The following is an 843,233-nucleotide window of genomic DNA, read 5'->3' as shown; positions in this document are numbered from 1 at the left end:
TCCCATAAATTCCTTCTCTGTATCTCATGACTAGTGTCCCTCAGATCGCGGTGTTACAATCCTGGAGTTAGCTTAATTGCAACAAAGAAAGTTCCAGACTGTTTGAAAATGCAGTAACATTGTATTAAATGGAACACAGAAGGACTGCTGTGAGCCTGGAGCCCCCATGCAATCTGTCTTCTTTGTGAGATTGCTTATTTCTACCGCATTTGAAAATGGGAGGTAAGATCAAAGACCCACTCCTGAGCTAACAGTCACTCTTGATGATGTTAAAAGGGAGCCATGCATCAGCGAGAGCCCTGCTGCTTTTATCTCATTTAAGTACGTAGTCAGAAAGCACTACTTAATTTTGAGAGCAGTCTTGCTTTTGGGGTCGCAGATGAGGTTTTTAATGATTCATGGTATCAGCAGAGATGTTTGAATTGATTACAGGCACTAACTTGCTCCGGGGCATGCTAAAAGCAGAACAGCTCGGTGGCAGTGCTGTGTAGCACCTATCGCACTCAGAACACACCTGATTTTTGCTCAGCAAACAGAACCCATCCTGTTCTGATTGCGTAGCACCTGTGTGCTCCCCCTGTGCACTGCATGTGCCAGAACCCCGGCCCCGCTGTCCCAGAAGGATGAATCTGGGTTGTATTTTCAGAGAAAGTCCTATATGTCCGTCGCTGCAGATGTTATTCTGTGCTGATAGCTGTGAAGCGCTGTTACCAGACTCATTTAGAAGTGAAACTTTATTAAAGAAGTGAAATATTAGGTGGGTATTCATGGAGCTTACTTTGTTGTTTGTTACCTGTGGTGTAAACTATGAAGTCACAAGGTGGAAGCTCTTCTCACTGCCATAGTTTTCCTGGATGCTTTGGTCTGTACTGGGGAGCTTTTTAGGTCCTTTTTAAAACAGAAGCTTTCTCGCAGCTGAGAGGCTGAAAGTGAGAGCGTGCTGCACAGCCTTGCATTTTCTTTGTTCTGTTACCAATGTCCTAAAGCTGAAACTGTCCAGACTTAATTTTGCTACTCCTCTTTATCCTCTGCAGAGGGAAAGGAAAATGAAGCACCACTTCTAATATTACTTCCCATGCGACAGATTTGCAGAGGAAGCACTCAGAAAGGCAAGGCTCGCGACCCAGCTCCTCTGCAAGTAACACGTGCATTATCAGGGCACTCTTAAACCACTTTTGTCACGTACTTAATACCACAGACCATTGATCCTGATCTGTGTATGGTTTCCAAAGCAGGTCCCCAGCAGCACATTGGAGCTCCTAGATCCACACAACTTCTGCTGGACACAGCTGAGAGCATTCCCCAACCTCCACCTCCCCCACCCCCGAGTCCTGTGTGCAGCTCAGCACCTGCAGGGAGTTCCCAAAGCACAGACCGCCTGCAGCTGCAGCAGGAGAGCTGTGTGAGCAGGGAATGCAGAGGCCACGAGCTGCCTACAGCTCTGTTTTCGTGGATTCTCTTCCCAGAAGTTCTGCCGTTGTTCAAAATCCACATCAAATGTAATAAATCAGGCTCTCCTGACCACTGCTGAGAACTTAGTTGTTCTGGGGCTGAAGTCAGGCTTCTGCTGCAGAGCTTGAGCTGAGAACTAAAAAAGCAAGTACTGAAGAGGTAAAAACACCACGGGAGAGAGCCGTGTGCCAGCTTTTGGAGAGAGGCAAGCGAAGGCAGCCTATTTATGCACCCAACAAATAGGATTTACAATGGAAGTGGCAGCTAACCATCACGAGTACAGAAGGTGACAGAGAGAGCACCATAATGCTGTCTGTGCTGCAACTGCTCTTGGAGGAGCTATATTTACAGAAGTTTTACACCCTCAGACGACAGCCCCTAGCAGGTTCTAGCCTAATTTTGTTATTGAGTACAAAAATGTGCTAAAATTGTGCTGGCTGCAGCCCAGGTCTCTTTGCTGATGCAAATATGCACAGACGCTGTGCTTCGTTAAGGGAAGGAATCATATAAATGAAAATAAAACATCAAGAAACATCACCTAATGCTATAAATCAGCACTATCGGATAAATCGAGCCTTTCCATCAGTCAAAAGCTCACGTTAGAAAGGAGATACCTGCTCACCCCTGTGGGTTAGCTACGACCCTCCCGATGCCACCCCACCTCAACACGCGGTCTGTGCCCAGGTGGGGAGGGCAGAACGTTACACCGTTAACTCCCCCGGGACGAGATCCGCCCCAGCAGCCGTTCCCGCAGCTCAGTGGGGGCCGTGCGATCTCCGGGTGTCCGCTCCTGTGCGGTGCGTCCGTGCGGCGGAGCACGGCGATACCGCTGTGTGACACACAGGTGTTCCACAGCACCTGGGCACACGAGCACGCGCAGCCAGGCAGCCCCGGCCCCCACGTGCACCCCCGGCTTTCCCTCCGGCCTGGCTCCAGCGCGCTTCCCCTGCCTCGCGTGTCCAACTCCATCCCACCAGCTTTAGAAGTAAGTCAGTGGTTTCGCCCGGAGGACTCTGCCCCTTTTTCCCCGCGCCCAGGGCAGCGCCAAGAAGCGCGTTACGTTTACTAACGCCGCGGGAAAGGCAGCTCGAAACCGAACATCAGAACCACGGCCAGAATCGCCCGCCCGGGGCTCTGATGGGCCAGAAAGCTCCGCTGCCTCTGAGTGCCGCCATTCCCCGGCATCTACTCGGCACCGCTCCCAGCCCCTCCCCCGCCGGTTCCCTGCCGCCCAGGTCCCCCCCGCACAGCGTACCCAGCGAGTCAACCCCGGCCCGTACTCGTGCGTTCGGGGCCACGTTGGGTGGGATCCCCGGGCGCGCGTGGGGTGCGGCTGCGAGGTCCGAGCCAAGCCATGACTGCGCGCTGCCCGGGGCGCTCCGTCGTTCTGCAGCTCTGCCGCAGCGGATAGAGCGAAACGCGCTCCCTGGGGTCAGCCGCCGCCGCCGCCCGCATGCGTGTCCGTGGGGAGGCACGGGCCGGAAGATGGCCGGCTGCCGGGCACGAGCACGCGGTGCGCGGACCGCCCCTCCCGCCCCGGGGCCACGCCCCCGCTCCGGCTCCGCCGCCGCTTCCGCCCCTCCGCCAGGGGGCGCTGCCCAACCCGCCGGCGCCGCGCGCGGAGGGGCGGGGCCGCGGGGGCGCCGGGTCCGGCCCGGGCGGCGGCGCGAGATCGGGGACGGGAGGGGCCGTGTTCCGCCGCCGCGCGTTCCGCGGGCTCGCCCGCGCGGCCCCGCCCAGCCCCGCCCCCCTCCCGGCCCCGCCCCCCCCCCCCTCTCCCCCGCCGCCGGGCCGGCGTGCGAGGAGCTGCCGCCGCCCGGGGCGCTTCTGCGTGCGGCCCCGCTCCGCACTGCTCCTCGGCGCCCGCCCGGTCCGGCCCTGCCCCGGGGCCGGGCGCTGCATGGGGCGGCGCTGGGGACGATGCCGCGGAAGGAGCTGCCGCTGCCCGCGGGCTGGGAGGAGGCGCGGGACTACGACGGGAAGGTGTACTACATCGACCACGGCAGCCGCACCACCAGCTGGATCGACCCCCGCGACAGGTGAGGGGCGCGGGGAAGCGGCCGCGCCGCGGAGCTCGACGCCCTGCCCCGACCTCCTCTGCGGGCCGGGCCCGCCCTCACCTGCGGCGCCGTTCCGCGGGCGGTGCCCCCACCGCCGCTCTCCTTCGGCCCCGGAGCAGCCGTACCTGCGCCTCGTCCCGCCTCGGTGCGCGGCCCCGGTGGGACGCGGGGATCGGTGCTTCCCGGGGCGCTCCGTTCGGCCGCCGCGTTCCCGAGGGGTCTTTTCCCGGCTGTAAAGAGCGAAGGAAGCGAGGCCCCGCGCTCGGGCTGCTTCCCGGCTGCTCTTTGTCCCGTGCTGCGGGAGCCCCGAGCCTTAGGGCGCTGCGGGAATCGCCGCGCGTCCCCACGTGCTGCGCTGCGCGGTCCCGTGTGGGGATCCCAGGCTGCCGTGTCGATGAGCTGGAAATCCCGTCCTCTGTGTGCACCGAACGGTTGCCGTGGGCACGCGTTCCCGACTTCCCCCCCGCGGAGTTAAGTATTCCCCGCGTCCCTTTGGTTTCCCTCCCCCCACCCGCTCTCTCAGCACCCGGCTCTTTGAGGGGCTCCCGCTGGGATGCCACCGCTGTGCCTTATCCCCAGCCCTACGGAGCTTCGGTTTGGTTGAAAGGAGGTGAGTCGTGCGGTTTTACGGGATTCTAAGGGGTGTTCTGCATTCCAGGAATAGTCCTTGTGTATCCCGGTGACACACGTGTAACCTGTTGGACTGCTGGAGATCTGGAACGCGCTTTAAACCGATGCTTCGCTGAAGTGATTAAAGGGCTGAGAGCACGTTTGTGCCGCAGTGTGGCTTTTAACCTTGATAAAAGTCGATGTGAGCGTAAATTGAGGGTGCTTTCTTAGCATCTTCACCAAAATAAAGTGAGAAATCTGTTAGGACTGACGGCAGCTTATTGCAGTCTGTGGTTGTGAGTCAGACAGAAGCAGCTGAAGGCTGCCTTATCCACCAGGACCGACTGCTCACTGCTGTTAAAGGAGAGCATTCAGCACCAATAGGCCCTATCACATGACGTGTTTGTTGTGCACATAGTAATGCACCTGAATACACATGGCCCTGACGAGCTTTTCTTCTGAGTCATCTTCCAGCAGTGCACTGGGAACACGAGGCTGTTAGGCACTCCTCCTGCCTCGGGACACCTGCAAGGTTGGAAGAGCTCCTTGGTCCACCTCTGAACAGCTTCACTGTAAAAACATTCATCCATCACCTGGGGGACCATGAGTTTGGGACATGTTCTGCTGTACTTGCAAGAAAAGGGTTCTCTTTCAGCTGGTTGCAGCTGTCTGTGAGCACCAGGTGGTGGGAGTTTCTGAGCAGCAGAGACATAACTGCCCCTGTGCTAGTGAGGTTGGGTTTAGTACTGCATACCTGATGTTGTATGTTCAGCTTCAGTATTTCTCTGCCCGGGAGTTGTCTGCAGCTGAGTGGTGGTTGTGCGTGTTTGCTGCAGAGCTCTGTGTTGTGCTTACATATGCTGTCTTTGAGCCAAGAAAAAGCAATAGTTGCTGGGATGCATGATTGTAAAACTACAGGCTTAAGGGACATGGAGCAAGGTTTATGTTAGAAGACTCCTTCTGAACCCAGTTGCCTCTCAGTGGTGCGGTCTCAGTGTGACTGTACCTTTATGATACCTGGTCGGTTTATTCATTGAGCAAGAACTGGTGGCTGAAGAAAGGGCACGCAAGTTTTAAACCTTCCCTAAGTCTTTCATTTCAGCTTAATTTAGTGGAAAAAGCCATGAGCAGGGATACCATCTAGCTTCAGGGCATTGGCTTGCCCATTGTTTTTGCAATAGCTGCTGGAGTCAGGTTTGCTCTTGGATTGGCACTGTGATCACTGAGCTTTGCTCCTCAGCTTTGCCTGCTCTCCTGTAGCTCGCTGCACCAGTTCTTCAGATGTGCTGTTGCTAAGAGGTGTCATTGCACTCCAGGTTGTTCAAAGTCACTGTGACCTGGAGCAAGTCCCCATCCTGCGGTGCTGAGCTGAGTGATGCTCTGACAGCTTGGCTGGGGCTGCTGCGTGCTGGAGTTTCCTCCTGCCATGTAGGGGTGTTCCAGGCACAGAGTCCTGTAACGTGGCCAGATGGAAAAAAGATCTTTTTTTTTCCTTTATAAAACAGGGTGCAGAAATAGCTGACTTCTTGTTGTAAGTTTGTCCTGTCTTAGGTAATTAAGGACTTGGATGCAGTGTGACCCAGGTGAATAGGTGACCCAGCCTTACTGAGCTGGGAGAAAAATCGCTTTGCTGTTTCTGATGATCTTCCAGGCATCCACCAGCACATGCTGGGTAAAGCATTCTGGAGTGCTGGTCAGCGAATGAGAGGTAAGAGTGTGTCTTGGAAACATCAGCCCCAGCACAGTGTGTCAAATGAGGCTTTCTGTCTCATCAGACACCTGGGTTAGAGGTAGGTGTTTGGATACCGGTGCGTCTGCTGTCCTCAGGTTCCCTACAGTGTGTAGGGGAACCTCTGATTTACCCCCAGACTGTCTTGGAAGAGGATTTCCCACCCTGAAGCTTCCTGGTAAACATGTCCCATTCTCTCTAGCTCTTGTATTCTCATGTGCCTGGTGTGTTGGTGTATGTGGGTTGTTCTGGCTGCTGTAGATGGAGCTGGCTGGCACACGGTCACAGTCACTGGGCTCCTGCTGAGGGTGGAAGATGTCAAAGCAGGAGCACTACTCAGGTCAGTGTGGGGAAACTACTGAACCACAGAGGGTGTTTGCATTCTTGGTGGGCAGTGGTGCCTCAGTTGGTGCCTTCATTTTTTGAAGGCTCTTGGTGATGTATAGGTTGGAGATACTAAAATAAAGCTCAGGTTCTGCAGCTGTTCCCTGAGACACCTTCCTGTTCCATACAGAGACTTCTTCCACTCTGAGCCTACAAAGCAGAGCTCTTGTAAAGGCAAGTAGGGGAGAGATTTGCCAGGTTTTGGGGACAGCCTATGTCAGTGGATGTGTTATTACATGGTGCATACTTTTTGCTCTTAAAGCTAGGGCCACCTGTTCAATTGTAAATAATGCTGGGATTTATTGAGCCCAAGGATCTTGATGAAGATGCTCTGACATGTTATGTATAGAGCATAATCATCTCACTGTGCCCCCCTCAAGCCTTCCTTCCAGGCTCTGTGAGGTGCTGCAGTGTGCTGTTATTCTTCTGTTGATGCTTCTCTTGCCCATCTGCTCTGCACACTTGGTCTCCAACCTTGCTGTATTAAAGAATCAAGTGTGAGCATCTTGCTAAAATGTCATGTGTAAGCATCCGCTACTTTGATTATTTGCCTTTACATTACATTCCCCAAAATAGCTGGTTCTTTTTTTATGAAGAACAGGCAGTTCATGTGTGACTGTTAAAGCCATTTTTGGTGAGCACACAACCAAGTGACAGAAGTGCAGTCTTTGTAGTTGCTTCAGATGCCGTCTTTGGGAGCAGGTGTGTTGATGTGTAGGATTTGTTCTGGCCTTAGGATTCTTTTTTCCACCACAGTAAGTGGAAGTTAATAAAGTGCTAATACATATGTTGCTCTAAAAGTGATGCCTTCTGTTTATTTCCATGGAAACTACCGAAGTTGCAAAGAGCAGAAGAACACTGTTTGATAGAGCAGGTTCTCAGCTTACAAACTGCTGTTCTGTCACACAGTCACCGCCGGTAGCTGTGCATTTTCAACAGCAACCAACAAGAGCCTGCATGCTGTGCTTGTAAATGTCTGCACCAGTGGAGGTGACCCGCAGTCAGCACAGCAGAAATGCAGCACCCACCCCTCACTGTGTTCATGTCCTCTGCTGGGTCTCCGTTGTTTAGGTCGAGCTTGATCTTCTGCTCTGCAAGGTCGCCTTGCTCGCAGGGAAGCCTTTAATTGCACATGAGCTTGTGAAGTCATGAAGCTGCCTCTGACTGGAGCTCACTTGACAAGGGGATCAGCAGCTTCCCCCCATGTAGATCATCTGGTTTCATAGTAAAGTAGTTGTACTGAGAAGCAGCTCATAAATCCTGAAGACATGTGGGTGGTTGTCCCCGTGCTGTTGGGCCGGGGCTCGGTGGCCCTGCTGATCAGGACAGCTGGAGCTGGAATTCTGTATCTGTGTGGAGAGCCTGATCCAGAAAGCACTGTGGCTGGTAAATGTCTCATTGTCTGGATTTGTTGAACAGAAACAGCTGATCCAGGTCCTGCAGTGCAGGAGCTGTGCTGGCACAGGTGGGCTGGGCAGGAGGTTGTGGTGGCTGTGGTCAGCTTGGGAGCGCTGCAAGGACGTGTTGGCAGCTGTGCTCTGGGTGGGCTGTGCCCAGAGCTGGGGGTGCCAGCTCTGCCCAGAGCTTCTGACTGTGTTCTCCGGGTAGTGCATGTTCCATAGCAGAGCGGGGGAGAACCACACAGTGTCCTGAAGCTGTCACCATCGCTTCCTTCACAGTGCATCTGTGGAAAGATGAGCTGGTGACAAGCTTAATGGTGTCTGAATCCGATTTGAATTCTTCTCGGTTGTGCAAGGAAATACACTGAAAGACCTGGGAAGATTGGTCCAAAGAATAACTGTTAATGGAACATCCTGAAGATGAACTGTTCTGGGAGCAGTGGGGGCTGGTCGTGTGGCTGACCTGCTGCCAGGCTCTCACCGCAGTGACTGAGGAGTCTGTTGGTAAATGATTGATTTGTGTCCCCTGTTTCAGCAGGTGATGGTGAGGTGCTGAGGCACTGCGCTCTTGTGGTGCTGCCCGTGGTACGGAGGTGCAGCTGGTGGTGCTCAGTGCCAGGGCTGGGGTGTCCTAGGCTTGGCATGGCACTCGGCTGTGCCAAGTTTGGGAGAATTTCACACCTTTGCCTTGGAAGGGGAGAGATGTGTGCGTCTGGGGACGGTCCTGCTCACGTTCCTCAGTGCTGTGGCTAGCTGCCTCAGCCTGGGTGCCCTGCTGGTGCCCCTGACAGGGCACGTGGTAGCTGAACAAGTGACCAAGGGCTGGTGGGTTGCCGGGGCTGGGGTGTGCAGGCTGCTGCTGCCACGTGTGTGTGTCTGGGAGCTGTGTAAATCAGCCACTTCCTCAGAGAGAAATACCTTCCCTACTGGCTGCTTGCCATTCATGATACCTGTTCAGTAAGGTTGTGTGCTTTGCTTGTGGTAATGAAAACTCAGCTGTAACTGCTCCAATAAAACCCAGAGTTCTCATTCACAGAGCCTGAGGTTACTGCTTCCCCCCCACTTTCAAGCTGCGTGCATAGATAATTGGCTGAGCAAACAACAGACAAAACTGTTCCCAGTAGAATAATAACCATTTTTCACTGCCACTCGTCTAGTCAAGTGACATCTGGAAGACTCTCCGGGTATTCACAGGAGGTTTGGTCTGCAGTGGGAAGATGCAGAGAAGCCAAGTCTTACAGCTGTCAGCGTTCTCCAGCTTTCTCGTGCTCTTGGATGTGTTCTGCTGGTTTGGTTTGCTCTGTTTGTCCTGGTACTTGCAGCTTTCACCCCACCTCTGTGTTTACCGACTGAAATGCCCTGCACATCTGAAAAACAGATGAATGATGTTCTCAATCTCATGGAAGTGCTGTGGGGATTAATTAGTTCTGATGAAGTGCTTTCTGGCTGAGATGTCAAGCTGATGTTTCAGGACTAATGGTATTGTTTAATGAATCTACTTAGTTCTCCTCAAATGTCTAATCACCGTTTTAGGAGAATTTACTCTGTGGAGGGAAGCTTTATTGATTTTAAAGTACCCAATAAACAGTATTGATTTGCAGGAGGCAGTCATTCATATCTGTTCCATGTATGGGAAAATTTCAGTGCCCTAAAGCTGAAACTGCTGCCTGCCTCACTGCTGCTCAGTGCAGGGGAAAGTCTTCAGCCAATTTTGCTTCTATAGTTCTAAAGATACATTTTGAACCTATTAGGATTTCTAAAGGCACGTGCATGTGTTGTGCTTCTTCATCTTATGTCACTGATCTGGAAGAACATCTTGAGAGTGCTGCTTCAGCAGCGTACGAAGGATAAGGTCTGTGCTTCAGCAGCGATGCTGCTCTCAGCAGCTGCTGGGGGGCTGCTGTTCAGGCAGGCTCTGGCTGCCCAGGTCCAGCCTTTGCTCACAGTGGTGCTGCTTTGGTTCCTTTAAATCTGTTAACACGGCTTTCTGGTGGCTATGTAGGACTTCAGCTGTTTTGTTGGGAAGACAAAGGCTATCCAGAGACTCTCCTTTGAAGATCGATTCAGGTTTCTTCTGAAATTCCTCAAAGTTCTCCACATCCAGCTGCCCCAAATAGCTTCTCAGTCAGCAGGGCAGTGAGCCAGGCTTGATGTTTGTCTTTTTTTATGTCAGCCCTATTTTGCACAATAGAAGATCTAAGCAGCAAAGGTAAAGCAATCTGTTGCCTTGAAAGGATGCTGACTTTGTAGTGGAAGCATAGGCAGAGCACTTTGGGCTGCCTAACCTCTCTGGAAGGAGGTTTTCCAGTATGATACAAGTAGGCAGATTTGTCTTCTTCTTTATTTTTACTGCTTTTTAAACTTTGAATATGTGAGCTTCAGGATTTGTCTTGAATCTGCCCTGTAAAATCTTCATGATGCCTTTCCAGATATTAATGGTTGTCATTCCTCTATTTTAGTTTGGACCTGACCCATTGCTGCCGCTGTGGTACTGTGTGATATGTGATCTGTCTGTTCTCAACTTGTGTTGGCTTTCCTCTAACCCACTGCTTTAAGTGTTTCAGCACCACTCCTTTCATGCTGTTTGCCTATCCCTCTGCTTTCTGCTCTTTCTCTGAAGTCGCTTGTAATGCCTAATAAACTGCAATTCCTTCAATCTGTGAAGCTGGGCCAGGAATGTGATACTGGGGCGATGTGAGCAATAACAAAACAAGCTGCCATTAGGGCTATAAGCCTCCTTGACCTTCTGGTAAGCAACTTTCAGGCTCCGAGCTCTCCTGTATCTTTGTCCTTGCTTCTCCTCCACTGCTTTGTGCTTTCTTTGTCTGCTGCTCCCCTCCTTTGTCCCAGTCTTTGGTTGCTGATAGGCTCTGATAGCAGGGTGTAGAGAGCAAAACTGAGACAGCATCAGATCGGAGAAGGTGTCCAAGGAGTGTGTGTTAATGGTGAAGCGCTTCTGACTAAAGGATGAGAAGTCAGTTTTGGGGTTTAATACTTAACAGCTCTTCCCAGTGCTCTTTTAAAGAACCTTCTGCAATCTTCCACCTTAACATTTTGTATTTGGTGTGTACTTCTGCTGAAGAGCAGCTGCACCTGGTGTGCTCTGCAGCACACTGCAGCTCTCGGCTTGGTTTGCATGATGATGGTTTGCTGTGTGGGCAGCTGAAACAGTCTGTAATTCTGAATAAAGGTAAATGTGTTGTCATAGGCCATCTGCTAATTCTTCAGAGAAGATCTGGTAGCTCTGCTAAATGGTTCTGCTACTTCATGCAACTGACACTCTAACAATTACATGTAGAAGGTATCTGCTGCTGTGGTCTGTCACTGCTTGATGCTAAGAGTGGCATGTTCTGAGCCAAAATACTTAAAGGCATGTAAGATCAGGCAAACAAACATAGTTGGGCATTACTTTCCACTTCCTCTCTAAGCTTCCCTTCACTTTTAGCGGAAGAATGAGTGGGGTGGTAGAGAGGGATAGCTTAGGATCCTGCCTTTATCATTCGCAGGAGTTGCATATGTGAAATCTATTTGCCAAGATCGATCTGCAGCTGAGCAGCTCACACATAGTGATATCTTCCATTCCAGCCAATGTTCTTTGTTGAATTTTCTCATATTTACTCTCTATTCCAGTAGGCTGTAGCTAATACCCTGACTGCATCCTGGTATATTTTCTGTCTGCTTCCCTGAGGCAGGATCCTGCAGCTTTGGATAGTGCTTCTCCTGTAGTTCTGATAGTTTTGTTGCCTGCCTCTTCAGTGACTTAGGTGGGCTGGCAGTCCTTGTTCCAGGTATGGTTACTATGGTTTTGGATTCAGGATGCTCTTTATGGTTCTTCCTGAGGATCTTTTCCTCTGTTCTTACTACCAGAGGAAGGCATGACTTCAGCTGAGCATGTTACATTTGGCAGTCTGGTTTATATGTGTGAACAGGCAGTGGTTATTTGGGGGCAGAAGGAACTTGTCATCTGTTGATCATGTTCTGCTGAGCTCCTATGGCTGCAGCATCAGCCCTTCTGCTCCTCGCAGTGTGGCTTTCCTTTGCAGAAGGGTGCTGTGACATGGGGGCTGCTCCTGCTTCCCAGGCAGAGACAAGTGATACCTAATCCTTGAAGGAGAAAGGGCAGCTCAGGTAGTTAACTTCTCAACTCTTAAGAGTTTTGCTGTGTAGTAACAGGAATAGAAACACTGCAAGTGCTGGTAATTCACACCCGTAATCATTCTGCTTGGAAGTCTGCTTGTGACGCTCAGTTCTGATGGAGTGTTGTATGTTGGCAAGTGCTTCTTTGCCAGCAGGTTTATTACTGAATGGATTTGCAATGAAATAAACTCAATTAAATCATTCCAACAAAGATCTTTGCTGAAATTACTTCACTGAAGAAGTTAGGCAGGTGTGTGGCAATGCCCTTCTGAAGGGTGATGCTGTTGAAGGCAGGCTGAAATGCTGCTTCGATCCTTCTGCTGTGTGAGTAGCCCAGGTGCCTGATGAAAAGTACAGGAGCAACGGAGTTACATCAGCAGCACAAGGGTTTTGAAGTAAGAGGTTCAGTATTTATGTTGCTTCCTAGATGCCCATGGAGGATTTACTTCCCTTTAGCTAGTATTTTTGCAGTCAAAAGCAAGCTATTGACCTGTCACTTCACACCTTTATTCCCTACTCAGATGGTCAGAATACTTCCTCCCCTCCCTCTGTCTGTTGTCATTCCTGTATTCTCTCACAAGTTGTGTACCACCTTTGCTTAGCTCTCTTAGGGCTGTGGTTAAAGGCTGTTTAAAGTCTTTCATACAGTATGCATTTTGCCTTATGGGTGGAGGAGATTTACAGAGTTGAAGAAGTAGGGGGAGAAATGCATTGTAGGCAATGGATGTCAAAAAATGCAAATTTGTTCAAGCACCTCCTTAAAAAGAAGGGAGGGTGGAATTGAAGAGTAAAACCTGTGTTTATATACATGTAGATGCTAGAGGCAAAGCAATCCATTCATAAATATACAATAGGATTTATATCATGGTGAGAAGTGCTGCATGCATATTCATGTGTCATTTGCAAATCCTTTAGTGATTAAATACTTTACTGCAAACTCTCTAGAACTAAATAACCTTCTCATTGAAATGAGATGTCCAAAAGCTCTAATGCTCCTCCAGCTGAGGTGAAAGGCTGAGTGGTGTAATAGATCTGATGCTCTAATTTTCACTCTATTAAGAGGGGTTTTTTGGTGTGCTTTTGTGTTATTTTATTGGGATAATCGTTAAGCCTTGAACAAAACATGCAAAGCAGAGAACTGCAAGAAGCATTATGAACCTTAACGTGCTAAGAAAGGCATGGAGACTTGTTAAGATGTTCTTCTCAACCGATTTTAATGACAAATATAATTATCTAAACTTTCATATCTAGTGTATAAAGATGGAGGCAGATGAGTGGTGTAGTTTGAGGAGTGCTGATGCTGGATAGATGTAGCCTTTGTACAAGTGGACTGCCTTTAAGGGATGTACCTTGCATATTCATGTAAGATATACACAAAATAAATGCTTTCTGTTGCTGATGCTTTTGGTTTTTCAGACCCCCAAAGCATTGCAGACTAAGCATTCAACTTCTGAAATGAGTGGGAGGAAGATACTGCTGTAGAGAAGCTGATGCCTATGGTTTGGTTGCTACAAGCAAGGAGCACCATGTGGCAACGTAGAACTGCTGGGTAAGGGAGTGATGTGGCAGGCTTACCCTGCCCTTCTAGCTTCCCACTGAGTGGTACCATGCAAGTAGAAGAGCAACAGATAGAAAGACTTCATGCTGAAAAACTGGAGATCAGCGTCTGCTTCTAGTGCTTGCACTGACAGGAGGAAGCTGAGGGCCTGTTGTGATTTGGGTGCATGCTGTGTGCCTGCTTTCCCCTTGCCCAGAGTCCTGCCACCACTGGAAGGGTGGCCTGTGAGGGCACAGCTTGGCTGTGCAGCAGGATTGTGATGTGAATGTGTTGGATTGCTGGGGCAGAACATGTTCCTGGCCTGCTGTGGTCAGCTCCCCAGGCTCCATGTTTACTTCTTGTGTGTTGCTCACTGCACCCTTTCCTGGAGCTCCTGATGGCTCATCTTGGAACTTTGTCTCCTTATCAGTGTTTCAGCCCTTTCTCCTTTGCTCTTTAGTTCTGCATTAGGGAGTACATGCAGTGCATCCATGCTGGATGGGAAAAGCCAGCAGAGTTCCTGTGTTCTTCCCTTCCCACTGACAGTAGTTCTTTCTTGAAAGCTGTGTTGTCTAATTTAACTTTCCTGCTCCTGTTCTATTACAGCCTGCTTTTGGGATGCCTTGACTCTGCTGAACAAGAAAACAGGGCAATGCACTCAACTCACTGAGGACCATGTATTCATTTTTCTGTCTTGTACAGCTGTAGCAAATTGCCCTTTTAGTCCTGTTTGCTTGTTTTCTTAGCCAGTCACAGGTAGGTTCTCTTGCTCGGTGCTCAGAGAAGTTCCCCTTGCTGTCTTGTGCTGTGAGTAAGGAGGCAGACAGCAGAGGTGATGTCCCTTTTGTGTCTGGAGGCCCTGCTGTACAAAGCTGTACTCAGTTTGAAATAAGGTTTCTAGGTAACTGAAAAGTTGTTGCATTTACAATGAGCGCTGAGAATTCGTTACCGTCTGCCATGTCAGAGCATCACTGCATCCGAGCTGGTGACTGGACACGCAGGGGACCAAGATACAACAGTCTGTACTTGAAGAGCATGAAGTCCTTTGTTTAGCATCATAGAAAGGACAAAACTGGGGTAAACAAATCTGGTCTTCCTGAGACTGAATCCTAAGGGGTGACTTGTTGACTTTACAAGGTGGGCACTTAGTCCATCAAGCAGTTTGGGTACAGGTAGGAGAATGGCTGATGTGTGAAGAAATGCAGCACTTCTTGTTGCTGTGAGGCTCTAGGTGATGTTTTTCTGAGAATATTTTTATTGTATGTTAGCGTGGAAGAGTGGAGAGGATTCATTTATTAACAAATCTCACTTTTTCCTTTAGTGACCACTGCTCCTTGCTTTACTCCTGACATCTTTGTGTTAGGCTCTAATCTCACTTGCTGTCTGCATCATTCTATTGAGTAGATATGGGATGGGATGTGAGTTAGATTGTTTTCCTTCTATCTTGACAGCAGTGCTTGCCTCTGGATTCATCTCAAGAGTGCAGCAGACCATAGCTTTCACTGTGCTGGCCACTTGTGCACCTGCTTGTGGAAAGGCTGAACATCTTTTCTCCAGAGCCTGTCATGTCTGTGGGGCATCATGGCCTCCTGCCCCTCTACTGCTGGGGCCTGGGAGGTGCGAGTCTGTCACCCTGCTGTGCTCTGTGCTTTCAGGGCTCCATTTCTGCTGCTGCAGTAACTGGGGTGGCACAGGGCTGGGCTCTGCAGCAGCAACCTGCTGGGTGGCAGCAGCCTTCCTGCACAGCATGCTTCCTTGGGAAGCCGCGGCACCACGGGCAGCAGTGTCGCTTCTGGTTTGCCTTTCAGAGCAGACAGCTTAAATATCTGAGATGGCTGCTTTCTTAGTGCTGTGCTGTGGGCTGTAATTCCATCTGCTCTGACACTGTGAAGGTGACACCTGACGGGATGCTGGCTTCTTTCTGGACGTCCTTCCTGGATCTGCTGCGTGCAGATCTGGAGGGCACCGGTTCTGCGTGTTGGCTGGACTCAGTGCTGCTGCTTGGGAACTCAGCAAACCAGTTCAGAGGAAAAAAGTTGTTAGGATTTCAGAGTGACTTCATTCATCCTGGGCACTGCAGTCTCTGCAATATCACTGTCCTTTGTCTTCTCGGGTGTGGAACAGCAGAAGCATGCGTTTCTGCCATTGATTTAGCAATTATTAAAAGGACATTGAATAAAGGACACGATTAATGGAAGAAAAGAGGAGTGCCCAAAGACCTCTGCCGGTAAGGTCTGTGTTTTTGCATTCATCACTGATTTTTGGTTCTCTCAATCAGTTTGTAGGTTTGCTTAGAGATGGTAGGCAAGGTTAGCGGGAGCATTTGATTTGCTGGAGAATTTCAGCTTGCTCTTCGTAGACTAGCTGGACTAAGAATGATAATTCTTTTAGCTTAATTGATTGAAGTAAATTAATGATACATATAGATAAGTGTGTGTTGATGGTGTAGGTGTTTGGGTGATGCATTAGAACTAAATGCTGAAAAAATAACTGGCATGGGAGTCGTGGCTTGCTCTGATGCTGAAGGACTGGGCTGAGCTGTGTGCTTACCACACCAGGAGCCCTGCAACCACCGTGTGGGCTGCTCTTGGTGACCCAGGGAGAAGTCTTGTGCATGAGTATAACATAAGGTGTAGGGATATGAAGGAAAGGAGCGTCCGTAGGATGGAGCTGCGCTGTGGGGGTGAGGCAAACTGGCTGGGGGGATAGAGCTCACTTAGAGGTATATGTCAGGTGCTTGAAGATCTGAGAAGGTGAGGTGAGATCCCTTTGCAAAAGTTCCTTTACAGATTAGAAATGCTAGAAACAACATCTAATCCACAGAAAACATAGCTGTTGCTATTTGGTTTTGCATGGACTACACTCTGATGCTTTGCTAATGAGCAAAGGAGTGAAATGAGAATCAAACCGAAGCGCTGAATAATGCACACAGACATGCTCTATGCCACTTCCCATTGACTGTGACAATTAGCTGGAAGTGGGAGTGGGCATCTGCCCCGCAGATCCAGCACTGTGCTGTGGGATGTACGGCTGCAGGCCCCTGTCCTGGGCTCGCTGGGGACCCAGTCAGGCTCCTGTAAATGAAAGCCAAGTAACTGAAGGGCAGAAACGTGCCCACTGAGACTGGCATACTCTGCTGTTAGGCATCTGGTGCCTATGAATGGGGGGGATTGCTGTCAGCTGAGGAGTGGCTGCTGCCATAGGAACGGGTCTGTAAGCCCACGGGGGGAGGGGCTTCAGTGTTCATCTCTGGGATCACCCACACTACACCACCTGGCTTTTCCCAACTCTCCAGCACTTCTATAGCACAAGAAAAGAACATGGCTTAAACATTGTGCTGCATTCTGTTCTCGAATGGGGCGGGTGGGGGGGAGGGGAAGGGAGTAGGGGTTCCCAGCATTGGGAAAGCTAGATGTGCAGCTGGGTCACATGCAACCAGTCAGGCTCTGGGGCAGCCCAGCTTTGCATTCAGATAGGCTGGCCAGCGAGCTGCAGACATTCCAGATAGTTGTGTTCGTTCTGCCTGTATCTAGGCACATGGTCACAAAGAGCAAGATGCGTGCAGTGAAGTATAAATCCCGTGCTCTAATGACTCAGAGCACTGTGGTGCATGCATACATGCCTAACAGCTTGTATAATTAGCTTGCCCTGTGAGTGGGCAGCACTTACGGGTTTGGTTTTTTTAGGAGTTACCTAGGCATCCTGCCTGGCACAAGGAGGGCTTGCGGTCCTGCTGTGTGTGCAGGGATGAGTGCTGGGCAGAGGGGTTTGCCCTGTAGCAGGGTGCTGCAGCCATTCGCTCTCAGGAGAAAGGGCTATGGTTAGAAAGGTGTTTCTGAGGAAAGGGAGCCAGCTGACAAGGCAGGGTGTGCTGGTGTGGAGGAATGTGACAGGTTGTGCTGGTACCCAGGAGACATGCGGGGTGGGAACGTGCTGTGGCTGTGGGCTGCATGCCTGGGATTTCATCGGAGCTGGGAGGGAAGCAAACATGACCTTGAAAATCCTTATCGAGATGAAAAGGTGCAGCCAACGAGCGCATTCTTTGCCGGCCATGTGTACTGAGCTGCTTGGCTGCACAGGGCTGCAACAAAACGGCTCCTTGTGTCCTGCAGCACATCACTGCTGGGAGCACAGCTGTCCCTGCAGCTCAGCTGGCTCCTGCTGGTGTGCAGAGGTCTGGGGGACCTGCTGCTAAAGCTGACAACTTCTGTGCTCTTTGCTTATAAGTAATAATGAGTACAGAGGCATTAGCAAGGCTGGGTCTGGCAGCTGGAGTAGGTAGGTCACTTGGGAGGACCAACTTTAATTACAACGCTGTGGCAGATGAAGTGCATGCAAGAGCTGTGTTCCCAGCATCCTGGTGAGCAGCCAGACAGCTTCTCACAAGCAGCAAGGGCTGCACTTTCCTCCGTAGGGCCTTTGCTGTTCCTGGTGTGTAGCTGACTGCTGAGAGTCCCTGTAACTTGGCAGTGAATTGGCTCTCATTAAAATCCAGATACTCTTCTGTGTTACTTACTGACTGGGAGCAACTTACAGGAGGGTATGACAAGGGAGCTGCAGGAAGGAGCCAGAGCCAAGGGCTGAGCATGTGGGTTGGAAGGTGGGAGAACTGCTTTTCATGGCAGCAGCTATTTGCCTGGCTCAGTTGCCAATATATTTGTGCTGTAGATTCTCCCTCCTTCCCCTCTACCAGCATGTGTTCTTGTACAGTCATAATGGGGTGCTTGGTTAAAGAAATGGCGTTGCCTGAGAAAAAACAGATTCTTTTCTGAAATGCTTTTTTGTTGAATTTAATCCTGAAGCACATCTCAGAAAAGTACATAGCTTCACAGTACAGTAAAGCAAGTCTTGTAGTACAAAAAAGAAATTGACACTTCTTACTATGAGTACATGCTAGGTAATGACAAATGCTCCATGTCTGTGACTTTGGCTTTTCCAGAGCTGAGGCTGCTGCAACTTTGGGAGCAGGTACTTAGACTCAATTTGTTTCCTCTACGGGGATGGAGTAGTAACATCTTTCTTCAGTCTATGTGAACTTCTGTGCTGCTTATCTTCCATTAAAGGAATTGAGGTGTTTGCTATTGTCTTAGATAACTTGTTTACAAATGCTTCTCTTACTATGTTTGTTCAGAAATCTTTTCTCACTTTCCATTTTAAAGACTTGATGTGTGCTAATGATCTTAAGAAGTCTATTTTCAGCTGGTACTGAGAAGTGTGGCCTCTGCTCAGGCCACTGGAGATAGACTTGCTCCAGCTGGTTAACCACCAGTTAGCAGACAGGATCTTGGTAATGAGAGTAGGAAGCTAACACTTGGTAGAAGTGTTCTGTTTAAAAAGAAAATATTAATGTGGGAAATAAATGTCAGTGCTGTTGAGTGGTGGGGGCACTGCCTTCCCTTCAGGAGGTCAGATGCAGCAGATTAAAAGAAATGAAAATAATACCAGGTTGCACGGTCTCACAAATATCTGCAGTACTGCAGGGCAGCCAGATGGCATGGGAAAATTAACTCTGGATAGATGCTACCTATGTTTTGGGTGCAGATACATTGTACCTTCTCTCCAGTGTATATCTCAGTTTCTACTTCCCCTTCTGAGCAGCTTGTAGTTACACACAGGGCACTAGCACTGCTTTTTATCGTGGTGTATGAGCAGTGATGTGCTTACGTGGTAGCATGGGTGTGCTCCGTGCACAGCCACGGGATGGAGTGTGAGCAGCTGTGATGAAGCATCTGTGCTGTCTTCACTTGCTGATAAGAAAAGCAGTGGATTTCTGAGGAATAGATAAAAAAAAAAAGTTTTGATTGTTGATAGCTTTGTGGAGTCCAGTTGGAGACTAGGCACTTAAAAATTAATAAACTTGAATCCATTTCATTAGGCTTAAACTTCATTAATTGCTGTAGGCCAAAGCATGCAGCATTCTCATTTCTGCAGCAAAATAACTGTGTCAGTTTCCAATAGCAAACAGATGACAATTTAACACCCACGTGTGCACACGCATACACACTTTAAAGATACCACCTTGCATTTTTGGCACCCGTTTGCACTTTGTCATGATCTAGTTTATTGCTTGCACTCAACTGCTGAGCCTTTCTATTCCCATCCTCTTTGAACAAATGATACAGATTATGAGCACAACTCTATGGATTTAAAGAGCCTCAGATAATGCTCCCTGCAACAACATTTGAGTTGGAAATGGTTTGGGGAAATGTAATTTTCATAAGAAGATTTTCCTTGAATTCTGAAGAAATGACATATGTTGCTTCTGTGATCCGTCTTAAAATACTCCAAATGTTGAATGAGAATAGACTGCTTATCCTAGTCAGGAGACAAGGTGCAATTCAAAACATAGTGAAATTTGTACTGAATTCAGGAATATTGTCTCCTTTCTCAGTCTCGACACCAATCCAGAAAACTGTGGTTCTTTTGACAAGTCTCAAACATATGCAGTGCCCTTGGCCACTGTCCTGCTCCTGTTTGTCTGAGCTATGGTTTCCAGGTCTCAGGCCTGTGCACCAGGACTTGATTTTTCCTTCTTGTGCCATGTGGAATGTGGGGCAGAAGGATGGTGGGAGGCTTTCAAGGTGTGTGAGAGGTGGGGAGGGTGAATGCAAGGAGCATTCTAGTTTCTGTCTTAACACAGTCCTAATCTGTTGACAAAATTGATAGTGGGTCATTCAGAATTAATGATAAGAGTAAGTCAATTCAACTCACTTGGTAACGCAAACCTCACTTTGGCTGTCGTCAGATGAGCAGGTGAGCTTCAGTAGCTGTTAATTTGTATTGAGTTAACTGCAGCAGATGTAGAGCTGTGTTTTAGGCTTTGTTCTATTCAGGCTGTAAATGCAGCTTGGAGTTGTTTCTTTCTGCTTCTTAGTGGGCGTTACTACTTGGTAGATGTTTCTGTGTTCCCTAGGATAAAAAGGGTGATAAATCTGATCTTACCCTGATGCTTTTTATCTTAGGCTTCTTATTCATCCCCTGAAGCATTACTCTCCCACGTTAGTGTCAGACATCCCCTCTTCTTTGACATTTCTGCTTATTACTTAAAAACAGTATGACTTTACAGGAGTCAAGAAGGAATTGCATCAGCACCAGTAGCAGCAGTAGTAGATAGGAAAGCGGATACTGTGAATTCCAGTCGCTTACATGCCTTAGCAGTTGCACGCTAGGGCCAAAAGCTCCGTAACTAGGTTTTCTATGGCACAAAATAGAGTTGCCCTGTGGTGTTCTTGTCCAAGGGCTGTCCTCAGCTTGGACCTGCAGAGGGCTGGGAGAGGACTTCAGGCTCCTGCCAGTGCCTCTTTTTTTTTCCTGATCTTGGGATCACAGAAGGTGGGGGTGTAGGCACATCTGGATTTAAACAAACTAAGCTGTTCCTTTGTGAAAGCAGCTGAACCAGTGCTGCACTGATGTTTTCAGGGCCGTACTGTCTGAGGCTGCGCTGGGGCCTGAAGCTCGTGGGCTGGGGCAGTTGTGAGAATGGCTACTTGGGTGAGAAATTTTGGGAACTGAGAGTGCTTGAGTGCTCCATGTGTAATATGGTAGGCAATATTCCATTTGATCTTAGTATGGCTGAAACATTCTGTTTTTCCTTGAAGCTTCTGCCAGTTCAAATCTAGCTGCATCAGTGCTTTTCCTTTTTTGACATGATAAGAAAGTTACCAGTAACACAACTTAACTTAAAAAGTAACTTCTTGAAGAAATATTCCAGGAAGCTCTACAGTAATGCTCTTAGCATTTTTTTATGTGGACCTGTTGAAGTAGTTTTGGCTTGTCCCCCCTTGAGCAGCATGGCATGTTATTGCAGTTTGCAAGGCAATGTTTATGCTTAACTACTGATGCCTTTCCAATCACAATATTCTTGTTCTTAAGTGTTTTCCACTGCTCAAAGACCATCCTGACCAAACCTCTGATTCTTAGAGGCAAACAGAAATAGGGAGGCTCCCATCTGGCACTGCTGAGGTCATGGAGATGTTAAAGGAGCCCCTAGGTCTTTGGGGTTGATAGGATCCTTGAAGAGTTCAGGTTTTGAATTGCCACATAGATGCTGCCTGAAGTGAGAATTCAGAGTGTCTTCCACAGTCATACTGCAGGGTGAAATGCAAACCACTTCCAAATGGGCAGCCTGTGCCTACCCTGCTGCTGCTTACTGAGTTCTGAGTGCTTACTGCCATCTCTGGCATAATAACTTCCTGAATGCTGGGCTGAAGGAATTGTTCAGTGTTTTCCACATTGCCAAAGTCTTAAATATTATCTTTTTTTTTTTTCTGACAGTAGCTATTGGTTCCCTGCTTTAAGAGCTTGGGGAGGAAGGGTGTCCTATACTCCTCTTTATCTTTTAGGCATCTTGCCCATGTAAACTGTTGCTGCCCACGCTCTGTAGGCAGCCTTTCAAAGGAGTGCAAGGCTGCAAGAACCGAGACAAACCTTCCAGTTCCTAATCTCCAAAATATGTCAAGGAACTAGTCTAACTACTTACTCTGGATACTTAGTAGACAATTTACCCCTTGCTGTGAAGAGAAGAGTCCGTTTCCTCCAGGGCAGTCAAAATTCTGAGTGAAAGGGAGACCTGGCTTGATTTTAATTAATCTATTCAGGCTTTGCAGGAGGCAGGGCTGCTTCTGATCTTGGAAGAACTGAAGTCGAACTCCTTTTGGGGGAAAAAACTTACAAGAAAAACCAAAGATGCTTGAACGACTCACACGGTTAGATTCAAACTCTTGCATGCTTTCTGTCTGGTAGTGCTGCACTGCTCTCAGAGTTGTACCTTACTCTTTTATATCTTTTCTGCTTAATCAGTTCTGGAAAGCATGCAGGATATAGAGGCTGGCAGGCAAGTTAATGTTGTGAGAAGCCCTAACTCCTATTTCCTGACTTTTAACCTTGAACTATCTCAGGAATTTTGCATTTGAGTGATTAAGAGTGTATGACTGACCTCCTGCCTTTCTCCTGCTAGCAGAGCCAGTTCGTTAATCTCTAGGAATGATCTAAGACCTGTAAGTGGTTTTTGATAGTCTTTTCCACACAAATACCTTAGTAGTTTTCTGTTTCCAAAGGTGAATAATCTGTGTGGAGAAGAAATGCATGGGCAAGTACTGTCACTGCGCAAAAGCAGGACTTGCATGGCTTTTTCAGAAATGGGTGGAATGAGCAAGCAACTTTGAAGCAGTAGACTGATACATACTAGGATGCTTGTTGAGACTGGAGGGGTGTTAAATTGTGCAACGTATAGCTCTATGCTTCCATTAATCTGTTTGAGTAATGTAAATCTAATATTACTACTGAATGTATAAATGTATTTCATGGATAGAATGGCTTGGGTTGGAAAGGACCTCAAAGACTGCGTTGCTTCAGCCCTCATTTATTTGGAATGCTTTAAATACTGGGTGTAGCCTGATTCCTGGAGTCCTTGCAAGTCCTTGGTGCTTTGTATGCTGCCCAGCTAGATGCTAACACAGCTGATTTGAATTTGAAAGCTAGCAATTTAGATACAACTCAAGTTCACCTTAATGAGATATTTTGGGGTATTCTCCGGTCTTGTTCTAAGAGTAGGAGAGACCATAGCTGAATTCTGGGCTGTCAGTGAAACTGTTTAAAATGGAGATACTTTGGGAAATAAGCTGCTTCCAGAGGTGACCCAGTGCATGGAGGTCAGGAAGAGACAGGCTGAAATAAGTCCTTGGGAGGCTGTGAAGATGCTTGAATAACCATGATAACAGAGGAAATCCTTCTGAAAAGGACTCAGCCTTCAGTCTGTTGTTTGTTGCCACTGAAATGACATCTCTTCTGGGTAGTCAGTCAGCTGGGGGGACTAAGCCTTTGTGTTAATCTTGTAATAACATCAGGCATCTAAGATTGGGTAGAACTAATAATGTCTTAAAATTAGTGGTTGCTTCTTCAAGGTAGCTCACTGTTCCCTGGGAAGCACTTCGTTGTTTGCAATTCTTAATATTTTTTGGTGGCTCTCAGTGTCTTCTTTCTGCTCCCTGGGTTAGGGAAGCTTCCCATGCTAAAAATGTCAGTGCTGGAAGCTGAGGGTTGCAGCAGCCCAGGGCTGCCTGTTGTCACATCTCGTGGGCTGGCTGTCAGGGGTGAGCTGTTCACAACACGCTTCCCTGCATTGCAGCTGGAGCAAAGTGCAAGGGAGTGTTTCACAGTACTTGGGGTGGCAGGTGAGGAAAGCTTTCCCAGCAAGATCCCAAAACAGCCTCCCAGCACCACACCTTTGGCCTCCAAAGGTAATCTTCTCTGCAGCTAGAGGAGATGCTCCAAGGGAAAACTGAGTTACTATAGAGATGAATAACCCAGTGTGTTTGAGGGCTGGATTGCAGATTTGAGTAATAAATGTGTGGGAGTATATTTTTAAAAGCTCTTGTAAGGAGTAGATTGCTCCAGTCCTAGAAAACTTGTCAGAAATGTGACAGATTTTATTTTTAATTCTGGAGTTTAAAAATAATCATCGTCTGTCTTGAGAACAGGATGACCTCATTAAAAACAAAGACGCCTGTATCCGGCATGGTGAGGCTCCTGGCAGCAGAGCAGCCTGCTGAGTGGCAGCAGCCTTTGCTGTCGAGCAGTACCTTACCTCCACACTGCCTGCAGGGACATGTGCTGCCCGGGGCTGCTGCTGGGCTCTTGGACTGCTCTGGTCTGATCTGCATTGCGTTGGCTGCCGTGCTGCCAGCAGGAGATGTTGGGCAGATGGGACACAGAGGAATGCTGAGTGAAGGGTTTATTCAAGTAAAACTGTTGAAAATGATTTAAGAGTAGCCCTGTGAAGGACCTAGGGGTCCTAGTAGATGAAAAATGTAATGTGGACCAGCAGTGTGGGCTTGCCACCCGAAAGGCCAACAGTATCCTGGGCATCAAAAAAGGGTGGCCAGCAGGGAGTGGGAAGGGTTTGTCCCCCTCTTCTCTGCCCTGGTGAGGCTCCATCTGGCATCAGGCCTGGGGCCCCTGCCACAAGAAAGATGTGAAACATTTGGAAAAGGTCTACAAGAGGACTCCGGGGATGATCAGAGGGCTGGAGCACCTCTCCTTCAAGGACAGACCGAGAGAGCCGAGCTCATTCAACCTGGAGATGAGAAGGCTCCAGTATTTAAAGGGAAGCGTATAAACAGGAGAGAAATCAATGTTTTACACAATAGGTGGTGATAGGACTGGGGAATATGGTTTTAAACTAAAGGAGGGGAGATTTAATTGGATGTCAGGGGAAGTTTTTCACTGAGAATGTGGCAAGTTGCTGGCACAGAGTGGTCATGGAGATGCACTGGCCCTGGAGATGTTCAAGGCCTGACTGGATGGGACCCTGAGCAGCTTGACCTCTAGTGCTTGAACTAACAGTTGGCAACCCTGCCCATGGCACAGGAGTTGCAACTAGATGATTTCTGGGGTCCCTTTCAACCCAAGCCATTCTGTCACTATAAAAATAAAACCCGATTTCAAGCTTTTCCCATAATATTATGGGAAAAAACAGCATATGCTGGGTTCAGAAACTGACACAGTAAAATAAATGTTATGAATTGAAATATTTGCCTGAACTGGTGATTTCTTAGCTTATTTCATAGAGTCGCCAAGGTTGGAAAAGACCTCTAACTGTCCAGATACCACCAGTATTTCCCCACTAAACCATGTCCCTTAGTACAACATCTAAATGTTTCTTGAACAGCTCCAGGGACAACAACCTCCCTGGGCAGCCCATTCCAGCACCTGACCACTGTTGGGGAAGAAATTTTTTCCTGCTGTCCATTCTGAAGTATTTCCTGCCCATGAAGCTGTGTGCTTGCAGGAGGAAAAGAAAACGGGAGCCAGCTGCTGCAGCTGCCAGTCTGTGGTGGGCAGTGTGGTGGCTGCAGAGATCTGCTGCCATCAGGGGTTGCCTCGCCTTGTTGTGCAGTGAGCTCTGCCATCAGTGTGGTGCTGTTGGAAATCCCTGAGTCTGATGTTTCACCCATGGAGAGTCATGAAGGATTTCTGTGTAAGACCATCTGATGTGTACAGAACAGATTAAAATACAGCTTTCCTGTTGCAATGCCTTTACTTTGCTCTGGTGGTTTGAGGAACCCTGCAAATATAGGGATTAAGTGGGTTTAAGTACCGCACTGAAATTTGACAGTCCCTTGTTGGTTGATAAACTCTGTGACCTAAGCACAGCTTCCTGTGTGTGTGTGCACATAAATACATCTGTCCACACAGCCTGGCTGAAAGGCAGCATGGTTCTGTCAGATTGCTGGAGGCCACTAGTTGGCCCTGAAGTCTAGTAACTGAAGCTAACACGTGAAGTTATTTTTGCAAGAATTGGTTTCTGATACCGTTGCAGTATTAATTTCAGATTTGTAGATGGCACAGTTCACCTGTTTGCTACTTCACTAAGAAACCTTTGTGATGTTACAGCTGTGTTTAACAAGCCTACTGTCAATTGGAAACTTGTTATGCAAGACTTATTTGCTTTCAGTTTCCTGTGTAATGAGACTTTTGGTTGACAACAGCAGAGTTGGAGTTGGTACAAAGGCTTGCCAAATCTGAGATGAGCAAGATTCCATGTAAGAGTTTGTGCATGGTAATGCTGGCTTCCAGTTTTGTCTGTACTAGAAGCTGTAGGTAATACATAAAAAGTCATGAGAAATAGAGAAACTCCTCATTAAAAATGGCATGACTTCCTAAGTCAGAGCTAGGAATCTGTTTCCTGCTGTGGAAGAGGAATTTAAAAATCATTTGATGTCTGAATATTGGAGTTATTATGGCAGACGTCTCACAGAGGTGAAAGTGTCTCCATGTGTTAATGGGTTGATGGATGGGGGCTTGGGTATGGTTTCCCCCCCTCCTGTCTCTGCCTCAAGACTGAATGATACTCCTCAGGTTAGTACGTCATGTGGGGCTGTTATCTTTTACCTCTGTTATCAGAATTGGTTTCTGAAGCAGTACCCAGGCTTGCTGCTGGGTGTTGGTTGCTAAGGGTGCCTGGTTTCCAGGTACCTTAATGATTCATTACACTTGTTGGAAGTAAAACTGAATTCCCTGTGTAAAATCAAATGAAAAAGTAACACACTGAAAACGTATGTGTTGTGAATTAATAAAACTAAGTTGATACACTGTATTTCTAAATTTTCCTACTAAAAAAAAAATACCCTGATTGAGGCTTGCTGAATGAATGCTTAGTACCCTGAGAAGGGTAAGAGGCAGCCACAGGCAAGGTGTTAGGGCAAACCTAGTATCACTGGAAGATGTGCCTGAAAGAGTGTCACTTCTAACAAGGCTAGCTTGGGTTTAATAGAAGTTGTTATATGTGTGAACAACCCCACACACATTCAGTTTCCTCTTTGGAGACCACAGGTCATGCATGGTCAGGATCTTCTGAACATGTTCTGCTTTCCCTGGAACATTTGGATGAATATATCTGAGGTTCTCTATCCAGGGACAGGGAGGAATGCATAAATCACTCTGTAGGTTCCTTTCCTTCTAGTGCATGCACAGTGGGTAAACGGAGTTGATTCTTATAGACAGTTGAGTCTAGCTACAGTGAGGGCCAATTATATGATAATATATTTGACTGAGTTGATGAGACTTTTCCAAGGCTGCAAGGAAGCTCTGTGAATTGCAAATGAGATGTTTCAAAAGAAGTAGTTCTGCAGATGTGTCCTGGCTTTAATTTCCAGTATGCTGAAACTTTGCTATTTTAGCAGAAATTATACACTAACTGGATTGTGATTTGCTGTGTGAGAGAAGATTTACCTTTTACTCCCTTAATACATTGAGCTACATTGTGAGTGTGCTTAGGGAGACACTTGATTTTTTGGGGCTCCTGTTGCAAGTTGAAATTCTAGTGTGATTTGTGCATTTGTCTTGACAGTCTTAAAGTATTATCTCCCTTTCCTTGTTATGGTTTATTCATTAATCTGGCTGTGTACTATATTGCATGCCTTTCATCTGTCATTGTACCATTGTTCTTTTGATGTGTGCCAGTTGTTTTTTGCAGCCGCAGAGGAACGAGTTTAGAAGATTGATTTGGTTCTAAAGCTCCAACTCTTTGGGGTAATAGCTATATGACTTATGTTGTCTGTAATAAATGGAATTACGTTGTTAATTCTGAGACTAATTACTTCTTTGTTTACTAGTTGAAAGCTTCCCCTTTAATGAATACTTCCTCAACTGCATAAATGGGATAGCTAGAAGTTTGCTATCAACCGTGGCAGCCAGCCATTTGGTGGTGGGTGCTTTCTGGGAGATGTTCTGAGCTTTAACAGTGACTGTATGCTTCCGAGCCCCAGTACTTGCTGGCTTCTGTTCTTCCTAGAGCAGAGTGATCTCACCTTTCTGCCTTGTCCAAAACTCCAGCTGGAAGAACTGAGTGGATGAAGTACATGCTCGGCATATGGGAAGAAGGCATCCTGAAGATGCAGATGTAGCTGTCAGCAATACTGAGGCTGTTTAGAGTAATCCATTTTCTGTCTGGATGTTCTATGATATTGATAACAGTCTAGATTAAGAAAAGTAAAAACAACAAACTGATAACATTCAGCAGTTCTGTTTTGGGAGGTTCTGATTTTTTTCTTTTTGTGCTGCAGATGTTCACATTTTCCATTTGAGAGACTAGTGATTCACGCACTGCTTCAGATGGCAAAGGCAGTGTGTTCAAAGTGTGAAGGCAGGTAACTGTAGAGAGGTTACTGGCTTATGGAGCTTTACTTGACATGTTCCTACCTTGGTCTTGCCATGTACCAGATTTCCAGGTCATGTTTTGGGGATGGCCATTAGCCATCTTAAATGTTAACTTTATGTTAAATCTCTAATGTCTGGAAGCTTATTCCTAGAATTCCCTCTTATGCTGATGCATGGCTCTCAGATGTTAATGTAGGTCCCTGTTTCGTAGTGCAGTGCCTCCAAATAAGCTGTGTTCAAGTGTGCTCAGAGCTCTGTACAACTTATAGAGCTCTCAGCCGTGCTGAATTGTCTTTGGATCTGAAGGACTCCCCCCAGACCTGCTCAGTCGTTCTGGCTGCGCTGCTCATAGTGTGTGCAGCATAACAGCTGGAGAGGTGCTTGGTGCTTTGCTTTGTGTCCTGTGCCTGCTGCCCCAAGGCCCTGCTGCTGAGCTTGCCTCCTTGGTGTGGGCTGAATCTCTTGAGCTCAGAGTCAAAGGGAAAGTAGGAGTGCAGCTTCAGTAACTGCAGTCTGTGGACTGAGCTCAGGAAGTGAGCTGTGCTTTAACTGTGCAAACCTTCGGAGAGCTGCTGCGTATGCAGAAACTCAACAGACTGATTCTGTGGAAATGTTTCTTACTTGGACTGAGTGGATTATTTATTTTTATGGTGCAAAGAAACTATTCTAGTTTGTCATTATTGAAACAGAGCATATTGCGATGCAAACGACCGGAGTGGTCCCGCAGTCCTCAGTACTATTGATTGTGTAGTCTTAATTATTCATGATATGCAAATTATATTTCTCATCTTGCTGCTTCTCTTCTTGTCTACATATTTGGATACAGGACTTGCCTGTGAACAGTCTTGCTCTTTCAGTGCAGAGACTGGGATTGTTTCTGTCAGAGTTCTTCATATTCCTTTGAATAGTACTGCCTGAGCCAGGCGAGGCTTGAGACTTCTGTCACGGTGAATTCATTTTGCTGTAACTTCAGATGAAGAAAGGGAAGATTTTGGGGAATATTATTAAGTAAGAGCAGAAGCTTTAAAATAGTTTTCAACTTCTTCAGTGTTTTATACCAAAAAGGAACTTGTTTTCTTCTCTGTTATTTGGAAATGACATGTGGGAGTGTTCTTTTTTTTAATCCTAAATATTTTGCATTTCAGGTATACAAAACCACTAACGTTTGCAGACTGCATTAGCGATGAATTGCCATTAGGATGGGAAGAAGCATACGACCCTCAGGTTGGAGTTTATTACATAGACCACAACACCAGTAAGTGACATGTTACTGTACTTTGGAGAGTCATAATTTTGTACTTTTGAAATGCACTGAATGCAAAACCACAAAATTGCCTGCCCTTCTGCATCACGGAAGCTACTTCCCCCTCTGGAACAAGGGATTTGAGACCTTTTTGTTTATAGCCATTCAGATCAACAGTCGTGTTTGAGTTGATAGTGCAGGCACACCTCTCTAGTATTTGGCTGTACTAGAGAGTCCATCTAGGCAGCAGTGATCTGGAGTTTGTTCTTACCTTGGAATTTGTCTTTGTGGCAAGACCATCAGAAGCAGTGCAAAGGTCCTGCGTTGATTTCCCTGGCAGGGATAAACTGAATGACTGCTGGCACGGCTACTGAGATTTATTCATTCATTTGAGTTGACTTCAATGTGAATACTTAGAGATTTGTCTGCAGGTTTGAGTTCCGCGTGGTCATCCAGGACAGTTGTCCCTAATCCATGCCACTCAAAACCGTAAGCTTCAAGGGTGTGCTTTTACAGCTCCAAATGATGCAGACACCCACTTATCAGCAGTTGGCCTTAAAGTTCTGCTTCTCTAAGATGCTGGAGGCTGCAGTACTTGAACTAGAACTTAATATAAAAGGTTAAGAAGAGAAACAAAATCATGACTCTATTTCTTAAACCAGTTTTAATCCAAATCACGATGAAGCAAACCATATTCTCTTCCCTTCAGCTGATCAAGAGGCTCACCTTTGTGGTTTGTGTGAAATATTCTTTGGAGCGTGTACAAAACCTTATTCCTTCCTAAGGCTTTCCCTGTGCAGGAAGGAGCTGCAGGGGTTGGAGGAACATTGATTCTTGCTGCAGACTTAATGTATTTGAGCCTAATTAGCAGAAACAAGCCCAAGGACAGACCTAAGTTTAAATCAAAAGTTAAGAACCATTTAAAGTGAAATGGAGAAGACTCCTAACCTCCCCTCAAAGGAAAAATAAATATCATTAAATTGAGTCCTCTGAATATTTCTAAGACAGTTTTGGTGCATAGCCTTGGGTATCTCAGATCCTGGTGGAACAACTTTGGAATTTGATTTATCCAAAGAAAAGATTGTTTCTAGTTGCAGGTACAAGCATAGTAAGGTTACATTCTTCAAATGTGAAGACTTATTTATGACAAGGTCAACACTAAATTAAAAATTTACAAAATATGCAGTGATATAAGAACCTGTACTTCTGTAGCTCTTGAATCTGACTTATGACTGTGTTTTGCGTTTCTTGGTAGCTGAGTGCAAGTTGGGGAGCTCTTGGCCAGTGTGCTTAAAGATGGCTTTTCAAACATGGAATCACAGAACTTGATGGAGGGATCGTTGAGGGACGCAGGTAGTGATTATTAGGAAGGAAGAGGTGAATATTTGGGAAAGTGGGAATAAAGCCATTTCAGGATGTAAAGATGCTTCCATCCAGTCTGAGCTAGCTGCCCAGCGTTTGCGCTGTCAGATGGCACGTGCCTTTGGGCAGTGCTTTCACTTGGATGGCTCATCGTAGAGTTGCATGGACATCACTGTGTGTGAGCAGGGAGCTGTGGCAGTATCAGCTTAGAGGTAAGGCAGAGAAAAACCACACACAGTCGTGTAGCACACAGCTTCAGACAAGCTAGGATGTACTTCTCTGCTCCTTTGCCTTGTTCCCTGCCCTTCCTACAGACAACTGTACAGAGGTTTTCTGATCCCTCCCTTCATTGCCTGCATGAGCATGGCAGTAGGAGAGGTGGACTGCCAGCATTGCTTCTCAGAGGGGTGTGGTGGATCTGCATGTGGAACGGGACAGGAGATGCGTAAAACCCCTTTCTGTCCCTAATTACTGTCTCTGTTGCCAAGAGTGAGGCAGCCCTATGAAAAATATGTTCCCTAATTCCTATTAAGGGAAAAAAATTACTTTTAACAGTCTGTGGAAGTACTCAAATCTCTCTAGTGTTGACTTTCCTTATCAGAGAAGCTGATGACTTAGTCCTTCTAACACCTGTAGTGCCATATCCTCAGACAGAAAATTGTAACTCGTGTTCTTTGGGTTAAGTATGAATGTGGATTATGAATGGTGCATTTATTTAAGGATGGGCAACTTTGTCAGCCTTTGATTTTGTAGTGATGGTATGAAGAGCTGTGATGATGAACAGTACTGTGTTTATTTTTGTGAGCATGCTGTTGTTGTATCAGATGGGCTGCACCATGCACTGCACAATTAAGCTGCTGGCTTTCTGAGAGGTGCGGGATCCCACTTCTCCCAGGAGAACGGAGGTAAGGGGGTTTTAGTTGCAGCAGGTCTTTGAGAGCGAACTTGTCGTTGGCATCTCTGTCAAAGTACAGGACACAGACTTGTTAGGCATTTTCACACTCAAGTTTCAGTATTTTTAAAATGTAGCAGCTATACCGGCTTCCAAAATTTCACTCAGTTGTTCTGAGCATGTTCGTGTTTGTGATAGATTGTTTCTATTGAAAAGCTTGCTGGGGTTTTCTCTTGGGTTGGATTGTATCTCAGCTCCTGTTGTGGAAGAGTTCAGGATGAGGCAGCAAACCTGCAGTCTTCATCCTGGTGGCTTATGAAAGAGGGATTTCCCTGCAGCAACTTCTGCTGCCCTTCTTGTAATTATAGGAAGAACAGGCTGTTGGTTGAAGGGAAAAACTGGAAATTATCAAGCGTGAATAAGTCACGGATGCAGGCAGACTCATGATTGTGCATCCTGATTTAGGTTTCAAGACTCATGGGTACTTTGCCAACGTATTCGCTAAGCTTGAAATTAAGAGTCCTGTATTGTGGTTCCTGATGATGGTTGATGCAGTCTGGTCAGGGGAAGCTGCCTATCAGGGTCTGAGGTATCCAGGCATCTCTGGGTAATTTGCAGCAGGCTTCCCCTTCTGCTTAACTATGGGCAAAAGGGAGCTGGTCATTACATATATCTAGAAATGCAGAACCTGGAAAACCTGGTTTTTGTGGGCTAGAACAGAGACAGGAGTGTGGGATTTTGAGACTCCTACCGTTGATAGGTTGCTGTGTCTCCCTGACTTCTCCTTTGCTTCCTTGGAGCAAGGCCACAGCTTACCTCTTGGGAGGATACCAACACATTCAGCTGATAAAAGCAGCTGCTTTTTTCCTCAAGTTATTTTGGAGTTTTTTTTTTCAGGTTTTCTTTAGTTTTTGCAATGGGTGAAATCGTGCAGGATCTGTACCATTTTACTGAAACAGTTCTATGAGCTATACTGTTTCTTGGAAGTTGTTTTTCTTCCTCTAACCCCATTTTGTAGCTTTTGTTGAGATTGTGCTACGTAACTTGAAGTGCCTTGTTGTTGAAATGTCCAGTTAATTTTTCCCCTCCATGGACAAGCTTGCAATAATGTGGTTGAGTGTCCATCCCTTCAGTAGAGTTCTTTGTTTTGATTTCTGTTTCTAGAGTCATTGTCAAAACGTTGTCTTGCCTCAAACCTGCAAATTGCAGTGTTATTCTTATGTCTGACTCACCGAAGAGTTGCTCCTACCTTCCACCACCGCTGCTCTTACTTCGTATTTAAAGAGGCTCTTAAGATATGCTGATTAGATTCCCACTGATAGTTTCAAGCCGCTATTTATTCATTATTCACGATGTGGTGGCTAGGTATGCTTATTCATGCACTGTAGCTCAGACAGCTTATAGCACTTAGTCACATGAATATTGGAGCCTGTTCCAAGCAAGAACACGTGATAACCTTGAAAGAAATGAAAAATATTCGAGGCACTTCTTCACAATAGAAGCAAATACAAATTTGCTATATTGGTATTAGGGTTAAGCTTCATTTTTGTGCCCTTATACTTCTTTGTTGATTAGAAATCTTAAAAATAGTGTGTGGGTTGTTTTGGAGTAACGGAGATGAAGGTGATGCAGCTGTTTGACTGCACTGCTCGTGTTACCGAAAAAGAATGTCTTAAACTACCTCATATTCTGCAATGCTTTACGGCTGTGCTTTCCTTCACTGAGGAAAATGTTTACTGTCATCCTGTGATGTTGTTTATATGATGCAGTATGAGACACTTTCACACGTGTTGTGTGACTTAGGAATTCTTTGTTTGTACTTACCTGTGGAACGAGCGTGAAGGTTTGCAGCCAAACAAGGCAGGTAGAGTTGTATTTGACAATAGGAAAGCAATTACAGTCATGTGGCAGTGAAGTTTTTTGAAAGACTTTTCTATCAGTGAAAAAGCAGAGCTGTTTAATTACAAGCGTTATAAACCAGGTACAATAAAGATAAGCCTTGCACTCAGCGTCAGTGTTCGGGCATTTGTGTGGGCATATGCTTGCCTGGACCTTTCAAGAGGCTGAAACATGTGGGCATCAACTGCAGAGGTGTCATAGGGTTGTATGTTGATTTCAGCATGTATTATTCTCTACAAGTCACAATAGCAGAGCTCATCACAGTTCGCTGAGGATCAGCAATCACTTCCTAAGGGGACAAAAAAAAATGTAAATTTCCTTATATGTCCTTATTCCACTTTTTGGGCTGGGAGAAGGGGCGCAAGCATTTTTAAAATACTGCCATAGGTGGTGGAGCTTGTCCAAGCAGCAATACAAGCCTGCTTTTTATTAATCTTGCCACCTCCTGTTTTCTCTTTAAGAAACCACACAGATAGAAGATCCTCGTGTGCAATGGCGGCGGGAGCAGGAGCATATGCTGAAGGACTATCTTGTCCTGGCCCAAGAGGCAATTACTGCACAGAAGGAGATCTATCAAGTGAAACAGCAGAGACTTGAATTGGCCCAGCAAGAATACCGGCAGCTGCATGATGTTTGGGAGCACAAACTGGGCTCTCAGACCAGCTGTGAGTATTATCAAGTGATTTTTCTCAATCAGATCCCAGAAGGAGAGTAAAATGCTTGAAGTTCCCTAATAAAGCTTTTTGTTATGTTATGCTGTGTCAAGTTACTCATGTGTTTGCTTTTGAGACAAACTGAGCAATACTTGCTTAACATCTGTTTGCTAAAGGATAGTATTATGAACATTGCTACTGTGGTTTTCCTGGTGACTGGATGTGGTGTACAGATTTTAAGCATGGACTTAAACAACAAATGCTGGGGGAGGATAAAATGAGATTCCGTGATGTGTTCCTTGATTCACCTGTCCAAAGTACAGAAACAAGGCCAGAAGGCTACTCTTGAGTAGTGCTGTTTGGAGTTAAAGATCCTGAGTAGTTTAGTGACCATCGGAAAGAGTTCCGGAGTGTGTGTAATATGTGAAGTGAAAGGAAGCACAGGTGGAGTATCTGTGTATGAAGAACATTGCTTTCTGCTCCATATTCTCTGTCACAGCAGGAAATGTCAATGCCTATTGCTTCAAAAAAGGGTGCCTAGAATTTTGTAGAAGGCCAAGATCCTGCTTACTGTTACTGGTTAGGAACTGGAAAATGTCCGTAAGAGAATGTATTTCCTGCAAGGGATGTTTCTTCATAATCCTTACTATTGTAAACTTTGGTCTTGGCAGCCACATCAAAGAACCAACCCCTTATCCTGCCCTACTCTCTTTTCTTTCTCACTGGGTTATATATTAAAGATGGTGAATCCTGTGCCTGAAGTCAAAAAGTATTGAAGTAGCCATGTCATTGAAGGGTTCTTAACATTTGAATAGGGTCTTGTCATTTTTGAAGTAAAGTTTTTGGTTTCTTTGGTTTGTTTTTTTTGTTCTCCACCTAAGTACTGGTATATTAAATCAATAAGTTTTGAGATTGAATTGCATTGATGTGGTACCAATTGTAAAAATACAACCAAAGAGCTAGGAATGTTTTCCTGTGTTTTGTATGGAATGAACTGATGACTGCAAGGATCAAAGTAATTCCCTTGCCTATAGCTACTCCTAACAACATTGCACGTTGGGGAGCTTCTGTACTTTCTGAAGCATAAAGGTTTTAACCACTGCTGAGAAGAGAGTTCTGCTCTTAATGGAGCACTGATTTAATCCAATGTGACACATTGGGTGATTGGTTATGTCCTCAAGCCTGCATGAAGGCTGTCATCACCCTTTTCAGTTTCTTGTTCTTAGCTTTCCTTTGTTTCTGAATATTCAGGGATTGTTTGCACAACAAGAAGGTGTAAAAAATAAATCCTTAGGCACTGTTTCCCTTCAGTTATGCTAAATGCTTTTGGAAATGTGAGAGGTGAGAAGAGAGATTCTAGTAAACTTGAGTGATGGGGCTGATAGAAGAGTAGGGGAGGATGGTAAAGCTGCTGAATTTAGTGTTTGTTTTGCTCTAGTGCTGTCTGGCTCATCATCGAGTTCCAAGTATGACCCAGAGATCCTCAAAGCAGAGATTGCTACTACAAAATCCAGGGTAAGAAGTGCAAGTGGGCTTTCACTTGTCACAAGTAAACTTCATGTATTTCCAAACCTCATGAAAAAGGCAATGCAAAAGCAGTTGAAAGAGCTACTTTGCCATCAGTTATCTAGGAGATAAAATATGAATTCTCAAATGTTACTGGCTTAGATTGAAACAACTGTTTTCCTAACATACTTTAGACTTCCTTGTATGCTGATAGTACATTTTGCTCCATTTAACTGCGTGCTCTCTCTTCAGTGTGCTGCAGCAGCAGAGAGCTGCAGGCTCTCCCCAGAGAATGGCAGCTGTTTTGTCGAGAGCTCAGTGCAGATTGTTAGCAGTGGCAGTGTGCTCTCTCATGCAGAGCTCAGTTTGGGAAGAAGAAAGGACTGAAGCAAAGTAGGTCAGTCTGGCCTCTGTGGAGGAATATAAAACAAGCTGTAGGGTCAGTAGAATTACAGTATGTTATCAGCCTGCTGTGTTACTCGTGCAGGGAGGCCTTTTAATTTGATATCTTGGAGGATGGTTTGTTGCTGTGTAACTCTGGTCCTGATACTCAATGCTTTTTAATGACTGGAAAGATTTTAAACATCAGTGAGTAGAATCAATGTCTGTTTAATTCCTGGCTTTTCAATTTTTCTCACCTTTTCTGCTTATGAGTTTGGAGCTTCTCTTGAGTGCCTGATTAAGTGATGTGGCATCTGGGCGTTGGATAAATCCCTAGACACTGATCATGTCCTGAAGAAGATGTGGTCAGCTGTTAGTTGCTGATGGGAGGGATTATTTGGAAAATTTGTCTAGATAATACTGTCTGCACTAAAAACAACTCTGTATTGAATGGAGAGTTCTGTGCCTAAATACTCATGTGATGTGTCAGTCTAAATATGTAACAACTTCCTACAGGTCAATAAACTAAAGAGAGAGGTAGCTCACATGAAGCAAGAACTCCAGTACAAAGAGCATGGATTTCAAACGCTGAAGAAGTAAGTTGGATATGAAAGTCTTACTTTTGGTAATGCTTCCAGCTTGTAGTACCTCCCCTTCTACATTTACAAATAGCTGCCTAAAGAACATTAGCTGAAATATATTGCTGCTGGGATCTTTAGGCACATGCAACTCAAAGCTGTGGGGTTAGTTCCTCATATTCTATGCCTGTATGCCATTAGCTACGTCAGAACTGACTTCATGGCAATAAGACTTTCACACTTGATAGTATCTTAGTTCATTCTGTTTTACTCGGTGTTTCCCAATATGCATACAGTACAGCCTATTGTCTTAATTCAGAAGGAAAAAGCAGAGTTGGGGATAAGCTTCAGGTGCTTATCTCTATATGAATACATAGATGGCATTTTTTAAGTAACCCACTTAGTATCCTATCCGTTTTTTTTCTTGACTTTTTACTGAAGTTGGCATTTCTTTCAGAAGAGGGAAGTATATAGTGGCTTGTGATTAGCTTGTTCCTTTAAATGTATCAGTGTGTGAGGTCTGTGCCTTAAAATAATATAGTTAGCATACAGTTAAAAGTTCTGGTTTAGAAACAGAGTAATTAACAGCAATCTGTCTAAACAGTGGGGTGTGTGTGTATTTGTTTTTCTTGTCTTTGTCCTCCCTAAAGAGTCAAAGCAATTGTGTGGCTAAAGTCAGAGTTTCTATGTTTAATGTACTTCTGAGTGAAGTAGCTCAAAAGAAAGAAAGAACTCCAGTCATCACTGCTTGGTTTTGTGATACTTAACGTGTTTTCTTAAAAATGAGTATCAAGATGTATGCGTCCAGGGTGTTTTTATATAAAAAAATTAATTTTAAATGTTAGCTTACTGTGTGTTTTCTCAAATTTCCATGCAGTATTGACATGAAAATGTCTGATACTCAAGGTGGCTACAAACTTGATGAAGCACAAGCCATTTTAAGTGAAATGAGAGCTCTCAAGAAGGCCATCACGTCAGGGGAGAAGGAAAAGCAAGACCTTATTCAGGTACTGAAACAGCTTGACTTCGTATCATTTTATCTCTATTAAATTATTTAAATTTAACTTTGTATTAAGTATTTCAGTTTTCAGATGTCATTTAGTTTTTATTAATCCAAAGTAGTTCTGTATTTTGGTTGGACTGTAACCTTAATCTTCAGATTTTGGAAATAAGAAGTACAAAATAACATAAACGACAGTTGTGAGCACTTGGTTAGAGATGGGCTGTTGTCTCAAGGTTTCTTGGTCAAGAACAAACCAATGTACCTGTCTGTATTGCTGTCAAAGAGCAGATATACAGAAGCCTTGAAAAAACTGTGGCCAATTTGGTCTGCTTCCTCTAGTAGGTTCCCAGCAGAGAAGTTGTCTTTGTGTGGGCATGAGAGTGTGCTAGTGCTCTCAGCACTCAGAGGCACAATGTCTTCACGCTGTGGAAGCTGCAGTCCAGCCATGCCTGGCCTCGTGTTTGCAGGGTCTGACTGTATGCACTGAACAGTCAGGTCTTAATCACATAGTTTCAGCCTAAACTGTATAGCTGCTAAGGTATTTTGAGTAAAAGTTAGTTCATGTGATAAATTTTTATGTTTTCAGAGTTTAGCCAGGTTAAAAGACAGCTTCGTGAATGACAGAGGATCACAGTCAGACCTGTGGGCCAGCAGTGTGTCCTTAGAAAGCTCAAGCCCTTCATTACCCAGGCAGTACCTGGATGTCAGCTCCCAAACGGATGTTTCAGGAAATGTAAGTAACAAGTGAGAAACCAATTGCTTGTGGAAGCATTCCTCTGAACTAGAATAGTACTGCTGTATGTAATACAAGGTGTCAAGTATGGGCAAGTAACTATGAAATAATGATCTTCTGGTTTAAACTTCCATGTGACCTTCGTTTCCACATGCAGTGTAAATGCGTGTCTAAAGGCAGCCTGCTGTTTCCCAGTGCTCTGTGTCTATTAGAACAACCTAGATGGGAATAAAAGGAAATAAAGTTTTACTTTTTAGGTGTAGCTTCATGAAACATGAATATTCCCAAAGCTCTTCCTCAGTGACATGCTACTAGACAAAAAACATTCAGTAGCTATGTGTGGGCTAAACTCTTGAGAATTCTTCCCTTAAGAGAGTGCATTTTGCTTTCAGCTTGTGAATGAATGTTAATGAGTAAGAATGATAACATACGTGCTGATATTTTGATGCCATTAAACATGTGTAGCGAGTGCTGTGTAAGCTTTCAGTCCCCCTTGTGCAACAAGATCATAATTGTGACAGCCTCAGCAAGGGTTTGAGCAGTGCTGTGGTTGCACTGTGTTACACCAGAGCCTCTCTTGTGAGCCATTGCTTACAGATTTGTGGCCGTTTTCAGTCAGGGCCTCGCGTATGATTGAAGGTCTTCAGATCTGGCCATGGTAAGGCATCACTCATTTCCAAGACTTTTCTTGAAGTAAGACTTCATCCAAAACAAAATGTGGCACAGCCCTTTAAGATTTCAAAACTACTTGTGTGTGCATGAAAATAGAAGCCTGAGGTGGATGCAGTAGGAGCTCCACTGTAGTGAGTGAAGCGAAAGAGCTTCTGAATCTTGTGGAAAATATTTTCCCATTCTGTGGTTGGTACACCTAGGTAAATTAGTTTGATAAGAAAGCATAACTTGTAGCATCATCAATTTTCATATTTTCTAATGAAATAAGAGTAGTTACTGTGTTACTGATTTTGTTTTGTCTTAGTTTATCACCAGCAACAATAATCAGTTGGCTGAGAAAGTAAGATTGCGCCTTCGATATGAAGAAGCAAAGAGAAGGTAATTCTGTGGTCTGTTTTACCTTTGAATGTCACACAGCTTATTTTGAAGTTGTTTTACACTAGAAAATATGCCACTTAGCATTAGCTCTTGGTTTCAATCTAAATAAAATAGGCTGATCTTTGAGCTAGGGAGGCAACAAGTTTTCTGGGCGAACATTATCATTTAAGAAATAAATATCCATCCTAGAAATTACTAAGGAGTGACTAATACGTCAGGAACTCAGACCAGCCACACCTGTGGGGACATAAGTGGTTTTGCTGGCCATTACCAGTGCTTCCCCATTCCAAGTAAGGAGGCTGTACTGAAAGGCATCTCCTTGCCTTATTCAAAACATAATGAATGTTTGCAAGGCTTCAGGTCAGATAAGAAGAAATGAATATTGCATTCACACCTTGCATACCAAGGCATGGTTGAATAACTACAATTTGAGTGCTTATCTGCTTATCTGTAGAAGTGTAAGCTTTTACTGTTGTTCTCTGATCTAAAATGAATAAATAGACTTTTCTAAGTAGATACAATTTTAAAAACTTCGGTCCAAATTAGACTGTATCTTATTTTAGTACGGGATAAGAGCTAATTCAGCTTTTTAGGAGGTCCCTGTACTTTTATGGATCGATACCACAGATAAATGAAAAAACTTGAAGCAGTATTACTTCTGTGGACTTTGGCTGGGCTAGTCCTTGTCGAGAGGTGTAGCCATCAGCAGTAGTGTTTTCAATTTTAACTACTCTGAAGGGACTTGCCTGTTCCAGAATAGCAAACTTGAGATGTGCAGTACAATTTGTACTTGAGATATTTGCAAGGAGAAGAATTTTTCTCAAGTTTCTGTTCAGATAGAAGGCTGAGGATATTCATAGTATTATCAGTGTACTGGCATGTGTGTTTCTTAGCAGCATAAATTTTGATCTATATCTGCGGTAGTTGTCAAACAGTGTGTGTGCCTGCCCACTTTTGATCGGAGCTGGAACTTTTATTTTCTTTTTTAGGTAGGGAAAGTTTGTCAGAACTGTTTTGCCAAAACAAGATAAACGCCTTCCATAAGATTAAATTCCTTCTGTGGTTTAAAACAACAATGATAAAATTATTAGTCCTCCGGATGTAATAGGGAATGCTTCATTGTTAAAAATTGTTCTTTACTTTTAAGCTCTTCTCAGGGCTGCAGTTTAATTTACAGTCTTTACATCTTCAGATTGAGATGGAGCACGTTTAGCTTAGCCTGTATCTTTTCCAGGGGGCAAGTAAATAAAAGTGAACATGAGGAGAAAATTAATATGTTCTTTACAAGGAGAACATTCTGAAGGCAAGCAAATGCTTCATTTGAAGTAAAAAAGAAGAACGTACAACATCACATTTAAAGGTTTAAAACCTCATGTCTCTCTTAGATAATTTCTGGATTTTTTTCATAGTTTAAAAAAGCACTGAGGAAAGATTGATCTGTAAGAGAATGAATAATTAATGCTAAAATGAAAAGATCTCCATCTGTCAGAGCAGTGTGGTTTCGGCAAAGTCTTCATTAGGAGCTGTGGAAAGAAATACACCATAGCTTTAAGTTTTAAGATGAAACAATACTATGGATATAGTGACTAATAAGGAATCTTCTGCTGCTGTGAAAATTCTTCTTTATGGTATGTTAGCATCTCCTGTCTCCAAAATGGAATAATAAAGTGTTTCAAGGACTAAAGGAGAGAGTAGTTTGCTCATACAGGTTTTATGAAGGGAGACCAAATGGTAGGAACACCTGTCCTATTAGCTTTGCTTTGTCTAGGAAGACAATAGTTAAGCCTTTCAGATCATGGTGATGCTGTAGTAGCTAGATTTTACAGGGTCCCAATGATTTTGAAAATAGACAGCAGCACACTCCTTTTACACTACTGTGGACCAGACTAGTGCCTCAAGATTTAAGGTAGTATCCTGAACTTCTCCAGGCAGATCAATTAGAGTGCAATTGTATGTTCCCTCATCTACCACGAAGTTCTTTTCTTTCGTGGCTTAGTGAAACATTGAGAGCCTTAAAGTAGATCATGTCAAACACGCACAAAAGGAGCAAGGGATGACTGCAGTGACAAACTTCTAGGCTAATTGGTTTGGAAACTAATAATAGACATGTCAAATTATATGTTAGTGCTGCATCTCCACAAGGAGATAGTACTGCAGCAGTGCTGGAAGGATAGATGTCATCAGATTCTGTACAGTTTCAGACATAATATGTTAACTCAGTTGTGTATCAGTTGCTCTCCATGCACTGCTTTAATTCCTTGAGCAGCTAAAATTTCAGTTTGGGTGCTGTGTGATTGTTGATAACTCTGGACTTTTAAAAGTACGTTCTGTGCTCTCCTAAATTGGAGTATTGTGAAGTCATGTAGAAGCATTGGAACAATGGTGTGGATATTTCACTAATCAGTTTTTCAAGTATTGAATTTTTCTGAAGAACTGATCTGGTAGAATTACCCTCTAATTTCTGTTAGGGGATGCATGTATTAATATACACATCTCTGGAGATGCATGTGCATCATGTGGTCTCCAAAAAGACTAAAAATGTTGTGTCATACCTATATCACGTAAAAACACCAGCTTTCCTATATGAAAGAATGAAAAGGACTTTATGACAATGAATAAATAAATCATTTAATAACTGAAGTTTTATTCTTGTTTATTCTTGTCTTTTACACTAGTAGCCACAAAGAAAAATTCTGTAGTGACTTGAGCCCTGTACTGCTTCCCTTGCAATGCAAAGCTAGCATGGCACATCAGTTATGTAGTCTGTACTCGGTCAGGGGATGCTCAAGGGCTGGAGTTTTCAGTCAAATGTCAGTCTGCAAAGCATTTCTTTTGCAATGATATTGTCTTATTGGACTACAAAAACTGACAAGGAAGGGAAGTGACCGTGTACAGAGTAGGGTGAAAGCTGGGGTTAGTTTAACAGAACTGCTAGACATGGAAGTGCATAGAGAACAAATTCCAGTGGAAAGGCTGAATCCGTGCAAATGTATGCCAGAAGTGATCAGATTAATGCCAACCAATCCTCTTAAACTCATATCCCTTCAAAATGCACAGAGGAATTCTTGGATTAAGAATTAATGCTATTGTTAATTCTTCATTGGAGCACAGTATTACACTTAATCAGGCACTCGAAAATAGAATAGCTCCTACAAAAGCCCAAAAGTAGTTGAGTTGAATATCTAACAATGATGGACCTTTAATTAGAATAAGCAACCTGCTGAAGGAAGTGGGTTGACAGAAAAAACAAATGAGGTTTCTTTTCAGAAAGGTAATCTCTAGCTCATCTTCTGTAATGGACGGGGCAGATCCGTCTGGGTGAGCCCAATTTTTGTGCCTTGATTTCAAAGGCTGCCCTGGGGCTTAAGTTCCTCTTGGCATGTGGAGCTTTGGATACAAAGCTTTATTCTTCAGGGTCTTCATTCAGCAGTTGTGTAGCTGCTGCTGCTCAGATTTGCTTTTTGTTACTCAAATCACTTCACAGTGAGTTTGTTAGGTAGTAGGAACCACCCTGTGCACTTCTATGGCATAAAGTGGGTTCTAGAATGAATCATCCAGATTAGTAACCACAACTATTTGTTGTGCCCAGTTTATGTTCAGTAACTCTGTCAGATCCCAGACTCACACATGTCTTTTTGGCTTGCCTCAGTATGTTGCATTGCAAAGCAGATCATTTTTAGAGCAACTAAGATACTTGGGAAGTAGGCAAGGTGCAGATAGTTGTGGTGAGCTGCTGCCTCAGCCACTGTGAGCTCTTATGCCAAGAGGTCATTGGATGAAGTTTAGTTCTGCTATCCTCTTCTGGAACTTAACAGTACCTTTGACAGAGAGATCTGTGTCGCAGTTGCCTTCTCAGCAGTCATGTTCCTGAAATCTGGAACAATACCTTAAATCAGAATGCACTTCAGTGTTCATGCAAATAGGTGGTTCTGGATTTAGGTAGGATTGCAGCACCTCTGACTTCTCACATCCTGTTGTGCCGGAAGTAGCCTAGCTTTTAAAATATTTCCATCAAGTTTAGCACTGAGTCATTGGTTGGATTCTTCTAGTAGTAAATGCACATGATTAACTTTGAATTCTCTTCAATAAAAACCAAGTAAAGATCAGATACTTCCTGTACGATGCTCTCCACACTAAGAACTGCAAGGGCATGAATGCATGTGAAACACCTCTGGAGTGTATCTGATAGCTTTTTGTTTTAGATCTGGAATTTTTAATGCTGTTCCCTGACCAGTGGAAACCACTAGTCAGCTTAGGGCCTTGGCTTACCATCAGATGTAAACACGAGTTAAAATCCTGTTCTGCCCATCAGCTCCCTGGTGGTGCCACACTTAGCAACACTCTCTTAAGGAGGGCACAAAGGTGAGATCAGGTGTCCGTGAGCTCAGGTTTTCATCAGCATTATGGAAGATGTGGTTGGTCATGGTACATCTTTGTGAATCCACGGAGCAGTAGTCCAGACACTCCTCATGGACTAAATGCTTGATTCTTTTTTTTATTTTTTTTCCCTACAGAATAGGAAACCTGAAAATACAACTGGCAAAGCTTGACAGTGAGGCCTGGCCTGGTGTGCTGGATTCGGAGCGGGATCGGCTAATATTAATTAATGAGAAGGAAGAGCTCTTAAAAGAAATGCGATTTATTAGCCCCAGAAAATGGACTCGAGGAGAAGTAGAGAGACTGGAGATGGAGAGAAAGCGCTTAGAGGAAGATCTTCAGGCTGCTAGAGACACTCAAAGCAAAGCTCTAACTGAGAGGTAGGTTGCTGGGTGTAGGACAGAGCATGTAGTGTTGGATAGGCGTTGTAGGAAACAAGCAGCAATACCTCCTGGCTGGCTGCTAATAGCACTGTGCTCTCAGAATTGGATAAGGCCATTTCTGAAATCATCTCTCTAAAGAAACTGACTGCAGTTGTTAGTCCCTCAACGGGGAGGATATGTTTGGACACCTTACTCCAAACTGATCCTACATGAAAAAGAAATTCTTAAAATAGCTTTGAATAATGATAATTTACTATGCTGTCCTGTATGCAGCCAGCTCCTCACAGCAGCTGCTACAGTTGCTCTGTGCTCTGGAGCTTTCTAAACATCAACAGATAAAGTTTTAAATTTTAAAAAAGTACAGTTTGTTCTGAGCACCCTTGTATGGGATTTCTCTAGGAACTGGTACTTGACAGAGCAGTTTTATGGACCATCCTGTGAATCTGAACTAGCTGGAAGAAATAAGAGCTATCTTCCCTGATTTAGTTTGTGTTGTAGTAGGAGATCTTCCAGGAACGTACACTGAGGATGAATACTGCACTAGGTGCTGCCTACAGCTGCTTTACAGCCTGCATGTATTAATGTGGATGCCCATGGCAATGCTGTTTTTCGTTGCAGTCTCTTCAGTTTATGTGGAATAAGTGTATTGCATTCATTTGTCTGTCTCTATTTTCATTTCCTCTACGTGCTCCTTATCTAGATGACACAAATTTTCTATGTAGGTGGTTTTACCGTACTGGAAAAATTCTGTGAGCCTCAGCTATGTGATTTCTACCTGCCTGAAAAATCTGTGGTTGACCAAATGTTTTTCTGCATTGCTGTAAGATAAGCACTTTCATTTGTGACTTTTAGGACCACAGTTCTGTTCGTGTGTGCTGAAGAAATAAGTTGTTTTGGGGGAAGGATTTCGTGCCTGAAGGCCTGTTAGATTAAAGAACAAACATATAACTGCATGTTGTGCCTCAAACCAGTCCAGGTGTGAAATAAAACTGAGATGTTGTTAAAGTCCCTTAATTCATGTAAAGTCATAATGAGATGGTTAATAAGCCTTACTGAAAGCCAGTGAAAGCACATCTGTGTTAGCACAGTAACTATAAGAACACAGTATCATATGGCAAGCAAAATCTGTTAGACTTCTTGTGAGGCCTGATCCTAAGAGACATTAACTTTCATATTACGATGTAATTTTCTGTTGTGAATGTTTTCAGGTCTGAGTTCTTTGCCTTAAGAGTTTGGAAGCTGGTAAGCACCTGCACATCTTGCCTCAATTCTGTCCTACTTTATACTGTACACTGTTATTAACTTTAGTAGGATTTCACTGAAGGAACAGAATTTCCCTTTACTCTTCATTTTAAATTGTAAATGCTGCTTTAGATCATCTTTTTTCTTTCCTCTTAGACTGAAGTTGAATAGCAAAAGAAATCAGCTAGTCCGAGAACTGGAAGAAACAACACGATTGGTTGCAATGTTGCACACCCAGCTGAAAAGGTATGTAGCCTTTTACAGAAGTTGTAGGTTCTTTAACTGCACGTGGTATAACTACCCTTTCTCTGATAACAATTTCATCTCCCAGCTGAGTGATCTGAAAGGGCATTTCATTTAGTTGTGTAAGACATCTAGGATCCCCATGTAGTCAGTGGAAAGAGGAACCTATGTGTCCCACAGACACTTTAGATAGGTGAGTGGAACGCATTCAGTGCTTTTGTGGTGGTGCTTCTGACTACAAAGTGTGTTCCAACAACACCTTTGATTTCTGACATGGGACACTTAGGTGGCCATGGCTAGAAGACATTATTTTGGCAAATGTTTGGAGCTGTTTTATTTGTATGTGTGTTAAAGACAGCTTAATATTCATGCAGCAAGTGAAATGTATCTTAAAGTGTAAATACATGTTACTATGCTATGATTCCAAGTTTACTGTTGCTTGCTATGTAGGCAGCATATTGTGTTACCCCCAGATCTGCTGTGGTTAATGTGGTATGCAGAAATATTTATGCAATCTTAATGTAGCCTGCTTACTCAGGTTGTAGTTTTTGGAAGAGACAAGTTTTTTCCTGTAATCAGTAAAGTAAAATCTTCATAAGTGGTAACTATGTCATTAGCCTTTTGATTTGAAAGAGAGTTTGGTGGGTTTTTTCTTTGGTTGAGGTTTTTCCTATTTGTACTGAATTTATTCTGTTTGTAGCTTCTGTTCCACTTGGATTCTGTTTCATGTTATGAAGATGATACCGAAAAGACTGGAAAAAAAAAATCATAGTGCAAGACTGACTTGTAAATAAGCCACCATGGAGAATAGCTATCTGTGATGTTCTTGTGCAGTGGAGCTGCATCATTTTGGTTTCTTCTAGCTGATCAGGGATCTTTTGAGGTGACCGAGAAGCATGTGAAACTAATTTTTTCCTAACTATGTGCCCAGTGTTCTTGGCATGCTCCTTCACAAAAATAAGCCTTTGCTATTAACCCCATAATACAAAATGTCTGCCATTCAAAGGTATGCACAAAGTGAAACTGAGCCCAGTTTGTTGGTGAGGACAAGGGTAATTTAGAACAAACAAAAAACCCACTCCATTTCCATAGTGAAGTACAGTAGTGAGCTCTAGATTCAGTAGCCCTTAACAGATTTATGTATACTGCTAAAATGCAGAAATGTATTTTGCATCTCAGTTGTTGTTTCACCCAAAGGTTTTTTGAACAAACATGATGCAGTGCACATATGTCATACAAAGGAAGACATTCTGTGCCAGAATTTTACTGCATTCTTTTTCTTGTAAGGTCATAGGCATAACATTATGATAAAGCTTCTGGCTTGTTCCCATAAATAATGGATTATTAGGCTCATTAACATCCTCACTCTTTTTTCCATGAGACAACTTAAGCCTAAGCTACTTGTACGTATACAGAAAGTTTTTTTAATAGCTAATCCATATCTAAAGCAACAAGAGGTCCTTGAACAGTTAGTGGTAAGCAAGGTATTTAGTATCTCAAGCAGCAGAATTGATTGAAATGGAATTTCTAAGGATGGTATACATAGTCAGTACTAGGAGTCTAACTGCTTGCTTGAAACTAATTTTACTGTTAGTTATACTTTGAAACTAGATCTTTAGGGAAAAATAGTTACAGAGGACTGATTTCATAGTCCAGCCCCAGCTCTTACCTTTGTTCTTATGGCCCTGGAATCCACATAGCAGCCTTTCACATATGTGAATCCTTCCAGTGTCTGGAAACTGCTGCATGTTGTGTGGACCACCTGAGGACAAGTTCCAGGCAGCTGGTATTGTCCTTTTGAGCTGAGTTTCAGGACTGGGGTGAATGGGAATTTTCTTCTGTGTGGACAGACGGTTGCAATAACTTGATCTGCTTGCATGACCTTGTTGTTTTTTTTTGTTTCTTTTTGTGGTGCTCTTTGGAGATTAATAGCAACCACAGATTTTTCCAAACAGAAGTGGGAGGAGAATGTTGTCACTAATTTCTGATTGCTTTGAAACTGTTTTAGTATTGCTTTGGCTGAATAAGAGTCCTTAGGAGAATGATAATGGTGAGTTCAGAAATGTGGATGAACTCTGTTTTTATTGAAAAATGGCCCAACTTTTCCACTGTGTAAACTGTGGTTCTAGACTTGTGCTAGTGGGGGCTAATGCATATGGCCTGAGCTGACAAAGCAAAACGCACTGTCTGCGCTTGGAGACTTGATGATATTTTAGTGTCTGTTTCAGAAATTAGGAGATACAGTGTGTAACTTTTTTCTAACTTGTCTCCTTCAGTCTCTCCGCCAGCATGCTTTCCCTCTCCTCAAGTAGCAGCCCTGGCTCTCTTGCATCCAGCAGAGGATCTCTTGCCACCTCCAGCCAGGATTCATCCACCTCTGCCAGCTTCACTGACCTCTACTGTGAGCACATGGAGCAGTTGGAGCAGCTGGACTCAGACTACCAAAACAAGATTGACTTGCTCTTGGAAGGAGCCACTGGATTTAGGCCATCAGGCTGTATCACCACTATTCATGAAAATGAAGTAGCAAAAACTCACAAAGCAGATGCCACCAGTCGCATACAGGCTTTGAGATCACTGTCTGGTACTCCAAAATCCATGACATCGCTATCGCCAAGGTCATCTCTCTCTTCTCCATCCCCACCTTGCTCTCCACTGGTGATAGACCCACTCCTTACCGGTGATGCCTTTTCAAGCCATATGGATTTTGATGATACAGAGATAAGTACAAATCTCTCAGAACTCACCCTAAACATCGGGAACGGCAACTGTAGACTGGAAGAGCCTAGAGCAGGAGATAAGCATCTAGGTCAAGGTATGGTACACCAATTATTTGTGTGCACATATATGGATTTGTTTCAGTGTAGTTCATAAGGCATTAAGAAGCAAGTATTGCTAAAAGTGTCCCTTGTTTTCATATCTCTGTTGGAAAGTATGTTCCTTTGTACATCCTGCTTGGGAGAAAGGCTTGGTGTTTGTGGATAAAATCATCAGTGATCTGATGACTCATCCGGAAGACTGTTTTTAGTAACTTGTACATATTGACAAATATAAATTACAGTAATGGGATGTTTGGATTAATTAGGCACTTAACTATTTGGAGCGTGGTTTAGTGTGTTAGGTCTGACGTTAGGAGGCATGTAATGCCATATTGATGAAAACGTTTTGAGTGAGGTCTGAGGATGACTCAAAAAGTCATTCAGCTTAACAGTAGACATTTGATGATCAAAAACCTTCCCTGCCACTTCAGCATACATGACAGCTCGCACTGGTTCCCAGTAAATCAGTGGCAGTGAATTCATGAATGTTAGCCGAGCAGACATGTCAAGGCTGTCCTCAAGTTTCTGCTGTTTTGAGGGGGTGGTCTCTTAGCAACAAAAACGTGTTTAGGTTGCAAGCATGATAAAATAAGACATTTGAAGAGTGTGAATGTTCCGATGCATGCATATGGCTCGTGTGTGGGTGGGAAATATTCATCTGTTTTCAGAGCGATGGCCGTGCTGCGGTGGAGGGGAAGTGGGAAGAAGCAGTTAACACCATGAGCCAGGGTCGGTTTGAAGCTGGTGTTTTGGCAGTTAGGTTAAACCCAATGGAAACAACTCCAAAAGCTTGAGTTGTAACCATAGCAGAAAGGAGCTTTAAGGCAGTATCAGCTCCTTGGCTATGGATATATGAAAGGGCAGTTCAGTTTTGTCAGTTTTGCACAGGATTATTGAGAAAGCCTACACGAATAAAGGGACCTAGCACCATGTTATCACTTCCTTCTGTCGTGGTTGCCATCAGAAAAGCTGGTGCCATTCAAAATACAGTAGAAGACATGAGTGCAGAGCTTCCCCTTGAAGTTACTGTTTTCCTACAAGCAAGAGATATTATGGGTTTGAGTAGGAAACAGTAATTATTCCTATTGGAACTGGACGCTGATTAGTTCTAACCTTTTTAGCTCTTCAAGATTTGTCAAGGCTGTTAAAGTGAAAGCTAAGGTGTTAAGCAGATTAAGTGATTATTGCTGTTACCCAGTCAGCAGACAAAGTAATCACCCTAAGTAGTTTATTTCAGGGCAGTAATGAGACGAAATTTTTACTCCTCAGGCATTTTGTGCACAGTTCAGTGTAATACCCGGAATGAGGTGGCTGCAGCTGGTGTGGTTAGTCCTTGGCCTCATGGCAAAAACATGCTCACATGCTCTTGTTAAGAAGAACTGAATAGTGTAGATCTGAAAGATTTGCTTTTCCTTCCTCTTAAAAGGGAAGGAAAAAAAATAAAATCTTTGGTGCTTCTGAGGCTGAAATAATGTTTCTTCTATTACCTAGGTTCATAGGTTCATTAGGTTGGAAAGGACCTACAAGATCATCTAGTCCAACCATCCTCCTATCACTATCCCTACCCACTGAACTACTAAACCAAATCCCTTAGCACCTCATCTAAACGCTTCTTGAACAGCGCTAGGGATGGTGCCTCAACCACCTCCCTAGGCAGGCCATCCCAGTGCCTGACCACTCTTTCAGAGAAAAAATGTTTCCTCAGGTCTAATCTAAATCTTCCCCAGCGCAACTTGTGGCCATTCCCTCTCGTCCTGTCATTATTTATCAGGGAGAAGAGGCCCACCCCCTCCTCACCACAACCCCCCTTCAGGAAGTGGTAGAGTGCAATAAGGTCTCCTCTGAGCCTCCACTTCTCCAGACTAAACAATCCCAGCTCCCTCAGCCGCTCCTCATAAGACTTGTGCTCCAGACCCCTCACCTGAATGATGCTGAGTGATACCTGAGTGATAGCTGAATGGATTTGGTGAAACTAATAGGAAAACTTGGAATTTGGTGTTATCTGTAGCTCTTTGAGGAAATGGTGTAGATGTGAGGTCAGTCCACGGCATGTATTTTCAAGTCCTTATTATGGTGTGTGTTAGTGAGAGCCCATGAAAGTGGAGATGGCAGGAAATGAATACTTAGAATTATTTGTATGAATGAAATAAAAAAATAAAGCAGAGGAAAGACATAGCAAGTGTTACCAGCCACCTTGGGAATACAGAAGGGAGTAGAATCAGCTGTGAACTCTTCCATAAATTTGCTTTTCTGAGTAATATCTCTTCAGAGACATACGGCTTAAAATAAGAAACCTAAACATTGCATTAATTAGTGACATGAAAAAGTACCAGGTCTAGTGTGCATGTGTAAGACTTCAAGTGCTCAGCATCCAAGTGGCTCACAGGAAATGTGATGGGGGAGAAGGATGGATGTGTGTTGTCATTTTCAAGAGACCTCTTCATCTTCATTCAGGTTTACACTTCAGCATTCTGATGTCTATATACCCACTGTATTTTTGGTGTTTGTGTATCCTCTGTATTCATGTTTTTTTGTGTCTGTTTTTTTTTTTTTTACTGGGGTAAGGATGAGTCAGAATTCTGCCAGCTGCTTTCATTTTAGATGTAGCTTCACCAAACAGGACACAGCAGGTTGCAGTTGTCACAAGTTCCTGTTTCTTCTGAGGCCTTTTCTGATGGCATTTCATGTATCTTGGAGCTGAGGGATGGAACTGCAGCATTGCAGTGAAGCTTTCTGCTTCTGAGATGCCCCAGCTGACATCTCTGTACTGATAAGCTTTCTGCACAGGTTAAGGCTCCTGCCCTGGGTGAAGGTGTCCCAAAAGGACACCAGAAAACAGCAAAAACGAAATAGAGGCCTCATATAGAGGCAGGCTTAAGCTTCCTTAATGGGAAAGCTAGCAAGCGAAAAGAAGGGGGCTGGAAAAGAAGTGATTGAAGACTTACGGATCTGAAATGTATCCAAGGATCAGTAGTATGCACTTGGGGGACTGAGAGGATCCGTTCACGCCCCTTGAACAAGATATTCAGGTGGAAGTATCAAAAGCAAAGGCTTTCTGGGTTGAAGTGATTAAATGGCATTGGTAATCAAAGGAGAAAAAGAGCTCAAGTACGTGAAGACCGATTTGCAGCGTTCTTAATGAAGTAACTTAATATGAAGAGATTCCTGGACTGGCATTTCAGGGAGCAGTCCATGAACCTCCAACAACTAGAAAGCAGGGGAGGAACCAGGGAAGAAAGGGCACAGAGCAGTGCTGAAGGAAGAAGAAATATTCCTGGCATGCTTACATACCTGGGCCCAGTGTGTGGGGAATGCAAGGGGCTGAGCCCTCCCACATGGTGTGAGAGGGAACAGGTTGAATTGAGTGCCAGTATGAAAGATCTCAACTATTTTCTGTTAATGATTGATCTGTTGTGCTATGGATACCAAAGTTTATTCACATGGTTTGACCTCTGGGGAAAAGATCTGGATATTTATTTCTATCCGGTAGTTCCATGGGCATTCTCAGGGGAAAAAAAATAAAAAAAAAAGTCCTTTGGTACTGTCAACAGAAATGGTTGAGTTGGCCCAAACTACTTGCACGTGTGAGCAACATGTTAGTGCTACCTGTAGCACCCTCTACTGATAATTGTGGAACAAATCTTTTTATCATTCTACAATCCTGTGTTGAGTTTGCATGCTTCTTGCACCAGTGTTTTTCAAATATCTTTTTAATTATGGGGCTTTATGTAACTCTGCAAAACAAAAAAATCTGCATACCTTCCTAAGGCAATAGGAAAAAGTGATCTCTTTGGAAAGACAGAAATCCCATAGGAGGAGTGCATCTCCCCACACCTCTGCTGTGGGCTTTGTTGCTCTCAGTGTGACAACACAGTGCATCCTCACCTGCAGAGCAGATGTTCCAGGGCCCTGCCAGTGTTGGAGGGGGATGAGCTGGTTGTGTCTTGGTGTCTGTTAGTTGCTCTGGCACACCCAGTTCTCAGGCCTATGGCTGAAGATTTTGTCTGCAAAATTTGCCAAAATTCTGAGTGCGCATCATTCCCTGTTTTGTAGCACAAGAAGTGGAATAGTTGTTAGAAGGAACCTACCAAAGATCATTGAGTCCAACTGCATGACTTCTTCAGAACTAACCAAATGGTAAAGGATATTAATGAGGACATTGTCCAAACGCTTCTTGAACACTGATGGTGTGAGACATCAGCCTCTGCTCCACGAAGCCTGTTGTAGTGCTTGACCACTATGTAGAAATTTTTCCTCATGCCCAGTCTGGCCCTCCCCTGGCACAGCTCTGTGCCATTTCTGTACACCCCGTCCCTGGTTTCCATACAGCAGAGACCAGCACCTCCTTCTCAACATCCCTGTGTAAAACTTTTTGCTTCACCTCTCTCCATTTCTCTTCCATCTTCCAGGTGTTTCTGTGTGGCTGCTGCCTTGAGTCCTGTAACCTTTCTTCCCATGTTTATCTAATTAATGTGATCTTTCCAAACCTACAGTCTGTCTTTTGTATGCTAACCTATTTGGTCTAGGGGTATGGGAGTGAATTCTCTTGCTTTTCCCTCTTCTTGAAGCTAAACATGGTGTAAGCTTTCCAGGTGGGATATACCCCTCAAGTAATCCCTTCCTGGCCAGAGCTCAGTTACCAGTGTTTGCCATCCTTTCTTTTGTCTGTGATTGTAGGACAGAAGAGCTAGTACCTGCTCAAGGCTCACTTTCAGGAGAAGCTGTTTAAATGGTTATTAATGTACAACTTTTTTTGGAGTTTAGAAGCTCTGTATCTTCTACATCTTGTCCTGCGTACCTTCTTGCCCTTCAAATACTTTAAAGTTCCTCATGTGAGGACCTGTATCCCCAGAAGTACATGGGGCAGCTGTGGCACTGCAGCCAGCACAGTGTAGCATCCATATGTAGGCACTCTGCTGCAGGACTCAGGTTTTAAATGGGCATTGACTGTGCAACTCCTGCTCTCCTCTCTGCAGCATGCTGTTCCTCTGGTTGTCTCAAAGCTGTGTGCTCTCCAGGTCAGTCTGGCACTCTCCTTAAGTACTAACTCTGCTCTGGCTGATGAGCACAGGTCACCCTGCCTTTGTGCTGCCTGTGTTCAGAAATGTGCTGTTGTTTACCAGAAGAGGGGTGGGGTGTGGAAAAAAATGTGATTCAAGGGGAGAATGAGGAAAAAGCTGCCTCTGATCCAGACAGTTCAATTTCATTAACACTTTGCTTTTGGTTTTCCTCTGTGCTTTTCTGATAGGTGTAAATACAGCCGGAGAGATGGCACTGAAGGTGGCGGGCGTGTCAGCTGCAGTGTCTGATGAATCTGTTGCTGGAGATAGCGGGGTATATGAAGCATCTGTGCAAAGGTAGACATCAGATCTTTCTCTAGGAAGAAGCTAATGATTCAGCATTACACACAGGAGTCACTTGGGATAATGCTGCTTGGATGGCTGGGTTGGTTGTTTTTTTTTTGTGATTAGGTGACTAAGATTCTCAACTTCAGACTGTTTAATATTGCTGGGGAAAAATCAAAACTCTAAGCAGGTTGAATTGGATTATAAACATGACTTATGTATCCCACTGTAAAAGTAGCTGGAAACAGGGTTGTCACTTCTGTCTTCACGGAGAACTCCTTGAACAGCTCATCTGTTTCTGAGGGCACTGGTGAGCTGTGACTGTTAGCAGAGAGCCATCTGGCAGGTGTAATGCTCCCTCTTGCCAGCCAGTCCTGCTAGTGGCAGTGCCAGCACTCAAAACGAAAGGCCTTTGGCGTACTACGGCGGAGCACAATCACTGTGAACCACCTTATAGCTATCTGCACTGTAATGCAGTTTCTGAGTGCTTGGATTCAGTATGTGATTTGCACAGATTTTTATTTCTTAGTACCTAGCTTAAGAATAATAAGTGCACTGCTGCTCCTGGGATTCTGGACGCAGCATTTGCTAAAACTGTCTAGAGTGGTTTCACAAAAAGTACACTGAAAGTTAATGTTCTTATTGATACCTGTTTTGATTCTACCTACAATAGGTTTTCCTACTGTTTTTATTGACAAATTTATATATTATGGGGCTTTTTTCCTGTACGTAACTGCAGAGATGAAAAATAGCTGATCTCTACCCTCATCTATTTCACTAATGAATTCTCCAGAGAGATGAGTAATCTGTGTTTACAAGTCTATTCCCTTGTTGAACGCTTTGTAAATTAGACCTTGTAGTTTCAAGTCAAGCAATCACACAGTGAGGTATCTTAGGGCCCTTGTGTCCCCTCAGTGGGGCAGAGAGCACTGTGATGGGGGGAGGGGAAGGAGGGGGGAGGGTGGGAAGGAGAGAGAATGTGGGGGAAGCAGGGAATGCATCCCATGCGTATTCATATCTTACATGACTTCATGTTTGGTTTGTTGACTTGACAGCCTTTAAAATGGCTGCAGTATTGTTTCAGTGCCTATAAGAAATAGTGAGGGTAGGATGAGCATTTGTCCTCTCTAAATGAGATGCAGAAGATTGCCAAGTAATATGGGAGACACTAAGATGCTAATCCCATTTTAACATGGTTGTCTCTGAGCCAGTTAGATGGTGAATGTACTTGTTGGGACTTAGAGCGCATAAAAGTTTGGAGGAGGAACTGGGAGGAAAAACTACACAGGTGGCTACTTTAAAGAAAACCAATCAATGTACTCTGTTACTCTTAATGTTCTCAGAGGAGTTTGATTTGTTAAAGAAGCAAAGGAATGACTTAAATCTAATCAAACTTGGGAATTTTTGCTGTCATGGTGCAGGACAGGATTTTAACTGTTAAGTCTTATTTTTGTTGTTGGGCAGTCAGCTGTCTTTAATAAAATCCTGTGAAGGGAGCCCTTAATAGCCTCCCTGCCTTCTCTTTGCACAACTTGTCATGTGGCTTTCTTGGCAGTGAAAGGGGAAAGCATATGACTTTCTGCTGATAAGGACTGCAGTACCTAATACATACCTCTAAGGGCAACTGAACTTTAATTGGGCTTTCTTCTAGTTCCTAATTTTACAAAATCTATGTGCTCAATTCCTGAATGGAAGGGAAAAGATTTTCTATTGCTTACATGGTAGCATCCTCAATAAGAGGAAAATCAAGTCTTTAATTGTCTTTGATTTCTCTTAGACCGTGTGTGTCAGAAGTGATGGTTTTTGATAGTGATGATACGGAAGCAGTTGGGACAGCTAAAGTGCAAATTGCCATGAGGTAAGCACTACGTATTTTTATTTGATTTTCCTTCCTATAGGAAGAATATTCAAGTTTGTGCTTTGTTCTGTTTACTTACCATATTCACCCTATCCCACTGGTATTAATAACACCCTCTTTATATTGTAATTGACCATTACACTCATCTCTGTGAGATTGTTGGCCCAGTTATCTTTTCACATCAGTAGAAATCAATTGGTGATAGTGGTATGGTGTAGTACAAAGCAGCAGTTGGAGTACTGACATTGCTTGGCTGGAGGAAGCATTGTGTTCCCTCCATCTCCTTCAGTGTGCAGTGTGTGGAGGGAAAAGCTGATGAGGTTAAGTGGTAATCACTGGCCACACCTGAATCCCACAAGCAAGCAGGTAAGGCATAGGAGGGTAGACACAGAGGTCTTGTCCTTAAATGATTCAGTAGATGATGATGTACTATTAGAAAAAAATAAGTAGCATAAAATTATCTTGTCATGGCCATCAACAGTGAAACAGTGGTGACCTGTAATGTCTTTGCTGTACTTGCATCAAGTATTTCTACCTGCAACTTTTTTATTATTATTATTAGCTTGATCATATGAGGCCTTTTGAAAGATTTACTTCAGTACAGCAATTAACTAGGCAGAAAATTAGAAATGCTAAAGCCCAGCTTGAAATTAGGCTGGCTACTGCTGTAAAGGAGAACAGGAAACCCTTTTACAAATATATTAACAGCAGGAGAAAAACTAAGGAAAATTTCCCTCCTTTACTCAACGAGGCAGGCAATATAACCACAGATGATAAGGAAAAGGCTGAGGTTCTCAATGCCTTCTTCACATCTGTCTTTAATAAACAGGACAGTTATCCAAATGGTACTTGCCCTGACCTGGAAGTCTGGGACGGGGTGCATAATGCACCCCCTGTGATTCAAGCAGAGATGGTCAGAGATCTTCTCCTCCATCTGAACTCCCACAAGTCCATGGGGCCAGATGGGATCCACCCAAGGGTGCTGAGGGAGCTAGCAGAGGTGATTGCCGAGCCACTTTCTGCCATCTATCAGCATTCCTGGTTATCTGGAGAGGTCCCACAAGATTGGAGGCTTGCCGATGTGACTCCCATCTTCAAGAAAGGCCGTAAGGAAGACCCGGGGAACTACAGGCCTGTCAGCCTGACCTCGGTATCAGGGAAAGTTATGGAACAGATGTTATTGAGGGAGATCACACGACACGTGCATGGCAATAAAGGGATCAGACCCAGCCAGCACGGGTTCACCAGGGGCAGGTCGTGCTTGTCCAACCTCATCTCCTTCTATGACTGGGTGACCAGACAGGTAGATGAGGGAAAGGCTGTTGATGTAGTCTACCTGGACTTCAGCAAGGCCTTTGACACGGTCTCCCACAGTATTCTCCTAAGGAAACTGGCAGCCCGTGGTGTGGACAGGTTCACTCTTCTCTGGGTGGAGAACTGGCTGGAGGGCCGTGCCCAGAGGGTAGTGGTTAATGGAGTTAAGTCCAGCTGGCGTCCTGTTACGAGTGGTGTCCCCCAAGGGTCAGTTTTGGGGCCCATCTTGTTTAATATCTTTATTGATGACCTAGACAAGGGAATTGAGTGTACCCTCAGTAAGTTTGCAGATGACACAAAGCTGGGAGGATGTGTCAAACTGCCTGAGGGTAGGGAGGCCCTTCAGAGGGATTTGGATAGGCTGAACAGCTGGGCTGAGCAAAATGGGATGAGGTTCAATAAGACCAAGTGCCGGGTCCTGCACTTTGGCCACAATAACCCCATGCAATGCTATAGGCTTGGGGCAGAATGGCTTGAAGAATGTAGAGAGGAAAAGGACCTGGGGGTGTTGGTTGATGCTCGGCTCAACATGAGCCGGCAGTGTGCCCAGGTGGCTAAGAAGGCCAACAGCATCCTGGCCTGTATTAGAAATAGTGTAGCCAGCAGGAGCAGGGAGGTGATCATCCCCCTGTACTCAGCTCTGGTACGGCCGCACCTCGAGTACTGTGTTCAGTTTTGGGCCCCTCACTACAAGAAGGACATTGAGGCCCTGGAGCGTGTTCAGAGAAGGGCAACAAAACTGGTGAGGGGCCTGGAGCACAAGTCTTATGAGGAGCGGCTGAGGGAGCTGGGATTGTTTAGTCTGGAGAAGAGGAGGCTCAGAGGAGGCCTTATTGCACTCTACCACTTCCTGAAGGGGGGTTGTGGTGAGGAGGGGGTAGGCCTCTTCTCCCTGATAAGTAATGACAGGACGAGAGGGAATGGCCACAAGTTGCGCCAGGGAAGATTTAGATTAGACCTGAGGAAGCATTTCTTTTCTGAAAGAGTGGTCAGGCACTGGAATGGCCTGCCTAGGGAGGTGGTTGAGGCACCATCCCTAGCGCTGTTCAAGAAGCGTTTAGATGAGGTGCTAAAGGACTTAATTTAGTAGTTGGGTAGAGATAGTGATAGGAGGATGGTTGGACTAGATGATCTTATAGGTCCTTTCCAACCTTATGAACTTATGAACTTATGAACTTATGAACTAGATCCCCAGAAAATCAGTGTGGTAACACAGATGTGTAGTCCATTGTATCTGTGAATTCTGAAGTTATTCTGCATGTTCTGGTAGCAAATTTTCATGCAATGGGAAACTGATTTTGTTATAAACTGTAAGCAGGCCATGCTCCTGTTATAGTTTTGTCTTGTTTTTGTATAATGCTGTTTAGCTGGACTACTGAAACAAGTGGAATGCTCATTTGTGGCATCTCTGGCAGACTTTTCTCTAATGGGTGTCTTTTCCATTCAGATATGATGAAAAAAATAAGCAGTTTGCAATACTGGTCATCCAGCTGAGTAATGTTCAAGCACTGCTGTTACAACAGGACCAAAAAGTGTAAGTGCATAAAATAAGCACACTTGATGTATTTGTATTAGACTCCAGTAGGAGCTAAACAGATGTTGGTTTGTTTTTCACACTTAGATATTATTTAAAAAAATGTAGCTCTTTTGAAATGCCTCTAAATTTTGTCACGTCACATCGTCTGAGGCCTGTGCTCAAACTGGAATAAGATGCAACTTTTTCCTCAAAGGTCTGTATCATCTAGGACTAACTCAGCTGGAATTAACACCAGCCAGCAAGATGAGCTCCAGCAGCACCGGGAGCAACTGAGTCACGTGGAGAGGGGGCTCTCACTGTACTGCAGAACTCATTTTGGAAATGCACACAGATGCACCCACGTGTAGAGAAATGCACAGTTTCTACTAGACTCCTTTGAGGCATAACTTTTAAGTTCAGCTGTATAATGAGTCAGCTGACTACACTTGATTGCTTTTTGCATCGCTGTTTCCGCGGAAGGGTAGCGTTAGCATATAGGTTTCTGTTTAGTGACAAACTGTGTAGATGTGAGCCATTATGTAAAACAATCCCACGATCTTCTGTCGCAAGATTCAGAGAGATGGAACCTACAATAACTCACACCACCTTGTCTGCCATTCTGTGATGAGATGTTCCTTTTATGTCAGTTTACTAACGTTCCAGAGTGCAGGATAGCACAGTCATGTTCACTGTTCTTAGGAAGAGTTTTGCTTTTGCAGACCTATGCAGCTCTTGCCGTGGAGGTGACCACAAACTTGTATGATAGCACTGACTGTGGCATGTGTTTTGCAATAGGAACATTCGCGTGGCAGTCCTGCCCTGTTTGGAAAGCACAAGCTGCTTGTTTCGCACAAGGCCAGTGGAAGTTTCAGACAATCTCATGTACAATGAAGTATTTTGGGTTTCTATCTCTTACCCAGCCTTACGCCAGAAGACTTTAAGAGTTGATGTTTGCACTGTAGACAATTCTCGCCTTGAAGAATGTTTGGTTAGTATTTTTCAGTACGCTTTCTGTGTTTATTTTCCGTTTCAAATTGAACAGAATTTTGAGCTTTGAATTGTGGCCACTTCTCAGAGTCTTCTTCCTGATAATCCTTAGCTGTATGACGTGTCCTAGACAAGGCTTTTTCTCCTGAAATTGTTATTGCAAGGAACATTAGTTACATAAATGTTTTATAACAGAACCACTGGTAACTGTCAGAGACTGCAAGATTTCCCTTAAGGTGAAACCCTTGCTTATTTTTTTCTCCCTTTTGGAAGCTTTTGTTGTAATGTAATTGAGAATTGACTACTTAGAAAAATTTTGAAGCCACTTTAGAATATTAAAAGTAATAATAATGATTTTTGTTTTTAAACAGCTGCTCTTAAGCTTCACTATTGCAAATCACATAACTATTGTTTTGAGTGTTGGTATTTCCCTGTACATTTATCCCCTTCTCAGTACTAACTGGATAACTTGATTTAAATGCCACTCTTTCTGGAGTAATGTACTCTAGAACACAAGTAGAGCTTGTTGAACTGGGATATAACCAACAGTAAAGCTACAGAACTTTGTATTATTTTCTCCTGCAAGTGTTTTGTAGCATCTCCTTTGGCTGGAGGAGGTTTTATGGTGTTTCTGCATTTCTTGCTTCACTTGCTTTGCAAAGCATATCTGGGTTCAAGAAAACACGTTTTCCAAATTGAGGTTTCCTGTCTGGCAGCATGTTACGTCCTACTGTACCTGAGCTCCTGATGGGACCACGTTAACTCACATGACGTGTGGGATCAGCATGCAGCCTGTGGTGCATGCTGGTGAAATGGAGTCCACTCAGGCACAGATTAAACAAATTGCAGAACAGCTTTATTTCTGTTGAGAATACGTATTAAATACGAGGTGGGAAAAAAGGAAGGAGGAAGAACAAGAAGAATGAAATATACAGAGCTAAAACATGACAGTCTGAAAGAGTGATGTTGTTGTTTTTGTCAGCCTTGCAGGTCTTCTTCTGTTCCTTTTTATTTTGAAGCTGTGGCTGTATCTTATCCCTGCTGCAGCAAGTCTGTTACTGCTTCTTAATACTTGTACACAGGACCTGTAGTAAGGCACCTGATATTTGGCTTAGAAGTCTTAACCAATGTTAAATTAGTTAAGCATAAAGCATTACTAGTGCAATTTCTCACATGCTGTTGAAATGGAAATAAGCAGGGCAAGTTTTCTCTCTGGTGAATTTGCCGAACTCAGATAGCCCTGACTGTTTATTTTCTTCTTACTGTTATACTACAAGTTCATTTCAGTACTGTACTAAAATTATTTTTCCCTCTCAATAGGGTGGAGCACAAATTAGCCTTGCTGAAATATGTAGATCTGGGGAGAAATCAACCCGTTGGTATAACCTCCTTAGTTCTAAGTATCTGCAGAAGCAAAACAGGAAAAGTAAACAAGGAAACATTCATTCTGAAATACCCTGCACTGATAAAACAGTAAGAACTCCTTAAATTAAAGAAATCTCTAAAAACCTTCTCATCAGTACTGTTGGGGTGGCTGAAGGACTTTTACAGTAGACAAGAAGTAAAGTCTGGCACGTCTGTGTTTAGAACAGAGAGTGTGACTAAATGCAGCAAAACAGGAGGGTGATTTCAGATATGCCTTTGTCCCAGGCTTTCTGCTTACTGAAATCTACACCTTGTGGACCATGAAGACTACGATATGGGGTCTGGTGTAAGCAGTGTGTCAACTTTTGCTTTTCTTCTCATTAGACAGTTTACCTTCCTGCAATATATTGCAGTGTATATATAATGAGTCAAAATACAGGCACACTTAACCTTTCTACATGTGTGGCATGCAATATGAATGTAATATGCTCAGTCTGGTAGTTACACACATGCTGGATAGCAAAAGTGGGAAAAGCTGGACCAGATATACACACATGGTCTTGGCTGTATGCTGTACATGTAATGAGCTGCTTGAGCAATGTGGATGTTGAGGTTACAACTTTCTCTTGCTACCAGAAGAAAGCTGGTGGAGCTGTTCTGACCAAAAGGTTGGGCATGTTTGCAGTGTGAATAGTATCTTTAAAAGAAGCTTCTTGCTCTCCTCAGGACTCCGTATCAGCACTCCTAGAGCAGACAGCTGTTGAACTGGAAGCTGTGGAGAAGAAACTGGAGGAAAGCAGAACCACTTTAACTAGTGGAGAGAGCTGGTAGGTAGCAGTGCTCCACTGTCATGTTATCATGGGATTATCAGAGCATTTAGGGATTCAAGATTGAAAACTGATGTACAGAGAAAAACGTAAGTGATACAAAGCTGTGGAAAGCTGCTTCCATCTTTGTTTCAGTGAAATTTTTATTTCTTCTGTTACGGAGGTTGTGCTTGGGAAATGAGAGCAAAACTCATAAAGCTTAAAAATAGATACGATAGCACTGTGTTCATTCTCGGGTAGAATGTGCTGTGAACCTCTGAAAGCTCCACTGCATGGTGGATGGTTTTGCTTCAGTATTAGTTTTGGTGGTTGTTTACCTTTTTCAGCTTCAAATTTTATTAATTGGAGCCTTACATTTGAAATAAAAATGCAAGCCAGACTAATGAACTTGACTGAGAAGCCAGCAGAGAGTTCAAGGGAGCTGCAAAGGATGTTTAAAGAAGTGTTTCCATTTTCTCCAGCATCACTTTTAAACTGATTAGTTGCATTCTGAAAAATGTACTCATCTTAAGCTCAGAGCACATGGGTGAACCCTGAGCTTTCTCCATTTGAAGCAGGATCAGTATGAAGGGAAGGTTCTCGCTGCAGTGGTCATCTTCTAGTGCAGCTTCACTATAGTTTTCCTTATTACACATGAAACTTCGTGTGTGTAATCTCAGTCACTACAGAACCACTACAGCTACAGGTGCAACTGGCTGCCTTAGGGATGTATTTCTGTTCAGCAGCTTACAGGAAGTAACCCCCTTCTGGATACTGTACAAAACGGGCCAGTTCAGTAACAGAAGCTGTTCTTAACAGGCAAGATGAAGAGGTTGCTGAGCAGGAGGAACTGGATGAGATCAGTGAAAATGAAGCAGAAGAGGAGGAAGAATTCTGTGCTGGAAAATTGCTGTGGGAAACAGAAGAAAGTCTGAATTCCCATCCTCACGTGGAAATGGCGGTAAAGGTAAAGCTTTAGTTCAACTTCCTGTTGTTTAAGCAGCCTCCGTTTAATTGCACCATCCAAGAATTTGAGGATGAAATCTTCCCTTGCCTTTCTCTTAAGCTCTTACATGTTTAATGTTTACACTTCACCCTTGTTTTAAAATTTCAAAAGTAGTAAACCCTCAGGAGAAAAAAAAGCCTTTGTGAGGCAATAATTGAGAACTGATTACGAACACTGAAGACACAGACCACTGCAGTAAGGAAGTACCTGTACCTACTTGATTTTTATTCTGCTTATGGCCAAATCTCAAATTATATTGGGAAACTGTCTCTTTCAGCAGGTATGAGTTTGTGTGGCTAGCTTGACTGTGCAGACTTCCTCTTGCCAAAAACTCTCTTGGATTGGTATTAAAAATAATCATTCTCGTGTTTCTCTGGGCAGCGAACTGGTTTGCTTAGGCAACCACAAGGCATTGCTAGTGTGAATGTTCTGTGCCTGCTCCAGACACTTCTGTTGAAGAGGAAAGTGAAATTCTACCTCCAAGTCCTTTATTCTGAACCAGTATTGTCTAGTCCTGTGGTACTGTACATCAGACTGTGTATTCAGTTGGCTTTTTTCTTCCTTCTAACAAAAGATTTTCTGACTTGTACAAAGTCATTTTTTTTTTAATTCTTATTAGAATATTTTCTGTTATCTGATATCAACATTTTCCTCCTTTCAGTTCATCTCCTGCTAAGGGAGCTCTTGTTTTATTTAAGGTTTCAGTTTAAAGGGAGAAATTGCTGCTGGTTAGTTGACTGGGTTGCTGTTGAGCTGAGCAGAGCTGCAGCTGTTTTTTGAAAGCTCATAATTGATTTTTTAAATGCTTACCTACATGAAATATTAAGTAATTGCATGACCACTTTTTCCCATGGTTAATAAGCATTTTCACGCCCTCTTTTGTTACTCATGGAAATGGTTTTCATTAAAATGGAGCTGTGGCTTTGACCTTGTATAATTCTGAGTGTTGCTACATCCTCAAGCACAATTAACATGCTGTAGATCTGCTCTCTGTTCATGTACGTACAACTATTTATATCTTTATTTGCCATAGATGCACAAAAGGTAGGGGAGTGTTCTTCAAAATGATAACTCATTTTCTGTATGTGAAATTGCTAGTTCACACTGATGTACTGGATCCAGCAGGCAGAGCTCGTTGGACTCGATTGTGTTGCACAGCAGTCAATGGACGTGGGGCCCTTAGGGAGCAATACAGTTAATGTAGCAGCTGCTGAGTTCAGAGTGAAGTGTCAGAACACCCTGTATGAAAAGGGCTAAAGAGTGTCTGGTTTTAAATGTGATGCTTCTGGGTTGAAAGCAGAGATCTATCACAGGTGGCTGCCAGGCAGCCCTGGATGTGTCACTGGTAAGATGGCAAGCTGGCACTTTACACCGTGGTATCTGTCTTTCAGGTGGATAAAGAGACAAACACAGAGAGCCTTGCACAATCTTCTGCTGTGGTTCGTCCAAAAGACAAAAGAACAGCAAATCCACCACAAACTCAGTTTGTCAGGGGTAGCACTATCATCCGCTCCAAAACGTTTTCACCAGGGCCACAAAGTCAGTACGTGTGTCGGGTAAGGAAGATGCAATCCTGAATCTATAGAATACTGCTTTTCATTAATAGAGAATGGTAGCAGTGTTTGCTTAGTCCCATATATATATATATATATATATATATATATATATATATATTTGTGTTTTTTTTTTTAACTGAGTCCTCACACTGCTTTCTTCTCTTCCCCTTTGACTTCAGAAGTTTCAGCCTTTTGGGGAGGGGGAGGGCAGCGCCTACTGCAGTCTTTACAAAACCTGAAAGTTCTGCTTACGTCACAGCTTACACAACCCTGTGATGCTGCTGCTGATGTAAGCATGTACTTGTATGTTTGATGGCAGATGTTTTTTCACTTCCATTTTCAGCTGAATCGCAGTGATAGTGACAGTTCAACGCTCTCCAAAAAAACCCCCTTTGTTCGAAATGCAATGGAGAGACGAAGCGTCAGAGTGAAACGGGTAAAGCATCACTGCTTGCTTTCTGTCTGGTACAGACGTTTACAGAAAAGAAGTGGAAACTGTTTAAAAGAAAGTATTTTTTGAAACAAAAATCAGTTACCAAATGCTTTCTTTCAGAAGCTTTTCTTTGCATGCGAGATACTTCTCTTAAGGCTACTTTCAAATGACAGAATATGACAAGGATGTAGAGAAATCATTTTAGGAAGATTGTTTCAGATATCTTCCTTCTATTAGAGTAGGAGTAGCAAAAATGTTTATGCTTATTGTTATGAGAGTGTTAGTGCTTGTGCTGTAATGAGTTGGAGAAGAAGGTGAAGAAAATGCAGCTTCAGATGCTCAGAGCAGAATTTTTTTTTTTTGCATTAAGAAGTGTTTTAAGAACAAGAAAAGGTCACATAAAATTGTTGGGTCTTTCATGAGGGGGAGTGGTGTGGGCAGTTCTTACTGTTGTCCACAATTGTTTTTTCAGCCTCCTATTAAGTGTGTTGGTACAGAGCGCCTAATTCGCACTTCACTGGACCTGGAACTGGACCTGCAGGCTTCAAAAACCTGGCACGATCGGCTGGTCCAGGAGATCTCTGTGCTGAGAGAACTGAAGGAGCAGTTAGAACAAGCTCAAAGTCAGGGTGAGAAAGAGTTACCACAGTGGGTGAAAGATGATGAGAGATTTCGACTGCTGCTGAGGCTAGTGGAAAAACGAGTGAGTAATACCTGCCTTTGGATTTTATTTCACATTTGAGAAGTGTGATTTGAGAAACAGGACTTTGGACAACCTGGAAATTAAACCTTAGCACTACAGTCACTCGTGTCTTGTTCTTATGATTCCATCAAGCAAGCTATTGAAGATGGAGGTAGCTGTTCTCAGGTGTTCTATTTACAGACTGCAGACTGTGCCAGCCTTCCTGCAGATACAAAGGTTAGGAAGGTAGCATCTAAATCTGCTCTGGCTCAGTGAAACTTGGGCATGGTGATCCCAAGCTTTAGAAAATGATCGTTTCTAGTTAGTGTATGTCTGGTGTGGATGTCTGGTCTCCCCTGAGCTGTGTCCTCTCCTAACCTTGCTGGAGTTTGTCTTGTCTCCTTAGCTTCCTGTGGCATGCTGTTACTCCTGAACATGTGTAGCACAAGAATTTCCTGTCATAGTTCGTGTGCAAGTATGGAAAGTCACAAATGCCATCTGTTCTGTAAAGTTCAGTCTCCCAAGTCACAGTAGGTGCAGCGTGCAATGGTTAGCACTAAACCTTTCTCTGTCTACAAGTTACTTTCCCTATGCATAGGGCTGCTTCTAAGCTTCCCTGATTTATCACAAGCACCTCTGGCATAAGATAGAAACGTTTTTTCTTAAGTTCTGATGGCACAGGATGTAGTTGGTTTAAAAATAATTTAAAAGAGCCCGCTGGGATAGAGCTTGGAAAATGGATTACTGTGTTCTTGCATGAGCTGATATGTTGGCTGAAAAATCATGGTATAAAGAAGGCATAGGTAACAGCCACAATTCTTAGCAAGGGGCTTGAAGTAGACCTTACAAAAAGCTCTCCTGGTTACAGTGGTTGACAACCCTTCAATTTACCTTCTGTGGCTTCTGGTTCCAGAAGTTTGCAGTTTTCAAACCCTTCAAACCTGCAGGTAAAACACTGCCGTATTTACAGATGTATTCAGATGGAGTGATTCCTCCTGGAAACACAAACAGCTTGCTTCTGCTTTTTAGGTGGAAAAAACAGAACACAAGTGTGAGCTCAAAGCTGATAAAATGATGAGAGCTGCTGCCAAGGACGTACACCGGCTCCGAGGGCAGAGTCGGAAGGAGCCTTTGGAAGTACAGTCATTCAGGTAATTATGGATCATTTGCTGAAGGGAATGAAAACTGACTACCTTGACTTCTTTGTGGATGATTAAGGTACTGATAAATCTATTTTTTGTACAAGTAGTTAACTGTTCTGCTAAAACTAAATCCCTATTTTCAAATCCAGTCTGAAAGTCAGAAATAAACAGCAGCACTGCAAGTGATTTCAAAGCAGCCAGTAGTAGTCCAGGTCGTTCCCCACCTGGCACACAACATGTAAATTGTTATTTTAATCCAGGAGCCATCCTTTGCCTCCTTAAGTCTAACGTGGGATTGTTTTTGGCATGAAGAGCATTCTGAAATGGCTTTTTTCATTCGATCAGTTTAACTGCAAGGATCTCTGTTGTGTGCATAAAAGGTGTGGCTCGAGAGAGGGTGTGCTGCTGTTCCTGGAGGTGACAGATGGTGGGATACACGTTAATGCAGATGATGCACATTTCTGGCAGCACCAGAATTGCACTAACAGCTGATCATCTTCTTCTAGAGAGAAAATGGCATTTTTCACACGGCCCAGGATAAACATACCAACGCTCTCTGCGGATGACGTGTGATCACCAGGAAGTATTTGCTTTCGGGACGCTTCTACAACTGCAGTTTGGTTTTGTTTTTTTGAAGTTATTTATGTGGTATACGAAGGCACCGAGGCCTTTTTACGTTAGAGCTTCTGTCAGTGCGTGGATGTTTTAAGGACGCCAGGTCGACGTCATATCATCACAGAAAACCAGCATTAAAGTGACAAGATTGTATAGTTTGTATATTTAGGAATGTATTTTTGGGAAATAGAATTTTAAATCAGAACAAAAGCAGCATCTGGTGCTGTTATTCTTAAGTAACGCTGTTTAGACCTTTTGTACAGCTCAGCCTTTTAGCGGCGCGACGGCAATAAGCGGCGGCGGAGCTCCGTGCAGCTGCCGGTGCGCGGGGCCCCCACGGCCGTGCGAGCCCGCGGGCCGCACTGTTACTGCAGCACCCGTTGAAGCCGCGGGCGGAGGGTGGCGGCCCCTCAGTCCGTGCGGGGATATTCCCAATAAAGCAACCGTTCCGCACCACGCGCGTCCTCGCCTGCTCTGTCCGCCGCGTCCCGTGCTGCGTGACGTCACCCCCTGCCCCCCCCGGGGTCCTCCCCACCGCCCGGGGGCGCTGTTCCTCGCCTCCGCGTTTCCACTTCCGCTCTCGCCCTTCCGTTTCCGCCCGCCCCTGCACCGGGAGGATGGAGGCGCGCGTGGCGGAGGCGGCGGCCCGGCTGGCGCGGCAGGTGGGGGCGGGGAGGGGGAGCGGAGCGCGGCCCGGCCCGGCAGCTCCTCGCGGTGGAGGCTCGCAGAGGGACTGGGGCGAGACGGGGGGGCCGCGGCGTGTGGTCCGGGCGGGGAGGGCGGGCTTCGTACTCGAGGGAAGAAAGCGACCGGAGAGGTAGGCTCGCTCCCGCGGCCGTGTTCTTTCTGGACGTGGCGGGGCCGCGCCCGGAGAGCGGGGGGGGGGTCTCGGTTGGCCCGGGCGGGGCGAGGCTGCGGCCTAGGGCGCTGCGGTGGGGAAGGAGGATGGAGGCGGCTGTTCCCAGTGATTGTGTAAAAATGAAAGGCCGTCCGGTCGGCGTTAGCCGCTCCTGGTGTTGAGTGGTGTGCACGGGAAGCTTTAGGAAAGCGTTGCATCCCTGTGCCGGGTGCGCTGCTCGCGCAGTGCCCCGGGACGCGCCTGGGCACGAGGGGCTGCTGCACGGCTGGGCTGTGAGTAAGGCCTGCCAGGCACGTGTGCGCAGCCAAGCTTCGCTATGCCCTCAGTTCACAACTTAAACACAAGAGAAGCACTGCTGTATGACACCGAGATAATAAATCTGGTTGCTGAACGCGAGCAGCTCCTTATTGTTCTTCCCTCTGTAGCTGCTGAGAGAGGAAAGGTGCCTCGGGGTCGAGCCCTTGTCCCAGCTCAGGAGAGCGGGTCCAAAAAGGAAGCAGTGTGCTCAGCTGCTGTGCTGAGCCAGCTCAGAAATGGGGCAGGAAGGCAGCAGGAGCGATTAAACCACAAGGGGGGCAAGGAGGGAAAGGGAGAGAGGTGCTCCAAACGCTGCTGCGCTTTGTCAGTCATTTGCTTTCTCATTATTTTTAATGCAGTGGAGTAAAACTGTCTACTCAGACTGAAGCGTGTCCAAGTTTAGTGATAATTTAGTGGAGCCTGGAGTATGTGCTCACAGAAAATACAAGGATCATTTTGGTTTCTTGAAAAAGCTATAGTTTTTTTGTATTCACAGGTGAGGGGAAGATTGCTAGTACTCAGCTGACCAAAGAGCCCTTGGAGATGTCAGCATGGCTTCATGCACTTCCCGCAGCTTCTTGTGAGGTGGTCATCAGGTATGACCCTTTACTGACAAGTTGTGATGCATCCAGGGCTGTGCAAGCAGAGTAGGGGTTGGAGTTTTATTCCTGGAACAGCAGTTTTTCCCTTCCTTTCCTCAGTTAGGTGTTTTGCAGCTCAGAGGTGCCTGTTGTGCTCTCTCCCTCCCTCCCTCAGAACATACTGTGAGAAAGGAGCTTTGAGGGGTATCTGTGGTTTAAAGTATTAACTTATTTTTTAGAAAGGTTACAGAGTTTGTATCCCTTTAACGATATCCAGCACTCACAGGTGATTTGCTAGACGAGCAGGCTTATTGCAGGTTGTTGTGATTAAGAGTATTTGTAACATGTGTGCAGACTTTCTCAGGTGGGCTCAGTGATGGGTGTGGGGCTGCTCTGCTGGCCCAGCCCCTCTTATCCCAACCACCACTGTTCCGGAACGTGGTGTAGTGCCTGCTGATTTTCAGGCTTTTCTGCTCAGTGGTTTTGAATGAGATCAGTTTGCATTAGCTGTTGAAGAGCAAAAATGTGGAAACTTGTATGGCAGCAGCAATGCTTGGGTAGGCAGCCAGAGAGCAGGTAAATGTGGGAATTAGCAGATAGTGTGACCTTGAGAACAGAACATAACCCTTGGTTTTTCTTAAATGATGTTCCAGGTTGAGTGTAGGTGAGTTTAAACAGTGGTTATTTATGTCTTTGCTCCAGCATTGCTCTGACTCAGTTGTTGCCATAGTGCTTAAATTTATAGCAAAACAGCACGTGAAATAATCAGATGAAATCTCTCAAGCTATCTTTAATGTGGAGTTCAGCCTGGAAATTTGTTGAGCAGATCTGTAAGTCATACGGAATGCTACCAAACCAGGCCAGTAAGAAAAGTTTGAAATAAGGAAAGCATGCTTTCTGTGTTGGATAAGCAGGTGAAAGCAAAAGAATCTGCCCCGGGTTTCAAAAGAGAAGTAATAGGATACAAAAGACCAGCTGGGATGGGCTGTTTGAAGCAGTTCTTCTTGAGCTATAGCTTTGGTTTTGGATGATCTAACACTGCAGGACACAGTGTGTTCTCCCCTGCCAGAGGACACCGTAGGGCTGGAAGCGTTGAAGCTGAAGCACAAATGAAGAATGACCTCAAAAGTTTCTAAAGCTTTCCAGCTTGCTCTGCAGATAGAGCAGCCTTAAGATCACTTTGGCTGCGTTTAAAAGTTTTGAGCATCTGCAGTTACACTGGCACCTGTGGGAGCTGCTGGTCAGGTGGAAATACTGGGCCAGAAGATTGGATGACCCAGATTTTTTTTCCTTAATTAAAAAATGTGATTGTTTCAAGAGCAAAAAGTGATTGAGCCCTTTTTATAAGGTTTGGCAGCGTATTTGTCTGTGATAATAACCCGAGCTGCTTCCTGCTGTGACAGTGTTGGTAGCAGAGTGCCTGCCTGGGTCAGACAAGGGGTCGGGGCAGGGAGCACTGCCTCCTGGAGCTGCTGTGTACGTTTCCAGCAGTGCCCTGACTTTGTGGAACAGGTTACAGGGGAAGTGGACAGCAGAGATGAAGCTTATGAGAGCTGGGTTCCTTGGGGCTGGGCAGGGGAAGTTGCTGCACCCTGCAGCAGCAGCAGGCTGCTGGGCTGTGTGCCTGTGCCTGGGCTGTGAGGTCAGGAGGGGCGAGGGGAGCAGCGGGTGCTGCCACTGCTGTTCTTTGGCCGTGGAAAGCACAAACCTGAAGGGCAGCTGAAAGCTGGAGCTCATTTGTGTGGAGTGTACAAGTCCACCTGAAATTCCCAGTTTCTCCCAAGCACCTTAGGGCAGTTTTAAGGGAGAAGGCACTGCAGCAGTGCGGGAGGAAGTGTGCACTGAGCTGGGATGAGCTCACACTGCAAGCCGGCATCACACCGCCCTGAGCTCGCTGGGGTTGCATCAGTGCTTGTGGCTTCATCCTCTGGGACAGGACGTGTGGGACTGGCTGAGGGCTGAAGGAGGCTTTGGGGAATTTGGAATCAAAACATCGTGCATCTTTATAGATAAAAAAAAGAAAAAGTTGGAGGAACTGCTTTTTTTAAGAATGTATTTTCTTAGCCCGACCTTTGTCTGTCTTCCTTGAGCTCTGTTTTGAGATTAGTAAGATGATTATTCCCTTACTGACTTCGTTAAGAGTATGTCAGAACCCATGCTTTTGGCACAGATAGAAACCACCTTTAAACAATAACGGTTCGGAATCGCTCGCTTGTTGTTGTTACCTTTACAAGGCAAGGCTGTACCTGAGGTCCTGCACTCCCCACCTGCTGTTCCCCTTCTCCAAGACCCACTGCATGTCCATCTCATTTGCTTTTCAGGAAAACGAGATAAAGTCACTAACTGCAGAAATTGAACATCTGAAGAACTTCGGGTGCTTGGGAATCTCCCCAAGTTTGGAAGGGTTGCGAGACGAAAACGCAAAGCTTAAATATCGGTTGAATTTTCTTCAGAAGGTAAGGGAATGGAGAATGAATGGTGCATGACATGGTTTTGTTCTCATTAAGAGGAAGTACACAAACGGTGTGGGTTCATTAGACTAGTGACATGTGGCTCTCTGCATTCTAATGTCTTAATTGTTGACTGTGCTTCAGATATTCAGATGTTTCTTGGTTCCTTAAACAAAACATGACTATGAAGGATGGCAGTAGGTTAATAAACCCACACTGTCCTGTCTTGAATGGTCATGTAGCCTGCAGCCCAGCTGAGGGCTTTACCAGGGTCACTGACAGACGTTGGAGGAATAAAACACAGTGCTGCGTTCAGGGGAAGTGTCTGGGCTGTGAGGTTCAAAGGGAGAAGCATCTCTTGATAGTCATGATGTCTGTGGTGTATACGATGCTCTTGTACCTAGAGGTGTCAGCCACATCTGTCAGTCATGCTTTGCCAGGCAGCCATGGAGAAAAGCAGGATGTGACGTGTACGTGAGTGTACACGTGCTGTGAATTGAGCTTTCTGTATTTTGTTTTTCCAGAGCCTTCAAGAGGAAAGAAGTAAAACAATGAAAAGCATGATTAATGTCAATAGCCGTCTTCAGGAGATCTTTGGAGCTGCCATTCGGGCTGCCTACCCAGAGTTGGAAAACCCTCCACTGGTGGTGACACCGAGCCAGCAGCCCAAGTTTGGGGATTATCAGTGCAACAGTGCCATGGGCATAACACAGGTAAATCTGAGAGATCGTCCAGAGAGGAGAAAAAGTGGGACTGTTGCCTGCTAGCAGCAAAGTGGTAGACAGCATGGGGAGAGTAACAGGTTGCGATTAAGGCTTGTTGCAGCCCTCTGTGGTGAGAATTCACTCAATATCTGATGACATTTTGGAAAGTATTGGCTTTTACAGAGCAGAACTTTACATCTCTTTTTAGATGACTAATGAGTTAGGAGAATGTCTGAGTTACACATTGCTGCAGAAGGACTGCCCAGTTTGTGGGATTTATGTCCTTGTATTCCTATATATATGATTGAGTAATTCTTAATTACTTCAGTATTTCTGTTAAAATCTGGAACAGAAGTCAGGAATCGTGTTTGTTTTGTTATGAATTCTGATCTTGGAGGTTTTGGGGTGGTTGTGGCAAAGGCTTCACTTTACAGAATGCCTGTGATGTGTGTATCAAGGAAGGAGTGGGGTTTTTAATCCTGGCACGTACCAACAGTGTTGCTTTGAAAATTATGGCACTGCTTTGTAGAAGGTATTGGCCAAAGAAGACCAGACAGAGTAAGAGACACTTCAGGCATTGCTCAGTGGGATGAGGCCGTAGTGAAGCAAAATGAGGAGGTCAGGGAGAAAGAAGACATCCTTGCTTAGATGAAGGAAGTGGCCCCACTTCCAATGCATTGCTACCTTTGAGGGAATAGGTTCTTCATAACTGGACGTCTTTGGTTTTGCAGTGTGTAGTCTCAACAGAAGCAGCTTTTATTCTTAAGATAAATACATGTGAAGTTCTGCAGTCCCAGGCTGCCCTCTGCAGTGCCAGTGCCTGTGTCCTGGGCAGCAGCAGTACGTGCCAGGCAGCAGGCTCTGGGGCTGCAGTGCCAGGGCAGAAACAGCCCACCCGAATACATGTCTGCCCTGGGTCTTGTTAGCACACTGCTAGCATACTGTGCCTGGGCTCCAGCCAGAGGGCTGCGCTGGGTGACTGCACCAACACAGACTTTCAGAGCTCGGCCACTTTTCTGACCGCTGCTTTACCCCAATTAAGTTGCTGTTAGAATTCTCGAGCCGTCCTGGCTTCTCAGTGTCAGCATTGTTCACATAACTCAGTGTCCGGTCGGTCTCCTTCAAGCCAGTGCTTCAAGATCCTGATTGTCAGCAGTACTGGTGAGTAAACGTTCCTTGTGCTGGGCTTGGCTGTAGGGTTTGTTCCTTGGAAGGCATGCCAGCGTGCTGGGCTTGTGAGTGCTGGCACACAAGGCATAATCACTGCAGTGGATGCAGTGCCATTATTTCTCTGAGCAGTGAGTTATGTTGGGTATGCAGGTACACCACAGAGTCTCACTCCCCTTTAAAGCTGAACATTGCTCACCCCAAGAGGAGGAGGAAGCATCTGACTGAGGGCAGCCACTACGTGCCAGGCAGCAGCCTCTCCCTTCCAGGCGCTGATGTGGAAACAGCCCTCACAAATGTGTATTGTGTTCCTTTGAGCTTGTTTGCATAGTAATGCCAGGGGCTCCAGCAAGGAGCTCTGCCTGTTCCTTAGAGAAATAGGAGTGCTGTGACTGTTTCTGGAGTGATTCAGAGGGCATGCCTGTCATCTGCTGGAACGTGCTTAGCATCTGGTTTTGCATTTATTCTTCCTGTAGTTTGTGCTCTGGGCAGCACATTTTGATCCCTGCAGAAGTTTGCTTTCCTTGCCCATTCTAAGCCATAACCATCTTGCAAAGATCCTATAATGATGAACAGCATGGCAGATCTGAACTGCAGCCTGAAGCCTAAGCAGAAGTGACGTTTTGCAGCAGAATGCAAGTTAGCATATTACAGCAGTAGTGGGCTTAGTCTAAAGTGACCAAGAGCTGTGTGTTCTTCTTGGCCTTGGTAGGAGTGGGGTGATAGAATGTTTTCAGACATTGCACATTAAGAATGAAAAACTACACATCAGAAACAAACGGTTGCAGTAATATTTATGTAGTATGAATGTAGTGTTTTGTGAGGGGTGAGCTCTCAGCATCTTCTCAGTATTTCTTGTAGGCACAACTTAAATTCTTGAGATGCAAGGCCTGGCACAGCTGAGGATAGCTGTGAAATGGACTGACAGGGTTTTGTAGCAGTGAGCTGGCTATTTTGATTTTTGAAGAGTTAAGTCAATTCAAAGAAAGCAGAATTTGCCAAAGCAAATCTTTCAGCCTGAAAGATTTTCTTGTGACGTGCAGCCTTTGGGTGTGCTGAACGTGCTGGGTGTAATGAGCCTTCTGTTGTGTGAGAAGAGCTGATCTAATATTTAAAAGTTGCTGGAAATGTTTTTGTTGGTGTGTTTGTGCCTGCATTGTGAAGGTAAAGGGCTCTTCTGACACAGCAGTATCTACATTTTCTGTTTCACTCTGTGGTATGTTCTGCAGGATTGAATTCTACTGGCTCTTGTGTTTCAGATACTGCTGAAAACCAAGGAACAGAAGGTTAGTCCAAGAGAGATCGCTGAGAAAATAACAAAACATATTCCTGCCAACGAATGCATTGAGAAGGTTGAAATTGCTGGTCCTGGTATGATACTTACTGTTACACCCCTTTTATGTTAGAAAGCTGAAAGGGTGATTTTGTACTGGATGGAACTGAGCTGAGTTTGACTCTCTTGTCAATGTCTTCCGATATTATGAAATAAATAAGCTTCTGATTGGTGAGCTTCATAGCCCCTAGATTTCTGCAGAAGCAGCAGATCAACCTCGGTCTTAAACTGGCCCGTGCAGTCCTAACCACTCTGGAAATTTTTCCTCTTAAGGGATCAGTTTTGCTTCTTGAGTATCAGTGACAGGTATGGGGTCACGATCATGTGAAGTTACTGCAAAAATTGATAACCTTCTCATCAAAGACATGACATGTCTGCTGTTGCTTGAGGGCTGAGGAGGAGGCCTTGCCCTTTTGGCACTGAGGTGCTGCAGGAGTGTGGAAGTTATTAACTGCTGCATCTGTGCTGTCCCTGTGACCTAGGAAGAAAAATGTGAGGGCTCGTGTTCCTTAGGGTAGCAATGTAAAGACAAAGATAATGTGGCACAGGCCTGCAGGGGGCTCAGGCAATTCCTTCCTTAACTCTTGGAAGGAAAACGCTTGTTCCACAAGCATGAATTATGGCAAATGTAACTACGTTTTAGGACATTAAATAAATAAATAAATAACAGGACTTGTATTTGCACTCTGCAAACCATTAAAAGATTATTTATTTATTTCCTAATAAGGAAAGCTTTTATAACTTCAGCTAAAAGGAGTTGCTGGTGGTCTAGCAGATTCTGACTGCTGCAGTTAAGGGCATCATTTGAAACAGGAACTGTCTTCTTGTGACAGCTTTGTTGTACCATTGCTGAAGTAAATTCTTGTTTAGTGAAGACAAGCTCTTGTCCTCAATGTGAGGAAAGTGAAATCCAAGGGGGAAAAAAAAAGGAAGTGTTTTAAGGTACTTAAGAAGCTACAACACTTGTTCATTGCTGGTTTTCTCCTCTAAAGGTTTTATCAATGTCCACCTGCGAAAGGATTTTGTATCAAAGCAGCTGAGCAGTTTACTCATTAATGGAGTTCAACCACCAGCTATTGGCAAAAGGAAAAAGGTATGGATGGCAGTAAGCAGATTCGTGTCTTGTGCCCATGTAGATAAAGCTACCTGCAGTGTAGTACGTGCTTTCAAGTCCTATCCTTCCTGAAGTGATCTGTTGGGTGGGTGGCCATGTCAGCTGTCGTTACAATGGCATTTCTGTGACTTCAGGACAGGGGGGCCATGGGTAGCCCACGTGTTCCAGCTGTGGTCTCTGGGGTGCTGGTGGTTGAGGGGAAAGGGGTATTCCAGGGTCCCTGGTGACAGCACGTTGTGCCCAGATTGGTCTGGAATTGATCCCTGACCCTCAAGGAGAGATGGACTACTCTGCCACCTTGTGCTGACAGCAGCATGGGCGTGCCTCCCCCCTCCCACCCAATAAAATCCACATGAAACACGTGGGATGTGGTAATGGCTGTCGCCTTTATTCGTTTTTTCCTTTTGTCCCATGTCTAAGGTGATACTGGATTTCTCCTCCCCTAACATTGCAAAGGAGATGCATGTGGGTCACCTGCGGTCCACCATCATCGGAGAAAGTATGTGCCGCCTCTTCGAGTTTGCAGGTTATGATGTGTTGAGGTGAGAGCTGCTTTTTGGGTGGGATAGGCTTCTTTGGCTGCATCTCGGCAGTAACTATGCTTTGGCGTAACAAATGGTCCTTGATGTGTAGTAAGGCAGGAAACTGATCAAGTGTAGTGAGGTTAGGAGTCGAGATGGGGCAGCTGCTTCGTTTCCCTGATGCAGGGACAGAGCTTGCCTGGTTTTTTGTATTATGTGTTTCTTCCTTTTGAATAGATGTATTTAAAATGTTCGTGTTTTAAAACATGTTTGAGATGTTGAAAAAAATGTTTGAGAAATCATTATTGCTGTGCTCTTTAATTGTTTCAAGGTTAAATCACTTAGGAGATTGGGGCACCCAGTTCGGAATGCTCATTGCTCACCTCCAAGACAAATTTCCAGATTACTTAACTGTTTCTCCTCCCATTGGGGACCTCCAAGCTTTCTACAAGGTATTTATTGCAAATGATTGTGATATTTATGTCAACAGCTGAGAAGGTTCAGCTAATACATTATTGCAGTTACCTACCAGTGGGTAAAGAGTGCATTATAGAATCTGGTCTTGAGTTGTCCACATGGGGAATGATTAAAGGACTTGCCTTTCGAGACAAGCACGCTTTGGGAGCACGCTGTGAATGTTCTCCTGTTGTTTCAAGGGAAAAACCAGGTGCTTCTTTCATGCAGTATATTTTACCATAGGAATCCAAGAGGAGATTTGACACGGAGGAGGAATTTAAGAAGCGAGCCTACCAATGTGTGGTGCTGCTGCAGAGCAAAGACCCTGACTTCATTAAAGCGTGGGAGCTCATCTGCGACGTGTCGCGGAAAGGTGACGCTCACAAACATGGCTCAGCAGTTGGGTGCTGTGGTTATTCTCACCAGCCTCTAGTTTTCTTAAAGAAGTCAGTGCCACCTTGATATAAGAAGTTTAAAGAGAAAGAACAATGGCCTCTGTATGCAGGAGTTCAGCTAAAGCCTTTGTCTCCTTGGTCTAATCTGAGTCCTTCCCTGATAGCTTGACCAAGAGGTAGAAAACATTTTTAGGGACTTGCTGTGCTTCTTAGTAAATGTATTCCACTAAAATCCCCACTGTATGCATTTAATGAAAGTATCTTCAACTGTCTTCTTCCTCAAGAGTTCCAGAAAATCTACAACTGCCTGGACATCACACTCACAGAGAGAGGGGAGTCGTTCTACCATGATATGATGAAAGACATCGTGAAAGAATTTGAAGATAAAGGTGAGGCTTTTTGTCTTGGACTCAGAAGTCCTGCAGGTCAGCACAAGAGCTAACTGCACTCCTAGTCACTGAGGCTCGGGGCTGATGGTCACAGGTTCACGTGCCCTGCTCTTTTTCTCAGCAGCGATTTCTGAGTGGGTGTTTTGTGGAACCTCCTCCCCAGGCATGAGCAGAACTGCTTCTTAGATACATTGCTTCAGAAAGGTTGAATCTTTCCTGCTGATAGCAGAAGTAGTTTGTGGGGGATATTTATCAGGAGTGGCATAACATAATACTGGAGTTTATTTTTTCTTTACCAGCATATCTTTCTTAGTGTTGTGGCTATAGGAGAACTTGCATTGTAGAAATTTTCTTGTGAAGGCAGTAGCATTTTTGGTTCCTGTTGACTCTGAGACACCGGAAGCAAAGTGGACCGTAATGATTTATAACTTCGTGTTTATGTTTAGCTTTTGCACTTCTGGAGTCTCACCATCTGCAGTGTTATCTCTTAAATATATTCTACCTCTCTGTAGAGCTTCCATAGCCTTTAGTGCCTTCCTCTCTAATGCTGTTTTTTCTAAAATCCAAAAAGTCTCTTTTGGAAAGGCCAGAGTGGTATAGATCTGCTTTCTTGTGCACAGTCCTGAGTTCTGGAAGCACAACACAAAATCTGACTTGACTGTGGTGAGGGAGTTCTCATTTAGGCTTGGTGGGTTTTTTTTCATACTTTGAGACATTAATGTGTGTGCATGGACTTTCCTTCCTGATGGCATCAGATCAGGATCTGTTTCTGCCTCTCGTGTCCCACAGCCTCCCCATGCAGTCTGACTCAGTGACTGACACTCATTGCTTGTCTAGGCTTTGTCCAGGTGGACGATGGCCGGAAGGTCGTCTTTGTCCCAGGTTTCTCTGTCCCGCTGACGATCATGAAGTCAGATGGAGGTTACACATACGACACGTCTGACCTGGCTGCTCTCAGACACAGGCTGCTTGAAGAGAAGGGTGATATCCTTATCTATGTTGTGGACAGTGGCCAGGTGAGTATGTCAGGCCCTTCTGTCACTGCTGATAGAGATCATCAGAAATCATCTACATAATAAGGACAGCAGTAAGGTAGATGGAACTCTGTAGGGTTCTCCATGCGCTGTGTTGGCTTCTGACCTTAGTGGTATAATGGTGAAACAAATGTGGTGACTGTGGCCTCCATGAAGAGCACTGGAACCCGACGATGAGAGAAGCACAGTCACCACTGGAGGTACGTGAGCCTAAATGTCATAGTCTGAAATGAGAGATGTACTGTGTGTACCTAGATCTCTTCTTACCTAATGAAATGCAAGGTTGTCAGTGCCACATGTGAGTGGGGATGTAAACAGGCTGGCTGTGGCTTCTGTGAGCCCAGCAAGTACTTAGAAAGGGTAAATGCTTCCATGGAGCTAAGAACATGTAAAAGGTCTCATTGTCAAAGCAGCGTTGTGAAGGTGATGAAATTGGCAAGAAAGCCATACCTAGAAGAGTGGGTTGAGAACTGGTTGTTGGTATTTCTTCCTTGCAGTCGGTGCATCTGCAGACAGTGTTTGCAGCTGGACAGATGGTCGGCTGGTATGACCCCAAAGTCACCAGAATCACCCATGCTGCATTTGGAGTGGTGCTGGGAGAAGACAAGTATGTCACTGGATATAGTATTTTTCCCTCTGAATGTGCTCTGAAGAGTGTTTGATTGAGTGCAGAAGACTTATTTGTTGACAAGTATGTATGAGGCATGCCAAAGAAAGACACCACATCCTTCACTGTTACTTGTAATGGTGTCACTGTATGGCACATCAGGGCACTCTAATGCACAGAGACACGTGCTGAAGTCAGGCCTGGCATTTGGGGAGAGAACTGTGTATTGGCACAGGGACTGGCTGGTGGAAGTGCAGAGGAAGGTGATGCAGATACTGGAGGTAGCAGTGGCAGAGGCCATGATGTCCTTATTTTCTGCCTGCCCTGCAGGAGGTGGAATGGAAGTTGGGAAAGAATGTGTGTGTCCTGGTGTGCAATGTGTGTGTCCTGGTGTGCAGGCCACGGTGCTCCAGAGTTGATCTTGTGTCTCAGTTACGCTGCAGTTGAACCTGTGTGTACTGCAGTCCTGCGATGTTGCAGAACAAGCTGGTTTGCTCTGGGCTTGCTTCTTACAAAAGTAAAGATGCCTTTCTAGATTCAAGTCTTGCACTGGTATTGTGTCCTGACTGAGGTCTGGGACAGTTCCCTGTCGCCCCCACTCACAGCTACCCCATAGAAGTTGTCAGAGTCCTTTTGCTAGGTACAGCTGGCTGGTGTCCAGTGCTTCAGTACAAAGGAAGGGGTGGGTATGTGCTTTTTTAATCAGCCAGAGGTGTTAGCAGTGGGAATTCCTGGGAGTGTTTTGCCTCATGTGTAGGTGGTCATTTCAGCTGTCTGTTTTCAGGAAGAAGTTCAAAACTCGCTCAGGGGACACAGTGCGTCTGATGGATCTCCTGGAGGAAGGGCTGAAACGAGCCATGGACAAGCTGAAAGACAAGGAACGGGACAAGGTAGCTCATCTTCCCACAGAACTTCCCACTTTTGTTCACAGATGTAAAATTTCTACAGTTTGGATTTAAGCTGAGACTGTGGATGCAGCCAGGTGCCCAGGTGGTGCTGTGAGTTTTGTACATAATCAGTACTGTTACTTTGAGCAGCTGGGGCAGGGTGCTGTCCTGGGGAAAGGAGAGTGCCCTGTGGTACACAGCAGGGAGGTGTGACCTGCAGGCAACATGCTGGTGCCTGCTGAGCACTACAGAGCTTTTAGTGGAGGTGGCAGGGAGCTGGGCCTGGCATGGGAGCTGGCCCTGCAGCTACCAGTGAGGCTGCAAGGATGGCACCAGTGACTCCTGGGGTGCTTGGCAGTTTCAGCAATGCCTGCTGGAAGCTTTTGTTTAAAAGGATTTCATCTGTTCTGGTTTGGGATGGCCTAAAAAGGTGGGTTACAGAACGGAACAGAGGACCAAACTGTCTGAGCACCGTGTGAGGCAATGGAATGGGGAAGCATGGCTCCTTTGTCCTGTGCATGAAGCTGAAAGCTCCCTTTTAAATGGAAAAAAGCACCATGATGTTCTCTCAAGAGCTCGTGCAAACCATGCTGACAGCTTGCTGTTGCACCAAAGTGGTATTCTTTTAGTGCTCAGCTGATCCCAGTTGCTCTGTTGGGGCATTCAGAGCTTACTGTGTGCTGTGTGTACGCCAGGGTTGTGAGGAGGCAGATGTGCACTTGTGTGGTGGTGGATGATATGAGGGGGGCAGGCCTGCAGCAGCAGAGGGTACATCATCTGCACACAGAGCTGGTGCCATGGAGGGGATGGTGCCCCCCAGGCAGAAAGGAGCTGGGAGCATGCTGCCATGAGGGGTAAAACCCCCTCACCCAAGCCAGGTTGTGATGGCAACACGGCTTTCCTCTTCTTGATCATTACCTGTTTTGAAATCACAACAGGTCCTCACAGCAGAAGAGCTGAAAGCTGCCCAGATGTCAGTCGCTTTTGGATGTATTAAATACGCAGATCTCTCCCACAACAGACTCAACGACTACGTGTTCTCCTTCGACAAGATGCTGGATGACCGAGGAAATACAGCTGCTTATTTGCTGTATGCCTTCACACGGATCAGGTGAGCTGAGGGTGGGGGCAGGCATCTTGAAGCTTGTCGAATGATTTCTGACTCTTTAGTGCAAAGGGGGGGGGGGTGGAGGAGGAGACAAGCCAGCTCCAGTCCTCTTTGTCATTGAGCTCATAGGTTCATAGGTTTATAAGGTTGGAAAGGACCTACAAGATCATCTAGTCCAACCATCCTCCTATTACTATCCCTACCCAACAACTACTAAATCAAATCCCTAAATGGTGTCATGCAATGGTGTCCTGTGGTACCTGAAGCAGCGCACTGCTTTCCAGTGGTGGAAGTTAATTGTTGGTAAAACCCTTGGAGGATTTAGGTTTTTGGAGAGGTGTGTGCTAAGCCAGAGGCAGCAGGACCACCTTCTGGATCTTTTCAGGGCTATAGCTCGCCTGGCCAGTATTGATGAGGACATGCTGCAGAAGGCAGCAAGGGAGGAGGTGCTCATCCTTGACCATGAGAAGGAGTGGAAACTGGGCAAGTGCATCCTGAGGTTCCCTGAGATCCTGCAGAAGATCCTGGATGATCTGTTATTGCACACACTCTGTGACTACCTTTATGAGCTGGCCACCACCTTCACTGAGTTCTATGACAACTGCTACTGCGTGGAGAAGGACAGGCAGAGTGGTGAGTGCTGGGCTGGGGGTGCTGCACGTGTCATTCCCCTGCACTGGGAAGACTGGTAGTGCCATACTGGCAGCTGCAGAGCAAGTGCTGTTCATGTGGGAGAGCTGGCACAGCTGGAAGGTTAGGCAGGGACCAGCCACCTGAACTGGGATGGGCAGCCTGCCTGGCTCACTGTACCCAGCCCCAGGAGGGGTTGATCTGAGCAGTTACTCCAGCTCCTACAGTGGTCTTTCTTTTGCTGTTTTGCAGGTCAGATTGTGAAGGTGAACATGTGGAGGCTGCTGTTGTGCGAGGCCACTGCCATGATCATGGCCAAGGGTTTTGACATCTTGGGAATTAAGCCTGTGCAGAGAATGTAACTGTTCCCTGAGGGGTGACAATAAAGGGACTGACTCAATGTGTCCATGTCTGAGAGGATGGGGTTCTGGCAGGGGAAGGTGCTCTAGGGGAGAGCAGCACCAAAGTGGGAAAGGGAAAAGAACTGAAGTATGAGTGCAGAAACCACAGGTACAGAGGCAGACAACTGGTTCTGTTAGCACAGCTCACAGCATTTGTGGTCACAGGAAGTGAACTCCTACAGGCCCATCCTCAGGGCTGTACTCTTTTATCCCTCTGTATGTGAGAAGATCAAGAAGTCTTCTGCAACTCCTTCCCTTCCTTAGCCCCCAGTACAGTCACCCACATTCCCACAGTCAAAATATGACTCTGCTGAGGCCCAGCCCCCTCCTTACCTTATTGAGCAGCTCCATCTGGGAACAGGACCCCTGACTGGTGCTGGGATCAGTGTCAGCCCTGAACCCGCATTGCTTGTTGCTTGGAAGGTGTTGGTGAATAGACAGAGCAGCAAATGGTGGCTGCAAAAGAGGTCAAACGTAGCACTCTCTGAGAAAGCTTTAAGCAGCAGGGGGCTGTGAATCAACACATACCAGGACAACACAGTATGCTGAGGCATAGCACCTGCAGGAACACCTCCGTGCTCCATTGCTGTTCCTTGCAAGGGCCCTGTACCAGTACACAGCCAAGCAGTGGCTTTCTGCTGTCAGAGCCCAGCTGCTAATTTGCTTACATGCAGCTGCACTGTACTGCTGAGTGCACAGCACAAGCCACCCACACACAGCTATACCATCAGGATGCAGAGATGCAAACAAGACACAGGTATCAACCCCTGTATGTGACAGATGGCCCAGGTTCTCTCCCCCAGACTGAGCTGTGGAAGGCAAACCCTGTCTGATACGATAGGTGACTGAGCACCAGTTCTGTCGGCAGACCCAGGGTTGTCCTGTGCCTGCCCTCACCTATGGCTGTCCTGGTCCCACCCCGAAGAGCTGAGCACGTACCTCAGCAGTGCTCGGCAGCTGAGCACAAGTTCCAGGCGCAGTGTTGGTTGGTGACGAGGCCAGCATTCTGTGCAGAGCCAGCAGGCAGGGGCACGCGTGGTCCAGCAATGAAGGTGTGAGTCTGGATGAGTGGGTCCTTGTCCACATAGAGCTTGATGGTGGGGGGGGGGGGGGTGCCTCTCCTCCTCTCCTCATGGTCACCATCAGGAAGCAGGACAGCCATGGCTCTGCTGTCCCCAGGTCCCAGCACCAGGCCCCTCCCCAGAACAGCAGAAGATATGGTCACAGCCTTCACAGTGCACCACGCTTAGCAGGAAGGGGCAGGCAGCAGTGCTGGGGCTGACAGCCAGGGGCTGCCCTGAACATCTCCAAGGCAATGAAGAGCTGAGCTGGAGCAGGGGGCACTGGGTGGGGACAGAGTATGGAGGGTGGGGTGTCACTGAGGAGCACAGGGCTGGTGTTGGGCTGTAGGGCTCACTTCGGGGAAGAATCAGGAAGGCCACAGGACAAAGCCACCCCATCCCACAGTACCTGAGAATGTGGCAGACAGGGTCAGCCCCAGTACAGAGTATCAACCACAACCATGGCAAGGAGCACTGGGTGAGCCAGGGAGGTGGGGCAGCAGCAAGCAGGGCTGGCTCAGGCTGTGACAGCAGCCAGTGTGAGCCACAGTCCAGTGATCACCAGTAGAGTCCATAGTAATGAGTATGGATGGAGGTCAAGCTGGGAATTCAGTCTGTGGGTTAAGATCAAAATGCACATCATTAATGGGGAAGGGTGGGTGTCTGTGGCCAGACACAGCCATGGCTGTCACTCAGGCAGGTTCTAGAAGAAAGCCTCAGGTCTTGCCTGTGCCCACAGGGTGGGAGGGTCAGCCCTGGTTGGGGGGCCTCCCCACTGAGCATTATAGGCAGCCTCTGCTCCACAGGCAGCAGAAGGAAGGGAGCAGCCCTCATCTCCACACACACACACACACACACACCAAGCCAACCCCAAGCCCAGAGCTGCAAACCCCTGCCCCTACTGTGCTGTGTGAGAGCAAGCACCGTACCTGGAAGAGCCTGCTGCACTCTGTTATCATGTGGGCCAAGCCCTGTGTGGCTGCCAGGTTCTCACTCAGCTCCCTCTGGTCCGGCTTCCCCAGGCTGCACTTCCTCTGGCTCGACCTGTGGATGGGGAAGGAAAAGGCAGTTAACCAGGGGCTGTGTGAGACAGGCAGCACTGCAGGACTCAGAGGTGCCGTGCAAAGCTCACGTGGTACCACTGCCATATGGTGCATCACCCCAAAATGCAACCAGGGCAGGGCCAGCACAGAACCCCTCTGCTCAACAAGGCACAGCCCTTTGATCCCAAAGCACATCACACATGGCCACAGGCAGCTGTTACCCAATGGCTCTGCATGGAGCCTGCAGCTGCTGGGCTCTGAGACCCTGCTACGTCCACGATGAGGACCATGCTGCACACACTTCCAAAACAGTCCCCTCATTATTTCTTAATTACTATATGACAAAATTAATTCTGAGTTCTGCCACTTTTATCTATGTGCATTCCTGCCAAATGGCCCCCAACTCCACTGGGAGATGAAGTCCTCAGCCATGCTCTCAAAGGGAGCCCAGCCCGCCCCGCACTTTGAAGTCTGAACCCTGCTCTGCAGCATTCATGCCTGGATACAGCAACACTGAGGCTTCAAAGGAACTCTCTCTGCACAGTGACAGCAAAGGGAAAACTCAACCTCTCCTTCTGATCCTGATATTTCAGAGGAATGTTGTAGTGAAGCCAGGAGGTGCTCACAGGCACCTGCAGCTGGGAGGAGCAGCTGCCCTGTGCAGGATCTGGTGGTGCTTTGATGAAGGGCTGGGTGATGTTCTGCAGCACTCTGAAAACAGCTCCAGTCTTTAAGGCACCTGTCAGGCAACAAGTGGCTGCCCTCAAAGCCCCCGTGCCCTGAGGCACATCTATCTGTCCATAGACAAGGGCACAAAGCAGAGCAAACTGCTCTGCCCTAGGAGCGCAGATAAGGCTGAAAGCTCTCAGAGATTCCAGTTAGCTGCTTTGGCCCAAGGGCACTTCCCTCTCCCCACATAGGAGCAGAAGATGTTATGCCACCCAGACAGCATAACTTCTACTTAAGGAGATAAACATGCAGGATCCCTGTGGCTCTGTTTGGCAAGAAACATCCCTTATCACCCAGAGGAATGAGTGAGTGCCAGCAGCTGCTGCAGGCTGACAAGGGTCCACAGGCCCCACACACCCCACAACAAGTAACACAGGCAGTGGGCACAGCGTGGCAGCAGAACAGGGGGCACCCCATAGCACCGGGCATGTAACAGCTTGTAACACACACCAGCAGCAGGACAGGAGGGGCACACAGCCTGAGCTCAGCCTGCACTGCGGGCAGCTCCCGCTCGGCCTCAGCATCCACGTTTGAGACAAACACTACCTGCCCCCCTTAGAAGCTACACAAAGCATTGGTCTAGCCAAGCAAAACGCTACTGCAAGCAGCAATGCTCAGTAGGATGAGGAACCGAGAGGAGGAGGAACTGTCGTCCCGTCTGAGGGTGTTGAGGTGGAACAGCGACGGCGCGAGACAGACTGCGATGTTGGTTGGGGTCATTTGGTTTTCCTCAGCACACGCGACCACATCTCGTAGGAAGAGCAGGAGAGTTTTCAAAGCTTCTCGGTTTTCCTTAGGCAGAAGGAGAATGGCAGCCTGGACAGCCTGCAGCTGCTGGTCCTTTGGCACGTCTGGGAACAGAACAAAAACAGAACTGGGAACAGAACAAACCCTACATGCAGGGCACTGAAAACATAGGTCTGTGCATCTCCCTGTCACTCCAGCTCACAACATAAAGTCCACCATCACATCACACGTACAGTTTTCAGCCACCACCTGTCAGTGCACACATTCCCCGATGCTGGTGCTTGACTTGTGGATTCTCTTGAACGTCACATCAGTGGACTTACTTGAACTGGGTCTGGATGAAGCCTGAATAAGGGCTTATATCCCCAGTAAATGGACTCCCCACACTGAAGTCATGGTTTCAGTCAGGTCCTGCCTCATCTGTCTCAGAAAGGAGGCATTGTAGCACCAGTCCATCTGTCAACACTTCTTACAGCCTAGCTCTTACACTAAGGGAGCATACAATACTCAAGGAACTGCAACACCACAGCTTTTGTTACTTACATTGGTAGATGTGGAGGAAGGATTCACAGAGCCTGCTGGTAAATATAGGCTCAGGAAGGTCTCGGAAATACTGCTTCACCATATCTGCCACATCAAACGCTGACTGCCCTTCATAGCACACATTGTTGGGGCTGCTTTCATTCATTTCTCTTAAAGACAGAATCCTGGATCTAACACCAGATTTTCGGAACAGGCCAACCTACAAGTGAAACAGAAAATGTTAAAGACATCAGGACTCAAAGCTCAACCAATAATCCATCGCTCCTTTCCTTTCGATAGCTCAGACCCTATGGTAGCAGGACTTAATAAACACCAACGGGTTCTGGTACCAACAGAAGCAGCATGGCTACTCCCCCCCAGGCAAACTGTGATGCTGTATCTCTACTTAGTGACACATTTCAGCTGAATGATAATGATCATCACGCTGACCCAGGCACCACCAGCAATCACAGAAAAGAGGGAACAACGACATGGCGTGAGCTCCTCAGGGTGCAGAGGCCAGAACTACCGGCAGGTGATTTCAGCAAGGCGAGGCAGAAGGAATAATAGAAAACTAAAAGGTATTCCCAGAAGGAAACAGCACCGCTCTTCCCTCACGTGCTGCCTGCTCAGACCTGCTGCCCCTTCGTGCCCAGTGGTGAGGATGTCCCTCACAAAAGCCTAAAGCAGAGTGCCCTCAGGAGCAGATCCCTCCTTGAACAGAGCTGCTCTGGGCTGCCCTCAGTTCATACCTGGTCAAGAAAGTGGCTTCTTAAATAGTCCAGTGCCTGCAGGATGCCGTTAGGCAGCGGGTGGCTTGTTCGCTGAACGTTCAGCAGCAAGGGGACCCCAAAGACATTTTTGTCCTTGTAGTCAGAGGCTTTTATTTTTTTAAACTTTGGTATAGTCCTGAAAACAAAAACCAGCACATCTAACTTAACAGCTCTTCAGCACAGCTCTGCTCAGCACTGCAGCCTCTGTGAAGCACCTCTGGTAGAGCCCCAAACTTTGGGGCACTGAGAGAGCAACCACACAGTGCTCTGAAACCAGTGACACCGTGACCACCAGCAGCACTGACTGAGCAGGATGGGATCCCTCACTGCAGACAAGGTAACCTTGGCAGACAAGGAAATCCACCTGCTTGCATCAGATCCTCTCCTTCCAACACCGTCTGCTTTAACAACAGATGACTTACCAGTTCCAGCCATGCTTACTGGAAGGGGAATATCTGTCCATGATAGCAGTGAGTCTCAGCAAGGCTAGCTTTTGTGCCCGGCTGTCCACCTGCACAGGGAAGCCCTCCACAGACCCGTGCTGCCTCCTGTGCCTGCAGGATAAATGTTGGTCACACCAAAGGACTATTGCCATTGTCCCTCTTAGTTTTCTGCTTGCTTCTGTGAAACCCTTAAGACTCTACACAGCCCATGGTTCCCCAACAGCTTGTGGTTACTTGCTTTCAAACACAGTGCTAAAGGTTTCAGTAAGAAGCACAGCAAGCCGGTCATCAGTCTGACTCCATTTATCTAAGTACTGATACAGGAAGAGTTGAGAATAACTTTCTCCTACTATCCAACCCAAGGTCACGAGAGACCTGCTTTCAATACGATCAAAGCAGATGTGTGTGGACCTCGCACTGCCACATCCCAGAAGTATCTGGCACCACCATTGCAGACTTCAATTCCCAGAACAGACTCACTTAAGAATATTTTGTTCTGGAATAGCAGTAACATTTTCAGTGGAGAAAATCAATAAGGAAAGCTTCCAGAAGGGCAGTCTGATAGGGAAACCCGAGGATGACTGACCTGTTGGTCTTTGTAGGGTCTGTTATGAACGCCAGCTCTGTAGAACTGAGCTCATTGCCCAGATCACAGCTGTCCTCTCCCTCAGTGGACAGCACAGCTGCTCTCTTAGCTTCCAAGTGCCCCGTGTCAAGACAGATTTCTTTAGGCAAGGATGGATACAGAGCTGTCAAGTCACTGGCAAAGTCCAAATCCCCATCATCTGAGAATGTCTCTGTCCACTGATCAACCAACTTCCTGAGACCCTTGACATCTTCTATAACATTGTTCAGTTCTGTAAAAACATCATCATCACCAACTTCTGCCAACTCTAGCTTATCAAGTTCAACATTAGGCATGTTGTCATACACACTCAGCCTGTTATCAGTGCGTGAGAGGGGGCTGCTGGGGTCCTTGGAGCTGCTCCTGCTCTGCCTCCTTGTGCTGCCAGTTCTCCAGCTGACAGGAGACTCACCTACTGGAGACACAGGACTGTTTATAAGGGCTTTGGGGAAAGTGCCAGGTTTGTGGCCGTGTGGTACTTGAAACATCTGGTCCGTTTGTAACTTGACTTCATTGTTTAGGTTTCCCTGAGATACACTGCTCCACAGCAAGAGCTTGCTAGACTCCACGTCCTCTGCACACCTCCCCTTCCTTTCACAGCAGCTTTCTGGTTTTTTAAGAGGACGTGCAGTGCTCACTGTTCTGCTGCTTTCAAACTTGTTGCTGCCATTGCAGCTATGAGGAGAAGAATTGCTCTTCGTTTGGATGCCAGGGAGGTCAGCAATATTTACACAGTTGAGCATCTTCATCTTCTCCTCAGTAAGTCCTTCCAGAAGGAAAGGTTCACTTATGATGGGTCTGGCCTTTGACTGACCACTCCTTAAGTTGCAGCTCCTCAAGTGCAACTTCTCCATTTTCTTTAGAAGGTTCTTCTTCTTTTTGCGTGGTGACTTATCCCAAAGCTTCTTCTCACCTGAGGTATTTAAACATGCACTGCGTGGAGGAGAACAACTAAAGGCAGATTCCAGTGAAGCAACTCTACTGGAAGAACTTGGGCTGGTTTCTGCGTCTTCAGAAGATTTTGGGAAGTTAACATCACTGTCACCGCTGCTGGTGCTGTGAACTGAGGACACATCATGTTTGTCATCACAACCTGGAAGGACTCTGTCTCCATTGCCAGTGCCCTTCAGCACTGGGCTGCCTGGGAGGGACGCACCAGCGCCTTCTGCAGAACCTTCTAGGCTCTCAAGACGAAACCACTTCTGGCTGCACCATTCATACGCCCATTTGTTACTGATTGCACAAGGTTCATCATCAGAGTCATCACTCTTGGAAGGAAAAAAAGTACACTTCAAGGGTATCGGTTTGAAAACAATACATCAACAAAAAACATTACCAAAATGAGACAACCTACCTCCAAGACCTACATAAACATAAGCAGTTACCAAAGGTCTACCCTGAGCTCTGTTCTTTTAGTTGAAAAACGAAGTGACAACTTACACCCCAGATGCTGACAAGCCTGCTAAATACCATTGGAAAAGGTGGCAGATTTGATCTCAGGATGAAAAACTCATTTGCAGCAAATCCAGGGGTTCCAAATGATATTTTTACCTAAAGACAAATAAATCAAACACTTCTTCATGCTTCAGTGACTAGACCTTTCAGGTGGAGATGCACTTGGCTGTGGAAGTGTGGCACACTCTCGAGACTAGCCACACCAACTGTGTTTGCTGTGTTGTCCACACACCAACTGAGTGCCGGGTGACAAGCAACCCTCGATACCTTTGAAGAAGTATTTTAATATAACATTTAATCATTTTTAATGAGAAAATTCATTTCACAAACATACCTGTTTCCCCTGACGATTTATTTCCACTTCCATCAGTGCACACTTATTCAATGTGTTCAGTCGTCTGGGGTAAAAGAAAAAGAGTGGAAGTTTTGAATTTATTTAATCTGTTCTTGAAAACAAACATGCTCCAAACTAGTGGTAAACTTCTAATCTGAGTGTTACTGGTTCCCAAGACTGGCACACAGCTAGAATTGCTCTGTTCATTTTGGCCCAACCAGTGCCACTAACAGCCCTGTGATGCTCACAGGTCCAGTTCAGCCATCTCAAAACTAAAGAGGACTGTACTTCATCAGCTGCACTCATATTAAAAAACATCTTATAATGAGCTTTAAGGATTGAATGTGAAAAACTGACCTGAGATTTTGAAAATGAAAGAACACTGAGATGACTTCTTAAAAGAATATTAAAAAAATGAAGGTGTGAAGCTAAATCCTTGAAAGGAATTATTATCCATCCTTTTAATTAAAGCCTGTAGAGTCAGTTGTGTCCCAATACAGCCACAGCACCGGTGACTTTGTCACACTCTGACGCAAACCAAGCTAAGAACAGCTGAGTGACAAACACCTTGAAGAACTGATCCACAAGTAACATTTACCTGAGCAGTGATTCAATTGCATCTCCATCTAAAAATTCATGATCCTTCCTCACAGTCCTTATGTCAATAGGAAACTGCATATCTGCAAACAAAACAAAAAGATGAACCTGAAACCTGAATTACAATGGCAAAGACAGAATTTTGACACAGGTTTAGCATAGGCTAAATACATCAAAATCTATTTTGGCAACTTTTCCAGCATCCTTCTTCAAAAACGCCAGTAAAATAATCTTGCTCAAGACCACAGGCTGCAGAGATTTCAATGGGCATTGGCTGCAGTCTGCATGCCAGACAAGAAATAATGCTCTGAGAAAGAGGAGAAAATTATAAGCAACTGAACATCACAGAAGCAGAAATTTGACTGAGTCAACCTAACCACAACCAGAAAAGTTCTGGTCCTTTGCAGAATCCTCCTGAGGCCACGACAGCCTCATTAAGGTGTTACTCCTGCAAGAACACATGCCAGGCTGCATACTTTCTATGGGTTTGCATGAAGATATTGCAGAATTTGGAAGTGCTCCTGTCAAAAGCACCAGGTTCTGAAAGATTATTTGTATCAGCAGTTCTACTTGAACTGAGTATCAGCTGCTCTTTGGGATCATACCTTCAAACAGCTGGACATACTGGGGAAAGCCAGCGGCCCGCAGCCAGGCACAGGCTTCTCTGGCTTCAAGATCTGCAAGGAGAACATAACATCGTTCACTTACAGGGCTCACGAGCAGTGCTTTTACATAATACACAAGCTAGTTTCATCCAGAGGATTCCCAAATAGTTGTATATATGAATATATTGTCACTATACCACTAAAAGAAAAAACTTACTGTATCCAATGTGTTTACATGCACATACCTCTGTAGCAGCGGCTCTGACATGGGACAGACACCAAACATGAGAGCTCAGTTGTAAGCATGTACTTGAGATAGTCATACAATAGTGCCCTCAAACAGCAAAAACAGTTTTTGCACTCTGAGCTGATAAGACATAGACAAACCCTATAAATAGGCCTTAAATCCTACCACAACATTAATAACGTGGACATTTGCTAAGCCTTCCCAGAACAAGGGTTCTCAGGAGTACCTGTTGCTAGGGCCCATCAATATTTATTTCCTTGCCAACTACTCACTCGACTTGGCAGCCACTTCAGCACAGCAGATGTCAAGAATTAACTGCTCACTTTCTGACAACTCATAGAACCCAACGGCCAATGCTGTACTATTCCCACAGGAGCAGAAGCAGAATATAACTTCACAGTACACTCAACAGATGCCTCAAAAACAAACATGTTTACACGAGTGCATGCCAGAAGGCTCTAACTTGGCAAAGACTGACAGCTTCTGGGTCTGCTGAAGGAGAGGAATGCCATGCTGTGCGCTTTTCATGTCCGCGTGTACTACAATGCTTGTTACAAGAGACATGGACCAAAAGGCAAAGACTCCTTTCAAAGGAATGTTATAAAAGCACCTTTAAAATCCAGATCAGAACCTGATTTATTCCTCAGTAGCCTATATACACTATACTTACATTTCTAATTATACCCAACACTGTAATTTATCACAGTCTATCAATACACAGCACTTGCTCAATACCAAGGCAGGGGACCCACAAAACTCAAGCATTATACTTACAGATAAAACCAAAACAGAGGGTAAACCTGCAGACAGGAGCCAGGAGGAGGACCAGTGTAACAGCATGGCAATCCAAAGTTTGCACCTGGGTCAGCCCGTGGAAGTAAAGCCCAGCAGCCTCACGCTCAGCTCTGCTTCCTCCTCCCCGGCACTCTAGATGTACGATGCTATTTTTAGGGCAAACCAAAATCCAATGAGAACAAGGAGAGGCTAACAAATATTTTGTGGCTAGCAGTGACACCAGCTACGCATAGGACAGAAAACACAATATGTTCACACCAGGAGGTGGTCTATTCCACAGGAGGAAGGGGCAGTGGTGGGCACACGTGGGGCAAGGCATGGGGCCAGGCAGCTGCCCAACCCTGTAGGAATCCTTGCCATGAACGTGCTGCTTTTCACACATGGGTCCAACTGTTGCTTTCTTATCTTTGAATTAACTTTTCAGGGTACTGATAAAGGTTGTGGTAGATGTACTATTGCCACCTTCAGACAATCACAGAACTCTTAGAGCTGGAAGTAATCTTTACAGGTCACCTAGTCCAGCTCCCTGCAACCAACAGGGACACCTACACCGAGTCAGGCTGCTTAGAAGCCCATCCAGCCTGACCCTGGACAGCTCTGGGGACAAGGCACCTTGTCTCACAGCTTATCTCTGGGCAACCTGTGCCAATGCCTCAGCACCCTTACTGTAAAAAACTTCCATGCACCCAATTTAAATCTCCCTTTTTCAGTTTGAAATCATTTCCCCTTGCCCCATCACAATACAGTCTTCCATTTCTGACTGGTGGTCAGGTCTTAATTCATCAGTGGGATTTCAATCTCTCCCAAAGCCATGCCAGGAGAGGCTTCTTGCTGGGGTAACTGATGGCAAGGTGCTGCCAACAGCATCCTACTTCCCAATTTTTTTTTGTTTTTTGCAAGATCCAGGCTCTGTGCTTGTAAAAAGGAACAGACTTGTTCAACAAAGCAAGTTCATGTGGCACTTCTGCTCCTCCCTGTGCCACACAGGTACAGACAGGAACACAGGCAAGAAGACTGATTCTGCTTCTTTTTACTTTTGTTACATGAATCTAAAAAGCAACTGTAAAAAAATCCAAAGAATCTTGCTCTTTCCCCATCACTCTGATTGCACAGGAAGATGTTTTCCACACGGTGCTAACCCTGCTGCAGGAGGAACAGACGAGCAGAGGCCCAGGCACCCCACCTTGAAACCTCCTTTATTGCAAAGGCAAAGCTGACTGCTCCAGCCCAGCCTGGTGCCACTGCTGCTCTCCCCCAGCAGTCCCCAGCGATTGCCCTCCTCAGCCTCCTCCTGACCAAGAGCCAGCAGTCCCCCGTACAGTGTAACACAGCAAAGACTAATTGTATTTTATTAACCCACCAGAGAAGAAGTGAAAGCATCCTTGCTTGGAATTTTGCCAGGGTAATTTAGGCTCCATACAGATAATAAATATGAGCATCTGGAAAATGAAAACACTGAGGTATCTGGCCTTTGTTTCCTATTTTACTGTCATGCTGTTGTTTTGGAATCACAGCCAACTTCTCAGTTATCGCAGCTGAGAAGTGCAATCTACCCCTGGACTTCACAGCAAGCTTAATTGCATCTTCATCCAGCTCCTTGGCATTAGCTTCCCAAGCTGATTACTGGGACTCCTGAGCCACCATTAAGATCTTTACTCAGATCCTTGTCAATAGCCTCCCTTGTCAGTCTCTGTCATCCAGAAAAGTCTAAAGGCATTTTCTCTGCAGATCACATTAACGAGCTTGTCAGTGTTTGCAGATCTTTTAATTGCTTCTACATAAGTTAGAGGAAGTACTGAATTCCAAAGGACTCAAAGGAATAAAGCGTCCAACTCCCATCAACATTAGGAGAGTATAACTCTAATTTCTAAAACCACATTTGAGCACTCTTCTCTGAGTGGACTGGAGATACAGCTGCCTGCAATCCCAAACTCAGTGCTTCTCCATGCTCTGTTCCTGCAGGCCGACCAAAGCAGCAGCCACAGCATTCTGTAAAGCATCAGCCATACAGGGACTGAGACACACTCCATGTACAATACTGAGGAGGAGCTGCAGGTAACCGCATGGGTAATTGCTGGTTTCCAGTGGAGCCAACATCAATAAATCTCTATTATAAAAGTAAATAGTGTGAAACAAGCATCTTGCCTGTGCCACGTATGGCACTGCTATCTGAATTGCTGGTTAACATTTTGCCAAACTAGCTACTGCCCCACATTCTGTCACCCAGGCAAGTAATAAGGATGGCTCTGCCTCTACCACGCACACAAAAAAGAATTAAGGTTCTGATGTGACACAACAGAGATACCATACCTTGCAAATAGATTTCTATTTGTCTTCAGATGGAACAGGATTTGGGGTCCATGATTGAAACCAACACCTGATTGCAGCCGCAGAGCACGAGCCTTCCACACAACATTCCTGTCTTGTACTTCAGTCCCTTGCCAAAACCATTTTCACTGAACAGAAAGAGCCTTCACTTTTAGTTTGCCTACACAGACTTACTCTAGACAAAATATAGTTTGTGGTCTGAAAAAAATTACACGTAGCTGAGCAACAAATCTGTGTACCATAATATTGCAGTACCTTGGGACTTTCCTGACTACTCAGATTTGTTGCAGTGTATTGTTACTGTGATGTTAGTTTCTCCTTTATATGACAGGCTTACTAGCCTAACACAGGGGGCAAATAAAAATTACCCAAGTCACCACTCTGCACAAAGATGTTCTATTTTATCACATTAAGATAAATAAAAATATTAGGACTGATTTTTAAGCTACGAGACATACAAAATGATTAGTTTCTAACAGTAAAGGACTATCAGCCTTTCCAACTTGAACAACAACCTTTGTGCAAGGATAACGATCATATGTAGAGGTGCTCATGGAAATGGGAACATATTTTGAAATGCCCTAAAGTGGGCTGAGAAATCTGAAGCTGGACGAGAAATCTTGCGTTATGTTTCCAAGCTGCTGAAACAAAACAATTTCCATCTATTTTCTTTCCATGTCAGCAAAATAAACAGCTGTGCATGGGCAAAATATCTTGGAGACATTCAGGCCTCCAAGGTTCTCTCGACTATTTCACTGGCAAGGAGACGTGCTTGTGGGGAAAGAAAACGAAAGCCATTTTGTGAAGTTAGCATCTTCCACTGCCAAGGAGATGAGAGCATAAAACCCAGAGGAGGTCCCAACATATGTGCAAAGTAACAGTAACACACAACAGCAGATGCATGAGGATTTGGAGCCTGGTGCCACATCTTCAGGAAAGCACAACCAGTAAATAAGTTATGTTTTCCTATGCGGAGCATACACACAAAAGCATACATTTAAAGGAATAATCTTGTTTCAACAAAGACCAACCTTGGCAAATTAAACCATGCTATTTGAAGACTTCTTTAACACAAGGAATGAGTTAAATTCGTCTTTGCAGCTCAAAGATCTCTTGCTTCCCAGAGGGAAGGATATTTGCACACCTCAGCAACAGGAGCCGTAAGGAACCCGACACAAGGGTATAGAACTGCCTTAATACTGCAGTTTTTGGCATGAAATCTGCTGTCTCCAGATGCTCTCACACAGTCGGCTTTGACTCAAGCCAACATGTGGAACACCACAATTGAGAGTGTGAAAAAAAAAATAGCTATGCAAGAAGTGATAGACTCCAACTTGGCTGTAGATCCCACCTCAACACCAGCATTAGGAAAGAGAAAAAGCAGCAAGAGGGTTGGAAAATGGCACACACCCTAAAGTCTGTTTTCCAAGAAAAGGAGTGGGTAAAATCAATCAGTATACCTAAAAGTTGCAAAATCCTTTCTTCCACTGAGCAGTACTCAGCTGCACAGAACACCGCAGTGAAGATGAAAATGCACTGACATTACTGCAGTTACATCCTGAGTTTGAGAAGGTGTGTACAATCCAATTGAAGGTTTCAGTCATCTTTTCCTCTGAGATGAACTTTCACCTCAAAACTGACTGTTTTGGGAGTTTAAATAGAGACGGTTTTGCTTTTGTTTTCCTAATAAAAAGAGCTCATAATTTGATGGTGGGAGAAAAGCTGCATGACTCAGGTTACACCGATAAGGAAGAAATACAACAATACCATGCACAAAACACAGGTCATACATTTAGACAACAGTTAAAAGAGGTAGAGGGATATTCCAGGGGGTGAGGAAGAACTGTCAATTCCACAGAAAAAAATTAACAAACATAATGATCTAATGTAGGAAGTAATCAGGTAAAGTTAAGAAGTCTAACAAAACAAATCTTCCAAACAAAGAAAAGCCATTGATTGAGAAGTATTTTCCCAAGGACGGAGGCTAAAACATCAGTCTGTGACACCACATGGTTTCCTTGAAGAACTTCCTTTTTCCATCTAAGTAAATATCAGAGTTAACACAACACCTGAATATCAGTGATTTGGAATTGGTGGTGCAGCGTTACTACCGCTAGTGTGGTTTTGCCATCAGAGGAGGCAACGTGGTGCAAAGGAGCATGTAATCCTGTTACAGGAGAACTATGCACAGTGGTTCTCATGAATAGGAAGTACGGGAGGAGAGGAACTTTGGTTGTAAGTAATTGACAAAGTTGCTTATTAAACTAGTAAAACCTGAATGAAGTCCTGATAGAACGCAGACCAAAGAGGTTTAGCAAACACTTGCCTGCATTCCCTACAGTAGTCCAGTTTGCCCACATTCACATCCTTACTTTGTTACTTGCAAGCATTTGCGAGCCTATATTTTTGCTCAGATTAATAACTTGGGGCCAGTAGCTCTTCCTTACTAGGAAATCCACTGTTCTCTACGAACAGACAATATTTGTTCATCAGTGACTGGCCAGCTTGCATTTTCCCCATAGGCTGAATCTGTTTCCAATGGTATCTGATGTTTGTTTGCCAATCTATTCCAGGAATATGTCAACAAGAAGGAAAAAAGTGTACTGGTTAATTCCAGCCAAATCTGTCATTGTAGACCAGGAACTGATTTTGTGATATAATTCATGTCATTTGCTATTTTCCTGGATCAAGTTTATCATCAGCAGATACATATTTGAAATCTTTGAGACCTTTCTAGAAAACAGCATTCTTTTCTGATATATACGTATTTTTTCCTCTAGGTGTCAGAAAAGCGGAGACACATTTTGGCTTTCCAGTTTGGAAACTGGAATGTGAAGAGGGCATTTAAGAGAACACAAATAAAGCCACACAAAAAATAAAAAAAAAGAAAAAGGGGGAAAAAAAAAGCTGCAATCGGAACCTGAAAAGCAAGCTGTAAAATTGCAGTAACAACTTGAAAATCCATTTTGCAAATACACAAAACATGCCATCTAGACAGACAGTCTCCAGTTGCAGTCACTGCACAGACTGAGACAAGAGTCAAGAAATTGGTCAATATTCTGATTGCTTTAAAATAATTTTCTTGGGAGCAATTCCATAGAAGTGGAAAAACATTGCTGCAATAACACTGGTGCCATAACCACACACCTGGCTCCTACAATAGGTCTGATGGTGCCTTCAATTCAAAGTGAAGGCGACATAAAGCTAGATTCAAACGTGATGGTAGGCTCTGTAACACACTCATTTATCTCAGCACTGCCTTGTAGCCAGTTTTAATCTCCTCATGCTAAGCACTTATCAAATAAGAGCACAGAGACTACAGCATCTTTTAAACATCCTAAACATTTAACATTTTAGCACCACACTCACAGCACAGGCTTTCTTGTCAGAGTTTAAGCCCTGTGAATAACTCGTGCTGACCTCTTCCTTCTCCAGAGCCTCACCCAGCTGTCGAGCATCACAAGGCTGCTTATCTGATGCTCTGTTTTTAAACAACTCACACATTTTTAAACAACATTTCTGTCAGCATTAGATGGTTAGAAGACATCCAGAAATGTCAAGACTGCCCGAGCTGGGTTGGCCCGAAGCAGGTACAGCACTGAAGCAGCTGCAACTCACATCAGCTTATGTAAAGCCTTGGAAGCATCTTAGAGGTTCTTAGCATTCCAAGCAGCAAATCGCACATGAGACAAGCTAAATGCTACAGAGCAACAGTCTGAGACATCAAACTTTTGCCACAATCTTTATTTTAGGAGATAGCAAAGAACCTGAAGCCAGTACTGAAGCCACCACCAGTCAGTTTTGGTTCTGAGATGGCTAGCAAGGTCCTTCAGTCTTTCCCAGCTCCTCTACTGGCTCATAAAGCATTGCCAGATCCAGGCACAGGTCTAGCGACCACCTGAGGTTTGTTGCTGTCTCACACAGCATCATGGAGACAAGACAAAAGCCCTAGTGGATTTTAAACCTTATTTAATGTACATTAAAGATATGTGGCTGCATCTTCCATAACATTTGCAGTTGATCACAAGGTGCACACTACCAACTGACAGGTTGGAAGTACACCCACCATCCAGATACTACAAAAAATAAAAAAAAATATCAACCTGAGCCTGTAAGGCTTGAAGACTTTGAAGTTATTAAACTATTTCATCTTTACAGACATTCCAAACTCAAAAGAACATTATTTTATGTTCTGGATTGGAGGATGTTGCTCAGAGAAGAAATACTGAGACCAAAACTAAAAAAAAAAAAGGTAGATTTAGACTAGATATTAGAAAGAAATTCCTTACTTTCAGGGTGGTGAGACACTGGAACAGGTTACCTGGTGAGGTTGTGGATGTCCCCTCCCTGGAAGCAGGGTCCAGGTCCAGGCCAGGCTGGATGGGGCTGTGAGCAACCTGGTCTAGAGGAAAGTGTCCCCACCTATAGCAGGGGGTTGGAACTAGGTGATCTTAAAGGTCCCTTCCAACCCAAACAGTTCTATGATTCTATTCTACGAAGGTCTTTTGACTTTTGGTACTAGGTGCAAACAAATAAAACACTTCCAAACCACTAAAACCCATTAACAAAAGCTTTTCAGACCAAAAGATCACGTTTTGCCTTAACTGCCTTCAAATACTTCATGTACTACTCAGTCATTCCTTAAGACTAAAGCTTGGTGGACAGGAGGTTACGGTTTTATTTGTGTCCAGGCACAACACAGTCCTTGAGCCAAACATTTTCCCTTAGATGGGTTGGCTGTGTAGGCTGTTTTGAGACGTGGAGTTGGCAGGTTACAACAGTATGTGTTGTCCTGGGAGACTGCTGACAAAAAGTAAGAAGTGGGATTCAATTCTTCAGTTTATTTTTAAGTATCAAGACAGATAAAGCTAGCTAAGTTAGAATAGTGAAAAATATATACGTCACTTGTGACACTACAAATGTCACAGGCTGGTAAGAAGGAATCTCATCTACCTAGTCAAGGTAGCAAGTTTACATCCCATATGTAAAAGTCTTTAGAAAGACCAAGAAAAACATACATTATCCTGCCAATACTAGGATACTAGCACGTGCAGTCACCCTGCAAGGTGTGCCCTGCAGAAGAGTTTCCCTTTGTGCAAAACACACTAAGTTAATACTTAAGAAAGTAAATACTTTCCTTGTTCTGCAAAGAAGGCACCATCTCTATGGTGGTGAGATCACACAATGCAACTTGTGGCAGTGAAGTGAAAGGAGTCAGACCTTCTGATTCCAGACAGTTCTCTACCCAATACATACAAAGGAAACAGGCAAAGTAGGAACCTGGTTTTCAGCCAAAGGCACTTCTCAGATGTCTCATTCTCCATAGGTGAGAACCTACAAAGAACGGGTGGGCAAGTGTGTGCTGCAGTTCACACATTGCCAGAAGTTTACTGTCATTTACCTTTGTCCAGAAAATGCTGTGACATAGTTCAGTGGCAGAAGGATTTATCATGTTTTCCCACGTTTAGGAATGGCTACTGCTGTTGGGTTCCAGCTGGCCCCAGGACACACTGTACAACTCCTCACTGTGACACTCAGTCCTTAACTCCAGTAACAGGACCAGGGAGCGTCCAAAGTGGTAGGAGGAGGTGGGTTGGTTTGCATCAATATCGTTTACTCAGCAAGACTTCATAGAGAAGCTGATAAAGGAGACTGTATGGAAATACAAGTATTTCTACACTCCTTTCCTCCTCCCCAGAAATACCCCACTTCATCTTCAAGAAGTAAGAACAGTAAAAGAAAAAAAAAAGAGGGGGGGGGGGGGGGGGGCGGGGGGCACTGCTCCCATGCATAAAGCCAAGGGACAGCACCACATTAAGTATTTTACCATTAATGGCTCCAATATAAAGCTTTCTGGGTGGTCAATGGAAGTCATACAAGCTTTGCTCAGCCTCATTTCCAATTGATGGTTTTCTGATGGGAGGAGAGTTGCCCTCACTTGCATCATCGTATTTAGAAATCCATTTATGTCCCTTTTGAAATTATTTGAATGATCACCTTGGAAAGGTTACAAAAAATGCAGCTAAGCCATATTTGTTATTTCTGTTCAGTCTGGAAAGTGTAAATGCTTAAATCATCGACCGAGCACATAGCATTCATATTCACCATACTTTTTAAAAGTATACTTAGCATACTGCTGAGAAAGATTACTCTGCTGATGGAAGTGAAGTGCTTGGATTAATTTAAAGGAGTACATTTCACAATGCATCATTCCAGAACAGGAGAACAAGGAACTGCTCAGTTAAATTAAATGGCGAGTTACTCAGGAACATATCAAAGGAAATTCATCTCTGTGCTGTGTCTACTTCAGACGTGAAATTCAGGGCTGACATGACTGAAAGCCAAGCAGCCTAGCTGGATTTAACAGAAGACTGATATTTATTTACTTGCACTGTCTCACAACATGCAAAGTGACAAGTTATCTGGATTGTGACGCAAGCGAGCAGTTTCAGGCCAGCACCCTTTGAGGACTCTGAATGACAACAAGCACAGAGAAGACAGCCTGGGAATGGCAGGCCAAAAGCAAAACCAGCTTCACAGATACTACCCAAAGCTTCAGATTCTCACAGAGTATTTTTAACTTTTTTTTTTTTGTATCTTTAAATAACCATTGCATTTTTCCGACAGCTCTTCTCCTTAATTTTCCCTTTACATTTTGAACTTTTTACCCCTGGACTCATACAGATTTATTTAACCCACTCTTCTCATTACAGGAGAAACAGCGTTTGAAACAGGATGCCCCAGAGGAATGCAAGTTCCTTTAAAACCATTCACTCTTTAAAAGTAAATTGTGATATTACTCTCGTAATGCAATAACTGACAACATTCCAGGGAAAAAAAAGGCATATTTCACCATGGAAATGTATACCTACAGGCCAGTGCTTTTGTGAGGGTGTACCTCTAAGCTGAGTCAGTCATCCTACAACCTTGTAAACATAGACAGCCACCAGCGGAGACCTGAAGCTCATCTCTGCACAGCTGTTAGCAAACATTCCAAGCTAATGCCATCTTCAATAGCAATAGCTTATTCCTCCTGATCCAGGTTGATGGATTTGGGCATATCTCATAAGCCTCACACAAAAACCAGCACACCGTGAAAAGCAGTGAAGTACTGGAGAAGGCACTGATCTGGAGAGCCACGCCAACTGAGAGGGCAAAGTGAGAGAGCAGAGGATGCTGCTGGCCAAGGTCGCACAGCTGAGCACAAAACCTCCTTGCACAACTCGCCCTGTAGGGGCAACCTGCTGCAGTACATCATCTTGATGCAAAATCAGCACGGGGTATCATCCCCATCATCTCAGCATGATTAATCTCTCTATTGCAAACGGTACCTTCTGGCAAAATATCAACCATTTGTTCGTATATGTTTGGCAAAACACCTTTTCCTTTTACGGCCTTGGCCTAAGTCAGCCCAATTTTTCAGGCTGATTGAGCAACTGGCAGTAATGCACCTAAATGGCTTTCTAGTGTTATATGATAACCGAGCGCTGCCACAAGATTTATGGCACTGAGCTCCAGGTAAGGATGGTCCATTTTCCTGCAGACTGATTAGCACTGTCTGTTTCAGTGATTTAAGTGTTTTCTCAAAGAAGGCATTCCAGGAGCTGAAATGGATACGTATTGTCAGCTTCTGGCAGTTTAAGTGCAAACAGCTGCCCCGAAAGCTCTGTTCCCTACCACAAAGAGATGAGCCTCCATGAAAGCAAATCAATCAAAGGAGATAAATCTTTGTGTCAGCCCCAATTATTGAGATACTGCAGTTAACTCAGGGAATCGCAGACATTAGACTGGCTTTAAATGCCCACGTGGTTGGGACTATCCCATTGCTCCTGGGTGGCAATTTTACTGTTTGACAGATCAAGAGGCTTTTCTCAGCTAGTTAATTCCAATTAGGTTTTTCCTCTCAATTTCATCCCACTATCCATTATCCTCAGTCAGCTACCCTTAGCAATTCCTCCTCTGCCATGCTGCTTGTGTTAAGAGTCCTGGAAATAGTGGCATTATTACAAGTAGCTGATGATGAGACCCATGAGACCTCCTAGCACTACAGCCTCAGAGCAAAGACAGCTAAGGCCATTTAATCAAGCCATACACTTTAATGTAGGCATACAGCTAACCTCCTCTTCGTTATTCCTTATGTGCTGTCTTTTTTCCTTCTGATAAGCTTTGTTTCTTCTGACTATCCTAACTGCAGACAGATACCCAAGTGTGAGGTGTGACGGTGCACCCTCAGAAAACAGCTGCTGCAGAATCAGCTCCTGCTATCCATCTAGAATTTAAAAGCACCAACATCCTGGAACACTGAAAGCAGAAGTAATGTTTTACAAAAGATGAGTTTTTTTCTGCCATACTACCATGTCAGGAACTTCATATAAAACACATTGCATCAAATAATTCCTTACCTCGTCAGTAATTAGATGGAATAGATGGACTATGTGGCACATTCTAAGGTCAGCACCACTAGATCATCTCAAAGAAAAAAGAACAGTTTTGACAGCCAGTAGAATCAGCTATATATTTTCAGTAACTAATGCTTTGAAAACGAAATTAAAAACAAAGCTTTTTTTTTGTGAAGTTCCATTTTCCCCTTGGATTTGTTTTCTAATGATAAAATTATACCCACTGAAGCTGAATCGCACTCCTGAAGCCACTTACAACTCAGCTGCACACTGAAACATGTCTTATGTTCTTGAGATGGGATGGTCACAGCACTTCCCAGCTCCCATCTGCTGTACCCAACTGCCACCTTTCTCACACTGTCAGGAAAATAAACATTATGAAAATAGCATGTAAACATACTCCTCCAGTACAGGAAGTTCAGAGGTTTTTCCAAGTTTATTTCGAGAACCAGGAGGAATTCAGCTATTTTTTTCTTTTCTCTCCTCAACACAGCAGTGAGCATCACAGGGCTGCATGCTCCTTGGAGGAAACAAAACCCCACTCCAAGGAGCAGCAGGATGAAGCACAGACACACTGGCCGCAAGGAGCTGTCCTTATCCATGGGCCCTTAAAACAGTGTCTCATTCCTGCCACCATCTCCTGAACCAGCTAATCCACTTTGAATTGCATTTCATCACCTTCCTGTAATCATCAATACCATTTCTAACTGGCTGCTCTATGATAATACACCATCTCTAGCACGCTCATAGCACACCGTAATTATTCACTGCTCCTGCTTTCAATCATGAGGGTACAGCCTTGGATAAAGGAAATAACATACGCTAAAGATACCTGGAAAAAAAAAAACACCAACTCCTTCAGCCCTTCTAACTTCATGAGCAGCAGAATAAACCGAATGCAGAACCTGCAGACATGTTCTCTGTCAGGACAGAAAAACATACTGTGAGGAAAAAGAGAACTGGAAGAATTTCAAAATGACCTGTTTGTAACCAAATAGGTGCTCTCGGCCTGGATCGTGGGTACAGCAGAAAGCACCAAGCCAAAATCTGCCTGTGTTGCACAAGCTGAATTCCAGAGGCACCACTCTGAGGTCACCTGAAGTCAAATTCACAGAACTGGGAAGAAGTCCTGCATAGATTTATACCTGTGATTAATTTTAAACCACATGCCGCCCCACTGAGATCCCAGGGATAAAACGTGTGTATGTTCAAGTCAAGGTTTAAGCTCTGACCTAGATTTACACCAGCATAAGGAACAGCACTACTCAGCCCTGTATTTATGTTATTCAGGCCAAAGGAAAAAAGAAGTACTGGCAGCTGTGAACAGTCTGAAAATCAAAATCCTGATGGGAAGACCTTCCTGCAGAGGCTTGGCTTGTTATTGCAGCTGACTCTCTGCGTATCCTTTATCTTCCACTTCTTTTCCCCCCCTCTCAGAGATAGTTGACCTTAAATGCAAAGAGATAACTTAGGTCAGGAGGAGCATTTATTATGGATGAGCTATTTTTCTTTCATGTTTGCAAAAACTGGCAGGAGTTCTTGTTTCAGCTAGATTTCAGACCCATGGGTGATCTGGAATTTAACATTATTTATGTCTCTGTATATTAAAAAAAAAAGGCAACGAAAAGGAAGCAAATTAAAAGAAAATAATCAGAACACAGCTGAGGTCTGATAGCTTTTCTCTTTAGAACCATTCTGTTCCATCTCCACCCTCATCTTCACTGAAGTCAGATGACTTCCAGCAGACCGGGGGCATGCTGTACAGAAGTTGGGATATTCACTGAAATTGGACAACTGTTTCACAAGCAAGGAGCACAAAACACTTTACAGATTCCAGGAACTAACTTGCATGGCAGTGGTCCTGCTGCAGGCCGTCAGGCTATCCATCTGCTCACAGCTCTGCTGTGCTAGTTGTTGTACAGAAATGCTGCAGTTAAATCCTTTGCAATACAGAGACAGGTACTCTGTATGCTGTACACGCACAGAGAGGATCCCCGGGCAGGGGTGAAGCGCTGCTGCTGCTGCCACTAAAGCCATGCTCCAGCCTCTCAACCCATACCTGCTGCTTTTCAGTGGGTCACAAGGACAAGCAGGCAGATGCTGCTTCCCTGCCTGCCCGTGCAGTATGTGGTTTCACAACAGCCCCCCGGTTCCACGGGGTTCTCAGTACCATAAAAGTCACTGCTGAGTGCAGAGGAGAGCTAGAGTTCAGCTCTCAACTGCCAGCGTTGTCCAGATTTGCATTGTTTCAAAGGAGACCACTCCTCAAGGGTGGGGTTGCAAAGAACGTTTTTAGGAAAGGTTTATTTCCATTTACATGCTCCCAAAATGGTCCTAGGGTCAAACCCATCCTGGCTGCTTTTCTCAGCTGTGTTTGCTACCAAATAACACACAAAGCTAAGCAGCAAGTTCTAAAAATATTCAGAAAACAGACTTTTTGCATGGGTTATTTTACGTAAATCTCCCAACGAAGTTAAGGAAAAACAGTTCATTATACAAGCACGTTGTTCATTATACAAGCACACACAAGAAGAAACACTTTATCAAAACCAGGGGCCAGCCCTAGCAAGGTAACAGGCTCTACCCACACCTCTTCTCTGGCCGCCCATCCTTCAGAAGACTTTTCTTCAAGTGAATACCACTCCTTGACTGAATTCCCCATCTTTCCCATGCACTGCACATGAAAGGGACTGCAAGAAAGCAGCATGGCACAGCCCTCCAAAGCAGCTCCCCAGCAGCTCAGAGGAAGCTGTCTTTAAGTTCAGGGTAGAGATAAAACAGCTAAGTCTTGAAGGACACATTTCAATGCACAGTAGTTTTCACTTCCAGGCATTCTCTCCTTCTAGCATTAGCATTCATTAAATTTGTGCATACTTAATGTGTAGCAGCAGTTGGTTTGGAGCAGCATGGGGCACTTGGCTAGAAATTTGGGCATCCATGCAATGTCAGGCCTTGGAAGTGAAGCTAAGGCAACATTTTCAGAAGTATGTACATTTGCTTCACTCTCTAAGTTCCACTGAAACTTGCTTGAGGTGAATTTAATGGCACTGAGGCTCCCAAATCTCCTTCATGATAGACTGTCTTCAAACTTCACAATAAATAGCAAGCAGACTGCTTGGAAAGTCTGCCCTGTTGAGTATAAAGCAAAGTCTGAATAGCACGAACAAGAACATAACTGAGCACAACTCCTTTGAACAGGAAAGGTTTATTTTATGTGGCACTCACGGTCACATGGCAAGTCAATGGGCAAACCCAAACCACAGCCCTCAGGGCACATTACATGCAACCAGATGCAGGAATAGCTGAGTAATTGAAGAAGCTTAAAAGTAGCATTACATCAACTTAACTTATTGCTAGAAAAGGGCATAAGGAGACTCAGTGATTTGCTGGAAGGGAAAAAGAGTCCAGAGCAGAGCTGACATTTGGCCTCAACAGCTCATTTCGTCACACTGCTAACTTGGCACTGCTACCAACTTATATTCTGTAAAACTTCTGGTTCTAGTGTCATTGATTTCACTGTCCACTAGTGGAAATACTGAAGGTCTGAACTGGAAGAACACCTCTCACCAAATATCACCGCTTTGATACAAGACACCTGGGGCATTGGGCCTGGACCTTGCACCCAGCACGGGGCTGACAGCAGCTGCTAGGCAAGCTGTCCCTGCAGCACTGAGAGGCCTCGAGCTGCCCAGCAGCGCGCTCACCAGCCCTACCTGACATCTCGCTTCCCATTTCAGCTGCCAAAACTCTATCTACGGTTTTGAAGTATTTCCTGTTTCCTAATTTGAATGCTTCTCTCAGTCATTTTTCCACTCAGATGCTCAAGCATTTTTGGAAAAACATCTAAACAGGAAGAGAGCTGACCTCTTCTCCCTGAACATCGTGTGCTCATTTCTCCTGGCACCAGAACGTCACTCAAGTGCCAACTTCCACAGTGACTCCAGGACACACTGAGGGGTGGGTCCCTCACCTTGCGATTGCCCCTGGGCACCGCTTGTGTGTGTGGGAGGGTGACATTATCCAGCAGCTCTGCTTCTCTGGGATGGTGCTGGTCACGTCACCAGGTCAGGGAGGAACCACCCCACAGCCACTGTGATCTACATAAGAATGCCCATGGACTCACATGCTCTGACAGTGGGCCAAATACTTAGTTCTGGTAGATATTAGGCAGCTCCTCTCCCATGCATTTCTACATGGCAAAAATGCTTTTGGGGTTTCAGCCAGCCAGAGGGGGAGCTGTGGGAGCAGGTGAGGTGCCTGCCAGGAGGGATCTGCTTGGTACATTCTGCTTGCTAGGCTCTGGATTCAGCTCCTCTGCTGGTATAAATCAAATGCTGACAGAACGCAAGAGTGAAAAGTACACAAGCAAAAGGAAAGGCAGGGACCTACAAGTTTCTGTGCTCACACATTTTCCCTGCAGAGCATCAGGCTTGCTATCTGCACTTTCCTTAAGAAGACCTAACATGCCTAAAAACTTACATTTCATATATACGCTACACACACACATATATATGCATAATGCACTAGTGTGAGGGCCTTGCAGCAGTTTAGTCACACTGCAGAATTTAAGATCAGTGATAACTGCAGAAAATTACATTCATATTAATTGTGTGATCTTGTTTTCCCCCAGAAACTTCTCCTTCCAAGACCCAGAACCACCCCAAATAAGCAAATCTACGGAAAATACTACCACGTCACTTCAGCCTCCATGGAGGAGTCCTCCCAGCCACAGCCATCACCTGGAGCTCACAGCGCCCTGCAGGCCCCAGCCACCAGCTCTGGACAGGGTAGTTGGCAGCAGGCTGCTCCATACTGCCCTGAACAATTTGAGGCATTCCTCCCAGGGAAGGAGCACATGGCACAGGGACCATCAGACTGATCACTTCTCTGCTAGGATCTTGCTAACACTTAGCAAACTTGGGTGGGACAGCCCAGGGAAGATTTGGCTGTTTTCCTTGGCGTTCACATGCAGCTCACTTTGCCACCTGAAACCATGCTTCTCCAAGACCCAAACAGGCCACACCATTTCCCAGAGCTGAAACCACGCAATCCCAGACAACGAAAATGATAACGTGTTATTGCTCAGAAAGACACAGGGCATAAAATTTAACAGAAGTGAGTGCTTTGCAGCTGCCCCCATCCGCCAGACTGCTCCAGGGGAGCGATGCCCTCCGTGCACTGCAGCCCCACGCCGCGTGTCCCCGCCGGGCGGGCGGCTGCTGCCCCCCAGAGGCGACGCTGCCCAGCACGGCCCCACCAGCCGCCCGCTGCCTCTCGGATGCTCGGCTCCTTGTTTCTAACAACACTTTTGTTTGTTTGTTCATGTTTTGTTTGTTTGTTTTCCTACATGCCTAGCACCAGAAAGTTGTCCGTTTTCTATCTAAACCGAGAGACGGCAGCTGCCTTCCTCCCCCCAAATAAAAGAGTAAAGCCTCCTCTTTACCTGCCATGGAAGGAACGGAGCGAGCCGCGTCACGCCACGTCCCGCACAGCGCTGCTCCACTGTCCCTATACCCGAGCCAACTCCGCGTGGGGCAGCCGTGCCGTGCCGTGCCGTGCCGCCCACTGCGCTTTAAGGGGAGCGGGGAGATCCCACCCAGCGCGGGGTGGAGAATCCCGGCCGTGTCACGGCCCCGCCAGCTGCTTGCATCTCGCAGCCTTGCCTGCACGGCTCCTTCCCTTCTTCTTCCTCCTTCCCTGCGGGGATGGAGGGGGCAGTGCCAAACGCGAGGGTCCTGTGGCTGAAATAGTGAGAAATCCCCTCTGAACTGCAGAGCCGCCCAGCTGAACGGGATCAGCTCGCAGCGCTGCCCTGAGTGCGGCCCCGACTCTCAGATGTGTCCTTACCGGAGGCAGCAGGGAAAAGTAAGCTAAACGTAATGCTTCTACACTGCTTCACACTGTAAGGATTACTTCTCTATCAAAAAGCCTCTATTAAATTTGTTCTGGATGACGGCTTGAGTTTGTTTCCCAATAAAAAACAAACCAAGTGATCAGGTGCACCCGAGTGGGTGCTCCCGCACCGGGCCCAGGGGCAGTGGGAGGCTGTGCCGGGGAGCAGTTCAGCCATGCACAGTGCTCCTTGGGCTCTCAGCTGGGACATCAAACCACAGCCAGCTGCCCTGCGTCAGCCCTTATCAGGGTACACCTGCAGGACCTCGTTAGCATTGATTTTGGCTCCTAACACTAACACTGAGCAGCTGTAGCAACATTACCTTTTTAAAAAGCAGTAGAAACAAGCTTCGGTCAGCTGCTGCTTAGGAGATCGGGAACCTGGGTCCCTGTCTCCTCCAGCAAGCCCCATTCGCACCCCTTCCTCCCTTACTCCAACTTGCTGCTCCAGGACAGTCAGCTAATTGGCAGCCTGCAAGAGACAGAAACCCTGGGTCCTTGTCCAGGTCTGGAGTTGTGATATTGGTCGCACACTATGCCTTAATTCACTCCTGTTTTTCCTCCCACTAATGGGTCCTGCTAGCTGTCCCCCAAAGCACTACTGATGTATATGATGTGGGGCTTTGGTGTTGCTGGGGGTTGTGCTGGAGCAACTACTGGGGCTCTGCCTCAGAGCTTGGAGAGGGTTGGGAAAATATTTCCCAGAGGCACTTCCCCCTTCTTCTTGCTTAAAAGTAATCCTTTAATTCCTTTTCTTTTTTCTTTTTTTTTTGAAACCTTCAGAGGAGGCCCCATCTGATGGGGCAGTGGCACCTCCTGGAGTGTTATGGGATGCTAGCCCACAGCCCTGTGACACAGATGTGGTCCCTGGACCTTCCCAGCCATGCCAACTAGAGCATAGCTGGTTAAGATGCTCTTTGCTGATTGTTTTCTACGATGTTAAGAGATGACCCTTTCTTTCCTGTCGTCTTGTAGGGCTGAATAACTTCAGCAGTGCCTGAGCAGAGCAATGGTGCAGCCCAGAAATCAGCACAGCAATCAGGAACTGCTATAACTGCCTGTGGTAACCTCTGCTGAGCCTTTCTTTAAATCACAATGCACTGCAGGGAGGTGGAAAAACGTTTGTCTTCATAATTGCCTTCCACTAGTCTGTCCAGCAGCACAAACAGAAGAGCAGGAGGACTGAATTATTGCCTTCAGATGAGAAACGCAGCTCGAGAAATCTCTCGCCTGATCTGCTTGGTCTGAACAGGGCTGTGCCCCAGGCTCCAAGGGACACCAGGCTGTCCTCCACTCATCAGCTCCTGGTTCTCAGTGTGCAGGAGGAGCAGTGCCTTCCCACCAGCTGATGCAGCCCTCCTGCGACAACCCCCGTGTTCCTCACATAGCACCCAGCTGTGTCTGGGATGCTTCCCATCCCTCAGAGCCTGCAGAGAGCTGACCCCGGGCTCCTTCCCGGCCTGCAGACCCTCACAGGAACAGCACGAGGATATTTTTAGCCTATTTACAGAGAGCAGTAGATTTGGGTGCAGCTCACAGCCAGCTGCGAAGGGGCTGCAGCCATCCAGGCAGCGACATGGCGGCAGTGTGCACAGCTGCTGGGGAAAGACAGTGAGTCAGAAAGCAGCAGAGCTGAGAGATGCCATCAGCTGGGTGCCTCCCAGTCCGGATTGCTGTGAACAGTTGATGCTGGAACACCAGTGAATGCCATTTGCTGTTCCCTCAACTCTGAGATTTCCTGTTCCAGTCAGGAGGTTCTGGTGTGGACAGTGCCGGAGCTCCAAATACCCTGCAGGCAAATGCACCACGCCAGCACGACTCACAAAGCAGCTGCAGTCACGAGGAGCGTGCCTCCAAAAAGTAGGCCTGAGTTCATTCCTTAGTGGAAATCACAGCCCAGGTGCTTCATTCCTCCCAGCACAGGATCGCAACCCCTCAGACCAACCCCAAAGCACCTTTCCCTCACACTCCTCCAGCAGACCTCCCTCACACTGCTGCATGAGGGCTCACCACCCTCGCTGCTGTACTTGCTGCCCCTTTATAGAGGCTGAGGCCTTGCAGACCCACTTAATGTACAGAAATACAGGCTGGATCTGAAGCAGGAAGATGTGAAGGTCTTCTAGAAAGTGCAACTCTATGCTAACTGCCCCTGCTCCCTATGGACAAACTCCTGAACCATGGCTGGCACTGCCAGGCACCAGTACAGGGCTGGGAAGCCTCTATCACATCTGGTACCTTACAGGAATAAATGGTGGTGGTATTGGCTGGAGGGAGCTCAGCACAGCAGCACGCCCCGTGTTCCTCCAGCACAAAGCACCAAGCCTGTGTGGGAGCAGGGAAGGGATCTCCAAACCTGTTCCCGATGCTGTGGCTGGATGCTGCAAGCCTGCACCCTGATTAAGATGACTTCATTAGTTCCTCTCAGCAGATGGGAACCTGAGGGCTGCAGCATGGCAGCTGGCAGGGATGGCAGTCACACAGAAGCTGTGAGCTGGAGCATTTCTCATCCTATCCTCGGCCGCCTGAGAAATGCAGAGAGCAGTAGTTGTCAGCCAGGTGTAGCAGTGTGCCTACTACAAAGCTACACGCACCAATGGTTTTTTGGAATATTAGATATTCAGAGTCAGCATCACGAATCAACAGAAAGCTCAAAGCACGTGCTTCATTTCAAAGACATCACATATAATGAGAACTAATTGTTCCTTGCCATCATGCTCCAGGAACAGCCCAGCAGTAGGAACCGCCAAACCAGCAGTTCTGTATCCCATCAGGAACTACAGTGGGCCCATTGGGAATGATGCTGCACATTTCTCCTTCTGAAGACAATTTGGATGTGGTTCAGGGAGTGGGAAGTCACAGAGACTGAGGGAGACCAAGTCTGGGGATGGGCAGAGAAATGTGGAAGATAAAACACAGGTGGAGGTCACCTACAGAAAGCAGCTCCACTAAAAACATGGTTGGTTGCTGTGGGTGGGAGTCTGGGGCACTCGCCTGCAATTTCATGAGGTTATCACAGCTGTAAAAAAAAGAAAATCTGTCTAATAAAGCATAATAATGATAATAATAATAATAATAATAAAAAAGAATGAAGAGTGAGGCTGTGCACAAATTGGAACTGAAGTTCTTCCTGCTATCTCACTGACATGACCTAGGCTAAAACAGGATACAAGCTAAAAATAAAGCTACAGCTAGGGAAAAGCAGCAGAGCTGCTCCACTTTCCTAGGAGCTTCTCACATTCACATCTCTGTCCTGGGACTGCTGCAAGGGCTGAAATGCTTCCAGCAGCAGAAGGCAATCCTGGGATGGAGCAAACATCCTTTGTCAGCAGATGCATTTAGGAAACTTTGGCCTTCTTAAATTTTCCAGAATGTGACAGTATCAGATCTGAACAACAACAAAGAAGCCAACAGCTACTTACTGCAGTCCCTGCAAAAGCAATCTGACTGCATCCATGGAATTTAAGGCCCTGTTCTCACGTAGCATTTAACATTTCCCTTGCAGAGAACTTGGGCGTTTGCACATCTGGATTTCATCTGCATCCAAGTGAGCTGTGGGTGGGTGAGTCTTCAGTTTGGGCTGGCTGCAGCTGCTAACGAGGTATTTTGATACTGCTGCTTTGCATTATCTCCAAGAAATATTTTAAGGGTGTGTGAGCATATGCACTTTATTAAAATTAAAAAAAAAAAGAGAGAGAGAAAAGAGGAGGAAGTGACAGACAGGGCACTGTTTCTTCTCAGGACTTGCCAAAAGGAACAGGCTATTCACCTCTGTTGCTGTTTCACTGCTTTCACCCATGAATAACTGAAGATTAAATACTTTACCTGGGAGGAAGAGTCACAGATTTTTACAACGCCTGATTGTTCTTTCAGCCTGTTGGAAACAGGTTGTCAGGTTTAACTGGAGCACGCTATAAATTATCTTCAGCAAACAGTGCGTTGTGAAAGGCAGCAGCTTATCTGTCAGCGTATGCCATATGGCGCAGAAGTGGCTGTGCCTCTGTTGGGACATATGCACTGAGACGAAACCTCAGGAGTTTTGCTGCACCTGTAACTCCAGATTAAAAATAAAAGAGATATCAGAGTAGTGCCTTCAAATTAGCAGTCATTGATTTGTCTCCACATCCACGTTACTCTCAGTTTAGCTTTAGTTAACCACCTGTCTAGTTGCGCTCATAGCACTGAAAGATGGAAAGCCAAAGGCAGCAAAGGGGCTGGGATCGATCCTTCGGCTCTCAGGGACAAAGGAGGGCTGCTGGATGCCTTGCAGTGCCCACCTTGACACCTCGGGGACTTTGTGGGTTGGAGACGCTTCAAATGTTCACCTCAAAGCAAGGCTGAGGCATCTGCAGAATGCTTTCACACTCTGTACATACAGGAGCACGCTCCACATTTTCAGACTGCTCCTTCAACCATGAAGCAACAGGTGCTTCTACACAGCATCAGCATTTAGAACCGCACAAAGATGTGCCCAAAGCACAGCTCAGTGAGAAATTAGGATTCATGTAGGGTTGCTATCTTGTAACTTAAAGACTTTGTAGCATTACAATAGCTATTAGCATGAGAAAGAAATACAGTCCTCTCACGGGTGAGCCTCCAGGCAGTCAGCCTGGAAGCAAAAAGAGCTCAGGGGTTTCTGAATGCCACAGGACATGGAGCATCTCCTGCTCAGATACCAGCCTGCTGAGGTCTCTACCATGCACAGACTGCAGAGTATGTGGTGTCAGAGTGTCCATTGGGAGGGATGGAGAGAGAGGTAAGATCTTACCAGAGTATGTGAGAGTGGTGACAACCACATTTTGCAGCTCTCACTAAGACACAAGCTGAACCTGGCTCCTGCTGGAAACATTAACCCAGGTATCGCATCCAAACAAGATGTGTTTCTCCCTCTCCGGCAGCTGGAGCAGGAGAGCAAGGAAGCAAGCATGTGGCACACTGAAAGAAACGTTTATTAATTAACAGATCATCGGATTAGTATGAGGTAGAAGTCTCTCAGCAGTGGCTGTACTCACAGCACTGAGGGATGTGCACCCATGTGTGTCCCCATGCTGCTGGCTGTGCTGCATCTCCTGTTTCAGATCCCTTGTTTCCAAAACCATCAGGGGAATGCACACTGCCTGCTGCCTGCAGACCAGGGGGACAGCAGCAGAGAGCTGCAAGGCCCCGTGTTGTAGTCACAAAAAGGGCAGGGACAGGTTAAGTGCTACCTGCAGGCTACAGCTACCACTGCTTTCCCCAGGAACACTTGTGTTTGTGTCAGCAAAGGTGATAGAGCCTCAGGAGCAACACAGGAGGACCAAGCTGTTGTCATGGCAGTCCAAACCCATCTGGTTCTGTTTCTGTCCGTGGATGTTACACATCAGGGCTGACCAGCATCAGCCCAGTTCTCAGCCCCAGGCAGTAGCTCAGCTGTTGGTTGGTCATGCACACAAAGCTTCCGTGTTGGTTATCAACGGAATTAGAGTAGTTCAGTGAAGCCTCACCTGCTGGACACCAGATTAATTACTTTTTAAGCAACTTGTCATTTTGGCTTTATTTTTACGTGGTAACTGCCATGTGGGGTGGTTATCTGAAATGTTACTTTGCCATATTCACTCTGTGGAATGTATAAGGCCCTCACATAAGGAGAGGAGCAGAGGCCATCCAGCAGCACGGGAGCTGTGCCAGCACAGGGATTTTCATGCTATTTTAAGCATTTACAAGTCGTCTCAAGCTTTAAATGATAAAAACATCGAGTAATGAGAGTGCACTGAACTCACTATTTGGCTGTGCAGCCAACCTGGTGGAAACGTGACAGGACAAATATTTACCTCCAAGCACCAGCTGGCAGCATTCCCAGCGCCCAGAGCTGCCAGCTTCGCACCGCAGGACCTGCCCAGCAGCAGGGCTGAACCGAGAGGGATTTCCAGTGCCTGGAGCAGTGCTGCAGCTGTGGCAGGGCTGGGGGCTGCACGCTGCCACCAGCACCCAGCACCCAGCACGGCTCTGCTGAGCAGCGCTGCGCACGCGGGGCTCCCACGCCCTGGGATTCCTTCAGCCAGGAGAGGTATTTGAAAGAAATCAAGCACGACGCTATAAAAATAGATTCAAACTACATTTCTAGTTTAAGCGATGTGATTTCAGCAAGCATTCGGATCTGATGAATCGTTAGTCCAGCACCGCAGGTTTGTTCGTGCGGATCCTTCCCACACCCGCAGCAAAACACCAGTCTCTCCCCGTCGGGGAATCGAACCCCGGTCTCCCGCGTGACAGGCGGGGATACTCACCACTATACTAACGAGGAGTGAGTGCATGCCTTGCACTGCCGCTCTTTGGCTGCACCCGTGACCTGCCCACCCTGAGCACGTGACCACACTGCTACTGCTGCTGCTGCTGCAGCCGGAACGACCCGCTAACCCCAATGAGAAACTGCCACCAGTAGGGAAGCACGACCCCAGGCAGGGCCTTGCTGGGAAATCCACGTGAAATGCTAGGCTGCAATTGACAGACTGTAATGGCATGCTGATAACAGGTCATAAACTGAAAGCAAAGTCAAATACTATACATAGCATCAGTTCTACCATTACCAGCCAGCACTGGGTCCAGGTCAATAACACACACGTTTTCTTCCAAACAGCAATTAAGCTCGTTGCAACCAGATTCTCAGATTACCCCTCTGTGTTTAATGCCACTGAGTTCAGCATGAGGTGCTCACACTGCACAGCTCCTCCCCTCCCCTCCCCTCCCCTCCCCTCCCCTCCCCTCCCCTCCCCTCCCCTCCCCTCCCCTCCCCTCCCCTCCCCTCCCCTCCCCTCCCCTCCCCTCCCCTCCCCTCCCCTCCCCTCCCCTCCCCTCCCCTCCCCTCCCCTTCCCTTCCCTTCCCTTCCCTTCCCTTCCCTTCCCTTCCCTTCCCTTCCCTTCCCTTCCCTTCCCAGCAATGCCTGCTCCCCTGCTGCCTCCAGCCTTGTACTCCTCTGCTGTCACCAGTTGCTGATAGCTGCTCTCTGGCCAAAGCTCAGGGCCGTTCATTCACCCTGACAACACCCACCCCAATACACCACTCTCCTTAAAACGGGGCAGGTTCTGTTGAACTGTGATCCCTAGTCACAAAAATCACAGGAAAGTTGGAAGTACTCATTACTTCTCTGCCTTCACTTAGGAACGGCCTTTGACATAATTTCTCAGTCTGTAAAATATGGAAGGCAGAACATTTGCAGACTGACCACTAGCAGCCATGCTTAACAGCACAGAAAACACTCGAAATTTAATTTGCAAGTGTGAAGCTTAAGTGTTTGCTCTGCCTCAGTGTCACATGGATCGTAGGCCATTTACCTGACAGGTTTTACGGAGTCTCAGGGTCGGTGATGAATGTTTGATCTGACCTGGTGTTTCTTCCCTGACAGCTGATGGAATTTATTTCATCATCTGCTTGAAATACACAGTCTGTCATTCTCATTTTCTTTGAGTCTGTTCATGCAAAAATTGGCTGCAACCCTTCCTCTAGGCAGTGCTCGTTGCATAAGCTGTATCAGGGCAGAGAAGCAGTATGTAAAGAGACCTTTAGAACTACGTAAAGGAAAACAATGAAGAATGCTGCAATATACCACAGCCAAAAGTTTCTCCCAGTCACCACTGCTCCAGCCAGAACCTAAAGGGTAGAGAGTGTGAAGCACGTGGCCCACAGAGGTATCTGCCCCACACTGAAACTTCACTGAGCTGCTCATCAACTCAAACATGTTTCAGAGAATACTCTCAGCACTGCCTTCCTGCAAGGCATAGTTTTATAACCTTAGCAGGAAAGGCACCTTCAGGAATTGCAGAGCTTTACTGTGTCCTCCAAAAGAGGGATTTTTACCTACACGAAGTTCATGTTGTTTCTTCCACAGCAGCTCATGACTTCACTGCAGCAGATGCTCCCACCAGTTCACTTGCTGCCCAGCTGCTGGCGCCCACCTCACAACCCAGAGGCACTGCAGCTTCCTGAAAGCAATTGCTCCCAAGACCCTGTAATGCTAAAACAGAGCCATCACTGCCAGATGAACTCACCCAACCACACGCTCTGAAGCTGCATAACGCAGCTGTGCCTGCAGAAACAGTGCAACAGTGGCTGCAGCCCTGCAGCTGTACCTGCCTGAGCAGCACTGCAGGCCGCACACTGCCCGCTCCCTCTGCTGGATCCTGGCTGTGAGATGGGGACATCCCCCACTGCTATGCACCAGGCAACTGGTGCCAGATGCTTCGTGCTGGAGCCTGGAGTACTTGACAAAGACCTGTAGACAGATGGAAACACCTTTAGAGTGAGGGACTTTCGCTCCAAGACCAAGCTGAACTTCATATTTAATCTACGCTTCTAAAAAGATAAACACTGAAAAGGTTTTTACTTAAGAGGTTGGTATTTCCAAGTCCAAGAAAAAGTCTCATACAGCTGGCTGAATGAGGAAGTCACTTCTTCCACAGAAACTAATTACTTATCTTACGGGTAGATAAGATGGAAATAATGCAGCTGACACAGCTTACCTGGAAGCCTGGCCTGAGCTCATAATGGGCTGCACCAGGATGCAGAATGGCTTCTACAAAAACCTAGGATTCCACTTTAGAAGTATTGTCACATTTCTGCATTAAAAACAACACACTCCAGGCTAATCAGCACGACAAAGACTTGTAGAACCCCCACTTCTAACAAGCTTCTGTCTGCACTGCTTTGGTGCTGAGCCGGGGTCTGACTCCATAGAGATACGATGCGGAGTGGCACTCTCAGTGTTTCATATTTGGCAACTTATAACTAAGACTTGTAACTTGCAGAGCTAACAGCTTTGAAAAATGAACCCTGAAAGACAGTCACTGACCCAGCAAGACCATCACAACATGAATTAACGTGGCACAAACTTCTACCCTGAAAACTTCTTGCCCATTCAAGACAATTTGGCTTTATTAAAACATAAGCAAAGGAAAATTTCAAGAGGATAAATTACAGTTTATATATACAGTGTTTTTTATTCAACAGGAAAATATAATTGAGTCATTTGAGTGCATGTATGTATGGGTTCCCAATTACATTTGGAAGGAAAGCCTAAGACTATTTAGGGCATTACCTGAAATTAATAAAAGCATTTACGTTGTACTTCTTAAGGGAGAGGAAGTAAAGTGCACAGAAACCATGCCAGTCACGTTCTCCTGATGCAAAACATTATGCAATAACCTCGGTATCAATCATCTTAGCAACTCCAGGCACTGAAGAAGGAAAAAACCCACTCAGAAACCCCACAGAATCAGACAAACAATGAACAATTTCAAGTTATTTATTAGGAAAAGACAAAGTACTGTTTCAACATTCGTACAGAATGAATGCTAATAAAACCAGGAAAATGAACTGTAAAAAGTAGGCCCATCACAGAGGAGTTGGCTGATGGCAAAGTAAATGAAATGCAAACTTCATTCATGCAAACAAGCAGTAAAGAGTTATTTACAGTTCTGATGGGATGGTTTTCAGCCTTGGCCACGTTTTGGGCTCAATGAAATTATTCAGTGACATAATAAAGGGTCTAATCTGTACATTCAGTAATGAGAATCTATAAAAAGAAATAATTTAAACCATTTACAAGAGCTGCGTTACAGATGGCATAAAGGTATCATTTACAAGAGCTGTATTAACAGGTGACACAAAGATATTAATCAGTAATTTATGAATAAAAATTTGTAGCGCATTTTTCTATCACATCTTCAGTGTCAGAACAGTAAACAAGGAAGTGGAGACATAACATGAGTGCAATGTCATAGAATAAGGCAACTTAACCAAATGGCTCTGAGGAGAACTTCCATCCTACAAAGGGCTGGCATTTTACAGATCTGCCTGTTCACTTTGCTAAGCATCTAAAACAAACACCTGAAGACAGCAATTGGTCATTAGCAGGCCTGTGCTTGACAGGACAGTCAATGGGAAGGTGAAATGCTCAAGTGTCAGAATGCCAAAACTCATTAAGAAATGTAAAAAGCAGAGATTATCAAAAGCCCTCTATGTCCTATAACATCCAAACACTAATTTCCATGTTCTAGATGCTGTTAATTTATTCTTTCTCAAAATACTAGTTCCCTAGACTTATATTTTGTAATGCACAGTCTGGAACTAACACACCTCCTCCAAAGTCTGTATTTACAACGCTCTCAAACTGGCCCTAGAGGAATTGTGAAATGCTAGTCATGGGTTAGCAATTGATACACCATATTCCAGTTTATTTTACAGATGAGACTAATTAACACATTTCATTTTAAATGGTATTTCTGCATTTCTTCAAAAACTTCCCCAAATGCCAAAAGGAATGTCTGATTTTGATGTTTTAGCAGGAAACAAAAGCTCATCTTATCCTAGTTGGTGCTATCTGCTTCAAACAGGTACAATGAATGACAAATCAAGCCTGAAGGTAACACTGAAATCCTGCAATGCAAACGATCCGTACAACTGGAATGTCAGGAGCCTTACAGAAAGCAGCACGGGAAGCTAAATCCTGTCAGTTTTAAGTCTCTCAGAAGGACCAGGCTGTACAGATTTTATTTACAATTTCTGCTCAAAATTTTTGTTTTTAGCAAATGCTGTAGCACCTGCAGGAATATGCAAAGTAGCACGACCGTGCTCCCCGGGCAGGAGGCCTCGAGGCCAAACCCTGCTCACTCATTTACAACAGTCCCACTGAAGTAATTTATCTATTTCAGTAAGTGAAGAGAGCAGGACTTGGCACTCAATTCTGCAGACTTAGACTGCTACAACATATTCCAATAGCACACGAATAATTACAATTATATTACAGCACCTTTTGAGATGCTTTCATAAAGTGTGAAATGTGTTTTTACAAATGTTTAATATATTTTGTATGCTTGATGTAAGCAAAAGTAACTAAACAGGCTTTTCTACAGACTTTAACACAATGAATTAATAAATATTCAGCTGACAGAATACTGGCAATGTACTTTGGAACATATTAATAAAACTCAGAGAATGCAAGTGGACAAATCTCTGTGCTGTGCAATGAGGTTTTTTTGTTTTTTCTTTTTTGTCTCCCATGGTCACATCTGAGGACTTAAAATAATTTGTCCTTCTTTATCTACAATGATCTGAACCATTCTCCCTCTCACTGTGTTAAGTGTTAAATACTAAAACCAAAACAGTAACTGGATGTGTCAAGTGTCTTCCTAGCTCTGCATCAACAGGTCTTGGTCAAACACTTTCAGGCTGACCCACAGTATTTTTAATTATTTTTTAACCTAAGAACAGCTCTGTTACATGCTCAGTGTCTTTTAAGCCTATATAATAACAATAATAATAATTAAAAAAAGGATGTAGAAGTCCCTGGCAGTAGGAAAACACGACAAAGGAAAGAACTATCCTCAGGATATGTGCAAATGGACTTGGGAGAAAAAGCTGACCACAAGCAGCTAAATAGAACTACACTGATCCTGATCTCTGAACTCAAGTAAACTGTTGCTTCAGAATTACAGCCAACCAGTTTTCAGATTGTGAATAGTGAAAGTGATGTTTAAAACGTGGTCTGAATAAACACAGGCATTAGTCTAAGTTACAGACAGAATGCGTAAGATGCCATCTAGTCTTTAAAAAGCAGAGATGAACTCCAGAAAAAAAGATACTAATTAGTTTCAGATGCTAGAACTTCAGTGTATTCTGAAACATTAGAGAATGAGAAGCTATTGTGACTTACTTGAAAGTAGAAATTTCCTGAAGACCTACACTGGATAGAGACAAAGTGTTAATTAATCCCTAAAGGCAATATAATCACCTTGCAAATATATCAAATGCAAGCAGACATCTCACAGTACCACTGAAGGGACATTTATTCCATTATGAGAAGCCAGGACTTAACTTTTATTCTTAATGTGCAGGCTGAGTGTAAGTGTGGCACAGAAGGAATGAGATCGTGCTGTCCCAACCCTGAAATAGAAAAGCTAGCAGCACTCTATGATGTGTTGGTATAACCACACGGGTGCTTGCTCCCCCCTAGTGAAAAACAGGCCAAGATCTTCAGAAGGTACAGCAGACATACAAAAACCCTTTAAAATCAAACTAAAACTATACCAATGTTGCTTCTCTCTGAACTGTTAACTTTCAGTTTTTATTAAAAAAAAACACCAAAAAAACCAATTGAAATAGTATTTATACTTAAACTTCTGCTAAGATATGCTCACTCAAGTTTACGAAATATTCAAAGTGGATTGCAGAAAAAGTTCTCTTTTTATTCACACTACAGTTACCCTCTGCAGAACTGGAATGGTGGAGGAGGTTCAGCCAGACCAACTTGGGATAGTTTCGTATAAAAATCTTCTTTGGCCAGAAGAAAAGTATCACTAATATCTTTTCTTATATGGATAAAAATCAGTACAATTTTTAGGGAGATACAGATAGAATAAAACTGTGCGTTTAACGGTTAAAAAGGACTAGAGAGAGACACAAGTGCAAAGGCACTACCCCAAGGTAAAGGCTACAGAGATGGGCAGCCCAAAAGCTGACACAGTTTTCCTGGCATCTCTAGCTACACTGGATTGAAGGGATCATCTCCATGGCAGATAAAATTATCTGATAAGCAACACTGGTCAAGAAATCCCATGGATTAAGTAGTACCATCAAAATTGGCATTATATGAACAACTTAAAAGGCACTTGCATGGCTGATTGAGTTGAAAGCAATTACACATTCAGAATGACTTTTATGTTTTACTTCAGAGGTATCAGACAGTCTTCCTTTAAAGCAGCTCTCCTTGAGAAAAGGAGCCCTGAGAAAACCCCAGATGTCCTCTACTGTTGTACACTGAATCAATTTCTCTAAAGCAGCTTGAACCTGTTAGCTTTGAGGAAGAGAAATAGCAAGCATGAAAATAACAACAAAGCTTGGGGAAAAGCAAGTTACTTCAGTTATCTGCATAAAAGATACAATCCTTTTCAGCCAATTCAGAAGAGAATTTAGTTAAGAAGACTGTAAGGCTTATCTCGTTACTATTTGTGAAGCCTAGCATTAGTGGTGGAGCCAACCTCTGGAGACTCCACAAACAAGTTCTAAGTGAAGTGAAAACGAGACTCAAATATGTGGTTTAAATACTGCACCCCTGGCTCTGACAGCCAGGTTTGAAAATTTGAAGAAATGAAGAAACAATTGTGCTGATAAAAGAAGCAAAAGGAAGCATCTGCTTTTTTGCAAGCTCAGAGAAGACAGAGATAGGGCATACCTTTCCATTCTCACAGCAGTTTCTAAGCAGTACTGTTATTCAATAATTACACCATTAATTTATTCCGTAATTGCCCAATTAACCTTAAAAATGTATTTTAGGTCATACCGGTTTCAAATGGTTTAAATTAACCACAGTCATGGTCATTAAGTAACCATCTCCTTCCTACACATGCTTCTTGTTAAACATAATAGATACCTCCAATTACTGCTTCAGTAACAGAATGAGAAATGAAGCAGCAATAAATAAGTCTGCAGGAACTGTTTTTAATCAAGCTGTAGTGTGCCTTTAAACACTTCACTTTGCAAGGAAAATAAATTTTCAGGAAGCTGTCAAAACATTCAGAAAGTTAGTTTTGCAGCCATATCAAGCTCACTTTCTGTAGTAAATAAGAACTTAAAAGTAATGGTGTACAGTATTTAAGACACTACAAAAGCCATATTTACCCATTTGCTGAAGTGCTCTAAGCACACTAGATTGGTTGAACTCTCAATTTACATATATTTTTTAAGCATCTGGCTTGAAATATGGCAGCAAGAACAATGGAAACATGACATGAGCACTAGGAAAAGCAGCAGCAGACAAACTATCTGAGATTGGCATTGGGCTTGAAGTGGACACTCTAAGTTACTGCACTCTTAAAGGAAAACAGTTTGTTCCCTTTTTAAAAGCAACATAAGAACAACAAAACCCCATGCCATGTTATTATGGGGCTCTGAAATTAAATGAAGGACAACTGAAAATCGCACATGGAGCTGTCAAACATGCCAGGTGGATGTGCCTGTGAGCACAGTGCAGCCGTGCTGTGGAATCCGTGAGCAATCATCAGTTTTAAAAACACATTAAAACCTGGCACAAATGTGTTCTACTTCGGTTGCTCCTCATGCACTTATAGGAAATAACATTAAAATCATATCATAAATTTGACCTTTTTTGTAGTCCACAAAGATTCAAATAGCTCATGACTGTATAATCTCCTTTCAAGTTTAAAATCTCACGCCCTGCTTCAGGACTACACTTATTACAATAACTGTAAATTTTAAAAGCATACAGGAAAAATATTGAAAGATCAGTTCCAGAGTATGGAATTTATCCCAAGGCCACAGTTTGATGAATGGTTCCATATTGCAAGTGCACTACATATTGTACTTCTAGTACTGCAATACAACCTCTGATGCCATCCTCAACTTTCTGAATTCTCAAATCCAAAAGCAGCCAAGCAATTTTTCCTGTTGAACATCAAATTAAAGTCTGATTAACTCACAAAATTACAGAAAAAAAAATAAATCAGATTTTCAATACAGTAGGATGGCAGAGAAAATTTCCAGATCTCCATATAGATGAGGCAAAACATCAGAACTGTAATGTTCCATTTTCAGCCCACTTGATGAGCACTCAACTCGCAGGCTTTGTGGTGCCTGTACCATCGCAGGTATGGTGGCATTAATTCTCAGTCACATCCTGCAGGGGAAATAAAATAACTCAGGCAAACCTTCCAATAAGCAAAGAGGGCAGGTACATGTATACAAAAAACCTTTAATATTCTGCTGCTTTGGCTGATTTTCTGTGTTTTTATTTTTCCCACTGAAAATCAGAGTATTATTAATACTTCCATTACACATAAAAACAGCTTAATTACTATTGTCACTGTGGGAAACAATTGCCTACAGTCTCCTCATTTTGTTGAGACCACCATACTGTTTTTAAGGTTGTGTACACAAGGGAAATTGTGCTCATGCTGTATAACCAATAAACATCATTTTTTCATTCAGTGATATGCAAAACAAACAGGCTTAAAGCCTCAGGAGGAAACTGGCAATATTTTAGTACAGAGCACTTGAAGGGTTGGCATTCCTTCTTCCAGAAGCTTGTTCTCCAAGGATGTATTGCATACTGAAAGTTCAATATTGGCTATGTGAATTAATGAAGACAAATGATATCCCCAAATATTTCACTTTTGAATGCCCAATGGAGTAAAAAACTGCTTCCTTATAATGGCAATATTCAGTAGCTCATCACTTTTTCAATTTAAAAAGTTACAGAAAAGCTGTTATTTCCTTTTCCCCTCCCCAGATTTAGTTCCCATTGCCAAAAACGAGTGTCATCCAGGTGGAAAATAGTTCAGTGTAGTGACCTCTTGTATCTCAACTGAAATTAGGCAGCCCAAGAAGAGCACCAACAGCTCCAAAGTAGCCCTGTTCAAAACAAACACAAATTTCAGGGTCAATCATGACATTATCTTCTGTCAACCACATGATTCAATGACAGCCAAAGCACCTGGTGGGCCAATGCTACAGAAAGAAAAACATCCACTTAGTATAGTATGTATCACATTTCTTTTTAGAACATTATGAAACAAATATTTTATCTTTATTACTGAGCTATTACTGCAGACACTGGCACGAAGCCTGACCATCATCAGTCTTACAATAAGCTATAAATGAAAGCGTTTTGAGAACTGACCAAAGAAGTAGAAATCTAATTGTGGCGTATTTACAGCCCAGGAAATGGAGGACAAAGATTGCCACCCCTTGCCAAGAAGCTGCATGTCCAGCTGTTGGACCTAACACCAACTGCCTGTATTTTAACCTGATCATTCAGCATTACATACCGATCTAACTGCAGAAGACACTGCAAAGCAGATGAGTCACAGAGAGCAGAATCACTAGGAGAAAAGTGTAACTAGTATCTGTGATTGCATGAAAGCAGTCCTCATTGAAAATCAGGGCTTTAAGGATTGCTCAAGTTTAATTGAGAACAAACTAACTATTAAAAAACTCAAACAAACAAAAAAAAGGAATCTGTAGCATGAACAAAAGTGGCCCACACAGAGTTAAGTACTTCCTTCCCCAGCAGAAACAACCATTCCCTTAACAATGCAGGCTGAGAAAGCCTGTCTGATTTCCAACATTTACTCAAGTGTCTCAGGATATCACACTTATAGCAGATGCTCAACACATGCACTTTCGATTCGTGGAAAAATGATATATCACATCAGAGTATTACAGCATACCTCATGTTCTAGGAACAAGGCCTTCAGCTGGCCCTTGGACCAGTAATCCAGTGCATACGCGAGAAGCTTCATTGACAAAGTATTCACACGTAAAAAATTGCCAACAAATACAACTCTATTTATTTTCTAAAAAGAACAGAGAAACAGCAAAGATTAAGTCTTTCCACTGCTCAACACAGCAGCTATGAAGCAACGCTCTCTTAAGCAAGAAACATGCTCCACAATTAAAACACCTGTGGAGGAAGAACAGTCCAACATTCAAGAATTAAAGCTCTGGAATTTACAGAGTAGGATCTGTGTTTCAGATTATGTGAGCAATTGCTGTAACTAAGCCAAAGAACCAACCAGACCAGAAGTGAAATGAAAAAAGTACTTGGATTTGGTAGAGAAGACTCAGTGCCTTCATAGCCCTGTACAATGCTGCTTGATCCATATGCAACAAGGCAGCACTGTAAAGAAGCCGAAGACAGTAAGACAGATGTTCTTTTCATCTTCGGACCTCAATATACATCAGTGTAAGATGAGGCTAAGACTTAAATACATACTGCAAATGAGCTGTGAATTTTAATCAAATTAAATGTAAGGACGTAAAAAAAAACACCAAACACGTAGTTTTCCCCATTCACTGAAATACATCTGACATTCAGTGGCAGCAACATTAAACACTGATTTAATGACATGAGAGTGAGAACCAAAGAAAACTTAATTGTGTTAAGGGTGTTAGATGAACACTCGTATCCAGGCTGTGACAAAAACCAGTATAACTCAACGTACAGCCAGAAGACTAACATGCTAATGTTTTTTTGCTATCTTGATTAGTTCACAGTGAAGAGAAAAACATGCTATCAAGGTAAATTAATCAGACATAATTCTGCTTATGGCTGAAATACAAAACAATTAAATCTATATTCATCTTTATATATAATCAGCTCAAGATATTAGTTTGTTGATCTCTATCAACAAAATCTCCTATGTAAAATGATTACAGCAGCTAAGAAGGTTGTTGAGATTTCTAAGACCATCACCCCACAGATTTTAAGCAGAACTTTAAATACAATTGCTCTTAGACTTACCTAAGACAGCTGTTACTAAACCTCCCTTCCTTTAAGATTTGTTGGTAACTAGTGAGGAAATCTCTGGTGTTTAGACACTCTCAATATTTTTCACATTTAAATTCAGTACTTTTTCATAGGTCTGTGCTAGCTGTATTTACACTGAGCTTTGAAACACTGAAGATGGCAAGAAATCACCTCAATACCAAGCACTAAGACAGGTGTTGAAATAATTCAAAGTCTCAAGTTAGTAAAAATTAAAAACAATGTTTAACAAAAAGGAAGGCATCTCATGAGCTTTAATCAGAGAATAATTTCAGCTTGAAGGAACTGCTGGAAGTCAGCAGCTACTATCTACCACTCAAAGCAGGCCTAACTTAGAGTTGCTCAAGGCACTGTCTCCAAGTCCACTGACTCAGTGCCAAACCATTCTCACTGAGAGGGTCTGTTTTCCTAACACCAATCAGATTCCCCTATGCTGCAAACAGTGGCCACTTCTTTCCATCCTCCTGCTGTGCACGGCTACAATTTAACTCTTTCCTGCAACCCTCTCTAGACACTGAGGGACACCACAGCCCCTTCTTCACGCTTGCTCCAGACTCCTCAGTGTTTGCTCCTGGGTTTAAAGACCTTCTACGGAGACTGTCAAAATATTATGAACAAATTCTTGGTTCTTTACTACACAAACATCTCTGTTTCATTTGAGTATGTCTGTAAAGGTTTGGAACGATGCATCATTTTGGCCATCATTTAATCTGAAACGAAATGATAGAACCAGAGCAAAAGAATTCTTCATTGGAAGTTTACCTCATTTACTGCACACATTCGGGCAATGGACCCAATGTTATTGGTGATGGTGACCAATATGGCTCTGGCAAGATCTTCTTTACTAACTGTCTCTCTCTTCTCTTTGTAGATCATATTCCCAAAACTAGAACAAGAAAAACTCCAGTAAATAGAAAGTGATCTATGTCCATTTGAAATGTCAGAACACGATTTCTACAATACAGTGGAACTTAGGTCTTGTGCTAGTTCATAAGGAGCTGTCCTCTCAAGTCCCTGTTACATACAGTAATATGTAACACTGCAGTTGACACTACAGCACCTGTATTTATTCCTGTACACTAAAAGGCTGTTACAGTAACAACTCCCAGCAAAAATTAGAGTATACTGTTGCCTTTCCCAAAGAAACACACGCAGCAAGAAGTAATCTTATCCTTCTGCAAGACTACTCTGCACACCTGGCACTGTAAAGGAAGTCACTGCCTAAGCCTGACTGATGAATACTCCAACTTATCAAGGTTGCTTCCTCATTCACAGTGTCTATCCAATCCCCTCTTCTAAAAGCAGAATGAAAGCAGAGCTGAGCTTATTTTATGAATCCTCTGGAACCAAGCAGCTGACAGAAGGATATTTAAGTTGTGTAAATGCAGAGTTCTAAATCAGAAGAACACACTCATTACTATGAACAATAGATCATTTCTCATGAATTAAAAAAAAAAAAAGGAAAAAAAGACTCCATAGCTACACATGATATTTTACAACTGCGTATCAGGTCTAAGACAGATCAGAGTCAGAATTGTTTTTATTGTGATTCTCCTCCAGTCACAGCAAAAATGCAACTTGATTACAATAAAGCTTTCAAAAAGAAGTTTTCTTTATATTATCAGTTTAAGATTTGTGTTTGAAACCATGTCACTTCTGTCTTACAAGCAAGGAGGGAAGAATTAAAACCCAAAAACACAACAATCAAGAAACTGTTGCTTACCTGGATGCTACAGCCCATCCTGGCAAACCGAATCTTTCATAGTCTCCCCCATAAATATCTCGAACCAGCTTGTCAGCATGCGTGCTGTCTCCTTTGGATGCCATTTCCAAAGCTTCTTCAAAACTTTCACAGCCTGTCAACAAACTGCACAACCCAAGAAAGGTTCCTCCACCTAGACTAATAAAGAAAAACACTTCGTTCAAATACTATTTTATCATCAGAGACTGTCCAACAAAACAAAGCCCTTAAAGCAAGGTATCAAGCAGCCTCCCTTTCTGTTCAAGGTTCGCTACTTTTACAGTTATTACTCAATAATTATCTAAGAAATTTATATGAAGCTAATTGTACAGTAAGAGCTAACAAATAGGCATAAACTATCAAAATGTCAGCTGGACGATCCAATCAGAGAAGGAAATATCCTGAAAAGCCATCAGGCCACAGACTGATCCTTGACTGTACTGTTTTTTCAGTAGAACAGGCTATTTTTCAGTAAAAAATGGAGCAAGAGAAGCAGATTCAAAACTTACAACAAAAATCTATAAACTTACCATGGAGCAGTCCTACCAACTACCAACAAATCACACACGGGCTACATCTCCTCAATAATAGAAATATGGATAAGAGCTGCAATGGATGCAGCTGTAAATTCAAGGCATACATTTTCCATACTGCAGAGAGAAAGGACAGAGCCAGGGAGAGAAGAAAAACTCTGACAACAGAAGGTTCACTGTTCCATAGGGTATTCACCCCAACTTGGGTATTTAAGTTACCTCGTTCCAGTTACTCTCTTATAGTTGTCTTTGGAATGGACTGATAAAATACTGACTCCCGAACCAATGTTAACAACCAGCAACGGATACGGGTCATCCAGGTTAAAAGGCATCTTCTGGCATCGCTCAGGTTCTGAGGCATTTTCAAAGTAATAGCACTCTGCCTGGCCGTTGAAGCTGACAGAGTCTATGTACAACAAGCCTTTGACAAGGCAGTCAAGCTCATCCAGTTTGTGCAGCTGGAGGTTTCCAATCTATGTTTAAAAAAACAAAACAAAACAGCGTCAACGTGTTCAAACAATACTCAAATATGCTACAATTCATTAATATATTTGGACTGCCTAACTTCAAGGAGCTGTCTCAGATGGCTAATTCAGAAACTTCCAGCCCACCTCAATGCCAATAAAGAATTCAAAAGGTAAACTCCGAACATCTCAGCGAACAAATTAAATACCTATAAATGTAGGTCTCAGAATCATATTAAAGACAGACAATATAAATACCTGCTTTAGTAAGAACTACTAACTTGTGAGATATTCAGACATTCATCCACTGAGAAAATCATAGCATTTTTCATCATCTCCTCAACCCTTGTGGGCTCACTCTCATCTCAGAAGGGAAAGAGTTATTCTAAAATACCAGCAGATAAAAGCTTAAGATAAAAACCTAAACTGCATCCTACCATTACTGCATCTTTGTTAGCGCTCCAAGGATTATTAATAAAGAAAACCCAAGAGAGGTCTGAAATTCTGTAGGGTATCAGGGTGCATCCCTGAATTGCACGAGCTCACTTACAGATAGCAGCCTGGGTGCAGATCATGAAGCTGCACAACCATCTGGGTCACATGCCACTGACCAATACCAGTTCCAGATGATAACACTGTCAGCCCTGTTCTCTTCCCAAAGCTCAATTCAGCTTTTCTTGTCCTAGCACAGCTGCTTGTGAAGCTTCACTCTTGAGCAGACCAGGGAGCTGCTCCAACAGAATACTTCTGTGGGGTTTTAGATAATGAAGTAGGTTTGCTTTACTACAAGAGATCTGCAGCCACTCTGAAATCAGAGCATATATTGGATACCATGAGGAGACTCTCAGCTATTAACAACCACCTTCAGGCAGAAACTGCATCTAAACAAATAATTTATTTTGATTGTTGAGGGAAGAGCCAAAACATGTCAAGAAAACCCCAGATCCCTCTGCTGCTGAAAAAGATTGCCTTAGAGGTAATTTGTCACAGACCTGTAAAAAAATATAATGGACTAAAGTCATCAAAACACACCCATAAACAACAAATGCCTATCATCAAAGAAGTGCATGAGAAAGAAAATCCAAACCTCAGTGGTTTAAGCAGTGTCCCGTCAGAAAAAACACACAAACACAGATTAGAAAAAAGCTATTCTCCAAAAAGACACCTGCACCTTTATGTCACAGAGTGTATTTCTAAAGGACCACACTAACAGCTGAAAACATGAATGAATAGTTAAGAATCTCCAAACACTCCTCAGATCTTTCAAAGCCCTGCTTGTTTCAATCCACCCCCAGCAACACCTCCTGCAGCAGTGAGGGGCAGGCAGGACACGTACTGTGCGAAAGTCTTCCTCGAACTTATATGCGCCGCCTCCCGTGGCGCAGAGCACCGTATGCAGCGTCGAAAAGTTTTTATCTCTTCCCATCTGGATAAAAGTAGGCAAATCATGAGTTGGAAATCGAATAAAGTGCAGGTTTCCTCTCCGGCTGAAAATGGTTAAGTCCTTCAGCTCCAGGTGGACATCTCGAATGCCGGTGGATCCGTAGGCTACGTTGGAAGTCAGATACTTGCGGATGCTCTTCAAGCTTTCAACTTCCTCCTGCTCCTCCTCTGCAGTGATATCGATGGGTTCGAAATAGGCAAGTTTCACCAAAGTTCCCCCAATGTCCATGCCAAACCACGGGAATGCTGCAGAGACAACAGACGGGTCAGCTTTGTGAGAGCGACAGCAATAAACCAGCACTATACAGCAAGGAGGACACGAACAAGAAGTCCTACAGGAATGGAGAACTAGCACTTCTCTGACCAAAGGCACAACAGAACAGAGCAACGCTATTTACATTCAAATGCTGCCACATGCTCAGTAAATACTCCCCCAAGTACTGTATATTCTGTGCTCATCCATGTAAAAAATTAAACTAGTTTATTACTTTTTTGATAACAAAGGATTAACGGAATCTTCACTCCCAAAGTTACCACTATGACACACTTTAGCATAAAAACTGCAATGCACACTTATGAGAAAACCAGGTTACATATTTCAGCTGACAGCAGTGGCAGAACAGTCTTCCTCCAAGTTACTTTCTCTTGCTCACACAGCACCTCCAGTTGATAGGAAAGCATTAAGTGGCAGATAACTTAAAAAATGACACAGTGAAGATGCTCAATTTCTGAAGAGCTGTGCAGAGATCCCACTGAAGTTACAAAAGGCAAGTTACAAATATAAATGTAGAAACCTTGTTCTGTATTATATAAATGACACAAAAAGCTTTATTAAGAATTACAAGCAAGATATCTAGGTTCCATTCCCTCTTCTGTACCAGGTAGGAAGGGAGAACTTCAGTAATAGGATAATGCCTGGGCCGTTCCTGTGGGATGTTTTCTCTCTGGACAGATCTCAAGCAACGGTAGTTCTGCAGGATGCTTTGCTATTGTATTTATCACCTGCACCCCAAGTAACCTTTGGAAGTTCCTCTTATGAGAGTCAGTCATCTTTCCTCATATGGACTTCTTTGGAAGAGCTATCATGAAAGTGCTTGTTGGAAAGGACCTTGGAGGTCACCTTGACCAGCCTAATTCATGCTAACAGGAACACTGCCTGGGCAACATTAACTGAAGGCTTAACTATGGTTTTCTCTAGCCAACACTTAAAAACCTCTTAAGTTTTTCAAGAACACTCCAACAATGAGTTGTTAATGAGAGTTCATAACCTCCTCTTCTCTCACTGTTGACTCAACTACTCAGAAGTTCTTCTCGATTTGAACTTCTGCTGTCCTCCTTCAACACGCCTCTATCACTTCCCATCACCTTCAAAGGAAATTAAAGTGGCCCTTCACCATCACTTTCCAGACAGCCCATCTCAGAAGACTACTTCCACTAACTCAGCCGCATTTCTGACAAGCTGCTTTCAGAACCACCCGGCAGCACCAGCATTAACTAGGCTAAGATTTTTAAGGGAGGACCACAGCAAGGAGCCCAGGCACCAGATTGACATCAGAAACGGATATGCAATGGGTGCCTCCAACCTCCCCACCCCTACCCTAGGACAACCCAGCTCTGAGTCACTCGGGTTATGCCCGTTTTCCCCGCACAAGTGGAAGCAGAGATAGGCTGAGGCAATCTTCTCAGCTCTGCTTCGTAGGCTCTTATCAACAGGCCAGCGACCTCCTGCTCAGCAATGGCTAGCCGCTTTGCCCCTCATCAGATTTAGCGCTGATCACTTCCTCGAAGAGGAAAATACCGACTGAAAAATTCAATTGCGAAGCGCCTCCAGCTCTCGCAGAGCATCCGGTTACAGATTATTTGTCTAACAGGGCATTCATCACGAGCACAGCTCAGCTTCCAGGCTCATTTGAGCCCACACGTTCACAGCAGCCCCACGCAGTGCCGGGGCTCCCATCGCAGCCGGCTCCGCTTCAGGCAGTGCGGGGATCCGCGCCGTGAGCCTCAAGGGCACCGCCGAAGAAACCCAACCGCGGTGAGCTCCCGGCAGCCCCGCAAGATGAAACAGCGCAGCCCCAGCTACCCCTGCGGCCACGGCTGCACGGAAACAAAACCACACGGCCGCCAAAGGCCGCGTCCCCGCGGATCGCAGCCCGGCCCCGCAGCCCCCGGCTGCCCGCTGTCCTTACACGGCTTCTTGGCATCCTTGATCTTCATGGCGCGGCGTGGCGGCTCCGCGGGGCGGTGCGGCTCTGCCCCTCTCCTGATGGGGCGGAGGCGGCGGGGCCGGGCCTCGCTCTCTCGACGTGGGCTCACGAGCGGCGGCGGCCGAGCCGGGCCCCGCGCAGCGCCTCGCCCCGCATCGGCTTCCGGGCGGCGGGCCCGGCCCCCGAGGAGGCCGCGGCGGCGGCGGCGGCGGCGGCGGCGGCGGCGGCGCGGAGCCCTCCGGCACAAGATGGCGGCCGGGCCCGGGCAGCCGCCGCCGCGCCACACAATGGGGCCAAGCGGCGCCGCGCCTCCCGCCCCGCGCTGCCGCAGCGCTCAGCCCGCCCCGCCCCGCGCTGCGCCCGGAGCCGCGGCCCCGCCCACAGCGCCGTCACCCCACGGCCCCGCAGCCAATCGCGGGGCGCCGCCGGGACGGGCAGCGCCGCGCCGGATGGAGCCGCCCTGCGCCGCTCTGACGCCTGCACGGCGCGGGGCTGTCCCGGGCAGCGCGCCGCTGGTTCTGAGGAGGGGGAATGGCGGAGTGGTTTTCTGCTGCGGTGTAACTTGCTGTCGAAACTTCGCGCGCGGGCATTCTCACGCGTGGCTGTTAACTGTTACGTTAAAACACTGCAGTGTCTAAACCGCCTGCGAGGCCTTGATAGGAAAGAGGCACCTGAAGGCGAGGACTGGACTGTATTGAGACGAGCGTTACTCATGTGCGTGTTTTAGGACTGCACAAACGCTGTTATTGGCGCCTGAAACCATATTTTGGCTTTTACCTCAGCACACTGCACACATCAATTAAAAAAAAAGTTAAATAATGAAATTTCCATGAGAAATATGCTCAGGTGTAATTAAGAAAGCTCAAAGTCATTTGTAGTTCCTGCATGCTCTTATCACTCGGGAAGTGATAGCACGGTACTATCTCGAATGCTTCAGAGTCCCAGCGTGAATTACCGTGTGGTATTTGGTTCCTGTAGGCAGGCTCTGCATGCGGTGTTTGAGCAGGGCTATGCCTGTCGTTAATGGTCCTTCCCAGTGGCAGGCCGTGGTTTCAATCACTTGTCACTCCACAAGATTTCAGCTTTCCTGAGAGCAGATTTCGTGCGTTATCTGTCTTGTGGCATTTCTTTCGTATTTTCATGTTTCAGACCAGCTTCCAGCGATGAGGCTAGGGAAAAAGAGCTGTGCTCTGCTCTAGCACCTTCTGACATGAAGCATGTACCTAAATTCAGCCTTTTTCTGCCTTTGTATAGATTCCTGTGCTGAGCTGGGCCAGGACCGATGGGCTGCAGGTCTTAGTGCTGGAGACCAGGTGGTGATGGGGGCTGAAGGTGCCAGGTGGAGGAGCAGGGATGGGATCCCAGCAGCCTGGAGCAGTCAGAGGCAGTAGGAGGAGGCAGCATCATCCACAGACTGCCTTGAAGATCACTTTACTCTGAAAGCAGAAAAGCCCAGAGAAGGGAAAAGGTCAAGAGCTCATGTAGGAACAAGATGTAAAGCTATGCAAACCTTACAGTAACTTATGTTCCTTCTGCCTGTGAAATTATGGGAAACCCCTATGTGTAATGGTATAAATTCAAACTTCCACATACTATTACGTACCGCTTTTACAGCTTAGCTGCCTGCCTGCCTGCCTGCCTGAGGAGTGTGTTGCTGCCTGTAGGACTCTGAGGGCTGAAGTTGGGTTTTCATTTACAGACAACAGGTGGCACGTGTGCTCCTGCTGACTGGGAGCACAGCACTGCTGGGTAATAAACTCCACAGCCTCCTGCCATAGTGACCTGAAGACGTGGTGTAGTTATTGGGAGCTGCAGCTGCTTCTTTCCTTGCAAACATGATGTGGGCAACAGCAGCAAGATCATGGCACAGGATCAAAAGCACCTGAGAAGATATTGTTTAAAACACTCCAGAAAATCTGCGTGTTGTGTATAAAAGTATTAAAAAGTGTAATGAAAGAGAGGAACCTTTTTTTTTTTTCCCAGAGGAAACAGCATTCACAAAAGAGAACTCTGTTCTATGCTGTCAGCACTTTTTTAAATTAACAACAACCAAAAAAAAACCAAACAAAAAACCATACCCCCAAGCCAAAGAACCAATCAGCAAAAAAACAAAAACCAAAAACCCAACAAAAAACAAACAAACAAACAAACAAAACAACCAAAAAAGTGACCAAGGCAATCTTTCTGTAAGACCTTTTGCAAATGTAGCACTTCCTAAAGTTTGCACCTCTAAGACTTTCCTAAATTGTTATTGTATTCAGGACAACTCTGGTATGGGGGTGACTGCGAGATGGCTCACGCTGCCTTGCATTGGGCACTCTTCCTGCTTCAGTGGTGGGTCCCAAGCACTCCTATGGGACACCTTGTTTGAAGTTTGTGTTGTACTCAAAAGCTGCAAGGCACGTCCTGGAAAAGCATTCTGGCTTGGATTGGACTTGGAAGTCAGTGATGCAATCTGACATCTAATCAGCCTTTAGACAAAGAGATTACACAAAAACACCCCAGGCTTACCAAGACCAAGCCAGGTCCAGATGTCTAGCCCACTAAATACTAAGCTCACTTTGTAGAAGCCTCAGAGGAGAGAACAAACAGTAGTGCAAGCAGAAACATAAACAAAGTGCTTTAGGCAACAGTTGAGTGAATGCTTGGCAAAAAACCTGTGCACCACAAAGCCACGAGTCATCTCAAGTAACTGCTGTACAAACCTGGGCACTTCTGAATAGTGCCTGCTGCCTTTCTCTGGTAGGCTTGGGTAGATTTTTGTAGGTGAAGATACTGCGATCTGCTACAATTATATAACGATCTGTTGTGGTTTTGGACTAAGGGTCTTCATGTACCTTAGAACATGTTGGCATCTTTTTAAGTTCCTCATGTTCAGTACTGGAGTCATATCTGCGTACAACTGCTTCTGTGCACTGATGGGGTTACCTGCCTTGTGCCTAAACACCCTGGCTAATGTAACAGATGGTACGGCATTTGGACTGGTTTCCAGGTTCTCTTTTCAGTCCTTACCTATATTCAGGATGCCAGCCTAGCAACTGTGTTATCCGTTTTCCTGCATTAGTGCTTTCTGCAATAGTAATTTACATCATGTGGAGGAAGCTTTCCTCAAAATCAGAGAGTGCTGAATGGCAGGGAAGGTGGGAAGAATTAGGAAAGAGATTAGAAGTGTGGGGACCCCTGGTGTCATGGGAGTTTACTCTTGAACACCTGGGGATCCTGAGAAACTCAGTGAGTATTTAGGTAAGGGATCATGTGGCTCAGGAAGATCTGAGGAGGAACGAGTAATGTGGGGCTTGGCTTGTGCTTATCGAGCTATATTTAATATTCTGGAGAGAAATGGTTTCCAAACTGAGGTCCAAAGCAAAAATGGAAACCTTGAAGTTAGCAAACATGGGAAGCACGAGCATCAGTATCGGTTGCCCCTGGGGAAGGCCAGAAATGGAAATGGGTGTCCTTGCGCCTAGAACGGAAGGAAGAAGAAGCAGAGAAAGAAGAGGAAGATCCAGGCGAGGGGCCCTCCTCAAACCCACCACTGCCTAAAAAGGCCACTAAGAAAAGTGAGACATGGAGAGGACAGTGATGATGAAGAAATCACTGTTACCACTATCCGTCAGCCCCTGAAGATGACTGAAATCCAAGGTTTGAGAAAGGAGTTTGTACAGCACTCGGATGAACCTGTTGTCACCTGGTTGCTGCGGTGTTGGGACGTGCTCCACAATTAAACAAGCCAAGAGGATGAAACCTCTTTGGGAGGAAGGGCGATGGCAAAAGTACAAATATGGGGAGGCGTGGCAGGTTGGTTATATCACCTTGCCACGATCTCGCGATGGTAAGCGTTATGTGCTCACCATGGTGGAAGCAACCACTGGGTGGCTTGAGACATATGCAGTACCCCATGCTACCGCCCGGAACACCATCTTAGGCTTAGAGAAGCAAATCCTGTGGTGACATGGAACCCCAGAGAGAACTGAGTTCGATAATGGGACTCATTTCAGAAATTCACTTGTGGATATTTGGGCCAAAGATCACGCAGTTTTATTTTTCTCTCTCACTCCCTTCTTTGTTTCCCTTGTGTCCCTGTCATGGATAACACTGTGACATGAACTTTCACAGTTCAGCCTTAATGATGCTCATTAGTTCGGTGTGTTTTTATTGGCTGAATACTTTCGCCATTTTTATTTTTTTTATGAATTGGCAAAGGCAGCCCTAAGTGGTGTGGTATGGAGAATAATTAGCAATATGTAAGTGTTAAGTGGGGTTCAGGCAAATGAGGGCTGAGGACTGGGTGGGAGATTGGTTTTATTTTATACTGAGGTTGGAATGTAATGAACGGAAGTGTTCTGTTATATCTGGGTCACTACTGGTATCAGCTACGGAGATATAGCAGCAAATTAAAACATCACAATCACAAAGTATCACAAGATCTTGTCATCCACTGCTGGCTGAGTGGTTTCTGTTTCTTTAGTCAGACCTTCTTTGATCCTTGGCTCCCCATGTTTCTTCATTTATTCTATCCTTAGTTAACCAGTGTGCCTTTACTGCAGGCCTTTTAAAAATGGTATAAAACACACATTTAATTGAAGAAAATGCCTAGGCTCAAGAACTACGTAGCTTAAATTCATCTGTGCATGTTAGACTTCTAAAAGCACCCAAGGAGGTAACAGTGTTTGAGCTCTCTGCAGCCACATCCAGACTGCAGCTCCCCAGAGGAAGTTGCCATCTGCTGTCCCTTTCTCTGAGCTGCCTCACTGCTGCTCAACTCCCGACTGCAAATGGTCCCTCAGCACCTCGAGTGTGGAGAAATAATCTGCATCACAACATGAGGTATGTTACAATCTTCCATAACCCAACAATTTATTTAAACTTACATCACAACGAGAATCTATTAATAAAATACATCAGTTCACACCAGTCTGCATTGCCAGTTTTTAAGGGTTAGCATCTTTCTTTATATTAAAACTTTATAGAGGTAAAAACTACTGCAGTGTGCCCGCAGTAGTTGAAATCTATTGTAACGTTAGGCAGGTTACAGAGGAGCTTTCAGAGCTAATTACACTTCAGTTAACCTCACGTTTTTGGCACATCTGAATGCTTTTTATTTTCTTAAGATAAAAGAATTCTGTAGCAAGTCATAGAATCGTAGACATAAAGCATCACTGTCCAATGGCAAGTGCTGCCTAAAAGCGTACAAAAATTGCATCATTTGGTTACAAAATAGGTATTTCTTTACCCAACACTTAGCATTGAAATGCCATGATAGGAAAGGGCGAGGACCAGGGCCAGCTGAGCTGTTGCTGGTCCCTTTGCTGCAAAGCCTCAGATAAACAAATCCCAGAGTGATCTGAAACAAGGTATTGATGGCTTTTGCTTTGCCAGTCAAGGCCAATCCTTTACAGCTCCCTCAGGCAGGTGTGGCCCACAAGAGCACGTTACCTTCTGTCCCATATGCATTGCTGCTCAAGGGTTAGTGTTCAAGAGGGGCAGCGTTTCTGTGGCCTTGGCTGCCTAATGGCTGCAGGTGGTGCAGTGTGGCACACGGCAGCCTTGAAACCCACTGCCCAGCTGTGTGCTTGTGTGCATGACAGCAACTGTGCTTCACACGTCCATGGGCGTTAAGCAGGAACGGAATCTCAATGGCAGTGGTGTGCAGGCACACCTTCGTGCGACCACCTGCGGTTATCTGCGTGAAGTTTTAACTGCAGATTGTAGGTCCGGCCGATTTGTGTTGCACACCATGAACTCCAGCTGCTCTCAGATTCTGACACAATGCCCAGGGAGGAATCCAGGGTATTTGCAAGCAGGGTTAGGTTTTCCATGGCTCTTGAACTGTTCTGTTTTAATCAGATTCTGGCACATTAACCAGAGATTGTTTTATACTTCAGTGATAGAAGGCCCCTCATACTGATACTTATTTTGAGAGAATGCTATTTAATTGATTATATCCCTTCTACTTGAGCTGCTCTGGTGCTAATAGAGAAATTGAAATGAACTGCTGCAGTTAAGGGAAGATTTAAGTAGCAGAAGAGCACCAAGCATGCTGGAGCTTTTTGTTTGGGTGATGGCTACAGGATCACTTCTCTTTAGCAAGAAATAAACATCTGCACTTTTTGTGGCGGGACTCCATTCTGTGGATCTTTTCAAAGACTCATTCAAACAAAAGCCCCATTTGCTTCCTTCTGCTTTCCTACTGATCAGTTGCTGAAGCCCATGAGCTGAAATCTCTGCGGTGAGACCACTGCACATTCCCAAAAGGGGCTTTGGACTGCTAGAACTCAGCTCTGACTTCACCTCTCTTAGAGAAATTGAAGGAAGCACTGTAATGCCATGTTGTTACACCAGGGAAAGGAAGAGATTACACCAATAATGGAACAGTTACAGATGTTGGAAATTGCTAGTAAGAGAAACTTCAAGGTGTTTGTGGTGCTCTTTCCATGTACTTACTGACCCGGAAAGGTAGCCCTGCCAAAAACCCTCCAAAAGTCAAACTTCCTCCCAAAGAGTCCATTTTTGTTCTACATTCACACTGAGAATTTATCCCTGCATTGACTTTGCTTCCTATTCAGCATTTGCTCTGAACACAGCTAAAGTCAATGGGAGCCCTTTGGGAGAAACAAGTGCAGGATATATAAAATAGTGCAGATGGCAAAGCTTTGGCTGGATTGGTCAGTCTGCACCAAAAGTGAGAATGGAATGTGACGTAGCTATAAATGTCTCTCCCAGTGCTAAGATCAACAAATATTGGCTGAATACCTTCACAGAGATATAGTGCAACTTGTGCTCATGCAGAAAGCTGTGGAAAGGCAGCCAGCTGCTGAGTGCTGGTGCTGGTGGGCAGGCAGCAAGACCAGCTTACATCCATGGCTGAAGTGACAGTGAGAGTCAAAGCCATTACGCTGCAGGTACATTCTGGCACCTGCACTATTTTCATACTCTTTATGACCTTTGCAAGTTACAGTGTCAAGGCATGACAAATTTAGTAGCAGTGCATTCCTTATATTTCATATACAGAAAAAGGGCTTGAGGCTGGGAGCAAGAAGGCACAAACCTGGGAAATAACATAGCTGAGGAACTAACACAAAACTATTATTCATTTATTAGGCATTACTTAGCACTTATTTCACGTTTTGCCCCCAAATTTCCCAAAGCGACACATATTTCCCCACTTTCTTTCCCTTTGTCCCCTTTTGGATAAAGCTGCCTGTGCTCTACAGATACAGTTGCTGAAGAATATATTGTGAACACAGATAAATACAACATACACAGCAAAAATGTCTTATAGTATTACAATAGTCAGATAACGTAGTTAGCCTTAAGCTACGGCAGTGCCCACGTGCTAGAGGGAACCGGTTCAGGAATACCAAGCGGAGCCACTGTACGGGACCAAAGCAGCATCGGCAGTGTCAGGCAGAGCAGGGGACCGAGGGGGGGCTGCTCGGGGTGCCTGGGCAGGCAGGTGGATGTCAGCACGGGGATCTGCTAGCAGCCCCAGCCCACAGCCTCGGAGATTTCTTCAGCCCGTATCAATTCCGCGGCAGGTCCTTGGAACGCCTTTACATCTGTCTGTTGTGCATACATATAAACCCCTCCCCCCCCCACGGTTCTCCTGTTAGGCTATGTTTTTCTTTATATAATTTTTTTAAATTTTAACTTTTTAATTTTTTTTTTTTCTTACAACTGTTAAAAAAGTTTCATGGTAAAAATAACTCACTATATGATACATATACCCAAAGTGGTGCGATACTTTTTATATAATAAAAGATGAAAATAGTCACTTTCCATAATAAAAATAAGTTCTATTTTTTGTTTATTTTACAATATACTTAATAATTCTTTTCTTCTTCACTCTGAAAGTAAATAGGTCCCATTTGGATAGCACTTCTGAGTCGATTAAAGTGGTGAGAGACCGGAGAAGGCCTTATAAGCATTTCGAGCAGCCGCACTCCACGTGTCTCTCCAGTTCCTCTGTGAAGGTGGATCCGTCCACGCACTGGAAGAAGTATTTCCTCCTTTTGCTTCGCAGCGGCACGCAGCACTGCCCGCTGCCACAGCTGCCACGGCACTCCATGCGGGGCACTTTGGAGGCAGTGACGCACGTCGTGTAGCCCTGCTGCTTACGGACCACTTCTCGAATGATGTCCCCTTGGCAGAGATTCTCTGGTGAGACAACAGAGTCGGCAAGGAAACAATGTGGTAACCATTTTGCTAGATACTCCCCACACACCAGCAGCCAGCCCTGTGCGTGTAACCGTACTCAGGGCAAACTGTAATCTTTTACTGCTTCGTACCTGCCACCGAAACAGAGCTCGTGTTACACAAACGTGCCATGCCCGGCACAAGGCAGAGGCCGTGCAGGCCTGATGGCTTTGGTCTGCAGTTCTGGAAGTGCTTTAATGAATGCTGAGGGTTCAATCCCGCAACACTCCTGAAAAGTGTGGATTAGTTTTACTGTGTCTGCTTCACGGGGTCAGAGGTCAGCCTGCTCAGCCAGGGTACCTCAACAATGTCTCCTTTAAACATCCTTCCAGAATCTTGGGAGCAGCAAACCTTGAGGATTCAGGAGACAGAATAAAACCCTTCACTACAGATGTCCCCTGTCCGTATTTAGATAGTAGCTAGCTGGCTGCGAAGTAGCTCATTTCTCCTCCCTATCGTGCTCTGTAGAGGCTGACTTTATCTTTCTCATTATTTGCCATTTTACTCCCAAATACGAGCTACACAGCAGAGAGGTGAAAAGAAAGATGTAACACAGAAGCACAGCAGACCAACATCCTGGTCCTAGTGGCACAGCGTACCTCTGTCGCAGTGGTCTCCGCTGTAGTTGGGATCGCAGTCACAGTAGGGTTCCCCATGCTCGGAAATCTTACACTGCCCATGGTCACATTTCAAAATCCTGCAGGGGTTTGAGGAATTGTTCTTCTTGTCACAGTACATGCCTGTGTAGCCTTCCATGCACTTACAGGTGTAAGCGACGTTGGCCACCACGCATTTACCATGCAGACACCTGGAGAAAGAGATGTATTTAGATGTGAAAGCTCCTCTTCCAGGGATATTTACGTTTGGATTTTGCTGTCTCTGCCTGTTCAAAGCCAGGACAGTAATCCAAGAAAGAGCAGACCAGTGTCAAACACACTGAAGAAACTGAGTTTTCAGCAAAGAGTGGATAATGTGCAGAGAATACATTCAGAATTTGTGATCCAAAGTGAACTCTTGGAAAAACAACAGGGTCTTCTGTGAAGTGGGCCAATACTTGGCATCCATACAAGACAGCACCACCAAGTGGAACAAAGTGCCAACAATCAATGCCCAGGCTTCCTTAGCAGAATTACTCCACAAGTAGTATCAGGTGATAAAAAACATTGAGAGAAATACAGATTTCTGTGGAAAAGCTAAGCACGGACTTGATCAGGCAGTTCTAGCTGGCTCATGCGACTTGCCGTGAGCTTTGGCAGATCTGAGGAATAGCACAGGGAAGGGTGCTGATCCTTAGCAAGCTCTCTGACACCGTGCCTGCTTCTGGGAGGACAGATCTGGAATGGGCACATCCAGCTCAGGGCTCACAGCCTTTGCTCTGTCAGCTCTTACTAACTTAAATCAATGCCCTTCTTCTCTTTACTTCTTGGTCCTGCATATGTTGAACCCTTACCACATTTTATTTTTCATCTATGCAACTAGAAAGCACAAAAAATAAAGAAATACCAGTCAAGTCAAACATGCAAAAAGTTGTAATGAGGGGGGCCACAGTCTGTGAAGCAGTATTTTCTGCCCCACTAACCAAAGGTTTGCTTGGTATCAACTGTTATCAACTACCTGTTCTTTATGGTTGCATTTCCTCACTGAGGTAAATCTGTGAGTGTCGGAGCAGACATGTGTCAGCAGGTCCTGTGCTGGCCTGGACACAAAGGACTTGTCTTTAAGGAGACAACTCCGAAAGTGACTTAATGAAAAGTGGGACAGTAAGCAAGGGCTGCATTCACTATTGTGTAACTCTGTGGATCATGTGAGAATTTCTCACATGTAAGTATCTGGAACCCCCTCATTTTTCTCTGTCCAATCACAGCAGCCTCACTTGGGTCTCTGGGAGGTTCTTTACTTTGGTCTTCCACCTTCAGTCTGTAATCTGCTAGATCCTTCTCAACACCTTCCAGGGTTCAGTAGTTTGCAGAATTAGATCCAAAAACAAGTTTAGAACAGTTCCTCTTCAAGTTAGATTTGTGCCGTTTTGATTATTTACTGTGATTATTTACTGTGTCAATTTACCTGCCAAAAGCACGTGCTTCTAAAAAGCCCCTTCCAAAGACAGAGCAACCAAAGTAGCTTCTAAAACCAGAGTACTTCCATCTGCTTATGAAATGGCACCGGACCACGCAGACTGCTGGTCTGCCTTGGGCTGCTTCCTTGTGTGCTTGCCATAAGTGAGCTATTCATCTGGTGTTTCTGATGGAGATGTGGTTATTATTGAGCCTTTGATCTGTCAGTGCTTTACAGTCATTCTGCCTTTGCATGCAACGCCATGCTACTCTTTAAACTTGCACTTTAAAGGGGCGTTTCTGAACGTAGTATTTCATTCAGCTATTTAGGAAATTCAAAACTGCTCACAATAGACTGCGTAATGGTCTTCAGGGAGTTAACTCAAATACCCTGTCCAGAGCTGCTGTGAGCATATTGCTATGATGTGAACCTCTCTCTTGTGGCTGACTCTGCTCTGGGTACATGTGTGCACTCACTGCCTCAGGTAATGCACAGCCATTAACAGAAGTTTTCATTCTTCAATGTGTAAAGTTACAGCTGAAAGTAAAGCCTGCAGTATTCAGGACTTAGCTCCTCTAGGAGAACGAGGTCATTTGGAGAGTGACCAGCATCAAAACAAGACATGAAAATTGAACGCTGCTGTGAACGACTATCAATAATTTCTGTGGGAACCCAGCACCTCCAAAAACGGTCACACATGTTTTTACAAGATGAAATGAGAATATGCAATAGCTGTAAAGCTTCTGCCCTCCCATCAGCATTCATTCAATCTTACTTGTGGTTAAGACATGGGTCTCCAAGTTCCTGGTCACACAGGGGGCCTGTCCAGCCTGGGTGACATTCACAAACCACACTTGTTTTTTCCAGGGATCGGCAAATGCCGTGCTTGCAGATGTTGCAGGATTTGCAGCCAGGAAGGACTCCTATGGATTGCTGTGGTAAATCCTTGAAATCCTGTAGCTCGTTATTGATGCGGACATCGTGAATACATCCATGAAAGCCATTCGGTGTCTTATCTGCACCCTGGCGCAGTGAAGATAATCCAGTAGAGGTCGGGATCCCTTCAGATAAAAAAAGAGAAAGGGAAAAGCTTGCTCACAGTCACAGCTCACAGTCACAATGATAGTATATAATTTATAATAGCTAACATTTCTTTTGCCACAGCACCTTGTAACCTTTAAAGAAGTGATGTGCATGGCAGCTTTGAAAGGCAGCACAACTGCATTGTCCTCATTCTGGAAATGCAAAGGAACAAAATCACTTGCCTAGCTTACGTGGGAAGTATATTATAAAAAAAAAGGAGGGCGGAAAGCTCAGATCTTTGCCTGATGGTCGTGTATTCTTCTCCTTAGATAATGCTCCTCTGCCTATAGTTCAGTAGCTTAGTTCAGTGCCCTTCTGAAAGGTGTGAGAATGGTTTTACTTGCCAGAGAGTAGCTACCACAGCAACAGTTACCATTACTCAGCCATCAAGTTAAGGAGTGCATCCCATTGAAACTAGCTCAGGAGAAATCCAGAGATGGAGAACAGCACATCAGGAGCCAGGCCAAGCCATTGGCATGAGTGTCCTTCATCTTGTTGAAGCTCTTGGAAGAGCTCCCAAGTTCAGACAGACAATAGTTTGTTTTGGACACTGCGTTTTGCCCTCCTCACTGTCATCTGCTTGAGCTATATATGTAACACACAGGCAAGTGCTTCCATTTTCAACTGCACGAGGTCTTGGATTTTGCTGTTGGTAACTTCAAACCAGAAACCAGAGCAGCATCTTCGTTTAATCCCATGTTAGGAGGAAGGCTGTTAGACCAAGTGGAGAGATGGGCAAGATTCTGGGTACGTGAAGCCTCAGGTCTGTCCTGAAGGTCACTGTAACAATTGCTCTGGAGTTAATTGACTTCAGTTAAAGAGCCTGAAGTGGAAGGGCAGCTGCCATTCATGGCAATGCCAGATGGAGGCACATGCAGGAGGTTGAGGGTTTAGAAAGACTCAGGAAGAAATGTACTGGGCAATACAAGGCTCTCGAAGCTCCATGCATTCTGGTATCCAACAGAGTCCTCCATTTCAAGTCTCAGATTTGTCCTCTGTAGGTACCTCCGGAGAAGTAGTAGTGATTTACAATGCTCATCCATTAATAAAACTTTTCCCACTAGGGAAATTTCCTAGGTTCCCTGTGTATAACTTGCAACAAGGTGGGAATCTTTCTAGCTGAATTAGAGGGAGAAATTATGATGGCCTCAACAGGAGATCATCTTTGATGCATGCTGGTCTTTAATAGCCTGTGACATTCTTAACAAAAGCCAATTATAGAAGTTGAGCTCTGTAAAAAGCAGGATCAGCCAGCTTTCTGATTTACAAGGGCAATATTCAGGGTTCTTTTAGAAAAGGGTTATTAAAAGGAATTGTTTATAAAAGGCTTAACCAGCACCAAATGGTCAAGTGGTTTCTACTACTGACTTACATGATCTGCTCAGAAAAAGCTTACAGAATAGATTTTTTAGTCTGTTTTTATTCTGATGAGTTTTGTATTTAGAATAGGCTGTCTAGAAAAAAAAAAAACCTCAACAACCCTATGTCACAGAAAGTGAGAGATTTCAACACTCATTCCAGAATGGAATTGGTGGGGGTCTGGCACGAACAAATCCGTCAGGCACAGCACAGGCTTCATGGTCTCTAACACCCAGACACCTCATCAGTGGGATACTCTGATTCTGAGCATCTGCTCTCCATGCTACGTGGCCCCAGAAATTACATCCTGAACGTGAAAAAATCCTTAACAGAAGTTTGGTCCATTCTAAAATCTTTCAATGTTTGAATGTTCTCCAATGAGAAAACTGTTAGCCAAGAAGTTTTTTAGTCAGTGTGTTAATACTGTTTGGAGAATGTAATCTTTTCTTCCCCCCCAACTTTTAAACCTCTATAAGATTTACAGCAGAAATGCAGTATGTATAAATCTACTGACATTTGATTTGCTTTTCTGCAGTGACTCTGCAGTGCTTCAGTCATATTCAGCACGAGATCCTCCTGCCAGCAGGTTCTGACAGCTTTAGAAATGACCAGCTGATCGCTGTGGTCATGGCCACTGACTCGAGGCTGCCCGCGTGCTGCTTAGATTAACTTCCATGGTGTGGCATGTGGGTTCGTGCTGCCCATCAGTGGGATGCTAATGAAACATGAAGCATGAAACGGAGAAGCAACCTCTGACGAAGGAGAAGGATAAAACCTTGTTTCCCCCAGCCCAGCAGTCCTTTCCATGGGATGGAAGATGATTTGCTTCTGAGAAGGCTCAGGATGTCTTCTGAGAATTGTTTTTTTTTTTTTTTTTTTTTTAGCAAGCCTCTGTACTGTTCTGCTTTAACAAAAATACTTCTAACATGTCAGACTCCAGGGCAACTCACTGTACCTCCAATGTAGAGGGGTGTGTTGAGGCTGGCAGAAGACTGCTTCTGGAGTTTTCCAAGACTCTTGGGAGTGCCCTTGTCCACCACGAGGTTCAGAGTTTGATTCAGCATCACGAGTTCCACACTGTGAAACTGCCCATCATTTACCGTTTCCACACTGAAAATAAAGGAGAGAGTTAGATGGTGTTAACAGTGATCTGCCTGAGCTTCTGTCACACCTTGCAAAGCACAGCCCCTGCTCCGTGCACCTTTACTGCCACTGTGTCCTCGACATTTCTTCCAGCACAAGCCTCCGAGGTGCAAGTTCTGAACATTGCTGATGTATGATTTGAGAAGGCAGAGTATCTATACCTGTGTATCACTGGTGAGGAATGCTTCTTGCTGCACCTGAGGGTTATGTCCACCCATAAAATTGATTAAAAACGTGTGCTTACACATGTTCCACTTGTAGTGTACCCATTAGCCCTCTCTACTGTCCCACAGAGCCAGGACAGTAACTGCTGCAGCTGTGTTTCCCAGGGAGTAAGAGCAGAAGCATAGCCCCATGGCTTTGGTGGCAAAGCTTGAAAAGTTCCCATTTTCTAGTCATAGCTTGCTGCCCCTCTGTCACACTGAAAGCCCAATTATTTTTCTATGGTTAGTTTAAACTCCAGTTACCTCACAGAGGTAGCAAGGGTCTGCAGTTTGGGGCAAGAGACAACAGAGGCTTCAGAAAACATGATTTTCTTACACAGCCAAAGTATCCTTTAGTTAAGATCTGAATGCAAGGAAAACTGACCAACTGCTATTGTTCTTTCAGGAATATTTTGGTGTAGGTTGATACGTGAGAATAAGCAGGAATCTGGGGGCAGGGGAAGAAGGAGGGAGACTCCAGCACCTCTCTGTGCAGCCTGTGCCACTGCTTCGTCACTGCACTGTGAAGTTCCTACAAACATTTGTGCAGAACTTCCTATGCTCCAGTTTGTGGCCATTTCCCCTCGTCCTGTCACCACACACTGCTGAGAAGAATCTGGCCTCATCCCTTTGCCTCCCGCTCCTTAGATATTTATAGACCCTCCTAGAAGCAGGGTGAGATGGGAAAGAAGGGCAAAGTGGGGCTGCCTGCTCCTGAGTAAAGAGGGTTTCAAATGAAGCTGGTAGTTACAGAAATATGTGAATTTTCCACTGCTGTAAATTAAATGGTACAGCCTCTGCTCCTCTCACATGTAAACTCTAGTGTATGAGACTGGACTAGCAGTAGGGGTTACAGCAGGAACTGAACTGCAAGCGATGGGAACTGCTCACACACACCGTGGTGCCAGCCATCCCCAAGCCTGGCCTGTGAGCCCCTTGCCCAGAGGCCTCCCAGGTGGGACACAGACATCTGACACTGCTTTGCTGACAATCTGTATTTGACATTGCCCCATACGTGGTACGTACCACATTGAATTAAAATCAGTATGTTTAAAGATTGGATTTTGCTCATTCCAATGGCCCATGTGCTCAGCATCCTCCCTGTGTTACAGGTTCACAGGTCAGATTCCTTTCAGGTACTCTGCAAACCTGCAGTGCAGATGTGCAGATCTCACAGCTCCTTTGCCAGATTTTCTTTACCATCAGTGAAGAGGAACAGGAATGCTTAGGAGTGACCCATCTCTAAACAGGAATCACCTTGTACCTTTATCCACCTCCCAGCCTATGTGACATGCTGCTGTCCACCTCTAGGGTCGCATCCTGCAAAGCTGTATGTAAGGGAGTGATGGCATGGGTAGAGGCAAGAGCCAAGGAGTGACATGGGATGCACTGCCACAGGCTGCTGCATACCCTGCAGAGCGTGCCTGGGTGTGCTGTGCTGGGGCCCACCCCTCCAGCCCTGCTCTGTGGAATGACAGCTCCAGTAAGTGTGAAACCAGCTGGTCTGAGCTTGCTGTTCAGGTACTCCTGAATTCTGCTATGAACGCAGCAAATATCTGCCGTGTTACACGGAACAGCTGTGCAGCAGCAGCGCTGACTGCATGATCCCTGCACGTCTCACCGCTGTCTCAACACGAGCTCGTTTTCCGCAGGCCCCTGCCCGGCCCTTAAAGCCGGATTCCTATCCTAAATTCCTAATCCTGAATTCCGGATTCCTGCGCGTGACGGAGCCACGAGGGGGCGCCGCAGCCCCACGGAACGCGCCCGCACACGGCGCGTCTACAGCCGAGCCCCTGCCAACAGCGCAGCGACCACAAATGGGTTAAGGCGTCCAACTTGGGAAGTTGGGGCTTAGTTTGTTCTCTGACGCGTGCCGTACCTTTAGCGTAGGCAGCAGAAGCAGCAGGGCAGAGGAGTCAAAACAAAAATAGCTCTAAGTATCACAGCAAACCGTGTCACCAAGGAAATGTGTAACCATTAATTATGTAAATGAGAAAATCAATTCATTAGCTACAGTCTCCAGATTTTCCTGACTTCAGTCTTAACGGGGACACGCCTCACTGGGAGCACAGAACAGTTAAGTGACTGGGGAGTGGAGGCCACGGGGAACACTGAGCGTGGGCAGTCTTGAAAACATCCGAAGTAGAAGGGAATAACCAGAAAGACCTGTCCAAAAGAGCTCAACGAGCATACAACATGTGGGAAGAGCAGGCACTAAAATCAAGAAACAGCTGGTACCACCACAGGGAAATACATCCAGAACTAACAGCTCGGGAGCTACAAAACTCCTGTGCTGGGATGACCTCATGTGCTGGTGGTGATAGGCTTTCACCCTTCCAAGCTACTGCTGTCTCCTGCCCTTGGTTCCTGTTACAATCAGTTCCCAGCTTAGAATAGAGTTAAACTCCATGGCAACAATGGCAAAACCATAATTGAGCAGTGCTTGTGCTACTTTTACAACAACACATCCCTTCAAGCACTATCATCTCCAGAAGCCAAATAAAAACCACATGTAGAGAAGAAAGCACAGAAAATGCTAATGAAACACAAGACCGGGGAAATGAGAGGTGAAAAATATGTATTAAAGCACTCAAGTTCACTTCCAGCTTAATATACACTCCCTTTTGTTATGTTCAACCTACACGACTCGGGTGTTAGGTCTCCTACACTGAGAGCACTCAATGGTTAAGATTTTTCCTTGCTGCCTCCATGCTCATGTGCTTGGCTTTGTACCTTTTCTCTTACTTATAACTCTGCAGACCACCCAAATAAGCCATCTTTCTCCTCTTGGTGTTTACAGCCCTTAAACACTGGCAGCTGATTACCATATCTCCCTTAATGATCATTTGGCCAGGCTATACATATCTAATTTCCAGTCATAATTCCACTCCTGCAGCACCCCTGCCAGCAGTGAAAGTTACTGTATTACAGACCTTCTAAGGGAAAGGCAAGGACCTTTCTTATACTCGTGCAATGAGCAATTAACACAACCCCGACCCCTTTCTGTAGATTATCCATAAAAGGGGGCAGATTGATGGCCAGAGTAAGCACTCCCTGTTAGCAGTAAATTCTCACCGTGCCCCTGACATGGGCAGAGGAGCTGACACATCCCTGCAACCCTTCTGTGCATCACAGCACAGAGTGCAGTGCAGTGCAATGAGCTGCTGCTTCCTGGTATCTGTTCTGTAACGTGCTTCATGTAAAATAACAAGCCCAGTAAGCACAGGGAGTAAAAACGATCGCATATAGATTCTGCGATTCAATTGGGACTCATTAAATCATTCACCCTCAAGAAGGAGCAGCAGGGCCGGTCCCAGCACCACCTCCCTTGGCAAGAGGCATCCCACACGTGGCTGTGGCAGCCCTGCCTGCTGCCAGGACCTGGGAGCAAACAGGAGCTGGGGCTTCTCCAGGGCGCCAGGGCCACGTGCTACTGACAGCACCTCTGACATTCTGCGGGTTATCACGTGCCTGTTTCCAATGAGGAAACCCATCAAGCATCTTCACAAAGTCATTCTGTCTGACAGGACACTTTACACCATCTATCCTCTTTTCAGCTCTGGAAAATATCAAAGCATCTGCCATTTAGCATCAAGGTCCAGGGCCACTACAGAATACAAGTAAAAGCCTTTCCAATTTGAATGACTGAGAATCAGCTTTTTAATCTAAAACCCAAGGCTAAGCCCTAAGAAAAAAACTGTCAGTTCAGAAACCTGACAACAGTCAGGAAATGAAATTGTTTCCATCCCTTCTATGGCATCATACCCACAGCTGTATACATCTCCTTCCACTACAGTAAACAAAATCCATCGCTGTCTGACAACTAGAATGGCAGCTGCCTTGCCTTCCTTTGCTAGCAGCACTGGGACATGCTGGCAAAGCTGGGGGACACATTTCTACACTGGGAAGAAGCACTGAATTAATTGTGCACAGCACTGTGGTCAGCTCAGTGCCAGTTCTGCATGCACGTCTTCCAGCAGAGACTGTTTTTGAATCCAGAGCCTGGTGCTTGGTATAAGCAGCACACACAGCTATCACACATGGCGTACACATATACTTCGTGTTACTCGTTGTGTTTACAAGGAATTTATAGGCAGAACAAAATAAACTTGTTATATTAGCTTGCTAGATTTTCGTTGCAAGGCAAAACCCTCACAATTCAAGACAGGAGGCAGCCACTATTGGATAGCAAGTTTCTGAAGTTACGAGCACCATCACTGGCTTACAGGAGCTCAGGAGCTGCCAAGAGTGCTGTTGAGGTTGCACTGATGCTCTCTCTAGAAGAAACGCATCACAGACAGACCACTGACTGCAGCAGGTCATCGCCGAGGGGGAAGAAACAGCTGCCATTTCACAATTACTGTTAGTTTGGCTGGGTAGTTTTAAGCCTTGAACTGATCTGACTGAAGTCAGCCTGCCTATTTACTTTAAGAACTGAGGAAGAACTTCATTTATAATGTGGGTTTCCACATTCTCAGCAGCAATTTTCTTTTGGTGATAAACTACTATTGATTTTAGTCGTAGTCATGTCACTTTAGAAAACAGTTTTGGGCATCACCATTCATGTTCACGGAAAGCCAGGACTCCTCCAGTATGACAACTAACACGTACTGCCAAGGTGCTGAGCTCCTCCTACAGCTTCCAGAAGCAAACTCCTCCCTCCATGATGCTCTTGAAAATACTTAGGAATGACCAGTATTCTTGTCCACTGAGAGAGAAGTCAGAACTGTGAGGGATTTGCCTTTGGGCTTGATCCTCTGAAGTGCCCATGACAGCGAGGAGCGAGAGGAGCTGCACGAGGGGAGTGCTCTGCAGAGTTAACTCTAACAAGAGGCTGTTCTAACATGTTGATTCCTTTCAGATTTTCCATGCTTTTTCAGTTGTGAACTACCCTTACCCTGTCACCTCTCATCTCTTCTTGAGATTCATGCCGGCATCTTGCTGACTTCATTACATTTTTATTATTATATGCTGAAAGAAACCAGCCTTGTATTTCACGTATCCATGTGTGTGCTGCAGTCCTGTTTGGCACAGCCCACACTAAAAGGCCACTGATGAAAAAGCTACAAAGAACATCTCTGCTTTGACTTCCAGTGGTTGCAGTACGAGTTAATACAAATAATTACTTCAAATGGCATGAAACCCTCAGTGGCAGAGGAGCACCTACTGTGCTTCTTGCCTTCACAAACTGTGGCTTAGCTTCATCAAAATTCAGCAGGGAGTGCTGAGGGGAAGACACAGCCAAGCACTCTGCCTCAGCCATGGCTCCAGCATGCAGCAGCACCAGTGCTGACAAAACATCCCACACCAAACACGCCATATGTGGCTTAAAAATAAAACTGTGGGTCCACAGCGCAGTGTTCCTGGGTACTACAGTGCTATTACAGTGAAGAGGAGGGAGACAGGAGGAGAAAGAGAAGAGAAATCCTGTAATTCTTGCAAAAGATATGGTTGAGATTTTAGAAAGAAAAAAATTAATTCAGCTTAATAAGATTTGCCTGCTAAGCCACCAGGCGGCCTGGAGGAGAAAACTTTACTCTTTTTAAGCTTCAGCTCAGCAGAAGAAAGTTTCTGACTTTCATGAAAGCAAATATTTGACTCTGAGCTGAATGATAAAAGTTGGATGATATTTAAAGGTCTTGGCCTTACATTTTCCTTGTCCTACTACACAAAAATACATGGAAAAGTATAGAAATCCACTAAGAAATACACTTGTCCTTTTTGTCCTATTCAGATACACCAGAGTCCTTTATAAAGGCAAAAAAGAATTCGTCTGTCCTCCGCCTCAGCTCATGCAAAATGTATGTTACATTCAAATTTTACAACATTTGCTGTGCAGGTCCGAGGTTAATGCTGGTCTCGTTCATTATATTTGATGAAAAATCCCTAAGGAGCACATGAGAAAAATAAGGTATGTGATAGCAAGAATAAAATGAATTGCAAATATCCGTAATTATTAAGAGCTCAGTGATGCCTCATAGAGATCTCTGAAAAACAGACTATTTAGAGACCATCCAGAAATACCAAAAAGGAATCCCACGAGGGACAGGCTGCAGATTTTGAAAGTATCAGGAAGAAAAGGACCATCATGCAGTGAGCTCCGCAGAGGCTTCTGGTAAAAAACAAAAAAAAAAGGGTTTGACAAGCTCTAATAATGATCCAAAGAAGAATTAATGCTTCCATTCCTCCAGCACATTCTTCCCCAAAAGGCAGTGTATTAATGGTGAAGCCTCCAAGGCTTCTTTGCAGATAAGTGACTGCAGCTAAGGAGAAGTGATTACAGAAAAATCCCACCTCCCCTTTCCTTGGTTGATGTGGAAGCTCTTCCATCACTGAGGTAACTGTTCAACCCAAGCACCAGCAGAGTGGAGGAGAAACCGAGGAAATCTGAATTCAGGGTCAAAATCTCATTTCAGTTCTTTGGGGTGGCACGGCCAGGGACCTGCCCCAGGGCAGCGAGTGCTGCCTGCACAGGCCAGCTAATGTGGGAAAGTGTAGGCAGGTGGCAGACACTGGACAAGGAAAGCTCAGCCACAACCTGGTGGGAGACAGAACCTCGGAGACCCACAGCACGTCTCTGAAACGCTTCCTTTCTTCTCCCCATTTCTGTACTTTCTGTGCACCAAGAAACAGATCCAATTTGTCATCCCACAGTCATCATGCATGAGGCAGATACAGTAAACGCCCCTGACTTCAGGCTTTGTGCTCTAACCACAAGGACATCCATCTATGCTATGTAAGAATTAGCCAGACCATGAGAACAGCATGATACAATCTGTAAGAAATATTTCTAATGATATAGCATTTTTGAAAACAGACTACTCAAGGATGCTTTTATTGAGGACTGTAATGTGATTTGGGCGTAGCCTCTGCAGAAAGACAAACACAATTAATTCTGGTGTTTTCCCAATTGCCTCCTTTTTCACTGCTGTCAGGAAGCCTGCATGAAAACATGATTTTACACCAAAGATATCTGCATCTCTCCCTTCAGCAGTTATGACAGTCTGTGCACAGACATCCAGGAACTCCGGGTGGATTCAATAGGTTCTGTCAAATTTCTATTTCCCATTTCTATTAGAAAGGATTAATTTAGCATTCAAATCAATGTGATAGTGTGGCAGCATAAAACCTGTCGTGGAAAAAAAACCAAACATTGCAGAAAGGTTTTACTTTTGGTTCAAGGAGCAGTTGTAGCAAAAGAGACTGAAAACAGGAAGCTAACAGAAGATACAAAGACACTGACTGCAATGACTGAAAGCCAGAAGTACAAAATTGCATGGTTTTTGTTAATTCATATATATGGAGGGATTGAATAGAATAAAAGAAACAACAAGTAGAAGTCCTGCTTTAAAAATGGGTCTTCTATGATGTGTCTGCTATCAGCTTTAGGAAGCCTTTATGACACAGCTTACAAACAAGGATTTCCTGTCACAAAGCAGTCAGGTTTCCTTTTAAAAGGGCACTTTCAATCACTGCATAGTCATGCATGAACTTGTATTTCTTTCTGACTTGATAAATGAGAATGTATTTTAGGTAAACCTTCCCATTGGACATTTGCTGACCTTTATTCTGACTAGAATGAAAGAGTGACTGCTGCTGATAGGATGCACAGGGATGGCACAAAGCTGTGCCAGGGGACTTTCAGACTAGACAGAATGAATTTCTTTAACGTGAGAGTGGTCAAACACTGGAGCAGGCTTCCTCACGAGGTGGCTGATGCCCAACACCTGTCATCAGTACTCAAGAAGTCTTGGACAGCTCTCAGTAATGTGCTTGAACATTTGGTTAGCCCTCAAGAGGTCAGGCTTTTGGAGTAGAGGATCTTTGAAGGTCCCCTCCAATTCTGTGCTATCCCACTATGCTAAAAGTCCAATGTCAGCTGCAACCTTTCCATTCAAGCATAACATGAATAATATTAGTAAAGTAAATCTCAACATACAGCAGATTAACCTTGGGCTTTTCCAGACTAACTTTGTCCTACTTTAGTTCTACTTAAATCTGCTCAAAAGAGCATCTGAGACACAGGAACAGGTCTGCTCCAAACGCCCTCACAAGGCAGGTAATGCCAACCACTTCTGGGCACACCAGCAGTATATGCCATTAAACCACATCCCTGTTCTCAAACATTTTCTTAGGATGATTTGGAAAGGGAGGCTATGTGCAGAATGTACTAGGGCAGGTTAAGTTCAGAGCACCTGGTGCTGAACTTCACCATGGCTATGTCCTATTGTGTACATCATCCTTCCAGCACACCCCACTGAATCCTACTGAAAGCTGCCACCACACATGCCATACTTGCTGCTAGCTTCCAAATCCACCTGGTAACAGGTTTTATCTGATCCCTATTTGATATTATAGGAATTAGACAAGTACTTTGCTAATTTTACGGTTCTTAAGTACAATTAATAAACCTCATAGTGGAGACCCTGATGTAGAATTACAGGTAATGTGGCTTGCCAGTGACTTCCCACATCCCATCACAAGCATACCTGAACTAGCCAGTAAAACAGCTCAGTTACAACACTGGACCAGGTCAGTCAGAGATTTCCTGCAGCTGTTCACTAGCACAGTTCCCACCAGGCGGTATTTTAACTCTTCTGGCACACCTTTCTGAGGCAAGCAACAACCAAAGCTCTGCTCATCTCTTCTGATGAGTGGACCCCTTTGGAGGACAGCAGCTCCTGACACTGCCTGAGAAATTGAATCTGATTGTCTTTCAGCAGACCTCAAAGACAATCAATCCACTTTTGCTGAGGATGAGCTTTAGATATGGCATCTAAACAAGAGTGCAAGGTTCAGGTAATAGAGAAGGCAAACAGTTTTACCAGTGGTGAGACTAAGATTTAAAAGTTTCTGATTCTCCCAGTAACCTTATTTCTAATGAAAAAGAAAAAAAATAAAAAGTAGATGTAAATGCTGCAGAGAAGAGATGCCTGGTTCCAAAGGTTTAGATAAACTACACCACACAGAATCATATATTCATTTCAGTTCAGTGCAATTAAAAGTACAGATGAACTCGTGCAAGCCAGTACCAGATATTTTAGCCTCTAAACATCTAGAAGGAATTAGTGAAACTCACCTCAGAAATGATGGCTAATGCCTGAATAATGCAAGTGAGTGCCCATTGTGCAAGCTGCTAAAAGAAATACGGGATTTACCTTTTTTTATGTGTGTGTTTTCCTGTGAAAACCCAAGGCTAAGCTGGAAATTATACTTAGTCAAACACAGCTTATGACCTTTGCTAAAAGTCAAACAGGATATACAGGAAGGTCAAACCAGATCCATTCACACCTTCTACCCTGAAATCCCAAGGGGAGAAGCAGGTTTCCTCGTGCTTCCTCAGTCCTTAAGGAAAACAAGTCTCTTAATCTATTTAGAGGCCCTTTTTGACATTCTTTGGCTGTAGTTTTTCTCAATCGACCTAATCTTTTCCCATCAAGCTCCATGCTAATCCCATTTTGCTCTACTCCTTCAACTAATAAAAGATTAGAGTGACATTTCAGAAAGGGCATCGTATTAAGCAGCTACTTTCCCATCTCAACAGATCACACAGTACAAAATGCAGTGAACAGGCCATTAATCTTATGTTAATGAGGTGTCAGTCTGAATGGAGACCTCCTCCTTGATCAATATGAAGGGCACAGCAATAATGAGGACACTGCCACTTGCCATCTCTGGCAGCTTTGCCAGAAGGCAGCAGATCTGTAAGGCGTCGTCGATGGTGGCAGCAGCTCTTGTCACCACACCACTCTGCCTGTGACAACAGAGAGCAAGCATCCACGCTGCTCTGTCACCTCATGTGCTGTCCACACATAATAGGCTTTTCTATGTTCTAATTAGTGGTGTAAAACTGTTTAACAACTTTGGCTTTGCTCTAACATGAAATCAATTAGGATTAGCAGCCACACATAGGGAAATTTTTCACACCTGTCCAACCAGTCAGTGCCACTAAGAAACCACCTTCTTCATTCCTACAGTGGTCTAACCATTGTTCTTTCTGATGAAATTCTCGCACTGAGATTATTCAACTTGTTATTATAAGGAATTGTCTTATTTTCTTAAATATATCACTGTACTCCTTAAAGAAAATTCTGCTCAGCTATCACGTTCTGGAAGACTGAAGCTTTACCAAAAAAACCTTTCAGCAGAAGCACAGGGCAGGCCATGGTCAGTCTCAGTGCCATCCATGTGCTTGCACTAATAGAATGCTCTTCCCTAGAGCATGAGGCAGACTAAGAAATCCACCTCTTCTGCATGCACACTGCAAAGGAACTGCAATGAACCTAAAAGGGCTCTGTGCGGAAGACGGTTTTTAACCATGCAGCCTCCAGCTAAGGCTTTATTCTGATTTTCTTACCTAATTGCATACATAAAAGAGATAGTGATGTAAAATAAAGAATTTTTCTTTCAAGCTTATTTCATAGAAAAATTCTGACTTCCCATCTTTTTTTTGGGGGGGAAATAAACCGTCTTAGTAAAGCTTAGTGTAAGGTAAATAACTCCCAATGATGGTACTCCACAAGGGGATAGTATAGAGGATGGTATATTTTAAGTAGTTCTATATAAACAGTATACAGATAATACAAAAGAGAAGATGGCTCACCTTTATGATGACAAGGCTCGCAGAGGACTCCATGTGGGAGGGATCTCCAAGAAGAGATCCTTCCCTGGTGGTGGTCAGCCCTTAAATGGGGTTTGGGAGAGGTGGAACCAGGCTCCACCCCTTCCACTCACACAGGTATATCACCTTCACCTGTGCCCCCATGGCTGACTCGGTACTCACCTCAGGTGGCCAATCAGTGGTTCAGGCCGTGATTCAGCAGTTCCCATACAGCTTAGATACTTACCTGTATACTGTGGTAGGTGGAGAATTCAGTGTGTCATAGATGAGTCTCACATGTCCTTGGTACAACTCCAGAGCCAAAGGATCATTGTCTCCTTTGTATAACAAGATGCCATTGTCCTTGTCTGTTGCTACCTGTGAAACATTAACAACCATGCAAGGTTTCTTGAGAACGATTAAAATGGAAACAATAAACCTATATTAAAAATCATAAATATTTTCAATTCAAATTGATATAGTGAATCATATATATGAGCAACAATGAAACCATGAAACACAGAAAGGTCTCGGTGACAGTGAGTGGGTTCATACTCAAACATGTTGGCCAGCTGCCTTGTCTCAAATGAGCAGGACTTCTCAGGTGAAAACTGCAATATATTTGAACCCTGCCGATGACTGTAGCTGTATTTCTGGTGATACATGAACAAAAGTATTTCTCAATGAACCGGCCTTTTAGAAAATCAATTTCAATTGCAATGAATTTCAGCAAGTGCTCATCTGATCACAGACTTTCTATGAATTTGAAGAAGGAAAGAAAGACCTGTCCCCACACTAGTTGAGTTATCCACTCAACTCAAGTTATTAGCAAGTCCTGCTGCATTCAAATGGGATATTTCAAGGGTCAGGAGAAAACAGAGCAGCCCTCATCTGTCTGGCTTTGTGGATGCAGATAGGTTATTTCTCAGAAAAGCACTGGTAACAGATATTCTGCATGACGTACCTGGAGGGAAATGTTTGCCTGAGGGCGAATTTTGGCTGATGGCAACTCCACATAGGAATCCTTCCCAACAAAGTTCACTGTGATGAGCTTCTCACACTTCTGCCCAGCGAAGCCAGCAAGACAGCGGCACACGGGCTCCTGGTGTGCGACAATGCACTGGGCCCCATTCTGGCACTCATAGTTATCACATGGGCTCGTCTGAAGCAGAACCATCGGTGGAGGAGTTTCGCAGAACAGCCCACTGTAGAACGTAAAGAGAAAGCAGCCTCATTTATCCCACCTTTTTCTATGGAAGAAAACATTTTCAGATGCTGACACTGCAATATTACTGTGGTATAATGGCTCCAAGATTCAGCTACCATGTGCCAGCTTTACCGTGTGAGAGCTGTACAGCATGGTGCTGTACAGAAATCCCCATGCTGGGTTTGTATGAGCCAATTCAAATACTGAAAACAATTCGTTCTGCACTTTGCACTGGTTATCTAGCTCTGCATGGTACAGCAGTCTGTCTCAAATAGCTTCCATACCACACTGTGCTGTGCAGATGTTCCCACAAAAACAGAGCTATTTAAACCCAAACCTAAGCTCAGCCCACCTGTTCTCCCTGCTATCCAAAACGTGCAGCACTCCTCTGCCAAAAATCCCTGTCCTGGGCTGTGTGACTTGAGTCTATCACTGGTGTGTAAGTGGCACACAAAGGGAAATCCTCTATTTTTAGTGTTTCCTGCAGTCTCCTCACTTGCTTTACTGTCTGTCAGAGAGCATATAACCGACAGATGGGCAATGGCTAATAGTTCTTGGAGGCACCAGTACTGTGCTGCTCTCTGGGCAGTTTCCCCACATTGGCTGTTTCTGACAGCAGCGGGATTATTAACTTTATTTTAGCTGAGTTTGTGGTTGGCTACGTCGCAGACCAGAAAAATGAAAAGGAAAGGACCTCCCAGAGTCGGAGGTAGGAAAGCCAAGTGCCCAGTCTGAGCTCCTGTGAACATAAGAGGAATTCAGACCTGGAGGAAAGTGCTATGGTTTGGTCTTAATGATACAAGAGGCTGTATCATTACGATACAAGCCAAACCCACATATAGTAGCTTCTGAGCTGCGAGACTCCCAGGAGCAGCACTGGCTCAGTCCCCAGGCTGCACACTTCACAGGTTATTTGCTTTCTACAATAGACTGGAATGACTCAACTGCAGTTAAATATTGACATCAGCAGGAGCAGGGAAAAGGGAAAAAATGTAAAAAGCTGCAGTCATCTTTCACAGTGATATCATGCATCAGACTGAACTGCAAAAAGTAAATGGGGAACCTCTGCCTAGTACAGCCACTGGGCTGGCAGCACGCAGCACGCCCTGGGCTCGTGGGGCAGCCTGACTTTTCTCCTTACAAGGCACCTTCCAAAGCCAACAAATTCAATTTGTATTGTTGAGAGAACATAAAATCTTCGCATTGAGTTCTGTGACTGCTTGAAAACGTGCAGACAACAAGACGATGAAAAATCGCTGCCTGGGGAGCAGGGAGAGCGCGTCGGGCGGTGCTGGGGGGCGGTGCGGGGCGGCTGCGGGCTCAGCTCTGCGCTCCGCAGCACTGGGACCGGCTGCTTTCCAGGGGAGGATTGTGGCAGACACATTCCTGCAGTGAATAACCCCTCAGCTCAGTCTTGGAGCACTGAAATCCCACTTGTCCCACTAGGAATTTCCTGCCGTTCAAGGGAGCACTTTGTGGAATAATAGCGCTCTTAGAAAAACAAAGCAAAAGGTGCCAAAAACCTCACTGCTCTCCAGTAAAGCAGGTGAGGTGTGGAGGCTCTGTGAATTTCTAGGCAACCTTCCTAGATACTATTAGAACAGACACCTAAGCCATAATCCCGCAGTACATAGTACCAATACTCTGTGCAAGAATAGCAAACGGAGCAGCTATCTTGCACAGCCATAGGACCTGCTGCTTCTGAAACACAAGGAACTGGAGATGGCTGCTTTCCTTTTTATATTTTCTGATGTAAGTTTTGCAGAGTACCATGGCCCTATCCGAACAATTTGTTGGCGTGGCATACATGCCCAACCCTTTCCCTGCCCCTGTTCTCACAGCCCGTGCTGCCCTCTGGTCTGCCTCTAGGGAACTCTCTTTGTATCATACATAAGAAAGAGAGAGAAGTGCACAATGAAATACAGATGGGATAAATTCTGAACTGCACCAAATCCAGTGCACTTACTCTGCCTACCCCCTGCCTGGGTGATGCTTGGAGCTGTGAGTGGGCTCAGTCACAAATTGCCAATGCTTTCAGCAAAGAAATGGGAAAAAAAAACCAAACAAAATACCAAACCACAGTCAGCAGTAAATATCCGCTATCAGAAAAGCATATTCCTGCATAGAGAAAAGCCAATCTATTAATCTAGACAAACGTATCTCAGAAGGGTAGTCTGGCAGGCAAGACAGTTGGCAATCAATAAACCCCATTCACTTTGCTCCAAGGAGTATTTGGAGAGGTAGAGGGGTCAGTACAGAGTTCAGCCTGCTGTAGGCAGCAAAGGAAATGGGAACAGGAAAGGCAGAATGGCTTGGGAGAATAACTGCATGTGAGAAATGGTTCTCTTTGCTCTGTCTGACACAGTTCTCAAAGCAAATCTGTTCTTGTGAACATTTCTTTCTGAACACACCTGAACTACAAACTAGCTACAGACTAAGAGACTTTCCCTTCCCGATGGTGTGCTGCAGCTGCTTGGCAGAACCCCACAGGTCCCTGCTCCTGGAGGCAGTGCTGTGCCATGGGGCATGGCACACCTCACCAAGACGTGGCTTGGATCCCCCTGTCCAAGAAAATGAGGGAACACGAGAAAATAGCAACAACCTCAGGGGAAGACAGATAGGGAGAAAGCAAATCCTGCCAATTTAAGCTATTTACAGCAGTGGTTGCCTACCAGCCTGGCAACCAGACCCAGACAGAGCTGATGAGCACAGTGCTCAGAGCATCCGTGCTGCATCCGCATTGCCAGTCAAGCACTGACGTGGGCTGAGTGGAGCACTTCCCTGTCCGAAGCCTGGTTTCATTAAGTGTGTGATCTCTCTTCCTAGCACAGAGCTTAGCATCTAGATGGCAAACATGTCAGAGGTCCGACAATGGGAACAAACAAGGGCTGACCCCACAATGACTGCCACGGCTGACCTGATGTCAAGTGCAATTTGTTCTACGGACAACTAGCAGGAAGGAGCCCTGCTAAGCCAGCCCATTAGGTTTGCTCTGCCTAATGCCAATTGCTTTGTTTTGTCTGTGAGAGACAACTGGAAAGCAGAAGGAAAGACAGTGTTTATAACTCTGATTTCATGGAAGTTAAAAATAATAATAATGAAAAATACATGCAGCCCGCAACAGCCCCCGCTAACAGAAAGCAAATGTTGCAAGAAGCCAGCGTGTCTGTGCTTGGTGCTGCTCTGAAAGATTTCCCAGACTCCCCATACAGCTCTTCTGCAGCCCTTCCTTGCCCTGAAACCCTTTCAGTGGGTGGCTCCACAAGTGTGGCTGGTCCTGCTGCTGGGATCCAGACATTACATTGGTAACAAGTGAACAAGTGTCTGTCAAGGCCTTTTCTATTTTAAATATTAAAAATAGTTTTATAAATCATTAATACAACTTATTTCTGTAGCAGAGGAATGTGGAGCACAGCTTAGCTGGCATAGCTTGGCCTGCTCCCCCCTGCCTGGTACCATCTCTTTTATTTAAATAATCACAGTCGAGTTTCTTGCAGCAAACTGTCCCAGTGGGGAGCTCAGGAGCATTTACACAATGGAGGAACAGTGCTTTACATCAAGCTCAGCAGCATTAACATGTGATTCCCTACCACTGCAACATCTATCGGGACAGCAGCACTGTGAGGCTGATTGCTAGAGGGAAGCTTGGGTAAGTCAGCTTCTATCCAATGGGGTCACAAATTCTTGAACACGTTTTCATCTATGGGAGGTAAGCAAACTGTACAGGAAACAGAAAACTTTGCAGGAAGAAAATGCATTATGTGATTGCAAATGGTCACTGAGTGATAAAATATGGAGCACAGCTGCAAATGAACAGTGAATAGCAAATGCCAAAATGGAAAAGCAAGTGTGTCCATGATGGTGCTCCTCCTTTTTGGGGCTGTATTTGGAGGTGTGTAACTGTGCATATGAGGCGCTCCACTGCTAAGAATTACCGGAGTGCCATTTGTTCAGCTGTACGAGGATGTTAAGTTTCAACAACCTTATTACTGGGTGACTGCAAGTGGCTTTGATGTACAGCATAGCAACAACCATAAAATTGCTAGAGGTCTATGCATTTATGACTACAGCATAGGCTCCAGAAAACTGGGAGGAGGTCACTGTGTAAACTCACTGCTGGGAAATGACTCTTGAAATTTAGCCACCCAACTCTATTAATCATAACCATAGGTCTCCTAGCTCCTTTCTACAGACCATCCCCTTGTATTCTCTCCTCACCAACACTGGTGGTATTGCAATGTTATCTCCTTGCAGCACAGCACAGCACCTGAGGCACACTGTGAGCAGCCGAGTCTGTAACCCTGAGCCATCAGAAGTCTGAACTCTGTCAATCACCATCTTTGCAATTGCAATCTTGAAAGGAAAAAAAAAAAAACACATCAGAAACCCTTTCAGAGCAGCAGGCCTTCAAAGCACAAAAGGCCAGAGTCATGGGAAGAATAATGAGCAGATCATATTTTGCTAGCAGAATTTTAAACATGAAATCAAACGAGCAGGAACTGTTCTGCATGGGAACTTTAGGGGCCCCAGATCGCTCTCTGCCTTGACAGACGGATGCTGTTACTGCCCACTGTGATGCTTTCTTCCTGAAATACCCTCACTCCCCTGCATCTTGCACAGGAAATGTAGAGAGATGCCATGGAGGGGTGTCACAAAAGGAAAGCAAACATGATACCTCAAGTCATTCCTGGCTCTGCAGTTGTAAGGCAGTGGGGTTACCTTTCTCACACAAGTCTACCCTGGGCTATGAAGTGCTGTCTAAGCTAGTAGAAGAGTTTGGGAGCTTTGTGGAGAAAGATGTTGCTGCTTCTTGGAGTACTTTAGTGGAATGAAAACTCCTCATTTGAGAGAGTTGTGTTGCTCCAGATCCTGCTCCTGAAGTCCCTGCTCTGAGAACAGCCAACCCAAGCTGCCAGAAGAGCCACGTGGGATGCACGAAGGGACCTAGACCAGACTACCACCTATCCCTCAGCTGTGTCCTGACTTAACACACCTCTACCAAGCACTGTGGTACTGTCTTGCCCAAATACCTCCTTTTCATCACTGCCTAGAACTGACATGACCTGCAGCACACGTCTCCCAGACAGTGCTATCTGATGACAGGATTGAGCTACCCTTGACTCCTGATATGGCTTAGCAATCACATTTCTCAGCTCTCTTAACAATTAGATAACACTGAACATTTACAATTCCACTGTGGGATATGCTCTTGTTATCCTCACCAGTTACCAACTTGCAAGATCCCTAAGGCCATCAAAGCAGATGAAACATACTGAAAAAGATAGGAACTTGAAATTCAAAGGATTTCTGGTATCCTACAAATAATAAGCCTGATTCTATGTATCCATGGGTTGACAGCATGTTATGTATCAGTACCTATTCAGAAAAGTCTGTCTACTTTGCAATAAAAATGTTTGCTGATAAGGGAAAAAACACCCAGAGAGGATGAAAGCAAGAAGAATGAGGACAGTTGCAGATACAAGGCAGAATAAAGGAGTTATAAGTGTTCACGTAATTTCTGCTTTGTCAAGACTGATCTTTTCAGGTATTCCTCTTTGTCTTGTGTGTGTATTTCAAACACAGGAAAAGTTTAGCTGGAAGGAAATCAGTATCCAGCCTCAGGCAATGATCAGTGAATCCATTTGGAGCAGCACACTTATCTGTGACAGCCAGTGAGATTTCCAGGAGTCAGATTTATTGGCAGCTGTCAGAGTCAGAGACTGGAAATTCACAGCCTAAATTGTACTGAGCCTGTCCCCCAGCAGGCACAGAGATACTGCCACAACATCTTCAGAATCTTATTTTCTCGCAGCCAGGTTTGAGGGTTCATATATATAATTTTATTACCCTTTGCTCTCTCTCACATGTGCAAAACTTATCTCCATATCCTTTATGTGATTGCATTACTTACTGCTTTACCAGGAAAGGCTGGGGCAGTCAGGCAGGCAAACTGACACAGCACTGCACAAAAGGCAAACTGCTGTTTGCAAAGCAAATGCTGTCTATTCGGTTAACTCCTTAAGATCTATTTCAGCTACAGGACAGGAAGCATCAGGCTGGCTATTCACACAGGAATGACACATCAGTACCAAGTGTAGAGGCTGATCAGCTCTGAGGATGAATGCAATTAAGGGTAGCACCTCAATATCATGTACAGAAGAGGCAGTGTGGAGGAGGAGGTGCCTCTCACGTACCTGAAGCCCTGAGGACAGACGCAGGTGTAGCCATTGACTGCATCTACGCAGACAGCTCCATGGCGACACTTATGGCCCACACAGTCATCGTCATCTATTTCACAGTGTTTGCCACTGTAACCAGGCAAGCACTCACATCTGCAATACAAGAAGATTGCTGTTAATAGCTTGTTTCAACATTACAACAGCAGCACACTCAGGCAACAGAGCACCAATCTGATTTGAGATAGAAAGGTGTTAGCTATTATTCCTGGAAGCATCAAGCACAATTCCTGCCATCAGAAACGCTCAGGTGCTTCCCATCTGTCTGCATTTGAGGTTCTGCAATCTGCTTATATTCCAACCAAGCAAAGCAATACCATACTACAGCTTTTTCTCAGCAAAGTCTGTGGAGAAGGGTGATGGAACAGTGTTCTCCCTATGGTGTTAAAGATGACAATGTCTCCCCTAACCTTACAGACTCTATGTTCAAGGGCACTTGCTGAGATATCTCTGATGCCATGACAGTGCAGAACCGTTCTGCCTGTCTCTGCACTGCTGTTTGAGGTTGGCTCTGTGCAACTACACAGAGTACAGTGAGCTTCCACCTCCCTAATGGAAGCAGTCTGCAAGCAAACCATGCAACTGAGCAAATGGAGAAGACCATCCGTTGTGAGCTCCCCACCTGTCCACCATCCGTTTGCATGGCACAGTAAATGTTGCTTCAGCTGCTATCTTTAAAGCATGCTCTTTACAATGGGGACACTCAGGCAAGGCACATACCTGCCACTTATGGGGCAATGCCATTCTCAGGAGCATTTCTTTTAAGATCAGGTTTGTTACATGAAGGTCATGTCACTATTTCTGTTATAAGCCTTGCAGATATTTATAACCTGACAGTATTAAATGCATCCCAAAGTCTCTGAGTTGGAACAGACTTTTTGGGATGGCTGAACAGCCTATTCTTGAGTCTACGGTGAAGACAGTATTTAGTCATGAACGTATTTTTGTTCACAAAGCACATTTCACTCCTCTCAGCTGGATTTTACTGCACATCTGGAAAACAAAAGGCATATCACTTAAACCAAAACATGGGAAGAGCTGGATTTCACCAATAAAAAAGAGGTCTGTGCTCTTGCCAGAGCCCCATGTTTAGATCTGTGTGCTTGTGACTGTGAGCTGGAATCACAGAATCAAGGGAGGTGGCACCAGTAGATAAACCACTGTGCCACTGATCTATTCTGCTGCCCTTCTGCTCTTCCTTCCTGCTGGCAGCCTGGCAGAGTTGAAGCTCCTCATGGAAAACCTCTTCAGAGGAGCTGGACATGTGGGAGCTGCCAAGGAAAAAGATGCTTCCACTTTCCAGGCAGCAGTCATTGTGCGGAAGTTGGTTCCGAGTGGCGTGTTCTGGCTGCAGCCACTCCCTCTGCGTGGGGCAATGACTGATGAATGGCTGCCACAGCTCCAGCACTGAGAAGAATGTGACCCCCAGACTCCATGTTGCCCATAATGATGCTAAAAAATGACGAAAGAAGGCAGAGCCTATTAACACACAGGCTACAGAAGGATAACGCTGTGTAGATGCACAGGCTTTCCTTTTCCACCCTTCCTCTGGGGGAGGCCCCCACCACAACCCTCTGCAGACACAGGATGGTTGATGTTCCAGCTCTGCTCGTCTGAATCGCCTTGTTGCACCCCAGTGGCTCAGGGAATGCTATGATTAACATAACAGAGATGACAGTACAGAGGAAAAAGTAAAAAGTGTTCCTTCACCAAACTATAAGAAGTGCGCAGCCCTTTTTGGCAACGTTTCAGTCACACCTGCAAGCAAACAATGTCAGTCAAAAGACTTTGGGTGGAAGGGGGTGAACTGGCAGCATTTAATCCTGTTGCTTTTTATTGATCCCCGCAGTCCTAATATAAAGTGATGCAATAATGAACGATGTGCAGTGCCTTATTCGGGGCTGCCATGCATCAATTTTATGATGTGTATTGGCTATCTCAGTAATGACAGAACCACCACTTTTCTCTGCAGGGCTGCATTAAATCAGCATTTTAAGCTGTCAGGTAATAATTCCAAGCTTTAGAAAAATAAAGTATATTTATACCGTGCTCCGACATCACTATAGTGAATGGAAAAACATGCTCCTTTCTTGAAGTTATTTCTTCAGAAGTCTTTTCATTGTGTTAAATATTTTGTTATTTATTTATTTATTTATTTTTCATTTGGCATACAGAAAGCACCTCTGCTAACAGCACAGTAAATACACGAAGGCTGAAGTGAGGAAAGCCACCTGCAACATTAGCTTAAAAAGCAAAGAGCTTTGTGCAGCTGAACACACACTGGAATAGTCCAGTTTGCTTCCAAGCTTGGCTTTCCCTTTAGAAACATGAAATCTCTTTTTGATCCATCATCTCTGAGCTCTGAGGGTGCTACTTCTGGGCTGAAGCTACCAAAAAATGTGTGCCTGGCACATGGAACTGAGAAGCAGTCATGGAGCACCTCACCCAGCATCCTTCTAGAAACTCAAGGTCTTGTCCTCAGGGAATAATGGCAACTTGGCTCCTTCCCTCTCCCATGCAGCACAGCCAAGTGATTGTGTATCACAAAAAGTAGGATGCAGTAAAGATGAAGGCAAAGAAATGTTCATACTAAAGTCCTGCTAAGAGGGCAATCTATGTGATTAGACCATTTATCTCATTTCCCAGTGACCATCTGACACCAGAACAACTGAAATCCTGTTTTCTGCTACAGCCTTGTAGTGATGGCAACATTCCCAGTGTCTGAGAGCCTAAAAACATGTCTCATGGTGTTCAAAATGTTGGCCTATCCCGAGGGGTTTGCATCTGCATGCACTCAATGTCTATTGTATTAAAGTGGTGATTCATAGCTTCTATTGCAAGGCCACAATGGAATTTTCCTCCCCATATGAATATATAACTTGGCTTCCTATTTTTTCTCACTTTATCATCTTTTCCTTCCTCTGCAGATTTGCAGGCTGACTAGAGCTGAAGGGAGGACAGACAGACAGCCTGGAGTCTCTGCTGCAGTGACATCCTTCACTGCTGTGTGCCACAGCATGCCCAGGACTCAGAGGGCCCAGTGGATGCTCAGGGACAAGCTGAACCTGCTCTGAAAGCAAAGCAGAGGACTGACGCATGAGCCTGAGTCATTCTGCATGCAGCTTCACACTGCCCCATTACACACTAAATCTATGGCACATCATGGGTCAGAGGATCAAACTGCTCAAGGGATTGGTGACAGCACAGGACCAGAGCTTGTTGTTTTGAATGACACTCAGCAGCAACCACATGTTGCTGCAACAGCTGCTGAGTGCTCTCAGCTGTTTCTGAATGGTTTGGTGCAACTAAGGCATGCAAAAAATAAAGCAGCACTGGGATAAGTCTACTTGCAAGGCTGGAAAGGCTCCCTCTCCTTTCAAATCTGGCTTGTGAAAAAGCAAAATGGGATAGAACAAGGAAAGAAATTTTGTTTAGCATTCCCTGAACAGTAGGAAGAATAACTCAACAATAGTGGGAAGAAAAACACAACAAACAGTAGTAGACGATACTTATGAGTATGATTATTTAGGCTCCTCCCAAGCCTTAAGGGCCCTGCTGTGAAGGATACTTCTTTAGCAAACAAGCAAAACTATCTTATTTACTAAAAGCATTTGGGTGGCAAGTAAAAAAATGCTTCCAGAAAGGGTAAACCATTAAGGACCACAATTGTTTCCATCCTTACATATATCCATTGATATGAGAAAATCTGAGTTACAAGCCTTTGCCCTTAATATGATCTAGCTACTGTGTTAACTATGTATGGAAGCTATAAAAAATTCTATGGACTATCTGTGTATCAGCACACACCAATTCTTCCAGTTCCTGTGTATCATCCTAATCATTCCTTGAGAGTTGGAACCATTTCTATCTGGATACTTTTAATCTGAAAGCAGGGCTTGAGCTGTACTGACTGACTGTCTAGCACAGATTCAGCTGCCCTTCAGATAGCCTGAACCACTACATTTTTTTTTCACTTCCTTTTACCTATTCTGAAATGCTCTGTGTCTGTCTTAGTGCCCATTATTCTGACATGCTTCACAGGACTTAATCTGACCAAAGCTGTGGTTACCAGGAACCCCAAAGAGTGCTACTGCCTCCACCCAAATGTACTGGGTGCGTTAGGTGAAGGTGTCCCCTGCTAAAACCCCAGCCTTCCCCCCCAGAGAGAAACAGAGAGTATCTGGGAGAGCACTGTGGCTGTGAAAACAGCCTTAGTGGAAAGTGCAGAACACAGCTCACAGCTGCACTAAGACCTCTTGAATTTGTTCTCCTTTCTTACTATTTTGATTCAAAGATCTTTCCTCTACAAGCTTTCTGTGCAGACAGTCAACTGAGAAGTCTAGCTATTTGCTAAATTGTTCTGAAATTCCTTCTTCAGAAGCAATGAATGCTGCTACCATGTACCTCTTGAAACAGCCCAAACTGCAAATCGCCAGGTGATAGGCTGGCATTTAAAACAGCGAAGCAGGCAGTGTCATTCCCAGTACTCAAAGCCAACAGATCTACCCAGTGTGTGAAGACCAATATTACACATGCTCACCTGGATCCTTTATCAAGTGGAACACATTTGGACTCATGTTGGCATGGATTTAGCTCAGGAATGCAGTGGTTAATCACCTCATCACACAGCTCACCTACAGCAAAAGAAAAGCAATAAAGCTGTAACACAATTTGAAGAATCCCGAAGAGCTTCGACCATGATGTTCAGCGATGGCAAATCTCCCTAAATGGAGGCAGCTCAGCAGTTCAGCAGGGAGTGACAATACTACTTGTGAGGTCCTAAGAGACTTCATTAAATTGGGTTCCTCTGACCTATAATGACTGTACTGCTTATATCATTCAAATCTGAAAGATTGCTATAAAAAGCATTGACATAAAAGCCCCGCTTGGAGACAGGCTAATGATTGAATGGTCAGTTCTTGACCTCTTACATCAAAGGAAGAAAGTGACACAAAAATGAAGTTACTCATTAGACTGTGACATTTTCACACCAAAGCATATTAGCCACAGTCACAACTCTGGCAAAGAGGCTGATTAGACATCATTCTGGAAAAGAATGACAACTCACAAACCCTCCCCCAAACCTATGTGACTCAATAATAGGAACCAGGTTTATGACTGCATATAATTATAAAACGTTCACTATTTATAAGAAAAGCACTAGCTCTATTGTGCTCACAGGAGATGATGTCTTTTTAGAGAAAAAAACCACATGTAAGCTCAGCTCAGCTGTTTCTAGGTACTGTGTGTTGCATGCCAGGCACCTCCCTGGGTTTGTTTAAATTTTAATTATTAATAGAATGTTCAAAAACAGATAGTTTATTTAAACACCCCCTTCTCTGAGTCCTAAATTATTAGGTCACACTCCAGTACCCCAGGATTTGAGATCCAGCCAAAGACTACAGAAATGTTTGGCTTCCCAAGAAACCAACAGAAACATACCCCTCATCTCCCAAAGCCTTTCAGAAGAAGCAAAGGTCAGGTACTTTCAACACAGAAACCCTTAAAACTATAGTCCCAAAATCCCCCATGCAGCTCTATCAGAAGACCACATCTGCAGGGTTTCAAGGTTAAGCATATTTTGCGTGCCTGTACATGATACATGTCATTGTATGAACAACAGGTCATGTGGATAGTGTGGGAGAAAAGATAGCATGTGTGGCACCGGTGAGCTGGCAATGTTTCAGCAGTACTGTCATGAAGCTGCAGCTCTATCTGCCTTAGAATAATGTCCATTATCAACAGTAACTGCATGTCTAAATGTAGTGGCTACAGAGAAATACATGACAATACAACCCAAGAGAACCACCTAGATCAAAATTCAGATGGAAAATGTGAATCAGAACCACCTTTATCCATCTTGTGATCTGGCAGGGATTTCTGGGAGCACAATTTTGAAAAGGACTCTGGTAGTTACAGGTACAGGTTAAGCTGCTAACATCTTCAGCTCCCCTGTTCAGGTCATTTCTCCCACATATCCAGCCTCCATACACTATAATACTACAACGTTGGTACACAAGATTTCATTTGGCTTTTCATATGAGAATAGAAGAACAATGAAATTTGCAAAATGACTCAAAAACCTTAATTTCAAACAGGAACATACATCTGCTTTTGGGAGTTGTCAAGCAAAAACGAACGAGAGGAGCAGGAATGCAAGCCCTGAAGGCAGAAGAGGTGATTACCAGTGTAACCACTGCGTTCATGTGCCATATGAACCCTCATGACTTTTAGTGGGTTGGGGTGGGCAACACAAGAAGAAGTCTCACGTGGCAATCCTCAACAGGCAGAGTTTGTTGTTTGTAAAAACAGTTGTAAGACAATCCATTTGGAGCCAGGGAATCCCAGTCTTTTAACAGTCCTGGACCAAACGTGAGCAAATGTCATCGAGAAAGGGGACATGCCAATAAAATTGAATACTGCAAGTCCATGAGAACCAGGGAAACAGTTCATTCCCTGAACTTGAGGTTTGCCACTGTACTTTGTTACTCCTCAAAAGCAACTAGGGATGTTCAGTTCTTACCAGTATGAACATTGCCTCCATTGAGGAGGGTCATTAACACATTTTTGAGGCAGAAGGACTGGAGGTAGGTCTGTTTACTTAGCAATCCCAAAACTCACAGCCCACAAACCCTCCCAGATACCAAGAGCCAAAGTGACTGCCTTGGCCTTTGAGGAGACACGAACATGAGCTGGTCAGAACTTGCGGCAATGTCTGGACAATTGCCAGTTTGTCTTCTTGGTATATCTCATGTCCCTTAGCAGTGCACTACAAATCTTAAGCGAAAATAAACACGAACAAAGTGCAACTGGCTGGTGACATTAAAAGCATGCAATGATCTAAAGCTGCAAATATTTTCGGAAGACCATTTATTAAGCGAACACAGTGTGGAGAGATTCCTTCAACCATCCTTTCACTGAAAGTCTTCAGTACAGACTTTTCACATTTCTATTTCTCTTTTTGCTTTGAAGAAGAGGAAATGGGCTTTTAAAAAAATATGAACAGTTTCATAAACTCTCAAAGGAAATAATAACTCTTCTTAAAGTATTCTTCTCAACAGCCTTGACAAGTGCTTAGAGATCCAGTAAAAATCTCCCCAAATGTCAAATATTATGACTCACCGTGTCATTCTGAAGGCTACACTATCACAATTTAGGAGAATTCCAGGCTTGGTACCAAACACTGCATCCAAAAAATTTATCATTGTTCACGCAAAACTTGGAAAGTTTAAGGACTCTTCCTGTTATTTTTCCCATCTATCACTCATTAAAGAGCTCATTTGGGAATGCCTTGCAACTAGAGCAGCATCAACTCAGGAAGAAAATTCTAGATACATTATTTCAGACTCCAACAAAGTTCACTAGACGTTGCAGAAAACACGCCAAGAAAATAAAGCATTTTCTGAAATCAAAATCCAAGGCACCAGCTACAAAAAACTTCCTCCTATTTCACTTGCTCAGAAAATAACTGGGCCAAAAAATTTGCCATCAGACCTGAGAGTGCACTATTCATTGGCCACTTCAGTGCCAGCATCAGAGGAAAGATTGGATGATCTCCTTTTGCTGGAGTGACACAGGACTGCTTCTCTGTGCAGAAATTAAAGGTCTTGTTCAAGTTTCTCACTGGATAGCCATGTGAATCTGAAAATTAACTGGACAATAATCATAGGCAAAATTCTAGCAGCATTAATTCAATTTGTGGAAGGTATTTGACAATGCTAAAACAAAAGAAATTTCAGTATAACGCTTTCCTAAATGTGGTAAATCTTCCCATCTTCCTCTTTTCTCTGTATTCTCAAATCAGAGCTCTGATCTGGATACACAAGCATTTCTAAAGTGCTTATATAAAAGACAGGAAAACAAAAAACACGTTTCTCTTCTAATCAGTTAAGTGAATTTTTTTACCCCTGGAGAAGCTTTTTGTTTCATCAAGGCACTCTCACACCCTTCCTCAAAGCCTAAGTGTTTGGCACTCTAACAGTGCACCCCAGAGAAGGGCAGGTTAAGAATATGGCACTTTTGCCATCAGGTTTTACTTTTCCTAGAAGCTGGAGGTGGGAGCTCAGTAATGTTCCGTGGTCTGTAGGTAATGAAGCATGGTAATGAAGAGAGTATCTTTATAAAGACAGGCACAGCATCAGCTGTGTGAACACTTCAAACTTCTTAAGTCCAGTGGTGATGTGCTGGTAATTAGGGCTTGTTTTGAACAATCAAGCATTAGACAGATGAAGTAGTGTGATCTGCCACAAACATGCAGCTTTCAGATCACAACCAAATAGTACTGACAGGAGGAGCACTGACAGGTGGCTCTCCCATTGCTGCTGTTCCAGACCCCCTCATATAATAGAAAAGGTATTTTGCCCCTTTGAAACTAATTCCCATGTATCCTTCACCAGCACTGATCACTGCTTTCTTAAAAAGCCACAACAAAACGTTTATTAACTCACACAACATTTCCCTGTTCTTATTTTTTCAGTGAAATCCTGAATTTCATGGGGCTTTCCATATTCACTTTTCACAGGGCTTACTGCTTATGAAGAGCTGCCAAGAAACATGCTTAGGCTTTTCTGCAGCCTTCCACATGTCTCAGAACGAAGCCAAGGCAACAATAGAGCAATAAAGAAGACTTTAACACAAAGTTTAATAATCATCTTTTTTTTCCCCTTTTTTTCCATTCTGAGATGTCAAGAGAACTATTCATTTCATGCCACATTAGACTTTTAAAACTAGGATCCAAGTTACACTATTCTCCTTAATGACTAAAAGAGATTTGGATGGTCATAGTATTTTACTTCTTTAAGTAAAACTACAGTTCTCACAAGAGTATCTAATCCACCAATTTGCAACTGATGAGTTCTATGATTTCCTTTTGTTTTCCAGTCAATTGGATCAGCCTTTGTTCTGTCATTCTTGATATTCAAGAAATAATTGATAAAGCAATATAGCAAATATTCTTACTGTCATGTGAGAGAAGCTTATGCAGGGCCTAGAGGACTAAAAGCAAAAATACTGTTGAGAATTTCACAATGTTACTCAAGAGATGGAAAGAACTTGCTGCAAAGGAATGATGGAGAAAACCTGGCCCTTACCCACAAAGCAAACTTTTCCAGCTTGCACAGGAAGACGATCTGTATTTGAGTGGTTAAATAGTATGTTGCAATTCTCTGAACTTTGCCAGGTGAATTGAAATAGAACTCTTCCCTTTACTGGTAATAAAAAACACTGAACTGTTATTCTCATAAGAGATTACTCATTTGATATCTAATAACTTATATCGGAAGAAATGTTTTTTTGCATTTTTCTATTCCCCTTCTCTCTTTTTAGTTATTAAAAAGAAGTCAGTGCCAACTGGAAACTTCAGGAGAACACAGAATCTAGAAATGGTTGGGTGGACCAGACACAGGATGTCCCTCCAATAAACTAGTAGTGATGTTGCCAAGAAAATAACTAAGTCAGGAATGTTGTTGATATTTGATGAAAAAGATTTGAAGCTCATCTTAGAAAATAAAAATCAGATTTTTTACTTCCAAACTGTTTAAACTTGCAATGAGGAAAAGAGAAATGCTGTCAAAATCCAGCAAATGCACTCAGCTGCCATGTTAGACACCAATAGCATGTTAAACATGAAAGAAATTCCGTGCAATCCATTGTAACACAGTTTTCTGTATGGATTATTAACAATGGAGTTTGCTCTGGCTTGATGAACACTGCCCAACAGTACTTACGTGGCAAAAAAGTAACACTGAGTTTATGCTTTTAACTCAGTGCTAATGCGTTAAAAACTCATTTCTGAGTTTTCACATACAAAGTTTTGGCCTATTAAATGATAGCTACAAGTTAGACTCAACATTCAGACTCCCAAGAAAATGGCTTGGTTCAGAATGGAGAAGCAACTGCCTCTAATCTTCAGATTAAACAAAAGGATAACTGATTAAATAGCAAGGTCTGGCTAGAGAACTAACAATACTTTCTCCAGTTAATCAAGTCCTGCTCTAACTAATCAGCGTTAAGATACAGAGATGCTGAAGTCACACTTTTTTTTCTGTGGGTTTCTAATCTGAACTCTAAGAGGCTCACCAAACAGACATCTAACTGCAGGTGATCCTTCAGAAGAGATTTTTGAACACGGAGATCTTTGAAAAATACTTTACGTGCAGAAAGATTTCCTAATTTTCTACTGGCAATGCTAACATGGCCACCTTCACAGCACCAGAGTGCTGAATACCCCAACTACCTGCCAGCTGCATTAACTGCACAGCATGCACCACCTTCAGGGAAGCAGGTAAGTCGTGGGCTCATGGTTAACTTCTAATCCTCTTATGTGTTTCTTCACAAATTGGATTTCATGAATCATGACTCCCATTTGAGAGTGATCACAGCATCAATCCTTTACGACAGCAGTAGCTAAGTATATGGATAACTGAATATATGGGAAGCTGAAATTACATTTTCTTAAGAGATATACCAAGGTCCTGGTGAACAAAGAAATTCTACAGTACATCTACATCCTAAAACATGAACTACTACATTTTACAAAAGGGAATCTGGCCAGTAGAAATCTTGGAGTTGAGAGCTCCAGTGTGACAAGAGAGCAACTGCAAAAGCTGCAGCACTGCTGTGTACTCTTCAGTCACAATACAGGGGGGTTCAGCCTGACAGCAGTGACAAGGTTCTCGTTTAATAAGGCAACACTGGAGGTAGGTGTATGCTTTTGAACAAAGCTATGAAACACAGAGTAGCCGAGGCTGAAAGGCATCTCTAGGTTCATCTGGTCCAACTCCTTGCTCACACAGGGCCACCTACTCAGGACCAGGTCGAGATGGCTTTTTAATATCTCCAAGGAGGGAGAACATCCAGATCTTCCAGGTCTTCTCTTTTATGGTTATACATGCGGGAAATGTAGGCGCTATTTCATTTTTTGCATAGTAAGCAAACACACTTTACAGCTGCCAAGTAACTACAGCTGAGAAACTTCCATGTAAGGCAGAATTCCTTCAAGTCAGAAAAAAAATGCGCCAAGCTTTGACCATAATTTTCTGTTTGTCTCAAGGAAATATGGCTAAAGGTCCAAAATTTTAAAAGAGACCAATTGTTAGATGCTTGTTCAAGGCTTTCAGTATTTATCAGGCAGTCTCGGTCCCTGCAGAACCACAGGGCTGAACCATGCTATCTAAACACTTCCTGCTCTTATGTCCAACACGTACTTAAAAACATGCAAGGGGCAAAACCAACCTACAGTACAAGGTTTCACTTCGGCACAATTCGGCTGCCATCAGTGCCTGTCTCAGGGATTGTTTCCAACCAGCCTCACAGTGCTAAGCTAAGGGGAACAAGCTGGAGAGCTCCAGCAACGAGTGTCAGCCGCAAGTCACCCACAAAACTTCTTTCTTCCAGAGTCATTTGGCTTGACTAAGTGCTTGGCTTTGGCTGTGCAACATGACCACAATCAGATATGCCAGAAAAAGAGACCATAATCACTAACAGCAAATAGTGTTCTGTCTAAAAGTAGCATAGCTGCAAAAATCTCAGATACCATCTACCACAGCACACCGCAAGGTCCCCTAAGGTAAAATACATCTTAGTCTTGTCTTCCAAACACATAAATCCAGAAATAGTTTCTAGCTTTGTTTTTGAGATTTTTTTTTCCCTGTGATACAAACTACTTGCATTTTTTCCCAGGGAAAGAAACTATTTTAAAACATGCTTTTTTCGTCCCCTCCATGGGATGCTGTAGATTTCAGAAAAAAAACAACTCTATTCTCTGTATTAGAAGACAGTGATTTTTTTTTATTTTTTGTTAGGTTTTAGAACAAAGAGGTGAGGCTTTTTAGGATTCTTAGCAAAAAATGGATCTATTTACTGTTTTATTTATTGTGTGAGACCTACATATTTCTGCATCTGGCAGACAGGAGGAAGCAGAAGCCACAGCAATCACAAATAAGACTAAGTGAAGTACCAAGTAAAACATAAACGAACTCAAAGGATGCAGCATATGTTTGGCATAGAAAGTCCTTCACGTAGGTTTGAATACTTCTTCAAGTGAGAGCACAGACAATAATGAGAGTGAAGAAAGGACCTCTTTTTGGAGGTATAAAATTATATATTTGGGTCTATAGATACAAACAAATCAGTGAAGTTCCTTGAGATTGTCTGTGACAAAAAGAAAAAGAAAAGGGAATGGAAAGGAAAAATGGTATCAATTTTGTCTGCATTGCTAAACAAAAAGCAAGGGAGATGGTGCTTATAGTCGTTGGAGACAGGTAATATTAAAGCTGCAGATTCAGAAAGATAAGGTAAGTTAAGAAATCTGGATAATGAATAACATTAAAGAGAATGGCACGATGATGGAAATATGGACAAATACTAGAACCCCACCCCCCACCCCCTCCCCCCCCAAAAAAAAAAAGATCAGGGTTTCTAATTCATAGCTTCCTCTTCTAATGCTCCTGTACATTTTCATTTTTGGAGAGGAAAGACTACAAAGCTGTAAGTCCATCAAGTGGTCAGACCAGGTTGTAAAAATGCTGATGAAGTGCTCAAGCTCTAGAGCTGGCTAGACTTGGGCTGTGATTATCCTGGAGGAAGTACATGTTTTTAATTTAGCTTCAGAAATAAAATAAGAAGTTGAAAAAACATGCTACAAAATGGCAGGCAAAGGCCGTCAGTACTCTGCTACACAGCATGAGTGTTGTTTCAGCCATGTAAATGCACACAACATGGAAAATGTGGAAGAACAGTAAGGAAAAGTACTTCAAGCAAAGGTTTGATTAAGGAGAATCAAGTCTCCTTTTCTGCCAGAGAATCTTTCTTAGAATGGCAATCAGCTATCTGCCTACTTTCCCCTCTTTATTTTGTTCTCTTTAATTTACATTTTCCTATTTCATACAATCTGTTTGTATTTGCACATTGTATTAGTTATTAGATGGAAAGGAACTAGGAAAAAGGTTACTCATAAATATATATATGTCATTATTAAATGAAAGTGAAATGGAGCTGGAGTGTGGGAAATTCCTTCCTTCAGCAGTCACTTACCAAATTGGTCATTTTTCATCTACAACCTATTTTGTGTGGGGAAAAAATTGACAAAGAATTTTAAAGGAAAACATTGCAAAAAGCTATTAATTGAAGAAAGATTTCTGGCCTTCATTATTAAAACCAATGAAGGAAAAATATATGCATCAATATTTGGGATATTCTTTCCTAAAAAGGCTACAAAAAGTCAAAATTGAAAGACAGAAGATAAAGCAGAAAAATACTAAGGTATGGAAAAAAACAAACCACAGATACTGTCCATCTGTCAATAGCTAACATCTCCAACACATGCGTTTTTAATTTGTTTTTCACTTAGGAACATAAGATTTACTATTATCATTTATCCATTAATCAAATGAGTCAGGGGAGATCACAAGTAATTCTTAGAGAATAACACAAGAACTCTTGGATCTTCTTCCTCCAGGTATCCACACCATTCTTTATATTACAAAGTGCATTTATTTCATTCTTGCAGAATTCTGTAGTACGGTTACAGTCTTAGAAGTATTACAGCAGCCAAGACATAAGAGTGATGAGGGATTCAGATTACCTATTATGCAATGCTAATGGACACTGCCTCTCTGTACAGCCAAGAAAAGAAGAATCTGAAATAGCCGAGGATCCACAGCAAACAGACTGAAGGCTACTTGAAAACATCACAGATTATCACAATAGAAACATCTAGTTTGAACTTCAGTGTCATTTAGACCATTCTTAATTTAATTTGTAATAAACTATTGCATCTGGTGAGGAATCCACGTTGTACTTAGAATTCACATCTTTTGGATAAAATTGTATGGTCTGGATTTGTTCAGCCACAAAACCCAGCCATGCACTCTTTCAGAGAAATTTCTGTTTTCAACATAGGCATTTGTAAAGTACACAAAATCTTGCTCTGAGTACTCTCTTAAGCCAAATAAGACTTTTCTTGAGATATTCAAGACCAATTCTCAACCTCCCAATGGTTTTTATGCATCATTTCTAATCCTCTTTCTCATCTCCCAGCTTGCTCCTAGTGAATAGTTGGTCTCAACAAAAAAAGAGATATTCCTGCACTTTCCTGTCTTACTGGATTCACCTTACCTATGGGTGCCACTGTCCCTGTTGGCATAGCATGGCACTGCGAGTTCACTGCACCCCAGACTACTTCACACAAAAGCTACTTTTGCCTTTGAAAGTATCCTCCATTTTTCTTTCTTTGTACATCTAAATACAGATAAAATCCATGCACTTGGCAGCTCTGAAGCACACAGTCTGCTAACTGACTGGTTAGCAGAGTCAGCACCCGAGAGGAAGGCAGAGAGCTGAATGCAGTTATGAGCACAGCAATAAGTATCCCTGACTCCCCCAGTGATCCATGTTCTACCTGAAATGTTAGCATTCACCATTCTTAGTATATTCAAACACAACATTACAGATGTCAGCACCTGCTTTTGTTTTGTTTTGTTTTGTTTTCCACTTTAAAGATACTGCCTTACTGTCTTCAGATATTGTTTCATTACATCACGGTTTATTTGTAAAGAATATTCACAGAGATGTCCCCGATGTAACAGGAAGCTCCAGTCAAACCCTATGCTTATAGATCCTTCTCTTTGCAGGTCACACACACAAGCCCTTTAAAAGTGCATCTTCACAATTTGCCTGTTTGCTCCCATGAAGTTTCTTTAGCTGCTGTTCATTCAATTAAGCAACTTCAGAGGATGTTCAATTTCTTGTGTCTGGACTCAACTCTTAAAGAACCCTCAAAATCGTGGCTCAGATTCACTTGGCTTGTATGTAACGTTTGTTTGGCTGATGCTTTCAGTTCTTGCAGCTACTTTATGCTGTTCCCTGCCTTTCTGCTCAGTGAGGCCCAAGTGTATCTCTAAGGGATATTTCAGCCCAGCCAGCTGCACTACAGCGAGTCCTTCCAATTGGCTGGTCAGGTTCAATGGAATATCCATCTCCAAAAAGGAGGTGAAGCAGGTTAAGGTAATTCTTTTATCACAGTTCACTAAACTCTTCCTATTTTTAACAAACATGAACTATTGTAAACTCTTCAGATTTCTAACTTAAGCAGCCCTCCCATTTTTGCAGCCGTTCTTCACTTTGCTATCTAGGTGACATTATTCCAGAATTATTGCCTGCTCTTCTTCACTGAATCTGTTTCAACTGCAGCCAAAGCTATTGCCTGTATTCCGACAGCAAATCATTACTGCGTGGTAGATACAATTGTGTGTACACTACATGCAAGACTGGGAGCTAGTGTGCAGTGTTACAACACACATGTATTCAACAAACTCCCCCAAAGAAGCATAGACAATATGCAGGTAAAAAAATAAGCTGGAAGTTGACTCAAAATATTTCAAAACAGATTCTTAAGTATCATGTGAGTTCTCTGGCCTGCAGCCAGATTGCTATTCGAGAAGAAATCCCAATCTAGTTCTTTCCTGCTTTTCTTCTCTGCAATAACCAAAATAATCTGCAATAAGCCTGTGAAAAGGAAATAGCATTTGCATATATAGTGGATTTAGTTCCTTACTAGATATATCTTTTCTTGGCTTGGCAAATATATTTCCTCTTGTAAATGTAAAGGCTCTGCCTCCTTGTATAGAATTTTGTTTGAAACCACCCAAGAATAGCTCACATAAATAGTGCACAAGCAAGCACAATTGGCTCAACATGCTTATAGGCAAAACTCTTTACTCTGCTAAGCTGAAGTTTTCCATTTTTTGGCAGAAAAATCATTTTCGAACTCCAATAAATGTACATGCAAGTCATAAGGCTTTTCTCAGCTAAAGATTTACATGGGTCTCCTTTGTATCAGCCACAAAAGTATTTTAAGTTTGGAAATTCTAGAAGCTTTCCCCTACCCCACCTCATTCAGACACTCAAGCTTGATCCTCATTAAATCCCTTGACATGCAATATATTCCAGTGTACACAAAGTCCTTCATTACTTCTCCATGCTTAGAAGGTAATAAACCCATTTCAAAGGATGGAATTAGGAACCACTGCAGGTGTTTCCTTACCACTCCACGCTGAGCCAGGAAGGTCGTGCTAACAGTTTGAATGAGTCAGTGGTATACTCCAGTAATGATTTGAGAAAAAGCATTTTTAGATTGCAGTTAGGAAGGTTTCTGCCCTCGCAGACGTTTTAGGAAGGAACTTCTCTGAAATGCAACATGGGCAATGGAAATAGTCATTCCATTTCTAACTTACCAACTTCTGTCACCATGAGCTTAGCGAGTGACTGCACATCTGCTGAGCTGGGCTGACTGCCACAGGCGTGCTCTTAAAAATATAAGTGAACCTGTGGTTTCTTCGTCTTTGCCTCTTTGCTTGTGAAATGGAGATAATAAAATTAAATAGCAAATTATCAGGCTTAACTTATTTAATATGTGCCTTTGAGCTCTCAGGTGAAAGCTATGCCCAAAAAATGACTATAATTTAAACTGGAGCCATTTTAATTTTTCAAGATTTATTTCAGATGTGTATCAGTCTCAGTTCAGTACTGGGAATAATTTTGAAATACATGTACTGAATGTGTGTGTGAAGAAGTAAACCTTTCACCGACACTTAAAAGTTCAGTGTTTTTAAGTGTATTTTACAATGAAGAATCAATAATTTGGCTGTGTGTGTGAGCACAAGTGTTGCAATACTGGTAGAACTGACAACTTTTCAGTCATTCATCAATAAGATATACAAGGAGCTTTGAAATGGGACTAAATTTTTGTTGTTAATTATGCATTTGTGACAAAGTAAACGTGCAGCAAGACCCTCCTCCTTCAGCACTGCAGACTCCTCGTGGATTCTCATTCTTTAATTGTGGATCTTTCTTACCTGTGTAATTAGGAGGACAGAGACAGACGTAGTTGTTGATCCCATCCACACATGTAGAGTTATTCTCACAGTCATTATCTTCGCAGTCATCTGGGTTTATTTCACACCTCTCCCCCTCATAGCCAAGGAGGCAAGAACAGCTTGGGAGAAAGACAAAAATTAATAAAAGTCAGCATGGATCTGAAGGGGCAGGAGGTTATGGGAATGAAAATGAAATTAAAATACATACAAGAGAGCTACTGGACCCAAATTCACTTCTGCTGTGAAGCACATAACACTTTAACCCTATGTGTCTGGGGAAGGATGAAATCTCATGGTTCATGGGGTCATGTAATTATTTACATGAGACATAAAAGCATCAGCAGTATATGGCCTTTGTTGTGTTTCCCATTGCTTTCTTTGTTGATAACCCTAGAACTGAAGGAAGCGGCTCCAAGGCAGAAGAGTGAACACTCATCACAGTATTCCATTCCTTGGCTTCTCTGCTAATGATTTTGTGAGTATGTGGATATTTACTTATTGAGGACTGCATAATCAAAGGGCAACTTGACAGCTTTTAGATGGTTTTCCTTCTTTAAAGGAGAACATCTTGAACTGAATTTACAGACATGAACATTTTCTTCTCATTACCATTTTGTCACTTATCCAAACAAGAAATGTTTGGGAATGGTTGTTTTTATGAGTGCAATAAGGTTTCAGTACTTGCACAGCTCCTCCAACATCTATTTGTAGAAGAACTGATGATGTCTAGATGATTTAACTAAAGCTAAACACAAACAATGGCACAGCTAGTAGTGGTTCTGTGAGTATGTGGACACTGTTGAGGAATAATTGTACTGGATATTTTATCTCACCAAACTGTGACGTATGGTCCCTGGAGTAGTGTAAGAAACTAAGTGATTGAAGAATTATTTTTATTTCAATCTCAGTTTCCTTTCCAGTCCTAAAAGTTATGGTTGCTAAGAGAACCTTTGTATTTTAAACTGTAAGTGAGGAAGAGATGGTGGCCACAGTTTCCTAAAAGGGGGTCTAAAAACATATGTTAAGTGTTCCAGCCATTTCAGTAGCTTCTAGGAAGCCAGGAATGATATTTGAAGTGTCAGTATTGCAGTTCTCTAGTCACAGAAAGCATGTATGCAGAACGGAAGGGCTGCTTCGAGTCCCAGTCCAAACTATACATCCACTCGGCCGTTCGTTTCCTCTCCCATGTGAGTTCTGGTGGCAGAAAAGGAGCTGAACAAATGTAAAACACTGCTGATTGATGAGGATGAAAAACAGAAAGCATCAGAGCAGCCACACTAATTGCCAGCCACTGCTTCCTGAAACCAGGAGAGTTTCTAGGGCAGAGTCAACTTCAGGGTACTTTTTCAGCTCGGATGGATACAGCAGACGTGGGGCAGTTATCCTGCTGTAGTGAGTTTCAGTAGAGTAGAGCTGGGGAGTGCCTAGGACAGACAGGAGGCCCTTACAATCTGTGAAGGGAACCTGCAGCACTATTGGGCTGGTTGTTCTCAGCATTTTATTTGCTTCTCTTCCTCCTGCATACCATGAACTCCTGGGAAGGGATGGTACAAAGTGCTGCACTTCTCATTTGGGAGATGACAGGTTGGACCCTGAGGATGGGGCTAGATTCTGGGCAACCTCAGAAACTAAGGGATTAACAAAGAGGAAGTAAAGAGGGAAGAGAATGTGCCTTGAGCAACGACCAACAACAACAGTTAAGACTTCTTAGAGGGGTAGAGGACAGGCAAATAGGTCACATGCCAGCAGTTACCCTCCTTCAGATCTGTGGTGACCATTCGCAGGTCATGAGAGTTTGAAAGTCCTTACCATGAATAACCAAATCCAAACTGCTCAAATCAATCCAACTCAGGACACAAAAACCCAAGAAATATTTTCTTTTCTCATCTCTACCTCACTATTGCTAAGAAAATATCTCCTTGATGACCCTGCAATGATGCTGAGGATCACAGGAGGCAGATAAGAAGGAAAAGCTGGCACAGCATCTTTTGTGGCAGCATGAGTGTAGGGGAAGGGGTAAAGACATCTAATTAAATACAGTAGCACATTCACCGTGTCACCCTTTTTGATTACAGTGCCCCATGTTCAGGGGCCTATAACTCAGCCATAAAAATATGCTCCAGGGTGCAACTTGGCATCCGAGGTCTTGGTTTCGGAGCACAAATTTCTCTCCCCATTTAAAGGAAAGCAACAAAAGTGGCTTTGTGCTGGCTATTTTTATGTGAATATAACACCATTTTCTTTCCACAAAAGGACTGGGATAGCTTGCATGTATGCAATTAAAAATGACATTATTAAATACTATCACAGGAATGATTCAACTCAATAGCTACCATGAGTAATAATGCATATGGAACCATTAACATACAATTGCTTAGTATTAGGTCACATTCCATACTGAAGGAGATGTCAGCATAATTGATGACATTTGGCTACTGGTCCCAATGTAGTATAGAGAGTCCTTACATTATTGCTTACGTATGATTCTTTATTTTGATTTGCATTTAAATGTGCCAAATATGAGGACTTAAATTAAATGATAAAACACACAGTTTGGGACCTGGATTGAACCATATGTTGAAAGAGTTGCAGTTTGGGACTGTTTGTGTGTATTTTCCCAGAAAAAGCTTAGAAGAAAAATGAAGTTTGCAGAGTGACTGGGAGGTCATCAAACTCGAGTTCCAGCTGACCAAGAGAGAAAATTAATTCCAGAGACAATGATGAAAACTGTGTACTGACTAAATAGTGAGGCACTGAGAGACAGCTTTTCATTTGGACCTCGGAAACAATGGAGCCATGGAAGAAAGAACCATTTCCTAAGACACTGTGATCTAACCTCATAAAGATTCAATTCTCTTTTCTTCTGTTTTAGTGTTGTGCTCTCCTAAAAATGAATAAATAAATAAAATCCCACACTGTTATTATTCTCATGAAGGTGGAATGTAACACACCAATTAATGACAGCATTTTGGGAGTAAACTTTTGGTGCTGCAGATTGCTGGCAATTTTGTAAGTTCGCTATATTCATTTTTTTTCCAAACTGTCATGAATCTGTTTACTAAAAGAGGCATACATACAGTGTAATAATGCAAAACTAACTTTTAAATACTGATGGTAAATTCTTTCAAGAATATTACAGTTTCTTGCTAAAGGAGCTGCCAACAGAGTAGCCTGGAAGCACAACACTTCTCCTTGACTTAGACAGAATTAATACTAGGCAGTTCATCTGTTCCAGGGTTTTATGTTTATGAAGGAACTGAAAGTTTGGGGAAAATGCTCTGGACAATGGAGATCTTTATACATGGAGAAAAGTTAAAATAGTGCAGAGACTGTTTCCCAACACTGTAGGCTAGCGAAGATAAGCAGGCTGCCTGCAGTTACCTCTGAAGCAGAGCTGACAGCTCTGCCTCCTACATCAAAGTCTCAGTTTCAGGCATGCTAAATGAGCACGACATGTCTGATTGACCATCTTGTTTTATCAGTCTCAAATAAGCAACTTTTCTAGCAACCTTTTGTCACAGCAGACACAGATTAGATTAGAATGAGCAATGTAAAGAGAGGAAGAACTTCATGTCTCTAATCCCCTGAGCCACACAGTGCCGCTTAATTAATCTGTAATGCAGAAAAAGACCCTATCTTAAAAGAAAAGTATTAAAAAATAAATAACAGAGAAAATGAAAATATTTCAGATTTTAGAAAGTGCAAGAGTAAAAAGGGCCAAGAAAGACCGAAGAACTCCAGTTGAACCTGTGCCCTTCAGTTGCCCCAGCAAGACCCAGTCCTGCAGCAGCTCAGTCCCCTGCTGCTGGAACCTCACAGGTACTGGACACAGCGGGCGAGTCGGGCTGGAAGGTCAGAACTCTGAATTTCCTGTCTTTGCCTGGTGAACATCACCACCTTTGCATTATTTAAAAAGTAATTTTCTTGTCTAAAGCTACAGAAACTTGAGAGTTAAACTGCTTGGCATTTCATAGGCAGGGAGTTTTGGCTTAAGTTTCCTTTTTAAAAGAGTAAAGATTTGACAAGTTTGGCAGCAGAGCTTGTGTATGAATATATTTCCCTAGGGAGGAGAATATACAGAATATATAATTTCTTTTACAGGCCACACAACAAAAAAAATCCAAGGAGGCCTCTCATGAAAATGTTTTTGACATCCACTTCCTCACAGCCTATAATCTAAGGCAACATTTTCCCATCTTGATGAACACAGTTTATATGCATGTAACTCCAACTGCTGCCATCCACTGGAGAAGAGATTTCCCCCCCACCGCCCCCCCCCCAAAAAAAAAGAAAAAAAGAAAACAATCTCAAATTCTTTTTTTTTTCCCTTCACTGAATGCTCCATCCCCACTTCACACTCTCTCTAAGACATGCCCAAGCCCCACACTCTGCTCTTCAGAGAAGCAGGAGGCCAAGGATGCCTTAGTGGGCTGACTGCATTACAAACATGGTGAGAAACTGCAGCACTGCATAAGCTGAATATTCAATTTTATGAAGCAAGATTTCAACAAGATATGGTTTTATGGGTCTTTTATTAGACCAACTGAAACTGTATAAATAACTATAAAAGCAGAAATCTTCCCTACAAAGCCCCAAATGTCAAGCAACACAACCACTCCTGCTGTTTTCTGAGGACCTTGAAAACTACATCTTTCTGGAACAGAAGCAAAGACCCTGATAATGGAAACTTCATGAGAAAAAAAACAGAAGCAGCTTTCATTTTGGGTCAATCAAAGCATTCCTCTTACTTTCTGCCATTGCACAAAACAAAAAGCTAGACAAAAATCTGAACTATCAAATGCTTTACTGGCACCTTTTTAGTATCAGATAGGTTTTGCAAAAGGAGTACTGAGTGACAGATAATATACAATTTTGCAGTAGCACAATCTGCTGAAAATTGTCTAACCAGTATTACAGGAGGATGACCAAAAAGGAATCTGAACTAAAGACCAACAGACCATTATTCCTCAGAAAAGAAACTGAAGCTGAAGCTTTACTCCAAATCCTGCTGGGGCTGCTAATATCTGAATAAAAGGGGCTGCTGGGGCTGCTAATATCTGAATCAAAAAGAAGAATATTAGATTACCAGAGTAGAACAGTGTTTTTCCCAAAATCTAGAGGTGACCATTTCCATTGCTATGCAGAATTTCCTTGTCCCACCATCACGCACCCATGGGATGTGCTGCTCTGCTCAGAGTCTTGTTGCAGCTGCTCAAAGAGCTCTGGGTTGCCTTGATCCCACCTACAGGGGACGATGGGATCTCTTCTGTGCCTCATTCTCATCCAAGGGATTTAGGGAAACCAAAAGAAGCCACAGAGCTTCACTGGAAATATAAGATGTGTTGAGCTTTGGCAGGAGAGCCAGATGGTGCTATTAATTTCCAGCTGCCCCTAAGTCCTTTCGGTCACTCAGTCTTTTACCTGGCTCTGTCTGTTTTCTGTGACAAGAGGATATGGGTTTGCTGACTTAGTTAACAAACAGTTAACCTCAGCTGGAACAGTCATAATTACAGCTGAAAGAAAACGGGAACTGAACCGAAAAAAATTCACTGCTGTGACTCCTCCTTACCCCATTTATAAACCTTGTATTACTGTCTCCCTCCAGCTGTCACTGAGAGGAAGCAGTGTATAGAAGACACAGCAGCAGCACGAGTAATGCATACATGCTTTTAGAAATGAGACTTTCATATATTCTATTGAAACAACATCATGGGGTAATTTTGCACATATTTTGAGCAAGAAATAGTAAAAATACTCAGGAGGAAATCTATGAAGATTTGAGAAATGGTTTTCTGTAAGACTATTTCTAACAACTTCCATGACAACTGGTGGCCAAAACCTAAAATGTGTATTTTCGTAGCTGTAAAACAGGACTTGAGGGTGCACAAATTTCTCATTTACTGCATGAAGAAATTTCAGGATTTCATTGGAGTCTCCCAATCTAAGCTACATTGTTTTTATAAGGAAAAACTGAAATCCATGATGTCCAGCTGTAAAGGCTATTGTCTTGCAGGCATTATGCCCAGCAAGATGTGGCAATCTCTCCACGCTCTTAATTGTTACTTTAAAGCCTGTTTGTCTACAAGATGCAGTATGAAAACATTTTGCATCTGGTTGTCAAGCAACAGATGCCTATTTTACAAATAGAAAAAAGGATATGCATGAGTTTGATATGCCCTGAGGAAAATTAGCATACAGATAACACAATACAGATCAGGCAGACTGCTCAAAATAGCTCTTAGAGTATAACCCATTATGAGAAAATAAGGAGATCTGTTACAGAGGAAACAATATGTCACCAGTGAAACCAGATTAAAATTTTGGTCTGGCAGATAGAATTGTCACATATAGCAGCTTTCACAAAGTACTCATTATACTTCATTAATGTAGAGTAGAAACACAACTATTTTACCATTTTGTTTTAAATGAACTTTGGGTTACTACCTGAATCCATCTTTATTTGCCTCGGTGAGGTGGCAGGTCCCTCCATTCTGACATGGATTTTGAATGCAAGAATTAATGGGCACACTGCAGTCCCGCCCCTATTTGAGAAAAATTAAAGGAAAGAAGGTTAGTAAAATGCATGCCATCTGAATCACAGACTTTTGCTCCCTTACCCCATCTATTTGTGGCACCAGTTACCGGAGGACTGTGGTCTTCGGATACGTTCTTTACTGATGGGCATACATTTATCACTCAAATGAGAATTTGAGCAGAGCATCTTCTAACCAATGAGACTGGTGGGTATCTTGGTGTCATTTAAGTTTGAAGGCATTGGTTAACTCTTTCATTTTATTATTTTAAGGAAACAGCTGGTTTTATCATTGCCCCAACCCACTTTAATCCCCAGAGTTAGTTACAATGAAAGGAATGAATCATGGCCAAAGGTAAGCAGAAGGCCACACACAGCACAAGACCACAGAGTCAACCCTCATTTACCAAGTGCTCAGTTAAAAACTGTAACAGTACACCATACTCATTACTACACATGGTCAAAACTAAAAGGGGGAAATCCATTTTTATCCTGGGAGCTGAGTTTATCTACAGAACACACTGAATCCTGTTTGAGATATTAGCATTGAATCAGTTTCTTGTTAAAAGTTGCCCTAGAATATCCATTATTTCCAACTGAACTTCACCATCTTGGACAATCTCCGCTGCTGCCAACTGACTTTTTATTTGTCTCTTCACAGCCTAATCGTATTTATCCAATCGTTATATTCCACTGATTAGAAAAAGCTACTTGTAAAATTGGCAAGTACTTCAAAGAGGTTGTTCTTTCCTTTCATTTACTGTCACAGCAGGGTGGAATAGAGACACCTGAAAGTCTGACAGCACTCAAGGGATCTGTGCAATCACAAGGAGTTCAAGAGATCTCTGCTTATTCTATCAGAGATCCCTTCAGCAGTTGCCCTCTGCCAGCTCATCTACTGGAAAGCTGAAAAATGATTGCAATCAAGATGAGAAAAATATCAAAGGAGACACATTCATTGTCAGGTTTGCTAGGATTTTTGGCCTTTTGTTTAGGAATTACTATATGTAGTGTACTTTAGAAGAATTACAATGGCATATCTATCTGGAAGTCTAAACAGAGGGCAGATGTCAGCCCAGGTCACCAATTCTCGACAGCTGTAACCTTCATGTATCAGTAGCAAACACCACACTACCACTGCAACCATCCTTCTCCACTGTCTTTGCAACAGCTTCCAACACTTCTCAGACTTTGGCTACCTGCTGTGATGTACTGCAGCAGGGAGCACTAAAACAAGTACTTCTGTAGTCTCCATTTTTTAAGATTGCTGTGTGGTGGAAATGGAACATCTTGATGCTTCAGCCGTACTTGGCAGATACCTGACCAAGTGATTAGCTTGCCTCAGGATGGATACTGTAGGGTAGGCACAGAAATGGCATACCAAAATGTTTAAGAAGATAGATATTAAGAAGAATATATTACAAAGAACAGGACTTAGTCTGGAGAAAAGAAAGCTGATGAGAATGATATGACTGAGGTTTACAAAATCATGGAGCTGGTAAATGCAGAATCTGTTACTCACTAGTTCCCTTAGCAGAAGAGGAACAATTACTGATATTAGAAGATGAGCTTAATACGGATTAAAAGATATATGTTTGCCAAAGTATGAGCTTCTGGGAGATTTTTAATACAAGATTGTAAAGTGAGATAATATAAAAGCCATTAGACAAGTCCACGGAGAACAGATCCAAAATGGATTTGAAAGGCAGTAAGCAGACATAAGCATCCCTAGCTGGATGATGGTGGGTAGTGGGGGAACTGGAGAGAGGTGCTGACCAGGATTGCATCCTCTCCATAGAAGTAAAGACATGCTGCTGCCTGCATTACAGAGAGAGTGCTGTGGTAAACACATCTCAGTCCAGTTTGGCATTTCTAATGTTCTCACGCCAAAGCTACTTGAAAGACCTTCTTGGTTCTCAACAAGGAAAAAGTTCCTTAGTTTTGTTTCAAAAAATAGAGTGAAGACTGCTTGACTTAACGTATTTTAAATGAACATCCCTTTTGTGAAAACCACACTAGGAAAAACTTGATAGTTTGCGCATCCCTTCAGGCCAAGGCCAAACATGTTGGTCAAATTGTACTAACAGGTCATCATTGGCAAATTCTCTCTTAAATTCCACAGAGACCAGAAGGAATTAATGCTCAGCTCTTAACAGGTGCCCCTGTTTCCAGTAATGTGTCCAATCTGGAGGTGGCAAACTGATGGGACAGGGGCTGTGCTGGTTCTGTGACAGCTCAAGCTCCGTGCACGCTTTCTGTGCTGTACTTAGTAGCCATCCTGTCTATGGAGCACTCATTTTGAAATTGGTACAGCCTCATTAAGCCCCATAAAAACAACTACAAAACCACAACAGCTTCTAAGTGTAAAGCATGAATCACTCTAGAGAGTTCATTTGGTGAGGTCTGTCCATACGAGGTGCCAGGCTTCCCATATTGCATCATACAGTTCAGTTCCACAAATACAACTGAAACTTTTAGCACTCTGTTGGGCAGGACATCCTGCCACTTTCTGTGAAAAAAATGCAACACACAGTAATTATACCTTTGTCCAACAGCACAGAGGGGCTTTGTTACAGAAATGGGAGAAGAAACTATATTTTCTGCGTCAACCACCACTTCCTCCCAGCACTCCCCAGAGAGACAAGCTTTGCATGTTAAAATTTGTGTAAATACAAAGAAAGGGGGACATCCTTTGGCCAGGTCAAATCAGAAGAGAAAGACTTCTGAACAACAACAGAAGTACCTGCCTCACTGCAAGCTCATTCTCCAACCGCAGCCCATGCAGGCTGCACGCAAAGACCTGGCAGAGAGGTTCTGCTTCATTTGAACTGCATTTGCCAAGCAGCCGGCGCTTCTCCATTTGAAATCCTGAGCCCCCAAATGTCTCAGGGAAGATTTGGGAAGCGCCGAGGGAAGCTCACGCAGGTTTTATTTTGGCACCATGCTGCCCACAGCACTTGGCAGCCGTGAGCCACGCAGCATTAGCCCTGATCTGCTGCCACCCCGCTGCACCAGCGCGTGTCCATCCATCTGTGTGTGCTCACTTTCCTGTGTCATCCTCACAGAGCTGGAAGATGCCACCTTTTGCATTTCTCAGATTGTATTCCTGAAGAACCAACCATTTTACAATACATCATTAACATCAGCCACTTCTGCTTCATATGAACTCTATTATTAACATATCAAATCCTTTGCAGCTAAGCAAAGCAAGAGGTAAAGCAGGAATCACAGCATCAATTTTTTTTCTGAATGTTTTTAACACAGTTGAACACTGTATAAAACAGTCCCATCAATTAATTGTGGTAATTTTTCAGATTATTCTGAATGTTCTTGTAAAAATGTAATAAAGATAAACGTTAAAGTGAGAGCAAGACAATTTCAGTCTCTTGCTGACACATGAAATTTGTGATGACTTAGACATGGCTTTCATTTCTTTGCTGAACTTGGCTGAATTATTGGCTTCTTGTGCCTTGAGCCCCACAGAAACCAAACAGAATGCGTTGCTGAATCAGACTTAATTACAACACTAATAGGAAAATTAAGAGTCTCTCTGACTCAGTTTACTCACATTAATAAATGAGCAAACTCCACCTAACCCTTCTCTGAGGATTTTCTTCCCTCAGTTGACTGTATTAGTAGCACCTTGAGATCCCACAAAACAATTGCAATTTCTCTAACATAAGAAAACATGATAACCAAAGAATTCCAAAGCAGAGAAGCTGCAGAAAATATTGTTACTAATAAATCTGCAGCAAAGTGAGGCCATTTTGTTCCTGTATGAGACTGTCACCACCCAGAAGATCTCAAAGACATTTTAGAAACATCTTGCAAAGGAATAAAGCAGTTCCCTAGTCTCAATTTACACAAAGGCCATTCTTACTGGAAAAGTGCAATCACTGTCAAACCACTAAAATTAATTTATCTCTGCACTGGGAAAAACTCTTTGAAATACATTCCCTGGAAATAAGTGCTCTTACAAAGGAGAATATTGTATGTTTGCTTCAAGCCTGAAGAGCCTCTTAATAAAACCTGAACTAGGGGTATAGGCACAGACTCTGTTTCAAGGACAGGGAAGAAAACACAACTGCCTCAGCAATTCACAGGAAGAGGATGAAGGTCCCTCTGGGTGCCGTATTTTATTTCTAGAGGCTTCTTAAGCTGTGATAAATTTTTATCTAGTCTGATAGGAAAGCATCGGATCCAAAACACTTAATAGAATTTCTTTCATTTTCCATAGCAAAGGAAAGCATTAGGCAGTGGAACATGGGACTTCTGCCACCGAACAGAGACATAGGAGTTCCGATTCCAGCTGACTCCTACAATCTGAAGTACCTCAGCTGGTTCAGGTTGTCGCTGAGCTCCTCCAGCTCTGCACTTCAGTGAATGAGAACAGACTATTCACCACGCTTGAAAAGTACCAGTTCTTTCATACTCAGCAGCAATTAGCCATACTGGGCAGTAGTGCATGTACAAGCTGTTGCTTGCTGCTGCTCTGCCAAATTCTGGCCTTCACAAGTGCCCAGTACTAGAAAACATTACTTCATGATTAGCAAAACACCCAAGAAGAAGTAGCAAAAGCTAACTGGGACCTCTGCAGAAAGAACAAAGGATAACACGACTAAAAAGCACTCTGATACTATTTCAATCAGGCACAATGACTTCTTTAAAATTAATTGGCACAGCTGACAGCTTTGCCTGTGCAGGATGAAATCTTCATTCGCAGTCATGTGGCAGAGCCCTGAGCTGTGCCCATTTCAGTGTGATCCTTCAGGCCTTCTATTGGCAGCAGGCGCAGAGCAGAGGCAGCAGCATGGCGAGCCACAGGTGTGGGGCAGCAGCCCCCCAAAACAGAAGGCTCTTGCTCCTGACTGTGCTACAAACATGATGCAACCCAGGGTGGACACACTTGTGCAGGCGGGCACTAGTCTATCTGATTGGAGCCACCTGTGAACAGGGGCATCTCTTTCCAGCTAATTGCAGCCTTGTTCAATGACTTTGGGCTTTTAAAGCATGCCAGAAAAAGAACCGTAGAACAAAAATACTGGGATTTATTTAAGTTGTTAACAGTACACTGTGTGTTCTTTACATGGTACATGCAGAGAACGGGTGGTAGCATTCATGTGTTTAGTGAAAATACTAGAGTAAGCCTAAGTAGTTAATAGAGACTACAATGGAAAAAGCAGAATGTTTTCATAAACAACTTAAGTACCATGTTTTAGATACTGCTAAAAGTTTTAGGGAAACAAATCATAATAAAAAAAAGGCCATCTACAAACACACCGTACTGCAAATCTTATCCCTTACATTCCTACCCAACTCTCCGTCTTGCAAACATTAATATGCTTGTCTGATCAGTGTCCTGGATTAAAGCTAATAAGCACTCATTAATTGAAGGGAAGAGACAACAAATGTGCTTCATAAGGGGCTTGAAGGAAAAGATAAACTGAGATATATGGTGTGCATTCTATATGCATGATTCAGAGTACGTGTGTGCACTCAGGAATGCTATTCAAACTTACAGGATCTGCTAGCTTTAAAATGTTAACCTCTTAGTTTTGTGAAGGTAAGAAAAAAAAAAGGACACTTATAGCCACGTACACAGCTTTGTTCTGCTATAACAGAGCTTGAAAAATGTTTTTTAAACTTTACTTACATTGATTGTTTGAATGTTAAAACCTCATCAGCACATGTCAATGGGACTTGGTCATCTATTCAGACCTACGAAGGTCTAATAGCAGAATGAGGGGCTAACAGTGGTATGTAAGCAATGCATGATTCCTGGTGCTTTGTATAAAAGAATGAGGTGAAATGGGATGAGAGGAGATGAGAGAAGAACACCCAGAAATGAAGACAGACAGAAAATTCATTTTAAGAACTAGAATAACTTTCTGATTTGAATCTTGCTTAAAAAAGTGAGAACTGGCGTAAAAGGCTTTCCTGAAGTTATGACATTCAGCTCTATAATAAGGTATAAGCTCATGCTACAGTTTCACCTAGGCATCTTAAACTGCATCTTAGAAGGACTAAGGAACATAGCACTGGGATTCACCCTACTGCCATTTTTAGAAATGCAACCCTTTGATTCCTAATTGATTTATCTAAAATGTAGATATACGTAGACATTACACTGTGATAATCTGCACACAATAGTCTGAAGCTCTTCAGCTGATCCAGGTGGTACAGTTTCCTTATTTATGCTCTTTCTGGCTGTGAATGTAAGAGCTAAGCCTCAATCTGGAAAAGATGCAGATGACGCTCATTGGCAAGGTCAAACAACTACAAGAGCTGGCAGGGTGTACGTTAGATCCATCTGCTTAGGCACATATACAAATTATTTGGCAAAACATGGATAATATCACAGTAATTTTGGATCAGGCTGCTTTTAGATTGCCAGGTGGAAGTAGAAAGATTTTTGATCATCTGTTGTTTGCAGAGAGGTTATGACTCTCCTCTCTGAATGCAGACCTTGCTGCAGATTTCTACCCGTGGATGCCTCTAGCTTAGCATATGCACAGTGGTTATGAATTCACTATTTTTCTTCAGTCTTCTGTCACAATAGGGTAATAAAAATGCCACTTCTTGCACTTGCTGTTTACAAGTCAATTAATTTAATTTGAAAAATTAAAACGTTTTACTCATTTCTGATTTTGAAAAAAAATAATTATGCGGTTCAGTTTTCTTTTTTAAATTCGTTATTGCTTTTATACAGCTGAACTCAAGATACTGTGTAACGTGACAAAAAACCTCCAAACACTGTCACCAAGCAGTGTGAAAAACAGTATTTGGTAAATGACACTGAAGCTAGATTATAGAAGAAGATATACTGATATTGCTTTTGTTGCTGCACCTCTCCCCCCTCCCATGTGGCTGATTTCACTGCCTCTGAAAACTTTCCCATCATTAGTACCTGAAATAAATATACAGATAATAGTTAGTTATGCCTCATCATCTTCAGCACTGTATCACTACCACCTATGCCAGTCTAGCTTCATCTGGCACCTGATTAAACAACAACAGGGCATGGCAGCAGCACTTCTTAGTGACTTCCTTGTCCTTGTTAATAAATCACAATTGTCAATTTATAGCAAATTAGGCGAACTCTGCTCTCTTAAGCCTCATTTTATCTAAATCAGTAAGATTTATGATCCTCTGGAGTATAATACACCTTCCATTACCTCAGTAGCTAGTAATTGAGAATATGCCTGTCAAAGTCAAAGTGCAAGGATTCATCATATTATTTTTTAAAAGCTCTGGCTCTTCTCCGAAAACTACAAATGTTAATTCACAGTGGACATCTGAGGTTTATTTTGCAAATTTTGATGTAAATTCTGATTGTCCTTCTAAACCTTGCCTAACACTGAAATTTGGGTTTTCAATCAATGACAAAATATGTGTCATTAATCTATCACAGAGTCAATTCACATAGCACATATCTGAACTTAGTCCAGAGGTGCAAATCTGGTTGGGGCAGGTGCTCCAGAGCTTCCACGGTTGCTAGATCAGCTCTGTCTGATGCAGATCGCTGTGTGAATGAGCTGGGAGATAAAGAGAATTATTAGCACTGAAAATCTGTGCATGTGCATGAAAGAGAACAATGTTTTCAGTACCCTTAGAACACCAGAAGACTGATTTCAAACACATTACAGTGACAACAAAATCCTTCTCAGGCTACCAAAAGCCAGAGAACGTGAACACTGAGTTACAAAAACCAAGCATTTGAACTGAAAACACAGTCCATATTAATAAGAAATAGGTAATTAAAGAAAATGTAGTAATTATATTTTAACCTTATTACTTAAGGCAACGGACCTATGCTTAACTCTTGAGGAACTGAACCCAGAACTTGCATGAGAGATGAGGGCCCCATCATAAGCAGAAACTCAAGGAAAGCTACGTGATTAGAAAATGTCTCCAAACCACGCAGCAGATTCCTGAAATAAATAAAGATGCTGGAAGAGCCATAGTCCTTTAAAAGATATCTGTGCTGGTGTTTCACTGTCTTCACTGTCAGGATGCAGCAGTTTGGCGTGGGACAATTCTGTGGTAGTATTTCAGTGTGAGACCTTTTAGTACTGTAATCCATTTTGCTTGTGAAAGCTGTGTAAAGCTTCCCCTGCAAGGACTGCCCACTCACCAGCAACCCCAACTGGCATACAACAAGACTAATTTGACAGTGGACTGAGCTGACTGCTAACAGAGAGAAGAGAATGATGTTTTCTACTGCAAAAAAACATGCAAACAAATTTTTTAGATTACTGAAGAAATCAAACATACCCACCATGATAACGAGTGTTAACATGTATTAGCATATATTGCAGAGACTCTCAGAAGCTCAGGGAAGGGACACCCAGGCTGTGGGGGACAGTTGCTGCCCTGCACCAGCTGGAAGGAGCCAAGCACAGACAGCTCTGGGACAATTTTAGCATCAGTGCACTTACCCCTATACAGAAATCATACTCTAGCTAGTCTGGTATTTATATGTAACTTTCATTAAAAGGAGAGAGTTTACTCTTGCATTACAAACAAAGTTTTCTTTTCATCTTAGCCTGTTTACAGGAATGTCACCAATTCCATCTTCCCCAAAGGGCAGTCAACCTCTCAGGGCAACCTCCGTTCATGTTCTCTGAAAACAGAAGAAACCCAAAGGCTGTATCCTTAGTAGAGCCAATCTCAAGGAAGCCTCAAGGATGACAGGTGGCAGACAATCACGGGGAAATCTAACAATAAGGATTTTCGTCTGTGACCAGCTGCTTCAGCTGATTCAGTTACGTGGAAAAAATTGTGGGATGCTGAAGATTTAGAGCTGGTTAAAGAGAGCTTGACTGAGCAGAGTTATAGCAACCAGTAATCACCTGAAGACAGGCAAACTTCAGAGGAAGAAAAATTGATATTTAGTGTAATAGTACCAGGCAAACATAAGAAGAGCCTAAAATCTAGCCTAAAAGCCAATAATAAGTTCTCCTGTATCATGAGAAAAGATGAACTGAAAGCCTAGTCTCTTGTGATATTCTGTACTAGATCAGAAAAACCGTGGTAAAAACAAAGTGGGAGGAATAATCCTCACTGCCAAGAGAATGAAGATGATGGTGCCCACTGGTGGGTATGGCTAACAATTCAGCTTAACTTCACTGCTTGGCTCCTTCTCCTGAACAGGCATAACAAATGCCTGAAGCTGCTCAACATCTGCTTTCTTGCTGCCCTAACACAAATGGAAATACTTCTTTAGAGTTGGCTTTATTATTAAGAGCCCTCATTAGGGCATGCCAGAATACATTACTACATTTTTACAGGGTTTGCGGTGGGTGTAAGCATTCCTCACTGCCTTCAGCCAGCACTGTGGCAGTAATCCCTCCTTAAGCCTTTCATTTTTATGCTCTTATGGACATATATCTGCATATCTCTGTTCTCTTTAAACCTACTAAAATAGAATGGACAAATAGAAAGAAACACAAGTCTGATGCACAGTAAGTTTTAAGGAATAAGTATGCAGGAAAATACTGTGATTTCTGCTTGTTTCACCCTCCCAAGGAACATTAGATGAGATTATAACCACCCAGTGCTGACACTGGTCCTTGCCCTAAAAATGCATACATAAATACAGGTCTACTCATTTTACGTGGCCACCCATTGCCTCACATCCCCAAGGGCTTCCTGCATTATTTTGCTAAGAGTGAAAAACGCTTCTTCAACACTCATTAGTAAGTATTTTAAATAAGGTTAGAACAAACAAATAAAAAGTAGAACACTTCAGATCATATAAACACAAGCTTCAGGAGAAATTATCACAATGAGAGTTCAAGGCAGAATCAACTCACACAAACAGTATTTTGCCACGTTGATTTCTTCATATGAAAACTTGGCACTGAGTTTACATTCCTATGTCTGTCCTCCCAGCCCTGACACTGGGAAAGAAAAGAGTCAGGACTGAGCAATATGTGAAGGCAAAGATGCTTGCTCTCCCATCCCACATGGATGAAGGCAGGCTGGCTTATGAGTTCCTCCCAGTTTTCCCTCTGCAATTGCAACTCATGGTTTTGATCAGCGCAATGAATGATGTATATGGGGACTTATATGCATATGTTAATAGCTCCAGAGAAACAAAAGCATGGAGTTACATTTCCAACCAGTATTAGCCCAACAAACCAGGGCTGACATGGACTTTCACAGCTGGCATGCATCAGCAAACAAACCCTCCACTCGGTTACTTTCATAGAATCCCAACTGAGAAACTGGACCATTGGAAAAAACTTGCACTGCCTCAGCCTTGTGGTGTAAGAGCAGTTCAGAATAGCTGGACATGAAATAACACTATGATATCTACACTTTAAAGCCTGTTCTGCATTAAAATTGCTAAAGCAATCATTATCCTTGGGATCCAAGAGATTATTCACGTAACATCAACAGAGTAAAATGCAAATACAGCAAACTTTGCTTGCCCATGCTCCAAGCAAATGCAGGGCCATGTGCACCCCCATGAGAGAACGACACGGTCAGCACAGTGCTGAGTCCATGCTAACAGTACGAGAGGTTTGTACTGACATTATCTGCCTATCAGCCCTGTACTGAGCAGTCACAGCTTCTGCCTGGCTACATCTGTCTGCTAGCACCTCAGTTGTATCTGTGTACAACATGTGACAGACACAAATCTCGCATATCCCACACTCTTCTGCTCTGAGATTCTCAATTTCTAACCCTGTTTTCAGGGACAAAATGCTGGCGCAGAAGGCTGGGGGGAAGAAGAGCCAAATTCTTAGCAGAAGTTTGGAGCCAGCTTCCTCACTATCATTTTGGCTTTGCTGTAATGCCTCCCACCACAAGAGTCTGGCTGCAAAGCATACAGTCTTTCCAAAGCCCAAGAGCTTTACCCAGAATTTTTCCAATTGTATCTGTCATTCTGGATGACTGGAGGAATTGGTTGAACCCTCAGGATACTGCAGTGCTGCTTAGAGAAGCGAGGACACTGGCTGAACTCACCAGGGAAGTGAACAGAGCTGAGTGAAATTTACAGAGCAGCTCTACCACAGGCACATTAGCATCTGTTGCCCAAAGCATGGACCATGTGCAATACTGATTTTACTTCTCTTCACTTTCCATTTCGTACAGCTGTCAGCAGTACCAGAATCCAGAGATGACAAAAATCTCTGCATCCCAGCAGCTCAGGCTCCCACTTATCAGAGCTACCAAAGAGGCTGTGGCAATGCCTGGGCAAGCAATTTGTGCCATGTTCCACACTGACTTTGTTCTTTCATTTCAGATAAAACACAGATGTATTTTTAATCCTCATTCCCCATTTCTACAAATAATTCTATCTTGAGGAATGAAAATATTTCTCCTTCATTTGTTACAAAAGCTTTAAGAAAAAAAAAATAGTGAAAAGCATAAAAGCCAGCCCTTCTACCAAAATAATAGTCAAAAAAAAAAAAAACCCAAAAAACCACAAACAAACCCAAAGGGCTTTTTCTGAGTACAGTGACAAAATACAGCATTTGTTTTGCTCACCTTAGATTTTACTATAGCTATTCAAATAAATCCTTTCTCAATGGCTTATTGATTACAAGTTTGATTACTCTGTTGAATTCTGATGCATACAGAATTGACAATATCAGGGGAGTTAAAACTACATGTTGTAAGGTAAGCATCACAGCACTGCTGGCTATTCACCAGCCACTAGCTGCAGGCATATACACTCATGGTGCAGGTGGCCAGCAGCACTCAAAGCAACAAGTAAGCCTTGCTTCCCCACTTGTAATCATACTACACAATCTAAACCCCAAATGTTATTTAAATAATCATTCAAATAATGCTATGGAGAAAAAAAAATATAAAAAAATCACTGGATAATTATACATGCACCTGTGTTTAATCCAAAAACATGGGTTTGGTAGCAACGACAGACGTTCCCTGCCACAGCACCCTGGGGCTCTGGGTGGCACGGCCCACACTCACCTCAGGTGGCACACTCCCACTGGCTTTGGGGTTTTGTCCCCAAAGGAGAACCACAGAAACACTGTTTTGACCATGGCTTATCTACAGCTGTCAGCAGCAACCAGACTTATTCCTCAGGGAGCAAACGATTCCTTCTGTCCCCATCAGACACAACCACCTGGCCATTGGGCTCTCAGCTCAGGTGATCCAGCAGTTACCTCATTTTGACCTTTACTCAAACCCATCACAGGTGGCTGTACACAGTGCTAACAGGCCCCATAAAGTAAGGATTCAATAGGAAAAACATTTCTGTGATCATGAAAAGTATGAGATTGGGCCATCTTCAGTGTAATAGTGACAAAACAGCACTATCCACTTTTGCTCTCCCAGTAACAGGTAGAAGTTCCTGATCCCATCAAACACTTGTTTGGCATCTGGTTGCTCAAGCAGCTTTCTGGCTAGCTGGCCAACTGCTTTTATTCTGAAGGCTTGCACAAGGATAGAAACCCCAGAGAACATCTCCTACCCAGAGAGCATTACAAAGCCTTTATCTTATTTGAATGAACTTACATTTGGAAAAAAAAAAAAAAAAAAGTGGGTTTTTCACATTATTGATATAAGCTCCTCCACACAGGATTTTTTAAAAATCTACATCAAACAAGGAAAAACAAATGCTGAGAGGGCAGATTTAGGGCAATTTATCAAGGTCTGGGAAATGGCTTCCAGATGGAGAGAGTTGTTTGCTGCTGGCTGGTGAGAAGGAAGCAAGGTATTGTTATTGAATTAGCATGAATCTCTGGTGGAGAACTGTGTGGTAGATAGAGTGCTCCTTTCATATGGTTTGCATTTGGACTTGTCAAATTTCATTTTTACTCAAAAACCTGTGGTAAAGACAAAGAGTTCATTTCTGCTTATTAAATTTCCCTCGATTCCCCTCTGCTGTTATCCAGGCTCTATTTTTAAACTCTGTGCTAAGTGCCATGCCTGGGTCTGTTTGCTCCGTGCCATGCTTGGATGACAGCCTGGTGCTTACGAACGCACAAGTGGTTTTGGGTTTTGCACTCACACACTGAATGTCACCCAATAAAGTGTGTGAGAGAGGAGAAAAGTCGGATGCGCTATGAGATATTTAAACCAAGTTCAAGAGTTTATCAAAACCTTTCTAAGAAAAATGATGTACTGAGGTCTAATGTACATTAGAAAACTACTACTAATAAAACTAGAGGACTATTCTTGATTATTCTTTGCTAATAAATCCTTCCTTTAAAAACATGTTTCTAATAATATAAATGCATGTATACTAGTGAATTGCTAATACAGGAACATATAAAAAAGATAAAATAAGGGCAAAGGAAAGATATTCTCATGACTAACACAATTATAGTCTGAATAATTTGAGTATCTCTTCCAGCATGTGTGCATCATGGAGTAAGAGAGATACAACAATTTATGTATTTTCCCACTAGTTTAGAAAACTTACTTTTAAAGTTATCCTAACAGTTGCCTAGCCCCATATGAAGAATTTAACCTAGTTTATGTTAAACATCAAACTAAAACCACCATTAGTCTACTAACCTTGGGAGATAAAACAGACACAGCTTCCCCAACAGAAAGACAAATCAACTGTTACTGACTAGTTAGTTTTAGATGAATGAATTTTTGACAACGTTGTCTTTTAATGACCTGGAAAAACTGCAGGTTGATATGCCAATAGGTAGAAGGATTTTTAAAGAGGAAAGTATCAGTGGGTTTTTCAGTTCAAGAGAATTTATTGTTTCTTGAGTACTGGACACAGGGGCATTAGAATGAGCTTTGCGTCTTCCCTCTTCAACGTTCCAGGGATCCACCACAATTACTCTACCACCAGCAATGTAGCCTAAGTAGATACAGAAGGGAAATGGTGATGTCATCAGCTCCAACTAATTCCTAAATGCTACTTGGAAGGTATGCCATGGTATTTGTGCTTACTTCCCACATTTATATTTGCTTATGACTTTTTTTTTTCTATAGTTTTCATTACTCTGTTTTATGAACACCTGCTTTAACTGAGCAAGCCTGTGTAAGAAATATCCAGCAGGGTAAATAAAATCACAGTTTACAGGATGCAATCTACTTCTCTGTCTGTAACATCCTATCCTGAGCCTGTGAACAGACCGTATGCCTCATTTACTACTTGTATTTAATCCCTCAGCTACTTAGTACTGAGCCAGGTTTCCAGAGTTACCAACTCTGAAAAAAAGTTTTGGCAGTCTTAAAGCTCTCATGGTGCAGTGTTAACAAAGGGATTTATACATCACTACTGAAGAAATTACATTGCTCAATGGCATAGCTTTCCAGTTTTCATATTTGTTATCTAGAAACTGACACTGCACACTCACAACACGTAGCATCTACAGAATTCCACATTTTCAAATCTACAGACAATACTCAGAAGTCAGAGACAGCTGAGCCTTCACTTTTCTGCTAATCCGTTGTTGTGAGATGGATGCAAGCTAGCAAGTAGCCCCCATTGTCACCGTGGATGAAACTGGTCCTTAGTTCTCATCTGAACTGCATTCCCTTAAGCATGGTAGCTTATGAAGCAGCTGCTGTGGTGTTTGCAAATTAAGAAAAGGAAGATAAAATCAACTGACCATTTCACATGGATGTCTACATCACAGAACCAGAGAATGCTCAAGGTTGGAAAGAACCTCTGGAGATCATCTAGTCACGCTCAAAGCAAGGTAAGCTAGAGCATATCGTTTAGGGTACATCTGTAGGGTCATGGCACAAGCAGAAAGAAATGCCTTTCCTATTACACAGGATAAAAATGTGGAGAACGGCTGAAAGGTCACACACAGTCTGTTTGAGTTAGGCATCTGCTGAACTCAGTTGCCTGTAAAATTAACTTCCCATGGTCAACAATTAGAAAGCAGAAGGGACAAAGAATACTTTATTGCTTTTCATGTAGTACATTCGTAGTCATACCTTGAAGCCAAAAGGGCAGGTGCACTGATAAAACTCCACTGGATCATTGCTGCACGTCCCATTGTTCTTACATGGATTGGAGAGGCAGGGGTTACACTTGGACACAACACCAATATCTATCAGTTCTGAAAGGGCAAAACACAGTGTGTTAATAGAGAACTGGTTTACAGAATTAATACTTCCCATACTCACATTTTCCCCTAATGTAGTATTCATGCTGTGTTGCTACACATGCACATGCTGTGTGTGCAACGTTAAACAACAGCATGAGGGATTCTCAGGGATTATGAAGATTTTAAGTACTTAAATCAAGAGTTGTGCAAAAATCTAAATATTGCTTATATTCAATTCTGTGATTCTGTGATTCTCCTGCACATGGAAGCATCAGCTCTGAAAAGACACACAGGGAATCTCCAGAGAATGGGCTTATATATATATGGCTTTCAGCAAATTTTCCTTTTCTTAGTGCTGAAAATTCTGCAACAACAACCCCTAGGGAACTATAACATGACATTTCTGTGGCTGGTAACAAGAATGAAAGAGCAGATGCAACAGTAGAAATGAAAAACATGCATAAGAAAGATTCAGTTAGAGGCTTATGGGACTGTTTAGGTGCAAAGTGTTCTACCATCCTTAGTTTTAATGGAGTTTAAAACTTATTTTCCTCCTGTTCCACCCAGAAGAAAGATGGCCAACATTCAGACACCTTGGCAAAATGCAACAGGGTTAAACACACAAATATGTAAATGCATGCAGGTAAATATTCATGTCCATATTTAAAACTTTTAATAAACCATACTTTTTAAGAGATTAGTGATACTCGTGGACAAGCTGGAAGCTGAACATAGACCAGAACAATATCAAGTGATCTGGGGTTATGAATCAACAAATATTTTATTGTTGAGATGTTACAGAAAGTTAGTTCAGACTGCTATATTTATTGTTAAGAAAAAGGTGACTTTGAAGTGGCTAAATTTCAAATAGTAAGAAGTTAACAGCTTTTACACATAAAAAATATAATCGAGCCCTTTAAAGGGGCTCAATTATAACAGACAGTAAAGAACCTAAATAACTTCATCTCGTTTTTAAGGTAATAAATACATTTTAAAATATTTTAAAATTGGCACAGTGTGATCAGGAGCAGGCACAGGTTTTCTGTTACTGAATGGTAAGTGATAAGCAGGAGTAAGTTGTGATACATCCTCAAAGTGGAGAATATGAGCTTACATCTGACGTTAAAGAGCAGGTAGAGCTGTAGAGGGTTACAAAAATCAAAGATGAAAAGATCTCCCTTTCAGTCAGGAATTCGCTTTGAGCCGTCCTCTGTGAGATACAAATCCTCATTATTCACTTTGAGTACTAGCATGGCACCAACACAGGTTAAGAACATTGGAGAAATCAGTGCCAAGGGGTCTAAGTTGAAAAGTGCCTGCTGCATAAAGGCTATATCCTGGTGTCATACTGATGGAGGGGTCAACATGGCTAATAAAAGCAGCACAGCAGCACACATATGTAAAAAGCAGCACAGCAGCACACATATGTAACATAACATAGACAAGAAGTAACAAACCCCAAAAATGAAATAAAAGTCTGTTGTTTTCCTCTTCTACCACTGGGTTTTCTGCCTAACTATATGTCATACATTTTAAGCTTGGAGTTAGAAAAGGAAGAGGAAATAGCATTTGAATTTCTGGCAGCGCTGGCGGTGAAGTGCAACAAGTGAGAGCTGCTTCCCTTTGCTCCTCCCAGAACACACGAATGTCACTGCATGCAGTGCTCAGGAGAGACAGCAGCATTGCTCTTCTATTTGATTTGGAGGTTACTGAGCTGGAATTAATTATTTATTTATTTTATAACACACACACATACATTTTTCCAATTATTCCTAAGGCACAGATCAAAGCTAATCAATGTAGGAGCTAATACGAACACTGTTAGTTCCTAGCACTTAAGTAGTTCATTAGTTTGTCCCTGGGGATTTGGTTTATAAATTCATACAGCAAAATGCCCTCAGCCTAGCACATTCCTTTCCTCTACTGCATCACTGAGAGGGCAATTTAATAAAAAGCAGAGATGTGTTTGCATGACATCCACATTACATGCTTATATTTTCTTGGCTCTGCTGAGATGTAACCTTCTGCTCAGTCACACACTAAAAACGTGATTTCAACAAGAGTTTGTTAAACTACTTATAGATATATATATATATTTTAAATAAAAAATTACTGTAGGCCACAGAGGATATCTGTGCACAACATTTATACAAGCATCTTGAGGTCCTGAGCTCAGTGTGGGGTGACACCTACAGCAATGACCCAAGTGTTTTTGAGGTGAGTGACACTTCAGCCCCCAGCTGAGTCCCATGTGAGCGATGCTGGGGAAAGGACTGAATCTACACAGGCAGAAGTATGTATATACCTTTGGACAATCTGTGTTATCCCACAAATAGTGTCGCTCTGCTGCCATAGGGTTATGCCACAGCTACAGCTCAGCATTTGCAGCTGAGAGAGCCATGCAGCTGCAGTATGAACTGAGGCAGCTCCATCCCTGTCACAGGGCACAGGGTAAATGTCTCCAGGCCAAGGGTAAATGTGTGCTTCACACTATAATAATTTATGCCACTTTACCACTAAAAAACATCACTCATGTCCAGATGGAACGGCATAAAGAGTACAGCCTCAAAAGTGGACATGGGAAATAGGTCCAGTTGCTGTCAGATTACAAAGTCCTGCATTGCTTTTCAAGATATATACATTGTGTTAGAGACAAGGTGAATTTTACTAGGATGTGGAGCTTCTTGGAGTATACTGAAACTCATTCAGACCATCAACAACATCTGCCTATCCAAAGAACACCTCTGAAATGCCACTGTTTTTCTCCTTTTCTGTTCAGATAAAGCCAGCAATGGAGATGGCTAAGCCTGTAGAAAGCCCACCAGCTTTCTGGTGAAATAGAGCTGTTCTAACAATCAGAATAATGGATTCACTTATCTCTTGCATGTTTAGTTTAGAGAGGAAGTGAATCCAATTGCTGATACATGACAGTTTCAAAATGAAGAACTGATCGGCATCCTCCTGTTGGATTAAACTTCAGACTGTTTCACACAATTATTTTCTTTGTTCCACTTAGTGTGAACAAGTACATCATTTGGTATTTTTAATAATTGCACTTCACTTTTTAGGGACCACTATAAAGTCTGTAGTTCCAATAATTGTAATCAGTTCTGACAGTTCCAAGACTGACACTTCAAAGTAATTAAGTTTACAGTTATTAAAAATACATCTAAAAGGCCATAAAACTGACCTCAGGCTTGGGAACCTGTGGTCCAAACCCATTAGCAGATAGCAAGTTTGGGTGGTCCTGTGTGGGGGCAGAGCCATATTCTGTGATTCTGATATCCTGATATACTTGGTGGCAACCTGTACAAAGCTCAAAGCTCCCTTTAAAATAAGAATATATGAGTCTTACCTACCCCACATTCAACAATATACTTTCTTCACTAGAAAACGTACTCCTTATCTCTTACTGACTGCTCTCTAATGCACAGTAATCCTGTCCATGACTACACCTAATTGCTAACAGCTGAACCTCAGCCCTCTCCTGAACGTACACTAACTTCAGGCATTAAGGATTTTCTATATTATACAGTTTCTGATACAGAGCTGGTGAGGACATAAAGTTGTCTGTGTATCTTCAAATAAAAATGTAATTGTGGTAAATATTTGCTTTCCACATGAATTGTGTTTTCAAATGTATGTACACAAAAACTAGAGAGGTCTCTATTCTAAAATGACCCTTCTTTTACCACAGTTGTCTGGGGTAGGTAGAAGGCCTGTAACAAATTATTTGTTCTACTAAGTCACTATATCCTCTATGCTAATTTGCTCCTACATAATCTGGTGCTAACAACAGCAATACTAACTCTTCAGATGTTTGCTGTTTTTCCTTCCAGTGGTGCAGTTAACTGAACTCTGTGGAAGAGCACTTCAAAACGCAACTTGAACTACAATCTGATGGTCCAGTAAATGAAAGCCATGAAACTCCCAAACCCACTTTACTGCCAAGCAGCTTGCAAGAGTATAAAAATAAGGAGCTGTATACAAGGAAACTCAATAGGAAGCAACACTCTGAGCTTGTGCCTACCTTTGCACTGGAAGTGGTGAGTTGGTGTTGTGAGTAGCAGCCGGTCCACCATGGCTTCTGGCCCACTGCAGCGGGCTATTCCTGGCTCTTTGTACCCTGCCTTCACCCACTCGGAAAGCCAGCGGAGGTTGCAGTCGCAGTGTAAAGGGTTGGTACCTAGAGCCCTAGTTGTAAAAAAAGACAAACAACAAACAGCAGTTATTTTGGTTTGCAAGAAAAGATAACATCCCTTATCTCAATGAGGTACATTTTACTGTTGTACTAGAATGCTTTATTTCAAAATGTGTGAAATAAATCTTATAAATATTCAGAAAGTTTAGAAATATTTTCCCTGGTATTCCTTCCCCTTTTCTTCCTTTCCATCATTAGTTACAGAGGTTGTATAAATACTTAACAACAAATCACATTTTCAAACAATAAATCACTTTTTCACAAACTTGTTCTTGAGAAATGTTGAGAGACATATATTGCTTTCATAGAATTTTCCAGGTTGGTTTCTTTTATTGAACTCTTTGGCCTTCATGAGCCAGTGAACTGCGTTGCTTAGTTTGGACCTGATGACTCAGTGGATGAGTCATGCATACAGAGGATACCCCTATTTTCAAAGCTGCAACTTGGTGCCTATAAGCTTGTTTACAGCTTTGAAAACACATCTGCAGGTTAACTCATCTCTTGAGTGACGTCACAAGGTTGAAGTAGATGAATTATGAATGGAGATCTATCCAAAAGAAAAAAAAAAACACCAACACAAAATCCTTTTTTCTTAATTTAGGCGCTGCCTTGACTAATTTAGACTATTTCATTCTCAAGAGTCATTTTAAGCAATGAATCAATGATAAACAAAGGTGAGACTTGAAAGAAATCAGTCTAGAAACTATTAATTTCTGAATGTGTGAAGAAATGTATGCTGGAAGACTGCATTTGTTTTGCTGAAAGGCTTTAGCTGTGCGACACCTGAACTGCAATGGGAAAATAATTAGCTAAATAGTTACAGATCAGCATGTGGAAAGAGATACTTAAGAAACCAATAATTCAAATTGTGTTTTAGACTTTACATATGTTAAAAACAATCCTTAAGATGGTGTTTTAAACATAATCTTCTTTCAAATAAAAATATCAGACAGGATATTACGATAAAAACCTCAGTAAATTTGTTGATACATTTCTATCGGAGTGACTAATGAACCCACTGTGCCCTAGACAGATTCATAATGAAGGTTCATAGGTTCAAACTCTGTCTAGGGCTCATTCATCAAAATTAAATGTGTACTAAAGAACAGTATTAAAAAATATCTATCCATTCCTTCTGTGATTCTACTGCTTACAACGGGAAAAAAACTGCTCAGTTGACTTTTTGACCCTGTAACTGTGATCAACCAGCTCACTTGTCCAAGGTCAAATAAAATACAGCAGTGAAATCTGGACCTAGAAATTAACTTCAGCACTGAGCGACTGCAATATATAAAACAGCAGTGGGAGGATAATTGAAGCCCAGTTACTCATGTTAATTAATCTTCATAAAGTACACTGGAAATAAAGTTGCCCCATAGTCACTAGAACCGATTACCAATAACATTATTGCACAACTACAGAAATTATTGCACGCATCTTTCTGTTCACTCTTCTTTTGTTTTTGTTTTTCCACTTCTCAGTTCTACTGTTTTTTACAGAATTACTGTATTTTCATTCATGTGCTCTGAAACACACACTCTATTTCTTTGCCCACTATACCACACTATTTGAAGAAGGTAAAAATATATCATGCTGTAATAAAATGTCTCCAGCAGCATTTTCAAAACATGGTGCAAATGTTTCTCAGCCAACTTTTTTTTTGGATACAACTTAGAATAAGTTCAATTAAAATCTGTGGGATGGAGAGCCTGTCTTACAAAGAAAGGTGGTTTAATAGACAATTATGTCATTCAAGTAAATTAAGTTGTAAATTCAAACAGAACAATGTATGTAATATCACACAAACTTTTCTGTCATTAGTGAGGTTTATCTGTTACAGTTTGTCATAACAGTTAATTCAGATAACATATTTACAAAGTAAAGGAAGTGCAGTGGTTACTTTTGACTAAGCTTTAAACAACACTGGAAAAAGTGATTAAAGTATCTAGATGTTAGTTTTCTCCTTCCAATTGCAATCCATTTTAAATCTGCTACTAAAGACTGACTAAAACAAATACTTCTGTCTCTGCTAGAAAAATATCCAGCTCAGTATCCTGGTAGTCAGCTTCCTTCAGCCCTAATACCTGTCCTACCCACAGCCATACAGCTTGTACATTTAATGTCAAGTTCTGTTCTCCTTGAGTACAAGTTCAATGAGTAGCAGCTTCTCATACCATTCAGAAAGCATTCCAAGCATATGCTTTCTACTCAAAGATCTAGGTACCAGGAGAACTCAAAAAGAATATTTGCAAAACTATATGACTTTGTCTGAATAAGCACAACTTCTTCTGGCTTGGGAAAAGCCTAACATCTAGCAAGATCATTGTGGTTGATGGAAGGTTCAGATGATCACATTGCATCCTCTTTAAGAAACTGGAGAGCACAATTGTACTGTAGAATTAAATTGTTCAGCTGTGCAAATTACACCCCAGACAGGTCTTATTTATTTTATGGATCCTATTTATTACTGTTCATTTGTGTTTTGTGTGTTTTACATTTCTGGCAGCACATACATCTAAACAGACAGACTGCAGTGATTGTATTGGACCAAAGAGGTTTTTATCGCTCCCCAAGGTGAATGGTTTACCCAGGAAAATTGTGTCTGCACTTCATTTAAAGTGAACCCTGAGGAAAGTCCAAACAAATGGGGCACGATGTGTTTATCTCATGCATTCTAAAAATACCCTCAGAAGCCAGACTGCCCGTATGGAAGGTGTCACTGCACTCCAAAAGGTGATTCGGGGCTTCTGCTCCATCAGACTTTCACTCCAAAACAACACAGAAAATGACTTTACCATGCTGGGAACTTGACGATGAAATACATTTTGTGCAGGATGAGTATTTTCTTTGACTATGATGCCAAGGTGTAAGTTTGAAACTGAGAGGTTATTTCTCAGTTGTAGCTGAAATTCCCTAAGTTGCTCGTATATTATTTCTGTCTGTACCAATTTGAGGTATGTTTATTCTTCTTTGTCTACAAAAAGACTGAGATAGAAAGCTCTGCATGGAAATCACAGCCCAAGGACATACTTGCTATTCAGTAAATATTTGCATTTTGCACATTTTCTGGATAACAGTCCTGTTGTGCTCGCTGTTTTCTGGAGGGAATGTTTAAAGTCTAAGAAACAAATAAAAAGTTCTGTTAAATGTACACATGCACGTGCATCGTGTGCAACATCTCACATTATCTCAGCAAACATTTTCTGTTCACTATTTTGGCACTGACCTTTAAACTCCAGGTTTGTTTCATAACTATTACAGATGTTTGTCTTTTACAGTTCTTTTATCAATTGAGTTGTGTTTAAAAAGATCCTGGGCCTCCACTAATCCAAATCATCTCTTGAAATACGTGAAACTTCTAGTAACTTTTCATTATTTTGTACAAATGATGAGCATTAATACTGTGATTTGACCCATTTCCCTATGATTAAATAGATATTGTCTGAAGTAGCAATTCATCAAATCCATACACTGACAACATTTCAGTATGCAAAACATATGACACTTACTAAGCACTGTATTCACATTTGCTTAATATTTGCTCTTTGTGGGAGGTTTCCTGTCTCTGTCTCAGACCATAACACACTCTGCATTTCACATAGACAATGATGAAAGAAAACCTTAAACACAAAGTCCACAGAAGAGGAAATTGTCACATTTGCTCATTTGCTTTTCCTTAAGAAAATATTTTGGTAACTAATAACAATAGGTTCTAATATTTATTTTATTTCCTTTGAACATATGCTCTGTGAATATCCAGAGCAGAATATGGAAAGTATGCAGGAAGATCAGAATAGCTATATGATCTTAAATTTTTAGTAATCTGTAGTCTTTTATAGGTACGAAACTGAAGAACACAGAAGTACTTACAGATGGGACAGGGACACCAGGTCATTGAATGAACCTTCGGGAACACTGGAAATATCATTCCCATGGAGTGTCCTAGAAGAGTGGAGAAGGAGGAAGGTATCAATCCACAGCATGGTCTGCTCCTCAGAAGTGAGGGAACTGGTACTTAAGAATGAACTTAATTTTCCTTCCTTGTGAGTTTCTACAAGCTTCACAACTCACAAGCTTCCATGCTGCTTCTAGATGTTGACATTTAAAACAATGGTACAACCAGAACTGTTGGTGACTAATGTTTTAAATTAAAAAGGTGATAGACTATTTATGCTATTAAAAGTGTATTGATGACAAGCAGACCCTCACATACAGACCTGTAATTCTTTTAAAGAATCCCATTAGCTGGAAATACAAAGAAAACAGAAGAGGGAAAATAAGAAATGCAAGAGTTAAATTAAATATTGACTTCAGAGAAACCCTAGGAGAGAGCAAGGGTCCATGAGGGCAAATAAATCTGCTCTTTCACATTCTTGTTTTCCATTCTTACACTTGGAAATACCTTTTTTGAGTGGTATTTTAGAAATCTGTTTGACAAATATACTTAGGATACCAGTGAAAATACTTGAAATTAGTTGTTTTAGGGGACCATTAGTCTTGAATAAAGAAACAAATATTTTTCTATCAAGGTTTTCAGGATCTTTGTGAAAATGTTCTCCACTGGTTCCAGGACAAATTCAGTAGACACTTTCTCTCTTCTCTAAGAAATACATATATGCATATGTTACACAGACAAGCACAAATGGAAAGGTTTTTCTTGCAGCTATACTTGTATTCAAAGTGGCAGACCCAAGAGTACAAACCATTAGTTGTGATTATTTGTGGTTTTCACTGCAATTGCTAGTGAGGTCCCTGCTACAGAAATGGACACTACCATGGGCAGCTGTGGCAGACAAATAGAGAGGAAGAGCGCTTGCAGCATCTAGCACTTGCAGCTATGTTTAGATGGGAAAACAGGCAGCAGCATACAATTTTGATAGGTTGCAGGAAGGGAACAGATGCTGGAGGTGACAGGTAAAAACACTCTAGAAAATGCACCAGGGAAGATACACAATCATGTAAAATTTTGTTTTTTACATAAATAACAACTGTTCAACTGCTCATCCCCTGCCTTACTAGATAATACAGCACAGAGAAACATGTATGTAACTTCTCTACTTCTTATGTCACTGCCTGGAAGCTTAATACTTCACACAGTAACAAACAGAAATGGAGTTAGTGTCACTGGATCTCAATAGCCTTTTCTCAAACAAAACTTGTCAGAAAAGCTGCAAAGGAAAATTGCATCAATATTTTAAAATGACTTTTTTTGTTAAAAACAATTCTGATCTGCATCACTGACAGCAAACTGCTGTATGCTTTCCATTCTCTTTTTCAGCACCAACCAGTACCATATATGCTCTAGAAGTGGCAGAAGAGGGTGGAACACAGAAACCTGCTGTGTGTCAGGTCTGTAGCAGCGATTTCCCTTGAGTCATTTGTTTTCTAGTCTGCCTGGTGATTTAAGGAACACAGCAGTCTCATCCTTTTCAATTTTTTGCCAGTATAGATGCTTGAAATGGTGAGGAGGCCAAATATCTGGGCCCATGGAAATACATAGCATTTCCAAATGAAAATAAAAGAATCTCTTTTCGCATCCTTTTTTCCTTTCTCCACCCCAACACCACTACGGACCTCACCAGGAGCTATGTGATGCCTTGGAACTCTCACCAATTGAACCTTTCCATGCTGCCTTTCACCAACACACACACAGCAAGGAAAGCCATGCTCCCCAGAGGAAGATGCCCCTTGTCCTGTGCTCTGGAAGCCTGGGCCCTGCGTGGGGGCTGTGAGCTATGCGACCATAAGCACCGTTACCACAATCATGTTTCCCAGCAGCTCACTGCAGCTGCAGTTTCTGCTCTTATTCTAATGCAAAATTTTTCTACATGGCATGAAACCACAAAAACTACAACAGAGTTGTCCTGCTGGGATTTTTCTTAAGGTTCTTGACATGAGAATACCAAAAGCTTCCCTTTCGACCATCCGGAATTTCTTGTAAGCAGATCTAGACTGGCTATTATTAGTAATGCTTGGCATGAATATGTAAGGATGGATCTCCAAATAATTCATCTGAACAGTAACGGGAGGGATGTTAAGTCCCACACAGGAACTCCAGATAAAGCAATTCTGTACAGAATGACCAATGGCAAAGCCATACCCAAACTGTTCTGATATACTCATGTTGGTATGAGGATGCGAGATCAGGCCTGGTCAAGAAATTATCAGAGAAATGCACCCTTTATTTAAATAAGAAGAATGTAATAATGAACTTATGTTCCGATATTTTAAACTACTTAAAGATGTGCCCTCTGGACATAGAGCAGAACTTCACATCGTATCAGTTGCCTTTATTCTGTGAATGTGTGTATTTGCCTTCCTAAACAATATGTCTTGGAATCCTTTTCTAAGAGAAGTTGAAGAATGACCAAGTCATGTACCTATAAGAAGGTAAAAAACAAAAAGAAAATAAAACCATGTTTAATGAAGGGCTTTACTAAATAGCTCAAATACTGAGGTATGTTCCATAGATGCCAGTAACTGCATTTTAATGAAAAAAGGATTTGAGCAATACCTCCACCCATACAGCTAAAACGAAATGATGAATGCTAAAAGCTCTAAGAACCTCAGTATAAAACAGTGGCAGGAGAATTCTGCAGAACAATGATTTTTTTTCCTGTTGAATCCATGATACAAACGTATTTTTATACCAAAATTCTTTCTGAGCAAGAGCTCAATTAAAATTTGGAACATTTGAAAAGTTAAAGCACATGCATGCATGTTTTTTTTCCCCCAAAAGCACAACTTCCAGGTATCTCCTTGTGTAAATATCAGTAGATTGTAAGAGTGTGAGTTTAAGGTGATGAAGTTATCCTCTCAGAACCTAGTAACAGAACACCTGAATTCTTCAAACAAAAAATTTCTTCCTCATGTAATCTAATTTCTGTGTCTGAGATAAAGGAATCAACTAAGCATATCCTTATGGGTTTCTGCTTTGGTTTGTTTTTTTGACTGTTCTTTAAAAAAACAAAACAGCACAACAGAAACAACAAACCCCCCGAGCTTTCCCCAGTCCTCCTTCCCAACCTGTTGTCTCGTGACACTAGGTAACTGTAAGCACAGTTTTTAAGTAGAGAACAGTCTGCTCTGTAAAGACAGTAATTTGGCTAAAAGCTTGGCTGAACTTGCAGAAGAGCTACAAATAGTCATTCTGTGATGTAAAAAAATCCAAACAACAACAAAAGCAATTAATATTTCTCTTAGGTCAACTGAGTGCAACATCCAACAAGGAAGTATACTGCAAAAATTGGTTCCAAAAGGTTTTGTCTGAAGAGTATGTGCAGCAGCTTTCTCATCACATACATTACTATGTGTGAGCTCTGAACTGCAGCACTTCTCTAAATAAATGTGAGCTCTTGAACTTTAGTAAACAATCCATCGTTTTTCAGTAAAACTGGAACATCTCATTTTAGTAGAATATTCCGTAGCTCATTTAGAATTTTTTTCCATGAATATTACATGGAAAACTTTTTAGTGATTCTGGACTTTCCTAACTAATGGCGGACAAAGTGTTGTAAATTATGACATTGTCAAACAATAAAAATAATCAGTTCAGGACAGACAGTCCTAACATTCATCATTCCTTCATTTCAATCTCTCAGCTTTTAAAACTTGTTAATATTAAGCTTAAGAAAATCACAAATTTTCATTCACCATAACAGACTTGGTGGAATAACATACTGATAGAAACTTCTCCTGTAAAAAAAAAAAATTCATAAAAATTAAAGATGTTGCAATTGTTCCTCAGCACACTCTGGCTGCCATTATGGATCAGCCAGGCAAAGATTAAAGACCTGATTATATAAACAGTGAGATATATTCAGGCTTAAATACAAACATTTTGACTCTGCCCTTCTCTCAACTGTGCTTGTGCTGAAATGTGTAAGAGACAGAGGACAGAACCTGATATCTGTCAGAGATCAGTTTCATCATACCTCTATGATTAGTCTGATTTTCAAATACGTATTTACTTTACTTACTATAGAGAGTCAAAAAGTAAAGAAAACATAAGGAATTTGGAAGACACTGCAGTCTGTATGAGAAGGTCATGTTAACTTTCAAAGGCAAGCACTGTCAAAGGTAATGAGATATCTATATTCTTTTTATTAAAAAAAAAATTAAAATGTGAAAATTGTATTGCTGATGTTTTCTCTTCTACATTCTTCTGAGAATATGGATAATAAATAACTGACAGTAACAGATTGCACACTATCACTCGGAAGCCCATTTTCCCCCAGGAGAATAGATTTTTAATAACAACGTAGATGACATGTGGCAAAAGTTGTAGCTGATACCAGAATTTTGTGGGCCATAATAAATCAAATCAATCTGGAGGCTTCCAAAAGCAATGAGCATTCAGAGATTCCCATTCAGGCTTCATTTCACTCACACTGCTCTACTCAAGACAAGGAGGGCTTCTCCCTTGGAGAAGGAAGATGTTTTGCAATTTGATTAGCTGATCACTTAAGAAAGCCAAAAGATTACAGCTGATACTCAAAATAATGCCCTTTGTTTCTGTCCACATGTGGTCTGCAGGAGTAGAAGTGAAAAGACAAAATGTAGCTATTGGAAAGAGTGAGACAGGGTATATCTACACTCCAATTTGTTGTAGAGAATCCCAAACTAGCTTCAATCAAGCTAGCTTGCATATCAGAAGCAGGCCAGAAGACAGCTCCATATGGAATAATTTATTTGGCCATGAAACTGAATATATTCATATGTGGCTGAATTTCAGGACTCGTGTAACAGCTCAAATGTGACCATCCTAGTGCAGTAGAAATCAGAGTCCCAAGCCAAATTAAAATAACAAATCCAAATCACGTATCTATCTTGTTTTTAACAATGAATGCTACTAATCTAAATCTGTCTCATAAGTTTGGAAGCTGAAACCTAGATATCTATTTTACCACTCATACCACAGTATAAGAGCTCTGCTGATAGCACTGCCCTATATCTTCCACGGGTGTGGTATCTCCCATGTTGACGGCTTGATTCCACACTTTGGGATGCAATGCACGGCAACCATTGCTCTTTAAATTCACAGAAGCTTCTGTACGTACATAAAACATGACTTAAAACAAAAGGAAACGTGAATATGAAATTTGAAAGCACTTGGGACAAACTATCCAACTCCTCTGTCCTGGCCATGTAGTGTTTGAAGCTTTCTCCTTCGGCATGCCAAATAATCTCATCACAGATGAGCTATTTAATTTTTTTGCTTCCTGGTTACCATACAAGTAATGAGAAGCCACTTATTTTGCTGGGCAGTGGGGAGGATGGTGGCTTCTCCACCTTGTCCTGATAATTATGCATGGCATCACACATCCACACAAAGAACCAAGCAAAGTGAACTTGGGCAAGCTTTTGATGAGGAAATGGAGACTTAAGCAAAAAGAAGTCAGAAGCAGGAGATGTTCTAGCAGATGCCTAAGAGAAGCTGTGGAGGGCTGCTTTCTGTAAGGAACAGGCCCACAGCTGACACTCAGACCATGGAAAGAAGATAACCTTCAGAGGAGACTGTAAGCAGATTGCTCAATCCACAAAAAGCTGCTGAAAGCAGCTACGCTAGAAAAGAAGAGAGGAGAAAAAGATCTCCAAAGAAAGAAACCACGTGGGGACATTGTGGAATGTGCCCACACTCTTGTTACCACGAAGTGAAATTTCCTCCACTTGCATTTGTTGATGCATCCAGTGTAAACTTACACTCAAAACATAATTGGTTCTCCCAGGCAAAGAGAAAAGTCCTTTCTTTTGAGATAGCAGGAGAGACAGACTGTCTATGCAGACTCTTGCTGCCCTGCTTTCATGGTAGTTCTTGTCCCTGACCTATCAGAGAAAAGTCGTTCATCCTGCAAAAATGTACCTGCTTCTTTTCAAGGTTTAGTGTTCACCTGCTCCAGTCATTACTGGACATATTGCACCTAAGTACAAGTACACTGAAGCTAATTGCATGAAAATATTTATGACTACTCAATCAAGTGAAAGCCATCTGCTCCTTAAAAACCTTCCTGCCATCAACTGCATCCTAATAAGCTGCAACTCATCTGCACTGAAAAAATGGTACTTACAGCACTCTGAGGGACCTGAGCCCATTGAATGCGTGGACTGGAATGCACCGAAGTCTATTGTAGCTCAGGATGCTGTGAGAATGAGACAACACAGTTACAACACTTTATTTTCTTTGATTATTCCACTGTTACTTCAACAGTGAAGAAGCATGCAAAGCCACATGCTTGAGTCACAAGGCATATGCTAACACGTTTAAGATGGTGTCTGAAAAGCAATTCAAATTTCAAAAACTTTGGGCTACTTACAGTGTTGATAACTGGGTCATGTTGCTGAAGGTATAATTGGCCAACATGCTTATGCTGTTGTTGCTCAAATCACTGAAGGAATACACAAAGAAAATATCACTTGTATGTATGGCTTTAGAAATAAGTCTTTTTTAGAGGTTACTAACGTGCACAGCAAAATGTCTGCGTTAATTGAGAAGTCAAATGTTAGCAAATGATATAATATTTTCTAATCAACTTTGACTATGCTCTAATAGCAAATCACATTAGAATGTTTTCTCAGTAAAAGCCTTAGACTTTTCAGCAAGGCACATTCCTAACACACATTTCACACAAAACAAAACAAAATAAAACAAAACCAAACAAACACCAGTAAAAGATAAATTTTCAGAGGAGAAGACTAAATTAATAGATGATACAAACAAGGGTGAATATTTGCTGTACCAGTTTGCTTTTCAATTTATTAGAGGCATACCATTTCCATATGCCCTTAACATTGACAGCTACTAGAACAACTGAGTAAAAAGAATGGTCACTGTGAATAAATTGACTAAATAAAAGATGGGAAAGGAATCTGCTTTGCTTCAGCTGGAAACAAAAGGTATTTCATTCTTCATTTCAAAATGGTCTTCTGGCTCAAATAGAACATTTTATTTTGTTGTTGCTCTAGCTTGAAAAATAGAATTAGAGATGTTTCCAAATAAAATATTATTTTAAAACAGATAATTCCAGTTTTCCACTGCATATATATGTTGAGGAATATATATATATATAATATATTGCTCTGCCCATTTGGCTCGAGTATCTACAGTTGATTAAAAAATATATTCTGATAAATAAAGAAATTCTGCTTCAGTGTATTTCAGGGAACAATTTACTCAATGAACTATACCTGTGTCTCTATCTGTATGACTGCTCATAGCAAAACAGCTATGTAAATTTTCATTAACTTAGCATTATAAATACTGCCTCAACTAGAACAAATGAATGCTGTCTCCTCTGTTAATGACCTTTACAGCTTTGTAAACCTGCCAAGTGGTACAGCAGTAGCCTTTGCAAGAGTTTTGTCCTGCTGCAGATGCTGAAAGCTCCTGCAGGGGAAAGGTCCAGGGTGCCCTTAGTCACCTCACTTCACTCTTTCTCCACTCTTCATGAACATTCACTGGTGCAGCTGCTGCGGCAAAATTCCTTTCCAATTAAAATTACATCAGGTTTTTGTTTTGTTTTTCCCCCCAAACACTAATTTCTCATGTTCCATCCACAACACAGTGCAGAAAAAGTCATCTGTGCTTCTTGACTTTGAAACCACGTATCTTACATCAGTGTCAGGTGCCTGAAGGCAGACAGCCCCTTTGGCACAGCAGTCAGGTGGTTTCCTTCCAGGTATCTGGAAAAAAAAGGCACATTTGACAGTTACATAAACAAGTTAACAAGAACTCCTGTCACCAAAATCCATTGTGAATGAAGAAAATACAAATTAAAGTCAGTTGCTAAGGAGATTGTCTTTGATTCATTGCTTTGAAACCGTAAGAACTTCTCCTTCCTAAGCGAATTATCCTATATGCAAAACATGACAGTAGCTTACTGATGGTTTCATTCAAAACTTGGAAGCAACTGAAACATGCGTCCCACAGCACAAGGAAACGCACTTGGTCCTTCTAAGATGGCAAACGGAGAAGTAAGGGGAGGAGCGGCCTCCTCAGAAAGCAGTGTGCGAGGGACACGCTTCCCTCCCCACAGGTGGGGATTAAAAATGGAACGCTGCTTCCCCTCAGAACACGTCAGGGCCTTCTTCCTGAGGGGGGCAGACCGCTGCTATTGATGCGGTACATTCTGAAATGTGATCATCGGTGGTCAGGAAATGGAGCCCACAGACACCAGAACACTCCGTGCTGCCTCTGCTGCTCAGAGTGCAAGCCAACACCCACGGCAAGAACTTGCATCCCACACGCACAATTTTCTGCCTTTGGCAGCAGACCTCCTTATTCTGCATTTACTAGAGTAAACAACAATAATAACAGATTATTACTGTGCTGCATGCTCCCTCTCTACACCGACTGTAACAACACAGAGATATTTATGTAAACCAAATCCACGAAATGTTTCCCACAAGTTTTATTTTTATTTTACATCACTTTAAATAAAAACTGTAAACACTAACAGAATTTTTTACATTACACACTTTGCAATTGTCACGTTTTGTTTTATTTTCCCCTTTCATTTCATATAATGGCCTCTCATCATTCCTGCTGCCTGAGCTCTCTTTTCAACCGAGCCACTGCAGGCAGAATTTCTCCCAAGTTGTTGGATACTGCAGCCTGCTAGTGATAAAAGGGAAAATCCTCACTCTGAAATAAGTAAAGACGAAAGCTCGCTTTTCTCCCATCCCCAGCCTTGTGGTTTTCTGTTTTGCCTATGCTCAAAGTCCTGTAAAGGCAGAGTTACCTCAGAACATGTGGTGGAGCTGACCCAGATCCCGTTAGGATTAAGTTGGACAAGCTGGACTATGGGCTTTTGAATTTTTAACCAAAAGCAAAATCCTTCATAATAAAAACCTGTTGAGCATTCACAAAGACCACAAGCATTGAGTATTATTGCTAATATACAGCAAACAGTTCACACTTGCAAAGGAGTGAGAGCTATTCTGCTGCTGCAGGGTACCCCAAAACACGATGTGCATTAGTTATGCTACATTCACACCTTCCGGGGCTATTCATAATCAGCAGGTGTAAAGTCACATGCTAATTTTGTCTGAATTTGATAAAAAATATTTTGAAAATGAAGTGGCTTGGTGTAAATTCACACCATAAATTGTTATGTAGAAGATCCTCAGAGCTTAACCACATATGTTACTGTTTAACAGGGCAAATGGTGTCTCATTTCCCCAGTTGTGGTCTGCTATAGATGCATGGGGCTGCTGAGAGCCTGTGCCTTCCCGTTTATCCTACAACGTCTGTAAATCCTATAGTCATGTACAAGGGTAGGTTAAGTCTCCAGTGTTTATTCCACACATTCAATTCAAAGGATTTCCAAAGGAAATCAAAAGCAGGTCATGCATTATACATTTGGAAGCAATATACGATTTTCATTTAGGGAAGGAGACTCAACTCTTGCAATGCATTGAAATCTTCAGAGATAGATTTTCAGGATATTCTATTGTTGATCCCAATACAAAATGGTCTGCAATTTGAACAAATTAATGATGGCTAGACAAGGTGGTTTTTTTTTGCCTGTTTTGCTTTTTGGTGGAATCAAAACTTGATGGTGTTCATTTTAATCCAGTGCTTCACTCCTTCAACTAACACAGACAGGCTGGCTCCTACAGTTAAACTCCTACAGAAGATCTGCTTTGAATAGCACTGGATTTGTACTGCAAACAATTTGATGGTTACATAAATGTGCTTGCAAACAGCTGCAATACTTACACTAGTGGTATAATTTCTGAACACAATTTTATACTGAAAATTACTGATCATACACTTCTCATGCACGCCAAAGATCAATTCCCTGCTATTAAACCTTTCACTACATTATACAAAGAAGGGCATTATTTTCTCAGCAATGAGCATACATTTTGAAACTGTTTAAGTGCAATGGATTTGAAATAACTAGAGCCAGGGACAAAAGAACATGCCAAGAACCAGGAGGGTCTGAGCCACAGCATTTGAAGAGCACAATGGCTGTAGGTGAACAGTCACCCACAAGCAAGGCCTCTGTCAGAACAAGGAGCAGGTATAGGAGCAGCAGCTCTATTAAGCTCCCAGCTGGGCTGAAAGTGGTCTATAGGGACTGCAAGAGGGCTGGAACCAGATCTAGTGAATAACAGAATTATTCCTGAGAGCGTAGGGGCAGAGCCCAGTCACAAAATTCTGTGGGTACTTCTAACCATGGAGGAAGTTACAAAACAAAACAATAGAATAATGTAAAGACTGTATTTTTTAAGTCTTTCTGATGCCTGGCCAAAGTAAGATAATGTACATGGCATCTGGTGTGCAAAGAAATTCTGGCATGAATGAAAAAAATGTTCTAATTTTAATGCTCAGAGTCAAGTTATTAATACACAGAGAGACAAAGTCAAGAGTGGGTGTCAGTGCCTTAAAACAGACATGCTGACTTGTATTCAGAACAACCTCCTTTTCTTCCTAAAGTCTCTCGACTCTGCAGTTTAATATATCAGATTGGAAATTGCTTTTTATCCCATGAACGCTGCTCAGAATCCTGCAGTCTGAATAATCACTTGTAGCCAACAAGTAACTACCAGAATCAAAACAGGAAAAAAATCATAAAACATGCTCATGTTTTTACAGAATGACACCAACCACGTGTCAGAAAACATTCCTAAAACTCTCAGGAGCACTAAAAGCAGAACCTGCCTGGCCAGGAGGCTGGTGCTGTGGGCATGGCCAAGCCTTGTTCATCCCTGCCCCACCTACACCAGCTCCTGAAGGCCAGTGCCCACAGCCCACAGGGGTCACCCAGCACCTTCCACAAGCACCAGCTTCATGTATTAAGAATTTAGAGCAATCCATCAAAGATGACAAAAAAAAAAAAAAAAGACAATAAAAGCATCATGTCACCATCTGAATTACTTGGACAAGTAATTGCAAGTTTTATTTCCTGAAAAAGGTGTCCTCAAAGGGAACTGGTGTGAAAGACGAAATATGTGCAGGTACCGCACATCCGCAAAACACGAATTTTGAGGGATCAGTGACAGTTTCCTGAGAAGACACACAATTCAAGCAGTGATCCAGGTACAGGGCTGGATCTTGAATTCAAGAAAGATTTGGAAAATTGGACTTTGGATTTTGCTGCACTCATATGTCAGACCACAGCCCACACAGCTGACACACAGAAACGTGACTGTGCTTGTGCAAAAAGTGAAGGCCCTGAAGTTCCACTCAACTTTATTCTCTTAATGCTAAAATCACCTTTCTGACATGCACTCCAACTTCCTCACTCACACAAATATCATTTGAGACTACTCATCTATTTAACTTTTCTAAACAGATGGCTGCAGATTTCAGTCCTAGATTTGAACTGCAGCTAGAAATAGTCTTCTGTAGACCTATCCATGCTCTCAAGTGGGAGAGCTTTGCTTTGCTGGAACAGGCAGCAGCCCAGAGGTGGGCAATGAACAGCTGAAAGGCAGTTGGACAGATTCCCCACCAGTCAGCCTCTGGTGAAAAGTGCAGTGCAAAAAGGGACTGACCAGGCTTGCAGGCATAGGAACAAAGCACTTGGAGGAAAAAACACAAGCAGGAGAGAGGTTTGTAAGGAGAGAAATATCTAAAGTAAGTGCAAAGGTTAGTAATCATAAGCAGTGATGTTGGTGTCTAAGAACCCCATCACTGCTCTGTATGAGAGCAGTGCCATGACAACAGTAGGTGACACTGCCCACATGACTGCCTTCAGCTTTTTCCCTCAGTGCAAATTGGTATGTGTTTTAAGTCTGTAAAAGGAATGGGATTTTGTCAGATAAGACTGTATCAGAAATAGAATATGCATTTGTGAGAAAAAAAAGACAAGCACTCACACACTGAAATAATATATGGAAGGAAAAAGAGCATGGGAAACTTAGTTCAAACAGACTTAAAAAAAAAAAAAAAAAATGAAGACGAAAAGGAAGCCTAAAACACAAAGCAGGAGTGAGGTTAAGTTCCAATCCAGCTCACTGCATAAACATGCGTTGAATTTCTGGACCAGAAAAGTGCCTGTGTTCAAAGAATGATGGCTTCTCTTCAGAGCAAGTAAACAGTAGGAAAAAACTGCAGGCAGTATGTGTATATATATTCACGAAAGGAATTTGGAAGAAACAGTGTGGTATTTCCCTATTCCTAGGAAGCTGAAAACCCCATGATGATGGGTTCTGTGAAAGAAGCTCCGGGAAATACAGATTTATTGTATTATCATCCATTTAAAAGGCAGGAGACTCTGTGGTCTCTCCAGCCAAATTCCATGTGGAAGCAGTCCCTGCCAAAGGCATCCCTCCTCCCAAGGGAATGTAAACCAAAACCAGGTACCTCTCCTGCCACTCCTGGCTTTAAACAGAAGGGAGACAATGCATTTCCCATCTGCTGTTGATGCCCACATTCAGAACAGAGAATCAGGATGAAGCTGGAGGGGGTGAGCCCATGTCTCCAGTACACCATATAACAAATAATGCTGGTGCTTTCAGCTGAGCTATGGTACAGTGAAACACAACCCAGCAAAGGTTAACTAACGTTTTCCCTACTTGGCTATATGAGAGCTACGTACATCTTTTCACATTGGTGTTTTATGCCTGTTACAGTGAAAGAATTCCTGTTTCAAGGTTATTTTAAGATTTCTAAAAGAATTTAAAAGAATTCAGGAGAAAGTTGTATTCACCCTCAACAGACTGGTTTATCCAGATGCATGGCAGTGTTTTCTTTTTTTAATCACATTGTATAAAAACATACCTAAGTTTAATAAAAAGCACTGTAGCTAATGTGCCTTGTAAATGAATGAAGTTTATAAATTCCAGACTGGCACATTCATGAAAGTCCCACTGAAATGCTCCCCTGTATCCTATTGCCTTTCAGGTTTCCAACATGGCTAGCTGCAGGCTTTGAGGACAGGAGGCTCTTCGTGCTGTGTCCCTTCCATGGCACAACCCCTGTCCTTGGTGGCTTTTGCTATGGGGGAGGCATGGGAACCCCCCACACTGCCTGCAGGTTGCTAACCTGACAGTGCAGAAGGGGAGAAAGACAGAAGGGGAGAAAGGCAGCATGAGCTGAGGTAACATGGAGGAAGGTTTTATTCTCTCCCAAAGCAGCTCTGACTGCTGTACAGGTAGGAAAGGAGAACTCGACACCCCTGCCCTGGAGACTGTGATGGTGCTCCCAGCCATGTGAAAGAGGCAGTGTCTGATGCAATAGGTAACTTGTGTGCTGTCCATTTCCCAGTGCTAACAGATACACTCCGCCAAGATTGTCTCTGCAGTCTTTGATAATGTACTCCAGCCTTAAGACTCAGCTTGCTGTGGGAAGGAGGGCGTTCTGGTGCGGAGTGTACACAGACTGAACAAAATTAACCACTTTTACCCTGAGTCCAGACAGTTGCTGGGTTCTGTCTGCCAAACATCTGTGGTCCTCAAAGGGAGGCAGGAGGTGGGGTCCTGCAGGAGATGTTCATTGCCACAGCAATTATGACTATTCTCAAATACAGAAGAGGAAAAACTACACAGTAGGAACTTGATACATTGTCTTTTAGATTATGGGTGCCATGTTTATCTCAATCTGGAAGCAGAAGAAAGGCAAGTAAAACTGATTTTATAAAAAAAAACTGTAAAATTTTGTTCTTTTCACTGTCCTGGCAAATTTTTTTTTTTTTTTGCTTCGGTACCTGCAGCTCATTTTTTTGGCATAGATACATATAAGGAGCTCAGTTTGTGTTGGTTAAGAGGAAAGTGATCAGGATTGAATTTGGAGGCAGCTGGGACAGATTCAAGGTTATATTTGCAGAACATGAACAATTCAGAGCCAGTCTGTCCATGGTTGACTCTGTTCCCCTGACACATTTCTGGATCGAAGGCAGAAAGCAGAACTAGAAGCTTGTACAGCCATGAGGCTCCTGTTGAAGAAGACAGTCATGTAAGCCCCTATGAACTCAAACTGCTCAGTTCCAGGCTACTGCCTCAATTGCCAAAGAAACTGCTTAAGAAATGTAGCAGTTTTCAAAAATGTGAGATTAACTTCGCTCTTTTTGTGAAAGTTATGTTGTCAGTGTATCGGATAGTATCAGTAAAACCCAATATGCAAAATTTAAGATAAAAATTCCTCAGTGTGGCAGCGGAAATCAAAGCAAAATCTGTGCTATCTTATTCTTGGCAAGTCGTGTTTGAACAAGAACAAGACTTGAAAAAGAACAGAGTAGAAAGTCTTAAGGATTCTTTATAATTGATGGCAATATATAAGGTAATACACAGGCCTGGACTTGGCTTTGGATTCAAACCACATGACCGGTGCCCCTGTGGATGTATTAATTAGTGCAAAATATCCATGTTAATTTGTGTTCCCACATATAGTCTCAGTCTATGTATTTGACTAAAACATGGCTAAAAGCAGCACAAATCCCCTTCCATTGCAAAGGGAGTAAAAGGATGTGTATTTCATTCATCAGGTGCCACATTACTAAGCAGGGTAAAGCAGAAGTGGATTTTCATCCATCTACAAAATTCAATGAACACACCAACTAACTCAACCAACTACATTCATACAGAAATATTGATGAGCTTGTAACAAGCTTCAGAAACAATTCACCTGGGATAGATTTGAATAAGGATCTACAGGAGAAAAGCTCTGCATTTCTACTGCCAACTGTTTAAGCCAAGCAGTTTTCTTTCTCTGGGTATTTTCTTTCTTTGAAAAGAACCAAAACCCAGTATAAATTCATAGTAAGGAGTAGTTGAAAAGAAGCCCAGAAAGATGACTCTCAACTAGGATGAATTTACTTTACAATTTAATCTAATTATCTGTTATTTTAGACATTTCATGATGCTTGGAAAAAATTCATTGTTTGTTTCCACCACTGGCAGTTTTTTTTTCTTCCTCCTCTCTGACTCCTCAGAGGATAATTAGCTCACAGCTGCATAAGTCAGGAATATATTTTCATTGTCCTTTCAAAATGCCTATCGTGAGCTCAGGCAGCTCAGAAGCACTATGGAATCACTTGATACTAATATATGCATTTGTTCTCAACAAAGAACTAATGAGTGCAAGGATAGATAAACTCTGTTCCTGTTGTATAGCAATGTAGTCAGTCAAGGGACAAGTAAACATAAAAATAACAACAGTTGAAATGTACAGAAAGCACCACAACACAAAATACCAGCCACTCAGCCACTGAAGTCAAAGGTAAAAGCCCCAGAGGACTCACAAAGCTTCCCCACAATGTAATGTCATGACCTTCTCATGAAAGGAGCTATGTAAAATGTAACTTACAGCTCAGTCACATCCTTGGGAATTCCTTTGGGCATTACTCGCAGCCCTTTGTTGCTGCAACGTACCACTGAATCCACACAGGTACACTGGGAAGGACAAGGAGGAGAAAGCAAGCAGCTGCTTTCATCATTACCTGCAGAGGAGAAATAGGATGTTCAAAAGGGAAATCAGCTTCCAGCACACCCTGGTGCACTTTGACAGCAGCTTCTTAGAAGGGCCAGGGAGGGACATGCCTGAATCCAGGCTAACCATTCACAGTGTTTTAGAGTTGCTCTTTGGATCAACGTACAATTTCTTCAGGCAACAAGACCAACAGTTGAAAAATTGAATGGCTGTATTTTTAAATAAATATTTTTTGTCCCCCAAGCAGTTATCTACTTCACCATAATCTTGCAAATTACTGCAAAATCAGTTATGTGAATCCTAAATCCATCTCTTTCCCCCAGGGCACTAGGTGAAATGGATAACTTGACAAGAACGTTATTCTCAAACTCATCTAGACAGATGACATTCACAATCTACTCTGTTCTAGGAAGACTTTTCTTTAAATTCAATTTTTAGACGTTATTTTTTTATTTTCTAACATCAGCCTGGCACTTCATTTATCATTTAAATTGAAATTCTCATTGCTTTTGACAGGAATAACCAGGCAAACAACAAACTGAGCAGCATACTTCCAACTGCTGGCAACCCATCTGTGCACACATAAAAATATCTACTTTTTCCAAAAATGGATTCTAAGTTCCATAAACAGCAGATTAAATCCCTTAATGGAAGAACAATAGAGGTTCTGCAGAACAAACCAGCTCTTTGAGGTTAAGAACATTAGGGCATGGATTTTCCCTAGAAACAACAGGCACTGCAAAACATAAAGCAAAGGCACAATACAGTATCACGATGTATATGAAAAGAAACAGTGGCATATTCTGTAGATGACAGTGAGGGAACCACACAACTGTTTGTGAGTGCAGGCAGCCTGAGCAGACCAGCGCCGAGACACAGGGCTGCAATCCAGGATCACACAGCCAGCCATCATTATGTGCCTTCAGTTTTTAAAAACTGATGCGAGGACTAATTGAGACTGATTTGCTTCTTCCTCTTCTCTGCTGGATGTACCCATGAGCATTGAGATTAAAGAATAAGACTGGAGCTCCTGCTACAAGATAACAAAATTACCCATAAATGTATGGGCAGGGAGTCATTTGTATTCAGCAGGCTGGAGAAGCATGACTAGCCTACAAAAGAACAGGGATTATTTTTTCTTCTTCCTCTCCAACTGAGCTTTACGGATGGAAACAAAATTCAAAGCCTTTTGCAAATCTGCAGAAAATGTATTTTTTTTGTATTTGCAGAAAATGTATTTTCTGCTTATTCAGCATACTCAATTTTCCCCTCTGTTCTGTTTTTCACATCCTGCCACTGTGTACCTTTCACTCACCATGGCTGTTTCACTGCCTGTGCAAGGGAGAAAGCTCTGAAGTGTGGAATGTCATTTCATTGACCATGATTTTAACTTTCCGAACTAAAAGCCAATTATTCTTTAAAGACTTAACTTGGTTCCCTTGAGCTCTGAGTCCAAAACATTTGGGCCTGCTGCCAGATTGCTTGACTAGGGCAGAAGTTCATTTCTGCTCCGTGTAGGAAACTCATGTTACTCTCATGGTCTCTTTAGAGGTACGAATACCTGCAGCTCCAGCACATCTGGCTTAAAGGCGACCACAGCCTGCAAGTTAAGGTAGCAGCACATTCATCTCTTAACTTTTTTCTCATTTTCCTTAAATTCTGCTTGATCATGAAACAAAGATGAGAACTACCTGAAGAATAATGAAATTTTAGGAATTTCTTTTGTATTAGTAACCTACATCGACATAGCAAAGCACTATGCATCACTGAGTCTTTCAAGTACTATCTACATTTTTTTATTATTCCCCTGCATTCATCTGCTGATGGTAAAACCAAGCAGTTCTCCAAATACAAAATAACTTCCAATCAAAGATCACTCCCACAGGCTTCGAAGAGTTTTAACTACGTGCACGAGCAAGGAAATTGAGGAAGAGCTAGGGTTATACTGGGATTATACAGAGCAGAGCATTTGTCTTTCATGAATTTGTTCTTTAGGTGAAGACAGTAGAAACACAGAATGTGGACAACAAGAGTGAGAATTAACTGATAGGGTACAATGATCTTTAGCTGTAGATGGCTTTCTTCATCATTGCTAAACTGAAATATTCACCATGGATTAGGGTCTGATAGGCTGGGAGGCCCTGACACGAAGTCAGCATTACCATAAACACCAAATGGAACTGGATTTTCTTACCCTCACAGGTGAAATCCTGGGCATCTACATCTTGGATTGGAATATCCTTCAAGAAAAAGGGTTTCAAGCAGCGTGGATTCCCACTGACAATTCTCTTCTTCCTCAACCACTTTCCCAGCCAGGCCAAATGACAGTTACAATTAAAGGAGTTAGCCAGCAAATTGCTGAAATGGAACAAGACATAATTGCATCAAAAAGGGAACATACCAAAATACTTAAATAACTAGTGAAAAAAGACAGGTTCCATGTCCAAGCTCTTTCCTGCCATCTGTTTCTATGAGATTCTGTTCTGTTCTGCAGATAGGCCACATTCTATGTAGGTTTTATAGGAACTAGGGTTGTAACAATATATATGCATATAAATATATGTTTATAAACCAAAGTAATTCCTGCTATATCTGTTATTTAGACACGCATCAGCAACAGAATTTTACTCATAAGTGCATTTAAGCTCAAGCTATAGCTCACACTCAAGTTTAGACTCACTTCACATAGTGGCACACATATGTACAATCTTCAGAGTGATGACTCCAGGTGATACCACAGAAAAGCTCAGCACAGACCTACACTACTGCTTTATATTCATAGTGGGAGCTTCTGGCAACCTGATTTTGGGATGCTCACAGAAACAGATGTGTACAGATTGTCTGCATGCATGTACATATATACACATACACGCATATTAAGCAGCACTGTCAGCTTGAGCCACTCTTTATACAGTTTCCTTTCTAAGGTCAGTATTATCTATAGTGAAAAATATATGATTTACTGCTTTGTGGACTTTATGAGGTCTGCATCAAATCTTGCTACAGCTCCAGAATATCTTTCCAAAGCAGCTGCAGCTTTGCTGCAGCACTGTGGTGTGCAGTACCCAAAGCAAGCCATCGACAGCCTCCCTAATAGGGAGAGATCTATAGTGTAGCTTGTTTTAGCAGTGTTTTAAAAGAGAAAGCTCTATCCATTCCCTTATCAGGCCACAAAAGCACAGATGTCACAGTAATTTCTCAGTGGGACATCTGTAACACAGATACAGCAAAGCAATTATTCACATGTATTTCTTAATAGCTTGCTTGTTTTTCTTAAAAGGAATGTGAGGTGACATTTATTTTAAACAAGGATCTTTCTAAGATAGAATTAGAGTTGAGAATCCTGGAAAAAATGCTTTTGTATGTGTTTGTTTATACAATATATTTGTGTGTGTTTCAGAATTAAATTTAAAATGAAGGCAAGAGGCCGATATTCCTGGTAAAAGAGAAGGCTGACTCTTTTTTTGTACAATTACAGAGAGAATCAATAACCTGAGTTTAGGGCTGCATACTGAAGAAAACGAACTGTCAGAGCATCGTGTATGGAAAATGCAGGGATCAAACTAACACTGATGGAATTCTCACATCATATAAGAAGTCCAAGGCTTCTTATTTGGATAGCACAGAAAAAGGAAGCGATGATGAAATTCCTCTATAGCACACCATATCTTGAAATGAAATAAGTTTCCTAAAGAAATGCATACTTCAATACAGGTGCAGTAGCTGAAGACCTTGGAAATCTTCACTTGCAACATGCTTTGAGAAACCTAAACTTGTAGCCAAGGTCACATTAGGTTTTCAGCCAAGCAAATCCTTTGGAACACAATAGTGCTGAAGGTGAAAACATCTGGCACAGTTAAGGTGCAGCAGCAAGAAAAATAATCCAAACAAATTCCTAAATGATATAGGTCCTAGGTCAACATGACAAGCAAAATGTGATTTACAGCTGCTCTCCATGTAAAAAAATGCACACTGCAGTCGCTGCACACTGCAGTCACTGCAGCAGCCAGGAGCTCTGCGTGTGTAATTACATGGGGATCCAGCAGAGCCTGTTGTACGTGTTGTAGAAGGAGAAATGGGGAGTATGGTACTCAGCTGAATGCTCAATAACAAAAATACTCAACCTACTACATACTGACTAGGATTTGGTGGCAAGGTAATTTGCTGTAAAGGTGAAAAAATAAACAGGTTATGAAGAAGCTTTCAGTCAGAACATGCAGAAAGGTACTGAAAGCATCAATCTAATTTTGATTACTTTCTGAATTGTTCTCCCAGTTTCTTTAATCCATAATGGGACCACATGCTGGGTGCCTCGTGTATTTTCCATACAGACACACTTTGGCATGAACAGCGTGTTTAAACCAAGGGTTTTGATCTCCAAAGCTAAATGAACCATTGCTTCAAATGTCATTTGTTCCACTGATGGAAGCAAGTGAGATCATATTTGCAGAACAACTTCCATGACACAAATCCTTACAATGAAGTCACCCACAATTGGAAACAAGCAGCAGGTGCACATAATCCAGTTGCTGGAAAACAGGCAGCTCAGAATGTAAGGAAAAACCTTCAGAAACTTTCATATGGTCAGTCTGCAGACTGGTCCCACCAGAGAAATAATTGTGCCCATTTTACAGAGGGTTCTTTAACTTGGTACGTTACTGCCCATTAGCTGAGCAGCAGCAACTACCCACAAACCCTCTTTTCTTGGCAAACACAGGTTAACATATCACTAAAAATATTGAATCCTTGGCTTACATTTGGATTATACTTTTCCTAGCAACTAAGCAAAATATAAAATGAGCAGAGAAATAAATCTGTTGTTCTGGAACTTAAACAAATACAGGGAAAAATGTTAAAAATGCATCTTGTCAGAATTACACGTCCTACTGCCACTTCAGTGATACCTGAATTTCTTTCTTTGTCCAACGGAAGAGCAGCCTCTTTCTGCTTTATTTTATTATAAAGGTCACTTGCCCACATATATAGTATTTCCAAGGCAAAACTGTGATGCAGCCTCTGGAAAAATGGTAAGATTGCAGATCTCTGAAGTGTCATGTTGGACAAGAGATCCCTACTTGACTTGAAAAGCAGTTGAAAGTCTAGGACAGCCAATTATTTTCACAATTTTATCTTGGAATCTGGCTGTTCAAGTGGACTTATCACAAACAGAAACGTTGGGAAAATTGTTCCGAAAATTCATAATTAATAATCAGAATTCCCACATGCAAGATTTAACCACTGTAACAGAAACAAAGCAATCATGCTATTAGCAAAGATGTCTTACTGACATTAAATTCATAAATGCTTCCTCAAGGACACAGACATGTTTTCAAAATCAAGGGTGAATAGAAGTCTTGAGGAATGAAATATTCATATCCTTCTACAAGTGTCTCTGTTAAAAATTGCAAAGAAGCCATAGAATATTAACCCTTTAAATGAATTCTGGTGACCTGTTAGAATAACATGCTGAAACACATCTGGATATTGTTGAAATTCAGCTGAATATATCCTGGGATTCAAGTTAAGTTTATGAGAGAATAGCTGCATGCTTAAGTCATGAAAAAGCAGATCTGCTGACAAACATGCCCAATTGACACTGTAAGGACTAAAAGACATGACTGAATACCATGTATACAAAAGTGCAAGTACACTTCAAATCAGGACGCTAAATACATATTTTGAAAAGTAGCAAATAATAAAAACTGCTATTTTTTTCCTCAATAACTTACAAAATTGATCTTCCTCCACTGAAAACCACTAGCACATTACTTTCAGAGTGGTCCATGCTTTGATAGTATCAGTGAGGCTGATACACTAAGCAATAACAAAAGCAGCAATATTTTTTCAAGAGCTATAAAAACTCCAAGATAAAAATGGAAAGAAATGTTCAGTTTTGTAATAAGTTCTAGCTCTCATTGACAGATACAGAGTTGAGTCATTGCAAATCCTAATTAACTCACAAGTGTGGGCTGAACGGGAAAAGCAGTCATAGTATACATCTCCAGCAATGTTGTCATCTCACAGAACTACCTACAATAGAGTGCTTCTAGGAAATGAACACATTCTGCATTTATTTGTCAAATATCACTATGGCCTGTCTAAGTCCCAGTGTCACAAGAAGTCAAAAGCAAACGTCCTCCTGCCTTTACTGTCTGTGGGTCAAACTAAAATGTATCAAAGAACAAAATTTTTCTTCAAGACACATGTAGGAACCCACCATGACCAACATGACAGTAAGGAAGGGCCAAAGCAATGCAGTCTAATTAGGAACAGCTTTAGCTACTCCTGCTATAAATTCTATGTTCATCTTCTGCAGCTGAAAAAAAGAAAACTGGGCATCTTCTAACAAAATATAACAAAGATACATCCATGCAAACAAGGCAAGGACTTTATAGGCAGATTCAGAGTTACAGCTATGAAGGGAATACAGAAGTAACTGTACAAGAAGCAGGTAGGCACTGCTTGCAGCACTGAGAGAGCAAGCTTTCAGTGACTACCACTAGATTTGACCCATGACTTGAAAACAGTCAATAAAAATGATCTTGTCTTTATTTCTTTGTCCACCAGCTTCAAGGGGGCTTTTGGAGCTACAGAAAATAAATGAAAACAAAATCTAGGTTCAAAACCTGAAATGCAATAGCTCCAATTGTTTTTGTTGGACAATTAGGGTCTATTTTCAGGGCAGTGTGAAAGGAATTAATCAGAGGTCTTCCACTAACAGCAACATCAGGGTCCACATTCACAGCTGGAAACAAAGAACAGACTTTCTCTCCATATTTATCAGTCTGTACTTTAGTAAAATGGACACATTATAAGAAGTACATAAGAATAATTGAACAGCAATGGAACTGCTTCAAAGTACTTAGAAATTTAAGACAATTATCAGAAAGCTTAGATTAGAATTTTCAAATTCAGGTTCTGTAGTACTGGAGTATTTGGTCTTAGGTTATTCTGAAAATCTAAGCATTAGCTACTGTTTTCTTCTGATATTTAACTTATTCAACTGAAATCCAAGAAGGCTGTTGCAAAATTAGACTCTACTGAAACTAATGGGGCTTTGGGCAGCTCAAGTGTAAGATAAACCATGCAGCTCTGAATCTGAAGAAGCTGTTTTACATGCACTCCTCCTGTGCACTGCACTAACAAGGTAAAACATGCAGTCAATCTGCCTGAAATTGGCAACGTAAAAGCTTTTTTAGCTACTCCAGCTGAAGCAGTTCTAATATTTTTATGAATCATACTCTGACGCTTTCTAATCTGTGATTTCAGTAAGGTAGGGTTTTCTTTCTTTAAATGAGATTTTCCAAATATGAATAAGATTTTCAATTTTGAAATTTAAATTCTGACTTCTTGTAAAGAAAGTATGGAACGAAAGCACCATGGCATGTTCACATTTTAAGATAACTTACATTGTAGACAAAGAGACTAACGTGCTGAAGGCTCCAGGTGTGATGGTGCTGATGTGATTGTCATACAGAGAAAGTAGCCTCACTGAGCTCAGTCCAGCAAAGGTGTCGTTGTTTATGCAGCTGATAGAGTTGCTCCTCAGCATTCTGAAAAGATTAAAGAAAGAAATCAGAAAATATTGGGAGTACAACTTCAGGTTAGGAGGTTCTGTTTCTATGGCATCAACACTAGGCTCCATTTTTACTGATTGCTGTAGTACCAAACAGCTAGTACCAAATAGCTAAACTCACGTAAACACTGTCCCCTGAATTTAAAATGCATTTTTTCTACAGAACATTTGAGACTTATGGGAACTTGGCATCTTAAATTAGTTTGAAATCAGAATTATTACTAGTGGTAAACTTGAATTAAACACTCTCTTGATTTAGTAAGTGTCTGAGAGCAAGAGGTATTTCAGAAATGTACAGAAAGACTGTCATTAAGATGTGACAACACTAACTGCACTGTTTCTATCATGGATGTAATCCACAATGCAAAAGCATGGAAGGAAACAGAGTCCTTAGCAGAAATCAAGGAATAGCTTAGGAAAGATTTCCAGACCTAAAGCAAGCTCTGAAATCTCATTAGTATCATTAATTGGCAGGACAGAAAGCAGTAACCATTCTATAATTTTTTTTTGCTCTGTGTTTGTACCAGATGAATCAACACTGTGTTTTGGAAGATATATCTCTCTGAGTTGTTATGGTAACAATGAACTCCATGATAATTTCTAATTAATCTGAAAGACTGTAGTGTCTTCTTTCTCTCTGCAGCAAAAAAAGGCTGATGAGTATTTGTTACAATTCATGCCAGTCAACAGCTGGATCTGTAAACATCACTGTTGTAATATTTATACTTAGGTGAAAAATTATTCAGTAATTAAAGCACACTACCAGAAATCCACAGAATACATGCAGCTCATGCTGCTCTTCCAGTGGATTGATCCTCTAAACTAAGGACAATTTGTTCTACAGTATCAGGTTCATGCAGTGAACAATGAATATTCAGACTCCCTTTTAAGTCTGGACTGCAACCTCCTGCAAATTGGGCATTTAGGTATTACACCAGTAGACTTTTCAGAAACACCAGAGTGAGATTAAATATAGTGGAGAAGAAATCACAGTGTAATCACAAACACTCGGTCTATAAGACCTGAATACTGCACTGCTTTAGTGTTACTGCTCTCTACATATAGTTACCATCACAGACACCACAGTCTCAGTAGTTTTTGAGTTGCAACTGGAGTGAAGCCTTCAGACAGAGACTCACACCTTGCACATGGAGTACTAAGCTGCTTGAAAGCCAGGTCAAGGCCACAGGCTCCAAGAGTTGAGTGTAAATACAAAAAATAAGGCCTTCAGGAGCTTTGGTCACTTCAGGAAATTCTTATATTGAAGCAGTAGGAAACATTTTCTCAGTTCTGTATGTTAACTATCAGACAATAGTTCTGAAAGGTGGTTGGATTATGAAATATATTTCATGGTGATCTATTACATTTTAGGAAAAAGTCTTTTAAAAACTGGACTACAACTCTGTCCAGTGTGGCCTTTTCATAAAACGCCTTTAGTGTTCAAAGCAAGTTAATGAATGGATAGACACAAACGTCCCTCAAGCTTAAACCTTTGCTTTCATACCACTGTACACCATGCACTTTGTGCCCTTCCTGAAGGAAAATTTATACTTTACAGATCCTCATTTCATGCTGTGTGTATTTAGACTGCTTTATCAGCTAGGGAAAAATGTAGGTCAGGTCAGCAGGATAGCTTGAATATTAAGTATCTTTTTATTAAAAAAATGCCAAATACTCTTTAGGAGCATGGCTACAGGCTGCTTTACATTAAGAAAATTAATTTAGTATCTATGGACAATATTTTAAATTCCCTTAGTAGAATGCATACATTAAAGAACAGATGGCTGTAACCAAAGGAAAATAATGTTAAAGAATAACAAAAGAAAAAAATCTGTATTTGTCATTACAGGCCAAAGTCCTCCAAGCAAAGCCTGGATATTTTTTTTTATACTCAGACTGCAGGAATCGTGCCATGGCATTGTGCAACATAAGATGCATTTGCTGCTAATGAATACACTGCAGATTTCAAAATTTCATTTTGATTCCTAGAGTCTACTTACTGACAGCAGCCACCTCGTCAAGTGTTTGGTTTTTTTTTTCCACAGCAGGGAGACTGTGCAAAAGTGGGTATTTTTCATATACAGATCATACTCATCATCTGGCATGAATCTTTGTGGTCACCAGAGGCCTGACTGCTTCTCCAGGTGGGGAAAAGAAGTTGCCTGGATGCCATCTTGAAATCCTGTCTTTGAATGTTCATTCAATATATTTTTTAATGTAAAGGTAAATGAATGCTACTCACTGTGTTTATGTATAAGCAATAGTTATAAGTAAATTGCGAAGTTGTTCTGAGAGCAAAAGCAGCACCAAAGTGATTTCTTATGCATTTATGCTCTGTGTCTCATATGTAGTGTCACCAGTCACAGCTACTCCAGCTGCAGGTGTGTTTTACAGCACTTGGTGCTGTGGAAAGCCCAGAGCCATGCATGTGCACATGGACAGCTGCTCCTGGTGCAAAGTGAGTGGGGCAGCTACCTTCTGCCAGCAGAACCTGCAGTAATTTGGTTAGGCCTGACTTAAATTGCTTAGGTGGTGGCAATAACTCAAGCCTTTCTTCTTTTGTTTCCTGGTGATTTCACATAGTCTGTAGGATATTAAAAGTCCCTTAGCTTCCTGCTCTCCTCTGAGGCTTGGTTTAAACAGACCAACAATTCCAGTTTGGGTGGAGGGGAATGTGGGTGGGCAATCTAATTGCTAACAAATACATTCCCACATGCCTTGTTTCTATAGGAAGTAGTATCAGTATTAAATGATTAAAAGTGCCCGGATTGGGCCCATGGTTCACCATCAAGTTACTCCTGAAACTTTTGAAAATCTGTTTTCTTCTACAGAAAGCACATTAATCTCACACCTACCCAGGCCTAGCAATTTACCGCAGTAAAAAGTTACTTCATCACAGTGAAACAAGACACTGCATTTGAGCTTGTTGTCTAGTAACAGAGAGCAAGCACTGCTCAACTTGAGTGCTCCCACTCAAGATACAGTAGAAAAGAGAAAGGCAGGCCTTTGCACTCACAATGTCTTCAGCCCTGTGAGGCCTCTAAACATTCGTCCATGCACAGATTCCAGTTGATTCTCTGTCAGAATCAGCTCCTGCACTCCTGAAGCTCCATCAAACGTGCCTTCTCGAATCTCCTTGATCTTATTATTGCTCAGATTTCTGGAAAGAGAAAACCAGCCACAATAAGAAAAGGATTAGTGTTTTATTCAAAACATATATCATCACACTGGAAGGGAGAAGGATTGTTATATGACTTCCAGGGGTTATCTAGTAAAGCACGCAGTCAGCAAGGAGAGGATACAGCAGCTCAGAAGTGTATTTAAGGTACTTGGAAATAGTTCTCTTCACTCCACTCAGAGAAAATATAGATCAGACTCATCAAGAGTATTTAAATCCATGGAATTACCAGCTCCTAAATGTCATCTCATTGATGATAAGTGTATCAGACCTGCTATGAACAGGGTTTTCTAACACCAAGTAATGTCCTTGAATTTATGGATTCTGCTTGGGACTGGGTGCTCAGCAAAAACAATATTGTTACCACTGAAATAGCAATCACCTTTTGAAATATGAAACACATTTATTTAGTGATCTTTATTTTATACTAACCAATGGGATAAACGTAAAAAACTGCATGACTGAATGCATCTGATACAAATTTTAATACGTGCACTCATGAACTCTTAGGCATTTAAGTTTAATACCATCTTTTAGAATGAAATGAGTATCATTTAATTCTCAGTTCACACCTACTGCAGTATACAACATTATCTTCTAAATATTTACTCTGCCTATGCAGTCTGAAGATGTTTGTTATAGATCAACACCAGAGAACTTCAGTCTAGAAAGTCAAATGAAGTTTTGATGAAATGAGAAGTGAATCTTCTGAATATTTCATATTTGTGAAAAACCCAGTGAATAGAGAACTTCTGAATGCCCTTAGAGATGCATAAAAATAAATGGCTTTTAATTATTTAAAACACTTATGTAAAAGGCCATAAGGACATTCAGACCTTGGGCCTCAGCTCTTCAAGCACAGCCTTTTGAAGTCCTGTACAGGTTGCAGTGAGTAATCCTACTTGTTTAGGCTTTTGACAGGCAACACTATTTTTGTTTTACTGTCTACAATAAAAAAGAGAAAGTAAAACATACACTCCTGTTCCCAAGAAGATGCCAAATTCCAACACTATGGCTAATATTGAACGATATCTTATTCCAGAAATGATCCCACTACATGCAGCATGAGTAATAGTTTCAAAATCCAATTCCAAGTGATATAAAACAAATGACAGAGCATCAGATTAGCACCTGGGCTACAATGCTTAGAAGAACAGGCAATCTAGTTGGGATAGAAGTTGACAGAAGACATGGCAACAGGACAGCCTGGCCTCAGACACGAATAATGCAGGTCTTGCTCTTTGCAGAAGTCATCACTTAATAAAAAAAATGCTGGGTCTTGGAGATATGTTTCATGTGGGAAACTTGAGTACACTGGTTTTTGTCTGCTGAACAACTGACAGACACTGGGCCCAGCATGTGGTCCATCACCTCGTGTGAATTCTGTGACCAGAAAGGAGCATGCCAGCAATCAGCCAAAAATGATACAGAAGAATATAGAAAACTTAAATGCAGGTTTTGCTTTCTAGGGATTTTGTACTTTGTGCTAACACTCACACGAAGACTTAATGTGAGTTAAAAAAAAAAAGTCAGGGACGGATATTCTGACATATGCATTTAATTTGGGAGCTCAGCTATTTCTGTAATGCAAATGTTTATTGCTCAGCATCTCTTTTGAATGCTGGCATAAATAATTTCTCCCAATAATCTCGATCATAGTTAAGATCACACCATGATGCTCATTTGTACAAAAATAAATGAATAACTAAGTAAATGTTTGTCATGGAAGGGAGCATGAGTTATTAAAAGACTTTTGACTTTCAACTCATAGATTGCAAACTGACCTATATTCGTAGTTAAACATTTTACTAGTTATTTTTTTACCATCTAAATGATATTTAGCCACTTTTCCTAAAAATGGGTGCAATTTTAATGGATGATCAGATACCCAAGGCCAAAAATGCAAATACTGGAGAGGAAGTCTGGCCGTAATTTACCAAGGAAGTGGCACCTTTACACCACCTAAACCATCTCCATTTTCTTTCCCACCAGAGGATTGTTGTAGAGAGGCAACTTAATTCACTTGAGTTAATAAAGCCCCATCTTTTCAAAAATATAGAATTATCCAAAGATAAGCTAGCAGTTGCAAAAAAACCCACACAATTATATGTACCCTTCCCACACAAGAGATTTGAAAATTCAACATTAAATGCTATATCAAAATTGCAAGGCAGAAAAAAGACAAGATTTATAATAATAGGTAAAGAAGAAAATACCCTATAATACCACTTGAAGTACTGTCAATTACAGATTTCCTTATTTGTTTTCCTGAATTAAAGTTTCACTTATCAGAATGCAACAAAATTTGGTAGATGACAGCACTTATTCACTCAGAAAACATGCAGTTCCTAAGGCCTGACCCACTAGCATAACAGACATGAGAAATTACATACTTTTCAGTCTAGAATTACCAGAAAAATAATCAACTGCTGATTCAAATCTTGAAAAATAAAAGCAGTGAAACTTTTGCCTGTTCTGCAACTCATGAGAGCTTTAGTTTGTCCTTCCCAGCACTAAAATAATCTTTCCTATACGATGACTGTAGCACTTGACAAGGAACTCTCTTTTTTTCTGACAGGTTTTACAGCAAACCCCCATTACATAAAAAACCCATCCTCTGATATTGCTGAGCTTCTCTAAGGAATTGTTCTTGAGATACTGAAAGACAGTGAAAAAGAAAATGAGTCTTGAATATTTCTCAAGGTAGTTATGGCCTCTGGCAGGATCCAAAGGAGAACACTGTCTGATAGTGATAGGACAAGGGGGAATGTCTTCAGAGGAAAATAGGGGAGATTTAGATTAGATGTTAAGAGGAAATTCTTTACTCAGAGGCCCTGGAACATTCTGTCCAGAGGAGCTGTGGATGCCCCACCCCTGGAGGTGCTCAAGACCAGGTTGGATCTGGGCTGGGTTTGATGTGATCGGGTGGGAGATGTCTGTGCCCATGGGATGGGGTTGGAACTGGATGGGCTTTAAGGTCTCTTCCAATCCCAGCCAATCTATGGTCTACGCTTCTGTAGTCAACCTGGTCACTCTAGAGCGATATTGTTTCCTTAGGGACTCCCTGATTTAGCAGTGATAAATTTTAATCCTATTTCCAGATATTTATTTTAGGGAAGGGGTCAAAAGAAAGTTTCAGAAAGCCTAGGTTTACTTTATGTGTTGGTATGAATAGGAAATGAACAGATTTAGGAAGCTCTCAAGGTGAGGCTGTTCACACAGTTCACTTTTCAGTCAGATTTTGCTTAGCGTATGGCTAAAGTTTATAATAATATTATTTCTGTTGATCTTCTTACTTCAACACAGAACAAGCTGGGTGCTATTCAGACTTAACAGAACCAGTCATCCTGCTATACCTTCTGGGTCAATTTTAACATTTCATCGTGTTCATGGCTGAATTACCACAAACACGACCACCAGAGTGCACCCCAACTGCAAAAGCTCTGCTTGGTCTTTTATTTTTCTGTTGTAACATACTAACAGTTTGTTCTGAGCAGAGTTTCCTTAGAATATTATGGGCTGTTGGTGGTGTGTATAGAGTTTTAAAATATAGTTTAGGAGGAGAACCCCACAGCTATTGCATTCTTGAGGAGGAATGAAGCTTGCAGAGAACGTTTTACAGCTCGTAACAACAGTCTGGCTGGCTTTTACAAAGCAAGCTCTTCTCAGGAACAGGATGGCACTGGAAGACTTAAATACAACAGACAGACACAGAAATGTACTCAGTGACATTCATATTTTCATGCAGCAGAGCAGATTGATGGTATCATTGAAAAAATAGGAGGCACGTGTTAAGCCCACACGCCACACATCACAGCATTCTACAAATTCATTTCCACAAAAGAAAGTCTATTTCTGTATAATAAGTGACAGGTGACTGCAACCTTGATTGCCATGGCAAAATTTATGCTTAGGAAAAAACAGCAGGTAACAGCTGATTCTGACTTTCACTTCCTCAAGAAACTTCAGGTTCTCCTTATTAAACTGACTCCTAGTCCAAAAACTTCATCACAATTAAATTTTATTTTCCAATGTGTTAAATTCTAGGCTTACTCATCATAGGATAAAATTCTATGTAAGAGAAATATTTCCAGCCAAATTAAGCCCGTGGTGGTAATTTTATAATAAAGGTGGGAATTGCCGAGACAGTCTGACACTTCCCAATGTAAGACTATTTTTTATTTGCTTTGTAACTTTAGTAAATTACACCAGATCAAGATTTCAGATGTCCCTTTCAGGTTTTGAGGCAAACAGTTTTTATTGTTCTTGTTCAACAGAAGAGGAAACGTCAATGCCCTCTGTCCCAGTGAACTATTTTTTGAGCGAGAGCTCATTGCCAGTTTTCTCTGCGGAAACAGATTATGGGACCTCAGCTGGGACAGCTGGTCCCACTGATTTCCAGGAAGAGGCTCTGGAAATGACACCAAGGGGTCTTCATCTGTCACTGTAGATTAACTGGGCCTGTCCATGTAACACATAACAAACTCTGTTTCCTTAAATTTACATTAAAAATAGTGAATTCTGCTACTGCAGTACTAAACTATGAAACTTCACTTCTTCCCCCTTCCGTGCAGCCAAAGACAACATGTATTCTAACAGGCAAATAACTTAAACTTACATTTTTCTGAGGTTGGGCAATTTCTTGAAGAGTCCAATAGCTTCCAAAACAGAAATATCATTGTCATTCAAACGCCTGATGGAGAAAAAAACAACAAAACAAAAAGACATTTAATGCTTCATACATCTCTTTAGATATATCTCTGTGACATACAGGACTGTCACACAGAGAGAATTATAACCTCTGCAAACAAGATACTATCTGCCATGTGTTTCAGACTCACAGAGTGTAAAAAGATATAAAAGCTTAAGACACCTTTAAGAGTGTGATGCCAAAGGACAGTGTCAGAATGTGTTCATTCAGTGCAAGCAATAAGACATCATTAACCTTAACCAACACAAGGCTCTGTTTGCATGACTAAACCTCCCTCACGCATCCTTTAAAGGGGACATGCAGCTGGAGATCTGGTCCACATAAATGGAAGCAATTTGATACCTAGTTCTTTCCCATAAAATTCTACTGATCTTCAAAAGTAATGCAGAAGCTGCCATCCTGGAAAGCTTGGGATGAAAATTCTTCCTCTGATGTAGTTCAGTTTTTCTACACAGAGACATTTCCGTGCCTCTGGATGTCACTCTCTTACATTCTTCTATCTTGTCTTCAGAACAACAGCTAGTGGGAGTTCACATATCATGTCTTAAGTACATAAAAAGACAATTATGTTTGAAGCAAAGATGTCGAGGTCAAAGGAAGAGGAACCAAAAAAATAGTTCGTGTGAGCCATGTGACAAAGCAGTATGTCAAGAACACACGGAGAGGCAGCTGATGCACAGGGCCATGGTTCCTTTCTCGTGTCTACACAAAGTGTGAGAGTTAAACAAACCTACCCTGTTTTACATGGGGATCAAGGCAGAAGGTGCCTTGGTTTGCTGAGCCCCTTTATACAGCCTTCAAAATCTAGGAAAGCCATCATGCCCAACTGAGCACATCTTGGAGAGGCAGCACTTACAGATCAGTGGTATACTCAGGAAGGTGGCTGGGTAACCGGGTGAGTTTTTGGTTGGAGCAGTCCACAACTGTTCCCTCACAGCGACACTTCTCGGGACAGACAAGATCCATGAAACACTTCCCAGTGAATTTACTCCTGTAATCCTCTGACCCTGCAATAAAAGGAAAATATATTCCAGCAAACAGCTCCTGATAACTGCAGCAAACAGAGACTTTATGGAACCGGTTTTCAACACCGCCTCCTGTCAGCTACAAGCTCCTGCACTCAATTTTAATACTTGCAGAAAGTTTTTTTTCAACAATTTTTCACATGACTCTCACAGAATAGTATTTTTTTTTAATTCTTCCTGTGACAAATTAGTTTCTTATCTAACTAACCAGCATACCTGTTAAGGCATCTTTTTTTAAATGTCTAACTAACTGCTGAGGTCTCCTGCAAGGAAGTTCCAGCAAAGTTACTTTTTCAGACTTTGCACTCATTTCAGCATGTAGGAAGGAGAATTTCATGAAGGTATGAGTTATTTTGATGTGTTCAAATGACAAAAATTTTCTAATGAAGTCATTAAAAAAACCCCAAATTTTCAAACCTTAGCTCCTAGAGCTATCTTAGAGAGCAACCTTGTATAAGAGTACCTTGTCAATTTTCCAACAATTAGATACTTTTATTAACTACATTAAACAAGCAGCAGAAGAAAGTAATAGCACTTTAAATCATTTTCATTTTAATTAAGAAACAGGTAGACCATACTTAGTGAGAAGCACTCCCTCATGTGCCATTATACCATGATTGCCAGATCTCTTTGACTAGGTTTTTTGACCCATTGTAATGAAATGCTTTTCCAATTAGGCTCAGTGAACTAATCTGTCCTTTTCTGGGTTGGTTTTTTCTCTTTTAATAACAGCGGGTTTGAAACTTGATCTCTGTGTTTCAAGGAACCAGCAGCATTAATAAATGTGTATGCAATCACAGCGTTGGCAAGACAGACCCCGCCATGCAATACCTGCCCACTCACTTCATATTTTGCAACGGAAACTCCAGAATTGTCTCAGGAATTCTGTGTAATGTCTGGTGATCATAACTACCAAGAAGTAGTTTTACCTTTTCCAGAGTCCCAAAAGCCATTTTCAAGGCTTTCTCAGTAGTTATTTGTGCAAGTTCAGATTTTGTAAGGAGACATAAAGTTATCAGTAGAAACCTGAGCTGAAATTTTGTTTTAGAGACTCGACATTCTTTACCTGCTTCCCTCTTTCAATACACCAGTGCTCATTCTATCACCATAAACTATTTTTTTTCTCAGAAGAAAAAAGGAATCACCTAAAATTCCTATTACTTTAACGTCCATTACACATTACCTGCAAGGGTGATGCACTGAAAGCCAGCCACTCTGCTGGCAATCTAAAATTTGATTCCACCGACACACTTGGGTTTGGTTCTCATTCCAAGACAAACATTACATGCAGCTTTGCACACTGCCACTTCTGTGGTAATAAACACCTGAAGGTTATCATGGTTCTTGTAGATTATACATCTATAGTGAGATTTGACTACTGTTCTATGGCCTGATGGCACAGCACTTAAAATACGTATTTGCTTAGGTTCATAAAGCAGTAGCTTTGGCTGCTTATGAGTCCTCAAAACAATGCCAACAATGAACAGTGACAAGGATCAGAGTTTATTAAAACTGCAACAATTATAGTACATACTGAAAAAAAAAACAGCTAAATTTTTCAGTGATAGAAAACTGTCTTGGAAGTCCTCAAATTAACTCTTGAAGAAGCAATTCCAACTTTCATCGTAAAAGCATTCTTTGAATGAGTAATCACAACCATCATGAAGTTATACAGGGTAAGATTTTATTAGGTATGCATTTTTGTCAACTTACAGATACAGGATTAATATTCCTAAGGAAAATAAAGAAGGATGAGAAAGCAAGTGGGATGTTTTGCGAAGGAAAGAAGAGTGTATATAACATCAGAGAGTGACAGCTGATTTTTGTTGTGCATGTTTTTATTTTCCTGAAGCTTTTTGGCAGACAAAATAAAGAATATTTACCACATTTTGACTTAGCAAACTCACACTCCTGATGATGTGTAGCTTTCCAGCCTGCATCAACCATGAGAATCTGTTGTCATGTGGCTATTAGTTCACTACTTCCACCCTTGCAGCAGGGGAAAGCCCTCTCAATTCAGCAGAAGAAGTGACTTTCATACTTTCCCTTCCTTCCTTATTGCATTTTATTTTATTTAACTTCATCAAATTATTTTATACATATAAGTTCCAATAAGAGTTACCCAGGTAGGCACAGTCAGTAGTAATCAACAGCACATATATGCTCAGTAGGTACTTAGTCACTCATTAGGCCGTGAGAAAGCAGGAATCACCTGCCAACAAATAAATAAAATTTACTGTTTGACCTGAGCCTTGAGGTCACTTTGACAGGTGGCTGCTCTATTAAGATATTCCCATCTGGGATACTAATGTAAAACTGAGCCATCTGCTTGCAGAACTACTTAGGTACGTACACCCATTCCTATCTTTATCACTGTAGTACTACAGGGCTCTGAGTGGACGTGACAGGATTCAGGAAGCACAATCAAACAGCACATGCATGTAGTACTTCTTGCATTTCCTAAATCACCTGTGTAAAGCCATGGAAAAGAGATGCAGGATGTGTGCAGAGCACACACTTGACTTTATTTTACTATTCCAGATCAGCCATTTGGTCATTTCATTACATTTGAGAGCACACGTGCAGTGTAGATGAGAACTCTGCAAAGCCTGGAAGAATGTAAAATGTGGTCAGGAATTTTCAGTAATTTCCAAAATGAAAAAAGTATTTTAATACGAGTACTATGAGGAGCCAAGGCAAGGGCAAGGCACGTATTTTATTGAGGGTGATGGTGTTTATCTGAATTGCTAGTTACACTGGTAACATTTTGATTTCACAATCTATGTGAAACCACTACTAGGTATAAGTGCATTATAATTCACATAGTCTCACTGAGCAAAACCAAATGCCATTTTACAGGACAGCAGTACTGTGATAAAGAAACAGTACATTTCCAAGCACTCAGATATTTCACATATGATCTCCAGAGGTCCCTTCCAACCCCTACAATTCTGTGATATTTCAGGTGCCTTGCCAGTACTCACACAGAGAAATTAAGCAGCACAGGCAAAGAGCTTTTTGTCCTATTGTAAGCAATTGCTTAGCAAACCTGATTTCATTTTTTTAAAATGAGCAATTCCAAAAGGACTTAAAAGGAGTGCTGGATGATCTGCTCTGGAAAAAATTCAAGTCATTTTTTTTTTTTTTTCAGAGGCATGATGACTGACCTGATATTTTCCTTCTATAAAACATGGATTCAACTGTCTGAAATTTGGCAAAAATAAGATCACGGACATCACGGGTCTAATGCTTGGCCAAAACCCCAGGAATCCTGACTCTTGCTTCTTTACTTAACCACTTGATCACAATTCTCATACATTTTCAGGATAAAAACAGGATGTACATTGTTTTACATCATTTCCTATCCACAGCATTAATTCTTATCTGTAATTACAGAGAATCTAAGAATCACACATGTCCTCCTTCTGATGGCTCCACAACAGATATGCAGCAGCACTGTGAGATGAAGCAGCATTTCCATACAAGAAAACTACTGCACGAGGCCCTCAAAGTACTTTATGAAACAGGTGCAATAATCTCCGGGAGGAAAGTTAGGAAGAAGTACATTAAGGGTCTTACCAATGCTGGCTGATCCAAAAAGGCTCATTAGAGTATGTTGACTCAGCTTTGTGCTGTGTGACTATTGGATAACTGCTTTCATACAGGTTACATTACTTGTGTCATTTCATGATAAAAGACAATGCTTTGTAGAGTCTTCTAAGGTTCTTTCACAGCATACTTCTTCATAATGAAATGCTAGCACGTTAAGATCGCTTAAATGAGGTCCAAGGTTATGTTAAGCATCAGACATCTCATTACACGACATGGCATCCAATAGGTCCCTCAAGCAGAAGGACTCACAGGACAGCTCAGATAGAGAGATGCAGTTTACATGATATGTAAGGTAAGTAGACAAAATCTCTGTAGGTCCGACTGGAGCCACCCTTGAATCGCATCCAACATGATGCCTAACTTTTTCCTTCTAAGAGCAGCGAAACAGATTAATTATTTGGAAACGGTTATTCTGCATGCAAGCCCTTTGGAAAGTCCAACCCAACTGTCACAAAGGGTCCCCCCAGCAGTCCCACAGGGGCCTGGAGTCCGGTTAAGTAACACACATCACCTTTATCACTTTTCCTGTGAGATAAGGGGAATCTCTCACCTTTTGATGCTTCTGAAAACAGCAGAAGTATCCCAGCATGCCATGCGGCAGGGAGTATGCAGCCTTCCATGGTGCTTGACAGAACCATGTTCCATTTGTATTGTTCTACCACATGGTTAGATCAAGCACAAAGGAAAACCCCATGGACAGCCAGAGTCAGAGTTAGGCAGCGCCAAAGAGAGAAGAGCGTTGAGAGGAAGCAGCATGGAGAAGCACAAGCTGAAGGTTCACTGAGAGCTGCTCTCCACTTCACCCATGCAAAAAGGTGCTGGATACAAGAGGTCATCCTTTATGCTACAACTGCAGAACACCCTGGAGCATAATTGGGGTTAGTGTACAAGAACAGAGCCTGGGCAAATTCAGAGACAGAACTAGTACGACAGAAACTACGACCAAAGCACTGCAAGTAGCCCTCTCCAGGAACAATTTATAACTTCTACCACATAAGAAGGTCTGACCATGCTGCTCCTTATTGGCTACTTACACGTTCACGGTGCCTTCTCCCAGTGCAAATTCCATTTTAGTTTTCCCCATTTCTTTATATCCAACCTTAGAAATACCACAGCTTGTATCAGTAACAATAGATTCTGAGCTGATGGTGAACCTCTGGCAGCAAACCCCTCCTGGGCTCCCTGTGAGCCACACTCAGCTCCCATAGCCTCTCATGCTGGTGGCACTTACACTGACAATCTGTAATCACCACGGCTTAGCCTTGCTTTTTTTTGGGGGGGCTGTATTTTGTAAGATGGCAGACAAGGTAGCACACATATGCCACTAAAAGACATAATAAGGCAAACAGGAGTATTTTTTAATTCTATTTCTTGAAATAAAATTTGTGTTTTCTTTTCTTTATCCTTGATTATTTCAACAGCTTTGTTACAACTCATCCCTGCAGCTTTGACACATTAAGTAAGTCATTCCATTTTGGCTTAACTGCTCCCTTTGAAATAAAACTTCCATTGACTTTAATGTCTGCAGAGCTACGCCAGTGAAGAGTGCTTTTTGAAAGTCACATCTCAAATGTTCTTGCAGGCTTCATGAACAAGAGGAAAGGTCTGTCCTTTGCAAATGCTCAGAGCACTTTGCTGGACTTCATTGAAGGTCAATGCTCGCGCCTTAAAAACATAAGAGACCACTTTCCTTAGTAAGGGGTTTGTGTTGCCCAAAGCACAAAGTCAGCATCAAGCAGATTATTCATTGCCTACAGAGAGAACAGTGTGAGTGCTTGGGCAGAGATGACAGATAATAGAGCAAGGGGCTCTGCTTCATTTTGTACATTTTGCTGTGAACCAGCATTACTGTGGAGAACAACAACACACAATTACTTGTGAACTCCAGAAACTAAGAACAGTGTTAACTTAGCCATCCTATATGTGGGTGTGCTTCCTTAATGGTGCTGAAAGTTGTACTAGCAGCTTTTGGGGGGAATCTAAAGATAAATCTTAACTCCCCACAAGCTGCCAAAGTAGACACAGCCCTAAATGACACAACAGTTGGATTATTAATTTTCTTTTGTACCCATGCAGATTGGCACAACAGACATTATTATTAACTTGCTTCTATTATTTGTGTAAAGTATCCATAAACTTGAAAGCCATACCCCAGTTATTTAGAAATTATCGTATGATGGCGTTTCTGCTAGACATTTTGTATGTCTCTAGCCAAGGAGGGCTCAGAGTTTCATATCCTTATTCCTATACCTGTTTAATAATGCAGCAATTCTGTCATTCTTCAAGTAAATTCATCCACTGTATTGCGTTAAGCAGTGCGAAGTAATAGTCTGCACTTTCCATACACTTGTATATTACACACAGATCTTCAACATTAAGTAGGATATCTGTAATGAAATCAGTAACTTCAGTGTCAATGAACCCACTCAGTCCTACTGGAAACAAATGTGGTCAGAACCCAGCAAACACCTCCCTGAGAAATCCCTAGAGGATATTTAGAAAAAGTCTTTATTCTGCTGCAGCACTAATTGTACACTGCACACTATTTTGTGTTGGGCACAGTAAATAATAGTTCAAAAAGAAATTCCCTATTTATAAATGCCCCATCACATTATAATATTTGAGGACACAGCTGTACTCTCCAAACAGTCAGAGGAAAATTTATTGTCCATTTGGAAGCTCAAACATTCTTGCAGGGGTTGTAGCAGACCGGCTCTCTTCATGCCAATGTCTCCCTGTTTTCTTTACTGTATTCAAGTGACCATTACATGCACAAAAAAGTGCTAAATTTGCATCTCTGATGAGTGTCATTCAACTTAATCTCAACAAGTGCAATGACAATGTGTTTTCAGCCCCACCTGCTGCTAACCAAACCCACCAGAAGGGATCACTTGTAGAAGGAGAAGAGCACAGGCTGTGCCACACTTTTGGCCTGAGGTGCCTGAGCTACAGAAGTAACTGCTCAGCTTCTGTCACAGCTAGGGAAGGCACCAGCAGAAAACAATTCAGATCTCAAGTGCAGAATCTGTATTGCTTCGTATTCCACACATGGGGAACTTAGAACAGCTGTATTACAGCATGCCCAAGTGACGTGGATGAATCTGTGACGTGCCATTCCTTCTCCTAGCTCCATACAACTGGTCACAGCAGTCATGTTGGGCTCCTAATGACTTTAGCTTCATAAAAATTTCATGCAAAACAAAGCTCAAATACACTCAGGTACAGTGAACAGCGAAGATTTCATGTTCATAATTATGAATTAAATAGAAGATTCAATCTGCAGGTGATTTGTTGCTGTTAAACAGCATTCCACTTAGACAATTATCCTTATGTGCAGCATATCCTCAGTTTTGCCACATCTGTGCTCTGAAGATGATTCTGCAGGGCCTTTGTGCCTTTTTAGAAAACAAACTAACAACAGCAAGACCCTCTTCCCCCCCCCCAAAAAAAAAATCAGCCAGAAAACCAAATCATGCACCATATTTTAAGAGAATTAAATACATATATATATATATACAGAAAAGTAAAATATGAGTGCTGTTAATTTTCCAATTGTCCAGATCAGAAGTGATTCAAATTCTTCCCACTCATGCTCAAGCCAAAGCCCTAGTGCCACAGCTTGGCCTCAGTTTTCCTGTGCATCCTGTGCAGGACTGCCAGTGCCAACCACTGTCAGCTCCAGCACGGACAAACCAACAAGCCACCGGGGTTTGGTGCCTGCTGAGGCAGGAGCTACTGGACAGCAGCATGCTGGGGGCAGGTCGCACTGTGATTCCCTGAGCATGTGTCACTGCAGCACTGCAGCAAAGCAGATGAGCAGGTGCCTATCAGTGCTTTTCATCAAGCAGAAAATGCTAAGGACAGCAATATGCCTACACAGTCAGTAAACGACTATTTGCTTACTAAAAACAGAATGAATTTTGCAAAACTGTCACTGGAATGATTTGCAAATTATGGGAACAATTGAGTGTTTCAATCAGATATATTACTTTTGTGAGAGCTGGATGAAATTCATATGCCTTTCTTGACTTCTTAACACTGGTTGAGGAGTAACAATACACTGCACCTTTCATTCTGAGAGCTCCAAGAGCTTAACTGTTCACATATCATAACAGCAGAGAATTGGAGAACCTAATGGGAACAAGGGGCAGGAAACATGTCCCTGGGCAAAAAGCCCTGATATGCAGAACTGCTTTCTCCTGGCTGGGAAAACACTGTCCATTGCAGTTCTACACCTCAAAGGTTGAAAATGTAGGAAAAAAAAAGAGAATAAGATTTCAGGTGATCACAAGTACAGGAATTCTGTTCCAGTGTAGACAGGTAAAACAGGAGGTATCAATATATATGAACACAGAGCCTGGAAAAGACACATAAGGAACCAGGAGGAAAGCTGCAGTTCCTAGCAAGAAGGTTCATCAAATAACTTTGAAAAAAAAAATGAGTGAACAAACAGCAATATGTATTCTGCTGCACTGCTATCTAGTAACAGCAGATACCACATGAGATATGATACTAGCACTAAACATGAAAGCTCTACATTTCTATGGACAGCACAGCCTGACTTTGATTTGAGTTGTGTTAAAAAGAGGCAGCATCCAAAAAGGGGAGAACTGTGCTGGAAGACCCTTCACAGGCCTCTTCCTATTACTCCAGGTGCTTCTGACTTGTACAGCACTATCTGGAGCTGAAGCAATTCAAGTCAGATAAATATGATATATGCCTCAGTGCAAGAGAGAGCAAGAAGACAGGTTTAATTCTTAGAACTTCTAATAGGAATCTTATTTCTAAGATTTTTATTGTTATGAATTTGAAGACAAAAAGCTTTGGTGATGTGATGCTCATAGGCATGTGTATGCTTTGATCCTTATCAGCAGTGGTCTATGTTTGTACAGCAGGTAGAACTTTCATCACTTTTTAAATACACAATACACTGAAAAATACAAATATGTTGCAGGGAAAAAAAAATACAACTGAATACTTGAGCAGCCCTCTGCGAAATCTGTTTCATACAGTGTCACGCAGCAATCAAAAATCCTGCCAGCTCTTGAAGTGACAATAAGCTACCACAGAGACAACACAATCTGCTCATAGATTTATTTCCCTTCCACCTAAAGCCCAGTGCTGCTTTAGAAAACAAAACTGCTGTGCAGTGAACTTAGTCAAATTCTACTGGTCAGAAGGTTTTGTTGATGTTTTCTCCTGTTCTTACTAAAAATGGGAACCTTTGGTGACCCAAGGCAAGTAAGTCCTGTTGGATCCTTAAGTCACAGTGGGCAGATACAAACAAAACAAAAATGATCATAGGAATGTTATTGCTGCCATTGAAAAATGACAGTATCTCCATTTTCAGAACAGAAGAAAGGATTTATCAGCATTCATTTCTCCAGCTCCTCTTGCAAAAAAAAAAAAAAAAACAACAAAACAACAACTAACTCCATCTTTCAGTCTCAAATACCATAACTGTGGGGAGACAGTTAAAGCAAGGGGGAATTCTATTATTATTTTGGTGCATCACATTCAATTGAAGGCAGAAAAACACAAGAAATAATATCTGCTGCAATTTGAAGCTTAAACATTTTAGATAGTATATCCAACAGCTTTGCCAGTCTCACAGCCCTGGGCAAAAACATGTCCCTTTTCCTGCTGTTCCTTCATTTCATGCTATAATGCTTCCAATTCTCATTTGAAATGGAATTATGTACATTACCTACCTGTTGCACAGAATCTACTTCCTATGGCTACTCATAACCTTTGCAGATGTTGCTTCATCATTATCAGTAAAAGCTTGAGTCATGTTGCTCAGAAAGGAAACAGCATCTGGGAAAACTGTTTTAGTGACAAATTAAAGAAGAAGCCATGTTCTTCTTGCTAAAGACTATCTAAAGGATGGTGGGAAGTTGGAATGAAACATGAAAGAACCAATATGCAGAACCAAGTTTGCTAGATTTTTCTTTCTTAAAAAACAAACAAACCAACTGTGCTGTGCTGCATAGTTTTGTCCTTGCAATTACAGGTCAAATCAAATATAGTTCTATTTAGCCCATCCACACGAATGTGTGCTCCTGACCTTATATCCTTGGTATGTCTTTACCTTTTCAAACTGATGTAACTCAAGATTGTGATAGTGACATCGGCAGATTATCTCAACTCTCATGGAATTTCTTGCATCCTCATCACTTCCCCTAGGCCAAAGACTAGTTCAGGATAACACCCCCCACACTCCTTCCTTAACCAGCTCCCATATTCACTGGGTTTTTCCCCGCAAGACCAACGTCTGGCTATTAACATTAATTAAGCATATTAAACTGCATGAAAATATCACAACCCTGAAATGAGCAAAGAAATGAACATTTACAGAATGATTTAAAATGAAAACTCTTTTCTAACCCTAAACACTGAGCAAAAGATGTAAAACCGACAGGGCATCCCACAGCCATCAGGGTCACTGACAAGTTACTAAGCATTGCCATCTCAGAGGGATCGTGGGGGGATCATTCTGGGGAACAGAAAGCACTGCTCAACAGCCTGTCTGTGAATGATGAAGATTCATACCTCGTGGACTTTTCTGCACAGAGACGTGCTGTATTAACTCCTGGGTCAAACGTATTCCTCAAAATGAAAACATGGAAAATTCCTGCTATATGCAAAATCTGAAACAGCCGTGATTCAAAGGGACAACATGAGCAGAAGAGGTGCCAAGGATGTCTGTACTCTGGATTGATTTACAAACTAAGATTCTTCTGAACCATGAGACGTTCCCCCCACCCCATGTGAGCAGACAGTGAGTCAGGTTCAGTGTATCTCAATGCCATCTGGAAACTCTACAGGCAAGAACAGCTCCTCTATTGAGCTTTTCAATAGAATTAGCTTTCATCCAGTTGAAATCTTTGTTCTGAAGCTGTTCAATCCCTACCCTCCTCCTTCATAAGTCAGGTTTATGCCTCTTCCATGTGGTTTTGATATACTCATAGAACTGGAGAGCAAGGAAAAAAACAGTCTAATGCCTTAAGGAAAGGACTCCCAAGATAAGAACTCTCACAAAATATTATTCTCAACATCACCAGGTATAGAGTTCTGCACTGTTGCTCTTCTTAGCTATGACCTTTCATAAGTGATATCAGATGGTGTTTGCCTTATCCAATAGACCGCACCACTGTCAGAGGCATGCATGCACACACATAACATAAATTTCTCTATTAATAAAGGCAGAAGAAGGTAACCATGGCAAATTAACTACAGATTTATACCGATCTGTTTCTGCAGACTATTTTCTTGTCTAAATTGTATTTATGCATTTTCATTTCAAGTTTCTTTAACGATAAATATTACTGACTAATTAACTTGCTACTACGATAGACACAACTCAAAAACCTCAAACTAAGTACGTCATATTTTCAATTCTAGTTATAAATTTCGTGGCTTGAGTCACAAATGATTGAAGACTTTAACAAGCATCCCCAAGACAACTTGACTGCAAATGAAGTTATCTTTATTTTATTTTCCCCGTAAAAAGAAGGTTTAGCTCAGCATATTGCTTGCAGAGACACCCAAAGCACAATAGCTTGTTTTGGGCTGCTGCCATTTGGTTTCATGCTGCATCCCCATCTAGAGTCATCAATCTTTTACCACCAGAAGCATAATTAATCATGGTTGTTGGTTGCTTTTTCTTTTCTTTTTTTTTTTTTCATAGAGAAAAGACAAAAATCATAGTAATTATTTTAGAAAACACCACAAGTTACTCCATCAATAACAGTCATTTTTCTTCTGAGTACACACTAATAGGTTCCCTCACTGAAACCTGCTTGCCTTTACAGTACACAAGAAATGCAATAAGATAAAAAATATAGAAACCAACCAGAAGAAAAAAAAACACATGAAAAAGCCGTCTGCTCATTTGTGCTGTGTAAGGCAATAAATGCCCTTTAACTGATAGCTGGACCATAAATAATCAACAAACAGGGTTGAGTAAAAGGCGTTTATGTTACTTTGGAGGTTATTTTCAAGTGGAAACAATTTTTCACCTAGCTCACAACAACAACAACAAAATCTTTGCACAAACTGATAAAAGCTGCGATATAAAACTTAATATATTAAGACAAAGATCTTACCAACTTTGATGAGCTTTACTGGAATTAATGCAAGACACTTGCGGATATCGAAAATTTATGACAACTTACAAATTAGCACCATCCCCTCAACTCCAGCCTCACCCACATCCCAGGCCACAAGAGCCCACTGCCAGCTGTATATAAACCTCACACATGCTGTTGTCTGCCTTTCAGATCTGAGAACTCAAGCTCAGCTGTGATTAGGGTCATGAAGAGTTCTACCTGAATACAAAATGAAAATCTACACAGGTTCTACCCCTTTAAAATATGACATTTGCCACAAATTTACATAAGACTTGTTTTTCCTCAGACATGTTATAACTTAGTAAGTCTTTAAAAGTTAAATAAATGTCACAAGCTTTTCTCTTTTTTTCTTTTGTTTTAAGGCAGCTATAGAATACCTATTTTTTTTTCCCTCTTATAAATCCACAAGGTAATTGGCTTTCTGAAGAACTAACTGAATTTTCCAAATTTAATTTTAAAAGATGCTCCATAATATCCATTATAGCAAACGCTGTCCTGCAGATTCGATTAGTGGGCTCTCTGGACCTGCTTATTTCTGAATTGAAAGTGCAGTACAGCCTGGATAAATGAATTACCTGAGCAGCGGAACTTCTTGCTCTTGATCTGGCTGATTCGTTTGTTGGCAAGGCGACGCGGATTGCTGCATCGAGCGCCGCTGGTTTCTATCGGATTATCCTGCAGGTAATCAGCCAGCCACTTCAAATGGCAGTCGCACACAAATGGATTCTGAGCTAAATGTCTGAGAGAAGGATGGGATGTTTAATCAGAAGTGACCTGTGACACTGTACTCCATCACTGTTTTTCGCAAATGCAAACCTGAAGAGTAATTGAATAAGCTCCCAAAAACCTGGGCCTGGAGGAAACCGCAGAGCTTCACGTGAATGGGAGAACTCTGTGAGATATCACATTTTGTAGCTTATTAAGTCTGTTGTAAGTTTGTTCATGGAGGAAACAAAAAATAATCTAGCAGAGTCTGCTTTAAAGGACACAGACCTGCTGTCTACAACGTCCAGTGTTTTTACCTGAAAGCTTGGTATGATGAACTGTGAGAGAAACACCCTTTTAGATGCACTCGAGCTGAGAGATCATTCTGTACTCAGCTTTAAAATAAATTTCATTGGCAAGCTCAGTTTTCTAAGGATCAAAAAGTGAGTAAATAAGTGCCCTGGACCACTGGACAGTGCCAGATGTGATCCAGAGGGCTTTTCTCAAGAGTGAAACTGAGACTCGCATATAATCACTGTGCCTAATAGTATTCCCCTTCCATGTACTTCTGCCTGGTTTTGAGAATGGACTGTTTAGAAGTAACACTTGGCTCTATCCTTCACCAAAATCTGCACGTTTCCCACAAGAATATGCAGCATTACACACTGTTTAACTGGACACTTATACTTCATTAATAGCAGTGCTCTGAATCTTCTTGGAGAGAAGAGCATTTCTCTGCTGTTGTTATGTCCCTTTTTGCTTAAGAAAGTTGAACAGTACATTGGGAATCTATCAGGTTTTACATAGAGCTTGATTTTGATGTCAGTTAAATGAACTTGCACACATCCCTCTAATTTCTAGGGAGCAGGACAAGGCTTTCTGATAACTGCAAAAACTGTAAAAGAGAAATGTATAAATAGGGGTTTGGACAGAGGGATTACATTATATTCTCACAAGAACTCTGCTCTGTTATTGTTGTGTATTTTTGTCACCTGTAGAAACACGTAGGTGACTTCAAAAGTAATGCCTCCTATGTATTTCCATGGAAACTACAACAGCTATAAAGAGCACAATAACACTACTTGACACAGCAAATTCTTAGTTACAAAGCAGTATTTTTCAACACCGTCACCACCAGTAGCTGTGTATTTTCCCCATGATGAACAATTGCCTGCATGCTGCACTTGACAAAATCTGCTTCAGTGGAGGTGACCCACTGTTGCTGTCACTACTATTGAAACACAGCACTCACATCCTAAATCCAATGTTTGGTTTCCATAAACATGCAGCAAGAATCAATGAATATCAATGGATGCCATTTTTTTCCACATGATGTAATTCAATTCCACACCTTTACCTTATACAGACTTCCATGTCAGACACCGTTTTGTCTGACATCTGTCACATGGAAATAAAATGTAATGTATATTGGCAGGAAGGTTCAGCCTCTACCATCTGATGCCAACATCCACCTCTGATGTTGTTGGCCAATGTAATAAAATAGAAGGCATTACTTTCGGAGCATTCATCCCACTTTTCTGTTTGGCATTATAATTATGAACCGCCACTTAACAGAATAAGTACACAACAGAACAGGGCTGTGCAGGAGTGAGAAGTGAAAGCATACATGGCAGAAGGTGCCTCAAGAAACTGTAGAGTTTATGCCAATCCAATCTGTGTGAAAGGTACAGAGAGCAAATACATAAGTATATGACCCAGGACACAGACCTGTTCCTCTACAGAGAAAGCAGAAAATGGCAATCCCTTGCAGTAATACAAACGGGACAATGAATCAAAAGATTTCTTGGAAGAACATCTCTGTGTAAAGCAGCAATGCCAATAAAAACCCATGGAAACCAAGGAGGAAGTTTCACACCTTAGAGAATGTTACTTGAACCTGTAATTGAGTCTCCTCTGTCATGCCTGTACCTATGCACATGCAGGCTGACGACTGCTGCTGCAGCCAGTGGTGCTTGTGCACACGGCTGAGTTGGGATGGGGTTTGTACCTGATTACTCTAATGTTTTAGTGGTTCACAGCAATACATGCTGGCCAGATACCTGTTGGAAATGATGGTTGTGATTATGGCTTCCCGAGGAGGTAGCAGGCACCCTGCTGCCAGGAATCATCCATATTTGTTCATTTATATCTGAATTAAAGTAATTATAAAACTAATTTGGGCAATACATTTTCACTATATATACATATAGAAAATGTTTAATGGATTTTCTTAATGGATTAAATAGTACAATGCATTATTTCCTTTGAAGTGAGATGTCAGCTGAAATATGGTTTTAGAATTCATGAACAGGACAGTAGGACTCAGCCCCAGTGAGGAGACACACCAACTCAGTAGCTCACTAGTGCTAAAAGGTTTTTAATGGGATCTGCTGTTCATATATTGTGCAGGGTCAAAATTGTGTATTGTCTTCCAAGAAACAGAATGAATGAATGAATTTAGTATCTTTACACACTTATGACATTTAGATTACTAAGGGCAGGCTGTATTCATAGGTATCTGCGTTGAATTCATGCAACAGTTCTCTTCTGTTTACTCATTTTGTTTCTGCCAGAAAAGGAGGGGCTACTACCTTGGTGTCTCTTCCAAACTGGCTTAAGTGTCAGATGCAGAGCCTTTGCAAAGACAGGTGACATCTTTGGGGAAAGAGGGAGAGCTGTCATTTCCAATATGCTTGCATACTCACAGAGTCTGGATCGATCGGAGAGGGGCAAAGAGCCCCTTGCTGATGGTCTGCAATTTGTTGTCATAAAGAGATAGCAGTTTGAGATTATGCAGACCTTGGAACGTGTTTACCCTCAGGCAGTTGATCTTATTGGCATTGAGAAGCCTGAAAAGAGAGGAAAGATTTATAATTCATTAATCTTAGAATAATAAAATAAAAATAGACTGAACTTTGGGGTTAAACCTAAAGAATATTAACACGGTCACCAAAACCACCTGACATTTAAATGTCTTCATTTGCCTGTTACATTACAAAGGTGAAAAACACACTGGCAACATTAGTACTCAAAATACCAAACAAATATTTAGAGAAGTCGTTGGCTTAATATGCATAGAAATGGCAAACACTTCCCCCCTTACTACTCCATGCACACACACAAAGTCCTCATTGAGAAGAACCTTTTTTTCAATTTTCTATTGCTGGCAGCTGTCTTAAGTCTGACAGAAATTTCTGAGGGTTGACATCTTGTGATAAGCAGTGCAGGGTTAATTTGATCGTGAAAGAACAGAAAATGTGATTCTTCTCAGACACAAAAGGACAGAAATCTAGACTAAAACTTACAGAAAGGCAACTCATTTAATGCACAGGGCCAGTCAAGAAATGGGACAGGTTAACCAGAGAGGTTGTGCAGCCTCTGTCAGTGGAGTTTTTCAGTATTAGACCTGGTAAAGCCATGGTCAACCCGCTCTGACCTAGTGAGCTGACATGGCTTTGAGCAAAGGTTCCTAAGTTTGATAGGCTGACGACCACCTGAGGTTCCTTCATATTCCACTGTCCCACCATTCTCTGAAAACAGTTAATTCTAGTCAAGTCAGATTTCTGTGTGGTTTTGCAAAAGCAGCACAAAGATGTTTTGAGATCCTTTTATTTTTTCATTAGATTGCACATTTACACAGCAACCAGTTTGTAGAATTAATCAGCTCATCCAGAAAATCTTGGACAATGCTTGTACAAGTTCTCTTATGTTATCCAGCCAGAGTCCTGGCAACCATACAGTATATACAACCTCAGCAACAAGCTGGATCCTTTTCTGAGCCAATTACCACTGTCATCTACGTATGTGATACTTCACACTTAGATGGAAAGCAGACATGAAAGGACCTGTTTGTACAGAAGCCCAAATCCACGTATTTCAACTACTGTCAGCCTGAGAAAAATGGTACACTGCAAACTGTATATAGTATGAATCCACTTGTCTTCATCACAGAGTTCTTGCTACTTTGTTGATGAGTTTGAAGGGCTTAATATTGTGACAGTAATACCAAATCAGCAGAGATGTCTATTCATAGGTAGAAAGGAAAAGATGTCCTCCATCCCTCAGCAAGCAAATATGATGTCTTTAACACACCTCTAAGCACAAGGAGCTTCAGTTTTCAAGAAACAGAGTATAGAGCACTGTACTCAACAGGGCAACGCAATGGGCAAGTAATGTATGCTTTCCTTTGCTGCGAAGTATAACTCTAGAAAGTGTCTCCTCTGCACAGCACCATACCTTTCCATTGCTGAAACTTTTGAAACACTCATTACAGCTTGATGCTTCCATTGTCATTTTGGCAGAGCCATATTACTGTACTAACAGTCCACAGTAATTGCAAGATGCAGAAGATGGACACAATGAGTAGACTCCATTTCTCAAGGAGAACACCAGTGTAGTGCTTTGGAATGAGAAGATGTCAGAGCAGAACTCAATTCCAGCCAACAATTAAGTCAATAATAATTCACCTGAATTTTCTTCTCAATAAATCTTGGAGAAATTTTGATGTAAGATAAGGAAAGGTTCCAAAGAAAGCAACAACAGACAAGTGATGTTGTATTTTTTCATTAACTAATAGCTAAATTCATTTTATGTCTTTATAAGCAGCATTAGTACGACCCCTCTACTGCCTGTACTTCTGACTGTTAATTATCTGACACCTAATCAGAAATAACAGTGCAATTTCCACATTAAGGCCAAAGGTACAGTTCCAGCAATGTGTTAGATTTCTGAGGTTTTACTCGGACAGTAAACATCAGTGTCACCCCTTACTACTTCTTATAGCCATTCACATGTTTAAACCAAAGCAATCTTCATTCCATCTCAGTTCTCATGCATTATGCATTTCTCTTTTATGCCTGAACATTATCTATTATATAAAGAACATGTTAATGAGTCATTACAAGGCAGAACCAGCTACTGAGTTTTGAACAACAGCCCCAGACAAACATTTAATGCTGCAAATCCTCCAATATCTACTCCCTGTCTTTGGGTACTGGTCCCACAGTTGTTTTTAGGTAACGCACATTAACTTAGATTGGCTTCTCCACAACAGGAATGGCATCTAATTGTACAAGAAGAAAACTGGAAGCAATGATGTACTTTGTCTTATTTTACAATATGCTATTTTCTTCTATCATTATAGTAATAGCTTGCATTGCAAGCGGTACTTTTAACAAGGCATAAAGCAAAAATAACAATAATCTCAGTAATAAGAGAATTTAAAACTGAACTAATGTTGTATTTATATATGTGGACAACCAACATGGCTGTTTTTTGATGCTTAAGAAGTGCACACATAGCAGCATTATGCTATGCTGGTGCTGTTCACCTTTGTGCAAAGCGAGCTTGATCATCACTGATCCCACTTACTAACCCCTCAGAGCAAAGCTGAACTGCAACTGCAGTCCAACCCAGGATTCAAATTCATTCTGTCTTTCAACAAAACATGAATAAACCCAACGCTGGGAATTGGAATTTACAGTGTGACAAGTTTTCCTTGCATAAATTTTCAATGACGAGATTCATGGTGATATAATCAGTGACATTCCTGTATAAGCCAAATACCAAAAATGAGCGAAACCGATCCTATGGATAGTCACATACAGAGGCACACTCTCTGCTTTAAGCATCAGAAAAAGTAATTTGTAGCAGGAAAGTGCTTCTGCAGACTGTTTAGAAGTGGGATTTCAGGCACTACAAAGCTTTTCCAAGGTGACAACACCTATTCCATCTCTCAACTACGCAATATATGTGCAGTATCTAAGACTAAAGAGGCAGATGGTGTGCTTAATAGTAATCCAGATGTGGCCACACTGGGTGGATCATAACACAGATTAATGTCCAATTTCTGACCAGAATCAGGGAAAAAGGGAAACAAAAGTGAAAAACTATGAGAAAGCACAATAAATCACTCCTATTTTTTTTTCCCTCCTACTTACTGTGAGTTAAGAAGATGTCTTTTGGTCATAAGCATTAAGGTTTATATCTTCCTCCAAAACACTCAATTATTTTAAAATATCCTCTATGGGCATCATTCTAACTTCTTGTTGATTCCTTCTTAAATGTCACAGCCCCTCAGTGGCATCTAATTATTAATGAGATATAGGAGGTTGATCCCATGGTTAAAATGATAAGATTAAAAAAAAACCCACAAAGGTGAATGAGAAAAACATATCTTGCAGCAAGGAGGAATGCTGACCTGCCTAAACACTGAACTACATTGTAAAACGAACTATGGGTTAGTTTTCATTGGACTTTCACCAAAATAAGAGGAAATATTAAATGCTGAGTCGTATTTTTTGCACAAATTGCATGGTATTTGTTTTTCACCAATTTACTGTGAAAGTAAATGTCACTAATTTTCCTGGCTTTTTTTTGTTTGTTTGTTTGTTTTTTATCAACTTGATCAGATGAGATTTATGCACAACTTCCAGATGTGGTGCACGATTAAAAAAAATTAATAAGAAAAAAAGAAAAGCAGAAAAAAATGAAAAAGGTTAAAAAGTCAAGTAGAAATAAAACTGCCTGCTACCCGGAGGAATGTAAGTTTATTAACTCTCAATTTTCATCCCTCTAGATGTTTAATAAACATAAAGAAACCTTCTTGCAAGTCCAGGACCACCACAGAATACAGGAGGAAGGCAAAAGACATTGTGCTTACACACCATTGAAGGCAGTGAGTGGAGCAGTGCAGTATCACAATTCTGTGACCCCATTTCCTGAAAGAGGGAATTTGTCCACACGCTACAATAATAACATGTTTCAGCTAAGCTTTCTGAATGAACACGTATTGAACTGGCACAGTAATTGTATCAGATGCTCATAAGCACCATCTGCATAATTAAGATGGTCCCATAATTGAATTATATGCCCAAGCACAGTTTCAAGTGATTAACATTTAAATAACATTTTGAACTCCAAAACCAAAATGATCTAAGAAATTGTTTTCTAAGTGCAAATGGGGATGTTGATTTGGCTTTTACCCTCAACAACGTTTATATTTTCAGCTCAGTGAAGTCAAGTATAATCAAACTATCAACAAATAACTACGTAACTCAGAAACTGAAACAGCAGCCTAGCAACGTTAACACACTGGGAACTGCAAGTTGGTTTCTACTGCTGTACAATGGACCAGAAATCATCCTAGGTGCAGAAACCAACCCACAGGAAAATGTGGGACAAGAGCAGCATCGAATTGCTAGAAAACTTGTCTTTCCTTACCACCAGCTTTGTGTTTTAGCAATGATGACAACATGATGAAAATAAATCCCATGAACTGTCTGGCACATCCCACAGGCCAGACTCCACTGGGGAAAGGAGAACTCACCAGAAAAAGACAAATTTAAAATGCACAGAAGAGAGCTGAAGTTATTTGCACTAGTAAGAGCAGAATACAAATTGAATACATGTGCCTTTTATAGAATATCAATAGTCAAAAGCCTCACCTACACTATATGGTAGCAAAGATAGGGCTCTTGACAGAAAGCATTCCTTAGACCCATTAGAACATTCTGTTACAATACAATAAACCCATCGAAGTACTTTTCCAGCATGATTTTTTTGTGTGTTTTGTCTTACAATCTGTAGGGAATGGAAACTCATCCATTACATGACAACAGAAGAAGTGCCAATACATAATCGGGGGCTTAAGAGTTGGAATGAGATAATCCTTAAGGTCTCCCCCCACCCCAAGCTATTCTACAGTCCTAAATGTGGAGGCTTATAAAGGGCCACACAACCAACCCAGCAGTCACTGACAAGCTGTGCTTAATGACAGAGCTGTGTGTCCCTGCTTAGTTATTGGCAAAATAATCCTATTAGGTTCCAGGAGTGTTTCTCAATGGCCTGGAGTGTAGAAAAGAAATCTGAATGCCTCTCTGCATAATGATATTTTGACATTACTAAAATTTACATTTTCTAATGTGATGACTGACCACTGAAGAGTCTGTCAGCACTTCAATTGATAATACCCAGTGTGAACTCATCATCATGCTTGCTTGAACCAGCTTCAAGTGTTTCTTCATGTTCAGGAAACTGAATGATGGCGATGACAAATTTATTCAAAGTAAATTAAAATGGAAAAGTCACAAGCTGATAATGAGTCAAAAAGGAAGTCTGACAGTCCCACTTTGGAGAGATTTTAAAGACTTCATTTCATTCCTTATCCAAAAGACTGCAACTCCAGTTGAACAACATCCATAAAACAATCCTGTGCTACTTGTGTTACTACCTGGAGAATTACAAGCACGCAGTATCCACATGATAATTCGGATGCACAGGGGAATAAACACATTTTCTCAGCTTCCTGCACTGCCAGGGAGTTAGTTTCTTGTGTAATAATAACTAAGAGAGCTTCTGTCAGGTGAAGCCAGCTTGGAGCACTGGCGTCAGAAGAGCTAATAAATTACACACTGACGTACAAACTGGCGGTTGTTTTGGGAAGCTGCGTGCAGACAGATTACAGAAGTGACACAGGAAAGGCAGATGCTACTACAGTCTTTCATTAGTGCTTGACTGTAATTGTATTTCTGTGTCTAGCAGATGCTCCTCCCTCACTTTAACAGCAGTTATTGAGTTTAGTAATACTATCACAACGGCAGCCTAAATGCAGAAATCTAAAGAAAAAAAAGCTTGAGGCAAAAGGCTTCAGAACAATTCTAAAGCCATTAAACAGGTCTGTGCAGAGCCTATTCTCTCCTGGAGTAAAATGATGTATAGTAGAGCATAATACCTCTGATGTTAGCTAATGATATTCTAAGTAATCAAGGAAAAGTCCCTATGTCATTTTTCAAAGAATTTAGAATCAAAAAAATCCAGAAATGACATAGGTAGCAAAGGACCCCAGGAGTTCATCTGGTCAGAACCTCACTGAAAGCAGGGTCAGTGTCTTCAAGTGCCTTCAACAGATACCCGCTTTATTTGAAACAATTCTTGTCTTGGCTCACAGGATAATTCACCGTGGCAGGGAGCTCAAGAGATTTCCTGTCCTGTTAAGACTGCCCAAAGCAGGGTGAGCTGTGAGGTCGGGCCTGTTTGCTCATAGTTCTATCCAGCATAGTCTTTAAAACCTTCAGGGACAGAGGCTGCACAACATCTCTGGGCAGACTTCTTCATTGCTTGGCTTGCCACTGTGAAAATGTTTCCCCCTACCTCTACCAAGTCAGTAGTTGACTCCTATTTCCATTCCTGTTCTTTCTTCTTCATGAGAAAAATGAAGAGCTCCTCATAATACAAAGATTTTAAACATCCCTTGTTAAACAACACAGAAGATTGCTATGAGGAGATGGAAATGGAAAACTGTCAAATCTGTATTCTGGCATTCATGCGGTGTTTGCATCACTGTTTAATGATACTTATGTATACATCAGTGTAATGTACACAATACAAAATATTGGAATTGATTTACATTCTTCATAGTACTTTTTTTTTTTTTTTTTTATTCTTTGTATGGGTTTGTACTTAACTGGATTTTCTTTGAGCTTTTAACAAGCTCCAAAAGTGTGCAATAAATATTTGGTAGACCGTAGATCCTATTTTAAGCTCCTAAGTACTGGGATACACTTTACAATTACACTTCAATACAAGTACTTCAAACTTGGCAAATTTACCAAGGAGCTAATTTCCAAGCAACTTCACTGGAAAAAGTAAGACAGTACCAAATATTGCATTACTTATCCAAGGAGAAACAGCATACATTAAGTACATTAACAGTACATTAAGAAGGAGAAGAACTCAAAGAAAATCTGACTGGTTGAGTTTTGGGAACACTGATAGTGGCAGATTCTAACGGCACTCACACAACTTCCCACTTCATACAAAACTATTTTAAGTTAAGGTCAGACAAAGTTGTCAAGATGAGATCTAGTCCCAGTTTTAATCCAGACGAGATGACTGGATCTGGAAGTCTAATTTTTTATCACTTTTGAGGTTATTGTATGAGTTAACACCTCGAACTCTAGGCATCACCACAAACCTCTGCTTTCAATGTGTATATACACCAGGCGTACATCTACTTGAAGCAACATCAGAACAAAATCAATGAGAGGGATTCCCTCTTGCATGCAAAGCTCATCCAGCGACCCATGGGGATCTCAACCATGAGATGCACGATCAAAACACCTGAGCACTTGTATGACTACTGACAATGCAAATTAAATTTCCTCGAGAAAAAAGGATTTACTGAAAACTGATATGGGCCAGACATTTGAAAAATGAGATTTCAAGCTCTTATTTTATTTTGCTATATAATCTCTTTAAACAGGAGAGATTTTATAACTTTGGGTTCCAGGAAGCGGAGCACTCTGTAGCATAAAATGTATAACTAATAAAAAGACCTCCAGAATGTTTGTTTTAATATGGTTGCAGAGAGGAAAGCGTATTACTTAGGCATGAAAAGTAGTTGTTAATAAACTTGGTGCCCATTATGCACAGCTCACTGCCTTGAGCCACTTGACTCTGCTTCGCTGCAGTCTGGCTCTGCACGTTCACTCGTTTGGGAGCAAGCAGAGCAACTGTCAGGTTTATCTGTCACAGGGCTGCTGAAAAAGAAAGAGCTGCACAGCGTTTTGTTGTGCCCCCTGTGCAGTGACTGGCAGACAGCTTGGCAAGCACAAGGGCTCATGAAAGTGCCTGTCCACATTCCAGGAAAACTGAAAGACAGGTGAGAAGGACATTCAAATGTATTCCAGTTTCTAGACAGACTAAGATTAGTTTAAGGCTTCCTGGACAGGCATTCAAATTGCCAACAGCTAGCAGTTACTTGAAAACTTCCACCTTAAGCTGAAATCCTTTCCACCTTTCTGGCATCCAAGTGCCAGTTACACAAACAAGGATAACTAAGCATGTGCTGTTCCACAGCTTGGACTGATTATTACCTCAATGAAATGAAAGTTGCAGTTTACTACTAAAAAAAACCCAACCAAACAAAAACAGATCACAGCTGTCCCCACTTCTGTAAAAAAAGTATGGGTCTCTCAAATCCAAATTGACCTAAAATTCTCAGAAGGCACTCGATCCAGACTGCTGAAAAGAAGAACGTATGAGGGTCAGGCTGCAGTAGCTTTCTAGAATCCTCCCTCCTGGAAACTTCAAACAGGATAAGGGAAATGACACGGTCCAAAAAAAGCTTCTGTTCCACAATACAGAGGTATAGTTGGACTTGTACAATAACCTTTGCTGCTACGTTGGTTAAAGTTGCATATTTAGGAAAATATAAGATTTGTGAAATCAGGAATTCAACAAATCCAATTGTGATCATTTATGAGAGAATGCTAACTATTGAAGTAAGACAGCTAGTGATGAATACTTGAGAAACAGCATTTAAATTAACCCAATAGGAGTAAAATAAAAAAAAAAAAAGAACTAAAAAACCATCTTGCTGTGCCTGGTTACTTTCCTGCTAAATATATTATTGACTTACACTGTTCTGTGTGACAGGAATACAGAATTCTAATGCTGTCTGGGTCATCTAGAGCTTATTCCAAATACCTCACTTTCCAGACACCAAAGACAAATGGGACAGTTTAAGATGCTGTCATGTTGAGCTGAGTGTTACTTTACCCAGCTGTAATGCTCCTGAAATCAGTGGCATTGCCTGAAGATGTAGGGTACTCAACTAAGGTGGAACAATTTGGGCCTATAGAGTGACAGTATACTTAAACAAAAGGACAGCAACATTTCTGAGAAACCCTGAGTCTTATCCAAAGCAGCAAATAACAATACGATCTGCTCTGCAATTCCATGTCATGCTTCCTTCTGAATAAAATCTCAACAGTTTTGCACAGGACCTACCACAACTTCTCATTTACTGAACGTGTACTTCCTTACCTTAAGATCAGTATATTTTCAAAAACGTTCCAGCTTATGCTGAGGAAATTACACTGGCTACCAGCATACTTTAATCAGAGCCTTCTTATCAGTATGTCCTCAGATAATAGGAAGAAATCCAATCTAGAGACCACTGAACACTAAATTAGATCTAACTGTGGAGCACTTTTCCAACTGTTCAACCACAAGTCAAAAACCAGCAAATGCTGTTTAAGTGCCCATTAAAATACTACAAGCAGTACCATAATAGTTGCTTCAAGGTCATGATCAGAAGAGTGTGCATGAACACTTGATGTTCTCCTTGCCAACTGGTCCTTTGCATACAAATACTTACTGAAGTCCCCTAGAGCCTCAAGAGCCACAGTACTCTGAGAATCCCATTAAGAGAGCAACTTCTCAAGGCTTGCCTACTGACATTTAAATCATGAAAGCATTGTTTCCTGTTGTCTGGCAGTAGGCTTTGCCCCTCTAACAGAAAGGCATAACCTCTGTTAATGTACACAGGAAAATTACTGCATCTGGGCTTAGATATGCAACTCCTTCATGCACACAATGACTGTAGTATAAAGCAGCTGAAAGGTGTTCAGTGCTTTCTTCAAAAGCTGAAGATCCACATCTTTCAGGCCAAAATGTGACCTGTGAGTTGGGTGATCTTTCTACTGCAAAAACCTTTATCTATACAGTGTCCTGGGTTAGAAAGAACAACTGTGTATCACTTCAAACTTGTAAAGATAACATACATTTGGATGGGGGGAAATGAGTTTTATCAAGCTTAGATTATTTTAATAGTTTCTTTCACAGAGCTCAAACCAGTGAATGAACTGTTAGCTTTTCTTTTACTCACAGCATCTCCATTGTACCAAACACAATGCAAATTTAACAGCAACAAACGTGCCAGACACACCAAGTACCAATTCACCTCTTCCAAACACTTTCACGCTTAATGTGCTCATGCTGTTAAACTATCTCCCTCCCAGATACACAGTCTTCCTTCTAGAGCAGAGGCAGATCATGGAGGCACTGCAGTACCATCAGACTTGTGAGATACGGGTCAGGGAAGAAGAAAAGAGTGGCCAGAAAAAGGATTAGCAAAAGGCTGAAAGAGAATAATTGGCTGTCTGCAGGAGAAGATGAAACGCTAGCCACCACTGCAGCTCAAGGGTTTGTCACAACCAAACCACATGTGCTCTTGCTTGTCTTTCTCCAGAATGAAGCAGCCCACGTCTGCAAATAAAATCTTATGGCTAAATGACATATCAGAATAGTCCTCTGCTTAACAAATAACACAATCTAAAGAATTTTACATTTTAGCTCTTTGGCTTTGCCCATGGATTTATAAACTAAATCTATGTTCATTTTTATACAGCATATAGCAGTGCCAAAGACCACAGTCAGAATGGCACATGTTAAAGAGTAATCATGAAAATTTAGATTCTCATTTCAGGTTATGTTAAGTCAGAAAGATTTAACATATATAAATGCCATGGTTTTTATTTTACATTTTATGTCATTTAATATTCGAGGGTGGTGTGGGGATGTAATGTAAACCAGAATCACTTAGTTTTCTATATCATCTTTTCTGAGTGCATCATCCATGATGATACTCAGAATGTTGGGAAGTTAAACTCACTTCACTTCTGCTCCCTCTGCTGACTGGCTGCAATAGTAGCTGACTTCACTCTGAAAGAGTTACGGACTCCAGTGTGATTATGGAGACCAGTGCGTGCAATTCGAAATTTCACATTTGGCTTATGAAATTCTTTATGCCACATTAATAAATACTGATGAGTACATGTTATATCCCCGATTATGACAATGTATTAAATCACACATGGCATAAAATACTTGAATATACAATTGAGTCTGAAATGATTTCTCTTACAACTAAGCCACACTTGGCATAATAAGAATAAAATACTGAGCATGGCTGGCAACAATAAGGTCTTTGATATGCAGTCTTGCTTGCACGTGCAGGTACTGGCAACACAGTAGCTCTGAAAGATCTAGACATTCAACCACAAACACTAAAAGCATAGAAACAATCAGATGGCACCTCCGCCCTCACATCAGCCACTGACCAAATTTCCTTTCTTGGACTTTGCCGAGTCTCTCATTTCCTCCCCACATTTAAATCTTTTGTGTCTATTATAATCTGTTACTTGCGCTGTGCTATAAACTGTTGGCATCTTACCTTTCCTTTTTCAATCATTGCCTCCCTTTTGCCTGACACAGAAAGAACAGACTAGCACGCCCCAGTGAGTTTTCAGTGGAAAAGGTGATTATATTAATGTCAGAAGCTGAAAAATCAGTAAATCTAGTTAGTCTGTAAAACAAAGAAGAGGAAGAGATCATACTTACAGCAGCTGCAGAGACACAAGATCATCAAAAAGGCCCTGGGGAATCTCTGTGATCTTGTTTCCATAGAGCACTCTGAAAGATACGGGAAGGCAAAATAAATCTTAAATAACAGACCAGTTTAGTGTCCTCCCACATCTCTGCATTATCATCTTTATTGATCCTGTGTACCCTGCCCAGGATCTGTGAGCACTTCATTTAACTACTGATCTCATTTTCTTTTCAGAGAGCACATGGCATCAAATGAGTCGTTATGATTCAGGCTTCGTCTGGTGTTGGAAAGCATTTCTAATGTAGAAACTGGACATTATCCAAAAATTGTATCTAAAATATTTTTCATTCTGTCAAGGTTTCTTTTCACTCTTTTCAGAAGTATTTTAATCACTGAAAAGCACGTTGCAGGAATCAAAAACCTAGAATTCTGCTCAGTGATGGTAAATTTAAAAGCCAAGAAGCTGAAGCTAGTTGCAGATAAAATTTCACATAACTGACTCTCTTCAGATATAATAATTGGCCAGATATATGACACAGGCATCACTGGATAAAATGTTATGGCTTCACCAGCTGCTATTACAGTTTCAACTAGCTAATTTATACAAAAATAATAAATAAAGGAAAAGCATGAACTGGGAATAGTCATATATTTTGGAAACTCAAAAGCAATTTAGGTATAGTTTAGGTATTAAAAAAAACAACAATGAAGATTAAATAACACGAGTAAAAGGAACTGTATAAGCTTTCATTTCTTCAACCGTAAATATATGCTGTCTTATATTTATGATTCATTTCAGTATTCATAATATTTTCTTTTTTTATTGAAAAACTGAAGACATATTATCAGCAGAAATTGAACTAAAAGAGAAACAGACAAAACCACCATTACAATAACATGTGCTACACAGGGATCAGAACAAAATCACAAAAAAAGGACTTCAAATTTCTTTAAAGCACTTTCTCAAGAAATTTCTGTAAGTCGATAAAATTTGCCCAAACCAGAACACGAGTTACGAGTTCATATGAGCCATGGGAAGAGGTGCAGTCTCCCCCTGAAAATTCTACTCATTAACCATTTTAGTTTGGGAATACAAGAAACTCAGAGCAGAAGCTGTGGAGCAAGAAAAACTGCATTTTAGTAGACATCAAATTGGGGAAAAAAAGATTTATGATATTTGTGGGCTCTCCATTGGACACAGTAAATGGTTATAAACCGGTTCATCGTGCCAAAGCTGTGCTGCTCGTGTCACTGGAGTGGTTCATTCCCAAACTTTTTAATGTGCAACAACACGCAAGCAATGAATCAAACAGCCATGTGAGGCCTGGATGCTGGCTCAAATCCTGGATTACCTTGTCTTTCAGCATTTAAAATATTATGATGTGTTGAATACACTGAAAAACAAACACTTAGCACAACAGGCCATTTACAATACTCTCTGGCCCTCCCAGAGTATGGCCACATCAATTTACTCATCATCAGTCACTGGAAGCTTATCAACTCTGTGGGAGAGTTCCTAGATCAGCTCATTTCGGAGCCTAAATAAAATGAGTATAAATAAAAGAATACCACTTGGATATGAAATTCTGAACTTGAAACTTCATTTTTCATGACTTCTGTAGTTCAGAAGGAACTGAACTTCCACTCAAGAAATTAATGATCATAGCATTGTATTTTCTCTAAACGAATCACAGAATCATTAAGGTTGGAAAAAACCTCTACGATCATCTGGTCCAATAACTTTTATTTTCCTACTGTAGAATCAAGAAACTGGCTTTTAATGTGCTGTCACAGTAATTTTTTTTTTTTTGTGAATAACGAATGCCCACTATTTTTTTCCCTAATCGCATTTGCAAATAATATCTTTAAAGTCAAAATATGAAGTCAATGTCTACAGACTCTAGTGAACAGTATTTTTTTAGCAAGTGCATCATCTATATATAGAGTTTAGATGATAAGCTTTGTGAGGTGAGAATACCATCTTATCATTGTGAAGCAGGAGGATAATCAATGCTGATCAGCAATGAATTGTACTACAGAATGTAAGAAAGAGTTCAGAAGCCAAGCTTTACAAATGCCTGCCGGCAAAAGGAAAAAAAAATCCATTCCAAATTAAGGGTTATTTTGGCTGCAGAAGCAGTAAAAACTCATGTCAAATAAAGCCCTAGAGTATTTACAGCTAGTATAGTTGTTAGCTGTGGCACTACTAAATACAAATACCAAACGATGACTCTAGTAAGAGTAATTTTTCATTAACTTGGGTGGTCATAATGCTGTGTTCCAGTGAATTTGAAATCTTGCATGTGTTTATACAGCTTCTTTATTATATTTTGAACCAAATAAAACACATTAAAATCATCTATAAAACAAAACAAAGCTTCAATTTTAGAAGCCACGAAAGGAAAATCAGTATTTTCAATCCTAATTGGGCTTACGTGCTTGTGGCAGATTAGCATTCGAACAAATTAACAGCTAAACAAAAGTCAGTATGATAGCTCAGGCACTTGTCTTGAATTCATATTCATGTTCAGCAATACACAGAGCCAAATTAGCTAATGCCATTGTCTGCCTGCCATGCCAGAGCTGAAGTCAAACAGTGCTACAGAAAGAAGCGAAGCAGAGGGGAGCAGAGATACACAATCAGACCTTGCAATTCAGTTCTGGAGTTATTCATTGCCATTTACTCTAATAGCACAGAAACATTCACTCTCCACAGAGCCCTCATTATTTCTATGACAGGAAAACATACCCACAAATATGAATAACTGTCTGGTTCTTGATTCAAGATGCTTTTGTTCTGGATGTATCAACTGCAGTAGTCTGAATAGCACAGCCTACCAAAAAGAATGGCCAGCCTCTGGAAATACCATTAACACCTCCACTTCCTCTGCCCTGATATCTGCTCAACTCACAGGAAAGCTCTGTGATGTTTTTGAACAGCAGCTTTGGGAAGGGTGGAGGTAAAAGGGGAGAGCAAAAAAAACAAAAACAAAACACCAAAGAAAACAATTAGGGAAATAAGGAAAAGGGCATATAGTAGGAAACTCAGCCAGCCACTGAACTTCTTTAACATCTTCAATGCTTTTACTAAATTTTAGTAGAAAACAAATTCCAGACCTTTGTCTATGTTATTATGAGTTCTGAAAATGCATTTTCACTTGCATCCCTCTTCTATTTTGGTTATATTTTGCAGGCACAAGGGTTTAGCAGCTATTGTGCAAACCTGACATAGAAACATAACTTTCCTTCTATTCCCTAGCATCTGAAATTTAGACCTAATATATGCTTTATTAAATAATAAAGTTAATACATACCAGAAAACAGCTCAGTAACTGCTGCCAGCAGACAATTCAATGAATCAAAATGAAATTTATTAGAATGTTTAAATAATTGCTAAAATGTTTGTTCTGTGCTCCTCAACTTCGGTGGGAAACCAAATTAGCCATAGGTCTGACGAATGTCAGGTAGAGAAGATAATTCCCTAAACATGATGTATGCTTTGGGACAAAAAGCCTGCTATACTCTGATTCTCTATTCACAATGCTAATTATGAGAGTATTAAAAAGAGACTGTGCCAAAATAAATTGAGAGACCAGTAGATCTCCTCTTTCTCATGGTTCCCTTCCTCCTTTTCTCACTACACATGAGAGTCTCCATTACAATGATGGAAACCAGTCACAAAGACGTGTCAACACCAGAGCATAAAGGTTATTCTTGTGTATTCCACACACAGTTACAGCTCATCCCAGAATGCCTAGAGTTAGAGTTTTTTACAGTTTTTTGCACATGGCTTCTGTTTTTTACAGTTTTTTGCACATGGCTTCTCTACCATCAGCAAGTTCCTGCTATGGCATAGGTGCAGCTGAGCCAGGAAGGGCTGGATTCTCAGCAGCATGAAGAGCCATCAGCGTGCCAGTTCACAGCTAAATGCTTCCAGAATGGCCATGAACAACAAGCTGCTATTCTTCAAAACACCAGGAGGATTGGCTCACAACCTCTAACAGTTTTGAGGCTGCCATCAACCTTCCTAACAACGGCAAAGGACACGGCATGTAAAGCACAGTCCCTGGCTGCACTGCAGGCATTGGGGCAGGTATAGTCAGCTTTTCACAAAAAGCGCTCTAAAAACAGGACAGGTTTTTTTCCGGATCAACTAGCTGCTTTCAATTAATAGAACTGGAAAAAGGAATAACTTGGAAACCTTTATTTTACCCCTCATTAAATGAAAATGTGCAGTTCTTTGCCTAACGTTAGTTATGATGCTTGAGTTCCTATGTAGAATCCGTACTGCCCAAACATGCCCAGCTTTCATCTAGCAGTACACTAATACTTTTCCTCCCTCAGCTGCCTAGTTGTATAGAGTTTGTGGGAGTTCACCATCTATGAGAGCTCCTCCATAACAGTTTCAGCTGCAGTTGGACAACGAGTTCATGTTTTACACCAGAGAAGAAGAAAGGCGATTAAGATCTGGTAGGAAATTGTGATGGCAGATGCATATTTCCTCAGAAACCAAGTACAACATCTACTGTATTTTATAAAACCTCACCCATTCACCTTTACACGATTATTACAAATCTACAGTAGGAAATGTCATAAACATATACAGTCATAAAAAGCCATTATAATTATTCAGCCTGATTCTGGTATTGCACTTTTATTAGCCAACATAAAGTGCATCTATTCCAAGATACTATTAATTTTCAAATAAACAATTACTGGTTAAAATTAAAGTTCAAATTTTGCAGATTAATCCAACTCATGCTCTAAGTAGTTAAACAGTCACTGCATAGCTTCATCTGAAAGTCTGGGAAGCATCAGACAAAGGACGATGCACTGGGAGCAGTCTCATGCCTAGCAACAAGCATGTCATCTTAGAGAGAAAGTATCTGGGCATGGAAGAGCTCTTCAGACGCATGGTCTTGAAATGAGAAAGCCTCAGTGATCGTTCACAGTCTCGAGACATTCTGACCTCCCGAGCAATTTTAAAATTAAGGAATTTGCAGACTCTACAAACACGTTGCCTTTCACATGCACTGAAGTTTACCATACCTTCTTTAAGTGTCTGAAAGAGAAATTACTGGGCTGTCCTTATTTTACAGTTCTTCAGCATTTCTTACTTGCAAGTGCAGTTGCAACATAGCTACTTGGTAAGTCAGACCCAGAAATCCAGAAATTTTTCCCTGGGATTTGACTTGGAGCTGTTCTGGGGGTATGAAAGCCTAAGACAGAATCCCTCGTTCAAGGCCATCTGGTTTCCAGCTAACTGTTCCTTTATTTTGGCTTGGCTCAGACATTCATCCTGAAGTGTCAGATTTTCACTTCACGCAATGTCTTTTTCAGTCCTCAAAATGCTTTTAACTTTCCTTCAGACTGTGAAAACAATTCTTGCTAGGAAGAATTATATTTCCCAAGCTGCATACAATGGCACAGGCTCAATAAGAATTCAAGTTATCACAAGAGAAGGAATTGATAGAGGTAAAACCAGCAATAAATTTCTAATATCTGATAGAAACTTAGACGTGATCTTTTTTCTCCCTACTATTTCATATTTCTTCATAACAAGTTAGGCTAAATAAATCACAGTAAAGCTATCCAAAGCAATTTGTTACTTTAAAGTAAGTTTGGCAGTTATTGCAATAGACAGTGCTTTATTGCAGATTTCAAATCACTGGAATGACATGGCATACATCAGCCAGGAGGTGATGGTCAGAACGGGGCTGCCGTGTCGCAGTCGAAGCGGTCGATCATCTTTGTGTACTGGCTGGTCTAAGCTTTTCAATTGTTCACAGGCTTAGTTCAGTTCATGAACAAAAGCAAAGGAACTCACTCCGCAGTAATCTCAAAGGTATCCTCTCACAGCTTAAAAAACTGTCCCCAGATAGTTTGGATATGGCCTTCCAAATGTACTCTTGTGGGAAGTTCACCGACCCTGAGAATAACATTTAACTGTGATGCTATTAACAATAAACAAATGCTGAAACAATCCTCTTGCCAATATTACAAACTGATTTTGAGTTGATTTAATGAAAAATTAATTTACTTCAGAACGTACACTCAGCAATCTTGAAACATGAAACTATTCCTAACTCAGCCCCATGTTCTGCACCGAGTTATTAACTACTTCAACTCCAACAAAACGGAATTCAACCCATGTAACTTGTACGTACAAGATGATGCAAACTGCACTTCTCAAAACTTCTGCCGTGCTTCTCAGTGCAAGTGTACTTTTTGTTCCCATTTGTCAATGGAAAGGAGTATTAGATATCAAGACTCTATGTCCCAGAGCAAAAAAGCTCTGGCTACATTGCCATGGCTCACTCACATCTGTGCTGTGTACTGTTTTCAACTACTTATTTGTTTCTCATCTTGGATATTTCACATGGTCCCAAATGCCACAGTATTGCTACAGCTCACAGCCTTCAATGCATCCTTCTATCTTTGAGATACTTTGGGACACTAAAACTGTTTCAGTTTTTCAGGAGCGGACACTTTGGTACTGACAAACTATAATAGCTACCACAGAAGTCACTTACCATATTTTTTTCTTTCCAAATCCCACAGTAACATCTTTAAAGACACTTTTTCCACATCTTGATCTGTAACACCCTCCATGCTCAACAACAGCCACTACAGTCAGCACTCTGCAGGCCTGTTCATTCAAGACTAGACTTCATTGGAGTTTTGACCTTCTTCTGTTTTTGGTTTTGTCCAAGAAGAGGATTGCAGATTAGTCCCTACCGAAAATATACAGTGCCGAAATACTGAAAGAGAACTTCAGACACTGTAATACAATTAAATCTGCGGAATGAACTCCCAGGTAACCAGTTACTCACAGAGCCCAGCCTGCATGAGACACAACAGGAAGAACCATGGAAAGAACTGAAAATGCTCTTAGAGAAGAAATTAAAAAAAAATCGACATCCCCAAATGTTTCTGAGAAGAAAAATGGAACAGAAAATTTTTATACCACAGAGCTGTTGCATATATAAGGGAAAAAAATCCTACTGAACAATGGACATGGAGAAAATTTTTTGTCCCCTGTGCGTGGAATAGAGAGGTCCTGAATCCTTATGAGATCCAAGTCTGCCTTTCTTTAGCTAAGAGCAGAGAAAATCCAGGGTAGAAATGGCTTCTTTGGAATGTTAACATTTTGTGACCTGTTTGGCTCCCATTGATGGATTTCCTGATAGAGAAAATACATGGATTTGAAAGAAAAACTTATGATCTGCTAGAATGTGGGTCACTAAGCACTTTTAAAAGATTTAAGTTACAAGTATTTTTAAAGGAAATCACTTCTAATAATGTAAGAAACATTCCTGTGTTTTAAAACTATAATGCACATTTTTATTTCCATCTTTATCTAGGTAGGCAGAGTACTGTTAGAAACAATTCTGCCCAGAAAAACTAACCTAAGTTAGCTTCAGAAGAAAGTAGTGCAGCAGCTCACTATACACAGGCCTCCACTAGCCAGCTAGCCTAACAATGTTGGCAATCTTCCAGATAAGCACTTTCACTCACTTGGACCCATAGGGAGCACTGCAATTGCATGCAATCCAGAGTAAGGGGAGGAGCTAAAAATGGGAATAAGGCAGAGAGAAAAAAAGCACGGATTTTAGGAAGTACAGCACTATTCCATTTTTAATGGAAACAAAGTTGGGTACTTTCATTCTTGCATTAATACTTCACCCTCCTTTACTACAGCTTTAACTCAGCAAGCTGAAAAATCCAGCTGCTTTGTGCATGGATTAAACCTCAATGGTGTCTCATTAAAATGTATGCCACCAATCACAGCTGGCTTACATATGCAAAAAATAGAATGGTTTCTCTCAGCTGAGAGGAAGCATTGTATGCAGAGCAGTGTTCCTTTAGGGCATGCAGCTGACTAAGGTCACAGGGGCCTCAGCACAAAACCAGGCGCTTAAAAGAGAAAACTTTGCTTAGCAAATTGTCTTACTTCATTTCTACATCCCTGTTCTTTCCCCTTTGGCATTTTCATTGGGAGGGCTGGCACTTCAAAGGAGTCACTTACTCTTGCACTTGTCTTCTTCTGGTTGACAGAACTGAACTGGTGGCTGTAGCAGAGATCAGATGAAAATGAAACTACATCCTCTAGTTCTGAGAAGGCTAAGACAAAGAAGCCCAGATTCTGCACATCAGCAGAGCAGCACATAACTTGGCTCCAGAAAGATACCTACAGTTCAGAAAACAACAAGAGGGAGTGCCCAGAAGAAAAGAATCTGCCAGAGGTCTGAGTGAAAGAGAAGGGAACTAAACTACCTCTTGCCTGTTGGCCACAGGGAAAACATCTGTAAGACCTGTCTGCAATGAACAGCAAGAGAAAAGCCTTGGAAAAGAAAGCAAAACCAGAAGTACGCAGGAAGTCAGCATGTAACCTCCTAGCATTACCTTCAACAGTTCTATCTGCTTGGATATAAACACACTTAAGCAAGTTTGCCCTAATTTACTGAAAACACAGTTTTGGGTGACTGGACTGAGAACACAGAGCCATTGCACTTGCTGCTGGAAGTTGTACCACTAGAACTTCCTGCCGTGTTCATATTCTCATTTTGTCTCTCTCCAATCCAATGTGTTCTGTCCCACTCCTCCCGCTCCTGGGGGTATCTCAATTGTTAGTAGCTAAATCTGAAACATTTCTGGGTTGGGAAGTCAGCCCCACAGAAGTGTCTTGCCTGCCCAGTTCACTCCAAGCCAGCTTTGCCGAGACCAGAAAGCTGTTGCATTGCAGCATCAGCAATACCACGTGATGCCAAAACTGTAGTGTTCAGTAAATATCATTCTCTTAGTGAATCATTTCCAGACAGCACTGAGGGATTTGGCCATTTCCACAGTAGGTTGAATAACAGTGCTCTAACTATTCAACAAAAGCTAGCAACACTTAATATATATTTCTGGCATTTTCCCAGCTGGATTCAGGGCACAATGAAACACCCATCCTTCTGCATTCTGCCTCAAAGTTTCCTTGCAACACAAATTTAGTACTGAATCGTCTTCTAATATTAGATCTAGAGAGCGAGTTTTATAGGTTGTTAGAATTACCCAGCATTCAGAGAATACAACTATGGCAGCTTTTTGGAATAAACTATAGCCTTAAAAATCAAGCTATATGACATGAATATTAATGGGTTAATTGCTTCAAAACTGTCTTTAGTGCAAGTAAATATTGGCACAGTTGAGCTTATTCTTGTCCCAAATCAGATCTCTTTCCAACACTCTGTTCTAGTTCATTCTCCATGTGCAGCTTCTGAACTTGTATTACTTTCTTTTACCAAGGAAAAGTTTCATTGTTTTAACAGCTAAGAAATGTGAAATTTTTGTTAAGAGCTCAGGTTCTTCCATAGCCAGTTTGAAAAAGCTACAACAAAAATAAAACACTTAAAAATACCCAAACCAAACCAAAACAAACAACAACAACAACAACAAAAAACAAAACCAAAACAAAACAACCACAAAAGAGCAGATCTCTGTTTTGTACAGCACAGAACTTCAGTATGGAAGTATTGGCCCCTGACTGATACCATCAAAAGCATGTAAGCTGTGACAGCTTTTGTGTGCCACGAGGAATTGAGGGTGTGGATTAGCCTGCAGGAATACATGTGCAGTAGAGGGACTGATGCACAGGCTTTGAAGAAGTGAACAAGTATCCAACTTTGGAGGTGTCCAACTATAATAAGTGAATAAATACATTTCTGTAGAGATGTGTAAATGGTTCCTTCTTCTAGCCTTCGTGACCTTCTAGCCTTCAAGATCAATTTCTCATTTACAAAACATTAGATGCTTCATGCAAGCTGGCACTTGCACTCAGAAACACAAGTTTTCCCAGGCAGCACATTATCATTTATCTTATATATCTACTCCCCCCAAATACTCATTCAATTCTATTTTCTACTTACAATGAAATGAGAGATTTCAAGCCTTTGAATGCATCAGGTGCAATGTCAGATATTTGATTCTTGCTGATGTCTCTGTAAAAAGAAGGGAGGATTAAAAGAATATTAGTAAAATTGATTTGGATGAGAATATTTTAGCTTGAATATTTACAAAACCGTAGTGTTTAGGAAGAAGATACTTGATACAAAAATGCAATTAAAACATGATACTACCTCAGAGAAATTACATACTATGCAAGGATACAGACAGGCAAATTCCAGCAATAATCAAAAAACATCAGTTGTATGACAGGCTGAAACTCCAGCATGCTGCAGCTCTCCTGTAGGCAAGGCCTATCATATTATGGACATTAGAAGAGTTTTATGAAAAGCTTTCAGCAGTAACAACAGCAAAGTGGCCCACTGAATAAAAACTGGTGATAAAACATCATAAGAACATTTAATAGAAGAGGTGGCATTGTGACTCTGCATGGACACATGTTAATGAAGATGGTGGGATTAATGGTGCCTGCATGGTGTAGGCACTGGGGGATGGCTTCTGAAGTAGTAAGACAGTGTTTGGCTGCAAAAAGAAATGTTGCAGTAACTGGGGTGTAAAGATGAGCATACTCATAAGTATCAGAAACATGCAGTATTGTTAAAATAAATTCCCATCTGAAGCCTAGGAAATTACATTAAGGGTTAGTGTCAACCTACCCCTAATAATATTGGTAATTTTTAGGGTGACAAAATTCATATTATGTAGGACTTTTCCTGCACCAAACTCAGTTTCCTACCTATGGGAGAAGGGATGGGAAACAGACCCAACCTCCTGATCCCAAAGCAGGTGATAGTGTCACAGAGTTTGGCTCTGTACCAGTGATGCTTGTTTCCTGGTGACCTGGAGAAAACAAGCAGTGCAAAATTCTACCAGGAATTTCATCTGGAGCAGAAGGTGAGAAGAGGATTGCTACAGCAATGGCAGTTCTTCACAGTTTTCAGATGGAAGGGCAAAGATTGGAGGATTTGAATGGAAACCACAGACCTCTGAAGCCTTGCACCCCCATGCTGCAGACTCCACTGCACTCCAGGGCAGACAGTGGGAACCCCAGTGAGATTTCTCTAATACTTTTAGCTACGATGTGTGTGGAATTCAGCTCTACAATGCTGCCATTTGCTAGGGAAAGTGTGCTCCTTCAATTTTAATCATAACCAACCATAAATATGGAAATTATAGGCTGCACTGCCATTTCTTCATATGTGGTGCCAAATTTACAGATGCTCGGAACTGGGCACCTTACCACGGCTGTGACTGCAAACCAAGCACTGTCAATCAGCTCAACCAGGTGCTTAGCTGAGGGCATTACTTTTAGGCACTTCATTGCCTTCACTGATAGTTCATACCTGCTTTTATCAGTAGTATCAAATCTTTTAACTGATGTCTGAAGCTGGAGTAATGCAGCCTTTCAGCCTATACATTTCCACTCTTACTTCTGCCAGGGCAGATGCTAACGATCCCAGATATACCCTAAATAAACACTAGTTGAATAAAAAGTTCAACAATCAGAAAATAAGTATGCTTTCCATTCTGTACATGTCATGAGGTATAAATTCTGTTGGATACAATTTTAATGTACTGTTTTCAAGTCTAGCTACATAAAGCAGGATTTTCTTTAGTTCTTTGGTTCAAGGAATAACTGTTATACAACCTACTAATGTTTTCTGTTACAGCATCCTGCCTGCAAAGGCAGCAATCAGTGAAGTTTACTTCTTGTTTGGATCCACTCACAGCAGCCAGGTTTGTGACAGTGAAAAGAGGTATATTTACTTTTACATCTTTTTTGAAATCTTTAGCACTTGCTGCTTTTTGTCTCATAATTCCCAAGCACAAGTCTGGTTTAAATTTGTGCTATCTATTGGGGGATCACAGTAGGATCTGCTACAATGAAATGCAGTTATCAGTTTGCGGAACAAAGATTCTGAAAAGGGGCATCAAGTATTGGAAACAAGTATTTCAGCACAGTTTTATTGCATTGCTACATTTCAACATTTCTATCCTTTCTCTCTCCCTATGCCCAGATGCTAATGATTATGTAATGAATGGTGCCTGAACGTGCATAAATGCCATGCTCAGTGATGAAACTTACCACTTCATGCAGACACACTACAATCAGCATTAGAAGATAATTAGACACACTATTTCCTTTCCATTACAGCCCAAGATCTACTGCTGTTGGAAAAGGAGGCTCCATCTCCTTCTGATTTGACTGAGACAAAGGGATTCAATTATGTCATTGTACTTTTGCTCTCCTCCTTTGGCCTGCTGCTGTCTGATAAGATCATCTTATTTTGTGCTTGATTTACATCAAGACAAAGAGCTAAGGGTTTCTCTAACCTGTTAAGTCAATTTAGGTTTCATAGGATTCATTTCCATAGTTTAGGGTATTGCTGAATCACTCAGTGGAACTATGGCTCTATGGCTGGAAATATAATAAACTTATCAGGTTTCCACCCAGGCAGGGAATACATTAGTCACCACACACGCACTTCCCCGCAGCTCTGACAGCACAGTAGTGACTGTCTTCTTTCAAAGGGTTGCTTAACACACCTTGGAGGGTGGCAGTGCCCAGTTACCAGTTGGATACATAAACTGCTGGTGATTGCAGTAGGGAATAAAGGGTACCTGTGAATCACAGTCTATATAATGTATGACTGCAGGGCAAAGCCACTGGTTTAAATGTCTTTACTGTAAAAGGTTTAGAAACAAAATATTTATGTGGCCAAATGCAAAATTATTACTGAATGAACATTCTCTTTGTTGACTAGCATTATTAGAGATTACCTGAAAGTCTCTAACATTTGAAATGGACTATTCTCATTTGACAAGGGTACTCAGTAGAAGTCCAAGTCATGTGTGGTTTAGTTTTTAAAAGCTGCTTTACAAAAGTATCAGCATCACAGAGCTACTGAGAAGAATGTGACATCTCAAAGCGTTTTCTGATAAATAAATTTGAAATGTGAGATGCCCTTACTAGCATGAGAGCTAAAGAGGTACATCCACATCTTTCACAGTGCTTCTATGTACTTGACTCAGCCTTATGCTACAAAATTGTCTATTAAAAGCCTCAGAGAAGCAAAGACAAAATGCAAGGAAGTGATTAAAGAATGATAACAGCACAACTGTTGATACATAAATATATTCAAAAAGGCATGTATGGGTGAAGTTATCACCGCATGCAGAGGTAAGTTCTACTTCTTTCCTTGAAACAAATGAGATGTACATCATTCAACCCCCACATATTCTTCTAGAGCTCCTGAATGATTGAGCAGAGAGCAATGAGTTGTACCATTATCCCCAAAATTAGGGGAACCATAATTCTGGATTATATCAATCAATATTTGAATCCTACAAGTGTCAAACCTGCCTTCTGAAGCAGATACATTTAGCTTAACTGTCATGGTTTTATGATATATAATTTATTCTCTGATAAAATGTTGGTAATTATGAGAATTCCAGGTCACACAAAGCACTTCAAGCTCCTTTGCCAAATACCAAACATTCTGCCATACTGGAAACTCTTGAAGAGATATTCTAAATATCTAAATTAAGCTAGAATCAAATATAAAGTTGAAGTAATCTACATACATATTCTTGTATCATCTCAACCTACTGATATTAAGTCATTTAATGATTAAGGTGGTTCCTACCTAAAAAAAAACAGTGCTAGTCATCTAATTATTTAAGAAAAGGAAATAACATAATCTTGCAGGAAATAGTAAACAATCAAAATATTGAGAGCGCTGCGAAAGAGCAGTCCATATCCTTAGCATTCTACCATATGTACCCACCAGGAGTATAACAAAATAATATGATTCATGATATTGTGCTAATATTATCCCTTGACTTCTATCAAAATATTATTTGTAATATCTGTAATAAGAACAATAATAAAGTTCTGCATTTGTACCCAGAGTAGGGCATCAATTAATAAAATCAATAATCTTCATGCCATTACACCACACACTGAAATGACGGTGTAATTAAGAAAGGATGGAGACTTCAGTGTTACCAGGAATATATTACCTTAATGGAAATAATTCTTGCCTTTAAGAGATAATTCCTTGACCAAGACATATTTTTGTGTTAATAAGGATGGGATTCTTGCACACAGAAAACATAACGTCAATTACCTCTTCAAATCACTGGACAAATTTCTTTAAACTTCATGTAACAATAATAATTCCTGGCCTAAAGCCTTGCTGTCCAGTAGCAAAAAAACCTCGATAAGGAGGCATGTTGGTAACCAAGTTTCAAATCATCATGTTCATGATGGGACATTCTGCAGCCTAACTATCCCAAGGTCTTCCACAAAACACTGACATGTTAACTGAGCTTTGGTACAGATCATTTGGAAGGATATTATATGAGTTCAGATCTCAATGATGATGCCAGTAATATTCAAGCAAGCTGTTAACACAACTTGCTAATGGAATTCTGCTCTGAAACTCTAATATTAATCATTTCACATAATAACTGCCACCTTGGGTTGGAGCAGTTAGTCAAGTTGAAGAACTTTTTTTGTAAAGTCTCATATTACTTCTCAGTCACAAAAAATGAGAGGATAGTAAAACACTGCCAAAATCTAAAATTAGTTATACCTCGGAAAGAACTCAACCAGTGACTTTAATAATGAAAAAGTTACAAGTTAGGTCACTGAAAACGGATCTGTCATTTTTCAGTGAAATTACTATCTCTCTAATACAGTACTTCTTTAAAAATACATACGGCTATATTGAAAGTGAGACAGAAGAATAGAGACTCTGTAAGATTGATGATTTGACCAGTTAAATATTAAGATCCATATTTACAGCTCTTCACCTTTAGGAACTTGATAACTCTGGACTGGCAAACAGTAATTTCACTCTCAAATCCAATGGTACAGCACATTTCAGTTTCCAAAAGCATTAGCATTCTGATGATTCAGTAGCATTTTGTCAAGTGAGCTGACAGCTTCTAAATTCCTGAAAGTATTGTACACACTGGAAAACAATAAACGTAACAGGTACCATTTTAAAGCAGTCTTAGCACTGAATACAAAGTCTGGACAACTTCTGGTCCAGTGGTACCCATCAACATCTTGATAGGATGGCAAAGCAGGAGTAACATGTTTTACCATTGTCTGAATTGCACTTCTGCTGTCACAGTGTCTCCCATATATCACTTAAAAACAAAAATCAAGACAGAACAGTGGACTATCCAGCTTATCTGCATTACTGCTGCAAATAAAACATTTTAAAGTTTATTTTTAAATCCACAGAGACAATAGAAGAGCTAATCAGGAAGGAATTGTCTGCATATCTACCAGTGATTGAGAAACTGAGAAAGTGAGCTCCACTAGGCTTGTTTTCCTGTAAACAATCAAGCAATTGAATGCAATATAAATATTGCTAACTACTCTGCAAGAACATGTACTCCTGCTGTAACAGGGGTCAACACAATGGAGTGTTAGGAACAGAAAAACAGAATGAGTAAGAGAAAAACATAGAATTTAAAATCTTTTCTGAGTAAGCAGATTTGTTTGAACAGTCTAAATAATTAGCTCACATCCTTTGAAAGTGAATTTAAGCATTATAAAGGATTTCATGCACTGACAGTCATACTAAATCTAATTCTGTTGTTGCTCACACTATGAAGAGATGATTTGTGTAATCCCCAGTGATTTCAACATAGAAATTGCCAATATGTTTCTAAAGTAAAGCTGCAGAACTTGAAGCTAGAAGATTCAAGGTTGCTCTTGCACATTGGACTTAATAATAAGACTTACATTCTCTTAAGTTTCTTGTACTGGGTAAAAGCTCCAGGGGGAATGATTTTGATGAGGTTTTGTTCCAAACGGCTGAAAACAAACAAAGTAATATACATATTATATATACAATTGCAGGACAGGAATAACATGAAACATTAAAACTGTTTTTTTTCTTTTTTGTATAACTACACAACTATTTTGTAGAGGTTTGTACATGAAATAGATCTTCTTTTGAAAGCACCAAGTGGAAAAAAACCACCGAGGAAACAACATTTCTTAGAAAATAAATTCATCTGATTGGTTATGTTAAGTCTGTATAAAAAAAATGAGAAGCTGTAGAAATTGCATCTTTAAAGAATACGGAATTACTTAAAAAAAATCTTAGGTATATTGTATCACTACTTAGTCACATTTATGGTAGAAAATACAGATGCTTTCCCTCACTGCAAATAGCAGGTAACCAAACTGAAAGTGATGCTACTTTGTGACACCTTAATGAGCAGATTAATAATACCAGCAGAGTGACTCAGGAGCAACAATCCGTGGGAACATGCCAAAGTTCCGCCCCATATCCCCCACTTGCATTAATAATACCACTGCAGAACAATGTGGAAACCACTGCAATGTAAATTCTGATTTTTAACTTTTTTCTTTTTTCTTGGGGGGGGAATCTATTTTAAAAGGAGGAAAAAGGACTATATGTTCCAGTTTTCACTAACAAATATTGAAATCCTATTAAAATACGGAGCAGACTAAGTGAAAATGCTGCTGTGTTCATTTCTGAGATCTCTTTTGAAAGAATCATTCTTTATAAAGTATGCTTGTACCAGTAACAAAAAGTGAGCAGCTTTACAGTATTGCATGCAGTAACCATTAAGGTGATTCACTTCTGTGCCTTCACAGAAGCATTTTCAGAAGCAAGATTCCCAAATACCTGCAAGAAGGACTGTCTTCTCCTCACATTAACCCTAAGTATGCATCTTGATTATAAATGTAAAACAAGACTCAACATACAGCAAATTCAAATGCCTGTGGCAGGTAAAATCATGCAATTATGGCAGGAATAGAAAGCAAAATCTGATTTTACCTAGCTCTTATTATTAAAAAATTATGTAGTTTTTTTCAAAAATGTGATGAAAAAAATGGTTTTAATAGCAGAAATCTGCAGTTGGAAGTGGTTTAGAACTGAAATATGAAAACAGCAGAGTGAAGGAATGACCAATAAAGTCATTTAAGGATGCTGCAGCAGTGCAGATGGGAGGACAACATTAAAAAGCATGAACAGAGGTAAAGTGAGATACAGGGAGAAGTAAACGAGGGTTTTTAACGACTATGGAAGGGTACAGAGAAACTGAGTACAGCTCATCAGCCCTCTACCACACAGCATAGCCTTCTGTTGATCTGTGCTTTCAACAGGCAAAAAACCAATTCCCTCAAATACACAGTATTTCGCCAGCTCGGTTACACTTTCAGAAGCTATTCAAGTCATGAACATTGCGATATTTGCACAGACCTTTTTATTTCTGTAGAAGTCTATTTTAAAGGCTGTGATCAGAGTTAATCCTCTTCCTTGTTTTGTGATTTGAATTAGCAGCTGAGATTCCCCTTCCAGTTGCTCTAAATATAATGGGTGTCGTTCCTGGCAAGCCCACATTGCTGTACGCTCAGCACACTGCTATTGTTGGGTGCTTGTCACCAGAATTAGCGGTACGCTCTTCCCATAAAGGCCTTCTGTCAGCTTGCCAGTTCGGTAACTCCGCCCAAGTGTTTCTAAGCAGACACATCTAGGAGCAGCTCCCTGCCCTATGGGTGGGAATGGGCTGCGCACACTGCACACAGGCACAGAGCTCTATTATGGCACAGCCCAGCACGCGGCCGGGATGGAAATATGGCCCCGTTTTGTAACTGCTTAAAATTCCAAGGAAATTTCAGTCACTCAGAAGTGTAAATCCACACAAGATAACCCATCAAAGGGCAAAAAAAGCGCCAAATCAGTCTTTGAGTGATATAACCGATTTCTAGAGAAGGCAGAGAGGAATACAGAAGGGCTGTTCCATAGCTCCACAATTCCCCCTTTCCTAGAACGTTTGTGCAGGTAACATGGCTGCTGTCACCTGCTGCTACATTGCCACCTTATCACCTCACGTTTTCCTACTGCAGGAAGCCCTTTGTCAAAGAAGGACTGAAGACTGCACGTGGCACTTCTGCTTGGTGCACTGTGACTGCAGCTTGCAGATGCTTGTGGTACCACAACAGCAACAAGTGGTACCACAGGCTGAGCCTCGCTCACCAGCCCTGCTCTCAGGTGGGTTCCAACTTGGGAACAAACTGCAGTGCAGCTGAACTTGAAGCATACAGTGAAGTATTAAACCGATGGGTATTTCAGAAGGATGAAATACTAGCCTGACTTCTGTTTGATTTTTTTTTGTGAATGCACATGATAGACTGAAATGCATACGCTGAAAAAGACAGTGCAGTTATACAATTAAAACAGTAAAAAAGTTTCTTTATACATTATTACTTTGAGCTGTCTGAGCTCATAAATGACACATGAAGGCCAGTGTGGGATTAACAACCTCTAGGAAACAGAAGGTTTGCCTGAAGGGCTGTTGGCAATTTCAAGGTGATGAAGGCTTAATTATAAACCAACATTAACCATGCGATAACAAGAAACTTTGCTGCTAGAGGACCCATCTTTCAAGTGAAGTAAAACCATACTTCTTATTTCTCTTGTATTCTTTTTCTATAAAAAGTGAGAGGTGATCCTACATTTCACTGCCCACTCTATTTCAGAGAGAACTAGCTGCTATACCCAAACATGGCTTCGGAAAACTGCTTTTTTCGTGGTCTGTCCCTGCATCCCATGAAGCGCAGTCACACACTATAAAGCCACCTGCACCAGCGCAAAGGAACGAGATGATTTATTTTGTGCATCACTGGAATACACTATAAATTACTTTTACAATACATTTGAGATCTCTGTACATAAGATGAAGTCCTAAAAGAGTAAACTTTGATCATTTGAACTATTGTCTGCCACATTAAAGATTTCTTACAACTCAATAAAATTTTACTCGATTTTCCTCTGGTATTTCATAATAAGATCTATTTAAAAGGCTACACAAGTCGAATTCACAAGGCTGATAAAATAAATTGGCCATGTTCAAACCTCTCAGGGGCTTTTGTTCCTTCTTTCAGTTACCCATTTCACTGTGCCTGTCGCCTGCTGCCAGCTGTATCGTTTGGATGAATTGAAGCATATCTCCCCCCTCCTGACATGCAGCAATGCTGTCTGCATCTTGAAGCTTTATTTTATTGCCTTCGACAACAACATTAAAGGACAAGAACAATTTCCTTTCCCCTCTCAAATATATTATCAGAGATTGGAGAATATGAGGATCGAATGGATTCAGATGCATTTTTCTTGTAATAACATGATTCTAGACAGGATAAAGTCTTCCTGCTTCTCACTCTTTCTGCATAACTTTGCAGCAATGAGGGCAAAAAGTAAACATATCAGAGAAAAAAGAAAACAACTGGTAACTATGCAGTTAGATATGACAAATGATCCCAGAGCAAAGAATAAGCACTTAAATTCCCATACTAATCCATCTCAGAGTTCACTGAGGTGCAAATCTTTTCATCACCTCCTCAGCTGGCGCCTGTACTGCTCACACCCAGGATGGCAAAACACAAAGGTTAAAAACCCTCCCTAAGGCAGCCTTGTAGAGCCAGCTCAGCTCCCAGGGGTGACGAAGCCATTTGTCTTGAAGAGTGATTTCCCCTGCAGAGTGGGGGAGACAGTCGTATTAATTTGGGCCTTAACTATCTCTCTTTCAATGAAGGAAAGAAAGAATTTGTTACTTGGTCTCTAATGGAGCAGTTTGCTAGCAATTTTCCCATTTCAAACATCGTCTCAGCTGCTAATGTGTAATGTTTTGTCAAGCTTGCCTACCCATAACATAGACAAATCACTAGCTTGGAGAAAAAGAGAGAGGGAGTGAAGCATCAGTACCGATAATTCTCAGCTGTCAGATGAATAGAGCCTACAAATGAGACAGCCATGCTCTATTAACAGTGCCATCGAGCTCTTGCCTGAGATGTGTCAGAAACATCCCTCTGCATCCGGCAGCCATAAGCTCCCCACTGGGAGACAGCACACGAGCGGATGAGCAGGGCTGCTCCCTGCATCACGGCGCAAGCCGAGCTGTGGGGCTCACCGGGGCTCACATCACCCAGGCAGCTGAGAACTAAAAGCAGTCTCCAGGAGAGAGAGAGCATGAGATTGGATTAACGTGCAGCAGTGACCGTTAGCACTCGTCTCTGGTGGGATGCACACAGCCTCTGTGAAGGCTCTTGGGAAGGGCAAAATGTTTTCTTACCTCCTGCCCTGTAAGCAGGGATTTTCAGGAGCCAGTCAAGGGCTGTCTGGGGGAAATAACTCATATGTTCACCCAGCACTTTGTATTAGGGTGGATGAAACTTCCTAAGAAACAGAGAGCATGCTTGCTCTTGCCAAGGGGAAAGAACAACTGGATCATAAAAGCTGCTTGGACTATTATTTGACATTTATCTCACATTTTGGACTAGCATATCTTATCCTACATTTTAGACTTCAGTGAGAAGGAGTTCACAAATTTATTTTCAGTATTTAAGAGGAATAGATCACACTTAAAATCTGGTCGTCTTACTGCAACTATCAAATTTATTTTCAGTATTTAAGAGGAATAGATCACACTTAAAATCTGGTCGTCTTACTGCAACTATGGGCTGGAGCAGAACGTCATCCTGACCCCTTCTCTGACTCCATGCACAACAGGCTCAGGCAGCTGCACTGAAGGATTCACCTAAAGACAGCACTGCATAGGGGACACCTTCATGGGATAGGAAGGAGACCTGTCCTACAGTCACACTGTCAGCACTTGCAGCTTACAAGCAGTCATCACAGTCCCTCCTCTTTACACCGCAGCACTGCACAGGGCACTTCTCTGCAAAGCATGATTCAAAAACCCTGCAGTTCTGTTGCTTTGCAAAGTGTATATAGACCTACACGAACAAGAAAAAAAAAATCTCAGTGCACGCTTCTTGTTTTAACTAACAGACAGCTAAGGCCTTTAGTCTCTACCTTAGCCAAAGATTGCCACTATAAACATAAGCGGTTCTCCAAGATTTATAATTCTACCTTTCATCACAGTGTCTGAATGACTTCCAAATAAAATTAATATCTATTATGAAACGCTCTCATTAAGTCTGCCCCTCTGCGTTAGGAACCAGACAAGTGAGAGCCAGTGAAATGTCCACCTATATTAATACAGGGTGACAAGTAGGGTTTCCCTTCTTACTCTGATGTTTGGTGTTGATTTTCAAGATCCAGCAGTCAAGCTCCTCATGCCTCTGAGACATCCAACTAAGGGCAAATTCTCAGTGGACAAAATCTCACCAAGAATGAAGTGAGTTTTCAAACTACATATACCTAGGAAGTTTCATAGTTAACTCCACTAACCAAAAGGCATCATTCAGAATGAAACCACATCTTTTGATGTGTTCCTCCATACCATGCTGCTCATCTAAAATTAATGCTAGTGATATTGGATTTTCTGACACACTACACTTAATTTCATTTAAATTCACCCAGGACCCAAGTTAAGCATTGAATTTATAGTGGCAGTCACACTGGGAATCCACTGGCTCTGCTGTAGTATGTTAATTTTGTGCCAGGCAGTGTACAGACAGACAGGAAGACATCGGATAAATCTGTAGTGTGTTATTTTCCAAAACAGTTTTTGACACAATACCAATGTTTCAATCTGTACAAATAGAGTATGCCCCTGCAATACACCATGTTCCTGGGCGGTATTTTTGGCTCTTCCTATATACTGCAACATTACTTTCCCTTGCCAGTCCCACTGATTGATTTTCCCTGCTCCATCCTTGGAGGGAGGGTGCAGCACCCACTGAGCTTGCTGCCAGCACCTCAGCTGGCTCTCCCTGCACTCCATGTCTGTGACACCTCTTTGCAGGCTGCACCCAGATGTCAAAGCAGTGATTTTAAGTGTTCGTTCCTTGCCTGCAAGCTATCAGCAGTGGATATAATGAGTGAAGGTGCTAAAGTCTAAATGCAAGTTGTTTTGGGGATAAAATACAAAACATCCTCTTGCTCTTCTTTAACTACTTCCCGTCAGATGATATTTAGGATCACCACTGTACATTAGGAAGACCTGGGCTAGGATTAGATGGAGGTAATTTCCCTTCTCAGCAGACTTCAGTGGCTCCCACAGACTTGGGATCTGTTTTTGTAGGAACATCCTCTCTGGGATCTGCCTACAGACAGGTGACTGTGAGGAGAAACCTGGGCTAGAAGGAGTCCCTAGGCTGCTGAAAAACGGTCACCTCCAGCTCCCTGCTACAGAAACACAGCCAAGCTGTGTGCTTCATTCAACCAGCAGGCATGTATTGCTACAGGTTTGGGCTTCCAAGATGCTTTGGTGTGGTAACAGCAGCAGAGGCTCAGATCTCTCCTGAGCATGTTTTGTTGTGGCTGTTTATTGTTGTTATTGTTGTTGTTGCTTTGGTTTTGTTTTGTTCTTTTGCTTTGTATTTTTAATTTTTAAATCTGAAGCTTCAAGTCTATACTTGGGCAATGCACAGTCTCTGCAGTGCATACTAGCAATCAATACTTGGCCTACAGTTACATTTCACAAACGTAAACAAGAAGTAGTGGTTTTGAACAAACCAGCTTGGCAAAAGGTTTGGAAAGACATTTCTATTAGGGCATTTTGCCGATCTGAATCTCCTACTCTTTGCTGAGTGATATTCAGTTAACAAATCTGATTACTTGGTACTACTACTTATTGCCCTTTCTGGCCTTACCATTCATTTCTTATTAACAAGGCTAAATACATGTTCGTGCTGAAGTGATGTCTCTGGAGGAAAGAGTGACCAACAACAACAAAAAAACAACAGATCAGAAACTATGGCCTTGTAGGAGCAGTAACTCCTGCAGAGCTTGCCAAAGCAAATTTCACCTGCACATAACTTTTTAATTAATTTTTTTTTGAAGTGTAAATTTCACAATTTTAAAGAGAGAAAACAGTAAAAAAAATCACGTGGACAAAAGAATGAACATTATTATCATGGTATGAAGTCTAGATTCATCAAAACAACACCTTATAACACTTAGAGATGACATTAGTTGTTTACACAGATAAATATGTAGGAAATAAATCCTGCCCTGGTCTTACAGCAGAAATTCCCTGCAGTTACTGCTTGTATTATTATCTCTGATTCCTGTTTCTCTTCAACTATCTAAGCAAACAAAGCGCCTTCTTGACATTTCCCATAAAGTTGTATTTTTTCCACTGACTCTCAGTCTAAAATATTTTCTTTATTATTTCATCCTCCTTTTTGGCTCTTGCTATCACTCAGTAGAAGGTCATCTACCTATTTCTGGCCTGATAACAGAAATCTCATTTTGATATTGAGTGTAAGGAGCCAGTAACACAGTTTGCCTTGTGAAACCCAGAAAGCAGTAGTCAAATTTGACATGTGAAACTGTCCAGAGCCAATTTACAGCAGTGAATGAAAATCATATTATATGATTCAACTATAGGAGCCAACCTGATTCCCTACCCAGAGAATTTGCCACCAGAGGCTATTATGGAACATTTATTACTGTGTTCAGAAATACTGTGCTGGCTTCAGCTACAGTATTTACTGGAAGCCTGGGAAAATTAATATAACTTTCTTTTAGGAGGGAGAAGAATAACGTTGAATTCATAACTGTCTTCCCTCTACCCTCAAATTTGTAGTGTCCACACACCTACATTCTTCAGAAATGCAAAAAGCTTTTGTCTTCGCAAAGCTGAGGCAGTATTTCCATCCATCAGGACTTCCCATCACAGTGTTACTTCCATAGCAGCAATTCTCTGAATATTAAATTTGTCAGAAATGCACTAATTAAAGATGAGAAAAATGCTACATTTCATTTCAAAATGATTTTCTTGAAGAAATGTAGGTTTGTTTTCATTTTGACAGTCATGTAAAATATAACAGCCAAGTGCATTAGATCTTTCCTTAATGATAAAATTTAAGCATGTTTCCTAAGTGTATAAACTGTGTACCAAAATCAAGCACTATTCATACCTAGAAGCTCTTAGTCATCAATTCAGCTATCAACAGTGAGAATGATAAATGAAACCAGTAAAGAGAAGTGACTCAAAACTGACCTTAAGCCTTAGCTAGCTGCTGGTAGCAGGACTGCCAGCCTACTTTACTCTCATACTCTCTGCTCAGAAGGCAGACTAGAAGCTGTGGTTACCATCTCACCACATATGTCAAGATATGTATTTAGATTCATGTGTTTGTAGACTCCAGTCTGCAGATGATGGGGACTTGGCTTTACAGAGTAATTAGCGTAGTGCAACACGGGCTGCTCAAAACAGTTCCTATTGACTTTTACTGCAGCTGGGAGTCCTCAAGTGCTTCTAAATATCTAAGTTGAGTCAGCCAGAAAAGGAGGATTACATCATTAGTGACCACCCGTGGAAGTCTGTGCAAGTCACTTGCTTGGAATCAACTGATAAACCCACTGGCAAAAAGAGGCACAACCCAATTCTCTGAACAGCACTCATCAGATGATCTTCTTGAATGCCCTCATTTTAGAATTTTCCTGTTTCTGCACCAAACACATTCCATACATATATATATGTTATTTTCTATACTGCTTCAGCCTAAATTCTTAAGTATCTTAATGTCTTTATATAGTGAACTCAAAACCAAAAGATGCCATAACCAATGAAACTCATGTGTGACAGAAGTACAGAATCAACACCTCTGAATAAATGTTTAACTGGAAGAAAAAGTAACAGTTAAAATAGTTAATGCCTGTGTTGTTTAACTGTTGTTGGGTTTTAAATGCTCATGGTGACACATCAGGAAGGCTCTGAGGTTATGCTTCCTGCTCTGCTGAGCTGCACTGGCTCCAGTTTCACCCATGCTGCTCTGTCCTGGTGTGGAGGACTGGCCATGTCTGTCACCCTGGCATCCCAGCCTTGCTGCTGCATCCCCAAAGCCCGCTCTTCAAATTGTGTCCTAGGCTCGCAACTAACAATTTCAGTCTTTCTCCCCAAATATTCCTCTCTTTCTCAGACTCTTAACACTTCTATTGGTCTGTCACAGTTCACTTAGTTCCCAGACTTCCCCATCATCACATGATTTGCTGTTTCTTGTTCAGCTTTCTTTACCCCAACAATTTCCAAACGGAGCAGAGCCAGTCTTTATTCTCTTAAGCGTCTGTCCCAACCCACACTGCAGTCCTTGGCACTAGTGATTAATCATATCCTCCTCTTACACCCTCAGAAGGTCCTTCAGAGCAGCACTGCCAGATAAGATCAAGTCTGATCAGAAAATGGATTGTTTGGAGACTTTGTCTCCTCCCCGGTTCCTAGCTCAGCCCTCCTCTCCAATGTTGAGTCCATTCTGCACGTTCCCTACACATCATGCTGTCTCTCTGTTTCTTACAAGCATTTTATCTTACCCTTCCTAGATACCTTTAAACTTCTCCTTTTACTGAATATACTGTGCTAACGTTGTGATGTGATCACATCACTCATTTACCAGCAAACCATGAAGGCATATTTGTTTTGGTATTTCTCTTTAAGTAAATCTATAGGTGCTTAATGATTTCTGCTTTCATCAGAGCATTCATGTAAAACTTTTCCATGGCTATTCTCCTGTTTCTCTATCCTTTATTTTCTAATGAACATAACTTGCAACGAGGGCCTTCAGAATAATGCACCTAAGGGAAAAGTATAATAGGGTAGCACAACAAACTTCCATGTCTCATGTGGCAGAGGTCAGCAGCAAGGGAAAATTAGTATTATATGATGTCTGGTTTATGTCCTGTGACAAGGGAAGTGCCTGTTTTGCAATATTTTTTTTTATCAACAAAAACAAATTTAGGAATTCTTGGAAGCTTTGCTTGAAAGTTTCTGCCTATCCATATTAATGAAAAAAGAAAGGAGGAAGAAAGCAGAGTAAAAGATCTTTAATTAATGATGAAACATAGAGTAAAAGGTACTTCATCTTTAATGATCATGTTACAGTAACAGCTGTGTGTTTCAATTTTTCGGGACAGTTTGTTAGTCAAGGGCTCTTATCTGGCACAGTTTGGCTTATGAAGAAAGACTGAGTTGAGAGGAAATACAAGTAGAAAGCTGTAACTGAATGTAACTAATAAGCAAAGGAACTTGGAAATGCCCCAGGTGGTGGAGTAAGCACAGCATTTTAATACTAGCATATAAATATTCTGTATGGACTACAGTCTACAGAGGAAATGTCTTTTACGTGGAATGTGTACTTACAATGCTGGGTAGAAACAGATAAATTAAAAATACACCACCTCAAGTAATATCCCATAGGAATTTTGAAATGTGGTGTATGCAACAGTAACCCAGCAAAATAGTTAGTCCATACCATGTATTCCAAAAGCAGAATTTCACCTCTAGTACGAGACAGTTCTCTAAGTATTGTGTCCCGTTCTAGGCTCCCCGGTACAAAAAAGACTGGATGTCCTTGGAAGAGTCCAGCAGAGGGCCACAAAGATGATAAAGGGTGTGGAACACCTCACTTATGAGGAGAGGTTGAGAGACCTGGGTCTGTTCAGCCTTGAGAACAGAAGACCCAGAGGGGATCTCACCCATGTCTATAAATATTTAAGGAGTGGTTGGCCAAGGGACGAGGCTGGACTCTTCTCTGCAGCGTGTGGTGACAGGAAGAGGGGAAATGGCCACGAAGTGAAGCATAGGAAGTTCTGCACAAATGTGTGTGGTAACTTCTTCACAGTGCAATGACAATGCACTGGCACAGCTGCACAGAGAGGTGGTGGAGTCTCCTTCTCTGGAGATGTTTAAGACCACCTGGACGCCTACCTGTGCAACCTGGGCTGGGAGCTGCTTTGGCAGGGGGTTGGACTCAACGATCTCTGGAGGTCCCTTCCAATCCCTACAATTCTGCGATTCTGTGATTCTAAAAGACGATCAGAATCAGATCATAGGATAACAGGGTACAGAAATAAATGTTCAGGCAGCACCACTACACAGCTGCCTTTTAGGCAAAGGGTGTGACTTATCACCAACAAGAGGGAACAATCCTAAAGGGAAAAAAAAATATCAACCAATGCACAACCTCACAACTCTCTGCGTTGAGAGATGTGGGCTGCTGCACATAGGGAGAATTTGCTATGTTCAATAGCTACACTACAGCAAGAATACATTATTCTGCCTATTGTATCAAATCAAAAGACAGTCATTATTCCATATGTAGCTGGAATCTGACCTTTGGATGGATTTTTTATTGAATAAGTGCAGAGTAGACTCAGTCAAACTGAATTTCTGAGCAGTGTGATCAACTTCTAATAACACAGAATGGCTTTCTTGGTCAAAGGAATTTACGCCAGGATTTTTTTGAGAAAACACTGTGGCAGTAATTCTCCATCCTTCTAGAAACATTTCATTCTGAGTGGGTACCCTTTACTCAACTAGATGTGAGAATGTATAATACTTTGCCCTTGGATTTTAGGTTAATTGGTTGTTCTTTCTTTCCAGTACTTTCACAAAACAAATAAAAACTGCTTTACCAGAAGAAAAAGAAGTGTATGTGGCAATGTCATTGATGTCACTTGTTCTGATAGATCTACTTGAATTTCTTAAGATATATTTCATAAAGAAAGCAAACTTCACAGCGTTGACTCCATTATAAAGTCAGCAATAAAGTTTACGTGAGGGTTAGCTCACGTTACACTTTGAACATACTAGTCATCGAAATTTCTTCTTCAGAACTACTCTCACCAGAAATGACAATGAATTTGTAAAGGATATATGCAGGATTAGCACGATATAAAAAGATTATCTGTAGGCAAAGACTCAAACAAGCACTGCCTAAACTGCAAGAAGTCTGTCATCTAAATCATTAACGAGCTTCATGCAGCATTCTATGGAGCAAGAAGTTTTATAACCTGCAGGTTATGAAAGTTTCTCAAAATGCTACCTACATCTTGGCTCGCTATCCCATCATCTTACTTTAAGGCTCTCCAAGTTTTCCTCCACTTCCTGCTCTCCTGAATTGCTTTCATGAGTCACTGGGGCTAGAGATACTAGAAAGGAGACAGGATGTGAATATTCAGTGCTACTGTAACCACACTAAAGATCAACGTTTTCACTTTCTGACACTGAAATACACTGCTGCAGGAAAGTGCCACTTTCTCTTTCTGCAGCTACTGCTCTCCATGAGACTTTGGCACAGAGCCACAAAGACGATCTGATTTGTGCTAGCATTGTTCACATTACCAAGTTCTCCAAACCCAACACTAATCTGGGAGCAAGTCTGAAACCAGTCTCTTTTCTGCCTCTTTAAGAACCATTCAGCCACTCCTGCAAAATTGCTTGCCCTGCATCTGACAGAATTGAAAGAAGATTAATACTGACTTTTCTTAGCACATGAAACACAACTTATACATTCAGGATATTTTTAAGCTAACTTCCATAGATAGATAGAAAATTAAGTATTACATGTACATTTTATACGTGACAATCTAAGTGGACACCAACACCATCGATACGTTCTGAACTGTCAGGAGGCAAGTAAATAGGTGTTCAGAACAGCTTGTGTATGGGTTTATGCTTCCTGAAAATGTTTTAAAGGCTCTTGATATAAGCTCAACAATGGTAATTTTAAGATGTTGTTTATTTTCTGCATTCACTGTGCTAATATTTATTCCCTATTGAGGTATAAATCAAGCATAATTAGCTACTTCTAATTGTTACGCTGAGATAATAATCCAAACAATGTTGAGGAGAAACTTAAAATTACAAAAGCAGCTAATGAAGTCAGAGGAACAGTAGTGTAGTGTAGAACACTAGCAAGCTATACAGCACACAGTCTTCGCTGGCCATAACCCTTATATTCCTGGCAGACATAACATAGTGGAAATGCTTATGTGCAGCCCCACCAATTTACCTTTTATTCCACTGAATTTTGCAATGTAGCAGTATTTCTATAGCAATTAAAAGCTGCCAACAGACTGCAAAAATACCTGGATCCATACAAATTTTAGTATTTTACACAGTCTGTAAAAGCTGGTTGGATATTGGTAACCACTGCACTACAAGCTCCTAACAGGGAAAGAGCTGATCTGTGTCCCTTACAGGCTAACCAAAAGCAATTTAGTTTCATCTAATAGTACTTCAAGATCATGGCACAAGCTATAGACATAAAAACAAATGATTACAAATCTTGAAGGTAGTAAAAAGAAACAAGTCTGTATTTGATCCTTCAACACAAAATTTAAAAAAGATAAAGAATTGGGAGTAATGAAATGTGGCATACAAGAAATGGAAGGTAAAATCAGCAAGGACAATCTGTTCAGATGTCATACCTCACTTCATTACAAATGCAACCTGTCAACTTAGCATGAAATCCCTCCACCTCTTGGGGAATCCACAACAAAAGATAAAACAATCTGATTCGACAAAAACAAAAAGGGACTGTGCTTTTCTTGAGTATACAACTGCAACCCCGGACTGCACATAATGAGACAAGAACTTCACCTTATTTTGAGATAGGGAAACTTCAAACAGAATCTTAATCTATATCAAAGAACACTTTGAGCCCTTAAATCAAAAGAACACAGGCAAAGACTACAATAATCTGGTAATTACTCAGAACACAGTCTTCAAAACACGTGACTTTCTTTCACATAACAAGGATTAAAAATGGAGAGAAATGACAGTGAATAGCACACTATATTGGCACTTACATTTCCCAAATGTCCTCCGGTAGGTTAGCTGGAATTTCTGTTAAGCCCTTTCCTCGACAATCCACTACATTGTTGCTGCAGGTGCAGGCAGATGGGCAAGTGATGGAACTGGCACTGCATGATGGTGGCTCAGATTGGGAACCTGAGACAAAATGAAATCACTCAATGCAAGTTTTGAAAAACGACTGCCTGATATTTGTCAATAAAGTACATCAGCCTCCATATCCTTCTACTATGTTAAGTAATAATTTATTTGGATTCAGTGAATGTAATGTGCTATAAATTAACTGTGGAAAAAACATTTAAAAGGTTACTGTGTGCTCATCCTTCCTCAGTCCCCATTCAATCAATTTTAATTCGTAGACACTTCTACGGTCTCCTCTACAATCAACAAAATTAATTTATTCAAAGATTTAGAAAACAAGCCTAAAGATTGAGGATATCTCCAAAAGGTGTCTCTGCCTAGAAGTTTCCATTGCACAAACTTTTACATACTGAGAGAAGACTGTCACCAACAATTACTTATATTTTTGAAATGCTGTAAGCTGTTACGGTATGAATACAGGAAATAGAAAGCTCATTTTTTCAAGATTAGACAAAGCACTTAATGGAAATACACACAGAGAATTATAAAATGTAAGTTCAAAACATCATATGCTTGGTCAATCTAATAATTTCAAAGAAAACCAAGAAACTGGAAGGCAAATATTTAGCATGAGGATACTGCTCTATATGCATTCTGATCAGTACATCAGACTCAATTTTAACTGCCAATAACTTTTTCAAATCTGTACCAATAATACCATTTTTTCTTAAATGTTAATGATTCATATGTCTAAATATATCTTATTAATTTTGATATATACACACACACAAAGAAAAAGGTCTTGCCACACTAATTAATTTTATTAAAATGAAGCAGTTATTGATGTATTTATGGTAAGTCAGACTTCCAAACTACATATAACAAAAGAAAACTCAAGAATCTTTATGAGCTATGACCAGACACAGAGGACTGAATTTGAATGCTTCTGGTGGTAAGAAGTGACAAAACCCTAACAGAAATAAGAAAAAAAAATGGTACTTTTCTAGATTATGTAGATTATACTCACCAAATATACTGAGAACTAGAAGAACTAAAAGATCTTAACTGTGGTACCACAAATAATTTGAAAACATGGCAAGCTGCATACAGTGCCTGGGGTTTCTTTTGGAAAAGGCATATGATGGGCACTTTCACAAATTGTAACTGCAGGATATATTATTATGTCAATTAAAATATTTTATGTACGTATAAACACTGCAACATTCTTATAAACTCTTTCTGTTGATTTATGCCTAAATACCCTCTGGTTTACCCCTTAATTGTGCAAAGCAAAGTCAACTCACTCATAGTAAAGCAAATGTACATATGCATATATTTATAAAGATCTGAATATGACATAAACATCTGATATGTGACCAAGATATTTAGGAAGCAGAATTATGTAAGAACTGCTTTTGAAGACTAGCAGCTAGAAGGCTTTTTGCATCTGAGGAAGAATAAGATCTTAACATTGCTGGGTCAGATGTTGCTGGTGGACTGTCTTAATTTTCTGAAATGTTGCTCATGAAAACACCAGAAGCCCAGCAAAGCTAGTTCCAGTGTGTGTTGCTGGAAGTGCAAGCAGCTCCAGGCAGCCTGATCTAGGGGGTGGCAACCCCGCCCGATGCCAGGGGTTGGAACTAGATGAGCTTAAAGGTCCCTTCCAGCCAAGCTATTCTGTGATTTCAATTCTGTATGAAATGTTGCCAAGGTAGTATTGTGTTTGAAATTTCTTTTTACTGAGTCATGAGTAGACTTTAAGTCAGGACAGCAAAAGAAAAAATTAAATTTCAAAGCACTGTAAATTTTAAATACAGCCTTTTTTAATGCTAATCAGAGCTGTGAGCGACTCTGCTTTGGCAGTCCAGCCCTCAAAACTCCAGTTCATGAGTCTAAAAATTGGATTTTCAAAGGTAATGATCATCTTAAAAAATAAATAAATAATAAAGTTAGAGAACATTTGTGGTATGGGTAGGAGTCACATTCATCCTCCATGAGAGTCTGGAGCTTTCATCATGAGATGATCCTTTTCCTTTCCTGAAATATCCTGTTGCACTCACAATCCACTTTCCAACTTTCCTGACAGCTACAGATAAGCAGTTTACAAGCAACAGTCTTTATCTCAACACACAGATGGTTTGAATCCTAGAACAGCTTCACCCTGCAGAATCAGTTGGGCAGACAGTGTATAAAAATAATTCAATAGTGTAATTAAAATCGAGATTCTAGTGCATATGCTCAAGGAATCAACTTCATATTTTTTATCAGGCAACCTGAACTTTGACAAGTTCCAGAATCTTACTAGACATTGTCTTAACATAGTCCAAATATGTGAGCATGTGTGTATTACAGTGCTTAAGTTCTAGCTACCTGAATAAAAAAATATCCCTAAGCTCCACTAGTTAAAAACGTACGTGTACAGCAGACAAGACAAGCAGCTCTCCTGGGCCTGTCTTCTGGCCATAAAAATGCAGGGCAGACATATCATCGTTATGAATTAATAGAATTCCTTCAAAAATGAGTGGAGCTCTGCTGCGTATCACCAGAAGCACTGCCAGCTCTGCCTTTCACCATGTCCAAGATTTCTGTAGGATTTTAACCATGAATGCTTCCAAGCAGTAGATTAGTGTTTCAGAATGCACAGGAGCCTCTGCTATCTCCACATAGAACAAAAGATTTTTTTTTTTACAACCTGTCCACACAATTTTTACTTGTTTTCCTTGTCTGTCTACATTGTGGTGTGATGCCCAAAACAGAAGGAACAATGAGAAGTACATGCCAACCATGTCAAGCCTTTCCAGACTGGGAGAAATCCTCCAAGTGGGAAGACACTTCAGAACAACTCTTGCTCTCCAAGAGGCAAAAGGAAAATTGGCACCAATGTCAAGTTTTCTACACAACTTCTATCACATGCAATAGCTATGCTTGCTGAAGATGTTTGTAATGAGGGGAAAAGGCATTCTGCAGTTATACCACTACAACCCAAAGATGTGTTGTGGATGCCCCATCCTTGGATGCATTTAAGGCAAAGCTGGATGTGGTTCTGGGCAGCCTGCTCCAGTGGTTGGTGACTCTGCCCATGGCACGGGGGTTGAAACTAGATGAGCTCTGAGGTCCTTTTCAACCCAGGCCTTTCTATGATTCTAGGAATGTACTGCTGTGGGTCAGAGAATCTTTAATGAACTAAGGGCACAATGTCAAATACAAACAAACCCTGAAGTACTGCCAGTTGGCATTATCCTCTCCAAAGAAGGATCTGATACATCTGACTCAAGCCATTGAGAGTCCTTCAATTTCCCCAGTACTTGGAGCTAAGACCATTTACTTCTGCTTTTCTGCTAGGAAAGATGAACTGCAATGTAAATAAGATTCTGATTTAGGACTAGTGTGTTCAAACAAAAAAACAAAACAAAACAAAAGCAAAGTCACCAATTAGTTAACCACAGAGGTACACTGAGCCAAAAGAAAGAGAGAAAGCTAAATGGTCGTGCACATGAAACTGAAATTGGATGATAACACTGAAGATGTGTAACATTACAGGATCTAACCTTCTGCTGAAGAAAGTAAAACAAAAGTAAAGAAAGAGGCTGTATTTATGTGTCTGTGTTTTCCACATGTAATGACTGATTGTTCCTTTTTTTAAAATTATTTTTTAATTTAACATAAAATAGCATGGAAAAATGACTACTGTTATAAACTTAATTTCTTACTATAAACCTGAATTCCTGGAGTGCCCCAAAATATCCAGTATTTCTTTTACTGCTGACTGACATTTTATGTGTGAAAATACTTTAACCCACAGTAAATACAACCCTGTAGAGTTGGTAAAATTCCTCCTTTACAAGCAAAAATAGATCTAGATCGTAGACTTCTGAAAATTTAAATAAAAAGAATAGAATTAAATTAGAATAAAAAGACTTTGTGAACAAACTGTCAATCAGTACCTCAAATGGTTTTACTAATGTTTTTCTTTTGCAAAGGACAAAATATGTATTTAGATGAACAGCAAGCACACATCTAGCCCCTGCTCCATCACATTTTACAAAAAACATTACACTGATAATGTAAAGGTCTCCTGAATAATGCTGTAAACAGTATTCAATTAGGATCTTGGCTTAGCTACACAATAGGTCTATAGAATCAAAGCACCAAAAAAATCCAAGAGAGTTTAATTAGTTTAATGTTTGCATGCATGTGAAGAGATGGTAAAAAGCAATTCCATGCAGACTATGGAGATTGAAGTTCAGAAAATTAAAATTTGGATATGATTTCTATAGGTATTCAAGGATGAGAATAATAACATAATGAGGGCCCTGACACAATACAGTTTCCAAAAGAGAATATTTGAAATCTAAAAAGGCATTTTCCTTTTGCTGCCAATATTTCCTCTAAAGAAAAGATCTGGGAAAAGCAGAAGTATTTCAGGATTCCTGTCTGTGTTCTTCAAAACTGTAGTAAACTCCCCACTATGTGGAAACAGCAACACACAAGTCAGTTGATCTTATGCCATCTCCTTTCTGAAGTTCTTGCTACCTGCCATCATTTCAGATTTTGTCTCTGTTTCTTAAGAGCAATAATTCACCATGTTAGCTATATTCTTTCTCTAATTCTTAAGAATCCTCAACATAATTATACATGTTGTTATATAAAAATCACACTAATGGAATGTGGAAGCTGGAATTTGGAACCCTATCGACAAAAATTACTGTGCTTTTTGTGCTTGATATAATGGACTGGCAGCCTCCATGACTGGGGTAGCTGACACCTGGCATTTCATCAGCCCGCACCGCTTTACATTGCAGTTTCAAACTTCAGGTTAGAGAGAGAGAGAAGCGATGGGGAGAGGATCAGAACCCAGCAGTTTACAGAGGAATTAAGTGCTCTTTTCAAATAAGTGTCTCAGTGGCCTCTAGCCTTTTAAAAGCAGCAAATAGACTGATATTACAATTAGCACAGAATGGTTATGGAGTAGAAATGAGGAGTTTAAATGTCACAAGCATTTTAAATAAATTTTGCAATGACTAAATAAACTAAATCTCATTTGCACTGACACCCATTTATGGCATGCTAAGTAGCATGCTTTATTACCTCCTCACCTATCCAACTGCCCTTGCAGCCGATCTCTTCTATCAGAAAAATTCTAGTTATTGGAAAAAAGTTCTGATGGATTTCAGGAAAATCTGACAGGATTTACTGGTTAGAAGTCTGTGGTGACTTTAAATCCTTTTAAGTATGGCAGACATGAAACTATTGATCAATAAACAAAACAGTACAAGTATTGCAGATCTGTGGGTATGTTATGACCTTTTGTGGTGTAATTAAATAACCTACTGGAACTTCTTAATACTGGAACATCTGAAATCAATTATACTACATGAGTTTTTACTGGGCTCCACTAAGAAAACCTCAAAAAGAGACCTAAAACAGATGTATTGCTCTGAATAGTGCTTCCAAGCCAGCATTCAAATAAAATGAACATGCATAGCCCTGCAGGGAGATATGAACAAGACAATCAGAGCTATCTTCAATTTTATCCTTCCTTAATGATGGCAAATACCCCCACTAATGGAGAATAAAATTGTATAAATATGTTTATTCTATAGGAATGTGAAGTAAATGGTTTATGTGATTATTTTCATCCTTGGTTGTTCAACAGATTTTCACTGAGCTCAGCATTAAGAATTTATGATTAGTGACTTAGGCCTCAACTGACGATGTTAATACCATCAACTTCGGTATATGCAAAAATTGGCTTGTTATGAATATTCATTATTTGATTCAAGTTCACTGTTTTGTTGAACATTCCCAAACAGTGGGTTTATCTGTTAAAAATTCATGGTAAGTGAATGCAATTCTTCTGTAGGCACACTCAGTACTAATTGGTTTACAAATATTGAAGAAAGAAAATATCCAAATGAAGTGAAAGGAAGGCTCAGCGTAATAAACACAGCCTATTTGATTCCACACAAGTCCTATTTTGGATGTTTCAGGATGCACTGGTAAAGTGAGACCACTGAAAATCAGACCTCACATCACAGTGTTTTACCCTTAAAAACACTAATTGCAATTATTTCATTCATGATGATAACCCCCAAATTGCATGAAGTATTTCTAAATGGAATGGAATAAAGGAGAACAAAGAAGCAAGTTCACCTGTAACAACTGAGGTCTAATGGGTAGGTTTGTTCTTCTGAAGGATTAATAAAACTGCAACAGAATCTGTGAGACAACTTAAGTCATTAAAAAACTGTGACAAAGCTGCTCTTTGAATATCTGTCTCCAGCCTGGCAACACAGGTCTGTTTTCCTAACAGCAGCCAGAACTTAACCTTTCTGACTAGGGTGTCCTGAGGAAACCTGCTAGCATGTATTTGTCTCTCTGGGTTTATATACGTTCTATTTGCTTTTCCAAAACAGACTGAAGAAATACTGGTACTAGAAGGTTTTAAAAGATGTAGTCCTTCCTGCAGTCCAATTGGCATCTCCACAATCTGTATAAGCCAACTCCACAATCTGTATCAGCAGTCTGGAAAGTGCGAATGAAGTGACACTTACAAAAGAGGCCCAGAAATGATACAGTGACCTTATAAAGGGCTCCGCTGCCCTCAGTGGTTCTGGGGCTCCAGAACATTCCCGAGGGTTCTGGAGGGATCCCCAGTGCCCTTCTGCTGCTGTGACCTGTGCCACAGCTCATGGTACCCACCCAAGTCAGCACTGAGCACCACGGCGCATCCCCGCTGAATACCAAAATAGTGTTACTGCGCTAGTAATAAAACAAGCCACTGTTCTTGGACATAAACATGAAACCAAATCACATTATTATTCTTAGAGCAACAGTTCAAAATCCAAATGGGTGAATAATGATACCTGAATCTGCCATTTTAAACAAGCATTTAAGAACTGCACATACTGCTTTGGGGAAAGAGAATTCCAGAACAAAGGTAATCATACTGAAAAGGTACAAACATAATTGTGTGACTGTAAAACTAAATTTACTGTAATTTAAAGCTGATTTTAAGCTTTGGTCTTCAAAGATACATTAAGTGCCTGAATAAACATCAATTTTACCCTCAGATTTGCATAAATAACACCATATGTGGTATCTTGCAATGCAAGAAGTAGATTTTTAGAGTATAAATGTAACCATGTAACTGCTAACACTACAGTAAATGTAAATTGGTAATGAGAAACACAGTGGAATCAGGCAACAAACTCAGGTAAATAGCGATGAGTATCTCTACAAACCTGCAGGATTTCCCTTCTCGAGCAGCTAATGAAGCATGGTACTGAAATGTTTCTTTATACTACACCTCAACATCAGTTTGTGCTACAGGAGATAAAAACTCTACCAGAATTCCACAAAAAATTTCTAAGAATATTCAAAGCATGTTTGTTTTTTTTTAAGGGCTTTAGAAGTCATACAGTACTGAAAGTTCTGCAGAGACCCCACTGTGAGAGCACTTACTGAATCTATGTTTGTCATAAAACAACAGTGAGGAAAAAATATGATATTTGTCTAATACACCTCACGGGTCACTCTTTGGGAAAGAGGTCAAATCCAGACAAAACGCTTCAGCTCACTTTGAAAATCAGTAAGATAGCTGTACAACAAGGATGTCAGCAAGGCAAAAGGTGAGAATTCACAAACACACACAGAAAAGGCCTCCTCTTCCTACCTTGTTTCTGCAGCTTCCTGTGACCACTAAGCCTAAGGGCCATTAGCAGCCCTTCTCTGCAAGAGCTGGGGTATGCTGCATGGAGAGAAATCACCCTGCTCCCTCAGGAGCAATCACTGCTGCCCTGCACTGGCAAAGTTTGCATCATTAGGAAATATTCCTCCCTGCTTTTTAGTTTCCAGGGAGCACCAAAATTCCACGCTGGCAGTACCTCTACATCCCATGCTGAAAGAAGCAGACCCACTGCTAATTATGCAGATATACCATTGTGCAGCTTTTTAAATAGGAACAGATGGGGAGGAGTTCCCCTCTCCACACACATTTCCTTCTGAATGTTCTCATTAAGATACTAAGCTTAAGGAGTGATATTTTATTAGTTACTCATTGTTGGTTTTCTCCTAAACAATATACTATGAAGTTATTAAGAGTGAAACAGAGAAAGACAATCTACTGAGTTCTGTGGTCCTACCCAGAGAGTAACAGCTATATTTTAAGACCATTTGACCTCACTTAAACAAATAAATCTGCTTCCTCCTTACAGCTTCCTGTCTGCATTAAGCAGCAGGAAGCTAACATATTTTCATTATTTTGTATCTCAGCTGCAGTTTCAGAGTATAATTCAGAAACTAGATCTTCAACAAAGATTTGGATCTATCCAGAATTTTCTTAAATTCAGTTTCAGTTTATTTAGCCAGAAATTACTCTCTTGCCTCAGCTTCAGATTGATACAACTCTTAGTGGACTTTAACTGATTTAATGCAGAATTAAAAAATAAGGTGCTACTGAAGGCATGAACTCATGAACCCTCTACTTCAGTTTGCAAAGCTTTACAGATGTGCTAATGCAAGTGAGAAAACACTCCGTGGCTTGACATAACTGATCAAGATGTAGATTAATTTCAACGTCAAGAAGTAAAGAGCAGATAGAAGAAAAATCAAGGAGCGATGATTCAACTCACGAAAGAGAAAAATGAAATTAAAACATTATCCTAAGGGAGCTTAGGAGAGAGGGAGCAGAGAAGTTCAAATAGAGAAAGAGGCCAAAAAGAGGCCATGAAACATCTGAGCAGGGCAAAGAAGCATCATTTGATCCAAGCAAGGTCTGGAAGGCTCTGAGGTTTACTGAGGATATGACAGCACACACACAAACAGATGCTTCTCTGCTAGTTAAGGGAATATAAACAGTTCCCAGGCATCAAAGTGCAAGTAGTATTTCATCTTTCATCAAATCTTTGCTCCCCTCTCTCCTGTCATAGCAATGTGGCAGCAAATTGCAAGGTTATAGAGGAGAGAGAGAGGGGAGATACACGTTTTCCTATTTGCAGCTCATCAGCTGAGGCACTCACGTTCTGGTGCCAGGCTAGCCCATTCCACAACATATTGGCTTTTTTAGGAGCCTGCAGTACCATGTACTTCCAAGAGTTCTTTGAAACAAAGCAGCTGCACGGGGGGAAGTGCATTCTTGTAGATTTCTTTGGGAACAGATAGCTTTAAGGCCCAGATCCAGGCAGGCTGCACCATCAAGGGTGCCTCTGGAGGAGAGATTCCTGTACAAGGAGACAGCTTGCTGAAGAGCCAGCCAGAAGGCTCCGGTGTGCAACAGGACTGCCAGGAGTACGCAGTGCTCTCCCCAGTGCTGAGGGGCCAGCCAGTCCCAACTGTGCTTGGTCCTGCTAATGACCCTTCCCCTGCTTCCTCAGAAACACAAATCCAATTAGACATATTTGCAAACCTTTCTTCAGGCAACTACACATTATTTAATCCTACACATTAACCTACAGTTCTCAGTCAAATGCTCATGGGCATGAACAAGTGAGATCTGGAATAGCTTTTCTACTACACCCCATTTGCCTGCAAGTGCCATTTGAATTAATATTTTTATAATTTACATGCTCAAGCTGAACAGTATTTTTTGAAAAAATTTCTCTTCAGTTTACACAGGTACATTGGCACGTATCTCTGATTGCAGCAGTGCTACATTGAGAGACCTTGTACATAGTGCTAATAAACCTGACTGTACAGGACGGACAGCACTGTATCCAGAAGGAAACAAGAAACCTGGGTTCCTGCTGTAGCACATCTCTGTCACTGTTCTGCTTCTTCTTTTCCAGCTTACATTATTCCTTGCTCTGTAGCATTCAAAATTCATTTCAGAAGCAATGTTTGTCATAAAAGGATAAAAAACTTAAAAAATGTGTTCTAGCATAGGATCCAAAGAACAACCAGAAGTTGTTGAACAGGGTTATTTTTCTACTCTCCCTACATTATTTCATTCTCCTCTTTCTGCTCTGAAATACGCAGCAGTACAAGTTTTGAACCGGAATACTCTGATAAAGCCCATTTTATAGTGGAAGAAAAGTTGAGATTTCTCTTCTTCCGTAATGTATTCCCACTGGCATAAAAATACAAGTACTTGAAATGCTGAGCATGTATTAAAACAAAGTAGTTCAGTACACTGTACTTCAGCACTTCCCAAGTATGATGCAAAGAAGCTTTCACTGCCAGCTAGAGGGTAGTTACAGTGATTCATATAATCTTAAACTGTATAAAATTCTTTTGCAGCAGGACAAGTTCAGTCCACCATTCACCTTCTGTCCTAGTGTGACTTCATAGTCAAACAGGAACAAATTAAGCTGTAAAAATCGGGAATAAGACCTGCAATAAGGAGCGGAGAAGATTTACACTCTCTTTAAACTGACTATCCATGTAGGTTTTTTGTGGAAGCAGTAGATACGAAGCTGAGTTCTCTGCTAAATCCTCCACTAAAACGAGCTCTTCCAATGTACTGCTTTTTCAGTATGTGTGATTTCCCAGATGATGGCTAAGGGATAGAGTTTATGAACTGTCTCACTGGAAGCTTCTTTCCTTTAATTTTCATTACTATATGCTTTAATAAAAAGCAGGCCAATTTTGAGAGTTCTCTTTTACAGTCTTGGTCCAACATGCAGCTGTTAAATAACCTTTTCTCTTTCAGAAGCCACAGGCTGCACAGAAAACTCCATTTTGATGGGTTCTGTCCAGATTAGATTCATGTTCAGCAATTATTATCTCCTCTCCTGATTTAAACCATTTTTTTTCTTTCAGATCACTAAATCATAAATCTAAATAACTGAACTCATGCCCCATCTGAAACTTCATTTTGTAAGACGGACATGCTCTAGTTACATCTTTGGTAAAATGAGTTTCTGCTAATAGCTCTATCAATTATTCCCTTATTTTTAACCTTCCCCTGCCAAGATTGTTAGATTTCTAAATTATTCTTTTAGCTGAGCCTTTTATGTTTTTTGTTTGTTTGTTTGTTTGTTTTCTCCAAAACTGCACAGAAGATGCTCAGCCCTCCTAAAAATCATGCCACAAAAATCACTGGTGCACAACTTCATTTTCCGTGTGCCCATAACACTTCCTGCAACCTCCAGGGCTGGACATGAATTTACCAGCTATGATACACTGAAGCTTGGGATCAAACATTTCTTCTCAAAGTAGAGCCAGTTCTCTCTTTGTTACATGTATATGAACTTACACACAAAAGAGTCAACCCATGCATCAAGAGGAAACTACTTTAGGGAGTGGACACATAGATGGCAACAGTCAAATAAGCAAAAACAAGTTCACAACAGCAGAACAAATCCTTGAGACATCTGTTATGCAATTCTTATATTTACTCTCCTTTGAAAGACTTTTGTGTTTACAAACATACCTAACAATTAGTCAAATCAGCTACCAAAATATATGGGTAGGTGTTTTACTGTAGTATCAGATATGGTACATTTAAGTACAGTGCAACTTCCCTACCAACAAAATTCTGTCTTCATGTCTGAGTTCAGGGCCTTTGGGGCTTTCTATGCTAAAGCTTAGTATATGCTATGCTGCTTTTATTTATTTTGTTTGGCTAATGTACAGGCCTTTAATTTAAAACACGCATTAGGAGGGATCCCCTTCAGACACTTACATAGGCTTGGCAATAATACAGCTGCTGAGTGCTGACCTGCTACACACTCCGTGCTTGCTTCCTGTCTGATTCAGGTCAGTGTTCCCAACTGTAATTTTTAGTGAAAGAAGTGACCATAACTGTACCTCTTCCTTTCCTATTTCACACTGCTTTCATCCATTTGGCTTATTTCTTAAGCCCACAGTATGTTAGGGTAGCCTGACTGCTGTCACCACCAGTAGGTCTGGATAACATACCAGTGGTGTGTACTTCAGTGCATCTTGTAGCACACAAAGTAGCACACAGGCTTTAGGTCTGCAAATTTTACCATTTTGTCTGCCAAACTATCTCCAAACTTATGACTGATATCTTCCGTTCTTTTGCACAGCATACATACTTTTATGTCTTTCCTCTGCCAGATCTTTTCAGTAAAATTTAGAGATTTCTTTTTCCAACTTTTCTAATTTTTTTTTTCCAGTTTTCTATCACAAAAGCCAAGTGCAGATCTGGAGACTTGACGAATAGGCCTAATATATAGACACATGGTTTGCGAGTCGGCCATCGGCTTCATTTATATACAAGGAAACTTCTAGACAGTGAAATGCTTTGGTTCCTGAAGAATCCTCCTTCAGTCCCTGGGATCAAATCTGCCCCTGCCATTCCTTAATCTAATCATTTATGATCTGACTCAGATTAGCATTTTCTATTTCCTTCCCTTTATATTCCAGTCAGCTGTACAGCTCTTCCCCTGAGAAACACCAAATTATCTCCACTTAGCTGATTTCATTGTTGATATCATTGCCAATACTGAAGGAAAAGAATAATAATTTGAGAACTGAATTATGAACTGGAATCCAATAATTCACATAAAGCCGAGAAAAACAACAACTTGATCTATTATTACACAGTTTAGCTACGTTAAAAATAAAACAGCATTGCTACGGAGTGGCACTCAAATACAACACAGTCATTTTCCGTTCCCTGTTTTTATGTTAGCATCAATACAAAGTCAGCAGCTGATAGAGAAACTAATTGGTATCATTACCAGAGCAGACAAAGTCCTTTTTCTGCACCTCCGCCACAAGGAAGCCCCGCAGGCTGACGGGCGCCAGGCAGAAGGTGAACTGCCCGATGGTGCGTCGCTGCCGCAGCCAGTCGGACAGCCAGGCCAGGTGGCAGTCGCAGTGCAGGAAGTTGGAGTGCAGCCGCCTACAACACAGGGAAGCGCCCCAACGTTACCAGCGGGGTTTGAACAGAAGACACAACACACAGCAAACAATGACAAGGCTGCCTGCCTCTTCGCCGCAGTGGAGCAAGGAGCAGTGAAGGTCATTGGCTCCTCCAGCTCAGTCAGGTCTGGACTGCCTACTTTGCCGTAGTGTACACAGAAACATCTGCATAAAAATTTGAACTGTTTCTCATAATTGTGTAAGCATGACCGTTCTGGAGAAAAGAAGATACTGAATTTAAGAGGCCTCCAAGCAATCATTTTGCCCGTGACTTCATTTCAGAAATAACTGCATGAGTGAGATAGATTTGAGCGAATTTAAGGGATGCCTTCTACAAACAAGAGGATCAGGTTGAAAAAACAGATGACAGGGAATTCACTCCTCCTCTCTCTCTTTTAAATGAACAAGAAATAGTGATTAAACAAGAACAAATCAAAGATCTGCAGGGGCTATTGATACCCCACGTGTTCCCCTGCTGCCTGTACAATTCACCAATTTACTGCGGCAATTTAACACAAGTATTCAGAATCCAGACAGGGCTCGTGGTGAATGAAGGCCCAGGGCAGTGCAGCCCCACAGCTCCCTCCAGCCCACCTCATGCCTGGCACTGCAGACTTCCAGAAGCACAATCACACTGGGAGAAAATAAGTCTGCAACATCATGATGCATTCAGAGTGAATTTGGTATTTTTAATAGCTACCAAATTTCAGGTCAAAACAAAGGTTCAAGGTGTTAATTATTTCATTCTTCATAATGAGTCATATATTTGCAGTGTTATAGCAGTGCTGAAATGATAAAAAAGATTGAAAATGCTGTCACAAATGGTTAGACAAAGCATTATTCACTAATATTGCAGGCATTACACACGAAAAAGACAACCAGTAGAGAAGGTGGCTATCAGTCTGTGAACCCCTCCTGCTGCCCAGCCCCAGTGTGGGTTGGCCAAGAGGCCCCAGTCTGCCAGGGTGGGCAGCCACAGCTCTGGTGCAGACCTGGGACTGAGTTTGCTCTGTGGAGATGGAAAGCATGAGACTCCTGGGAGCCCTGTGAAGTGTAATTTTTTAGAAGGTTGGCTACAAGACGGGTTGTTTTTTTTTTTTTTTAGAGATCATAAAGTTATTTAATCAGCACTGTACTAAGTTAGATTTCTATTAAAATGTATTTCTATTAATCTGTCTGGAACACTTTGTGTCGAGTGAAGCAAATAAATACATTTACAATGAAAGGAAAACAATGTCTAATCAGAAATTATCCTAGGTACAGCGATGCTGCTCTAACCACTAGAGCAAGCATTTCATTTGCATGTTCAGAGTGTTATCCCTTCCCACCATGGCAGTCACCAGTGATGGTGTGAGCCACCTTCCTTCAGCAGCTGGAATGTGGCCCACCCCATGCCACTCCCAGCATCCCGGGTATGGTAGGCAGGAGAGAGTACCACATTTGCTTTTCACAAAAGGGGCAACTTCCCAGTTCAGTGAGTTGTTGAGGTTTGTTTTGTTTTTCCTCTCATTAAATGTGTATAATTAGTTTTTGGGTTCTCCAGTCTTAGCAGTGTGAACTGCCACCCTCTCACCAGTTCCTCTGGTGGGAGCCATAGCAGAGCTCCACCTTTCTGCTCAACATTTCTACAGTCTGCTTTTGAGGGGAGCTCAGCCTGTCAGGCTTACAGGGCAGCCTACCAGAATATATTTGCTAATAATTATATTAATGAGTATACCCACAACTAGTATGGTATGCCAAACGTGAATATGAAAAGCACTGAAGTGATTCAGGACATTTTCAGTTTACCATTTAATAAAAAAATAAATGAATTTACACAGTTCCCTATCTCAGCAGTCACTCAAAGTGCAGAGATGATGGGATGCTTATCATTAAGCAAATAAGTACGAGGGACATGCTTTAATACAAATAAAGCTGTTTCAAGCAAAGGAAAGCAGATCAATAAAAACTAATTCCTGTCACTTCCAATCAAGGTTAAAACATCAATGAAACTTAGCACAAGAAAAGACAAGACAGTTAAATATAAAATGTTGGCACAGGAGAGTTGATTGTCTTAAAGAATGCTTCATGTGCTTCAAATCTGACTGGCTTTTTTTTTTTTTTCCTGTTCCTGTTTTCACGTTCAAGTTGAATATGCTCTTTATTTTTCCTGCTCTGTTCTTAAACGAGCAGATTGTTTTGAGAGCCATGAGAAAAAAGGTATTTATCCCCAAAAGCACCACAGCAAAGGCAGCTGTGGCACAGGCAGCCCCAAATGTCCTGCTAATGGATCTCAATGGAGTGTAAAATAGATATATAGGGAAAACACTATCTGCACTGCGCCGAGCTTTAGCTAGAGAAGAAGAAGGGCTTGTCCCTGCTTGAGTTAACATCCAGACTAGGGATTCTCAACAAGATCTTCTAAAAGTATGCCTAAATGTGAAGCTTTCTGAGAAGGCAGGAAGGCGGCTGATCATTTAAGCAAAGCGTGGAGCTGTAAATGACCCATCTGACCTGAATTTGCATCCACAGCAAAGAGATTAAACAGTGGATGTTATTCAGCCATTGTGCCTCAGATAGGTATTTCATTTCATAAAAACTGCTCCTTGAGGCTTTGTATTAATGTGGGAGAAACATATTACTAAGTGAAATAAAGCCCAGGAAACTAGAAAAATACTACAATTTCCCTCCCTCCAGATATCTTCATAGAAATACTTCTTATAGGTGAATAAAAGCTGATGCATTTTATGCCTGCTAAGATCCACATTAACTCTCTGTTACTCTCCATTTCAACACAACTTGGTTAAACCTAAACAGCACTGACCTAAAATTTAAAAAGAAGATATTCAGAAAATATTATAAAGCTTAGCAAACTTGCTTTACCAGTAATTATAATTAATGAAGTATTATTTGTGAGATGTTATGACTCAGAGACATAAAAAGATTTTAAATAGGAAGAAGCAGAAGAAATTAGGAAATACTACTTGACTCCTTTTCTTCTATATATACTAATTGCTATTTTGATGACTTTTCTTTGACTCTGTTCTAACAGATGGAGTGAAACACAGAAAATTAAAACATTTTATTGAATTTCCACCTGCCCATGCAGGTTTTGTAATCTCAACACTGTACTCCTGGAAAGGATACTGCATGTTATTTGGTAGTCTTTGGAGACTAAAACATGCCACTTGATATTGATGAAACTACCTTCACAGAACATAAGGTGAATGAATACAAATGCAAGTTTGTAAAGGTGCCCTTTTAGCCACAGACCCTAAATTAAATTTCCAGCAAATCCTTTTAGAGTGGGTCAGCATTCATGTTCTATAAAATGTGGCTCTCAGAATTCAATATAAAAGCTTCCCTTTATAAATCCTATTTATGACTTCCTTCCTTTTTTTTTCTCTTTTTTTTTTTTCTTCTTCCCTTAATTACAGCAGAGAAGGATTAGTCAGCGTAAGCCTCCAGGGAGCAATATACAAAGCCATCTCCGAAATTAAACTAAAAGGAAAATGGCAGAACACATTGAGCTCTGGTAACAGACAAGACTGATTGATCTGCAGAAGCCAAGCAAATTTTCTGGACCACTGTAGTTGAAGGAGAAAAGACAAAACCCCAGGAACCTTAACCCTACCTTTATCTGCTTTATCCATTCACTTCTAAAAAAAAAAATCTAGTTCTCATTTAATTACTTACATTAATGTCCATGGATGTCACCATGTAACAAAATAAATGTAAATGAGAGGTTATCCTTCGCAGTATGACATGAGTAATGCATCTCCTTCCATTCAGCTAATTTGCCTCACGTGATTTTACATACACATGTGGTATCCTTGCCTCATTTTATTTTTCAGCTGCAGGAAAGAATGCAGGCTGTTTATTATTGGCTTTTCTTTACTTTTAAGAGTAAATGCATCTTGTTTGGTTCCAGATTTAGGAGGTCCAAAACAAAGTGACTTTCCTTAAATATGATTTATCCTGAAGCTGTGTATTTCCTAAAGGAATAATTTATTTAAAGAAAATGCTATCTCTATGGCTAAATTCCAGAGATACACAGAGTCTTATTTTACAGACTTTTTATTTTCTTCCAGTTAATCCAATCAAGGCTTTTCCAATGGAATGATGATCGGCTGTAGAAAAATTGATTTTCTGATCCCTGCCCTCCTGGCTGAGCATGGCCGTGCTGCAGGTTGAGGCCTGGCCCTCAGACAGACACATGATGACAAATATTCCAAGTGCTGGCTTACCCCATTATTATTATATTCAAAGATATTACTCACAGAGTCCTGATCTTTGGCATGTGATTGAAGCTGGTAACAGGAATGCGGGTGATGTTGTTATTGTTGAGAGTACTGTTGGGAAAAAAAATAAAAATAAGATTGAATAACAGAATGATCAATTATTTACATCTCTGCGCTAACAACACTATTCACAGAAACAAGCTGCTTCAATTCATACAATAAATCTGCTTGGCACCAGCAGTAAGCCGTGCTGACCAGTACCTCAGACGATTTGTGACATGTCAGGAAAGATATTTTTAGTGCAAATAACAAATAACTGTATAAAAATGGATGAGGGTTACTATGTGCCACATCCAAGCACTAGGGAGTACAGGAAATGAGTTTCTACCTATTATGAAAACAGACCCAGACACCTTAAGCTGCTACCATGCTGGAAAATCTGGGACTAGTTGACCGGAGATGCATCAAACTTGTGTGCCACAAGATGAAAGCTTTGGACTTGAAGTGCTCTTACTCAAAATGAGAGCTGCTGCCTTGCACAGCTTAACGCAGCCAGCTCACCCAGCCAGACAGCTCAAATGGACTTTCCAAAAGCACACGGGCGGATGGGTACCATCTCTTTGGTTTCCTTATGAAAAAAATATGTGGGAAGCAGGAGGGACTATAATAAAGCATGGCATGACCCAGGCGTGTAAGGATTCTGCTCCTTTATCAAAGCAGAGCTTAAAGAGAAAGAGCTTGAAGAGCAAATGATCTCGAGCTGCTGGTAGGGACCCCCTTAATGCTTCTTATGAAAAATGAACTGACTACATTATCGTCAGCTGTGTGTGCTGCTCCCATTTACGTAGCTCCTAATTACATCAATGACTCTCTAGCAAATTAGAAGCTATAAAGTTGATCAAGATGGCACAGGAAATGGAAAGCACTCCAACAAGGCATAATTGCCATGCTCAGGGCTTCAAATCTGCAAACACAGAGCCCATTTGCCATGAGAGCTGTGGGCAGGTCCCATCCCCTGGTGCTGCTGCAGCTGCCCAGATGAGCGTGTGTCCCCACAGTACCGCGGCACACAGCAGGTGCTGCGTTCCAGGAAGGGCCCAGAGCTCTGCAGCACTGCTGGGGTTGGAGGCAGTGCTTCTGTGTGTGCCTGTGCGTGAGGTGAAGGGAGTATCTGCTGAAGCGCCGTATTACCCACCCTTCCCTGAACTGTTTTGTTGTTCTGACAATATGCATTTACATAGGACATTTAATCAAAAGCTCTTGAAAAGGTTTTCAGAACTCAGCTAGCCTTCTTGGTCATCTGCCAAGCTAAAAACATTTTACAGTTCTGCCCAGAAATCCCTTGGCAAAACCATCATCTACAACATTAGCAGATTAAAGTTAAATTAGATTATATCACACCACCTTTGCTATTACTTGATTACTTTGTTTGGCTAATGATGTGAGATGAAAGCCTTTTGTGGACCGTCAGCCAAAACAAGCACGTACAACAGAACTTTGCAAGTGAACAAGGGTACGTTCATGTATACTTCCACACACCCAACCCTCAATATATTTATTTGCTATTTGTATCACAACCATGTTTGAAAGTTCAAGTGGGACTCGCAAATTGAATTTCTAATTGAACCAGTATTTTCTTCTGCTAACATAAAAATGTAATTCAACCCCTGCCTCAGTTGCCTGGTACATAAAAAGGAGTGATGCACTTGGTCAGAAGGCATGCACCGATAAACTACAGCTGTGCGCAAAGTCAGCTTACAAAAATTAAGTCACAGAGACATAGCTGATGTCTCAATAGGTCACACAAGGCTCTACAGGAGTTGGTGGAAGCTAGAAGAATTCAAAGGGTTTCCAGTGATTTCAGGATGCAGGCTGGATTCAGGCAGAACAGGATGTGGCAGGGATCTCCCCTCTGCCAAGGGCACAGAACACATCCCTGTCTCCCAGCACAATTCTTCATGTGTGTGTGGAAAGGTCAGTGCTTTTACTATGGTTTGATAATTCAAAAATATCGTTGAATTTCGCAAAATATTTCTGTTTAACAGACAAAGCATTATTCTAATCATATACAGCATTGCTGCTCACAAAGTATTACATGAAGGAAGCGTAGTCTTTGCCCCCAGCAAGCAAAGGGCTCCCATAATTCATCACCAAATACATAACCCTCCTTCTAAGAATCCTATGTCCGTGCTGAATTTATATACTGAATTTATATACCTTAAACAAAAGTTTCAGAGATAAATCTAACAGATAACTATTGCGCAGATGACTTCTTAATATATTATTTCCTTGATATTTAAATGTTAAATATAATGAAGGCAATAAAGCGCCTATGATAACACCAATTATTTCAGGACAAAAAGGCCAAATGCTGCAAAGGGCACTAATTGACAGTGAACTGCCAGCACTGCAGCCAAGCTGCAGCTGAAGGAATGTAACCTGCTGCTGGTTGCACAGCAGGCACTGCCCCAGCATGGAGAGAACTCTCTGGCTTCTGAACAGGGACACATCAGGGAGAGGAATGCTCCAGAGGCATTTTGCAAAGCTTTCTGTCATACACATGAAGTCTTCCTAGTAATGATTTTAATGGCACGAGTCCTGATGGGAAAGCACGCACTAGAGCAGCATCTTTAACATGAAAGGAAACATAAAGTCCGCTCCATTCATTTGCTAGCAGCTTCAAAGCCCCACTCTCATTTCTATCCCACTATGATGCAATTGTGTCAGAAAAGATGCACAAACATCAGGAAGCTCTGATAAACAGAAAACTTTCAGAATCTCCTGAGTCCTCCAGTGTTGTTTCGGGAAGCTTGTATGCTGCTGGCTTATCTCCAGCCTTGTGCCTTCCTCCTCTTCAACAGCCCAAATATTCTTGCCCCTTGCACTGTCCTGCTATTTAGAAGTCCTCTCCCTGTAATCTATTTGCATCCAAAATGCTGAATCAGGAAACTGAGGTTACATAAAATATTATTTATGCCAGCAAACTTCCCACCTTGAGCCGTGATCCTTGTCAGATCGTGCCAGCTAAGCAGAAGCAGCCTGCAGCAGTCCTAAGGGTCCTCCAAGGACTACTTGGAAGACGCATAACGTGGGATCAGCAGCCTTCGAGGTGGTACTTCGTCCACCAATACGTGCTGTCACAGTCCCACTGATTTCAATTTACAACCCCGAAGGAAGTCCTCCCCTAACTCACTTCTCTGCCAGTAGCCCAAACTGGATAGAAGCACGCATGGTGCTGCATTCTTCTGTCTGAAGAATAAAGCTGATTTATAGTCCTGACTAATCTGGCTTTTGTAAAGGAAAGAATGTTCAGTCTGTAATCCCGCCATGACTTGATAACCTGACTCCTTCCACAAGCTTCTGGTGCAAATTTAATTGCATGCAGCTGCAATTCTGTTGTCTTCTGCCTTGCTCCAAATTCACAAACACCACTTTCATTCAGTAACAGAGTCATTATCTCTACACTAAGTGTAATGAAATCAAAATCATCAGCCCACAGAAATGACTCTCACGTGTGGTTTGCTGCTTCTGTTTGTTTTTAAATAATATTGATATACTGTCCCTGTTCATTACGGGGAGCTGGACTAGATGACCTTTAAAAGTCCCTTCCAACTCTAAGGATTCTGAGATTTTATGATTAGTTTTCACTCCTTTCTCCACACTCTTGAATAGGAATACAGGTGTACAGGTCTAATTGAGAGAAAAAAAAACCTGTACTACTAATGCTAGAAAAAATTGCACAACTTTTAGAGAAGACTGCTTGGGAAAGAAAAAAGGAAAAAGAAAAGAAAAAGAAAGGATTTTCGTTTTGAATCCTACTATTTATACAAAGACCTTATTTAAAAACCTCAGGAACTGAAAGCATCCCTCTGTGTTCCTTGGAGTAATTCAGAGAGAAATCCCAGGCTGTCAGACCAACAGTTACATATGCTCAGTTCTTTAAATTACAGAGTACACAGAGATTTTGTTTCTCTTACTTGAAATTAAATTAGTGTTATAATTAAGAGCATATAATGAATATCAGAATGACTGCTGACTTATTCATCTGGAATAATAATACTTTCATTACAGTACATCGCCCGCTCTGTTCCAGTTAAGTACTAGAGAAGCATCTTCTGGCAATGATGTCAGAAAAATGTTAAATAACATAACAGAATTATCTGAAATGTTAACTATTTCATTTCTTCAATTACTACTTCAATACGTAGGATGCACATTAACATTCTCCAGTCACATTTCGAGTGGAAAATGTGTAGAAGGGTTGGTTTCTTTTCTTAAGCACATAACACTAATGACAGTAACAATACCTGACACATCCCATCCAAAAAAGTTATGTCATCCTATTTTGTCATTGGCAAAAGGTAAACATTGTTATACAAACATCAATTTCCCTAAGTACAAAATGTATCTGTAATGAGTATCAGTACAACACCTATAGTTATGATTTCTGTTTTCAGTCTGAACTGAATTCAAATTAAAGGGATGGGGAAAACCTGTCATATTAGGGCAGAACTGAAGACATCCTGTGGTTTTTGACTGCAGCAGAGACTGATCTGCTCTCACATTCTATTTCTGCAGTTGATTAGCACAAACAGCTAATCAAGTTGAAAAATTATATGCTAGATTAAATTTCTGATTAACACTTTTGTCCAAGCCTTACCAAGCATCTCCCACAGTTACCAGAGGTGTGCTGTGCTGGCACTCAGGTTTGTGAAACACACCAGGATTCTGTCAGGTCACAGTTTGCAGCATTTGCAAAATTCTCAGTCAGAAAGAAATAATCAGGCCTACAGACATTCATACCCAGCAGAGAAAGAAAATCTGAACTTATCAAACCAATATGCATGCAATCAAATCCAGTGCTGTACTACACACTGTCAAGTACTGGTAGGTAAAAGGAAAAAGATCTGAAAAGGAGCCAGATTGTTTACTGTGTTTTTGTTTTCCAACTTCTGCCCTTAGGAGACAGATATTCTTTACAGGTTTCTAAAGCACATCATTTGATAGCAGGAATCCTGCAAACAACAATCCTCATTTGGCAGCACACACTTCAGCATATCTATGGGCTTTGTGCTAAGTGAACAACAATGCGCTGCAGAAAGAATAAGGTGCTGAGCTACCTCACTGTGAGATAAACCCATATTTTGAAAGTGAGCCTGTGAGATGTGGGCTGTGAGCCTGGAGCAGACAATCAAGGCAGGCAGGCCGGGTGGGAGCAGCCGCGCCAGGCAGTGCAGCACTGGTAGCTAACAAGTCTAATGTTTCCTTCTGTCTCCTTCAATTACACCACGGCTTTATCACAGTGTGCTCGTTGGCTGTGTATGTAATCCGTGTGTTGTGTGTCCATAACACCATGTAATTGGGCCTAATGTAAGATTATTATCTATGTGCATGCAACGGATAGCTACAAATGGTGTATCTGCAGGCTTGTAACATTCCCAAGAGTGAATTACTGTCATACTCCCCCATTACTACTTCCCTCACAACTGCCATGGTTTACAGGCTTCCTATCCCCAGTGCAACTATACAACCAGTAAATGAGACTGGAAAATTTATTAAGATTTAACCAAGGCAGCTCCAGACATAATTAAGCCTCTCATGTAAATAGTTTTCATGATAATGTCATTTCTGTTCAGAAGTGGGTGAACTGACGCAAAAATGAAAGACTGAACAGCTCACCGCAGATCGCCAGTGGAGATGGGAACACAGCAGTGCTGTGACAGGTTGTGAAAGGAGGACACCCTCAGCAGTTTGCAGATGACACCAAGCTGTGTGGTGCGGCTGTCACAGCCGGGGGACACGATGCCATCCAGAGAGACCCAGCCAGGCTGAGCAGTGGGCCCAGGGGAACCTCATGCGGTTCAACAAAACTGAGTGCAAGGTCTGGGTCAAGGCAACCCCTGCTGCCAGTACAGGCAGGGAGGTGTAAAGATAGAGCACAGTCCTGCCGAAAAGGACTTGGGGGTACAGGTGGATGGTAGGCTGGACATGAGCCAGCAATGTGCTCTCACAGCCCAGAATGTGGCTGTGCAACATGGAGAAGAAAAGGCTCTGGAGAGAGCTGAGAGTGCCCTGTGAGTGTCTAAAGGGGCTGTAAGAAGGAAGGGGACGGACTTTTCAGTGAGGTCTCCTGTGGTAGGACGAGGGAAAATGGTTTCAGACTAATGGAGGGGAGATTTAGATTGGATATAAGGAAGAAGGTTTTACAATAAGGGTGGTGAGGCACTGGCACAGGTTGCCCAGAGAGGTGGTGGATGCCCCACACCTGAACACATCCCAGGTCAGGCTGGATGGGGCTCTGAGAACCTGACCTAATGTTAAGTGTCACTGACCACTGCAGGGATTTGAACTGGATGACTCCAAAGGTCCCTTCCAACTCAAACGGTTCTATGATTCTATGACAATTTCTGAGTCCAGAGCTTTTTGTGGCAGCAGAGCAAACATAAAGGAACCGGATGCCCCTGCTTCAGGGTGGGACATGACAGCTTCAGAGCCCTGACAGCCTTGAAACACCACTCAGTAGAACTAACAGCGTGGGCAGCTTACGAATTCCAAAAAGTGAATTGCTATTTTTAGCAACAAAACTAAGACTTGATTAATGTTTGTAATTAACTCAGAGACTGTACAGAGTAAGGAGCTACATTTTCAAAAGTTGTAAAGAGTTACTTTTCAGATCAGGAGGAATTTGCATTGAATTAAATATTTACTACTTCTCATGGCCTCTGATGAAAAAACAAAATGGCTTTGGCATTCGATCCCTCAGCACTGAGCACACACTTTCAAAGCATCCAGGATTTGCTCTTGCTAGGCACGAGGCAAAGCTCTGCTGGATCCATCAGAGTTTGGTGAGTCCTGGGCCCCTCTTTGACTCAGTCCTCTCATCTCCCCACAGTCTGTTTAAATTAAAGCCCACAACTATTGTGTGAGCATATAATGAAAGCAACTGATGCTTCACTGATTAATCCATTACTCTGAACTGTTAGAAAACATAATGATCTCACAAGGGGCCTTATTCACTGACATACAGCAGTAGAGCTCTGATCTGACACCTCAAATTAGCAGCAAAAGCAGTAACAGCTGGGATTTTGTCTCAATATTTGTACCCAACTCTAAAATGAGTTGGCACTATAGAAGTGCTATTTTTAAACACAGTGTTAGCCCAGGAAAATAATCTTCTAAATAGTCTCCAGGTGACAAGCAAGATCCACAGAAATAAATAAAAGTAACTGGTTGCCAATTTGTGGTTTCTGTTCTAGTATTAATTCTTTGCCGATGTGCTCACAAATGTTCTCATCACAGCAACATGAGAGGCTCTAGCGTCATTGACTCGGGAAGCTGACATCAGAAACATGACCAGTTTGAGGATACAGAGAAAAGAAAACGTTCTTTTTGGAAATGTATGACAGAAATAAAATAAACAAGCTTTGCAAGAAATTATAGACAAAACTGCCTGCAATGCTTATTGCTGCAATTCTGTGACTCTACCCATGCTATGGCTGATTTTCATTGTGCATATAACTTTCAGATTTTAGCTATTCAAGCTTATTAGAAAGGCCAGATGTTCATGGCACACTGATTTTCATTTTTTCCCCTTGAAGGAGTGAGATTACTTTTAAAAACATCATGCTTTCAGGAAAATGAGTTTTAGAAATAAACTCTTTTTAAAAAATGCTCTGTTATATCCCCAAGCACTGAACTTCCATCTGTCCCGCAATGGCTTAGCATTTAGTCACCCTGCAAGAAACCAACCGTGTTTGTCTACAGCAATAGCATTAGGCCACATTAACTGAAGTGTACTGTAAGTGTGCTAGCCCTCCCTGGAGACTTGGCCATGCCCTGGCTGGAGCCTCTGGGGCTGGCAATGCCAGGAGCCAGGGTTGAAAGCAGAGAAGGATAAGGGCTGCAGCTGAACAAGTGGTTGGGCAAACAGCCTGTGTAAGGAGGCTGGGACAGGGAGACAGTGTAAATGCATAAAACAGGAAAGAAGCAAATCATATGTGTCTGTACAACCAAAGCTTGCACTGTCACACATACACAAGTGGGAGCAAACTGAAGATTCCTGTGACTGATGTCTGATGACTGATGCTGAAACCTTTCTTCTATCTTAAATCCTGCATTTTTGTTTTATGCGCACACACGTATCATTAAGACTTGAATTTACTTACTTATACCAACATGCAAATAAATAAAGTATGCTAAAACAAGATAAAGCAGACCACAGAATAATAGAATAAAGTAAAATACGCTGAGATAAATCAAGATAAGCTATATTAAGATATAAAAAAGGTTATAGACAGAATGAGGGTAGACAGTTCATTTGGATGTGGACTTGGCTAGATGTCAAGACAAGAACTGTCACTCACACGAGACATCTTTTCACTTCCCTTTATGAGGTTTCTGTTTCTATGAAGAGAAGGACATATCCATTTTTCCACATAATTCAATCACCTCTATTAGCTGTACAAAATGCAGGTACCAGTTGCATCCCCTGATTCCTTCCAATTCCCGTTCTCAGTGAGGGTTGAAAAAGCTTTTCACAGTAATTTTCAATTTTTTACAACACCTTCTAATCCTATGCTGGAAATACAGATTCAATACATCCTAAATAGATTTTTTTTGTTGTAAAACTATCAAAACAAGCAAAGACAGAAGAACACAGCCTGAAACTACTCAGCCATTATTTTATTCTAAACTGAGCACTCTCCAGTGGGCTATTTTTCAAGAGTAAAAAAATGACACAAGAAATACTGCCTTTACTTATTTTTGAACCAGAAAATTTTCTCAAGCGTTTCCCCAAAGCCTACACATTTTTCAATGCTTTGTATTGGGAATGACGGCAGTGGCTCTAAGCCACAGCTACCTCTACAATTTTCTGCAAACACTGAATAAAAGTTCTACGACTTCAGAGCGGTTTTGATTTACATGACTGACACATGGGAAACAAGTCCGACTATCACAGTGTCCACAGTGAGCTACAGGGATCAAAAAATATAACTGTATTCAATATCAAATCAATGTTAGCATCTAGAATTTGGAGACTGATTTGAAAATCCATTGTTTGACAAAACAGTATAATTAAAGTAATAATAGAAACATATATCTGAAATAGATATTAGTGTTTAAAAAGATATGCTCTTTTAGGTTATATAGAGACCCCTTATTAAATATGGATCTTAGTGTTACACAACAGCATGCTTGTCAGGTACTGTATCTTACAGATTCTGTGTCAAAGTCAATGGAAACTGGATTGGTTCTCCATGCATACAGAGGCTTAAAAGTCTACTAGAGTGTGTTTATGGAAATGATGAAAAAGAATCAAGACAGAGTTTGATGTATCTGCCCTTTGGCAAAATAAAATGAATTTTTAGCTTCCTCCTGGAACAGTTGGTTCTGGTTAGTCCTTTCTGATGCTAGAGCAGCTTTATACACATTGTCTAATTCAAACTAATGCTATCCAACTCTACAGCGTGAAAGAAGCAAGTAACTTTTGCCATTTGTTCAGGCTGAAGGCACTGATAATGGAGATTGCTATCAGCAAGGAAGGTTTCAGCACTGTGTCGGCTGAGTGATGTGGTTTTCTTACAGGACTTCCATCAGAAGAAATTGTAAAGAATCAAATTTGGGCCAGAAAAAAATGGTATCATTCTTGTCTTTTAACCGAAGAGGATAGGGTTCACTATTGTAGCAAACACATCTTTTTTACATTCCTCAGCGTAACATACCCAGAAACAGAAAAGACTGTTCAAGCAATGGACCTACAGCGGTTGTCTGCTCATATGCAGAGAAACTGACAAGAAAAGATGACTTGTGAACCCACTGAAAGGGGCCCCATCACAACATCCTACCTGCGGGACTCCCACTAAGCCAGCCTGCTGCCACTTGGTCAACTGCCGCAATGCGGCACTGCGGCTCCCTGCAAGTCCCACGCCGGCCACTAGGACTGAGGGAGGGACCCTCAGTGCACCGCATGGCAGCTGCTCAGGAGGTACAGGTATTGCAGTGAGTAGAAACGGCACTGGCAGCAGTTTGGTGTCAGTACAAAAGACCTTACAAAAGCCTCTTTTTTTTCATGGGACATGAGCTGCCAGTACCCTGCGTTTCTGAGGCCCAGTAGTGGCAGACCTGCAGGTCCTGCCACCCCTTGCCAGAGCCGCCCCTGGTTTCTGTACCCACCATCTCTGCCCCAGGGCCAGTGGTATTCCCACTTTGAGGCAAGCAGGAGAAGGGCTGCAAGGGGCTGCACAGCCCATCTCCACCTCTGGAGGAAGGAAAAGAAGCTAATATTTCAAAGAAGGAACTTAATCTCTACTACCAGGATCACCGCCCCAAAATGGGAGAGAGGCAGATACACATTAGCAGAATAGTTTTGGATGCTAACTACGCAATGCCCCTATCTGCAGCTCATACATGCTGAAAGTTAGGATTAATATATAGTCTAATATAAATCCTGGAGAATAAAATAGAGGATGTGTGATATACACATTCTGTGAACTCGGACCAGCATGCATGAACGACTGTTCACAAAAAAATTACCTTTTATAGAGAAAAGAAAGGTTTTGAAAGAACAAAGCCAACACGTAGTTCCTGGACAAGTGCAATTACACAGCTCTTGCTGAAGCTGGAAATGGATCTGCTTTCCATCAGGAATTAAAGATCAAGTTTTTCTTTTAAAAAAACATTAGACAGCATTTCTGTGGGTTGCACAAGAAAATGTCAATATGTTTAAAAACATTTATCTTTCAAAGTTTTAAATTTCTCCCAACCACCACCTGCCCACAAGGAGCAACAATACCTGCTTATATTCATGCACGCGTATGCAATCAAGGTAAGAGACCATAACAATCTGAATATCAAATACTCACAGTGTTACATTGGCGTTCAGTCCATAGGGTGAAAAAGTGCAAAATAAAATAGACACGGAAAAAATTCGAAGTGCTCATGATCGGTTCAGGAACATGCTACAAGCGCATTCTACAGCAGCTAAATAAAAGAAGTCAACTGTTCCCCATATACGAGCGTTTCCCTGGAATATCTGTACCCATACCAAATAGAAGACCATTGCGGATGGTCTGCCCTAACTATTTCAGCCTAAGTATCAGCTGAGGCTCCTCGCCGGGTTTCTGACGCCCTAGCCGCGGACGGGGAGACCCAAGCCTTTTAAGACATGGCTGGAATTGCCCAAGGAGCCAGTCAGCAGCCGGGGGGTGCTCATGGGCCCCCCCTCCCAGAGCCCGCCCAGCCGCAGCCCCTCACAGCAGCAGGCTGCGGGCGGCCTTCAGGCGCGGGGCTGCTGCAATGCGGCAGTTCTGCCATCGCGGGAGAAAGTCCAAGGCTGGAAGCCACGAGCTGCCTCCCCACCCTCCTTTCTCCCTGCACCACCAACACAGCATTCTGGTGACACGCACTATCTAGGATTGTGGTGATGAAAGATGTAAAAACAAACCGGAATGACCAATTCGATGATCAAAGACCTTGTTTGGTGTATGCTCCTTGTGGCCACCAACCTGTCCTCCACAGTCAGCCACTGCCTGCCATTCAAACCACTGATGCCCCGCACTGACCACCACCGTGAAGGGATGTGTGCCATTTTTAAAAGGTACTGGCACTAGTATTCATTATTTCCCTCTGTGCCTTTTTGTGGCCACCTCACTTGATGCTTTCAAATGATCAAGCTCATTTCTGAGGTATCCCCGAGCTACTCAAGAACAGTATGCTATGCTACAACAAAAGGTTCCTGGGGACCCTTAGAGTGTTCAAAAACATCTTGCTGCTAAGGGTCTGCAGATGGCCTCAGCGTGGCCAGCATCACGCCTGTGTACCAAAGCATTCCCAGATCGCCCACCCCAAAACAGAAACTCAACAAATGCAATGCAGCTTCAAAAGCATCAGATCACTTAGCATAAAACTGCTTCATTTATGATAACACAAATAACACAGAAATTGTGATTATTTGACTCCAAATTATGTAAAAAACATTTCACACTTCTGTTCCTAATGCAGCTCTTAAATTTTGTTTGTTAAGCAGAACTGAATATCGTACATAAAAAAGTCTAAATTACAGACAAAAAGCTTTCAAGTTTTGAAAATTAATTTCCATGTATTTAACTACAATAATCAAGTCTAATTAAAACATATATGTTCTTTTCAACCTGTGCGTGTTGCTCATTTGCATTATATGCTTGTGTTTTATGCATAACCTTATGAATAGCGAGGAAAAAAGGCACTATTTGGTTTTAGGTCAGAAGTTTCTATGTATGTACTTTTTTTGATGCTAACATTATTATCTACTTAATTTCCAAGCCAAACACCTACATACTGCTGTTCTGAATTCCGGTTTACTATAGATACAATATTATTGTACAAGCTAAAAATGTTGGAAAATGCTAATAATAAGTAAAGCATACTACTTCAGTCCCAGCAACTGCAGTTCAAGGTTACACATCAGACAACATGACATACTAACAGTTCGGCACACAAAGCTCTCAGCACAACTGTGCTCTCCATTTCCAGAGAAACCGGATTTTTGAGCTCTCTCCTGTACGAACACTGATAGAGCTCAGAGCCTCTCTTTGTTCTACCAGCACAAGAGGCTAATGCAGCCTCTGAAACAAGCAAACCATCCATTCCCCTACAGATCGTAACCACACCTTTAGCTGAAACAGAACAAAAGAAGACCACCTTTGTATGTTTTGAATTTTTTTGAAATTGTCACTGTGTTGACTGATCCCAGATCAGCAGCAGTTCCCACATTCACCACCAGCATTGGACTCAGTGTCTCAGAAGGTCTGGGGCCACCCTGGTACCATTGGTGTTGGTGTGCCAAAGGCTGTGCCACACGGGCATGCAGTTTCCTCTCCCCACCAAAATGCCTTATTAATGCCAGCAGGACCCAGCTACCATCGTTCGGTCATTCACCTTCTTCAGGGAGTCATACAAATAAGGAATTGCAAGTTATGGCATAAAGTGCCCAGTCATCTCCCTGGAACTTGTTACTTCCCTTCAGAACTCCATTATCAGCTCAATTTTATCTGCAAGGAGCTTTGTTCCCATCACAGTCTTCTGCTCAGCTTTCGGATAAGGTGCTCAGCTGCATATCTGCATTAAATACACAGTTGAGTGTCTTCGGGATTAAGTCGTTCACATTCATTTGACTTTCAGCAGTCAAAATGCTTGTTCTACATCTTTTATATTACTGACAAAGGAACTGTATTAGTCAAAGGGGAGGCAGGGCAGGTCACAAAATGAGCAGAGCATGCAAATGAATCAATTAATACCATGGAGGGAAGGTTTGCCAGAAATCCCTGTGTCTCCTGGAGTTTTGACTTTGGCATCTCTCAGAGCAGTGACCGCAGCACCAATAAAGGACTTACACAAGGCAAGCTGTAAACCTGGGCTTTCTCAAAAAACATATTGGTCAGTGATTCATGAATCTAATAATTCTAACCTGGCACTGCTCTTATCTTGATAAGTTCTGCAGCCTGCAGGGCTCCAGGCTATTCTCAAAAGAAAAAAAAAAAAAAAACTCCGACCTAATGGGAGAAGGAAGGGAGAATGAGCACAGCATTCAAATACTACATGTGCTCCAGGAGGGAAACATCACTTTTCTAAATATGCAATATAGTATAGCATCCACACTGAGGTCTGATAGAAATGTTCATCAATTTGCTGGGGCATGCCCAGCACATACTGCAGGATTAGCAAAATCATTGATCAATGAATTTATGCAAATATATTCCCCCCATAAAGAGAGAGTTACATTACATCTGTAACAGGCATCAGTGATTTTCAGAGGCCCTTGATTGCCCGCTCTTATTTTATCTCAGCTGGTCTTTGATATAAAGCCTGTCACCATGGTGCCATCTGGATAATGTTCCGTTCACTATGCTGTACTTCCAACCTCACATTTTGTAATATGCAGTAGAACAGAGGTTATCTCAGATTTCATTTCCATATCTTGAGCAATGATGCCAGATCTCCCACTGAAATATATCAGCAAATAAAAACATTTCTTACCCAGAAACTGTGTAAGCACCCCATCTTTCCTCATCTATCCATGCTAACTGCATATCTCATTTCTTCAGGGTCCGCTGGGTGCACTACTTCCTAAAAGTTCTCCAGAAAAAGGCCTTTCTGCAGTTAATCTTATCTCCAATTTATTTTTGTAACAGAAAACTGAAATAACAGCTATATAATAATAATATAATATAATAACCTTGTTCATTCCTCTAAAGATCTACAGCAACACAGGATCCAGGAAGAATGAGAAGGGAATAGAACAGTGGACAGTTGAATGAGGAATGAAGAGAATTGGAAATTATCCTCTGTGCACTGATAACTCTGTACTCTGGATGAACCCTTTCTCAACTGCCAAACCAACTTTTATTCTTCCTCTGACACACTGTGACCTCCTGTGATATAACCTGCACACTGAAAACTGAGGATACTCGTAGAAAACCCAAGAAAATGCAAACTCCATTCTGCATTTTGGGGAGTTCAACTACTGGGTACACAATTCAATTACTCACATGTAGCCAATAGTTATTTCAGTTGGGTTTTTATCACACACATGCTGACTGATGAAATAAGTAAAGATTTTTTATTTGTTTTATTAATTTATATACGTTTAAGCTAACATACATCCTTAGGCTAAAAAAAAAAAAAAAAGACCATTCTAATTTTACTCTACTCAAGTACGAATGCATAAAACAGCTATGCACAACATTCTATTTAAAATCTCATTTTCATTATTGTATTTAGGTATTTCAGTATCAGCTATAGGAACACAATTTACAGAGTTCAGACTTGATCCTGATTGCCTCAACAAATCATAATTTCCAGCAAAATAGAAGGAAATCTCATTTGTGTGGCATTTTCAGGCTTTCATTAAGCAATGACATCTCATACATTTAGAATTATGTTATGACTTTAGCTCCCTGACTTTCCAGGTTGGGGAAGCAAATAAAGATCTTCTACCTAGTTAAGACGTGCCCAGAAAAGTATTTTGAGAGTAAGTGTAACTGATCATATAACTGAGAGCTTTGCACACAGAAGACAAATGTAGGAAACAATTAAATCCTGTCTGTAACACAAAATAATGATTCATTTACATAAAAGTTCTTCAAAGTTTGCTAGGATAAAAAGCAGTGTGTATTATAAGCATACACATCTATGGCAATTTTATCTGCAATTTCAATGATTACTACAGTTTTTATGAACCACAATCCTTTATAATGGATTGCGTGGGAGAGAAAAGCATGACCAACCACTGTAAGATAACTTGCTAGGAATGGAAGTTTAACATGATGGAAGAACTGAGGGAAGCAGACTGCCACCAGCCTGGAGGATCACAGACGTCCCACGCGACACGACTTGGGAGGAAAGGATATACTCAAGCGCTCAGACAGCAATTGTAATTTCTAGGACTCTGATTATCTTCATTTTAAAACCTCAGAGAATCGAAGGTGAGGTGTTTTCATTTGTGCTAACACTGTACAATCTTAACAACCATTTATTTATTTAAGATCAAATATTTAGGGCTCATTTGGAATTTAAGGCATGGTTTCAAACTGTTGCTGATACTTGGATGACTACACCTCAACTTCTTCAGTAATACTTTATTATCAAGATTTCTCTCACTAAAGTGCCCGGAGTTGACTAGTGGATTCCTTCGAGCGTAGTTTGTTGCTATGGACTCTTAAATAAGACTGAGTCAGTGCTTGTTCACTTCAAAATGCAAGTGAAATTCTGGGAAGGGGATTTTTCAGGCTATGGAATATATAAAAGACCCAGAACAATTAATGTGACTGACAACAAGCAAAACTCCAAGTTCTCCAGTGCTAGTTCTTTCTGGCAAGAATTTATTTGTCTTCTTTAATAAAACTGTGTCAAACCTCTTCAGATTACCTCTTGCTCTGGTAATATTTTTTGTTTTGAGATTTTTTTTTTTTTTGCTGAAGAACTGCAAAGAACAAAACATGTTCAAACTCAAGTCCCTGTTAGCAATCGTCATAAGGCAGGAAAAAAAGACAACAGCTTTTGCAGTACAAAACCAGGAAAACACTCCAGGTAAATTGTCAGCAATGACTCATAATTCTTTCTGTCCTGTTCACGTAACACTACTACTATGTCACCACACTGTTTTCAAGCCATTTCAATGAGAACAAACAATAAGAAATAAATTAAAAGTGGTTGGTTTTTTTTGTTGTTTGTTTGTTTTTTTGCTAAATTGAGCTCTGTATCTTACTGAGAAATGGACCCTAATAACCACCTATTGCTCAGCACCTCTAGTCTAATGACAACGGCACGGCCATTTGCTCGATCTTAATGGCTTATCCAGCTTGACTGGGCTTTCTGAACCACCTTGAAATTATTTCCTTTTATCCACTTATCCAGTAGGACTGCAGGGGAAGTTCTGAGCTCTGGGAGAGTTTTATTTCTTACGCACTATAATGTTGAATATTTGGTAAGATGCTATGGAGTAACAGATTTCTAATTTTCAAAGGATATATCTGACTGCCACGTTCCATAAGGAATACTGGGCAGTTATTCTGAATATTTAAAAAAAATAATTAACTTGTTCGCAGCTACACTAATTAACATTTCTCAACAATGCTGTTAGTGCACACACTGCCATGTGACACAACTAAAAATTGAACAGAGCAGAAAGTCTTCTACTAAAACCAACACTTCAGTTAGTGAAAGTTTCACGCCATTTTTCTTCCATTTTCTGCATACTGCTATTCCAGCAGGTTCTTTCATTAGTTAATAACGCGTGTCCCTTCTTCTACTTGTTGCTTCTCTTCTCTTCTGTGCCTTGGAATGCGAGAACAAATCCCGTGCTTTTTAAACAGTTTTTTAATCCCAGTAACAAATACCAATAACACTTAGTATCTGCATTATAGGCTACATAGGTCAGACACCAGGATCAGAACCACCTTTCAGGACCTCTGAAACACTGAAGCTCACAGAGATGTGATCAGAAGAGTGCATGGGGTGCCAGGCAGTACCTGGCCCTGACCAGGATCCAGGTGAAGTCAGCAGCTCAGTGCTCTGTTTAAAGTACTGAAATTAGTCATGAATTTCTGAATCTCTGCCTCAGCACTACTTGTTGGTATAGGAACTTAGAACACGGGAAAAATAAAATAAAAGCTGTAAGTGAAGAATGCTTGCTTGAGAAGTGGAAATAAACAACATGTACCACAAAGTGCTCTCTGTTTTAAAGGATAAATGCAATTTCCTTCTGTTCCTACATTTACCAAATCACCAAGATCATTACACTCGTGTTTTCTGAGGAATTCAAGCTGCATGAGAAGTTTAATCTTCTGCTCCGGAAACTGAAGTGCTTCTAAGGGAGGCGTTAATTTATTTTCTGGGTAACACCAAGCATTTTAGCTCTTCCCCAAGTAATCTACGGAACTGAAGAATTCTGCAGACTGGCAGGAATGCAGAGAAAAGATGCAGAAATGTGTTTGATATCAAAAAGGTCAAATGATTTCAGGAAGATAAAGAAGTAAATAATTGTGTGCCCTTGCAAACTGCTCAAACACATACCTTTTCTTTCTTTTTGGCCAGAATGCTTAAATATTTTCTACATATTGCATTATGAGTTAAAATATTTCTCCATAAAATACAGTGGAAAGCTCTTCTCTGAAATGTTATCTTGATGTCTTTTGGTTTCGCTTGATGATATTCTTTGATGGCTCAAATTGCTCTAATTTTTTAGCATTTATGTCTGTTTTACAACTGAAGATGTGATATCCTCTAGTGCATTAGGCAAATGTCTTTTGCTAGACATTTAAATGCCTTGGGAAAAAAACAAGAACACTTCAAATTAAGTTTGAAGTATTCTACTCATATTTTGTGACTGAGAAAAATAACTAGATACTATCAATCTGTTTTCTCATCTTATTTAGAATGAGATTGATTTTTCCTGTAGCAGTATGTGCGTGCTGAAAATTAAAAATGCATTCAAGAACTGATGATGATGTATTTTATACAGTAGAAAAAATCCTCTTCTTCTCCCACCCACAAATATATGGTATAGAAGTAACCAATTGCAAACAGAGGGATAAATAAACTAACTTGACATCCCAGGGAGAAAGAATGCAGTCCCAGCAACTATTTCAGAACTTGGTATAGCACAAATACAGGTTCAAAGTACTGCTCAGCCTGTTGTAGTAGAGTTATAGCACAGGTTGGTGTCAGTGGAGGACTGATTCACCCTTTGTGGATAGGGAAAAGCAGTCCATCAAAGCAAACGAACAAACAAATAAATGAACTGTTCTTTTTTCTTCTTTCCATTCTACGATGTTGGCAAGTAAAACTTTTTTCCCTGCTTTTAACTCAGTGCTTTTCCATACTAAGGGCTGTTAATAAATAATTTGAGCAATACTTAATAATGTGAGTTTGCAGATGAGGAACTCCTCAGGTCCTCTGGTTAGCTTGGTATGAGCAGCACACAGTCTTTGATCAATATCCATGCCCCAGACTGTAAGAACGGGACCAGTGGTACTGAGGTTATTATGGCAGACCGGCATGGACACGGCTCCCCATTACGACAGCTACTGAACACAATTCTGCTGGCACTGGCAGCAGAAACCATCCTTTGAGCCGCTGTCCATGGTGGCCCATGGCACTGAATTCCCCTTATTATCACTCATGCATTCAGAAGACCTTTGGTGCATTGCACAGTGCCGGTACAGAACAGACACAGGCACTGTGCCGGCCCTAGTGCCTGTAGGTGCCCGGTCTGTGAGAGGCACACACCTTCACCCCCCACTGCTGTCTCGTACCACGTAAGGGTAATGCTGGCAGCAGCCTGAGCTGCCTTCCCCACAACATTTAGCACAGGGCATTGGGCTCTGGAGCAGCACCACACCACTCTGATGGAAGGGTCTGACCTGAGGAGTGCTCCCATCCCCCTGCCCCAGCTCCCATCCCTTCTGGATCAGGACTGGGCGCTCTCTGGCATTAACACTTTCAGCTTTGCAGCATTAACTTTCAGAAAAGCCTTGTATCCGTTCCTCTGGTCAAATTGTATTGCAGAACAGGTCTCTATGTGAACAAGTACCTGTTAGCAACAAGCAAGTTACCTCCTCGATACCGAGCTCTGGTAACGCTGGGTTTCACATGACAACCGCGCTATAAATCTCATGCTTTTTCTCTGACAGAGGTGGATTTCACTGTCAAACCATGTTGTTTGTTTTTTTTTTTTCCTTTTCTGTTTGCAGCTTCAGCAGTCAACATGTAAAGTTTGCGGCAGCCAGGAGCCCAACGTGCCGGTATTTCAGCCCTCGGAGCACGGTCCTCCTCAGAAGCCAACGCCAGCACCGAGCCGCCCAGCCAAACCCCCCGCTCTCCTCCCCGCCGCACACCGACCCCTTCCAGCAGCTTTTGGTCCGGGTCCGCCGTCAGACGCCGCTCCCCGCGAACCCGTCCCCGTCCCCGCGTCCCCCGGGGCGGCTGCGGAGCGCTCCGTGCACCCGTTGCGGCGCCGCCCGATGCGGTGCTCCCGGCGGTAGCGCTCCCTGCGCCGCGGCCCCCCCGGCCCGCTCCCCCAGCACTGCAGCACCGAGGGCCCCCCCCGGCACCCCGCACAGCCCCGACTCACAGGATCTCCAGGTCGCGCAGGGCGCGGAAAGCTCCATCCTCGATGCAGCTGATCTGGTTGTTGTCCAGCTGCCTGCGGAGAGGAAGGGAGAGGGTGAGGGAGGGCAGAACCGCCCGGAGCGGGGCCGGGTGTCCCCGAGGCGGTGCGGGGCTCTGTGGCTGTGCCAGCGCCGCACGCTGCGCCGGAGCCTGGCAGGTCTCAGTAAATATTAATTGCGCCTTTTTTTTTTTTTAAGGCAGAAGGGAGTAATTTCATTACATTAGGGCATCCAATCCATTATGAGCTTTTACCGTCATGTCAGTGAAACAATTTCATTAAGCTAAAGGCCTGTAAATCATTGGAGGTCACCGGGCTGCCCTCCGTGACCTCCCACAATGCCTTTTCTTCTTTTACTGGAAGTTGGAGTCCTCTGTCCTGACAGTACTAAATCTCCCGGCTTTATCTGCCCGAGAGCTGTGAGAGCGAACAGGGAATACACCAGTTCCAAATTAGACTCAACTAATCTAATTTTATAGTCTTTTTATTATTCTAAGCACCAAATGTCTGTGGTGGTTCGATGCCTCTGCGCATTGTTACTGGTCCCATCTGGTAGCCCATTCTATTGAAAGATCTCTGAGCGGATGCAAAGCCTGCCTAACTGCATCAGGGAGCGCGGCCGCGACACGGAGCACCCGCACACGGACACTCACGGCACCGCGCTGCTGCCAAATGTGTCACTTAATATCTGGGGTGTAGGGCTCTCCCATTTGTTTGCCTGCCTTGCATATGCATTACAATATATGTGGACGCAGCGGAACAGGTATATCTGCCTCTCATGTTGGAAAATTACAATTGCAAGTGGTAATTTAAAATTTAGCAGTTACATTTTCAGACATCTGATCTCTTGACTGTTACACCTAAATAAATACACCTAAAGAAGTACAGTGCCCACACCTCAGATAAAAACTAGAGCAAGCTCCCAGCTCTGTACCATACAGCAGTGCTAGGAGGAGTAGGGACCACTTGTCCCAATGTGTGTCAAGTGTTGAGTTACTGTTAGAAAATAATACACAAATCCACGCAGGTAGCAAGTACATTACGCCTGTGTGCGATATATCTGTGAGGCTTTGCTAGCTTCCTCTAACTGTTTGCTGCACCTTTGGATTAAATAAGTGGTTGTCACAACGTTCTCTTTACACGCCAGGAAAACAGACAGAGCATGATACTGTAACTACAAAACAAAAACCAAACCAGTATCTTGTATCAAACAAGCACAGGGCAAACCAAGTTCAGAATTAGCAACGGTAAATACAGTGGCAGTGGTAAATACAGTGGTTATGTGCCTTCGTACAGACTCAGTTGCTCCACTAACCCTGACTGTCCCTGCTGTGTGTGTCTGGAGACATAGGCAAGCTGCCCTTGGTCTGGTCTCAGTGAACATCAGGATTTGTATGATTTAAGTGAATGAAGTATCACACAGACTACGTCTACTGAAAAGCAAGCATAAAGGCAGCTAAGGCTTCTCATTGCTCTCGTAACTTTGGAGAACTCGCTGAATTTGGCCAAACTTCCAGCAGTATCTCCTATACCAACATAGACTGGGATGTAAAATCATCCAGAAGGGATTCTGTACCATGACAGCTCATGCATATTTTAAATGCATGTTTATGCAACTATATACATAGTTATTTATTTATGTTCTCTCTGCCTCTCCCACCACCCTGCAAAGATGCCAATAGCTATGTACATCCGACTGCTGAGACGACGAAGTGGCTGCCGAGTGGCTTCTCATGAGATTGCTCTTTAATTGAGTGGGTCGTTAGTATTCTTTTGCTCAGATGGAAAGAATGGTGGATTTCAGAAGGAATAAACTTAGGATGAGTTAAATATAACTGCAGTTGCATGACTAAGTACTTTACACTTCAGTTGGCTTTATTAAGCATACTTTATTAAGCATAAAGCTGACACATCCTAGCAAGATAAAGAGAAAGCAGGAGCAATCTGAGAACCACCTCTCTCTTTCCTTCTCCAAGAAGTATTATATATTGCCTATTTTTATTTGAGTTACACTACAATATTGATTTTTCTGCCAGATACACTAAAACAAGCAAATAAACCCAGCATGCCGCTCACAAGACCTTCTAAAAAGCTTCATATGCAGTGCATTGCTTTCCTAAAAACAGGCTCCTCTCATTGACTGATTTTGGTTGAAAAAGCACAATGACAACCTTAATCATATTTCTATAGGCCCAGCTATTGCTAACAATGAAGCTCAGCCTATGTAAATAATCCACAGGACCACTGTAAGGGAAACCTCTAGACACAGCAGAAGACATGAACTTAGCAAGATGCTCAGTAAATTGGGAAAATTGTCATTATAGATGTCACTTGACACCCAATACAGCTTGCTTCTTTGTGCTCCATAAACTAAATCCGCATCTGGGTGGCACCCACATGTGTAATGCGCCCTGAGAACTGCAGGGCTCCTGACTCCTGATACACACGACAACCAAACACTGCAGTTCTGTGCTTAATTCTGAGCATGACAATTTCTTCCCAGAAGTAATGGAGCTATTAGTTATCTTGAAATTAAGCATGACTGTGTTTAAGACCCGTTACCTCCTAATTTATTTCTCTGTGTGTAGAAGTGGAAGTTCAGTTTCTTTGCATGTATGTAGCAGCCCTATGAGCGGTTGAACAGAGATCTGAGAGTTGAGAGTCTGAACAATGACTTCCAACCAAGACAACATGTTAGTTCAGAGTTTGGGAAAAACCTCACCTACAGCCCTACAGAAAGCCAAAGATGTGTGTTCAGTGTATCCATATATATTTGTGAAGGCAAAATAAAATGCACATAACATGGGCCAGCAGCCAGACCGCACAATCAAGGTGTGTTGGCTGTGCTCTTCAATGTCCAGAGCAGAGTGCTCAACATCCATTGAGAAGAACTAATCATATGCACAGAATGTAGAAACTCAACTTCAGAAAAACATAAAATTCAGCATTCAAGAGCAGCTGGACATGCATTTCCTTGAGGAACATGAACACCACTCCGTTTCCTCGTCACTGCCCTCTCCATGGGCACTCACCCCTCCCAAGCACCATATTACACAGACTGCGTCAGCTGCTCTGGTCTCAAAGACATTTAAAAAATGGCCTCAGCCAGCAGAAACATTTATTCAGATTTAAACATTACTTCCATTTGTCAGAGCCTTTACTCTTTCTAGAATAATTTTCTCTTGGTATTTGTCATGTATGCAATGGTGTAATGCAATGGCCACAAAGAGAAGTCAGATGAAACTAGAACAGATTTTAGTCACTGTTTTTCACTGGACAAGGTTAAGTTTTCTATCTCTGCTCCCTCCTGCCTTTTGCAGGAACCCAGCACTCATCTCTGGCTTATCTATATCTGCCAAGTCATTCAACTGCCTCTATAGGAAACACATGTTCTCATGACTAAAAGGTGTTAAAAGCATGTGCGCAATGAAGGAAGACACAAAGGCGGAGCTGTGTGAGACAGCCAGACAGCGTGGCTGGCACACTGTTAGAGTTACAAGGCAGGGGATGAACAAGAAAGCATGGCCAAACTTCACACTTCCAAGTTCTTGCTGAGTTAGATGGATCTCTAACATTTCTTCAGGTGAAAGCATGTGTTTGGGTGCCAGTGCTGAACCCCTCACAAATGAGGCACAAAGCCGTGCTGGGCTCCTGGCAGGCCAGCACACACACCCAGCTTGGATCTCCAGCCCAGCCCAACAGGGCTGCGGGGACATGAGATCTCCATGGCGGGCAAGTGGCCAGCAGCCAATGCAACAGCTACAGAGAGCAACCCTGGAAACCCGGAGAGCAGAGCACCTGCAGGAGGAAGGAAAATATTGAGAGGGCATGTGGGGTTCACATGACCTGTAACACAAATGCTTGCAAATAATGCTAGAATGTGTAAGATGGTCTAAAGAAAAAAGGCTCCTTTCATCTGGTAGAGATACAATGATAATGTGTATGTATCCAGCACCATGACTCCAAAGCTTATCTCTGGTTCTGTTAAAAATTGTGATAACGACATGACCAAAGTACATGCCATAAATCATTATCTAGCCTTAAAATTTATATTTTTAAAACACACAAAAAAAGAAGTTTTAAAGCTGGAAAATGAGACATCACCTCTCCATGAAATGAAAAGTAACACTGCATCCCAAAAGATTTCCTTCACAAGATGGTTTAGGCAAAACACTGCTCGAACTGTTAAAATGCAGTTTCCCTGTGTAACACTCTGGCTTAGCCGGTTAGATTTGAATGTTATCTGTCATCCTGAAGAGTTACATTTCAAATAACATTTGGGAGGAATAGGATTTTACAATGCTGATACTTTTGCCAATTGAAACGATCCTTTAAATAGGAAGATTTAGAATTTTTGCTCCAATGGAGCCACAGTTCAGACATTTCCTCCCAATTTTTTCCATTTCTTTTCTAATAAGAACTGCTCTGTGCAATCACTGTAAAAGTTGTGCCCCAGCACTGATAGCATTCAATAAACAGTAAGAATTAGAAGGGTGCTCTGCAACACTTACTGCCTGGTCTCCAAAGCACCCCTCACATGAATACCTGAGAATGCCAAGAATTGAAACAAGTGGCCTGATACACTGGAACGTTAAACTTCTCACACACCGAACTAAAGGGCTCATCCTTCAGCTGATAATGAAGCACTACAAATGGTACCAGATGCTACTCTGAGCTAATACTGAATTTGAATTAAATTGGCATAAAGTTTTTTTAAAGCCACTTTTAGTGCATTTTTCATATATAATTTGTAGTCTTTATTGAAGCATTACTAGAATTATTTTATAAAGCTTACTCGTTAGAAAATTAACAGAATTGCAACATTAAATTCAACGTTAAAGCAATTCTCAAGTGGAGTAAATTGGTGGCACAGGACTCAGCGGATGGAACTGCAGTGCTGTGGTTGTGTCAACAGAAGCACTGCACAGAAACCCATCTGCATGGCACGGCCGGGCACAGGCACGGCTCCGGGCACCAGCCCTCCCACACCTCTGTTGTGGGGCTGCTCGAGGAGGGAGGAATGGCTGATGGAGGTAAGAAATGCTTGTAAATATTTACTCTGCAGGCTGTGCAAAAGTACAAGTAAGAGCACTTTTATTATATCAACTCACAGTTCAAAATGTTGCTGCCAAAAAACGGACATCATAATAGCTTAATGCAAACCAAGGTGACAAACAGGTAGCGTCCTGCCTCTTCCCACCAGGATAAGTGCACACAAACCAAGGCTTCCTTTCAGTATCGGGGGCCTTACAACATTTTTTTTAATGTAGAACAGCCCTCCCTCAGGTTGCTGAAGTAACAAATGGTGCATACCCAGCGCACAAATGGCTGTCTCCATAGCAATTGGGGCAGGTTCTGTGTTTCCCTAGTTACTCCTGACTGATAACCATCTGTTGTTCTGCTCTGCCACAGCCCCAAAGGGGAGAAGGGGAAGAAACGAGGAAGATAAAATGGGTGTTAGAGAATATAAAAGTTATTTACTACAGTAGGCTTTACATTGTCAGAAGGTCTGCAGTTACTTACATCTTTTTTTATTCTTGCTTTCAGTTGACAAGTATGGAGTACCGCACACAAAGAAAAGCTGTAACTCCAGAATGTTACCAACCATTCACCTTACTAATAGCAAACTGTACAGGGAATCGCATTAGGAATATTAAAAGGAAATCACATCATTTGAATGCTATTATGAAACTGTGGAAAATCTGGAATTAAAGCACTTAATGGAGAAAAAAACCCTAGAGAAATTTCATTTCAATAATTAGTAGAAATTAGTAATGCAAGAGTCTGGGGCAGAGGAGGTGAGGAGGTCAGCACCCCCTGACTGCCACGGCCAGAGCAGGGTCCCTGGCTAGCCCACAGGATGGCCAGGAGTCCCCTCAGCTGCCCTGGGGCTGCCACTGGCACAGAACCATGGGCCCCTCCTCCATCCGTGTGCCCAGGGAAGATGCAGGCCACCCACATCCTCCTGGAAGGGGGCAACACGCTGACGGCCCTGCTGAGACAGGGATTACACATGGGAACAGGCCCATGTGTGTCTACATGTTTACATGGAGCTAGTTGTGCGTAAGTCTGCTTGTTTTGCAGGAGCACAAACAAGCCTCCACAGGCTGCCATTACAGCACATTGATACCGCAGCACGCATCTTGAATTGCCTTTGATTTTCTTTGTGAGACTCTACACATGTTCCATACAGCAATAAAACAAAAACTTTTGAAAATGGGATGCTTCAACCCTTAATGTTCTATCGTCTGTCAGACACACAAAGTTCTCTGGGGCTATTTCTCCAGCAGGCCATGGACTGCAGTACTTCTGGAGAGCAGAGCAGCAAGGAAGGCTCCAGCCCCACAGGCACAGGGATGTGCTGGACACAGGGATGCAGTGAGGGCTCCCAGCTGCATGCCTGGCTCCGTCCCACCAGGGCGCAGGAAAAGGTGCCCACATAAGCAGGATGCAGCAAAGCAAGGTGTTATAACAAGGTGCTTTGTGGAAACCATGTCGAATCTGCTGTCTGCTTGTTTATACATCCTTGTTATTAATAATTTACTAAATGCAGTTTTGAGAGGAAAACTAGGGCTCTCGTGCCTTTAAGAGGCTTAGACGTTTTTAGCAAACATGAAAATTACATGATGAGATAGCAGCTATGGCAGAGAGCAAATGCAATAGACCTTAGCAATTAGAAGAAGGTAAACTCACTCAAGACCCAGACACTGAAGCACCTATTATACGCAGTTAGGAAAATGACAGAGCAAAAAGGAATCTTGACATTTGATCTCCAGATATCTGTCCCCTTTAATATCACATATTACATTAGATTAATTCTATCACCTGCAGTCACACAATAACTTGAGATATCTTCCAGATATTCAGAAAAAAATCAGGAATAAATAATGTCAAAACAGTAAAATGTGAGTAAAGACACAACGGTGTCGATCTTGTTCCATAGCTGGAAAATTCAAGCAAAGAGGGAGAGATTCTTGTGATTTGACAGCTTACTATTAAACAGGAAATGAATAGAAAGACCTAGTGGATGAATATCCAAACCAGGAGCACCTCACATTTATGAACTGTACAATCTCAGTGTAACACGCTGACCAACTGTAAGTTGTTATATAATGTTTTGGTAAGAGATGCTGGTTGATCACAACGCCTTCAAAGACAAAAAATAGCCAGCTGATGCTAGAGAGGGGAGAACAAATGTGAGCATCTTGGTGCCCCATCTTGAGTTTTGAGTGTTTTGTTATTTATGGATTTATTTTGTCACGATTGCACTCAGTTTTCCAACATGAAAGTAGTGGCAGAATAACAACTAACCCCACAGACACTTGATCACATTTTATGAACACCATATTTCAAGAAGCTGCATCGGTTTTAAATCACTCAGGTGGGGACTTCCAGTCCTGATCCTGCACAACACAGGCTCCCAAGCTTCCTATGGGGCTACAAAAGGCAGGACATTTCATCTTCATGTGGGCTTTGATTCTGGGATGTGGCACTTCAGATGAGAAGGGATGGGGACACTCTGCTTCCATGCTTTTTGTTTGTTTTTACCCTTTTTATAGTTCCATCACACAGTATTCCCTCACACTAATCAGGCAACAGCAACTCTATTTGAGGCATGAGAATTATTCTAGCAAATTCTGTTGTAGGATACTAAAAATAACCAATGAAAAGTAAGAGATTTTGAATACATTGAGACATAGAGCCACTTGGCTTAGCTGCAGCTTTCTTTTGTTCGCTGCCTGCCTGTCTGGGAATTAGCAAAGTCAGAGATTTGGGTTTTTACTTGCAAGTGCTCCTAAATGGCTGAGGTCCAGAGGGAGCTCCACATTCTGACTCCTCACTTTAATTACACCCTACTCTGTGATTCCTAGGCCTGCTGGAAAAGAGGAGGAAGACCCATGTACATATGCAACTCTGCTCTTAGGTCTGTTGCTTTCTTACTGGTATAAAACAATGAGTACCAGCAATGAGTACTATAAAAACATTTGAGATTTGTTTTCTAGCTGTTGCTTCACTGCACACAACTTCCTGATCCTCTGGCTTTAATTGTATTCCTTCCTAATTGTCAGTTCTTAGTGCTGTTCTTTACAAGTCAGACCTGTGGTTGACTTGTAATCAATACCAAATAAGCATATGGGCAAGTTTAGATGAGATGGCAGAAAGGGTAGGAAACACATTCGAATTTATCCTGAAGCTTCTGAGCTTTTAAGGCATTTACATCAACTTCATTCTCACTACTCAAGGCAATGAATGCTCAGTGAAATTCACTGAAATTCATATGGTTACAGGCCTGTTACCCTGGGAATGCTGATAAAGGTGCAAGCAAGCACTAAACTTGCTTCTTTGCTGTTGTTAGAAAGTGAGTATTGTCTGCAAACACAACAACACAAAGAAGTTAGCACTCCTGAGCCAGAGATGTTCCATCTCCAGAAAGCAGTGACTGTGGGAGAGGCTCCAGGACATGGAGGGGCTGTGTTCCTCCTTACCCATGAGCTAGCAGAGGAGTGCAGGAAACTCTTTCATCACACAGACATCAAAACATTAAGAAACTGTTTCTGTGGAGAAGGGGGTAAGCTATGAGCAACAACAGGATGGAGAGCATTTGACTGGAGGCTGCTCTGGACTGTAACACTGTTCATACTCAGCTGTAACTGCTGGACTCTGTGCTCCAAACTCAGCAGCTCTTGTTTCAGATATGCATATTGCCTTGTCCTATTTGCTTCATGCCGAGGTCCACAGGGGAGAAAACCTAGTTTCTGTCTGCATTCAGAGCCTGACCAGTCCCACCTGGCTCATTATCAGCAGTACACTCACAAAATGAAACGTTCATTGGGCAATGACATAGCAATCTATCCCCCTTTTTCCAGCACTGATTCAGGCTGTTTTAACCATCTCACAACACATGTAAAGAAAGTGTCAAACTCTGCCTTGGTGAGTTGTGTCCTCCTCTGCTACCCAGCACTCTGCCTGAAACCACCACATCTGGAACACTGGTGAAACGCTTTCCTACCAGCACAGCAAACAAAAGCTCAAAATGGTTAATAAATATACAGAACAATAGAAGTTAAGAAAAGCGACCGGTTTCTAGACAGAAAGAAAGAATTTTAAAGCAAAGTCAATCAAAAGGAAACCCAGAAAAGACATTAAGAAAGGAAAGCAAATAAATGACCTGATATATTAAATGGGACCCAAAAATAATGTCGCTTTTACTCATCTTGGGACCTAGTAATACATCAATTTTGAAATACTCAGAAAAGTGCTATGGCAATGCACAGCAAACAGTATCACAGTTGACACAAAAAACCATTTTGTTTTATTGTTTCCAAGCCAGCCAAATTTATGTCATCTGAGAAATGTGTATCACCCAGGGTAAGGACAGCAATCCATCCTGCAGATTTATGTTTACCAGTGTTTTGGAATAAATGTTCCCGTTTGAACATCCATACAAACCATAAGCATCCAATATGTTTGGAGCACTACGTTCAGTTTTCGTTAGCATATCTTTAACTTTCTGAACAATGCTTTACCAAAGCAGTGTGGCACTCTATACATCCTGCAGGAGCAGAGCACAGAGCATATGTGACAAGTCTTCCACATATTCACCAGGGAGGGTTTCTTTCCTCCTACATGAAACCATAGGACTATTTATTTAATTCACTAAAGCAAATGGTATTCATCTATTTTTGGCACTTATGTGATCGCTGTAGTATTGGAGTGCCTGATTCTTTAATACATTTATTCATTCTCCCTGCAGACGCACAGCTGTCAGCGGCACAATGAGGTTTTATAACATTTCAGGAACTGAGTGCACCGCTTCCATTTCCACTTACCTACATCATTTCTAAATTAAAATATGCTTCCCCAGCCTCAGGTCATGTAAAACACAATCCCCAAGGAGAGAACAGGGTGAGTTTGTGTCAGAAACGCTGAATGTCACTTATTGCAGTGGATAATTACTGATGGTGTTACCATTGTTGCATACCAAACTGATAAATATATAGGTAAAACATGTCTAACAGCATCACCATTTTACTCATGTGCAGTGCGTGAAAGTAAAAGCATCCTCAAAAACCCTTCTGGTACCTGATATCATAATGCAAACTCAGAACATAAATGTAGGCAGGTAACAAAGCCTTGCTTCTAGCTTTCCCTCTGGATCACCGTTAGCTAGGAGGAATGAACTGCTGGACAAGGAATAGCTTAACCCTGGGTATGTAACTTCACAGCTAGAAATCCTGTACAAAGGGACACTAAGAGTCTGCAAGACAACACTGCCAAAACAGGATGATAGATCTCCTCCAGAGGGCTTCATTCCATCTTGCAGAGGGTTCTGGTAAGGTAACTTTAAAGTCAGCAGTTGACTATGAAAGCAGCAGAAACGAGAAAGAATTATTCCAATCAAAACTGGTAAAATCAGCAACATGAAATGGCCACTCCTCATTCAAATTTTAAAAGGCAATGGCATATTATTAGAAATATAGTCAGCATCTCAAACTCATTTTTACAGCTTACGTATAAATTTCCCTAGAAGTTAAAGACTTCAGCATTTTTGTCTGAACAATCTTAGTGGTGTGCTGCTTTTAAAGAAAAATATTTCATTTTAAAAAGTAACCCCATCAACCTCCAGGTCATGTTAGACATTGTGATTTCTTAAAAATAAATGGCTGCATGTCTAAGCTGTTCGTTCGCATTTTCTTGGTAGCTTCTGAATAATGATTCTACAAAGCCAACAAAACTGAAGCCATTAGCAGAGACCTAAAAGTAAACTTAATCCGTTCAAACTTTGAAACTTTTGTGCTGAGTGGCATGGTTTGTTGGATTTTTTTGTTCCTTTTTAATTTTTTTCTTCTGATAGTAATCCATAAATCTGTTCACAGCAGACAGCTCCTTCCCCTGCCAGGACTGCAGCAACAAGAAGGAAGTATTGTGCAAGACAGCTTTCACTCTTAAGATCAGGCAGCAGTTTGGGATGAAACAAGCATACTCATTGCCTTAACTGACCCCTTAAACAAATCTCGAACATCTAGTTCACTTTGAAATGTGAAAGCACTTAAATAAAACAGGCAGAGAAGCCCAAGCTTTCTCCCTTGCAATCAAAACAACACATCTATAAGTAGGTAAAGAGGGTACCTGCACAACTCTGGCTCCAGTGCACCTCTCCCATCCTTCTCAGTCACTCTTGAGTGCTGCGCACCCACTTGCGACAGCCAGCTGCATGCCCCTACATTAACCCCTAGTGACACCCAGCAGCTGCTGCACAAGTAGTGGGAAGTCACAGCTCCCAGCAGTGCAATGCTGAGAGCTAAAGGCGAGAAGCACCCCCACCCCACACATAGCCCACCACCAAAACCCCAGTGAAACTGCTCAGCCAACTGCAAGCCCTGGGTTTCAGGGAACCAACAGAGGCAATCCGTGTAGCCTCTTTGCAGCAGTCACCGTCCAGTCAAGCCTGGCTTTAAAGGCAGGATGGAACACAGATGATGCTGCACAGGAGCTGAGCTGAAATATATAAGCAAAAGGCAAAGGAAAACAGGTGCAAGGGTAAGACTTGTGCATGGGGCTGCCGAAGAATTCAATTTCTTTCTAATACTGCTGCTCACAGCTGAAGGATCCTTTTCCCACTGCACATCACAAGAAACTGTTTTAAATGTGCACAGAAAATGGCAAGGTTAGCTGCCCTGAGAAGCAGTCTGGGTTTGGGAACACTGCAGCAATGCTCGAGGGACTGAGTGTGAACCCTTTCTGTGCACAGCCCTCGTGCACCACGTCACAGCTCTGTGGGAGCACGTTAAGTTATCTGCTTAAATGGGACTTAATTTATGACTTCTTTTCACTGGGAAAAGAATCATTTTATATTCTCGTATAACTGCATTGTGGCTGCCTCATAAGCAACTTTTGACTGACAGGATATTGAGATGGAATTATACAGTGGAATAATCCTGATCATTGCTGAGCGTCTCATGTTCCTTCCAAAGGAGGATTAAGAAATCCTCACTTCCTCTGGTAAAACAAAAGAAAGGAAGGAGAACTCTAGGTGTGAAACCAACGAACAAGCAGTACGTGTTCATTACCACAGAGTTACTGTTCCACTGCTGGAAACGAGTTGGAAAAATAACTCCAAACAATACAAAGAACTGGAGTGGAGTTTACTTCCACATGAAGATAGAATTCTCTCATTTGTTCCTTTGACATTTATGGAACTAGCAAAGGGTAAGCAAAAGCAAAATTAGATCCCACAGGCTTTGTTAGGAAAAAATAGTAGAGGAAAATGATATTCTGTAGCAAAAATCAGCTGTGCAAATGGGACCATCATCTCAGGGCCCTTTCCAGTACTGCTAGCCTACTTTCTTCCATCTGATCTTAAACAGAATAATTTTTATTGTTACCTACCTCAGAGGAATTTCATTAAGGCTAATATCAGACTTAAACCTAGACAATCAACATCACATTACTCCTGTTAACCTCCAAACAAGTATTTGAGTGTCTGAGGATTCCTTCTATGCTTCATTCAGAGCTAGATCCTTATTTTACATTGGCCATGTTGAAAACACTGCAAATCCCAAGCACAAAATTTTTTTAATTAAATAAAAGAAGAATCCTCCAGTGGATCTCCATAATATGCGTGTGAGTAACCTGATCCAGTGTAATCATCCCTGTCCATTGCAGGGAGTTGGACTAGATGACCTTTAAAGGTCTCTTGGAGCTCAAATGATTCTATGATTCAATGTGATTTACACAATCTCAGCTGCATACAACTGCATAACATCACTTATTGTATGAACATGGCAAACATATGTTCATTCAGGAAAAAAAAAAAAAGTCTGTAAAATGAAATTATGCCAATACAGTTGAAGTTTTGTTTTCCTCCAAAAACGTTTTCCTTTCAAGGCACAACAGTCTCAGACTGGAGTGAATTGCAGATGGCTTTGTTTTCCTAAGGCCCCTTTATCTCATGGATCCACCCAAGTGCACCACGGTGAATGGTGAAGCCGCGTACCAGACTAAACAAGAAGCATAAGCATTCCCTTCTGTGCTTTCCATGTGGCAAGAAATTGCACAGGCACTGCTGTTGTTTGCAGCCAGCCTGCATGCACAGAGGGGTACAGCAGGGGAAGCTGTGACAGCAGCCAGGCAGCGGCCATGCTAGTGCAGAAGGAGCATCCATCTCATTCTGTGGTCAAGGAGAAACAGGGCAAGACATCTAGTTCCCTGATCAATCACTGGAATTAATTTCTGAACTGAAGTCATCACCTCCTGCGGAAAACAAGCATTCATCGACTGGTTTGCACAAGGTTTTCAACACTTTTTTTAAATTATTATTTTTTAATTTGAAAAAATGAATTTAAAATAACGTTTGCATTATCCAGAAAAGTGATGCAGGAGTTTTAAGAATTAAGGGAGTTTTATTCATCCTGAAAGGCACAATAAATCTGTGAGTACTTCTGCCTATTTACAAGATGAAAAGTCAAAACTTAATCCTGATGAAATGGTACAACAGCTTTAGAGTGGGGGCACCTGCAGCATTTCTGTCTGAAAACCAAAGCACTGCCACTCCCAGCCTGACTGCAAGCAGCAGCCTGGCACTCCATGTCCTGCACAGGAGGGCTCCCGCAGCAGCAGCCCTGCCCTCTCTGCACCAAAACTCAGGCTGGGTGAAGACTCAACTGTTGGCTTCACCTTCATCTGACTGGAAGGGTCAAAAGGAGAATGCAAACTTTATTCTGGTGGTGGATGGTATTTAGAGCCCCCAGTTATTCATGGGTGCTGCCCTGCAGTGCTGCTGCTGTGCTGCTTCGGCTTAGAGACGACACGCGCCGACCCCGGTGCCCAGCGCTGCACCAGAATAATTCAACACAAAAGGTTTGCATTAAATGTAATGAAGCAGATGACAAAATCAATAAACCTGGAGTGGTGTGGCTATCATAAAAATGATGTAAATTCAGAGTTCACAGTGGTTATGAAGCTATTTAGGATTATAATTAAAACCAGTGCTTTATTTCTTTTTTCAGAATAAAAGCTCCTTTGACAATCATCGATGAACGCTACAGGAAATTTTCAACAAATGTATTCAGAATTAAGGAATGGCACAAAGACAGCATAAATTACCCAAAGATAAACTGTAGGCATAGGTTAGCCTAAAAAAGTACAAAATAAAGAAAATTTGATTTTCATCCTTTTTCAATTGATGTCACATCCCATTTTAATCAAGTTTTATATCAAAAGGACGGTAAAAATACCACATAGCCCGCTTTTAAATCGTGGCATTTTCTGGAGTTGATTTCTGTCAAAGAGACTTCTGTAAGAGTACTAAAACAAAAAGGGGCCAAGTCTGCTACCCATTACTCTCCATCAGAAAGCAGTGCTGCAGAATGGGTGCTGTGTCAAAAATTCATCTACGCTTTATTAGGAGAAAGAACAACAAGCCCTGAAAGCAGCACGCGGAGCTCAGCGAAGTGTGCAAGTAATCCCTGGGAGCACCCACAGCCACAGTGGCTTTTAGTGGCTGCCCCCAGCCCCTGATCACAGACCTCACCCCAACTCAGGGCTGAGCCCGAGCTCCTCACCCACACCCTCCCTCACATGGAGCCCTGCTGCTGCTGAGCCACACGCAGCACTGTGAGACCAACAGCTGCAGGACAAGGCAGAGCAGTGCGTGAAATACAGACCATCACAATGGTCAGAACAGAATCTGAAGTGGATCCTGCGCCTCTTAGCTCTGTGTGGTACATGTATCTGTCTTGTCAGCAGCATTAGGATTTTACCATATGAACAAGGAAAGGCACAGCCTTCAGATTTTGTTTAAAATAATGTTTCCCAAAAATAAAAATGAAATGGTTATTTATGCTTGCCTTAAGCTGATAAAGAACATTTAACAATCTACGGTTTGCCTAAAATCAATGCCTGTTACAGTGAACGCACTGCACACAAAAGTTGAGTGAATCAAAATGACATACAGCCTTATTGGAGGTGCTCAGCTCTGAGTGCCATCAAAATATTCATGTTTTGACAAATATTAAATATCATCATGTTAAATGCCATCAATTAAATGCCATTTCCTACGCTATTATGTACCGTTAGCTTACGTACTTCTATTTTATCGGTAGAGCACACTTAGTAGGTATTTCAGCTTTTATTTATCTGGCATTTCACTAAAGGGAAAGCAACCTTTAGAGTGAGGAAATCTGTTTCTTGGGAGCGATGCTTTGGCTTTCAGGAGTTGTTGCTGACAGATCCCTCGGGGCTGCTCGAGCCCACAGCTATGGGCATCCTCAGAACAAAGACACCTGAAATGCAATTGCAGCACAGAGCCGACAGCCACCCCATTTAATGCAGGTGTTTTCATTTAAAAAACATCACTGGTGCGTTTTCAGATCTGTGAAATCAATCTCAAGTGAGGTACAAATGGTAGTTTAGTGCATTCAACAGATTTCAGATCATTCTGTGCTGGCGCGTCCACCTGGTGTTTTATTTATTAGCTAGAGACATGGGAAAGGGGATTACATAAACCAAAATGTGTTTTAAAAAATGCAAGCTTGGTGTAATCACACTACCAAATGCAACATACGTTTAAATACTTCATGAAATGGTTCTGGAGTTTTCCAGTGTTGATCAGGCGTGTTGCAGTTTGCAGCTTATTGCTCTGCAGACATTTCTGCTCTTGCACCTTTGTGCACTTGGGACCATCTCAAATTGCATCCGTCCGGGCAGCCCTGCCCACAGGAGTGTCCTGCAGCTCAACATGCGGAGAGCTGACCAAACAGTGCTGCAGAGCCTTCACAGAAATGGTCTACCACAAGTGAAATAACTCACTAGGTACAATACTGCTGCTGAACCAGCACCTCTTCATACCAGCGGACAGTGCAAAAATCCCACTAAACTTCTCCCCAGGAAGTAATTCTGAAGAATGATGACTCTTTACGATGTGAAAAGAGAGGCAAGCAAATGCACCAAGGTTGTAACGACACTTGGAAAAAATAATACTGCTTGGCCATCACAATAATCTGTTAGAGAGCACAGCTATTCAGAAGGTACTCTTCAGAAGCAGCTTTGATGCTGCTGATGTAAATGGGACAGGGCAGGCAGCACAGCAGCTTCTTCTGGGGACTGACACAGCAATGTAATTCTTCCCTCCATCTCCTGCCTGCCAGGCCACACAGCATTCAGATTTTCTTGATTTTTTTTTTTTTTTGGTCTCCAAATTTAACATAATGTAGGACAAGAAAAGTTATTTAGAAAGATCAGGGTAGGTAGATTCAGGTTAGTGATTCAGAACAGAATAAACTGGAAGGGAGGAAAGCCCTACGTGCCAAGCTGCCCTTGGGCAGTACCAGCAAGCAGTGGTTCCCCAAGCAAAAGTGCACTAGCAGCCAGGGTCAGACCCTGAACAGGCAGGTACAGCTCTCAGGACACGAGGGAGGCAGCCTGGCCTGTGCACAGGACCAAGCAGAGATGTGCAGAGACAAACATCCCAACTCAGAGTCTCTGCTGGGTTGGCTTTGCATATCTCACCTTAAGTGCAGTCTGCGTTGTGGAGGAAACATGCATGTGCATTTCAATCAATCATATCTTTTAAACGAGGTAATTGTGAAATATATGCATTTTGCATTCATTATAAGGGGTAGAACAGATGGCAAAAGCTCAAACCAATCTATTCATAAAATTAACTTACGCTGTTGGTGATGTTTCTCCATAGAAAGTGGGAAGTTGGTAACATGTTATTTTAATGTTATAATAATATTGCATCACAATGGAACTTCTAGGAAAGCGAAGGCGATGGCCACAGCGATACCACCTGAATTCATTACAGTCACTATCACAATGAATACCAATTAGAGGAGATAGAGAGGAAGACATTGTTGGAATACATTGAGCACAGTGTGAATTTACAAACAAGGAGGAGGAAAATAGTTTACGAATTATTATGGTTGAGGCAATATGATCTTTTCACCCTCTACAGAGGGCAAGGGGTCTGTCTCTGACAAGTACTGCTGAGGGTGTTTCAATACCTCTGAACTGTTTCGCCAGCTCTGAAAGTGCTTAAAAATACCCACTGAGATCAAAGCAATCTGAAATTTGTTACAAAAGACAATTCTATATCTTGTTTAAATTTTTTTATCTATTGATTTTAAAAAATATACTGTGCCCCCTTTCAGGCACATCATCAGGTAACAGATGCCTACTGCTCAGCCAGTCAGTGATACATAAGCAACCCAACATCAACAGTGGGTTCTCCGGCTGCCATTCGCTGCTTTGACTTGAGGTTAAGCCCAGACTTCAGCAGACTTTACGCCAAATAAGCAGGAAATCTTACCAACTTTTTTCTCCCTCCTTTAATTTTGCATTACTGCGAACAGCAACAGTAAAACACAAACTGTGCACAAAGGTCTTGAAAGCAGAGCCAGGAATTTAGGATGGCTCAGGACAACGGCTTCCTCTGGGAGCCTGGTCTACAGCAGGTTGAGCTTCTAGCATAACATTTCAATGAGATATACTCTGTATTTACATACAGCAAATAATTCACCATCAATTTCTTTCTGCTAGGGAAATGGCTACACACATCAATCATCATATCCTTGGGCTTATTCATTATTTTAATGAATTTGACAGATATATTTAATTATTTCTCTTCTATAACTGACTAGTGAATATGAGAAATATGTTCTTCAGTGCTGGGCTGCAGTGAAACATCTTTGGTTTGTGCAGGTGAATGCAAAATGCCTCTCAAAGTAAAGAGCAAATTCAGCTTTTTCCAAAACCTGAATGTGCAATGTAGATGTTTAATTTCTGGAAAAGTCACAAGGATCAATGGTAATAGCAGGTGTATGCAGAAAAAGTGAGAGCATCTTCCAAGAAAAGCCATTCAGCAATAGTCACAGAAGTATTTTACAGTACTTACACGGCTCTAATATTTATGTTGCACAAGTAGTGTAAGAATTTGGAAAACCAATGGTCTTACAAAGATGGTCAATGCTGCATGTGCTGACATACACCTGCATATTTAAAAATGCTAAATGCTGAATTTTGTCCTCAAATGGAACCTTTAGGGCTACAAAGCAGATCACACACAATTTCTCAAGTGACCCCAGGGTAGAAGGAAAGCAGCACTGAAACAGGAACTATTATCCAATGCGCAGCTGTGAAATACGTAGACACATGCAATGAGCCCATATTAACACGATAGATAAACCTGTCAGCTTATGGTTTTCTGCATCCTACTGCTACAAAATTCTGTCTTCTAGTAAAAGCCTGTAAGAGGAAAAAGACAGAAGCTGGGTATGCACAGCCTCAGTTTCTATTGAATCAAGAACAAGAAATGACAGCAGCTCTTACTCAAATAAGTGCATAATCCAGTCTGGGTGAGGGCAGTCCCAGCTCCCCCTGCACTCTGCTGCAGGCATCCTTCCTAACAATGTACATGGGCTTTCCTTTCAGCAATGTAGAGGGGCTTGCTTGCAGAAGGACATCTTGCACAGCAGTTTGAGCCCTGCACCTTGTACAGACACAGGCCAGTTCCTACCCTGCCCTGCAGCAGCTCCCTGATGTGGAGAATAGGGGCTGCAAAGACACAGCCACTGACTGCAAGTAAGTGCACTCTATCTGTCCAGGATGCCCCACTGCACTCTGTTTACAGAAGCAGCTTTGACTTCAGCCTGGAAAATGCAGGATTGGAAATGGTAGCACAGGAGCAAAGGCTCAGGGAAACACGCAGTTGGTCTGCTGCTGTTTCAGACTCAGACAGTTATCTATTGATTTTCCCTACTGCAATGCTGCAAACAGAGGAACAAACCTCCACCAGAAGATAGCAAAAGGGCAGTGACTTGCTAGGATCTCCTGAATCTGCCCCCCACACTTCTAATTGGGCAGTACCAAGCCCCAGTGTCATCCAAGAACCACAATCCTACAGTGCTTTGCTCCACATAGCTCGTAGCCCAACAAGAGCACAGAGCTGGGAGAAGTGTGAGCACACCATCCTGCAGGTACAGGCAACACCTGGCAGAGAGGGCACTGCTGCTGGGGACCTCTGTCTGAGCCTCCTCCACACATTTCTATTCTGGGAATGCCTCACAGAGGAGCGTCCATCTGGATGCCAAGGTATGACACAAGCAGAAACCCAGGCTGCGGCTTAGTACATTTCTGTGAAGGAAGGCTGCAGCTGACAGTGCTGCATTAGCCCAAAGCTCAACAAGACCCAGACCCACATGCTTTAATTCTAGAAATAAGTGTGCTTACTCAGGGCTAGGTTCCTGCGAGAAACATTTCCTGCTCTCAGGTAATAGCTAACAGAAATTGAACACAGACGTGCTCTGCACCCTGGCCCTCTCCTGCCCTCACTCCTTCAGCCCTTTATCGGAGCAGAGAGTACAATTTATGCATCTATTCTACAATACTTTCCAAGTGTCACTTTTCTCCAAATTCTCATATAAATGCACTGCTTGTAATGGACATGGTGTGTTCCTGAGACTTGCTAAAAGCCACATGATCACTTCTGTATTTTAATAAGAAAAAGACTTGCAAACTTATTTTTGCTGTGTGCAGATTCCTCCTCAGCATTTCACAGTCAAACAGCAGAAAACATTTCACATGCAAATAATTCACACAACTTAACGCGCCCCTTTTGGGAGTTTTGAAACATCACCAGGTGCTGCTTTGCCTCATGTAAAACATTGTCCTCTGTGACATGAAAAACCACAGATCTTAGTAAGACCATTTTCCTGAGCTCTCTGCTGTGCTAAGAGAATGAGATGAAGAGCTTTTACCATTTAAAATGAAATGCATGGTGAAAAATACCCTGAAACACTGCTTTCTCCAACATTTATTTTTTTATTTCCTATCATCTTAGATTTTATTTTATTTTTTATGGCCAAACCATATTGTACCAAGCCAGTCCTGCTGCTAGAGGGCCATCTCCATCTCACTTCCATTCTCCAGCACATGCAGGAGCATTTAGTTGGCATTTGTTTAGTCAGTTACGTTACACCAGTATGCTCCAGGTGGAAACACCTACCATTAGTGCTGCCTGTCACAATGGCCATGCTGATACAGGGCAGCTCTCACTGGGCTTGCAAACAGCACTCACCCTAATTCACAGCAAGCCTCCCTCACTATGTACTTCAGAGCCTATATCTATTCATGCCCTGCCTGCCTCAGCCTCCTGTGACAACTTTTGTACAACTGGCTGCAAATGGAATCTTTCCAAACTGCTGTAAAAAAGTTTTAATTGGGATTGCATTCCTATCATGGTATCTACAGAGGCATTGTTTCTCTGTAATGTTGGCACTTTATTTGTAAAGGAACTAGAAGAACTTGAGTTCACATTAAACGTAAAGCCATAAAAACAGAGAATCCAGAGTCAATCTTTTCCTACATGAGTTTTAAAGATTGACTGGGCAGTGTGGAAGACATAGGAAGCAGAGTCACGTGTTCTAAGATCCCTCAAAAATGTGCTTCAAAGGCTGAATGAGCTCTGAGATGGAGCAATAAATCCAAAAAGCGATAACCATAGAAACAGCCAAGCCTGCTGCTATCACATCAGAGCACCTGTGTCAGAGAGGTTCCTGGAGGCTCCTGGTGCAGGTGCTGGAGCAGCAGAGTGGCAAAAGCCTGCTCACTCCCACCAGGTGCTCAAGTAGTCATGCTCATGGGTACGGTCATTTCAGCAGCTCCAAACAGAGCATTTCAGTAGCCAGAGGGAGAACAGGAACAGTCATGTTGAACCTTTCTGCTTGCAGCTTTAAATACTAACTTGGTTCAGCTTGCATCACAGTCACCACTGCAGAAATGTTAATGTGTTTCAGGAGTGAGGTGTCCCAAGACTTTGTCATGCTTTCCTCAGCTACTCATAGGCCACTGGCATACAGCAGGAAGCTGCAATCATCTAGTGAACCATCCCTGGCATAGAATTAATACATTAATTGACAAGAAAAAGTGAGTGTAAATCTTAGTGAAGCTATGGAGAAGTCTGCTTCTCCTGCTGTGTATTGAAACAAAAGGGACTGGGGCTCACATGAGTAGATCCATTCATTAGAGCACTGGGCTCTGCTGAACTGGCGGTTGAACAAGATGACTGCCAGAGGCAGCTCCCAACCATGATAACGTCTGTATTCCTGAAAGATGCAAAGTTGACTACAAGAAAACAAGTCTGACTGCGTGTCTTGTACAGTAAAATAACAGACACTGCCTAACTCGACAATCACAGTTTTTATTGAAGCTTTAGATCCTGACATTTATGGAGTGCCTCTAAGTACTGCAGCCAGCCATCCCTTGATATCAGCTCACGGAAGGGTGAGACCCTGATTCCCTCTGTGCTGAGGTTGGGTACATAAATCAAAGAACACCTGTGATTTTTCTGACATCTCACCAGAGAGAAGTAAATCAACTCTGAATGTGAACTTTGCTATTTTAAATGAAGTTAGAGAACTAACAGTGAGTTATGGCTGGGAAAGCTAGATTTTCTGAAACAAAACACTATCTATTCTTCATCTAGATTACACAGAGTAAGTAAAGTTCATGCTAATGTGACAGAAGTGCCAAGCTTCAAATCTAAAATCCATGTACTTCTTCCCCTCATTGACTATGTAATAGCAAAGGGACCAGAGCAACCAAGGAGATGCTACAAAAAGAAGGAAAGGAATGCTCACCCATCTCTGAGGACCCAGGTTTGCAAAAAAAGTAACTTCTAAAAGAGAGATCTCCAACAACAGATCCTTCCTGAGAGGCAGTCAGCCCTTAAATAAGGTCTAAGAGGGGTGCAGCCTGGCTCCAGCCCTTCTGGTCCCACCAGTGAATTGCCTTCAGCTGTGCTCCCAGGGCTGCCCGGGGCTTTTCCCCAGGTGCTCAGTCAGCGGTCCAGGCCGTGACTCAGCACTTCTAGTACAGACTATATTCTCCAGCGTTTTATTTCCTCTTTTTTCTGTGCCTTAAAAACCAGATCCATTCACGTAGGTCCTCTGATGCTCACCCATTGAAGTGGAATGCTAAAGCCCAGGCTTAGATGAATTTAGTGTACTAGTTATAATATGATTTTTCTTCATGAAGTTCAGGAAAAAAAGCCACAGTGCTTGGATAGCTAAACTCCCTGCTGAACAGACAAGCAACAAACACTGAACAATCACAAGCCTGGCACGCCAAACGCCTGCAGAAACAACTGCGTGTTAGTTACATGACATGTAGAAATCCTCACACTCTCCTTATCCCAGCATATCTATAGGAACTTTGGACAAAGCTTAGAGAGCAGGAATGTCCCACAGCATCGCTCCCGTGCCTATCCTGTGCACTATCCCCATGATGCAATAACAGTTATTTCCAGACTAAGTGCCAGAGCTGCACTTTGCCCTCGGATGCAGATGTGATGCTCTGATTCACACCCGATGCCCTCAATGGTTTCTGCGCTGCCTACAGAAAAAAAATTCACGTGGGCATTTAAGAGGTTAATTGGGCAAACAAATGAAGAGAAAGCACAAGTGTCTTGCAAGACTGTTCACAGAAGTGTTTCCTTTTACATCTCCAGCAGGTTTTTATACTTTGTTAATGAAAAAAAAAACCCTCACACTATTTACCCTGTGCTTACTGTATTTAATGTGGTGGGGGCTCAGACTTCAGCTGGGCTGTGAGTGAGGTAACACCGGTAATACTGATGGCTCTGAAATGGCTCAGGAAATCCTGGTTTTCTGCCAACATGTTACCTGTTATTTCCTTTTTCATCTTGCGTTGACTCTAATGATGTGTTTGTGTGTGTGTGCAGGTGTGCACACAAATGCATTTCCGGTACGTAACGCATAAGTAACCTGGAGACATACAACTGAAGGTCTTTGTCTGTACATTTATAAAACTACGCTTTAGAAAATGACAAATGCCAAGCTAAGACAGACAAGATTCGTTAGCACCAACAGTAAAGTTCATCCTTTAACTGCTTTTAAAAATTCTTTTCATTTTCAACACTGACTGTCACAGGATGAACAGCTAACTTCTCATATGCCTTTTCATCTCTGGAAATTTGTGCTCAGCTCCTGTGTCTGTGTGCCACATGTTCCATATTTGCTTCCTAACAGAGTGGTGGTACAGAAATTATCAGCTAAGAAATAATTCAATGTCACCCCCAAATTCTGTCATCTTTTCCTATCTTCTTCAAGGTTTGAAGAAGATTCAAGGTTTGAAGAAGATTTTTCTTCACGATTTCACCAGGTTTTGCAGCAGAACGCTGCAGGGAGAAGGAAACGTTTTAACTATACTTTTTTCTTTACTCAGAACTTCCCCAGGTGTTTTGTACACTAAGTGTGGGGCAAAGCAGTGTGCAGGAGCACAGGAGGGCTCTCTGTGCAGCACAGGGCTGACCACGGTGTGCTCAAACAAACAGCAACAGCTGGAGGTAACAGGGAAAACATTCTGCACCACAAATAGTAATGAAGTTGTTACTTACAAGTTCTTCACATCAATGATTCCTCGAAAGGCCTTTCTAGGGATTCCTTTTATCTGGTTTTCACTGAGGTCCCTGAATAAAGGAAAAAAAAAAGGACATTTTGTTAACAAAGGGAATGTATTTCTCAAATCTACATGACATGAGGGAACAAAGCATGCTTGGAAAAGGAGACTTTTCTGGGTCTGTGACACCACACCACTTCCCTTTGTCTTCTTAGAGGTCTGTGGCATGAGCTGAAATGACTCTCCAACCAGAATTACCAGAGTTTGAGATAAACTGAGCGGATGTTCAGAAAGCACTCGGATGTGCATGATATGCACAACCCTGTGATTCAGTCGCAGAGTTTCTAAGGCTGAATGTCATACCTCAAAACTGCAGCCTTGTAGCCTAAATAGAACACTGGCTCAACTGTGCTCAGATTGTAGCCTCTGATTTTAAATTAATATTCATGAAAAATGAGACAACCATTACCTTCAATTGTTTTGTAAGTTTATGGCAAGAAAAACGTTGATACAACACAATAATAAAAAAAACAACACCAACAAAACACACTGCACTGTGTGTCAGTGGGAATAACAGAATTTTTGAGCTTGTTTTAAAAAACAGCAATTCCAAATGATGTCGTAGTACTTCAAATGCTACGAAATCCTCCAGTTTAAATCATTACAATTTAAATCATTACAGTTTAAATCATTACATCCGCATTGTGAGGACAGGTGGAGTGAGGAGCGCTGCAGTTCCAGTGCTGTTACATAAGCTGCATGCAGTTGCTTTTCCCTTTGACACACTGTTAATATTTCAACCACAGTTTTCCAACTGTGCAAACCTCTATCAGCCACAATGGAGGAAGGAGAGCTGGCACTGGGAATGGGTAGGAAAGAGACATGAAATCAGGAAGTTGGGATGCTGTCATCCTAAGGATAAGGAGCACTCAGTGTTTGCTGGTGCACCATCAGCCTGGGGTAGGAGAGAAGAATTGCTTCAGTTCAGGGGAAGAAGTGAGGGGAAGCATTAGGTGTAGGGAGGCAAAAGGAAGGCAGGAGAGGAGGAGAGAAAAATGGAATTTTAAGCCAAGGCAGAAATGGAGGGCCAAAGGATGGCTGGAGGAAAGGACAAAGAACAGTGATACCACAGGACAGCATGTTACAGGATCTGTCATTTGGTGTGATTGTGTCACTTTGTTATCCAAATCCAAGGCTCTACCCTATTTTTGGAAAGAAAGTCTGGCTTTCTGGTGGCTGTTAGGACAGAATGGCAGTCACCCATACTGTCCACCAGATACTTGTCTGTAAGCACGTCTTGTGCTGCAGCGAGCCTCCTTTCCAGGCTCCACCAAATTGCATTTATCAAATGAAAGGCCAGAAATCACTGCCTGTCACAAAAGCCCACACTGACACTGCAGGTCAAGACGTGTCATGCAGGGCTTTCTTCTGTTTTCCGTCAGGCAGAGAGAGAAAAAGGGGACTATGTCCTTGTCATGAGACTAATTCAATTTATACCAGTCATGCAGTCTACACCAAATTCTCAAAGTAGCCACAATTGTTCATTCAGACTATCACAAACAAAAAGGTGCTGCTGGATACAAGTCTGTTTTTCAAACCAGATTAAAATTCTTTGTGACCTTCACAATTTGTTTAACACTGATCCACACCATGACCCTTCCTTCACCTCTCCTTTCTTTTGCCAGCAACAAAATATTAGTTCTTTAAAGACAGATCTTCTACCCAGACAAACGATCAGGCAACCTGCAAGCAGAGGAGTGGGGAGCAAAGTGCATTTCAGACCTGTAGGAAGGCAGTCCTATGCTAAAGATGAATTTGAGGGCAGGGAATCACTTTGGCAGAGCTTGAGCCAATGGTAAATGTGAGACAGAATTGCCCGGGGGGGGGGGGGGGGGGGGGCAAAAATAGCAAGATCAGGGGGCAAACAAAGCATACTAAATGCAGCAGAAAAGGCTTGAAAAAGTATAATTGCAAGTTAAAATGAAATATGCATCAAACCCAGCAACACCTCAAATTAGACTTGCCCAGAAATTTACTGTGCATTACTTCAAACCAGGTTCAAAAAGAAATATAAAAAATAAAGTTTTTTTTTTTTCTTCCTAATATTATCATGGTCTGAAAGAGTTAATTTATATTCTTTCTTTCTCTTTCTCTTTATGCTTGGATCTCCCCTGCAGTAAAGCAAAAAGAGGAGACTGGAGGAAATTTGTCCATTTTCTATGACAATCTTCTCATAAATTATATTTATTTTATTTCCCGTTTAGGCACTCTCTGGCTGACAACACTGCCTCTCTAAATCTCCAGATCCGTGCACTGATTTCACAAATACCCGTAGCAGTCTGGAGCAGGGACAGCCTGCACGGTGCTGGTGATGCAGCATGGATGAAATTCACAACTGCGTGCTTCAGTTTCCATAGCTGCCCTCTCACATGTATGACTGTGACTTTTTGAGACGGGCAGGAGAAGAATTCACCTCTTCCTAACAACATGTGAATCTTTTGTGAAGTATCCTCCAAAGGCAAGCAAACCCCGGGCAGACCCAGCCCATGCCCTTCCCAAAGCGTGCTGGGAGCCAGCAGCAGCAACCAAGTGCTTGTCCTCTGAGCTTATTTTAGAGCTCCAGCTCTGCAGTCCCTGCTCCCCCTAACAGACATCAACGGGAAGCTGTCCCTGATGGTATGGAAAATAAATATTAGTTATTAATAGTAACTGCAGAAAACCAGATAAACTTGTGTGAGGCCAAAAACATCAAATCAAAACAAAACTCTAAACAAACAGACAGAAAAGAACTGTGATATACAAGAAAACACAGTGAATCTAAAGAAAAATAAACAATGATTACTAATTTCCTATTAGGCAAAGGTTTTAAGCCATGTATATCCATAACAGAAGACAAGTTCAATGCCCCGTTATATAATGAATGGAGCCTTGAGGAGGAAATGAGTGAGACAAATCCAGCTTTAGAGAAATGCACAATTCCAAAAATCCTTGGCTTAGTAGGGAAGGTTAGTGAGCACTGAAGGGAAGCGCATGATGTAAGGGCAAACCAAAAGGTGCCACATGCCAGCAGCACCTCCTGCTCACTGAGATTCCTCTCATACAGACCCCAGCAAGCCCAGCACCTTGTGGTGCACACACAGGCAGTCAACGAGAGAAAATGAAAAGCCGTTTAGTGAAGTCACTGTCCTCAGCTAAAGGCTTGTCTGAGTGTGCACAGCCCTCAGAAAGAAGGATGCTGGGAAAGAAAACTTGTCCTTGAAGTTCATTACCATCTCTCCTTGGGCACTGGTACTACAACAGAGACACCTGAAGCAGGTTCTGGATCCAGCCAGCAGCTGCGGTGTTGCAGTCTCATCCCAGTCACTGGTGGCACATCCCAGTCCCTGGTGCAGGACTCCTGCCTGCTGGGCATCAGCTAGCGGGGGGATGCTGGGGGAACACTGCAGCTGGGGAGGATGCTGGACCTGCAGTCAGCAGCTCCCAGAGCCAGCAGCGTGTGGGGGTGGACGCAGACTCGCATTTCAGAGGTGGGAAAACACAGCCAGGGACATTAGGGGTCCTGGGATTCAAGTTTACATGAATGAGAGACAAGGGAGCCAGCAAAATGTTGCAGCAGCTGCTGACATGCTCACACCGTACAGATCTCAAGTCAATAGATATTGTAGTTTCTACTTTGACTAAAATGCTTTGGACATAGATTAACTCCCTCTACACGTATAATGTTGTTTTGCTGATCTTCAAATGAAAATTGCAAGAGCCTTGCTGATAGAAGGGTTGGGAAGGAAAAAACCAAAACCACTGACATTTTCTAAGTGCCTCTGTAGCCCACTACAATGCTGGGTTTTAGCTTCCTGCTTTAACGCTGGCTGCTGCATCCAAAGTGAAATATCAGCTGTCTAATACAGCAATAAAATGCATATTTTTTTAATTTGCCAGTGACAGAACATAAACAACTTAGTTGGAACACAGAGTCTTCACTTGAACTACCCATCTAAAACACGAAGCTACGTTAGCACAGCCTGCAAAGTTACAATGGTACCAGCAATTAAGTGTAGTCTATGAACATACACACTGATAGCACTATGCTTAGGTTGTCCCCTTTTTCAAGAAGGGAATGAAAGAAAAACTTAAAAGATCTTTTGCATATTTTCTAGTTATTTTCCAGATTATTTTTTGGTGTACAGATTCTAAAGTTCAAAACAATTATTTTTAAATGAAGTACTGCCTGAAAAGCAGCTTGTCTAAGAGATATTTACTGGGCTTGGCCACCGTTTTCTTATATCTCCTGCTCAATCAGGCTAAAGGACAAATCATCATTTGGCGTTACCCAATAATGACCCATTGCAGACTTGCCTGGAATGGCTGAGGAGCTGAATGAGGACATGTAAAACACGGTTATCAAAGGATAATGTCTCACAGCCACAGCCCAGCGTGCACTGCTCCCAGCACATTATTGTCTGTTGATCCCAGAATGAAGCAGAAACCTCACAGAGTGAGCACATGGAACCAACACTCGGCTAACAAATAAAGGAGAAGCTGGTCTAACTACTGGGGTTTCTCTAGGTGCTTTTCAGGCTATCCACAGTTCAGCAGTGTCTTAGGAATACGCAAGGGAGCTCACACAAAGCACACACAGCCACACGACAATGCTGATTGATTCTGCTGCATACCGCCTGAGACCGCACAGTAACCAAGTGCTTCCCGCAACCTCTGCCTCACACAACAGGACAGGAGAGTCTGCATTAGCTTTATTTCGTATAGCAAACACTGGAAAGGTATGAGTGCTCATCTTAAGGGCCAGCTGCTGCCAGCGCCACAGACCCGAGGCTGACTCCAGTTACAACAAGCACAGCTGAGAAAAATTGGAATTACTTAAGCCATGCTTGCAGTCTTCTAGCAAACAGGATTTCTGAGTTAAAAGCATTTCAGCCTCATGCATTTATCCAAATAAAATTAAGTAGGTGTTTCTGAAACTTTGTGCACTACTAAAGGTTAGTAACTATTTTTCAACCCAAAGACAGAGCTGCTCTGCAGAAGGACGTGCTCTAACAGAAACTGGTCACTGCAATTTGTCTCTTGGAAGTAGTTGTAATTTGAACAGTATGTTAAACACAAACTCCACCCTATAGTGTTTAACCAAATTAAACCATTCCGAAGTGGGGAGTAATAGAATAATCTAGAGAGAAGAGATCTCGTCAAGTATCACCTAATAAAAGATAGCAAGTCAGCATTTCCACGCAGCAAAAACTGGAGGGAAGATAACTTCCAGAGGGTAAAAAGGGAAACTAAAGGGACCAGTGCTTACTAAGGGACAGAATGGGACAACACGTGAAGAGGAAACCCAGAGGGGGGAAAAAAAAGTTAACTGAATTATAACAAAGCCAGCACAAAATATTAATATAGGCCGACATTTTTGTTTTGCTATTTCCAAGGGAGTTCTGTTGTCTCCCAAAATTTCTATTACGACCTACAGCAACTGGCAACGCCTCAAGCCCTGCTCAGCCTCAAGCACAGCACAGCCAGGATCAGAAAGGCTGTAGCACGGATTCTCTTCTAATTGCTACAGATTCTTCTTGCCCGTTAATAAAATGTCCCTTCAAAGATGTGAGCAATGCTGCAGCTCATCTGGTCACAGCCTCCCATACACCTCCAGCTACTTACTGGCAGGAAGCAGTGGAAATGCATGTAGATCTTTCTTCTTTGTAATACGTATGCCCTTGTAAAGGCTGCTGTTTAAGAAGATGCAGTCAGGAGAGTGACTCCCATGCTCGAGGTATGCAAGAAATGGGGATGCATTCCCAGTGGGGCAAATGTATCTGGAGGTGTAAGAACCTGTACATACAAGCTCAAGGTTGCAGACAGTGCAATCAGATCAAAACAGTCTCAAATCTGTTCAAAGACAATTTTTAAAATGCCTTTGAAACATGTTAAACTGTTGTTTCATTTACAGTAAAGAGTAGAAGTTTTTTTCCCTACTCTGCCAAAATTGTGCCTGTTTCTTAATGGTTAAGATACTGTCTGATACTTCCAACAGGTAAACACTATTCATATCTAGGAGCTATTGCCCTTCAATTTGCAAAGCTGTTCAATATTAGTGTCTTTCCTATCCTGTAGCTGAATTAACAAATAACTGAGTCCATTGCTGAGGACAATTCAATATCTTTGAGCCTTGTAAATACGCATGACATATTTAAGATATTTATCGTCTTCCAGGTGGGAAAAGCATTGACCAAATCACCCCAAGTAACAAGAACAAGCTGTGGCAAGCTCAGGACTCCCATCAGTGCCTCTGTTCGGGAGGGGCCCTATGCACTCTGTGAGGCAAGGATTTCTCTCCTGTGTTCAGTGTAAAAGATGGCATTTCCCTATCATAAAGCAGCAGTTATCGCTTTCTGTCCAAAAGGCAAAATTTACATGCACTGCTTCCGATGGGCTACAAGGGCAGAGCTTAAGAGTAACAGCACTGCACAGCATTACTCAAGTTGAAACTTGACATTGCCGCTTGTTTTCTGAAGGGAAAAAATATCTTGTTGCTACTACTGCAATAGAAGTGTGGATGTTGACAACATCCAAGTTCTGCAAAATGAGAGCAGGTCATACAGATGTTTTGTGCCCTGAGCAATTCCAGGTGATTGTGTTTTCACTGAACAGTACAGCTGAATAGCACTTCATAAGCTGTGCAGCTGTTGAGAAGATTTTTCTGGTTTGGTTTGGTTTAAAGGGAGGGAATTTAGCTGCAAAATTCCAACCAAACCAGTCCTAAGTGCTTTCACACAGCCACACACTGCCACAAGCTGCCAGAAGACAGGCACTGTAATTTCTTTGCTGGCGGGGTTGTACTGCAAGGAGACAGAAGGCAGCTCTACACCTCCATACATCACTGGGCATCCAAAGCCTCCTGGAGCCCAACTACACATGGCAGAAACAGACACAGAGAGCATGAACACAAGGACATGGGTACAGGCTGACCTAATGCTGTAGAAGGGAAAGCAATTGAGGAAGGAAAAGACCTCAACAGGAGATAAGCATTTTAGCATCATCTTCCTCCTTCTCCAAGACCAAATTCAAAACCATCTGTTAATAAAACTCTTCCAATAGCTCCAACCTGTGTGGACTTTGATAGGTTCATGACTTCTGTCCTGCTGCAACAAGAGTTGCTCAGTACACTGTGAAACTGTTCTGCATGCTTAAGGACAGAGAACGCACGTTTGTGTACTCTTTGAGAGATTAAAAAACATTTAGTCACTTCAACCAAACAAAAGCCCTTAGATTCTCTAAATCAGATGCAGTATTACATTCAGCTGCACCCAAAACAAAACCAGAAAATTATATCCACCAGAATCCCCCTTAGCAAATGTTTTTATAGAATTCTAAATGAACAATAATCTGCGTGTCAGTGCTCGTTTAGGGACAAATCTTTCCTCCCTCCTGCCATTTCCAAAATACTGACCAAATGCTGAGCAGACAGTATACTGGAGACTCCTCTGTTAAAACCAATCACCTTGAGACAGATCAGATTTTTCCTTTTAGAAACTGACACCTGTTGTGTCTTTCAGAATATATGCACAAAAATCAAACTGTCCCTCAATGGGTATGCCCAGGAGTGGGGATTCACAAGTAAAAAATTGGACTCAGAGGAAGTATATGAAGAAGAGAAGCGCTCCTCAAGAAACAAGCAGAGCTTCTAATAAATGACAGTAAGACTTCTTTATTAGCAGTATTTAATGTAGGTCTTCAGCGCTTTACCAAGCAGTATCAAGAAAATTAATCCTTCCTTTATACAGATGGGCCAAGAGACCTGGAGACAGTATGTGACTAGAGCAAGGTGTTCTAGCAGCGGATGGGAAGAGGCAGGAAAATACTTGAAAGTCACATACAACCAGTAATTCGTTTTATTTATACCCTAACACTTCACACATGCAGTAAGACTGGCCTGTCAGCAGAGAAACAGCACACATGGTTTAACAATGTGCTAAAGAGGGATTAATTTTGATAGATAAACCCTTTTAAGTGTGCCTTTATCCAGAACCACATTTACTCTACCAAGGGATTCCTGTTTCACTGTGCTCCACCCAAGTGAGATTCCAGCACCAAATTGATCTCATAGGAACAGAGTACACCTTCAGTAGTTGGGAGCAAAGCCCTGACATCGGTGGCAGGAAAGAAACCCTTTGCATTTGCAAATATAAAACAAAAATCAGAAGGCAGCATGAGCCTCTTCTACACAGCCCAGATCCTTAGCCTTGTTTAAGCACAGTACAATTGCTTAGCAAAAAGTTATTTGCAGTTTACTGGTAATGTGTTTTTGCTATGTAAAAAAATGGTGTGCCTTTAATTTCAGGAGATGAATATATGCATTCATAGAGAATAAAACAGGAGCTAATAAACTGTGCCGTCACTGAATAAGCGATCAGCATCTGGAGGAAGGTTCACTCTCAAATGATCTCTTCTGATCTAATTCCACCTTTGTTAATGATAAGTATTTTTATAAGCAAGTAATTTTTTACTCTTGTTGATATCCTCAGAAAAATACCTCCCTGACCAGTTACGTTCTGGTGCACCTGAACATCATACAGCAGAATTAAAATCACAGGAGTAATAGTATTTGTTTAATCCAGGCTGAGATCCTGTACCTCAGCTATGAAAACAGATTATTGGCATAGGAGCAGGCAGCAATTGCAGGTGTAAAGGTGTAGGCTTTATTTGTTATGAACTTCTCAAGAAAGAGGCCAACTATTTAATCTGTTTGTATAATCACCAATAGCATTTCTGTGTCTAGAAAAGTAATAAAGAATCCATAGACAGTAAAAACAACTACAGTGATATTTCATTCATTCTGGTGAGGTAGAAATGAACTGCAAATTATTTGAATGCACTGCTGTAAGAAAAAAGCATCATTCTGGTATAGCTAAGCCCTGATTAGTATGACATTTTAATTCTGGTGAAAAGTATACCCATGTAAGAGGGGTACACTTTTGTTCTAGCTGTAGTAGTTTTTAGAATTAAATTATAATACCGGGCCAGTAATATTTACTGCAGAGTTTTCAGCAGCCTGTACTCCATTAGCAGCTACAGAAGCCATAAACAATGGAGAAAACAGTTTTACACATCTTGTCCTTTCCTTCATAATATTTTAGCTTCTATTGTGACTCCATGACTCTACATTTATATATCTTTCCTTCTACGAGCAGTTTAATCCCTGAAAGCCACCGTGAAACACTGCAGATGTAAGAAGATATGCTTCAGACTGATTTGTATCCTTAATTCATTTTCCTATGTGGATCTGATATTTAGATTTATTAGACCAAGATGTAATACCATAAAGTGGTTAACTCTACTGGGGATATTCATGTAAGACACACCTGTTTAAGCAATTCCTGCATCTCCCTGTTACGGCAGGCTCCACGTACCCACAAGCTATTCAATTATTTCAGAGCAGATCTGCCCTGACCATCACAGCTGCATGATACCTCCAAACCTCATTCTGCTACTTTATACATACATAAAATAAATGATTCACTGAAGCATAACCAAATCATTTCTTTGTTGAAAGGGTGAAGAGAGAAAGCAGTGACTTCAAGAACTCCTTGTCATGAACAGAAATTTCATCATTCAATACTGCCAGGTTTTAAAAAGGAATATAAACAGAAGATGGGCTTTGTATGTACAGAAGATAAAATCACAGTTTACTAGTAGAATGAGCATGCTAGTTAACATAACATAGAACTAAGCCCAATTAACTTTTCAGCTAACAGGCATGATTAACAGAATAAATTCCTCTAAAAGAAGCTGAACTTGTAATCGTGTCACTTTTCTTACAGAGTGCTTTGTTACTTCAGTGTTTTGGTAGACCACCTACCATGGATCTGAAGTGTTACTGAAGATGAAGTTAAAACCAGAAGAATTCACAAGATGTAACAGTTTCCCCAGCACTTCACTGACACTTACAAGCAAGTCTGAATAAGTTAAGTGAGTTCTGCAAGTCCAACTGAACTCTGTACTCTGAAATCCTAGAATGACTTGGATTGGAAGGGACCCCAAAGATCAACAAGTTCCAACCCCCTGCCACAGGCAGTGCCACCAACTTCCAGATCTGGTACTAGACCAGGTTGCCCAAGGCTCTATCCAACCTGGTCTTGAACACCTCCAGGGATGGAGCATCCACAGCCTCTCAGGGCAGCCTGTTCCAGCTCCTCACAACTCTCTCTGTAAATAACTTCCCTTGGGCATCCAACCTAAGCCTACCCTCCCTCATCTCAAATGCATTCCCCCTTGTCCTATCACCATCTACCCAAATAAAAAGTCTCAGATCTTCCTTTGAAAACCAACTCATCTCATGACCCCAAAACACAGAAAATACTCAGAGGGAGATGTGGGTGTTTCCCTATGTTTAAATTAACAAATAAAGTTTCTTGTGGTACACTGGGAGCTTTATCCCTGAAGAAGACAAGGAACAAGGGCACTATACTCTGATTCATCAGCAAATGCCTCACTTCACTGATCTGCAAGAGGGTTGATTTGCATAAAGCCACTTCCAAAAATGAACTCGGCTTTCCTCTGAGTCACTGCCAAGCATGTTACTGGATTTCAGATCAACAATGTCAGCTCAGAAAATTAAATTAAATTTAAGAAAAGCTGATAGCAGGCTGGAAAAAGAGGGAGGAGGGCTCCTTGTACAACAGACTCCAAAGGGAAGCAAAAAATGTCTGCACATGGCTCGTTTACCTCTGAAGCACTCTCAAATCAAAGGATATAAAATTCCAGAATGATTTGACTTCATCACTGTTGGTAAAGATGACAACTTCCTCTGAAGTCCCCTGCAGCTGTTTCAGTCTTTGGAAGAATCTATGTCTGGCAATGTGTCTTGTAATCATCCTAAAGTTTCTTCAATTTATGACACAGCTGTTCAACTACTTCAACAAGCTTTTAAAACACAAGTAGCCCTCAGGTGTCATGCATACATAAACACCAAGAACAGTGATTGGCAGAAGCACTTTTGATGGTAAAGATGCTTTGCTTTACCTTCAAGATACAGTGCCGCGTTTGGAATAAATCACTTACAAATGAACATATAAAGAACTTGTATTGCCTAGACAGTGGAAGTCTCTATTTGCAGCTTCAGATGGTCTACTACATTTAAATTGTTGCTCTAAGATGAACAATGCACACAATAATGATAGTTCACAGCGTTTAAAGATTATTCCTATTTTTACTTTTATTTTGCATTACTTCTTTCAGGGAGACCAACCTTGTGGGCAAGAAGTGGGCATCTACAATTATTATTTTGAATAAGATCAATGCAGTTTACCAAAGTGGAAAAAAAATCAACAACTCAGAAGGGAACTGACTGCCCAAGAAACACTGAATTAAACAGCACAGCCATTTTTTTATGCTGAACCAGGACAGAGGCTATCTTGAAAAATGGTTGTTCTACACTGCACCTTCATGCACATTTTAAATAATTTATCATTTCTCCTCAAATCTTGTATTTGATACTGTAAAACTGTAATGTCTTTCATATGATGCAAACAGTTCTATCTTATCAAAAAACGAGTTTAACCCAATTTTACAGCTTGGAAAGCTTACATTCTAGTACCATTTCCTCACATCATTACTTCCAGATGCATGGATGTAAGAACAACAACCAAGAGGCAGAATCTAAAAGTCAGTCAAGACACGCATCAATTTCTGCTCTGTAGTTCCAAAGACACAGGTTGGGTTTGCTTTGTGGTGGAGCCTGGTTTTATCCCACCTCAGATGCAATCATCTTTTCCTTAAAGAGTTGATTTCTGGGAAGAAAACGCTAAAAACTGAGGAATTATGTCCAATCCAGAAAGTAGATTTCTAGCTGAACCTATCCCACCCTGTGAAACTTATATGATTATGATATGGATTATGTACAACTGTAGTACATACACATGGTTTCAATACTGTTTCTAGCTTGCACTCTTTATTCAGTCTTTGTAAATCATATATCAAAAGAACAGTATGAAAGAAGAAAGACAAAACAGCATTAAATGGGAGGAATGTATTACTAGTACTTTACCAAAAGCAGTAATACAGCAGAAACATAGTTTTATATCCAATTAAATAATTAGAATTTGCATCTGTAACATGCGTAGCGGAACGCAAAATTCATTAAAATAGAGAAGAGACCATTCCTTCAGCTTTTCCACTGTGTCTGGCAATTAGAAATATTTTAACCAAGTGAAAAATCATCACAGGAAAACTCCAGTGCCCCACTGTACTCTACCAGAGCTACTCTTAGAGGTTGCTGCAGTACCTTCTACATTTTAATACGCATGTTACCTCCCTCTGGGTCTGCATTAGGATTTTGTTCAGTTCATAGAATAGATAGCATCTCTCACAGAACGGACACAGAACGGACACAGACTGGTCTCCCTGTGACATCCCCCATTCAGATGCTGAGCCTGGGTTATGGTCACGAGGCATTCAGAAACCATGGCCTGCTCAGCAGCAACTGCCTGTCAGTTTGGCTCAGCTAGGTTTGCAAGGATGAGAACGAAGGCTCAAAAAGACACGTAGGGTATATAGTCTAATTCCCTCACATTTAACTCATTACCTTCAAACTGAACCTGAGAAGCACAAGGAAGGTGCCCAGAGCTGGCAAGCACAGTGCAAGGGAAGGAGCACAGGCAGCTGCCCACCTCTGCAGGGCTGCCTTGGTGCTCCTGCTAAATCTGTTCAAAAGCAGTAAGAAAAAAAAGAAAAGAAAACACCTGTATAAGCAGTTTCATAGCGTCATGGAATGGCTTGGGATGGAAGGAACCCTAAGGATCTCCCAGGTTCCACCCCCCTGCCATGGACTGGTTGCCATCCACTGGCTGCCCAAGGCCCCATCCTCGTGAACACCTCCAGGGATGAGGCAGTTTAACTCAGAACAACTTCCAAGCTAATTGAATAATCTATTAATAGTGAATTAACTTTTTTTTTTCTCTCCTTTTGTTACTGACACGACACACAAATCCTGCAGAAGATGCTTAGGAGCTGTCTGCATTGGGATTTTCTGTATATCTGAGTCTTCCACACTGCAATCATCTTTGGTGAGATAACATAAAATTTCAGAGCACATAGTTAATGTTCAAATGGCAGAATATATTGATTCTCTGCCCATCCCCTAGTATCTTAAGTTTACCCAGAAGACTATTTTATTTAATTAACTTGGTGCTTTATTAATATAAATATTCCACTATTGATCATAAGAGAAGCTGACGCATGTTTGAGTCAGGCATACATCAGATCCATTTAATGGAGCTCCACTTAGAAGAGTAGTTGGCTCTAAATCAAGGTAAATGGTAGCAAGTGCTCCTTTGGGATGACAGGGCTTAGCTGAATCTATAACATTTTTACAGAGCTAGTTTTTTTAAAAGCAGAAAGCGTATGGAAATTAGATATGAAAATGGTCTCTCCTTGCACGTATCAATTAAGCATGTCAATACCTTAATTAAATTGCTCAACTTAATGAGATTTATACCAATGAATACGTTTTATAGTTATAATAGCTTTTTTGGCTACTGTTCAAGATGTCAAATAAATTGTGAAAAGAGGATTAAAAAAGTAGTAATTGACATTCTGAACTGAAGCCAGTATTTTTTTCTCTCATTTTTTTCCTTCATTCATGTGATTTTGGAGAACATATAAATAAAGTAATGAACCCTGTAATAGCTTTGCTTTTAAAAATGTCTTCCTTTTCCAGTTCTAATCCTTCTTATCAAATTCTCTAAGTAGCACAGCACTTGAATTAAGAAGCACTTCAACCTAAATGATTGTACATCTTTTTCCGCTTTGAGGCTCACTATTATTCTCATCCTCTGAGTTTGAAAGAAGTAAAACATTTCTACCCAGACACATAGTTACTGTAAGGTTGTCTTTATCGGACTATGGCAGCAGAATGCCTGGCAATGCATGGATCCTGCTCTGCAAATATCAGTGACTTCTGCCCTTATCCTGGACTTGCTTTCATTTTGCATGAAACATCTCTGAGCAAACGTATCTTTCTAAAATCTAGATCATACCTGAAGAAGTGGTGCTGAAGTGTCAGCAAATTTATTTTGGAGAAGAATCTATTCCAGTCCTTCAACACTTCACTTGCCCTAACTTGCAATAGGAAGTATCAATAAAATATATATTAAACATTTTAAATAAAATTCTAACCCACTGCTTTTAAAACATATCTCCAGAAAGAAAATTATATTCAATGTGGAAGCTGCTTTCTCTGATCTCACTGGCCTCACTGGTCACACTTAAAGGGAGATGTAAGTAATGTTGAATCAGAAATACCTGCTGTATTGCAAACCCTAGAACAGTGAGCTCCAGTTTGCAGGTTGCCAGCTCAGAAATACAAAAAAATACAACACGACTTTAGAAAAAGACATAACCAAAGCTGTCTTCTGCAGTTAGAAAGATGGACAACTCTTATCTAGGGAATAAAGAAAAGTATGGGATGCTGCAATTTCCTGGCGTAATTATTGGCTCTGTCCTAAATGCACTTTTGCAACCTTGGCAAAGTCATCACAAGCCTCAGTGATTCAGTTCTCTGGTACATGGCAAGGGGCACATACCTTTACTGTGAGGTGTACCCAGCTCACATGTAAAAGTGTATGTGTATATTCCAGTGAAAAGTGCTACAAAAATGCCTGTAATTGCTAGCAGACTGCTCCAGCAGGGCTGTGAGTGACCACACAACACAAAATGCCACTTCTTTTGCTGAGAGCAGACTAATGAGAAAGTTCTGTTGGTGTGTGTTCCTATCATTGCCTGGTAACAGATACAGAAATAGTGAAGATAACAAAAATCATCTGGGGAGGCATACAAAAATCTAAATAAAGTAACAGCATTTATTGCTCTTTTTTTTTTTCTAAGAAAAATGATGACTATCTCAAGCCTTTGAAAAGTTCCAGTTTCAGGTTTCTATATGTTACACTCCTATTGGCAGATTTTGCCTATGCTGGGTTTTGCAAAAGTCCTCACTGAATTACAATTAAAAATCAAGTATGATTTGAGAGTGTTCATTCAGAACTAAGAAATACAGCAGCCCCTTTTTCTGCTAATCACTGTTCTCCTTATAGCCAGCTTCCCCAGCCTTCCCTCACTCCCAAGTTACCAATAGTATTTTAAATGATACACTTGAACAACAGTAAGAGACATGCATTACAAGTGCTTTGACTTTATTTCTTACCCTTATTAAATATCTCTCTGTAATGTCAATCTAATTTTTCTCCTTTGTCAAACCATTAAATCAATTTCTTTAGCTGAATTCCACGGCACTATCTCCTGTGACAGTGAAGGATAAACTCCTTGATATAAATCAATATTATAGGTAAAAAAAAAAAAAAGAAGAAGAATGATGGCTAAAATGTCAAGAAAGAAGAGGACTAATCTGTACAAACCTTATCCTGCCTCTCTCCAGTATTCTTACAAATATTTACAGGTTGCTCTGCAATTGCCTCCTATTCATTTCCATGGGAACTACAATAAATACAAAGAGCACAATAACACTATTTGATAGAGAAAATTCTCTGCTACAAAACATCATTTTTTCAACAAGCACCATCATTAGCTCTGCATTTTCACCAGCGATGAACAAGAACCCACATGCTGTGCTTGTAAACATCTCAACCAGCAAAGTTGACCACTGCTGCTGTTGCCACTGCTGGAATGCACTCTTCAGCCCTCACTGCGCTCACATCCACTGTCTGGTCTCCACAGATGTTCAGTAAGCACTGGTGAATGTCCATGGGCACCACTTTTTCTGTAGGGAGGAATTCAATTCCACCCCTTGCTTCATATGCCCTTCCATGTCAGACACCATTGTGTCAGACTGCCCTTCTGCTGCCATCTGTCACATGGCAACACAGGGTAATGGAATATTGGCAGGAAGGTTCAGCCTCTGCTGCCATCCCACCAACATCCACCACTGCTGTCATGGGCCACCAGGATAAAATAGGAGGTATTACTTTCAGAGCAGTTGTAAACTGATTTTCAGTTGGTTACACGAGCAGAATTTTGTACTTACAGAAATGTTTCTGACATATCACAGTACCACTCGTTATGTAATGTCTTATTTCATTTCTTATTTAATTAGGGTACCCACTGTTTTCTACCCAAATGCAGTTGAACAACAACCATTTGTTCATTGTTTTTTTCATCTGCACTGATTCCACAGTCTGTTCACGAAACATCTCTCCTTCATTCATGCTTCCATTTTATTCTCATTTCATTCTTGAGAAACTGCATCTCTTGTAAGGATGGCTGATAGACATGACATCCCAATATATGTCTATCAGGGAACAACAGAACCTATATGGTTGCCAAAACCTGCCAAATCTATATGATCACCAGACCTTCCTTTCTTGCTTTAGCTTTTAGCTTTCCTAGAGAAAGCCTAAACTGAGGAAACTGAAACAGAATATAAAAAATCAATAGATTTCATGTAACTCTTAAGCAGGTATTCATTTTCCATGTTTTCTTTCACTAAGACCGAAAATCAGCACTGGTTTCAAGTTAGGAAGTACTACTAAGAAAAGTTGAAATAATAATAAATAATTAATAAAGTGATAATTAATAAAGTGTTCCACATGTACATAATAATGGATGGGATTTGATTAGTTATGCAAGAGTAACGCTCATTTCACTCCACAGTATTTGGGCTAAGCCAGCTATCCCATTACTTATCAGATACGCTGTGTTCTTCTTGGAAAAGGATGCATAAAGAGGTACATGCTTTCAAAACAAAGCAAACCATCTAATCAGAAGACCTTATGCAGAACCAAACCGTCAGCCATCAGTCATCTCTAATAAGAAAGTCACATTAGAGCACTTCAGTGTTTGACTGATTCATGCAATCATTTGAGAGTGGGTTTGCTCATTGTTTTGTTGTTGTTTGTTGATTTTTTTTTAACCTCAGTGCTAATGAGACCCAAGATTTGGGTAACTGACTCCAACTCACAGAGACTACAGAATCAAAGCTGGAATGCCCTAATGAGCACATTTTCCCAATAATAAAGAAGTTGCTCTGGATTTTTTTTTCTCTCTCTCTTTTTTTTTTTTTTTTATTAAAGTCATAGTTTTTATGGGCAATTTAAATGGTGGACACGACCTCACTGTGAAACTCAATTACTTAGATTTCACAATACTTGCTGCCAGTATCACAAAGGAAATGTTGCCCACAAATGACAAGTTGCAGGAAACAGTTTTGCCATAACACTGAAATCCACTATTGTCACTTGTTGGAGAAGTGTCCGAAAGTCTTCTTTGGATAAGAATCTGTTCCAGTCTGTCTGACATTTATTTCACAATGACCTAACTTGTAATTACAAGCATCAGCAATAGGTTAAAAAATACTGATCTGTTGCTATTAAAGCACATCTTGAAAAAGAAAATGATACTCAGTTTGCAAGCTGCCTCCCTGGGTCTCACTGGCTTCCCAGTACACCAGTACTCATGTCTCTCAGCAACTCTGCTGCAGTAAACTCTAAATGAAAACCTCAAAAAGGAACATTTTAATTTTATATCTGAAAGGCAAAGTAAGTTTACTTTAAAACCAGGCTAACCACGCACTTCAAAAATAATAACTGTTCTTCAAATTGAACAGAATTCACGGCTTTAATTATTACTTTCAGTTTTACAAGATGAAGATGTATATCCTAGTTAAATGACAAATTATTAATAAAAATGTACGTAGCAAGGGAAAACAGAGAATATGTATCTTGTGAATGTATTTACATTTAAAATAAGGATGTTTCTTCAAAGCTAAGTGTGTTACTATACAGAAGACAAAGCCTCTAATATATGGGATGTTGGCATGTAACAGTCTATTGTTGTTTCATTTTAACTATGGCTCTTTAGGATGAAAGAAAACATTACAAATATTGCCTAAAACTAAGAAAATGTACTTAATGCATAACAACAATACTAAAGATTTTCTTTTTAATCAAATCAGATAATACTAAATGAGCCAAGGATGCCTACAGTCAATGTGTATTGGATAAGGGGATGGCTTAATTCTTACAAATGTAAGACAGAAGAGGACGATTGCACGCTCCACTTCCCCAGTAGGTCTGCTCACAGCATGTGCCAGAGATTTTCTCCATGTACGACAAGGGTTAAAGCCCTTTCCACCTATGTCAGAAAGAATAGCGATGTTTGAAGGGAGCCTGTTCTGTCAAACCTGCATGGCATATCTAAAACATGGACGGCGCTTTTTATTTATTACTTACAAAGGGAACTTTCAGCATTTCAAATGGAGGCAGTAGTTCACACACAGTCTTGGTCAATATGCAGTAACTTTCAAGGCAACTTAAAATTCAGCTTGTTGTTTCTTTTGAGAGAATTAATAAAATAAATTGCAAAATACTAGACAGACACATCTATTACCAAAGTCCTTCCTTCAACAACTCTTAGGAATAAGCAGAAATTCCCCTCCACGGGTTGGGCTCCTTCCATGGCAGAAGGCCGAGGCACACAGCCCCCCAGGAGCCTCCTTACAGCCAGCCCACCCCATCCCACGTCCATGGGGACGATGTGGGCAATGCTGGCACTGCTATGTCTCCTTGCTCTTCCCTTCACAGGGCTCCCTGGTGGACCAACACTTCCAAAGCAACCTGAACATTCGCAATAGGCAAGGGATGGCTCCCACTATGGCTATGGTCGTAACAATAGAAATCTCCATGTACTCCAGGCCTAGCTTAAAGATGATATTCTTTAAAGTCACATGCAGGCAGCTCAGGCTTAACAACTTCAGGAGCTACTTTTCCACTCTTCTGCATGTAAGCAAAAAGCCAGATCACAGTGTGCTGGAAATACCATAGGAGCCTTTAAAAGAAAGCAGGAGTGTCCCCATGTCTCAGGAAAAGACCCTGGCAGAGGTGGCTGCAGGGGAATAGAAAGGGAGGAGTTTGTTGCCAGGATGATGGCAGCTCCTTTTTTCTCTCTCCTTTTTGTTATGAAAGAAAATTATGAGTGGGTAAGGGTTTCAGAGTGTCTTTTTCAGCATAGTTTAATGGCAAAGGATGTTGAGCCTCATTTCCAAAATCATATGTGCATTTTTCACCCAAATAATTGTTTTTCAGGTGCATTTACGTGAAAAAAAAAATAACATTTATCCGAAATAATCTTTACAACCTCCATCCAAGGCTCAATGAAATCTCAGTGTTGAGGATATTTTTACTTATATTTTCACTGCCCATTCAGTATGTGTGCATTTTCCCCTTTATACTTTTTGCAGCTGCTGAACCAGTAAAAGTCCTTCTCCTTGTCCTTACTCCAGTGTAGGCTCCAGTTCTCCTAATCCCATCTCTGCACACTCAGTCAGTATCTCTATGTTCCTCTCTGGTTGCCTTTCGCTGCCTCCACGTCTTTGATGGTTCTTTTTCACATATGAGTTTTGTCACGAACTCCTTATTCTCACCCACTGCCCTTGCATGAATTACAGCTCTCTGGGACAACAACTTGAGTTTGGAGGAGATGAATCAACACACTTCTAGCTACACTAAATGTCACCTGGATCCAGTCTGAAATCTATCAATTAACTGGTGTTGAAGTGTTTTATTGTATTTTATTTCTTGATAATGTCTCCTTATGACAACAGTCAACTAAATTCCTTTTGTGAATAAGCAAACAGGTTTTGTCCTCTTCTCTATGAAAAATTATATTTTGGCTTGCATTGTACCAATGAACAGTGACAAGGCGAGAGGAAGGAAGAAGGGAAGTGGAAATCCAACACCTGTAAACTAAAAATATTCCCACTGCTGATAGTGTCACTCTTTCCTTTTATCTTACTGGGACTACAAAGTGGTGACAGTGCCATGGCAGATCCCAGCACAGCATGGAGCAGTGGGTCTGCACTCATCTGTGTATATGCATCATTTACTGTACTCCATGAAAACATTACTGACTGCCCTTCATTACTGCTAATGGCATCTCAAGGTCAATGACCAGTCGTAAACATCCATTCTAAATAAAATGTATCGAAGATATCCTGTCCAATGTCTTTCATGTTTGTTTCTTGTGAAACTAGGAGTGTCCAAACCAGTTAACTTTTTGAGATAAAGACATTATCAGCTCTGTGGATTTAGATTTTAATCTGCTTCAATTAAGTGCACCCACTATTATTATAAATTTCCTGTGTGCTACTCATAGTCTGTGCCATGTTTTATCAGCATTTATTTTCTCTCCCCTATGGTTATGGCACTCTCACGTGCTGATCTCCTGTCATGCATATGCATGAAAACTCTGGCGGGAGCGCTGGCATTATAACAGTGCTGTAACACTCTCTGGCATTTTGATATTAATAAATATATACTTTGTATGTTTAGTTTGTATGTCTCTCCCTCCTGACACAGAACAGCTGTAAGTCATTAAGAATAACCCCACAGTTCTCCTCAAACAGAATAAATAACATCTGAATTCAGAGAGATAGAAGGAAGACATAAGGACAGAGAAAGTAAAAGGAAACAAAGCAACAGCAAAAATTTCCCTAACGTTTCTGCTCAGCTGTGGCACTGGACAGACTTGGGGCATCAGCAGTGAGCAGTGCACCCTCTGCTCCAGCACGGGAACTCAACTCAGATTCCTTGCAAGCACTGGTTTTGATGACATATGAAATGAACTGTTGTCTTAAATATTTCATGACTTCCTATTATTGTAGAGAGGAACTGATTTTCTGGAAGACAGAGAAGGAGGAAGAACTGAACAAGGGTACAGGCTAGGAGGACAGAACTGTGTTGACTTTTGGCCCTGGAAAAAATAATACAAAAAGCAACTTTTGTGACAAACAGAAACTATATAATATTGAGTACCTATCAGAATTAACCAGGGTGATCTTCTTCCCTTCAAAAGGACATACTTATTATTAAAAAGCTCTCTTTCAGCTCTGAAGAAAAAGCATAGGAGTGGGAAAGCTCTGAATGGATCCTCTGACTAAGCACTTGACCACTATAACTAATACTACCAGCTCAAGAACAAATAAGGAAGAGAAATCCTACCAGTGCCAGAAGACTACATGAGGAAAAAGGCTGGATTACACAAATTAAAAAAGAAAAAAAATATATAATCTTACAAAAGAGAAAAAGGCAAGCCCTAGAATTAGATGGAGAAAAAAAAATCTGATCATCACTTAAGGCATTCCTAGAGAGGGCATCAGGTAACACATGCAGTACTTGCTGTGCTACAACCATAGAATACTACTGCCATAGTTCTTTTTGCCCATTTGAAAGCCAAATAGCAATCTGCAAGCAGAGACCACAACACAGGGTGTGACAATTCAGTGGACATACATAACCTAGAGTTATTCCTGTCCAATTATAGCTCTTCTGGTGGAAGCTACAACCAAGCCAAATAGCCTTTTTGTAGTCATTATCTTTACTCCTTATACTTGTTTAACCCAAGGTCTGTTAACATTTGTGCTCCCGGCCTTTGATCATTGCAATAAACAATTCTGTATGATGCATTTCTGCATGATCATATTATTTTCCTCTACATTATATTCAGAAGTCTGACCTGTTTGGGTTACACTTAAGAGTATCAGCTATTGCATCAGGATTTATCACTTCCCCTAGAACTGAAAGTTATAGTAGAGGGATTTACAGCTTCCCCATAGAGAATACTAAAACGGCTTTATTCATATTGCAGATCTGCAAAGTTCTCTTCAGTGTTTGCTTTTTTTTCTTTCCTTCAGTGTAAGAGAAACATCTTCAGGAGCAGAATGTAAAAATACTGCTTTTAAAACTGTGTTATTTCACCCATTGGATGGGAAAAGATTTAAAAAATAAGATCAGATAAAAGTATGTTCTCAGTTGGCTAAATAATTTGTGCAGAGCCAGAACCACAGTCATACTGTACAGATAGAAGTTTGTTTAGAAGACAAGGGTTAATTTTCTAGGGGTTTGCACAAGCATATTGTTTTCTTCAAACAAGCTGCATTAGCCAGATGTGAAGCTGATACAATGAACAGCCATGCCAAATCTAATGAATTAAGAGAAAGACCACCACATGAAGAAATTTTCACATGAAATCAGGTAATGACAGGAAAGAAAAAATATGTTACAACGCATAAAATAGTTTGATAGTCGGGTCACAGAGATTCCAAACATGAGAACTGATATGCTGCTGTCTTTATCATATCTATGCATTTTAGCCCAGTAAGTCAAAAACACTTTACTTTCTCATGGAAGCAGTGTCTTTAAATAAATCCACAGAGTAGTAAGCATTCCAACACAAGGGATTAAAGGGATTCTATTTCTGCTGAATGATCCCAATGAATGACACGACTAATAAAAATTTTATCGTACCATTTCTTAGAACAAAATTTTGCATTTAACTGCACTGCTGTGTGCTTAATGCCCATATCCAACTGGCCTACAGAGGCTTCTTGATTACAGGCAAAAGAAGAGCAGAAAAGGCATGCCTGTGCACATTACAGATGCTAATGCAGTTTAATGAACTATTTATTTATTTATTTGTAACAAGCCAAAAGTGATGTAGGATCCAACCGTGCTGCTAACAGAAGCTAAATCAACTGCAAAATGATAGAAGTACTGTGATGTGCACTATTAACCCCACGCAAGATAAGCCTGCATCAAGAAAAGTACTAATAGTTCAGGAGAACTCACTACTTTTCAGTTTGTGCTATTGGAAATGCTTTGTATTTTCAATCCCCTTTCATACGGATTGTATGAAGTGTCCATGTACCTGTAGGAAAATAGAAGAGTGAACTGGAGAAACTGTATATAGTGCCCAGGGCAGTATAAACTAACTGGAACACTGACACACAGCTGTGCCTTGTTTTTCATACACAGAAGTGCCTCTGCTGAAAGTTACACTGATGCTATGAGCATGGGTTGATCCAGTATGGGTTTTATTGAGTCAACAGCCCCCCTGCTGGGGTTGCAAAACAAAACAGGGCCATTATTACCATCACACAAAACAATGCTTAGAATGAAATGCTCAGCAGGATATATCACACTGCTAACATGTAACTTCTTCCTATGCTGCATTTTTCTTTGATTTTATAATACTAAACTGCTAAAATAATATGGGTTGGAAAGATATCTGCAGTTGTAGTGGGACAAAACACATATCAGTTAGGCTTATATATTGTACACTACAACCAAAACCCAAAAAAGCTTTTAAAATGCATATGTTTTGTAATTTGCAAACTTAGAAATCAGCTAAAACATGTCAGATTGAGGTTTCTGTTCCAGCAAGCAGCTGATCTCACAGTCTTAGGACCATGAAACCCAAATGAAGTCAAACTGAGGCAGTGCTGTGCAACAGTCCGAAGAAAACTTCCCTCGCCTGTGTTTATGTGAACCTAGAAGAAACTCAGGGCCAACTCACAGCTCACACCTCAGCAAAACCATTTGGTATCTTTTGCAAGAATTGTTTGAAAAGCTAATGTAAGGTCTGTATGAAGTTTCTCTACTAAAGATTACATAACTACATCCTACATAAAAGAACAGTATAGATAATTTAGAAGATTCATTTGAAAATTCCAGTGGGCAACTCTTTTTAGCTCTATTAAATCCAAATCACAAATGTCAACCAACAGCCTTACCATGAAACATCATTCAGTTTTCTCCAATGGAGGCAGCCAGGTTACTGATACACAATTCAGAAGTCACTGCACTGCAATACCTTCTTCATCTGCAGTACCACTACACTGATAATGAGTTATTTCATTTTGGGTTTTGATGTTAGATGGAAGATAATAAAAAGTAAATTGCAGCACACAAAAGGAAGAAATATCTTCCCCAGGAGTCGATGTTATTTAAATTCAATACAGTAATACAAAGTGCTTATGTAGCAAGCAGACAAATCCCCAGTAAATATAACAAATGAATCCTGACACAAGTCCATTTAATATACTTTCTCACATATCTCCTTGTGTATGCTCCTTCCACTAAAAAACCATTATGCCAATCTACTTCGATATTACCCTGCGCTGAAACTACTCTGTCCCGAGCTCTGCCTGCAAGGTACCTTAGGAACTGGGCCCTTCACTCATCTCTTCATTACTAAAGGACAGAATAGAAAACATGTTTAAAAGGTAATTCAAGAACTACTGAGGCTTGAACTTAAGCAGAACTGTACCCTTTGGTGTCTGAGAACACTGTGGAATTCCCATGAAAGAAAGGAAGGATGCATCCTTTAGCCCAAAGATGTGTGGGAGACTACATGAATCTGTTTCAGAAAGCAAATGGGCAAAGTTCCTAAAATAAATTGCCACTCTTACTCTGTAAAAGATTACACAATATTATATAGAAGCCATTACAAAAGATTATACAATATTATATAGAAGCCATTACAACCACGTTACAAAGAAATCTGCTGAAATAGAAACTGCTGCGTTGCAAAAATCCCGATCTTTACGCACGCCAGCACCCTTTGCCCTGGTACCCTTTGCTCACAGGGAACGCAAAGAAGCTACTGAGTGCAGAATAGATGGATAGAACAAAATGACCCCAAGTTCAAGCCCTATAAAAATACCTCTAGCTACATTTTTACAATCTCTTCTTAGAGATGTGTTTAATTAAATAAAAGGGTGATATATGCCACTGTACAAAGCTCTTCTGACAACCACGCTAGCTAAGAAATAAGGACATAAAAGTTCCCCTTACGAGCTATTTTAGAAAGGCACACAGATTACTGCATCTGTGGCTTGTGGCCGATTTATCACATGCCTACTAATATCTCCAGTGCTTCAAGCACGTTTCAGGAAGAATTTATGGAAAAAGAAAATGTTTTCTTTTTTTTTTTCCTAATCTCTGCTTCACTGAGGGGAAAAAAAAGTTCTATTGATATGCTCTTGTTCTAAGGAACATTTTGAAAGAAGAATCAGTATTTAAGCCAGCTGGACTTGAGCTGATGTGCACTTCTAGTTAAAAATAGTTTGCCAGGACAGGCCTAGAGAAGCTGCTTGCAGGGAGCTCTCAGTGCCACACCAGGTGTACCTGCTCCTTATCTGAGGGCTGTGTAGACACAAACCCAGAGAAAAAGGAAGAGAAAAAGGAACCCTGGCCTCCTCGTGGCGATCGCTGGGTATTTCAGTGCCCAGACACATGATGCAGTGCTGCCCCTCATCTTTTTCTTGGGAAGACAGCGGAAGATGAACTATACTTACTGCCTGTATTGACGCTTACATAAATGTTATTTCTGGTGAAATATGAAAATATGTGGAAAACCAAACTGTTATTGTATCAGAAAATATGTGGAAAACCAAACTGTTATTGTTGAAACACTTCAACTTCATAGCATACCCACTCCAGGATGGTAAGCAGCTCCTCTGCAGCTGCTGGGACGAAGCGGAGCACGGCAGCAGCCAGGATAAGCCAGCTCGTGTCCCCAGCAGGGCTGCAGGATGCAGGGCTCCGCTCCACCACCTCTCCCCACAGTGTTTTCAAGTCCTGACTTGGCCTCTCCTTGCCATATTTTGAGCTCAGTAGAAAGGAGACTTTATTCTCTGCCGCTCCCTAAGCCATCTGATTTTTAGGCCTCCTTATCTTCAGCATGCCTTCTGGAAACTGGACTGTAAATAACAGTCCCTTCACAAACACCACAAGAAGGATTGCTTTACGAGACAATTATGGATTGCCAGCAATTAGAACAAGCTTTCCAAGCACAGGTGGCCCCTGACCCGTACCACTCCGGCCACACAACAGCTGGGCAGGGCTGTCACCACCTCCTGCCTCTAACTAATGTGCTGAGGGCAGTTCTGGAGTTCAGGGCTTAAGGCAGCCCTCCTTGCACAACACAATGATGTCCTGCAGCAACCATAGTGATGCACGTTTCAGAGCAATTCTCTTAATCATATGAAAGATCACAGCAAAAGCACAGGTCTGAATAACTCTCACTGAAATAACTAATACAGAGGTGTCAATTAACAGCATACACAACGCAGCCCTACTGTCATCCTCAGCATTAGGACTTGTTGGTTTTTTGTTTTTGTTTTTTTTTTTGTTATTTGCAAGAATTTTCAACTTGATTTACAGCAATTCAGACCTTTATAAATTTGTCACTTCTGTCAAGTCTTGTTATGAGACACACCAAGCTTGCCCACGCTTGACCAAGGCCACATGCAATGCAAACACTTGGAGGAGGACTCTGTAGAAAAATAAGCCTTCAACACAGAAGATAGGAATGAACTCTGACTAGCACTGTGCTACCATAGCCTTAGGCCAAAACATGACTTTAACACATTTTTCTGCCTAAAAATAGCACTGTAAGACAAAGTTCTCCGAACAGACACGTTTGAAAGAGCTTCTGGAGATCATTTAGTACCTTCTTGAAGTAGGGTCAGCAAGAACAGCTTGTTATGTTTCTGAATAGATCCATTTTCTATATTTCAATTTGTGCCCTTTGTCCTTTCATTTGCCACTGCTAAGAAGAGCCCATCTTCGTCACCTTTACTTTCCCCCATTGGTTATTTGATCAAAATGGTGAAATCCACTCCCGCCCCACTCCCAGGTTTCTCATCTCTAGGCCATGCAGTTCTAGCTCCCTGAGCCTCTCATCCTTTGAAGGGCTCTGAAGCCCTTCAACACTTCTGCAGCGACATGCTGAACAGTCTCCAATAAGTCCATGTCTTGTGTAGGTGTCATGGTAACCAGCAACCACATCCTATAGATAACCAATATAAATCATTCGCAATAAGCCATGGAAAAACTTACTACACAGTCTTCAGCACTCAAATCATAACCCATACTTTTGGAAATGTCTTCCTGGTCTAATACAACAATTTGACCAGGCACAGTTCTCATTTTGCAAGAAAATATACAAAGCTGTCCATAGTGACACTCTGTCCTCAGTTTTTCACCAGCTCCCTTCTGATGCAAGGCAAAACATTTATCAGGCAGGATGCAAAGATTATAGCAAAATGGAGCTAGTCTTCAAGCGTCATCTTTCCATGTGTAATGATATCTCAGAGTAGCCAATAACATGCCACATTAAATTGAGTCAAGATTAATTGGAAAATTTGTGCATATATTATTAGAAATTGAGATACGAAAAGACTTCTAGTGAGGAAAGGAATGAAAATTCTCTGTCCAGCATGTTGGTGAATGTAGATTACTAGGTAGGAAACCAATCAAGAGAAATCTCTTTAGTTACAACTATTTCTTTTACTCCCATAGGTATGATAATGCCATGCTATGTCGTATGCACAATAACTAAATGTAACACAATTTCAAAAATCACCTTGGAACATATTTACAACCAACCAAAGGCATTTTATAATCTGTTGACATCATTCACGTAAAGAGATGGGAATAAAGAAGCCTGGTTATAAGTTCCAGTTGTTTAACAATTCTCTCTTTTCCTTTTTCATTTACTCTACATGTTTTCCCTTTCAAATAGGTGCAAGCACTCCTTCAGCCAAAGGAGAAAGAAGTAATCTTGCACTCCTCTATAAAGCAACCCGGAGGGCAGACTACAAACGTCAGACATGCTCTTCTTTTTGAGAGGGTTCAAACCCCACCCCCAGCATCAAAGCAGTGGCTGCGTCAGTCCCTCCCAGCCTCCCTCCTGGAGCTGTGCCATCGACAGAAAGAAAAATAAACTTTCCAGAAAGTCAGAATCAGGAATAAGCAGGAACAGAGTGCCGCAGTGAAAAAAGTTGCCTGGAAGAAGGAAAACCTGGGCTGCCAACACTTGCTGTGAAGCTACTACATGCTTTACCAATGACATGCACACAAAAGTGAGCTTTTGGCACAGGGCAGCAGCCGGTGGTCTCCCAGGCACTGAATTCAGCCTTCCTCTCCCACTGCCAGTACAATGATTTCATACAGCTGACTTTCAAGATGAATTACTTCTGATGCATGCCTGCGTGAAGTCAGAGTAAACCACTTAATTAGATTAACTGATCTAATAAGCTGGGAGCTGCACAAAGATCTTAAAGCTCCAGCTTTCTTCCTCCAGGGAAATCCTTCAAATACGTACCCTGAGGGACTTGTTACCATAATGACAAACAACAACTCTGTAAGATGCACCCAAATCACCCCAGCAATAACCTCTCTAGAGGTCTTAAAACCCTTTAGCATCAATTTTCAGGGTGAAAGAATAAAAACCCAGCCAGTTACGTGCATTAAAACATCAGATGTGTTTCACTGTAGGTGAAGTACACAGTCCATTCCTTTAAATTAATACAAAAGACATTTCCTTCCCCTTCTTCGCTTGCTCCCTCTCCCTTTTAAGAGTAGCATAGGGCATGCTGCTTTTTCCTTAAGAAGCACAGCAGATTTCCTGTCTTAAACACACTCTATAATTAACAGCCAGCGAATAATGAGTACCCAGGATATATAAGTCTATTAGAGTGCTGGCAGTGCTAAAGACTCATGCTGTTTCACTGTGGGCTCCACTTGAAGAGGTGATTTATGGAGGACATTTTTTCATTAAGTAATAGCAAATGGTTTCCACCCTCACAGTACCCAGCAATCTTCTGGGAACAGAACAGCAATATTGAGTTCTTTTTTGGAGAGGAACGTTTCAAGGACCTTGGCTAGAACATAAAATGACAATCATTTACTCAAGGTCATTAAAAAATAAGGGCAGATACAATCCAGAGGTTAAGCCTGGCTATACTCGACTGCATAAAATCTGTCAGTTACAGAAATAATACAGTTGCATTCAAAACTGTAACTGTACCCTCACAGAAAAAAAAAGGGAGAGCCAGATTGTCACCAAGCATCTCAAATTATCATTGCTATTGCTACTTTTTCAATATTTATTATTGCTTATAAGCAGCTAAGCTCTTATTTCCTTTAATTACTCTAAATAATTCTACCTTGAGAGAATCATATAGAAAGCTCCACCATACAGTGACATAGCTGTGGGTTCTGCCCTGTGCCAGCTAGTATCACGGTAACATTGGTAGCTAATCATTTCAATTACTGACTTCCTTCTCCCCTAGGAGCAACCGCACAGAAGAACAAAATATAATTACATTGGCACTCCTGCTATTGCATCTGCTTTCTCTGCAGTTCTCCAGTGCTATTTACTACAAGGCTGTGTCTGCTAATAGGGATTCCTCCAGTGTATGGACATGCAAGAATTAAAATATTGTGATTATAATGCCTTGCCTTCCTAGGCAACTCATTTAAGGAGTTCAAATATTGTAATAACATTAAAATAAACTTTATGGTATTCATGGGAATTATCCTTCATATTGCCAGCGACAGCACACCAATGTGCTGGCAGGTGCAGTGAAGTACTTTGCAGTCTTGGCTCCTCAAAATCCAACACTGATTTTTAAAAATGTTTTCCCTCATCACATTAATAAAAAATTGTCTACATTGAAAGATCCCACTTAGGATTCCGAATAAGTATGTACAGCTACTAACACAGCTTCATTTTCTGAGATGCCAAGAACAGACTTGGCTGTGACCTGTTCCCACAGGATGGGAATACCAGGGAAAAAGATCCCTTCCATTTATTAAATTCATTTAATATCCCTTTGAACGCAGTCTTTTTTTCTTGTGATTCAGTACAGTCTTAAATCATGACAACAGGATGGAAAATCTTCAGTCCACGAAGTTCCAGTGTAATCCAGACAGTGAGGTGGACACTGCAAAAATGGTTCATTTCGCACACATCCCCCTGCTCTGAAAGCCCCTCCACTCCTGCAGTGCCATGACAGAGGGGACTGGACACAGTGTGCAAGCAGCACCACCGCAGAGCTACAGTTACGTGGCTGTCTGAGAACAAGGACAGGGGATTCTGTGGCACTCCCTGCAAACACAGCCAAATGCACTGATGCATCCCATTCCTGAAAGCATGAGAAGCTGGAGAGCATGATTTTCTCTCAACAGTAAGCACGTCGTTGGCTAGGTGCTTACTATGCCATTTAAAATGAGTTTGCAGTAGTCTGAATGTGACAGAAAACAACATACAGGGCCCAATAATTTCTTCAGTCTATGTCACTTTACTGCTATTTGTAATTTCTTTTCTTTAGTGCCTCGTATAATGCAGGAGATTTTGCAAAAACTACAGCAGGAGGAAATGCTGCACTCTGGAACGAAAACTGTTCTCAGAGAGCTTGGTTAAGCTAAAGGAGGGGCTCTGCTTTCTGCGCTTGGTGAGGAGGGGGAAATTGGAGAGGTGTCAGAGCTACGCTCTCGCTGGGCCATGGCACATAGATGCAGGTTTCTGAAACACGGGGTAGACCAGGCCCCTCATGTGGGGCAAGCCCATGGCTGCCAGGGTGGTGCAATGAAAGATTTGTGGATGCACTGGTCCCATTCTCTTCGACCAGCTCTACACACACTGCCATCACTGCTGGGAACTGCACAGCCCCTGCGGCAGACAGGCACGCTGCTGGGAGCTGCCCAACTCATGCACAACATCGAGATGGTTATCACCAATCTTACATGATAAAGCATACTTTCCACAATATATCTGTGAAAACACTTCCCAACTCTTCAGTGACAATCATTATTTTATGCTCATCTTTCTTAAAAACATTGAAACCGCTCTGTGAGTGCCCCAGGGGAAGAAGGATCATAGCTACAGTTGTCTTCTGCCTGTTTCTCCACTTATTCTAGCTTGAAATGTGCCGTGTTTTCAAACATCTTTTGTTTTTCACCAGCCTCCCTCCTCCAGGAGCCAGAAGGCGTGCAGGCTGTGGATGCTCTCAGGCCCTCGAGCACCACACACTGCATGCACACAGCACGGTTCTCCTTGGGGGCACCAAGGGCCAAATACCGCCACACTGCAACAACTTCAGTGCTCACATCAGCGCACCCCGCTTTTCTGTCATCTCCTCTCTACTTGTGACATTTGCTAGACATTTAATGTCATAACTTGCACTGTTTTCAGAGAATGGTAAGGGACAAAAAAGCCAAGAATAAACCCTTCACCTGTCCAAATTCCTGCTCTCCCCAACACTGCAGAGTGCTCTCATTCGGAGTCATTTGACGGTTCACTGAAGAGAAGAGGATGTGATCTTAAAAATACAAAGCCCACCCTTTGAAATGATCACTTCTGTAAAAAACAGTTCCTTCAGTTATAATACACTCAATAATATCCAGCGCTTCACCAAAATTCGTTACCTAAAAGAGTCTTCACTGCTCAGGAAAGCGCTGGAAGATATGCAGAATAGTGTTTACTAAAACACACATTTATTTCAGGGGAACCCATGCAGCACATTTAGTAGACCTTAAACACAGCAACACAAGATACAAGAGTTCAGATTCTTCGCCTTACTCAAAATCTAAAACTATTCAAGTTCATTAATTTAATTGATGATGTTTAACGCTTAAGCCTGCACTAGAAGGAAAGCTCAGACACTTCTGGAGTGCTATTGCAGTGCTGTCCTTGGGCTGTTATGCAGAAGAAGTGATGTGGAGAATTGACTTTCAGCCTAAGTTTCCAAATGGCCAACAAGTCTAGGTTTCATTCTATCAGAAGACTCTCCACTAATTTTTTTTGCTTAGATTAACAAGATCGTCTATGCTTGCCAAAGATGCCACCTTTCAATATGAATAATTTCATTTATACTGTTACTGTAACATAAATACATTTTGTTTTATTTAATATAAAAACTATTATAAGTAGCCAGAGTTAATAAGTATTACTTGTTGGTTCAATTACTCAAAAATGCACTGTAACAAAATTTTGATGGGCAGTATTTCTACTGTATTCTGTATTCAGAATTCCATATTGAAAGAAACCTGTTGGTATAGAAAATAAAACTGACTCAAAGATGACTTGGCCTTAACCAAATCTATCAAGTTTTCTCTGTTAATTTAAGAAAAACAAAGAAGCATCCTCTGAAGTATTTAGGCGTTCCTTCTTAAGTATGTGATTCTGAAGGTTAAACTCATTGACTGGTAATTTACTTGGTTTGTAACCTCATAATCCATATTTTTCTTCTTTCAAAAATATCCCAAAAGTTTCTTATATAGAAAAATCATAGAGTGCCTTGATTCAGTGCTTAATGATAATGGAAAAGTTCCATGAAACTGAAACGTTGCCAAGATACCAAATAGGATTAAGTAAAATTATTGATAATAAAAGATTACTTGATCCACTTCTCTGATTCCAGCATTTCAAGCTAAATGACTTTGCTCTTCCAAAAAATCTTTATTTCATATAAACAGTAGGTTGTTAAATTACCCTCTCCCTTCATTTCTTTATACTCTGTTAACTTCCAATGAAATCTCATTAGAGATGGGTTTTCCAGCAGTACAGCACAGTTCAAACACTCAGCTGTGCAGTGTGTTTGATACAAGAGCACCTCTATTAATCCAGATGATTAAAATATGTACATATCCAACACATTTTATAGCATCATTTATTTATCCGCTTCAGAAGCTGCAGCTAAATCAGCAACAGAGTAAAGCTTAGAACAGGGTAGGATATGTTTCCTTTGTGCCACCTCTGTGGGTGACCGCTGGGGAAGTGGTGTGGTACTCTTCTCCACGCAACAGCTGGGACTGGGCAGCAAGAGGGGCAACCTGCTGCAGGCTTGGACACTGATTTGTGAGGCAAAACACAGCAAATTAGGAACCTTGCCTAAATGTTCATTGCTTCAAAATTTAGTCAAAAGCTGAATAAAATAAAAGTTGATGGAAAAGTGACATACAAGCAGCACATACAATAGTAATGCAAAATACTACAGTCGCATTATGCTAAGAACCAGTGAGGTCAAGCACTGCATTAGATAAGATGGCCTGTTCACGAGTACTTTCCTGGTGGAGACAGTGTTTTCCACATTTTTAGAGACCACGCAGCACATAGCAATACCTGCAAGATGCCACCACCCAATTTGTCCACCTCACAGCTTTACAAAAGGCTGTTTCTCAAAGAAATGAACATTCCTTGTGGAGATGGAAAGTTATCCAATAGCAGAGAGGAAACTGACTGAAAAACAGCAGCTGAAATTCTGTCCCAGTACCTCTTGAAGATAACTACCTCTCTCTTCCCAAGTCCCACTGAGCTGGGCAAAAGCTGTGTGAGAACCAGGTTTGCTTCCAGACCTGGACCTTCACCCCACACCCCCTTAGCCCAGCTGCAAGGTTGCTACATCCTCCATCACTGTCCTGTAACATCAGCACAGGATGACAGCAAAGACAGCGCTGCTCACACCAGCCAGAAAATGACACGATGTGGGATGGGGCTGAGGAGGCCTTTATCAAAGTCCAGACCCAGAGCAGGAGTGACAGCTGTCCTGAAGCTGCCTAGTGACAACAACCTGCTTTCACACAAGCACGAAGCCATGTGCTACCGGGAAAGGTGAAAAAATCCTGCTCTAAGTGATTCTTAGTCTTGAGATATCCACAGACCGTTACACAAGGTAGCATATTATAATTTATTGCAAGAATAATAAAAGCTACTCTGTGTTCTTAGAAGAGAAGACTATAAAAAATAATAATAATCACATTTCATATCCAGGACATACCAAACAGAATTCAGACTTACAGCAGAAACAGCAAGATGTAGTGACTCTGTGAAATAAAAGCCATTAGGTATACCCTCAAACAAAAGCACACCTGGAATCCCCTCTTCAGTAAGTGAAGGGCAATACCTTGTATTCCTGCATAGAAGAAATTCTTTCCTGTAGCCAACAATATTGCTACACAATGAATAATGATTTTTTTAATGATTTTCAAAGGTTTTTTTTTTCTAAATTATTTTTTAAAAGCCAAAGGTGTCATTAGTTCATATTTAAAAGAAAACTAAGTCGAAATAAATGAGGCCAAATATGAAGACTAAAAGATGGTTAAACCTCATTCTACTTCCAATTACCTTTTGTAACATTTAATTCACAGGCTATATTATTCACACTTCACAATCAAGGAGCTCCTTCTAATGCAATAAGCCACACTCCACAAAAGATGAAAATAAAATTAGTTTTCTGGATCAACTGCAAAGATTGAAAACAGAAGTATGTACACCAACAGACAAGCAGAGTTCTCAAAATAATAAAGATCCCCTAAAAAGGCATATGTATACATAGTTTTGATGTTGCTGCTAACAAAAGATTTAATTACTAACCAATAATAACATATGTATCACCTCAGTTTACCCTGTGATTAAGCATCCTTGAATGTGATGAAAGATGAGTGATGTCAGTGGAAAGCTCTCCCCTTTTTCCCACTCTGGTGGATCAGCCCAAAGAGTTCTTATGTATTTTTAAAACAAGCAAACAAATCCCATTATTCATGGTATTGTATTTAATGAAACCTAAAGTCACACACAAAGGGAAAAAAATCCTTACTTTAATGCCAATAAGCTGAGATTGATACAGCTAGTCTTCAACTTTTGCAGACTTTAAAAGCCTCGTGTCTCTGCAGAAATAACTACTGCCCATGAAAGAAATGTCACGGGCAAATGGGTTTGGGCTCTGCACTGACACTCTTTAGGGGTGGAAGAACTCGGACAACAAAAAGGAAAACAGCTGCTTTATAACGAGGTGTTGTAAACTTCAGAGCAAGCATAGCACTGACTAAAATCAGAAAAGGACAAATAAGAGAATAGGGGCTAGTGTTCCTTTAAAACATGATGCAAACGGTGACATAATACTCATAGCACATAATTTCAACAGGAATCTTAATACGTTTGCCAAAAATATATAAAAGGAATCCCAAGATGCTCCATAATGATGCGTTTTTCTCACTGTGTACTAAAATAGGAGAGCTCTTAATACATAAACTGCATTTATGCAGGCCTTATGTAATAAGGTTTACAGAGTGTCTTTGGGGAAAGCAGCACAAATCAATCATGCTGCAAGACAATACTGACGAGCCTCAATACTCCAACACCCTGGGAATGCCAGAAGCAGTCTGCCTGATGCACTTTGTTGTTGTTCCAAATTGAAAATTATATACAAAGGGAAAAAGGTCACATCCATGAATTTTCTAGGATTAGTCACAGTGCAGATGAAATCACCAACACCCAGTTGGGCTCACTAGTCCACAGAGCTCTCATGTCATTTTTAGATTCTTAATATAATCTGTAGGACGTTAATACAGCCCTATAATGTCATTGTTTTATGACTACTCAGTATTAGCTTGTGTGAGAAAGGCTGGAGCTTAACGGTGTGAAATCAGAAGACAGAGTACTCATACTGTGAACTAAATCAGCCCCGGAATGCTGCCTCTGAGTTTTAGTAGAAATTAACTTTTAGAGCAAAGTTTGTGAGTAAATCTATCAACTTCAAAACATTAACATCAAAAATGGTTCAGTACAAGCATCCAACCCTAAACACATTACACAAAGTAATGACAGCATCTTCACATCCTCATAAAAATATTGTGTCATCAAATCAATACAGCTGAAAGTTGAAGCTACGAAGACTGAGCATAGAAATGAAATCTGGCCTTACTCTTACCTATTTTATTTCTATATCGTCTTAGACTAACAGTGCTCCACCAACACATTTTTAATTCTTTCTTAATAACGATCACATGAATTGATCACAAATACTGTATGTTATATATATATGCCATAAACACCATAATGATTGTCATCATATTTCAAGAAAAAACAAGTTATCGGCAGCATATGCTAAAAGCTAAAGCTATAGTAGTAGAGCAGTAAAATACATCACTGTTCTTCATAAAACCATAAAATACTCAGACTTGAGATGAAAAATGTTCATTGTAAACATATAAAAATTGAGGATAGGTGCAAAAGTACCTGAAAGTTCAGAGACCTCCCGAGCACTGCTATTCTTTGATCCACTCAAATCTACTTATACCTATGCTAACTCTTCTCAATTTCACTGCATGAAGAATTACGCTTCAAGTTTTCCTCCCTTGAAATAAAAGCCTTGGAAAACTGAATTACAACCCCCTGAAAACAGAGATTTAATAGAACCATCAAAAGGACCGCAGCTGCACTATTGGATACTGCCCTAATTAATATTACATAATCCATACAACACATGTGATCAATTTAGAGGTCCCAGGCGGTTCTTAAGTGAATGAATGCAATTTGTAAGCTCTGATCTGTCACTTCCACTTAGAGCAGAAGTGTCTACATTTCATATTACATTGTAATGCACGCTGTAAGCCTGTATCAGAACTCCAATTACTCATATAATGATCAAGTTTCATGGACATAATTAGGAAACGGGGAAGACAGGACCCATAAAGTCACAAGATGATGGCAGAGGAGATGTAGGGAGAAAGGGAAGAAAAAAGTTACTAAAGGGTCAAGTGCAACCTGCCTGGAAAGGCTACAGTTGGTCACTGGTTGGCACTGTGGGGAAGAATTTGGCAAATTTTGCTTTATTTGAAGGTTGTTTTGCATGAAATGGTAAAACGTAGCATGTGATACTTCCCACTTTAAATGAACATTAGGTGTTGAATGTAGGAGAACTTTCTAGGAAAGCTTTCTACGTGTCTTATTTCCTGAGCATATTCTCTAAGTGAACTTAAAAGAAAACAAACTTCCGTTGCTTCAGAAGCTTATCTGATTAAAAAAAAAAAAAAAAAAGTATTAATTGTCAGCACATTACCTGATTGGGTTTTGGTCAGAAAATGAGCTTGCTTAACTAAACCATAAGCAGGAGCTGCAGTTTTCACAGTAAATTTTACAACTTCCAAAATCTGACTGACTAAGCCCATTGAGAGACCAAAAGGTTACGAGTTACTACGTTTGAAATTTGGTTCTATTGCAGAAATAGGAAAACTGAAATGTCTATCCAAGATCATCCTAACAGAATAAGCTTCCTATTTAAAATACATCAGGAATACCTTCATTTTAGCAAGCAAGCAAACAAACAAACAAACAAACAAACAGAATAACCATTAAAACCTATTGGGAATTTTTCCTGGAAGATCGCACGCACTGAAGGAAGATTAGGAAATATCTAAATCTCATACAAAACAAAGCATACATGCCATCTGTTTTAATGAATCCAATCCAGGGAAACCTGTAAGATGACCCATTACATTTTTCCCAGGCAGACCTCACATTCAGGCAGCAGTGCTCTGAAATAAAGTCGCTTAGAGCACAGGTCTGGGAAGGAGAGTAGCAGGCTGGCAAACCTGGCTCCGATAGCAACACTGAAGTCTCTTGTGCAGCTATCAGCCTCTCTTTTACAAAGTAGAATACTTTACAAGATACCAAAACAATTAAGGTAATTAAAATCATCCAGTATTTCCTACACAATGGTAAATCTTAGCCAGAACTAAAACAAATTAGATTTAACGTTTTAGAGTAAATAACCTCAAACATGAAAAAAGATACTGTAATTGCAGTCCATAAATATGGCTCCAGATGAGTATTATGCTGGCTTTTGTCGGGAAATAGTCGTGATTAAAATGAACACTTTAAAAAAAAATTTTAGGAAAGAAAACCATTTTAGGAAGGGGTAGGAAAATCCAAGGGAGTGACATCTGCAAATCTCCATTTTGTCCTTATTTAATTTTGTAGCAAAGATCCCCTTGACTTAAGTGAGAATACAAGAGGGCAGGAAAGAGACAAGCTGAATTACACAGTATGACTTCAAAAACACAAGTGAAGAGCTGCATGATAGAAACACCAAACCTGCTGTGAGGTAAGGAAACCTGAACTAATGACTGATCGGTCTAATATTTCTTTAAGCCATCTTTCAGAGAGAAGACATAGCATTGCACGAACAAAAGAAATTTGAAGATTGCAAATGCTGAAAGATTAGGATATCCTATTATGCTTACAATGGACATTAACTATGGTGGCGGCACAGACAGCAACAGGCAGCCAACATGAAGAGAGAACAATTAGACAAACACTTCTCTTTTCCACTACTGAACTGTTTGCTACAAAAATCTGTCCTGAGAGCATGCAGGAGCTCTGGAGCACCGACACTTTTCCTACACCGTGTGTTACTCAGCCACCAGCACCAGGGCTGCCATCCCCACCAGCCGGTGCGGCTCTGTTATGCTCAGCCCTGCTCAGCCCTAATCTCTTTACAATGAGCTCAATCCACTTAACAGCAAGAACAGCAAAACGTCAGAGTAATTGGATAACAGCCTGCAATTCTGTAATTATTCCATTAGGGCGGCAGGCGAGGTTTAAGCAGGGGATGCCCACCAGCACAGAGGGGTCACCGCAGTGACAGGGACAGATGGACAATGGAAGTATTTATGAATGGCAAATAATGGTATTGATGAGAAGAAGAGTGATATTCCAAGCGTATAACAAAATAGACCATGATATTTTCGTAGAAGTCATCTGAGAATATTAATATTATCCATTAATAAACAGAGTGCCCTAAAATGTGTATCAGTGCCACACACACAGGTCCACCAGAGAAGGTAGAGCTGATCCTCACTCGTGTGGACCAACAGTGACATCTGGGGGAGGCAGGACGAGCAGAGGGCGTTGCATTTCTCAAGTACTCGAGCCAGCAGAGAAGAGCTGCAACCAGCTCCCGCCCAGCACACCTGGCCTCCTGCCCTGCCATGCATCTGACTCACTCTGCAGAAGTAACTCCTTAACATCTGGGCTCTCCACTATTGCCACTGGACCTGAGGACCCTGAGGAGCAGTGCTGTCCTGCCAGGAACTGCCACTAAAGCGACCCCGCACTGTTCCACATCCAAACAAAGAGAAGAGCATGAATATTTATATTCTTATAGTTCGTTATGAACGTTGTAAACATTGCCCTTTACAGGTGTAAAATCCTTGTGACAAAAACATTCATGTTTGCTTAAAGAAAACAAAGAGCCACAGCTGGAATTAAAGTGTCATTTTGGACTAAAAAAATAAAATTTTACAAAAAATAAGATTTTCAGAAAGTTTTGGGGGATCAAAAGCTCCCCTTGGAAATCCCTGTAGTTTGTGTTAATTACAGAGTGAAAATGCAAACTTAATTATGCATTAAACAAAGGAATAGATGACACCCACACATTCCCCTTGCCTCCTCCCCATCCATGCTGGCTTCTCAGCTCCCACACTTGATTTCTCTGCTCCCTCTGAACAACCTGACCACAGCATCACCATTTAGCTATTCACCCTTATCTTCAGGGCAGAGGGCTGCAGATTGTTCCTGCCTGCACCGAGCAGTCTCCCATTTCCTCTGCTGTGGTACAGGAAGACAAGCAGCTTCACCAAGCAGAGATGGGCATCTCTGCAGAGCTCTCCCATGGGGCATGCTTGCAGCCAGCACTGGCTGGGTGCCCCAGTGGTGCAGCAGCAGCTTCCATGGCCTTGTGTACACTAGAAATAGTTCCAGTTATTCGCTGCAACTGCGTTACTCGGTGGGTGGACCTGGCAAAAAAGTCTAATATTCCAAAAATAAGCTGCAGATCTTCAACAAGCATTTTGGTGCTCCAGTGAACTGCTGCAGTACCTGTGATAACACACTGTCATCTCAAACATTTATCTTCAGTTACTATAAATCTGATTATCAAAAAACAAAAACAGAATTGCTCAGTAGTAAGTTGACAACAGCAGTTTCCTTTTCCCTGATTTCATTTGCTGTCAATAGCTCAAAGCTATGCTGTTTCTGGGATTTTGCATAAAGAATTTAATTTTTTTTCTACTTTCAGATGAATATCAAGTAGCTCTCAGGAGCCATTATTTCTTTCAACTCATAAACTGTTGTGGAGAAAGTATTTTTGTACAAGCACTCAAGAGAAATGGTTCATTACAGTTCTATAACTTTTTTTCCCTCTCTCTTACATGATTAATTTGCTATTCCATCTTTTCAGAAATTCACCATTCAGCAACTCCAGATCATGAACTTCTTTCTAGAGCTCAACGATCAACACTTCAGGTCACTTTTATGCTTCTGCTTAAGCTGCTGTACATGACAGCAGACAGGATTCGTGCAGAGCACTCCATCAAGAACAACTGGAGCCAGCAGACAGCGCTGCAGCTCCTACCTCCCACAGGAATGTGATGGGGATGATACTGGAAGATGGATGCTTATGAACAGCAGCATCTACATGACAGACTGCACTTCTTACTGCTGTAGCAGCAATGTGCAAAAGCCTTTGTTTCTCCTGAAGATCACCATGTTGTTTGTTTTAAGGCTGCCTCTTCTATGTACTTTAGGAATCAGAAATGAACACCAGTGTTGGAAAGTTTCCCAGGCAGAATTGGTGTTTTTATTACGCGTGAAGCAGTAATAGCAAGGAATCTCAAATCACTAATAAGGAAAGAAACTTTTTGAAGCATGATTAAAAAATGGGAATCACTGAACGTGTTTCATGTAATTGGCACAGAGGAGCAAGAATTGACATTTACTTGAACCGATCTACTCATACACCTGAAAGTCACAAATTTCAAGTCTCATCTCATCCTGGGGGAAGAGTACATCTCAGCAACAGCAGCCACATGGTTACACACAACAGCACACCAAACTGTCACAGGCAAAAGCAAGAGCTAACACACACATGTAAGCATTGAAGAGTTTGCTGCCTGGATTTCTTCTTGACAGTTTCCCTTCTCATATACAACAGGAATGAAATCCTGTGACAAGTATGCAGCCATCTCAGTTAATCTTGAGAAAATCAAAGCTGAATCCCTTCTGATGGGAACAACCAGAATATTTTGCCTGTATATTAGGATATTTCCCACTTGAATGTGAATAAAGAACACTGTCAACAAATCAGAACAAGAGAAGTTAGGAAGTACCTGTGACATGGTAAGGACTAGAAGGACTAGAAGACACACAATTGAAATGCTGAGGCTGACTGCAGTAACATCTGTCAGATAACAATCTTATGAGATTCCTTACTAAAAAAGGCAAGGGCTGAGCAACATGCTGCGATAATCAGGACTGGAAATTCCATACACTATTGCAATGTACTCCTTCTCTGTAAGTTCAGAGTATAGTTTTACACAGCACCTGATTACAATACTTCCTTTTAATTATATATAAAAGAGCTCATGAAGTGGGATAAGTGTGATGTAAACTTAGTGAATTAACCCCACAGAACAGAAGAGAACTTACATTGCACAGTTGTGTGCACAATTTCCAGCTCTTACAACAGCCAGAGGACATTTCAGTCACACTCAGGATATTGGCACTAGGTTCATGTGTTGTAATTACTGGAGTCCCCAGAAGTTGTTTATCAAGGATCAATTACTCTTGAAAACTTGTATAATTAATAATAAATGATTTAGATGTTTTTCACCTAGATGAAAGCTAGGAACAATCGATCAATAGAAAACAAACACAAATGACCAATTACTGAATCACTAAGATTGTAACCACACAACTTTCTGCAGGCATGGATTGCTCCCTATGCTGTAGGACCACAATAATCCCATGGCTTTCCGAAAAACTACAATTGTAAGGTAGACTTGCATATAAAAAAGGAAAAGAAATCCAAAAAGATGTATAAGGACTCCTCATTACTATATTTACTGAGGGAATAAATCTTCCTCCCTGATTTTACACCACTGTCAGGGCATAGCACTGCACGTCTGAACATAAGACAAGCAATTAGACTACAGGAGCCAGAGCCCATTGAAGAAGATAACACTGGCAGACAGGAGCCCCTTGGGTGGCCCACAGGTACTCCACCAGCAGCACTGGACACAGCAGATCAAGGCATTTTTATGTGGTGGAAGAGGAGTGACAGCACACGCATGCACATGTGTTTGCAGGGGTGCACAGGAAGACAGGTTTAGTCTTAAGCCTCACATTTTCTCTAATTAAATGGGATACATTTTCAAATACTTCCATGCACTTAGAAATTTAATTGGTTGTGAAATATGTCAAAGAGTTCAAAAGTGCTCTTTGTTATAAATAAAATCATTTATTGTGAAAGATGTTGGCAGTATTATATTTTATTTTTATACAAAATGTTGGAAATGGCCTCTAACAAATTTTACGGAAGATGGATCATTATTCTAAAAGGATGAAATGGACAAGGAGAAAAATAAATATAAGCAGAAGCCAGAGCCTGATATAGCTTAAGTTAAAAAGAGAGACCTCATTTTTCTTTCCATCCTGAACATTACAGCTGTAACAGCTTTATTACTACAGCTTTATATATGTTTACATTTTTTGCTGATTGTTGGCATTACAGCCACATCTGGTATCATTTTTCTTAACTTGCCTTATTACCATTTGTAACATGTTTCCCCCCACTCCCTGAGCCTCTCAAGGATCAATCTTCCCCTGCCATGTGGCCCTCTCTTGCCCTCCTACCTTCTCCTCTAAGTGTCATTCTTTCTAAGACCTTTCTTCAAGAGGTAATGACAACATGAACAAATTTTTTTTTTTTAAGTAAGGAAGAATGCAAATAGAAGGGCTGACCTGTCAGCCTGACTGTATGCAGTGCCAGCCCCACTCTCACAACCCTAAGTCCAGCTCCCACGCTGATATGCCAGCCAAAGAAATATATTTAATTCTATCACGCTGGTAGTACCAGGCCCAGATAACTGTTTTCCTGGCAGCATTTTCCTAAACTGACCTTATGGCCAATATCTCAGTTTCCACAGCTTAAAATATATTTCAGGCTACAGAGCACAAATTTATCACCCGGATGACACCCCTAGCTCTGTTCAGCACTGAGTTATGGGGAGCTGCTGCTCTGAAGCTGAGTCCACATCAAAGAAAAGTTACAGGGACTCCTTTCCTTCTTCAATATTTCTAGTTACGAGTTATTAACAATCTGTGACATTTACACATTTTCACACTAATTGAGAACACATAAAATAATATTTTATCTTAAATAGAATTCTAAAACCTGAGGGAATCCTCCATTCCTGTTACTAATGAAAACCAAAGTTCAGGTTATTTTGGGTTGGAGGAGTCAAATTTGTCACTAAATAGAATGCAGCTTCTGTAATGGCTAAAATAATTTATTATTATTTAAATGGCTATACTGTCTCAGGTAATTGAAAACTACAATGTTTCACACTGCCATTTAAACAGTAACACTGAATGAAATTTACAGAGCAAAAGGAGAAGCGTGTAGCTGGAATAAATCATTGGGATTTTCTTAAGAGGCCAAAAGATTGAAGGCAGGGACAGAGCATGGGGAATGTTCACAGCATGAAGACAACAAACCTAAATTCAGAAAAATTTGTTCTTCTAATGTCCATGTAGGCATCTAGTACATAGTTATTCTTCAGATTAAGTCATCCATTTAAAGGCACTAGAGAAAACTACAGAGAATGGCACACTTTCTCTGGGATGGTTGTGGTGCTGTCAAAAGAGGACTGTCACTTTGGAGCGAACTTCTGACTGTCGGAGAAGGTTGGATTTGGCAGCACTAAGAGATGAAATCAGCATGAAACCAGTAATCCCATTGCCAAACCAAGTGTTTGTATTGGGGCAACAGCTCGGAGCCTCAACAAAGGACAAAGACTCAGCTGTGCTATGAACAGAAATCAGAAGGACTCTGGACCCAGAAACATCCTCATATCGAGATGGATGCTGTTAAGGTAACAATTACTGAGCCCACACATATTTTTGAGCTCTTGAGTTCAGTGATAACCTCCCACGTGAGCCCGTTACAGAAAATTTGATGAACAGAAAGTAGGGCCATAAATTAAGATAAATTTTAACACCTGAAAGGTTAATAGTTTTGTTAATAGATTTTGCTCAGATCTATCACAGAGTTTGAAGGTCAAATAATCTGAATATTTCTAGAGGCACTGAAAAACACAGATGTGATTCCTTATGCAGAGTTGCTAAAAATGGGTCAGTTTGAGGAAATCTTGAAATACAGAGGATCAAGAAGACCTCACTGAGAAAGCTGCAGCATCTCCTTGTGTTCACGTAACTGTTGATACAGTTTTATTTATTTATCTGAAATACGGTAATCCCAGTGCAAGAAATTACAAAAAGAGAGATCTTAACACAGATGTGTTGAAGTTTAATCCCATTTGGAGCTTTAGCTCTGTGACTGTTTATTCCTGCCACTTAGAGGCACAAATGATCTTTGAAAAGACACATCAGAACATGCAGGTGTTTTCTATTTCATTCTGACATGCAGTTATAAAGAAGGAATTACTACACAGTGACACTGTCTCTGGTGGAAGGTATGGCTTCTAAAGCTGTATGTGTACTGCCAAAGCAGCACATTTTAGAGAATGTTGATTTTTCTTGTTTATATGGAACTCCAGAGGTCCCTTCCAACCCCTACAATTCTGTGATTCTGCCATAATTATGTTTATTTGCTGAGAATTCTTCTCCAACCATTTTTCCCTCTGCAAACTCTTATCTAAGCAGCATTCTTTTTCATAGAATACAGTGGAATAACAGGTGAAAAAAAGCACAGTGGAGACTTCATTTTCTATTGTCAATATTAAAGAAATAAATACTTGAAGAAAATGTCAGCTCTTCACCTATAAAAGAAATCTTGAACTGGAACAGGCTGTTCAGCTTTATTTTCTAGATCAATCATGTTTTTCGAATAGATTTTGCTTTTCTCAATAATATATATGCTCATAAATAGATATTATATTCACCCTATATACATATATATATACATATATACTAAATAAAATGCATGAGATGTAGTACCTTTCTAGAAAGATTTGAAAGAAAACCCAGAATCAAATGAGAGGCAGGTATTCCAAACTGCCTCCAGAGATACACTGTGCAGAAAAGATGGCTCTATGCAGAACTAAGAAAAATCAGTTATTTTTAATATTAAATGGGAGATATTTGTCTGACATGAAGAAGGGACTGAGTTCTCTAACGTTTGTCTACTTCTTCCAGCTCTACCAGTTAAGTAAAACACTCAGGAGCACTCTAAAAAGTGCACGCTTGAGATTTATTTCTAAGATCACACCTAAAGAAGCGCAGCTGTACGTGGCTGTTGGAGGAGCTCTAGGTCAGTACAATCTCAAAACACTCAGGTCCAGGTGCTTCAAAATGTCAGGAAGGAGACATCTGCTGTAATGCAACTGCTGTGCATTCAAATACTGAGCATCCACCTCTGCTAAGTTTGAAACACCAGAACATGTCAGCTTAAACTGACAAAGCTTCACAAGGCAAAAAATGAGAAATCAGTTGAAGCTTTTCAGAAGACAGTTGAGGAAATAGGAAGACAGGCAATTTGAACATATACATAAACACAGCACATAGAAAATTTAGGAAAGTCCATTCGAATTGAAAGAGAACTGCACTAAGCACACAGATCAGTGAGAGAGAGGGAGAAGAATCAGGAGGAGGAGGAGAACCTGGGCAGTTCTAGGAGGTGTTTAATGTCCCTGGCCTTGGCACAGGCATCAGCAGATACAGGGAAACCATGATATTACACAACTGAATGCAGTCATTCAACTTGCAACATCAAATTGTGAACAGTTCTGACCTGTTCAAAACTTTTCTCCCCCGTTGCTATGTAGGAGATGCACGGTGATATTTCTGTTTTATTTTTAGCCTTCTGATGAAGATAAAATGTAAGAGTTACTCAAAAACCTGAAAAGACACTTTCTGAAATGTGTCCAGTTATCAAGAAATCTAGAAAGCCATTGTGGCTTAGATTAACTGTGCCAAACCTATAAAAGGCAACAGGTGTTGCAAATAAAAAAAGCTTGGCCTCGGTTCCACATGCCTTGATTATTTATTCTTATTTTCTGACTTAGTGTCTGGAGTTGGACAGATAAAGAACCGGGACAGCAGACAATATAACTGGCTAGTGGTAATGACAGCTGTTATCCATATGCTGACAGAAGGACTTTGTTTCTAGCAACTGGGACCCAAAATGTGTTTTTCTGTGAGTACCTAAGGATGGATAGGCAATAATTAGTGGTGAACTGAATAGGAAGCTTCGTACAGAGCCCAGAGCAAAAAAGAAGTCAAGCTGTTAAATGATATATGCTATACATTTTAATCTGGGATATAAATGTTTATTCTTATTTCTTAAAAAGGAAAAAAAGAAAAAAAAAGTTTTCCTACTACAGATTAAATGTTTTAAATATCTTAACATTTGTACACCCAGGAGAATATGAATATTGTACTGACACAGTCCCAAGCAATCATGCAATCTAAAGAGCATGCCAAGTCTGGAAGGCATATTGAGCATGTTCTCCGATGATGATATCATAAAGGTTCCCGCAATGGGAAACACATGGCACCAATTCCTCACATTCCCTAACCTGTACACATGAAGCTTCATTCAACTCTGATCACTTTAGTGACAACCCCAAAAAGAGTCAGGATCTAAGATTAAGAAAATAAGAACTCCAGGCGCTGGAATGTTGCACACTAATCCTGCTCTGGGATCAGCATTTTTCAGAAACCCCAGGTGTACTCCCAGTCTCCAAATAGCATCATTCTGAGAGTCAGAATAACGTTTGGAGTTCACAGCCGATGCAAACATGCAAGCCATGATCCTGAGTTGTTTATTGCCAAGCACACCTCGGAATGGATGACAGTAAAGCAAACTCCTTTCTCCTATATAAACATACATGTTCCCTGAAACACTGAAAAATCTGGCAGAAGCATTCTCTAGCAGCGAAGTTACCAGATGTAAGTGCTGTTGGAGCTGCTGCAGCTCCACAGAAGTACTTTGTCATGCTGAGAAACGATGCCTCTTCTCTGTGAGCTGGAGCGCTATCTCCTTTGTCTTCCTGTGTGTTGTGCACCCTCAGGAGCTATTCATCGTGTCTCCTGCTCCTCATATTTGTTGTAGTTCATGTGCTTTCACATTCATCTCTAACACAGTTCACTGGAATTGTGCTGTCAGTAGGGAGCTATACTAGATGGAGATGTATTTGAAATTGCAGAGGATGAATTCCTAGCACCAAACTTTCCGTACCAAGGATTTGCTTCATCGTGTTTTAGAAAAGTCTATTCTGAGAAAACTATCCATGCTAATGAGATGTAGAATTATGGGATATGGAAAAAAAGTGCTTACTGGCCAAAAATCATTATTATTTATGGAAGAAAAACTTCCATCAATGTGGTCAGAAAATAAATATACTTCTCTCTTCCTTCCTACTGAGAGAAATCTCATGGCTCCCAGTAAGCTCTTAAAGCAATGCTCTGAAATGTACAAAGTTCCTTCAGTTCAAACAGCATTGTTTACTATCTTGACAGCAAGATATCTGATACTTATCCAAATTAAGAAAATTCCCTAGACAACTTATTTAGAAAGAGAAAACAGGGAAATGGCTATTCCCTCTTTATACATGAAACAAACAGAAATGCAGACTATTCAGTCAGTAGAAACACAGAAGGACGTGAGGAGGTGTGTCAGAAACACACCACACTGATTAGAAGAAAAAAAGGCAGAAAGAAGCACCACTGAAAAAATAAGTGAGTTTAAACTCCCTACACTATTTCAGCCTTTCTTAAAGAAGGAAAAGCTACAATTTTTACTTGTAGCTTAACTGCATCAAGTAACTGGGAATGAAGTATTGTACTATATCATGCTAAATAAAAGCTCCCTTTCTTATTAATAACTTGTAAATAAAATGAAAGTAAAAACCTAAAAACCAGAAAAAGGACACAGCCTTTTTCTGATCACAGATCTCTGAACAGTCACTGTAATTTAAAAAACATGTCACGCAGTGTTGGCCGCCTATATGTCACCTTCTACAGAAGGCCCAGACACGCTGTGAACACAGCCACCATTTCCCAATTGCTCGGCATGCTTCACAGATCCACACACTTTAAGATCATGAAATAATGTCCTGTTCTTCAGTGACTACAATGAGCCTGAATACCAACTTAATTTTCAATGCCATAAATGTACAGCATGAGAGCACTGAGCCACGACTAACTGGCATGCTGAGCTAATCTGCAGCACCAGCAGCTTGCAATGAAGAAGCTGACTTCTGCAACAGATTACAATCAAATAGGTGATCTTAAGAAAACGTTGAAAGTGTTCTCAGATCACTCAGAAATGATTTAGATATGTAAAAACCTGTACATATTACGTACTGAGAAGCATATACAGAGTCACTTTGTTCTAGCTAGCAGCCTCTGCTCAGAGGATGTGGAGGAACAAGCAAGAACGTGTGTGGGTCTAGACACTGGCACAGTGGAAAAGTTCCTCTTCTGTCTGCCTTCAATTGTTTGGCTGCAGCCAGTCCTCTATGACACTTGGGTGGAAAGATGTATACATATACATGCTTTATATAGACATACATGAAAAGATGGCTTTAAAAATTTGATTTAAAAAAGTCTTTGTTCTTCCTCCTTATTAAGAAATACACGAGAAAAAAATTTTCCTTGAAGTTCAACAACTCCCCTTTCTTCTCCCATTTCTTCTATGGCTTATATATAGTTAGCTACAGGAAAGAAAGACACCTATTTGAAAACACATTAAAACATGTGTATCCCAGTTGTGCTAAGAGAACAATCCACTGGTGATGCTGCAGTTCCAAGAATGCTGTCACTAGTATCACACCATTTAAGAAGCTTCTTTATTGGCAGATGAAAATGATGTGTAGATAATAAAGATTTAATCGTCCAGGAATACAGTGATTTGCAACCTGTTCTCTCTTAGCTTTCACCTTGGAAACAATAGCATGTGGTTTTACGTGAAATTTTCAAGGACTGTTTAACCCTTGCTTTGGTTTGTCAAATCTGAGCAAAAACAGGAACCATACTTCCAGGCTTTCTACTTTCAGCAGTCATAGAAAATGCAGTTATCAAAAATCTCTAACAGGAAAAGAAAAACACCAGTTCAGAAAACCAAGTTTCAAAAGATGAGATGGTTTTGGGAAAAACATGACCAAGATCATTCTTCATTACAAAATATGTGAGAAAGACCAATAGTCCATGAAATGCCTTCTTTCAAATTCACAGCAGAAAGAGAAATTCCGGCTTTCGAAGATTCTTTGGAGGCAAGCACAGCATTGCCAGCATCATTAACACTGATGCATGAGACACGCATTAGTTCTTCAACCACTCAATAACTATCAACATTGCCAGGTGGTTTTAACTTACTAATAACATCCTAGAAGTATTCTATCAAGCTTGCTTACACCAAACATCAGGGTTTCCGTTCTGTTGTTCACACAGAAAATTACAAGAATCTCAAAGCAAAGGAGTTTTCTGACCTAAATGAATGACTTTAACATCTATGGTGAATCACTGAGAAAAAATCACCTACAAAATATTTCAAACCAAAGTAAACTTAGCATCAAAAGCTTTTTTTTCTTTTCCTGTAAGTGGTTCTTAGTCACTGGAACTCACAAATATAACTTTCTCCAAAAGTAGGACTGAAGTTTGCTACTGTAACTGAACAAGTTCAGAAGACAGATGTATGCTGAGAAATAAGAGCACAGCTTCTTCACAGACTCTTCTTAAACGCACTAGTCATAAATTGCAAAGTTCAAGGAAGCCAGCTGATGCACTGTACAACACAGCATTTAACAGACACAAATAACATCTCTAAGTCCTATCTTTTTAAATATGGGTAGGATTCTTTGGAATAATTTCAACATGAATTTTAAAACTAATCACATTTGTTTGATCCAGCACAATTAAGACTTAAAAGAAAATCAGATCACATAGGAAGTAGGAGAACTAAAAAACTCTCATATTAGACTCCTTTTTCTGCAATGTTATGCAAGTTCTGAATGTACATTCATCAAATCAATGTACAGCTGATGGAAGCCCTTGTAAAGTGCGACCAGGTCCTCATTAAGGAAATACTTCAGGCATCGATGGAATTCTGTATCAGCCACGAACAGAATCACGCGTGTTTCTCCACTGGACTTGAGGTGTTCACATCAGGAGGGGCAACACATACTGCTCTGATTCAAAACTACTTAGACATGGACAAGGTTTTATAATCAAGAGTTTCTGATAACATAGCACAAGAGCAATATTCAAGATCAGGATCTAAAAAGGTTGGCCAATATGCAAACATCCCTGGTGGGGCCTTGCTGGCAGCTTGGTGAAATCTCCTATGTAAGTATCCACAGAAAAAAGAACTGGATTTGGCTGTCAGCATGTTCAGTCTGAAATGTTTCAATCTATTGCAATTTGAAAATGTGCCTATCTACGATGTTGGAAAACAATGGAATTAAACTGATGTTTAATTTTCATAATGATCTGCCCAGATTTAATGTTGGATATATTTAACAAAAGCAAACACGTAATTTACAGTCAGCCTAACAGCTTTTCTTGGCAAATTAAACCTTGTTTAGGACCTTTATTCACACCTTGACATTCACGTTATCTCTTTGCAGTATGTTTGATGAAAATCTCTGTATCCTAAGATTTAGTATGAAAGTGTTTCTTTAAGGATTCAGTGTATGTGTTTCTATGAAAGACTGCATTTTATATTAAATTCAAACCTTGAAATATTGTACTGTAAGTACTGTAACGCCTATAGTTTCCATTCTGTAACTTCCAATATTAAATTATTCTGCTTAATGAAATGTCTTAAAGGTGTAAGAATTCTCAACTCTATTCCGCAAGCGAGTGACTTCAAGAAAGAGCAGATTTGCAGCACAGCAATGGGTAAATTACTTAACTACACAACTTTAATCCTCTGTCTAGCCTATTGCTCTCATGACAGTCATCAGTGGATGTAATATAAAGAAAATAAATTTGTTTCAAGTATACACCTTTCATCATTAACTTTAAATTAAACCAATGCTAAAAATAGTTTCGTTTTCCCATAAAATTTGCTCATGTCTTTAACTGTGACTTGTGTTTTTCAAAGTGACACTGCTGATTTATAAAATATATTGATGCAGTAATATATGTGTCCTTTAGTTATAGACACCTGATTTATCAAAATTGTCTCCACATCTCCACTGCAGAGCAGTCTATAAACAATTAACTGGATTTAGCATTGTAATAGTTTAAAAACAATCTGATGAGAAGCATTTGCATGGAGTTATGGGGCTGAATCAGACATTACAGCCAACACTAACAGAAAAACAACAGGACTTAAACCCACTTAAAACGGTTCATTATATTAGTAAGCAAATTTTCATTTGCTCATTGCAAAAAATAAACTGCTTAGTGATCAGAATTGTGTTAGGAAAAGCAGCATAACGTGTTGCACCTTTTGCAGACAGATATCTGTAAGAACGAAAAAAGCTTCGTAACATGGGCAAGTTTATAATGCAGTAGTAAAAATCAAAGAGCATGTAACTGTTCTGGGAGGCGAGATCAAATGATCTGAGAATACGTAAAGCTGATGGAAGCTGCAAGTCTGAAGGAAATAAATCACATACATCACTTATGTTAGGCACATTCTGAACAGGCCACGAGAGGTGCAGCATACATGGGAAGTGAAGTCCACGTAACCACTGTCCAATTTATTGCTCAGTGGAGCATAGTAGAACGCGTAAGTGCGACCAATAGCACTAGTCAAACATTGCTTTCCTCCTACTGAAAACACCACCTAGAATTTATGGGATGCTGCTCTAGCACCTTCAGAAGAACTTTTTCCTTTACAGATGGCTAAAATTAGCCACAGCAGATGAACGAGAGCGGCTATAGGGAAAGAGTAATCCCAGCCATCGTAACGTATCTGGAGAAAAGACAAGACCCAAAAATCAGAAACTGGAAGCATTTTGACTGGTATTTTCCAGAGGCACAAGGCTACCAGATCTCTCAGGTTCCTGTGGAAACAATTGCTCTTACAAATTGTGAAAGCCCATGAACTGGTGAAATCTAGTTCAAAAGCTACTGAAACAGGTAGATGAGAAACAGCCAGGGAAGTACTGAGCCAGGAAAAGCTTCAGTGGCAAAATGACTGTCCTGGAAGGGTGGGACCACAGCAGATACCTGCAGGCACACAGATATGGCACATATGCAGGGATGCTCACCTTACCCAGCGTGCTTAAGAAATAAGCACGTGATTTTATTGCCCATGAATGTCAATGTGATGTAATTAGATGGAAGAATAGCATAGAATTACGGGAAATAAAGTGGATTTATTCAGAAAGAATTCTGAAAAAGCTCTTGTGGAGACATCTGAACACTCCTGTTCACTTTTCCTTGCTCCTGGTACATTCCTCACAACTCCAAAAAGAAGTGGTGAAAAACACAATGGTAGGACAGCTAAAACTCCTAAAACTACACTGAAAAAATGAATTACAACTTATTGTAAGGTAAATTTCATGTTTATTCTCTTATCATATTCCATTTAGAACTAAGTTACATGAATGAGAAAATACCAGTGCTAAAGGAAAGTGGCTAGAACCTGGTCTTTGAAACATTTATAACAAAATGCAGCAGTTAAAGCCAAGCCAAAAGGTAATCTGTTGCTGAGATAATTAATTCTGTTTACCACACAGACATATTGAATGACCATATACTCATCCAAGGTGCAATAATGGCTTGAGGGCAGCCCTGAGGAGAAGGATTTGGGGATGTCGGCTGATGAAAGACTCAACATGAGACGGCAATGTGTGCTTGCAGCCCAGAAGGGCAACTGTATCATGGGTTGCATCAAGAGAAGTGTGATCAGCAGGTCGAGGGAGGTGATTCTGCCCTCTACTCTGCTCTCATCTTGCGAATGCCCCCTCCCTGGAAGCATTCCAGGTTAGGCTGGATGGGGTTTTGAGCAACCTGGTCTAGGAGATGTTCCTTCCTAGCAGGGGGGGTTGGAACAAGATGAACTTAGAGGTCCCTTTCCAACCCAAACCATTCTAGGATTCTATGAATATTTTCTTCCTTCTTTGCGCTGGTACAGATCATAAATTTATTTTGAAAGGGATCCAGATGCAAACCTTCAACATTTCTGCAGGCAAAATAAACTACGACGTATGTTCTCCTTGGCAAATATAACATGCAAAATGTGCCTGGAGATATGCTATACTGATTATGAGATATTATTGTGAGGTTTTATTATCCTTCTAAACAATAAAGAAAGAAAAAAAGAAACATAAAAGCAAGCAGTTCTGCACCAGATGTAAGAGTTTAGTGCTATCCACCCTGTCTAGCACTTGGAACATGTGCTTCAAATATGAAACGTGTGTAAGCCTCCTCAGGTGAGCAGTTGATCTTTTCTCACAATTTCTGCTGCTTTTCAAACACTGCAAGGCACAATCTAGCAGCTGAATGATCTTAAAAACATGACAACAAACAGTGTGGGGAGGGGACTTTTTCTTCAACATCATAATCCTGAACTAAGTATTACTTACATTCAGAAGAGCAATTTCATTGCAATATTGAGTCAGTCTTAGAATGGGACAAAAGTGTGTGGAAATATTTGGGCATGGTAATCCCCATTCCCTCTTTCCTTTACAAGAGATCTTCCCTATGATCCTGCAGTTGGCAGGAAATCTTCACTCGGTCTTAAAACCCCAAATTTAAAAATACAAGGTAGTACAAAAGGTTTGCAAGCTAATCCAAAAGACAGCTCCTCCTCTTCAATAGGTCTGAGCATACTCTCACTCACATCTCGTCCTGAAATGGAAGTTCAGAAGTCTCTGAAGGAGACACATATAAACATACCTTTCTGTTGTACTTTACAGTTACTAAAAAAATGATAAGCAAATTAATGAGGAAAAAAAAAGATTATTTCTGGGAAAAGATTTTCATATGGATGCTATATTTCTTCTTTTATATCCTCTTTCATAAGGACTACTGAGAAGGAGGAAAAGTATCTGTGAAAAAAGTTAGTCTTGGGTTGTTATTTTCTTTGAAGTGGACATGATGGAGAGTTAAATGAAAGTAATGCATATCTGAACAAGTAGCGAATCAGCTTTCACTTGTGATAAATAATGAAGATACTTGTTCTCCTCCGCTGACATCTGTAGAGGCCTGACTGTTAGGAGCATTCAGCTTGCTTCAGAAAATGTGAAGCGTACTGCTAAAAAATTCTGCTTTCCTACTGTTTCTTATTTACAGTAGAATTATTAATTATTTATTACACGGAAAGCAAGTTTTCTATGTTGCTCTAATTCAGTGTCTTTCAGCCTAATGAAAAAACAAAATAAGTTGCTTCGAGTTTTCTTTTTACATGACCCTACAGTGCCATTGCCAAGAAACAAATGGGCCTCCAGTGCTTGACAAGGCTTATATACACAAGTACGTTTGCCTGAACTTCTGACAACTTGCTGTTTGACAGCTTGCTAAATGAGGAAGAGCAACACTACAATAATAGTTGACAGATGCTGTTTCCACTAACTTTCAAATTCCTTAGACCTTTCCAAAAACACATGCAGAAACTGATCTGCTTGTCTGTGGACTTCAGATTCCAAGTTCTGATACTGCTGGCCTATCAGTTTACATGGGATATTTTCACATTATTCAAATGCACAATAACCACAAATGAGAAGGAATATTTAGTGGAACTACTTGCAGTTGTACTTCCGAAACACACTACTTACAAGTGACACCTGTGGGAAGTTTCCGGAATCTAAATTTAAAATTTGATCACGGTGTTGAGCTGTGCTTGCCAAATAATCGACTCTCTTCCACTTTCTGGCACCATCCAGCTTATCGCTGAGTGCTGATCTGCATCCTGTCAGGTTTTTTTCCATTTTATTGGGGCTAGCCATATTAGGGTGCAGAGTACAAACGCTATTGCTGATGAACACCTGACCTGGCCAACAGGTCTGAAACTCTGGTGTTGATTCCTTATAAAACTAAGTTCCCTGCCTATTAGTTTTCAAGTTCATAAATGCCATAAAACATATTGAAGTCGTGTTCTTCTTAATAATTAATACCATTTGAACAAGCTTGCTGACAAAATCTAAAATGTTTTCCTTTAGCAAGGAGTTTTCAACACTCCTATGTGCTCTGCCCTTTGACCAGGAGGGCTGGTGGATTATTCACTACCTACTGGCAAGCATAAGCAAGACCAGATCCTGAAGTGTATGCCCAATCTTGTGAGCTGCCACTGAGATCTCCTTCTAATGAGCCACTGCACTTCATGGCACTGCTCATCTCAACTCACCTACCTAAATAATGAGCATTTAGTAAACAATACCAAATCTGGGAATCCTAAACAAAACACCTCCTTTTCATATCAAATCTTTAACGTAACACTGAGATTTGGGCTATTCTTCAGAGTCCAAATCAGTGAAGATCAGAAGACTCTAAAAGAAAGAAAGAAGAGGCCAGACTTGAACTTGAACTCAGCAGTGAGGTTGGAATGTCACGGGGAGGTTTGTGACACTTGATGCAACCCATTATCAAAAGGGAGAGAATGCACAGCAGCTCCAGACACGGACAGGGTCATCCTTAAGAGAACACAGCAGTAATGATGTGAATCACTGTGATGTGAGTACGAGGATGTTTAAGTGTATTTATGTTCTCTGCAAGCCTAGGACATCCACACCTGCACTCCAGGATTGTCTCTCTGAGCAAACATACGTCCTTTCCATCCCACTTGCTGACTTAATTTTCCTTCCACATTACCACCATACATGCAGTCTCACCAGTACCACAGATGGAGCTCAGTCCCACTTACAGCCAGGAAAGACAACTGTACTGAAGAAGAAAATAAAACATAGAGGAGGAAAATACAAGATGGCTGCTCTGATATTCATTCGCTGAAAAGCACAACCGGAATATTTTCTCGTCCATTAATAGGTAAGGGGCCAACAAAACAAACACAAAAAAAATCACTGCACTGCATTTCCTTCCCAGGCTAGTCTGCATTTTTTCTTCCAGGGGAAGTGTGACAGCACAAACATCAACATGGTTTATAGAATAAGAGAATGGTTTGGGTTGGAAGGGACCTTTAAGATCACCTTGTTCCAGCCTCCTGCTATAGGCAGGGACTCCTCCAATTATACCAGGATGCTCACAGCCCCATCCAGCCTGGCCTGGAATGCCTATTGTTGGTGTTATACTATTACAGGTAACACAGGGCCCTTGGGAAGCCAGGAAGTCATTCTTACTTTGATCTCTGGCATTCAGAGGTGGTATGCAGACGACAGCAGAGAGCATCACAGTGCTCACTTGATCCACTTGTTCTAAAATAAGGTCTGTAGGACTTCACACTTCATAGCTGCTCCACAGAATCCTTCTGAAAAGTAATGTTTGCTACCCCACCTGCTCCATGTGGATCTGATGAAGGATGCCGTGGTTCCTCAGTCACCTGAATCCCTGTTTAATTTCACTGAGCAAGACTTCAATGTCCTGGCTGCTTTGGTAGGCAAGTAACTATTTTTTAAATCATATATATAATGTGTACATCTGGGCGGGTACGTATTTGTAACTTAAGCAGCTTTCGTACTTCAGTCACTGACTTGTTTCTGTTCAGAGCAGTCAGAGAAGAACAAATGAGATTGTTTCAGGATAAATCTGGAAGCTCTACAGACACAAAGTCATGAGTGTTTCAAGACCAGGATTACAGAATGCAAGACTTTGTATTTTTCAACGTGCCATCAAACTGCAATGCCAGCGTTACAAAGCACAAGGAATTTCCAACTTCAGAACCCCTCCAAAGCCAGGAGTCAGTTTGCATTCAGTTTTCTCCAGCAGCATCACAAAACATGATGCTCAAAGTGCACATGTCTGCCCATGCCACTCTGCTGACAAAAAGTTCCTGAAGTGACAGCAGCAAAGGAAGGGAAGCTGACAAGGTGTACTTCCCAGAGCTGAACACAAAAGTTATTTAAAAGCTCCCAGTTAACATGGGGATTTTTAAATTCCTCAAGCTTTAACCCGCTCAAAATCTTTTGAGAGGAATAAAAGGCAGAGAAGATAATGAAGCCAACCTTTAAGCAAAGGAGGACAGAAAGCAGATTTTCATATTCACTGTAAGTGACAGCTGGCTGAATTACACAAATCACCTGTCTCTCTCTGTTTCCTTCTATCCATCATACTGTATTTATCCATCTCTTCTGCCTATCTTCAGCTTCAGGAAAGACATACAGCACAGCTTAAATTATTAATTTTCTGTTCAGTTCTTTCCCACACCAGTTTCAGTTCACTGACCTGTGTAACTATGATTTACCTTCTGCATTATCTGAAACATCATGTATTATTAATAAGTTTGCTCTCTTCAAACATTTCCATAACAATGCATCAAAATAAAACACACACATGTGTCTGGCATATAAAATGATTTCTTCTTTTTTTTTTTTAAATCATCCTCAGTTTTTCTGAGGTGAATCAAACACCGACTGCTCTGTTCCTGCAGCAGTAGCCAGATTAGCATCTGATACCCTAATCTCGCTCTCCCAGAATGAGCTGTTAATCTCTCAGAGCCTGTACACCCTCTGTCATATGTACTATTAATCAAATTCTGCCATGCTGACATACACAAGCTAAAAAATGTAAACTGAGTGCTCTCAACTTTCCCCAATTACCGAAAGAAAAACAAGAGGTGTTTCATGTAAAGACTAAATAAAAGGCTTTCTCAGAGTCACAACAAATGTAAAAATGCCTTGATCCACTGCAGGACAAACTGCAAACTGCTTGCCCTCTCTCACCTAACCCACACGCCTTGTGTCCCAGGGGATGGGAATCCTGGTCGGTGTTATGTTGTGTTTGCTGCAAAGTCATCACTGAATTTAATGTGTTGGGCTGCTACAGATTACAGAAGACATGAGAACATCATTAATAAAGCTATAAAAAGCTTGAGAAATGATGTGGGGTGATGCACTCTGGTATTAACATTAATGCCAACTTTTACTATTTGAAAAATATGGTTGATATCCATCCATAGTGTCTCTGCCCACTCGCTCTGTTTCTTTTTCCTTAAGAAAGATCCATCTCGTTGTTCTACCACGACAATCATTTATTTCAGTTATACGTGTGTACAGACTAGAGGAATAGCAGGAGGGAGCTGAGGACATGAGGGGAAAGGAAGCTGTGAGTTTTAGAAAAGCCTCATTCCCTGATTCTTGGGTGCCCTCCTCCCTGTGCCAGACTATGAAACGAATGCCACGCTCACCCTCCCAACAATCATCTCCTGTTGGTTCCTTTCAGGGGAATAAAAATAAATAAAAATAAAAAGAAATAAACCAGAAGGAAAAACGTAGAGCTGCTTTTTTCCCCCCCTTTGGTGTTCAGATTTTAATAATCTCACACCCTCTAACATCACAGTTCACCCGAGCTAAAGGCAGGAGTCCCACAGCACCTGGGCAGGAGACGTTTCACCTGAAACATTCATTTTAAAGAACACACCGTTAGACTGAAATTGCTACCGTCTGCCGTCCAACAACCCGACAGCAAAGCACGCGGGAAGCAGCGGCAGCGCCGAGCCTTCAGCCCGCGCTGGGGACGACAGCGGCGGTGGCGGCGGGGTGTGCTGCCCCCTGCTGCCCAACGCACACGGACCGCACCGCGCGCGGCCCCTGGGCCCGGCCCGCACCGCCCGGCAGCGCGCACTGCGACCGCCGGGGCCGGGCACGGCCGCGCCTGGGGGTGCTGCCCAGCAGCGGCAGCTCCAGCAGCCCGGGCTGCTGCTTGCGCGTGGCAGCCTGCGCCCGGAGCCGAGTCGGCTTCCCGCGTCCGCATGGCAACGGGCTGTGAGCTAAGGCGCGCAGAACCTAAAAGCCATGGCACAACATGCTTTTCCCATCTTAAGTTTTTTTAATGCCTTTTTTTTTTTTTAATCGGTCTTTTGAGGTGTTGCTCTGTGTACTCTTAAGGTCTTACTCTTCAGAAAGTTCTGCTCCCTGAGGCCGAGCAGCCAAAACTCAAGCCACCACTTTCACTGTTACATTCACTGGCTCCTCTGCACTACGATGACCTCCTGCAGTGTCAAGAGTGAATGCTCCCATTGCCATGCGTTATGAAGGTGCCCGTCAGCACTGATAACATGGATTTGCTGATATATTTAAGCCCAGAATGTCACGCATGCAAAATAAAATAAATTGACAGTTATGTTCCATAAACAATGTTTTGACACTGATATTGTAAAATGTTGTTCATCAAGTGCTTGAAATATTAAAAATCGGATTCATACATAATTCTGGCTGAAACCCGAGGACATAAGTCCACGGGCAAAAAATAAGAACTTCCTTTAAAATTGGGCTCTCACTACAAATAATCACATTTAGAAATTCTACAGCATTTGTCCTGAGTCACATATCTTACTGCGAGTCAAATAGTCACTGTAAAAACATTAGTCTATGAATGCTTGGATAAAGTAAAGGCTCTTTTTTTCTAACTGCCAAATTAAGGATTCTACACCATCTTGGCTATGGTTAAGACAGAGGTGTTCTGCATGTATTCTTTGTGCTGTCAGCTATTAAAAAAAAAAAAAAAGCATAACAACTTGTCTATATTGTGATAAATGGACCATTTTTGCTATTATAAATCTCACTGAGCAAAACACATTCATTTCCCTATACACCTGAACACTTTGACAGCACTTGGATGTCACGGGCAATGATTTGCCTTGCCATGCCAAAGGGAAAAAATACATGCTTCTTGCAAATAAAATATGAGACTCACCTAAAATACGGTGTATGCAAAATTCTGCTTAGATTCATCTCTTACTATTTTTGGTTGTGGCAGTGATGGAGGTGGGCTGACTCAGTTAGACAAAACTAGCACTTTGTCCTGATCAAGCACTTTATGAAATCATCACAATACAATTTAAACTGTTGGCTCATTTCATTACTGTACTTTTTTTGTAAGCAGAATGCTGCCCACTATCTTTACCGCAGGGGGAAGCTCATTCTCAGTATAACTGGACATCAGCACTGAGAAGACACCAAGCACAGCTCGTGCTGGATGACATCTCCACTTGTATGAGTCAGTGCCCAAACATTTCTCTGTGCATCCCCCATTTCAGAGGGTCAGCTGGGTGCAGTGGTGCAGAGGCAACGTGATACTTTTACCACCTGGTTTCTAAAAGAGAAGCTCTGGGACAAATGATAAAGTACTTAGAAAAATAAACTCAAGCCCATAAAATATTAGCTAATGTTTTCATAACTTTTCCAGCATCTATAGTTTCTAATAGATCAGCTCATGGCTCTACGAAGCTACATGGAAGAGTTGGAGGTGGACATATTGCAACCTTCCCTCTAACACAGATACCACATAATCCAAACTTGCTGAAAAGCACTGCTTTGGTCATTGGCTGTATTTTTCACACTTGAAGGTGAACCATAATGGGAAAGCTTAGATCAAGTTTTTCAGCTGTTATTTCAGGACAGATAATCAACTCCAGTAACAGTAAAAGTATGAAATGAACAATTTTTTCCAACAACTTAAAGCATCTCTTTCATACTAATAACTCAAACACTCCTTACAAGGGAAATATATTCCAGATAATTCTCAGAGAACAGACTCGCTGTTCATTATATGTTCATGGCTGAAATAATCTAACATCTACAGTAACTAATTTAAGCTACAAGCTCCTTGTGTTTACTTCTCTAACAAAACAACAAAACTACCTACAACATTTATTCTACGAATAAAAAATGACATTCTAAATATTTTGCTTTGAATTCAATTGTGTTTACAATGTTCAATACAAGAGGCACTATTCATAATCAATTTTAATCATCTGAACTACCTCTGTCACAAACACATGAATCGGAACAAAGTAAATTAACCCAACTTAATATCGTTTCAGACCACACTTTACACATTGTCCTGATGAAGATGAAAGACCTTTCAAAAGGCGACTGGCTTTTCCCTTAAAACATACCTTTACACTTAAAAGAAATGTTGAACAGAGCTATCTCTGCAGAAGAGACCACCATTATCTATTTTTTATTTCAGTTCCTAGACAGTGAATATTCTGCAGCTGCCTCTTCAAATGTGGTGATTTCACACTGCATAAAAAAAATCCCAAGTGTAGAGGACTGGTTAACTGTTAGCCCACACTGCTAGAGAATAACATGAGAGGTTTGGTGGGGAAGCTCGTTCTTGTAGCTAACTTTGTCAAGGCCAAGACACAAAGCTCACCGGGAGATCTCTAATCCTCACACTCTACGTTACATTCTGTGGACCATAACTACTGCTAGAATATTCTTCCTAAACAGCACAAGCACAAGTCCCAATTTTTCCCAGATTTTTAGAATTATTTAAAACTCTGGACTTAGAGATCAAAATGCTAAAACCTCTTCAGCAGTAACACACCCAGAATCCAACAAATAGGAACTTTGGAAGAAAATAATTGTAAGGATATTCAAAATAGTTTACCATTCCAGTACTTGCAGTTTAGACCATGACCTCTTTCAGTTCTGGCCAGGCTGAAAAATTATTTATTTCTATTTAAACAGTTTTACTAACTTGAGCATTTAGAAAAGAATAGCCCCAAAATGGCTCTTGTAGAGAAAAAAAAGTGTTCCTTGCAGCAAAGTGACACCTGGCATCAGGAAGACATCAGCCTACTCCACTTTTTCATCTTTCTAGCAAGGGGGAAACCATAAATCACAAAACACTTTGGTCTCCCCTCGTGCTTTAGAATCAGTGGAAAAACCTTAACGCCAAAATTACATCCTATCTTAAGGAGATGTGCTGCAAACTGCACGTTGCTTCAGCCCTCCATAGCATTTGTGGGGTACATCATGAATGTCAAGTCACCCATGTTTGTTTCTCTCTTCAAGCAAAAATGTGCACTCTAGTGTGGCACCCAGATTATTAGCAGAAGAAAATAAAGGGGAGCAGGAGAATATAAAGGGGAGCAGGAGAATCTGCCATTTGTTATAAATTTAGCTTGATTTTTTTTTTCTTTTGAAGTATTGAAGAAAGAAAAAGAAGCAAAACCCCTACTTTTCTATCAGAAACAGAGTTTGATTTTGTCTGGATAAGAACTTACAGTGTTGGTGAAAGGTCCTGGTGACAGTCTTGGAGACTGAAGTCATTTATTTACTCACAGAACAAGCATCAGCTATACAAGGACTACCCCAGAGAACAGTTACAGGCACCCTGGAAGAGGGTGCCTCATTCACCATTCCCATTTCACCTGTAACTTTTTATATTTAAAAAAAAAAGGGTGGGAGAAAAGCAAATTTACCATATAACATCAGTTAGCAGTTCAAAGAACTCTTGAGAAGTGGGATTTCAAAGTCTGCCCATTTTCAATGGACCATCAGACCTCCACGAGGTCGCTGATGTGGCTTGAAATCTTCATCACTAAGCAAACAGATAACAGCCTACGAACCTTAAAGAAAATTAAAAAATAGAACGTGAATTCACACACACACAGTCAGCAATCCCAGAAATAATAGCTACATTCATGAGAACAGTAGTTAATATTTAGATTTATGGAGTGTGATGTACTAATGCATATAATGAAGCAGACAATTTAATGACTCAGAGTGCTAAAAAGAGGGGAAAAATAAATTCACAGAAGTCACAAGATTGACTTTCCAGATTAATGGGGATAAGCCAAACATTCCAGATGTTCTAATCCAGTGTTCCTGTCTCTACGCTACAGAAAATCACCTTTCCCACTGAAAACAACTCCATCTCCCTTTCAGTCTGTGCTTTTGTTCCCATCACCACTCGTGAGCAGCCCATTTTGATCTATCCTCTTTTTCTTTCCCTTACACAACTAAAATGAAGGAGCATACACACTTTGTATATGAATCATTTCATTAAAAGTCTCTCCGAAGACAAAATACCATATAGTGGAGGTATCCATGATGCAGCTTATCAAGGTGAAGCAAAACAATATTTCTTCATAATGGTTCTTTACATTTTAAGAAAATCCTCTATCAGACTCTGTTTCCCAACTGCCATTGTCACCATTTTTCTTCTGCTGTAAAAACAGTTATGTACACGCTCTATTTACCAGGAAAAATTTACTGTTCTAATTACCAGACCTCTTACAGCTAATAGAAAATAAGAGTTATTGGGTTTTGTTCTGAGCAGGAAAACTGTTCAAGGAGGTAACTGTAGGATGTAAAAGAGATCTGGGAATCGGATGAGTCTGTGACTTGCTGTTACTATGGAAATGAATGATCATAACAAAATATTCACATTTTAACCATGTTTTCTAAAAGACTGACATCCCTAAATCAGTTCTATTTTCAAATCCGTGATTTTGCCAACCTACTAATCCAACACCCACCACAAACATCGCCAGTTCCCTGCAGAGGAACGCTGGCCCATGTGTGCAACGCACCGAGCTGGGGAAAGCAGCACACAGCACTTGTGCCAGTTGCACAGCCTCCTCTGCCCTGCTGAGTGCATCCCATGGGTGAGTACACAGCACGTGCACTGCCAGCTTTTCAGAAAGAAAGGACTGCCCTCTGTGTTAACACTATTAATTGCTCCTCGCATTACATATGTACTACATTAATGATACCCATGTTTTAAAGCATCTCTTTGAAGTGGACTGAATAACACTGTAAACTGAGATAGAAAAGTCTTGTGCAGTCACACTGCAGGTTACTCCATTTCCCACAGCTCAGCATTATCTGCAAAGCAAGCGTAAGTGTCCAGAACATTTACTGAATGCAGGAAACAGCAACCTAGAAGACCGAAGCAACCACAGACTCCTGCTGAGATTTGATCATGAAGGTGTGAGAATAATTCCTTAATCACCGTCGAGACTACACTTATTTACAGGTATCTAAGAATACGGTTGCATCGCTATTTACAGGGAATAATGCTTGTAATCCAGTCCCTAAAATGCACTATTGCAATTGTGAAACTCATCCCTACCCACCTTTGGCCCTTTTGCTGCACAAAAAACAAAATAAACAAGAGCTCTGAAGTTAGAAATAAAAGGCTATTTACAGAAAGCACGTGGTGAACAGGCTGATGAAGGAAGCGGGATTTCAGAAGTGCTTTGAATACCACAAATAACATATCTGAGACTTGCAGGGACTGCTGAGTTTGTGCTGAAGGAGCTGGGCTGCTGTCTTTGGACAGAGAGCCTTAAGAGATGCCAGTCCTCAACTCAGACCTAAATTTCAGTCAGAGCTCAAGGAAAGAGAATTTTTGCTTTATGCATTTATTTTGTTTCTAATTTTGCAGTGTCAGAAGTCCAGCCCTGTGTTCTGGCATACCCTACCAACCCTTCCTTAGTGGGGTAGAGCAAGAGTGATCTCAGCACGACCTGCCACCATCTTCCTTGGGAATGACCACTTTTCACACTGATGTTTGGGCCCACAGCCAAAGCATGTTTTAGGGCTCCCAGGAGATGTTGCCAGCAATGGCAAAGGACTGTGGCTTGGCAAAGTCAGCGTGTCCGGTCACTGGCACCACACTTCTGCAGCTGCCAGAATCACTGCCAAATGAGCAGCACTCAGTTGGAGGGAGGAGGACAACTTCTATGATTTTAGACCTAATTATGCATGTGGTTGCCACATTTCAAACCCCACTCAGCTTCCCACATAACAATCATTCCCTGCTACAGAAAGTCACACGCCAGCTTTAGGTCTCCCACCCCTGTCTACCCCAGTCGGATGGAATCTGGTGATGATGCGCAGCCAAGAATGTGCAAACAGCATGCCTGACTCTGCTTCTCATCTCCCAGTTTCAACAGAGATGCTGAGATAAACAACTGCACTCTGAAAATAAGGACTACAACAAATACCTTGTACACTGTTTTGTGACTTAAGTAAAACTCCAATTCTCTTTTTTAAAACTTCAAAATGCAAAATCCTGAATTGTGCTTTCTGAAATAGTAAGAAGCCAGTTCGGCAACAGTTAGTTTCCAAATAAGATAAAGAAACCAGCCTTTATTAAATTATATGGAAGGGGGTCAGAGATTAAAAATCCTCTGCCTCTCATTATTAGACTTGAGATGACAGATTCATTCCAGAGCACAGAAGGAAATATATTATCCCCAAACAGGATATGAAGTTCAGTCCCAGTAGATTATGCTCTGTTAAGTAAATTTATTGTCTAATCTTTTAACTCTCCCCCAAAACCACTGCCCAAGACCCTCTTCCCTATCAGTACAAAATCCCCTTTCCTTCCCTCCAGGACCTTACTCCAAAGCCCCCAACAACACTGCCCTCTGGTCTCATTCCCACGAGGACTTTGGTGGTGCACGAACATCACAGGAAAACAAGAAGTGACGGCAGCAGAAGGGAAAGGACTTATGACTGCAGCCAGCCAATAAAACCATAATGTGCTCTGAACTGTTACGCAGAGGAGAAACAGAGGATAAATGTTACACTCACTTTAAACAACAGCAGAAATTGAGCTCCTTTGCCTAGTAACCGCACGGAAGAAATTCTTCAAAAGAGCTGCACTACTAAGAGTAGTTTCTAGGAAGAATTAAATGCACTGTGTGAAGCTAGAAGGCACATCAAACAAAGAGCAACTCTATCCTCATTCTGTTTACCAAGGCAGAAGCACTCTTCCATATGATGGCATGTTTCTAAGACACTGTTTAGTCCAACTTCAGACTCCATGAAATTATTTGCAGAGATAGAGATTCCCCAAAAATTCATTTTAACATCCGCTGCCTTGCCCTTCCTTTTCCTTCTTCTTTAACTGTAGGAAATGTACTTATGGGACATAAAGAGAACCAATGTCCAAAACAAAATAGTAACAGGAAAACACGCACTTAAAAGAGTGGTGCAGCTAAAAATATTTCATTCTATATGGGCTTTAAGATGGTTCCATCCCAACGAGGAAACTGTTTTACAAAGACCACAGTTACAGCACTCATAACCCTAAAATCATTGGACAATTTGTGTGCAAGGCTGCTTATATTCTCTTTCTTTAACATTATGTTATGAAATACTCCCAACCTAATACTGAATGCCTCTCCCTTCCGTGTTTTCCTGTAGCAAAGCTGTGATGTACCATCTTTATGCATAGACAAACCACAAAAAGCTTGGTTTCACCAACAGAGTGTGCTGTCCATTTGTTATTAAATTGAGGGCAAAGTCATTAAGAGATTTTTGCATTATTTTATCTGGAGATCTGCTGTTGCAAGAATTCAGCTCTCTGATAAGATGTTTAAACGTCTCTCTCCCTTAGAACAGACGGCTTTCAACACATCTGCTACAGAATGCCATTCTTGGCTACATCGTGCATTGCTGATGTCTTGAGCTACACAAATGTTTTTTTCAAATCCTCTTCTTATTTACTTTGGGGTTTATATGTTTCTTTTTAGACTCTGGGTGGAGAAGGCATGGGAATCACGAACAACGCACTCGGCAAGATTTCTTTCCAGCAATGCTTAAGATAACCATTGCAAGCACTAAAATGATGCTTTGTCCAGGCTGTTTTTCCTTCAGTTTGAATTCCATGGCTGGTACTCCATCAGTTCGACCCCTTGCCATTTAAGGTCAATTTATTTTCATATTCAATGGCATCTTATATTTTATTATTGAAATTTATTTATGAAAAACGGTGAACAAGTTCAGGGCTTTTTTGTTATTATTATTCAAAGAAGGAAATTTTCTTTTGATACATAGCTTTGGTTTTGTTTTAATCCATAGCTTCTTTTTAATGTTTGCACTGAACTTTAACAGATTTAATATTACCACAGTGGTGGATACAGCAAGTATTCATTGAAAATGAATCTATTTTCAATTAACTCCCTACACCATACTCCAGAAAAAGAAATGCAAAAAAATAAAGCTCTAAATTCCACTCATTGCACCTGAAGGAAAACAAAGGTTTCCAGCCAGAGGCCTGCATAACCCATTATCTCCATACGCAACTTTCCTCTCCTTGGAAATTCACTCTTCAAGCAGTTATGTATTTGTAAGTAACCAGAAATACATTTGTTTCTTTCTATTGATACAAGCCACGCACCAAGTGGTTTCCCCCTGTGTTGCGTACTGGAGCATCACTTTGAAAACAGGCTTTAAGTCATCTGGTGAAAGAGTATATGGGGCTACAAAGTAAATGGATCTAGCAGACATCTGTGAATTACTCTCAGAGCAATATACACGAGACGCTTACATCTGCACAGAAATATTTATGGGGACATACGAAAACACGCGCATGCAGCAAGGCTGCTGAGGTGACGGGCAGAGCAAGTTGTCGAGGTGCTCTCAGCACATGGCTGATTTCCTCCGATAAGCCCCACGCTCCATGGGGCAAACCACATGTTCTTGGTTCAGAGAAATTCAGAGGTAATCAGAGCACCGGAAGACTCTGAAACATCTACTGTTAATGTCACTAAGATGCTGTTAATACAAATCTAAATCAAGCTTCCCAAATGGGACTTCTGGGGCGTCGCAGTAAGGACAGCATCCATCCTTATCCACGTGTATCCATCATCCCCACGTGGTTCTGACTGACTGGAAAAATGCTGAAGTTTTTGTTATTGTTTTTTAAAGAGAAATTATTTAAGAAGCACCTACAAAATCATATTATTTAATAGGCAAACACAAAACAGAGCACTATGTATTTCAGGAGTCGGTGTTGAAAAAGAAATCAAAATAAACAAAGTTGCTTTAAAAGTGAACTCTGCTATGGCTAACCTCCTCCACATCCCCGCTGCACAGCAGCAGCCTTCTGGCCAGGGATGCAGCACTGACAAAATCCAAGACCACAGAAATACTCAACTCTTTCAGGTCATGACATTTTAATGTTATACCAAGAGGAGGAAAGGAAGGGGGAGAGAAAAAAATCTTCTGTATTGAGGAGTTCTGTTTTCACTACGACATGGTTTCCAGCCTCAGCTGAAAACCATACCTCCAGCCAAAGGACAAAAGGAAAGGACATCCCAGGACAAATGTCCTCCTGCCTGTCTGACCCTATGCAGAGCTGCATTGAGCCCTCAGCCCTGCTTCACAGCAGGATCTGTGACATGAATGATTTTTTCCATTAGACACGAGCAAATGAAACTAAATTTCCTTTGCATTATAAATAGTTGGCTAAGCTGAATATTTAATGCAAGAACTCTCTGGTTACAAGGGGCAGAAAAAAAGGAGAACAAACTCTAATGTGATTTAAGTCAAAATTCAGATATGTGACAAAAACAAAACAAAACAAAACAAAACAGAAACAGCAATTCTCTCCTTAACACTTAGAGCAGAATGGACTGCTGTGTTCATGAAGTCCAATCCCTTGTTTAATAGGCTGGGTTTATCTCCTGCGAGCACATACTACTACAGTGTTATCTACTCTGAGCCTTTCAAATGTTGATGTTCTATATCAAGTGACCTCTCACGCATGCAGCACACACAGTGTGCAATCACTGACATTTTTAATACTATATTCAACTCCACTCTCAAATGAGCATTGCACCATGGCTCAGAGGGGGCCAGAAATATTAACTGCAACTATGCTGTGCAAAGCTTTAGTCCACACAGCTTGAAGGGATTTACTCCATGCGACTGCCTGCCTTCACAGTTGATGCTGATAGCTGCAGTGTTACACTATTGTCCAACACTGCAGAAGAAACATTTAAACTGACTCAGTAACGTGCAAATCTGACCTCAGTATGACAAATCCATACACCTCTCTTCCTCTTCATCCCAACAGAAATGGTAAGCAAACAAATAAGAATTCCTCAATATTGTAATGTCTGCAGTTGTTTATCTACACTTAAACACAAGCACTAAATTAGATACCTGTTTGAATTCCAAAAGACTGATATGTTTTATAAGAGACACACTGTACTGCTGTAGATAATGATCGCAGCATTAAGTGCAAAGTTTGCATGCTGTATGAAAGCACACAAACATGCCATGCAAATGTGGTAATCTCAAGCTCAAGAGTTCCTTCTGTGTGCCTGTGTTAGATACACTGACTCCGTCATAGTAGATAAGCATCGTGCAGTTGAGTAATTTCTTTAAACTAAGTTTCACAAAACAGATGTAGGCATGTACACAATGACATTTATTTTGGAAAGAATACTTTTTTAAAAAAGGAAAACCTATTGTACTAGGTTTAGATTAAAAAATTAGATGTCCAGTTTCATAATGAAAGCCAAACACTGAGAAAGCAAGACAGAAATCCTTGGTACTGAGATGGATTTCTTTAGAAATCGCTTTTTGAGCTCAGGAACTAATTTGGAAGAAGTGCACGGTAAATGCAGCTTCACTGGTCATTTCTGTGTCTCTCTCACAAAGAAAATGTGTCATTTCAGGAGAGTCACAACAAGATGAGACAGAGCAAATGTAAATGGAGTGACTAACATGGATGACTCAGTTAATTGCTTGACTTTCAATGAAGAGTACTCACTGAGACAGAAATAACACTAAATCACAAAGAATATATGAGAAAACTATTTTGGGCTAGTGAAAAAGTTTTACCAGAACAAATGTCTGGGTATTAAGAACATTATCTCATGCATGCTGGAGCTCTCAGAGATAGAAATTGGGTGTCTGCCTCTTCTTGATTTTCAGCTCAGACCCCAGAGTCCCAGGACAATTGAGGCTGGATGTCCCTGGTCCCAACCTGGCTCAGCTTTGAGGTCACACCTGGTTTTTCATGGCTTTAAGACAGGGACTGCACAACCTTTGTGGGAAACTGGAGCCCATTGCTCAGCTGCCCTCATGGGCAGCAAGTTCTTTCTCATATCCAGATAACAATATGCTGGTTATAACATACAGAGCAACAGAAATTTTTGTAGCAAAATTCAGAAATTGATTCTGTTAAGACTGCTCCTTATCATCTGACTGTACCTGTACTATGCTGCTTACCAAATGTTATCTACCACTTGAAGATAACTAAGATAACCTTACCTTGGTAGTCTTTGCATGCCGGATCTGAGACTGAGCACAGCTGGTGTAATAACAAGAACTGAATTAGCAATAATTTGGGTCTACGTAACCCTTCATGCAGGACAAAAATCCCACATCCGTTACATCTGTTTATCCCTTATTGCACGGACAAGAAGTATCCAGCACATACCCAAGGGATTTTAATGCCACTTGGAATAGAGAATAGTGCTCCCTAATGAATATCATCCCTAGTGATCATTAAAGCCAAAGAACCCAATCCTATACCAGCACTGAGGGGAAGGATGGGAAAGAAATTCAGAAATATATAGTGACTGCCATCCTACTATCAATATATTTTACATATCCGTTTATATACATGTATAAAATATGTTTGGAGATATTATAAATATGGTTAAACAGCATTCCAGCTTCCTTTCAAAAGATTTTAGATGCTAAATCATCCTATACCCAAAGAAAGACAAAACAGCTTGCTTTTTTTTCCCCCTCCATAGCTACTAAAATGTAGAAACACTCAGCACTTTAGAATGAATAAAATATTAACATATAGTAAGATACAATGAACCCTTGGCCACAAATTCACAGTACTCATAGCTGTTTCATTTGGCTGCACGTACTGCCATGTAATATAATGAAACTGAATACTATCATGAATTTGGTACCAAATTACTATTCCTAGAAAGCAATTACAGTAATAACATGATTTTCATGTCATCTCAGATCTGTACTAAGCAAAAGAAAGAAAACAAAAAGCATGTGATGTCATGATTTTTGCAACAAGAATCAAATTGATTTTTCTGCCAGTACTATAATTTACAAATAGTCTTACAGTAATTAATTGCTTTAACTTCAAATATCACACAAATATTCCTGTAGTGACATCAACTATGTATGTTTGAACCAAATCTACAATGTATGTTACAAGTGAAAGACAGCTTATAGCAGCAAAACTAAAGTGCACAAACAATACAACGGCAAAATGGTTCTAAATCATCATCTTAAATTTTGGGTGTCACTTGTACAGAACATCAGTGGAAAGCAGAAATCAAATAGTTGAAAGGCTCAAAACATGTTTAAAATATGTACTTCCCAGGTTTCAAAGAAGTTTTTCTTTGATGATGCAGGTGTGTTTAATATAACCTTCTATCCCTTTTTTTCCTCTTCCAAAAAAAGCCTTCATCATTTCTAACTGAGATTTCTGCGTTAGAAGTTTTACCTTTACACCACTCTGCGCAGTGTTAAGTGTTCAGGGCAAACTAGTAAAGCACTGAAGCAGCCAGCTTCAATGCTCAGTCCTTTCCAGGCAGCAGCACTCACCCAGCTGCTCTGCTCTGCTCTATGGCCATGCCAAGGGCAGCGTCCAGCTCCTCCAGAGCCCCACTCTCCCATGGATAGGCACTCAGTCTTCCCCCACTTGTCATATTCTCAAGGACATATTTCGTGTCTCGAGCCCAAAAAATGAATAATGCTCAGGGACAATGGAAATTTCTGGTCACTGACTAAAACACAGATCTTCAGAGAAACTTCCACTGCAAATGCATGAAGGAATTACTTTTCAAAGCACACCAAGAATTATTTATTAACTGAACTGAACAAACAGAACAGTTTTTGCTCTCCATGCAGGGAAGTATTAGTGCCTAGTTTCTTTCAATATTTATTTAGTGAGCCTATTGCAATCACTATGAAAATAAAAGTACATTTCTGTTGGCTTTACCTCCTCGTTCTAGCACATGGTGGTCCATGACACAATGTGATCAGCAACAACTACAGATGTTGGAGGCTACCTGTTCATCTGGAACATTTCTCACTTGACAGCTATGGACATCTCTACTGGCGCCCCTCTGGAAAGAGGGAGCTTGCTCCTGATACATGCCGTGTTTTACATGGCAAATGCAGATGATATGCTTTCCATCAGAATCAGAAGTTGATGATTCTACTCCATAAATTCTGGAAACAGTAATGGTGTGGCATAAAAGACTGTACTACTGAGCACAGCACTGACACTGTCTTGTGGAAGCACCAAGTATCCGTTCACCAGTATGCCAGCAGAAAGCAGCCAGTTATTACGTGAGCACAATTGCTACCTTAGTTTGGTTTGACTTTGAGATGTATCATTTACCATGTCAAGAATATCAACATCTTGCTGGTTTCACATTTCTCAACTTCTGTTCTGACCCAATAACATGAAAGAACATTACATTTACCAAACAGCTAGGGCAATCCTAAGGAAAAGTGATGACTCCAAGCCTCAGGCTAACCTCAGAGATTCGGTTTTGTTTGTTTACCACTGAGATCATTCTCATGATACTGCTATAAACAAATAGGTTTTCTGATTGTAGTGTGTTTATGATGGAACCTTGACCCCTTATAGCCTTTAATAATTACAGTACTCAACAATAATTAGAGAACTACAATAATTACAGTACTCCATCTTAACTCCTCAAAAAGGTAAGAAAATAACATCCAAGTGTGAACCATATTTGTGGAAAATGCCAGACAGAAAACGCACTTAGCTCTGGATATGGTTCCACAAGTGTTTAAAGAGAGCAAAACCGTGGGATTTTTGCATGCCAGATCTGTTCCTCAGTGCACACATATACACACCTACACAAATAGCCAACACACTGAGCAAAGTGCTTCACAAGCACCATAGCACTGACTGTGAAATCAAAGGATGAAAATTATTTTTGTGGATCATGTGATCCATTTAGTATTTTCAGATCCAGGAAAAAAATATGTATTTGAAATTGTATTCTTGAGACAAAATATTCTGATAGCTTTCTTGACAGAGTTTTCTTAAATCCAGAGCACTAATCGTAAACCTTCTTCACACTGTAAGAAAAAAAAATAATCATGAAAACAAAAAGTTGTTTGTGAAAACAGCTCCACTTCTCTGAAGGACAGTCCTTCCATGACATTTGCCAACCTACTTATACAGGGAGGAAACAGAAATCTTCAACAAGTGCCGAGAAAAAAACATGTTTTGCATTGTTTTGTTTTGTTTGATGCTTCTGTACATTTTAGATTTTCTAGTGATTCTTAATGAAGAAAACTCAAGAACTGTTCCCTAAGCCCCGTCCAGAAATGTTGCTTCAGCAGCCTGGTAACTGATAGCGACTGAGACTAAAAGTTCATTACTTGAAAAGATCGGGCAGTGATTTTCAACAACCAAGTGTGCTCCAGCCAATACTCAGTTTAACTGCTATTGAAAACCCCTGGTAAAACTACATGGATCCGGACTAAGATATTAGCGTGTTGAAACGATTTTACTGAATGTTGTTTCCCAACACAAACATACCAGTTCCCTCTTATTTGGAAAAGATGTCTCAATTTACTTTTGAATTACTGTTTTCAAAGCGAAGTCTTTCCCTTCTGTATAGATGTAACTTAGTTACCTAATTAACTTATCAGAAAGCAAGCACTCCTGATACCCTGCAGTGCTAGACAACTGAAATACAGCAAACAAGGACCTCAACAGAGGACTGACATATTTATTTCCATGGAAACTACACAAGCAAAAGCAGAAAAATAACACTATTTGATAGAGCACATTCTCAGTTTCAAAGAATTTTTAACAGTCACCACCATTAGCTACGTATTTTCACCAGTGATAAACAAGAGCCTGTATTCTGTGCTTGTAAAAGTGCACCAGTGGAGGTGAACCACTGTTTTATATCTGCTACGACAGTATCATGGCTAGGACAATATCTGCTATTTTCCATCTTTCATTGCCATTCATCTGCCAAAGTCCATCTTTCATGAAACAGATGGAACTCAGAAGGTGCCAAATCCTGATTATATGGTGGATGTGGTTGGACAGTCCAGTGAACACTGGCAATGTGCTCCATGGCCTTCAGACTGGTACAGGGCCTGACATTATTGTGTTGCAAGAGACTGTGCTCTTATACAGCCTGACTGGAAGTTCCAGCCTTCCACTTAGCCAGCGTCAGAGCTGATGGTTTGCCCAGGCTTCAGAAAATCTACAAGGATCACCCCTTTCCAATCCCAAAAGATAGTGCTCATCACTTTACATGCTGAGTGTCTTGAACTTGTTATTTTTATTTTTTTTTCCAGTGGGGAATTCACATCACCACTCCCTGGACTACAGCCTTGTACTGGTTCAATAGGCCCTGACAAACTTGCACAGGATTTTCTTTCTCTTTCTGGGTGAATATTCATGGGACTCACGTGGCACAAATACTGTAATATTTCAAAATCATCACCATTGTTTCCAGTGCACTCAAGCTAATATTCAGCTCTGTACACAGCTCCCCAGTGGTAACCCACGTGATGTGGGTGAGCTGATTGAGACAGCTTCATTTTGTGGTGTGACAGCTTTGCATGGTCATCACTGTCACCACTGCTGAAATGTAGCACCACCAGCTCACTGTGCTCACATCCACTCTTCGGTCTCCATAAACATTCAGCAAGCATTGATGAATGTCAATGAGTACAACTTCTTCCATGCGGAGGAAATGATTCGCACACTTTTCCTTCATATGCATTTGCTCCATGTGCACTTCTGTGCTTCACGTGCACTTCAGACTGTTCCTCTGCTGCCATTTCTTACACAGCAACAAAACACAATGGAATACTGACAGGAAAGTCCAGCTTCTACTGCCATCCCACTAACATCCACCTCTGACATCACTGGCCATGTAATAATATAGAAGGCAATACTTCCGGAGCAGCCCTAGTAAATGAAGTCTTCCCAACATGGTTTGTTGAAAGTGTAACCCAGAATATAGTGAGATTTTGAGAGTAAGAGGAAAAAAAATGCTAAAATTGTTATGAAACAATGCAACTGTTTAGGTCTACTAAGATCAAGAACTACTTCACATACATGAGCACAATCTAGGTGCATGTGATTATAGACATCTGTTTTTGCACTACTCATTTAACATCTCTGTCACGCACATCAGCTCAGCAGGCCATAGATAATTCCTTGTACTTAATCCACAACCATGAGTTTACATTCACAAAACTGTAGTGAAATGATTTGACAATGATTATTTCACTTTGAACCTCTAGGTTACCATCTTCATCTCATCTACTTGATTAACTGCTGCATCAGAGATGTCTACACACAGACAACTGTAGTGCTGAGAAGTGTCCCGACAGCTATACATGTGGTTGCTCATTTCATTTGATAGGAGCATGGCACCGCAAGCCATCCCACCAAAGATCAACTTTATGTATTTATATAGTCTTCCCCTTTCCAAGCCAAAGTTAAATGAAGTTGAAGGCAGCTACAGGACAAACCAAAGTCACAGCAGGATTAGAAGAAGCCATTGTTTTCATGTCAGACATGTTTTTATAATACAGACCGTGTCTATTCTTGTTTCTTCATTTTGATCCCCACACCAGCTTTTCAGCAGTCAGCCGACCCTTTCCCACACCACAGTTTTAAAGACTCATAAACTTTATCTTTATTATATTAAAAGAGATTCAAAAATTTTAAAACAGATGTGAAGTCACTCCTGCCAAGAGCCTACACACAGTGTGATTCAATAGGATGTGGGTGCTGTAATGTGCTCAAGACAAGTCATTTTAAAGCTCTGAGCTAAACTCACTGAACAATTATTTCTGTCTAGGAAAACAAAAGCTTAAAATAATTTAAGAGCTTCTATCTGCCTGGGACCACGAGTAGTCTGAAGACCTGACTCCGGACACTTCTCCCAGACCCATCCATGGACAGTACCTGTGGATGCACAAGTGAGGAAAAAAATGGATTTTCCTATTTGCTTCTTAAAGCCCTGGAAGGCAAACAGGTCCTATCGCATATCTCCCAGTGGAAAGAGACTCCAGAATGCTGTGTGTGGCTGCAGGCTGCCCCAGCTTTCCCTTCACAGCACAGGGCAGCGTGCTGCTCTCATTCCCCAAACCCCCTCCTTGGGGCAGCTGCAAGCTCTTTCCCTCAGCCCACAGCTCCTGGAGCACTCACAGCTTTTTCTCCTCATGATCTGGGGCTAAGATAACATTCTTCCCACAAAGCAGAATTGATTCATGTGGCATCAGAACTAATTCTGCTATTTCCTCTCAGCAGCAGTAGCTTTAGTTTTTAACATTTTGTGTACAATTCTCTATGTGGTGATATCTGTAGAATATTTTCTGTGTTTCTTGGAATTTATCACTTTCATATGTACACAGCTGAATTTCTGAAACAGCTGAAAACCTTATATAAAACAAAGAGTTGTCTCAAACATTCTTTCCTCAAATAAGGATACAGCTCATCTTGCTTGTTACGTTTTTCATATGATATGTGCCTCAGGTGAACGGAGTGAAGAAGAGCATCTTCCACAGACCTGCAGGTGGCACAGAGAGGGCCCTGGAGATGAACGAGCCACAGCTCTGCACCATCACCTCACTCATATGGGCAGTGGTATGAAGACAAATCCTCTCCTCAACTGGCTCCCGAACCCCACACCTGAGAAACTGAGAACTTAAATGGTGACCATAGCCCTGATTTTGTTCATTACTTACAGGTATTAAGCTCACAGATAATCTTTTTTTAAGCACTTTTCTCTAACCCATGTCACATTCTCCAGGTTTCCTCTTACCATTACAGTCTGCAGTTGCATTCAGGCAGTTAAGACCACAACTGAAGGAAAGGAAAACAAATAACTTTGTAATTTCCATTATTTATCTAAGAGATAACACAGATTGTATATACGGGTCAGATGTGAAATCATGTAAAGTTTTCCATATATCCACTGCCTACATACTATGAATGGCACAAAGCAATCAGATCTTCTGCGTCAGAAAAACAACTACAGCTCAGTATTTACCATGCACACAGATCCAGGGAGATAGTTAGTATCCAGGGTGTGTGTGTTTAGGTTGGAAGAGAGGTGCCAACAGGAGCCTTCCTGCTGGCCAGCAGAAAGCAGATGTTTCCATAACTTTTTCCTCTGAAAGATGGTTCTGGGGAAATACCATGATTTGTGCAACCCCATGGGCAATGGAACATGCTGCATCAAAGGTGACCAGAAATTCAACAACAAGTTTTGCATTTGTAAATGCAGGACAGTAAGCTGTAAAGGAAATCCTGTCTAGAAATGAACTGTAAACAACACAGTCTGCATAGCAGTATGCATGCAATAAATGCAAGGAAAGAATTATTACAGGCTGTGGCACAGCTGTGTCCCAGGTCAAGCCCCTGGCTGCAGGAACCTCCTGGTCCAGGCTAACACCAATACCATGTTCTGTCGGTTAGGACAGGTTACAACAAAGAGGAATGTGCAACATAAATACAGCATGCTAACTAGGATTAAAGTGGCAAATTACAAGGTACAGAACTACCTATGTACTAAACTATAGGGCAGCAGAAACTGGCACGGGGATGTCTGCTGGGCAGGGCAGTGCCCAACACCTGTGCACAGCACCTCTGCTCCCTCCTACGAGCACTTCAGCCACACATCTTTGCACCATCAGTCTTTACAATTTGGTTGGTTTTTTGTTTGTTTGTTTTGTTGGTTTTTGTTTTTGTGCTGGAATAACTCAAGATTTGAATTTTCCAAGCAAAATTACACAAACAAGATAGAAGAAAATCAAATGGCTAGTTTCAAACAATGGTACCTTGTACTTCAGAAACTAAGAAATTCTGGTGTTAGGGAACTGATACAAACTTATTCCAGAGCTAACAGAAGTACCCCACACAGACCATTCACCCTGACTTGAAATACTTCAACTAGAAAACCTAAATACATATGAAACAAAGCAGATGGTTTAGTCCGTGGAGCGCTCTCCAGGTATCGTGTAGCACTAAAAAGCAATGCTCCTTTTTTTATTTAAAACCAAAGTAAACAGTAATATAAAATTCCAATATAATAAACTCACTGTTCGAATTGGGATGTGCCTGGAGCAAAATTTCCTAGTTTTCCTGAAAACATGCATTTTGCTCTTTGGACCACTGCCATCTCTTTTTCGTTTGGCTCTGCCCCCTCGGGGCCACGCACTATTCAGCTGAATAACTGTGAGGCTCTCACTTGCAGGCAAATAGGAAGGAGTTTAATGAATCACAACATTTTGTTCATATTTTGCTTGGAGGAAGCATTTTCCACATTTTCTCCCTCTTTGAGAAGTTCACAGAAATTCCACCCAAACTCTGTATAACTGCTTTATTGAGACCAAAAGTTCACTGTCAGATCTCAGGGTTTCCTTACCAACCAGGGAGAGGGAAAGAGAGAGAGAGAGAAGGGGGCAGGGAAAATAAATGCTAGTATGGAGAGAATTAACTAATGAGCTTGCTGAGGTTTACTTATATTCCTCCAGGGACCTATGAAGACGAAGGCTGTGAACAGTGCTTACGCATGCATACAATCACAGCTCACATGCTGTGGAATGCTCTTTCAACTATAAAAAAAATTCTTTTGAAATTCTTTCTCAGTGATATAGGATTCACTGGAATTCAAATTCCCATTGCTGTTCAACATCAAACAAAGAGAAAGACACGTGGGAGAAAGCAGTAAAGACATGTGTGATTGAAAGGCTGACTTCAGCTGGCCCAGTAGAGTAAATGACAGCTGCTTTGATCAGCTCAAGTAAAGATTGACAAACTGGAAATCAATGCACGGTTACTGAGGGTTGTTGATTTGATTCATACGTTGGGCTCAAAGAAGCAGGAAGGGTCGAAGGGACAAGCTAGGACTTTTGGTTCTCCCAAATGGCCCTTTGAGATAAACATGGAGGTCAATGAGGACATCGCGAAGCAAAATTAGAGTGACTTCTAAACTGGGAGCTAGACTTACAGAAAGGACTTCACAAAACAAGACAAACATTTCAAAGCTAAGATAAAAGGTCCCTTTTTCTGACTCCAGCAAGTTGAAAGAAAAGCTAGATGTACCACGAAGTCACTGAAGAATACCCATAATAACTCTACTAATATAGGATGGTAAAGGTGCAGAGTCTGGAGATAAATGTTTAGCTATATATTCTGTCATAAAGGCATTCATTTACTTATTTTACTTATTTAGAAAAAAAATAATTAAAAGTTCTGCATTGTGAGATTCTAAATGGAGAAAATTAGCTTGAAGGCACATTCATTCGTGCTATAAAAGGGCCGTTCATTAATCCCTAATTAGATATTGCTTACTCTTAAATCAGCTAGACATTCAAGAAAGAATGAAAACACAAATGATTTCCAAGAAACTGCTGTATGCAGCTCAAGAAAAAGTCATGTTTAATTGCACCTTTCCTTCTTTTTCATTCTCTAATACCTTTCCCTCCAGCCAACTGCTCCTGAATGCCCTGAACAATTTGCTCTCATTTCCAAAAAGCATTAAAAATAAAGCAAGCAAATACTGCTGTTTTAGAAACAGCACTTCCCTCCAAACTTACTGATGTACTTTCAGAAAAAGGTCTCAGATGGAAGGAGAAGAAAGGCTGTTATAAATGTATGTGGGAAAAAAAAAACAAAAAAACAAAAAAAAGATAAATAAAAAGCTCTAGATGGGTGGAACAAAAGCTGCTGAAGTTTACACAATTCATATATTAATTGCTGAAAAAAAAAATAATGAGAATAAAGAAGCTTAAGGAGGCAGAGATGTTTCCAGGAACTCTATTACTAGCATTTTCTTTTCCTTTTCCTTTTTTTTTTTTTCCTGGAGAAGTTCTTAATAAAAGCACAGTTAGGGCAAATTGCATTCAGTAGCAAAGAAGATTAAAATACCAACTCCTCTTTCACATTTTTCATCTTGCTTCTACCTCAGTAGATCAAACAAACTACATTAACAGCATTAAAACACGCCTGAAAAAACATGTAATAAAGAAACACGTCTTACACTTAGAGAACTAATTAGCATATTAGTAGTGTTAAGGAGAAACACTTTTTGCAACAAATTTGATGCAAAAAATTCACAAATATAAAACTGTTTCATATTATTAAAATGAATGAGATGTTCAGACATCTTCAGCATGACTCTCATTTCTTAGGCTCCTTTCTTGCTTGCATTTAATTTTCCCTTTACAAAACTTTGATGTTACACTTGAGATTCATGACACTGATTTTATTAATCAGCTAAGCAATCTGAGTTGTGCTCCCTCCCATTCACACCGTCAGTGAAGACAGGCAAGTGCAACAGCAGAAACCATACCAGACTGCAGTGTCTGCCTTTTTAAAACCAGTTAAAAGCAATTACGTTCTGTAAGAGATTATTCTTGTAGATTTGCTCATCTTTCTAAGGAAACATTGCAAAACAAAATACAAAGCAGAGCTCATCAAGAACTAACAGTTTGCATTTTGGTTTAATTGCTAATTACATTTCTTGCTTCCTCAATCTGTCCCTGGGAGTAAACCCATGTTCAGACTGTGTTTCTTACTTTACCTCTCTTGAATTTTCTCCAACTTCAGGAAGAGATGGAGATAGAGTGAAATAATGCAAGTGAATTACCAGTCCCATCTACTGAAGAGGAAAAAAGCAGAAGTAAAGGCAGCATGTTTCTGTAATAGAAGTAAAAATACCTATTTGCCATGAATGTGTTCCTCTTGACTGGTTTTGTCATGTTAGAGAGACAGTCTTCAACTTTTTTCAGCAAGATGTAGCAGTCATAAAGTAGATTCCCTGTTGCTGAAGAGAACTGAGCTCCTAATACAGATAACCTTATCCTTATTCAGCTCAGCGGTCTGCTCTGACTCCTGTCCTCCAGCTATCTACATATTCCTTTTTTTTTTTAACGTGTCAGATCCTCTGGGAGTGAGGCCTGCCATGTCACTTGAGTGAGAATGTGGCAGAGTATAGTGGGCTGTCAAAAAAAGAGTTACCAAAGAAAAATAAAAATCCATACACAGCATTATAAGTACAAATAAGCAGGGAAAACATCAGCCTTATTAAATAAGAGGCCAATGAAGCAACACTCTGTGCCATAAAACAATTCCTCCTCCCTGGCACTGGGGACAAACTCTGCCCAACACAATACCCATGGTGTGAAGAAGGCCCAGCACAGGCAGGAGGTGGCACTATACTCTGGGGAGATTCATCTGCATCCTCATCCTTGTTTTTTTTCTTGCACCACTCTTCGATTACTCTCTCTGCAGACACATAACACATGCAAGTGCTCACAGCCAGCCTGCCATCACATCACCCACAGCTTGCCACAAGACGTAAAAGAAAGGAGACAACTCCCATGTGCCCCCTGTGCTCCGGGCCCACTGAGGAATGCAGATCCAGGAAACACTTACAGACAGTTGCAGCACTGGATAATGCTGATTGACAGCAATGACAGCACTTTTCAAAGTTTGGTGTACACAGGCATGTAACAGAAGTGGAATGTGACAGGAGAAGCACAGCAGCAATCACCATTAAGAAAAGAGTTAAACATATCTCCCATTTCCTATGCTAGGGAGAAGAGGAAATAAATAGGGTTGAGAGCACAAATTATAAAGTAACTATGCACAAATGTGTCCTATAATGTAACTTTAATTCACATGCAGCATCTAAATCTGAAAGTATTTATATTACATACAGGAGAACTCAGTGAGCTGAAGATGGTAGGACAAGCAAAGACCTTGTATAATTCCATTATTTTTTAAAGCTATCTGTGTTCTTATGTTTCTTATGAAACTGCCATTGAAGAAGGAGATGTAAGACAGGAAAAGATGAAGCTGGGAGATTCTAGGGAGGAAGAAACCAAACATCATGGTGTCAGCCAAGAGAAGCAGATTTTAAGCTCAAATGGAAGAGATCACTAACAGTGAGTTAAAAATGAGATAAAAGCTTGTTAAACACATTTTACCTTTGAAAGGAAAAGAAGGAAAAATAATTTTTCTTCTTACATGGAGAAGCTGATGTCAGGCAGCTGAGTTGGCTGGATTTTGACTGATAATACTCTTTGAATGATGCATGCCTGCAGGTACAATCCAGTTCTGCAAAATGACTCTACTTCCACACCTATACAACTAGTACCTGAGTTTCAGCTATGCTGGTGCAAATCAATCAGAAACATGTTAAAAATCACTATTTATATGAAGTGATTCCAGAGTGACAGCATGAGCTTAGCACTGCAACGTACAGAGCTGCCAAATGAGCTGGGCCATGAGATACATGAGAACTGTGTGTGTCACTGAGTTCTCATTCCTCCCTTCTTCTGCAATTTGATTTCTTAACTTGTATTAAATGCTTGAAAAGAAATACTGGAAACTCTACCCACCTTCTAGGCAAGGCAGATGGAAAAATAATGATAACATATATATTTTTCTACAGAAATTATTAAACATCCAAACCATAACCCCAAATTTTCTACAGATCATCTTGAAACCATTTCATCATTCCAAAGCAAAGGTGTAATTTTTGTTCCACTTAACAACAATTTGGGAAATTTTGAGAAAGATGATTTTAATTTACATTCAGTGGGGACTTCAAACACCACTGGGTGAGCAGAGCACACTGATTTACACACGGATGTAGTGAGCAGCTGAACAGCTGACTGCACTTTGGAGCAGGGGTAAGGCACTCCCACTTATAGCCTATTCTGATCTAAAATCTGGACTTCTCTTTATCTTTTAAATTTTATTATGGTGTCTTTCAAATATTCAAGTCTGAAATAAAAAGCAGAGTAAGTACTTGCTTAGTGGTATTCATGGTTCTACATCAAAGAGCAAACATCTCCCACCATTTACCATTCAGCTACGAATGACACAGTATCAGTCCCCAACTCATTTCCAGCACCTCCATCACAGTCTTCAGTGTGTAAGGATAAGAGTTACTAGACTAGGAAAATACAAATGTCATAACTTAATTCATACTGAAGAGCAGGGAGAGATGACAGAAATGGCAGCAGCCCACCAATGAAGTACAGAAAAATTGCAAATTTTGCCCATTTTAGATAAATGACTTCACAGGTACTAGTTCATAATGTACATCCTAGCTCAGCCCTTTAGACAAACCCTGGATCTTCTCACGACAAAACACAATAAAACCAGTCAGATACTACATGTATTTCTTCCAATTGCTCTGCTCCATCTTTAACTCAGAAAACATGCATTTCTTTCCCCTCCCCAGGCAGACCCTCCATGGCTGGGAAGGAGCTCTCCAAGCCCCCACCTGCAGCCTCTCACAGGGCTTCTTCCTCCATGTCACACCCAGCACTGGGGACAGACTAGGCAGAGAACTCCTGCTGGTTACACTTTAATTATACTTTAAAATAACATTTCATTGGGGCCACCTCTGTAGGAAAATACAATATTTTACTTAGTAACTGACACAACTGGGAAAAAAAATAGAATAAAAAAACTTTTATCCTTCAAACTATCTGAACCTCAAAAGTGCTTTTCCCAGCTGTACCAGCTTCCCTGCTTGCATTTTTAGACTATGACAGTTATAACATAACAACACTTAACTAGGATAACATTAATCATTTTCTTCATATATTAAAAAAAATATATCTTCTCATTACTTTTCTAGTAGGAATAAAAAACATAGTATATAGCTATGGAAGAAAAAGATTTAATATCTTATGCAGTCAGTGGTGCAGAAACCCAAATAATAATGCAAGAACAGCAGGAATCAGTCTCCTTCCACAAAGCCTGTAACCATTCCAGCTTCAGGAAGTGCCCTAATCATAACCCATATAATACTGCATGAGTACAAAAGTGAGATTAGAAAGGATGTATACAGAGTAGCATTAAATTTTGGTCTAAAATACGTTGAGATATCTACCATAAAAACAGTAACCATCAATTGGATTTACCACAAATGTCAAACATGTGTTTAAGCCATACCAAATCCTATCATAAGTGTATAAAAACATGGGAGCCAACCAGACCAATTTTAAATAGAACTGCTATTTCAGAGGACTTGTGATGCTATCTAAAAGAGCTCTGTATAGGAACATCTATACTTTGCAGAAAATGAACTGAAAATATAGCACATTCCCCTAAACCTTGCTTAAATGGAGCTGATCCTTATAGGTCAGGACTTTGCCAAAAGCTATGCTAAAGCTTGAAATCATTGGCCTGGTGCTCTCATCACAAAAAGCTATCCTTCACAGCACCTTCCCTGCTTGAATCTATGGACTTCTGTTTTCTCTGATGGACCCCAGAGCTCTGGGACTTCTGGAACGTGGCTGCCTTCAGGCTTTTTGCACTGAGACGTGTGTGTACAGTGACACATGGCCACACATGAAGAGGAGCAGCTGTCTGTTCAGAACACAACATGGTTTCATGTTTATACACAGAAAAGCCGGTGCTGTTACGCCCACTAATGATCATGAGGGCACATATTCCAAATGTTGTCTGTGTTTTTAATACCTGGCAAATCGTGTTTTTTCTGCATAGAAGAGAACTAATCTAGTGATGTGTTATAGCAGTAATAGCCCCAAATTATAATGAAATGGATGAAAAAAAAAAAAAACCAAGCACTTTTATTAAATTATTTATGATTAAAATTTTAAAGTTAAGTTGCAAGTCATCAGCATCAACTGCTCATTTTTCTTCTTTTAGGAAGCATTAGAAGTACTTGGTTTCCATACCATTCCCATTGAAAACCAACTATTTTCCCTCTTGGTGCCAGATCCAACATTCCTTGCAGCTTTTGAGGATTAAGTCACCTTTAGACTTCACCCCACACAGGAAAAATAAGAATCCAAAATTAGCACAGAAAGCCAGGCAATCAATATTTTAGAGAAAGCCTTATGAATGAAACAGAGAAGAAAAACTGCCAAAGAAATTCCAATAATGCCTTAAAATCACATTTGGAAGTTCTGATAACTGGACTTTCATGTCTAGCAAATATTCCTCCTAGAGGCCTTTCCAATCCCATCTTGCCAGTAATAGGAAATATTTGAATAAGAATCTCTGAAATGCCACAGAAGGGGCCTTGCTTTGTGTATGGTTTATCAGAAACAATAACAATCACCCCATGGTTTAGCGGCATCAAGACCAGAACTGCAAAATTATTAGCTACCCCTCACAGAAAAATCCTTACTATTGATTTTCAATGCACATCTTATTCACAGAATTGTTTTTCTGTCTTGGAATGTTTAAGCCTTCAGGTTTTCAAGGTTCTCGCATCCCCTAGAGCTTTAAAACAAAACCTTTATTCATGAGTAACACTTTGATTCCAGCAACAAGAGTTTTATGAAGACTACTTCTGCAAGATTAGAATTAAGATGCCCAAATGGCTCTTAGCATTCACTCTCCTCACATCAGGGCTCACAGTGCATCTCCTCCAGCTGAGCTGTGTGACACTGCCAGCAGCAGCACGAGGAGCTGAGGAGACACCGACCCCCAGAGACACAGAGCACAGGATGCTGCTTGCTGCGGCCAGCAGTGGAGAATGACTGTTCAGCAGTGGCATTCCTGGCAAGATAGTGGGGCTATTTCTGAAATTTACTTGAAAATAATTACAACTTTACGACTCTCAATACCAGATTGTTTCAGCTGGAGACAAACATGTTAAAATATGATTCTGCAATTCCAAAGGCTCAACAATGTGATTATCAAAGTTCAAACTATTTCCTGCAGCTTTGCACTTGTGGCTTCCTGTTAAAAGGATGCAGTAAGTATTCCTAAAAGAAAAACAACAAAGCCAAAGCTCGGATCACCTTAGGATCCACTGCATACTGCTACTAATGCTTAAATTCAAATATGTCGTGAAGTAGTTTTTTTCTGTTCTTGCTTCAAAATCGATAGTCCAGGAACAAAATTATATTAGTTTCATATAAAGAGCATTTGCCAGCTGAAGACCAGAGAGTGCACCAAAACATGAACACAGTACTCAGCCACAAGCAAAGCACATGTCACCAGAGTTTATTTCTGTCAAACGCACTGCTCCGACACAGGCCGAGAAGTTAAAGACAAAGTGAAGCATTCTTTTACTGATACAGTGTGACACATCTATCATGAGAAAGGGAAAAACACTGTCTTCCTATATTACAGTCTAACAAATTGCCACCGCTTTAACACAGATAACCAGTGGAATAGATTTGCTGCCGTATGCTGAGTGAATCACTGATCTCTTTAATAAAGCAAAGGAACTACTGGAAGCAGGAAAAGAAGAAACGTAAATCATGCTTCTCTAAATTCATATTCAAAGCCGTTGTTTTTTTTCTGCATAAAACGTAGTTTCAGATTCACTAATTACTGTCTTTCACTATAACTAAACAGAAGTACATATTTCTGACAGTAATTATATTATCAGTGAAGCTACCAATTGAAATAAAAGACCTCATGCAAGTTTGCTCCAATTTTATTACTGAAGAGACTGATGCTGCACAAACTCACGAAGGCTCACATGAAATTTACAGGGTGATTCAGTACCAACCCATGATCATCCATGAGCTTTCAGCCTCCAAAGTCTCATAAAAAACACACAAGGTCTGTACAAATGCCTCGCCAGAAGTGTGCAACAGTGCTGCCTGAGGCTCCCATGTCCCACACTGGTCCATAGGCAGACACTGAAGTACAGCTATGGCAGCAGCAGCATACTGAAAACCCCACAGATTTGCTGGAAGCACTGCCTTCACATCCCAGCTGGTAAGGGACAACAGACAGCAAAGCAGGTAGAAAAAAATATCTAAAAAACACACTGGCACAATACATGGAATGAGATGCTTAAAAATGAGATTTGTGTTAAAAGGAGAGCACAGGAGCTGATGCAGTCCACTTGAGGTTCTGCTTTGGCCAATTCAAGCTCTTTATAGGGTTGTGTGAGCTGACAAAACAGGGCCTCAGCCAGACCCTGCCAGCTTCAAAGTGCTGAGTGCTGTCCTGCACAGGCAGCCACAAGGCTGGACACCCAGCCACATCACTGCCCCGGGTGGGCTCTGCCCAACAGAAGGCACCGAGCACAGAAGCAGGTCCATAAATACCAGCCTGCCCATTAACTGAGAAGATAATTCTGGCATTTAAACATTTCAGCAGCACGTGAGCTTGACATTACAGCAACTTCAGACATCCCTTCCTGAATTCTTTTAAGGTACTAAACTTCCAACCACTTTACAGAGCATATCCTCATTTAAGCTCTGAAAGCTTAATTTACTTCCCAGAAATTCTGTGTAATGATTCTGAAAGTGATCATATTGTTCCCCTCAGCAGAAATGCTTTCAGGTGACTTAAAAATCATATAAGTTAATAAAAATAAAACAGTAAAATAAAGTAGCCTTGCTTCCCAAGAAAGTAGCATTCCTCCTATTTGCTTTTTATTTGTATCTACTGAAGCATCCAAACTCACCTGTAGCATCCAAGTCTAAAAGGATATTTAGAAAAACCTTTCCCTGCATCCATATGCACAAACAGCCAAAACAAAGAGCTCTAGTCCAAACACTTAATAAATACAAAACCATAATAAGCATGACTTCATTCACCATTAATTTTTTTCTGTTAAAGCAATTATTATTCTGTTTAAGGCAGAATAATAAATAAGTCTTTTTCAGATTTCAGTATACAACCCTGATTAGTCCAGAAAATAAACTGCAGTTTACAGGGTATATTTGTAAATAAAGTAGCAGATATCAGTGATTTTCCATCAAATAAATCAGTAACTGTTTTGGGCAACAGTGTACATGGATTTCTACACTGCTTTTCACTTCCACTCAGCGCTGCCTTCTCCTAATCACCTCTGATGTATTTTTACATACAGAAAAATTCTCAATTGACTTTTAATTCAAAAAAATATTTAGCTTTAAAGATGGAGAGAGATCGCTAAAGCTCGCCTTCTCCCACAAATAGGACTGAAAAACAAACATTCACCACTTAGAGAAATCACATTCCTCTACTATTTAATATTTATTACTGCTCTTCCAGAAGACTTGCAAGCTGAATTACAGTGAAAGGCAGTTTTATTACTGATTAGGTGTAAAATATTTTCATTGACAGATCCAATACTTGCCATTAGATACTTATGTCACAATAAAAAACTCAATGAGCATCACTGTTGTTTTTTTGTTTGGTTGTTTGTTTGTTACTTGCATGTAATTGCTGAGCTTCTCTCTTTTTGTTGAGTTTCATTTTCCAAGCTGTTCGTAGTGCTTGGAATAGACTGCTTGAGCCTCACCTCACGGTGACATTTCCTGCTCCCTATGCAGTTCTGATCTCCCACATTTCAATTCATGACCATTGCATGAGTGCTGCTCACCTGCCCCTCAGGGAATGCCCTGCTCCAGCCCCAGGGGAGCCAGCGGGCCGCGACTGGGGCTGGACAGACCCAGCTCCCTCAGCCTCTTCTCCCTGGCAGTCCTACCACTCCTACACCTACATAGCCAAGAATAACTGAGTTCTTGTATCAATTTAAAATCCTGCTATTACATTTGCACATATAAGCTCGAGAAGAGTACCTTTCTAAATTACTTACAAAACCTTAGCTATCTAGGGATGCTGCACAGAGCTTGATGCTCTGCCCATGTTCTACCATACAAGTTTGTCGAGTGAACCGGGAACACAAACAAACCTCAAAGCCATAGAGCCTAGAAAATCTTCATAGCTTATGGTTTCTAGAAAAAGCACAACTTCTTGGACTACTACATTTTTTTTGGTTCATCATCTTTTCTGTACCTTGGACACCCACTAGGAGACAATAAGCTCACGTGGTTGACAAGCCCTGAGTGTAAATGCTGACTGTAATTTACGATGCAGCAAGTTATGCAAAGAGTGAGACTGTCCCCTTGTGAATTTTCTCTTAAGCCATGGAAAAATATAATTATAAGGAATATATGTTAGTAGGAAACTGTGGTCTGATGGTTCAATCATAGCTTTTACTACAGCATGCTACTTTCACACATCATCATATGTTAAGATTTCAGCAAGAGAGTCAGAGTAATGTAGCAAGTTTTATTTATACATTCTAATTATGCAATTAATAACCTTGATACAACTGTTTAAGCAATCACTGCAGATATTTGTCTTATACACACCAGGGGATCATGGAGAAATCTGTAATCCTATAAGAAGTAGAAAACACCTTTCCCCTCCATAGTGAAAACTGCAATCTGTGTTTGGGCCATTTCACGGGGTCTGTGCAGATAACTGTTGTAAGAATAACACAACGGCTTCATGTTCTGTTACAGACGTTTGCCCATCTGAGATCAGGGGGAAATGGCTATTGCTCTTAGCTCCAGTTTGTGCTGCTTTAGTCACCAACGAATGCGAACACAAAGGCAGAGAAGTACATGAGCTTCTGTTTTTCAAATGTTGATCAGAGATGGTTAGAGAACTAGATGCAGGAACACACCAAGATCAGTTAGTAACAAGGAAAATTACAACTATGCTGTTTAGGAATCTTGGCTGTTGACCTTATTTACCAGATAGGCAAGCAAATACTTATTGCTGAGTTGAAAATAAAAGTTAACACAGCAATGAAATGTTACCTGAGCTAGAATGTATTGTATAAACACAACCTCCAGCATAGGGGATATTAAGAACAAACTAATCTAACCTTAGCAAAGGTCAACAGGTAACAACAGAGCACTCAAATGAGACAAGCTCTAGCTAGAAGCCCAGGGAACAAGTAACTTTTAAAGGGAGAGCCAAATGAGTATTCAAGTTTCACAAAGAGTTTCAGGAAGGTAAAAAAAGCTGAAAATATTTTTCTACATTTATTTTTAAAGCAGAAGTATTGACAGAATGCACTGAACCAAGCAGTGGTTGCTTCAAATCGGCTTTAAAGAGGTTTAACTTGGTCAGTGGCAGAACAGCCCAGAGCCGATCCTTGCAGACGCTTTCCAGAGCTCTGAACTCGCAGGTGGCACGGCCTGCTCACTGTCTGCAAGCAAGCCTCAAATCTGCATGGGCTACACTGATAGAGCCCAGGTAGGCATGCATGTGCCATTAGTCTGCACAGTGATATTTTTAAGATAATTCTGTTTAGCAGAATAACGAAGTCATGATCACAAAATGAACTAAATAGGTAACTATACAGTCTTCAATCGACTCCAAATACCTAGCATCCTAAAGAAGAATTTCCTAAAGTTTCCAAGCACTGAAACAATTTCCTTGACTAAGGGACATTTCAGCTGGCAATGCTGCACCATCCTGACAGAGTCTGTTTTCACTGATGTTGTAAAAACAAAAGTTCATACAGCACATAGCAACATGGAATTTCTTGTCAGATAAACCTCATGAAAGCAGCAATACATTATAATACCTTTTCTCAGAACTAGGAAAGCCAATGTTTGTGGGGAAACAGTATCCTAATAATATTTAGAACAAAATGAAACAACTTGCAGGTCAGTAGCATCATATTTGGAGACACCAGTAAGTGTACTGGCCGGGCAAACACGCAGCTTGCTTCCCTGATTGACTTGCAACTCGTTGGCCCACAGCTCCTGGCTCTGATCGCCTGGACACTCCTTCAGCTCGGTTTGCTCAATAAAGGCTTAGCCACATAAATCACCCGAGAGAAAGATTTTAGCAGGATCAATTCAGCAAAACAAAATAATGCTTGAATTTCTTGCTGATTAAGGCATACTTTGAAGTATGAATTGCAATTTTGGTTTAAAGGCAGTACTTGTAAAAGATTTCATGATTTCAGGAAAATATGTTTACAGCTCTTATTCAGGGAAAATAGTGTTTTTTTATATGCTCCAAAGCTTTTTGTTTTTTTTTTTTTTAAGAACACAAAATACACCAGGATTTCACCTAGTAAACATCTATTCTGCCTACATTTTACATGTAACACAAAGCAAGGACAGATTTCTGTATGATTTTTCTCACTTGCAGATCACCTATATAGTGGGTTTGTAAGTGACAAAAAAAACCCAAACGTAGCAAAAGGAGCCTCACTTAAATATATATATATATATTTCATAATGGGTTGAACTATCCTAAATGTCACAGAACACAATAAAATTTTAGTTCAAGGTTGAACTGCGAACCAAAGACTTTTTTTCACTTGGATGGTTACAAGAGCCCAATGCTGTAAACCTTAGCAGTGCCCATAAATCTCATGATGTGGAGGAAAATGAGAATAAATGATTTTAATATCAGTCTTTACTTTGGCACCATTCTGATCTCTGGGATCTGAGGTGCAAAGCTATCCATCCTCACCGTAACTTAAAAATTGTAAATTACACAGCGAGATCCAAGCAGCTAAAGATAAAAAGAGAGACAGAGGTGATATTCTGACTGCAAAAAGGCCTGCCATGCTAGTGAAAAAGGCAGATCAAACATGTACATGAAGGTAGCTGAGGGACTTCCAAGGAAGCAACAAATACAGTTCAGTGAGACAGGAAGTGCTTTTAGCATGTTAACAGACAGCTGCACGATATTTTTGTCAGGAAACAGAGCAAGAAAGAATTTTAAGGACAGATATGAAAGAGCAAAATGAAGGGGCTCTGCTGGTGTTTCCTGGGGATGCCTTTGCAGTATAAGGGCAGTGTGAAAAGAACCCAGAAGTGTTAAAGCATCTCAGAAATGAAGGAGACAAAATCCTGCATCACAAGCCAAGCGGATGACTGATTGCTCTCTTGGTTTTGAGGATGGGTTCTGAAGATAACCATATACGGCATCACATGCTTCCAGAGACTCCACTTTCCTGTCACAGCAAACAAATTGTCACTTGGAAAGCAAAAAAAAATCTTGAAAGTGACCTTTGCAGTGGCACTCAGGATTGCCATGAGAAAGCAAGGCTGCATTCTTTGACCCAAGAAAAATAAAATCCTCAATAGTAAAGACCAGGAATTACCAGTCCAAATCAATGTGAACCTAAGAGGATGAATTTAGAGATAATATACAGAAATCATCAGAAAAAAGAAGATAAATGAGATGTGGTGCAAGTCTTGCTCGCTCTCTTCTTTTGGCTTGGTAACAAAGCCAGTCTATAAATCCTGAACATGTACCACTTACACCACGTGCTTTTTATAGAAGTAGGTCAGTGGCCTCCAAAACAACACTTTTTTATATATATTTTTAGATGCACGTCTTTTTAATCTGTACCTGAAGGATATTCTCACATACAGAATCAAAGCTGAACACAGCTCATTAGATCTTCCTACACTGTGCAAAACTCGAAGACAGAGGTCTCTGGTTTCGTAATTAAAGCTGAAAGACGAACCCTTCTTTGTGGAGTCTCAACTCCCAGCTCCAATTTCAAACCATCTACCTTGATGTTTATTAAAATCTCAACATGTCCAAAGTATTGAATTACTCAACACTCAGCAGCTGCTTGACCTCTCTCATTTAATCTCCTCCCTAGGTGAATACCCAAATTGAATTAAATGTTTACTAAATACGTGACTCGGGGCAAAAACCTATGCCAGTTCTGAGCCTCATGTTATTTGGTGTTGTTGATGACCAGCACATAAGGAATTCAGTTTTCTTTACAGAAGCAGGTAGTTTTGCTGTAACAAATATAAAGCAATGTGACAAACTGATGGAAGAATATGCAGAAGTGAAAATGCTTCTGGGAAGATTAACAACTCATCTTAGACATTAGTTACCTGGCTTACTGCTATGCTCTGTTATTTTGAAGACATATTAGAAATGTTAAATGCAGAAGTTCCTGCAATGACAATACCAAACAGCTATCAGCTGCTTAGCCTCTTCTGTTACTAAGGCTCTGACCAGGTACTAACACTTAAGTCTCGAGTTACCTGCTACAGACTTTCTGCTTTTCTTTAAACCTCCCAAATTGAGGAACAGTAGTTCTGACAGCTCTAATTCTCAGGCTTACTATTTAATTTGCCTCATTTAATCTAAATCTATACCTTGAAACAGAAAAATTCAGAGATCACCTCAGATATATTTCCTTTCCATTGGCTGAATCACCCCCAGTGATGAGAGTAAGGAGAGGAGCTTCTTTCTGCGACACTGTTCACTGCTCAGCAAAACTCCTCAGAGCTTCCTCCTGCTTTCATTCATTTTGCTGATTGTAAGAGGTTGTTAGTCGCTGCACTCAGTACTCACTGGGCCAAAGTTACTCTCTGTTGTTCTTACGAAGCTCCATGCTTCTGGCAAAACTTTCTCAACAAGGTGAGAAACTGCTCTACCCAGGCCAATCAATAGCAGATCTCTAAAGCTGTCCCAGGAAAACATTTTTGGGCCATTCTTCCTGTATTACTTTATGCTGAAGTCATTTCTTACTTTTTCAGACTGTACATTGTCAATTGAAATACATTACTTCACTCACTCATGTCTTATTCCAAACTGGCACTCATCTCAGGTGCAAACGCTTCCAATCCATCCCACCATACCCTTTCCATTCCTGAACTGCCATTAAAACGCACCAGAAGCTTCATCACAAATAGAGAAAGATGAAGCTGCTATTATAGCAGCAGACCAAGATCCCAGACCACAGCATTTATTCTGGCAGCAGGCACGAGCTATATGCTGACACGCGTTAGGTCCTCTGCTCTCTGTGTAGGCAAGCAAATATTCTCATAAGAGTCAGACACTACAAAATTGTACACTCTCAGATCAAATTAAATATCCACTCTGTCTTTTGGTTTTTGAGCATTTCAACCTCATGGGTAGTAAAGCACTACTTGCAGATGTTTGCCAAGTCAACAAGCCTTGTTCCTTTCTCCAAATCAAATTTCAAGCTTGCCTGCACTCATCAGTAGTTTTCCTTATAACATTAGCTTCTAAATCATGGCAAAAGCATGGAATGCAAAATACTAAAAGACAATAATAAAGCAAAGTACCTGCACAGTAACTGACACCAACACATGGTCAAGATAACACATCAGAGAACTCACGTGACAGAAACTCCCCCAGCGAACTATTACACATCTATTTAGTGCACCGTGTCCCAAATTTCTTTAAGAAATGTCACAGCTCAGACCTGCTGAGCTTCTCAGTGTTCCTGCTGCAGCATATTTTCAATTGACTTAATTTAATTAGCAGAGCAAAGCCATTTACCTGGCATCTGACATTTAAGGAAGTCACATGCCCCTTGAATTCTGAAACGAGATTAGGAACATAATAAACCAAGCTAACAAGAAGTCTGATAAACATAAGCAAGAGGAAAATACTTGGATTGATTATACAGAAATTCAGATTCTTAAATGCTTGTACTTTATGAGCAAGAAGAAAAGACATTGTCTACTCTGATAGACAAAATAGACTTAAAATGAGCCAGAGTTCTGTGATCTCAGGCATCCAGTGTACCAGAGCGTTTCCACACTCTGGAGCTCAGCTCCATCCTAGTTCTATTACCAAAATGATCCAAGCTCAATAACAGGTTTTCTCCACCTCAGAATTAAAATCTTAAAAAAGAGGGAGAGAGAGAACACTGACCTACCAATCGTCCAGCTCCACAATTTAGTGAGCTTCACCAGGTACTGAATGTGGTGCTTCTGCAGCCAAGTGCCTGCAGCAGCAGTGCGGAGGCGCGGGCCCCGAGGGCGGCCAGTGCAGAAACCCTTATTCTACCACTTACTCTCCCTGTGTTTGGAAAACAAAATATTTAGATCCCAGGCAAGGCTGGTCAGGAACTTGAAAGAAACCAGGACTATTAAACACAAAGTTAAACAAACACATCTGTATTATTTAGATATAAACGTCATTCTTTGAACTACATTGATAAGTCTGTCAAAATGGTGTAAGACATAATAAAACATACTGCCTTTCAGATGCTTCTACTTAAAGAAAGCAGTAATTTAAAACACAGGGAATAAGCAGATTCATAAACTGAGAAACTAAATGTCCATGTATCACACTAGCAATTTATTTTGACATAAATCACCACAACAGCAACTCTGTGTTTAATATATTACAACAATATTAATAGGAGAGCAATAACCCATGGAATGAGATTTCAATGTTGTAAACTGAGCTAATGCAGAGGTCAACAGCTCTCAGCAGCAGCGATCATGGAGGAGATACAAGTGCATTTGCTTTCCTCTCAGGCTGAATGAAGGGAAGGGCTCATGCAGAGCTCCCAGGCAGCTCCCACACAAGGCAGGCCCTGTACATCACTGCAAGGTGTAATCAGATGTCACAGTGCAACAGGGGAGGGATGCAGCGCACCCAAGGACAGGCACTGAATGCTGGGGCAGGCAGGGGAGCTGACAGCTGCCATCACTGCAGCAGTGCAGTGATCCTGGCTGTGGCTGCATGCTGCTTTGAGCACAGGGACAGAAGCAGCAGGCAGCACCAAGCTGAGCATGCAGGGGCCTCAGCTGAGTGCCCAAATGAGCCCTGCCTTGGCTTTATCACAGCAGGAGAGACTGGGCACACAGAAGAGTAAGGAGTAAACCCTAAGGTGCCCAACCTGCTCTACCACCCCCACAGCAACCAGAACACCAGGCAGGGAACGGGAGCAAACCCCACACATTACCAAGAAAACAGTCGATCCATGTTCAGAAGCACAGAACTACCACCAGACACTGGTCTGCTCTCCTGCAGCCACAGCCAGTGTAAGCAGACAAACACCTCTCACATGGCCACGTTATCTAATCTGTCTGCTAAATACATTAGCTATCAAAGTTAAATTACTCCTCCAGCTGAAGCAGTGACTGACTATGCGTATGCTAGGTTATCCCACAACACTTAAACAGAGCAACAGACAGGGAGGCTTTAGCCTTGCTCAGTCCTCTGCTTTCTCTATCATAAATTGCACACAGGCTGTCACAAGTTGCCGTGAGCAGCAACAGTTTTTCAGGCTGTAACTTCACATCTAGCGGAGAACGGGCAAGGAGCTATCTCGGACACTTAAGTAAAGTACACATCCCAGATCACCTCACCCAGCACTGCAGGGCTGTAGGAGGCTTCTAGCAGTTTTCTGAAGTATGTTTAAGAATAACAAGGAAGTGAGAGCCAAAGGCAAACCAAGCAGCATCCCTTCAAGTGTTCCTCGCAGACAAGCAGCAGGCACAGTAGCTAAAAGCACACTGTGAGCCCACAGATAAACACAGGGCAGCCCAGGTTCAGAGCGTGCTATCTGAGGTAAGGAGCACTGAGAAGACCCAGGGCTGTCCGAATGACACTCCCCATTTGTCTCACTTGGGAAAATGCTTCTTCGTCAGAAGTGTGCTCAAACACATCGGTGCTGAGGAGCAGAGCCCCGCGCCTCGCCAGGCTGCAAACACTTCATCTGTTACGTGGGGCTGCACTAAATAACGCTGTGGGATACATTCCCTGAGCTGAATGAATAGCGGGAAAGCTTTACAAAGAAAACAGAGCTTTTAAGTCTTGGGCTACCAGGGATATTTAACAGCACTTCCATCTGGCCCTACTTCAGTCCTCAGCTAGGCCTCATTTCACCATAAGAGCACGCGTATAATCCTTTCCATCAGCTCTCTCCTGATGCACAAAAAAGGACGAATCCAGTACCTACCACAACTGCAGCATAAAGCTGTATGAAGAAACAAAGAACAAAGCAAAGAAAAACCTAACACCTGAGATTAAGATGAGGGGAATTAATTGTTAGGGGCTGAAGAACGGGGTTTGTGAGAAGGAGGAGCTGTGACAGCTGTAGCGCGTGCCTTGATTCACTCAAGAGACAGCTTTCTGCTTCTGCTCATCTCACTGACTAGGAACACTATGGGGACTGAATTCTTCACAAGTGGTTGGGAAGTACCTACCACACAGCTAAGGGTGCTTCTGTGTGGCAAGGTACCTGGGTGCAGCTGCACTGCCCAGCCAACCGGGCGTCTTGAGAAAAGTCGATGCTAGCCACACATAAGATAGCAGGAACAGGCAAAAGTGGAGCACAATGAGTTAGAACAAAGTCAAAGACAGGGGAATTGGTATGACTAGCAGACACAAAAGGAGTACAAAGACCACAAAGATCAGAGAGCCACAAAGCCAATAACATTTTAACTTAACAGAAAGTGGCATAGCACCAAATCATTAGCAATCGTGAAATAATTACATAGTAAATGACTTCAACAAATTGCCAAGTAAATATGCAAAGTTATCAATGCATGAAATCTGTACACTCAGTGTAAATAAGATGCTAGAAGTTACTGGCTTTTAATTACACTTATTCCGTAAATTTAATAAAATTCTACTCCAACAAAAAACACCTCTGCAAACGCAGCAGTTGGCTGGAATTCTCCAACGCTGTTTAGCAGCATAACCATAACAAGTTCAACACCTAAGTCAAACCTAAGCAAAATATCTTTAAAGCAAATAGTACCACGTCCAATGCCAGTACACCCAGGAAGAGTTAAAAATCATATGCCTTGGTGTCAGACCACCCACGTTATACAACGCCCTACTTTGAGGAAGAGTTTTCATTAAATCCCATGAGTATTAATTTGAAGAATAAAGCAAACAGGTCCTTGTGAAATAATGTTGATGGCAACAGACCAGGACTGACTTTACCAGGTCTGTGTTGAGATGAGGACACTAGCAGCCCATGGCTGTTAGGAACATGAGGAATCCATGGGTTAACATTCTCCCCATTGCATGACGTGTGCTTCTTGACAAGGTTACCATTACTCTGCAACAAGCACAAAGCCATCCCAAGACAGGATCTACTATTGCTCCCTGCAAAGGGGTTTATTTCATCAAGGATTTTCCCAAATGTGCATACTCCAGAGCTGCCCAGAAGGTTTTGGTTGCTAAAAGGGGAGCTTCAGAAGTTAGGTGCAGGTTCAAGACTTAAATTCATGTGCACAGGTAAATAAGCCACCATTTCAACCTTAAAAACACAGCCTCTCTTGCTCCATGCTTCCACCTGTGAGTATCCCACTGAGTGTACTGGGGACCCTTCCCGTGGGCACTGCTCATTGCTAGGATGAGGCAGCACCAGCAGGAAGCAATGAGTGCATCCATGACACAACCCCAGGCAGGTGAGGGGAAGGAATGGCCTGGTTTGCAAACACAGTGCTTCTCACCTGTGTAATGGCACTTGAGTTCTGAGCCTGTATAATGCTGCCAGAGTTCAAAAGCATTTGATATCTACATCTGGACACATCGTTATTCCTATGTCAGATTATAAATTCATTTTACAATCAACATGGCAAGAATATGACTGCAGTTTATACTCAAACACTTTATAGGAAAGCATCTATTCCAAAATCCAGTGAAAACAGGATGGTTAAAATACAAGGCACAAATATTTAGGTTGTCTAGAAGTTCAGATATCTACAGCAGATTAAAAAGAACTCAGAGCAGTTGGAAATTCTTAGAGGCATATCTAAGTACACCAAAGCCGAATTGTCTGCTACTTATTTCAGTTCCTGGGCTATATAGTATTGGCTTTATAACATCTCTTGAAGCTGTTTGCTATTTAACAGTTCAAATGAATTAGGACTGATTCGTCTGCAGTAGGAACAGCCCTCAGCCAAGGCTGCACGCACTAAGATCTGCTGGTTACATATAGCACTCCTACTGCAATCTCACTGCATGGCATAAAATTTCAGATCCTGGAGTCATGCACTCACATGAAATTGCTGGCTTTCATTTTCAGAGCAGCTTTTGGCTGTTGTTTTATTGTGGGGTTTTCCTTGTTGCTTTTGTTTTATCGTAGTAAAGCTAAAAATTGAACTAAAAAAAACCCTAAAAAACGAATAAGAAATAAAAGAAAAACATTTTATTTTCAGTGCTTAATGAGCCATTTCTAAGTCATCTTGATGAAATGATAATTTTTCATTTTAAAAAGCATGCTAGGACAGCACTCTAAGTGTTAGGAAACTTTGCAGCTGTTTTTCCTATCATTCTTCCTGGGATTCAGAATTCAGTTCCATGCTCAGTTTGTCTCTAAAGAGCTCTGAAACACAACAGCACTTCGGTCATGAGCTCTCTTCTTAAACCTTCTGTGTGCTGTAACCATACCTGCTACAAAGGCAGTGAAGCTGCAAACCCTGAGCAGCAGCGAGTTTCAGAGTGCGGTCTGCTACTTACTGCTGCGTGAGGGGAAATGCTGCAACGCCCGGCTGGCAAGGAGAGAACTTACTAAAGAAATGCAGTAACAACAACAACAAAAGTAACAACCTAATCATGGCATGAAGCAAGAAAATAATTTCCACAGAAACTCCGTGGTAGCCTGGTTAGCGAGAAACTTGATTGATACCCAGGAACTCGAAGGGGTTTTGTTTATTTGTTTTGCAGATGCACCAAATAGTAATTTTGCTCTAAACATTTAGAGATAACAATTAAGACTACTTTTCAGGCACACATGGAAAGGTAACACAGAAAGTGGTTGTTGAATAACAGCTTACTACTGCAACAGTGGCAAGAACGTGCAGAAATTGCTCCTGTAATTACTTTGTTTGACTTAGTAGTTGTGAACTCCTTGGGAGCTGCTGGGGTATTTATACCAGGAGACCCATCTGACACCTCCCTGGCCCTTCCTTCACTTTCATGTTTTGTTACACCTATGTGAGGTGAGCTATCACCCCCAACCCATCACACAAACATCCCATTGCAGGCTGACTAATTGGCACCTCCTCGTGATGAGCAGGCGTGTACACAGGTGCAAACCCCAATTCCTTTCTTATCAGTTCACAGCACAGTGATGAGGCATAAATGAGAATGTAAACAGGCACTGCTTTCTCACAAGTATTCAAAGCACAATGGTATAATTAAGTTTTCAAAAGCTGCTACACTGAACACTTCCAAATGAGATTCTGGTATCAATATTCTCAAGAAAAAGCAAGAAGTTGGAAAAATAATCATTCAGCATTTAATTTCCACAGAAGCGTTCACACTGCTGACGTTGTGTCAGTAGCAAGGTTGATCAGAGAAAACATTCCACAAGGAACACAACTCCTAGAAGATAGTAGCTAATGATTTCCAATAATTGAAAACTTTTTCTGAAGGTTTTATTTGTTTTCCATGGGAGAAAAACTCTAACTTATGACCTTAAACAGAAGCTACTGAATGAAAAAATAAACCTTTCATAATGACAGATGCTAATACTGCTGCTTCTAAATTCAGATGTGCTTTACAAATTGTGTGGCACAAGCTATGCCCAAGAGCCGTCAGCGAAAATGGAGAACGGACTGCAGAAATTCCCAGCTCTGAATGGCTCACTTTCTGGTTTTCTTTGCTTTCCACAACCAGTCACTCCAATTCCCATTCATAAATTCAGCAGGTAATCAAAAAAGAAAAAGAAAAAAAAAGGTTTCTTTCACAAAAGCCAGCAGCCGCCCCTGACACAGGTGGGTAGGCTCAAACACGACATGCTGCAGAGCAAGGCAACATCTTTCTTCACCATCAAGGCTTTCCTACCCAGAACCCAAGGAAATGAAATGAAAAACAGACATTTTTACTATGCATATAAGTTCCCCTGCTCTTTCCAAGTTAAGTGGAGTTTAATATTTTCTCTGGACCGCCAAGTAACTCCTGTCAAAAAACCACATGTGCTTCAGCATAATGAGGAGTCTCTGCTTGGGATCTCTGCTCCGAGCAGGAATCGCACACCTCGCCCACGGGCAGGGTGGTCTGTCACATGGGCGCCGAGCGCTCTTGGCAGGGCAGAGAGAATGGACAAGTGCCTGGCGCACAGATCAAATTATAAATTAAAATAAGGAAAAAAGAAATCTACTGCATTTCAGGACCCAAACTAAAAACAGCTAAGAAGACAAAACAACCTCTGTCATCCTTTGCGTCTGAGAAGCCCACCCGCTGCTGAGCACATCAGAAATGCAATGCACCGTTTCTCAGCTCCATAAATCTATGAACTGATGACATTATCGTGGCCAGTGCTGCAATAAATTTATATCCATAGAGGGGCCCTTTCTGGATGTGTGCTGCTGCATAACACAACTGCTGTCCTTGCACAAGGGTTCCCACTGAACAGTTCATCCTCGTCTCCTACAACTGCTCTCTCTCTGTGGCTTTGCGAAGTGCTGCTAAACAGAAGGTGTTCAGATCATGTTCAATTTCAGCAGTGTACTATTTCTTATGTAATTAATGAAAGGTAGATACTACCTTGCTGTCTTACATCCTGCCTGCTTACTTAAGAGTTAAAATCAGCACAGCATCTAGTAATCAAGAGCAATAATTCGATCAAAGATACTGGTACAGTTTGGACCTACAACAGACTGTTTCAGACAAGAAATTGCTGTTTACAGACTCTCACTAATAAGCAGTGCAATTTGAATTTCAGATTGTTTCAACACTTGAACAGAAGTTTCAACCAAAGTATGGCTGTTCCTGCATCCCACCACAGAAGCCGTGCATACCCGCCCAGCTCTCTGCAGGCAGTGGCTCCAGCATGGGCATGGATTCCCCAAGAGGGCATGAGCCCGAGCACAGGTGTACAGATATTGATGGGACCTCCTGCAAAGCACAGATTGCTACCCTGTCCCCACCGTTAGCCAAGGGCAGGCAGTCTGCTGGGGAAAGCAGGGTGTGTTGGACAGAGAAAACTAAAGAGATGTCAGCATGGCTGAGTAACTGGGGTTACAGAAACCAAACAGCCGCTTTACACTTAATGCCAAAACACAAAGGATTTGTGCCTAGAGATCAGAACGCACATCCTAAATTCCATGGAAGGATCAAAGGAAAACAGCAAAGAAAGAAAAGGCAGAACTCATTTCGAAGCCCGCTGAAGCAGTGAACACACCCTAATACTACTGCAGTTCTGCCACATGCACCTGTATTTCCATTCTCCCACCATGGATTTAGGGGAATGAAATAATTCAAAGTATTATCTGAATGATTAGAAAAATTCTCACACAGAATCAGACCTTTTTATCCTGTTACAATTCCAGACAATGAAACTGGGAGCCTTGAGCACCTTCCATTTCCATTTCTTAACTCAGATTAAACAATTACTTCTTGCAATTTTACCAAAAGCATATAAAATAATATGTTTTATTACATAATTTAAAACTAATGTTCAAGGAAAGAGAAATAGGCAACTGCACTGCAGAACTAAGAGCTGACATCAGATCTTGCTACTCCATGTGGCTATGAGAGCAAAGCTCACAGAGAAGGCTTCTGCTGGAAGACCAGAGAGAATCAGCCAGGGAAGCAGAGTTTCTTGTTCCTAAGAAACTGTCTCATAGTGAGACTTTCTATTTAAACACAGTATTTGCAGCTGTATTTTCTACCTGTGCCATTGAAACTACGATTAAGAAAAAGATGTTAAAAAAGCATTGTTAGAATTGTATTTGTGTTTGTAACAGGAATCCTTCTGTACTGCAGAGAGATTTTCATCCTGTGCAAAGACAACAGTTATTCAGCTAGATTTCTGGGTATTGTAATTATACTTCTTTTTATACTATATTATACTTCTTTTAAACATGAAACCACAGATCTGGCCAAATTCTATCAAAATAAGAAAAAATAATGATAACAATTCCAACCCCCCAGCAAGCAGGTGTTTCAGAGGTTCATAAGGTTGGAAAGGACCTACAAGATCATCTAGTCCAACCAGCCTCCTATCACTATCCCTACCCAAGTACTAAATCAAATCCCTTAGCAAATTTTGGCTTTTCTTTGGCTGTTCTCTGATTGCTGTAAACGCAAGCAGCTTACAGCTGGTTTGACACTGATTTTACTTGGGGCTTCTCCTCCCAGTGCTTGCAGATTCTGCAATAGGCTCTGAAAAGGCAGCAGTTCAGCTGCTTGTCCCTAAGCTTCTGTTACATTGCATTTCTCTGTCCAAATACCAGCACTAACTTTTCATTTTTCTGCTCTTGTATTTCTACATGCGAGGTCTATAAAAATGTGACCACACAAACTTCCTCCACAAAAACAGAACCCACATCGTGGAGTCCCTTCTATTGTGTAGTTTTACAAAGATGGATGCACTGAAAAAAAATCAATTAATTGCACTTTACAATGGTATCAATCTGTTTTAGTTTACAGTATTTTAATACAAAGGGATGGATTATTATGGATTATTATAGTCCCAACAAGTGAACACAGGGGAAGAGATTTTCTACTCAGTTCTCTGCATACTTTGCGGTACATAACTTCAGAAAATGAAAAAGCTACAATCCTTCTTCTAGTGCATGAATGCTGGTTTTCAGATCTACTCATTCTTTTTTACCTTCTATCTCATTCATATAATTTCTAAGCAAAAGACAACTACAACTTTCTGCCATAGAAGCAACTCATACGTAGTTCTGCAGTCATCCTCTATTTACTCTGAATAAAGTTTCTTCAAAGAGGCTGAGATTACTGCGGGCCCACTTCAGCAGAGCACATGACTATAAAACGCTCTGAAATCACCCACACTCGGCCAAGAGAAAGCCGGCTGAAGCCCCTGCGAGGGCGGCAAACACGAAGATTAAATCAATCAGAAACAAGGAAGTCTCCTCCTCAAGTAGGTTTTATGAAACAACAACAAGCTTCTATCCAAATTCCAGGATTGGGACACAAGTAGGGATAGAATGAAGTTGTTTAAAGTTGGCCTCTGGCTACAGTGTTGTTCTGCTCTGCTCCGTGCCGCTGAGAACCGTCCCTGCTCATTTATGTCAACAGGAATTAACAGTTCTTAGAGTGGGATTAAGGGCTTTCACTTCTGGCCTCCTTACCATTCAAATATCAAATTAAGGGTGCTGTGGATGGAACATTTGGTACATCTTAGGAACACATTTATCTGATGTTCAGGGCTATAATGTTTCAGTTTAAAAAAAAAAAAGGGGGGGGGGGGGTTGGGAAACATCGCCAAAAAAGATCTCTGATGTAGAAACTTTTGGCTGCGCACTGTTGCACCCACCCCAGTTCAGATCTGCAACAGTAGATGAAACATCCCTGTAATATAAGGACACACTGAAACACTTCCCTGGCGGGGAGAAAAAGAACTGGGTGGGGTTTCCCAGCCCCAAGTGCAGTTGCATCCCAGACTGGTGCCACAAACGCATGGACTCCAAACTATTTCAAAACTATGGCCTCGCAGAGAGCTTCCCTGGATCACCAGAACAAATTTCTTGGCATAATAGAGATCAAAGTGCTTAAAGAACATCTGCTTATGATCTCTGTGCTCTGATAATTCAAAAATGGCAGTTTTAATCTCTCTCAAAACAACGCTTGGTGTGCAGTTTGACTCAAGATTCTATGAAAGTACCTTACAAAAAATAAAAAATCTTGTCTAAAAAAACTGTGACAATAAAAAAATTAAAAAGGAACAAAACAAACAAACTATAAATCGATAAGGAAAAAAGAAACCAAAACCAAAAGCAGCAAACAGCCAGCCCTTGGCTGAAGATCCAAGGGAAACAACAGGTTTTAAACATGCAGGGGAAAACAAATCTGTTTTTATTATGGAAAATACAACTTCAGAGTTGACTAAAGAGCATGAATTCAAATGTCAGAATGTCAGTCAAGCGAAAAAGAATGCAGTGAAATGACTTCATTCCTTCCCATTTCATAAAGAAAATATAAATACGGAGCTTTTAATTTCTCAATAGAGCAATGCTTGTTTTATTGAAATGTTAAGCAGGGATTAAAGATGCAATAGGTTATAACTCAATTCTTATGTTTGATTTCCTGGAAGAATCATGGGATATTTTGGCATGAGTATGTTTTCCTGATTATCTCCTCCATATCAAGTTTCTTTAATTATACACAGCTTTTGTCATAAAAAATAAATTCCGTTTATTACCATCTTTTTACTGCTGCTTCAGGTACAGTTGAACAAAATGGTCAGGAACAGCAAAAATCCACACACTGACTCAATAACTGTCGTATTCTCACAAAAGATCTGGGGGTGCCAGAAGCCACATGCTCACAGACCTAATATTGAGGCAGGCCTCCTCGCCCTGACAGACTGTACAAGGCTTACTTTGCTTCTGAGACTATTTTCTCAAGGAGAAGCTATAATCTACACAACATCAAATACAATATGAGCATTTTCCATAAACTGCATCTGAGCAGGACTTAATGCCTGCATTGAGCATGTACTGGTCTTCAAGGTGATGCCAATAACTGGAGCTGCAAGCCATTTCCATGCCTCCAGTCCAACGAACATGTCAACAGACTGAGCAGAAAGCAATTGCAGCGTGTTTGCTGTTACCACAGAACATCAAATAAACTACTGCTAGCTGCAAGCAGCAAGCTGCCAAGGCAACTTTTTCCCCTCTTAAAATGGTCCCATAAAACAGACTGTGCAATGTTTCATGAGCATATTCAGGCTGGGCAAAAGGCAGAAGCAGAAGTTTGGGCAGTACACCCCTTTGAACTTGTTGCATTGCACACAGGTGCGATGAGATGCAGTGGGCTCAGACCCAACTGCCACTCGGTGATCCAGCTGAGCACACAGCCACGGATGGACGCTCATCAGGCAGCTCTACCTGGGCTGCACACAGTGGTGTGAGGCAGCCCTAGCACTGAGTACTGGCTCCCCCGTTCTCTGCCCTGGATTGATGTGGGGAGAATGTGTGGGTACGACTTTGCGCACAGATTTGTTCTTAATTTACAACCTCTTCAACAACTTTTACATTGGCTCCTAGAAAAACACTGCCCATCAGGGAGTTGTCCACCTCTGAAATTGGAGCTTCAACTCCCACTGCTGCACTGTGGTTTCAGTGAGAAATGTAGATTAGAGAAAGAATTTAAGAGAAGGCAATCCAGAGTAAATGAAAGCAAAGCTAAGCCTAATATTCCCTCAGCCAAATCTCCATCTGTTCACTGCTGGGATGTGCAACAACTTCGTGTCCAAATATTAACCAAAGCAGCATCAGTCAGGAGAAGTTCAGGATCTACAGCATCACCCACCTGCCACCATCTCTTCTCCCAACACAGGGCTCCTTGGAGGACTGAAATACACCTCTGGAGGAGAGGAGCTATGGGGCAGGTGAAGAGACACCCAAATCCCTCACACGGGATGCTGCAGTTTCTCTCTGCATCCATATCCCACATCAGCCTCGAGGAGATGCAGACAAATTTCCCCAGGGCAGTCAGATTGGCTTTCTGCACGGGTTTAAGCCTGTTATTTATTTATTTTTTCCACAGAACAGCCTTGCTGTACGCAGCAGAGGGCCACTCCCATGCAGCAGTCATCCTCCACTTGCACATAGCAGCTCTCTGGTAGCTTCCATGGTCACTCTTACAGACTTCTGTTTACCATTTTCTTCCCAAAGCCACTCAGATAAAAATCACATTGTCTCAGCCTCAGCATCATCTGCTCTCAAATGTGACACATTTGTAAACAATTTAGGAATTAAATGGTTTCCTAAAGGCTTGCAATTACTGCTGCTTGGTTTTACAGCACTGCCAGTAAATCAAAGGCATTCTCAGTCAAAAATACCTTGTGCAATTCCTATTTTCTGGTACTTCAGTTTTTGTGGTGGCTAAAATTGAACAAGACTCCTGTAACACTGATACTACAGAAGGACTGGAGCTGTTTGGCTGAACAGGCTACTACAGTGCCTTCATAATTACTCTCCATTATTTGCAGAAGCTTTGCAGTAGAAATGAATCTTGAACCACCAGACAGAGATCAGCCCAAAATTTTCTCAGGTGTCTTACATTTAGTGTAATAATCAGTGTTGAATTTACATAACAAAAAATTAAATACAGAGGAAAAGTCTTTTTGGATGCAAAACACTCAAAGCCAAGCCAGTCACAATTCTGAAGATCAGTTTTGCATGACTAAGTGTCTGTTCTCTCCTTTCAAACACTTATTTTCACTATAAAGTTTTCCTTTCCTTTCAGGATGTGGAAACAAAAATTAAGAACAGTCTGAAACTCATCTAACACTGCAAATAAAAGGTTTGTCCAGCTAAAAGACAAACTGCAACAGCATGTGACTATGTTGTTTTGCATGAGCTTTCAGCTAAAAGCCATTCCAAATTCAGGGTGTCACTCCACTCAAGAGCTACATTTTTCCCAGCACTGCTGTATCTGGAAGATCTGCCTTGTTTCCTTACCTTGCAACACGCATGCCTCATTTTGTGCATTTGTAAGCCACCAACAGCAGAGATGCTCAACAGCAAATTGCTGTCACGGTCGCATCATCACCAGCACATCATTTTGTGATCAGAAGTCAGGTGTTCAAGAGTGAACTGACTTCACTCTACAGAGTCAAAGACGGGATGTCAAAAGGACACAGCAGTAGTTAATCTGAGCAAATCCTAGGTGAGGAACCAGAAAACCTATGCATCCAAAAACTGTAAATAGATGTACAAAAGGAAAGGAAAACACAAACAAGACATAAATGACAACAGTTCTCTGAATGCATCTTTACCAGAGAGCCAGCCATGAGAAAGAAGCAAAGCTCCATTTGCTTCAGTAACATCTCCTCTAGTGACCACAAATTTCCCTCCATTTTCCTGAGAGTAAGGAAAACATGGAACAACCTTATCTCTGTGCTAAAAGCTACACCTAAACTACTGTGATTCATTGCCCTCATGAAGAGGAAAGGAAAACCAAGCCAGCATTTAGAAAGTAGCAGAGACATAAAAACCTACAAACAGTTGAGTAGCACGTGACCTACATCACCTAATAAAGACATGCAACCAAATATCCAAATAGAAAAGGAAAGTCAATCAAGACACATTTCAGGCACTGAAAACTCTGAGAAATCTTTTTGTCTGTAAGCAGAATCCTATAGGCAGTTCTAAAGAAAATATTAAAAACCTTCTGATTTACTTGTCGCTGTTTGTAAAGTACTGGAAAGTATACATAATGTTGATAATAATACAGATAAGTGACAATACCCAATATTTGAATAAGATAACCCTATTTAGAGTTGCTTATCTTTTTGCAACATAAACTGAGAGCTCCGGCAAAAGTGATCCTACAATTTTGCAGAAGGTTGCTGCAGAGAAATATTTTGTCCATATGACACATTATTCTCCAACTTCTTTTCTGGACCCATACAGACAGAAGATCTGTGCATCTCCAGTAGAAACAGAATCAGATGAAGAAAGAGCACGTAAAGCATCAAACAAATTAACAGTGCACATTCATAAACCAACCTGCTCCAAATCCATCTAATGCCTTATGTTGGCTTTCAAACTATATAATCTGAGCTAATCCCTGCCTCAGTATCATCCTTTCTCTTAGTAGATACAAGGAATTCCTGTGTCTCAAAAAGATGTCAGTGAACACACATTCCCACATCTGAAATTTGCCAGCATTCTTTAACCAAAGGCTGACAAAACAAACACAGTTTCTCCCATGACTGACACTTAGTGCCTGGGCCCTGATCCTCCTGCTCTCTCCTCCAGTGCCTGTGAGAGCTGTGGCATCCCTGGCTGGACAGGCACTGTTTGCAGCTGCTCTCGTTCCCCTGGTGGCCATGCCACGACAACAGATCACCTCACTGTGCTTTGCAACACAACAAAGTCAAAAGAAATATAAAGAATGCCATGCACAAAGGAAGTTTATGCAGTCTTAGCAGAAATATTCAAACCTGCCTTTTTATATATGTGACAAAGTAGTTTCCTAACTAGGCCACTCAATGTTTTCACATAGCTAACACTAACCACAAATTATGTAAAGCTCAGCTCTTCTGAATGCATGTAACATCAAAAAATGTGTCAGGTATCTCAACAATCTGTTAGGAATAGCAAAATCTATATATAGTTTAATATCTCTTGAGCTCAGATGCACATTAGCAGCCTGTTTTAGCTGTGAATACCACGGAATGTCTCATGCTGCTGTCAGAAAGTTTGCCCACTCTACTTATTTGTAAGTAGCTTTATCTGATACAATGTACAAGGAGTGCTTGTCTTTTTTTTTTTTTTTTAATACACAGTATACACTGCATCACATTCAGCAGTTAACACAAGCTTCTAGAGTATTCTTTCATACAAAGGAACAGATCAAAATGTTACACGTTCAGAAGGGAACCGTGAAATGACTTGGGCCATTTTCACAGAACATCACTGGATAAGTCTTGAACCTGATTTACAGAGATTCCTCTTCCACACAACTATCAAAAGAAGCAAAACATAAGCCTGGTTTGGCCCACACTGCTTATATTAATTTCCAGTTTGCATCACAAAAATAGATGATCTGTAACCATGGCTCGTCATCTTGTTTTAACAAAACAGACTTATTTTAGTTTGTGTATACCTCCACCATCTCTGTATATTGGTTTAATAAAACAGTAGTTAATCTAAATAAGAACGTTAGCCTTCTATCCCAAAATAATACACCCAAGTTTCAGGCACGCTTAATTTTGGAACCTATGCAGATGATGAATGGTACAAATATTTACAAGTTTCAAAATAAATTAAACTGAACAAAATAGTTTGCAACTGAGCTGTTTGATCTTGCCTGCGCAGTCACAGCCTGTTCTGGTAGGCATGCGTATTCTCTCCACGCCGTGCCTCCTTTCTCTTAACACTGTCATGCCTGAACACTTTGAGACAGAAGATGAATGTTTAGGATAGAACATGTCTGTGATGAAGTTCTTAGCATATCCTTCATCTGTAGTGCAGCTGGGGAGCACCTCCATGGCTCCTTTATGGACAAAGTGTCGATTGATGCATTGAGCTTTGCACAAAGGTGTGAGATTAAAAAAAACCAAAAAAGAAACAAAAAATCTCCCTCCAAAACCTCCTGAAATGATCTCGTAAGTGATTCATGTTATGGTTCTGCCCAGTCTCTGGAGTTATATTTTACAAGAAAGAAAAAAACAACCGTACATTAGAAATGGAATTGAGTTCTTATCTGTTTGTTCGGTTTTGATAATGAACACATAAAAATTATAAAATACCTAAACTTCATGGAACAGTAGGATACAGGAAGAGGTGGAGTCCTGCACTGCAGGCACACCCCTCCACGCAGTGCCCAGCAGCAGCAGCAAGGCCGTGTCCCTGGCACTGTATCCCCCAGCACACCTCGAACAGACCAGCTGTCAGGAACTGGCAGCACTCACCACCACATATACCCATCACAACGTGGCAGGAAGGAGTGCCGCAGACAGATTTCAAGTACAGATTTTTGTACTGCTTGACCTATCTTAATTATTTCAAGAAGCACTGCCCCAGTTAAAGGTCTCAGCCAGAAGTAAGCTCTTCCTAACTCCCAGAACTACAGGCCTCTTACATTACAGTTTTCAAAAGCTGTATGTTTTTAAACCTGGGCTGTCCAAAACACACATTCCACAGCCAAGTTATCAACTGTCCAGCCAGCCATCTACACTGATGATAGAGGGTATCCAAAAGCAAAACATCTTCACTGTCTGTGTGCCAAGATAATATTGAAGTTCTTTCTTAAAAATGAGAACCTCCAGATTCCTATCTTTTATTCAATGGTTTCCTGTTGTGCTCATCACATGCTCCCTCTGCTCTTTTCTGCTTAGTATCTGTGCAAATTCACAGGGTGGGTGGCACAGGAAGGCACCTGTCCCTTCCCCTGGCCAAGGGGGTGCCACAGCACACTGCTCAGCACCGCCCCCACTCCTGCTTCGAACACCCCCAAGGTGATCTCTGACACCTCTCTCCACCATCTGTTCCAGTGCTCTGTCACCCTCATAGGTGGGAATGTTCTTTATGTTCAGATGGATCTTCATGTGATTCAATGTGAGCCCACTTGTCCAGCAACCGGAAGCCACTGCAGCCTGGTTCCATCTGCTTCACCCCAACTCACCACATACTTATACACAATGAGAAGATCCCCAGGAGCTTTGAGGCAAGATTAAAAGCACAGACAAGAAGGACGTGCTGTTAAAGAAGAGTATATCTGTACTCTGTGGCTCAACGTGCTTCCCTTCCACATCACTAGAGAGTCCTTTACAGAAATGGAAGATTTCCTTGAGCTCACATAACCACTTGACTTTAGCATAATCACCAGAATAAGCTGATGCTGAGACTCCTCACTTCAGGCCTAGCTTCCAGCTGGGATTTTTGTTTTATATTTTCTGGTTGCCTAAGAAGCAGACTGCCTCAGACCCAGAAGAGCTACATCTAGAAACAGGCAGTTATTCAACTTACAGACCTCTGCTTTGCACAGGAAAACAGTGGTGGTAATCTAGCTAACAATTCTTACCATAATTTATTCTTTGCAGTACACAAAGACAGTTAGACATTTGCATTCACCAATTAAGCTCTACAAACTACTTAATTGCTTAAAAATAAATAAATAAAAGGGAACTTAAAATTCTATCCGTCCTCTCCTGATTTTCTCTCGCCCTCAACTCTATCTCTGGCATCTGCTAAAGCTGTCAAATACTCACTTTCCTGATGTTTCCTAGCTTCGCAAAATCTTACCCTCTCTTATTTCCAACCCTTCCATTTGCAGCTATACATTGCTATACATATATAGATCTTTATAGAAAGTTCAAAGCAATTTTTTTTCCCTGTTTGCACCTGTCTGCTAATGTGCCTACACTTCACAAGTTGGAAGGTTTCCTCCTTAAACAAGCACATGTCCAAAGCTGCAGCGCAGCAATACTGCAGCCCCACCTCAGCTCAGCAATGGAGATTGGCACAGCCCGAATTCCACCGTGCAGCACGGAATGGCCCTAGTTAACAAGCCACAGAAAAGTTGTTTATTTTAGGCAATCCTTAACAGAGACAGCAAGATCACTGAAATCACAAGTGCCTCCAGCAGTTCTCTATAATATGCAGCAGGAATACACTACTGTGCTAGAATGCAGTCAACTTTTCAAAATGTTACTGCCTGCAAAGTTTGTTCTGCTTTTCTCACACTGTCTTTTGTGGTTGCATAAAATCCTTCTGTGAAATGGAATCTAACACCCTTCCATCCACCCCTTAATTAGGGAAAAACAGAAAATGTGGAGCGATTGCATTATGTTAAAGCAGAATGTACCAGTGGTATAAGAGTCTTTGGAGATTTTCCAACCCTATTGAAACTTCCCACTTCAGAGGAAGAGGGGAGAAGAGGGTCAGAAAAGGCCCAAATTACCTTTCTGATTATGGAAAGACTTTACACAATTCTCCCCACACAGAAAAAAAAAATCTCAGAAGCAAAGGGAGGTTTCACAGGAGCCTTAGGCACTGTGAATTCATGAAAAATGAATTTAATCATCAAAGCTGAGATCAGGAAGAACTGTTCTACATAACAAAAAAAAAGTTCTCATTTGCATTATTAAAATCATTGCTTGAAAGATCAATTTATTTCACAGGGTTGACTCTTTCCATTAGAAGTTATCAAAGGCAAATGAACTAAAAGGAGTCCTATTACACACAGTGCCCATCTGCTATAATTGCAGCTGTTGTAATGCTTACAATCATTTTAAACCTTATTTTTATCCAAATACAGACATAAGATAGCTGCAGAAAGCTTAATAACATTAATAAACAATTTGCCAAAGTGTAACAATGTTCCTACTTCTTTAAATTTTACATAGAAACCATTACATTCCATTCAGACCCCATTCCAATCCAATAGCCTGAAACACACCAAATAAACTTTACACTCCCAACAGATGTAATCAAAACACACTTTTCTGTGGTTTCAGATCAGTTCCAGAAGACCAGTACTGAGCACAAAGCTAAGTCTGAAAGTAGAAAGTCACCTCCCCCCATCACCAACAATTTCTCCTTCCACTCTGCATGATGCTCATGTATGAACAAGGACTGTGGAACCCTTAAGCCCCTTCTCAGAAAGCAGAGAACCAAAGAGGATGTAAGAGCCTTGAGTCTCAGTACCATACATCTTTGCACTCCTGCTTATCATCTGATAATAAGGGAAATTTAAAAAAATAAGTCACACTTAAACTATTATACTCAAACAGAGGAAGAAATAAAGGAACCACAAGAAGAAAGAATAGCATTTGATTATTTTTTTCCTAATTAGATTGCAATAAGTTTATCTTAGACTGCTGGCCTGTGGATTGGGCTTTGTAAGACCATACAGCCTCCAGTATGTACCACAGTTCCTGACTCCTCTTTGAAACAACACTGAGTTGACTTAAGTCTCTCCTCAGTTTTCTCTTTTTTGATCCTGTAGCTATAGGCATATGAGAACAGATCGCTCAGCTCCTGTAATATCCCACCTTTTGTATTTGCTTCCACATAAAAGCCATAATTCTGAAAGCCATTCTAAAGTATTCTGATATAAAGCTTTAGTGTGAGGCTTTGGGCCTATAAATAACACAAGTCACAACCCTCGCTATTTTGCTAACTGCACTATTGCTTCCAGTAACTATGGGAAACCAGATGAAATCAGAAGCCATTCATCAAAAAATAGAAAATACTCCTTCTGTAAGTTAGATAGCACAAGCACAGTCTCTTTAAGTCGGTATCCAATGCCACTGTGACAGTGTTATGTCATCTTTGATAGGCTTTGATAACAAGGCAAATATGAGTAGAAAAAAGAGCTGCACGAAACAATGACAATAACAAGAAAGGTTTCTTTATCCTTCTAGTTAGGAAGCACTGAAATCTCTGAAACAGAACAGCAGTTCTTCATTGTGAAAATTCTTGTTATATATGCTGTATAGCAGGGAGTAACGATGACGCTGAAGGTTCCAATGCAACGTGTTTGTACCAAGCAACAACTACCATTAAAACAGAGCAGGCATGTACTCAGCATGGCAGCTCGTCTGACAAATTTATGCTTGCTAATCTGGAGATGTGTGCACAAATCTCTTATTTTAGTAATTCAATTTCCTAATAATTCACAACAAAAGGAACGTTAGGAATGCAACAAAGTTTTCATAAAATACAGTCTTAATTTAAACATAGGCCTTAAATAAGCATGCAAAGATAAAGGGAGAAGTAAAAAGTGTGTTTATATTTATCATCTACTCACTTAGAGATAAATTTTCTCCTAAGTTTATACGAACCAAGAGTACAAACTCCTAACTTTTCTAGGCTCTACATTCTGATTCTCTGGTAGCTACTCGCAGAAGTGAAGATCTCAAAGAGAGGCTACTTTTATTTTAACATCTGTTATGGAAAATTTGGTAGTCACAGTAGTTACAGGCATGCACCAAAATTTACAAGGATATGAAAAGTTAAAGGCTTACTCCCCATCTTCAGTTTGTTGCTACTGTGGAATACACTGCACAGTATGAATACACAGAGTTTAACATTCAGGATTAAGAAAGCCTTTTATATCCCAATGCCATATGTAATTCATAAATGCTGAGGCAACCACCATTAATGTTGAGGCAAAATTTTGATTTCAAGACAAATTCCTCATTCCATTGAATTTCATTTCACAACTGGAAATAATTTAAAATTTATGTGAGACTCCACTTAAGCAGAGTAAAAAGGACTGGATGATACTTGCACAATACTTCACAATACCCAGTTTGGTCAAGAAGAAAAACAATCCCAAGTAAAACTACTATTCTTGTTGGTGCTGTGGATGTCATGGTGCGATGGAAAGACAAAACCATAGCAGGCAAACTAAAACGTGGCAAACTAAAACATAAAATCACAGTGATGGTAACCTCCTGAGTTTGTTTCTCTACACAGTGCTGCTCAACTCAAGATTTATGAAAGTGAACAAGTAAGGTAAAGGAAGGCCACACAAAAATAGCATTTTCACTGACCCACACCAGCGACCATCACTCCTACATGAGGACACTAGAATTACACAGTTAGAAAAACAGTGCAGACACTAGTTTATACAAAGAGCTTCACTTTGTGAGCAGTTAACCAGGAAACTATGAAACCCCAGCAATTTTATCCTCCAGAGAGGAGCAGCAACCTTACCTGGGGGCTCAGCGGTGTTTTCTCTTTATTTGCTGCTTGTCACAACTGCAAACTTTCAGTACAGAACTGGACAAGTCATGGTAATTTAGTATGAGATAAAGATCTATAATGCCAGATGGTAGTTCACATCTTAACAGCTACAAATTGATGAAGTGGCATGGGAAATCAAGATAGTTATCAATTTGTTATTGCTACTCCAGTTCCTCCTCTATTTCTACCTTAACTAAGTTGACATTTTAGACATCCTGGCCCATGACTGCTAATTTTCATAGCTAAAGATAGGGCCAAACATAGTGATCTAAGGGCAGCTGATTTTTCAGCTAAGCCAAACATGTGTTGACATGTAACTGCTACCAGCAGGAACTGGTCTGTACTCAGTAGGATATTCACTCACTTCAATTACAGCCACCAACTACAGATTATATTTATACACGCTTTGTCCATCAAAACTAAGAAGTTAGGAAAGTCTCCACTTTTGAAACATTTACATTTCTACTACCCCAAAAATAATTACCTATGAAACTTATCCAAGCCACAAATACAAAAATGAATAGCACAACAAACACCAAAACCTCCTGTTGTTTCATTCCGGGTATGTCTTAGTTGAAATACATATTTGATTAAATTTGACCAAACCTGATGACCTTTTCCAGCAATCAATAATCAAGGCAGAAGGAAATGGTGGTTTGCTTGACCTTTCAAAAGTGCATCACCTCACTTGGCCAGGGCAGCTTTTAAAAAGCAATTTTTGTTTCCAGGCATCAGGCTTAGACTTGCTGTGCAGACTGGACCTGTCTGTGCAGTATCTGCTTTAGTCTCTTTAAATGCTCAGCTGAGCAGGACAAGCTTGGAGGAGGAAATGAATTCACAACAGGGGCTCCTCCAGTTGATTAACTTCACCCCCAGCCATAGATGTCAGTCACGTTAATTGGAATCAATACACAGCAGTTAAGGGGGCACAGGAATAATCAGGCAGGGCAAGGCGACAGGCCCATCAGTTCTTAAAATAAGCTATCTCTTAACAACTTACAGTGGCATGTGACAAACCTTCCCTGCAAAGGAATGCCAAGCATCTCTAAAATTCCAATTTAACACTCAAATAAAGATAATTTGGCAACACTTAGCTTCCAATCTAGCAATAAAGAAAACAGTCATTACAAATTAAATCAATGTTAAACTGATCAAAGTAATAAAATGAGAAATTAGGCTCCCAGAATAGTTTATAGTAAATCCTTGATCCAATTTTTACACAGAATGAAAAGAAAAGGTTAGGTCTGAAATCCTTGCCAGAGATAATTTTAATTCTGCCCAGCTGCAATTTTATTGTACACCTAAGGCTGAAATTCATTGCAGTTTCAAAAGAGGTAATATGCCTCAAGATGAAAAAGGAATGAAATCCCAAAGATTTTCTACTTTTTAAATGATGAATCACTCGGGACACCCATTAGAACAGTCATGTCTGGAGCATCCCTTCCTCCTGCACCTATAGCACAGCAGCACGGCCTCTGCCTCAGATCTCATGACCCAGCACACTATCCTGGATTTGGAAGGTCAAGATTAACAGTGTCCTGGAACACTGTGCTGAAACAACACACATTCAGGTGTTAAACTGAATACAGAAATGCCTCCAGGGTGGATCTCACAAAAATATCCAGCAGAAAAATACAGTTCTACCCATAGTACTATTACCTTCTTCTTGGCTCATACCAGCACACAGTTACACCAGATGTAAATCCATTTTGCATAACCTTATACATGACATTGAGAAATCTGTTTCAATACAACAGTAAGACAAATAATGCACCTACAAGAAGAGGCATCTTAGTTTCTTTAATAATACCAAATACCAATGAATTTGAGTTATAAAAGACCTTTTTTTTATTCATCTTTTAAACCCAATACAATACAAAAGGGAGCAAATTAACCTTTGGCCAAAGGCTTTTGTCTCTTCCCTCCACTCCTTTAGGGAGTGAAATGAATGCCAGATGTTTTATTGCAACATCTTCATAGTCCAAGCTACAACAAATAACTCTAAGACAGCACCAGATTTTTCTTTATTTTTCTAAGGGGGTCAAATCAGATTTAACAGATTAATATAAAGCCTGTAGACATCTACAAGCCATCATCCTTCCCATTAAACTTAACCTAACCAATTAAATGCACAGATTCAAATCACTGTTTTTTTCCACCTCAGATCTTTGTGATAGTCAGTTAAGCCCTTCAAGGTGGGAGGCTTTCTGTTAACCTCTTTAGTCAAAGAACATGTAACAAAAGGGAAGGAAATAAAGACATTCTGTTCACTATTGTCAATATGAACTGGTCATCCACTCTGCAAACAAACATCTCTTACAGAGCCCAAAGTTATTAAAAGAGCTCTTAGCTGGAGGAAAAGCAATGTTTCCCTCCTCAAAACTACAGCTCTGCTTTCTGAGCGTTGGCCACCTGGACAGTGCTAACGTCTGAAGCCCATCAAGGAGCAGTCAGGTCAGTGCTGTTAATTGCCTGACGGCGTTGCTGCAGCCAACAGTTGCCCACTCAGATATCAAGATTGATGATGATGGTCAGTGCCAATGCAGAAAACGGGGCTTTTTCCAGCTATCAGACTCAAAGCCATGTGCACACTGCAATGAAGCTTTAATACTAATACCTAAGAAAGATCAGTGATATAAATCTGCACTTTGAGAACTTGGTCTAAAAGCATGATTTCCCATTGCACTGGGGTTATGTATCAATTGGAATGCTTTCTGTTTCTCTATGGCTATGTATTAGAATAGCTGCCTCAGCAGAGAAGACCAGTGTACTAAATTGACATTTTGAGCAAATATCAGCCCATCTAGGGTTCTTGAAGCTTTTCTTAGGAAATCGCCTCTTACTACTCCATGCAAAATTCTTAAAATGGCTTATTTTCAGAAACAACATGAACCTGAAGTTCAGCAGGTCCTGAAAGTCTGCAGAACATATTAGAAGTTGCACTACATCTTCCTTAGGAGGGATACCCACTCCCAAATTGCAAGGCCACTGGCCTGATGTAAAATTTCTGAGTGCACTGGTCAGAACAATCCACTACACGACCTAGTGACAGTCTATACCTCTCTCGACTATCCGTTTCTTTGTATATAAAATATCAGAATTACCACACCCATATTAATACTTAAAAAGTTTATGATCTTCAAAAGAAATGTTGTACTTGACACATCTCTTTAAAAAAAAAGAAGTCTGTCTACACAACAGTAATATCTGAATATAAACCAGACATTACAGCATTATATTTCATTGGAAATCTAGCTTAATTTTTGTTCACATTCCCACATCAACTATTTCATCAACACACAGAATCATCTTTTGCCAAGAGAAGACTCAGATGTCAAACCAAGAGACTTGCCTATACAGGAGACATAATAGCACCGACCGTGCGAGGTATGTAATAACACCGAATAGATTTCATCACCTCACTACTGTCTTAAACTTCCAGCAAACGAAGCAGAGCTGGACACTTCTCAAGACTCTTGTTAAGCATTGGCATAACTAGTATGATTTCTTGGCTGATATTCGTGCACACTGGTAATGCTGACTGATGCTTGCTTACTTCCAAAGAACAATCACTGCAAGCTCAAACCATGCCACTTTGAGAAAGTTCACACTGTCTGTATGATTCCAGGGAAATCTTCAAATTCAAGCTGTATGTTAACAAAAAAAAGTATATGAAAAATATTTTTTTCAATAATTCTACATTAGCAGTTCCAAACAATATAAGCTTAACTAGAAATAGAGGAGAGATCAAGGAGGTAGAGAGGCAGCACAGAATTACAGATGGGTTGAAAGTCACACACAGTGAATTTATTAGCTTTATAAATAAGAATTAAAGATGGCTTTTGAAGCAGTGATCTCCTACAACAAAGCAAGACTAAGGGAGTGTTCTGTCATTTTTCTCTTGATCGTTTATTAAAAGTATGTGTGCATTAAATAAAAATAAATAAAAAAGAAGCATAACATTCGAATGTTGTGAACACAGCCTACTTTTTGTGTTATTTTCATACTCTCATACATTACAGTAGGTTTTATTTTTCTAAAAGAGATACTTGAACTTAATGCATGTAAATCAACTTATAAAAGCCATTGTTCCACTGTTACAAATGGTTTCAATCAAAACTCACACCTTAACAGCCTACACATTTTTGTATTAGCTGTATCATAACATGTTAGATATAAAACTTGGAACTATTCCTGTAGTTGGTTTCCATTAACTGGAAAGGATTAATACAAAGTGTTTTATTATTACAGCAAGTGAAAGTATGAATGTTTTATGGATAATGAAGACAAGCTAGTTCCAACAAAGTACAGTTTAACTATAACTGAATACCTCTTGGCATAGTGCTGCAGCTGCCTAGGTCAGCATTATGAGGCATGACCACCTGAAGAGATGTGAAGAGACTTATGGGGTAAGTACCACGGCTCCTTCAGACTGGAAGAGTGAGAATTAGGTGCCATTACTGCCTGCAAATGTTTAAATTACCTTGGGAACTGTTAAATGCCTTTAATTGATGGATGAAGCCTGTTTCTCCCAAGGCAACGGGGATTTGTATCTGTAGCCTATAATTGCATTGGTGTTTCATTCTGGAGGAACTGAGCTGTTATTGACAGAAGAAATTGCACAAGAGTAGTTAACAGAGAAATGCCTGCTTTCAAGAAAAAGGTTGAAAAACACCCAATTAGATGATCCATGTTTCTTATTATGTGAATACACACAGCATGAGCAATCACTAATGTAAAGTAAGTTAAACAGTTGAAAACTGGCAAAATTATTTAAGTCATTTCATGCAAGAAAAATGGCTGTAAAGAAGAACATGGGCAGAATATCCTCACCAGAGTATAAATGAATGAGGTATTTCCCAGAATGTCAGAAGGAGGGCTGGTCCTAGCACCATGTGAGCAAAATCCCTGACACAACTTAGCCAGCACACTGCTGCTAAATTCTCCTGCCAGGTCTATTTTTCAAGGGCTCCATCTAAAAGATGACTGCTATGAATTGAAGTTCTGCAGCTTGAAAAATCACCCACTACCACTTTAATGAACAGGATGAACCTGGGATCAAAGGCTAAAGCCAAAAGGTGCAGTAACCTTCTCACTGAAGCTACTGGTGTGAGGGCATATGCAAGAACTCCGGATTTGTTTCCTAAATTGTTTCCTTGATACACAAAACATGTTTTTATGGAATACATATGGTAATCCATACTTCATTGGAGTCTCTAAATACCATCTTAATAAAAGCAATACAACAAAGCAAAAACATGATTTTTGTAGTTCCTCTGAAACATATGAGAAAGCAGCTCAAAAACAGTTGCTAACTACAGGATTACCTGTGATTCAAGTGTATACAGCTTACATTCTTACAGATTACTGTGTGTCAACATTATAAAGATCACATGCCCTAAATTACGTCTCTTAAAAATTCTTTTAATCTCAGCATTAATACGTCAGCTACGCATTTCAGAAACATGTAAAGTAAATCAATCCACAGTAAAACAGTGCCAGGATTTCAGGGCTTGTCGGTTGCCTTTTTACTTAATCCCATTCTTACTTCTTGTTTTGGGATAAAGTTTCTCTCAAGAATTTCTGCCTTGTCTCATATTAACTGAAACTCAGGAGAAAGAACAGTCAAGGACACACCAGGCTCAGCCATGCCATACCACACCAGTATCAGTCTTCTAAAATCCTCATCTCTGCTGATGAGATCACAGTTTTACGCAAAGACAACTGCCAGAGACAGCAGCTTAGAAAAACGTGCACAGCAGTATCCTCAGCTGGGCAGGGAATGTGAGCATGAGAGAAAACACGTTCTTCAGGGAAGGATAAGATATCTCTGACAGTGAAGTTAAACTCACTTCTCAGGCAGAGAGCCCAGCAGGAAGATGTGATGAGCAACAGCAACATTCCATCTCAAAAGCTAACTGGGACTGCACGGAGAGCTGGCAGGAGGAAGGCAGAAAGCAATGAACCAGCAGCTCACACCTATCTTAGTAAAAAAATGCGCAAACGCAACACATCGGCGGTGAGTGCGGCAATCCTAAACTTACTGAGCAGTTCTTGTAAAGAACAGGAAAGTGAAGAAAACCTGCTCGCATGCTGACATCCATGATCGGTGGGTCACTTCCCCACAGCCACCCTCACCCACCACCAAGTGCCTTCCTTCGGCCACAGGCCCTGCAGAGCTGTGCCAGCCTGAGGCTTTCCTGCAGGCAGAGGGATGGCTGGGGAGCAGAACGCCTGGAACGAGAGGAACAAGCAACTGCTGGAAACAGATTGGAGAACCGTCAGGAAAGAAGAATCGTGCTCATTTGGCAAATCCAAATTCTACATGCTTTTGGTCTGACAAATCCTAGCCTAGACGCTGTTTTTTCTCCTGTGGATTAGTAAATCAGACAAATGTTTACCCTACGCACAATGAGATCTAGTTTTGTTATCTCTAAATATTCCCCGAGTCCAGTCAGCCTGAAATAAAATACATACAGGACACATTCCTTTTATGTGCATGTTTTCTCTGTGAAAGATGGACTGATGGCAAAAGCTGAAATCTAGAGCATCCTGGGACTACTCCTGAAAAATGTTTAACTCCAATACCAGGATTAGGATCCCTCAGAGCCATGATGTGAATGCTGTGTGGAAAGAATCTGCTTGCCCCAAACCACAATAATGGCACTTTGTACTTAGAGAGAGAAAAATGACACTCTCAGCTTACTGATGCACTCATTAGCCAGCCAGAGCCAGAAGCCTTCTCCTTAGCTATATGCAAAGGCCTGAAAGAAGGTTATAAAAAGAAAGTTTTCACAGTGTGCTTAAATAATCACAGAATTCTTCTGTGCACACCTTGTTATTTTATTAGCTATGGCTCAACCACAACATTAACTATTCATGTCTCTACCTGGTTATTCATGGCAACACGCAACTAATTATTTACTCATTGCCTACTTTCATTTTTGAGTCAGCTTCTGCCAATTTAATAACCAGTTAAAAAGCAAGATGCAGCAGGCTGAGCTGCCACCAAACAGTTACTGACACCACTCTCAAACCACAGCATGGGAATACATAGAAACTAAGAGAAGATGCCAGTTTATGGCTCTCAATGTATAGAAATTAATATGAAAAATGTTTAAAAAATCATAGAGAAAATATATCCTTCCCACAAAAGCAGCAAATTTGGACCTGCTAAATAGATATAATGCTCAACTCTCCATTCACAGAAGTCCCAAGAAGCTAAACCTTTGAAAGAGTGGCACCCGCTGTGCGTTTGGGTATGCATCGCAAATGGAATTAAACCACAGTTGTATTCAAGAGACTATGACAAAGAATCTTGTTAACCCCAGTGCTTTGAAGCTTTAAATAACTTTTAGATCAAACAAATATTCTGAATCAGTTCAGGGTTGTTTGTATTCATTTTAATCAGCCTACAATTCAATTTTATTCCGGTACTTTATTTATTTCCTGTTTTGTAAAGTTAAAACTAGTTACTTATAGAATATACCTACTTAAGGGTAAGAAGCATTTCATTTTGGGAAGATAATCAGCATTAACTGCAGAAATCACGAGCCAATCCCAGTGGGCAGGACTCAGCCTTAGCATGACTTGGAATAGACCTAGAATAGCTTTCTTGTTCCTAAAAACGCTCTCCAGGACTGCAGCGTGAGGGGAGATTTCCTCCCATTTAAGTACTGATGATTCTGGGAGAACTGCTACTTCTGACACCCAGCCCTGCTGCATGCTGCTTTGGAGTCTTCATTTTGCACTAAATTCCACTTATAGCCAAACTGGATACAGATGGCATGCAAGAAGCAGTGAGAGTATGGCATCGAAAGCTTTCTGAGTGATGTCTTGCACTGTAAATCTGCATCCCTGTCAGTGTTCAAACCTGTGAAATGCAGAGGGAATTTAAATAATGATTCAGTTATGGGAGCAGGTGGTTGTTCAACTTGCTGAATGTTCATCCTGCTGTTAACAGCTTACACATTTATACTACAGTGCATGAAACAGTAAAACATTAGAAAGAATATAAGGTGTTAACAACCACCACAAAATATTTCTGTAAGGATACGTTTCCTCCATTTCCCATCAACATAAATTCTGACAACAAAACCAATATTAAACCATGCATTCATCTACAGCATCTGCTTTTAATTTGAACATTAATAGAAAGCTAAATTTATTAATTTTTTTCTCATTAGTGATTGAATCAATATTTCTACCTCATTTTTAGTGTCAATTCATTAGTTTCCTGAAGCTGATCAAGTTCATTCAGCTATTCCCAAAAGAGCCCAATTTCTGTCTAAACAAACATGATGAGCACTCTGCTCTGCAGAGGCTTCACTGTATATCTGCATCTCCTGAAGGGGAACCACCTCCCAGTAAACAGCAGAGCCCCAGCTCCCATCTATCAGGCTGAACTGAACCTGGTACACAAGTACTCCCCATACTGCTGGGAAATGTACACCCAAGTAACTGAAGACCGTTAATTGGGAAAAATTGTGACGGTAATGCAGCAGTTCATATTCTGTCACCTGAAATATTTTTCCTACCTCTTGCTAAAATATACTCTCTATTTGATATCCAAGTTTTCCACTGTTGTGAAGATTTTGCAAAGCAGTCGATAAACTTGGAAGCTTCTCAGGTAACACATCCCCATCTCCAGCGACTTTCAAGGCGAGACTGGATCAAGCCCTGGGCAACCTGACTGAGCTGTGCTGCCCTGGTCCATCACACAGGAGTTGGACTGGGTGGCTTCTGAAAGTCCCTTCCAACTCTAAGCATTCTATGATTGCATGATCAAAACATACGCGTTCACACTTAGTGACAGTGTAACTGAAAGGTTGTTGCTAAGGCATTTTTCATCCAGATCTGAAATTGCCAAAATCATAATGAGCAGCAGAGGAAAAAAAAAATTCAAAAACTAAATTGCCAGTAGCATTCCTCATCAGCACTCATCTGTTATAGCCAAGCAATAACACAGACATACTGCAGTCAAAAGCTTTTGAGCAGCAGCCTTGCAGTCAGGGGCAAAGAGTGCTGGGCTGGCTGATAGATTTCACTGACGAAGGAGATTCCTAGGCTATTCCCAAATTCCTCTACAGTCCTGTGAGTTAGGAAAGAAGCTGAAATACAAATCCGTGATGATAGGAGAGACCGAGCACCTCATCCCTTCGGTGCAGTTAGATATACTGTCCTTTCTCCCCTGACAGCAATTGTACCCCCAAAGCAAAAAGGATCCTGTGAGTTTGTTCAAGCCCCAGTTGTCAGCTGGTATTCCGGGGAAGCACAGCAGGGAAGATGTGAAGTAGTCCTGTTTGTGCCTGGCCTGGCATGGGAAGCAAATGATGATGTTTGTGATTGTGGTGGCTGTATTTATGGGGAAAGACCAAACCAAACCAAACCTTTCTTACTGTATCAGAAGAACAAGAGCTACTGCTGGCAAGCACTTCTCTTTTTATTTTCCTCTCAAGGTTTACTACCAGCAAACTTCCAGCAAAAGCAATAGTGTATGTACTGCGTAGCTTTGGGGAATGTGCAGATGGTATGGAGAATTATACTGTGCTCAATCATTCTTGGGCAAATCTGAGCTCCAAAAAAACCCAAAGGCAATTTGTCACCCAGGATTTCATACTTCGTATCTCTCCAGTTTGTGCATTTTGTGTCTGTTTTTTTTTTTTTAATGTATTTCATATGCATTTAAATAAAAATTAAACTAACTGAATTATATTCAATTATTCAGTAGTTAAGCAAGCACTGTCTGTAAACCATGAGCAATACTCTTCAGTAACTTCAAAACCCTGGCAATGTATATGAGGCAGTTTACACAAACAAAAGCTTCTGTAGCTGCACAAAGGGAACGACACAGCTGACAAAAACATATCCTTACTGAACTTTCAAATAATCTGCTTTGACAGTGCCACAATGGAACACATACAGCGGTGATTCCTTATTTGTATCAGCTCTGCTGATGGAGAATCAGAATTAACTTCCTAAGAAAAACCACATGCATGTTTTACCACTTCCTGCCTTTTGGAGAAGCCTAAATCTACCTACGATCCAAAGTTTATGAACCAACTTCACTATTTCCTTTGGAAGGTGACAGGAATCCACTAATGATGTTAATGACTACAAAGTCTTAAAAATTGAGACAATTACCTCTTTCAGTCTCTAAACAGGTAATCAGTTGTGAGCAACTTTTCTCAATTTGCTAACAATCAGTAAGTCTTAACTAACATTTAAAAGCATAAGGACTTCATTTAAAAGTTTAAGTAGAATCAGTATAAAACTTAAATGACACCATCTGTTCTTAGCAGACCACATTCTTAAGTGCTGTGAGCACAACAAGGATGTACAACTCATCCAAAAATAGAAAAGTGCATGCTAAAATTAAGAAATTCTCTTGAAATTCAACTCCAGAAATACTCTGAGGCACCTTTTTAATTATTACCTACCAGCAAAAGGCAATACATTCATAGTGCCTATTGTGTGCGTGTCACTTGGGAAGTAATGCCTCCTATTTACTTCCATGGAAACTAAAGCAAATAAAAGGAGCACAGTAACAATATTTGATAGAAAAAAAAAGCCACAAAACACTCTTTTTCAACACAGTTGCCACTAGTAGCTGTGTATTTTCACCAGAGATGAACCAGAGCCTGCATGCTACGCTCGTAAACATCTGCGTCAGTGGAAGGTGCCCACTGCTGCAATGCAGTGCCACCTCACTGCGCTCCATCCACTGTGGGTCTCCATAGATATTCAGCAAGAGTCGATTAATGCCAACAGATGCCATTTTTTCCCCATGAAGCAATTCAATCCCACACTTTTGCTTCATACGCACTTCCATATCAGACATCTTTTTGTCAACAGTCACACGGTTACACAATGTAATGGAGTACTGGTGGGAAGGCTCAACCTCCACCACAACTGCACCAGCACTCACCTGTCTTTGTGGAACGAAGTATTACTTTTGGAGCAGCCCCCACATACACCAGTGAAGGGCATAGCAAAAATCCCACTGGGATTGTAGAGAGATATAAATATAAATAATGATGTAAGGTAATAAGAAATTACAGTTTAATTTCAACTCATTCTGTAAATTAGTAAAGATGTACACAATTTAAATATTTGAGGACTTAGACAATGTTTTAATAAGCTGGCAATGTTTTTTTAAAAAGCTACAATGAAAAGCATTCAAACTGAGTATTACCCTAAAAGAAGCACTATTAATTCAATATGCTAGGCATAATTTATCCAAGTTTCATAAACAATTGCCTTCATTCTTAAAAAAATATTAAGCAGTTTTCAAGATGATATCATCCTCCTTCTGATGCGACAAGGGGTAAAGGAGTTTTCATTTTGCAAACATAACATGTTAAAACTTTGAACATATAAAATGTAGCAGTGAAAGCCACGCATGCTGGTACTACAACAACAACAACGCAAAAAACACGTGGCATATCCGACAGCATTACAATTTGGTGTTTTGAAAAACAACCCTCCATAAACCACTGTGAAAATATACACCGCAGCATATGTCCCAAATGAATAGCTCAGGACCTCACATGCCTCCTCTCTTGCAGTGAAAACTCACGTGCAAACACTCCAAACCTGCTTCTACTCAGTGACATTTTAGTGAAATAAACATAGAAGTCTGAGTTCCAATACCTGCTGTACCCTTGCTATTTGTCACACCAGTTGGGCCAAGTCCTCCAATACCCTGAGCACATGCAGAGCAATACTTGAACCCTTTCTCCCTCCAGTATCACTTACCCATCAGTACTGTCAGATCATGCTTTTAAAGGGGAAAAAAACAACAATCAATCTCTTCTGGAAGCTTGTTATGAAAACTGACCACTAGGGAATCTAAGCTACTCATGCCTCGCCTGAAATCATCACGTTAATCGCTTGAACTGAAGGAAGAACTTGCAGCAGGTGATAGCAAGCACTGTCTTTCTCAACCATATAAATACCTGGTCTGTTCTTTCTGTGTTTTAGTGGGATAATCTGAGCACAGAGTCAACCACATAAGCCAGGATTTAGAAGGCCGGAGTGTGAGAGGTGAAGCTTGCCCCACTCCCACTGGGTGTGCTCCTGGGCTGCAGGTGCAGAGCAGCTCTAGCGATGCAGGAGACGAGGTACATTATAAACCTTCACTATCTGTGTCACCCATAAAATCAGTACAAAAACCCAAGTGATTTTCAGCACAGCAGTAGGATACATGCTATATCCCAGTTAAAACAACTACTATCTCTTCATAAACTGAAAATCATCTGGAGACACATTCGCAATCTATCAGTGCTTTGCTTAAGATTAAGAACATCTTTATACAGCTAAGGAAATACTGCATTCACACAGGTGCAGCTTTTCAGGAGCACAGTCTTAAATTAATGGAACAAAAAATTGTTCTATAAATTAATATGTAACATTACAGTTTTAATATTAACTGACCCAAATCACAGTCTGCAAAGATCTGGGTTCTTCCAGGTCAGGCCTTCTGAGTTCTCACCTTCATATGCTGGAAAAGTTCCCATACTAAAATTACAGTGAATACAGAAGAGACTTGAGAGAGTATATTTTAAATCACTATCACATCTCCTATCAAAGAGTTAAGCACCTAAAATATGTCAACACCAGCACTCAATATCCACCTAAAAATGCTATCTCAAGGCTCATCGGGGAAGTTGGAACAGGGAGAGGTTTATTAACCTGAAGTAACCGACACTGAATTTCCACCCTTCGAGATCTCAAAAGAAGTACAACTCTCACAGCAATTACCCTCGGAAACCCTGAGGGCTCTACCAGCTCAGCACTGCTGTGCTCGTGAGCTCCAGGCCCAGCACATGGAAGGCACAAGCAGCAGCAGGGCTGTACAAGTGAAGTTCCCATGCTCCAGATGGCATCCTTTATCCTGCCACACAGCTTACCTGTGACAGACCAATTTCCTCCCATAGCAGCAAAACTTCCTTGCAAATTCACACTTTTCCACTGGCCAGCAAATGACTCCTTGCTCAGCTACCACGTTGCTTCTGTAACCATGCTAACCTGATATTGAACTTGCAGTAGTAACCACACTGAAAATAAAATCAGTCAGCTCTGCTTCAGAATTAATGTTCACTATCAACAGTATGTAATATGAAAACAGAGATTTGCCTCAGTTTGCCATTCTGTAACACAGAGACTTGGAAACATGAGAAACTAACAATACTAACAAATCATTTCATTTCTTGGCTTTCATTTCAGTAATCCCAATATATCAATTGCTATAGAAAACTATTATATTCTCATTCAGAAAGAGACAAGAACAAATTTCACACTCATTACTTCATTCTCAGCACTGATACGTTTATATCCTTTATGGATGACATTATTGATTTTGCTTCTGTTTTACAGAGAGGAAGATATTAAGTTACTACCGCCTCATATTTAAAAAGCTTATAAAGAGAGACAAGTGAGAGGGTCCTATGTGGGAAATAATAGGAGAAGTAAAATGTGCTGAAATACCTGAATGCAATTATTCAGCTATGATCATGATTAGCTGCTTTTAAATCACAATAATGAGCTAATAGAGTAGTACTCATGCAGAGGAAGTCAATGGGATTCCTTTTTAAAGCTAATTAAAAGACAATCTTCAAGAAGAGTCATGGTTTATTTCTATTAGGTCATACAAACCAGTGAACTGTGAACTTGGAAAGTTTCTGCCAGCAAATCTGGGAAGCCCCATTCCCCCTGTGGCTGCAAAACAACAATAAATCTTGCTTTAAGGGAACTTTTTACTTCAACAAGAGACAGCAAAATGTGTTATTTTGTGGGGTTTTATATATATATATATATATATATAAAAGAATTAAAATAGGAGAATCGTAATTAACAACACATGAAACACAGAGCACTCATGCTGAATTGCTCCACTAACAGTGAAGAAAATAAGTGCTGAACAAGTGCTAAGTTAGAAAATCACCAACACCTCTTCAGTTCTGCTCTTCCTCTAGCTGCAGTGGCCCATCCTTGTTGCTTTGCCAACCAAAAGGAAATTTTTAAAAACAACAATGTGCAGTTGTTCACAATTTAACAACATTAACTTTACTGGAGCCTATAATGAATTATTTCAGTAATGCTTTCTCATTGACTTGACAGAGAAAAGATTTATGAAAGATTCAACTAGAAAAGTAGGAGTAAATACCTGAGAAAAGTTATATTGCTATTTTTGGTTAGGGAAAGAAAAAAAAGGAGAGAAAAAAGAAAAAAAAAAGATGCCCTGAAGGAAAACATAGCTCCTAACACACTGGTTACAGCAATGAGCAGAGTGATGAATGACTACGCTGTGCTGAAAGGGCACATGACAAGAGGATATTGTTCTCACCTGTGGACCTCTACTTCACTCAGATTTAATGAATCATAGTCCTTTCAGTTCACTTACAACTCTCAGCTTCTTTACGCTCGGTACAAGACTTCAACATTTCTGTTCCCAGCATTCGTAGAATTACTGTTGACTGAAGAATTTATTACTCAGTACAGTCAACAGTATGCTGGAAACAGAAGAGATTTAGTCTGTCTTTTCTATACATTCTCAACATCTCATTTTGACTCAGGAAATATTCATCATTTTCTAAAAACGCTCCCCCCTCTCCTTAGCTACAACGTGGCCAAAGAATTGGAGAATAAAACTGTGTTACACAAACACACACTTACTGAAAGGATTTATTTAAAGATTTTATTATAACTAACTGTAGTCGAAGAGTGAAAAGTAAGTTCAGTATAACATCTCAAATGCAAAAATTCCATTTTGGGGTAAAACAAGCACTTTACACCTCTCTTCTTTAAAATGAATTTAATAGACTTCTTTCTGCAGCTATCAAAGTTATAATACCTTCCCGGGCTATTTAATATTTTGCCATTCTACTGCACTTGTCATATAAGCAACTGCCAGATAACCCAAAAAACTACATGTAGGTGTTAAATGACCCTCAAAAGTTAGTTAAGACTAAATTAAAAAGCTCTAATGCAGAGTTATTTTAGCTTTCCTTTAGTTTCTAATAGAAGAATTGAATAAGCACTGCACTTTTGATGCAACAAATATGACAATACTTTATTTTCAAGTCTAGGCAGCAACGTAGAGTCAATTCTGTGCTATTCACACAAGCAAATCTTTGCTTCCAGGTATCCTCTCATATTCCAACAGAAAAGCAGGAGCTTTGCAGCAACTTGCAGTATTTTGTGCTCAGTATCTGTTGCCAGTGGTCACAGTTTCTATTACACCAACGCTAGAGGTTGCTACAAAAGCTTATGTAGAGAAGTCAAAGAGATGTTCTGCACTGATGTACTCAACAGAAGAATACTAAATAATGATGGAGCAATTATTAGTAATCTTTTTTTTTTTTTTGCTTGTCACAATACAGCTCAATGTCAGCAAATCATAAGCAAAGCAACTTTTCCAAATGCCCGTACTGATTCAAACTGTTTCCTACCTCGTGTTCTAGGATTCCTGACTCCTAACATTTCTGGCATTGTCAGTGGAAGGTGCGGATGGCACCAGTCATTGCACATGATGAAAGCCTGCTTTGTGAAGGCTACAGCTTCATTAGGATTGAAAGGTTAATTTCAAAAGTTAAACATTACACAAAAGAAATCAGCCCAAAACACTTGTGATGTTTCCATGAATTGACATTGCAGTTACAGTTTAGGTGCTAATACACAACTTTCAGTGATTCTTCCAAATATAATTACTACTTTTTGAATACAAAATACACATCATCCTGGGTCGCCAGATGAATCATAATTTGTCTTATTCAGAAGCAACACAGTGACATTTGGAAAAATGAGTTTCTTGGACACGTGCTGGTTCTTATGGTCCAAATCCCAGTAAAAAAAGCTGACAAAAACTCCTTTCTGATTTTTTTAGAGCTAATATTCACATGCACTTCTACCTACCTAAGCTTAAAATTTGATGGGTTTTTAATCTAAACCACACTAAATAGTTTGCCCACCATCAAAATATATAACTCAAAGTCTTTAGATGTCAGTTCACACATTAGAGATGTTATGTATTTTTATACTGCTACTGACCCCTTAAATCAATAATCTGAATTTGAGTCAATTTGAATCACTGCTTTGTCTGTGGGACACTTACAGCATCTGGAATAGCTTTAGCGTTTGAAAAATAAACCACAAGACAAAAACCATGAGAAGCAAGATCATGCTTAAGATGACTGCATCACTTAAGCACATTTAATGGCAGGATCAGATATCCTGAACTCAGATTTATCTCCTTTTTTCTTTGCAACATGCTCTAACTGAGAATAGGACTACTTTGATTCAAATCAGACAGACTGATAATGCCAAGGCAATGTTTTTAATACCTTTTATGTAATTAAATGCCAAGAGCTGAAATGCAATTATAAATACACTATTTTTACTTATGGAATCATAGAATAACTTCTGCAAACTTTCTTCAACAAAAGGAAATGTGACAAGACATCACCCACTTTTAGCTTCCATCTCCACTGAAAAATTCATTAGAGTACAGGGAAAGTGATGACTGTTCTCAATTAATTTTACTACAAAAGAAGTCACATCTGCAGCCGCATTTCCTGTGGACTATGGAGTATTATCTCTTTACAATTACTGGAAAATGTTAATATTTAAAATAAGTCTGCAATTAGAAACTCCCCAAAGACTGGAGAATTAAAAACATTTTAAAAATATTAATAATTAAAATGCACACAATTAGATATTCACCTATAACAGCCATCATATGGGTGTCTTTCCAAAGCACCAAGTGCTCTTAAATACAGCAAAGCTTTTTGCATTCCAAACAACCAGGACCTCGATCCTGTAAACAGATTCAGTGCTTTCAGGAGTTTCAACATCATTCAAGCTGGCATTTGCTGTATCCAAATTACTACCAACAGCAAAGCTAATGAAGCTATCAATATGAGCAATCCAAAACACGCTTCGTGAGCAGGCAGGAGCCTACCCATGCATGACTGTTATTTTTCCTAATACAAAGTCATTCCAGAGCCTTTGAGCAATTCAGAGATCTAATCACTGAAACAACTCGCTGCACTTTTATTTCAGAAGGACCGTTTGAAAAAAAATATCTACCAATCTGTGTTCCAAATGAATTTTTTGAGAATGCACTCAAAAGTAATTACATATGCCTTCCTAGCATAATTTGGAAATGCTTCCTTATACTCAACTCTTTTCATGTTACTAAACTTGAATAACTGCTCTGTTCTGAAACCACGGAGTTACAGTTCACTACAAAGCATTTAAACAGCTGAACAGCTCAAAAAATGTTCTGACCTTTGTATTTTGTTGAGCTGAACAATCAGCATGTCTTTTAGGTCTATCCAAATTACATAATGTATCTAAAAAGACAAGGCTTTGGTCCGCTTAATCAAAAAGTGAACAATTAACACTTATCTGCAAGGGTAATTCTTCCAACTTCAGCCCCTCCTTAAAAACAGAAGATAATTCTGCAGTACATCACCATCTCCAACATTTGGTTATTAACTATAATTTATTGTGTCATCTTCAAGTAGTAAGCATATGAGAAGAGGCTACGACCCTTAACTTATTTACTTGTGGTGGCTTTTTGTTTAAGTACAGAGGGGAGGGCTGGACTCAGCCAGCAGAAAGCACAAGCTCTTGGCTGCCATACTCTGTCCAGCTCAGTGGACCCTTGCAGGATGGACAAGGCACAGCCAAGTCTTATGCAGGCACAGAGCGGCATGGCCAGAAGGCGTGTCAGCACAGAAACATTTTGGTGCTGCTCACCCCCCCAGCACACACTCCCCCTCTCCATCCCTAGCCAAAGTGAAACAACTGAAGGAATAGGACTGACTTCTGGTTGAGTACAAAGGAATAGCAATAGTGACAGTAAGAAAAGACCTTGTTCTCCAAGTTAAATGGAGCTCTGGAAATAAGATTCCAGGTTACGTACCCAGTTATGCCATTGAATCTTTGTGACTGTTACAACCTTTCATAACAAATATTCAGTTCTCTCCAGCAGCTGAGATCACCATTGTCATCAAAAGCAGAGGACCACAGAACAGATCTGAAATCAGGACTGCAATTTCATTCTATGAACTGAAGGACACAAGTTCACCTCAGATACTTTCTAGCCTTAACTCATTCTTTGAAACACCACTGCAACAAAGGACAATCTATTATCATGTCTACTATAATTACTTTGATGTTTCAATAATTATTTTTTATTTAAAATTATTTAATAATTTTACTCTACTGAATACATCCCCCAGTTACCAAACGGCACCCATTTGTTAAAATAAAAGAATAAATGCCACATTTAAACAATAAGAATGGATAGCACTGCTGTGCTTGGGTTCAAGAAGAGGTCTATCTTATGGTAAAGCACAGCGTTCTGTGCTCATCCAAATAATTTAGTGAAGATTTGATGCTGTCCTCACCAACCTACCACAGCTCTAATTCTTGCAAGCCACGCACCAGCACAGGGGCTCCCAGCAGGGCGCAGCACACCAGGAGCCGTGCTGCAGTCACTACAACCATGGCAGTGCCACCCCCCAGGCAGCACAAGCAGCGATACCTGCGGGAGAAGCAGGACCCGCCCCGCTACTGGAAAAACGCACCGAGTTTTACAGGCTACGAGAGCGAGTTATGTGCAGGCTGCACATTGTAAATTCTTTCACTGTTATGGAAATACCTAATTCTGTGTGGCCTTGAGAACTAACCTGATCCTCTTTCAAAGGCCTTTCTTCAGAGTTTCCAGTTCTGGCTTTTTCCTACCATCCTTCCCAGCTTTACCTCTGCAGAGCTGCAGCTGAGCGGGACTGGATGATGAGGTGGGGGCAAGAAGGAAGGAGTTTTCCCCAAGTAACACATTCCATACATTTTGCTTGGGTAATGGCATTAAAGTTTGGGTTTAATTCCCTTTTGCCTCATTTAAAAAAAATCAATTCTTGGCTATATTTCTGCAGAAAAAAACTTGCAATGTTTCATTGTCAACTCCCTCAACTCCCATTTCTCCTGAGCACCAAAGGGAAAAACCTTGACTGTTTCTTGTCAAAGCTTTAATGTTTTGTGAATTCCTTCAGCTGCGTAATACAAACCTAATATTTTATAAATAGCTTGGGAGAGGAGGGTCCCCAGGTACTAAAAACCAATGAGTGAAATTCAGATTTCTTTCTCCCCTCCCACCACCATTTTATTTTTGCTCCCTGTGTTTAAAATGTGAGCAGTCAAAAAGTTCTGTTGTTTTATTAATACCTTCACACACCACACCTGTGCACCAGAGGCGATTTCAAAGTACTTTAAGGAACAAAACCCAAGGACAGACCACATACATTACATGCAGCCCTAGAAAGACGTACAAATGGTGTCTCAGAAAGCTTGTCCTCAATTTCAGACTATTAACAGCTGATATTTTAAAAGTTACGATGCCTCACTAAATCCCCATGTTATGAATACACTCATTTTGCCTCCAGGTCAACCTTCCTGTCCCCAGAGCCAGAGAGTAGTGTGTTAGCTTCCCTGTGCACTCAATACATGGCTCTTAAATACTTGAATTTCACATGTTTAGTGATTCACCTTTCCAGGCTCCTGATTCTTGGCAAGCAATAGTGTGTTTACCCTCCTTTGGGTTATGAAAGAAGAAAGCAACATTATACTAACAGGCTATCTACAGAAAATAACTGAGGAGTTGTAGCTGAAGCTGCATGCTGGCCACTTCAACAAAAACCTGAACTCCAAACCTTCATCTGAATGCCCACTGCCATTTCACCAGAGTAACACTGTATTAAAAAATAACAAAAAATCACCTCTAAAATGTTTAGGCATCCAAACCCTGGAGCTCTATTGAGTTTTCTTATATAGGTCTTTGGAAAAATTGATTTTAAAATTAGTCTGATTTTTTTTTTTTTTTGTCCATGGTATTCCTAATTTGACACATACACGGAGATAAAATGAATTTATTTTCTCTTAAGATTAAATACTGTGTGCTGGTAAATTACTGGTCTGAAAAAGTCAGAGATGAAGTCTTCAGGCATTAGGAAGCCATATCTTGCCTTTAAGTTAAAAAAAAAAGGGAAAAAAGGTCACTTGGTTGGCCTATGAAAATCTTCTTTCCACTTCAGATGTTAGACAATTGTGTCTAATTTTGCTTACATTTATATGTAAGCAAAAAAATTCGCAGTTGAATTAACCCTTCCAGCGAACTAACCGTTGAGGGCGCAGCAGTCAAACAGGCACTTCTGCAATCATGGGGAGCACATGACATTTCCAAGGGACAGTCTCGAACCCGTTAAGTCCTATTGCTCCGATCTGCCTGCCAGGGCCAGTCTGCTCCTCTCCCAGATGTAACTCCAAGGACATCTGCAGCCACCACCACTCTCTCGCTCATTTTCTGAAACAAAAATCTCAGGCTCCGTGCTGACTTGCTAATTGCCCAAGGGCCAGAGCAAACATGGGTTTTACACTCAAATGACAAAGAATTTCAGGCCACATTCAACAACAGAGGGTCAGGCAGGTGTTGTCCCATACAAGAGAACAATTTTCTGGTTGTGAACTTTTGCTTTTGAGCTCTCCCCAGGGATATAGTTCATTTCTGTTTGAAGGAAAAAAGATCACTGAACACTGAAGAAAGTATATAAGCCAGTAGAGCTGCGTTAAAACAAAGAGATTATTCTTAGTGATACACAGTAAATGTGAGCCAGGAAACTATTAATTCTTAATAAAATTTTACTGTCTACCCTCATATTTCTTTACAAAGTCAGCAGGAAGAATGCGTTAATCCATAAAGGCATTTCTTTCTATAGTACGTTTCTGAGGGAGATGAAAAAAATTCTGACAGGTCTATTTATTATTGAGGAAACTACCTACTACCTCCCTGACTCTGAATAATACAAAACCTCTGTACTACCTCAAACTTCAAAATAGGAAATAAAAATTCACCACTAGGATCCAAAACTATTTTTTACCAAGCAGACTGACTTCAATACTAATATTTTCAGCTAGGGGTTATGACAAAATGCCAGGGGGTGTTTGTACAAATACACATATGTATGTACACTGCATACAAATACATATGTTTGAAAGTGTCCTTTATTACCTTGCAGGAACAATTGCTGCACAATTACTCTTCTAACATGACAATATTGCAGAAACATTCTGGAGGTACAGCTTGTGATGGTGGACTACCTACTTCGCTCCAGCTCATGATGTTATTTGCTGAAGGGACTGTAAGGCAACATTTTATTATACATAAAACTTCATTTGTTTAAGCAGTGGCATGGGTAAGTAAGGATAATATTCTAATATTTTATTCTGATTTGCTTTCAATTGTATCCGAAGATAAGGGAGTTGAAGGGCATTTGTGAAATCTAAGTGAACTTGGAGGCATTAATCTTGATGACAGATTTTGTTTCAGAACTTTTGCTAAAACAGAAAGATATCTCTGGATGTCATTGTTGCGAATTAAAACAAAGGATATGACATTGCAGTAGAGATTACCCCACGCAATTTAGTAAATATCTTTAAGAAATCATACCCTAGTTAAAAAACAAAAAAGGATAAAAGTGCATATTTACGTGTCGTGCACGCTCAACATGCTCACACATCAAGTTGCTGCTGCATGGCAGAGGGGCTCAGTCTTAGTTAACACACAACAGTGCTGCACCTCCACATTAAGCTGTCTGAGCAGCTAATAGGAAATTGTTCTTGTGATCTCTTCAGAGCAGCAGCCTCTCAAATGTGTTTATTGGTTCTAAGTTTAATTGGCCATCTATATTTGCTGGATTTGGGCACAGCAGGGAAGACAAAGCACTGACAAGATTGCACTGAAATATCCCAGGCGACCGAGAACACAGAGCTCCAGGGCCAGGCAGGCTCACCTCGCTCCCCAGCTCACCCAGCTTCTTGCTGTGAAGCTGCAAGACTTCCATTAATGCCAGAATTCCAACTCATGATATAACAAATGTGTACCAAAGGATAGCATAGCCAAGGTAGAAGGTATCTTAAATGTTAAGAGCCACGAGTCACCAGCTACTTCAGCCTCTGCACCCTGAAAGATTTCAGAAAGCAGTGGCTCAGATTCCTTCTTAGGAGTGGGAAGAGATCTTCAGTTCAGACAGTATTTGATAAAGTAACAGCATAATTTCATGTAAAAAAAAATCATGAACTTAAAATAGTTGCACTGAACTAGCAATAAATAAATAAATAAATAAATAAATAAATAGATGTATTGATTAATGTAGCAGTAGACAGCACCAGTCCAGTAACAGATGCATTTCAGTGGATAAATGTTCTTGAGAGTTGGGTGGGGCTGGAATCAGGAGCGCTCCTAAAGTTCCTGATTTTTTATTTTATTGTGTTTTATTCATTTATTTTTAAGTTCAAGTTAAGTTAAAAATAAACCGTGTGCCACAAATGAGAAAAAAATAAAATAAAATACTTACATACCCACAGACAAATAATCTAAATTGCAGCGGCAAAACCAACAACATCAAAACACAAAAAAGCCTCAGAAAGTATTTCCTGCACACAAATAGCTGAGTGTGAATGTAGACAAGACATCTCTGGGCTGAGTTTCCACAGAATTAGCCCAGAGAAAAGTAATTACTACTTTGATGGCATCACTTAAAGTTAATAAAAAATGAAAACGTTCAAGTCCCATATCTTATCAGCTGTAGACAATGACCCGGAGCAAAGATAATGATGACTCCAAACAAAGCCCATATTTATGCAGTGATAAATGTTTCTTTTTTTTTAAATACAGATCTGCAAGTTAGTTCATTTTAAAACTGCAGACATAACAGCCATTAACAGTGTATCTGCAGTGGTGCTTTCCTCTCCTATTCTCATAACCTGGTTTCAGATATTTAAAAGGAGAGAGTTTCATAGCACTGAATCTCACTACCGCCATTGAAGCAACTGCTGTCTTGCTGCCTCAGTCAAAAGAAAAGAAGGAAGCAAATCAACAGCTCCAAAGGCCATTAGCACTCAGCCTAGAGAGCTGAAGGACCATTCATAAAGCACTTATGCATATCATATTGTGCACAACAAAATAGGGATTTTATCAAAGGTCTACGTGGAGCTTAACAGCCAGGTCATCATTTTTGGGACTGTGGTAATGCAGTTCCTTGGTCTAATATGAAAACCCAAACTTTAGAGAAGAGCAGGAAGCTTTCCTGCTTCAGAGGGTGGCTGTGTACTTGCCAACACATTATGAGTTAGACCAAGGAAGCCCCCCTACCCCACACTATAGTCTGGTGTTGGGTTTTGGGAAGCCAGCCTGAGAAGCTGCACAGAGCATAGCAGGCAGCTGGAGAGCATCCTGATGGCCAGAACCATCAGCTCCCTGGGCAGCTCTGTGAGACACCCAGGATGAGGCTTCTGGGCACTGGCGTTGGTCACGGAGCACTGAATGGACCCATTTCCAAGGAAGGAAAGGGAAGAAAGCATTAGGCCAGATTTAGCAGGAAAGATGCCTTTTCTTTTAATTTCTCCTTCCAGCAAATGCTCATCCTGGGACCACTGAAGTATTTCATGTTTTAATTCTTTTTAATCAACTATGAATCAGTTCACTGATGCATCTAAATTTCATAACCCACAGATGAATACCATGTTGGGTCTGATAACCAGTAACGATCATGGGGTACATAAACTATAATTATTCAACAGCCATTGAACTGCCCGTAGGGTATAATGTTTGGGAGGTCTAGCTAGCAGTGCAGAACAAATATGCAAACTCATAATTCATACCCTGCTTTGCTAACTGTGGAGCTGCACTGATAATGAAACAAAGCTAGCTTACTTGCATTCACATTTCAAAAAAATATGATTTTCAGTTAACAGAGTTTACATTAAATAATACAAATATGTAAACACAAACATATTTAAAAAGTTATAAATCTTGCTGTTTTTTCCCCCCTCTGTCTGCAGATAGTATTTTAAAGTACTTGAATTCTCCAAGCTAACATAATCAATGGAAAAAAATGTGGAAAAAAAATATCAGTAACTCATGCTTCTGAACACAAAGGGAGGAAAGCAGGAGAATTTCATACAACCATACCCCTGACAGGCTGCATTCCTGCCTGAAAGCACACACCTGTGCCACTGCTCTGCAGCTCAAGAGATGCTCAGTGCAGAAAAGGTCAAGAGGCAAGCTTGACACACACAGGAACACTGGAGGTAAACCAGAAAGCAGTTTGCCACTTCTCTGGGATTGCAGATTTTCTAAATTCATGGCATACTCAGTCACCAGGAAGGCCTGGAATACAGACCAGCCGACAGTGAGTCAGCGCAGACAGCATTCTTCCTTCACAGATCTCCAATTCATAAACTCAACACCTCCAGAAAAAAAAAAAAAGAGAACCCTCCTACAGCCCAGGGAAAGCACAGAAAGAATTGGAAAGATGTTATGAAATATGACTTAGTATTTCACTTTATCACTACGTTTATGCTAGGCAATTTCTAAGCACAATTACTTATTTTTAACAACATTCAGTTATGATCAGCAGCTTTGTAAAAGAACTGGCACTCAGTCTATGGCTAAATTTTCACTGCTGTTTCTGAATGAGTATTTTACAGCATCACCTTATTTATTTAAGCCAGCTACCAACAGCTCCTCTGGGAGTACTGCAGTTTAAACCTTGACAACCTGCAACAATTCTGTTATACTTTCAGGGAGCTTAAAAAATAATGAAATAGCAGGAATATCTGCACTACAGATTTTTTTTTTAATTACGAAAAATAAAGTTTACTTATCTAGAAAATGGAACAACCCAGGTATTGAATTGACAACACACGAGAGCATCAGAGTTACAAAGAGAGCACCTGGAGTAAAGCTTATCTGTGGGAGCAGCTACGTGCACAATGCAATAACAAAACCAGCTTTGAGAGAGATGCCAGACTCCATTTCCCATCTTACTATTTTGTTCAAAAAAAAAAAGTGGAGGTATTTATTTATTTATTTAGCCTTGGTTTTGTTCCAATAAAAAACTACAGGCTTCTGAGAGCAGGAAGCTCAAAATCCTTCCTTAGCAGTCCTATGGAAACCAAAGACCCTCACGATCCACAGGCACATGCCCAAAAACTGTCTCTTGAGTTCCTGGTTCACTACTAAAGAGTATGTTGCCAAAGAACTGCTAACTTTTAAAGATTACTATTCCCCCATTTTGTAGCAAATAAATCTTCCTAGGGTCCAGAAATGTGAAAATGAGAATATACAAATGTATGTGAGTCATCAATAAAATCTGTATAAATGCTCTCCCCCCTTTCTCCCCATCTCTCTAAAAAATGGATGGAGAAGACTGCAGTGTACTTATTGCCTTGCTATCCTTTACTCCATTTATCCAGGAAAATCAAACACACATGCCATCTCACTCCTAACTACTTCCTTTGAGGCTTATGGAGCTATTTGCACAGGGTAGAGTGGCTACTGTATTTTGCTTTCTTCTTCAAATGGAAGACTCAAAAGTAAACTCTGCAATTCCAGGACAACCCAGGTGCACACATACTACCTCCTTTTTTGCAAAAGAGCTCTAAGCAGATTTATTTTAGAAGGGAGTGTTAAGTTACCCAAACAAAAGACATTCCATATTTTTTTTTTTTTTTTTGCTGAACCAGTTTGGTTCTGACAGATGTAAACAGAAAAGGAAAGATGAGAGAAAAGGCAGTTTTCTTCCATGAGCCCAAGTGCACAGACTTCAGAACAGGATACAACCGACTCTGGAGTATTTTTTTTGACATTTCAGAGTGAAGTCTGAATTACAAATGACAGACTTTCACAAATTGCCACATACCTTGTTTCTTCAAGATCCTCTTCCAAAAATAAAACTAACTTTACTATAAAACACTACACTGTGCTTAATTCAGCTGCTTTTCATTGCCATCATTCATTTTGCAGCCTTTAACACCCACTTTGTTGAATCACTGCTCCATACATAAGAGTTTGACTTAAGCATTGAAGACACTATGAGAGAAACAAATAATTACGAAGACCCTTACCCATTATTTTAATTTCTGAAAGTAAAATGATGAAGAACTGACTACTAAATTGTTACATTTTTTCATCCTTTGCACAAAATGAAATATTAAGAACAACCTCACACTTACATTTTCATTTAGAATTAAGCATGTATTAAGATGATGTTGCACTAAACATGTCCCTTGCATAGATTTAATCTCTACAGATAAAGACAATATCTGCTAAAATTTCCAACTTTATGAGGGCTGCTCTAAAAGTAATGCTTCCTATTTTATGCCAACTCCCAACATCAGAGATGGATGTTGGTGTGATAGTTGTAGAGGGTGAACCTTCTCAACAATATTCCATAACATTGTATTGCCATGTGACAGATGGCAGCAGAGGAGCAGTCTGACACAGTTGCATCCGTGGAAGAGTGGATGAACCAAAGATGTGGAATTGAATTCCTCCAAGCAGAAGAAATGGTATCCAATGACACTCATAAATGCTTACAGAACTATTATGGAGACAGCATAGCAGATGTGAGCACAGTGAGGCAGTGGGTCATGTATGCCAGCAGTAATAAGAATGGGTCAGATTTTTGTGAGCACGGCATGCAGACTTTTGTTCATTACCAGCAAAAATGAATAACTAATGATGATGGCTATGTTGAAAAATGGTGTTTTGCAGTTGAGAACTTGCTCTAACAAATAGTGTTACTGTGTTCCTTTTATATGCTGTACTTTTCACGCAGACATATAGGAGGCATTACTTTTGGAGCAACCTACATACCTAACTCTTCTAGAAGGGTGTAGGGTAAATAATCCCCAAGGATGATACTCAAAGATAGTATGGAAGATGGTATATTTTAGTAGGTCTATATTGATAGTACACAGATAGCAAGCAAAACAGGGTGGCTCACCTTTAGGATGAAAGAGGCTCGCTGTGGACTCCACACAGGAAGGATCTCCAAGAAGAGATCCTTCCCTGGTGGTGGTCAGCCCTTAAATGGGGTTTGGGAGAGGTGGAGCCAGGCTCCACCCCTTCCAATCACACAGGTGTATCACCTCCACCTGTGCCCCTTGTGGCTGACTCGGTGCTCACCTCAGGTGCCCAATCAGTGGTTCAGGTCACCATTCAACAGTTCCCATACAAAGGGACAGGTTTGTTGAACAGTGATAGCACTTCACAATGAAATAGCTAGCAAGTTTGGTCTACACACAAACTTAGTACTTTTCTGCAGAGACCAACAATCAAGAAAGCCAACTGCTACTCACTATAGTCAACAGCTACAGAAGGTGTTCTATAAATACAGAAAAGTCACCCCTAGAAACTGTTCATTTTGGTAACTTGCCTATTGTGGTTTTAGGGGAGGATTTTTTTTCACCAAATACACATAAACAGCTGTCTCAAAGTTCATAAATTACTTTTCTCAACTGAAGTGAGAGGATTAGATCTCAATCTAAGTGATTAGACATACTATCAAAATCAGCCACTTGCTCTGGCACTTCTACCACTGAATCACATTTTGTTCTAGCTTAGTGCAGCCACTTGAAGTCTTTTTGTCTGACCCTTGTGAACAATCTGCTTCATGGCTGCTATTTCTCCATACCCACAATTTTATTTATGTTCACCTTTCTACCTGTAGGCCAAATTAATCCTGTTTTTGCAAGAAGCCTACAATACTGGAATGTCCCATTGCCAACACATTTTCAAAACATACATTTTTCCTAATTTTACACTCAATTGAATACAGTAGTTTTGAAAACTAAATTTGAACTCTCGCGGTACTTGCAGTCTACAAAGGAGAAGTGATGGAAACTAAGAAAAAGCAGAAAGGAGCTGAAAAAATAGAAATTTGGAAAAAAAAAGTCCCAACTCCAACAGCTATAGAATATAACGTGTCTCAAAAATTGATGTAAGCATGTCTGGAAAAGAAGTGATATTCTTTCTCCTTCCTCTTGTGTTCCTTCAGAGAAAGTTCTCTGGACTACCATGGGCAATCTGTCCCCTTCAGTAGATGCATTTTCTCCCTAGAAACCAAACTAGCCATACCTACATAACACAGTGCATCACTAGACAAAACATAGACTCCCACAGAACTCTTCAGGAATTCACTTAAAAAAAAAAAAAAAAAAGACTTCTTTGCCTGCACAAAGTATTAAGTGCAATCTAAAGCTAGACCAAAGCAATATTAAACCCCAAAAGGTCTTACCAATGAGTAATTAAAAACAGTAAAACTAAAGAAGTTCTGCAGTTGCTAACTCCCTCTACAGAGAATTAAGTACACAGCTCAGATTCTTGGTCCTGCCATTCAAAAGCTCGAGACTCTTTCATACATGTGAGAAGTCCGTACTGAACCCAAAATGGGGACTGCAGCCAACAGCTTTGCTATGGCAGCACAGTAGGGAGCTCTCACTGCGAAAAGAGCACAGTGCCTTGAGGTGAGACACATTCATGGAGAATCCAGAACTGTAATCAATGCAATTCACTCTGTCACCAGCACACAATTTACCTGTGTACTTGGGAAAATTCCTGATTTCAAGACCTCAAACATTCCTCACAAACATCTGCCTTGAAGTGCTTGAAGACAGATGGCCAATCAATACTTTTGATTTCCTGATCTCTTGTTTTCTCAATAGAAATGTGAAGATCAGCTGTAGTAAAGTTCTTGAAGAATGGCTGCTCATATCAGACTTGTACTTTGACTAACTTTTTTCCGAGATCTCTACATGACTATAAATTACTTAAATCACTGAATTTTCATTTAATTCCAGGAGTTTGTCCCTTCAACCTGATTTCAAAATCCATGGCCAAGAAACCATCCCTTCACTCCAAGAGGAGGGCTGCTGCAGGAAGGCTGCTCTGCAGAACTCAGCCAGCAAGCTGGCAGTACTTCTCAAACCACAAGCAGTGATGATTGTTTGGAAGGAGAGCAAAAGAAGTAGTACTTCCTAAGAAGTGTCCTTTGTGCTTTCTCAAAACGATCGCTCAGGCTCAGCACTAAAAGCATCACAGTATCACCATGCAGCTTGGAAATGTTGCACCGTACTCTTCACCTTGCTGTTGGATTTTTCCAAAGCTGATGGCATTAAACCTGATGTATTCATCTTTCTTATTCTGACAACTTTGACAAAGCTGACTTATATTATGCATCTCTACACTCATCCCTTTCCCAAAATACTGTAAAAAAATTGTTGCCTTATCAAAGACTTCAGTTGGAGTAAGAAGCATATGTCAAGAAGTCCAGCAGGCAGTTATCACAGGTTCCTTTACTGGGATCTGTGCAAGATGACACCTTTGTTGTTTTGTTGGTTTTTTTTTTTGTTGTTTTTTTCTTTGCTTCGAGTCTCCTGCTGATTTGTTAGTGCACAGAGCCCAGTCACTCAACTAAAGTGACATAACTACAAAACAAGATGTATAAAGAAAATTAATTGCTTAAAATTAATACTATAAAATTTGAAATATCTACCAGTATGAAGCAATCTGTACACTTTGCAACATATTTTCAATATATCCACCATATTCTGAGCAATTAAAGAATCCAAAAATAAGGAGATCGAGAGTATAAATGATTGCACATCTTATTGATCTCTTCTAAGCATTCATTCATTTACTTTTAAATTAACATTCATAGTCAGAAATGCATTGCTGTCGTCATCTTGTAACGCTATGTCCTTAGGACTTGTCAATTTTGGCAGCAGCATATAGAAGATTTTCTCTTCTTTATACCAGTAAATCTCTAAGCATCATCAGCTCCAATGTTGGCTATGGTATGAGCAAGAAAGCTGAAGATCATTCCTCTTTTTGCACTAGCAGCAAGAAGGATATCAGGAATATTTCACTGGAAGATATTTTTCACTTCCTACTCTGCACACTCTCTTGCTAAGAATTTTTTTTGAGAAAATCTGAGTCTTACCACATCCGGGGATGCATATGTATCTGAAGTTGTTTAGAAGAACACAGTATTCATCTTCTGCCAGAGCTTAAGATTTCATGTCATATTTAAGGGAAATGTGAAATTGCATTTTAAAAAATGGCTAGAACATACAGTGAAAGCTTCTTCCTCCAAATTATACCCTTGATATGCCAGAAATAGACTTTGCCTCTAACTACTCTTGCTTGGTGACTGAACAATATAGGGAACAAACTATCAGTGTTTGCAGGCGTTTTTGTACGTGCGGTTTCTGAATGCAGGCAGCTTGGTTGCTTGCCTAACCACCTGGAAAGGAGACTAAAAACAAATGAACATCTCCCAGATGTACAGAGATGCAGAGCTCTGATTAAGCCACTGACATGACAACTGGCAACCACAGCCACTGGCACTATTTAAAAGAGCGATATGGCAATTTTCCAGCCAAGTTCTCCCAATTAAGCAGTTAGGGAAACATCATCCACCCTAAAATGCCAGAACTAAAATAAGTGGCTACAATAAGAGGAGAGGTTATTTCACTAGGCTAGGAGCATCTTCAGTCTGCATCTCTGAGTGCACACTCCCTGTCTATGTAACAGGCATTACAGCGAACCAGGTTCATTGGGACTGGGATAAGAAACCTGTAACAGCAGTGCAGAGGTGCATCACAAATGCTCTCATCATTCTCTCTGAGAAAATGGTGCTAAGTATCGCAGGAGCCATTTCATTTTTCTTTTTCTATCTTTTTTTTTTTTTTTTTCCCCTAAAGCTGCTGCAGAATTTGTCCTTTTTCAATTTTGCAACTCAGGATTAACTATTCCTATGTTTTCCAGAATAACACAAGCAATGGCAGGGGGCACGTAGGGGATAACTATTACTTGGCTACACAGCAGCATAGGCTAGGTGACTGCTCTTTGGGATTCTCTATTGGTGCTCATATCAGCACTGAACTAACTCCTGATTTTCTAAATGAAGAGTCCAAGCAACTGGCAAAGTAACTAGTTCACATTCAGTTATAGAGAGAACAACCTCACATGGGTTACAGCACCAAGTAAAACAGTGTTTTTACATTACCTAGGAAAAAAAGTTCTTACAAGAAACAGTTGCCACTTTCCTCTTAATAAATAAAATCCATTTTAAAAGTGTAGGTTGCATAATAGTTATACAAATCGAAGAATCACTTTTATCAAAAGCAAAAGGATGAAACACTTAAAGAATCCTCACTTTAAGGGAAAGCAAACAGGCTGAACTGAGCAGTGCTACGCACAAGCAGGCCAGGCTGCAGTTCAGACATACTTTCTTCTTGTAGCATCTAACTGTGGCATTTTAGATGGAGTGTCTGATTTCACATGGTGCCCTTCTGGCATACACTGACCAACACAAACCAACTGTGCAACCTAGTGTGGGGAACCTGCTTCAGCAGGGGATTGGACTTGCTGTCCAGAGGTCCCTTCCAATCCCAGTGATTCTGTGATTCAGGGTAACTCAGGCTACAAATGAAGTCAACACATACTATGTTGTATTTCACATCTTTTGAAAAGAACTTTCAAAGATAGCATGAGTAATCCATAACATTAGGTACAACGAGCTAGTTAACACACCACATGGCCAAGTCACAGGAGGAGGAAGCATCTCTGACTTCCAGCATCATGGAACAGAGCAAGGTGAAGAAAGCAAGAACTAGTGAGAAGCCTCATGTTGAGTCAGTTTCTTCCATTTCTGGAGTTGATGAACCACCAAATTATCCATTTTCAAAAAAAAAAAAAACCCACAGAAGTCATCATTTTAATGCACATTTTCACACTGACACATGTGTCCATCTGCAGAACCTTTGCCACTTTCAAGAAGAAGCGTATCATGCAAGTAAAATGAACTAGTTATGTTACTGACTTGAATAATCACATTACAATCCCTGAATAAACCCTGTGAAACAAGAGCCAAGTCCTATTTTCCATGTCAGCAAATTGCCCCAACAGCAGAGGAGACACATCCCACAGCAGCCAGGCACTGCATCCGCTGTTTGCTGAAGGACAATGGCTGTAGGTAACTTCTACAACAAATGGCCTGGTTAGACACAGGATGGAGATTCTGGCAAGTGAAGTGCTTTCATTAGGCACACACACACACGGCGTTGAAGAATTTTATCCATTATTAAAGAATCTCTGAAAAATGATAAGCTCCTTGGAGAGGGGAATTCTGTGATTACAACAGATCAATACTTAATGCTTTTCACCAATCATTCACAAAAGAGCTCAGGTTCTTCACCCTTTGATGAGGGAGGCAGAAAGAACAGAAATAACAGTACGATGGATTTTTAGATGTGCAAACACAGCTGGAAAGGCAAACTCTGTATTTTGTTAGAACATAACTGTGCTTAAGGCTTTGTAGACTGCAGCTATTCATCAGCTTGAATTGACATTTGTCAAACCAGAATACTCTTTAGATTGCTTTTACTGGTTGTGTAATTATGAATAAAACAATACAGTTAATTCCTTGGAGGACTTAAGTACCCTATGCATCTTGGGATATGCCAGATATTCAGCATCAGTAAAGATAAGAGCTTCAGACACCTCTTCTGTGTTGTCACACTGACATCTAACCAAAATAAGTATGGACACAACATCTCTTCTATTCCAAATGCAAAAATCCACCAGTGCACAGTAGAAGAAGAATACGTGAAATATTCATACTTGAACTTAAAAATAAATGAATAAGTGGGAGAGTCATACTCTAAAACTACCTCAGCACCTCACAGAACTTTGTACTTCTCCTAAAGCTTGTTCTTTCCCAGAGAAATCCTTCATTTAGCTGATTCCTTCCAACACGCATGTCAGTTTCCTTATTTAGATTGCATGTTCTTGTGGAACAACCTCAAAGACTCATGAAGCAACTCAGCAAGAACGTACCTCAGAATAGCAGTTTATATGCAAATATCTAAACTGGGAAGACACAAATTGTGATTAGAAAGTGAAAAAATGTATTCTTCAGGGATCACCCTTGCAGCAGTGCACATCAGAAGTCCTAATTAACAGCTGGATGTAGGCACCAAAACAGCATTTCATAAGTACTAGTTGTGAAATAAAAGGGATGATTACTTCACAGCTTCTGAAATCTTACATTTATATTCAACATCTATAAAGCTAATTAATGCTTTCAAGTATTAAATTTCAGCAGGTTCGTGGGACTCCATTCTATATGATTCTAAGGTGGCATTTCATTTTTCACAGAACTTGGTATTCATGTATTGAAATACAGTTAATTCACAATAGGTAGTATGCATTAAGGAATCCACACAGATACATGAAATACAGACTGGTTTAAGGCACAGCATAACTGAACCTTCTGCTGAATCTTATTTACCAAGAACACTGCCTGTTTTGATTGCCTTGGCTATGACGTAGGCTAACTGTGATTTTGGCATCAGCAAGCAAGTTTGACAGCCATTAAATTGCAAAACAAATCAATTAATAGAAATCAGATTGGATTAGATTTATCCCATGAACATTTGATTTCAGTTAGGGATACATCACTTTACTCAAGTTAGAAATAAATTTCATACCATTTACATAAATTTTCCTCTGAAAAACAGATCTGTATTTTAAACACTGAAGTTGAAAAGATGCCTTCGACAAGTGGGGAATTTTTTATTTTTTTTTTGCATCAGTCCCATTGAAAACTGATTGGAGAATTTTCTATTAACTGATTATTGGCATATCTCATTTTCTTATGTATTAATAGCTTTTGATTAAGCTGGTTAGGGAACAAACTGCAAAACAGCCCTACATCTGAGGTTTGTTTTTCAGAGGGATGGACTGTTAATCATTTTCAGACACATATTCTCTTAAATAGAATATAAAATGAAGGTTGTCATAAGTATAAATGTGTACACTTGAGTTCTATTACACGCTTTGATTACAGAAGTGGAGGTCTAACCCCTCAATCTGCCCTGCTCAACTCAGACTACCTATTTTATGCTCTTTACTTGGTTATTATTTCAACCACAAAAATTAAAACAAGATTGCTTTGAAGTTTAGTGTAGCATTTTGGAAGCTTTTTTCTTTTCAGACTCAAATCTCAAGAACACAAAACCCATCCTTTCCTCTTTGTTAAGTAATCTATGCAAAATATAATAGCATACCTGATCATTTTACTGTCTATTTTTGCAAATATTCTAGAAAATCTAGAGATTCCCCTAGATCTGGAGAGTGTTCTTGGGAAATTTTGTAGATTGTCCTAACTTACGATGATTGAGACAAACTCAGTGAAATTTAAGTCTATGAGAGTTCACGTAAGCATGCAATTAACAAAGCAAGCCATACACATCAGGCATCAAGCTAATAGCCATAGCACCAAAGAAGAATAAATTAGGATCTGAAAATTAATATCTTTTTCCAGTATTAATCACAAAGCCAAATAAGAAGTGTACTTTAAAAAAAAAACAAAAAACAACCCCACAAACATAGGAAGAAAAAAAAAAAGTATCCTCTAACTGTATAATCCTCATGAGGTTTCCAGGCCACAGAATGTAGGATAACTGCATTCCTTCCATACCAATCCCTTGCTTGGAGAAATCAGGACTGGAATCAGTTTCTGAAACTCATTTAACAGACCTGCTTTTCCCTTTGTTGAGAGAATAAATTTAAATTCAAAGTAACTTGCACACGTGAAAAACAATGAATGTTTCTAATTAATCAGTCACTCCCTCAAGAAGTTTTAATCTCTTCCTATTTTAAAAATAGTTCTTTAGCTTTTCTAGATGTTAAACTATGATAATTTCACATGCAGAACACTAAAACTTCATTTAAGAATTCATTAACTATTAAGGAGCTCACAGTGATTTAACTGAAAAAGCTTAAGTGGGAACAAATAAAATGCAACTCCAAGACAGGAATTTCAATTAGAGAAATCTACATTAAGTTTGTTCTTATCAGTTACAAGAGGAAAGCATTATTCACCCATACAACGTAGGGAAAAATATATTGTAAAGTTTTGCAGCAGAAGGAAATTGCATTTAGCAAATGATTTCAATATTTTGAAATGAACCTTTGTTTAAGCAGAAATGAAACCTGTATGTTTTCAAATCTTCCAAAATCCTAAAATAGAAGTATATTTAAATGAAACAACCCTTCAAGAGCACCACCATTTAAAAGCAAACAACCATCCAAACAGCACTTAGCTGATAAGAATGTCAAAACATGGCCATGTGGTGATACTGAAGTGTCCGTCATCAACATTCCTTTCTGCTGGAGAAAAATGTTGGTGAAATAAAGCCCATTACATCAAGCATTTTATTTTGCCTTATCTGACAATTTGGTCTAAGAACACTTATTATCCATTCATTCATAGCATTTATTTTCAAATTTAATTGATGTCTGATGTTAAAACTGTTCTGCAATTTAACAAGTACTCTCTTCACTAAAGGAATCAAAAGAAGCTCACGGTATCTGGGAGTGGTTTAGATGTATATGTGCACATCCTGACTCCCTTTCTCAAAGATGTCTCTAAGTACTTTGTCTGTAGTGGAAAAGCACATGTAGTTGATTGTCCACACAAAAAATACCTGCTGGTGTACGTAAGCAACTTGCTTAGTCATGTGAGATTAAAGGTTGTATGTGAGCAAAGCACTGGCCCATGCCTGTATTAAATGCTGTCTGCTATTTCTACTTAAATGGTACAAATTCAACTAAAGAGAATATGAGAAATAGTTTGCCCAGTAAAACAGAGTTAATAGATCTACTCCTCTTGTACCTATCTCTTAAACTGCCACTGAGCAATCATACATGAGCAGTTATACGGCGCTTTTTTCACTCAAGGGAGCTCACTGATGAAGTACTTGCTTCAGTTACCATTACCTAACACCACTTTTGTTCTCATGCATGTGAAAATCTGCATTTCCAATTTCTTTCAATTTATAACTTGTAGTTTAAACCATTAGAAGAAAAAAGAAATCAGATTTGAATATTCATTTATACAGCCATTATGTCAAATTTTTTAATAAATGTATTTTAGAAGTTGCCTACAAATTCATTCCTTCAAATATATGTAGTTCAAGTGGACAGAACTACTGAGAGTAGTTACTCTGAGTAGCTCTTGCTCCTATATTCTTATAGTTGGGCTTTTTTTGTTGGTGGTGTCATCCCTTGCTACACCTGGAACAAGCCCAGCAGTTCTCACAGATGGACAAATTCCTCCTGGCAGTGAAAGGCTTCGCACGATCAAGTCTCACCCGCTGAAACAAACCAAGTCAAACTGGAGATCACAGTCACGGAGCAAGACAAATCCTGCTGGACTTAATCTTGCCATTCCACTGCCTCAAGACTTCGTAGCCTGGCACACAACTCTGCACTTGCACGGCCAATTGTGAAACACCACTGTAAACTCCACAGTCACAGTGGAAGTAGTGGCCCTACTTCTAGAAGGTTAGGTAGCAAATCCATGATGTATGCACTCAGATCAGGAAGCCCTGCTGGCCCTGCTCCTGCCCATGCATCACAGCTCAGCACCGCTGCGTGGGGAATGCCAACATCACAGAAATGAGAAAACAAAAGGAAGATCTGTGATGCGGGAAAGCAGTTTTCTCACTCTTAATCCAGCACCTCGAGAAACTGTGTCCTTGGACACAATTCAGTCAGCCAATAAGTAAACCTGAAGGATCTCAAGGATTTAGTCTCTGAACTTCTGTTTTATGGCTTGCACGCTTCCTATGCATGCTGTGTATGGGCTGCTTCCACAAGGATTTCCCAAGCAAGTAAGCCAGAGCTTTGTTTTGGAGGTAGTTTTATATTACAGGATGTTAAACTTCTTGGAAGAAAACATTCTATTTTGTAACCATGTGAACCATGTGTCCATGTGCAGAGAACTCATTCTAAATATACATTCCTTGAAATATAAAAATAGCTAACAGTATACACCGTTTAAGTGCAAAGGTTGTGAGGCAACTGAAAAGAAACAGTTCTTCAACACATCACACCCAAAATACACAGCTGCGTGCTCAGATCCAAAATTTGAAGGCACCTCTTGCACAAATCCTACAAGATTTGAGACCACTGCACAAATCCTACAAGAAGTAATCTAAGCAACCAAAGTCAGTAGCCTTCAGATTCTTCACCTGAGCTCATTAAGGAGCCCAAATAAGAAACTGACAAGTCTGATGCTAATTCCTGCTTTGTTTTTGTTTATTCTTACATACTTGTTAGCAAATACTGCTTAATTTTTACAGGGCAGTAACAGCCTACCTAATATTACAGAAGTACTTCTATTAATGACCCCACACTTAGATCCGCATTAATGCCACATTTTATCCTAACGAGAAACTAAAGCATCCTCTTCTTTAGGGTTTGGCTTGACAACCAATCTCAGTCACACCTCACCTAAGACAGCAAACATGATTCAAGTCAGCTTTCCTACTGCCTCATCACTGATGACATCCAAAACTGCGCCTCGCACTGTGGTGTCTGTGAATACCTTAAATATATCACTAGCAGATTCAAAGGAAGGCGCAATATCTGCAAAAGCAGATGGTGTAAAAGGTCTGGCCAGTTGGATAAAAGCCCAGGTTTTCATACCTTAAAATCAATTGAAAGCTTGAGCAAAATGAATCCAGCAGCAATCTGAATATGTCCAGATTCTCACTTCAGCATACTTTTTGCATGAGCAACCTTTCCTCACAGTCTGGAACTGTCCTTAACAAGATAAATGGAGAAAGCATGTTGCCATGTAATGAAAGTAAAACCAGAATCTACAATACCGCCTGCTGACTGATATATAAAACACAAAAAGAGAAAGACAAGAAAAAAGAAAGAGAGATGTACAGCCGCACGGAATGGAATATCCCCAAGAACTGTCACTGTTAACACCGTGACAGATAACATTTATCAAAAGGATTTTCCAGCAGAACATCATTCTTCCTCCTACAATCTGAACTTTGAATTTGTGATTTCTTCCACTGCTTTGCAGCCAGAAGCCTCAAATGAACATCCAGAGGAAGTGGAGACCACTTGAGAAAAGCCTCACGACCTTAAATGTTATTATGAACATCAGTGTTCATCATTTTAGACACAAGCATACAGCAGGGCTCCTTAATGTATGTCAGTGCACCAAGACATACACTTGGTGCACTGACATACATTAAGGAAGAGGTCCTTATCTACTAGGAAGAGGTCCTCAATGGAATGAAATAACATAAAAATTCAACTTATTTTTACGATACTAACAGCAGCACTGGTATTGCTATCTAGTAATCTATTTTAACATAAACACCAGCACTTTAAAAAATAAAAGTAAAATAGGAGTTGTGAAATATATACATGGAAGCATATTACATCAAAGATGACTTATTCTTAGCATTGATTACTCCCACCACAAAAACTAGCTATGTACACAATGTTAATTCTTCCATTTGACCCAGGAGAGAAGCAGGTAAATAACCATCTCATATAGTAAAAGGTTGCTAATGAACTTCACATGAATATAAACCTGTTTACAGCACCCAGAACCAACTATTTAGCATAGAACAGCCCTGTGGCAAAGCATGACATAATTAAGTGGTCAACATTACAGTTAATTGTCAACACTTGCCTGTCTGCTTTCACACAGTGGCTATAAACACATTGCATACACTGAGACTTCACTGTGTCATCTAGAAGTGATATCCTTTTCCTCCTCTTGAAGCCTAACTTGATGCAACTTTTTTTCTTCATTGTTACAAATCAACCACAACTCTTGACAGAATACTGGAAAGTGCAGATCAGTGCTTTGCGAGAAAATGAGCAATAACGTTTTTTTGTCAAATGATTGGAGCAAACTTAGTCCCATAAAGAGAGTGGGCATTGTTTCTGGAATAAAAACCAGCTTGTAAAATAAGGGTTGGACCAGTCTTCGTTTTAGCTCTTTCTGTAACTGAAGATATACCTACGAATGAAACAGTGCTTTTTTGGAAGCCTCCAAGATCCTGCAAACTGGTAAACGTATTTCTCTCTGCCTAGGGCATAAGCTTACTTTTCCTGGTTGATAAAACATTTAACTGAGCCTGGGGTAGACTAGGGTACAGTTAAGTGGGATCCAGCTACATTTTAAGGGCATGGAATACACATAAATTGAAAAGAATATATTTAAATAGTACCTCAGGCACTATAAAATCATGAAGCATTCAGACATTGAACAGCGTATCCTGAGAGGTGACCATCTTCGGGGAAGGTTAGGTTTACACAGTTATGTTTCATATCTCCTATTTGCAACAGATAAGCTTTCAAAAGTCAGCCTGAAATATGTATGTACTTCTTTACAAGCAGATGTCCTCACACAAAATATCCTATGAATTCTATTCCCATACTTCGATATTGTTACTTACAGTTGCCAAATACCTGGCACATAACAGCATAATCTTCATCATCCAAAGATCTCTGTATCACTGTACTTTTTATAACTTACATTTCTAACATCATTTAAACTTCATTTTTCTCATTCAATGCAGTATTTTTAAGTTTCTGCAACACAAGAAAACAAAAATACCTCAAAAGAACTCACTTTACATTTAACATAAATACTTTGGAGATTAAGTATTTGAATGACACCAAATTGTTTTAGTTGACAGTCCCAGCCATGTAAAGAAAGGACAGCAGACTCTTAGAAGTGGAAGCAAGTTGCAGTCTATGTATTCTCTGAACCAGCATGAGCTGAATTTATGTCATTTACAAATTCAAATAACAACAAAAAAATAAACACTACTTGGACCAGAAAAACTATTTCTTAACCTGAGAAAAAAAAAAGGATGACACGACCTTGTAAATCTCCAAACTAATTCAAAAACTAAAATTAGAAAAAAAAATCAGCTTCAGTTGGGAAAGTCAAACCTCTAACATTAGCTTTTGTAGCTTTGCTTGTTTGTTCCAGCATGCTTCCTGTTTTCTCTCACTGCTTTAAATCCAGCCTTTGAACAAGGTGTCTCTCCTCTGGCCACTGCTTGGCACAAATATGTGCCATTCTGCCTGGGATCACAGCAAACCTCTGGACAGTAAACATGACATTTGAGGAAGCTGTATGCAAGTGAGGCACAAAAATAAAATGGAAATGTTTCCACCTATTTATATCCTTTAATTTTTATGTTGCGTTACTTGTTCGTTCACCTTTTCTGACCTTCCAAACCAACTTCCCCCTGGACTAAGACATCAAGAATTTTGTTCCTTCAACTCCCACCTCTTCCATGAGCTTATCAGCCATTAGATGTCACATGGGGTCAAACATTTATGCCCAACACTACAACACGTGCTCCTAAATTTAAGCACCAGGTTCTACTACTAAAATGTATAACCTACACATTCTTGATATTATAACAACGCTTATAGATAATTCTTTAAAATCCTTCTATGAATGTTTTTTTTTTCTTCTAGCCAAACCAACTACACTTGGGATTTCTCACTGCCATTGGAAACATGCTAAGATTCCTATCAATTTGAGCATATCTGAAGAAAATGCTTTTATTTTTAAATTAAGGAAGAGTCACTGCAAAAGCACATCTATAATATCTTTCTAAATTCTACCAAATAGCCTTAAAAAGTAGTCACGGGAAAAAAAAACAAAACCCTCACACAAATATATATTTCAAAACCTTAGTTTCTTTTCAAATTGCTGGAAACGTTGAAAGATTCTGCCAGGAAGCCTTATTTTAAACAAAATCAACTTCAGAACTGAGATATGCCATGGATAAAGAAATATTTCACACTACATTAAGCACAGAAACACATTCTCTGTCAACTAACTCAGTGCTCTACCATAACTTCTACATCTCAAGTGCTGTAGCATCTTTCATAGATTTCAGTAATAGTAACTGAAGTCACTAACATAGGAAGGTTACAATACTTCTTGGTCAGGATTCAGATCTGAGAACTGTGTAGACACTTTGGCTCTTTGTCCTCAGGAATAAACATCTTACCTCTACAGTGAACTTCTTTCTGTGCTAGCCCCCTATCAATACGAGGCACTGAACTGTTACATTTCTACAATGTATGGATATTGGTTTTCAAGAGTACTTTCATTCTAAACCAACCTCCTCATCAACTGCAGACTGCAGCTCCAGGAAATGTAATTATAGAACCGCCTTGTATGTTTTGTAACTTAAACTGAAGAGCTCTAGTGATCCATATTCCCCCAATCAGTCTTTATCACAAGAAAACCCTCTAATAGATGCCACATATAAAATAAATAAATAAGAAAAAGAGAACCCTCTTGTTAAAAGTTGACCACACAACAAAATAAGGACAGCAGAGATGCCATATTCAATTACTGTCACAGAATTCTGTTTTTTAAATCTGGTAGGTTTGAGGTCTGTCGTCACTGTGCGTTTTTAATAGATCCTAGAAATTTATAAATCCTCAAAGGAGAATCTTAATCATTCATTAAACTTGTGCTGTTTTCCAGTAAGTCAATATTTCTCTCATTATTTCCCATTCTCCTTGATGCAAGAAGATTGCCCATATTTGGATCACCAAGTTAAACTTATGTATGTTAACTAGTTACTCTAAGGGGATTAATAAGCCAGTGCGCAGCACTAGAAGGGAGCATTATAAAGGTAATTGCACACGATACTTCTAACTGGATGCAAGTACGGCTAAGTAACTGTCATTATTTACAGAAGTATTGTGTAGCCTCAGCAATGCTCGGGGCAATCAGTATGTCATGCTTCAAACATGGGCAATGCAAATGTATAGTTGCCACTGAAATATCACCTAAATAGACATTAAAGTTTTGCCTTGGTCTTGGCACACACATCCTCTGGCCTTTCAGCATCCATAGGAAACAGGCCAAGTCAAGAAGCAGGGCTATGAAGTCAAGTTTCATGCCTGCAAGTATCTCGCTGACTTTACAAATTCCTTAGTAGTTGAAACGTTGCAGAAGGTATATTTCAATTTAAAATTCAACTCTTCAGGAACATGGATCACTATGTTCACTTCTCAGCTTTCCCACAATTTAACGAGGTATATCTGCAGTAGAGCTATGTTAGTCTACTTCTCTCTAAGCACTCTCCAACTGGCCTTCTGGGCAGTGAACTACAGTTAAGGTTCCCCTTAGCAAACCATTTCCTTTGCTATAGCTGCATTTCTTCACGTGTTCAATACACAACACAAACACATCTATTCAAACACCACTGCCATTTGACATTCTGCTTTCACAACCTTGTCAATATCTAAAAGCCCTCTCGATGTTTGCTGCTGCCAATTTTGTGTTGCACAATCAATTACTGTCAGAAGAATTTCACTCTAGTCAACAAAGTACAAAAAGACTTCAAGATATTTTACACTCAATTCAGAGAAAAACACAGAAGAGAGCAGCTCAGTGTAAAGATCACTGTGCATCATGTTGAGATGTTGTAATCAATGCATGTTACAAATTAAACTTATGCCCATAATTACTTTGTGCTGTTTTTGCAGCCACTCTACACTTCAGGTTATTCTCTAACTTGCTAAAGCCTAATGAAAACAGACTTTCAGCATTAGTGCATTCCAGGCTTCTCACTTTTGGGAGCACAATCTTTCTTCCAAAATGTAAAAGATCTTGAGACTACAAAAAGATAAGGCTTAAAAAACACTCAACCACTTTATACACTCTAAAGAGCACAGTTTTGACACAATATGGTACAGGCTTCAAACTATGATTGGCCAAAGTAGTCAGTAACATGATATAGAGATTATTTTAGTTGGCAATAACTTACATCATGAATACTTTATTTTCTTCAGATTCCACAGTTAGACAAGAAGGAAAATTAACTCTACAACTCTGGTAAAAAAATAAAAAAATAAAAAACAAAACATAAAAAAAAAACTTTTTTTTTTTGCTTCTGCCTCAGAGCAAAGAATAATTAGAATGATTTTAGAATAGTTTTTAATATCAGAGCTTATGCACTAAAAGCTTCTCTCTAAAATGGAAGAACTTTTAAAGGAGAATAAAATGCTCCAGCTTTTATCCAAATGGCAAGTACTCTTTTCTTTGCACCCAACAGAAACATCCTACAGCAGCAGCTATAATGTGAACAGCTGCATTTTAAGTCATCATCTTGCAACAATGCACTGATATGTTGACTGACAACCAAATAAAGCTTGTGATGCTGTGACAATTTCATTACTTCATGCACAAACAAGATGGCTGATCAGACCAACAGCTCAGTCCACATTCCGTGTGTTCATCACACAGTGCCACCTGGAAAAAAGAAAGTTCATTTCCTTGCAGGTTCAAACAGCAGAAACCTGGAGCAATGCACTTTTCTTGTGAGCATCAGTTTTGGGCTTCCTTTGACACTGATCCAAAACAATCACAACAGGGAAAACAAAATATAGGTCCTTAAATTGAAGAGTGACAGACCAAAAGAAAAGTCAGACACTTCTGTTTGCCTAATTTGCACGGCGCTTCATAGGTTAGCTGATCTGCATGGCATAAATAGAGGGTTACACTGAAAAAGCAAGTTGCACGTCATGCTAACCTGAAGAAACACCGATAAATACCCTCTCAGAATTTGGCATCCATAACTTTAATTTCAGCTCGAAGTTAGAGAGCATCAGTAGCTTTTTAAGCACCAGTATCTAGAAAAAAAAGCACACTGTCTAACCAGCTCAGTGATCGTGCAACAAAGAATAATCATTTTCACATAATTACACGTGGGAATTGTGTAACAAATGCAACTCTGTGACAGCCCCAAAAAGCGTGCACCACCAGCCAGAAAAGCAAAGTGAGGTCAGGCAAGACTCACCTCCCTGCCAAGATTACGACCATATTGTAAAACAATTCCAGGTAGAAACAGAGTACACAGATCTCCAGATATACTTTGCAGCTTTTTTTGTAGCTAAAACATTTAATCTAGAGTTTAATATTACAAAAGAAAATGAAGCAGAAAAACAAAGATTAAGAGCTTTAACCTCACGGAAGATTTTTGAGGGAATGGATTACCACACTTGAAACAGTATGTAACAGGCAATGCTATAAACGCCTGAACTTGTCTCCTACTGATCTGGTTACATGTTAACACACTTAAGTGCTATGTGCTTCATTTAGTAAGTTGATTTGGTTTTGTTTTTTGGGGGGCATCAGTTTATCTGTTTATTTGTTTATTTATTATTTTTACTGTTAATTTTTTTGTTTTAAAGATACTTAAGTTAATCCTTAAAGAAAAAGTACCTAGAAATAATATCTGCCTAATGGCAGAACTGCACAAAGCTGCCTTTAAACAGAGCCCCATTAATGCCTCTCATCACAGCCCCAGGTATGTTGCTATCTCTGCACATGCCATGCACCAGAACCACAGATAATTTGAGAGAACATTGTTTGATCACAGCAGCTACCTGGAGAAATGAAAAATATGTCAGCAATATCTTCCATTTTATTGCCTTAAGAAAATGCCATTAACAAAACACCGCTGACACAGTTGTGTCCCAGCTCAAGTTGTACTGCGCAGCATCATTCACCCCTTGGCTGCAGGCTGCCTGGGCAAATCAGGCCCAGGATCCCCTGCCAGGGCAAGATCCAACAGGCAGTGCCAGAGCTACCAGCATCCAGCTCTAATAAGCCATGCCTCGACACTTCTAGCTTGAGCAATTGCTAATGCTTTTTTATGCAGTACAGCACACTGTATCTCACTGCTGTGGGTGCCAAAGGCAGGGGAGGTTTTAGAGGTGCAGCAATCCTTTGCTAGCTCTGCTCCATTCTGTCTCACCCATACCTGCTTTAGACAAGGGCATTATCTCACACATTTACTATTTAATCTAATGATTCGTTTGGACTGTCCAACTTGAAAATGCAAGTACAATTTAGAACAAAAATAAAAGTGTTATCTTGGGGGAAGAGAGCATTCATAGGCTTTGTCTAACAACTGCTTATGGACTGAGATACATGTAATAGCTGCTGAAGAACAGCAGTGTTTGTGAAACCATGGTTTCCATGGAGAACAAAAAAGGTCAAATCACAATTTCTTGAAAAGAATTCAATTCTGTGTTAGCAAAGACTGACACACACACTTCAAAAATATTAAAAAACTGGCATCTATAACAACTGTTTACATGGCTTAAGTGCAACTTGAAGGCAACAGCTCAGGTAAAATCTGTCATTGCAAATGAGAAGTTGGCATGATAAACCTGGTGAAAAATAGCTAAACAAAACAGAGCTGCATGTCATGTCATCACAAGGTGAGGTGTTCACACAATTTAATTTCTGTAATTAAATGTCAAATTACAAAAAGCAAGAATATAATTAGTTCAGCACAATTTAATGCTATTCAGATGGAACTGGAGCCTTGTGTACTCACCAAACAATTTGTACTGAAACAACACAAGCTGTTCAAACAAACTGACATTTCATTTCCTACTTATAATGGCCCCTTATCACCAGTTTCTGAGACATAATGTTTATTACGAATACAGAAAATTTTCAGACTACTTTATTTTGGGCAGAATATAGAAAATTCCAGAGCACTTTATCACAAAATATTCACTGCAAATTTAATTGGGTTATTTTATAATTCTCGAGACTGAAGAGATTTGGGCATAATTGTATATACAAGTGAAAAATATATGGCATATCTGCTGACCTTGATGTTGTTCCAAAAAATTCCTTACTTTGCAATTAAAACATCATTTCCTTCAAGTTATTAAAACACTGAATGTGTTTTCAATATCTATGTCAAAACTAGTTCATACCAATACTTGTTATTAATAGGAAGTACTTAAACAAACATCTTTATGTTCCTGTAGAAAGTAACAATGATCTTGAAATTTATCAATATCTGAAATGCCAACTCAAGGATAACAAAACCAAAAAGCAACAAAAACTTCAAGTCTTCAGGGAAAGGATTCAGATAAGAAAAACTCCACACCCAAACTGAGAGATCCATCCCTATAGAAGGTAAATTTTAGTTGATTACTGCAAAATATGACCAAGTAAGCACTTGGTTTTAACATTACTCAGAGCATTTCAATGACAGAATATGTTCCCAAATGTGCATTGATCCGATTAAAAAAAAAAAGAAAAAAAGGAGAGGGGGTGAAGGGGGGGAGGGAATCAATTTTACCCTTCACAGCCAAAGCAAGTAATCCTCATTTTGTGCATTTACCACTAATTATGCTCACAATCTGAATCATGTTACTGCCTAGTCTTAATCTCATTCAAGGAAAGATTAACCTTTCTTGACTTTTCACCACAGAATCAACTCCTGAGAATTAGGAGGTGAGGACAGACACATGACGCTCATCCTGTGTCACTGCAGCACAATTCCAATTTTTCTCACATCATCTGTTTCAGACTATATATAAACTATTAACAAGATAATTTTTTTGCAGCTCGGTTTTCTAATTAGAAAATATCAAAGGATGTGACAGAAAAGTACATAAGAAAATGTTTGAGTATAGATCAGAAAGGAATGGTTTGAACTGAGGGAAGTGAGGGAAAATGCACTAACTACCCTTGTAGCTAACTAATAAAATAAAACTTGGCTAAAATACTAGAAAAACTGAAGATACATCTATAGAAAATGAACAATGCTGACAGCGGACGTGGCTTAGGCCAAATCAAGAATAATGCAACTCCCCTCCAGAGTGATTCTCAAAGGTGTTACTTGAAATTAGCTTCCTACCTGATCAACATTCAGGCTCATATACCCTAAGTAACCCTCAAAGGCTCTTGGGCTGCCCACTTTACAATTGATGGTGTTCCTTTTGTGCTGTTTTACTAATGTTTATGTGGTAGAGAGGGGAGAAGAGTGCTGAGAGCTTGAAACTTGCTACACCAGCATCTTAATAAAAGACAAATCCCTCTAGAAATACAGTAACAGTTCAACTTGTGCATGGGTGACATACCTTTGAATTTACAAGAAACCCACAGTCAACAAAGAGGTGCATTAACAGACAGAGCAATGGCCAGGCCGTTAAACTGTGTGCCACACCAGTGATGGAGCTCACTTAGATGATCTCACACCGGGGAGGAACTGGTAAGCCATGTGCTAAATGCCTGGGAGCCAGCTTCCTCCCTGTGCTCCCAGCTCCTCCTGTACACCAACTGCTGCATCAGCACAGCCCTGGATAACGTGGATCAAAAGCACCAGAGATGTGCAAACATAATTGCTAAGACACCTCTTCTTTAGTGCTGCACATAATCTCTTCAGTCTGCAAATATTAAGATACATATCCATATGCTTAAAAGTGACTTTGTGATGACCAGTGAAAAATGCCTGAACGCACACACGCAAAGTAAAGTAACCATTTGTGTTTTGGACTCTCTCTCTGCCAAATACTTTCTTAAGCTAATATTGATATTCTAACCACAGCTCAAATTCTCTGCCTGAAGTAAATATGCCTTTATAGTGGATTGCTTTTCCTGGACATTTGCCACTCCAGACATTATCCCTCGTTAATGGCAGAATTGGGACTAGCCCTTGTCAAGACACTGCTTAAGAATACACATAATACACATTATGCTTTTACTTTTCTCTCTCTTTTTTTTTTTAATGTAAGACACAGAAATCATAAACTTATTGAAGTATACACTGAAAATATTAATCTACAAATTAAACACATTAATCTTTTGGAACAATTACTTCTCATCTCTAGAGATTTTTCTTTTTTTTCAAGTTTTTTTCTTACACGTCCTTGAATTCAGATTATTTCATCTCTTCAGAACTATCAATAAGATGATCTTGTCAGATTATTATCCTATATGTCATGCAACATTGAGTAAAATGCATCATACCACTGATTTTCACAACACTAAGTGAAGTGACTTGTTTCTTGCACACAGTTACCATTTTTGGATAATTTCAAATCTCCCTTACCCTAATTTCAAGGCTTCAGCAGTGCCTCTCTGTCAGTGTTGTCCAACAGTTGGGGGTTGGAACAGATAATCTTCAACCAAAACCGTTCTGTGATTCAATGCACAGCATCAATAGTTCCTTCATATACATACTGCCTCTGGGGCTCTAATATTCTTCTTCCCAATTCAAGCATTTTCTTAAAAACCTTATAAATGAAACCCGAATTGCCTATACTACAAACATAGCTGAGCTAGAATCAAATGTCCTTTTTTTATATATTAAAAATAAAGCTTTTATTTCATTTTCTATAACAAGAGTTTGCCAGCTTTACTCACTGCATGCCAACTGTGATGCCAAGGTAATCATTTCATCTCCAGTAATATATATTTTAAGAAAACTCTCAAATACAACCACAGCTCATCCGAAGTGAAATCTCTGCAATGCATCAGCAAAGCAAATCAAGGCGGTCACGGCTACAAGCAAGTCATGGTGTTGCCAAGACAATCACAACAGCTGTTTGTAAAACCTGAAGGGCCATTTTTCTTCTGTAGCTGTTATTATTACACAGTAGCATTAGAAAGCCTAAAAGTGAATAGGAATTTTTCCCTTTGGAGAATCCAGTACAACATCTCATTCTTAACAACTGTAAGTACTTAGAAGTGCATGAGTTTGATATAATTTCTTTAAAGAAAATTTTCACATATTTTGGATAACTCTATACTTCTGTGTTACAATAGGTTAATGAAATCAGAAGGAATTCCTATGGTAAACATTATAAATATACAGATCTTGAACAGCATACTCTGAACCCCAGGTATTAGACAAACTCTTCTTCCAGTTCTGCTATGTCTCTGATACAAAGGCAAGATCACTTAGTGGTGTTCATTCTAATTATTTGGTATTTACCTTTTCTATTTGGACAGTACCTGCAGAGATTTTCGAGAGGGTCCAGAGGAGGGCCACAAGGACGATCAGAGGCCTGGAGCACCTCTCCTACGAAGAGGGGCTAAGGGAGCTGAGCTTGTTCAGTCTGGGGAAGAGAAGGCTCCAGGGAGCCCTGATAGCAATGTTCCAATAATGAAAGAGAGCTTCTAAAGAAGAAGGAAACCAACTTTTTACATGGGAAGATGGTGATAGAATAAGGGGGAACAGGTTTAAACTAAAAGAAGGGAGATTTAGATTGGATGTCAAGGGGAAATTTTTCACTAAGAGGGTGGTAAGGAGCTGACATAGGCTGCCAGAAAGGCTGCAGACATGCTGGCCCCGAAGGTGTTCAAGTTCAGGATGCATGGGACCCTGAGCAGCCTGACCTAGTGCTTGAACTAGCAGTTGGCAACCCTGCCCACAGCATGGGGCTTGGAACTAGATGATCACTGAAATCTCTCCAAACCCAAGCCATTCCATGGTTCTGTCAAGGAGCATACATAACATGGCAAGAAAATTCGACTACCATGCACTGTGTAATCCTTAAAGAGATGCCAAGAGAGATCTCAGCACTGCTTCCATGTTAAAAGAACAACAGATTTTAGGGTAGGTTTATTCTCAAACAGTTGGTATAATGATGGCCAAGTGTTTCTTAGGTTTTACCACCCCTACACATACATCATTTTCCTGCACTGTTGACTTACTGTTACTAGTTACTCCTCCCTTCTCTCCTCATCTGAGAAATAAAGTTTTCATAGAGGCTTCAGTTAGTCATAAAGATCAGAAATATATATCTCTTTGAAGCACTGTCCCCAGACCCCTAAGGCTGTATTTGAAAAGGATTTTTTACTGATGTAGGTAGTTTAGTTCACCTAAATGGCTGAATGGAGTTTGCAGTTGGCAAAATTCACATGCAGCAGTTTCACGTTTGCAGGAATTTGCAGCGTTTAGAAGATGTTATGAGCACTGAATTTCCATTTAGTTTAAAACTTCATCAAGAATAATAATCTTCACTGTTAATTGCATGTCCCTCTGAAAATGCACACAGCCTCTCTTGTTTGTCTCCAGAAACTTCTATTGGACATTCAAAAACAAACTGGTGCACAGATTCTTAACTGTGTTCAGAAATTGCTGCATCCATAACTGTAACAGATGAGACTGAAAAAACATTAGTTAAGTGTATGCAGCATGGGGCTTAGATGAGAGAGACATACAGAAATTATTTTCCATTTCGGGTTTGTTTTTTTGTTTGTAGTTTTAGTTACGGGTTTTTTGTTTGTTTGTTTTTAATCTTGTTTTGTTTTCTAAAGCTGATTAGTGTGAACAAAACAGGTTAAGACTGGTCACTTCCAAGCTTCTTCTGACTCTATGCTATTACTTCCAATGATTACTGAGAACAGCCTCATTTCAAAAAGGATGGAAATAACCTAATCCAAGTCATTCATTTATCATTTTTCCCTCCTGTTTTCCTTCATTGTACTCTTTTATGAATAACCTATAGAGAAGTGGAAAAAAAACTACCAACTCACTGCTTTTGTTCTCTCCATTAGAATTTACATTTCTAAGATATCCATTGACGGTATTACATTCACAGTCCTCTGAACAAAGAGAAGGAAGTTTTTATTGAAACTAATCATACATAAGTGCAGAATCCCACTTAATTTAACAAGCAGCTGAGCAATAGTTTGAAACCCAGAAATGGCTCAAATTTAAGTCTCATTCTGAATGGCAGAGAGCTAGAACTTCCATGACACAGAAAAAACAGCATTATGCAACTTGCAGCCATAAGAAAGAACCATCTCCACATATCAAAACTTCCTCTATTCTATGCTGTGTTTCTGAACTGGGATACCTGAAAATATGAGTCTGTACCTAAAAACCTCAAGTATGCAGTCATAACTCATATTTTACAGAAGTGTGATTCAATTTACCTACAAAGATGAGGGCTAGAACCTAGATCCAGAAGTACAAGGTAGTTTCAATAAGAACTTGATTGATCAAGCAGCGTAACAAACAAACAAATAAACAAAAAACAACTCAGCAACAAAAAAGGATTGTATTAACAGATGATCCTGTTTAATAACAAAAAATTAGTCTTCAGTTGAATCAGAAAAATGCTTACAAACAGTAATAAGTCTACTGACTGGTGCTACGCATTCCCTTAAATGCAAGAATCAGTCCCCCTGGCAGCCAAACTGCCATGACACGGGGACTTTCAGCTGTGACCTATTATGCGTGGGTTTGTCTCAGTGTCAGTTCTTGAATTTCATTAATAACCTGTACAAAAGGAAAATTTTTCTCTATGGATGAACTGACTCCAAAATCTGGAATATCTGAAAATTAATCTGATTGCATTTACGAAAACTTCTAATGATTGTGGATGCGGAAACAAAGACAACTGACTTCACATAAATAACATTTTAAAACGTAAAAATTATCTGTTAATCACAACGTGTCTGACCTCAAATTCAGATCTGTCCTACAATTTAGAACTTTATTTTTTAGAAAAGCAAACAGTACATTCAAGGTGAGGAGCAAAACTGTTTTACACAGTTTGCTGAAGCAGTTATACCGTATAAATTGTTCTTCCCGCTCCAGTGATTTATCCAAGGGCAAGGAAGCTTACACATCAAGAGCTAATGTAAATTGAACACAATCAACTGAAGTGGTTAGTTTTCATTTCATCTTGTGTGAGGTTAGACAGAAAGGTCCCAATCTCCTTAATGGGACTCGGGTGCATAGCTAAGTATACTTGCAACTAAAACTCTGGCTAGAAGCTGATACAGCAACAAAGAGCAAAGTGAATGCCTCTCACCAAAAAAATAAACACAGAAAAAAGGCCCAGAGGAACTAGTTGCTAATTATAGCCAATTATATAATGAACAATGAAAGAATGAAAAATTCACCAATAAGATTAAGCTTGCCAGCGTTCGTGCAGGTAATAATACAAGTTTTGAAGATTCAAAGGAACTCAAAAGTCTATCACAGTTAAACACACCTTGTGTTTGTAACTGCTATCGGAAACAAATGAGCAGAGCAATTTTTCCATGCCACCCACTCCATCCTTTCATTCTGTTGGTTAAAGGATTTAGAATCTTCTCAAACTTCGAACATCAAAAGTCACATCCAGCATCAGCTCTGTTTGCTGTGGAGTAGAGTTGACAATATTAAGATGATGGGCACTCTGATATTTCTGGTAAACAATTAAGGAATCTGGCAATTTTCTTACTGCTGTAATCCCTGTAAAAGCCCCTAACAAGAAACTGGAGAAATCTTCCATGTCATGAGATCCAACTATTTAGGTAACAGCACCTGCTGCTGACAACCAAAACAGCTTCTTATTTGTAGAAAGTACCTATTTTAAAACCAAGAATATTTAGTTTAGCAGGTATTATTTTACTAACTCTTTTCAACTAATTTTCTGTTTACATATTACATTACATCATCGTGAATTCAAATCTATTGCATTTGTTGCTTATCTATTCCAGATTCTCTAATTTCTTCTACTTGAAGCAAGATTTCTGATGCACCTGCATGCTGTAGTTCCTAAGCTGTGGCATAGTCCTGATTAGAAATGGATGTGTTGGTACCCTGTGAAACGGTAACTAGACAAGCAGCTGTAGTTACTACTTGCCAAAAACAACAGCACCTACTGATTTTGACCAGCCACCCGTTACAGCAAATACATTCAGGCTGAAACATCAGGACAACTTCTACAATGCCAGGTTAGATTTCATGACTATTTTTTCTTCCCCATCTCCTCCAAAACATGTAGAGGAGGAACTAAGCACATCCTGTCCTTAAGCAGTCTGCAGCACACCACAATATAAAGCACAGGTATCACACTACCATCCCAAAAAAATCCTTTTTTATTTGTGAAAGATTTGTATGACATCAAAAGGTAACAGAAGTGGGAGCTTTTGTATGGAAAAGGAAGACATAGAACTAAGAGCTACCAAGAAGTTACCTAGGCCTGACTGTTTTTCTATTCTCTATTATCAGTAAAAGTTTATGCATTTCCACTAACAAAATAATTACATTTTATCAAACACTTCTGTCCTAAGGTTATAATTATCATTGATTCACCCTGAGCTGCTAAATTGTAAGTCCTGTAATGAGGCAGCTTTTCAATTAGAAATTGTCAATCTATAGACAAAGGTGAGGCTAACTTCACAGTTAGAAGGAATCAGTTTTTAACTTGATTTGTACTTAGAAAGAAAAGTCTGTAGAATATTTATTCTTCTAAACTCTCAGGGAGTTAATACAGGCAAATATAACATGGCTTCCTGCCTAAATAAGAACAAGAAAACTGTTTGGGTTATTTAGTCAACTGGTTCTAAGAAAAAGAAGGAAAAAAAAAAGAGGGAAAACTTAGGTTTCCAACATCAAGTATTCAGCACATTCACATTGCACGGCTCCAGTCACCTCTCTGCAATGGCCATTAACTTACTGTTGTCCACTCTTCCCCTGGGTGCCCCTGTTTTACACTCACCTCTGCACTTCTTTGCTGGTTTTGAACACTAGCTATTTTTCTACATTACTCTAAGCATTTGTTTAACACTTAGTAGGACAAGATAATTCATTGCCCCTGCTCAGCAGGCACAGGCAGAGGAAGGACTTTCATTGCCTGAAGGCATTTGCAGAAATATTTTTATTTTATGCAAGTTGTATAGTTTTATTGGAATACTTACCATTCTAATTTCAGCACAAATAAAATGGATTAGCTATTTTTAAAAAGGCGTGTATGTTAAAACGCAGCATGCAAAAGCATCCGCCATAAGCAAAACTGGTTCTTATTTGTCCCTCTGATACTTCGGCAAACAAAAGAGAGGGTGAATATTTAGGCTCTAAGGTCTGTCTTTTGGGGGAAAATCTGTAGTTTTGGGGAATAAAAAAACCCAAAGAGCTGTATGCTCTTTACATAGAAAAGATTGACTGAAATTCTTCTACATCTCAACTTCACTAACAGCATAAATGCATTGTGAGGTAAAGCTGATGAGCAGTCCTCTGACTACAATGACCAACCATAACAGAATTGTCATCCCATCTCTGTTTTAGGCTTATATTTTGCTTTTTCTCCTTTTTTTTTCTTCCAAGCTAATCGTTTATTTATCAGTGCAGTCTGCATCTAAAACTGCAGTGATTTCCAATGTAGTTTTCTGTTGGATGCTGTCACAACAAAAAATCTTATTTGAAAAGAAGTCAGACTAAGCAAGTAACATTCTACATAGAATCAGTTTGACATAGATCTATATATTTTCCGTGTCCTTAATATGTCATATGCATACAAAGGAAAAATGGTAAGGCCACAGATGGATTAAAAATTCAGCAGTGAAAATAAAAGCTGTGCACCCTCCAAAAGCCAGGGTGAGATACTATGGGAACGAATGTCCCCATGAGAGCACTGCACGCTGCCTGTGCAGTGCCAAAATTCTATGGCCTGTATGGTTTGGGTGCAAGAATAACATGTTTGACTTGGAAAGTAAGCCCAACCTGAAGTAGCATATCTACATATTAATATTGAAAGCATGAATGTAAAATCAACTGTTTCTAAATCAGGCTTGACTTTTTCTTATATCATTAAGCCTATGCTCTATTTTACTTGTACAGTATGCATTGTATAGCAAGAAATGTACTAAGATAAATATGACTTAATTTTCAAAGCATAAAATCTTTCAAATAGATCAACGTAAGAGGCAGCAGGTTACATCAATAAAATTAACTTGAGACTTAATAGAGACACTGGAGTAACTCCCAACACTTAGTCAACAACCTTATTAAAAATGTATTACATATGCTTCTTACATAAAGCAGATCATTTTATGGGATTCAGTATTATTCTATTCAGTTCTTTGCAAATGTTTATTAACATTACAAGCTTCCTGCTTCTCTGAAAACAAGACTAAAACCTTAAGTACTTCTCACTATGAGATTTAAGTAATGCTCTGCACATCAAAGGTAAACACAAATTTATCCCACTGAGAATTCCTACCTGGAATAATCCAGTCCACTTCTCTCTATCCCAAATGCCACTCAATCTTTAATTCACGTGAATATTTTCTCTGTTCAGTTTGTGTCTTTGCTATAAAAGCTGCAGACTTCTCTTATTTCAACATTCACAGCCCTCATTCTACAGAGAGTTAATAGCCAGACAGAAAAGTCTGCTTTGGATTTTGTGGGGAGAGCTTAGAGCCATCGGAGTGCTAAGTATTCCTGCTCTTGCCTGTCAGATTCCATTGGCTGTCCCTATGCACTGGCTGCACTTGGCTGGCAGCTTGGATTTGCCAAACTGAGCTGCTCTGCTGCAGTGACAAGGCAGAAACCACAGACAGCATCTCAGACAACTGTGCTCTAAAGAATAAGGTGCAAATTAAGAAACAGCAAACAAACCAGTCCAAGAAAAATCAAGACAAAGTTTGAACAATTAAAGGTAAGAAATATCTACCTAGTGCATCCTATTTAAAGAACACTCAATTCCCTGGCTAGCAATTTGGCCAGCACTTCAGAAGAACATCATGGTGCAAACCACAACCACTGTCACTATTACTTGGGTCTCCACCCTCATTCTGCTGCGCTGATATTAGTTCTGTTCCTCTATCCCAAAACAGAAGGTGACTCTAGCCTCCTTCAAAATTTTCAGTTCCTTCTGTTGGTGGTTTGGTGGCTTCTCTCGTGGGTGGAACATTTTTCTTTTCCTCTTCACTGATTATGTGTTTCCTTAAAGCCATACATGCAAAGAAGTTCCCATGGTTTGCAGCAGCTATTGAAAATAAATTCTCTTCAGCACATTATACGTGCAAGTAGATCATGAAATGCAAGAATCTGCTTTATATATTTCCAGAAATGCAGATTAGAAATTCTGAGTATTTCAATGAGCACATCATAAAAATGCAGGGTTTCCATGATGAGCCCATAACAGACAGCGAGCCTGCTGAGAAGACAGCCTGGGAAGTGCTGCATGGCACAACTGCAGTGACACCAAGGTTGCTATGCTGAAGTAAGGCTGTGTTTAAGCAGAAGCAGATTTTTCTTATTTTTAAGTGGTACACTGTTTTCCACAGGTCTAGTTCTGAGCCCAGCAGGCAGTTTCATTAAAGTGGCAATTTATAGCCTATCTCCCTCTGTGAACCACAGTGTCTCCTGATTCCCTTTTTCAACTTATCATTGGTTTCAAACCATGTATTTTCATAGCAAATAGTTCCTGAAGCACACCTCTCCCTGCAGCAGCTGAATTTCAGTAATCTCGTTTCTTTGAAGACATTAATCTGGAATTTCAGTCTCACCATAAAAAGGCAGCCTATAGTTAAAACATGCATGCTTTGCTGTTAGAAAAACATGATCCGATCCCAGACAACAGAAGCCTTGCCCATCAGGATTTAAGACAATTCTTTACAGAAACATTTGCTAGAACATCAGCTTCTACTCTTCCAGTACGTTTGTTGCCAGAAGACAGACCACACAGATCACAAAATGCAATTGGATGCAGTTTAATAACTGCTACGTTTTGACAGAGACAATAACTTACCATAGTTATGCACTTTATGAATTGCCTTGTGCTACTAAACTCTTGCCAATGACATGTCTGCTGCATATATTGTCTCATTCCTCCTAAATACCTTCAGGGATCCCGAGAATCAAGTCATCTTCAAAGCATGCACGTGAGCATTTTACGTATGGAGATCTTCAAAGACAGAAGATTTCCTACCATATTCTTTGCACAACTTTCAGCAGCTGTGCATTTCCTTTTCTCATCTGAGTTGATGACAGGGTATATGTTACCAGTTTTTCAGGCACAGAAATACCATAAATAGCTTTCTTGCACTATTATAGACCTAACTCTCCTTCCAATGCAAGATCAAAATATTTCACATGCAGCATTACAAGAAAACAATATAATTAAAAACATACTTCAAAGTCACTGTGTGTGCCAATCATCATGGTATTCATACATCTAAATTATAAATCTCTTGCACACATCTGAGTATTTTTATGCTTTCATCTCAAGAATGCAAAAAACTTGAAGCTATTACTATATATTTCCAGGCAGCTCTCTTAGGTCCCCACCATTTGAGGGTTGCCCTGCAGTTTCTACCTCTTCTTCCCTCACTTCTCGAACACCTGCCAGAAGCACCAGCATGTTTTGTCACTGATTATTCAGGAACCTATTCTTCACTGCAGTATAGCACTGTGACCCTCTGACTGCAGGATCACATGGCTAAAGGTTCCTGTGGTGACCTCTTAATCCTTTCTAAAGCTTCTCTCAGATCCTGCCCATACCTGCCTATGCAAGCACAGTCCACACTGGAGAACACTGCTGTCAATACGGATCTGCATATTGCACTTAGCAATTTTGTTTACCCTTCAGGAATGATACATGCCCAAACCCAAGTAAGCGAGAGTCTCCAATCCAGGGATTCAGCAGCAGTTGGTCATCAGAAAATAAACAAAGCATTAGGAAATAGATGTTTTCAAGAGAAAACACATACAAATCTTAGCCACTAACAAACCTGCCTTGGCTGTACAAGTACTAAACTGCTGCTTACTTCATCCTAACCCTGCAAAAACATTAAATGAAAATCAACACAGATGCAGCCAGAATACTCTTTATGCCCTATTACACCTTCACAGGTCTGTTTCCTTTAAGCAAGGCAAGTGCAACAGTACAATGTTTCCTGCCTCACTAGAGCTCCCAGCTGCTCAGAGCTCTCTTCTTTAACAACGGAGCTGGGGGAAACAAACTCAGAGCTTCTGCAGCAAGTATCAAACTCAGCATCCTGAGCAATTTATGATACTGCTTCTCCTCAATGTTCTGTACAGAGGAGGTGGGACTGATGTCTGTCTACAAGAAAGCTCCAATATTTAGACAACGTTTTGCATGGAAGTCTTCAAAACTCTGCTAATCCACAGTATTACTCCTGAAATGTTAAACAGTGAATGCTCTGCAATTACTAAAAGAATAGCTGGAGAGATTAATTCATACAGTCGGATTAGCACAGCAAAACAATTACTGGTACATAAATTGCAAGGACGTTCTGCTGGGTTATGTTTCCTGTAACTTTCGCGTCAGTAAAGCACATGGAATAGTATTTACCAAAACATGAAAGGAAAAATCAAAGATCCACTGGAAATGTTATCAGTATTGTGAGGGGAAGGAGCAAGAAATAAATAAAAAGGAGTCCACCCAAATAAATCCCAGCACTATGTAAGGTTCACTGCTCAGGCTCTTAGAAAGCACATACGTGAGTGCCCTTTCAGTGGCAGGTCTGGCTCAGCCAGCATCATCATTTCAGCTGCCCTTGCCTTGCTGTGATGTAGAAGTTGTCATGTCCTGCCCATACTCAAAAAGGATCAAGACAGTGTTACTTAAGAGTTAACTCACGTAAAAAGGTGTTTTTTATTTTTTACTCCCATCCCACCTGGTTGCAACAAGTTCCATTATCAGATACTGGCTTAGCCAGCACACAGCCACTAAGAACAAGCCAGTACACAACATGCCAGGCTCATTGGTTGCGAGGGCAGCAGCAAATGGTCACTCAGACTGCAGTGCTGGTGAGGCCACAGCTCCGCACCCCTGGGGATGGCTTAACAGAGAGCACCCACACATCTTTCCTCAGGGCAGTGACCCAGAAGGGGCCTAACTCAGACTGTTTGCCTCTGATGGTGAAACAAAGCCAGTGTAATCAATCTAACCTACAGCCTGCTCTCAGAGTAAGTCAGGAGCACCAGAGAAATGGGTGAGGGCTAAATGGATGGCTTTGACTGTGGCAAGGACATGGCCACAGCCACCACCTTTCTGCCTAAGTGACACAGCCTTGCTCCACCCGTGCCTCTGCAGAAGAGCTGTGCCAAGGCACACAGCCCTGTGGTTTGAGAAGCAACCGCAGAAGAGTAAAACAAAATGCCTCTGTTTACTTAACTAATGTGAATGAATAAAGAGGTTTGACTTGGAAAACTTCTGCTTGAGTGCACTCACAAATCACACCCACAGCAGGTCTGACCAATACAGCCGGTATTTACAACAGCTTGCTTCACACCAGGAAAAAGGATAACTTAAAAAAAAAGAATGCGTTTTAGCGTACTGCAAATACATTTCAGTTTTGCTTTAACCTACAATTATAACCAGTGTCCTTGGAAAATACCCTTTGATATTTGTCAAAAATTTAAAGTTAACAAACTTTCTCCATCCTTTCAATACACCACGTTGTTTATTTCACTTCACAATTCAGAACAAAAACAATCTGAAGCCAAACTGGAATCACACATAAAACCTCCCCTTGCTGTGGGTACATCTTATACAACAGGAGTCAGAGCAGATTCATGGCAGATTCTTCTAATCTGAAGAAAAAAAACAGCTAAGTAGAGACTGATTTTTTCTATTTTCTCAATGTCTTCAGCATTGAAATATAACTAATTCTAGTCGACTTCTGTCCCCACGCATTGTTTGGGATGTGTAGATATACAGCATTAAAATGATGGCATGCTTGATATTAAAAAAAAGAATGTGACAAAAGAGAAAAACCGAAGTATGGCAACAATTTGATAGCCCAGCAGTGTTTTGCCCTCCTGAACCCTGGCAACGACCCAGAGGATTTGCACTCCATTGCTAATCACAAGTCTGGCTGTGGCCATTTCCCATAACATTGCTGAAATTCTCCAGAACTTGCCCTCTTAGCTCTGCTAGCCGAGCCATACTGAAGCTATTTGCTGTGTCCTTGGGCTCACAGCCGCCGTGCCGCAGCCTCCTGGCCAGGCTGCAGCCCTCCCACACCTCCCACTGACCCACAGCGACGGGTAAATGCTCCCTCGGGGAAGCAGCTCCTTCTGCAGAGCCGTCTTTCGCACAGCAGAAATAGCAGGTGCTCCTTCCTGACACACTTTAAAAGGAAATCATACACTTAATATCGAAGCTTAAATGCAACAGTATACTCTTGGTTCACACCCCTAAATAGGAATTCCCAATCTCTTCCTCAAGGTAACAGACCAAAGGCCGTTTCCAGGCTCACACACCTCGCGCTCTTCGGCAGCATGCAGTGACAGCTTTGGGTGGTTCCTCTGATTCTCCCCTGCTGTATCAGGAAGCATGACTAAGACAATTAAGATTTACAACTGATGACAAACACCCGTACTTCAAGAACAGGAGTGATACAAATTTATTCTTCTTAAAACTTACTTATTTATTCAAAAAAATTAAGACAATTCAAAAAGCACTCATTAAAAACTCCAAGCATCCTAACAGCTGGCTATTTATGTTAGCTACAACGATCCTAAGTGACTGGTAACTTTACTGTAATGTTTTATTGAAAACTACAGAGGCATGTATACAGAGCCTTTTTAAGAGCACAGCATACAATATCAGTGATGGAAACAGCTACTACGAGCCAGGAAAATATTCACACCAGTGAAGCCACCAAAGATGTACGAGTACTTAACAAGTGAATAAAAATGACCAACTCTTAGCACCAGTACTATCCGACTCTAAGCTAATCCACAGGAAGTGCTCAATTACAGATGTCCTCCAGCTCTAATCACAAACAGTTTACATAGAGTGCTCGCTTCAGCAGCTAAAAGCTCCTATCACAACACCGAGTCTTCCTCATAACATTCAAAACTCCCTGTCCTGCTCTGTGCCTGCTAATTCTCATTAGCCAACATCACTTGAAAAATGTGTCTGAGCTGCTCAGCTGTCACTGGTAGTTTCTGAAGAAATAGACTTTCCACGTGAGATTTGTTTTCATGAGCTGCAATGCTGTGCAGTTAGAAATGCTGGGCAGAACAACGTGCAGATTGATGGCAGATGGACTGTGCAGACACCTTAATCAGATTCAGCACAAGGACGGGTAATCTAATATGCAAACAGAAATGTGCATCTGCAAAGCAGGGGCATTAAGTCCAGGTTGCTCTTCGTAACTATGGATATTTACAACGTGGACTCTGGGCTGTGCAAAACAAGAGTATAAGAAATTTTTTATTGTCTTGGGATTTTTTGGTTGAAGTCTCTTTGTTAAACATTCCAAACTCTGTAACCACTGAGTGCTATTTTTGACTTCAGGTGGTTAAGAAGTGCACGCTTCCATAGTAGTTGACAGCGTGACCTGCAAGCGCGGGGCTGCAGTAAATCAGCAGGCACGACTCAGACCAGCAACCACACCAACCTGCACCACAGCGAGCTGCCATGCAGAAATCCAGCAGGGCTGGCTCCTGCGGGCTGTTATAGCTTCAGTACTGGAATAAAACCTGTGCCCAGAAGATCCTCCAGTGACTGTCCCTCCCAGGCTGCCAGACAGTGTGGGGATCGCTTAGCCTCCACTCTTTCCTCCTCTCACATTTTTACGGCTAGGCACCACAAGTGAAATAAAAGCAGCCAATTAGCTCATACCTGCATAAAATCATGAGGGGAACCAAAAAACAACTTAAATTCCCAGAAGTAGTGTCTAAGCATATTTTTATTAAGTGATGATAGTTGACAATATGCTAAAAAATACATTTCCCATCCTTTTATTCACACACTGAAAAGCTCTGGGGATAACTCCAAAGAAATAAAGGCAGTGCAACTCAGAGGCAGTTTCTGTATTTTCCCTTTGGAGTTATAAAATGCATGACCCTGTGAAACGCACCGACCCCACAAAGCAGGTAAATGACCTCTTTCCTCAGCACACTCAGCGATACTGAAATGTGGTATTTTCAGTAAGAAGCATAGCTCCATAATTAAACTGGGATGCACACATTCATGAAAAGAGTCGCTTGATAAAATAAGGATTTGAAGTTGAAACACCTTCAAAGTAACCAAGTAACCAATAACTTAAGAATTAAATAAAAGCAATTGTAATCTGAAAATATTTAATATAAAATTAACATTGACTCAAGTTTCTGAGACAACCAAAACCATTCATTTTCAATAGTTAGTAGTTCAGATAAAGAAAAAAAGAGTTCTTTGACTTCTAATCCATGTCTTCAACAGAAGCATTAAATCTTGTAACAAGGAGACACAAGAAGAAAGTAAACATTTTCTAAATAGCATTTGAACTGGCCTACTCTATTTATTTATTTTTTTAATTTAAAGGCACTTTGCAGGTATGCCCAGAAGAGCAGAGTAACAAAGCTTTCAACCAACCACCCTGAACAGTAACCACTTTTCTTTAACTGGAGGAAATTCACAAATTGAGTCTTCTGTTATTGTTCTTATTTTAACAAACAAACAAACACCACAACCAAAGAAGTAAAAAAACAACTACAGCATTAACAGAGTTATCAACAGTGCTTTTCCTAAATCCAAACCACTAAATCCAGCCACTGAAAGCAGGACAGCCATGAAAGCTCAGTTTGTGGCCTGGGAGCCAGCTTGAACCACCAGCACTGCAGAACAGACCATAGCACAGCACTCCAGGTGACATCTTTGTGGAGAACTCATGAGTTTTCCTCATGTACAAGGCAGGAAAACTTGGATCATCCAAAGGAAAAGAAAAAAACTGAATTCTGACTTGGAAGTGTCTTTCTCCATAGGAACCTCTTTGCCAATCCCACTATGAAAGGGCTCCCAGAACAGAAGCCTCCGAACACGAAGCAGTTTCACTTCATTTTTCTAGGACCAGCCAGGAAGTGCCTATGTGCATATGTTGCATAATCCCCGCGCAGCCTAGCAGGCAGGTCATTCTGTTCTGCAAGGTGGTTTTAGGCTGAGCAGAATTAGCTTGTGCTGGGGAAATGGACACAGCTATCATTTTCCTACAGGGAGATGCTACAATGCAGAACATACAGTCCATACCAAGGTGCATCTACCCCCAGAAAGCATACTAAAATAAACCTTACAAGCAGATCCAAACAGCACAATTTGGGGCAGAAGACAGCTGGAAATGAATTTCTTTACCAAGAGCTCTTCTAACTTTGTTAACTTACAAATTCTCTGGGAGATAAGAATCCTCAGCTCACACACAAGATGCTGGTTATGAGTGGAATCTTGCACCTCTTAGGCACAGTATCTTCCAGCACCCACCAAAATCCTCTCTACTGCATTTGATCTTTAATATGGAGTAGTAAAAAGATAAAAAATAAAAAAATAAAAGGAAAAAAATGCACAATCTAGTATCATCCACAACAACACTACATATGGCAAGTAGATTACATTGGTTGCTCTGAAAGTAATGTCTCCTATGTATTTTCATGGGAACTGAAACATACAAAGAACACAGTAACACTATTTTTTAACACAGTCACCTCCAGAAGCTGTGCATGTTCACCAGCAATGAACAAGAGCCTGCACGCTGCGCCTGTGAACATCTGCACCAGCAGTGGTGACCCACGGTTGGCACCGCTGAAACACTACCAACACCTCACTGTGCTCACATCCACACATTCACTGTGCACACATGCACTCATCCACATTCAGCAAATGTTGATGAATGTCAGTGGGTGCCATTTTTTTCACAGGGAGGAATTCAATTCCCCCCCTTTGCTTCATATGTGCTTCCACGTCAGACTGCCCCTCTGCTGCCATCTGTCACATGGCAACAGGTAATGATAAACTGGAGGGAAGGTTCAACCTCTACTGCCATCTCACCAACGTAACTACCTCTGATGTCACAGGCCAGCAAGATAAAACAGGAGGCACTGCTTTCAGAACAGGCCGTGCATGAACCCACACGATAACTCAGGTGATAGGGGATCTGCAGAGGTCACCTGGTTCAACTCCCCACTCACAGCACAGCCAGCTTCCAAACCAGACTTTTACAAACTGACAGGAAGAAATCCAGAACAGTCTGTCCACAGGAAAAAAATAAAATAAAAAGGGACAAATGACCTTGACAACATAATACTAAATAAGAAACCTTAAGCATCAGATGTCAGTTGGAAAGAAAAACAACCCAGTAATGGCTGATTCAAAACAAGCCATGACCTCTATGTCTATAGCTAATCCCCACGCAGTCTGTGCAGGTGAAATCAGCTGCAGTGGGTGAAAGTTCCTCTGACAAGCATCTGTTGCCTAATTGAAACCATGCAGTTTAACGTTACACAGCAGTGTCGCTGGCTGCTCGCCTCTGCAGAAATTCAGTGTAGACACCAGTATCTTTACATCCCTAGCTCTTCTCCAGCATTTAACATTCATTGGTAATTGAAGAAGCTTGCTTCAGGTATGAGCATCTGAAACGTCAACTACAGTGTACAAAGAAAAGAACAAGCTCATGATTATTTATTTTTTACCTTAAAGTCCGACATGTCTCAAAGCACATCACACATCACTGCTATGCACAGACCAATCTAGCCATGGATTCTTAGAACATGCACTTATTTTAAAGCACAAAGAAACTGGATCCTCTCATTGAGCAGGAACCACAATAAGTCGCAGCTGCAGGAGAGTGAGGTAAATCCTCATGTTGAAAACGCAGTAATGCCATCTGTAAAAAGGAGTAAAAAGCAGCAAATAATAATAATAACAATAATAATTCCAGTCAAGCAATTGAAATACCAGTTTGTAAGATAAAATAGTGAAAATTTTGAGGCCACGAAAAAGAAATATCAATTGTTTTTTCTCAAGTTCACCACCAACCGGGGCAAGTGGCATGCTGCGTCCCCCAGACTGTTTGCTGTCACGTTAAAAGAAAACCAAACAACATTATTGCTGTGATCCCTCCAGAGTTTGTAAGTACTGATGAATATGAAGTAAACCAAATCAAAGCCAAGCAGTCTAACTGTGCAATGATAATCTAACTTGATCTCATTCCATGCACGACTAACAGAAATGGAAATACAGTTCCAAGCACTTCCCATATCATAGCTAACAGAAGGAACAAAACAAAACGTGTGGAGCTTCAGTAGATAATTTGTTGTGTTAGCCACTGGGTACTGCAGGTGAGGGTGTGCTACTACATCCTTTCAATAAACCCAGTAGAATGCATAGCTGGATTTACATGTTTCATGGCAGCCAATCTTATAACACTGCTATTTCAAGTTTTGGCAGTAATAAAAACACACAGTACAACAGAAAAAAATATCAGGCCTCTAAAGTAAGGCAGGCACGTCAAGCGAAGTACCTCCTACTGACCAACAAATGTCCAGAACAAAATAGATGACAAGTTAGACACTAGAACAGCTGCCAACTCTGAAGAAAAAGCTCCAGTAACTAACAGAAACTAAGCACAATAAGTCAGCTCTGCTCCCAAAAAGGGATTGTAAAGAATGGGAGTAATCAAACAATAACTGGGAAAGTGTGGAATAGGAAAGCATGAGTACAAATGAATCCAGGAAAAAAGCAAAACTGTCACCCCATATATGTTTACCAGTTGCATGCATGCTAAATGTAGAAAAATCAGTTTCAGTCTGAGAGAATTATAATGTTCCAGTGCACTCAGCAGCCCCCCTGCACTTCCAGAAGTACAGAAGACGTGTTACAGCAGGACTAGCACAGTGATTTTATCAGAACTAACACAATAAACCATTTGCTTTACACAATAGTGTGGTAGGATGCGAGATTATTTTCTTCACATAAGAAACAAACTGTAAAAGGATCAAATTTGTATGCTATCATGTTGACTGACTTGCTTTCCAACATCTTCCTCACACAGAGTTCAGTATCTGTCATGGCATCTTGCACACAAGCCACTCAAAACACAAAACATAACATGCCTGCACACAACAGTCAGGGTTAAGTAATTTCATACCAGCTGGTTCCTGAAAAAATACATCAGCAGATGTGTCCCTGTTAACAGCCTATCAGCACGTTAGTCACAATTCATCGTTTCAGAAAGGTCATGGCAGTCTGGTGAAGCTCCCACTGTCTGGGAAAGGGGGAAATATAACCCCCATTTTCAAGGAGGGAAAAAAAGAAGATCCAAGAAACTACAGGCCAGTCAGTCTCAACTCTGTTCCTAGCAAGGTCAGGGAGCAGATCCCCTTGAAAGCCCTACCAAGGCACACAGAAAAATAAGATGAGGCGGCTGGTGGCAACCAGCATGGCTTCAGCAAGGGCAATGGAGTTACAGCATCAGTGGACAAAGGAAGAGCAACTGACATCACCTACCTGCCCTGTACGACATCCTGGTTGCCAAAATGGAGAAAAATGGATGTGGTGGATGGACCACTTGCTGGATAAGGAATTGGCTGGATAGTTGCACTCAGAGAGTTGAGGTCAATAGCTCAATTTTCAAGTGGAGGCTGGTGACAAGTGGCATTCCTCAGGAATTGGTGCTATTTAACATGCTTGTAGGTGACAGAAACATTGGGATTGAATGCACCCTAGAAAATTTGCAGATGACACCAAGCTGAGTGGTGCAGTTGACATGCTAAAGGGAAGGGATGCCATCCAGAGGGATCTGGACTGGCTTGAGAGGTGGGCCCATACCAACCTCATGAAGTTCAACAAGATTAAGTACAAAGTCCTGAACGTGGGTCAGGGCAATCCCAAGCACAAATACAGGTTGAGCAGAGAATGCTTGAGAGCAGCCCCGAGGAGAAGTATTTGGGGGTGCTGGTCAATGAAAAACTCAACACGAGCTGGCAACATGCACTTGCAGCCCAGAAGGCCAAACGTATTCTGAGTAACATCAAGAGAAGTAAGACCAGCAGGTAGAAGAAGGTGATTCTGCCCCTCTACTCTGCTCTCAACAGGAGTACTGTGTTCAGTGCTGGTGCCCCCAGCACAAGTGGGTCCAAAGGCAGGCCACAATCAGAGGAACCTCTCCTATGAGGACAGCCTAAGGGAGCTGGGGCTCTTCAACATGGAGAGGTCTCTGGGTTGACCTTATGGTGGCCTTCCAGTACCTGAAAGGGGTCTAAAGGAAAGCTAGGGAGGGACTTCTTTTAAAGGCACATAGTGACAGGACGAGAGAAAATGGCTTTAAACTGCAATAGGGTAGATTTAGACTAGCTATTAGGAAGATATTCTTTACTGTGAGGGTGGTGAGACACTGGAACAGGTTGACCAGAGGTTGTGGATGCCCCCCCTCCCTGGAGGCATTTCAGGCCAGGCTGGATGGGGCTGTGAGCAACCTGGTCTAGTGGGAGGTGTCCCTGCCTGTAGTAGGAAGGTTGGAACTAGACCATTTTAAAGGTCCCTTCCAATCTACACAGTTCTATGATTCTGTGAAGCTTAACAGAGCAAAGCAAAATACAAGTATTTAATTCCAAATATGCTTCCCTCAATTCCTGAATGGTATTTGCATTTTTATTGCAGGAAATCTCAAACTTCAACAGTGGAATTACTGTATATTTGCATTAGCCCTCTAAGCTCCAAAGCATTATGTAAGAAGAAACATGCTAAAACTAGCTCTTAGAATCTTTTAACACACTGTCATGAGCCTCCGTTTTCAGTATGTTACACAGAGCTAAGAAATAAGAGCTGCTCAAAGGCACGCCCTGTATCACATCCTCCTCTTTGTCATAAGACTAAGAAGATAATAAACCTCCCTTTGGGATCTATTTCTGTAACAGCATAACATTTCATTACTTGCAAGAGTAGCAACTCTTTATGAAATAAAATTTAAAGTTTACAATGTAAATTGCACTCATGATGTGAAACCACCTCAGTCTAAATGAAATCCTCCAGATCAGCTCCAGCTTGACCTGCTCAAAGGGCAGGGTCACACAGACATGTGCACCAGGCTGAAATCCCACAACTTCTCTCAGCAGAAGGAGATTTGAGTTAGAATGAAATCCTGAATCACTCGTGATGGTATTTCAGTATGAACCACAGAGCATTTAAAAGTTATAGCAGTATTCATTTTGCTGACCTTCTTGTGTCTGAAACACTTGAAATAGGCATGACCTATTACCTCTGTGAAACATACTGAAATGTTCCAGGAAGCCTGAGATCAGCATCCCATTGTACACATTACAGCTTTCAAGAATAAAACAGGAAAAGAATTAAAAGAAGGCAGTGTTTGGTTTGCACCATTTTACCCACAATAACATTTACACACAGGGCACTCTGAAGTCACCATAAATCTCCACAGGTAATGTTGAGTTCTGCTGCTGTTTAAAAGCAAACAGAAGACCAAGGTGCCAGACCTTAGCAGAGATGGAGTCGCCTACTCCTACTATCCTTATGAACACCAAAAGCTGCACTTACTACTTGCAAGGTATTTTTAGAGCATTTGCAAGGACTTTTATAAGACACAGAATTTAAATTCATCTTTAACCTCAGAATGACTGCCTAATACAGCAAGTGATGGAAATATTTACATTATCGTTATTATATTTTTCCTGTTAAGGAGATGAGATATCTGTGCTTCAGGCTACCAGCTCATTTGTACAGTCACTGTTTAAGGAAAAAAAGGCCTTGAACACAAAAAGGATGTTAAATACTCTTAAATGCCTGTTAACCAACAAAGCTGTATCTATTCCCTACTTTCACCTAGTTGCAGGAATGAAAAGTTACAACGGAATTTGCAAATGCTCATTTTAACCATGGCTAGGAACCTCAAGTAGCCCTGGACCTTTCACTAAGCCAAACATTCTGCAAAATGATTTTCAGCTGCTCTCAGTGCACAGCCAAGGAGGAAAGCACAAAAGAAATTCACATAGGAATTAACTAAAAAGCGTGTTTTTAAACAAAAGCAATATCCATACAGCGATAAATTATGAACAAGTACACCATGATGTGCTGATGTTTGTTTGCATACTAGCTGTGATGCAGAGACCAAAGCAGTGTGTTAACAAAGCAAATGCAGTGAATCTGACTCACCATACTCCTTCCAGCAGGCGGTCAGACCAACACGGTTAGTCAGCTTCTGTAAAGGAGGAGCCTACAGACCACTGCAGGTCAAAATACCTACAGAAATAAACTATCTGCAGATGTAATCTAACTATTCTTTGACCACACTGCAACCCACCAGGCTATTCAACCCTCCAAAGCAGCCCGTGGCTTTAACACATGTCCCCACTCCGCAGAGGTCACCATGAGGAACACATCCCCAAACTCACCTTTACCAGGAAGCAATGCAGAGGAACCATATTGCCCCACTGAGCAATGTTTGAACTGTGCTAACAAAAGCAGAAGACTGAAGTTCTGAAGTTAAACATAAGAAAATGGTACGCCAGAAATACCCACCCACAGTTATCGTATTTCATGAGCTCTGTAATAGCTTTTAGTCATGTGAAAGCTATCATAACAAGAAGTTGAGTCACTGTCTTTTGCCCCCAGTTTTAGATTTTCTACTCTAAAAGCAGAAGCTGAAGCTTGTTAATAAGGATGCATTTCAGACTGGCAGAGTATATACCATCACCTTCCCAAACACGCCTCCAGCTACCCAGCTGATGAGTAACCCTGGCGTTCCTACAAAGCTGTTCTGCTGTAGTTGCACAAAAGCAGCAAAATGACCTGTCCTGCAACGGATGTTTTTTTATCAATGTGAATTCCATCTATCATCTTCGAGTGAAACTGCTGCAAATCAGTACTCCTCACATAGCTTATAAAAGGGCCTTGAAGATGTAGTTCTCAACTGAGCTGGGTACAGAAATCACCAACAGCCCATCTTACAGCAGGACATTCACCCAGATCAACTTCGTGCACTTTGTGTATCCACAAAGCCTTAGAAGCAATGGAACTTACTGTCTGCATTGTTCACCTCATACTCTCTAGCACTTGACAAGAAAACTATATTCTGAGAAAGATACACTAAATAAGGAAGTGGAAAAACATATTTCATAAAAGAAGAAAAAAAGACAGCTGAATTAGCAGATGAGTTGAAAACAGGCTGACTTGGCATGTTTTTTTCAGAAATCCCTTTAAAAATCATATTCCCATGATTGCAGTGTTCATTTCACTCATGCCAAAAATCTGACACTTATGGATCTTTCTCTATAAAGAAAATCTAGCTACCCATGAAGATTGAAAATTTCACATTAAAAATTTAAATGCAGAAGTGTGTTTGTGCTTATTTTTTTTCCCTTTAATGTTCACTGTAAGCAAGGGATACAAAAGTTCTCAAGAAGCAAAATATCAATAGCCTGCGGAAGTTCTGAAAAGTCATATTTCTCTACACATCTTCAGGAAGCAAGGTCAGCAGGTCAAGGGAGGGAATCCTGCACCTCTGCTCTGCAGTAGTGCCGGGTCCAGATGTGGAGTCCTCAGAACAGAAGAAATGTGGACCCGTTGGAGCACATCCAGAGGTGGATCACAGAAATGACCTGTGGTATGGAACACCTCCCAGCAGGACAGGCTGAGCCTGGGCTGTGCAGCATGGAGAAGAGAGGGCTCTGGGGAGAGCTGAGAGCGGCCTGTCAGTGTCTAAAGGGGCTGTAAGAAGGAAGGGGACAGACTCCTCAGTGGGATCTGCTGTGATAGGATGAGGGGAAATGGTTACAGACTAAAAGAGAGGAGACTTAGACTGGATGTAAGGAAGGAGTGGTGAGGCACTGGCACAGGCTGCCCACAGGTGCCCTCTGTCCCTGCACACACTCAAGGCCAGGCTGGACAGAGCTGGATGCAGGTGGCCTTGTTCATTACAGGGGAGCCGGACTAGATGACCTTTAAGGGTCTTTTCCAATTCAAAAGATTCTATGATATTCCTCACTATTTTGGACACAAGAAACATTTCTGATGGAAGTTAACATCTAATTGGATAAAGTGACTGCACACTGAATTTTACCGACATTTAGGAAGAGTTTTAAGAAACATTTATAAACTATTGATAATCGTAAATAGCATTGACAAAGTGAACTTCTTCCTGTGTTGAACTTAGAAGGTTCATAAGGCTAATCTTAGTGCTAGAAAAATATACAAAGCATTTTCCAGTTTGGGATTGTGTTAATTAGACGACAACAGTACGATCTTATTTTACACATCATCTCTCAGCCATATAATATGCTTTTAGAGACTGCATTTAAGAAAAGCTACGTCTAGAAAGATGGTCGCCAAGGAACAGGATAAGGCTACCACGTAAGTAAGTGGCAAATTAATCTTACCAGTTGTGAGTTCCCTGAATTCTTGGGCTGAGTACCAAGCAAAATACTACATCTCTTTTTTAAAAGCATGGGAAAATATATTACTCATGTAAAATCCTTTGCCATAAACCACCTGCTCACACAAATTGACAATATACATCATAGAAGAAAGTTGCCACTAAAACAACTTTCCCATAGAGTACCCTTCCTACTCCCAACTATGCTTATTTCCCCTAGGAGGGAAAAAAAGATTTTTGGTCAATATAATTTTAAATAACCAGTTTTACAGTGGGTAAAAAGCCCCAACAAGGATGGAGGCTTTTCACATGTTTTTATTTGTTTTCTTCTCTCACAGTAATTTGAAATCTTTTTGTTGTTGTTGTTTCCAAACTTAAAAAAAATAAAAGCAATGTTTTGCACTAATGTAGACAGGAAAAATCCATCAACTTCCCATAGAAAACTGATGTATTTATATATTAAAAAAAACCTGCTAAATATATTATTTGCAACCAGAGCCAAAAGGAAGATATAAAATGACTTCAGCTTGATAAATGGTGTAAATGCATTCCAGCTATCTGCAGCAAAGATCTCTGACCTAACGCACATCATTCTCAAACCAGAAGTGCACCCCAGAGACCAGCAAACACTTACTGTAATTATTTACTGTCTTCTAAAAAGACCCATTGCGATTTATATACAGTAAAACTACAGTTATTGTATGTGGAAAACCCACAGAAAAGCATGCTGCTGCAGCCTGAGCTATTTTGTCATGGCAACGCCATAACTCAACCTGATATAAAAGCTGAATTGTCAGGATCCTGCTTTAATATGAAATGATAATGGAGCTGTAAGTCAGAGATCCATGAGATCTCTTTCTGAAAAGGGAAGAAAAGCAAAAATAAAGGGAACACCATGGAAATTCATCAACCGGTCCCTTTACCAAACACACCTTCTGAAGACATCCATTACAGACAAGCTTGTGAATTTGATCAGATGACGTGATTCTATGACTCCATGCTCACAGCTTGCTAAGGGTCAGCCTGGAAAGGAGGGTTTACAAGCGACAGTTCTACAAGGTCATGGTCAAGTTTTGTACAAACCAACATACAAATGTTGCAGCAACAATGAAGATCTTAGCTGTAAGAGGAAAGCAGAATTCAGTAAAATCTAATTAATGCTACAGCTGCCCAATTCAAACCAGAAGACACTGACTTATCTGGGCTAACTTCTGAATCCAGGCACACCATGCAATAGGAGACAGCTTTGCACAGCGGATCTAGAAGTACGCTATTTATCAAGGACAGCTTCCTGAGTGAGGCAGGAGTCACAAAGTTCCATCTACTCTTACCAGGGATCACCTGATGAAGCTACCTAGCCAAAACCAAACATACAGGATGCATAAGCACTAAAATCAAAAGAATCAGATGCTTGTGTCTTTAAAAAGAGATGGCCAATATTAACGTATAAAAATATAAACAAAAGTTGATACGACAAACCATTAGTTTGCATAGACTGTCAACATCCAGTAAGTTTATCATTCAAACTGTTTTTTATATGCACTCATGCACACAACCAAACACATCTCCCACATGGCCTGGTAAGATGTGTGTGTGCTTTCTTGTTTTTAACTCCCCTTTAAAAATATAAAAAGTCAAAGAGATGCTTCATATTTTCCTGGCACTTTTCAGCAATCAAAATCCCAGTTACTTATTTGACGTTTTATATAGTGATAGGTATTCCATATTAGTTATTTATCACATACTAAAGTAGAAAACTCACTATTTCAGTTCACATACAGCTTTGTTTATAAACTTCATAAACAATTTTCATACTTTATTACAAGAAACGAACCGATGATCAAAGCCTATTTTTAGAACTGTTAGGTTACACACCTTGGTTTACAACAGTTCTTTGTCACATTTAATTACTTCTATAATGATAATCCTTACATTTTTTCCTCAATGGCTCAGTGTGAGTAAACAATATCTAAAGCTATACAATTTTTTTCTCCATTTCTGGAAATATCAGAAGTGCCTTTCCATGATTCAGATTTCCCATTAAAAGCACCTGCAGTTTGAATTACTAGATACTAAATTATTTATCCCAGATAAAACATTTAAGAAGCTTAAAACCTTGGAAGTGAAAGCATCAGAGCAACATCAGACATTTCCAGTAGAGATTTCAACAAAGGGTTCATTCACCAGCTACCTTAAAACTCTCATCTAAATAAAAACAAATAAAATCTACAAGTCTCAAAGCCATACTTTCTAGAATAAAAGGCTCAAAACTTGATGAGAAACTAATTTTGTGGAATGTTTCACATTCTATGATTTATTCCCATATTTAAACATATATTCCTGCTTCAAATATCCACTAAATGTGACAACAAAGCCTAGGCAACACTGTAAGAGACGTAAGGAAATAATGTATGCTGGCACTTTGGAAGAAAGTTGTAGAAAAAAAAGCAAAGGTACCTAAAGTGCAGAAATTAATTTAGAAGCCTTATAAGTTAGCATCTACTTCCTCACTCAAATTTTACCAGTTAATATAAAGATAACATCTCAGTGACACACACAGTGACCTGGTAGAAGTGCACTATAGTGACAAATGAAGAAACCATCAGGGCCAAACAGACAGCTGTCCTAAACTACACAGAGTGTGTGTTAGCAGAAGAAAAGAATATATCCAGACAGATTTCTACTCCAGTCTTTCAAGCACATCACTGACAGGAGAACAGTGATCTATAATTCAACTTCCAGCAGCAACAAGGCTGAAGATACTCTGCTGATATGAAACAGTAGGAGGGTAGATTTAGAATAAATATTAGGAAGAAATTCCTTACTTTGAAGGTGGTGGCACACTGGAACAGGTTGCCTAGTGAGGCTGTAGATGCTCCTTCCCTGGAAGCATTTCAGGCAGGCTGGGTGGGGCTGTAAGAAGGGCTGCGAGGGAGGTGTCCCTGCCTATAGCAGGGATGTTTGAACTCCATCATCTTAAAGGTTCATTCCGACCCAAACCATTCTATGATCTTAGCTGTATAGTTTCCACCATGTTCAACTATATACACACGTACATATACATCTGTCTAAAACCCATTCCAGTAAGTAGCAAATCACTCATTCTTATCTCATCAATAAAAAACACAGTCCAACTGCATTTGGAATCATAACAGTTCACTTTACTAAGATCTATTTTACTTAAATGTACGTTATATTTGAATTCTTGAATCTTCAACAGAAAAAGCAAAATTTCAACTTAGCAAGCACTGCAACAACAATCCATCTTAAACACTATTAAATGGTAGCAAGACTTTGAATGAATGGCAGTGAATGAAGCATCCATTGGGAGGCATTACAGAATATAGCACTCATATTAACCATCGTATTTTATGTAATTTTATTACAATCTTCATATGCTAAAAAGCAAAAATTATTACCCTTGCTGTTAAAGACTATAATGTATCATGATTATATGATCTAACAAAATATACACTCTGATACTGGAAAAGGTGAATTACTTTCACATGGATTTTTTGTGAAAAACTCCTTAGACAGATCAACTCAAGTGACCAACAACCAACTTCCCTTCGACATCACGTGACCAGGAAGTTTCTTTCAACCTTATAATAGTCACGTACAGTGCAATCGCTCCCAGATGAAGTTGCAGCACGCTCAATTCAAATTAGTGGATATTTGTAAACTCCATAATTCCTTTTTATTATTTTCTTTTAAACTGTAAACCATCACAATTACCTTTGGAAACCTCCATGAAGCAAGTCTTTTACAAAATAAACACAACCAGCATCTTCTGGAGAGAAGATAATGGTATCCACAAGAACATACCAGCTCAAGCTTTACACTCAAGAGAAGTTAAAAGATAGAGAACTTCAGAAATAAGCATTAGGAAATAAAACCAAATCACTCATTCTTAGCAAATGCATTAGGCAAATATTTTCCAGTGTACTTAAAATGGAGGAAGAAGCTGAATTATTCAGAAGTCCAGATTTTGAGACCAAAGGACAGCTTTAGCTTGTAATTTTTTAATTTATTCTCTCCAGAACAACACGGCTCACTTACTTGCACAGTAAGTTTCTCAAGCTCTGATGCCAAAGAAGTTCATAACAGAAATTCTCCAAACCTGAGCCCATAACTGTCACTGCACAATGCCATTCAAATTGTCTTCTTTCAAAACTTCAGCAAAGAGACAACGCTTTAAATATTCAACTGATTTCAAAATTCATCTTTACCATCACCACACATTTTGCATTTACACAGGAGGAAAAACATACCATACTGCCTCAATGGTTTGTTTGGTTACATATGAAAGTATTTAAACAATTATAAAACCTCCATATGGATGAAGCAATTTTTCAGTCTCCCTACAGTAACTTCTCAATGTTACAGCCAAATCCGAGACCTTACAAAGAGCTCTTCCATAAACAAATTCAAGCCAAAACCAAAAGTTTTAAAATGTTCTTCAGAAAAACAGACTGGATCAGAAGTTAACTTTTTAGATGCTGCCAAAGTTTACTTCAAACAGCTTTTGACTGCTTATTTCAAAAGGTAGATTATCCTATTCTTCTTGGTAACAGTTCAAGCACCTCCTCATCCACCTGATTTCCATATACTCTACCCCTTCCCTCAACAGGTGATTGTATTAACATTTCCCCTTTTCGCCTCAAAAAACAACAATACAAAGCTCACATTTGTCTTCTCTACGTTTAAGTTGCTCCTGCTGCCATCAAAACATGTAACACAGGTGTTTGGTTTTATTTCAGTAAGATGAAAAAACTATTTAGAACAAAATCAACCAGCACTACGCCAACATGGTAGTTTTTAGATAATGAGAGTATGCAGCCTTCTCGTGGGCATCTAGACTATTATGGATGAAAAGCTGCCACTTCTCATGATTTCTGTAACAATACACAGAGAGTTAAGAATAATTCATTTTGAAGTCCATTTCATATTTATGCTCTATTGAACTACCAGTACACACAAGGAAAACCAGTCTCCTAAAAACCTTTACAACCTAGCAGTTTTAATATCATGAAACCTCTCACCACAGTCAAAATGCAAACATGCAGATCCATGTAACAATAAGGAACATACCACAGAAATATAAATTGGATCATACTTACAATCTGGTTAACTTCTGTGTGTTCTGAAAAAGGAGCTCTGGAAGAACTTGCAATTTGTTCTTGTTCAGACGCCTAAAATGTTAGAATTAGAACAAAAATTACATTGTCTTCTCATTTTAAAAGCATATTCTATTATGCATAAACATACGAAGCTCCTGTTGTATTAAAGCTCATGTTATGGATTCAACATAGAATGCATTATGTACATTAATCATAGATGAGCTAAACAGATCGTGCCATCTGCAGACCACCTGCCTACATTCTTGAGGTAGGGAGTCAAGTGACAGTCACCAGAAAGTTTGAATGTTTTAATACGGATGAGAACACATTTATTTATCTTCAGCTTTGCTCTGGATGCCTTCCAGTAGTGAAACGTATGGCCTCCATATTCAGCTTTCAGTGCTCTGAGGAATAATTATCAGGAGTTCTCTGGATTTCTCTTTTGCTTTATAAACACCTTGACACAGTAATGTAAATAACCTGAATAACTGAGTTCATCTCCAGATAAACTATCCTTTCTTCAGTATGCACACGTGACAATTTTATTCATTAAGAAATTTCTTAAATCTCTGCTTTGAAAATATGAGCAGTGTTGAAGAACATATGAAAACACAGATAACCAGACAACTTGGAGTTTTTAAGCTGTTTCTGGAAGAGTGAAAGTGTTCATACACTAGCACATTTTCATGCTGAAAAAAATTATGCTGATGAGCAGATATTATCAATTTTAAGAAATCTACCATGTTACAAATTCCTCCAGCCCAATAGCTACAAACAAATCAACCAAATAAACAAAACAGACTTTCTCTCCATGGAGAGAAAGTTTGGATTGGCAATAAATGTTTGGTTGTTTCTTTTCCTCTCTGCTTTTTCCATTGACAATAAGAACAGTTACTTGCTTTCACAGTCCTAATGAATATTATTTGCATATTGAAGTTGGCCTAACAATTCCACACAGCTACAGCACTCTAAACAGAGAGATGGCTTCCACCATGTGCCTTTGTATTGTCTTCTTGCCTCCTTTCTTCTCAATCTAACTTAAGTTTCACCTTGATAACAGATGTCTATTTGCTAGAATTTTGATCCCAAAAGAAAACTGAAATATTCCAAACCTACTGATACTTAGCACTCAATATCTGGTGTCCAGTTTCCTTGCAACTGAGTTACTTCCCTCACAGAATCCAAAATTCTTTTTGAATTGAAAGGCCTTCCTCGGAGAACACTCTAACCTTGTGGGGTTAGAAACGCAGTCTTCATATGGCTACCATATGAACAAGTCTTGCAAGAGAAAGCAGCAGTGAGGGAAAGAGGAATTATTTACTTCTCTTTCTGACACCTATAATGGATCAAAGGCTGGATATGTGAGTTTGCTTACAGGGCCTAAACATACACATTAGGCATGCTGCTTGCTGATGTGAGCATATATAGAAATTGGTTATTTCACATCACATTTACCAAGTAACCAAATTAATTTCTGAGGTAAAAGAACATATCAGTAAATTAAACACTAAACATAAACATAGGAAATACTAAATGCTACTCTGTATTTGGGAAAGCACATATAGGAGTTTTCCAACTGGATTCCTTTAGCGGTGTGAAATTTCACACTTCTATATTGAATCAAGCTTGCCTTACTTCTCTTTTAAAGTTGGGAGCGTGCAACTTTACCCTGAGCAAATTCATATTTTCAGTTAAGTGTATATATTTTACAGGAAAAAAGTCTTAACATACAATGAAAAAAATATTTGTGAGAATTCAGCTTCACATTACAACTTACTGTTCACGGACAGTAAACATTTCATGTTGGTCTAAATATGCTGTAAAATTTTAACACAGCAGTGTTAGAAGCTTAGATCTTTTCATACTGCAGCAGTAAGCAAGCCAAAGTCTTCTGTCAAGACTGGTACCATTAAGCCATCGTAAGTTTGCCTCAACTCATGCATAAGCTTTATTTTCAGAATAACTCATGCACATGTTAGTGTTCCTGTATGTGACAAACACATGATCCTGTCCTCAGCACACTGCAAGCATACGGCACTTCTGTCAAACCAGGCTTACAGCTGGGGAGTCAGAGAGGCACAAGTACTGATAACTGAGAGAACCAGAGGTAATAACAAATGTTTTAGAAGTCCATGGTACTGTTCTGGTTCAAGTTATGGGACTCTATGACCATTTCCATCACTTCCTAAGACTTGCTTCAAGTTATCATTTCTGCTGAAGTCATTCTATTCACAGTTCGATTCTCAGGGGAACATGGGAAACTAACAGGGTATTGTTTCCCTTCCCCAGCACCTATGATAGGTAAACAGATCACAAACCAATATTCACCGAAGACTAGATCAGCTCTTAGAAACTTATACATCTTATACACTTAATATAGTCATATTTACTACGTACCAGTACACCAACAGCAGCCTAGGAAAAATCCCAATTTACACTTCTTTACACTTCTTATTTCTCTTCCCGAGATTGAGAGAAAGTTTAAGGAAATTCTTAATATAAAATATAATAATCATTCAAACTACAAGACAATATTATTTTAAATCTCAATGAAGTGCTTAAAATTATTTAATGAAAACAGGAAAAAGAAACTCTGCATGGTCATGGTCATTAATAAGCCCTTTTTCCTTCAGTTCAATGGGAAGTGCCGAGCAGGAATGAAATGTAGCGGAATAGCTTCTAATGCATCACTTCATGGGAGCTTGATTTTATCTTTACCTACCAGTAAACTTAACAACTCAGAAAGAAACCTCATGTGCAAAGTGAAGCAAGCACTAGGAATGCCACACAGGGCAGGGCAAGTCTAAAGCAGCTCTCCTAAGCAGAGCTTCAATGCACTTGTTAAACATGCTTCATGCAACCAGTTTGGCAACAGCAACTTCATACAGGAAAAAAATTAAAATAAAAGAAGTCACTAGAGCAATAAAGAAATTCCCTACGCTTACATGAGACTTTTACCTGTGGCAGCCTTTTGTCTCCATATCACCATAAATCTTGATCCTATCAAGAAGTTAACTCTAATTACAGCAATATTTCTCATTTTATAAAAAGTATCTCAAAAAACATTAAGCCATTTATTCCAGTAGAATAAAAATGGATGGAAAAAAATCATAAACTAAATTTGCTAAAATTATGTGAAAAGATTTTTTGGATGGGTCAAAATGTGACTGTCACACCAACTCCTTTACATTGCTTAAAGTGAGAGCCACAAGGGACTCATAGCACACTACAAATGAAATCTTTCATCTGTCCTCTCGTGTTAGAAACACAGCCGCACAATCTGCGCACACACATCACCCACTGTACCAATACCAAGGTACAGCTAGAGGAAGGAAGGAAGGAAAATGACTACAGGGCCAGAGAAGTTCTGTTGCAGTTGTTCTGAATTATTTTGAATGGGATGTTTTAGAGCTAATAAGACCTGTGAAGTATTCAGGGAATCCAGTGCACTGGGGAGAAAGATACATAATCACCTAATGTACCAGAACAGATTAGCTCCAGAGCTGGACCAGAAGTAGCACTGTGGATGCACACAGGGCAGAGCCCAGACTAATAAAATCTCCTAGAAGGTGAAGAACTGTATAGAGAGGCTCTTCCAAGAGTCCCAGAGGCACTGGCAATGCCTGGATTGAGTCAGGCAGTAAGTCTGATCTAATGCATGCTGACTGTATAGTCAACAATATCCATACACAAGGCCCTCCATCGTCCTAGTTACCTTTAATACTACTGCACATGGGAAATATGACTTCACGTATACTGTTTTACTGTTTTGCTCTTCAAGTGCCCATAAACGACCTACAAAAGACAACTGATCACCAGCTTCACTCAGTAGTACTCAACACACAATCAATGGGCCCCCAGGAGTCCATACATCACCTTTGTGTAAGACCACCACACTAATACAGCACAGCAAACCCTCACAAGGCACAAATGCTCATTCACCTGTACGTCCGTTGGAATAACCTCGGGAGCAATAAATAATAATAGCTACAAAAACCTTTATTTCTGTATGCTGAAATTTGCAACAGAAGTGAACTACCATTTTTTTCTGAAATTACTATAAGACATTGCCATGCTTCTCACAAAAAATAAAAAAATAAGATTGCTCAAGTAAAATGGACAACTCATTCAAGGGTACCAACTCACTATGTTTGGATACAACGTTATTTCCTCTTAATAAATCCTTCACACACAGACAGGCATATAAGCAATCGACTGTTCTAATCTTACACAGGAACAGACAGAGTTGGAAGAACTGAGGTACTTCAGGAGCACCTACTCCTATAAAATGCATACCACTTGACACTTATTAATGTCCATAGCACATTACATATCTACATATGCATATCTCTGTCCACTACAGTAGCTTTGAATGATAGTTTTATATAAGAAAATTTCAGCCTCTTATTAATTGAGTTAAGTTTTAAGAAAAGACTTAAGTCCTCCTTTCAGTGCTACAGACAGCAAAACACGTTACTACTACTTCCAAACATATATACCTTAGGTTACATGTTGATCTATTCTGGATATTGCAAGAAATTTTTTTCAGGGCAGATATAAAATAAGATAAAAACAAACAAAAAAATTAATTCCAATGACAGTGTATCTCCAAGGAGATAATTAAATATACCTTTAAAATAAGTGGTGAGCTAAGCTCTGAGAAAGACTCACCTGCTCCTAGCGGTCTGGAAAGGAAGGCTACTTTTTTTAAACAGAGTATACAAAGCCATTTAAAAATAGAAGGAAAAATGAAAGAAGAAAAAGAGAAAGAAAGCTTAGAGAGAAAAGCTACAAAATACACAAATCAGGAAACAAAACTAAAAAAAAATAAAATTCAAAGATAGACGTGCCTGTTCTTCCACACAGCCTCACAGTTTTCTACAGCATTTTCAGGGGCTGTTTATTGCAGCTGAAATCACTCAAGATTTTACAGGTGCTGGGCTGTAAGCTGGGGCCAGGCATATGAAAACGATTTTTAACCCTTCCTCTACTCTTTACATCTTTTACTTAATACAAGCTATCTGAATTTGTTACACAGCTAATACTGAGAAGAGTCAAAGGCTGTACTGCAGGGGTCAGCTGCAGCTACTGACTCGAACAGGTATACGAGCACTAAAAGCAGTACATTGTTCTCTGAGGCATCTGAGATAGTCACAGACCTTGTCAACATGGGCAGGCTGTGTAATGCAGCCAAAACAGAAGAAAAAAAAATAGTACTACAGTGCTTTTTCCTATCTTTCCTCCCAGGAAATCATACCTTATTTCACATAGTTTTTCAAGTTATTGAAATAAATCTTCTTGTGCTTCAAAGACAGGTATCGCTGCTTATTACGAATTAAAAATACTACCTTTAGAATTCAAAATTACATCATACTTGTAAGCAATAAATAAATAAATAAATAAAAATTGCCAATAAATATTTTGTCTTTTGCATGTTGTAGCCCAGTTCTATTGAGATACTGAGCCGCTGGCCCCATGGAAAATGTCAAACTGTCACATCAGGGTATGGTGCCAAGATTATATTTTAAGATACCCCAAATGAGCCACAATAATGGAATGCATGAGAAAAAAAAACATCTATCAGAAGAGTGCACAGGATCTGGTTCTCGAATTATACTTGTTAGCCATAACTATGGGAACAGAAATGTCACCATATTGGATTCCTTGGTTTAACTTCAAAAAGCAGACTCTCATGAATATCAGAAAGCTCGTTAAAAACTAAATGAGTATTTGAAAGATCAAATATTTTAATCTACTCCAGAATCCACTCCAAAACAACTCTGTGACGTAATCCTCATATGGATACATAATTGTCTTTTAATAAAGAAAGTGCAATAACATTTCCACTGGAGCCAAAAAGGACCTCTGTGAGGACCCAAACTCCTCAGCATACTCACATAGGTGACCTAAAAATATGGGAGCATGGAGGGTGTTTGTCTTCCCTCAGTAATTCAAAGTGAAGGCTGATTATAAACTCCAGAAAGAACTAGTGGCATCCAGTGCCCAAACCACAAAATAACATATAATCCACTGCAAGTTAAACTTGAAAATCTGTTTCTGTGTTTGTTAAGTTCCAACTTAACAAATACAGCAGTATCCAACCCAAAAGTTACTTCTGAGAAAGCACATCCATGAAAATATCAACTTAGTGATCTATAGAGAGTTATAAAGTGTCACAAATAATCAGAAGCCTATTAGATGGCATGTTTATTCTCAACATAAATCCACTGTATAAAATCTATACACTGAAGACTGAAAACATAGAATTTCTACCTGGAATGATCTTATAAGGTTTGGAGAAAGACAGTTCTGTAACAGAAGAAAAACTTAGAAGCATCTAGTACTGTCCACGATATCTTGAATGAACATAGTTTATCTGTGCAACAGTCAGTTATATTGCACAGCAGCTGGACGTATACCATTAGTTTGTGTATGCATAGAAGTGACAACTAAGAAAAACATTAAGCAATAGTAATGAAAAAATTCAACTGATGATGTCAGGGATCCCTCTGCCACAAGAAACTTCAGGCTTAGAGTATTTACACAGAAATACCAGTATGTGTTTTATTTTCCTTCATTTGCTCTGAGTTTCAACTAGAGATCTGATAGTGCCTTACTTGTACAGTGGGTCTAAGCTACTAGAAGTACTGACTTCTTGCTTTTGGTATATTTTTTACTTTCTATTCAGTTTATCAGGAAATAAAATTCAGTACAAAAAATGTTACTGTATGCTAAGCAATTCAAATGCAGATTAGAAATATTTATTCAAAGAACTGCAAAGCACCTTTAGATGATAAGGATTGTCTACTGCACACATTGAAAGTGTTCCCAATGTGGGACTTAAAAAATACTGAACAGCAAGAACTAAAGCAAGACATGCATAATTAGAGCTGCAACCAAGAGACAGATATGTCCATATATAGTGTATACATACTGTGTACATATTTATCTCCATTTATTCCTCTTTGAACACAACTTTATTTTTAATTTCAATTTACTTCAGTCAAATCCTTTGTGTTCCAGCTCTGGACATCCTCACATGCCTCCAGTAAGCTCCTTTTGCTCCTCATAGATATATTCAGATACTGATTTCTGCTCTCAAATACTATTCTCATGTAATAAAAATAGATACGTTACTTCACATCTTTGTGTAACAACTGCATCTCCCTGCTTCACGATTCAGATAGACTAAAAAAGACTACAGAATTTGCAAATTTTAAAAGTGACCAGAATATATCCTACAATTTATTTTTGGCTTGTTGCAGTGTTCCCTTTTTCATTTGAGATGGGCCACATTATATAGCATTATACTGACTCAACAAAAGTCACATTCCCTCTCCCCTACCAAAACCATTTTGCTTATTTACTTCAGTCCCTTAGAAAGTTATGTCTCCTATTTATCTCCATGGTGACTACAACAGACACAAAGGGCACAACAATACTATTTGATAGAGAAAATTCTCAGCTACAAAGCACTGTTTTTCAACAGGCACCATCATCATCTATGCACTTTCACCAGTAATGAACAACAGCCTGCAATGCTGCGACCATAAAAATCTGCACCAGCAGAGGTAACCCACTATTACCACATCATTATTGTGAGGAAAATGTTGCCCATACAGTCCATCTTTGACAGAAGGAAGTCAGAAGGCACCAAATCCAGATTATACAGTGGATGGCGTAGGACAATCCAGCCAAGACTGTTAATGTGCCCCACAGTCTATAAAATGCTTTGGGGACTAGCATTATTGCCTTACAAGAGAAAGACTGTCATCTTCTCTGGCTCGACTCTAGAAGCTCAAGACTTCAGCTTAGCCAGCATTATAATGGTCAGAATTGCTGGTTTGCTCAAGTTCCAGGAAATCCAGAAGGATCACTGCTTTTCTATCCCAAAACACAGTCACATCACTTTACCAGCTGAGGGTTGCACTTTGAACGTTCTCTTTGACGGAGAATTTACATTGGACCACTCCACAGATTGTTATTTTGATGGTAGTGGTGATGCCACATCTTGCCACTGGTAACAATGTGACCCTGGAAACTGTCACTTTCAGCCTCACATTGGTTCAATAAGTTCTGACCAACTTGCACACCGTGTTCATTCTCTTTCTTGGTATACAACTGTGGGACCCAACCAGAACAAACTTCATAATATTCCAACATTGCCTCCATTTCCAAGGCACTGAAGCTGATATTCAGCTCCATACACAGTTCCTGGGTCATAATCCAACAACTTGCATGGATGAGCTGATCAAGATATTAATTCCATGGCATGACAGCTGTGCATGGCCATCTGGAATGTTTTTCACATCACTGTCACCAGTGGTGAAACACACCATCCACCACCTCACTGTTCTCACATCCGCTGTTTGATCTGCATAAATGTTCAGCATCATTGAACATCAGTGGGTGCCATTTTTTCCCCAGGGAGGAATTTAATCCCATGTCTTTGCTCCTTAAGCACTTCCATGTCAGATGCCATTTCATCAGACTGCCCCCTCTGTTCCACACCAACAAAATGTAATGGAGTATTGGTGGGAGGTTCAACTTCTACTGCCATCCCACCAGCACCTGCCTTTGACATTGTGGGCAGACATAATAAAATAGGAGGCATTAGTTTCAGAGCAGATCTCAGCAAATGCCAGGTACTCCCTTTTCTCCCTCAGCCCCCAGCACATCTGGGGGGTCCCATGTCCTGAAGGCAAGGGAAGGAGGGAAACAACAGCGATGTCAATGTCAATCACAGACTATCAAGGGCTCTTAAAACAACAATGGAGAAGTTATTAACTGTGAAATTCCTACCTTCCTGGCTCCAACCAGGCTAATAATATTTCTTTCTCTGTCTGAAGCTGGGATAGGACAAACTTAACTATTAAGATCCCCTTAACTGTTAAAAAGAAACAGCCAGTGAAGGTTAAAAAGAGAGAATGCTGCCAGCCTAGAAGTAGATTGAAGCAGTTTAGTTACAAAAATTGCATGAAATAGAAGAAAAAAAATCTACAATTTGTATATGTTTTGATCCTTTTATACATATATATATATTTATATTTATTTTTAAATCCTGTAGGAATAGAAGTATCTCAATTTGGTAAGAAAATTTTTAAATTATTTTCATGTCATATGTTCATGGAGGGGACTCTTTCTTTGGAGTACAAACTTAGCTGGATCTCTGGTATTTACATAATGAGAAGGGTCTCTTCTAGATCAATCTGCTGTCTCACCGAGTTCCATTCACAATGAAACTGAACAGGAGCTGCAGCCATTCTAAGTCAAACACATGATCAGTAGGAGCAGAAAATAAGTTCAGTGTAAATGCAAGTACACAGCAAGATAAGAGTCAGCAGCTTTGTAGGTCTGTAGCCTTTCAGACATTGGAAACAGCTTTCTATGTCATGAAATGACATTTTAATCAGCCACATATGAAAACTTATCCTTCTCAGTCAATTATTTCAGTCATTTTTTCAAAAATAATTGAAATTACATTGTTGTTTATTACAAATTATGAGGAAGAATCCCATTTTGATGATCATGCTGTTTGCCACTTTCTCAACATCTCTTTGTTCTCAAAGCCTGCTTAAGTAATGGAAGATTTCAGAAAGATCAGAAAGAGTTTCAGAGTTTAGAAGTCAAATAAATGAGTAATGAACATTTTGTTTACACTCAAGCTTGTGATGTGCATTCCTTACGTATTAATCCAGAATGTTCCAAATTAATAGTGTCTTTATCAATCAGAAACAATTTCTTGATACACAGTGAACAAACCAGTAGAATGCTAGTGACTGTCAATATTTTTTGTTTGCCCAGAATATGTGGTCTTGTGGAATCTGCATCTCTGAAGTGGACAGAGACATCTGCTCTAGCTGATTCCTGTGTGAATGAGTAGTACTGACATTAATGAATGTGCATTAAACCTGAAATCTGTAAGGTAATCACAATCCATCTGGATTTTACAATGTTCATGGATCACCGTTCCTCTGTAATTGATATGATTTTTTTATGATCTGCAACATTGCAAAAGTGTATTTTTATATTTATTATTTTCACAGCAACCTCTCACATATATACACACAGTGTACAAATACCCACTGAGAGCAGGTCTGAGCAGCAGCACTTCATACTGAGCAATTGAATTCAGCAGTTTGAAAAGGAGCACTTCCAACCTCATGCTCTGTTCCCAGCAGAACAATTTTACTCAGTATAAAAAGCAAACTGAGGAAACAGTAAAATCCCTTTTCTGCAAACATACAATAAGGGGACAATCACAAACTATGTGAGAAATTTCCTCCAAGCTTTATCCATAGCCTCCAATAGGAACTCACATCCTTCCCATGACAAGTATGTAAACAAGGTAAGTGTTAATCAAAACTGAGACATTGTGCAACTTTCCAAAGCTATTTTATTTCTCATTATGTTACTGGAATGGTGTGAAGTTTGAGAGTCATTCGGTGAAACATGCTTTACAAAAACTACAAATACTCAAAACATGAGCAGAAATCACCAAATTTGTTATGGTTTCCTTCTACCAGGTGATCTCATAACAAACAAGTTCTTAAAATTTTACTTTCAATTTAAAATGTCTTACAGTAATATATTTACTAATACTACTTATGTATATTACTGAACATATTCTGCCCAGAAACTGAGGCTCATTTACACGCTATGATATAAACTGTCAGCTCTGCTACTGGGTCTTGTAATTACCTGGGTTTTTAGAACATAATAACTCTTAAGTTTTTGTTTGTGGTTTGTTTGTTTTAATATACATATATAATAGCTAGTTTTATCCCCTGGAAAGTGCGTAATATCTACTGACCTCTGGATTACACATCTGCTTTTCTACTGAGCATCAACAGGTTTGCTGCAAAATCAAAGCACTGTATTTGTCAAGCTATTAGTGGTACTCCATTCCTTTCCTTGCAAGTTCAACACCTTTCAATCCTGATTCAACATCTGTATACGTATTACTACCTAATGTTCAGCTCATTCTTCAACAGAAAGTCAGAACTGGTCTGCTTTTAAACTTTTAAAAGGGGTAGTTTTAATGGAGGGGTCCTGCTTTTAACACTCAGTAATTATCCAAGTAACATTGGGTTCACTCTCCAATTTGGTCATTTATTCTGTTTCACACTCAAAGCATCTGGGTCTCATTTGGCAATAAACAAGCTAGCTTTTTCCTCCTTTGTTATAAAGAGCTCTATAGCATTGTCCTTGGAGAATAGCCTCAGGGAACATGATGTAGTTGAAGTAGTTTCTAAGACTTCCTTTAAGAGCGAAGCGGTTACATCACAAGCTTGGGTGTAACCAAGAAGCAATAAAAATGAAATAATGCATAACAGCAGAGTCAGGCAGAAATCAGGAGTTATTGAATTCTAAGGAGCTACTAAGTTTTCTTTTTTAAACTATACTGACTTTGGAAACAGTGAAGCAAGAGCACAGTCAATTTCATTCAGTGGTTCCATCCAAAAATCTCGTCATCATCAAGAAATATATTGCTGTCATTAACGTAACTTCTCTTGCTTTCTAGCACTTATTTTTGTAAGACATCACATCCACAGAAAAAAACAGTAAGTCAGCTTTGTCCATTACTTTTGGTCAGCATCTCTACATTAATAAACAAGGACATAAAGCCAGATGATTTACTATGGAATTTCAGTAAGGTTACTATGAGGAAGTCCACTGCAACCATTTCACAGGATCATGGTATAAAACACATGAAATTTATTTACATGAGATTGTAGTGCAGAAGCTTTTCCAAGAACTGTGAAAGTCAGCACTTTATGTTGCTAAGATCATAATTTTTAGAAAGAAAACTGTTTACAACAGTTACAACTTTGAGATTCCTTCTTAACAACAGCAGACTGGGTGGTCCTGGTTCACATTTTCAAAGCTGTCAGAAGCAATAAGCTCTACTAGTAACTTCTCATTAGAATGAAAAAGATTATCCACCCTCTATCAGAAGCAGACTACATTTCTCTTTGCACGAAGAAGCAGCTGGTAACTCACAAACTTTCAGTTCTCCGTATAAGAATCCTTACTTTTCTTTCAAGATCTTTTTATATGGAAAAATAAGTTACAAAATGAACAATAGAACTATTCTGTAAACTTTATACACAAGTTTCCTTTGTCTGGGAACAAATAACAGGCAAAAATAAGTATGAGGAACAGGTTTTAAATTTCAACATTTTCCCAAAGACAACATGATTAAACAAAAAAAATGCAATACCACTCATATATGCATTAAGGGCTGAGGTCAACTCTCTGTGTCGTACAGAAAGGGGCATAAGGGTTAGCACCAAACAGAAGGAAGAACACAGAATCTTACTAACAGAGATGGTTTAATGCTGACAGTGCCAATAGGGGAGCCCATAAACACAGAAGTAGTAGATGTCAGCTAATGGACAATCCCTTCTCTCTCAGTATCATGTATTTACAAACCCCAACTACATGCACTCAGGGTGCCAGCTTATATCTGACTGTCCCAGACCCTGACATGTAACATTTCTTTTAACTGTCATTCAAATAAATATAAAAAGGCTTGCTTGGTATACTTTGAAACAAAGACACTGCAGAAGATATTGCAGAAGATAGCTTTTTCTCAGTTTCTGCAGCATGGTATTCATTAAAATGGTCATGCTCTCTTAATTCAAATCTTAAAAAAAAATGTATATATAAAAAAAACAGTTCACACAAAATCTTGGAACTTTTATACTTCCAGACTCTATGCTATACTATAAGTAGACCATTTAATTACTGTAGTATAGTTGGACTTTATCCAAGGAACCTACAGAATCTATTGTAATATCCCTTACTGTCCAATCCTTTTTTTATGTTCAAACAGATTTTGTGCAGTCAGTAAGACAGACATGGTGAAGACATTCTCCTGCACTAGTGAGTAATCTCTCCAGACCAGCACTGGAACTCTATGAGGAAAGCAAAATGTAATTCTCATGTGCACATCTCCAGGCTGTGTTGCCATTGCTAACAAGGCTTAAAAGCTCATATTAATCAAACTAACCATTTCCAGAGGTCGGAAATAGATGTGAATAATTAGCAAAACTTGCGAGTGGAATTACCATTGCACTTTTTACCAGAAGAAACAAAACAGTGTTCCTATTTGATCTGCTTTAATAACTCTTTACCAGCCCAGCTCACCATGGCTCTCCATATATAGTAAAGAATGCCTCTGTGGCAATGTGTTGCTCCATCCTCCATGGGGCTATACGCCAAGCAGAACTATTAAAATATGAAGACAACTATAATCATCTTTTACCTTAAATAAAACTGGATGCTTAACAAAGGATGCATCTTCCAAAGCTAACAGAATGAAGACAGGAAAATAATTAAGTGGAACAAAGAATACACTGCATATTCAACACAAATTTGAGTGCTTTATCACAAGCCTATGGGAATGACTTATCTGAAGTTATTCAAATGACATTTTCATCATTAGTAAGCCACAAGGGGTAACTGGCCATGAAAATCCACTGTTGTTACAGAAATTCTTATCTAAAAAGTGAGAACAACCACCTTCTCTGTCAATTACATCTGATTCATTTCCGTTTTCCAAACAAGTTACCAAATGTAGGGGTTAGTTTTTCCTGACATGCCTCACTACCTACAGTTTGTATTTATCTTGTACACCCAATACACTGCATCGTATCCAACCCATTCAGAATGGCTGAAGAGAAATAAATGGACAGGTAATGCTCAGAGCACACAAAATAACCCTAAAAAACTCTTTTTTTCCATGTGATTCTCATACTATTACACCCTGAGACAAGAAAGAATAACTGGAGATCATCTCTAATCAACTGAAAACATAACACTAGAGTTAACTAAAAGCCAATATGAATTAGTTAGTTCTATTCTATATAGAAGACTGCAGCTCGAGTTGAGCTCCAGCTAAGTGGATATGGATAACATGGAACTGTGCCAGAGGAAGAGAGTATACTCATATGACCAATGATAGAAAGGCTGCAGGACCTACACATTCACATATACATATTTTTCCAAAGGGTGGGAGGGAGAGGGAAGAGAGATGTTAAGTACTTTGAAATCATCATCACTCAGAAACAGGATTATTTAAAGGCTGCTGTGCTTGACAGCATGAAATTCAGCCAGTAACATTCATGGAATTTCTAAGACCACATGCAGTATAATCATTCAAATATGAGAAAGCTCAATGGCAATATCCTTTTGATAAAATTATTTAAGCTAAACAAAGCTCATCCAAATTATTCCATACCACTGATGAAGCAGTTCTAACCCAACAGCAACACAAACCTTGAAGTATTTCCTACAGTCCCTGAAGAATTGAATTCTAAATCTGCAAGTGTTTTGCTTATGCAAATACTCTATAAATCTTCATCGGATATAGTACAAAAAAAAAAAAAAAAGTGCTAAGATCAAACTAACAAGCCACAGAAAATAAGTGTTAATGTTTAAAACTTCTGATGTAATGTTAAATGCTAATCAGCTATTCCAAGCAAATTATGGTCACATTGTAATGGAGTGCCATTATTCCATTTGCTTTGTAACAGTTCTTTCAGAAGCTTAAGAATTCTGTGGTTACAGAATGTCTTTTACACATAAATGAGACCCAAATTTGTTTTTGCATGAGTTCTTACAGGTCAGCGACCTCCTATGAAAATGTTTTTGATGAAACCAGGCTCGTTTATTATCATATTGTTAAAATAAACCTCATTGCTGTGCAGCCCTGGTCAGAAGTACTAATGCAAACCAAACCCAATTCACTGAAGCATGCATCCTGCTTTCTTGCTAGCCGTCCTTTGCCTCTCTTGCACTTTTCCTGTGTTTGGATTCCTCCTGTGCAGACCTGTTGACAGAGCTGCTAATAGTTTCCTCAAGAGAAGAGGTGCCTTTTTTAATTTATTATTATTTTTTAAATGTTTACAAAAGAAAGGAAAGGTTCACCCTTGGATCAGCAATAACAAGTTGGCCTGCCATTAGTGGCTGAGTAATATGTAATTGTAATTACATGCTACAAACAGACATAGTAACCTGAAATTTGAGGATATTAGTGCCCTCTAGGACTGTACAGAATGTAGTTAATGGGCACTATAATTTTCTCAACTCTATGAACCCAATAAAAAAACAAATCCAGCAAAAAAGGGCAAATCTGTACTTCTTCAAGCAGTTATAAATGGTCTCTCAATTTCCCATTTCAGAGAAACTTACTGTATTGACTGAACAGTCCCCAAAGAGTAGAAAAGGGAAAGCTACCGTGTTTTAACAATGCCATTTCTAAGAAAGGTGTATTTCTCAGGAACCAGGATGCGCAGAGTGTTAAACCTACTGTTGACAGTTGATGCTGGACTTCTCTCCTGAATTCATCTGCAACTGTTTGGTCAGCCCGAGAACTTCCAGCACAGAAGTCACAAGGTCTGTGGCAAAATGACATCCTGCTGTATTTTCAGTAATGTAGTAGAAAAGGACAAGACAATCTTTACTTCTTTCAAATGACCATGAAAAATCTCAATTACTTCCATAACCCAAACTGTACGTGTAAAAAGACAACTACAAATTCCAGTTTTTGAATAAATACTTAACTACTTTTAAGAAAAGCTAATGCAAGTTATATGCTTTAAGAAAAAATGTAGAAGCATCAAGGTCCAAAGTGCAGATGTCTCTTACCCCTGAGGTAACACCATGGTCAGAGTACTTTATTTACATGGCTAAGAGATACTGTGTTTTTTCCAGTATACAACATCAATAAAGTATGTCTCCAGAAAACAAAACAAAAAAAAAAAAAACACAGTTTTTTTCATGATTAAGCCCTTCTTAATCTTTTATAGTTTCCCAGTGACATTTCTAAAAACTATCCAATCTTTTCAGAATGCGGTCAGAACTACTTAAATTCTTTGAAATATAAATGCTGCCAGTTGTACTAGGACAGTGAGCAGGACACTAACTTCTGGTACAAGCAGAAAGCAGACAAGGTTTGGCTTTTACAGATTGCTTCCAACCTATTATGTTGCTGTGATGGCTTTTTGTTTCCCCCAGTACAGGCTTCCTGCACTAGAGATGTGTTTAGTTTTGAACCATCAGGTCTGTGAAAATATGGACACAACAGAAGTGCATATACAGTGTGCTCACCGTTCTACAATTATACACATCAAGTTCTATTCTTGAGCCTAATATAATCTTAGGATCTACCAGTGCCCAAAAAACATCTTCTATTTTGCCTCTGAAAAACAGCTTTATTTGTTCACTTTCAAAGTTTTAGCAATACCTCAGCTCTATGTTAAGTCTACTTGAAGAAAATCAAGTTTTTATAAAACTTTAACCACTTTTTCAAAATTTTCCAATATTATTGCTACATAAATGGATTTCTTAGAACATACATTATCCTTTCATGCATGAAACTGTACTACCATTTAGAGAAGCTAACTACTACTTAATAGTACGCTTTAACAGATTAGAGCCATGCTAATCAACACTGTGCATTGCTGGACTGAGAACACCACTACAAGCTGAGGATTCTCAATGAAAGACTAACATTAGAAGTTGCACTAAATATGAAACCATCAAAATTCAAAGGGAAAATGTATTTAGGGCTTCCAAAATAACGTTTCAAAAAGTTCAAAATACAGCTGTTTTGGGATGTGCATTTACTACTCAACTTACACGTGAAAGTTGACTGTCTGTACAGTACCATTCTACATTAGTAAAAATACAGCATTTATAAACAATATAAGTAACAGAAAGCATTGTTATTACTGGGATTACTGGGAATCTGCATTACATAGACCATACTTCAGCATTTTATTCAGTCTTTAACTGTTGTGAGAAGCTTGACACTACATGGAAATGTAAATAAGTGGAGATTTTATAACATTCCTTTCCAACAAGAACAATTTTTTGGACTAGCACATTTTTCAGGGAAGCTACCAACTTTGCGCATGTTTTTGTAAAGTCAGTCTTATAGGAAACAGGATTTCCTTATGGGCGATTTGACAGCATTCCTTTCAAGTCAGAGTTCTAAAACGAGCTTCTTAGTGAGGGGCAGATGTTAAATACCCCTGCTCTAGACATGAAAAAATAGTGAAACTTCCTGAAACGTCTCAAATCTGTCCACTGAAAGAAAAGACATTCCTAATTCCTCAGTCCTAGGCAGCTAGTTCAGTACAAGCAAACAAAATTTGAAGAAGATGACAACCAGTTCAAATTCTTGCAACAGATGACAAACAAAAAACACCCAGTAACGTAACAGCTTGTCTGAGTCAGACTCATAGCCCATCCAGATCAGTATCTTGTTTCCAGTAGTAGCAACATGTAGACGAATGCGGAGGCATAAACTATGAGGGCATGCACGATACTCCTCTACCAGCTTTGCTTTCAACTTTTTCAGCTGTGCTTAGCAGATAAAGGTTTTGCATGTTTATGAGACCTCAACAGATCCGTCTTGCACAAAGCCAGCCAGCCTTCTGCTCAACATCTGTGAACTTCTATTTTATTCTTTACAAGTTAACATTTTGGGATGTTTTCCCCATTTTTCCCCATTGATCAACTCTAAATGGCAACTACTATATCATTTCAGAGACATTCAACTTCACAAGGGCCTCAATGCGGGCTTTTGGATTAAGCCTGGTCATGAAACAGTTTTTTGGAAGACCAGATAAGTATGATGAAGATGCGTGATGAGAACTCAGCAACTCTGATAGCTGACATGACCTTTATCATGCATGTTACTTCTACTGATACCTCTAACAGCACTGAGTGGCAAATTCATACAAGTTCTCTAAGAAGGAAGGGACAAGTCTTGAAGTCTTGTTCCTAATCAAGATAGTTCCAAAAAGTTCTGTCTGTCTGGAATTGATATCTGAACTTTAGAAAACTAATCCAAGCTTTAGAAAACTAACAATCTATCTACCAGCAGTGAGCTCCAATGTTGTATTTAGAAAAGTGACCAACAGCTAGAAGAATGAGTCATAGTCATTCCTGGTTTAAAGTGAAGGTGTTACTCATCCCACAAGCACAGAGACAACTCTTTCCCCTTGCAAGAAAGGAAAACTATTGGGGAAGACAGAATACGATTTAGCTACAGACAGAAAATGCAGAAGAACTCTGAGCAAATCACACATTGAGGAACAACAAATCACACTTTTTGGCCTACATGAAAAGATGGGACAAGGTAGGAGATTGTAGCGTGCAGACTAACGTGGTGTGGTACAATAAACATGGAGGAATAATTAAAGAGAAGAACAAAAACCAGTAAAACCTGTATGAATCCAAGCCCAAAAAAGAAATGTAAGGCAGCACACCTACAGATGCTCGAAGAACTGCACAGTGTCATGTGAGGATGCTGATGAACTTGCATGTAGCCTTAATACATTCAGGGACTTCACATTTTATTTCAGGTGAACATCAAACACCAAGAACTTTTGCTTCACTTTTGCCACTAAAGTCAAACAAGAATTCCAGTGGAACTCTCATTATGTCGCTTTGGAATAGCACTTCTCCAAGTCTATGACAAAAGGCAGAGACAGGGAGTACAATTTCCTGTAATCTGTAGAAACAGCATGTGCATACCTGTAAATAGTACTAATGACACCATGGAGATTTCTTCTTCCTCTAGCCGTAGGGTTCTGAAGGAGGATCAGATTACGGAACACTGCAAATACTTAATGAAGTACTTTGTGAACTTAGAAAGCTGTTACGTGAGTATCTGTTGATATCTTATTGCTACCAAGGTCCATCCACCATGCAGATGGAGTAATGTGGTCTCTGCCTAACTGGTAAAAACTACAGTACTGGAAGGAAAACTTCAGGCCAAATATGAAACACTGGAAAGGCAGCAACTCTGTCCCAGGAAGATCCTGCAGTACACCATGCTCCATTCTACACAACTGCACCAGTGGCATCGAAGACCAGTAACACATCTTCAGATATTGCACCTAAACATTCTGCCTCATCACACAGGAATTCTCAGTGCCAACAGTCCCAGACACACTCCCGTAAATGACAACAGTAGCCTCGTGAAAATGCAAGGTAAAAAAAAGTGCCTTTTCAGATGTCTGTTATAGAATTCCCTCCCCTTGACCCAGACAATTTTTCAGATGCTAAGGGCAAAAATATGAACAAATATCAAAAACTCTGCCTTGAACTTGCAGTCAGGAGCCAATGGCATCAGGAGCTGCATATTACCAGCTCAAAGATGCAGGCAACACAAAACGTAAGAGCTAGTTATTCTTCAAATCAGGAGAAAAAGAACGCTTCTGAAGATACCAAAAACGAAATGTTTTTTAATAAGGAGTGGCTAAGCTTACAACTGCCTTAGGAACTGATTTCTGCCATTTACAAAGGTTTACTGTGTCGGCACACAGAGCTGAATTTGAGAGTATAGGTTTATCTCACCCTACTGATGATGCACTGCTGCAGCAATAATTCTGTCCAGTGTGAAAGATGAACACAGGTTTTGACATTTGCTGAACAAGTCAGACGGGGAAATCTTAGTTATTTCACATGGATGACAAGAATGAAATCCATTCCTCCCAAATGCAAAGAAGGCAACTTTCAAGATGCCTCAGCTAACCTGAATTACCATTCCCACCCTTGTCTGAAGGGAAAGACCCTGTGTGAAGAGCTGTCCCAAGAACAGAGCACAGAAAGGAGGGGGTTGTTTTGCACTCCTGAAGCACCTCATGCTCCTGAGAAGTTTGGTAGCAAACCAAGTACTACCTTAACATACACACAGCAGTTTGAGAAGGAAGAAGGAAGTACACACATAATGAAATTGATGAAATATCAGCTTACAGCTCTAAATCCATTTGACTACAACTTAATTCTCCTGCATTTTCTGATAAACATTTCATTATCACTGATCTCAAACTGGATATTTTATTCAAAATGTCATAGGGAAATGCAGACCGAAATCAAAAAGCTTTTTTTCTTTCTCTTGGAAACAGTACAGAAGAGGGCTACAAAGATAATAAAAGGCCTAGAGCGGCTCTCTTATGAGGAAAGGCTGAGCGACCCGGGTCTGTTTAGCCTTGAGAAAAGAAAACTCAGACGGGATCTGATCCATATCTAAGGTGCAGGAGGCAAAGGGACGAGGCTGGACTCTTCAGAGGTGCGTGGTGACAGGACAAGGGGAAATGGCCACAAACTGAAGCACAGGAAGTTCTGCACAAACATGTGTGGGAATGTCTTCACAGTGCAGTGATGGAGCAGTGGCACAGGCTGCACAGAGAGGTGGTGGAGTCTCCTTCTCTGGAGATGTTTAAGACCACCTGGACACCTACCTGTGCAACCTGGGCTGGGAGCTGCTTTGGCAGGGGGTTGGACTCAACGATCTCTGGAGGTCCCTTCCAACCCCTACACTTCTGTGATTCTTTCTGAAAGGTTACATTCAAAATATCTTTCATATTTACAAATCCATATGGCTTCATAAATGAAAAAAGCATTGTGTATGCAATTCCAGAAATACCTCTAAACTGCACACACTGCAAACCTTGTATAAACACCATAGATTGGTCTGTGCTGCCAAAGATCTGCAATAAGCTTTTGTTTACAACAGCAAAGAACTGTCCAATGCTTTTATTGTTTTGCTTGCTCTGAAGCACTTAGCAATCTTCCACTCATCCTGTTAAACATGGAAGATGCTTTTTATATTACATGATTTATTTAAAGCCTATTCAATCTCAGTATATGAAATCCAGATTGTGAAGCATCTCATTACAATTCTTAGCATCTTTGGTCACTAATACAAATTTGACAGTACTACCCCAAATAAATTGACTTCACTAACATCAATCAAGCATTTAGGAAGCAGCTTGCAGAGATCCAACATACAGTAGCATCTCTGCTGTTAAAGGCCAAATACAATTTCCATTTTGACCTCTGTCTTAGCACATACAAAGTCAAAAATATACACACATACACTAGGGTTAAAATTTGGTTCTTGCTTTTTCTTTCTTTTTCTTTTTCTTTTTTTCTTTTTCTTTTTTTTTTCTTTTTTTTCTTTTTTTTCAGCTAATTATTTTTCCCAACTCTGAAAAGATTTGATTTGGCCATGCTTATACATTTTCCCCACTCCTTTAAACAACAAAAACACAGCTTTAGTGTTTTCAGATGTTGAAATCTTTTATGCTAGCTAAAAACACTAATTTGAGTAGAAAGAACCAGCCATCAGCCAAAGTCCAGCCTTTTGAAGATAGTACAGCTACGTGACAATTTCTGGCAGTAGGCCGTGGAAAAGTCAGGATCAGCTGGAGTATTACATCCTGCCTCATTTTTCACATAAACGTGTGACATCTGGCTCTGGAATAAATTTCAGTTCATCTTTTAGGCCCACCAGCATCCAAAGCATATAGCTACAATGTCAAAATTCAAAATAGATTTGGGTATAATTCATTGTCAATACAGAACTATGTTTGTATGGGCATATGCACGCTACCTCAAACCACAGAAAACAAAACCAGAAAAGATCAAAGTTAGACCTTTTACACTTGCTAGGAAACTGCTAGGAAAAAAAAAACAAACCTGCAGAATGGAATTAGAGAAAGAAAAGAATTGGTTTCTGAAACCTTCTGTACTTCAACAGGAGATGCTCTGAAATTGTTACATGGCAAGGAGACACCATATTCATAGCTGGGACTTCTAAGTTTAAGCAAGGTAACTCCATAAACACTTACTGAACACATGCATACAGTCTGCCCTGCAAAGTCTATCAGTCAACTTACTTAGTCATCCCCTTTCTAAGGCAGCACTTTGGAGCCAAACAAAAGCTGATAGCTAGGAATGCAGCTAACAAGGCAGGGAGGAGACTTCCTGAAGTCATTCTAGCGTCTCAGACATGTAAGTCTGTGCTGGCACATAAGGTTATGAGCTTTATAGTTTCTCTGCATTGATACTAAACTGCAAATAACACTGTCAGTTTGTTTGACACTCAGCATCACCACAACAAAATAAGATGTTTGGACCAATTAAATCTATTAACATTGTATCTTAACTGACAAACATTTTATGGTCAGCTACATCACTAGCTAACCTGCATGTTTAGGATCAAAACTATAGAGATCTCTTGGAATAAAGCATTCCTGGTTTTCCAGTGTGCTGTGAGTACCAGTGGATATTCTCAAGAATTCTGAATCTTAGAACTCAGAATAACAACTTAAACACACACACACACACACACAAAAATAATAAAAAAATTCAACAAGAGGCAAAAGTAAAAGAAAAAAAAACTAAAATAAACAACCAACTGCTGCTTATTATTCAGCTTTCCTCTGTAAAACTAAAGAAGAGCCGATGAAAGAAGTGGCCTATACTTTCCTCATACAGTTTCTCAACTTCATACTAGCTGTTCTCTTGCCATACACTGCATTACATGCTTTGTTCAAACAATACTGCCAGACTTTATTAAGAATATATGACTTCCTACAATATCTTGCCCTCTATTATTTAAATAATGCCTACAGATGCTCCATCAGTATTGTAAGCATTAATGTTCCATTCAAAAGAAAAAAATCAGAACAAGTTACAGACCCAAGTCAGTGGAGAGAAATTATGGTGGTTTTTGAGAGCAATAGTGAACAACTACAGAGATATTTTATTCAAAATTCACTTACTGTTATGCAGAACCATATGAAATAACACATTTCACAAACAAAACTGCTCATTTACTTTGTTAATATGGATGGATTTATTTCAATAGCCATACATGTGAAACTACACCAATCTAAAACAATATCCACGTAAGGTTATGGTCTGTGCCCCTTCAATCAGTTCCACAGAGGAGTGGGGGAACAACATAACTCAACTGTTGAATAAAAAACTTTTATTCCTGGCAAAATACCACATATCAAAATTACTCCTGTTTTAAAGTTAGACTCAATGCAGCTGCTTTGTTTAAAAAAAAAAACAAAAAAAACAACACCCTACTTTTGCATCCATTTCAATTGATCAAAAACGAATGTTATTCCATAACTGAAGCAATATATGCAATTTTCATTTGTTATTTGAAAGAAATTAAATGGAAAAAAGCCAATTTTTTTAATTCAACCATCATACTTTCTTCATTAACGTTTTGCAATGTTTGACAATACTAAATAAAATAGCTTTAATATTACCTAAAATGTTGCAATTTATCCTTTGTAAGTTATGCCAAACTTTCCACAGTTCGTTCTCCAAAGTCTACTGAGTCATAGTAAAAATAATAATAATAATAATAATAAAAGAAGTCAGATTTATAGTTACGTCCTAAAAATGATCTAAGCTAAAACACCAACAAAAAGTTGTGAGTTTCCAGGCCGCCCTTCCATACTACATTCATTTAGGAAATATTTTAATGACAGGCAATCTTAAAAGAGAAGCAGAGAGTGTGTGTTTAACAGGCCAAGTTAAAGAGTTTGCAAAGGAAAAGAAAAAAAAAAGGGGGGGGAGAGAGAGACTTTCCAACATCACATACTCAAGCAGATGCTATTAAAGGTATCATATTTCCTAACTTCTGGTTTCACAAGATGCATTACGTTCATTTGGTAAGAGAGCAAGCTCTACAGAAAAGCAACACATTAAGAGAACACTTCAGTACCTATCATTTCTGGTTACTGATAGTAAGTCTGACCCACAGACTTTTTTTTTCAGAACTCACTGCATAGTTCAACTAAATTTATCTAAAATAAGTATATGATAATTACATTAAACCGTAACTTGGTACTTAAGAGTACTGATTATAACCTGAACAAGCTGTTTTCTGCAGCATCAGGCTCTGTTTATTAAGGAGTGTGTACATATATATATATAGAGTCTCCCCACCTCCAAAAAGTGTGAAATGAATCAGTCATGGCAAGACTCCTGAGAGTTTTTCTAAATGGAATATAGGACTAGAAATCGGAAAAGTGGCTTGTAATAAGAATTTAAAACTCAGCTCCTTTACTGTTAATAAAGTGAGCTTTGTAGATGAAGAAAAAAATCCCCAGTTAATTCATTTTTAAAAGATCAGTACAATAGTTAAACAACTTGTATAATACAAGTCTAATCCTGAAACCATCTGAAACAGCTTTAGCCCAGCATATGTTCAATACTCCTGAGCTGTCTTGAACAATTGCTAGTGGAATCTTAACTCCTGAAAGCTACTTTAGAGGGAAAATCAATTAGAGAAGTCCAAGAAACAAATGCCTTGCAGATTATCAAGCATAAAAGAAATCTGCTTCTCCAGTTATCAAAAAAGCATTCCAAAGCAGCATGCTATTTCTTTATAGTCACCTACAAAGAGTAACTCCCAGAAGTATTTCAGTATTATGGAAATTCAGTTCTTCTCCTACCAAGCAAACAAAATTAACCTAGCTTGATGACAATCTTCATGACCCAACCAAGAATAAGAACTTGATAAACTATTACTTCTGCATTTACTGATGTTTAATTTGCTCACCTACAAGGCTTGCAGTTTTCTAAAAGCTTTATTTTTCATTAAGACAGTTTGTATAAGAATAAACTGTATTTATTTGTGATAGTCATCAAAAGCAGAAATCTAACTGTCCAGTTTCTTCTAGCAAGTCTAGTGTGATACCCTGGAATCTACTCGTATCTCTCAGTAGCACTATGCAACCTTCATTTTTCTTATTAGCTCCATTTCATTTATGACCAAAGGCAATTCTAGAAATATTCTGCTTCTCAGAGAGAACAATTAAAACTTTCATTAAGAGTTTTATCTAACCAGATTTTATTTAAATTTATAAATAAAAAATATAAACAAATCTTTCTTAATCTACATACTAGTTATAAAAGTTGCCAAGATAAAGTTCTTTCAAAAATGTTGACCAGAATCCAGTGTCAATGATGGTTCTGTTTTCTTGTTGAGAGGTTGGATATTTTCTTACAAGCATGAGCTATCATTTAATATCAATATTAAGTCAACAGCGTTTAATAGTATACTCAAATTTAGGTGGGTACCCCGTGTCATCTTGGTTTTGCCTTTTTTTTTTCGTAAGAGTTTGTTTTTACTCATAAAATATTAAAAAGCAATCATTAGAAGCATGGTAGAAAAAGTCTAGATTATGTGTAAGTATTGAAATGAGATACTTACAGTCGTTCTAGTTGTTTTAGATCCTGAAATGCTCCACGTTCTATCACGCTAATCTGATTTTCTTCCAAGTGTCTGCAATTCCAGAAATATCAGTTAATTTTAACACAGCGTAACTATTTCCCCACTTCACACATGTTATAAAATAGCTTTTCACAGAAGTAACAGTTCAGCAGTCTCTTTTGGTCACTAGCAGGAAACAGATTAAAAAAATGCCTCCTGACTACCAGAATCAGTAACCATTTTTGTTCCAAAACATTTGTAACCATCATGTTCAGAAAGATGCTCATTTAGAGAATGATTATTACATTCTCAAGTACATACTCTTTGATTGCATAATGTTACTGAAGAAAGATGACTGAATCTTACAGCCAAGAGCAGAAAAATCAAGGTGAACATTTTTTATCCAGTCTTTATGTTCTGCAAAGATTTCAGGCTCACTGCAGAGTAAGCTGTCTGTAAGCAATCCAAAGCAGTTTGGTCTCTTTCAGTCATACCACTTATGCTAGACAACAGTACACAGTCCCACTGTACATCAGAATGAGAAATATAAGAGAAAATTCCCAGATTTCCACTATTTCCAGTGTGGGACCTTGCTTTCCTTTGCCCTCTGAAGCAAGGATAAGCAATAAACAATGGAAACTAACTTCTCTTTGATTTACACTGTGCAGGAAATGACTACTTCTTCACACACCAGAAGCGCTCTCCACAGGTAAAGTGCAAGCCAAGCAGTAGATATATCATTTAAGCTAACATCTCCCAGTGCTGACTTCCAGAACACACCAATTTCTGCTTCTGTAAAAGCACTCAGATAACAGTATGGAATCTAGCCCCTCTGAATACTGTACATGGCTTCAGCTAAGATAACACAGGAAAGGAAAAATGTAATTCATAGTAAGCTTGGCTTCAGACCAGTCTGAAAATGCACTCCTCTCTGCGGTAGTCACTCCTCTGTACCCAGTCCTAGGAGGCTTCTCAACTGAATAGTGGTTGTGAAGAACGACAGCAAAAGACACGTCCACAACCAAAATTAAAAAGAAATGCAAACAAATAACACCTGTTCCTAAAAGGAAGGGGGGAAATAGTGCATAAAGAAGAGAAAAAAAACATATGAAGTTATGGGAGGAAAGGATGTGTGATGGAATATTTTCCATCTTTGCTGTCAGTTTGAGACTGGCAGCTTTCCTCTGTTCTATTATCCTATCAGATTCTTATTTGTTCACCTTATCACAATGTCTGCAAAGAAGACCACACCAACCTGTCTTGGTACTCTGAAATAAGTTTCCCATCTCTGCTCCTCCCAATTCATCCACACCACACAAAGAGGAAAAAAAGAGGAAAAGAGTGGGTTGTCAATGACATAGAATAACTTTCTTTTATTTGCCTTCATAACTGGCTACAAGGAAGGAAAATGTGAAGGACTTCTGAAGACCCAAAGTTCAGCATCACAAAGTGGAAGAAAAACTCCAACCACATAACAGACATGACTGGGGCATGAAAAAGTGGAATACATGACAAAAACCTGCAAAGAACAGGTTAGCAAATGCAGAAATAGCATGTCCTGAGTTTCAGATAGTCATACATCAGAAGACAGAACCATTATAAGCTATGTCGTTTCTAAGAGGCACATTCTGCTCTAAAACAGAATAGAGGTTTAAAAGACCAAAAATAAAAATCAAGATTGGCAAAGGCATATTTTACTTCTCGTTAAGAATATTCAGTTAACGAGTTTGCAGGGGCATTCAGTAGTATCTAACTACAGACAGTAGAAAAAGGCAACAAAACCATCTACTGACATTAGTGATCTACTGTACATATAAGCAACAGCACAATGCAGACTTTCTATACTTCTATACTGACCACTGCAGTATGAGCAAAGGAAATCTAAATGACTCCACTGCTAGATTTGAAATGCTCTCTTGGTTCAAAAGTGCTTAGATAGCAGTAGAAAAATCTCGCCTTTTCCTTGGCAGGTTTTAATTAGTTTACTAATTGAATTATCAATAATTTAATGCTGCAGTTTTAAGGACTTATTTTAAAAGACAATCAAAGGAAAAGACCAACTGCACAGAGCAATCAACCAGAAATTTTGAAGAGGTGCTGGCAATCTACGTGTTTAACTTCTGAGAGCTGTTAAAGGAGTTAGCAAGAAAACCAAACTGTCTCTATCAGCACTGGGACTCAAGGTTAAATTCCTGCCTTGATTACTACAACTAGGAATTAGGTACAACACTTTATAAACTGCTTCCAGTGAACTAGATGACACTTGCAAACCTGCATTGCTACAGTAGCACTAGGTCAAATACAAGCCGTACCCAGACAGAAGGTCATAGCTGCACTAAGAGAGCTCCAGAAACATCCAGAACCTTGCAGTTTAACCTTAACTCACTGTGTTGCTTTCACAACTACCGTTCCTCTCATCTAGAATTTTTCCCCCACTTCATATGTGCACAGACATTTCAATCTGTATATTTGGATCTCCATAGAACTGTACTGCATAGAACTATAGCTTTTCACAAGGCAAATATCAGATTCCCACTGTATTTATGGAAAGACACCAACATCTGTGTCTGCTTCTGTACTCATCTGGGGGGAATCTAAATTGTCTGATGTACTTCAGAAAGTCAGTCAGAGAAGATCCAAGGGACAAGTGAATTCCGTTTAAACAGAAAAAAATCTCTAACTTCTGAAAGAACTGAAGCACACTTATTTCTATGGATCATTACTGAAGATAAAAATTTCATTACTTGCTTGTATACATAAATATACTGAAGCTTTAAGATAAATGCTCATGTATTTTCCATGACATTCAAAGATTCCTTAACTACACACCTTGTTAATTAACCCCAGATATGACTTTCCCATCTAATTCAAAACCTAGAGTAAATATGCCACAGTACTTAATAACTGAGGAAAAATAATAATGTAATGACAAAACATCAAATGTATTTCCTGTTCTTTTGATCCAAGACAAAAAAAACCCCAAACCTCTATGTATTGCTATAATAGGTATGCATGAAGTCGTTCTGTATTTCATCATCAACTCTGTGGTCCTCTGTGAGGTCCGTGCAACCAAATCAAGGAAGTTAAGGACTAATTGGCTTTAAACAGGCTGGTTTTAGTAAAAAATCTGTAGCTTAATGTTTCACCTTCTGTTGTTTAAAGCTCATTTGGGACTGGTGCTGAACTCTTCAGTGATACTTCTAGATCAAGAGTCATCACCTCTTAATGTTTTCATATTTATTACTTCCTATTGAAAAAATCCAAAAACCATAGGCTTCTTTGTGTACAACTTCTACATCTATCAACTATTCTGAAGTTACTCTTCTGCAAAAGCACTACTGAAGTTAACAAGAACTGAAAGTTGTATTTTCTCACATTTTGGTATAATCTATTTATACAAAAGCTAATTGTGAAGTGGACCAAAATTCCTACAGCTGTATTTGTTAAAAGTCCTAAATCCTAATAATTCCAAAACTACATTCATACTTGAACATGGAAGTAAAATTTGCTTCACATCAAAAACTGTTCCAATTGTCTGCTCTAAAACACTGCCACTAACTCAGTAGTGTGCAGAAGTTATTAACATTTGATCTCTATAATTAGCAGCTTCCTTAGTACAAGTAGCCCAAGATAATCTTTTCAAGAGGGACAAATTTTGTGTTATACTCACAAGACACGGAGATTCTTCAGTCCTGAGAAGTCCATCTTCGTGATTCTTGTAATATTATTTTTTTCTAGATCACTGAAAGAGAAAAAAAAAAAAAGCACTCAGACACTGTAACTGACATCCAAAACTGTGGTAGGAAAAAGATACTGCATTGATGGAGATGATATCCACTACTCAAATTGACAAAGTAATGTTTCCACTGAAATCTGAAAAAGTGGTTCATTGATCCTGCCTCTTCCTCTTAAATCTCACTGCTCTCTCACAAGAAGATTTTCAATTTCTATATTGCTGCTCATATACTACACTCTTACATTTCCCTCAAGACAACGAACTTTTAAGAGGCAACAACATATTCAAGGCGTGATTTTTATGATCCAGCTGAAACACAGTACTCTGCCCCCAAATGAGTACTGAACTCCAGAGTTATTCCAAACCCAAAATGAACACAGCCTGATGCATAAAGTTTGGCTAACTACAGCTTGATGAGAGAACTAGACAGTATAGTGCTGCCCTAACAAATACAAGATTTGCAGTTTAGAACTGCTCCCTCGCAGCATCATAACTAGGCAGGCTCTCCGACACACTTCTTGGAGATGCCAGTTATCACAAGATACTGTTAATAACACCGACCTATTTCCCATGCTTATCACAACTTGCTAATTTACATTTTCTGTCTTCACTGAATTCTGTATTCTCTAACACATCTGATATGTGTCAACACACTTCCCTCACGTAGTCACATACAAAATACTACTTCCTGTAGTGTTTCAATTTGTGATAATTTGCTCTAGATTACAAATGAATACATAATTGCCATCTTTTCTACAGGAAGGGAAACCCATTGCAACCAGATCTTGGGCTGTCCAATATTTCTGTAGCAAGCACAGCGAAATACAAAAGAATTTCATATCTAAACTTGTATCTTAATAGACATCAAAACACAATACTCTTCAGCTTGAGTCAAATTCTATTTAAGTCAAAAATACATCAAATTAAAAATGAAGGAATTCATAAATCAATCCCATTTGTAAGAATCTTAATGCTTGCTCTCAGTACACTAAACTGCAGTGTAACTGCTGAGTAACTCCTCTTGTTTTCCAGCACAGAGTCCTTCTGTCATTCCAGAGGTGTGGTTAGGTGCCATCTTTTTCCTCAAAGCACTAACTGCTGACATGGGTGTACTGTAGATTCTGTGCTGTTTCTCCCCTTAGAATTTTCCTTTACCAGGCCCCTCAAAACCCCACTTGAGCATCTTCTGCTGTTTTTCCCATTTTTTTCTTTTTCCTGCCCAGACTGTTCTACCTGCCCCAGTGCTAACTTCCAGGAATGAGAAACAGATAGACTTTATCCCTAGTACTCAGCCAGGCTTATTTTAGCATAAGCAATATTCAGCAAACTTAACTTTAAAGTGGAGAAAATTCTTCAAGTTAACACCATCAATATGTTCTATCATTTTCCTAAATACAAGAAGCACTTAATTTAAAATAAAAAATATAAAAATATAAAAAAATAAAAAATAATATTGGAATAATTTTTTTCACCTGATTCATATTTTATGCCTAGTAAAGAGAAACTTAATATAATAATAATAATCTTTAAAAAGTGCGAGCTCTTGGATTAATAATTCTCTCACCAATAGAGGACTGAGTATTTTTCTAAAGATCGCAAGATTGGAAACACCAGTGAGCTTTTTTTTTATCTATGGACAAAGAGTCCCATATGAAAAATTAGTCACAAGGCTAGACCAATGTCATCATAAATCTACGGGAGAAAGTAGAGGCTTGTCCTGTGGAATTGAACTTTACCATAGTTCCTGCATAAATATGCACTCTTCTGTATATACAAAATCTCAATTTCTTCTCCATTTCTAATAACATTCAACAAGACAAAGGAAACTAACATTTGGCAATCATCTGAAACGTTGACCCTTAAATAATTCCTAAAAAACAGGTGAGTGTTTCAAGTTGAATATTTCCGCAGGTGCAAAAAGGAATCCAAGCAAGGGGTGCAGCCTGGAACTTCCAGGAACGCGTCAACTTTCCCCTCTCTATTCTGAAAAATGCTGCCTAGGTGGCTAACACTGAATGGCCTCTAAGTGACTCACAAGTAATACTGCAAAGAAAATACGAAAGCCTTCAAAGTAGAACAGTAAAATTATTTGAAATCTTTCATAAATCAGCCTACAGGGAAAAACAAACAAACAAAAAAAACGAACACAACAGTGCTCCTGGCTAGCACAATTTAATAATTTTCAACCATACAATTCCATACAAGCCTCCCAGTACAGCTGCCATTTAAACCAGTCTTTTTTCCATCTCACATCAGACTGTCAGCAGAAAAGACGTACTACTATTAAGAAATATGCAAGCATTCAAGAAATGCTTATATTAATTTATGTTGAATCAAGAGCATTTATTTTTTGATGACAAGAAGCATATTCTTCTACAGCATTAAATGAAAAGTAATTGTCATAGTATCTAATTTCATTTTTCCAGTGTGACTCACATTGTCAAAGAAGAAGCAGTTAGATATTTTGAAGTTTAAGCTTGTTAAAAGGAACATTTTCAACATTCAAAGAAACAGAACTGATTTTCTGAGCATATCTGCCATGTTTCCCAAATGCTTCTAAACACAAGTACAGGGTTTCTTCTAATATGAACATCATCCTTCCTTTAACAAAACCTTAAATACGTAGATGAGTATGGGTAATTGTACTCATTCATCGGAGGAAATGACTCTTCAAATTGGTAAACATATATAATTGTTTTCTTATGTGTTCTCTAAACCTCATAAGCAAGCCAATTTGAAATTAAGCTCCTTTTAATGTCATTTTGACATGCTGGTGAGTTCATTTACTGGAACTGAAACAAAAACTAAACACAGTTCTGTATAAATCACGCCATAACCAAGTGCATTCTGGCCATCACAAAAGTGGTATCAACACTAATGGTGATTAAGCTTGGAATTTACAATGACCAAAACAAACAAACCAACCAAGAAAACAAAAAAGGAACTCACCCCAGCCTGTCTACAAGATTTGTGCCAGGGTCAAAGGAAGCTACAGTGTGAGATCTTCATCTTTTGCTACTGCAGCTTCACTTGCCAGGGGCATCGTGAAAGAAGAACAGATTACGGACTGTGTAAAAAGCTCTAGTCCTAGAATTCAAGTCCAATTATTCTACGCTTTCCACAATGATAAATCTTTCAGTGATCTTTGCTATTAAAAATGGAAGTCATATAGTCTTATTTATATACATTTTCCAAGCATTTTCAATCTAAGGCATAAGCAAAACATTACCAGATTGAACCAGTACATTACCAGAATTGAAACAGTACGTAAGATACGCTAGTATCAATGAGTAACACCTATTTGTCCTACAATACTGACATGCATTCCTTATGGCTATTGGTAACAAAAATCTTAAGCCATAAAATGGTTTAGAAAAAAAGAATAAACTGTTGAATTGCTTTATGCACATTAAGCCAGTATGTCCTTTTATAATAGAAGTCATTCTGCTCCCTTACCAAAAACAAAGTATAATGATAATGAAACAGGTGGAAAAAAATCCTTACATTTTAACTATAAGAAATAGATGACCTTTGATACAAACCTAGGTAGGACAACGATATTTAAGAATAATTTAAGTAAAACAAATACATTTAAAAATGCCCACAAAACAACATGAACAACAACAACAACAACAAAAAGAGAAAGCCACTACACCGTACAAAACAATGACAGGGCATTTCCACAGTACCTAACAGTATGTAACAGCCACTTTTCTCAGGGAATACCTTTGAGACACAGCCTACATTTTTTCAGTTTTTTCCAGCTTCATTTCCTCTGTGATTGCAGTTCATTATTTCAACCCTGGTGCATCATTAACTACTCACTGGTGCGCCAGGGTGACCTGACTGCAAAGGCATCTGGAAGAATTAACTCTGGAGTAAACAGTGCACAAATAGCTTGGTATTTTATTTGCTTGTTTCCCATCTGCTTTTCATGCCATTCCTCCTCCAAAGGTGTCAAACAAAAGTTTTACCAAAGCACAGCAATCAGCAGGTCAGAATTCTCCCAAGCCAACTCAGTCTGCTGAAGGGCACACAGAGCGAAGGAAGTCACTGTGCCCTCATTTTGCCCATTCTGATAAGTGCTAATTCTCAGCACAACACATTCACTCATCATTGAACAGGTGTACAAGGAGCTTCATTACTGCCACACAGGACACTTTATTTTTCCCCTTCAAGTCTGTGAGACCAATCTCACATCGTTTCCTGTTCTCTTTTTCCAGCCCCAGGAACATTCCCTGCTATTCAGCATTCTCCCCACAGCAAGTTCTGCAGCACTCTATACTAAGAAAGACTTTCTTAAACATTCTTTGATCGACACACATCCTTAGACTGCTTTTTCCTCCACTCCTGTAGATTGATACAGCCTACACTGTATACATACGATCAACCATCCTGTTCAAGCCTTCTGAACACCAGTAGCTAAGTTAAAGCTTCCGTTTCAGTAAGTAAAGTTACTTAGACAGCACCCTAAGCTGTAAAAGAACCGTTCTTCACAGAGTAAACTTACTTTAACCCTCTGGATTTTATTGATAACTGCTTCCTCTTCATTAAAATAAATAAATAAAATAAATGAGTATTTGCCTTCTGAACAGTTACCTGTTGAAACAAGCTCTCCCCCAAGGCTCCTCTGCCCTTTGAGGAACAACAGACTAATACTTTGACAAACTACTATGTAACACTTCCTCCTCCTGTTCAGAGTAGGTCTAGCACTGCTGCGAAAATAAGCCCATTGCCACAGGTTACCCCCTTCTCAACTAACCTTAGTTACTGTAAAGTTAGTGAACTGTTGCAGACTTCAGTGGTTTACAGCTGGTATTTGTGGGCAACTTAATATTTTATATTTCCCTTATAAAAAGTTTGACAGCTGATTATGAGCCCACTAGTGGGTTTCAACTACAAAAAGCTAAACCTTAACATCTGATCTGAGTTGACTTTCAAATACTTCATGGCTCACAAGAATTGTTGGAAGTGAATGCACAAGCAGCTTTGAAAAGAAACTGGATCAAAGACAAAGAAAATTATAATGTCACAGTGAAATCAGTGAATCAGAATTGCTCAGGTTGGAAAAGACCTTCAAGATCATCAAGTTCAACCACAACCGAACCAAACTCTAACAACAATATTTAGCTTCAATAAGTTTCTATCTGCAGAAACATTCATTCGACACACAATTTCTATTGTGTGAAGTTCCTGCATTTTGCATATTGTGTGAGCAAAGTGGATCTTCAATCTTACTCAGAACACCTACCCTGCCCCAAGATTACACAGGCCCAGCTACAACTCTTGGTCTCTTCACATTCATATAAATAATGTCCCAAAGATACGAATGAAACACCACTGTGGAAGAGGGGTTTATTTTGGTTGGTCACCAACACCAGTTTTAGTAAAGCTTTTGATATTAATTCCCTATTATCAATCTGCTTTTCATTTTAGCATAAGCATGTCTTCTTTCAAGACAGTCTAGCGAACTTAAATGACGGACATTTAAGTGTTTTAAAGCATCTTCAGCATTCTCTGGATCATGCCACTATGCAGCTTCAAGCCACACCAGAAGTGCTAGACAGACTTCCAGTTACATCACTTCAGGTGACAGTCACTCTTCTGAGCCACCCAACAGTCCCCAAGCATCCCGACAGTGTTCTACCTGATGACCACTCTCATCTTTGGACTTCACTAAGTTTATAAGTTCTGGAGTAAATCCAGCAGTCACAGACATTGTATTAAGTACTCTAAAATTCTGTCTTCTGGACTCTCATATTTCAGAGAAAATATGCATTCACCTTGGACAATATGAGCCTGTAATTATCTCATATATAAGAACAGAATTGAGATGACAACAAGAACATTTGGATCCTTATTTAAAAAAAATAATCAAAGGCAATCAGGTGCTGATTGATGCAACTCCAAATTAAAAGTAGTAATTTAATAATTACACCTATAAACACAAAATCCTTATAAAAAATGCAAATGCTCATGCAGACATGTAAAGGATGCAAATTATTTTTAAAAATCCATATTTCAGTAAGTTTTTATTACTCAATCATCAATGTGTTACTTGATGAAACCTCGAGCTCTTCAGTCCCTGAGGTAATTCAAAATTTCAAGGTGTACAACTAGGTTAAGAGATGAACAAAACTAGCTGAATCCCTAACTTAAGCCCCGACCTTTTTTCAGATTATACGTAAACATTATTTATTTTAATCAGGGTGCCACCTTGGAGCTAGTTCTGACTCCCTAGCTATGCCTCCTAGGTACACAGTTCTCAGTGCAACTCCTCACAATTTTTGCTTTTTTGCTGTTGTTGTTTTGCTGTTGTTTTTACTAAGCCTGTGAGGCTGGAACTACACAAGTTCAGAGGTACGCAAAAGCCACTTGGCCTGATGGTTTTAACTGCAAGTGGAATATTTGCTTTAAGACAAGCTTCTCCTTAAAGGATTTTTCTAAGCTGCAGTTTCAGCTGATCAGGAAAAGCGCCAAATTCCAGGCTTAATCCTGTTAGCTTTTGGTCAGAAAAGAAGCTGCTTAAAGTTAATTCAGTTCCTAAAAGAAACTCAATTATTTCATTTGGTTAAAGCTTTTCATTGTCCACGAATTTTCTAGCGTGAAGCAGTCTGTCTCCCTTTCAGAGAATTCTGGGGTACCAGACTGGCAAGCAGTGTCATTCTGAGTAACAAAACAGAAGATCATCTCTGATACCCAACATCTTGATACCAGTAGCTGACTTTGCATCTCAGTGCTTAATACCACAAGTCTTATGTGGGTGCTGTTTATGAAAACATTTTTAATTTATTTGTCTTTAATCTAAAAAGACATTACATGAAAAGAAAAATATATAGAGGGAAAATAACTTGCAATCCATAAAGAAGGGAAGCACGAGCAACAGTCAGAACAATTCAAGTCCTCAGATGTTCTCCCTTTTAAATTAATAAAGAATTCAATAGAAGCAGTAGAGAAGGTGCATACTCTATATTAAGAAGAATTAATTACCACACACTTCAGAAGACCTCTGTTACCCGAGTTACACAGCACTAAGATTCTTTCTTGTCCAACTTATTCATATATAGGTATTTTGAGTCACAGAATCTCAAATACATAATTCAGAATACCTCAGAACAGAAGCTCTCTGCTGTGTACCAGTTCCAAACTACATGCATTTATGTCACATTTGCAATAAATAAATCACCAAGACAATCTTCACTCTCACAACAGATTTCATTAAACTAATGTCCTATGCAATTCAAAATTTATAAAATGAATTTTCCTAAGAAGCAAACAGATAAAGAGTCCACCTGCCACCTACATCTCACATCAAAGCAAACTTCAGCTAGGACAAATTTACAGAAGTTCCAAAAGTTCATTAAGAGTAAAAGAAAAATAATTTCTTTATGAACTTAGTCGTGATGTTTCAGGGATATAGGTGTATCCTTTAATATGAAGTCACAGAGTCATAATAATTTATTTTAAATGATAAATCAACTTGGTAGTAACAGATTCAAAATTATGAAGCTAAAACCAAAGTGATAACGATTCAATCCAGGTTTCTGATCCTAAAGAGTTACTGATACAGAACACAAGCCCAATACCTTCAAATAACTCAAGCAGACACAGTCTAAAGAAACAAGGCTTTTATTGTTTTGCCATTGCACTGCTAGAGGACTTGGTCGATCCGAGCCACCTGCTACAATGACAGCTGAGTCATCCCCTGAAAATCTGCCTCTTTCCATTGTCTGCCCAACCCCCAGTTCACTCTGCAGGGTAACCATGAACACACACACACAGGTAAACTAGAGAAAACTTGCATTTTCACAAGGTAAGTTAACCATTCACTTGGATGCCTACTGCACTCTGGAAGCTTAAAACCAAGTCTCAGTGCTTCTGAAAATTAGCAGTGGGGCTCGGGGCAAAAGGCTCTTCAGTGAGTCCCTCTCTATGAACACTTTAATTCATAGACTGAGAACACTAACACCACGGCCGTCCCAGAGACGCGTCTTTCTTCACAAGCGGACGCACTTCAGTCTGTCTGGTTGTGGTTCGTCTCTGGACACTCACGCTCTGTTTTGTTATTTTAACTATTTTCCAGAATTTTTTTCTATGGAGTTCATTTCCCTTTAACAGGCACGGACTGCCACTAGCCTTAAATGACTGTCATTCCCTGTGGAGGGCACTTGGCAATTCTCTTGTGCCTTCAGTCCAACAACTTCAAAGTTACTGTGATAAACTACTCAGTTATAACATTACCCTGAAGCCCTCTGGCAGCACAATCTGCATATCTTCAGATTTAACATATTTCCAAGTCGACTTAGGCAATGCAGGAAATAAAGACCTAGGATGGTATTTTATGAAACACACAAATTCCATTAGTTCCCAAAACACTCGGGCAAGCATGAACTCCAGTTGTAAAGAAAAACACAAAAAAATTCAGCTCATTTCATTAAAGAGAAAATAATACACTCCACCTCTATGTAAAAAGCCAAGTTGGTTTTTTTCTTCTCAAACTAGAAACAGTTGACTTCTCAAATTAGCATGAGAAAAATACTTTCTTTACTGACTTCTGGGAAGACTGGTACTCTCTAAATATTCCACATTACAATTAATTGTAAAGATGTGGAACACCTTCGAACTAATTTTAGACAGAACATGAAGCGCATTCATAATTTCAGTTTACTTAAGAAATACCCTGTACAACTCAAAGAGCCAGAGAGATAGCTTGCACTCTTGCTAGCTGCTTACAGAGAACAACGTTTAACATTGTAAGAGCTCCATTTTAGGCTGTTGATAATAACAATTTTATCCAAGCTTTTCATACTTGAACACACGAAGAACACAAAGGATAAAGTTATGGGAGGAGACAGCATCAATTAATAGAATTAACAGAATTAATAGAACTATCCTTAACCACGCCTTACTGTGATGAGATGACCAGCTGTGCAGAGTACAAGTGAACAGAGGATACCTCCACAATGACTTCACAAGACCTTGGTGCTGTTTCCCAAACTCCCTTTAGATCAAACTGATCGGATATGGACTAGTGTAACAAACAAACTGGGTGCAAACTGACCTCCGAGCACACAAGGTGATCAGCAGCCAGCTGCTAGTATTTTCCCTCTGAAATCAGTGGTAGTGGCAATATTGTGTAATGTGATTATTAAAGACTGGAATATCAGACAGAGTTCATGCTTAACTACACAGACAGCACCAAATAAACAGGAGCAGACAGTACACTGGTGAGGTGTATAAAAACGTCAGAAAATTAGGCTGACAGAAACCTTAAGAAGTTACAAAGGGAAAAAAGTTATGTACATAGGAGAAAGCAAGCCTCTGCAACAACTACAGGCTGGGCTCTGACTGAGCAAGAAGCTGCTCTGCTTTGCAAAAAAGGACTCAAAGTCCCAGCAGGCCACAAAACTGTCAGCAGCAAAGCACTTTCAGCAGTGAAGGCCACCATCGACCAGACAGGTGGAGCAAGAGCCAGCAGCGTGCAAAACCTTGACTAACCTCTGATATTCAGCACTAGAGAAAGTTCATCTGCTACACTCGCACAGAATGGCCGGTACAAAAACAGGCTGACAAAGTGGAGAGAGTGAAATAAAGGGCTATCGCAATGAGCAGGCGGCTGAAAAACGGCATATGAATACAGGCTGAGAAAGCCCCACCTGCTGAACTTAAATACGGGATTACGGGGAGATTTTACCACAGCCTTTAACTACAGAAAGTAGCAGGACAGGAGAATACAGACTTCTGTCTCTGCCCTGCCGTAAGAGGAAGCAATATGGGAATGAACATCATAGAAAAAAAACAAGACCTGCCAGAACCACCAGGTCCTGAAAGGACTCAGAAATATTCTGAGCTTCACCAACATGAGTACTGCACAAAGGATATTAATACAGCAGTATCAGGACCTTGTCACTTCGATAGTCATGTTAAGCCAAAATAACAATAAATTTACAGTCCAACATTTAATATTTATATTGCTGCTGTTGGCTAGTACCACATGCACGAAGCTGGACTGTTTGACCTCCGGAAAACGTTCGGTGTTCGATTGCTACACAATAGCTAGAAAGCACCTACACAATACAGCTTTTAATTTGGAAAAAAAGATAGGATGGTTCCTTCAAATTACAGAAGGCTCTTGGATATGACTCAGAGTGTTTTCTTTTTGTCTGAACAATGAGAAAACTGATCTTAAGAGGTGTCTAAATCGTGTGAATAAACCAGCCATTCCCAAACCCATTACAGTAGCTTGGTTAATGGCTCACATTAAGTGCCCAAACGACCTGGAGCTGCTCGCAGGCAGCACATTTCTGTCCTCGGTTTCATTTTGGGGGAAAAAAAACCACTTGGCAAACTGCAGGTGCTAAACCAAGGAAAAATCCTGCAGAGGAGAGGCTAAATTTCCCGTTAAGGGGATTGCTGTTTTCAGTCATACCTGAAACCTGCAGAAAGCATCACAATGGACAAGTAATTTAAGTACTATTTCTTCAAGGAAATAGATGTTTGTTTCAGCCTGCAAGAATTCCTGACTAATCATTATAGCTTGCAGTTTCATCATACATAGAAAGAAAATGCTATGCTGGCCAAATAATGTTCTAGGAGTGTATGTTACACTCACATGCCTTTCACCTCTGCACTTAAAGTTTCTGTAGGCTACTCTTCTACTCAAGATCTAACATGGCTGTGCCATCTGTGCCAGACAAAAAGAGTCTGCAGGAACGATAAAACAGGATTAAACTCGAGTGCCAGTGCACAAATACAGACCTTGTGAAACAAGCTGGAAGAGCTGAAGTTCTTAATGCAGAGGCAGAAAGACAACAAAATAATTAAAATAAACATATGGTGGGATTGCTTAAGTTGTCAATGTGTATCTGATGGCTGGATACAGGGTTCTCAAAGGCATGCATGGAGGAAGAGGAGAGGTTTTTCTCCAATGTCTGGAGCTCTTTTCACACTGGGTGGGAGGAACACTGAGATCAGGCTGGTCTGGGTCAGAAGAGAGGTCAGTGATACAGTCACTGGTGGACATGTGCTACAACCGCACACTCAGGGTGAAGGACGGCACACACCCTTCTTCAAGCAATGGAAGGAAGCCTCCAAACACACACCTTGACTCCTATGAGGAACTTGAACCTCCCTGACTGAAAGGCAGCACAGAGTAGGCAAATGACTTGGGAAGTTTCCAGGTGGTACCAGAAGTACCTTTTAAACACAGATGCTAGATGAGCCAACCAAGAAGTAAAGATTTCCTGATCCGACTCTCACACGAGATAAGGTAGTTGGGGTGTGATAATCAGTAGCACTGCTGGTTTTAGTGACCACAAAGCAATGTTCAAAACACTGAGGAGCATGAAGGTGGTACGTAGCTGCACATAGGCTTGGACTTGAGAAAAGTTTAACTTTTCAGAATTCAGGAGACTTGCAGGAGATATCCTCCACAAAGCTGTCTGGAATAACCTTAGCAAAAGAACACTCCATCCAGACACTAATTGAAAACAAGCAGGTACATCAGAACACCACTCGGGCTACAGAGGCATCTTGTGACTCAGCTGCAGTGAAAGAGAAGGTATGGTACAGACGTACAGAAACATTGCCCAGACACAAGGGGATGATACTGGCAAAATCAGAGCTGTGCTAAAGTTCAGACTGGTAATGGGCATTAAGAAAAGCTTTGAGCAGTACATTAGCTGTAAAAAAATAAATAAGGAAAACATGATGGTTTAGTGTCAGACTGTAAGTCTTCCCTGACATAGACCTGCAAGCCTTCACAACTGAAGTTTTAAGAAGAAAGAAATAACCAGTAATGGTAAAGGATTGAGTTAAGCATCTCGAAAGAAATCCTAACCTGCAGGAACAGCTAGGATGCATCTAGTGCCATGAGATCTGTCTGAAAAAGTGCACCCCCACAGTGACATTTCCTAAGTACAACAAGTATTTGATAAATAGAACAGGTAAACACTGCATTTGCCTTCAAATTAATGATACAGCAAGGTACAGGCTGGTCAACATCAGCCTCGCTTCCTTGTTGCGTGGCAAAGACATGGAGTATAAATACTACCAGAAGCAGTTTCTAGGCACAGAGATGACCGAAAATAGCCAACAGATTAATCCAAAGTGAAATATGCTTGAACAACCTGCCTGCCTTCTAAGCTGAAGCCATTTACGTGAATTGTGGGAGAACAGTGAACACTGAGTGCTTCTGGAATGCCATGTCCACTTTGAGGCCCCTCAGTCCAAGAAGGATGCTAAAAAACTTGATCAAATCTGGCAAAATACCACTGAAATGGTCTTGATGATGTAAGATGAGTTTGAGGAAGCTAAACTCATTTATCCTAGGGAAGGACAAGCTTCAGGGTGACTGAATAGCAGTCTTCCAAAAATTAAGGGTTGCTCTGAAGATGGAGCAAGAGTTTTTAATCGAGGTACACAGAATAAAAAGACAAAACAATTATGAATAGGAACAAGGGAGTGTTGCAACTTAACCAGGAAAGCAGCTGAGCAGCACACAGCTGTTTGCTTGCTCCCCTCCAAGTGGAGACAAGAAGAACTGAAAACAAAACAGAACTTGTGGGTTGAGATAAAAAACTATTTACTAAGACAGAAGAGGAAAATGGAACAAAAATGCAATAGTCACTATAAAACTGCCTGCTGACCAATGACCTGCCAGCAACGATAGGCTTCACCACCTGCCAACTGACCACCTGCCCAGCAACACACAAGCAGGTAACTCCTCACGGCTTTATGGCCTTCCACATGATGCCATGTGGTATGGAACAACCCTTGGCTCAATTCAGGCCACCTGTCCTGACTCTGCCTCATCCCCTGCTGCCATGCTATAAGGACAGCAGCTCTTCCCCGCTGAGCAGCTCCGCCTGCTCCCATCCCTCAGCAACAACCAAGATATCAGTGTGCTATTAATGGTACTTTGGCTGAAACCAGGACATGGAAGCTCATCTGATCATTTAAAAAAGCATTACTAGAAAAGTAGTTAAGCTATGGAACAAGCTGCACAAAGGTGCTGTGGTTTTCAAGCCCTGAATAGCCCAGTCTGAACTTCATGGTGAGCCTGCTTTGAGCAAGGGTTGGAATAGGAGCCCTTCCCTAAGTTCCCTTCCATCCTTAATGATTGCAAGTCTTCTTTCAACACAGAAGAGAGTTTGTTCCTTTATGTTTGGGGTGAGGTAGAACAGTTAACAGAAAGCTTTAAACACAAAGCACACATAAAAATATGGAAAATAGTCAGAACAGTTGCTACAGAAACCAGGATGTGTGCACATTGTAAAGCGAAAGTACAGTCATGGTTGGACACAAAAACATTATTTCTCATGTTATTTCTTTTCAGTTCTTGAATTCATTTAATTGTTCATATTTAACTTCTATAACCCTACCTCATCTTTCATATTGAACATGTACCATCTGTTTGGATATGAAAGGTAATTTGTAATTTGTTGTAATATGAAAGGTAATAAACAGTCCAGTGCTGTTCCAAAGACCAAACAGGTATACAGGTAGAAAACAGAATGTCAAACTGTTTGGAATACATTTCTTTCAACTATAAAATGGTCGATCTCACCAGAACATTAATAGATATATCCACTCTTCAATCTTCATCCCATTTGGGCTTCAAAGGTATCTCTCTCTCTCTCTCTCACACACACACAAATTAATTCACATTCTGGGAAGCACTAAAAAGAGCTTGGCCAGCAGGTCAAGGGAAATGATCCTCCCCCTCTATTCTGTTCTGATGAGGCCACATGTGGAGCTCAGAACTGTGTTCAGTTCGAGGCTCCCTGGTTCAAGACAGGCAGGGAGCTGCCGGATAGAGAATAGCAGAGGGTCATAAAGATGATTAGGGAACCCAAGCATCTCCATTTCAAGGGAAGGCTGAGAGACTTGGCACTGCTCAGCATGTAGAAAAGGATACTGAGAGAGGTTCTTTTCAATGCGTATAAATATCTAATGGGCAGGAGCCAAGAGGATGGGGCCAGGCTCTCTTCAGCAGCACCCAGAGACAGGACAAGTGGCAGCGAACACAAACTGGAACAGATGAAGTTCCATCTAAACGTGAGAAAGAAAAGAACTTCTTTACTTTGAGGGTGACAGAGCACTGGAACAGGCTGCACAGAGGGGCTGCAGTGCCTCTTTGGAAATATTCAGAACCTGCCTGGATGCTCTCCTGTGCAACCTGCTGAAGGGAACCAGTGTCTGTTCAGTTCAGTAATACAATCAGGTGTTTAACACTTGCAGTATTGTACACTTGCTTCTGTTATGATGCCTGCTGTAAGACTTGACAGCTTGGGAAAAGCTTTTAGCAACAAACAAGTGATCTTACTGAAGCCTGAAATTAAAACAAAAACTTGATTTCATTTCCTTCCCCCCCCAACTTTCAGAAACACAAAGACTAGAAACTTTTCCTAGTAGACCTTTACCTGGAAATGCAAAGAGGTTGAATTCTTTTTTCCTTTCTTTTTAATTTAACAAGCATCCAGTTTCACCAACTCTGTCCCCTCAAAGAAGAACCACTCTGAGTGTATGTGCCTACTAAGTAGCAGATTAAGCCAAGAAGTCTCCATAAAACATGTAGGGCTACTTTAAAATACAGAAAGCAATTTGAAGGATGTTGTGCATTTACTTGACAAAGTTAGCATCCAGATGTTACAATCACTAGCAATCTTCATCATTCTTAAGTAGATTCTCACTTTTCTGTCCTTGTTCTTATACAGCCTTAGGATTTCAACACAAGGTTTGCTGAAGCAAAGTGAAATGGCTTTCATGGTGTTTCTGAACAACACTAGGCATATTTATTTGATGTTTTGACTTGCTGAAATTACTCACACTTATAAAATCATTTTGCACTAAGTCACTAACTTACTTAAGAACTGTGGAAGAATGAACTTAGATAATATTTATTATATAAAACAAAGTTAACATCAACTGGGAATAATTCATTTCCAATTTCTAACCATCTTCATAAGCAATTAGTTAAAGAACTTCCCCAGGAGTTTCCCTGCCTTTTCATCTGTTAGCTATTAAAAATCACTGCACAAAAGGATGGCTGGCCTGTTTCTTATACTTCCACATTCTTATCTGAGAAACTTATATCCAGATGTGTTTCTCAATCTGAAGAACCAGGCTTTGCCTTAAGGCTTTTCTCCTTAATATCCACTTCCACTTGAATAAGAACTTGAATTATGCAACTTGTTTCACCACTATATTCTCTCCAGCTCACCACCCTACTGTATTTAGTCATTTCAGAAATGCATGAGTACTGCTTCCCCAGACCAATTCCTTCTAATGAATCTCCCTCTTTGCTCTCCAGCTATACTATTAAATGACCATCTCATACCAAGTTATTCCACTCCATGAGACTGCTACCATCTACAGCTGGCCCTCTAGAGCTATTTCAGACCTTGTAACCTAAAAGTTCCCATCTCACTAAGTGATGTTGTAACCACTACCACCCTCACCAAACAAACGTGTTTCACCCAGCGTTTTCTGAAGTCAGCATTTCAGACATTTGGGAGAAAAAAAATTCCTAAATTAAAGCTCCATTGAAGTCCAGGCAAAACATGCATCATGGCTAACAGGACATTTGAACTAGTTTCAGGATGCAGCTTTGCCTTGCTAAAATTCTTTGAGTGATATTTGAACAAAATATCCATTTTCATTAAACATTAGTGTCTCCATATCTGTGGATGACACATACGCAGTGATAAATTTTAACAGGCTTGATGTCACGTGAATACATCTGTTTTATGAGTTTTATGTTGCAGATGATATCCCAAAACAGATTGGGCAACCAAAACTTCGGCAGGAAAGTATTCTGTGCATTTTGTTCTTTTCTAGAGTAAGAAAAAAAATAATATGAGGTGAAATTATATTCTTTCATAGATCTCTGGTTAACAACTGTACTTAATTGGTCATCCACACTTGGAGAAACTGCACATTCCAATGAACACGGCTGCTAAATTTCAAGGAAATGTCTTCCACTTTAGAGTCATCTTTTTGAAAACTAAAGAAAAATTGAAATTAGGAATTAGAATCTTTCCGACTTTGGGTCAAGCTTTTTGTGGAAAAGCCTTTTCCAAGTTCTTGCATTCGGCTGATGTTACATAGTACCTGTAACAATCTGCTTTAGCTACTGTTATTAACCATTTTGCCAAATCAGTTCCCTCAAGTTTAAATGCTGCTAAAAAGAAATTCACCAGTACATACTCAGAGAAAGATTGCAGCGACAACTTCAGTACAGACAGGCAGATCGACTGAACTGACTTAAAACATTTAACTCTTTTGTGATTTTTAAAGCATACCATTTGTAACTTTTTTTACCTGTCAAGTTCACTCATTAGTGTTCCTATCACAACATATGGCAGAGCTGCTTTGCAATCTACTAATACATTTATTTTATACAACCTCGCTATCACATTCTTTACACCAGCCATGGGAACAAAGGAATACGACCAAGTGAAAGAAGGGGAATTAAGGAATAGTCACTTAATTACTAGCACACACAGGAATGCACGGATGTCTGTTTTCAGCATATTATTTCCATACTAGTTAAGTGCCTATCGATTAAAACATTTCATGAGAATGTTAATTCACAGGACAGAACACTCTCCCTCTCTTCCTCCCTGCGAGTCAAGCAGCCAGCCGTAATTCACCTCTTGGAAAAACAATTTGGAGCTAGACATTAAAAAACACCTTTTATAGGGCTGTGATTTGGCATATGAGCACCTCAAATTCGGTAATAAGAAATGTAATACCATTTCTATTCTCATCACATATAGAAGGACCCCTATAATCATTCAAGATTTCTTTACATTAAGCATTCTACAAAGAAGCTCCAAAAAAGTCTTTCAAAGACTAAAAAATAAAAAATAAAAGAGTTTAGTGATAGAGAAAAAGAAGCAAAGTGGTAAAGGTCAGTACATATCAGGCACTGACCTTGACTCAAAAGTAGGGTAACTCGAATTACATTTTTTATCCTGACATCATGAAAATTATAGGGAATTAAAAATTTTTCACACCCACTTTTTTTTTCTTTTTCTTCATTTTTTCAAAGTAAAAACACCCAAGTGGGAGACAAAAAAATACATCTGGAAACAGAGTTCATCAAGAGCCAAAATAACCAACACCGTCATCTTCTACAACGACGGAGCCATGACTGAAATAAAAAGTAGGATCTTCAATTTATATAGGCAAGAACAATTGCTACTCTGAGAAAACATCCTGAGAAGTTACAGACAGCTGATTCCTCTTACTCATTTGGGCTGATTGCCTCTATGTGCAGGCATAGCATAAAGTGACTACAGTAACCCCACACAACAGAAGAGGTTTAGTCTCTCCAATTAAACTCCTATAGATAGCATCACTGCTAGCAGCCTTGCACCTCAGATCGAACACAGATAGGAGTAGCAGCCAATGAGGTATCAACTATAAGAATGCTATCTACAAATTGTCAACATTCCTTGAGCTTAAAATAGATGTAATAGGTGTTTGAGGAACTTCATTAGTAACCTGACACTACACAGACTGTGTTGATTATTCACCGTACAGTTCAACAGGAAGGTAATCCCACTGACCTCCATGCAAGAGGCACAGAGGATTCTCCAAAGAAGTCTTACTGACATAAGAATTACTTCTGCAGAAGTATCACAGAATTTCACAAAAACCGTAAGTAAACATGAGTTTGTAAGCAAGACAAATTCTGAAATCAATTCTGAAATTTCAGATAAGATCAAGAAATATGGAAACCTAATTAAAATGCATGTGATAGAAAAAATCTAGACAACTCCAGCTTTAAAACAGGAAGGTTTTTTCTTCATTTTAGCATAGACCTTCATTGAGAATGCTCCCTTCATCAGGGACAGGGTAAGTAAGAATATAACTATCAATATAACCATCAGTTGAGATTTCCCCCTACGAGGGACAAAATTAGATTAAGGTCTCAGAAAAAGCAGCAACTCCTAGACAGAAAGGTAAAAATCTAATTAAAAGCTCCAGAAATCTATCAATCAAAGAATTAAAAACATACTGCAGCACCAAACAGATGGTATAGAACTGAAATATAAGACATTTATTCTGACAGAGACAACTTACAGACCAGATTCAGTTAAGGGAAAAATAAAAAAAAACACACTGAAAGCAACTGGCAGAGAGGTAAGAACCAACCTCTTAAATCATACCTCTTCTCTAACTTCTCTGCAGATATGGGCTGCAAAACTTACTAGGAGAGTACAACACCACATACCTGTTCCCCTTAAACTTCAAGGCAGGGAGTAGATCTCTTCTGTACGAGGGCTGCTCTGAAAGAGGTGCCTCCTATTTTCTCTTGTTGGCCCATGATGTCAGAGGCGGATGTGGGTGGGATGGCAGTAAAGGCTGAACCTTCCCACCAACACTCCATTGTGTTCTGCAGCGCGATAGATGGCAGCAGAGGGGCACTCTGACAAAATGGCATCTGACATAGAAGGGCATATGGAGCAAAGGCATAGGATTGAATTTCTCCCTGCGGGAAAAATGGCACCCACTGACATTCATTGACATTCACTGAACATTTACAGAGATCAAACAGTGGATGAGAGCACAGTGAGGTGGCGGATGGTGCATTTCACCAGTGACAACAGTGATGTGAAAGACATTCCAGATGGCACAGCTGTCACACCACCAAAAGTCAGCTCACTCACATGAATAGGTGGACTACAACCAGGGAACTGTGTAAGGAGCTGAACATCAACACAACAGTGGCAACACTGGAGTATCACAAAATTTGTGCCAGGTGCTCACACAAGCATGGATGGAAAAAACACCATTTGCAAGCTTGTGTGGACCTACTGAAGGTCCAGACACATGAAGCTGACTGCTTCCTAGATCATGTCATTACCAGGGACGTGGCAGCAGCATCATGTACAAGCCAGAGTCAAAACAGCAGTGGGATGGTGAAGTGTGAATTCCCCATCAAAGAAAATGTTTCAGACACAGCTCTTGTCAGGCAAAGTGATGTGCACTGTCTTCCAGAATAGGAAAGAAATCCTATTGGATTTCCTGCAGCCTGAACAAACCATGAACCCTGATGCTACATCACAAAGCTAAGCTGAAAGCTTAAGTCAGGCCAGAGAAGATGACAATTTTTCCTCTTGGAATGCGATAACACCAAGCCCCTTACCAGTTTGAAAACCATGGAGCACATTGCTAATATTAACTGGACTGTCCTACCAAACCAACCACACAGTCTGGATTTCAAAGCTTTTGATTCCCATCTATTCAAATCAGTGAAAGATGGACCACACAGGCAACATTTCCGTAGCAACAACGATGTCATAGCAATCATGAAACAGTGGGGCAACTCCACTGGTGCATATTTTTACGAGTGGGGCATGCAACCTCTTGTTCACCACTGGAAAATACATAGCTAATGGTGGTGAATATGTTGAAAAATAGTGCTTTGCAGCTGAGAATTTGCTCTGCGTTATTATTCTTTATGTTGCAGTTTCTATGGAAATAAATAGGAGGCATTACTTTTGGAGCAACCTACATATTTAATACCATTACAAAAGAATGCCAATTGCTTACAAGGCCATTTTACAGTGGAAAAGTTCTTTCCAATCCTGAGAGCCATTCAGCATCTTAAATGATACATCTGACTGAACAACACTGAAAGATCTTAAAATTAAATATATGGGTCTCTAGACTAAAGGACTAAAAATACTGAAAATAAAACTGCTTGGGCTATGTTGCAATCAGATTACAGGAACCCATCTTTTCCTTAAGAATTACTTTAAAAAAAATAGACCAAAAGAAGTCAAATCTATACAGCCAGACACTGGCAAGCAAAACCTGTTACTGAACCTAAAAGGAATGGGAATGACAGCAACAGCCTCTAAGCCTAGATCCATATTAAACTATGATAACGTAGCTGAATCAACAATTAAGTGTTCTGCCATCCAAGGAGTAAAAAGGAGACAAGGCATGTGCTGCAAATTTATCTCAAAGAATTCATAAGAGAATGGTGCACAAAATTTACTCCTACCATACCATTTTCTGAACAAGACTGCTTACTCATCCACACATCCTCATAACATAAATACATGGATATAATCACCAGAGGAATTGTCAAATTTTATTTCTGGTCATTCTACTATTTTTCTTCAAATAGTTTTCCCATTTGAAGTAACATTAGTTCTTCTCCAGAATTCCTCATCTGAAGCTAGAAACTTGCTTTGTCCCAACTCAGTGATGACATAATATTTATTTGTCTAGCAGGGGTGAATATTAAGCTGAAGGAGAAGAGAGCTCCCCCATTAGGAAGTTGTTCAAGAAGACAGAGGATGTACATGTTGGTTCCTGCAGCTGCCATCTTCATGGCAAAACCAGAAAGCTGACTCTACTTAAAGTTAATACACGTCCTGCTAGTGCTGGAGAAGCAGACTCAGCCACAGGCAAACTTTTTCTCAGCTACTGGAAAGCATTCAACACTGCCACCAAAATTCTTTACCTGACCCATATCGGTAATTGAAGAGGGCAGATATAAAAGGATGAAGACGTACTAGGTTACTTAAGAAGAATGTCCCACAGTCTGTTATAAATATTAACACAACATGTGAGATGATTCAGTGGTAGTATTAAGTGGCACAGTTACATTTACGTCCAGCAGCTAACCTTCTCCTGAGAACTTTCTGAGTTCCAAGCTTACTTAGAAAAGAAGAATCAGCCATTCAAGCATTCATTTTTTATAATGTAACATCTTATGATGCCACAGGCACGTCTGAAGATAGGAGGCGGCACAACTTGCAGTTGACATTCATTCCAAATTGGATTTAGTTAAGTCACTTCAAAGATTTAGTTACACGTTGCCAGTTCAAATTCAGAGAATGAAGTAAATAAGGAAACAAGAAAAGGATAAAGGAAACGAGACTTTATTGAGGGTGGGTTTTGTTCTTCAGATTTAAAAAAATAAATATGCAAATGAAAGTGTTTAGCTTGCTTGAAATATTACGCAAACGTTCATTACAGTCCTCAGTCAGATGTCAAAGAAAGCTCAATTCAAGTTGAGTCTGCAGGAAAATAATCTGAATATTATACAACTACAGCAGGCACCACATGAGAAATACAAACAGGAGAACAGCTGTGAATAGGAAAGGATCCTGACAAACTCAGAGCAAAACTGTTTTCCATTCATCCATCGTGGGTAAAGTGTAAGGCAACAGAAATGCAATATTTAAGCAATAGCTTCCATTCTCCATAGCTATGACGGTCAAATGACTTCACAGCAATCAGTTTACAAGAGACAAACAGTGCTTAGCACAGGGATTTTCATACAGATAAATGTAAAAATAAATAGAATTTATTTATTTTCAGTATAGTTATCCATCAAGATATGTGAGCTACACAGACTTTGGCATATACTTTACTGCCAAATACATAAATTCCAGCAAAAAGCAATATACACTGTCTATACTTTAGGACTACCTAAAAATAAGACAGCTGTTTGTTAAAGGGGAAATTTCCATTCATCTAATTTTTCATGTGAATTTCATGTGAATCAACACTTATCAACAAAAGTAAGAGCATAAGAACACGAGTAGCTTCATTCATTAGGAGAACACACAAGTAAGTAATCTGATCCTCCTCAATTTCAGAATCTTAACCAAATTCGTACAACGCACACAACACAGTGATGGCCTTTATTCCATTATTTGCTAACGTAGCTACCAGAATTATAACAGCTACTTGTATTGCCCTTCCTGTTTTCATCACTTCAAGACAACAAAACATATTTAATAGTGCAAGACTCTGATCCCGTATAGCTCATTTCCACATTCAGTCAAACACAGTGTTAAGCTATTAGAGGGAAATTAGCCAAATTAAATTAAGCAACTCAGTCAAGTCTCCCCAGGATTGGTACCTTTGATTAGTAGCCTCCTCAAAACCAAAGTCATATGTCTATTTATTGCTACATTATCTAGAGAGAAAGAAAGGCCTCATGCAGAGTTCTGGAGACAACTACTACACAAACAAGCAGTAATGGGGAGTATCCTAAAAAAGCACAATACAAATGTAAGAGTCAGTATTATTTGTACGTGTTTAACATCGTGTTCTGCAATAATTTGACAGCATTCAAGACAGCAGTTAAGATTTAATTCAGAGACAAAAATGGAGGAAGTTGAAGACATTATAAACCAACACAACTTCAGCAGCTACATGCACCTAGGCCAAAAACACCATAATAATATATTTGTATAACAAACCCCAGACCACATGAAAACTGTACAGCAAGCAGATGACTAAGCTTCTAAATTGCACCTAAATGTGGACATGCTCAATTTAGCTACTCAAGCAAATCACAGAACTTATTAGCCCTGCAAGCTTTAGCAATTTAGAAAGGTAAAGAATCCTCCAAATTATAAGGCAAAACAAAAAAAAATGACACAAAAGCTATCAGTTAAACCAGATTATAAGCCACCAAGTGTAAACTGATCAACAAATCAACGTGGCTAAACTCCTGAATTCTGACATACAGACACAACGTGCTGCTAACAGGGAGAGAACAAGATATTAATCAAAGGAAAAATGCAAAGGCTCAGCCTTCATACAGAGTATATACTGACTCAGAAGGCAGCAGTTTGCGTGTCACTTGTTCTTTTCAGAGCTGAGGAATACAGCAACCATCAATGAGGTAGCTTTGATCTGCTCACTACATTTACACAATTTCAAACTAAACCTTACTGTCAGCATCACTAAGTGTTATAAAAAATGACAAGTATAATATTTTACATATACAGAAAACATTTCTACTGAAGAAAACCACATAAACACAGAATCACAGAAGAACTGAAGTATCGCTAAGCAAATTCTGATGAAAGAGCTCTGCCGAAGCAGCAGCCCTAGGGAACATTTCAGGAAGATACAGTGTATAAACTTTTCCATAAAAACTTTCACATTCTTATTTCCAAAACTCTTACCTTCTGCCCCAGTTACTTGCAGAAAACACACTGCCAGGTCAACAGCTTGGACAAAAAAATCCCTGTGTTCACCCCTAAAAGTTAGCTCTAAACCTGATGGTAGGGCGTCAAGTTACCTGACAAACGGGGAATGCATTAACAGCTACTAACAACAAGCCCCGAAGTCAGGCATATTTCTGCTGCACTTAGACATACACATCTTGGACCTAACTTCACGCAAATCTCTTCTTTCATGAGTTGTGGGTTATCCTAGGGAGTCTTTCTCTAGAAAGAACATAAATGGGGTTTACTCCTTGGAAATGTAAAGTATTTGTTTCACCACCTCCAGACAGAACCATTTCTGACAAACGTGTGCCTCTCTTTTTAGCTCATCATGAGAACTAACTTAGCAAAACCTTCAGTCTACACAAGACAATTAGAAGACAACCATAGAACATAATAACAAGGTAAAATGCGGCACAAGCCTAACACTACTTGCTATAACTGTAAAGCTACCATTAAAGATGAAACTGTTTAAGGAAAATTTTAGGCTACTCATAAGGCCATTTCTGTGATTACTAGTTAATCTGTGAACACCCGTGAAGACAGAAATCATAGGTACAACTCTTTATAAAAATCATATCATCAAAGTGCTAAAATGAAAATAACACAAAAAAAAGCATGTGTCATTTACTTCAAAATAATAAGTAATAAAAGCTCTGGTGACGTTTGTTTCTTGTAATATCAGGAGATGTTTACTAGCTTATGTAATAGAACTTCACAACAAGAGATGTTTTTCCCCTTAAGATTTTTATCATCTTTTCTCATAGTTACATCTGCAGTTTTCCTTGAGTTTCATGTTGATGCAAATTTATATAATTTTAAACTTGGTTCCTGTAGCCAAAATATTCTGTAACATTTGTACAAATATAACTCTACAAGCTTAGTGGCAAAATAATGTGATGATGTTAGATCTCTCATTAATTAAGGCAAAAAGATTCCAACTTAAATCAGTATGTAATTCTTTTTAGCTCAAAAGAGTACAGAATGCCAGCTATAAAAATTTGCTGGGAAAATAATTCAGAGAAGCTTCTTGATGACCACACACCAGGCACGTAAACATTTTTCCAAGATTAAATGTACTTGTCTCTATTTAGCTCAATGACAAAAACTGATTACAAGTTGAACAAACCAGTTAAAGACTGAACATCAACACTGTTACACCATAGGCACAGAACATCACAGACTGTGAAGAAAAGGATGCCCTCTGATACATCCAGTGGTTGACTGACATTTCACCTAAGAGCAAAGGATTAAGGTCTTTCCCTTTACTGATCAAATTAGAAAATTCAGGTTACTTCAAGGCCTGGAAATCTAGACTTGAAAGATGTTACACAAGCTTTAAACAACTGCTGTAATGAAGATGACAGGAAACAGTATAAAAAATAGTGAAATGCTCATGGCAGACTGAGAATAAAAAGTGAAGAAGTTCATAAAACTATAGAATGTGTTACTGTGGGATCCACTCTGTGCTATTCCCACCATATTTTAGCCACTGAATCCTCCAATAATACACTATTTTCAAAATAGACTAAAAAGATGTGGAGCATAGAGCATATTCATCAGTACAGCATCTCTGAGGTTAAAGATTCAAACTGAATATTGTGAAACAGCTACCACTGTTCATCATGCAGCCATTAAAATCTCTAAGCTACACCAAAAAATATCAGAACTACAAACACAAATGATTACATGTGCTTTCATTCTTTTTAAAGCTTAACATAAGAAGATCAAGAAACTTACTCTTTCAGCCTAGCTTCTTACAAAAGACAAGAGAAGCCAACATCTCTAGTCAGTACATTCTCACAAAGGAAACCTAGTAACAAAGTGAATTCAGCCCCCCCAAAACCTAGGCAATAATACATTGCTGTGTTGCTCTTCAAATGCTTCTCAGGTGGACAGCTAACTGCATGTGTGAATCATTTTAACCTGAAATGTAAAAGTTTTATTCCAGCCCTTAACTTTTAAACTGAATAAACACACCTCTCAGATGAAGGATACAAATACTTGTGTTATCACACAGCTACACCTACCCTTGCTGGCTCACTACACTACCAGGTTGGGAGGGGTATTTCTTGTGTTTACTAGTGCCCAGATTGCCAGGTTGCCTGTTTTAGAAAGTACATAGCTTCATGCACAGAAGTAAAGTTTTCAGTAACAGACATCTGAAAACTATTGTTCAAGCAGCTGGGGTTAAAAAGAAGGCTGATACAGCTACAGAACATTAAAGATGGTGGAATAGTCTAGTAAAAGGTCTCCCAGCACTATAAAACGAATTTAGAAACATTCAAGGATGTTATAAAATTTCATTCTGGGACAGAACTTAGCTTTTAAAAAGCCTCTATATATGAAAGCTTGGTTTCCTTAGTAACCTCATTTAGTTCTCTTAGGGAAAAACTACTTGAGAGTTTGAAGTTCCCCCAAACTCTATGATCCAGAAGGAAATAAAAGAGGAAGTTGAGCCATTGAATCTGCATTTTTTGCCAACAAATTGAAACACTTAGGACAGTAACAGTACCCACTTAGGCACAACTAACTGCACTTCTCCTAGGGTCATCAGCGGAGCCCAGATCAGAGCCGTTCAACTTCCCACTCTAGACTTGTAGCATCGGGTACTCTGAAGTAAGCCATGTGCAATGCATTAGGCAACGTCAAGAGATGCCACCTCCGCACCTAGTCAGTGTCAAAACTCTATCAGAGGTCTAAAGTTAGATTTTAGCTTTCCCCTTTGGAACTTGCTAAGTAAAAAGACAGCTGAAACACTCTTAAGTTATAATACAGAAGATGTACTCCACACACACTCAAAATGTTCTCCTGTACTTCAAGTTGAAGCACCTCACAGTATTATACTATCGTAAACCCTGAAGCAGATTTAAAACTAAATAACAAGCTTCCTTCCCCATAACTCCAACTTAAGCAATTTAAGACAGAAATTAGAGACTGCTTTAATGTGACTTCTTATCCATTTGCATTAGTTTATGCCAGTAGTCGATTTTTCCAGTGATGAAGTCACCATGCTGGGAAAGCTAAGCAAGGAGAAACTGCTACCAGCCACCAGGTGAAAACACCCAGGTTTCCAATTGCATATTAAATTGGTGGTCGCAGTGACAGTGATTATTCCTGGGATCATTCCATGTAGAGTTCTAAGCTCCACTGAAAGCGAGTCAGCGCAAAATCAAATCAAGATCCCCATCTGCTAGTGCAGTCTGGAAAACACCATGAAGCTCTAAACACGCCACTGGCTTTTTATGGTGTTTTTTGTGCTTGGTTTTTTTCTTTTTCTTTATTCTTTTTAAGCAAGAGCAGCAGTAGGATACATGTAACTTCTGAAAAGCTCCTCCCCTTCCCTCCTGAAAACATTAATTCATGTTTCATTATTTAAGCTACTGTTACTATGTACTCCACACCGATAGGCAGGTGTTGAGAAATTCACACCAGGTGTTTCAGTAAGTACTTGAGGAGCCCTTAATGTTTACTACTTACAGTCTCTCCGCATTCCTGGGAATATCCCTCGGTACAGTTTTGAGTCCTAGTCCATGACAGTCCACGTTGGAAGCAATGCACGTACACTTATGCGGGCATCCTCCAACAGGCGTCCAACTCGTGGAGCTCCAAAAGCCCAACATAATTCCAAGGCACAGAAACGCACTTCTTCCACCGGACATGATTTCTTGATCACTCCAGCGGGTATAAAAGTGTGCGAGCAGCCGGCCCTTCAAGATGAAATGCCTCTACGAGGAAAAGGAAAAAAAAAAAAAATGCAAGAGGCTCTTAGAACAGCCCAAGGGAACCCACCACTGCCATCATCGCCGGAGCACCAGCAAACCTTCAAAGGCGCCTGAAAGGGTTACGTTAGGTGGAAGAAGGTGGGGGATTGCCTTTCGGGCTCAGGTTTCCTTCTGTTATCTACGAGCGGTACCAGAAGGCAGATAGTTTAACAGAGCTCGAGCCAGATGCGTCCTCAGATGAAAGAGAAACCGGGAGCGAAGATAAATACACACAAAACATCCATCAGAAGCGGCGGCAATCTCCCAAGCAACCTCCTCCGCTCTGCATCGCCCCACCTGGGCCGGGCAGGTGACCCGCGGAGGCGCCGGGCGGCAACTCAAAGCGCCTCGAGCTCCTCAAGCGCTGCCCGCCGCCGTTCGGCTGCTGCCGCCGTGGGCCCGCAGCCGCGCGCTGACGGCCGGCAGAGCCGGGACCGGGAGGCGGCGAGGGGCGGACGAGTGGCGGCGGTGCTCCCACCCGCGGCGCTGCCGCGCCCGCCCGCCGCTCTCCATTCACTGGGCATGGCAGCCGGGCGAGCGCCCGCGGCACGGTGCCACCCCTCCCCCCTCCCAAAATATCAGCCGCCGCGCCCATTGGCTGCGCGGCGTCTGACGTCACCCAAACGCCGAACTTTTGGAGCGGAGGGTGGGCGAAAGTTTTGGGGCTGCTCCGGCCCCGCCGAGCGGCGGTGTGAGGGCACTCGTGGGACCCCCCCCCCTCCAACCCCCCGGACCCCTCCGCGCCCCGGGACGCGGCCCCCGCCCGCTTCGGCTTTCGGACGGGAACGTGCGCGCTGCGGCACAACAGCCCGGCGCCGGCCGAAGCGGTCTCAAGTTTCCCTCCGGGGGGAACCGGGCGCCTTTTGTTCCGGCCGTGTGCACTCCCCGAGTTCCCTCTGGCGGTGGGAGCCGGCCCGGCCCCGCTCACCCCGAGCTGCCCCCTCCCGGGAGCGCCCGTGCGCCGCGGGCTACGAATTGGCCGAGAGAGGGGACGGGGAGAGCTGCCGAAAAGCGGAGGAAGCGGAACGCGTTGACGTGACGGCTCTGTGCTGCTCTGAGGTTGGTTGGAGCTCCGAATATTTTAGCTGAAGCATATTAAAAAAAACCAAACGTGCCAAGCACACACAGGACGCCTTGGAAATCTTTAAATATTTAGAGATGCCTTGCAAAATGGGAACGCCCGGGGGAGACACCAGCAGAATGTCTTCTTTTAAAGTTTAAGCCAACTCAAAAGATAATTAATAAGATGAAGAACGAAGTTGGTATACACGTGATGTGAAAACCCATTTCGGAATACTCAGACCCTTACTTGGCACACCTGATGATTGTGCAGAAGACACTGACACACAAAACACGTTGCTCACTGAGTTAATGCACACAGAAAATTTGTTCTGTTCTACATCACCAAGCCTTGGTCCTCAAATACGGACTCAGGATTCTGGTCTTCTGGGAAGGGGAAAGTTTTCCTTCCACCTGCCCAACAAGGAGCTGACGAGCACTGCCCTGAAACTCCCAGAGACACCTCCAAGACTGGACAGTACTGTGTTACATTGGCACTCTGCTTCCCAGTTCGTGCTCAAAATGTGGTTCTCTACAAACATAAACATTTAGTAATTTTAGAGGAAGAGCTTCCAGGAAAATAAAAAATAACCCCAAACGCCATAGGATATGGATTCCAACGTAAAACCATAGAATCCCAGAGGTTGGAAAAGATCTTCAAAATCACGAAGTCCAACCGCAACCTGACCGTACTACCCTCATTCTAACAACCCACCACTAAAGCACATCCCTGAGCACCACATCCAAATGGATTTCAAACACATCCAGGGATAGTGACTCGCCACCTCCCTGGAGCCTGTTGCAGTGCTTAACCATTTCTGTAAAGAATTCTTTCCTTATACCCAACCTGATCCCCCCCCACCCCAGTGCAACTTAAAGCCATTTCCCCTCATCCTACCACTGTCACCAGTGAGAAGGGACCAACCTCGCTCTCACTGCAATCACCTTTCAGGTATTTGAAGAGAGCAGTAAGGTCTCCCCTCAGCCTCCTCTTCCCCAGACTAAGATGCACACCTTAAGTATTTATTGCTTTCTGCCAACATTTGCATCACTTGGATTTCTAACATTTATAATCACGTGGTCCTCCTACTCACCTTGATAGCCACTTTTACCCTTAACTGTGAAATGCCACCTCTACAGCCAGCAGGGCAGCTACTTGTCTGCTGCCCTCTCCAACAAGGAAACATTTGACACTATAGAGCATCTCCCAGTAAAGATCGATTTGCCAACAGCACATGTAAGATCACAGATTAACTTTCACCTCTCCTTTTCTGGTCTTTGAAAAAGCAAAGCATCCAATAAAGCAATTTTCTCATTTTTTTAGTGAATTGATTTTTTTTTCCCCCCATAGAAGCCATTTTGATCAAGGCTTACACCTGAACTGCTTACACGGCTAGATTCAAGTCGCATTTAAGCTGTACTTATATAGCAGTGTCCAACAGGAGAAGGCACAGTGACAAGTCACATTAGGTTTGAAAATGTACAGAGACTCAGCTGTCACCCCTCTAAGTGGCTGCTTCATGCTACTTCAGAAAAGATTAGAAAATGCTGTTCTCCCACCTCTATCAAATCTACAGGAGGAAAAGGTTTGCAAAGCTGTACGTAACTTCATCTGGATCCCCAAATAAACCTTTGCTTTCCTGGAGTAAAGAGTCAATGAAGATGAGTTTAACCTCCCACATTAACAGACCAAGTGAGGAGCAAAGCCGTAACAGACCACGCTCCAGCCTCGCCATACCCAGGGCAGCAACAATAACTGTAGGAGCTTGAGCCACAGCCCTCCAATTTACCCTCTTGAGAAGGCAAAAGCAGAGCCAGCTCCGGGCATGTCACCGACACTCATCACTATCTATTCTGAGGCAAGCGCCCTCCATCAAGCGTTAGTTCAAGAGATCAGCTCTTGAACACGGAACAGCTGGTTTAGCCAGATGACAGAAATTACACTGCTTAGCAAGACAAAGTGCTCTGAAAGCTCTGGTGTCTCGTTCACACAGACTGAAGGTATACATACTTATTTCGTTCAAGCAGTGAAAATACTTTTGTTGGAGCCTAACTTGCCTTGGCAGCCAGGCAACATCATTCCAAAGGAAGATTTCCTGCTCTGTTTAACTAGCAAGTCTCTTTCTAGCTATGGGCTTATGGAGAGGTATACATCCCTGTTATTGTTTTATGATTTTTGTTGTATTATTGATATTCCACATCATAACATAAAACCATAACAATCCCTCGCCTCAGGAAGGACATATGGGAACTGCTGGATGCTGATTAATACAGCTATAGATAATGGAAGTGTGCAGTATTTATTTTTGAAGTTACTAGCAGCTCTGTAGGACTCCCAGTCCTAAGAAATGCTGAAAACCTCCCAGAAACGCCTTCTCACTATCATCCATGGCAATCAGCTAATGCCATGCTTCACTGCTCCTCTCTCACAACAGATTCACTCTGAAAAGGAAAGGTGCACCAGACAAAATGGCAGAAAGCAAGCTGAACTGAAAGCCAAGCCTAATCTTCAAATATATTTCATTGTTATAAAAACTGAGGCATGTTTACATTCCAGTTAAAACAGCACTTAGAGGAGACAGTCACATACTATCAAGTCACACCACAGAGAAGCAGAGCGTTGGCTCTGCTGTTTTCCTTTCACATATCTACTAGGGCTCCCTGATCTTGGCAATTGCTACAAGCTGGCAAAGCAGCCACTCCATCTTAGTACATGGTTGGCATTGGGTACAGCATGCGCTACACAACCAGGCACAAAACTGTACAGATAATGGAAGATCTACTGAATGTGGGTCTATAGAATGTCTCCTATCTGACCCTGTTCTGTATTTATACTAAGTTGAAAATATTCATTTCTATGAAGGTATCTAGAGATGGACAGTTTTCATACCTACTTTTCCCCACGCATTTGAAACGATCAACATTTTCATACATGCAAAATGCCTTACAAATGAAAGTTATCAAAGGTGTGCTGTTTACCCAGCAGGAATTTAATCCTCGTCTGCTGCTTCTGCAATACGAAATACATTCCTTTCTCTTAGAAAATTAGTAGTATGACATAACTAGAACATATTCACACCAGTTAGAATACTGTTTAACACATGAAAATAAATACATTACTATATATATACATATATATATGAGCAAGAAAAAAGAAAAAAAGTAGTTTGCTTCTCCTAAGATGGAAGAACATTACTGAGCAGCTGTTCAGATTACATTCACATTCAAGTGGAGCTGGGACTCCACAAGTAACCCCCCACCCCTCCTCCCACAGAAGTACCTTAGTACCATTTCAGGTTAGAGAAGAGCACTGAGTTCTGGGAACAGTGGAAAGACGCAGTGAATAAAACCAGAAGACTGTGGCAGTTAATTGGAGAGACGGAAGTAAAAGGAAATCACTTCTCTAGACAATTTTGACATTTCAATACTCTTCACAAAACACAAGCATTGAAAGTGTTTCAGAGTTTATTTCAAGACATGCTACATAGTGTATTATGCACAATGTCACCATATTTCTTGTCAGGCATGTCTTGGGTAGATAAGCAACTGCACATACACTGTTTAGTGTGACATGTCTGAGAAACATGGCATTCACTGCATTTGCACTGTGCTTGTGGCTTTCACATATGTAGTAAATCTGATGCCTCCCAAATGCTGTTCATTACATGCACAACAGTGCATCTAGAAGCCTGATGGAACTGTAGCAGGGCCTGCTCAGCTGGCTGAAGTCCTGAAATCTGAGGGTTTATGAGGCAAAAAAATAAGACTGGTGGAAGAAATCCAAGCACACGGTCCTCTGGTTCAGGCAACAGAAGTCCATCACTAGACCTCATAGTGCAGGACTACTTGCACAACAGACAGAAGTCTCTACCACCAGTAGCAGTAAACTAGAAGAGGGGAAAGGAAATTAGTAATTCTGATCACTTCAAAAGAATGGAGGCCTGAGCCTTATCACTATAACTGAACCAGGCTCCTTGAACAGCTTGAAGAGGAGCTCTTCAGCATGTCTACCACTGAGGAGAATACTCTGCCAAGGAATCAAGCTGATGCGTGCATTTTGAAGATGCTAAGTTCAAATTCCACTTAATTTAAAGTTACTGATGCAATCATTTGGGAAGCAATGACATATACCAAGTTATATAAAGTATCTCAGTACATTGCCTAAAAAGGACATAAAGCTAACACTTGACAGCCCTGTCAATGGTAAGGAATTTGAGCTTGATTTTTACTAGAAACTAGAAATAGAACATAGGTTTAACATGACTGATGGCAATACTGTGCCTTTTTTTTTCCTGAGAAAATAAAATCAAAGCGCTTAGTTTTGCTCTCCATTTCCAGAGCACATACCACGAGATACCTATTTTAAAGGCAACCATAGGACTTCAGTGCTGCTATCCTAAACAAACAGAGCCTAAATTGTGTCACGATGCCCTCTTGTGGCGCCCTGCAGCCTCATGAATGTCCCCTGCACAAATCTAAAGCTGAAGGCTTCATCATCTACAACACGCAGCTCATTTCAAGAGGTTAAATACTTTTTGAACCTGTGATTTTTAAAAATACTTATGCATGATGTCAAAACTATGGCTAAAAACAATAGCAAGTTAATAATGTGCTGGTTGCAGCTCTTTGACATCAACTGATGAGAGGAATTCAGTGCCCACTTTATAGGAAAAGTTAAGCACTGAGTTCTGGACATTAGCTTTTAGATAAACAGATGACTACAAAGCAATGCTTTGTTTTCTGTGTTGAGAGCAGGTTAGGCTAAGCCAAGTATATTTCCACCAGTGCCCTTGGTTTCAAATATCATGTTTGAGTATCATGCTTGAAAAAGTACTACCTGCATTTAAAATAGTCAAGCAGTCCCAAGGTCTGGATACATAAGTCTGCTGCTTGGTATGAAACAACAGATGGATTAAGAAGTCCAGCAACTGAAGTTCACCTTACATTCCCCTCAAACAAAATAAAAACATCAAGAACATCCATCTGCACACCTTAACTCACAAGTTCATTTCTATTCTGCTACATGGGAACGAGGAAGATCAGTCCATGCAGGAAAGCTTATGTTGCTTTTTCACCCAGAATGCTTTAATTCATTGCACAGTGTGTAAAAAGAACAGCAACTTGGAGCAGCAAAGAATTTAAACAAAACTTCTAATGCTAACATTAGGAATCTCATTCATAATAATGATGCTGAAGGCCATGAATGAATGTTAATAAATCATACATTTTCTACCTTGGTAAGACTCAGAGATGGCATTTTGATTGTTCTTGAAATTCAGAATTAGTTTGTTCTCTCAGTTCTAATAGCTGATGACTTGGTTTTATACTGGTTACTAATCCACCACTGCTCTGCTAGTTGAGTCAAACTGGGAAGCATCAGAAAGGTAACTGACTAACATCAAATATGGATCATACCCCTTCACCATTTTTTATGTGTTCTAGAATTTTAAATTATTGCTTATGAAGAAAACAACAACAACAAAAAAGTAGTTTTACTAAGAGCTCTGAAAATTAGATTCTGCTGTATTAATTTTTCTCATAGAGCAGAAACAACCTGGAAATCCCCCACATTATATTCTCTCTGCTATTGTGCCATATAACTGTCACATTAACTGCTGAGTTACTTTTGTGTTACGTAGTTCACATCCACATACATCTCTCTATCACTACTTTTGTTATTTAAATAAATGCTAGAGAAAGGGAAAAAAAACATGCAAAACACAGACTATTGTTGTCTACTTCTGGTGCATAAAAGATACCTAAAGAGGAACACTTTGTTCTTAAATTAAGCTCTGTAATCAATATGAACACAGCACGCACAGCAATCTTCAATATATTTCATTCCGTTTCTGGGGCACAACATGCCCGTGTAAGAGTACTGAACTATCTGGAAAACCAAATCATTTAAATAAGATGCAGACTATATGAAAAGATAAAGAAGGAACAGCAAAGCATCATTCCAGGCTTCAGGGTGCCACTTCGGATGTATCAGAAACAGTGTTACCAGCAGGAGCAGAGAAGTGACCACCCCTGTGACTCAGCAACTCAGCCTTCCTGTCTCCACTCGTTAGTTCATAAATTTATAATACACTCAAAGTTATACAGCAATCTGAGCTCTACAAAGAATGTTTCAAGTATTACTTTCAGTCTAAGATGAACTCTACATTACACATCAAATACTAGAGGTGTTTCGAAGTGTTTTGTAAATATGAAGTACGCTCCATAATATAACTTCCTGGCGTCTCCGACACCAAAACCATAAAATGGATTAGGTTGGAGGGGACCTTGAAGATCATCTAGTTCTAACCCCTCTGCCGTGGGCAGGACTGAGTTTATTTTCTTTTGAATGCCTTTAGTGGGTATGGTATGTAAAAGGAAAGGATCATTTTGAATCTTCTGTAGTTTGTACACTGGGTACATACTTGTATGGTCATCCTGATCAGTATTTATAACAGCACTCTTCCATATCTACTCTACACAGAGAGTATAAATAGAGACCAAAAGTCAAATGAGATCATCATCTATGAAAAAAGTTCTCTCTAAAAATTAGGGTGCTAAGCAGCTTCAGGATTAGCAGTATTTGTGCCATAACAGCTTTGCCTGTGTTCTGCACCAGGTGGTGAGTACAAAATACAAGCTGGCCCATTTTTCCTTTATATTTAACTATTAGAAGGATGTTGAGCAAGGAACTACAATCAAGACAACATCATTAAACCAATTTAAAATCTCAGGGAAAAATAGCAAGCTAGTGTCTCAACTGGGTAGAAAAAAAAGTATAACACTACAAAAAGGTAGCAACAAATTATTCTGTTACTAGATGATAGGATCAATTGAGAAATAAAGTGTCATAAGAAGCCTGGATTCCTACTCACCCTCATTCCTCCAACCATTTAGTTGACATAAGTGCTTTCTTGTTCCAATAAGAAGTGCTTTCAGGAATTAGGACAGAATTCATCTTCTGCAAATCTGCACACTTAACTGCCCAGGCCATCAAATGCAATTTTATCTGGCTACTGTGAAATTTTCTGACAAGCTAATTATTGTAGCATATTAGAAAATATAACATCCAAAGTGACAGATGTAGCCAACTGCCACACAATGGCTTTTTAAGCTCCATTTGGAAGTCAAAACTCTTCACTTTGCAATTTCATGCAAATGTAACAGTTTGTTTGGGGTGTTTTTGTTTGTTTGTTTGATCCAGCATTTTGTATTTGATTTTTTCCCCACCGTATTTCAACAGAATAAATACACATGGCAGAAGGCTAAGTCATAGAACACTTTTTTCCAAAAGTGACATAGCTTGTAGAATATTTTTCTTTATTATACTCATGAGTGATGCTTTATTAGGTTATTTACACCTTCAGCCTATTCTTTAGTGACCAACTATAAATGGACAAGAACTTTGGCTATTGCTTTTCAGTGTTATGATACCAACTTCCATTATTAAAACTCAACATCATCTTCACTTACCTTTAGCATATTACCCTTCCAGTTTTCAGCTAACAACATCACTCCTAAAATATGTGCAAAATACATAGTAGTTTCAAAAGTGTACGCAGCTTGCTAGACACATTCAAAGTGCTATAGAATCTGGTTGGTATTATGGCAGTGGCCATCTCTTAAGCATGCTTCTAGTCACAGGTAAACTTGTGATTGTTAAAATTATAATCTGCACAGCTTAGCATCCAATATTGTATTTTAGTACTATCACATTTTTGCAGTGTCAAATTTTCCATATCCAAATAAAGACAGCAATAAACATGACTTTTACAGGCATGTATTCTTTGAGACAGCATTTGGGTCAGTTTAACAGCAGGGTTTCCTCCCCATATTTTTACCTCTATCACCACCAGTGCTGGGAGTGGCTTTTGCAGTGACACTATTTTAGAAGGGATTTCTTAGAAACTCTCATTCTCCTGGACAACACATCTCATGCAGTAGATCAACCAGCACTATCACAGCTATTATCTGTTTTATAAGCAGTGCATTTAAAGCCATTCTCTAATACAAGATTCAACTCAGGTAGTTGCCCTTAGCTGACTTTCATTGGTGCCTAATAGCTGGTCTTTAACTCTTAGTTTCCATCCGTATATCATTTCATTCTATAATTTGCAATGATACTGATTAAATATATATATAGAGAGAGAATATTGGACTAAGTGGTAAAATAAAACACACTTCTGCAAAGCACACTGTGAGGACTATTCCAAAGAGAGCTATTATGAATAAAATGACCTGCACCACTTCATGCTTTTCCTTTAAAGACAACTAATCTCTCAACACGGAGAAAAAAATACTGCTGTATTTAAGCTAAACAAACAAAAACAATAAGGGAAAACTCACAGCAGAGGGCTTCTCAAACCCATCGAAACCACTCTATTCACTTAAACAATTGTCTTTGCTAAAAAACTTCAAAAAGCTACCCATGCAGATAGGAAGCAGGCAGCATTGCTACTCAACATTTTTACATACTTGAAAATCAGTTTTCCCTAAGATATTCAAAATAGTGCAATTGGTAATTTTTTTCATCTGACCTCCAGAGCAGGCTTTAAATGTCTCAATGTCTGACTTATTTTCACATTTTGCCAGCTGCAAATTAGATTGAGAAGTTATTGCAAATAATAACTCAACAGAAGAAAGGACCACAAGGAATTTTTAACATCAATAAAGATTGCTGCTCTGAACCAGTCTGTGCAGCTTCTTCAGCAGTTTCCTGACAATGATCTGTAGATGCTGACTTACAAGAAGTGAAAAACAGTGAATTCAATTCAATTAAAGAAAAGCTATAGCTTTGGCATCTGCTGGTAACTTCAGCGCCTTATTTGTGCTGCTGGAAAACTAAACACCAAGTAATTAATGATCTACAATGATCTCAATTTCTATAATGACTGTGTGGTCCATTTCTCATCAGGGATAAAAATATGAAGCACAATGCAGATTTTTCAGTAATCTTAAGGTCAGTCAACAGTGTCAGAAATTAATCAATGTCATGATAATAATATCTTAAGTTACATATGGGGAAAAAGAAAATACCGTAGTTTTTCTCTCAATTATTTATTATACATTTGTCCAGAAATTAAAAAAATATTTGCTTCACAGTTGACTTCTGCAGTGTATGCAAACTCACTGTTTATCTCATTTATCCAAATTAAGCATTGGAACAGAGGACAAGAAAAGTTGTAACACACAAGGAAAGTTACTGTAGTTGAAGCTGTAGCAACTGTAGGATTGTTAAACAGGTCTGACACTGCACAGATATTTTCTATGCTAGTGGAAATACTTCATTTTTGCTTGCTTTCACAACAGAGAGCTGTGTTCTTTTAAGTACATCATTTTATATTAAGATAAGCACGTTTAATCTTGAAACTTCATACACACAGTGCTCTTTTTCCATGTGCAAGATAACTAACTAGCAGAAAACTTAAAGAATAAGTGGAAAAGGGCAGAGATATGAAGATAATACTTCACTTGCATTAAAAAAAAGCAACCAACAGTTACTAACAGAGAGAACAGAGGGATAAAGAACAATCACTTTTTTAGTTTCCACAAACAGGCACAACAGAACCTCCAAAGCATTCCCATAAGGAAATAATCAAACTGCAACTCATTGCTTAAATAGATGATTTTTACAAGGAAGAGCATAACCACAGAAAAAGGACAATCCTTTCTGCTGAGAACAGATATGATTCCCCATCTGAGGACAAGAGCAAAAAAGCTGCACACACAAACACATAGTAACTCGATAGAACTGAGTTCAATAGAAGCCTACAGAAAATATTATGACAAGTGTCAGACATGAGATGATATCAACAAATCCAGTGAGGCCGCATTTCCATACTAATCAAGGCAGAACAGTGGTAGTAACCTATAATAATAAAAATCTCTTCCACCAAGAAAGGATTTAAATAATTCTTTGCTTATTTGCACTGCAAAATGTTTTATATTAAAACATATAGTACAGAACAATGATATGTTCTTTTCCAGCTAATGCCAGAAAACCCCTACGGTGGCATGCTGAATTCACTGCAGTAGGTGAAATGAGTACTGTAACAACTATTTCTCTGAATATAATAAATGAACACAAGAGAATAGCAAATTCATCCATGTACTGAGAACATCTGTCTTACAAGATGCATTGTAAGAGAGCATTTAACTGCGCTTTAAGTTTCACCTTTATTTTGGATCAGGCCTCCTGCTCAGCCTCTGGAATACTGACATAAACTTTATAAGGTTGGATTATGCCTTCCTCCCCCTATCTTTGCTCATGTATTCAATAAAATTGTTGAATTTTAGAAATCCTTCAAAGCAGTAGTATCAGCTCACTCTCAAGCACAGTCCATGACGTTCAAGTTGAAGCATAAATCTGAAGTTATAGTTAGGGCAAGGCTAAGTATTCCACAAGAAGCTACTTGCTAAACCATCAGGATTTTTTCCACACAGAGCCATCAGTAATGTGTAAGTGTCTTATTTTTAGCAGGGAAGAAAACTTAATACTGAAAGAGAGGTCAGGGGTTGAGTCATTTTGTAGTTGCTTTGTTATCCCACTATCTAGCTTTCAAGTCTGTAAAACTTGAGTTAGTATTATGCCAGTAGAAATAAAATTTGCAGCTTTGATAAACCCATGAGAGGCTCTTTCAGTTCAATAAGGTATGAGTTTGTGCACTTTTCCATGAAAGAAATTCTTGTTCTCAATGCTTTATGGCAACTTGTCACCTTTTTATGAGACAATAGCATAGCCATTGAAGTAGCCAGTGTAAGGATGAACATCAGTTCTGGTTTTGACCTAGATCAAAGCTACTAGATGGAGCTGCAGAAGTTCCCCTTCTCTCAGTTCTGCTGGTTTACAGGACATTTTTGTACTGAGTTTGGCTACCAGAAATTGGAACTGCTAAATCACAGTTATATTCCAGAATGTGGCCAACAGCTACCTACAAAAAATCAATTGTCACTGCTATATTTCATATACTACCTGACTTAACACTTTTTCTCTCCTGTTTTCTAACTCAAGATGCAATTTTTTCTCCTAGTCATAATTGAATATTTGGTACAATCAAAACAAGACTTGCAATCCTACTAGACTTAAAAACATACATGAAATCTAAAACAATCGTTACTGACAACCCTCAGGCATATGAGAAAGACAAGACTGGGAAGCATTCCAGGAACATCCCTATGAAGTAGACAAAATACACATTGTCAGGAAGAACAGGGTACACACATTTGCTTCAGAAAGGACAAACTTGTCAGAATATTTTGACTTTCCTTTTGAAGCTAGTTATTAAGCTACTAAGGTATCAGACATCATCCCCTAAAACAGCTCATTCAAAGCCAGCCATCATGAAACATGTTTGAATAGAAATCGTGTTTGCATCATCTTAGATTTTGTTATTAAAAAGAGCTACAGAATGGGAAACATTTCTTATCTTGCATATGTCTTGGCCTTCTATAATCACACTAAGTCAAAACATCTGAAAATCTATGCAACATGCAATTAAGTGGTAACCCATAATTCTAAAGAGAAAAAACCAACAACAACAACAAACCCATGCTGTTCTCATGCTTTCTTGTTAGTGCATAACATTTCTTGTGTTACTGAAAGAACATCAGGTCAATTGCTAACACCACCACTGGAACACTCTTAACATACAGTTGTATTAGATGTTCATTAAGAATTTGTACCTTCTTGCACCAGAAAATAGACTTTGTGTGCTCAACAATTAATAGTCTTACTCTTGACATATTCATGGAGAAAGATGGTCTGTTTAAGGAAATACACCTATGTGAACTGTGAAGCACAACTTTAGGACACCTTTACTATATTTTCAGAGCTTTAATACTAAAATTTCATCTTCAAATTAAAACCAGTGAGGTTTCAATAGACTGGATGTTGCTTACAATGTCATTAATACCCTGCCACACTGCCAGACATGTAACAATCTTAATAAACATCCAGTGTTTTAAGATTTAAATACATTCTAATTAATTAGTAGGGAAAGCAGCTACTTTTTTTCAAAATGTCTAGTCATACCTAAATAAATTTTAAGTGATGTGTACTATAAATAAGCTTTGTGCAATGTACTAAGAGAAATTATCCCAAAAGGTTGTAAAGGAAAGTGGCAGCAAGAGCTACTGCTCAAAGACTTTGAGTACTCATTCAGTTCTTACTTGCAACATCATCAATTACTGTCTATTCCATCTGTAAGCAATGTTGGAAAAATATGCCTGTAATGAAAATAAGGAGAGACAGAAGCCCCGAAAATTCCAGGCCCAAATTTCCAGAGATGCTGGAATCAGGGATTATAGCAGCTGGTGACAGTGATACAAGACATGAAAGGTGGGTGCTGATGTGTTCTGCATATTATGAATATATAATTACATAAAATAATCTTAAATATATGTATTTTATGTATTTATGTTTGTACCTAATTCAAACACCTGACAGCCTGCTTCATAATTAAGTATTTTTGGGGGGCATTTGTGCTTCTGGAGCTCTCATCTTTGTAATAAGAACTGAAATTTGAATTTTACCAAGAATAATGCAAATTCGGTGTTAGCAAAATAAATCTTCTGCATGCAAGTTCATTGCTGACTGGCACAGTCCCTCTAAGAGGGACTCCACTTATCACTTCACTCAGACTTTCCCGTTTCAGGCTAAGCCTGCACAGTGTAGGAGCTCCCAGAATAAAAAAAAACCTCCTGCTTCACATCATGTCCAACAGGTCTGCAAATAGCTTCATCTACATCTGAATTTCCCAAAAGGAATTCCAGTAAAAATTAAATGTAATTCCCTACACCGAAGCCTTACTGTCATAGAACAACCATGGTTCTTGAATGCTACTAAAGTAGAGACCAAGACATACCTGACAGATTACTATCCAGAACTGCCCCTTCACTTTGTCCTCAGCCACCACGGTTTGATTATGGGGGCTGCATTTCAGTCACACATCACACACAGTCTGTCAGAGAAAATTGGATCACCTTCTTTATCAGAGGATACTCTAACACAGTTTTTTACAAGGCATGGTAGCACATGGGTTTAGCTCATCATTACTGATGCAGGTATTAATGGCATTCATGCTTCCACAGTGCGTTAGTTTCTTCTAGTTTTTGTATCACTGTTTCTCATTTACAGTTAAATGTAAATTGGTCAGTACATTAGTTCTTTCATAAACAGGAAATAACTTCAAGATACCTTGCATTCTTGTCACCTTCAGTGATAAGGGGAAGTAGTGAACTGTGCAGATCATTCCTTTAATTTCTGGCAACCCTGTTACTGGTACTTCTCGGACCAAAAAAAAAAGAAAAGAAAAACAATTGTCTTGTTTCTTTTAAGTTCCCTTTCCTTTCTGAGGAGCTCCCAGAAAAGCCAGCTGGCATTCACAAACTCTCGCTAGTTGTTTCAAGACAAATGTTTACTTCCTTTATGGAGTGCTAAAGTAGAAGATCAGTGACAGTTTAATATCACGACCAAAAGCAATTTCCTATGGAAATGTGAAAAAGTAACCTTGATTAAAACAATTAAGAGCCAATTTTGAGACACAAAATTATCAGTTATAACAAGTGACAAAGTCTAAAATCGAGTTATTTTTTGTTTGTTAGCTTCCTAGATTTCACTGAACAGAAAAATGAAGTTTCCATGTTAATTGTCTTGAGAATTCAGCTACAGCTTTACAGCTGAGTAACACCCCGTGCTGATTCAGAGGTCAGCGTGGGATCTCTGTGCACTGTTGATAACAGCCAGTCTAGTTCTCATTTGAACAGACATGGGCTTTTTTGTTTTAATAATCATGAAGTAAAGATCATCTAATGTTGTGAAGATGTCTACTGCCTTATCTATTATTGTACTTGGGAATTCAATAAGACCCCTTCCCTTACTCAGCTCTGAACTCATAAGCTGTTATTCCGTCAGCTGCAGGAAACTTAGGTTCTGCAGGGATGAAAAAAAAATAAGCATGGCTTTTTTAGTGTAAAAGATCAGCTAACGATATAGATTACACCTACTTTAAATATGGTATCTTTTAACTGACACATAATACTGGTCATTTTCCCAACTCTGGAAGACATCTTTCCAGCAACAAAAATAGAGCAACCCTATGTCTAAAAACAGCAGCCAAACTGGGGGCAATTGGATTTTAATATAAATTCCAGGTTAATAATTTTACAAAGTCAAGAAAAACAAGAAGGCAACACAGAATATTAAATCCTGCAGCTATTCACACTATTCTTTCCTGTGGCTCTTGGACAGTTTAAGGTTAACAGTTTCTCAGAGTCTTTGATCTCTTGCCAATTGCTTCCTCTGTCCCTGATATGTGCCAGCTTGCTGCAGCTATTTCGTTTGTCTTCCAACACTTTGTCGTAACTTCCTTAACTATTTAATACTTGTTTTGAAATGTTTGTGTGTGTGCACTTACAAACGTGTATTTGCTCTTGCTTTATAAAAAAACTACTTAACCACCTTTTGTTCAGTTATTCTTTCAATCATTTTGGGTTTACAACTTCATTTTATTGTCTTGAATTTACTTCCTTTTGATATACGGAGCATCATCAGACATTTTTACTGCATACAGCAATATCATTCTATGGAGTCACAGATTCCATCTGAAATAGTTAAGAGATCTGAAAATATTGAATTATTCCTTTTGTTTGTATTGACGTACTGCCTCTAACTAAAACAATTATACCAAAACAGATTAAGGCGTTAATGAGTTATTGGCTCAATTTTGTGACTTAGGATTTGTGTTCATTGATAGAACCAAATATAACAAGATTAACAGATTAATATTATTTTTTTCATAATTTAAGGTGTGCTCAGGTGTCTGTTTCTTGTCTCTACTCAAGGCAGTAACAATGACATTAAGTATTTCTTGCTCAGCCGGTCTCAACTCATCAGCAGTTCTTAATTGACTGAGCAGTCAATTCAGTTGAGGCAGACTCACCAAGATCCTGGGATCTCAAAACTGACAGGATGTTTGTGTTTACATTTGTAGACTGTTTTAGATAATTATAACTTAAAAATAAAACCCATCAGGGAAAGTTTAAGGTTTCAAAAAATAGTTGAATTAAAAATGTATTTTATGCCTGTCTTGCCAAGTCATCTCGTCAGTGTATCACTTCTTATTCTTCAATCGCTAGAAATGTTTCTGGAAGACATTTTGTCTATTTGCAAAAACGTAACTATTGACAGAAATGTGAACATCACAAGTTGTAAACATTAAAAACAGACAGTAGCAGGTAGGTGGTTGCAAAATATTTCAGGGCCAGTAGCTGATGTATAGTGAAGGTTGACAGCATTTCAAATGTAAACATTAATATTGAACTAATGAGAAAGAGGACAGTCATTGTGAAGTATAAATGTTGACCAAAGATGAAACCAAAGCCAATTCTTCCAAAAGTCAACTTAATAGGCTGACGTGCACAAACATCACGTTCTGTTCTGAGAACTTAACTAACAGGAAGATAACGCAAGTGAACACATCTAATCCATAAATAGCAACAGAAACATAACAGGAGTAGCAATTTATCCCCTAATCAGGTATTACAGAACTGACAGATATTAATAGCCTAACCAGTAACCAATAAACTGATTTCTAAGCAATTTTGTCTGTGTTGTCATGACAGGAACTACATTAGGTTGAGAAATACTTTTAAAATCCAAATCAACTCATTAGCTTGATATAAAAATATTTTGTTTAATATTTCCTCATCATAAACAGCTGTAAAAGTCACAAAGCAGGGATGCATGTTTCTAGAACTCTACAAATTCTATCAGGGAGCAAACATTTCTGAGAATCAAGACTTTAAATTCAGCACCATGCACCCGCCCTTCATGTATTGTGGTTTATGGTGGCAATTCATATTTCATGGATTATAGGTAAATTAGAAAAAGTCTGAGATAATCGCTTACTACTGAGGAACGACTGCTCCTCGTCTTTTTGATTAGACCTTCAGAAACCAAACTCTAAGATGGAAAGGTGAGCTTTCTTATAATTTTACTGCATTCCTCGAGAGACAAATTTTAGATTAAAAGGAATTGTATGAAAGTAGGGAAGGACCTTACATTGCAGCACAGACTACTGACCTCTAAAGCACAAAATATCTCCTAGTAAAACTAATTTGGAATACTGGTTCCTACAGATTCTTCTTCCACCTTCAGGATTTTGGTCTTATAACAATTAAATCCATACTCCCCCAGAACTCACACAGCTACATACTACTTGACTGTTAAGTGTTACTAATTTTTAAAACTACAGATCATTCCAATATTTTTAACTGTATAATTTTCGACCAATTACATAACCAGAAATACATCAGAGGCACACAACTTCTGGGATGAAGTAAAAGAATGAAGAATGAGACTAAAATTCAGAATTAATCAGATAATCCAGGAAACATAATAGACATTCAGGGAACATCATAGACATTCAGTAATGAGTCCAGATTTGTGCAGATCATTAAGCAGGGATAATTTATGCAAAGTAAGGGGAAAACAGATACTGAAAACAGTGTACTACAGATGTGAAAAAATCAGCAGAACAGAAGCTAGGCTGCTGCCACTGTCAACAGCGGCCCTGCAAAAAGCATTTCAGTTCAGATCAACAAAAATGTTCACATGAAAACAAGCTTGCCTCATCATAAGGCAGATGAAAAGCAACCATAAGCAGCATCCCTTTTATGAGCTGCAGCTGTCAAAAATCATTTCTTCTGAGTTTTTTTTTTCCTCTGGGGAATCCCTATCAGATTTGTGATTTCAGTATTCCTATATCCAACAATTCTTTAGTCACAATAGGCAGTTTACTAAAGCTAATACTAAATTACTGTCTTACTGTCCTTCCAGATAGAATCTTATTAGCTCATAACTAGTTGATTTAGAGGACAGAAATAACACTGCAGCACCTTAGCTAGAGAACTAATTGTGCTGTGTTAGCAAATAGCAACCAAGAGATGCAGAGGGTAAAAAGATCCTTTCTGAATTGGCTTGCAGACCAAATCTGCTATTGTAAAGACCCAGTATGTGTTTTTTCTCTGTCTTGAAGAACACACAGCTGAATAGGTCACACTAACAAAAAACAAGAAAACCATTAAGAAAGCAAAGTCATGCAAAACAGATATTGCAAAGGAGAAAATTGGAACTGAGCTAGTATTCTAGGCATGATAAAAAGAATTAATCATCTGTCAACCTTGGCAGTAGAAATACCAAATGAAAGGCCTATCAGACTTCTAGAAGTCTGTGGTGGGTGGTGCATTTCAGCAGTGCTGACAATGAGAGGGTCACCTCTGCCAGTGCAGATTTTTACGAGCATGGCATGAAGGCTCTTGTTCATCGCTGGCAAAAATGTACAGCTAATGGTGGTGACTGTGTTGAAAAACAGTATTTTGTAGCTGAGAATTTGCTCTATCAAATACTGTTACTGTACTCTTTGTATCTGCTGTAAATAGAAGGCATTACTTTCAAAGCAACCTGTTTAATTCAGCTTTATTAAGCAGTCTACTACTTGAAATAACAATTTGCCCCTCTTCATAGCTCATTTTAATATACTATTAATGTGGTAATTAACATTAAGTTTATTCTTTGTCTTCCTCTAACATCCAGAATATAATATCAACATGGGTAAAAATGGCTGGTATTTGAAGTGGCCAGATATTTTTTAATGAAATATTTTGCTTGCATTTTAAGTTCAAAAAGACCTAGCTAAACCTTCTGAGATAAAAGCTGGAATCAGACCTCCCAAGTGGCACTGTGTACATTTATGCACAGATAAACAAGTAGAATCAAAGCTGAATGAAATGAAGTCCAAGAACACGGCTGCCCCATGTAATTTTTACCCACCAAATCCATGTGTTGTACAAACGAGTTTTGAATTTTCTTGGCACAGTTTCAAAGCCATTTTTCATCTCTGGCAGATAGAAGAAGTTAGACATGTAGTTTGCTCTTCCTGGAGTCTTACCAAAAATTGAAATTATGGTTAATTAAAAAAACATCTGCTGTCACTTTAGTGGAGCCAGGATTAGCCATCAGAAATGGTTAAGCTTTGTTACTCCTTAGTGATGTTTTAACTTCTTTATTTTAACATTTATTTCAAAGTCTTAGGTCACCTTTTACATCAGTGATAGTTACTCTAGTCTTTTTTGAGATTGGAAGATGGAAAAGCAAATTAAAAAACAATATCTACAGCAGATGAAGAAAGCAGTTTTGGCACACCATTTGCTAGCTACTTATTCACATTGCTTACCAAATCTTAAGTTAAATAATTTGGTAGTATTTTGAAATTTCATCTGTATTAACTTTGTAATCTATTCTACTATTCTAATAACTATTTTGAAGACACTCTGCTGTGCTAAATGAGATTGATTTGAAAGATTTCAAGCACAGTATTTACATCTCTGCTGTAACGACACAATGCCTCATGCAGATACAGAAATCTTTATTGATAGCTACTGCTATGTTAAACTGGAGACTTCCTTTATAGAGAACATCATCAACAGGATAATTGTTCCAAATGCTGGACCGGTGAAGAAAAGATTAGGCATCTTTTATCAAGGATTATTTTCAAGACAGCCAGAAGAGAATGCAGTCAAATAACTCAGAATTCTGCAGGCAGTGAACAACTTCTAGGTCATCAAGTCAAGACACAAAACCACATACATTTGTGCAGAACCTCCTGTGCTGCAGTTTCTGTCCGTTCCCCCTTGTCCTGTCCCCACACACTGCTGAGAAGAGTCTGGTCTCGCCACTTTGTCCCCCACACCTCAGATATTTATAAACCTGGATCAGGTCCCCTCTCAATCTTCTTTTCTCAAGGCTAAAGAGACCCAGCTCACTTAGCCTTTCATCATAGGGGAGATCCTCCAGGCCCTTCACCATCTTTGTGGCCCTCCACTGGACTCTTTCCAAGAGAAAACTCCAATGAAAACTCATAAAAAATTGTCAGTCTCTACAAAAATCACATCAGCTTCTTTGAAGCTTATAAATCTTAGATATTTAACATAAAGAACTGAAAAACCTATTAGAATAGTCAATGCATCTACTGTAAATGGAATTAATTAAAAGGAAGTATTTCAAACTGATTTCTATTTGTGTTTCCTTTATGCCACCATAAAAAGGCATATGTCAGTTAAAATTGGGTGCCATCTTATGAGGTCACCTTAACCTACAATCCTGGTGACAATTCTGAGCTTCCAATACACATGGCAGCACTGGTGGATAGAAACTCCAGCATGTTTGAACGTTCTCCTGTACACTCAGTTTAAGAGAGGATTGGTAAATAGTTCCAATAAGGCATTAGCACAGGTTGCTAATAAAGGGAACCTGAAGTCATCTTGAAGACAGCCCCACCCAAACAGCCATGTGTATTTGGCAAAATCCCTCATACAGCATGGTTAGGGTTCAAGAGTTTTTTTGTCTGTTTGTTTTACAAATATAGAATTTGTTTGCAACTTCCAGTCTATGAGAAGTTCTTGGCTAGAACACTTTTATTCTGTAAAGTAAGCCTGTTACTTCATCACTTTTCAACGGAGCAGGCACCTCAGTTGGTGCCTTTTAAGCTCCCTGTTCAGGGCCATCCAGTCATTCCAGCTCAGTCTCATAAATGAGCTCTTGCTTTCTGTTTATCTTAAAATAAATGGTAAGATCAAATTAATGCAAGTGTAACAGCTCTGAGCAATGTAATGTAAGGATAATTAAAAACACAAAGTGAGGATTAGTTAATAATCCTTTTTTTGCTAGGGTAATATAAACAGATCAAATGGTTTTCACCATTAATTCTATTTCAATAAGGACAATGATCTTAATTAATACTACTAAAACCAATATTCTGTGGAATAATAAATTAGCTTCTCAAATAATATTAAAAAAAAGAAAACAACAAAAAACAAACCAGCAAAAAGCAAAGGCTCATAACTCTGTGTTTATTATTTGTTGTCATATTTCATTCCTTAAGTCACTGAGTCTTTAATACCACAGAAAGTAAAAAGTTGGATGCCATACTGTACATGCATATAACCTATCATAGCAAAAGAAATTTGGTTTCTAAATGTGTCAGCTCTCATATGAAACAATCATATCACGCTCAAGCGGAGCTGTAGAACACTGTGGTTGTAAAGTCTTCTTGAAAGCTGCTAAGATTTAATTTTCTATACTAAAAATTCTATGTTTACAGAGCTAATTAAATGCCTAACTCCCTCTGGACACCTATGTACCTTTGTGAATCTGTTTTAACTAGTCCCGATCCTCAAATGCATTTTGAAATTTAACTCTCGATTGGGCAAAATATTTCAATGACTATCTCATCTTCTGCTGAGCTCAGCTTACGTTCTGACCCAAGCAAAAGCTGTATAACCGCAGCTAATACAGAACTGAGCACTGCTAGCAAGTGCAAACCCTCAGCAAAGCTGATCTGTTCTCAACTTTGCACTAACCACAGTTGCACAGCTTCCACTCAAAACAACAGACAGATCACAAAAGCCTACACAGAGAGCAAGCTGAGTGACAAACTCTTATCCATTTTCAAGCCAATTTCCTATGGAAGTGCCTCTACTCATTTAATACACTTCTTGTACTTTGTATCTTGAGTCATACTTAAGCACTTTGGCTTAAAAGCAGATTTTAAATGATCCAAACATAACATTGCCTCAACCAGCAGGAGACCATGCAATACGTATGCAAAACCTTCCTTAATTGATTTCTCAAATCTTTTTTTTTTAATTTTTTCTATTTTTGTTAACTATTCAGCAACCTCGGTTTATGGACTGAGATGCAAGGGAAAAAAAAGCACAAAGAAATCTATTTAAGTGTAGGTTGCTTCTGTAGTACTGCAAGTATCATCGTGTCACCAACAGTAAGGTCTAGCAGCATTTGTACTAAGTATGACTATACCACAACAAAACCGAGTAATGGAAAACTGGAGAAGATATCTTTTTAGTTTGGCAAAAAAAGCAACAGATATCACAGCAGCAGAAGGTATATTTTTATCTTTCTGATTGCAGATGCAAATCTCTCCCTAGCCCAAAGCCAAAATCACAAAACATCAACCTAACGGAGGAAAAACAAGACATTCAGAGGATGCAGCTTGTTTTCCACTGCTACCACTAGAGAACCTAATAAAATTTCGGTGACAGTTTTTTATTTTAGCTAGACCAGATGCTGTTACTGTTAAGCCACAGACATAATCTACGGTAATTTACAGGTTTGTAGACATTTTAACAGAGCTAGACCCTCCATGGTCATGTGGCACCCGTTAAGCACATTCACTTGCGGCAGTCGCTACAGCAGGCTGCAGTGGGCTCTGACCGCTAGATGGCCTTACTGAAGTGATAACCAAGCGTCAGAGCTTCCCGAGGCGCACACTGCATCAGTCAGCGCACACGCCTTACCTAGAATTGCTTTCCTCAGTACGTTGAGATAATCTAACGCCGATGCAAGAAGGATAACAGCAGCATCACCGCACAAAGACAACAAAAACAGACGTTCATTTTCAGTAAATCAAGGAGTTAGAAACCCAGGGAATAATACTTTTGCCTGAGGCCTTGAACAAAAAACTACAGTGATGTCTGAATATCAGCCTTCCTTTTTTTATGCTTAGCCATCACTGTCTATTCTCAATCACTGTTATACAGCAAAATCTTGATAAACTTGATCTACATAAATTTACATCCCCAATAAATCAGGATTTTTGGTTTTAAGTCCTACAAAGTAAAGATTTCAGATTGCTCTTGACATCCAAGTTACCATGAATTAATTTCTTAACCTACCTATGACAGTTTCATTTGAGTCACTGTTTCTCTGCCTTGGCATTTACTGCAATATAATATCTGAAAGGGAGCATTCTGAGAGCTGGTTCCTTGACTCACATTTAAAAAAAAATAGATAACTACATTTATTTGATTTGAGTAATTCCCAACCACTAAGCCCCTACTCTTCCTTAATTTGCAGTTTGTTATTTATTACTGAAAGTTATTTTCTCCATTTACCATAAAATAGTAATGCATCGTGCTTCCTAAATATATAAATGCAGATGTTGGTTAATCTTGCAGAAATGAGTGCAGTAATGTTTTTAAGACCTCTGAGTACGTCACTGTGGCATAACACTGAACAGCCCTTACACTGCCCACCTTGCTGTGGTAATTTCCAGATGCTTTTAAACACACACACAAAAACAAACCTGAAAGTTATTCTGCTGCAGACCATGTTATACAGAAGGCTTCAATTCCACCTCATTTGTCTTTAAAATAACAAAACATGAACTCTCTGAAGCTACAGAAAAGGAGTAAATAATCATTTTTTCTGTTTTGATAGTATTGTAAATTGAAGCAGGACGAGGATAATCTTATAAACCTCAGATAAGCAGGATTATTGTTTCTGTTATTTTATACCCCATCTCTGTTTCAAGAGCACAACATTTGTGAAGTTTAATGGAATTAACTTGGAATTTTTATGATAAACTGGATTGAAATTGCTTAAAACATTGCTTCATTTTGCTCATATGCTTTAAGTTGTGACAAGCTTGATTTAAACATGGTAAAATGGTGAAGTAAATGGAAATATTTGTGCTAAGCACTTGAATCTTCAAAGATGCAGCTTTTCCTTAAACTGTAAAGAAGCACAGCACGTAAAAAAAAAATCATAGAAAGTTAGAATTTTCCCAGTTTTCGTGAATAAATCTGCATGCCCTGATGCTGCAGAAACACCCACATTTAGGCAGATGAGGAAGAACTTTTCTTCTAATGAGAATGCTTCCAATAAATGCTATAAGAATTGTCCAAAGGGAAATTTCAGCTTCCAGTACTAGCTCAGATCCTTAGTAACTGTTCAGTTTAGAATGTGCTCATCTTAATTTTCCAACTTTTGCTAAGTCTACCTACCTTTCACATACAGTATTTTTCTTCATGACATTTTAAATAATTTTATTAAGTGCTATGTATCTGAGTGGCAGACTAAGAAAATAAATAGACAACCATGAAGTGCAGCCAAAATTCTGGAACACAAGTTATTTTGTTGAAGGCGATGAAGGAGGACAAGACTGCAAATCACTCTTCACAGAAAAGCACAGTCCTCACTGTTGGAATCTGGGGATGCTGCCAGGAGCCATTGGGGATCCCTGAGGGATTGCTATCTGAAACTTGTATTACATGAGAGATGCCAGCATTTTAACCTTCCATTACTATATATGTGGTAGATAGTTCATAAATACTTCCCCAAATATTGACAGAAGTGTTTTGATTCAGGAGAAAAATCAATTTCATCAATAAGTACTTACAGGATATGTGAAGATAATTTACCCCCAGAGCATCTATTAAAATCTGTATTTTGTTTACAACAAATTTTGGCTACAACAACCCCACACAATGCTACAGGCTTGGGGAAGAGTGGCTGGAAGACTGCATAGAGGATCTGGGGTACTGGTGATAGGTGGACAGGTGGGCTGGATGATCTTGGAGGTCTTTTCCAATGTTGGTGATTCTATGATTTCACCCAAATTCTTGAGTACAGCTTATGTTGAGATTTGAAGTCACTCATTCCTTTCAGTGTTAAGAGTTAAGCTTTATAATTCCTATACTGTACTGCTAGCTTCAAAGAATAACTTTCTATGATAGCATTTTTTAAAGATCCAACTCCAATATAACATGCTTCTAGATCTACACTATTTTTCACAGTTTTTTTAAATTGTCAAACACATATTACAGTAAATAAGCAACGTTTCTGTGCTGAATATTTTGTGAAAGCCTAAAAATACAATAAAGGAATATATAGATGTTGTTTTGGTTGCAAACAGGAAAGGGGAAGGAACATTTGCCAGCACAGATGAAAAGGAGGTAAGTTAGAAGAGCTAGACCATCTCTCCCTATGCTTCCCACAAAGAAGTTTCCTTCATGTGGACATAACAGAAGCAAACAATAGCATTTCATTTTTATTGCAGTTATCCTCAGAAACTGTATTGCAGATTAGTATAATTTTGGACTGTCTAAAAATTAACATCTGCCTTCTAAAACAAAGATATCTGATCAGTGTCAATGGCACATTTTGGGACATGATTACGTACTTCTATAGTCAATGTACATAAATGTTCAGTAGAGGTTAAAAAGACTTTAAAGAATAATCATCATCACATGGTAAGATCAGTGAACAGTTGATTTTCAGATAAAACAGCAACTGATAGAGCCAAGTAGGATAATTTCAATCATCCAACTGCTATCTTTCTCTAACATTATCTGCCTATGTTTTATTGTGCCCAATACTTAAGGGGACACAAGAACTTTAGTTTTCAAAACCGTAATTCTTGAACATTTTAAATCAGTCAACATGTTTCATCTTGCTATGGAACTAAGTGTGCTCCAAATACAGCCAGTTAAAGGAGTGGCAAATTAAATAAATCTGTTTGGTTCTCATCAGTTTCCAGAGATTTAAGTTAATTAAATTACTGATTATCAGAATGAACAAGAACTCCTGAGGCTATTTTATGCGAGTCATCATACTTTTAACCCACTAAGCCAAGAACTGTGGGGCCTACACATTGTTCCAAGTAGGAAGATAATGAAGTCTGGCATCTTTGATGCCACCCTCTTTGTTTATAATTACAGAGCACTATTGTATTTCCCTCAACATAGCAGAAATCAAAAAGGGCAATCTTTGTTCATAGTTCCAAACCACTTCTAATAAGACCTTGAACCAGAAAACTCTTACTTCTATTTTTGGCAGTGAGGAAAGCTGTAAGGGTGGAGTTGGAAGGTTACGCTGAAAAGCTTTGCTTGAGGTGTGATTTTGGATCTATCCTGGGGGCCCTTCTCTGCAGCAGTCTTCCCGTTAATCTCATATCTGTTCTGTTGACATAGTACCTCCCAGAAGGAATGTCCTTGAGGGGTCCACTGTTGCAGTTACATTCTCTTCACTGAAGTGTTTGGATTCACTTTTTTTTCAGGGAGAGATACACTAACTGCTTTGTGACTTACGTATGACTGTGTTCAAAACCCTGAAGTACCAGTTTCCCCCTTGGCTCAATGACAATAACAATTCATTTTAAGATATATTTATTTTTTGCTTTTTTACGTCCACAGAAATTTATACCTGAAGTTCCTGTTGTTGTAAGTTCTGGCCTTTCCTAAGGAAAGGGAGACTATTTCATCTGGGTATTGCTCAGATAAGAGAGCGCCCAAGCAGACAGTCACTTTCCAAAAAAGTAAGCCAAGGAGTCATGCATCTAAATTAGCTAAACAGCCTGATTCATTTCCTAGAAAAGTAATTACCCTAGAAGCAATACAGGTGAGAACATCTTAAACATTCCTCTCAAGAACAAATGAGTGGTGGCTTAAATAGGATCATCAAAATAAATGTGTAGAACAAAAGACAGAGCTTTTCTACCCTTCCACCCACTCTCCATTCCCTCAAAAAAAAAAAAGAAAAGAAAAAACCCACAACACTACAGGTGGGAAGAAGCAGTATCATCCCTGTCAATTCCTTCAACTACTGAGGTGAATAAATCTATTATACATCTGCAATCAGTTTAATAAAATGCAATCTGACAAGGAAAGCATCCAGTCTCTCAAGGATGATGGCCAACTAGCAGCTTACTGCCACTGCTTACCTGTCCAAAAAAAAGGATAATATGCTGTAATTGTTGGGAGTTAAAGAGCTGTTCAAAGCATCTGAGAAATAAATGAATGCTTAACACAAGTAATTTTTCTAACTTGAGGCAGGGCCAATTCAGTCATGTTACATCACTGCACAAGCAGTGTATGGACAAAAAGCAATCTTATTTATTTTCTGGTCTTAAAAAACTTGCATTTTACATTGCTTTAAAAATTCAATCTTATTAATAATTACTTGTCCAAAGTTGGAAAAGTTGTTGCCATATGAAATAAAAATTATGTAAGATACAACATAACTCAGTATTTGGCATTTGGCAAATTAAGCTACCTCTTATTGGCATTATGTGAGAGCACTATTTCTGTGGAGAAAAAGCATTATGGTCAAGTTGCTTCTCTCTCCTCTAATAAGCACCATTCTCTTGTTTTTATTGGTAATAACAGAAGATTAGCTTTCTCCTCACTGAATGGAGAACAACAGTAAAGAAATAAGCAAAGAATTCAAGTGCTGAGTGCATCTCGGAGCACTACCACCGCTGCAAGACCAAGTCCAGAGTGACTAGGAATTGGCATACTACTAAAAATTAAAAGTAAAAAAAAGGAAAGTAAATAAAAAAGAAATACTCAGAATAACCAGAAGTGATTCTTCTCTGATACCAGTGTTTTACATCAATTTCTTTGTAACAGTTTCCTTTGCATCAGCTTCATCCTGTACCTTCAGAATAAACTAGCTTCAAATGTTTTAAACCCAAGCACAGAAAACAACTGTTTTCCATTAGAAACCTGATTCTGACTCTTAGTTTTAACCTCAGCAGCTTTAGTAGGGCTAACGTTGTGCCAATTGGAAATGGCTTTTATCTAAAATGGGGCAACTTCTGGACTTTCTCACAGAGGCCATCCCAGAACAAGTGCAGAATCATAAAAAAGTGACAGCACGTTAGAAGAAGCACACTTCTCCCTGTCAATGCCTGAGATTTACAGCTCACAGCACAGTACCAGGGCCTGGCTAAACCAAACACTCAAGACTCAACAGTATCAGTCACCCATACAACCAGGAGGAAACTAATGGAAGCAGAAGCCAACTGTTTTAACAAGGAAAGAAGCAGCTTCTACTGGGAGGGAGCAGGAGGAAGGACTGGAAGAAGCAGGCTGTGCTGCAGTAGGAGGGGGCTCTTGTTATAAAAGTATCAGGCTTCCCAAGCATCTCCTACATATATTGAGGCCCTGCTTCACAAGACATGGCTGAATGTAGTTTGCTAAGAGGAAAAAGGGACTAACTGCTTTTCCCTTTTGCTTCCACATTACCCTCACTTTCTTATTTATTTTTATTTCTTAAGTTTCCCTTTAGCTCCTTACCTCAACACGCAAAAGCACTCTTCCATCATATTTTCTCCTCCAATTCTTTGGAGGAGGCACAGTGCAAGACCAGAATGGAGCAGCTTAACCTGCCTCTCAGCATAAAACCACAACACACTAATCAAAGATTAAGATAAAACAGTTCAAACAAAAAAAGTGCATTTCCTAATTCAACACAAACCAGTGGGGAAGTTACCTCACAGAACTCAAAATGAAAGAGCTATATTTACTGGAAGAGAATTTGTCATTAGTTTGCTAATGAATATTTCTTTTAGTTTATGTGAGATATATATCCAATAAATAAGGAAATCAAATCTGTCGATCATCTACTTTCTAGTTATTAAAATAATCCATATATTCATAGTGCTTAAATTACAGGTGATTTCTATATTTTTCAGGGTTTTTTTTTTTTTTTAAATTGAGCAGTAAATTAGTAAGCACCTAAAGAAATGGAATGATTACTCAGATTTATGGTAAAATTCTTAAAGATAAAAAAAATCTTTAAAAACAAGTAACCAAGGCCTAGAAAATTAGTCAACCAATACTAGTTCTCCAAAATTCCTGCATAGTGGAAAGCAAGGCATAAAATCTTACTTCTTGCATTTGCTTTTGTCCTAAGTAGGGCAGACTTTTATTAGCATTTCACCTAGTCATCTGCCATGATAAATAGTATATGGTGCATTCCAACCCAAGGCAGATAATGATCAGGGGCGTTCTTTTTTTGCTATCGTTCATGCTAGGAGAATGCTCCATGTACATGAAAAGCATGAAAAATAAAGCAGGCGAGGCCATTCAGACCATGGTTCAGTCTGACTTGCCTCAGAATAATTCAGACAGTGATCCCTTCCTGCCAGCCTCCTGCACTAAGACTGCTACAACTCAATCAACTGATCTGGTGACAGAGAGCCTCATGTGATCTGAGTCATTCTCTGTCCTGGAAGCTAATTCTTTTTACTCAACTACACACTCCCACTAATTAAGTAAAACTAACTCTCAGAAAGCTCTGTACATATGAGGTCAAGGGTTGACATGATATCAAGTAGCCAAACCGTGCCTTCCAGGTATTCCACAAATCAAAACGTTACTTAACTCCTGGTCAAGACAGAAAGATTTTGATCCCTATCAGTGTTTCCAGTTACTACTGTGGTCAAACACTAAATGGGATCCCAATAGCTGTCCATGGAGCGTGAAGAACTCTCATATATTTTAGTCTTTCAAGAAAGTAAATTGTGAAGGGAACCAATCACCTCATCAGTTCTATAACTTATGATTTACCTTAAGGCTTATTAGGGAGACCTTTTAAGTACTTGGGGAACTTCATGTTTGTTTAGGTTTAATTTCTATCAAGCAAACATCAAGACTCTATTTGTAAACTTAGTGTTCCTATGCCCAATCCCTATTTGTATTTATTTCTATGGCATTTTTCCTCCCAGTGTTTATTTCTACACTGACACATCAAGGGAAGGTCTACTTCTGACACACTTGCCAAAACAAATTGTTTCATGCATGAGTTCCTTTCATCAGAGCTTCAGCACATTAACAGCTCACTCTGTTACGTATAAGCGTATATCAGGGTTACAAAAGCTGATGGTGGGGATGGGGGTGGTGAGAACAAGGTACATGTTGGGGCAAGAATGATTAAAGAAAAATATTTATCTGAATTGCAGATTCCTCTTAACAATGTGGCTGAAAAACTACACCCTAAATTTTCTTTCGACCTTAAGCAAGTTCAACTCTCAATTAAGTCATGTTTACAAATAATCTGGGATCAGTTCTCCATCCCTGGAAACAAAGAGCAAGAAGTTTAAAGTGAAACAGGTGGTTAAAAGTTGAAGAGCAGAACTAAAGCAGTTAGCTGTTAACTATCCCAAGTTTGCCTATCAAGCAGTAAGTAAAACATACAGCAGTTTCAGATAACATACTTTGATATATTAGATAACATCAGTCCAAAACAAAACTCTTCACAAAGTCCAGCTAACTGCATACATGTGCTTTTATGATTATTTTCCAGATATAGATTTGGAGACATCAACTAGAACAAATGAAAAAAAGAGCTCAGCACCTAACATTTGAAATTCAGATCTAGCATCACGTATCAAATAGTCTGGATTGCCTGATTTAATTGCTATTTTCAAAAACTTCATAACAAAAGATAATTGCCAAAAAACAGTTCCTTGAAGACCCTGACTTGGGGTAGCCCATCCTTTAACATCTTGACCTTGATCAACAAGTTCTGCACAGTAAAGATGGCAGGTTTATGTCAGCTACATTATTTTAAAATATGTATTTCTCAAGTAATGTCATGATTTAATGTCATGAAGATTCTAACTCTCATGATGAAACCAGTGCTGTCTTAAGGTTCCTATCAGTAGGTAGGAACTATCCTTGTTAAGCATACTTGTCCACACTATTCATAATAGCATGCCAGGGTAAGAAAAAAGCTCAAGTTGTAGCCTCCTGCCTTACATGTTGCTGGTCTCAATAAGCTCTGCTTCCTACCACCCATGACTGAACTTTCTTTTTCATTTAGAAATCTACCTCTTTATAAGAAAAGCAATAAAAATGATTCACTGGCTTGCGTTTAACAAAGTGTCCGGATAAAGCAGTTTCATTTAGAAATATGGCTTAACTTTAGATCAAAGTAACTCTACAATTTTATGAAAGCAACTTAGTTATAATCACTTGGCTGATAGGATTCATTATACACCACCAGTGACTCACCCTCCTCCTCAGTGCCAGGGGTGCTGTGTAGGCATGCTACAAGAAGAGTCCAATCCATCTAATATAAACTATGTTTTTGTCATGACTCAGTCATAGGTAATTAAGCTACAATACTCATTTTATACATATATCCAATGTAGGAGAAGTTGGCAGAACTAAAAAAAAACTTGTAAATATCAGTGCAAACTTAAAAACAGCTGATCAGTACAGCTGAAGGAAGGTTATGTAAAATAAAAGTTCTAAAGAAACAAGGCACAAGACTGAGTTTAAATGAAATTCATTTTTCTTTAGTTATTTTCCCAAGATTTAAGATGACCAACAAATCATAAATATATAAAATACATTCATCCTGTGTCTGGACCTCAAGAGTTATATTGGAGGATGTTCTAAATGTTATCTAGTCTAAATCATATTGTAGTTTATATCCATGTGCTGTAGAATTTATGCCTTTCTTCCCTCATTTCCCTCAAGTACTTGTAGACATTAGCCAGCCCCATTACTGAATATGCTTCAGTTTAATCTGCTTAAAAACCAAACCAAAAAAAAAAAACACAGCAACAAGCTTTTGTGTCAGTGGGTTACCTTGCCTACAAGATATACCTAAGATGTCAAAGAGGAAGAGAGCATGTGAAACCTAAGAGACATGATATTTTGAACAGAAGCAAAGATGCAAGACATTAATAAAACCAACCACTTCTAGCAAGATTAAAAAAAAAAAAGAGTCCCATCCTTGTTTCCTCAGTAGAAATCAACAAAGATAACTGGTGGGTTACTATCAGGGCACTAAACACTGAAGGAAAAAAGGAGGACTTCTGTAGTGCCATCACATCTGTAAAAAGAAAATTATGTTAATCACTTTGCTACAGTCCTTGATGGTTCTCTCATAAATTCTAGCATGGGAACAAAATTTTACAGGGAACATCAGCATTAATCATTTATGGTGCAGTACAGGATATCAATAATTCATATTTGATAATCTCCAATGGAAATACACATGTCCTTGTTTTCTTTCCCTCATTTCTTAATTGTCTGCTGTTTCTTATATTCCCTTGCTATGTTCAAATTACTGACTCTTAACAACACAAAATTGTAACTTATTATCTTAACAGCAAGCCTTTAAAATTTCAATCTACATTAACCTCATCCATCACACTAATGAATCACACCTGTTAGGAAAGCTATCCATAGCAGCTGGCAATCTGAACATTTTCTAGACTGGTAGGTTAGTAACTAGCAAGGTTTCAAGCTTATTGTACAGATATCAAATAGATGAAGTTGTTGCTCCTTCATGGAGTTTAATATTTGTAAAAGAACTACAGATACCTAAAGCATTGCCTGAAACAGAAAAACTCAGGACAAAAAACTTGGAAGGATCACACTGTTCTTTAAACAGTCTTGAACAAGCTATCCTTAAAGATCTTGTCACATTAGCACATACTTAAGAGGACAGACATACTGCACTGAACTCTTTTCCTCATCCGATTGCCTATTTCTAACTTATTTCTCCATGTACAAACCCACTCTTGATAAACAAGTACAAAACAAAAAGCTAGCCATGAAAAAAAAAACAGGATCAGAAAACATTTTTAAAGTAATTACATTATGGTACGTGAAGTGTATTCTTATATTTCTGATAGTTGAATATGCCCATTTTGGAATAATAGAAACTGGAGATCTGATGAGAAATTCTTTGTACAGCTCTGAGACAAAGGAGTTGTTATCAGGTTTACACATTTCCTACTCTCTCTACAATGATGTTATTTTTAATTATCACTTTTTCCCACCTTCCTATCACCAGGATACCTCTCCATATTCCATACTGCTCCTAGAAATAACTACTTCCTGTCCATAGGTATGGCATTAATTTTGCATATAATCAAGGCTTCAGTCTTACACGACATAATTGGGAGCTACCAACTCTGATGGAAGCATTGCTTCACAGACATACAAAGGCAAATGGCTTTGAACCCCCCAGTAACAGTAAAGGAAGACTGTATGATGGAAAATTCAGGAGATGACAGACATAACTGCATATTCATTACACCAGTAAATTCTTTTCAATTTCATAAGCATTAGAGCCCTTCCGTATTGTGCTTGAGAGCACATTTTCACTTGCTATGATTAAAGAGTCTGGAAGAAAACAGGAAAACTCTCCCTAGCCCCTAGAGAATGAAGTCACCAGATCTCTGGCATTGAAAGCAAAGTAATTTATCTTGCCTAATCAAAATTAGTCAGATAAAGCTGCAAAAACATAACTATTGTTATCTGTCAGGCCTTACTTTGAAACCAAAGTTCAGATGCACAAAAAACCCATACGTCCCCAGCTTGTTTTTATATACCCTACACAACAACTGGTTCATTCGCATATTAGAGTTGATCACATGAAAAAATGATCAGAAAACAAGGATACTATCTCAAAAACCAGAGAAGCAAAACTTTCCAGAACTGCTAAAGATCTCCTTTCAACAGTTAGAGGTGGACCAAGATTATCATTTCATCAAGCGACAAAACTTGGTAATCGTAATAACACCATGTACTAGTAAATGAGTCAATTTATCATTTTCAGTGAATTTCATTTGAATGAAAAAGATTAAATGGTTAAAAAAATTACACAGAAGCACAGAATGCATGGCAAGCATAGGGAACATTTGCTGATGCACCACCAGCAATTATTTAAGTAGCACTAATTCAGTCTTAGTTTTCTTTTAGAAATACCACTAGTTATTTGGTATCCCACATAAATATACATACATATACACATACCTAAACAATTACAAGGAGTTCTTCTGCTAGCAACATTGCCTTCACATTTTTCTACCCTAACGTCTTCTCCACAACTGCACATGCTTGCAAACAAGACAACAACTGAAACTGCTGCTACAAACTATTTTATTCTGTTCAGGATGTGGTAAATGAACAGCTTGATTAATTATTACCTCTAATTTTGCAATATCAGCTTTTCAGTTACGGCGTAGTAGTGGCATACTACTGCGTATTGCTTTCAGAATCTTGAAGAAGTAATTTTTGCCAGAGGAAAATATTATGACTTCATTGCTGGAAGATAAGCTTGCATTGTCTACAAGTTACTGGAAGAATTTCATTGAACAGAAGCTAAAAGATAAGCTTTCAGCAGAATGTTCCGCTTAGGCACAAACTCATATCTTTACCTGTCTTTGTCTTAGAAATTGTGGCTTGTCTGCAAATTCACCTGCCAGCAATTCTATTAGGGATAGCTCAAAAAAACCACTCCCCATTAAGGGCTCAAATAACTGAAAACCCCTAGGCAAAAAGATTTCAACCCCTTAAGATCTACACTAGATCTATATCAGACTCAGAAAAAGATACCAGAAATAATGAAGTGAACTGTCAGGAACAGACAGCTAATCCTATCAGGTCAAATCAGGACTGCTGCATCCTTCGAAAGCATGTAACGATCTTGGCACGAAGATTTACAAGGCCTGGGCACAGAATCATAGGGGTTGGAAGGGACCTCTGGAGATCACAGGGTCTAACTCCTGCTCCCCTGGGGTTGGTTACAGAGGAAAGTATCCAAGAGGGTTTTGAATACCTTCGGAGAAGGAAATGCCATAATCTCTCTGGGCAGCTTGTTCCAGTGCTCAGTCACTCTCAGGTAAAGAAGTTTTTTCCTCATGTTTGTACAAATCTTCCTCTATTCCAGTTTGCATCCATCACTCCTTGGTCCTGTTGCTGGCTGCCACTGAAAAGTGCCTGGCCCCATCTTCTTGAAATTTAGATGTATCTGAGTGTTGGTAAGAACCCCTCTCAGTCTCATCTTCAAGCTAAATAATCCCATGTCTCTCAGCCTTTCCTCATCAGGGAGGTGCTCCAGGCCCCCTTGTAATTCTCCACTGGACTCTCTAGAAGTTCCCTGTCTTCCTTGAACTGAGCAGTCCAAAACAGATACATTTTCATAGCCCAAGAACAACTGTGCAGAAATAATGTCAACCGTCACTGTGTACTAGTTATTCACCCTGCATAGGAGTACTAGAGCCAGCCTGATTTAGCTGTATCTCCTCTAGTCCAGGAAACTTTTTTTTAACTCTTAGAAATTCTAAATCTTTGGTTTCTAAGTCCAGTTGCCTTCTTTAAGCAAAATTATGTGGTATTTCATTACTCAGACTTGATCAGTTTGAACACTACTATCATCATGGTCACTATTGTTAGCAGTCAACTCATAGCCAAGTGCATTCACAGTAATGTATATGTTGTACACATCAGGCCCCATTATCCAGCTATGTATAAAATCAAGGTGTAAGAAAGCATACCTTCTTCTGTAAGAATAAGACATACTTGATTAAGAGATTCCAGGAATCTGGCTAACCTTCTTTAGAGAGGTTAAGCACTACAAATGACAAAAACTTACTGACTCTTGGCTGGCCCCTTGCTGAAGAAACCAAATTCAAGATAACCAAAAGGAAACATGCTTGAAGATGTCTTCAGACCATACCGACAGCTTTGGGAAAAACAGTCTTCCCCTAATTAGAGGAGGGGCAAATGAAGTGACCCTAAGTTCTCACAACATACATGGATATACATGCTTCATCTAACACCAGTGTAACTGTTGTAAGAATAGATAAGGTGAGTCAATTAATACAGGCACAATTGAAGCAGATCATAACATTTCACATTATAATGCCCAGGGATTAAAAGCAACCTATCTTGATAAGAAATTTCTGAACCTAGTCGTTTTAGTGCATTTTCTGCTTCCCAATAGTCCGTGCATAGACCTCCAAATCTGCCTCACAAAATGCTAAAAGAGCTGTGTTAATGACCTATGCATACAGATAATTTTGTAGGAAATAGTTTATAGTTACACTGTGGATATTTTTACTTTATTTCCTGAAATTGAAAGATCAGTTTCTGCCATTCAGTGAATATGCTATGCTTTTCTGCTAAAGGAGGGCATACAGATAGAGAGGAAAAGGGCCCATCGCATCAGTTGGACCATTCCTCTCCCACCATTTAATTAACTTCTATAACAAGTTATTCTTTCTAACAATATTAATAAGGCTTAATAAAATAAGATCTCACTTGGCAGACAGCCGCCATTTCATAACACGCAGTTCAAAGGAAAAAGAAAGCTTTCTGAATGTTTTAATTTGAATTTTATTCATCCAATTTGCCGAGAAAATGAAATGGTACTAAAAAATTTTGTTACTGTACTATCCGTATATTCAGTATATCATGAGCAAATATGACCTCACATATCACATAACTGTTATTACCTTCAGGCTTAGACTTCTATTTTCCATAACTAAATCAAAGTGAGTAGAGAGCAGTACAGCACACAAATATATGACAAAGACATTTCAACAGGAGGTAATGAATTAAAGACAAGAAGGAAAAGGAAATAGTGGCTCAGTGCTACTGTGTCACAAAATAGTTTCTTTTGTCAAATTAAATTAAGTGCCCTGCTTGCACATTTAGTATTGATAGATGTTTTCAAATCAGATATTTTGGAAAGTTTGATCAAAATCTAAAGTTATAGGAGTTTAAATTTAACATTAGTTGCTAGAACAATATTGCTTTCTGTAGAATAGACAATGAATTACAGATTGACTGAAAACAGTTGAGCAGCTGATGACTGCTCCCATGTTCACTGGGAAGCACTTCACATCCTATTGTGGAAATTACTGCGTGAACACATCATCAGACCAACTCACACTCTACACAGTTTAAGCACATTATTCCCCAGGTTGTTACTGAAGTGACACCACATTCTGATCATTCCAAGTACTATCTCAAGTGGTTACAGTCTAAAGTAGATCTCAGATAATTCAAATAACTTTCTCTTGAGAACTCTGTTAATGCAACAAAAAATTCTGTAACTGAAAAAAACCACAACAGTATAGCATATTTTAAATGGTAGTTTAAGTACAAATTCTCCTCTCATTCATTCTCAACTATAAACTAATTGTTACCAATTCAAGTGCCTTTTTACAAGAATGCTGTATTAAATATTTTTGAGATAACTGTCTCATTTAATCTGTTTCTAATAAAGCTAGTCTATCCAGCACTAATGGTTGCTTTCCTCATTGCACTTATTCAGTTTCCTTCACTCACCTGAAATTCTGGAAACAAGATGCCAAAGTGCAAAGACAAAGGAGGAGGCAGCTCTGAGAGCTAGCATGAGTTCCAGGGTCTAGCTTAGTTGCACATAATAGGTTAAAGATCAGAAAACAACAAATTGCCTAGCAAACAAGTTATGTCAGGATCTCTCATGAGTATACTGAACACTGGATCTTCAGGACTTCTGAGGAGAGGCAAGTGCTCAGCATATAACCATGTATCACTGCATATTTGATGTTGCCAGCCAAAAATATCCAGACCAATGTGCTCAAATTCATTTTACCTCATATTCTATTGGAAGGAGTACAAATTATGTAATCTTTTGACAGTTATTTGCCTAAAAATTAAGCACATTTAATTCTAGTCCCCCTGAAGGAAAAGTAAAAATAAAGCAACTATCATTACAAAGGTATATAACAAGTCAGCATAAGCACTCCCAAATAAAATAAAACCTGTGGTAAACAACTGAGTCAGTGGATGATTCTTTCTACTCCTCCCATTACATTTGAAGTTTGCCTAAAGAAAAGCCTTAATTGGAGCTTACATTCTAAAAGCAACTGCCAAAATACTATGTGCTGGAAGGATGTGGGATTTTTATTTTAATAGTTTAAAAAGTACTTTCTGCAAATGACCTAAGATCAAGCAATCTGTTAAATTTAAGGTAGAACTTAAGTGATACTTCAGAGTTAATCACATTTTTAAATAATTTTTTTAATTGTTTTTAATACATTTTTAAGCACATATTTTAATAATGTTAAACATTATTATTCTGTTTCGTAGGGCATTGCATTTGGCATTGGGCATTGATGCCATAGGACATCAGTGAGAACAATACATGCAATCTCCACCTGGCTAGTTTCACACAAGGTTGTCTGACCTCAGATAAGGTATTTTGGGATTGAGCTCTAACGTATTTCTTTAGAGTTTTACTCAATTTCATAGGAGATACATACTAAAGACTTATTTTGAGGTCTGGAAATATCAATGCTTCAAATCTTTAGTTTCCATTACATCACTTTTTACTTCAGAAAACAAATATTTGATATCATTGAACAAACTGAAAAGCAACAAGTGCATTATTTCACTTAGAAGAAAGCTTTGCAATGAAAGTGTTTCTGAAACATTAAAAAGGTAGTAGTTATTTTATACAAGGTGTATTTTTTCCCCTCTTATCCTCCTCTTTACTGCACTCTTATAATTCAGAAAAGCAGACTACATTAGTCTGAGAAGATCAAACACTGGAATAAGTTAGCTGCAAACAAATTTGTCACACTACCCACTGTAAGGTAAATAACTCCCAATGATGGTACTCCACAAGGGGATAGTATAGAGGATGGTATATTTTAAGTAGTTCTATATGAACAGTATACAGATAATACAAAAGAGAAGATGGCTCACCTTTATGATGACAAGGCTCGCAGGGGACTCCACGTGGGAGGGATCTCCAAGAAGAGATCCATCCCTGGTGGCGGTCAGCCCTTAAATGAGGTTTGAGAGAGGTGGAACCAGGCTCCACCCCTTCCACTCACACAGGTATATCACCTTCACCTGTGCCCCCATGGCTGACTCGGTACTCACCTCAGGTGACCAATCAGTGGTTCAGGCTGTGATTCAGCAGTTCCCATACACCCACTTAAACAGTGAAGAGTATATACATCCATATATCTGCTTTATGGATGAATAACAGGTTTCTATTAGATTCAAGGGTATAGGAATCTTCTGTGTTAATAATTATTTTCTAGTATTAAGAAATCTCTGGATAGAAGATGAGCTAGGGTCAAATACCGAGACTGTGCAAAGACTTGGTAGAATGGATAGATTAATGACAAGAAAGTGTTTAAGATTTCCAAAAGGACAAATTACCAATAGGAAAGTAGATTTTGCTGAGAGCAAAAGGTTGACAACATGCTGAAGGTAACAACAGAAAATATGCTGAGAGAGGAAATTGGACACCTTCGAGGTAATTACATACGGCAAGACTAAGGGTGCAGCCAGCCCAATATATGGCACAGCTTTGAGTTACATGAAAGTACTAAACAAATGTTCCTTTATGGCAAGTAAATACATATTTCAATAGTCACTTTAGGAAAAGAAAAACTTAAAGCAAAAGTCTATCAGCTTTCATGAGATGAAGTAATGGCCTCAAGACAACGTAATATTACAAAAGCAGGTGTAGAGTTCTTCACCTAGGGAGGAATAACAGCATGCTTTGCTACAGGGTAGTGGTTGGTTTGCTGGGAATAAGCTCTAAAGAGAAGGACTTGAGTGTCCTGGTGGGTAACAGCACCCATGAGCCAGCAGTGTGCCCTTGTGTTCAGGAAGGTTATGGTATACTAGAGTGCATCAAGAAGAGAGCAGCCAGAAGGGCAAGGAAGGGGATCCACCCTCTCTACTTCGCTGAGGCGAGGCCATTCCTGAAATATGGTGTCCAGTCCTGGGCTCCCCAGTTCAAAAAAGGCAGATCTTCTGGAGTCCAGCAGAAGGCCACAAGCATGATTAGGGGCCTGGAACATACCCGGTAGGAGGGGAGGCTGAGAGAACTGGGACTCCTCAGTCTGGAGAAGGAGCTGAGAGGGGATCTCTCGACTGTTTATAAGTATCTAAAGTACAGCAATCAATTTGATGGAGCAGATTTGTTTTGGTGGTGGGCAGCAAAAGATGGGCAGAAACAGGGGAAGTTACATACTAACACAAGGAAGACCTTTCTTCCCCACCTGTGAGTGACAAGGTGCGGGAACAACCTGCCCACAGAAGTTGTGGAGTCTCCTTTTCCAGAGATTTCAAGACCTGCCTGGATGCTTTCCTGTGCAATCTACTGTAGGCAACCTGCATTAGCAGGGTGATTAGACTTGATCTCCACTGGTCCCTTCTGACCCCTACAAGTCTGTGATTCTATAACATGGCATTTTAAATGAGAATATTGGTATATATATTTTTATTCTAGATGTTGAAATTGGTGTTCATTTCCCATTTTGACAGAATTTGCAGCAGTTACTATACTCTAGTGTAGCAATAAACTTCTACATGGAGCAAAAGGATTATTTTAAAACAACCTGTGTTCAGTGGTTTGACTCAAGCAAGCATCCTACACCAAACATCTAATACCCTCTACTTCCAGAACAGAAAGAAAAATCTCACTAGATAATGTATTATACTGGTCAGATAGAAAGAAAAATCAATGGTACCATTCTAGACTACAGTAAAACTACACCCTATTTCATTGGCTGGAGCCATCAAAATTTGACATGGAACTTAGTTTTAATATAAGCAGCTTACTTAGAGAAGAATCTGCTAATGAATAATCAGTTTTCAAATACTCTGTCAGAACATGAATACAGCTTTTTTTTTTTTTTTTTTTTTAACTCCACAGATTCCTGCCTTTACAGGAGAAAAGTTAAGTAACTTTTCAGAACTCTGAACCACCTGTAGCTCTATAGAGCTGAAGTTTAAGTCAAGTTTATTTAAAGGGTCTAGTCTATGGGGAAATTTACTCATACAAAAGCCTAGTTCTACTCTGGTTGACTTCTACTCTCTTCCACATCTGTTTGCTCTTTGACTGAGTGAGCAAGCATATTGGAATGGCAAAATCTTAACTGTAAACAAATCTCTTCAAGTGATAAGATGCAGTTGAATTTCATAAAAGCTCCAGCCTCACAGCAGGAAGTAATTTTCTGGTATACGACACAGAACAGTACATTACTCAGCTCACACAAAATACTTACATACAATGGCTCAGGGAAGTTATTCTACACATTTTGGATTAACAGAGATATAGACACTGCATGGAAGAGCTTTGATCTTCTGTTGCTGAAGCCTGAATTCACTCAAAACTCTTCTAGATTATAAAAATCAAAGGAAATTTTTCCAATAAGCTAACATGGAATTATTTAATATGTACCATGTGCACTGCATTCTTCTGAATTCCCACAAGTCATTTAATTAAGTCTACATGATAAAGCAGTAAAGGTACAACTTAAAAAGGCATTAGCCAGAAAGACTTATCTTTGCAATTAGTCATTTAATCAGAAAAAAAAAGGAGTCATTACAATTACCTACAAAATGACACCATGTTATGATTAACACTTCGGGCCAGATTAGTGTTAATGTAACTAATTTCACTGAAGCTATAGAAATGCTTTTATTAGTACTGTTGAAGCAGCAGGCAGGCAGGGAAAGGGAAAAAAAAGAAAATCTTTCAGCTGCAGCACTGAATTGTGCTCAATTAAATTGTTCACAGAATCACAGCACTAGCATTTATACTTCCCTTACCTCATGTATTGACTACAGATAACTACAGCCACAGCAGGCAGACCAGTAAAAAGGGAAAGATTATAAGGAATCATAATATCAGTACAAAGGAAATGGAGGTTCATGAATTTTGTTGTTCATGCAAATCACATGGTGATGTATCTGTAGTAGTTGGCATCTAAAAGCATCCAAAAAAGAAAAAAAAAGTTATCAAAAAACAAGTCTGTGGACAGATGGAACATCTTAGCTGCCAATCAGAGAACATGAACACAATCCAAACTGCTTTTAACACACATTTATTCGTAAGTATATATACTAAAAATGCAGGTTTAAAGATGGTTAAGCTAATGAAGCTAAGGAGTGTTTAAAAGAAGTACACAATATTAAAAGGAGGTATCTAATTGATGGAATGGAATGAAATGGGTTAAAGTCATGGAACCAGTTCTACTAATTCGTGTTGTCATAGAATCATAGAATCACCAAGACTGGAAAAAAACTCCAAGATCATCCAGTCCAACCTTCCACCTACCACCAGTATTTCCCCACTAAGCAACGTCACTTAGTACTACATCTAAACATTTCTTGAACACCTCCAGGGACAGTGACTCCATCACCTCACTGGGCAGCCCATTCCAGCAACTGATCATTCTTCTGGAGAAGTATTTCCTAATGTGCAACCTGAATCTCCCCCAGCACAACTTGAGGCCGTTCCCTCTTGTCCTGTCGCTAGCTACATGGGAGAAGAGGCCAACCCCCACTTCACCACAACCTCCCTTCAGATAGCTGTGGAGAGCTGTAAGGTCTCCCCTGATTCTCCTCTTTTCCAGAGGACATAATTCCAAGTCCCCTCAGCCACTCCTCATAAGGTGCTCCAGACCCCTCACCAGCTTCATTGCCCTTCTCTGAACAACGTCCCAGGGCCTCAGTGTCTCTCTTGTACTGACTGGCCCAAACCTGAATCTAGTATTCTTGTTGAACTTCACCCCACTAGCCTCGGTCATATTTCTATAGTTGAGAACAAACAATATCTTCTGCTTGAGGTTCAATTGTGTTTTCCTCAGATTTCACTGAGGTTTGGCATATCTGTTTCAGCATCTAGCACAAATAACATACTCTGCAGCAAAATAATGGCACACTTGATGCATGCTACATAATAACTTCTCTTTCTACTGCACTTAAACTGTTTTAAAACTTCAGACTGGAGTTCCTTTGCATTACATAATAAGCTACATTTTTAAATTAACAGGAAAAGAGATTTAACTTCATTTCTATCTATAGGTTGCCTATGCAGGATTTAATTAAACTTTCCTCTCATTCTACAAAACCGAGCAGCACAGTAGACAGAATGCAATATTTCGACTGCTCCACCTTGAATAATTGAACAGAATAAAAATAAACATAAAGGCAAAACACAAGCTTGACATAAAACTAGTTAACTTAATATCTCGTTATTTGTTACATTTGGGACTACTGAAGACATACTAAAAATTTTAAGTACAAATCTGCCTCAGATTAAGCTCAAGCCTCATTATGAGCTGAATACGTGCAAAAAATGAATGATAAAATATAAATAGTAATGATAAAATATAACTAAATTTTCAGCAGACAGTGAAACAATGGTAAACACATTCTAATTGTAGATTACTCATATAAGAAGTAGAGACAGGTAAGCTCCAGTTCAGGAGTCTGGCTTGCAATAGGAATGTGTCCCATTATTCATTATACAGACTCCAGTCACCTAATGAAGTGTTATATACCGAGCACATCAGGTCAGAGAGTATAAATAGTTATTCAGTATTTTAACAACTGAAATGCCTTGCCTGTAACCATTATAACCATACTGTCTTCTCACAGTCCCTTTCTGCATAAAGTCATGCTTATGACAGGAGTCAAACTCTAATTGCTTACTTTATCATAGCATTGAAAAATAAGAATAAAAAACCTGAGGTTTGCACTTGGAGAAAGACAGTGACATCCAGTGGTACATGACTTAATCAGTGACATACTTTTAAATAACTGCTTTTGGAAATATTTTGTATGTCCTATTAAATATCATCGTTTAAACTAAATCTAGATCCCAACTGCTGAAGCCAGTGCACATAATTTGAAACAGATCCCAAGACATTATATAGTCATATAGCATACAAGAGGAAAAACAAAACAAACAACAGGTTTATGCAACCCTGGTATTGCTATTCTTTGATATTATCATCGTGAAAAACAAATAAAACTGTTAACAGAGTATAGAGCATCTGACTGCGGAGTCTTAACAGATGTCATTTATATTCCCTTGCTACAGTCAAGAAGAAATGTCTATTTAATGGAACATACATAATATTTCATAATTCCTGATTTAAATTTCATATGTGTACGTATTCTATGAATTATATATGAATATATGAATTTTTTAGCAACACAATATATCCCACCTTGATAAAGAGTGATTCATATGGGTTATCCTGTGCTATGTTAAATGAATCAAACAGAAAAAACAAAACAAGCAAAAAAAAATAACTTGATCTGAGTTATATTTTTAGCTTCCCTGTTGTTGGTGTCTCTCCGGGGTTACAGTGCTCTTTAACACCTCAAGAGGTTCAACAAAACAAAATGCAAGGTCTCACACCTTGGTCAAGGCAACCCCTGCTTTTGGTACAAGCTAGGGGATGTAATGGCAGAGCACAGCCCTGCTGAAAAGTGCTTGGGGGTAGAGGCAGATGGTAAGCTGGACATTAGCCAGCAATGTACCCTTGCAGCCCACAAAGTCAGCTGTATCCTGAGCTGTCTAATGCAGCATGGCCAGAGGGTGGTAAGGGATCCTGCCTCTCTGCTCTGTGCTAAGACAGTTCACCTGGAGTACTGCTTCCAGATGCAGAGTCCTCAGCACAGGAAAGATGTGAACGCATTGGAGCACATCCAGAGGTGGATCACAAAAATGACCTCTGGTATGGAACACCTCCCAGCAGGACAGGCTGAGCTGGGGCTGTGCAGCATGGAGAAGAGAAGGCCCTGGGGAGAGCTGAGAGCGGCCTGTCAGTGTCTGAAGGGGCTGTAAGCAGGAAGGGGACAGACTCCTCAGTGGGATCTGCTGTGATAGGATGAGGGGAAATGGTTACAGACTAAAAGAGAGGAGATTTAGATCGGATATAAAGAAGTTTTTACAATAAAGATGGTGAGCCACTGGCATAAGTTACCCAGAGAGTGGTGGATGCTCTGTACCTGGAGACATTCAAAGTCAGGCTGGTTGGAGCTCTGAGCACCTGACCTAACATAGCTGCCCCTGTACATTGCAGAGGACATGAACTAGACAGCCTTTAAGGGTCCTTCTCAGCAATTCTATTATTAATGAGAACATTTCAAGACAAACTGTTTTACGTCACAGTGAACTTCATCACACACAGCTTCACCTATATACATACAAAATATGGATACTTTAACTTGATACTGTAATTCCTACATAGTGATACTGTCTTTCTGAAGAGTACATTCGAACCTAAAGACCAAGACAAAAGATGAATTTGCCTAAAACTGGAATAGGATATCTAGCCTAATTTCAGCAAAAGCAACACCGTAACCAAAGCTACATAAAAGCAAATGCACTGCTTCAGGTTACACTATGTGATAACTTCTCTACTTGTGATAACCTTTCAAGCCATTAATGTGATTTGGGTAAAAACATTTTAGGCATTATTAAAGTCATTATAGTTTCAAAGAAAAAGCAGAAAAAATGGTTACAGTTCATCTCCATTGAGGCCTTTTGTGAAATTTTGCATTCAAAACTTAAGCAGCTCTTACATACCAGGATGCAACTCAGTTATTTAGCACTGATATACAATTCAATTGATTTAGAATTTAAGAATTATAACTAGGATGTGGACTTGCAATTAAAGCTATCAATTATTGTAGTTATGTAGCAAGTAAAAATGGGAAATAAAAATATATTATAAAATATATTATAAGACATATAAGGTATGCAAAATGCATATAAGGTATGCAAAGAAAATACTCAGGTGATTAGACCAAATAATTCTAAAGGAAAAATCCAACACTCATTGAATCAGAAAACAAACAAAAAAATTTTACTCACCTTTTCCAGAGATTTTGGATAACACATTATGACCACTTGAGGCCTAGATTTGTACAGGGCAAAGAATTTGCAGCCTGGCAGTCACGGAATGAAGTTATCCTTTTGCTGTCATTGATGATGTAGTTGTAAACTGGTAACCAGGCAGGCAGCTGAAAAAGAAAATCAGTTATTACATGAACTACCTAAAAGCTGGAAGATATCACATACTGTTAGCTTGCTTAACTTTCAAAAATTACTTTTTGCCCAATTCCTATAGTTCTATATCACATAATACACCTCAACACACACATTGTGTTGATCTCTTGTGCTTGACCTCAAACAACACAAAAATTAATCCATTCACTTTACTACAATCTGGTTAACTGTTTAAACTATTTAACTGCTCACTTTTTAAAAAGGGAAGGTACAGTGGTTAGCAGTGAAGAAGCATTTACATTAACAGAAAAAAAAAAAAAAAAGGAAAGGGAAGGGAAGATGTTTTATAGTAGGCCTGAAATGGGGTTCAGGTGAGAGCTAGATTGGTTTTGATTGTAAAAAAGCTAACGACTTCCAGCTTGGAATGCTGATTATACTTTTTCGAAATGCACAATAACAGTATTGTAATTCCTGTTCGGAACACCAAAAACCTATTCTGATAGTCTACGCTGCGTTAAACCAATTTATTTTATTTTATTGTTATTTTATTTTTTTAACATTTCAAAGTTCCTATCTGTTTCTCATCATAGCTGGGCTTCGTTTATCACCGAATAGCCGCCGATCTCTGTCCCTGCCAGCCACACGCACGGCAAACACGCGGGATAGCCACCAGGTGGTGCTGCCGGCTGACGACACGTGGGGACGAGGCGCGGGGGCCGTGCAGCGCCCGTCCCCGACCTCAGGAGTTTTAAAGCCGCAAAAGCTGCGCGCTCAGAAGAGCGCCGTGCCGATGTTATCGATCAAAGCAGTACAAATGCTAAGAGGGACGCAGCTGCGTTAACACAGCATTGCTGTTTGTCCATTAGAGCATGAGTAACAAACAGCAGTCGTTTCAAAAAGGTTAGGTGTAATTGGTAATGTTAATGACAGTATTTGCATATTCTTATGTCACAAAATGTAAATTTTGATACGTAACTGATACTATCACTGATCTGCTTCCCCGTTAAGTGTAGAGCAGTATTGAAGTACTACATTAATTAAATATCAGTACGACGATTTCAACAAAAACCAGTGTCACATAACTAACTCATAATATGTGTAAAAAAATAATTTAAAAAAGATCCAGAACCAGTATTAAATTACAGGTTCATTTAAATTGGTATTAAAGCACAAATGATTTCTCTTAGTGTAACTCCAAAAAAAAAAAAAGGTGCACTACAGTGTTTTGTTTTGTTCTGGTACATAGTGATTTGCTGAGGACTTTGATAAGCAATTTGATACAGTTGTTATGAGAGTGACTGACGAGAGTAACTGACATTTCAACTACCAGCTATAAATTTTAAGGTACCAACTTGCTATTTTGTAATTCACTATGTTATAATTGTCATTTTAATCACAGATGTTTAGAAAGCTGAGAAGAAATATGCAATTAGAGTTGAAATTTAAAGGATGAAAAGCAGGAAAAGGCAAGCATGGCATACAGGATGCTAGCCTACTCATAATGTGCACTTCCACCACAGCTCACTTGGAGTCTGTACACTTCTTTAATTGGACCCCTATCTATTACATGTATTTAGGAATTTCATTCCAAGTCTCCTAGTCCAATCAATAAATACTAGAAAATGTGACAAATCTTAAAAGCAAAGGAAGATACCAGCTTTTATACAGGAGAATCTTGCATTTAAAATAGACTCTCTAGATAGATTATCTATTTATGTTCCCAAGCAATCATGCAAAGCTTCAGAAGGCTTGTTAGCACTAAATTAGCAAAAAAAACTGCAAAAGATGTCTTTGTTTAGCTAACATGTCTGAAACAGTGAGATGAAGTGATTTGCAGGAGGTCAGCCACTAATAGCTTCGAGTGGATTAGAAGCAGTATGTTACTGGCTCTCAGTCTGTTGCTGTAATTACTGAACTACATGATTTCTTTGCAACAGAACTGATGTTCCACTGTACTTGGAATTCAGAGTAACAGCGTAGAGGCTGTGAATTCAATTTGTTGAAGTTGAAAGTGTCTGATTCCCCCCCACACCCTCCCTCAAAAAAAAAAAAAAAAGAAAAGAAAAAGAAAAAGAAAAAGAAAAAGCAGACCAGTTTTAGTAGGATACCAACTTAAAAATATGGCAAGGATTAAAACTCCTCTTTTACATGGTGCACTAGGAACTGCAACATCTTTAATCTGTACAAAATATGAAGTTCAGAAATCAGGAGGAGCACGAAAACATCAAAAAAGCAATCCTCATGCTCCTACAAGTTGCTTAACCCCACATGTGTTTACCCAAAATGACTTAAGCAGCTACTAATCAGATTCTCAGTAGGCTGCTATTACTCACTTGCTTCCTATAGCATTTGGGATCTTAAGTATAGAAATGAAACAGTTGTCAGCTCATACTGTTGAGATTCACTAAGGAATTAGTAGGGAATGATTAAGACACATTTAACCTGATTTGTTTTAATAAAGGCAAAAAGCCTCCTCTTCAGAATAAACACAAAATTGTTGGATGTGTGTACAAATGTGGATTTACATTTTATGCAGTCAGCAGTGTACAGTTTTAACTAATTCAGCTACCTAAATGAACAGAAGCATATGAGCTATGTGTTTAACAAACATTTATGCATCAGACACCACTGGATTTATAGAATTTCTATATGAATGTTAACTGTTACTGAAGTCATAAGCATTTGCTTTTAAGAGCAAATATATATATGCAGTTACACTGGCAAGGCAGTGGCTACACATAACATAAGCTCCCTGGGCTGGGAGCTGCTTTGGCAGGGGTTTGGACTCGATGATCTCAAGAGGTCCCTTCCAATCCCTACAGTTCTGGGATTCTGTGAGAAGCATGCAGACTGAGGCTTTTCATAGCTAAGTGGGACTAAAGCATTTGTCTCTATCAAACTATATGTACTACAAAAGATAAACTCCATGACCTTGTCTTCCCATGCTCTTCTAAAACCTCTTAAAAGTAAAATCCAGCTTCCTACAAGCTAAGTACTCCTACATTTCAAGGAATCTTTGTATGTAGCCAAGCACTAAATACTGTTATTATGTAGCTATTACATCCTTTATAATGCTGGTGAAAAATCTTACAGTATTATGACATAAAAATTGTGCCATTTGACTAATCTGTATTACAAGAAACTTATTAGCAAGTAACTGGTGCAAGTGTTTTATATTCATAAGTAATAGCTGTGATTCATAAAGCAGTATCCTACTTGGTGCTAATTCAATACGGAGAAGAGAATCACAGAACTGCAGGGGTTGGAAGGGACCTGTAGAGATCAGTGAGCCCTGAAAAAGAAAACCAAAACGGAATGTTTTAAATAATTTTTAGATCTAGGCTCAGTGTCTGCTTTAAATATCAGCTGCTAACCATGACTGTGGAATGGAAATGAGAGAGAAGCAGCATCAATTGCTTGGTGATTTAGTATGCAATTGATCTGACGGAGTAATCGTGTTAACATGCAGCATTTACAATACATTTTACATTTTTCAAAGCTGTACTCAAAGAACCACCAAGAAAACTGTATGGATGTGTTAATTTAGTCACTGTTATCCTTGTTTTAAAGCAATGGGAGGGAGGGGGGGGAGCTGAAGGCATTTGGAGTGGCTAATCACACAACCAGTGCAGCAGAATCAGGATTACAACAGAGGATTCTCTTGCTTCCTGCCCCTGCTCTAATCAACTTGGCACTCTTGTCTGTCTAGACCATTCTGTATTTAACCATTAATCCAATTTCCATCCACAAAAGCTAGTCCCACACGCTTTGATTAAATAGAAGTATATATTGCATAAAAGCATAAATGGTTCTGTTTTTTTTATTGGTGTACTCTGTAGACAAATTCTGTACCCTACGCTTATTTTCCAAGCCCCAGCTATCATAAGCCATCTATTTTTGTCTTGGTTGCTGCAAATAGGCTTGTTACCCATGCACCCACTTACAGCCTGTTGCCTGGATTTAGCTTTGCATTACACGAGGCATAGTCCCCCAGAGACAGAATTTGCTTCCACGTTTTCCTATTGCTGCTTGGACTCAACCAACGCGCAGTGAAACTGCAGCCCTTCTGTGGATGTGAATGCACAGCTCCTGCCCGTGTGGTGGAGGGAAGGGAGATGAGCAGACTGAGAACCAGCTGTGGAGAAAGGAGACGATTTACAGCAGTTTCTGCATCTCATCGCTTACTCTCTATGAACTCAGCACTGCTACCTGAGGCTCTGGAGCTGAACAAAGTCCACCAGGATGCTGTAGTCAGAATACGTACAGCTGAAAAAACACGCACTTCAGCTATGAACCCCTCGTGGCATCCCAGGAACCTCCCGCCCTGCCTTTGCAAGCGCGCGGCCGCACCGACACCGCCCATCCCCCTCACAGGCACTTTCCCGCCCACGCTGCGCATTAACGTTCGCCACGGGCACGCGCCCGCTCTGCGCTCAGGCGCACGCGCAGTTCCCCTGAGCGGTTCCACTTCTAGGAGCGGTGAGGGCGTTTCTCGCGATACTTGCGGCGGGACGGCGGAGGCGAGTTTGAACGGCGGCCGTGGTGTTGGCTGTTGCGGGCTGTGTGCTGAGGTAGCCGGGGAGCAGTGGCTCGGGGCCGTCATGCTATTTCCTCTGGAGGTTTCTTCTTTCTGAGCAGCTCAGGCAAGCCGCCCGCCTCCCCTCCTCGCTCGGCTGCAGCTGGGGCACGGAGTCCTGCGGCCTTCAGGTGCTGAGCGGGCGGGGACCGGCGTCCGCTGTTGTTGTGATGGGGGACGGATGTTTTCCCGCGGGGAACAAACCCGAGTGTCGGCCTGCCTGCCCCAGCACGCGGGGTGGGGAGGACTTTTCTGCCCGGAGGACTTCTCTGTCCTGAAGATGGCTCGGCAGGTGGTGAAGTAGTGTTGTTCGAGTCGCCAGAGCGGTTTGTGCAGGGAAGGCCTGGCCTCGGTGGCAGAAATTGTCTTGAAACGTACAGCGGTGGTGCGGAACAGTCAGTGCTTCTCAGCGGCTCTGTCTGAGAGGGCTGTTCGGACCCACGGGCTTAGCGGTTTAGCTGGAAGGAAACTGAGGAAGGGAAGAAAAGCTTTCTGTGGCAGGAGAGTGTCTTTCACTCATTATTTGTAAGGAGTGATTACACGGCTGAATAATGAATGTTTGGAGTCTTCCACACACAGTCTATCATAAAACGTAGCCAAACACAAGTGACTCTTGTAACTTACTGCAAAGGGAGACAGATTTCTGTTGCTACTTCTCCCCTGCCCACCTTGTTAGCTATTCATTTAATTTGAAAAGCTTATTTTCAGAATAATTTACTTAACCTCATGTAGAAGTTGAAGTAGCAATCTATTCTCTATACCACAAAGCGGCTTTATGAGCATTTCCTGGTCCAACTGACTCCATCCAAACTACGCTATAAAAAGTTGAGGCTTCCTTTTATCCCAGAGTTGTATTTATTCTGCATAGTACTCAGCAAGAAATTTGTGAGTACGAAAGCAATTTTTGTTAAGCTTCAATTATGAAATTAAAGAACATTCTAACATCTGTCTGGTGTTATCCAGTTAGTGAGCTATTGACAACCAAAAGATTTTTCCTGTGAAAGGGTAGGAAATAGTGGAGAAGAGGCTGAAGAAATGGATGGGAGCAAGACAGTGTCACAAGTGACCCTTAGAAATGCTACTGGCGGAAGAAGGTGGCCCCAGCTTGGGAAGCCAGTTGTGGTGCAACATTGCATTGGTAACATTGTCTCATTTAGCTGTTCCTCTACTTCCTGACAGCCTTCTCAACAGAGGTTGGAGTAAGATTTTGATTTTAGCATGTGATCTCATTTCCGTGAGACAGCTGCAGGCATAGAGCTTTTAAGACAAGAAGTGCTATGAAGGGCTGTGGGGGTAACAGCAATTAGTACCTTATCTGGACTAAACAACTGTGTTTTTTGTTGTTTTCTTTCCCCTAAGGTGGAGTAAGGGCAAAAAGGTTAAACAGGGCTTAAATGGACTTCTGAAGGTGAGTTAAAAATATTACTAAAATTTAAAGTAAGCTAGGAGCAATTAAACTACTTTAACACGTGAAGATTTCAGATACTGTTGGAGCAGATATTTTAACTCTTTTTTAATTTCTGATAATTAATGCCCTTTGGTACAAATGCCTGCAAGGAGTTTTGTCTAGTTATACTTCTACTACTTGCTGACCTTAAACAAGAATTACTTAAAACCTAAATTCAATGCAGTGTATGTGTCCTTGTAGTGCTTATTCTTCTTACATATTATGCGTATGCCAAGTCTGTATTTGTTTTGAAACTGTTTGTATCAGGCTAAGGGTGCAGCACTACTGTTTTGATTACTGCAATAAGAAGGCATAAAAAATTAGTTTCCAAGTGTAACATAAGGAAGAAACTAGGAAAAATGAGAAGTAATACTTCCTAATTTCTATCTCATCCCTATGAAAGGAACTCTCAGCATTCTGCTGTGGTGGCTTTCTGTCTCTTGAAATGATATCTTATGAAGGAGGCTGAGAAACTTCAGTGGGATTATTTTTGGCACAGTTTTCAAAAAATGAAGGCATTACGCTGAGAACTTGTCAATACACTAAAGTTTATAGGTAAGTGAAATTTGCTCTTCATTAAGACCAGCATCTTGCACATAAAATATCTTCTTAAATGCTAGTAAGAATGAATGACAGTAAGATCTTGAAGAGTGACTGATTTTTTTTTAAGTGGTATAAAGATGAGAACTGTCAGCTCTGCAAAATCAACTGTAGCTTCGTATTCATCAACTGTGTGCTTTCTGAGAAAATGTTTGGCTTACATCTTGAATGGTTCAGAAGCTTGAGTTACTTATGGATCTGTGTTTTAATGGGATTGTTTAGTACTGCATGGATTAATCAGGCTTAAGAGCAAGCAGTTGCTGCAAGTTTGAACTGAACTTTGAATCCAAGCAAAATATTTAAAAACCATTTTTTTCTTCCTGAAAAATCATCCTTTACTTGTCTTATGTTTTGATATGAAGATAGAAATTAATGAATTTTCTGAAACTTGTGATAGATAGATGGTTAGTAAAAGTAGGTTACCTGAATTAACTTAAGTTTAAAGCTGATAACAGTCGTAAGAGGCAAAATTAAGCACTAAGATAAAAATCTGTGTTAAAATTCCATATTGTTCTAGTCTGGACTTTACTTTTTACTCTCCTTCAACTGTCTCTGCCTATTCCCATGTCCTACTTAATGTCGTTAGGAGTAAAGCATCCTGCTAATACAACTGCCTGCATGAATCTAAGTGTCATTGTGTATACAAGTAACGCTATAGTTCAGGTAGGTTTATTTATTATTACGTGAAATACATCAATCACATGGATGGTTGTTTTTAGCCTTCTCTCTCTCCAGACAGTGATGTGTTTGGTGTCCCTGATTCTGGTGAAGTCTGTGTTGTCAGAAACTGACCTAGGGTACGCAGGAGCTGTTCCACCGTGTGCAGTTCCTGCTATGCAGTCATCACTGCCTTGACAAAGGAGTTGCTATTTTGTTATTCGCAGGACTGCTTGGTAGAGAGCTAGCTACTTTTTCTCTTGTACTGATGCAAAAATATACCTCTGTATCCTAATGAAGTGTGGAAATACACGAGCTTTTTTCAGTTGAACTACTCATAACAGGTTTCTATGCCTTTAATTATTTTTTCTTTTCAAATTGAGGTAATAAAAGAAAGAAAAAATGGAGACGGAGACCATTTTAAGTCTTAGACAACAACTGAAAGAAGCAGAGAATGAGCGAAGAAAGGCTGCGCAATATGGCCTACACTTACTGGAGTCTCAAAATGAAGTTCAAAATCAGTTGGATCAAATGCGTTGTGAATTAACTGAGAAAACTGAGGTGAAGCTTTAAACTTTAAGTAAAAAGTTTGTTACTTCTATTTCCTGAAAGTCACAAGTGTTTCAAATGCGTTGTAGAGTTTCTGGATGAGTTTTAATTAAACTTCTTATTTTAAAGTTTGAGGGGATTTTTGATCATTGTTTTAAGATATTGAGCGCAATTTTATGCAGCTGGGCATGGTTTCAGAGCTTGGTCAGCATCGAGTGCTCAGAACCGCGTAGGATTAATTACCATGTATGTAAATGAATAGTAGTTGTGATGTGAGCATGTGTTGAGTCTGTTTAACAATTGATTTCTGTGTATTGCTCTAGAGAAGTCTTTTGAGCAGCAAAGGGGCGAAGTTTTTCATTTGCTGTACACACTTTGGATTTGGATTCAGATAACTTTGAATTTTAGTACATTTCTTTACAGCTCAGGAGTGAGTAGCCAAGTGTTAAAATACAGTGTTATTAATTAGTCTTGCAGTGTTCTTGATAACTGTGCAAGAAAATTTGTGTCAGGAATCTCTTCTGCTTTGTTAAATAGTTTAATTTTGACTTGTTTATTCTCATCCTGTGCTTCAAGTCTTCTGTTACTCTTTATTTGCTCCTACCTGTGCATTGCTATCCCTTCCCTTGTGCTAAAGCTAACATGGGTATTTTTTTCCTGACCAGCTGTCATGTTGTAGCACCCTGCTGTTGTGGATGAGCTCTAATAGCTTATTTTGATTGGTTTGCCATTAGCAGGTTTAGTGCAAGGGAGGCAGTTGGCAATCACGAGTGCTAAAGAAGGCATGACAGGATGATCCTTCTGTGCAGGCAGCCTGGTGTGGTATTGCTGCACCCTTGGGTTGTGTTCCACTGTTGTAGACTTGAGTAAATCTGAGCTAGGCTTATGTGATCTAGATCAATAAGTAACTTTAATTTCAAGGACTGGGGGAGGGAATTGTGTGCTTTTGTACTGCATAAAAGGTACAGTGTGAAAATTGTGGTGATCCAACAGATAACTTAGAGAATAATTTCTGTACTTACCTGTGGCATCTGAGAGCCGAAGCATTTACCATGGACACAAGTGCAAATTTTAACGTTAGTTACAAGATTGTTTGAATACAAAGCAGTTTGCATGTACCTCAGTACAAGTCCATTTAGGTATTTGATAGTAGTAGACTTCTTGCTTTCCACGGGTCTGCCCAGCTGTGTGTTTTCTGTGCGCTGTCTTTTGTTGAAGCTTGTTCTGTGTATTCAGGTGCAATCTGTCCTTGATATGCTGGTGTCTAGGCTGCAGGGGTGGATTTTGTACTTGACACGTCTCAGTTTTATGTTCTTCTATCTTCTGATTTGTCTTTAAGATTCCTTTATTAATAAAATGTCCTGCAGTTTTGGAGTCTCTTGCTGATTTACCTTTTCTGCATTAGTTTTCTTCTCTTCCTTCTGCTTAATGGCTTGCTGAATGGAAGAGTACATTGAGGCTGGTATTTATGACTTGGCATTGAGGGAACCTATGAAGGTAGTTAGGAAGGCATTTTTCAATCTGATAGGATTTATCACAAAGCACTTGGGAATTCTGTATTTACCAGGCATAGAACCCAGCTGTTCTGCAGTAGGGGGAACATCCGTTGTAGTGTGACAGTTCTCATTGCAGTTGGATTCCTTCAGTGGTAGGAATATGATGGTGAATTCAAAGTTTCCTGTTTAAAACTCTCCCCCTTACCTGACCCACCTCTTCAAACAAAAAAAGACTTTTGAGTGGGAAGAAATAGTGTTTCCACAGAGGAGTGAATATTACCTAACCCACCACCAATTCAATCATAAAACTTCAGAGTGGGGCTTTGGGTTTTCTTGCTGTTTGTTAGTAGGGCATGAGAATTCCCTAAATGGAACTTCAACAAAAGGTTGAGTGAATGACAGGCTTTTAGTAGCTATGGTCTTGCTGCAAAGCCTTTATTTGGTGAATTGTTCTCCATGGACCTTTTGTCCAGACTTATTAGCATGTTATTTCTTTCAGAAATTTGAACAAGAGAAATATTCTCTTCAGAGAGAAATTGAACTTAAGAATAGGATGTTGGAAAGCCTGAGTTTTGAATGCGACGCCCTCAAGCAACAGCAAAATGTGCAACTGGATAAACAGAAAGAACAACTGACCAGAGTTCATGGACGAGAAATCAATGACCTTAAATACAAGGTTTGGTATCTAATATACAGATAAAATGTTGCTAATAGCATTTGGAAAAAGAGGTGTTATACTCATGAGTGTGTATTTGTCACCAGACAAATGTAACAGTTGTATTGTGTAGTCATGTTTTAGTTTGCCATATTATTTCAGCAGCTCAATTCAGAGCTGAGCTTCTGCTTTATTTCCAACTTCTGTTACGAAAGAGTTAAAATTATCATGATGGCTTTTATTCAAATCAAAACTTGAGTAAAAGATTCAGGAAAATAGGTCTGAAGTTGTTCATAAAGAGCAGGGTAAATGCATTCTTCAACTTGGCAGAAAATGTCACACGTCTAAACTATTGATATTAAGGAGTTTGTTTAGTTGGTGCTTAACCTTAAAATCTTAAAATCAACGTAGCTACACTGAATTGCATCTGTTTTTCTTGTTTTTTATAGCTTGTTTTTTAAGAGTTGACTCTTAAATTGTACTTATAAGGCATCTCTACTATTAGAATGAGAGCCAAAAATATTGTTCTTTTGACTATTTTATTATAAAGTGGTGTTACTTAGTTGTCAAATGTCTTTAAGTTGGAGAACCTGAAGGCAGAACTGGATGAAACCCGACTCTCAGAGAAACAACTGAGACACAAAGTGGACCATCAGAAGGAAATAATTGCTGCCAAGTCAGAAGAGCTACACATGATGTCTGAACGTGTGCATGAAACCATGTCTTCAGAAATGCTCAATCTTCAGATGGAGCTCACTGAGCTAGAAAGTGTGAAGGTATGTGATTTAGCAATTGATTAGTAGGAATGTAAGCTATTGAAGGCAAAAATCCTGATTATTTTCTCGTTAAGTGCTCTATTTTGCTAGTTGGATTGGCCTAGTAGTAAGAACTTATCCACAGAAAGAAACATAATTCCCTTAAATTTGTTTTAATAGAATCCCTCCAACATAATCCTTTTGCATTAATAGTAGTTATTAGCCACAAACCTGTTTGGCTCATTGGCCTGCTTTTTCTTGAAACTGTTTAATAAGTTTTTTTTATTTCATGCTTGATTGCTGTATTCAGGCCAGTGTTGAAGAAAAGCTGAATGAACTGCAGTACAGCAAAGAGCAACTAGAACTCATAAATAGTAACTTACATAATCAGCTGGAGCGTCTACAAGGAGAAAAGGAAGAGAGGGAAAAAGAAGTTGTTTCTTACTGTAATGCTCTGGAGGTAATTTTATTCAGTGGTGCTGAATAATGCACAAATAACGAGTAGTTGGTGCCAGATTGTCATTGAAATAAAGACCCTCTGAGGGGGGAGGGAAAAGAGGATGTATTGGCTAAAATATATTTAGTAGATCAGTGTTAATAAGTTATTTCTGTGCTGACTTTCACTTGTGGAAGGCTGTCTTTGAAGATCATTTGCATTGCAGTGTTCTGCCTCATAACAGGAACTTGTAACAGGTCACACAGTTTCCATTTGTTTCACATTCCTGCTGAATGCCTTGCAAAATCCTGTACTGGGGAGTAGGTGGTCTGTGACTCAATGTCACAGCAAGGAGAGCAGTCTGTGTTGTCATTCCAGCTGATAAAGGTCTGAGTCTTTCAAGTGATTAGTTAAGCTTTTGTCCTCAAGAGCAAGTGGAGTACTAGGCCTTCTAGTGAAACAGCTTTCCCTGCGTGTCTAGAATTTTATATACAACTCTGCTGTGGTACAAGGAAACGTGCTAAGTGACTAAGAAATTAACATGTTAAAACTACTTGATTAAATTGTTACTAATCTGATGTATTGCATATTAAAATCACACTCTCTTTGCTTACATCTAGAAAGCTCGCGAAGCTAATCAAGAGCTCCAGGTTCAGCTGGATCATGTGGTGCAGCAGTCTTTGGACCCTACAAGTAAAGGCAATTCTCTCTTTGCTGAGGTACAGTGATGATCATGGGTGCCTGAGAATGTTCAGAGGAGGGAAGATATACTTCATCATAACAATAGAAACTTGTTTTCATTGCAACACCTGATTATTTTTACCTGATCTGTCTGGCACAAGTCTCAAATAACCTGTTCTTCAAATAACCCCTCAGTACTGGGTTGTCTAGGAATGCTTATAGAGAAGAGCTTTTATGCCTTTTCTAAGGTTGGGGGGTAAAGTCATTAATGTTATTAAAGTTGCCTAGTTGTCAAGATGGAAGATGGCACTCTGCAGCTGCTGGCTCTGATGAGTTTTATTTAGCTGGTAATCTTTCTTTAATGCAGAAGGTAAATGCTGAAAAACATTACTAAATAGTGTTTTTCAAAGGTGTTGAAAAATGGCTGTGTTGGAGTTGGGCAGGGTTTCTGAACTCTTTTGAGTAAGGGTTGAGCTGGTATCCAATGCCAGCCTTTTGTGACCATGCTCAGTGAATGGCTTGAGCAGACACTGTCTGTATTTATTTAAAAATACTTGTTGTGATTCAAATGAACAAATCTATCTTATGGTAATGCTGATGCTTTTAAAATATTAGTTAATCCAATATCAAAAGCACAAGGAAATCTCTTGTACATTACCAAAGGGCTTCAGCTGCTTGCACCACTATCTACTGTGTTTAACTCGGAAGTGATGCCAGTAGCACACTGCTGATGGGAAAGCAGTATTTTTCAGTACCATCTTCAATTACTAGGCACCTTCTCTTAAAACTCAATCCAAGTGACAACATGCTATCATTTTCATAGTAATAACTGTGAAAAATGTTCTATAGGTGGAGGACCGTAGGGCAGAAATGGAACGACAGCTGATCAGTGTGAAAATAAAATATCAGTCACTACAAAAACAACATGCATTCACTAGAGAACAATTGCAGAGAATGAAGGTATGATTATTACTGTAATGCTCCAGGGCTTCCTTGGGGTCTGATAAGACAGTGCTTTGGAATGTAGGCCAGGAGGTCTGATTCAAGTATGGTAAAAGCAGTCTGGGTGGATGGGTGGGAAGGAGCAGGAGAAAGTCATTGCTATTCAAGTCAAGCAGAGCACATCAGTCTACTTCCAGTGCCACTACTTTATTCTAGAATGCCAAGTTACACTGACGGCGCTGTGCTTACTTCTGCAATAGTTGTTTAGTGGGTGAAGTATAACAGCTTCTGTCAGTCAAACTAGCTTTCAGTTTGCCTTGCCTGTTTTTTTTTTGTTGTTCTTATACTATGTACTTTACTTGTCTTAATTGAGGTTGTTACGAGTAAACAAATCTAACTTCCTCCTCTTATTACACCTTTTTCCTTCTGAATTCCTTTTTCCTACTTTTTCATCCTTTTCCATATAATCAGTGTGAGAACAAGAGTTCTAAGTGTAACTGTTTTCTTAGATTGGCAGCTCATACGTTAATAAATATTGTTGAGAAAGCTAGTTAGCAGGAGCTGTTTTGCAGCATCCCATCTACGTTTATCTTGTAAAACTGCTGCCTGTTTTGTTGGCTTTCTCATCTCGCAGTGAAAGAGTGGATTCTTTGAATGTGTTCATGCATCTTGTCTGAGAACAGTGCTGAAACATAAGTGGTGATAATAGCAACACTGCATATGTAGACCTGTAGCTTAAGTTGAAAACAAGTAAAGCAACATTAAGGACAAAAAAACCTACTGATATAGCAAAAACTTTTGATTGAAACTTCACATTGGTGACTAAAGATGAAGTAAAATGTCACAGAAAGGTCAGTTTCTTAGATCTCCCTTCTTCCTCATATAGTACAGTAGCCAATGTTCGTAGTTGGCTGAATGGTTATCTATTGCAAGACTTTATCCGGGGCTGAAGTAAACTGATAATTTTAACGACTCAGGCTGCCTTCTTAGATCCCTGTTAGGATCTCTTTTGTACTGCATTGTGCTGCTCTGTCTAATGAGCTCATTTCTACTTGTTCAGTAGCTGGCTCCAGTAGTGTAATTCTCTTTGTTGTTAGAGCCTCCGTTGTCAGAATATTTGTGTGGTCCTGACTGATAACTTTTGAGGATCTGACTTGAGGACACAGTGTGAACGTTACTCCCACCTTCAGGTTTTGCCAAGTGTTTTCCATAGCTCATTGTAGCCCTTCCAGTTTCTCAGTTTTTGTGTTTTTATGTAGATGAACTGTGGTTGTCAATTCTGACAGTTAGGAAATGAATGCTTAAGTGAAGTGGAAACGTCAGGTTTTCCATCCTTGGGAGAAATAAGAAGTTTAGTTCTAGTCAGTCAGTGGGGATTAAAGTGTCATGTTCCCCTTTCCTCCTGTGTAAGTTACAAGGAGGAGGTGATTGAATCTTTTTCAATTCCAGTTTGAACACGGGACCGTTAATATCCCTTGTTTTCTGTTTGGCATAGAAGATGGTGTAGGGTAAATATTCTTCTGTGCTTTTCTTTGTTAATCTGCAGTCTAACTTGCTTTGGTTGGTCCTTTCTCTGGGACGTCTCCCACGTGTCTTAGTGTTGTTCTATTTACGCTGACTTGTCTGGTGAGAATGCTGCAGTTCTCCTTAATGCCACGTCACATGTGTACATGCCTCCGTGTCCTTTTTCCAGTTGTGCCTGATGTGCCCTTTGTTACTGAATGCATTAAGGGCTTTGTATCGTGATACTGTGATAGTCAGCATCAGAAAAAATCTGCTATAAGTATTAGACATTGATATACATCTAAAATGAAAGATTTTTTTACTTGAAAGGGTGACATTTTGGGATAAGTGTTACAGAATATAAACTTAAATTGCCATCTATTCCTCAGAATTAGAAATGCAATGCAAAAAAGATGTATGTGCTTTTAAACTTTTTGGGGTGCTGAAGTGTCTTTCTCAAGTGAGAAGTTTTTCACAGATATATTTAACACTCAAGAGCCAGGGCTGTAGTGGGGTTCTTCTTAACGTGATGTTTCTAAGTTTATATTTATAGACTCCTTAGTGAGGAGTAAGATGTGACACCTCAGGACTGTACTGAGTTCAGGGAAGCGTTTTCTGTCAGTTAGTATTTGTGGTCATCTTAGGCTGACACTGTTTAATTGTCAGAGGTGCATTCAGTGCTTTTCTGTATTCACAGTTAGCAGCACATGGCTCGGGTATCCTAAGCTTTCTGGGAAAGAGGATGATGTTTTGTCACTGGGCTAAGTGCTTGTTCTAAGGATTTATTCCCCTTTCTTCCAGCTGCAAATGGCTACCCTGCTACAGATCAAGGGCTCTCAGGCAGAATTCGAGCAGCTGGAACGCTTACAGTCAATGCTGGAGCAAAAGAATGGTGAAATAGAAGATCTTCTCGTGAAAGTGAGGCAACTAGAAAAATTCAAGGTATGTGGCTTGTGATTAAGTGGAGGTCTTACATTTGGGAGCTAACACACAATAAGAACTATGAAAACCATCTCAAGTCAATGCTAAGGTTTGAATAGGACCCAAAGATTTCAGTGTGGAATTCATTCTTTATAGAATGAAGCTCTGTCTTGCAGCTGAAGAATGCATTCTCCATTGGCTCATAAGAGCAAGAAATCCATTGTCTGCCCTCCTCTCTTCCTGTTCTAATGTAACTCCATGTCTTATGTAGTTCCCTGCAGTGTGAACTCTGTTACTGTCAATTGCTCACTGAGCAGTGACATGTGACTTTTACTTGAAAGATGTAACCATTTCACATACTGACCATATGTATTTGGGCTTCAACAGATTTCAGTCTCATGGCTTTAACTTATTTCCGTAGTCTGAAAACATCTTGACTGTAGCTGGAGTGTTCTCTTCACTAGAGCTGTTAGGTCTTCTGTGCAAATAACAGCATCTTTCCAGTGTTTTTGGAGAAATCTGTCATTATGCATGCAGACATTCAGGGTGAGGAACTGGAGACTTGGTTACTGTCTTAATAGTAATGGACTTGCTTGGCCCTTTCTTATCACAACTTTGGTATGTGAGCTCAGGGTTATTAGCTCATGCACTGGGACTGATTGCTGGGATAGCCTTCTCTGTTCCGCATTTAACTGAGGTGCCATAAGAATAGGCTTGACCTGTTTTAGTAAGCAATCAGTGTAGCTTGATTGCTTGTCGTATGTAAACTTGGAAGGTGTTTGTTTTTTGTCTCTGTGCCATAAATAAAAAGGGTTGTTTCAAATAGATTGTAGTTGTTGACTGATAGAAGGTTCTGAGATCTATGGGACAGGTCTGAATCCAAGTAGTGTTTTGAACAGCAAAAAGAAGTGAGCCTAATATAACACAATACTGATGTGTGGAATTAAAACATTTGCAACATCTGTAGTGTCTTCAGTGATGTAAACTTTTAATCTAAGAATTATAAATGACTTTGGCTATTGAGTAGCATGGTTTGTTCTTTACCTTTGAGTGTCCAGCTGTTGAAGCACAGAAATAAAGACTTGAAGCAGATTCTTTGAGGGTAAACTAAATGTTCTGTATTTTCAAGTAAAAAGGCAGATATTATTCCAGATTTCTATTTGGAACCCTTTTGGAGTTGAGAGCTTGCTGCTGCTTTTGTTCTCCCTCTCCTTTCATTAAGTGGGGGAGAACTGCCAGTTTTAGTGCAGTTTGACACTTGCAGCAAGTTGTTCTGAGCGTTCTTGTATGTTTAAATGCTTCCACAGTGAAGCTTCAATAGAGAGATGCACAGAGAACTTCGCCCAAGGACGAAGCAAGTGTTATTCTGAAAGTTCACTAGCTAACAGTTTGTTTTCATTTTATAAGACTTTATATGAGAATATGGAAGAACGTAGAGCTAGTAGCAGCTCAAAAGGAGGAGAGTCTGAAGATGGTTACTACGCAGACTTGCTGCAAATGAAACTCGACAACTCAAAGTAAGTTAAGCTCCGGTAGAAACTTTAATTGCACTGGAAGATTCCTTTTTGTCTTCCTACTGGTGAATTTTAAAAGTGGACCAGTTGAATATGTATTTGACTGTGTACCTGCTGCCTTAAAAAGGATGTCTGAATGACTTATTTTCTTCCCACCCAGCAAGGAAACCGAAACCTTGAAAAATGAACTGTCCTTGCAGAGGATGAAAGCTTTGTATGAGAGCCAGCGGGTTCTGGAAGTTGAAAGAAAACTCTTTGCAAATGAAAGGCATTTGCAAGCTTGTCAGAGTGAGAACATGAATTTGCGAGTTATGCTGGATGAATTAAAAATGAAATATGAACCTGAAGGTAAACAATTATTTTCCATACAGGAAAAAACCCACTTGGTTTTCTCAACTATCCTGCTCAGTGTTATTCAACTTAAGAAAATAGTTTACACACAGAAGTAAGACGCTGTTCTTTACATACTGGCTTTTCTGTAACCTGGTCCAGGACTGCTATCTGAAATAGTGAAGCTCTACCTTGCTCAAGGACTTCACTTCAACATGTATAGTAACATTAAGAGCCTGAAGAGCACAAGTGCAGTGTTCTGAGGCTTTGGAATGTAGGCAGGTAAGCACAGTGGAGTATACGGGAACAAGTATGCCACCAAGCTGTGGGGTGTGGTCATTCAACAGAGGGACAGGATGCCATCCACAACCCCCATTACCAATCAGATGGGGATGAAATATCAAACGTAGCCCTGCTGTAAAAGACCTGATGGAACAGGTGGATGGGAAGCTGGACATGACTACAGATGAAGTTTTGACAATAGGCCCACCTGGAAAAAGTATCTGATGCCTGCTTTTCTGCAGAAACAAAGAAGTCACAGCCCCTGGAGGAAGATGAGTAGGGAGTGAGATGGACAGATTTGTTTTTGTATGCTTGTCCAAACCCGTAGGATTTATTTTTTAATTGTATTTGTGTAAGCTTATGTCAGTAGCCTCCAAAAGCTGATTTCTGTTGGGCTGCATCGTTGCTGATAATATTATATGAATGCATCCTCTTGAAGGGATGTAAGCTGACTATTACGAATTACTGTCAGGCCTTAAATTGAATGAAATGTTCTTTACTAGCTTTAATGGCTGTAGGAATGTCATGTTAAATGAGTTAGCCACAAGTTATCTTTGTGTACATAAGGTGCACCTCTTTTTTTTTTCCCCTTAGAGTTACTAAAAGTCACTAAAATTAAAAAGAAAAGGGAGAAGATTCCAGTGGATGCTACTTGTGAATATTTAGACAGCAAAAATACTTCAGGAAATGAAGCTACTCTCACTCATCTTCCAAGTAAGGAAGGAGCTAAGATGACTTCAGATAACTTGGAGCAAATTGATTCTTTTTCCAAAAAACAAGCTCTTGAAGCATCACCAATAAATGCAGCTCTTCAATCAATGGACAAAGTGGTTGAACCTGAAAGAGAAAGAAAGAGAGTTAAAACTGAAGATGATGGCCTGCATGACTTCACGTCACCCAGCAGAAGCAGTTTGTTGACTTCGAGTGCCCCCAGGTCAGTGTCAGCTTCTGTGCATGGTCAAGGCAATCAGCACAGACCTGCATCTCTTTTCTTTCGCTGCATGAACTATGCTATCCACTTGTTTATCTGTTTCCTCAGTGTTGCATGCAGTGTGATTCCTAAGCTTCGGCTGCCTACGTTCAACCTCTCAAAACCTTTTAGAAAGACTAAAATGGTGGTGTACGATAAAGACTCTTGAAACTGTCACTGTTCTTGTAACAATGTTAACGGTGTGTATGTACTGTTGCAGCTCAGTTGTTCTGTTTCAATTTTGGAAGTGACACTTCTGTCACATAACTGTACTATGTCTTAATGTTCTAAAACCACCCAAGCAATTGGGACTGTGCTTCAGTTTCATCCCTTATGCTAGCCTTCAATTTCAGGTTGAGCTAAAAGCCTGAAAAAAGTAATTCTTAACCCAAGTGAAGTTAACAGAGCTTGCAGTATAAAAGATTATGTATTAATTGTGCTATGAATTCATATTAGCAGGCCACTGACTGCTAGCCTGGATGCATGGTAACTCAAAATGCAACTGTTAAAACGTAAGATTAAGCTTTTTTCTAAATGGAGAATGAAGTTACTTTTTGTTAGATGATGAAGTGACTTAATGCAGTAATTAATAACTTCTAAATCCTGATACAAGGAATGCTATTCCCCTTTGTCTCTAATTGATACGTATTGTTGTTATAAACAGTACTCTGGAGGTAATATCTGGGATACTTAAGATGTTTTGAGCTTATATATTGGTGAGAATATTTGGTAGCAAAGATAACACTCCTGTGCTTCCTGTGTTTCCTACCGCCCTTCTTCCTGGCTTTGTTCAGCTTTTGTCTGTGCATCTCTAATGGGAGCACATAAGTACTTCAAGCTACCATTCAGGGAGAAAGCAATAGAATGTTTGTCAGAATTTCATGGAAATATAAAAGAAAAGGGTTTTTTTTTGTGCAGCTTTCTTGTGGTTCATTTTCTTTGGTTTTCATGCAATTCTGATATGAGGCTGGAGATAAAAGAATTACTTGAGAATCTCGAGCATCTTCAAGCCTAAAGCATCCCAGTCTAGAGTTCTGCTTTGTCTGCCTGTCCCACAAAGCCCAGCTCCCGTAGCTATTTTTTCTCCCTCCTTTAATGTGTACTGTGGCTGTTGTTGACAAGCTTACCTATTGAGCTCTCCATAGCCGTAGCTTTATACTCACTAGATTCCATGAACCTTCAGATGAGGCCACTGTGTGTCGAAGTACTGTTTTTAGATGCTGAGTTTGTGCTTGGTATACAAAAAGCTTTCTTCATAGATGACTTGTTACAGGATGAACTGGAGATGCTTGACAGTATCAACAAGGAGCTGTTTACTAACATTCTTAAAAACAGTGTAACTTGAGTCAGAGTACAAATGCTTTGACTGAGGGAAATGCTATGTCCTGATACACAGTGTTCAGAGGATGTGCTTGTTCCAGAGCATCCTGAAACATGGTTTGAAACAAAACTGAAGAAAGCTTGCAGGTTCTTTATGGTGGGGAGGGTAGGACTATGCTGATTTGAGTAATACTTCAGGCCCTAGCAACAACAAATACCTTTTGGACTAGTTTGTGGAATCTAGAATGACAGCAGCTTCCAGGCTGGGGTAGGCCCTGCCATGTGGATTTCTGTGCAGCAGATCCAAAACTGCATTCAGATGTAATTGATTATTTTGACCCTCAGCTGTACTGGGTGCAGTTGATATTTCTAACCTGAACAGTGTGGTCTTCTGGAGCAGTCTGCAGGAAGTGTCTGAACAAGCAGGTGAATTAGCTACATCAGTGTGCACAGGGACCCCTCCTGAGGAGGGAGGAGCAGAGAGGGCAGGCATGGGTAGCAAATGTTGAGAGGAGAGACTGGTGGTGTTCTGTATGCATAAAAGAGCCATTGTGTAAACTGCATATCAAAACGTAACTTCATTTTATAGTATTTTTTCTGAAGAAAGATAAAATGTCTGTGAGCTGCGTGATGTTGGAAAGTGGTCATTGAAGTGAGGAGGTGAGCCTCGTCTTAGCTGAAGGGGGACTGAGGAAAGGAAAATATTTTATGGCACTGATGATTTGAAGCATAGGAAAAGTGAAAAATGATGAAGCTAAAGTTCAGGGTTTAATCTTGAACACATAAGGGATGTAATGTAATAGGGGAGGGGGGAGACATCTTTTGAACCCCCTGTAAATCCACCTCTACGTAAAGAATCTCTGCAGAGTGTTACGTGATGCACATAGGTAAAACCCTGTGAGGGAACACCCCAAAATGGGATGGGGCAGAAGTGGGGGCAAATTGAGCGTGAATGTGGACCTAAAAATTGAGAGTTTGGGGGAAGGGAAACAATTGGCGTTTGCACGAGTGGTGTTTGTGTGACTGGTGACTGTCAGTGTTCCCACGTGTGCTGAGGAAGATGCAGTGCTGCAGTCGAAAACCCCATGTGCTCAGTGGGAGTGCTCTTTGGCACCAGAGTAGTTTTTGTGCAGTGTGTGTGACACTGTTGCATGGAATGGGGCATTGAGAAGAGCCACGTTAAACGTTCATGGGCTGCAGGGGAATCTCTGCTCTGGTGCTTGGTGCATCTCCTGCCCTTTCTTCCTTACTGACCTTGGTTTCTGAAGGGCTGTTTCTCAAGGTCCTGCAGGCGCTGTGCAGTTTTGTCCTTAACGTTATTTGTTGAGGTGCCACCAGTGGTGCTGGTTTGCTCAGCCCAGGTCGCACAGGTAGGTGTCCAGGCAGGTCTTGAATATCTCCAGAGAAGGAGACCCCACACCCCCCTGTGCAGCCTGTGCCAGTGCTCTGTCACCCTCACTGCAAAGAAGTTCTTGGGCACATTTGTGCAGAACCTCCTGTGCTGCAGTTTCTGTCCGTTCCCCCTTGTCCTGTCCCCACACACTGCTGAAATGAGTCTGGCCTCGCTGCTTTGTCCCCCACACCTCAGATATTTGTAAGCCTGGATCAAGGTCCCCAGTATTTGGATCCTCAAGGAAACTGGGAATGGAATGGTGACTCTGAACTGGCTTCAGCTGTTCATAGTTACAGAGAGCATCAGCTTTCTCCAAAATGTTCAGGTTAAATCTCTCAATCTCATTCTGTGTGCCCTGCTATAATGGGAGTCTGGAGACTTTGCATTCTCTTTCCTGCTTTTGTAGGTTACATAACTTTGTGTGGTTGTTCTTTAGCTGTTTTTCATTTGGTTTTCATCATAGCAAGAGTGTTTTGAGGTTAGGTTTTAAATGTCTTTATAACGTGTATCTTAGGAACATGAAGTATCTGTGCAGAAGTAATGACATTACAAAGAGGTTAGAATTTGCTATTAGGAGTTCTTTCCACTGGAGACAATATCCCTTGAAATCCGAATTATACAAATCTAATATTTGGGGTTTGTTTTTTTTTAACCTGTAGTGGAGGAAGAAACTCTTGCCTGTAACGGTGGGTGGATTTCTGTGAGGAATACATTGCTCCATGCCCTACCTTTACTCTGACTGAAGAACATTACTAAATTGTATCTTCAGTACAGATTTAAATTGAGGTATTTAGAGGGTGACTTCAAAAGTATTAAATATGGATTTCAAATGTTTGCAGATCCTGGTAGCAGCAGTTTCTGTGATAGGTAGCAGTCATGGCTGAGTGTATCAGGAAAGCAGGGGAGTGTTCTGGGGTGCTAGAGATAGTTGCTGATGTTGTCTTGGTGTCCTTAGTGCAGCTTGCTTGCTGAAGTACCTGTGTCAGTGTAGGTAGTCACAGCCTCACTTTTAGCAGCTCAGAGTTGTATTGGCATCGCGGTGAGCCCAGTGGGGAACTGATCTAACCACCGGGTTTCTGTTTTCAAACCCAGAAAAGGGATTCTAACCCACAGAACATGGAGTGTTGAGGCTGTAGGGTTTTTTGTTGTCTTTTTGCTGTTTTAGTACGAACAGAAATGCTGAAGGCAGAGTGCTTGGGGGTGGTAATTAAAGTGCTGCACGTGGAGCTGCTGGGGGGAAAAGAACTTTTCCTAAAAAATAAAAAATGGGGGAAAATAACTTCTGTTTTGTAACTCCGTGAGCCTTAACAGCTGAGTGTGCTGTCAGGCAGCTAATTCTGGAATTTACCTGAATACATTTGATCACTGCTTCCTGTGATCTGTGGCAGCCCACAGACAGATCTATTACAGCTGGTACGTGCATGTAGCTGAGTGCTTTGTGTATGAATAGCTGTGTTTGTCTCCCCTGTTGGTTCCAGCAGTGTGAGACAGTGCAATGTTTTCATTGAGTTGGATTTCCAAAGTTACTTCCCTCTGTCTGCATTTATTAGGCAGTCCTGTTTAAAAGAAAATCCAGTTCTGCAGCTTTGATACACATTAGTAGTTCTGTTTTATGTGGCCTTTTTGTTTAGGCACTGTTTATTGGTTTGGGGGTTGTTTCCTTTCATAGAGATCTGCTAGAAATTGTGACTGCTGGACGATGTGGGGAGCGTGGGAGGGGGGGCTTGAGTCAGAGATCCTTCAAGGTAGAAGAGAGAAGTGACAAATGAAGAGGATCTGCATAGGAACTGACACACACTGCTCACATTCTGTCCCTGATTAAAGATGCTAGTGAAGCACGGACTCAAAGGCAGATTAAGCACTAACCTAGAGATAGTCACTGTTTTCTCCTTACTCCTTTTTCCCTGAACTGGAGGCTCCTGTTGTGACCGTGTACTTGGCTACTTGCAAGGTGGAGTGCAGCTGGTGGGAAGCTGATAGTGGTTTCCCATGGGAATTACAGGTGTGGGCTGCTTACAAAGCAAGTGCTGGAGCAACTGGAGCCAACTTGGGCAGAAGCACAGCAGGCTGTATTTGCTTTCTAATGTACTGAGACAGTGCTGGTGGGAATTAATGTTTAGGAACGTGGCAACGTTACGTTTGTGTTGGCATGTGAAGTGGTGTTAAATTTGTGGCTTCATTTCCCATAACTTGTTTTGCTGTTGAAACAATAACAGTTGTTTGTAGGAGCCTGAGAAAATACAATCACTATAAATTAGTTTTAATGATGTTTGTAAACCCATTGATCAAAGCATCAAACAGTTCTGAGGTCTGAATGCTCAGCAGCTCTTAAACAGCGTTGTGGCAATTGCCATTGCGTTCCCTCCTCCATTCATAACAGAACCAGAACGAATCATCGGACAGATGTCATTCTGAGCCTGAAGATGAAGCTCTTCCCACTTCGTGTTTTCAGATCTCCAGGAACTAAGATGAAGTGGTAGTAATGTGAACCCTGGTTGGAAAGGACTGCATTGCATTCTGTAGATTTTTTTCTTTGTATTGTTAATACAAAAGCTCAACTTCATCACTGCTTGATGTTGCTGGGGCTCGTTTTCTCTTGGAGATTTGTTTTGATGTGATTTCCTTTGCATACGTGGCATAGTCAGTGTATTTTTCTTCTTAAAGGCTGATGCCAACCACTCACTGCTTTCAGTAAGCTTTATTTGCCAGATACTGCAACAGATAAGAGGCCAAAAAAGGCAATACTGAAATGATAAAATGTGAGCAGGAATTGATGACTGTTCTCCCTTCTTGTTTCCTTAAAACGCTGCTTGCTCTGTATTTGCATGTGGATGCTCTTCACTCCAGTTGGCTTGCTCACTTCTGTTAAAGTCTTTTATTTTAACCCTGTTTTTTATTAAGTGAACATGTATTTAGAATGGTTGCTTTGCCTATAGGTTAACTACTGAATCCAGATTTGAAGCTATGGAAAATGAAGATAAGAAGGAAAAGGAAAATGTAATCACAACCAAGAAGAAAACGCAGAAGAAAAAATATACTACATTGTATGTGTCTTCTAAGGCAAGTCCTGAAACACAGTGTGCTCAGCAGTGAACCTTTCTGGAAGGAACCTGAATAATTTGGAGCCCTGCTTCAGCAGGAAATGAACTTCTTGCACATAAATATTCTTCCTGACTCGCATGCTGACCTGCCTTGCTCAGTGAACAGTACGACTGCATAACAGATTGTGCACGTGGGGTCACAAACTTCCCAGAGGAGCTCTGAGTGCCCCGCAGTGTGGCACGAAGCGCTGCCTGGCATGAAGGCTCTCAGCACTTGTTAGCTGCTGGTTGGATCGGTGCTGTTCTGACAGATGAGTACTTCCATGGGCATTGGCTGCTGTGATACATGGGTTATCCCCAGGCAGTACATGCTGGGTAACACTGACCAGAAGAGAATGGAGCTGTGTGTAATTGCTCCTGACTGCCTTCTGTTTCCTGCATTCACACTTCACGTTTCCCCAGTATGTAATTGCACCCTCACAATCAGGTCAGGCTGAGGGCTGAGCACGTGAGATTCCATTCATGTGTTTTGTGGGATAGTATTGTTTTGAAACTTTGCTAATGATTAAAGTAAACTGTGCTTATTTTCCTTCCTGAAGTTGTTCTGTTGCATTGGAGACGAAATGTTTTGTTTATTTTTTGAGAGAGCTTTTCTAGTGAGCATTTTGTTTAAAAAATACAACTTAATAAAAGCTGATAAGTCGTGATGCGTGTGCTGTGTCGTGTTCTTAGGAAATGGATCATTACATTCAGTCTCACCTGTGGTGTCTGTGTGACCTGAGGATCTTTCATCCCAGTGATGTTATCCCAGCAGGTGAGCACGTAGCTGTGAAGCAGTTCTTTCCTTTTGAAGCTGGCCGTGTGTCAACGCTGTGTGGAAGAAATGCTTCTTGCATTACAGGAGGAAAACACCTTTCTTCCCACACGTGGTAAAGGGATAACTTAGAGCACTGACTGTACACTGAGATGCTATGAAGGTAAAATAAGTAAAGCACGTGGTAGCTGCAATTAGAGGAAGCCTGGAGTAGGCAGTGCTGTGGTGGGCAGCTCCTCTTGCACTGGACTACTGGGTGAGTGTAGACTCAAGTAACCTGTTAGCATCACAAACAAAACTGTTATTTCAGCAAGTGGCTCAAACTGCTTCGGATCACCTGGTTACCCTCAGATGTGCTGCTTTATGTGCTCTGCTGGAGTGTACTGTGTGTGGTTATCCCACGTGGTAGGTGCATGCTTACCACTCTGAGTTAGAAGGAACAGGTGGGAGATACCTGGAATGTAGCTTCTGTTGCTGTAGCATACTTGGGGTACTTTCTTTTAAGTTCATGAAAGTACTTTGTGTGTTTTCATTTCTCCTATTTTGCTGTATCAATTTCAGGATCCATAACTCTAAGGCAGAAGAGATTCAAGGGCTCAGAGAAGTGTTTGTAGTGGGGCCCTGGCTTGGAGGTGAAATTTCTGTATATCATTTATTTTCAGAGTACAGCAGTGTCCTATGGGTGCTGGCAGGGTGAGGGCACACAGCCTGCTCCCCAGCTCCTGAGGGCTTCAAAGTAAATGAAGTCTGACTAGATCTACGCGGTGAAGCATGTTTGAAACGGGTGCTAGAAAATAACACTTCCTCAGCTCTTATGCTTCCCTCCAATACACAGTGAGGAAAAGCAAGATAAAACAAGATGGTAAATGAGAGTCATGGTCCCATCCACAGATGGGAAGGGGTGATTTGCTGCAGCAGGGGTTCAGAGCAGTAAGGGAAATAATTGTGTGCTATTGCTCAAAACATGCAGTACATTGAAATGGTTCAGCACCAAGATCCAATTCCGAGAGAGAAACAGTTCAAAATGAATGTTCAAGTGGAGAATAGCACTGTGTAGCTGGGACTGCCTGAGCTGAGGCTCGTCGGGGTTGCTCACAATGTAGCTCATGTTGCAAAGCACAGTGTGGAATGTCAGCGTTGTGCTTTAGCAAGCTATTTTTTCCCACAGAATTACCAGCAGTCCTACTACGAATTGCAAAGGCCTTTTTTCCTCCGTAAGTATATTTTGGAGTACCTTGTGTAGCAGAAAGAAAACCTGGCAGCTGGGGCTGGTTAAAAGTGAGAGCTGCCGAGCTGTGTGGCAGCAGGAGTTTCCTGACAGATGCAGCACAGCACTGTTACAGCTGCCCGGGGAAGCAGCAGTTGTACAGCTGGAGTGATGCAGAGGGCACCAGGGTGGCATGAGCTGGTTGTACCACGCCGGAGGTAAAACAAAGAACACAACTATTTTCTGCTTTTCAAACGTTTTAAACAGAGTGAAGGATGTGAATGGAGGCCGTGCGTTTGTCTCCAGCCCTGTACGTCGCATGTCATCCTAACAGTGAACATCTCCACTCCATCTCTGTGCCCGCAGTGCCATGCTGTAGGTCGCCTTGTGTGGCAGCCTGTGTCCGAGCAGAGGCTGTGGATGTCTTAAACTAGGTGCTGACATTCTGTTTAGCTTTTAGGGAAGTGCTGCTTTGTTCAGAGAATAAAGAGAGACCGTGCACGTGTCCCAGTGTGAGATGGGATGGGTGGAGTTCAAAACGTGGCTTTGTCTTCACCTCATTTCTCGTATGAGAACGTGGCTGTTACATAAAAAATCCTCTTTCCAGTGTGGGTTAAAGGAAAGTAGTTTTTAAGATGTCTTGTGGAGTGGGATGATTTAAAATGCTCCTGGTTTAGTTGAAGGTGCCAGAGCTCCTTGGCAGCATGGAGGCACTGTGGTGCCTGGGCTTTGCTCGCAGCAGCCTTCCTCTGTGATGGGAGCTGAGGGGTCATGCAGGGGAGAAGTGTGGTGGTTTTGCTTCTTTTTGTTTGCTGATGTGTTACAGGCAGTGTCGTGCAACAGAAACACCCAGTATGGGTTTCCCCTCCCCCAGGGCACTTGGTACAAGATCTCAACTTGAGAAAAGAGGAAGGAAGCTCAGAAGAGCAGCGAATCTCGCAGAACCCATACAGCTGCCTCAGCCAGCTTCAGCCTCCTCCTCGTCATCAGCCACAGCAGCTGAGAAGCACATTGGCTTCCAGCTCCTTTTTTTGGTTGTCCGTCTTGAGATCTGCGCTGCGTTGACGCCGTTCTCAGTGGTGGAGCCCTGTGGAGCTGCACAGACTCATGCGTGATGGCAGCGTGGCACAAGACAGAGAAGAAGAGCGGTGTGGGTATGTAACTTAGCAAGCTGCCTTCTGAATTTTGTCCTCGTAACCCGTGAGCAGGATGTGGGTAGGTGTTTTCTCTGGTGTGAGAGCACCCTGCGCTGTATCGAGGTGGCTTAACTGAGCTGATCAATCTCATATCAACGTCCATTTTTCTAAGTGAACAACAAGAAGTGTGAGTGCTGGTCTGGGAGAGGTGCAGCTCTTGCCACCTCTGTGTTTTCCATCCTTTGAACAGTGAGCAGGGGCAGGGATGGGGAATCCTGCACTTTCTTCTCAGGGATCATTGAGTCTGTCATTTGAGGTTAGCATTACTGAGGAACCTGCACACGAGTTAAGGCAGTTAATGCTTTATGGAAGGAGTGTCCCTTTCCAGGATCAATTTTCTGTAAAATTAATAATGTTAATTCGCATCAAGGAGCGAATTACAGCTGAAAACCTAAAAAAGGCCTTAAGATCAGCAGTCAGCACTGAAGCACTTGGAAGTAATGCTCTGCTGAAGTGCACCGTAGGTTCCTGGTGCACAGCGTAGTTTAGTTTATGCTCCTTACAGTTTATGTGCTCGTGCAGTTAGCAGCCTGCAATCCCCACTGAACTTTCAAATCTCATTTAAAGGAGGGTGTGATATTTCAATCCGCATTAAAAGCGTGGAAACAAGTTACCCAGCTGGCTTCATGAAACAAAGTGAATCAGGGGATTAACAAGAGGAGAAGAATATCTTCCTGTTCCACTACCATGTGCAGCAGTGACAGGGCTGTGAAGCAGAAGTAGCTTGTTCTAATGGCAGCATACATTACAAAATGAAGTGTGCAAAGCTCTTCTGTCTGAGCTTTACAAATAGCATTGCGTGCTTCATGTAATTCAGCACTGCTGTCTTCACAGTTACTGGCTTGAAGGACTATGGGTTTGTTGGGTGTGGTGTCTGTGACTGTCCATTAGTGGTGGAGTACCCTGTGTGTGGGAGGAGAACCAGACATCGTTCTCTTCATGAGAATAATCCAGAACAAGTTTCATATCTAGAAGCTTTTTACAGGGAGTTTTTTAGGGCTGGAATGACTTACACAGTTACAGAAAAGTCCAGCTCTTCTTGCACTGGTGTTTAACGTGAGACCATCATGTAACCTGACAGCGTGCACTGTGATTCAGTGATTTGTGTGCACACCCCACAGCTCTGTCCAAAGCACATCCCCCGAGGAGTCCTGCACTGCACGTGCACTGTGGTGCTCTGCTGGGCTCTGGTAGCAGGCAGAGTTGGACAGTTTATCGCTTCGTAGCCATTCTGATCTGAGGGTATAAAAAGCTGATATGGTCCTACAGTCTGTGTGGTGTCAGAGGTGCACACCTAATGTCCTCCACTAAATTCTTGTTTATCAGCACAGTGACAGTTAGATGCAGGTGCCTTTAGAAATGCTGCTCCTCCTCCACCCATCTCCCTGGGAACTGTTGTCTCCTCAAATCTGGTGGTTCAGGTTTACAACAGAGCCTGAAAATGGTTTGTTAGCATCACAAGCCTTCAGCTGATGTGCCACAGACACATTCTGTCTTACTCATATTAGTCCACTGCCCACTGCAAGCTGTTGTTTGGTGGTGGATGAGGGCCTTCAGAACATGGCAAGTTTTCAAGTGAAGATGGGGACAAAGCCAACATTTATTGCTCTTTTCGTTTGCAAATACACTTCCTGCTGCCAGCTTAGAAGAAGTTGAACTGCTGTTGAGTTTGCTTCAAAGATCAGTTACAATTGGTCTAAAAATCCACGGAGTACAGGAACAGTGGGAAGAGATTAAGGAGTGCACCAAATGAGAAATGATGCAGTGAATTATCTGTACGTTTATGGGACTTTGTGCTTAAAACCACAGAGCAAATCTATAGCTTGGATGAATGTTATTGAAGTAAAGGGAACGGTGCACTCAGTTTGTGGAGGAGCAGCCTGACTTCGCTTGGTCATACTTCTTGAAGGTGGCACCTTTTCCATTGCATTCATTGTGGGGCAGACAGAAGTACACTTGGTTTGCTACAGAGTGACCTGCTCAAGAAAAAAGATTCTACGACTTTGTCTGAGCTGAGCTAGGAGCGGGCCAGCTGAGACATAACCCTGCTGCCTGAAGACATCAGCCAGGTTTCTATCTCTGGGCCTTACTGTGAATTTGAGTCTGTAACGTTTGTAGCTGGTGGATATCACATGTTAAAGAAACCAAGCCACGAAGGTTTTCTAAGCTGATACATCACAAACAGTAAGGGTATCATCTGAAGCCTCTCTGTTACAGAACAGAACAGGGAAACTGAGAACAGTCAAATGGACTTTCCAACAGTAATGCAATGTCAGTGAAGTGCACGCAATGGTTTCTTGTCGGTCTTATTCACAATTTGTGCTGTCACACAATTAAGTTAATAGATAACTGAGCACTCAAGGAAGGTCAGCGAGGCTGAAAGAAACGCTGCAGCTCATATACAGAGCTTCCTTTTCTCAGCTGTGCTGGCTGTTTGCTCACAGCCTGTTTTGTTTTCCTTAATTTACATGGGAAACTAAAAATGTATTTGTTCTTTTATTACATAACTAAATGGGAGTAGCAGGAGAATCTTTGACTCTAAACAGGTTTTAAAACCTGCTGAGCAACAAAGCAAACAAGAACATAACCAGGGAAACGGTCTCACTGAGGATTTAGGTACAGGCCTTTTTTTTTTTTTATCTTCTCTTTGGATGGACGTTGACAAGAGTTCTTGGAAATTAAATAACGTTACGTTTTTACAGATTGGATGGAAAGTAGTGCAGCAGTTTAACTCCACCAGTAGGAAGCTGAAGTAGAGTCGAAGCCTGGAACATGGGATAAGGATAACTGCAGTCACAAGGTGCTTTTTGAATTTAACATCTGTTGTAAGCAGATCACTGCAGCCTCTGCGAAATGAAGAACTATGGACCAGCTGAGTCACAGAGGCCAAGTGCACTGAAATTGATGAAGTTCCCAAGTTACAGAGACAAAGCTTTTTGACCACTTTGGACTATTTTGTTCTGAGTGTTCAGAAGCCTTTGTTTTCAAGTGAATGATGCTCACGTTGAATTTCTGTGCCTTTTGTTAAGTGTCCCTAACAGTTTCCAGTTCAGTGCCACCCAGGAGTTTCAGCTCAGGACTGTTTGTCAGCCTGCTTTGGAGCCAGCAGCAGTGCACTGAATGCATTTGGAAGATACCCTGGTCCTGGTTGAGATTTCTACCCACTGCTGCTTTAGGAATTAAGGAGCGTGTGCCAGATAGCTGACTCCACGGCTCTCTCTCATCCCAGCCACAGAAGTAGTATATCAGCTCTCTAGTGTTTTGGTTTGGTTTTGTTGTTGTTTTTTGCAATAATTTCCTACCAATATGCTAGGTTAGTTTTGACATCTATGTAGAATAGACTGCAGTGTAAGGGAGGCAGAGGTTTGTTCAGGGTACGTCGCCTCCGCTGTGAAATGCAGACCCTGACCCAGCACGCTGCTGCTGCTCGGGAAAGAGCAGTGTAGTGAAGTGTAGCTCTCCATAACAAGCAAACTGAAACAAGATGAAAAATAAGCTGAGGGAGGTGATCTCTTTATCTTCCAAGAAAATGATAAAGCCTGGCCCAATACTTCATAATGATTTCTAAAAAAATAAGTCACCTCAAAAATCCATCTGGCTATGAGGTATGTGAAGAGATGTACACTCACACACCTTAATTTCACAGTAGCTCAGAAATCAGTTTGGCCTCCAACCATTTGAGGTTTGTTACATATCCTGAACCCATGGAGTCTTCATTAGAACAACTGCACACTGCATTTACTGCAGCACACCTGCTCTGTAGGAGTTAAAGGCTGAGCCCCTGCTCAGGAATCCAGAACACAAATTATACAGGTTTCTCTCTGGAAGTCACCTGTGCTAGGACTGCATAATGCTTTTCTACAAGATCTGTCGGTGTCTTGGCTGAGTAATTTCACACTGGCTTTTATGAGGAGAAAAAGTGGCAGCTGAGCACAATAGATCTGTCAGGAGAGGAGGTGATACTTCCACATTACCTCTCAGGAAAGCAGCGTTGTAATAGCCCCCAAAATTAAATGCAACAGGACAGCTGAGGCTGTTCACTAGAACTTCAGCATATGCAGCACAGCTCCTGAGTTATGACTTAGATATTCCAGATAATTCTGCTATGGTAAAGTGAAATTAAGTGCTGACTCAGTAAAACGGAACCTGAGAAATTATTCTCAAATTCGTTTGAAATGGAAGGGGGGAAAGTAGCCAAGGAAACCAAGCAAGAAGGCTGCTGGTAAAAAGAGGCTCTCAGAAATGAAGCAGTTTAATGGCCACGCTTCTTTTGAAGAGCAGGAGTTCGTGTGAAGGAAATTAAGTAGGAAAGACAGGTAGGAAGACGAGGTTAATGAGTGGCTTCAGTTTGCAGGTTCCTGGAATAGTCCCTTCTCACCGATCCTGTCTTGCATTAGCTCACAGTCTGACTATGTGAATACCAAGGATGTGGCCTTTCCAGCACTCGGCTTCTCAGCTTTGAAACCAAGACTGTAATCGTTATGTCCCTGCCTCCATCAGCCACTTCTGGAATTTATATTTAAACAATTTAAACAACCAAAGAAGCAGAACAGGATCACAGAAATTCTGCTTTATTTAAATGCATACAAGAAAACATGAATGTCCTCGCTTAAGTGTAAGGACTGCCAGCACTTCGACTTGGTGCTTTGTGGGCTCGATAGTGTGTTTTTGAGTGAACGTGGATGCCTTCGAGCAGGCCACTTTCTCTTTCTGCTTTTAGGATGCCAGTAAGTGGAGTGGGACAACGTTCTTTCTTATGATATCACTTCAGGGTACACCTTGAAGTGGGACAACATCTTTCAGAGCTGCCCCCACAGCCAACTCCCCTCAGTTTTACTGTTTTGTGGTGGGTTTTTTTGCAAGATCTCAAATGGGATGGAATAACCCTTGGGCCAGGTTAGGTCAGCTGTCCTCATTCTGTCCCATCCCAGCTCCTTGTGCCCCCCAGGCCCTCAGTGGCAGGGCAGGATGAGAAGCTGAAATGTTCTTGGCTCCATGCAGCACTGCTCGGCCACAAGTGAAACAGTGCTGTGTAATCAACACTGATTCTTTCCAAAGCTGAAACACAGCATCGTACTAGACACTACACAGAAAGACATGACTCTGTGCTCTCTGAAACCAGGACAATTTATCAAATTTTCATTAGCAGCTAATAGTGACTGCCCTGATAATTTTTGAATGAAGCTGATAATACATGCTGTTGTGGCTGTTGTTTTATTGGAGAGTCTTTTGAAACTGTATAGGAGAGATGATTTCTTGTCACAAAATATCTGGCAATATCAGTAGTTAAAAACTTTAGCAGAAGTTTGTTGGGCACTTCATACAAAAAAAATATCTGAATGCTACAGTAAAATCTCATCAAGTTCCTACTTAGTCATATAGAAAAGCCTTAGCTGGTAAAGCCACTTCCTTTGTCAGTTACTTACTGCATTTTTCAGTGTATTATTTGTTATTAAGTGAAGTTATTCACAGATAGCAAAGCCAGTATGCACTGTTAATGTATGACTCAGTAATTTGCATCTGCATTTTGAGAGAAATGCAACTGGAAGTATAGCAGTGCAAGTCTTGAAATATGAAGTGTATTTCAGTCAACAGCACTCTTAATCTACAAGGATCCTTCAGGAGAACTATGTAAATGTAATGGCATTTTATGTACTTAGGATTACTTGCCATCTTGACTTACTGAATTCTCTTTCAAGATTATAGATGTCAGCTAATCTAAACTCAGTCATACATCCACTACTTAAATTTAATTTTGTGTTTAGCTAAGTCAGTTCAGCAAGATTGTGTTGAATAAATGGCTTAATCTATAAAGCAGTCTCTTCAATTTATTTATTTGGTTTGCTGTTTTTTTCCTTGTGTCTAATAATTCAGTTTCTCCTCTATACAGCCAGGAGGAGGAACTGGTGGGAAGGCTTCGTGTTAACAAGGAAAAAGAACTTTTTTTGGTTAAACAAGTCTCCTAATTTCCTTCAGATTTTTTGTATAAGTACAATGATGTAAAGACTGACAAGAAAACAAGCAATGGAAGATAAACGGAAAGTGATTTAGCTCTATACTTCTACCTTGGACAAATACTTGAAAGGCTGATTGGAGATTGAAAACTGCTTTTAAGTAAAACGTGTCACTGCCAAACATTTTGGCCTAGCAGTAATCAGCATGCAGCTCTAGAAGCCTCAGGGAGAAGGGTACAAAAAGTAGGTATAAATATGCTGACTTCTATAAATATGTGCCATCTTTATGGCACAGCAGAGGTCACAGTTAATGTGCTGTTCCTAATTGTACTGTTTAATTGTGGGTTTAGGTTCACGTATTTTAAATAGTTTCCCTGGGTGATAGTAGATTGAATAACCACTTCTAATCTTCAGCACTATTGTAAAAGTCTATTGAACAAGCACATGATGGAAAAAAAATACAGAAAAGAATGCTTACCATAGCAGCCCACATCCTGCAGCAGTAGAATGTAAAAACAAGTAAAGAAGCTCCGTTTTTCTTGATTTTTCTCTGAAACATAGCTAGTTTGAACAGCATACAGATAAACTTCTGATTAGAAGACTTCTTAAATCTTCCACTCTTCTCTTTTTCAGAGTGATTAAATATGGAAAATTAAGAATTTTTTTACTGTTTCCAAATGAAATAGTTTCACGTTAAGATGAAGTACCTTAATTCAAGAAAAGTTTAATAGAGTTTGCACACCTCTCTGTGTGCCCACTCTCCCCAGCATCACAGTCACTTGTGTAAACGGTGTGCTCCAATTCCTAGTCGGACCAGCAGACTAACAGACCTGCATGGCAGCAAACGTGCATATATGTATTAAAGATCTGCATTTAAAGGCGGAGTTGATGGTTGGACCTGATGATCTTAATGCTCTTTTCCAACCTGAATGATTCTATGATTCTCTGTGTTATAAAACCTGTCTGTGCAGGATAACTGCTATAGGTGGCTTGGTTTTCTTCCTGCACTGTTTTCAACACATTTTCAGAAGAGACAAAGTAACAATGGTAGATGAAGCTCATTGGTATAATTACAGTGTCATGTATTTATTCATTCATGTCTATTTATCTCAGTATCAGAATACTAATAAATGCTTATTTATCATTTTAACTGTATGTATGGCTGCATTAAAAATCAGTATTTTTGCCCTCTAAATTTTCAGCAATATACAATTTCAAAGGCACAGGAACACAACAGCTACCTCTCCAAATTGGCGATGTGGTCCATATCTTGGAATCCTGTGAAGGTAAGCTACAGTCTTTAAGCTGCAGTCTTCTTTGTTTAAAAAATGTAATCCTTTGTTTCACACTAATTGCCTGTATTGTGTAAGTAGCTGCCTAACAATGTTTTCTATATATGTATTTATATTATTGGTAGCAGTGTTCTATTTTAAGAAAGAACTTATTCATTTCTGGAGAGTCAAAAAAGTTACAGGACGTGGTTTCCTTGAGAAGCCATTACAAATTGAGGAAATCATCATGGTAAATATCTTTAGTGAAGTTCATGTCAGGTTGCACCTGATAGAAGTTGCATTAGATTTAATGCAAACCTTAAAGGATTGTGGGTTTGCTTCTAATCTAAATATTTATTGCTAGACAATTTTAATGATGCTATATAATTGTTTCTATTCAGCACTGATGTATTCCCACAGTACAATCCAGTTGTTCAAAACATTCTTTAGGACAGCATGATAGAAACAAATCTGAAAGTCATCCATCCTATTGAACATACTAAACAGAAGTCCAGGGCAAGTAATGCATGATAAATATTCAACATGCTGGCCTAAGCTTAGAGAGCTGGCATATGGAGATATCTGTCCAACTGCCATAAACAGAACGTAAATACAAGTGGCAGAAGAATGAAAGGACATCAACTTTGTAGATTTGTGAAGCTGATTTCATTGTTGTTGATACTGGCATGCAGGTGGTAATGGTATAGTCATCCTAATTGATCTGTACTAAATATTTTGGGGGGCGGGGGTCCTGGATTTGTAAGAGCAATTCACTGTGTGTGAGCATTGCTATAAAAAAAAGATGTCAGTCATTACACTGACAGTCAACAGGTGTATCTCCCAAAGCTCAGTGTAGCAATTCTTGTAGTGTTTTGAAAAAATAAAAAGCCTACATAATTCTTTAGACTTTGTATGTTTTGGTTAGGGGAAAAAATATACTGGTAAACCAGGAACCCCTCATCCCTGCACCGCCTCTGTTAGCTGCAGAAACCAGCAGCATCTCAGGTTTCTGACCTGAAATATGCTAAGGTCATAGTCAATTGTCAGTACAGTCTGGCAAAGGAAGAGGTAATCTTACGGGGTCATTGTTTATCTAAATGTCTGTTACAAATTTTCTGCTCTTAACATATGTCATAGCTTGCTTTTTGAATTATGTTTGCCAATGAAGAAGTGACAACTTTCATTCTGTGCACAAGGAAGCTCATCTTCTATCAGATACTTTAAAAAGATGCTGCCAGCTGCAGCTGAAGATTAATGGTTGTATTCTGTGCTATTTTTGTTTTGCACATGCAAAACATGCATGTAGAGCCTGTGCGTAGTCACAGAAAGTGGGATGAAGTAAATCTTACACATTTTGTTGAAAATTGGAGATGCAAAAATAACTCAGCTTTAAAAATGATTTGGAACTGTTATTTTTGAGAAATAATAGAAAGGAATCCTAGTGCTAAAAAAAAAATAGAGAAACAAAGCCTGTCCCAAATGTTTCTTTGAGGTCTGTGATTTCCCTGAATCTTTCAATTATCTTTGTGGACATCTGTGATGGGGAAGAGCTAATATCTCCTCATGTGATTACAGTCAGAAAAAGTATGCTTCTACTCATAGAAGGCTTTCTTAGGGATGAAATAGTGGCGTTGGAGTTCAGTAATGCTGCTATGAAGGTAATGTTTCATGATGATGGAATGTGTTCACTCTGAACACAGCTTCTAATTTAGCTTTTAATTTAGTAAGGTTGAACTCTTGATTTTATCATCTTTATAGAATTTTATTGTGTTTTAACAGGGGCACAAGTGGAACACAGCCTGAATTAGTGTTCTAATTACCACTGCTGCAGTACTGACTTCCTTTTTTGGTAGAGTCCTTCATTTGTTTTTGAGGTTCTACTTCGAACCTTATAGTAGGAAACGTCTTATTTGAGTTGGGTCCAAAAGCTACGGTGCCTTGTGGCAGAAAGATATCATTTTCTTCCTTGAGTTGGCAAGTTGGATGTGTAAAAGCCATGTATTGTATTGATCTAACACATAGGACACAATCAGAAGAGCTTCAAGGGCTTTTCAATATAATGAGTGATGTTTTATCAAGCTTTATCAACTTATATGTAAAGGTTGATACATTTATATATAAGGTTAAAAAAAAACAAAAACAAAAAAAAAAAACAGCTTATCCTTTTGTGCAAGAGTGGAGGTGTTATATTCTGCCTAAGAACGTTTGTTCCTTCTATGCAAGACTTGAAAGCAGATCATGCTTGCCAGTGCGTAAGCCTTGCTAACTGTTTCCTGATACTTGATTGTCTTTCTGTATTTTTTGAAATAGCTATTTTTTTTTTTCTAAACGTCCTGTGCCAGATAGCTCTTACATGGAAGGAGAAAGCATGAAGGCTTGTATGTTCCTGTCATACTGAATGTACTCTTTCTTCCTTACTTTCAGATTGGTACAAGGGATATTTAGTAAGACATAAAGGACATGAGGTAAGATTACACTATTCACTCCCATGAGCCTGTTCTTAAGGAATCAACTGACAAAGTGGTACGTGCTTTTAGAATGTCTCACCAGACTCTGTTCTGACCAGTGAAGCCTGCCACCTCTACCCTCATTCTTTTCAAGAGGAATAGAACAGTTTTGATACTGAACAATGTATGTAAGCATTAGAAGTAAGCGCTGGGCTAAATGCAGTGATGAAAACCTAATTACTGTGCCTGCAGGTTAACAAGCTGATCAAAATATCACTTGAAATGACTTTTGAGTTAGTTTATTGCAAAGTGTTTCTGCACTTTTTTTCCTAAGGGTCTTTAAGGCTACTTTTAATCCCAGGCTTTGTGCCACATACGAATTTCAGTTACGGCGCAGAGGAAAAATTAACAAAATCTGAGCTCAATTATCAAGACCAGATTTGCTAGTTCACATAGGGTTGTCATGGGCAGAGTGTTATTCAAACGTTCCTTTAGGATGAATTAAACTGTTTCAGCTGTAGTAGAGCCAGGGCACATCAGATCTTGAGACTGATAACAGGGTGCATTGTAATTTTCTTTTCTTCTCTCAACAGGGAATATTTCCTAAATCTTTTATTTGCATAAAGGAAGTTACTGTTGAAAAGAAAAGGTACTGAATTTAAATTTTACATTAACCATCTTGTCTGCTAAATCATGAATTATAACACATTTTATATGCCTTAAACACAGTAATTATAATATAAACTCATGAAACACTGGTAATTTTTTCACTGTGTTAATTTCTTCCCTTTCCTAGACACACAGAAAATGTAATACCTGCTGAAATTCCCTTAGTTCAAGAAGTTACCACTACACTCTGGGAATGGGGAAGCATTTGGAAACAGCTCTATGTGGTATGATGTTTTTGCACTGTGTGTGGCCTGCTGCAATAGTAATGCCTCCTATTTATTTCAATGGAAACTACAATAGACACAAAGAGCACAATAACTCTGATAGATCAAATTCTCAGCTACAAAGCACTGTTTCTCAACATAGTAACCACCACTGGCTATGTTTTCAACAGTGATGAACAAGAGCCTGCATGCTGCACTTGTAAACATCTGCAGCAGTGGAAGTGACCCACTATTACTGTCACTGCTGCTGAGATGCACCGCCCCACTTTGTGGACTCTGTAAGAGTCCAGCAAGCAATGATGAATGCCAATGGTTGCCATTTTTTCCACGTGGAGCAATTCAGTTACACGCCTTTACTTCATATGTGCTTCCATGTCTGATGCCATGTAACAGAATATTGGAAGGAAGGTTCAACTTCTACTGCCATCCCACCAACATCCACCTCTGAGGTCTTGGGCTGACATAATAAAATAGGAGGCACTACTTTTGGAGCTGCCCTTGTATTTAGTCTTCTTGGTGTATTCTGAGGCCTTCTTCAAAGTAGTGTCTTTTCATAGATGCAGGGCAGGGTCTGGGAGGACTGTTAGAAGGCTTCATGACTGAATACATCGTTACCTTTTCTTCAACAGCTTTATTTCAGAAGACTTTCACTTGAAACTGAAGGGTGGTGGCATTTCATGCCTTTATTTTCAACCTTAGTGTCACACACCTTATGAATTTTTGTTCTTCTCTGTGGAGTGCACAAGTTTCAAGACAGGAGCACTAAGTATAACTAAGGTGCACTAGAAAAAGCTTCTGTGTGTTAGAATTCTACTGGTAGTGTGTCGCTATTAACAACTAGCAATTTCCAGAAGCCACTTTTTCATTTTCAGTGTCTTAACTGTATGTTTCTTAGAGATATGTGTAATCATAATGATTTCAGAGGTATAGGTCAAAATAATCACTGCATCAGCATCTGTTCCTTGCAAAAAACAAACAAACAAACAAAGAAAAGGCTACTATTAGAGATGTTGCTCTTTTGCCCACTTTGTAATGCTCTGTTACAAAAAAAGCTAGTGTTTCATTTAGGAGGGAAAAAGAGTAGAGCTGTAGAAGTGATTCATGAATTTCTGATTTTTTCATTTGAACCCGAAATATTCTGGCAGGTGTCAACTACCCTTTATGTAGAGGCCAAATATTTCTTATAATGTTTTACCTCTGCTGCTGACTGGTGGGGCTTGAGTTCTGAAGAGAAGGAGTGTGTGTGGACCCAAAGAACCAGCAGAACCAAGAATACTGTCAGTAAGCTGTCTATGAGACACTTAGATATAAAACTTGAATTTTAAGGATAGCAGGCAGATCTGTCCATTTGTAAAGTCACAGATATTTTGCATGTTGTAACATAACCACCAGCTCTACCAATGCTAGTGATATTTTTAACCTGGCTGCCAAGAATTCATGAAGTTTTGACAAGAAACACATAAAAATATGGTGAATTCTCCAGTACCTGAGTAGTCTCTTCTGGACAACCTGTTACAACAAATTGCACCGACTCTGACTTATTCTAGGTTCCTTGTTACTGAATTTTTATTTTTCCTTGTTAGGGCAGAGAAACCAATGCTACTGTGTAGTTTTTCCATGTTAATACATTCATTTTCTGAAAGTAGTTACTTTTGTCTTCCTCTTGTTAAAAATATTTTATTTACTAACTTTTAGTTTCAGTGGATGACACTGGATCTGCTGTAGTGACTTCTGTGCGTTCTGTGTCTTTTGTCTTAAACGCATTAATACCACTGTGAAATGTTTTTCTCAGCATGCTTCTGTCAGTGCATTATACAAAAATAAATTACCTCTCTCTAGTGGTTTCTTTTGATGAGACTTAATGACCAAAATCACTTGTCTATGCCCACACCAAATGCTTATATTTCATGTTGTTCTTTTACAGTCACATTGGAGATTGTGTCCTAAAAAATTAGTTGAATGAGAGGAGGAAGGAATTCAGGTTCAGTGATTTTAGACTTTCTGGAAAGATTTGTGGAGAAATGAACAGAAATAGAGATGAGGATTTGATTAGCAGAGTACTTTTTCTCATTCTTGCTCCTGCAGTCATTTAGCATGACAGAAGGCATTCGTTAATTATCAAGGCCAATCTTTCACTTCAACTTTCTATGAAGTCTGAAAACTATATTCTTCTTCTATACTTAGACAAATAAGAAAGAGCGGTTCCTGCAGGTACAGTCTATGATGTATGACTTAATGGAGTGGAGATCACAGCTTCTATCCGGGACTCTGCCAAAAGATGAGCTTAAAGAACTCAAACAGAAGGTCACTTCCAAAATTGACTACGGTAATAAGTAAGTAGCCTACACTGCTTCTGAAAAGCATGATTTATTTTAAAGTGCTCAGCTAGAATAGAGATTATGAGAAATTTTTCCTTGTTGTGGTTTTGTAGTTTGTTAATATTTGATGTGGACATTGTAAATCATTCTTTGCAAACTTCTGTTACACTTTCAGTAATAATAAATATCACACTGAGACTTCTCATGCCAGATACTATTTTCAAAACATTAATTTATTTGTGAATTATGGAAGTATCAACTTGTCAATTTTAAATGTTTGAGGTCAGATGAGAGTGGCCTTTATATCGGTGTAATATCAGTGCACTCAGGCCCAAAACCTCATCTATCATAAATACAGCCAACTTCTACTAGAGTTAGGCAACCACTTGAGCAGTAGTGTTGAAAGACCTTAGCGATGTATAAATAGCAGAAGCTTGTAGTGTACAGAGTCTTTGTTAAAGGCAATTTTCTTCAAATTTGCTAGGGAATTTCCATGCAGAATTTAGTTCTGGTAACAGAAGTGAAACCACTATAGGTTGAATAGTTACTTAACAAAATGCCTTACTTGCTGATGAAAAGTCATTCTAGGGCAATATATTTTTGGCAAAAGTGCTGTTATGCAGGTTGATAGAGAAGAGCAATCTTGATAAACCAGTCTTCACTTTAGGCATTTTACATTCAGTGGAATCCATTGATGATCTGTACTAAGCTACTGAAAATAACTGCTGCTATCATGGTCCAAAAGCCCAAGTGTAGTTGAAAGTCTTCAGCTACTTGTGGCTTAGACATAAGCAATGACCTGAGATGCTGTGAAATTCCTATCTTGTTCACTGATCTGGATCTACAGGTTTCTGTTAAGATGTATTCTTACTGAACATACTATGGGAATACACATATTCAGACATATTGTGTAGAACTGAGTGGTTATTCCAGGACAAATTTGGACTTGGGAGTCCTTCAGTCAAAGAATCTTATCTCTGTTCAAAAGAACATTAATGCTTCTTTGCTGTCAGACTATGAGATAGCTTTCCCGAGAGGAACAAGGATAGAGAAGGTTTAAAACGGCTTGGAAATGGATAGAGACAGAGTGCCAGGTGGGTAATATTTGTAAACAGCTGAAAGTGTAGCATTGCGTTGTGATATATGAAGAAAACTTGCCAAATTGTGAAGAAAGGAGAAAGGGGATGAATAGAGACTGAGTGGTCATTGTGAAAGAGAAGGTTGAGTGCCATGCTGGGAGAGATTATGGAAAGATACTGACACAAGATGAATAGGGTGGTACAGGTTGTTTCAAACAATGCTTGCAGTGCCATAAGGGTGGATGAAGAAGATCAGTTTTAGAGGGAGATGTACTAGTAAGATATCCTGGATAGACAAGAAATATCTGTTGACTGACATCATGGCACTCTATGTAGGAAGGTATGGAATCTTGGGAGGTTGCACTCAAAAGTAATTACTGCTGAGGAAAAAAAGGTGAAATAAAATGAAAAGGGACAACTTGTATGAGAACAGCAGAAAAGACTGAACGTGCTAACCATTTGAAGGCTTTGACAGTACCATCAGTTCCTTAAAATAGATGAATATTGAACAGCAGCTTGAAATGAAATTGTAGATTTGGGTGGTTTTTTTTTTCTCAATTAAATGCTTTTATTTAAACTTACTTAACTGCTTTAAAACATGAAAAAAATCCTTGTGCATTACATTTCTAAACTGTATTTTTATAGAAGACAACTATTGATAAAATTATAATCTTTCTATTTTCACAGGATACTTGAGCTAGATCTGATAGTTAGAGACGAAGATGGAAATATCTTGGATCCAGATAAAACCAGTGTCATCAGCCTATTTCATGCACACGAAGAAGCAACTAATAAAATCACTGAGCGAATTAAAGAGGAAATGGTAGGAAGGATGGGACAAACTTAATGCTTCCTCTGCTAAAAATCAAAAAGAAAAAACATACAAGGCTTGAAGGACAACTTACCAAAGAAAGCTGGTCAACACTGTTGCCCCTAACTTAACTAAGTAGTAGATTCACATTCATGTGTTAGAATTACAGTGAAACATTGTATTGAGTTAGTTGTATTTGTGCACTGGATTTAATCTTTCTACTAGACTGAAAGCCTGTGTCTAAAGCTGGTTCAAAATCAATTCTTGGATTTCTAATTGGAAAAAAAGACTCCTAACTCCATCTGTGGAATACCCAGTAGCCTGAGTTGCATAGTGAGTAGTTAGATACTGGGAGTTCAAGCTGCACACTGTGATTAACCAAAGATCTTTTAGAGCATCTTCTGAAAATACAGGTTGCCAGCTCTAAGTTGCAGCTTGTTAGTTTGAAGGAGCTGAAGAATTTAAACTTAGTAACAAAATAATAAACTCGGAATAACCTTGTGGCCACCAACATCTAGTGTGTTTAAGTAAAGCTAATAAGGGCATGTAAGCTTTATCTTCTAAAATGCAATGCAAGTGACTACATTTTGTTTTCCTCTTCACTATTAAGTCTGTTAAAAGACTTAGGAGATACTTGAGTTCTTCATACATGAGAAAGTAAATGATGATAAAGGAAGCAAAACTTTGACAAAAAATGTTTTGCCATCATGACACTTTAATAATGCCCACGCCAAATTGTTGGAAATCACCTTACCGGTTGTTCTCACATTATGAAATAAATCTTGCTTCCCAAATAACAACATGTAATTAACTGACAATACATGGAAAATAAAGCTCGGTTTTCTTCAACAGACTATTTCAACTTGTTCAAAAACCAGAAGAAAACAATGGATAAAAAGAGCTTTAGGCATTATCTGTCAATTATCTGTCAAGTGTCTATTTCTAGGTGGTTAAAACAAGATGTGGTTGGAAATTATGTACCTCTTTTTGAGATGGTGATTATTCTCAGATATGCCCCAATCTCAGCATATGCCTCTATTTTATTTTTATTTTTTACATGTGTAATTATTTTGTTTTTAGAAAGTTTTATTTGTCTTCTTAATGCTCCTAGTGTGCTGCAATTTCGCTATGGTGAACATAGCAGGTCTTCTGCTATATATATCATGTTCAAAAAATCATCTTGTGCAGATTTCTAGGTTTGCCTCTGTAGTGAAAGCTTGATATTTTCTCTTCTGCTCTCAAAAAGTGACAGCAATGTTTCACCTATTATACAACTGTCCTGTGCCAAAAGAATTGGCATTCAGTGTTAAAGTCCACTAAGTCCTGCAAAAAAAAAAAAAAAAAAAAAAAAAAAAAGGTTTTAAGGCAACTTTGTCATCAACTTTTTCATTATTTGCACACTGAAGTCGCTCCCTAGGCTGATCAGTGCTTTGAAGAACTTGATCTTAGCTTTTCATCTTCTTACATACCTTGAAGGCTCTGGTGAAGAAGGGGATGCAAGGAATCTTTGTGTGTATGTCACTTCCTCACATGCTAATTAACCTGCCAGATTTTTGCCTTCTTCATACAAAAGGATGTTGATTAGGTGGTGAAATATTGAGAGGTGTCAGAAACTAATTTACTGCTAATTTTTGCAGTGCTAAGCAATCCCTGAGGAATAGCCAGGACAATGTTTTCTTGATGGAAGATGAGCATTTTTAATTCAAATGTCGCTGTCTGATGGCTCTTAAAGTGGGCAGAAAGTGTTGAGTTTGGAAGACCATCTGCAATATGTAATAAAAATTGTACTTGCTCGTGGATCTAGCTATTGATTTTTCTTCTTTGAGCAGTCAAAGGACCAACCAGACTATGCATCATACTCCCGAATGTCTTCATCCCCCACTCACAGTCTGTATGTCTTTGTTCGGAATTTTGTTTGCCGAATTGGAGAGGATGCAGAGCTCTTTATGTCACTGTATGATCCACAGAAATTAACAATTATAAGGTAAGTTATAAGGTAAGCTTTTCTTTCTTTTTTTTTTAATGTAAGAAAAATTATAGTGGTAGAAGCTGGCCATGAAGAAGCACAGTCATTGCCAACATGCTAATAATGAAAAGGATATATAAATATAAGGAAGAAGATTAGAGAAAAAAGGGGAATGTGTGGGCAGATTTAGTTGCTGGTTGGAGTGTAAGGGGAGCCCAGGTATTTTGAAAGCCAGTTTCTGGAGTGAGGATTTCAGAGTTCTGGAGAATTGTCAGACCACTTCTAAATTAGAAATACTATTTATTACTATAGTACTGTTTGGTGGGATTTTCATTACAAGTAAAGATTATATTTTTTTTTTCCTTTAAAGCTGTTACAGAATTTAGGAGAAAGAAACTTCATGTGGTAGTTGTAGCAACTGTGACCCATCACGTGTTGAGGTTGACCAGACTGCCAATCCAGCCAAAAGTAGTCATATTAGGTAGATCTGAGACAGTTGTTAAATTGGTTTTAAAAGGAGAAGTGAAAGAGGGAAATATACAAACTCCAGAGATGACTGTTCTTGTTGGTAATCTAAAGGTAATCTTAAGCTTGACTTGAGAAATTGATGGGGATCCTTCTTTTGTGTAAACATGCCTCTCTAAATGTAATATCATTGCTTCCTTCATAATTTATGAGAAAGAGTTTATTGATGTGCCAGAATACAAAACTGGATTGTAGCTCCATAAAGTACAATGAGTTAAGACGGGAGGAATCTCTGGAGGTCACCTAGTCCAGTCTGCTTGTTAAAGCTGGGCTGGCTTAGATCAGACTGTTCAAGGCCTTATCCAGTCATGGCATTATTACCAAGGATGGAGATTCAACAGGCTGTCTGTGTACTTTGCAAATACTCTGAACTTCCTTGGCTCTATGAGGAGGAAGTAGTCATAGATTGAAACTATCTTCTGGCAAATGTCAGTTCCAGGCCTGAGTCTGGAATCTGGATTTGTTTTGCCAGACAATCTGTACAGATGACAATAATAAAAAGAGTTTTCATTGCACCTATAAAAATAGGTGTCTGGAAGAATGACTTAGAGTGTCACTGGATTGATCACTTCAGTTACTTGATGGGGAATGTGTTGTGTGTGAAAAAGTGCTGAAAATTGAGGTGAGGATAAAAATTGAAGAATATATATGTTAAAAGGGAGAGTAAGATTGTCTGATGATTTCTATCAGACAGCGCATAATGTTTCTTTCCTCCAAAAAGGGTGCCATTTTCTCTAATGTTAGAGTTATTTTTCTGACGATGTTTTGTACAGTACTATTGTCTTTTTAGTCTGGTTTTAGCTTCAGACAATCACCACAGGCTATTGTTGGTTACATGACTTTTTTACATACTTTGAAGAATTTGGAATCACATGATAATAAGAAACTTTTCTTCACAACAGTGAGAATTACTTGGTGAGATGGGGGAGTAGAGGCTTTCCAAAAGAAATTGATATGCTCAACAATCTGAAAGTAGTGTTTACAGTAAGTGTTTTCTATATTTCCTTATATTTTATTTTCAAATCAGATTGTCTCTTTTCTGTGGTCACTATCAGAAGATTGAGCAAGATGATGAAGAAAACAGCAAAATGACCAGTCCTTGAGTGCTGCATGACAGTGACTCTGTCCTTCCTTGAAAGCAGTTTGTGCCTTTTCTCTAATGTCTTCCTCATTAATTTACTGACATATTTGATATTTTATCTCCTGTAGCTACTGACTGCTTCTTTATGCATCTTAGCCTACAATTACTTTAAATTTTAATGTGTCAGACTTTTTCATCCTTTCTGTGAACTCCGAGAACTCAGGCTGTTGTAGTGTTATTTTTTGTCCCCACTGATTATTTAGACTCATGTAATTACAGATGGTCCTTCTTAACTTTTACAACCTAGTTCTTCCCCAAATAATACTTTATCTTTTTTTTATTATTATTATTTTAATTTTATTTTTCTATGGTCTCTTAGGACCTCGGAAATAAAGACCTTAGCAGAGATAAAGTTTATTTGGTTTGTCAGATAGTCCGAGTTGGAAGGATGGATCTTAAAGATACTAACTCAAAGAAATACACACAAGGACTAAGGAGGCCTTTTGGAGTGGCAGGTAAGTGAATGCTCTATCTGAAGCAGTAGTTAACTGGTAATTGCCAGCCTTGGGCAGTAGAATCTACCACAGCACACCAGAATCTAAAATGGATGTATCAACCATCTTCCATCCTTAATGGTTCAAGTCTGAAAAGACTGAATTTACACTAGCATTTTAGTTCATGTCATTTAGTTCATGTGCTTTTGAATTTAATTTTCTAAGTACTAGAGTACTAGTAAGAGTGGATGAAATAAAACCACTGTTTATGTGCCAACAGCACCACTAATGTGAGTGTGTACACATATTTTTCCCAGGATCAGACTAGAACTAAAGTAATTCCTCACGTAGCCTCACGTTTGTAGAGTGCACATGGCACTAGAGGCTCTGCTCCACAATTTGATCTGCATTGGCTTACACTTCTTCCTAATGAAAATCTGTATTAACCTTGAGGAACAAGAATACATAATATATAGTATTACTGGACAGGAGAAGATATTTAGCAATGCCATGATAAGTTTTGATTATTTTCTTTTACTTTTCTAGTCATGGATATTACAGACATCATAAAAGGAAAGGCGGAAAGTGATGAAGAAAAGCAACATTTCATACCTTTCCATCCGTAAGATAGTCATAAATATCCTAATGTTGTACACAAAACTTCTTTGTATCTTCAGCTGCAAAATGACCTGTGAAAGGCCTCAAGAAAAAATAATTTTTCCCTTTAATGTTTTTATGTTGTGCTAATGTTAATTATTTAAGTACCAGTTTAAAAGGCATTTAAGACTTGACAGGAGTTGCATAGCATGTTAAATAAATCTAGATTGCTACAACTGCTCTCCGAGTCAGCTGGTCTCATGTCCTATTTAACAACATTAATCAACAGCAAAAGCTAAATTGTTATACATCCAATGCAGCAATCTTTACAAGTTTGAATAATTAGTGATTTATGTGCTTGATTCTGTTTTAAATTTGTGAAAAATATGAGTAAGTATTCTGAAGTAAAGCAGTGGAATTGTCACACATCAGCTATCCTGAGAGTAATATTTAGAGGTTATAGGCAGACAGACCAGCTGCCTAAAAACGTGATACTCATAAATTAAATGGATGCATGTCAGTATTCAATGGAAATGTATTTGCACATTCTACATTGCACTACTATTATGTGCCATGGAGAATAAATTTAATTCTGAAAATAAATCAGCGTGTCAAACTTCCAGCCTATTGCACTTGTTTACAATTTGATGCCAGTTGTTTGCGATGCAAGAATTTGTTCATAATTTCAAAAGTCACTTAAATAAATTTGCATTTTATTTGTCAGGTTATGGAAACTGGGCTGGACAGGCACACTGCTATGTGCATTCAGGCTGAGCTGTCCTACAGAAGGACAGGTTTCATACTGTGGTCAGTGTGTCACAGACCACAGTTCCTCAGGTTGTTGATTTCATCTTGTTTTCACTTTGGTCTCTGTAACTCAGACTGAGAGATGATGAAATTACCAAATGCATAATAATAATGTCAGATACAGCAAAGAGAACTGAGGCTGTTTGTCATCTGTGTTCTGACACTTATTGCTTAACTCCTGGTAGTCACTGTTTTTATTCCTGCAGGGTAGTGGCAGAGAGTGACTTTTTACACAGTCTCCTAAGCAAAATCACAGCATCAAAAGGAGATAGTGGTGGACAAGGTGAAGTACTGTTGTTTTTTTTTTAATCAAGTAACAAGTGATTTCAGTGGAACTTCATTTTATACTGTTTAAATTTTAGAGTAAGGCTTCTGTGTTATTGCTGTAACACCACAGACACGGGTGAACTTTCAAGCCAGCAGGGAAGAATCATGACTTTGTTGCAGATTGTAGGAGGTTATTTAAATTAATACATAATGTTTTGGATTATCAGCATTTATTTCCAGTTAAGGTAAGTGGAAAAAGTGAATTCCTAGTATTTTGGTCAAGAGAAGAGTGCATAATCTGATTATAGGTGGGTTTTTAGTTTAGTTTAGTTTTTCTTTCCTTTAGTATAAATGCAATCTTTTAATTTTTTATTCTTTTTTTTCTCCCCCTCCTGACAGGTCTGTGGGTGACTATGAAAATGCTTGTTGGAGATGTGATTCAAACAAGGAAGGACTACCCGCATCTTGTAGACAGAACAACAGTTGTTGCTAGAAAGCTAGGATTTCCTGAAATAATCATGCCAGGTAGGAGGTTCTTTGTTCTGCAATGGAAGTCGATTTTTTAAAATCATTTTATTATTTTTAATATATCATATAATATATCAAAATATTATATTATAATATTATATTATAATTATAACATAATAATATATAACATAATAATATAATGTAAATAATATTATATATAATATTATTAACATTAATATTATTTACATCATTAATTATAAACATTAAATTAATTATAATATTATTATATTATTAATATTAACATTATATATAATATTATAATATGATATAAATAATAATATAATATAATATAATGATAATATATAATATATATAATATAATATAACATATAGTAATATGATTATAATATAATATATTATAATATTATTTTTTAATTAATTGATTTTTTTTAGGCTTAATTACTGATATCTGTAATTGGTTACTGTGTCTATAGAATTCACTCTACATGTTAAATTTGCCTTAGAACTAGAGGCTTACGTAAAAATGAATTCCTTGGATAATATCACAGTCCTTTGTTAAAAAAGCAAACAAACAAACAAACAAAAAAAAACCAAACACAAAACAAAACAACACCAAACCAACTCATCTCCCCAAAAAGCAAACCTCCAAACCTTCAAGTTAAAATCTAGGTACTTTTAAATCTTTCTAACGGGAGAACATTAAATTTCTTTGGATAAGACAATGAAAATACAAAGTTCCTTCTAGAATGACAGCTGTGTAGTTGGCCAGACCAGAATGCAGAAATGGCATCCTGCTGCCATCTCACCAGCAGGTGTCAGTGCAGGACGAGAGTAAGTGGAAGTCACTTTCAGGAATGCTGTTTTCAGTCGTTGCCCAGTTCATCGTACTATCAGCTAAGAATAAAAGAGCTGAAAATCGAAGTTCAGATGGAAAATAAGACGTTTGCTATGGCAGTATGTTTTCCCGTTGGAAATTACTGTGAATTTCATTCGACCCTATGTTCTCACTGCATTTTCATTCATAACTTTTTCATTTCTTTTTTAGGAGACATTAGAAATGATATTTATATCACACTGCTGTATGGAGATTTTGATAAATACAATAAAACAACTCAGAGAAGTGTGGAAGTAATAATGTGTGTTTGTGATGAAGAAGGGAAAACCATACCAGTAAGTGTTTTTGTGTTTATTCCCTGTATGATGGACGTATAAACATGAAGTACTTAAGAGAAGTATGCCTTAAAACTTGTTACAAAATCTTATGAAATACCATTATAGGCGAACATTATTCTCACACTTGACATATTTCAATGGATTAATTTTCTGATATTCAGTGTAAGGGATCTGGTCAAATCCCATAAATGTCTTGCATAATACTGTAAAACTGCTGGAAAGGAGAAGTAAATATGAATGACCTACTTTAGCTGTGACTAATGAGCAAACAGATTAAAAGCTGTTTCTCACAATTACTACATTGTAACTCCCAGGGTTTTTTTGGTGGGAATTCATGGAGGAATGTATTTGTACATTTAAATGTACAGAGTACCATTTCTTTCACATAAACCCTGGATTCATGCCAGGAAGACTGTTCCTTCAGTGAAGTCCATGGCAAATAAATAAAGTGAGAGCAGAGCAGTGTGGACAGGTCACATGCACAGAATGAATATTTACAGTGTCTTTTTGTTAGTCTGTTTCTGTTTTTATGAACTTTTATCGTTTCCTTAAGACATTTTAACACCAGTTCAGTATTCAGAGGAATTTTCAACCTTACGAGCTTCATACTGTTCTTGAACTCACAAGGGTGAAATCATACTGACGCTTCCTGAGATAAAATAAAGCTAGGAAAGCTCACTGTACTTCATGAGTTGCTGAAATGTCAATGTGTTTATGAATTACAGCTAGACATTTGACCTTAAAAATAGCTTCAAAGCTTAAATAAAGAGTATCCTAAACACACACATAATAACTAGGGTCTACACACTAACTTGTAACCCCGATCACAAAGCATACCTTTGAGTACAGCTAACTATCAGCCCTATGGAGAAGGACCTGGGGATCCTGGTGGATGAAAAGCTGGACACGAGCCAGCATTGTGTTCTTGCAGCCCAGAAAGCCAATGGTATCCTGGGCTGCACCAGAGAAAGGTGGCTAGTAGAGAAAGGAGGTTATTGTCCACCTCTATGCTGCCCTTTTAAGGCTCCATCTGGAGTAATAGGGTTAATTAATTAATTTCAAATGAGAGGGCTAGAAGAACATCTACTGTTGTGAGTAAAAGCCCTCTTGTACTAAGTGAATGTCACAGAACACATTTGAACAAGTTGGTACATAAACCTAGAAAAACCTTCCTTTATGGAGGTGAGACTTACCTTTCTGTAGTTAAGTTGCAGAGGTCAGACCTTAGAAACCTTCGAGTATCAGCATTGCACCTTTCTTGTCACCACGTGTCTATCCTGGTGTTTGGAGATTCACATTGTTCACTGAATCTTTAGCATTAAAGTTGCAACCTTGCAGTAGTTAGTGTAGCCTCTATGAGGTTAGCTTCATCTGTGCCTTCAGTAACAGTCAGTACACTTGCTTCTTTCAGAAAGTTTCACATCTGATGCCTCGTGAGGTGTCAGTGGTTGTGCTTCCTCTGTTATCACCATTAGTGATCATTCTACATGTGCAATCAGACTGGGAAGATGGAATTGCATTACGATTCTTCACAGATCCACTTTTCAACTTGATAGAAAGTTGAACTGGATTTCTACTGGTTCTGGCAGTCATTAGAGCATTGTAATTTGTGCTGTGGGGTTTGACCAGATGCGAAATGGAGCTGTGTCAGGGAAGGTCAAGCTGGGTGTTAGGAAAACTTCACCTGAGGGTGGTTGGGCATGGAACAGGCTCCCAGGCAGGGGGGCATGGTCCTGAGCTGCCAGAGTTCAACAAGTGCCTGGAAAACTCTCTTAGATGTAGAGTTCAAATTCTGGGCGGTTCTGTGTGGAGCCAAGAGCCAGACTCAGTGATTCTTGTGCATCACTTCCAACTTGGGGGTATTCTGGGATTCAATCAAAATCAGGAATTAAACAGGATGAATTGTAAGTGAAAATACAGAGGGGAGGTGTCTTTGAAATGGTTTTTGGTAAAGAGATCTAGACTAGGCTAGAGGGAAAGGAAATGGAGAAATTAAACTTTGGCTGAAAGGGAAAAGACAAGAAAATAAATAAAAAATTGTAAATATTGGAGGAAAAATACAGGAGGACAAACTACTGGTGCATCTACAACTTCTAGTTCAGAAATCACCTTTGGTACACAGCCAGATAGTTCTGTGATTCTGCTGGAAGTGAGTATTTTAAAGTCAGGGGAGAACTCAGTGGAGTGATTAAAGCTAGATTGTTGTGTTGTGTCCCTCCCCTACTAATTGACCTGAGTGCCTTCATTACTTGAGTTCATCAGCTGGAAGAGAAACACAGCCTCTGTTCGTTACCACAACCCTGTACAATGTCATCTGGTGCTAGGTCCTCTATAATGATGGAAAGCGTTTGTTTTTGTTGTGTTCAGAGGCTTGGAAAACATTATCTCCTGCCAAGGCTTCCTTTCTGTTTGTAATGTAAACATTATTTCGTTTTGAATGACACCACACCGAATTCAGAACTGTTTTTTCAAGGCAGTCCCTCTTGCCCCATGACTTACGCCAGTCCTGTGGTCGTGCGCCCGTTCCCGCCTCGCGCTGAGGTAAAGCTGCTGCCCAGAGGCGGGGTGCCAGAGAGGCTCACTCTGTGGGTTCGCATTGGTTTTGCACGTGTCATAATGGTTGACAGGAATTCACGAGCCACTCAAGTGTGTGTTTTTCCTCTTTTTTTGTCAGAACGCTGTTTGCCTGGGAGCAGGGGACAAACCTGTCAGTGAATATCGATCGGTTCTGTACTACCAGGTCAAACAGCCACGCTGGATGGAGACCTTAAAGGTCAGGAGCTCCCTGCTGAACATGTGGTGCTGCCTCGTGTGAGGATGAAACAGGGTTAAAGGCTTAAATTGCATGGGAAAGAAAAAAAAGAGCAAACTGAAAAATATTCTTTTAAACCACAACAGGAAAATACCTAAAAGCAAAATTCTTGCATCTCTTTAGCCTCAGCTAATAGTTAAAGGCACCGAAGCTAGATGTGATAACTAGAAAATGACCAGAAACTTCTAGAAGTGGTTCTTAAAAAGCATGCCTGAGGCTTGAGAGTAAGTGTAATTACTTTTTAAAGGCACCAGTGAAGGTGACATTGCCTGCAGGTGTGCTGCTGAGCATGGGGGGAAATTGAAGTGTTTTTTGGAATCAAAACACATTGCTCTGGAAACATTGACCATTTCTGCATTTTGCTCTGTGTGTTAGTTTGCTTTTAAATTTGCCTGATTCCACTCATAGGTGGAATCATTGGCATCAAGTCACCAACAGTAGATCCCCTCAGAAAGTGTAGTTAATGTGAAGGATGTTACCTAATAAGAATTTCAAAGGGAAGTTGTTTATTTACAAGTGAAGGGTGCTACGAGTCTAAAGTTTAAGCATTACAAGCTTGATATCGTTATTATTTTTTTGACAACTGGCCTGTTGCATATTTTGGCATCATTATTAGGTATGGTAATTAAGGAATAAAGCAGTCGTTCTGAGATCCTACTCAAGGTTGTGAAAAAGAATTTGATCACAGAAATGTATTTTCTGCTTTCACTAAAGGTAGCAGTCCCTCTTGAAGACATGCAAAGAGTACATCTGCGCTTCGTGTTCAGGCACAGGTCATCTCAAGAGTGTAAGTGGGGAATTTTTACTTTTGTGAATTATGATTAATTGATTGATAGTCAACCATAAATATTGATTTTACAGCTAAAGATAAAGGAGAAAAGAATTTTGCAATGGCCTACATAAGGCTGATGAAGGAGGATGGAACAACTCTTCAAGATGGTGTCCACGATTTGTTAGTCCTAAAGGTATTGGATTCTTATTTTTTCCCTTTCTTCCTGACTGAGCCTATATAAATATATTGTCTTTGACTCCATTTTATTATTCCATCTGAGACAAAAATATTTTTTATTTGTTAAAAGTAAGATTGGTTCTTCAATGGTTGTTAAATGTTATTCTGTGTTTTAATTACAGAGAGTTTGTGGAAGAACAATGAGAGTCGGTTATTCTTTCTCCTATTTATTTATTTTTTTTAATTTATCTGATTTTGATCTTCTCTATTAATAGAAAGTCATGTGAAAACTTAGTACCTGGAAATGTGCCATTGTTCTGGCTGAAGAGAGGAATTATCATGGAATGTAATCTTAGGGAGTTGTTTGAAACTGCTTCACTTCTGTAGTTTCTCAGACAGAAAGATGAAACTTCCAGGAATTTGATTTTGGACAGGAAGAATATTGTGTTGAGTAATCCTGATTGAACACAGGTAGCACTTCTGATTTTGGAAATTGAAGCAGGGAATAGATGTTTTGAGATTCTTTCTTGTCTTGTGTTTTTTGTTGTTGTTTTTAATGAACAAGAAGGAATTAAAAACCAGGAATCAGTGCCAATATACAAGATTTATTTATTTGTTTATTTATTTATTTTTATGGCTTGGATTTGTATCCAGTAACCTAGTTTGGCAGACTGAATGGGAAGTGAGATGTATACAATTAAAAGTTGTTTGCACACTTCAACTAAAATCAGTGGTAATATAGTAGTTATTTGTTTGCTTTTTACTGAGATCAAATTGGTAAATATTTAGACCAAAGGACTGCAGTAACCATATTGTGTGACTACTTAACATCGGTTATGAAACTTCATCTAATTAATTCCTACATCAACATAATTTTTTTAATTAAGGCAATAGGGACAGGGTTTTTATTTACTTTTGCAGGAAGTACAAAGTAAGTCTATTTTTCAATGGCATAAAATATATGATAAATGCTGTGTTATTTTTCAGGGTGACAGTAAAAAAATGGAGGATGCTAGTGCATATTTGACATTGCCTTCTACACGTCTTCATATAGAAAATAAAGCAGCAACCCTAGGCAGAAACTCAAGTATCGTAGGTGGGCTCTCAGTAAGCTCACGAGATGCATTTTACATTTCAACTCTAGTTTGTTCAACAAAGTTAACTCAGAATGGTATGTACCTTCTAAATAGCTAGAACATTTTGAAAGAAGATTTCCACACAAATGATAAATCACATCTTGAGTTTTAATGCCTGTCTGTCAATTTTTTTTTGATAGTGGGCTTACTGGGTCTATTGAAGTGGCGCATGAAGCCAGAGCTGCTACAGGAGAACCTGGAAAAACTGAAGATTGTGGATGGAGAGGAAGTTGTGAAAGTATATCTTTTGTTTTTAGTGTTTTGTGAATACTGGGCAACAGTGCAATACTAGATTCCTTTCTGGGTGCTATTAGTAACTTTCTTTAACAATCTTTCTTTAACTTACACTAGAGTTTTGTGCTCTGCACATGGATGTGTAGGTATAAACATGCATGATCGCAAGCTTATAAAATGCTAATAAAGATGGACATGCTCAGAACTTGAAAATAATGAAGCATGGACACCTCTTTTTCTCTAGAACAATCCTTTCAGCTTCTCTTGTGCCTAGTAATAGGCTTTCCATTTTGTCTTCTTCAGGATTTGGTTAATCATTGCTTGTGAGTTGTCAGCTAGACTAGACTTTGCACAAGAGTCAGTCAATTGTATTCTGCTGTGAAATATGTTCATGTTTATGAAATTGCTTAGTTAGTGATCCTGAGTTAGTGATCCTATTTAAGGTAAATTCTCTAATTTGATGAGGGAAGAATGAAAAAGAAACAGTAGTCTCCAAAATGACCAAAACCAATTATAAGATAAATCTGAGATAAGAATTTTTCTCTCATGTCTGAAATGAAAGAAGAACAAATAAGTAGTCCTGTTGTTAGATTCAATCAAACTAATTAGGACAGCAGTATTCAGACTAGGAGTCTTGGTGTTGTTTGTTTGTTTTTTAAATAAAAGCATTAGATATCTCTCTGAGTTTCTTTGGGAGAAAGGTGAATTTAACTTAGAAGAAGCAAACGAAACAAAACAAAGGGACTTATAATCTCTCTTCCCCCCAGAAAAAAAAACAAACAAATCCATCAACAACAAAAACAAAACCCACCAAACATTTGGTTGTCCAATCACTGAGGAGCTCTCTTTTGATTTAAAGTTTTTTTTAATCAGATCACAGAAGTATCAAGTGTGGTTTTAATCACTTTCTGTAGGTAACAGTAGCTACTATTAATTTGTATCACTAAGGAACTAGGAATGCCATGTTAGATAATCAGTAGTCAATGTAGCATTTTTAGCTGAATTTGGTGAGCTCTGAGCTAAGTATGTATTGTTGCTTGTTTATGTCTGAGCATTTAAGTTCATCAATCAAAGAATCTAAAGACAAAATCTTCAGAAGTGTGCTCTGAATTCATCTGATATTTCAGCAAAGGCCTCTAAAAATTCCTGCTTAGAGAAAACAAAATTGCCTGTTTGTGAATTCAGTTGTGCTGAATTTGAGCTGAATTGGTTGTCAGTTTACGATTTAATTTTTTTTATAGTTTCTCCAAGATACTCTGGATGCTTTGTTTAACATCATGATGGAACATTCCCACAGTAATGAGTATGATATCCTTGTCTTTGATGCACTGGTAAGAACCCACAATGAAAGATATAAGCTGTCAAAGTAAAAAGCTCTATGAATGTGAATGAACTATCAAATTGCTTATCTCAACAAATTGGCCTTAAATTCTCAACAGGATAACAGGGTATTACTATTTGGAAAGCAATTATTTTAAACCTATGAGACTTTTAAAGTAGTGGATTATCACAAATGATTCAGGAGGCTTAATGTTTTCATTTAAGCTGTGACTTCACGAAAAATGCTAATTATGTCTACTTCTTTTTAGATATATATCATAGGACTCATTGCAGACCGAAAGTTTCAACATTTTAACGCTGTTTTGGAAGCATATATCCAACAGCATTTTAGTGCAACCTTGGCATACAAGTAAGTTGTTTGTTTTTTGTTTTCCTTTTTATTTCTTCTAAAATGTCTGCAGTCAAATAAGAAGAGTAAATCCTATTTGTGGATTTTCTGATCTAATTATAACAGTTATTTTGATGCTGCTGTTTGCTTATCTAAAAATGGAAAGGCCAATGGTATACATCTTGTGAAATTTGTAAAAAGATGCCATGCTATAGGTCCTCTCCATTTGCATTCCTGTTTGTAATCTCAAGTGCTTTAAGTGGGAGTGTCCTTAACCATTGATACATGTTTCCACGTATTATCTTACAGCAAGCAAACTCATGGGGAAAAAATGCTTGTGAACAGTGAAATCTTCACATGCAATTCACTGTCCGTCCATTACTGCACCAGAAATTCTTAGTCACAGTAAAATGAAATTTGTTTTTTTGCTGCACTGTCTGTTGTGAACTGAAGTCTTATGTGGTTATGGCATTGGAAAGTAGAGTCTTGGACAGAATTTAATGGATTTTATGGAGCTTCAAGATAACACCCAAATGGGAAAACTAACATTGATGGAGGAGAAGAGTTGCTGTAGAGATACATTATGCAGTGAATTTAATACTGGATTCCTTTGTCTAAATATGCTTTAGCAGGTGATGGTAGGATAAAATGCCTTTGTCTTATGAAGCAAGGTGACACCATCAGTTTCTGTTCATCTGGGAAGTGCTAACAGGATAGACAGATATTTTTCATCTGCCTGAAGTCTTGTTCTGGCCATTTGCTGGAATGACAGATTGAGACAAATCTTTAATTGAGGATTTGAATAATAGATGAAAGACCTTAGCTGAAAGCTTGGAATAGTTGAGAACATACTGTTCTGTTCTGTGCTGGATAGTCAGCAGTTCTAGTTCAGAATGAAATGTGTCTCAGAACATAAGTTTTGAAATGTGCATTAGAACATAAGTTTGCTTGCAGTGCACAATCAATCCTTTCTCATGTTCTAGGAAAGCTGGGGTCAGCTTTATCGGTTTCAGAAAGCTCGAGCAACTAACTGCATGGTTTTTATTTGTCTTTCACCTTATGTATTATTTGTAATTAGCATATGCAATTTGATGCTTTCTACTATTGTTGAAGTAGAGAAAGTCAGGTATGGAACAGCTTAATTATATAAAGTACATATGAGACTTCCTCTCTGGCATTTTCTTATGATTTAATCAAAGTTACAGAGTTAAAATAAAGTTATGATTGCTCCTAAAATCTTGAGTTTTCTTGGCATCATTGGTTTATTGCAAGTGAAATATAAATTCAGTTTCAAAAATAATTTATGATATAGAGATAACTGTATTTGGTCTGATTCATAGTTACAAAGGAGATACCATGGCTCAGACATACTACAACCACATTTTCTTCTACATGAATGTGTCCCTAGATCTGTGGGAAGGATGGATTGACTGTAGAACACGGCTTTTTTCTCTGATATTTTGTCATACTTGGCAGCTGCAGTTGCCTGGATCTAGACAGTGATAAATATTTTGTGATCAAACATGGCTCTGATGATTTTTATAGAAGCACTTTATGTCAAGTATTATCAACAGAGGACTAGCTCTTCTTATCTCAGATTTTCCTTGCTGGTCATTCATGCCCAGTGTCCAAGATATTAGAGAGTGCTTAATGCCTGTGGAGATTTGAGCAGATAGTGAAAAGCTTTGGGTGTGAGGCATGACAGTTGATAGTACATGGAAATATGTTGCCAGTTCAGCAACAGATGAACTTTGATCAGCAGCTTTCCTCAGAAGTAGTTGCCATTGAGGCATTTTCTGATGCTAGCAATGATTCATTGCTTATTATCCTTGCTTTAGAGTAATGTGAAGAGTTCTCTCATAGCTTGTAATTGGAACCCAGTGTCTACAGATGCCTTGTCAGATGCTGTTGATGAGGTCGTTAGCCGAGGCAGGAAGTTTTGTTGAAAGTTGTTCCTAAATGGATGTTTTGACTCCATGAGATGATATGGTTGTTGGGCAAACTGTGAGGTCTTCATTCAGTTTCTGTTTAGTCATCCATCTGTACCTTGTTTCCAGAATTCTGGGAGGACATAACATTGAGAACTGGAGGGACCCTGAGGGGACTGACATTGCATGTAAGCTAGATAAATTTTATTCCAACTCAGTACAGAGTTGTGAATTCAGGGAAGCAATACAGAGGAATAAATAGAAAAATCCAATGGATATAGTGCCACAGTTGCCTGAGAGGCTGAGATTTATGGAATTTTAGTTGTGCAGTCTGAGCTAGGATGGTGCACTGGAGCTGAGGATGTGTGTAACTGTTACATATGAGTGTATTTGTATGCATATTCTTTGCATTAGCCAGGGTTTTTTGGAGTTTTTATTTTCATGTGAATATGCCAAAATACTGTAATTATCACTTCATAAACTTTTATCAGCACAGCTGGTGAACTGTTATATTTTATCAAGAAGCAAGTGCTAGTTTGATTTTGTTGTTTTATTTATTTATTTAGGGTATGTTCCCATCCCTGTATTGATCTATAGGGGAAAAAAAAATAAACCAACAGAACAACAACTAAAGTTATTTTTTCAGCCCTTCTTCCGGCCACATTAAGATTACATTATTTATAGCATTTTTAATAATGTTTCCACAATTGTTTCAACTTTTGCTGCTGGTATGAGATTTCAGATTGCTTTCCTGTTTGTACAGTTAAGAATTCACTTCTCATTTCTTCTATACTGATATAATTCGTGTGACATAAACACAAAAATAAATGTTTTGTGTGACCTAGTTGAAGCATAAATATTCACTTAGAGTTGTCAAAAGAGGTTATTTAAAAATATTTTCCTTAACTGCAGGAAACTAATGAGTGTTCTGAAGACTTACTTGGATATTTCTAGCCGAGGAGAGCAATGTGAACCTATCTTAAGAACTCTGAAGGCACTAGAATATGTTTTCAAGTTCATTGTCAGATCCAGGACATTATTTTCCCAGTAAGTACTCTTGCTACTGTCATTTAACTATCAGTACAGTATCACAGTATCACAGAATAATAGACCTGTGAATCAGAAAAAGGTGACTCTGGAAAATAAAACTGTAGTTTTCATTGTTGTAAGTAAAACACAAAAACTTCCTGATTCTGCAATTGGCCAGAGCTGTAGACTTTGCTGAAGTAACACTTTTTCAGAGTGGTTATCCTCAAATAATTGCTTGCTAATCTGATTTACAGTGTAAGTTCCAGAGATGTATGTAGTAATAGCCAGTTTGAAGGGATGATTATTTATTGTATCAGGTGGCTTGGCCTAAGACCAATGGATGGCCAGATGTTGTGACAGATGACTGAAAGCTGCATGCTTGTTTTTGGGATAAGTGTGTTCAGTATCTCAGACTGTGCATAGAACAAGATAATTTTCAGTAATTAGTGTACAACTGAATGTAGTTTGGAGTCAATTTGGAATTTATATGAAAGACTCAGGCAAACAGATGAGGCGTATTATTTATGAGTATTATTTAGGCACAGGGAAAAAGGAGAGGAGAAGAATGAAGGAAGTGAAAGTAGAAGGATTACAACACAGTACTGATAAACTCTAGTTCTTCCACTAGCCCTTACAGACTGTCATCATATCCCCCAGATCCCATCTACATCCTCCCTTTTCTCTCTTCATTCCTGCCCTTTCCATTTATCCTCAGCTGTTTCCCCCACAGGACTTGTTCTGTTATCTCCCTGACACGTGCCAAAGCTATGCAGTGCCAGAAGATATGTAATGGCAAACTCAAGTTTGTAGGTAACCCAGTGGTTGGTTTTTACGCTTATGAGTGGCAGCCAACAGAACAGAGATTTGTGCCATTTTTATCTACCTTTTGGTCAATGGGAGCTCTAATACAGCTTTTCTGTTATTCCACTGCTCACTTTAAAAAAAATCCATGTAAGTTTATAGTTCTGTGAAATTAAGTATGTGATAGATTATGAAATTTTGGTCAAAATGGGAGTAGATTTGAAAGAGGTAGGCTACAGGTACACAGTCCCTTAGAAATATTCTCAACTCTTAAGAACTTTCTGTTTCTAAATGGATCCAGACAAACAGGATGAGAAGCAGTATAAAAAAACAAACGGTGCTCCTGAGAATAGAAGTTCAAAAGTAGTTAAAAAAACTTTACTTTTTTTTTTAAATAGATGTCCTGGCAAAAGAAGATATTGGGAGCCTTGCAGGAAGAAGCATCTTGTAGGGGATAATGGGAAAATTATTGCAAAGCTGAAGGACATAAGGCAGAGTTGTTTGTTTGTTTTTGCTTGGAAAACTTTAGTCTCCATCTTAACTTTTAGGATTAGAAAGTAGCAGAAAATGTGCACATGGCAGAGTCTGTGGTTAGCCAGGTTAATTCAATATAGTGCATGTTCAATTGATCAGCTATACATATTTACACCTTCTTGTTTGCCCTGTAACTACCTTAACTGAAGGTCTGAAACTCCAAGTCCAATCTGACAAATATTACTGTAGACAGTAATTGCTCTGATTTGACTTTAGTTGCCAACAAAACCAAGAAAACAGGAAACTCTGCCATTTCTAGCTGTTGTCATTTAACTTTTCACTCAAGAGTGTTCGACTGGTCAATGGAAATGAAAGAAATCTGGAAAAAATGGATTAATGTTATTTATTCCCTTGAGAATAGTTAGTATTTGGAGTTGAAGTAGTTAGTTTTCAAAGACTGAGAGAAGTATTCTTGGAGAAAAATACGTTGAATTAATAGAATTAAGATAGATTTTTCTCTGGGAAAGTGAAATGATCATTTTTCCCTTTTTTTTTTTTTAATAACATCAAGTCTGACAGGTTTCATTCTTTACAGCCTTTAAAAAAAAACAAAAAAACTTTTTGAAAATGTTATTATGTTTATTTTAACTGAAGTATGCCTACTCAATACAGTGGGTAACAGTTATAACCCGTGGGTGAAATATCTATGTATATAACATTATACCAACTTCTGAAAAATAATTCTTAAGTTAATATTGAACCTGATACATTTGGAACTGTGATTTATTTATTTTTAATTCTGAAATGATAACCTAGTGCCTGTCTCAACAGATTATATGAAGGCAAAGAACAAACAGAATTTGAAGAATCTATGAGGAGGCTGTTTGAATCCATCAACAACTTGATGAAAAGCCAACATAAAACTACCATTTTGTTGCAGGTTGGTGTGTACTTGAAACAAATTAAGTTTGTTTATGATTTTCATAATATGTAATATTATATAATATCATTTCATATTATGCTCTTGTATTTTGTTCATTTTTTGTTTGTTTGTTTAGCAGACTTCAGGGTAAGACACTGTTAGGTAGATTTATTGTTTATTTCTCTTCTCTAACTGTTCTTGACTGGAAGTCAAAATTTCACAGAAAATATATCATTTTAAGCACAGAGTGTTGGAATGAAAAAAACCAAATATGTGGATGTTGGAATTTCTTTAGGAATCTATGAAGGTGAGACCTCCACTGAGTTTCTTCAGGTGGAGCTAAATGAGAATTTCTTACATGTTAGTTTGAAAAGTAAAGATTATAGTATTGGCATTTTGAAGGTACATTATTAAAGCATCTTGAAATAGGGTCATGTCAGTTTTATTTATTCTCACTTTTTGGATTAGATGCTTTAACAAAACTAGAAGAGGAGGAGCTACTAAGACCATTTAATATCAAATACTTGATATGTAGTTCTTCATTTAAATAGAAAATTGTCAGAGCTGTGCACTTCAAGTAGGAAGCAGATATTACTAGATAACTGCAATAATGATGCTTCATGCATTCTCTGCTATTAACATGCTGTAGTGTGCTTGACTTTTCCTTTGAATTTATGTTTTGATTCCTTTTGCTTTGAGATCTAGTAGGAAGTAGAAGGCATTGAAAATTTTTCTGCTTTGAATAAATGTTCCAGGCAGCTGATCTTTTGGGGAGATGTATTCTCTGACACTTTGCCTGGAACTGTGCATGACATTTCAGTGTACATTTTCTAGATAATGTGTTTAATCTGTCTTCAAGGATGCACCATATTACCTAGAAGAAAAGACAGTAAATTTTTGCATAATCCACATTTCTGGGATTTTTTTCTTATTTCATTTACCAATCCAAGATGTATCAAAGGTAAAACAAGCCTGTTGTAAAAGATTAAAGCTGTATCAGAAACAGACTGTTCAGCAACTTAGCTCCCAGCAAAATGTTTGCTGTAAGTTATACCTTTGAGTTGTGTAATGAACTGAAGCTGTTATAAGTTTTATAATTCTTGTAATCTGAACCAGGAAGAGATTAAACTAAAACTTAATATACTTTATTTTCTTTTCTACAGTTAAATTTATAGTAGCATGCAAATGTAGTTTATTATTTGTAGCCACATTCTTGAATTCTGAGTTCATAAGGGTAGAACAAATTAGCTGTAGGTTTTACCCAGTAACCAAAAAATTCATGCCATGGCCTTATTTTTGATAGATGCAAATGTATGTGGCAAGAAGAAATTCCAGTTTTCAGCTGAAGTAAGAACAGAGAAAACAGTTTTGTTTTAGAGAAAGGACTATCTCTTGGTTTCTGTTGGCAACTGGTGATTGCACTGTGGTTGAATCTTTGTAAAAAAGCAAACTGCGATGAAATTGTATTAAAATGTTATGTAGAATTTCAGCCTGACAGTATTTATATGCAGTGCTTTATATTGTCTTTGTATGCTCTGTGCACAGAAAAACCTACAAAATCAACACAATCTCGATTTCCATTCAGGTTGCTGCCTTGAAGTACATACCATCAGTTCTTCATGATGTCGAAATGGTGTTTGATGCCAAGTTACTGAGGTGAGCTGATTTTGTACACGTCATAAGGTATTATACGGTCATGTGTAACATGGTATACAATGTAATGCTGATTCTTATCTGGAATAAATTATTGCTAGTAGGTTTTTTATTTAATTGGCTTACAATAATGAGGTCCAATTCTTAAGTAATGACTGAATGAAATGTCCCAGTGGAATAATTTATTGGGTAGTTTTTTTTTTCTTCTTGAATAAATTCTATTCAAGAGAACAAAATCTCATTTTAGCAGCTTGAAATAAATACCTTTATTTGTCAAAGATGAATTGCCTCCAACACATACAAAAATATCCTTATTGCATTGGGGAAAAAAGAGTAATCTTTCTAACTTCTTACTGTCTCAGTGATTGTGATATGAGAAGTAAGTCAAAATCATAAAAAAAATATTTCTTAGAGCTATATAGCATTTTGCTCGTTATTTTTTCTTATTAACCTGTGATGTGTGTTTATGATACTTTTCCTTTACGTGCAGCCAACTGCTCTATGAGTTTTACACTTGCATTCCACCAGTGAAATTACAGAAGCAGAAAGTACAGTCCATGAAGGAAATAGTACGCAGCAACCTGTTTAAAAAACAAGGTAAGTTTAAGGTAACTTTAAGGCTGAAAATTAACAAGTGTGAAAATATTGACTTCTGTTTTGCGCAATTCATGTTTGAGATTAAGCAAAACTAACGGTCTCCAGGATTTGCCATCAGAATCTTCAAATCATCAAAAAGAAACTGGTGGGTCCTCCTAAGTCATAGCTGTGACTAGTTATTAGACTGAGCAGTTTGCTTTGTGTGAAAAAGAAGACCTGGTTTAGTGTCTGAAGATGCACCTTGTTTAGGTAACTGTACTTTAGCTATCTCACATAAATATGCATAAATTCAAGCATAAATGTTGTGACAGAATAGCGCCCCCATTAATGCTCCTTTTCAAAGCTGACATTCATCAAAGCCTCTTCCTTCCATCAAAGTACAAAATAAATTCCTGGCTCTGATTTTGAAGTTTGAGTTTGAGCATGCCTTAGGCCTCCTGATTCATGTTGGGGCTCTCTTGGACTGATCAAGACTAACAGTAAAGTCTACATTTGTTTATTAAACTTCTGAAGAAATATTATGTTCTAGGAACTAGCCAAGGGTTTACAATTCCTTTCTTAAATTTTCTTAACTGCCTTTATAAATGCTTTAAATGATAAAAATAGTAATCCTGTTCTCTAATACTGAGAGAGTGTGAGTTTCAGAGGACTGACCTCTGGAGAGGTGCTCAAGTTTTTCATCTAATGGCCATTGTGCAAAGCGTGTTTACTGCCAAAGAAGGAACATGGATCTCAGAGAAAGAATTTTATATTTTTCTTCTAATATAGTGGTTAGATGGATGGAGATTATATATATATTCTTTGAACCCCATTGTAAGCATTTTAGTGAAGTAGGAACATAAAGTGAAACCCTGTGAAGACAGCATATGATATACGAGACTTCTACCTAGGGTAAAATAACATTCTAAGCGTGCAGTGATATACCATAGTGATAATTCAGAGGTGATGACTCTGGAAACTCAACAGTTGCAACAGTGGTAGCAGGTAGTACTGCAATATATACACAGAATGATACAGTAAAAATGCTGTGACTTGTAAGCTGTTACTTTTCCCCAGACTCTCCTGTTACTGGAAGACTGGGGACTTTGTTTCTTTACTTGGTTATTTAGGACAACATCTTTACTGACAAACATGAACCACTGTGATCTTGCAATTGCTAGAAATATGTGTCTTCAGTTAATTACTGAAAATCAAATTTTATCAGCAACAGGAGTGTTCACATCGAGTAATATTAAATATTGGAGTTGGATTCCTGGATTTGAACTGGAGAGTTTAGATTCCCTCTGTAGTACTCGGAGACAGATGAACTTATCAGAAGGGCTGTTCTCCTCCTAATGTAGTCTCTGTGAATGCATATGCTTCCACAAATTGCTGCAGGGTGAAGAGTTATCTGTGTCTTTCTGTTATTTATGTTATACAGTAATGGGAGATATTTAATTTACCCCAGAGGTTTATGTTGTCTTGAATGCAGTTACAACATGGTAAAATCATATATACAATCATTTATTTTGAAGAAGCAAAATGGTAATTTTTCTTGTAATTGTTTTTTTACCCACTTGTTAAAGCACTGGAGTTTGGAGTCTAATCCCGTATTTAGGACATCGTTTTCTCAGAGAATTGTTCAGAGTGGGCAAACATTATGGAGGGATGTCTGGTTTGAAGGCAGTGTCTGGTTCTCAACACAATTGGGGAAATGCATTTCTCTGGGGAATATAGCCATTCTGCAAACTTTGAGTTTTTTTAATTCAGTGAGGATCTTTCATTCTAGGTGATATTCTAGTAGGGTGTTTCTGAATTTATTCTGTCCTGAGCAAGCACTGTCAAATTATTTATTATTTAAATATTTAAGTAATTGCTTATATGTGAAAGGAATAGAGATTCGCAGCTCTTTTTTCCTTCTTGTTTTATCTAAGTTAAATTAAAAATGTCCAGTATTTACCTATTCTGGATATACCTATTTGAGAGCTGTATGAAAATCATCTCATTCCAAGCACAGCTTTGGAATTCAGCTTAAGGTCTGTAGAAAATGTTGTTTGGCAACAGTCCCCAGTGTGATGTCATCACATTAGCTGAAAATCAGGTCACTTTAAAAGGGCTCGTGCAGATGATAATGAAGTAGTGCCAATATCTTATTGCAAATGAATATGTGTGTATGTATTCATATTAGTTAGAGAAATCACAGTGGGAATATTTAAGATTCATAACTTAGTTTGGCTTTAACATAACCTTAAACATAAACATCATAACAAGATTTTTTTGTTGTTTTTAAGTATGTACTTTGGGCAGCATCATTTGTTTTTGACAAGATTGACCATTATTGTCATATATATTCAAGCAATCTGCAACAGTCCATAAAGAGGTGATATGTAATACAGTTCAGTTGATTTTGAATAGGTAATAAAGGACTGTAATTTCCAAGAGTCTTCAATAGTGGCAGTCAGAATTGGAATATTTGACTTAGCTCTTTATCCCCTCAAAACCAACACTCCCCCTCCCCTGAACATGTGATCTTATTCCCTTCCCAAGCCCTGGTTGTAGCTTTCTTCCTGCCAGCTCCCACTTTGGAATTTACTCTTGAGTAAGATGAACCTTCCCTTCTGCATGGTCCTCAAGGCAGGAGGCACAGGTTTAGTTACCATGTGATACGATGGTCTTCTAAAGAAAGTCTCCTAAAACAGGAAACTTTTTTTTGTTTTTAAATAAAGCTGTTTAAGTCATTATCTTGTTAATTCGATAATATTTGCTTTAACTAAAGAATATTAATTGAAAGATTTTGTATTTCAGTATTTTGATTGACAGAAAACTTTCCACTACTTTTGTAGAGTCTTAAACATATACATATCCAGACCTCACAATTTCCCTTCTCTGAGATGTTTTCTTTTTCTTTTTGGTGGGGGGGAAGAGGACATACTTTTCACTTTCTGGATGCAATCCAATGAGGGCCTCTCCCAAGCATGTGTTACTGTGAGTCCATTATGTGAAGTAGTTGTCATCCCTCTCACTGTTGTTAGCTAACAAAGTTACTATTGTTTCAAAAGTATTATCTAAACATGTTACAGTATTCCACCGCAGAGCTTCTATTTAGGGTTTTCTTTCTGTAGTTCTTCTTTTACCTGATCTGCCTTTAAGTTTCTAATGGCAGGAAATCAATCTTGATACAACTGCAGGATATTTTTGTTTGTAACTGATATTTTAAGGTTTGCATGTATGTTGTGGTTTCACACTGTTTGTGTTTAACCTACAAGTTGTAGAAAGGAAAAATCCCCAACTTGTTTAATTACCCACACTAGAAAATGTGAACAGACCAATACAAAATCATTTCTCTCTGACTGATATTACAGTGGCATGAAAAATGTTTCTGTACTGTGCACAATGAAGAGCAAAGAAGTTTTTTTCCCATGCATATCACCTTGGTTCAAAAAAGAAATAAAACTCCCCGAACCATCTTTACTGGTCTGCATCAAATGCAATTGATTCTAAAATTAATCATGCTTACCACAATATTTGTAGGGTGTAGGCAATGTCTAATTCATTACTTGAAGCAATGATGTGGAAGGTAATTAACAAGAATGGAAGCATATGTAGTGTATCACAAAATAGGATCCAGCATGATAATTAACAATATCATTAACTAAAGTTCACGTTTATCTAGAAGAGGTAGTGTTCTTCCGTGAATATAGAATATGCTTAACTAAATTGCCAATTACAGTGAAGTATATTAATTTGTATGTTTCAGATTATCCATTTTTCCTTGAGGCTCTAGCACTTAATCTTTTTCCATGTAGTTCATTAGAATTCCAGTTAAGTTCATTTACTTCTACTCTCAGTGGTATTGTCTGTAGATCTTATAATTTAATTAGATTTCATTTCCTGGTATTTCTCCTCCTTTATCCATTGACATTCATAGCATTTTCTAAGTAGAATAGGAAAAACAGTGAAATATCTTTCCAAAAACTAAGAAATAAAGAAGCTGTGAAATTTGGCTCTACTAAATTTCATATGAGCCTAAAGTTGGAAGCCTTGAAATTAAACTGAATAGACTGGTATGTAATTCCTGGCTTTCAAAACTTTTCACTGTAGTTGGTCATAGAGCAGTGTGTTTTTGTCAGATAGGATGTGAGGTCATATCTGTCATGATATGATGAGTGCTACCATAATCTCTTCCCTCACCACCCTTCTGTTATCAAGAAGTCACTGTTTTTAGACATAGGTGTTTACAAAGTGCATGCAGTCTTTTGCTGATGCTATTATTCGTAAGCTTATAATATTTGGTAATAGATTTTTTTTTTTCTATGCTGATCATGTAATATTCACTGACATTATGTTGAAGTTTGTAAATCAGCCTTGGAGAGATGCTTTTTTATTGATGTGAAATCAATATGAAGTGCTTAGAAGTACAATAATCTGTGTTTGTATTCACACTGCTGCTTTTGTCTTTGTATTCTCTAGAGGTCCACTCCTGATTAAGAGTTTGTTCTGTAGCAAAACACTATGAGATCTACTCCAAAGAGTATAAACTCTAAGTAGGTCACACAGATGGTCACCGGCAGGGCTGGGAATAGAGCGTCTGTCTCCTAGCCCAAAATCCTGAGCCTCTGATCACTAGCTGTAGACACAGCTACTGCATGTTCAGCATATGCAAACGACTTGCTGATTTCTGGAAGAGCAGCAGCAAGAGACATATGTTATCTGTAGTGGTTAATCTGCCAAATGCCAGAAGGAATGCTGAAATGACAGTAGTTGTTTTTCTAATGGAAGGCCTCTTTCTACTGTACATTTTGTTGAAACAAAATGTGTATTTCCGTATGTCAACAACTAGGTTGGTTTCCTAATACTAATGTGAATGTTACCAATTTTGGCCTTGTTGGAATATTCTGATGCTTTCATTTTCGTGCCTGAAAAGTATCAGGGTTTCATGCACTGATGAGCTAGATGAGAAAAGATTTAAGTGAGATCTGCGATTTATCCTTTAATATATAGGATACGTTGATATGTGCATTACCTTTTTGACATGCAACAAAGTCAAACTATGGATTGGTCCTATGTTATAAGTGATGCATGTGTTACTAGAAATTAGACTGACATCTTTTTAACTACAGTATGATCTTAAATTCTTTAATATTAAATTAAGTGGTCCCACCAAAGTAAAAATAAATTAGGTAATCTGTGAAGTTTGCAGCACATACATATTCTTCTGCCTCTAATTTTAATTGACAACCAGAACCTTAAATAACACGTGGTTATAATACACAGTATGTGCTGATTTATTTATTTATTTATTTAATCTCTGTAAGGATATGATATTTAATCTATGTAAGTTATGATAAGTTTGAGTTATGAATAAAAATTTTAACTGTTTTCATAACATCTCATGTTCCTACATATCAGAACACGAGTGCTTCAGTGTAAGGTTTGTTCTTCATTTTCTGCGGTTGTTTTCCTGCACTGTTTGGCACAAAATTGCAAAACTTTAAAATGCTAAAATGTAAGAGAATCAGAATGCATTTGAGTTTCCCATGTTTAGCTACTGGGAAAAAGCTGAAAACATTCACTTTTCATAAAGTCCATTAAAAATGGCTCTGTAGTGAAACAAACTATTTCCTGTGGATCCATTCTTGTATTGATTACTCTAGATTTAAAAAGGTTCTTTAAAGAAGCACTTCTGGAAGTTTTTTTTTTTCTTTCTTCCTTTTATTAATGTGCAGTAGTATTTTTAGTATTTTCTTTCAAGCATCACTTTTTCAAATCCTGTATTCACTTTTTTCCCAGATTTATTCCTGAAGTAGTTTGTTGTGGATAAGGAAAGCATACATGTACCTACAGATATTTGTTCTCATGCATTTGTGGTGACTCATGAGGATTAAAGCCTCTAATATCTTTTGTCTATTGAGGAATATGCAACATGCTAGATATTTCCTTAAGTATTTGTTACTTTTCCTAGTCTTGACCTCTTACAATTGGTTTTAAAAAATAATTTATGAATTTTTTTTTTATATGGAGGGAAATCCAAATCTAGCTAGGTGAACTCATTTTAACAGTTAACTTATAAATGTATATTTTAAAATACTGATTTTTTGTAACTCCTTCAAGTGGAATAGAAAGAAAAAAGATATATAATAGAAATCAACACAAAGCTACTGCTTATTTTCGCAAAGTTTAATTTATCAATTAAACAAAATGTTGGAATTCATATGTATACCATTGTCCAAAGAGAAGGCAAACTTATTATCTGCCAGGGAGGACATGCTGACATGCATTTGTGGCAGGCTGGCAGACTGCAGTGATTGCAAACTGGGAAAGACACAGGACGTTGTTTTGGATGCAGCAGTGGTAGTGTTAGATGTTGCTCTGGCTGCCTTCCAATAAAAGACATTACTCATCTCCTGCAAGACACTTGAAGATATGCCTTGAAGTGGGGAAGTGGTTGCATTCCACTGTATTTATGCTTGGAGTTGGTAGTGTGCTGTGACTGTTAAGACTGTACGTACTCTGCCATCTAATCTTTCTTGCTGACATTTGCTTAGAATGATCAGTTCAAAGTGATACAGTGATGTGTGCTAATTTCATAAGATCCACCATTGTGTTTCTCCTTCCTGTGAAAATACTGATACAGACACTTTGTCACTTACAGTCTGCAGGTCAATCTGTAAGAGACCCAAAAGTACCTATCTGTTCTTTGTCTCTTATAGAAGCTGTGAAATTTGGGATTTAACCATGAAAAAAGGTATATAGAATTTTAACTACATTGCTCTTGTGCTTCCAACAAAGATTTAGATGTCAAATAATGGAGAGGGACGACTTCTAGTAGGAAGATACATGCAGTTGTGAACAGATGTTCTTTGTGAAGAAGCATGGCACTGAAACTGTGCACTGTCTGCCATAGAAGTCCCTCTTTGTTGAAAGGATGTTACTAACCAATTTTATTTTTAAGGCTCTGCTCTAAATCTATATTCAGATGACATCTATGTCCTCACTAATTTGGCATGCCAGTGTAAGTGGGCATGAAACAATCCTAACAGATGGCTGTGACTGTAGTCTTGCCAGGTAATCAAGAATAGTGTTTCCTAAGGGAGACAAAAGTGGTGTTAAATTTTTATTACCATTTTGGCTGCACAGACGAGGCAGTCAGGAATGAAGCACATCTGTGTTTTTTGCTGAAGGAGACCCAAATGTCTTTTCTAATGACATTATTGCATTAATGATCTGAAATTTGAATTTCACTTACCTGGTTCAGAAGAAATAATTAAATATTTTCTTATGAAGAATATGATGAAAGAGGAGTTACAAAATTACATGCAGCTATGCTTAATGTTGTACCTGAATCAATCTATCAGACCTTATTCATGAAGTCTTATCAAGGAACCTCCCTATAAAAGTGTGCTGGAATTTGGTGCCAATCTGTATGTAGAACAGTATTCTGGGAGATGCTGATGAAATAAATGCAAGAGGTTCACATTGTGTGGTGATGTATCATGTTCAGATACAGTTTGAGGCAACATATGTTTTGTTCTATTTTCTAGAAAATAAAAGGCAATAAAATGTTAAGCAGGTTTTTTTTTTTTTTTCCAAGGATTTTAGTGTTAAGAAAGAGTATGTCTATTTTTTTGCTGGCAGTCCTTGTCATTTACCTCGTTTATCAAGCAGAAAAACAGCTAGCACTTAAACCTGCCATCTCCTTACCATCTGCATTGAGCTCTCTTTAAAGGGTGTTTTAGTTGCATGGAAATCATAAAATCCTAGAATGGCTTGGGTTGAAAAGGGACCTAAAAGATCATCAAGTTCCAGCCCCCTTTCACAGGTGGGGTTGCCAACCACTTCTTCAAGTACTAAATTAGGAGTACTAAATTAGGCTGGCCATTCCCTCTCGTCCTGTCCAATCTGGCCTCGAACCCCTCCATGGATGGGGCAGCCACAGCCTCTCTGGGCAGCCTGTGCCAGCGCCTCTCCACCCTCTCAGTGAATATCTTCCCCCTGAAACACAAGTTTCATAAATTAAGAAGTTCCAAAACAGAAGCATTTACTTTGATTGTTTCTTTCTTTGATATCTGTAAATTTTTCTTCCATGGTTTTCCCGATTTCTACTCAGCTTTTTCTAAACAGTGAATTCTTGATGCTCAAATGAGGACATTGCTCATTTTGCTACTTAACTTGTGCATTGATATCTTAATACTATCAGCTGGAATTTATATAGCCATTCTAAAAAAATTCCACAAAAATCCCTCCTGTTACTGACACTCTTATAATGAGGATTCTGTGTTCCTGGCTTGATTTTAAATCTCACTGTATATGCTTTCACTGTGGCTCACACTGTGTTTGTTTGTCAGTGAATTAGAATACTGAATGTCTGGGAATAGGATTTTTAAATCATTCTTAGATGAATAAAAGTCACATTTTTGTTCTTGCTTATAGAAATCGTGAAGTTTTCTAGATATGTTTCATATGCAGTTTTGATATAAAATAGTAAGCAATTGATGATGTATATTTTTCCGTAATGCTTACAGCAGACAGACAGTTTTAAACAATAAGAACTCAATCAAGTTTTGTAAGGACTTGAGCTCTCTGGCAGTTTGTCTTTTTAGTTTAATACGTTGCTGGAAATTTCTTATAATCTGAAGGTGGAAACTTTCAGTCTACATTTAGCTCTGCTTTTGTCTCATGTTATTTTCATAAATTATTATGAATATTAATTATTATAAATAAATTTTTGAAGTTTTCGCTCAGCATTATTCACGCTTTGGCCTTGTAGTCTGTTTAATTGCTTAGTGTACAAATAAGTTGCTATGTAAATCACTTCAAAGTATATCAATACATTTGAAAAGAAACTTTTTTTTTTACTTTTTTTCCTAGTCAGTGCCTTCTCTGAAGTTATTTAAAATTGGTGCACCTTGTCCCCAGAGCATTTCAACAGGGCTCTGTCTCAATATATGTAAGACTGAAGTGTAATTTAGATTGTCATCTTCTTTAGATTTAATCAGGAGCAGATGTGTGCATAGTTCTTGCTCCTTGTAGGCTTGAATGGCCTTTCAGTAGAATTTTTTTCCTATCTCCATTTTTGTACTTGTTCTTAGAAGGCATGTTTCAAAATGAAGCACACAGAATGTGTGAGAAATTGTGGTGAGGAGGGGGTGGGCCTCTTCTCCCAGATAAATAATGACAGGATGAGAGGGAATGGCCACAAGCTGCACCAGGGAAGATTTAGATTAGATTTGAGGAAGACGTTTTTCTCTGAAAGAGTGGTCAGGCACTGGAATGGCCTGCCTAGGGAGGTGGGTGAGGCACCATCCCTAGTGCTGTTCAAGAAGCGTTTAGATGAGGTGCTAAGGGATTTGATTTAGTAGTTCAGTGGGTAGGGATGGTGATAGGAGAAAGGTTGGACTAGATGATCTTGTAGGTCCTTTCCAACCTAATGTACCTATGAATCTATGAATAATTCTGTTGATTATTTTGCATCTTATTTTCTAAAATAATAATTTTAGAAAAAATATTTCTTGTCCCTTTGTGTATAAATTGACTCCTTTGTCACTAGGTGTTTGGGACTACTTAATTTTATCTGAAGCAATTGATATTGATCAAGAAATTGTCTGTTTACATATGAAAAATATTGTTAACTTGGAAAATTATCACGTAAGTGTAAGAGTATCCCTGAGGCATGACTGCAAAACCAACTGTTCCACATTGCAATAGACTGTAGATGTTAAAGGGAATTGTTTCCTTGTTTGGAGGAAGATATATTTGCAAGTAGTGTTTGATTTATATTTGCTCTTAAGACGCTTTCTATTTTCTTTCAGAATGCAGGGACATTCTGCTTCCTGTCATTACCAAAGAACTGAAGGAATTATTGGAACAGAGAGATGATCAGCAGGTCCAAGAGAAGAAGTACTGTGTTGAATTACTCAATAGCATCCTGGAGGTTCTGAGCTGTCAAGACCCTGTAAGTATTGATGATGATGTAGGTGGCTCACATCTGTAGTAAGGCTGAACTGATTAAGTGGTAAATTATTGATGCAGATGAATTTAATTTAAAATTTTAATCCAAGTTAGTGTCAAATTGGACTATTTTCCTATTTTTCACAAACTTAAATTGGGGCAGTCGATGTATTAAAGATGAAATGCTGAAATCTATGCTGTGTCTTTTCTTTACCAATTTAATATTCCTTAGGTAGCCAGCAGTTGTAAATCACTGTAGTGTGATCAGAAGCAGAGGTAGCATTGATTTAATCCTAGCAGAGGTTCTGTCTAGTTTAGATTGTAAAATTCAGTGGTGTAATAACTGAAATGAATTAGAATATTCAATATTAGAATATCGAATATAAGTACTAGGAATAATTTTCAAATTTAAGGTTGTTTTCTTTTATTAAGATCTTGTAGTTTCTGAAGAGAAGTGTTTTTCAGTGCACAGATATTGTACAGCTTTTGCTTTCTGCTTTCAGCAATGTGTGTATAGAACATAACTCTTTACTGCATTTTGAGACTGTCATTTTTCACATGGGCTCCTGTAATTTGGAGCACTGTAGAAACTGTGGTTTGAGCGATTGCTTTCCTTATTTGAGAGAATATCAAGTTGACTTTTCAGTCCTTCACCATTTAATGAGTAGAAAGTTATTCAACAAAGTTTCTCAAACAGTTGAGGAATTTTTTTCTGAGAAGAGCTCATAATTGCATTAAACAAGTTGTAGTTACACCCATGAACAGGTGCTTATTTTATTCAGGGCTTTATTTTTCTGATGCATTTCTTCAAACTTTGAAGGCTCTGGATAAAGGCAAGTTGTCATTTTATTCCAGCTTTCACTACAGATCATTGAATTCTTTTTCATTGCAGCATGGTGTGTGATTTCTTAATTTTTGTGTGAGTTCGCAACTGAAGAAGTTTGTCTGCTTGCACAGGCTATCTCCCTGGTGATCTTTTAATGTATGTTATGAGGTATAGATTAATACTTGCTGCGTGCGCACCACATACATCATTTTCAAACTTGCAGTTACTGTCTATCATAAAAATTGCTCCTGGAAGTTTGGGTCCATAGTTCATGTTTGTATGAGTGAACAATATTGGCTGCATGTAAAACAGTTAGAAGAAATCACTCTTGTTACTTGGTATGCACATACGTGGCCAAGTGCAGTCTGAAGACTGTTTTGTAGCTTAGGAATTGAGATATATCCTGAGTGATGTAGAAATGGGATGGACTGTTTTAATGCATGTGCTAACATTTCTCTGAAAATTCAAAGCCTTAGCAGAAAATAACCTTTAAATACTTGAGCATGTGTTTTTTTTCCTTTCCAAGGAAAGGTATGTTATGCATTACTTGTGAACTCAGAATATAATTCATCTTTAACAATGAATTTATGGTTAATTTTGAAACCATTATGTAACAGTCGGAACTGTTATTAATAATTAAGGTACAGCATGTACTAAAATATGGAAGAAAGCGAACGTAGATTAGAAAATCCTTCATCTTTGGATTGAAGCAAAAGAAAATAAAAAAGAAAGAAAAAAAGAAAAAAGCAAATTAGTAAACAAGTGAATTCCCCATGACAAAGGGAAGTGTGAAAGTGTGCAAAGTGCTGCTACACAGTTCAGTTTGGGGCTGTTTATTCTTTTGCATATTAACAGAATACTCTAAATACATTTAGAAATACAACAAATGTTACTACTTCCTCCCAGATTTCAACTCTTCGGAACTGAATGAAAAATATCTTTAATCAGTTCTTGTCGTTGCCCTGCCAGTTTTCTAATTTCCATATGCAGTTAATAATGCATACAAAAGCTATAACTGAATCCATATCCTGCTGTGGTTTAGATAAGCTAAAGTTTTTATGTAACCACTTTAGAAGGTTCTTTGAAAAAAATAATCTAGTAATGTTAAAGTACCTTTTTTTTTCTTGATAGAAAATTTCTACTTGTAGTACAGTGTGTGGTTAAGATAGTACTATATAACATGCTGTTAGACATGGACTTGTGGTACTGTACATTGTTAATATTTCAACATGTACTGTGTTTATTGTTCAAGGAAGAAAAGCATTGTGCTTTCTGAAAAGTAAAGTAAATTACAATAGATGCTAGGAGCAAGCAATGACAAAAGGCATGGATACATTGTGAATATAGCAGGAAAATAATATCTTACAAGGTATTTGGAAATTACTAGAAATCATGTACTTTTTTTCTTGAGGCATGGAAAAGTAAACTGAACTCACTTTTATACAGGATAAACAGGTCAAGCAATTAAGAAACACTGAAATTTGATAAAACTGTTGGTACAGTTGTTGGAACTATGACATGTACACAAGCCCAAATAATTTAATGAAAGCTATTAAATTGGATTGGGAAATTAGTTCAGATGTCTCTAGAAAATTAGATTTAGAGTATTCTCAAGAATTTCATGAAAGAAAGCATCTTGGAACAAAGCTTAGCAGCTCTCTGTAGAAATGAAGAAATAATAAGAAAAGCAGATCCAGTAGGAATTGTAGAGCTGCGTAAAGGGTTGTTCATTAGAACATCCAAGCATCTTTGTGTTGTCTTGACTTCTTCAAGCAGTTATATTACTTTAATTGTAAAATTATTTAAATTTAAAGCTATATTTTACTTTTCATGAAAGGGTGACTGTGATTCAAGTGAGGCATTTTACAACTCCGTGCTTCATTAAGACTGGAAACATCAAAAGATAATACGATTAATGAAAACAAACTGCAACAGAGTTCAAATCATAGAATATTTATTGCAGCACTGTAAATAACAGCTCCAGATGACTTGCCAGTTTTGGTCTCTACATTTGATAGCTGCAGGACTAGAGTTCTAATCAAGAAGCTATTTAAGTGCTGTCACAGAGTATATTTTCTGCATGAAAAGAAAATATACTCTGCTAATTATATGCTCTGAGCTGTTGTGCTTTTAGAATATTATCTGAAGGTAAACACCACTTTTAGTTTATGAGGCTTTTTTCCCTGGCAAAATAGGTAGGCAGGAGTTCCTATCATTCGATTCAAGTTGGGTAATAGTTCACAACATGGTACTGACTTGTGGTGGGTCTCTACTGTAGTCACAGCCCAATTTACAATTTGGCAATGGAGACCAAGAGCAGGCCTCTTTTTTGTGTCCTCATGGAGCAGTGAAGTGAAATGGAGTTAACTTTTTCCATTAGTAATGATATAGTTTGTGCAAGATGAGATTATTCTAGAGGTCTAAACAATGCTGAGGGCCATTGACAGATGTGAAGAGTATCACAGTTCACCTTAGGCACATGTTGTCAGGGTACTGCTATTAAGTTATAAACAACTCATTGGGAAACACACAAGTTCCTTGATGAGAGATGGAAAGTGACTATTTTAAACAAAGAAGAGGTTTGTAATGGATAGGGCTAAAATATAAATTGTGCCAATTGAAATGAATATTCCACTGAAATTACTGGAACAAGAAGAATTAGTATTCTTTCAACAGTGTGGTTAAATTACTGTTAACATGGAAGTAATTGGTCTCATCTTTTACAGAATATATGAATTTAACATAAAACCTACTTTTTTGTTGTTTTCAGGCATCAACTTATCACCACATTCAAGAAATAATGGTGCAGTTATTGCGCACAGTGAACAAAACTGTTATTACAATGAGACGAGATGATTCCTTAATTGTGAGTAATATTTTAATGTATTTTCAATGTTTTGAAGATTATTTAATGATTATTCTCTAAAATACAAATACAGTAGTCACAGAGACCTTATTTTTGGACCTTTTGAGATGTTAAATGAAGGATCTAAAACTTGGCTGACTTTTTTATGCAACTGTTCAACATTACTGCCTTTCAAATTTTAGTTGAAAACTGATAGGTGAGCTTAGAGCTGTAAAAAACAAACAAGAAAACCAAAACCAAAAATCACTACATCTAAAGTTAATTGCTTTCTTATATAAACAATTCAACTGGGTGCTATATTTCTTTCTGTTGCCTAATGCACACAGGAAAAATGTCTGGACATGTGCTTGAATGGAGCAATTGCATGAGGTTTTTGTGGATATTCTTTGGCTTAAAAGTTATATTCAAGGACAAATTCTACAACTTATTTAGATTTAAGTACGTGCATCATAAGTAATTCCCTCCACTTAGACTACATCTGAGAATGCAAGCCAGTTCAGCAGAAACTCTGGAACTTGCCTTTCAGATTGTGCTCTTAAAGGAAGATATATCTTATTTCTAGAGAATTGCATTATTCTGTAAAATCAGCATTTACTTGATTGTTTCAGCTTGAAGAGGTGTACTGCATATCTTTGAAAGACTTCTGTATATTTCCTTGATCTGGAAAACCAAAATTGCAGTTTTTGAGCCATTCAGAGCTAAACTTTCTCCTAATAATCATCCTCTTAGTAATTGTGTGTTCTTCAGGGATATTTGCCAATGGTTGCTTGAAATACCCAAGTGTTACATCTGCAAGTTTCAGAAATCTTATTTTCTGTGCATCAGAATTCTGATCAATTCTATTTGCAGCTCTCTAATGTGTATGTGTATAACAGGAGGAGGCTCTGAATGAGAACACAATGAGCCTGCCAATTTTGTAGTGTTTGAAAATGTTTTCTGTACTTAGAAAGAAAGCATTGTGAGAGCTTTATGGATGACATAAGCAGTTCACTGAGAAGCATTTCTGGATACCACGAATAGTAAATGAAGCAAAATAAAACTGTTGCAGTCCTACAAAAAATATCATTATACTTAGTAAACACTAAGAAACAAGCTGCTTACAGTCAACTAAAACATTTTTGGTTTTTTTCCATCTTCTGTAACCTGTTCAAGCATGCAGTTGTCTGAATTGTAATAATTCGCATCAGCATCTATGTGTATGTGGTGTATGTGTATATCACATTTTATAGAGGTTTCTCAGAGCAAAAATGATGGTGTTTTAGAGCTGAAGCAATGTCCAATAATGTGATAATCTTTTTACATATATACATATATAATTTTATTTTTTTGCAAAAAAATTAATCTCTTGCATTCAGAAATAAAATGAAGCACAAGAAGCAAAAACAAGCTCATTCATGTTCTGCACACTGCCTTTAGTTCAGTCACTTACTTTGCAGGTTAGCTTTAAAGGCTCTTGATAGAGCAGAATTTCTTGAAAGCCCAAATGATCGATCTTTAAGAAATGAAGCAGATAGTCAGGATATGTGGCTTTCTGCAGAATGCTTATGTGAGCTCAAGTAGCTAGAAGTATGCTGTGCTCTGTCAGTGCAGGTGAGACACAGAACAGCTGCAGTTGGACAAAGTTTGCAGTTTTCAAGACCTGTAATTCTTTGCAAGTTTAAATGTTTGCTGTTGATAAGTGTACTAAATTTTATTTGTCTTCTGTCAGAGATGAGGAGGTTTTCATAATCTAGATTGTTAGCAGAGAGGAAGTTATGGATTTTTGACTTAGGACTTCTAGCTTTGATCTTTGCTTGCTACAGTGCCATTTGAACCTAGGGGAAGGCTCTGCCTTGAGCTCAGTGGGTAGCAGCATGCTGTGAGCTGTTCATGTAATTACTGGAGAGGGTCAGAATAAGACGGACATGATATCTTCAGGAGAAGTTGGCAGTATTGGATAAGCAGTTTGTCTTCGCAGCTAATGCAGGGAAGACACTTAAATGGCACTGAGGGCTTCGTTTTGATGTTGTGGCAGTTTCAGGCTTTAATGGTGTTTTGCTTTGTTTCCACTAGTTAAAATATGCAAAAGGAAACAAAGACTTGTTAGTGATTATCATTGAAGTGCTTTTAAGCTTGTAATAGGGAAGGACGAGATTATTTTGTGAGATTGAATCTTTATGATGTATCAGAATCTTGATGTGAATCTTGACTTCTACTTAAAGGACACAGTGGTGCAATGAAGTGCCACTTATGTAATTAAAGAAGCAAAATATGTACACACGTGGAATACGGAAGTACTTAATTCTGTATCACCTTGCTTATGAAAACAAAAACACTGGTTTTGTGTTGTTTGTAGATTCATGATAGACATTTTAAAGGTCATCTTTGTTACTTCAAACTTTATTTTGATCACATTATTAAACAAATGTCAAGAGGATTTAATTATGTTACCCAGGAAAGTTTGACAATATTAATATAAGACATTGTACAAATCAAGACTTTGCTGTAAAAAATACCAAACAGATATAAATTTATGTTTATTCCTTTTCCACCATGGACAGAAATAAAAGTAAAGTTTCTGGATGTAAACAACTGTCATTTCAAAGGAATTCCCAGCACTAAAAAAAAAAGAAAAAGAAAAAAAAGGGAATAAATGGGAAAAAAAACTGCACTTTAATAACCAGAACTACTCTTTCAAGAGATCATGACCAGAGAAACCATCTTATGGACCTGACATGTTTAGAAACTACGGTGCATTAAAATTAGACACACTAAAACCTCTTTTGTGTTTTCAGATTTAGACATTTTCTCTACCTATAAAAACTGTAAATTGGTTTCATGGATGAGACATTTATTCATTTTCCTTTTTTTCATCCTTTCCAAAGAAAATAATGTTTTGCTCCTTTTGAAATCTAAATATTGTTTATTTGCCGACACCTGAAACCTAAGAAAAACAAAATTAAAAGATGACATCCCATTAAAAGAACATAAAAATTTACAAAGCATACATTTGGTAATAGATTTCATAAGTAAGATATTCTGAATCTAAAATAGCATAATTACTGAGTACTGGGCCTTTATCATAAGAGCTACAGTATATGAAATTACAAAGAACCCTGCAGGACCTGACATACATGGCAGAAAGCAATCATTACTCCTCTCAAACATCTGAAACTTTTAAAGAAAGTTAGGTTGACTGCTTAAAACAGCGAGTTGATGTGAAGTATTTTTAGAATATATGTGCTGTACAGTATTTTATAAATTGCACATTGTAGTTGTCAGTTAAATATGTTCTCAGAGAGGTATTTTGTATGCAAGTATTATCAGTTAGCTGTTGGATTTTTTTAATTCTGATTTTAAAAATTTAATTCCTATTCTGGGTGATGGTTTCAGGCATTGCACCATAAATTCTCAAATCAGGAAAATTATCTTAGCCACTATTATTGTTTGCTCATTTATCCTTTTCCATTACTTTTCCAATCCTGACATCGTCCTGTAGCTGATGTCTTTTTACTATTACTTCTTAATTCAACCTATATCATTTTGCTCCAATGTTGTCTTTAAAGTGTTATGTGACGTGGTGGAGAAAATTCACTATAATAACCTCTTGCCATTATGTGCCTTTATTGTGAAAGTTTGTACAAATTGCTCTGTACGAAAAATTTATTTCTGGTGTACTTTATTTTTTGTTAAATTGTTGTGGGTTTTTTGTTCATAGTATAGAGCTTCTGGAAGTCAGATGATCTGGGAGTTCTGTTCATGTACATTTCTAGAACACATGTGGCTGTTGCATCTACTAGAAAACTATTTAAGTAGCTACTGCTGACTCATGTAGCACATGGTTTCTTGCCTTCATTCTTGTCTTATCTTTTTATTTATTCTTTTATCTATTATTTATTTCAATCAACTTTCTTGTCAAGTCTGGGACAACTCAACATTGTTCAGCTTTAGCTGAACTCTTAATTTCATCTGTTCTTTCCATACAAATTGATATCTTGGAGGTGAATTTGGAAGCACTGTACAGACTGTAAGTTGAAAGACATTTTAATGTCTTTAAATTGAGAGCTGAGAGTCAGCTGGCCAAAGTAGCTCAAGTGCTTCTCTACTTTCCACTGTGCATAATGTTACAAAGGGATTTCCACATGCATGCATACATAAAGCTTTGTTTATTAGCATTGAAGGAGAAACAAATAACTGAATAAGAAATACGGAAACTGAAGTCTGATTTTGTCTGGGAGATTAATGATTAAAAACTGTCTGCAGTTCTGAATTTCGTCAAGATCAAACACTAAAATATAAAAAACAGAAACCATTTGAAGTAGTTTTTTTCAGTTTTTCAGAAGTATTGATGTCTGTTCAGGTCATAAGAAAGAAATTAACACCATTCTTCTTTGGATGGACTTTCTTAAAGTAAATAGCTTATTTGTGTTCTTGTACAGTTTCACTGACTCCAGGAATTGATTGGTGAAATGTGGCAAATCAAGATGTTGTGATGTGTATAAATTCAATAATTCTCTTTATTGAAGAGGTGCATGCAAAAACAAAATCAGACATTAAAATGAGCTTTGTTGTACTTATTATTTAAGAAAGACAAAAAGATTACTTTTACATAATAGCAGGTTACTGAAAATCAGCTTCGTACAAGAAAAAATTTACTGATTTTGCTAGTATTGCTCCTACTGGTATTGCTTATTATTATTCCTTTGTCCCCCAGAGATATTCATCTTAAAATGATATTTTAATACACAAGATACCTTTTCATACTTCGGAATATCAATTACAGTAATGCAAAATAGGAATGCTGTTGGAATGCCAGCATAAGCAGTACATGTATTTGAGTGTGACACAATGACGTACTCTTATCTAATAAATTCTGGTGCCTACTATATCCAAAAGCCATTACTGACAAACTTTTCTGGCTCACTGAACGCACACTTTTTACTAGTAATATTTCATGTGCAGCTTTCTTTTCAAAAAGCCTTTCAAGTAATTATAATTTTGTTTCTGCCAATTCCATACTGATTTTACTTAACGTGATTTTTAGAACTGTTGTCCTTTAGTATCCTGATAAATTCTGCCAGTTTTTATAATCTTTGGTCTATTCTGACATCTATGCAAAATTATTTTTAAAGTGTTCTCCAATGTCTAGTTAACAGTAAGCACTGGAGAGACACAGAAGCGTACGAAAAGAATAGTTGTATTTAACTAATATTACACAGCTAATAACATAAGATTTAAAAAATGAGGATCTAGAGGTTAATCTGTTGAAAACCCTGGCATCATTTAAATTGACTAACCAGAGTTAGTGTAACTAACTCTGCAGGGCAGATATTAGTTTGTAATCCATTGTATCATATAGGCCTGTATGAAGTCATTTAGCCTCATAAGGCAAAGAAAAACCTTACAATATTTTGATATATCAATACAGGTTTTAAATGCGTAGAGGTACAGAAGGGAAGAATTAGGCAAGTGTTTTAGCAGTACAGAAGCAAAAGTGGTTATTCCTCTCTATTCAGCAAAGTAAGGGATAGCACTGGGATAGAGCAAGATGTAATGAATACAAGTCAGAACTCAACAAAATCTAATCAGGTGTTACTTTTCATTTTCGAGTTGATCAGATGTTGGAAAACATTGCCCTTGGGTGCTATGAATTCTCTGTCATTGGACATGCTTAAAACTAAAATAGATATAATTAGACCTCTTTAGGAAAGGAATTAAGTCCAGAATTACTGTTATATTCTTTTTTATTCTACTTCTAAGATACTTAACAGAAGTCTATTACATGACAAACTTAGAAAGAATTCCTTTCTAAAATGAACTGATGTAAGAACAGAATAAATCTTGAACCTGAAATTCTTCATCATGGTCAAATCTTAGATGACAAAAACAAATATATTTCACTGGAGATGTGAAATAATTATAATTATCTCCTCTGGGGAGATTCCCTTGAACATATTATTGATTATGCAGTCTGTTTAAAGATCACTGAAGATATTCATCTTTAGTCTCTTGCTTAGGAATACAAAATGAAGTCTGTAGGTTTAACTACCATTGTCTTTTTAAAGTAAAGACATTTTAAACCTCCTTTTAATTTTTTTTTATTTTTTTAATTTGAACAAAAATATCTTTACAAAGAATATGAGTATCATAGTGTAATTGGAAAAACAAGAAGAAAACTTAAGATTTTTCAAAACCAGTCTCTTCATGTGTCTTTATTCAGTGATATTATCTAAATTAATTCTTCTCTTTTGACACTCAATTAAATATTCTTTAGTTTTGTGTTTTCATAACAGTGTATTTTCAGGTATGTGCTTCCAAACCTCTTTCTTTTCTAGTGTCTTTTGAAATATAAAACTTGTGTTTTAGTTTAAGATCTGTAAGGAAGTCAAATCCACCAGAAGCATTTTTTTTTCACCTTTTTTGTTTTCTTTCTTAACTCCTTTTTCTCGGGAAGTGGATGATCAAATGATGGATTTTGAGGTGAAGCTGAAGCTGGATTTTGCTCTGCATGATCCAGCCTTTTCAAAATCTGTTGAAATCTTCCTTCTTGTTGTCTGAAGTCATATTCTACACTAGAAAAAATGAAGAGATGTAAGCTAATAAGTGATTAATTCCCTTTTAATTCATTAGAACAGATTCTTATTTCATTAGAACTTGTTTACTTTGAGGGTGACAGAGAAATGGAACAAGTTACCCAGAGAAGTTGTGGTTTCCTTCTCTGAAGATACTCAAAACACTCCTGGACACTTTCCTCTGCAACCTGCTGTAGGGAACCTGTGTTAGCAGGGGGGTTGGACTAGATGATCACCAGAAGTCCCTTCCAATCTGTGATTCTGTTATTCCCTAATAATATGACTTTTGATATAAGAGCCTAGTTAAAATGCAATATATTTTGCTGCCTTGAATATAAGATTATCTATTAACATTTTCTGAAGAAATTGTCTTCCTTACATGAGATAATAAGTCAAGTATTGCCAGAAAATATGGGAGAAAAATCGTGGGAGAAAAAAATTAAAATTTACTTGGATGGTCTTTCAGTGCATTTTATTAAATGGTCAGATTTTGATTCAGTTATCAAACTCAGTTGTGTATCTGTCATGAATTCAAAACATTTCCATGTTAAATGAGAAAAGTTCATCTCCTCTGAGAACCTAAATATGTATGAAATTAAATGAATAAGTCTTCAATATAAGTGGTATGAATTAGCAAGGAAACAGGAAGTAGAACTCTACTCACAATGTCTGTATTGAAGCCCAGAATTATTATTGATGTAAAATGAGAGTCAAGATTAGAAGAGAAATTATATGCACAGAAAGAAAAGTAAAGCTCGAAAGAATCAGTGTGGAAAAAGAGGAGTTTGATGCAACCAGTACAATTCAACAAATGCAAACACAAACAAAAAGAGGCAGTGCTCTTTGGTTTTCCTTGATTATCTCCACATTTTCTAGGAAGGGGAATGGGATTTGTATCAGCTCTATCTGCAGTATGGATTTTAGCTGGAGGAGCAGAAGGTGAGAAGGAACTCTCCTTTTGTTTTATTTTCCATAATAGAAACATTTTTATTTGAAAAAAAATAGTTGAAGAGAAAAGTTGGGATGTTGCATTAAGGCCTTGATCCTAATTTGGGTATCTGGTTCCAAAAATCTGTAATATGTTTAAACATGCATGTTTTTAAAACACACTAACTGTAGGTGTGTGTACATAGAAATGTAGGAATAGTGCTGAACAATATGTTAAATGTAACTAGAAACTTTTCTTTCTTATGACTAATATCCCCCTTTTTTTTAATTAAATGAAACAAAGTAACTCAATTCTCAAACGAAGCAATAGGATTATTCCAATTTTGCAGAACTGGGAAGGGATCTCTGGATGGGAAATAATATATAATAAGTGAAAGGAGTAGAAGAATGTGTTGTCAACGACAAATTTGATGCATCTCATCTAGACATTTCTATAAGAATGGAAATAATTACATTTCCTTGCTGTTTTCTTTTTTGTCTTTAAAACTAGTAATTCTTCAAAGCAGGATATGTTCTTGCTTGTATTCTACTGACTGTTGTTGTATAAGCCTCCAGGCAATCTTAGTATTAAGAAGTACCTACTAAACTAAAAGACACATTGATATTTAACTGTTTCTTCTGTTCTTTACTTCATGTATTAGCTCTTGTTAATCAAGATTCTTTCTGTATTGGAACTGTGTAAACTGAAAAAGCATCATAAGCAGTATGGTTTATTCTGAAGGCATCCTGTGGTAAAAGGGTCATTTCTGCACTAATAATTACAGACCTTTTATAGCTGTGAGCAGAACATTGTATTGTACATTCGTGAGGGATGTATAGTCGATAGAAAATTGTGTACCTGTAAATGATACATGCGGTGTTCTGACACGTGCTGCAGTTGTTGAGGTCTTGACCAGTGTGGTAGAAGTTGCGCCTGTAATAAACAGTTGTTCACGTAATGTGTATTTGTAAGTACGTTGACATACTTCTACGATAAAGGATTTTCAGACAGCAGGAAATCTTCAAGATAATAGGAAAACAGCTTTTTTTTTTCCTTGTAAGAAAATTTGGACATACATGATTGTCACCACAGTAGTCATATCCTGCTAAGTTTTCAAACAGCCACACAAACCTGTTCTACCCACGTGCAAAGACTTGGATTTGATTCAAGCAGGCAAGCAACTGTCGTATTCTGGACTATTCTGTGCAACTGAACTTACACAAAATTCTTGAGGCAGCCTTTGTGACATGTTGCAGACAAAAATAAGGTTATCAGGAGTATTCCTTAATTGTAGTCAGGAGATATCATCAATACACAGGACACAATGCTAACGTGAGGGATCCAGTTTTATGCAAAAGCTAATTGTGCACAAATAATTTACCTTAGATGCCAAAGTGCTGCTGTTTTATGCAATGTATGGACTGCTGTGGGAAAAGTTAACTCCATCCCATCCAGTATATACTATGCTAGTTGCATTGTGACTAAAATATGCCTGATAACCTTGACTTCACACTGTTTTATTTAAAAAGCAAACAAAATTCCTGTTTGCTTCTTTCACTGAAAGATTTATTGGCTCTTTTTTTCCCCCAAAGATTAAAATTATTTGATGGAAATAATATGTTATCATAAAAGACAACTTCAAAACGTATCTAGGATACATTTACTTTAAGATGAAACTGTAGTTAATGGTTTGTAAAGCATTACTAGATATTTTGTAAATCTAACTTGACCACAGAAATATTTAAAATTGTACTTTGTCATATGAATGCATCCGCTTCCTCAGTCTTCTGACATGAATTATGTGGGCAGTATGGTTATTATTTATAATACATGAATATGTTACATATATAATCATTGTGGCTTTGGCTAATAGATATGAGACTATTCACTAAAACTAAATACAGATCACACATTCTTACTGATAGTGGAGAAAACATTCATTTCAAAATATGAGACTCCTAAGAGATTTTTTGCCAACAGTCTTCATATGCTCTATATTCACAGCTTTAATGCCTTTTAAGCCCTGACCTCCACTTCCTGCAAAGATTTATTGATACAATGAAGATTACATTAATTAAATTATTGAAAAACAAATAGTGACCTTGTGCCTTTTTCTACTCTAAAGGCACTCCCCTTTCAAGCAGGTGCTATAATGAAATGTAACCAATAACATAGCCCCAGTAATGGAAGTCTGCAGATGTTGTGCACTGGCCACTAATTTTTCTGCTTGCTTGCAAAAGCAGAACTGTTTCAGCAATCTGTTTTGGCACTAAATACATATCTGACCTTGACAGAGAAAACTGGCTGGCCATAGATTTGTTATATTACATTAATACATTGAGCTGTTGGGTTTTGTTTTTCTACTGCAGAGAGACTTTAGCTAGAATGGAGACTGTCGGCTCTCTGTGTGTTGGCATTGTATCTGATAACATTAATCTAAATAACAAAGAGAGTTAATAAACTGTGTCTCTCACCCAGTTTACTAAAGATAGTGTTAATTAAAGCCAAGCTATGAAGAGACTTGCTTTTCTGTAAAGGCTCAAACTTCTCCAGGTCAATGAGATTGAATAAGATTATTTTTGCAAGCTCATCCTTGAGTATCTCACAGAAAAAAAATAGTAGCAAAGGTCAAAAGAGTGATAACATCTGATTCAGATGTTTGATGAATTAGCAATATTAAAATTCACCGTACCCTTCACTGAGGGCTCTGGATTTTTCAAGGTCTTGAATTACATTTAATAGGACTTTAATCTTTTCCTGGTTTGACAGCAAGGATTCCTCTACAGAATGGAGCTTGCCTTGTAGAGTACATAGTTCACCATGTGTCAAATGAATTTGATTTATTTCACTAATCTCTTTGTTGATGTGTGGTTTTATTTCATTCCTTGTCAGATAAGACTTTGTGGAAAATCCTTCTAAACAGCTGTTGCATTGGGAAACATCAGACAGAGTAGAATTTTTCTCAGTTTCAGTACTAACTGAAGAAACAGATTTTGATGCGTTACTGCTGGTCAATGACATTAGTCTGTGATCACCATTTGTTACTGTCACACAGCTGGAATCTGTTTTATTCCCTATTGTCTGTAGATAGTTTCTGAGGAAACCAGGAGATGAACTTTGATTTGATGGAGGTGACAATGCAGTACTTTCCTTACTGCTTGTATCTTTGCTGACTACAAGCAACTCAGAATCACTTTGAGCTGTTCCACAAGAGTCATAATGAGGATTACAATCACTGCCGTTAGTGGAATCACTTAAGTGAGGGTATATATTTTCAGTATTAGATGACAGCTTGCTGGTTTCATTGTTTTCATTACTATTTATGATACTAGAAGAATTAGATGAATGCAGTAAATTACTTAAATTCATGGTTGTGTCTGGTGCATCCGTGGAAGTATCACTGTTTTGTGGAAAATTCACATGAATGTATTCAGGCATCTGTGTAGAAGCAGTTGTCTTTTCTGTTACTGAGGAATCACCAGTTTGGATATGTCCATTTCTTTGTGATTCTGGCAGCCTTTGAATTGACTGACCATCCACCTTACTATTTCTGAATCCATCTTCCAAATGACTAGTTATTCTTAAATAACAGAAGTCTGAAGACATAATGTCTTGTTCAGAAAGATTGTCTTTTACTGGAATGCAATCCGTAGGCTCAATTGGCATTTCTGTTAGTGATTTGCTTACCAACAGCTTTTTTCTTCTAAAAATAGGGAAGTGTTTCCTGAGGCTAGGAGATGTTTGTATGGCAATATTCTGAAGCCCCTTCTGAGCCTTTGGAAAAGATGGAGATTGTAACAAAAAATTGTGATGTTGAGATATTTCTGTATTTTCAATCATTAATGCAATATCTTGGGCAGGATTCTTATCCAGTTCAGTGACATCCACTGTCTTTGTGTTGATACCATCATCCTTGAAACGAACTTGCTGAGATTTGCTTCTGCGGTGATGTGGCTGTCTCATAAAATCAAACGAATCCAGACTGTTTCTCTTCAGTAGCACCGGGCGCATTTTCATGTTTTGCTGGGCCATTGAATCACAATTTAAAGTCTGCAAGTAATGTGTTTCTTTGCGACCCATTACATTTGTCATTTGAACTCTGTCGTATGATTGTGTACCTTAGTTGCAAACGAACACCTTGCTAATGAACGTGATTAGCATTTCATTCTTCTTGTTGTTATAAGGTATACTTCTAGCTGACTTTTTATTTTTGGATACACTTTTTCAAATTTAATTGCTGATTAAACCAAACACTAAGGTAAATACATGAAATATGAAATGCAAAGAATGATTTATTGTAGCTGGAAAATGCAGAAACTCTTGTGTTCTGAAGCAAACATGATTCTTCATTTTACAAAACTGCAGTAGTCAGCTGTGCTTATAGTTAACTAATTTAAAGGTCACACTGTGTTTTATGGCTTTCCCAATGGCTCTTGTTTGTCAGTCACCTCTCCATTATTGTTCCATCTTTTTTTTATGACTGATCAGTCACACGTCTCACATGCATATTATCTAAACAGGCATTGTAACTTCTGGGGGCACTTTCATTTCTGATGCATAGTTTCACTGATGAAATAATATTAATTAATAACAAACTGAATTGCCTTCTTAAGAAAGTTTTGTTCTTCAGCCATGTTTTTACTGTTGAAAATTTAACTAACGTTTCAAAATAATGTAACCACTTGTGACCAGATGAAATGATATCATCGAGCAGGGTTCACTAAGAGGCATTATTATGTGTAGTTGTTACTTCAGCTCATGCAAATAGGAGGCCAACTGTATCCGAGGTACTGTGTCATTTGGGAAAGTCCTGTAAGTACTTTGGCATCAGAAGAGTGGTTCAGTCTGAATAACCAGCAAATGCAGAGTAACATGAAATATTTCCTGAAAGGAAAAAGACAACAGTTGTAGATGAACAAATTACCAAATATGATGTTGTTCTACTGTCTCTAAGAACTCAATCTCCTGTTGTTTTGTAACTGACAGTGAGATTTATAACAGAAACTGTGTTGTTTTTTTTTTTAATTTGAAGCACCTCGTATGAAATGTCATAAAACAACCAAAAACGGATATAAATCACTGATGTTTTTTTTTAGTTAGTCAGTCATGCTGTAATACACTGATGATGCTCCAGTGGCTGAAGGGATGCAGAGTATTGTTGCCTCCTTCCAAGAATGTGAGCCCACGAGTTAAGTGGAGCTGGCTGATGTGTGGTGCATTATGGTATGAGAAATGCACGTAAAATGACATTGCTAATGAACATGTGATGTACTACTGCTGAAGTAAGAGAACATAAAGGCACCTACAGTAAAAGCTGTCTTGTACTTTGCATCCCACGTGCAGACAACTCCACATACTACTGTCTATAGAAATCTATGCAAAATATAGGATATACACTAAAGGATTCCTAATAATCCAATGAGATGTACTTTCATGATTATAGAGATACTTAATATTGTGTCTAAATTCCCAGCATGAAATTATATTTGTGTTCAACTGGTGATTTAATTACCCATACTTTTATTGTCCTAGCGTAATATTTCTTTGAAGCATTGCACAAACTTTAGTATCTTTAATTTAGGGGACAATGAGTTGCATGCATTGGGAAAGATATTTTATTGCAGTGTATAACAAATTTATGTAGCCCCATGTAACTTCAAGCAATATAATTTAAGCAAATGAATAATACAATAGTATTATATTATGAAGCTTTAGAAGAAAGTGAAAATATCAGATTATTTCAGTGCAGAGACAAATGTCACAAGAGATATCAGTAAACAAATATGTATATTAATACAAGTTATACTTTCATGACATACCAACATCAAGTACCTTAAATCGCTGTACTGCTTGTTCACTGCAAACAAGTTAACAAGTAAAAACATCAAGCTGCCATTGCAAACAAAGTTCTAGTGCCAAGTTATGAATGCTCATATTGTTCACTAATTACTGGAGCCTTTTTACAGTTTGGTTTGAGAATCTATCGAAATATTGCAGTAATATTCTCTACATCCCACCACAGCTGCTGGGCAGATAGACTACCTGAATGTGACACTTCCCAATTAAATTAATGGCTGCTAGTTTTTCATGACTGACCTTGCATCTAGCTCTCCTATTCCTTCCCTTCCTTAGCCAGCTGCTCATCATTTCTTAGGAAATGACTTGTGAATTGTTTGGTGTTTTTTTTTATTCATAAAATAACAGTGGATTTCTTCCAGTCTCTTCATTCTCTGGTTGTAGTTTGAGGAAAAAGTTAAATATTTGATCTGATTTTCAAGTTCTTCCATTTACAGTTTGACACTTCAATTTTCCATTAGTCTGCTTTATAAAAGATTTTTTTTTCTTTTAATGATAGTGTGACAGCAGTATTCTGCCTTAGATTTTTATTTTTTAGCAGAAAATATAACAGTTTGCTTCATTGCTTTGTTACCTTAGAACTTAGAGTTTGATGAAAAATACTGTATGCAAGTATAATTAAAATTTTAAATGTAAAAGTAATCTAAAAGACTGCTCAGATTGTAATGCCTCCTATTTTATTATGTTACTTGTACAGCAGTAGAAGTTGTATTCTCCTGCCACTATTCCATTACACTGTGTGTCAGAAAGCAGCAAAGGAGCAGTCTGACACAACGGCTCTGACATGGACGAGCATATGAAGCACGGGGATGGAACTAAATTCATCCATGAGGAAAAAACAGTGACAGTGGCAGTGGGTCACCTCCACTGGTGCAGATTTCTATAGGTGCAGCATGCAGGCTCTTGTTCATCACTGGCAAAAATGCATTGCTAATAGTGGTGTCTGTGCTGAAAAAGAATGTTCTCTAGCTGTGAATTTTCTCTACTAATTAATGCCATTGTGTTCTTTGTTTTATTTTCCATGGTAATAAATAGCAGGAATTACTTTCGGAGCAACCTGCAAAAATCAGTGGTTATTTAATTTTCTAAGATCTTAATGCTGCTGTTCCATGTTTTCTTTTTTTAGTATTCTCTCAAAGGTAACATCTAGAGCAACAGTTGTAGTAAGTCATTCTAGGATGAATTTTAATGAACAGATTTAATTTTTATTACATAAGAAACCCCGGTGGAGTTTATGGTCCTATTATTTTTTAGCATTTTTATGTTCAGTGAGGGCAGGGATGAATTCATCACAGCCCAGTGGGCTGCAGAATTATTTTTAATAGTTTCATCTCTAATTTAATGCCATTTTCATGTTTATAACAGGCTATTTTATAGGAGCATCAGGTTACCAGGAGATTTTGCAAGGCTAAAAAAGAATAATAAAAGCCATTATGTAAACATCTTGTAGCATTCTCTGTAAATTATGCAAGAAAGAAAACCAACAAGCACCTGTCCAATAATCTGAAAATAAACGCTGACCTCAGATACCTGAGCGTACGTGTTTTCCTGGTTATGGATGCTGCAACATTCTGTAGCCACAAAGAATTATTTCATGTATCACAAACCCTGGCTCAAGCATCCAGGTGTACTAATAGTTTTGCTATTTTTTGCATGTTCTCAGTGCCCCTTTTAGCACCACGGGCATTCCGGCAGGATGAGCAATGTGGTTTATTTTCTTCTTGATGTGTTAATTTTCATCCTCTACCTTTCTGAATCTCACCATCTTTTAGAAGGAAATTTTCATAGGATTTTAGGAGATACTGTTTTCATGAAGCATTTATGTGCTAAGATGTGAAAAAGTGGTTGTGTACACGCAGCTGGAGGTGTGACCTGCACATGGCTTGGTGAAAGCACCTGCTGGCTCAGTTAAGTACCTCGCTGTCAGGTTTCTACTTAGACTTGTTTGTGGTTTAGAAAGAACTTTCCTTGCAGTTGTTCCATGTAGAACTTGACCAGCCCAGCCCTAGCGTGTCAATGCTCTAACAACGCCTCGTGTAAAATGTACCCACTTGAATACAAAACTTTCTGAAAGTGTGTGAAGTCACAAAGATGGTGTTTTATATAGAATGCTTCATAGAATGTCTAAGAGACTGATTAGTATTTGTTTGACCCTGTTATACTCAGATGCTGGTGAAAACCTGCAGCTGCAAGTATGTGACAGTACTGATCTTCATTAGTAGTGCAGTGCTTTTCTTGGAGGATAAATATGTGAGAAAGGAATATTTGTTTTCTGTGTGGAATCATATGTTTCACAGGATGGTTAAAATCAAATAGTGGATTGTGGTGTTTTAGGCAAGGAACTGTACCCTGATTATTTGCACACAGTGCAAGTAGCTAGGGTACAATCAGTACAAGGGGATGCACACTGGTTGGGACTTCTAACTAGTTAAACATCTAACTTCTAAACTTCTAACTAATTAAACATATTAGTAGTTGAAACTAATGAGATTATTTCTTTTCCTAAGTGTCTTCTCATGGCTTTGGGTCAGCTTGAATACTGATCCAAGCTGATACATATCTCTTCAGGTATTTACTGTCAGCTGCCTAGCTACATACAGTGCTGTTCCAGTTACAATTCTATTGGAACGTTTACTCCAGAATTTGCTGGGAAGGTACTATTAGACAATTTCTGTTATACCTGGGAACATTTTCTAATAGTTTTTTAAAAAGCAATAAACTACAGATAAAGGCTTTGCTGTTACATCATATGAGTTATATTCCTTAAGATGCAGTTATTAGTTGAATTATATTTAGTAGTAAAGTTAATGGTCATAGTTACGTCTAATCCTAACACAAGCTGCATTAATTTCTTATCGTTCTACTGTGAATTTCTCAGCTGAGCCATACTTCCCAGATAGAAACATCTTTGGTTTGTTAACTTTTTGTTTCATCTTTTTTGTTTGATCTTCTGATAAGACTTGAGGGTGCTTCCAGGTTGTTCAAGGATCTATTTGCTTTCTGTTGTTTAAGCAAAATGCTTGACATGATCCTTTAATAGAGCAATTTGTTTGTGAAATTATCAAGGGGCAAAGAAAAAAGGCTTATACTGATTGGAATTTATTTCTCTTTGGTCAGAAGGAGAGAGGGAATGGTGGAAAAAGCCCTGTTGCCAAGAGGTGTCTCTAACATCAGTACAAACTGTAGGAGTTTCATAGAGCTTTTTTAAAACTATAAAGGAAGTATGAATGGGAATTTCAGTGAATGCTGAAGAACGTTTTTTGCCTCCTTTTGTGTCGTTGTGCTTGAAAGCTTCACTTTTGGAAATCACGTGTCAAAAGTCAGAACATCAGCAGTTTCAGAAAAGCCTCTGAACCCTGCAAATTACAGCCAAAGGCAACTTCATCTTCCTTGATGTGATAGTGCTTTTATGTTTCTGTAGTGATTTTATTTACAATACATCAATTCATTCAGTATTTTAAAAGGTAGCCATATTTATTCTGTTAGAGCTTCAGACTTAATTCCAAACAGGCAGAATTCTGAAATGACGACTTTTTAATGTTCAGGACATTTGTAGTCTTATTTTGACCACTTAGATAGACACACTGTAGTTACTTTCCCTGCCTTTCAAGCCTACAAAATAAGCAGTACCTAGTCACCACTGATGTTAACATGAAGTATCCCTGTCTCATTATTTTCGAGTCACCATTTTTCCTTCAAATTGCAAATGTCCAAAAGCTGCTGAGGATATTAGAGTCTCAAGTGAGATTTAATTTCCTTCTTTTAGGATGTTAATATTCAAAGACAGCATGTGGAAAACAAATATTAGTTGCTTGCAAAAATTATACAGGTCCAGGACAGTCTGTCATGCAGTGAGTAACTCTGTATGCAAATGTTTATGGTTTCACGACATTTGCTTGCAGTATCATACTGGTATTGAAACAAAAGTATTATCTTGAAGTAATTGAAATTCTCTCTTGAAAAAAACCTATAAGAATAGAAGTTTTAGCAAATATTTTGTATAGCTTCTTGCATAAGAGCATGGATAAGATATACAGGAAGTATAGAATAATTGTATGCAGGCTTGTGAGGGAAATATTTTCAACAGAAAATGTATGAAAGGGGCAGAGCCTACACATTAAAAACAATTCCCCTACAGTACAAAATTGTGTTCTGTAATGATACACAGGAAAAAGCTGACAGAAAGAAGGAAACATGAAGCTGCTGAGAGGGACTTTCTAAATGACCTCTAGACGTACAGGGATGTTCATCAGTCACAGCAAGAGGTCTTATTTCTTTGAGTCCTGCAGAATAAAGCAAAATGCTGTTTACAAAGGTGAATACATTTGTTATTGTGAGAGATGAAATCATTTGTGTAGCGTAGGTTTGTGTCTGGAGATTTCTCGAGTGTATAGATTGTCTTGGGTAGTATTCTTTTAGTACTTTATCACTGACGAGTACATAGAATATCTAGTGCTATGAGCAATGTCACAGACCTCTGTCTGTTTGTTTTCCTGTATGTGCTCAGATGTTCCCTTCTGCAGTGCTTTTGGTAATGCTGAACAAACTTTACCTCAGCATCACAGAACACAAGTTTGTTTATTTATTTACTGAAATCCTGATAGTAGGTTTTAGATGAGACCAGATGCATATAGAGAAGAATCTACTATGGATCAGTAATATATGATTCAATTCTCTGGCTTCAAATAGTGGAGATTTTAGCAGTGGAAGAGATTATAGGATTTTGTTCCTGAGTAATAAAACAGCAAGATTTGAGGATTACTTTAGGTTGGTGAGACAGTGTAGGGAAGATGCTATGGTATTTACTGTTGCAAAAATAAAAAGGTCTTGGCTGAGCAAGTTTTAGGAACGCAAATTGAGTGTGGCATGGCCATACTTTGCTTGAGATGATATGATGCCATTCTACATGAAATGCTAAAGATACGGTGAAAAATAAAAACAATGAGGATCTTCATTTATTTATTAAGATAATTTTCAGGAAATTTCGTTATTTTACTTAAACAAAGATAAACATCAGCTACCTCCTTTGAAGAGCTGATAAATCCCATTGGGTGTTTTGGAACAAAAAGCTTCATGGATTATAAAAAACAGTTTTGATCTTAAGATTTCTCTTGGAGTATATATTAGCAGTTGTTAATTCAAAGTTTAGTGTAGGGAGATAATCTAAATTAAGTTTTATTGATAATGAGTGAGTAAATGCAGTCCTACATAAGGAGCTTAGAAGGTTTTCATTTATTTCTTTATTTTTGGCAGTGTTTACAGAGGTAACTGTACTTAAAACTGGGAAATTTCTCTTGAATAAATGCTTGAGTGCTTACAGGGAGATGGAAGTTATCCAATGTGACAGGTTGGTGAGTTGGAAAGTTCCCAAATAGCTGGTTCATATCATAAAATTTTGAAGCTTTTTCTTGTATAAATATGTTATTCTACTATATTTTTGTTCATTGAAAAAATATTTTGATGTACTTTCTCTTCGTGTAAAAGTGTAGGCATACATATTACATATTAAATTACTGTAAATTTACATCCAGTTTTTATAAAATGCCAACATATGTATATCTGTATGTAGACATCGATATAAAGATAGCCTGTGTGTAGGTAGACAGGCAGCTTAAAGATTATTGCTTTGCAGGCCTCAATACTTTGATTAGAGCCATGCTCATTGATAACACTTATCTTTTAATCTTTTTCTTCTGTTGCGCGCTATTAACAAGTAAGACAAGAATTAAATTTCATATATTTCCTGAATAGCAATCTAAAAACTACATTTAAAGGGTTACAGTTACAGGGTTGCAGTTTGCCTTTCCACTCCCACCTTTCTTCTTTGTGTCTTTAAGGCTGCCATAGGAAAGGATTTTGAAAAGATCACAATGAAATTATACATCTATACTATGTATATTGAACTATACATATGTGGGATGCACGCAAGAAACTTGAATTTGAGGAAAAAGGACAATTTCTAACCTAAGTCTTTTAAAAAGAGAAGAAAGTTGCTGGACTTACTTCTGCACTTCGGAGTTTCTCCCATTACAGCATTTGTTTGCTTTCAGTGAATGTATGGAGGAGGTAGCTGTCACATACTTATTAAGCATCCTGCATATGTTGGGAGGTGGTAAGAGAAAAAAGCATGAGTATTCCTACCTAGAAACATTCTCCCATAACTCTGGGTTTCCTATGAAGTATGGAAACCTATGTAGAAAGCTTGTGGCTTGTTTCATCATGGTAACACATCTGGAATTTAAAATCTGCATCTTGAGCCTTTTTTTACCTCTATTCATGCAGGCCAGTGGATGACATCAGACATGCAAATGACAGTATGTTTTGCTCTCCTTAGGTGCCATTTTTATGTACTAGACAGAACATACCTCTCTGTAGATCTGTCTAACCTTCTGGCTCTGAAAAATATTTTCATTGTGAGGGAATTGAATTACAGCAGTTTAGAGACTGGATTACCAGAAATTGGCTGACAGTTACTGCTGGAGATACTGAAATTATGCTTATTGGCTTTGGCAGGTAAGAAGGGCTTTTCCTGTATGCTCCCTATTATTTGATGAGAAAAGCTGCAGATACAGAAAGAATCTAGGTTGAGATGTAATGAGCTGGAGACTCCGAAGAAAATCTGGTATCAGTTATGATCATATCTGCTTTTCAGTATCAGAGGAATCTCTTCTCAAGTTTTATGTTTCTTAGTGCAGCCTGCTAAGGCTATCCAGTGAACTGGAATGATTTCTCTTTCAATTTTTGTGAAATGAAGAAGTGATATAAGTGTTGGTGAATTGTTAGCTGAGATTTTTGTAAGAGTTGTTTCATTTAATTCCTGAACGATCATAAGCCAGTATTATCCAATCTTGAGAGGGACTGGTGAGAGCAGCATAGCAAGAAGGAAACTTTTCTTTATTGTCTGTAATTGCTACAAGTTATTTTACCTCAAGATGCACCAGTGTGATGATGTTGGCATAGATGTTGATGGATTACAGTTAAATACACAAGGAATACATGATAGAAAACTCTTTGGGTTTACTTGTTTATTTTCCTCTTAGCAGCTCCCTTTTGGTTTTGCATTTACAGATTTTAATATCTATTTCATATTGTCAATAGTGTAGATTTTCAGGAAAACTCAAGACAAATTTTTACATTCATGTTTTCAGTTTCGTTCACCAGCTGATATCTTCAGTTCTCTGTGATTTTATTATGTCATTTAATAGCCCACTTCTGTCCTTTTTATTTTAATGTCCCACATAAGGTTCAAAGTTGCTTGTGAGATGTCCAGATTATGCAGTACAACTTCCTTTAAAAATAAACTGTAGTCATTGCCTGTCTATCTTTTCTAAAGGTAAAGTTGTTTTCCAGATTACTTACTATATGTGAGGAGATTTGAAAATAAAGCACTTCAGTTAATTATTTGAAGCCAGAAAGTACTGTAGTCTTGCAATTGCTCTGTATGTTTTCCAGCACACCCAATATTAGGAGCCCCAGGTGCTGAACATAAGCTTTGCAGCCGCTCAGTTTGCCAGAGGTGTAAATTCCAAGTTATAGCATTGTTGCCATGTGCAGCATTATTTCAAAATATTTATAGCTATGTATTGTTAATTCTTCAAAGCAGTGGGATGGCAAATCATTCAGATTTGGTCCCACTGGGGAAGACAACTGGATGATTTGTTTTTCACGTTGTAATAAAATACTATTCTTTTATCTTTTGATTATTGCTGACTCAGGTAAGAAGAGTTTTAAATTGTGGCAGTACTAGGAATTTCTAAGTATTCAAAAAATAACTACTTTGCCCCGTGGTATTTAGAAAGAGAATACACTTATTTTTATCCACAGCCTTTTTATCTGTGAATCCAGTGGGCTGAAAAAGGCCCAAGCTGAATAGGGCCTGGAACCCAAAGGCTCTTAATGACTGAAGTGCAGGGGGTGACAGGTTGAAACACACATGCTACGAAGATGGATTTACAGTTTTCCTATCTTCTGTGTGCCTCTGGTGTGATATGTTCAGCTCTGAATCTTGACAATTTTTTGCAAAATTTCTTAAAATTAGTTTTAAAATTCTGACATAAGTAGAAGGAGACTGCAGTTAGAGGTTCTTACTGAGGTGTGAGAGAGCTCTGAAGCTGGGGGCAGAGACTCTAACTATAGATCTTTCAGCAAGCTACATACTATTCATAAAGAAACAAGAGGAAGAGAAGGTACAGCTGCATACTTTTGGAGGATAAAGTACAGTGAGATCATGAGGTGTTTCTGGCTCATGTAGCAAGATGAATTCCATAAGATAATTAAGAAGATGACAGTACAATGGCAGAAAAAAGGTGACATGATACTTCAGTATGTGTTTTTTGAAGGTGGTTAGAATCAACCAGGCCTTGTGCCTAGTCTGTCTTGGAGTCTTTTAAGAGAGGAGAGCTGCAATATTCCGGTTAAAAAAAAATCACACAAGGTGTAGATAAGCATTTTACTGTCTTCTTGATAATGGTTACTCTTATTGCATTCCTGAAGTGACAGAACACAAAGGATATCGATCACACTCTTATAATAAATCTACTGATATGGTCAGTAAAGGAGAGATTAAAAGCTATAAACACAGCAAGGGCTCTGAACCTTTCTGAAGAAATTAACATGTAATTTCTCTGGGCAACATAAGCAAATGTCTCAGTGATGTCAAGAGTAAAAAAACCACTCCAAACCACCACAGCTTTGCTTTATATCACATAGCTTGTATCTGTTTTTATAACTTATATGAATGCAAATTTTCCTTTAGCTAACAACGTTATTATTAGAGAAGTTACTTACTGGGAATCATTTCTGTAGTAAATCTGTACTGTCCTGAGTTGTGGGACACTTGTTTGTTTTTCAGTGATGTTTGTTTTGAAATTCGGTCTTTCCTGAGGCTCACGTTTTGAAGGTGTCTGGGAGTTGTGGAGACTGAAATAAACACACTCAAAAACTGCATGGAAATAAGTGTTCACAAAAATACCTTGTAGTCTGAAATTTGTTTTCCATATGGGAAGGCAGTAAATTTCAAAGGAGACAGGAAGATAGCGTATACTTAAACAGAGAATTGTGTTCTTCATAGGATGTGAAATCCCTGAAAAGTAGTCTGAAAGTTGTTTTTTTTTTTTAAGTAATTGCCTTAAAATCTCTTTCTCTTTGCTTTCCAAGACTCCTCTAACAATACTACAGTGCAGCGTACACAGTATTTTACACGACTGTGGCATCGTTAGTGAGTTTGAAAAGAAAACAGCAGTCTGCACATTAAGTGACAGTGCTGTATGTAATATGGCCAGCCCTACTTTAGTGTCTCCAGAATAAAGAACACCTTTATTGTGTTTCGTATCTCTGGGATGTCCTCCTGGGGGCTGTCACAGCATTGTCAGTAATTTTATAGCAGTTACATCCTTTATTCCTTATGCCTTACAAGTGTACATCACCCTAGTGACTCTGCAATGAATTCACAACATTGTAGGTTTTTAAAACTTAAAATTATTATTTTAAAAGCACTCCTCAGAAATAACTTCAGGTATAACTTCTATATCCTGTATACCATGGCCTAGTAAGTTTTTGAACAATTTCAGTAGTTTAGTTCTGAAACTGCTATTGGAATTGATAGTATTCATTTGCAGTTGTGTTTAGTGGAGGTGTAGGTTGCAGTAGTTCGAATCATAATTCTTTTTTTGTGTGTTCTGTTAGATACATACTGATGTTCCCACACATTATTACAGCAACTAACCATAAAAACAGATCCTTGTTCAGGAGACCCATGCAGATAATATCAAAGGCTTAACAAACATGGAGATGAAGACAAATGCTCCTTCTTTAACAGAAATGATAAACACAACGTTTTCATACCTCTTTCAATTTCTAACCTGGTTTTATTTCTCGTTTTACAAAGCTGAACTGTTTACCAGAGTACCAGTTCAATATACTTAATTTGGAAAGTGACAAATGACAATTAGAACTGCCTGCTGAAAGCGCTTCGACAGTAGTGCACATATAAAATATCAGAAACCGGTACCAGGCTCCTCACATAAAACTGAATGACTTTATCTGGGTGTTTTAGCTGCTAAAACAAACAAAAAAAAGGAATAAAGTGGATGTTTTTTTAGAACATCCCTAATCTTATTGCTAGCTTAGCTATGTCTAATGACAAAATAGCACTAGACTTTAGAGAGGCAGACTCTGATCTAGCATAATTATTAATCCAACCAAGAAAGGCAGTGCTGTTTTTTAATCCCAGCCTAATAGATGCCTAAATATTGGTGTCTGCTATGTTTCATTACCAGTTTGTATCTACCTTGGGAAACAGAGTTTTACTTCACCAGCAGTGTATGTCGCTACACAGACTTAAGACTCTTTCCATTAACATCTTCAGGATTTGGTGAGATTCTCATTGATTTTTGGTAAAAATAGTTGCATTTGGGAAGCTCAAATGCAGCTGTACTTTTTCTGAAGTATATATGGTTAAAAGAAACACCCTTATTTAATAGACAATAATATGTATTGGTGGATTCATCAGAAATTTGCTATTTATTAATCCAAATTATAGTTAGTAGATTTGTTAATATAATGGATAGGCATTGTTGGAGAACTATTTTATTCTCATTCAGCCTGATTTTCTCAGTAAGCTTATTTTACAGCAAGAGGAAAGTTTTTAAAGCTTTTACCAATTTGAAGGGTAACTTTTCTGATAAAGCTTTCTTTTGACAATTCAGAAATACACTGCATTAATGTCATCTGTGATTGTGCAGTTGAGCTTTTAAATTTAATTTTTCTGTTTTTGTTGTATGTTTAGTTCAGCTGAAAAGAGACAAAATGAATTAAAGGGTAGCTGAGTTCTGGGAATAGACAAGCTGGCTCTGTTTTGTTTTAAAGAAGTGAATCACCAGTTAAGACATCTGTCTTCTCAAAATTTGTAGATTTAAAATACTTAGCTTAGAAATAAGAGATGCTACTGTTCTTTGATTAACTTCTTGTAGATGCAAGGATAAATTGCCTAAATCGAGCTGTTTCTTCAATCTCCATTGCAGCCTGTGTGTTTTATTTTGTTGTACTCTACAACTGGAAATTCCCTGGTTTAGTTTTTCCTTCTGCTGTTCAACTTCTAGAGGACTACATCCTGTGCATCCCAGGCATTGTTTTGTTTCAGCCATTCTGCCTGCAAGAGGCCAGCCAAACTTTAATACAATAAATAATTTTTTCCGCCTTGGATAAAAGACTTAATATTGCTCATCTTATTTTTTCAAAGCTTGGATTTTGTATGTGTTTTAGATGTTTCTGTGGAAAAACATCTGGGAAAAGTAGTAAATTGCACAACCATGTTTCAGTATACACTTACTCATAGGATCAATCAATGATAGTCTTTATTCTAGCTATGGACTATAGAAATTCTGGGGTCAATTTACAGAAACAAAATTCAGCTGCCATAGAAGTATTGTACAGAACTGTGTTACAAAGTTTTCCCGTAATTTTCAATCCTATAAACTACCACTTATACAGTTGAATATCCTTTTGGCCACATTATATGAAGAATATAATCCAACAAAGAAAATAGCAAAATGAACACCTAAAGCACCAAGCTTCTGTTAAAAAGCAGGTGTAAATATAACTACAATGTCTTTGGCCATCAAGAGTGCTTGAATTATTAGAAATTATTCCTGTTAACATTTTATTTGCTTTTTACTGATGTACACAGGCTTGTGTCTTTACACTGTGGCTCTGTGTTGGTAAATCTCTGTTAATGAGGTAATATTACTTGAGTAAGTGAAATAACTGTCTTCCTTCATCATTCCAGAAGTCCACCTACACAAAAATTACTCACAGAATAGCCACTGAAGTACGTCTACATTAGTACTGAAGCAGAGCTTCATTTCACCATGTTACTGTTGCTGTTTGTTTTCCCTGTGCATTTACTGTGTTTATTCTTGTGGTGCTGGCATTATCTGAAGTTACTACGGCAACCTGTCACCATTTGCTATTATAAAGTATGCTGGGATTTAGTTGCTAGGTGTTGAAGTTTGTTCTCTTATTCATATGACCCTAATATTTTTCTGATGTTTCTTTTCCTGTTCAGGTTGTATCCACAGCTAATAGTCAACACACTCACCTTAACAATTAATTTATTTTACTTCAGCCAAAGTTTTCTAGTCTTACAGTAAAGGAAGCCAGTGTTACAATTCATTACAGTTTGATTAATTTGATATTAATAATGCTTCTTCTTTCTTTATTTTTTTTTTTTGCAGTGGACAGGAATTTTGATTATTTCCTGAGACATTTTCTCCTGTGTCTCATTTTCATTTGACTTCCCATTTACGTTGTATTCCTACTCTTGCTGGAAATGCTCTCTATTTCCTGGTCTGTTCTCTTACTCGTGTTTTTTCTTTCATTGTTTTTATTTGTAAGGATATAAACTAATTTATTAATTCAAAATTAGAATACAATGCTGCTTCTGTTCCCGCATTCTTTTAAATCTAGATTAGAAGGAATGTTCTGAAAATGGAAAACATTCATTTTGTTGTATCTCTTAGAAGTATTACAGTATATTCTGGTGATCATTTTTTCTGAGTATTCTCTCATCAGTTGAGTGTTTACTTCAATGTTTTTTTTTCTTTTTTTTTTTTTTTTACACATTTGACCTAGTTTTAAGCAGCCTCTCCGCTTTAATTCCTTGGATAAATCCTAAAACACAGCTGCAATGACTTTTTAGGCTTCTGCTTGAACTTCATCTTGTTTCGTGCAACCTTTTTTTTACACTGTTCAATCCTTACACGTAATACTTGATTCAATGAAATAAACTTTTAAATCCTAAGCATTAGACAATTGTTTCTGTAGGCTGTACTTGATACTGAATTTCTTATGTGAGCATGCAGTCTTCATTCAAAGAGTCATAAGTAGTTACTATGCAGAACTGAAAATATCTTTTTCCAAGCATTTCATTTCTTCGCATATTTTAGGAGGAGGTACTTAAGCAGCATGGGAGAATTTAAGTAAATAGGGATTTGTAGATTTGATCACATCTCTTTGTATTCCTAAATGAGACTGTTTTAATGGTGAAGCTGAGAGAACAGAATACTTGAATAACCCGATGCTGCATTTGAGAAGTGAACGTTTATTGCTGGTGTTTCAGGTTTAGAAGGGGAGGGGCAAGCATTTAACCTATGAAGGAGTTAGCAATTAATTTCTAATAGCTGTGATTGTGGGCAAGAAAATTATTAAAGATTAAACTGTATTGGTATATTTTCCTGCTTTATAGGTGCCTGGAAATGATGGAGGAAGTTTTAGTAGCAAACCAGCTTTCCTGTCACCTTTTTATTTGTAATGTAGCATTAAGTCACATTAATATGCATTCGATAGGTGTGTTGCGAGGTACCTGTCTAGTAATATGTGATCTTCATTTCTGGGTTTTCTAAGTAATCAAAACATAGAATCTGTTAATTATAAAATGAGAATACATGATCACTAAGATTAAGCATTCATGCTGCACCATAGTAACAGATTTAGCTAGACACATTTTAGAAGTTGGTTACAAGAACAACAAAAAAATAACCTTCTTCATGTCTTTATGCCTTTAAGCAACATAAGATCTATTCAAGGCTTGCAAAGAAATCCTAATTACTTCAAGAAATGATTATTTACCATGAATATAGGAAGGCATTTTCTGGCATAAGTTTTTTTTTAAAAATAAAGGTTGTTTTTAATGTACAACATTCTCTAACTTCTGTCTGTATTTTTTTCCCAAAATCAAGCAATCAGAAAGAAAAAAACCACAGTTACACTACTGCATCCTTTGCAATTCATTATTACTTCCACTTATAAATTTACATTAAAGAAGACATTTTTCTGATTCATAACTGTAAAGTGAACTTCTACAGCAGGAAAATCAGCATTTCTTTTTTGAAAAGCATCAGTACCCGAGAACACACGCTGCCTTACCTGTAATCTTTGAGTTTACCCACAGGAAATGTGTCTTCTTAGTCTTACAAAGTAGGCAAGCCTCTCACTAGCTCTTATGTTACTCCAAAATAAGGTATAATAGGTCTTTTATATTGTAATTTTCACTGTTTATATGCAAGAAGTGTACTAGATCTGCTCACGCAGGAATAAATAAATAATAAAAAAAGGCAGTACAAACTGAACAGCAGCTAACATATGAAAGTAAAAAGACCTCTAGTGGCCATAACCTGAAGTTAAAGAATGCTTCCCTTCTTTAGTGGTAGACAAAATGGTCGGGGACAGCAGTCTGCGTGCTTGATTTTTCTTGTCAACTTTCAAACGTAGCAGAAGTGTAAAGCAAAGCAGAATTAATCACAGAATCTGATCAGAAAGAGAAAATAACTTCCAATCAGAGGGACTAGGGAATCACTTCTGTCACTTCTAAGCCAGCATGAGAATCAGATCAGTCTAGAAAACTATTTTGAATGCTCACCTCCATCAGATTCTCTTATTTTAATAGAATCAAAGCATCTAAAGCAGATTCACTTCTGAAACAGTAATTAAGAAAATTAAAAGGTATCAGTAAGGATGATTTTTTGCTGTCTAAAAGGAAACTAACAGTAATTAAGCATGCTATTAGAGAAAAGAAGTATCTTTGAATGTCTCAGTCAGTGACAGCAAAAACCTAGGATTATAAATCATTACATTTTGCATCATTTCAGCTTTGGGGATGGAAGGAAAGAAAACATTTTACTTTTGAGGAAGTTTGAGAGAAGTTTTGAGAGGGAAAAGTATTCTATATAAGATTGAGAGTTTTGTAATAGCTACTTCAGCACCTGTAAAATTCACCCTTTCCTGCAGTATTTCTTCCTGTACAATACTTTTTGTTTGTTTCTACAATGATTAAAAATTTTTGATCATAATATTATTTTTCTTCCCATGAATTCATACTGATAGAATCCTAGGAGATATCACCTGCTTTCCAGGAATCCTTAGATAATATTTAGTTGCACTTTTATATAAAGTACAGCTCAGAATAGGTGCTTTTATGTGCTTTTTCATAAATCATGCAACTTTTTTTTTCTCCAGAGATGGCCTATTGCCAGCGTAGTTTTTGAATTGTCCTCCTTGAGTTCACAGTACGTTTCTTTCATCTGAGCTTGTGGAAGTTTGCATTTGATTTTATTTTAATATCCATAAAAAGATTTATTAGGCATATGGAATAGTTCAGATTTTGAAAGTCTACAGTCCAGTATGTAAAGTAATCTAGATATGCGTTACTTTTCTATTGCTCTCTTTCTGTTTTCTTTCAGAGTCATTTTGTTGCATGCATGACAGCCATCTTAAACCAGATGAATGATCAGCATTACTCAGTTTACATTGAAACTTTTCAGACAAGTTCAGAACTAGTGGTGAGTATAGAATAAACATGGAGCTGATAAATAATTCTAAGTATTTTATTAGCTATGAATCCTCAGTAGTGTTGTTTAGAAGTGCCTTGCATGATTCTTCCTAAAATGAAAGTTAGGAATTGTTCCTGTACAATTTTTGCCTCTATGTCATTTTATTGCCTCCCTCTTCTATTGGTGTCATTGGGCAATACGAAACCTGGAAAGACAGAAAGTTCACTTTGTCTTTAGATGGTAATTTAGAAAACAAAAATTAAGTAACAGAATCTTTGTTTTGTACTGTTTTGAGGAGAAACAGCCTGAAATGCATAAACAAAAAACATCAACAACAAATCAACCCTTAACTAATTAAACCTTCTATTCCCCTTTTGAACATGGTGATCAGTTTCCACTTTTCAGAGTTGACAAGATAATGTTACCTGCTAAATGCAGTTAAATGCCTTGTTCTTCAGATGCCACATTTTATGTCAGTTGTTAATGGCATAAATTAAGAATATTTCCTGTATATTTCTAGGTTATATCAGTAATTTTTTTGTCCCTTATTTATGCTTGTGTCATAACTCCAAAGTGATCTGGGTATAGGCTAAGGTTTTCATTACACAACCTACAGTTTCTACATGGAAGCAATATTTTCACTTGGCAGGGTTTGTCTGCTTTCCTTTCTTTAGTATAGTCATTGTTGTGCTATAACTGAAATACTAACAGATCAAATCATGGGTAGCTTCTGCAGTTCTTCATGTGCTTGAGTTTAAACATAAACACTTGAAAACATAAGGGTATTTTCAAAATAATTTCAGCTTCCACACAATCTGGGTATTTTGTCCTTGTTATCATAATATAAGTTTTTAGAAGTTTATCGAGTGCAGTAATACTTCACGTGCTTGAACAGTTCTTCAGAGCAAATATAAACAAAAGCAAAAGGAACGATTTTTTTTTTCTTTTTTGTCTGTTTCTAGAGGCATTGGTTTGTTGCCTTGTCATTTTTTTCAGGAGCATATATATATGTCTAAGAATGATAAAGGTTTGTTCTCAAATAACAGTGTGGAAAACTATTGTTCAGTTCTCTTTAAGTAATTAGACAAAGTATAATCTTTTCAGAGAGCTACTTACTAGAGTTTGGTAACAAATGATGACATTTTAACTTTCTAGCTTCAAACACTTTTAGCTGACTTAGAAATTCAAGGTTAAAACTGCTTGTGTGCACTATACATGAAATACCAGGCATGCTTAAACTTTGTATTAACAGTCAAAATTTTATTTTCTTGTTCTAGGACTTCTTGATGGAAACATTCATAATGTTCAAAGATCTCATTGGAAAGAATGTTTACCCTTCAGACTGGATGGCTATGAGCATGGTGCAGAACAGGTAAAAAGGAGCTTGTGTACTGGTGCTCATGTTAATTGTGCTTATGGAAAAGGAACTTCTTTCATATCTTGCTAAAAACTGAACTTTTGCCCTTCAATCTAAGATGACGATATAATTCCAATTTGGTCAGTGATAAAAAAGTCAACACCTAAAATAATTTTCTGATAGTTCATTAAGTAGCCATCTGCCTGTGCTGTAAGTCCATTTAAAAAGAAAGGGAAAAATGTAACCCTAAAGTGGAACTGTTTAGTCTGTATGCTGACAGTAAAATGAAGCCAAACTTGTCAGGTGTTGTGTTAAATCTTAACATCACAGTTTTTACACACAGAACATCCTCAGTGTGTGTTCACTGCGATGCAAGTTAGCAAACACAATTTTCTTTCTGAGCTGAAATGGTTGTTCAGATTACAGAAAAAAAAATGATTAAGGTCTTATCTTTGAGTATATCTCTATATTTGTAGGAGAAGGCAGAGTACAAGGTGCTTAGTGAAGCTCGTGTACTTGAGGAAGTGTATTGCTATAGTATACATCATCTGTTCATGATTGATTGAGAGAGATATGTTGCTTCTAGATTAAGACACTATCTAACCAAAAGCTCATACATTCAAATTTATTATACTTTCTGTTATTTACTCTGAGAGCTTGCTATGAAAAAAAAATGTTTGAGTACTCCTATATGAGTAAATTGACTAAAGGAAATACCTTGTGGACTTAACTGTGCATGTTGTACACCTTAACCCATACCTATAATCTGTCAGAATAAATGATGATGGGATAAACAAGGTGTTGGTTGATATTTGTTAACTCATAAACAGTTGTGATCTTGATAGTAGGATTGCACATTGTGCAAGTGAAATGTCACATCACAGAGATTTTGATACCACATGAACTCTTTTAAATTTGCAGTTTGTTTTTCACGTGATAAGGAATTGGAAAGAAGAAAAGTTATCTTTGTGTACCTGCACGTTGGTATCTAGAGTTATTTGGTTCAGGGCATCACACATCAATTTCCTCACAGTGTCCTTGAAATAGTTTGAAAAAAGGAATATTTTTCCCTTGAGTTGTGAGTTTTGTTGTTTATTATGGGCACCAGTTACAAATGAAAGTTTTAGGCAACAAGGAAAGTCGAGCATATAATTGCACAGGGTGGACTATGTGAGGACTATTTTCTAAAAACGTTTTCTAGCCATTCTGAGATACTCCTTTAGTGTCAGTCAAAGGAATGCAAAGCAAGATACGAGTGCTCATTGTGTTGTTGGTTCTTGTGTCTGGCTATGGAACATGCAGGTAAGGAAGGGATTCCTCAAAATTAAAGCATTAGAGACATCAAGACTCTCTGTATTTCTAGGTGAAATTGAATAAAAAATGCGCTGAGAGCAAGTGACCATCTTAACTCATAGGTTTCAGTATTTGCTGGATTTTCCCCCCTTTCACACAATTTACTTGAAGCTGTTGCTATAAATCTCACTGACATGGGATCTAGATTTTGTGGAAAATGTCTGTCAACGGTTTACGGGCTGTTCAACAAACACATTAAGCTCTATGTTAAATTGAATTAAGAATTATAAAGTGCATATGCTTTTTCTTTTCTGCAACAAGAGTTCCTTTGGAGATCTAGATTTTGATCACATGCACTGTTGTTATTTTAATTTTGTAGAAAGGAAAATAATCTTTCATTTTCTAGAAATCATAGAGACTATAGTAACAACTAACTCTAAAGTTCCAACTAACCCATGTGTTGGTAGGTGATGTTAATATTAAATACTCCACAATTAAGTAATTTTACTCCTCTAATATTGGATTGAAAGAAGAGAATAAATATATAATGAAGTTGATAATCACTTTAAAGTTAGGAAAATATTAGTTAGAACATTTACATCATTATGATATCAAATTATGCTTTTTGATGTTGGCTATTTTTTGTTCTAGGATTTGAATGGAGCAGTGTTAAGGAAAATATATTTTTTGGTGTTCTATGATTCAAAGTTAAGATTATTGCTCAAGTGGATAGTGATAATGTCAGTGAGGCATCAAATGCCTAAACTTCACTTTATGTCACTTGTGTATGCTAATTTTTATAGAGATCTCTAATCCCTCTTCTGAGGGGGACAGGAGCATATACTGGCTGATGTGTTCATTTAAGTAACTTTTCATGTAATGTTATGTAAATGATAGCAGTTTCATCCTGGTCCCCTGCCTGAGCTAGTTTTTGGCCCATAAATATAAAATCTAGTTCATTGTAGGTTGTTACGCTGCTGCTGAAGTTTGCAAGTATTTTTATGTATTGATGGATATTCTTTAAAAGCATGTTTAGTAGTAAAGTAACTTAATAGACTTCCTTTATATATGTAAACATACCAAACCTCTTATATGTATATGTGTGTGTAAATAACAATTTTAAATTCTATAAAGTTCTGTTTACAGTTTTGTTATTCATAAGTGGAGGATTTTTAGCTACAAAGAATGGGAAAGAAGCATCAGTTGTCATTCAGAAAAAAGGCCTGAGAAGTTTGGGGGTTTATCCAGCAGTATCTAGCATTAAGAAAAAAATTCTAAGTGATTTAACAGTGATATGTAAACACATTGGTCACCTAAATTGACTTGTCATTATTGCTTTTCCCAAGATTAAATAAGTAAGCTGAGTTATGAGTCTTACTTTAATGCCTTCATTTTATTTTATATCAATATCTGGGAGAGGGATGATTTTATTAGTAGTCATTATGTGATGTTTTTTTTGAGGGGTCACGTGTTTTCTGAATTAAATTGAAGACTAAATCAGATTTTCAGATGTCTTATTAACATGCTTCAAAACAGAAAAGTAGCAAAGAAAACCTCAGAAGAGATCAGACTGGAGTCTCATACAGTATCAGGAGAAAAAAAAATATATAAAAAAATTGTTAGTGCATCTAAAGTTTTGCATTTTTAATTTCCCTTCTTCTGAGCAAGATTATGTGCAGGTCTTCTTTAAGCTCTGAGAGGCATGTTTTACCGTAAGGGGTCTCCCCTTTTTGAATTTGCAGAAACATAAGAAGCGAGCTGCAAGGCATGTCTGTAGTGCAGCCTCGCCAATGGCAGAATGTGGTTGGCACTTCTTCCACATGGGCATTCTACAAAGCCTCGTGGTCACCTCCACATGCTCTCCTGAGTTTTGTACCTAGCAGGAATGTGGACTTTGGATGAATTTCACTATAGGATATATTGCACTACAGAAAAGTAAAATCGGAGTGCAAACAGAGGCAGAGGAAAGGGAATGGAATAGCTAGTACCACAAGTTCAGTCCTGTTTGTAGCCATTCGGTGCTCCTAATGAGCAGGATGCAAAAATTGCTCTTCTGCATAAACAGATGGTCAGAGCTATGATGTGAGGGATATTTTGACTAAATGTTATATGCCTGGTGCAGATAAAGGAAAAATAATAGATGAGAAGAACTTAAAATGGACTGAAAAATATTAAGAGGAAAACATTTTTTAAGAGAGTTATCTGGGAAAGGAGAAGCCTTTATCCAAAGGAGAGGAGAATGGACACATTCTGCTAATGCCACAAATGTGAAAAATTGAAAGGTAATGCAATTCAAATTATGTTCAGAGTAATACATGGTACTAAATCTTATTATGTGATGGCTGGATTTAGGATCTTATGGGTGTTTTTTTTTTTTCTAACCTAAGCAATTCAGTGTCTCTATACCCAGGTTAAACTGTTGCAAGAAAGTTCATAGAATGGGAGTAGAAACTTAACTGACTAAACTTAGTCAGACTTTACTTATATCAGGATGGAATAGCCCAAGTCAAGTTTCTTTGAATCGCTATTACAGTTGATGTGTTATGTGCTCACAAAGCATGTTCTTACTTCCAAAGCCTGTCAGAACGTGAAGGTGGCAGAGCTGAACCAAGACTGTTGCATTAGCAGCTCAGAACCAGAAACAGAAACAGAGTACTTTTGTTTTTTGGTTTTATTTTAATTTTTCCTCCTTTCTTCCATTAACATCAAGGTGGGAAGGATGCTCTTTTTCATGTCATGCTAGATGCAACAGAAGACTTTGGGAAATAGTAACATCCTCAGTGAGGTCATGAAGATATAACATTTGAGTTATTTTTGTGACCCTTCATAGGAGATGTAATTAACTTCTGATGAGACTTGCTTACTGAACACTTCTTACTGGTTGTTACTGCTTGTGTGTGCACTTCATTCTATTTGTGGTACATAGATGATTGGGTATTAGTTTATTAAAAGCAGTAATTTCTACGTGTATGGAGTCTGTAGGGAAATGATTTTCGGGTTTCAGTTGTACCATATAGTCTGTATGTCTTTTTTATTCGTGTCTTTAATTTAGAGATACATAATTCCTCAAAGGAGATTACCATACCTCATTGTCATCATGATCGGTGCAGGAACTCAGATTCACTGAATTAAAAAAGGGCTGGAGTGATTAGCAACTGGAGGGAAGCATTCATATCTCTTACTGTTGTTCCTCTGAGTTTGGAAATGGTAATTGCTCAGATTGAGATTAAAAAATTTTGATTTTATTACAATTGATACCTGCTTATTTGCTGATAAGCTGCTTTTAACACCCTCAAGACCTGCTTCTCATGTTGCTCACATGTTGTATTTGCATTCAGCAAAATCTCATTATGGCTCCAAATCACTGCCACCTTTGTTATGTTTCTATTTGTCAGACTACCAGGAACTAGTAGGTTCTGCTGTTATCATTAGGTCCTGGCCAACCTGTAAAACAAGGCAGAACAAGTTCCAATTAATCATCCAGCACAGGACAGCACTTTAAGAAAGGGAATGTCAGGATTTCAGACTTGCAGTTTGTACTTAATTTGATCATTGGTGAATGGCTCTGTAGAATGTGACATCTGAAAGAAATAGAATTCTGCAGTGTTCATATATCTGATCAGCAGAACCTTTGAATAGAAACAAATCTCAAATTAGCTGTTCACAGTATTCTACAAATGACAAAAAGGTGTTGCTTTCTGCTATGTGTGGAGATGCCATTTGTGAAGTTGCATGCACAATTGTTAAGTAATAAGCACGGACAACTTAGTCTGGAGAAGAGGAGGCTCAGAGGAGACCTTATAGCACTCTACCACTTCCTGAAGGGGGGTTGTGGTGAGGAGGGGGTAGGCCTCTTCTCCCTGATAAGTAATGACAGGACGAGAGGGAATGGCCACAAGTTGCGCCAGGGAAGATTTAGATTAGACCTCAGGAAGCATTTCTTTTCTGAAAGAGTGGTCAGGCACTGGAATGGCCTGCCTAGGGAGGTGGTTGAGGCACCATCCCTAGCGCTGTTCAAGAAGCGTTTAGATGAGGTGCTTAAGGACTTAATTTAGTAGTTGGGTAGAGATAGTGATAGGAGGATGGTTGGACTAGATGATCTTATAGGTCCTTTCCAACCTTATGAACTTATGAACTTATGAACTTATGAACTTATGAACAACAAATTTGGTGGCTGTTGGACTGCATTTTCTTTTTAACTTTCTGAGGAAAAATAATTGAAGACTTGGTAAATACAATTTAAACATACTATTCATGGCATTTATACTAGGAAGGATAGTGATCACAGTTGCAGGAAGTATGGCAACATACCTTTTTCAAGCAAGTTTAAGTATTCATGGGAGAGATGTTACAAACTGTTGCTTGCTACTATGAAATCCCAGAATCCCAGAATCCTAGGGGTTGGAAGGGAACTCTAGAGATCATCAAGTCCAACCCCCCTGCCAAAGCAGGTTCCCTACACCAGGTAATCAGTAGGTTTCATTTAAAAGAAAAACTCACAAGTTAATTACAATAAAGAACAGTGGCTGATGTGTTGGACTCTATGCAAGGTATACAAATTCAATTGGTAACAGTACGCTTTGTCCTTTACTCCAGCTGGTGCTGTAGTAGGGATTCATTCTCTGATCATTGTGGTGGGAGTTTAAGAATATCATTGGATGTATCAAAATAGGAAGAAAAAGTCCTTAATTTTACTTACTTGTTTATTAATATCAATTCCCACTCTCATAGGAAATATATAAGGAAAACTGGTTTATACTATCCAGGTAGAATAAAGATTACCCTACTGTTTGTCTCACAGAAAATAATAGTTTAGGGGAAAAAAAAGCATTTATTTATTTATTCCTAAGGGGAAAAAATGCAAGCAGTTTAGGTTAGTTTTTGCTCCTCTCAGGCATAACCAGCTGTTAAGTTTAATTTATGTAACTAAAGATGGATGGCAGTGTTTTAGTTTACTTTAAACAAATAAGACAATTCGGAAGGTTAATCTGTTGTATGAGTAATTTTCTCTCATTTTCCTCTGGAAACCTCTGGCCTAAGCAGGCTTGACAGAAATGTGATTGTTTTTCTCAAGTATTTGAATTTTCAAGAGGTCAGAAACCTATTACACACTCATTCATGGTATATTGCTGAACATATTTAATTAAATTTGTGGATAAATTATTTTAAGAATAAGTATTGTCTAATAAAATATCCCCTTATGCATATGTACACGTAAATGTAAATGGAATATAATGGGTTCAAACAGTTTGTACTGCTCAGTAATTGCTTTAGTCAGGTATAATAACAAGATGTGTGCTTAGATGGGATGTTTTTCTGTAAGTCTAAAAATGTCCTTGTTTAAATGCAATTTTCTGTGAGTTTGTTTATATGTATGTATAGCATATATATATAATGTATAGAAAAGATCCTTCCAGAGATGAAGAAAATATTTATTATTAATTTATTTTTCTTCTTTCTGGGTTACTTGGTGCACAGTGTCACAAGATTCAACAATTTGCACATCCTTTCCATTAAATCTAGGTATATATCTAGGTATATTACTATATCTAGTTATATATTCTCACAGAAGTCAGTGCTTGTAATAGAGCAAATAGAATAAGGGTTGTCTGAGAGAACAGGATAAGGTAAATACAGACAAGGTTCAGCTGTTTCTCTGTGGCTTTCCAATTTATTTCCATGGAAAGTTACACTGCAGCTGATGTGGCCAACTGAGCCGTTTCATAGAATGACTTGGGTTGGAAGGGACCTCAAAGACCATGAAGTTTCTGCCACCCCACCACAGGCAGGGTTGCCAACCACTAGATCAGGCTGCCCAGGGCCTTGTCCAAACTGGCTTTGAACACCTCCAGGGATGGGGCATCCACAACTTCTCTGGGCAGTGTGTGCCTGGACCTCTTTACCCTCTCAGTGAAAAATTTCCCCCTGACATGTAATCTTAATCTCCCCTGTTTTAGTTTGAAACCATTGCACCGTGTTCTGTCACTATCCACACGTGTAAAAAATCGATTTCTCTCCTGTTTATAAGCTCCTTTTAGCTATTGGAAGGGCCACTATCAGGTCTCCCCAAAACCTTCTCTTCTCTAGAGCAAACAAGCCAAGCTGCCTCAACCTGTCTTCATAGAAGTGCTCCAGTCACCAGAACATCTTAGTGGCCCTCCTCTAGACCTGCTCCAACAGCTTTACGTCTGTCTTGTGCTGGGGACCCCAGACCTGAACACAGTTCTCCCAATAGGGCCTCTTGAGGACAGTTGCCACTCTGTCCCTATTGGCCACCCCACTTTTCATGCAGTCCAGGATACTTTTGGCTTTTCAGGCGTCAAGTGCATACTGCTGGCTCTTGTTAAGTTTTTATTTTTACCAGAATTGCCAAGCTCTTCTTTGCAGGGATGGTTTCAAGGGGTTCCTCTCCCAGTCAGTATGCATATCCAGGACTGCCCTGACCCCAGTGATACACCTTGCACTTGGCCTTGTTGAACATCAGTAGGTTTACATGGGCCCACACGCTTGTTCCTTTCAATCACTCACATCTTGCTGTTAACTAACACTGCAGTATGTTTATGTGTTCTGTCTCTATACTGCCTATTGTTAACCACGTTGTGGAATTACCAGCTTATTTTCGAAACAGTTTGGCTTAACTGTATACCTAATATTCAATTTCAAGAATGTGTTTTCTATCTTAGGTGAGAGCTAGGCAGTCTTTAAAACATGCTGTGAGTATATGCGGGATGACAAGCTGCAGATAAACAGGCTGCTGGCAAAATCAAGACATATGAAATGGAATTATTATTTTTTGCCATTTTATAGCAGCAAAGCAATCACTATTTTATGTCCTTCTCTCGGTGTTGCTTTTGTATTACTGTCAAATTACCTCTGGTACATTGTAGCATGTAGGTTTTTTGTATGCTTGGCATTGACATTCAAGGTCAATTTTCAAATAATAAGCACTCTACTAATAAAGAAAATTAATAATACAAAACAATTCATGATTGAGATAGGAGAACCTGAATAACAGTTACTTTAAAGCAGTTGTTTTCTGATCATGCTGTTTGCACAGTCTTGTCATACATTCAGAAAGAGTTTAAGAAAATGAAAATTGCTATATTATTAGAATTTACTCTGAATGGAAAAGAATAAAAGCTTCAGTCTGTAGTGATACTGAGCTGAGACAAAGAGAAATACAATTAAAATATTACTACTTTCCTTGCACCACTAGATGTATTTTTCCAGTTACCATGGAAGTGAATTGCTTCATAAGTGTTTCCATAATTGTGCTCTTAAGAAGGTTTTACTTGGCTGCAAAATTTTTAAATGGTGTTTCCATCTGCATTGCCCTTCACTTTTAAATCAGTGATTGTTTGTCTCTTTATTAGCAGATATTTCTACTGTTAATCTGTGAATTAATTTAGTAGCTGCTTGTCCTTTGTGCTTACTTCATATTAAAAAAAAATCAACTTCTGCAAGGCGTTTTCATGAGGATGCTTCTGTCAAATAATTATAAACTAAATTGAATCATTATTTTGGTTCATTTATCCCTACCCTAGTTTTTATGTAATTGGTGTACTAGCAAGACCATGACTGCCAGAAGTCGGAACAGATTTTCTAAATAATAGTTGATGCATCTCCTAGGCTTTGAAAGAATTCCTCTCATCTTCCTCATCTGCTCCAGGTGAGGGGTCACTAATGAAAATGCTTGTCCAACCTTTGTAAATTACAGATACAAACCTGTCAAGATGATAGTGTACCTCCTCCTGACTTTAAATTTGTGTGGCTAATTCTCTGAAGGAAAAGCACTTATGATTTTTAGGAAGAATTACTGAATTTTAGGTCTTTTCATGTCTTCATTGTTTTTCAGGTATGGTACTAAAAATCCAGCTTTTTAATAGTTTCTTGGATTCAGAGCTTTGACAGCATAAGAGATAATGCTTTCAAGGTTATTTCTTCTTTTTTTCTGTCTGATTATCCAGTTGTCTGTAATGGATTAATTTTCTATAAATGTTACTGTCTTTTCAGTGCAATCACAGATTTAGAAGTCTGTAGCAAACATGAGTTTGAAACATGATTTTCAAGAGAAATAATTGAACTTCAAAGTTGAAACATAGACCCCCAAATTTTATATATTATTATTAACTTGAAAAGATACTGAAGAGGATCTCTCAGCTGCTGGGGGATTGCTTTAGGAGAATTCATGGGTGAGAGTCAGAAAAAATATGCACTCGTGCTTTTGGTTTATAACTCTCCAATTGATTTAGGCATCATACAAAAAATTTGCGGGTCCGGATTTATTTTTTCTTTAGGTTGGGTACTCAGGACATTGTATGTGCAGAGCTAAGTTAACCTAGTTTAAAATGTGGAGGAGAGCTACTGAGTGCTCAGCTTTTTTTGCAAATTGAAGCCCTTTTATCTATTCATGGTTTAAATACAAAGAGGTATCAAACTACTGTTTGTAATTATCTTGGCTTCAGTGTTCCATGTCTGAAATTACGTGCAGAGAAAGACCAGCTTTTGCAAAGCCACAGAAGAACAGACAATGCCAATTTAAGCTGATAGATTGCAGTTGGCAGCCATTACTCAAAAATAATTTTTTAATGCAGAGTTTCCTGTGGCTTTACCTCCATGCACAAAGCCAGCTAAAGTCCACTTTATTATATTTTAAGGTAATTATCTCTTTGTTTTATGCTGCACTAGAGCTCATGCACTACTTCTATCTTGTTTGCTAAAAATAACTTGGAGATCTGTATTTTAGGTTTATCACCTATTTACACTTCTAAAGCAAGGACAATGTGCAGAATTATGGTGATATAACTTAAATAGAATCACCATCTTCTAAAGAATAGCCTTGGAATCCTACTTTGATTAACATCATTTGATTACATTTTGATTATATGCTAATGAATACACCTTCTATCCAGCTCAGCTTCTCTGTTTTAATTTACAGAACAAAAGGTTTGAAATAAAATCTTTATCTTATCCTGACATAAGTTTTCAACTTTTTTTGTATTAGAGCATTTGTATATTTGTACCACTCTAACCTTATTTTAAATATTTAAGTACGTGTTTTCCAGCTGTGTAGGATTCTGTTCTTTGAGTTTTAATATAAATTTTATTAACAGTGAAAGTCAAAGATTGTAAGCAGTTTCTTGGTTAGAACAATAAAGGAAAGCAGCAGCAGTACCACATTTAGAAGGGTGAAGGAAATAGTAGGAGATGAACCATGAAGATGCTTTTGCTGTTCTAAGCCTAAACCTTGCCTTTCTGTATCAGATTAAGCCCAGAGACTTTGGCCTTCAGTATTATCTATAAATCTTCAGGCCCAAGAGTCTGGTAAATCAGAATCAATGACTACTCAGAAACTCAGAAAATACCATTGAAATTATTGTGGGGAGAGGAATTTAGTCATTTTTAGATCAAAATTATTTCAACTGATACAAAACTAGATTCAATGTTGCTCAGGTAACTGTAGAGAAGTTCTCATAATTGTACACCTAAAATAGAATATTTATTGCCCTGTGTAGTTTTTAAAGTTTAGGGAAAAAATAACGAGAGAAATTCAATTGAAATAATATTAATAATAATAAAAAAGTCCAATAGCATTATCTGTATGAGAAACCAAGATCCTGTGCTGTCCTTAGGCCAGCCTACATCAGTCTCGACTTGCATGCAAAATTGAGCATATCTCTCAAAGGTCCAAGAAAATTTAGCTTCCAAAGATCAGCTATCGAAGATATGTTAAACTGTGACAAGATAATTCCTTTCAGTAATTCTTCTAAAAAACTTCTGAAGTAGGGTAGTACATTCTGTAGTCATTTCTGGAGACCGGTGTTTTTACAATCTCTATGATCTATATCTTCTCTATTAAGTTTGTTATAGTAGATAACATAAACTGTGAATAATCAAATGAAAATGATTTCTGCACTCAGGAAGTTTCAGCTCTCTCAGAGCAGTATTTATTTCTTTAGAATTATTTTGTCAGTAGTAGTTAATATTATACTTCGTATTATTTTCATCAAAATCTCAGAGTATTTATAGGCACCTGTTATAATTCATACGTATGGCTAGTTAATATGTCCTTCTTATGAATGAGAAAACTGAGGCATATAGATATTAAGTCACTGAGGTAGGTCAGCATAGCATTGACAGGAGCCAGGAATAGAATTAAAACCCACTGCCTGATTGACTTACAGACTTGACAGAAATAGTTACATCCTCTAGGCAAAATACAAATGCATGAAAACACTTGGAACTTGACAGCCTGGAAGTATTGCATGCTTCTTGAAAATGTGTCATTCCAGTATGTCAAAAAAAATTATCTGTGGGAATGAAAGAGATACTCACAGAAGGTACGAGGGGTGCTACAAAATTCATGCCTACTATTTTATTATGCTGCTCCAGAGGCAGATGTTGGTGTAGAAGTACAAAGGGAGAAGAGGTTGAATCTCCGCACCAGTATTCTCTTAAATTTTGCTGCCCTGTGACAGATGGCAGTAAGGGGCAATCAGACAAAATGACTTCTGACATGGAAGTGTGTATGTAGCAAAGCTGTGGGATGGAATTCCTTCATGCAGAAAAAATTGCACACACTGACATTCAGTGCCACTTGATGATCATTTATGGAGACCAAACTGTGAATGAGAAAACAGCGAGAGGTGGGTGGTATGTTTCAGCAGTAAGGACAGCGACGTGAAAGAAAAGCCACATTCTGGATGGCTGTGCACAGCTGTCATACCTGGAAATGAAGAGTGTTTTGATCAGGTCATCCACGTGAATTGGTGGGTTATGACCAGGGAACTGGAGCTGATTATGACTATGGAGCTGATTATTTGTTTCAGTGTGTTGGACACAATGGTGGCTGTGTTGGAATATTGCGAAGTTTTTGGCAGGTGGGTTTCAAAAATCCTTACCCAGGAAGTGAAAGAACACTGTATGCAAGGTTGTTGGAAACTACTGAACCAAAATGAGGCTGAAAGTGATTCGTTCCTGTAGCAAAGTTTGATATTGTCACTACTGGCCGGAGTCAAAATGTCAGTTCACGATGCAGCCCTCACTGGGTAAAGTGCATTGTCTTTTGGGATATAGGAAAAGGGTGATCCTTCTGGATTTCCTGAAACCCAGACAAACCAACTCTGACCACTACATTGCAATGCTGACTAAGCTGAAGTTTCAAACTTCCACTGTCAGGCCAGAGAAGATGACAATTTTTTCTCTTGCAACACAACAACACCAGGGCCTGCTTTTTGCAGACCACAAAACATATTGGCAATCTCATTCTTACGGTCTGGATTTGGTGCCTTCTGACTTTTATCTTTTTGGACTCATGAAAGATGGACTGCAGTGGGGCAACATTTTTCTAGCATTGATGTCATCGTAACAACTGTGAAATAGCGAGTCACCTCTGCTGATGCAGATTTTCAGGAGTGTGGCATGCACACTCTAGTTCATTGCTGGTGAAAATGCATAGCTAATGGTGGTGAGTGTGTTGAAAAGTTGTGTCTTGCAGCTGAGAATTTGCTCTAACAGGTAGTGTTACTCTGTGCTCATTGTAGTTTCCATGGGAATAACTAGGAGGCATTACACTCAGGGCGATCTACGTTGCTTACTTAGGATTGTATTTTTTTGAATTTTATAGATTTATTTCACTTATTTCTTGCAACTGTGAGATCTTTGTACTGATCAGTAATAGCTGTGCTTGAGTATTCAAGATTGCCTTTGCCTTTTGTCACCAGTAACAGCTAGTGAGTATACTTGAACATTTAGGATTGTTTTTTCCCTTGTGTTCATGAGTTTGAGGTTGCAATAGTATTTGTCGACAAAATATTTCAACATAAAGCTTCATAATTTTACCTACAAAGTAGAGGAATACAGGTGACTTATTTTCTGAATAGTAAATTGAATGAAACTAGATTATTTATTAAACATTATAAATGTGCAGAAATACTACTGATTTTGTTTTGCAAATGTACATTGTTGCAAAGATAGACCAAGAAGTCTGCTTTGTAAATGTCATTTAATCTTGATGCTTTAGTAATGAGTATAAATATACACTGCTTTTTAGAGGCGCCATGTTTACACTTTTCCACTTGGAATAAATAACTGCATTAATTCAGCTTTGAGTGTGTTTTAATAATGCACCTGAGGTGTCAGAGATGTCATCTTCATCCTCAACCAGCTATGAGAAAACAAAAAAGCTTTCTTTTAATTGGGAAACTGAAGTGTCAGTTTTTAACTAGTAAGTGCAGGAATTTTGAGCTGTCAAACCCATGAAGAGGAGGCAGGCAGTCACATGCTTGTGAATGAACCACTTTGTCATACAGAAGGTAAAATTGTGTTTAAAAATACACTATGTTTTTTCAAGAATATAATGTAATGTGCACCAGAGGGAAAAAAAACAACCTTACATTGTGTGAATTTTTCAGTGAATACTGGGACACAGAAAGTTATGCTTAAAATTAGTGATGCATAAGTAACACATTATACAACATACTTTGTTAAGCTCATGTGTGAACTTGGATTCTTCTAGTGAGTGTTTAAATGTGTTTTCAACACCACACAAGGCTGGAATAGAATCCCAAAGAATAAATGCATTGATCTATATTACCTTTTTTTTCCAGAGTGTTCTTGAGAGCCATCAATAAATTTGCAGAGACAATGAACCAAAAATTTCTGGAGAATATGAATTTTGAAGTTCAAGTAAGTATTTAAGCTTTCAAACCATATACAAGTAGCTCATGCGTTCTGGTCTGTTCCAGACTGTCAGAGCCCCTTCCGATACTTTATCAGTAACAAAAACACTCCAAAATCAAATACTCAAACAAAAAAAATCGGTCTTTGTATGTGCTTCTGCTGTTTCCAAACCCAACAGATGTTTTGCTGAGCATGTTTAAATGCTTTTTATAAATAATGTCCAGCTATTTCACTTGCTATATGTAAGATGAATTGCGCGTCAAACTTTTGAAAGAAGCTGTGTGCCTGTATTACATTGGTGACTACTACAGATGTAAAAACTTATGTAGATGTAAAAACTTATTACTACAGATGTAAAAATAATTATTACAGATGTAAAAACTTATTACTACAGATGTAAAAATAATTTCTGTGTGTACAGTCTTGTGAAACACATGCATTACTGTTAAAAAAGATGACAAAAAAGCAAAAAAGCCCAGAACAAAGGCTTTATTCAAGGGTCAGTGATACATTATGCAGCAGCCTTCAGACTAAATAGTCTCACATTATGGATATGTGTAGTAGTGATTCCTGCTTTCCAAGAACAAGGGAGGTTTGCAGTTCAGATCCTTATGGAGAATATGAACTGAGAATAGCGTCTAAAGAATGTAGAAGCTGAAGTAAAGGCAATTGTTTTAATATTTCTGAGAAAGGCTATTTTAGAATATAGAAATAGAATATGTTGGGATGAGAAAAATAGAGATGCATGTTGCTAAAGATAAAAATATATAATGTTGCATCCTTAAGTTCTTCGTAAATGAGTGGATGATTTATACTGCTTGTAGGGTTGTATTTTCTGATGCACAGTAACTAACTACTAACCGACAGTTGAGGATAAATTTTACTTTAAAAATAGTAGTTAAAATCATTTAAATCAAACAGAAGTGTATCTGAGTATCTTACACTTGTTAGAGTGATTACATGACTATGTAGCAGACAACCTAACCAAATGAAACAAGTAGACTGTGAACTGAGCAAATAATAAATAATACATCTAGAGCAAAAGTGTAGAAATTTTTGCTAGTCTTCTGAAACTTTCTAAAGGAAGGAGATGAGGTTCCTAGCCTTTTTCTTCCTTCTGAAGCAGAACTGCTTTTTTACTTCTGTGATTTAGGCAGAAATGAAATAATAGGTATCATTTAGGACTTATGAAAGGATTTGATATATCCAAAGAGCAATGGTTGCAATCTTTAAAACTGTTCATTAACTGAAAACTTTAGCTTCAATGGTAAAGCTGTCTGTACAGTAGTAGAGACACATACCAAAACTACACAAAGCACAGCAGTGATGTGCTATGTTCAACATAAATTGTCTGAGTTAACCTGTAACAAGTTGGGTTAATGGGGTCCATTTATGTGAAAAGCCCTTTTTCAAATATCGGTGATTTCATCCCCACAGTATGTGTGAATATTGTGTGTGATTGGCAGCGGTAGGGCAGGAAGTGCCAGAGCTATTGTGTGTTTGGAGAATCATCATAAAAGACTCTTAGAGGTAATTGATAAAGGCATGTGATATCTGAGACAGTAGACCTCCACGACCTCCATGGGGAGTTGGTGGGGGTTTTTTGTTTGTTTTTTGAGTTTTGCTTGCAGAGTTTATCTGCTGGATGGATTCAAAAGTATTTCAGGCACTCCCAGCAAAAGAATCCAAAGCAGAGGCTGCATGTGAGAGAGATTTTCACTTTTCCCCATCTTTCTTTAGTATACTAAGCACCATTATCAACTTGGCATTACTGAAGTGTGTTTTAGCATCACTAATGGAATTGTGTGCTGTTTTTATCTTTAAATCCTCAGTTAGAAACTCCAAAATTAAAACTTCTACTGCATTACAAATATACACAAATAAATGCACACTGTATTATGCAAAAATATACATAATATAGTTACAGGCATTGAAGAAAACCCTAGAAGATGTTTGATGCTAGAGTAAATTGATGATAAAAGGAACTAATGCTTCTTTTTAGCAAACATTAAGGAAGTTATTTATCTCTGTTAACTATGCTTGCTATGTACATATTAGTTTTGTATTAATTATCTAATTAATTAATTATCAGTTATATTATCCTATTGTTTCTCTTTGATCTTCTTCCATCTTGAGGATGATGAGACACTCAACAGGCTGCCCAGAAAGGTTGTGAGTGTCCCCACCCTGGTGGTGTTCAGGGCCAGGCTGGATGGGGCTGCGAGTAACGTGGTCTGGTGGGAGGCGTCCCTGCCTGTAGCATGGGGGTTGGAGCTAGATGATATTAGTGGTCTTCTCCAAACCAAACATTCTATGATGCTGTGATATTGCTATGGATTAGTGCAGTGATCAGTGCTGAAATATTGATGTATTTATTTATATTTTTACATTCATTTTGGACATTGGACTCTGCTAAGGATGGAAAAAATATACAGAAAATAGGTTTTGGAAAATGTGAAATTTGGAATAAATGAACCTAACATTTTCTAGATTTGAGAGTGCTTATTTCATAAGTTTGGAATGTTTTCTAATGCAGGAATGTTAGCTGCTTGGGGTAGAAACCATTTTGAAGTATTTTACATAAATTACATCATTATAAAAGCATATGACAAAATAATGGAATGAAATAATGATGTGGAAATCTTTGAGCATTAAAAATGGATAATACAGTCTTTTGTTGTTTTACAGGACAGACTGTTTCTTCAAGGCTTCTGTAGACTTATTTTCACTAACCTGAAAATGTTCTACTTTTGTTTTGTCCATTTGGAATAAATCATCATGGCAAAGAATAGTTGGTCCAAAAATTTTGTATTTTTTACTTAGAAATGCTTTATATTCTATTCACCTCAGAAGAAGCACAGTACCCTTAATGAACCAGAATTCGCACTTCAGGAACAAACCCCTACTAGTTGTGCTTGCAACTTACTGAATTTATGAATGAGTTTTAAGTCTGAAATTACTATCTTTTGAGGCTCTATTTTGAAGAGAACTTGCTTTATCCAGTTCTTAATGCTTAATGGTGAGTCATTCTGAATTTCAGCTTTCACATTCTCCTTAGGCTTCTGTTTAGCAAGTTTGTTAGTGTGATACTCTACAATAAGTGCAAAACCATTTTCATGAATGTAGGTTTAGATTTTTATTGCTGCTTGATGCACTTGGGAGTATTAACTTGTTTTGGGGATGATTCATGAAAAATTGGTCATATTTCCCTTCCCAATCAAATATATTCCTTTTTTTGTTAATAATGATTTTTTAATTTTCTTTGGAAATTTTTTGGTGTATACTTCTCAACAAAATACAGAATCCTGCAGGACTTTATCTCCTCAGAAGTCATTGGATGTTAGCATCTGTGGTTGATCCAGTTGAGTTATTTATTTAAAACACACATACAATTTACTGTTCACGTTTTAATCTGTTTGTACTCACATGACTCACAAAAGTTGTAAAAATAGGTATTTATTCTAAATGAATTGGTTTTTGGTGTTGAAGAAATGTGTTTTAATATGTGAAAGGGAATGATACCAGGGTGGAATTACCACATTTGTGCAATATCATATATCCTGAAAGTAAATTAAACTCAACGTTTCTTATAAATATTTAATTAAAATTGCAGAAGCTTATTTTTAGCTAACTTAGCACAACAGCTGTGACAAGCACATGTAATTTGCAATTATGCACATATGCAGAAAGCTATTAAGTGCAGTTTCTCTACACAGTCAAAGTAATGAAGCCATTGTCTATCTAAAATGCGTTATGTTTCCTGATCTCAAGGGAGGGTTGAAGGGCTTGCTTTTGTCAAAGGGAAAAGAAATACAAAGAACTGCCATTTTATCTGATGGACTTTGAGAAATGCTGGAATATATTTTATTTGTCATCATTTGTCAGAAATTTGAAAATCTTCCAAAGACTTCATGCTCCTGGTGCATCATTGGGAAAAAAAAAGTCCATAGAGAAAGCAGTGGCTAAAAGGTAGGCATTAGTGGAACAGAGTCATTGGTTTCAAAGGTGTGGATGAAGGAAGAAGAGCAGTGTTTACTTTCAGTAACTGTCGTGAGAAGATCATTCAGATCTCATCCTTGTGAAACCCTTAGAAATCTCCTGCTTAGTTAACTGCACATTTTCCAATACAGCAGTTACATTTCCCAGGGGTAAGGCACACCATGTTTTCAGAAATAAACTGAATGAGAGATCTCTTTTAAGTTCACTTAGCATCTTAGGCCTTATATACACAAGCATGTTGTTGTATCTGAAGCACTCTCAGTGTGTGTGCTTAATGCTGTGCTTGGACAATTCATTTGCCATAGCTTGCAGTGTTAAAATATACTAAGTCAGTTTATACTGTTACAGTCTCATGCTGCATGTCAATATCAATTTGCAGTGAATAATAGATGGTTAATTATGGAGAAGGGTTACATCTCAGCTCTAGTTTTGTCTCCACGGTTTCTGTCCCCTGCCAGCAGCTCATCACTGAAGCTAATGTCAACGGGAAGCAGCAAAGGATGAGTGTTACATGCTCAGCACAAGAGCTATGATCCCCTTCTCTAACCATGCTACTTCAGCCCTGCCACCTACTATGTAACTTGATGTTAAAATACAAAACATCTTGGAATGCTGTCGTGTGTTTAAAAGAAATTAAAACTTGTCTTATAGATACTTTTTGCATTCAATTTTAATCTATACATTTATGTCATTTGTATTATTGACACTACTTTGCCCCAGAGAGTTTTGATGTTAGTTTTGTCATTTAAAAGTCTGTGAGCCCTTATCTTGAAATACTGTTGGAATGCAGAGGGTTATAATTTTTCAGCAGTCATAAAGTATTCTGAGGAAGAAAGGAAAATTATTTTATAAATTAGGATTAATTCTTTAGTGTACATTCTGACAAAGGTAGCATTGAGCTTGGAAATTTTATGAGAATAAGTAAACCATTAACTTAGTAATAAGGCTTCATTTTTCTCTCCATAATAAGGAGTAATCTGAGAATTTTTCTGTTTTTTTAGGTGTAATTGACATATGCAAACTAATGGACTCTAAATGGATCAAACTTATCCTTAATAATCTTTGGCAAGGGGAAGTAGAGACTTTGCAGAGCACAAATAACATTTATCCTGGGGAAAAATACTATGACTTAGCATGTGTTATTAGCATGCTATCAAATATTGGACATAAGCACAACTGAAGTGTTTGTATTAAGGGAGAAAAAAACTACTGCCTTGCAGGGGCTAATATTCAAACCTAATTTTTAATAAGATCGGGATCAGTTTGGATGAATTCAGACCATCTTTAAATTGTACAAAATGTAACAAATTAATAAACATCTCCAGTGAAATTCCATTTCAGTCTGTGCATGTACCCCAGCTCTCTGAAATTGCCTCTGTGGAATGCAAATACTTAAAAGACAGCAACAACCCTCCTGTGGGCTTTTGGATAAGCAGGTCTGTTAGAGAGGGCTTTAGGTGGGCCCCTAAGTAGGGAATAAACTTAATGCAGGATCCTTCACACTGTAGAGGATATTTGGTATTTTATTTATTAGATAAATCACCTGTGGCTTTGTGTGTATTTTTGTGTGTTGATATCTATTCTGTATGGTTACTTGTGCACAAGAGGATTTTCCGGAGTCTAAAGAACAGAGATCTCTTAAGTTTTTGAGAAAACAACAGATTATTAGAGTAATTTATGTGGGCTCCCAAAACAGGACTGTATTTCACCATGCAAAATTAATTTTTAACACATTTTTAAATAATGTTTTATTTCTGTCCTTTAAATTACTGTTGAGTACTTCTACTTTTTGCTTTCTACTATCTCACTGACACTGTTTACAAATATTTTAGTTGTAAATATGCTTTTTAAAGAAGTATGTATAACTACTGCTAACTGTTAAGAAGCTCTCTTAAGTAGTATTTACTTCCTTGAATTTATTTCCTACCGTGTTTTCTTTTTTCCCCTCCTATCTCTAGAATGAGAGAAGTATTTCATTTTGATCACATAGAAGACAAGTAATCTGCTTTCAGAAAGGAAGAGCTTTCTGCTGGAAATCAAAGGCTTATTCTCTCAGTTCTAGTGACTCAGCAATAATAGTTATTCAGGGCAGTATTTTGTCCTTGTGTAATGTAGACAGCTCTTAACAAAATACTGTGGAATTCCACACAAATTGTTGAATTAGAACTCAGAAGGCAGTAGATACTTTCTGAAGATGTCAAATAAAATGTAATTTCGTTGGGTGCCTTTAACTCCAAGTTGTTAAGATTAACTGGCTTGTAATGTATTCCACTTGTCCTGCTCTGAATCCTTGTTTAATGTTGTAAGCTAATGAATTTCATATAAATCTATCTTAGCAATATTTATTCAGCTGCTGTATTATTAAGGGCAAATGTGTAGTACTGGTTATTAAAATTCATCTTCCTTGCTTTTCTCCTAATTGCATAACAGTAATGATGTACAACATAGCATTATATAAAAATCTTGAATTGCTTGCATCATTTGGTTTCATAAATAATTCAGTATTACGCATGGTTTAGTACCACTCCAGCTTTGCTGAAAACCATTATAATTTCCTTATTTTCAATTTACAGCTGTGGAACAACTATTTTCATTTGGCTGTGGCTTTTATTACCCAAGATTCACTACAACTAGAAAATTTTTCCCATGCAAAGTACAACAAAATTCAGAACAAGTAAGCAAAATTGCATACCTTAGCTTCTTTATCATTTTTTTATCTTTTTTTTTCCATTTTTAACAAAATTTTGGAAAACATAATGATTAAAAGCACTTTATTATTTTTTCCTAGATATGGAGATATGAGACGTTTAATTGGCTTTGCTATCCGTGACATGTGGTACAAACTTGGTAAGTAGGCAGATGAACGTAATTAAAACTGAATATGTAGCACTTTTCATGTCACTGGAAATATCTAATATGAAATGCTTTTCTAAATATTTGTGGAATTTGATCTTAACCTACATTTTCACTCTTGTGACTAAGCATGGTAATGACATGAGATACTGTCTGAGTTCTCTCTATTTCAGAGAACTCAGAAATTTCTCTAAAATTTCAAAGATGGCTGAATTTTATTATGCTGAAATTAAGAACCGGAAGAATTTTCTCAGAATAGGTTGCTTCTGACTCATGTTAAGGGTGTGTATCTTAAAGGCAGAGAGCAGTCATGACAAACTCTTTTGGTTACTGAACATAAAGTCGATGTTTTGAAACTGAAATGTCAAGTAATTGGAGCTGTTTACATCCCACCAAAAGCGTCATCCCCAAGAACACAAGGCAAGATTTAGAGCGATTGGCTGGATGTGAAGGTAAAGGCAAAATGTATCCCAGAGTAGCACAGTTCAGTAAACATATTCTGCTTATTACTCATTTTGTTGAACTTAAGCATGTGCTAGGCAGATAACTGCCTACAAGTGAAACAGCTTTGTATGTGATGATCATTTTGTATAGGAGTTGACTGAGGAAGTTTCTCTACATTTTTAGGCATAAATTTTAAAAGTTTTCATTTTCATTATATAAGTGGAGCAATTTGTATTTATATCATTTAGCTGAAAGTATCTCTTTTTCTTACAGAAATTTACAGACTTGTAGGTATTGGAAGGGACCTCCAGAGATCATCAATTCCAACCCCTCTGCCAAAGCAGCTCCCAGCCCAGGTTGCACAGGTCAGCATCCAGGTGGGTCTTGAATGTCTCCAGAGAAGGAGACTCCACCGCCTCTCTGTGCAGCTGTGCCAGTGCTCCGTCACTGCACTGTGTCCCACGCACATTTGTGTGGAATTTTCCATGCTTCAGTTTGTGGCCATTTCCCCTTGTCCTATTGCCGTGCACTGCAAAAAAGAGTTCAGCCTCGTCCGTTGGCCTCCCACTCCTTAGATATTTATAGGTGTGGATCAGATCCCCTCTGAGTCTTCTTTTTTCAAGGCTGAACAGCCCCAGGTCTCTCAGCCTTTCCTCGTAAGGGAGGTGTTTCACACCTTTTATCATCTTTGTGGCCCTCTGCTGGGCTCCTTCCAGAAAATCCCTGTCTTTTTTGTGCTGGGGAGCCCAGAACTGAACACTTTTACTCATACAAGACCCTTCTGTGGGAGAATAAACATTTTTAGGGGTAAAAAAATATTGACATAATACATTACTTTCTTGGTTTTTTTAAAAATGTCAGACTTTTAGGGTCTAATGCCTATAGATATTGCAAATGATGCAGTCATTGTAAGAATCTATTCAGTCTTATTGATGTTACTGATATTTCTGTGATTAGTAATAGTTTTTATTGAAATGAGGCCAGAATCTTCAGTGGTGTGTGGTGATAGGACGAGAGGAAATGTCCACAAACTGAAGCATAGGAAGTTCTGCACAAATGTGCGTGAGAACTTCTTCACAGTGCAGTGACGGAGCAGTGGCACAGGCTGCACAGAGAGGTGGTGGAATCTCCTTCTCTGGAGACAATCAAGACCCACCTGGACACCTACCTGTGCAACCTGGGCTGGGAGCTGCTTTGGCAGTGGGTTGGAATTGATGATCTCTGAAGGACCCTTCCAACCCCTACACTTCTGTGATTCTGTGACTGGAAAAAAAAATAATGTTGCATAGAACTGTTTTAGTCATTGTTCAATTATCCTTAAAGTTACAATATTATGGCACCCAGATGAGGGGAAAAACAGAATCAGAATAGTTTTATTTATGAAACTTGTCTAGTCATATTTGTTTATGATAATATTTTAATCTCCTTATATGCTTCAAGCAATATTGACATTCTGAGGCAGATCATTGGATTTTGATGGTGGTCTGATGCACATATCAAACTTTTTTCTTTTCCCTCAGAAACAAACAGTTTTTGAAGAATGTCTCAAACCTAGTTGAAGTTTTTTGTGGACTTAAAGGTTCTTTGGCAGCTGCACAGCTGTTGTTCTATAAGATAGTTCTGTGTGGCTTTAGGAGTGGAGTTTAACAAACAGTTTTTCTATTACTGGTTGCAATGTTTGATGTACTGGTTGGTTTGATTTATTGGTTATAATGTTTGATATTATTCATAGTTGAAAGCAAGTAATGTATTTCTCCTTTATAACTTAGAAAGCATCACATATGGCACTGTTCTACTGAGAGAACTGGGGGGATTATTAGTGTTTCTCATTCCTTTCTACTCAGAGTATTTGAAAGGAGATGTCTACAGCTGAAAAACTGAGATACTGACTGAAATATTGACTCAGCTGATTTGCATTTGTATTTCTGGCACTAATGCTGGCCTCTTGATATGAGCATATTTACTAACATTCTTTTAGGTTTGGAGAAGGAACAGGGTTAAATGACTAATTTCTAAGACTGTTATCAACACAGATGGTTAAAACACTGCTTTAAATGACTGCTTGCCCTAAATGTTTTCCTAGAAGTATTTTTTTCTGTCCATTGAAATATCTAATTTGCCATTCTGTTTTAGGCCAGAATAAAATCTGCTTTATACCAGGGATGGTTGGACCCATCTTGGAAATGACTCTCATTCCAGAGGTTGAACTACGAAAAGCCACAATTCCAATATTTTTTGACATGATACTGTGTGAATACCAGAGGACAGGAGAATTCAAAAAGGTAATTAAGAATACTATTGGAAAATTCATTAAAATGTCATGTAGCCAGTATATTTCTGGTAAATATCTGTGTGGAGTGCTTACTGAAAGTAAAATCCAAAAGGCTAAGAACAAAACGAACAGCTCTTACACAGGAGAGTGCAGGCTTTCTAAACTGTGTTAGTTGGACTTGAGGAAAACATCCTTCACAATGACAGCTATAAGGCATTGGAACAGGGGCCCAGAGAGGTTAGACAATCTTTGTACATATTTTTAGAATCTTACACAATGAAGTCCTGAACAAAAGACACTACATTGAAGTCAACTCTGTTCAGTAGGGGTAGAATGTGATGACTTCCAGTGGTCCATTTTAAGACAAATTTTTCATGAAATGTTTGTGTGACATTGATCTTTATACATTAAAAGTTTTAATTTTTGATAAGTACTATCCAACAGCAGTTTCAGTTAATAGTTTGAAATTAATTGCACATAATTTGATTTTTCAGGAATATTTTCTAAATATTTGTGAAAAATATTCTTTATGAAGAGCTGACATTCCACAAAAGTTACCCACAGGAATTTTGAAAACAGAATGGAATTTAAAATCACAAGTATTTCATACCTTTGACAGAAAAGAAATAGGATGGGACACTTGGGAGTGTGATTTAAAGTAAATCTCCTGCTGCTGCTTGCTGTATGCCAAACAGTTGGCATCTGTCCTTTTCTCTCCTACCTGGCTTTACTCTGCAGGCTCTTTGGGCACAATTTTATCTTATTCTGTGTTTGCACAATGCCTTCACAGTAGATTTTAACTTGGAGCTTCAGGCTCTATAGTTGCACAAGTAGTTAATTCCAAACCATCTGTGTAACGGTAAGCGACCAAAAAAAAAAAAAAAGTCATAATTTAGACATTCATAGCAAAGTAAATACAAATCTGTCACTCAAACTCAGCTATGTTGAATACTTTAAATCATATGGGGCATTTCTCTGTCAACTAAACGTGGAACAAACTAGCAGATGGAATTTTGATTTTGATCTGCATTCCAGAATACAAAGCTTCTGATTCAAGGCCAAAATTAAAAACTACTTGCTTCTCTGCATCAGCTCCTTACATATTCCAGTAGTTCTACATTTGCCTTCTTAAAAATATGTTGCTGTTCTTGGTTTATGCTGCATTTCTTGGGAGGGATGCAGAGGTCTTTGCAGACCAGAAATCCTGGAAACTCATCAGTCAAACTGGCTGATTAAGCAAGAAGAGCAGCTTAAGTGCTTTGACGATGCTAGATACTTAGCTGACCCTTAAATCACTCGTTATGCTAATGTAGATTGGTTTCAGGTTATAAATTTTCAGTGCTGAGAATCAGGGACATTAATTTTATTACAGTGTAGGAATAATATTTGATTTTTATCAGATGGCACTTAAACATTTTCATAATTTAACTGTTGTGTGTCATTAGATTGTAATATTCTGTTTTGGACTGTTTCCAGTCAAGAACTCAGATATTTATTCTCTCCACTCCTCTGGATGAGGTAATTAAGATAAATTTCTTAAATTGTTTCTCTGTGTCTAGCAATTCAGGTAAGCTTTGTTTAAAGAAACACACATTTAGTCAAATTACTTAAAACTGTTACCATGTTATTTAGGAAAGGCAAAAAATTAATATGAATGGTATACTGATGTAAATGTAAACTCCACCTTTTGCTAGCTGACATTTCTGATATACAAATTGCCATTTTGTATTATGAAGAATATTTTTATAGAGTTTTAGCATAAATTTTTCAAAATGGTTACATTTCAGTTAAAAATTGCCTTACTCAGGAGCCTGGACTGATGCTGATGTTGAAAACGTGATGAATTGTGGTCACTTCTGATGAGAGAAAGGGAAAAACACACAGAGACAGCTTTATTAGTAGTCTACACTGGCAGCACAACTAGAGCTTGTGTGGTGCCTGCTAAACCATTTAATAAGCATTCCCCAAATTATTGATTTCATTAGCTTGATGTGCTATGTGGTACTGTGCTGAGATGTGTGAAAGCACTCCCTTTTTGTGTGTGTATATGCGTTAGGTTGACTTAAGAGACTGTATTCAGCATTACATATGCAGTGTATGTACTTTTATTCATCTCTTTTCAAAGTGTATGCACTGAATGAGAAAAAAACATAAAGTTATTCAAATTTATTAATCAGGAGTTTTATTTTATTTTCACTACCCCCAGAGAAAATAAAATTCCACATCTGGTTATCTCAAAAATAACATTCTGCTACACATATATTTAATAGACAGCAATAAATACGTAGGTGCATGGATACTGAGTAATTTTCTTTTTGATTCTTTTTTACTTTGCACATGTAACTTCCATTCACTCAGGGGAAGTGTTATATAAGGTTGTAATTTTAGACATAAAGGCTTTGTCTAGCATTAGAGCAGGGGATCTGATCCCTGGGAAAGGCGATTTATCCAACTTACATTAGGTGTCTGTGGATAGATATAACAAGCCTTCTGATATAACCCCTTCTCCTTCATCTACAAAGGGAAGCTAGTTGCCTATCTGTTCAGCACATGAAGGTTAAAGAATCCCATCCTCCAAGTATTGATTACCCATCTTTCCTTGAAATATTAGGTTGTACATCTTATCAAGAGTTCCCAAAAGAATGCACACTGTCAAGCAAACTACTTCTGTTTGTTCTAATTGAAAATTTGAGGCAAAACGTTAGTAAAGGCTAACTTAAAAAAAAAAAAAAGAAAGAAGTAGTTAAAAAGGACTAGCTCTTTTAAGAGTAAATAAAATACTATTTAAATAAACATGGATTCATGTTCTGTTAAGGATTTTAGCTTGGATTAGGAAAGATTATTGCATCTGTGTTTAAATTTCTTTTCAAATAAATAATTCTATTCATGTTTGATTTTAAAGAGAAAATAACTCTCTTTAGTTTTACCAATTGCTGAAGCCATCTGGGGAAATGTTCTGTAATTACTTTCCCTCCTGACCTTTGTTGAAAAGAGAAAATAGTGCTGACTGATGATGTGTTCTTGTGCTTTTGTAGTTTTTGATAAGTTGAGAGGATAAATATTTATTCTGCGTGGACCTGTTACAGTCACGTACCTTTCTGAGCTAGCAGCTGTAAAAGGTTACTAAAGGAGTGAATGGAAGCGTTCTTAGCAGGCTCTTCTGGCACATGTGCCTTATGATTGTTGTTAATGTCCATATTTCTTACTTGAAATAGTGAAACTGTATTATGCTCAAGCATTTCAGAGTGATGTGAAATGCTTCCACTGGCAGGAATTAGCTTTAGATGGCTTAGTGCTTCAGGCAAATCCATGCAGAAAAAATTGAATGTGTGTTTGGTATTGACATTTGTTCCAAGTTATGAGGATTTATTTAGCCTATGAGATAGATAAGAAAGTAGTTTTAAAACAAAATTAATACTAATTACAAGTAGATGTATTGTTTGAATTAGATGAGAAATATGCCTACTAGGGATGAATTTTGTCACAGACACGTTACAGCTTTCTTCCATATTTCTGTCAGCTTTTTAATTTCTGCTGGTTCATGCAGTCAGCTGCAGTTGACAAAGTGCAGAAGAAAAGAAATACATAAAAAGAAGTTTTTGTTCAGGTCCAGAATCTGGGAGATCATTACCTTCTAGAGAAGGCATCAATTCGCTGCCTGCTGAATAAGTACTAAGGAAAGATTTAAGAGGTGAATGATTTTCAAGAGGTGCTTCAGTTGCACTATTTTCACTGGTTTCTGTGTTACTGCACTAGCTTTTCAGAATGTCTGGAGTGGATGTTTCTGAGCCTTTTCCTGAAACTGCTGTGTACCTATGTTACCTACAAACACATATAGACACTAATGCATGTAAACTTTATACATACAGATTGATTATGATCCCTTTAAACTTCTTTTTCAGCAAGGCTGGATGAGCCAAAATTGGGGTTTTGGTAGTTTTGATTTGGGTTTTTTTTGTGTGCTTTGTCTGTACCAAGGATATATTTCAATGATAGTTCTATATTCTGTAGTATTGGTGTGGTATGTACTGTTGCACTGACAGTCTTTAATTTGGATTTTACTTCCAGAAAAAGAGCTACCATGAGAGTAGCAAAATCTTCTAGTAACAGAGAGGTCAAACAATTCCTTCTGGATCACAACATATTGGTACTCCTAGCAAACCAATACTCTCCTCCCATTTTCATTGAGAACCTTAGGGCAAACAACTCTTACATGGAGCCTCTGAGACCTGAAGTCATTAATTATTTTGGGAAGCAGTGTAGCCTTTTCCGTATGCTGTAGAGATTAAATATTTACATCCAACTTGTGTTGTGACACTGGATGCTGCTCATCCCTTTTGGGGCTAGTTCTGTGCTGCTATTAATGTTTCTCATACTCCGTATGAGAAATACTGTGCATGTTTGCAAATTGATATTCAGCAGTGACCTTTTTATATGTAAGCATCTCACTGACAATACGTAGCAATGTATTTTCTCAGTTTTACTTTTTCTTTGCTACCTTCATCCAGATGATTTTAGCCATGTCATATGCAGGAGTGATATTCATGTTTTCATGAACATTACCTTTCTACTCACTCATCTCAAAATATGCTGTATCTGGTACTGAGCTGGTGGCGGTGCCTGTTTCTGGCATCATGTAGTTTGTACGTACGATGTATCCAAGTTCTTGCAGATCACATCAACTCCTTCTGAAGTGTTTAAATATTTCTAAATATTTCAGGCACTGCATTAGATACCATAATTCTGTTTTCACGTGCTTACAGCTGTGGTTTTGTTGTTTTTCCTTAAATTCCTCCTTCCCCTACTGCCTTCTCAAAGAAAAGAGGCATATATTTATGTTGCCTAATTTTCTGAACTTAGTTTTTAGCACAATTAATGTAGAAGACAGGTCACTCAAAGCTCCTTGAGAGAAGCAGCAGCCCTCTTCAATCTTAGGTCCCTAGAGTTTGCAGAATCTAACCAGCTATCTGTGGCTGTCTGCATGGCTTCCTGCTGTCATTTTGATGAATACTGCTTGAGTAATCCTGCTGTTCTACTGTCTTAGTAGAAGTGGGATTGTACTTGTTGCTGTGAGGAAGTGAAACCAGATAAATTCCACAGTAAATAGGTAGTGAGTATGTAACATTTTTACATTAGCTTAAAACTACATTAAAATAGAAGGTTATTTTTTTATGTCCCTTGGCAGTTTTAAGGATGTTCACATAGATCTGTATTTATTATGTACTTTATAAGTTTGTTTCCTTTCTAAGAAGTTCTTCTAACATAATGGTATGTCTTCATTTTATGGACAAAATAGCTTGATTGGCTTATATTCTGGAAAAACTTCCATCATGGCTATGCACAGTTCAGCTGAAGCACAGGACAAAAAAGGAAGGATATCTGATATTCTGAAAAAAATGAGGCCTTAACTGATGAAAAATACTAAGCATTTTTTCTTGGTTAATTGATTGTGACCAACTTGAAAATGTAGAGCTTCCAGATTTGTGCAGAGGCAATTTCGATCCCAGTCTTCCAAAGCTCTCACTTCCACAGAAACACCTCAGCAAGAAAATGATTATTTATATAATGAAAATCGTATTCTAAATAATTTGCTGTATTAGCACAGTGGTGAATCTCTGTCATTTTTTACAATTTTAAAAAATCATTTCATCTGTATAAAAACCCAGAGATGTATTCCCATTTTGTTTTTAGTTTGTAATGTTTTACTTTCTGTGCCTTGTGATAGGTTAATGGCCTGTGTAGATCCTTGTGATAGACCTTTCCCAACTTTTCCTTGAAAATATTATGTGAAGGCACACCAAAGATTTCTAAGATCTGAAATTAAACTTTACCAGGATGCCAAGTTTCCCGTAGCACTGGACAAGACCTTTTTTAGATGTGTTTCCTGCGTCAACTGTGTTAGCTGCTTTTCTCAAATGTCTTCTGCTGTGAGATGTTCTGCATCCTCACCTCACTCTTGTCTTTCCTGCACTGTATGTTTGGAAGAAACTTCTCATGTGACCATGTGCACCTCCTCTCAGCATCAATAATCATTTATGATTTATATCTCTAGTTGACTCACAGGGCAGCAAAACAGACAACATAAATGAGCAGTATTCCTTTCTGTTAACTCATGGACAACATGAAACAGAAAATATTAAAAACAGCAAAATGAATGTTTGCCAGACCTGAGTAATTTTTTCATATGATTTACAAAAATTTTAGGAAAAATCTGGTATGAGGAGAGTGAAACAAATGACTGTAAAAAGGACATTTGGACCCACATTAGAAAAGTTTTCTACAAACATTATCAGCTTGTAATTTTCTAACGGATTCTTTATAAATGTATATTAAGTTGTTTTCTCACATGATGTCTGAACATAATGCAGTTAGTTGGATGAGAACAAAGAAAGGCTATAGAGGAGCTAATATTCATGTTTCACACCTCCTTTCAGAGGGCATAACACAAATGGAATAGAAGCTCAGTGAGAGGGTATGTGTAGGCTTTCAGCTAAAAGCCCACTCTATGGATCATGGCAATGAATCTTGGAATGCCTTTATAAGTTCTAAAGTTTTAATATAATGAGCCAAAACAATGTCAAAGTATGAAGAATCAAAGGAAGCTCATGAAAGAATCTTAGAAGGAATCAACATGCAAAACCAGGTCAAACCAACTGCAGTTATCTGAGAACATAAAAAGTATTCTCTTTGTAGTTAAAGCTAGTTAGAAACTGCCTGATAAAGGAAGTTCTTCCTTGAAGGGGATTTCCTTTGGCAACACACTTTTATTTGTACTAAGTTTTCAGCCTGCAGGTTCAAAAAGATTCCTGTTTCTTCACAATATTGAAGCCTGGGAAAAATTATACACATATACTGGCTTTTAGGGATTATCATTTTTTAAACAACTGAAAACCTTGTAGTATTTTAATACTATTTTTTTTTTTTTTGCTAAGCTTACTGAATTATTTTCTGCCATGTAGTATATATATTACATTAATTATAATTAGTCTTCTGTTTTCCCAGATTCATATATCAGTAAAGTTATTTTAACCTCCTCAGCTCTTTGGAGCACTTAATCTTGTTGTGAATTGTTTTAGATTGTCTCTGAAGGACATCAGTGGGCCACTGCACTCAATAATTTTGTCAGGGTGCCAGAGGCTACACTGAACTGTATTAACAGTGGTTATATATTTTCTTCTTATATTTTTCTTATTTATATATATATATATATATATATACATATTTTTCTTGAAATACTCTTCCAGCATGTTTCCATACATAAGTTATTTTAAAAAATACAGAAATTTTCCCTTTTCACAAACATACACAGTCTCATCTTTTGTATCTCAATACATAAATATAAACTTTTGAGGATATTTTCGAACATGTAAATCGAATGTTTTAATGTGCTTGGAGAGCATAAAAAACAATTGAATCATATGCATGTATCATATTTTCCATGGCTTTTAATACTTGGATTTGAATGCAGTCTCCAAAATATATGGTAAAAAATAATTTGAAATTCTTATCTAAGGATGAGTTAAATTGGATTAATCCTTTCAAAATCATAAGGCAGTTTCCTGTGTATAATCTATTGCAAATACTTTGAAATGACAATTCACAATTGCATCTTCATATTGAACCAATACAATGGCATTTTAAAGAGGCTTTGTTTTAATTAGTGTATGATCTAGCAAAGTGCTGGATTAAAATATAATCTGATATGTACTTCCCTTTCTTTAAAAGATAACGGCATACTGCCAACTTAGAAATTCTCCAGAGATTTGTTGGAGTTAATGATACTTTACAGTTGGCAAGCTGTAGCACTGACAATTTGAGTACAGATTTGTAACAACACTTTTGCAAGTTATCACCAGTTTTCTTTTTTTTTTTTAATACTGGGAGAAACAGTGATACTTTGCTTAATTATGAAAAGCTACATGATGAATGTACGTGAGATTTTAGAGGGTGTAAGAGAAAAGAAGAGTAAATAATGTAGGTAACAGCTTCAGATATTCAACTTCAATTAATTTATTTTAGGAATGCCTGAGCATAGCAGTTAGCTACAAGTTATCAGGTTGACTGTGCAGACTTAGATGGAGTACTTCAAAAATTAAGATAGAAGGAAACTTAGAACACTTGGAGTTTGAGAGTGGGCTGATGTGTGACAGATAACAAGGTATAAATGGCAGAGAAATATTAACAGGTGTTTTTCTCTTTTTTACACATGTAGATTCTTTTTCAAGTCAGAGAGCTGGAAAAGGTACTTTTGACTTTACAGCCAGAGAAATAAGGCTGCTGGCAGCTCCAAATGAAAGTGCCATAACTGTAAATTAAAACTGAAGAAATGGTTCACTAGAGGGGAAGGAATCGAGCTGAGCTACTAAAATCCCTAGTTTGCTATCTTTGATAGTCTGTATGTCACTGCTTCCTAATTAGGGAATAGCTAGAGCTAACGAACAGCAGTTAGGTAAGGCACTGCATGTTCATTCATATTTTACGTGGGTGAAGGTAATTCAATTTCAGACTGAAATCCCATATTTCACATCTGAGATGTTCCATGAAAACAATACAGAAAATGCAAGCCTGTTTCTTCAGATTCTTTCATCAGTTTGTTCATAAAGGTATTTGGAGATAGTCTTTATGTTATTCAACTGGAATATATTCAAGCATTTAACTTTTAGGTGTTTGTGATATAGCTATACAAACATATCTTTCTGATGCCATTTTGAAATGTGTTTGACCTCTAGATATCTTCTCAGTATTTTCTTTTTCCTTTCTTAGTTTGAAAATGAAATCATTTTGAAGTTGGACCATGAAGTGGAAGGAGGACGTGGAGATGAACACTACATGCAGTTGTTTGAGTCAATGTAAGTAGTGCATGAGAAAAAATGCCTTCGGGATGTGTTTTTATCTTATTGTTCCTGCTTCTCAAATTGCTGAATTTATTTTAAAATAGTCAAATCAAAGCAGCTTTTTCCATCAAGAGATTGGAAATAACATGCTGTTTCATTAAATCTGGTTTGAATTGTAGTTATGCTCATTGAAGGTATTTGCATGGTTGTTTTTCTGTACTTTGTATTCCATTTACATTATGAAGAAATTATACTTGCTTTTCTCTACCCAACTTCAAAGCAAAGATAATCCAACCTTTCCCCTTTCTTCATTGCAACCTTTCTTGGCTTATGTGTTACACTAATAAGAATAAAAGCATTTTCAACAGTCTGTCTTGCTTTTCTCACTGTCTAGACTGCACTCCAGATTATTTTATAGCTCACATAAGGTGACTATCCTGCAATGCTGTGACAATACTGTGAAGTGCTACAATTTAAGAAAAATGTTTTGAAGAATTCATAAAATAGAACATCTTCCTCTTGGCCAGGCACATTTTTTTCCTTCTCAGATAAAATATCTGTGTACCTTCGTTTGGAGCAGTTGGGCTCTGATGGCGTCCTTGTGCCATCAGAGACATGTAGTTCCTAGCCGTGGGATTGCAGAGTGCAGCAGTGAGAAAGTCTCTCAAAGCCTGCTAATTTCTATATATTGTATTTTTGTGTCGTGGCATAGCAGTCTTAATAAATTCACATCCCTCTTCTGTGATGCATTAAATTCTCATGTATAGTACAACAGAAGAAATCTGTATTTTAAAGAATACTGTGTTATTTAAGCAAACATAATGTAAGTATTAAACAATAATTCTAATTTGATGGAATCCTTACTTAAACAAAATATCAGTTGAATATGTATATAGTTTAATTTGTCTGCTATGAAGAGAAAGTGTAGAGAGACATACTTAAAAACAGTGCTAACAATTTTTAGGCGATATAAAATGACATTGAAACATGTGCTGGCAGGGAGAGACGTTTTTAAAAGATTACTTTCACTTCCTAGCATACGATGACTGTGTAAACAGAAAGCCATAAATTATTGTTTGAGTTTTGAATGTTTACTCTTCAGCTGCTAGTCTTATATTCAGGGTAGCACTTGGTATGACCAAGAAAGGCCTGTAGGTAGATAGTTTTCTCAAGCACAGTGCTGCAAAGGCTGAACCATGCTGCCTTCCTAAACTGTTGCTACAATTCATCATCTCTAATACTGGGGATTCAGCAAACACAGGGGACATTTATTGCAGTGCTTAACTTTCCTTGCTGCTAGTAAGCTTTCTTCCAAATATCTGTACTAAATCTTCCTTGCCTCAGTCTAAGCTGGCTATTTCTTGTTTTAGCCACAGGGGACGTAAAGAAACATTTATTGTATTTCTCTTCTTAGAAGATTTTAGAAGAATTGAAGGTTGACGTCAAGTTTCCTTCAGTCTTCTCTTTAGGTTAAACAGCCCCCATATTTCAGTTTATCATATGCCATGTTTCCTGGACGTTCCTAACATGTCTGCAACTGTTTTAAAATATTACACTGCCTTAAAGCTGGAGAGACTACTCAAACTGAGGCATTATAAATACTAAGAGGAAAATGTTTCTTCATATCTCATTTATAAGACTTTTGACAATTATTTACTTTTTCTGACCCATGTGAAATTGTTTTTAATATTCTCAATTTACTCTTGCTTTCAGATATTTTTCTAGAGAACTGATGTCTGCCAGTTATACTCAGTTTTTCAGCAATGGAGTCAATAAGTCTCCTCAGACATATACTACATAACATTTGTTCATCCTGCTTTTCCAAATTACCTTTCTTTTTGAAGAAATTTGTTTGTTTGTTTTTGTTTTTTTTTGTTTTTTTTTTACTCTCTCACATTATATAATAATTTCAGATATATAAACATTTCTAAATTTCTACACATGTCACTTCATACTGCCTTCAGATTTTTTATTCCACCCTTGAATTTTTCTAATGATGCTTCCTGAGAGAGAGTTCAAATAGAGGTTTGTGACCTATCTGTGGTGGGGCCCTGTCCTCTCCTTTTATTTTAATTTTCCTGTTTTTGCATCTGCTTTGATGCTCTGTCCCCAACTTCCTGTTCCCACTGGATAGAAACCTAGTTAAATTGTGCTGCAGATGTCCCTTCGGTCTTTTTCTCATCAGATAATTGTCCTGTAACTATTTTAGTTGTCACCCAAAAGGCACATTTTCAGCAGAGCCCAGTAACTGCCTTGCATGCCGGTGCTCACTGCTGCAGCCAGCATTTATCCACGTTGGTTGGGTTCTGGAAACTTGCCAACACCTAGTAAACTAAACAGGGTCAGCACAAATTTAAATACTGCCTTGCTGCTGTCTGCAGTCCGAAATGTTAGCATGCACAGTGCTTGTGTCTGTGGAGTTATGTCCATGGAAGAGCTGGGACAATATGGAGCAGGTGGGACATGGTTCTTTATCAGCAGAATATCTGTTGCTACCTTGTGTTGGGAAATGGGGGTGAACCTGGCTACGTGAACACAAGTGCTGCACTAATCATCCACAGGCTCAGATCACAAACCATGGCCTGCCTTTATTTACTGATGTAGGCACAGCAGAAAAAGATCATTTGGAAGATTTCCAGTTCCCCATCATCACACTTAGAGGAACTCTATACTGGACTCATACAAGAGAAGGAATAAATATTAGGTGTGTTTTTACTCTAGGTGAGGACATAACGACTGGGTACTTTGCTGAGGCCCCATTCTAGGCCCAAGCTTTCAGGATTTCTTTGCAGTCGTAGATGATATGAATATGTATTTTCTGAAGAACATTGATATGATTTAGGGGAATAAAAAATATTTTTGTGATTAATTAAAAGAATGACTTACAGTGAAAGATTAAAAAATCAGTGCTTCCATAAAGATTAATAAAAAATCATTAAGTGTATTTGTGTACAAATTGAGAACTGTTAATTAAACAATAAGAGGCCAGGAATTATGGATAGTGTATAATGTATCCTTGAAGTTGCTCAGCTTATAGGCATAGCACAGTTTCAAGGAGTATTGTGAAATTGTTAACCTTGTTTCTACTCTTTTCCTATGAGAAGCACAGTGATTTTGCTATGTTTAAATATTTTTCCTGACACGCAAGTAAATACTTTTGTGCATTTAAATATATATTTGCGTGTATATATATATATATATATATGGGATTTGTGCTGACAATTCCAATGGAAAATCAGACTTGAGAGGCAATAAGGAAGAGGAATAGGAAATGAAGGTGGTGTGGCTTGAGGAGTTAATTACATGATGCTCCTCCCTCCCCTTGGGAGAAAGGAGAGGGGGAAGGAAAAGGGGAAAAAACCCAATTGAGATAGGAGAAGCTAATTTATTTAAAGGAACAATTAAGAATTATAAATGAAAACAAACAAAAATAAAACCAGAGTAGAGAGAGAGTTAGTCTGAGTCTTTATCAGCAGGCCCTCTGCAGCTAAACTCCCAGAAAAGACAAGAGCTCTTCTCCTGTCACTTGCAATCAGAAATCATGTGGAGGGAAATGCAGTACACCCCGGGGTATCATTCTTTTGGAGTGTCAGAACTCACATGAGGCAGCTAGAGAAACCAGGAAACAGCTCCACAGTGCACTGTGCCTCTGCACACCAGCAGCTTGTTGCATGATGTCATCGTCCGGAGTCCCGAGAAAAGCAGGACAGAAGGAAAGAATCTTTAAAGAGAAACTGATAATCACTGATAATTCAAAGAGGTCACCTTTGTAAACAAAGTAATTTGAACTGTTTACTCTCAAGTCACTTGAGTGGTTCAGAGAACCTGCGTATCCTATTATTTTGTTAATATAAGTAGGAATCTGCTGATATTGGGTAAACCTGCTTTCCTATTTTTTAATTTTTTTATTTTTAGTAAAAAGAGAAATAACTGCTTTTTTGAACTTGCAGAAGGTTTATTTCCTTTTACTTATTTCTAAAGGGAAAATTGCTCTGGTAAGGTCTTGTTAGTGAATTTCCTTTTTTACTACTCAAAATCTGAATTTGTTGGTCAGGACTTTCTACTGGCATGTAACTGTACAAATAGAAAGAAATAATCCTGTTTTATCTTCCGTAGTAGTAGAGGTAAGTTAATTGTAATGTTTATTGAAACAGCAGGGCACTGAGTTCATACCATATCACAGGTGTAAGTTTACTTGATTGAGAAATTCTGGGTATGCCCTTGTATTTGCAATTATTATTGGGCAGGAGAAGTAACATGTGTGTATATGTATGTATTTGTATATTTGATTAACATCTCAGCTGTGCTTTGGCTGACAAGACTGACAACCCACAAAGGTAATTTACAATTCATTATGTAGTTGCTTTAGCTCTAATGTAATGTTTGCCTTAGGTCCAAACAGAACTTCAGCTGATGGGATGCTAATTTTGATAGTACCATAAAATCCATTTGTTTTGTTTGCAGCCTTACAGAGTGTGCAGGTCAGTATCCTGCCATTTTTAACTTGGTTGAAAGCTTTGTCAACCTAGTTAAAGGTCTCTTGGAGAAGTTGCTGGATTACCGAACTGTAATGAGTGATGAAAGCAAGGACAATCGCATGAGCTGCACTGTGAACTTACTGGTATGCTCTGTCTTGTAATTCTTGTGTAAGAATTTCACTTACCAAAGATGAAGAGACTTGTCTGCAATACTTGAAAAATGATTCAAACCCTGAGGCAATAGATTTTTGCATCCATTTGCATGGATATATGCATAAACCTGAAAGATACATCTACTCAGTTATTTGGTTTTACTTGTATGTTTTATCCAGCTTGATTCTGTGAATAAATTATGTAGTTCACGGCTCATACAATTTGTTTTGATAGGCTTAGTGTAGAAGTTGGCTTTTACAGAATAAAGTTTTGCACAAGGAGCAAATCCATTTGCTGCTTTACCAACTCTGCAGTTCTGTTTTTTAAATCTGGAGAAGAGGCACACAAGATACCCTTGGAGTAAGCTGCTCAAGATATTTAAGTCTCTGATCTGATTTTAAGTTACTCACTCCATGTTTTTTTCTATAACTATTTTGTTATGATGAATACCACCTATATAAATCAAACATATTTCACCACAAGAAAATTTCCTTTAAGCAGCAGAGGAACCTTTCTGAACTTTAAGTGTGGGAAAGAAAGCATAATAAATACCTACTTGCACATATTCTCTGTTCCTCAGTGATCACTGTGCAATGTTGTATAAATTTCTGCAACTCTTGTGGAGGCAGTGCCTGTGGCATATTTTGCACAGCCTAGCACCCTAATATACACCCTGAAGCCTCATAGTGAGAAAAAAGGATTTTATTCCTGTACTGATCCCCTTTAGAGATACTAAAAAACAGTACTGCATGTAACAAGTTCAGTAAATACAAGCTTCTTCTCTGGGCACCACGTGTAGCCAGAACATGTACTTCATGTTAATTTGGATATGCACATTTTCCTCTTCTACAGAAAAAAATTGACAAATGATTTCATTAGTGAACTAAGAGTGTACATATATTATGTATGTATAGTAAAAGCACTAATAATGAATTAAAATATCAATTAAAGCAGCAGTAGAGTCAAGTTTAATCTTAAGATATGTAGGTCATTCCAAAAGTAATACCTAAAAAATATATTTTTAAATTGTGTTTTACTAAAAGAGATTAGGAAATAACTTATAAACATTTTTGTCCCTAGAACTTCTACAAGGACATTAACCGTGAAGGAATGTATATCAGGTATGGCAGATGCTCTGTTGGATCTGAGGACATAATATTTTCTTTATAAATTCTGCTTTCATCATTGTACTTGAATTTCTGTTGCTTAACGGTTGTTTACCATCCACAATGACTCTGTTGTAGCCCTGGCCTCATTTATATTTACAATTCATTTTTTGCTTAGCCTTCAGCAATTTTGAGTTTATCATATGCATTTATAAGCTGTGTTTTCTTCCCCAAGCATCGACTTCTAGTTGATCAAATCACTCAACAGTGTTTATTTTTCAAAATAAAGAAAATGTATCTAGACTTGAGGTTTGGTGGGGGTTGCATCATACATTTTAGAATGGCATGAAAAAACGAGTTATCTAGAATTGTGCAGTCTCTTTAAATATGCAACACTACATGCAATGCAGAATTACTAGTAAAGCAGTTTTCTCTTAAGAGCTATAGCTATCCTGGTAAATTCTTTCTTGTTTGACATGGCCTCTTACTGTCTCCAAGGATTTTGCACTTGGGCTATAGCAAATCTTCAGTTCAAGAATTAACTGTTTCCTGCCTCTCTTACCATTCTGCAAACCTGTAGAACCACAGCCACCTTAGCTCCTACAGTACAAAGACTGGCATCTCAGCTGAGTTGAGCTGTGAGGGAGCTTCACAGCTAGGTGTGGAACTGTGAGCTAGAGTGGATGGGGACAAACAGTGCTCACTATGAAAGGTATTGCTGGGGAGGGTCACATTTTAACTAGGATTAAGATCTGGCAATAGTAACAGCTTGAAATGCTTCAGCAAGGTATGTCATAGTTCCTGTGTCAAAACTCCTGTTGAATGAAAGGGGTTGGAATGCATGTTTCTTTCTGACTGGTGGAAGAGATGTGGATTAATTCATGCAGCGGGCAGTGGCTGGGATGGCAGTGTAGTTCCAGGGATCAAGGAGAACACTGGCAACATAAAACAGCTCTTTCCCCCCATCACCTTGTCAAGATGTACAGGGGCCTGCTTTGTCTTTCCAGACCACTGTTAACATTTTCTCCTTTGCCCTGTTATCTATTGTGCTTGTATCTACTTACATGCAATCTATTTACATGCAGTTTGATTTAGTGAAAGGCAGCTATTTCTATTGTAGAATCAAAGAATCATCAACTTTGAATCTTCAAGATTACCAAGTCCAACTCTCAATGTTATCTTCCAGGTCCTATCACTAAACTGTCCCTCAGTGCTCCACCCTCATCTCTTCCATACCTCCAGGGATGGAAAAGTCACCTCCCCCTGTTTCAGTGCCTCACAATTCTCTCCAGGAATACTGTCCAATCTAAACCTCCCTTTGTGCAACTTGAGGCCATTTCCTCATGTCCTATCATTTTTCACAAGGGAAAAGAGACTGACAGCCTTCTTGCTGCAGCCTCCTTCTGTGTACTTGTAGAGAGTGATGCAGTCTCTCCTCAACCTCCTTTTCTTCAGACTAAAGAAACCCAGTTTCCTCAACCACCCTTCGTATATCTCATTTCTAGTTCTTTCAGCAGCTTTGTTACTCTTATCTGGATTTGCTTGAGCACCTCAATATTCCTGTAGTGAGAGACACAAAACTGACAGTAACAGTCCAGAAATAATGAATGCAGATGTCTGACTTAGATCTAAATTGGAGAAACAGTTCTTCCCTCTCCAAGAAGTGGAGTTAACAGCAGTTCACAGAAGGAGGTTAGGTCTTTCTCCTCCTTTTATGCACAACATTCCAGTGTATAACAAGGATATAGAAATAGTGCTTTAAACTCATTGACGTACTTGAAGACTCTTTTAGTAGTGACTGCATAAAATCTTACAAGTTTCCATTATCTAGAGTTTATCTAGAATATTTTAAACACGGAATTGAAGTCATTTCAGCATCTAGACTAACTGTTGTTCTCTGTTCTAACAGATACTTGTATAAATTGCGAGATCTTCATTTAGACTGTGAGAATTACACAGAAGCTGCCTATACCCTTCTACTCCATACTTGGCTCTTGAAGGTTAGATTTTCCCAAACTCAATTAATAAGTGAGCTTCTGCAATATTCAAACTTTTAAATAAAAAGTGGTAGACTTAATCTCCAATATACTGCATATTAGTTATTTTCCTTAGGGATATTCAAGTTTATACTTGCAAGTACTGTGGTAGGTCATAAAAATTTAACACTAAACAAGGAAATTTTTTTCAATAAATGATTCAATGTTGTTTTAATTAAACTTCCTTTTGACCTTTTTCATCATGCAAAAGTTCAAGGTTTTTTTTTTTTGTTTGTGTAGACAAATATAATTTTGTGTACAAAAATTTTAATACAAAAGTCAAATCAGTCAAAATGACACCCCTGAAATAAAATGAATCAATTTCCTCCCTTAGATTTTTTCTACAGCCTCTTGGGGTGAGGAGCAGGGAGGAACATGGTTTTCAAAATGTTACGTCTATTCCTGTTTAATGCAGGAAGTACTGCATTGTTTGAATAGGTGCTGAAAATGTCCCCAGTGCCTTTTCCATTATTGTTGTGGAAGGATAAAAAAAAGAGTAGGGGAAAAAATAACTTGGAATAGCCCATATTTTGTGGGGTTTGAGGAGCAAGATGTTGAACTACAAAATCAGGCCTTATTTCAATGTGTTTTTATCCTCAGTGGTCAGATGAGCAATGTGCACCCCAAGTTATGTCAACAGAGTTCCAGTGTTCACAGACCTATCGACACTTGAAAGAAAATTTGTATGAGAAGATCATAGAATACTTTGACAAAGGAAAGGTAGAGTTGTAGAGTTTTCTCTGTCAAAAAATCATTTACTGTTTTATTTTGTATAGTAACATTTAATGAATATTCTCTGTAGAAAAGTTTGTTTCATTATTGTGTAGGAAATCATTCTTGAAATGTCGGTCAAATAAAAATTGTGTCCTGAAGGCTTGTTCACAGGGTACAGCTGTTGTATATGAACATGTTCTTTCAATAACTACATTTGCAAAGAAAGAGGTCAGTAGTTTCAAGTATCTGTCAGGCAATAATAAAATAAATGTTGAATGTACTTTCCCTTGCTAGGAAAAGAATAGGGACCACACAGTATTTCCAGACTATTCAGTCATTATCTCTTAAAAACAGGGAGTTCAAACTGGACGCATTCTTACAGAGAAGTCTTAGAATCACATCCTAGAATTAAAAATGTAGTAGTTTGATGTTCAACACCTGGATTTAGTTCAGTTCCTTTGAAATCTGTTAATAAAATCACTGGTAGAACTGCGGCTTCCCTCCTCCCAGTAAAATAAAGGACTAGAAAGCATGTAAAAATTCTACAGTTCTTCATAGTCAATCCTAAGACCCAGTAAGAACTTTAGGCCATGATTGAGTTGTTCAGCTGTAAGCAAGGCTACGAAGTGAGCAAGGCAGTTCATTACTGCTTCTTGCAAAATAAAGTATCCCCCCCACTGAAGTACCTCCTTTGACTCAGCAGGTAGAAGTTTTTTAGTACTTCAGCACATTGTGGGATAGGTAGTGACATTTAACAGAAGTTCGTGGTTTTTAAGTTTGCATCAGAAATAACTAGCTCCCACCCACAGTATAAGAATAACCAAATCCTCATGATTTCTATTATACTTCGCATTCTGGTTCTTCTCACAGACAGCAGGGAAGGTTTGCAGGCAGCTGAGTGCACCTCTCAGGTTCATAGCTTCTTAGCCTAGGGGTACGTAGCACTCTGTACAAATTGTCATAATGCATACGACCACTGGTAACCTTACATCAGTAGAGAATTAGGCTCAGAAAAAGTATTTTGTCTCCTTTATTCTGAATAGATACAAGACTTGTAGAATTTGAGAAATATCCTCAGGAGTGGGAATATCTGTTTGCTTTAGAACCACTCTTGTGCTGCATACCAGAAAATGCTTTCAGATGAGAAAAATAGTCCTAGTCTTTCAGTGCAGTTTTGTAATTCCTTACAGTAATTTTCAGAGGTAGCTGTTAAGAAGCGTGGAAAAATACAAGCTGTGTTTCTGAGTAAGGAGTAATTTAAGTCTAGGCCTTGTAAGTTTTTAGCTAACTAGGATTGCTGTCACTGCCAGGCTGTCTATGCTTTTGAATTTTTTATAAATTGAAATGTTTGTTTTAAAGAGGGGTCCTGCCTCATCTGCTGCTCCTTTGCTGAGAGTATATTGTAGATGTTATCTAACTTGGTGATTTCCTGTTGATTATTGTATCTGAAATTTTAGGTGATTTTTGTTATGTTATTGTAAGAAAAGAGCATTTTTACTTATTCCATCCTTTAGTGAATCATAAAACACTTTTATTCTCTATGTTAATCTGCTTTCCTAAAGTTTATGGTTGCTGGGCTGTTCCATTCTAAATATGCAATTAATAAATGACTGCAATTTAAAGATGGCATAGTTGATGAAACTGCGGTTAAATAGTGATGTGTTAAAGAGGTTTGTTAGTACTGGATTTACTTTTTGAATATGTGTCTGTGTTGCAGATGTGGGAAGAAGCTATATCTTTATGCAAAGAACTTGCAGAGCAGTATGAAAAGGAAGTTTTTGACTATGAGCTTCTAAGTCAAAATCTGGTAAGATTATATACAAATCTTCAGATTATTTTCATCACAGAATTTAGTAGTGAAGAGCTTTCAAAAATAAAGAGCTGTTTATGAACTTGTAGTCCACAACTGATTTTTAATTTATTTGTCAAAGAGTTGCTTTGTTGTATTACAAAATTCCAGTGGTAGAGATTCATAAATAACTATTTAAGTTGAATGGACATTACGTGCTACAGTATTTTGAAACTATAGATGAGATAAACATGTCCTTTGTGCAATAAAAAGATAATGTAGAAATCAATAGCTCTAGTACTACTGCAGAATGTAGTTAGAAAAAAAAAAACCAAGATCCTGAAGTAATGATTGTGGTTGGTTTTGCCTTTAGGTTCAACAAGCAAAGTTCTATGAGAACATCATGAAAATTCTGAGGCCTAAACCAGATTATTTTGCTGTTGGATATTATGGCCAAGGATTCCCTACATTTCTAAGGGTAAAATAACCTATTTAAACTCTTATTTGTTCTAAATCTGTTTTCATGTGCTTCTAAAATTTTATTTTAATGCAAATGAATCACTAGCAATGTGAATGGAATTTAAGTTCTCTGGGATGCAAGATCATTGTAGGAATCTGAATTCTTACAGATAAAATTATGCACAGATAATACAGATAAATTTAATTCTTTCTCTCTGTTTGATTTTGAAAACAAGATATAGGAGGAAGTGAAAGCAAGGTATGAGAGCCGAATGCAGTGATAGCTGTAAATTGGTACTGGCAGACGATCCATACCGTATTGTAAGGGCAGACGAGCCATGATTTGCAACATGCTTCATAGTCTGCAAACTGCTATAGGGTCTGGTATTACTGTGTTGGAAGAGGAAGGTTGAACTTTTTATTTTATGAGAAATTCACATCTCACCACCTCATGGACTGCTGTTTTAGCACTGGCTCTTAATGGTGACACACAGGTGTTACTGAGTGAGCTTTCATGGGACCTTCCTGGCACAATCTTTGCGATATTTCAACATTGCCACCATCGTTTCTAACACGCTGAAGGTGATATTCAGCTCCATACTCAGTTCTTGGGTTGTAATCCACCAATTCATGTAGATGAGGTGGTTGAGATGCTCTTCATTTTGTGGTGAGACAGCTGTGCATGGCTGTCTGGAATGTGGCTTTCATGTTGCCGTTGTCACTGCTGAAATTTGCTGCCCACCACCTAACTGTACTCACATGCACTGTTTGTTTTCCATAAACACTCAGCCAGTATTGATGAATATCCACTAGTGCAATTTTTTCCACATGGAGGAATTTACACACATTTGCTTCATATGCACTACCAAATCAGACACCATCTTGTCAGACTGCCCCTCAGCTGCCATTTCACACAACAACAAAATATAGTGCAATATTGATGGGAAGGTTCAACCTTTAATGCCATCCTGCCAACATCTGCCTCTGATATCATGGGCCAATGTAGTAGAACAGTAGACATTACTTTTGCAGCAACTGTCATATATCGCAGATGTACATTTTGCATCATACCAATGCTCTCTATGACCCAACACTGTGTCTGTGACAGTCAGAAATAATAGGTAGAGAGTAAAATACATACAGAGTGCATATAGTGCTATTGATCTGGCATATATTCCCTATTTAGCTGATAAAGGGTTTTCTGGATTGGAGGTTATGTTGTTTATTAGAACAGGATGAATTTCTCTGTAATGAATGTTTCCAATTTTTTTCTGAATGGATGTCCTCCAAAACATATTATGATAATTAAAACTCTTTACTGCTTTTTCTTATCACCTGGCAATATCTGTGCACTAGTTCTTGCTTTCTGAGGGAGATCAAACGGTTGTTCTTTCATCCATTTCCTCATGATGTATTGTTCTTTTAAAGCCTTAGTTCATTTAAATTTTGTTTCTATAGGAACCCTTCCTTACTTTTGTACATTGTGGTTCCCTTGCTGTAAATTTTCTATTTTCAAGATGGTAGAACAAGTATACCTAGTATTTGAATGTGGATTCACTATGAATTTGGTACTTATTTCTTGTTTGTTTTACTTCTAATTCTTGAAGTTCAGATTTCTAATGTTCAGAGCTGACATGTTCATCCCAACCCTCTTCTGTTACACTAAGTTTTTTGTCCTGGAGTGTGGCATCTAATTACATACCTTAGAACAGTTTTTCAAGCTTGTATTGTTTCCATTGCACAGACCTCCAGCTGTTGAATCTACTTGCTCTCTTTTCATTTTCTCCATTTTTTTGACTAGCAGGTGAGAAAATCAAGAACTCAAAGGGCCTTTTTTTTTTTCCAAGAATCTTGCCAAACTTAAGAAGTCATGCACAATTTTACTTAAAAAAAAAAAATTAAAAACATAATAAATTATTGCTTTAACTGCAGTAGTGATTGTATTCAAAAAGTAAAATTGTCAAATATTTGACAATTTTCCTCCAGAAAAAAAGAAAACCAGAAACAAACAAAAAACTTTCATACTGAACACAATGACTATAGTAGCTTTCTTAGCACCTGAGGATATTAAACAAATGGAAAACTCCTCTTTATGAGTCTTGAAGGCCAAAGTTCCTTGAAGGAATTGGAAAAAATAGTGAAAACATGCTTATGTTGCAACTTCTGCTTTTATGTAACTGTCCTGTTAAGTGAAGTAAACTGAACCATAAAGAAGCACATTTGAGGATAAAATCTATTGTAAATTAGGGCATTCCATAACACCAAGAAAGAACAAACACAGCAGAACTATATGCTATTATTAGAAAGCTCTGAAATTTGGACCCAGGTCATGTTTGAAAGTAAATCCTTTTACTTGAGAGACAAGAAGAAAAGGAATTTCAGTGCATTACTTACCCATCCATTGTGACTTTATTACACTCTACCAGGAACCATCCTCAGTCTTCATTCTAACAGCTTAAAAGTATCACTCTGTAGAGTCAGCAAAGTACTACAGAACAGTCAAAGTCAGGTGCTCTTTATAGTTGATTAGTATTCAGGTATCAGCTACACTCATTTAAAAAAATCAGTGACCTTATGGTATCTTTGTACTGATAAACACACACCTGCAATTTCTGCCTCAGCATCGTGCAGCTCAAGGAATCTGGTATTTATTCCTTGCAGAACAAAGTATTTATCTATCGTGGGAAGGAATATGAGAGGAGAGAGGATTTTCAGGCCCAGCTGATGAGTCAGTTTCCCAGTGCAGAGAAGATGAACACCACCTCAGCACCTGGAGAGGATGTGAAAAACTCTCCTGGTCAATGTATCCTTGAGCACTAAGAAGGTTACAGAATGTAAGTGGTTTGGGGAAACCTTTTTCTAGCCAGAGCTTAACTGTGTGGAGCAACTATTTCTTAGAGCTTATTGTAGTGGCAGTTCAGTTTGCAGTTTGTTATGTCCTGATTGTTTCTTACGGTTCCTAAGTTGTTTGCTCCTGTTTCTTAAACAATCCTAAGGTGCTTGTCTCTTTTACTCTTTGTTCAGGTTTGTGCATGGCTTACCTTTACTGTCTCCGGCAAAATCAGGGATGAGCATGTGAATTCGCTGAGTCTAAAGCAGCAAGCTGTCTATTAATTCACATTCCTAGTTTTTGTGACTTAATATGAATTTCTTCCTTGAGCATTGTTTTGTATGACACTGTCCATGGTTATCGCCTGTATTTCTTTACAACATGAATATGGCTTATTTTCTTAGAAGTTTTCCTAGAAAAATTGACACATCCTTCTAGAATGCCCTAAATTATTGCTGTTGTTCATGAATAGTGTAACAGTTGCTTGCACGCATCTTTTTCTTTATATTCTGGCTCAAATTATTACTGGATGAGCAGATATGAGATCAATTCATTGTATCAGAACTTTTTTTCAATTGTTGTCGTTCCTTAATTAATTTCCAAGGAAATCTTATAATGCTTTGTATACTCTCTTGAGTTTATTTTCATTCAATGTGTAGGAGGAAAGAAGGAATGCTTATTTCTTTTCCCATGGTGAACTGGCTTGTCCAAAATTGACATTGAGTTTGAGAGTCATGTTTTCATAAATTTCTTTGTGTCTTAAAACATTTTATTTTTTACGGATATGCTGCAGTCCTTTCTCTAAGCAGAATTTCCTGAAGTCTGTTTGCAAGTAGCAAGAGATGCTTGAGAAGAAAATGACAGAATCTAACTGAAGCGTGTGATATTTAAATATATAGGAATATGTAGGAATGTGATAGATACATTTATTTACAAATGCAAGTCAGATTAAATCATAACACTTGAGTAGAAAAAGAAAATATCAGGTAGATGGGCTGCTCTGTGAGATTTCTGAAATAAAATGCTAAACATAATGATGTTACTCATGCTTAAAGCTGAATAGGAAAATTGTTCACGTCAGATATTGTTGACGTTATTTTTCTAAGTTGCCTTTGATTTAAGATTTTAATTTATGAGTCAGTATGATAAATTATATTATTAATGTTTAAGCTCAGCAAATAATAAAAATGCCCAGTTCAAAATTAATGTTAATATATTTTTGCTACCTCATACTCTAGCATTTTTTTTTCACTCTTTTGCCAAGAAAGCTCTGTAATGAAACTCCAAACCCTGCAGATCTTTCATCAGGATATGTCTTTCTCCTTTCACAGCATGAAGTATTTCATCTTGATTGTTAATAATATGACCTTAACATTCATGATTTCAGACATACAGTGTTTTACAGTGCAACCAGTCTTGGAGGAGCAACCTAGATTCAAAAATAAAGCAGTACCTGATCAAATTATAAAGTAAGTCAATTTTTGTAATAATCTAATGGAATTCAGTCCATACTCCTAAACTGACAACAATTACTTTGTGAACTCAGCCATTCACCAAGATTTAGAGCTTTCATTGTGTTTATTGGCTGATGTATTTCTTAGGTAGTTCATGAAAGAACATCTATTGCTAAGGAAGAGCATGTGGTTACAAGGGATGAGGAATCCATGCTTTGGGTTCAAGTTCTGTTGTTTTCAACACAGCTTCAAATACGAGTGATGAAGAGAGGAGACTTAGGAGTGAATGGCAGTATGAGCATTTTTTAACTGAAGACTCTTACACAATAAAATCATGGTATGACTTACTTGTAAAGTGCACAGTGCTTTTTGGTTTCAATTGTACAATCAGGATCGTGTAACGAAATAAGGGAAATGAATTGTCCAGAGTATTTTGAGAGATGATTGCCTAACAGCTCCAAATTCTTAATTCAGTGCCAAACGTGCTCAGTGTACTTCATGCTTCTAAATAAGTATTTTGACTACATTTCAATAGTGATGGTTCTTTCCAGTAGGTCATGCCAAAACTGCATACAGTACCTATTGGAGTATTGGTTGATTTAAGGGGTGTGAGATTTTGGCTTGAAATCACTTCTGCCTGGTGAAGTTTTTCAGTCTCATAGTTGAAAAAAAAGCAAAACAAAGGAGTCTTCTTAATCAGATGATAGAGGGAACAAACAGGTTTTTTATGTTTGCATATGTGATTAATAGAAGCTGTTGGTTATCACTGGCACTTACTGGAAAATTTCAAGATAACATTTGTTATCTTGTAACTTAAAAACAGCAAGAAGTACATAGGCTATCATTTAAGGCAGCTATATTTTCTCCCTCTTCTTGTCGGTACCTTGAGAATGTGCAAGTTTCATCTCCCTAGTTAGAATCAGCTGAAACATGCATCTTAAGCTAAAAGTTTTCCAGCAGATCTGAGGCACCTGCATTTTTTTTTTTTTATGCAAGGGAAGCTTTGCAATGCCTCCACACTTAGACAAACAAGAACCAAATCTAAATCCTTTGACAACACTCCGCTTCAGCCCTCTGAGAGATTGAAGATAGAAGAGCTTGGTTTTTTATCAGCTGATATGAATTAATTCCTATCTGTTCCACAGTTGATTTAAACCAGCTTTCAGCTAGGTCTGCAACCTGATCTGCAGAATCTTTCCTGAAACTGCACTTGGTTTAGAGTACAAAAATAAGATCCACCTTCAAGCACATGCCCAGACAAATAAAAGCAGGCACAAACACAAGTTTTGTGGTATCATATAAATGAATGAAACTGTGGCCCCAGTTTCAACTGGAACTTGTTTTAAAATCATAATCTCACAAAACTTGCTATGTTGACTCAACTTCACTGTAGCGCCAGCTACATTTTAAACTTATAATAGATATATTTAGTGAAGTGCTCCACATAAAGTACAATCTTTCATCATACAGGAGATTTTGTAATTGCTTGCATTAGTTGCAGAATTCTGCCAAGCTGTTAATTTAATCTGGCCTTAGAGGAAAGATTTATTTTTGTAAGTGCACTTAATTAGGCATTTAATTGTTAGTTACATAAATTGATGGCAGTGCATTTATTCTATCAAAAAGCTTTAAAATATCTGTCCTTTCAGATGGGATGGTATAAAAGTGATCCAGCTAGGTACAGCAGTATTATCCTCTTTCATTTACTGATCAAGATAATCTTGGTAGTATCTTCAGATATCTCAAATGTTTGGAGTCTCTATTAGTCTGTTTTCTTAGGCTTCCAAAACATGGCTTTCTGAGTCATTATTTGTTCTGCAAAATTAACTTCTGCTTTATATTACTTGAAACTGATCATAAAGCTAGAAATCAGAGAGAGATTATTTTCTGAGGACAAGCAGAACACTTAGCCAAAACTGTAGTGAGTGCTAAAGGGTGACTGGATGTGTGTTGTGTGGGAATACATGCTCACAGTGATAGAGATGATTTATTAACTGAGTAGACCTTGGCATGAATTTGTAAGATTTCTTTATATTAATGTCCACTTCTAAAAGTGTTTATATACATTTTCTTACCTGTCACAATAAATTATTATTTATGGCTTTAGACATTTAGTTTATTGCATAGCTGTTGTTCTGCATTTTAAGTAGAACTTTTAGATTAAACAGATTAAACTGAATTGTGATGGTGCGTGGATGAAAAAGCACATGCATTTCAGTCCAAGTAAATATATTCTCTGTTCACTCAATTGTTTTTTAAGGAGTATTCTCCTTTTGGTAGAAAAACAGAGAGTTATCTCACAGTAACAGAACAAAAAAGTAAAAAATCTTTTCTAAACCCTCTTCTAGAGGTTCTAACATTAATCTGGAAGTTTAAAGTAAAGTTTTAAACTAAACTAAACTAAAGTTTTTAAGTAAAAGTTACAGAATTTTCATACCTCTAAAGTGCACCCAGTCCAACACTGAAGCAGCTTATTTGCAAAATAAAAAACTAACTCAAGCTGTAATAATTCACCGTGATACCAAGATAAATAAATATATGAACTCTGTATTTTAAAGTAGTCTTTTTTAAATCATTCAGCTTTTATAAGTCCAACAATGTCCATCGGTTCCACTATTCAAGACCTGTTAGAAAAGGATCTGTTGACCCTGAAAACGAATTTGCTGTAAGTAAACTGACTGAATTCTGATCCTTCCTTAGTCTGGGACTACATATTACTTGCAAAAATATAGAAAAAAAGTCTGTTGTGTACATGCTAACAATCAGTAGTGTAAATTGTTTCACATAAGGAGCTTCTCATCTACTGTTAAATAATTCAAATGCTGATCTACCCTGACATCCCAGTTATGTATTACATTACCAACATTAATAATGTGCATCGGCCTCCTTTGCAAGCTGGAGAGTTTTGGAACTATTTATACACATTCTTTTAAGTTGTTTTACAAATAACTAAATGGCCGTTGACTTCATTCTTGGTGATGACAGTATCCATGCTCACTTCAGATATTTGGAAATTATTGTGGTTGGAATATATGTTTATTGCATTCATTGTTACATTTCTCACTAGAAGCAGCTTATTTCAGCTGATATTGCTAAAATAAGGAGTAGCAGAGTAAATGAAGTAGTGGCATTTTGAAATACCAACAGTTATTCTTGTTCAGAAGAGATGGCAGGGGAGTAAGAATGCTGGCATATTACTGGTTTGAATTGCATAAACGTATTTTGAAAGCAGAGGTCATTTAGTCACTGTCATTCAGTCTGTAATGGCAAAGTAAGGAATAGATACTAAAAGACCAAAGGATGATTTTCTTTTTCCTTTGCTTTGTGAAGGCCTACTGTTTGAAGATGACCTAATTAGAAATCAGAAAATAATTCATTTAAATAGCTGCTTTGCGATGTCTTTTCATGCAAAAATAAATATCTTCAATCTGACATTTCAGAAGACAGAAAAGTTTAATGTTTAAATCCTGAAGTATCATTTTCTACTTTATATCTTTCTTTAATAGTCTATGTGGATAGAGAGAACATCATTTGTTACAGCATACAAACTTCCTGGAATTTTACGATGGTTTGAAGTTGTCTCTATGTCACAGGTGTGTATTAACACTCTAAGAACCTGTAAAATATTTATAGAGATGAATTATCATGTACAGAATAGTTTGCAAATTTGTTGCTGAAGGCAGACTTGTCACTTATTTTTGCATGTACAAGCTGATAGTGTTTGTTTTATTTTTTACAGTTGTGATAGTTCAGTATTGATAAATTTAGCTTTCATCTGATTTATAGTTTTAGGACTAAGTTCTAAGAGATTTGAACAAATCAATAGCTCTACTGAATTATAAGAAAGTTGTTCATAAACATACACTTCTATAAAGCTAAAAAGACCATTTTATCTCTGTATCAAGCTTAGAAGTTACTACCAGAGCTTAGGTATTTCTTCTGTTACAGCTATACTGTAGTTTCATTTTATTGATCTGTAACTCGTCTTCCAAGTTTCTATAAAACTTTTAAAAGAGAAATCCACTTGGCTCTTATAACCTCTTGGTTTAAATTGGACAGTGAATGAATGAAGACACAGGCATTTTATTTGCATTCTACAATGTATTTAATGCATCAGAACACAGAACAGCACACAGGTACACACACTCAAGAATGGACTGCTGCTCCTCAAGCTTGGTTCAGTTGGTGCACTTTGAGGGTTGCCTCTTCACAGCATCTCTCCTGCAATTACAGCAGCATTTCACAAACTGCAGACACAAGAGGATGTACTTCTATTTGGACAAAGAATATTTGCACCTCACTCTGAAATATGATAATGGTGTTATCCAACAGAGCACTGCTGCTGGGTTTCTGAGCTATTTAAGAAATTACCTAGGAATTGTCATTGTTCATACATAGCTAAAATGTCTTCAATGCAAATTCTAGCCTAGATAATGGAAATAAAGAGAATTAGCCCTTTGTTCTATTCCTATGCATTGGAATACACTAAATATCTACATCTGAAATGGCATAATGGAAAATGATTTATCTGCCAAAAAGACATAGTAGCAAATAGTTGTCTTTGAATTATAGTTCCTTTGTGTAACGGATTACTGAAAGACAGGTAACATCCAAATTATAAAAACTACAGAAGAATAAAGAATTCTTACAAATGAAAGATTTTCAGCTGAAAATATTTTCATTTTCATTTTCAAAAGTGAATTAACATATCTAAATGTGCAATTCCATTCCCATATCTGGATAAAGATAGAAATAATCTGTCTAGATTTACTATATATTTTTCATCTTTTATTTCTTTATAGACTACTATTAGTCCTTTAGAGAACGCTATTGAGACTATGTCCATGACAAATGAAAAGATTTTGATGATGATTAACCAATACCAGAGTGATGAAAACCTTCCTATTAATCCGCTTTCGATGCTTCTGAACGGAATTGTTGATCCAGCTGTTATGGGTGGCTTTGCTAAATATGAGAAGGTAGGAGTTTTTAAGTCGGTGGAGAGATCCTTTTTAGATGTACTTCATCCTAGTCCTCCTACTTGATGGTGATACACTTTCTTACAAGTGGCAGTGAAGGCTGAGCTGGGAATGTGAAGGCCACAACTCCATCAGTTAAAAGATTCTCATATGCTGGTCACTCCTGATCAGGAGTCACTCAAAGCAGAAAGTAGCACAGGTCCAGAATAGATACTGGGAGAGTAACAAGCTCAATAGTAACAGCAATTACAAGAGTAATATATATTTCACATGTATGAGTACATTTTCTACAAAATGTAATGAAAAAGGCTTTCACAAATCAGAATGCTTGCTCTGGAAAAGAAAACCAAGTTTATTCAACGGTAGGTCTGTAGAATTTAGATGTGGGTCATCTGTGGCATTGTTATCTGTATTTCTCAGCAATTGCAGTCTTTCTGCAGAGCAGGATTTGTTAAAAATTGGAACACAAATATTTTTTTTTCTGCCATACATGGAAAACTGAACATCTTGAGGAACTAAAATGTAGCAAGTTTGTCCCTGATGCCACTTTGTTAAAACAAAGCAAAAAGGCAGGAATGTTTAATAATTCATAGATTCACTTTTTGATTGAATTCTAAATTATTAAAGTTTAGGCTGAAATTGAATGAGACTACTCCACAGCTGTAGAGATTTATTATTTTTACCTACCGTTCCTGATGGAAAGTATACGCCATGCTCAGTAGGCTCAGCACGCTACGTGGACTGCAACCATGCTGACTGGATGGTTTATATATTTACATGTACACACACATAAAAGACCTTCAGTAAGCATGATTTACTCTGATGGAGTATGACTTATTCCATTTAGTCCTAAAGTGTCACTTCTTCAAATATTTGCCAGTTATAGACAAATAACTATTCTTCTTTCACACTTGGAGGGTGAGGTGTGGGAGGTAAGTGTTTTCTTTGCTCAGAAAAGGGTACTATGTATGCAGTACCTAGCTCTGCTTATGTATGACAGCATTCATTTACTAGCTAATGTTATTGTAAGGTACTTGAATAAATTTCTGATTTTAATCACGTAAATTATGGCATTCCAAATTTGTGCATTTTTAAGATTCAGTGCAAGCGTACAAAACAATAATTTCTTTTTCACAGCTAATGTCTCAAGCTGAGAAGTGTTGTAGAAAGAAAGAACATCTTAAAACAGAGCTCCTCAGTTCTTAACCGATATAGTAATGCAATATCACTAGCAGCACCTGGCTAAGAAGCATGCATATATATCTTTATTTAGTGACCAATATTATGGTAACCAGTTGGAGCTGTTGAACCGGTCACTGATCTCTTTATTTGTTGAAGCGATGGACTGAATTATTTTTTGTTTCTCTAAGGCTTTTTTTACAGAAGATTATATCAGAGACCATCCAGAGGATCAAGAAAAGCTGAACAGACTTAAAGATCTAATTGCTTGGCAGGTAACATCTTTCTGTTTGCAGTTAACTGAGGCTTCCTCAGCTATTTTTATTTTCTTTGACTTTCTAGCAAGACAGGATAGCATCATTTACAGGAATGTGTTATTTTTACTGTTTTTGTACTCAAGCAAAACTTTTTATTGATTTTTTTTCCACTGTTTCCCAGTGTGGGAAGGAATGGAAAAATAAGATTCTGGTTAGAAACAGACTATTCTATGCCTTTTGTTTCAGGGTGTGTATAGCTCTAAAAGGATCACGTTTATTATCTTATTTGGATATGAATAATTTCTGTTAAGAAGAAAGGATTTAAACCCTTTCAGTTTTAATGTGCCTAACAGGAAGTGTGAATTCCATAACCTTCCGAAATCACTGACAAAACAGCAAGGACAGTAATTCTTCACCATCTGATGTAGCATGTGATTGCTGCAGTGTTCTAAGCTGCCCAGTCCTTCTGGTGGTTTTTTTTTTTTGTGTGTGTGTGGTTTTTTTTTAATCAGAAAAATAGAAGAAAGGGCTTAATTTCAAAAATTACATCTTATTTCCTGAAGATTATTTTTATTATAGTACCCTCTATGAGTTCAGTGAAGTGCTACCAGAATCAAAGAAATTACCCATACGTGTTCCCTATGGCTTGGGAAAGTAGTAGGCCAGAAAAGAGCTTAAGTACTTCATAGAAAATACCATTTGGAACGGTTTATCAGAGCTGCAAATAATAGGCTACAACCATGGTTAAGAGATTCAGGACTTCAAACTCAGTTTATTTAAGGACTTCATGAAATGCTGGGAAAGCAAGCATTTGCAAACATTGTCTTGATAAATAACGTTCTTAGAGGTAGCTGTGTTTTATGTGTTTTTTGTCAGTGTTTGTGCATTGGTTTGTTTCTTTTACATTAGAAATCTTAAGTCTTGATGAAATGCTAGTTGCTCATAATACTTATCTCCATACTCAGTGACCCTTCAAGATTGTTGCTACATGTCTATTTTATGGGAAATAGCATGGAATAATGCGATCCAGGGAAAAGCAAATTTTCTGCCTATACTAGAAGCACTGAGGTTGTTTCTTGTTTTATTTTTAAGCCAACAAACCTGCAGAGCTCTTTTGTCCTTGCAGAGTAAAATGTACTTACAGGCATAGTAGCAGGAAAGAACATCTATTTCTGCTAGAATTAAGAGAAAAAACTCTTCTCATAAGCATTTCATATGATCACAGTGGAGAGAAAAACGTGACCTCATAAATCTTCAGTTCTGTTTGCATTATCTAAACACAAGTTATTGTCAGCAGCATGTCATAAAGAATGACTGAGGGGAGACTTCAACTTTTGCATAGAATATTTTGTTAAGAAACCTCTAACTGTGAGGTCTTCTGAAATGTAGATGATTTAAATGAGAGAACTGTTTGCTGTATGAATGTACATAGCAATTGCTCTGTTACGCTATAATATAGCAATCTCTTTTCAAGAGACATGTAATGAAATAATGTGAGCATATCTGGAATTTTACTCTCAGAAGTGTATGGCCTAATATATCATTCATGTGTTCCACATCTCCTTCTTTGTACTGTTTAACCCACTAAAAAAAAATCCTTCTTGCTGGTTTAATCTGATGCCATCCTTTTAAAAGGTTGGACTAGACACAGCGGTACTCAGTGGATGCAGTACTATTTATTGACGGTTGAGGCACGAGGAAGTAAGATGGCAATTTGGAAATTCCCTGGTAAAATCCCTTTAGAGAGAACAGATAGATCTGCCCCCTTTAATAGATATGTTTTAATGCCATGTTTTGAAAGGTGCATGGAATTGAACTACCACAAAAATGATGAGGTTCATGAGGAGCAGTATATGCAATATTAATTGCATTTATATGGTCAAAAAACAAAAACAAATCTAAGTGGATTAAAAAAAAACCAACAACAAAGAACAAAACACAAAGAATGTTACTGGGAGGTAGATAAAACTCTGTAATAAAGCAGTTAGGAAAGGTTACCTGCAGAAGGGTAGCTAAGTCAGTTGCTCAAATCTCATAAATCACCATTTTCAAGGAGTCAAGATTAATGAAATGTCTTTATATTTTTTCTTCATGACTATGGTTATTATTTTAACAGTCTGTAAAAACACATTATCCATCATTTTTATGGATTGGATTTTTGTTTTGTTTGTTTTTAACTGAGGATTACTACACTAGTATAGCAGAGATATTAGTAGCAGTATAAAAGCAAAGAAAGGAATTTTAGGGAAGAGAAAACAGAAAAGTATATAACTGTAATACTTGCTTTACTATATATTTATTATTTTTGTTTGACAAGCAAGCAATTCCATCTGGCAAAAGAGAAGAAATTTTAAGAAATTGGAAGTAGAAGGAGTTACTTGATTAGCTGACACAGAAATATCTTTTCCTGAAATATTTTAATCGGGGGTTTTCCTGTAAGGGACTAAGCATCTGTGCCATTTATTTATTTATTTATTTTAACATAATCCTGTTTTGTTTTGTTTTATTAATCTAATAGGAAGAATCAGAAATGTTAACCCTCTGGTTACCTGTCACTAACCCTGTCCTGAAATATGAGCTTGAAAAAAAGGAAGCCCAGGGATAACATAGTGTAGTCAGTTCGGTTAGTGAGATCTGCCTCCAGCTTGAGTTGTTCATTTCTGTACTGAAGCACTTAATGAATTTAAGTTCTTGAGATGTGCAGAATGCCAAGGAAATCTGCAGAGCAAATTCAAAGAGAAAGGAAGAGGTCACCTTTCAGTAATGAGGCACTGACATGCTAAATTGCTGCAAGAATTGTCAAAATGATCATACACTTAAACCTCCAGTAAATTGATTTAAATCTTAGCTAGTCACTTCTCCATCTGAAAGAGTTTGAAATGACTCACCCAGAGTCCATTTGAATATTTTTCATCCCTGCCATATTTCTTGTAAACTTTGGCAGGCACTTTCAAAAGCAGGTATTCTAAAGATTTACTGATTTATTTTAAACTCATTTGATTTCATAAGGTTTAACATAAAATGTATAGTACGCAAAAAAACTGTCACTATGACTGAATAAGTCTACTTTCAAGAGCCCTTTCCCAAAGGGTACTAATTTGCCTCTTTGCTGCTAAGCCCTTTTATAGAGTAGCATTACTCCTGATCATCTCATTATCGGCTAATAAATCTCTCCATCAATCACAGTAACAGCTTTGTAGATGATTTAGCAGATAATCGAAATAGAGTTAGAGAAGCTGTCAGACTCTGTTAATATTCTCACTTTTTTCTTTTTCTTTTTTTTTGCCCTCTTCAAGATACCTTTCCTTGGGGCTGGAATTAAAATTCATGAAAGAAGAGTTTCTGACAATCTTCGTCCTTTCCATGACAGAATGGAGGAATGTTTCAAGCATTTAAAAGCAAAAGTGGAAAAACAATATGGAGCCAGAGAATTGGTATTGGTGTCCTTTTTTTGTAGTTTTATAGAGAACTGATTAATCCTCTGACCTATCAAGAATACCTCATTACCTCATTTTGAAAGATTTGGAGTATTGTATTATTTATATTAAAATGATAATTATTTTCTGTTTTATAAGGAAGTAAAAGCAAATTCTTGTGCTTCTCAGATTTCTAATTTTTCTTAATATCTCAGAGCTTTAATCTGAATCTGGTCTTCCTGTGCTAACCACTAGAGCTGTATTGTGAATTAAAATCAGTGATACATGTAACACTAAAAACATTAGCTGATATCAAAAAGAAATGTGGGAGAATAGTGGGATTATTGCCATTTTACCATGTCTACTTCTCTTTGGTTTCTGGGAAGAGCTTTTTTTATTAAAAGAAAAGTAATGCATGAAAATTCTTAAAATAATAATAATAATAAAGGCCCATGTTTTAATATGAAATGTTTTTAAAATGTAGTTCATATACTTAAATTGAGGTAAATTGAAGTAGCCTGGAAAACTAACTTATGGTATTCATGCACTGGGAAATGCTTAAAAACCTGGCTCATCTCACAATGAAGTGATGAGCTAAGGGCTGACATGCTCATCCTGGAAATAAATGACCAGGAAATGAGTAGAGCACACTATAATTCTGCATCCAAAAGGCATCCCTCAAGAAAGAAAACAATTCTAGAATTAGCCAAGAAATGCTATCTTTGACCCTGCTTTATTAGCAAAGAGAAGGAACAAGGAAAGTATTTGGAAATACATCCGATTTTTTGGGTTAACTTGGTTTCAGGCTGCAAAGTATAAATAATTGTTAACATCAAGCTGAGAGACATGGCATATGATTTTGTACATTGTGGATACATGAGAACATGTCCTCCTGCTCTTCCTGTCTGGCTATTGAGGAAATACCAATTTTGTCTTCAGCAGAAAATATATAATGAAAAAGGCTACATTAATGTGTAGAGGTAGCAGAAGCTGTTGCACTGAAGACAGAACATAATTAATATCTTTCAGCAAAGACTAACTAAAACTTTTTGCTGAAGCAAGCAGGCAAATGGTCTGCACTGGGCATCTTGTGGAAACGACCTACAGAACTCTTATGGCCTGCACTGGGGCTGTTCAAAATGAGATCAGAAGACACTGTTTATTTAATTATTTTTCAGACACAATGTTAATTATGTTAATTGTAGTTTATTTAGCTACTCACTGTATCATGGATTTTGAGAGGTCTTAGGGTAAGTAAGAGCTTCTTTACGGTGAGGGTGACGGAGCACTGGCACAGGCTGCCCAGGGGGGTTGTGGAATCTCCTTCTCAGGAGATATTCAAGACCCACCTGGACACCTACCTGTGTGAACTGCTTGGCAGGGGGCTGGACTCAATGACCTCTTGAGGTCCCTTCCAACCCCTACGATTCTATGATTCTAAGACCACTTAACGGTAAGAGTGTATCCAGGAAGAGGAAAAAATCACAGTAATTAATGGTAGCAAATAACTTCATTCATACCAACTGTTAAAACATCTGTGCTATCTTTAAAAACAAGAGAAAAGGGATGAAACAAAGTTCATCCAAACCTGTTTGATAGAATATATTTTTCCATTCCATCTTGTAGCCAGATTTTGATGACAAGAGAGTAGGACGACCAAGATCAATGTTGAGATCCTATCGCCAGTTGTCGGTTATTTCACTGACTTCCATGAATTCAGACTGTGCTACTCCAAACAAAATTGCTCCAGAAAGGTTGGTTATTAGTACACTTGTTCTTTGAGTGCTGTTTTTAAGCCAGTTTTATGGGATGAAGCTAAAATATTTACTAGAAAAATAGAGGTATTCAAGGTTAAAGCCCACTAGCAATCTCTTCAGACTGTGCAAAAATTATTTGAACTTTAACTATAGTTTCCTCCAGTCTTAAAGATACAGTATTTCAACCATAATAGACAAAATACACTTGAGTCTCACTCAAGAAGTCATTTATTCAGATGAACTTGAATATAATAATAACAAATTGAATATAATAATAACCAATTGAAAATCATGAAGAGCTGAGGAAAGGGAGGGGGTGTCCTACTGTACTTTTTTTTAACTGCAGCTCTAGAATATATAAAAGTTTTGGAGTTCAAAAGAACAGTTGTAAATGTGTTTGCTTAGCTTTTCATCCACAAGTTGTTTCGAGTGCTTATTCAATGATCCTTTGGGCACAGAGTTTCTTCATAAGGAAAGCACGTATAAAACGGTGCAGTATTTGTGATTGTTTTTTAATATCTGATCTCTCCTTTTGAGAAGTTGGCTTATAAAAAGTAAAAGGTCGAAAGTGTACAGCGCTAACTGGGAAGTGTATCTGCCTGTGATCCCCCTATCTTCTTGCGTGTTTGACTGGCATTTCAGTGTTAAACACTACTTAACTAAATTTTAAATGCTCCCAAGTTTGAGTTTCGTAATACAGTTGTGTAGTATCACGTGTTATGAGTGTCTTTCCCTAACATTCACATCTAAGTGTGTAGAACTCGAACATGATTTGTGTCATACCTACCAGCTCATGTCTCTAACAAATCTGGGCACCTCATATGTAACCAGGAAGTTATATTTAAGCAGCTGAATCATTCACCTGTTGTGCTTTCTCATGATATGGTCTTTCAGATGGCTCAGCAAATTAACCTATTTTGCTGTACTTGTTTGTAAGCTGTACAATAATTTCAGCCCCATGTTCAACTTCATCAGCAGAGAGGGAACAAAGCTAGCATTAATTTCATATTTTTTAAGTAAATGAAAAATAGACCAGTATTTAAACCAAAAAAATGTTAAGAGTGTTGAAGGAAGATTTTATCACTGTGTGCACTATTTCCCATATGGTGAAATAAATAGGAGGATGCATTCAAAGCATGATTAGAGACAGTATTACTACTGTTCCACTGTGCTAAATAACCAGAATAGCAGGTCTTACTTTCAGCACCACTGTCAGCCCACATAAATCTGCTGTGTGAGCTCTCACCCAATTTTCTCTAGGAGTCTTCGAGCTAATTCATGTTCAAAATCACATGTTCAAAAAGAGACCTGTACTTCTTATTAATGTTTTACAATCTTTACAACATTTGAAGACATTTTTATACCTCCTGAAGGCATCCTTATTAGCATCTATAGTTGCAACCTGAAACACATTGCATACTTTCTGCCAGTGGTTTGCAAAGCTACATAGAAAGTCATAGGAAGGGATGGCCTGCATGTGTATTTCTCATTATGTCAGAAATAATGTCAGGATACAAGTGACTTTTAAAATATCATTCTGCAACTTCTGTGTTTTTTCTTTTTCTCTCCTGCAGCTTTGATCTGGAAGTGGCGCTACCAAAGCCAGTAAAATCAGAATCAGAGAAGAATGCTCTACAAATTAATCCTAACCCTGAAGTTAAGATGAGAAGGTCCAAGAAAAGAACAAAAAGAAGCAGCGTGGTGTTTGTAGATGAGAAGGCAGCACCCGATATTTCCATCTCTGATATGAAATGTGTATGTTACTGATTTAGTCATATTTTATAATCTATAAGAAGAGGAAATTGATCCTTCACTTATCCGAAATATATATATATATCACATAGAACTCTAGCTGTCATAACAGGAAGTATGCAGGATACAGAGGCAATCTGACCTGCAGTGAAGGAAATTTGCATTTAGATACTGAGAAGGAAGCAAATCAGTGGAAAAATCAGATATATTCTCTATGTGCTTACGATGACAGATAACATAGCTCTGTAGCTGCACAATTCCAAAGCTTGTTTAACTTAAAATGGAGTATTACATTGTGAGGGTTAAACTAGCTTTCCTGCTGAGAGGAAATTCACTGTGCTGACACTTCATGGCAGCTCCTTGTAGTCAGGGCTATTTCAAAAGTGATGAGTCCTGTACTTCTTGTACTTTGTTATGGAACATGCAGCTGTTAGGAAATTGCAAGATTGCAAACAGTGTTCCTTAAATGGTGCCAGACTGAAGTTTGGAAGCACTGGCATCTCTCACTTCATAGATCATCTGAGTGTCTTTATCACAGTAATAGATCATAGAATGTCTTATATAACACACACAGAGCAATTTCTTTTAATACTTTAGTCCTCAGGAGACTTTTTCATCTAGAGTAAAAAGAAGTAAAAAAAATCTGAAAGATGTCCTCTTGATAGACAAGCCCTATCTAAATTAAAATATCAGGCACTACATGACTGCTGAATGAAAAAGAGTGCAATTCATTTGATCAAAAATTTTGGAGGAATCATCAAAGGCAAAGTGAGTTAAATAGAAACTAAGATTCTTTTAGAAGATGAGTATCTTAATTCAGAGCTCTTCTAACAATTCTAATCAAGTCTCAGAGAGATAGTTTTGTATCTTTACATATGAATTCAAAACTGGCAAGCAGTTAAAGTCACGTCAGAAAAAGTATTTTCTCTATTTATTGACCTATAAATTTAAAAACCCCTAAAAGAATACAGTGGGAAGGTACACTGCAATAAGTTACATTTACCCATCCTTTCTTATGGATATGAAAGGAAGAAAGGAATGAAGAAACTTGATTCACGTGACTTTTGGCTATCAAGTTCAACATGTGATTTCACTGTTGAGAAAATTTTGAATGGAACAGGAAAATCCTCTAGTCCTATCACTAGATAAGTGGGAGAAGAGGCTGATCCCCACCTCACCAGAACCTCCTTTCAGACATTTGTAGAGAGTGATAAGGTCTCCCCTGAGCCTCCTCCAGACTAATCCCAGTTGCCTCAGCTGCTCCTCACAAGACTTGTGCCCAGACCCCTCACAAGTTCTGTGAATGACTTCCAGCTAGAGCCTCAGTTCTGCCATGTGTCCCAAGTCTTTGAGCACTGAATTGTGGTGAAACTTAAGATTGTCTCTTTTAATGTCTTCATACAAGACAGAAATAAAGCACATGACCATGCTCTGAGAAGCATTATTATACAAATCGAAGTAGCATCTTTGCCCTTTGGCTACATTAAATACAGATGCATGTAACTGTGTGACTCTCACTGCACACTGAGTTGTAGGACATTTTTTTGCTTCAGAAAAGTAGTGACAATCCTTGCAACAACCAAGCTAGCTATATTAATTCAATAAGGAAAAATAAGAAAGAACTTCCTTATGTTTTGCAAAACACAGTCAGAGCTGGCTGATGATATTATTACAAAGATGGTAATAACACCATCTTACGGGTTCCAGATGACAGAATGTCTTCTAGTTACATTTGTATTGGTTTTTTTTCTACGTTTTCTTTGTCAAATGAGAAATATTTAACTAGAAAACATCTTTACAAGCTTTGCATTATTTTAGCTAGTATACAGTATTATACACGGGATCAATTCTACTATTTACCTTTAATGTTCGTTCAGCAAATAGCCCCTCAAAGAGTTACTGTTAGGCATAATTGTTTCATTATTTTCTCATATCCTTTTCACAAAACATTACTTTGCTTAGATATTTGTTCCTGTATCTTACTTCATTATTAATAGCGTTGCATTTTTTTAAAACAGCTATCAAGGAAATATGAGTTCATGAGTGACACCAACCTCTCAGAACATGCAGTGGCACCTCAGAAAACATCTGTCCTCAAGCAGATGAGCTCTGTCAGTCGTTCTATGCCAACTATTCCAGGTAAGCTCCTTATGGTGAGGCAATGAACATTCTGCACTTCTTGGCAACTTAAGAAAACAGTAAAGGGTTAGCTCTGAGCAGAAGCAGGCAGCTATCTGTGTGTGGCCCTGGGTTTCTGTGACAAAGATTACATTTGAAGTGTGTATTGTGCATGTGAGGCTGGACACTTGCTTGGTAACACCCCTGCTAGAGTAACATACAAGTCCTAAGAATCTTCTTTCTGGAGCTCTGAGTCTTGCTTCCTTGTACAGTGTGAGCATTCCCTTGTGTTCAAAAAGGCAAGGTTTATTCATCTTCTCTGATCTGTAGGACCTCACTTGCAATAGCAAGGGCTTCTCTAGTCTTCAGTCAGCACAGTGTCAGGGGGTTTCAAATGGGAAGAAATGCCCTGTACCTTGCTTTGGCAGATTAATTTCCCCAAAGGTTGCCCAGCAGCAGGAATGTCAACTTCTGCTATTGATGTTAGAGAATAATCTTACAAGATTATTCTTGTAATAAGCCTTCTTCTGAGAAAGAGGAAGGGGAAATGAAGTAACACAAATGCCCACTAGGAAGACTTATGACTGTGTAATATAGAAGGGAAAAGTGTAACTTAAACTTATTTCAAGGCCAGAGTATACAGAGAAAATGTTGCACAATTTCAGTATCCTTTGCCCACGCTTCTGTAGCATATTCTGTTTCTTAGCTTGCAAGTCATCAAGCCCTCTCATTGTCCTTATCTTTCCATATGGCTATAACAGGCATTAATTACAACAAAACAGTAGTTTCCTATTCAGCCTCAATCAGTGAATCAAATGTACTGATTTTTTTCACTATTCATTTACAGTGCAATTAAGCTCAGTATTCTGGGGAGTATAAAAAGTCTTGTTTCTCTCTAATAATTCCATTAGTTTGATATTTCATTTTCAACTATTTCAACTATTTGATATTTCTGCTTTATCTCTCTCTGAATCTCCTTGTTTTGTTTTTTGTGCAATAAATGTTCTCTTCTAAGGATTAACTCTGTCCGTCAGCCCTGTGGGACCTGATGAAACAATTGCATCACATAGGCTGAGTCAGCCAGTGTTTCCTTCCACCTCAGATGGTGATAAGAAAACCTTCAAGAAAAAGAAAGTTAATCAGTTATTTAAAACGATGGTAAGTTCTGTGTGCTTATGGTAAAAAGAGCTGCCTTTTTAGAATTTCTAAGCTATGAAAATGAAGTCATATTAAAATATCATGAAACATAAAGTTAAGCTGTTGTCTTTTTTGCTTCTCTCATCAGAGAGAGAAGTAGAAACTCTATGGGTAAGCAAAAATTTGGCTCTGACTGTGCTTTTTAAAATTAGGATGTACTTGAGGTGTTTAACATAAAGGCACAGATGTGCACTTCTTCATGTGTACCGCAAGAGGTCACATTTCACCTACTGGTTTTCTCGGAGTTATGTAACACAAGCAAAAACAATTATTCCTTGTTCAATTGAATTACGTTGTGCAGTTTCACTAGCACCAGGGTAAGGAAATCATTGCATACATGGCAGAACGTGCAGAGTGTGAGTTAGTTTCTGGTGTCAGAGATAATCATTACAAAGTAGAAACTGGTTTACGCTGAGGTAAATGTGACTGAGAACAGTTTGCCTTCCTTCCAAGTAGTAAACCTTTCTCTGAATGGGTGGAAATTTCAGGAGATTAGACACCATTGAATTTAATGTAGCATGTGAGAGAAACAACAACAACAACAACAACAAAAGTACGTTCAGTGCAGATATCAAGATTCAAAAGTTTTCAAGTTACCCCATTCAGTTAGGAAGCATGAGGACAACATGGTGGCTATTGACACACAGTGCTTAAGTGTTCTGTGTCATCTGTAGTGTTTTACATGTTACCTCTATACTGATATTTCAAATAAAATACTGATATTTGTTGACTTTTTTTTTTTTTCAGGTGAAAAGGTTTCATGTCCATACATTAATTCCTGCAGTCTTTATGTAGATATATATAAAAGTAGGTGCTTCCAGAGCATTTAGGATATTCAGCAGTTATGTGTTTTCATACTCATTTATTTCTGATTAGGATGAAAATACTCTTAACTGAAGCCTGTAGGGGTAAATCATGTTCAATTTATCAGGTAGTGTTCTTTTGAGACTGAGGAGTAACAATTTGTCAACATGACCTCATCCATACACATTCAAATGTAAACTGCATATAAAATAAGAATAAAATGTCCAATTTTTTCATATCTAAAAAAAAAACACTGAATAAAAATTCTTTTAAAATCTTCGTAGCACTTTATAATACTACTATAGTGCTTCCTCAGTATCACTGAAATAATGTAAACATACATTGTAAATGTACTGTTTAAATACAGATTTGTGGTTCTGCAGGGTACAGAAATTAATTTAAACTATGAGAATTTGGCCAGTGATTTTTTTTCTCTAGCCACAGTGTAGGAGCACAAGTTAGTAATTGGTATTCATATTACTGCATCCAATATGCTTGTCATCATAGCACCTGTCACTGTTCTTCTCTTTTTGCAGCGAATTTCCAAAGTTCTAGAAGATGGAAAGCAGCCTGTGGAGCAGCATTTCAAATCTTCATCTACGGACCTATAATTCTTTCTGTTAAATGACCACCTTTCAAACAAAAATAATTACATATACATTTGTGTATATATCCTATTTTAGACCACTGTCTCCTGGAAACAAAGGCACCAATAATGTGCTGATAGGGAGTATGAACAAAGGTATTCATGGGCTCTGATAACAGTTATGCCATACAGATACAGGAATAACTTTTAAAGCAAATACGACAGGATGGGTTCACTGGGATACAGAACGGAAGTTTATTGAGCCTTTGGTCACACAAATCAAAGGGCATTGTGTGTTCCCTGTGATAAAAACTCATGGATGGTAAGAAAGATGCTAAAAGGTCACCTGAAATGCTTACCATATCATTTAAATCCTGTTCTGTTCTTTTCAAAGAGCATATGAGTTATCACTTCTTGTAGCTTGTATAGACACGTTGTAGTTCATCTTTAAACTACTGCCAGCAGGGTGGTCAAGGCAACAGATGGCTCAGTGCAAAACAGTCACTAAGATTTTACTCTGTGGCTGTTGGATTTACAGCCCTCTGCTGCTTATGCCACACTGCTCTGTGTCCTTTCTTTCTCAAAGATGAGTCCTTGACTGTGCCACTATATGACCAGGTTATTTTCCAAATGGCAGCTATTGTATTGAAGCTGTGCAAAAGTTTACTTAGATGCGTACGAGTTGATATTACAACCAGCACTATGATAAAGAAAAGCTGCATTTTCTGCTGTTTATCAATAAAATATTAAAACTTTACTTTCCTTGAACCTTTCTCACTGGAATGTTTATATTCATTAAGCGTGTCAATAGCTTCTTACTGACAGCAAATGGAACTATCCAAGCCCAATGCTTCTGCAGTTCAAATAGGTAGAGTTGGAAGTTAACACCTCATCAGCACGAAGTTATACAGCAACACAGGTCAGCATTTCACTTTTCTTTTTTAATAACCTGCCAGCTCTTTCTAAAGGTAAGCAGTTTGTCCAAAATTAAAACTTTCTCAAGGAGAATAATTGATTTCCTTCACACGTACTTGGATATTTCTGACACCTATATAAAGTACAAGCATTTATAGTGCTGTGGATGGGAGGCTGGTCTTGTTGCCATTTATGTGGATATGAGGAAGAAAAAGAGATAAAAATTATTCCTTGCTAAGTGGTGGAATCAATGTAAATGTAACTTGAGTTTTCTCTATGCCTATAAACAATTTTATTTTCGACATGAATAATTTAATTAATTTGGACTCTCTTTGCAGATTGTCAGTGTGAAGCTGTTTTCCAGAGAAATAATTAGCTATTGTTTACTGTGATAAATTTGGAATATTTGCCACAGGAGCTAATACTGCACTAAAATGCAGTATTCATTAATACTAAACTTCTAAGTGATGAAAATGATCGAAGGCAGACAAACAAAATGGATCTAGCTTTAACACTAACTACAAGGTTTGTTAGTATGGAAATTGGGTATATTTTTTTGGCTTCATGTTCTTTTCACAGCTACTTGATGGATAGAGCTTCTGAGGGACCATACAGGGAAAACATCCAGCTCAGTTTAATAGAGTTATCTCTCAGTGGGATTAAGTGAAAGGTTGAGGGGTGCATCTTTTGCATGTTTTACATCTTGCTAACCTGAGGGAAGAAGGAAGAGGATACCCAGGTTGTCCTTCGCTTTTATTTGCAGATACAGTAAATGTCTATATTGGTATCACAAATTCAAATTATTTTAAAGAAAAGATTTAGTTATGCTGTTAAGGAATGAGGAAAGGATGAGTCAGTAACTGTTTATAAAGATACCCTAAAGGTTATCTTTTGCCTATATTACATCTTGTAGCTATGCTTACATGTGAGAATAAAGGATTATTAGCTCAAGCAGTTACATAAACAGTAAATATGGTGATTCAAAATAAAAATGGATGAAGAGTGGAAAGAAATGAAAAGAGCAAAAGCAAATACCAGCAAATCACAAGCACATTGTCAAAATCAAATCTGGTGTTGGTTGTTTAGCTAGTGGATCGAGGTTCATGCTTGAGTTTTGATTCAGTTTGTGTAATTATTGATGAAGGGTTTAGATTCATTCTTAATTGATGAAATGTTAGCAAAAATCATCTTAATTGTTTAATATCAGAGATTCAAACTCTTCCTTCCAGTCTGATTCTGGATCTTACCCAAGCCTGATATAAATTAACTCTGAGCAGAAAAGGAAAAATAACTAAGAAAAAATAAGTGAAAAGAAAGGATCGTACACGTAACTGGGATTTAAAAGATGTTTTTTGGACATCAAACAATAGCAGTTCATAAGTTCTCAGAAACTATATACTGACATTTAGTCCAAATAAACAAGTGATGGTATGGGATAATAAAGTGTAAGTATGGCAACCTGGCAACATGTGTTTGAAAACATTAATCAGCATTATTGTCATTTCTGTCACAAGCTGAACAGACCTTTATCTTGCATATGTGGAGAAGGGTGTACTCAGTTGGTACTGAAAGCAACTTGATGTTTTTTCAAAATGAAGCTAAAAAGGTAGAACCCAACTCCAGAACAGGATCAGGCCTTGGCTGCTGTCCCAAGGAATTAATGAAGCACGTGTAACTTCACCTGTACCTGCATGGCTCCACCACCTCTCAACGTGCAAGGTCAGAAAAGCATTTCTTTAGACAACAATGTTTTCATGTACTTTTTGCATCAGAGTTTATTCCCTCAGACACTTCAGATAGTCTGGACAGTAACAGCCTGGCTTTCAGGATTGCCTGGCACTAAGGTAACTATTGGGTGATGCGAGTCTGTAATAACCTGTGTTTAGCGTGGGATAGAAAAGGCTGCATGGGCAGCTAAGGCTTTGTGTGTTGACCTGTAGAAAGCTGTTATGCTGCAAACCATGTAAGATGCATTTAAGCTGCATGCAGTGTATGTTTAGGTTACTAGATGTCTGAAGTTTAGATACAGGCACCTAAGCTTTATCTGTTATTGAATGCAACACTATTTTAATAGTGGTCTAGCTCCAGAAGAGCTGCTTTCAATGGAATATGAGGTCTGGTTTAAAAGGGAAATGTTTTCATTCTGCTATATCAAGATAATCTGGAATATTCTTTAACTGATTGGGCACTAGATTAGGTGCTCAATCTGCTCTTGTTTGCACGAAGTAATGATTCTGTCCAAGTTCTCATTATTAAATTACGACTGAATTATTCATGTTCTTTGGGAATGTAACGCTCTTGAAATGTCAATAACAATTAGCTGGGGTAATGTGGAGGAAGGTGTTCAGAATGTAAGGCAGCAAGGGTCACGTTTCTGAACAGTGGGAAGCTGTTTTTATTTAAGATTTTACAGACCCCAAAAACACACAATGTTCTCAAACTAAGAATTAATGTGTGAAACATGAGTATTTTGCTGCAGGTACTGCTTGACAGTGGACTTTTAATCTGTATCACATGCAGTCTGTGATTTTTCTATTACAGAGTGGATTTTTTGTGGGAGCAGTGTGTCCCATATCACTTGTTCACTACAGAGTCCGCAGATACATAAGTTATCATTGGATCTCTGTTTTCATTTTCCTTGTTGATTTTGTTTGGTCTGTCTTTATCTCTAGTTGTCAGGTTGGTATTGTCAATTTCTTGATCTTCTAATACTTGTTAACTCAGAATACTTGTTTTCTCTCTGTCTGATTTAGGATGCTACAGTCCTTCAAGGTAAAAAGATAATTGGATTATTTCATATTTTCAGAAGTCCATAATTGTAAAATAATATTTTTTTCCTTTTTTAGACAGATGATAAGAGGTCACTATCATCAACAAGTGAGAACAATATGTTAAACTAAAAGCATTAAAACACTGTAAGTAGGTTTGCCTAGATGTATTACTAATTCACCTCATGAACTCTATATCCTTAGTAATACACAGTTTGGAATATGTCTTACTTTAAATTGGTGCCTGATTACTGCTTGATCCTCCTGGCCTGTGAAGAACAGAGCTCATTAGAATTAAAAAGGTGGAATACTCTGCATCCCATGAGATTTGAAATGCAAACTGCAGTTTCTGAGACAAGGAAGACATAAGGGAATAGTACCGGTGAGTTTTCCTCAATTTGTAAGCAAGTAAGTTGTATTTGTATGAGTTGCAAAGGAATTTTTAGCACCAACTGCTATATTGTTCTCAGTGTTTTAAGGCAGCAGCCATTTTACTGCAAAAATGTGTTCTGTGTATGCTGACATCAATACGAACCATATAGCCCTAGGCCACTCTCTGTAAAGATGTCCCAGATCAATTATCTAGGCTGTAAGAAAGTAAAAGGAATTACTTACTTCTCCAAACACATTTCTTCTCTTGTAGAAATCAACAGAACTCAGCTAATTTTAAGCCAAACTGTCTTTTGAGTCTTTCTTTTTAAAAACTCCTTATGACCAGAGAGATAAGTAATGTAAAGACCTTTCTCTTGTTAATTTTTGAAGGTTTATATCTTCCCAAGGATGCAGAAGCATCCATGAAAAATACTTGCCAGCCATTTCCTATCCTTGATGCTTTGTAGGAGCCACTGATATTAGAATATTTACTTGTACTTCCTGAACGATGTTCCATCTTGCTCTCGAGCATTTAAGGTCCTTTCAAGATAGGACACTGGGCAACATGCTTAGGTCTGCCTACAGGCATAAGGATTTCACTGCTGGCAGCATATACTGCTGTGGAGTCACAAGTGTCGTTCTTTCTTACTGACTCAATCTGACCATTTCTGTTCTGATTTGCCACCATAATGCAGTGTGTGCTAAAGATTAACACTGTAAGGAATAATTGCTTTGCAAACAAATCTGCAGTGATTGTGGATTTCATGAACTTTAAATAAATGTGGTCATAGTTTCATCTGATGGAGTTGTGGATAGAATTATCTCTTTTCAATGTCCTTTTCTTTTTTTTCCTTCTTGTCTTCCAGGATAGCAGAAAGTTCTCTGTGCCATGAGTGATCTTATGGATTTCTGACCCTAGAATTAAATAGCCATCATGAATGTCCATGCTTTAATAAGTATGGTTTATTTGTTAAAGATTTATTTTATGATTGTTGATATGTGCTGCAGCCACATACACCCTATTATGCATGTGGAAATTCAAGCTGCATTTCCTAACAGATTCTTCATGCCTTTAGCAGTAACCTTCCTCATTCACAGGAAACACTAGGACTGCCCATTAACTCAAATTAACTAATTCAGTTGATGGTAGGTGGCTGTTGGCAGTTTTAGAATGGTTTAAGTAGTGGTTTATTGAAAAGGCACAAGAAATATGTTGGGAATCAGAAAACAGACATTTAATGTGCCTGCACCATGAGTTTGCAGGCCTGCAGGCAAAGGACATTCATTTACATGAAGTAGGTATCTTACATTTTTGTAACTGAAAGACTGAAAAAAGACATGTATGACAGAGTTGGAGGGAAGATTTTCCCCACGAAGTTTGCTCATACATTTTTTATAGATAAGAAAGCAATCTCAGATCGAGCTTCTCTAGATAAAGCTCTTTTTGTGGGTATGGTTGTATTTTGTCACACCATAAAGCACATTCTGGTTGGAGACCCTGGTTCTACAATTTTTTAGGTTAAGTGAAGTCCTTACAATGTGACTTGTGTTGCTTGCAGTCTTTAGCAGTGCTTTGACACATGCTGTAGTACTAATGCATGAAGCTTGAATTTGTAGTCATTCTCAACAATGTGTATCTAAACTTCTTTCAAAAGACAAGACAATAGTGCTAATGGAAATCAATATCTGAAAACAAAAACAAAACAAACAAACAAAAAAAAAGGAAACAAACCAAAAAGAAAGTTTAAAGAAGTCTCTCAGCTTGCCAAAATTTCACGCAGAATTTCAAAGTATATAAATGATTCTAATACGAAAAAGTTAAAAATGTTTATATTTACCAGCTTCTGGTTTTACGTGTCTCAGCATAACTGATCTACTGCCAAGCAGGTAGTGCTCACAGCAAAGAAACGTACAAAGCTGCCCCTGGAGTAGATTCCGAACTACGTCAATGCATTCTCAAAATTCGTCACTAGGGGGAGGTAAGTGGTTGCAATACCGTGCAGAACAAACTATTATCTGCGTACTCGGACAACCAGAAAACCAAAGTGGAGCAACTGGAAGTGCAAGGATTAACAACACTGTAAACCATCCTATTCACAAGTTAGATGATCTTAGTTTACTGCAGTGAAATCTTGGTTAAATTAAAACAAAGTTTATCTATAACTGGGTGTGTCCATAGAGTAGTTCAATGCACTTACACTTGTACCAATTCACTTAGCAGTTTTAGTTGCCAATTAATTTTCTACAAGTGTGTGGTGCGATTACCAAAGGGCATAGAGAACACCGTGAACTTAAAAGAAACATTAAAAAGCTGAAGTTAGACACTTTCCAAAAAACCCTTGGTTCAGAAACATCTTTTCAATAAGGGGAAGCTGAATGATCTGCACAAGCAGATTGATGGTGGAATATGACTCAGACAGAACTATTGGCATGTTAGTAATCTTTTCCTTATAATATTTGGGTTGTGCATCTCACTGAAATGCACAGAAATTTAAACTCTGAAAACTTTTGGAAAAACCTTTGCTCAGTAAACACAGCTGATGTTCATATATCTCACTGCATTCTAGAACCTTTTACCTATAGTATAAACAAACATTTTTGATAAGGAGATAATAAGATAATCTAAAACAGGCTAGCATTTCAGCTGTTTGGAAGCTGGTAGGAGCACTGAGGTTTTCAAAATGAAATGGATTGGGGTATCTGTAATATTTTTCCAAATTTGAAAGACACCTTAAATGCAGAATCTGACCATCTCTGGTTTAGACTTGAGGCATCTCTCCCTCACAGTTGTGTATGTAAATGCAGCAGATTGTAAGGACCCACAGGCAGCCAAATGGAGGCCCTGGATTTCTTGCTCTCTACTGTTTGTTTTGGATAATACATTAATCAGGGGACTCCTAACACCCTGTACTATGTTATATCTTGGCAAGATGGTGGAAGGTCGTTGTTGAAGCAGGAGTTACAACTACTCATATTATCCTAGTTCACATGGTCAGAAAAGAGCTAGAAGGACTTTAGGTTTTATAATCTTCTAAAATGCCAATGATGAAGTTGCATGGAAAATCCACAATGGATTTGTTCTGGACGTATTTAAAAATGTAAGGTCGTTCTAGCATTGCTGCATTAATGGCACTGATCTAAATGATAACTCCTTTTCCATTAATTTAATATTCTATCAGAATTTCTAGAAATTAAGCTCAGTTCCTTCCATTCAAAATACTGTTTTACATTCCCTGAGCTTTTGTAATGGCCTTGATGTGTTATTTTTTGTGATGCATCTTGTTTCTCCTGATGGTGTTGTTTAGTTTATACACTGGGCTAATAATTATTGGAATAAGAGTTCAAATCTTCTACAAGTCCTTTATGAGGCAAATAAGAATACAGATAACTTGTCTTTACATAGAAATGTCTCACTGAAGGATACTGAATAGTTTCTTAATTCAGTATGTGAATCGTTTGAAACAGGCTGCGTTGCTTGGTTTAATGAGTTGTAGATGTAATCTCTTTTTTTCCCCTTCTTTGTGACCACATTAATAGTTTACATGAACTTTTCTTCATTAAGGTGTGATACTACACCAGAATTGGGGCTTTACACTATGTTAACAGTACAGCCTAAAGTTTCATATTAATTAAAAATACATCAGTGCACTAGAGGATTATCTGGCAGTATGTACAATAATCTGGATCAAGTCTAAACAATTTTTGGAAAATGAGCTACAGTACATGTCACAGACTGCTTTACACTGGCTATAGGGGGAAGAAGTGGTACACAGCATATTACAAATTTTGCCAGGATGAAGTCACTACTCCAAAATTTTTAACCTTTTGGGGCAGTTAGAATGGATACGTAGGATCTGACTTAAAAACCTATGGAGAGCAGAGGAGTTCTGCAGAGGCTTGGCCTCAATCATGTGTTTCGGAGAAGTCCAGCAGAGAAAATCTTTTAACAGAAGATTTGAGAACAGAATGATCAGAAGTGATGATTGATGGTCATGTGCACGCTGGGCTGCACTGTAGTGTAGTAAGAAGTTATTAAATAAAATATTACAAACATGACGTATCTTGCCTACAAAAACCTCACCAAATCCAATGGATTGTGATCTCTGGAAGTAATGATCACTAAATTATGACTCCAACATCAACTTCCATTTTCTTTTTTGAGTTTTTCAGCCCTAAGCATGTTCTCTTAGGACTGATCCCAGTTTCATTACATGGAAGTAATTTCCATTACATGGAAATACTCGCTATTTCATTCTCCTTACTTCTGAAATCGCTGCCTTGCTGTCCTAGCCCTGCCAAGAACAGCAGTCCCAGTGGTGAGGACCCCAGGGCAGTGCTCCTGGCTATGCTCAATTAACTCCACTTCCGACAAGCCCTGCTCAGAGCAATCACAGCTTGAGCAAAATTTACTCTTCCCGTGCTGCCTTTTGCCTGCATGTGAACATCTGCACCTGAAGTGCTATACTGCAGTGATTCCTGGGCAGTAAGGTGTGCCCATAGTCCTGACAAAGTACCATTTTTACAGGTGTTGTTTATATTTCTTTGAGTAAATCAGGCACAGTCAGTTGGAAGAAAAATGTTGCTGATCAAATCACATCTGTGCTAGAAGCTGTGCCAGCATGCACTTGCTGGGGAGGGATCAGACCTTTGCACTTCTAGAGCTACGTAGGCAGAACCTTAACAACTGTCTTTGTATTTCATTGCTCTAAAAAGTAGTGCTATACTTTGCTCAAATATCACATCAAGTAGTTCTGGTAGTAGCAGATTCTCAGGCATTGGCAGAGCACAGTTAAGGGCTGACCTTGCTAAAATGCACAGCATCAAAACTTTGTAATGATTAATTTGCAGATGAAGTTTTCCAGCATTCATCGGGCTCTGGATGCAGAAATCGTATTTTTTGTTTTGTTAAACCCACTGTATTTTCAAAGTATTCACCCAGCTCCCAGTTCACTGTACTTAAAGTGTAAGTAAAGGATGTAGAACATCTTGGATAATAAGAATTTGGATGATGTTCCTCAAAATCCATGTTAGAGTGAGCTGAACTTTTACTTCCTGATACAAACCGTAAGCAATAACGAATTATGAAGTTCTTTTTCCTTTTCCTTTTATTTTCCTTTTTCCTTCTTTAGAAAGTGAGGTGGCGAAAAAATAATTTCTTCAGAAGACAACTTTTATTACATTTTCTTTCACACTGCTTTCTGGGTCTTAGCTTACTTATAACCGATTCCTGCTTTTGCTCATTTGAGTTTTTCTTGAAAATGTTGTTCCACTGACTCCTCTGTAAATGCTGTGTGGGTTTTTTGTTTGTTTGTTTATGTTTAAGTAGCAATATTTATAATAACAGTACTTTCAGGACTCCAGATAAAATTTTGCAAGATGCCTATATGTTGTATGTTAATTATGAAGCTGTATGCTGTGTTGCTCAGCCTTTCGCATGTGTGTAACTGAGATTCTTACAGAGAGAAAGCTGCTTTCAATAGCTTTGAGCAAAGAGGTGCTTGCACTGGTATTTCCTGAAAAATGACTCATTATTTCTTTTTTGTCTTAGCCACACTTTTTGTTCAGTGGTTGACACATAAGAAATAAACCATTCCCACTATGCTCCACTAAGCTTTTGTTTCTTTAATGTGTATACGCATAACCTACTTAACATTCACACATTAATATCAGTTTGTTCATACCTGTAGTGCATATGATTTTATGTGCAGTGTGTGTATTAATTAACAGCTGTAGAGGCATTTCTGAGCATGAAAATTGGCTGTACATCCTGTACTAAATATTTCAGTTGTATTTCTACTGATATTTTTCATACCTTTCAAAGTAACAATATGAACATGACAACAGTGTCATGGGGAGAAGGGAGTCTTGGTGGAATCTTGTGCTGCAGCACTAAACGTTCAGAGAAATGAAGAATGTGCCATTAATTTCTTTAATTGCACAGATCATTGAGGCTGAGTCATGTTTCAAATATATGTATGTACACTTAGATTCAGAAAAAAATACAAATATCACTTCTGTTCTCTGAAGAGAGCTGCAGGGATGCTTTTCTCTACATGGAGAATTCTGTGCAGTTGTACAGTCAAAGAGCTGCCCTCATTCTGAAGCAGATGTTGGTGAGGTTGCAGCTCTGCTCTTTCTTATTTCTGAATGCTGGGTCCCATGCAAAGCTATAAGTATTTTGCCAAGTCATAAAAGGACTGCTTTTTTCACTCTTCACTTACTAATGTTTTAGGAACCTACTTCTGTCTGCATGGCTACAAATGAAGTAGGAAATTAGCTGAGAAAAGCTAGCTGAACACTATATCTTTTCTGTTTGGAAATTCTGCTAAGTGGTTTTGTGACTTCTTCGTACCAGTCCTGCAGCAAAGAGGAAGCAGCAAATAAATAAATAAATTCCCATTTCAGTTCACCCATTTAAGCTCTAATGAAAGGTTTGATTATTAAGCTTGATTGTTTTTTCTTCTCATAAGATTAATCCATTTACATCAATAAGACTACTCACATGAGTACCCAGTTGCAGAGTTTGCCTCTGGTACTGTGATTGCCTAGGGGGAAGTACAAGGAAGTTGCAATTAAAGTTACAGAAGGAAAAGGAGGTCTGACCTTTTCTTTTTTTAATTTTAAAGCATGCCCACTGTTTCATCGACAAATGACAATGGCTTTTACATTCTGAAGTGCTACCACCAAGAGAACAAAACTCCTTTTATTTTAAAAGAAACAAAAACTACATGCTAAATCTTCATTGTAAAAGGTAGAAAGAGGTGGATGTCTGATTAGGGGTTATAATTTCAAGGCACCTTAGGCTTTCTTTATGTGCATCACAGTAGTGGAAAATTCCTTCATTCATTTAAGAAGATAAACAGTTGTAACTTTCACGTTTAGTTGACATGACATCAATGACTGGCTGGGACTGCCAGCATTCCAAACGGGATATCATCCTAATCTGCAGCCACTCAGGGCCATGGGGTGGAGCCTGCAGTCCAAGCCCAAACACTTACAGGTGCATAAGTAAGTAGGGAAGGGCACAGGTGATGCACCTGTCTCAGGAAAGGAGCACTAGCACAGGTGTGTCATAACTTACCAGCTGCCTGTGTTAGAGCATGAGCTCCTTTGATCCACAAACGCATTCTCCACCACGCTGCAGCCCACAATTTCCAAATATTGGTCAAGAACCTCCAGAAATGAATATCTACTATGAGAACTTCTTCCATCCGCAGAATATTCCTAGTCCACAGCGACCGAGCACCTTTGAGACAACGGACTACAACAGCACACCCAATCCTTACCTGTGGTTAAACGGACCTTCCATTACTCCACCACCGTATCTCCCAGGATCCAATGCCAGTCCCTTCATTCCTCAGTCTTACGGGATGCAAAGGCAGCTTCTGCCTAATATGCATGGCTTGGGAGGAACTGATCTTGGCTGGCTTCCTCTTCCATCCCAAGAAGAGCTTATGAAGTTGGTTAGACCACCTTACTCCTACTCTGCACTTATTGCCATGGCTATCCATGGAGCACCAGAAAAAAGGTTGACTCTCAGTCAGATCTACCAGTATGTGGCTGACAACTTCCCATTTTACAACAAGAGCAAAGCTGGCTGGCAGAACTCAATTCGACACAACTTGTCTCTCAATGATTGTTTCAAGAAGGTGCCTAGAGATGAAGATGATCCAGGTACATTTCCCCCATCTTTCTTTTCTCTATTTAAACACAATTAATCTAAAAAACCCGGATCTTTTTTATTATTTTATTTTATTATGGTTCACAATGTAAAGTGCATTGTGAAGAGACGCAATAGCCTAGATTATGGGCATACACATAGTATCTTCTATTTTCATGGGGCTGTACTAGAATGCAAACATGGATAGCTGAGTTCTCAATCAATATGGTTTATCAAATCTCCATAGAGCAGCCATATACAGAAATCATTTGGTGTTATGCATATGACTCATACCAAAATTAACCGAGGATTCATGGAAAGAGGATAAAGAAAATTCAGACTAGTCAGAGAAGTCCAGTGGCTTTAGGGAATCAACAATAATTATCATGAGGAAAGCAGGCTGCTTTTGCTTTGTTTCAAGAAGTGTTTTGCTTGCCATGCTTTGGCTGTTTCCAACCCACTGGCTGAAAAAATGTCATCAGATTCTTCTTTTTTTTTTTTTTCTTCTGTCAATAGCTGTTGAGAACCTTTTGTAACATATAAAAACCATTCAATTATGTTGCCAGACAGAGACAAAAATCTGGTTCTGTTGCACTGGTAAAGTATCCTACCCCACTGAATCTGAAGGAGCAGCCCATTATGAGATTTGATTACTCATGAGAGGACCAGGTATCAAGTGAAAACCTCATTCCCCCACCAAGAAAAACAAAAAGCAAAACTAAGAAGTCCTCCTTGTGGCTTCACATGTAGTTCTAGCTGTGTGTAGAGTCAGGGCTACAGGACATAGGGGGAAAACTTTATTCTTTTTTCAGAATTCAGCAGACTTTGCTTTCTGTGTGTTTACAAAATACATGTATTTGTAGCTCATGCAAATTTGTGTTTCTTTGAAAATGAAATTGAAAAGAAAGAAAGAAAACTGTTCTTTGCTGACTGCATGCATATTTTAAAACAAAAAAATGTGTTCGTTCATCCTTGACAGGAAAAGGAAATTACTGGACTCTGGACCCAAACTGTGAAAAGATGTTTGACAATGGCAACTTTCGCAGGAAGAGGAAAAGGAAGTCTGATATCGGGGCTAGTTCTGCCCATCTTACATCTGACAAATCTGAGGACAGTACCTTGACTGGCAGCCCCAAAGCTGTAGAGCATCAGGATCTTTTGGAAAATTCATCATCTGGGACTGACAATCCACCTGACAAAGGATCTCCGCCTCCATCTTCCAGTAATCCATGCCTTAGTAATTTCATTTCCAGTATGACTGCATATGTTAACGGCTCTAATTCAGTGGGCCGCTCAGTGCCATTGGGACTTAATGCTGACCCCACTGACAAAATGGGACAGAATATGGCAGGCTTAAATTCCTACTCTCCACTCTCTAATGTCCCCAGTCATAGTGTGGGAGAGTGGTCCAATTCTATGCCTCCTAGTCACCTCGGATATAGCAACTCAGTGCTCAACCAGTTTAACACCCATTTTTATAGTAGTATCAGCACAAATAACACTGTGTTTTCCAGGGAGGGGACAGAGGTTTAAATAAGAGATCCTACGGCATCAAAGTATAGCTATTTATGAGAGGGAGTAACCTGTGGGTGGATGATTAGTGCTAGTCTGTTGTCCCTAGGACCTACATATCCTACCTTCTGACAACACCAAGCCTTTTACCCTTACTCAAGTCACAAGCACTCCATATTTGGCAGCTCCATATAAAAATGGAGGGATTCTAACAGCAAGAATAGTGAAGAAGTCTGCTGGAGATTGTGTTTGTACTGCTGCCAACCATGGCCCCCTGTGGATGTCCTTGAAAGAATTTTCTGTTTACCTTAGGGATTAAACTTTCTGTCATGGTACTAATTTTGCTATGATGCTTTTAAAGCACTAATATATATTTGGCTGTATCTGTAAATTTCTCTCTTGCTGATACAAGCTGTCTGTGCTAGACATGCTAAGTTCTTATTTAGACAAAACTACTCTGAAACTCTGGAGGATCTATAGAAAAAACTACTGCATAGTGAGTAATGACTAGCAGGGGAAGAGCGAGTATCCTCTTTAATTTTTTTCTAATACTAGAGCATACATTGCCTCAATTCTGATGCTGTTTCACCCCTAAGGGGAGTGAGGCTGTGAAGCAGGCTAACATAATCACGGACACAGTGTTCATTTTGAAACTGAAACAAAGCGTAACGAAATATAATGGAGTTGTCTTCTGCTGGTGCAATCAGATCTTCGTGTTTTAAATTCTAAGTACAGGGTCAAATTTTGTGGAAAACATCTCTGTACTATATATTTTCTTTCTTTTTTGTAACAAAGTCCATGCAATTGTTTTGAATTTTGTGTAAATATTAGGAATAATTCTTATTTTTTTATATTTTACTGTAACCACCACCAAGATTTCAAATAAATGAAGTTGTTTTCAAAGCAGTGATTGAATCAAGTTTCATATTTATGTAAAATAGTATCTCAGACTGTAGAGCCTGCAACAGAGGTAGGTGCCACGTTTTACTGGTATTAACCTGTACTCAGCTGTGCACTGATCAGACTTCCAGAATGATGGAAAACATATTAATGCACTATAATAGCTACTGCTTTGTCTTGATTTTTTTTTAACTATACATAGATATAGTTTTGTTACAGACCCCCTCAGAAGCATTTTTAATAAAGAGTTTGTATATAAGAATGTGTGTGTGCTATACTTCTTACATCTTTAAAAGCCTCCTTAATAGTTTTACTTGTGCAGTTAGCCTGAGGAAAACCTAGTGAAATATTCAAGTTAGGTCAGAGAGCAAGACAGTGTATGTCTGGAGAATCAAATTTGCATGCCTGAGGAATACAATTGCCTGCTATTATGCAAAATACTATCATAAAGAAAAATAATCCTTACAGTTGCTCTGTCGGAGCTAAGTGGTGCCAATCATTTGAAAGTTCAGAAACCAGACTGTATTTTCACATGCTCATTGGCCAGAATGTGACTGCAATCTTTTCTACATTCTCGTTTATTATTCTGTTGTTACGACTGTTCACTGAACTCACTCAGTATGGTGAGTTCTCATTTGCTAACAGTGCTTAGATAAAAAAATAGAATGACCTTCTGGCAGTGCCCTTCTGCCATGACTGTAGTTTCTGAAGTCAGGCTGTACTGAGGCCTGAGCTATAGCCTCCACCCTCTGAATTTTACAGCCCTTCCACCAGTACCTGCCCAGTAGGTGGGCCCTAGAATGCCCTGCAAGTCAGCAGCCAGCAGTATTTGTTATACAGAGAATTGTCGTGTGACAACTGAGAAATGTGTTGTGGGATCCCATAAAAATACAACAGACTGCCCAAAAAAGTAGCTCCTGCCAAGTACATGGTTCAGAAAACTGAGAGGAAATTGATTTATTTGCTGCTGAAATGGAAAACGTTCCATTGTTGATTTATGGAGCAAAAGTGTGGGAAAAATAAAATACAAAATGCACCAAGGAGAATGGTACTGCAGACAGTAGGAAGCAGCTCCTTTGTCACTTTGTGCCGTGTTTAATGTGTGGTTCCAAGAGGACAAGACTTTGTGCCTCACTGCTTCCCAGGTACTATTACACAAATACCACTTTTGGCCTATAGGTAATGAGGAAGTACTTCTAAGATGCCGATTCTTCACTGGCAGAGGTATTTTTTCTACTGAGTGCCCTAAGAGCAGGGGTTAGTTAGCTCTCTGATGACCGTCCAGTTGGCTTGATGTGCACCAACTCTGGTGATGAACCTCATCAAGGAATGAGTGGAAACAGGTCTGCATGGGACACATGAACTATTATTCCTAAAAGCAGAAATCTTTGTGACAAAAAATGTAATTACTCTTCTTAACCTTTATTTTTTTTTTTTTCAGAGAGAGTTTACTTTGATAACCGGTCACACTGATAGGTCCCTGGGGCTACTGCACATCAGTCTAGCACCTGCAAGGAAACTACTGTGTATGAGCAGCAGCACTGGTCTGTCTGGGGTAATGTTCCAATTCATGTATTCTGCCAGTATGGTAATTGCATGGGGTTTGGAATGAAAAGCATCAGTACTGTATTTCTTTAGTGTTTCTGTCTTTCTTGTTTTTAACTACACTGTATTACCAATATATACTATCATGTGCTATATTACAAACATGTACTGATCAGTGCTGCTTGAAAATATAATCTGGGCTTCAACAACTCTCATTAGTTTGGTCTGTGATGATTCCTGATCAATTGATTGATCGTTAGTTTCTTATCGTGTCTCAGTTTGAAATGCAGCTATCTTCACTGACCAACGTAGGCACTGTGTTCCTTGATTCTTCAATTACTTGTTCCTGGTGTAAATATAAAGTTAGCTGTTAAAGGTTGCTCCTGTCTCACCAAAACCACAGCCAGCCCTGAAGTGGTCAAGGTAGGTTACTACTTCTCCTCCCTCTGCCATAACAAAACTTCTGCAAAGACAGAAGCCTTCAGTGGCACACAGTGTGCCTTGGGTAATGAGAAATAGGTTCCTAGATGTAGTTGTGGTATACCAAAGATTAGCTGCTGAATCACTGGGGCAGTTTCATTGTCATACACCTTGGTAGAAACACGTTCCCTGGACTTATTGCACAGTTTCCTGGTTCTATGTCCTGCATTTGCGACAGGATCATCTGCAACACTTCAGCTCTAGTTTGCTCTAGTATTAGTTTTCAACTTTCTGTGTTTCCATTATAGACTTGAGCCACAAATCATGTTAGAGACTTGGGGCTTCACAGCGGAAATCTGGGCAACAAGGTTTCACACAGAAAGTGTTGTTCACCTTGTCATGGGATCAACTGCAAACCCTGGAGTCCAGCAATGCCCAGCAGTCCACACCTACAACTGCACGTATGTAGCAGAAGAAATGTTTTGTGATCAACCATCTTCACATACTTAAAAAAATAAAGGCAGTCTGCTAGATCTAAGTGAAATGAAGCCACAGGGTAATGCAAATAAGAGACTCACTCATCTGCCAAATCCAAATTGATCAGATAACCAGATAACTGTGGACAGCTTGGGAGAAGAGGCTTCTGAAGACAGAGGAGCACCATTAGTGCAAGTTTGCAATAGCCATGAGGAATGGAGAGCTGTTAACAGTAAGATCAACTAAATCTCTTGTTACTGTCAACATGCAGGAAATGTAATTAATCTGGGTGGCAGTATACTCTGTGCTTTATAATTGTTTTAAGGGCTGAGTTTGTTGTGGATTAGGCAAAATAGTCAAAGATCAGTCTGTACTGACATCTCCTTTATTAATGGTAATGGTTTTGCATATGTTACGAACACAAAGTTTAATATTCACTTTGAAGCAGCTGCTAGCACACACTCCTCTTCTGGCTGCACATGATTTTTTTTGCTACTGATCACCCCTTCATGCTGGTGGTTAGTGTATTTCAGATGCTGATAGCTGTCTACACAAATGTTCAAGTACTCACTCCTTCCTTTGAGTCAGTCAAAATGAATCAGGCTTGAGAAAAATACTCCTAATAATTGCTAACATTAATCTAAATAGTTCAGTTTATCTGTTTTGGGGGGATTATGAAGTGAGAATTTAATGGGCAGGTGCCTGATATTTGTGCTTGACTGCAGGGCTGGTGGACAGAACCCTCCTTCATCAGTGGCAAGTGAAAGCTAGTTCACACTGCCCTACAAAACCATTCTACAAAAGGGAAAAAAATAGTTATAGCTATTGCAAACCATGGTTGCTTTCTGTAAACAATGGGAGACTTCTAAAGCACGCATCAAAAATCTAAAATGATACAGACTAAGGAACTCTCCTTCAGTGCTTGGTAAACAATTAGCAAGGCAAACATGTCTGATGACTGTTCACCTAGTTTTCTAATTATAGTACAGCTTCTTAGTTCTTTGATTATCTCATAAAAAGCATTAGAAAAAAAAAACTACACAATGTTGCACAATGTATTAAAAAAGTTTTTTTTAATACCTTAGATATCATTTATTCTTGTCTTACCAAAGACCTAATACTGCAGCATTCTTATAAAGTGAAAAAGATGTAAAGTGTGACCATCTTAAGAAAATCTCTACCTCAATAAGCCTTCGAATTTGTATTTAACTGTAGAACTCTGAAATATCTGGCACTGCAATAGTGATAACCGATGGGAGATTAAATGCTACTCCTTGTTCCAAGATGACACCAACAGGTGTAGCACAGGTATCTGTAAATGAAAATAAAGTGCTGCCAGAATTTATTTCGCTGGCAACCAGCATCAGGCCGTTTGCCAAATGTGTTCTGAATCACAATGCACTAACTTTTTTCTCATGATGAGATACATTATGAAATTCTTCACTGTTTAGTAGTTTAGTCAATAGGTTCTTTGTTGCTTCATGTGAAAATGTTCACAGGTGAGTAAAATAATAAACTTCCCAGTAGTACTGCCACTTCATGACACTGTCAGCTTATAGCACTTCACAGCAATTCTTACAACTCCTTCCAATTGAACTTGAGGAGAGTTGACCCAGAACTATGTTATTCTTTTGCCAAAGTCTTCATACTTTAAGGTCTCTGATGTCTGAACAGGAGTATGCAGTTTGCCACAACTAACCTTTATCTTTCTGAGCTTTAAGTGTTGCTGACTACAAGAATCCGTACTGCTGCAGTTGTGGAGGTACTGCTGTTAACTCTATCCCAGCTGGTTCTTGTCATGTGCTAGAATCCCTCATGGCTGTGAGTACCTGGACATAAAGACAATTCAGTTTTTCTTATTTCTGTTGTAAGCCTGGTTTTAAGGGCTTTCATCTACACAACAAATCTTTCTTGAGTGGGATTGCACAATATGCAGTCTTCTGATATGCTGTGCAAATTAATTTTCAGACTACCCCTTCAGAAACAATTGTTTGTATTTTGTCTTAGGATCCTTTACTCCACACCTTGTCTTGATTCCTTGTAAATCCTAAAACATTCTTTGCAGTAGTCTATGCAATTAGTTCTGTGCATACTTCCAGCGTAAATTCCATCCGTGGTTATCTGTTGCTTTTTAAGAAGCAAGACAGACAGTGATGCAAATTCTAGAAGCAGTTAATCCTCAGTTCTAATCTTCATGCTACTCATTTCCTATATAAATTAGTTGGTAAAATGCTGTTTATGGTTCCTTTGTCAAAAATTCATGAAATAATCTTCTCTCACAGAGCAGTCCCACAAAGTACCAAGGATGTCAATTCATCTCTGTTTAAACTGAAACTGGAGGACTCATCTCCCTGTCAGCTGAATACGGACTGGTGCCCCTCACCCTGCAAAGTGCACCAGTGTGAGGGTGTCAGAACCTCTCTCAAAGCTCTTCAGTTCAGAGGGCACTGTGCATATCTGGACTTGGTATTAATTACTGGATTGTTTTCCCTGATTTCTCCTTTACAAGGACACTTAAAGACATTACTCACTGAATATTTTCTTTGTACAGGGTTAGAAACAGAATTCTCTCAGAAATGAATTTCATATGAGCAAAAATTGAACATGTTGCCTCCTAAGTTCTTATCAAAATTGAGTTGTAAATGGTACACTGAAATTAGAAACTTCATTTTCCATGTGTACTGGCAGTAACTAGAAGAATGGAGAGATCAAGAATCTTAATAGGCCTCTATATAAAGCATCTGTAGGATGTGGGTGTTTATACCAGAGCATTTTCATAACCATTTTATATTATTAAGATTTTCATTTCAACTATTTTTATTCCTCCTTGTTCTGATGTTCCTCCAGTATTTTATAGCCATCCACTTTTCAGCTTACTACATCATGTCTCCAGCCTGATGTTTGAAATACTCTTAACATGCCCCCAAATCAAGGAAGCCATCCAACTGTTTTCATCTGAATTAACAGCACTAAAATCAAACCAGAGTTGTTCTGTTCTTTTATCCCATTTTTTAAACACAATAAAACCCTTTTTTTTTTTTAGCTTGTTGCTATTACTGGCACAGCCAACAGCACAGCTGAATAGTGTAAGCCTGAGCAGATTTTTAAGATGAGCTCAGCTGGAGGTGGCTGACAGAGCACTGGAACAGAGACTGTGAAGTTTCCTTGTCTGGAGATACTCAAGACCCCCCTGGACATTACTCTGCAACCAACTGCAGGGAACCTGCTTTAGTAGGGGGAATTGGACTTGATCTCTGGAGGTCTGCTGCAGCTTCTTAATATTCCAACTAGGTCTTTGTTCCTGTTAAATATCTACAAGGCAACAGGAAGGGAGCCGCCTAATCCTAGGATGACAGAAGCTTTCTGCTCTTTATGTTAGTTTTCTTTGCTGTTGTTGTTACTATTTGTTTGTTTTTTAATGTGCTTTCATGATGGAATACACAACACATGACAAAGCTTTTCAGCAATATCCTTCAACTATCAGGCATGCTTAGGTTAGGTAACTGCCTTCAACTGTTACTACTGCTTCTGTTTAATCTTTTCCAGACAAAAATTGCTCCTCTTGCCTTCTGGTTATCAGTTCTCCATGAAATTTGTTCTTCTTGCTTTTGTTCCTCTGACAGTTTCCAGAAGGTGAGCAGGCACTACGTAGGTGTTATCATCAAACTGCATGTGTATTTCCAAGAGGTGAACAGAGCCAATCCTTGCTGTGCTGATGGTTTCTGTGAAGAGCACTCAGAAGCTCTGCTGTAATTACATGCTATGTCAGGAGGGTTTATCCCCACATTTAATACTATGCAAAGGTAATTTATGATCTCAGTACGTCCAGCTGGACTAATAATACACTTTTACTCCTGCATGCCACCAGTTGCGGAGCATCTGCTCCACCCTGTAATGCCAAAAGTTTCATGGCAGTATTACACGGATAGTAGCTAATTATGTCCATGATTGAACTGATGTATGTTTCCAGGCAGCATGCTGAATGGGAGGAATAATATTTGTGTCATCAGGGAAGGTTTTTCATTAGTTCTGCATGAGTTTCATCTAGGAGTCAGAAATGTCCTCTTGTTAGGATGTACCACAAAACTATGGATGTTATTTAGACTCCAGCACAAGAAGAGTAACAAAGCCACTGAGTTTATTTCTTTGTTGCTTTTGGAGGTGCGGATTTCTTGTGGCACGGCATCAGTACTACAGGGCAGGGGTGTGACAATGATGTGCCTTATATCTCAGAAGCTATTTTTTATGCTGCTTGAACAATGTGTTCTGATACGAACAGTCTATTGTTTGCAATTTCACGACAAGGGCTTTGTGTATGCAAACTGCATGCAAATCAGATTAATTTATTACATATCCCTCCAATGAAAAAGTGGAGCAAGAAAAAAAGAAATTCGTTTCAGCTACACATTTTCCTGTGAATAGGGCAGCTATTAAGTGCAGCTTTCCATATCTATGGAAAGAATGCTAAGAATGCAAGAAGTTCAAAGAAAGTGAAGCGCTATATTTCTTCCCTGACAAAAGCTGGTTATTTCATGTTAATAGTGCTATCATCTAGCTAGACTCAAACCATTATTTGTCCATAAGGTATATGTGCATTTTACTGTAGGCTTTACTTTCACTCGTAAAAAAACCAAACAGAAACAAACGAAGAAAGAAACCCAGAAAAAGTCTAGCACAATTCTTGCAAGGAAGGGGAAAAGGAGAAAGTATCTGGGGTTTGATGCTTACTCATGCTCCCTGCCTATTGCTTTGTTGGGGACAGTGTGGCTCCAGCAGAAAC

The 843,233-nt window shown here is 39.8% G+C and overlaps 9 protein-coding genes and 1 non-coding gene across 13 annotated transcripts; 5 read left to right on the top strand and 5 right to left on the bottom strand.

Annotated features, from left to right (window-relative positions):
• Window positions 1-3,304: 3,304 nt before the first annotated feature.
• On the top strand, window positions 3,305-67,006 carry WWC1 (WW and C2 domain containing 1). The gene is made up of 23 exons (XM_065734487.1): window positions 3,305-3,491; window positions 29,112-29,221; window positions 33,824-34,027; window positions 35,454-35,530; window positions 36,419-36,498; window positions 37,358-37,487; window positions 38,070-38,216; window positions 39,193-39,266; window positions 43,781-44,023; window positions 45,425-45,514; window positions 47,788-48,326; window positions 53,579-53,687; window positions 55,453-55,533; window positions 58,295-58,381; window positions 59,159-59,351; window positions 60,671-60,823; window positions 61,442-61,542; window positions 62,341-62,488; window positions 63,919-64,083; window positions 64,427-64,519; window positions 64,989-65,219; window positions 66,228-66,349; window positions 66,847-67,006. The coding sequence occupies exons 1-23, from the start codon at window positions 3,373-3,375 to the stop codon at window positions 66,911-66,913; spliced, it is 3,363 nt and encodes a 1,120-aa protein (XP_065590559.1). The 5' UTR covers window positions 3,305-3,372; the 3' UTR covers window positions 66,914-67,006.
• Window positions 67,007-67,562: 556 nt separating this feature from the next.
• RARS1 (arginyl-tRNA synthetase 1) lies at window positions 67,563-81,891 on the top strand. 2 transcript variants are annotated; one of them, XM_065734489.1, is made up of 16 exons: window positions 67,563-67,617; window positions 68,608-68,707; window positions 71,014-71,148; window positions 71,667-71,855; window positions 74,273-74,384; window positions 75,339-75,439; window positions 75,881-76,002; window positions 76,313-76,433; window positions 76,681-76,810; window positions 77,117-77,221; window positions 78,059-78,237; window positions 78,753-78,862; window positions 79,647-79,752; window positions 80,688-80,860; window positions 81,243-81,490; window positions 81,740-81,891. In XM_065734489.1, the coding sequence occupies exons 4-16, from the start codon at window positions 71,694-71,696 to the stop codon at window positions 81,847-81,849; spliced, it is 1,779 nt and encodes a 592-aa protein (XP_065590561.1). In that variant the 5' UTR covers window positions 67,563-67,617; window positions 68,608-68,707; window positions 71,014-71,148; window positions 71,667-71,693; the 3' UTR covers window positions 81,850-81,891. The 2 variants fall into 2 exon arrangements, with proteins under 2 accessions (XP_065590561.1, XP_065590560.1); XM_065734488.1 differs by lacking the exon at window positions 68,608-68,707 and having other exon boundaries at window positions 67,573-67,617.
• Window positions 81,884-108,895, bottom strand: LOC136047761 (rho GTPase-activating protein 7-like). Its single transcript, XM_065735056.1, is given in 12 exon segments — window positions 81,884-82,084; window positions 83,879-83,993; window positions 85,353-85,572; window positions 86,012-86,210; window positions 86,743-86,899; window positions 87,186-87,317; window positions 87,793-89,099; window positions 89,621-89,684; window positions 90,219-90,300; window positions 90,823-90,942; window positions 108,035-108,288; window positions 108,807-108,895. Coding segments are annotated over 12 exon segments (2,940 nt in total).
• Window positions 108,896-114,691: 5,796 nt separating this feature from the next.
• Window positions 114,692-114,763, bottom strand: TRNAD-GUC (transfer RNA aspartic acid (anticodon GUC)). The gene has a single exon. It is a non-coding gene; the product is annotated as a tRNA-Asp (tRNA).
• Window positions 114,764-122,042: 7,279 nt separating this feature from the next.
• On the bottom strand, window positions 122,043-132,385 carry PANK3 (pantothenate kinase 3). Its single transcript, XM_065734479.1, has 7 exons — window positions 132,166-132,385; window positions 129,870-130,222; window positions 128,289-128,542; window positions 127,519-127,695; window positions 126,558-126,681; window positions 124,699-124,824; window positions 122,043-123,880 (listed from the first exon to the last, which is right to left on the bottom strand). The coding sequence occupies exons 1-7, from the start codon at window positions 132,191-132,193 to the stop codon at window positions 123,830-123,832; spliced, it is 1,113 nt and encodes a 370-aa protein (XP_065590551.1). The 5' UTR covers window positions 132,194-132,385; the 3' UTR covers window positions 122,043-123,829.
• Window positions 132,386-139,677: 7,292 nt separating this feature from the next.
• On the bottom strand, window positions 139,678-603,777 carry SLIT3 (slit guidance ligand 3). Its single transcript, XM_065734486.1, has 36 exons — window positions 603,596-603,777; window positions 577,053-577,124; window positions 573,383-573,454; window positions 548,335-548,406; window positions 359,069-359,140; window positions 335,617-335,688; window positions 316,047-316,118; window positions 311,604-311,767; window positions 298,872-299,013; window positions 285,077-285,148; window positions 279,276-279,347; window positions 269,376-269,447; window positions 257,897-258,040; window positions 255,062-255,225; window positions 242,574-242,724; window positions 241,625-241,699; window positions 236,845-236,988; window positions 233,662-233,805; window positions 228,447-228,610; window positions 226,130-226,262; window positions 218,488-218,556; window positions 217,191-217,262; window positions 216,945-217,016; window positions 210,748-210,819; window positions 206,707-206,870; window positions 202,564-202,688; window positions 187,584-187,681; window positions 181,119-181,258; window positions 168,806-168,899; window positions 164,224-164,361; window positions 157,787-158,027; window positions 157,070-157,200; window positions 145,832-145,986; window positions 143,210-143,495; window positions 140,979-141,187; window positions 139,678-140,340 (listed from the first exon to the last, which is right to left on the bottom strand). The coding sequence occupies exons 1-36, from the start codon at window positions 603,775-603,777 to the stop codon at window positions 140,102-140,104; spliced, it is 4,560 nt and encodes a 1,519-aa protein (XP_065590558.1). The 3' UTR covers window positions 139,678-140,101.
• A 50,060-nt stretch (window positions 603,778-653,837) lies between these two features.
• Window positions 653,838-673,366, top strand: SPDL1 (spindle apparatus coiled-coil protein 1). 2 transcript variants are annotated; one of them, XM_065734477.1, is made up of 13 exons: window positions 653,838-653,854; window positions 655,083-655,131; window positions 656,811-656,988; window positions 658,972-659,148; window positions 659,709-659,903; window positions 660,193-660,342; window positions 660,939-661,037; window positions 661,849-661,959; window positions 664,246-664,386; window positions 665,773-665,882; window positions 666,040-666,227; window positions 667,086-667,425; window positions 673,111-673,366. In XM_065734477.1, exons 3-13 carry the CDS (start codon window positions 656,830-656,832, stop codon window positions 673,265-673,267), a joined length of 1,827 nt encoding a protein of 608 aa, XP_065590549.1. In that variant the 5' UTR covers window positions 653,838-653,854; window positions 655,083-655,131; window positions 656,811-656,829; the 3' UTR covers window positions 673,268-673,366. The 2 variants fall into 2 exon arrangements, with proteins under 2 accessions (XP_065590549.1, XP_065590548.1); XM_065734476.1 differs by lacking the exon at window positions 673,111-673,366 and having other exon boundaries at window positions 667,086-667,630.
• Window positions 673,367-676,342: 2,976 nt separating this feature from the next.
• DOCK2 (dedicator of cytokinesis 2) lies at window positions 676,343-822,652 on the top strand. The gene is made up of 52 exons (XM_065734474.1): window positions 676,343-676,390; window positions 683,589-683,672; window positions 686,082-686,122; window positions 686,698-686,753; window positions 686,901-686,997; window positions 689,182-689,330; window positions 691,082-691,217; window positions 693,035-693,189; window positions 694,599-694,680; window positions 695,157-695,292; window positions 695,818-695,893; window positions 696,882-696,958; window positions 697,342-697,467; window positions 698,476-698,600; window positions 701,278-701,376; window positions 702,130-702,202; window positions 702,277-702,380; window positions 703,352-703,535; window positions 703,641-703,738; window positions 704,976-705,065; window positions 705,324-705,424; window positions 708,244-708,378; window positions 710,467-710,575; window positions 712,143-712,213; window positions 712,701-712,807; window positions 722,596-722,738; window positions 726,331-726,426; window positions 754,998-755,096; window positions 756,365-756,459; window positions 770,346-770,424; window positions 776,991-777,091; window positions 777,206-777,264; window positions 779,848-779,996; window positions 788,750-788,835; window positions 793,285-793,441; window positions 794,532-794,572; window positions 796,467-796,557; window positions 797,194-797,313; window positions 799,025-799,114; window positions 799,470-799,574; window positions 802,217-802,358; window positions 803,773-803,854; window positions 806,420-806,504; window positions 807,346-807,432; window positions 808,642-808,818; window positions 810,189-810,272; window positions 813,551-813,688; window positions 815,297-815,424; window positions 817,002-817,182; window positions 819,198-819,318; window positions 820,313-820,455; window positions 821,835-822,652. The coding sequence occupies exons 1-52, from the start codon at window positions 676,351-676,353 to the stop codon at window positions 821,907-821,909; spliced, it is 5,505 nt and encodes a 1,834-aa protein (XP_065590546.1). The 5' UTR covers window positions 676,343-676,350; the 3' UTR covers window positions 821,910-822,652.
• On the bottom strand, window positions 731,792-738,115 carry INSYN2B (inhibitory synaptic factor family member 2B). 2 transcript variants are annotated; one of them, XR_010622091.1, is made up of 4 exons: window positions 736,598-738,115; window positions 734,764-734,838; window positions 732,726-732,977; window positions 731,792-732,659 (listed from the first exon to the last, which is right to left on the bottom strand). XR_010622091.1 is itself a non-coding variant. In XM_065734475.1 (3 exons), the coding sequence occupies exons 1-3, from the start codon at window positions 737,995-737,997 to the stop codon at window positions 732,791-732,793; spliced, it is 1,662 nt and encodes a 553-aa protein (XP_065590547.1). In that variant the 5' UTR covers window positions 737,998-738,115; the 3' UTR covers window positions 731,792-732,790. The 2 variants fall into 2 exon arrangements, 1 of the variants encoding a protein (XP_065590547.1); XM_065734475.1 differs by having other exon boundaries at window positions 731,792-732,977.
• A 9,346-nt stretch (window positions 822,653-831,998) lies between the features above and the next one.
• FOXI1 (forkhead box I1) lies at window positions 831,999-836,253 on the top strand. Its single transcript, XM_065734473.1, has 2 exons — window positions 831,999-833,613; window positions 834,579-836,253. The coding sequence occupies exons 1-2, from the start codon at window positions 833,040-833,042 to the stop codon at window positions 835,130-835,132; spliced, it is 1,128 nt and encodes a 375-aa protein (XP_065590545.1). The 5' UTR covers window positions 831,999-833,039; the 3' UTR covers window positions 835,133-836,253.
• The last annotated feature ends 6,980 nt before the right edge of the window (window positions 836,254-843,233 follow it).

This window comes from Cyrtonyx montezumae, unplaced genomic scaffold (genome assembly GCF_038088225.1).
Source record: "Cyrtonyx montezumae isolate F1298 unplaced genomic scaffold, pur_monq_1.0 scaffold_18, whole genome shotgun sequence".
Lineage (NCBI taxonomy): Eukaryota > Metazoa > Chordata > Aves > Galliformes > Odontophoridae > Cyrtonyx > Cyrtonyx montezumae.
This window is presented reverse-complemented; position numbering and strand designations above follow the sequence as displayed.

Bases quoted from the DNA above. Each gene is read 5' to 3' on its own strand.
- WWC1 (XM_065734487.1), top strand. From the start codon at position 3,373: ATGCCGCGGAAGGAGCTGCCGCTGCCCGCGGGCTGGGAGGAGGCGCGG. The intron at 53,688-55,452 runs GTAGACATCAGA...GATTTCTCTTAG, and splicing joins TATGAAGCATCTGTGCAAAG to ACCGTGTGTGTCAGAAGTGA. The intron at 61,543-62,340 runs GTAGGTAGCAGT...TGTTCTTAACAG, and splicing joins TTAACTAGTGGAGAGAGCTG to GCAAGATGAAGAGGTTGCTG.
- RARS1 (XM_065734488.1), top strand. From the start codon at position 67,573: ATGGAGGCGCGCGTGGCGGAGGCGGCGGCCCGGCTGGCGCGGCAG. The intron at 77,222-78,058 runs GTGAGGCTTTTT...TTGCTTGTCTAG, and splicing joins GAAAGAATTTGAAGATAAAG to GCTTTGTCCAGGTGGACGAT. The intron at 79,753-80,687 runs GTAGCTCATCTT...AAATCACAACAG, and splicing joins AAGACAAGGAACGGGACAAG to GTCCTCACAGCAGAAGAGCT.
- PANK3 (XM_065734479.1), bottom strand. From the start codon at position 132,193: ATGAAGATCAAGGATGCCAAGAAGCCGT. The intron at 130,223-132,165 runs GTAAGGACAGCG...TTGTCTCTGCAG, and splicing joins CAAGGATGCCAAGAAGCCGT to CATTCCCGTGGTTTGGCATG. The intron at 123,881-124,698 runs GTATGCTGTAAT...TGTTTTGAACAG, and splicing joins CCTTGTTCCTAGAACATGAG to GGCTACTTTGGAGCTGTTGG.
- SLIT3 (XM_065734486.1), bottom strand. From the start codon at position 603,777: ATGTCCGGTGGAAGAAGTGCGTTTCTGTGCCTTGGAATTATGTTGGGC. The intron at 202,689-206,706 runs GTAGGCACAAGC...TTGCCCTTTCAG, and splicing joins TCACCACTTCCAGTGCAAAG to AACTGATAGATATTGGTGTT. The intron at 168,900-181,118 runs GTAAGAAAGATC...CTTTTGCTGTAG, and splicing joins CTGTCCTCCTAATTACACAG to GTGAGCTGTGTGATGAGGTG.
- SPDL1 (XM_065734476.1), top strand. From the start codon at position 656,830: ATGGAGACGGAGACCATTTTAAGTCTTAGACAACAACTGAAAGAAGCA. The intron at 660,343-660,938 runs GTAATTTTATTC...GCTTACATCTAG, and splicing joins CTTACTGTAATGCTCTGGAG to AAAGCTCGCGAAGCTAATCA. The intron at 661,960-664,245 runs GTATGATTATTA...CCTTTCTTCCAG, and splicing joins AACAATTGCAGAGAATGAAG to CTGCAAATGGCTACCCTGCT.
- DOCK2 (XM_065734474.1), top strand. From the start codon at position 676,351: ATGGCAGCGTGGCACAAGACAGAGAAGAAGAGCGGTGTGG. The intron at 712,808-722,595 runs GTAAGTTTAAGG...ATTTTCTTTCAG, and splicing joins CAACCTGTTTAAAAAACAAG to AATGCAGGGACATTCTGCTT. The intron at 770,425-776,990 runs GTAAGTATTTAA...TTCAATTTACAG, and splicing joins ATATGAATTTTGAAGTTCAA to CTGTGGAACAACTATTTTCA.
- INSYN2B (XM_065734475.1), bottom strand. From the start codon at position 737,997: ATGACAAATGTAATGGGTCGCAAAGAAACACATTACTTGCAGACTTTA. The intron at 734,839-736,597 runs GTACGGTGAATT...TGTTTATTACAG, and splicing joins TCCAGAGCCCTCAGTGAAGG to GCGCAACTTCTACCACACTG. The intron at 732,978-734,763 runs GTACACAATTTT...CATTTTTTCTAG, and splicing joins ACCGCATGTATCATTTACAG to TGTAGAATATGACTTCAGAC.
- FOXI1 (XM_065734473.1), top strand. From the start codon at position 833,040: ATGAGCTCCTTTGATCCACAAACGCATTCTCCACCACGCTGCAGCCCA. The intron at 833,614-834,578 runs GTACATTTCCCC...CATCCTTGACAG, and splicing joins TAGAGATGAAGATGATCCAG to GAAAAGGAAATTACTGGACT.